General features: G+C 48.8%; 11 protein-coding genes, 1 long non-coding RNA gene and 1 pseudogene across 57 annotated transcripts in view; 4 read left to right on the forward strand and 9 right to left on the reverse strand.

Moving 5' to 3' along the window:
* Positions 1-1143: 1143 nt before the first annotated feature.
* PPP3CB (protein phosphatase 3 catalytic subunit beta) lies at positions 1144-103221 on the reverse strand. 5 transcript variants are annotated; one of them, XM_074999706.1, is made up of 14 exons: positions 102970-103221; positions 67666-67866; positions 64676-64800; positions 52519-52630; positions 51514-51659; positions 42041-42180; positions 41871-41948; positions 41688-41782; positions 26194-26319; positions 22714-22791; positions 15366-15447; positions 11120-11217; positions 5859-5888; positions 1144-2798 (listed from the first exon to the last, which is right to left on the reverse strand). In XM_074999706.1, the coding sequence occupies exons 1-14, from the start codon at positions 103040-103042 to the stop codon at positions 2620-2622; spliced, it is 1563 nt and encodes a 520-aa protein (XP_074855807.1). In that variant the 5' UTR covers positions 103043-103221; the 3' UTR covers positions 1144-2619. The 5 variants fall into 5 exon arrangements, with proteins under 5 accessions (XP_074855807.1, XP_074855806.1, XP_074855809.1 ...); XM_074999705.1 differs by having other exon boundaries at positions 15366-15450; XM_074999708.1 differs by lacking the exon at positions 5859-5888.
* Positions 103222-133649: 30428 nt separating this feature from the next.
* On the reverse strand, positions 133650-336640 carry USP54 (ubiquitin specific peptidase 54). 18 transcript variants are annotated; one of them, XM_074999691.1, is made up of 24 exons: positions 336548-336640; positions 262384-262553; positions 261129-262039; positions 255720-255812; positions 224974-225108; positions 220919-221032; positions 219482-219564; positions 215851-215956; positions 213107-213253; positions 195314-195463; positions 193117-193285; positions 184751-184921; positions 180889-181020; positions 180328-180699; positions 171125-171356; positions 169994-170133; positions 165585-165758; positions 161649-161768; positions 160284-160476; positions 156149-157563; positions 142595-142710; positions 139105-139242; positions 136800-136986; positions 133651-135849 (listed from the first exon to the last, which is right to left on the reverse strand). In XM_074999691.1, the coding sequence occupies exons 3-24, from the start codon at positions 261273-261275 to the stop codon at positions 135245-135247; spliced, it is 5139 nt and encodes a 1712-aa protein (XP_074855792.1). In that variant the 5' UTR covers positions 261276-262039; positions 262384-262553; positions 336548-336640; the 3' UTR covers positions 133651-135244. The 18 variants fall into 18 exon arrangements, 16 of the variants coding, with proteins under 16 accessions (XP_074855795.1, XP_074855792.1, XP_074855791.1 ...); XM_074999690.1 differs by having other exon boundaries at positions 262328-262553; XM_074999687.1 differs by having other exon boundaries at positions 261129-262553.
* Positions 199792-201458, reverse strand: LOC142015663 (putative RNA polymerase II nuclear localization protein SLC7A6OS; annotated as a pseudogene).
* Positions 336641-368421: 31781 nt separating the features above from the next.
* Positions 368422-385035, reverse strand: MYOZ1 (myozenin 1). 5 transcript variants are annotated; one of them, XM_074999716.1, is made up of 7 exons: positions 384866-385035; positions 383050-383217; positions 382036-382136; positions 379803-379984; positions 371995-372253; positions 370150-370312; positions 368422-369010 (listed from the first exon to the last, which is right to left on the reverse strand). In XM_074999716.1, the coding sequence occupies exons 3-7, from the start codon at positions 382109-382111 to the stop codon at positions 368779-368781; spliced, it is 912 nt and encodes a 303-aa protein (XP_074855817.1). In that variant the 5' UTR covers positions 382112-382136; positions 383050-383217; positions 384866-385035; the 3' UTR covers positions 368422-368778. The 5 variants fall into 5 exon arrangements, with proteins under 5 accessions (XP_074855817.1, XP_074855818.1, XP_074855816.1 ...); XM_074999717.1 differs by lacking the exon at positions 383050-383217 and having other exon boundaries at positions 382036-382175; XM_074999715.1 differs by lacking the exon at positions 383050-383217 and having other exon boundaries at positions 384866-385034.
* A 16342-nt stretch (positions 385036-401377) lies between these two features.
* SYNPO2L (synaptopodin 2 like) lies at positions 401378-458530 on the reverse strand. 2 transcript variants are annotated; one of them, XM_074999726.1, is made up of 4 exons: positions 458215-458530; positions 435746-435897; positions 424045-424688; positions 401378-406969 (listed from the first exon to the last, which is right to left on the reverse strand). In XM_074999726.1, the coding sequence occupies exons 1-4, from the start codon at positions 458317-458319 to the stop codon at positions 404664-404666; spliced, it is 3207 nt and encodes a 1068-aa protein (XP_074855827.1). In that variant the 5' UTR covers positions 458320-458530; the 3' UTR covers positions 401378-404663. The 2 variants fall into 2 exon arrangements, with proteins under 2 accessions (XP_074855827.1, XP_074855828.1); XM_074999727.1 differs by lacking the exon at positions 435746-435897.
* An 11927-nt stretch (positions 458531-470457) lies between these two features.
* SEC24C (SEC24 homolog C, COPII coat complex component) lies at positions 470458-536437 on the forward strand. Of its 3 annotated transcripts, XM_074999734.1 has the most exons (25): positions 470458-470564; positions 482997-483199; positions 486227-486313; positions 488503-488626; positions 490579-490754; positions 492144-492620; positions 494698-494828; positions 497089-497157; positions 499037-499148; positions 504526-504653; positions 509508-509646; positions 512061-512176; positions 514039-514163; positions 514770-514961; positions 516025-516118; positions 517358-517474; positions 519255-519425; positions 521168-521264; positions 521555-521700; positions 522569-522707; positions 528332-528450; positions 529420-529599; positions 530393-530584; positions 533111-533200; positions 535931-536437. In XM_074999734.1, the coding sequence occupies exons 2-25, from the start codon at positions 483025-483027 to the stop codon at positions 536069-536071; spliced, it is 3537 nt and encodes a 1178-aa protein (XP_074855835.1). In that variant the 5' UTR covers positions 470458-470564; positions 482997-483024; the 3' UTR covers positions 536072-536437. The 3 variants fall into 3 exon arrangements, with proteins under 3 accessions (XP_074855835.1, XP_074855836.1, XP_074855837.1); XM_074999735.1 differs by lacking the exon at positions 497089-497157; XM_074999736.1 differs by lacking the exon at positions 486227-486313.
* A 2555-nt stretch (positions 536438-538992) lies between these two features.
* On the reverse strand, positions 538993-546171 carry LOC142015847 (uncharacterized). Its single transcript, XR_012646233.1, has 3 exons — positions 543929-546171; positions 542989-543322; positions 538993-542388 (listed from the first exon to the last, which is right to left on the reverse strand). It is a non-coding gene; the product is annotated as an uncharacterized LOC142015847 (long non-coding RNA).
* A 9216-nt stretch (positions 546172-555387) lies between these two features.
* POFUT4 (protein O-fucosyltransferase 4) lies at positions 555388-566360 on the forward strand. 2 transcript variants are annotated; one of them, XR_012646237.1, is made up of 4 exons: positions 555388-556127; positions 558245-558870; positions 559732-559837; positions 561949-562074. XR_012646237.1 is itself a non-coding variant. In XM_074999779.1 (3 exons), exons 1-3 carry the CDS (start codon positions 555402-555404, stop codon positions 562094-562096), a joined length of 1500 nt encoding a protein of 499 aa, XP_074855880.1. In that variant the 5' UTR covers positions 555388-555401; the 3' UTR covers positions 562097-566360. The 2 variants fall into 2 exon arrangements, 1 of the variants encoding a protein (XP_074855880.1); XM_074999779.1 differs by lacking the exon at positions 559732-559837 and having other exon boundaries at positions 561949-566360.
* A 12209-nt stretch (positions 566361-578569) lies between these two features.
* Positions 578570-588847, forward strand: CHCHD1 (coiled-coil-helix-coiled-coil-helix domain containing 1). The gene is made up of 3 exons (XM_074999471.1): positions 578570-578721; positions 582179-582297; positions 588306-588847. Exons 1-3 carry the CDS (start codon positions 578604-578606, stop codon positions 588417-588419), a joined length of 351 nt encoding a protein of 116 aa, XP_074855572.1. The 5' UTR covers positions 578570-578603; the 3' UTR covers positions 588420-588847.
* Positions 588848-612900: 24053 nt separating this feature from the next.
* On the forward strand, positions 612901-727524 carry ZSWIM8 (zinc finger SWIM-type containing 8). 2 transcript variants are annotated; one of them, XM_074999745.1, is made up of 27 exons: positions 612901-613064; positions 613993-614291; positions 673661-673814; positions 680171-680265; positions 684235-684407; positions 686126-686233; positions 694199-694280; positions 694735-694855; positions 695392-695593; positions 696577-696752; positions 698827-699832; positions 703494-703625; positions 705254-705433; positions 706729-706912; positions 707645-707743; positions 708744-708868; positions 710986-711220; positions 714162-714314; positions 715123-715345; positions 715528-715817; positions 718602-718825; positions 719106-719588; positions 720692-720860; positions 722886-723059; positions 724527-724646; positions 725682-725860; positions 726929-727524. In XM_074999745.1, the coding sequence occupies exons 2-27, from the start codon at positions 614114-614116 to the stop codon at positions 727130-727132; spliced, it is 5469 nt and encodes a 1822-aa protein (XP_074855846.1). In that variant the 5' UTR covers positions 612901-613064; positions 613993-614113; the 3' UTR covers positions 727133-727524. The 2 variants fall into 2 exon arrangements, with proteins under 2 accessions (XP_074855846.1, XP_074855847.1); XM_074999746.1 differs by lacking the exons at positions 612901-613064; positions 613993-614291; positions 673661-673814; ... (1 more) ...; positions 684235-684407; positions 686126-686233 and adding an exon at positions 693382-693422.
* Positions 727525-733172: 5648 nt separating this feature from the next.
* On the reverse strand, positions 733173-954949 carry NDST2 (N-deacetylase and N-sulfotransferase 2). Of its 7 annotated transcripts, XM_074999757.1 has the most exons (18): positions 954796-954949; positions 931302-931341; positions 911689-911761; positions 875781-875848; positions 838064-838186; positions 770292-771700; positions 760391-760478; positions 759925-760079; positions 758121-758306; positions 757741-757869; positions 752232-752414; positions 750422-750518; positions 749643-749766; positions 748954-749128; positions 748578-748748; positions 745170-745279; positions 735858-735960; positions 733173-735169 (listed from the first exon to the last, which is right to left on the reverse strand). In XM_074999757.1, the coding sequence occupies exons 6-18, from the start codon at positions 771282-771284 to the stop codon at positions 735044-735046; spliced, it is 2640 nt and encodes an 879-aa protein (XP_074855858.1). In that variant the 5' UTR covers positions 771285-771700; positions 838064-838186; positions 875781-875848; positions 911689-911761; positions 931302-931341; positions 954796-954949; the 3' UTR covers positions 733173-735043. The 7 variants fall into 7 exon arrangements, with proteins under 7 accessions (XP_074855858.1, XP_074855860.1, XP_074855862.1 ...); XM_074999759.1 differs by lacking the exon at positions 931302-931341; XM_074999761.1 differs by lacking the exon at positions 875781-875848.
* A 9537-nt stretch (positions 954950-964486) lies between these two features.
* On the reverse strand, positions 964487-1112470 carry CAMK2G (calcium/calmodulin dependent protein kinase II gamma). Of its 10 annotated transcripts, none has more exons than XM_074999772.1 (23): positions 1112246-1112470; positions 1110795-1110889; positions 1049482-1049541; positions 1033881-1033935; positions 1028826-1028891; positions 1025895-1025967; positions 1022362-1022464; positions 1021529-1021612; positions 1020570-1020664; positions 1019239-1019361; positions 1017012-1017095; positions 1016468-1016510; positions 1004712-1004752; positions 988464-988496; positions 985178-985246; positions 983778-983822; positions 983276-983324; positions 981306-981419; positions 979920-980045; positions 977516-977591; positions 976900-976994; positions 975658-975903; positions 964487-965047 (listed from the first exon to the last, which is right to left on the reverse strand). In XM_074999772.1, the coding sequence occupies exons 1-22, from the start codon at positions 1112308-1112310 to the stop codon at positions 975671-975673; spliced, it is 1827 nt and encodes a 608-aa protein (XP_074855873.1). In that variant the 5' UTR covers positions 1112311-1112470; the 3' UTR covers positions 964487-965047; positions 975658-975670. The 10 variants fall into 10 exon arrangements, with proteins under 10 accessions (XP_074855873.1, XP_074855872.1, XP_074855870.1 ...); XM_074999771.1 differs by lacking the exon at positions 964487-965047 and adding an exon at positions 968903-971135; XM_074999769.1 differs by lacking the exon at positions 964487-965047 and adding an exon at positions 968903-971462.
* Positions 1112471-1139864: 27394 nt separating this feature from the next.
* BLOC1S2 (biogenesis of lysosomal organelles complex 1 subunit 2) overlaps positions 1139865-1153433 on the reverse strand; it is a 15885-nt gene continuing 2316 nt past the window's right edge. The window contains exons 3-5 of the mRNA XM_074999464.1: positions 1149158-1149277; positions 1141746-1141850; positions 1139865-1140532 (exon numbers count right to left, since the gene is read on the reverse strand). Coding sequence (XP_074855565.1) covers positions 1140501-1140532; positions 1141746-1141850; positions 1149158-1149277 — 257 coding nt within the window. The 3' untranslated portion in view covers positions 1139865-1140500. The remainder of the gene's footprint in view (positions 1140533-1141745; positions 1141851-1149157; positions 1149278-1153433) is intronic.

Here is a 1153433-nt window from a genome sequence, read left to right on the forward strand (position 1 = left end):
AAGAGTGTAAGGTTTTAACTGTATTTTATTGTGTGTACAAATGCATGCGTGCACACACACAGTTAGAATACTACCTAATCAAAACTGGGTACAGAGAACCAACTAGTTAAAAAGACTACTGGCTGAGGATGGGAGGATTTTCCAATTCACACCATCAGAAAGGCACTCTTCAAGCAAAATGTTTATGTTAGGATACCGGTGCTAATTTTTTGCTCTCCCAGGCCATGTCTACACTAGCCAAAAACTGGAATAAGGGGACTTCGAAGCAGCCAGGGTCCTTTCGAAAAGGAGCCCCGTCTGAACAAGCCGCGCGGCGGCAACCCGCATCATTTTCGAAGTGCCACGGCCGCCCGCATGCTAACGAGGCGCTGAATATGTATTTCAGCGCTTCATTAGTAAAACTTCGAAATAGTCATTTGCATGGCAATTTCAAAGTTTTTGGCTAGTTGGCAGCCCCAATGTCATATATCACAGAATACATGGACCATAACTATCATCTACTGATAACACTTACCTTTGTTTGTCACTCAGCCTTCTGTTTTCAGACTATTCATCATTATTTCCAATTAAACTGCATCTAAAATAAGGTAAAGTAATACCAGAACATGAAGCTCAGACTTTTTTGTGGTGTATCAGTATCACTACTCTAATAGAGTTTCAGTTCAGAATATATTATGGTCTTTTTTCAGTAGATTTTCTCATTTAACTTCAGACTAACAAGCTAACAAGAGTCAACATTTTCATATTATAAGCAACTGACCCTCAAGTAAGCCTCCTTACCTGACGTCACAAATTGTCATTCACAACTATTAAGCAAATACTAAAGACAACAATAGTGAACAGCTTTTAAAAAAACTGCATAAACTCTAACATTACCCCTCCTTGTAGGTTTGTACAAATCACTACTGTAAGTCATATTTACCAGAGAAAAATTATGAAGTATTGTATTTGCAAGAACTCACTAAACAACAAAAATAAGCAAAATAAATGGAAGCAAAAATTCAAGATGACGATTTAAGTTTCAGTTATATTAAAGTACTACTTTCAAATGGAACCAAGTGACCGCAACACTTCACCTATTTTCCTGCCAATGTAAAATGATACAGAAATTACTGCTCAAAATAATAGAACAAAAACACAATGTTAGGAGCAGCAGCCCATGCACAAAATTTATTGTGTGCTATTGTTTAAAAAATACTTGAATAGTTCAGAACATGCATAAACTTTTCAACAGGGGTTTGTACAGATTGTACTTTTTGGCAAACAAGATGGAGATGAACTCTAGTGACTTAAGTTTCAAGTTGTATTCCGGGGGATGAGAAAGATAGGTAGCAAACAGCAAAATGTATAACAAAGTACAGTGGCAATCAGTACAGTTCATTATATTGAAACAAATCAGCATATGGTTTCAATTTTAGTTTAACCAAGCAGTCCTGCAGCTATCAAAAAACATGCAGTCTCGATTTTACACTTTCACTAGTGCCAGAACAAATGCTTATGCTCTGCATTGCCTAAACAAAAATATTTCCATAACATTTTCAGTTTCCTTCACAGAATTAAGAAAATAATAAAAAGCCTGTAGTTATTCAGCTTACCCAGTGATTATTAGCTATTTAAGCAACTTTAATACTCACAATAAACTAAAAGAACTCATACCATCTATATAACCTATAGATGTTGTTCCTGTAATCAGGTCTATATATTAAATATTTGCAAAATGAAAACATGCATGCACAAAATACAATGCCAAGCTTTACAGACTTGATATAAATCAAAATGTACTTTAACATAATGTACAAAGTTCAATTCAAAATATCTTAAAATTAGCAACTGCGTTATTTTTCAGACTTTTAAAATTAATATATTTAAATTCAAGGTGGGGAGGAGAGTCTCAAAAGCTGGTCGTAAAAGTTTCTACAATTTTTTTTTAAATCTGTGTTCAAGTACTAAACATTCCTACATAGAAATCTTCTCATAAGCCTTAACTAAAAATACAGTGAATATTATACAAGTTAGCAACATGTAAGGAACACACCTGAGGTCGTCATCATTTTATAGTATAACCAAATGAGATTTTTGGCATTTTTTCCATTAAACATACAGTTTTTGCAGCCTCAGACTCTTTTAAGACTATTCTAATCCGTTTTTTAAAGACACTTCATTAAATCAATGTCCATTAATAAATAGTAGCTCTTAGGGTTATATCTCAAACTTCGATGAAAACAAACAAAAAAAAACTAGGTTGATTGAAAAGAAAATCCCATTTGTAAACTTAAAAGTGTTTTCTATGACAAGCATAAAATGCTACTCTAGATGTGCTTTAGTGATAACAGCCCAATCACTTCCCCATAGCTCTCCTCAAGATTCAGTTGTCATTGTTGGAATTTCTTTAACTGTATGAAGCATGTTCACAAATATTCCATCATCACTTCTAGAGAGGGGCTGTTGCCTCAAATGCATGATGGTTTGTCTTCAGTGGGATGAAGTTATTCATTTTCCATATCATATTAACGAGTCAGTTTGACTGATCCCCTGGCTATTTCATCAGTTATCATGCCAAAAAGCAGTAATCTAGGAATTCTCAGGCAAGATACATGAGTCAACCAGAAGCTGGTATCCTCACTGTGCATTGTTGTTGCCAGTCCCACTGTTTCCATTGGCATTTGTTGAGTTTATAGAATTAATACCATCTTGTTGAAGAGCATCTTTTCTTGGTGGCATTCTCTCATTGATCCTATCCAAGCCTTTTGCCTCTTCAAAACTGCAGATTCTATGTTGCGGAGAAAATCCTCGTATTGCTTAACAAAATGCAAATTTCATAGGTCAGTAACAGAAAAATAAGCTGAAAATATACACCTTTTTCAAATAAAATGATTTAAAAAGACAGCTAAGAAATTAGCCAAAGGAACTTCTATGGCTCTACAACTATATTTAGTAAAAGTCTGTGCTTTCCTGGAATGTTCAACGGTAATTATGATTTCAACTAACAATCAGAATAGTCAATGGCAAATATTATTCAGGCGAGAATTAAGGGGACTTAAACCTACTTTGATGCTGAGCACTCTTGGTATGACCAGTTGCTTTGTTGCTGAGTGCCTCAGGCTCATCTTAACATCTGACGAAGTGGGTCTTTGCCCAAGAAAGCTTATGCTCCAAATGATCGGTTAGTCTACAAGGTGCCACAGGACTTCTCGTTGTCTTAACATCCTGTTCACTTCAATGGAATGTCAATAAGCAGCTTGGCAAGTGCAGTGAAGGCACAGCAGCACAAGTGTAAAAAATGCCTTCAGATTCTGCTTACAAATCCACATTCTTATCCTGCAGTTTGCATGCAGGCAAAACAGCAAACTATGGCACTAACTCTGTTCTAGTCACGTGGATGGTTAAAATGCAGAAAACCACAGTCTCAGAAGTCATCAGCTGGGCACTGCTTTAAACAAGAAATTGATATTGCTATTCTACATATAATTTTAAATGAAACAGGACATGCCTTCTTACTCGGCTCAATTTAGATGTAAAAATGGCTGACTATACAAAAAAGCTCTAGAATATTAAAACCCAAAATTTCCTGTTAGATGTGCGTGTGCAGTATCCACTGATTACAATGGAACAGAATTTGATCTTGGCAACCTTTTTGGATATCTGACTTCCATAATGTAAAAAATGTAGTCAATAAATGGTGTTTTGTAACCAAACTGGAAACATACTAAGGTGCAACATACTCCCAGCTGCTGTACTGTTTATTATTTGCTTCATTTAACACTATGATACAGGAAATCTAAATGTTTATGGAAAAAGCTCTTATTTACATAACATTATTACAACTCCACAAAATTCTAGGGTGATATTAACAAAGGGGCCTTTAGAGCAACATATTTGGTACAGCAGCACTGTAATTTGTTATCTATTTCCTTGACAGGTGTGTACACCTACCAGATAAAAATTTGGTCAGCAAACAACTTTCAAAATTACATAGTAAAGAGAACAAGAAGAAGTCTTGTGGCACCTTATAGACTAACAGATACTTTGGAGCATAAGCTTTTGTGGACCCCCTTCATCAGATGCATGGGGGGCAGGTTCAGAGGGGTATTTAAAGAGTGGGGTCCCAGTAAGAGGGAGGGCCAGAGCTGACAAGGTCTATTCAGCAAGGTGGAAATGGCCCAGTATCAACAATACTTATCAAAAGAGGAAAAAACAAGTCAGATCAGACAGGGGGATGTGAGCCTTTGTCAGAGTCTAATGGGGAGATATTAACACCCAGAGCAGAGAAGCTGCCTTTGTAAGCTGCGAGCCACTCCCAGTCTCTGTTTAATCCAAAGTTAATGGAGTCAAATTTGCAAATAAATTGCAGCTCAGAGATTTCTCTCTCCATTTGATTTTTGAAATTTTTTTGTATCAGGACTGTCACCCTTAAATCTGCCACTGAGCGTCCAGGGAGATTGAAGTGTTCCCCCACAGGCTTCTGTACATTTCCGTTCCTGATGTCTGATTTATGTCCATTTATTCTTTTACCGAGAGACTGTCCAGTTTGGCCAATGTAAATTGCAGTGGGGCATTGCTGGCACATGATGGCATATATTATATTAGCAGATGTGCAGGTAAAGGAGCCCCTGATGGTATAGTTGGTGTTACGTCCTGTGATGATGTGACATTAGACTAACAGATATTTTGGACATCGTCACAGGACGTAACACCAACTATACCATCAGGGGCTCCTTTACCTGCACATCTGCTAATATAATATATGCCATCATGTGCCAGCAATGCCCCACTGCAATTTACATTGGCCAAACTGGACAGTCTCTCGGTAAAAGAATAAATGGACATAAATCAGACATCAGGAACGGAAATGTACAGAAGCCTGTGGGGGAACACTTCAATCTCCCTGGACGCTCAGTGGCAGATTTAAGGGTGACAGTCCTGATACAAAAAAATTTCAAAAATCAAATGGAGAGAGAAATCTCTGAGCTGCAATTTATTTGCAAATTTGACTCCATTAACTTTGGATTAAACAGAGACTGGGAGTGGCTCGCAGCTTACAAAGGCAGCTTCTCTGCTCTGGGTGTTAATATCTCCCCATTAGACTCTGACAAAGGCTCACATCCCCCTGTCTGATCTGACTTGTTTTTTCCTCTTTTGATAAGTATTGTTGATACTGGGCCATTTCCACCTTGCTGAATAGACCTTGTCAGCTCTGGCCCTCCCTCTTACTGGGACCCCACTCTTTAAATACCCCTCTGAACCTGCCCCCCATGCATCTGATGAAGGGGGTCCACAAAAGCTTATGCTCCAAAGTATCTGTTAGTCTATAAGGTGCCACAAGACTTCTTCTTGTTCTCGAAGCTACAGACTAACATGGCTACCTCTCTGACAGTAGAGAGGAACACTAATGATATGTCTTGCACCACCAAGTGTGTTATGGAAAGTGATGAAAAGATTAGGCACCAAGCCACTAAAAATAAACTTTATCAAAAGCAACATGCACAAATAACCCCACCAACTAAAAGAAAAACAGAAAGAACCAAAATTAAACACTACCACTTTTTAAGTCATCAGGACAGAAACCACATATCATAACATGCTTTTTTTTAAAAAAAAAAAAAAAAGGGCAAAAAACTACTGCACATTTTGCAAAGGAACTAGGGGAAAAAAACCAAAATGATTTCTCATGAGCATTATCAAAGGTAGTAATTACACTAAGGGCAAGAAATGAATTTCACATATAAAAGAGATGAATCAATACAGTTGATTCATCTCTGGTTGTGCAAGTTGAACGTAAGACACACGCAAACAGAATACTTTTGAATTCCCGCCCAGACACCACAGATCTGTGCCACTGGCAAAGACTCTGATCATACCTTTTTCAGCCTCAATTGCCTCTACTGTGGCTGTACAGAAGTGAGCAGATGCATGCAAAATGAATAAGAAAGATGAAGAGTGTAATATCGCATAGCAGAAAAGTCAATGATCAATTTAATACATCACCCTAGCCCAGATTTGATCGCATAATATTCTATAGTGATAGTTTATGATTTTTTTTAAATGGAAGTGAAGTAACTCCTTTATCTTAAGTGACAGTTTATCAAATGCAGCATTCATATAATGCAACTTAATCTATAATTATATGTAACTGGCCAATTATTTCTTTATATAAAACTAACATAGAACCCTAAATACGGTTATGGTTAAGGGTATAGTTTAATTTCTACTAGGTTCTACAAATTATTTGAAGGTCCACAGTACGTTACTGGACTCTATGTTACCAACACACATGCTATAAAAGGAGCAAAATTAAGATTACCAGAGTTCTATTAGTAAGACAAAATACTAATTTAGTATGAGTGGATTTTATCTTTTGTTTAATGTTTGAGGGTAGTCCTTACACACATCTTTTGCACTTAGAAGCTGAACTCAGCACTTAGATTTTAGCACTGACTTCTGAGATACACAGGGACAATGATGCAAACTGAATTAAGAAACAAAATTCAGACGTTAGCATATACAAAGATCTAACAAGTCACCTACACTAACCACCAAATAGAAACTCACATTTCAGGACATCCACTGAGATATTTATAGGTGGAACAGCTTTGGAAAAATGCAGATCACAAAGATCTCAGCTACATGTACACTCGGACTTCTGTTAGTCAGGGGTGTAAAAAAGCCCACTTCCTTGACCAACATTCGTTACTGATTAGTCAGTGTTTCTAAAGTTAAGTAGTTGTAAAAACAGCTGTAACTTTTTATATTTAAGGATTCTTCAAGGTCATATATTATTACAGAATATCAGTCACCTGCTTTAATGTAAAAATTTATTAGGCCTAATAAGACTATCAGGATCTTAGCCATCTTTTTAATACAGTCTTTTAGTTTAGTATAAACCACTTACTACTAAATCTTTAGTGAAAAATGAGTTTTACTAATGAACATAAGTAATTTTGTGCATCTGCCTTCCATCAGTTCTATCTTTAAAACAGTCATTTAAGAGGTTTCTCCATTTAATAGAAAGCTTACACAATGCCAATAACTTCTTTGCTAAACTGATTCTTAGCAACAACAAAAAAATTGGAAAAGAAGAGAGATTATGATGAATCTTGGAAAACCAAGACAAAAGATTAATTTGTGATTCAGCCAGAAGAGGTTTTTGTAATTCTTTAAATTAGAGAAGTATAACTTGAATAAGAAATTAAAGACAAAACAACTATATAAATTATCTACTTTATGACTTAAAATCCCAGTGTTGTACAAATAACTACAATTTCTACAATGTTGCTTTGGAAAACCTGTCATAAATAGTCATCTGTGTTAAAACCTTGTATGCATAATACAGTACTTTCACAACACAAATTTACAATTACAAAAAGCTTCCTATCCTTAAATGCAAAGAGAAGATCTCTCAGGAGTAAATCAAATAGCCATTAGTGTAAATGATTGTTTTCCATGTTTATGATAAAAAAATGTTCCCAAGCAGCAAAAAGTACTTTTCTGAATTTCTTAAAAGCTAATTCAACTGCCAATTTGCCACATAAATTCATTACTCAGCCTCTCTCCATCATTCTTGTTACTCATGTGGCCTTTGTTTTTACTGTTTTACTTAAAAGACCATGGATACTGCTTTGCCTTGGTAAATTACGTAGTTTTGTCATAGATAAGAATGTCAAAACTTATTACCTAATTAATTCTACATCCACCATTATTCCAGAGCTATGGTAGCCAGCAGAGAGTTTACACACATTTTCCCTTAGCCCGCAGTGAACTTCAAAGTAGGGAGCCCAACTTGGAAGTCCTTACTCCATTCCCAGGAATGGAGCAGTGCCCTACTTTGAAGTTCAACTTCGAAGTACAATGTGTGCAGATGCTCTACTTTGAAGTTGTTTACTTCGAAGTTGTACTTTGAAGCATGCAACTTGTTATTTTTGTAGTGTAGATGCAGCCTATATATATTATTTAAACAGAATCCTAGGGCCAGAAAGGACCTAATGAGGTCAACAAGTCCAGCCCAGTACCTAAAACAGGATCAACCCTATCTAAATCATCCCAGCCAGGACTCTTGTCAAGCTAACACTTAAAAACCTACAGGGATGGAGATGCCACCACCTCTCTAGGTAACGCATTCCAGTGCTTCACCACCCTTCTAGTGAAATAAAATAAAATAAATACAAATACAACAAGAGTTTATTTAACCTTTCCCCACAATTTAGGTATTTTAGACTGGCTACCATTTCTGGTGTCCTATTCTACCTTCTCTCTGACAATCAAGTCTTCCTCCTGCGTTTAGTGGCCAACCCTGAACAAATTATGCAAGGATAGCTATATAGTTACAGAGTACGAGTATCAGACATTTTTTAACGTCATAGTCTCATACAATAACTTAATAGTTTATTATTGTCCTTTTAAGGTCTATCATACCCACTTTTTGTTTGCTCTAAAAACAAAACAGTTCTGACTGTAGGTATTTCTTGCCAACAATCTCAAGTTGGGCCCAAATCACACGTCTGAAATGTCACTTCAGTACTGCTTAATTTGGTTATTTATATCTGTTTTTGGACTTAAATATAAAATTTAAAAACATATCTGCATACACTTTATTCTGATTTTAAAAAGTTTCAGTCCCAGTCATCTCAACCAGATACAACCTACTAAAATAAAACTAAGCAGTGAACACGGACTGAGCTTTAACTATGAATACAGAGGCAAACGTGATTTTTTTTCCTTTATCAAGACAAGAGAACTTCACTAACTAGCATTATTGACTAGGAAACCTGTTGATCATTACTGAATTTTGTGAATGAGCAAGTGAACAAAAGCAACAGAAAAGCAAGGGTTGTACATAATAAAATATACTTTTCATTTATTTTTTCCAATGTAGTTTAGCTGTAATTGTTTATGATATTTCAATAATATACTGGTAAAAGTATTTAGTAAAAATAATGAAATCTTTTCAATGTGAAACCTCACTATACCATTGGCTACAAAATATTTGCCAATTTAACCAATTCTGTGATGTTTTAAGTATAAATTAGTGAGGTTCTATTATAGTTCTTTACTTCAGAACTTTACCTGTTGTTGTTTTGAAACTGTAAAGTAATGCATATAATGTTTAAAATATTTTATAGATTCTGTTGAAAGGGTGCGTATATAGTTAGTAGAAGAGAAAAATATAAATAAATAGGTGCACTTTGATCAGTAGGAACAAAAACATTTTAAGGAAATTTAATTGGATTATTCTGAAACAGTGAAACAAGGATGAAATAGCTAGTATTGATTCAGTTTATTAAGGAATACTGCAATGATGTGTTCTAGAGTCACTCAACTCCCCGTCTCCAAAAAACCCCAAAACCTCTCTTGCACACTTTCCACATGCCCAGCTTTCTCCTCTAGTGGCAATATGTTGCACATGTTAACAAAACATTTTTTCTAATCTCTGGTGTTTATAATGCAATATGAAGGAAAACTGGGAAATAAGGGAGAGAAAATTAGAGCACAGACTATTTTTATAAAGGTATCTCACTAAACAAAGAAAACACAAACTAATGCATTCTTTTGGTATACTCTGTATACCAACAGACACCATTTGCTGGGATAGACAACATTTACAAAACAATCACATACATAAACAGAACATAAACTGAATCTGTAGACATGCACCCATCAACAAGTTATTTTTTAAATGTGATCTTTATATTTCAAAGGTATTAAAGAAGAACTCTGATAAATTAACTGACAGTTAATATATGGTTTAAAAAACTTGATTTGAAATTTTTGAATTTTTCTTTATAAGTATCTAAATTTCAACATGTTAAAGCAGCTTCTCTTGGAAAAGAGACAGTATAAAAATATAATTCTGTTCACACACCAAAAATCTTTCAATAATGCTAGAAATCAGTGCTCAGACAGTGTTTGGTACTGTGCAAATACCCAAGACAGAAAGCTGAAATGCATTCAAGTAATTTATGCTTATGAGTGCTGCACCTGTGTAGTCCAGTTTCCCATCTGGTATTTTAGTTATCCAATACAATGAATCTGGACTTCATCCATTTGATACATTTTGTAAGAGTCTCGAGACAGTCTTGCTATGCCTACTTAATCTGTTATGGTCTTCTGAAAAGTTGATTCCAGGTTTAAACAAACAAAAAATATCAACTTTTACAAAAATATGAAATGAGCCAGATTACAAGTATATTTTGTGTAGAGATGTTTTTATTGTCATGCAAAAATATATGCACACTTAATAAACACCCTTTGATTTTGTCTTATTTACAAAATTTAAATTCAATCCCTTTATTCTCAACTGATTTTATAACAATTACGGAATATTTTTAATTACATTAATTTTCAAATGTGCAGGAGCAAATGCAGCAAGCCTCAAAACCAAGGTGCTACAACGTTATTTCTACATCAAGAGAGACAAGTGTCTGGGAGAGTGATTTAATTTAAACACTTATACAGACAAACAGCTATAACTAGAGAGAGACAGACAGACCTAAGAAAGCAGCTACATCTACAGAGGAAGGAAACAGCATATTACAAGGACAATTCAGGGAGGTCAATTATACATAGAACATTTGACAAACAACAGAGAACAAACTTTGGCATTAATTACCAGGGTACAAAACACAGCACATTGCAATCTGCCAACGAAGTGAAAAATCAAGCTCAGCAGCCTGCAGTTGTTTGTTAATACTCGCATCAAAGAAGTATTTGATATTCTCCAATTAAAACTATTAACACATCTGTAATAAAACTGTTTAAATGAAAAGTGGACAAGTAAAAATGAAGAATTACACTGGATGGTAACGTAATGATCAAATAACTCGAGTCCATTATCACCCCACATCTGAGACACTTTTGTGCCACCTGAAAATTCTTAAATTAACAAAGCTCAGACTGACAATACTGATCTAATACTACTAAATATTTGCTTTGAGTTTTATACCCTGGTTAGATATCCATTTCACATTGCCCAATTAACACACAACAACACTATGCTTATCTCAGCCGCTAAGACAAGAACTGAAAAGCATTAGAAATTCCCTGCATGCATTATGTGTAGTGTTAGTGAAAGAGTGAGACGTGCCCCAGTCCATCTGGGGCACAGCAAGTTGCATAACATCATTACCACTTTGCAGAGTCTGTCGTCCTCCAGCCAGCACTCCACTGGGCAGCATTCCAGTGGGAGTCAAACCCTTCAGTGTTAGCACACTTTCACTCTCCTCCCTAGAGCGGAAGAAAAGCAATGACAGGTTTTGTGCTATATAAAATACAGAAAAATATAATTTTGTTGTTTTAACCATGTCAAGATTTAACACAGCTTGAAAAAACTATCAAAAATGGACAAGAAATTAGCTGTTAGATATTCATTTGCAGGTCTGTCTCTCTCTAGAATTTAATAAATACGTACAATAATTATGGGACAGACTGCTTGCCCCTTCATACTTGAATGGTCTTACTGGTTTTATTAAACTATGCATAAGGATAACCGCTTATCAGTATGATCATACAGTTCACATTCTGACCCAAAGCTTCTGTAAGTTTTCGGGAGGGAAAAAAGTCAAGTTTGAAAAATATTACCAATTTTATCTGGTTTTTTTTCAGCGCGCGCGCGCACACACACACACACACACACACACACACACACACACACACACACACACACACACACACACACACACACACACACACACACACACACACACACACACACACACACACACACAAAAAATGAAGTAAACATGATTATGCCCTAATCATGGACCACTGTAGAAGCAGACTGCACTAAAATCTGTAACAGAATAGTCTTTAGTTTCATGACATTTTCCTACCCAGAGCCAATCCTCTTTGCTGTACAACTGTTATTTCAAGCTCTGTTCATAAGGTATGGACAGACATCGATTGCAAGGACACAGGCTGCGTTTACATTACAGTTCATTTCGAAAGGCAAACTTTCGAGAGCCACCTTTTGAAAGATCAGCTTTTGAAAGCGTGCATCCACACACCAGAAGTGACTGCAAACCGCCCTTTCAAAAGAGCAGTCCCCTCTTTCACGAGGGACTGTCCACATGTTCTAGGGCACGCTTTCGAAAGAAAGAGCCAGGAAACGCTGCAGATGGGGTCACGTAGCGGACAAGCCCTTCCTGAGGGTTGCAGCCCAGCTCTCCTTCACACAACACCCTCATTCTGCACACGCTGAGGGCTTGCTTGCCACCCACAGCACCACAGACCCTGGCCACGTGGAGGAGCCACTTCGAGGCACACTATGGATCCCCAGCAGTCCCCCGACACCTTACGCTTCAAGGCCATAGTCAGCCTGCTGGCCATGCTGTTAACTACCGTACTGCAGCAACTCCAGGGGGCTACTCGACAGCCACCCTTGGACAGGCTGCCCTCAGGGGGCGATGCCTGTGCCCCTTCCCCCGGGTCATCCAGCATCTGTGGGGCTACCCCACCAGCAATGAGTGATGTGACCGGCTGGTGCTGGGGGACTGGGATGACGGCCGCTGACTCCAGAACTTACACACAACCAGGTAGATGTTTCTGGAGCTCTCGCTGGCTCACTCCAGACCTCCAGCACCACGACACCCGGGTGTGGCCCACACTCCCCCTGCAGAAGAGGGTAGCCATTGCAATATGGAAGCTGGCCACCCCACCGTCGGGACCAGACTCCTGGAGGTAAGCCATGCTCGGGACACCCACCCACCGTGGGGTGGAGATGTGCTCCCAGACAGGGAGGATACTTGGACGCCAAAGAGAGGGGGTGGGGGAAAAGCAGGACAAGACAGAAGGGAGGGGGAGAGAGGATTGGGGGGCAGGGTGGGAGCTGGGGCCAGGGGGGAGGGGAAGGGGACACATGGAGCACCCCGGCACACAGTCACAGGTGTATTCTCCCCCCACCCCATGCAGGTCATCCAGGTGATCAACATCAGACAGGTAGCTATGTTAGTCTGTATCTTCAAGAACAACAAGAAGTCCTGTGGCACCTTACAGACTAATGACTCATGCATCTGACGAAGCAGGTCTTTGCCCATGAAAGCTGATGCTCCAAAATATCTGTTAGTCTATAAGCTGCCACAGGACTACTTCTTGTTCCAGGTGATCAACAACATCCTACGTCACTGGGTCATCTGCGTCAGCGACCTTGATGTCGCTCGTGTGGGGTTCAAGGAGCTAGACTTCCTCAACTGCTTCAGGGCTCTGGATGGGACCCCCGTTGCCATCCGGGCCCCGAAGCACAGCACGCAACATTTACCTGGGTGTCCCTCAAGGAAATCGGGGGAGGCCTGGGTGGCCCCTCTGAGGACAGAGGGATGACAAGGATCAATGCTGGAAACCCCATCACCACTCTGGGCTTCCGTCTCAGTGCCCACCAGGTGGTGGCTTCTTCCTGTCGCTGTGCCTGGCATCTCCTCAGGCCTTCTGTCAGGCTCCATGTCCGTCCTGGTGGTGTCCAGGACGTGGGTCAGCAGCGCTGCCTCCTTGGGCCCCAGGAGATGGCTGAGCTCCTGGAAGTGGGGAACAGGGGAGGGCCGCTGTCCCTGAGTGGTTGGCCACATCACGGGCCCAGGAGTAGGCCTGCCGCAGTTCCTTTACTTTAGTCCACATTTGTTCTGCTGTGTAGGCAGGGTTGCCCCAGGAGTTCAGGCCAGTTGACGGGCAGCTGAAGGCTGTGGCATTCCGGCACTGGCTGGTCATGTGGAGCAGCAGCTCCTCTTCCCCATAGCGCCAGCAGGTCCTTTATCTCTGCCTCGCTCCTGGAGGCAGCCCACTTTTTCGGCCCCTGGCTGTGGTCCTGGGAGCCCTCAGATGCCTGAGAGGGAGGTCCCTGCGGGGCATGGGGCTCCTGGCTGCTGCAGGTTTGCTCGGGGAGCTCAGGTGTCTGTTGGAGGGTATGCTGGTGGGAGCTTATGCTCTCTCTGCTGCCAGAATGCTCTCAGTTTCCTGCCATAGGTTGTCTGGGTCCCTACATCTTTAAATGCAGCCGGATGCACTGACCATAAAGCTCCACTTGTGCTGGCAGGGACATCTCCTCTTTCTAAAGCGCGACACGTGGGGAGTCTAAGCATTTTCTCTCTCAAAAAAGCCTTTTGAAAGAAGGCGATCTTCCTGAAACAGGAAGGCAGGAGGAACGTTGCATTCTTTCGAAATTCCTTTTGAAAGAGCACATTTTGTGTGGAGACGCTCCGTGGCATCTTTCCAAAGAGCCCCTCCTTTTGAGAACTATTTCTAAAGTACTCAGAATCATAGAACAGTAGAGATGGAAGAGACCTAAAAAAGCCACTGAGTCCAGCCCCCTGCTCTAAGCAGGACCAAACCCATCAGATCAGCCCCGCCAGGGCTTTGTTGAGGTGAGACAAACACCTCCAGGGATGGAGACTCCGCCACTTCCCTGGGGAGACCATTCCAATGCTTCACCACCCTCCTAGTGAAAAAGTTTTTCCTAATGTTCAACCTGGACCTTCCCAACCACAACTTGAGACCATTGTTCCATATTCTGCCATCTGTGACCACTGTGAACAGCCTCTCTGCAACCTCCCTTCAGTAAGTTGAAGGCTGTTATCAAGTCCCCCCTCGGTCTTCTCTTCTGCAGACAAAACAGTCCCAATTCCCTCAACCTTTCTTCATAAGTCATATGCTCCAGCCCCCTAATTATTCTGGTCACCTTCCGTTGGACCCTCTCCAGTGTATCCACATCCTTCCTACAATTGGGGCCCAGAACTGGACACAGTACTCCAGATGAGGCCTCACCAAAGCCAAATAAAGAGGAATTATCATTTCTCTGGATCTACTGGCAATGCTTCTCTTGATGCAACCTAATATGCCATTAGCTTTCTTGGCTACAACGGCACACTGTTGACTCATGTCCAGCTTCTCGTCCACTACAACTCCCACGTCCTTTTCTGCAGAACGACTACCGAGCCAGTTGGACCCCAGCCTGTAACAATGCTTGGGATTCTTCTGGCCCAAGTGCAGGACTCTGTACTTGTCCTTATTGAACCTCATCAGATTTCTTGCAGCCCAGTCTTCCAATTTGTCTAAGTCAGTCTCGACCCTGTCCCTACCCTCCAGCGTATCTACCTCTGCCCCTAGCTTAGTGTCATCCACAAACTTGCTGAGGGTGCAATCCAACCCCAATGTAGACAAAACCGCAGTGATTAGATTTGATTCAAAAAGACACACTACTTTTTCTCAGTCTCAAAGGTTAACTCACAAAATTAAAAAAAAAATTGTCTCCAAATGCCCCAACATCAGCAATCTTTTAAAATAACATGTGAAGCTAAAATTTTAACAAAGCTATTGGTTTTGGATCTATTAGATTTTTCTCTTCCAAAAGAACAGTGTTACTGGGGACAGACAGAAGGTATAATTACCTGAGAACAGAGAAGACTCTTGCCATCTTGCCAATTGCACGTATTTTATTTCTGATTATTTCTTTCCGTGCTGCAGCTGTACCTACTTTCAACGGAATAAAAAAAGGGATCTCAAGCTCATGAAGAGAGCCGCAATACAATACAAATGCATTGATTGAAAACAACTTTGTAAATTCAACAGTTTTTCTAAGTTCAATATCCAAAATAGTTAAGTGTGCACTATTTATAAAACTGGCCTTAAGAGAAAAAACCTCAGGTGAATCGAGTAAACATCAAAACCACAATAGTGTAGCTTTCATAACTATCACATTTCATTCTCATTGCTTTTCTATTACTGAAGTCTTCAGACACCTGAATCAGACAAGCCCTACCCGCACAAATGTAGCAGCAATTGACATATACAAGACACAAACGGTCACTGTTCTGGTACTGATTCTCTGACAACAACATGTAAACACTGGAAGACAGCCACCCCCCGCCCCGGTCCCTCTCAAAAGAGTTCCTTTGCAGAGTCAACCAATTTATGGAGGGGTAGTCAAGTTAGTCTGTACTCACAAAAACAAGTCACCCTGTGGCACCTGATAGACTTACATATTGTGGAGCATAAGCTTTCGTGGGCAAAGACCCGCTTCGTCAGATGCCCATGAAAGCTTATGCGCCAAACTGTCTATAAACTGCCACAGGACTTCTTGTTGTTTTTGTGAAATATGTGGAGGACTCCTTTACCTCCCAACTGTAAGACCTGTCTATTCTCTTTCATAAATTTGCACCATGTGCAGGAATTACCATTGTGAAGGACTGGAATATATGCTGCATATTCCACAAAAGACACAGGCTGTTTGGGAAAGATATAAATGCAAACCAAAATTAATAAGGAGACTCTAGAGCAGCAAAAAAGAGAGCCATCAATACATCCTTTTGATCTGCTACAGGACAGGAGCTCCCTCATCCCTACCACTTATTTTGGTTTAGTTTACTGTGGGCAAAAGGAAAGCTCCATAACTAATTTTTTTCTTTACCTTGCTGACCCTCAAATGGAGAGATCATCCAGGGACTAATCAACACCATTAAAGCCGTGGTCACTTCAAAATTCTCCTCTAAATAGTCAATCATCTGGGAAAAGAAACCGTCCACGCTGTGGTACATGGAGGCCATATGTTGTGTTCAAGCAAGGCAGGCCAAAAGGTGGAGAGCTGGGGATACAGATATCTGCCAATTCACTGAAAGAAATCTCTAGCCAAAAGCAAAAGTCAAGGGAGAGCAACCCATGGAATAAAACCCTCTAAGAAAATAGAGCAGCTTTTATGGTTGCATAGCTCAAGAAGGTCATGGAAGGCTCAGGAAACACTTCTTAGAAAGGAGACATATCTTGGCTGGATAAAGCTCTATATTATTTCACTAGCAGAAGGGCATGTTCCATTCCCAATGAAAATATTAAATTGATTTTCTTTAAAAAAGTCTAAAGTTTAACATGAACACTATAAACATTACCTGTTACTCTACTGGAGGGGGAAAAGGGGTATTCACTTCTAAATGACCCCTCAAGGACTGAGCTCACACCCCTGGGTTTAGCAGGCCAACACTCAAACCACTGAGCTCTCCCGCTCCTGATGTTGGCACCTGCTGCTCTACCTGCCTGCCCACCATAAACCCTTGCCTAGCTGGTGTGCTGGGGCGAGAGCTGCAGCAAACAGTACTGCAGGCTTTTCATGCCGTGTGGTATCCCACACATGCCATAACTTGGAACAGTGATTCCCAAACTTTCCAGCCTCACGCCCCCGCATTTCTTCCCCATCACCCAACCCCCCTTTAAAAAAAAATTCAATCTGCAAATTAAAATAAAGACAAAAACTTGATATAAAAATGTTACTTAAAATTAAAAATAAGCACAAATAGGGTTTTTTGGCCCCTTGACCTGGTGCAGCCCCAGCTGCCTCAGCCCTGTGCCAGCTGCCAGAGCTGCCCAAGCCAGCCGCCCGCCTGCCTGAGACCTGCACTGCCAGAGCCTCCCGCTCGAGCCCTGCACCGCTGGGGACAGCCACCTACTCCAGCTGCAGGCCAGCCATTGAGCCGCCCATTGAAGCCCTGCGTTACTGGGGCCAGCTGGCCGCCCACCAGCCTGAGCCACCTGAGCCCTGCAATGCCATGACCAGCTGCCCAAACCCCATGAGTCCTGCAAGCTGACCAGCTGACCAAGCCCTGTGAGCCACCCACCCAAGCCTCCCCCGCCCCAAAGCCAGGCACCACCACTCTTACCCCATCCCCATCCCGCTTACCCGAGGCAGACACCCTAGCCCCACATCTATCCCCATCCTCCTCCTCCTCCCACCCTCCCAAACCACACTCACTCACCTTTGCATGTGGGTCCTTGCCAGATGCCCGCTTTTTATAGTGGCTGTACCGGGTCACTCACATAAATGGCAGGGGCTGAGAGTCAGAAGCAAAGGCCAGCTCTTTCTTTGGGTGGGCAGAAATGATGGGGGGGGGGCGGGTGGCCTCATGCCCCCCCTGGAATTTCTGCACACACCCCAGTTTGGGAAACCATGCCCTAGAACACGGGTGGGGAACCTTCAGCCCACAGGCTAAATCCAACCTGAGGCTTGCGTGGATCCAACCCACAAGGCTCAAGGCTCTTCTAATCCCCTTCCACAGTGAGGTGAGCTGGTACTGACACTCCAGACGCACAAGGGAGCACTGACATTCAGTCCCACCTCCCACCCTACATGGCTGGAACAGTGGTGTCAGTCCCCCGCTGAAGGGGGCAGGAGCCTCAAGCATCCCAGGCTGGATCAGGAAGCTGCAGGGTTCATCACAGAATCACAGGGCTGGAAGGAACCTCAGGAGGTCATCTAGTCCAGCCCACTGCTTCAAGCAGGATCAACCCCCACTAAGTCATCACAGCCAGGACCTTGTCCAGCCGGGACTTAAAAACCTCAAGGGATGGAGAATCCACCACCTCTCTAGGCAACGCATTCCAATGCTTCACCACCCGCCTGGTGAAGGAGTTTTTCCTAATATCTAAAACTACACCTCTCCCTCTTCAACTTCAGACCATTGCTCCTTGTTCTGCCATCTGACACAACTGAGAACAGTTTCTCATCCCCCTCTTTAGAGCTCCCCTTCAGGAAGTTGAAGGCTGCTATTAAATCATCCCTAAGTCTTCTCTTCTGTAAACTAAACAAGCCCAAATCCCTCAGCCTCTCCTCATAGGTCTTGTGCTCCAGCCCCTGAATCATTTTTGTCGCCCTCCACTGAACCTGCTCCAGCAAATCCACATCTTTTTTATAATGAGGGGCCCCAAAACTGAACACAATATTCAAGATGTGCCCTCACCAGTGCCAAATAGAGGGGAATAACTACTTCTCTAGATTTGCTCAAAATGCTCCTCCTAATGCACCCTAGTATGCCATTAGCCTTCTTGGCTACAGGGGCACACTGTTTACTCATATCCAGCCTTTCATCCACCAGAACCCCTAGGTCCCTTTCCATCGTACTGCTGCTGAGCCAGTCGGTCCCCAGCCTGTAAAAATGCTTGGGATTCTTCCGCCCCAGGTGCAGGACTCTACATTTCTCCTTGCTGAACCGCATCAGATTTCTTTTGGCCCAGTCCTCCAATTTATCCAGGTCACTCTGGATTCTCTCTCTACCCCGCCAATGAATCTACCTCCCCCCTAGTTTTGTGTCATCTGCAAATTTGCTGAGGGTGCAACCCAGTCCCTCATCCAGGTCATTAACAAAGATGTTGAATAACACTGGCCCCAGAACCGGGTCACCCAGCATGCAGGCTCTGCCTGCCTGTGGACAGCAGCAGCTCTGCACTGGGAGCAGCAGCATAGAGAAGCTCTGTCCGTGCACTGACTTGCAGGCATCATGCCAATTGCTCCCACTGGCACAGTGCCACCTGCATCCCTCTACCCCAACCCGCCAGAGCTGACCCAGCTAGGCACCTCCAACCCCTGCCCCTCCTGCCCAGACTCCCCCACCTCAACCCATTCCTTTATTCTCCTCAATCCCTTCCACCCAAACTCCATACATCCAAATCTCAGACTGCTTCTTCGCCCAACCTCCTGTGTAGACCCAGCACCTTCACCCTGCTCCTGTACCCTGCCACCTACCCAGACCTCCAGCCTGTTCTCCAGAACCCCCTGCCACTACACTAAACCCCTCAGTTTTGTTCCCTTTCTGAAGCTTGGGGTGAGGGTCCCACAAAATCTACTCACCCCAGGCCTCAAGAAGAGTTAATCCAGCCCTGGGGAAAGCCCTGAGCCTTGGAGTGCGCACACACAGGGTGGAAGTGCAAAGGATCCCCAGATGCACTACTGAAGTGAGCGTCTCCTTTTTTTTCCCCTGATTATCAGCTGGGGGTGGTGTCCATGAGGGTGTTTGTTTGTTTGTTTGCTTTTTGGTTTTTATCTTGCATGTGACTCCCTCATCCCTTTCTTAGACAAGCCCCCTGGCTGCTTAAGTTATATTTGTTTATGAGGCACAACCAGAATCCTACCCACTGATCCTACTGACTGTGCAATATAATTACTAGTCAAACACAATCAGCAATAATATTATTCTCCAAGGGAATCACATAACCATTAGAAATATAACATTAACCTTTTGTTGTGTTCAATACAATTAAATTTTTCCTTCTAGTGACAGAATTTGTACAGACATCAAATATTTTGTTCAACAAATTATCACAATCAGAAAACTATTTCTGAAAAGTGTCCACAGTTTGGGGTTTGGGAAAATATTTGTAGCTACTATAGATTTAAGATAACAGATCCATTTTCAATTATTATAATACTTTTTTTCTATCTAAAACTATTTAGAAGATGCTAAATGTACCATACAAAAATACTCTGGAACATTGTATGAACATATTTCATGCACAATTTTAAAGTGAAATATTCATATTTAAAATCATTAGAAAGAATAAGAAACTACGTATCCTCTACACATGCAGGTCCAAAGATAAAATATTAGAGATAGATAAAAAAATGTAATTCTACTTTAAAAGAAAAAAAAAAAGAGAAATGGATGGAGAGAGACTTTTTTCATGCATGGAAAGACAAATGTTTTGGAATATGACTTCTGAGTACACAAATGAAAATATCTGAAAGTATTTCTAACAGACCGATAGAAACGTAAAAATTCTATGTATATGTATCTCAATATAGAAATGGGCTCTTCTAATATTCTATGGATCTATTATGTCATATTTCAAAACATTACTACTCTGTCTCATCTGTACCTTTTTTATTGCCATATGAGAGTTTTTCTTCAGATGGAGAGTGCAGGAGGAAAAAAAAGTGAACAATGAAGAAAAAAAGTGAGAAATTAGAGAAGACATATTATGCATCAGTGGTAATAAAGAATGAATTTGGAAAATAAAAATGAAGGAAATGGAAAACTGCCACACTTAAAAAGGTATCAGTTGAATAAAAAAATGGAAAATGTTGGATATATTTTACAATTCTGATAAACAAGGAAAATTTGTCAAGTATTTAGGGTCTCTATTTACAAAGAGAATATAAAGTACAAGTGGCATACAAATAGCACCATGCAAGCAGTTCAAAACACAAGACTGGGAAACAGTTCAACTACTGTATTAAAAAGCGAGCACACTCAAAAGCGCTAAGCAAGTCTCTGCTACAGAAACTAAAAGAAAGCCTGTCATTCTAGAGGGTAAAATAATCACTTTAGCGCATGAGAATACCACCCCTCCCCCCACCACACAACCCCCTCCCACCCGGCTAAGATTCATCATGTTAGTATTACTGTACGCTTAGGCATCAAGACCTAAGATTGCATTTTTAATTTTCATACTTCCAGTAACAACATAAATGTCAGGAAAGTTCAGATAGCTCACACAGATAATCAAAATCTTCAAGTCTGAAAATACAAATTTTTACCAACATATAATTTCTTTGTTACTGTTTTTTAATACATAAACAGTAAGCATCAAATTTGTAACAATTCCCGTTTATCCAAGTGTACTATAAAATTAATTCTATTCTTCAGATAAAATAAATTCTAGGCATTTTTGAAGATGTTCTCTTGAAGAATACCCTAAACAGTATTATTTATCAAGATGTCTATACTGCATCATGAGTCGTGGCATCTTTCTATTGTACGCACCTGTAAGGATCCTTGCACTTTTAAAAGGCATGACGTACCATAGGTTTTTACAGTTTGATAAAGCTAAGCTATGTATTTGTGATATAAAAACCCTTCTTCCAACATTTTCTGCTTTAAAACACAACCGAGTTAAAACATTTCTGAGAAAAGTCTTTTTTCCTCCACAGCTATAATTCCTTGCCTCACAAAAACAACATCATTTTACCTGTATTAGGGATATATACCACATCGGCTGTTTTTTGAAGGATGGCAATAAAGTAAACTTTACATTAAGAAACTTAAGAGCTTCTTATAAGAGCTAGATATTCTTTAAATATTGTAAGTAAATTACCAGTATAGTATTATTTCTAAGTTCTTAATAATAATGTATATCAAGAAGACACTTTTCACTGTAGTACACAAATAACTTTTCATAGACTTGGAGAACTTTTAGTCTAGGATTAGAATTTATGTTTAGTTTGTGATCTTTATATATACACACCACTATCACCTGCTAACAGGGGTTTATGCAAGAAAAAATCCTAAACATAAGCAAAAAGACATTTTGATTCTACAAATATAAAAAATACCACACAAACTCAGGGGATGGTGGAAGAACGACATCTTGTTTGGGTCAGGGACCACTGACCCGCAGAAAAATCAGTCTGGGGCCACACAAAAGTTAGAAGCAAAAGAAAACAAACAAACAAACAAAAAAAAAAAGGCAAAGGCCAAACAACCCAAAAACTCTCACTGACAATGGGAGCAGCAGGTGCTTCCCTGTTTCGCTGTTCTCTTTTCTGAGGGAGGGACAACAGGAGTTCACAGAGCCACTTCCTCCCCCCACCAGAAAGAGCCCACAGGTCGGAGGCAGCCCTGGTTTGCCTTAGCAGGTCCCTGAGGCTTGGGGATACTTCCCATGCAGCAGGGATCCAGCACTTGCACTCCAGCCCCACAAGGGGGCCATGGGGCTGAAGTACCAGTGCAGGCTCCCCAGCGTAGGGAGGAGAGGACCCCCAACCCTTGCAGGCCACATCAAGACAAACTACGGCCAGATCCGTCCCACGAGCCATAGGTTCTAATACTACTACTTAAACCCCACCCCGATATGAAAAAAAGAAAAAAATTAAAGTGAATATATTTTTCCCAGAGTATAATACAATTGGTCCAAGTCTCAACCACTACTACAGAATGTTTCCAGAAAAATACAGTACTTTAGATGTCAAGGTGATCTTACCGTCAAATTGATCTTCTCCCTCAGTCATTAATTCATCATCAGAGCAAATGCTGAGAACATTCACCAACATTTCTGTTACTGAGTTGAAAATAATAATAATGAATTGATTGGCTGTACACTGGTACTTATTTAATTCATATGTGAGATGATAAATTGTCTGCATTTACATCTGACAAAGTTTCTCAATCCCATATGTTTTTTTCAGCTTTTAGTAATCAGCTCTCTCAGACACTTCTTAATTTGCATGTTCATGGAATATAACACAACAAAAATGATGCTGCCCAAAGAGTGTGTAGAAATAGCTTTACCTGAATCTGATGTAAAACCAATGAAATTGCAGCTACACTATACACATAAGTTGATCAATTCAGACTAAAAAATTTGAGCAGTTATCAAATAAATGGGTACTATGGCTGTGTCTACACTAGCAAGTTCTTTTGAAAGAGTTTTCGAAAGAAGGGGGCTCTTCTGAAAGACCCCACGGAGCGTCTACATACAAAAAGTTTTCTTTGGAAAGTAATTTGAAAGAATGCGGCACTCCTTTGGAAATCCCTCTTCGTTTCCTGTTTCAGGAAGAGTATCCCTCTTCTAAAGCCTCTTTGGAAAGAAGCGTGTAGACACTCCACAGGGCCCCCTTTTTCGAAAGAGCAGTCCTCATGGGGCCTGATTTTTCAATCCCCGGCCCGTTCTTTTGAAAGAGCGGGGGCTGCGTGGACGCTCTCTTTTGAAAGAGCAGATCACTCATCTGATCCACTTTTTTGTGTGTGGACACACTCTTTTGAAAGAAGTTCCTGCAGAAGAGATTTTCCGGAAGGGCTTCTTTAGGAAGATATCTGTAGTTTAGACATAGTCTTCAACATGGCTGGGGGGGCTGAAGGTAAAGCATGATCGATCACTCTTTTCACGTGCTTGAAAAGAGTGTACTTAATGTAAAAAACTGTAAATCTGCTCCAGTTAGGTTACTCTTCCAGGAAAGTACCTTGTAATTCCATGAAAGCATATAGATGACAAGAAAAAAAAAATGAAAATTGTAAATCTTTCCAAGTATTTAGTAAAGGCGCACAGAGTTTAAAAGTTTAAACCAGATTTTCAAATAATCTTTAAAATATACAGGAAACACTTCAGATGAACGTGAAATATCCTATATTAATCGTATTAGTCATCTCTCTAGTACGTATTGCTGTACTATCTAATGAGGCCAAACTAAACCAAATAGTTTCTCATCATGCTTCACTGACTAGTCACCAAACTGACCAGTCATCTACACTGCACGACACTAGCAGCTGAATGTGGTGTAACTGAAACTACACTAAGCAGCAAAAAAAATCAGGATGTACCCACACTGCCGTGTGGAGCTTTGTCAGTGAAAGGTGCTGGGGCAAAAGGGAGGCAGCTAGGAAATGATCAGCAGCAGGAAGCTGCTGAAGTCTCTCCCCTCAGCCTCCTCTCTGCCAGACCCTTTCCCCACTGCTGGCATTTCTCTGCTGTAGGGAAAATACCTGGCAGCTCTTTACTCCCATAGTCTTTCCCAACACTAGAGAACTGGTAAAAATCTCCCTGCAGTAAGATTAGAGGCTCTGGCCGGCCACTCACCTCTCCCAGCATCCTTCCCTGCCTTGGGGAAAGGCTGCTGCTGCAGCAGCAAGGAGCTGCCAGAGTCTTTACCTGTTTCTAGGGTCCTACCCTCCAGTGGGGAAAGACCTCAGCAGAAAAGGACTGCATCACTACAAACAGCCACATAAGATGAAGCAAGGGCACATTGTCAGAGTGAACAGTGCACATCATGTCAGATTCGGGTGTGTCCTTACTCTACTGTCATACGTAGTGCCACGCTGCCTTCTTTGCCACCTGCGCCCACGCTGGCACTGCATATAATGTATGTAATCTACACTCTGCCAAGAGCACTAACCTCAAGAGAAATCCCTTTAGACAAATTCTACAATTCCAAACTTAATTTTCTCAGCGAAGGCTGTCCACCTTAATGAGCAACAAAGCACAACACATTTGTACTCTTGTAGCAGCTTTCATGAAAACAATTTCAACAGTACAGAAAGATCATTTGTCAATAGTCAAACAGGTTTGTATGCCATGTTGTAGCCATGTCAGACCTAGGATATTACAGAGACAAGGTGGGTGGCACAGTGCCTTTTAGTGGGGTGGGGAGGGGAGAGAGAAAGAGAGAAGCTTTCAAGCTACGTATATAGTTTTTCAGGTCTGAGTGCCTTTCCCAGAGCCTCACAGTTACACAGAAGACTGACGAGGTATGCGCTAGTGATGCTAAACTATCCGCTCAACCTTGTACTTCGCTGTGAGACTCTGGGAAAGGCATTCAGACCTGAAGAACAACTGCACAGATGGAAAGATTGTCTCCCTCACCAACAAAATCTGATCCAACAACAGGTATTACCCTCACCCACCTTGTTTTCCCAAACAAGTTTGTCAGCAGAATGGCTTGACAGTTTGCAAGAAATGTAAGGTGAAAGCAAAGGACAGGGAGAAAGGGAGGACAACGGGGCCTCCATGTGCTGCACTGCTGCCCGGTGGTGACAAGTGCTGCTCCCACTGACTGACTCCCAGCCAACGGAAGCTGCTTAGACAGTGCTGGAGGTGGAGGCAGCATGGAGCAACTCTCCCACTCCCCATGGCAACAGAGGCTTCTTCTGGGAGCAGCACGGGGCAAGACAGGCAGAGACAACTTACCTGAGGATTGCAGTCAACTAGCAGAGGTTACAAGATCTACCAGTTGATTGTGAATGACAAGTTGGGGGAGGGGGGTCACTATTCTACACCATGTAAGATTAGGAAAGTGTAATGAAATATCATATAGAGGGGAAAGAGTTCATTGAAATTGTGTGTTGAGTCAGACATATACTTCAGAAGGAAGGGGGTTTTATAAAACTATGCAGACAAGTACCTTTACCACTTCTAAACCTCCCTAAAAATCCATCCTTCCTTTGTTCCATCAGACAAAATTCTATCTACCTCAGTCAAAAGCAGGGTGAAGAGAACCAGCAGCTGTGGACTATATCATGGCCAATGTTCCCTCCAATTTTTTCTATCCATGGGCAGAATAATTTTTGTGATGTGCACTGAGGCATGTACAGCTGTGTACCACAAATGTGTTGCCCACTGTGGGTGGCTGGGGGTGTGCTGCTAATAGGCTGGGCAGCACCTGACTATCTGTTGGGCAACCATCCAAGCACTTAGCTTACAGGGAACAGTGGTCATGCCCCAAAAAACAATTCTTTACGGGCATGTTACAGTAGTTTCACCTGCGGAGTTACATAACTGTGTAAAAGGTCTTTTGGGGCACGTGTTCACAAGTCTGCACCTTACTGAGAAAAACAAAGGATTAGGTGGCAATGTTCCTTAAGAAAAATCATGAACTTAACCAATTTTTTCAGGTAAATATAAACCTGCAACACCCACATAAAACACAAAGACTTTCATGTAGTTTACTTATACAGCATAGTTTTCTACCTTTTTCTCCAACAAATGGCAATGACCACGTGAAGACATCCATAAAATTTGGTAACCAATAAGGATGCGGAGAACAATTGAACTGTCGAATATTCATCACGTTATTTTCATACTTTAACACAGCAGCTGCAAAACAACATTTAGGAAATAAAGCAAATATTTTAATCCTTAATACTAAATGTAGTTAACAAAAGCATAAGGAAGATCAGATTCATGATTACAAAAGAACATGCAGTACTAAAGCCCAGTTAGCCAGCATTTGGCTATCTGGCACATCTGGCTAGCCAACATGCCCAGCTGATGCTGCCATCATGGACCAGTGTCCCAGATGTGACGGGCTGCTGCAGGGCCAGTTTCCCACTGCCATCGGGCCAGCTGCCCAATGCCCCCAGCCTGGGGGGGGGGGGGGGCAATGGGAGAGTGGAGCTGACTGCCCATTGTCCGGGCTGAGGGGAGGGCAGGATGGGGCCAGTTGCTGGCCCCAGCTCTAATAACTGGCACATTTTAGATGCCAGATAATAAAACTTGTATTGTATTTATAAGAGAGAGCTTTGCTCTATGAAAAAATCACTTTATGTTGCAATTTAAATGAGATACTTTTAAAAGGAGAATATATAAAATTGCACTGACACTTAATAATGGGCACAGAAAGAAAAACAGGTATTGTCACAAATATCAAACTGAAAACAACTGTTGAACTGGCTCCACATTTTTAATTCTCACATTTTAAATTACCTGACTATTGGATACACATTCATAATCAAATTTTGGTTTCTTTTCATCACCTTCAATGCTCTACCTAACTGTCCTCTCCCTGTTTACGATACTTTGTCAAGCCTCCAGCTGCCTTCCACCTGCCTCCAGCTTTGCCCACAGTTTTAGCTTCTCTAACAGTAATTTCCAGGCCTCTTTCCACACAGCCCATTATGTATGATATTGCATCCCATCAGCTCATCTCACTCCTCATCCCTGGCCAGTCCTCATTTAAAAGCTCACTTCTGTAGTATGGCTTGCTGTGAACTGAGCTGACTTGTATATAAATTGCCTACCCCAGTTCCTTGCTCCAACCACTATTTCTCAGCTTGTAGTTACATTATGAATGCCACAGAGCATCTCAGACTGTTTGCAACGCAAAGGGGCCATAAGTCTTTATGAGCGGGTTACTCACCAGTGCAGTAACTGAGGTTCTAAGTGATGTGTGCCCCTGTGATTATTCCACTTCAGGAATAAGTAGCACCATCATTCAGATATTTATGGTAGCACCATCTGTGGGGGTCACACTTGCACAGCAGATGTCTTGTGATGCCAGACACCGTTAGTACCTCATTTGACACGTGCATAACCTGATTCCTCCAGTTCTTTCTCTACACTAGAGTCATTACTGTGAACTCCAAAGTAGAGGGAAGGAAGGTGAATAGTGGAGCACCTACAGGAACACAAAGCTCGAAGAACCTCAACTATTGCACAAGATGAGTAACCCTCTCTTCTTCTTATGACGTCCCTGAGGGGGTGCCTGGCAAGGAGAGTCAACCTACTGTCTCCATTTGGAGAGATTCCTCTGTTCAGAGACGTATGAAGCAGAGATCCCAATTGCAATGGGCTCTTCCTTTTAAATTACTACAGGTTGCACCTCTCAAATCCAGTACTCTCTCATCCAGCAACTTGGTCTGGAATGACCATGGATGTTGCCAGATGACAGAGTAGCCAGAAGGTGCGGGAGACCCAGCTGGTGTGGAAGTCCGAGCCCTAGGAGGGGCAGGAGGTTGCAGTGGGTCAGGAACTGGAGATCCCCAGCAGCAGGAGCCAGCGGTTGGAGCTCCTGCCTGCACCGCAGCTGCACAGAGCCAGGATCCTGAGCTCCCACTTGCCCAGCAGCAGCAGGGGCCAGAATGCTGCTGCAGGGCTGGAAATCGGAGCTCCCTGGCACCAGGGGCTTGGAGTTCAAGCCCCCATCTGCACATGGCAGCACAGGGCTGGACCCTGAGACCCCACAACAGTGCAGACTGGGAAGCTACCAGGGGGCCAAGATTTGGAGCCCCCACCTCCCCCATGGCAGCAGGGGCTGAGAGGCTGCTATGGCCCTGAGCTGGGGCCTCTCCTTGCCCTGCAAGAGCATGGGGCCAGGAGCCTGAGTGCCCACTTGTCCCGCAGCAGCAGAGGCAGGACGCTGCCATGGGGCTGGGAACCGGAGCCCTCCGGCAGCACAGGACCAGGAGCCGGAGCTGCCACGTGCCCACAGCAGCGGGAGTCGGCAGGCTGCCATGGCTGGGAGCTGGAACCCCCCTGCTCAGTGGTAATGAAGGTGACAGGAGGGGAGAAGAGAAAGACAACGGGCTGGTTGGAGCCTTGTGTCAGCCTCTGGGAGTCTGGGTTGGGGCCAGAGCCCCCGGGGATGGAGGCTCGTGCCTGAGCACAGCCCTGCACTTTCCCTTATCTGGCAAATTCTCTTGTTCGGGGCCTGTCAGGGCCCAAGCATGCTGGATAAGGGAGGTACAACCGCCACAGCAGGAGCACTTCTGTGGGACGTGCACCTCACCACCAGAAACTGGCATGCTTCACAACGAGTCACGTTTTGAACCCCAAGAAAGCCAGGCCTCATTCGACAGCTGACTGGTTCCCCGCTGTAAGAAAACTAGTGGGAAGGGGCAACCAAGAGAAAAGCTTTTTTTTTTTTTTTTTAAACAAAAAGCTACAGGTATTTAAGTCAAACTAGCTGTTCCTAAAACCTTTGTCTAAATTATACTATACTATTTGCAGGGCTGCTTTTTATTTGTTTCCTTTGTGAAAAACTGAACACTGCTGCAGAGGTCCACCTCAGGCCAACGACGGCTGAAAAGAATGGGAGGGACTGGGTTGTGCATATGCTACATAAAGTGCCAACAGCACAGTGAAATAGCTATTGTGCATGTGCAGACAATGCTTCCATAAATCTCAAGACGAACACATCAACGCCTGAAGTGGAGCAGCCACAGGAAATTCACTTGAAGAACCGCCTTATTTTCACACTTTTTACATAACTATGATGTATTTTATACAAAGTTCGCCTAGTGATGAATCATTTGAACACTCAAATTTGCTGATCATTATTGTCCTGGTAAAACATGTGGCAAAACCATATGCAAAATTATAAGATGCTACTGAGACACATTCCAAGTTTAGAAAAGCAAGCATAAACCAGTTCCTCTAAGACAAAAGCAAACTGATTCCTTAGTCCACTGTCAACAAAATTGAGTGAATTATCACCTAGTTAAGTGGCAATTCTTTGGGAAGAAAAGGGGTCTGAGACAGAAATTTACATCTCAGCAAAGAAAAATTTGAAAGTTCCCATCCCACAGGCTGTCACCTGAACCCTGGCTAGCAATGATTTTCAAAAAAGAGGAAGAGATAAAAATGGGGAATAGATGCCCCAAATCATCCCTCATCAACAACACTTGAAGAATAAAGGAAGCATCCCTGGATAGAGAAGTGACCTGGTTGAAAGATTCAGTGAGTAAGACTAACTCCACCATAAAGCCTCCAGAGGTTCCATGACCGTCCCAAGCATGGGTAAAGGAGAAGGCTTGGTCAGATGAGTGACAAAGCACTGACCATGAAACAATACAAATCAACTCTGATGCCAATACAACTAAATGATAAAAGATGCTGGCTTGGATGTCACCCAAATCAACCAGGTCCACAACGCCAGTCAAGTGATCAGGATTTGGTCAATAAGTTGGCTACCAAAAGAAAATTACAACTAACACATATATTGTCATTTGGAACGTGGAACATCCGAACACTGTGGGCGACTGGAAAAATCAGTGCTGCTTTGAAGGAGATGGAGAGGTACCAATGTGATATACTTGAACTAACGGTGATGCACTAGATGGCATCAGGAGAGATGTGCGGTTGTGAAGTCATTTGGCCAGGAAATGAAATGAAGCATGAGGCAGGAGCTGGGCTCCTTCTTAGCAAAAGAGCTAGAGGAGCATTGATAGGATACAAACCAATGAGTGCAAGCATGATGGCAGCAAGATTCTAAGCAAAACCATTCAACATCTTGATCATTCAGGTGTATGCACCCCTGTTGGACAGTACAGAGGAAGAGACTGAGCTATTCTACAAAGACTTGACAAAGACACTGGAGGAGATACTGAAGAGAGATGTGTTGATCATCAGAGGAGACTGGAATGTGAAAGTCGGAAAAAACAGCAAAGGTTGGAAGAGAGTCATGGGAAGGTTTGGATATGGAGAAAGAAGTGAACAAGGTAAGCAACTACTATAGTTTGCTATGGAGCACAAGATGATGATCTGCAACATGAGATTCCAACCAAAGGACTGTGGGAAATGGACGTGGTGATCGAATGACGGGAAGTCCAAGAACATGATAGATATGATTTTGATAAGATGGGTAACATAAGTAGAGCACTGCTGAGCTTTCTAAAGAGCAGACAGAGACTCAGACCACAGTCTAGTCCACTGAAGCAAGGAACTTCATTTTCTTCTTTGAGTGATGTCCCTGTGGGTGCTCCACTGTAGGTGACTGAGAAGCAGTTCCCCACTGACTAGGAGTGGGGCGAAGGAGTCACTGTGCAATTGACATAGAGAGTACTGCTGAGGCCAGCAAAGTGTCTGCAGACCACTGGTTCTGGATTGCTTTATGCCTCATAAAGGTGACCATGTAGCCACTCTGCATATATGTCTGTGGGGGACGCCTTGTAGGCAGGCAGGACATAAAAGCTGCCATTGCTCTCATGGAATAAGCTTGTGGCTGAGTCAGAAGAGGCACCCTACTGAAAGCAAGCACTGGACGATGCATGCCGTGATGATACACACTATCCAATGGGATGAGAGGCATTCAACCTTGGAGCATTCTTCTAGGGAAACTAGCAATCGATTGGTTTTCTGTAAGGCTTTGGTTTGGTCTATGTAAAAGGCAGTGCTCTGCACACATCCAACAAATGGAGCATTGTGTCCTGTGGCGACACATGACTTGGGATAAAAAGCAGGTAGGACGATTCATTCATTAATGTGAAAGTTTGAACAAACTTTTGGTATGAAAGCCAGACGATGTCTGAGGTTCACCTCGTCCTTAGTGAAGATGGTGTATGGAAATCCTACAACGAGCGCTGACAGCTCACTGTGTGTGGATGTGATAGCAAGGAGGAACGCTACCTTCATGGTAAGTAACATGAGGGAAGCGGTAGCCAGTGATGCAAAGGGCGGCTTTATTAATGCCCAAAGGACCACATCCAGACTTCAAGGAGGAGGAGTTGGTTTATTTGGGTGATACATCTTCATGAACCTCTTCAGAAATCTTTTGGTATTAGGATGAGCAAATACTGAAAACCCTTCAACATGACCTCTAAAAGCTGTAATAGCCTCCAGATGTACCCGCAGGGAGGGTAACACTTGTCCCGAATCTTTTAGATGTACCACATAGTCTAGGATAGTCTGGAGGGGAGATGACAATGCGTCCATGCAATGCCCTGAGCAGCAGACCACAAATCTGTGCCACTTGAAAAAGTAAGTAATTCTGGTAGTTTGCCTTCTGTTGCACACCAAGATGTCCCTGACTTGTGCAGAGCACACGCGTTCAGCCCATGGAACCAATTAGGAGCCAGGCCATGAGGCATAGTGTCTGCACCTGCAGATGTTGCAGGGTTCCTTGGTTCTAAGTAAGAAGGTCTGGCAGGAGGGGCAAGGGAAAGGAGGAGTATGGAGAGATTCACTGCAGAAGAGGAAACCAATGTTGTCGTGCCCACCTGGGGGCCACTAATAACATGGTGGTGCCATCTGTCCTGACCTTGTGCAGCGCCTTGGGAATTAGCACCATGGAGGAAAAGGCATAGAACAGAGGGCCCTTCCACATTAATAACAATGTGTCACCCAACAATCCATTCCCCACTCCCACTCCGGACCAATACCGATTCCACTTCTTGTTGTGAAAGGTGGCAGATTGATAAGGGGAGTGCACTGATGATGGAACAAGGAACAGACCACTCCGTCATGGAGTTCCCATTCATGATCTGGTGTGAAGTGTCTGCTCAAGGAGTCTGCAGCTACATTGCTGAGTCCAGGTAAGTCAGATGCCACAGTTGCGGTGGGGTTGCAAATGCACCAGTTCCAAAGTAGGATTGACTCCGCACAGAGGGAACGTGAGCAAGTTCCTCTCTGGCGACTGACATAATACATTGTCACCACATTGTTTGTCAGTATTCTGACTGTGCAGCCCTGGATGCATTGTTGGAAATGTTGGCAAGCCCTGAGGATGGCTCTGAGTTCCAACAGGTTGATGTGTAAGAGGAGCTCCTAACGGGACCAGCGTCCCTGGATAGACAGATTGTCCATGTGGGCTTCCCAACCCAGTATGGAAGCGTCTGTAGTGAAGAGTCAGGAGGGTTGCCTGGGATGAAATGGAACCCCAGATAACAGATTCTTCCTGCTCTGTCACAATAGAGAGAAGAGAGGAACACAAGTGGAGGTGCCAACAAGCACGCAGATTGCAGTGCGCACTGCTGTAAATTATTGCCACGCAATGTTGTAATGATTGTAGGTGGAATCTGGCATGTGGCACTACAAACATTGTGGCTGCCATATGGCCCATGAGTTTGAGGCATGTGACCACTTAAACTGTAGGGCTGACCCTGAAGACATCTATAAGATCCTGGATAGCTTAAAACGTGGGAAGGGGTAGGTAAGCCCATGCCATGGTTACATCGAGGCAAGCCCTGATGAATTGTAGCTCCTGTTTGGACTGAAGGGTAGACTTCTCACTGAGGCGGAGACCCAGGGAGCAGAACACAGCCCTTGTGGTATCTATCATCTGTGCCATCTCTGAAATCGAGGGCCTGTGGAGGAGACAGTCGTCCAGATAGGGGAATATCATGACCCCTTTTTGGCACAGATGAGCAGTGACCACTGCCAGAGTCTTGGAGAACACTCTGGGAGCCGTACAAAGTCTGAATGGGAGGACCCTGTACTAAAAGTGATCATTCCCTACAGTGAATAGAAGGAAATGCCTGTGAGCCAGATGGATAGTTATGTGAAAGTAGGCATCTTGAAGGTTGAGAGTGGCAAACCAATTGTTGAGACCTAGGATTGGGATTATTGAGGCCAAAGTCACCATTTTTAAATACTGCTTCCACATGTAAGGCTTGAGCAGGAGTAGGTCCAGTATTGGCCTCCAGCCACCATTCTTCTTCTGTGTAAGGAACTAATGGGAGGAGAAGCATTTGCCTCTGAACTCGTTGGGAACTTTCTCCACCACCCCTATAGGTAGGGCATGGCTCACCTCCTCACGCAACATCTCATGAGACGGATCCCTGAAGAAGGACAGGATGGGTGGTGTGGGAGGTGGGATGGAGGTGAACAGAATTGTGTATCCAGATTTGACTCCCTCAGAACCCACCTGTTGGTGGTGACAGAGGCTGAGTGATGGAATAAGGGCCACAGCCAGTGGTGGAACAGAGTGGGAAGATGGCAAGTGGCATCGACAATGCTGTGGCTCTTGACCAACAAGTCAAACTTGCTACTTGGTTAGACTTTGATGACTGGCTACACATGCCTTGGTTTCTGCAGCATGTTTATTGCTGTTGAGGTTGGGGCTGATTATAAGGCCTGGCAGATTGTTAAAACTGCGGCCTATATAATCCCACATCGTAATGTCTCTGGTAGGTCTCCTATCGGGAGGGGTATACATTCCCAGAGTACATAGTGTGGTTCACAAGTCCTTGCTTGAGTGAAGGATCATGCCAATATTCTTGGTGAACAGTTTTTTTTTGTTTTTTTTTTTAAACCAAAGGGTAGATCTTCGACTTTTGCCTGTAGCTCTTTGAGCATGGCAGAAGCTTGTAAGTATGAGGCCTGCTGCATAACCACTGGGGTGGCTGTGGCCCTGCTACAGAGGGCATCTCTCTCCACACGAGAACGGACGGCAACCTCTTCAAACTGTCGAGGCTTAGAGCGAAGACCAGGGTGCTTACGAAGCATCTAAGGGAGCTCCTTTTTGCTGACGATGCAGCTATTGCTGCTCACACTCAGCAGGAACTGCAGTCACTCATAACTCGCTTTGCGGATGCATGCATGGAATTTGGCCTCACAATCAGCTTAAAGAAGACCCAGGTGATGGGCCAAAACGTGGGTAACGAGCCATCTATCAACGTGATAGACTATGAACTGGAAGTCGTCCATGAGTTCGTGTACCTCGGCTCAATGATCTTGGACAACTTGTCACTTGATAGCGAGATCAACAAGCGCATTGGAAAAGCCGCCACAATGTTCTCCAGGCTGACGAAGAGAGTATGGGCTAACAATAAGCTCACTGTACGCACCAAGGTGAAGGGCTACACAGCCTGTGTTTTGAGAACACTGCTGTACGCCAGTGAAACATGGACTTTGCGCTCAAAACAAGAGCAGCGGCTCAACACATTCCACATGCTCTGCGTTAGGCGCATACTCGGTATCTCATGGCAGGACAAGGTCCCCAATAGCGCAGTGCTTGAGAGGGCAGGCACCGCCCTCATGTTCATCCTTCTCAAACAGAGGCATATGCGCTGGCTGGGCCATGTCTCATGCACGACAGATGGCCAAATACCGAAGGACCTCCTCTTCGGCGAACTGGCGTCTGGAAAGAGGCTAAAAGGGCGACCTAAATTGCGCTACAAGGACACGTGCAAGCGTGACCTCAGCGCTCTCTCTATCAGTGCGAACACCTGGCATTCGCTCGCCTCAGACAGGCATGTCTGGAAACAGGGAGTGAAGGAAGCTCTTGTTATGTATGAAATTACCTTGGTGAAGGAAGCAGAAGACAGGAGAGCCCTCAGGAAGATCCATGCCCATGATACCAGAGTGATGTCTGCCTACTGCTGCTCATAGTGCAGAAAGGACTGCCACTCCCGGATTGGAACGCACAGCCACAGAAGACACTCCTCGAATCAGTCCAACCGGGGCGCAAACCCAGGATCCCTCGGGATCGAAGGATGCCTACTACTGGCTGTGGCCCTTGCCGCTGTATCCGCTAGGTCCAAGGCCAGCTGGACTGCTGTCCTGGCTGTGGTGTACTCCTCCTTAAATGCCGACTTCAGAATTGGTCTCAGACTCAGGCAGATAATCTAAAAGAGGCATCAACTTAGTGTAGTTGTCAAAGTCATGATTGGAGAGCAGAGCCTAATACATTTGCTATACAGAGAAGCAAGGTCACCAAGGAACACACCTTTCTACCAAGGATATCTAAGCATTTAGCTTTTTTGTCCAATGTCACCCCCGGAACTGCGGTGTGCATGATCTATGCAAGGCCGCATCTGCCACTCATGAATTGGGTTGTAAATGCATGAACAAGAAATCCATCCCCTTATGGGAGGACGAGCTATTTCTTATCAAGTCTCTTGTTGGTAGCGAGAACCAAGGCAGGAGTCTGCCATATGTCATCGTCCGCCTCCATGATGTGTTCTTACATGGGGATGGCTACCCTGGATGAACGAGCAGGTTGTAAATTCTTTAGCAGCCTACATTTCTTTTCCTGCATTGAAGCCAGAGGAACATCCTGGCTGATAGCCAGTCTTTTGAAAAGGTCACTGAAGTTCTTAAAATCACCCAGAGGGGAAAATCCCCAGGGATAATGGCCTCATTAGGGGATAAGGAGGACCAGTCCATACGAGACGCATCAGCCCTTGCTGCTCTACATCCGATGCCAGCATGATCCCCGATTCCAGATGGTGGGGCAATGGAGATTGCCATGGCCATTACAGGATCTTAGTTGGTGACATTCAGGGAAAGGCGTAACCCGCAGTGGAAGGGGCCCATGATCAAGACCTGCTGGGTGACTCCTTCCTTGGAGAGCACCTGCAGGAGAAGTACTAATAGTGATGGTCTTGATAGCAACAGCTGTGAAAGTGGCAAGAATGTGGCGAATCACATGGTCGCCTGCGCCAGTACCAGGACAAGTCTCTATGATGGTAAGAGAACGCTGACATCCTGGATGATGGTGACAGGTAGGGCATTCCCCATGTTCATGAGTCGGGGCCACAAAGTGGGACGGCAGCCTGCGTAGCTCATAATGTTGAGAGCTATAACAGTAGAGGTGGCAACCTCGGTGCCAACAATTCTGTAGATGAGGGGGCCAGAAAGAAAATCGGTGATGGTGACTGAGGGCGAACACGTCAATGCCATGACTTGCTCAATGCCTTTTTTCTTGGTGCAGTGTTGCATGGGACTTCTGGTGCTGACAGTCTGCATCCTGACAGGCCCCGGGATCAGCGTGGCAAGGCCAGCGCTGACGGTGCCATGGCCGTTGGTGGGTCCAGTGACAGTACTATAGCTGGAGCCGAAGTTGGTACCGGAACATCAGTTGGTGCCAAGAACACCGGCGGCACGAGCACACTAGGAACCAGGAGCTTGGGAAGAGCTGTCCGCACTCTTGATTCCGGGTCCTTTAGGCCTGAAGGTTTCAGTGCCACCAGCCCGGGCTTCCTGCTTTGCAGCTCCCAGTTGCCTCAGAACCCAGAGAAGCGGTGCTGGGTTTCACTGTGTCATCAGCTGTGCTCTGTGATAGTGCAGGCAACAACCTGGTCGGCAAAGCTTTGGTTTTCTTAGAGGGAACAGCTGTTGAAGAGGAAGACCTGCATTTATGTTCAGGCTGCTCCAGCCCCTTCACGTTCTCATCAGGAGAAGGCTGAAGGGCCTTATCGAAGATCATCTTGATGCACAACTCATGATCACACCATGCCCTGGCTGTTAGTTTAGAGCAATGCTGGCACTTTTGAGGGATATGACTCTCTCTCTGGCAGTGTATGCACTTGGAGTAACCATCCAAAGCAGGCATGGCTTCATGGCACCATTCACATTTCTTAAAACCTTGCGAGCTTGGCATGGTCCCAGCCGATCTTGGTTATATATGTCTAAAAACGTCATCATTGTACTGTAATTTCTAAGTATAACCGAGTGGAGAAACTTATCTACACATTAGCTATAGGTAACTGAAGACCACCACACACACACACACACGTTTCTGAGTCTCACGATTTGAAAAACACAGAGAGGCAGTTATCTCCATCTGCAACCTGAGGCGGTTGAGAGGAACTGGCTTGAGGCGGTCTGCACACGTGATCAAAAGAGTCGAACACAGAGAGACAGCAGCAGCACATGTGCAGACTGGCTGGATAAAACTAGAAGAGTCTCCGATCTGCAGCACTGGGATGAGCCCAGCACCTACAGTGGAGCACCCATGGGGACATCACTTGAAAAAGAACACGAAGAGCCCTAGAAAGGATAAGATCACAGAAGAGATGATGAAATATGGTGGATTTAGGAAATATACCAAATATGTAATATAGAAGGAAAGGCACCTAAAGAATGGACAAGATCCATGCTAGTGACAATATACGAGAAAGGAAGTGCACTGGAGTGCAAGAACTAGAAAACAATTGCCCTAACGAGTCATTTAGGCAAGATGCTGATGATGATACTGACAGAGGGGCTAAGATCGCAAATAGAAGAACGTCTAACAGACAAGGTTCAGGAAAGATAAAAGCACCATACAGTAGATGTTGTCACTAAGATTGATAGCGGAGAAAGTTCAATGAAAGAACAAGAATATCTACACCTGCTTTGTCCATTTTCAGAAGGCATTTGACAGTATAGAACAGAAAGTGACTTGGGTGGGGTTGAAGTCGTACGGAGTGGATAGCAGACTAACATGGTTGTTGAACAATATCAATGACAATGCAGAGATAGTAGTGAGAATATGCAGAGAGTGGGAAGTTGGTTTAGAACAAGTAGAGGTACGAGACAAAAGATCAGTATCAATGAGTATCTTCATCATGCATCTAGGAGTGAGTGATGGACAAGATCAAGGAAGAGAAAGAAGGGAAATCTGTGCATGGGAAAAAATTAACAAATTGAGCTTTGTGGATGATATAGTTATCTTTGAAGAAGATAAGAAGCTAGCGAAAACGGGGCAGGTGATAAACAAGGAAGAGAAGTGGTATGAACTGATTATGTACATTGATAAAACAAAAAAATGAAATTTGGAGACAAAGAAATAGAAAGGAAGATCAGTGCAGATGGGATTGAACTAGAGAACGTAAAGAAGTTCACGTATCTGGGGAGCAACATGACATATGACCTAGACCATGAGAAGGAAAGAGATTAGAATGGCAAAAGCAAGACAGTTTGAAGGCGATGGATTAGATCTGGAAAAGCAAAGTGATTAGCTTAGGAACGAAGCTGAGCATCTTGAAAACGTGTGCATTCAGCAGCATGTTATACGGATGTGACACATGGGTCATAATGAAAGATTCAAAGAGAAGAATTTTGGCATTCAATAGTAACTGTTATAGAAAGATCCTGACAATAGGATCTTTAGGATCTTATAGGAAGATACAGCTGAAAAAGAACCCACTCCAAAAGATTATACAACACAAGCTACAGCTATTCAGGTACATTTGCAGACTGAACGATAAACAAAAAAGCAAGACTCTAGCATTCAGCATAATGGACAGTTCGACTGGAGAGGCAGGCCCCACAGAGAACGGGTAGATAACATAGCTTGTAGACTGACTCTGCACGAGAAACTAAGCCAAACCTAGACAGGGAAAGATGGAAGGAAATAGTGAGAGAGGCATCAGACACCAATGGGAACAGAGTCCATGGTTGTTGTTGTTGACGACGATGATCATGATGGAGTGACACTGCTACAACACATGGTGAGAGACACTTTTTGCTTCGAGTTCACTTAGGGATTAGCTGCATTTAACCTTTTATTTACTTGTAACCAATTATGACCTTTGTGCCTCATTACTTACAGTCATTTTAAACTTTTTTATAATTAATAAACTTTTTAAAGTTTTACAGAAACCTTGCTTATCACTGTAGTTTAGTTCCTGGAAAATGCTAGTTTAAGAAAAATGATGTTAAGAGAATCCTATTTCCCCAGAAAAATTAATATAAATAGGCAGAAGAATTGCAGGGAATTTTTTTTTCAGAAGGAAAAAAGGCATATATACGTATTGTGATGAAACCCCTGATCAGCCCCTGTGGGTCCCTACACTTCCTGGAGGTTTTCTCTGTTGTGCCTCAGAGACTCACGGAGACCCCTTATCTGCCCAGGCCTTTCCAGAGGGCAGGTGTCTCTGCTTAGCGAGCCGTCCTCATCATAGGCAAGTCCCAACTGGGGGCAGATAAAACCAGTCCCCTTGCAGGCCCGCACCTGCTCCAGTGGAGTAACCCTGTGGGGAAGGGTGGGGGGAGTCCAGACCCACCCTCTACCCTGGACTCCGGCCCAGGGTCCCTACAAGGTCAGGAGGCTGCTGGCAGGGCCTTCACCCTGCCCCAATGTAGCAACCTCACCCTGAGACACTTCACCCACCACTTCCCTGTGGTACCCTCCTGCTCCTGCTCTCCGGTGCACCTTCCAAAACCTTCCCCCTGCAACCAGCTGGGGGAACCTTTTATAGAGAGTGCAGGGCCTCAGCTAACCAATGCAGGCTGATTAGACTCCGCTGTGGCTGATTCCTAACAAGGCCCCAGCTGCCTGTCCTAATTGGACCTAATCAGGACACAAGAATAAATTAGCCCACCAGCCGGCACATCTGCCTTCTAGAAGGCTCCTGCAGCTTCCAGGCAGCGGTCTGCCACAACACACAGTGTAAGTTTGTAAACACTTTTAACAATTTAATAGTGTACACAACAATGGCAACTGTGAAGCCTGCTTGAGGTGGAGTTAGAAGGTAGAATATTTCCCAGGGAATGTCTTGCTACTAAGTGATGAATTAGCACTGCTGAGCTATCAAAGGTTAACGCTGTTGATGTAGCCTCGCACTCTAGAGGCAGCATGGACTGAGTCAGCAGAGAAGAAACACAACAGACGCACTGCAGTGGCTGCACATGCTTCCCTGCAGAAACTGAACATGATGATGAACCCAGAATATCTACTGGGAGTGCACCACTCTTTCCTCCATGTGGGGCACACCTGGCTGTACAGTGCCAAGGGGTCGGAGGGTGTGTGTGTATGAGACAGAGACAGAGACACACATGCCACCCCTTTAAATATGCAGACCCCACTTCAGCTACTCTGCCCTGTAAGTAGACCAGGAAATCCACACAGAGGACTCTAGCTGTGAATCCTGCTTCATGGAGATAGAGTAGAGAGTGGAGTGAACAGATCTCAGGTACATCCTGACATCAGCACCCCTCTCCCCCATTCCTCTCCTAAACCCCCACTCCCACCCCTGCCCCACACAGAAAGCAGGAGGCTCACAGGAGCAGCTCCAAGGGAAAAGGCAGGAGAAGCACAGCAATCTGAATAGTAGCTGCCCAGCCACATACCTTGCAGGGAACTTGGGGGAGCTCACGGGGGCTGCTAGCCAACCCTCGTTCCAACCCACCCCCAAGGACAGGCTGCTTTTCCAGAAAATCCTGCAAGTAGTATATGTAGCAAGCAGGCAGCCAAACTACATTATAAGGGAACTTTTCACAACTTTAAAGAAGCATGTGCTCTAATAGATAAGCAATGTAACAACGTTAAATGGGACAATGTTACGTGAGGCCTTACTGCATCAAAACAGTATGGCTGGGTCTACACGTGCCCCGTCCTTTCGAAAGGGGCATGTTAATGAGTGGGTTCGAAAGATGCTAATGAGGCAGTGCCTCATTAGCATAATGGCAGCCATGGCGATTCGAAAGTGTGGCTTTTCAAATCATGCGCTGCCTATGGAGATGGGACCTTCCGAAAGGACCCCCCCCAATTTTTGAAAGCCCTTCTTCCAATCACCAAAGCACTTTCGAATCACCGTGGCCAACATTATGACTATGCAGCACCTCCTTAGCATCTTTCAAACCCGCTCATTCACATGCCCCTTTCAAAAGGAAGGGGCACGTGTAGACACAGGGTATGTGTTTGGATTGAAATGTTTGACAAACCTCATTTGGATAACAGTTGTATATATCATTTCTATTAGTGAAATGATGGGACTCTCTATGACCTTGTATTGTCCAAGAGGAGCTGGGGCGCATAAGACTCAAATTTCTGGGGAAAAATCTGAGATTGAAAGTTTGTTTGTATTGCCCTACAACACAGTTCGTGAGTGAGCGATGATAACACTCATATAACATAGCTGGGAGTGATTTATATGCTGGGAGCCAGGTACAGGCAGACCAGGAGTGGTTGCTCTCATAGCAAAGCAGTGTAAAAGGCACCCCAGATTGTAGAATTGAAGGGACGGAGCTGTCCATCAGTCCACATTGCAATCTGGGTAATGTCACACTGGTTACTACTTAAAAAAAAAAAACCACACACCTAGTTTTATCATTTCAGGTTGCTGTCATTGTGCAAGATCATTCAAGTAATTATGCCCATGTGTGTTTTCAATATTGTAGTAGTTTGGCTCAAAGGGCTTGGGGGCTTGGATTTTTGTCTCTCCACCTGGAGAAAAATTATGTTTTTGTATTGTGTTACAGTTAAACTACTTTTAAAGCAGTTTAAATGTAATATAATCTCCTTGTCAGTAAATTCTTACCTTTATTATTGTAGACATCCAAGTAATTAGGTGCCGAAAAAATTGTTATTAATGATGGGAACCCTGTAGTTTGGCTTTTTCTGTACATTCTATAGCTGTAAAAGAAACATCTTAATTTGCATCACAGAGCAAATTATTATTTTGTATTGTTGAACAATTTCTGTAAAGACACAAAATACTTACCCCGCGTCTTGTGCTTCATGAGCTCTAATTATTGACAACAAATTATTATTTTGCAAAAATTCACAAACTGCTGGGTAACTGTAAAATGAAAATAACAATGAGTAATGCTTTTTCAGTAATGTATAACTCTTCATACAAAAGTGTCAATCAAATCCTAGATTTCTTTTTACCTATAAAAATAGGAGCATCCCCTGACTGTATTATGACTGAAGTGCTCTTGTGATTTTTCATTTCCAAAATCTTCTGAGGGATCTGACCACAATAAATCACACATTGGTCCAAATGCAGGAGGCTCTTTGAATCTATCTAGCTGTTTAAAAAACACACAAAGGTGATTTAAATATTATGCAAGTCAGTTTTGCTTCTTACCTGTAGAATATATACATCCACCAATGCCAAAACATTAAGAGTAAATGATACCCACAACATGACAGAGTCTCTGGAGAAGCATTTCTCCTCTTCTGTGCAAGGCAGATGCATGCCAAAAAACAAGATGACAACTTGAACATATAACAAGTGAGAGCAATGAAGAATTAATTATTAAAAGAGGTGAGGTAGCCTCCAGACTGATGGATGTGTATGTTATGAGAAAGTAAATTCACAGAGAAGGAAAAAAATGCCCTTTTCTCAGGCACACTACATCTACCAATCTGAAGCCACCACTGGGCATTACTAAGCAGTAGCAGCACAGAAAAAAGTGAAATAAAAGGAAATTCTATCAAACACAAAAGCAGTCCAGTAGCATTTTAAAGACTAACAAAATAGTTTATTAGGCGATGAGCTTTCATGGGACAGACCCACTTCTTCAGACCATAGCCATACCAGAACAGACTCCATATTTAAGGCACAGAGAATGACCAAACAAAAAAATCTGGGGAGGGATAGGGTCAGTGGTTAGAGCACTGGACTTGTAAAGCCAGGATTCTCAGCTCAATACTTCAGGAGGCCTTTCAAAGATCTGGGGCAGGTTAGATTTAAAAAAAAAAAAAAAATTTGGTCAGGGATGGTGATAGGTCCTGCTGTGAGTGCAGATGACTGGACTCCATGACCTCTTGAGGTCCCTTCCAGTTCTTAAGAGTTTTACATCAGAAATTTAAATGTTGATTTGTCTTTGGCTTTCTTTGCCTGTGATCTCTAAACTCTAGTTTCTTGAACAGGACCAACAAAATGTTATCAGTTTCTCCTAAGGCATCACACAACACACTGACGACCCCCCGAAAAAAAAAAAAATAAAAAAAAAAGACCATGAATTTTTCTGGAACCATGACGGACATGGTTTTTCATTTTTCAAGCAACTGGCTTGTCATTAGTCACACAATTCTTCCTCTCCCACTCTCACTACCTTTTAAAAGACGACCTGCTCACACAGAGCAAAGGAAAACCTGCTTTCAGGGACCTTATTACTTGCAGATGATCTAGCAGAAGCAGAGGTTGATACTCTATCAGCTTACTGGTTCCTCATAACAGCTGTTTTTAAAAAATTCCATATCAACTAGCAATAAATGTGTCTGACCTCAGACTTTATGCTGGTGCAGGGTTTCCCAGTTTTACTTGGCCTTGGAACCCTTTTAAAAAAACAAAAAAAAAATATTTTGCAGAACCCCGTTCCCAGGCTCTACACCTCTCTGCTCCCAGATCCACACCCCCAACCCTAAAGCTTTACTCCTGCATTCTGCAAACCCACCCCTCCATCCCCAGGCTTAACCCCTCTCAGCTCCAAATCCATCCCCCCAATCCCCAGGCTTAACCCCTCTCCGGCCTGCACCTGACCCCCCCCCCATCCCCAGGATTAACCTGACTCTGCCTGAAACTGGCCCCCAGGACTAACCCATCCATGGCACTGGCTGGGGAGCCTAGGCAGGGAAGACACGTGTGCCTAGCAAGAAGAAGGCTGGCATGGAGGTGTTCCGCTGGCAGGGGTGAGCTGAGTCACACCCACCAGACAGCTGTGGCCACCCGGGTAGTGGGGCAAAGGAGGGGCTCTCTGCATCGCCTTGCCCTGGAGCCCCTGAAATAAAGGAACTAAATTCAGTTGGTTTAACAGCCGGATCGCTCCTGGCTGGCCGTGCCAGCCATTTAACCAATTACATTTAGTTCTACTGTTTTAGCAGTGGCAGAGAGCCACAGAGGAATTTTCTCATGGGTAACCCTTATTGTCACTCCGCAAAACCTCGGGGTTCCGTGGAACATCATTTGGAAAATAGCGTGCGAGTGTTTGAAATAATCAACACCACTCTTGTGAAGAAGGAACCAAATGCTACATTCAAGATGTCAGATGAAAAAGTTAACTGCAAACTGAACCAAAATATTCAAAAGAGGAAACAATGGAAGATTAAAAATTTTCATGATAGGACCATCATAACCTGACCTTAATATTTCCTTGATGTAAAGTCCACTGACAAACAAGTAGGAGTTATCAGCCAGAAGGCTTGATGTTACAACACTTCTATTTTCTTAAAATGACACCAATGACACACTTTTTAAAACATATTTTCATCTTCCTTAATTATTGATGTAATACAGCACTTTTCATACAACTTTATACGTCTAAGGTTTTTTGGAGGAAAAAAAACACAAATCCATACTATCAAGATATGAATACACAAGTTTTCAAATTAAAATTACACTGCCTTTCCAAAAAATTCTCTCATGACGAACAAAATTAAATTCCAGAGTATGATTTGTTTTGTACATTCTTAACACAGCATTCAGTGAGAACTATCACATGTTAAACTAAACTCTGCTTTTACCAATAATTTCTATGCCTAAGTATAAATTTAGGTTTTTTTAAATAAACTCAAGGCAGTCTGATCAGAATGGTCATGTGGACTTCTAGTATTTCTTTGATATACAAGATCAAAATCAAATCTTTGACATATTAGAAGCAATATGTTGGAAAATGGCAATAAACAAATGTCATATCATATAACTTCATAAAAGTATTTGACATTTAATTCTATTTCAAGTTTTGAAACTAATCACACAAACCTGTTTCTTGATATTAATAATGGTGAACAAGAACCAAAGGACTTTTCTTACTTACGTTTATAGGCCTAAATTAAATTATCTTTAAGGCAACACTTTGCTTTCCGAAACTCAAGCCTGCCATGTGGTCAGAACTCTAGCCCTTCTCCAGTAAGGAACTTAAAGGGCATGCACAGATGATTCTATAATTCTAAATTAAAGACGAAACTCTAAATTTTGTTGTGCAATTACATTCCTCTACAAATCACAGAACACTAGACTGGAAGGGACCTCGAGACATGATTGAGTCCAGTCCCCTGCCCTCACAGCAGGACCAAGCACCACCTAGACCATCCCCCATACATGTCTGTCTAACCTGCTCTTAAATATCTCCAGTGGTGGAGATTCCACAACCTCTCTAGGCAACTTATTCCAGTATTTGACCACATTGTCAGTTAAGAAGTTTTTCTTAATGTCCAGCCTGAACCTCCCTTGCTGCAGTGTAAGCTCCTTGTCATATCCTCACAGGCCAAGGAGGACAATTTTTCTCCCTCCTCCTTGTAACCCTCTTTTAGATACTTGAAAACTGCTATTGTGTTCCCTCTAAGACCATCTCTACGTTACGAGTTAAAACAGACTACTAAAATCAATTAATGTTGCATTTTATTAATTCGATTTTGAGCACCCTCACCTTCCCACATGCTCACCACAAAATCGACTTATTGCTGCCACATACAAGTTGCCAAAATCGACTGTTAGAGCAGTTTATTGTAGGAGCCTATTCCACAGTTCCCTGAGCCCTGTAGCATTCTGGATATTTTCACTGGTGCAGCATGGGAAAAAGATGGCCCACAGGTGGCTGTAGGTATCTGACATCTTCCCACATTTCACTTCCTACATTGCATTTCCTTCATTCACCTGCCATGCTAACCAAACATCCCTTTTTCCAGGCAGAATCTGGTTTACCTGTATAACAGATGTGCTTTTTATAATTAAGGGGAGGGGTAGCTTAAGAAAGACTAGAAAAAAAGATTTCAGGTTTCCCAACCAATAGGATTTCAAAACAGGATTCAAAAGCTCTGGATCTTTGGAGGCTTGGATCTGGGTTTAGATCACCCGGTGAAGAAGATCCTCAGATCAATAATTTTGTCTCAAAGGCCAGCCACTCCAGTGACAAATTTCTGAGTGGGCCCAAACAGCAGAGCTACAAGGTGCTGTGCAAACACCCTTGCACCCATTCCTTTGCAGCCAGCGTTCTACGTGGCACACCAGGAAGGAGCCCCAGACTCCCTGGGCCCTCACAGAATAATCCGAAGGAATCCCAGGAGCCAGCCCAGGGCACCAAGAGGTGGGTCCCTCCCAGACCGGGCCATAAATGCAGACCCTGCTGGACCTGTGGGGCAAGGAGGATATATTCCAAGACCCCAAGATGAAGCACCGTAATGCCCAACCCCACATTGGATGGACACCACCCTAGTGGAACAACACCTATCCCCGCTGCAACTTGGAGGAAGTCCAGGAGAAGGTGAAGGATGTCCAGCACGTCTACATCTGGGCCCAGGATGCTGGCCTCTCCTCCATGGCAGAAGCCACCACCTGCACCTATTACCAGTGGGCCCAGGCTTGGATCTGGGTTTAGACCTCCTGGCAAAGGAGATCCTCAAAACAAGAAATTGCACCTGAAATGTATGTGCAAGTAGACATAGTGACTTAGACTTAGGCCCACCTGTACGTCTGGGCACACTGGGCAACAAGTGCTTTCCAGAGACAAGTAAGTAGACATGGTGGCCACACTGAAAATGCAATGGATCACTGAATCAGTTATGGGTGCTTTGGTTCCTTGCCAGGGTTCCTTTGGTTCCTCCAGGGCAGGACCCACCACCTGCCCTATTACCAGCGCTCCCTGGCTGGGATCTGGGTTCAGACCTCCTGGCAAAGGAGATGCTCAGAACAAGAATTTTCATCCTTGCACCCACTGCAAAATCTGGAAATGTATGTGTAAGTAACAGACATGGGCAAAACACTGAAAATGCAATGGATCATCAAATCTGTTATGGCTCGGTCGGTCACTGCAAGCCTTACTTGGAGAACTGTGATTATTGTAGATCTACTACATTGCTTCCAATGGCCTCTGGATCAAGCCCATACAAAATTTTGGTCTCAAAGGAAAGTCACTCCAGTGACAAGGTTGTTTTTTTTTTCCCTTTTGTTGACCAGAAAGGCCTACAGGTGTCCCCAGTAATCAGTGCTCTAGGGTGCCTGCCTCTGGCACTTCTTAAAGATGCTGGGAGCCCATGAAACCTTGAGGCAGGACCCACCACCTGCCCCCTAAGCCCAGCAGGCCTAGAGGAAATCTTGGCTCCATATTTAGACCTCCTGGCAAACAAGACCCTTACAGCAATAATTTGGACCCAATTCATATTTAGAAATATATATCTAAGTACACATAGGCATTACACTGAATGCCGCCCAATCAACTTTTGACAGCACTCCCTGTGCCTATGAGTAATGGAGAACCAGGGGTTGATTATGGAGAAGGAGCCTGAGAAACAGCTGCCACACTGGACTGAGTAAAGTTTAAATCCTTAACGATAATCTGTTGTGGGTAAGTCTGGTACCAGCCCCTGACTCTGGGCACTTGATGCTCTTAAGACAGCCCGAGTATCTTTATCCGCTGAGAGAGACTTCCCACAGGTGTCTGTAAGGCCCCTGAACAGATGCCAGCCCCCCTGAGTATCTTAGCTGCCGAGGGAAACTTTCCCTAGATGGCTGCAGGGCCCCTCTACCCCGCAAGTACCTTTAGCCACAGAAGGAGCCTTCCCCCAGGCAGCTCTGGGACCCTCACCGCTCTCTCAGCATGTCATTTTACTGATGCATGGTCAAGCCACATGACGTGGCTGGGCACAGGAAAGTTCCAGACTGAGTGGCACCTCTGGGGGAGGGAAGGAAGGGGATGTAGGGGGCATGACAAAATGCAAATGGCTGAAAAGAAGTTTCTCGTCCTATCCTACCAGCACAACTCCCACCCACAGCCTAGCTGCCATGTGGTGTGGGGGGCAGTGGTTGGTGCCAGGCAGCACAAAAAAACGCTAAGTTGCTCACGTCAGTGCAGTAACTCCATTCTTCAAGATGTGTCCCCCTCCACGGTTGCTCCACTGTAGGTGCTGGGCTCATCCCAGTGTCACAGATCAGAGACTCTTCAAAGCTGCATCTGGCCTGTGTGTATGTGCGTTCAGATTCTTTTAATCATATGTGCAGACCAGCTCAAGCCCATTCCTCGAAACTGTCCCAGAATCTGAATAAAGACAGACAGGCAAAGCAGACTCCAAGGCGGGGAGGAGGGTGGGTAGTGGAGCACCCATGGGGACAAACATCTTGAAGAACAATAGTTACTGCACTGAAGTGAGTAACTTCACTTTCTTCTTCATGTGATGTCCCCGCGTGTGGTCCACTGGAGGTAACTGTCGAGCAGTTCCCCAACAATATGAGGAGGGAGGAGTCACCGTGTAATTGAAGCAGAGAAGATCGTTGAAGCTAGTGAAGTGTCCCTAGCCCATCGGTCCTAGATAGCATAGTGCCTCACAGAGCTGTCATATGATGACCAGGTAGCTGCTCTGTGGACGTCTCTAAGGGGAACTTCCTTCAAAAAAGCTGGCAAGCCACCACTGCTCCTGTGGAATGAGCCCATGCTGTATCGGGAGACACATCCTGCTGGAAGAGTAACACTGGGCAATGCACACAGTGACATGAGATATCCATTGGGACAACAGGGGTTCACCCCTGGAGTGCTCCACTAACTGAACTAGCAGGCGGTGTCTTTTTCCAGAACGTTTTCATCTGGTTTATATAGAAAGCAAGTGCCCTGTGTACATCTAGAGCATGGAGCGCTGTTTCCTGAGGTGATGAATGTGGTTTAAGATAAAACACAGGTAAAACAACTGGTTCGTTGATGTGAAAATCCAAACAGATTTTTGGAATGAAAGCTGGGTCACGTCTGAGGGTTATTCTGTCCTTTGTGAAAATTGTGTACGGAGGCTGCATCATAAGGGCCAGTCTACCACTGACTCTACAGGCAGATCTGATGGTGAGAAGACAGGCTAACTTCATGGTAAGTAACTCAAGAGGGGTAGCAGCCAGGGATTCAAATGGTGGCCTCATCAGTGCCCATGTTACTAAGTTAAGGCTGTACAGGGGAGCAGTCGGTCTGCATGGGGGCGGGGGTACGTGTTTGCAAGCCCTTTAAGAAATCTTTTAGTGATTGGCAGCTGCTGGAGTGGTGGGAGCACACCGACCCATAGGAGTACCTACGCAAGGGCCGAGGGGAATCCCTGCGATGTGAACAAAATGATCTGCAGGACACCCTGGAAGATGGAGGTGAAGGTGGTGAAGGTGACAGATGATGGTGGTAACCCCTGCACATGATAACAGGGTCTAAGAAGTGGGAGAACAGTCTGCATAGCTTGTAGTATTGTGGACTATGTCTCTCTAGCCTTCCAGATTACAGAGGAGGCAATCTCAGTGCCAGAACAGTCAGAGATGGAGAAAATATCAGGGAAAACATCAGTGATGGTGAGTGTGGAGAAGGGCTCCAGTGCCATGACTTAGCCGGTGCTTTCTTCAATGCAGCATCACGAGGGGCTTCCAGTACTATGGAGTGGGCGGTGCTGGAGATTGGCGCGGAGAAGTCTGGTGGTGGTGTTGGTGCCAATGTCGCCACCATAGCAATTGTTGGTGCTGAGGATGTTGATGGTGACAACGCACTCAGAACCGAGCACTTGGAGGAAGACTTCTGCACTCTTGGTTCCAAGGGCTTCCTGCCCAAAGGCTTCGGTGTCGGTGACATGGACTTTGTTTTGCCACTTGTAACTGCCTTAGAACTTAAAGAAGAGGTGACAGAGGTGCCAGGCTTTATTGTGACCTCAGAGCTGCTCTGCGCTATAGCAAGCAATGACCTGGTCAGCCAAGTTTCAAATTTCTTGCAGGGAACAGTGGTTGAGGAGGAGACCCTGCACTTATGTGCAGGCTGTTCCAGTACTCATGATCTCTTCAGTAGAAGGCTGAAGTGCCTTGTCAAATAAGAACATTTTTAAGTGCATTTCTTGATCGTGCTGAGCTCTGGGCATTAGCTTCATGCAATGTGGACATTTGAGGGATATGGCCCTCTCACAGATACCTTATGCACTCAAAGTGACCAGCAGAGGCAGGCATCGCTTCACAGCGCTGTTCACATTTTCTAAAACCTTGTGAGCCAGGCATGGTGAGAGGGTTCAACACATCCCATCTTTTTTCTTTTTCCTGCAGTTATCTAACTGACAAAACAATAAATGGCAGAAAACGAAGTCCAAACTAACTGCTAGGTGAGTCCGTAACAAAAATTTAACTTTAACGGCTTTAAGTATAACAGTTAATTTTTCTTTTCTTTTTTTTAAGGAAACAACTAACAAATAACAACTGAGAAATGTAAGGAAGAAGAACTGTATACAGAAAACTAGAGAGTTTTTGAGGCTCACAACATCAAGCTGAGGACAAGCAGTTAGCTATGTCTGCGGCCTGTGGCAGTTGAGAGGAAATGGCTTGAGCGGGTCTGCACACGTGATCAAAAGAGCACGAACAGAGAGACACAGCAGCAGCACATGCGCAAAACAGCCAGATACAGCTTTGAAGAGTCTCCGATCTGCGGCATCAGGATGAGCCCAGCACCAACAGTGGAGCACCCACAGGGACATCACTCAAAGAAGAACAAGACAGACGAGGTAGACACCAAACCACAGATGTGCTAATACCAAAGAAAGAGAGAAGAAGATTTTTCAGCTTCTTATACAAGCATGACCCAACAGACATGAGCTTCCACGTGCCGAAGTGAAATGTTCTTCCTGTTGCCTTATTCCTGCACACCTAAGAGCAGGAGAGATGGAAGACGCCAGAACCGAGGACTGTGGGGCATTGTGGGGCACACATAAACATCATCTCTGGAGGTTAATGGATTTGATTTAAAGACATGGCACTCCCTCACCACCCTTCACTTGAAATTTTAGATTTGACCTGAATGCTACACTCATCAGGTTCTTACAATATTACAATAGATATGTCGATTTTAGTGCTCCATAAACTGAGTTAATGGAATTTACAGTGAAGACAGACATTTGGTAAAATAGGGCTAAATGCCTTAAAATCGCACAGTGTAGACATAGCCTAAGTCTTCTCCTTTCTAAACTACACAAGCTCAGTTCTTCCAGTCTTCCCTCATAGCTGATGTTCTCTAGACCTTCAAACATTCTTGTGGCTCTTCTCTGAAACTTCTCCAATTTCGCCACATCTCCTTGAGACGTGGTGCCCACAACTGGACACAGTACTCCAACTGAGGCCTAACGAGTGCTGAATGGAGGGTAAGAATGACTTACCATGTCTTGTTCTCAATGCTCCTGTTTAAATTGTTTAACTGCAATTATGTGTATGCGCTTGATATAATAAAATCCAAGATTAATCATCTTCTTTAAAACAAAAACAAAACAAAACAAAAACAAAAAAACTTAGCCCAACAATCCAAGCGTCTGGATCTTGTTTTATGCTTACAAAGACCCAGTAAAAACTAGCAACTAATACACTGACCGTATCACAAAAAAGAAATCATAAAAATTCACCCTCACCCACGTTTTTAGAACCACACAGACATACTCACTCTCTTAATGTCATCTAGTGTGTTTATTTCTGGTGAAAGTCCACCATGAACACAAAGAAATTGTTGGTTTAAAAGTGCAGCAAGAGGGAGGCAATCGAAAGCTTCCATACAAGCGTGATAGACTCTTTCTGAATACTTTATTTTACCTATAGGGAAGGAAAAAACAGACTATTAAGACTATCACATAAAGGTCGAGTCTAGATTTACTAAAATTTCGAAGTCACCATGCTAATGGCCAAATCGAAGAATACTAATGAGGTGCTGAAATACATATTCAGTGCCTCATTAGCATGCCACTGGCCACGGGACTTCGCTGCAGTTTGCGCCCATGCGGCTCACCTACACCGGGCTCCTTCACACAAGGACCCTGCCAACATCGAAATCACCTTATTCCTATAAACTCATATGCATGAGTATGCATTTCAGTGCCTCATTAATATTCTTTGATTTGGCCATTAGCATGGCCATTTTGAAGTTTTTAGGAAGCGTAGACATAGCCAAAATGAAGTATCTACTCTACTGATGCCTTTACATTTAAGGTATCGGAGGGGTAGCCGTGTTAGTCTGGATCTGTAACAGCAACGAAGGGTCGGACTTTACATTTAAAAATATTTTTTCTATAGCAAATCCTAAAATAACCTGTAAAATCATGCAGTATAGCCTAGTATACAGAATAATAAGATATAAATTATGAGTTTGAGATCTTTTAAGTGACAAAGGTATGTATGGACTTTGGTGCTGATTTTCCATATAAGTTTCCATAGAATTAACCCCTCAAAAATTTTACTAACTCCATAAATAAATACACAAATACATTATAAAACGTATTCTTACTGAGTTCAGTTCTGCTCAAATTTGCTCCCACCATGCTTACAACTCAACGTAACTATGCATGAGAATATTTGCTGAAGCAGTCCCTTAAGAGCATTTCTAGATACAATTCCCTCTTTGGAAAAACAGCACAGGATGGAAAGTACAAGCTTGGCAGTCCTCTAGAGTACTTACATTCTTGCTTAAAGGTAAAGTATTCTGTGAGGTGTCTGCATTCATGGTTTCCTCTCAAAAGAAATAATGTATTTGGATACAGAATCTTCAAGACCCACAAGTACAACACACACTGTTGAAAAACAAAAGGTATTCAATGACAAAATAATTTACCAGATTTTCTTTTAGAAAGGATACTAACAATGAAAATGCTGCCACTTTATGAAGTAAATGAACATTAATAATCGTTTCTATTTCAAATATTGACACATGATCATTTCATAATATAGCTCTCCTGATTCAGGAGGCAAATTATTTGCTAGCAAGTTCCAAAAACAGACCTTAAGAAAAAATATACTTCAACGACTGTTCATGCATAAAAAGGTACCATCACAATTGGTAGAATTCTGGTGTGTTTATCTGTGAAGACGTCTATTGTTCACATAATCTGACCTCAAAGTAAGCATTCTAGATATTATTTGGCAGAAAAAGGGAGAAAGGAGTTGTTGTTTCCTGGCAAAAACTGAAGCAACACCACAAAAGTTTACATTTTAAAACAGCTATATCCAAAACACCTAGATATATTATCTTTTTCTTTTCATTTTTAAAAGGAATTTGTTAACATTAGTGATTTAGCAAAGCTTGGGCACTATTTTTATTCAATGATCATATATATATATACGGTGAAATCGCTAATCAAAAGGCAACAGTTACCTGTTTCCATAACTCGTGTTTTTCGAGATGTGCTGCTCATATCCATTCGATGTAGCCATGTGGTGATGGAAGATTTTCCCTTAGCAGTACCCATGCTCAGCCTCTCCACCTCCCCACGCCCCCCAGAGTAGTGCGCACATGCTACGCTGTAAAGAGCATCATCAGCCCCCACCACCCCCAGTTTCTTCTTGCCAAAGAGCTGTAACAGTGGGGAAGAAGGGAAGGATGTTGAATGGACACGAGCAACACATTTCGAAGAACACCAGCTCTGGATATAAGTAACTGTCTTTTCTTTGATTGTATTGCTCGCGTCAATTTAACATAGGCGACTGCAAGCAATATGTCTTAAGGTGGGAGTTCACTGGCATTGCTGACTGCAACACAGTTCCTCCGAAGGCAGCATCCTCTTGCGTCTGTTGCAGCAGGGCATACTGCATGGCTAAGGTGTGTACTGAAAATCATGCTGCACCCTTTCAAAATGTCCAGGAGCAGAACATTAGCAAGGCTGCTGAAGAGGCTTGTACCCTGGTCAAGTGAACCCTCACGAATGGGGGCAGCCGAGTACTCACCAGCTGAAAGCATTTCTGAAAGCAGAAGTTATCCAATTACAGGTCCACTGTGTAGTTACCAGAAGCCCCTTCATCTGATCAGCACAGCCAACAAATAACGGCAGGGGGCACAATGTAAGGCGCAGCAGAGTGGCAAACCATTGCTGGCAGAGCCACACTAGGGTGACTAGAACTATCTTGAACTTCTCCTCCTTGGTTTTCCCCAGGACCCTGGGGATGAGTGGGATCAGGGAGGGGAAATATGTAGAACAGGGAACCACCTGATGAGGAAGGCATCTAAGGACCCCATGTCTGCTTTTCATCTAGAATAGAAGGTGCAGCACTTTTTGTTCCACAATGTGGTGAAAAGGTCCAGATGGGGAATGTCCCACTTGTGGAAGAACATGGCCACAACTTGCTAGTGGAGAGCTCACTCATGGCAAGAGAAGAACGCCCAGCTCAGCTGATCAGCCAGAATGTTCCCCATACGTGGGAGGTGTCAGGCCTCCAGATGGATACTGTGCCGGATGCAGAAGTTCCAGAGACTGACTGCCTCCCAACAAAGCATGTCCGACCAGGCTTTCCCTGGTAGTTGACATGGAACACAGTGGTCATTTTGTCTGTGAATACCCTGACCACCTTTCCTGCCAGGCGACGGATGAAGACCTGCATGCTCTGGGAACTGCCCTAGCTCTTTGATGTTTATGGGAAGGTGTACTTCTTGTGTAGTCCACATACCCTAAGCTCAGAGATCGCCAAGATGGCTGCCCTAGCCCAGGACCAACGCATCTGACACCAGCTCATGAGAGTGGGTGGGGGCTCAGAAGGGTACCCCCTACAGAATGTTCTCAGGATCTGTCCAACAAGCAGGAGCATCAAGAATCTGGGTGGGAACTATTACCACGCTGTCTATGCCAACCACTGTGGAAGTTGATTCATTCATAGCCAGGTGTACCTGACCACACAGGTAGTCACTGTCATATGCCCGAACAGCTGAAGACAGACTCTGGTCATAGTGGAAGGCCAGGTGTGAAGGCAAGCCACAAATGTCCGCAAGCACAGAAAACTTGCCCAGGAAGAAAAAGGCCCTCACCAGAGTTGAAGTCTAGTATCACACCCATGAAATCTATGAACTGAATGGACTCTAACTGCAACTTACTTCTCTATGTTTATCAACAGGCCAACACAGACACACAGGTGGAAAAGGAGAGCTACGTGCATGCAGACTTTGGAGTGGGAGCTGCCCCGATGAGCCAATCATCCAGGTGAAGGTAGATGTACACACCCCGTTGCCTGAAGTGGGCAGCCAGCAATGACATACATTTGGCAAAGACTCAGGAAGACCATAGTGAGGCCAAATGGGAAGATCTCGAGTGGTTTGGTCCCACCAAGAACTTCAGGAAGCACCTGTGACCCTCAAAAATGACAGTGTGTAACAAACAATTCAGCCCGTACAGGTCCAGAATGGGCTGGAGGCCATCTTTGTCCTTGGGGACCAGAAGTAGAGTAGTGAGAGCAGTACTGTTAGTTCCAGCAGCCATGTGGAACCTCCTCCGCTACCCCATGCGTGAGAAAGACTGACTTCCTGCAGAAGGTGCATCTTGTGAGACGTGATCCTGAAGAGAGATCGGAAGAAGGGAGGTGGGTGGAAAAAAGCTGGAGGATATAGCCACGCCACACTGTACTGAGGACCCAACCGACCACAAGCTGGGAGAAAAGGGCAGGGGTGATGGGAGAAGGTGGCAAGGGAAGGATACATCAGTCTTAGAAGTGCATTATCCTCAAATGTACCCTCAAAAAGGGTGCTTGGAGGCCACCTTTGGATGGGAGGAGCCAGGCTACGTGGAACAGCATGAAGGGACTGATTTGGATTGTCTCTTCCTAAATCCTCCAGGTACATCAGGGATTTTGTACTTGCTCTGTCCAAGTCAAGTCTGTAAAAATTGGAAAGACAAGGTTTGAGGCCTGAATTTTTAACATTTTGGTCCTGGGATGTACAGGCTGAAGGTGCAGAGGGAATCCTTTAACCCACGGAGCTTAAGTGTCCACTTGTTCTACAAATAGGGCTGCCCTATCAAAGGAGAGATACTGCAGAGACCGCTGTGCCTCATGGGAGAGGCTGAAAAGGAGTAGTCACAACACCCTCCACATGGAAATGGCTGAAACCATGGAGCGAGCCACCACATCCAAAGCTGCGTGGAGAGTCAGTCTAGATGCCATCGCCCCCGCCTCTACCAGGACATGAAACTCTTTGATTCCTCCACTAGAAAGGACTCGAATTTGCCAATCCCCTGCCACATATTAATCTCAGAGCAGACTATGAGGGCCTGATGATTCACCACCCAGAGCTGCAGGATAAATAAAGCGCTCTCTCGTAAAATTCCAGTCTCCCGGGGTCCTAGTTTTAAGGGGCAGCACTGGACTGACCTTGCCTCACCCAGTGATTGTGTCCACCTCCAGTGAGCTGGGGACTAGGTGAGAGTACAGTTACTCATGTCCCTTTACCAGATAGGAATGAAAGAGTGCATCTGTCGTAAGGACTTGGCAATCTTGGCTACCCCATCATACTGAGGTAAAGTCATGTTGGCTGGGGCCAACTGGCCCAACGCCCCAAAGCAGGACTCCTTTGGCTCCTAGAGTTCCTGCATGAGGAGGTGTAAGGTCGTGGCCCCTCACTCAAATACCTGATCACTGGGGGGGCACCCTGGAGTGGATCCCACAATGGCCCTGTCTGGGGATGGGAATGAGGAGACGGGTACTGGGGAGAACCTCTTCAGAGCCAGGGCCTTGGAAGCCTCATGTGCTAGAGGATATTTGTCCGTGGCAGAGGTTGCTGAATGTGCCCTTGGCATACTGCCTATTGATTGCAGTGCCTGGGATGATGGTACCAGCAACTCCCCATGGGTACCACTGCATAGGCTAGGACTGCAGCCGCTATGCCAACTGTAGTCCCAATTACGGTACCCAAGGCATTGGACAAGGAGGTTGCACTGGAGGTACTGAAGCTTGACCCAAAGCCAGGCTGATTGAGCAAGAAGTTCCAGGGGACCAAGAGTGAGGACTTGCATCAGTGCATTGCTGCATGCTCCTCACTGATCTGGACACCTGGAATGCAGAAGAGTGCTGGGAACAACCCTCTGGCAAGTGGCGACCACCGTGAGACGCGTGGTATGGACAACAGTGACTGACCCCTTTGTAACTGCTTTGAGGAGTGGCTGTGGGAACAGGCTCACCAATCCCTGCGCTCCTCTTAGATGCCCTGCAGTGTGGTGAATGGTGCCATGTCACAGGGAATATAGGTCCATTCCAGGAGGGAGGTGTTTCAGATGATCTGCACTGAGATCCTAGGGAGCCCCACTTGGCACCCTCTATGGTTTTGTGCCCTACTGTAGAGCAGACTAGCTGTCACTGCATGGAGGCAATGTACCCTCCGAGTCCAGGCCAGGGAATGAACACGAGACTTGTGCTCTGAAGGGACGTGAACCATCTCCTGAACCACAAAGGGAGAGTCCACCAGCATTAACATCCTTTGCCTGTTCTTCTTAGGGCTTGCCTAAGCTTACACAGAGCTGGTGAGCACTGGTGCCTATGAAGCCTGGGCTCTAAACACCAAGCCACTGGTACTTGGTGCCAAGTCTGAAAGCTTGCACACCAGAGCCAACGCAGACTCCATGAGAAGAAATTTAAACCGAATGTCCCTCTCCTCTTTCTAGGAGGCTTGAAGAACTTGCAAATGTGGCACTTATCTATTCTGTGAGCCTCTCCTACGCATCACAACCAGTTTCAGTGGGGCTCACTTACTGAAATGGGACAACTGCCACACAACTTGAAGCCTGATGAGTGGGTCATGCACTGGCCTGAGGCTAAACTATGTATGGGACAAAACAAAGCCCAACCAGGGAAAACGCACAACAGCTAATGCTGAGATGAGCAGGTTCCAAGCATCATCACTGGCAGCAAAGAGGCACTGAGATTGGAGGGAGACAATGACGGCTTTTTACAGTGCAGCCTGTGCCCAACACTCCAGAGGACACTTGAGCTAGCTCCCCTACTGGCACTGCTAAGGGAAAATCTTTCAACAAAGATGCATATAGCAAGCAAACACCCTACACTGAATGGACATGAGCAATCATTCAAAGAACTTCATTTTACCACTACTGAAGTTACAGGAAGAAACACCAAATCATACTCCACACCCTATTTTCAGAAGGGCTTGAAGGGGGGGAAAAAAAAATCCCTCAATTTAGAATTCATTACTAGTTAGACAAAAAAAGCTGCCAGAATCACAGGCCTGGAAGGGACCTCAGGAGGTCATCTAGTCCAGCATCCTGCTTCAAGCAGGATCAACCCCCACTAAGTCATCACAGCCAGGACCATGTCCAGCAGGAACTTAAAAACCTCAAGGGATGGAGAAACCACCACCTCTCTAGGCAACGCATTCCAGTGCTTCACCACCCTCCTGGGGAAGTAGTTCTTCCTAATATCCAACCTGCACCTCTCCCTATTCAACTTCAACTTCAGACCATTACTCCTTGTTCTGCTATCTGACACCACCGAGAACGGTTTCTCACCCTCCTTTTCAGAGCTCCCCTTCAGGAAGTTGAAGGCTGCTATTAAATCACCTCTAAGTCTTCTCTTCTGTAAACTAAACAAGCCCAAATCCCTCAGCCTATGCTCATAGGTCTTGTGCTCCAGACCCTTAATCATTTTTGCTGCCCTTCGCTGAACCTGCTCCAGCAAATCCACATCCTTTTTATACTGGGGGGCCCAAAATTGGACACAGTATTCAAGATGTGGCCTCACCAGTGCCAAATAAAGAGGAATAACTACTTCTCTAGATCTGCTCGAAATGTTCCTCCTAACACACCCCAGTATGCCGTTAGCCTTCTTGGCTACAAGGGCACACTGTTCACTCATATCCAGCCTTTCATCCACCAGAACCCCTAGAGGTCCCTTTCCATCGTACTGCTGCTGAGCCAGTCGGTCCCCAGCCCATAACAATGCTTGGGATTCTTTCGCCTCAGGTGCAGGACTCTACATTTCTCCTTATTGAACCGGATCAGATTTCTTTTGACTCACTCCTCCAATTTATCCAGGTCCTTCTGGATTCTCTCTCTACCCTCCAACGAATCTACCTCTCCCCCTAGTTCTGTGTCATCCGCAAACTTGCTGAGGGTACAATCCAGTCCCTCATCCAGGTCATAAAAAAAGATGTCGAATAACACCGGCCCCAGAACCGAGCCTTGCAGCACCCCATTTGAAAGAGACCGCCATCCAGATATTGAGCCACTGACCACTACCCATTGGGCCTGACCATCAAGCCAGCTTTCTATCCATCTTATAGTCCAAGGATTCAATCCATATTTCCTTAACTTACAGACAAGAATGTTGTGGGAGACTGTATCAAAAGCCTTGATGAAGTCAAGGTATATCACATCCACTGACTTCCCCATGTCCATAGAGCTTGTTACCTCGTCATAGAAGCTAATCAGATTGGTCAGGCAGGACTTGCCCCTGGTGAATCCATGTTGGCTACTTTTGATCACTTTCCCCTCTTCCAAGTGCTCCAAAATGGATTCCTTGAGGATTCCCTCCATTATTTTCCCAGGGATTCATGTAAGGCTGACGGGTCTATAGTTCCCTGGATTGTCCTCCTTTCCTTTTTTAAAGATGGGCACTACGTTTGCCTTCTTCCAGTCATCCGGTATGTCCCCTGATCTCCAAGAGTCTTCAAGGATAACGCACAAAGGTTCAACAATGACCTCTGCCAATCCCCTCAGTACCCCGAAGTGCATTAAATCCAGACCCATGGACTTGTGAACATCTAGTTTTTCTAAATAGCTCAGAACTTGTTCCTTCCCCACAGATGGCTGCACTCCACCCTCCCATACTTCATTGTCTAGGACCGTCATGGAGAAGTTGACTTTGTCCGTTAAGACTCAGGCAAAAAAAGCATTGAGTACTTCAGCTTTTCCTGCATCATCTGTCACTCGGTTACCTCCCTCATCCAGTAATGGCCCCACACCTTCTCTGATAACCTGTTTATTGCTAACATGCCTGTAGAAACCCTTCTTGTTACTCTTCACATCCCTTGCCAGCTGCAGTTCCAATTGTGCTTTCGCTCTCCTGATTACTGCCCGGCATTCTCCAGCCGTATGTTTATACTTCTCCTTCGTCAACTGTCCACATTTCCATTTCTTGTATGCATCCTTTTTTGAATTTAAGTTGACGAAGGATTTCCCTATTAAGCCAAGCTGGTTGCCTACATTTCTTGCATTTCTTACTGTGCAGCGGGATTGTTTGTTCCTGTGCCTTCAGTAAGACTTCTTTAAAATACTGCCAGTTCTCTTCAACTTTTTTCCCTTTCATCTTCATTTCCCAAGGGATCCTGCTCATCAATTCTCTTAGGGAGTCAAAGTCTGCTCTTCTGAAATCAAGGGTCTGTATGTTACTGCTCACCTTTCTTCCTTTTGTCCGGATCCTGAAATCTACGATCTCATGGTTGCTGCAGCCCAGGTTCCCTCCCACTTCTATTTCTTCTACTAGTTCTTCCGTTTGTGAGCAGCAGGTCAAGTTGCGCACGGCCCCTGGTCGGTTCCTTCAGCACTTGTACCAAGAAGTTATCCCCAACGTTCTCCAAAAACTGCCTGGATTGTCTGTGTGCTGATGTATTGGTCTCCCAACAAATGTCTGGATGATTAAAGTCTGCCATGAGAACCAGGGCCTGTAATTTGGAAGCTTCACTTAGTTGCCTGAAGAAAGCCTCATCTATCTCATCTCCCTGATCTGGCGGGCTATAACAGACACCAACTACAACATCACCTCTGTTACTTCCACCTCTAAGCTTAACCCAAAGACACTCAACTGGATGCTTACACTTTTTATATTATTCTAACACACTTTTAAAACTGACCGTCGCAAAACAAAAAAAGTTTCAAACTACTCTAGCGACACTAACCTGATTCAGAGGTTATTTTTGTTTGATTTTTAAGACCAAGTATCATTTGCTATGTTCCTTTTTATAAAAAAAAATTTTTGTGCACAATAGCAAGCATGTACACACACAAAAGGATACTTCTAATTTATTTTGAAAACATATTTGCTATGAAATATATCCAAAATTACTTTTTAACATAAACAAAGATCCCAAAAATTCAAATATCTGACAGTAAAACCCTCCTTAACAAATAAAATATTTATACGCAAAATCTTCACATTATAACTTTTTTTAAAAAAATACCTGCCAGTCTGTCAATGTTTCCCTAGCTAAGAATTGTTCTGCTGTATTTCAAAGAATATTAACATTGTGTTAATGCTTTCCAGCTGGCAGTCCAGCCTACTGACAGTTTGTAACAAAGAAAGTACTAATTAACAGGTGAGAGAGCCTGGAGACTTTTACAAATTTAGGAGTAATTATTATTCACTAAGCAAATCTGTACAGAAAATATGGAGGTACTGTACACATTAAACATTAAATAAGCAAAAAATATCACTAAGAAGAGACTGACGAAATGGTTGCTTCCTTTTTTGTTTGTTTAATCATTTATATCCCATTACTCCTGGAGGAATTCTGCATCAAAAATTTAAAATTCTGCAACAAGAATATTTAAAATTCCATGCAAAATATTTTCAAATTCTACTAAATTCTGCAATTTTGTCAAACACCAGTTTCAATTGTTTTTGGTCATTTATTTCAAAACACTTTATCAGCAAGTATGCCTGTAACAATACAGACAACAAAAATATTCAGATAATGCTTTTTGACAAGTAGATTCCTTATTAGGCATATTAATACAGAACTCTGAGTAATAATTCATTTAAACTGGAATACAGAATGTATTTCCCACCCCCTTCAGAAGCAGTGCAAAGTCTTAAGGGAAGTCATGGGCTAACTGAGGAGCTGAGGGAGAGAGAAGTAACTGCTGGGAAGGAGTCTGGGTGTGAACTTGAAGGGTTGTTGGGCGGGAACAACATGAAACAGACTTTTTTGGAGAGCAGGGAGGGTGCGTTAGGGAGCTTCTTCCCCCACATAGACCCGGGCTGACCCCTAGCTTCTCCCATTCAGAAAGGCACATCTGTCCTGTTGCCACATCACTCCATCTCCACTCAGACCCCTCTCCCCTTTTCCCCATGGGACTCTGTGATCTCAGCTGGGCAGGCACTTTCTCCTCTTGTCCCCAGGTCTCTGTTCCTCCACTCAGCCATCCGCACCCCCTCTGTAGCTCTGAACCCCTGACCCTCTGCCCATGTGTCCTTACCCCTCGATTCCCATCCAGCTCCTGTCCCCACCTGTCCTCCCCACTAGGTCTTCTGAGCCCCTGCCGACCCCACCACAGCCTCATGCTGTCTATCTCCCCTTAGTCCCTTTCTCCTGACTTGGTCCAACAGGCGCTGCGAAGGCGGCTCTGCAGGCGCTCTCTCTTCACTAGCTGGCTGGGAACAACTACTGTGTTCTAGTGCCACAGCACCCTCTGGTGGGCAAAAGGTAGAACTGCAGCAACATTCCAGCAGCTTTTTTTTCTGCGCAAAATATAAAAAATATGTGTAACTCATTAATTATGCTCATGTGCAGAGCACAGAATCCATCCAGGCATAAAAATACATTTGGGAATTATTTAAACACGCTATTGGAAATTAACACTAATATCAATGCATGCAGTAGTAAACACACACTTGTAGCAGTGCTTTTTCTGCACTGTTTATTTTAAAATAAGTGAGGGGTATCCACAATGCAAGATTGGGCAATAAGCTGAACACAGTTTTATTTACTTCTGCACTGCTCCCTGCAGCTCCCATTAGTCAGGAATCATGATCTGCGGCCAACAGAAGCTTCCAGTGGCCACACCTGCACAGATGCAGGTAAATAAAGCACCAGCAGCTTGCCAGGGCAGCTCCATCAAGCCTGGTACACAGTTAATGCCCAGCCCTGCCACAATGTGACACAAAGCTCCCATACTGCCTTATTTTTAATACGAGAATGTAGTACTGACAATTTTCAGGTCCAAATGTGCAAAATGTCATCTTGGTCAAAGTAGATCGGACTTGCTTCATGCTGGAACCATTAGTTTTCACAGGGTCTCCCTTTTATATTAAAAGTTAGGGCATCTGACCATACTGTTTAAAGTAGGTTTTGCCTTCAGGCTTCTGTCAACATGTTATTGCAGCACTCCACTGGGCCAGGTCTGTGTGTTCCTGGTCTAAACTAAGGTTTTATTTTAAGCCTGGAAAGAGTTACTGAAATAAATATGCTCCAAAATTAACTATTTAAAAACAGGCCTCTGAGAACAAAATTAAAATAAAGACCAAGCAGTTTTCTATTACGGGCTGACCATTCAATTTACCAAAGATTAGACACAATTAAACATTATCAAAACCAGAAAAATCTGAAAAAGGCGCAGGTGAAACTTGGTAAAAGCTATTATATCAGGAACTTTGAAAGGGTGTGTTATTATAATGTATTTTTCTTTCCTTTGCATAGGACTACAAAGCATAACTCTCCCATGCTGTTGCAGCAATCCTTCTCCCGTCAGATACCCCTCTATGAACTGCGTTGATCCAGTAGTTGAGATTCTGTACAGCACTAAAGCTGGTAAGTCATTCTATGGGAAAAAGGCAAATCTTTTTATGAACTAGTCAGTGTTTTTTTTAATTTTTTAAGTTTATACTATTTAGTTTCACAAGCGTGAAAGAGTCCCTACCTGCCTCCAGGGATAAAATGAGTTTACTTTTAATAAATAGTAAATACAGTCCCAACTCTAAAGCACTTCATAACTCTTGTGGTTGTGAAGCATGAAAAAATTCAATGATTTAAAATACATTATTTCCAGATGTTCTAAAAGGATGTAAATATAGCCTTTACATTTGTTTACACTGTGTTTATATTATAAGCAGAAGCATTTCTGTAATCAACCAAAATAGGTCAAGAAGATTCATGGGAACGTAAAATTTACGGAGAGTATCTTTCATTTCAGCTATTCTTTATACTTCTGAGGCATCACTGCATTATCTGTTCCTGGACTATAAACCGTAACAATCCAAAACAGCACTGAATATTAACAGGGAAATAGCCATGTTAGTTTATATTTTATCAAAAAAAAAAAAAAGGCAGTTCAGTGGCACTATAAAGATTAACAAAATAATTTACTAGGTTTTGATAACTATTTTTGGTTCTCTATGTCTTTAATATTGAGTCTGTTCTTGTGTGGCTATGATCTGAAGAAGTGGGTCTGTCCCACAAAAGCTCAGCACCTAATAAATTATTTTGTTAGTCTTTAAAGTGCTACTAAGCTGCTTTTTTGTTGTGACAAAACAGCACTGTGCACACACCTGAATGGGACACATACGTGCACTGCTTCTGAAACATTACCGTTTTGAAAGACAACAAAATAGCATGAATCAAGTCATAGCAGAGTCTACTTAAAAAACTATGCCAACAAACATATTTACTACTTAATTTGTATCAAACTTTTTAAAATTAACTTTGAAATTTAAAGGGACCGTCAAGTTACATTAAATTTAATCCACCACCAAACTTACTCGACCAGTTCTGCAACACTTCCAAACTCCTGGGCCAATGAAGCTCAAGAGAATCTCAGAAATGAGAGGATAGGGCATATTTAGTGCCTCTAGCTACATGTGAACAGAGCAGCATGGGCTGCGAAAACTACAAATGCCATTTCGTCCCATCCTGTGCAATGACAACTATGGGAAGGCAGGGAAATCAGTTGGGCCAGTAATTCCAAAAAGGCAGGCTGAGGGACTAATCAAACTCTGTCATCTGTTCTTTGGGATGGGATGAAACGCAACAAGGAATAATTCATATACAGATGCAATAGGAACTATGTAAGTACTTTACAAGAATATAAAAAAAGTTCTCTTAAAGATTTAGGATAGGACAAATTAACGTATACAGTTACCTCTATACTAAAATAACCTCTGTCAACATAGTCACCAAGGAAGAGGTATCTTGTATTAGCAGGTGATCCTCCAACTTCAAACAGCTTCATTAAATCGAAGAACTGGCCATGAATATCACCACATACTGAAACAGAAATACTGTTTAAACAAACAAGAAATCATTTATGGAAAAAATGACAAATTTTACAGAGACATAACATTCTCCTAAAGAAATGTTCATTCTTCTGGGCTGGTAACTAATAAAGCACATTGATTTATAAGAAAATATATATTTTACACTAAATTTGGGCCTCATTTTTTGCTAATTGGTAAGCTATGCTATAGCCAGACATGTTTAAGAAATTATATCAATCATTTCAGAAAACCATGAATGTCATTTCTTTATTTACTAGAGGCTCAATATTTAATTCATGTCAAGCTGAACTGGAACGGAAATAAGAATTCACAGAACCACAGGGCTGGAAGGGACCTCAGGAGGTCATCTACTCCAGCCCCCTGCTTCAAGCAGGATCAACCCCCATTAAGTCATCACAGCCAGGACCCTGTCCAGCAGGGACTTAAAAACCTCAAGGGATGAAGAATCCACCACCTCTCTAGACAACGCATTCCAATGCTTCATCACCCGCCTGGTGAAGTAGTTTTTCCTAATATCTAACCTACACCTTTCCCTCTTCAACTTCTGACCATTACTCCTTGTTCTGCCATCTGACACCACTGAGAACATTTTCTCACCCTCCTTTTTAGAGCTCCCCTTCAGGAAGTTGAAGGCTGCCATTAAATCACCTCTAAGTCTTCTCTTCTGTAAACTAAACAAGCCCAAATCCCTCAGCCTATGCTCATAGGTCTTGTGCTCCAGCCCCTTAATCATTTTTGTTGCCCTCCACTGAACCTGCTCTAGCAAATCCACATCTTTTTTATAATGAGGGGCCCCAAAACTGTATACAATATTCAAGATGTGGCCTCACCAGTGCCAAATAAAGAGGAATAACTGCTTCTCTAGATATTCTCGAAATGCTCCTCCTAATGCACCCTAGTATGCTGTTAGCCTTCTCGGCTACAAGGGCACACTGTTTACTCATATCCAGCCTTTCATCCACCAGAACCCCTAGGTCCCTTTCCATCGTACTGCTGCTGAGCCAGTTGTCCCCAGCCTGTAACAATGTTTGGGATTCTTCCACCCCAGGTCCAGGACTCTACACTTCTCCTTGTTTAACTGCATCAGATTTCTTTTGGCCCAGTCCTCTCATTTATCCAGGTCCCTCTGGATTCTCTCTCTACCCTCCAACGTATCTACCCCTCCCCCTAGTTTTGTGTCATCTGCAAACTTGCTGAGAGTGCAATCCAGTCCCTCATCCAGGTCATTAATAAAGATGTTGAATAACACTGGCCCCAGAACCGAGCCTTGCGGCACTCCGCTTGAATTCCGCTAAATACGGACAACTATTTTATACTTAAAGAAGGTTTGTCAAAACACAATTTACACAAAAAACAAACTGACTTTTTTTTTTTAAACAAAGGAAATGTTTCCAGTAATTAGTGAACTGAACTGAATCGATTCTATCTGGTCACCACATTTGTCAAACTCACTTCCTCCCACTTCATTTGTATTGATAGATTGGAAAGGAAGATAAGCTCCTCTGCTTTTTTCGATTCTCTCCTGGTTTCTCAATTCTGCATGAGCTAGTCATTCAGGAGAACTACTTGAATAAACTGATAAGATCATATTCTCTTTCCACTTGCAGATGAGGTTACTGCTGTCAAAATCTGGCTTAATTCAACAAACTCTGGTTCCAAGTGCTTAGCCAGTGATTTACAACAACTGAATGGTTTGACTTAAAGACTTTGGCAGCAAACATACTACCAAAATATGTTTAAAATTCAATTGTAATTATTTGAATAGAGTATAATAAAATCAGACCTAATGACAGGTTGCCACAGTTAAATTTCTTATTATGAATAGATTTATATTTTTAAAACTGCATTTAATTTAAACATTAAAAATATATTAAATAAATAATTCCATAAAATAATTTTTAATTTACTCAATGGCAACTACATAATGTAAACAATGTGTTTGCTATCTGGTTATTTGTCTCAAAAAATAAAAGCTGAAATGATTAAAATAGCATCTTTAATCCAGTCAAATATGGTCTGTGACTGGTCAGAACACAAAAGAAGTAACATACCATTTCAAAAACAAAAACCTTTTAATGTTTCCAATCAGACAGTAGCCTACGTACTGTACTAAGTAATACACAACAGTTTTATCAGGTTAAGTCAAGACTACCAAGAGATTGTCACAATTCACACGAAAATTAGTACTCTTAAGGCAAAACAATCATGAATATTTTTCATTCAGCCCTTCTGTTCAAAACATTTGTTTCAGCAAATGAAGGTTCTTGTGCCATCCCACACATTTTACGCTGCAGTATAAACCAATCTATTCTTTGAAGCTAATTTTCCTCTTCTGGATTACAAAATCTTTTGATGACAAGTATCAGTGGTAGTTAGTCTGTATCTGCAAAAGCGAGAAGGCCGCTGGCACCTTACAGACTAACAGATTTATTGGAGCATAAGCTTTCACGGGCAAAGACACATTTCATCAGATGCATATAATTACAAAATGGTTCTTTGCCCGTGAAAGCTTATGCTCCAATAAATCTGATAGACTATAAGGAACCACAGGACTTCTTGTTGTTTTTACATCTTTTGATAACATTTATTATTGTTACAATGAATACAGAAACTGTTTTACCTCTCCACACTGTTATTTCTAACCCTACTATTTTTCCCAAATTGGTTTTATTCCTTGCTTTCTTCTACATAATTTGATACAAAGTTACGCTGAATACTCAAGAAGAGTTATACAAAAGCAGCTCTAAGGGAAAGTTCAATCTGACACTACAACATTTATTTTTTCCCTACAAGAAAAGCCCTTCTATGAAAGTCAGAGTCTTTTGTAAGCAAAGATATAAACTGAAGGTATAACCTGTAATTGGAGCTTCAACTTCGATAATAGTTTTCTCTCTTCGTAGAATTTCCGCACCCTCATTGATGATTCTAAGTGCAATTTCTTCATCTACACGACCTTCTTTTACTAAGTGGTTCTTCAAAATGTCAACTCTAGGTTTCCCATCTATATCAAACACTTCTTCATATGTCAAGCGATGTGTTGGTGGAAAAGGAACAGCTAAAATTTAAACAGATGAAGAATATAAATATTAGTAACAATTAGTTTATTTTAAAATACATTGATGTAAGTACCAAGGCGGGTCTGTTCCAGACCAATCACGAATGTACTAGAACGCTGGTGTCCAACCTTTTTCCATCCGGGGCCACGCAGCAATTTTTTACATGTTCTGGGGGGGAGGGAGGGGGCTGAACATAAAATAGCCCCAAGCTACCCTCCCCCGCTTCATACCCTTCACAGCTGCAAACCATCGCTCCCAACCACCAGCCTTAAACCTCCCAAAGCCTCAAACCATGCCCCCCCACCCACAGCCTTAAACCCCCCAGCAGCCCCAAACTTTCCCCTGCCCACCCTGGGCTTCACCCCCCTCTGCTGCCAGCCACACACCCCAGCCGGGATTCTGTTCCCAGGACCAGCAGTGGCTCAGCACTCCGGCTTCTGGGGCTCTGCCAATTAAGCAGGTCAGACACCATAAAACACTTGAAGCCAATTAAGAGCTCGCTGAAGCAATTAAGAGAGACAGGCTAATGAGAACATCTGCAATCTATTTAAGAACCTGCGGAGATTCGTTCAAAAGACTTCCCTTCAGAGGGGGGTGGTATGCTAGGAGGCTGGAGGACAAGCATGGTCAGGTACCAGGAGAAATATGCTGAGAAGGGTCATTAGGGGAAGTAGCCCAGGGAAGGGCTATAGTTCTGATAGTGGAGTTTGTCCCCAACCCTCCCTGCACCCCAGCATAGACACAACCTGAGAGGGAAGACTGAAAAGAGGGTTCTCACACCAAACCCATTGAATGGCCTATGATGAAGGCTCAAGCAATCTGACACCATCTACCAAGGACTGAACAGAGACTGGGAGTGGCTGGCCAATTACAAAAGCAGTTTCTCCTCTCTTTATGTTCACAACTCCATGTTAACTACTGATAATGGGCCACATCCCCAGTGACTGAATGGACCTCGTCAACTCTGGCCCCCCTCTTGACTGAGCTTCCTCCTTTTCATTAGCCTGTACATTTAGGCTCTCCTCTGGAACCCCCACACATGCATCTCATGAAGCAGGTCTTTGCCCACAAAAGCTTATGCTCCAAACATCTCTCAGTCTGTAAGATACCACATGACTTCTTGCTGGTTTTGGAGATACAGACTAACTCAGCTATCCCTCTGATACTTAATCATGGGTGCAAACAACTTTCCCACCATCCCATAAACTTTCATTACAATCACCAGTTTTGGCTCTCAGTGTTCTGTGTTATTTAGCCATAATTTACCCCTAAATGTCTTCTCAAAGCCCAATAAGCCGTGGAAGTGTTGGTAATGCTGCTAGCCAAAATTGACCTGCTGGGTCTGGCAAATTCTCTTGTTTGGCACTGGTCTGGTCTTAAGGGTGCTGGACTAGAGAGGTTCAACCTGTAATGAAGTCTTAAATAAAAAGGTAATCTTGTTTAAACACTGAACTTCATTTTTATTTTGTAGAGTTCTTAATAGAATTCAGGTGCCATTTCTTTTTAATTGAAAGTTTGCTCTGTATGCTCTCCCATTATATACTGTGTGTCATGTGACTACATTTTATTATTTTGCCACAGCAAAAGTCAATTTTATACACTCAAAAATATACATAAGTGGTACTGCCCTATTTTAATGTTATGGTCCCGATAAAACCATCATAGTATTATTAATACCATTTTTTTAAGTTCATAAATAAGGACTTACTAAATTTCAGTCAATTTCATGGTCATAGGATTTTGAAATGGTACATTTCATGATTTCAGACACTTAAATTTGAAGTTTAGATTTGCTGTAATTATAGGGAGCCTGACACAAAAAGGAACTGTCCCAGGGTTACGAGATTATTGTTAGGGGTTGCAGTATTGCCACCCTTAATTTTGGCACAGCTGCTGGCAACAGCACGGCCTTCAGAGCTAGGCAACCAGGCAGCAGCGCCTGCTGGCCAAGAATCCAGGTCTGAAAGCAGAATTACCATCAGCAACAGTATTGCCACCCTTATTTCTGCACCCAGCCTGCAGAGCTGGGCCCGTAGCCAGCAGATGTCACTCTCTACCCACCCAGCTCTTAAAGCAGCAGTACGGAACTAAGGGCAACAGGAGTATGGTATTGCCATCCTTGCTTCTTCACTGCTCCAGGTGGGATGCTGTCTTCAGAGCTGGGCACCCAGCCAACATTACAACAACCGCTCTCCAGTTGCCCAGATCTGAAGATAGCACTGAAGTAATAGTGGCAACACCATGACACTCCTAAAATAATCTTGGCTAAGTCTACACTACCAGATAAATTTGTATTTAAGGCAGTTAGCTTGACTGTACCAAGTGACTGCCCTCAGTGTGAATGCCATTTGCTCAATTAGGGTGCAGCAATATCAATATGGTAACATCGCTGAAACCAGCTGGGAAACTGACCAGCTGCTGCTGCACCTGGCTCTCAATTCTGGCAAGCCAGGCGCAGCAGCACTCATCAGTTTCCTGGCTCTCCCAAGCTGCAGGGGCTCGGGAACCAGGCAGCAGGGTGAGCATTGCCAGCAGTGTGGGTGCAGCAGAGCCCAGGGGGAGGGTGAAAAATGTGGGGCTGAGGGAACTGTTGGATAGGTTCCCAAAATGCTGCAACAGTTGATGTTTGGCCAGTGTGGCAGCACTAACTCGACTTTGTGGGGAAGCACAGATATGCAAAACTGAATTCATAAAACCCACCATTATAAAGTCAAATTTAATAAAATCGAATTAATCTGGTATTTTAGACGTAGCCCTAATCCCCTTGCAACTACCTTTTGGGTCAAGATCCTCAATTTGAGAAACTCTGGTCTCCCCCATGAAATGTGTATAGTATAGAACAAACGCCCCCAAAAGGCAAGATTTCATAGTCCATGACACCTTTAGCAAGGCAGTGAATTTGATAGGGCCCTATTCTTAAAAATCTGTTATAAAACACACACATTTATTATTTGTTAAGACACTTATCCCAGCCCCTGCAGGCACCGGCTCAGTCCCTTTTTTCCTGCTGCCAGAGACTACAAAAGCCCCTTGTTCATCCGGCCTATTTGTGCCAGAGACACCGCAGAGCCCTCTGGGGAACCTAGCTGTCGCTAGTGATTTTGCAGGGAAGAAGCCCAGAGACCATGGAAGTGGGAATGGCTAACCACTGAGAGCGAGCTGCTTTTGAGAGGTTGGGAGGAAGGAAGATCAAGGAATACGGTGCACAAGTGCTGCTCTCGTCTATCCTCCCTCTGGAAGGAAGGGGTCCACATAGGAATCGTCGAATCGCAGAGGTAAATGTGTGGTTGCGTAGGTGGCGTAGCAGGGAACGATTTGGTTTCTTTGGCCATGGGATTCTTTTTCATGAACAGGGATTGCTGGGAAGAGATGGGACCCACCTCACAAAGAGAGGGAAGAGCATCTTTGCAGGCAGGCTTGCAAACCTAGTGAGGAGGGCTTTAAACTAGGCTCATTGGGGGAAGGTGACACAAGCCCTGAGGTAAGTGGAGAAGGAGGAGGGAACAATCAAGTGGGTTTCCTGGATGAAGAGGAGAACATGGGCCAATCGGCCCCTTCTCTAAGATGCTTGTGCACTAAAGCCAGAATCCTGGAGAAGAAACAGGAAGAATTAGAGGCCCTGCAACAGTCAAAGAACTATGAGGTGGTTGGAATAACAGAGACTTGGTGGGATGAGTCGCATAACTGGAGCACGGTCATGGAAGGTTATCAACTGTTTAGGAAGGACAGACAGGGGAGAAAAGGAGGAGGAGTTGCGCTCTATGTGAGGGAGCAGTATGATTGCTCAGAGCTCCAGTATGAGGAAGGAGAAAATCCAGTTGAGTGTCTTTGGGTTAAGCTTAGAAGTGGAAGTAACAAAGGTAATATTGTAGTTGGTGTCCTCTATAGACCGCCAGATCAGGGAGGTGAGATAGATGAGGCTTTCTTCAGGCAACTAAGAGAAGCTTCCAAACCACAGGCCCTGGTTCTCATGGGAGACTTTAATCAGCCGGACATTTGTTGGGAGACCAATACATCAGCACACAGACAATCCAGGCAGTTTTTGGAGAACGTTGGGGATAACTTCTTGGTACAAGTGCTTAAGGAACCGACCAGGGGCTGTGCGCAACTTGACCTGCTGCTCACAAACAGGGAAGAACTAGTAGAAGAAACAGAAGTGGGAGGGAACCTGGGCTGCAGCAACCATGAGATCGTAGACTTCAGGATCTGGACAAAAGGAAGAAAGGTGAGGAGTAACACACGCACTGTGGATTTCAGGAGAGCAGACTTCAACTCCCGGAGAGAACGGATGAGCAGGATCCCTTGGAAAACAAAGATGAAGGGGAAAAGAGCTGAAGAAAACTGGCAGTATTTTAAAGAAGTGTTACCGAAGGCACAGGAACAAACAATCCCGCTGCATAGTAAGAAATGCAAACATGGCAGACAACCAGCTTGGCTTAACGGGGAAATCCTTAGCTTAAATTCAAAAAGTATGCATACAAGAAATGTAAACATGGACAGTTGACGAAGGAGGAGTATAAACATATGGCTGGAGAATGGCCGGCAGTAATCAGGAGAGCGAAAGCACAACTGGAACTGCAGCTGGCAATGGATGTGAAGAGTAACGGGGGTTTCCACAGGCATGTTAACAATAAATAGGTTAACAGAGAAGGTGTGGAGCCATTACTGGATGAGGGAGGTAACCTAGTGACAGATGATGCAGCAAAAGCTGAAGTACTCGATACTTTTTATTGCCTCAGTCTTAACGGACAAAGTCAACTTCCACATGACGGTCCTAGACAATGAAGTATGGGAAGGTGGAATGCAGCCATCTGTGGGGAAGGAACAAGTTCTGAGCTATCTAGAAAAACTAGATGTTCACAAGTCCATGGGTCTGGATTTAATGCACCCAAGGGTACTACGGGAATTGGCAGAGGTCATTCCTGAACCTTTGTGCATTATCCTTGAAGACCTTTGGTGATCAAGAGAGATCCAAGATGACTGCAGAAAGGCAAACTTAGTGCCCATCTTTAAAAAAAAGGAAAGGAGGACAATCCAGGGACCTATAGACCCATCAGCCTTACATGAATCCCTGGGGAAAAAATGGAGGGAATCCTCAAGGAATCCATTTTGGAGCACTTGGAAGAGGGGAAAATGATCAAAAGTAGCCAACATGGATTCACCAGGGGCAAGTCCTGCCTGACCTATCTGATTAGCTTCTATGACGAGGTAGCAAGCTCTGAGGACATGGGGAAGTCAGTGGATGTGATATACCTTGACTTCAGCAAGGTTTCTGATACGGTCTCCCACAACATTCTTGTCCATAAGTTAAGGAAATATGGATTGGATCTTTGGACTATAAGATGGATAGAAAGCTGGCTTGATGCTTGGGCCCAACCGGTAGTGGTCAATGGCTCAATATCTGGATGGTGACCGGTTTCAAGCGGAGTGCCGCAAGGCTCAGTTCTTTATTAATGACCTGGATGAGGGACTGGATTGCACCCTTAGCAAGTTTGCGGATGACACAAAACTAGAGGGAGAGGTAGATAAGTTGGAGGGTAGAGAGAGAATCCGGAGTTATCTGGATAACTTGGAGGACTGGGCCAAAAGAAATCTGATGCGGTTCAACAAGGAGAAGTGTAGAGTCCTGCACCTGGGGCGGAAGAATCCCAAGCATTGTTACAGGCTGGGGACAGACTGGTTCAGCAGCAGTATGATGGAAAGTGACCTAGGTGTTATGGTGGATGAAAGGCTGGATATGAGTAAACAGTGAGCCTTCCTGGCTACAAGGGCAAACGACATACTGGGGTGCATTAGGAGGAGCATTTCAAGCAGATCTACAGAAGCAGTTATTCCCCTCTCTTTGGCACTGGTTGACCACATCTGGAATACTGTGTCCAGTTTTGGGCCCCCCAGTATAAAAAGGATGTGGATTTCCTGGAGCAGGTTCAGTGGAGGGAAACAAAAATGATTCAGGGGCTGGAGCACAAGACCTATGAGCATAGGCTGAGGGATTTGGGCTTTTTTAGTTTACAGAAGAGGAGACTTAGAGGTGATTTAATTGTAGTCTTCAAATTCCTGCAGGGGAGCTCTAAAGAGGAGGGTGAGAAACTGTTCTCACTGGTGTCAGATGGCAGAACAAGAAGTAATGGTCAGAAGCTGAATAGGGAGAGGTGTAGGTTAGATATTAGGAAAAACTACTTCACCAGGAGGGTGGTGAAGCATTGGAATGCGTTGCCTAGAGAGGTGCTGGATTCTTCATCCCTTGAGGTTTAAGTCCCTGCTGGACAAGGTTCTGGCTGTGATGACTTAATGGGGGTTGATCCTGCTTGAAGCAGGGGGCTGGACTAGTTGACCTCCTGAGGTCCCTTCCAGCCCTATGTTTCTGTAGAAAGTGGGGGTGGCCATCTGGTTCTACAGGAGAAAAGCAGGTCCTCACTGGCACTTAAGATATGCCCTGCTCTCAGAGCCATAACCAGAAAAGGGAGAGAAAGAGAAAAAGGAGGTGCGGCGGGAGGGGGGCCAAAAGAGGTTTGAGCAGGAAAAACCACCAGGGAAAAAGCTGTGAAGAAGAAAACCCATTCAACCAAGGAAGGACTGCTCTTTCTCCTTCTGGGCTTGTGAAAGCATGTGTCTTCTAAGAGTTTGGGGGCTTAATGGGACTGCCCAGCAGTTTTCTCAGGCTTCTGCCATTCAGTTCAACGCATTCCCTGTCCCCACAACCCACCTGCCTGCCACTTCTATGTCTTTCTTTCCATGCCTGGTCAGAAAAGAGCAGGTTTTGAAGCTGTGTCTGACAGAGCAGCCTGTCTCCCTCTTCCCACACCCTGCCCCCCTGCAGGTTTTCCCCAGGCAAGCAGCAGAGCTTACAGTGGGCAGGGGTAGCCAATGAAAAGCAGTTGTGTGCGTTTTCTCCTTGGGGCTGAGCCCCCACTGGTGAAAGGGAGGAGCAGGTATTGTGTTGGTTTCTTTTCTTTTCTCTTTCATCCTCTTTCTGAGAGCAGCTTGTGGCCAAAGCCTCCTCCTGCAGCCCAGGAGCAATGGGGCACTTCTGGGGCAGGTGGAAGAGGGGTGGCTCTCTCCTCCCTCCCCCCCAGCACTGCCCACTCAGCTCCCACGCTGCTCATGCATGCCACAGAAGGGCTTGTTACCGCTCTGAGAAGCCCAGCTTGAAAAACACGTGGCCTGAGGTGCACAGAGGTGCCTGCCTGCAGAACCTGCAGGTAGAGAGCTGGGGGTGGGAGGAGCAAGGGGCAGAGGAGGGAGATGCAGAGTTACTGGGCGGGAGTATGGGAGAGTGCTGTGCAAGCCTCTAGGTGCCTGGGGGCTAGTGCATGGAGGGTACAGTGCAAGCCTCAAGAGGCCTCTCTGCCCACTTCTTCTACGCAAGAAAAAAAATGTTGGATTTTGATGTCTTCTGTGGCCCACTGAAAGTGGGTGAGAGAAAGGGGAATCTCAATTAGGGAAGGGGTATCACTGTGTACATACCCTGGGCTGTGTCTACACTAGCCCCAAACTTCAAAATGGCCACGCAAATGGCCATTTCGAACTTTACTAATGAAGCGCTGAAATGCATATTCAGCGCTTCATTAGCATGCGGGCGGCCGCAGCGCTTCGAAATTGACGTGCCTTGTCCCGACGGGGCTCCTTTTCGAAAGGACCCCGCCTACTTCGAAGTCCCCTTATTCCCATCTGCTCATGGGAATAAGGGGACTTCGAAGTAGGCGGGGTCCTTTCGAAAAAGAGCCCCATCGGGACGAGCCGCGTCAATTTCGAAGCACCACGGCCGCCCGCATGCTAATGAAGCGCTGAATATGCATTTCAGCGCTTCATTAGTAAACTTCGAAGTGGCCATTTGTGTGGCCATTTTGAAGTTTGGGGCTAGTGTAGACATAGCCCTGTACAAAGAAGAGAGGGAAATACACAAAATCTTTCAAAGCGTCATTCAATCCTGGCCGTAATGACTGACAAAGCAAATGGAATGGAACTGCTCTGACTTAAGTACACCCTTAGCAACATAACATCACGGTGTTCCACCAGCGAGCAAGTAGTGATCAGTTTCTCTCAGCACTAATCTTCATTCTCTGAGTCCGTACAGCTCCACACCCCTCAGATACCACTTCTTTAAATTAACTCTTGCTGCTGTTCTTTCCAGCCACAAATCTCAAACCCAGTCATTCATTCACATACAGTCACCTTCCTGTACAGTAGGTTATCCTCATTTTTAGAGATGATGAAATTGACAGCACAGGGAGTGCACAGCTAGCTGTAGAAGGCAGCCATCTTGACACCTGGCTTTGCATGGTCACTGCAAAACCATCTGTCCCTTCTTTCTTCAAGATGTTTTGGCTTTTCTGATTTGGCTTTTCTCCCTGGTCTGCCTTCATCCTCAGTGGTTTCTAGCTCTTTCTTCCCACACAGCTAGGTGTGTCTTTTCTCAAATAATAATAAATAATTACTACTTTCTGACAGACATACCTTTTCTTTGTTGGTTCTGAAAGCTGTACGTTTTCATCTGCGTGGCCCTGAGTAGGCTTTGAGTTTGACATGCTTGTCTTAAGTTATGATACAGCTAAAAGTGGAACTGCTGTCACAAGCAAATTAACTCTTAAAAGCCTGAGTACTGATTATGTTACTCTTTTGTTACAAGGGCATGCACAACAGTAGAAAGCAAATCTTTTCATGGAAGACTTAGCATCTATTTTAGCAACTAAGCATTATATTTAGTAAAAAGATTAGCATAAAATATTAGTAATGCACCTCTAGTATACAGGAATGTTTATACTGCAACTGCAAAATTATATTGGTGGTGTGTGGGGGCGGGGGGAGAGAATGTAGTTTGGAGACTTGCCGTGAAAAGCAACAGCTCACCCCACTGTGAGGGGAGGCCCTGAGTCTCAGGCTGGCTCATTCCCCAGTCCTGCTCTGAAAGGCGTTGAACTACCCTTTTTCATTTCAATCAAGGATCTAAGGGCTCTGCAACTCAGCATCTACAGAACTTGCCATTTCTCCAAGATGCCGCAAAATTTATCACTTTGCTTAAATTTCTGTAAATGCTAGTGAACTGGGGCAACCCGGTATGTTCCAATACATTAGATTCATACATACTGTTCAGATCCTGTGGACATTCAGCACTTAGTTTAAACTCATCTGAACTTTCTTGAACTGTGCAATTGCCTTCTTCAGCATGGTGCAGCATACGCCCATCTTCCTTGCAGATGTAGCCTTCTCTATGAGCTTTAAGGTTTCCCTCAACTTTCAATACCTTTTAAAAGTACTGTACCTTATTCTCTGAACTAAGTTTTCAAAGGACCCTTATAAAAAACAAATGCATTTTAAGAATTCTAATTTCTTCATTAACTGCAGCATGACTTTGATCATGGCAAAGTTTTTGAAGTTTGATTTCACAAAATAAGCATTTGCTTTACCTTCTCATTCTGATCTAACACACAGCACTATTTAAGAATATAACAGCAGTTTGTCAGCATACAGCATTCTGGTAATTAACAAAGTTTAGTGTTTACAATTACTTTCTCTAGTGTACTCAATTGTTTTTCCACGGAAATCTTGAGTAGCACTTCCCCCCTCACATCTTTGAATCAGCCAGATATAATTGATAGGGAGAACAAACACTGATACTGTTTCGAAAGCAAAAATACCAGGAGGAATAAAGAGTGTCTCTTTGAAATACAAAGGCTTTCAATTATTTAGTGGTCTACTGTGAATACGATTAATCTCCATCACTTTTAAACAATCTCCGCTTGGAATTATCTAAATGTACAGGAGACCTGCACCCCACCAAGTTACACAAAGGTTGCGTTCCTGTCCAACCTCACATAACTCACGTTTCATACAAGTCAGGAGGAGCTGGGAACAAGTCAGCAGCATGGTTCCTGGCTTTCCTGTTTGTGGGAGCCAGGAAACTGACCAGCACATCACCAGTCAGTTTCCCTGCTCCTGTCAGGGGCTGCAAGAGTCATGCTGCTGCCCCTGACAGGAGCAGTTTCCCCATTCCGGTCTGGTAGCACCTGAGAGTCAGGCTCTCAACTGCCACCCCTGACAGGAGTCAGGAAACTGACCAGTGCAGCAGCTGATCAGTCTCCTCACTGCTATTAGTGGTGGGGATCTGGTGCCTGGCAGCCCAGAGCCAGTTCCCCGCCACTCAAAGTCACATTAACCCAAGATATGCGCAGTCGAGTGGACGTATCTTGGGGTTCTACTGTACTGCAATCTATTTTAAAGGACAGCCGGGAATACCAACTCCATGTATAACAGGGGATTTCACAATAGGGACTCCTCAGGAGGTTTATAGGTTTCAAAAGTGGGGGATCATTAGCAGTCAGCCTCTACCCCAAATATCACTTTTCCTCCAGCATTTATAACGGTGTTATATATCTTCAAAGTGTTCTCAATTTATAAAAGGGGTTCCAAGGTTTAAAAGACCTGCTTGCATCCTCATCCCAGAGGAAAATAAATACAGATGGGAACTACATCTATTGGCTCTTTCCACTGAAACCAAAGCAGCCTAGAGTGCCGCTAGAGTTTTCCCAGGGTTGGGGAAATAACAGAAAACAAGCAGCTTTACACCACAGCCTTCTCCGGGGAAGTCAACAGAAAACTTGCACATGCTTTGTCATATGCAGGTGTCTACCAAAAGAGAGTGAGATGTTATAATTTTAGGAAAAAAAAAGGCGGGGGGGTGGCATTTCGGGGCAGGGGTGCCAGCAATGCCCCCACTGCAATTTACACTGGCCAATCTGGACAGTCTGTATGTAAAAGAATAAATAGACATAAATCAGACATCAGGAATGGTAATGTACAGAAACCTGTAGAACACTTTGATCTCCCTGGACACTCAGCAACAGACTTAAAAGTAGTAACAGAGTTCATTACCTACAGCCCCCAACTCAAACCACTGCAATGCGTTATTAAAGACCTACAACGTATGCTTAATCAGGATGCCACACTCCAGAAGGCCCTAGGTAACAGGCCTGTTCTCTCCTACAGACAACCTCCCAACCTTATGAGGATTCTCACCAACAGCCACAGTCTATACCCCAGGAACACCAGTCCTGGGACTTTTCCTCGCAACAAAGCCTGCTGCCGGCTTTGTCCACATACCTATTCTGGAGATACCATCACTGGACCTAACCAGGTTATTCACAGAATCACGGGCACATTCTCATGTTCCTCAACTAACATCATATATGCCATCATGTGCCAACAATGCCCAGATGCTTTGTATATTGAACAGACTTCAAACTCTCTTAGAAAAAAAGAGTTAATAGGCACAAACAGGCAAAAACACTCCTGATCCACAAACTGGTCAGCCAACATTTTAATGGAGTAGGCCATTCTGTTAACGACTTAAAAGTCTGCATTTTACTGAAGAGGAATTTTCACAACAGTCTTGAAAGAGAGGCTGCTGATCTCTCTTTTATATTCAAATTCCACAGATTAACACATGGTTTTAACTGTGATGCGAATTTTCTGGGTCATTATAGGGGCTCTTTTGCATACTTGGCTTAATCTAATTCTTGACTCTCTCCCCACCGCCTCTAGGATTTGCTCACCTTGATAATTTTTTTTCTGATTTGTCAACCTTGATTACTATTTTTGGTTCTCTGTGCCTTAAATATTGAGTGAGTTCTGGTATGGCTATGGTCTGTAGAAGTGGGTCTGTCCCACGAAAGCTCAGCTAATAAATTATTTTGTTAGTCTTTAAAGTGCTACTTTACTGCTTTTTTGTTTTGATAGACTTAAAAGTAGCAGTCCTCCAACAAAAACATTTCAAAAATAAAATGCAAAGAGAAATTGCTGCAATTCCTTTGCAAATTTGACTCCATTGACCAAAGAGTGAACAGAGACTGGGAGTGGTTGGCCCATTACAAAAGCAGTTTCTTCACTCTTGATGCTCACACCTCCCCATTAGCAACTGACAATGGCAACATTCCCCCCACCCCGAACTGACTCGATTTCACCTCTCTTGATGTTCACAACTCCACATTAACTGCCGATAATGGGCCGTAACCACCCTGAGTGAATAGACCTTAGCCGTGTCTACACATGCACGCTACTTCGAAGTAGCGGCACTAACTTCGAAATAGCGCCCGTCACGGCTACACGTGTTGGGCACCATTTCGATGTTAACATCGACGTCAGGCGGCGAGACATCGAAGCCGCTAACCCCATGAGGGAAAAGGAACAGCACCCTACTTCAACATTCAACGTCGAAGTAGGGACCGTGTAGTCGTAGCGCATCCCGCAATTTCGAAATTGCGGGGTCCTCCATGGCGGCCATCAGCTGAGGGGTTGAGAGACGCTTTCTCCAGCCCCTCAGCTCAATGGTGGCTGCGTGGAGCGGCCCCTTAAAGGTCCGCACCCCCTCCCTTTCTGTGCAGGAAGCTGAGAGCGCGTGCAGGCAGCAGCAATAACATGCGGCTAGCCTGCACGCTCATCTTCAGCCACCGAGACCCCCAAAGGACCTCATGGCCGCCCAGCAGCCCCCCCAGCACCTTGAGGGAACCCCCCCGAAGGGGAGCCAGGGTAGCCAGGGCAGGAGCCAGGCCAGGAAGCGGCAGCGGGGCCCCTCTTGGACGGAGGCCGAGCTTCGTGACCTGCTGGGGCTCTGGAGCGAGGAAGAGGTGCTCCAGGTAATGGGGAGCAAGAGGTGGAACGCAGATGCGTTCGCTCGGCTGGCCGAGGGCCTGGCCGCCCGGGGTCACCCTGCCCGCACTCCGGACCACGTCCGGAGTAAAGTCAAGGAGCTGCGGCAGGGTTACGCCCGGGCCCGGGATGCGGCCGGCCAATCTGGGACCACCCCCGTCACTTACCCCTTTTACAGGGAGCTCAGGGACATCCTGGGCCCCCGGCACACCTCCTCCCACGCTTGACACCTCGGCTGAGGAACCCCAGCAGGCCCCGGAGCCGAAGTCCGCCCCGGAGGCAAGCCCCGCACCCCGGGGGCCCCACCGGAGCCCACCCCCGGGGCACCGGAGCAGGAGGAGGGGGACTCCTCCTCCACAGAGACGGGGCTCCAGATCCTCCTCCTGCCATCGAGGAGCAGCAGCCGGGCGTCCGGCCCCCGGGTGTCCCCCAACCGTGGGAGTGGACCTACAGGTATGTACCCCCCCCGTGTACACCCCCGGGGTTGAGGGGCGGGGGTAATAGATATGTGGCCAGGGCCCTTCACATGCTCCGATGGCCATGACCCCAAGGACAGCAGTGGCATGTCCCTCACAACAGTGCATCAGCCCCTGCCCCCCCACAGCACAACAGTGCCATGCCCCATCCCTGGGGCAGGGGGGAGTGGAACCTCTAGGGTCCCCCAGGAGGAGGGGGTGGGACACCCAGCAGCAGCAGCATGTGATGGAGTGGGGGGAGTGCAAATGTGAGACTCAGGCTAGATATGAGCAACAAGCTGAATAGCTCCCAGGGGCAAAGGATGATCCTGGGGCTACAACTAGCAGGTTACACCTCTGCCCTGAACAAAGAGGAGGGAGGAGCTGAGCTGGCTTTGAATCGGGGGGGCCCCGCAGGTAGAGGCTAGGGGAAGGGAGAGCTGGAAGGCAGCCAGCCTGAGGAGGGGGAAAGCTACACCCCAGAGGGGCACCCCTTGGGGTCTTCTCCCCAGGACGGGTTGGAAGGACTGTCTCTGACTGCTGTACTGTCACTTCTGGGAGAAACTGGGCATCTGTTGCCTAAGAAACCTCTCCTGTCAGACCCTGCTGAGTGAAGTGAGTCACTCCCGGCAGGAGACGGGGTGCAGTGCAGTGCAGTGCAGGGGGACCCCTGAACCCCATCACAGCAGCATCTCCCAGGGACGGGGATGGGGAACCTGCAGCACAGGGGTGGGGGGACAAGGGCCACGGCTCGGGGCCCACACTAACGCCTGTCTCCACTCTTCTTCCCCCGCTCCTGTGTTCCGCAGCTCCACCATCGGAAGGACCGGAGAGCGCCGGCGAGGCTTCAGCGGTCCCGGAATCCCCTCCAGGGCCACCGCTCCAGGCCAGCCCCTCGGCGGAGGACCGACCAGCCCCACGGTGAGCAAGATGGCGGACCCAGCAGCAGCCGCCGGCGACAGACCCCCAGCTGCTGGCCCTCCACCGCCGGCAGGTGGAGGTCGCAGAGCAGCGGCTGTGGGTGGAGCAACGCCGCCTCCACCTCCAGGAGCGGGCGCTGGCCTGGCGCCAAGAGGCATGGGGGGCCTACATGGAGACCTTTAACCGCATAGCGGATTACCTGGCCCCCCATGCCACACCGGCCTCCGCTGCACCCGCCCTGCATGCTCCACCCGCCGCGCCACCCGCTGCTCCTGTCGTCGCCGCGCTGTCCGCCGTCACCCCGCCACTGAGGGCCGTTCCACCGAGAGAGACCTGGGGCCAGCTGACACTCGCCAGCCGTATCTAGCGGTCCACCCGGCCCCCAGCCAGCCCCGGACAGGGCTGCGGCCGAGGCGGGGCTCCCCGCCGCCCACCCCCAGTGATGGACTATAGGGGCGTGGGACCCAGGACATGGCCCCCTCCCCTTGTATATATTCCCCCCACTCTTTTGTTGTTCAGCCTTGTATATAGTTTGTATTTATTTATTTGTGACCCCCGTTTGCACAGTCTGATCCTTCCCCCGCCCATGTAAATAGTTCTCCCCTTCCTTGTTATCCCTGTTTTTTTTTTTGTTAATATATACATACACATTTCATATTTAAGTTAGTTAGAAGTTCTTATATATAGTTAGTATTAGTTAGAACAGAGTTCAAAGTAAACAAGGTTGATTTCACAAACAAGTGTCTGTTTTTATTTGTCCAGGAAAAGTCGGGGGGTGTGCTGTTGGGTGCTCCGTGGTGTGGGTGTAGGGGCAGGGAGTGTTGTGGAGGATGGGGGGGGGCAGTGGGGGGCCTGGCAGCGTTCACCCCGCGGCCTCATCAAAGTGGGCCCGCAGGGCCTCCCGGACCTGGGTCCCTTCGGGGTCTACCTGGCAACTGGGGGCAGCGGGTGGCTGCACATAGGCCCTGCCGGCCTCCACAGCCCAGCCCTGAAAGAAGGCCTCCCCCCTTGCTCTCCACCAGATTGTGTGGGGCGCTGCACACACCCACAATCTGGGGGATGTTGGTGGGGCCCGCATCCAGGCGGGTGAGGAGACACCTCCAGCGCCCTTTGAGGCGGCCAAATAAGCACTCCACCACCTGGTGCACGTGGTTCAGGCGCTGGTTGAAGCGCTCCTGGCTGGCAGACAGATGGCCCGTGTACGGGTGCATGAGCCAGGGCCGGAGGGGATATGCCGCATCTGCGATGACGCAGAGGGGCATGGTGGTGTCCCCCACAGGGATCTCCCGCTGGGGGATGTAGGTCCCCGCCTCCAGCCAGCGGCACAGGCCCGAGTTCCGGAAAACCCAGGCGTCGTGGGTGCTGCCAGGCCAGCCCACATAAATGTCCTGGAAACGGCCCCAGCTGTCCACCAAGGCCTGGAGGACCACTGAGTGGTAGCCCTTCCGGTTGATGTACCGTCCTCCACTGTGCTCCGGGGCGCGGATGGGGATGTGAGTCCCATCCAGAGCCCTGAAGCAATTGGGGAAGCCCAGGGTGGCAAAGCCTGCGATGGTGGCATCTGGGTCCCCCAGCCTCACGAGCCTGTGGAGAAGCATGGCGTTGATGGCGCGGACGACCTGCAGGGGAAGCACATGGGAGAGCACCAATGAGGGGTGTGCAGAGTATGTGTGGCCCTCCCCTGGCCAGGGCCCCCCTCCCCTTCCCTCCCCTGCCAGGGCCCCCCTGCCCTGCCAGGGCTGCCTCCCCGCCTCCCCCCGTGGGTCCTCTTACCTCCATGAGGACAGCCCCAACAGTGGCCTTGCCGACGCCAAACTGCTGTCCCACAGATCGGTAGCTGTCTGGAGTGGCCAGCTTCCAGACAGTGATGCCGACCCGTTTCTCCACAGGGAGGGCACGCCGCATAGCAGTGTCCTGGTGCCTGAGTGCGGGGGTGAACCACTGGCATAGCTCCAGAAATGTCTGCCGGCTCATCCAAAAGTTCCTGAGCCAGCGGTCGTCATCCCACTCCCCAAGCACCAGCCGCTCCCACCAGTTGGTGCTGGTGGGGTAGCTCCACAGCCGCCGGCGTATAAGGCGGCGGGGGGGTCGGGGTGCTGCAGGGTTGGGGGTTGCGTCATCCTCCCCTGCAGGCATCTCCTCCTCTGTGGCAAGGAGGTGCTCAGCTGCCTCCTGCATGGCACGGAGCAGGGCGAGCACTGCTCCTGCAGGGGCGGCTGGGTGGACCTCCGGCGGCTGCTGCTGCTGCTGGGGGTCCATGACTGCGTCGCCCGAGGTCTGCATGCCTATGGTTCTGCAAACCGCGTGCTGTGCAGGCTGTGTGTGTCTGGGAGGGGCCCTTTAAGGGAGCGGCTAGCTGTTGCCCCGGAAGCGCTAGTCCGCCCTGTGAGCCTGTCTGCAGCTGTGCCTGGCACCCTTATTTTGATGTGTGCTACTTTGGCGTGTAGACGTTCCCTCGCTGCGCCTATTTCGATGTGGTGCTGCGCAACGTTGATGTTGAACATCGACGTTGCCAGCCCTGGAGGACGCGTAGACGTTATTCATCGAAATAGGCTACTTCGATGTAGGCTTCACGTGTAGACATAGCTCTTGTCAGCTCTGGCCCTTGCCTTTTGAGATGCCCTCCTTAAATCCTCCTCTGAAATCCCCCCACTCATGCATCTGAGGAAGTGGGTCTTTGCCCATGAAAGTTTATGCTCCAAAATATATGTTAGTCTATAAGGTACCATAGGACTTCTTCGTTTTGAAGATAGAATATACTGACAGATTCAAAATCTGAACATGATGTGTGAACTCAAAGCTTGCTTTAACTGTTTAAAGAGCATTAATCAGTTACTTTTACAACAACTGCCTGTAAAAAGCACCAATCATTAAATGTTACTTGCAAACAAGGAACATATGTCAGTTTTATATTTAACCAAAATTTTGACAAAACATATCAACTTCTGTACCACACAGTTATGTGCAGAGACCTTCAACCTTCCCAACCGAATCTAAATGGGGTCACTGCAGAAAAATTCCATTTTTCTCCACTCAGGAGAACATATTTCTCTTGCTTAAAAATATATAGTACACTTGAACCTCTTCAAGCCACCAATCCTAGGAAACAGTCAAGCTAATTAAACCATTAAAGAATTAAAAAAATGAGTTTCCTCGCTACTTGAATAAAAGTACTCAGTAATCTGTGACAGTATGCTCGCCCAATCCAATCCTTTTTTAAAACTGCACTATATTCAGACTGTGCGCGCTGCACATTTACATCATCATCATGTATCACAATCACGATACAAAAACATTAGACGCTAAGTATTTCTCAATGCGCAATGATCATACCAGAAATGTGCCTAAGCAGGAGAATGTCCTCACAATGGCTAAACATGAAGGACAAAAGTTTTTAAAATGTGGGTCACATCCCAATTTTCTCCTGTCTTAATGGAAAATCTGAATGACCAATAAACAATATTTCAATAATTTCTCCTTAAGACAGCACTTTTGATCCATAACTGATAAGACACTTAACAGCAGGATGAATTCTCTTGTCTCCAGTCTCCTCCTTTCCCTATTTACTACCTAATTTTGTAGTTTTACCCCAGTGATAAAAACATGCCCTAGCAACAGCCATGTTTCAACCATTTTTTGTTTTCTTTTGAAAGGATCATACAATAACAGCATGCTATGGACTACTTAGAGGCATAGGTCAGTGCACTGTCTCAAGAAAAGAAATCTGTCCATACCAATCAGGATATCCATTAGCAATGCATGGTAATAAATAACTTTTGTTTGATCTACACCTAAAACCTAGGCTGACATAGTTACATCATTCAGAAGCATTAAAAATTTTACACTACTGCCAGATTTACTTAAGCTGACCTAAGCCCTGGTACAAACACCACAAGAATAAGGCCAGAGGGAAACTGAACCAAGGAGAGGATAGGGCCATTGGTCAGTGACGAGGAAGAAACAGTAACAGGGAATTTGGAAATGGCAGAGATGTTTAATGATTTCTTTGTTTCGGTCTTCACCGAGAAATCTGAAGGAATGCCTGACATAGAGAATGCTAGTGAAAAAGGGGTAGGTTTAGAAGCTGAAATAAGAAAATAACAAATTAAAATTTACTTAGAAAACTTAGATGTCTGCAAATCACCAGGGCCTGATGAAATGCATCCTAGAATCCTCAAGGAGCTGATAGAAGAGGTATCTGAGCCTTTAGCAACCATTTTTGGAAAATCGTGGGAGACGGGAGAGATTCCAGAAGACTGGAAAACGGCAAATATAGTACCCACTTATAAAAAGGGGAACAAGAATAACCTGGGAAACTACAGGCCAGTCAGCTTAATTTCTGTGCCAGGAAAGATAATGGAGCAGGTCATTAAAGAAATCATCTGCAAGCAATTGGAAGGTGGTAAGGTGATAGGGAACAGCCAGCATGGTTTTGTTAAAAACAGATCATGTCAAACCAATCTAACAGCTTTCTTTGATAGAATAACGAGTCTTGTGGATAAGGGAGAAGCGGTGGATGTGATATACCTAGACTTCAGTAAAGCATTTGACACGGTCTCACATAATACACTTATCAATTAACTACTCAAATACAACTTAGATGGGGCTACTATAAGGTGGGTGAACAACTGGCTGGATAACCGTACCCAGAGAGTAGTTATTAATGGTTTTCAATCCTGCTGGAAAAGTATAACTAGTGGGGTTCCGCAGGGGCCTGTTTTAGGACCGGTTCTGTTCAATATCTTCATTAACGATTTAGATATTGACATAGAAAGTACACTGATTAAGTTTGCAGATGATACCAAGCTGGGAGGGGTTGCAACTTCTTTGGAGGATAGGGTCATAATTCAAAAGGATCTGGATAAACTGGAGAAATGGGCTGAGGTAAACAGGATGAAGTTTAATAAGGACAAATACAAAGTGCTCCACTTAGGAAGGAACAATCAGTGTCACACATACAGAATGGGAAAGGACTGCCTAGGAATGAGTACAGCAGAAAGGGATCTAGGGGTTATAGTGGACCACAAGCTAAATATGAGTCAACAGCGTGATGCTGTTGCAAAAAAAGCAAACATGATTCTAGGACGCATTAACAGGTGTGTTGTGAACAAGACACGAGAAGTCATTCTCCCGCTCTACTCTGCGCTGGTTAGGCCTCAGCTGGAGTATTGTGTCCAGTTCTGGGCACTGCAGTTCAGGAAGGATGTGGAGAAATTGGAGAGGGTCCAGAGGACAGCAACGAGAATGATCAAAGGTCTAGAGAACATGACCTATGAAGAAAGGCTGAGAGAATTGGGATTGTTTAGTTTGGAAAAGAGAAGATTGAGGGGGGACATGATAGCAGTTTTCAGGTATCTAAAAGGGTGTCATAAGGCAGAGGGAGGGAACTTGTTCTTCCTTGCCTCTGAGGATAGAACAAGAGGCAACGGACCTAAATTGCAGCAGGGGAGGTTCAGGTTGGACATTAGGAAAAAGTTCCTAACTGTCAGGGTGATCAAACACTGGAACGAATTGCCAAGGGAAGTGGTAGAATCTCCATCACTGAAGATATTTAAAAAGAGGTTAGATAGGTGGCTTTCAGGGATGGTCTAGAAAGTGCTTGGTCCTGCCATGAGGTTAGGGGGCTGGACTCGATGGCCTCTTGAGGTCCCTTCCAGTCCTACTCTTCTAAGATTCTATGAACCAGCCAATCAGGGAAGAGCTCATTAAGAGATCCAATTAGGAGACTGCTTACTGGAGAAGCCCACATATAAAGAGCAGTATCTCCCTGGAGATCAAGGGACAAGGACCGGCTGCAGAGATGCACCTAGATAGAGGAGTGCTTGGTATGGCAGGAGAACAGGGAGCTCTAGTAATAGGACTGCCAGACTTAGATCATGACACAAAGGGCTGGGTGCGGGGAGTGGCCCAGAGAAAAGAGGCAGCAAAGAAGCTGGAGGAGGAGCAATGAATGGCTACTGATTATATGGTCTCTGGGTTGTGACCCAGAGCGGCAGGCATGCCAGGGTCACCTCCCTTACCCTGACCTGCCACTGAGAGAAAGGGCCAGCAAAAAGCTGCAGTTTGCCACCAAGACAAATGGCCGGATAACAGACCGCCAGTTCCCCCAGAAGGGGGGAACTAACGGAGTGGGGAGTAATTGGAGGCCATGCCCACAAGAGGATGCCACGGTCTGGGAATGGTAGAGACAGTGGAAATGACACCAGGCAAGGCACCACCTACAGACAGGCACTCTTGGACAGAGGTAACTGCCAGGACAGTCAGCAGGAGGCCCTGTCAGGGAGAGTCCTGTCCCATTACAATATAACGACTTATCTGACAAAAAGTTTGAGCTCAACAGTACTGCACACCCTCAAAATGCACAAGGTCGAGTTGTGCTTAACTCCCATTAATAAAAGCAATGAGGGGTCCAGTGGCACCTTACAGACTAACAGAGATGTATGAGCATAAGCTTTCGTGGGCAAAGACCCACTTAGTCAGATGCAGGATACTTGATACTTGACTCCCATTAATGTGAATTAAGCACAACTCAAAATCTCGCTCCCCCAAGCCCTGGCTCAACCACCTCCCCACCCAGCCCCTGTTCAAATCCACACATGCCATCCTGGTTCAACCCCCTCCCCCTGGCCCAACTCACCACCCGCACACATGGCTCCAGCTCAACCCCTTGGCCCCAGTTCAAGCCCCCACCCAGCCCTGCTCACCAGCAGTGCACAGCTCCAGCTCCCCTGCACCTGGCTCAACACCACCACCCCCGGCCCTGGCTCAAACCCCCGCCCTCTGCATCCCCACTCACGGCTCCAGCTCATCCCGCATGCACAGCTCCAGCTCACCACCCCTCAAGCCTGACCCCAGTTCGAAACCCCCATGGCCCAAGCTCACCACCCGCAGGCATGGCTCTAGCTCAACCCCCTCTGCCCTGGTTCAACCGCCTCGCGGGGCATGGCCCTGACTTGCCACACCTTTCCCACTCCCACAGACCCAACCTACCACCAGGTTCAACCCTCTCCAACTGCCCCCCCAGGCCCAGGACTTACCTTTCCAAAGGAGTGCCAGGCACTCCTGCTGCTTCCCTGCTGCAGAACTGTGTTCTGCCAGGGAAAAAAAGCCTCCCCCCACCCCACCACCACTTCCGTGAAATTCCAGTTACACAATAGTGCATGGGAATGCAACTCTCATGTTATTTGAGGGACTACTGTACTAGGTCCTTGCAGCTGTGTAACATCCAAAAGCACCTGAGTTACATTGTTCGCTTCCCTCCCCAGAACAACACAATACGTTCAGAACCGGAAATGTTAACTATGGGCAAACACTGATTTTAGAAGCATCTCATGGCTTAGTTCTGCTGAGTTTCTAAATTCCGTAGTTTTTCTGAGGATCTGAAATGCATGAAATTGAAAGGGTCAGATGGGAGAGTAACTGTGACCTTGTACCCCATACTTAATTTTGTCTGAGTTCAGCTGCATCATCAAGGGAGGAAAGGAAACCTTTCTCGTGCATGCTTTTATTCTGTGGTGAATTAAAATATTTGGAAAACACAGCATACATACAAGCTGTTACTGCAAAAGAAAGGTTTTGAGAGTTTTCACCAGTAACTTCAATGACTGGGGAAAAACATCATCAATAAGAAAACCGAGTATTTTGGTTCATTTAAAAAAAAAAGGGGGTGGGGGGTGGGAGGTGGAGTTTGTAAGGAGGATCCTAGTCATGGTAGTAATTTACACTGCAAAAGAGCCCTGTTTAAGCCCAAGGCATCCAATCAGTTCTGAAGCAGCAGCCTAAGTAGCTACTGCTATAGTGAACAAACCACATCATTTTGAAAATATATTTATTGTTCAAGCCAACTAGCCACACTCAACCAGCCAAACAGTTACACATGGCTAGTGTCTTGGACACCAGGGTTTAAACACAGCAGGTCTACATTGGTTTCAACTCTACTTTGTCTTAGGCTGCATCTACGCTATGAGAAATTTGAATTTCAGGCAGTTAGCTCAATATTACAACATGACTTTCTTCCTTGTAAATGCCACTAGCTCAATTTAGGAAGCACTAATATCAATATCATACCATCGTTGAACCATCAAGTTTGAATAAAGGCCAGTGTGGAGGCGCCATGTCTTAAAATCAAATTTATTAGTTTCCACAAGTGTCCTGTATGTATCCCACAAAGCTACACAGTTACCCATCACGTATGGCTGCTTCCATCTCATCTGCTCTCCAGATGCACAGGAAGTAGGTCACAAGAAGCCCACAAATTTGAATTCATCACCACCAGCAACCCCTGGAAATATAAGATGAGCCTAGAAGCTAGAATTTATTTTACCCATCGCGTAACACCACAACAGTAGCCATCACAATGGTAACCATCTCTTGCGATCTTGAATGCTCAGGGTAGTGATCTACCTAATAGTTCTCAGGGTCGCAAGAGAGCTCCAGCATGGAGTCATCAGGACATTCTGGATCTTCTTGCAGTTTGGGAAAAGGAATCAGTGGCAAGCAGACTTTGGGGATCCAAGAGAAATACGTACATAGATGTCGCAGCTGATTGCCAGAGATCACTCCTGGGACTCACACAATGCTGGTTGAAGGTGAAAGAAATATGGCATGTGTATCACAAAGTCCAGGAAGCCAGCTGGTAGCCCGGGTCCTCTCCAAAGACCTGCCACTATTATAAACAGCTGCATGTGCTTCTTGGGGGTGGGACCCGACCACACTGCCCACTGTTCATTTTGACACTTGTGGAGGCCCTCGTCTGGAATCTGGAGTGAGCCGAGAGGAGCTACTGGACCAGGAGGGAAGAGGCGAATGGAGAGGATGACGGTGGCAAAGAGCTGGAGCCTGAGGAATCTGTTTCTGACAGCTCGGAGCTCTTCATCACAGACCTGGGTCCCCGGGAACCCAGCTGTTCTAGTGAGTATTTTTTTCTGAATGCTCGGCAGGTTGCAGCTGTATATAGGTATGGTCAACAGGTATGGGTTTTCTATGGAAGAGCACCTCTCAGAACAGTGTGTTAATATTTCTGGGGGTGGAGAGCTTACCGTTTTAGAAGATCTCATCAAAGGCCTCATCCAGGCACCGTTGTATTTTTTGCACCAGGTTTTTGGGCAGGCCTGACAGTGAGGCTTCCACGGAAGCACATCTTGCCATGCCAAGCAACCAGACAGCAATCTGGTACCATAGTGCCACACAGCAATTTCTGTATATTCTTCAGGCTTGTGGTCACGCAGGATGAGGCACTCTTCTTTTTCACTGACTTATTTTTAGAAGGGTGATGTCGTCTTTGGCAACCTAAAGAAGCATGGGAATTTGGATTGCATTTGTTTGCAATGCTTTCTCCTTTTTACCTTTACCTGGAGCGCTCTGTCTCCCCACCTCTGCATGGCTGGCAGGCTCTCCAGCCCTTCTCCCCTCCCATTTCCTCCCCCCCCACACACATTTCTTTCACTTTACAGGGATCCCTCCCCACCCAGCTGTCCTTGCAGATGGAATAGAAACCCCCTCCACCCTTCCCCCCTCACCATGCAGCTGCGGACCCTGCTAGTGCAAAACGGCATGTTCAACACAGGTGGGTTTGCCCTACTTTTCATGGCCTTTTCTTTCCTGCTTAGGGCTGCTCCTGGAACCACCAAGAAAGTTTTTCTCCAAGACAGCTGAAAAACTCCCCCTCCCACCAGTATTTCTTTTCACCTTTCAGGGATCCCCCTCCACCCTGCTGTCCATGCAGCTAGAATCAAACCCCTCTTCACCCTTCCCCCTCACCATATGGCTGCCAGCCTCTGCGGACCCAGCTCCTTGCGGAGGATTGCTGTAAACAATTGTTTCCCCTGCTTCTGGACACCATCCTGATTCCCCTGCTTTGCCTGCCCCTGCCATCGCACACCCTTTCCGCACCCCCACTGTGTAAAGCAAACAACAAGAAAATGGTCAGGTTAAATGAAGGCTCATTCACCGCACGCCCTGAATCCCATCCTTAAGAAGCCTTAAGCGGCCTTGCAAAAAGAATCTTTCCCTGATAGTAGAGACGGGGACCCATTCATTCCATGGGTAAGGGCTCTGCATGAATTGTATCTCAGTTTTGACCTTCACTTTCCAGCTGGCATGGCCAGTGTGGGAGACAGGGCGAGGAAGCACAAAAGGTCCAAGCAGGATCTGATCCTGCAGCACATGGAGCGTTCTGAAGCAGAAACCAGTGACGTGAAAAGGGGCACGGCACAGCGGCAGCAGAGTATGCTTGAGTTCCAGAGAGAGCAACCGGCAAACCAGAGGGAGGACGTGGCAAAGCTCATACCAGCAGTGAGCCACAAATGAAGGTCCTGCACTCCATGCTGGACATTCAGAGAGACTCCTATTGCAGCACTGCAAGTTCTGCTCACTCCTGCCCTGACTCCCCTGAATTTAGGTCACCCACCCCCATCGTCACAGCCCCTAAACACAGGGAGGGAAGGCAAGGACAACCTGATGCTACAGCCCTAATACTCACTGCAAAAGCCTGTTCCACCACCCATTCACAACACTTATTTTCACTGCCACTGAGCCTGCCTCTCCCACACAACAAACTTTTTTCTTTTTCTGACAACCTCGGTGTTATCTTTTGGTATCCATGTGTGTTGAGGTGCACAAGTCACTGAGGTGACTCATGAGGGACAGCCAAGTTCCACAGAGGACTTACAGCACAGGGACCTGGGCGGTGGTGCAAGGGGCCAGGGCCAACAGCACAGCTGCCCAGCGCTATACCAAGGTCCACAGATGACTCGTGGCACAGAGACCCAGGAGGGAGTGGAGAGGACCGGGGCCTGTAACAATTGCCTAGCACTATTTTGGAAAATGACCCTCCCTTCACCTCTATTCTTCTTCCCATAACTTAACTCCCTCCCAACAAGTAACAGCATTCTTTCTGTGAAAGCCACAGTCTAATTTATCGGTTCACATTTGGTGGGGAGCACAAATCATTTTGGTGAACGTCGGATTGTATTAAAACAGAAATACAGTGCTATCAGGTGTGAGACAAATCATTCATGAAGCTATGTTTCAAAGCATCCGTGATTGCCGCAGCCTCAGCACGGTTAATGGAGAACAGCCATGTAGGTGGCTGCGAATAAGCTCTGCTCACAGCCTCAGCCTTGGAATTCCAGACTTTCATAAAAGTCTCCCTCCTGCACATAAAATACAGCATGCTGTAACCGCGGAAGGGACATTAGTTTCTGAAAGGTCCAAATGGCGCAAGAGGCACCTGAACCTCACTTTTAAATGGCCAAGGCGCATTTCACCACCGTCCTGCACTTGCTGAGTCGGACACTGAAGTGATCCTAGCTGCGGTTCAGGGCCCCTGTTTAGGGTTTCATGACACAAGGGAGCAGAGGGCAAGCAGGGTTGCCCAATATTACACATCACCAATCTTGATTTTCCAGTCTGGGGAAAAAAGTCCCATCCAGGAGCTTTCTGTACAGCTCAGAATTTCTGAAGATGCGCATGTCAAGAACCTTCCCCAACCATCCCACGTTGATGTCAGTAAAATAACCTTTGTGATCTACCAACACCTGAAACACGATTAAGAAGAACCCCTTTCTGTTTATATACTCGGAGGCTAGGTGGGCCAGGGCCAGAAAAGGGACATGCATGCCATCTATTGCCCCACCACGGTTACAAAACCCCAGGGGAGCAAAGCCATCCACTATGGCCTGCACATCTCCCAGGGTCATGGTCTTCCTCAGGAGACATTGACAGAGTGCCCTGGTTACCTGCATCATGGCCTCCACTGTAGATCTTCCCACCCTGAATTGATTTGCCACTGACCAGTAACTGTCAGGCATTTCAAACTTCCACAGAGCGACAGCCACTCACTTCTGAACTGTTGAAGCCATCCTCATTCTTGTGTTGCTACACTGCAGGGCCAGGGCCAGCACATAACTCAGTTCCATAAAAGTGGACTTACGCACACAAAAGTTCTGCAGCCACTGCTGGTTGACCCAGGACTCCAAAACATTATGGTCCCACCACTCTGTGCTGGCCTCTCGAGTCCAAAAACACTGCTCCACTCTCAGCATGTATCCAGGGCAGCCAGAATTTAAGAGTTCTTGGACTGCAATTCAGCAATATCCTCTTCAAAATCTTTATCATTATCACCATCGCGATCCTCAAACATCATCTCCCTTTGCACAACCACCTGTGAAGTTGCCGTAAATGGTGTATGCAGTAACAGCAAAAACGGCACAATCTCCCATTCATTTTTGCACAGTTAGTGGGTGCTCTGAATTCTGCGACAGTGCTTTGCATACTGGGACAGTGACATCAAACACCCACAACACACAACTCACTTGTTACAAAAACCCCAGAATGCAACAGAGCTAAAGCACATACCCAGAATGCACTGCTCCTGCATCCAAACTTGGATAATGCAATGGGGACGCAGTAACTCAAAACAGAGAAATGGTGGGTCTAATTTCCAAAAAGTTTGAGGATTCTCAAATTTGAATTCATAAGAATGAGGTTAAAAAAATAAAATGTATTAGAAGTTGAATTTATTTCGTCATGTAGACGTAGCGTTAATGTCTAGTCTAAATGCTAGAAATTGTTGAAAACTAGTAGCCATCTTCACAATTCTCATTAAAACAGCATGCCATGCTAACTTGGTAGGAGTAAAATATAACATCAGGGCCCGCTTGCACAACAGAACTTCATCAGTTTTGTAAACAATTTGTTCTACACCTACGCACAGCTCGTCAACCAAAACACGGTGAACTCATCTTAACAACTTGGTGTCCAATATGCAGGAGGAGCATGTGCATGGCTGGGATTCCAGCTTGCTCAAGGACAGTGGTGTTGGACACTCTGTCCTTCCACGATATTCCAAGGATGCGCCTGAGGCAGCGCGAGTGGAAGACGTTCAGCCTCTTTTCCTGGCGGGCATACAGGGTCCAAGACTCGCTGCCGTAAAGGAGGGTGCTGAGGATGCGGGCTCTGTAGACTTGCATTTTGGTGTGGGTGTACAACTTGATGTTATTCCACACTCTCTTGCTGAGTCTGAACAGAGTTGTGGCTGCTTTTCCAATCCTCCTATTTAGCTCAGTCTCCAATGACAGGGTGTCAGTGATGGTGGACTCGAGGTAAACGAACTCGTGGATGACCTCTCACGTACAGTTGTCAGTGCTGATTGATGGAGGTTCAGCAACGTCCCGACCATGTACGTTTGTCTTCTTTAGGCTGATGGAAAGCCCGAAGTCCTTGCATGCTTTGGAGAACTGATCCAGCAGTTTCTGAAGCTGGTCTTCTGTGTGTGACACTACAGCAGCATCATCTGTGAACAGCATGTCTCTGATGAGGACTTCCCACACCTCAGATTTAGCTTTCAACCTTGCAAGATTAAACATTTTCCCATCAGATCTTGTGTGCAAAAAGATGACCTCTGTTGAAGATCCAAAGGCGTGGTCCAGGAGGAGTGTGAAGAAGATCCTGAACAATGTCAGAGCAAGGACGCATCCTTGTTTGACGCCACTCCTGATGCTGAAAACGTCTGATAATGTGCTGTCATATTGGATGGTTCCTCTCATGTCTTCGTGGAAAGACTGGATCATCTTGAGTAACCGTGGTGGACAGCCTATCTTGTGGAGCATTTTGAACAGTCCATCCCTGCTGACCAAGTTGAAGGCCTTGGTCAGGTCGATGAAGGCAATACAGAGTGGCTTCCTGTGCTCCCTGCATTTCTCCTGCAGCTGCCTCAGAGAGAAGACCATGTCAATCTCTCTGCACGGAATCCGCACTGTGATTCAGGATACACCCTCTCAGCAATCTTCTGGAGTCTGCCAAGGATGACGCGAGCAAACAGTTTGCTTAGGAGGGAGATTCCACAGTAATTTTTGCAGTCGTTTCCGTCTCCTTTGTTCTTATACAAGGTTACAATGTTAGCGTCGCGCATATCCTGTGGAACCTCTCCCTCTCTCCAGCACAGGCACAGTAAGTAGTTCATGTAGGGGTTCCAGAAGAGTGTCTGTGGCACACCTGATTACCTCTGGTGGTATACCATCCTGGCCTGGGGCCTTTCCTACTGCAATGCTGTCGATGACTTTCTTCAGTTTGTCCATTACTGGCAGGAGCTCGACGGCATTGAGGGCTGTATCAACCACAATGTTCTCACATGAGTACAGCTCGGAGTCGTGCTCGACCCAGCGCTCCATCTGTCTGCCTTTGTCAGTGATGACTTCACCAGATTTGGATTTCAGAGGTGCCATATTGTTCTGGGTGGGTCCTAATGCCTTCTTGATGCCCTCGTACATCCAAACCGCTGAGAATTCCAGAGTCAGCACTGGTCTGGATGCTGCTGTATAGCTCGAGCCAGTAGTCGTTGGCACAGCGCCTGGCTGTCCTGTTGTTCTGGCTGTTCTGAGTGCTTGCAGGGTACTCCGGCTCAGTAAGCATTTGTACTCCAGGAGTGCAGCATGCTTCTTTCCGATGGCTGGAATCATCTCATCAGAGTTAGCTTCGAACCAGTCATTTGTGTTTCTAGCTCTTCTTCCAAACACCGACAAGGCCGTGCTGCACATTGTATCCCTCAGATGCTGCCATCTGGATGTCACATCGGCACCCCCAGGACTGCTGTGCAGGTTCTCCTCGAGGGTCTCTCTGAACTTTTTGGCATCAACATGGGGCCTTCCAGTTGGTTTAGAGTGGTAAAGCTTCTTGGGAAACACCTTGAGTTTGGAGCAAACTAGCAAGTGAACTGTATCGCAGTTGGCACTATGATAGCTGCGTGCCAGAAGGACGTTTCTGAGGTTATCACCGTCTAGTGATGACCACGTCTAGTTGATGCCAGTGTTCCGAGCGTGGGTGTCTCTATGACACTCTGTGCTGTGGCTTGGTTTGGAAAAACGTGTTTGTGATGCACAGATTGTGGTACGTGCAAAGTTCGAGAAGACGCTGTCCGTTTTCATTCATTTTTCCCCACGCCAAAGTGGCCTAAGCACGAAGGCCATGAGTCACAATCGGCTCCAACTCTTGCACTGAAGTCACCCAAAATGTACAGTTGTTCGCGAGCAGGTATTTGCGCTATGACAGCACTAAGCACGTCATAGAACTTGTCTCTTACTTCTGGTGTGGCGTACAGGGTTGAGGCATAAGCGCAGATCAGGTGGACAGGACCGGTGCACGTTTGAAGTATGACCTGAAGGAGCCTTTCTGATCCGCCCATGACTAATTCCACCATTTGTAGAAGGGTGTTTCTGATGGCAAAGCCAACACCACACTCCCTGGGTTCTTCTTGGGCTTTACCCTGCCAGAAAAAGGTGTAGTCCTTTTCCTTTAGAGATCCTGAATCTCCAAGTCACGTCTCTTGCAGAGCAGCAATGTCACCTTGGAGCCTCTTCAGTTCCTCATTGATGACAGTGGTCTTTCGGGTGTCGCTGATGTCCTGAAGATCTTCAGTCAAACCGGTCGGCACGGTCCACACATTCCAGCACGCAAGCTTAAAACTCTGATGGTTTCCTCTTCTTGTTGATTTTCTTATTAGTTTGCCTGGTACTCAAATTCCAGTCACTTGTCAGGTTTGGGAACCTTAAGCCTCACACACCCAGTGAGGCAGGTGAACTGTGGCGGGACAGTTCCCTACTGGCTGGGGGGCTGCCCAGCTTGAGGCGGGCGGTGACTGTCCAGTAAGATGTGACGATATCTCCCACCGTCGAAGGCAACCCCGGCACTCGTTCTCTTCGCCATTCGAGCAAGAGCTTATAACCGGTTTCTGTTACCTCCCATGTTGGTTCAACGCTGTTAAGCGATGCTGGAGTACCTCTCCAGGCGCGAGCCTGAGCAATTTTTTTTGGGACCCTGGGCTGCCCAGATGCCAGTGTCCCCCCTCTTGGCTTTACTGATATAGTCCAAAGGAGATCTGGGGGTGATGGTAGCTGATAGGAGGCAGAGGGGTAGGGAGGAGGATCCTGGGGAGGTGAAGAGGTCGTCAGGCCACAGGGAGCTATGGGGACATGTGGTGCCAGGGAAGTGCAAGAGGTAGTGGGATCGTTACCCACATTCTCCATGCCCCACTGCCTTGTGGGTTATCCTGGGAAGGAGCAAGGCTAAGGGAGCAAACCCTGACAGAAAATCCGGAGGGAAGTCCTAAGGCGGTTCTGTGCCAACTTCTGGCATTGACCTGGCAACTCCTGCAGCTGAGCTGGTATCAGATGATATAGTTATCACTGAAGAAGATGGAAGAGAACCTAGCGAAAATGGTGCTTGTGCTAGATGAGGAAGGGAAATGGTATGGACTGATTATGAACACTGCAGTAGCAGTAGGCATCCTTCAGTCTGCATAGACTATGGATCGCGCCCTTTATAGTTTCAATTGAGGGCTTCATTTACAGCGTCTACTGTGACTATGAAGACCCACACGAGAGTGACAGTGCTTGCTGCATCTCTTGCAGATGTGGTGGGTGTCTGGCAAGTCCTTATTGTGCTTTCTGTGTGCTCGCTTCTCCTCTGCTAGCTGTCTGATCCTCATCTCACCCTTCTGAAGACCCGTGTGTAACCCCTGCGTCCATCTGCTGCGGTCGTCTGCTAGTTCTTCCCAGTTGTCCAGCTCGATGTCTACCTCTCTGAGGTCTCTCTTGCAGACATCTTTGTAGCGCAACTGGGGGCGTCCGGGAGGTCTTTTGCCAGAGGCTAGCTCACCATACAGGATGTCTTTTGGAATCCTTCCATCATTCATCCTGTGGACGTGGCCAAGCCAGGGGAGCCGACGCTGCCTGAGGAGGGTGTGCATGGTTGGGATTCCAGCTTATAAAACAAAAACAATAGGATCTGGAGATAAGGAAATGGGAAGGAAGATCATTCTAGATGGGATTGAACTAGAGAACACAGAGAAGTTCATGTATTCGGGGAGCAACATAATGTATCATCTAGACCAGAGTTTCCCAAACTTTATATAGTTGGAACCTGGTTTTTTTTCCAGCACCTTCTTTTGAGGCCCAAATATATAAACACATATAAAAAACGAGAATGAAAAAGGAATAATTTTTGCTGCTTATTATTTATTTGCAATAATAATAGTACATAATAATATAAATCATGATATAAAATGCTTAAGTGCCTAACTTATTGTTGTTACCTTAATTATGCAGGAAAATACTAAAATGTACCAAACTAATAGGATCAGGTGCGATAATTTGTATATATTCTAAGGACCTTCCCCCCGCCACCACCCCCTGTGATGGGGTTCAGGGGTCCCCCTGCACTGCACCCCGTCCGCTGGCACGAGTGACTCTCACTCAGCAGGTACAACAGGAGGTTTATTAGGCAACAGATGCCCAGTTTCTCACAGAAGCATCAGTACAGCAGTCACAGACAGCCCTTCCAACCCATCCTGGGGAGAAGACCCTGAGGGGTGCCCCTCTGGGGTGTAGCTTTCCCCCCTCCTCAGGCTGGCTGCCTCCCAGCTCTCTCTTCCCCTAGCCTCTAACTGCCGTCCCCCGATTAAAAAACCAGCTTGGCTCCTCCCTCCTCTTTGTTCAGGGCAGAGGTGTTACCTGCCAGTTGTAGCCCCAGGGTCATCCTTAGACACTGGGAGCTATTCTGCTTGTCTCTCACATCCAGCCTGAGTCTCGCATTTGCGCTCCCCCCACTCCATCACATCTTTTGCACTCCCCCCACTCCATCACACCCCCCAAGGACCAGTACTGGGCCACAGACCACACTTTGGGAAACACTGAACTACACTGTAAGAAGGAAATTGGGACTAGAATAGCAAAAATAAGAGCAAGTTTGACGGCAATAGATAAGATGTGGAAAAGCGAAGCAATTAGCTTAGCAACAAAGCTGAGTGTCTTGAAAATAGCATGTTATACGGATGTGAGACGTGATAACAGATTCAATGAGAAGGATATTGGCACTTGAGAAGAGCTGTTACAGAAACATCCTGAGAACAGGATGGATGCAGAAAGTCACCAAACGAGGAATTATATAAATGCAGAATGAACGACAAATGAAGAAAATCAAGACCCTGGTATTCGGTATAATGGACGGCTCGAATACGAGAGGCAGACCCCACAAAGAATGGGTAGATGATATAGTAGATTGGTGCAGAGCTAGTCTACAGAAACTAGGCCATTTCACGTGAACAGGGAAAGATGGAAGGAAATAGTGAGGGAGGCATCAGACACCAATGGGCACTGAGCCCAGAGTTGATGATGATGAATATCGATGATATAACATCGTTGAAACTGGTTAGATGTAGCATCAAGTTCGAATTTAAAAGTTCGAATGAAGGCTCGTGTAGAAGTGCCATGTCTTTGAATCGAAGTCATTAGCCTCCAGAGGCTGAGTGGCACTGCTGCACCTGGCTCCCAGCTCTGGCAATCCAGACACAGGAGGGCTGGTCAGTTTCCCAGCTCCCCCAGGCTGCAGGGACCTGGAAACCAGGCAGCAGGATGAGCGCTGCCAGCAGTGGAGATGCAGCAGGGCCCAAGGAGAGGGCACAGAATGCAGGGCTGAGGGAACTGTGGGACAAGTTCCCACAATGCACTGCTGCAACAGTTGATGTCTGGCCATTCATTGTGGCAGCACTAACTCAACATTGTGAGGAAGTGAAGATACTCAAAATCGAATTTATAAAACCCATCATTATAAATTCAAATTTAATAAAAATCAAATTTAACTGGTAGCGTAGACATAGCCTGACAACAGTTCAGTATGGTAGCTTTGGGCAGCCCAAGAGAATTAATGAACGGTTGAACCAGGAAATTCTGCTGTGTTGGCAATTAACCATGTTAGATGTAATTGTCACATGATGCCATCAAAACCTAGTTATGCTTACAGTGGTTGTATATGCAATGTAGACACTGCCAAAAATACATAGCACTCCAGCACACAATGCTGTAAGCATAAAATAATAGGTGTAACTTGGGTTTTTTGGAACAGCTAACTGTATGGGTCCTGATAACACAAACTTTTAGAGTTTGGAAATCGGCATGTCTTCCAGTTCAGTTTGAAATAACCATGCACTATTAATTCTCCTCAACATATGAAAGGCCTAACATAATAATTTCTTGCAACAAACTGCAAAGTTTATAAAACAATGCATAGCACGAAAAGCTGTAATATTACAAAAGGACTGTGAGCTCCTGAAAGGGAAGAAGGTTTATTTGTCATAACTTTTACTTTTCTTAACCCCCTACTATTTAGACAAATCAAAATAGGCAACTGAAAATGAATAACACTTTAGTATCAGTAAAGGTTTCCTAGATATTTTCCAGAGTGTTGTTACAGAATGTACTATGGGAATGCAATGCTTTGAAAACAAACATGCCCCTTTTAATTTCTCTAGCATCTACATTAAGCAAAAGCTAAATATTCAGGGCTATAGCTAGTTTAAAAGCGTAGTCTAGACTAATTTTCTAAGAATGCTAGTGTTTAAACCAAATTGCTGCATACAAGTGAAACTCTTAAATTACACAGAAACTGTACAGTTACAAAACTATAAGCAGATTCAAATCAGTAACTTTCCAGGCTAAACACTAAAACCCACAAGAACTTAAAATGACAATCTTCTCTTGTATGCTTTGTGTAAACTGAAATTGTTGCAAAAGTCCTTAGGCATGCAGTCTTCTCCTGATAATCCATAATTAAAGTATGCGCTGCTATTTTCAAATAACAAAGAGGTAACAGTGTTAGTCTGTACTCCAGCAAAACAAAGCAGCAGAAATATAACACTTTAAAGACTAATAAAATGATTTATTTGGTGATGAACTTTCATGGGACAGACCCACTTCTTCAGATCAATTTCATTTCCAATACGGACTGACACATATAAGTACAGAGGACTAGAAAAAAATATTGCAATAAAAACTGACAATCAATGAATGCAAGAAAAACATTTGACAAATGTGTCGAATTTGAACACATACTCGAATTCACCAATCTCTCGCTCTAATCTGCTGTTAAACTCTCAGGTCTTTAACAGAATGGCCCACTCCATTGAAGTGTTCACTGACTGGCTTGTGTGTGTTGTTTCTTGATGTCTGCTGTGTCCACTTATTCTTTGGTGAAGGTTTTCCCCACTCTGTCCAATGTGCATAGTGGCAGGGCACTGCTGGCACATATAATGCTGCTGGAAACGCACAAGAACGTGCCTTTGATCTTGTAACTAACATGGTTAGGTCCAGTGATGGCATCCCCAGAATAAATACGTGGGCAAGGTTAGCAACCGGGTTTACTGCAAGGAAAAGTTCCAGGATTCATATTATTGTGGTGTAAGCCTGAGACTGCTGGTGAGAATCTGACTCAGATTAGGAGGTTGTCTATAGGAAAGGACAGGCCTGTCACCTAGACCTTCTGGGGTGCAGCATCCTGATCCAGAATAGGTTGTTGATTTTTAATGATTTTGGGGGGGGGGGGGGGGGGGGCTGAGCTGGGGGCTACAGGTGGTGACAAGTGGTCTTCGGTTGCTGATCTTCTTGGGTCTGTCTTGAAGAGGCCGGTTTCTGGTTTCCTTTGCTGCTCCTAATTACCTCAGACAGGACAATTAACATCTCCCCACCTCTCACCCTTCCTTCAACCCTGCCTGAGCTGTCAGTTTTTACTGCAATTTCTCCTGGTCCGCGGTACTGACACGCGCCCGCCCGCCCTGGAGGTGAGACCGCTCTGAAGGAGCGGGCCTGTCCCACGGAAGCTCATCGCCGAGCCAATCACCTCGCCGGTCTCCGGAGCGCTCCCTTTCGGCTCCTGTGTTTCCAAACGATGCCAGTGCGGAACCGCTCGTCTTCGCCTCACCGCGGCCGCGCCGGGGCCCACCCCTCCCGCAGCAGTCCAGCCACTCACCCCGCAGCACCAGCGCGCGACCCAGGGCGGCGGCGGCGGCGGCGGCTGTTCCGTGCGGTGCACACGGCAGAGCCGAGACCGAGGGCTGAACCCAGGGCGCTGCCGGGCCCGCCCGCGGAGGGACCCGGCCACAGCGCTCGAGCCCCCGGCGCGCTCGCCCCCGCGGTGCCCAGGAACTGCCCCACGCCGAGGAGCACGTGGGCGAGGCGCGCCCCAGCCCGCCGCCCCGCAGGAGCCCCGCCCGGCCCGGCCCGGCCCGGCCCGGCTGCGGCGTTGGGCGCTCACCCTTAACGGCCCGCTCGCTGGTCCTGTGCGGCGGCGGCGGCGGCGGCCCCTTGCTCGCCTCCTTGGCGGACATGGCGGGACTCCGCTCCCGGGCGGCGGCGGCTGCACGTCTTCGGGGCGCGAGCGAGCCCTGCCCGGCTGCGGGGGCAGCGGCGGCTAAAGGACCCGGGCAGCGGCGGCCCAAAGGAACATGGCGGCAGCCGAGACTCCGAGCGCCTCAGCGAGGGGGACACAACCCGCCCGGGGACCGGCATGCACCGCGCGTCACCACACGCGGAGCCTAAGGGAGCGTGGGAAAACTCTCCGTCCCGCTCCACCCACAACACGGGGCTAAGGGGGCGTGGGGAAACTCCGACCCCGTTCCTCCCGCAACACCAGCGTAAGGGAGCGTGGGAAAACTCTTCATCGCTCTTCTCCCGCAGCTCCGCCGCCCACCACGCTCTGGCCCCAGCCTCCGCAGCATGACCCTGAATTAAAGTTTCACGGAGCAAATGAGGCTGACAGGGCACAGGCACCTCAGTTTCACAGCCAACATTACCCACAGGAGCGACGTGGCCAGAGTCGGGTCCCATGAAGGGTCAGAGAGCCAGTTTGCAGCTGGGTGAACTGGAGCAGGGCTTTCGGTAAGAGGCTTCGGTTCCTGTCCTGTGCGAGTGCTGTATAACAGGAGCTGAACCGCTCGTTCCACCCTTTGAGATGCTTTGAGGAAATGCGGTGAAACTCCTCTGTCCTGCCACGTGCTGCTGAATGGGTGTGCGCAAGACATTGTAGTGCCATTCCGTATCTGTGCGGACCTGTGACATTTGTGGGGATTCATCCCACTCCATTATGAATTCTGTCACCATTTACCCAGGCACCTTGGAGTGCCGCCTTATTATGGCTCTATGCCATGGAGCTACCACTGGGCAGCCGATAATCGTGAAGGTCTCACCATGACTTCTAGCTGCCTACGTACTCATTTCGTGGTGACTCCCGAGAGAGCTTTTTTTAGCCTTTCAAACTTATTAACTGTGGGACTCTCAGACTTGGGTTCATCGTCCCCAAAGGTATGAAAATAGCCCCAGTTATCAGATCATTTTGGCACAGGCGTAACCATATTCATACCAGGTCAAACGAAATGTCCATCTTCTAGTCCTGTATCCTGTCTTTTGACAGCAGCCGCAGCCAGGTGCACCAAAGGGAATGAAGAGAACAAATAATAATCAAGTGATACGTCCCCCCTTGCCCATTCCCAGCTTCAGGCTAAAAGAGGCTAGACACTCCATCCATACCCATCCTGGCTAGTGGCCATTGATGGACCTGTCCTCCATGAATGTATCTAGTTCTTTTTTGAACCCTGTTATGGTTTTGGCCATCATGGCCTCCTACATCAAAGAGTTTCACAGGTTGACTGTGTGTTTTGGGGATAAATATTTCCCTTTGTTTGCTTTAAACCTCCTGCCTATTATCTTCATTAGGTGACACCTTAGTTATGTGTTATCTTAAGGAAGCAGGGATCTGGGGCAAATGGATTTTAAAAAAAAAGGGAGAAAGGCGCTTGGTCCTGCTGAGAGGGCAGGGGACTGGACTCAATGACCTCCCAAGGCCCTTCCAGTTTTATGAGGTGTGTGTGTGTGTGTGCATGTGTGTGTGTCCAAATCATCCCTCCTCTCCTTTTCTCAATGTTAAGTGGTAATTTGAACAATGGATGTACTTTTCCCTGAAGATCCAGAGTGAAGCTTGGGTATATCAGGCCAACCCACCCCAGCCCATGCTATTGGGGAAGGAAGGTTTGGAATGAAATTACTTCAGCTCTTCCTGCCACGAAGACAGAGACCCTGTCTGAGGGGCAGACATCCATTTGTAAGTTGAAAAGGGCATTATGTTAATCAGCGAACCCTTGAACTGAGACATCCCTTTCTATGCCAGAAACCAGCACATTTATTTTGTTTTATTCAGTTCATCTGATTGAGGAATTAGCTTTCTCCAGGCAGGATCAGAAACCTGGTTTAGTTTATAATTCAATCATAAGTTGATGGGTTAAATGCTATTCCGGTGACATTCTAGAGCCCACATTATGCAGGAAATTAGGTTACATTATCATAATGATACACTGGAGGTGTGGGGAGGTTTATTGCAGATCCCAGGTGACAAATACACAAAGCAAACCTTACAGTGACCTAGCAGGACTGACAAAGGAAGCTGAGATAAGTAGTAGAGCAACATTGTGAAGGGCAAGACTCTAAGACTGAGTCTTTGTCAATTTCAGATCTACAGTTCTACCAACAGTATTTGCGTAGCTAGAATCAACATATTGGAAATGACTTATTTTCTTAGTGAAGACCCAGCCTCTAAACTCTCTCATTGACCTCCTTTACTCCACACTATAGCTTGGAGTACAGGGGTCGACTGTTGGCCCCCAGAGATTGATTTTGCTGCATCTTCACTGGAGGCACGAAATTGAACTCCAGAAGAGTGGCCCTGGGTCATTCTTCTGCTTAGTATAGACAAGCCCTAAAAGGAAACATTCCATTCCAGTGCATCTCAGTAAGACCTGCTTACAGCGTTCCTCACTGAGCTTTGGGAACAGTATCCTCTTGGTAGAACAACTGAGACCATCTTGCAAGGAGCCATAACTTGAATCTTTTAGTCCCAGACAGGCTGGTGTGCTAGTCTGTAGCTTCACAAAACAAACCAGCAGTATTTAAAGACTAAGAAAATAAATTAGTAGGTGATGAGCTTTCGTGGGACGGACCCACTTCTTCAGATCTGGAAATTTCATCAGCATTCCGGTAGACGCTAAGGGGTGTGCTCAGGGGTGTGAAAAATTTACCAACCTAACCCTGAGTGTAAGGAGGCTTCTGTCAGCCTAGCTACTATTGATCATGGAGGTGTTCACGCAGTAATGGAAGGATCCACTGTCGCTGTAGACTGCCTGTACATTATGAGGTTAGATCAGCATAGATGAGCCACTACAGTGCCCACAGCACAGACATGGTCAAACTTGGCTCATTAATCTCTGCAGGCAAGCTGTCCTGACCTCTTCCAGGAGCTGCCTACTTGGTCTGATGTAAGTGTTCTTTCTCCTCTCTCTCCTGCACTGTCTTGTTCCAACTTATTTGTCGTTAGCCTCAGGTACTGACCCTTCTACCATCTGGGACAAAGCAATTCCCTACCTTCATTTATCTCGCTACCCATAAGTTATTAATAGACTGTGATCCAATCACTCCTAGATCTCCTCTTCATTACACTGTACAAATTTAGTTCACTCAGGCATTCACTAACCTTGGTTGTATTTTATCTATTTTTTTAACTGTCTCCCTACATCAGGGCTGGATCTGAAAAAAAAAATCCAGCTAAGCAGACTTATGCTCAATGGCATTATGATCTCCCACATCACGGAGAGTGCCAGAAACAGCATTTTATACACATTTCTCTTTAGCACTGCCTGGAGCTCAGGTTTCATTTGCCATTGCCACAGGGCTCTCTCAGAAAGACTTCTCAAGCAACTGAACCTCCTTTCTCTGTGTGCTTTTTATATCCTACTGTTAGGTTACCATTTTGTTTCATTTACTTACATATAATGAGGAGACTGTAGCCCTGCAACCCACTTGCAAACACAGGTACTTACCAGGTTAACTACAAACTTTTGGTGAATTTGTTTATAAGGAATTCCTCTCCCCGGGCACATTTCCATTAGTTGGTTTACATAACTATGCAATGAGAATGTAGAGTTATTAAAGTTAATCTTAGAATCCTAGGGCTGGAAGGGACCTCAGGAGGTCATCTAGTCCAGCCCCCTGCTTCAAGCAGGATCAACCCCCAACTTAGTCATCCCAGCCAGGACCTTGTCAAGCTAAGACTTAAAAAACCTCAAGGGATGGGAATCCACCACCTCTCTAGGCAAAGCATGCCAATGCTTCACCACCCTCCTGGTGAAGTCCTTTTTCCGAATATCCAACCTACCCCTCTCCTTCTGTAACTTCAGACCGTTGCTCCTTGTTCTGCCATCTGACACCACTGAGAACAGTTTCTCACCCTCCTCCTTAGAGCTCCCCTTCAGGAACTTGAAGGCTGCTATTAAATCACCCTTGAGTCTTCTCTTCTGTAAACTAAATGAGCTCAAGCTCCTCAGTCGCTTTTCATAGGTCTTGTGCTCCAGACCCTTAATCATTTTTGTTGCTCTCCACTGAACCTGCTCCAGCACATCCACATCCTTTTTATACCAGTGGGCCCAAAACTGGACACTATTGAAGATGTGGCCTCACCAATGCCGAATAGAGATGCAGGGTCTGGTAACATTCCCCCCCCCCCCGCCCCCACACACACTTTGTAACACTCTTATGAGCCCATTTCCCCTAAGTAACAAAGACAACATACACACTTTGTACAGAAAGTCTATATTAAGTAATATTGAGTCAGTATGATATCAAAATCAGTCCTCAAAATCATGACTTTTATGCATTCTGAACCTGTGTTTAACAGTTTTCCTGTCTAGAAATAACTTTCAGTCAGTAGAGGTTTAAGAGTACTGAGGCTGGAAAACTGCATTATTTCTGCACAGCACTTTTAAAATAGTAAACTGTTTACATGGCATGAAAAATAGGTGAAAGAAACCATGTAGATCTACAGCAATCAGAATCTAGATTTTTTTTTTTTTAGACAGAATGGTTTTGATGCCACATAAACCAAACTGCTATCAGAGAAAGAAACTTGAACTACTTAGTTATAAGTCATGAACACGAGCATGTTATTGCTGTAACATATAGTTAGTTTCCTGTACAGTCAAGTTACCCTAACTTGGCATTTCCTACTAACTTCTCTTCAAATTCACAAGAATCTTAACTATTAAGCATATTGTCGGGTAGGGCGGCTGCTGGGAGATGATGGCTTGGGGTGGAAAGAGGGAAATTGGCAGTGGTTCCCAAACTTTTCGGCATCACTCCCCACTATTGATTTTTGAGAGACTCTCACGCCCCCCACCCCTTCTTTACTGTCATCTAACCCCCCTTTCAACACAAAATTCAATTTGTAATTTAAAATAAACACAAAAGCTTGATAGAAAAATGGTATTTAAAACTAAAAATAAGCACAAATAGTTCTTCTTGGCCCAAAAATTTAATAAAAATGTAACAACATCAGAAACAGCAGAAAGAAAATGAATTTAATGTGAAGGGTGACACTGCATTTTCTTCACAAGTTGAGAAATCCTCGGTTTGAAGGTGAAAGTGCACAACGCAAATTGTTTTTGACATCTAGTCAATTTCTTTGTTTAATTTTTAACTGACTAAACTTGAAAAGTTTTTTTCAAAGAGGTATGTTACAAAAATGGAAGAATAATGTATAGCGCATCTTCTCCATCTTTCAAGTACATTCAGAAACATTTTATCCAAAATTCCTCCAATTTGAGTTTTTTTTTAAATTGTCTTTGCACTTGAATCATATTTTGTTTCAACTGCTTTTCTTGCAATATACCTGGTAATGTAGCAACATCAACACTGAAGGGATTGCGTACTAATTTATGAATGGGGTTGCCAGAAAAGTTGTCTGGAAAATAGTTGACAGCATACTCAATGGAGCTGTGCCACCCCATCCCGAGCCACAAGCCAACCGCCAGAGCTGTAGTGCCTCCCCACCCCTGGGACCCCCTTACCTCCAGCCAGACCTTGACCCCTGCTGGGGCGACACCAGCCCAGAAGTAGGCTGCAAAGGCTTGTTCCAGTCCCATGCTGGACATGGCCCTAGCCCCATGTGCATCAGCTCCACAATGAATGTGCTGCCAACATGGCTCCAGAGCGAAAGGTGCAGACCAGGCCCTGCAGAGACCATCTGCAGTCCTGGCCAGGGCGCTGGACACTATGCTGGCCCTCATCCTGGCATGGAGGCAGACTATGGACCAGCCAGGCTAAGGTCACAGCCCCTGCCTTGTGGATGCCTGGTGCAGCCCCAGCTGGCCAGCTCCCTGAGCTGCCTGCACCAGCTGCCCTCCCGCCTGAGCACTGCACTGCCAGAGCTGCCTGCCCATCCACCAGTCACCTGAGCTGCCCATCCAAGCCGTGGATCATCCGCCCGAGCCCCCCACTGCTGAGTCCAGCTGCCTGCCTGCCTGCCAGCCCAAGCTACCGAAGCCAGGGCCAGCCTTTCAAGTTTGCCTAGGCAAGGGATGCAGAAGACAAACCCTGGCCCCTTTTTATCCCCCTCTGTGCCCCCACCCCAAAACAGCTACATTTCCAATAAGGCAGAGATGGCATATAGCACAAAGATATGAAATGGGGAGCAGGCCTGAAAGCTGGGGCCAACCATCTGAGACCTGTGCTGCTGGGGCCAGTCTCCCAAGCCTCGTGAGACACCCACCTGAGCCACTCCTCCAAAGCCAGGTACCACCAGCCCCCCATGCTCTTACCTCATCCCCCTCCACCAAGCCAGGCTCCCCCATCACCCCATCTAACCCCATCATCCTCCGCCTCCCTCCTCACAACACACACTCATTTGCAGGAGGCAGTTAGCTCCAGGTAGGTCTTCGCTGGCTGGCTGCCTGCTTTTTATAGCAGCTGCACCGAGTCGCCCACATAAAATGGCAGGGGCCGAAAGCTGTAAACAAAAGCCCGCTCTTTTGGAGGGAGGAGATGATGGGGGGAGGTTTCTTCGTGTCCCCCCTTCGCCCCCGAATTTCTTTTGGGAAACCATGTCAGTAGCGATACGTGATTGTTCAGAAAGGCAATTTTGAAGTGACTCTTCAGCAATCAAGCAGTAATAACAATTTTTTAACTCCAGTTTTCTTGTGACCCCTCCTTTTCTCACTGGGTTACTCACTTATGTTCCCTGTTGACATTAAAGTAGATCCTGAGTATCCCAATGGTGATGCTGGACGGCGAATAAAGGCACTGGAACAATTTGTGTCGTGGGAGGTGCTGGCAGCCGCTGAACCACAATGTAAACACTAACAAAACAAAGCAGCAGAAATGGAGCGCTTTAAAGACTAACCAAATGATTTATTCAGTGAAGAGCACAGCTACCTCTCTGTTACTATTCAGTTTAAACCCTGTGTACAATGCACACTGATTCAAACCCCCTCGCTTCCCTAATTCCAGCCCCGGAATCCTTTTCCCACCTCTCTGCTACAGTCCCTCACTCCTAAAGACATTTAAAATCTGCAGTGCTTCCACCTGAGTGGCTCCTGTGCACACTAAATGTCACCCCTTGGGAACCTCCAGGTATAAACTGAGTTTAGGAATAAGTTGTGGCATGGGTCTAGCTCAAAAACCAACCCACATAATATACGTATCTGTCAGTAAAGGTGTGTTAACTTAAGAAACAAATTATATTACTCCTAACTTAAATCTGCAGGAGGGGGGGAGTGAATAAAAATCAATCACACATATAAAGTTCAGTATAACTGGCATTTTTATGGCCACCATGTACCCCCACCCCAGCGTGTGCACTCCTCAGGATTTCAGAGGCCCAGACATTTGCAGTAGGGCACTAGAGTCCTAGCTCTATAAGCTACTCTCTGAAGAAAGCACCCTGGCCTAAGGAGGGGGAGTACTGCCACTCCAGAGTTGGGGTGGAGACACACCCCCACCCCCCAAACTTCACTGAATCCCAGCCCAGTGCGCTGACAAAGGCAGAGTGGCCTGCCACTGGGTCAACAGGAAGCCAGCCTCCACAAACTGACTGCGTCTGTGGACTAGGGTCGGCTTGTCCCTGGGCCACTTTTTATCTCCCCTTCAGGGTGCACCTAGACCATAGCCGTCCTCTGGGTCATCCTAACATCAGGCCCGTGGCAGTCACAGCAAGTCCTTGGCTTGGTCGGTAGCTAGCTCTGACCACTCCTCAGCTCTACAGGGGCCTGTGGCAGTCTCCCAGCTTGGGAGCAAGCAGGAAGTCTCTATCTCCATCAGCCACCACAGCCCAATTGAGCTGCGTACCTACCCTTTAAAGTTCCTGTCCCCCTCACTGACTCCTGGTTGTTTGGCAGTGATGCCAACTCAGAAGTGCAAAATTTCCTATTTTTCATATGCAAAAAGCTCTCCTAGACTAGGAAGTTCCCTCCATTCAAAACTAAAATTAAAAAACTAAGGAACATTAAATAAAGAACCACAGAGATAAAAGTAGTATCACAGAAATAGAAATCAACAAAGAATGAAAAAATAATCACAGAATTAACTTAATAGTTATCAGAAATAAAATAATACAGGAAATAGTATTCTAAGAAATATTCAATGATGCTCACAGCAAGAAAAATAAACAATCATAAAAAAGCTCAGTCCTATATGTCAGAAAAAAATGAATACTTAATTTCTCTTGTGGTTATACATGGTGTTGTTAAGCAAATCCAAGATATTTTGACTAATGCGCATGGTGATAGGAGAACTGTTTCTTCACTGGAAATTGATTTTTGACGTAAAAAGCTATTGAGAAAAATCCTCTCACCCTCGGCATTTGAGTAAGGCAATGATAGAGTTAGATTGGCAAGCTCAGCAATGCAAGCTCTGTAAACATGTGAAAAAATTTGTGGATATGTGTAACCCTTGCAAATAACACATCTCCAAAACTCCGGAAAGCATAAAGCCTATTATGTACATATGCACATTTTACATACAAAATAGGCCTAGTTATGCTACAACTCTTAAAAGTCTATGAATTTTAATACGGACCATTTCTTTTGCTGCTCCAACACACTAGGCCAACATTCATATATCATATGCACACATCTAAATGCGTGTTTACAACAATACAAATGTTTATGCCTATATCGAACGGAACTGTTTGGATATGGCTACATACGGGTTATCATGCATTCAACCCCCCTATGCACACACATTTATCAAATGAGTGTGCATGAACACATGAATGAATTTGCATTAAAAAGGCCTACTTACATTTCATTTGAAGTACCTTATTTCATCTGTATTTCGGAAGCTAGGCAGGAACTGGGTCAATCCAGTAATCTGTTTGTTTTAGATTGAGTGTGGTAATGAGACACTGAAAAAGTGCACATAATTAATAAATGAAAGTGATTTTTGGCTCTGCATGCATTATTTCTATTTTGTAATATGCCTACAAACAGTGCGTACAAGGCGCTAACTATGTACCATCCTGTATTTAATGTGAATAAACTGAAACTTCATTTACAGGTCTACATTCATTTTATTTGGTGCTGCCTTCCACACTTCTGCCAAGTTCTGGAGGATGAGCAGGGTTCGGATCTGCACAGTGAGCTACAGTAGCAGTAGACAGTAGGTTCAGATTGTATGTCATCACTTGTCAGGAACGTAAAGGATATTGGATTGGGAGGCCATCTATAGCAGCTAGTCAACAAGTGATTCCGAGGGTTAGAAAGCTGGCTTAATGGTTGGGCCCAAAGGGTAGTAAAAATGGCTCAATATCTGGATGGCAGTCAGTTTCAAGCAGAGTGCTGCAAGGTTCTGGGGCTGGTGCTATTCAACATCTTTATTAATGACCTGGATGAGGGACTGGATTGCACCCTCAGCAAGTTTGCCGATGACACAAAACTAGGGGGGAGAGGTAGGTGTGTCGGAGGGTAGAGAGAGAATCCAGAGTGACCTGGATAAATTGGAGGACTGGGCCAAAAGAAATCTGATGTGGTTCAACAAGGAGAAGTGTAGAGTCCTGCACCTGGGGCGGAAGAATCCCAAACATTGTTATAGGCTGGGGACCGACTGGCTCAGCAGCAGTATGATGGAAAGGGATCTAGGGGTTATGGTGGATGAAAGGCTGGATATGAGTAACCTGTGCCCTTGTAGCCAATAAGGCTAATGGCATACTAGGGTGCATTAGGAGGAGCATTTTGAGCAGATGTAGAGAAGTGGTTGTTCCCCTCTATTCAGCACTGGTGAGGCCACATCTTGAATGTGTGTCCAGTTTTGGGCCCCCCCACCAGTATAAAAAGGATGTGGATTTGCTGGAGCAGGTTCAGTGGAGGGAAACAAAAATGATTCAGGGGCCAGAGTGCTAGACCTATGAGGAGAGGCTGAGGGATTTGGGCTTGTTTAGTTTACAGAAGAGAAGACTGAGGGGTGATTTAATAGCAGCCTTCAACTTCCTGAAGGGGAGCTCTTAAGAGGAGGGTGAGAAACTGTTGTCAGTGGTGTCAGATGGCAGAACAAGGAGTAATGGTCAGAAGTTGAAGAAGAAGAGGTGTAGGTTAGATATGAGGAAAACCTACTTCCCCAGGCAGGTGGTGAAACATTGGAATGCGTTGCCTGGAGAGGAGGGGGATTCTCCATCCCTTGAAGATTTTAAGTGCCAGCTGGACAAGGTCCTGGCTGTGAGGACTAGATAACCTCATGAGTTTCCTTCCAGACCTATGATTCTGTGGAACGTAAGTCTAGCCCCACCCACACCCAATGAGTCAGTGCATCCTGTTTTACTTGTGTGAATGCATTGTAGGTAATAATCATGGAAAACTCTGAAACACTTTCAAAATCACTAAAATTAATCTGTGTATTTCTTATGCACTGCCTTTGCCCTCCAAATACATAAAATTCCCTTTTTTACCTTCAGATCCTGAAAATATGGCCAAAATTCCATCCGGGAGGGAAAATTCCGTCCATTTGGTATCACTTTTGTTTGGGGGAGTAGGGCCTGGCTCCACCCACCCGGGGGTCAGATGCTATGTCTCCCACTCTGGGTTTGTGGGAGGCCACTCTGTCTCACTACAGCACCTTTAATTCTGCATTTAATTTCATTGAAGAAACTGATAAGATTTCTCAGTTCTGTACTTTAGCTAACTAAGCACAGCTTCAAAAGCAAAATTTGGTGAGAAACTGGTTATTTAGACGTCACTTGGCAATTTTGTGCCTTGTGCGTTCAGATATAATAATGCGCTCACACGACTGAATACCAAAAAAAAATTAGGTAAATTTTTGCTTAAATAAGACCATTCTACTTGCTTTAACTGTGTCCCTGCCCCTCCGTGTGACTTCTATGAATGCTCCACCGAGCCCATTCACAAGCAGAATTTTGGTGGGACCACTGTTCTGAAGTGAAAGTTCAGCTAACCTTAGCAGGTATGTTTGTGTATGGTTTATCTTCAGTATTAAAGAAGTAGAGTGAGCTTTGTATTTCCTAGCTCGTACTTTTAAGGTTTTGAAGTATACTTAGACTTAGACTTAGGTCCACCTGTGCATCTGGGCACATTGGGCAACAAGTGCTTGCCAGCAATTTCGGTCGGCTGCAAATAATTCCGCCTCCTCCCATGATATACCAATGTTTAATAAGTATTCCTTAAATGTGGTGCACCAGGTCTTGAGTGGCCTGCCTCTTCCTTCTTCCCTCTGCTGGTATCCATCTCATTGCAGTCTTTGGGTGCAGTTGATCTGGCAGACGCAGAATGTGTCCAGAAAATCGCACTCTGCGCTCTGTCACGATATCCTGCAGTGCCTGTGACCTGCATCTTTGTAGTATCTCCTCATTGGTAATGCGATCGTGGTAGGTGACACCCAGGATCTTTCGTAAGCAACGCTGGTGGAATACATGGAACTTGTGTGCTACTCTTGACGTTATTTTCCATGTTTCATTAGCGTAAATGGCGACTGGCATGACAATGGTGTCGAACTTTTGTTGCAGTGTTGATTGTTGGTGCAGACCAAATTGGAACACTGCTGACACCTTACCGATTCTGCAGTTAACATCTGCCTCGACACCTCCATTGTTAAACAGAGTGCTGCCAAGATAGGTGAACCGCTGTACTTCTTCTATGGGTTGGCGTCTGACCACTAGTGGTGTGTTTGTCTGAGTGTTCCCAACCCACATCAGCTTTGTTCTATCACTATTTATCCTCAGCCCAAGTTTGCCGGCTTCTGCTTCCAAATTTGTCGTCATGCCTTGCAAGCATTCGCTCCTTTCTGCTAGCAGTGCAGTATCGTCTGCAAAGTCCAGATCCGTGAGTCGACGCTGATCTTTCCATGAGACACCTAGATGTGCATCGCTCATTGCCTTTCTCATGATGAAGTCCACCGCCAGAAGGAACAAGAATGGAGACAGGACACACCCTTGACGCACTCCGGAGTCCATGTTGAAGAAATCTGTCATCCTATTATCGGGCCTCACGCAGCAACTAGAGTTTACATAAAGATTTTGGAAGATGTTGATGTAGTGTTGTGGGATGCCATATGTTCGCACTGTGTTCCATAATGATTCTCTATGAACGCTGTCAAACACCTTTTTAAGTCGATGTAGTTAATTAACAGTGGCAGTTGCAACTCAATACTCTGTTCGATAAAGTTGCGCAATGTGAAGATCTGTTCACTGCACGATCGTCCGCAGGGAAATCCAGCTTGCTCTTCACGCAGTGTTTTATCCACCACGCTCTGCAACCTCTTGAGTAGGACGATGCAGAAGACCTTACCTGGGACCGAAAGGAGTGTGATACCTCTCCAATTGTTACAATCAGTGACATTCCCCTTCTTTGGTAACTTGACAATCATTCCCTTCCTCTGCTCGCCTGGGACGCACTCTGCTGTCCAACATTCATTCAACAGCCCTGTCAGTTCCTGCACCATGGAGTTTCCACCATACTTCAGTGGTTCAGCTGCAATTTGGTCTAGGCCAGCAGCCTTGTTGTTGTTTAGTGCCTTTATCGCTCGATGTGTTTCCTTAGTCGTGATCATGTCTAGGTCTACTTCCAGCTCGTCAGGGAGACTGAACTTATTGAAGTCGTAGGTTGCAGTTGGGTTCGGTTGATTCAGTGTTTCTTTGAAGTGTTCTACCCAGTGCGCATCTTGCTCTTCTTTACTGAGGAAGATCTGCCCATTCTTGTCTTTGATGGGAGTGCTGCTATTGCTTCTTGCTCCTGTTAACTCCCGGACAACATGATATAGTGTCTTGGTGTCACATTTCTTCACTGCCTCTTGTGCTTCAGCACCCTTACGTTCTAACCATTCTTTCTTGTCAGCGCGACAGCTTTTCTTGACTCAACAATCCAACGACTGGTACTTTGCCATAGCTTCCGCTTTCTCACCTGGCGACTTTGCCTGATCTCTTTGCCTCTTCGCAACCTTACGTTCATCAATCAACTGCCAGGTCCTGTCCTATATCCAGTATTCTTTTTGCGTGCCTCTCCTTCAACCAATAATCTCTTCTTCAATCTCAGTCACTGCTCTTTTGAACTGCATCCAGTGGTCTTCGAGTTAAGTTTCACGTTGCATTTGGAGAAATCGTTTTCTAAGTTTAAGTTTGTACTGTTCAGCTATGGCTTGGTCTCTTAACTTTTCAACTGCATAGGGCTGAGCTGTTTGCCCTTCTTGTTTTCTTTTAAGGTTAAGACGGAGCGATGCCATCAAAAGATGGTGGTCTGACCCAACATCAGCTGCACGGTATACTTTCACATCTAGTAGAGCTGGTCGCCATCGTTTGCTGATGCAGAAATAGTCTATTTCATTGTTAGTGATACCATCAGGCGACCGCCATGTTTTCTTGTGGATATTCTTGTGTGCAAAATAGGTGTTTCCAATGCACAAGTTGTTCATGCTACAGAATAGTAGTAAGCGCTCTCCACTGTCGCTTGTTTGCATTGACAATCCGTACGGGCCAATCACATGTTCCCATCCCTGTCTTCTGTTATCTAGTCACGCGTTGATATCACCTATGAGTAACTTGATGTCATGATTGGGAACATCACTGATAGTGTGTTGTAACAGATCGTAAAACACGTCTTTTTCAGCTTTGTCAGAGTCCTCAGTTGGTGCATACACTTGGATGATTGTAGTTTTCGCATGCGTTGACTTGAATCTTGCTGTGATAATACGTTCATTCACTGGCTTCCATCCAACCAATGCCCGTGACGCTTCCTTACTTAATGTCAGGCCTACGCCGTGTATATGTTGACTATCATTCTCTGAATAAAGAATGGTTTTCCCGTCACTAACTAGCCTCTAACTTCCTGTCCGTCTCATCTCGCTAGTGCCTAAGATGTCCATTCGATAACTGTCAAGTTCACGGAGTAATTGCGCTAGCTTTCCACATTGGTATAAGGTCCTTACATTCCATGTTCCAATTTTTGTTGTGGTTTTGGCACTTAAAATTGAGCTCTGCATCGGGTACTGAACTTCCTTTTGGCTTTCATCCAGCACCGTCATAAAAAAAGAGTCGATACCTTCGCGCCGAGTTAATTTTTTTTTATTTTGTTTGGTTGCACTTGTTGTTTCTGTAGCAATTGGTAGGTTTTACGGGATCGAGTTGCTAGCCCAATGCCCAACCTTCTTCCTTTTTCATCCAGGCTTAGGACCAGCAATGGCAGAGTTAAGTAGTATACATTGGATTAAATATGTGGAAGTGGAAGGGTTTCAGAGAGTGAGAGAGAGAGAGATTGGGGTCGGGGGGCGCAGTACTGTGGCCTGTAAGGACTCAGGGGAAAGATAGATTACCAACCGTTGCAAAGGTTGCTCTCTGAGAGGCATTGCTCGCGTCCATGGAATTGTTTGTGCACATAATCCCCAGTGTGCAGTCATAGATTTTTGCCTCAGCAGTAGCCATGGGGATAACAGTGGCACAATGAGTGATGCACTCATGCTGTGACAGATCTGGCACTGTCATCCCCTACACACTCTTTTCTCCTTCTTGTTAACATCTGCGACAGAAGGGCAGCAGGGTGGGTAATGGAACAGATACCAACATCTTGAAGAGCAAGTGAGCAAAAAGTGGATAACTATTATTAATTCTTCATGTTGATCCCACTGTGACTCAAAAGCGGAATTCTGAGAGAAACTCGGCAATCACGGCATTTCTCTGCCAAAGCCTGCATCAGCCTGAACTTGCTGGGTCACCAAATACCATGAAGTGATCTGCCGAGATGATATGCAGAAGATAAGGCTGGTCACCTCCAGACTGGAATGACCATTCATGGCAAAATGCGAAGGACGGGCCAAGGTGATCTGCCAGGAGGTTCTTGGTTCTGGGTACCTGGGTGACTACCAGGTCCGTATGCAGAAGTGCTAGAGTCTGAGTGCTTCCTGCTGACAAAGGGCTGAGGGCCTGGTGTCCCCCTGCCCATTGGTGTAATACATTATAGAGGTGTTGTTTCTTAGTACCTGCACCATCTTTTTCGTCATATGGGACAAGAAAGGCTGGCAACCAAGGTGAACGACTGTGAGTTCCCTGACACTGAGGTGCAGGACTAGGTCATACTATAGTCAACATCTTCTGGTGTTGAGCTTGCCCGGGTTGGCCCCCACTCTAGAGCTATGTATATCAGATCAGGGTTAGAGAAGGAGATGGGAACTTCTTGCGGCCCTAACCTGAGGTCCCACCACCAATCCACAGAGAGTAGAACATGGCTCAGCACCTGACCACTCTGCCAGCTGGATATGTAAACTGAGCGTAGTCACATATGCAGAGGTTCACATATTAACCAGGCATGGCTTCACTCATACATACATAGGATCATGGGACCCAAATCTCACAGGCATGCATGGGCTGTGGTAAGCGGGTGAGCGATTAAATCTGCCATGGCCTCAAACCATATCTCTGGAAGGCCTCAGCTAGTGTGGCATTGTGAACTGTCCCAATAAACTCTAGGTGTTGTACTGGTGATACTGTGGACTTTTCTATATTTCTCAATAGGCCTAAGATGACGCAGGTGGTGTGAGATCAAGGCTTCTTTGCACCCCATGCAATCTGTGCTGATTGTTGGGGCAACTATGCACTTGGGGAGCACCCTTGGGGCCAAAATAGGCCCCAAGAGAGTGCTGTGAACTAGAAATGGCATCCGTGCACCACAGAATAAATGAAACACCCATGGAACAGATCCTGTGCTACACTTAGGACAAAAATTAAGAACTGCCTCTCCTCGTGTGGTTTCCAGGATTAGCTACTCCAAGAAGCAGTCATTTAAGGTATCAAGAAAATTCATCTTTGCATCTTGTCCTGTGGCAACACATTCCCAGTCAGCATGAGGACGGTTGAAATCACGATTAATTTTTCCACTTATTTTTATGACCTGTAATCTCTATCATCACCATCTTGCTCAGGTGGTTGGTAATATACTGCTGTGGTGTTTAGTCAAACATGGATTTGAAGAGATTCTCTGGTAGTTTGGTTCATTTAAAATTTTGACTTAATTAGAGTCAAGGTGGTGTATGAGCCACAGTGGAGCCAAAGAAAGGCCAAGAAGCCTGGTCTGCCAAAGTCCATACCCAGTTCAAGGACTTGCTAACAATGTTCAAAGGATCTATACTCAATTGAAAAGACTTCCATTAAATTACATTTCAGGTGGTAAAAAGGTCAGGCCAAATTAACTATTCTGAAGACTTGACTGCCACTTTAATAGAGGAAACACTGCTGTATCCCATATTTATGTTTCCATAACCAGAAAAAACAATAATAATAATTCCACCAGTTCAGAAGTTGTTGCTTATCAAGGCTTTGCCACAGTGCAGAGCCATTCCTTACTTTTGAGCTCATAGGCAGGAGAACACGAAACATACTTTTATTTAATTGGCAAAGACAGCACAGTGTGGTTCACCATTTGAAAATATGATCTTGTCCAACTAGTTTTGTTTTTTCACAAGCTGATCTTAAACCGTTAAACTCACTTAAACCGTTAAACTCACTTAAGCCGTTCACTCACACCTCACAGTATGTGTTGGGGGGGCACGACGAGTGTGCAAAATATAGTATAAAACTCACTTTCGTGTTCACCTTCTTTGGAACTGCAGTAATAGCCTCTGGCTGCTGAACGCACCAAGGGACTGCCTTCAAGGATACCTCAAATTCGGTTTTTGAACCCTATTATAGTCATTTCCTTCACAACATCCCTTGGCAAAGAATTCCACAGGTTGACTGTATTGTATGAAGTAGTACTTCCTTTTGTTTGTTGTAAAACTGCTGCCTATTAATTTCATTGGGCAACCTTCTAGTTCACGTGTTATGAGAAGGCATAAGTAACCTTATTTACTTTCTCCACACCCATCATGATTTTATAGATCTCTATCATATCCCCACTTAGTTGGCTGTAGGAGCCTGTCTGCTAGTCCCTGCAGCACCAGGAGATTTTCCTTTTTCACTGCAGTGATCCTCCCACAGCAGATACAATAGCTCTGTTACCATAGTCTGTCAGTAAAGGCATACAAGGTGCCTGACCTGCATCAGAAGACCTGGCTTCTTGGTTGTACACTGCATGATACTAATGATGAAAGTCCAATAAATAATTTGATCAGGACAATGTTCAATGGATTTACAGATTCCTACAAGACTCCACTGAAGTTCTTGGTGGTGCTATTAAAATACACAGCTCATTAAACAAGAATGACACTCATATGAAAGGACTATTTTGTTTGTATTTGGGTGTTCACAGAGGAGCAAAGTACTGAAAACGGTGGATGGCTACAGGTGACATCCCCATGCAGTTTTTGGTATACGACTACTACTACTTAACCCTCATAGTCCACATGGAGCATAGGTCATCTACGCGTCGCCTCCACTTCACTCTATCTTGAGACAATACTGCTAGCTAGCTCCAGCAGTACACAAGTTGTCCTTCAGTCTGAGTAGACTTTCTCCACATTGTCCGAGCTCTTCCCCTTTTGCGTTTTCCTTGCGGGTTCCATGGGGGAACTTGACGAACTACGGTGGATGACGGTTTTCTGAGCGTGTGGCCTAGCCATCCCCACTTTCTTCTCTTGATTTAAATGTCAATTGGTGTCGTACTCTGTTCCAAAGCTCCTCATCTGTGACCAAGTCTTGCCATATGAGGTGAAGGATGTACCTCAGCCGTCAGTTTATGACTGTCTGTAGCTTGTGATTTGAAGAATTTTTGGCATTTGAAGAATTTTTGGTCACGCATCTATACAAGAGTGCACTCTTCACGGTTGTGTTGAACGTCTGCAATTTTGTCTTTGCAGATATTATTTGTGAATTCCATATGGGATGGAGAGTCTTGAATGCAGCTGTTGCTTTCCCTATGCTGGCACTGGTATCCTTGTCTCTTCCTCCATCTACACCCATAGCACTCCCCAAGTAGATAAACTGCTCCACATCTTCCAGGTCGTCCCTTCAAGAGTGATGATGGAATTGTTGGACTGCTTGATCTTCGTTTTCTTGGTCTTTCCTGCGTTAATGCTCAGCCCAGTTGCTGAGGTGGTCACAATACTAGGCCGTAGTAGGTTATGATTGGTTAGTAAAATTATAGTAAAATAATTGGTCATGGTATAATTAAGCTCTGTCCAGTCATTGTGGCAGTTTTGTCTATAGTTGTGACCTTTTCTTTTTGATTTTTGCGGATGATGTCACCCTCATTTCAAACCAACATGAAAGAAAACAAAGCAGGAGAAGAGGGGCGTGGTGCCCAGCGAGATGGTGGTTGGAAGAGAAAAGTGGACCAGACCAGAGCAGAGAATGGCATGGCCAGGTACCTCAGCCACATGGTACAGAGGGAGGTAAAGACCCCAGAGGGTAATGGTGGGCAAAGAGGCCCAGGGAAAGGTCGCCAAAAGCCCACCCACCAGCTCCCTCTTTGCCTCGGGTCTCTGGGCAAGAGTCCAGGGCAGGGGGTGGGACTGCACTCTTCCTACCACTCCCCTGGAGGGCAGAGCCCTAGCAGCTCGAGTTTGGCGGAGAGCGAGCTGCTATACCCTAAATTCAGACTGGTCTGTGATCAAAATGGCTCAGTAAAGGGAGACCCTTGCCTTCCGGCATTCCCAGGGCAATGAAAGAGGACTCTGTGTGTCTCTGAGGCATACAAGGAGCTGCCAGGAAGTGTAGAACACTTAAAGGGTGGTCGAGGGCTTTGTCACAATTGCCAGGGTGGTATCCTTCAGTACCGCTACCACTTCTGCAGCTTGCGCCGACTGTGGCCTCACTGGTCCCTTCAGTTCCTGGTTGGTATTTACCTTTACAGCTCTAAATCATGTTGTAGCTTTCCCAGTGCTGGGGGAAAAAAAAAAACCTAGATCCATCCACAAACCAGATCTGTGCATTTTTCTCCTGAACCTTCTGTAAGGTATGTCCTGATTTCACAGGCCAGTCCTCCTGCTTGTACTCTGGCTGGGAACATTCATGGGGCCTGCCGTGCACTACAAGGGCACAGAGTACTGGACGCCCACATTTCGGTCTGTAAGGAATTTCAACAAGGACTGGCCAGTGTCAGCTGCCTCTGTCGTTATTGCAGTCACCTTTTCGCCTTTGTTTTTATCCAGAGTCATGACGTTTGCATCCATCATGTCATGTGGGACATCTCCTGCTCGCCAACATTTTAGGAATAGATCATAGAGGAAGGGGAAGCGCACAGCCGTGTTTTGCCTTCAGGACTTCAGCTGGGATGCTGTTATATCCTGGCACATTTCTGTTAGAGAAAGCATCAAGAGCTTGAGGAATTTCCTCCTCCATAAGCTCTGCATCTAGCTCAGACGTTTCTGGAAGAGTTGGGATGAGTTGTCAAGTTCAGGTTGTATTGTATGCTCATGGGAATAAAGACTGAGTAGTGCTCAACCCAGCTGGAGAACTGCAGCTTTTTGTCTGTGATCCCCCTGTCCATTGAAATGCTTCATTGGGGTGACTTTGGTACTGTTTGGTCCGCGTGTTTTCTTCAACCCATCATGCATAGTTTTCAGGTCACCCAAATCAGATGTCATAGCTCAGCCCAATACTTGTTCACACAGTGCCTGGATTCTCCCTGAACGGCAGATACTGAGTAGCTCATTCAGATATGCCTTATGTTTTTCTTCAAGAAGAGGCCGAAGAATGTTAGCATTTTCATCAATCCAGTCTATGTTGCAGAATATGTGTGTTCCACAGGCAGATTTGGCACAATCATATATTGCATCTCTCAGCAGGGATCAACTGTTTGTTGGTCTGGTTTGTGTTTCATTTTGCAAGTGAGCTCAATTGCAAACACAGAGCATTTCAGCGCATCTCTGGTATTGAGGGTTAGAGTTGCTTTGGGATGATTTTTCACTCTGCTGATCAAGCGGTGATCAGTGTCACAATCTGCGCTGGGGTACATGTGTATAAATTTGATGGTGTTGAGTTGTTTCCTGCTTATCAGTACAAGGTCAAGTTAATGCCAGTGACTGGATCTGGGGTGATACCATGAAGGCTTGTGACACTCTTTCAAGTTCAAGGAAATGTTAGTGATACAGAGCTGATTCTGAGAGTTGACCTTTTTTGACCATTTCCCTTTGACCATCACCCCAATATCATGATGACCGAGCCAGGCGGAGCAGGACAGATGGTCACATCCAGCTCTTGCATTGAAGTCGCCAAGGATGTGCAGTTGTTTGTCATTTGGAAAGGAGTTTCAACTTTCCAAGGACGTGCAGTTGTTTGTCAGTTGGAAAGGAGTTCCAACTTTCCAAGGACATGCAGTTGTTTGTCAGTTGGAAAGGAGGTCAGATAATTTTCTGAAGGTTATAATAAAAGTGGTCCTTGTCTTCGGTGCACAATGCATAACATGGGTACATAAGCACTGATGATGTTGACGTATCCTGACCTGGTATGGAGCTTCGAGGCTACAGTGTGTTCCGATTCAGCTGTGGGTGTATTGGTAGATTTCAGCGGATTGTTCCACACAGCAAATCTAAGTCAGTAGAGGCGGTATTCCTCTGAACTCAAGCCCTTCCAGAAGAACGTGTGGACGGTTTCCTTCACCGACCCAGCATCTCCCAGGCTGGTTTCTGAGGAGCAAACAAGCTATGCTCCAAGTCCTTAATAAGGGTGGAGGTGAGTGAAGTGTTGCACTAGTTAAAAAGGAGGGCTGCTTCTCGGTGATGACCCGCACCACCGAGATTTATTTTTGCTCTTACACCACACTACTAACAGGAGGACTAGGATTACACCCAAAAGAAAGAGAGGCACCCCCTTTGTTTTTTCTAACTCCCAGTATTTATCTAAAAGAGCCCATGGGTTGGTGGAATTCATTGGCTGTTATCTATCCCAGTTTCTAAGAGCTGTTAACTATCCCCACGAAGTGAGAGGTTCGCGTTTCAGGGGATGGGACTACTTAAGTGTTAATAGGAGGGTATGACATACAGACACACTCTGTCCTGTAGAACAGGGAGGCTCAGCAGATCACGCTTCCCAGCTGAGGCAGCTTTGCTTTTAGAACTTCCCAGTCATTGGGTCAGAGCCCTTTTGGGGGTTCTGTGGCGTCTTTGCCTCAGCCTTACATGTGATCCTTACAGGCTCATGAAACTAAAATATAAACACATCAACATATATCTAGACAGCCTTGCCACAGGACAGGATACAAACAGATAGAATAAGAACAGCATTAATGAGAGCATTTACTGAGAGCATATACTTACATAGTTAAGCAGATACAGACATAAGACCCACCGTTGCATCATGTTACATCCGCTAGCTATACGATAATGCAGATTTTGCTGGTACCATTAGGTATTCGCGCCCTACCCTATCTAACTCATCAACAGGCGGGAGGAGCAGCGAAGGGTGATCAGCCCTTGTCGCAGAGAGTGTCAGCATTAGGGAATTCCTCCTCCTCCTTACATTGTAGCCTCCACTTTAGAGTCCTGCCGTTTGCTGGCTCCACCCAAGGCCTGACACATCATAGGCTGGTTTGCTTCTGCTTTTCTTCTCTTCGCTTGGGGCTTCTCTCAGCAACCCACCAACCCCTCCGCCCTGCTTCCCATTTTACACAACTATGCATCTCCTACTCATTTTTTTCCTTTTTAAGGTACGCAGCTGGCTCCTCTGGGCTGATGGGTCAGAGGACATGGTTTTTCAATTTAGGCCGAGAGGATGTGGATGCGGCTGAAGTTATGGACTACTGTTAATGCAGGCTGTATGCAATCCAGTAAATCCCGGTGCTAACTGGTTTAGACTTGCCCAATATACTTGGTGAAGTTCTTGTCCTGGGGTTCTTGTTTTAGCCATGTTTGTGCTGAGACATATTTCTTTATTGTATTTCAAAAGGGTCTCTGGACCCTGCCTCAATCCCATGTACCTCACCACATTGTTCAAGTGCCCATGCAATTCACCCTACCATGCCCCAGCCTGGCTGGTACTTCGGGGTAACCAGCTTATTTTACACATGCCCCATGGCCACACGCCAGGATGATGGCATTAGGCCTCGTCCTCCTCACTGTACGTTGGGTTGAGATTTAGGAGGAAGGTACGCTCATGAGAAGCAGCCATTACTGAGGCTACTTTCCGGTGAAAGAGTGCTTTGAGTACAGCAAATCCAACACATACTATTACCAAAACCACCAGGCGTGACATGAGGAACCCTACTATGGCCTCTTTCCAATTGCTTAGTCCTCAATTACCAAGCCAACAGCCCAGAAGACCCCCGTTGACGGTCGCCTTGCACCTGGACAGCAATCTGATTAAGTTCACCAACAATACTTTTTTACATTTGGTACAATGGAGCAAACAGTTAAACAACATAGTTTTTGTGTAGTATTATGATACCAAGGACAAAATCCGCCCTGCTCTACCAAAAAAATAAACTAAAGCAATGCGATGTTTGAGCATAACCAGATGCATTTCCTCAAGCTGACTATTAAAAAGTGAAAAACCCTTCGAGGTTACGTTCCCCAGCATCTCCACATAGACTGATAGTTCGTTAAAATGCTTTTGTAATAAGGTGTGTCCTATGGGATTAAAGGCAAGCGTACCCTGAAATAGTCGGGATGCCCAGTCTTTGACCCTTCACCAAGGCCTGTCCCTCTTCAGTTCACGTGGGGGGTTGTCAGTGTCTGTGTGTAATAACCCAGGTGGTATTTTAAATATCCCTCCCCTTGAATGGCCAAATAACCCACGGTACAGCTACCCTTGGCATTTACCAGGAGTTATGAGTGGGCACGGGCCCCACATTAAAAAAAGAAAAGGCCAGGAGCTAGTTTGTCCCTCTGGCTTTAGGTATCATAGCAAAAACTGCACTACCACGTTGTCCACAGATTTGTATTAAAATTCTTGTTTGTTGGTAGCTCTCATAAGTGGGCCCCAAATTTGGCTTGGCATAGTCCAAAGCCCTGACAAATTGAGGGCACACACTTGACAAGAATAGCATCTAAACAGTCGGGGGGCGGGGGGCAAAAGGATAAGGCACGCATGTGGTCCAGGCCAAGGTTAGGTTTAGAGGTAAGTTTTGTAAAATGGAAGCCCTTAAAAGGGTGGGCTTTAGTAGACAGATGACTGCCCATCCTTATAGAACTCCGGGGTAAAATGCCGTTTGACTTTATCAGAAGAAGTGCCTAAGGGATATTGTGTATTCCAAGGTTAATTGTCATAGTGGTATTACAAGTCTCTTGAGTCCCTACAAAAACTATTGGGCCTAGCCCAAAGGACTCATTAACAGATGGTCCTGGTGCCGATGCTGGGTCTGCCTTGGCAATTCGAAACACCATATGGCCGATGGGAGAGGCTGGATGGCTAGATTACCCAGCATGGGTGACCAACTTTGGGGGTCAGAATCCCATGCGTTGAAAGGAAAATCTGCTGTTTGTGCGATTCAGTTCCCATGGGACAAACCAGAATAGAGATGTTTCAACGCCATCTACTGGACTAGCACGTACCATGTAGTCAGTGACATTACTAGCCACAGCGTAGGCAAGAGCAGCTGCCACAAATGAATTTTCTTCCGGTGACCATTTGTTGTCTGCCTCAGGAGAAGATGTTTCAGTTTTGATGTTAGGTACCTGTAATAAAACTTACATTTACCTTCATATCTGAAGCTTAAGCAATTATGGTGCACCAATGTCAGTGGGTCCTTTAAATGATACATGTTGAGCTATGTACCAGATTTGCTGATTTCAGCCTTTAATGGTGTACTGTCTCCCTCTCCTGGGAGTGTGGCCCAAACCCTTTGTTAGTTTCAAAAACAGGTTTTCAGGTTTCAGTGTGCCATGCCTGAATGTCTGGCCAACGCAATGCTGCATGGTTTAAATTAAACAAACTGCCATCCCAATAATTATGCCACCCCCTTAAAATTGGGTTGGGGGACGTTGAGAACCTGCAACTGGGTTTTTAGCATCCCAGTTCAGTGTTCCACCCCGCCATTGCTTTGCGGATGGTAGGGAATGTGGAAGAGCTCCTTTGTTTTCCATGTTCGTGCTAAGTTTTGGACCTCATTAGAACCGAACCGGGGGCGGGGGGGGTCTGTTATCAGATTGGATACCACGCGGATGGTGGTCCGTTTGGTGGGTGCGGCCCAGACTTGTCAAGACCACAAGCCCATGATTACCAGTCCCTTTATTGTCTTGCCACCCCGGGAGGGGCCCTATTATATCTACTTGCCATGTGCTACTGGGAGCATAGTTTTCGGCATTTAAGACACCCTTATCAATTCGGTTTAGATTCCTTTTTTTTTATAATTTTTGGCAGGCAAATCAATCCTGGCTGACCGCTTTCCAGCGTTTCAAAACCTAAATTCTGGCGTGTCGGTTTGATATGCCAATAAGGTGGCACACTTGGCAGCGCCCCCACCCCCCATGACCCCACTTGGCGTGTGGCCATTCTCCAAAGGGCATGGGGTTGGAGTTGGCGTGAGTTAACCCCTTCTTTAACAGTTTCCCCAGAAAGTGCCTCTTCAATGTGTCCCTGTGCTGGTCGAGGTGTTGGTCGATGAACTTGTGAAGGGGGTTTGAATCAGGCCTACGTGAAGGCCAATGGACCAGAAATCAAAGGCATGGTTTCCTATGGACCAGTTCCAAAATAGTTTCCTCACAACTCTAAATATTCTTCTGGGGTTCCTTCCTTTGTTAACAATTGATGGCATACTCCAAAGCCACTCCGAATACTGGTGCCTCGGTGGGGTGGCTCTCAGTAGAGTGCGTTAATGAGTCATGAATGCCACGGGGCCTTGGCTTCCTGAGCCGTAGTCCCTGGCGGTTCGGTGATGATTTTTAAGTAGTTCCACTTTAAAAAAAAAATGCCTGAGTTTGGGATCGTTTTTGTGCTGCCGTCAGAAACCAGTCATAGTTTGTGATCAGTGGACCATATGACCACTGCAGTGGGTTTTCTTCAGGTGGTAAGGGGAGTCCTGCCATTGCCAAGACATCCAATTGGCCTGGGGGGGTGGGGGCTATAACTACCTATTCCACAGTCCCATGGGTCCCCCAAATTCCATTGGGCACCCCGTTTACAGCCACATGAGAGCAGTAACAGTGGGCCCCTTTATAGTTCCGTGGAGGTGCTTCCAGCTTAAGGCCTTTTCAAGAGCTAGAAGCATTTTTCCATAAGGTCTGTATTGAACCCATCCTCCCTGTAGTTTTTGTATGTCTCACCACTGCTTGCCCGTCCTGTGTTACCTCTACCATGAGCTGATCAAATGAAAACCCGATGTTGATTAAAACCGGTTCTCCCATTTTAACCCTTACAAGCTCAGTGGGTTTTAACAAAGATTCCGACAACACTTGGGATGCAGTGAGCTTATTTGGGGTCCACCCAATTGACTCACTCCTTCTTAGTTTCCGTTGTATCATACCCAAGGCACAGGCTAACTCTGTGGGAATTAGTAGCTGATGATAATTTAAAAACCCCAAGCCTGAACTTGTTTTTTGTTGGTAGGAGGGTTTCTGACCCATTTCTCCAAATCCTCCTTATCTAGGGTTGTAGACCACGTGTTAGGTGATCCCCGATCCCTAAAAACTGGAACTCGTTTCTTGGGTTAAGCCATGATTTTTCCTCATTAATCTTCCACCCCTCTGCTAACAGCAATTGTTGGACTTCTGAGTAGAGCACTTTACGGTTGACCTAGCACTCCCAACTATGGCCATGTCATCTACATAAAACAATAGTTGGCAGTTTGGGGGTAGCTGCAGTGTACTTAACGTCTGTGCCAACAATTGGGCAGCTACCGCCAGGGAGTTTAAATACCTGGGGTAATACCATCCATTTGTACATTTTGCCCCCAGATTGGAAATTTAGACCTCCATTATGGTCATTTAGGGGAATTGATAAAACATGTCCTTTAGGGCCATGGTACAACCCCACTGACAAGTATAATCTCCCAGAATCTTTTCAAGAGCAGTTCAGTCCCAAGGTACACTATATACAACAGGCTGGATTTGACTGTTTGCTTCACGATAATCTATTCCCATACGATATTTGGGGTGGGGGGGTGACCTGGGTTTTTGAATTCCCCTTTCTGATGAAAGATAAACACTATCTGGAACCTGTCTGATTTTGCCTTCTTTTAGCAATTGCTCTAAAAGCTTACCTAGGGCTTCAACCCTTTTTCCCCTTTTGTAGGGATTTTTGGTTTCCAGCCATAATAATTAGTGATTACGGGCTGATGCGGCTCAAATCCAGAACTATTTGTCTAGGATACAGGCAGTGCTGCCAAGACTCACTGTAGATGGACCTTTTGTATTGCATCTACTCCGGTTAGGTTTGTATTCCCTAGGCTCGCTGTGAGTGTTTTAAGTGGTCTCCCTGGGATAGATAATTTTACCGGGGTAGGTTTGTTTCATGGGTCTGTTTGGATTAATTACATTGACTTGCCCCCCACCCCACTTTTCCATATGCATCACTTTCCTCCCAGTCGGCTGAGATAACCTCAGCCACTACTTGTTTTTTGGAGATTGTGCCCTATACTGGTTCCATGGGCCCCAACCCAGTTTCTCTGCCTCAATTGCCTAATTGTAGATCTTTCTATCCCTTTTCCCCTTAGAAATCCAAACAAGGCCCTTTGGTATTTGGATCGCTGAGCTGGGTGTTTATCCTGAGCAGGGGATGCCGCCTCTGCGGTGTATCCCTGTTTTACTTTACCAGTGTGGGCTCTCTTGGGACTTTCAAAAGGGGGTAGGTCCTGTTCCACGTCACGTAAGTGTCCAAAGGGTTGATTTTTCTTCCACCCACCCCAGTAACCATAGTGATATGGCCAGGACCCTCTTAGGTAGCCTCCCCCACCACCCGTTATCACTAGCCCCCTAACGGGGATATGAGTATAGTCTTGTATCCATAAATATGGGGTTTGGTGTGCCACCTGTGCCTCTGTTAACCCTACCGCCCTCCCCACGACCGCTATCGATATCAAAGCACCGATGCCTATAAACTAGTACTACTAATTAGCAGACTTAAGGTGGGTAATGAAGTGGGCCAAATCACATTCTCTGTTACTGGATTTGTAGAACCCCCACACCCTCTCCACCTAGCATTAGGGGCTAAATATAAACCTTCCCAGCAGTCCACCATTTGGCTCCGTGCTCAAGGACGACTCTCCCTATCCAGAACACCTCGGGCGCCCCGCTTTTCGTCTGCTGTCTTCCACTAAAGTTTTTAGCTCCCCAGCCATCCTACCCCTCTGCACTAACCATTATTAACAAGTGGATTATTAAACACCTTTGTTACAGTGAGTGGGAAAACCTGCGGGCTGGGACAGTGTATAATAGGTTCTCGGCTCTTCTGGCTGGTGCAGCTTGTCCAAGGATAAATGTCAGGGGGTTTTTCCTCTGGCTTCTGGTGGATCGGGGGGGCTGAGCGCGAAGTTACCCTGGTGGTCTTACCCATTCCACTGTAACTGTCCGGCTCATTCCCCCTTTCTTTTTGTGGATTAGCATCGGTGGTCATGAGAGCTGAGTTTAAACACGACTCGGTCTTTGTTAATTCGTTAGCAGCGCCTAGGAGGCAATAATATCTTGCCTCTGCCACTTTGTCTAAACCCAACTTTCCTGGCTTCCTAGTTCCTTTCAAATCCTCCGCCCAAGATCGGAGTTGTGCAGCTGTGCCCTGAACCCCCACCCCCCCGCAGGCTGTAATGTGGGGGGGCGCATCCTTACACTAGCTACTGCAAATCTGGCTTGCTGAATCACTTTCTTCTTAACTTTCAGCACATGATCAGGACCTCCTGAAGGGTCCGGTGTCTTTTGTTTAATGGCTATTAATTTTGGTTGGGTATCATCATTGGTTGGGCAAACTAATAACGGGGGGCAGGGGTGACGGTTATCAAACAAGCCAAACCTTTCTTTGCCAAGTTTTTATTCCTTCTCCCTCTTCAAGGGAGAAATGATTATCATGTCTCCCCCTCACCCCCCACCCCCGCCTTCTTGCGTATGGAACATGATATGTTGAAACTCATTATTTTTCCGCACTCCTTTATCCCGGGGCACTCACTCACACCCCCAGATCCCATCCTTGTCGCCATGAGGAGCAAATAAGCTGGGCTCAAAGTCCTGGACCCCTCAGCCTTGGTCCACTCCCTCAGGCCAAACTGGGGAATTATTAAGCGCTGGCCATACATACAGCACCCCCATTCTAATAAACAATGGTATATTTTAGTCCTTCCCCCCTGCCTCCTAGGGTTGCGCTTGTATTGACACTGTGGATGAGGGTCAGACCTTCACATTAAAACCTGAGCATCAGTTTTTCCCCAACTCCGATTTTTTTTTGCCCATATACCAGAGGGGAGTAACACAATGTGTGATCAAGAGTGTAAGAAGGAAATAGAGACTAGAAGAGCAAAAGCGAGTTTGAAGGCAGTGGATAAGATCTAGAAAAGAAATGGAATTAGTTTAGGAACAAAGCTGAGCATCTTGAAAACGTTTGTATTCAGCAGCATGTTGTACAGACATGCAACATGGGTGATAATGAAAGACTTGAAATGATGACTATTGGCATTCAAAAGGAATTATTATAGAAAGATTCTGAGAATAGGATGGCTGCAGAAGGTCACCAAGGAGGGGTTATGTAGAAAGATACAGCCGAAAGAGAACCTGCCGCAGAAAGTTATAAAATGGAAACTACAACTAGTTGGGCATATTTGCAGAATGAAAGACGAATAAAAAAAATCAAACCCCTGCTATTCAGCATACTTGATGGCTCGAATAGGAGAGGCAGACCCCACAGAGAATAGCTAGACTATATAGTAGATAGGTTCTGGTGCAGAGCTAGTCCACAAAGCCACTCTGCACTAGACAGGGAAAGATGGAAGGAAATAGTGAGAGAGAGAGAGCGCGAGAGGCATCATGCACCAACAGGCGCTGAGCCCATGGTTACTGATGGTGATGATGATTGTATGCCAAAAAACTTTTCCACCCAAGGGTCCCCTTTCTGTGTGCTGCTTTCTGGGGCCTTTACAGCTGCACCTCTAGGTATGGCATTAATGCGGGGGGGGGGGGCATATATTTCTGCTGGCTCTTCACTATTCCTCCCATAGGAGCCATTGGCTAAACCCACTATCAGTCCCGCCCCCCCGGTGACTGCTCCCTCTTTATTCTCACTAGCGTTTCAATCCTGTTTTTGAACACAGTCCTTGATCCATGACTCCTGAGTCCCTGCATGGGTCTGGCATGCTCTTGTGATGTGTGCGTTAGTTGGCTCCCTGGTCTATATACTAGCTATGTTGAATTTTCTGTTTCTATAGCAATCCTGGGAAGCCATTGCTTCCAAGTCCTCAACCAGGTCCGCCTGGAACTTTTGGGCCTCATTGATATGTATGAGGAGGCTCTATAAAAGGGGGGAGTTGAGAGAGTCTTAGGGGGTGGCCTAGTGGAGAGTTGACAGTCGTCAGTATCCTGGACTCTGGCATCCTGAGAGCTGAGAGCTAGAGCTAGAGTGAGAGCAGAGTTGAGGGGCTGGTCTTCAGATGCACGGTCCCTTCGAACGAAGTCATTGGTGGAGAGAGGCGCTACAAATTAAAGGCTGCAGAACCTGGAGCGGGTTCCAGCGGGCAGCGACACTTCATGAGCAGCACTCCCTGCTCCCACGGCTAATGGTCGAACTGGCCCCTTAGGGGGTACTGCGCTGTAGCCAGCTATCTACAGCACAGGGACTGAGGCAGCAGCAAAGGAATATCCTTCTTGTTTAACTGCGTGTACTGGTTAATGACTTCAATTTTTTCAATTTATAAACTCAATCTACTTTTCCTTACCTATAGCATTGACAAAAGCATCAACAAGAAAAGACTTGATGTTAAATTAATAGTTTTAAAATTAACGTTAAGTAAGTTAGTTAGTAGTTAGTTAAGATTAGGTAAGCTAATTGATACGGTAGGTAGTTAGTTAGGTAGTTAAGAGAGTAATTTATTTGTAGTTAAGAGATTACCTTATCTGTAGTTGTTACCACTGCTTGGTAAGCTCAGATTAACTAGCAGTATGTCAATAAGACCGTTTGCATGGTTTAACATGAGTACATGGTATATGTAAAAATAATCCGTCGTCCTCTTAAGGGAGTAGCACCCCTTATTGGGCTTTTTCTGTAGATTAACTGGACTCAGGGTGGCAGGGCCCTAAGTCCTAAGATTTTTAGAGCTCCTTGGTGTAGCAAGCCAGGGGCTAAATAGCCACAGAATATACCTTGTCACTTTGTATTTTTATATTCCTATAATTTGTATTCAGAGAAAGTGGTTGTTGGTGATTTGCCAACTTGACTCCACCTACAGAATGTATAGCAGCTATGTAAGTGTGAATATTTATACCTTGTAACATTTATACAGACAACTGCTCAATAACTGTTCAGTGTGGGGAAACCAAACTGTGGTCTTACAAACGCATAAATAAAGTACCCTCCTGTTTTGTTAAAACCATCATTTGTCCTGAAATCATTGGTCATGGGCGCACTAGAGCAAGTGGGTGAATGAATTTCCATTAAGACGCCCCCCACGGGAATTTTACCTGTGGACAGGAGCGGGCATCTGTGTATACCTGTAAGATTCGGCCTCTTAATTTTTAAAATCCCACTGTTCATCAAATTCAATTTGACTTTTGTAAGCTTAATTTTTATTAGAAAAAGTTTTTCACAAAAGGTGAACAAACGACGGGGAACTACACGGACCCACGGTCATTACGAAACCGGGGTACGGCCCGGCAAGAGACACTGTGCGTGTCACAGGGCTCAAACGGTGGAGCTCAGTAGTGGGTTGAGCTCTTGCAGGCAGCTTTCTTTCCGTTGACAGTAAGGTCCAGAAAGGCACCAGCTTGACTTAGCCATCGGTTGGACTACTGACGTGTAGGCAAACTCGCTTTGTGCAATGCTCTTTGGCTCTGTGGATTGACCATTTCTAGGTGACCCTTTTGCAGGGGACTAAAGAGCCTGGCTGTGCACAATACTAACATGCACGAATTCTACACTTTTCTCATCCACACATCTAAAAATACAGTTCCAGAGAGTGTATCCCAATGTTACAGAGGAAAATAAAATGCAGAGGTGCAAAGCAACTAGCCCACAGAGCAAGCCAATGTAACAACAGATTCCTGATTCAGCCCTCCAATTACAAGTGCTTCTTTATAAATGGTTTGCTAATAAATTACCATGCTTAAAGAATTACTTTTACGAGTGAGAGAGACAAGGGTGAGTTAGGTAATATCTTTTATTAGAGAAAGATACAAGCTTTAGAGTTACAAAGAACTCTTCTTCAGGGCTACAAAAAGATATTACCTCTCTTAGCTTGTGTGTTTCATATCCTGGGACTAACACAAGAACACTGCAAACAATTTTATATGTAGCATGTTTTATTCCAGTTAGTGTATTAAAAAACACAAATCAGAGCTTTCAGACGAGCTGCTGAGTAAAACCAAATAAAAATGAGGATGATTCCTTACACAGGTAGTTAAATAGAACTATGTTATATTTATTTGAAAAATACTTACAAAAGCAAGTATGTTCAACCCTAAAATAGTTAAACTTATTCTGTGTTTATCTTGGTGTAAGTAAGCGTGTGGCATTAACAGTCATCGTTTCTGTCTGAAGCAATGTTAGTTTGCCTGAAGGGGATGGGGAAAGTTCTGATTTAGTCTGGGCCAATGTCTTTCTCCTGCTTCCTCAGTAGCAACTACAGCTGAGGCCTGTGCTTGAAGTCTCAGCACACCGAAAGCTGGGTTTGCCACACTTCCCACCAGTCATCCTCTGTTTAGATGTGCTGGAACCTCAATGGTGGAGCTGTTTTTCCCTCAGTAGGGAACAAGAGAGGAAGGAGAAGAAAACAGAAGGAAAAGCATGTGTTGCCTTTGTATGCAATGAATTTACTGTAGCCTTGTTTCACGCTTGAGTCCTTCAAAAGGGATCCTTTTTGTTAATGGTACATCTTTCTTCAAAATAAACATGCATCTGTGAGCTTATTCACAGCCAGTGTCCCTTATACCTGCTACCAATAGAGTGCTTGCTGCTGAGACTGAAATAGATGAGAGTTCCTCCCAGAGATAGCAATTCAGCCATACAGGAAAAGCAATGATGTTTCAACATACTGTATAGCTACATTTTATGACATGACTAGCAGAGATACTGACTGAAGAGCTACCTGCATTGTTATTAAGTTCACCTCAAGTAACAGCTACAGTTCAGACAGCTGCTCACCCGGGGATCTGACCAATGCTGGGAATACTGTGAGTGAAACAAGACCTCACCAGCCATTATTCTGTAAAGTGGCAGCAGCTGCTGCTTACGCCGTCATCCTGTGGTGCATCTCAGAAGGAAAAGTCCCATCCATCAAGTGCACTGGCAGTGTTCGCTGTCTAGCAGGCTGAGAGGTAAAGCTGTTTTGACGCCAGTCTTCTTCTGGGGGCATATCAACTCTCTTTGGCCCAGAGGCCTTAGTATGTGGGGGAGGCACAGGGTAAACCTGAGAGGCCCCAGGATTCCCAGGGAGCCCTTGTGGTACTTGGAAGGTACTGTAATCTGTGCTAGGAGGTGGCCGGCAATTAATGGTGTAGGACTTGTGCATTTGATGTTGGGAGGCCTGCTGGAGGAAGCTTTCCTGTAACCCCTTGTCCAGCTGGGCAGCGTATCCCAGCTGCCATGTTTGTTCATCTGGCAGTGCTGCTGTTTGTCTGGCAGTGTGGCTCATCTGCAGGCAATGGTCAGGGACCCTTGATGTTCCACCTCCCATAGGCTGGTTAACAAGAGGCTTCTGTCCTTGGGAAGAAGCACACTTCTGAATACAAGATGGACTCCTGTAGTTCAGTGCCACACCTGGGTGGTTTTCACCTCGGAAAGTTTCACCCCGGTCAGGCACAACCAGAAGCTTCTGGATGTTCTTCTGATCTCCTGTGGGGAAGAGGGGTAGTTCAGTCAGTTTCATTTTAATTTATTTTCCTCTCAAAACCTCTAACTGTGGGCCGCAGATGATATGAAAGGGTGAGCTGACCCAGCCCTCCACCAGGGCACTTAGTGACCTATGATTCAGAATGAGTGGAAACTAAGCAGCACATTCTTTGCAATTCACTTGTCTTCTGCAACTCCACCCACCCCAGAAAAGAGCTCCAACCTCTCTCTCTTCAGCTGTGCTAAAAGAACACCTGATTTCCTTAGCAGTCAGCACTTATTTTAACATGTTCTGTGTCACCTCAGAAGGGGCCTAGCAAGAAAATTAAACACACGTTTTAGGGGTTTCTGGGTAACTTTCATGATTGGCTATCATGCAGGAATTTGTAACACTAATAGAAATTGTAACTCCAATAGATTTCACACACAAGTGATTTTGGAGGAAAGTATCTTACACAAAAAAAACAGTACTAATAGCCAACTCCTCCATAGGTGGCCACTTCCCACTGCTCCCACAAACACAGTTAAGCATCAAAACACTTTGGGTGCAAAAAATCCTGGGTGCAACTTTTGGTCATCTCTGAAGAAGGTATCCATCATTTATAGCTTCATTTCTTTTAATGTTAAAACAGAGTAATATAATGACATTTGTTGTCGTCCTCTTGTGTACATGTAATGAAAACACTACTACAACTAAATAGTACAGCCATACCTTGAACACAAACAACTGTCCCTTTATATCTATTTTACACAGCCTCATTAAAGCAGTGTGGAAGGGACAGCAAAGGAAAAAAAGACAATTTATCCTTCCAAATTTCTGCAGAGGTTCAGGCAATTAGTGAAACCATCCCTACGACAGACAAGATCCAAACAGTTGTACTTCTGCAACAGCAGGGAAAGCATCAGAGACAACATTTCTGATCATGGAGGAGGGTGAAGAGTCCTGTGATTACCTGATGGTCTATGTGCCTTGCCCACCATGCTAGGCCTCAGTACATCATGGTACAGGTTCTGCATCTGGGCTGGGTAGTGGTGGGAATCAATGGGTAACACAGAAGGATCGTGGGGAAAGGGGAGGAAAGTGGAGCTGGAAGAACGGTGCCTGGGTTCCTTTGGCATTTTCCTCACATTTGATGCCTCCTTTTGACAAAATGAGAAAGGAAAGAAACCACAAATGATGGTTAAACACAAAGCTGGGTTCAATCAAGCAAACATGGTGGGGATCCAGGAAGGAGAGATGGATGAATCACCAGAACAAGTACATGCATCTGCCTACAAAAGAGAAAGAAATGCAAGGTAACAATACCTCCCAAGAAGGGCTCTTTGGTAATCAAAGGTCAGAAACAAAACTTCACCATCATACTTGCATCTCAGAATAACCTTGTGATAGAAAAAGGAACCTGCTCTTTCCCAATCAACTTTGGAAGGGATGAGCCATACGTGCCAGGAAAATGTACACTGCTGAAACCTCTCCCTTGTCAAACACTTTACCATGAACTAAACAGTGATGTAGGGCACAACCTTCCATTACGGCAGCAGAGTTTGAGCTTTTGCATCAATCCAAGGTTGGGCGAAGGCCTTACCTACAATGAAAGTTGCACTGGTTTAATTAAATTGATTTGAAAACAAATTTTAGTTAAACTGGTGCAACTTGTGTGATTGGACAAGGCCTAAAACTAAAACTCGAGTGATGCCATAACATTCAACCTTGCTTGATGCTGACTTTGTAGTGTCGCCTCACCCATCTTTTTTCTTCTGCTTTCAAACAAGGCCAATGCTTTTCAGTTTCCTTTGAAGAAGGATAAACAGGGCAAATGAAAAAATCAGAACAAACCCAATACACCACATTACTACGTAAGTTTGCCCCGTCAGAGAATTCACAGAGTTAAACAACGGCAGCAATCTGTTCCTGCTTTCCTCAGACGTACAATTCAATAAAAATCCCCACTTTTCATTAAACTTAATTTGGGAGAATTCTGAAAGGGGACTATTACTCGGTGCAAGTAGACTCAGCAATATTCTTCATTCCTTTAATAATCATGTTGAACAAGGGAATATATTTTCCCTGCCCTTTGAGCAGGAGGGTTAGCAAAGCAACATCCACTTTGGTTTATATCCAGACTCACTATAATTTTTTCATGAAGAAAATACAGACAGGCATGATTTTAAAAAGTTAAACACAAGATGTTAGAATTACTGAACTTTGAGTAATCTGCTGAAGGGACACAATCAACTTTTAAAAAAAAAAAACACTTCTGACTGAAAATACTATACCTTTTTCAGATTCCAGATTTGTGGTACCTAACCTGAGAGTTACTGTTTTAAGCTTTTTACTTTGTGCAACTGACAGCATTTTGCATATAATCATTATTTCTTGCTGAAAACATGCTTTATAAACACCAACAAGGAAACACCAATTTCCTTATACATCCTGTTTAAAATTCTTTTATAACATCACAACTCATAGGCTGTGTCTACACGCCCCCCAAGGGCCATGTTAATGAAGCACTTCAGAACAGGTTAATGAGGCGCTGACATGCACATTCAGCACCTCATCAGCATAATGATGGCCAGTCGTGCTTCATAAGTGCTGATTTCAAATTGTGAATAAGGGAATTTTGAAGCGTGGGGCTTATTTCAAAGCACCCGCATCTATACAGCCAGTCTGTGTTTTGAAAGCAACACTTACAAAGTGTGACTGGCTGTCATTATGCTAATGAGGCGCTGAATGTGCATGTCAGCGCCTCATGAATCTGTTCTGAAGCACCTCATTAACATGCCCCTTCCAAAAGGGAGGGCATGTGTAGACACAGCCATACCGTTTTAGGGGGCTCTTAGAAACTGCAATGTTTAAGGAACTCAATCGGCAAACTAGACAACTTCCTATTGACTGTGCCCCTTTACCAGGTTTCACCCTGTTCATGTGTGTAACTAACACGCATGTGCACTGGTCTGCACAATTCTAAGTGTGATGACTTTAAAAGCAGACAACATTGTTATAAAGAGCTGACTCCTCTTTCAAATAGAGAAGAAAGGGAACCTCCCACTGAAAGAAATTTTCATGCTTTTGATCTGGTATCAATATTGTTCGATTTGTACATTTCCTCTTTACCACTTGCTAGTGGCATTGATTAGGGGAAGGGACAGGAAAAGCAGCCCCCAAAATTCCATCTCAAGCAGTCATCTCTTTGCAATGCTGAGGTCCATTCTACTTACAAAACTATGAGAAGAGACCAGGGTGTCTTCCCTTCTACTTACAAAACTATGAGAGGAGACCAGGGTGTCTTCCCTGTTTGCGATGACTGTCCCACTGAGACTCCGTGCAATGCGACGGAAATTCTCTGCACTGTATATCTCCTCTTCTGGCTCCCTGTTCTGACCTCTGGCATATGCAACCTGCAGACAAGGTTACTACATTCAGAAAACTCTCTCCATGGAACACTGCATTGCTGTCAGAAGAGGAGATTGGTAAGAAACTTGAGAAAAGGAAAGGTTAGTGTATTTTACCAAGTCTCTGACTCAAGTACAACCCAAGAACATAAAGCAAGCGAGTCTGTTAGGCTCTCATTCATAAACAGTTTCCTCATGATCAGGTTTGTCACATAATGTGCAATAGCAAATTTGTGCAGAAAGTCTATGTCTTATAATTACATAAAGCCAGGATTTAGTCTTAGTGGGATGAGCCTACTCAAGGGACTGTTTGCTGCCTTGTGCCCCATCATAGAAGCTGAGCTAAACAAGGCTGCAATTAAATTATCATCATCAATAACTATGCACTCAGTGCCCGTTGGTGTCCAATGCCTCACTCACTGTTTCCTTTTGTCTTTCCTTGTCCAGTGCAGAGTAGCTTAGTTTCTGTAGACTAGCTCCGCATCAATCTGCTACATCATCTACCTATTCTCTGTGGGGTCTGCCTCTCCTATTTGAACCATCCATTATGCTGAATACCAGGGTGTTGATTTTTTGTTCATTGTTCATTCTGCAATTATGGTCGAATAGCTGTAACTTCTGTTGCATGACCTTCTGCAGTAGGTTCTCTTTCTGCTGTATCTTCCTATATAATTCCTTGTTGGTGACCTTCTGTATCCATCCTATTCTCAGGACCATTCTGTAACAACTCTTGAATGCCAATATCCTTCTCTTCGAATCTTTTGATATCACCCATGTCTCATATCCACACAACATGCTGCTGAATACACGTTTTCAAGACTCTCAGCTTTGTTCCAAAGCCAGTCGCTACTGCCCAAGTCACTTTCTGGTCTATACGGTCAAATACTTTCTGAAAATCGATAAAGCAATTGTAAATGTTCTTGGCTTTTTGTCGCACTTTCTCCACTATCAATCTCTGTGCCAATATCTGCTCTATGGTACTACTATCTTCCCTGAACCCTGCTTGCTTGTCCGCTAGATGTTCTACCTGCGATCTTAGTCTCTCTGTTAGTATCATCACGAGCACCTTGTCTAGATGACTTGTTAGGACAATCGTTCTGTAGTTCTTGCACTCCAGTGCACTTCCTTTCTTGTGTATTGTCACTGGTACAGATCTTGTTCATTCTTTAGGTGCCTTCCCTTCTTTCCAAGCTATGTTACATAGTCGGTGTATTTCTTGAATCATACTTGCTCTGCTGTCTTTGATCATCTCTCCCATGATCTTATTTCCAGGGCTCTTGTTGTTGTTTACTTGTTTCACTGCTCTTTCTATTTCCTTCTTCGAAATATCAGTCTTGCTCTCAATGCTCAGAGGGGATCTCTCTTTCAGTTCTTCAAGCAGTCCCTGTGAATCACTCGGGTTCAACTGTGCTTTGTACAGATCGGTGCAATATCTCATCCATCACTGCACAATCTTTTCCTTGCTCATGAGCACCTCGTTGTTCTTGTCTTTGATCACCATCTGCTTCGGCTGCCACTTCCTATTAATATTTCTGATCATCTTATAAACTCCTTGATCTTACATTCACCGTAATACCTCTCTATATCTTCACACCACTCCTCTAAGCATTTTGCCTTATCCTTTCTGGCCCCTTTCCTTACCTCATTGCATTTCACTCTAAATTGCTGTTCCGCCCCCTCAGAAACATCCCTTTGCATCCCTCAATGCTCTCTTCTCTTGGACCAACTTCAGTATCTCCTGGATAATCCAGTGGAATTAATGTTCATCCCAAAATACAATCTGAAGAGTGTAGGAGCCTTTTCATTACTCTACTCACCAGGACTACTTGTTTCCTTGCAACTCTGGTGGTGTTTCACAAGTGGTTTGTTCTACGCTGGAGTGGGAAATGTTGGTTCTTTTTACTTCCTTCCTTCTGCTCTCAGGTGGATAAGCAGGTCCCTCTGTTTGTGAATACTGTGTTTTTAGTGATTTTTTCCCTTCTGGTGCTCCAATACTTTCAGATATAGATAGCAAAAATATTACAGCTAATTATTTAACTGCTTCCTCTTTGAAGAGATGTAGCATATGAAAACTGAGCCGTACTCAAGTGAGTCAGAGTGTGTGCTTGGAAGGTTCCAGAAACAGCAGCACATGACACATTGTAGTGCAGCTACTGCTACCTTGTCTTACTCAGAATGGACCAAAGAAATTGAGAGGTCAGATATTACTCATATATTTGGTGTTATACCGTCTACTTACAAACATGCAAAGTGACTTGATTTCCTAAAGGAGATATCGAAACAGTTGATATAATACAAAGAGGCAATTCCTAGAGTTAGCAATGGAAATCAGGTCATCCAACCCTTCTCTTTACAATGCAAAATGGTTCCCCTTGCAGTCTATGGCTACGTCTACACTACCAGACAAATTCGTTTTGATAAGTCTGGCTTTTACAAATCTCATTTTGAGTATCCTCACTCCCCACAAAGTCCAGTTAGTGCTGTCATACCTGAGTGGCCAAACATTGACTGTTGCAGCAGTGCATTGTGGGAACCTATCTCTCAGCTCCACATTCTGCGTTCTGCTCACCCAGGGAGATGCACCCACACCGCTGGCAGCACTCATCTGGCTGCTTGGTTCCCAGGTCCCTGCAGCCTGGGGGAACAAGGAAACCAACCAAAGCTGCTGTGCCTGTCTCACAGATCCGGCTGCTGCGCTGGTCAGTTTCCCGGCTCCTGTGAGTGGCGGGGAGCCGGGAGCCAGGTGCAGGAGCGCCGTGAGTTTCCCAGCTTCCCTCCACTTGCTGGAGTGGGGAAACTGACAGGGCTGCTACGCTGGTAGTTTCCCAGCTCCTGTGAGTGGCAGGGAGCTGTAAGCCAGGTGCAGCAGTGCCAGTCAGCCTCTGGAGGCTAATGAATTTGATTTAAACACATGGCACTTCCAAACTAGCCTTCATTCGAACTGTTAAATTCAAACTTGACTCACCTGGTTCCAACAATATTATGCTAATGGTATTTACAGTGAAGATAGTCATTTGGTACAATCAAGCCAACTGCCATAAATCTGAACTTATCTTGTAGTGTAGACATAGCCTAGCACAGGACATCAGAGGTATTAGCTCTGAAACTGTTCTGGCCACATATCCCTGAAGAAGTCATTAGAAGTCATCATTATTTAGAACGAAACACTGACTCTGAGTCAACCACTTTCTTGGTACTCCATCAAGCAGGACTACAGAACATTATCCCTTTAAACTTCAATATTAGTGATCCCACAGCCTCTCAAACAATTTTTCCACTTTTCTTGCTTGTTCAAACATCCAGTTCACCCATAACCCTCAAGGCCCTCTCTTCCTTCCCAGTGAAGTGCAGGTGTTACCTGGGAGACAGGAGAGACAATAGGTTCACAGAGACTGCACTCAAGCTCTGTTGGCTTTTTCATGAGACACCTGCCAGCTACAGTGTGCAGCTTCTTCAGAGTAATGTTTGCGGAGCCTGCGGAGGGAAATAAAGTACAGCAGTGAGTTTAAACTCAAGGATTGACTCTGCACCTGTGGAATCTGGTAGTGGTCTCAGTCATGGCTCAAACAAGAAGTGAACTGTGTATCTGGCAGCCCTGGGACTGGGAGCTTGCTGGATATTCCAATATGCTCTGGGCAGAGCACCATGCCGCATGGGGATCCACTCCGGGCAGCTTGCATATGGCCATGCCGCAAGCCAGTCAGGGTGGGGCCCTGCACTGAGCGCTCTGGATGGGGCACCGTGCCATGAGGGGCGCTGCTCTGGGTGGGGCACCAATACTGCATGAGAAGCTGCTCTGGCTGGCTTGCACATGGCTGTGCTACAAGCCTCTCTGGGCAGGGCACCACATGGGGAGCCGCTTTAGGAGGTCCGTGCACAGCTGGGCCACGCACCTCTCTTGGTACGGCACGTTGCTGCGTGGGGAGCTTCTCTGGGCAGTTTGCTCATCGCCACAAGCTGCTCTGGGTGGGGCACTACACAGGAGCCACTCTGGACAGGGCACCATGCCATGCAGGAAGCCGCCCTGGCTGGCTTGTGCACGGATGTGTCGCACACCTCTCTGGGTGGGGCACCAGAGCACACAGGAGTGGGCTAAATTAGAGTCTGTGTGAAGAGTTCTGGAACTTGTAAAATCACACTCTGAATATCATTACCTGAAATGCATGTCTTTGAAGCACACCTTCTGCACACAGTGATCATGCCACAGGGATTTGCTCCACAGAAGGGAGTATTTAACTTTCCTTTTTGAATTTTACTGTTGTCTTTAAGCAATAAATTTGGCTAAGTTTGGTTACTTGACCTCTTGAAACTGATTTTTTTTAAGAAAAAGCCATGAGTGCAGACAAACAATTGGCTACTTCTTTTAGTCAATCCATCCCATATGCCATTAGTTTTGGGTGGACACTTGAAGATACGACTGTAGTCAAAGAAGATCAAACTTAAGATCAGTGAATATTCAAGATATGGATCAGAGGTCTGGGATGTGGAATGAGGCTTAGGATCTGAGTAAGATGGACACAAAGACCATCATAACCGTGGTTAAGGAGTGGATGCTGCAGATAGTACATTTCCTGAATAAATATGGCATTTGGATAATTAGTGCTTTGGGCATGTATCTTGCTCATTCACTGGGCTGGAAGGAAGGAAATACAGGGCAGCTCAAATGGACCTATGTTACCATAGTACCCTCAGCAATGGAAAAATTCAGTCTCCTTTGCTATGGTCAATGTGACAAAGCAGCTACTACAAGCTACCCTAGTGGTATAAGGAACAAGCTTTTCGTTAATTCGGCTACTAGAGAGTGAGCAAAAATTGACGGCCAGAGGATGGGAAGCTCACACAACAATGAAAGGCACTTTAAGATGATACATGTTGAAAGTGAGGGAGGGCTGTCCCAAGTCCACTTAATTTTGCGCTGCTCTGAAGAATTTTTTTTCAGCTAATTGATAGCTGTGCTTAAACAAAAACTTTTCATTCTCCAATCTCTCATCTGCCACGGAAAGATGGCAGCTTCATCTTCAGAAAAGAGAAACCCTGACGGATACTGGGCTTAATGGGCCTATGGTCTGACCTAGTATGGCTTTCCTTATGTTCTTATATATATATATATATATATATATATATATATATATATATATATATATTTTTTTTTTTTTTTAACCCAAAGACTCTCAGCTGGCTTTTCTCCCTCCATTACTGGAGCTCTGAGCAATCCTACTGCTCTCTCTCATACAGTGTAGCTTCTCCTTTTCTCCATGGCCTGTCCTTCCTCAACAGTTTACACCCTTCCATTACCGAGCTTCAGTTATGTGAGTCATCCCACCAAGTCTCCTTTATTCCAATCACCTCATACTTCTTTGACTGTGCCAGGACCTTTAACTCTTCCTGTTTGTTTCCCAGGCTTCTTGCATTTGTGTACAAACACCTTAGACAATTAGCTGATTGGACTACTTTCTCTTTTTGAACCAGGGGCCCTCCTTTTTTTGCCCTTTCTCCTTCCCCACTTACATCAGGGCTTGCGTCACCATCCCGCGCTGAATCTAGTTTAAAGCCCTCCTCACCAGGTTCGCAAGCCTTCCTGCAAAGATGCTCTTTCCTCTCTTTGTTAGGTGGATGCCATCACTTCCCAGCAATCCTTGTTCTTGAAACAGAATCCCATAGCTGAAGAAACCAAATCTCTCTCTTCATCACCATCTGCACAACCACGCATTTACTTCCACAATTCGACAATCTCTACCTGGACCCCTTCCTTCAAAAGAGAGGATGGAAGAATAGACCACTTGTGCTCTATATTCCTTTATCTTTCTTACCAGTTACATAAACCACAGCGATCTGCTCAAGGTTATTCTTCGCTGTGTCATTAGTTCCTGCATGGAGAAGTAAGAAGGGGTCTGATGATTTTTGGAAGAGACTCCATCACATCCTGGATTCTAGCTCCTGGTAAACAGCATACTTGCCGGGATTCCAGGTCTGGATGGTGTGGCAAGGCTCGCCTTGTCCCGGGGCTCCAGGCTTCTCTTTAGTCCACTACCCCACAGCCAGAATACCATTGCCCTTCTTGAGACAGGGAAGGGGTGGTGGAGATGTTGGTCTGGGGGGAACTTGGGCCCCACCCATTCATTCCGGGTTCCAGCCCAGGGACTCTCTGTGGCTGCTAGTGGTGGGGAAGGGCTCCCCTTGTTATGCTGCTAGTGGTGGGGAAGGGCTCCCCTTGTTATGAACACCGCAGCTCTTCCCCGGGCCACTTCCCCAGATGATTCCTCCCCTGACATATCTCCTCCAGATAGCACCAGTGCTAGCAGCAGTGGCAGCAGTACCTTCTTCCTCCTGGTTTGGCTCCTCCTGTGTGATCATTCTGCTTGGCCTTACACCAGATCTCAGGGATTCCTGGGCAGGGCCTTAGCCCCTTGCAGCTGAGCACTCCTCTCCTCCTCTGGTGCTTCTAGAAAAGCCCCTTTTGCCTCTCTCCCCTTGCTTTCTATCCTCTCCTCTATCACCTCTTCTATCACTCTCCTCTCCCCAGTGGGCCACTGTGCTTCAGGCCTGCCCTACTGGGCAAAGGGTTCTTTTAAAAGAAGGCGTAAGTGGGACCAGCTGGTCCAAATGACCCAGGGCAGCTTCCTCTCCAGCTGCTCACACTCTGCTCATTTGCCAGCCTTGCTTTTCCCTCTTGTACTCACCCCCTGCCAGCCTTACCCTGTCACAGTGGTAGATGGATGATTCCATCCCTCTTAGGAGGGAATCCCTGACCACCATCACCCTTCTTCTTCTTCTCTTAGGGTAGCGGTCATAGACTCCCCATCCCTAGGACTATGTATCCCATACCTCCCAGTCAGGGGACATATCACAGAATCATAGAACAATAGACATGGAAGAGACCTAAAAAAGCCATCGAGTCCAGCCCCCTGCTCTAAGCAGGACCAAACCCCGCCAGGGCTTTGTTGAACCGAGACTTACACACCTCCAGGGATGGAGACTCCACTACCATTCCAATGCTTCACCACCCTCCTAGGGAAAAAGTTTTCCCTAAAGTTCAACCTGGACCTTCCCAACTGCAACTTGAGACCATTGTTCCGTGTTCTGCCATCCGTGACCACTGTGAACAGCCTCTCTCCAGCCTCTTTGCAACCTCCCTTCAGTAAGTTTAAGGCTGTTATCAAGTCCCCCCTCAGTCTTCTCTTCTGCAGACTAAACAGTCCCAATTCCCTCAACCTTTCTTCATAAGTCATATGCTCCAGCCCCCGAATTATTTTGGTTGCACTCCGCTGGACCCTCTCCAGTGTATCCACATCCTTCCTATAATTGGGGGCCCAGAACTGGACACAGTACTCCAGATGCGGCCTCACCAAAGCCAAATAAAGAGGAATAATCACTTATCTGGATCTACTGGCAAAGCTCCTCTTGATGCAACCTAATAGGCCATTAACTTTCTTGGAAACAATGGCACACTGTTGACTCCTGTCCAGCTTCTCATCCACTACAACTCCCACGTCCTTTTCTGCAGACCTACAACCGAGCCAGTTGGACCCCAGGCTGTAACAATGTTTGGGATTCTTCTGGCCCAAGTGCAGGACTCTGCACTTGTCCTTATTGAACCTCATCAGATTTCTTGCAGCCCAGTCTTCCAATTTGTCTCAGGCACTCTGGACCCTGTCCCTACCCTCCAATGTATCTACCTCTCCCCCTAGCTTAGTGTCATCCGCAAACCTGCTGAGGGTGCAATCCAACCCCTCATCCAGATCACTGATAAATACATTGAACAGAACAAGACCCAGAACCGAACCTTGGGGCACTCCACTAGAAACCGACCGCCATCGAGCCGTTGATCACTACCCGCTGGGCCCGCCCTTCTAGCCAGCTTTCTATCCATCTTACTGTCCATTTATCGAATCCACACTCCTTTAACTTGCTGACAAGAATATTGTGGGAGATCGTATCAAAAGCTTTGCTAAAGTCAAGATAAATCACATCCATTGATTTTACCCTATCCACAGAGACAGTTATCTCATCATAGAAACTAATCAGATTGGTCAGGTATGACTTGCCCTTCACGAATCCATGCTGACTATTCCTGATCACTTTCCCCTCTTCCAAGTGCCTCACAATGACTTCCTTGAGGAGCTCCTCCATGATTTTTCCAGAGACTGATGTAAGACTGACCGACCTATAGTTCCCTGGATCACCCTTCTTCCCTTTTTTAAAGATGGGCACTACATTTGCCTTTTTCCAATCATCCAGGATCTCTCCCGATCTCCACGACTTTTCAAAGATAATGGCCAAGGGCTTGTCAACAACATACGACAACTCCCTCAGAATCTTAGGATGAATTAGGTCCTGGCCCATGGATTTACGGACATTTAGCATTTTTAGATAGCTCCTAACCTGTTCTTTCCCCACCAAAGGCTGTCCACCTTAATCCCACAATGCATCACTTATCACATTATTCTGGGAGCTGTCCTTGTCCGTGAAGACAGAGGCAAAGAAAGCATTAAGTACTTCAGCTTTCCCTACATCATCTGTCACTGGATTACCTCCCTCATCTAGTAGGGCCCCCCTCGCCCTCTCTGATCACCTTCTTCTTGCTAACGTGCCTGTAGAAACTTTTCTTGTTATCCTTCACATTCCTTGCGAGTCGCAATTCCAGTTGTGCTTTCACCTTCCTGATAACTGCCCTACAGTCTCGAGCTGTATGTTTATACCCCTCCCTAGACATCTGTCCAAGTTTCTACTTTTTGTAAGCTCCCTTTTTGTGCCTCAGTTTTCCAAGGATTTCCCCATTAAGCCAGTCTGGTCTTCTACCATATTTACTTCTCTTGCTGCACATCAGGACAGTTTCCTTCTGCGCCTTCAATAGGGCTTCCTTAAAATACTGCCAGTTTTCCTGGACTCCTTTTCCCTTCATGGTAGCATCCCAGGGGATTCTGCCCATCAGGTTCCTGAAGGAGTCAAGGTCTGCTTTTCTGAAGTCCAAGGTGTGTAATTTGCTGGTCTCTTTCCTTCCTTTGGTCAGGATCCTGAAGTCTACCATCTCATGATCACTGCTTCCCAGGTTGTCACCCACCTCTACCTTCCCTAGTAGTTTCTCCGTTTGTAAGCAGCAGGTCGAGCCGCGCACGACCTCTGGTTGGGTCCTTCAGCACTTGTACCAAGAAGTAACCCCCAACATTCTCCAGAAATTTCCTGGACTGCTTGTGTACCGCCATATTGGTCTCCCAACAGATGTCAGGGTAATTGAAGTTCGCGGGCTCTCGTTATCGTGGAGATCTGGAAACTTCTCTCAGTTGCCCCAAAAAAGCCTCATCTACCACATCATCCTGATTTGGCGGCCTGTAGCGGACACCAACCACCACATCTCCAGTGCTGCCTACACCACTAAGCTTGACCCATAGATTCTCAACAGGCTTTTCTCCCTCTATGTACTGGAGTTCCAAGCAATCATAGTGCTCCCTTACATACAGTGCAACCCCTCCTCCTTGTCTTACTTGTCTGTTCTTCATGAACAGTGTATACCCTTTCATGACAGTGCTCCAGTCATACGAGTCATCCCACCAAGTCTCTGTTATCCCAATCAAGTCATAGTTCTGGATGGAGCCAGGGCTTCTAATTCCTCCCGCTTGTTACCCACACTTCTGGCATTGGTGTACAAACACCTTAGATAACCAGTCGATCTCCCCGCCCTCACTACTCGAACCAGGGGTCCACTTTTGTTGTACCTTCCTCTTTGCATTTCTTCCCGGCCTCCAAGTTCCTTTCTATCCACAGGCTTTTGGTCACCTTCCCCCACCAAACCTAGTTTAAAGCTCTCCTCACTAAGTTTGCAATCCTACTTGTGAAAATGCTCCTTCCTCTCTTGGTTAGGTGGACCCCATCTCTTCCCAATAATCCTTGTGCCTGGAACAGCATCCCATGATCGAAGAATCCAAAGCCCTCTCTCTGACACCAACTGCGTAACCATGCATTTACTTCTTCAGTTCGACGGTCCCTACCTACCCCTTTCCCTTCGACAGGAAGGAGGGACGAGACCACCACTTGCGCTCCAAATTCTTTGACTCTTCTTCCCAGTGTCACATAATCTCCAGTAAGCCGCTCAAGGTCATTCTTGGCCGTATCGTTAGTTCCCACATGCAGAAGTAGGAAGGGGTAGTACTCTGAAGGCTTGAGCAGTTTTGTAAGGCTCTCAGTCACATCCTGAATTCGAGCTCCCAGTAAGCAGCACACCTCATGAGATTGCAGGTCTGGTTGGCAGATGGATGGTTCAGTCCCTCTTAGAAGGGAGTCCCCTACCACCACCACCCATCTTTTTCTTATGGGGGTGGTGGTCATTGAACTTCCCACCCCTAGGACTACACATCCCATGTCCTGCAGTAGAAACAGTTCCCTTGCGATTTTTTTCCCTGCGAGGCTCCTTCCAAGGCATTCACCACTGCAGAAGCAGTGGAGAGAGCCTGAAAGCGATTACTTATCTCTATATCAATGGTGGACTCGTGTACCGGCCTTCTTTTTCTTCTAGAAATTACATGCTGCCAGTTCTCCACTTGATTCCTTACCGCCCTCCCTGGTTCTTCCACCTGCCGTGCTTGCAAGATTCAACACTCCCTTTTGCCAAGGAAATCTTCATCCTCCCTGATTGAGTGTAGGGTCAACACTTGAGCCTCCAGTCCTCTAATTTTTAATTCGAAAATGGAGACCAGTTTGCACTTAGCGCAGACGAAATCCCTTCTTTCCTCAGGGAGGAAGACAAACATGGCGCATCCCAAGCAGTTAACAGCAGCAGACCTGTCACTATCCATGCCTGCCATCCTAGAACAGGGATTTAAAAGAAAGGCAAGGGTCCCTGGCCCCTTCCACTCCTTTCCAAACTCCCTCTCTAAACTCCCAGTTTGCAGTCACCTGTTCGCTTGGACACTGCTTTATAAAGCCCTAAACTGCCTCAAAGTCCCTCCCCTTACTGAGGCTCAGCCAATCAGCAGAGGCTTCTAGATAACAAGCTTATTTAGAAGCCAACAGTTTCCAACTGCCAGTCCCAGTCCACCCTCGGGGGCGGGGGAGGGCAGAAAAAAAAACAACACACCAGAGAGCAGAAAAACACCACAGCCACAGCCAGAAAGCCCCAAACACAACCCACACCCAGACAGCCTCTTACTTAAGAGTCCTGTATTTGCTTCTCCTTTACCTGGAGAACTCCCTTTCTAACTCCCTGTCTTCTGGTCCCTTCCCTGTGAGGTCTCTGCCACAGCATTCTCCACTGAGTCTTCCATCTAGAAAGGCTGAAAGTGTTTGCCTATCTCCACTGGAACTGTAGATACCAGAATTGGCTTTCTTCTCCTGAAGGATACATGCTTCCAATTTCCTTCCTTGTTTAGCACTGCCTTCACTGGCTGCTCAGCCTGCTGTGCCTGCAGTACTAAATGTTGCCTTCTGTCAAGCAAGTCCTCACCTTCTCTGATGGACTGGAGGGTTGATATTTGCGCCTCATCTCCTCTAACCTTCTCTTCCAAGATGGCGACCAGCTCGCACTTGGTACATACAAAATCCCTTCTGTCTTCCGGGAGGAAGACAAACATGGGACATGCAGTGCAGGTCACAACAGCTGACTTGTCAGAAGACTTGTCACTATCCATTTTTCTCTTTCTTTAGAGAATTCCCTCAGATGTTCTTAGTGCTGCCTTGAATGGCAGGAGAGAAAGAAAACTATAAGAAAGAGACAACCAGTATGGGGCTCCACCCAAGGCAAACTCCTGTTAGTTGCTGCCCCGTTTGGAGTTATTAGGACAGGCTTGCTGCAGAGGGCTGTCCTTAGGTCCATGAATGCTTGCTCCATCGCCTCTGACCATTTTACAGGATCCGGGCCCCGAGCTTTCTCCTACAATACCCCACAATCCCTAGGAAAGCTCAGACCCCTTTTTTTCCTGTTGTGGCCAGCGCCCTTGCTGGATGGCTTCTAGTGTATTCCTGTGGGGTTTCGCCAGTCCTTTTCCCATTACGTACCTGAGCTACCTGGCCTCCATAAGCCCTATGACACATTTGGATGGATCTGCTGTGAGGACAGCCTACCTAAAGGCATCCAGGACCACCTCCACCCTTTCAAGATGGGTCTCTCAATCTGGGGTATGTATGATTACATCATCCAGGTAGGTGGCATCAGACCTAGTGTGGGGGCACAGCAGCTTATTCATCAAATGCTGGAAGGTTGCTGGGGCCCTATGGATGCCAAAAGGGAGGTCTAGATATTGGAGTAGGCCATCCGGTGCAGAAAACACTGTCTTTTCCTTGGCATCTTCCACTAGGGCAATTTGCCAATAATCCTCGGTCAAATCTAAGGTAGTTAGATACTGGGCATTGCCTAGTCAATCTACCAATTCATCTGTACATTGGATACAATACGCATCATATTGGGAAATTTTGTTTAGCCTCCAGAGTCATTACAGAACCACATCGTGCCGTCAGGCTGTAGCACTAGCACAGTTGGGCTTGACCACTGATTGTGAAACTCCTTTATAATCCCCATCTCCAACAACCTTTTCACTTCAGTCCATATTGACTTCCTTTTGGCAGCAGATACCTGGTAAGGCCTCATTTTTACTTGGGCCCCAGCGCTGATGATAATACAGTAGACAGCTGCAGATGTTCACCCAGGTTTTTCTGAGAAGACATCCTGATTTCTGTGGATCAACTGGGAGAGCTCCTCCTTTGGGGCTGGTGTTAGACCTGGTGTGCCACCCTTACTGGCACTAGAACCTCTGCTGAAGCACTTAAGGCAGACTTTGGGATGGTCACACAGGCTTTCCTTTCTTGCTCGGGCTGCAGGAAGTTAACATGGTATATTTGCTCCTGTTTTTTCTTCCTCAGTAGCCTTACTTTATAGGTATTTTCCCCTATCACCTCATAAGGGACCTGACACTGGGCCAGACGTTTACTTTACATGGTGGGCGCCAATACCACCACTCGATCCCCAGACTGGAACGGCCAAACTTGGCCTATCGATTATAATATGCTTCCTCACAGTGCGGGTGACCTGAGCTATCCAGTTCCTGAGCTGTGCTACATAGTCCACTATGTTTTACCCCTCGCTGGACTCTTCCTCCCAACCTTCTTTAACTATGTCCAAAAGGCCTTGGGGGTGGCACCTGTATAGTGGCTCAAAGCAGGAGAACCCGGTGGAGGCCTGAGGTACTTCCCAGATAGCTAACATGAGGAATGGTAGTAACATGTCTCAGTCCTTACCATGCTTACTCCCCACCTTCCTGATCATGGCTTTTAGAGTCCGAGTAAATCTTTCCATGAGGCCATCTGTCTGGGGGTGGTAAACTGAGGTACGCAGCATTTGTACTTGGAGTAGGGAACATAGATCCTTCATTAACTTGGACAGAAAAGGGCATTCCCTGGTCCGTTAGAATTTCTTTAGAAATCCCACCCTAGAGAAAATTCCCAGCAATTCTTTCACTGTGCTCTTTGAGGCCACTGTTAACAGAGGGATGACCTCTGGATAACGAGTGGGATAGTCCAGCACAACCAGTATGTACTGATGACCCCAAGCCATCTTCTCCAGTGTGCCCACCAGGTCCATAGAAATCTGTTCAAATGGGATTTCAAACAGGGGCCCTCAGTTGGGGTGAGGGCTGTGCCACTGGCATTCTGGGCAAGATGCACAGTACCAACCTATGTGCTCGTGTACTCGTGGCCAGTAGAACTAGTGCAGGATTTGTGCCAGGGTCTTCTCTACCCCAAGACATGCCCCAAACAAGTGGCTATGGGCTAGGTTGAGTATGGCCCATTGGTGCTGCCGTGGCACCAACAGCTGGTGTACCTCCTGTCCCTCTGTACAGGTGACCTGATGAAGGACGTCTTTCCTCAATATAAAATAGGGTTCGGGGACTTGGGCCTTGCCCTCTACTGGCACCCTGTGCATCTCCACCACCTCCCACCAGGCATTTTTTGTACTGGGGATCCTCTGCTTGGTCTTGCCCAAAAGTAACCCACTCTGGGTTTGCTAATTCAAATCCCAAGGGGTCTCCTTCTTCACTTGGTGCAGACGCCCTTGAATTGGGATCCATTCTCCCTTCCACCTCTCCCGCTGTTTCCAGTATTTCTCCTCCTGGCAAACTGGGGTTCCCTCCACCCTGCCCCTCTGAACCCTACCCCTGGGAGTCCTGGGGTCCTTCGCTAATGTAGGCACCTCTCTGGGCCTGCCCCTCTCAGGGCCTCCTCTGCTTCCTCAATTTCCTGTCCTTCCCAGGAATTGGGAACAGCTCTTGGGCCATTTCTCTTCCTCACCCCACTTTTGTTCAGGACTTCCTCCCTCATTCTGCCACGCCGGGTGATTAGGTCATGGAACCCTGCGAAAGGGTAGGTGGGGACTATCCTGGCTCATACCCTAACATTAATCCCCTGGGTCTCCACATTTATCCATGTGTTTGGGAAATCATTTACTGTCCTACGAATGTAGGTGACCCCAGTGTGGGCTGCTGGAATTAACTGATTGGGTTTTATCAGGATCCTTGAGACGGGTGTTACAGCACTTCCAGAGTCTATCAGCGCCGTGGTCAATTTCCCCTCTACCTGGACTGATCTCATAAATTTATGCAGCGTAACCCCCACCCCCACCAGGCTGAGTAAGGAACACGGGTCCCTCCAGTCCCTGAGGTTGCACTGGATGGGCTCCTCAAGATTGAGGCATGGGGCTGCTATGTGTCCAAGCTCCCCACACCTGTAACACCAGTATTTCCTTCTTGAGTTCCGGGGAGGAAAGAGGGGTTGGCCTTGGAGTCCGTCTTCCTCTGGTCCCTCTCCTCTTTCTGTGACCCCTGGGGGGCGCTGTCTCCCACTCATCCCTCCCTCCTTCTGGGGCTCCCTGGGCCTTTGGGTGCTGAAAACCCTGAGGGCAATTTGGATGATCTACCCCAGTTTGGGAGACCCCCTCCATGGAGCTGTGTGAATTCCCTCATGGCAAGATGCCTCTCTCCCAGTGCCACAATCTCATCATAGGTGGTCAGTTCATACTGGCCTTCCCAGGCCCAAAGGCCTGGCAGCAGTTTTCTTGTGAACTGGTCAATGACCAGAATCTCTAGGATTTCCTCTGGGCCATGTATTTTCTGGGCACAGCCACATCTGTGCCAGGAGGATTAATTAAAACGGCTAGGCCCACAGGGGCTTACTAGTCAGGTATTTCCACCCATGGCACCTCTGGGCCCAGGTGGCTATGGTCACCCCTAACCAGGCCAGGATTTCCTCCCTGAGCTGGGGGCAGTCAGATGCACCCTCCAGGGACAGGTCGTAGTAGGCTTTTTGTGCCTGTCCACATAGGAATGGGGAGAGTATACGGGCCCACTGCCCTTTGGGGCAACCCTCTCACTGTGCAGTTCATTCAAATGGAAGGAGTTAGTCCTCAGCATCAGCGACTAGCATCGTTTTGGAGAGGCAGCCTGTATCCCTCAAAGTACTTGGCGCTCCAGCATCTACGGTCTGGGCTGCAAGTACTTTCACCTGCTCGACCATGTCTCAGAGGAGAGCTCGATCTGCGGCAGCCTGGTTTATTAATAATTCGTTTGTTTCTGGCAGGAGCCAGGTGGCCTCCTGCAAAGCTAACCTCTGGGCCTGTGTGGCCTCCTGTTGGGCAGCCATGCCCTGTACTAGTGCCTTGCCCACGTCTTCCATCTTGATACTCCTGAATATTTCCCTAAACATCTTAACTACTGGGGGGTGACGGACAAAAAGATAAATCACCCACAGCCGGGTGCCCCCCTTTTTTCTCTTGTTTGCTTCTGTTTTTTTTTGTTTGTTTCCTTTTTTGTTGTGATAGTGGTATCCCTCACTGCCACACTAAACTAATCCCACCCAATATCGTGTGACAAAGCCCCAAGCTTGCACTCTTTGGGTCCTGCACTTCGTAGCAGTTTAGGTGAAGCCTCAGAAGCTCGCTGCTTCCCTGCTCTGCCTCCTGTTCTCGCAGAGGCCTCAGTTATGGCATTATTGATCCATTCTCATCATCGGCATAGTCAATGCTACAGTCAGTGTGGAAGATCCCTTAGGCGTGTCCAGTCTCCTCCTACTGCCTAGGGCTGCCCTGGGGTGTTGGGTGGTCTGGGAGAACCCAGACACCTCTCACACATTCTGGGTTCCAGCCCAGGGACCCTGTGCATCTGTAGATAGAGCAGCTTTCCTCTCTGGACCCTCCTGGTGCAGCAAATGCCTACCTGGGCCACTTCCACCAGATGCTTCCCCATTACCTTCTTCAGGCGATTGCAGCAGCCCTTTCCTCCTGGGAGGTCTCCTTCTGTACTCCTTGCATCTTCTTCATCCATCCCCTATCTCTATCCCCCCTTCCTTAATTGAAGGAAGCCTTTTCAAAGGTTCCACAGGCTTTAATTAGCCAGAGGGGCTGAATTAGCAGCAGGTGCTGGATTAGCCTGCTGCCGCAGTCTGATCCTTGATAAGCCTCAACCTGCAGAAAACAAACACAGTCCCAACTGCCCTCCATATGAGGCTACTATAGTCTGCTGTAGGCTGTGGTCTATCACATTACATTAATTCGGCACACCAGAAATTTTTCTCTCCATCCTGATGTGCCATAGAATTCAAATCTAACACCTTCTCATGCTAGCCAAAATTCTGTTTAGACACGAACATCTATTGGTTTAACTAGAGGTATGTTTTAAACAAAAATAAACAAACAGATGCAAGCTTCTGCATAAGAACCCTCATTTTTGTTTAAGTTACTTAGTTTTAGAAAAGAACTGACATAAGCCATCCTCACCCTGAAATAAGAATGTCTGCAGACAAACATGCCCTGTTTCAGTAAATCAGTTTGGAAACACACCTTTAGTTAAGCTGGTGGAACTCTGTATAAGCTAAGTCCAAGTCTTGCTTTGGGATAAAACATTACCCAAATGTAAAACAGCTGCACAGTTCTCACCTGGCTTGCTCAACGGGGGCCTGGAATAGTCCATTCTTTCTAACACAGGCCTACCAGGTAGGCTAGCCTGGTAGAGGGACTCCAGCTCTGAGATCTCCTGCTCTGTGTCTTGAGCCCACTGTGGGTGAAAGTGCATTTGGGTCCCACAAAGACTGTGTCCGTAATCAGGAAGGGGTGGATTCCTCCCTGGCACAGGAAGCCATTCTGTGTTTTTACAGCCCAGTTGAGCACTATAATACCTGGTGACATTGTCCACCCATCGGTCCACAGGCAGAGAAGCACGCATGTCAGTGCCAGTTCCATCATCCACCTGTCTCACACCTCCAGCATGAGTATGCCTTCTTTGAGAGAGTGCAGGGTCAGCTCCATTCTGCCCACTTCTTCTGCACGGATCGCCACTGTTTGATCCAGGACTCTTAGGGGTGACCAGTCCAGTGCTAAAATCTTCCATGGAACCAAACCCATCTTTAACAACTAAGGATGAATGCAACTTTTCAGGAGACTGGGTTCTGCTTTCTTGACTTTGAAGAATTAATTGTGTACAGCCTGAGGTTGAAGAATTGGTGAATGACTCCTGTCTCAGCCTTGAAGACTTCTTGTCCTGACAGACTGAAGCAGTCCACCCTTTCTCATGCACACCTTCTTTCTGGGAGACCCCATGCAGTCTCTGAAACTGCTCCGCCAGTGAACGAACATGCCCCTTAGGTTTGCAAGTCTCCACGTTGCTTAAGTCTTCCTGCAGGAGCACTGAAGTTCCATGGCTGTTTGCTCGGCAGTGCCTGTTTCCTGTCGGTAAGGTAGCCAGGGGGCACTGGAGTGATGTGGATGAAGCAGCAGAGATCATGGAATGATAGCCCTCTACCTGATCAATTCCAGTGGGTGCTGGAGAGCTTGACAGTCTGAAGCATGTATTGTGCAGACTGCTTTTACTGGGCGATGACATTTGCATTGGATGAAGACAGGGAACTAGTGTAGGCAAAGACCCAGAAGTGACTGTATTAACCTTAACTTTGTGCTGAGGTGTGAGATTAGCTTTAATGTTATGGACGTCTTCGAGCTTGCTGCTGCAGTCCCTATGATTTTTCAGGCCTTTGGAGAGGGCCACATCAAGCTCCATAACATGGTGGGCATCACTCTCAGTCTTTGTGGGTCTCTCAGCCAATCCACGCCCATAGGGAAAAGAGGGACTCTGGTCCCTGAAACCAGCAGAAGCAGCCTGGAAGCTAGGAATGGTCCTGTTTGGAGGAATGCTTGCAGGAGCGGGTAGGGAGGAAGACTCAGGATGTAATGATGAGCGCACATCATGGCAGGAAGCAGCTGGGTGGAAGAATGAACTGGACCCAAATTCCACCTCTCTGTTGGGTTCCAGTGGTACCTCCGGGTTCAGCAGTACTTGGAGCGGGCCAGTCTGTTCACTAAAATACACATAAATGGTGAGCAGCTATTAGTAACTTTCTTCTTTAAAAATTATCCCTAAGGCTAGGCACTTGTTCCCCCTTGACATCCATCTCAATCCACAACTCTCTGCATAAATTAAAAACTTCCCACCCAAAAGAATTGCTTTTGTTAATTAGACAATGTCTCCATTTTATTTTCTCCAAACTATTTTATTGCAAGTGACCTACTCAAACTATTTTACTCTTTTCAAATTTTAAAAGCTAATTTTTATTGTAAGATTTTATTGTTGTATTTTACATACACTGTACAGTTGCCTTGGGCAGTTCAGCTAGGAGCAGTAGTGTATATGGGAACATTATGAAAATTAAAAAATTTAAAATCAAGCATTACAAGTTCCTCACCAAAATGAATCTCTCCAGGAGACTGCTACAAACCATATAAGAGATTCATTATATTTATGGTCTTAACAGGCAACAGTTCACTCAGGTTTTCTTTTCTACAGTAATTGGAAATAACTTTGGGTAGGAGAGAAATAGAATAGAATGCAATGCATTTTCCCTAGTTTCCTTCTCATTTTTTCAGCTTTGACTTATTTATCCACTAAATTAAAGGAAACATTTAAAAGCATTACAAATAATGCATCCTTGTCTGCATAAAATATAAACTGTGCATGTCCTTGGGTCACTCTGCATTTCCTCTGAATTTATTAGCATTCTAAGGTGCAACCAGAAAGTCTCATGAGTCTACAAGTTAGCAATATGAATAAAATTAGAGGACTGGAAACAACTCTGTTAGACAGTGATAGACCTGGCAGCCGTCAAAAACTGAAAACTGCTGCTGCTCAAAGCAGCACTTAGCAACAGCCAGTGTAATGTGCTAACTTTAATTTGGATATGCTGAATGACAATACTGTACAACTAAACACTGGTGACTAGTTAGGATAATTATTTCCAACAGAGACAAATAGGACTGCTGTATGACTTCAATCCTGTCAGCTTGTTTGCGAATGCAGATACAGAAATTAAAGTTACCATGCAGAAGATACAACTTAGCATTCATGGAGGAGTGTCACTGTAGCTTTGTGTAAAAACAAACTTTGTGCTTTTTATAGTGCTGACACATATCAAAGCAAAGGCACAAAAATTAAGATACCATCAGACATTTTTTCACTGGCTGCAGAGTTAAAACTCACTATAGTAGAAAATTATATAAAACTATTTTTCTGATAGGACAGTTCTTTTAGCAGAGATGGGACTTAAGCAATATATTTGAGTGTGATCTGTACAGAGAGATGTTTAAAGGTGAAATGCTTCTGTGTTTTAAATCTGCCAATGCCCACCACCTGCATTTAGTGTTTCTCCTATAACTGAGGACACTGTGGACCTGTAATTACCACAGCAATCTACTTTCACTGTACGTAATTCAACAGCTTCAAGAATAAAACCAAACCCTGAAATATAGCCTCTTCAGGTCCGGGTTTAGCACTTATCTCCCTGAAGCATTTTTAAAAAGGGATGCTCATATGAGATTCCAACTGGGTCTTTGGTCACAGAGCATGCAGCTGGGGTAGTGGAAGAAGGAAAGAAACAGATGGAAAAAGCTGCCAGGAAACAGAGCAAAGAACATTCTGGAGGTGGTGGGGGATGGCACGGAAAAGAGGGTAGAATGGAGCTAGAGCTGGTACTAGGATAAGCTGAATAAGATATGGGAGCAGAGAATTGAATGGAGTAGACAGAATGGAGTGGAAAAAGTAGAGAAGTAAGCATCCTGATGTAGAGCCAGACTAGAAGCAGCGGGAAGGCAGGGAACCTGGCAGCGGGATGGAGGTGGCATCAGGAAGAGTAGTCAGGAAAGAATAGGAAAGGTGACATGGCAAGGATGGGTTATAACTGAACACTTTTCTCCAAGAGCTGCACCAATGTACCAATCAAGAGGTGGACTAGAATAAAAGATTCAATGAATTTTTCTCTGTTAAGAGCACTGCAAATATATAACTGCCCTTCCCATACAATTATTTCAGGGCATTCATCAAATTAGTTTAACTGAATTGAGCCCTGAAGATATTTTCTAATTTTTCTTTATTAAAGTTTTCCATTTCCTCCTTTTAACAGCCACTTATCTATTTCACTCTCTCTCGGTGCATGGCTTTGTTCTAATGGCAGGTCAGAATTAACGTCTAAAAGCCTCCATTACAGGCCACATTTTGACTTTGTATGCTTAATCTGGCCTACTAAGACCACGAATGCAGTGATGTGCGCTCTCCTACGGTATGGTATTATCTGAGCACGTTATGAGGAAGATTGCTACAGACTGAACCTCTCTTGTCCGACACCCTTGGGAACTGACTGGTACCAAACAAGAGAATTTGCTGGACCATGAGAGGTCACTATTGTCTAACTTGTTACCAACACTTCCACTGCTTACTGGCTCTTAGAAGACACTTAGGGATAAATTACAGCTGAATAACAGCACAGAACACTGAGAGCCAGGACGAGTGGCTGGAAACAGTTTATGGGACCATGGGAAAGTTGGCTACACCCATGATAAGTGATCATCCAGCTAACTAAAAGCATGCTGGTTTCGCGATGGTGTCAGATAAGAGTGTGCCAGATTAAAGAGGTTCAACCCGCACAGGATCTTGAATAACCAGGGAAACACACAGCACACTACTTCTTTCAAGAACATGCTGCTGGTAGCGGTGGTTGAGTTCTGCTCTACTGTGATATACTTGGACTACCTTGCAGATTGGGACATGGTGCCCCCCTGACGTGGGTGGCAGGGCGGCGGCGGCGGCGGCGGCTGCGATGGCGGCTGCTGCATGCGATCCTGGAGACTCCGTGCTTTTCGGATAGTGATTTGTAGCTTCTTATCGACTAAGGCTCTGCTGTGAGTGCTAGAGCTGGCATCATGCATGGCAAGTCTTAGTTTAGCTAAAATGCAAAAGAAAACATAGCAGAAACCAAAAACAGAAAAAAATACTAAAATTGGGAAAAAAAGAACAAAAGATGCAGCAAGAACTTAAAACATGGACCATGCAAATGCTGCCACAGATAAGTTTACAAGGATGCTTTCACTTCCATCAATGCACATTCAGGTTAGCCATGTGTTCAAACGGATTAACTGAAACTAAATCAAAACAAGTCAAAAGAAAAATTGAGTTTTTAGCCAAACCCCTCCTGCCCCTAAACGGGGTGGGTCTTTCTGCAGCCCCCACACAAATGCCATTTAATTATTAGTCTTCTTTCCATACAACTCCTTATTCCACTATTACGGTCCTTTTAAGTGCAAGGGAACTTGGTTGGGACTTGAAATCAGAGCATAGCCAGGTGGGATGCAAGCTCACAGAGCATTTATGAGGATTGTATGTTGACCCTTCTTTTGTAACACAGAAGAGCCAGTTTCTATAAACATATTTTTGCCATAGAAAATTCATGGTATTACTTGCTCTGTTTGCAATCTTACTAACCAGCAAGTGGCAATGGAGGTTGAAGTGGGATAGCCAGCCAGTTAAATTATAAAATACCAAAACAAAACAAAAAATAGACGCAATAGCACACAACTCCCATAATTCACAGCACACATTTAGCCCTTCAAAACCTTGACGCTGCCTGTTCCTCCTGAGATGTGAATAACTACAGCATTCCTTTTCTTGTTGGTAACTAGAGAGTCACCTTCTCTCATGCTCCTTTCCTACATGCTGTACTGGCAGGTTTAGGGCTTAAACCCATTGCACACTGGTCTCTGGATTGGGAAAACTGCTTATGGTATATATGAAAGCAGGGGAGAGAGTAATTTACCAGGTGCTTGCTGAAATGCACCAGTCAGCAGCAAGAGAGAGAAACTAACATCTTTGTATTATTACGGCTGTTGTACTAGAGACAACCGCACAGATGGAGCCAGGCTGGTGGAGGAGAATGGGACTAAAATCCAGAAATGGTGGTGCTGAGAAAGAGGTATTAGCTTCAAGCACACTAGTAGAAACCAGTACACTCCCCATTCTTGCATTCAGAATTTCAGATGACTAGTCAGTACATTTTTCAGACCTGTTCTGTGATATTAGTAAACTGTCAAAAGCACAGTAGCTCAGCAACTAGTTACTTACATATAGCTTCATTACAGAGAGTAAAAGCTGCAGCACAATCTCCCTTCTGCTCCTGATGCAGCGACTCTTCAAAAACTGAGTCTGCTTCCTGCATGGATCTCTCAAAGCCATCACTCCTCCCTGCAAGGAGCAGCACTCTTCATCTCATTTGCATTCTTTTTTTCGTTTCTCCTTTACCCTCCCTCCCACTTGTGAGTACAAAATCCTTCTAAAAGGAGTCATTTGTAGTAGCCCTTCTGAAGAGGTTGTACCTTTCTCAAACTCTTGTTTCCTTTCTCAAGGATCTTATGATGTGGAGGGCCACTGGGGACTGCAAGAGTGACTCCGAGCCTGGGTGTTAGGGACCCTCAACTACATAACTGCCAGGATAAGGTAATCATAAGCACCTAAGATAAAAGAAGTGTAAACGCACCCAGGTGTTTTACAGTTGGTGAGTGGGTGGGTTCTTGCTGTAGATTGTTTTGGGTAAAGTAACTATGGGACAGTACAATATAAGCAGAGGGGAAAAAAAGCAAGAAAGCTAAGCAGTACCCTGTTAGCATAGTGTAGGCTTGGAAAAAGCGAGAGGGAGCTTTTGGAAGTATTTTTTTTTTTTTTTGGCTAAAGGGGGGCGGGACTGTAGGCTAATGTAGGCTCCTTTTATTCCTGTGTTCAGAGAAGCAGGACTTCGTACATTCCTTTAAAGAAACAAGACTGCATGAAGGAAAATACCAGACTGTCAACCTAATTCAGTTCTCCAAGACTTGTCTACCACAGAACATTGCACTGCTTTAACATGTGATTTTTGATGAATTTATTTGCATTTATGCCAAAGATCAATTTACTTCAATTAAGAATCAATTTAACCTAAGGCAAAATAAGCTACATTTGAACTGAAATAAGAAGTGTCTAGCACAGAGGATTGTATTGATTAAACATAGTCTGTTAAAAAAAAATCACATTTTATGTTAAGCTTCCTACTGTAAGCAGGACTCCGTTATAACCATGTAAATCCACTGAATTCAGCTGAGCTAATTCCAATTTACACCAAGATAACAGAGCAAACTTTGGCATTATATCTCCAAATTCCAATCAGTGCTACTGCTACTACTTTGCTGTTGAGATCACAAAGTTACAGATTATTAGAGGCTAAACCAACATCAGCAGCAGTAATTTTACCGTAAATGACAGACTTTGGCCAGTCTCTTGAAGTGCCTCGTTCACGTGATTGGTAACAGACTGGCAATTTTTTTTGATGAATTCCTTTGCTGTCAGGAAAAACCAAACCAAACCAGTCACTCACTGTTGTAACTATTACTGTTTGAGATGTGTTGTTCAGATTTATTCAAGTTAGGTGTGCATGTGCCCTTGCATGGCTGTCAGAAAGCTTTTCCTTAGCAACTACCAGCTGGGTCAGATGGGGAGCCCCTGGAATGGCACGTATGCAAAGCCAAAATATGACCCAGCCCCTCTCAGTTCTAGCTTGCCGACCACTCTGGCAGTGAGGCAGGAGGATGGGTTTCAAACAGATATGAACAACACATCTCAAAGAACAACCATTACAATGGTGAGTAACGTTTTTTCTTCTTCGAGTGCTTGCTCATATCTATCTGAGTTAGGTGTTTCCCAAGCTAAACCCAGGAGAAGGGGTCAGAGTCAACAAATGGCTGGTTCAAGGACAGAAGCCTCGAAGGCTGCATCTTGTTTAGTTTGCTGCACGATGACATAGTGATATGTGGAGGTATGCACAGAGGACCACATAGCAGAACAGATCTCCTGGAGGGACACACTTGCCAGGACAGCGGATGAGGAGGCCTGCACTCATGTACAGCGCACCATCACTGGCGGTGTGGAGACTTTTGTGAGGCCACAACAAACTTGTGTACAGGACGTGATACAGGAGGAGATGCGCTGTGATGACACCAGGAATCACTCAGAAATGGGCATGAAGAGCTGTGTGATCTTACAGAAGGGCTAGGTCCAGTCAACACAGAAGGCAAGCGCCTGTCTCACACTGAGGGAGTGCAGCTGTGGTTCCTGCTTGGGGTGGACCCAAGGAGTTGGGCAGTCAGGTGACAGTACCCAGGGTTAGCCCTGGAGACTCACTGAGGGGAGGGGCCTCAGTAGGTACCAGGAAGCTCATCATTTTTATGAGTCCCTGGGCAGCCCATTATGTATCAGGACTCAACGAAGACCCAGCTGACACCAGATCACCTCTGGGCAAGTCCAAAAGGATGGGACTCAACGTGCAAGACACAGAGGCATCAGGATATTGGGCCCTGGGAGCATCTGGTATCTTCTGCACCAAGGATGTCGCTGTCAACAGAATCAGTGCTCACCATTTGGGCCTCTTGGAAGTGTGCACTGGAGAGTGAGAATGGTGCTGCATCAGCAGTTTCAGGCGAGTGGAGCCGCTTGCGGGCACCAGGCTCAGAGCTGAGGATAGCATGCTGCTCAATGAGGACAGAGGTGCAGAGCCTTACCATGGCAGTTGGACTGCCAACTCCATGAGGAGCTGCCAGAGCCGCTCCTTACAAGTCCAGGGCTTGAAACCCCTGAGAATATGGCACTTATCTGTTTGATGAGCTTCACCCAAACAATGAAGGCAGGAGTTGTGAGGGTCTCTCATTGACCTGGACTTTTAGCAGTCGTTGCATTGCTTGAAGCCCTGGGGCTTTTTCCTTCCCTTAATGCCCAGAGAGGAAACAACAGGAGGAGAAAAACCTTCCTTACCCAAAGAACAGGGAAGACTGACTGAACCAAAAACAACAGTTATGCTAAACATAGCTATTTACATGCTAAACATAGCTATTTACAACTATTTGCATGCAAAGAGCTAGGGATCTGTGGCACATAACAAGTACTTCCCTACACAATAGGAACAGACACACAGGCAGTAAGAAGAGAACTGAAGGGGTGCCAGGTTGGCTGGGTCACATACAGGCTGCAAACAGGTGCCACTCCAGCGGGCTCCCCAGCCACCCGGGCTGGTAGTTGCTAAGGAAAACTTATCGACAGCTGTGCACACATGCACAAACCTAACTCAAATAGATCCGAGCAAGCGCTTGAAGAACATGTATCGCTTGAAGAACATATATCGTTCAAGTGCGGGTGATACTTTTTAAAGTCGCTAATACTCTTATTGACAGCAGCTTCATTAATAAAGATGCAGACCTTTACTGTTTGGATGGTGGTTGGTAGCATTAGCTGGTCTTTTGTTTATCCATAGGAAGCATGGCTTTGAGCAAGCTCCCAACTGCATCATGGAGGAGCGATGGAGCTGAGCTCCTGCCTCATGTGCCAAAGAAAATCGGCTCATGTGCCACTCTTGGCACCTGTGCCAGAGGTTACTGACCCCTGCACTAGAGGAACTGCAGTTACTCACAAATGGAACCTCAGCTGAGCCTGATAACTCTGTAGTGTAGCTGTGGTCTAAAGCAAGGGAAAACACCTTTCTATCACTGTAGTTGCACCGCCTTCCACAGCAACAGTGTTCTTTTGTCAACCCGGCTCCAGTGACAATAGTAATTAGGTCAGCATAGCTATGGATTTGGGCATGTGGAAAAAAAAAATCAGACCTTGGTGTGCCACAGCTACATCACCCTAAATGTTAGGCATACATCAATCTGCATTTTAGTATCTCTCATGGGTGGAGCTTGGTGCTTGGGCAGAATGCAATTAGGATTGTTGTTGTTTTTTCTTTTCAAATTAGATTCTTGGGCATCACAAGTTCAGCATTCTCTTCTTGTTGCCCACATTTTGGATAAATTCAGAGACCATCTTTTGTCTCACCCCTGGAGAAAGCTGTTGAATAACTAGAATTGTCAGGGGGAAGAAAAAGCCAGGGGCTCTCAATGGAAAAATCAAAGGATCAAAAACATCTTCTTCACCTCCCATATGTGTAACACTGTACTCCATACCTACATGGCATCCCACCCCCTCCAGTCTATGAGTTACCCTGGTTCTGCAGTTCATCTAGGTCCATGAACCTGCTGGGACGGGGGTTAAAGCCTCTTGATGCCTCCAGTTCCTTTTCACGTTTCCTGTGTAGCTCCTGTTCCTGTGCCCTCCTTGCCACTTCCTCCTGTAACTCATCCAGTTCACTCTTCGATGGGACAGGCACTTCTCCACCTTCAAACAACAACCAGAGACAGCAATAGGTACTTTCAAAGGGTGCCCCATTTCCAAAACACACAATTTGCTTTCTCAGCATCTGAGCTTATTTCACTCTCTTCTCAATCTTCTGTACGTTCATTCTGAACAGGGAGCAAGAAAAGCTTTGGAAGGAAGTAGTGAGAGAGGCATCAGACATGAGTGGACACTTAGCCCACGGTTATTGATGATGATGAAGCAGCAAAGCTTGAAGATCATGGCAAGTGCCTCACGAAGTGCCTACTCCTTTGCCAACACAAGTTTTCTGCCACTATTTGTAGTGCTCTGTACATTTTATCTACAGTTTGAACCTCTGTAATCCAGCACCCCTGGGACCTGACCAGCGCCAGATGAGAGAATTTGCTGAACCACAGGACATCAGTATTGTCTAGCAGCATTACCAACACTTCCATTGCTTACTTGTCTCTTAGAGAACATTTGGGGGTAAAAAAGAGCTAAATAACAGCACAGAACACTGACAGCCAGGACTGGTGACTGGAAATAAACTTTATGGGATTACAGCAAACACGGCCAGGCGCACGAAAAGTGTGGATGTTGCTGGATGAGAGAATTCTGGATTAGAGGGGTTCAGCCTGTAGTTTAATGTTTCAAATGACAGATGGGTGATGTAATATCTTTTATTGGACCAACTGCTGCTGGCGAGAGAGACAAGCTTTAAAGATACACAGAGCTCTTCTTCAGGTCTGGGGCGCACATTCAGTGTGTCACTGCTAAAGACAAAATGGATCAGACTGCAGGGCTGGGGCACAGGAGGGGCTTTTGGGGATGCTGGGCCCTGGGAGTGCTCACTTTGGGCAGCTCCCCAAAAGTGGCAACATGTCCCTGTTGCACCTGGGCAGAAAAATGGACAGGAGACTGTGCGCATGACCTCCACTCCACAGGCACAGCCTCCACAGCTTCCACTGGCTACAGCGGCCAATGGGAGCTGTGAAACCAATCTACAGTGATCTACAATCCACTAATAACCCTCACCCTCTGTGGGCAACGTGAGCAAAGACTGACCTGCCTTGGAAGGCAGCATGGAAGGCTGAAACAGTGACCAAGTAGAACGTGACCAACAAAAGAGGGCAGGCCCTTGAATTTGAGGTAGTCCAACAGCAAATGCAGAAAGGCCTAAGACTTTGGCACATCCATTTGACCAGGTAGGTCGCACTGTTTGAGGGCTTCCTGCTCATCTGCATCAACTATGAAGCAGCCAACCCATTAGGCACAGTGCAACTTGCCTGATGGGGTTCTAAGAAAGTCAATCCAGCCCGAGTGGCAGTCCAGCAGCACGCAAACCAGTGTCAGTGAGTTTCAGTCTGAGTTTTTAGAACTACCTTTGCTTTGTCCTGCTTGATCCCCATGAGGACTCTGTGGATGAACAGTACTGTTGGGCAGACACACAACAGTGTCGCAGACCATGGGAGCAAAAAGGTGTCAGATGGAGTCTTGTCGACCCAGCAAACCAAGCAGAATACATGGCAGTTCCTATTTTGTCTGGACGCAAACAAGTCCTTGCAGGGAGTTCCCTTGTCTGGTTGAGCACACTGACTGTCTCCAGAAGGTGCGACCACCCATGGCAAAATGAGCAGATCCTGCTGAGCTGAGCTGATCTGCCAACACATTCCTGGTCACTGGAAGGTGCGCTGCCAGATGAGTGACGTGTTGCACACACAAGTCTCATAGAGAGCTATTTGGCCAAGGGCTGGCAACCTGGTTCCACCTTACTTGCTGATATAAAATGTTGCATTGGAATTTTCCGCCAGGATGTGGACCACTCTGCCCTTCAGACAAGATAGCAGGCTATGAAAACCACTCTGAGCTCTCTGACATTTATGTGGACTTCATTTATCAATAAATCTGGATTACGACAGTAGACTTCACCAGATTGAAGCTCATGCGCACCTGGTCCCAAGATGCTAGTCACTGAGGTGCAGATAGACCTGAACTTCTTGATGCCTCAGGTAAGTGGCTACTGGTGCAACACTCTGTAAATATTCTTGGGGCTGATGAGAGTCTTATAGGTAGCAACATGAACTGGAAATGGTGCCAGCCTACCACAAAATGGAGGAATCATCAGTGCCCTTGGAAGACGGAGTTATGGAAGTATGTGTCAAGGATAGATTTTTAGTTTCCTGGCTCCAGGGAGGGGATGATGGAGGCTAGGGAGACCACATGAAACTTCAACTTCTTGAGATACCTGTTGAGGCATCACAGGTCCAGAATGGGTTTCAAGCACCCTTGCACTTTGGGATTAAGAATAGAACCCATTCCCTCTCATTTCTTGAGGGAGCTTCTCTATCACCACCTACTGTAGGAGGTTCTAAGCCTCTGGAATGAGGAGTTGCTTGTGAGAAAGGTCCCTGAAGACAGATAGTGAAGGTGGGGAAGGGGTGAGCAAAAACTGCAGAGTGTAGCCTACGGATATTGTATTGAGTATTCAGTAGGCCAGGGGTCTGCAGCCTGTGGCTCCAGAGCCACATGTGACTCTTTAAGGACTTCTTTGTGGCTCCTAACATTAGAATTGCAAAGTAGCAAAAACACTCCTGTTCATTTTTGATAAACGGTGAACATCTAGAAGCCAACAACGAACAACTCATATCTAAATAGCGAATGTGATCTCAAAACATTGGATCACTACGCCTTTAATATGTGCAGTGCATTGTGGGATAAGATGCTGCATCTTTGTTTTGATCGTGTTGCTAATAGAGAAAAGGTAAAGAAAAGGATGAAGGCAAAGCTGGGGAAGGGACTGGGACACTTTTCTCCCAGGGGATGGCACCTGTTTTTCCCAACTGCATGCGCCGTGTTCTGAGCCATGTACTGGCAATGTAGGGGATCACTTCTCCAAAGCAGCAAGATGGTGTGAATAAAGCACTGACATCACAGACACATAATGGATTCCAAAAAGGACACTGGGCAGGCCAGTAGTACACCTGCCACCACAGGTGTCATGCTGGTCTCCAAAGCTGAAGACAATCAATGTATCCTCGGCAAAAGGCTGAACTTCCATTCCAGCTCAGACCAGTCACCTTCCAGGGATGAGAACGGGGCCATGGAAGCTGGCGTGTAATGGCTCACTTATGGTGTGGCAGATCAGTGCCTGGAAAGTGACAATCAATGTCTTTCCCAAGAACAGTGCCAGGACTCTGGAAACTACTGCAGAGTGGTCCCACATGATCAGAGCCTGAACACTCAGGGCCAGCTAAGGGACAGGGGCCTGGACCAGGGTGTTCATTGGCAGGAGGTATGCCAATGCCAGAAATATGGACAACACGTGCCATGTTGGAGGAGATCAAGTAGTGGGGATCTGCACTGTTTGGCCAGTGACCTAGGTGCAGAAATGGGGAAAATATGCTTCTACTCTGGGGACTGGCCTTGTTCCACTGCCCATGGGGGGGCGCGGGGGGGCAGGTGTAGCTTTTATATCTTCATGCTGCTGGGAAAGGCAGAGACAATACCAGATGATCCTTTAGGTCCCTAGCCATCTGGAAGGCCTTGAACATTGTAGGCACCAGTGTAAGCTGGGGTGCTCTACTGCTCCCAGGAATCAGCCTGAGGGTCTGAGTGGAGCAGTACCTGTTTGTGGCTCCAGGGCAGGCCTTAAGACTGAAATGCCACCCCCCCACTCCCCTTCCTCAGTAGCTTCTTCTGTTTCTTGCGCACCAGTTAACAGGGAACTGTGCCAGGAGGAACCTGGTTCGGGTAAGCTGCTCCACACAGACTGAGTCAGAGCAGGAAGGCTTTGATACCTGGCTAAGTGCAGCCTTGAAGATGTCCCACTCTGAATCCTGGGCTGAAAAGTTTTAGAGGCTGTTGCATGCTTTCTTCTTCACAAGAGATTACTAATGTTGGTCAATGACAACTGACTGTATTTTGGGAGGAATCTTCTATCTGCATAGTTGGGCATCTGAAATTATGAGAGGAGGAGATACGAGTATTACTTTCCTCTGGTGTATCCATTCAAGTCACTGCCAGAAGAAGAATGCCTCGCAAGATGAATGAAATGTATGTTTCAACAGACTCCTGGTGATACTGACTGGTAAACCAGAAATATAGCTCCAAAACATTGTACCAGAATCCTGAGTCATTTCCCTCATTTGCATGTGCCTCCACAGTGAAGACAAAATATCTAGGGAATAAGAAATTACCTCACTACATTTTATACTTCACAACTGTGGATATTTGGGGTGGTTGAAAAGGCAGCTTACCATTCCCAAGAGATTGCTGGATGCTTATCCAACCACTCGTTGATGAAGCTGATTCCACTTCTAAAACGCTGCTACTGTGTGACTTTGGGATATTACGCCAGGCAGGAACCAACCCACCAGGACGCTTCATATGAGAATCCCTTAAAGAAGAGACAGAAACAAAAAGCCCAATGGTTTAACATCTTGCCAGTCTTTCAGGAGCTGGAAACGTATAGTGTGCTAGAGAAAAGGACAAGACAGCCCTATATTTTTCCAATCTGGCAATAACATTTCAACTTCACCTTCCTTTCACACAGTTTCAAAGGAGAAGGTATTTTAAAACAATTCTGTGGGAAGATCCCCAGGGGTCAGCTAGATTTTATTTTGTATTGACCTAGGAATTGGCCTCTATCTCTCTATACCCCAAGTATAAGATTTATCTCCTTTATTTTCAAAAACACCAAAAACTATAACTTCCAGTCATTTTTTTTCTGCAAGAGGGACCAAAAATTGCATCAAAACTTCCAGAACACCAGTTCGTCTAGGTCCCTTATTGTACAAAATAGTAAAAAAAAAAAACGGTACACAAAGGGAATAAGAGACAATGTGGCTTCCTACAGCTTTCAGAAAATTTCAACTGCAGCTCTGTCACCATATATCCTTTTTCTAGATGTGTTAGAGTATAGACCTGGATTCCTGGAAACTATGAAGCTGCAAGGTATTTCTCTGCTGAAGATGACTCCGGTTCCTTTAGGAGAACCTAAGGAAGTAATACATGCCAAAACCATGCTCTGGAAAGTTCACTGTCATGAACAGATTTTTAAGATCTGCACAGACAACTCTTTTGTAAAACCCTGGGTGTGATCTCCTTTTACAGTAGACAGGCACCAGAGATGAACGTTGAAAAGTATATTCCTGCAAACTACATATTCTAAATTACTCAGAAGGCTGCAAACAAACATGGTTCCATGCCAGTCCATTAACAGTACAAATGCTCCAGAACAAAGCCTGATACAGGGATTGTCACTGTCGGGCAAAAGAGTAGACTAACTCTTGACATGGATAGCACAGTGATGGACACCTTTTAAATTTAAAATCATCTGCATCCCACCATCCCACTACAATCCAAGAGTGCACTTTATTAACATCTACCTGTGCGTGCTTGAGCTCTCAGACAAGGGCATATCCAAACTGACTGGGCTGTTGCTGTTGCGTTCACTGCTCTCATAGCCAGATTCCATCCTCTGGATCAAATGAGGATGCTGATCCATCAGGTGATGGGTGCCCCGTCCTCGACCCCAGGGCTTATACTTGATGTTTAGCTGGTTTGGCTTTGTTCCTTGAGACGCTGGTTCTTTCTGCTCATCCTCTGCATACTCCTTGGCTGTCCAGAGAAAAGAATATGGGGTGGCAGAAAAGTCAGGTTTAATTCCATTGTTACCTGCTACATTTTGGATTTCTAACCCTGTTTAAACCAAATGTTTGAGTCATCCCTGTCAGAAAGAGGGATCTATTTCACTGGAGGAAGAAAAAGAAAAAGTTACTCACCTTATGCGTTAAGTAAGATTCTTAGAGATGTGTGTCCCTGTGGGTGCTCTACTTCAGGTGTCTTGACACCTTGTGCTTGTAATCAGAGATCTGTGCTGGCATTGACCAGATGGGCTGTGCGTGTACTGTAACCATCTCGCACTGATCTGAGGGGTTACACAGCAGTGCACAGCCAGCTGTCTCCCAGTTACTTCGCTATCCCAGAGAATCTACATGAAACTGAGCATAGGGCAAGTGGGTGGATAGTGGAGCACCCACAAGGACACACATCTCGAAGAACCTCGGTTAGTGCACCGGGTGATTAACCGTCTTTTCTTCTTCAAGGAGCGGCTCTGTGCTGGCTCCACTTTAGGTGACTATTGAGCAGTGCCCCTCAGTGGAGGGACGTCGGGGGGGCTTCAGAGGTGCTTTATTAATAGTGAGTAACACCACTAACTCAAAGTGAGCATGATTCTGAGTGTTGCTCTCCAGCATAGTGTTTAGTACAGGTGCTGGCTCAATTCTCCAATTTGTCTAGGTCTTTCTGGGCCCTATTCCTACCCTCCAATGTATCAACCTTTTCCCCCTACTCAAGTGTCATCTGAAAATTTGCTGAGGGTGCAATGCATCCATTCATCCAGGTCATTAATAAAGATCTACAATTCAACCAGCTCCAGAACTGACCCCTGGGGTACTCTTCTTGATACGGGCCACCAATGAGACATAGAGCCATTGATTACTATCCGTTGAGTCAGTCAGTCTAGCCAGCTTTCAATCCATCTCACACTCCATTTATCCAGTCCAAGCTTCTTTAACTTGCTGGCAACAAACGTTGTGGGAGACTGCATCAAAAGCTTTGCTAAAATCAAGGTCTATTATGTCAACCCCATATCAACAGAGCCAGTTACCTCATAACAGAAGGCAATCAGGCTGGTCAGGCACGACTTACCCATGGTGAATCAATGCTGACTATTCTGGATCACTGCATAAGACTATAAGATCGATGTAGCAACGATTTTGTTTTGATTTGCCACTCTGTGCAATGCTAGCTCTTTGCTAATGCACTGTGCATTAGACATATTAAATCTATTGCAGAATTTTGGCATTCAGCTTTTGATAACTGTAGGCGCCCGGGTGCTATGGCTGCGCCCCTCTGGGTGGCGCAGGCCCCTACCGCTTGCCCTGGGTCTAGCCGTCCCAGGGCTTTGTCCCCTTTAAGAGTAGACAATCGGCCAGCCTGCAGCTGGAGGGCCCCGCCTTAAAGGCTGGGGCGGGGCCGCGGCCAGTCAAACCATCTGGAGTCGGCCCTTAGCTCCAGGCGGGACCACAGTCACAGACGTGGTCCTGGGAAGCCCAGCCCCCAGTTCAGGGCGGGGCAACAGAACAAGGTTTGGGGAACAAGCCCAGCACTCAGTTCAGGGCGGGGCAGCAGCACAAGGTTTGAGGAACAAGCCCAGCGAGGGCTTACCCTGTCAGGGAGGGGGTAGGGGGTCGCAGGCCCTTCCACACCACTGTGACCCGGCCTGGGGCCCTGTGGGTCGCTTACACACGACCACGGCGCTGGGGATCCAGGCACAAAACACCGCCATGGGTTCTGGTGCAGTGTTCCCTGGGCCACTTCCTACCTACACCTCCATCGGGGGAAGGTCCCAGTCCACCTGGTCCGGGGGCCCCGAGGGGTCAGCCCCCTCCAAATCGTCTACCTTTCGGGGCTCCAGCCAGTCGGTCATCTCCACATCGTTGGGGTAGTTCGACGGCAGTAGCACGGAGGGTCTGAGGCGATCCTCGGCCTGGGGGCTGCAGGGGTCCGCTGGAACTCTGGGGCAGGCTGCTCCTGGGGCCTCGTGGTTGCTAGCCCCTGCCTGTCTGGCTGGGCCTGGGGTTTCCTCAAAGGAGGGGGTCCTCCACCGGCGTGAGGGTCCTGGCAGATCTGGGAAGTCCGGGTAGGTCCCCTGGGGCATCCAGATCCGTAGCTGTCCTGGCTGGTCTGGGCTGCTGGGGGCTTGCTTCTCCCGGCCGGCCGGGCGATGGCAGGCTCTCCGCCCCGGCGTCTGGGAGCCCGCGAAGGTGCTCCCTCCCCGCCTGGAGGCCCAGGCTTTAATGGGTCCCAAGCTGTGCCCTTGGCTCTTCTGGCTCTAGGCCCCGCCCACCAGGGCTTCTGCGCAGCCTCCTCTGCCTCTGAGTCAGTGGGAGGCCACAGCGGCTCACTACACTCCCCCGCCCCTCAAGTCCGTTTTCCATGCCATGGGGGCGGACTCCTCCATCTCCCCCAGGCGGGAAAGGAAGTCAGCGTTTGTATGGTCCTTACCTGCCCGATGACGTACATCGAAGGCGTAGGGCTGTAACGCTAAATACCAGCTCATGATTCGGGCGTTGTTGTCCTTCATCCGGGACAGCCACTGTAAAGGAGCTTGGTCAGTGACTAGGGTGAAGGGGGCTGCCAGCAGATAATATCTAAGGGCGTCACAGGCCCACTTCACAGCCAGGGCCTCCCTTTCGATTACTGCGTAGAGTTGTTCCCTTGGGAAAAGTTTCTAGCTAATATAGATCTCCGGATGATCTTCTCCGTTAATCTCCTGGGATAGGACAGCCCCTAAGCCTACCCCCGAGGCATCTGTTTGCAGGATGAACAGGCGGGCAAAGTCGGGGCTATAGAGGATGGGTTCCTGCGTTAGGCAATGGTTCAAAGTTCGGAATGCCTTCTCCGAAGCTGCTGTCCATACCACCCTTTGCGGCTGGGCCTTTGTTAACAGTTGCGTCGGGGGGTGGCAATTGAGGCAAACTGTGGGATAAAGCGTCAATAGCAGCCCGCAAGCCCTAAGACGCGTCGTACCTGCTGTTTGGTATTGGGGGGAGGACAGGCTGCCAGGGCTTGCACCTTGTCCATGAGGGGCTTTACCTGGCCCCCTCCTATAGTGTACCCGAGATAGGTTGTCTCTTGCCACCCAATGCGGTATTTCTTTGGGTTCACCATCAGGCCGGCTGTCTGCAGCGACCTAAGGACCGCGGCCACCCGGTCCAGGTGTTCCTCCCAGTGGCGACTATATACCACAATGTCATCGAGGTAGGCCGTGGCGTAGTCCCGATGGGGCTGGAGTAGACGGTCCATGAGCCGCTGGAAGGTCGCCGGCGTGCCGTGGAGACCAAAGGGCATTCGGGTAAACTGGTATAGTCCCAACGGAGTGGCAAAGGCCGTCTTCTCCCGTGACGAAGATGCTAAGGGGATCTGCCAGTATCCTTTACTGAGGTCGAGGGTGCTGAAATAACGGGCCGCTCCCAGACATCCCAACAGTTTGTCAACCTGTGGCATTGGATAGGCGTCAAATTTGGAGATGGCGTTAACTCGTCTAAAGTCAATGCAGAACCTCTGAGTGCCGTTAGGCTTAGGCACTAGCACCACGGGACTGCGCCACTCACTTTGGGACGGTTCGATTACCCCAAGGGCCAGCATCGCCCGTACCTCTTCTTCCACCACGTCCCGCATCTAGAAGGGCAGCGGGCGCGCGGCGTCGCGAACCACCTTCCCAGGCTCTATGCAGATAACATGGCAGACCAGGGAGGTGTGTCTGGGGAGGGTGGTGAAGTTGTCCTGGAATGCTTGAAGGAGGCACTGAGCCTGCTTCCATTGTTCTTTAGTCAGCGTTGCCCCAAGGGACGGCTCCACAGGTTCCTCCCCACGAGGCACCTGGGGTCCCAATTCTGGATCCGGGGGGCAGGGATTTATCATGAAGCCCTCTCGGTCCCGCCACGGTTTCAGCAGGTTGACATGATATCGCTGTGTTTTCCTTCACCAGTCTGGCTGGTGAACTTCATAGGTAACTGGGCCCACAGCTCGAACGATCTCATAGGGCCCCTGCCACCGAGCCAGTAGTTTAGATTCACTGGAGGGGAGCAGGACTAAGACTCGGTCACCTGGCTCGAAATTGGAGCTCCGCGCCTCCCGGTTGTATGTTCGGGCTTGGGATGCCTGTGCAGCTTTCAGGTTTTCCTCAGCGAGGGCCCCCACCTGTTCCAGGCGCGTCTGGAGCTGGAAGACATACTCTAGTAGCCCCTTTGAGGGGGACGCAGTTTGCTCCCAGACCTCCCGCATAAGATTGAGTACTCCCCGTGGGCGACGTCCGTACAGTAACTCGAATGGAGAGAAACACGTGGAGGACTGGGGAACCTCCCGGATGGCCAAAAGCAAGGGGGGTAGCAGCTGATCCCACCGGCGCAAGTCCTCTGGTGGAAATTTGCGCATCATATCTTTCAGAGTGCGGTTAAAGCGTTCTACCAGGCCATCCGTCTGGGGGTGGTACACGGAGGTATGTAGTTGTTTAATCCCCAAGAGTGCACAGACCTGTTTCATCAGGTGGGACGTAAAATTAGTTCCTTGGTCCATGAGGAGTTCCCGCGGCAGCCCCACTTGGGCAAAAACTTTCATTAACTCTCCTGCAATGGTGTGGGCTGTAATACTGCGCAGCGGGATGGCTTCCGGGAAACGGGTTGCATAGTCTACGAGGACCAGCACAAACTGATACCCCGCCATGCTTTTGGGGAGCGGGCCCACCAAATCCATGGCCACCCGCTCAAACGGGGTCCCATCGACTGGCATTGGGATTAGAGGGGCCTTAGGGACCTGAGGGGTGGTGGCGAGCTGGCACACGGGGCAGGAGCTGCAGTAGTTCTTGACCTCCTGGTGAACCCTGGGTCAAAAGAACTGGGAAAGTATCCGCGCTAATGTCTTTTCTTGGCCCAAGTGGCCGGCGGTGGGGATATCATGGGCTAACTTCATTAGAGCTCGTCAGTGGCATTTCCTCACCAGTAGCTGCGTTCTTTGCTCCCGGGTGTGGGGGTGGTCCACCCGGTACAGCCGGTCCTGGTGCAGCTCAAAGTGGGGCCACTGTACCACTAGGTGGGGGTCCGTTGCCACCCCATCGACTGCAGCAACCTGGGCATAGGCCCAGCTTAGCGTGGGGTCATCCCTCTGGTCCCGGCAAAAGTCAGAGATCACCCAAACATTGGGGCTGGTCCCCCTTGAGCCCTCGGCTGGTCCTTCAGTCAGCGGTTCAAGGTCTAGCCCCTTCCTTTCCTCGGGTGGGTCCTCCAGGCATATTCCCCTCCAGGACAGAGGTCGCTCCCCCCTTGAGTCTGGTGGCCGGGCGGAAGATACCGGCGAAGCCTCGCCAGTCCCGGCCTAGTACCACGGGATATGCCAGTCAGGGCGCTAGACCGACCACTAACTGATGGGTTACCCCTGTCACAGTCAGGGGCACCCGCACACTGGGGTATGGACACACGTCCCCATGGATACACTGCAGCTGAATGGTCCCTAGGGCGGGGTCAGCCTCCAGGCCGGCTCACTGGCAGACCAGGGTCTGGCTGCATCCTGAATCCACTAAGGCGACCATGGCCTCAGTCCCAACGAGGACCGGGACCGTAATTGTGGGTGCCTGCGGGGATCGGGCCCTCCTTTTGGCCGCCCATACCCGGCCAAAGCTGCAGAACTGTTCTGGACAGCCTCTTTGGAGATGTCCCTGTTGTCCATAGATGAAGCAGGGGCCCAGTGCTGGTTGGGCCCCCCCGGGTCTGTCATCCTCCTGCACCTGGTAGCCACACATTGGCAGACCCCTTGGGTCCCCCTTGGGGGCTACTGGGTTCTGGCTTCCATGGTAGACTCCGATGGGGACCGGTTGGTTCCTGTAGCAGGCTGGGTAGTTTGGAGCGGGGCTCCCCTTGCTTCTCGACTCCACGGCGAGTGGGCCGTGATGACTGGGCTGAGCCTGTGGGTGCCTCCAGCTCCTCCGCAGCGAGGAAGTCCTCCATGAGGTTGACAGTGGCCTGAACAGTGGTAGGTCAGTGGCGCCGCACCCAAGCCCGCCCTCTCGGTGGGAGGGTGCAGAGGAACTGCTCCAAAACGATCTGCTCCATGAGCTCTGTGGGGGTCCTCACCTCCAGTTGCAGCCACTGTCAGCACGCATCCCTTAATTCCTGTGCCACACACCACAGCCGGGCTCCCGGGGCATAGGTCAAGGTCCGGAACTGTCGACGGAATGTCTCGGGGCTAACATCCAGGGCATCGAGGATGGCTGCTTTCACCTGGTCATAGTCTTGGGCGCCTTCTGTAGATAATGCTCGATAGGCCCTCTGGGCTCCCCCGGTCAAATACGGGGCCAGCAGTGTAGTCCACTGGTTCCGAGGCCAACCGGCCACCACCGCTACTAGTTCAAAGGTGACTAGGAAGGCCTCTGGGTCATACACTGGCCCCATCTTGGTTAATCGTACCGGCAGGACTGATGCGGAGCCCCCCCTTGGGCTCCCTGCTGTGGCTGTGCCGGCAACGGTACCCAGGCTGCCAGTTGCTGTAAACATTGTCTCTGGTGCTCTTGGTTCTGGGACATCAGTGCATTCAGCAGCTGTGTCTGCTGCGCTCCCAGCTGCTGGAGCAGCTGCTGTTGCTGCTGTAGCTGGGCAGTCTGCTGCTTTTGTTGACTATCAACTAAGTGTTTCAGCAGCTTGTCAATCTCCACTGTTTTGGAGGAGAAATAAAAAAAAACAGTGTATAGTTACTCACACCTTCTGGGTGCTTTCCGCTCTTGGGGCCACTGGGCCAACTCCCCCACCCCTTACGTCAGGGGTTGGGACCAAGTGCCCACGTTCTCCACCACATGTAGGTGCCCGGGTGCTATGGCCGCACCCCTCTGGGTGGCGCAGGCCCCTACCGCTTGCCCTGGGTCTAGCCATCCCAGGGCTTTGTCCCCTTTAAGAGTAGACGATTGGCCAGCCTGCAGCTGGAGGGCCCCACCTTAAAGGCTGGGGCGGGGCCGCGGCCAGTCAAACCGTCTGGAGTCAGCCCTTAGCTCCAGGTAGGACCACAGTCACAGACGTGGTCCTGGGAAGCCCAGCCCTCAGTTCAGGGCAGGCCAACAGCACAAGGTTTGGGGAACAAGCCCAGTCCTCAGTTCAGGGCAGGGCAACAGCACAAGGTTTGGGGAACAAGCCCAGTCCTCAGTTCAGGGCAGGGCAGCAGCACAAGGTTTGAGGAAGAAGCCCAGCGAGGGCTTACCCTGTCAGGGAGGGGGTAGGGGGTCGCAGGCCTTCCCACACAACTGCGACCCGGACCAGGGCCCTGCGGATTGCTTACACATGACCACGGCAGTGGGGATCCAAGCTGCAACACACCACCATTGGTTCTGGTGCAGCGTTCCCTGGGCCACTTCCTACCTACACCTCCATCGGGGGAAGGTCCCAGTCCACCTGGTCCGGGGGCCCCAAGGGGTCGGCCCCCTCCAAATCGTCTACCTTTGGGGGTTCCAGCCAGTCGGTCAACTCCACATCGTTGGGGTAGTTCGGCGTCAGTAGCACAGTGGGTCCGAGGTGATCCTCGGCCTGGGGGCCGCAGGGGTCTGCTGGAACTCTGGGGCAGGCCGCACCTGGGGCCTCATGGTTGCTAGCCCCCGCCTGTCTGGCTGGGCCTGGGGTTTCCTCCAATGAGGGGGTCCTCCACCGGTGTGAGGGTCCTGGCAGATCTGGGAAGTCCGGGTAGGTCCCCTGGGGCATCTGGATCCATAGGTGTCCTGGCTGGTCTGGGCCGCTGGGGGCTTGCTCCTCCTGGCCGGCCGGGTGGCAGCGGGCTCTCTGCCCCTGGTGTCCGGGAGCCCGCGAAGGCGCTCCCTCCCCGCCTGGAGGCCCAGGCTTTAATGGGTTCCGAGCTCTGCCCTTGGCCCTTCCAGCTCTAGGCCCCGCCTTCTGAGGGGCGGGCCACTGGTGTTCTGGCTCCGGGCCCACCCACCAGGGCCTCTGCACAGCCTCCTCTGCCTCTGAGTCAGCGGGAGGCCACAGCGGCTCACTACAATAACATACATCATTTTATTTCCCCTAATCCTTCATACTTTAGTGTTGTCCCCTTTCTGATTTTATTGTCCAGTCCTAACTGCCTTTGGGTGTCTCCTCTCACGCTCCTTTTTCCTTCCATTTTATGGGTAAGGGTCTCTCCCTCCTTCCTGTGATTTCCTCATCCCTTGTAATCCTCCTTAATTTCTAGATTCTCTGAATCAATTTTCTCCATCTCTGCCTCTTCTCATCCCCATTGGGTTTCCCGACCAATACCTTGGTCATCCATTAACACACACCAAATGCTGCCAAGAGCCACAAGCATCCTCTCCCTGACTTCTCTCCTGACTATGGAATGGAACTCAGCTGCTCTAGACATTTATAGAACCCCAGGGCAAAAGCATCAGATGCTGTCTGCTCTCCAGGTCCTTTGCAAGGTTCAGTGGATTTCTCTCCCATAACTGGATAGTGAGCAAGACAATAAAGCTGTATGGATCTTTGTTGCATTCTCAGAACAGGGGAAGGAGCTATCGATATCAGGGACTCAGTTCCAAATAAGGACTTCGCTACTCCAAGCAGTGCAGATCTGGGCTTTGGCCTCTATCTGCCGTGCAAGCCAGGCCCAGGTAAACCCTGGCCCGCGGCTAAGATTCATGACAGGCACTCAGAATAGGGAAAGGTAGCTTTCTTCACTAGGCCAAAAAATCATGCTGCATATGCTGTGATTAGCAGAAGGAGGAGAGGCTCTGTTTTAGCAGTACACACAATACTTCTCTGGTCTTTGCTTCCACTGGAACTGAACTGAACAGAATACCAAACTCCATATAACATATACACTGTACACACACTTCTTATGCAGTCCTCAACAAAGAAGTGGTGTGAAAAGGATGGGAGTACACGTAACAGTATGACAAAGTGTGGTACAATTACTACACAGCTTCCATGACGATTAATTCTGCACTTGACTACATACTTCCAGTTACAACCCAACAATGTTATCTCTCTTCCCTCCTCACCTGAATCTTCAGAAAAGGGGCTGAGCTGCATGTAGCCACAATGGTTCCTCTTGTCTTTACTGAAAATGCTGTCTATGTTTAGTGACTCCCTGTTGGGTCTCCAGGTTGGACGGTACTTGCTAGATGAACTGGATTTGGATTCACTGCTTGTACTCTCCATTTCCCAGTCATGAGACTGCACAGACAAGTTCCTAGGGCGTCGTACCTCTGACTGACTTGCTACACTCCCTCCACCAGGAGGGCCGTGGCTGATCTGGGCTGGTCTGTTGTGGATTATATTGCTGACTGTCTCTTTAAACTCTCTAAATCTGCTGGTGCTGTTGGATGGTTTAGGGGCTGTTCTGGGGGCTTGTTTCTCCTTCAACGTTTCCCCTGCAATATACAAAGGAGACAGCTAGCACAACAAAAAAGATTTCATTTTAAACTAGCAGCACTATTCATCAGCATCTTTCTGAAACCATACAAAGGGAAATCAGCAAAGGTAGGTGCACATACACACAAATATTAAAAAAAAAACACATCCAGAGGCTGTGATGAAGCTAATAAAACAATGCCCCTTGCCTTCACTATGGTATCCTGATGACTGTATGTCATCCCCTTTTTTCCGAGACCGGCTAGAACTCCTCTTGCGGTCCATCAGAGAGCTCTTTTTGGAAATATGCCTCTGATTACATTCACTGTCAGTTAGGTGTCCTGAAAGAATAGAACAGTTACATGGCAAAGTCTTTGGATTGGTTGCTCATTCTAAGCATAGGAAGTCCTTCTCACTCTTTCTGATCTGCACAGACTCTCTGTGCTAAGTGGCAGCTTCTAATAAGCAAAATAATTTACTTTATATAATTTGTATCTAGACATTTTTAGAAATAGTCACAAAAGAGCAACAAAACGATTCAAGGGACTGTGTTAAATGAGACAGACCATTCAGACAGACGGGAGCAGTAGATTGTGCCTTGCCTCGTAACGCTCCAGGGACAACAGTATACTGCACTACCAAACTCCAGCTGCTCTCATGCTCTTAAATGCACACAACTTTAAAACAAACCTGGTTAGCTTGACTTTATTCTTGTCACAAATTCTCTTTTGCACACTATGCACAAATCTTTTCCTTGCATCAACTGAGTTAGCAAACATTTGTTTACAATTTAGCACAAATTTTCTCTATAAGGGATTTTTTCCCTTTGATAACAGTGCCTCATCCTCCGACTAATTTTTTACCAGGCTAATGACCACAATTTTTTTTAATTAAAATGTTTGAAATCTCCTCAATTGTGATTACCAATAATGGATACACATGCATGAGCACTCATTCCTGGGGCTCTTACAAGTCTAAGACCCCAAATCTGAATACACATGCACATGTGTGATTTTTCTCATAAGAGCAATCCCATTCCAAATCAGGACTGCTCCCCAGAGCAGGAAAAGCATGAAGTTTGAGAAGGGGACCCAAAGGCGTTCCAGCCTTTCCACCATTAACTTCAATCTTGTACAGGTGTAGCAAATAAAAATTCCAATTCCCTGGGAATTGTCAGGTGACCTTTGCAGGAAAAGCTGATGGTCCCCATCCAATTCTTCTCCATAGAGCCTGTATCATGGAACTTGCCATTGCAATTAGCTTCTTGAATTAATCTTTTCAAATAAGTATCAAAATTTTAAAAATATCTAAAAGCAGAAGGAGAATTTGTTTTTAGGGATAGGTGCTATATCAACAAAGGTGTGACAGTTAACATGCAAGGGCAGTCCACTCAAAGAGGCTAATGAAACAAACATCCTGCGTGTCAATGTGTTTATGAAACCAAAGAACAGTGACTTTGTAGTAGATACTGCATAGAGGGACAAAAGATACATGAAAAAAAACTTCCGTTCTGATGGCAATGGTATGTTTGGGCATGTCCAGGGTTGTCACAGCAGCTATTTAAAGAGCACCACAGCTGCTGGAGTTGGGGCTCTCAGACACAGCAAGAATATTTATCTAGTCCTATAATACATTTAGCCTCTGTGGATTGGGAGGTTGACTGCTTTGGGGTAGAATGGACAAAGGCCAGTGATGAGGCAGCATGGCACAAGTGCAGTATCTTTTTGCATGTTGTACGTGGACTATGAACGCCAATCTCCAAAGCTCTCAATCTAGCATCTTTCACTAATTTGCTGAGTTAACAAAACCGGATTTGTCCTAAGCACTCAACACATACATGCGAAATGTGCCCCTGGAGAAGTATTTTTACATGCTAGATGCCTCATATTCAAGCAACTCTATGGCTTAATAGGAAACAGAGTTGCTCATGGCAAGTATCTTTACAGCCACAAAGGCAGTGAGCAGAAATGTAGAGAAAAAAATGAAACCAAACCTCTGAAGACAGATCCCAAAGTGATCTCAGGAGTTTGAGCAAAGAAGTTAGAATGGACACATTAGTTAGCTTGAAAGCAGTGGCTACCAGAAGTGGCAGAGGGCTAGCTCAGCCACTTATAGTGAGCACCACCCATCCCCATCCCAACAGACCTAGGTGTTTGATGGCACATAGCCCCAGTGGTCTTCCTTCCCAGGAGGGCAATGTGGGATGGGATCCACAGAATTCTGTGGTGGAAGAGTAGGGAAAGTGGTCATTAATAAGGAAAACAGCTTTCTCCCAGACTGATTCAATAGCAGCTGCAGTTGACAGGAGTGATGGAGTAGCTCCTTTACAGTCCCAGGAATCAGCATTTTATGGCTGAGCTGTTGTGTGAAGCTGGGAGAGTCACTTTTTTGCGGACATCTTGAGCAGCAAAGGATGAGGAAGTAGCAAGCAGATTAGATCAACTAATAGCTAGTTCAGAAGAGAGAAGGCAGTTTTGATTTAGTTAGTTAGTGATGGTTTAAAGCTGGAGTGAGAAACATGGGATAGAATCAGCAGAAAAAGAAATTAAAGGAGAAAGTCACTATGCAAATCATGGAATCAATAATATATATGTTGAACTTCATTTGCTCATGTGTTTTCATCCCTTCTCCCACCAATCACCTCTTCAATCCAGTTCAACTGTAAGTGCTGCAGGGCATGAGCCTCTCTAATTATGTCTGCATACTATGGGATATAAATAATATCCCATTTTAGGATTTTTGTTGCTCTAAAGACCCATAATATTGGGGTTTTTGTCATTATCAAACTTTGGCCTACATTTCCTCCTGGCCTACACTTCCTCCAGTCTCTCTCCTCCAGGACTACTGTGGCATCCTTAGTTGCTAAACATTTAACAGAGTGATAGGAAAAACATCAATCATCCAGAACCAATGGCTTGGAGTGCCAGTTACTGAATACATGGTGAGGAATAAATGAGCACTGAAGAACACTGGTTTGAAATCTACTCTTAAATTTCAGTTCTTTGTTATGAGAAATACCTCCTCCAATTCTGGTCCAAACTGAAAGTAAATATTTGAACCATAGATGGTACCAGCAGGAGGGCAATAACTTGCTGGGTGAAACAGTACAGAAATGTGCTGCTTGGAGAAATGTTGGTGTAACAAACAGCTACCTATCTAACACATATGCTAAACAGAAGGAGAGATGTAGGCTGGATATTAGGAAAAACTATTTCACCAAGAGGGTGGTGAAGCACTCTAGATCCCTAGAGGTTTTCAAGTCCCGGCTTGACATAGCCATGGCTAGGATGATTTATTTGGGGTTGATCCTGCTTTAGGCATGGGGCTGGACTAGATGACCTCCTTAGGTTCCTTCCAGCCCTAGAATTCTACGAGTCTATGATTTTTTGTGAAACCAATTTGGTTTGGTGCACACAACATTAATTCAGTTTATAGATACACTTACCAGGTCACCTTTTTGGTGTGTGGAATGTTCCACTCTTCTAATCAGTGCAGTCCTTTATTAGAAGTTAGTGTTATAGCTCTGTGCTTCATTCAGGAAGAGACTGGCCAGGTCCCAGGCTGGATGCTTTGTGATAAGCACTGGCCACAGCTGATAGGTTTGCCTTGAGACCACCATCTTATTTCCCACTAGATTCTTCCGCCAGACCCCTTACCAAACTTCCCCCATACTACAGATTCTCTTTCCACTCCACACCCTCTGCTATATTGCCTCCTCAATGTAGGCAGACAGCTATCCCCTATCCTCCCAACTTCACTGCTGTCCACCTTAAGCAGAAACTCCCTGAGGAACAGATACTGGTCTCAGTAGTGGGGACTGCTTTCCCATATGGCTTCGGCTACCTGAATGTAGGAGCCTGCACGTGCCACTCAGTGACCTGCTGAAATAGTGTTTTGTAAAGCTGCACCACACTGTTGATTGTGGGCCACAATTAACCAGATGCCAGCACTCCAAAGAACACTTATACATCAATATGCAATCGGCTATATTTACGCAGATATTGTTTAATAAGCTCGACTTGTAATCCTCAGATTCACAATGGCTACATGACCACAAAGGGCATCTGCTACCTGTGTCCCTGCTGCTTTGCGAAGCTGTGTCATTGTCCATATTGTAGATGACTGTCCCCTGGGAGTCAGAAGAGAAGTGACTGACCACAGACTCATGGTGTGAGTGTTTATAAGGATAGCTCTCTGTAGAGGAGTCTGTCCTGGTGTCACTCGAGATGGAAGGCTCCCTCCCTAATGAAGGAAGTAATGGCAAAGGTCAGTCTCTCTTTCAGAAATACAGATAGACGAGATTATGATCGGAACAGAATGGAGAAAACTAAACAGAAGCAAAGAAATAGGTGTATGAACAAAGGAATATGGAAGAACACCTAGACTACAATCATGGATTCAAAGATGGTGTCACAAACTCAGAGATGTTGGGTTGACAGGAGGGAGACTCATATCATCTAGCCTGATCTCTTTTCATCTAGGGGAGAGGTCAAAATACATTTTTGCATAAAATATGACTATTTAAATGCCTACAAGTCTGCCAAAACACCTTATGATGAAAAATTTGCCAATAGCCATGTAAACTATCAACAAATTAATTTCAAGTTGACTTTGTTCTTTATTAATGAACAAGCCTATCAACATAATTAAACTGATTGCTATAAGGTATCACCAAGGCCAAAAACTAAGATTCTAGAAGAAAATTGGAGATTTATATGGATAAAAAGAATATTCAGTGTTATAATAGTTAATGCCAAAAACTTTCAAAAGAAACTTTAAACTTCATGCTTCAGGGTCTAAATCATTCTAATGGCTATGGAAGAGGACACACCTAATGCATGGTATCTTGCATCTTTCCTCTTAAGCACTGATTGCTGGCTGCTGTTGAAGACAGGCTCCTGAATGAGGTGAACCACAAGTTTGACTGAGTGTAACATTTCTCCTGTCCCTAAACTCTTTAAATATATAGACAGAATTTTCTTTCTCCTTTTTTCTCAACCTGCAGAAAAAATTATTTGAATAGTTTATAAGATTTTATGTATAACATACCCATCCACACATATATGTGCACGTGATGGAACTAAAGAAATGCAAAACTGAACACTGGCTCAAAACTGATGATTTAAGCCGCTACTTCCATGGTCACTTGGATTTTTTCTGAGAGCAAATCAAACAGTCAAGATCAAATTTCTGTGAAAGTTGTCTTTTAGATTCACAGTCCTCTCCCAGTTCCCTCTTAGTTAAAAGTTTCACTGTTCCTGAGCAATACTGTGGGAGATCAGTCATGAAAGGACAGATGATTGTAGATAGCTAGAGACCAGTACCATAGAATGCTGTGAGTGTCAGGGCCTGGAGCTTGAAATGGACTCTATTCAACAGCACGCCAAGCACCACAGGAAGGGAATACCACAGTGAATTTTATGACTATGGATGGAGAGGTGTGTTACATTTTGTATCAGCTGAAGCTTTCTCAGAAGAATTTGGCTTCAGTACTAGATAGGATGAGATACAGTGAGTACCCTGAAGATTTGTTTCTCATTTGATAGGGGGCATTCTGATGGACAGTCAGATGGGCAGGTCGATTTAATCAGAGGGCAGAAAATAGCTCACTTTTAAATGATGTTGTAAAGGAGACAAGTTCTCTGAGGCATTTCTCTCTCTCTCCCCCACAGCACCATGCAAACTTCTCTGGGTTCAGCTTTATCCAATGCATATTTCAGCCAAACACTGATGTAGCTGGGAGACAGATTATTGACATTTGACATAAAGGCACTGTACAGCTAGATGTCATTTACAGTCTGCTGGCACATCAGCTAGCATTCTCTCATCAGCCCTCTCAGTACCTTCATATAGACACTGAAAACAGTGAGGGAGAGGATTTGCTTGGTCTCAGCAGTGAGGATTTTAGAGCTGGAAGAACAGGTTGCTCGTAATGACCTTCCATTTTCACTTTGAAGGAAACTAGATTAACCACTTTAGGATTAGATGCTGGTCCAAAAGAATGTGTATGAATGTACCTGCCCTTGATGATCAACCAGAACTACAAGAGTAGTCTTTATAGCACAGGGATGGGCAATCATTTTTGATGGGGAAAGCACTCCCATAATATGGTAAGTGGCGAAGGGCCGTACACTTCCATGATATTAATGGAGGTGGTGCGGGTTCTCAGATAGGCTGGGTGCAGAAGGGAGCTCAAAGCAGGTGGATTACTGTGTGTGGAGTCTAGGAGGTAGCTGGGCTGAAGGAGGGGATTGTGACCTGGGACAAGAGACTGGGGTGCAGGGCCTGGGAGGGGGTTGTGACTTAGGGCAGGGTTGCAGGAGTGAGTTGGCAGGTGTTTGGGGTGTGACCTGAGACAGGGGATTTGGGTACAGAGACTGGGAGGGGGGTGAGGTGCAGATGGTAATGGATGTTGTGGGGGCAGCGGTGCAGGAGGGGTGTGTCAAGGGTTGGGGGGAGGGAGGAGGTGGGGTGCCAGAGACAAGCTCTGGCCAAGGAGGCGACTACGTACGTGGTTCCTGGCCAGCAGCCTAACAGAACCCTCAGGCAAGCTCCATGCATTCCACGCCCCTGCATGCTGTTCAAACAAGCTGGCTGCAGGAGCCATGTGCTTTTCTGAGTGATGAGGCAATCCTGCGTGTGGGGGCAATGTGTAAAGCCTCTCCCCCTACCCCCAAGGCTTACAGCAGTGGGCCAGATCCAGTGACTTAGCAGGTCACATCCGTATATTGCCCACCCCATTATAGCATGTCCTGGCCTAAAACTTGCCAGACACCCTAGCACATAATAGGTGGCATGGGAGACCCTTTTTTAAAAGTTTCTCAATTAGTTTGCCTATTAATTGGAGACAAGACACTAAAGTGGCTGTATGCAAGATCTGTTGTTGAGTGATGGTTTCATTAGTATCCACTAGAATGTTGTTAATTTTAGAGAGCCTGTGATAGATGGTCATTACTTCATATAATGAGGATGATCTGTAGTAGAGACACTCAATGCTGTCTACAGCTTCACCAGCCAAAAAGCCACAAGGACCAGAGAGTCACAAGGGGGGACCATGGCTGCTATAATAGGATTTAAAACTAAGGGCTTATCTACACTAGTAATTAGACTGTGGCAAGCTGGTATGTGAATATAGCCCACATGAGGAGGCCCTGGTTTAACTGCCCGTATAATCTGCTGAAACTTACTAACAGTTCATTAGTAACAGAGAGATGGCCATGTTACGCTCTATTCCATCAAAACAAAAAAGCAGTCATGTAGCACTTTAAAGACTAACAAAATACTTTATTAGGTGATGAGATTTTGTGGGACAGACCCACTTCTTCAGATCTGTAGCCATACCAGAACAGACTCAATATATAAAGCACAGAGGTCCAAAAACTGTTAAGGTTGACAAATCAGAAAATTTGTTATCATTATTAGCAAATCAGATAGAAGAGCGGGGCTGGAGAGGTTGGGGAAGGAGTAAGAGTTAGGTGAAACACCAAAGTATGTAACAGAGTCAGGCAGTTGCTGTCCCTGTTCAAACCATGTGTTAATGTGTTGAATTTGAATATGAATGTTAGTTACGAACATTCTCTCTGTAGACTGTTAAAGTCTCTTTTCTGCAGAACACAAACTCTCAGGCCTTTAACAGAGTGGCTCACACCATTAAAGTGCTGGCTGACAGGTTTGTGCATTTCTGATGTCTACTCTATGTCCATGTATCTGATTTGCCAACAATAACAATTTTTCGGATTTGTCAACCTTGATAACAATTTTTGGACCTCTTGTTTTATATATTGAGTCTGTTCTGGTAAGGCTATAGATTTGAAAAAGTGGGTCTGTCCCACGAAAGCTCATCACCTAATAAATTATTTTGTTAGTTTTTAAAGTGCTACATGACTGCTTTTTGTTTTGGTAGAATACAGACTAACAAGGCTACCTCTCTGTTACTCTTCAATATGCAAGGCACTACATTTAGCCATTTGGAATAGAAATCCATCCACATGAAAAAACTCAGCCAGATACAAACAGATATCATCTCTCTCTCAGAATGCAAGAAGATGGATATCTTACCCAAGGGACTGACAGTGAAAAACTCATTACAATTGACATACTACACTGACTACATTGAGAATCTATGCCACACACATTCCAAGAAACTGAGGAACCACTTGATAAAAATCCTTTACAATAAATAAGACAAGATTAAGAATGAACTCTCTGAACTTGAAACTCTCATTAATAATCAGGCACCCATGCAATCTCTCACAGAATGAGACTTTACCTATACTACACAAGAAATCCATAAAGCACACTTCCACTCCCTACAAAAATAGAAGGACAATAAACTATCTAAATTACTTTACACCTCAGGATACTACAACTACAACAACCACAGCTCACCAGACAATATTGTTAACCTTTCCAGCTACAACCTCAGCCCAGCAGAAAAGTCTCTCTCAGCAGAAAAGTCTCCAGGGGTCTCTCTTTCAGCCCCACTTCCTTCACAAACATAATACAATTTTGTGGGGACATCGAAGCCTTCTTTTACCACTTCCATCTAAAGGAATGCTTCCAACACACCTATGAACATCAGTCGGACTTGATTGACCCCCGCTACAAATGCCAAAAGAAGAACTCTGTGTGGACTCCCCCCCGATGGTCGTAGTGACAGTCTGGATTTCTACATTCAATGCTTCTGCGACCGTGCACAGACTGATGTTATACACAAACACCACCAAATGAGAGACAATCTCAGCTATGCTGAATGCTATGCTGTTCAGAGTCTCAAAAATAACTCTGACATTATAATCAAACCAGCTGACAAAGGAAACAAAAAAGCAGTCCAGTAGCACTTTAAAGACTAAGAAAATAATTTATTAGGTGATGAACTTTTGTGGGACAGACCTACTTTCACGAAAGCTCATCACCTAATAAATTATTTTCTTAGTCTTTAAAGTGCTACTGGACTGCTTTTTTGTTTTCATAGTATATAGACCAGCACAGCTATCTCTCTGTTACTATTCAGCGGACAAAGGGGGTGCTGTTGCCATCATGAATAAGTCAGACTATGAACAGGAGGCAGCCAGACAACTCTCCAACACCACATTTTACAGACCTCTCTCCGCTGATCCCGCTTTAGAATTCCAAAAGAATCTACACCATCTACATAAGGAATTACCTGCTTCTACTCAATACCTTATTCACTCAGACACACCATCTGTGCCCTGACCTGTATTATTCTAGTTACTTCCTAAAATCCACAAACCTGGAAACCCCGGATGCCTTATCATTTTGGGTATTGGCACCCTCACTACTGGACTATCCAGCTATGTAGACTCCCTCCTCAAATCCTATGCCACCAACACTCCTAGCTATCTCCAAGATACCACTGACTTCCTGATGAAATTATGAAACGTCGGAAAACTTCCTGACAACACCATCCTTGCCACCATAGATGTAGAAGTTCTCTACACTAATATTCCAAATGAAGATGGACTACAAGCAATCAGGAATACCATCCCTGACATTACCACAGCCAATCTGGTGTCTGACCTAAGTAATTTTGTTCTCACACACAATTATTTCTGATTTGTGGACAAATTATATCTCCAGATTAGTGGCACTGCTGTGGGCACCCGCATGGCCCCATAATATGCTAATATATTTATGGCTGACTTGCAACAACGATTCCTCAGCTCTCATCCCATATTACCCCTCCTTTACTTACATCAATGACATCTTTATCATTTGAACCCATGGTAAAGAGACTCTAGAATAATTCCACAGAGACTTTAACAACCTGCACCCCACCATCAAATTATGCCTTGACCACTCCACACGAGAGATACATTTCCTGGGCACTACAGTACAAATTACTGATGGCCAGATCAATACCACTCTCTACTGGAAACCCACTGACTTCTACACTTACCTACATGCTTCTAGCTTACATCCTGCACATACCACACGATCCATTGTTTACAGTCAAGCCCTGAGATACAATCGCATCTGCTCTGATCCTACTGACAGAGACCAAAAACTACAAGATCTCTTCCAAACATTAATAAATCTTAATTACCCATCAGCAGAAGTATGAAAAAGAAATTGACGGGGCCAGAGAATACCCAGAAACCAACTACTCCAAGATAGGCCCAAAAAAGCCAATAACAGAACATCACTCATTACTACCTACAGCCCCCAACTCAAACCACTGCAATGCATCATTAAAGACCTACAACCTACCCTAAATCATGATGCCACACTCCAGGAAGCCCCAGGTGACAGGCCTGTTCTCTCCTATAGACAACCTCCCAACCTTATGAGGATTCTCACCAGCAACCACAGGCTACACCACAATAATATTATTCCTGGAACTTTTCCTTTCAACAAGTCCCGTTGCCAACATTGTCCACATATCTATTCTGGAGATACCATGACTGGACCTAACCGTGTTAATTACAGAATCATGGGCACATTCTCCTGTTCCTCAACCAACATCATATATGCCATCATGTGCCAACAATGCCCACACGCTTTGTATATATGGCAGACTGCAAACACTCTTTGCCAAAGAATGAATGAACATAGAAGAGACATCAAAAATTTCCAAATACACAAACCTGTCAGCCAGCACTTTAATGGTGTGAGCCACTCTGTTAAAGACCTGAGAGTTAGTGTTCTGCAGAAAAGTGACTTTAACAACCATCTTGGAACTAACATTCATATTCAAATTCGACATATTAACACATAGTCTGAACAGGGACAGCAATTACCTGACCCAATATAATGACTCTTTCACATACTCTGATGTTTGATCTAACACTTATTCCCCTCCAGCCCCGCTCTTCTATCTGATTTGCCAACAATGATAACAATGTTTTTGATTTGTTAACCTTGATAACAATTTTTGGACCTCTGTGCTTTATATATTTGAGTCTATTCTGGTAAGGCTACAGATCTGAAGAAGTGGGTCTGTCCCACCAAATCTCATCACCTAATAAATTATTTTGTTAGTCTTTAAAGTGCTACATGACTGCTTTTTTGTTTTAACAGTTCATTAGAGAATTTTGATCTAGTTCTCCAAACAAAGTGCATTAACAAACTGTTCGCATGCATCAGCAGGATGTATATGGACAGTTACACTGCAGCAGGTTAGCATAGGGCAGGTTCACATCCAGCTTGCTATGGTCTAATTGTTGTGCAGACAAGACCTAATTATGTGAATGGGACGAATTCCTGGAAGGACAGTGCCATTTTTCTAGTCCTGCTTTCAAGACTGTTGCTCCTGGCAACCTATGAATCCCTCCCAAATGCAGGTAAGCATCTCCTCAAGTATCCAAAAATAGAATCAGCATTACTGACACAGTGAAAACTCATATACAGTTTCTATCTGCCAGCACAGTCTGACTTCTAGATTGCTTTTAACATGTGCCTCTCAAAATACCTATACTTCCTCTTTATAGGAAACCTAATCACTTCAGTCTGTTCAGTGTCTGAATTTATCTGGATAATAAACAAATTAGTCTTCTTCTCACAATCTCTACTTAAAAAAAATCTCTGAAGGCATCTTCATTGACCACATCTTTCCAATCCAATGCAATGCCACCAATAGTACTATGTTTTCTCTTCCTTATCCATTAGTTTATTATATCAATAGACTAATAAAGGCTATTTAAGATACAGTATTGCGTTGGATGCCTCATATAAACTCCAAGACATTCATGTTGGCAGTCACTCTCTTTATTCATTCTCTATGTTGTGTCAAAAGCATTGGTCACTTCTCTCTCACATTCTGTCTCTCTCCTCCTGCATCTTTCCTGTGAAAAGCTCAGAATAATTTTATGAATTCAGTCACTAGACAATCTGAAGAAACTGATACTGGTCCTCTCTACATCTACTCCACAAAGATCCCTCTGTATTCCTGTCTCAGTATTTTCTCCTAGACTTACAAATTTCCAGACACATTTAAAACAATAGAAACCGAAGGTTTTATGATGACATGGCTTTTTGTGATCCATTGCATAGATGACTATCTTTATACCTTTAAAAAGTAAAAGTACAGGCTCATCCTCTGGCTTAGCAACAGCATTATCTCTAGAGAAATTCTGGGCTCTCACAAGCTCCAAAGACAGTGAATTCTGTCCTGGATAGAGTGAATGAGGATGGATCATTACTTTACTTAACAGAAACCTTCCCCAGCTAATGTTTGGTCTTAAAAGAGAAACCCTGAAAGCAAGTCCATGAGGCAGGGGTATGTACTTATAGTACTGTAGTTTGGAAGTGAAAGGGTTAAGAATTAAAATATTGAGGATCTTTCTCAGGACTGTTGTTCAGCATTGATCGGTGACAGAGACTCAGCCAGTAAAACAGAGCCCAAAATGAAGCAAACTTTTGCAGACAGAAAGGCTTGAGAGGCGATGGGTATAAAGTGTACAGTTCAGACTATTTACCTGAGTCCTCACTGTCATAGCCAGTCTTGCTATACTTCTGTAAATCCACCTGAGGAGGCAAGTCCTGAACTGACACTGGAGTTCCTCTGGGATCTGCATAAAGCAGCAGCAAAGGCTGATAATGACCCTTGATGCACTTGGTCACAACATCTTTCCACTTTGGACCAATCTGTATTAAAAACAAAAACACTGCTCAGCTTTTCTTTTTCTCTTTCTCAGGTAAACCAAGAGAGTGGTTCTTAACTACTTCATATGCTATACTATACAACCAGTAACGCTCCCTGAATATCTGCCTCCTACTGTTTTTGATGTTCAGTGTGATAAGGGACAAGTGGGAGGTGATCACAATAAAGCTGCATTAATTCTCCCCTGAGCCCCATTCTACAGCCACATGCTTGGTAAAAATTCTGAAATGTTACTGAAAGTAAAGAGGCTAATTAAAATGAACATGTCTGTGCCCTCTTCTGACAGTCACCATACTGCAGAAAGGGGACATCACTTGTGATACTAGCTGGACAGTAACCCCTTGTCAGTAGAGATCAGAATTGGTTATGTCTTGTTTTGATAATCTAGATATTTGCTGTTTATAGTTTAACAATTAATGCTTGTTAGAATATAAGCTTACGCTAATATTCTTTCCCATTCAGAGTTTATTCATGTTAAGAAAAAAAATTACCAAATGAAATTTCTCAACATTTCACGGACCAAAATCAGAGTAGGTTTTCAATGTTACATCTTTCATAACACTGATTATCAACTAATCATAATTTACAAGATGCATTAAGTAAAAAAAACCAAACACACAAACCACAGATTTCCAGCACTGGGATTAACCGTGATCACAGCTAACATTTGGTGGGTACTCATCCAGCATGCAAGTGGTTAACCTTCTTGCTGTATAATCAATTCTTGCTCAGAAGGTCTGTATTTTCCATTATGGTGATTGTATTTACCGTTATGGTGAGCAGGACTTTTAATTCTTGCAGCCAGTATTCAGAAGAAAACTCTTCCCTGTGTTTTAGTGCAGGTTCTGTGCATCTTAACAAACAACTGCTCCAACAGGTGTGCTCCTTACACAGGTATTCTATTATAGCATTGTGTTATCCTTGGGAAGGTTGTACTGCACAGGAATGTGACCAATGAAAAGTGGAAGACTTACAGCTCTCCCTTAGAGACTGTGCTTGGTGTAATTATGGAAGAAAAATTTCCTCTGTTACTTCTGTGCCTTCATGAAAGGGGGAAACAGAAGGGAAGGGGCATGAGATAAAGCCCGATGAACTAATGCAACACAGTAATCATGAGCCAAGATCCCAGTGCTGATGGCTTTGATGCCCAGTATCTCATCCTAGGCGCAGAGGAGAAAAGGCACTGGTAAGAGAGGAGAAAATGTGCCTTGGGCTATGAGAGAGGAAAGGCATCCAAATATTTCAACTGTGAATCTGAGCAGTGGGGATTCAATAGCAACTCCATTTGTTAGGTGGCTGGAATTAGAAAGCGGGGAGTGACAAATGCATCCATGGGTTCAGGTGAATCGTAGAATTCCAACAAACAGAATAAAGTCAAGACTGGCAGGCAATTAAACACAGCCAAAGAGAGGGCATGTGGGCCTTCTGGTATCACTGAACAGTTGCCAGTTTACCTGGTTCTGGTTGCCATACGGGTCTCTGCTACACAGGAGTCCACAGTTGTTTTGACTTTTACCATCAGCAGTGAAGGTACCAAGAAATCAAAGAAAGATCAATGGGAATGGAAAAAAGAACCCCATCTTGAGATGACACCACAAAGATCAGAAATAATGTAGATCATAGGATGCTCCCCATCATATAACCAGAGTGCATCTTTGAATTGAGAAGGAATAAGATTCTGAACATTCATTTTTCTTTTCTTCCCTTTCCCCTTCTGAGTATCTCAAACTCTTTATATTCTCCCTTCTTTTAAGCCTTACTTTTATTTCTTTACGATTCTCCCATTTTAAGCAGGTCATTCTCTTTTGCAAAATCAGACCTTCTGGAGAAAGCCTCTCCTACCTAGGACTTAAAGTGTTAGCTTGTTCAGAGAAACCTTTAGGCACAATGAAGTTAAGTAGGACCTCAGAAATGAGTTTCTGATATCTTTGGAAAGCAGCATGGGTCTACCCTCTCACCAATACCCAAAGAGATCTTAGCATTTACAAAAATAATCCATGCTATTTCCTTACCTCTTTGACATGGGCATCATCAAAGTACATCCACTTACGGATCTTTGTTTGGAAAAAGAAGGTGGAGTAATGTTTTCCATAGTAACAGATCATTCCCACCAAATATAGCTCTGACTGCTTCGCTCTGTCATCAGTTACTCTGAAGAAAAGCTTCCGGGGTGCAGAAAAGCAAGGAGAGAAGAAAAAAGATAATAAACTTCTGTTCATTGTTCCATTTAAAGAGTTAAAAACACTTTACAGAGCTGTGTTAAGTGTTCTATGACAATTCTATGCAAATGAGGCATAGAATAGTTAAATATTGCCCCGTTTGTCACCACCCCAACCCAGTGCTGCTTCTTTTACACAAGCAAACAGATTAATAAACATGGAGTGGGCCTGGATGCTGGTGCCTGTTCTCAAGCAACATCCAGATTGCCATGGAAAAGAGATGCTACAGGGTGAAGCTCTTAATTCTAGATGCCTGAAAACCTGTGGCAAAGTATCCCTCTTCCCTTTCCTGTGGGCTTACCATCAATGTTCCCTCTAATCTTTTCCATCCAGACATGGAATAATTTTTATATGCACCAAGGCATATGTGAATGTGCACCACCAGGAGAAACAAACCCAGATGTGGACACACAGCCATTGAGCTGGGCAGCGTTTGAATTTCTTCTGAGGGGCTGCATAAGTGTGCTGCTTACAGAGAATACTGCTTGTATCTGCAAATTAATGTCTGTGTAGCCCAGCAACCTGCCTGTTATTGTACTTGCAGTTAAGCATTTCTTCTCAAAGACAAAATTTAACCGCGCTCCTCAAGCGCTGAATGCACTGCAGTGAATTATTTCTTTCAAAACAAGAGTTAACCTTGCACCAATAACAATGTATGTACTGTCAGCCCAACTCTTGTGCTTTGTATGCTTGCAGCTGAAAGCTTGCCTGTGGGCACATCATCCACAACAGCACAGAAACCAGAAGGCAGAAAAATAAAGCCTCACACTCAGCAGGCTTGCGCATTCCTCCGAGACTTATGAGGGTCCACTTAATGCATGGAGACTTACACTGTTGGAGAACATGCACACTGAGCAACAGGACAGGAAAGCATGCAGGGAATACAAACATTAAACACAGGATGAGATGGCACAGCTTATGAGGGAGTAAAAGCCATGCAGAGGTATCTAGCTGAGGTTCAAGAAAGACAGCTAGATCTTAAAGTCCTACTGCATCGAGTGATGAATTTGCTGCCTCTTCCTCTCCCAGACCTCTTAGAATGGGGGTGGGGACAGAGGAGGAAAAAAGGGAAGAGTAACTCCAGTACCCCTTAACTAAACAAAAAAGCGGTAAAGTAGCACTTTAAAGGCTAACAAAATAATTTATTAGGTGATGAGCTTTTGTGGGGCAGACCCACGTCTTCAGGTCTAGAGATAGTGCTGAAAGTGAATTGGCATGATGATTTTATAACAGAGAGATACAAACAAAAAAACTGAAATGAAAACTGACAAATCAGGTACATAGTAAAGAAGGGGGATGAGGAGTGAGGAGGAGTGGGGAGAAAATTACTTAGTACAAGAATCTACTAAGCTAAGTGGCTTATCCTTGTACGTAACTGCTGGAAATGGTTCAGGGAGCAAAAGGCTGTCATTCCCACAGCTTTGATTGTTACCACAGTACCACTGTAAGCAACCAGTCATTCTCTCTCCCCTTCCCAGTGTTATCAGCCTCTTAGCTCCAGGTTACTTTTACTCTTTGCTGTTTCCCATCAATTTTTTGAGCATAATAAACAAATATGGATTGAAGTTAAACTCTTTATTCACTCAGCACACTTGCGTTAGTGGTAGGGTAGTTTACAGGACAATGTATACATTGAACGGAGCAGCTTGTAAGATCACTGAGAGAATTTATTAAAATGCTTTTTAAAGCCTCACAGAGACACAGTGGCCCTCAATGTGCTCTTTTCATTGCCCTGGCATCTGGCTGCTCAAAACTGGTTGACAGCTGATCTACCTCACTCCACGACCATGCCATAACATTTCCCCCATTACTTTAATGGATATTCTGGAGCACAAAGCAAGCAGCAACAATAGGAATATTGCTTTTACTGAAGTCTAACCTAATGAGCATACTATGCCAGTGTGCCTTTAAATATCCAAAGGCACATTCTACCTCTATTATGCACTTGTTCAGCCTATGGCTGGATTGCTCCTTACTGCTCTCCAGGCTGCCTGTGTACAGCTTCATACAATCATAGAATCCTACGCTGGGAAGGGACCTTAGGAGGTCATCTAGTTCAGCCCTCTGCCTGGATCAAACCTAACTAAATCATCTCAGCCAGGACTTTGTCAAGCTGGGACTTAAAAACCTCTAGGGATGGTGAGTCCACCATTTCTCTACATAGAACATTCCACTGCTTCACCACTCTCCTAGTTAAACAGTTTTTCCTAATATTCAACCTGCATCTCTCCCTTTGTAACTTCAGACCATTGCTCCTTGTTCTGCCATCTGTCACTACCGAGAACAGCCTCTCTCCATCCTCTTTAGAGCCCCCCTTCAGCAAGTTAAAGGCCATTATCAAATCCCTCCTCACTCTTCTTTTCTGCAAACTAAATAATCCCAAGTCCCTCAGCCTCTCCTCATGGGTCATGTGCTCTAACCCCCTAATCATTTTATTGCCCTCCACTGGACCCGCTCCAGTGTATCCACATCCTTCCTATAATTGGGGGCCCAGAACTGGATGTAATATTCCAGATGAGGCCTCACTGTAGTCGAGTAGAGAGGAACAACAACTTCTCTAGATCTGCTGGAAATGCTTTTCCTAATGCACCACAATACACTGGCAGCCTTCTTGGCTACAAGGGCACCCTATTGACTCATATCCAGCCTCTCATCCACCATAATCCCTAGGTGTTTTTCTGCTGCGCTGCTATTTAGCCAGTTGGCACCCAGCCTGTAACAGTACTTGGGATTCTTCCAACTCTGCACTTGTCCTTGATGAACCTCATCAGATTTCTTATGGCCCAATCCTCCAATTTACCTAGGTCACTCTGGATCCCATCCCTACCCTCCAATGTACCTACCTCTTCCCTACCTTAGTGTCATCCACAAATTTACTGAGGGTGCAATTCATCCCCTCATACAAGTCATTAATAAAGATGTTGAAAAATACCAGCCCTAGAACTGATCCTTGGGGCACCCCACTTGAAACTGACTGCCAACCAGACATTGAGCCATTGATCACTACTTATTGTGTCCGACTGCCTAGCCATCTTTCTATCCATCTTATAGTCCATGTGTCCAATCCACACTTCCTTAACTCATGGGCAACAATTTTGTGGGAGACTGTATCAAAAGCTTTGCTAAAGTCAAGGTATATCACATCCATTGACTTCCCCATGTCCACAGAGCCAGTTACCTCATCTCAGAAGCTAATCATATTAGTCAAGCATGATTTGCCCTTGGTGAATCAATGTTGACTACTCTTGATCACTTTCCCCTCTTCCAAGAGTTTCAAAATGGATTCCTTGAGGATCCCCTCCATGATTTTTCTGGAGACTGAAGTAAAGCTGACCAGCCTATAGTTCCCTGGATTGTCCTCCTTTCCTTTTTCAAAGATGAGCACTACATCTGCTTTTTTCCAATCATTTGGGACCTCTCCCAATCTTTACGAGTTTTCAAGGATAATAGGCAATGGCATCTGCCAATTCCCTCAGTACCCCTGGATGCATTAAATCCAGATCCATGGATTTGCGTGCATCTACCTTTTCTAAATACCTCTTAATCTGTTCTTTCCCCACTGAGGGCTACCCACCTCCTTCCCATACTGGATTGCCTAGTGCTGTAGTCTGGGAGCTGACTTTGTGAAGACTGAGGCAAAAAAACCCATTGAGTACTTCAGCCTTTGCCACATCATCTGCAACAGGTACCGCCCTCATCCAGTAAACACCCCACACGTGCCCTGATAACCCTCTTATTGTTAACATGCCTGTAGAAACCCTTCTTGTTGCCCCTCACGTTCCTTGCTAGCTGCAATTCCAAGTGTGCTTTCAGTTTCAGATTACCCACCCCAGAATTCTCCAGACAGACATTTATACTTTACAGCCATCTGTCCTAGTTTCCACTTCTTATACACGTTCTTTTGGAGTTTAAGCTCACCAAAAATTTCCCTTGTAAGTCAAACTGATTGCCTACCATAGCTGCTTTTCTTACTGCACATCGGGATGGCTTGTTCCTGTGCCTTCAATAAGACTTTAAAATACTGCCAGCTCTTCTGAATTCAGGCTTAACATACATAATCAAAAATAGTGTCATCTGCTTGATCTCTGGAAGCGATGAGGACACTTCCAAATTTCAAAAGGAGGCTTTGTACAGAAGGGTATGTGTTTTACCAGAAGGAAATACTCTTCTGTTCTTTGAGGTCTCACCTACATCTGAAAGAGCCAACAGAAGCAACAGACATTTTCTGGACTTTTGCAGGAAGTCAGTGGTACTCTGCCAGCTACGTACCATTACTCAGAATCCGAGTCCTGAACTCCATCATATTCAAATGTTTGAAGAATATCACAGAGGTATTTGTCCCATGTTTTTCTCCTGATACCCCTGACATCTTCATTGCTGAAACACCCATCCTCCAGTTCTCCATTTCTTTCTTCTCTGTCACTGTTTTCACCTTTCTCTGGAAGGAGTTCATCCTCATCAGGATAGTCATTGCTCCAGTTATTGTTCATTGTTCATTAACGATTTAGATATTGACATAGAAAGTACACTTATTAAGTTTGCAGATGATACCAAGCTGGGAGGGGTTGCAACTTCTTTGGAGGATAGGGTCATAATTCAAAATGATCTGGATAAACTGGAGAAATGGGCTGAGGTAAACAGGATGAAGTTTAATAAGGACAAATGCAAAGTGCTGCACTTAGGAAGGAACAATCAGTGTCACACATACAGAATGGGAAAGGACTGCCTAGGAATGAGTACAGCAGAAAGGGATCTGGGGGTTATAGTGGACCACAAGCTAAATATCAGTCAACAGTGTGACGCTGTTGCGAAAAAGGCAAACATGATTCTGGGATGCATTAACAGGTGTGTTGTAAACAAGACACGAGAAGTCATTCTCCCGCTCTACTCTGCGCTGGTTAGGCCTCAGCTGGAGTATTGTGTCCAGTTCTGGGCACTGCAGTTCAGGAAGGATGTGGAGAAATTGGAGAGGGTCCAGAGGAGAGCAACGAGAATGATCAAAGGTCTAGAAAACGTGACCTATGAAGACAGGCTGAAAGAATTGGGCTTGTTTAGTTTGGAAAAGAGAAGATTTGGGTGGGGGGGACATGATAGCAGTTTTCAGGTATCTAAAAGGGTGTCATAAGGCAGAGGGAGGGAACTTGCTCTTCTTGGCCTCTGAGGAGAGAACAAGAGGCAATGGACTGAAATTGCAGCAGGGGAGGTTTAGGTTGGACATTAGGAAAAAGTTCCTAACTGTCAGGGTGGTCAAACACTGGAACGAATTGCCAAGGGAGGCGGTAGAATCTCCATCACTGGAGATATTTAAGAAGAGGTTAGATAGATGGCTTTCAGGGATGGTCTAGAAAATGCTTGGTCCTGCCATGAGGGCAGGGGGCTGGACTCGATGGCCTCTCGAGGTCCCTTCCAGTCCTACTCTTCTATGATTCTCATCATCTTTGTCATCACATATTTCTTCAGAAATATGATCATCATTGACTGGCTGCACAGGGAGAATGTCCTGGAGCCAAACAGATGTAGATGTTTCCATGGAGTAAATATAAACACACTCACCCTCTTTCAAATGGTCTTCTGCTCCTTTATTATTCTCAGATACAGTTAAACACTCATGGATAATTTTGACTGCACTGAAAAGAATCACATCTGGATCCTCAATTTTCTGTGCATTTGCTGCTGTGATGTTGGTGTCTTTCTGTACTTCCTCATCTCGTACTACATGAAACAATCAGAATTCCTTGAAATAACTTGAGCCACCGTAAGTAGCACTGCTTCCTTGTTACGAACGGCATTTTTTGCTTCAAGATCAAGTTTGTTACACTCATTTGCCTCCTCGCCATTTGTGCTCAGCGCACAGCTGCTTGCAGGCAATCACCAGGGCCTCGGCTAGCTCCAAGCCGCCATGCTCCCGCTTCACATACAGCACCATGGTGTGCTCCATGCCGGTCGCACAGAACCATTCATGAACCTTTGGAACAAGGCGAAATCTCTAATCTGGCATCCCCAGGACCTGACTAGCACCAAACGAGAGAAGCTGCTGAACCACGAGAGGACAGAATTGTTTAGCAGCATTACCAATGCTTCCACTGCTTACTGGGCTCTTAGGCAACAGCTATACTAGCAAGCTCTTTTGAAATTGTTTTCAAAAGGAGGTCCCCTTTCGAAAGCTCTCATAGAGCATCTACACACCAAAAGCATTCTTACAAAATAATTTCGAAAGAACATGGTGCGCTTTTCGAGATTGCTCTTCCCTTCCAGTTTCAGGAAGAGCCCCTTCTTTCAAAATCTTTCACAAGAAGGCATATGTAGATCCTCCATGGGCTGCTCTTTTGAAAGAGCAGTCTTCCACGGTGCTGGCCAGCTGGCATGCAGAGATGTGCCGAACAGCACAAGCAGGGCTCTATGCTCAGCACATCCAACTGTGTTTAAAGATGCAAGGACCCGGAAACCCCATGGCAGGAAGCTGAGAGCATGCTGGCTGCAGGAACCCTATGAGCCTCCAGCAGCACACTCTCTCAGCAAGGCCAGAGACCAGCAAGGCATGCCACCAGCCCAATGGCCAGCTCACAGGACCCCCATGTCCACCGGGGCTCCCCTCTGATCCACCAGAGGGCCGGCAGGGGCCAAAGAAGAGGGTCCCCTCCTGGAGCGAGAGGGAGATAAAGACCTCCTAGGACTGTGGGGGGATGAGGAGGTGCTCCTCCACACCAGTGACCAGCACTGGAATGCTGCAGGCTTCCTTTGGCTGTCAGTGGGACTGAGGACCCAGGGTCACTCCCCACACCCCCCAACTCAGCATGGCTGAACAGGTCAGGTCAAAAGTAAAGGATCTTCAGCAGGCATACACCTGGGCCCTGGACGCGGCCAGCCACTTGGGGGCAGTGCCCACTGGCTGCTCCCAATACAAGGCCTTCGATCGGCTACTGGGGCCAAAGGAGGCAGCCAAGCCAGAGGCCACGTTGGACACAGGGGTGACCAAGGTGGATCCTCAGCTGGTGTCCAATGACCAGCCGGGAGCACAGCCAGGATGAGGAACCAGAGATGTCCTCGGACAAGGACGGGGTCCTGGTGATAGCCATACCTTGCAGCTCCTCAAGCCAGGTCCCCTCCACCCAGGCCACTCCCGAAATCCTTGAGGGACCCTCAGGAAGGTAAATGGTGAATCAGTCACCCCGGGCCAGAGGGTGGAACCGGCTGGCACAGCTGGCAGCAGGCTGGCCACACACCCACCTGTCCTCTCCCAATGCATCCCAGCTGGCTGTGGCCCCCAGGCCACAGAGCAGCCCACACACTATACTCAGCAACCCTTGCCGTGGACAGTACCACAACCTACCAACCTGGGGAGGGGAACTGGGAGGAGGACAGACGTCACCCAGCCCATGGCCCAACTGTGCTTGGGCACCCAAAAGCCCAGGATCCCCCAGGGCCACAGGCTGTCAAGAGTGGGGGCTGGCCCCTGAGGCCAGATCACGGTACTGTTGGGTTGCCCCCCTCCCCTTCTTTCTCCACAGCATCACTGTCCGGAGGGCCAGCTGCACCCAGTCCAGGGCCAGGGGAGCCCCCACCAAGTGCTGAGGGGGCCAAGCCACTGCAATCCCTGCTGCCCAGGCAGGCCTGTGCCCAGAGGCCGGGCCGCCACTGCCACAGGGAGGAGGAGGAGGAGGAGGAGGAAGCGGCACCTCACACTCTGTGGTCATCCGGGAGCAGACTGCTTTGCTCCAACGTTAGCTCTAGCTCGAGGCGGCAGATGTGGTGTGGTGGTGAGAGGCCTGGGACAAGGTCACCGGGGCCCTCACCCAGGCTGTCGTACAGCACCCGCACCTGCCACCTGCTGCCCCCTTTCACCGCCCGCTGCCCCCACGCCCACCGCCATCACCCTTGCTGCCCTGCTCCCACCCGACATCTCTCCAGCTGCCCAGCTGGAACAGGGACAGCTGCTCTCCGCCAGGGGGGAGCCCATGCCGGGCTGGCTGGCTCCCCGCAACCCCTGCCATACTCCTACCTCCCCATGATCTTGGCCCCGTCCCAACCCCAGATCGGGGGTGGAAGGGGCTTCCACAGCCATTGTTGGTCATGGCCCCCCACCCTGTCAAAAAACCGAGGCACCCACCCCGTCCCATCTCGAGGTTCAGGTGCCCCCACCGCCTCCCACTGCACTGTATACAGTTCCCCCCATTAACCTCTGTACACAAACAACAGCACAAATAAGTGGGGGAGGGGACTAAAGATGGTTTATTTTGAAAGTTAAGCTTATTTACAAACACTCCCGTGTCCTATGTTATAGGTGGGGAAGGGGAGATGGGGGGGCAGGAGGAGGGGCATGTGTGTGGGGGTCATGGAGGAGGGTGACTGGGGACTGGTCATTGGGGCACCCCATCAAAGGCCACCCTGAGGGCCTCCCTCTCCCATACCTCATCCCAGTTCACCTGATAGCACAGGGCATGGGCTGGCTGCTCATATACGGCCACAGCCTCAGCAGCCCACCCTGCAAGAATGGCTCTTGCTCTCTCCCCACAATACATGCACCCACTATGGCAGGCACATTCCAGAGGCTGACCTCCAGTTGTGTGAGCAGGCACCTGAAAGTGCTCCTTCAAGTGGCCAAAGGCCCACTCCACTGTGCCCTGGGCCCAGTTCAGGCACTTGTTGAACCGCTACTGGTTGGGGTCAGTTTGTCCCACGTAGGGCCGCATTAGCCACAGGTGCAGGGGGTAAGCAGCATTGGCCACAATGCAGGGGGACATGGTGGTGTCCCCAACAGGGAGGTCCCACAAGACAACATAGGTCTCCTCCTACATTCTGTGGCCCAACTAGGAGTTGTGGAAAATCCAGGCATCATGGGCTCACCTGGACCACCCCACGCAGATATCCATGAAGTGGCCATGGGTGCCCACGAGGGCCTGGAGGACCAGAGAGTGGTACTCCTTTCTATTGATATATTGACCCATGCTGCGGTCTGGGGCCCGGATGGGGATATGGGTCTCATCCAGGGCCCTGAAACAGTTGGGAAAGCCCAAGCCAACAGATCCCTTGACGGCAGCGTCAAGGTCCCCGACTTGGATGACCCTCTGCAGGAGGATGTCACTGACTGTTCAGACAACCTGAATGTCACGCTTGATCTGCTCAACGTTACACCTTGCAGTATCATTCATGCCCACATGGATGAATAGTGTGGGGTAGTAATCAGCAGGCCAGATAATCCGTGACAACGCCTCTGTAACATTTCAGATACAGGCTCCTGGAAGGCAGCGTACCTCCTGAGAGGGCATGTCAGGGTGACAGATGGATGCCTCCGGCCCCCTCAGAAGAGAGTCTCTGACCACGACTACCCTACATTTCCTCCTCATAGTGGTGGCAGCAGACCTTCCAGCCGGGGGGTACAAGGATTCTCTGCGTCTGCTGTACGCGTGATTCCTTATCTCCTGTATCCAAAATGGTAAAACGGTTTCCTACTACCACAATGGAAGAATGGAGAGCAGGAGTGGAGCACTGTCTGCTCTCAGAAGCGACCAGCTGCCAGCATCCCCCACCCGGGCCATCTCCTCTTCCAGCAATGGTGTGTCTGTTGTGGTGGGACAGCGATCATAACCTCAGCTGTCTCCACTTGAATACTGCCCAGGAATTGCTCAGGATATGGATACTCCTTAGCCTAGCCATCTCCTCCTGTAGTTCTCCCACGTGCTTCCCCAGAGATTCCACCAGAAGACACCTCCACAAGGGATGGACCCCCCAGCCGGAACTTCAGTAAGTGAGAATTACAAGTCACAGTCCCTGCAAAAACCACACCAGGGTCTGGGTGGAGACATCCCCTGGTCACGAGGTCTGCATAACTATAGGTGCAGGTGGAGGAAACAGGAGCAGTGCTAGCACAGGTGTTGGAGGTCTTCCTAACCATAGTGGCACCTTATAGAGTAACAGATATTTTGGAGCATAAGCTTTCATGGGCAAAGACCTGCTTCATCAGATGCATGAGTGGGGGTTCCAGATGAGGGTCTAAATATATAGGGTCATGAAAAGGAGGGAGGCTCATTTCATCTGCACATCTGCTAATATAATATATGCCATCATGTGCCAGCCATGCTCCACAGCAATATACATTGGCTAAACTTGACACACTCTATGTAAAAGAATAAATGGACACAAATCAGACATCAGTAATGGAAACATATACAAATCTGTAGGAGAACACTTCAACTCAGTACAGATTTAAAAGTAGCCATCCAGGAACACAAAAAAAAAAAAAAAAAAAAAAAGCAAAAACAGACTGCGAAAAGAAACTGCAGAGCTGCAATTCATTTGGAAATTTGACACCATCAGCCAAGGATTGAACAGAGACTGGGAGCGGCTGGCCAGTTACAACAGCAGTCTCTCCTCTCTCGCTCACACCTCCACATTAGCTGCTGCTAATGGGCCATGTGCTCCACAACTGAATTGATCTGGTTTCTCCCCTCTTGACATTCACAACTCCACATTAGCTGCTGCTGAGGGACCACATACTCCGTGACTGAACCGCCCTGGTCAACTCTGGCCCTCCTCTTGACTGGGATTCCCACTTTTTTCATGAGCCTACACATTTAGACCCTCCTCTGGAACCCCGACTCATGCATCTGATGCAGCAGGTCTTTGCCCACGAAAGCTTATGCTCCAAAATATCTGTTAGTCTATAAGGTGCCACAGGAGTTCTTGTTTCTTTTGAAGATACAGACTAACTCGGCAACCTCTCTGATGCTAACCATAGTGGAACATCTCTATCTCACTCCCCCTATCAAACTCCCTCTTAAAACTCCCCTGTCGCTTCACTCCCCTGGTTGCTTTGCCTCTGGCTTTTTAAAGCCTACAAACCTAGGTCAGGCCTTTCCCTTTGTTAGACACACAGAGGAAGGCTGATCCTGAGGCTAATCAAGGGCAATCAAGGGAACAAATGATCTACCCCTCTCAGACATGCAATCCCATCTGCCACAGTAACAAACTGAAATCACCTGCAATCAGAATTCAAAATTCAAAATTTAAACAGTCGAGCAAACACACACTCACCAAATGCTAGTATGCTCACCGAACAGCTTCCTCAGCAGGGGGATCTCTTTCTCTCTCTCTTAAAAGTCCCATCTGCAGCCCCCTGTCCGCTTCACTCACTTAGCGGGGGGAATTACAACTAAACACCACCACAGAACACTGAGAACAGGACTGGCGACTGCAAACAAACTTTATGGGACCGCGGGAAACTTGGCCACATCTGTGATACGTGAATATCCAGCTAACTAAAATCATGGTGGACCACGAGTGTTGCCGGACCAGAGAATGCTGGACTGAAGAGGTTCAACCTATACTGGCATTTCAACATCATCAATGTCAATTTTCCTGTCTGGAAGGAAAATTCCTTTTTGCAGCTCTCTGAGCAGACTGAGTTCCTAAAGATGCATGCTTCATGCACCGTTGCCATCCACCCCGCACTGAAACAGCTCTTGTGATCCACCAGTGTCTGTAACACCACTGAGAAGTACCCTTTGGCAAGGTGGTCAGATAAGGATATTCATTCCATCTATTGCCCCACCACAGCTAAGGAACCCCACCTTGGCAAAACCATCCACTGTTTCCTTCAAGATTTCCAGAGCCACTACCCTTTCTTAGAAGAAACGCACCAGAGCAGCCCCACCACTTACAGATTTACCCACTCTGCGTTGATTCCTACTGACTGCGAGCAGTGTGATGTTGCAAGCTTCCACAGCGCTATCACCTCCTGATACTCAACTGACAGAGCAAATCTCCTTTTGGTATTGCTGTGTTTCAGGGACGGGTAAAGTACTTCGCAGCTTCATTAAGGTGCTCTTACCCATGCAACAGTTCTGGAGCCAACCACATTGCATAGCTGCATAACTATGCAGTCCCACCAGTTAGTGCTTGTTTCCCAGACCCAGAAGCAGCTTTCCCAACATGTCAACATACGCAACTGTTGGCAGCATCTGCAAATTGTTCCATTTCATGGCTTCCAGCACCTCTGTTTGTTTGGCATCTCCTTGTTCCTCACAATTCCTGCCTCAGCTCTACAAATACTGCAGGATAATATGTAAGGCATTTGCAATGCTTGTGAATAGCTGAGCAGAATCAATGCTTATCATGACATGGCATCAGCATGGGCAACCCAAACTTCAGAAATAAGGTGCAAAAATGATTGTTTGCCATTGATTACAGGGAGGGAGAGAGTGAGGCAAGCGCATCATGGGAGGCTGGCATGTACTCATAACCATTCGTGAAAATGTTTTCTTCCCATGAGGCACTGGAAGCCTAACACAGAATTCCAATCAGGTGCAGAAACTATGGGACAGCTGTGAGCCCAGCAGTGAGGATGTGCTCTGATCACCCAATGCACAGAGTGGAGATGAGCAGAACCAAGTTTGTTAAGTCAGAGGCTCCATGCCAACTTTAATAAAATCAACAAAATTTTGTAGAGTAGATGTACCCTGTCAAATGAATCACTAATCAATAATTCCTAGTATGTGGCAAATCAATTGTTTAGAGCTCAAACATAAGTTATTTTAAAAGACTAATTGCAGTATAATATAACCATATTCAGTCACTGAGAAATTCAAGATATTACACCACCCAGAATCTCCCACAGTCTGTTGTATTATCTACAAAATAACTCTCAGAGACATGACCAAACCCCTGGATGGGGCTACTTAGGAATGATTTTTTTGAAGAAAAAGATCATATACTTTGGTTCCATTACACACACAGCTAAGAATCACTCTTGTTCAAATGGAAAAACTCACAAATACTGGTAGAGAAAGAGAGAGAGATTTGGCTCAAATTAAAATCAGAATATCTCCTGATCGTGTGAAAAATTTGGATTCAGCTCTAAATTTAGCACTTTGTAGCCATTTGTAATTTTTAATAATTAAACATGACTAAGATTAGACAATTATTAGAATTAATATTTTAAAATTACAATTGATTAAGAATTCAGAATATGCATCTACAAATTTAATTTTTTTTACCTGTGGACTTGACAGTGTTCTTTTAAATCTGTTCCCTACAGTTGCAACTACTCTATAGTGCAAAGGAAGTAAAATGATTAGGTAAAAGAGTCAGCCCACTTTCAGGTGGTGCGGCCATTTCCTTCCTCTTCTCTATCAGAGACAGGTGCATCCTAGAGGTGAATGCCTGGCTTCGAAGATGGTGTTGCCAGGAAGGCTTTGGCTTCCTTGACCACGGGATGCTATTCCAGGCAGGACTGCTGGGAAGAGATGGTGTTCACCTTTCGAGGAGGGGAAAGACCATATTTGGACACAGACTGGCTAACCTAGTGAGGAGGGCTTTAAACTAGGTTTGACTGGGGCAGGGGAGCAAAGCCCACAGGTAAGAGGAGAACATGGAAACCTGGGTGATGGGTCAGAAATGGGAGGCAGCAAGGGCAACAATGTCATAGTAAAAAGAGGGTCAGGGCAAAACAGGGAGGCAAGATCAAATCAATATCTTAGATGCCTGTATACAAATGCAAGAAGTCTGGGTAATAAGCAGGAAGAACTGGAAGTGCTAATAAATAAATATAACTATGACATCGTTGGCATCACAGAAACTTGGTGGGATAATACACATGATTGGAATGTTGGTATTGAAGGGTACAACCTGCTTAGGAAGGATAGACAGGGAAGAAAAGGGGGAGGTGTTGTCTTATATATTAAAAATGTGCACACTTGGACTGAGGTGGAGATGGACGTAGGAGATGGACGTGTTGAGAGTCTCTGGGTTAGACTAAGAGGGGTTAAAAAAACAAGGGTGATGTCCTGCTAGGCGTCTACTACAGGCTGCCTAGCCAGGTGGGAAGAGGTGGATGAGGCTTTTTTAAACAACTAACAAAGTCAAGCAGGGCCCCAGATTTGGTGGTGATGGGGGACTTCAACTATCCAGATATATGTTGGGAAACTAATACAGTGGGGCACAGACTGTCCAGTAAGTTCTTGGATTGTATTGGAGACAATTTTTTATTCCAAAAGGTTGAAAAAGCTACCGGGGGAAAGCTGTTTTAGATTTGATTTTAACAAATAGGGAGGAATTGGTAGAGAACTTGAAGGTGGAAGGCAGCTTGGGTGAAAGTGATCATGAAATCATAGAGTTCACAATCCTAAGGAAGGGTAGAACAGAAAACAGCAAAATAGAGATAATGGATTTCAGGAGGGCAGATTTTGGTAAATTCAGAGAGCTGGTAGGTAAGGTCCCATGGGAAGCAAAACTGAGGGGAAAAACAGCTGAGGAGAGTTGGCAGTTTTTCAAAGGGACATTATTACGGGCCCAAAAGAAAGCTATCCCGCTGTGTAGGAAAGATAGAAAATATGGAAAAAGACCACCTTGGCTTAACCAGGAGATCTTGCATGATCTCAAAATAAAAAAGGAATTGCATAAAAAATGGAAACAAGGAAAAATTACAAAGGATGAATATAGGCAAACAACACAAGAATGCAGGAGAAAGATGAGAAAGGCTAAGGCACAAAATGAGCTCAAACTAGCTACAGGCATAAAGGGAAACAAGAAGGCTTTTTATAAACATATTAGAAACAAGAGGAAGATCAGGGACAGGGTAGGGTCATTGCTCAGTGAGGAGGGAGAAACAGTAACAGGGAACTTGGAAATGGCAGAGATGCTTAATGACTTCTTTGTTTTGGTCTTCACTGAGAAGTCTGATGAAGGAATGCCCAACATAGTGAATGCTAGTGGGAAAGGGGTAGGGTTAGAAGCTGAAATAAAAAAAGAACAAGTTAAAAATGACTTGGGAAAATTAGATGTCTGCAAGTCACCAGGGCCTGATGAAATGCACCCTAGAATGCTCAAGGAGCTGATAGAGGAGGTATCTGAGGCTTTATCTATCATCTTTGGAAAATCATGGGAGACAGGAGAGATTCCAGAAGACTGGAAAAGGGCAAATATAGTGCCCATCTATAAAAAGGGGAATAAGAATAACCCAGGAAACTACAGGCCAGTCAGCTTAACTTCAGTGCCAGGAAAGATAATGGAGCAGGTAATTAAAGAAATCATCTGCAAGCACTTGGAAGGTGGTAAGGTAATAAGAAATAGCCAGCATGGGTTTGAAGAGAATAAATCTTGCCAAACTAATCTGATAGCCTTGTGGGTAGGGGAGAAGCGGTAAATGTGGTATACCTAGACTTTAGTAAAGCATTTGATACGGTCTCACATGATATTCTTATAAAAAAACTAGGCAAATACAATTTAGATGAGGCTACTATAAGGTGGGTGCATAACTGGCTGGATAACCACACCCAGAGAGTAGTTCTCAATGGCTCTCAATGCTGTTGGAAAAGTATAACAAGTGGGGCTCCACAGGGGTCTATGTTAGGACCGGTTCTGTTCAGTGTCTTCATCAATGATTTAGATATTGGCATAGAAAGTACGCTTATTAAGTTTGCAGATGATACCAAGCTGGGAGGGGTTGCAACTGCTTTGGAGGATAGGGTCATAATTCAAAATGATCTGGATAAATTGGAAAAATGGTCTGAGGTAAACAGGATGAAGTTTAATAAGGACAAACGCAAAGTGCTCCACTTGGGAAGGAACAATCAGTTTCACACATGCAGAATGGGGAGAGACTGCCTAGGAACGACTACAGCAGAAAGGGATCTAGGGATTATAGTGGACCACAAGCTAAATATGAGTCAACAGTGTGACGCTGTTGCAAAAAAAGCAAACATGATTCTGGGATGCATTAACAGGTGTATTGTGAACGAGACATGAGAAGTCATTCTTCCGCTCTACTCTGCGCTGGTTAGGCCTCAGCTGGAGTATTGTGTCCAGTTCTGGGCATCACAGTTCAAAAAAGATGTGGAGAAACTAGAGAGGGTCCAGAAAAGAGCAACAAGAATGATTAAAGGTCTAGAGAATGTGACTTATGAAAAAAGGTTGAAAGAATTGGGCTTGTTTAGTTTGGAAAAGAGAAGATTGAGGGGAGACACGATAGCGGTTTTCAGGTATCTAAAAGGGAGTCATAAGGAGGAAGGAGAAAACTTGTTCTTCTTGGCCTCTGAGGATAGAACAAGAGGTAATGGGCTTAAATTGCAGCAAGGGAGGTTTAGGTTGGATATTAGGAAAAAGCTCCTAACTGTCAGGGCGGTCAAACAGTGGAATAAATTGCCAAGGGAGGTTGTGGAATCTTCATCGCTGGAGATATTTAAGAACAGGTTAGATTGATGTCTATCAGGGATGGTTTAGATAGTACGTGGTCCTGCCATTGGGGTAGGGGGCTGGACTCGATGGCCTCTCGAGGTCCCTTCCAGTCCTAGTGTTCTGTGATTCTATGATCCTACTGCCCTCAGTACCATGTAGCAGACTTTGTTCAAAGAGCAGAGTACTCAAAAAGGGAAGTAGCCTAAGCTAAGGGAGTAAGGAAGAGAAAGGAGACAGATTGTTGATCCAATGCCAAGCATTTTTCCACAGGCTTGGTGAAGCATTCACAAAGGGCCCCAACCTTGGGTTGAGTCAAATTCCTCTCAATGCAGGATTGGGGTCAACAAGGCAAAGATGTCTGTACCTTTCATGATCCCAGAATCAGAAGTGAGCCTGCATCCTGAATATAGTAATTAGGAAATCCGGATGGTCTGGTATCTGGCAAAAATAGTCTCATTTACAGAGATAATCTCGCAAAATTTGATGGTCTGGCATACAGCAATCCCCTGAGATATGCAAGGGTTGCATTCCACTGAACCCTCGCATACCTCAAAATTCACGTACATTGGCGGGGCTTGGATGGTGGGCTAGAGCCATGGGAGAGGGGGATTACACCTGCGGTGGGTTAGGGCTGCAGGACAGCTGAAGTGTGTGAGGGTGGTGAAGCTGGAGGCACGTGGGGGTGGTGAAGTGGTAGGGCAACATTATTAAATATGGGACAGGGAGATATGGGGTGAGGGGCGGCTCCTCCTCGCTTCACCAAGCCCTGGGGAGGTAGCGCTCCACCCCACACCCGCACCCACCCTCCCAGGAGCCCTGGAAAAGCAGCAGCCGCGGGCGCTCGCTGCCCAGAGACCCAGGAAAATAGCAGCCATGGGTGCTCCAGGCCCTGAGAAAGTGGTGGCAGCAGGTGCTCCCCACCCCGAGCCCTGGGAAAGTGGCAGCTGCAGGTGCTCCGAGCCCTGGGAAAGCAACAGCAGCGGGCACTCCCCGCCCAGAGCCATGGGAAAGTGAGGACTCCCACCCCGAGCCCTCGAGGGCCTAAATACAGGACAATTCATCCCTTTTAAAAAATAAGTAGGAGCACCGTTTTTGGTGTCCCAAATACAGGACCGCCCCACCCAATGTGGGATGGTTGGCTACCCCATGAAGCAGAATGAGTACAGGGTGGTGAAGAAGCTGCAGGAGCGTGGGGTGGTGAAAAAGCTGGGGATACATGGGGGTGGTGAGCTGCAGCTGGGCACAAGGGTGGTGAAGCAGCAGGACGTCCAACAGTCCAGAAAATTTGGTAATCTGGCACCTGCCTGGTCCCAGACGTGCCAGATTAAAGGAATTTTACTGTGCGTACAAGTGAACAGCACAGACGTCCTGGGCAAAGGGGATATTCAGAGATGGTCAAGTGTGTCATAGACTCACATCTCCCAGTTTGAGGCAGGTGCCCAGGCTGTGAATTACATCCTCAGCTAGATCAGAGTGGTCTGAATCCCACACCAGCCCAATGGTGATGATCTGCGGAGAGTTCATGAGCACACGACGTATACGGATCTTTTCCCCACAGTTACTCTAAAACAAAACAAAAATCCACAGACTTTTTTATAACAAAAAACAAACAAACAAACAAACTGAATGGAATATACAACTTCACAGATTACTGTATTACCACTGCACGGTCTAGCTTCAATACAGAAATGCAATAGATGCTACATGCTCAATATAGGACAATGGGGAAGAGAAGAACAAACTATGTGAGGACTAATGCCAACCTCTCTCTGGTATTCACATATTTTGGTGTGAACACAGTCATTTATTTCTCACATCTAGGAGAATGGCTGGAAAACATAATTGCACAAGTGAGACATCTAAAATAAGGAGTATGGATAAAGCTGGAGGTTGTTCCAGCCTGCAGCTGGAACTGAAAGGATGGCTCACTTTTTAAACACAGATTATTGGCATTGTTGTCTATGTTCTTTTCATCGGCATGTGGGGTGAAACAGTATGCTTTCCTCTGCTGAATCACAGGGCTCGGGGGTTGTTAGGACTCGTGGCAGTGGGGCGGGATGGCCACCCACTGACCAAGAAGGGGAGGAGCCCTGAAATGGCTACACACAGCGATTTAGGACAGGGCTGCTCATGCTCTGGGTCTGGCATGGGGAGCAGGATCTGGATCTTAAGGACCTTTTGTGCCCTGGGTATGAGACAGCTGAAGCTGGCAGTACCAATGGTGTTGGGGGTGCCAAGTGCTTATGGTTCAATTCTGAAATACTTTCTTCTTCAAGTGGTGCTGGCAGGGAGGTGCCAGGGAGGCTGCAGCAGATTTTTCTGCTGGCATGGACCGTGATGACGGCGCCAGAGGCCAGGAACATGCTGGAGATGGGGCCGCTGCCAAAGGAGGGGTGCTGACCGAGACAGAGGGAGGGTTAGAGTCTGTACCCTTTGGTCTCCCATGCCAAGAAAAGTTGGAGAGACTTTTCACAGAGGTACATCTTGAGCCTGTTGGTTCAGTCCTTTCTAACCCTCGCTGTAAGGTTGGAACGGTGGGTGTAGAACTGAGTCTGGTGGCCCTCACGCAGGCATTTAATGCAGCAAACATGGTCATCAGAGGCTGGCATAGCTTCCCTGCATGGTGTGCACCACTTAAAGGCCAGGGAACCCAGCATGTCAGTGATGCAGCAAATAATTCTAACTCAAACAAAAAAAAAGTTTTTAGTAAAGTAATGATGGAACTCTAACAGGGAGAGAAACTTGGACAGGAAGGCTATAGTAACTAATAAAAACTAACTCATTAATTTGATTGTTTTTCCACAGAGGATGAAGCTCCATCTACAGCCAAGGATAGCAGAGAAAGAACTGAGGAGTCCCATGCTTTGTGCTCACCCAATCGCATGAGGAGGTGCTACTGTGCAAGCATGGAATGGGAAACCACGGCTATAGAAGATGCTGAGTGCTGCCGCGAGGATGCACCGACACCAAGAGTAGAGCACCCATGGGGACACTAGTTGAAGAACTTTCTTGCTTCAAGTCTTGTCTCACATGGACGCTGGCCCACAGTTGCTTAAATTGATGTTTCTCAAACTTTGTTTTTTCCACAGAGCACATGAAAATTGCTGATGGTCTGAGCAGATCATTTAATACTCTTTCCAAATGTTGTTTGTATTATTAGCTAACTATTGTAAAGCACTTAGAATAAAAGCATATTTCCATTCCTAAAACTGAAATATGGAAGCCCAGTTTAAATGAAATCTCATCTATGGACCAAGGAATATGAGCAGAATAGAATGGCTGATATGGAAGCTCTACTGTCTGTGTTATAACACAGTGTCAAAAGAATTCCCTTGGAAGTAATCTCCTATCTCTTCCCATGCTGCTGTTGCTTATGAAGCATACTAATATTACACTGCAGGTTAAACTTCTCGAGTTCAACACCCTCAGGATCTGACCAATGTTGAACTACAAGAGGCCAATATTGTCTAGCAGTATTACCAACAATTCCACTGCTTACTGGGCTCTTAGAAGACATTTAGGGGTAAATGTAAGCTAAATAACAGCACAGAGCACCGACAACGAGGACTGGTGGCTATAAACAGACTTTATGGGACTGTGGGAAATATGGCCACTCCCACGATAAGCAAACAGCCAGGAAACTAAAAGCATGCCAGACCACCGATATTGCTGGTCCAGAAAGATTCAACATATGTAACTTTTACCATAAGCATCACCATAAGAATTATATTCGTAATGAAAATGCTGTCCTAGGCCAATGATGACTATATGCCAAAAGTGTTCCAACATAATAGTCTTCCAGTACTGGGAAGCAGTTTCCACAGTTGGCTGTTATTTCTCTTTCTTTGGATGACATTTTCTAACTCATGCTCCTCACAGTGTCTGTTCTCTTTTCTTACCATAATTTATAATTTGTCTCTCAACAATTTGCCAGCTGTTAAATGGGCGCCAATAAGAGTTTTCTTTTCCTCTATCTGAAAGGCTATGAAACCTACTGGAAGTCTTATTCACAAAGAAAATTGGTCCATCTATCTCTGACGCCTCTCGAGTATTATGATAAGGTAAATCTTAAAAATTCTCTGTAGTCAGAGGCACATAAGCATACACTACTACCTCTCTTCTGTTTACTTCCATTAAAAAGTCAAGCTCAACATACTAACCGGACAGTTTCGCAGGTCTCCCATGGTGCTGGCATTCTGTAGTAACTCTCCAAACATGTCTGGAGTGGGTTTCTCTCGTCTCTCCAGCATGCAAATAGCTTGATTACTTCAGTTTCAAAATAGCACAGAGGAGAAAAGTTTATTAAAATGATGAATAAATACACATTTTCATGTGGCATTTATGACACTTAGCTGAAAAAGTAAACTAATTTTAATTTCTTATTTTTGTATATATTTTGAAAATATTTGAATGTGTAAAAAGGATACGTTTCAGGCAGAGATTCAAATACTACGTATAGTGAGACACTGTTACCAGAGTGGTGTTTGGACATCTGTTCTGCTCCTGCTGTGTTGATGACTTTTGCCTATGTGCATATTTGACCTCTCCGAATGCCAGTGCTGGCTCTGATCAATTAGCGTGCATCACAGCCTCCTGAGGGCCCCCAATAATCACAAATCAAGTGAGGTACGAAGGAATTGGAACCACGTTTATTGTCCTGACTCCTGGGCTTTAGCACACTGGGTGTCCCCTTATGGACGCCAGCAGTTTTACACTGATACATGGACAATGGACATAACTCAATTGATGGTAACGGGGCTCCATCATCCCGTAGGTCGCTTGGCACACCTCAATTGAGTGATGCTTTCATAACTAGGTACAAACAACTTATGTATGCATTACACATCCCAGGGACTTCCCCTATTGGTAATAAGTTGACACCCCTTAATGTAACTAGACACTGCCCATCACCTTGTAGATAATGGTACCATCAAAACAACACTATCCATCATGTTATTATAACGACCCTGTACTGAACCTGGGTCAGAATGTACCTGATGGTAAGCTGTTATCTATGGGAAGTGTCCTGTTACCTTATTTTAATGTGTTTATGTGTATCACTGAGTGCTTGGTAATATTCTGACCAGCCCTATCTCTGCCACATTCCTGTGAGCCTGGCTCACTCACACCTGGGCTTTTTGCTTTTAGCTTTTTCGGTGTTAACATAGTAAAAGAGATGTAGCCATGTTAGTCTGTACTCCAACAAATCACAACAGCAGAAATGGAGCACTTTAAAAACTAATAAAATGCTTTATTCGGTGATGAGCTTTCATGGGACAGACCCACTTCATCAAACCTGTCTCATTTCCAGTACAGAGTGACATTCATAAGTACAGAAGACCAAAAAATTAAAAAAAAAAAAAAAAAGTCCTCTGTACTTATAAATGTCAGTCTGTATTGGAAATGAGACTGATCTGATGAAGTGGGTCTGTCCCACAAAAGCTCATCATCAAATAAATCGTTTTGTTAGTCTTTGAAGTGCTACATTTCTGCTGTTTTGCTATGTTAACATACTTAACCCTATATTGTAGAGGCTGGAGGTCAATGCCTAGCTAAAGCACCATAGCTTAGGCCTCATGCTTTTGGGATTCACGGCAGGCCCTCTCATTACTACATTATGATTATGCTATAGAAAGAAAATGGAAATTTTATCAAGTAAAGGCAGATAATTCAAATGTATCTTATAATTTGATATTTTAAGACAAAAAACTTAACAGATTGTTTTAGGGAACATTTAACTTCTAATAATTAAAACACATTTTTAAAGTAACTAAGTTCTTCCCTACAGAATTTGCAACCCAACAAGAGTAGCATTATACTTTTGCACAAGAACTTCTGTAGGTGAAATCTTACAGGTGAAATTATAAGCAACAGTGAAGCAACTGTGTGGTCCAAATTGAAAGACTGCAAAAAGGCAATTAGCTTTTGTAAAGAAAAATGTATGTAAATTTAGCAGATTTAGTATAAGCAATGCACATAAAGAATGTGCATAAACACAGTGTAAGTTTAATGTTTGTGTTCCTTGAAACTCTATACTCTCATTTAAAATTCTTAGGAAAACCATTAAGTATTAACATTTTAAATTAATAAAACCATTCAGATAAACAGCGGCTGCCAGATAGTTCACGTAAATGGTAACAGCCATAAGGAGGAATACAGCATATTCTCACAATCTGTATTCATATTCTATCAGTTATGATTTCCCCAACTTATTTGAATGACAGGGGTTATTTCCGATTTTCAAGACAGCATCCACATCCCTCTTCATTCCTCCACTGCACAGCTTTTATCCTGGGCAGCACATGGGCAGTTAATTTATTTCCATCTCTATCAGAATTTCAAAAATAGATGGTAACCTCAGAACTTTATCATCTATGGTCAGTTTCTTGTGGGTAATAATTTATACTGTCACCAGCATCTGGAGACAAGAAAATACGCTGTTGTCTTAACAATGTATTCAACAGACCTAGTAGATGGCTGGAGCCAAGCCTTCATGCATTTTCTTCTTCATTTACTTAAGCTTATTATTTTTAGCTATTTTTATTCATTCATTCATTGATGCCTTTAAGTTTCCTCTTCTATATTAAACCATCATAACACTAAACCATGACTGAATTACCTATAGAGGGAAAAGGAACAGTTACACGCCTCTATTTTCATCTCCTACAGAATAATGTGTACCTAATTTATTTTCTTACTCTCAACCTAAGACATCAGATTGAATTAAGTCAAAAATGCTTTCTTATAGTGCTAAGTGGAGGAATGATGATGATAACTTGAGGTATCCACTTTTTTAAGCACATTATCTATGAAGTGTTTTTTATCTGGAGGGCTAAGAAGAAGAACAAGTAAGCTGGCTGGTAATAATTCAATACATATTTTCTTGGCTGAACAAATGGATATTCCCTTTTTTAGGGATTCTGATGGCTGACAGTGCGTTGGATCTATTTGTTCATAAAATAACTAGCTAGCTAGAACACTCATTTGGGACACCTTTTTTAAAATTCTTGATTGTTTTGTGCGCCCTGATGGTCCAGTTTCTACTGTTCAGTACTGAGAGCTCCTAGCCAACTTCATATGCAGAAATAACATGAAGCTGCTGTTCGAAGCTGAAAGTTAGTGTTTTAACTGTTGTTTTCCACTTAAATATTTAAAGATACATCCCAGCCTAGACGTGGTACAGAATTTTACAGTTAAAGCTGTTTAAACTGAAAGCCCTCCAGTAAAATTTTAACACTGTTGGAAACCACGATAAAGTAGTTTTGCAGTATACGCAGTGTTGCAAAAACCCAACAAGAAGGATTTCACACATACGAGCTAGAGATGCTAATTTTAAAAAATTGTTTTAATGCTCACGAAAGTGAACTTCAACGACTCTTTAATATTTCAGCGCAACCCAAAACACAGTTCTGCCAATATAATTCAATTTTGGCCTGCGTTACTTTTTTCTGTTCCAGTTCTGGGTACCACAGCTGTCAATGCTCTTCTGCCTTTGCAATCCTGTTCATTAACACAGCTCTTCAAGTACCCGTTTCTCTGTTCTAGGTATCTCCATAAAAAACCCATAATAGTCCTCTATCTCTACAGCTCTGTCAATGCCGCTGAACTCTTGATCTATATCTACCCTCCATCCTAGCCTTCTGTCCCAGACCACAGCTATCCTCTGCCTCCACTAATAATGAGCAAAGAATGCTCTGTATGTGGAATTACATGACAGTAGAGAAAAATACTAAGACTAAAGTTGTACTGTACACAAGGTGAGCTTTTTTTCCATATAAGCCCCAGACTCACCAGAGTGAAGTGGTGGAGATGTAATGTACCATCTGGATAAAAGGCAGCGGGTCAGAGGTGGCACCGCAGCTGGTACACACGCACTAAAATAGGAAGAGAAAGTAATACTGTGAAAAGGCTACACTGATACGTCAGACACTGCTGTGCCTAGGGCTGTCATCCTTCTAACCGCTGGTAAATGGACCCCCTCCCCCAAAGGCACTCCCTCATCCACCTCTTCACACACAAGCAAGATTCCCTCTAAGCTGCAAGGCCACACAGCTGCCTAGTAAGCCCCAGGCAGTGGCCCTGGGCTGCCACACATGGAGCTACTGCAGCTGGGGGAGGGGCACTCTTCTAGCCCCAGCAGCAGGGCCAGATTAAGAAAGGGGCTTCCGAGGCTGCACCAGTGCTGGCCAGGGGGAGGTGGCTCTGTGTGCTACTGTTCCCTTCCCCCTCCCCAGCTGGAGCTGCACCACCATGAGTGCACGTGAGCTCTGTCACCACAGCTTCCATTGGTCAGGAACTGCAACCAATGGGAGCTTTGGGGGGGTGTCATGGAGTCACCTATTCCACCCCTTCCCCAAAATGGGAGCTGCCCCAGGTAAGCGCATGCAACAAAATCCCCTGCCCTAGCCCTGAACCCACATCCATCACCCTAGGTCCCTCCCTGGCACCTCACCCTAAGCCTGAGAACCACCCACTCCCACAGCCCAATTCCTGCCCAGAGCCTGCACTCCCATCCCAACTACTGCCCCACGCCACGTCCACACCCACACTCCAAACCCCTTGGCCCGAACCTGGAACCCCCTCCTGCACTCTGAATGCCTTATCCTTAGCCCCACTCCAGAGCTGGCACTTCCAAGCAGAGCTCTTATCCTCCCACAACCCTGAGCCCCCGACATACTCCAAACCTTGGGCCCCACCTCCCGCCACAGACTGTCCATGTGCAGAATGACTTTTGTTATGTGCACCAATTGATAATTGCCTATCATCTCCCTAGTGGTGCACATGAAACTCATTCCACACACAGACATAAGACATTAGAGGGAACACTGCCCAGAGGCTCCATCCCTACTGCTCTCTCCTCTTCCCCCGCTCCCCCTAATCACTCACTGGTTTCTGTCAAGGAGAGTGCTCTCAAAGTAGGGGGAAGCCCCAGCTCAGTAGGGCTGGCATGGGCTCATTACCCAGCATTTCCCCTTGTCCTGTGGGGACAAAATTTTGGTGCAGGTGCTAGAAATTAGGGTGGCCAGGTCCCCAAAAACACAGCACCTGGAAATCCTGGATGGCCCCCACATACACAAGTCAGTGACTGAACTGTCTAGGTAAAAACTTGGCAAATGGCAATCCTATCGCTGCCTGTCTGACATTTCTTCGCATGTGCCTCCAAACTTCTCAGGAACTAACCCTAACTGGGGAGTGGGTGCTTTGTGTTAAAAGAGATCATTATCACACCTGTTCAAATAAGGTCATCGCAAATTTCTGGTGAGAAATGCAGTGTTGAGCAGTGCAGATGTCCTCTTTTGACTCATCTGCAATGTGGAAATGAATCCTCATCAACAGGTTCTCCTACCCCCAAAGGAAGAAAAAAGTGAAAAACTTGATCATTTCTAATGTAGACAAACAAGAATGAATTACACATCATTACAGTATCTCAAAAATACCGAAGTAAATACCGTGTTAAAATTACATTTTATAACAGAATGGAATGCCAACATTCTATATTCATTTAGGAAGTAAAACTGTATGTTATCTGGAATGCTACGTCAATTAACCTTTTTATTTATTTACTAGCATTTCTGCAGATTCTATCACTTTTTCTGGCAAATTCTCAAATGTCAGTGGGTTTGGTGCATGTAGGGTAAACCACATTTCCCTATACTGAATACAGGACAATTGGTAAAATTATTTAATTCACTTGAACATAAGTAAAAATCAACTATAAAAATATTAAAATTAACATTAAATTGGCTGAGCCCCTCTTAAAAAGAAACTTATCTTTAAGGCTTTAGGGTTCACACAGAGAAGGGTGATACAGCGACACCCACCCTCCTATACACACCTGGGGAAAGGTCACACCCTGATACTCCTATATATCTCTATCACGTGGTGGGGGAGTATGTGACTGATTGACACAACACTTTCTGCCCAGGCCTCTTTGCCTTCCATGCCTGGCTGGACCCTAAGGATAGACCTGCCTCTCCTGGTATCTGGCACAGCATCTTCTCAAGGCAACATATGCAAGGGGCACAGAGGGTCATTTGCCCGCTCGCCCACCCCAGCATTCTGCCAGGGTTCACACTAGAAGGTGCTAGCAGCAGCCTTTGGGCACTGTGCAGATGGAATGGGAACGGCAGCAGGGAAAAGTGGGGGAGCAATGGGATGCTGTGGCATATGTCTTTGCAGAACTCTTCTTTCCCCCTTTATTGCCTCTCTGCCCCATGTGGTTGAAAACAGCTTGTTCCTTCTTGCCTGCTTGACATTGGAAGACAACTAACACCTCCAGGATGCTACTGGTCACCAACATAACTGAGCTATCACCTGTCTCCTGGCTACAGCACAGGCAGGCTACATTGCACATCACAGCCTAGGGAACTTGAGTGCAGGGGCTTCAATGAACACAGCCAAAGAGGCGGCTCAGCAGCGGAGGATACCAAGGCAACGAAAAGCCCCATGCTCCATAGGGGCAGGACTCAGGATAGAGTGGCGAAGGCATGGGTGAAGAGGGTACTAAGATCATGCCACCTGCAGCTTTAGGGCATAAACAAGCTCGAAATCACATCCCCACCCTCTGCTACTCCAGAGCTTAGTGGAAGCATGGAGGGTTTTCTTCTATTGGCAGCACTGTGCAGATCTTTAGCATATGCAGAGGTTGGCTGCTCCTGGCCAGAACCCCTGGCTGGAAAGTTTTGGTACCACAGCTGTCAGCTTCCAGGGGCACTGGGGGAAGGAAGGAGCCTGCTGGCCAGAATGATGGTGAGCTAAGTGCTCCAACTGGGGGCTGATTCTCCACACTGCACTAGGAGTAGGACACATTGCTGGAGGATATGGAGGAACTGGAGGTGGGTGAGGGGCAAAAGAGGAAGAAAATAGCAAGAGGGGGAGCACTTAAGGGCTGATGGATGGGCAGCAGAGGGCACATATAACTGGCTGCCACCGGGACCCATCCAGGCTCACCAGCTAATGTAGTTCACAGCCATGCCAGCCAGAAACGGGACAGGGCTGTGCTAGCCAAAAGTCAGCACCCAGCAGGGGCTGCACTGATGGGCCAGCAGGGGGAGCAGCCATTCCCTCAGGCACTGCACCTTACCACACTTCCAGCCTTGCACACCCACCCCTATTAAAAGCCAGTGGACCCCCTAACTCATCACTGGTAGGGAGGTGGCAGGCAAGCAGAGATCTAGCCAGCAGCAGAGGCCACCAGTACTGATTTAGGAGAGGCAGACAGAAAACACAGGACAATTTACCCTTTCTAAAGAAAAAGTCAGGATACACAGAATCATAGGGCTGGAAGGGACCTCAGGAGGTCATCTAGTCCGGCCCCCTGCTTCAAGCAGGACCAACCCCTACTAGGTCCTCCCAGCCAGGACCTTGTCAAGCTGGGGCTTAAAAACCTCTAGGGATGGAGAATCCACCACCTCTCTAGGCAACGCATTCCAGTGCTTCACCACCGTCCTAGTGAAGTAGTTTTTCCTAATATCTAACCTACACCTTTCGCTCTTCAACTTTAAACCATTACTCCTTGTTCTGCCACCTGACACCACTGAGAACAGTTTCTCACCCTCCTTTTTAGAGCTCCCCTTCAGGAACTTGAAGGCTGCTATTAAATCACCCCTAAAGTCTTCTCTTCTGTAAACTAAACAAGCTCAAATCCCTCAGCCTGTCCTCATAGGTCTTGTGCTCCAGCCCCTGAATCATTTTTGCTGCCCTCTGCTGAACCTGCTCCAGCAAATCCACATCCTTTTTACACTGCCCAAAACTGGACACAATATTCAAGATGTGGCCTCACCAGTGCCGAACAGAGGGGAATAACTACCTGCATGAGGACTTACAGATGGGACTGTTTCTTTAAAATTAGGGTATCTGGTCACTCTAGGCTTAAATGTAACAGGGACTGCATGTCTACGGTGCTTAAACAGTCAGCTGCCACTGCCTGGAAGACAACTTAACTGCGGAAGAACTCTTCTGTCAACCAAGAGTTTTCCTATACTTAAAATGCTATAGCAGCAAAGCTGTACTACTATAGCTCTTCAGAGTGGCCACAGCAAAGGCAATCCATCTCCTGGAGAGATGGTAGCTATCATGATGGAATAATTCTTCTGTTAAACTCATAATGTCTAAGCAAGGCCTTACTTCAGCTTACCTATGCCATTCAGGGGCATGGGTTTGTCATATTCCTGACATGCTGTTAAAACAAAAAATGGTAACCTACCTTTTGTGACTTCGAGATGTGTTGCTCATGCCCATTCTGTTTTAGGTAAGCGCATGCCCTTGTGCATAGTGGTCAGAGATTCTTGACTTAATGGTATCAATGTGATTGGCTGTGGTGTCCTCTGAAGTGCCACACTCATGTAGCAGTGTATCAGGTGTCACCAGCCCGACACCCTCTCAGTTCCTTCTTGCCAGTAATTTTGACAAGAGAAGTGGGTAATGGAATGCACATGAGCAACACATTTTGAAGAATGAGTTACAAAAAATAGGTAGCTATTTTTGCTTTGAGTGCTGCCATATACCATTTCCAACATTTTAGGTGACTCAGGAGCAGTGTCCCTGGAGATAGGCTCAGAATTCAGTTGTACGACTTTGCAATACCAATGTTCTGAAGCCAGCATTGTCCTGGGCTTACTTGGTAAGTGTGTAGCGTGATGTGAATGGATGACAGCTGTTGACCCTGGAGATATCTGGAATTAGCATTTGGGACAAAAACCTCCTGATGAGGCTTGCACCCTAGTTAAACGGGGTGGTTACAATGAAGTAAATCCTACACAGGGTTAAGCCAGTATATTAGTTTGTATTCACACCTTAGATTACACTGGTATAACTTTCCCATATTGACAAGCCCTTGGTTTTAGGCAGTTTAAAGGGCTGTCTATAGAACAGCTCTTAGACGTGTGAACTGTCCCACTCACCCCAGTGGGGCATTTATTCAGATGGCTCAATTGTGCAGTGGATTAAACCACGCAAGAATAAGGACAAATTTATTAAGTTCATGTCACTGCCAGTGAAATTTCACTAATCTTAGAAAGTTATCACAATTTAATTTCCCATATTTTGAATCTTAGAGCCAGGAAGCGGTGCTTAGCAGATTATCTATTTATCTCCATTACCAGAATATGAGAGCATCATGTGCTACTGCAGCATTTCCTAAACAAGGATCCACTTGAGACCGGTTCTTCTATAATGAACATAAGGCTACCAGAATCAAAATCACTTTGGGTGGTGTTTTCAATATACCTCTGCAAACCTAATCAGCCATCCTTCTAATGGTGATATAACAACAGCATACTCACAAAACATTCAGCAGCATCATCCATGATGCCTAGCTGGAAGCGCTGCTCATCCTGAAAGGTCTTTGCAAGAGCATTGCGCAGGGTATCAGAGGGCAGTACTCTCTCACTGCTGCACTGGAATTGATTGAAGATACCCTGATGGGGAAAGAGAAAGAAAGGTCACCTGTACGTTTATGACAGAAACATTATGTATTCTCAACTGGTTTAATAGGGTCTGTGATGTAAACATAAAATGAAAGGAACTTCTAAATCCAATTCTCCACTCCGATCTGGTCTACACCAGAAAATTAGATCTGCTTAACTATTTGGGTAGGGCTGCATAAAATCTACACCCAAGTGATGTTGTTAAACCAACCTAAATCTTCACATGGACAGCACTGGATTCAAAGAAGAATCTTTCCATTGACTCAGCTATTGCCTCTCGGGGATCTGGATGACCTCTGCCAACAACAGAATTGCTCCTGTTGGTGTCAGTAGCATGTATGCTGAAATGCTACAGCAGCACAGTGTTGTAAAGAAATATTAAGGGCTGTCTGCATGTAATCTACTCCATTTCCTCCTGCAAGGAAATGTACAAAGCCTCTGGAGTCTTGCTTATTGCATCAACAGATGGGCACAGAGTTGACAGATTGTTGCTTTGTTTGTCAAGCTATCACCATAGGTCAAATTCCTGTGCAGACCTTCAATGAAGATCTATAATCATCTTGTCCCCTGTGCCATTGATTGGCTTTAATCATAGACATCTTCTCCCTAGCACTGAGATGCTGCATGCATTGGAAACAGATAGCCTGCACCTGATTTATTTTCCAAGTTTAATTACTGTTATTGGTATCTGTATTACTTCCATGAGCTGGTGAAATCAGATAAAGTTTGCTAAGCCTGTCAATCTTGGGTGCATTGAGGCAACAAAGAAACTGCAATAGTAAGCCTCTAATTAGTAACAAACAGGTTCCTGCATGCTACTGCTGCAAAGCATAGACAAAATTGAATTACACCTTGTTTCCCTCATCCCCTGTGATGCACTGGATCTCAAAGAAGTGCCTTATAACCCCCATATTTGCCATTTGTACATTTGCTACATTTCATTAAAAATCACGCTGCGTAAGATACCATACAAAACATCACCATCTGCTAATACTCACTGTTCTGTCAAAATATGTACCTTGTTAGTGTGCAGGAAGTTAAAAGATTTGTGCTATATAGCTATTGAAATGTGTTGAATTTGGGAGGCATCAACTGCTCGCTCTGCAGTGACAAAGGTAGTGACCCATTCCCAAATGAGTGTCATGCAGCTGTCATGCACCATTGACCAGCAAGTGAATCACAAGTAAGGGAGTTACAATACTGTGACAGACAGTTGTGAAAGTATTACGCAAGGAAAACTGCTCAACTCTGAATTGGTAAGGCCTACCAGAACAAGTCTGGGCCAGTATCCTTCCAAGGATATGAAATAATATAAAAGTATAAAACAAGACACCGTGTAAATTGAAACCACCTCTTTTCCCTCCCACCTTGCTGAAGGTAACAAGAACACCAGGAAAACAAAGACACTGAATTTAAGAGACTGGTCCCAGGTTGAAAAGGAAATTCTCCTGTATATTAAGGACCATAATCTGCCTGCACCAGCCGGGGGCGGGGGGTGAGAACAGCTGTTTGTTTCAATTCTTGCTTAGTCTAAAAGTTTAGAATTTAGATCATGATTTTATTTCATCAATAAATATCTCTGACCTTTCTGTCCACCATTTATAATCACTTAAAATACAGCAGCAGAAACATAGCACTTCAAAGACTAACACAATGATTTATTCTGTGATTAGCTTTTGTGGGACAGACTCCCTTAAAATATAGCTCTCTGTCGTCACTTATTGTTTAAAGAACTTGAGAAATCTCCTCAACTTACAAACGCTGGTCTATGTCCACTATCCTTTGATGAAGTGGCAATCCAATTTAAGAGTATGCATTGTTCAAGACAGGGTCTAGAGCAGTGTAAAATGGGGGCGGGAGGGGAGAGGGATTTGCTGGTGTTTCCTTGTGGATGGTTCAGGAGTGGCTTAGAATGTATTCATGCAATTTAGCTGGGTGCATCCCTGCACGTTGCTGAGTGGTAACAGCACCTGGAGAAATCTGCTGCTTGTTATTTGCAAAGCATTGTGAAAGACAGCCCAGGGTGGAAAGCTAAGGGGGCACAGCAGTTCCAGGTTGTGTCCCAGAATGTCATCACACCCCACATAAGCGAGCTACCTGTTTTGTAACTGGTGTTCTTTGAGATGTATTCCTCATGGCCATTTCAAACTTGAGCGTGCGCTGGCATGTGCCTAGTTGCTGGAAAGCTTTCTGCCCTAGCCAACAGCCATCAGGTCAGAGCGGCACCACTCCAACAACCAATATATGCACAGCCTGCCCTGCCCCCACACAGTTCCTTCATGCTGGCTACCCTGACAGCGGGGCAGGCAGGTGGGTTTTGGAATGGACAAGAGCAACACACCTCAAAGAACACCAGGTACGGAATTGGTAACTGTCTTTTCTTCTTTGAGTGATTGCTCATGTGCATTCCAAACTGGATGAGTACAAGCAAAAGTTCGAGCAGGTGGGGTCAGAGCCCTGGAAGGAATGTAAGACAGCCCTGCCCACTGCAACATCCTCCCTTGTGTGCTGCATCAGTGCATAATGGGCCAAAAACATACGAATTGAGGACCAGGTGGCTGCCCTGCTGTTTTCCTGGATTAGGGGAATGAGCTAAGTATGCCACAGAAGATGAGTGTGCTCTAGTGGAAGAAGCCCTGATCAGTAAGCCTGTCAGCCTGTAGCATTCGTTAATGCAGGTTGCTATCCAGGAGGAGATCCACTGGGAGGAGACTGGGAGGCCCTTCATTCTATCTGCCACTGCCATGAACAGTTGCTTCAGTCCTGTCCATATAGAAGGCTAAAACCATTCACACATCCAAGGTATGTAAACTCTGTTCCTTAGGAGAGGCATGAAGTTTTGCGTAAATAACCAGCAGAGAAATATCCTGGTTGAAATGGAAAGAGGAGACCACCTTCGGTAAGAACGCCAGATAGGGTCTCAGTTGACCTCGTCCTTGTGAAACATCGTATAAAATGGGTCCACTGTCAGTGCCCTCAACTCAGATACCCTCCGGCCGAGGTAATGGCCACCAAAAAAGTTGTTTTGTAACTTAGAAACAGCAAGGAACAAGAAGCAAGTGGTTCAAAGCGGGCTCCCACAAGTTTTGACAACTCCAGATTAAGATCCCATCCAGGCAAAGGGTTCTGAACCTGTGGTTTGACCCTCTCCAGGCCTTTCATAAATCTTTGCACCACTGGGTCTGAGAAAACTGAGGATATCCCAGGGCCGAGGTGAAAGGCTGAGACGGCTGCCAAATGCACGCTGATGGATGACAATGACAGACCACCTTGATTTAAATACCACAAGCAGTCCAAAATGACGGGTACCGAGGCCTATGATGAGGACAGTCCCCTCTGAGATACCTAAACAGAAAACCTCTTCTATTTGGCCACATAGGCTACCCTCATACAAGGCTTCCTGCTATTTAACAATACGTACAGGTCTGAGCATGAGAGCTCCATGACCTTCAAGCAAGGAGCTTCCAAGCAGTGACATGTAAGGATCAAAGGTTAGGGTGATGCAGTCACCCCTCCTCATGAGTCAACAGGTCTGGGCTTAACAGGAATGTCAATGGTTTGCAGACTGACATTTCCAAGACAACTGACTACCAGCGCCGCTGGGCCGACACTGAGGCTGCTAAAACGACAGATGCCCAATCTGACCGAATACTGAGTAGGACCTCGTGGACGAGCAGAATCGGAGGGAAAGCAAATCGCAGCAGCCCTGACCAGGGAATGCTGAACACATCTGCCTAGGATACTGGACTCTGGTTCCAGCAAGACCAAAATGTCCAGCACTTAGCAATGCTGTTTGCAATCACTAGACTGTGGTCCGAGTCTATAAGCACTCCTTGGAAAGTTTGGCACTGCTGTACTGATGTTACCCATCTCCTCCTTATCAAGATCATATCTATCATGTTCTTGGACTTCCCATTGTTTGACTGCCAAGCCCACTTCCTACAGTCCTTTTGTTGGAACCCTGCGTTGCAGATCACCATCACCTGCTCCATAGCAAACTCTAGTAGTTTCTGGCCTTGTTTGTTTCTTTTTCTGTATCCAAACCTTTCCATGATGCTCTCCCAACCTTCATTATCTATTCCAATCTCCTCTGATTATCAACACATCTCTCTTCACTATCTCCTCCAGCATCTTTGTCAAGTCTTTATCGCTCTATTTCTTCCTCCGTACTGTCTGACATGGGTGCATATACCTGAATGACTGAGATGTTGAATGGTTTTACTTCAAATTTTGCTACCATCATTCTCACACTCACTGGTTTGTATTCTAACAATGCTCCTCTAGCTCTTTTTCTAACCAGGAATCCAACTTCTGCTTCATGCTTCATTTCATTCCCTGACCAAAAGACATTGCAACCGCACATCAGGCAAGGGAGAAAAAGAGGAGGAGTTGCACTGTATGTAAGAGAGCACTATGATTGCTTGGAACTCCACTATATAAAGGGAAAAAAGCCTGTTGAGAATCTATGGGTCAAGCTTAGTGGTGTAGGCAGCAAAGGAGATGTGGTGGTTGGTGTCTGCTACAGGCCGCCCAATCAGGATGATGAGGTAGATGAGGCTTCTTTTGGGCAACTGAGAGAAGTTTCTGGATCGTGGGCTCTCGTTATCGTGGGGGACTTCAATTACCCTGACATCTGTTGGGAGACCAAATACGGCTGTACACAAGCAGTCCAGGAAATTCCTGGAGAACGTTGGGGATCACTTCTTGGTACAAGTGCTGAAGAACCCGACCAGAGGTCGTGCGCGGCTTGACCTGCTGCTTACAAACAGGGAGGAACTAACAGGGAAGGTAAAGGTGGGGGACAACCTGGGAAGCAGTGATCATGAGATGGTAGACTTCGGGATCCTGACCAAAAGAAGGAAAGAGAGCAGTAAATTACACACCTTGGACTTCAGAAAAGCAGACCTTGACTCCTTCAGGAACCTAATGGGCAGAATCCCCTGGGATGCTACCATGAAGGGAAAAGGAGTCCAGGAAAACTGGCAGTATTTTAAGGAAGCCCTACTGAAGGCGCGGAAACAAACTATCCCGATGTGCAGCAAGAGAAGTAAATATGGTAGGAGACCAAACTGGCTTAATGGGGAAATCCTTGGAAAACTTAGACACAAAAAGGGAGCTTACAAAAAGTGGAAACTTGGACAGATGTCTAGGGAGGGGTATAAACGTATAGCTCGAGAATGTAGGGCAGTTATCAGGAAGGAGAAAGTGCAACTGGAATTGCGACTTGCGAGGAATGTGAAGGGTAACAAGAAAAGTTTCTACAGGCATGTTAACAAGAAAATGGTGATCAGAGAGGGTGTGGGGCCCCTTCTGGATGAGGGAGGTAACCCAGGGACAGATGATGTAGGGAAAGCTGAAGTACTTAATGCTTTCTTTGCCTCTGTCTTCATGGACAAAGACAGCTCCCGGACTAATGTGATAAGTGATGCATTGTGGGATGAAGGTGGACAGCTTTTGGTGGGGAAAGAACAGGTTAGGAGCTATCTAAAAAAGCTAAATGTACATAAGTCGATGGGCCCAGACCTAATTCATCCTAGGGCTCTGAGGGAGTTGGCGTATGTTGTTGACGAGCCCTTGCCCGTTATCTTTGAAAAGTCGTGGAGATCAGGAGAGATCCTGGATGATTGGAAAAGGGCAAATATGGTGCCTATCTTTAAAAAAGGGAAGAAGGATGATCCAGGGAACTATAGGCCGGTCAGTCTTACATCAATCCCTGGAAAAATCATGGGGGGGCTCCTCAAGGAAGTCGTTTTGAGGCACCTGGAGGAGAGGAGAGTGATCAGGAATAGTCAGCATGGATTCATGAAGGACAAGTCATGCCTGACCAATCTGATTAGTTTCTACGATGAGATAACTGCTCCGTGGATAGGGGAAAATCAATGGATGTGATTTATCTTGACTTTAGCAAAGCTTTTGATACGGTCTCCCACAATATTCTTGTCAGCAAGTTAAAGGAATGTGGATTGGATAAATGGATGGTAAGATGGATAGAAAGCTGGCTAGAAGGTCGGGCCCAGAGGGTAGTGATCAACGGCTCGATGTTGGGATGACGGTCGGTTTCTAGTGGCGTGCCCCAAGGTTCGGTTCTGGGTCCTTTTCTGTTCAACATATTTATCAATGACCTGGATGAGGGGTTGGATTGTACCCTCAGCAAGTTTGCGGATGACACTAAGCTAGGGGGGGGAGGTAGATACGCTGGAGGGTAGGGACAGAGTGCAGTCTGACTTAGACAAATTGGAAGACTGGGCTGCAAGAAATCTGATGAGGTTCAATAAGGACAAGTGCAGAGTCCTGCACTTGGGCCAGAAGAATCCCAAGCATTGTTACAGGTTGGGGTCCGACTGGCTGGGTAGTAGTTTTGCAGAAAAGGACCTGGGAGTTGTAGTGTACGAGAAGCTGGACATGAGTCGACAGTGTGCCGTTGTAGCCAAGAAAGCTAATGGCATATTAGGTTGCATCAAGAGGAGCATTGCCAGTAGATCCAGAGAAGTGATTATTCCTCTTTATTTGGCTTTGGTGAGGCCGCATCTGGAGTACTGTGTCCAGTTCTGGGCCCCCAATTATAGGACAGATGTGGATACACTGGAGAGGGTCCAGTGGAGGGCGACCAAAATAATTAGGGGGCTGGAGCATATGACTTATGAAGAAAGATTGAGGCAATTGGGACTGTTTAGTCTGCAGAAGAGAAGACTGAGGGGGGACTTGATAACAGCCTTCAACTTACTGAAGGGAGGTTGCAAAGAGGCTGGAGAGAGGCTGTTCACAGTGCTCATGGATGGCAGAACATGGAACAATGGTCTCAAGTTGCGGTTGGAAAGGTGCAGGTTGAACATTAGGAAAAACTTTTTCACTAGGAGGGTGGTGAAGCATTGGAATGGTCTACCCAGGGAAGTAGTGGAGTCTCCATCCCTGGAGGTGTTTAAGTCTTGCCTCGACAAAGCCCTGGGGGACTGATCTGATGGGTTTGGTCTTGGCTTTTTTATGTCTCTTCCTGCTCTATTGTTCTATGATTCTATGATCTCTCCCAATACTGTCCAACGCATTTCTGCCAGTCCAAATATATCGCATTGGTATCTCTCCATCTCCTTCTGAAGTAGCTCTAACTTTCTAGTTGCCCACAATATTTGGACGTTTCACGTTTCAATTGATAGTATGTGTTAGTTGTAATTTTCTTTCAGTAATCAACTATCGACCCAACTCTAATCACTCGATTGGTGCCACAGACCTTGTTTATCCGGGCAACATCCAAGCTGGCATCTTTTGTCAGGTTGTCACACTGGCATCAGATGTGATTCGTATTGTTGTTTCACGATAGGTGTATTGACACAAATCTGACCAACCCTCCTCCCTTATCCAGGCTTGGGACTGGCATGGAACCCCCAGAGGTGTCACGGCAAAGCTAGGTGAGGAAGAAATAGGGAATGCATATAGAGTAGCACCCAAAGAGAAGAAAAGAAATGCGGCCACGGCCATGGAGAAAAACCTAGATAAGAGAGTTGAAGGGATAGCCATGGTGATACAAGAGGCAATTGAGCAGACTGTTCTAGAGGAAGAGAAGATCAATGAGAAGTGGATTAAGTTAGTCCAAGGGAGCGTTGAAGATTAGAAGAGATGTTTTCAAAAGGGCTGAACAACAGTATAGAATAAAATGCAATGAGGTAAGGAAAATGGCCAGTATGGATAAGCAAAATGGTTAAAGGAGCAGTGTGAAGATATAGAGAGGTATTATGTTGAGCATAAGACTAGGGAGGTGTGTAAGATTATTAGGAATATTAATACAAGATGGCAGCCGAAGCAGATGATGACAAGAATGATGAGGTGTTCATGAACACGGAGAAGGTTGTGCAGCAATGGATGAGATATTGCACCAATCTGTACAAAGCACAGTTGGACCCAAGTGTCTCAGAGCAACTGATCAAAGAACTGAAAAAGATATCTCCACCAAGCATCGAGAGCAAGATCGATATTTTGAAGAAGGAAGAAAAAACAAGAGCCCTGGAAATGGTAAGATCATGAGAGAGATGATGAAATAAGGCAGAGAAGGTATAATTCAGGAAATACACCAACTACGTAAAATAGCATGGAAAGAAGAGAAGGCACCTAAGGAATGGACAAGATCCATGCTATTGACAATACACAAGAAAGGAGGGACACTGGAGCACAAGAGTTACAGAATGACTGCCCTAACAAGTCGTCTAGGCAAGATGCTGCTGCTGCTGATACTGACAGAAACTGAGATCGCGGATAGAAGAACATCTAACAGATGAGCAAGCGGGATTCAGTAAAGATAGAAGTACCATACAGCAGATATTGGCACTAAGACTGATAGCAGGGAAACCTTGATGAAAGAACATCTATGTTTGCTTCATCGATTTTCAGAAGGCATTTGACAGTATAGATCAGAAAGTGACTTGAGTGGTGTTGGCAACGTTTGGAGTGGATAGCAGACTGATATAGTTATTGAAAAATATCAACAACAATACAGAGACAGCAGTGAGAACGTATGGGATGTTGGGAAGCTGGTTTAGAACGATAAGAAGTATGAGACAGAAATCCAATGTTGCTGAGTATCTTCATCACACATCTAGAGAGAGCAATGAACAAGATCCAGGAAGAGGTAGAAGGGATATTTGTTGTGCATGGGATGAGAATCAACAACTTGTGGTTTGCAGACGATATAGTTATCATTGAAGAAGATAAAGAGAAGCTAGCGAGAACTGAATGAGGAAAGGAAGCGGTACAGACTGATTATGAAAATCTATAAAACAAAAACAATGGTACTTGGAGGTAGAGAAATAGGAAGATCAATATAGACAGGATCCAACTAGAGAATGTAGAGAGGTTTACGTATCTGGGAAGCCACAGAACCTATGACCTAGACTGTAAGAAGGAAATAATGATTACACTAGTGAAAGCAAGAGTGAGTTTGAAGGAGATTGATCAGATCTAGAAAAGCGATGTGATTTACTTAGGAACGAAGCTGAGCATCTTGAAAACATATGCATTCAGCAGCATGTTATATAAATGTGAGATGGGTGATAACGAAAGATTCGAAGAGAAGGATATTGGCATTCGAGAGGAGTTGTTATAGAAAGATCCTGAGAATAGGATGGAAACAGAAGGTCACCAATGAGGAATTATATAGGAAGATACATCGAAAAGAGAACTGACTGCAGAAGGTTATACAAAGGAAGTTACAGCTATTGGGACATATTTGCAGAATGAATGGCAAATAAAAAAATTAAGACGCTGGTATTTGGAATAATGGATGGTTGGAACATGGAAAAGGAGAGGCAAACCCCACAGAGAATGGGCAGACGGTATAGTAGATTGGTGCAGAGCTAGTCTACAAAAACTAAGCCAGTCTGCACTGGTCAGGGAAAGATTGAACGAAATAGTGAGAGAGGCGTCAGACACCAACAGGTGCTGACACCATGGCTGTTGTTGTTGTTGACTTTGCATTGAGGTGAGAGGCAAGTAGCTCCACTTGGGGATAACCGCACTTTCGGAAAATTGAGTGCAGCACACCTGGGTTAACGACCACATGTGCCTCATGAAAGACCTGCTGAGGTGGTCTGCCAGCGAGCTGTGGACTCCCAGGAGGTAATAGGCCTGCAGAGGGATCTGATGTGGAATGCAGAACTCCCAGCGCTTGAGGGCCTTGTGACACAGGGGACAGGAGCATGCACCCCCAGTTTGTTTATATAATATATTGCGTCATGTTGTCTGTGCTCACTGTCCTGCTAAGCTACTGTGAAACACTATGCATCAGAGCCTGACAGCTCTGAGCTCCTGAAAGTTTATGTGGAGCTGGAGGTACATTCTGTTCCACAGAGCATGAGCTCTACATTCTCCCAAGTGCCCTCCCTAGCCCACGTCCAAGGCATCCATTAGCAGGGAGAGAGAGGGCTGAAGGAAACTCCTCCACAAACCATTTGAACATCGAGGCACCAGTGCACAGGGTTGACAAAGTATGTGGTGGCAAGGCTACCAAGACATCTATGTTGTCTCTGACAGGGTGGTACAGCTGAACAGGACACACCCAGAGCCTGGCATGCTGGACTACAAATGTGCATGCTGCCATGTGACCCAGCAAACTCATGCAGCACCTGGCCATTGTGGTGGGGAATCTGATCATATGGACAAAAGTTGCCATGGCCTGAAATCTACTGTCTGGCAGGAAGGCCCTGGCACACACTGCATCCAGGAGGGCCCCGCAAACTCCACTGTCTGAGTGGGAACCAAAATCAACTTTGCCTTGTTGACCAGGAGGCCCAGATTGATAAATGTTTGGCAGATCAGTTGCACATGCTGGTGCACTTGGTCCTGAGAGCTGCCCTTGACCAACCAACCGTCCAGCTATGCAAACAGCTCTGTCCTGCTCCTGCAAAGGCCACCAGCACCACTGCCATGAGTTTGGTAAAGACCCTTGGGGCAAAGGACAGACTGAATAGAACGACAATGAACTGATAATGACCCCCATCCACCACGAACTGCAGAAACCTCTTGTAGGAAGGCTAAATTGCTATGTGAAAATATGCATCTTGTAAGCTGAGAGCAGCAAACCAATCCCCCTGTTCCAGCTTTGGAATGATGAGACCCAAGGGTACTATACGAAGCCTTATCTTTTTTACAAACCTGTTGAGGTCTCATAAATCCAAAATGGGCCTTACCCCTCCTCCTTTTGACTTCAGAATTAGGAAATAACAGAAATTAAACCCCTGCCCCTGAAACTGGGGAGGGACCTCCTCTATAGCCACCCATTTAAGGAGAGATTTTATCTCGTGTCTGAGCAGACTCTCATGAGAGGGGTCTCTGAAGATGGATGGGGAAGGGAGTGGGAGGGGGCATGAAGAAAACTGGATGCCATATCTCCTTTCTAAGGTGTGTAGAACCCACTAGTCCAAAGTTATGTCGCACCAAGCCAGGTAGAAAGGGGACAGGTGGAAGAAAAGTATGGGGTATGCTGGAACTGCAAAAGAAATTGGCATGCGGCTCCTGACCTCACCATCAAAATGCTTGTTTCAGCCCTAGTTTGATGACCCTGTCCTTGGGTGTGGTGGCCAGGACACCTTCTGCCCCTGTGGTTCCTCCTCCTACCAGTATCCCCTTGTTGTTGGGAGAACTGTCTAGCAGGAGATGAGGGGTAAAGTGTCTGCACTGGGTCAACAGTGAAGGTTCAGAGACTGTAAAGTGGCCCTTGAGTCTTTCAGGTGGTGAAGCCTTTTAATGGTCTTTTCCAAACACGACAGGCCTTTGAAGGGATGGTCCTATATGGTCTGTTGGACCTCATATGGGAGGCTGGACACTTGCAGCCATGCTCCCCTATGCATGGCCACCCCGAGGCCTTCACCTGTTTAGCTGCTTCCACCGCATGCAGCACTGCCTGCAGTGCTGCCCTACTTATGAGTTTGTTTTCCTCCACCACTGCTGAGAACTCTGCCTTCGCCTCAGGAGGAACCAGCTCTGAAAAGCGAGACAGGAAACTGACGGTATTGTACGCACGTCTGTTAACTAGGTTAGCAATTCGTAACTGTAAGCCTCCCATTGAACAAACCTTCCTGTCATAAAAGTCCAAATGTTTGGCTTCTCTATTCTTTCAGGAGGGTCCCTGGAAACCCTGTCTCTTCCTATGGCTTGCTGCATCGATCACTAGGGAGTCAGGGGGGAGGGTGAGTAAAAAGATGTTCATTTCCCTGGGAGGGGACAAAATAACATCTTTTGTTCCTCTGCGCTGTACGCCAGGTGGAGGCTGGCATTTGCCAAACTGTTTTTGCTGTATTGGCAGTTGTTTTAAGGATGGGCAGGGCCACCCTCACAGGGCCTGAGGAGGATAGGATGTCCATTACAGGGTCCGTCTCATCTCTAACCTCCTCCGCTTGCATACCCAGGCCTTGGGCCACCCGGAGTAATAAATGTTAAAAGCCCTGCCATCTTCCAGAACAGGGGACCCCACCACTGCCCTATGCAGGGAAGAGAAAAAGGAAAAGCCCACCACATCAGTTTGGAATGGTAAAACTGGCAGTCCCAAGTCCCCTGCCTCAGGTCTTGATACCACCTGCGGTACCTGAGACATGGTGCCTGACTCCAATGGTAACACACTCGGCACAGGAGCAGACTGCACTGAGGTCACGTTCTTAGGAGAGCACCTGGCTTGGCACCTCACAACAACAGAGCAGTAACTGCTAAACACTATGAACTACTTACAACTAATTACACCATAAACAAAGGCTACCAGCTAATACCGAGAGACAGAGAGAGAGCGCTCCAGAAACCAACAGCACAGTGAGAAGGAACTGAGTGGTGGGGTGGTTCAGGCAGTTCATATATTGGTAACATCCCAGGGGGTGCCTCCTGGGCCCAGTGGTTACCAGCCAGCACAAAAAGCCTTCTGGCAGCTGTCCATGCACCAGCATACACCTAATTTGGAATGCACATAAGAACATAAGAATGGCCATACTGGGTCAGACCAAAGATCCATCCAGCCCAGCATCCTATCTGCCGATGGTGGCCAATGCCAGATGCCCCAGAGAAGGCGAACAGAAGACAATGATCAAGTGATTTATCTCCTGCCCTCCATCTCCTGCCCTTGTTCTGAAGGCCAGGGCACCATACTTTATCCCTGGCTAATAGCCATCAGCAATCACTCAAAGAATTTCACTTCTGCTTCTCTCAAAGAGCAATCGTATTCCCCTTGGAGAACACCAAGAACATTTAATAAAGCAGCAAAGAATAAACAAAAAATCTGAAAATGGGTTTTCTCCAATAGCAAACAAAGATCTGTCAGGACAACGTAAAAGGAATGGGGGAATATATAAGGTTGATTTCTTGTAGTTTCCAAACGAGTCTGAACATGCCACAGCTGTACTCAAATGTTTTGCACTTTTGGTGTGGCACCAGTGCAGGGGAACTGCTGCTGTTGATAGGGTTATGGATTACAGTCATAAAAATAAAAATGCCTTTGTACTGTTGACATTATTTCTTATTTGGTGCTGAGGTAGTGCCTAGGGGCTCATTCAGTGTATGTTTACACTTCAGCGTAAGCCCAAGGTTTAAACATGGCCTAACCCTCGTTGGCTGTGTCTACGCTAGCTCCCTAATTCAAAGGGAGCATGGTAAGTAGGGTGTCGGGAGATTATTAATGAAGTGCTGCAGTGCATATGCAGCACTTCATTAAGCCAATTCTCCCTTATGGCAACTTCAAAGTGTTAAAATTTGAGGAGTAAAGGGACTCCGAAGTTACCTAGGCACTTTGATGTGCCAGTGGGTTAGGTGCAGCTACACCCAAGCCAGCTGCAGGGGAGAATTAGCTTAATGAAGTGCTGCATATGCACCGCAGCACTTCATTAAGCATCTCCCGACACCCTACTTACCATGCTCCCTTCGAAGCAGAGAGCTAGTGTATACACAGACCTTGTGTCTCAATGCAAACACTGCTCACCTAAGGCTCAGACAAAGAACCCCACTGAGGTTGAGGGCTTGAACTTGAGTTAAGCCAAGATCCCGTTTGAAGTCCTGTTGCTCTGCAGCCCAGATGCAGTCCCACGAGACTCATGCTTCTGGAGTCTACCACCATAGGCTGAATTTCCTTTCCCATACTGCACTATGGACAAAGGGCAGCCACATTTTAGGAGGGTGCTAGGAAGTCTGGAATATGAGGAGTTGGACGGATGCAGTGTAGACAGTGGAACTCCAAGTTGGGACAGATGTTCAAGTCAGAGGTTAACAAGCCAGGGCTAACTCGAGCACCCCTGACCTTGGGATTACACTGCAGTCATTGTTATCACTCACATTTTACAGAACGTGAAACAAAGGCACAGAACTGCTCAGTGACTAATCCAATATCTTTACAGAAAGTCAGTGTCAGAGCTGATAGAACTAAGATTGACCTCAATGGGTGTTGGATATTCAGAACTGCCTGTGAATTCTGCAACATGTGAAAGGATCTGTGTGTCTTTTAGATGAACAACTTAATTCCCTCAAAAGGAAGATCCTCCAACATGGGTTGGACCTCTTAGGGAGGCCAGACAACTGCAACCACAAAGCCCTTCTCATAACCATGGCTGTGGAAAGTGAATGTGCTGCCATGACTGTCAAATCTAATTTGGACTGGAGAGACCTTGGCCACTAGCTGACCTTTTTTAATCATGGCCATAAATTGGTCTTTTTTGGAGTCTGGGAGCTGATTAATAAAGCAACCTAGTTTCACATAGTTCTAATAGTCATATTTGGTACCACAATCTGATAATTAGCAACCTGGAACTACAGAGAGGCTGATGAATACACTTTTCCATCAAAATGTATGCAAGTATTTCCCATCTCAGTTATATGGGGTGGATTTAACTGGTATTGGTGAATCCCCTATAATTACCTTCATCCACATTGATGAATTTGGAGGGGGGTGATAAAATAAAAATTCTGTCCCCTTCACTAGGACTTAATGCTTTTTATCTGCCAATCTGCCTGTCACCAGGATGGCCACAGGAATCTGCTACATAATTCTGGCAAGATCCAGAAGACCTTTATTAACTGTGAGGGTCAGTCTGGAAGTAGAAGAGTTCAGAATACCTACCAGTTCATGACGAGGCTGTCAATTGGTGCAGCTGTATTTGTAGGGCTTCTGCCATGTTCCAAGTCTTGAAAGATTTAAAATCATCCAGTATGAATAATGGCGGGGGGTATCATCATCTTATCAGGTGAGGACGATCAGACATGAGCTTGAGGAATGTCTTGCCTTTCGGCCTCAACTTCAACCTCTTCCTCCCTCAGTTGCTCAGAAGATTCCAAACCCTTTGACACTTCAGCAGAAGGAGGGTGGCATGTCACCCTAGGATCCCGGGAGGCTGGTTGCCTCTGGTACTGCCAGGGGTGTCCTCCCTGTACAGCACTTGAAGGTAGGGGCTAGCTGCTGGCACCAGGACTTCCCAGAACAGAGACTGATGGTCAGGGTAGGGGAAGGGTTGTACACCTGGCATCTGTCACAAAGCTGGGATCCATATCAGCACCAAGAGTCTTGTAATGATGGAGTCAGAGATGCAGACATAGTTATTTGGTCCATTAGTACCATGCACACTAGGGTCAGTGCCACTCAATGTGCAGTCTTCACCAAGGTGGATTGTCTAAGGCTTTTCATGCTCTCATTGTACTTTTTTGCTTGTGCACATGGCCAGCCAGAGGGAGTTGTGGCTTGGCCCTGCACTGCTGGAGGGTGAGGTTAATGGCCCAGAACAAGGCAGCACCTGAGGGCTCTGATGGATGGGGCTTCACACAAGAAGGGTGGTGGGCTAATCTCCCCAAAGTGGAAGTCACCCACCTCCCATAGCCTTGAGTGAGTGGCATGTCTACTAGGGATCACCTGATTTTGACACAGAAGGTTGCAGTGATAGCTCTGCGTATTGAAGGACTAGCTCCATGAGTGCAAGCTTAAGCCTTAAACCTTTATACTTCCTGAACCTGGGTTTTCACTGATGGCATCAACCATACTTTTCTGGATTGTGCTTTTCTCCCAGGCAGCAAATACACTGAAACCAAAAACTGGGACAAATTCTTTGCATCTAAGGCATTTTCTGTAGCTTGGAGAGCCAGAAATACCTTTGACTGGGGTCCTCCTCACCATCAAGCCAAGTGGGAGGCAAATCCTTTCTTATATTTTTTCTTGTTTTTCTTTTGCACAGGCAGCTTAACACAAACTAGGTACTAAAAGAAAGAGGCTTCAAAGTGCCCAAGCATGCTTGCTAAGCTCCTGACAAGTGGGGAACCATACAATATGCAGGCAGGACAAACTGCTATTGAAATTCTCTGATCTGCAGCACAGGGGTGCAGTAACATCCATAGTGGCACATCCCTAAGGACACTACTTGAAGAACTAATAGTGTGCATGTTTGTCCACAAAAGAATGAACAATCTATGTTATAATACTGCTGCACATTTAATGTTCTAAGCAGTCTGGTTAAACCTGCTGGGGAACTAAACAAAAAGGTATCCAATTGGGTGTCCAGGGACTTCAGTCCTATCTTTCTGCTTTCCTTTCCCTGTATTTCCCAGAATAGGCTCTTTGCTTAAACTTTCTACCAGAGCAAGACTTTCCTGTCACACAACATTAGACAGAGGCGAGTGGCTTCCCTGCAGTTTTATCTCTTTGAACTATCCACATTGAGTCTTTTTCTCAAAATCTCAGGCCATGCTTTCTGCTTATACTAGCATGATAACCTACTATTCCTTGGCCTCTCGCATAAACATCACACTGGTTTAGTCCATGCAAAACTTAGCTGCTAAAATCATGTTCCTTACCCAATCTAACCATGTCATACTCTACACTGAATCTCTCCATTTGTTCCCCGAATGCCTTGTTTTTGTCTTCATGATTCTACATAATTTCTGTTCCTTGTGACTCGCCTCAACTTTTATTCCTTCTGAACCCACCACTGCAACGAAACTATTTTGAGGGCTTGTACCTACAACCACTTTTGTTGGTATACTTTATGTTGCTCAGGAGTGTGAATAAACCATACTGCTGAGCAGCGTAACTTACAACGATATAAGCACTGGTGTGGGCAGTGCTATGTCAGTGGGAGAACATTTCCGTGAGAATAGTAACAGAGAGCAAGCCATGCTAGTCTATACACTATCAAAACAAAAAGCATTCAGGGAGTTCATTTTTGATCATCTTTTGTTTATTGTAAAGGATTTTGGTCAAGTGGTTCCTTCAGAGAGTTCATTTTTGATCATCTTTTGTTTATTGTAAAGGATTTTGATCAAGTGATCAAGTGCTTTTTGTTTTGATTTCCGTGAGAAGTAGTAGCTACTGTGCTGATGGGAGTGCCCTCTCTCCCACCTTCACCAGATGCACTGCAGGTCTGGCATTGGTTTAAAAGCTTTATCAAAAGGAAGCAGTCTCAGTTGCAGCACCGTTTCTTTTCTCTCTCTCTCACAGTAAGGCTCTTACAGGCAGCACCTTAGAGCATATTTTTTAAATCCAGTGCTGATGACATCTGTTTTTATTGTCTTCTCCTTGTTCTACTTTTTTTTTTAAATCAGTGAACTACGTACAGAGCATTGAAGCTGACAAGAAAGCAAGCTCTAACTTCTTTCTTCTTCTCGATTCTCCTCACAGTATCCCTGTGGTGGTAGGGTAGACAGTGGGATGAAGCATAGTGCCCCCAAAGTGACTTAGCTGGGGATTGAGGGCTATGGTTCCCAGATGGAACTCTGTTTGTATTAGTCCTGTTTCACCAAAGGTGAGCGCTGTTGCTGTGGCAGTGTTTGTCTTTGATTCACCTGTGCCGGGAGAGAATGAGGCACCGCATGTTCCTCCAACACCGGTAATGGCTGAATTTCCACAGGTGCCATCTGCAAGCATGGCACAGCCATCTCTGCTTCTTCCGTGGGTGCTGGTAATGGCTGTGCTGCCATTCTAGGCTTTGCTGGTGCTGGGGGTGCTACAGCTGCTTTTTTTTTTTCAGGTGTGGCTTTTAGATTTCACAGAAGAAACAGGCTTGGGCTTTTGTGTGCCTGAGTGCCCAGTTTGTCTCCCAGGCTCACTCTGGAGAGGGAGCATACAAGAAAGGCTTCAGCTGTTCCCAGTGATGAAGGGGAAGCATCCCTGACAGAAGGGACACTACCTGGTGTTGAGAGTGACTCTGACACTGGCTGGACACCTGTGTCAAACAGGAACATTTTTAATCTGAGCTACCTGTGCTCTCTCACCCTGGCAGCCAAGCTCTTGCAGTGACAGCATTTTAGAGTGATATATGCCTTTCTGAGGAAGTGGATACATTCCGAGTGCTTGTCTGAGGAGGGCATAGGATCCCAGCCCTTCAGACTTTTTTTTAAGCCAAGAGTAAGAGACTTCTTTAAGATCTTCCCATAGTACTGTAGTTTTGTTTTGTCTGTTGTTGTTGCTTTCTCCTTCTCATCTTTTCTCTCTGCCCCATCTTTTTTAAACTGGCTGCGTCAGCAGGTTACATACAAGAGATGTGAAACTGACAAGAGGAGGAAAGTTCCCTCTTTCTCTCTTTTTTTAACCTCAAATGAGTATGTTATGAAGACAACTATGTATACGAACCAATAACTAACTATATGCTATTTCCTCTCTACAGGTCTGAGGGGAGAGAAGAGTCATCCTCTGTCAGAAGCCAAGCGTGGCTATGAAGGAACTAAGGAGAGAGTGGAGCTTTTTGTGCTATTCCTAAAGGTGTGAACGGCACATGCTAACACACGGCGCATAGCCAACCTGTGGAACTCCTTGCCAGAGAAGGCTCTGAGGGCTAGGACTGTAAGAGAGTTCCCAGATGAGCTAGATAAATTCATGAAGGTTAGGTCCATGCAAGGCTATTAGTTAGGGGGTAGCAATGTCCGAGGCTTGTAGATGGATTGCAGGAGACAAGATGCTTGATCGTTGTCTTCAGTCCACCCCCTCTGGGGTACCTGGCACTGGCCACTGTCAGCAGACAGGATTCTGGGCAAGATGGACCTTTGGTCCAACCCAGTAATGGCCATTCTTATGTTATGTTCTTCACTGTCACCACCCACCCAACCAACCCAAAAGTACGTTAACCAAAAAACAAAACTTTTTTTTAAACAAACTATAATGTAGTGGCAGAGTTGTGGGTATACAGAAAACAAGCATAGTAAGATCCTGGTTCATCATAGGTTAGCCTTCTACAGAGGGTGACTTTGTACAGATAGAGTTCAGACCTCTTCATGACCTTCTCTGCTGTCATTCAGGGCCCACAACGAGAAGAGGGGGCAGGATGTGTGGAGGGAGGAGGTATGGAACTGGGGGGGACAGACCGGACAGGGGATGCAGAGCTAGGAGCAGGTGAGTGGACTGAGTGGGTTGAGGGAGGCTTAAAATGCTGCTGCTTGCAGTGGATGGGGGGCCACATGCCCTGCCCAGGGGAGAAGAATGAATAGGGTAAGGGTGGCATATAATGGTGGTGCCTGGAGTGGCCTGGGGATACAGGGCCCCTAAAAGTGGAGGGTAATGTGGAAGGAGAGGGTGGCACGTAATGGGGCATGTGCTGGGGCTGGGGCGGGGGAGGGTGTAGAGTTCGCTGACTGTTTTCTCAAGCACTGCTTCAGTTAAGGGACAGGTTGGTTGGTGATTGTGATTTCTCAATCAAAGACTCAATCAACTCAGTCTGCCTGACATTGTAGACAGGAATGAAGCATGCATTTGTGCTTGACAGTCCATCATGGTTTTCCTCCAGTCAGTCAGCTCTCCTTTTTCCTTTGTTACAACATCAAATTAGCTCTCCAACATTTCATGCCAGGACTATTTCCTCCTCCACATTTGGGGGAACCTCTTATGGGCAGGCCTGGGGCCTCTGTTGTCCGGCAAGATCAGGCCCTGATAAAACAAATGTAGAAATATTAGTGACATTGTCAACAGCAATATTTTTATCTTTACTCGGAAAAATGACCATACTGACAGAACGAATGGCTGTCTCTATAGAAGAGCATATTGCAACTGAAAGGTCATTCTGGTGATTCTTAAGACTGCAGAAAGTATGATTTCAATCATAACGACTTAAGCTCTTCTGTGGCTGAGGCTCACCTTTAACACCACGGTAAGCTATCTTTGGTTCACAGGAAAAACATTTTGAAGTTTGTCCAAGCCCAGCCTTCTAAAAGCAATGCTGGTCGGGGAGGAACCCCATGACCCAGTGGATGCCGGTCCAGGGGGAAGTGGGTGGTTGCATCATGGCATTCTTAAAGCAGTGCCTGGATTTTAAAGCGGCTGCTCCAGGAGTTAAAAAAATAATTAAAAGTCATTCCAGGAATGCATGTGAACCTGCCAGACTACAGGGTGGGAAGCAGGAGTGTTGCCTGGACTGTGTGCTCCTTAAAACAGTGCATGGATTTTAAAGTGGCTGCTCCAGGAGATGCGTGAGTTTTACGATGCACTGGGTAGGTCACAGGTAAAAAATCAATAGTGACTTACAAAACTTCCTATGCGTTCTAGGTTGCCAAATGATACAACAGCATCATCAGAATACGAAAGAGGGATAAGAAAAGATTGCTCTTTCTTTCTGGGTACAACGTTGGAAAATCTGCAAGAACGCTCCGTGGGACCATGCTCCCAGATCATCTGCTGGTGTCTTGGTGCAGTGAGGTGTTTTACCATGGAAGGAGGAACAAGTCAGGTCCCCCCCAAAATCTCATGAGGAGAATCCAAGAGTGCCTGTCTAAGATCTTCAGCTTTTTGTACAAACAGGGTCAACCCTCCATCCCCAGACATATTAACAAGCTGTTCTAAGAGAAACAGGCATAGACCCTCCACTCCACGACTGCAACATCAGTAGAAAAAAAGCATACTGACCAGAAGTGCCCTCTTCAGTATCTGGGTTTGCCTCTGAAGCCATCTCTGAGTTAAGAGGACAGGTTCCAAGTTGAGAAAGAGCTTCTGCCTTTCATGCTCTGCTTCTACACTCGACTGGACCCTGCTGTCATCCACTTCTTACTAATCAGGACGCATTTCATCATCCTCCCAAGGAACACCATGTAAGGAGGAACTGAGTCGTCTTCTGAGGGGAAGAGGTTGTATCTATTCCCAGAATAGTATGAAGCTCATTGTAGTATCAGCATTTCTGGGGAGATGCCCCAGACTGACCATTCATGTGTTTGTATTCCTGGTAGCTCAGCCTCTGGATCTTTATGCAGCATTGCTGAACATCCCTGGTGTAGCCTTTGAGAATCATACTTTGCGATATTTTAGCATAAATATCAGCATAACAGACATAAAAACACTCCTGATTCACAAATCTGTCAGCCAGCACTTTAATGGAATGGGCTATTCTGTTAATGACCTGAAAGCCTGTGTTTTACCGAAAAGGAACTTTCACAGCCATTTGGAAAGAGAGGCTGCTAAAATCTCTTTTATATTTGAATTTAACATATTAACATATGGTTTGAACCAGGATGACAATTTTCTAGCTCATTATTGGAGGTCTTTTACATACTTTGCTTTATCTAATTCTTGACCCCCACCCCCTCATGCCTTCTGCCCCTCTGCTCTCTGATTTGCTCATCTTGACAATAATTTTTCTGATATGTCAACCTTGATTTCTATTTTTGGTTCTCTGTGCCTTAAATATTGAATCTGTTCTGGTAAGACTATGATCTGAAGAAGTGGGTCTGTCCCATGAAAGCTCATCACCTAATACATTATTTTGTTAGTCTTTAAAGTGCTACTGGACTGCTTTTTTGTTTTGAGCATTTCTTCTGCTGTCTTTGAGCTAGAGGAAGACAGCTTATTCTCCCTACATTGAGATGAGGTCCAAGATGGCTCCATGCTGGGGCCCTTTTGTGATCCTGAGAACTCATGGCTACAAGGTGTGCTGCAGAGACATAATCCACATGTCTGCTGGACAGAGAGGAAAGGAAATCTAATTAAAATTCCCAGGCTCATGACCAACACTTCCTGTCACCTACTTTCTGCTTACCTGAAGAGGAATGGAGGTGAACCAATGACCAGAAAGGATACATCAAGGGGGACTGTGAGACAGTTTCAGAGGCAAATAAAATTGACTTTAATAATGCTGCCATCTGCACTTATATAGTTCAATACTGCAAAATCAACTTTTGGGAGTTACTCCAGGGGAAATCAGCATTACAAAAGTCAATGTTAGAGACCCTTAAAATTGACCTATTGAGCACTGGGGCATAGACAGATGGTTTATAAAATTGACCTCAGACCCCCTAAATGTGACATAACTTCCTAGTGTAGACCAGGCCATAAAGATGGCTTTTCCACCCAAAATACTACCTCCTTTCTCAGTCTCTTCAGAAGCTCTTTACAAAAATTCTTCACTCTCCCAATATGCATGTAATCAGCAACTTGAAAAACAACATTGTTTCTGAAAGTAATCTAAACTTCCTATTGTCCTCAATTTTCACTCTAGAAAACTGTTTCTACAATCAAAAAACACATTCTTCTTATTTTTGTTGCACAACAAAATTACTAATAGAGCAGCCTCACTGGAATTTATCAATCGATGTAACGTTCTTCTTTGTGAACAAAAAAACACTCTGTCCTACATCCTGGCACAATAGAGCTCACAATACAATCCCTGGAAGGAGAACAAACTCTTTGTGGCAACCTCAGTACAGAGGACGGATTTCCCCCACTTCCCCCCTACCACCACCGAGCTGAGATAAACACCAAAGGAAAGTCATGCACTAGAAACACCAGAACAAAATACAGCACGCCAGACTTTAGCATTAATTATAAATCAGCAAGCTGCTTAGTGTTACTGGAGCACTACTGCACACCATAGCAAAGGCAGGTGGGGTAATCATACAGGACTGGAAAGGACCTCAAGGTGTCATCACCAAATACTGTTCCTACTCTCATGGCAGAGACCATGGTCTCTAGACCATCCCCAACAGCTGTTTGTCTAACCTGCTCTTAAAAATCTCCAATGACAGAGATTCCATAACCTCCCTTGGTAATCTATGCCAAAGTTTACCCACCCTGACAATTAGAAAGTTTTTCCTAATGTACAACCTAAATCTCCCTTGCTGCAATTTAAATCCTTTGCTTCTCGTCCTGTCATCAGAGGCAAAGAATAGTTTTTCTTCTTTAGGTAAAGTAAACTCATTCATATCCAGCAATCTATCATCCAGAACTCTCAGATAACTGGCATTTTAACCCTAAGTAAATTGTAGTTATGTTTTTCATAAGTACAGTATAGTGAAATCAGAGATTAGAGGGGCAGAAGACTCCCTCCCCCCACTTTCTGTCCCTCTACTCTCTGATTTGCTCACCTTGTTAATATTTTTCTGATTTGTCAATTTTGATTATTATTTTTGGTTCTCTGTGCCTTAAATATTGAGTCTGTTCTGGTATGGCTATGATCTGAAGAAGAGGGCCTGTCCCACGAAAGCTCATCACCTAATAAATTATTTTGTGAGTCTTTCAAGTGCTTCTGGACTGCTTTTTTGTTTTGATAGTATATAGACTAGCAGAGTTTTCTTTCTGTTATAATTTTAAAGTGTACAATACTACTGTTGTTGGTAAGTGAAGTGTTCTGCGTACATTTCTGTTTGTTTCTTAATAGCCAGTCTTGTTTTTCTTTAGTGTTATGCATTGCTAGGTATATCACTCTATTTTCTACAATATTTGAACATCCAGCAAACTCCCGGGCTCATGGCTGTCAGATATGAAACACTTTACCGTACTTGAAAACTGTTAACAAGTCCTCTATCATCTCTTTTCTAGATTAACAAGACCAATAGCTTCAATCTTCCCTCATCTGTCATGCTTTCTAGACCTTTAACAATTTTTGTTGCTCTTTGCTGAACCTTCGCCAATTTGTCCACATCTTTCTTAAAATAAGTTGCCCAGACCTGGACAAAATACTTTAGTTGAGGCTTAATTAGTGTAGGGTAGGGAGGAAGAGTGTTGTTTTCTTTCTTACAACACTCCTGCTAATACATCCTAGAATGATGTTTGCTTTTTTTGCAATGGTGTCACACTGTTGCAGGTTTCTTTCTAGATGTTTCTGTAACTTTTGTACATTATCAAACTTCCAAAGAAAAGCAACCTGGAGGGGCATCACGTTACTGTCTATTTCAGGAAAAGTGTTCAGTAGGATTTTCTTGGAGAAAATGAAGACAAATACGAGATACAGCTCAGGGCAGAACAGGTCAGCATCCAAAGCAAGAGATCCTGTACTGACCAAATATCCAAGCTATCATAGAACAGTTGCTTGAGTGCAACTGCTGCCTGTACATAACTTTTATAGACTTTGAAAAAGCCTTTGACAGTGTTGATGGAGACACTTTGTGGAAACTGCTGCAGCACCACGGCTTCTCAACCAAAATTATTAACTTGACTGGTTCAACATATGAACCCTCGACATGCCAAGCTGTTCACAACCGTGTCTTGACAGAATCCTTCAGCATACTGTCGGGAGTGCAACAAGGGTGCCTATTGTCATCTTTCCCGTTCTTGACCAAAATGGACTGGATTATGAGGACAACAACAGACGGCCATCAACGAGGCATTACATGATTACAGCATGTGTTTTTTCTTGTAAGATATGTGAATCCAGGTGGGAGAATTTCCCAAATGCCTGGAATACCAAGGCAGAGGCCATGAGCAGGACATACTCACAGCTGCCTAGACAGCCATTCACCAATAACCATGTGGAGGAAGCAGCAATCAGGGATGCTTTAAAACATAGCTTCATGAATGATCTGCCACACACAGGAATGCAATGTACTTCAGTTTTAATAACAGCCACCCACCACTCACCAAACTGATATGTGCTCCCCACCAAATCAGATAGTGTCTTACACAGAAAGAATATTTTACTTAGTGGGAAGGGGTTAAGTTGCAGGCAGAAGAATGGTTGTGGAGGGATGGTTATTTTCCTAAAAAAAAGGGCACCTGTGCTTTCAGCCCTCCCAATCCCCGCTCAGTTCCTTCTGCCATCAGTCCTCTGTGAACCTTGGCATGGCAGCAGGCAACTGTACTATCAGCCCTCTCCACCGCCTCCTGGGAGCCTCTGCCACGAGTCCTCTGTGGACCTTGGGATAGCAGTGGGCACCTGTGCTATCAGCCCTCTCTACCCTTGCCCAGTTCCCCACAATGATTGGTGCACCCTACCACTCACGCATGCCAAAAAAATCACAGCAAGCTCAAAAGAATACGGGAGGTTTAAGCAGCAGGGAAAAAAAGCATTGCCAAGGGTGGTGGAATAGCCTTTTGCAGTGGCCCTTGGGACTAGAGTGGCAGGCTGTCCTTGCCTGCCCACCCCATATTCAGGAACCACGACGATGGGGACTGGGTGACCTGTCTTCAGGGGACTTCCAACTGCTGCACTGGGAGCCCCTCTGCAGCTCCAGCATAGAGCACAGGACCTCTGTTTGATCACTCAGTGCCATTAGGAGGTTTGCTGCATCCCTCTGGTTTGCCACTTGCTCTCTCTGGAAGTCAAGCATACTCTGCCACCACTGTGCTCTGTCCCTTTTCATGTCACTGGTTTCTGCTTCAGAATGCTCCATGTGCTGCAGGATCAGATCCTGCTTGGACCTTTTGTGCTTCCTCGCCCGTCTCCCACACTGGCCATGCCAGCTGGAAAGTGAAGGTCAAAATTGAGATACTATATAAATTAAGCCCTTACCCATGGAATGAATGGGTCTCTGATGCTACTAACAGGGGAAGTTTCTTTTTGCAAGGCTGCTTACGGATTATTAAGGATGGGATTCAAAGCATGCATTGCACAAGCCATCATTTACCACCATTTATCCTGAACATTTCATTGTGGACATGGTAAGCTATTGTCTGCTTTCCAGGGAGAGGATGGGGACAAAGAAGGGGTAGCCGTCTGGTGTGCTGGATCAGGGGAAGAAGTTTTTTCGACCATTTCTGGAGCAATCCTCCACAAGGAGCAAAGCCCACAGAAACCAGGAGCTGTGTTGTGATGGGAGATGGTGGAGAAGGGTTCTATTACAGCTACATGGACAGCTGGATTGGGAGGGATCCCTGTAAAGTGAAAAAAAAACAATGCCAGATGGGGGAGTGAGAGGTGTTCCAGCTATCTGCCATATTGGGGTAAAAACATTTCTTCGCAGTCACAGGAGCAGACCCCTCTTCAGAGAGAAAAGGCCATGTAAAGGAGGGCCAACCCACCTGCACTGCACATGCTGGTTCGTGGTAGCAGGGTCCGCAGAGCCTAGCAGCCGCGTGACAAGACGGAAGGGTGGGGAAGGGCTTGATTCCAGCTGCAGGGATGGCTGTGTGCAGAGCGATCACTGTAAAGTGAAAGAAATGCAGGGGGAAAGCAACATGGGATGGGAGAAGGCCCAGAGAGCCTACCATGCACGTGGAGGGGAGGCGGGGAGACAGAGCACCCGCCAGCCACGCAGTGCGGCAATTTGCTCCAGGGAAATGTAAAAGGGGAGGAAGCATTGCAAAAAAAATCCAATCCAAATTCCCATGCTTCTTTAGGTTGCCAAAGGAGATGTCACCCTCCTAAAAACTAACATATATCAACAAAGAAGAGCTGCTTATCCTGTGTGACCACAAGCCTGGAAAATTTGCCAAAATGATGTGTAGCACCCATGACACCAGATCACTATTTGGTTGCCTAATGTGGCAAGGTGTGCTACCATAGAAGTTGCAATAAGTCAGGCCTGCCCAAAAACCTTGTGCAAAAAATACAAGAGTGCCTGGATGAGACCTTCAAGGATAAGCTCTCCATCACCAGAAATATTGACACGCTATTCTGAGGGGCACAGATACATAGAAAACCTATACCCAAAGACATACCTACATCTGTACTCACCCACAAGCTGCTTCTAGCATTCAGAAAAAAATACTCACCATAACAGCGTGGTCCCAGGGACTGGCATATTGGGGACTTTTTCGAGATGGAGGGTGAAAAGATCCAGGCTATCGGGAAGAACTTCCTCGGGCCCCTGTTGGTTTCCCCTATCCTCCTCTCCACTGACCTCTTCCTCCTGGCCCCCTAACTCTTCTCAGCTGACCGTGGTCTCCAGACCAGGGCCTTCACACGTGTCAAAATGAAGAGTGGGCAATGTGGTGGGATCTCTCCCAAGAAATATGTACAGCTGTTCTTAATAGCAGCAGGTCTTTGGAGATGCCCAGAACCCTGCTTGGCCTCCCAGACTTCGTGATATGCCTGCCGGAGTTCTTTCACCTTCATCTGACATTGTATAGAGAGTCTTGGGAGTAACCTCTGGTGGTTATCTTGTGCCATCTCTTGTCACAGAGCGCCACATTTCTCTTGGACACCCCAAGTCTCCCAGCCACTGATTCCTCTCCCCAAATTGCAAGGAGATCCAGGATCTGCTGATGGCTCCACTCTGGAACTCTCTTCTGAGACTGAACAACTAGGCAGATCACTACCCTCAGTGCTCATGATTGAAGGAGATGGATACTGATGGGATGGCTACCAATGCAATGCGATGGCTACCGATGCAGTGCAATGAGATGGGTAAAAGAAATTTTTCATTATGGGCATCCTTTATATGTCCAGGCCTGGATGCTGATGAATTCAAATTCAAAGGCTTCCCGTGACCTCCTTCCTGTGCACCTGGAGAGCAGCAGATAAGGAAGTGGCCTTACCTAGCAGATAACTGAGTAGCTTTGTGAGATACATATGGGACACTGCTGGTGGCTAATAAATTCAATTTTAAGACATGGAGCTTCCATGCTGTCCTTTATTGAAAATTTTAAATTCCAATTTGACATTACACCCGGCTGGTTCTGATGATGATATATCGATATTAGTGCTCCTTAATTGGAGCCAATAATATTTACAGTGAAGACAGATGTTTTAATATCAAGCTAACTGCCTTAAATTGGAATTTATGTTATAGTGTAGATGTAGCCTCAGTCTCTCTCTTTAAGCCCACACATCCAAGGCCATGTCCATACCTTGCCACTTCTTTCTATACATCTCTAATATTCAGCATTTTCTCTCTGTTCATATGGCTGGAGCTTTCAACCAACCCTTCATTATCTTGCTCCTCACCTACTGAAGCCCTCCTCCCTTCCTGGCTTTGACAACAGTATTTTCTGCATTCAAGGGAACATTCAAACTGCTGCTGCAATTATCTTCTGGATCACTTTTTCAATCACATCATCTCCTTTTTGTCTCTCGGCTGATTCCTTCTTTTCCAGTTCTGGGCACCGCACTTCAAAAAAGATGTGGAGAAACTAGAGAGGGTCCAGAGAAGAGTGACAAGAATGATTAAAGGTCTAGAGAATGTGACCTATGAAAAAAGGTTGAAAGAGTTGGGCTTGTTTAGTTTGGAAAAGAGAAGATTGAGGGGAGACATGATAGTGGTCTTCAGCTATCTAAAAGGGAGTCAGAAGGAGGAAAGAGGCAACAGGCTTAAATTGCAGCAAGGGAGGTTTAGGCTAGACATTAGGAAAAAGTTCCTAACTGTCAGGGCGGTCAAACAGTGGAATAAATTGCCAAGGGAGGTTGTGGAATCTCCATCGCTGGAGATATTTAAGAACAGGTTAGATAGATGTCTATCATGGGTGGTTTAGATAGTACTTGGTCCTGCCATTGGGGCAGGGGGCTGGACTCGATGGCCTCTCAAGGTCCCTTCCAGTCCTAGTGTTCTATGATTACAAACTATGTCCAAAGGAATGTGTACACCCATTTGAATTTTTTTAGAGGCTGACAAATGAAAAAAGGTTGAAAACAACTGATATAGAGATATCCATTCTCACTTCTGTTCCATATCAAATTTTCATTATCCACGTCACATTTTCCAAATATACAATTTTCACTCTTCCCCTTTTGCTGGCCTTATGCATGGAAGAGCCCTTCTATAAAAGTCCACCATGTCACTATACTACCCTCCTTTAAACTTGCCTCTGCCATAATGCCGACAAGTCACTCAACAATGGTTAAACAGCTAGCATATGGTAATTGTCTGTTGCACTTATTATAATCTCTCTGTTTCCTTGCATTCCCCGCTGCCACTTCATAGGACAAATTTGTTGTCTCATACTTAGAATGCAAGCTCTTTGGAGCAGGGACCATCTTTTTGTTCTGTACATGTAAAGTACTTAGCAAAACATTAACAACTCCAGGTGCTACCACAATACAATTGCAAAATAACTTATTTAGGCCTTCAACCAAGCTGACACTAAGGTGAGTATCACTGCCTCATTTTACATATGGGGAAACTGCTACTCAGAAAGCTAAGGTCTACACCATATTCAAGTATATAGACTAATCTTCATGATCCATAGAAGCCCTAAACATCTGTTGCTTCTATTTACTCTAACTGGAGTTTTGGATTCTCACCAAACCAAGTGCCTCAAGTTGGACACCCAAAACTGGAGGCTTCAAAAATTAAGACACATGTGAAAATGTAGGCCTGAGTAATTTACTCTAGGTCACAAAGCCACTTAGTCCCAGAACCAAAATTAGAATCCAGACTTCCTTACTGTCTTCCCATGTCTAAAATATTTAACTATTTGTTTCTCCTATAAAATATTTTAACAACAGAGACTGCAAAGACGTACCATAAAGGAGTATACTCTGAAGCAGTGAGTGTAGGGGGTGGGTCTCAAGAATGGCATTCCATCTCGGCGAGCTAAGACAGTCTTCCCAGAGCAGGGTAGTTTTGGAGGGGCTGCAGACCTAGAATTTGCAGGGTGAGCAAATTGAACCCTAGCTACACTTTGATGCAGAAGGAACATGTGGCTTTTCCAGTGAATGTGGTACACAATCAACACACACCTCATTTCATATGTTCTTGCTCTACGTACATGTCACTTTGCCAACACTGGCAGGAAAAAACACGCAGATGTAAACCAGCAGATTCTGGCAACCCTGAATATGAGCAACAATAAACAAAATGTCATGCGAGCCACACACAGAACATAGCAAGTTGCCCACCACTGCTCTAAAGGTTGGTGAGACAAGTCTCTTTAACCAGCAGTTCCACTGTCCAGTATCTCCTTAGAAATATTTCCTCAACAGTTTTAAATTGAAAAAGGCTAAGCCTAAAGCCTTCACAGGCAAGTGACTTTCCACAAACTATACAGTAAACCTTTGAAATGCGCGATTTCGAGTTGCACTTAACTTGCATTAACACAAGTTGAGCGCAACTCAAAATTCCCCTCGCCCTGGCTCAATACCCCTGGCCTGCACAGCCCCAGTTCAAACCCCCTGTGCACGGCTCCAGCTCAATCCCCCCACGACCTGAGTCACCAGCCCTACACGTGGCTCCAGTTCAATATACAAACTTCGGTTCAAATCCCCTGCATTTGGCTCCAGCTTAACTCCAGCCCCCCACCCCAACCCACCCCAGACTTAACGCCCCCTATGCCTTCCCACGGCGCCAACCCACTACCAGGCTTAACTCTCTCCAGCTGTGCCCCCCTCCCCACAGCCCCAGGACTTACCTTTCAAAAGGAGCTCCAGTGCTCCTGCTACTTCCCCCGGTGCAGAACACGCATTCTGCCAGGGAAAAAGAGTCCCCCCCTCAACTTACATGAAATTTGTGTTACGCGAGGGTGTGTGGGAATGCAACCCTCACGTAACTCAAGGGACTACTGGATATAAATCTTATATTATTAGAAACATTACCACTCTTTGCTATAGTTATAATGGACAAACTGTGGTGACATGCTCATTGATGCTACATTTTCTCTATTAACTGAAATCCTGCCTTTGCTTATGCAGCTGTTGTGGAAGAGCAGATAAGTGAGGTGAATGCTTACTATGCTTGGAATAATAATTATAAATCAAAAAAGTCAAATTACAAAACACAATAGCATCTGAAAAACTAATTCAACTACCCAAATAAGATGGAAGCACCAGTTATTGACGACCAGAAAGATCAAGTACAGAGTCAACTGAGGATACAGAGTCAACTGAGGAAACTCAAGACAGAAACATGACACTCTCACAACCTACTGGCTGAATATATTGAAAGCAAGGCCTTATGAGGTGTTGCAGCCTTGATCTAAGTAGATTTAACTTCCTTCTCACCAATCTCTGTGTCAATGATTATGCAACCCACAAATACAGTCTCTGGTAAGCAATTCCAATTTCTCCAAACCATTTTTATTTTATTTATTTTCTCCCATCTCTTACCTTAAGAGCACAAAAGATGCAAGAATCTCCCATGCATTTGTGTGTTGTCATCTGTCTGAAGCTGCGACGGAAGATATCCAGGTGCCAAAGAACCTGCATATCAAAGGGAATCAAAGGTTATGAATCTGAACAAGGAATTCTTGCACAACATTTTGACTGTCATCTCTAAGTACAGCGGTCCAAAAAGAAATGCAATAAAAACAAATCAAGTACATAGGACTGAAGGAGGGGGACGTTAAGTATCTTGGCCTTAGATAATTACCAGCACCAAAGGAAGGGAATGCTGGTAAATATCTCAGGTAAGACACCGTTCATCCTCCTCCTTCAGTCCTATGTACATGATTTGTCATGATTTGTTCTCTGTGTCTTAAATATTGAGTCTGTTCTGGTCTGGCTATGGTCTGAAGAAGTGGGTCTGTCCCACGAAAGCTCACCTAATAAACTGTTTTGCTAGTCTTTAAAGCGCTACTTGACTGCTTTTTGTTATGATTTGTCAGTTTTTGTTGCAAAATTTTTTTTTGGACCTCTGTACTTATAGATGCCAGTCTGTGCTGGAAATGCTATTGATGAAGTGGATCTGTCCCATGAAAGCTCATCACCGAATAAATCATTTTGTTAGTCTTTAAAGTGCTACATTTCTACTGGTTTATGTTTTTAAATAGTTGAGTTTTTGGTGTGAAATTGCTCAGCTACATCATAGGCAAGAGGAGATTCAGGTATGTTCAGCTGACATTTCTAGGGAGAAAAGATGCTAATATTACATCATATTGCTTGCACGCTCCTTTTATTCCAGCTTCTGCCTTCTTATGTAAGCACCCACAGTTTCAGTGCATGAAGTTGACTTTCCATGCTGACAGGGAAGTCATGTAATGGCAGTAGATTAGAGGAGATTAAGGCTATGGCTATACTACAGATCTCACAGCAACACAGCTATATCACTGCAGCTGCACCACTGTAAAGTTTCTCACGTAGCCACTCTATGCAGTGTTCTTCCATCAACATAATTAAGCCACCACTAATCACTGGTGGTAACTGTGCTGGAGGGACAGTATGTCCCGCCAATGCAACACTATCCGCATTGACATGCTTGTCAGTGAAATGTACATCAGTCAGGGGTGGGACTTTTTCCTCACCTCCCTGACCAATAAAAGTTTTACCAACAAAAGTGATAATATAGACATAGCCTAAGATAATCTAAATCAGAGAAAAACATTGTCACTCAAACGACGGTATGGACTTTCTTCCAGTTGTCAGAGACTTTTTCCTCCATTCTTATGAGTCCACTGACTAACGACAGAAGTTGGCTGCAAGCAATATGAGCACTCTGGAGAACATACACACTTCACAGGAAAAATTGTTTAATAATTTCTCAGTCCCAACGTTCTCAAGGTTATTAACCTTGCTCAGTACCACATCTCAGCTTCCGTACATGGTTGGAAGGATAAACACCCACTACTGCATGAGTGGCTGCTTTACAGAAACTTGCTCTTGATGCCCAAAACTGTACTGTACCATCTCCACAGCAGCTGAAATCAAACTAGCAACAACCATAATTAGACACAGCTGCTCCTGGAAGTTTTCTAGCTCTGATCAACATAGATGGATTTTTTTCCCCTTTTAAAAATCATGGTATTAACCATCATCTGTTAGCACTAAAAGTGTGTGCAATTGGTTATTGCAAAATTATATGTTAAGTGATAAAAAACAGCTAGATAATAGCTAGAACTGTGTTTTCTTCCCACCTCAGCCACTGAAACAGTGACCTCAGGCAAAATCACTTGATTTCTGGGCCTCATGTTCCATTAAACAGTAATACTACTGACCTTTGTGAATATTTTAAATCCTCTCACTAAAGACATTACATTAAGAATGATTATAAATAAAAAGGATTGTTGCTAGCTAGTTTAATTGCAACTAATATTAATCGCAGCCTTAGTGCACACCCAGCACTGAATATCCAACATCAGGAGGCAGTATATTAAAGTGAGTGTGCCAGCAGAAGATTGACCCAAATTACATTGTGCATTTGACTAAATGCTTCCATAGCATATGCACAGGTATACGTTTCCATGGCATATGCACATTTTCGTGTTGATTGCTGGACCACTGTATCTTGCTGGAAACGTTTACTGATCCTGAAATTTTGTACTGGTCTCCCAAACTGTTTCCAGTTCTAATAGTTTGTTAAGCAACTGATCTGGGAGAAAAAAAGGTCACAGAATATTTTTCTTATATGTTTTTTATTATCTATAGTAGCCTCTAAGCCTAGCTTCTTTATTATATTTGTTATTACATTTGTCACGCCTCCCAAAAGTTCAAATTTAAGTATTTGTACTTGAGTTGTAGTCCCTCCTGTGAGACTGTGTAAACATTTGAAGCACCTCATGACATACAAACCTCAAAGAGCAATGACAGATAAAACAAAAAAATATTGTATTTAGGAAATAATCCAGATTTTTTTAAATTTAACTGTACAAGGTACTTGTTGCTCCCCTTGAATGTAAAAACCAGGGACTACCTATATCAAACAGCAGCAACTGAAACAGTCATAAAATCATAGAATACTAGAACTGGAAGGGACCTCAAGAGTTCTTTGAGTCCAATCCCCCACCCTCATAGCAGGACCAAGCATTATCTATATCATCCCTGTTAGGTATCTGTCTCACCTGTTTTTAAACATCTCCAATGATAAAGATTCTATAATGACTCTTGGCAATTTAGTCCAGTAATTAACCACTTTGACAGGAAATTTTTCCTAACATCCAACCTAAATCATCCTTGCTGTAATTTCAGACCATTGCTTCTTGTCCTATTTTCAGAAGCTAAGGAGAACATTTTTTTCTTTTCTCCTTTTAACACTCTTTTAGGTACTTGAAAGTTAATGTGTCTCCTCTCAGCCTTCTCTTTCCAAACTAAACGAACCCAGTTCTTTTAATCTTCTCTCATAGATAATATAAGCTAGATCTTTAATCACTTTAGTTGCTCTTCTCTGGACCCATTCCAATTTCTCCACATTGCTCCTAAAACATGGGGCCCAGAACTGGACATGGTACTCCACAGTTGAGACCTAATCAATACAAAGTAGAGCAGAAGAATTACTTCTAAACTCTTGTTCATAACTCTGTTAATGTATCCCAGCATCACGTTTGCTTTTTTTGCAACAGCATCACAATGTTGACTCATACTTAGTTTGTGGTCCACTATAACCCCTAAATCAATTTCTGCAGTATTCCTTGCTAGGGAGTCTCTTCCCAGTCTCTCATATTTAAGTTTATAATTTACAAATTTAACATTTCACAATGAAAATAATGAAAGTTTTTTTAATTAAATATGAAATACTGCTTTAAACTCTGGCCATTCTCATTGCCTTCTTACTTTTTTATAACCCACTTCAACATTTTTAGCATCCAATCTCTTCTGAGCCATTAAAGATTAATATAGCATCTATTTTAAAGGTGGGATCCCAAGCTTTCAGACTTGTATATGACATCAAACAGCTCATTAGATTTTAGGCAAGCACTAAAATCTATTGAGGACTGAAGTTTGGGGAAGAAGACGGTAATTGGTGCTCTATGAATTTAATGTACAAGTCTCATGATCCAAAAGCAATGGAAATATTTGGCTCTGGTAATGTCATTTTTTCCTTTACTTGATTCCATTTGTTTTGAGTCCCACTATTTCACAGGATATTAGGCCTGCAAACTATTCACTAGATCAACCACTGATATTATTTATTTGTATTACAGTAACATCTAGACTTACCAGATGAGATTAGGGTCCCATTGTGACACCCACAAAAACACAAAGGCTACTTGTACACTTAGTAAAAACTTCAAAATGGCCAGGCTAATGGCCAGACCAAAGAATACTAATGAGGCACTGAAATGCATATTCAGTGCCTCATTAGCATGCGGGTGGCTGCAGCACTTCGAAATTGCTGCGTTTTGCTGCCGTGCAGCTCGTCTACACTGCGGTCCTTTCGAAAAGGATTTCAGCACCTCATTAGTATTCTTCGATCTGGCCGTTTGCACAACCATTTCCAAGTTTTTACTTAGTGTAGACACAGCCAAAGAAAGAGATAGTCTCTGCCCCAAAAAGAATGTAATTTAAAAGAACAGGAAAAAAGTAGTATGAGGAACGAAATATTTAATTTTTACAGATGGGAAACTGAGGCTCAGAGAAATTAACTGATTTTACCAAAATCACATATGGAATCTGTGGCAGAGTCAGAAACTGAATCCAGATCTCCTGAGTTCAAATCTAGTGTCTTATTACACAACTTCTTTGGCACTGGATCAGAATTTAAAATGCCCAATCTTGGATCTCGGGGCAGTGACATTTCAATCTTTGGTATGCTATGTGTATAGTCATTTAGGGCCTACCCGTACTACAGTTTAACTGTGCTGAAACCATGTCCCCTGAATCACTTATAGTTGATGTGCAACAGGGCCTAAAAGACCACCTTCCAACAAAAAGAACTAAAATCCAAGACTGGCATTCATAATGTATAGGTGGTACAATACAAATGGTGCTTGGCCCTACCATAAGCGTAGGGGACTGGACTTAATGACCTCTTGAGATTCCTTCCAGTTCTCATATTCTATACTTCCATGAAATGCTATATTACCTATATGAATCTACAAGAACTTAACATCTAACTTCACTTTGACCTGGAAGAAATACCTCCTCTAAAAAACTAAAGGCAGTTCAGGGAAGGATATTTCTTTGTCTCATATCAGTTAAAGAATGATAGGTTCATAGTTGTTCATATCCAACTAACTTATATGACTCAAACTGAACTCTGTCAGATGAAAAATCAGTACCTCTCTCAAGTCACCTGCCTCAGGTCTCTAATTCAATAGTAAAAAAAATACAGATTGTACAAAGGAGATTTTAATTGAACACTATCAACTGAATGTAGTCATATAAAAAATTAGTTTCGGGTACTAGACCTGCCAAAAGCCCTAACAATTTCTGTGGTTTCAAAATCACTTTCCTACTTAAAAATATTTTTCTTCTCCTGTTGTTGTGTAAAAATCCATATAAACAAAAGGAATAAGTGACTGATGCATCACATAAAACTGAACATAAAAATGAAAAAGCAAAGTTCTCTAACATTTCAGTTTTATTCATTTTTAATTTAAAAATTCAGACAGAATTGTCATTTTTAATTTGACTGTGTCCCTTTAAGACACTTTCATCTTAGAAAATCCAGGGCTTTACTCCTGTTATGGAACACTGTTAATCTATGCTACAAAACAGAACAATATTCTATCTGAGGTCAGGAGACAATGGTTGTATTAGTTGTGGAGCTTGGTTCTAGAAGAATAACTTAGCAACAGTAAGAATGTAAAGGAAAGAGAAAAAGGTGAAACACAGAGACAGACACACTGTATACAGCATCCTTACCTGCAAAGCACTGTTCAAAAAGCAGCTATTTTGTCCTGGTTCATTGCTGAGACCCTTACTGGGTGCTATGGAAGTTGTATTACGTGGCGTGAACATCCCCTGAACTCCACCCCGTCCTGCAGAAAAACAAGTCCTCTTCCAAGACATCTTTCACATTTAGCTATATAATATGAAGACGGATTTTTTTATCCAGTCCTTTACACAAAGAGAGCTAAGAAGCACAATCCAATCCTCTTAGAATAGAGTTTAAACAAAATTTCTCCTTCAAAGTGGATACATGGAACTCATGGGCTAGCTACATACATTTATTTTAAATCCAGCCCAGGATGTTGTTATTCATCTGCTGACGATGAAGAGATAATGACGCTTTGCAGGCAACAAAACAGAAGCAAACAAAATGAAGCAACCCATGGTCTTTCAAGTGCAACTGCTTTGCTGATACATCCTTCTTCTGAACAGGCTGTGGCTTCAGTAGGACTCTCCTGAACACAGTGTAATCAGTGAAGTCCAGCAGGATCCATGGCAAGCAAAATGTAAGACTTCTTTCAAAACTTTTAGAATCCTCTCACACATCCCAACTAGTAAAAAACCAACAAGTCAAAACCAAAATAAAGCCTTCCTTCTAAAAGGAGTGGTGAAAAGATAATTCTGAGAAGGATGAAAAAGGAGTGATTCCAGAACTGCTCTGAGAAGTGCTTTTATTTTGGTTAAATGTCTCTTAACTGTATGTGCAGATCTTTAGAAGTTCCTTCTCCTGTTCCTTCTTTTGCAACTGGAATGCCCAGCCGTGCCAAAAAGTTTTACACAGAAAAAAAAATAATCAAAGGCTTGCGTCATGTAATAATTACTTTCTTGGTTTTGTGGTGTTCTGCCAAGACCAGCGTTGACTCACCTCCCACTATGTGCAGAACCTTTTGAAACAAAGCAAAAAAAAAAAAAGGCAAAAAATACGAAAACATCGCCAAAATGAAATAAAGAACAAGAAACAGAGTGGGCACATGTTTTGGGGAAACATGGATGAAATATGCTGTGAGGGGGAAATTAATTTTAATATTTTAAAAAGCTACACAAGTAAGTATGCTAGAGCACAACATTTACAGTACATATTCGAAGTCCCAAATTACCCAGTTTCTAATAAAGATCCTAAAAATATATATACATATATGCACATATTTATAGCATTACAAAATCATGTTTACATTCTGGAAGAGGGGATTGTCTAATCTGGTTTTGGGATTTTGCAGCAGTGCTAAACCTGGGCAAGATGGTCTGGAAATGCATTTCCTTCTGGTGGTGCTAGAATCCAGAACCCCTTTATGAGAGCCCAATATTCTACCACTTTCTTAGAGAAGATGCACGTCATCTGCAGAACAAGGAATTTAATCCAATTATGGTAGAAGTCATCTTCCAAAAGACACTGACAGCCTACAAATAGAAACAAAAGAACCATAATGAGGAAGCTGAACTTTTCATCAGTGAATTTAAACCATCATTTAGCCCTAATATATGAGGAAATATGGGAAAAAAAATCCCCATCTCTGAGGAATTCCATTCTTACCCACATGGGATAAATAATTACCCTGATCATTCAGGAAAACCAGTTTCAGGATTTATGACAAAACCTATTGTACACTAAATTCTTATGTAATCAACTTACGTGGATTTTTATCACATCCATACTGTGAAAATATTTAGTTAATTAGGTCTTTTACTACCATTACCAGGGTTTCCTCCAATATTCTCCCACTATTAGTGCATTACTTAGAAATCAATCCCAATCAAAACTAGATAACGTAAACAAAAAGGCCATTATTACACACAATCTGATTCAAGAGTATACCACCACCACTGTACTACACAAAGGGCAGACAGATTCCATATGTTAGGAAAATTAAGTGATGGTAGTTATTGTTACTTTTTAGATAACTGAGAATGCCAATAACGTTAACCTCATTTTTCCCCATAAAACATAACTAGAATTTTCAAAATATTTAAGGAAGAAATTTCTGTCCGAGCCTCAGATGCATTCTTAAAAATAATTTTCTGTACTTCTATTAAACTTATCTTAGGACCTAATAATGCTCTACAAAAACATTTATAAAGCCCAGGCACCCCTATGAAGTAGAAAAATCTTTTTACAGGGGAGTAGTCCTGATTTCCAGTTCCCTGTTCTAACCATTAAATCCTACTCCTGGGAGTTCAACATGTACAGCAACCTCAAGCTGGTTATGCAGCATTCCTACATGCTGAAAGGTGTACTGGAATCATTTCAATGTAACGTCAAATAACTCCTTTTTTGCTCAAAGCCTTAATGAACCATCAGACAAAACCACTTGGAATATTTCAGGTTTCAGCATTCATTCCCAAATCTTTGTAAATCAATCATACTTGTGACAAATATACCGACCAGGCTTGAGGACGAACAAAGACCAAAGTGCTACATGGAATGACTCAGTTCATGCAGAATGGTAATGATGTAGTTCTCACAAAAGAAAATGAAGTAAGGCACTCTTCCCCACTCTCTTCTGCAATGCCTATCATTAGCAGTATGAAAGTCTGTAGGGTGAAATTCAGATGGGCACAATGCCAACAAGTTCAGTGAGTAAACATCTAAAAATTATTTATTGAACATTTGTTTTAATCTGAAAGTGGGGTTATTAAAGTAGGATTATTACAACGCTGTTGTGAGGTTCCATATTTATTTTACATCAGTGGTTTCCAGCTCAAGTGGGCTCAACTATTATGTGAGAACATTTTGTTAGCTGTCAACACTAAAAACTCCCCGAGATCAGAGAGTTAAGCTAGGTTCTTCCCTTTTGCATGTCTCCACAAGAAATAAAGATTCTGCAGATCAAATGAATTATTAGCAATACTCTTGAATGCCCATTGTCCTCACAAGGTTTGTACTGGGTTAGCCAATAGGTTGATTTACATTCCATGTTACCACCCATGCATGAGGTAGAATAAACTCAGTATGATCTCTTCTTAGGTATGTTGGCTGTACAGAGTTAACAGGAATAAAAAAGCAATATACTCATTTTTATCATTAAACATTTCTGTTGAGAAAAATATTACCATCTTACATTGCCATTTCACAAAAGTCACACATTAAATTTTTAATTGAAATGTCTTCAGAATGGAATTGTAACTAAACTTAAATTTCTAAAGATCTGAGGCACTATACACTAGTCTCATTTATAGATTATCATAGAACAATAGAGAGATCTAAGAAGCCATCAAATCCAGCCCCCTGCCCAAGGCAGGACCAAACCCATCAGATCAGCCCCGCCAGCGCTTTGTCGATCCCAGACTTAAACACTTCCAGGGATGGAGACTCCACTACTTCCCTGGGGAGACCATTCCAATGCTTCACCACCCTCCTAGTGAAAAGGTTTTTCCTAACGTTCAACCTGGACCTTCCCAACCACAACTTGAGACCATCGTTCCGTGTTCTGACGTCCGTGACCGCTGTGAACAGCCTCTCTCCAGCCTCTTTGCAACCTCCCTTCAGTAAATTGAAGGCTGTTTTCAAATCCCCCCCTCAGTCTTCTCTTCTGCAGACTAAACAGACCCAATTCCCTCAACCTTTCTTTATATGTCATATCCTCCAGCCCCCTAATTATTTTGGTCACCCTCCGCTGGACCCTCTCCAGTGTATCCAGATCCTCCCTATAATTGGGGGCCCAGAACCGGACACAGTACTCCAAATGCAGCCTCACCAAAGCCAAATAAAGAGGAATAATCACTTCTCTGGATCTACTGGCAATGCTCCTCTTGATGCAACCTAATATGCCATTAGCCTTCTTGGCTACAGTGGCACACTGTTGACTCATGTCCAGCTTCTTGTCCACTACAACTCCCAGAACTACTACTAAGCCAGTCTGACCCCAGCCATTTATCTATTTCCTCTGTTCCTTACTTTCTCACTAAAGAAAAAAAGGATTTTTTAATTCCACTGTAATGCAAAAAGGATATACACATACACATACACACACACACACACACCTATCTATCCGTGGCAGACTGCCGCCTGGGGGCTGCAGTATCTTACAAGAAGGCAGGTATACTGGCTGGTGGGGGAATGCTTTCCTGTCTCCCAATTAAGGCAGGCAGCTGGGGCCTCATTAACCATTAGCCACAGCTGAGACTAATCAGCAGTCATAGGCTAGCTGAGGCCCTGCACTCTCTATAAAAGGTTCCCCCAGCTGGTTGCAGGGGAAGGTTTTGGAAGGCGCACCAGAGAGCAGGAGCAGGAGGGTACCACAGGGAAGCAGTGGGTGAAGTGGCCCAGGGTGAGGTTGCTACACTGGGGCAGGGTGAAGGCTCTGCCAGCAGCCTCCTGACCTTGTAGGGACCCTGGGCCGAAGTCCAGGGTAGAGGGTGGGTCTGGACTCCCCCCACCCTTCCCCACAGGGTTACTTAACTAGAACAGGCACAGGCCTGCAAGGGGACTGGTGTTATCCGCCCCCAGTTGGGACTTGCCTATGATGAGGACGGCTCGCTAAGCGGAGACTCCTGCCTCTGGGAAGGCCTGGGCAGGTAAGGGGTCTCCGTGAGTCTCTGAGGCACAACAGAGAAAACCGCCAGGAAGCGCAGGGAACCACAAGGGTTGACAGGGGACTTTGTCACAATATATATACACACACTAATCCACTACCCACTGCAATCTAGGGGAAAAAAAGCAAAGATATTAGCAGTATTCCTTTTAACAGATTCAGGAGTTTCACAGCGCTTTTTTTTCCCTTCTCCTCAACAGAGTGCTATCTTATAAGCAATGCCAGGCACATCATCAAAGTGAAAATGTGCCATTTTCTTTGCTGAAGTGAAGTCAAGGCAACACTCTGATACAAGGCTAAGTTCCCAGAGAATATATATTTGTAACATGGAAAACACTTAATTCATCTTGAGCAAGAAAAACACATGTACATACACTGTTTTTCTTTCAAACCCAGTAAGGAGTGCTGGCATGGCCCCAGAGCTGCAGGCACAGCCCGGGCCCTGCAGAGACCAGCTGCAGCCCTGACCAGGGTAACAGACACTGTGCCAGCCCCATCCCAGCCCAGACGCAGACTATGGATTGGCCAGGCTAATGGCACAGCCCCCACCTTTTGAGTGCCTGGTGCAGACCCAGCTGGCCAGCTGCCTGAGCCCTGTGCCAGCCACCACAGCTGCCCACATCAGCCACCCACCTGCCCAAGTCCTGCACTGCCAGAGCCACTCGGCTGCCCGCCAGACACTGAGGCAAACCATCCGACTGCCAGCTGCCTACCCAAGCTGTGGGTCAGCCGCCTGAGCCCCCCACTGCCAGGGCTAGCCACCCGCCCACCAGCCTAAGCAACCTGAGCCCGCACCAGCCACCTGAGCCCCATGTGACACCTGCCTGAGCCTCTTCCCTTCCACAAAGCCAGGCACCACCAGCCACCCACTCTTACCCCCTCTCCCTCCCTTTCCTCTGAGCCAGACTCCCTCAGGGCCCTCCCTTTCCCGCACAACCCACACTCTTTTGCAGGAGGCAGCTAGCTGCACATGGGTCTTTGCTTGCTGTCTGCTTTTTATAGCAGCTGCGCTGGGTCGCCCATGTAAAATGGCAGGCGCTGAGAGCTGGAAACAAAGGCCAGCTCCTTCTTGGCGTCAGGGGAATATAGGGAGGGGGGCTGGATCACCTCACGTCCCCCCTGGAATTTTTTCATGCCTCCCGCCGCGCGGGGCATGCCCCATAATGTAGTGCAAACTAGATACCTCTAAGTTTACACCAGCAGTATCCACACGGGGCAGTTAGCAACAGGGATATAAAAGATTAACCAATCAGCATTAGGCTTACAATCAACTGTTAACCCTTGGCAGCTAGCCACCCACTTTGAGCCAGAGCAGCTTCGGCTGGGTTGAGCTCACCAGATAGCATGACCCCAGCTGCAGCCATGAAAGGCAGGTAGGAGGACACAGCTAGGACCCTAACTGGCCCAGATGGCATGGAGCAGTCACAGTCGTGCTGGGCAAGTAGGATTCCAGCCCTGGCTGGGGCAGGATGGTCATAGGGAACCAGCCCAGCTTGAGTGGTCCAACCAACACAATCCTCTCTGGCCTGTGCCAGAGAGGCCCTGGGCCTATCTGAAGCTTGCAGCTGAGAATCATGCCTACCTGTGGCGGGCAGGTGGGACCCCAACTCAGTCCACTCTGGGATTTCTAAGCAAGGTATCTACCTGCTGTTTGTTTCTGCAGAAAAATAGGACTTAGTGTACGTTATATGAATAAACAAGATCACACAAAAACATATTGGTCTCATCATTAATATCTCATCCTAAGATGGGAAACAACCCTGAAAAGCCCCAATTGCACTGAAAGGACAACAATACTCTTGTGACACTTATTGTTTTATTATTTCTGTAATAGTCTACTAGCTGTTAAGATGAGATCCAGTTTCACTTTCAGGGCTAGTAATTTTCTAAAAACAACCATCTATTCTTCTATAGCACCTTTTATCCAAGGACCTCAGAATATTTTAGAAACACTTTTCAAAAAGTGAAGTTACTCACCTCAGTGCAGTAACTATCGTCCTTCGAGATATGTCTCCCCCCCGGGCCCCCACCCCGGTGCTGGGCTCATCCCAGCACTGCAGATTGGAGGCTCTTCAAACCTGTATCTGGCCGTTCTGCACATGTGCTGCTGCTATGTCTCTGTTTGTGTTCTTTTGATCATATGCGCAGACCAGCTGGCTGAAGCCTGTTCCTTGAAATGGCTCCAAAATCTGAAAAACAGTCAGACAAGGCAGACTCAGAAGCAGGGAGGAACGTAGGTTGTGGAGAACCCATGGGGACACACATCTTGAAGAATAATACTTACTGCACCAAGGCGAGTAAAGAGAAGTTACTCACCTGTAGCAACGATGGTTCTTCGAGATGTGTCCCCGTGGGTGCTCCACAATAGGTGTCGGGCTCGCCCGGCGCCGCAGATCGGAATTCTTCTAGCAGTTTCTATTGGATCGTGCATGCACTGACGTACGCCACTCCCTTGCGCGCCCTCGGCCATGTGTGCAATCCGGTCCCCGCCAGTTCCTTGACCAACCGCCTCGGATGCTCCTGAAAAACACCAGACAGAGATTCCAAAGTGGGGAGGATGGGCGGGTGGTGGAGCACCCATGGGGACACATCTCGAAGAACCATCGTTACTACAGGTGAGTAACTTCTCTTTCTTCTTCGAGTGTCCCCGTGGGTGCTCCACAATAGGTGACTACCCAGCAGTAACCCAAGTAAGGAGGTGGGTAATCGATTCGTTTGCAGCTTGCCCCCGAGAGGACTGCTGTCGACAGACGGGTATCCGCCTCGAATACCCAATGTAGGGCATAATGCTTGACGAAGGTGTCGTAGGATGACCAGGTCACCGCTCTACAGATGTCTTTTAACACGATGCCCTTGAAGAAGGCTGCTGACACCGCCACCGCCCTGGTGGAGTGAGCCCTAGGCAGGGCCAGCAAAGGGGTCTTTCAAAGCTCGTAGCACATTTTTATACAGGACAAGATGTGCTTTGAAATTCTCTGTGAAGAGAGGCCTTCCCCTTTTGACCTGGGAGCGACAGACACTAGAAGCCTGTCCGTTTTCCGGAAGGACTTAGTTCTGTCTATGTAGAAGGCCAACGCCCTTCTCACGTCTAGGAGAGGTAGGCGTGCCTCCTTGCTGGAGCTGTGAGGCTTCGGGTAAAACGATGGTAAAACTATTGGTTCGTTAAGATGGAACTCCGAAGAAACTTTTGGAACAAAGGCTGGGTGTAACCGTAGGGTTACCGCCTCCTTTGAGAATACTGTGCAGGGCGGCGTTGCCATCACTGCTGCGAGCTCGCTCACCCTGCGGGCTGACGTAATCGCAAGGAGGAAGGTTGTTTTCATCGTAAGGAGTCAGAGGGGTACCGTGGCTAATGGTTCGAAGGGTGGTCCCAATAGCGTGCTGAGCACCAAGCCCAAACTCCACGACGGCGGAAGCGGTTTTCGAGGAGGGTAAATGTTTACCAGCCCCTTCAAGAACCTTGTGATGATAGGGTGGGTGAATACAGTGGGCCCTTCCTCTGTATGCCGAAAAGCTGATATAGCAGTGAGGTGGGCCTTTAGCGAGGATAGAGAAAGCCCGTCTTGTTTGAGGTCCAATAGGTATTCTAGTATTACGGTTATAGGAACGTCAAGGGGAACTAACTGCTTGGCGGAACACCAGGCTGTAAATTGAGTCCATTTCTGTTTATAAGTCCTCCTGGTGGAGGTCCTTCGGCTACACTTCAGGACTTGTTGTACTCCCTCCGTACACGTGCTCTCTAAGGCGCTAAGCCATGGATTAACCATGCTTGTAGGTGCAGACCCTGAGGGTGTGGGTGCACTATGGACCCCTGAGCCTGTGTGAGTAAGTCTGGCGCCACCGGTAGGGGAAGTGGTGGACGACCTGACATGCGCAGAAGCAAGGGAAACCATTGTTGCTGGTCCCAAGTTGGGACTATGAGTATCATGCGAGCAATCTCCCTTCTGGTTTTCTGCAGAACCTTATGGATAAGCATTGTGGGGGGATGTAGAGTAGACGGCCCTTCCATGAAATCATGAATGCGTCCCCCAGGGACCCCCGCACTATTCCTGCTCTGGAGCAGTACTGGGGGCATTTCTTGTTGTACTGGGTGGCAAACAAATCGACTTGGGGAAACCCCCATGTACGAAATATGCGCCGTAGCAGGTCAGAGCGGATCTGCCATTCGTGCGTGAGTGCGAAACACCTGCTCAGCTGATCTGCCTTCACGTTGTGAGCGCCCGGCAAGTACGAGGCTTTCAACGTTATATTGTTGGCAATGAACCAGTTCCACAATCGGACTGCTTCCGCACATAACGCACGGGATCGTGCCCCTCCTTGGCACTGATGTAGAACATAGTGGAGGTATTGTCGGTATTGATCCCGACTCCTTTGCCATGCAGGTAATCTCGAAAATGTCTGCACACGTTGAACACTGCTCTGAGCTCTGGTATGTTTATGTGCAGTGTCTGTTCCGCAGGGGGACCATACCCCTTGTGTCACCTTGCTGCCAATGTGCGCTCCCCATCCTACGTGGGAGGCGTCGGTAGTAAGAAAGATAGAAATTTGTGGTTGGTGAAAAGGCACCCCCACTAGCAGATTCTTGGGATTTTCCTACCACGCTAGGGATCTGCGCACCTCTGTCGTGGGCGACACTACCTTGTGGACAGTGTGGGATGCCGGTTTGTAAACAATCGCCAGCCAATGCTGCAGGCTTCGCATGTGTAACCTTGCATTCTGTACCACAAACGTCGCTGCCGCCATGTGCCCCAACAGCTGCAGGCACGTTAGGACCGGCACCATGGGGCTGTACATCATGACTTGCACCAGTGAGTTGATGGCGCGGAAGCGGGCGTCAGGCAGGTATACTCTTGCTGTGACAGAGTTTATGCGTGCCCCTATGAACTCTATATCTTGTGTGGATACAGTCTTTGACTTTGTGAGGTTGATAACTAGGCCCAGCGAAGTAAACGTGTCCGCGGTGATGCGTATCATGCGTAAGACCTCTGCCTTTGAGGCCCCTTTCAGCAGACAGTCGTCCAGATATGGGAAAATAAACATCCCCTGTCTGTGCAGGTAGGCTGATACCACTGCCAGGGTTTTAGTAAAGACTCTGGGAGCCGAGGATAGGCCGAACGGAAGAACCCTGTACTGGAAATGTTCCCTGCCGACCGTGAAGCGGCGGAAGCGTCTGTGTGCTGGGTGGATTGTTATATGAAAGTAAGCATCTTGTAAGTCGAGGGCTGCAAACCAGTCTCCATCGTCCAGTGCCGTAAGTATGGAGGCAACTGTGATCATCCGAAAGCGTTCCTTGCGCAAGTAACGGTTGAGGCCCCGTAGATCCAAGATCGGCCTCCAGCCTCCTGTTTTCTTCTCTGTTAGGAAGTAGCGTGAATAAAAACCTTTCCCCTGGAATTGCTCCGGCACTCTTTCCACCGCCCCTATGAACATAAGGTGATCCACCTCCTGCTTGAGCCTCGCCTTGTGGGCAGCTTCCCTGAGATGAGGCCTGGCGGGAGGCTTCGTCGGTGGAAGTGACTGGAAAGGGATCGTGTACCCCGGGGCTATAATCTCTAGCACCCATTTGTCTGTGGTGATCTTTTGCCATTAGGAGTGGAACGGTTTGAGGCGATGATGGAACATGAGATGAGAGTGGCATTGAGCGATGGTGTTGATAGTGCAGCCCCCAACATACCCGTCAAACTTGTTGTCTCTGGGCCTGCCCCGAGGGCGTACGGCTTTGTTGAGAATGTCGCCTGGGAGTCCTGTACTGCTGCTGCTGTTGATGGCGCCCTTGGTCATAGCCTCGCTGATATTGAGCACACTGTGGTTGGTAAGCGTAGCGTCTTTGCTGAGGATAAAATTTCTTCTTCTTGTATGGGGGAGTATAAATACCAAAAGGTTCTAAGTGTGGCCCTCGAGTCTTTGCTGGAGTGGAGGACTGAGTCGGTTGAGTCCGCAAACAACTTTTGTTTATCAAAGGGAAGATCCACGATCTTCGCCTGCAGGTCCCTGGGGATACCAGACGTCTGGAGCCAGGATTCCCTACGCATTACCACTGCTGCAGCTGTTGAACGTGCCGCTGTGTCCGCCACGTCCAGGGCAATCTGGACTCCCATCCGTGACGCTGCATAGCCCTCTTGAACAATCACCTTTAACACCGGCTTCTTGTCTTCTGGGAGTAAATCCATGAGGGGAGTAAGTCTGGAGTAATTGTCAAAGTTGTGGTTTGATAGATGTGCCGTGTAATTTGCCACTCTCAATAATAGGGTAGAGGAGGAATATACCTTCCTGCCAAACAGCTCTAGCTTCTTAGCATCTTTATCTGACCCCCCCCGATTTGTACTGAGACGCCTTCAACCTCTGCTGGGATGATTCGACCACCAAAGAATTGGGTTGCGGGTGACTAAAGAGGAACTCCATGCCCTTGGCTGGGACGAAGTACTTCTTATCCGCTCTCTTGTTCGTAGGCGGAATAGAGGCCGGGGTTTGCCATATGTTAGTGGCTGACTCCATAATGGCTTCGTCCCGCGGGATAGCGATTTTAGATGAAGCCGGGGGTCTCAAATTTTTCAGGAGTTTATGATGCTTCTCCTGCACCTCTGCTATTTGAATGTCCTGCGTGAAAGCTACTCTTTTGAACAGCTCCTGGAATTGTTTAAGGTCATCCGGGGGGGGGGAGACATCCCCGGGGGCCATGGCCTCATGTGGGGAGGATGAGGAGGAACCACTGGGGTAAACCTCCCTCAAATCCTCTGGCTCCCGAGGTCGATGATATACTTGCTCCCTGGAGGATTGTGAAGGAAAGTCTCGGGATTCTGGACCTAACTCCCCCTGAGACAACTGTGTTCCCGTCCCAGAGCGAGAGTGTACACGGGGGTATTGATCAGAAGCAGGGGAGGACCTGCCCTGGATCTAGACCTGCGGTGTCTGTGTTCAGCATGATGAGGACGACCATAGCAGCATGGGCAAGGGCCCGGTGATGGAGACCTGGACCATGATCGGGGACTGTACCCATGATGTCTGGGAGAGCAGGACCTCCGCGACGACATAGATAGTGGTGAAGCTGGTTTGTGATAGTACTCAAGGGTATCCATGCGCAGAAATGGTGAAGGTGGCCCAAGCCACAGCAAAATTGGTTGGAGGAACGGAGAGGGAGGTCCTAGATAAGCCGGTGGAGTTACAGCCCGTCAGTGCGGCGTGTGTATCTCAGGGGCGGGGGGGGCTAGGTGATAAGGGCAGCGCGGCCCTGCCTGGAGATGGACTGAGGTGCCGAGTTTTTGCTTTTGCCTTGCCCCTCCCCTGCGGGGTGGGCGCTGCCCCTTCCCGTGCCGGGGATCTCGGCCCCGTTGTCGGCGCCGCGCTCGGCACAGTCAGCGGCGGTGCCGTGCAGGTAGCTTCCTCCGGCACCGGTAGGCTCTGTGCCAGGTGCCCCTGCGCCGTCAGCGCCGCCGATTCCAGTGCTTGCCTCGCTGGCGCTCGTGGCACCTTGCGTGCCGTCTGTTGTCTAATCGGAGGTTCAACCTCTGCCACGTGTGCTGCTGCGCTGCCACTTTCATGAGCTCACAGCTGGGGGCTCTGCATTCCGCTCATCCTGCCCACTGGGCCCGCCAGCAAGGATCGAGCCAGGGAGAGTTTCCTCCTTTTCTGCACCGAGGGGGTCAAGGAGGCTGCCTTCCTTTTATGCAACCCAGAGGGCCCTTCTGCATGAGGCTTCTCCGGCGGTTCCGGCTGGAGAGCATTATCAAACAAGATCATTTTGAGCCTCATCTCTCTGTCCTTCCTGGCCCTGGCTGTAAGCTTAGCGCAGTGGGAACACTTCTGGGTAACGTGTGATTCTCCCAGGCAGCGAATGCATTCACTTTGCTCATCGGAGGCCAGCATAGCTTCGCAGCATAACTCACACTTCTTAAACCCCGAAGAGGCCATCACGGTGAGTCTTTACTGTTAATAGGGTACTTAGCCACTAATCAGTGCTTTCTAACCCAAAATAACGATCACCGGCCTGCGGGGCAGTGGATGGCTTAACTAGCCTTCTTGTCTGCCCCTCTCTCCTTCGTTCCTCTTCTTTCTGCTAGCTAATATTCTCTTTCTTTCTCTTTTTTTTTTTTTGATAGTGACAAAAACAAACAAACAAACTACACGTAAAAACAACTATCTTATCTGTCTCTGGCTTTAGCCTGAGCGGATTCCGTCCGCAGCCGATAGCGGCTGAGAAGGAACTGGCGGGGACCGGATTGCGCACATGGCCGCGGGCACGCAAGGGAGCAGCACACATCGGCACATGCGCGATCCAACAGAAACTGCTAGAAGAATTCCGATCTGTGGCGCCAGGCAAGCCTGACACCTATTGTGGAGCACCCACGGGGACCACTCGAAGAAGAACCTCACATTCTTCTTTGAGTGATGTTCCCCTGGGTGCTCCACGAAAGGTGACTGTCCAGCAGTTCCCCAACAATAAGAGGAGGGAGAAGTCACTGTGAAATTGAAGCAGAAAGGACTGCTGTGGCTAGTGAAGCGTCAACAGTCCATCGGTTCTGGATAGAGTAGTGCCTCACAAAAGCATCATAGGACGACCAGGTAGCTGCTCTGCAGCTGTCTATAAGAGGAACTCCCTTTAGAAAAGCTGTTGAGGTCGCCACTGCTCTCGTGGAATGAGGCCAGGGTGCATTGGGAGAAACATCTGGCTAGAAGAGTAGCAATAGGCGATGCATGCAGTGATGATATGAGCTATCCATTGGGACGACGTGATCAAAAGAGTGCGAACAGAGAGATGCAGCAGCAGCGCATGCACAGACTGGCCAGCCACAACTTTGAAGAGTTTGCAATCTGAAGATCCAGGATGAGCCTACCACCTACAGCAGAGCACCCACTGAGACATCAGTTGAAGAGGAACTGAAAATAAACATGGGAAGTAGCAAAGAAATAGATGACATCCCTTAAACCATCTCTGAAATACAAGGAAGCACATGGACTGAAATATACCAATCAAAGTATAATTCTCCACTATAGTCAAATCTGAAAATTTATCACTGCACATCAATAACTGTAAAGACTTATTTAAAAAACAAAACAAAAAACCCTAGAGATTGGGGTCACCAGAAAGCAATGAGACATTCTCTCATCTATGGAATCAGTGTTCTATCTGCACATTATTCCAAGTCTTAATGTGGTAGGGACAGCAAGCACAGATATCCCAAAGACACAATACCCATTGCAGAACCACCCCTCTTTCCATTTCCACCTGTTTCTACCACTTCTTCCTCTGCATTGCACTTGTACTGCTCCAGCAAATAGAACTTATGCACATAGTAAGCATCCTTCAGTCTACACAGACTATGGATCGCGCCCTTCGTGGTTCCATTTGGGATCATCATTTGCAGTGTCGACTGTGACTGTAAAGGCCCACACGAGAGTGACAGTCCTTGCTACATCTGTTGCATGTGCAATGGGTGTCTGGCAGGTCCCTAGTGTGCTTTCTGTGGGCTCGCTTCTCTGCTAGCTGTCTGATCCTCATCTCACCCTTCTGAAGGCCCTTGTGTAGTTCCTGCCTCCATCTGCTGAGATCGTCTGCCAGCTCTTCCCAGCTGTCCGGCTCGATGTCTACCTCCCTGAGGTCCCTCTTGCAAACATCTTTGTAGCACAACTGGGGGAGTCCGGGAGGTCTTTTGCCAGAGGCTAGCTCACCATACAGCATGTCTTTTGGGATCCTTCCATCATTCATCCTGTGGATGTGGCCAAGCCAGCGGAGCAGCCACTGCCTGAGGAGGGTGCGCATGGTTGGGATTCCAGCTTGCTTGAGGACGGCAGTGTTGGACACTCTGTCCTTTCATGATATTCCAAGGATGCGCCTGAGGCAGCGCAAGTGGAAGATGTTCAGCCTCTTTTCCTGGCGGGTATACAGGGTCCAAGACTTGCTGCCATAAAGGCAGGTGCTGAGGATGCAGGCTCTGTAAACTTGCATTTTGGTGTGGGTGTACAACTTGATGTTATTCCACACTCTCTTGCTGAGTCTGGACAGAGTTGTGGCTGCTTTTCCGATCCTCCTATTTAGCTCAGTCTCCAGTGACAGGGTGTCAGTGATGGTGGACCCAAGGTAAACAAACTCGTGGACAACCTCTAACGTACAGTTGTCAATGCTGATTGATGGAGGTTCAGCAATGTCCCGACCAAGTACGTTTGTCTTCTTTAGGCTGATGGAAAGCCTGAAGTCCTTGCATGCTTTGGAGAACTGATCCAGGAGTTTCTAAATCTGGTCTTCTGTGTGTGACACTACAGCAGCTTCATCTGCGAACAGCATATCTCTGATGAGGACTTCCCGCACCTTAGATTTAGCTTTCAGCCTTGCAAGATTAAACAGTGCAGAACTTATGCACATACACAATGCATTTCTCACCAGTTTCACTTGGGTTATGCTGCACTTCTGAGAACGTATTTAGGGGCAGAAGAATGTGGATATGATTCTCCTTTGTGGACTATCCCCCCCACAGAAGAATTTTAAAATTTTAAAACAGAGTGCAGGGGAACGTATAAAACTCTTATATTCATGTGCCAGATTACAAAGCTCTGGAAAGAGCAGAACAAATCAAAGTAAAGAGGTAGGAAACAACACCCACTAAGAAAGTGGAAAACATTTTATTTCTCCAGACACAATCAAATTCTTTTTTGAAAAAGAACATCATTCCACTAATTACAAAGGAAAAATTACCTTTTCTTCATGAACTGCTAGTAACATTTCTCTCCAGTACTGACCTGCGTAAAAGTAGCCAGTGTCATGTGGAAATTTCCAGCTGTATCACTAAGTCAAACCCAAGAGAAAATCATTCACCGACTCTACTAACTTGCCTATAGATAAGATGCTTCTAGGCAGTTACAAAAGGCAGCCTTGCATAAGGCATTTCACTTTTGGTCCTGCAGTTCCAGCTCCACCCCACCCAGAGCTGTACTCTAAATAATTCTGCGACAGAACCAGGGGTGCACCCCATGTAAAATGGGACAAAAACCAAAAACTACCAAACACAAACTTTGTGACTTTGCTGTGGGATTTTGGTGATCTAACCTGTCGCACATGGAAAGGCGATTTAAGGGGGAGGGAGAGAACTAGAATACTACAGGAGGAGACGATCAGCAGTTCAAAAAAATAGGAAGCTGTTAAAATCTAAAAGAAGGGCTTCCCTCATTACAGGAGGACCTCACTGGAAAGGCAGTTCCCCCATTGCCATCTACCAGGAATGGCAGCTCTGACAACAGGAAGAAAAAAAAACAAAAAAACAAAAAACCCTCAGTTTACAAACTAGTTCCACAGACTTTATCAGAGGCCATAAAAAATATCTCTTGTAAATGACTAAGACTTATTTGATTGGATAGCTCTTCATCACAGCACATTCTTTAAAAAAAAGGTTTGCTGCAATTAAGAGTGACAACTGAGTTGGTCTGTTTCCTTAAAATTGTTTAAGCACGCACCCAGGGTGTTTTCTCACAGGAGGTGGACGGTAACAATATATAACAAACTAAAGATAATAATTTAACAACCAATTAATACTGAAATCAAAGGACATACCACCTTCTGACCCTATATTTAGAATTTACAGTTGCAAGGCTAAATTTAAATAACTCTTCCTTCATAAAACAATTACAGTCTTCCCCCACCTTACAAGGGTAACTCGTTCCTGAAAACCCCCCTAGGGCGAATTCTTGTAAGTCAAAAATGTAATTACCATTAATTTCAATGGGAAAAATTTTTGTGTGTTCCTGAGCCCCAAAATTTACACCCATTTATGCTAAAACACCAAATCCCATTAAAACAAACACACTTACTTCAATAGTTAACATTAGTTATCATAACACAACCTAACAAGGCATTTTCCCTTCATTAATTACTCTATAATATGGCTGTTTACATGCTCCTGTTAAGCTCTTTTGTAGCTATTATGCACTGTACACTTAAGACTATGCTCACAAACAAAACATACATATGATACTCAATGTTTATGTAATTCAACCTCTAATGCAAAAAAGAACAGAACAGTAAAGACAAAAGAAATAAATGATATCACACTCCGCGAACAAGTTGACCTTGTGTGGAAAAGCGAGAAGATGAGGTGAGGGAGACTGTGAGGAGAGTCACTGCTGTTCGTTGGTTGGTGATGGTGGCATTGGTGAGAATGAAGTAGAAAATTAAGGCAAAGGTGAGGAGGATGAAGAGTGGCTGAGTTCTTCACACTCCATAATTTCTGGATCATCAACATCATCGTCTTCTTCCTCTTCCATTGCAATGGGAGGACAAGAGATGCCAAAGGTTGAAGGTTGAGGCTCGGCAGAAGCATAGCAGCAGCAGCCACCGCCAGGGTGGCTGGACGAAAAAAAGATAAAATACTTGTCTGCTTGCCTTCTCGCACTTTTCTGTCATACAGTTGTTTGTAACATTCAATCAATTCTCTCACGAGAATTTTAGCTTTCCCAGCTCTTTCAAAATTGCTGTCGTTTTCATCCGCCAAAGCATAAGCACTATTGATACTGGAAAACAAGTTGTGTAACTGTTTTATGCCAAATTCTTTTACTGGTTCTTCCTCTTTGTCAAATTTCCCTTCTTTCAAATGTTCAGCCTCCTCCTTCAAATGCTCTTTTTCTAGTTGAATTAGCTCGTCATCCGTCAGGTCTTCAGAGTGAGATTCCACCACCTCTTGCACATCTTCAATGTCGACCTTGTCAAAACCTGCTTTCACTGCCAGCTGTACAATGTCATCACAGATCGTCTTCTTCACGGATTCAAACCCTGAAAGACGTGCACAGCCTCAGGAAGAACTTTTTTCCAAACAGCATTCATAGTGTTCGCTGTCACTTTGTCCCAAGCAGTTGCTATGTTTTCAATGGCCATTTTTATGTTGTAATTTTTCCATTATTCTCTGATTGTCACCTTGTCACTCTTGTCCAAACCACCACCGAGGTACTTCATCACAAGCTGCATACAGTAAGCCTTAACTGTAGCAATAACACCTTGGTCCATCGGCTGTAGCAAAGACGTTGTGTTCGGAGGCAAAAATACAACCTGAACATTGCTACAGTAATCAACAATTTTTGCTGGATGGCCTGGAGCATTGTCGATGATTAAAAGTGCTTTGTTGTCTTGGTTATTTTCTTTGCAATATTTTTCGATGAAAGGACAAAAGTAACTCTGCATGCAGTCTAGAAACACTTGTTGGGTCACCCACACACTTCTATTTGAACGCCAAATCACTGGAAGACTTATCTTATTGATACCTTTCAAAGCCCACTGATTTTCCAAATGGTATACGAGCAAAGGTTTGAGCTTTATGTCGCCCCCACCACTGCCACCAAGCAACGTTAACCTGTTTTTAGAGGCTTTATGTCCTTTGGCTTGCTTTTGGTCATTGGAGATGTAGGTATGAGACATCATTCGCTTCCAAAACAAACCAGTCTCGTCCATACTGAAAATCTGTTTGTTAGTGTAGTTGCCTTGGATAATTTTCTTCAGCTTCTCAGGAAAGGCACTGCCTGCTGTAAGATTGGTGGATCCTGCCTCGCCTGTAACCTTGAGGCTATGCAAGAGTGCCCTCTTCCCAAAGCGGTCGAACCATCCATTACTGCCTTTAAAGTTCAAATCCTTGGCCATATCATCACCCTCCTCAATCGCATGTGCCTTCAATCGCTCAAACAATGATAATACCTTTTCTCTTATGAGAAGAAAGCTAAGAGTCATGTGGTGTTTCACCGAATCCTCTACCCATTGCAACAAAAGTTTCTCAAGGGTGGTGAAGCACTGGAATGGTCTACCCAGGGAAGTAGTGGAGTCTCCATCCCTGGAGGTGTTTAAGTCTCGCCTCGACAAAGCCCTTGCTGGGCTGATCTGATGGGTTTGGTCCTGCTTAGAGCAGGTGGCTGGACTCGATGGCTGTTTTAGGTCTCTTCCAGCTGTATTGTTTTATGATTCTATGATTCTGCATAATGGGGTGCCTACTCAATGACAGCACCACCAACAGCAGTCTCAACAGTTTTCAATATTTTTTTCCTTTTGCATGTAGATACTATGCACAGTAGACGAAGATAAATGGAGTGCCTGCATCACATCTTTGTTACGCTGTCCTTAATCAATACACTTTATCACATCCAATTTTACACTTAAAGGTATGGCTTTTCTGTCTTTTTTTAGCTCTTCTATCTCCTGACTTAGTTTTTTAGCACTTTCTTCATTTGGGGGCATGATGCATGAGATTATCACTGCTATAAACTAGCAAACCACGAGTACTCTGAGAGAACTCAATGCAACATGCACCAACTATACAACTGTGAAGATGACCTCATGGTGGCTCTCGACTTGCAGCACTCAGCTGCTCGTGAGGCGCGTGAAATCCAAATCGGTCCTCGTAAATGCAAAGAAATGCCTCGTAAGCCGAAGTAGGGGTATTAAATGAAACTCCTCATAAAGTTGAATTCTTGTAACCCAAATGGGTGTATCTCGGGGTATGACTGAATCCCAGAACTGATCCTGATAAAATCATCAAAACAAAAAAGCAGTCAAGTAGCACTTTAAAGACTAACAAAATAATTTTTTAGGTGAGCTTCCGTGGGACAGACCCCCTTCTTCAGACCATAGCCATACCAGAACAGACTCAATATTTAAGGCACAGAGAACCAAAAACAGTAATCGAAGCTCTCTGATTTACTCACCTTGATAATTTTTTTCTGATTTGTCAACTTTAATTACTGTTTTTGGTTCTCTATGCCTTAAATATTGAGTCTGTTCTGGTATGGCTATGGTCTGAAGAAGTGGGTCTGTCCCATGGAAGCTCACCTAATAAATTATTTTGTTAGTCTTTAAAGTGCTACCTGACTGCTTTTTTGTTTTGATAGTATGTAGACGAGCACAGCTCCCTCTCTGTTACTGATAAAATCATGTGTTGCTCAAAGCCTGCGTCAGGCAGACAAGATAAGGCTGTCTATGAATACAAACTTCATACACAAAAGGTAGCATTCTTTCTTCTAATACTACATTTAGTTACCTAAAACTTGAAGCAGGGTCATTTGAGTTGTGTGCGTATACACCGCTATATCCAAACCAACTATCTGTTATGATTGTTCCTGATTCTCTTTTGGCAAAGCATGGGGCATCAGAGGGCCGACCACACTGAAGTTTAATATATTGGAACTGTATCAGAAAATGTACATCTTGAAACAGATTCTTCTGATTTGATCGCAGCTGTAAAAGTAGGGCCAGTATGTCTATCCTGCACACCTTACACGAATGCCTTGATACATGTCAATTACCTAAACATTCAAATATTAAAGTTGGGATAGGTTGTAGCAGACCAGTTCTTCAAAAAGCACTTTTTACTTGGATTCTGTTAGCTCACAGTGGCATAAAAAGCAGGAGTAAAATAAAGGATTTAATAAAAACATCCACAGACTTTCAGCTATTCGGCTATAATTGGTATTTGGCAGTCTGGATTACTCAGCTAGTCATGGGTGGCAAATACAATAGGCAAGGGAAAACCCTGCCTTCTACGGCTGGAGCCGCTGTCAGTGAATGCTGGGCTGGGGCTGGTCAGGCAAACTGGTGCATTTGGGTTGAGCCTGAGACTCCTCTGGTAGGCAAAAGGGGTGGGTTAGGGTTCCAGACATCCCAAGACTCCTCTGGCCATGGAAGCATGGTGGAGGTGAGAGGACTCATCCAGAAAAGGCAGGGTCCTGAGAGGTTCACTGCCACCCATGGGCCTAGTGTTACTTGGAATTCTCAGCAGTTTCAGCTAATTGACAACATACCTGTTATTAGTGACCTTCTAACTGAGGTTTACCATTGTAATTTTGTCATTTCATTTTATCCTTGGGATTAAGGGCATGAGGCAGAACATGAGTGTTTTTACAATATTTCCCCAGTACAAAACAATACATGCTGTCCATCATAGCTGAAATTCAAGTTAAGCCAATTAAAAAAAAATCACACAGCAGCCACAACTGGAAAAAGCCAATTTGATAATTCGGTTAAACAAGGCTCTCTGATCCTGTCTGAGATTCTTATACAGTCCGCATTAGATGGTTAAGAGAAATTGGCTTTACCTACCACTGACAGCCAGACTATTCAGATGTCAAAATGTGATTCCATTCTCAAACCATAAGTATGTGGCCAGATCCTCAGCTAATGCCAACCAGCATAGCATATCTTTATAAAGAGGGAGCTACACCAGGTTACCCAGGCAGAGGATCTGGCCGATGGGCATACCATGGTAATATTTTTTCAGATTTTCAGTGGTAAATTTTGTAGCTTGTGTACCATTCAAGGGAATAAAATAGAGGATATATCTGCATTCCTCCAATATCTTTTTGTCACCTCCTGAATTAGGGAAGGAAGGCAACCACTAAACAGTTGCGGTCAAGTACTGAAGCCCCTCGGGCTACAGGAGCTGACAGCAATGTTAACAATTATACAACAATCCACGCAACTGCCTCAGACAGAAGTGAGGCAGACAAACACAGAACAGCGCTACACAGCATTGAATATTTCTCTCCCACGTCAATTTTTTTGTTTAGTTTTAAAAGGATTAACAGAGAAGGCAGCAAGACTATACACAGACAAATTAAACAGGCCTCTTGCAATTTGCATGATGCAGATGCAGGTATTACTATACCACAAATTTTAATAGTGTAGGACTAAATTTTCTATCTAAGAAAATGGAAGTAGCAGACAGAATCATACAATACTAGGACTGGAAGGGACCTCGAGAGGTCATCAAGTCCAGCCCCCTGCCCTCATGGCAGGACCAAGTACTGTCTAGACCATCCCTAATAGACATGTATCTAACCTGTTCTTAAGTATCTCCACAGATGGAGATTCAACAATCTCCCTAGGCAATTTATTCCAGGGTTTGACCAACCTGACAGTTAGAAACTTTTTCCTAATGTCCAACCTAAACCTCCCTTGCTGCAGTTTAAGACCATTGCTTCTTGTTCTATCCTTAGAGGCCAAGAAGTACAAGTTTTCACCCTCCTCCTTATGACACCCTTTTAGATGCCTGAAAACTGCTATCGTGTCCCCCCTCAATCTTCTCTTTTCCAAAGTAAACGAAGCCAATTCTTTCAGCCTTCCTTCATAGGTCATGTTCTCTAGACCTTTGATCATCCTGGTTGGTCTTTTCTGGATCCTCTCCAATTTCTCCACATCTTTTTTGAAATGCGGTGCCCAGAACTGGACACAATACTCCAACTAAGGCCTAACCGGCACAGAGTAGAGCGGAAGAATGACTTCTCATGTCTTGCTCACAACACACCTATTAATGCATCCCAGAATCATGTTTGCTTTTTTTGCAACAGCATCACACAGTTGACTCATATTTAGCTTGTGGTCCACTATAACCCCTAGATCACTTTCTGCCATACGCCTTCCTAGACAGTCTCTTCCCATTCTGTATTTGTGATTGTTCCTTCCCAAGTGGAGCACTTTGCATTTGTCTTTATTAAACTTCATCCTGTTTACCTCAGACCATTTCTCCAATTTGCCCAGATCATTTTGAATTATGACCCTATCCTCCAAAGCAGTTGCAACCCCTCCCAGCTTGTTATCATCTGCAAACTCAAGAAGTATACTTTCTATGCCAATATCTAAATCCTTGATGAAGATATTGAACAGAACTGGTCCCAAAACAGACCCCTGCGGAACCCCACTTGTTACACCTTTCCAACAAGATTGAGAAACACTAATAACTACTCTCTCAGTACAGTTAGCCAGCCAGTTTTGCACCCACCTTATAGTAGCCCCATTTAAGTTGTATTTGCCTGGTTCACTAATAAGGATGAAAAGGAACACAATGACACAGATACTGAAGAGTCAAGTCATTCTAATCCACTGAGAAATCAACCCATATTTGACTTCATTCCAAAGTCTTTCAGAAACAGGTCTTTTGTTTGTAAATGAACTATTCCAAAAATAGGGAAACTATAAGATTTCATGCAAATGATGTTTCTTCTTCCTCCTTCAAAGGTCTTTACAGTGATTTAGCAAGAAACACAAAGAATAGTTTTCTTGTTGTAGGTACTAGCAAAAACTGGATTTCTAGAACACACTGACTATTCCCATCTTCCAGCTAGCAAACAGCTAAATATATAAAACATGGTTTTGCCATGTTTGTTAGATTTACTGTTTTGCTTCATGAGCTGAAGAGCTTTTCTCCCAATACACCAAAATACAAACAAATTCCAAGTAGTATATATTCAGAAATGAAAAATATCTATTTATAAGAGCAATTAACAGGGTTCCCAAATCAAACTTGGAGCAACCCACTTTACTTTCTGACAACCCGTATCTTTCATGGCAATATATGTTACAATGAAAAAAATATATACATTTAGTAGTTAAAGAAATTAACAGGTAGAAGTATAATTTTCCTGATTTCACTCTGTAGACTAATCCTGGTACGTTCTGGATTCTTGATTTGTTCTCCTCAGCCTAGAGTCATAAAGCATCTCACTCATCTACATTACAAAACTGCTTTTGAAAATCTTATTAACTGTTAATTGATAAGCTGAAGAGTAACAAGTCTCCAGGACCAGACGGTATTCACCCAAGGGTTCTGAAAGAACTCAAATGTGAAATTGCGGAGTTATTAACAGTGGTTTGTAACCCATCCTTTAAATCCGCTTCAGTACCCAATGACTGGAAGACGGCCAATATAACGCCAATATTTAAAAAAGGCTCTAGAGGAGACCCTGGCAATTATAGACCGATAAGTCTAACATCAGTACCAGGCAAATTAGTAGAAACAATAGTAAAGAATAAAATTGCAAGGTACGTAGAAGAGCATGAATTGTTGGGCAAAAGTCAGCATGGTTTCTGCAGAGCGAAGTCGTGTCTAACTAATCTATTAGAAGTCTTTGAAGGGGTTAATAAACATGCGGACAAGGAGCACCCAGTGGACATAATATACCTAGATTTCCAGAAAGCCTTTGACACGGTCCCACATCAAAGGCTTTTATGTAAATTAGGCGGTCATGGGATAGGAGGAAAGATCCTTTCATGGATCGGGAATTGGTTAAAAGACAGAAAACAAAGGGTTGGAATAAATGGTAAATTTTCACAATGGAGGGGGGTAACTAGTGGTGTTCCCCAGGGCTCAGTCCTGGGACCGATCCTGTTCAACTTGTTCATCAATGATCTAGAAAATGAGGTAAGCAGTGAGGTGGCAAAGTTTGCAGATGACACCAAGTTGTTCAGGACAGTCAAAACCAAAAGCGATTGTGAAGAACTACAAAAAGATCTCAGCAAACTGAGTGAGTGGGCAGCAAAATGGCAAATGAAATTTAATGTGGGTAAGTGTAAGGTAATGCACATTGGAAAAAATAACCCAAATTACACGTACAACATGATAGGGTCAAATTTAGCTACGACAGATCAGGAAAGGGATCTTGGAGTTATAGTGGATAGTTCTCTGAAGACATCCACACAGTGTGCAGCGGCAGTTAGTAAAGCAAATAGGATGTTAGGAATTATTAAAAAAGGGATAGATAATAAGACAAAAGATATCATACTTCCCCTATATAAAACTATGGTATGCCCACATCTTGAGCACTGTGTGCAGATGTGGTCTCCTCACCTCAAAAAAGATATATTGGCATTAGAAAAGGTTCAGAAAAGGGCAACTAAGATGATTAGGGGTTTGGAACGGGTCCCATATGGGGAGAGGCTAGAGAGACTGGGACTCTTCAGTCTGGAAAAGAGGCGATTGAGGGGCGATATGATAGAGGTATATAAAATCATGAATGGTGTGGAGAAAGTGAATATAGAAAAATTATTTACCTTTTCCCATAATACAAGAACTGGGGGACACCAAATGAAATTGATGGGTAGTAGGTTCAAAACTAATAAAAGGAAATTTTTCTTCACACAGCACACAGTCAACCTGTGGAACTCCTTGCCCGAGGAGGCTGTGAAGGCCAGGACTCTATTAGGGTTTAAAAAAGAGCTCGATAAATTTTTGCAGGTTAGGTCCATAAATGGCTAGCCAGGGGTAAAGTATGGTGCCCTAGCCTTCAGTACAAGGGCAGGAGATGGATGGCAGGAGATAAATCACTTGATCATTGTCTTCTGTTCTCCTTCTCTGGGGCACCTGGCATTGGCCACTGTCAGCAGACGGGATACTGGGCTGGATGGACCTTTGGTCTGACCCAGTATGGCCATTCTTATGTTCTTATGTTCAGTGGTAAAATTCAGCTATTAAAGGCCAAAACAATGCAACCTATCAGCGTCACACTTTTCTCCATGAGATGTGATTTCCTCATACAGAAAGCATGAGTTTAACGTTTCTGAAAATTAAGATATCCTTCTCATCTCATAAACCCTGCTAGACAATCACAGTCTGTCCACAAAGAGGTTCACAGTTAAAGAAAGCTGGTTGGTTTAATGGAGATCTCATGGTTAGGGTATGTGAGACTGATATATATGAGAAACAGTGTATATGTCCAGTACAGAAAGTAACACACAATACTAAATTTAGACAATCAGAAATGGACACCACTGCATACTAATTGGGACTACAACATTACTGTCACGAATGAATTCAGGGAAAGGGTTAACCCTTAGAAGAGCAGGGCGAGGTCAGGTAACCCAACGGGAGGGAGGGAGACTCTTCTGAACTGAGAACAATTGCAATCTGAGAGGTCTTTTGGCTGTGTGGTTGATGCAAAGGGAAGACAGAGAGATGATTTGTCCCAGGCAGTTGTAATGAGTCCAGCAACTGTTCTGACTGTCTCAAAATCATAGATATGAAAGTAGAAGGAAAATGTGTAGTTAGACATGATCAGGTTACGGTTATTTTGAATTTGGTGTGGACTATCTTTTTGTAGTTGCTTTGGGCAATGACGATTTGATTACCCTCGGAAACAGTCAAGGAAGCAGCTGTTAAAAAGGACTTCTTCACAGATACCAGCATAATTCTAACAAGGAATGTAAAGACAATATATAATATGAATGTATGTAAATGTATCTTCACTGTGAATGGAGGTGCCACAGAACTGTGTTCTATACATTTAGAGTGCTAGATTCTCCACAACAAACTTGGACATGTTAGACAGAGAAAGCTGACACGTCTCACCATAAATTAAGGCTGAAGATACAACTACAACTGCTACTATAATATTCCTGGGAGAACTTTAACTAGTTGAGAATCAGGTGTAGTGGAGTGTTCACTCCACCATGGCCCCATCCATTACATAAGGATCAGGGTTGCAGCACAGGCGGTAGAAACAGGTAGCAGAATCCCAGGCTTTAGCTTTACATTTATTTGAGAGGTTTTTTGAGTTTACCGCTATTTGGGCAGGGGGATCTCTTGAGCATCTACTTAACCCATTTTAAAATTGTGTATAGTAAATTTTGCAAACCAGTGAACTCAGCCTAGAAACTATAAAATGTTCAAAAAGACCTACGTACAGCAACATATTTAATAAAGAGATAAGTTAAGTGAATGCCTCAAGAAAGGTTTAGAATGGAATACCCAAACTCATCCCTCCAGTATAAAGTCATTTGTACAGAAGCCCAGAGACGGGCCACACATACTGCACTACTTCACCAGCCAAATGACAGTAGACTTGGATGAGCTGGTTGGAGCATGGGCATCTTTGGAAGTGTTCCCTCTGATTTTTTCCATCCATGAGTGGAATAAATTTTAATATGTGCACCACTTTAAAAAAACACATCCTGCTAGCTCTGAGTGCTCTGCTAATCAGCTGGGTGGCACCTGAATTTTTCCTGGGTGGCCATCCAAGCACTCAGCTTACAGGGAACATTGGTCTTCGGGTGAGATAGACATTTTATAGATTTTTATACCCCCAAGTATACCTTCAAGGGCCAGCACACAGGGAATGATTTGGAGAAATGGGTGTGTCAGGACTCCCCTCCAAGCAGGGATCTTCTATCATTGGCAAATGGGCAGGGAATAGCAGCCTGTCTAGTACAGACCAGCCAACAACAAGGGGAATGAGAGATGCAACTCTGCACATCTGTGTTCCTTGCCCAGAACTGAGGAACTGGTTCTGCATTTTGAATTACCTTGGTCTACCAAAATGTTGTATTTTAAATTACATACAACAACTTATCTAGGAGCATCAGATCCTTCTTTAGTGCATTTCAGCCTCATGAGACCATACACCTCCAGGACTGAGTTCAGTGTACATTTATTACTGCCAACAGTTTAAAATAAGTGACCACCACAACTGGAGTACAGATTTAAATTTGAAATATAACACACATCTTTATGAAAAATGCTGCAGAAAAAAATCAGTTTCCATTTGCAAAGAATACATGTCTAAAATATTTGCTAGCGAATACTTTTCTGATGCCATTCCATCATCTTGTTGTGGGTTTGTACAGCACCTAGCACAAAAGGATCTTGACAGATGGCTGGGGCTCTTTGGTGGTACATTAACACAAACAAACAAACAAAACAAGAGAAGTGTAGAATTAGAAGCAGGAAAGCTCCTCTTCTTCCACCCAGGTTTATGCTAGCAGTAAATGGATTAGGAAGAAGTACTCCCCTCCTTATAAAAAACTCTCTTGAAATCTGAAGGTATGACAAAAAAATCCATAGCAGTTGGGGCAAACAGTACTTTGCTCTTATCATGCATACTGGCGCCAGCTTGGTCACTCCTTCCATGTAGGGCTGGATTTTCAGGTAAGGACACACTAAATCTAGCATTTTTCACATCTGAAGTATGGGGAATCTCTGATATCTGTTACTACCAAAAAGTGATATGACCATTTAAAGGACACCCCGTTTCTGTTTTGAAGTTCATATATTTTGTTTGTTCATTGTTGAATGTTATTTAATTACTGGAGAGATAGAATAGTGAAAGGAAAAGTAATTCAGCCATGGTGTAAGTTTTGACATCAATGGGAATATAAATGTAAACCAGCAGCAACAGTACCATGTAGTGTTTCTTTCTCCTTAATATCTTTGGCATTCTTCTCAAGACAGTTAAGAAAATAGTTATATTGGAGTAGTAGGCAGAAGCTAAAGTCTGAAATGGGACTCCATGGTACTAAGCATTGCACAAAGAGAGACACAAACACAATCCTTACCCCAAGAAACTTATGTACCTAAGTTTTCAGGTTACTATGCATAAACTTGCCTTCACACCCTCTTCCTCACCTCCTGCAGTACTAGCAAGAAATTAAAATCACAAAAAAACAATATATGATCTCTCCAGTAGTCAAGCTTTTCTTATCTGTTGTTGATAACTGCTTGCATTAATTAGTTAAATCAATTACAAGCTAGCAATGAAAGACTGAGGTTACCAGATAGTCTTTGAAGGCCAAGTATCCACTCTTGTCACACATACTACCACACTATACCAGAAACAAATGCTACCATACGGGTTCTTTAAATGCAAGAAAGCAGTCTGAATCCTTGAACAAACCATCTAGCTTGCTCATGGTGCTGTAAGAAGAGGTCAACAATATTGTCCATGAAAGCTTATTCAAAAGCAACATCCAAAGTGTCTGCTGACATAGGATGTTTGTAGCAGAACAGTTTTATAGTCTGTCCACAGTTCTCAACTTAGAATGAAGCTGTGTGTGTTACCATTAAGCCTGCAGTTCACTGCTGCAGATTTCAGATGATTTAAGCAATAGTTCTGTATCTGATACTCACAAACTGCTCGGTCAGTGCTCCAGCTCTGTCAGTTTCCTCCTCTCAACTGGAAGCCAGCTATTAGGAAAACATTCCTTCCCCTGCATCCGTCTCTCTCAGGCTAGTCTAGTTGAAGGATGACATCATCGCTCCAGACATGCACCTGATTCTCAGGAAACTGCCCCTCCTCCAACAGGCAGGTCACTAGTTTCTTTTAAAGTGACAGAGTGCCCTTCCCAATATGTTCCCTGCACTGCAGCACGTGCTCTCCCTAATCACGTTCCCTGCACTGCAGAACATGCTCTCCCTAATCATGTTATTCCTGAGTTCCCCTTATTCTTCTTTATAGTGTTGGAACATAAAAAGGTCCCTTACAGGAGCCACAGCAAAATTCATTTTAACAGAAATGCAGGTCAAATTATTCACTGTTGCTGCCAGACCACGAGACGCACTGAAAGCAGTACAGTTCTCATCTTTTCTGACCCAGATTCAGAGGAAAAAATATGGATTTCACATTTCATGTCACGTTTTCCAATGCACTTTATTCTAGTCCTCTTACTCTTTTTATCTGCTTTACCTGCTCTCTTGCCTCCCATCTTTCAATGCACCTTTCCATGGTCCATCCCTCACAACATACACACAGTACCCTGTCTCACTAAAGACTTATGCATTTTGACAAAATATCTTTCTTCAAGACTGCTGGCAGATAAAGTATTTCCTGTTAACTCCAGATACTGTACAAATCACCAGAAAGTTAGAGATATAATTCTTATAGCAACAGAGTATTTCTATCAAAACAAAAAAGCAGTAAAGCGGCATTTTAAAGACTAACAAAATAATTTATTAGGTGAGCTTTCATGGGACACACCCACCTCTTCAGACCATAGCGATACCAGAACAGTATTTCTGGGATTGTTCCTAACTGGGAGGCAGTAGTTATTAATGGGAGGGAAAGGAGAGGTAATGCAAGTGGAAGTCTGGATGGACTTGTAGTATTACTCATTCAAGGCACCACTTCAGTCAGTGGTGAGCAACGGGCAGCCCACCTGGCTAATCTGATTTCAGGCCACTAGACATTTTGCTGACATGGATCATCCAGAAGTACATCTCGAAGAAGATCACTAATGGAAAAAGATAAAATGTGTTTTCTTCTTTGAGTGCTTGTTTATGCCCTTTCTAAACTATGTGAATATCAAGCAGTACTAATCCAGGCACTACAAGTTCATATACATGTAGATTACACCACAGCTCTGCAAACCCAGAGTCGTGTCTGGTTTGCTGAGTGATGGCATAACATGCCATGAACACATGAACAAAAGACCCCATCACAACACTTACAGATGCACTGGATGGGGACATGCTCCAAGAAGGCTGCTTGCCAATGCCTGAACTCTGGTCAAATGGGCCCCCACTGGAAGCTGTGGGACCTGTGCCAGCACGTAACAAGAGCCGATGCAAGAAGTGATCCACTTGGATGTCCTTTGTGACAACAATGGAAGGCCCTTCATTCAGTCCACCATGAAGCAAACCTGTTCACCCGAAGAACAGCTTGGTAAACTCCAGGTTAAAAAGTCAGGGTTCATCTGACATCCAGGCCACACAGCCTCTTTTCCTTATTAGTGGTGTGTGGCTTACGGAGAAACAACAAGAGGAAGACGTCTTAGTTCATGTGGAAGGACAACACACATTTGGCAGGGAGGCCAGATGGGGTTGCAATTGGACTCTGTCCTCACAGAAGATTGCATATGGTGATTCCAATGTCAGGGCTTTAAGCTCCGACATCTCTCCGATGTTATCGTCCCAAGATGCTATCTTTCATGCCAAGTTGGAAAGCAATCAGGAGCACATGGGCTCAAAGTGGTGGCCTGTGACCCTTCTCAGAACTGAATTAATGCACACTGGGTGACAGGAGCTGAGGCCAGCAGGAAAAGTCTCTCAGGAAGTGGGCTGCATGTCATGTGAGAACACCATCTGGCCTTACATCAGGGAACAGAAAGCAGAAATACCTGCTAGACGCACTCTGACAAAAGAGATGGTGAACCTTTGGTTTTTAGCATGGAGCCAAGTAATCTAGTATAGATTGCATGGAACTGCATAATGGAGAGGTGCTATGCTGTGACTCCCAGTGACAGAATCTCATCCATTTTGCAGGGCAAATCACCCAAGGGAAAGGTCTCCTGCTTTCCAGAAGGATTTCCTAGACCTCTCTAGAGCAGGCTTGTTCCTCCAAATTCAGCTTCAGAGCATCTGTGGATAGAGGTAAGGTTAATATGCAGGAGACACCCCTTAACCTGAGAGAAGAGGTCTAGCCATGGGGGAGGGGCTGGAGCATGGTCACCACCAGGTTCGTCAGTTTGCCAAACCATTACTGGTGAAGCCATACCAGAACAATCATGACGACAAATGCCCTGTCAAAGGTCAAAAGTGACAGGACTCTGTTGATGAGAATGCATACACTGGACCCTCCAACCATAACAGGAGGAAGGCTTCATAGAGAAAATCCTTGCCCAAATCTTGAAGGGAACAGAAATGATGATACTTCATATTCTGTCTGGTGGCAAACAGGTCTGTTTAGGGAGCTCCCCACCTCCAGAAGAGTGTCTGGGACACCTCGAGATGAAGTGATAACTTGTGGCAATCTGCCATTATGTTCTTGACACCGGGAAGGCAATACACCTCCAGGTGGAATGTATGATTAATGAAGAAATCCCGCAGAGCACCAACAAGCATGCTCTGCTTTGCCTGTTGAGGTAAAACAGAGTCTGTATTGTAGGTCAACTTTGCTTCACCGATGCAGGAGAAAGAACTCAGAACCCAATGACACTTATCTAAATTCTTTGATGTTTATGCACAATGTCATCTCCCGTGAGGACTGCTTGCATTGGGTCTGGAAGTTGCCAAGATGAACCCCCCAGTTGAGGTCAGAAGTGTCTGAAATTAACTTGATCGAGTGAAAGGAGCTTATTCCAGGACCTCACTGGGTTAAGGATACAGTCTCTCCTGCAACAGAAATGTTCCGGTATGGGTGAAGTCTAGCATGGCTCCAACAAACTATCTTCTACACTGGAAATAACAGACTTTTGCAGTTTTGTTAATGCAGGCAGAGGGATCTGCACATGGCCTACAGAGCCATGACATCCCTTTGGACTTGGGACCAGGAGAGATACAGGTGTAAGCAGCTGCCATAGACATACACTTGGTGAACACGCTTAAGGCTGTCATAAGATTGAATGGAAAGACCATGAACTGGTAGTGGTCGGTGCCCACCATGAATCATAGAAAGCATCTGTGGCCTGGAAAGATCACTGTGTGAAAGTATGCATCCTTCACGTTAAGGGCAGTGTATCAGTCTCCCAGAACCAGGGCGGAAGTGAGAGTGACAAGAGACACCACATGGAACATCATTTTCTGTAGATATTTATGGGGATCTCACAGGTCCAGAGTGGGACATAAACCACTTTTGGGATTACAAAGAACTGGGAGTGGATCCCCTTGTTCCTGTATTGTGAGTAACCTTTTCCACCAAAGCCCTCTGTAGGAAACCTCCTATCTTCTGTATCAGGAGGCTCTCATGAGAGGGGTCCCTGAAGAGGGATGTGGAAGGGGACAGAAGAGAGGAGAAGAAAAAATACAGAACCCTCTGTCCGAATATTGAGCATTTAGAAACTCAAACTGCCCCATTCAATTTCTATGGATAGTAATACGCATATAGCAGTAAATACATTACTGACAACCTGATCAGGGTGGTGATAGTGACTACAAAATAATAAAGATTAGAGGGGCTACAGAAACAAAAAGCTCAATAATAAAGGGGGGATTTTGAGGTACACATCTCAGGGTGGGATGCAGAGATAAAATTTGTGGACATCTCTTTGATTTAGTCCTAAGGGGGGGGGGGGGCAGGATCTGCTCCACAAGTGAATATAGCTGGAACATTTGGAAATAGTGACCATAATGTAATTAAATTTAACATCCCTGCAGTGGGAAAAAGCATCACAGCAGCCCAGACCTACGGAGTTTCATTTCAGAAAAGGAATTATACAAAAATGAAGAGGTTAAACAAACTTAAAGAGAGCAGTGCCAAAAGTGAAATCTCTGCAAGCTGCATTGACATTTTTCAAAACACAACAAAGAGGTCTAACTTAAATGTATACTGTGTATTAAAAAACACAGTAAGAGATCCAAAAAGTGCCACTGTGGCTTAACAACCAAGTAAAAGAAGCATTGAAAGATAAGAAGGCATCATTTAAAGAGTGAAAATTAAATTCTAGTGAGCAAAACAGAAAGGAGCATAAACTCTCTCACATGAAGTGTAAAAATACAATTAGGAAGGTGAAAAAGGAAATTGAAGAACAGCTAGCCAAAAGCACAAAGTAACAGTAAAATGTTTTTAAGTACATCAGAAGAAGGACAACAACCAGTGGAGCCACTGGACAATTGAGATGCGAAAGGGGCAACACAGGATAAGGTCATATTGCAAAAACTAAATTAATTCTTTTCATCCATTTTCATGGCTGCAGGAGAGATTCCCAAACCTGAACCATTATTTTTAGGTGACAAATATGAGGCAGGATCCCAGACTAAAGGGACATTAGAGGAGATTTTGAAACTGACAAACTAAACAGTAATAAGTCACCAGGACTAGGTAGCATTCACCAAAGTGTTCCGAAAGAATTCAAATATGAAATCGCAGAACTGCTAACTATGGCTTGTTACCTACCTTTCAAATCATCTTCTGTACCAAATGACTGGAGGATGGCGAATGTGATGAGCAACAAAAATGATTAAGGGGCTAGAGTGCATGACTTATGGAGAGAGGCTGAGGGATTAGGGCTTATTTACTCCACAAAAGAGGAGAGTGAGGGAGGATTTGTTATCAGCCTTCAGCTACCTGAAGGGGGATTACAAAGAGGATGGAGAGAGGTTGTTTTCAGTGCTGACAGATGACAGAACAATGAGCAATGGTCTCAAGCTGCAGTGGGAGAGGTCTAGGTTGGATATTAGGAAAAACAATTTTACCAGGAGAGCGGTGAAGCACTGGAATAGGTTACCTAGAGAGGTGGCGGAATCTTCATCCCTAACAGTTTTTAAGCCCCAGCTTGACAAAGCCCTGACTGGGATGATTTAGTAGGGATTGGTCCTGTTCTGAGCAGGGAGTTGGACCTGATGACTTCCTGAAGTCTCATTCAACCCGATGATTCTATGCCAACTTTTTAAAAGAGGCTCTGGAGATGATCCTGGCAATTACAGGCTGGTAAGTCTAACTTCAGTACCGGGGAAATTGGTTGAAACTATTGAAAAGAACAGAATTATCAGACACGTAGATGAACATGAAAGTCAACGTGGTTTATGTAAAGGAAAATAACACCTCACTGATCAACTGGAACTCTTTTAGGGTGTGGGGGGGGCCAACATGCATGCGCATAAGGGGGATCCAGTGGACACTGTGTACATAGATTTCCCAAAAGCATTTGACAAGGTCCCTTATCAAAGGCTCTTCAGCAAAGAAAGCTGTGATGGCGTAAGAGAAAAAAGCAGTCATGTAGTACTTTAAAGACTTATAAAATAATTTATTAGGTGATGAGCTTTCATAGGGGCAGACCCACTTCTTCAAATCTGGACATAATTTTTCAGCACTATTTCCAGATGTGAAGAAGCAGGTCTGCCCTATCAAAACTCATCACGTAATAAACTATATTGTAAATCTTTAAAGTGCTACATCACTGCTTTTTTGGTTTGTGAAGATACAGACAAACATGGCTACCTCTCTGCGACTACAGGATAAGATGGAAAGGCCTCTCATGGATACATAACTAGAGGGGGGGTAACTAGTGGTGTCCCCCAGGGATCTGTACTGGGACCAATACCATTCAACATATTCATAAATGATCCGAAGAAAGGGGTAAGCAGGAAAGTGACAAAATTTGCAGATGACACTAAACTGCTCAAGATAATTAAGTTCAGAGCAGACTGTGATGAAATTCAAAAGTACCTTACAAAACTAGGTGACTGGGTAACAAAATAGCAGATGAAATTCAATGTTGACAAATGTAAACTAATGAATATTGGAATACATAATCTCAGCTACACATATAAAGTGACTGGGACTAAATAAGCTTTTATTTCTCAGGACAGATCTTCGAGTCACTGTGGATAGTTCTCTGAAAACATCCACTGAGTGTGACTCAGTAGCAAAAAAAAAAAAAAAAAAGCAAAAACAACCAGAATGCTTGGGATCATTAAGAAAAGGACAGAGCAGGGGTAGAGAACCTTTTTCAGGTTGGGAGCTACTGACCTGTAGACAAAACACCTCACTGATGTCGTCCCTGACAACGTAGTCTGGGCAAGAGAGGGGGTGCAGCAGTAGGCTGGGAATTGAGGGATCTGGGTGGGAGAGGGTGTAGGAGCAAGCTAGGAGTGTGGGTCTAGAAGGGAGGAGTGAGGGTCTGGGCAGGAGGGGGTACAGGAACAGAGTGCGGGTGGGGAGTCTGGGCAGGAGAGGGCGCAGGAGGGTGGGTGGGGTCTGGGTGGGAGGTGGTGGAGGGTTTAGGAGGGAAGGGTCAGGGTGGGGGAGAGGGCGCAGGGAAGGGAGTGGGAGTCTGGATGGGGCGGGGGCGCAGCAGCTGTCTCGGGGCACACGGTCTGGGCAATGGGGTTGCAGGTTACCTTTGCAGCACCCCCAGGAGAACATGGCTCTTCAGCACAACCCTCCTACTCCCAAGCACAGCTCCCCACTGCTCTGACTGGCTGGGATTCTGGCCAATCACAGCAGCAGTAGTGACTTTGGCAGCCTGCCCAAAGGCTTCCTGTTTCTTCCCCTCCCTTCCCTCAGCTGGGAGAACAGCAATGACTGGCAGCAGAGCCCAGAGCCACTTCCTGCCACCGCCCCCACCGTGCCCCGCCAGCGCCTGGCAAAGCCCACAGCCTGCATCCAGATTGCCTGATCCAGCCCAGGAGGTTCAAGACTCCAAACCCTCCAACCTGCCACAGGCCAAAGCCAGATAGAGAATAACACAAAGTGTTTATTGCCTCTACATAAATCCATGGTATGCCCACATCTTGAATACTTCATGTAGATGTGCTTGCCTCATCTTAGAAAAAGATATCTTGGCATTGGAAAAAGTTAAGAAAAGAGCAACAATATTATCAGGAGTATGGAACGGCTGCCATGTGAAGTGAGATTAATAAGACTGGAACTTTTCAGCTGTGAAAAGGAGACAACGAAAAAGGGATGCCCCATCCCTAGGCAAAGTCCCATCAAAGACCGTCTGACTAAAATGAACACTCTGAGGGACAGTGATACAGGAAAAGGTTCACAGCACTGATGAAGCAAACAAAGCAAGCTGAAGCAGCAAAAAGTTCCAGAACCACCAATGGCTGCCAGATGAAACTGAAGGTTGGGGAGCTGGCAGTGCCCCTTACACTGCACCACACAGGTGCCACCCCAGGGAGAGCCAGAGCCAGAGCCGGTCCCCTATACCACTGAAGGAAAAGCTTCCAGCACTAGTATATGTGGCAAGCACACGCACGGAGTATGGAATTGACATGAGCAAACACTTGAGGATCATGAGGTTTGCAAGTGCTCTGAATAGACGAATTACTTGCCATAGTGCTAAATATGCAGCTATTTACAAAAGGCTACCAATATGAAATCACAGAATTGGTGCTGAACCATTGTTATAAACGGTGGAAAATTCATCGTAACTTCCCTTAGCAAGAGGAGACAATTTAATGGCCAAGATACTCAGGCTAGAATCAATAAACTGCTCTGAAACTACAAGTCAATCCAGTCTTTCAGGCCTTTGAGACAGAGTTCTACATTTCTGACCAAGGGCCTCTTTTGTAACACAAGGGACTTGATTTTCAAGCTCTCCTCTTACATATTTAAAATAGAGAAATCACAGAATTTTTAATAACAATTGGGCTTTGTTCCAGCATTTTTGACAAAATTTCCTTCAGTGCATCCAGTAATGCTCTAATTGCCTTCTGTTTGCCAGCCTCCAAGTGCCTGCATTTCAACAGCACTATTTGTATAAAGAGTTTGGAAAGTGAATTATACAAACATGATCCCTTGTACATGAGAGGGGGGTTTAAAAGAGCATTTAGAACATTAATATCTCTGCTGTAAAATAATCTATTAAAAATGTCAGAAACGATGCCTCCTAAAGCATTGGCTAGGCTGATTGTCTCCTTGAATTTGAATTCCAGTTACTGTGGCAGTTAGAGAGAGTGTGCATATGTGCCCTCCCTCCCGCCCCCGCCCCCCGTGACTCACCAGGGGTAGGAAGGACCAAAGGAAAGAAGGTTTCACAAGCCAGAGGCTAGTGACCAGCTGGCACATGACCAGCTGGGAGCTGCAAAGAGACCTGCTAACAGGGGAGCTTGCCTGGGAACTTACCTTGGGGGGAGGGCCCATATTATTATTTGATTGCTTTTTTATAGTTGTGTTTCTCTTCTGCTCTTCAAGTCAGCTCTAACATCTTCTGAACGATTCTCTGAAGAAAGGGAAAAAAATGGAGAGTGACAAGTCTACTGACAAGTCAACTGTTGTGACCTGCACTGCATGTCCCACGTTTGTTTTCCTCCTGGAAGACAGAAGAGATTTCATATGTACCAAGTGGGAGCTGGTCACTGTCTTGGAAGGAAAGGTTAAAGGATCTGAGGTGCACATATCAACCCTTTGGTCCATCAGACAAGGTGAACACTTCCCTGATAGAAGGCATCATTTAGTACTGCAGGCACAGCCAGCTGAGCAACCGATGAGGGCAGTAGAAAAAGAGGAAGAAAACTGGAAGTATGTAGCCTTCAGGAGATGAAAGACAATTCTGTCATCTCCAGTTCCTGTAGAGGTAAGCAACTGCATTCAAGCTCTCTGCATGGGTGATACAGTGGAGAATGCTAGGGAAGGGACCTCTCAGAGAAAGGATCAGACAACCACCCCACTGGCTGGAAAGCCTGGGGACGAGTAGTCCTAGGGATGACAATTCTACAACACCCACCCCCCCAAGAGAAGAAGATGGGTGGTGGTGGTCGGGGACTCCCTCCTAAGAGGGACTGAATCATCCATCTGCTGGCCAGACCTGGAATCGCAGGAAGTTTGCTGCTTACTGGGAGCTAGAATCCAGGATGTGACAGAAAGACTTCCAGAAATCATCAAACCTGCAGATTATTACCCACTCTTACTTCTCCATGTAGAAACCAACAACACAGCAAAGAACGACCTTGAGCAGATCACTGCGGATTATGTAACTCTTAGAAGGAAGATCAAAGAATACGGCGTGCAAGTGGTATTCTCATCAGTCCTCCCTGTTGAAGGAAGGGGTTCATGTGGAGATCATCGAATCATAGAAGTAAATGCATAGTTGCGCAGGTGGTGTCAGAGAGAGGGATTTGGTTTCTTTGACCCTGGAATTCTCTTTTGAGAGCAAGGGTTGCTAGGAAGTGACTGGCTCCACCTAACAAAGAGAGGAAAGAGCATCTTTGAGGGCAGACTTGCAAACCTAGTGAGGAGGGCTTTAAACTAGATTTGTCGGTGGATGGTGACACAAGCCCTGAGGTAAGTGGGGAAGGAAGAAGTTCCAACAAAGGAGGACCATTCATTCCAAAAGAGAAAGTAGGCCAATCAGCTAATTATCTACAGTATTTGTACACAAATGCAAGCAGCCTGAGAAACAAACAGGAACAATTAGAGACCCTGGCACAGTCAAAAAAGTAGAAGATGACTGGACTAACAGAGACTTGCTGGGATGACTCTCATAACTGGAGCACTGTCACAAAGGGTATAAACTGTTCAGGAAGGACAGGCAGGGGAGAAAAGGAGGAGTTGTGATTTATGTGAGAGAGCAGTATGACTGTTCAGAGCTCCAGTTTATGGAGGGAGAAGAGACAGATGACTGTCTTTGGGTTAAGCTTAAAAGCAGAAGCAACGGAGGCAATGCAGTGTTTGGTGAGGTAGATGAGGTCGACGAGAAATTCTTCAGACAACTAAGAGAACCTTCCAAATCACAGGTGCTAGTTCTCAGGGGAGACTTTAACCATCCAGACATTTGTTGGGAGACCAATACAGCAGCACACAGACAATCCAGGAAGTTTTTGGAAAACTTTGGGGATAACTTCCTGGTATAACTTCCTGTTCTGGTATGGCTATGGTCTGAAGAAGTGGGTCTGTCCCACAGAAGCTCACCTAATAAATTATTTTGTTAGTCTGTAAAGTGCTACTTTACTGCTTTTTTGTTTCCTGGTATAAGTGCTGAATGAACCGACCAGGGGCTGTGCGCAGCTTGACCTACTGTTCACAAACAGGGAAGAACTAGTAGGAGAAATAGAAGTGAAAGAAAGAAGAAAGCTGGTGCAGTGATCATGAGATGGTAGATTTCAGGACCCCGACAAAAGGAAGAAAGGTGAGCAGTAAAATACAGACCTTTGATTTCAGAAGAGCAGACTTAACTCCCCAAGAGACTGATGGGCAGGATCCTCTGGAAAGCTAATATAGAGGAGAAAGGAGTTCAGGAGAACTGGCAGTATTTTAAACTGGTCTTATGGAAGGCACAGGAACAAACTATCCCGATACGCAGTAAGAAAAGCAAATATGGTAGGCAACCAGTTTGGCTTAATAGGGAAATCCTTGGCGAGTTTACATTCAGAAAAGATGCATATATGTGGAAACTTGGACAGAGGAGTAAGGAAGAGTATAAATATATGGCTGGAGAATGCCAGGGGGGTAATCAGGAAAGTGAAAACACACTAGGAACTGCAGCTAGCAAGGAACATGAAGACCAAGAAGGGCTTCTACAGGCATGCTAACAATAAAAGGGTTATCAGGGACGGTGTGGGGCTGTTACTGGATGAAGGAGGTAACTTGGTGACAGATGATGTGGGAGAGGCTGAAGTACTCAATCCTTTTTTGCCTTAGTCTTCACGGATAAGGTCAGCTCCCCAGTTACAGCACTAGGCAATGCAGCATAGGAAGGAGGTGGGCAGTGCTTGGTGAGAAAGAACAGATTTAGAGCTATTTAGAAAAGCTAGATGTGCACAAATCCACAGGTCTGGATTTAATGTGTCCAAAGGTACTGAGGGAATTAGCAGATATCATTGCAGAGCCTTTGGCTATTATCTTTGAAAACTTGTGACGATCAGGAGAGATCCCAGATGACTGGAAAAAGGCAAAATGTAGTGTCCATCTTTAAGAAAGGAAAGGAGGACAGTCCAGACAACTATAGACCAGTCAGCCTCACCTCAGTCCCTGGAAAAATCATGGAGGGAATCCTCAATGAATCCATTTTGGATCACTTGGAAGAAGGGAAAGTGATCAAGAGTAGTCCACATGGATTCTCCAAGGGCAAGTTGTGCCTGACCAATCTGATTATCTTCTATGATGAAGTAGCCTGTATGCACATAGGAAAGTCAACGGATGTGATATATGTTGACTTTAGCAAAGCTTTTGATACAGTCTCCCACAACATTGTTGCTCAAAAGTTAACAAAAACAAAAAAAAGCAGTCAAGTAGCACTTTAACAAAATAATTTATTTGGTGAGCTTTCGTGGGACAGACCCACTTCTTCAGACCATAGCCACACCAGAACAGACTCAATATTTAAGGCACAGAGAACCAAAAACAGTAATCAAGGTGGACAAATTCGACACATTAACACATGGTTTGAACCAGGGAATTTTGAAATGGGAATTTTCTGGGTCACTATAGGGGCTAGTTTGCATACTTGGGTTAATCTAATTCTTGACTTCCCCCACCCCTTCTGCCCCTCTACTCTCTGATTTGTTCTCCTTGATCATTTTTTTTCTGATTTGTCCACCTTGATTACTGTTTTTGGTTCTCTGTGCCTTAAATATTGAGTCTGTTCTGGTATGGCTATGGTCTGAAGAAGAGGGTCTGTCCCATGAAAGCTCACTAAATAAATTATTTTGTTAGTCTTTAAAGTGCTACTTGACTGCTTTTTTGTTTTGATAGTATATAGACTAGCACGGCTTTCTCTCTGTTACTATAAGTTAAGAAAGTATGGATTGGATACATGGACTGTAAGATGGATAGAAAACTGGCTTGACAGACAGGCCCAATGGGTAGTGGTCAATGGCTCAGCGCCTGGTTGGTGGTCGGTTTCAAGTGGAGTGTCCCAAGGATCAGTTCTAGGGCCAGTACTGTTCAACATCTTTATTAATGACCTAGACGAAAGGATAGATTGCACTCTCGGCAAATTTGAAGATGACACTCAGTTAGGGGGTCAGGTAGATATACTGGAGGGTGGGGATAAGGTTCAGAGTGACATAGACAAATTGGAGGATTGGGCCAAAAGAAATGTGATGGGGTTCAACAAGGACAAGTGCAGAGTCCTGCACTTGGGACAGAAGAATCCCAAGCACTGTTACAGGCTGGGGACCAAATGGCTAAGTAGCAGTGCAGCAAAAAAGGAGCTGGGGATTACACCATATGAGAGATTGGATATGAGTCAACAGTGTGCCCTTGTAGTCAAGAAGGCTAATGGCATGTTGGGGTGCATTAGGAGATGCATTTCCAGCAGATCTAGAGAAGTTATTATTCCCTTCTACTTGGCTCTGGTGAAGCCTCATCTGGAGTATTGCGTCCAGTTCTGGGCCCACCAGCACAGAAAGGATATGGATGCACTGGAGAGGGTTCAGCAGAGGGCAATAAAAATTATTAGGGGTCTGTAGTGAGTCAGTATGGCCTCCTGCAGACCCGGAGGCAGGGGAAGCTATGCAGAGGCCCTGGTGGGCGGGGCCGGAGTCAGGAGACCAGAGGCCCGCCCCTCAGAGGGCGGGGCCAAGGGCTAGAAGAGCCAAAGGCGGGACTCAGGAACCATTCGGGCCTGGGCCTCCGGGCAGGGAGGACGTGCCTGCACGAGCTCCTCGGAGACAAAGGGAGAGGGCCTGCGGCCGCCCGGCCAGGCCAGAGGAGCAGGCCCCCAGAGGCTCCATGCAATCCCGGGTCCATATGCCCCAAGGAGACTACCCGGACTTCCCAGACCTACCAGGACCTTCCCGCCGGCGGAGACCCCCCGCCTTGGAAGAGGCCCCGGGAGTGGGCTGCCCCAGAGTCCCGGCGGACCCTTACAGCACTCAGACCCAGGACCGCCTTGCGTCTCCTGTATTGCCGCCGCCTGACTACCCTAACGACATTGTTATGGACGATTGGCTGGAGCCCCCGAAGGTGGATGACCCGGAGGAGACTGACCTAGGAGGACCCCTCGACCAGATGGACTGGGACCTGCCGCCAACAGAGGGTGAGGTAGGAAGTGGCCCGGGGAACGACGCTCACGAACCAATGGCAGTATGTTGCGGTCTGGATCCCCACTGCCGGGGTTGCATGTGAGCGACCCCCAGGGCCCCAGGCCGCGTCGCAGTGGAGTGGGAGGGCCTGCGACCCCCTACCCCCTCCTTGACAGGGCCAGCCCACGCTGAGCCTGTCTGTAAACCCTTGTGTTGCTGCCCCGCCCCAAGCTGAGGGCTGGGCCGGTGTTTAACCCTTGTGTTGCTGCCCCACCCCAAACTGAGGGCTGCGCCAGGGCCTAACCCTTGTGTTGCTGCCCCGCCCCAAACTGAAGGCTGGGCCGGGGCCTAACCCTGGTGAACTGCTGCCCCGCCCTGGACTGAGGGCCGGGCCCAGAACTGTATTATTACTTGGGACTGCTGCCCTGCCCTGGACTGAGGGCTGGGCCCAGAACTATACAACTCTTGTGAACTGCTGCCCCGCCCTAGACTGAGGGCTGGGGCCTGTATCGTGGTAGCGGTGAGCCGCTGACTGCCCGAACTGAGTACGGGCTGGTGCTGTAACCCCCTTTTTGTTGCCGCCCGCCCTAGACCAAGGGGCTGGGCGTCACGGGACGTGTTACAGGGTCACATGATATGGAACACATGACCTATAAGGAGAGGCTGAGAGATTTGGGCTTATTCAGTTTACAGAAGAGAAGACTGAGAGGTGATTTGACAGCAGTTGTTAACTTTCTGAAAGGGGGCTCTAAAGAGAATGGAGAGAGACTGTTCTCAATTGTGACAGGTGACAGAACAGTGAGCAATGGTCTGAACTTACAGAGGGAGAGATGAAGGTTGGATATTAGGAAAAATTATTTCACCAGGAGGCTGGTGAAGGACTGGCATGCATTACCAAGAGAGGTGGTGGAATCTCCATCCCAAGAGATTTTTAAGCCTCAGCTTCACAAAGTCCTGGCTGGGATGATTTAGTTGTGGCTGATCCTGCTTTAGGGCAGAGGGCTGGACTAGATGACCTCCTGAGGTCCCTTCCAGCCCTAGAATTCTACGATTCTATGAAGACCTAATGTGACACCACAAAAAGACATTTCCTTCCTATTCCACCACTCAAGGCCCCTCAAGAACTCTACACCCTTTTGGTAAATATAAGACAAGACTCTCCTACTGAGACTCTAATTTATTAAGTTTAAACAAATGTAAAGTCTCTCTTCCCATGGGTTCTGGGGCTGTACACGTTCCCTCCTTGGGGATCTGCGATTCTCCGTTCTGGCATCTCTAGTGTCTCCCCTTGGACTCAGGATTAGCACAGGCCTCCTCAAGGCTTGTGGTTCTCAGTTCTGGTCCCTCTAAGCCTGTACTCTCCCCTCTTGGTTAAGGGGTTGCATAGGTAGTAGTTCTCAACCAGGGGTATGTGTACCCTGGGGGTATGCAGAGGTCTTTCAGAGTGTATTTCAATCATCTAGGTATCTGCCTAGTTTTGCAGAAGGCACTAATGAAAAGCACTAATGTAGTGGGTACAAACTAAAATTCAATACAGACAACCAGTAGATTGTACTCCTCTATATGCTAGATCAATGTTTCTCAATCGGCAGGGGGAAAGGAGACAATTTATTTCATTGTTACAAGGTAAAAATTAGAAAGCCAGCAGTATTCCAGAAACAGTGTGCTAGGTCACTTTTGTATTTACATCTAATTTTGTAAGCTATTAGTTTTTAATTGAAATTTAACATGGGGTACGCAAGACAAATCAGCCTCCTGCAAGGGGTACAGTAGTCTGGAAAGGTAGACAACTACTGTCGAAGCTTTGTTCTCTCTTCAACTGATGGCCTTTATTGTGTTCAGGTGGTCAGTATTCAATTAACTACGTAGCTAGTCTCCTTCTCCTTTCAATTAGCTCACAACAGGTAGGGTTGGATCAGACTCACCTTGAAAGGGAACAGCAAGCCTGTGATACTCTGTGTGCTCCCTCTATTTTCCTATAATTCTACTTCCACTTTTTAAGAATTTGGGACGCTACCACAGACAGCATACACTGATAGAGTAGGGATTCCAAGAAGCAGGGACTCCTAGACTCCGTGTTGCACAATGAATGTGAATTTCACCTTGGCAATGCAACGTCCACACAGCCTCAAGGACACCTATACACACAGCTCACTGCAATGTTCAGAATATTATTTCAGTGTCGGACAATTCATTGACTCTAACCTGGTGTTGGCTTCCTCCAGAATGACACAGCAAATATGATATGGAATATACCTTATGATTACCTGGATTGTACCTCCTGAACTCTAGTTGTGAGAGATTTAGAATCTGAATTTGGTCAAACTAAACAGTTGTTACTGTTTTCTTCCCTAACCAAAATCAATTGTCCTCCTAGCCTGCTCGGTGACCTTTACTATAAAAATCATGTGCCTAGAGCAAAAGAACATTGAATCACCATTTAAATCAATTCTGCACAACTGGACCAATATCAACACACATTGTGGGAAGAGAGGGAAAGAAAAGTGAAACAATTCATATTATTTTAACCCATTCTGAATAACATTAGGGGCTATAAATCTGAATACATCCCTAGTACTAATTATCCCTCTTATTTTGGTTTACGTAATGTTACTGACCTCGAGTTTATTACAGTACACTCAGTCGTGAAACCCAGTGGCTTCATGATTGAACGGAGCAGATTACATGCCTGCTCCTGAGAATTTTCAACACTTCTCCCACAACACTGCTTTAGCACCTCTCTAACTTTTCCAGTACTTGTAATAGTGCAACCACAGAAAGGCCTCTAAAGTTATCACATCATCTAATCTGTTGTGCAGTTCTGAGCAAGCCACTTCACCATTGTGTTCCTCAATGTCCCTATCTATAAAATGGTACTAGTGATATTTCTCTTCCTTTGTATGGTACTCTCTTCTGAAGGTTTCCGTGCTAATTATTTCTCTTTTCTTATTCCAATATCTTTAATCTTTGAAAGTAACTTTTACTTTTTAACACTTCAAGAAGTATTCTTTATAATTTGTACAACCATGGTTTCCTTTTATTGAACATGCAAGAGAATGCACTGCAAATGAGAAGAATAACCTGAGCTTACTGATAGAAGTGCTATTAAAGAAATTAATATGATGTAGGCGATTTAGAAATTGTACTTTTAATATTTCCCAAAAATGCAGTTTTCAAAAGCACTTAACATGGGGGCCAATTCATTTATGAACCACCTTGATTTCCCATCACCATTCTACCAACAGTCCTTGAGCCCAAACACTGCCACCAGAAGAGAAGCAGATGAAGAACAGAACAAATATTATGCATATTTCCAACATCAGTCAAACAGAACTTTGATTACAAAAGTTGCTTTACCTCTTTCTAAGCTGTAGCTTCCACAGCTTTGGTCTAAAAGTTGCCTATTTAGAATCATAGAATACTAGAACCAGAAAAGGCCTTGAAAAGTATCTGTTCCCTGCACTTATTGTAGGGCCAGGCGCCATCTAGTATCTAGATCAACCCTGACAGGGGTTTGGAGATATTTAAGAGCAGATTAGACAATGATGGAGATTCCATAATCTTGCTAGGCACTTTATTCTAACATTTAACCATCCTGACAGTTAGGAAGTTTTTCCTTATGTTCAACCAAAACCACCCTTGCTGCAATTTAATCCCATTACTTCTTGTCCTATCATCAGGGCTCAGGGATGACAAATTTTCTCCCTCTTCCTCGTAACACTTCTTTAGGTACTTGAAAACTGCTATGATGCCCCCTTTCAGTCTTCTCCTTTCCAAACTAAACAAACCCAGTTCTTTCAGTTTTCCTTCATAGGTCACATTTTCTAGCCTTTTAATAATTTTTTGCTGCTCTTCTCTGGATCCCCTCCAATTTCACCACATCTTTACTGACATGTGGTGCCCAGAACTGGACACAATACTCCAGTTAAGGCCTAACCAGTGCAGAGTAGAGTGTCATGTCTTGTTCAAAACACTTCTGTCAATACATCCCAGAATCATATATTTTTTTTTTGCAACAGTGTCACATTGTTGAATTGTATTTAGCTTGTGGTCAACTATGATCCCTAAACCCCTTTCTGCAGTACTCCTTCTGAGACAGTCACTTTCCATTTTGATTATTCCTTCCCAAGTGAATTACTTGCATTTGTCATTATTAAACTTCATCCTATTTACCTCAGACCATTTTTCCAGTTTGTCCAGATCTCTCTGAATTATGACCCTATCCTCCAAATCACTTGCAATCCCTCCCAGCTTGATATCACCTGCAAACTTTATAAATACATTCTCTATTGCCATTATTTAAATTGCTGATTAAGGTATTGCACAGAACCAGTCCCAAAACTGACCCCTTTTGGAACTCCACTTGTAATGTCCTTCCAGCATGACTGTGAACCATTAATGACCACTCTGAGAACCATTATCTAGTCAAGTGTTTCCCAATTTTATGTGGCCACAAAACCCTTTTAAACTTGAAAGAATTGTGCAGAACCCCATTCCCAGGCTCTTCCCCTTCAGCCCCCAAACCCCTCTCCATGCTTTGCCCGCCTCAGTCCTCAGGCCCTGAATCCACCCCCTGTTCCCAAGCTTTACCCCTCATCCAGCAAACCCACCCACCCAGCCCCAGACTTAATCCCCCTCGGCCCCAAAACCCACCCCCACCATCTCCAGGCTTTACCCGCCTCCATCCTCAGGCCCTGAATCCACCCCTTATTCCCAAACTTTATTCCTCATTATGCAAACCCACCCCCTCACATTCCCAGGATTAACTTGCCTCAGCCCCAAACTGGCCACCGGAACTAACCCATCCATGGCGCTGGCTGGGGAGCCTATGCCAGATGACATGGGCACCCAGTAGAAGGAAGGCTGGTATGGAAGTGTTCTGCTGGCAAGAGTGAGCCAACCAATGCCCCCAGGAGGGGTGTGACTGCTTAGGTACTAGGGTGAATGAGGGGCGCTCTGTAGCTCCCTACTCTGCTGCCGCTGAAATAATGGAACTAAATTTCAGTTGGTTTAATGGCCAGACCCTTCCCGCTGCCCTACCAGCTATTAAACCAAATTAAATTTAGTTCTACTGTTTCAGCAGCAGCAGGGCAGAGAGCTGCAGAGGAGTCAGCTATTATAATAGAATCTTCACACAGACCCTTATCTTGACTTCACATAAGCCATGGAGTTCCACGCCAGATCACATGGAAAACACTGATCAGTCAGTTATGCACCACTTTGTAATAGGTCCATCTAGCTTGCATATATGTAGTTTACTGCTAAGGTCATGCAGGATTATAACAAATGCCATACTAAAGTCCAGGTATACTACACCTTCCTCTTCCCCCTTATTCACAAGGCTTGTTAGTCTATCAGAGAAAGCTACCAAAATTAGTTTGACATGCTCTGTTCTTCCAATTCATGCTGGCTTTTATCTTGCTATCTTCCAGATGTTTGCAAGGAACTCCTTAATTATTTGTTCCATTCTTCTTCCTGGCACAGAAGTTAAGCAGGCTGGCCTGTAGTTTCTTGGGTAGTTTTTATTTCCCTTTTTATAGGTGGGCACTATATTTGCCCTTTTCCAGTCTTCTGAAATCTCTCCTATAGAATCATAGAACAATAGAGCTGGAAGAGACCTAAAAAAGCCATCGAGTCCAGCCCCCTGCTCTAAGCAGGACCAAACCCATCAGATCAGCACAGCCAGGGCTTTGTCAAGGCAAGACTTAAACACCTCCAGGGATGGAGACTCCACTACTTCCCTGGGTAGACCATTCCAATGCTTCACCACTCTCCTAGTGAAAAAGTTTTTCTTATGTTCAACCTGGACCTCTCCGACCACAACTTGAGACAATTGTTCTGTGTTCTGCCATCCATGACCACTGTCAACAGCCTCTCTCCAGCCTCTTTGCAGCCTCCCTTCAGTAAGTTGAAGGCTGTTATCAAGTCCCCCCTCAGTCTTCTCTTCTGCAGACTAAACAGTCCCAATTCCCTCAACCTTTCTTCATAAGCCATATGCTCCAGCTCCTTAATTATTTTGGTCGCCCTCCACTGGACCCTCTCCAGTGTATCCACATCCTTCCTATAATTGGGGGCCCAGAACTGGACACAGTACTCCAGATGTGGCCCATGTTCCATGACTTACCCAAAATGAAAGTTAATGGCTCAGATACCTCCACTATCAGCTCCTTGAGTATTCTAGGATGCATTCCATCAGGCCCTGGTGACCTGAAGACATCTGAACTTTCAAAGTATTTTTATCTTGTTCTTTTCTTATTTTTACTTCTAAAACCTACCACATTTCCACCAGCATTCACAATGTTAGACATTCAGTCACCACTAACTTTCTAGGTGAAAAGGGAAACAAAAGTCATTAAGCACCTCAGCTATTTCCAGGTTTTCTGTTATTGCTTCTCTGTGTTCACTGAGCAATGGGCCTAACCTGCCCTTGGTCTTCCTCTTGCTTGTAATACATTGGAGAACATTTGCTAACTTTTGTCTCTAACTAGACTGAGCTTCTTTTGTGCCTCTGCCTTTCTAATTTTTCCCCCCCACACACACACACTTGTTATTTGCTTACAGTTATCTTTTGTATAATGACTTAATTTTCACTTTTTCACTTTCACTTTGCCTCCTCCAAGTTCTGTAATTCTGTCTGAGCCAGCCTGGGTTCTGTGGTTGCCTTCTTAAGGATTATGTCTTTGCCCTAAATTTCTCTAGCATATCTATTCATTTTTACACTTGCTTCCCCTCCCCTCACCAAAGTAAATAAAAACAGAAAATAGAATTGTAACCTTTAGCTATTCCCCAAAATGTTCACTTAAAAGTATATTACCAGTGCTTGAGGTACAAACCTCACTTGAAAGTGATGTGTAAATTCCTGTTAGACTGCATGATTGCAACTTGTTACTGGCAGTACTCAGATCTGAGAGCCTCGATGTCTCTTTACAGCTCTAAGTTTGTCTTAGTTTTCAAGGTCAAACTGATCCCCTGGAATGTAGTCTTATGTCTCCTCTAGGATGTTGACTTCGTCTTCATTAAAGGTACCCTCGCTATAAACACAATGTTTCCTGCTGCCATTTTACAATGCAGGTTCTTTCTGCAATCATTTATGCAAATGAATAACACACTGAGTCTAGACATATCTGGTCTGCATTGTTGGCCTCCTTCATCTGAAGAAAACTTGTTTATCATCTCCCACAACACACCTGGTTTAAACACATTTTACAGACCTAAAAACAGGAGTCAATATCCCTAAATCCAAAGATAGCATTGCCACAAGCATTTCACCAGGATATTATAAGTACTTTGTTACTTTTGAGATGACCACTAACAAAGCAAATAACTCTGTGAGTGTGAGAGAACGAACATAAAGGTGTCTAGGATCACAGGCACCTAACAATCATCTGCTGTCACCCAAATGTCAGTCATAAGACCCCACATAAAACAAAATATGTACTTTGAATGCAGAAAATCCAGAGTTTTTAAGCTGAGAATTCTCAGTACTTTCCTTTAATATGGGAACGGTATTTCCACCATTGCAATAAAGCAAACATAGAAACCTGCGTGTGTGTTAAACCGTTGAGGCCACTCACAACCATAAGCATGGCTGCCACCTATGTATGCAATTACACACACATGTACATGGTAACTTATTCACTCCTTTGCATAATAGGGGTCCTGTATTGGCACTCATGTCCACAACTAAATTAAATTCTGATAAATTGACTAAACATTGGAGGAGAAAGAAATACACAACCAGAAAGCTAGAAAAAGATTGCATTGTTTTACCCCTTACCTATAAAGAAAAGGGGTGGGGAGAAAGTTGAAATATAGCAAATAAAACCATTTTCAGCCAAAAGCTTATATATTAAACAGTTTGATTTGAACTAAAAACTGTTAGATTGCTGGTAAATTTTACAGTGTTGCAAAAAACCCAAATGCAAATAAATTGAGGTTTCCTTTAAAAAACTGCCATGGAGCCTCTGGGGGTTCTATGCCACTCCCAAGCCTGGATGAGTAGGAGTGTTTGTCAGATGAGTAACAATGCAAAGTTTATGTATCTGGGGAGCAACATAAGGTACGATCTAGACTGTAAGAAGGAAAACAGCGACTACAAGAGCAAAAGCAAGAGCAAGTTTGAAAGCAATGGATAAGATCTAGAAAAGCAAAATGATTAACTTAGGAACAAAGCTGGGCATCTTGAATGTGCATATTTAGCAGCATGTTGTACGGATGTGAGACATGGGTGGTAACAAAAGGTTCGATTAGAAGGATATTGGCATTCAAGAGGAGTTGTTATAGAAACATCCTGAGAATAGAATGGGTGCAGAAGGTCATCAATGAGGAATTGTGTAAGAAGATACAGCCACCATGGAGCCTCTGGAGGTTCCACATCAGTCCCATGCCTGGATAAAACAGGAGGGTTGGTCAGATGAGTGACGATGTGCTGATCATGAAACAACAATACGAATGAAATCTGATGACAGTACAACTAACGATAAAAGACGATGGCTTGGACATTACCCAGATAAAGAGGTCTGCAACATCAATCAAGTGATCGGGATTGGGTCGATAAATTGGCTACTGAAAGAAGATTATAACTAACATACGTGTTTTCAATTGGAAAGTGGAACATCTGAACACTGCGGGCAACTGGAAAATTAGAGCTGCTTCAGAAGGAGATGGAGAGATACCAATGCGATATACTTGGACTGGTGAAGATGTATTCACAGAATCATAGGGCTGGAAGGGACCTCAGGAGGTCATCTAGTCCAGCCCCCTGCTTCAAGCAGGATCCACCCCCACTAAGTCATCCCAGCCAGGACCTTGTCCAGCCGGGACTTAAAAACCACAAGGGATGGAGAATCCACCTCCTCTCTAGGCAACGCATTCCAATGCTTCACCACCCACCTGGTGAAGTAGTTTTTCCTAATATCTAACCTACACCCTTCCCTCTTCACTTCTGACCATTACTCCTTGTTCTGCCATCTGACACCACTGAGAACAGTTTCTCACCTTCCTTTTTAGAGCTCCCCTTCAGGAAGTTGAAGGCTGCTATTAAATCACCTCTAAGTCTTCTCTTCTGTAAACTAAATAAGCCCAAATCCCTCAGCCTATGCTCATAGGTCTTGTGCTCCAGACCCTTAATCATTTTTGTTGCCCTTTGCTGAACCTGCTCCAGCAAATCCACATCCTTTTTATATTGGGGGGCCCAAAACTGGACACAATACTCCAGATGTGGCCTCCCCAGTGCTGAATAAAGAGGAATAACTGCTTCTCTAGATCTGCTCAAAATGCTTCTCCTAATGCACCCCAGTATGCCGTTAGCTTTCTTGGCTACAAGGGCACACTGTTCACTCATATCCAGCCTTTCATCCACCATAACCCCTAGGTCCCTTTCCATCGTACTGCTGCTGAGTCAGTCGGTCCCCAGCCTGTAACAATGCTTGGGATTCTTCCGCCCCAGGTGCAGGACTCTACACTTCTCCTTATTGAACCGCATCAGATTTCTTTTGGCCCAGTCCTCCAATTTATCCAGGTCTCTCTGGATCCTCTCTCTACCCTCCAACATATCTACCTCTCCCCCTAGTTTTGTGTCATCTGCAGACTTGCTGAGGGTGCAATCCAGTCCCTCATCCAGGTCATTAATAAAGATGTTGAATAACACCGGCCCCAGAATCGAGCCTTGCGGCACTCCACTTGAAACAGACCGCCATCCAGATATTGAGCCACTGACCACTACCCGTTGGACCTGACCATCAAGCCAGCTTTCTATCCATCTTATCGTCCAAAGATCCTATCCATATTTCCTTAACTTATGGACAAGAATGTTGTGGGAAACTGTACCAAAAGCCTTGCTGAAGTCAAGGTATATCACATCCACTGACTTCCCCATGTCCACAGAGCTTGTTACCTCATCATAGAAGTTAATCAGATTGGTCAGACAGGACTTGCCCCCTGGTGAATCCACATTGGCTACTTTTGATCACTTTCCCCTCTTCCAAGTGCTTCAAAACAGATTCCTTGAGGATTCCCTCCATTATTTTCCCCAGGGATTCAGGTAAGGCTGATGGGTCTATAGTTCCCTGGATTGTCCTTCTTTCCTTTTTTAAAGATGGGCACTACGTTTGCCTTCTTCCAGTCATCCGGTATCTCCCCCTCTCTCCAAGAGTCTTCAAAGGATAATGGCCAAAGGTTCAGCAATGACCTCTGCCAATTCCCTCAGTACCCTGGGGTGCATTAAATCCAGACCCATGGACTTGTGCACATCTAGTTTTTCTAGATAGCTCAGAACTTGTTTCTTCCCCACAGATGGCTGTATTGAACAGCATCAGGACAGATGTGTGGTTAAGTCTTTTGGTCAAGGAACACAATGAAGCATGAGGCAGGAGTCGTTTTCCTTGCTAGCAAAAGAGATAGAGGAGCATTATTAGGATACAAACAGGTGGATGCAAGAATGATGGTATCAAAATCTGAAGAAAAACCGTTCAACATCTTGGTCATTCACGTGTATTCATCCATGTCAAATAGTATAGAGGAAGAGATTGAGCTATCCTACAAACACTTGACAAAGCTGCTGGAGGAGATAGCAAAGAGAGATGTGTTCTATCATTGGAGGAGATTGGAATGCAAAGGTTGGAACAGATAATAAAGGTTGGGAGAGAGTCATGGGAAGGTTTGGATATGGAGAAAGAAACAAACAAGGTGAGAAACTATTAGAGTTTGCTATGGAGCATCAGATGGTGATCCGCAACACAAGATTCCAAGAAAAGGACTGTAGGGAGTGGACATGGCGATCGAATGATGGGAAGTTCAAGAACATTTCATATATGACTTTGATAAGAAGATGGGTAACATCAGTATAGCAGTGCCGAACCTTCCAAGGAGCAGATATAGACTCAGACCACAATCTAGTGATTGCAAACATCAAGATAAAACTCAAAAGAAAGTGTAAGACACAGTTTAAGAAAAGAAGAGATGTGGGGAGGATAGGCGAGGAAGAAATAGGAAATATGTACAGAGCAGCGCTTGAAAAGAAGATTAGGAAAATGGGCGCAGGGAATGACCTAGATAAGAAAGTCAAAAGGGATAGCCACAGCAATAGAAGAGGCAATTGAGCAGACTGTTCTGGAAGAAAAGAAGATCAATAAGAAGTGGATTACACAGGAGACACTGAAGTTGGTCCAAGAGAAGAGAGCACTGAAGATCAGAAGGGATGTTTCCAAGAAGGCAGAACATCAATACAGGGTGAAATGCAATGAGGTAAAGAAAGTAGCCAGAAAGAATAAGGCAAAATGGTTACAGGAGGAGTGTGAAGATATAGAGAGGTATTACGGCAAATATAAGACCAAGGAGGTGTACGAAATTATTAGGAATATTAATAGGAAGTAGCAGCCAAAGCAGGTGGTGATAAAAGTTGAACGAAGAGGTGCTCGTGAACAAGGATAAGATGGTGCAGCAATGGACGAGATATTGCACCAATTTGTACAAAGCATGGTTGGATCTGAGTGTCTCAGAGAGACTGATCTAAGAACTGAAAGAGATATCTCAACTGAGCATCCAGAGCGAGACCAATATCTTGAAGGTGGAAGTACAAAAAGCAGTGAAATGACTAAAGAACAACAAAGCCCTTGAAATGATAAGATCACAGGAGAGATGATCAAATATGGTGGAGAAAGTACAATTCAGGAAATACACCAACTATGCAATATAGCATGGAAAGAAGGGAAGGCACCTAAGGAATGGACAAGATCCATTCTAGTGACAATACACAAGAAAGGAAGTACATTGGAGTGCAAGAACTACAGAACAATTGTCCTAATGAGTCATCTAGGCAAGGTGCTGATGATGATACTGACAGAGAAACTAAGATCATAGACAGAAGAACGTCTAGAGCATGGTTTCCCAAACTGGGGGGGTGTGCCCCCCAGGTGAGGCATGAAGAAACTCTGGGGGAGGCACGAAACGACCCAGCCCTCTCCATCATTCCTCCCCCGCCTGAAGAAAGATCCGGCCTTTGCTTCCAGCTCTCAGCCCCTGCCATTTTACGTGGGTGACCCAGCACAGCTGCTATAAAAAGCAGGCAGCTGGCAAAGACCCACATGGAGCCGGCTGCCTTCTGCAAATGAGAATGAGTGTGGGCTGGCGGTGGGGTGGGAGGAGGAGGATGGGGTTAGATGGTGGACTGGGGGTGCCTGGCTCTGTAGGAGGGCAGGGGAGGGGCTTGGATGGGTGGCTCACAGGGCTTGCGGGGCTCGGGCACCTGACCAACTTGCAGGACTGGTGGGGCTCAGGCAGCTGGCCCCAGCAGAGCAGGGCTTGGGCAGCTTGGGCTGGTGGCAGGCCCCGGCAGCGTGGGGCTCAGGTGGCTGGCTCTGGCAGAGTGGTGGAGCTCAGATCTCGGGATGGTGGGTTGGCGGCTGGCCCTGGCCGGTTGGGGCTCAGGCGGGCAGCTCAGGTAGCTGGCGGGTGGGCAGCTGGTCCCAGCAGCATAAGGCTCAGGCAGCTGGCAAGACAGCAGGTGGCTGGCCCAGGCAGTGTGGGGCTCGAGCAGGTGGTTCTGGCAGCATAGATCTCAGGTGGGTGGGCAGCCTTAGAGGCTGGTACGGGGCTCAGGCAGTTGGCCAGCTGGGGCTGCACCAGGCAACCACAAGGGGCCAAGAAAAATTATTTGTGCTTATTTTTGAATTTTAAACAGCATTTTTATATCAAGCTTTTGTGTTTATTTCAAATTATGAACTGACATTTTCTGTTACAAGGGGGGTTGAATGATGATAAAGAAGAGGTTGGGGGTATGAGGGTTTCCTCAAAAATCAAAGAGGGGGGCATGATGCCGAAAAGTTTGGGAACCACTGATCTAGAGGATGAGCAAGCAGGATTCAGGAAAGACAGAAGTAACATACAGCAGATATTGGCACTAAGACTGACAGTGGAGAAAGCTTGACAAAAGAACAAGAACATCTACATTTGCTTCGACTTTCAGAAGCCAGTTGACAGTATAGATCGAAAAGTGACTTGGGCAGTGTTGGAGTCATACGGAGTGGATAGTAGAGTGATACGATTGCTGAAGGAGGATATCAATAACAATGAGGCAGCAGCGGTGAAAATGTGCAGGGAGTTGGGAAGTTGGTTTAGAATGAGTATGGAAAAAAGAGATCCAATATTGCTGAGTATCTTCATCATGCATCTAGAAAGAGCGATGGACAAAATCCAGGAAGAGGCAGAAGAGATACCTATGCATGGGAAAAGAATTAACAACTTGAGGTTCGCAGATGACATAGTTATCATTGAGGAAGATGAGAAGCTAGCGAAAATGGTGCAGGTGCTAAACAAGGAAGGGAAGTGATACGGACTGATTATGAACACTGATAAAACAAGAACAATGGTATTTGGAGATAAGGAAGTAGGAAGGAAGATCAGTGTAGATGAGATTGAACTAGAGAACAGAGAAGTTTGTATATCAGGCACAAAATAATGTATGATCTAGATTGTAAGAAGGAAATAGTGACTGGAATAGCAAAAGCAAGAGCGAGTTTGAAGGCGATGGATAAGATCTGGAAAAGCAAAGCGATTATCTTAGGAACAAAGCTGAGCATCTTGAAAGTGTGTATTCAGCAGGATGTTGTACAGATGTGAGACATGGGTGATAACAAAATATTCAAGGAGAAAAATATTGGTGTTTGAGAGTTCATTATAGAAAGATCTTGAGAATAGCATGGATGCAGAAGATCACCAACAAGGAATTATATAGAAAGATACAACCAAAAAAAGAGAACCTACTGCAGAAGGTTATGCAATGGAAGTTCCAGCTATTTGGGCATATTTGCAGAATGAATGATGAATGAAAAATCAAGACCCTGGTATTTGGCATAATAGACAGTTTGCATAGGAGAGGCAGACCCCCACGAAGAGTGGGTAGATGATATTGTAGAGTGGTGCGGAGCTAGTCTACAGAAACTAAGCCACTCTGCATTGGACAGGGAAAGATGGAAGGAAATAGTGAGGGAGGCATCAGACACCAACAGGCGCTGAGCCCATGGTTGTTGTTGGTGATTTCTTTAGAGAAAAAAAAACTACGTTTTATTAGAACGTTCTTCTGTATTTTGGACCTGAGACACCTTTTCAAATTAAGTTTCACATAACACTTTCTTTATATGCATGCAAGAGAAATGAACATCTCAGATAGGAACAATTTTTAAATCAATGTTATGTTTCAATATTATTCAATGTTACGTTATCTTTTCAAAAAATACTAACTGCTTAACCATGTACCATTGATGAAAACACTTGAAAGAAAAGACGTGTGTGCTAAACAATACCAGTATTTGTCCAAATAATACCTAAAAGTTCCATGTGTATATCACATGGCAGAGGGAAAACAAATGCCGTAATAACTTTCTGCACCTGATGCTATAACAAACATTATTTTTCACAGCTGAGTCAGATAACTCAACTGGGCACATCACAGGTATCCTGAATTTTGCAACTTTACTCCCTTGCAACTTCACATATTCTTGTAAAGAATAACCTCACAAGGAAAGATCGTACCAGTGCTGCTGCTTCTGCCCAGAAAATACTGGCCAGAACCGAAACACCAAAAGGAAAGAAAAGAGAGGAAGCCGTGCTAGTCTATATACTATCAAAACAAAAGCAGTCAAGTAGCACTTTAAAGACTAACAAAATAATTTATTAGGTGAGCTTTCGTGGGACAGACCCACTTCTTCAGACCATAGCCAGACCAGAACAGACTCAATATTTAAGGCATAGAGAACCAAAAACAGTAATCAAGGAGGACAAATCAGAAAAAAATATAAATAAATAAAAAAAAACACCTTGATCTTTTATTTTCTGATTTGTCGTCCTTGATTACTGTTTTTGGTTCTCTGTGCCTTAAATATTGAGTCTGGTCTGGTATAGCTATGGTCTGAAGAAGTGGGTCTGTCCCACGAAAGCTCACCAAATAAATCATTTTGCTAGTCTTTAAAGTGCTACTTGACTACTTTTTGTTTTGATACCAAAAGAAAAATTTTACTTTTTGCACCTGTTGTAGTAAAGTTCTGTCTTCCAATAAAATGACTCGGCTTTATTACTCTTTATCTCTTGAGCACAGCTGGCTTCTGCTGGGCCACTCTGAACTAAGACAGACAGATTAGGCATCAGGTGTGATGGAAGAGAAAAACAGGTAGGCTATTTCTACACAGGCAAGATCTTCCGGAAGAACAGTGCCATCTTCCAGAAGATCTAAGGAGTGTCTACACATGCAAGGCGCTCTTACGGAAGAAATCCAGAAGAAGGTGCCCCCTCTTCCAGATTCTGCACTCCGGTTCAGAATCAGGAAGAGGGCCTTCTTCTGGAAGAATCTTCCAGAAGAAGGCATGTGTAGATATTCCTGGACCGCTTCTTCTGAAAGAAGTGGTCCTCCATGATGGCAGCCTGCTGGAGAGCAGGGCTGCTCTAGACACCCCCAGTGGGCCTCTATGGTCACCAGGTCCTTGCAGCTTTTAAAGCTGTAAGCACCTGGAGACCCCACAGCAGTAAGCTTGAGAGTGTGAGACAGGCAGCATGTGCAGGGCTGCCTGCCACACTCCCCCAAGGCCCCGCGGTGCCCATCGAGTCCTGACCCGCAGAGATGGCCAGCAGGCCAGCACCCCACACTGCTCTGGGGAGCCCCAGGAACCCAGATGAGGGCAGCCAAGACCCAGACCAGGCTCCAAAACGGAGGGCTGCCTCCTGGACTGAGCCAGAGCTCCAGGACCTCCTGGGGCTCTGGAGCGATGAGGAGGTCCTCCAAGACACCACCGGGCACCAGAGGAATGCCCCAGCTTTCGCCTGCCTCACCCAGGGACTGGCTGCCCATGACCACCCCTCCCAGACACCAGAACAAGTGAGGTCTAAGGTGAAGGAGATGCGGCAGGGGTACATGTGAGCCTGGGACAGCACCAGCAGAGCTGGCCATGCCCCTGCCAGATGCCCTTTCTACTGGGAGCTTTGGGACCTCCTGGCTGTGGATGATGCCTCTCCACCCCAAACCGCTGTGGAGACAGCGGCACCCAAGCCCCCGCCACACCAGGGGAGGTGGAGGAGGGACCCGCCACTGTGGACGTCCCATCTGATGGAGTCCACAAATGGATCCCTCATCATCGCGCTGCCCTCCACTGCCAGCAGCCAGGCCCCCTCCAACATATATGAAGCCCCCTCGGGTAAGTGCGCACAGTGGGGGGAGGAGGACACCTGGGCCCCAGCCCTGGCCCCGAAGCCCTAAAGCTTGTCCTGGGTCAGGGCCCAGGGCACACCCATGCCTGCGGGCACCACCCAGCTCCCTCCCCCATGGAGTGCCCCCCGAGCATGCTGAGCCCCGCCACCCAAGCAGGATAGCTGCATCTGGAACCCCCCATGGCTGCAAGCCCATTGCCAGGGTGGGCCACCATGGACGGCGCCCTGGCCCCAGCATCATGCCCCAGGGGCCACCATGGCAAGTGTACACAGGCCCGTCCCATGGATCCGTGGAGGGGGTAACCTTCCAGGGAGACTGGGGCCATATCACCCTGTCCAAGATGTGGCACGGACTCCCCCGCTACCCCCACCCTCTCTCTCATAACAGTGGCACCATCCGAGGGCTGAGGCAGCTGAACAAGGAGGTGGGGGCCTGCCAGCCCCCTCTAAGCCAGAGGGCCCAGCAGCCCACCAGGTGGGGCCTGCATCATCCTCTGCGGCGCGGCAGCCACAGGTGTGCCAGACCAGACATAGCCACCGTGAGGACAAGGTCGTGGCCTACGCAGTGGCCCTCTGCCACCAGAACACCCTCACTGAAAGGTGGCTGGCCCTCAACGAGGCCGAGCTACAGTGGAGGCAGGACATGAGGGGAGGGGGTGGGGATGCTCTGCACCGTGTGGAACCCTAGTGGGACAGACCCCAGCCCTCCCCTGCTGCTCCCCTCCAAGACTCCCTGCTGCCCCCTCTGCATTCCCCCTGCTGACCCCTCGGTTGCTCCCATCCCCCCCAGCCCATGACCCTGAGGCCCCGGACACCCTACTGTCCCCAGGCCTGCCCAACGCTGCACTGAGGGACCTTGCAGTATGGCTTGTGGCCACAGTGGGACCCACAGAGGGTCCCCTGAGCCACAATCTGCCCCCCTCCAGCCCCTCCACTGAGGCTGGGCAAGATGCTGACCGGCCCTACCTGCCAGTGCTTCTGGCCCCATAAGTGTCCCGCAGGGGACCGCGCACCCAGGGTGGGAGGAGCACCTGCGGGCACGGGACTCGCAGCCTTTTACCCCATCCCTTGATTAGGGCTCCCACTATTCCTGCCCCAGCTCCTGTCCAAGTTTAAGTGTCCCTGCCTCCTTACCCCCATGTATATAGTTCACTCTGTATGAGGTTTTAGTCGTTATTTTTATTATTCCCTATTTACATTGGTTACTGCTGTTAGAAGTTGAGGGTTAAATGCATGTTTACATTTTGCACTCCCCATGCACCTGATTACTGTGGGGGAGGTTGGGGGGGTGGGCAGTTGTGGGGTACGCACATGGGTGTGTGTGTAGGGGGAGCTTGTGGGGAAGGGTGCAGGGGTTAGTGGTCCCCTCCGCTGAAGGCCTCTCAAATTGCCTCCCGGACCCGGAGCCCATCACGGTCAAGCCGCATGTCAGGGGCTACAGCCGGGGGCTGGCTCTGCCATCCATCCCTGGGGCAGGGTCCCCTCATGTGCCTCAATGAGGTTGTGGAGCATGCAGCAGGCAGCCACAACCTGCAGGAAGTTCTCCACCCCCACATCGAGGCACATGAGGACACACCTGAACCGCACCTTCAGATGGCTAAAAGCACACTCGACAGGATACCAGGCCTGTGAGAGCCAGGCGTTGAACAGCTCCTGGGAGGGTGTGAGGTGACCCATGTATGGGCACATCAACCAGGGCTAGACTGGATAGGCCAGGTCACCCACGAGGCAGAGAGTCATCACGACGTCCCTGACGGCGCGCTCCCACTGGGGCACAAATGTCCCAGCCTCCATCCTGCGGAACAGGCAGGAATTCCGCAGGATCCGCACATCAAGTGCCCTGCCCATCCAGCCATCATAAATGTCCGTGAACTTCCCACAGGTGTCCGCTGCTGCCTGGAGCACGATGGTGCGGTACCCCTTGCAGTTGACGTATCGGCCGCCACTGTATTCCAGGGCCCTGATGGGGATATGCGTTCCGTCAATCGCCCCGAAGCACTGGGGGAACTCGTGCGCAGTGAAGCCCTCAACGACTGCATCCAGGTCCCCAGTGCGCACCAGCCGCCACACCAGCACGTGGTTGATGGCCCTCATGACCTGCAGGGGAACGGAAATGGGCACATTCATGGGTGTAAGCAGAGGGGTCCCTGCCCCCTTCCCTTCCCTCCCGGGCCCCCTCTGCTAGGGGGCCCCTCCAGCAGCGGCCATGCAGTATCCCCTCTGGGGTAGGCCTGCCTGCCCCCCGGCCCTGCCCCCTCCGAATCAGCGCCTGGGGTCCCCGGAGCCCATTGGCCCTCTCCCTCCCACCAGTGGGGCAGGGGCTGGGGCTGGGCTTACCTGGAGGACAACAGCCCCAACAGTGGATGTGCCCACCCCAAACTGCTGCTCAATGGATCAGTAGCTGTCCGGGGTGGCCAATTTCCATATGGCGATGGCCATGCACTTCTCCGGGGAGAGGGCCAGCCTCAACCAGGTGTCCTGGCATCGTTACATGGGGAAGAGCCAGCTGCAGATCTCCAGGAAGGTCTCTTGATCCACAAGTTCTGCAGCCAGTAGTCATTGTCCCACTCCCCCATGACAACCCTGTCCCACCAGTGCGTGCTAGTGATGTGGGTCCGGACATGCTGGATTGGTCAGAAGGGGCCTGGCAGGGGCAGTGGGGGTTCAGGACCCATGGGCCTAGGCCTCTGTCTCCACAGGAGGCTGAGGAGGGTGGCCAGGAGGATGGCTAGCCTGTGGGTGAGGGCATGCCTGCTGTCCTGAGGCTGCTGGGGGTCCATGCCTGCCGGTTGGCAGCAGCTGGACAGGGACCTTGGTCTGGCTTGCTGTGCACAGACGTGGGTGGCAGCAGCAGTGTTTGCAGTCAGGGGCTGTTTGGGTGGGGCCCTTTAAGGGGCCGTGTGGTCGGCGGCCCCAGAAGGGCTCCCTGGCTGTGTGACCCCGTCCATGTTGTTTCCTGCCGTATTCTTCCAGAAGAGCGCCCGTGAGTGTGTAGATGCACTCTTCTGGAAGAAGGAGCAGCTCTTTTGGGGTCCTATTTGATGTGTAGATGCATTCTTCTGGAAGAGGATCTTTCGGAAAAAATGCCACGTGTAGAAATGGCCGTAGAGAACTGATAACAGTCACAAATTGATAAAACAAAGAAAAGAAAGATCAGGAAAATTGCTTTAGGCTAAAAAAGTATGTAGGAATTTATGTCTGCTGCAATGTAATTAACAATACTAGTTAAAAGGACTGATCGCTGAAAGACATTCAGAAATAAAGCCTTCTCAGAAAAGGAAGAATGCTATTTGAGAGTGTGTTTTCTGTAACGCTCAATATTTTTCCACAATAAGGGCTATTTTCTATGTCAAGTTTCAAACCTGAGGTGTTCAGAAAGAAAGAAAGAGATAAATTGCCAGAATGTTTCCATAATGAGAAATAAGTAACACTAGGTTGCCGAATTCAAAGATACCGACATGTTTTCTGTTCAGCTTACTGAAAGATTCATCTTTGGGCAAATATCCAGTCTGAAAATTTTCCACAAGTCAGGAATAACTGAAAAACAGTGGTTAGAATGAAAACTATTATGCATCCTGGGTACAATGTAGTTCCCATTACAATTTGTTAAGGCAGGGGATAAGCATTCTTTTCATTTCTATTTAGATTTAAATATAAAACACGCAAATATATAAAATCAGCACATCATGTAAACTGATGCATTCATGATTCCTTTCTACATTCCAGAAATATCAGTACTCATAACTAAATTACACCGGAACCATCATACTCCAGGTATCCCTAATCAGGGAACACTCGAGGTATGGAGGAGAAAGCATGTGCAGTTCTCCCACTTCCCCCATGGTGGCAGGGAGGCAATGCATCAGAGCAATGGGAGACACAGAGTCCCATGTGCCCCAGTAACACAGTGCCAGGTAAGCGCCTAACCCCCAGCTTCTTCGCACCCTCATGCCCAGACCCCAAAGAATTCCCTGTCCCAGCAAAATCTTTAATCCAGCATAGTCTGTTTTCCAGGGTTACCAGACAGAAGAGGTTCAAGTGTATATAAAATACTAGACAGGTAAATTAGCACAGAGAAGACCACAGCAGACTCAAAGAATATTCCTCTTCATCTCTTCCAGATTTTGGGATGCTATGCTTGTGCGCTAATTTAATATAGTTTGACTACAGAATGACAAGAAAGCTTTGGAAAACAAGAAGATCACGTGAAATATTTCAAAAGCAGTAAAATGCACACTATATTACCAACATTAACCCTTTCCATGTTATTTCCCTCATTTTACCCCCAACAGTAGTGTCCTATATTCTATGACGCCAGATCGATTCCAAGCATTAACCTGTCTTATTTCTGTGACAATACATGTTCTGATATGTTAATAAATGCATTACTAGTTGTTTATTGATCAATTTATATATTACCTCTACTGGGAATACCATGAGGAGCACAGGAAAGTCTTGTGGCATCTCATACTTTGTGACAAAGGAAAAAGTGCAAGGACAGTAACCCAATATTGGCTAGCAAAAGTATCCTTTGAGATTCACAGATGAGAAACTAAGCCGTCTCAAATTCAAATTTTACAAGAAATTAAGAAGAATTGGAAAACTTTTCATTGTCTGCTACTATGACAAACAGCTGAATGGACTTTCAGAACTGTTTCATTCACTCAATGTAGGAGGCTAACACCCAGAGAATGTTCAGCAAGGGAAGCCATTGTTTTCTAATGCTTGCATATGGCTTAGGGTAGAAAAGTGGGAGAAAAGCATTCTGATTACCACTAACTGTGAGAGAACTTTAGGGAGAAACACAGGATGTGGTCTGAAATTAATTTTGTCCTTGTACAAGACCACGTACTGAGGCTCAGATATTAGCTCAGACACACTCCTGATCCAATGTTATCACTGCCAGAAACATCACCTTGTGCGAGAGGTTAAACAAGGAACATGTTGCCAAGCAGTTCACAGTTGGCCCCGTCAGCCTGCAAGTGACATTTAGGCCATATGATAGAGACCAACTGTCAGACATGAAAGTAGGGTCTGTTAAGATGTTTTAGGAAACAACCAACCAGCGGACCTCTATGTCAGGATAGAAGGAAGAAAAAGAGGCCATAGAAACATTTACTGATGACATGGACAGCCCCTGCTGCCTAAGGTGGAGAAGGTAGCCCAGTATGAGAGATATAGGCTCAAAAAGTTGGAGAGGAAGACATTTGCAGGTCAAAATCAGAATCTCGTCCATGTGGCCAGTTAGGCAACCCTAATGGAAGACTTCCTGCTGTCAAGGAGGGCTTGTCTGACTGGGCCCAAGCAAGAAAGCTCTTTTGGTTTCAGCCATGGAGTTTCCATGCCATGAAGTGCAGCAGGTGTGCCTGGTGCTGGTTCTGCCATCTGTTTGCTGCTGGGCTGGTTGCCCTTTCACTCTCAGGCCAGGGCTGCTCCACAGTCCCTTCCTCGATACTGGCTTTGGCTCTTCAGCTAAGAGCCCATAGGCACCTTATTCCACAGCTGCCACTTCTCCTGGCTTTTGCCCTTTTGAGCCCTGGCTTGGAGAAGTTATCCAGCAAACCTCGCTTGCTGTCAGGCTTCCTGCAGGAAACACTCTTTCCCTCTTTGGGTCTCCTGCTGCTTCTGATGCTCCCTTATCCATGGTAGCTGCTCCTGATTGGCCAAGTAGAAGCACCTGTTCTGGCACAGGAGTGCTGGATCTATTTAATGGGACCATTCACCTTGTGACACTCATCTCTATAAATGTTTATAAATTACAAACTCAGTGCATTCGATAGCTCTGGAGACTGAAGTCTTCTGTTTACCCACAAAATAAGAATGTCACTGTAGTAGCGATGATATACATTTCACCACACTGTTTTGATAGTCTTAGCACTGGCCTGCTGTTAGCACCAAATGGGTGAGAGGGTAGTTCTTTTTCCAAACTCATTCAATCTTTGGCCACTCTGCTGAGATGAAACTGTCAGCAAGAATGCAAATTATAATGATAGCCTGCATTCGCTAAGAATTGGACTGAGATGAAGTAATCATTCCATACAGATCACAGCTGTGAGATGGTAATAACTTCCCTTTACTACTGAAAAAGGCTAAATTTGGAGCAGTGACTTTTGAGGTAAAAAGCTCTGTATTCCATTACCAGTCCCATAATATCCACATGTTCCTTTATTTCAAATCCTTACAGTCCTCTTAAGTATGGGGTGGCATTTGAGAATACTGTAACACAGTGAACAGTCCATGTGAGGACACAGAGGTTAAATACAAGAACAATTTCTTAAATACCAGAGCTTTTCATGAGAAACCCTCAGTAATCATCACTGAAATCCAACCATATGGTAAAATCCAACTTTATTGTAAAATCATTAACTAAGTGGCCTGCTGAGAGCTATTAACTTCAGGCTACTACTAAGAAAATAAAATTTAAATCAATTAATGTCAAAAGCAGCAAAACTGAACTAACACCTGTCCCATATCAAGATTTTTTACTTATTTTCTGGAATATTTTGAAAGTGCGATATTTTTATTCATCATCCATTATTTATTGAATATAGTTGATGTTGGTGACGAAAAACGCACAGTAGAAGAGCTTCCTTTACATGGAGTTCACAAGCAAGTTTAGACGCAACAGTTTGGACACACAAACTGGGTTTGTCTTAAAGCATAGTAAATAATGGTATGGACCTTGCAATATGCCAGACCCTCCCTCTAAGAACCTTGCAAGACTAGGCCCAAATTCCCTTAAAAACATAGGTTACACACATTCATGACTATCTAGATTTTCATGGGTTTTGAGATAAAATGTTACTCAACAAACAGCTTACACAAGAATGTCTCTATTGGGTCAGACCAAAGGTCCATCTAGCCCAGTATCCCATCTTCCACCAGAGGCCAATGCCCGATGCCCCAGGGGCAGCAAACAGAACAGATAATCAATCACGAAAGCAATCCGTCTCCTGACGTCCATTTCCAAATTCTGACAAACAGAGACAAGGGACTCCATTCATACCTATGCTAGCTAATGGCCATTGATGGACCAAACCTCTGTGAATTTATCTAGTTCTTTTTTGAACCTTGTTAAAGTCTTGATCTTCACAACATCCTCTGGAGAGGAGTTCCACAGGCCAACTATGCACTGTGTGAAGAAAAACTTATTCCTGTTAGTTTTACACCTGCTATCCATTAATTTCATTTGGTGATTCCCTAGTTCTTACATGAACAAATCAAAAAAACTTTTCCTTATTCATTTTTCACAGACCTGTCATGATTTTATAAAACTCAATCATCCGCCCATTTAGTCTCCTTTTTTCTAAGCTGAAAAGTCCCAGTCTGTTTAATCTTTCTTCATATGGCACCCATTCCAAACCCATAATCATTTTTTGCCTTTTTCTGCATCTTTTCTAATGCCAATATATCTTTTTCTGAGAGGAGATGACTACATCTGTACACAATATTCAAGATGTGGACATACCATGAATTTATATAGAGGCAATAAGATGTTTTTTGTCTTGTTCTCTATCCCTTTTCTAATGATTCCTAACATCCTGTTTGCCTTTTTGACTGCTGCAGCACATTGAGAGGGTGTTTTCAGAGAACTATCCGCAATAACTCCAAGATCTCTCTCGAGTGGTTAAAGCTAAATTAGTCCCCATCATTTTGTATGTACAGTGAGGATTATTTGTCCCAATGTGCATTTATCAACATTAAAATTCACTTAGTTTTGTTAGATCTTGTTGAAGCTCTTCAAAGTCTACTTTGTTCTTAACTATTTTAAGCAACTTAGTCTCATCAGCAAGTTTTGCCACCTCTCTGTTTACCCCTTTTTCCAAGTCATATATAGATTGAATAGGATTTGTCTCAGTACAGACCCTGGGGGAACACCACTAGTTACCTCTCTGCATTGTGAAAACTTACCCTACCCTTGGTAAATTTTGAGAATTCCTACCTTTTGTTTCCTGTCTTTTAACCAGTTCTCAGTCCGTGAGAAGACCTCTCCTCTTATCTTGTGACAACTTATTTTAAGAGCCTTTGAGGAGGGACCTCATCAAAGGCTTTGTGGAAATCCACTAGATTCCCCTTGTCCACATGCTTATTGACCATCTCAAAGAACTCTAGTAAGGCATGATTTCCGTTCAAAGAATCCATGTTGACTTTTCCCCAACAAGTTCATCTATACGTACGACAATTTTATGCTTCACTATAGTTTCAACTAATTTGCCCAGTACTGATGCTAGATTTACTGCTCTGTAATTGCCAGGATCACCTCTAGGGCACTTTTTAAATATTGAAGTCACATTAGCTATCTTCCAGTCAGTAGGTACAGAAGCTGATTTAAAGGATAAATTACAAGCCACAGTCAAGAGTTACACAATATCATGTGTAAGTTCTTCCTGGGTGATACGCTGAGAAAGCATTGTGAAAGAAGGGCTCAGGTTTGAGAATCTCTCTAACATCTTCAGCAGTGAAGACCAAAGCAAAGAATTCATTAAGTTTCTCAGCAATGGCCTTATCTCTGAGTGCTCCCTTAGCATCATCGATCATCCAGCGGCCCCCCTGGTTGTTTAGCCAGCTTCCTGCTTATGTACTTAAAAACATTTTGCTATTGCTTTTTGGGTGCATCTACACTACAAACTTACTTCAAAGTAGCCTGCAGAGCATCTATACGCACACTTCCTTACTTCAAAGTTAACTTCGAAGTCACTACTCCATTCCCGGGAATGGAGTAGTGCCTTACTTTGAAGTTAAGTGTGTGCAGATGCTCTGAACTCCTTACTTTGAAGGAACGAATCAGCGAAGGAAGCCCCCCCAGAGGACAGAGACAGTCTGGCCAGCCCATGCAGGGCTCTATGGTCCCTGCCAGTTGCCTTAAAGGAAGCAGCTCCCCATCAACCCCAGGCAGGAAGCTGACACTGGGCCACAAGCAGGGGCAGCATGAGTTCTCCCTCGTACTGCCACTACTCAAAGCACTGACCAGCCTCCACACCCCCTGGCCAGCCATGGCAGCATGCCACGACACCCCCGCCCTTCCCGGGGACCTCAGACAAGGGGTCCAAGGGGTCTGAGGACTCACAGGGCTCAGGCAAGAGCCATGCTAGGAGGGGACCCTGCTGGTCCAAGGCAGAGCTGAAGGACCTCCTGGCCCTGTAGCAGGGAGGAGGAGGAGGTCCTTCAGCAAACCGGCACCTACCAGCGCAATGCCAAAGCCTTCAACCAGCTGGCCCGTGGCCTCACCACCTGAGACCACCCTGACCGTACCATCACCAGCATCAGGATAAAGCAAGGAGCTGAGCCAGACATACTGCAAAGCCCGTGACACTGCCAGCCAGTTGGGGGTACAGCCCGTCCACTGCCCCCACTATAGAGAGCTGCAAAGGCTTCTAGGGCTGAGAGAGGTGGCCACCCCGGAGCATGTTGTCAACGCTGCTGGTCCCCTCACCCTCATGGACAGCGGTGAGGAGGTGGGCCCCTCCGGCACCACCAGCCCCCCACGTGAGGGCCGGACCACTGAGACCGAGGGCGATGACAAGGGCTTCAGCAATGGGACCCTTGTCATCACTCTCCACTCTGGGGCACCCAGCCAGGCAAAGTCAAACCGAGCCGAGCCCAAGCCCCAGGAGGTCACGGGACAAGCAGGACATCCCAAGGGCTGGGGATGGGGTGCCCTTGGAACAGACCCACAGCCCACACACCAGGGGACGGGAGAGGGGGAGGGAACATGGGCCAACCCTCAACAAGCAGGAACCTCTGGGCATCCAGGATCTCACAGGCCATTGGATGGCAGGAGAGCAGGGCAGGGGAAAAAGGAGCAGAGGCCCCGGCTCCCCTAGGGTTGGGAGCCATCACTCATGTGCCGTCCCCTTGTCCCCTTCTGTCTCCACAGGTCCCTCGCTGGTCAGCCACCACAGCCTGTCAGAGTGGGCAACAGTTGCAGGGGGCCAGGAGGCTGCCCTATCGCCCCAGCCTGCATCCCCTCGGTGGCTGCGGCTGGGCCTCCCAGAGATGACACTGGAGGGATGAGGAGGTGGTTGTGCAGGAGATGACCAGGGTATTCTGGGACTGGCTGGCGATGGAGTGGTAGGTGTGGGTGAGGCTAGCCAGCAGCATGGACACCGTGGCCCAGGCCTTGGCTGCCCACCTCACCTAGCCTCCTGCCCCCTCACCAGTACGGCCTGCAGCCACCCTTCCCACAGCTGCCCACCATGTGGAGGACCTGGCACCAGCCGCCTGCCTCGAGCTGGCTCAGCAGCTGTTGGCCGAGGCAGGCGCACCTGGCCCAGACCCAGTGCCTGCCCCCTCCACACACCTTGTGGAGGCCGAGCCAGTGGCACCCCCACTCCAGCCCTACCTCCCCATGGTCCCGGCCCCATTACACCCTGCACAGGGAAGTAGGGGCAGCCATGGCCGACATGGCTCCTGGACCCCCATGACTCTGAGTGACCGACCCTTCTCCCATCCCAGACCTCATCTCAGTTCAGTCTCCCAACCTAGGCCCCCTCCCATTTCAGTCCTCCCATCCCAGCCCCAATCCCAGTTCAGTCCCCTCAACCTTGGCCCCCGCCTTCACCCTGCCGACTGTTCCCCCTATGCACACCAAATACGTTACCACATTCTGTTGTGTTTTTTCAAATACTTTATTCCCCACAGTAAAGTTCATTGTTCCTACCCTAACCCTGTGTCCCTGGTGCTTGGTGGGAGAGTGGTGAAGGGTGGGAGCCTGAGGGGTGTGGGGATGGGGTGGTGTATGGTCCAGAACGTGGCTGGAAGAGTCATGGCAGACCCTGGTCAAAGGCATGGCACAAGGCCTCCCAGACCCTGACCCCATCCCTCTGTGCCTCGCGGCACAGGGCAGTGGGCAACTGTTCATAGCCGGCCGCCAGGTCTGCAGCCCAGCCCTGGATTAAGGGCTTCTGGTGGCCCTCCACAAGGTTGTGGAGGGCACAGCAGGCAGCAATCACCAAGGGGACATTCAGGAGGCTGCGAAATCTCTCCTTCAGCCTCCCAAATGCCTGCTCTAGTGTGCCCCTGGAGTGGTTGAGGCAACCGTTAAAGTGGTCCTGAGCCAGTGCTGTGTATCCAGTATAGGGCCACACAAGACATGGGTGCAGCGGGTATGCAGTGTCGGCCACGATGCAGGGGGGCATCATGATGTCCCCACGCAGGAGCTCCTACAGGGGGACATACATGCCCTCTTGCATCCGGCATCCCAGCCACGAATTGCAGAACTCCTGGGTGTCTTGGGCCCTGCCCAGCCACTCCCCACACACGGCCAGGAAACAACCCCTTGCATCCACCAGGGCCTGGAGTACCACCAAGTGGTACCCATTCGTATTAATGCTGGCATCCCCACTGTGGTCCAGAGCCCAGATCGCCAGGTGCATCCCATTCAGGGCTCCAAAACAACTGGGGAATCCAGGTTCGTAAGGGTGACATCCAGGTCCCCCAGGGTCACGATGCATCGCAGGAGCACGCTATTGATGGCTCAGATTACATGCAGTAGTGAGGAGGAGATGTTCATGAACACCTGACCAGGAGGCCCTCCTGCCCCTTGCCATCTCCCCATCTGACCAGGAGGGCCCCCTTCCTCCTGCACCCACCCCACAAGGGGCCCCCATCCCTGGCTGGGTCCCTGGTGGGGGCTGGACATACCTCGATCAGCATTGCTCTGACGGTGGCCTTACCAACTCCAAATTGGTGGTCGATGGACCTATGGTTGTCGGTGGTGTCCAGCCGCCATAGTGCGATGGCCCCCTCTTCCACACTGGGAGTCCTGGCTGCATCCAGGTGTCTTGGTGCTGGAGGACTGGGGCGATCCAGTGGCAGAGGTCCTCGAATGTCTGGTGGGTCATGCAGAAGTTCCTCAGCCACCGCTCGTTGTTCCAGTCCTCCAGCACCAGCCGGACTCATCGCTCAGTGCTAGTGGTGAAGGCCCAATGGTGCCAGTTCGGGGGTGGGGGGGAAAAGGGAAGGAGCAGCTGGGCCATGGCCAGGGCTTCGAGGCTGGGTCCCATGCAAGCGAGCCGACTGCACCGTTGGCATAGTAGGGCAACCAGCATGGCCAGAAGGCTGACCAGGGTGGAGAGGGCATCATCCTCGGGAAGGGTGGAAGCGGGCATGGTCTTCTGCTGCTCTCCCCAGCACATGCTCTGCTGCTGTCCATAGCCTGGCAGCCTTGAGCAGGTGCAGGGTGGGAGTGTTGGGAAGGGCCCTTTAAGGGGTCAGCTGGCTGCGAGCCCACAAGGTCTTGTGGGCCATGCATCCCCATGCCTGAATCATTTCCTGGCCCCTTACTTTGAAGTAGGGGCTACTTGTGTGTAGACGCTTAACTTTGAAACAGGGGGAAGCCTACTTCAATGTAAGGGAGGGTGCGTATTGTGTGTGGATGCTCTACTTTGAAGTTGCCTCGAAGTTATTTTGTAGTGTAGACACAGCCTTTGAATTTTGGCTAGCTGTTTTTCAAACTCCTTTTTGGCTTCTCTTATGTTTTTACACTTAATTTGACATAGTTTATGTTCCTTTCTATTTTTCTCACTGGGATTTAACTTCCACTTTTTAGACAATGCCTTTTTATCTTTCACTGCATCTTTTACCTGGTGGCTAAGCCACAGTGGCACTTTTTTTGGTACTCTGTGTTTTTTAATTTGGCCTCTATTATGGTATCTTTGAAAAGTTTCCATGCAGCTTGCAGGGATTTTACTTTGGGCACTGTACATTCTCATTTCTGTTTTACTAGCCTCCTAATTTCTGTGCAGTTCGCCTTGCTGAAATTAAATGCCACAATGTCCGGTTGCTGCGGTGCTTTACCCACCACTGGGATGTTAAATTTTATTACATTACGGTCACTATTCCCAAGCAGTCCACCCATACTTACTTCTTGAACCACATCCTGCATTCCACTCTAAATCAAGAATTGGGTCTGCCCTCATGGGTTCAAGGACCAGCTGCTCCAAGAAATAGTCATTTAAGGTATCAAGAAATTTTATCCCTGCATCCTGCCCTGAGGTGACGTGCACTCAGTCAATATTGGGATGGTTGAAATTAACAATTATTAGAGGGTTTTGTTTTTGTTTTTTTTTTTAAATTTTGGTAGCCTCTATAATCTCCCATAGATTGCCGATGTATCCCCAGTGTTATATTTTTAGTATTAGAGCACAAAATTACCACCCGTATATAGATTCTATGGAACATTTTGGCTCATTTAAAATTTTTATTTTATTTGATTGTATATTTTCTTTTGTGTATAGTGCCATGCCCTCACCAGTATGACCTGTTCTGTCCTTCCAATATTTTTTGTACCCTGGTATGGCTGTATCCTATTGATATCCTCACTGCACCAAGTTTCTGTGATGCCTATTATATCAATATCCTCCTTTAATACAAGGCACTCCAGTTCACACATCTTATTAGACTTTTAGCATTTATGTACAAGCACTCTAAACATTTGTCACCATTTATCTGTCTGTCTTTTCCAGATACATTAGATTCTTTTCAATTGATTGTTTCTCATTTGGTCTTACCCATATTTTATCATCTACAACCCTCTCCTTCTTAGTAGATCAGAGAATCCCTATTTACAGACATGCCTCCTCTGTCTGATCCATGTGCTCCCCTGCACTCATAGGCTTCTACCAGTCAGTTTAAAAACTGCTCTATGACTTTTTTAAAATTAAGTGCCAGCGGTCTGGTTCCATTTGGTTTAGGTGGAGCCCAGCCTTTCTGTATAAGCTTCCCCTTCCCCAAAAGTTCCCCCAGTTCCTAATGAATCCACACCTCTTCCTAAACACCATTGTCTCAACCTCGCATTTAGAATGTGAAGTTCTGCCTTCCTACCTGGCCCTGCACATGGAACTGGAAGCATTTCAGAGAGTGATGCCATAGAGGACCTTGACTTCAATCTCTTTCCTAGCAGCCTAAATTTGGCCTCCAGAATCTCTCTCTTACTTTTTCCTATGTCAATGGTACCTACACACACCATGACTACCAGCTCCTCCCCAGCACTACATGCAAGTCTATCTAGATGTCTCGAGAGATCCACAACCTTCGCACCAGGCAGACAAATCACCATACAGTTCTCCCAGTTGTCACAAACCCATCTCTCTTTGTTTCTAATGACTGAATCCCCCATTACCAACACCTACTTTTTCCTAATGGCTAGAGTTCCCTCCCCTGGAGACGTACCACAACCCCATCTGGAATGAGGGCTGTTGCCAGAGAATGGTCAAGGCTGAGACTGATGGTGGGGTGCAGGTTGTTACAATCTTTTTTTTCTTGATTTCTTTCATAGTCTCTTTATCATGGGTCCAAATGATAAAGGTGTCATGGATATAAGGTAAGTAAAGGCGGGTCATGGGGACAAGAGCTGAAAAAACGATTGAAGTCAGCCATGAAAATGTTAGCATGCTGTGGAGCCATGAGAGTGCCCACAGCAGTGCTGCTAATCTGCACGTATAGGTTGTCCCCAGATTGGAAATAATTGTGGGTGAGAACAAAGTTACATAGGTCAGCCACCAGATCTGCCATGGTAACATCAGGGATGGTATTTGTGATTGCTTGTAGTTCATCTGCATGTGGAATACTGGTGTAGACCCTAACTACTGGACTATCCAGCTATGCAGACTCCCTCCTCAAACCCTATGCCACCAGCACTCCCAGCTATCTCAAAATAGCACTGACTTCCTGAGGAAATTACAAAACATCGGAAATCTTCCTGACATCACTGTCCTTGCCACCATGGATGTAAAGGATCTATATACCAACATCACCCTTCCTTTATTTACACTACATCGATGGTACCTTTATCATTTGAACCCATGGAAGAGAGACTCTGGAGGAATTCCACAGAGATTTTAGCAACCTGCATCCCACCATCAATCTCAGCTTTGACCATTCCACACGAGAAATACATTTCCTGAACACTACAGTACAAATCACGGATGGCCAGATCAATAGCACTCTCCACCAGAAATCCAATGACTGCTACACTTACCTACTCGTCTTCAGCTTCCATCCAGCACACACCACACAATCCATACAGTCAAGCACTTAGATACAATTTCATCTGCTCCGATCCTACCGACAAAGATCAAAATTTTCAAGATCTCTACCAAGCATTCATAAAACAACTACAACTACCCAGCAGGAGAAGTAAAATAAATAAATAAAACACAGATGAATACCTGGAAACCAGCTACTTCAAGATATTGACCTTCTTGGGCCTAACAAATCACCACTTGTCACTCAGAACGGGAGAGGGGGCTCCCAGCCTGCTCAAGCCCCTGCAGCACATCATCAAAAACCTATGACCTATACTAGAACATGATACTACACTCCAGAAGGCCCAAGGTAAGAGGCCTGTTCTCTCCTATAGACAACCGCCTAACCTAATGAAAATTCTCACTAGCAACCATGGGCCATACCACAGCAATACTAATCCTGGAACTTTTCCTTGCAACAAACCCAACTTTGTCCACGTATTTATTCTGGCGATACCATCACTGGACCTAACCATGTTAATTACAAGATCGGGACTCATTCTCCTGTACCTCAGCTAATGTTACATATGCCATCACGTGCCAGCAGTGCCCCTCGACTATGCACATTGTGCAAACTGGACAACACTTCACCAAAGAATGAATGGGCACAAAGCAGACATTAGGAATCTTAATACACATAAGCCTGTCAGTGGAGTGGGCTGTTCTGTTAAAGACCTGAGAATATGCATCCTACAACTAAGAAACTTTAAATGGCAGATTACAAAGGGAGATGTGTGAACTAGGATTCATACTCAAATTTGACACACTAACAGTTTTGGTCTGAATAGGGATAGCAATTACCTCACCCGTAACAAGGACTGTTCCCTTCCTTTGATATTTATAATCACTTCAGGCAAGACACTTACTAGCTCTACCCCATCTTCAGTTCCATGTATCTGGTTGGGGGGTTTTTTTTGGACCTCTGTGCTATACAGCTGTCAGTTCATCCTGGAAATGTTATATATGTGAAGAAGTGGGTCTGTTCCATGAAAGCTTGTCACCTAAAAAATTATTTTGTTAGTCTTTAAAGTGCTACATGACTTTTGGTTTGGTTTGTTAGAATACAGACTAACACGGCTAACTCTCTGTCACTATACGTACTGCAGTAGAGTTCTTGGAGTGTCCAATCTGGCTATCTTAATATTAGTAGATTCACCTTGTAAATTAGTGCAGCTTTACATGGACCAATTCCAAATTATTTTAGCTCGTGGTGTGTTGTCAGTTATATTTTAAAACAATGTCAGGGATTATTTAACCAATTTTATTTTCAGGACCATAGCAACTTATTTTCCTTCTAGAGTGAAAACCAGTCACTGTTAATTGTGAATTTATCATTTTTAATGATATTCAACTGATATTCCATATCGAATCTTTAGCGACAAAGAATCTTTCAGTCTTGGTTCCTTTTTGGAGACTTAATAATAATTATGTTTAAAGAAACTTGTTTTTCAGAATTCTAAGTTTACTCTTATAATGAGTTTCAAATTGCGCCCAGGATACCATAAAAAGTTGCTTTGTATTTTCCTTTTAATGTGGATATATCCTCATAATCACCGCACCTTAATTTGCTCCATAATACCAAAAGCTACCTGAAACTTGTACACCCACACAACCACTTCTGCCCCTTTAAACATCCATAACAGCTTCCCTCCTCACTTAGGGCAAGAGGTGTGCCTTGTTTTGATTTATTTTTAGGACTCTTAATCCTCAGTAATCAGAACTCAGTCATAATCTTCTCACAGATAATAAAGATTCAAAGAAAATCAAGCCCGTCAAAACCAGATAGCTTTCTCCATTCCAGAAAAGTCTTTCCCATTCCTTGGTTCAACCCAAAACAAGAAAACAAGGCCTCACATTTCTAACCAATTTCTTTCCAACTAAAACTTAGGACACAGTTTTGCTTCTTTCTTTTATCATAAATTAATTGCTAACTAATCATATTTAACACCACTACCTTAAAAATCCTCTCCCGCTAGCAAATGTTCTTGGTTTCTGGAACTCCTTTTCTTTTACTCGCTTGTTACTGACACCTCTTTAGATATTAACGGCTCACCAAATTCAGTGACTTAAAGGTATACACTGTTACACTTTCCACCTCCAGTGTGAACGCCACACAATATTTCCGCCTTGGCATAAACACACTCCCTGATTTCCACCCACTTACGTAAGACTGAATGCCCTCCTGCGAGTAGGGGCCATCTCGGGCTGGATTTAAAGACCCAGTAGTTTATTGATGGCTTTCCCTCACTTGGAAAAAAAAATCACATTCCGAGCATCTTTGCTGTCCAATAACACCCCGCCCCAAAGTTTCTGTGACTGCGGTACACTTGCCAACGTGAAATGATTCTACTCCTGGGCCGTGAACAAACACTGCCCCGCACCCTCATTTCCCGGCTTCATCTCGCAGTCCTGCTTGCAACCTGCTCCTCCCCCCAACCTGTTACCGGCCGCCCCACCCCAGGTGCCCCACTGCACCAGCGGCGGCGCCCCCTGCCCTGCCCTGCCCGGGTTTGATAGAAGCGACACCCCTGCACGCGCGCTGCTTTCCCGCCCCTTTCTCCTCATGGCCTTGTGGGGAGCTGCTCCCGGCGGGAGAGCTCTCCCCGGGCAGGGGGACCGCTGTCTTCCCCGAGGATAGGAGGAAGACGAACGGGGCCGCCCCCCGAGGCTCAGTGCTTCCCCCTCCAGGGGGCGGATCCCCCGGGCACGCCGGGCGCCGCTCCAGGGGTGCGTCGAAGCACTCAGGACGGAGAGGGGCTCCCGGCCCGCGCGGCCCCACAGAAGTTAGCACTTGCCGTCATTACTCATCCTCCAGAGACGGGTTCCGCGGCAGCCTACAGCATCCTCACTCGCTCCCCCCCCCAGCCCCCCCCGGCTACTATAGCGACGGGGAGCCACGGCAACCAGATCTCGCGATAACTATCCCGCAGTGTCTCCCTCTGTTTCCGCGAGAACGCGCACAGAGGAGGGAAGCAGAGCGCGCGCCCGAACACCCAGCTCTCGCGAGGAAAGAGGCGAGGCTCGAGGAAAAGTTACTGCGTTTAGGCACAACATGGCGGCCGGGCGCACTCAGTGGGTGGGGCCTGAAGGAGCGGCGCGAGCGAGGTGACGGAGGCGAGAACCCGGCTGTAGCCGCGGCGTTAAGGCTGGGCGGGAAAGGTTGGACCCCGCCCACCGCGAGATTTCATTGGCTCTTATGGGATATGAGGGGCCGTACAGGTTCTCTCGCAAGCGCTGTGTAGGCCGCGCCCACCTAAGCTGGGGGCGCTGCGGCGGCGCTGTGTCCTTTGCTTCGCGCCCGGGCCGCTCGGCTGCCAGGCGGGAGGTGACTGGTCGGGCGGAGGAGGAGGAGGGTGCAGGATGCAGTAACTGCACCCTGGTTAGCAGTTACGATGGTGGCTGGTTTGGGGGCTAGGCAGCCCCCAGTGGTACTACGGGTCACGTGTGAGGCAGGAGGCAGACGAGCCTTAAAGGAAAGCGGGGAGCGCGGGCTGCGGCCTGGGTCTCCTGCCCTTGGAGTGGAGAAGGGTCGGGTAGCAGCTCAGGGGGCGCGGGGTGCAGACGGGCATACAGGACTTGTGCACCCGGTGCTGCTGGGTTCGGCAGAGTCCACCACGGCTGGCCCGTGTGCCGGGAGCTAAGCCTGGTGGAGAAGGAGCTGCTGCCAGTGACTGCCCAAGGGGCTTTGCATAGCTCCCTGGGTGAAGCCCAGTCTCTGAGCTAGGAGGGGGTTATGGGATTGGGGGAAGAGCTGAGGTAGGACAGTGTGACATGCTCTCCCCTAGCCCAAGGAGGGATGGCTGCCCAGGAGAGATTGTGGTACCACTCAGCCTGCTGACAGAGTGCCCACAGCTGGCAGCATGTTTCTGTTGGTGGTACACGTTAACACATCTCAGTGCACACAACTACACTTAATGGTGCTCAAGTGTGTGTGTGTGTGGGGGGGGAAATAAGTTGGTCAGGGCCCATCCAAAATTTCCTTTCCTAACTAGGAATGTAACAGGTTAAACAGTTACCTGGTGAGCATTAGGTTTACTAAAATGCTTACTTGGTAACTGAACAAAACAGAAGTCACGTTGCACTCTAAAGACTAACAAAATGATTTATTAGGTAATGAGCTTTTGTGGGACAGACCTAGCTGTTCAGAGCTATCTGATTTCCAGTCCAGACTCAGATTTATAGCAGAGAGATCCAAAAAATTGCAATAAAAACTGACAAATCAAATACATGCAGGTGAAGGGGGTGGGGAGATGCTGAGTGTCTTCCCTGAGATCATTACAAACATCAAAGGAGGGGAAACAGTCCTTGTAATACAGGAGAGAGTTGTTGTCTTTGTGCATACTAAGTGTCAGTTTTGAATATGAAGCCCAGTTCACAAATCTCCCTATGTAATCTGTTATTTGAAGTCTCTCTGTTGTAGGACACATTCTCAGGTCTTTAACAGAATGGCCCACTCAAGTGACATACTCACTGACCAGATTGTGGGTATTGAGATTCCTGATGTCTGTTCTGTAACTGGCCTAGACTAGTTAACTAGACTGCCAGCTTTGTTGAGCCGGCAGGTGGGAACCCGGACAGGTCAGGGTACCAGAGGGAGCCCCAGTCAGGCTGCTCTGCAGTGGTCCTAGCCAAGCCCCCATATTAACTTCAGATAGGTTGAAATATGACTGAATAGTTAGACTAGAATATTGAAGCATTCACTAATCTGAGACAGATAATGTGCAAGTTGACTAAAGTGTTGTTAATCTTATGTGTAACTGAATTTGCATAGCATCTCAGAGCAGTGTCATGTGTCCTGATGAAGTTTTTGCATAGGAACTTGTTGATTGTCCATAGGCTTGCCAAAACAAAAGAGCAGTCAAGTAGCACTTTAACAAAATAATTTATTAGGTGATGAGCTTTCGTGAGGCAGACCCACTTCTTCCAATCTGGAAATAGACCTGCCAGTGGAAATATGTTTTTTCAATCCCTTTGTCCCTCTTCCTCTTTGGGGATGTGGCCTTGATTTCCCTACAGTGACTGTTTTGTAAAGATATTGGTGATGTGTGAGCCATAAGACGTTGCTCTTAATAGAAATTTGCCCTTGTGGACAGGGTGGTGATATCCAGTGCTCCTCTTGAGTGCAGGCAAAGAATTTCTCAATGCATCCCTTTCCTCAGCTGAAATTGACCCAACAGGACTGTATATAAAACACTTCAACACTAGCCCTAAACGTATTGCTCCTCTGCATGCTTTTTTTAAACATACTTTTACCAACATTTTCTGGATCAGAAAAGACCCAGCAACTCAAGATCATCAAAGGCTGTACAATGCAATGGAACCATAGTTGTGCCTGTGTCACGTGGCTGGACTTTTATATTGGGTGTGGAAACATATTTTATATGCCCAGTGTGGCTATTGGCCCCAAATATTGTTCTAGGTCTGCCATGTCAGGCGTCAAATGAAAGTTGATGATGCCCTGAACCTATGTAGGCTGCTGGTGTGCCTGTATCATGTGTAGGTAAAGTTATAAATTCTTAGCTTTGTAGCTGTGTGAGCAATATTTCAGTGCTGAGATTCACTAAGGGAAGTGGGGCTCCATCCCAGCCAGGACAATGGATTGAGCAAAGGCCCAGACAGCCAGCACCCATTTTGTGATGGTAGGATTTTCCTCCTGAGACTGCAACAAATGAAAACTCAGCACAGTGACCCACCTGACAGAAGAATGGAATTTTCCCTCTGCATATGAAAAGCTGTAAGATGGGCCCTGGCAAGTAGTTTCTTTGTTCTTCAGTCCTCATGAGTTAAGCCTGTCTGGACTGTGTGCCCATCCCTCAGAGGGATTATATGGATTTAGCAGTGTCCATCTTGGATCTTTTGTCTTGGAGTCTCCAAGGGTCCATGTCCCAGCATGTGGACCCCAGTGGGCCAAATCTACAGTGCTCCGATGACTAAATCTATGTAACCTCAAATGAACTTTCAGAGGCTTTCAAGACTCAGCAAATAACCTTACTGGCCTGCTTCAGTAGGTATGGCTGATGCATGTAGAATATTGCTTCAGCTGTTCTTCTCTCTAACCCTGTTCTTTGTTTTATATTAATAAATCTTGAGATATTAGATCTAAAGAATTGGTGAGCGTCGTATTTGGGTAAGATCCAAGTATATATTGACCAGGGGTTGGGCCTGGGTCCTTTGGGGTCTGGAAGAATCTGTGTGGTGTTTGGTGAAAAAGGCTTAAGAGTCTCTCACCTGAATTTGTGGGTTGTTGGTCTGGGCTGGCATAGCAGCTAAGTAATCTGTGGGTTTGCTTGTGTGGCTTTGGGCTGGCCAGTGGGGCTAGCAGAAGTGCTGTGGTGACTGGTTGGATTTGCCTTTGTAAGATGGAAATCCCAGCCTGGGGCTGTAAGTGGCCCAGATTTTAAGCAAAGGTACCCTGGATTCAGTTCTCTAGCTGTGTCCAGAAACCGTGTCCTATTACACCCTGTAATGAGTCATGACTCCTCCCCAGCATGCTAAGGATACAGCCATCTTTCTTTTAAGTAGTTTTATTGTCCAAGCTTTAGTCAAATCCACAAAATCAACACAAACACGGCTTCTCTGTTCATCCTGGGCTAGAGTGCAGAGGGTTTTTTCCCCCTTTAATTCTCCAATTCCTTCTACCACCCATTCCCAAGGATTCTGGCAGTCCTTTTGCTCCTGTATCCCTCCCTCCTCTCTCCTTGACAATCAGGCAATGCTTGTTTTTCCGTGCTCCCTGTTACTAGGAAGCAGATAGTTTCTGTCTCCCTAGGCCCAGGTACCTTCCTTTAAAGCTCAGGAGGAGTCATAGACTCATAGGGCTGGAAGACACCTCAGGAGGTCATCCAGTCCAGTCCCCTGCCAAAAGCAGGACCAACTCTAAGGAAGCTAATCAGTAACAGGTGCAGTGTCTCAGTTCCCTTTGCAAGGGCCAATGTCACTGTGACATCCCCCACAACCTTCTCTCACAATTTTTTGTTCAGTGGACCTTTTCTAATGGAGTTTCTTAGAATAGCCTCAACCTTACGTTCCCTAAAGCAGACCTGGTTAAAATTTTTCAGCGATATATTTTTTTCAGTGAAAAATGCTTTTTAACGTGTCACAGAACATTTATTTATTTTAAACATTTTCATTTTTTTCTGGCAAACTTTTAGAAGCCAAAATATTTCAAGTTTCTTGTTGTTCACTGAAACTGGTAAACTTCCATGAAAACTTCCAATCATTTAATTCACCAAGTACACATGAGATCTCTTCATGTACACTGAGCCTACATCTACATTACATTAGAAGATCAACCACTCAAGGCTGATCTTCCGGGGCACTTTCTGGGGTCACTGTCAACCCCTTACGTCTCTCAAGCTGCGAGGACTAAGGAAGGTGGACAATAGGAGTGCTCCTGTCAACCTTCTTCGTTGAAGACAGGCATGGAAGTTGATGGCTGAAAAGTCAATTTTAGCTACCCAGCTAGCCCTGTTGTCATGCGCTTCACTGCCGTAAACAGCTCAGGCTCAGCAATAGTCTATTGCACAAAGGAGGGAAGGGATTTACTGTCCAGCCCTCCATCCTCATTGACTGGAATTCCATTCACAACTGAAGATGACTCCTGCAACTGGCGATGAAACTTTTATCCCATTCCAGACATTCCCCCATGTCTGTAGTGTCTGTCAGCTTCCTTTGGAGTACTGTCTGGAAGTCTGATGGGGTCCTTCAAGCCTTGTACGCTGATCTTTCATCGGACTATTGCTGAGCCTTTGACTTCTCCATTTGGTCACAATCCTAATCACCATTGTGTATCAAATAAGGTGATGATCAGTCAAGCAGTCATCAGCACTAGTCATTGCATGTGTGAGAGGGACAGCACGCCGATCCCAAGTGCCGACAATGACAGAGTCTATGAGGTGCCAGTGCTTTGATCAAGAATGTTGCCATGAAGTCTTAAATTTGTTTTTTTCTGGCGGAACAGGGTGTTCGTGATGACGAGCTCGTGTTCTGCACGTTTTGTAAGGAGGAGCACTCCATTGGAGTTGCTGTTGCCGACTCCTTTCCCAATGGTAGTCTACCAGCGATCCACGTCTCTTCGAACCCTGGCATTGAAATCCTCAAGAGAATAATCTTGTCTTTTTTGTGTATATCTTTCAGGACTGTGTCCAGTTGGATGTAAAACTTCTCCGTCACATCATTGTTGGCATCTAGAGTTAGTACATAAGTACTGATGACAGTTGCCTGTTGGTTTTTGGGAAGCTTCAAGGGGAGAGTCATGAGACACTCATGGATGCTAACAGGAACTTCAGATAGGCTCTTTGTCAGTTCATTCTTAACGGCAAATCCTACTCCATGAATTTCTTTGGGGTTCCTTTCCAGAAAAATGTGTACCCCTCCTCTTTCTTCTCTTAGATTTCTTTCTTCTGGTCTACGTGTTTCTGCCAGGGCAGCGAAATTGATGTTGAATTGTAGCATCTTGTGGACGATAATTGCCATGCCTCTTTCAGGCCACTCACTGTCTGGGTTGTCCATTGGAGTCTGAATATTCAATGCTCCAAAGTTTACTGTTCGATTTTGACTGCCTGAAGGTGAACCCACTGGATGCAGTTCTCCAATCAGGGGGATTGAGGTGGACTATGTTTAGGGCACCTTTTCTAACCCCTTCCCCATGTGGGCTGAGCAGAATGGATCCTAAATAGGGCTGCTCAGCCATGGATGCAGCAACCAGACTGTTCTACCACCTCAGTATTCAAAACAGAATGACTGATGCATACGTGCACCATCTACATGCTGGTTCATGACTAAAAGCTTCCAGATTTCACAATCCTGCTCCCATCGCCATTTGCCAGTCACTGTAGGGGTTAAGTTTAGGAGAGTAGAACACAGAGGAAGATACTTTTGGAGAATGTTGGGGATAACTTCTTGGTACAAGTGCTGAACGAACTGAACAGGGGCCGTGCGCAACTTGACCTGCTGCTTACAAACAGGGAAAAACTAGTATGACAAATAGAAGTGGGTGGAAACCTGGGCTACAGTGACCATGAGATCATAGATTTCAGGATGCGGACAAAAGGAAGAAGGGTGAGCAGTAACATACAGACCCTTGATTTCAACACAGCAGACTTCAACTCCCTGGGAGAACTGATGAGCAGGATCCCTTGGGAAATGAAGATGAAGGGGAAAAGAGTTCAAGAGAACTGGTATTATTTTAAAGAAGTCTTACTGAAGGCACAGGAACAAACCATCCCGCTGCATAGTAAGAAATGCAAACATGGAAGGCAACCTGCTTGGGTTAACAGGGAAATCGTTAGTCAGCTTAAACTCAAAAAGGATGCATACAAGAAAAGGAAACGTGGACATTTGACTAAGGAGGTGTATAAACATACGGCTGGAGAATGCTGGGGAATAATCAGGAAGGTGAAAGCACAATTGGAACTGCAGCTGGCAAGGGATGTGAAGAGTAACAAGAAATGTTTCTACAGCATGTTAACAATAAATGGGTTATCAGAGAAGGTGTGGGACCATTAGTGGATGAGAGAGGTAACCTAGTGATGGATGATGTAGGAAAAGCTGACGTACTCAATGCTTTTTTTGCCTCAGTCTTCATGAACAAAGTCAGCTCCCACACAATGGTCCTAGACAATGCAGTATGGGAAGGTGGAGGGAAGCCATGTGTGGGGAAGGAACAAGTTCTGTACTATCTAGAAAAACTAGATGTACACATATCCATGGGTCTGAATTTAATGCACCCAAGGATACTGAGGAAATTGGCAGATGTGATTGCTGAACCTTCGGACATTATCTTTGAGACTCTTGGAGATTGGGGAACATACTGGATGACTGGAAAAAGGCAAATGTAGTGCCCGTCTTTAAAAAAGGAAAGAAGGGCAATCCAGGGAACTATAGGGAGGTCAGCCTTACCTCAATCCCTGGGAAAATAATGGAGGGGATCCTCAAGGAATCCATTTTGGAGCACTTGGAAGAGGGAAAAGTGATCAAAAGTAGCCAACATGGATTCATCAGGGGCAAGTCCTGCCTGACCAATCTGATTAGCTTCTATGACAAGATAACAGGATCTGTGGACATGGGGAAGTCAGTGGATGTGATATACCTTGACTTCAGCAAAGCGTTTGATACGGTCTCCCACAACATTCTTGTCCATAAGTTAAGGAAATATGGATTGGATCGTTGGACTATAAGATGAGTAGAAAACTGGCTTGATGGTCGGGCCCAATGGGTAGTGGTCAGTGGCTCAATATCTGGATGGCTTTCAGTTTGAAGAGGAATGCTGCAAGGCTCGGTTCTGGGGCCGGTGTTGTTAGACATCTTTATTAATGACCTGGATGAGGTACTGGATTGCACCCTCAGCAAGTTTGCAGATGATACAAAACTAGGGGGAGAGGTAGATACATTGGAGGGTAGGGAGAGAATCCAGAGTGACCTGGATAAATTGGAGGACTGAGCCAAAAGAAATCTGGTGCGGTTCAATAAGGAAAAGTGTAGAATCCTGCACCTGGGGCGGAAGAATCCCAAGCGTTGTTATAGGCTGGGGACCAACTGGCTCAGCAGCAGTACGATTGAAAGGGACCTAGGGGTTATGGTGGATGAAAGGCTGGATCTGAGTAAACAGTGTGCCCTTGTAGCCAAGAAGGCTAAGGGCATACTAGAGTGTATTAGGAGGAGCATTTCAAGCATATCTAGAGAAGTAGTTGTTCTACTCTGTTGGGCACTACTGAGGCCACATCTGAAATATTGTGTCCAGTTTTGTCCCTCCCCCTCAGTATAAAAAAGATGTGGATGTACTGGAGCAGGTTCAGTGGAGGGCTATAAAAATGATTAAGGGGCTGGGGCACAAGATAGGCTGAGGGATTTGTGCTTGTTTAGTTTACAGAAGAGAAGACTGAGGGGTGATTTAATAGCAGCCTTCAGCTTCCTGAAGGGGAGCTGTAAAGAGGAGGGTGAGAAACTGTTCTCGGTGGTGTCAGATAGCAGAACAAGGAGCAATGGTCTGAAGTTGAAGAGGGAGAGATGTAGGTTAGATATTAGGAAAAACTACTTCACCAGGTGGGTGGTGAAGCATTGGAATGTGTTGCCTAAAGAGGTGGTGGATTCTCCATCCCTCAAGGTTTTTCAGTCCTGGCTTGACAAGGTCCTGGCTGGGATGACATAGTTGGAGTTGATCCTGCTTGAAGCAGGGGGCTGGACTAGATGACCTCCTGAGGTCCCTTCCAGCCCTATGATTCTATGCCTATGTATGACTCCTTTTAATGTGGGGGCTTTTTCACTGCAGCCACCACATGGTTCTTGACAGATAGAAAAGTGAGGTCCAGTGGCATGGAATCCACGACACCAAGGAGTCTTCTGTCTGCTGTAGCCTTCATCCACCTTCACAGCTGTTGTAGCATTACCTTTGCTATCCTCTCCCTGTTCTGCCGTTGAGGACTTTTAAGATTATTTTTAGTCTGGCCCCTCCCCCTTGATCTTGCCACCATGGGTGACCTGCTGGGAGCACAAGATTCCCTGTGACATTGCTCTCAAGTTCATTGGAACACACAAGCCCACTCACCACTCCAAGGTGATGATCTGGAGAGTAGCACACCCTGAAGATGTGAAAGAACACTGGTGTCAATTGAAAAATGCCATTATTGGAGCTTGTACAGAAACAGTTGACCACCAGATCGGAAGTATCAGGACTGGTTTGATGAGAAACGTGTGGAAACTGAAAGCTTGATGGAGGCAAAAATGAAAGCCTTTAGGGCCTGACAAACTGGCGTCAATTGCACGATGAAGAGAGAACTGCATGCAAAGGTCAAAGTAGAATTGCAACGTAAAACAAGGGCTCTGAAAAACCAGTGGTGGACTGAGAAGGTGCTAGAATGCCAGCGTCTCACAGACATCAACGATATAAGAGGTTTCTTCAATGCTGCGAAAGCTGTTTATGGGCTAAGAAACCATGGAATCAGTCCCCTCAAATCAAAGGGTGGTATCCAAGTCTTGAAAAAGAATGAAGCCATTGCTTCTCACTGGAGCGGCACTGTAATGAGCTCTTGAACTGCCCTTCCACTGTGATCCTTGAATCCCTTGACTAAATCCCTTGGCAACTGCCTAGACATGATCTTGCAACACTTCCTACCTTGAATGAGGTCCAAGCTGCCCTCAAAGCAATGAAGTGCAAAAAGGCAGCTGGACTAGATGGAATCCCCACCAAAGTCTTCAAAGAAGGTGGGCCAGAACTCCACAAACAGCACCACCTCCTGATTTTCAAGATCTGGGATAGGGAGCAGATGACACAAGATTTTGGAGACACACTGATTGTCAATCTTTTCAAGAAGGGAGACAACTTGGACAGTGGAAACTGTCATGGCATCTCCCTCATGGCAACAGCAGGGAAAAATCTTAGCTGCAATCCTCGCAGACTGACTCCTGCCACTCTCGGAAGAAATTTCTGCCAGAATCCCAGTGTGGCTTCTGACTATTCCAAGGAACAGCAGACATGATCTTCACTGACTGGCAACTGCAAGAAAAATGTTGTGAACGCAACCAAGCCTTATACATGAGTTTCATCAACCTGACCAAAGCATTCGACTCAGTCCGTCGTAGCACCCTGTGGAGCATCGTCTCAAAGACTGGCTACCTCAAAAAATTCATTAGCATTTTAAGGCTAATTCATGACAACATGAGTGCCACAATAATGAGCATCAGTGGATCCCAAATCAACCCCTTTGAGGTCAAAATGGGAGTCAAGCCAAGCTGCATCACTGCGCCATTACTGTTTTGCATCTTCATCACCATAACTGTTTGCCTCGTTGATGGCAAGCTTCCAGATGGTGTGAAGATTGTCTATTGAATGCACAGGAAGCTTTTCAGTCTCAGGAGACTGAAGTCTAAAAGCAAGACCTCCACAACCTGGATCATGAAGCTCCAGTATTCAGATGACAATATGATTCTTGCTCTTTCTCCCTTCAGACCTTCTTAAATGTCTTCGCTGAAGCATACGAGAATCTCAGCGTCACACTGTACATGAGAAAAACCAAGGTGCTCCATCAGCCTTCACCAATGGGACAATCTCATGCACCTTCTATCGAAGTCAGTGGAGAACTGCTGGAAAATGCTTCCATACATTGGAAGTCATCTTTCCACTAAAGTCAACATTGAGGAAATCTAGGATCATCTGAGCCTTGCAGGCTCTGCTTTCACCTGCCTGAGACAAAGGGTCTTTGAGAACCAGGGCATCTATCCCAAAACATAGCTCCTTGTATACCATGCAGTGGTTGTTTCAACACTACTATATGCATGTGAAATCTGGACGACATACAAACATCATCTGAAGGCACTTGAACAATATAATCAAAACTGCCTCAGAAGAATCCTAAAGATCTCTTGGGAGGATAGGCACAGGAAGGGTAGTGTTCTGGAAGAGTCAAACATGACCAGCATTGAAGCCATTATCATTCATCAACAAGTTTGTTGGACTGGTCACATGGTTTGGATGTCTGAGCAGTGTCTCCCAAAACAGATTCTGTTTTCCAAATTGGATGGACAGAGGAGTGTTGGGAGCCAGCGGAAGCGATATAAAGGCATGCTGAAGGCACACATGAAAAAGTGTAGCATTGATGTTGACACTTGGGAAAACCTTACCCAAGACCGTCCTCAGTGGAGAATGGTAATCCATGAGGAGCTGGCACAATATGAGAGGTCCGTTCACAGAGCAGACTAGGAGAGGCAGAGAAGAAGAAAAGAGCCTCAGAAAATGCCCCACAGCCCTCCAAAATCTACTGACACCTGCGTCTTCTGTGGTAGGATACTCAATACAAGATAACTCAGTTCTCAGTTTTTAAATCAGGGTAATGCCAGTGTATTGGGGAAAAATTAGCGTAATCAACTCCTACAAAATCCTTTTAAACCATCTGTCAACTGTTCACTATGGCTACGTCTACACGTGAAGCCTACATCGAAGTAGCCTATTTCGATGAATAACGTCTACACGTCCTCCAGGGCTGGCAACGTCGATGTTCAACATCGACATTGCGCAGCACCACATCGAAATAGGTGCAGCGAGGGAACGTCTACACGCCACAGTAGCACACATCGAAATAAAGGTGCCAGGCACAGCTGCAGACAGGGTCACAGGGCGGACTCAACAGCCAGCTGCTCCCTTAAAGGGCCCCTCCCAGACACACTTGCACTAAACAGCACAAGATACACAGAGCCGACAACGAGTTGCAGACCCCGTGCATGCAGCATGAATCCCCCGCTGCAGCAGCAGCAGCCAGAAGCCCTGGGCTAAGGGCTGCTGCACACGGTGACCATAGAGCCCCGCACGGGCTGGAGAGACAGCGTCTCTCAACCCCCCAGCTGATGGCTGCCATGGAGGACCCCACAATTTCGACGTTGCGGGACGCGGATCGTCTACACGGTCCCTACTTCAACGTTGAACGTCGAAGTAGGGCGCTATTCCGTTCCCCTCATGAGGTTAGCGACTTCGACGTCTCGCCGCCTAACGTCGAAGTTAGTGCCGCTACTTCGAAGTAGCGTGCACGTGTAGACACAGCTTATGATAGCAAGTTCCCCTAACACTGCAGTGTAGTGGGGGCAAAACAAAGATCGGAAGTAATAACAATCTGGGCACACAGGATCAAATTCTGCCCTGATGAAAGCCGCACTAAAATCCACTGGGTTGTACAGGGCATACGTGAAGCCATACTTTGACCTTCTGGCTTTCTGAATTTTATAAGTTTTAAAATTAATGTCTAAACTGAAAGCTGGGTAACAGAACAGTGAATAATTAAGTGTTCTAACAAGTTAAACACTTTCCGTTATCAGGAAGGCGAAAGCGCAACTGGAATTGCAACTCACAAGGAATGTGAAGGATAACAAGAAAAGTTTCTACAGGCATGTTAGCAAGAAGACGGATGAGGGAGGTAACCCAGTGACAGATGATGTAGGGAAAGCTGAAGTACTTAATGCTTTCTTTGCCTGTGTCTTCACGGACGAGGACAGCTCCTGGACTAATGCAATAAGTGATGTATTGTGGGATGAAGGTGGGGAAAGAACAGGTTAGGAGCTATCTAAAAAATGCTAAACGTACATAAATCCATGGGCCTGGACCTAATTCATCTGAGGGTTCTGAGGGAGTTGGGCTATGTCATTGATGAGCCCTTGGCCATTATCTTTGAAAAGTAGTGGAGATAGGGGGAAATCCCAGATGACTGGAAAAAGGCAAATGTAGTGCCCATCTTTAAAAAAGGGAAGAAGAATGATCCAGGGAACTATAGGCTGGTCAGTCTTACATCAGTCCCTGGAAAAATCATGGAGGGGCTCTTCAAAGAAGTCATTTTGAGGCACTTGGAGGAGGGGAAAGTGATCAGGAATAGTCAGCATGGATTCATGAAGGGCAAGTCATACCTGACCAATCTGATTAGTTTCTACGATGAGATAACTGGCTCTGGATAGAGGAAAATCAATGGATGGGATTTATCTTGACTTTAGCAAAGCTTTTGATACGGTCTCCTACAATATTCTTGTCAGCAAGTTAAAGGAATGTGGATTTGATAAATGGATGGTAAGATGGATAGAAAGCTGGCTAGGAGGTAGGGCCCAGCAGGTTGTGATCAATGGCTCAATGTCAGGATGGCGGTTGGTTTCTAGTGTAGTGCCTCAAGGTTCAGTTCTGGGTCTTGTTCTGTTCAACATATTTATCAGTGACCTGGATGAGGGATTGTATTGCACCCTCAGCAGGTTTGCGGATGACACTAAGCTAGGGGGAGAGGTATATATGCTGGAGGGTAGGGACACGGTCCAGAGTGACTTAGACAAATTGGAAGACTGGGCTGCAAGAAATCTGATGAGGTTCAATAAGGACAAGTGCAGAGTCCTGCACTTGGGCCAGAAGAATCCCAAGCATTGTTACAGGCTGGGGTCCGACTGGCTCGGTAGTAGTTCTGCAGAAAAGGACGTGGGAGTTGTAGTGGACGAGAAGCTGGACATGAGTCAACAGTGTGCCGTTGTAGCCAAGAGAGCTAATGGCCTATTAGGTTGCATCAAGAGGAGCGTTGCCAGTAGATCCAAAGAAGTGATTGTTCCTCTTTATTCAGCTTTGGTGAGGCCACATCTGGAGTACTGTGTCCAGTTCTGGGCCCCCAATTATAGGAAGGATGTGGACACACTGGAGAGGGTCCAGCGGAGGGCAACCATAATAATTCGGGGGCTGGAGCATATGACTTATGAAGAAAGGTTGAGGGAATTGGGACTGTTTAGTCTGCAGAAGAGAAGACTGAGGAGGGACTTGACAACAGCCTTCAAATTACTGAAGGGAGGCTGCAAAGAGGCTGGAGAGAGGCTGTTCACAGTGGTCACGGATGGCAGAACACGGAACAATTGTCTCAAGTTGTGGTTGGGAAGGTCGAGGTTGAACATTAGGAAAAACTTTTTTACTAGAAGGGTGGTGAAGCATTGGAATGATCTACTTAGGGAAGTAGTGGAGTCTCCATCGCTGGAGGTGTTTAAGTCTCGGCTCAACAAAGCCTTGGTGGGGCTGATCTGATGGGTTTGGTCCTGCTTAGAACAGGGGGCTGGACTCGATGGCTTTTTTATGTCTCTTCCAGCTCTATTGTTCTATGATTCTATGAACTGGAAACTTCCAGATCCAGATCTCCAAGGTTTGAAATTGAAAGTGTATTGGCAGAAGAAAAGGGATACTATATGTTGGTTTCCAAAACTTGAAACTAAGTTTTCCTAGCCTTTAAATAAGTATTCTAGTAATATTAATAATACTTTGTGCTTAATGTCTCTAAATATTTCAAGTACTTTACAAATCATTATTCCCATGTTACAGAGTAGGTGTGGTATAGAAACATGAAATGGCTTGCCTATGATCATATATATAATAAACCCATGGCAGAGTTGGAAACAAAATATAGCCCTGAGACATAACAGTGAAGCGGACAGGGAGCTGCAGGCAGTGGAGTTTAAGAGGGAGAGCAAGTGATCCTGCGGCTGCAGAAGCTACCAGGTGAGAGTGCTGGCTTTTGGGGTGAGTGAGTGGGCTTAACTGTTTGAATTTGAACTGCCATTTTGATTTCAGGTGGGTGAGTTTCAGTTTCAGTTTCTGTGGCAGTTGGGACTGCCTGCCTGACCTTTTTTCCCTTGATTAGCCTTCCCCTGTGTGACTCACAGGGGGGAGGGCCTGACCCAGGCCAGTAGGTTTTAAAAGCCAGAGGCAAGGGCGACCAGGGGAGTGAAGCAGACAGGGAGCTGCAGATGGGGGGGTTTAATAGGGAGTGTGACAGAGGGAGGCCTAAGATGGTTACGAAGACCCGCGACACCTATGCCAGCACTACTACTGTCTCCTCCAGCTGTGCCTGTAGCCAGACAGACTGCCTGACCATGGATGCCTCTACCCAGATCCTGGTGTGGCTTTGCAGGGACTGTGGCTTGCAATTCCCACTCACTGATATCCAGGCTGGGGTCACCATCTAGTGTGAAAGGTGCCTGCTGGTGGAATCTCTCAGGTGGCAGGTGGGAGAGTTACAGGAGGAGGTGGCCGGGTTGAGGAGTACCCAACTCCACGAGCAGTTCCTGGATAGTATTCATGTGGAGATAGCTGAGGTAACTGTCCCAGTACACAGGACAGCTGATAAACCACTGGTGGAGAAGGAGATAGATCAGGGTGGACACTGGCAGCTTTTTACTTCTGGCGGTAGGTAGTGTTTCACCCTTGCTCAGAACCCTTCCACCATGGTACTAGGACCATTACGCTGTACTTGATACAAGAGACAAAGAATCACCCCATACACAGGAGGAGAAACCTCGTACCACCAAGGCTGGGAAGTCTGCTGCCACCACTGTGAGGAGGAAACGTAAGGTAGTGGTGGTGGGCGACTCTCTTCTGAGGGGAACAGAGGTGCCCATCTATCGCCCTGACATTTCATCTCAGGAGGTATGCTGCCAGCCGGGGGCCCGTATCCGAGATGTTATGGAGGCGTTGTCGAGGATTATCCGGCCCTCTGACTACTATCCCATGCTTCTCATCCATGTGGGCACTAATGATACTGCGAGGTGTGATGCTGGGCAGGTCAAGTGACTTCAGGGCTCTGGGGGTATGGGTGAGGGAGTTTGGGGTGCAGGTGGTATTCTCCTCAATCCTGCCTGTCACTGGTAGGGGCCCAGGCAGAGACAGGTGCATCCTAGAGGTGAATGCTTGGCTTCGAAGATGGTGTCACCAGGAAGGCTTTGGCTTCCTCGACCACGGGATGCTATTCTAGGAAGGACTGTTAGGCAAAGATGACATTCACCTTTTGAGGAGGGGAAACACCGTATTTGGGCACAGACTGGCTAACCTAGTGAGGAGGGCTTTAAACTAGGTTTGACTGGGGCAGGGGAGCAAAGCCCACAGGTAAGTGGAGAACATGGAAACCTGGGAGATGGGTCAGAAATGGGAGGCAGCAAGGGCAACAATGTCATAGTAAAAAGAGGGACAGGGCAAAACAGGGAAGCAAGATCAAATCAATATTTTAGATGCCTGTATACAAATTCAAGAAGTATGGGTAATAAGCAGGAAGAACTGGAAGTGCTAATAAACAAATACAACTATGACATCGTCAGCATCACGGAAACTTTGGTAGCATAATACACATGATTGGAATGTTGGTATTGAAGGGTACCGCCTGCTTAGGAAGGATAGAGAGGGAAGAAAAGGGGGAGGTGTTGCCTTATATATTAAAAATGTGCACACTTGGACTGAGGTGGAGATGGATGTAGGAGCTGGACATATTGAGAGTCGGGGGGTTAGACTAAGAGGGGTAAAAAACAAGGGTGATGTCCTGCTAGAGGTCTACTACAGGCCGCCTAGCCAGGTGGGAAGAGGTGGATGAGGCTTTTTTTAAACAATTAGCAATGTCATGCAGGGCCCCGGATTTGGTGGTGATGGGGGACTTCAGCTATCCAGATATATGTTGGGAAACTAATACAGCGGGGCACACACTATCCAGTAAGTTCTTGGATTGCATTGGAGACAATTTTTTATTCCAAAAGGTTGAAAAAGCTACCGGGGGGAAGCTGTTCTAGATTTGATTTTAACAGATAGGGAGGAATTAGTAGAGAACTTGAAAGTTGAAGGCAACTTGGGTGCAAGTGATCATGAAAATCATAGAGTTCACAATTCTAAGGAAGGGAAGAAGGGAAAACGGCAAAATAGAGATAATGGATTTCAGGAAGGTAGATTTTGGTAAACTCAGAGAGCTGATAGGTAAGGTCCGATGGGAAGCAAAACTGAGGGGAAAAACAGCTGAGAAGAGTTGACAGTTTTTCAAAGGGACATTATTAAGGGCCCAAAAGAAAGCTATCCCGCTGCAGAGGAAAGATAGAAAATATGGCAAAAGACCACCTTGGCTTAACCAGGAGATCTTGCATGATCTCAAAAAAGGAATTGTTTAAAAAATGGAAACAAGGACAAATTGCAAAGGGTCAATATAGGCAAACAACAGAAGAATGCAGGAGCAAGATTAGAAAGGCTAAGGCACAAAATGAGCTCAAACTAACTACAGGCATAAAGGGAAACAAGAAGGCTTTTTATAAATATATTAGAAACAAGAGGAAGACCAGGGACGGGGTAGGGCTATTGCTCAGTGAGGAGGGAGAAAGTAACAGGGAATTCGGAAATTGCAGAGATAGCTTCTTTGTTTCGGTCTTTACTGAGAAGTCTGATGAAGGAATGCCTAACATAGTGAATGCTAGTGGGAAAGGGGTAGGGTTAGAAGTTGAAATAAAAGAAGAACAAGTTAAAAATCACTTAGAAAAATTAGATGTCTGCAAGTCACCAGGGTCTGATGAAATGCTTCCTAGAATACTCAAGAAGCTGATAGAGGAGATATCTGAGCCTTTATCTATCATCTTTGGAAAATCATAGGAGACAGGAGAGATTCCAGAAGACTGGAAAAGGGCAAATATAGTGCCCTTCTATAAAAAAGGGAATAAGAATAACCCAGGAAACTACAGACCAGTCAGCTTAACTTTAGTGCCAGGAAAGACAATGGAGCAGGTAATTAAAGAAATCCATCTGCAAGCACTTGGAAGGTGGTAAGGTGACAGGGAATAGCGAGCATGGATTTGTAAAGAACAAATCATGTCAAACCAATCTCATAGCTTTCTTTGATAGGATAATGAGCCTTGTGGGTAGGGGAGAAGCGGTAGATGTGGTATACCTAGACTTTAGTAAAGCATTTGATACGGTCTCACATGATATTCTGATAAAAAAAACTAGGCAAATACAATTTAGATGAGGCTACTGTAAGGTGGGTGCATAACTGGCTGGATAACTGCACCCAGAGAGTAGTTCTTAATGGTTCTCAATCCTGCTGGAAAAGTATAAGAAGTGGGGTTCCACAGGGGTCTGTTTTAGGACTGGTTCTGTTCAATATCTTCATCAACAATTTAGATATTGGCATAGAAAGTACGCTTATTATGTTTGCAGATGATACCAAGCTGGGAGAGGTTGCAACTGCTTTGGAGGATAGGGTCATACTTCAAAATGATCTGGATAAATTAGAGAAATGGTCTGAGGTAAACAGGATGAAGTTTAATAAGGACAGATGCAAAGTGCTCCACTTGGGAAGGAACAATCAGTTTCACACATACAGAATGGGGAGAGACTTGTCTAGGAATGACTACAGAAGAAAGGGATCTAGGGATTATAGTGGACCACAAGCTAAATATGAGTCAACAGTGTGATGCTGTTGCAAAAAAAGCAAACATGATTAAGTCATCCTTCTGCTCTACTCTGCGCTGGTTAGGCCTCAGCTGGAGTATTGTGCCCAGTTGTGGGCACCGCAGTTCAAGAAAGATGTGGAGAAATTAGAGACGGTCCAGAAAAGAGCGACAAGAATGATTAAAGGTCTAGAGAATGTGACCTATGAAGAAAGGCTAAAAGAATTGAGCTTGTTTAGTTTGGAAAAGAGGAGATTGAGGTGTGACGTGGTAGCTGTTTTCAGGTATCTAAAAGGGAGTCATGAGGAGGGAGAAAACTTGTTCTTTTTGGCCTCTGAGGTTAGAACAAGAGGCAATGGACTTAAACTGCAGCAAGAGAGGTTTAGGTTGGACATTAGGAAAAAGTTCCTAACTCAGGGTGGTCAAACAGTGGAATAAATTGCCAAGGGAAGTTGTGGAATCTCCATCGCTGGAGATATTTAAGAACAGGTTAGATAGCTGTCTATCAGGGATGGTTTAGACAGTACTTGGCCCTGCCATTGGGGCAGGGGGCTGGACTCGATGGCCTCTCGAGGTCCCTTCCAGTCCTAGTATTCTATCATTCTGTGATTCAACACTGTGAGATAAATTCAACTTTTTCTAAATTCAGTTTTTAATTTTGTTGTTATGAATTTTAATTTGTGTCCACAGACCTTCTTGAAATTTGATCAACCATTTCTCCGCATCGAGTTTCTACATCCCCATTCCCTTTTCCAAGTTCAACTGTGTGAGCAATGAATTGTGGGTACCTATCCCACAGTGCCTCAGCCATGGTTGCTTATGGGTGTTTGGTGTCACTATCCCAGAATGCCAAGCATTGTCCCAGAATTCAGAGCATCCGGTAACAGCATGAAAACAAATGAGAGATTGAGCCATTTTTTTCCAGCACAGTCCTAGCACAAGCATGAATCCCCAAATGCTTCAACTCATTGCAGACACCATTATGGCATCTTCCCATACTGTCCTGCAATTTTTCTGTCAGTTGAAAAGTGCGATGATAGTTTAGTGTGATGATGATGATTGATGATGAAGGTTTTGAAGAGGGAATGTTTCTGCTGCGATCCAAGAACTCTCAACTGCTGGCTGCCCTGAATGCATTGCTGACAGTGGAGCAATGGTTTTGGACTCAGGAGACCAGCACACACTGGTGGGACCTCATTGTTTTGGAATCCTGGGATGACCAGCAGCGGGTACAGAACTTTCACATGTGCAAGTCCACTTGTATGGAACTTTATGATTTGCTGGTCCCCACCCTGAAGCACAGCAACACAAGGATGAGGCTGGCTTTAACAGGTCAGAAGCAAGCGACAGTCGCTCTGTGGAAGTTTGCAAGGCTCAACATTTACCAGTCAGTAGAAAATCAATTTAAGGTGGGCAGATGTACAGTGGTGTCCATGGTGATGCAGGTAGCCAGTGCCATATGTCAGCATCTCCTCCGGAAGACCATGACCCTGGAAGATGGCTTTGCTGGCGAGGGGTTTCCTAACTACGGTGAGGCAATAGATGGCATGCACATCCCCATCATGGCCCTGGACCACCTGGACTATTGAGTATATAAACAGAAAGATGTACTTCTCACGGTTTTGTAGGCATTGGTAGGTCACAAAAGTCGTTTCACTGACATCAGCATGGAATGGTCAGGGAACGTTCACGACATGCATCTTCAGAAATTCTGGTCTCTAGAAAAAGGTCCTGGCTGGGACTTTTTTTCCAAGACCAGAAAATCCAGATTGGCAATGTGGAAATGCCTATTGTAAGAATGGGCAACACTGCTTACCCTCTGCTCCCTTGCCTTATGAAACCCTACACAGGAGTCCTGGACCACAGCAAGGAAATCTTCAGTCACAAGCTCAGAATGGCAATGGAATGTGCCTTTGGCTGTTCAAAAGTGAGGTTCAGATGCCTCTTGACCCCTTTGGACCTTTATGAAACTAATGCCCCCACCCTGATTACAGCATGCATTATTTTGCATAACAGTTGTGAGTCCAGGTGGGAGAATTTCCTGAACACCTGGAATTCCAAGGCTGTGGCCATGAGCAGGGCTTACTCACAGCTGCCTACACAGCTGTTCACCAATTACCGTGAAGAGGCAGCAGCAGTCAGGGAGGCTTTTAAACATAGCTTCATCTGTTCATCTGTTCATAGCACAATCTGCCACACACGTCGGCGATGTATTACTCTGTTGTAATATCAGCCAATCCCCACTCAGCAAATTGATTTGTGCTCTCGACCAAATGTGAACCCAATAAATCAGACAGGCTGTGGCCACACTTGGCCAAAATTTTGAAATGGCCATGCTAATGGCCAAATCAGAGAATACTAATGAGGCAATGAAATAAATATTCACCACCTCATTAGCATGCCGCTGGACGTGGCACTTTGAAAGTGCCATGTTTTGCTCCTGCACGGCTTGGCTATATGGGGATCCTTTTCTAAAGGACCCCACAAATATCGAAATTCCCTTATTCCCATCAGCTGTTCTGATGAGTATTTTTTTCTGAATGCTAGAAGCAGATTGTGGGTGAGCATAGCTATGACTATGGGTACAGGTTTTCTATGGATCTGTGCCCCTCAGAAGAGTGTGTCAATATTTCTGGATTGCAGCACTTATCTTTTTGGAGATCTCCTTGAAGGTGTCATCCAGGCACTCTTGTATTTTTTGCACAAGGTTTTTGGGCAGGCCTGACTTATTGGGACTTCCACAGGAGCTCATCTTGCCACGCCAGGCAACCAGATAGCTATCTGGTATCATGGCACCACACAGCATTTTGGCAAATTTTCCAGGCTTGTGGTCACACAGGATGAGCAGCTCTTCTTTGTCGATATCTGTTAGTTTTAAGAGGGTGATGTCTTCTTTGGCAACCTAAAGAAGCATGGGAATTCAGATTGCATTTCTTTGCACTGCTTCCTCCCCTTATACATTTCCCTAGAGTGCATTGCCACACTACATGGCTGGTGCGTGTGCCATCTTCCCCCTTCTGCATGGGTGGTAGGGTCTCTGGGCCTTCTCCCATCCCATGGCCCTTTCCCCCTGCATTTCCTTCCACTTTACAGGAATCCCTCCATACCCAGCTATCCTGCAGCTGGAATTGAACCCTTCCCTACATTTTCACCTTACTGTGTGGCTGCCAACAAACTGGCATGTGCACCACTGGTGGGTTTGCCCTCCTTTACATGGCCTTTTTTCCCTGATGAGGGCTGCTCCTGTGACCACCGAGAAACTTTACCTTGACCTGGCAGATGGCTGGAAAACTCTCCCCCACCCCTGCTGGCATTTCTTTTCACTTTACAGGGATCCCTCCCCACCCAGCCATCCACACAGCTGGAATGGAACTCTCCCCACCATCTCCCCTCCTGATGCAGCTGGATCGGCTCTGCAGGCCTTGCTGCTTTTGGAGGATTGATCCAGGAACGGCTGAAAAACGTTTTCTCCTGCTACAAGATACCGGACAGCTTCTCCTTCTTTGCAGCCTCCCCCTCCCCCGAAAGCGGACAATAGCTTACCATGTCCACAACAAAATGTTCTGGGTAAATAATGGTAAATGATGACTTGTGCAATGTATGCTTTGAATCCCATCCTTAATAAGCTTTAAGTGGCCTTGCAAAAGGAAACTTTCCCTGATAGTAGAGACAGAGACCCATTCATTCCATGGGTAAGCGCTTTGTGTAAATTGTCTTTCAATTTTGACCTTCAGTTTCCAGCTGGCATGGCCAGTGTGGGAGACAGGGCGAGGAAGCACAAAAGATCCAAGCAGGATCTGATCCTGCAGCACATGGAGCGTTCTGAAGCAGAAACCAGTGACGTGAAAAGGGGCACTGCACAGCAGCAGCAGAGTATGCTTGAGCTGCAGAGTAAGTAACTGTGGCAAAGCTCATAGGCTACGTCTACACGTGTATGCTACATAGAAATAACTTATTTAGATGTAGCGACATCAAAATAAGCTATTTCGATGAATAACTTCTACACGTCCTCCAGGGCTGGTGCCGTCAACGTTCAACGTCGACGTTGGGCAGCACCACATCGAAGTAGGCGCTGCGGGGGAGCGTCTACACACCAAAGCGGCACACATCAAAATAAGGGTGCCAGGAACAGCTGCAGACAGGGTCACAGGGCGGACTAGCACTTCCGGGGCAACAGCTAGCCGGTCCCTTAAAGGGCCCCTCCCAGACACACTCAGCCTGCACAGCACGCGGTCTGCAGAGCCATGGGCACGCACACCTCGGTGAAGCAGTTATGGACCCCCAGCAGCAGCTGCAGCAGCAGCAGCCAGAGGTCCACCCAGCCGCCCCTGCAGGAGCAGTGCTCGCCCTGCTCAAGGCCGTGCAGGAGGCAGCTGATCACCTTTTCTTCGTGGAAGAGGAGCTACCTCCAGGGGAGGAGGAAGCTGACCCTGGTGTCCCCCGCCGCACACGCCGCCAGCTGTGGAGCTACCCCACGAGCACCGACTGGTGGGAGCGGCTGGTGTTCGGTGAGTGGGAAGAGGACTGCTGGCTCCAGAACTTTCGTATGAGCTGGCAGACATTTCTGGAGCTCTGCCAGTGGCTCACCCCCGCACTGAGGCACCAGGACACCGCCATGCGGCGTGCCCTCAGCATGGAGAAACGGGTCAGCATCACTGTCTGGAAGCTGGCTACTCCAGACAGCTACCGATCTGTGGGGCAGCAGTTTGGCGTCGGCAAGGCCACCTTCAGGGCTGTCCTCATGGAGGTAAGAGGACCCACGGGGAGGGGGAGGCAGCCCTGGGAGGGGAGGGGAGCCCTGTGGGGGGAGGGCCAGACACACCCTGCACACCCCTCATTGGTGCTCTCCCATGTCCTTCCCCTGCAGGTCGTCCGTGCCATCAATACCCTGCTCCTCCACAGGCTCGTGCAGCTTGGGGACCCGGATGCCGCCATCGCGGGGTTTGCCACCCTGGGCTTCCCAAATTGCTTCGGGGCTCTGGATGGGACCCATATCCCCATCCGAGCTCCGGAGCACAGCGGAGGATGCTTCCTGAACAGGAAGGGCTACTATTTGGTGGTTCTCCAGGCCTTGGTGGACAGCCGGGGCCGCTTCCTGGACATTTATGTTGGGTGGCCTGGCAGCACCCACGACGCCCGGGTATTCCAGAATTCAGGCCTGTGCCGCCGGCTGGAGGTGGGGACCTACATCCCCCAGCGGGAGATCCCTGTGGGGGACACCACGATGCCCCTCTGCGTCGTTGCAGACGCGGTGTACCCCCTCCGGCCCTGGCTCATGCACCCTTACACGGGCCATCTCACAGCCAGCCAGGAGCACTTCAACACGCACCTGAACCACGCGCGCCAGGTGGTTGAGCGCACATTTGGCCGCCTCAAAGGGCGCTGGAGGTGTCTCCCCTCACCCGCCTTGATGCGGGCCCCACCAACATCCCCCAAATTGTGGGCACGTGCAGCGCCCTCCACAATCTGGTGGAGAGCAAGGGGGAGGCATTCTTTCAGGGCTGGGCTGTGGAGGCTGGCAGGGCCGACATGCAGCCACCCACTGCCTCCAGTCACCAGGTGGACCCCGAGGGGATCCGGATCCGGGAGGCCCTGCAGGCCCATTTCAACCAGGCCATGGGGTGAATGCTGGCAGGCCCCCCACTATACCCCCCCATCCTCCACAACAGTCCGTGCCCCTACACCCACACCACAGAGCACTCAAGAGCACACACCCCCAACTTTTCTTGCAAATAAAAATAGACCTGTTGTTTGTGAAACCACAAAACGTTGAATTATCATTATTATATTATTACAACAAATATAAATATTATATATTATATGGATAACCAAAAAACAGTGGAACACAAGGAAGGGGAGAACTATTTACATGGGGGGGCAGGTGTCATAACATAACAGGGGTCTAATACAAACTATATACAACACAAGTAAAAGGGGATAGATACAAAGGGGGGGGCAACGTCCTTGGACCCGCACCCCCTAATGTCCAGCGCTGGGGGTGGACAGCCGCGACCCTCGCCTCGGCCTCAGCCCTGGCCAGGGCTGGCTGGGGGCCAGGCGGACCGGCAGATATGGCCGGCGGGTGTCAGCAGGCCCCAGGTCCCCCTCGGCAGAAGGCCCCTCGGTGGCAGACGGTGGTGGGACGGCGGGTGGAGCAGCGGGTGGAGCAGGCAGGGCGGGCAGAGCGGTGGCCGGCGCGGCATGCGGGGTCAGGTAGTCCGCGATGTGCTCAAACGTGCACATAAAGGCCCCCCATGCCTCCTGGCGCCAGGCCAGCACCCACTCCTGCAGATGGAGGCGCTGCTCGTCCACCCGCAGGCACTGCTCTGAGACCTCCAGCTGCCACCGGAGGATCGCCAGCAGCTGGGGGTCCGTTGCCATCCGGAGGTGGTGCTGGGTCTGCCGTCGTCCCCGCCCTGGGGCTGGTCGGTGCTCCGCCGAGGGGCTGGCCTGCAGTGATGGCCCCGGTGGGCTCTCTGGGACCACTGACACCTCGCCGGCGCTCTCCGGTCCTTCCAATGGTGCAGCTGCGGAACACGGGGGGGAAGAAGAGTGGAGACAGCCATTAGTGTGGGCCCCGAGCCGTGGCCCTTGTCCCCCCACCCTTCTGCTGCTGGTTCCCCATCCCCGTCAGATGCTGCTGATGATGATGGGTGTCCCACCCTCTCCCCCTGGGGGACCCTAGGTTCCACTCCCCCCATCCCCAGGGATGGTGCATGGCACTGTCGTGCTCGGGGGACGGGCTGATGCACTCTTCTGAGGGACATGCCACTGCTGTCCTTGGGGCCATGGTCATCTGGGCATGTGGAGGGCCCTGGTCATGTCTGTTGCCCCCGCCTCTCAACCCCGGGGGTGTGCACCGGGGGGGTACATACCTGACAGTCCGTTTCCAAGGTCGGGGGACACCCTGTGGGCGGACATCCTGCTGGAGCTCCGGGATGGGATTTCGATTTGGAGCCCCCCGTCACTGGAGGAGGATTCCCCCTCCTCCTCCTCCTCCGGCATCCCAGGGGTGGGCTCCTGGGGGGGCCCCTGGGGTGCGGGGCTTGCTTCCGGGGCGGAGTCTGCCTCCAGGGCCTGCTGGGGCTCGTCGGCCGAGGTGTCAAGAGTGGCCAGCGGGGAGGAGGTGTGCTGGGGGCCCAGGATTTCCCTGAGCTCCCTGTAAAAGGGGCAAGTGACGGGGGCGGCCCCAGATCGGCTGGCCGCATCCCGGGCCCGGGCGTAACCCTGCTGCAGCTCCTTGACCTTACTCCTGACGTGGTGAGGAGTGCGGGCAGGAGGGTGACCCCGGGTGGCCAGGCCCTTGGCCAGCCGAGCGAACGCATCTGCGTTCTGCCTCTTGCTCCCCATTACCTGGAGCACCTCCTCCTTGCTCCAGAGCCCCAGCAGGTCCCGGAGCTCGGCCCCCATCCAGGAGGGGCCCTGCTGCCTCTTCCCTGGCTGGCTGCCGGCCTGGGAGCCCTGGCTTCCCTTGGGGGGGGTGCCCTGGGGGCGCTTAGGGGGCTGGCGGGTGGCCATCGCAGTGGGGGGTGTCTCTGGGCTGCAGGGAGGCATGCAGGCTGGACGCGTGGCTGTGCTGCCGCCTGCATGCTCTCTCAGCTTCCTGCACAGGAAGGCAGGGGGCAGGGAGCTTTTTAAGGGGCTGCTGCACGTGGTGGCCATCGAGCTCAGGGGCTGGGCAGAGCGTCTCTCAACCCCTCAGCTGATGGCTGCCGTGGTGGACCCCGCTATTTCGATGTTGCGGGACGCGGATTGGCTACACGTGCCCTAGTTCAACATTCAACGTTGAAGTAGGGCGCTATTCCCATATCCTCCTCATGAGGATAGCGACTTTGACGTCTCACCGCCTTACGTTGATGTCAACTTCGAAATAGCGCTCGCCCCATGTAGACGTGGCGGGCGCTATTTCGAAGTTGGCGCGGCTACTTCGAAGTAGCCGGCATGTGTAGACACGGCTATAATGGCATTGAGCAACCAAACAGAGATCCTGACATCTATGCTGCAGCTACAGAGGGGTTCCCAACGCAGTAGTATGGGCTACACTCACTTCTTGCTGGAGTCCCCTGAAAACTTGTTGCCCACCCCACATCATAGCAGTCCTTGAACGTGGGAAAGGAGGCAAGGACAGCCTGCCACAATAGCCCCAAGAGCTACTACAAGAGGCTATTTCAACACCCGTGACAATGATTCTTTTCTGTGCCACTTAAACCTCTCCTCCCCCAAAATAAACATATTCTTTTGAGCTCAGTGTGAGTGATTTTTTGGTGTGCGCAAGTGGTAGGGTACACAAATCATGGTGGAGAATTGGGCAGAGATGGAGAGGGCTGATCGCACAGCTACCCCCCACTAGGCCAAGGTCTGCAGAGGACTCATGGCAGAGACACCTGGGAGGGGATGAGAGGGCTGATAACACAGCTGCCTGCCACTATGCCAATGTCCAAAGAGGACTCACGACAAAGGCACCTGGGTGGTGGGTGGAGAGGGCTGGTAGCACAGCTGCCTGTCGCTATGCCAAGGTCTGCAGAGGACTCGCAGCAGAGGCACCTGGGGGAGGCGGAGTGGAGGGCTGAAAGCACAGGTGTGCTTTTTTAAAGAAAATAACCCTCCCCCATATCCATTTTTCTGCCTGCAACTTTACCCTTTCCCACCAAGTGAAAGCATTCTTTCTGTGTAAGACACTGTGGTTGTGGCCACACTTGGCCAAAGTTTCAAAATGGCCATGCAAATGGCCAAATTGGAGAATACTAATGAGTCACTGAAATGAATATTCAGTGTCTCATTAGCCTGCTGCTGGCCACGGCACTTCAAAAGTGCTGCATTTTGCTCACATGCGGCTCGGCTACATGGGTCGTTTTAGAAAGGACCCCACAGACATTGAAATTCCCTTATTCCTATCAGCCTGTTTGGTTTTAGGAAGAAGGGGCTTTTGAGGTCTGGGGGGTCCTTTCAAAAAGCCCCGGTCTACGCAAGTGGAGTGCAAATCAAAAGCAGCGCTTTCAAATCACGTGTGGCTGCCATTATGCTAATGGGTCACTGCATATTCATGGCAGCACCCCATTAGCATCTTCCCAAATCACTCATTACCATGCCCTTTCTGAAAGGACGGCACTAGTGTAGACGTAGCCTAAATGTTCTGCAGTTCTTGTGTGCTAGGAGGTTAGCAGGAGCCCAGTAGAGTGCACTGTGTTCCTCCTGCAATATTTGTATTCTCTTGTGAGTAAGTGTGGTTTCCAAGCTTTAGGAACTTAAATGTTTTTTGTGCTGAGGGGGATGGAAGGAAAGATCACTTTACTGATTCTTCATCTTCCTTTATGTCCTTGTGGATTTATACTCCTTGCAGTCAGGGGCATCTCTAAGCGCATACAGAATACACAAGTGCATTAGCCAGCATGTCATTTGGGTTATCTAATGTAGGAAATGAAAACTGCTGCTTGTTTCCAGCCGGCTGTGCAGCAACCCCCGACTCTGCCTCCAGCCCACAGCCCAAGTCACACTGCTTGCCACCTGGCATCTGTGCCTCTTGCCTGCTTCTGCACCTCCTGCACCAGCCTCTCTCTTCTGCCTCTGCCCCCTGCAGCCCTGGGCCTGTCCTCCCCCACGGTTCCTGTCCCCGAGGTTTTGCAGCCCTTGAACACAGCCTCTTATGAATGAGCCAGTCCCCCAGAGTGGTCACCCTCCCCCGCGAGGAGTGGAGTGAAGTTATGCAGGTGCTTGGGCTGCATAGAGCATCATGATTTTTAAGGATGGCCCTACTTGCAGTCTCCAGAAAAGAGTTCATTCTCCTGAAGAACTGATCTCAAATCCTGCTTGTTTGGGAGGCCTGCACACTGACTGTGGAATGCTGACTGGTTAAAAATAGACCCATGTCATTCAAGTACCAGGCTATTTTGTTTCTGCTGCTCCTGACATATTTAGCAAGAGAGCATCATTCGTTTTAGCTCACAAACAGGACGACCGTATCTCCCTGTCCCAAATACAGGATGGGGAGATATGGGAGGGAGGGGCAGCTCCTCCAAGTCCTGGAGAGTTGGGAAGTAGGGGGCAGCTGCCAGCTCTCCCCAAAGCCCTGGGGAAGCCACAGCCCCCAGTGCTCCCCAGAAGCCCAGGGAAGCGGCAGCCACCAGTGATCCCCCTAGAGCCCTGGGGAAGCCACAGCTGCCAGCCTCCCTGGGAGCCCCAGAGAAGTGGCAGCCCCCGGTGCTCCCTAAGCCCTGGGAAAGCGGGAGCTGCCCACTCTCCCCCTGCTTCCCTGAGAGGAAGTGACTCCTGCCAGCAGCTGTACCTCTGGCAGAAAAGGATGTGGGGAGGTCTCAAATATGGGACAATGAGTCCCATTTAAAAAATAAATCAGGAGGCCTTTTTGGCGTCCCAAATACAGGACCATCCCACGCAATATGGGACAGATGATCACCCTATTCAGAAAAGAGTTTAGCTAATCTATCCATTTTCTTCTATGCAGTAGCACCCTATACATTCTTTATAAAGGGACAGGCAATAAAGAGAATATATCCTTCTGATGGGGGAGAAGTTCATCTTAATGGCAGTGTCTGGTTTTCATCAAGGTTTCTGATTTTTTAATCCCATTTTTCTCTGACTGTGTATTTCAAGAGTAGTTTAACACGATGTAGCCCCAGTCAAAGCTGTGGCCTCTGGATGCTACCAAAATACAAATAATAAATAACAACAACTAGAGATTAAAAACCTAATTAAGTTAAAGGCTGTACTCTCAAATGTATGGAACTGTGCTGCCATTCCACTGAAGCTATGCAGAGAAACTGACGTACTGCAAAATTTGACTCCAACAGCAGCATTAACTCACATCATGGGCAACCTATTTTTCAACATTCAGTTGTGTTGGAACAATTTTTATAGTGCAGGTGCTGAAAGCCACTGAACAAAACTGTAAAACTTGTTGAATAGTAACAGAGAGGGAGCCGTGCTAGTCTATATACTATCAAAACAAAAAAGCAGTCAAGTAGCACTTTAAAGACTAACAAAATAATTTATTAGGTGAGCTTTTGTGGGACGGAAAGCTCACCTAATAAATTATTTTGCTAGTCTTTAAAGTGCTACTTGACTGCTTTTTTGTTTTGATTGTAAAACTTGTGTATGACTGAAAACAATTCAAGCCAAGGGATGCTTCTGCCCACAGCACACCTAGATCTAGCACTATGGCAACATTAATAGAAATGTACTGAACTATATATTAAATAAGAAAAACAGAAGTAGGAAAGGATGCATGTAATTTGTAGCTAAGTTCACACTGATCTTGTAACCTAAGTTTTTGCCTTTTCATGATTTTATGTGGACAGCCTTAAATTTGAAGTAATTAATCTTTTTTCTACATTTAATTTCTTGTGGCTTTTTGAAGAAAAATGAAAAAAAGAGATTGAACAGGAAAAAAACCAAATGAAAGGAAAAAATGCAGAGATACTCAGAACCCATTGTGACACCCTGATACCCAGTATTCACCACTATCATATGTTTAGGATATGTTTTATACAAATTACTTCTTTTGAGGTATCATTCTAAAAGTCTTCATCTGGTTAGATTTCATGTCTTAACGTTTATGTGAAGTTATGAAGTTTGGCTATGTATGTGTTACTGAAACAAGGAAGGAGCAGCCTTTCACATACAACAGTAGGAAGGTCAAACAATGTTAGTGGCTTGTTGAGGAAATGCTCACAGACACACAAGGATTGTGTGGATTTCCATGGATTTCAGTGGGTTCTGGGTTAGGTCTTATGAGGATGTTTTTAAGCATTGTTCATCAGAAGGAGAAAAGGACTGAGGTGGATCTCAAGGGCATAAGAATTGTACATCCAAGGCCCGCGTCAACAAGGGCAAGCAAGGATATATGGTGGAGTCTGTGACCCACAAGTGATGTGTCAGAGGAGAAACATGCTCAGCAGGAGGCAGCTCAGGAAATTCGTGTACAGTTTATTCACTCATCTCACTCAGTGTCCAGCTCATTTCCTATCCAAGTGGCACTGGTATAACACCAGGATAGCAGTAAAGTGAGTGGATTTGGAGGCAGCATAGCCTAGTGGATAATGCAGAGGACTGGGAATCGGCATACCTGTCTCCTAATGATGGCTTTGTCACTGATGTGTTGTGGGCACATCATTTCACCTGTTTCCCGTCACATCCTTTGTCTGCCTGGTCTGTTTACATGGTAAACTCTTTGGGTTATGGACTGTTCTGCAGGAGGCAGGGAATCTCAGGTGACAGCAAATACTTTTGTTCAAATGTTACATCCACAACATAACAGGTGAAACTGACTTCATTGTCTTATTCAGATAATCTCTGAATTCTCTCATTTCAGCTCTCTCTTTAGCATACTTTCTGGTAGATCTATGCGGTGTCTATAGGTTGGCATCCCATTAAAGCCAACATTACCAACACTTCCACTGCTTACTGGGCTCTTAAAAGACATTTAGGAGTAAACTACAGCTAAATAACAGTACAGAACACAGAGAGCTGGGACTGATGGCTGCAAACAAACCACGATAAGTAGTTGTTCGCTAAATAAATAAAATCATGCCAGATTGTGAATGTTGCCAGATAAGAGTGTGCAGACAAGTGAGGTTCAACCTGTATTTTGATTTTGATTAACACAGATTTTAAAAGTAGCAAATCGTATGTAATTGAGGGATTTGCAGAGATGAGATTAGTTGCATGTTAAGGTTACTCAAGTAAAGTCGCCACCCATAGAAATGTGTTTAATGAGCTTGCTGCAATCATTGGTGAAGACTTGTCAACTTTAGGAAATAACAAAGAGGTACTAGTTAGCCCATTTGGCAGTCTTTGCTTAGAGGGCAGAAGGGACTACACTTTGGAATTCAGAGGTCTGATCTGTGCAGGCGGCATGTGGCAACTCATGACTAAAGTGCAGTGGCAAAGCAAAGTGGGATTTTAGGACTAGCATAGCTGGATTGTTGTAGTTGAGAACTGAGGGCTAACTAGTCCTAAAATCCCACTTTGCTTTGCCGTTTCCTTATGTTGACAAATGTACACCAATAGTCTTTGTCATGTGGACGGACTGTGATCCAGTACACAAGGCATAGGATTACTAGAGAGAAAACTTTTCTTCTCATCCAAGCTTAGTCACTGACTTGTTACATGACCTTGGGTAAGTTTCTTCACCTTCTGCTTCACGTTCCCCTCCTGTAAAATGGGGCTATTATGTGAGATGCCTCGAGTTCGATCAATGAAAATACCCATGTTTGGGCCAAGTGCTGCTACTGCCATGTGAGTAGTTTACTGGCTCTGAGAAGCACTCTTCCCTACACACTAGTTAAATAACAGAATAGCACATCATGTGTAGCTATTTAAAGTTTACTTACAACAGCCCCACCCACACAACCCCTGTCTTTAAAAATGAAAGAACTTGGTGACTCGCACAGGGGGCTCTTCACTTAGCATTGAATGGTACACCAGGGCCTCCCTCTGCAACCATCTTCTTCAGCCACTTACCTACAAATTGGATGGGACTTGCACTGAGTCCTGAGGGTCAATGGGCTCAAGCTCTAGTGGACCAGGGAGGTGAGCAAATATGTTCCACAGCCCAAGGCACTTTACAGAGACCCCTGGCTTTCAGCTCCCACATACTAAACTCCTGGGACTATTAACTAAAGCACCTCAGCTACTTGGGTGGAAGATGGTGAGATAAGGCAGTCTCGGATAGTCAAGACCAGACCATGCAAGATGTGTAGCTCGGGGTAGTCTGAGGCATTGTGAATAGAAGCACGGAAGTCTCTAGAGTCAGTATAATATACTTTTTGAAGCTAAGGATGCTAAGCTGGTGAGCAGTCACGTTCTGCACTAGGTGCAGCTTTTGTGTAGTGTCCGTTGCTAAGTGCAGTGCATGTGGTAAGCTGGTGCAATGGGCATCTATGTGTCCTTCTGCTCTGTTCTAATTTTGTTATGAATACCGCCTGAGCAGCCATTGTTTTTAGATCTGACACAAAAACAAACAAAAGGCTGCTTTATTTCTTTTAGGTGCTTTATTGATTGTTAACAAGTGACAGGACAGGTTCAATATGGAGCAGACAGGCAACATGCAGTATCATAAAGTATAGCTCATAATTTTATTTTTTCTTGCCTTGGTTCATACAAAGATAAGCCATCTCTCTTGCCTACCCGCTCTTGCTCTTTTTCAGTGCTTTCCCTGTGTCTGCTTCTGATATGGATGAACACCACAGCAAAGATCAGCTTAGAACCTACTGGGAACTTGTCTGCCTTAAGGACAAAGAGGAGGGAGGATCCCTGGGACTGGAGGTGCACTTCTCAGCTCCCTACAGAAGACTTGCAGATGTGAAGGGTTGAAAGAAGACAGTGGGATTTATAGCTCTTCTGTTTCACCGTCCATCGGCACTTTGATCTCAATGTTGTACTCCGTGGGTTCTCCTGACCCCTGCCAGGGGATAGGGGTCCTGTTGAAGGAGGGCCTAGTGTTGATATCTTGATTGTAGACAATTATGGGCTCTGCCACTAAAGGACCAACATCAAACTCAGGCATCTGAAAGGTCATCAGCTTGCGTGCCTTCTCATACCCACCATAAGGCATGGCAGTCCTGGGACAAGGTGACAAATAGAGTCAGCAAGCAGGGTGCTTCTAAACAATGTAATTTAGAAAATAAAGATTTATTGCCATTCTAATTTTGATCAGTGAAGAGCTGAAGGATCCAGCAAAGATGAAACACCAGCTGCTGGAGTTGCCTCTAACAAAATCTACCAAACATCAAAAACTAATTCTACTCTGCACAACACCTTTATGGTGGCTTCAGTATTAAAAAAGGTGCTTGTGTAACTGGGACTCAAACCTGGGACGTCTGGAGTGCAGACACCTCTACAGCTTAGGCTAAAGGCCAGCTGGCTTTCAACTTAGGCTGTAGAGGATGCTTATTCTTTCTCTGTGAAGTGGTCTAGGTACCACTACATGGGGCAGTTAACCACGCATAGATGTGTGGGTTACACTTGCTAGTTCTTTTCCTATACTTTTACCCCTGTTATTCAACCAGTACGGCAGTTCAACCTTTGCTACAGCTGCTAGTGGCTTCATAAAGCTTATAGAAAGGAGGTGGTGTGATGCAGAGGCTCTAGTGAAGGTGTAGGGTCAGGTGAGCCCTGGGCTTTAATCCTCCTTGAGCTGCTGTTTAATTCTGTGATACGTTAGTCACTGCATACTGCCTCTTTCAGCAATATGGATGGAGGGTGGAGTGATTAAAATCTAGAAATGCACTGGAAAGCTGCTGCTATGCTAAAAATATCTGTAATATGTTTATTGGTCACAAGAAGGAGCAACAAGGGCCTGATTCTCAACTGTAGTACTGTAGATACTTGGGCCCCAAGTCCTGAAGAGACATTTTTGCAGAACTCTACAAGTGCTTACAATAATAAATGCGTGGAAGCCAACACAACTAGAGGCACTTCAGTTGCCAGCTAAACCACATGTAATGTACTCTGGAGAGGGTGGAACAGAGCTAAGGACCTCTACTCCTAGAACAAAGAATTCTAAAGAAGAATCCTAATTTGTTGTCTCTAGAACTAAACCTCCTCTCTCTCTTTTGTAGGCCTCCAGCAATTTGCCCCATAAGAGGCTGCAACATGGCATGTGTGAAAAATCTATTGATACTATTGAAGGCTGAAGTGACTACATCCAGAATTGTGTTATAGTTCATGTAACCTTCATTACCCCTCCAGGAGACCTCACCTGTTAAAAGACTTGTAATGAGGGAGTTCAGCTTTGGGGCCATACGATAACAAGTCAATGGTGAAGTGGCTTTTCTCCTGTGGGCTGATGCCCATGGCTCGCTCCCAAGGAGAGATGTAGGTCTTGAAGACAGAGACTTTTTTCCCACCACCTGCCTGGTCACCTGGACGCCAACAGAGAAGAGAAGAGCATTTTGATCAAGATTTGCACAGAACAAATGCACTTTCCACATCCCAAGCATCAAAGATAAAATCCCACTGAGCTTTGTCAGATGACCCTGTGAATTGCAAATCAAAAGCTAGCATCTATGGCAGAGATTCTCAAATGTTTTTATAAGATGAATCTCATCTTAAGAGAGATTATCTCATGGACTCCTTCTTTTCCCAGGGAGGTCTCTTTGTACATAACCCAGCCACTTCCTGTTTGAGGGGGAAGCCTTTATAAAACTTGAAATGCTGCCTGAGTTGACCTCTTCCTCCCTTACTTGGGGCACAGGTGTGTAAAATCTATCAGCATTGGGTCTAAATACCCCTAAACTATGGGGGTTTTGCTCCTAGAGCCAACATTCACACTCAGTTCCTCTCTCTATATTGGGCCAAACTCAAATCCCAGGCACTAGTGCCCTTGAACTCCAGTATCTTTGCAATTCAGGGTTCCTCCTGACACTTCCCAGATAACCTCTTCTTGAACATATATGATTTGTCCACATCCATGGGGTTGGGTCAGTACTTTTAATAAGTTGTTTTGTATCTGGGTGCACCAGAGACATGAATGGACCATTCGTTTACTCTCCTGGGGGCTACATTGTCACTGGTCTGCATGCTTCAGACATTATTATCTTTCTAAACCCCTAAGAAGGCAAAGCAATAGCATAGATGTCTGCTGGGGTCTACCTGTGCAAAGTCACATTGTGGCCACTATGGTTCTCTACTGTCGAGGGGTTAAGGCAGATATCAAGAAGTCACGATGTCAAAGTTCAAGTCCCAGTTCAGCCGCCAGCTTAGCAGGTGACTTTGTGCAAGTTACTTTGACTCAGTGTGTCTTGGCGTCCTGTGCTGAGCACAGTGACGGCTATCTACAAATGGTTCTAATTCAGCAGTTCTTTGCAAATTGTGTTAAGATTCTTACATACGCAAAGCACTATTTTTATAACAGTACCTTCTGCTCATTTAGATCAGGTCAAACCCACAATCAGAATGGCTACAGTAGCTTGCACGGAAAACATTATGTCATAATGCTTATAATGTCAACAGCAAAGTTTGAATAACACAGCCGTTGTATTCTTTTTTCCATCATATCCATCTTCTTTGGGCTCTCTTTTCCATCTCATTCAGAGCCAGCCTTTAGGCCTCGACAACCCCCAACCCCAAGTCTCTCTGCTTCAGGGCCTCCCTGAAAGAAAGGGAGGGAGGGGCAGTTTGCCCTGGGTCACCTATTTGGCATGGCCCCCAGTCCAAGTGGTCCTGCACCCTGGTCAATGGTCAGTGATGGATATTTCTGAAGGAGGTGTAAAACCCCATAATGGACAATATGTACTGTTAGCATGTACTGTATCTGCCTTAGGAGATCAAAGTTTCTTAACAGGTTTTTCACAAATTCTTTGGTTTAGCTAGGACAGCTAAATTCAGGTAGAAGTTTGATATTTCAGTATTTTCCCAGCACCAGGCAGAGGTGAGCAAAAGTGAAACGTCAACCCAATTTCTCCAAACTTTGAGAAGGAATTGGGTTCGGAAGAGTTCACCTCACATCTTTTAGCCACCCCTATTCCTAACAATACAATGATAATGGGCTAAATTCTGACATCCTTACCCCATCCTCACTCTTACTTTGTAAAGAGTTACTTGCCTTTTCCAGCAGCGTCACTTGCTCCACCATCCACTCCTCCCCCACTGCTAGCTGAGCCCTCAGCACGATCAGCTTCAGTGCCCCCAGCACCACCTTTGCTCCCAGGCTTAGGAGGAGGGGCAGGGGGATAGTGTAGTTTACTAGATCCATACTGCCCTGCAGTAACTCCACCCACCATCCTCCCACCACTGTGCAAGTAACCATGAGCTTCTCCTCTGTAATGTCTTCCAGCAACTGGGATGAACTTCTGAAAGTGATCCTGGAGTGGGAGAAGAAAGGGCAGAAGTTATTGTTACTGAACATATTTCAATCACACTTCCCTGCTGTGGAGCTCAAAGTGGCCTTGACGGATCTCCTTTGAGTTCCTTCTGGACATTTGTCCAAATTACAAAACACTTGTAGCATATAGCATGGCACCATCTCTGTATCCAGTAAAAAAGCAGCCATTGAATAGGGCATGCTGACACTCATGTTTCGAGGTGCACTGTCAAGGCTACATCAGGGTGTGGAAGAGCAGAGGATGCTAAAGGGGAGAGAGGAGGCACATTAGCAAATCTGGGCGGGTACACTGACCCTAGAACAGCAGGGTCAAGAGGGAGGTACCCATGTAGAGCTGGGATGGGGGCAGGGCTGGGATAACAGGAGGGGAGTACAGGTCAGAAATGTGGTGCACTAGCTTATCTGATGTGGATAGAGCTGGAATAGTAGGAGTTGTTTCATGGCAGGAATGTGCTAATGTGGCAAGGTAAGGTAAATGAGAACTGAGTCAATAGTCAACTGAGGGGGCTAAGTATACTGGGATACCAGGATCTATGACAACATTAAACTGCTTCCTTGGCCAGCAGTGCATTTTTCCTTTACAGACAGTTTTATATGGATCTTCTTTAGCAAGGTAAAGGAGTAGTGAAGAGGGGGATGCAATAGGTGTGATACATCATTTTGACTGTCAGTGTAGTCTAGATGAAATTAGTGTAAAATAGGAGAAATACTAATTGAAAGACCATACTCAAAGTGTAGTTATCAAAGGTGCACTGTTAAACTGGGAGTATGTATCTAGTGGTGTCCCTCAGGGGTTAGTGCTGGCTGTGATACTATTCAGTATTTTCAATTAATGATTTGGATAATGGACGGGAGAGCATGCTTGTATAGCTTTCCAGTGGCACCAAGCTGGGTGGGGTTGAGCACTTTGGAGGACAGGGTCAGAATTCAAAAGAACCTTGAAATAATAGAGAATTGGTCTGCAATAAGTTGAAAAATCAATAAAGACACATACAATGTATTTCACTTAGGAAGGAAAAATCAAATGCACAACTACTACATGAATAACTGGCTAGATAGTCATACAGCTGAAAAGAATCTCAGGATTATATTGGATCACAAATATAATGTGAAGCAATTGCAAGAAAATGAGAATCTTCCAGGGTGTATGAACAGGAGTGGTGTTTGCAAGAAAGGGTAGGTAATTGTCCCGCACTAGTCAGCTGGAGCTCTGTTGTCAACTCTGTGTGCCACACTTTCAGAAAGATGCGCTCAAACAGGAGTGAGAACAGCAACAAAATTGATTGAAGGGTGAGAAAAGTCTTAAAAGTTGGACATTTTTAGTCTTGAGAAAAGATAACTGAAGGAGGAACTAATAAATCTTCAAATATGATAAGGGCTGTTATAAAGGGGAGCGTGATCAAATTGTTCCCCATGTGAGCTGAAGGTAGGGCTGAATCAGCAGCAAAGGAGATACAGGTTAGAGATTTGGAAAAGTTTTTGTACAATAAGGATTGTGAAATACTGGAACAGGCTTCCACGAGAAGCTGTGGAATCCCCATTACTGGAGGTTGTTAAAACAGGGTTGGACAGACACCTGGCAGGGTTAGGTTGACTTGGCCCTACTGCAGTGCAGGGCTGTGTCTACACTACCCCTTGCTTTCAGAAGGGGTATATAAATACAGTTGATAGAAAATGCAAATGAGGCATGGATTTAAGTATCTTCTGCCTCAGTTGCATATTCCTGCAGGATCTCACTTTTGAAAGGGGCTGCTTTCGAAACGCAAACAGCCATGTAGATGGGGTTCCTTTGGAAGGAAACCCCACTTTTGAAAGCACCCTTCCTCCCCCAAAAAATTGGGAAGAAGGGTGCTTTTGAAAGCGGCGTTTCCTTTAAAAGGAACCCTGTCTACACAGCTGTTCGTGTTTTGAAAGCAGGCCCTTTTTGAAGCGAGATCCCACAGGAGTATGCCAATGAGGCACGAGATATTTAAATCCATGCCTCATGCATTTTCAATTGACTGTATTTACATGCCCCTTCTGAAAGGGAGGGGTAGTGTAGATGCAGTCCAGGGCCTGGATTTCATGATTTCTCTCCACCAGTTCCAGAGGTGGTAAATGAGGCCAAATAGCCTTCGGCTTCACCATCAAGAAAATTAGGGTATGTCTACACAGCAGCATTATTCTGAAAGAAGCTGTCTCTGGCCAAAGCCAGGAGGGGGAAGTGACATCTCTGCTGTTTCTTCCATGCCAGCAGTAAAGGGGTTTACAGGGAAATGTGGTACCCGTAGGTTGTGTCAAAGGCTGGGTGGCTAACTTTTCACTTGCAGGCTTCCAGCTTGAATGTAACCAAAAGCTGCTACTGCTTGGAGGCCATTTGGGAAGCACCTGTGCTGCAGCTGTGAGCATGCTGGGCTCACTCTGCTGGAGCAGGTGTAGTAACAGCCATGTGAACAGTGTGGTATTGTCTGGCTGTCTGATTCCAAGCCAGCTCAGTCCCCCGAGTCTGCTAGCTCATGCTACATTGTATGCACTGCTGCTTTTTGCATGTTAGCTCGTGTGACTCTAGCACACGTCTCTCTGCCTGAGCTCGGAGGCTGCAGTGTAGTTTTGTGCCTGGGCAGGCCCAGTAATAATTGGTCCCCTTGTTGGCAGTTATGGCAGAGAGGCAAAGGAGTGAATGGGTGACGCAGGATGAATTCTCCTCTTGCTGTCGAGGTGAAGGGAAATGTTCTCTGTGTCTCCCTGCTTGCACTGTATTATGAGATAGAGTGGCCAGTCCCCATCGCTGTCCATCCAGAAGCCCTGAATTCATGAACAAACATTCTAATGAGAGTAACTGCAGCTTGTGCTTGGACCCTAGAGAGAAAAAGGCCTCAAGATTCATAAACAGAGGGAACTTATATCTTTTTCCCAGCCAAGACTCTAATCTTGCAATTAGTGGAGCACCTGCACTGGGGCCACTGCTAATCCTCCAGCACTGCCATATGTGCCTCCAGAGAAATGGGTGGTGAAAAATGATCCATCCATCTGAGCATCTCAAGGCCTTGATGTCACAGAGGGAGTGTCTGGCAAAGGACACCATGAGCTCTGTGATGGCTCCTGGCTGTGCCCGAAAAGGAATGATTGAGCCCACCAGATGTGTTTCTATTTCTACCTCCTTGATGAAGAGCTTCCCAAATACTTGATGTCTGTGTTGTTAATAACACTTCTGAAGTTACTGGAGCAGCCAGTTACATGCTCCTTTATTCTGAGCCGTGGGGATTTAAAGTTCAAAATGGACAGACATGGAACAGCAAGCGAGTAAGTGAGCTGCATGTGTATTTTCCTGAGAGAAGGTGCAGGGCGGTGTCCGCAAGTCCTCAGTTGGAGCTGCACCCCTTAAACCAGGGCTGAGTTTTACCATGTGTTTGTATAGAGGGCGTGGGGGTTCAAAGAAATAACTGCACGCTCCTTTGGGAGGCAGACTGGTCCTGTGGGTAGGGCACAGGAGTACACTTGGAGCTGGGGTTGACATGCCCCTGCTGGCTCTAACAGCGTGACTGTGCAGAGCGGAGCCTCAGCTGTGTGAGGGGCACACATCACAAGCACACCCCTGTCTGTGATGGTCAGGTTGGAAGCTCCTCCCACCACTCGTGGCACCATGCTATTTTTAGTGCACTGTCTTGATCAGAGCTCCTTGAGCTGGAAATGACAGTTCCCAGCTCCAGTACAACTCTAGCCTAGCCTCAGCCCTGTTCAGCCTCCTGGCTCTGGCTCACCTGCTCTCCTCCACTGCTCTTTTGCCTTCATCTTTTTCCCCAGAAAAGTCTTCCAAAGAGCAGGGCCAACAGGCAGTGCGGGCCCAGTGGGTAAGATAGCAGGGGAGCCCCAGAATGGGCAGGGCTTAGGGCAAGCAGCCCTAGGGCCCCTTCATACTCCCACAGAGCCACACACAGAGCGGTGCCATGGCACTGCTGCAGCATTATGTCAGCAGCAGTGGCAGCTGGAGCTCCAGGCCTCTTTGAAATGCCAGGCCCCAGATCAATTGCTCGTTTTGCATCTTCACAGTCAGTGGGCCTGCCTCCGAGGTCCTCCTGTTCTGACAGCTCTCTTCCTCTCATTTATTACCCCAAGATGACACTCTGGCTTCTTACTCAGCTCAGCCTGGGGTGCGCCTGTGTGTTGGACCCACTTCATTTAAAGAGCCACGCCATGACAGACCCCAGAGCGGTTATGGACACATGCCAGTTTCCTTTCCACCATCCCCATCCCTCCCGTCACATGTCCTAGAGCAAGAGGGTTAACAGTCTCCACAGTAATTCACAGCCTCTTTTGGGGTGGAAGAGACTCTTGTAGATCTTCTAACCTGACTCTGCTCCATTAGGGTAGGCTGACGTCCCTGGACCATTTGTACCCCACAAGGTGCACCTGCCCAGAGCTAAATATTTTTGACGGATGGGTATCAACCCTGATCTCCACGATGGTCACTTCCCAGCCCCATATGCTTGGGTGGTGCTCCCTGTACAGACCTGCAAATCTACCTCCTTGTTGTCCAAATCTCTGCTCAAAATTCTCCTTGTCTGAGGCCCACTAAAACTTAGCAAAGCTGAGAATGCTGGTGTGCTGAGACCACTGCCTAATCTTTCCACCCAACAAGCCTCTTTGTTTGCTTGTACTCCTTCACTATCTTATACTTAGATTGTAAATTTCTTGGGGCATCTTTCTTGTCCTGTGTTTGTACGGCACCTGACACAGTGGGGCCCTGGTCTACGACTATGGCTCCTAGATGCTACAAGAATACAATAAATACATTGTAATAAAGGCAATGGCCTCGTTTCCCCGAGTAGCCTCAGACCGTAAGTTATATCCCAGATCCTGTCAAACTAATCCTTAGCGGGGTGACGAGGGCAGACTGACCCTGGCAGGCCAAAGGCAATGGACAGCTGTGATTTATTTCTCTTGTGAAAAATGTAGATCTGAAAAGGAGCCATGTAGGACTTTAACACAGGAAGCAAGATTTACTGACTGGACACACTTCATCAGCCTGGTGTCCTTATAATTGCACTGCAGCAAGACCAAGCAGGCAAGTCCAGGCTTGCTAAGGATCTTTTAAAACCCCCATTGCCCTTCCCCAATGCAGAGCATCTTCCAATGTCACTTTGGAAGATTTCACCCTCTTGAGGAAGACGCTGCATGATAGTGAATGAGTCCCCTGGCTGGAGTCCTTCTGCACCATAGATAGGACAACAGGAGGATCTGTCCAGAAGGTGGTTGGGATCCTTTGCCAAAGCATTGTGGAATGAAGCTTAGTATTTAATGAATTAAAAAGTGTAAATTCTTCCTAATTCTGAGAAAGAATCATGCCCCCAGTCTTTGGCAATCCAAAGCTCAGATGCCCACATTTCCAAAAAATACTTTCTATTTTTCAGTGCCTCAGCTTCTTGGTGCCCAGCTTCAGGTGCCTGAAGTGCCAGAATTTGTTCATTTTGCATTTCTCAATTTGGAAAGCCCAGCTTTTGAAAATCTGTCCTGGACCTCATCTGCCCCAAAGTCATCTCTCCCACAAACCCATCACAAATCCTGAACTCATATAAAAAATGTTTCTGTGATCTGCACTGTAGCCTCAGAGACTACCAGATGAACTTGAGCCATCTACAATCTCTGCTGCAAAATTATGTGAGCCCAGAGATGCATCAGCTTTGCAGGAACCTGTTTAAGGCTATGGGTTTAACTGTCATAGAATCCTAGGGTTGGAAGGGACCTCAGGAGGTCATCTAGTCCAGCCCCCTGCTTCAAGCAGGATCAACTCCCACTAAGTCATCCTAGCTAGGACCTTGTCAAGCCAGGACTTAAAAACCTCTAGGGATGGAGAATCTACGACCTCTCTAGTTCTTCACCACCCTCCTGGTGAAGTAGTTTTTCCTAATATCCAACCTATACCTCCCCCTCTTTAACTTCAGACCATTGCTCTTTGTTCTGCCATCTGACACGACTGAGAACAGTTTCTCACCCTCCTCTTTGGAGCTCCTCTTCAGGAAGTTAAAGGCTGCTATTAAATCACCCCTCAGTCTTCTCTTCTGTAAGCTAAACAAGCCCAAATCCCTCAGCCTCTCCTCATAGGTCTTGTGCTCCAGCCCCTTAATCATTCTTGTTGCCCTCCGCTGAACCTGCTCCAGCAAATCCACATCCTTTTTATACTGGGGGCCCACAACTGGACACAATATTCCAGATGCAGCCTCACCAGTGCCGAACAGAGGGGAACAACCACTTCTCTAGATATGCTCAAAACGCTCCTCCTAATGCACCCTAATATGCCGTTAGCCTTCTTGGCTACAAGGGCACGCTGTTTACTCATATCCAACCTTTCATCCACTCTGTATCTTTTGACCTTCCTCAACATCTTTCATGGGCTCATGACTATTTAGAACAATGCTGTGGACTTTCTAGCATCTTCCAGTCAAAACTTCAAAGCACAACACTCAAAGGGAGATCAGGATAGCAACATAACACAGTAACACGTATAGATGAAGAATCAGAGAGTGGAGACAGTTATACAGAAATACAACCCATATATCCTGAATATGAGTTGTGGGCTCTCACTAAGACCTTCTTATTCTAATGGCATTTTCCTCCTTTAAACAGCCTTTCTTATGGCATCTCCATACCTTGCTCCCCAAATTGTACTTGTTGCAAATGAACTGCAAAGGAGGGGTGGGGAAATCCCTTATTTGCAGCTTTAATCACAAGGAAGTCCTCAAGGTTTTTGATTCGATCTCTTCTGTTTATTTAACTCATACTGCTGGCAACTGCCTGGGAGAAAAACTCCTTCTGTAAAAAGGTCAGTGTCCTCATTACTTCAGATGAAGGCTGAGAAAACTCCCACAGCAGTCCTCTAATTGGTTTTTCAGCAAAACCAGGGAAGACCAGCCCAGATTCTCAGGTTAAACACGCAGCAGAATTAATTGTTCAGAGGTGGGGATGGGAGGAAAAATACATAAGCCTGCCTTTATACACTCTACAGGTCAGCACAGAACATTACCAAAAATTAAATTTCTTTCCTTTACAGTTCTATTAATTTCATACCAAACAAACCAAAGTAAGTGCAAAATCAGCTGCTGAAGGCCTCTGTCTCAATTGTATTTCATGGATTTTCTCTGAAAACTGAATTGAGGCCGACACTAAGAAGAGAAAATACCACGTCCTACAATGAAAATGAATGAGAGTCCAGACAAGCTAACCTCAGGTCTGAATGCAATAATGGAAATGTCATTGTTACAGTTGCAGGTAAATAGCCATGCACTTTTCTAGCTCTGTATGTCAACACAACACATGATCTTCAGTGTTCTCCTAGTATTCAGCTTTTCTGATATTGATCCATCAGTGGATCCCAAAAGCGCCCTGGAGGAGCTCCGTGCTGGTGTGGAAAGGAAGTTCGTTCTGCATATTCATTCACAGTCTTGGGCCCCTCTCCCACCCAAGGAATATCCCCATAGCCTGTTGGGAGAGTGGAGCTATGCTACCTTCCTAAATGTGTAGGAACTGGCTTGTGCTTGCATTCTGTGACCTACCACGGAACTGTCAGTGAAGACATCGGGGTGATTCTCATAGATGAATTTCTCCACCCTCAGCTGGCGTAGTTTGAACATCTTGGATCCTTTATTAGTGAGGAGTGAGAGCTCTTCGAGCATGACATCCTTGGGGATGCTGATCTTCTTCCCTAAGTTCAGCTTGGACCCTTCTTGTGGCATGACTGGAAAAAATACCAGAAGATGCACCTTAGAAAGTTTTCTGTCTTTGTTCTCAAACACCAAGCCCTCCAAGGCAGCAAGTCCTTGTCTGCATTAGACATGTTCCACTGATAGAATCATCCTTTTACACACAGCTTTTCTCCTCTTGATGGTTTTCGCATATCCCTGAATGGAATTTACCCTGCTTCCCATCCAAAGTGAATCTGTCTGCAGGGGTAGGAGTTACATCAGGCTAGGCTGTATACAACACACAGCTCAGTTGGAAATGAAGATCTAACCCTCTGATTACAAACCCGGTCTCCTCTCTTTATTCCCAGTCACCTATGATATCATAAGCACCACTGGGCTCCCAAGACTGCTCCAGCAAAAACAGGAAGTTCAAATGTCTAGATATTTACCTATGCAGAAATCATATTGGTGGCGGGAGGAGCAGGGGGTGTTGTAAATCCCCCACCCCCTCCCCAAATCAGCAATTTACATTAAAAAGTATTTTCAGGGTCTCTTTATACATACTAAGTAAGAGAAAGTATACTTCCATCTTTTTTCCTTTACTGGTCACCTTTAACTTTGAAGAAAGTCCTGATTCTCCACCCCCAACAGGTTTAAAACTGGAGTAACGCCATTCATTTCAATGAAGATACAGCATCACAAAACTGGGGTAAAAGAGTGGTAAATCATGTACATAGGCTTAAGGATATCTCATAGTTTTTCTCCGCACTAAAATTCATGGTCTGGTTTCTTGAACCAAGCATCCTTTGGACAAAGTGTGGCATGATGGGAGGAGTTATATTTGCTGTTGAGGTGAATATAAGGGTTTAGCAATTCCTGTTGGCTTGGGGGCAAATCTAAAACCTATATAAAGGTGCCCTTGTCCCGTCTCTCCAGAGCAGAGCAGATTCTTGATGCTCGTCTTGGTGATCTGAGACAAGAATAACCATTAGCTTTTTACTTCTTTGCACCACCTCTGGAAATTTCCTCTTCCCTACCTTTAAAGTGAGAGGAAAAGGAATACGATAGCCAGGTACAAATCACCCCCTCCAATACTGCTGAAGGAAATGTGTTCGTAGCACTCAATGGTGCTGAATTCTCCTGTCAGCTGCAACCCCACTAGGAGAACAGGGCCCACTAGCCAGTGAGTGATGAACAGGGGGTTGCTATTGCAGAAGGAAAATAAATTAGGGGTGGAGATAATGCTGGTGGGCAGCTACTTAAAGGCACCAGGCATCATATTCAGGGCCCAGTTCTGCTCTCAGTTATACCAGTGTAAATCTGGAGCAAAGTCTCTGTAAACAGTGCACCTACACCAGTGTAACCAAGAACAAAGTTTGGCCCAGTGTATTGACTGATTCTAAGCAAACTAAATCCCAGTGAGGGAATACTAGCCAACCACTTATGCAGATGTAAGACATTATTGGAAAGATCTTGTATATTGGTGGGAGGCGTACTGCACCTCATGTCCATATGTTACCATAAGTGATTGAATAGGTAACTATCGACTCGCCTCCTGATTTATCTCAACATATCTATTGCTTCCAGGACCCTTCCTTTCCCATTGCCTGCCAGTTTGGCTCCTTCTCCAAATCCGTAATTCAGATTTGCACAGCACCTGACAGAGACCACCAGTAAGTGCTCTGGAAATCAAACAAAGGGAAAGCTTGGAGCTGATGATTATCGAGTGTGTTGATTCCATCAGCCACCATTTGTAACAACCCAGCACATTCGTGCACCCCTGTGTCTTGCAGAGTGGCTCCCATACTAATCTGTGTGAATAGCTGCCTGGTGGGTTGGTTCTCTGGCAAGTCCAAACAATCCAATTTCAGATGAACACAAAACTGAAAAATTGCCAGATTTTTGGCAAATTACCAACAATTATTTTTAAAAATGTTTAATGTTTCCATTTTTTTTAAATTAACAATTTAGTAACATGGACTCAAAGTTCCAAGCAAAGTATTTCACCCAGCTCCACTCATATACATGGGTCTGCATAGCTGTGTTTGACTGACTGAGCCATGTGCCACTCAGGGTTTCTCAGAGTTGTGTGCACATATCTTACCTTCACTAGTTAGTTTCCCAAAGAGTCTAGTGGACTTTTTCGTCTTGATAGGAGCCGGAGTTCCTGCAAGGGGCATTACCACAAAGGATTCGCTGCTTCAACTTAGAGAGACAATGAGATTGGAGTAAAACACTGGAAAACTGTAGTGAGAGAATGGAAACTAGTCTCTTCACTCTCCAATTACAGTACAGCACACAGCCCTTCATTTCTCACCCGAAATCCCCCCTCTTGGGGCTGGACCTGTCTAGCTGCTTTTAAGCAGACCCCTGGAGGCCACCCCTTCTGCCCCACCTCTTCCACCAACGGCCTGTGCTTTCTTCACCTCTAGCCTCACCATCCCTCTTCTGATCCCCCAAGATCCCACCCCACTTTGCCTCATCCTCCAAAGCTCTGCCCTACCTCTTCCTCAAGGCCCCAGTTCTTTCTCTGCCTCTGCTGCCAAGACCCTACCCATGCTCCATCTCTTGCCCTGTGACCCTGCCCCTGTCATTTTCTCCTCTCCCTCTTTCCCCTCATCACTCACTGGATTATTGCAAGGATCCTGCCTGCGGGTACAAGGTGGCCCAGGCTAAGCAGAGGTTGACATGTGTTAATCAGCCGTCTCTTCCCCTGCCCTGAAGTAACTGGACTTTTGGTTTGGGTGCCATTTAGGATTGTCGGTTCCCATTTTCCAGTAGAAAGCAACACAGAATCCAAAACCGGAATTGTCTGGGAAAAGCTCAGGTAACAGTCCCTCACCAGTGGAGTAGATTCCAGCAAATATAATCCTCCAGGACCAAGTTCTCTCATTAGGAAGTGCTGAGACGTGCTTTGTGGTGGCTTAATGTCATGACACAACATGTCAGTGCCCCACCAGCTTGGCATCACCATCGTACAACATAACATTCCCACTCCACACCATCATTATGCAACATCATACTTTCACAGTATTAATCAACAACATGCTGTGATTCTCATTGTGTTGTGAGTCTGTGCCCAAATGTCCTACTGTAAGGCCACTTCATCACAACTTACCACTGCTATGCAAATGTCTTCAGGTTGTGATGGAGCATCATCTGACTGAAAGAATGTCTGTCCGGGAGATACCTGGCATGTGGATGTCCTACAAACTTGGATTGCATGACATGGGATAATCCTATCAACACTGGAACAGCCCCTCAAAAGCTGAGCGGGTGACAAGTCCTGCAAAAAGACCTTTATAACTGGATGATTTATTCCTTAAAGGGCTGAATGATTGCTCCATCAATGGCTATTAGCCAAGATGATCAGAGATGCAACCTATGTTCCAGGTGTCCATAACCAGCCGATTACGAAAACCATCTGATAATGGCCACTGTGAGAAATACTGGGTTAGATGGACAACCTAGTTGAGCCATTTTTATGTTCTTATGAAAGAAGCAAGTAACCATCAGATTAGAGGAAAACATCCCAATCCTTTGAAGTCAAATGCATCTGTGTCCTGTCTATTCAACTTTTCACATATATCCATCCTTTTGTTGTGTGCTTTAATTCTACACCCTGCCTCTCAACTTTGTGTATAGGTAGGTTGAGAGGTCCGCCTTACAAGCCTGAGAGAGGACAGCAACAGAGTTCTGCAAATCCATTCCGGACATTCTCTCACAATCCAGCATCAAGGTTAAGCATCATGGTTTGAACTGGGCCACAATCCAGCCTTCACTTTCGCCCCTCACAGTTGTGCAAACAACAATATTTAGGGGATCAAATCTTCAGCTAGTGGATACTGGAGTCTCTCCATTGACTTCAGATTTCAGGAGCAATCAGCTAGCTGGACTTTGAAATCCCATCACTGGCCCTACCATTTTCCACCTTTAATTAATTAGGGGTACAGAACTGCAGGCACTAAATTGAGCTGCTTTAAAAATAACGGCCATATCAATCTATTCAAGGTCTCCATTGCAAACAAGACATTTTGTCCTCCTGATATTTTTCAGTATTTCTTCACTTTCATTTCGGCCAAAACAGATCTGGTCCAATCAATTCAGCAGGCATTCTGCTGGGCCAGATTTTCTTCCTCATTTCCACAGTTTATTTTCTCTTGGGCTTGGTATGAGCTCTATGAAGTTCACATCATAAAAGTGCCAGACGTGGAATATCCCCAAATCAAGTGTCAGCAGGTGCACCAATAAAGCACACTACATGCCTGCTCCTCTGAGTAGCTGCCCATCTGTTTGGCTATATACAAGACGGAGATTACTTCTTGACAGGACGGGGCACTACTGCCAGGACACATAGTGGGGACTGGGATTCTCTAGGGGGCACATTTGATAGGTCAGAAGCATGGAAAAAATGGAGGGAAAACTTCTGCCTGCCTGAATTGTGAACTCCCTGCAGGCACGTGGGGAGGGGTGTCCCCCTGAGGGGGCTGTGCCCTATGACGCACTAATCCCAGGCAGGGGGAGGGGGAAGCCTGCACTGGTCTATAGTCCTTCACTGAGTCCAGGCAGAGTGAGGGCTCACGCCTGCAGCATTCAGGGATGATTCCAGGCACGATACAGACCCTGCAGTGTTCAGGGATCCCAGGACTACATCAAGACCAAACAGCATTCAGTGACCCAGACAAGGAAGAAGGCTGGCAGAATTTGGTTCCTCTTTCCCCAGCTATATTGGGCATGGGACCAAGGCTGCAAGAGGAAATTGCCCTCAGGATATCTTCAGCACAGTTCTTTCCCCAAAACCTGCTGTTCACTTCTGCAAATATTTCAGTGTTAATTTTCTAGTTCCCACTCCAGCTTGATGCTGGTCCCATGTCTCTAGCCTCATGGTAAACCCTGCCCCTCCTACCTGTCTAATCTGCAGCAAGGGGACTCACCTGGCTCACTGTTCCAGGCTCAGGTAAACATACACACTCTTCTGCCCTGGCCCTGCAGCAGTGGGATGGTGGTGGGCTGCTTTCTCCGTGTGTCCCTCCTTCGTGCTCAGTCCCTGCTGATCCAGGGCACCCGTTCTCAGCCAGGACCTGCACAACACAAACTGCTGATGCAGAGTGCTGTGAATTTGACTCCTGGAGGCTGCTCCCGCAGGCATCCCATGGTTATTAATAGTAGATGGCACCAAGCAAAGGGGTCTCAGATAGCACCAGCACAGGGCAGAGGAGGGAAAGGAAAAGAGTGCACCTCAGCAGTCCTTTCAGCTGCTCCCTCTCTTCCAGGCCAGAAACCAAGCTGGCACTGCGCCGGTGGAGATCCCCAACCCCCTTCCTCCTCGAGAGTTGGTGTTTTTCTCCTGCACCCTCACAACTCCTGCCACTCTGCTACCACTGGCAGCTTCACAGCTAGCCCACTCCATCCCCCTCTAGTATGGACTGATACCCCAGGTCCTTTGGAACCACCTTTCATTCCCCACCCCATCACTACCCTGCCTTCTCTTTACACCTCCCTCTCCATGCTACTGCCCCCGGTGACCAGGCCACACCCTGTTCCACCCTTCCCCAGGGCCACCAACACCCACACAGCTTCCACCTTACGCCCCCCAACTCGCATCACATCATTTCCACTGTTCCATTCCCGTCACTGTTCCTCTTCTCCCAGCATCCCCACCAGTCTGCACACCTCTGTTGCTTCCCTGAATTAGTCCCATCACTCCATGGTCCCATAGCATCCCCCATTCACACCACCAGGTCATGCACTGATCCTATTTCACACCCTATACGCGCGTTTACTAGGGCAACCATATCTCCCTGTCCCAAATACAGGACAGGGAGATATGAGGGGGAGGTGTGGCTCCTCCACGCCCCGACAAGCCAGGAAGGAGGTGGCAGCCACCGGCTCTCTCCAAGCCCTGGGGAAGCAGCAGCTGCTGGCCCTCCCCGTGAGCCCCAGAGAAGCAGCAGAGATGTGGTACCTGCCCACGCTCCCCGACTTCCTTGAGGGTCGGGGAAGTGACTCCCGCCAGCAACTGCACAGGTGCAGTTGCTGGCGGAAAAGGTCAGCGGGGAGGCTCCAAATACGGGACAATTAGTCCCTTTTAAAAAAGAAGTGGGGACGCCTTTTTGGCTTCCCAAATACAGGACTATCCTGCCTAATATGGGACAGATGGTCACCTTGGGTCTACTCCAGACAGGTGGTAACTGGTTTCACGTGAGCCAGAGAAGCCAAGTAACACACCCGTGTATTGCCAGTGTAACAAGCTGGTGAGAGCTCCTGACAAGGAAAGACCCACAACTGTCCTCTGGTTGACTGAACTGGGACACCCACATCCAATTTGCAGGAAGCATCTACATTTTTCTCTATCCTTATAACACCTTTGTAGGTACTTGAAAGTTGTTACGTACTCTCTGTCTTCAATTTTCAGATTGAACAAATCCAGTTCTTTCAATCTTCCTTCACAGCTCGTATTCTCTAAACCATTCATCATTTCTGTTGCTTTTCTCTGGACCTTCCTTAGTCTGTCCACATCTTTCCTGAAGCGCCCAGAACGGGGCACAGTACTCAAGCTGAGGCCTAATCAGTATAGAGTAGAGTGAAAGAATTGCTTCTCATGTCTTGCTTCTTCGCTCCTGTTAATGCATTCCAGAATATTTGCATTTTTCCAAAAGTTTCACATTGACTCATGTTTAGTTTATGATCCATTCTGACCCCTAAATTCCTTTCTGCAGTACTCCTTCCTAGGCAGTCATGTCCCATTCTATATGTCTGAAATTGATTGTTTCTTTAAAAGTGGAATACTTTGCATTTGTCCAACTGACTTGCCAGTTGTTAATTATGTCACTGTTTGCGTGTTGCTGCCCCTGAGAGTTTACACAATAAAACTACTTTGAAGCATAAGCTTTTGTGAGCAAAGACCCACTTCAATGCATCTGATGAAGCGGGTTTTTGCCCACGGAAACATAAGCTCCAAAATATCTGTTCATCCATAAGGTGCCACAGGACTTCTTGTTGTTCTTGAAGATAAGGACTAACACAGCTACCCCTCAGATAATAAAACTACTTTGTTTCCCCATTCCCTCCCTGGCCCCGTCCCACACACACACACAGAGAATGAGGCAATTTAAAAACAGATTTATCTAACCTAAGCCCAGTGCATCCTTTGAGCTTAACCCCTTCCTGCCTGTGCTGTAACCAGGAGACAGGTGGGTTATGTTTGTGGCCTGTAGCAGCTTGGAGGTGTTAGTGGGCAGGAAGGGAGGTGCTGCTTCAAGCCATGGGGGAGGGGGAGGGAAGAGAGGACTTCTAGGAAAACACGGGTCATGTCATACTAACTTCCAGCCCCCTGCAGCTGGAGACCACTCCCACCCCTTCCCTCCTGCAGAGTGCTGAAAGGAGGCTGCTTGCTACATTCTGTTGTGAACTCGGAGGGAGTTCTGTAACCCATGGGCGGTGAGGGAGGCTGCAGCTGGGGAAAGCAAGCCCCACCCCAACCCTTCCACTCTGACGCCCGATCACTTCCACAGCCTTCCCTCCCTGGTGGCTGGGAGCTGGGCTGCTGCATCACAGCCCCAGCCCTCCCGAGTGGCCAGGGAGTGTAGGCAATTTTCCTACATTTCCTACTGCCCACGCTGTAATCATGTGTGCCCCCGTGTGTTGTCTTGAGAAGAGGCAGTGTCAGGTACCAGGAGAGGAGGATCCATCCTGGGGGCCCAGCCAGTCATGGAGGATGAAAGCGCTGGACAGGGAAGGTTGGGTCAGGTCGGTCAATTACCCCATCCCCGCGTGAGAGAGATGTATGGGTGGATGTGAGCATGCGTCAGCTCTCCCTATGCAGACCTTAAAGACTCCAGCTACACAGTCCTTTTTAACAGAGACACAGTCATCTTGATGTTGGTTTGAGTATGTCTTCTGTGCGGTTTGGATTTCCCTTGAACTTGCTTGAATAGGAGTAATTTACCAGGTGTCCTGTATTCAGCATTGGGAATATGGTCACCTTAGCAAGTTAACCAGCCTGGACAACAGGTAGTGAGGAAAGGGGATGGGCTGCTGAACCTCCTTAAAACAAAGCAGCAGAAATGGAGCACTTTAAAAACTAACAAAATGATTTATTCAGTGATGAGCTCTCATGGGACAGACAGGTCTTTAACATAATGGCCCGTGCCATTGAAGTGTTCACTGACTGGCTTATGTGTATGAAGCTGTTAAAGACCTGATAATTTGCATCCTGGAACAAAAACAATTTAGAAAGAAATTAGAGCGAGAAATCTGTGAGTTGGAATTCATATTCAAATTCGACACATTAACATGTGGTATGAAGAGAGACGTCAGTTACCTCATGTATTACAAGGACTGCTTCCCTTCCTCTGATGCTCGTAATTATCTCAGGCAGGACAATTAACATGTAATGTTGCCAGAAGTGCATGAGAATGTGCCTTCGATCTTGTAACTAACATGCTTAGGTCCAGTGATGGTACCTCTAGAACAATATGTGAACAAAGTTCTCAGCAGGGTTTGTTGCAAGAAAAAATTCAGGATTAGGATGACTGTGGTGTAGCCTGTGATTGTTGGTGAGAATCTTTCTCAGGTTAGGAGGTTGTCCATAGGAAAGGACAGGGCTGTCACCTGGAGCCTTCTGGAGTGTAGCATCCTGAGCCAGAATAGGTTGTAGGTTTTTAATGATGCGTTGCAGCGATTTGAGTTGTGGGCTATAGGTGATGACAAGTGGTGTTCTGTTGTTGATCTTCTGGGGCCTATCTTGAAGTAGCTGGTTTGTGGATATTCGTCTGGCCCTGTCAATCTGTATTTTTACTTCTCCTGGTGCGTAATTAAGCATTATGAATGCTTGGTAGAGGTCTTATAGTTTTCGGTCTCTGTCGTTAGGATCAGAGCAGGTGTGATTGTATCTAAGGGCTTGACTATAAACAATGGATCATGTGGTATGAGCTGGATGGAAGCTGGAGGCATGTAGGTAAGTGTAGCAGTCCATGGGTTTCTGATGGAAGGTGGTGTCAGTGTGGCCATTGGTGATTTGTACTGTGGTGTCCAGGAAATGTATTTCTCATGTGGAATAGTCAAGGCTGAGTTTGATGGTAGGATGCAGGTTGTTAAAATCTCCGTGGAATTCTTCCAGTCTCTCTTTACTGTGGGTCCAAATGATAAAGATGTCATCACTGCAGCATAAGTAGAGGAGTGGTAACAGGGGATGAGAGCTGAGGAATCTTTGTTCTAAGTCAGCCATAAAAATGTTAGCACAGTGTGGCGCCATGTGAATGCCCGCAGCAGTGCCGCTAATCTGGAGTTGTTCCCAGATTGGAAATAACTGTGCATGAGAACAAAGTTACATAGCTCAGCCACCAGATGTGCTGTGATACCATCTGTGATAGTGTTCCTGGTGGCTTGTACTCCATGTTCATTTGCAATATTGATGTAGAGAGCTTCTGCATCCATTGTGGCAAGGATGGAGTTGTCAGGAAGGTTTCCAATGTTTTTAATTTCCTCAGGAAGACAGTGGTATCTTGGAGATAGGCGGGCGTGCTGGTGGCGTAGGGTTTGAGGAGGGAGTCTACATAACTGGACAGTCCAGTAGTGAGGGTGCCAATATCTGAAATGCTAGGGCATCCTGGGTTTCCAGGTTTGTGGATTTTAGGACGTAACTAGAATAATCCAGGTCGGAGCTCAGATGGTGAGTCTGAGTGAATCTGGTCTCGAGTAGAGGCAGGAAGTTCCTTAAGTAGATGGTGTAGTTTCTTTCGGAATTTTAAAGTGGGGTCTGAGGAAAGAGATCTGTAAAATGTGGTGTTGGAGAGTTGTCTAGCTGCCTCCTGTTCATAGTCCGCCTAGCTAGGCTAGCTTGCAGAAGACGACCAGATGTGCCTTTTTCCATCTGAATGGAAAAATGCAGAGCAGTCTGAATGGAGTGCTGTGGCCTTCCTGAGCACTTTGTTTTCAAAATCATTTTGCTATGACCTCAGTGTGCACTGCAAACCAAAGCCTCACTGCCTCCCAAGGAGCAGGACCTGCTCTGCGCCAGGCAGCTGTGCTCCTGTCCCCTGGAGCTTGTAATGCACCTGGGACATTGGCCCCCAAGTTCTCTGCTCAATGAAGAGGGAAGAACTTTCCATGAGGCCTTATTCCCAGGTAGCCACTATGCCACACCAGTAACCCAGGAGCCCTCTGCAAGAGGTAACAGGCCATCTGCTGCCTGAACACAGGGATGCTTCCAGCCCTTCCTGCATATCTGTGCCTCAGAGTAATTGCCTGTGATCTGTGAACTCCAGCAGATGAAGGATTAGGACGGGAAGGTTTGGTAAATCTGCCACAAGATTTTAAATCCTCCCGACTTAACACCACAGCAGATGAATGTGAAATTTCTAGCTGCAGTTGAGAAGAACAGCGGCAACATCTAGTGGCTATTTAAATTATAGCTTGATAGTGTCTGGGGTGTCTCTCACACCATAGAAAAGTGCACAATACTTTGCATTGTAAGTTACTTTATAACCCTCCTCATTGTCCTTCCTTTGATTTAGGCGGCTTATGTGTGTGCTCCCACCAAGCACATTGGAAAACTTACTGTCTTCAGTTTCCTTTATAGGCTGTACGGTGGAGTTCAGGTTCCTCCTCAGCTTCCTGCTTAGCTCTTAGTAATCCCCTGGGTTTGCTTTAGGCTCATTACCTTGGTCCTGATCTTTTCCATACAGCCTACCCCATAGTCCTGTAAAGTCTGTCCGGGTCCCACTGACATGAGCTGCAGCAATGAGAGGAATGACCTGCACTTGCATAGGTGGCAGATATTAACAGGGAAACTCATCTGAGTGATCGCGAACACAACAATTGGCTTCCAGGGTGTTTAAAGTCATCCAGAGTTGTTCATAATCTTCCTCACTCAGCTTTATTAAGCAAGACAAGTCACAGCCCCATCCTGTTGTCAGCACACATAAGGACAGTGATGTGCCAGGATGAGAGACTCAAGCTTTTAATTGAGTGCCACATGCAAACCGCACCTGGTCCCTAAACCCTCCTTCTCGCACGTCAATAAGAAATATTCTCACTGGGCCTCTTGGACACCATGCTAAGGACACTTCTCTAATCTGAGAAGCTGCAGCCAGACTGGGCATGACCCTTGTGGGTATAGTAGGCATCCTTCAGTCTGCATAGACTATGGATCGCGCCCTTTAAAGTTTCAATTGAGGACTTCATTTACAGCGTCTATTGTGACTATAAAGACCCACACGAGAGTGACAGTCCTTGCTGCATCTCTTGCAGATGTAGTGGGTGTTTGGCAAGTCCTTATTGTGCTTTCTGTGCGCTTGCTTCTCCTCTACTAGCTGTCTGATCTTCAACTCGCCCTTCTGAAGGCCCTTGTGTAACCCCTGCCTCCATCTGCTGCGGTTGTCTGCTAGTTCTTCCCAACTATCCAGCTCGATGTCTACTTCTCTGAGGTCTCTCTTGCAGACATCTTTGTAACGCAGCTGGGGGCGTCTGGGAGGTCTTTTGCCAGAGGCTAGCTCACCATACAGGATGTCTTTTGGAATCCTTCCATCATTCATCCTGTGGACGTGGCCAAGCCAGCAGAGCCGACGCTGCCTGAGGAGGGTGTGCATGGTTGGGAGTCCAGCTTGCTTGAGGATGGCAGTGTTGGTCACTCTGTCCTTCCATGATATTCCAAGGATGCGCCTGAGGCAGCGCAAGTGGAAGACGTTCAGCCTCTTTTCCTGGCGGGCATACAGGGTCCAAGTCTCGCTGCCATAAAGGAGGGTGCTGAGGATGCAGGCTCTGTGGACTTGCATTTTGGTGTGAGTGTACAGCTTGTTGTAATTCCACACTCTCTTGCTGAGTCTGGACAGAGTTGTGGCCGCTTTTCCGATCCTCCTATTTAGCTCAGTGTCCAACGACAGGGTGTCAGTGATGGTGGACCCGACGTAAACAAACTCGTGGACGACCTCTAACGTATAGTTGTCAATGCTGATTGATGGGGATTCAGCAACATCCTGACCGAGTACGTTTGTCTTCTTTAGGCTGATGGTAAGCCCAAAGTCCTTGCACGCTTTGGAGAACTGATCCAGCAGTTTTTGAAGCTGGTCTTCTGTGTGAGACACTACAGCAGCAGCATCTGTGAACAGCATGTCTCTGATGAGGACTTCTCGCACCTTAGACTTAGCTTTCAGCCTCGCAAGGTTAAACAGTTTCCCATCAGATCTTGTGTGCATCAAGATGCCCTCTGTTGAAGATCCAAAGACATGCTTCGGGAGGAGTGCGAAGAAGATCCCAAACAATGTCAGAGCAAGCACACATCCTTGTTTGATGCCGCTCTTGATTCCGAAAGCATCCGATAATGTGCCGTTATATTGGATGGTTCCTCTCATGTCTTCATGGAACGACTGGATCGTCTTGAGTAACTGTGGAGGACAGCCTATCTTGTGGAGAAAATTTGAACAGACCATCCCTGCTGACCAAGTCAAAAGCCTTGGTCAAGTCAATGAAGGCTATGTAGAGTGGCTTTCTCTGCTCCCTGCACTTCTCCTGCAGCTGCCTTAGAGAGAAGACCATGTCTACGGTAGACCTCTCTGCGCGGAATCCGCACTGCGATTCAGGGTACACCCTCTCAGCAATCTTCTGGAGTCTGCCAAGGATGACACGAGCGAACAGTTTACCAGTGACGCTTAGGAGGGAGATTCCACAGTAGTTGTTGCAGTCACTTCTGTCTCCTTTGTTCTTATACAACATTACAATGTTAGCGTCGCACATATCCTGTGGAACCTCACCCTCTTTCCAGCACAGGCACAATAGCTCATGTAGGGGTTCCAGGAGTGTGTCCGCGGCACATTTGATTACCTCTGGTTTACCATCCTGACCAGGGGCCTTTCCTGCTGCAATGCTGTCGATGGCTCTCTTCAGTTCATCCACAGTCGGTTCTTGATCCAGTTCGTCCATTACTGGTAGGAGCTCGACGGCATCGAGGGCTGCGTCAACCACAACGTTCTCACGTGAGTACAGCTCGGAGCAGTGCTCGACCCAGTGCTCCATCTGTTTGGCTTTGTCAGCAATGACTTCACCAGATTTGGATTTCAGAGGTGCCATCTTGTTCTGGGTGGGTCCTAATGCCTTCCTCATACCCTCGTACATTCCTCTGAGATTACCAAAGTCGGCACAGGTCTGGATGCTGCTGCATAGCTGGAGCCAGTGGTTGCTGGCACAGCGCCTGGCTGTCTACTGTACTGTTCTTCTGGCCTCTCTAAGCACTTGCTGGGTACTCTGGCTCGGTGAGCGTTTGTACTCCGGGAGTGCAGCGCGCTTCTTTTCAATGACTGGAATCATCTCATCGGAGTTAGCTTCAAACCAGTCGTTCGTGTTTCTAGCTCTTCTTCCAAACACCGACAAGGCCGTGTTGTAAACTGTATCCCTCAGATGTTGCCATTTGGCTGTCGCATCGGCGCCCCCAGGGCCGCTGCGCAGATTTTCCTGGAGGGTCTCTCTGAACTTTTCAGCTTTCTCCGAGTTTGCCGTCTTTCTGGCGTCAATGCGGGGCCTTCCAGCAGGTTTAGAGCGGTACAGCTTCTTGGGTCTCAGCTTGAGCTTGGAGCAAACTAGTGAGTGATCTGTATCGCAGTCAGCACTATGATAGCTGCGTGTCAGAAGGACGTTTTTGAGGTTATTACGCCTAGTGATGACCAGATCTAGTTGGTGCCAGTGCTTCGAGCGTGGGTGTCTCCACAACACTCTATGCTGTGGCTTCGTTTGGAAGAATGTGTTTATGATGCACAGATTGTGGTACGTGCACAGTTCAAGGAGACACTGTCCATTGTCATTCATTTTTCCCACACCGACGTGTCCTAAGTAGGAAGGCCATGAGGCCCAATCAGCTCCAACTCTTGCATTGGAGTCACCCAAGATGTACAGTTGTTCATGAGCAGGTATTTGCGCTACAGTAGCACTAAGCACGTCATAGAACTTGTCTTTTACTTCTGGTGTGGCGTACAGAGTTGGAGCATAAGCGCTGATCAGGTGTACAGGACCGGCGCAAGTTTGAAGCGTGATCTTAAGAAGTCTTTCTGATCCGCCCATGACTAAATCCACCATTTGTAGAAGGGTGTTTCTGACAGCAAAGCCAACACCATGCTGTCTGGGTTCTTCTTGGGCTTTACCCTGCCAGAAAAAGGTGTAGTCCTTTTCCTTTAGAGATCCCGAATCGGCGAGTCGCGTCTCTTGCAGTGCAGCGATATCTACTCTGAGCCTCTTCAGTTCCTCGTTGATGACAGCGGTCTTGCGGGTGTCATTGATGGCCTTAAGATCTTCAGTCAAGCTGGTCAGCATGGTCCGCACATTCCAGCAAGCAAGCTTGAATTGTTGATGTTTCTCATTCCTTGTTGATTTTCTTGTTGGTTTGCCTGGTGCCCAAATTTCAGTCACTTGTCAGGTTCAGGAACCTTAAGCCCCACGCACCCAGAGAGGCAGGTGAACTGTGGCGGGACAGTACATTATTGGCTGGGGCCTGCCCAGCTTGAGGCGGGCAGTGACTGTCCAGTGAGATGCGAGGATCTCTCCTACCGTCGAAGGCAACCCCTGGCGCTCATTCTCTACGCCAATCGAGCAAGAGCTTATAACCGGTATCTGTTGCCTCCCGTGTTGACGCAATGCTGTTCAGCGATGCCGGAGTACCTCTGCGGGCGCAAGCCTGGGCATTTATTATGGAGACTCTGGGCTGCCCAGACACCAGTGTCCCCCTCTCGGCTTTATGGATATAGTCCAAAGGAGAGGATAACCTCCATGTGTGGTACCAGCTCAGCTGCAGGAGTTGCCGGGACAGTGCCAGAAGTTGACACCGAACCGCCTTCGGACTCCACTCCGGATTTTCTGTCAGGGTTCACTCCCTTAGCCTTTCTCCTTCCCAGCATTACCCACAAGGCAGTGGGGTGTGGAGGATGTGGTTAAGGATCCCACTACTTCATAACTCCGTGTCACCACAGCTCCCTGTGGAGCAATGACGTCATATCCCTGGGACCCTCCTCCCTACCTTTCGCCCCCCACCCCCAGCTACCATCATCATAGGACCCTCCCCAACCCACTACCCCCATCTGCTCCCATGTCCGCCCTCCTCACTGCACTGGCCCCTCTCCCCCCAGCTGCTCTCAGTACCCCCAGGTCCACCTTCCCCCATCGCTCTTCAAGCTCTTTTCTTCAGAAACTCCTTCTCCTGGTAGTGCTGCCTTGCAGGGCACAGGTGGAACATGATACCCAAGCTCCTCTAGGACGCTTTGCCCAGAGGCAAACTCCCTTCCCCGTTAGCTGCTGCCCCCTGTTCGCTGCTCACCTTGTTCACTGGGAGCTCCCTTCTTATAGAGAGAGCTGCTAATTAGACATCCACAGCTGGCCTGTGCCAGCTGACTCAGGCTTGTGGGGGTCAGGGCTGGGGATAAGGGGCTGTTCAATTGCCATGCAGACATTCAGGCTGGGGCCTGAGCTCTGGGACCATCCTAGCTCACAGGATCCTCAACCCCCAGCCTGACCTGTACTGAAGGTAAGTAGCCTCTGAGCCCTTACCCAGGGAGCCTGAGTTAGCTGGCAAGGTGGAGCCCTGGACACCTAACTACACTGAGAACATAGCCTGTGTGGATACCAGAGGACTGGGTGGAAACGGCACTGGGAAAGGGGTGCGCCTCAGCAACAGAGTGATTTAGACAAATTGGAAGACTGGGCTGCAAGAAATCTGATGAGGTTCAATAAGGACAAGTGCAGAGTCCTGCACCTGGGCCAGAAGAATCCCAAGCATTGTTACAGGCTGGGCTCCGACTGGCTCAGTAGTAGCTCTGCAGAAAAGGACATGGGAGTTGTAGTGGATGAGAAGCTGGACATGAGTCAACAGTGTGCCGGTGTAGCCAAGAAGGCTAATGGCATATTAGGTTGCATCAAGAGGAGCGTTTCAGTAGATCCAGAGAAGTGATTATTCCTCTTTATTCGGCTTTGGTGGGGCCGCATCTGGAGTACTGTGTCCAGTTCTGGGCCCCCAATTATAGGAACGATGTGGATACACTGGAGAGGGTCCAGCGGAGGGTGACCAAAATAATTTGGGGGCTGGATCATATGACCTATGACGAAAGGTTGAGGGAACTGGGACTGTTTAGGCTGCAGAAGAGAAGGCTGAGGGGGGACTTAATAACAACCTTCAACTTACTGAAGGGAGGCTGCAAAGAGGCTGGAGAGAGGCTGTTCACAGTGGTCACGGATGGCAGAACACAGAAAAATGGTCTCAAGTTGTGGTTGGGAAGGTCCAGGTTGAACATTAGGAAAAACTTTTTTGCTAGGTGGATGTTGAAGCATTGGAATGGTCTACCCAGGGAAGTAGTGGAGTCTCCATCCCTGGAGGTGTTTAAGTCTTGCCGTGACAAAGCCCTGGCTGGGCTGATCTGATGGGTTTGGTCCTGCCTAGGGCAGGGTGGGGCTGGACTTGATGGCTTTTTTAGGTCTCTTCCAGCTTTATTGTTCTTTGATTCTACGATTCTATGAACAGACAAACATGAACTAATGAGACTAGAAATGCAACCTTGTGGCAGGAGTGAATTCAGTCTCCAGTCCCAGGGTCCTCACAATATTTGGTGGCCTCAGCGTGCAACCATCAACTCTGGCTGCTGCCCGCACTGACATGGTTTCCTAAAATACTTCTTTCACTTTAGGACAAAATAAAGATGCACACCCACACATCCAAATCATTCGAGAAGTAGCTTTTCTCCAGAACCAATACTGAAAGTCCTGTTTATACCACTTTTCTTATCAAACCCTGGGACAACTCTTGGCCAGTGGAACTGCCTTTCGGAGTGGGAATCTGTGGGGGTGAGGAGCACTGGTGGGATAGAGGTGGCTGGGGAAGGTAGTGGGAAACTGAGGGGATGGATGTGGTACCAGGAATGCAATAGGGAAATGGGAGGTGATGGATACAGCACTTGGAGGGGAGAGGACAGGGGAAATGAGAGTAGGTGGGGAGACTTGCAGCATGTGGCTGGAGTGGGGATGTGGGCCCAGGACACGTGGGCACTCCATGCAGGCAGAGTCCAAGGCCAGCATCTGTCTCTCTGTGTCTGGAGCAGGCACTTGCTGCTGCATAGCCAGGGGTGGGCGCCTGGGGCCAGTACTCACCAGAGCCTGAAGTTAGCTCCTGCTTCATAGGTGCTCAAGGCTGGGGATCAGTGCCTGGGGCAGTGGTGGCTGCTGTGTGGCCTGTGCCCAGGCTCAGCATCGAGGACCAGCCCTGGGCTCAGTGACCAGTGACCAAGGTGTGGGTCAGAGCCCACCCACGTGGATCTGCATGCGGGGCCAGCATCTGCTGCTGCATGGCCAGGACCGTGGATCTGGTGCCTCCTGGCACCCTGGGTCAATGCTCACAAGCTCCTGGGGTCAGTGGCCAGGCTGGGGGTCAGAGCAAGAAGCTGCAGGTCAGCACCAGAGTCCAGTGGCTGTCAGCTGGGTTTGGTGCTGCAGGCCAGAGTTAGGATCTGGGCCTGCTGCTTTATGGCCAGGGGTTGTAGCATGAAGGCCCATGGCCAAAGCTAGGGTGGTCAACGTCCATAACATCCTCTCCTATTCGAACCACCCATTGTGCTGAATACCAGGGTCTTGACTTCTCAGTCATTGTTCATTCTGCAGATGAGCCTGAATAGCAATAACTTCTGTTGTATAAACCACACCTAGCAATGCATAACACTAAAGAAAAACTAGATTACATATTAAGAAACAAACAAAAATATATGCAGAATATTTTCCCAGTCTTTTTCCACCTGCATCCACATACAGTAGAAAAACAAAAAGGGAGTCAAGTAGCACTGTAAAGACAAACAAAATAATTTATGAGGTGATGAGCTTTCGTGGGACAGATCCACTTCTTCAGGTCAGCGCGATCTGAAGAAGTGGGTCTGTCCCATGAAAGCTCATCACCTCATAAATTATTTTGACAGTCTTTAAAGTGCTACATGACTGATTTTTTGTTTTGTTGGAGTACAGACTAACGCTGCTACCTCTCTGGTGCCTACAGTAGAAGACTGTTACCCCCTGACAGCAGGAGAAGACATCAGCTGAGAAGAAGAGCCTGCCGGCTGCACTCAGACAATATCTACGTTGTAATAGGCATTAATTATCGCTTAATAGGCAATAGTAACAGAGATGTAGCCATCTTAGTCTGCACTCCAAAAAACAAAGCAGCAGAAATGTAGCACTTTAAAGACTAACAAAATGATTTATTTGGTGATGAGCTTTCGTGGGACAGACCACTTCATCAGATCAATTTAACTTCCAATACGGATTGACGTTTATAAGTAGAGAGGACCAAAAAAAAATTGCAATAAAAACTGACAAATCAAATAGGATTGAAGGAAGCGGGTAAGAAGTGGGGGGATGTTAATTGTTCTGTCTGAAATAATTACGAGGTTCAAAGGAAGGGAAGCAGTCCGTGTAATGCATGAGGTAATTGATGTCTCTGTTCATATAACATTAATGTGTCGAATTTAAATATGTACTCTAACTCACAATCTTTCGCTCTAATCTGTTGTTAAATTCTCAGGTCTTTAACAGAATGGCCCACTCCACTGAAGTGTTCACTGACAGGCTTATGTGTATTGAGTTTCTTGATGTCTGCTCTGTGTCCATTTATGCTTTGGTGAAGGTTTTGCCCAGTCTGTCCAATTTACATAGTGGCAGGACATTGTTGGCACATAATAGCGCATATAATGTTTCTGGAAGTGCACGAGAATGTGCCTTTGGTCTTGTAACTAACATGGTTAGGTCCAGTGATAGTATCCCTAGAATAAATGTGGACAAAACTGGCAGCGGGGTTTGTTGCAAGGAAAAGTTCCAGGATTAGTATTACTGTGGTATAGCCTGTGATTGCTGGTGAGAATCTGTCGCAGGTTAGGAGGTTGTCTATACAAAAGGATAAGCCTGTTACCTAGAGCCTTCTGGAGTGTAGCATCCTGATCCAGAATAGGTTGTAGATTTTTAATGATGCATTGCAGGGGTTTGAGTTGTGGGCTGTAGGTGAGGTTTGAGTTGTGGACTGTAGGTGATGTAAGTGGTGTTCTGTTATTGATCTTCTTGGGCTTATCTTGAAGTAGCTGGTTTCTGGGTATGCATCTGACTCTGTCAGTTTGTTTTCTTTACTTCTGCCGATGGGTAATTCAGTTTTATAAATGCTTGGTAGAGATCTTGTAGTTTTCAGTCTCTGTCAGTAGGATCAGAGCCGATGCGATTGTATCTAAGGGCTTGACTGTAAACGATGGATTGTGTGGTATGAGCTGGATGGAAGCTGGAGGCATGTAGGTAAGTGTAGCAGTCAGTGGGTTTCTGGTAGAGGGTGGTGGTGGTTTGTACTGTGGCATCCAGGAAATGTATTTCTCATATGTAGTAGTCTAGGCTGAGATTAATGGTAAAATGCAGGTTGTTAAAATCCCTGTGGAATTCTTCCAGAGTCTCTTTACCGTAGGTCCAAATGATAAAGATGTCATTGATGTAGCATAAGTAGAGGGAGGGTAACAGAGGATGACAGCTAAGGAATTGTTTTTCAAAGTTGACCACGCAGGTACCCACAGCAGTGCTACTAATCTGGAGGTATAAATTGTCCCCACATTGGAAATAATTGTGGGTGAGAACAAAGTTACATCGGTTAGTCACCAGATTAGCTGTGGTAACGTCAGGGATGGTATTCCTGATAGCTTGTAGTCCATCTTCATGTGGAATATTGGTATAGGGGGCCTCTACATCCATGGTGGCAAGGATGAAATTGTCAGGAAGGCTTCCAATGTTCTGTTATTTCCTCAGGAAGTCAGCGATATCTCAGAGATAGCTGCGGGTGCTGGTGGCGTAGGGTTTGAGAAGAGAGTCTACACAGGTGGACAGACCAGTAGTAAGGGTGCCAATACCTGAAATGATAGGGTGTCCTGGGTTTCCAGGTTTGTGGATTTTTAGGCAGTAAATAGCATAATCCAGGCTGAGGCTCAGACATCAAAAAACTCAATACACATAAGCTGGTCAGTGAACACTTCAGTGGAGTGGGACATTCTGTTAAAGACCTGAGAATCTGTGTCCTGGAATACAAAGAATTTAACAACAGATTAGAGTGAGAGATTTGTGAGTTACAGTACATATTCAAATTTGACACATTAACGTGGTATGAGACATCAACTACCTCACTTCCCTTCCTTTGATGCTCATAATTATCTCAGACAGGACAATTAACATCCCCCCCTGCTGCCTCTCACCCCCTTCCTTCAATCCTATTTGATTTGTCAGTTTTATTGCAATTTTTTTTTTAATTTTTGGTCCTCTGTATTTATAAATGTCAGTCTGTATTGGAAATGAAATTGATCTTAATGGGCAGTCTCCTTAGCAAGTTAGCTGTGTAACCCTCCGTGCTGTTACTGAGTGTAGCCTGCAGGCCTTCGCTCTCTCTCTCTGTGCTCCTGCCTGGCATCTGCTGACCAGAGCTGCTCAGCTATGAGTTATGCCAGTTATTCAAGTGTGCTGGCTGATCCACTATTTAGTGGTTAAACAAGAGTTTACTGTAGCACTTTTCACTGCATTATTTTTATTGAGTCAGGGAAAAGAAAAAAAAAACCTACACAAATTACAATCACTTGGATGTGTGTACATGCATAGTTATTTTTTTCCTAAAGTTAATGAAGTGTATTGGGGAAAACTGTCATTGTGGCCACCAGCAAGAGTTGGTGGCTATGTTCTGAGGCCACTAGAAATGCATTGTGGAAACCCCCGACCTATGCGGCAGATAACAAGGCAGCATTTGCATCAGTCTCACCTGCATCTAAAGTGCCAGTCCACACTGTTCTGTGGGGAAGCTTTTCCCAATCTTCCTCAGGCAATAGGTAGTTTGAAGACCAAAGTACCAAGGTTAATTTTATTTTAAATGAAATCCTATACTAACTCTGCATGTTGTCATTATGCACATACATCCCCAGTTCTCTTCTTGGCCTCTACTAGTCTCCTGGCCTCGATATCATGTGGCGGTGGGGTCCACCAGCTAATAGTGGGGGCTGTGACCATAAACAATTCCTTCCAGAAGTTTTATAGGAGTGCCGCTTTTCCCTTTTATAAGTCAAAAGGAATAAAAATATAACTTATCTTCAGTGTGTAGTTCTTCTGTATAGTATCAGAGAGGTGGCCGTGTTGGTCTGTATCTTCAAAAACAACAAGAAGCCCTGTGGCACCTCATAGATATTTTGGAGCATAAGCTTTCGTGGGCACAGACCCGCTTCATCAGACGCATGACCTCATGACCTCATCTGATGAAGCGGGTCTTTGCCCACGAAAGCTTATTCTCTAAAATATCCGTTAGTCTATAAGGTGCCACAGGGCTTCTTCTTGTTTCTTCTGTATAGTGAGATCAAATGGATTGTGCAGGGAAGATGGCCAAAGTGTGGCAGATCTAGCATCTGAACACAGCAAATGACAAAGGCATTGGGTAAAGTGCATGTCAGACATTTATTCCTCTCCACAACCAAGTGTAAAGTGACTAATTCAAATACACACACACCAAAGAAGAAAACTACTTCCATTCACAGAGAAGCTAAACCTGGTTCTCCCTCCAGGCTCACCACCCCTCTACTCTGTCCCCTTCTGGGCAGACAAACTTCTCCCCTGGAACAGAAACCATCTAAATCCTGAGGGAGGAGGGGAGCAGCACCTAATTAGGGAACAAGCCTGGTTGCACCTGACTCAGGTGTGTTGAAAGAAGGGGTGGAAGTTCACAGGGTGGTGACGCTGATTACCTTTGGAGGCCCAACTAATGCCACCCCAGTCATTATCCATCAAGAGGAACTGCAACTCTCACTGTCCCATCTCCCCACCGGGGGTTACGTCCTTCAGCGATCCAGTCCCCAGTAATCCTGCCATGGAGCGAGAGGCACTGAATTCCCCTGGAGAGCAGCCCTGCTGTGCTGCCAGGGATAGGTTACCTGTAGTCTGGAGACCCTGCATCCTCCTTTGAGAGCCTGTCCTCAGCCTGACCTCACCTTCCCCCTTGCATGCACAGCTGTTCCCTAGTCTCATTCCTGCTCTTCTGCTGCCAGGTATGGAGCAAGAGCCGTAGCCAAAAGCAGCTGCTTTTTCAAACCAGACTCATGTGATGTCTCTGTCATCCCATTATCTCAATGCTTCTGTTCAGAGCCACCAGCCCCAGGCACAGGTAGATTAAGCAATTACTTTGGGCCATGAGCAGCACAAGGGTGGGGGGGCCCAATTCCCCTTTTATTATGCATGAGGGGGCATAAATATTCCCGCTCAGGATCCCCAATAGGCTATGACTGCTTCTGCTGATAGGTGCCACAGGTACCACCAGTCCCCTGCTACAAACTCCATTAAGGGGAAGGAACCAACAGAGATCCACCAAGGGCCAGTTAGTGTGATTACCTGGGCTGTCTTTAATTTGTGAAGCAACACTGGGCCCTCTCAACCGCTGATCCAGCCCTGGTGTCCCTGTCACTCCTGCCTCAGGGCGTCCAGTGCCATGTGCCTTGCAAGCTCTGGGCCTGGGAAGTAGTGACCCACCTGGACTGGGGAGGCTCTGAATTGAGCTTTACTTTGTTCTGTCTGTCTCGTGACAGAACAGCCTCTCACTGCGTTAGGTTCCCTAACGCTTCTGTCCCAGCAGGGTGTCACAGTGAGGTACCAGAAAGCTCTAGAGCCATGTACTGGGGCCTAGGGGAGGGGGCCCTAAGCTCTCACTGCAAAGGGGCCTATGGCATACAGCCTGTCCACACTGGACTGAGACCACGTGGAGAAGTCTGAGTTTGGTTTAAGTGCTGTTCCACGCAGATTGATTTCAGACCTGGTTAAGTCAGCCGGTGGAAACAGGGTCATTCTGGGCTCTCCTCTGTCTCTGCTGACCTGAACCCAGCTCTGCTGAGCCAAAGCTTGAGATCCGGCTCCTTTCATTTCAGATGTGAACTCAAAGGCAGGAGCATGTCAGATGGCTGGGAGGCAGTGCTGGATGTCTGAACTAGGGGTTCAGCGCTTAGGCCAGGTTTATACTTAACACCTTTGGCACCTTAGCTGCAGATCTCAGAGGGGTGAACAATCCAGCCTCCGAGCACTGTATAGCTATGCTGCTCTACCCGCTGGTATACCTGAAGGAATGCCTCTGCCAGCCTTCCCGGGGAGGTATTGTTCCTACAACAGTGGAAAACCCCCTTACGTTGCAGTACTCTGCATCTATGCTATGAGGGTGCAGTGCCCGGCTACAGCCCTTTGGCCTGGCTGCTGAGCTGCAGACGTCCCTGGTCTCACCATCTCATGCAGTGGAGGTCACAGGGCCATGGGGGGCAGGGCTGAGAATTCAATGGTGCTGAGCTCAGCCTGCCCCCACTCAGGGCCCTTGCCGATGCCCTGCTGGCTGCCTGGGAGAGGGGAGTGCTCCCTTGTCACATGCCCTTGCTGCTGGGAAGAGGCCACACACATCTAGGGTGGCTGGGACCACCCTGCCCCAAACCATGCCAGGAAAGGAAAGACTACGCACCTAGCCCTGGTAGAGCTGTGCGGGCAACTGATCACTGCTTCCCAGGAGACTGTAGGCATTTCGGTCACCAGCAAACCCTCCTGAGAACTCCTGCCTTGGTTAATGTGACTCCTCATGCACTGCTCCTCTTCCCCCCAGCGCCCAGCTGGGCTGGGCTGAGCCAGCACATGTAAGAAACTGATCTCCCCAGGTGGGCAAGAAGTTCTCAGGGGAATTTCATGTTCATAGTTGACTTGACTCTGGCCACAGCTCCTGCTGCAGACTGACCCAAAAAGCTAACGTGCGACTCTCGTCAGCCCAGGCTCCTTACAAGCCAGCCCTGCGCTCTTCCCTCAACCACTCCCACATACAGCACGCCCTGAACTGAACAGCTCTACAGGAAGCGCCCACTTTCCTCTCACCTTCCTCTACATCCACCTTTCAGCCCCACAAAGTGCCTCTACTGCTTGGAGCCACCTGGGATCCCTTCCCTGGGCAAAGGGATCCTGGAAGCTGGAAATCTCAGGGGGAAACCCTCCCCCCCCGGTCTTCTCGGGCACAGACGTGGCTTCCGGCTGAGTCTGAGATCTTGAAGGCTGTCCTAAGAAGGGGTTGGTGCTTGGGCACACTCCCACAATCCCCTCCCCTGTCCCAGCATCCCCTCAAGCACCTGCTGCTCCCCCGCAGAGGCAGGCTGAGGAACACTGGCTCTCAGGACAGGGCTTCATTTCTCATGTCACTGGGCTGGGGGGGGGGGCGCGGTCCTGGCTTCCAGTCCTGGCTCTGCCAGTCTGTGCACGGAGCAGCAGGGGGCTGGCATGGGACCCGCATCACAACAAGGGTTAGCAGGATCTTGGTTCCAAACCTCCCTGGCGGGGAAAAGTGCTAGCTGCATCTTAGCATGCTAAGATAAGATAAGATAAGATAAGATAAGACATGCTCCCTCCCATCCCCCGTCCTGGAGCCAGGGTTCATTGCCACGGAGGTGCAGGCAGAAGCAGACTGGAGACGGCTGCCCCCTCTCTGCTTTCCTCCTGCACCTTCTGGCTCTAGCTGCAGGCGGGGGGGCGGGGGGGTCAGGCGGTGTTGCTGCTACGCTGACAAGAGAGGGGGTTGGGGAGCCAGGACGGGAATCTCCCTCCCGCCTTGTGCTTTACAGGCCCCAGTTTATTGAGCTCACTTCAAAGACAACCTAAGGAAGCTCCCTTGGTCGGACACCAGCCATGCGCACTGCAGGGTGCGGGGTCAGCCCTGGCTCACTGGTACCCAGAACCTGGCCTCCACACGTGTGCCTGCATCCCAGTTTTGGCTGCTGAGAACCTGGGCCTAGCTACCTGGAATCCAGAGGAGGAAGCTGGGCGAGGGGCAGTCCCTTGACCCACCTGACTGAGCTCTGGGGAGCTTTGGTGTAGCTTTGGGGCCTGGCTAGGAGCAGGCTGGACAGGGGCTGGGGTGCAGGGTTCAGAGGAGGTCAGGTCTGGTCTCCACACCGGCTCATCCAGTGTGGTGGCAGACCGGGGAGTGAGGACTGTAGGTGCCAGGATGCTCTGAGTGGGCACGGGAGCAGGTGTGGAGAACCGCCGGATCTCGTGGGTCCTGGCTGTTTTCACAGCCTGCTTGGTGGGGGTGAAAGAGGAGCTGGGCTGCAGGGCTGGCTGGGTCGGAGGGTTCTGTGTGTCAGTGCTTGGGGGCTCCCCAAAACAGAACATGGCTGACTTTAGCTGGTAGGGTTGGTGGCGCATGAAATCAATGGCCTTGATCCCTGACTTATGGCTGGGTGCCTTCTTCATTTTGCTCTCTGCTCTGCTTGCCTGAGACTTGCCTGCTGCCAGAGGGTAGAAGGGGGAGTGTAAGGGGTTGTAAGCTATGGGCGGTGGGGCACGGATGTTGGGAGAATACTTCCAAGATGATGGTAGAGAAGGGGTGGGGGATGGTGCCCTGGGCTTGGAGCCTGGTGTCGGTGCTGCCTCCACCACGAACTTGTCCATGCGGCTCTGTCGCTTGGCAAAAAGCTCTGCCCCTTTGCCCTTCAGCTGCAGCATGTCTGGGGCACCGTTTACGAGTCCAGCAGAGGCACCTTGCTGCTGAGGCTTAGGAGCTACTGGGGGAGGGACCTTGACTTTGCGGCCTGAGGGCTGCATGAAGTTGCAGGCCTCCGCTCCTAGGCTGAGGAAGTCCTCCTCAGGCCCAGACTCAAAGCCTGCCCCTGGGTGATCACTTTTGGGTTTCTCGTCAAGGTTCTGCACAAGAGACAGAAGCTCAGGGTTGGGCGAATTCTTCTTCTTCTCCGCTGTGGTACTGAACATGGGTTTCTTGGTGCTCCGCCGACGAGCTTCCTGCAAGATTCCCGTACGGGGGGCTGGCATTGCAATCCGCTGCTCCCTGGACGCGAAGGGCTCAGAAGCAGGTCGTGGAGTAGCTGGGGAGGCAACAGGATATGGCTGGCTTGGCAGCAGACAGCTGCTCACCACGCTGGGTTGCTGTGGCGCTGGGCTGATGTACAAGGAGGAGGAAGCTGTCCCGTGTGGTTGGGGTGTTGCAGCAGCGCCCCCTGGCTTAGAGGGAGTGGAGAGAACGATGGAAGCTGTGGAGGTCATGGCTGGGTTTGAGGGAGTCTTAGTCTCAGGAGCGCTTCTGCCTGCGTCTGGCTGCAGTGCTCCCGGTGGGGTCGGACTATACAGAGATGCTGAACTTGCTGGACCATCGTGTGCTGTCGCAAGTGCAGAGGCAGGTGGCACAGGAGTTCCTGGTGGGAACGGTGGAGCAATGGTGCTCTGCCCACCCAGACTGCCACTGCTTTTCTTGGGAGCCAAAGGCCTGAAGACAACGGAGGAAGTCACGGGGCGCTGCCCAGAAAAGCCTGGTGTGAATGGCTGTGCAGATCTGTTGAAGAGGCCTTCTGTGCCTGGAGATGGCTGGGCGCCTCCTCCCATGCTGCCTGCTGGAGCCTGGAACTGAGCAGAGGAAACTGTTGGCAGCTTGCTGGATACCTGCACTGCTTCCACCCGGATATTCAGTGGGGCCTTTTTGGCCTTCTGAGGAGCTGACACTTCTCCGTTCACTATGCTCTGCTTTGGCACGACACTTGGTGATGGATGAGGGCTCTCTGGCTTCTCAGCTGGGGCTTTGTCCACCGTGTACTGACCAGCCCTCACCCTCTGCTGTTCAAATAGCTGTGCTCCTCTGCTGGAGACGTCGCTCAGACCCTGCTGCCTCTCCCCCGGCTGCTGCTTAGACTCTGGCTTGGGCTTCTCGATAGCAAGGTAAGTGTTGTCCCAGTCTGAGTGGTTTGTTAAGCTTCGGGCATCTGAGAAGCCTTCCTCGTCAAACTCTGACTCACTGGTGGGGAAGACACCATCCTCCTCCTCATAACAGCGGTCCTCATCAACACTCCCAAAGCTGACCAGGGTGTACTTTTTAGCCCTCTGCCTGCGCTTCTTGAACATCAGCACGCCTTTGGAGTGAGGGTTGGGCGCATCTGTCAGCAAGGAGGCGATTGTCCTGCATTTGGTTTTGGCTTCCTTCATGTTCTTCTCTTGTGTGCTCTCACTGCGGTGCAGCTCTGCAAGGAACAAAAGAAGGTGGGATCAGGGCTACTCACAGGCTTGGGCTAACTGGACTGATTGTTTATTGTGTCCATACCATAAGATCCATTCCCACCTCACCGCTGACCAGAACGTTAGGAGAAAGTTACCTGAACTAACAAACATCACAGACCTCTCTTTTTCATGCACATGCCATGGACGGGCTCCCTCCCCTACTGCCAGGCACCTTCTGGACAGCCGGTCAAGAGCCGAAGCCAAGGATGGCTCTGTCCTGTTACCTGCTCAGACCCCACCCCAGGCTTTCCGTCAGCAGAGATGGCCAAGGGTCTGACTGGATTTCCTGGGGGGCGGGTGTTGTGGGTTTGTGTCCCCAGAAAATTGTTCCTGTTACTTACCAGATATTTCACCAGGATCCCCCCTTTCACTTTGCACCAGGCTGGCGTAGCTTGCGATTGCCCCTAGGAAACCCTGTGGGGACGGCTGGTGCACTCATGCCCTCCTTTCTCAGAGCTCTGCTTCCTGGAGGACATAGATGCAAGCAGCTCCATCGCCCCCAGAATGCAGCAGCCACCCTTGTGAGCAGGCCCTGCCCAGCTGTGCCAGGGCAGGAAAATGTCCTGTCCTGCCCCCCACTAGGCAGTCGTGGGCTGGACGGGTAAGTGCTGAGTGCTGTGGCAATCCTGGGTGTGCACATTCACTGCTCCCAACAATGCCAGAAAGACAACAGGGAACCTGCAGGCATGCAAGCCATGTTCCCCACTCTCCCGTAGACTTTCCTGTTCCCAACCAGGCCAGAGCCGCTGCGCACTTGAGCAGGAATCCCAGCTGCCCGGTTCACCAGGCCAGAGAGCATTCTTTTGCACAGGCTCCCCTGCCCTTTACTGATGGAAAAGCCAACACCTGTTGGAGCCTTGGCCAAAAACACAGGCGAATCATTTTCCGCCCTCTCTGCCAGCCTGCTGACTAGCAAAGCCCCTAGGACTGGACGGTGTGTTCCCTGCCCAGCATAAAAGGTGTGGGGGTGGGGGAGCTCTGAGTGAGCCAAGGGTGAACCCAAGGACAGCTGTGGGAAGAGAGTTCATAGGCAGGGCTGGAGACTCAGACTCTGAAACCTGAAAGAGAAAATCACCCCCGAGTGAGTTTGTATTCCTCTTTCTTGCTTGGACCCTTTCCCCTGGGACAAAAGACCTTTCCCAGCTCGTCTGCTCTGCTTCCCTTTAACAGCAGCTCCCTTATCTTCCACCTGCTTGTCAATAAACTGCTCCACACCTTCCCCTGTCTGTCCTGCTTCGAGCCCCTGCATCTCTGGGGCAGAGACCCAACACACAAGCCTGCTAAGGCCACCCCTACTGCATCTAGTGGGCATTGGGAGAGAAGACCAATGTACTTCTGAGCAAAGCTGCTCGTGCTCCACTGGCTACGAACTGTTCAGCTTTCCAGATCTCCCCTTGGGGCACTTTACGGCCGGGCATTGTTGCACCAGAGAAGAACAGCAGTAGCCAAATTAGCCCCCAAAGGAGGGCAGCAGTGGGCACAGAGCTTCCTAACAATGATCCCAAGGCCTCCTGGATCTCTGTCTCACTTCTGGGGCTGTAGTTTTCCCCTCCCGCTTTCTCACCCTGACACAGCCCATCTGCAGAGTTCACAAAGCTGTCGCATGTGCAGCTCCAGGTTACCCCATTCAGGAACGTCACCCACTCCCACTCCAGGCATGAAACGGGCTCTGAATGCCAGAAGGGTTGCTGTGCTAGGATGCGGTCAATAATCCCAGTGAAAGCCACCTCCGCAGGCTTTGCGTGGGGCCATTGCATAACGAACATCAAGGCTCCGGGATAGCTACAGTGAGGCAGCTCCCACCCTAGATACAACCAGGGAAAGGTCAGCTGCTTCTCCCTCCATCCACAAGAGCCAGCCCTCTCTCCTCGCACCCAGCAGCTGGTACTCCTGAGCAAAATACCAGCGCGTGAAAGGCAGAGGAATGGGTGCCCCTTTCATGCTGGCAGGCGCTGCGCTAGGAACCAAGGGGCTCAGTTCATCATCACTGAATCAAGACTTGCAGGAAGAGAACATGACCTGTGACTCACTGCTCCCTGGGCTTTGCCCTTCTGGACCCAGCCGCAGGGGAGACAAGCCTCAGGGCGCAGCAACTACTGTGTTTTCTCTCAGGAAACGAATCCCCCTCAAGCACGCCGTAGGGGAGAGCTGGGAAGTTGCGCTCAGAGAGCAGCACCCACTGGCCAGCCTCCCTCCCTCGCCTCTGCCTGGCTCGGGGTCTGGTTCCACACTTGCTGGGGTGAAGACCAGTGCCCTGAGGTGAAGGCTGCTTTGCTGTCGAGAAACGCTCACCCTGTGCAGGGGACCCTTTGGGCATTTGCAGGCCGGCAGTAAGGAGCGGAGCCGTCAAACGCTGGCACAGGTGGCAGCAGAGCCACGTGAAAGCTGTTCTGGAGTGTGGGCTGGTGAACTCTACTGAGGAGGCTCAAATGTGCCAGGGTGCGATTCCACCAGCCCTGGGCCCTGCCTCAGTAACAATATCCCACCAGTCACAAGTATGCCCCAGTCTCTCCCATCGAGCCAAGATTCCAGCCCCTCTGCGCACAGAGTCAGACTGCTGTGCTTTGACCCCTGACAGGTCATTGCTAAGCCTCTCCTGACACCCTCCTTCCTGCCCCAGCTCACCACAAGAAAGCACTTTCTCCCCAGCACTTTAACTCCCTTCCCCACCGCTTGCCCCCGAGCGCAATGGTCCAAGTATCCCAGTCGCAAAGGGCCAGCAGCAGTCTGAGACAAATGTGACCACAAACTGCTGCCCTGGCTGGGAAAGCGGAGTTGGGCCGGGAGTCAGTACCTGCATAGGGCTGATCCACACTCTTGAAAGCAGTGTCCAGGCCTGGAGACTTGGGCGTATCAGAGAGTCCATTTAACTCCAAGCTCTCCATAGAGAGACGCAGAGCAGCTCCCTGCTGGAGCAAAACCAAAACTCTCAAGTGTCCGAGCCCTTTGCCGTCAGCTCCACAAGCCTTTTAAAGCCTCTCTTTTGTCTCCTAGGCACCGCTGCCGAAAGACATGAAGTCACACACTCTATTTTTATTCTGTGCTTCATCACTGGGCAGTGTGATGGACATTCTCACCTGTCACTTAAGCACTCCCCACTCCTCTTTCCTCCCTCTCTAGCCTGGGTGTAAAAATAAGAAAATAGGGTGGCTCCCAGCAATCTCTGAGCAAGCATCAGATAATGAGCTGTTTCCAGCCCTTCACTGTGACGTGTTCACAGCTAATGTACTGGTTTCTTTCCATGCCCTTGGGTTGCTGCTGCCAGGTTTCTTTTTTCCCTAAAATATAAGGTGCCAGAACTCTGCACCACACCAAACCACTCCCAGGCTTAACCCCCCCACCCCCAGACTTAACCCCCCTTGCAACCACAAGCCACCCCTCCTACCCCAGGCTTAATGCCCCGCAGCCCCAAACCATCCCCAGGCCTAGCCCCCTCACAGCCCCAAACTGCCCCCCCCACCTCAGGATTCACTTACCTTACCCAGGAGCTTCATGTTCTGCCCTCCCCCCCCGCTCCTTCGCCAGCCGCCATCTCCTCTTCACTCCAGCTCTGCGGGTCCTCTGGCTCCCCGATGTACAGCGTAGCAGGGGCAGCTCCCAGCACCCTGCCACGCTGAACGAGTGGGATTCAATTTAATTGGTTTAATGTCCAGATCCCTCCGGCCACCCATTGAACCAATGAAATTGAGTCCTACTCTTTCAGTGCAGCAGGCAGGCAGCCGGAGGAGTGAGCAGCGGCAGCAGTGGGAACAGCAAATGGCTCCTTAAAGAGCCACATGCAGCTCAGAGCTGTCCAGTTGGCTTCCAAAATGGTGGTGCCAGGAAAAAAAGGTGCCAGAACCCTCTTCCAGTGTGTTCCACTGGGAAAAAATGCCCTGCTGCTGCTCTCCAGGGCAGCAGGGGAAATGCCACAAAAGGTGGGGTCCATTCAGCACACACACTTAGGGCCTGCCCAGGTCTCAGACTGGACAAGGAAGAGGCACACTTCTCCTGTGTATATCAACTCTCTTCTGTGCCCCAATCGTAACTGGGAGACCCAATCTAGGACAGTGACTTTGGGCTACGTTGACAGAGGTGTGTCAAGGTTACGGCATGCCTGTATGTTCACGGTTGAGTTGAGTGTGGGAGATCCACGCCTGGCCTGTCTGCAGAGGGTGTTACCTACAGAGCTGAGGTGCATTGACACATCCATCTGAAGGACTGAGGGACGGTACTAGAAGGGGGTACCAGGTACAAAGACTGGGGTATGCTGGCAGAGTTGTGTGGACACCCAGCCCTGGAGGGAGGGGGGCAGATGTGGGGCAGAATTAGGTTAGAATGATTTGAGAACCTCTTGGGGATGGGTAGTGGAGGGAGTGCTGTGCAGGGCAGAGGCTCGTACAGCACCACGCTACACCATGGCTAAACTCACTTTCAGTTCAAACCCCAGATTTAAAAATGCCCTGGCCAGGGGATCCTCCTTTCACAGCAGCCAGAGGCTGAGAAATACAGTGCTCCAGCAATCAGGCAGCTCCTTGCCTGTGTTAGTTTGTTCAGGCTAGAGGCTGACCTCTGACGGGCTGGCAGTACAGTACAGCAGTCCCTCGATTTACGCAAGGACTCCATTCCCACGCAGCCTCATGTAACCGAATTTTGCCTAAGTTGGGGGCAGCTTTTTCCCTGGCAGAACGCACGTTCTGCAGCGCGGAAGCAGCAGCAGCACCTGGAGCTCTTTTGACAGGTAAGGCCTGGGGCTGGGGGGGGGGCAGTTTGGGAAGATTAAGCCTGGGCTGGGCTGGGGCCATGGGAGGGGGCAGGGGATTAAGCCTGGGGTGGGTTAGGGCTGTAGGGGGATGGGGGGCGTGGAGTTGAGCTGGATTTGTGGGGGGGGGGGGTGGAACCGGGGAGGGGTTGAGCTAGAGCCATGTGCACTGTTGGTGAGCTGGAGCCGGGCTTGGGTGGTGAGCCCAGCCAAAGGGGTTTGAACTGGGGCTGCACGTGAGGGTGGTGAGCTGCAGCTGTGCATGGGGGGGAGCTGGAGCTGTGCATGCGGGGGTGGTGAGCTGGAGCTGTGCATGGGGGTGTGAGCTGGAGCTCTGCACGGAGGGGTGAGCTGGAGCTGTGCATGCGAGGGTGGTGAGCTGGAGCTGTGCACGGGGGGGGTGAGCTGGAGCTGTGCATGGGGGGGAGCTGGAGCTGTGCCCGGGGGGATGGTGAGCTGGAGCTGTGCATGGGGGTGTGAGCTGGAGCTCTGCACGGAGGGGTGAGCTGGAGCTGTGCATGCGAGGGTGGTGAGCTGGAGCTGTGCACGGGGGTGGTGAGCTGGAGCTGTGCATGCGAGGGTGGTGAGCTGGAGCTATGCACACGAGGGTGGTGAGCTGGAGCTGTGCACGGGGGGGTGAGCTGGAGCTGTGCACGCGAGGGTGGTGAGCTGGAGCTGTGCACGGGGGTGGGGGGGTGAGCTGGAGCTGTGCACAGGGCGGGTGGTGAGCCGGGCTTCAGGGGGTTTGAGCTGGGGCCAGGGGCTGCGCGCAGGGGTGGTGAGCCAGAGCTAGAGACGAGGGTGGGGGATGAGCTGGAGCCATGCACGGGGGCGGGGGGGAAGCAGGGCCAGGGGACCAGTGAGTTTGAACTGGGGAAGGCGGGGGTTGAACTGGGCTGCGTGGGGCAGGGGCGGGGATTGAGCCAGGGCTCAGGGGAGCAGAATTTTGAGTTGTGCTTAACTCACGTATTTCGAGGGTTTATTGTGCTGCTGAAATCCAGTTGTGGAGCTGAGCAGGTAAGAGCCCTGAAGCATAGATCTCTCACAAGCCTGGGCTCTTGGAGCACGAAGAGAGTGTAATACTCTTCCATTACAAATACTTATACATTCAGGAACAAAATACAACAGGGGAAAGTCCAAAAGAAGCTATTTGTAGAATCATATAGGATCATAGGATGCTAGGACTGCAAGGGACCTTGAGGGGCCATCAAGTCCAGCCCCCTGCCCTCATGGCAGGACCAAGTACTGTTTAGACCATCCCTGACAGACATCTACCTAACCTGCTCTTAAATATCTCCAGCGATGGAGATTCCACAACCTCCCTTGGCAATTTATTCCACTGTTTGACTGCCCTGACAGTTAGGAACTTTTTCCTAATGTCCAACCTAAACCTCCCTTGCTGCAGTTTAAGTCCATTGCTTCTTGTTCTACCCTCAGAGGCCAAGAAGAACAAGTTTTCTCCCTCCTCCTTATGACACCCTTTCAGATACCTGAAAACTGCCACCATGTCCTCCTTTAATCTTCTTTTTTCCAAACTAAACAAGCCCAGTTCTTTCAGCCTTTCTTCATAGGTCATGTTCTTTAGATCTTTAATCATTCTTGTTGCTCTTTTCTGGACCCTTTCCAATTTCTCCACATCTTTCTTGAACACAGTAACCTTTATTAGAACACAGTAACCTTTTAACCTAGTTTAAACCAACTTATGGAAGTCTGTAGCAGGCATATCATTCTCTATCACATTCAAACAAGCAGTGTGAAAATTCTACAGGAAGGATATAATTCCACTTAAGTCTATGTGTTTTGAGGGTCATTTCTATAGCAACCTTTTAGTTGATTTCTATAGAACATTGATTTGCCCTTAGCACATGCTATATTGCATAAGGAGTAACTTACGCAGTTTTATTACATTCTGCAGAAGTATTGCATAAGGAGTAATTTAATGCAGTTAGGCACTGATCCTGCAAAAAATTCCTGCGCATGCTTAGCTTTAGTACCATGAACTACTTACTGTGCTAAAGTTAAACATACGCAGATATTATTGCAGGATCGGGACTTAAAAACAAAAGCGCGTGAACACAAAAAACGGGCTGAACCCCTCACAGACCTAATACTGCGGGCTCATTTGTTTGCCACAGACAAATAAGGGCTAGTGGGAGCTACTATTGAAAAAAAACAAGTCCTAAGAAGCTCTGTGAAGCAATTTCCATCAAAGAAGGCATCTGTGTCGCTAAAATCAGAAACTGAACTCTGTTCCTGTGTAATTGAATGACTGTGGAATGCTGCTCTTTCATATGGTGCCCCGGAATTCCATTTCTCCAGGGATTTCTGTTCCTGAATGCCATTTTTCCATAACTGATGTTGGAGGTAACTCCCTCGCTCAGTTATTAGAGGTCATGGAAACTTCAAGTCCTTTATATTAGAAGTAATTTCAAAATAAGATGCTGAATAGGTTCCCCTGGAGTCCAAGGCTTTACACTATTTAGTGCCAGGTTATCAACCTACAACTAGTAATGGAGTTACAAACAATATACTTATAAATAATGAACATATTACTTTCTTTAAATTAATGGCACAGCTCTCAGGACCAAAAAAGCTCTTTTCCTAATCTGAGGCATTGGAGTACAATCATCGCCTATGAAAGACGGTTTACTGATTCAAGCTCCCATTCAGCAAAGCATTTAAAACGATTCACTTCATGCTTGCGCTTACGTCCATTCCTGTTTAGCAAAGCACTCACAGCCTACTGAAGTTGTACTTAAGTGCATGTTTAAAATGCCATCTATACCGAAGCATTTTGCTGAGACAGGACCTTAATTCTACCAGGTGTCAAAATTTCCGAACATGACCAGTGATTGTTGGGAGCCCAATTTGAGAGACCATCACAGGGGGCCCTGACTTTCAGGGGACAGTGCTTGCCTCTTTCTGCAAATCAAACTTCGTTAAAGTATAACCCAAGTACCTACTCACTGTGGAAACTCTTGGCTGTGAAGACTTACGGCCTGTGCTGATACTTGAGAGTTCTACCAAGGAGAGGGGGAGGGGAGGTGTCTCTACTTTTTGCAAAGTCATGTGACGCACACTGCTTCCGCCTGGGGCGCTGACTGATCTGAGGGGCAAGCTGTTCCCTCAGGCAACTTCCCTCCTGGCAGAGGGTGCCCGTCTCGCTGCATTGGATGCCAAAGTGTCCCCAAGCACATGGGCTTGCAAACCTGCATGCGTGGACAGTGCTGTTTCTGCACCACCTCGCACTCAGGCTCCTCAACGTACCACTCTGGGACAAGGCTACAGCTGGGGAGACTTTCTTCTTGCGAGGTTCATAGCTGCCTCGGCTCGCTGGAGTAGCACAAAGCAGGTGTCTGTCTGTTGCATTTTTGTGCTAGTGCTGCCTCACTGGTTTATATTCTCATTGGCTGCTCAGCGTTGTAGTCACGTTGGCCCCAGGTTATTGGAGAGACCGGGTGGGTGAGGGAATAGCTCTTACTGGGCCAACTTCCCTTGGTGAGAGAGACATGCTTTCGAGTTACACAAAGTGGAAGGCCTGGAAAAGAGCACCACATTCTCAAAGGCGCATCTCTTGCGCTTACCCGAGTCGTTTCGGTAAAAGATATGACCTCACCCACCTTGTTGCTCTCATGTTCTGGGTGTCATTCACTGTAACGCGCAGTACCTATTTTGGTGTGCTGTAGCCAGCCGTACTCGCTGTCTGTATCTGTGCATTTGAGTAGCCCTGAGTCTTTCTGAATTGGTCTCTGTCATGTGACTGACGTCAACCCATTTCTCATCTGTCAAGTTCCCACTACGTTTAAATAGCCCATCCTCTGGGGAACCAGCAGCCCAACTCCTTCACTGCTGTGCATACTGCTAAAGGGGCTCTACTCTCCACTCTCCCCCTGCAAGCCATTCGTTAAAATGAGTATTAGTGCTACTAACTGTCCCCCCTGATTAACCACAGAGTGCTCGGGGCTGCAAAAGAAACCTAGTGCTTGCCCTGAGAGGATTGCAATGTCCACGTTGGAACCGGAGGTGTCATTTCCAGCATGGGAGACATACCTGGGCTGACTTGGATAGAGTTACAGTGCTAAAAATAGCCCTGTAACTGCCATTGCGGGCTGGCACAGGGAGCAAGCCTCTGCAAGTGCAATCCCATCTGAAACCCTATGTACTTACTCAGGGCAGCATCTCTGTCTTGCTGCCTGTGCAGCCCTGGCTAACCTGCTATTTTTAGCTTGCTAGAGTGAGCAGAACTCATGTGAGTATGTCCATGTGAGTTGTAAATTATATCTCTGCTTCACCATAGCCAGAGCCACACAGGAGAGGACCTGCTGGGAGAAGAGGGGAAGTGCTGTTTGTTGTAAATCCTCCTCTCTCTGCAGGCACATAACATGGAGATGGACAGGCCTGAGATAGATTAGTGTTCGGTGGCCACGGGACAAGGCAGGAGTAATACTATTGGACCCAGAATAAACACTGGCAGAACTCCAGTCAAAACCCCCTCCCAGTGAGACATCATGAGCCATTAATAACTATTCTCTCTAGTCTGTTCTTAGTCAATTGTGTAGCATTGTACAGTGGTTCCACCTAATCCACATGGCTTTCATTGCCTTAAAGGAAGGTCATGTGGAACCATATGAATTCTCTTACTAAAGCCAGTGTGTGCTGTGTGCGCTGTGTTTCCTTCAGCTATTAAGCCTCTTACCTTTCCATGACTGATCACCTTGGATAGTAACAGACAGGTAGCCGTGTTAGTCTGTATTCTAACAAAACAAAACAGACCTGTCCCACGAAAGTTCATCACCTAATAGATCATTTTGTTCGTCTTTAAAATGCTTCTTGACTGCTTTTTTATTTTGATCACCTGGGATTTCATTAATCTCTGTTGCTTATTATTTATCTGCTTATTTTCTGCTGGTGCTTTCAAACTAACTGCCTTGGTAACTTCAAGGAGTACGGGGACGTCGAAGTTGCCCCAGCACTTGGAAGTACCGGCGGGTGCACTGCGGCTAGACACGTGCCAGTACTTCAAAGTTTAAAACTTTGGAGTTGCCACCGGGGGGGAAGATTTGCTTAATGAAGTGCTGCATATGCACAGCAGCACTTCGTTAGTAAACTCCCAACACCCTAATTACCATCCTTCCTTCGAAGGAAGGTGGCAGCATAGACAAGCCCGTGGCGTTGGGCACCTCTGTTTTGATTCAGTCATGGGGATGATTGATTCCCCTGCAAACTGACCAACATGGACCAAAGGCCACTGCTCATCATTGCTCCAAATGGTGGGGAACAGATCTCAGGTGAGATCCACCGGACAGAGACTGGAGGTATAGCTGGTTCACGCCTTCCACCCCCAAAATGCACCCATTGGTCTTACAGAGCCCCACTCAGCAGCAGCACTTCTCAGTCTTATTAGTGACCGTATAACTGTAGTCACTAAGGGTCACAGCTGCCCTGTGGGGAGTAACGAAGCACAGACCGTGGTGCAAACCTCTGTTAGGGTCACCCTCGCTGCAGTGAGGTGAGGTCACCACCCTGAGGGAATTTTAAACACCCTCCGCTGCATAAGGTATTTATTTACGTGCATCTCATTACACTGACTGGTGTGGCCTGTACATCAGGGCAATGGCTAAACTTTTCCAGTGCAGGATGCTGTAATTCCAGTGAATCCACTTAGGCAGCTGGGCCCATGTCAAAGAGGAGGAAATTCTCCCCTCCCTTTCTCCACACCATATATAGAAAGACTTGAGTTCTAGGAGCTAAAAATAGTCCCACTGATAAGTTTAAATGAGATATTTTGAAGAACTTATGCACTGACTTAAATTCCTATCACAAGATAACAAGCTGAGACCAGAGCCCTGAACAGGTTTATCTGTCTTCTGCCTGGGGCTGGAAGCTCTGTGAGGAAGGTAGGAAGCACTGAACCAGTTCCGCATCTTAATCCATCTCTACTATTCACAAAAATAAAATGAACTCTTCTAATGAAATGAACGAGAGGAAACAAACTGGCAAAAGACGGCTTTCAGCATAGAGTGGTGCAGAGGTTTTCTGTGGTCTGGGAACACTCAAGCTGGGGGAAATCACAAAGTTTTCAGTTTGGTAGCAAGTCTGAAAAAAGAGATGTATTAACCTTTGGCTTAAATTAAAACATTTTTCAAATTTTTCCATGGATCAGAAAGTTGTTTTTGTTTCCCTTTTTCAGCATTTTTAATGGTTTAAATATTTTTCAGAAGGGGGAAATTTCCAAACAAAAAATCATATTCAGTCCAAACACTGAAACATTTGTTTAGAACATATCAATGTTTCGGGGTTTTCCAGGGTTTTTTTTCTCTCTAAAATGAGCAATTTAAGAAAAAAAAATCTGTCAGGGATGGTGATAGGTCCTGTGGTGAGTACAGGGGACTGGACCTGATGACCTCAAAGTCCCTTCCAGTTCTATGAGATATGTGGATGTGTGTATTAAATGTGGCCAAATTGACACGTACTTAAAGCAGTTTGGTGTCACTGACCCAGCATGTTTCGTCAAAATGTTTTTAGATTAAGAACTTTCCCCTAGTTCTGCCTATCATACAATTTTGGAGAACCATGGCACCTGATAGCCTGCTAGCGCCAGCAGCTGTAATCCTGTTCTCTGCTCCTGCTAGACTTCCCTAGTTTCTTAGTCCCCTTTGATCCCCTAACTCTGCTACCACTGCAGTGCCCAACCTTAGTCTCTGTTAGTCTATAAGGTGCCACAGGACCCTTCGTTGCTGTTACAGATCCAGACTCACACAGCTACCCCTCCGATACTTAGTTTCTTTAGTGACCATGCCTCTCACCACATAACAGGCCTGATTCTGCACTGCCCTACACCGATGGGTTCAAATCTTCCACTAGTGAAATTTCATTTGCTCCTTCTGCTGCGATTTACACCTATGATGGATGAATGTGGAAGAATACTGCTGCTGAAAATGGTGGTGAATTTTACATGCGCTTTGCACAGGTGTGAATGTAAGCGAAAGGCAACAATGACTAAGGAACGTATCCATTGGATAAATACCAGCCAGATGGAAATTATGAGAATGCATTAGAACATGGATGACAAAGAACAAAGATTACGCTTTGAAGCCTCCAACTGGGGCATCAGATAGGTGAGCATTAGCTCTCTTGTTGTTATTTAATTGTGCTCCCACTGGCTTCAATGAAGGTGTAAATTCAACGGTGATCAGATTTGCTAACACCGCAAAACTGGATGGGTAGTCAACGTGGGGGTGGGCGTCGCGACTTGACCTGTAACGTGAGCTGGAGTGGCTTGTATGCCATGAGTTGAGTGTGGCCAAGAATGTAAAGGACTATGTGTGTGCGAGGGGGAGGAAATAAACAGCACCTTTGCAAATGTGGGTGCGAGGAACCCAGGACAAGTAGGAGATAGCGTCCTCGGCTTAGCTCTTTCCAGGGCAGCACTCTTGCAGCAAAGGCCATTGTTGTTATTGGACTTGTGGATGAGGGTTCTTCTAGTCACCTGTTCTTGGACTGAGAGTTCACCTGTCAGGAAGGAAGATGCTTCCCATAGCCCTGTTGCAACTCAGCCTGGAACTGTGCGTGTGGCTGGTTATCTCCACAGTTTAAGAATGACACTGAAAAATTAGAATACAAAGAAGGCAACAAAACTGCCTTCAGAGGAGAGACAGAGATTGGGAGGACTAGACTAGAAAAGAGAAGCAGCAGAAGGAGCTTCTGGATCAGAGTATCAGTAGGAAATGGGTTGGTTATTTACACCTGAAGGGGCTGGGCAGGGGTCAGTGACTGAGGCTAAGGATGGACACGCTCTGGTGAGATGTGTGGTGTTCTCCCCTGGGAGAGAACGTCCACTGTGGATCAGCCTCCCCCTGCTGCCACCAACACCTCCACCCAGGCTGGCGGCAGCTCCAGGACAGCCAAGGTGCCGGGGCAGTTGAGACACTGAGAGCAAGACCGAGACAAGGTGATGTTCTGGAAAAGGCAGGGACTTGATTGGACAATCTAAACTGACTCTAATGGTCTCACTGACTATAAAGTCAGCCCTGTGCTCCCATTCCTGACCTACTGAATCACCCTTTCCTCCCCCACCCCATCGCCACGGAACCAAGGCTGCTTTAAAAAAACCGCTGGGATTGAACCACAGTCTCAATCTACCCCTTTGGGTCAGAGGGCTCCAGCACGCGTTACGGTAACACACCCTTCCGCTCCAGCACCACATCCCTTCGGGGCTTCGCTGGCTGGCCTGAGCCCCCTTGCAGCGTGGGACGTGGTAGGCCCCTAGGGTGCCTCCAGCTATGCTCCTGCGGTAGCCAACGTATCCCAGAGTGCCACCTAACCCACAAACTGAGGGATGGATTTCTTTCAGGTGCAGGAGTTTCTCTAATTCTGCTCACCGCGGCATGGGCACGCCTTCACTCCTCTCAGCCCTCCCTCACATGCTCTTTGCTGCGTTGGCAATGGCCACACCAGTATGCTATGGCCTGACCAAGGCTGAGAGGCTTGGTTCCAGCCTCGCAGGCAGCCCAGCAAAAGGCAAAATGGCCACCGTCAATTGCTTTTCCTTCAGGGCACCTGCTGAGACACACTTCCCTTCCTGACTCCAAAAGGGAGGGCGTCAGGAAAGGAAAGTACTAGCTCAGCCTTGAATGGTGCTAGGAACCCACCGTGTAGCTAGCAGCATCCTTACGTCACCTCCGGCCATGGGAGATTCTTCTGCCATCAGAAATGCTTTGCTTTAAACAGTGGCTTCCCTGGGAGCCATCTGTGCTGAGACTGTCCTTGGAAATAAGCTCTGATATAAAGACATTACTCACCCAGCACTAGCCTATCGGGTGGCACAGAGCAGCTGGGCATGCCTTTCTCGGCATGCATCTCATGCTTGTACATTATTCAAAGGGGAAAAAATAGGTTCAGCCTAGGGGAGGTAGGAATCGCTCTTTTTGCTGCTGTCCTAAGCTGGGGTGAATTCTGACCAGGCTGTGGGACAAACAGAACCAGGCAAGGCCTGGCCTGGCATCATCGGTACTGCCATGCTGGGTCTGATTTAAGAGAGCAGCTGCTGGATTGAGTCTGCCTTCTGACAGGGGGCAAAGCAAAAGCTCAATGCCCTACCCTCAGGAAGGTGCTGACTTCCGGAGCAATCTCCAGACCCTCCCTTGAGCAAGGAGAGACAGCAGCTTCTCTGTGAGAAAGGGAGGAAAACAGCTGCATCAGTGGCCTCACAACACTGGCTCACAGACATTTCTGTCAGAACAAGAAACCATCATGATCGGCTGGTGTGACCTGCTGCTTGTCACAAGTCACAGAACCTCACCTGCCCACTCCTGTAGTAGCCCTGACTTGAGGCTGCGCTCCTGGCATCCTCAAATCATACATTAAAGATATCAAGTTACATAGACTCCGCCATTCATACTAGCTCAAACAAGCAAGTGAGCGTGCCCCCCCCCCCCCCCCGCCACTGCAGAAGGCAAACCCCCCCCGGGTGCTCTGCTGATCTGACCCAGAGAAAACTCCTTCCCAATCCCAGACATGGCAATCAGATCCTGAGCATGTGGACAAGAGCCCAGCCAGGCACCCAGGGAAGAATTTCTGTGTAGCAACTCAGTCTTCCCCATCTCATGTTCAATCTCTGGCCATTGGAAATATTTGTTAATAACAGGAGCAAATGTAGTGGTTAGCGCAGAGGACTGGGAGTCAGGGTTACTGGGTTTTATTCCCAGCTTGCTCTATGACCACAGTCAAGTCTTGCAGTTGCTCTGTGCGTCAGTTCCCCCATCTGTAATACAGAGGTAAAGGAATGACCTGCCTCGCATTGGGGCTGTAGAAGTGAATTAATTGATTGTATAGCAGTTTATGGCCCTTGGATGATAGATACTGTTGTACAACATTGATAGAGCTGCACTGATCACAACACTAAAGAAATGGTGGCTCTTGCCTTGTCACCAGGTAAGGAGTTAAAATACTGCCTGGCTAGCAGGATGCAGGTAAGATGTCCAAAACTAAGGGAGCTTGGACCCAGATTTCTCCTTCTCCACAACCTCTTGGTACAAGTTCTTGGGAGGAACTGATAGAAAGCTAAGGGGAATAGGCAAGGAGAGCTGGCCAGGAATGGAATACAAGGAGTAACGGCTTTAAGATTATAATAACAAAGTGAGTTTAGAGTAGATACAGTAAAACCCTTGAGTTATGCAGGGGTTGCATTTCTGCAACCACCACATAACAAATTTTTGTGCAAGTCGAGGGGAGGTGGGAACCGGGCTGCCACCTGGTTCCTGGCTCCCCTGGGCTATCAGAAGCCAAGAAACTGACTGGTAAGTTTCCTGGCTCCCAGAGTACAGGGAACCGGGTACCATGAGGCAGCTTGATTCCCCTCTTCCTGCCGCTTGCCACTTGTGGGACCTGGGAAACTAAGCAGCTGGTCAGTTTCCCAGGTCCCATAAGTGGCAAGCAGCTGGGAACCAGGCAGCAGCCTGGCTCCTGGCTCTCCTTTGCTTGCAGAGAGGGGAAGTTGAGCAGGGCAGCATCCTTGGTCAGTTTCCTGACTCCAGACAGTAGAGGGGAGCTGGGAACCAGGGGCAGCCTGGCTCCCGGCTCCCCTCCACTCCTTGGAGCCAGGAAACTAACCAGGGCTGCTGCCCTGCTCAGTTTCTGAGCTCTGCAAGTGGAGGGGAGCCGGGAGCCAGGCTGCTGCGTGGTTCCCAGCTCCCCACCACTTTGGGGACCAGGAAACTAATCCTGTCAGGGCAGCAGTCTGACTTGCAGGTGCTGCCCCTGACAGCAGCAGTTTCCTGTTGGGGCAGCAGCCGTGAGTCAGGCTGTCACGCCTGACAAGAGCAGAAAACTGCTGCTGTCAGGGGTGTCCAAGGTCAGGCTGCTGCCTCTGACAGGAGCACTTTCCCCACTCCTGTCGGGGCGGCAGTCATGTTAACCTGAGATGCGCAACTTGATTGCACGTATCTGAGGGGTTTACTGTATATGGAAAAATGCCCTCATGGTAAGAGCAAGGAGCAGAGCAACGATCACAGGAGTCGGAGATGTGTTACTGTGGAAATGTTCAACACCTGTAAAGGTAGTGGGAGCAGCCACCTGAGATGATTAGACTTGGGTACTTTGGAGTTCTCACCCAGCCCTGATTCCCATGAACCTTGACACCTGCTCAATTTAATCTATGAAGTGTGTGGCGGCTGAGTAGAAAAACACAGAATCAGGACTACAGAAGAAGGTGGTACAAAGCTCATCCCCTTGGGCATATCTACACTGCAATGTAAACCCAAGTCTGCTGGACTAAGGGTTCTGGATGGCCAAGCCTGCATGTGAGCATCCCCACTGCATTGTGACACTGGGCTTACAATGGCTGGACCTGGATCTCACAGCCACACTGCGCTGTACAGGCCTGACTGGGAGGGTTGCAGCTTGAGCTCTGGCCAGCCTGTAAACCAAAAGGGCTTGGACCCAAGTCATTGAGGACTCAGGCTGTGACTCACGCCCCAGCAGGAACTGAGCTCCCCAGTCCTGAGTGCCTGGGGACTTGAGTCACACTGATTCGTGTGTGGATGGAGGAGGGGCTTGGGCTCAAAATTGAGTCGGTCAGGACTACTGGGAAGTGTAGCCATGCTGGTCTAGTCCATCACCTGGGTTGTTCCCTCTAGTGTCTTCTCTGGGTTTTGTCCCTGTGTAAATACCTCGAGCGAGGGGAATCCCACCAGAGGGCGTGCTCAAATCTGGCTGAGATTTCCCACGCCCACGCTGCCCATGCCAGGGAAGCAATCTCCCTTGCTGGACCTGGTCAGCTATCACCACATGCAGACACGTTCACACTCCTGCTGGTGCTACCAAGGCTGCGAGAAATCACTCTCCAAAGGGGAAGGAAAGTGGACAGGCCCCCTTGGTCCTGGCAGCCCTAAGGCGATGTAAGGGATTAGTACAGCTATTGGCAGCTGGCCCTGGGAGGAGACCGTCTCCATTCTCTGTCCTCAGTGTCGCTACCACAGCAGCTCTCCTTAACCATGCGGGCTGGGCGTGACCCCTCGGAGGCTATCCATATTACGCCTTTGCTTGAACACAACTGTGACAATAGAGTGAATGGCAAGGTGCCTTGTCCCCAGGGCCTACCCGCCCCCCAGGCTAGGCAGGGAGAAACCAGGCTTAGGACTCACCCCAAGTCACTTCCATGGGGCACAGGTGTTATCAGCACCCTTCTAACCCAGAGAGCTCCAGTACTCGCCGCCTCCCTCAGGTTTTCAACCCAAATCAAGCTGGGGATGGATGGAGTCTTGCGACTTGCTTGTGGGGGAGGGAGGAGGCACTTACTGGCTAGTTTCGCTTTCTCTGTGTAGGTGGTAGTTAAATCTTCATCGACTGGGTGTTCCACTGGCCCCACCATGGGGATGAGGTGGCGCTCGGCTCGGATGGTCTTGGTGGCGTGGGGCAGGAGCATGGCCTCTGGGGAGAGCTGCCAGCCCTCTGCTGGGGGCTGCTGCAGCAGCACCTCACTCTCTGAGGAAGGGGTGTCCGTGTGGCCGTTGGGCTGAGGCACGAGCTCTCTCTTGGCCGCGCCAGGTGTGGTCCCTTCTCCCTCTCTGGCCTGCGCCGCTGCCTCCAGCGTGCTGTCGTAGCCACTCAGTTCCGACAGGGACACCTCATCCTGTGTCTCGCCTGCCTTGTTGTTGGACCCCCCAGGTGGAGACCGAGGGCTCTTCTTGCGAGCCCGACGGTGCTTCTCCTGGGCAATGTTGTCAGCGTCGCTGTCCGTCTCGCCGTAGTAGGCCTCGCTGTCGGGGGGCGAGGTCAGGCTCCCCAGCTGCTGCTGCCGCCTGCTCTGTGTCTCCGGTGGGGTGGTGGCTGGGGGACCGGCCAGCTCTGGGCTGATGTGGGAGGTCGGGGACAGCACTCGCAGCTGCCCAGGGGAAGGCGTGTGCAGGAGCCGTGTGCCAGATGGGTCCCCACCAGCCGCCCTGTCGAGAGAAGGAGGAGGGGCAGTGAATTTCAGGCCGGGGAGGGATTTCGAGGTGCAGAAGGGTGGCACTCAGCATGGGGAGGGATGAGGACCTGAAGCATCTCACCTCTCTGGGTGATACTGGCCAAATTCAAACCCACTGTCGGCAGGTGCAGCTCGAACCTGTCAGGGCCCATTCATCACTGACATTTCTCTGCTTCCTGGCTTGGCTGTGCTGCAAAGAACCTTGGCTGCACCTGCTACACAGGAATGGCGAGTAGCCACCCCTCTTCTCCTTCACAGACGCTGGAGACTGTTATACTTCTCATAGGCCAATTGCTTCCAGGCCTCACAGCTCCCAAGGCGCTTCCTCTTTGCACATTCATCCCAGCTGGGCTGGGGTGAGCTGTAACTGAGCCCTGTAGGCTGATTTCTGACCGCACATCTAGTGGGGGACCATTCCTGCTGCTCTTATTGCCCAGAACCTGATGGATCGAAGCTCCCAGGAGGCCGTGTCGAGACTGACAGCAGCACGTGCAGTACAGGTATAGCCGCACGCTGCGGAAGGCAGGGTGTGTCTGCACTTGCCATGGTGGTGTGAAGTGACGTGCCGCAGTGCCAGGCTCTGGCAGCAGGGAGGTAGAGAGATGCTGCATTGCTAAAAGGGCAGCATCAGATGTGGGAGGCACAGCTTGGGCGTGTACAGAGCCAGGTAGGCCTGTCCCCAGGGTTCAAGTGTGCAGGGCCCTCTGCTCACCTCAACCAGGCCTCACCATACCCACTGCCGCATACGCCCATGCTGGCTGGGTGCAGCACCCACCCCTCTATGCACAGGGGCACCTTCACGATCAGGCCCACACTAGGGAAGGCCTTGGCAGTTTGGCAATGGTCAGGGGCAAGGTGGGTCTGCAGAGGTCAGGCTTCACCTTTCAAACCAATACATGCTTGAGGAAGGAAAGCCTGTGCGCTGAGAGGACAAACTTTACCCGTGAGCCTCGTAGTGGAGTGGGGCTGGGTGTAGGCTTGTGTTGCAAGTGCTCAGAGCAGGGGGGGTCTCCCCTGAATTTAAAGTTTCACAAAAGGTAAGTTGGTGCTTGGCTGGCCTGAAAATCCTACTTAATACACAAGTGGAAATGACAGACACCTGCACCCTCCCTGTCAAAGGGCTGGGGCACACAGGAGCCTCAGCCCAGCTGGTGCCAGGGGGATTTTGGCTCCGAAGCGTCTAATCCCTTTGAAAACGAGCCTTAGGCTTCTCAGTCCCTTAGCCGTTGGGCGTTCATGTATCGCTTGGCCCCCTCTCTGAGCCAGGGCCAGGCTAACGTGCGAGAGCAGTGGGCTGGCACGGTGCACCCTGTGGTCAGGGGAGAAGAGAAGCAGTGCATCTCATCCCGTTGTTATGTACTGTAATTAGAGCACAAGCCTCCCGGAGGCGAGCAGCTCGGTTTGCTCCAGGAACTCCGGCAGCGCCTGCAGCACCACAAGACGCACTCTGCTGCCCGCTGGCTAGCTCCCTAGGCACGTTCCGTTGCCCCGACCGACCGCTCGCCTGGCTGGGCCCACGGGCGCAAAGTGGGCAAGGGAGAGCGCTGAGTGAGAGGGTGACCTGCTGCGAGATCGGACAGGCTTCCAATGGGGCGTCGCTGCTCTCGCTCGGATTCTCAAACACTGCCCTGGGGTTGGCCACACGCACGTCTTCACAGAGAACTGTCCCATTCGCACCCCGTTGCTGCTGCCTCTTGTTAGGAGCACCACAATACTCAGAGCTGCACAGGCCTCTGTGCCCTCCCTCCTACGGCCTCCCAGAGCAACTCTTGCCTCTTGCTGCCAGCGCCCCGTAGCTCCTAAACCAGAGAGGTGCCGGCCTTCCTGCCCTGCCTCCCTCCCTTCCTCTGGCATCTCTTTTGGAAGTAACTTCACATCACTCATGTGAACTGGGTCTGAATGAGCCCATCCAGACTGCTGGCTTGGGATGGCAGAGAGAGGTCAGGAGCAACCTGTGTTGCCATGAACACACCTGTTCTGCACTGGTAGCTAGGAGACAGGGATGCGCAGCTCCAAGTGGGTTAGTACAGGATGCAGGGAGAGTGAAATGTTATCTTCATTGCTTGCTGGAGAAGAAGTGCGCTGAGCACAGCCCATGGGCAGGGCCACCCTCAGCTGAGAGGAGCAAGCTTAGCCAGGGACTCAAATGCCAGACTCTACTGAGAGAGTAGGGGTGGGGCAGGTGTCCCAGCCAGGAAGTGAGGCCTCTCCCTAAGTCCCACTGTCCCCAGTCTGAGTTACCCTCCTCCTCTCCACTGGTCAGAGACTGTATTAGGAGCCAATGAGAGAAGAAATCACTGGCGATGGAGCTTCAAGAACAACAAGAAGTCTTGTGGCACCTTATAGACTAACAGATATTTTGGAGCATAAGCTTTTGTGGCCAAAGACCCTCTTCATCAGATGATGCATCTGATCAAGCGGGTCTTTGCTCACGAAAGCTTATGCTCCAAAATATCTGTTAGTCTATAACATGGGTGTCCAACCTTTTGGCTTGCCTGGGCCGCATTGAATGACGAGGAAGTGTCTTGAGCCGCATATAAAATATATAATATAGTTAATGTATATAAATCACATAATAATGTTAAAAGTTTACAATCTTGGGGGGCCGCATTACTAGCTGTCCAGGGCCGCACGTGGCCTGCGGGCCGCAGGTTGGACACACCTGGTCTATAAAGTGCCACAAGACTTCTTGTTGTTCTCAAAGCTACACATATCACGGCTACCTCTCCAATACTTGGAGATGGGGCTGTGTTTCTGCCTCACCTGTAAAGAGCTGAGTATCAGTAAGAAAGGTGCAAAGGTCGCAGCAGAGAGGCAGTGGCACTGGAAGGTGATTGATAGTTGGCTGATGAATAAGTGGCTGGTTAAGCAGTAAGCAGAGCATGCAGCTGGCAAGGCAGCCAGGTGGTCAGGAACCATGGCCCATGGGATGGCCAGCAGAGCAGAACCATGGCTAGCGGGGCAGCCAGTGGAAATGAATTGCAGCGGCAGGGCAGCCAAGTGGTGAGGAACAATGGCCACCCAGAACAAGTGTTCAGATGCTAGAGGAAGGAAGGTGTTTTCTTCTCTGGGTGGGAGGTGAACTCACACAGACACCTTTGCACCCTGGGTCCCCATGGGCCGAGGACAACCACTCTGGGTCAGGGATGGGGAGAGAGGGAACAGAAGAGGAATTTTGCTTTTAGAACTCAAGAACATGAGGGGGACGGCCTTGTTGCACACAATCTGGGTTGGGTGTCCTGCTCACAGCATCACAGTTATGAATCTTGCTTGTGCCGTTGTCCCAAAGCAATGTCAGGTGACTGCTCGCCTTTCATGAAAAGTTTCTTTTCTACACTCAGGCTCTGTGTGTGCAAGGGGAAGTGTTGCCTCTGAGATCTAACCAAGGATGGCGTATAATTTCCCCAGATTACTGGGTGGGAGCTCAAGCCAATTTTGTGGTGTATTGTTGAAGCGGACTCCCTAGATATTGAACCTGGCCCTGGTTGCTGCTGGCTGTGTTTGGCAGAAGGGTTATGGGGAGGGTCAGAACTAGGACCAGAACCTGGGAATCCCCTATCTTAGGGCCCATATCTCACTCCTATAAACCCACACTGGAATCCACACACTGACTTACCCACTGGGAAGAAAATGAACAGTGTGCTGCATGAGCACATCAGTATGGCTTAAGGACCTCAGACATAGTAGCAGCAGCCTTTGGCAAGCCCCATTGGTAATGTTATCTCGAAGCTTCTGGACAGCTGATTCATGCACCCTGAAGGGAGGCTGCCTGTCTCAGTTTGTAGAGCAACGAAGGGTCCTGTGGCACCTTATAGACTAACAGAAAAGTTTAGAGCATGAGCTTTCGTGAGTTAACTCACTTCTGGCCAGCATCTGGCCAGCATCTGAAGTGAGTTAACTCACGAAAGCTCATGCTCTAAACTTTTCTGTTAGTCTATAAGGTGCCACAGGACCCTTCGTTGCTCTACAGATCCCGACTAACACGGCTACCCCTCTGATACTTGTCTCAGTTTGTTAATTTGAAGTGTGTTGTTTTTGTCCCAGAGGAGTTTGTCCTAGCATCTGTAGCCAACAGGTGGGCTCTGGTGTGTGATATCTAGTGAGTGAAACTCTGGACACCTTCAGAAGGCCTTTTTTTGTCACACTTAATCACTGGTAAGAGCCCAGGAACACAGGTGAGCACAATAGAATGTCTCAGAGCCCTAGCGGAGACCAGGTACTGAGTTGCCATGGTTGGCCTGTCCTTATCTTCCCTGTCTGACCACAGCTGCCCTTAGGCCCCATGCTACAGAGACCATCAGCCGGCATGGCACTTTATCACTGTAGGGCTACGTCTACACGTGCAGCCAACATCGAAATAGCTTATTTCGATGTTGAGACATCGAAATAGTCTATTTCGATGAATAACGTCTACACGTCCTCCAGGGCCGGCAACGTCGATGTTCAACTTCGACGTTGCTCAGCCCAACATCGAAATAGGCGCAGCGAGGGAACGTCTACACGTCAAAGTAGCACACATCGAAATAGGGATGCCAGGCACAGCTGCAGACAGGGTCACAGGGCGGACTGAACAGCAAGCCGCTCCCTTAAAGGGCCCCTCCCAGACACAGTTGCACTAAACAACACAAGATCCACAGAGCTGACAACTGGTTGCAGACCCTGTGCCTGCAGCATAGATCCCCAGCTGCCGCAGAAGCAGCCAGAAGCCCTGGGCTAAGGGCTGCTGCCCACGGTGACCATAGAGCCCCGCAGGGGCTGGAGAGAGAGCATCTCTCAACCCCCCAGCTGATGGCCGCCATGGAGGACCCAGCAATTTCGACGTTGCGGGACGCGGATTGTCTACACGGTCCCTACTTCAACGTTGAACGTCGAAGTAGGGCGCTATTCCTATCTCCTCATGAGGTTAGCGACTTCGACGTCTCGCCGCCTAACGTCGAAGTTAACTTCGAAATAGCGCCCAACGCGTGTAGACGCGACGGGCTCTATTTCGAAGTTGGTGCCGCTACTTCGAAGTAGCGTGCACGTGTAGACGCAGCTTAGAAGTCTTCTCCCCAGGGCCTTTCACTAGTGCTCCGTCCACTCTGGGGTACGATGGAATGAAACCTTCACTCTCAAGCAGAGGGAGGTGATGGGCCCTACCAGGGCTTTTCCATCTCTAACCTACAGGATTTACTTCTGACCTGGACTGCACTCTAATCCACTGAGCCCTAAATCCTAAAGGAGACTCCCAAATCTGAACTAGTCTTTGTAGCTGACAAGTCTGAGGAAGTGGCCAGATTGAAGTGTGATTAGAGGAGGTTTTGGAACAAATTAATAAATTAAACAGTAATAAATCACCAGGACCTCAAGGAGCTCAAATGTGAAAATGCAGAATTACTTACTACAGTCTGTAACCTATGATTTAAATCAGCTTCTTCGCCAAATGACTAGAAGATAGCTAACATGACACCAACTTTTAAAAAGGGCTCCAGAGGTGATCCTGGCAATTACAGGCCAGAAGCCTGACTTCAGTAGTGGGCAAACTGGTTGAAATTATAGTAAAGAACAAAATTGTCAGATGAACAGATGAACAGAATATACTGAGAAAGAGTCAACATGATTTTGATAAAGGGAAATCACACCTCACCAATCTCCTAGTTTTCTTTGTGAGGGTCAACAAGCGTGTGGACAAGATGGGATCCAGAGGATACAGTTTACTTAGATTTTCAGAAATCTTTAGACAGGGCTCTCCCCCAAAGGCTCTTAGGCAAAGTCAGCTGTCATGGAAACTGATTAAAAGATACGAAACAAAGGGTAGATATTAATGACCAGTTTTCAGAATGGGGAAAGGTAAATAGAGGCCCCAGGGGACTGTGCTGGGACCAGACCTATTCAACACGTTCATAAATGATCTGGAAAAAGGGATAAGCAGGGAGGTGGCAAAATTTGAAGATGATATAAAACTGCACAAGATAGTTAAGTCCTAAGCAGACTGTGATCTGCTACAAACAAACATCTCAAAACTGAGTGACTGGGCAACAAAATGGCTGATGAAATGAAATGTTGATAAATGCAACGTAACACGCATTGGAAAATATAATCCCAACAACACATATGAAATAATTGGGTCTAAATTGGTTGTTACCGCTCAGGAAAGACATCTTGGAGTCGGTGTTGATAGTTCTCTGAAAACATCCACTCAGCGTGCAGTGGCAGTCAAAAAATCTAGTCTAATCTAATCAGAATGTTGGGAATCAGCATGAAAGGAATAGATAAGACAGAAAATACCATATTGCTTCTGTATAAATCCACTGTACACCCACATCTTGAATACTGTGCACAGATGTCGTGGTTTCATCTCAAAAAAGATATGTTGGAATTGGAAAAGGTTCAGAAAAGGGCAACAAAATGATTAGGAGGCTGGAACAGCTTTCGTATGAGGAGAGATTAATAAGACTGAGACTTTGCAGCTTGTAACAGAGATGAAAGGGGATATGACAAAGGTCCATAAAATCATGACCGGTGTGGAGAAACTAGATAAGGAATGGCTATTTACTCCTTTTCATAACACAAGAACTAGGGGTCACCAAGGCGGTGTCTACACTTGCAAGTACATTCAGAAAATCCAGCCATCTTTTAAAAGAGCATGCAGAGCATCTATACACAAATTGCACTCTTTTGATCTGAAATCAAAAGACCGTGGTGCCATTTTTGAAAGTGTTCCTCTGATCCTGTCCTAGGAAGAGCGCACCCTTTCAAAAGAGTCTTTCAAAAGGAAACGTGTAGATGGTCTGCAGGCTGATCTTTCAAAAGAGCAGTCCTCCACAGCGCCAGCCAGCTGATGCATGGAGACACCCTGGCCAGTGGCAGCAGAACTCTATGATAGCTGTGTCTGACAGCATTTAAAGCCACACAGACCCAGAAACCCCATGTGAGGAAGCTCAGAGCATGCTAGGAGCAGCAAATTCACGAGCTCTGGCAGCACACCCTTAGTGCGCCACCCCCCTATACCCACAAGCCCTCAAAGGGCTTGCAGGACTCTGGGCAGCCCCTGAAAAAAAGAGCGCCCTCATGGACCAAGCCCAAGTTGAGAGACCTGCTCAGGCTCTGGAAAGAGGAGAAGGTGCTGAAGGACAGTGGGGTGAAGAGGTGGAATGGGGCTGTGTTTGCCCACCTGGCCAAAGGTCTGTCTGCCCAAGGACACCCTGCCTGCACCCCCGAGCAAGTACACAGCAAGGTAAAGGAGCTGTGGCATGGATACTCCCAGGCCTGGGACTCCACCAGCTGCTCAGAGGCAGGTCCCAGGACCTGCCACTACAACAGGGAGCTCCACTACCTCCTGGGGCCCAGGGACAGCTCCCCTCCACCCTTCATCAGTAGATGAGCCACACCCCATGGATGAGGAGGAGCCCAGCCCCACAGAACACCCCTAGCACCCAGAGCCAGAAGCCACCACTGAGGTCTCAAGTGACATGGGGGACGTTGTGATTGAGTTCTTGTCAAGCCAGGCAATGGGCAGACAGGCATCACTGGCCCTTGGTGAGCGACCCTCCAATACGTACCTGGCAAGGCACACACCCCAGCCCAAGGGCAGGGGCATCACAGCCACCAGTGGGCCACCCACACTCCTAGCAGACACGGGCCAGACACAGCAGAGGCAGCCATGGCTCCCAGCACATTGCAACAGCTGCCAGCAACGTCCAGCACCCACTCCTCTGGACAGTGCCATGAGCTGCACATGCAGGGCTTGGGGATGGGGTCGGACTGTGGCGGGGGACTGCCCCACATGGGTGGGGACCCCCTGTGGCAAGTGCAATACCCCATGGCCACCTGCCACTGGACAGGGGCCAGTACCCACGGTGGGGAGGGCAGGGCCCTCGTGCCGTAACACAGTACTGACTGTATTCTCCTCTCCATCCTTGCAAACACACCACGGGAAGCCCTGAGCCATCTGTGGTCCTGGACAGCCTGGCAAAGGTGGGGGCCCACTCACGACCCCCACCCACACCACGAGGAGCCTGGAGCGGAAGGGCACGGTGACAGCCAGCAAGGACAATGCTACTAGTAGCCGGACAGAGCTGATAGAGCGGCGCACTTTGCATGGTCAAGGCACACCATGCGCGGCAGAGGGCTGTATGGGACACCCTGCTGGGCCACCTGCGGGAGATAACCGCGGTCCTGCAGGACCACTCAGGGCTCCTGGCCCGACTGCTCCCCCAGCCCACCTCCTGCCAAGCCCACCCCCACCCCTGCCTCTGCTGAGTCCACCCCCACCAGACTGCCCCCACAGCCCTATCTGCCCACGCTGCCTGCTCATTTCTAGCCCCACTGGGGTCCCCAGACTGGGGTTGAAGGGGCTCACGGCCACCCACCCTCATCCTGGAGTAACACCCCCTCCTCCTCAGCTTGACGTCACCCCACCGGTTGCAGTGCCTCCCTCTTGCCCAGCCCCCACAATGTACATCGTTTGCCCCCACTCCCGGCTGTAGCTAGTTTTGTTGTGATATTGTTAGACAACACAAAGTTGATAGTGAACGTTGGTTTAATTTTTGCACCACCCTGTGTCCTGTGCTCTTGTTGGTGGGGCAGTGGGAGGTGGCTGTGGAGAGGGGGCAGGGAGGAAGTTGGGGGTGTATGTGTGGGGGGGCCTGCAGGAAGTGCTGTGGGTGGGGGTCACCGTGGCCCATGTGCGAAGGCCTCCTGGTGGGCCTGGCAGCTTGTGGAAGGGCCAGCTGTTTGAACCCAGGGCCGGACTCAGCCACCCACCACTGGGGGGGAATATTTTGCACTTGCCCTCCACGATGTTGTGGAGGATGCAGCAGGGACCCACCAGCTGCAGGACATTCTGGAGGGCGACCTCAAGCTGCACAAGGAGGCACTGTTGCTGGCCCTTAAGGCACCTGAAGACCCGCTCCACCACATGGCAAGTCTGATTCAGGCACCTGTTGAACAGCTCCTGGGTGGGGTTGGCATGGTCAGTATATAGCTGCATTTACCAGGGCTGCAGTGGGTAGGTGGCATCCACCACCATATACAGGGGCGTGGTGACGTCCCCGACCTGGTGCTCCTGGGGCGGGACGTATGTCCTGGCCTCCATTCGGCGTCAGAGGCTGGCATTCTGGAACGCCAAGGCATCATGTGTCCAGCCCATATACATGTCCCAGAAGCATCCCCTTTGGATCCACCAGTACCTGCAGCACCACCGAGTCATAGCCCTTCCCATGCATGGAGGAGCCAGTGCTGCATTCTGGGGGCGTGGATGGGGATGTGCGTCCCATCCAAGGCACCAAAGCAATTTGGGAAGCTGAGTGCTGCGAATCCTGCAACCACTGCCTCCACGTCCCCCCCATGTGGACCACCCTTTGCAGCAGCATGGTGTTGATGGTGCACATGACCTGCACGGGAGGGAGGGAGGGCATGACGGAGTGTGCCTGGCCTCCTTCCCTGGCCTCCTATCCAGAGGGGTGCCAGTGGGATCCCAGCTCGAGGGGCTCCAGAGCCCCAGCAAGGGGGGGCAGAGGGTGACAGTGAGTACATGGCCAGCTGGCTGAGCACAGCATTGAGGATGGCAAGCTCATGGAGGAGGAGCTGCTGCTGGACACCCATGGGGACTGGCTTCCAGGCACCTTTGGGCTCTGCGGGGCTTGTGGCAGCTTTCCAGGCCTCAGCATGTGCGGAGCAAGGGTGCTTGGGAGAAGCCTGTTAAGAGGCCCTGTAAGGCTGCAGGGCCCAGAAGTGCTGGTCCACTATATGACCCTGTCCATGGTGTTTCCTGGCCTGATCTTTCTAAAGGGCGCCTGTAGCTGTGTGGATGCTCTCTTTCAAAAGAGCGGGCCAGTCTTTCAAAGGGACAGCTTGCAGGTTCAACCTGCTTCTTCTGTGTCGATGCTCACTTTCGAAAGGCAGTCTTTTGAAGGGTAGCTTCTGAAAGACTGCCTTTCAGAAGGGCATTGTAGTGTGCATGTACCCCAAATAAAATTAATAAGCAGCAGGTTTAAGCAAACCAATGGATGTATTTCTTCACACAACACACACTCAATCTGTGGGGCTCTTTGCTGGAAGATATAGTAAAGGCCAAGACTATAATAAGGGTCAAAAAAGATAAATAGATGGAGGATAGGTCTATAAAATGCACGGAAGATCGGTCCTTCAATGGCTACAAGCCAGGATGGGCCGGAATGGTGTCCCTAGTCTCTGCTTGCCAGAAGCTGGGAATGGGTGACAGGGGATGGCTCAATTGATGATTCCCCAGTTCTGTTCATTCCCTCTGGGGCACCTGGTATTGCCCTCTGTTGGAAGACAGGAAACAGAGGTAAATACAGAGCTCACCCAGTCTGTCCCTTCTTATGTCCATCTATTTAAATACTCAGCAACAGCTCCACCGAAGTTGATGGGCCTACTTGAGTGCTTGAAGTTAGTCCCCTGCTTCTGAGCTCCGCTAGATAGGGCCTGAGCCAGCTGGACCTATTGCAGGCCAGAGGGACATGTCCAGATGCACGCTTCTGACTTCTTTATGCCTCTGTTTCCATCCCATTATTGGCCTCAGTATAGAATGCTGTAATTAATGCCACATGCCATGTTTCCTTATGTGTCGTCAAATTCAGTTGTACAGGGTACTCGGTTTTCCAAAATAAAGCAGTCGCTAATGTTACTATTAACTGTGATGAGCTGTCTTGTGTGAACCACTTGCCTGCTGCAGAATGGAATCATAATTGCCCAGCTATGAGTCATATTCCCTGTATCGCTAACGGTGACTCTCTTACACAAAGCTGCAGGAGCAGGAGGACCTGAGTTCCGCTCCCCACTATTGCTGTGTAGTCTAATCAGCCCTGGCAGGCGTAGGGACAACCAGGAAGCCCTGGATGAATGCAAAGTCCTCCATCATACTGTTTGCATGCCCAGTGCACGAGGCCACAGTTGCTCTGCCTTGTGTCAGCTACCCTGATCCTACCGCCAGCTGTGTGACTTCTGCTATGCAGAACGGAGCTGGACTGCTGGGGACTGTCCCCCTGCAGCTGCTCCCTGCCCGGAGCCCATTGCAGTGGCCGTTACCTTCTCACGCAGAGGCGGAGCGTGTCGCTGGAGGAGTCGATGAGGTGCATGGCACTGGCGTGGGAAAGGCCAGCACAGAGCTTCCCGTTGATGGACACCAGCTCATCGCTCTCCCACAAGCCCCCCCGGCAGGCTTTGCTTCTCCTGCGGATCTGGAAGAGGGGAACAGAGGGGGTGGGGAGGAAGGAGACAGTCGAATTCAGTTGACTGACTTGTTGCTCGGCAAAGTGTGCCCGGTCAAGCCACACAAAGGCAAGGGGTGGCGCTCGCTCAGAGCAAAGCACCCAGGGCCGTGAGGAGGGTTGTGGAGCCTTAGCACCTCAGTCACCTCTCATGACTCTCAGCGCCCATGAAGGGCTCCTTCTGCCAGGTGCACAGCTGAGCTCTTCCTTAGGCAGAGTCCAGTCTCCTGGTGTGAATTAACACCTGGCTGCTCTTCTCCTCACCTCTCATTCCCGAACTCCAGCCCCTGGCTCCAACGGGCGTCTGTGCTTGCACGGAGGGAGCCGGGCACTTAGCCGTTTATCTGGCCGTGTCTCAGCTCCCCCAACTGGGATGGCTGAAACTGTCTCTCCTGTGGACTTGCAGCTAGAATGTGCACAGGAGGCTTTTCCCTTTCTTACCTCTAGACCCTTGGGATAGGGCCAGAAGAAAAGACACCTGCACTGCGGGGGCCCTTGTAATGCAGACAGAGCAGGCACGGATCAGCACGTAGTTATTTGAGTGGATTAGGTCACAACACCTTTGGTGGGTTCCCCCACTCCTAGCCAAGGATGCCTGCACCATGAGTTTGGAGGGGCAGAGAAGTGCCCCTGAAATCTCCCCACCATACAACACCCTGTTCTCTGCCCATAATGCTCCTGTGCCACGTGCCACCATGGATAAGAACATAACAATGGCCATACTGGGTCAGACCAAAGGTCCATCTAGCCCAGTATCCTGTCTGCTGACAGTAGCCAGTGCCAGGTGAACCGAAGACAATGATTAAGCGATTTGTCTCCTGCCATCTGTCTCCCGCCTTCAACAAAAGGCTAGGGGCACCATACTCTACCCTTGGCTAATAGCCATTTATGGACCTAACCTCCAAAAATTTATCAAGCTCTTTTTTAAACTCTGTTAGCGTCCTGGCCTTCACAGCCTCCTCCGGCAAGGAGTTCCACAGGTTGACTGTGCGCTGTGTGAAGAAAAACGTTCTTTTATTAGTTTTGAACCCGCTACCCATTAATCTCAGTTGGTGTCCTCTAGTTCTTGTATTATGGAAACAAGTAAATAACTTTTCTGTATTCACTTTCTCCACACCAGTCATGATTTTATATACCTCTATCATATCACCCCTCAGTCTCCTCTTTTCTAGACTGAAAAGTCCCAGTCTCTCTAGCCTCTCCTCATATGGGACCCGTTCCAAATCCTTAATCATTTTAGTTGCCCTTTTCTGAACCTTTTCTGATGCCAATATATCTTTTTTCAGGTGAGGAGACCACATTTGCACACAGTACTCAAGATGTGGGTGTACCATAGTTTTATATAGGGGAAGTAAGATATTCTTCGTTTTATTTTCTATCCCTTTTTAAATTATTCCTAACATCCTATTTGCTTTACTGACTGCCATGTCCATGTTACTGACTGATATGTCCATGTTGTAGGGCTACACATAATGGTGCTATTTGGTGGGGTAAGTTGCACACAGGGTGCCTGGTTTTAATTGTCTTTTAATTTCCTTTTCCCTACTGTGACGCAGAAGTAACTCCCCTGCAGCCAGTGTAGTTCCCCCAGAGGGGGACTGCAGAGAGAAGAGAAGCAGGCCCTGGGAGCCAGCTGATCAGCAACCAGGCATTATGAGCAGTGTCACTGTGGCAAGGTGATATTCAGGGGTTCTGCGACATAAGCACAGCTCTCCAGGAGTAGCATTCTGTGTGACTGAGACGAGAAGACGTAGCAACTCTTGAAATCAATGGGAGCTACTCCTGCTTCTGCCAGTGTGAATTTTCCCCAGCAGGGCTGGGGCTGGTGCAGGCATGATTTAGCCCTGGTCTACACCGAGAGCCAATTTCAAATTAAGGCCCCTTATTTTGAAATAACAAGCAGAGAATCCACACTACAGCTGTGTCCACACTAGCCCCCTTCTTCGAAGGGGGCATGGAAATGACGCGGACTGGGGCATATCAATGAGGTGCTGCGCTGCATATGCAGCACCTCATTAGCATAATGGTAGCTGCACGAATTTCAAAGCTGCTAACTTCGAAGTGCTGACAGGCAGGCTAGCTGCGGGCGCTGCGAAATACACGCCAGACTTTGAAATTCCCTTACTCCCAAAACGAATTGGAAATCCTCTCTGAACCCGGCATTGGCACTGGGGGGAAGGGGTTGGAGCCCCCAGCAGCCCCTTTCCTGTCAATTTCAGAAGCCATGTTAGTGAGCTCTCAGCAGGAGGCCCCAGTGCTGAGGACCCCTTGATGTGGGGCTTTCTCTGCGGTGCCCCTATGCTTGGCACCATGTTTCTTCCTCTGGAGGAAAAGAAACCCAGACAATCTTCCCCTCCCACCAATTCACTGAGCACCATGTACCTATCTGGCCTCTGCTACCCAGACCAGGGTCCTGCTAATTTTTTTTATCCATGAGCAGAATAAATTCTGTTTTGTGCACTGAGGCATGTGCCGATGTGCTCACCAGTAGAAACACGTGCTGCTGGTTGTGGGCAGCTGTGGCCGCTCTGCTAATCAGCTGGGCACCCGTGAATCTCTCCTGGGCAGCTGTCCGCATGCTCAGCTCACAGCAGTGATTTCCAAACTTTGCAGCATTTTGATTTTGATTTTTGAAAAACCCTCATGCCCCCCTGCCTCTTCTTTACCCCCTTTTAACAAGAAATTCAGTTCGTAATTTGAAATAAACACAAAAGCTTGATATAAAAATGGTATTTAAAATTAAAAATAAGCACAAATAATTTGTCGTGGCTCCTTGTGGTTGTCTGGTGCAGTCCCAGTTGGCCAGCTTCCTGAGCCCCATGCCAGCCTCCAGAGCGGCCTGCACCAGCTGCCCACCCACCTGAGCCCTGCACTGCCAGAGCCGCCTGCCCAAGCCCCATGCCACTGGTGCCAACCGTCCACGTGCCTGCCGGCCGCCTGAGCCCTGCACTGCCGAACCGACCAGCCACCCACCCCAGCTGCAGGCCAGCCACCCATGCCACCCACTCAAGCCCCATTGTGCTGGGGCCAGCTGCCCACCCACCATCCTGAGTCGCCCAAGCCACATGCTGCTGGGGCAGCCGCCCGAATCCTACACTGCCAGGGCCAGCCACCCTTCCACCAGCCCAAGCTGCCCAAGCCCCATGCTGCTGGGGCCAGCCGCCTAAACCCCGCACTGCCAGGGCCAGCCACCCTCCCACTGGCCCGAGCTGCCCAAGCCCCATGCTGCTGGGGCCAGCTGCTTAAGCCCTGCTCTGCTGGGGCCAGCCACCTGAGCCGCACGAGTCCTGCAAGCTGGCCTGCCGCCCAAGCCCCGCAAGCCACCCACCCGAGCCCCTCCCCTGCCCTCCCACAAGGCCAGGCACCCCCAGCCCCACATCTAACCCCATCCTCCTCCTCCTCCCTCCCACCAACACACACTCACTCTCATTTGCAGGAGGCAGCCAGCTCCATGTGGGTCTTTGCCAGCTGCCTGCTTTTTATAGTAGCTGCACTGGGTCACCCACATAAAATGGCAGCGGCTGTGAGCTGGAAGCAAAGACCGGATCTTTCTTCGGGTGGAGGGAATGCTGGGGGGGGGCGGGGCTGGGTCACCTCACAACCCCCCCCCCACTCCCCTGGAATTTCTTCATGACCCCGGTTTGGGAAACCATGGCTTACAGGGAACACTGCTCCATACCACACTTGCCTCAATTTCTCTTGCACTAGGCTTGCCACCGAAAGAAATAAATCAGCCCCTCTGGCACCAGCTGCTGCCACGCTGAGCAAGTTCCAAAACCAGATGACACCCAGAGGTGTTTGCTCCTCTCTCAGGCTTCATCTAGAGACCTCACTCACTTCTGGGGGTGACACACATACGTACGCTGTGGCACCTGTTTATGACCTTTCCTAAATCAGGGCCTTGCTCATTTATGACAACGAGAATACAAGAAATGCAGATGTGTCTAAACCAGAGGTGTGTTTTATACCCTGACTCCACCCCCCGGAATAAGACACTATTCCTCAGCGAATGCAGACTCTGGGGAGCAAACTTTTTTGCTTATATATCACCCAGCACAAGGGGCGGCCATGGAGCCTGATGGGAACTCCTGGGTGACCTGCATATGAACGTTTGCTACCATTTTATCATCAGCTCCTTTTGGCACCTGTTAAGTTAGAATGCGGCGATTTAAAGTTAATCTTTGAACGCTCTGACTCAAATGGAAGTTAGGTACATTGCAGAGAGGTTTTTACAGCTCCTGGTTTTCTTGCTGTATACACCCTTTTTCTTCTCTTCTAATTTCAATGGTATGGATTGATTCTGCCCTCTGATACGATAGTCCTGGGGGAATCCTGAGGTTGTGCCATTTGGTGCCATCCTAACACTGTACAATTCCCTCAGGGCTGATATGAGTGTCGTGGCAGAACACAGCCTGGAGGCTGCAAAGTCCTGATGCTATTGGAGACTTGGGGCTTATGCCAGCCACAGCTACAAGATCCCCTTTGAGGGGGCTCCATTAAAAAAACACAGCCCCCCAATAAATTCGGGGAACAACTAAAAAGAAAACAGGGACGGGTGTGGGGGACAAAAGGCTAAAATGAGGCAGCTGGAAGGGGCCACCGAGCACAGAGCCCTGGACAACGCCCACTGCTCCTTGAAGGTGTTGAGGGAGCCAGCGGACGCTGCCCAGAGGAGCTCTGCCCGGATTCGTGAACTGATCAAGGAGCGGAAGCAGGTCCCATACAAAGTCCCGATAGAAGGCCGGTGCACTGGGAGTTGGGCCACTGCTTTTCCGTTTCCTAACTAAACTCAATCAGGGCAGGCAGCTCTGGTCTCATTAGCCAGGCTGGCTCCTAATCAAGCACCTGTGGCCAGTTAAGGCCTTTGGATTTCCAGCAAAAGGCTTCCCCCCACCCTCCCTAGGCAGCTGGGAGGCGCACCGGGAGGAGGCTGGAGGATGCAGAGCAGTAAGGCACCGGAGGGAAGTGGCTGGGGGGTGGCATGGCCAGGGAGTGGATGCGATGGTCGGGCGGAGGTAAGAGCTCCACTAGCTGCTGCCCTCTCCTAAGGACCCTGGGCCAGAGTCCTGGGTAGTGGGTGGGATTGGACTTCCCCCACCCCTCCCATGGGGGGTCACCCTGCTGGGCCAACAGGAGCAGCCTGAAACCTGTAGAAGGGGCCTGCCTTACCCCTCTGGCCACGAAGAGAATGGCTCAGTCAGCAGAGACCCTTGCCTTTGGGGAGACCCAGGCAGCCAAGGGGCCACTGTGCATCTCTGAGGTACACAGGGAAGCACAGGAACCCCTAGGGGCAGGCAGGGAACTGGTCGCAGTGTGAAATTCCCACTTAACTCTGTCACCGGCATAAGTGTTTGAGGGCAGAAGCTGAATTGGTGTTTCTAGTGTAAATTAATCATAAATGCCTTCTCTTGGAACAGTCCCTCACACACAGCACTTACGCTTTCATGGTACCTCCCTACTGTCTCTGAAGCACTTAAAGCCCCTCCTCCCACAGGCTCTGAGTGACTCAGTCTGTGGTATTGTTACCCTTGTGATATGCAGGGAGGCAGGGAAGTGTCATTAGCCTTGTACCGCAGAGGGGAACAGAGGCACAATGGGTGTGACTGGCTTGGCCAAGATCACGCTTTCAACTATCCCCTTTCTGTTTTGCCAGCCTAAGCATACATGTTTCTTTCCTATTGCTTATTGATAGGGTATGATTTTGTCCTAGAGAGCAAGGAAAAAATGAGTTTGAATAAAGTCTGTGAATGCCTGGAGATGACTGTAAAAACACATTTCAATAGGCCCCAAAAGTGAGTAGCTTTGTTGTCTGGCACAAAGGTGTAGTGAAAAACTAGATAGCTTAGTAGCTCTTCTTTGGGAGATATAACTAGAGATACACATCTCCTAGAGCTGGAAGGGACCTTGCGGGGGGGTGGTCATCTAGTCCAGTCCCCTACCCTGTTGGCAGGATCAAGTACCAGCCCTGACATCTATTTGCCCCAGTCCCTCGATGGTGTCCTCAAGGATTGAGCTCACAACTGTGGACTTAGCAAGGCAAGGCTCAAACCACCAAGCTATCCCTCCCCCCACACTTATTGCTTTTCCCTTGCACCTCTGCCCTGAAAGATATTAAAAATGACCATACCCAAATTGCTGTCTCACTCAGAGGCCATCCTTCCCAATCTTTTACTCTTTGGGGGATCATTTGTTCATGGAGTTAAGGGAAACTGAAGCTGTGAAGTTAACATACATAAACTACAGTGTGTTAAATCCATTGTGGACATTCTCACTCAGCCTACGTCTACACGACGAGATAAATTCAAATTTATCAAAACCGATTTTGTAACGCCGTGTTTTATGAAGTCAAATCCTCACCTTCCCACGGGCTCCCCACAAAGTTGACTATTGCCTGTCACACTCAAACCCAAACATTGACTGTTGCAGCAGTGCATTGTGGGAACCTATCCCACAGTTCCCTCATCCCTGTAGCATTCTGGGTATTTTCACTGGTGCAGCATGGGAAAAAGGCCCTGCAAAGGTTGTGGGTATGTGATATCATCTTCCCACATTGCATCACCCTCATTCCGCTCCCATGGAAAGCAAACAGCCATTTTTCCAGGAGGAAGGAAGGAAAAGCAGGGTACCAATGAAGATCACCAAATGAACTGAAATCTCTTGCTTCTGTAACTGAATTGCTTTTTATAACTGCAGCTGTGACTGAATTATCAAAGATTTTATAAAAAGCAGGAGGTGTCTGAGTCTTCTCAGTTGGTCCTCCAGCCACTGTCCCTGCTTCCTTGATTGCATGTGATCCTTGAAAATAAAATAGGAACAATGCAAAGCTTGAAGAAAGAATAGATAGTAAAGGCTTTGGAAAAATAAATTTTGTGAGGCAGGGTTTTTGGCTTCCCAGTCCATTACACAGCTTCTGTGCCCTGGGCTCACCCAGCAGTCTGTGTCTTCTCAACTGTCCCTCCGCCTACTCATAGAAACATAGGGCTGGAATGGACCTCAAGAGGTTGTCAAGTCTAGCCCCTTGCTTCAAGCAGGGTCGATCCCAACTAAGTCATCCCAGCCAGGATTATGTCAAACCAGGACTTAAAAACCTCGAAGGATGGAGATTCCACCACCTCTGTAGGCAACGCATTCCAGTGCTTCACTACCCTTCTGGTGCAGTAGTTTTCCCTAATATCCAACGAACACCTCTCCTTCTGTAACTTCAGACCATCGCTCCTTCTTCTGCCATCTGTCACCACTGAGAAAAGTTTCTTTCCATTCTCTTTAGAGCTCCCCCTCAGGAAGTTGAAGGCTGCTATTAAATCACCCCCCAGTCTTCTCTTCTGCAAACTAAATAAGCCCAAATCCCTCAGCCTCTCCTCATAGGTCATGTGTTTCAGCCCCAAAATCATTTTCGTCACCCTCCGCTGAACCCGTACCAGCACATCCACATGCTTTCTATACTGGGGGGCCCAAAACTGGACACAATATTCCAGATGCAGTCTCACCAATGCCAAATAGAGGGGAACAACAACTACTGTAGATCTGCTCGAAATGTTTCTCCTAATGCACCCCAATATACCATTAGCCTTCTTGGCTACAAGGGCCACTGTTTACTCATATCCAGCCTTTCATCCACCATAACCCCTAGGTCCCTTTCCATCGTACTGCTGCTGAGCCAGTTGGTCCCCAGCCTATAGCAATGCTTGGAATTCTTTCATCCCAAGTGCAGGACTCTACACTTCTCCTTATCGAACCGCATCAGATTTCTTTTGGCCCAGTCCTCCAATTTATCCAGGTCACACTGGATCCTATCTTTACCCCCCAACGTATCTACCTCTCCCCCTAACTTGGTGTCATCCACAAACTTGCTGAGGGTGCAATCCAGTCACTCATCCAGGTCATTAATAAAGATGTTGAACAACACTAGCCCCAGAACCGAACTTTGGGCACTCCACTTGAAACTGACCACCATCCAGATTTTGAGCCATTGACCACTACCCGTTGGGACTAACCGTTAAGCCAGCTTTCTATCCACCTTACAATCCATATATCCAATCCATACTTCCTTAACTTATGGGCAAGAATGTTGTGGGAGACTGTAGCAAAAGCTTTGCTGAAGTCAAGGTGTATCCCGTCCGCTGACTTCCTCATGTCCACAGAGCCTGTTACCTTATCATAGAAGCTAATCAGAGTGGTCAGGAATGACTTGTCCTTGGTGAATCCACGTTGACCGCTTTTGATCACCTTCCCCTCTTCCAAGTGCTCCAAGATGGATTCCTTGAGGCTCCCCTCCATGATTTTTCCAGGGACTGAGGTAAGACTGACTGCTCTATAGTTCCCTGGATTGTTCTTCTTTCCTTTTTTAAAGATGGGCACTACGTTTGCCTTTTTCCAATCATCCGGGATCTCTCCCGATCTCCAATAATCTTCAAAGATAATGGCCAAAGGATCGGCAATGACCTCTGCCAATTCCCTCAGTACCCTTGCATGCATTAAATCCAGACCCATGGATTTGTGTACATCTAGTTTTTCTAAGTAGCTCTTAACTTGTTCCTTCTGTACTGAGGGCTGCCCTCCACCTTCCCATACTGCTCTGTTTAATACCGTAGTGTGAGAGCTGTCCTTGTCTGTGAAAACTGAGGCCCCACATCTTTCCTGATAACCCTCTTACTGTTAACATGCCTGAAGAAATTCTTTTTGTTACCCTTCACATCCCTTGCCAGCTGCGGTTCCAACTGTGCTTTTGCTTTCCTGACTACTCCCCAGCATTCTCCAGCCATATATTTATACTCCTCCTTAGTCAACTCTCCACTTTTCCACTTCTTATATGCATCCTTTTTGAGTTTAAGCTGACCAAGGATTTCCCTGTTGAGCTGGTTGCCTACCATATTTGCGTTTCTTACTATACAGTGAAATGTTTGTTCCTGTGCCTTCAGTAAGACGACTTTAAAATATTGCCAGTTCTCCTGAACTCTTTTCCCCTTCATATTCCTTTCCCATGGGATCCTGTCCAGTTCTCTGAGAGTCAAAGTCTGCTCTTTTGAAATCAAGGCTCTGTATTTTACTGATCAACTTTCTTCCTTTTGTCAGGATCCTGAAATCTACCATTTTATGGTTGCTGCACCCCAGGTTGCCACCCACTTCTATTTCTCCTACTAGTTCTTCCCTGTTTGTGAGCAGCAGGTCAAGTTGTCCACAGCTAGTCAGTTCCATCAGCACTTGTACCAAGAACTTATTTCCATCATTCTCCAAAAACTTCCTGGATTGTCTGTGTGTTTCTGTATTGGTCTCCCAGCAAATGTCTGGATGATTAAAGTCTCCCATGAGAACCAGGGCCTGTGATTTGGAAGCTTCTCTTAGCTGTCTGAAGAAATCCTCATCCACCAATTTGGTGGTCTATAGCAGACACCAACCAGAACATCACCTCTGTTGCTACCACCTTTAAGCTTAACCCTTAAGCTCTTCCCTGTGTTAAGGGGGCCAAAGCTTGAAGAAAGAGCACAGAAAAGGCTAGGAAAAAGATTTTGGGCTTCCCACTACACTACACAGAGTTGTCCAACATGGTGGCTGGGGCTCCCCAAATTTCAACAAGTGGTGGTGCTCAGGTGTGGAGGCCAGCCCCAATTGACTGTCAGGGTGCTGGACCCCCTCATTCCATGAGGAGGTTGGGTGGGTTGGAAGAAGAAGGGCCAGTTGACATGGACCCCGAAAATCTTTTTGGGTGGGAGGTGCAGGGTCCTTGGCTGCTCCTGGATGCTGAAAGCCCCCACAAGTCTTAGCTAGGAGAGACTTCCCCCAGTGGCAGCAAGCCCCTAAAATATTTTTGTGGGTGGGGGGATCCGTGGCTCAAGGGCCAGTTGAGATGGCCCCTCGGTGGCTGCAAGCCCCCGAAAATCTTGGCCGACGGGGGTCACTTCCCCCGGGTGACAGCCAGCACCTGAAAAATCTTTCACACCCTTGGAGCCCTCACCATGTACAAGCCAGGACTTGGTGCTGCCTGGCAGCATGGTCTGCAGTGAATAGCAGGTATGGTCCTTTTATTGGGTCAGGCGCCATCCACGTGGTGTGGTTGGGTGCAGGAGAGATCCTGACCGCATGGCACCAGTGGGAGAGGGAGGGGAGGGGCATCCTGCACAAATGTAAACCACGGAAAATAAGTTTCTCAGCCTTGCCTACAAACACAACAGCTTAGCTGCCACATGGTGCAGCACGACTAGGCTGGCGCCAGCACAGAAATGAAAAACAAGTGCTCCACTAGCGGCGGTAGAGACAGAACAATGAAGTCTGTGTCGGGGCTATTGTTAACGGGGAGATATGCTCGCAGTGCTGGTAGCAAAGAAAGACGTTTCTCAGACTCTCATACAAGCATGACCCCATAGCCATGGGCTCCCTGTTACCTAATTCCTGCACATCTGGAGAGCAAAAGAGATGGAAGTGGCCAAACCGGAGCACCGTGGGGCATTGTGGGATACATATGGGACACCCCTGGAGGCTAATGAATTCGATTCAAAGATAGGGCACTTCCACACTGGCCTTCATTTGAACTTGTAAATTTGAACTTGATGCCACACCCAGCCGTCAATGATACAATACCAATATTAGTGCTCCCTGAATCGAGCTAATGGTGTTTACAGTGAAGACAGTGACGTGGTAATACTGAGCTAACTGCCTTAAATTCGAATTTATCTCATTGTGTAGACATAGCCTCAGAAGCTCAAGTGTTAGTTCCTGCATCTTGATACTAGAATGAGGTGAACTAAGGCCTCTTCTGAATGAGTGCCTCCATCCAGGGATTTGCTGTGCGTTAGCGTCTGTGCATTAATCTCGCCTTTGGCTCACCCTTAGTAGCTGCTCTCTGTGCGCCTTCTAGTTGTGATCATTAGCATGAAAGGTAAAAGTGACTGTAGGGTGCAAGAAGACATTGTAACGGTCGAGAGCGCAGTCCGACCCCTCTGTGAATCCTCAGGAGAATCTAAACAGACCAGTCTGTGCAAGGTGAAAAGCTGCAAAATAACTGCCATGGGAACGGCTGGAGAATAAGGCGCGCTTGCCAAGACTTCAAGGCTATGCTGGCAGTAGGCCACAAGAGATAGTGATAAGAAATGCATAGGCAATTTTAGGCAATCTTGTGTTAATGAGTTCAGCTTTATCAGCTTGTGTTAGGAGGCCTGCTTCTCCCCGAGCGAAGCTCTGGTGCGTCGGGTCTTCCCCCATGGGTGACTGCAGCGTCTCCCCGCCGCGGGTGTCACGTGCTTTCAATAAACCAAATATAGCACCCGCCTTCTGGGTGCAGCCTCGTTTCTGGGGAACCCGAGCCTGGTTGGCTACAGTGACCTCCCTTCAACCACACCCCTGGAGATTCACATCTTTCTTTCTTTCTTTCTTTTCTGCCAGTGCCTCTGATTGATCACATGTCATCAGCCACAGGGTGGGAGAAGAAGGCCACTGAGAAAGAGGGAAAAGCACGTGAAGAAAGAAAAATAGGTGAAGGAAGCAAGCGCTGAAGACAGGACAGGAGAAGAGATTAAGGGGAGAGAGAGAATAAGGGTGTAGGACAGGGAGGAGAGCCAGGCAAATTTTTCTTTTACAGCTCCAGGGAGATGAAGGGGCCAAGTGCTGGCTGGACATGTCTCCTGGGATTTCAGCAGAGCTTTGGGAACAGAGTGCGAGTGGAATGTAGGAGAGAGTCAGATGTGAATTGGCAGCATCTGTCCTTCAGTGTGCACTATATTTAGCGAGCGGTATGTGTGGAGTGACACAGACTGGAGCATTAATTGTGGAGATGCCCTGACAGTAACCCAGTGGATTCATGTCTAGTCCAATCAGAGCCCATGGCCCTTCTTGAGGCCTTTCACCCAAGCTCCCTGCTTTGCACCAGCCTCCCTTAGGAAAGGAATTGTGCTGTGGACAACCACAAGCAGTTTGGTTACAGTTTATGGCTTCTCCTCCCAACGGGCAGCTCCTGCAGCACATGCTTGTTTGATAGGTGGGACTCAATGCGGGATGGGGGCATCTTCCCCCCACCTCTGCCAGGCACTTCGGCAGACACCAGAACCAATAGTGAAGCAGGAGCTGTTCTTGGCAGCACCAGAATTTCTACAAACCTGCCGCCCTGGCTCTGCGCGCCCCACGTTGTGGACAAAAGGGGCATTGTGCCATGTGCTGTTGCCAGCTAACCAAGCTAGCAGAACACACTGGACACTTTGGAAAAAAGAAGAAAAATCAGCACAGGGCTTAAAAGGGCACATGGCCACTCTCTAGCAGCAGACGAGTCAGAATCTAACCAGCCCTGCTCCCGCCCCCACGGAGGTCCCCTCCACCTCTTCCCCCAAAGCCCCGTCCTGTCTGCCTCTTGTCACCCCTCCTCTGTCACTTGCTGCTTTCCCCCTCCCCCAACACATCCATACCACCAATCGACACCCCCTTCCAGCACCTCCCAACCACTGGTGGCCCCGCCAGTCAACTCCTCCCCTCTCTGCAGTGCCTCCTGTCCATTGCAATCGGCTGCTCCCTGGTGTGCAGGAGGCACTGGGGGAGGGAAGCGGAGGGGACAGGGTGTGCTGGGGGAGGGGGTGGAACTGGGTAGGAAGAGGCAGCCCAGGACAGAGTGAAGGCAGGAAGAGGTGGGGCATGGATAGGGACTTGGGGGAAAGTTTGATGTGGGGATGGGGCCTGGGGCTGGGACAGAAAGAGGCAGGGCAGAAAGGTGGGGTGGGAGCTGGGGCCGAGTGGGCATTGAGCACCTCTGGGCAAAGGAGGAAGTTGGCACCTGTGGGGGTGGCACCAGTTGACGACTTCAGGGCCTGCTGCTGGGTCCCTAAGCCTGCAGGAATGTGGCTCTGTATTGTGAACCGACATGTAAACAAATGGCACCAGCCAGGCCTGCCAATGGGGGAGCAGAGAGGCAATTGCACAGGGGACCCGGTAATTCAAAGGGGCCCAGGACTCCAGCCACTGCTACAGTAGCTGTCGGGGTGGCCAGAGGCCTGGGCCTTTTAAATCACTGCTGGAGCACTGTGACGGAGCAACAAGTCACACACCCTGGGCAGCAGTAAGGGTTGGGGGGATGCCCCACTCTTTGCGCCATGCTGAGGGCCGGCTGTCCTCTGCCACTCCCTTTCTGTCCTCCATATCCCCCTTTCTGGGGGTGCAGAGCTGCCTCCCCTTTGCTCAGGGGCCAGCGTAGGCTGTTGGCTTCACTGGCACCAGCAGTTTTACCAGCATCAGGGTCTCTGAGCGGCTTGTGGGCTTGACCAGAGGCAGGGTGGTTGTGTTAAGTTTCACTGAACGTATTTGTTTAAATGGAAGAACGGCTGTACAACACTGGAACTCCTAGTAGTGCTGTGTTAGAGTGGGCAGGCAAACCAGGGAATGAAACCAGCAGCCTGCTCTGGGCGGCCAAGATGAGGAAGAGCAAAAGACAAAACAAAGAGCATCAGTGGTGAAACATGAATTACCTTTGTAAAGTTATTTCCATGTTAGTAATGGAAGGCCTGATCAGTGACATGGGGCTGGGGATGGTGGGGATATACAGGGCCCAAGTGTGATCTCACATATACCTGCTTTCTTCTCGTCTGCACCAGTGTGAGGGTAGAACTGGTCACATTATTTGGGTTTAGTCCTCCAGTCCATTCAACCAGAAATCAGCAGACACAGACCACTCTGAAAAGACATTTGGGCTGGCGGAGCTTACCAGCAGCTCTGATTTTCTAAGTTAGAAGCCCAGCTCCAGACCAGAGGTTGAAAACACAACTGTACACAGAAGTGGCCAAAGAAGACTGAAAGGAAGCTATGAAGAAAGGTTTTTGATTACTTCACTGCGGGGAGAAGATGAGAACTGAGACGCAGCAACGTTGCCAAGCGATAATGCCATACACACTAGAATAGCTACTGAAGGCATTAGATAAATACTTGACCTGAAACAGAATGAAGCAGCAAGATATCAGGTTCTTATATGAAGGCTGGAGTCAGATGTGCATGTCAGCAAGCAGAGAGCCCCAGATTTTGGGATACAAATGATTCATTGAACATAAATCAGATCATGTGAAGCATCCCCAAGACCCACTTGCAGTCCAGATCCTGCTCCCACTGATATCCACGGAGGCAGAAACAAGCCCTCAGAAGGCTATTATTTGGAGAAGCTGATCTAGCCCCAGACAAATGTCTCTTCATAGGAAGCGGAGCTTTGCTGCTGTGGAAAGAAAGCGTGGGAGAGACAGGGACCTGAGGGTGGCCAAGCAGAGCACAGGGAACGCAGGAATAGGAGAGCACTAGAAGGCCAGGAGAAGGATGGGACCAGGCCCCAAGCTATGGGCAGGAAGAGTGGGAAACAGAACCATTCTGAGTCAGTGGCACGTTCACAGCAGGAAGACAAAAGCTGGAGTAGCTCAAGGGATTGGTAGCAGTTTCATATAACGGCCTTTCACCTGTCAGTTGCTGGTTGGAATGCAGCTCTGGGGCCCGGCTGCCCCTTATGTCGCTCCAGGTTGTGTGCCAGTACAACTACACTGAATGCCATGGAGTAACTGTCAATCTGATGTCAATCTGCAGTAATGTGAAGGAGAATGAGGCCCATGACAAGAGGGGCCAAAAGCCATTGGCCTTTAATTGGTGACCTATGTGGAAAGTGCCAGTTGGTTTCAGCCAGGGGCCTGCGGGCTGCAGAAATGGGTACAATTGTCAATGATCACTCTTCTTGCTGGCAGCAGAAAGGCCAAAGCCGGAGTGGTCATTAGGCTTGAATTACAGTGGGTGATTCCTCTGGGGCCCCCGTGATGAAGCTTTGTGGGAGACTTTGCATTGCCACATGCCACACATATTCCAGGGATAAACTGGTAACTTCAGTCGCCAGCATTGTCAGTACTTTATCTTTTGCCAGCAGGACGGGGTGCAGGGAAAAGCAAAAGAGCACAGGGTGGATTATACCAAGCACAGTAAAACCCTGTGTGTCTGCCCAAAGCCAGGCCAGGGTCCCAGACAAAGCCTGCACTTCCCAAGGATGCCATGAGAACTCTTTGCTGTGGAACTCCTAGCTCAGAGCCCCAGAGTTTAATATAACACCAGGAACAATGAGGAGAGACAAAAACTAGTCCGCAGAAATGGCTCTGAGTGCCAGTGCTGCGTATTATAAGCTTCCTGCAGCCAATAGAGAAATGCAAGCTTAAAATAAAGATCTGTGCTTTGAGCTGGAATCCGTCAGCACTACCCCAACAGGCTGGATCACAGTACACTACATAAGCACAGTACTTTCCGTCGGAGAGACCATGAGGGCTGAGAAGAAACCAGATCTACCAGCTAAACCAGTAGAATTTGAAGCTGTAATCCCCAGAGAGGGACACAGGCACAAACTGCAGAGTGCCACTGGCCTGAGTGGGGCTGTTGTGTAAAGAATCTGCTGAGAAGGGACATGGCTGCTTTGGTTGGAACGTGCAGCCTGTAGATTTGTAGCACAGTGGTGGTGAGGAAGCCATCTGAAACTCTTTACCAGAGGCAGGTGATAAGGCAAGGGGAGCATCCATCTCTGGTACTCAGGCTGACTCCAGGTACTCAGAGCTATCAGGAACCTGCTGATGTCTCAGGACCTTTTGGCTGGCAGCCTTAGAGATGGATAGACGGAGGAATGTGATCAGCCTTTGGGGACTCCCACTGCAATCATGGGGAGCCTTCCACTAAAGAAGCTTTGGGCCTCCTCAGGGACAGGAGCATCTACTTGTCTGTGACTGGACTGACTATAAAGGATGGAGATATCGGAGAAGGGTCGACACAAAGCTGGGATAGTCTTAGTATGTGGGCAAAACCTGAGACCTAACCGTCTGTATGGCTCCTATGGGGAGGGGAACAGGAGTCGAAAGGGAGGAAGCTAAGTGAGAGGTTAAGCGAGAGACCTGGAAGTGGGATTATCTCCAAGGGCACACTGTGAGGAGCTAGACAGGGACACTAGTGGGAATTACTGAGCTGCTGAATCATGACCCTGAAGGGCTTGTTTACACTTGCCCCCAACTTTGAAGGGGGCATGTTAATCATGGTGATGGGAGATTCCTAATGAAGTGCTGCGGTGAATATGCAGCACTTCATTGGGCTAATTCTCCCGTGCAGCAACTTCAAAGCGTCAAACTCCAAAGGGCCAGCATGCCTGTAGCCGCAGGCACTTCAAAGTGCCCGCACTACTTCAAAGTGCCTTTACTCCCCAAAATGTTATGGCTTCTCCTCCCAACAGGCAGGACGCAGTCCATCCCACCATCATTGAGATCATTAATGAAGATGTAGAAAAAAACAACCCCAGGACCAAGCCCTGGGGCAAGCAGCATAATACCAAAATTTTGGGGAGTAAAGGCACTTCAAAGTAGCGCGGACGCTTCACAGAGCCCATGGCTACATGCATGCCAGCACTTCCGAGTTTGATGCTTTGAAGTTGCCGTGGGGCAGAATTAGCCTAATGAAAGTGCTGCATATTCACTGCAGCACTTCATTAGTAATCTCCTGTTGCCCTGATTAACATGCCCCCTTCGAAGTTGGGGGCAAGTGTAGACAAGCCCAAAGAGATGTTCACAGCAAAACTAACATAAAATGCATGGAACAGTCTCTCTGATTTTGCAGTTGCTCGTCCAGCCATTCCTCTATCTCTATTCCATTTTGAGATGGTGTACCCATGCATGTGCTCTTTCCTTGCCTTTCAGCCTGAGCCTTGGGGATGCCCAGGGAATTGGGAGCTGGACCACTAGTTAATGTAAATTGCTTCTGCAGATTTGCACCAGCTGAGGATTTGGTTGTCCATGTGCAGCTCACCTTCTCCCCTGGACCAAAGAAACCTAACTCCCTCCCCTCACCTGGGAGGAGTGGAGCAATTTCAGGAGTCTCTTGTTCCTAAAGCTCAGTAGCAGGGCTAATCCTACCCAGCATTAGTCCCATGCTGGGTGAGTAGCTTGCAGGTCTCTATGCTCAAGCCACATACCCTGCATGGCTGTCTGAGCTTTCTGTTCATACCCCATGAACTAAGTTCCACAAGCACTGCTTCCAAAACACCTTCTGGATTTGGCAGCTGCAGTACCTACCTAACCGCAGAAAGGCCATAAAACAAGCTCCAGAGCACTCTGAACACCATTAAAGCAGCTGTGTAGCCTGGAGGTATTTGGCATGCCTGGCCTCTACCCACTAGGCTGCCAGCAACGTTGTTTCTGTCCCACAATGTGGAAGGGCATCTGCTTGAGCAGCTGGTTTATCAAATCTGTTGCCCCTCTAGCTTATTTATTACTGGGTGACTTTAGGGGTAACTTTCACAGTCACAGGTCAAACCATTTACCCTTTTGACTGTTAATTGACTTCAACACGTTTATTTTAACACTCTCTCCATCCCTGCTGTGACTGAGAGTTGTGATGCTGCCTAACTGTCTTTGTGCTTGGCTGTGAGATGCTAGGTATGACGTCTGTCAGTTAACCTAGGATCTGAGTCATCACTAAAGCTGGCCCTGTCCCAATTTAATATTAGTGATTCACATCTGCTGATAGTCCTATGTTCACTGGATACTGGTGAGCCGTGTGCATCTCCCTGATCCTGAGACCAGTCTTGTTTGCCTCCTGGTTTAGTTTAGAGCAGTCTCAGAGCTACAATAATTACATCAGATTGACTCTAGCACCAAAGGACTGACAGCCAGAGTGCAACTCACTGTGAGCATGTCCCTTAAGCCAGAGGCTGTGGAAGACGGAGAAGCACAGAAGTCAGCTATGTCAGTTCTACATCAGCTGAGCCCGCCACCTCTCCTCTTCAGTGCTGCAATGGAGCCCTTCATGTAGCCACAAGGTTGGAAACAACTTGTCAAGCTGTGTGTTCTCCTTATAAGATGCCTTAGTTCCTGTGTGGAGAAGCGGCTTCAAATTCCACTTTTCAGTTGTTTCATTATTCGGTTGAGACAAACACTGACTACATGTTGGAAAGAACAGTTTAAATCATGTACCCACTAATGAGCTCAAAATTAGTTGCAACTGTAAAGAAAGTTCTTAGCATCACTGAGAACAGCTCAACAAAAATGTTAGCTCAAGGTACTGGAAAGGTAGGAACACACAAAAATACGAATAAAATTACATGATATCTTAGGAAAGGAACAATAATATGGGAATAATATGAAAAATATTCTAATGCCATTTAAACATGTCTGGTGCAGGCTGTATCCAGTTTTCTACAAAGAATGTAAAATCTTAGAAGATTAAGGTTGGAAGAGATATGAGGGGGTCATCTTGTCCAACCTCCTGTTCTAAGCACGACCATCCCCAACTTAATTGTCACAGCCAGTGCTTTGTCAAGCCCGGGCTTAAAAACTTGTAAGAATAGAGATTCCACCACCGGTCTAGGCAACCCATGCCAGTGCTTCACCACCCTCCTGGTGAAACTTTTTATTTCCTCACCTCCAACCTAGACCTCCTGCACCACTGTTTGAAATCACTGCTCCTGGTTTTGTCATCTGCTACCACTGAGAACAATGCTGCTCCATCCTTTCTGAAAACCCCTTCAGAGAATTGAAAGATGCTACGAAATCCCACCTCACTCTTTCCTGAAGACTTAAATAAGCCCAATTCCCTCAGCTTCATCTCATAAGTCATGTGCCCTAATCATTTTCATTGCCTTCCACTGGACACTCTCCAATTTGTCCACAAACTTTTTGGAGTGGAGTGGGGAGTGAAAAATTGGATACAACACTCCAGGGCTACATCTACACTTGCATTCCTCTTTCGAAAGAGGCGTGCAAAGGAGGGAAATCAAAAATGCAAATGAGGTGCAGATTTACATATCTGGCACCTCATTTGCATATTCTTCTTTTGAAAGAGCTTCTTTCAAAAGAAGAAAAGCAGTGTGGATATGGCTCTTTCGAAAGCAAACCCCATCTTCGAAAGAACCCTTCTTCCCATAAAAAAATGGAAATCCACACCTCATTTGCATTTTCAACTTCCCTCATTTGCATGCCTCTTTTGAAAGAGGGATGCAAGTGTAGATGCAGCCCAGGTGTGGCTGCACTAGTGAATAGAGGGAAATAATTGTTTTCCGTCAGTCTTCTGGCAATGCTCCTACTAAAGCAGCCCAACATGCCATTAGCCTTCTTGGCAACAAGAGCATGCTGTTGACTTACATCCAGCTTCTCGTCCACTCTAACGCCCAGGTCCTTATCTGCAGTACTGCCACTTAGCCAGTTGGTCTGCAGCAATGCACAGGATTCTTCTCATTAGTTCCTTCCCCATTCAGTAAGGGCCCCACACCTCCGCTTACTTTAGGTCACTCTGGACCCTATCCCTACCCTTCAGCACATTTACCTCTCTCCACAGCTTAGTGTCACCTGCACATTTTCTGAGAGTGCAATCCATCCCACCATCACTGTTCATTAATGAAGATGTAGAAAAAAAACTTCCCCAGGACCAAGCCCTGGGGCACATAGCTTACTACCAGCTGCCAAGTAGCCAGCCAGATCAGTGGCAGATCAGTACCTGTTGAGCCTGATGATCTAGCCAGCTTTCTATCCACCTTATACTTCATTCATCCAGGCCATACTTCTTTAACTTGCTCATGGGAGACCATACCAAAAACTTTGCTAAAGTCAAGTTATATCCACTGCCTTCCCCAAAATATCTACACAACCAATTATCCCGTCATAGAAGGCAAGTAGGTTGGTCAGGTATGACTTGCCCATGGTGAATCCATGTTGACTGTTTCTGAAAACCTTCCTTTCCTCCAAGTGTTTCAAGACAGATTCCTCTAGGATCCTCTCCATTATTTTTCCAGGGACTGAGATGAGGCTGACCAGTGTGTAGTTCCCAGAACTACCTTTTTTAAAAGAGGGGCACTACATTTCCATTTTCCAATCATCTGGACTGCCTTCCTCCCAATCACCACGAGTTTTCAAAGCTCTGCAATGACATCAGCTAACTCCCTCAGCACCCTCAGATGCATTGCGTCTGGCCCCATGGACCCGTGTATGTCCAGTTTTTTAAAATAGTCCTTAACCTGTTCTTTCACCACTGAGAGCTGCTCCCCTCCTCATAGTGTGCTGCCTAGTGCAGCAGCCTGGGAGCTGACCTTTTCTGTGAAGACCAAGGCAAAAAAAGCATTGAATACTTCACCTTTTTCCACATCATTTGTCACTAGGTTCTTTCCCCATTCAGTAAGGGTCCCACACTTTCCCTAATGTTCTTCTTGCTTGTTGCTAATATACCTCTAGAAACCCTTCTCGTTATCCTTCATATCCTTGGCTAGCTACAACTCCAGTTGGGCTTTGGCCTTCCTGATTACACCCCTGCATACTCAAGTGATGTGTTTATAGTCTTCCCTAGTTATCTGTCCAGGTTTCCATGTCTTATAAGCTTCCTTTTCGTGTTTAAGATCATCAAAGATTCTTCTGTTAAACCAAGCTGACTGACCTCATTTGAAATTCTTTCTGTACTTTAGGATAGAGTGTTTCTGTACCCTTCATAAGGTTTATTTAAAATACAGTCAGCTCTCCTGGGCTCCTTTCCCCCTCATATTAGCCTCCCAGGGGATCCTGTCCTGAGGGAGTCAGTCTGCTTTTCTGAAGTCCAGGATCCATATTCTGCTGCTCTCCTTTCTTCCTTTGATCAGGATCCTGAACTTGACCATCACTGCTGCCCAGGTTGCCACCTACTTCTACTTCCCCTACTAATTCTTCCCTGTTTGTGAGCATCAGGTCAAGAGAAGCATGGCACGTATTTGGTTCCTCCAGCACTTGCACCAGGAAGTTGCTTCAACACTCTCCAAAAACTTCCTCGGTCGTCTGTGGACAATCCCATTTATCTTCCAGCAGATATCAGCGTTATTGACACTGTGATCTGGAAACTTGTGATTGTTGTCTGAAGAAAGCCTTGTCTACCTCACCCGCCTGGTCTGGTGGTTTATGGCACAGCCCCACCAATACATCACTCTTGTTGCTCTCACCTCTAATCTTAACCCAAAGACTCTCAACAGGCTTTGCTTGAGACGTATAGTGGAGCTCTGAGCAATCATACTTCTCCCTTACCTACTGTGCAACTCCTCCACCTTTCCTTTCCTGTCTAATCTTCCTGACCTCAATGGCAGCTCCCTTCCTGACTGCATGCAATAAGCCCAATTGAACGGACAGCCCCTTCCCAAGTGCCATGCAAAACTGGAAGCAAACTAACCCGAGGGACTCTGCACAGTTTATGGGGACGCCAAAACCACTTTTCTGCCCAGACTCTCTGGATAGGTAGGACCACTGGTGTTGGCTTTTTTCCCCACAGCACCCAGGACTCCTGAGTTTGTGAAGAAGTTCTCTCTCTCTTTAGCGATGGTCATCTTTCCCGTTTTAGGGACCTGTAGCTGGGGACCAAGCTAAGACAGTCTGTCATTTGGCTGAATGTCTACAGAACAAACCCTTTGCCAATGCTCTTCTCCAGGAACAAGATTCCTAAGAAACCAGAAGCTGATGGTTATCCCATGTTCTTGTCCTTGCTTCCGCTGCCATGACATCCACAAATACCCTAGGGTCAAGCCTAAGGCAGTAATTGTGTATTAATATAGCGGATGGTTTTTCTAGCTGTCATATGTCCATACCCCTGACCTCAATGATCACTTTGCACAGAGAACAGAGAGAATTATAGCAACTGCTGCTGAGAGAGAGAGAGTAATTCACAGGTCATCTTCATTTCTGTTCATCCTTTCCCCTCCTACCCTCAGTCCCCTGAACCAATGCCCGCTGCACTCATTCAGCTTAGAAAGCAATTCTATTGCATTGGTGGCTGTGAGACCCAATGTGATGGTAGACTTCTGCAATTTAGTGCACAAATGCAGCTAAAGAAAACCCATGGGCACTGCATCACAGAATGGCTTTGTTCCTTTCATTTGACCATTGTCAAACAATGTTAATGATTTTCATACTTCATAATGTGCTGCTGGATGTATCATACAAATCACAAAGCCTCAGTAATAAGAGCTCTCACCCCTGCACTGTTGCTGCTGTTATACTTTCTTTGCAAATGAGGAGAATTGTGCAGAATTTGAAGTGTCCAGATTATCTCAGTTCTACAGTGGAGAGCAGTGATGTGCATCAGTGGAAGAAAGCAGAGCCTCACCTGCCCATTGGGTGTCTATTTCTATCTCAGCAACACCCCTTTCAGAACTCTCACCCTTCTCTGGGCACTGCCAGACCATCCCACCCAAGATCTCCTTTCAAAGCCTCTGTGTTTCCAGAGCATTCTTGAATAATGGTGGGAGATGTCTGACTCGCCTTGCAAACCTGGGATCAATTGCATAGCCTGGCTCTAGAAACAGTTATCTTCTTCCAGTCCTACCTTTGACACCTGAAGGGGTCTTTTCTGTTCAGAACCCCCCTGCAGCCGGAAGCCCCAGGGGGCCCCACCAGACAGCGTGACCAGCAGTTCATCTTCAGCTCCCATGACTTCAGCAGATTTGGTATCTTTTCTTCTCTGATAGTCTCTTCTCCTCTTCCAGGCAAAACCCCAGCTCTTACGGGGTGGCAGCTCCCACTTCCATCTCCAAAAATGGCATCAACCTCCTCTGGAGTCCCCCAAAAAGCCCTCGCCTAACTTTCTCCCTCCAGCACAAGAGGAGAGTTCAGACCAATGAGCTGAGCCCTCCCTGCCGTTCTGCACTCTCAGCTGCTCTGCTGCCTATGAATAGGTATTGGATTCTGCTTTTGGTAGGGGGCCAGAGTTGTCCTTCACATGTGTCATGTCAATCTCACCCTCTCCCCCCACCCACCACGTTCCATGGATCTCTCCACAACGTGTGGCTGAAAATAGCTCACCTCCTGTCTGCTTCTAGAGCTTTGTCTCATGCTCTTAAAGTGGGAAGGATTTCTTGTAAGCATTTCATTAAAAATGGATATTTCTCCCTCACTCCCTCAGAGACTCTTGGGCTCACCCACCACGCGGGGTTATAAAAATGACAGCTGCAGAAAGAGATATGACACTTGATCAAACTCCCTCCCAGCAGGCTTAGTTGTAGCACCTGGCTCAGGGAATTTGAATGTAATCACTTTTGGAGAACCATTTTCTCCTTATATCTGTAAGCACTGGCAGGAGCTCCTCTTACTGGGCTTTCCCCCACTGCTAGCAAGCTATGCCTTAGACTGATCACTGGAAACGCAGGCAGACTAGAGCTGATTCGATTCCCCGACACCCCAGCCCTAGACAGCCACATCTTCTACTCTTGCTCCTAAACAATGGGTCTACTCTATGGCTGTGTCTACACTCGCATTCCTCTTTCAAAAGAGGTATGCAAATGAGGTGAATAAAAATGCAAATGAGGTACAAATTTGCGTATCTGACACCTCACTTGCATATTCTCTTTCGAAAGTAAGCCCCATCTTTGAAAGAATCCTTCCCATAGAAAAGGGGAAGAAGGATTCTTTTGAAGATGGGGTTTATTTTCATAAGAGCAGCATCTACACTGGTTTTCTTCTTTTGAAATAAGCTATTTTGAAATGAGAACATGCAAATGAGGGTCAGATATGCAAATTTGAACCTCATTTGCATTTTCAAATTACTCATTTGCATACCTCTTTCAAAAGAGGAATGCAAGGGTGTGTCTACATGGGAGCCCACCATTGAAAGAGCAAAACTGAAATTCAGAAATCGATATACCATCTTTCAAAAGAACACGACCACGCAGCAAAGGCGGATCGCAGTTCCGACCCACTCTTTCAAAGACCCCATCCCATTATTTCGAAAGAGAGCGTTCACATGTGTCCGAGCGCTCTTTCGAAAGAAGGGAGGCGGAGATGCCGCGGACGGGGTCTCATGGCCGCCAAGTCCTTCCGGGGCCTGCAGCCAGCCGCCACCTTAAAGGGCCCCCCCTTCATCTCCCCAGCCCTGCACTAGCCGAGGCCTGCCGAGCTGCCAGGAGCAACGCAGGACCCCAGCACAGCAGCACCATGGCCGACGACACCCTGCTCCTCTCACTGGATGCAGACATCGTGGGCACTGTTCCCCACGTTGTCTGCACTGTCGCCGCAGCCACTCCCCTCCTCCTTGGGAGACAGAATAGCCCCCCTGAGGACATGGAGCGTGCCCAGCCTGCACCCCGCCCCCTTGCACCCTGGCGTCTGTGGAGCCACCCCAGCAGCACAGACTGGTGGGAGCGACTGGTTCTGGGGCAATGGGATGATGTCACCTGGCTCTGGAACTTTCACATGAGCCGGGACACCTTCCAGGAACTGTGTCACTGGCTGGCACCTGCATTGAGGCATCAGGACACCACCATGCAGCCTGCGCTTCCCCTGGAGAAGTGAGTCGCCATTGTGGTGTGGAAACTGGCCACCCCGGACTCCTACTGCTCAGTGGGTCACCAGTTCAGGGTGGGCAAGGCCACTGTCAGAGCAGTGCTCGTGGAGGTAAGCCAGGCCCGGAGCTCACTCCCACTATGGAAAGGGGGAAGGGGGCCCATGGACACAGGGACCCCTCGGGGGGGAGGGCTGGGAAAGGGGATTGCTGGTTGGGGGGGCAGGAGAGGGTCGCCAGCTGGGAACACCCTGCCACACCCTCACGAGAGTGCACAGCCTCCCTCCCTGCAGGTTGTCTGTGCCCTGAATGCCATGCTTCTGCACCGGGTCATCTGCGTCGGGGATCTGGACTCCATCGTCAAGGATTTATCTTCATTGGGGTTCCTGAACTGCTTTGGTGCCCTGGACAGGATGCATATCCCCATCTGCACCTCACCACACAGTGCCGGCCGCTATATCAACCAGAAGGGCTACCATTCGGTGGTCCTCCAGGCCCTGGTGGACCACAAAGGCCGGTTCACGGACATCAACGTGGGCTGGTCAGGGTGAACACACGCCAGGGTCTTCTGCAATTCTGGCCTGTGCCAGCGTATGGAGGCCGGCACCTTCATCCCGCAGCAGGAAATGCCAGTTGGGGACACCACCATGCCACTATGCCTAGTTGTGGATGAGGCATAACCCCTACTGCCATGGCTGATGCGGCCCTATACTGGCCACCTCGACCCCAGCAGGGAGGCCTTCAATGCCCATCTCAACCAGGCCCAGCATGTGGTCGAGTGGGCCTTTGGGCGCCTCAAGGGGCAGTGGCGGTGCCTTCTTGCCCGCCTCAAGGTGGGGATACACAATGTCCCACAAGTGGTGGGCACCTGCTGCGTCCTCCACACCATTGTGTTAGCCAAGGGGGATGCCTACATCCAGGGGTGGGCAGTTGAAGCCACTGTGGGGTTCGAGCAGCTGGCTGCTGTCACCAGCCACCAGGCGAACCGCGATGGTGTCCGGATCCGGGAGGCCCTTTGTGCAAGTCTCGCTCCGGGGCCACACTGAGCACCTCAATGCCCACACCTCCCCCTCCCCCCATACATCCACCCCCCCACCACATGCACCGCCATCGCCACCATGCCATGCCTCCCCTCCATGGGACCACAGGACACAGGTAGTGGTGCACAACATAAACCTTTATCAATAATAAACTGTAAAAAACTGGTGTAAAAGTTCAACTGTGTACAATGTGTGGGGGGTATAGGGCAGGGGCTAGAACTGGGAGAGGGGGCAGGGAGCCTGAACTCGGAAGGGGGTAGGGAGGGAGCTAGAACTGGGAGAGGGGGCCTGAACTCAGAAAGGGGTTGGGAGGGGGCTAGAACTGGGAGGGTCACTCGGGCAAGGGGGTTGTGGGCCAAGAGCTACACCAGCCCCGAGATCCCCTTCCTCCATGGGAGCTGGTGCCATGGGGGGCCGGGATGGGGCGGGGAGCACTGGAAGGTACGGGCGTGGTGGGATGGTGGGGGGGGGCATCTGTGTGAGGTGGGGTGGAGGACTCTGGGGGGAGTGTGGGGTGGGCAGGGGACCCTGGTAGGACCTTTCTGGGGGGGACCCTGCGGGGGGCTCAGGGGACTGGGCAGCTGGAGGGGGGGTGTGGAGGGCCAGGAGCCGGGCCACATTGCCCACGTGCTCCTGTAAAGTCCCATGAATGGCGTCCAGGCGGGACATGAGCCTGTCCCCGGCCTCCCTCCACCACACCAGGTCGGACTCCTCCAGCCGGAGCTGGTGCTCCATAAGCTCCGCCTGGCGGAGGTTGGCGGGGTCACCCACCGGGCGACACTGTGACCTCCGGCTGCGCACCCGGCGTAACGATGCTGCTGAGGGTGCCCAGCATCTGTCCGATGCCACTGGGGGGCTCTCGGGTACCACCGACACTGATGGACTGCGTGGGCCCTCACTTGCTGCACCTGCAAGGGGTGAGGGATAGCATATCAGTCTCCAAGCAGGACCTCGTCCCCATTCCCCCCGGGACCCTGTCCCCCTGGGGCCCTGCCTCCCCGACCCTCCCAGGGCCTGGCCATGGTGGACATGGCACCCCTGTGGCATCAAGTGCACACAGGCTTCCCCCCTGGTTGGAACCATTCCCGGGTGTGGGCTGGCCTGCGGGCGTCCCACTGGGCAACTGGCTGCCTGGAACTGTCCACGGGTCCAGGTGCTGGGTGGCGCTGGCAGGAGCAGATGGCATGTTCCGGGCTGTGGCTGGCCGGGGTGTGTGGCTCTGGGCCTCTGGGCCTGTGCTCAGGCCACTGTCAGGGGTGCCACCCCTGCCCTACCTGCAGGCGTGCTGGCCCCGCTGTGCACTTACCGGGGGGGACCTCGAGAATCTCCGGGGATGCCTGGCTCCCTGTGGCCCAGCTGGACGACCGTGAGGGGACGTCGATGACGAGGTCACCCTCCTCACTGGACCATTCCCGGGTGGTGTCTGCCCCCTGGCTCGGGCTGGCTGGTCCTGGCTCCTGCAGCTCCTCTGGCTCGGGCTGGTCTGCCGAGCTGTCCAGGACTGCTTTTGGTGGGGAGCTGTCCCGGGGCCCCAGGATGTTATGGAGCTCCCTATAGTAGGGGCAGGTGGAGGGGCCTGCTCCTGAGCGCCCGGCCTCGTCCCGGACCCGGGCATAGCCCTGCTGGAGCTCTTTAACTTTGCTCCAGAATTGCTCCGGGGTCTGCTCCGGGTGGCCTTGACTGGTCAGTCCCCAGGCAAGGTGGGCGAAGGCAGTGGTGTTCCTTCGCTTTACCCCCATCTCCAGAGGACCTTCTCTTCCCTCCAGAGGCCCAGGAGGTCTCTCAGTTTGCAGTCCGTCCAGGAGGGGGCCCTTTTCTTTTTTTCAGGGACAGACCCCTGGGAGCCCTGTGGGGGCTCTGAGGGGGGACCCCGGGGCTCAGGGGACTGTTGGGCACTGGCATGTGCCTCTCTGTGTTGTCGGGTGCAGCTGAGATGGTGTGCTGCCTGGAGCTCGTGCTTTCGCATCTTGCCCGCTCTCAGCTTCCTGCCACGGGGTTTCTGGGTCCGTGCAGCTTTAAGAGCGGCCGGACGCGCAGGTCATAGAGCTCCGTTTGGTGTGGCAGGGCTTCTCCGCGCTTAGACTGGGGCGCCATCGTGGAGGACTCCTCTTTCGAAAGAACGGGCTGTGGCACGTCTACACGTGACTTCTTTCAATGTTGTTTTTCGACGGGTGGCACTTTTCCCATGCGGGATCGGGGTCCAGCTTTCGATGTCTGGGCTGCGTTCCTTCGATTTCACATCGAACGAGTTCATGGTACATGTAGACGTTCCCTTCACGCTTTCGAAAGAGGGCCGGTCTTTTCGAAATACTGTGCACGTGTAGACACACCCCAAGTGTAGATACAGCCTAGATGCAATTATCTGCACAGATCAGGTTCTAAGCTTTCTCTCTGTTGCTCCTCAATGAGGATAGCCGATGTGTCTTTCACCCTCAGTGAGACAGGGAAGTTACCTTTCTCTGGCACGAGAAGGCTGTTCTGCTGGACTGGGGAAAAGAAACTGATCTGTGATTCCACTGCCATGAACGTGGCTCAGCAGCGCACTGTGGGGTACAGAATGCCTGCCAAGGCATGGAAGATGTCCTGGGCACCCATTGCAGCTACGGAAGCTGCCAGCTATAATGATTCTTTGTGGTGCTGGAATCTGCCTTCTGTAACTGAGAGGAACTAGAGACCTCCAAATCCACAGATACCCACTTTACATGTGTAGGTACCTGTACCAGTAGATCGGAATGCAGATAGCCTTGGCTCATTTATGCAGATACGGATGTAGATGCAGATAGAGATTTTGTATTTAAGCAGAGATCTAATTGGGACTGCCCTTGTGCCTCAGCTTTCTCACTTAAGTTTCCTGCATGGGTTTTCTTACAACTCTATTCCCATCAACACCTTATGAAATCTCATCATTATCATCCTCTCATTAATTCAGATCCTGAAGCACCAGGGGCATGGCTAAGTCACAGGTGGAGAGGATCACTGGCAGTCGCAGCCATGACCCTTCAAGTAGGCAGCCTGGGGAATAGCGCAATTCAGCTCCACCAGCCCCCACTGTGAGGATATAACACCCATAACTGGCCCACGTGAGCCGACTTGTGCTATTTAACTGCAGTGCAGCTGTTGGGGCTCAATCACCCACCTTGCAGGACACTAGAGCACTGGCTGCAGAACCCAGATACCTACACTACAGTTAGACAGCCCCTTAGCCTACTGAATTCAAGACAGCTCAAGTGCCAGCTGTGCATTTTTCATTACTGTAGACATACACCTAGGCTGCCCCACTGCCTTGTGGGTTATCCTGGGAAGGAGCAAGGCTAAGGGAGTAAACCCTGACAGAAAATCCAGGGGGGTGTCCTAAGGCGGTTCTGTGCCAACTTTTGGCATTGACCCAGCAACTCCTGCACCTGAGCTGGTACAGACATAGAGGTTATCCTCTCCTTTGGACTATAACAGTAAAGCCGAGAGGCGAACACTGGCGTCTGGGCAGCCCAGGGTCCCAAAAAATTGCCCAGGCTCGCTCCTGGAGAGGTACTCCAGCATCATTTAACAGCGTTGAACCAAAACAGGAGGTAACAGATACCGGTTATAAGCTCTAGCTCGACTGGCATAGAGAACGAGCGCCAGGGGTTGCCTTCGACGGTGGGAGAGATCATCGCATCTCACTGGACAGTCACTGCCCGCCTCAAGCTGGGCAGCCCCCAGCCAGTAGGGTACTGTCCCGCCACAGTTCACCTGCCTCACTGGGTGTGTGAGGCTTAAGGTTCCCAAACCTGACAAGTGACTGGAATTTGAGGACCAGGCAAACCAATAAGAAAATCAACAAGAAAAGGAAACCATCAAAGTTTTAAGCTTGCTTGCTGGAATGTGCGGTCCATGCTGACCGGTATGACTGAAGATCTTCCGGACATCAGCGACACCCGAAAGACTGATGTCATCAATGAGGAACTGAAGAGGCTCCAAGTCGACATTGCTGCTCTGCAAGAGACGCGACTTGCAGATTCGGGATCTCTAAAGGAAAAGAACCACACCTTTTTCTGGCAGGGTAAAGCCCAAGAAGAACCCAGGGAGCATGGTGTTGACTTCGCCATCAGAAACACCCTTCTACAAATGGTGGAATTAGTCATGGGCAGATCAGAAAGACTCCTTCAGGTCATACTTCAAACTTGCGCCAGTCCTGTCCACCTGATCAGCGCTTACGCTCCAACCCTGTATGCTGCACCGGAAGTAAAAGACAAGTTCTATGACGTGCTTAGTGCTGCCATAGCGCAAATACCTGCTCGCGAACAACTGTACATTTTGGGTGACTTCAGTGCAAGAGTTGGAGCCGATCGTGACTCATGGTCTTCCTGCTTAGGCCACTTCAGTGTGGGAAAAATGAATGAAAATGGACAGCATCTTCTCGAACTTTGCATGAACCATAATCTTTGCATCACAAACACATTTTTCCAAACCAAGCCACAGCACAGAGTGTCATGGAGACACCCACACTCGAAACACGGCATCAACTAGACGTGGTCATCGCTAGACGTGATAACCTCAAAAATGTCCTTCTGGCACGCAGCTATCATAGTGCTGACTGCAATACAGATCACTCGCTAGTTTGCTCCAAACTCAAGGTGTTTCCCAAGAAGCTGTACAACTCTAAACCAACTGGAAGGCCCCGCATTGATGCCAGAAAGACAACAAACTCAGAGAGAGCCGAAAAGTTCAGAGAGATCCTCGAGGAGAATCTGCGCAGCAGCCCTGGGGTTGCCAATGTGACATCCAGATGGCAGCATCTGAGGGATACAATTTACAACACGGCCTTGTCGGTGTTTGGAAGAAGAGCCAGAAACACTGGTTTGAAGCTAACTCCGATGAGATGATTCCAGCCATCGAAAAGAAGCACGCTGCACTCCTGGAGTACAAACACTTACCAAGCCGGAGTACCCTGCAAGCACTCAGAGCAGCCAGAAAAACAGTTAAGCAGACAGCCAGGCACTGTGCCGACAACTACTGGCTAGAGCTATGCAGCAGCATCCAGACCAGTGCTGACTTTGGTAGTCTCAGGGGAATGTACAAGGGCATCAAGAAGGCATTAGGACCCACCCAGAACAAGATGGCACCTCTGAAATCCAAATCTGGTGAAGTCATTGCTGACAAAGCCAAACAGATGGAGTGCTGGGTCGAGCACTACTCTGAGCTGTACTCACGCGAGAACATTGTGGCTGATACAGCCCTCGATGCTGTCGAGCTCCTACCAGTAATGGATGAACTGGACCAGGAACCAACTGTGGATGAGCTGAAGAAAGCCATCAACAGCATTGCAGTAGGAAAGGCCCCGGGACAGGATGGTATACCACCAGAGGTAAACAAGTGTGCCACAGACACTCTCCTGGAACCCCTACATGAGCTACTGTGCCTGTGCTGGAGAGAGGGAGAGGTTCCACAGGTTATGTGCAACGCTAACATTGTAACCTGGTATAAGAACAAAGGAGACAGAAGCGACCGCAACAATTACAGTGGAATCTCCCTCCTAAGCATCACTGGTAAACTGTTCGCTCGTGGCTGCCATTATGCTAATGAGGTGCTGCATATTCATTGCAGCACCTCATTAGCATCTTTCGAACCTGCTCATGAACGTGCCCCTTTCGAAAGGAAGGGGCATGTGTAGACCCAGCCCTAGAGGGACATGAGCAGACTAATCATAAATAAGAACAACCCTGGGGTTACTCTGTCCTCCACTGGAGACCGAGTGGACCCCTCAACAACCCTAGAATGAGCCTACAAGGGAGGCTGAGGTATGTGTGTGCCTGAAAACTCAGGAAATGAAGAGCCCATGGGGCCATTGTTCAGAGTACAGATGTTCCTGAGCATTGCACAAAAAGGGCAGCGGGACCAACAGTCACGATGGGCCCCAGGGCAAAGTGCAGTGAGGCGTGTGCTGCTCTGTACCCCCAGAAAGGGCAGGGCCTCAGGCAGAAGGGGCGGAGCCCTGGGCTGCCTGCTGCCCTTCTGACAGGAGGGCTGCCAGATTGTGAGAGCACAGGTGCCCCTGAATCTCCCAGACCCAGTTCAACTGTCACTCTTCCTCCTGTCCTGTTGGCAGGCCTGCATAAGAGTTTGTAGCCCAAAGGGGGATGTTTTCTTTAAAGGGATTACTGAGCCATGGGGGCTGTAAATTGAAGCACATATGGGATCTAATTTGGCAAGGTCTGAACCTCCTCAGCTCCTATTTGGGATTTTTCTCCCAGTCTTATACCAGCTACCTCTTAAGCCTCCTATTGGCTTGCCAGAGCCTTCTATTACAGGTTTTCAGTCTCTCCCTCTCCTTTACTTTACAGCTATACAAAGCTGCGAGAATGTAAAGAACCTGTGGCTGCTATAAAAGAGACATCACTAGAGTATCAAAAAGCGTGTTTGTGTAGGACAGTATGCCATCTCAGTTTCTCCTTCCCCTCCCCAGAAGTGTTTGCAGCTATAAATCATACTAAGGAGCCAAGTGTAGATGGGACCCTTGTTTTAAAACATGCTGAAATCCTCCCTGGTTTCATGGAGTGTGGAGAAACTGATATTTGGACTGATTGAGTGGAGTTGGCTGAAAATGGGCACGTGTGCAGCTTTCCCAAGCTGCCAGCAGCACTGGAGAACTCAGTGCCTTGAGCACTAGCCAGAGTTGTGAGTTCAGCCTTTGAGGGAGCCATTTAGGGATCTGGGGCAAATAGATACAAATATTTTTTTTAAAATAAACTGTCAGGGATGGTGATAGGTCCTGCTGTGAGTGCAGGGGAACTGGACTCAATGACCTCACAAGATCCCTCTCCATTCTATGAGATAGGTATCTCTCCATATGTTTGCAAATGAAACTTAATGTAGATAAATGTAAAGTAATGCACATTGGAAAAAATAACCCCAACTATACATACAGTATGATAGGGGGCTAATTTACCTATAACTCATCAGGAAAGAGATCTTTGACTCATTGTGGATAGTTCTTTGAAAACATCCATGCAGTATGCAGCAGCAGTCAAAAAAGCAAACAGGATGTTAGGAATCATTAAAAGAGGGACAGAAAATAAGATGGACAATATCTTAGTGTCCTTACATAAAACTATGGTACACCCACAGTTTGAATACTGCTTGCAGAAGTGGGTTTCCTCATTTCAAAAAAGATATATTGGCATTAGAAAAGGTTCAAAAAAGGGCAACTAAAATTATAAGGGGTTTGGAAGGAGTCCCCTGTGAAGAGATATTAAAGAGATTAGGACTTTTCATTTTAGAAAAGAGGAGACTAAGGGGGGATATGATAGTTATATAAAATTATGAATGGTGTGGAGAAAGTGAACAAGGAACTGTTGCCTCCTTCTCAAGGTGGCACAGTGGCAGTTTGTGCCCGGTATGCAACGCTGGCCCAATAACACATCGAGAGTGGAAGAAGAATCTTTATTTGGCATGCCAAGTAAGGCGCAGGGGGATTTCTCCTCAAAGCCTGCGCGCCTTGCAACAAGAGATGAGCAATACTTATACCTCTCTCCTCCTTTGTTCATCCCCCCTCCTAACAAGCCAGGGGAGAGTTTCTCATCATTCCCTTATCCACTCCTCCAGTTCAAACTGAAGTCCTGCTGCTCATGACATTCCGCTCTGGTAATTCCCTATTAATCAGGAGGTAAAGTACCAATGGATTATTAACAGAATATAAGCTACAGGGAGGTAGAGTTATTCGGTCGTATTGGACATGAACAGGATTTCAGTAACAAAACAATGCTGAATTTCATGAGAAAATTAAGGAGGATTCACTAACAATGCTAAATACAATATTGAACCTCATGGGAACATCAGTAAGCATTCATTTACACAACATTTCTATGAGTACAGAATATAACAACGTTTCCCCTGCCAACATTTCCCCCCCATGAGAAGACTCAATATGGGACATCTTGAGTATTATCTTGAGTATTCTCAAAGGGGAGAAATGTTGTTATATTCTGTACTCACAGAAACGTTGTTTTGTAAATGAATGCTTACTGATGTTCCCATGAGGTTCAATATTGTATTTAGCATTGTTAGTGAATCCTCCTTAATTTTCTCATGAAATTCAGCATTGTTTTGTTACTGAAATCCTGTTCATATCCTATACGACCGAATAACTCTACCTCCCTGTAGTTTATATTCTGTTAATAATCTATTGGTACTTTACCTCCTGATTAATAGGGAATTACCAGAGCGGAATGTCATGAGCAGCAGGAATTCAGTTTGAACTGGAGGAGTGGATAAGGGAATGATGAGAAACTCTCCCCTGGCTTGTTAGGAGGGGGGGATGAACAAAGGAGGAGAGAGGTATAAGTATTGCTCATCTCTTGTTGCAAGGCGCGCAGGCTTTGAGGAGAAATCCCCCTGTGCCTTATTTGGCATGCCAAATAAAGATTCTTCTTCCACTCTCGGTGTGTTATTGGGCCAGCGTTGCATACCGGGCACGAACTGCCACTGTGCCACCTTGAGAAGGAGGCAACAGAACAATTATTTACTTGTTCTCATAATGTCAAAACTAGGGGACACCAAATGAAGTTAATGGGCAACAAGTTTAAAACCAATCAAAGGAAGTTCCTCTTCACGCAGCGCACAGTCAACCTGCGGAACTCCTCGCCAGAGGAGGCTGTGAGGGCTGGGACTGAAAGAGAGTTCAGAGAAGAGCCAGATGAATTCATGGCGGTTAGGTCCATTAACGGCTGTTAGCCCGGGCGAGGGATGGTGTCCCTGGCTGCTGCCTGTCAGAGGCGGGCGATGGCTGGCAGGAGAGAGGTCGCTTGAGGTTCCCTGTTGGGTCCACGCGCTCTGGGACAGCCGCGTTGGCCACTGTCAGCAAAGAGGATACTGGGCTGGCACGACCGTTGGTCTGACCCGGCGTGGACGTTTTTACGTGCCTAGTCTGCGGCCCCCCCACTGGCTGGCGGCCTCCACCCCCAGCGGCTGATCCCTAGGGCGAGCGGACCCCACTGTCCGGCTGCCTGGTGACCCCGCTTTGTGGCCCAATGAATGAGCAGCTTGTAGCGCCAGCGGGTCCATCCACGGGGATCGCTGATTCGACGCCGTTTCCCCGTGACGTCATGAACATGGGCGTCCGGCGGGAGAGACCAGGCGGGCGTGTGACGTCAACGTCAGGGAGGGGTACCCGGCAGCCGCGGCGCCACGGCGTCTGCGCAACATCCGGGTCCTCGGAGGTTGGGCCTCGCGGCCGCCGGGGGTTGGCCGCGAGTGAGGACGTGGCAGCGAACAGGCGGGGGAAGGGCACTTCCGGTGGGAGCGGCAGGCCGGGAACCGGAAGCGGGCCAGGCGGTGGAGTGCAGCCGGTGCGGCAACGCCGGGAGGGCCGAGTCGGAGCAGCCGGTGAGTGGGGCAGACTCCGGCCTGGGGTCTTTCCTCTGGGGGGCGATCAGGCGGCTCCGGTGATGAGGCCCGGCCCCGCGTGCCGAGGGGCCGCCACCGGTCGCCCTCCGGGACGCTGTCCGCCGCGCTGACGACGGACTGGCTGCGCGCGACCGCCTGCCGAAGGCCCGTAATCCCGGGGCCGGCCCTGGGGAAGGTGTCTGAGAGCCGCCCGCCCGGTCCGGGCCTGGCAGCGCCTTTGCTCGCGGGTAGCTGCAGGCCCGAGTTGGGTGAGCCGGGAGGGGAGGGGAGGGATGAGGCCGGCGTGTGGGACCCAGAGACGCTCGCTCTAGCGCGGCGCTCGGGGGCTGGCTGCCCTGTGCTGCCTGGGTGCGTTTTCACCTCTCTGGAGCTGGTTTCTGGGTTAGGATACAGGTTGGTCTCTTGGGGTGTGAGAACACTTGGGTACGAGTTTTTGAATATTGTCACGGAAAAAAAAATCTGACAAGTGTTTCCTGCTGTGGATAACTTTAGAAATCTTGTTTCCGGTAAGGAAGATTTGCAAAACTGTATCTCACTCTTGTTAACACCAGCCCATAGTTCATCTTCATCATCGTGATCAGCAGCAACCACAGGCTCAGCGCCCATTGGTGTCCGATGCCTCCCTCACTATTTTCTTCCATGTTTCGCTGTCCACTGTGGAGTGGCCTAGTTTCTGTAGACTAGCTCTGCACCAAACTACTATATCACTGACCTGTTCCCTGTGGGGTCTGCCTCTCCTATTCGAACCGTCTATTGTATGAAATACCAGGGTCTTCACTTTTCCTTCATTGTTCATTCTGAAGATCTGACCAACCCTCCTCCGTCTAGGCTTGGGGCTGGTGTGGAGTCCCTAGAGTTCATGGTGGAGTTTAGTCCATCTTGTCTAGTGATAATCCCGAAACAGGAGATGGGTTTCTTGCTGCAACTGCTGTTCTAAGCATTACTTCAGCCAAATTTGCTCAGATCATGACTAATTAACATAGTGCCTGAAACACTGGTGGCTCGTCTGCAGCTGAACTTGTCACAAGACAAGAGGTATTTTTTCTTGGAAAGGAGATTCTGCTTAGATATGCTGTGTGTTTTGTTGTTCTACTCTAGGAAAGACACTATTGGTTACTTATGGGGACCCTAACAAGTGATGTTCTGGGTTGTCTTCACTGATAAAAGATTGGATCATGTGGTCTCTGCAAGCTCAGGATTTGATTGTTTTCCTTATGGGGAATCAGTAAGTTTTGGATGGAGGGTTGAGAGAGACCTTGTACTGGCTAGGAACTTTGAATCACTTCTTTGACAAGGAACTTTGCTTCCACCATACATCTTGGTGGCATAAAGGAAAATTGTATTTTTTCTTACCACCTGTTCTGGAAGTGCAAATGTGCACATTCCTCTGTGTATGTCTGGTTTTGCTTTGGGATGGAGAATTAATTCATGAAGGAAGAAGCTGAATTGTTCATTGATATTTGTTTACAGTGCATTGTATCTACAAGGACCCATTTGTTATGGTCAAACTGGTACTGACTTGGAGGAGTGCTTGCCATTAGTGTGCTGAAGCTAACATGGACTGCAGATTGCTTTTCACCATGGGTGTGTTGTCTCTGGGCAATAGTGATCAGAAGTATCAGACTGGTATCCGTGCTAGTCTGTATTGCAAAAACAACAAGAAGTCCTGTGGCACCTTGTAGGCCAATTGATTCTTTGGAGCATAAGCTTTTGTGGGCAAAGACCCATTTCGTCAGATGCATGGAGTGGATTCCAGCTGGAATCTCTACTACATGCATCTGACAAAATGGGTCTTTGCCCACAAAAGCTTATGCTCCAAAAATCTGTTGGTTTATAAGGTGCCACAGGACTTCTCGTTGTTTTAGTCATCAGAAGATGTCTGATGGATTATTTTATTTCTTTCGTGACCTTTGTGACACTAGCATTTCTTTGACTGTTATTTCTTAATCGAAGGACAGTTTTCTTCCTGTAGTGTTGTTGTTGTTGGAAGGAAAGTCACTAATCCTAGAGTTAATTGAAGGTGACTGAAAAAGAGTGGATTACAAAGAATGACCAAAGTTGTTGTCAACCTCAAAACCTTTACAAAAGAGACAAGGGAAGATGTGAATGTCTAGCTCCTTTAGGAGTGAGTTCATTGTATTGAGAATTTATTTTTAAGGCTGATATCTTTATTGCTGAGTAAGACTCAGTATAGTAACCATCCCTGTTCTGAAGAACTCACTGTCCAAAAGTGACAGACAGATGGAAAAGATATATTGCACAGGGAAAATTATTAATTTGGAATGTCTTCCATTTTGCAAAAAGTGATTTTATGATAGTACTCAAAATGTGGTTGTGTTGTACCAAATGTAAGAAGGAATAGTTTGCCCTTGGGGAAGAATACTGCGTGAAGGATAAGCAAAGAGATGCAGCATATAAAGAAAATAAAACACTTAGAGGTATGGCTAGTACAATTTTAGTAAGTTGTATATCTTGGTTTTACATTTCCACATCACTAATTTACCCTCAGCATTGTTGTTTGTTCGGGTGGGAGGCATAGATCAGTGATTTGAGCATTGGCCTGTTAAACAGGTTGTGAGTTCAGTCCCTGAGGGGGGGTCATGTAGAGTTCTGGGGCAAATAGAAAAAAATAAAATTAAAAAAAAATCTGTCAGGGTGGTAATAGGTCCTACTGTGAGGGCAGGGGGCTGGATTGCATGACCTCTGAAGTGCCCTTCCAGCTCTATGAGAGAGGTTTCTTCCTGACCCTAATCTCATGTACAAATCTTAAATAGCTACAGCTTGTTATCAAATGTACTAAAGTGTTCAAAGTTCAGGGAAGCAAGTCCAGATAATTTCCTATACCCATGAAGTAGTTACATAGTTGTAACTTGTTACAGTTAGTTACAAGTGGCTGTAGAACCTTCCTGATTAAATAGTTGGGGTTCCATCTGTGCCCTGTGTAAATAGACCAAACTACTAGTCTTTTAGTTCCCTCTCCTTTATCTTGGACAATCACAGAGCCATCCTCTTCCTTCTTCTGTTGCATTAAACAAAAATATAATTCTCAATATCTAAAATATTTGTAAATATCAGAGGGGTAGTCAGGGGTCTGAGGCTCCCTCTTTGAACCCTCCTCTGGAACCCTCCACTCATGCATCTGACGAAGCAGGTCTTTGCTCACGAAAGCTTATGCTCCAAAATATCCGTTAGTCTATAAGGTGCCACAGGACTTCTTGTTGTTTTTTAAATTGTTGTGTAATTTAAAGCTAGGTTTAGGCTGGGAAGTTTATCTGAATTTTCCAACTATTTTATCACATTACTGTAAGTGTAGGTCATCTTGGGTTTTGCCAAGTTGATGGATAAGTTGACCAAGCCAAGGTTGGAGATGACTTTCTTTGTCAGGTGGTGATCTCTGCTTTAGAAGAGCATGAGCATGCCTTTTTGTGCCCTAGGAAAGAGCTTTCAGCTAACAGCTACAATACTTGCTAGGGCTTGTGGAAAACTGCATAAAATTAGTAAAACTCTGCTCCGGTACCTGTTTCATCAGGATGTTCTCATAAATCTGATGCACCAAGTCCCCACGTGGGTAGAGTACCATCTATATCTTTCTGTCTTCTGCACTGTAAAATCGCAGCTTGTAAAGTGCCTCTAAAGGAACAGTAACATGTTCCGTTAATTTTAGGTCAGACTCTTTGGGTGGAGAAAGCACCGCCTGTGATTTCAGCAGTTTGAATAAGCTGCCCGATAAGAAAAGGAGGTGCTCCAACAAATATGCAGCTGCTTCTTTGGATGGATCTGGGCTGATCAGATCTGTCTGACTAGACATATAAAAGAGCTGACTTGCTCCCAAGGCTCTAGGGAAGGGGAGTGTTGACTGACTTGGAACCTCCCTGTGTGGCAAGCCTCGAATTTCAGCATCTGTCGGAACTCTTCTTTCAAAATGCTTTCTTTTTTGCAGATGAGCTTCGGGCATCATGCAGTCTTCTGTTCAGAGCCAAACTTGTGCTGTTAAATATGTGAGTTTCACTTTGTGTGTGTGTGTGGTTAAGGTTGGTGCCATGGACTTGTCTGCCTGAGGAGAACCAATTCTTTCACGCTGCCACCCCTCTATTTCAGGTGGTGTTGAGTTCAGATGTGTGAATTTTTAGATCCTCTGGTGCCATGTTAGACTCTAAATCTTACCCAGGTAGAGGATGTTCTGGTTATGGTCTACCCTGCGAGATTTGGGTCCTATTGTCCTACACCTGCTTTAAATGATAAGACACACAGTGTTTCCTCCAAAGTAATTGAAGCCTCTTGATCTTTTCCTGGATCAGAAGTGTTATGATGTTCAGTCAGATAGTGTTCAAGTCACTAATAGAGAGACCTAGAAACTTAAGAACAGCAATACTGGGTCAGACAAAAGCACCATCTAGCCCAGTATCTTGTCTTTTGTCAGTGTTCAGTGCCAGGTGCCCTGGAGGGAAAGAACAGAACAGGAGATCATCCAATGATCCACCCCCTGTCACCTGTTCCCAGCCCTAACAAACAAAAGCTAGGTGCACCCTCCCTACTCATCCTGGCTAATAGACCTGTCCTCCGTGAATACCTAGTTCTTTTTTTTTTGAACCCTGTTATAGTCCTGGCTGTCACAGCATTTCCAGATGGAGTTCTACAGGTTGGCTGTGCATTGTGGCAATAGATATTTCTTTTAATTTGTTTTAAACTTCTTGTCTGTTAATTTCATTTGGTGAACTTAGTTCTTGTGTTTTAGGAAGGACTAGATAATTTTTATGTATTTTCTCCATACCATTTGATTTTTATAGACTTTTGTCATGTCTCCCATTAGTCATCTCTTTTCCAAGTTGTAATCTTATGAGTCTTTCATCTAGTGGCAGCCATTCCATATATCTAACAATTTTTGTTGTCCTTTTCTGAACTGGAATTATCTGGAATAATTCCAAGATATCTTTTTTAAAATGAAACAAACACATCTGCACAGATTATTCAAGATACAGGCATACCATGGATTTATATAGAGGCAAAGTAATTTATTAGCTATCCCTTTCTAAATGATTCCCAACATTGTTTGCTTTTTTTTGACTGCAACTGCACATTGATTCTCTGTTTTCAGAGAAGCCCCCCCAAGGGCTCTAAGATCTCTCTCTCTCTAGGAAGTGCCCCTTGTAATTATCCCTTGAAAAAGCTCTCAGCTGCTCCATTTCCTCTTCTACTTGACACCAAGATTTTCCACAATGTAGCTCTGCAGGCAACAGACTGAAGCTCTGGCGATTATGCTAATGGCTTTGACCAGGAAGTCCCATATTTATTTGACAACTTGAAACTGAAGGAGTAAGTTCTCTCAGAAGATGTTCGTTAACTGGTCAGAGATGTCTGAAATCCTTTTGCCGTTGCTGATTCAGTTTCTGTGAAGCTTGATTCTATGTATTGGGTCCAACGTGGTGTCTAAATTTGGTTTTCCTGGCTTTATTTTAGCCCATGCCTATATGAGATTTTGTTGCACTGATAAATCTAATGCTTGATTGCCAACCCAGCCCTGAAAACAAGGGGTCAGGTTTGATGTGCTTGACCAGAAGGCACAATCCTCTGTAATCCCGATTCCTATGCAGTCTGAGATGCTTACCCTTTTGGAGGACGCTAAGGGCTGGTCTACACTAGGACATAAAGTAGAATTTAAGGTTCTGTGGTCAATCTTATAAACTCACCATCTATACCCTCAGTGGTCAGTAAGCCAATTCTAAGTGTCTGTAACTCCAACTCCTGTATTGCTGGCTTTCCAACAAAGTTACTGGAAAAATTGAATTTGCAATGTTGAGCTAGAGCAGTGTAGATTAACCAGGGTTAAAATCAGTTTTATTAGCCCTGGAAATTGTCCCACAACGCCCTTCAAAGTGTCCTTTCAAGTCGTTGCTCCAGGTGAACAGGAAGTAGGAAATGGAACCCCAGAATTTTGAATTCATTTATCATCAGTGTGTTGATTGCAGGTAGCTACTTTACAGAGCTCCAGCAAGGAGCCATCAGGAGAGTCACGGACTCATTTAGTCCTGCAAGCTAGCCTCCACCCCAGCACAGCACGTGGCAGCTAGGCTGTGGGGGTCATGCTGTATGAGGGGCTGAGAAACTTCTTTTCCGTGGGTCACATTTGTAGGGGGCAGTCCCCCTCCTTTACAGGAGCCATTCAGTCAGGGGTCTATCCCCTGAGCATCCACACCATGTGGCTAGCCCCCCTCCCCAGCAAACACACGCACCTACTGTGCATTGCGGTCCATGCTTCCAGACAACAGCATGTCCTGGCTTACACACAGTGAAGGCTTCAAAGGCAGGAAAAACTTGGGGGCTGGGTGTCATGGAGGGAAGTCTCCCCCAGCAGCAAAGATTTTTGGGGGCTGGCCCCCCCTTATACCGTGGTGCTGCATCATGCTAATAGGAGCCTCAGAAGGGACCCAGGTTCCTGAGGTTTTGGCGGGCTGGCCCACCAAATAATTGTGGTTTGGTCTGGCCCCCCCCACCACTTCCCAAAGCATGTGGCTCAGGGAGCTGCACAGCCTCTACAGTGTCCTACTTGCTCCAGTTTCACAAGGGGAAAATAGCTCACTGACCTAGTGCCCTGCCCCAAGAAATGTGTTCTTCACCGGGGAGAACTGAGGTACCTGTTAGCATAGCACAGTCCTTTGCAAGTCCACCTGGGTGCTGACCTGAATTCAAAGTGGCTGTTCAACACACTGGTGTTCTTTCCGCAGGGGACCAGTGAGGTGCCTGTTAGCATGGCACAGAACAAGGAAAGGCACGATTGCTATTCGCAGGCAAAAGATTCCTTGAGGGGAGAATGCAGGTGTACAGCCATATTGAAGGCAGACATTTTACAGGTGTTCTTTCATCAGAGGGGACCACTGAGGTTCCTGCCAGCATCGCACAGACAGCTGGAGACCAGACACCCTAATACGTGGGTTTGACAGCTCCCTGGCTTGCTGCACTGTGAATGGAGCTTCTGGGCTCTCTTTCTTCCCTCTCGCACACAGTGAATAACTTTACTACGCACCTAAGTCCTTTGGCATTCCATCGCTACGTTGCAGCATGTAATCCGGGTGCCTGTTGACATGATTTTCAATGGGGGAAGGGAGACTAATCACTAGAAAGTGAGGCATTCTGTCTTTCCTTCTCATCTTCTGAGTGGTGCTAACATCTGGACACCAAAGATGTCTTGGATTCCCCACTTTTCCTAATTACCTTCTGCAAATTGGCTGTTTGGCTTCAAAGGGAAGGTGAGTGGGTGTTGTCGGGGCACATTTGGTTAAAAGTTCCCTGATGCAGATGACTCAAAAATATCTCATTGGGGAAAGAGGCTTCTGAAAAATGGCCATTTGTTTTGAAGGCAGTGAAGTGTGGGAAGATGAGATCATGCTCCCACAACCACTTGTAGGGAATTTTTTGCTGTAACGCAGCACCAAAGAACCCCAGAATGCAACGGGGCTTAGGGGAGTGTAGAATACATTCCCACAATGCACTGCTGCAACAGTCAAATTTTGGTGATTAACAGGGATGCACTAAGTTGACTTTGTGAGCAGGTGCAGACGCTCAACTTCAACTTTATAAAATCCAGTGTCATAAATTCAACTTTGTTAATTTTGACTTTATATCATAATGTAGACATACCCAAAGATATTTCACAGTGGTCTTTTCAGCACCAACTCCTGCAGCATGTCTGAGAATGACCTCTGAATCAGTCTCTGAGGATCCAGATCCTCAGTCTTCCTTTCAGGGAACACTGTTGTCCCCATTTTTCAGAGATGGGAAGCCATTTCTTTGGACTGCTGGGTCTTGAAGTTTGAGTGGGGATACTCAACTTTAGGACAATACCAAAATACCATCTCTGCTTCCCTTTCCCTTTTCGGGGTTCCCTCTCACAAACTGCTGGGAGTAGAGGAGTTCTCCTTGTTGAAAGTGGGACCTATAGAAGTGGTGGCAGAATCTTACCAAAGGAAGGACTTTTATTCCTGTGTCCCTTCTCTGTCCTTTCTAGAGAGGTAGTGAAGAAATGGTAGTTCCAAGTCAGTTTTCAGTTCTGAAAGGGAACTGATTAATTTTGTCTGTTCTGGACCAACACACAAACCATTTTTAATAACCAGTGGGTGAAAAACATTACATGCAGTTTACTATGTAGTTATGTGCATGTACATTACATGCGATTTACTAAGTAGGTTTTTAGACAAGAATGTTTTTCTCTGTACATATATTAACGGATTTGTTATTAGCTGTGAGAAAGGGATTTGCCCACCATGTCACTTTACATTTCTCCTTTATCGTGTGTTACACAGTTACATGATTATATATGGAGCACACTGGTTGTCTTCTGCACCTGCCTCCTATAGTCTGTGCTGCCTCAGTGCTATAGAAACTAGAAGTCTGGTACAAGAGATACTCATATGTTCAAATTTATTATAGCAAACCTGCTTAAATGGGACATTTAGGCTGCGGTCACACAGCCAAGTTATTTTGAGATGACGCCTGTTATTTTGGAATAACTTGGATGCCGTCTACACTATGTAACCCTATTTCAAAATAAACTCAATAAACCTTCTGTTAAGGCAGGAAATAGCACTTATTTCCTAATAGCCCTTATTTCAAAATAGCATCTGTGTTTAGACAATGTATTTTGAAATAGCTAAGTGGTATTTTGAAATACATTGTATGTAGCAGCTTTATTTCAAAATAGCTATTTTGGAATAGGGCTGCTGTGTAGACATAGCCTTATTGGGCTGTCTTACAAGAAACTGAAGTAACCTAATGATTGTCACGAATGAGCACTGTTGAGATGTGACTGTGTTAGCACTTCTGCATTAATGCTCCATAATGGTACTCTAGGAAGTGCAGGAGTGGGGTATAAAAAGCTGTGTCCTGCCAAGGTTAGTCCTGGGCAGGCTGTTGCTGCAATATTTATCTGCACTTCCACAGATATCAGGTAATTGCAGTGCTTGTTGGCCGCAGACCACTGTTTGCAAGAAGTGGCATAGACCAGGATACCGGTGCCTACCACTCCCGTTGTGCCACAAACAATGATCAGTGGCTAACAAGAGCTGTGATCACCCAATACCTGCAGAGGCACAGTTTAATATAGAGGTGGGGACCTGCCATGGACTAACCCTAGTGAACTGGATTCAGCCTGTGGGATGGTGTTTACCCATCCTGGCATAGCAAGTAGTAAAGTGATGTCTAACCATGTTTAAGTGTGAAATTCTAAGACCCAGTCTCTTTGATACATAACTTGCCAGTGCACATATACAAAAAACAAGTGCAGTTTTTTCCCCAGAAACCTTGTAGGCTACCTTCAAACATGAGGAATAATAATAATAATAATAATAATAATAATAATAAAAAAAGGCACGTGCTAATTTTACATCTTTGTGGATTTAATATAATATTACAATGAGAGCTGTGTTTCTTGACTGGAAGGTAAAAGACAATAGTACCATTATTTATACTTTACATACAAAACAATTATTTTCCTACCTCTATGCCAACTTCTTATTTAAATTGCTACCTAGTATTTTAAATATACCAAGTTTAATATAGGAATATTCATCCCTTTAAGTATCACAGTAGTGGACTTCCAGGAGCCACAAATACATACAACCTAGTGCAGCATTGAAACATGGAGCTGAACACATCTCATAGAGCTGGAAGGGACCTTGGAAGGTCATGGAGTCTGGCCCCCTGCATGTACAGCAGAACCAGTTGCAATCCTGGACAGTTTTTTTTGAAATCTAACCTACCCTAGACCCTTGAAAGGCCCCCTCAAGGATTGAAGCCACAACTCTGGGTTTACAAGGCCAATGCTCTAACCACTGGCCTATTCCTGCCCCCGCCCCCACATGATCAGGCTAACTGTACTATGGATATGGCTTGACTGCAGATGTAACGTCCAGTTCTCCTTTGGATGTGGTCTGTATGGATCTTAGAGAATTTATATCTGTACAGATGGGCTGCTCAACCTACATCTACTTCTCAGGTAACATTTTTACAGATAGCATCTAATATCTCACCAGTCTCTTAGCTTCCTGGTTGAGCTTAGGCACCCTGGATTTAACAGTTCGGCAAGCTGGGATAGCTGTCACAGGCCTTGTCTTCACTAGGATAATTGGTGTTTAAATACATTCGTGAACACATGTCAAAATCCTAAGGTAATCAAAGCAGTTACTGTTATATATGTATTAGCTGGTTGAGGTGATCCTTATGTTCCTTTTTTAGGGTTCACCCCAAGCAGCTAATAGCCGTGTCTACACTAGCCCCAAACTTCGAAATGGCCACGCAAATGGGCATTTGGAAGTTTACTCATGAAGCGCTGAAATGCACATTCAGCGCTTCATTAGCGTGCGGGCGGCAGCGGCACTTCAAAATTGACGCGCCTTGCCGCCGCGCGGCTCGTCCCAACGGGGCTCCTTTTCGAAAGGACCCTGCCTACTTCGAAGTCCCCTTATTCCGTAGGACTTATATCCTTATATCCCTTGGAATAAGGGGACTTCGAAGTAGGCAGGGTCCTTTCGAAAAGGAGCCCCGTTGGGGCGAGCCGCGCGGCGGCAAGGCGCGTCAATTTTGAAGTGCCGCTGCCGCCCGCACGCTAATGAAGCGCTGAATGTGCATTTCAGCGCTTCATGAGTAAACTTCCAAATGCCCATTTGCGTGGCCATTTCGAAGTTTGGGGCTAGTGTAGACGTAGCCAATATGTGTTAAAGGCTGCATTTGTCTCACGTTTTCGGGTTTTTAACATGTTATCTAAAACACATTTAACATATCTCTTTTCCTAGTGTAGCCGTGGCCACAGATGATATGCCTCACAAAGACAGAGTCTGGGGTGACAAGCTAAAGCTCTTTGGTATACTCATAGCTGCACTTTTCACAGTTCGTATGTAACTTGTCTTTGGATTTCCTAACTTTCAGGCACTTGTATTTCTTCTATTTTACAACAGCATATTACTAAGTCATTGCATCATTAATTGTGAGGCTTGAAACAAAGTTTTATAGTAACTCTGGTCTATATAATATGGTAATACAACCCGTATATTAGTGTAAAATAACAATGGGGATCCTTTGCTCTCCGTTGCCTGTGAACCAATCAGGAAGTGGTTGGTCTACTTTCTCTCTCTGGAGTAAGCTGTCACCAGTGTGACCATCTCCAGTCTGTGTATTGTCTGTTACCATAGTGTTGAAGTGCTGCCTACTTTGTCTTTTTATTCAGTTAGTTGATTTTTTTTTAAATGCATATGAAAGCAGGGAATGAGAAGTCACTTCATTCTACAAGATTCCTAACCATCAAAGTGCCTCGTTCCGATTCCTGTCATTACCTGGCTTTCCTGATCTGGCACCTCTCCTAGCTTGTGATTCCTTCTACTTCAATTTGAAATCTCCCATGATCATTTGTCAATTTCTTATTGTGGTAAGGAGATAAGTAGGATTTAAATTACTAAACAATTTTTTTTAAAATGTCATCTTGACCCTGTTCTGAATTCTGAATACTTTGAACTTTGATATAATTAGCGTGCATCCACTTGTATCAAGGAAGCAAGATGTGAGTGACCAAACACAGGGCTGTGTGTGTGGGTTGGGTAGAGCTCTTGAATACTGGGGTTCCTTTTCTGCTCCTGATCAGTTAATTTGGGGCATGATGCCTTTATTTCTTTCATTTCTGTATCTGAAATGGTGGCAGGTGGAGAGGGGAGACATTTTTCTTGCAGTTAGTGTGAGGGTTGTTAATTCTACAGTGCTAAGTATCGTTTGAGGCATTTTACAGCAGGTAGTGAGTTACATTGAAATCAAGAGAAGAAAGTGGGGATGGCTAGGCCTCACTTCCAGAAAACCTCATCCAGCATAGTCCACGAAGCTCTCATATGGAAGGAGAATGAAAAAAGGGAAGACCTCTGACAGCACGGAGAAGGTCTACTGAGATTGAAGGACAGCAACTGGGGTATTCCTGGAGTCAGCTGGAATTTTTGTCCCGAGACAGAGGGAAGAGGAGAAGAATTTTGTACATGACCTCTGCTGAAGAAGTGGGTCTGTCCCATGATAGCGCATCACCTAATAAATCATTTTACGCTTTAAAGTACTACATGACTGTTGTTCTCCCCCCACCTTCAGAGTACAAGACTGTAGTAGTAGTAGTAGTAGTAGTAGTGAGCTTATGGTGATTCTAAGTGGTGTTACAAACGCTTTTATCCATTGTAAAGCATTTTCTTTATCTAGATAAGAATTCTCTTCTCCTGGTAATGCCAAAGGCAATTTCTTGAAGACAAGCGAGAAATTTGTACAAATGTGTTTCCTCCTTGGTATCTTGGGGTTATTAGTAGGGTAGCTCCTGCTCAGCTATTTTCATAGCAAGGGTTACTGTTTTGGTCTACTGCTGGCTAATCGTGTTTTCTTTTTTTCCCCTCCTTGCAGGTGAGACCAGCTTGGGGATGTGAACACAATGAGTGTAAACCAGCAAGCTCACACAGGGCTTCCTTACGGGCAGCCACAACCTGGGTATCAGGGATATCAACAGTCTGGTTATGGAGGGCAACAAATGCCTGGAGTTCATCAGTCTCAGTATGGCGCTTACAATGGTCCAATGCCAGGATATCAGCAGCCAGCCCCTCCACAAGGTACTATTAATCTAGTTTTAGCAGCTTAATACCCTGTGAGTTTTTGGGTGCATTGGATATGCTTTTCCAGAACATGAGATCTGCTGTTAGCTAAATGCATATTTTATAGTATAATTTCTCTTCTGTGTAAAAGATCCTGCAAGCTAACTCAGCAGAAGTCAAGGCAAAAGATGGATTTTGTTGTGGTGCAGCATCGGTGTTGCTTACCATTTGGTTGCATAAAAGCATTTGACCAGCTCAGTAGGATTTAATTTTTTTAGTAGCCTGCAAATTAAATGTTAAGAAGGCCCAGTGGCAGCTTGTTCCCTGTAATTCCCCCACTCATGCTCCAGGAGCATGAATACACACGGCAATATCCATGCGAAACTTGTATTGCAGGCAGTAACAGGCTGATACCAGGTATGTGACTGAGGCAGTTCTGTATTTATTCATTTATTTTTACTCCTGAATCCTCTAAGTTTGGCAAAACAAGTGGTAGATATGTGGCCACAGTATAAATAAATACATTACCAATTTAAAGGGGTACTGTCAATGATAGTCAAAATTAGATCTGCTTTTATTTTGCATCTTATTTTCAAGGGAGATGTCATTTTTCTCCATCTTCAAGACAAGCACTGCTGTAACAATAGTGCAGAATCAGCAGATAAGCACATGAAAAAGCACAACTCTGTTATAGCTTATGATGGAGGAAAGAAACCGATAAGCAAATAACGTAATTTTTATCCTTTAATTTGCTCTTCATAAAAAAATTGAAAACTACATTTTAATATATCTTTAAAAAAAGAAAAGTTAAACTTGCAGGACTCAAATTCTGTCACTCTGGGCATAGGTACCTAATGTGATACCCACTACTGACCGCCTTTACCCCTTCACTGTTTAGTAGCATAACAAGTTGTGCACATGATTGAAATCGCTTCTAAGATGACAGTAGTTCAAATTTTCATTAATTTTCATCAATTCATTTTAATGTTTGTCTTTTTACTTTGATCAGTATATGAAAGTTTTTAGTTGTGGGAGGAAAGATAACATCTCTCTTCTCCAGTTTTGCTGTTAGAAAATGAAACTGCCAGGTGGCTTTCACAGTCTGATACTGCAGTGATTATAGGGCTTGAAAATATTTCTCTTTCCAATATCTGTGGCTATCTTCTAAATTTTACCCCTTTCCGCTCAGTTGTATTTTAGTTGCACTAGCAATAAAGCACTGCTTAATTATAGATGTAGCTGAAAAAACAATACTGAATGCCTCAGTAAATTGGTGATACTGGGATATCAACCTTTTTGCCCCTAGGGCCCCAGACCAAAACCAGCTCAGGTCAGTAGTGACTGGAAATTGTCAATGCCAGCAGTTGGTTGGTCTAAGTGCAGTGAGTTTGATCTGACTTGTTCCAGTGGGCAGGTGCTCACAACCCAGAACAACAATTTACAATAAAGATGAGGCGAGTGGTTAAATGAACCATGGGGTCTACTTTCTATGTCCTACTTAGAGGTGGTTCTCTCTGATCATAGTGGAAGCATATTAGTGGGATGATGAGAAGGGCACTTTAATTACCTGATGGTGTGCACCATACCTCTTCTGCACATAATTTCATGGACCAAAGCCTTTAATCTATTGGTCCAGCACTTGTCAATTTATGCTGGTGAGTAGCTCTTGTAAAAAGCTTGTTTGTGACACAGGCGGAGGAGAGAAGAAATGTACAATGCTCTGAGTTTTAACATAGGAGCCAGAAGTGGACATCTGTTTCTATGACTGCCTGACACGAATGTAGGAGGGAATTGGAGGGACATGCGCAACACAGCATGAGGGGAGAACAGAGGAAATAATTGATCCAATTTAAATTTATTATTGATCTTTAGTCCAGGGGACACAAAACCACTGGCATATATTCCTGCACTTTCACCTGAGGGTGAAGTAATTTTATTATCTTTTTACTTGGTGTTATGTTGTCAGCGACTGGATACATGCACTGCCATGTATAGTAGCTGAAATGCAAAAATGAGAAGTCCCCTGAGACCTTATAGACTATCAGAATTTTTGAAGTATAAGCTTTCGTGGGCAAAGACCCGCTCCATCAGGTGCATTGGAATGGAAATTCCAGGCAACTTTTAATGGGACTCCAGAAGTGTTGTTTGTTTTTGTCATCCCCCTGCCCCACCCCTCAAAAAAAAAAAGACTTCTCCCTTGCTCTACTTCTTGCATCACCTTCCAGAGCTGACCAGCTACCTTCTCTCATTCTTCCTTTTTTTCGGCCAGCTCTTTGGCCATTATTCTGCTCCTACAAGATACCAAGGTGTGTGTCTCATGTAGTGGGAGTAGGAGTCATTGGCTCTGTGTGGTGTAGAGGCCATGATTCAGCTGAGAATTGTAAGGGGCTGGCAGAAATTGTCATGTAATCTCAGACTTGGGTTGAAGCTGTATTTAAAAACAGTGGAGAGGGATCTCAAAAGACAGAAAACAGTGACAGCTACACTGTACTTTTAGAGAGGGAATCACATTTGCTGACGCTACTTCTACAGTAGTAATAGTCCCAGTTGGTCGGAGAGTGGAGGGAGTTCCATGCCACTAGTTTTCACTTAAGTGGGTTAGAGGCATGATGTTACACTGTTGACTGAGCTAGTTTTTGTTAGAAGAATGTGGACTAAACCTGCCATGGGTTGAGCTTGTCTGAGTATTTCATACTGGACAGTTGCTTTTTCTGGTAAGTTTTTACTGAGAAAAGCAAGTGTATGGAATTCTCTGAATGTCAGATTGCTGCTGACTTACTTGATGTTGATCAGGGCTGCTACTAGGGAAGTCTGCATTATCTACAATGGTTAGTTAATTGCCCATTGTACTTTCTAGACAATGGAATAGTAATATGGAGTAGCAGAGCATAGGGTATGTTTCAGGATTTGTGGGGTATAACAGATGTAGCATGGCTCTATCTGTAGTGCTTTCTCTGTTCTAAACTATTTCAGCTGGCATAATCAACTTCACCTCTGAGTGCTGTCTCTCAGGATTTACTTGCTGGTGTATTTTTGTTTTTCCAGGTTACTTTCCTCCTTTGGGGTTCCCTTTGAAGGGCTCTCCTGCTTCCCCCAATTCTGATACTCCTGCTCTTGCTCCTAATATCCTAGGTAAATGGCTTTCTCTGTATGGCAGTGTTTGTGGTGTTGGTGTCCTGATGTCCATACAGCAAACATAGTTTCTCTAAGTGTTTTTGTAAAATCTATTATGTCAGTATTTGAGGTGGATATTTTGTTTCAAAGCGGTGAAGATGCACTTTATTTGGAACTGGGTGTTATACTTCTGGCCAGCCCTCCAAAAAAAAATGCATGCGTGTGTGTGCAAGAATTCTAATAGAAATTCCTGATAGACATAGTTAGGTCTAAATCAGGCAACGTTCAATGGTCTGCCCTGTTCATTTAGAGCATTTTGAGGTCAAAACTGCACCAAAGCCGCTAAAACAATTTCACTATAAAGAAAAAGTGAGATTCTTGTCAAAATGTCTCAGGACAGTGCAGCTGGTAAACGAAGTGCTCCAGTAGATAGGCTGTTACTGCTGTGGAGTCTGCACTGGAGAAAGCCAATGTCTTCAGCAGAAAGTAAGAAGGGGTTTACTGTTCCTTCTAAGCTGCAACACTAATATTTCCAGATAATTTTGACCAACAGCTTTTTAAAGTAAATATTTTCCAGTGATTTCTTGGAGCAATTACCAGGAAACAATTAAAGAAATGTGTTCATGACTAGTGGGGATATATTTGCTAGAGACTGAATTCTGACGACAAAGTTTTTAACTTCATTTTACATGTTTATGCATTTCAAGCTATGCTAACATTAGAGCTATCCCATTATGATCTTCTAGGAGAGAGTCTAGATATGCTTTTCAGATGCATGGGATAGGCACAAGGTAAAGTGGTATCCACAGTTCCTAACAGGTTGATAAGGAGACCCCAAAATGGCATAACGTTTTGTAAGTTAAGTGCAAATAATCGCCCATTTTGAAAAGATACAGCAGAAATAGAAGTGGGTCAGATGAGCAACTCAAATGATTAGAGGCCTGGAGAGACTTCTGCGTGGGAAGAAAAGATGAAAAGCATTAGGACTGTGTAGTTTAGAGAGGACACAAGTGAAATGTGACTTATTAGAGGTGTGTAAAAGAAGGAATGGTATAGACAGTAAACTTAGATGTCCCTTTGTTCTTGGTAGTGTGAGGCAAGGCAGATAGGGCATTCAGTGAGATTTTTGGCAGCTCATATAAAACTACTGAGTGTCCAAAAGTGTGTTCTTCTGCATGATCCTACCAAGCCTATGATTTTATATTCTGTTTTGGTGGTAGAAGCAGCAAACACTTCTCTGGCATTGCCCTGTGTAGTGTGGAATTACTAGGGAAGGCGGCGGTCTTAGTTTCTCCGAATTATGTCCACACTGTAACTGAAGCAGTTTGATGTGAGACCAAGTCCACTAACCACTAACATTCAAAATTAACAATAACTGCTGTTTGAGCATGTTCCCAAACTGTATTACAAAAAAAAAATAGTGTCAGGAAATAATTTTATAAATTATGTCAGCAAATGCCTTTCATCTGCCAGTGCAGATATAGAAAGTGATCTGATCTTGACATGAAGTCCAACCTCACCACTTCTGTTCCTTGGGTTTAAAAATAACATAGCTGCTAACATGAGGGGTCACACCCCTGTTACTGAAAATGGGACGGGAATTTGAACCTGGTCTTTAGTGAGCTACTGCTTGTGCACTTCCACTGCTGAGGCTTAACCAGATGTCATCTAGATCTCTAATGAGTAGGGGTAGACAACACAGTGTCTAAAAGTGCTGTCATCCTGTTCATGCTAGGGCTTTCACTGTTGCTATGAATGGAGCAACTCTAGTGCTTCAGCAACGGTAAAAGGTCAGTGTAGACCAGAGGTGGGTAAACTTTTTGGCCTGAGAACCACAGCTGGGTATGGAAATTGTATGAGTGCCATGAGTTCGGATACTACTGATGTGGTGGAGGGGGGCACATGGGAGGTGGCAGAGGCTCTAGGGGGTGGTACGGAGAACTCTTCAGGAGTCCTGTCAGTAGTATGCCATACCAGGCACGACCATAGGCCCCCTAGCTGGCATAGGTGCAACCCTGGGCAGTTTTGAGACTCAGTCATGAGAGTGAGGACATAGGTGACTGAGGGGCCAGATGTGGCCCATGTGCTATAGCTTGCACCCCTCCAGTGTGGATTTAGCCCTTGTTCACAAAGCATTAACCTCCTTTTTACCTTAGTTTTGTGGGTACCTGGTAATCTATGCAATTAATTTTTTTCTTTCTCCCTAGGTGCATTAAGAGCTCCCCTTCCAACCTCTGGAGCAGCTGTTCCTGCTGCCCAGCCAGCATATAGTCAGTTTGGGCAAGGAGATGTGCAGAATGGGATTACATCTTCAGCAGTCCAGATGCAAAGGTACTTACAAGAAGAGCAAGTCATAGGAAAGGTTTGGGACACCTTGAATCTTATCAAGCTGCGAGAGCACAATACTACTTCTGTCTCCTTTCCCCCTCCCCAGTTTCCATCCCCAAAAAAGTGGGGGGGGGGGGGGAGAATCCAACTTTGCGTCTCTTTTGTGCCTTCTGTAATAAAGATGTTTTGAAGTATGTTCTGATTTTTCCTGCTACTTTTACAACATGTGAAAAAGAAAGGAATGCAATCAAAATATCAAAACTCAGTGAGCAGACATCTCAGATTCTGAGCATTAGTGGGAACAGGGGGACCCCTTTGAAAATCAAGCTAAAATGCCTTTTTTACTCCTTTAGAATAATATCTCATGAGCTTGAAACTATAACGTTACTTTCTGAAACGTTTTGCATGTTACCTGTGTTCGGTTGTTCATGAGTGCAGGGCTGATATCTTTGGGTTTTTAGGTGAGAACATTGACACTCTGGTGCAGACCATGTTTAAAAATGTGCATGTACTTAAAATACAGGTGAATAGGAAAGAGTGCAAACTTTAAACCGACCATCTTTGAGTGGCTATTTAATATTCAGACAAATGTTTCTAAGTCTTAGCTCCTGAAGAGGAATCCAAATTCCATTCATTGCAAAGACCAAAACATACTGAGGCATTAGAAAGTAGGTGGTTATTGCCTGTGGACAGTCTCACTTGTTCGTAAGTCAGAGCGCTCAAACTCTCAACCCAAGCGATGTGGCAAATGAGTCACTGAGCTCTGAAGTAACTTCTCTCCCCTCCCCCTTTTTATTAAGCCATCATTTCGGCCTTATTTAAACTTTTATTATTGGCTTTTGTAACCACTTTGTATTGTCTTTAAATCCTTCTTGCATGAACAGAATGTGCTGCTTTGTGCAGGACCAAAAGTTAACAATGTGTTTTCCTATGGTGGATTTTACACATTGATCGTAGAAAGAGTCTTCCATGCTATGATGCAATAAGTATATATAACATTTCACAGTAGAGAGAATTTGCTATGCAGTCTGAATCTTTGCCTTTGGAAAGCTTTTGGAAAGACTTGTGTGGTAAACCTAGACACTACAATACAGTGCAAAGAATGGCTGTCAGTAGTTATTGTTGTTCTATTCAAAAGCATCCTCTCAAAAACATTAAATTGTAGTGGACCTATGTCATCAGGCTTTTTTAAAACTCCAGTAGCCTGTTCAGCATCCATATGTTTATTTTCTTACATTAGCATTAATTCTTGTCTTAGCTTGAGCTCATCATCCTTCTCTTTGAAACTTCACCATCTGCATCCTTGTGGGAGTAACTTTTTTTTTTCAATATTGATTCTGGCTTTTTTATGTTCCGTTTGGAGTTTAATGTATTCTTCTTCATCATGCCAGTATGTTTTGGAGGCTGGCTGGGCCTGGGTCTTTATGGAGCCAAACAGCATTTCTTTTACTTGGCTGTAATAGTTTCCAGTGATTGACATTAAGCATTTCCTTTTGCCAGTTGCCCAAAGTGGCTGATCACCTTAGTTTGGCAGCTTCTCCAGGCTCAGACTTAGGGAGGAGTGATAATGAAAAGTATAAAGCAGGTATCCCACTTGGCAATGCAGACACTGCTCCTATGCCAGTGCACTGTAGCAGTAATTCTAAGACAGTGCTGTGCCTGACGTGGGAAAAACAAAAGCACTCTGTACTGGGAGCTGAATCTGCTTCTTATGTTGTAAGAAACCCTGGATTTTTTGAGAGCAGTGTTACAGCATATTGAAAGACATGCAGAAGCTGTATTTGTACTGTACGTCAGACTTCTTGGCCACACTGCTTCATTCTTGTTTTCTTAGAACTTGAAACCAAGAAGGTATGTGTTGGGAATAGTCACAGTTTGTAAAGCGTGGAAAACTGTAATTCCTCACAAAGAAGGGACTGTTAATGTTTGTATTCTTTTCTCCTCTCCCCTCACAGGCCCTCTGCATCTCAGCCATTCATACCAGGCACTGCACCTACACCTGTTAGCCAGCCAGCTACCTTCCAGCAATATGGCCCTCCTCCAACCAGTGTGCAGCAACTGACCAATCATATGGCAGGAATGCAGATAGGCAGTTCAACCTCAGCTCCTCCCCCAGCTGGACTGGGCTATGGTGAGTTACTGTGTCTTTCAGAGTTATGTATGTGTAATTGCTTTCTGTGTGTTTTGTATTTTGCTAGTGGAGCCATTTCTGTTTTGTGTGGCAGTTACCCTCTTCTAGTAGGGTGTGGTGTTTCCTAGACGTTGCGTATTAGGGTACTATTCAGGAGATCTTATAGTGACAGGAAGTTACCAGAGCAGGCTGAACCTGGGTACCCTTTTCTCTGTTGTGTCATTTCTGCTATTATATTTGGCAAAACATTGCCTTTGTATAGAAAGTTGGAGATTGTAATGGAACTAGATTTTCTCTGTGTGAAAACACTTTTATTGAATTTGAATTGTCTTAACACAGTTTTGCTTAGCTTAGTCTGTACTGTAGCATGATTGCACTTCGTATTTTTAGGAGGAAAAACAAGTGAGATTTAAGTTTGCAAATTCTATTGTACACACTTAGTGAAATATCTTTCTTAAATTTTCCACTATAAACTAGTATGACCTTTATCAGAGAGGTAGCTACATTAGTCTGTATCTTCAAAAACACCAAGAAGTCCTGTGTCACCTTATAGACTAACGGATATTTTGGAGCATAAGCTTTTGCAGGCAAAGGGTCTTTAAGCTTATGCTCCAAAATATCTGTTAGTCTATAAGGTGCCACAGGACTGCTGCTTGTTTTTATAGTTACCTTTAGCTAGTATCATTTTGGTACAAGGAAATTTGCATTAAGGATATAGTCTGTCTTGCATGCTTAGGTTTTAGCTACATTGAACTTCTGTTGGTAAAACTTTTGTAAGTCAGGGCTCCGAAAGAAACACTCCCTACCAACATAAGTTTCACCAGCAGAAGTGCAGGTGTAGACCATGCTATGTCAGCAGAAGTGACTATTCCCAACGCTTTGTTGAGAGTGAGTTACTTACTCTGGCAGGAGAGCTTTCTTCTCCTAGCTAAGAGACACTATGCTGGAGACAATACAGCTCTCCTGCTGTAAGGCCTGTTATGTAGACACAGCCTCACAAGGAGAAGTACCAGTGGTAGAAGATAAAATTCATTTTAGCTTTTCAGTCTGGTTTGCCCTCTGCTTAGTGGCCTTAATATTAATGGAAAGACTCACAAAGTTGAACAGCATGAAATAAATTGCATATGTTCCAGGGATCAAAGACCATATGGGAGGGAGGGGAGTGATCATTGTTCTGGACCTCTTTGGAAACTTCAGCTTCCCCAGCCTCCCTGCTTCCCCAGTTTCAGATGAGCTTCCAGTACATTTTTGTTTGGATTCAGGAGCTGATTGTAGTTTGAAGCAATCAAGGTTAGGTTAGAGGGCATGGATTTTGTTTGTGCTCTCTTAATCTAGGTGTGTTTCATTTGTGTGAAAGCAAATAATGGTGATAATGCTTCTGCTCACCAGGTCTCTCAACATCAGTTCCTTCAGCCTCAGGAAGCTTTACTGCAACAGGATCTGGTCTCTACGCATCTTACTCCTCAAGCCAAACACCCCCTTCTGTTAATATGTCCCATGGATTGCCTCCTACCAGCCTATCTCCAAGTCTTTCCTTGACGCAACCTGCTTTTTCTGGTCCACCAATGTCAGCCCAGCGCCTCCCCCAAGCCGCCAGTGTTGTCCCCCCTCCCTGCTCCACGGGGATTGGACCTTCCAGTTACCCTCCTACTGCAGGGGCCCCAAGACCTCCAACAATACAAGGCTCACCATTACCTGGACAAGTTCCTACTGGATTACCAACATCCCAGCCTAATCATGTGTCCTCACTACCACCTCATCCAGCCATGTCAGGACCTCCCCTTGGACCTCCAATGGCGGGACTCCAGGGACCTCCTCCTCCTCCCACATACCCTTCCCAGTCAGGATACCCAGTGCAACAGAATGGTAAGTCATCCCAACTCTTCTTCTAGTCTTAATATAAGGTAATGGTCAGTCTGCATCAACCATTGGTATTGGTTGTGTGTTCCAGTCATCCAGGACAGAGGCAGTAATTAAAGAGTCCAATATTTCTCTGTCCTTTAGGAAGGATGTTCCTGCCAAATGCACTAGGTGCACGCGATGGAAGATCTCTCTGCATTGCAGGAAACCATGGACTCATGGACTTTTAGGTGTGACAGTGCCTGGTTCCTGATTTCTGTCTCTTGACGTGTTGCTTTCACCAGAGTGCTCTCTGCAGCTTGTTTAGAACTTAGAAGAGAGTCCTGAGATCACCCCACTGGCTGTCTCTCTAATGGAGATTTAGTATTTACTCAGTGCTGCTTGGTCACTCTTGGTGCAAACTGAGTGAAACTGAATTAGACTGGAATTATTCTGACTTGGACTACAAACCATTTAGTACCTTATGTTTGCATTGTTCTTTACACTGGTCTTCCTGCCCTGAAGCATTTGTGGTTCATAGTAAATGTGTTGCACTTTGGTTAAATTGACATTTGCTTTCTTCAATATTCAAAAATAGGAAATTCACAAAAGCTAAATACCAGTGCTTGTGGATTAAAATGCATACCTGACAAGCATGGAGAGGTTTGTAACATGTTAAAAGTGGACTGCTGTCTCTTCCTTCTCCTTTCACCTTGAATTTTCTGTCTTGGTGAACTACAGAGCAGTACATTCAAAACTAAGGAAAAGTAGCGTTTAAACATCAGAACTGTAGTAGTCATCCTGTTGTGGTGCCTGCTGTTGATCACTGTGTTACGGAGTGGTATAGATACAGAGGAGGGGATGCACACTCCTGAGTTTTAACCCTGACTGAAGTTCTCTCTTTGATTAGGTGACTTTATCTCTCTGAATTTTTCTTCCTTTGAAGTACACTTCACTGCAAGGGTGTTCAGGAAGAATTAATTGATATATTTCAGTTATATTTTCCCCTGAATGAAAACACAGAATGATTGTGACCCTTAATGTTGATAGCTAGCTGCAGTGATCAGGAAGATGTTCCCTGCATCATTGTACAGTTGGCTGGGTGAAGTTCCTTGCCACTATCTGTCCGGTAGAGTTTATCACTGGCCATATCTCTTAGGTCATGCCTGTGCTAGTGAGCTTACAACAGTCACAGCTGAGCCAACCTAGCAGTGCCACTGCAAGGTGAATAGTCTCTGCTGTCAGGCTAGAGCTCTCCCACTGACATAATCAAACCACCCCCAATGAGCAGTGGTAGTTGTGGCATTGGGCAAAGCTTGCCCAATGACATAGCGTTCTGCACACTATACTTAAGCTGGTAAAATGCTTGTCATTTGTGGTCAGAGACACATGTTTTGCTGACATTAGTGGCAGTATAGACATGGCCTAAGTGTTTAAGAACACTGCTGGGAAGAACTATTTCTTTGATAGGAGTAGTAACAGGTTTATAGTTGTCTACCTGTGCACTGTCTTCTGTGTCTCTTGCATCTAATAGATCTTGTATCACCCCAGAAATTTCCATTAATAAGGTGTAAAGCAAACTGCAATGATGACATGCAGTTTAAAAACTAAACAAATGAGAATAGCAGAGGTTTAATTTGGGCTAATCCCAGGCAACACAAGTTTGGTGGCAAGGTTTGTTAGTATTTCTTTATTTTGTTAGTCTGGTATGGGGTCTGTTAGCCAGACCTGTAGCATGGCTTTTGTTTTTTCAGAAGCTTTTATGCAGATCTAATACTACTTGCTTAAAGGACCAGTTCTCCCCATTTCTGAAACAGGATCCAAAGATGGATTACTTAGCTCACTATTAAGTCTGGACAGTTCCACTAGTGACACAGTTGACAACTGAAGAATTCTGATAACTTTTTTCAGTCGTAGCTACTTGAAGGATGGGTAGCTGTCCGTTTTTGGATTAGAATGACAAGAACAAGTTATTCAGAAAATGTTTACTAGTATTTGTATGAAAGTGGCTTCAGGGAGTTCTTGTGATGGGCCAGAACACCTTGCGTTAGCTGCTGTACCAGTACCAATTAGATGTGCTTTCATTTTGTTGTCTCTTTTTCAGGTTCCTTTGGACAGGTTAGGGGCCCACAACCAAACTATGTTGGCCCTTATCCAGGAACACCAAATTATGGGAGTCAACCTGCACCACCTCCCCCACCAAAACGCTTAGATCCGGACTCCATTCCTAGCCCTGTAAGTTAATTCTGTTCTCACCCACGTGTTCCTCCTCCTAGAACCTTGTCTTATAAACGAAACTGATACCTGCCTAAAACAGGCCCCAGGGCTCTGGCGCTTGACTTTTTTCTTCATACTTCTGCCCATGTAAGTACGTTCTGAGAATATAATCTCTGTACCAGGAGCAGTGTTATCCAGTGATTAGTGCATGGAACTGGTTGTAGGAAATCTGAGTTCTGTTCCTAACTTCATCATTGATTTCAGTCTGTGGCCTTGAACACAAGCCTCTCTGCCTTTGTTTCCCTTTCCATGGCAAAGGGATACTTACTGTCTCAGAGGGTCATAGACTACTGTTTGTAAAGGAGATTAGAACCTTGGATGGTAGTTACAACACAAGTATAGTTTTGCTACTGCTCATTAGCCCTATAACACTGGGAATCCTGAAATGATGGCACTCATTTTCAGGGTGCTGCTTTGTTCCCTTTTTGCATGTGTGAAGGGGAGAATTCCTCAGAAACAACATTCATCCCCTCTCTTGAGGAGTCTCATCAGACTGCAAGCTTATTACCCCAAAAGAAAAAGTATGGGGGGCTTCCAAGTGACTGCTGACTTGTCAAAATAGTGCATATTGTCACTCACAAAGCAGCACTACCCTTTTGAACAGAATTTGATCACTGTCTGTTGACCTCTCTGTTCGTGGCTCTTCGGAAGGGCTTACATCTGCTGGTTTATGCACAGCTCGTGACATATGGTCACGCATTCTGTGGGCATTGTCACCTGAATTTTCAAACCCTCCTACTTCATTGATAGAACAAAGTTCCATCTTCCAATCCAAAAGAGTTGACTGACGCAGTTCCTAAAACTACACTAACTCTGTGTGTCACTGAACTTTTTCTTATCCATCTTCTGTGAGAGAAATAATTGAGTTAAAAACCAATGATGACTTCCTTTGAGTAGGCCTGAAGAGCTTGTTTATAGTATGGTGGGTCATTCTTTGTAAACATATTGTTACGCAGTCATACCAGAATCTGATTGAATACACAAAATCATCTGGACTATGTGTACACTAGCACGTTGTTTTGAAAGAAGGGGGCTCTTTCACAAGATCCCAGGGTGCCTCTCCATATAAAAAGAACTCTTTCAAAACTAAATCAAAAGAATTTGGAGCTTCTTTTAAAAGCTTTCCCTTTCCTGTTTTCCCGTTTCAGGAAAAGACGCTCCCCCTTATGAAAGCGTCTTTCTAAAGAAAATGTGTGTAGATGCTTCGCAGGGTGCTTCTTTCAAAAGAACAGTCTTCATTTTCGATCCCTGGCCTGTTCTTTTGAAAGAGTGGGAGGTTGTGTGGATGCTCTCTTTCGAAAGAAGCTGTTTTGGAAGAGATCTTCTGGGAGAGCTTCTTTTGAAAGAGCTCTGTAGTGTAGACATAGCCCAGCGGCATTCTGCTGGTATTTTGCTGCTTTAAGGTATAACCATAAATGTGTTTCCTGTCCGCCCTAGCTGTAACTTCAAAGCAGCTAGTTAACTCTGCTGCCAAGGGTGTTCTGTGAAGAATCATGGGACACTTGCAGTTTAAGGGTGAGCTATTTCTCAAATGTGAATCTTCAACAGAAGGGAGGCTCCCGAAACAGGCAGGGAAGTGCAGGCAAACAACACTGTGAAACAGCAGCCCCTGATAATTGCTGCCTGTTAGCAGAATCAGGAGGAGTAGAGGATGAGCCTGAGCTGGTATTTTTAAATTGTTTCTGATACAGACTTTTTCAAGGCAATGGTTTTGGTCAGTAGTTTGAAGCCAGGTGTAAGATTAATCTGGCTTCACAATATCCCCGATCTAAACAACAGTATAGAAATCCTAAACTCTTCTAATTTTGATTGTGTTTGTGCTAAGGACTTGCTTTTTGGAAGGAATGGGGGTATTTTAATAACTTTGCTTGCTTCTCTCCTCTTTTGCTAAATTAAATCTCAAGAAACTGCCTCCATTGCAGCATGTTCTTATAGCCTAAATCCCCAAATTCTAACAAAAGAAGCATGTTAGCTATTGTCTGCCAACATGATGTTCAGAGCTCAAGAACAGTTCAGTGGCAAGACAGATTCTCGGATTCATGTGTAGTATCAAAGCAGATGTGTTCTTTCCGTCTTGTTGCATGATTGTACAAATGTATAGATCTAACTCCAGTGGTGTAAATTTGGGCAGAGAGAAGTAACACTGTTACTTTTTGTTTTATTACTCTTTGTTTTTCTTTTTGTGGCACTCTGTTGCTTTTTTAAAAACAAAAAAAAGCAACTCAGTGAGCTGCCACCGCAGCAGAAACCCAGGCACCGAATAGACCCAGATGCAATTCCTAGCCCAGTAAGTGCGGTGTCTGTTTACTGTTATCTGTGTGTTGACCACCTTTGCATGCTTGCGGCATAAACTTCACTTTACTTAACCCTGCAGCATTAATCCTTTATCCTTCTTTCCCACCCGTTTCTGCTTACCTCATCAAACTGAATAAAATAGACACCACACAGGCACTCATATTTAATCATTTCCTTTGTCATGAAATAAGGGGCAATAGAAAGTGGGCAACACTTTGGAAGCAGATTATGAAGAATGTCTCCACTCTACATTGCCTGAGCCTTCACAGCAAAATATCTACCAACATCAAATTCCAGTTGGAATATCTCTGACATGAAAAATGCAGTATGAGTAGCTACCCACTCTCTCTGCATACCATGTGTGTTACGTGTACACACTTTGTTCCTTCATAGAAGTCTTCACCTGCGTAAGTTGAGCTTGGTTACTGTTCCTTCTTGAGGAGCCAGTACAGGGCCAGCATTTGACGCAGTTGTCTCGCTTTTGAAGTAACCATTTCGTAGTGATAATTTCTCATCTGAATTCCTTAGCAGACTTCCTCTGAGGCATGGGGAGTGATAAACATTCTTTAATTAGCTGTGATTCTATATCATTATTAACAATTAAAACATTAAAATTCTAAATTAGAAATGTTCCTCAAATCTCTTTTAAACAGAAAGTATCCACCTTTGAATTAGAATGAAATGGTGGATTTGATTTTCTGTTACCCCTGTATCATTTCTGCCCCATTAGTGAAAGTTGCTCACGTGATGCATATCTAATCAGTGATGACACAAACTTCATTTAATTTGTAGAGTATTAAGAAGAGATTTTTTTTCCCCTGCAATGGTCAGTCTGATTCTTAGAGCTGAACATTCCACTGTCACAGCACATATTGTGTAAGGGTAACAAGAACTTCTGCTCTATAAAACTCTGCATGTTAGAACAGGTTGTAAAACTGAGCATATAATTTGGGAGGACTGGATTGTTTAGTGGGGTCAGTGCCAGATAAATGCTTCTACTAGATTTGGCATTGGAATTGTAAAAGTCGAAGGGACTCAATACTCTTATCTCCCATTCTGTTGTACAGTTCAGTGGAAACTCTTAAGCCAAAAGTGCCATTTAGTTCATAATGCATAACCTTTAATTAGATGTATTCTTCAACAAGTTTATTGTGGTAAGCAGTGGCTTTAATACTGTTGCCATCCTGACAAGCTCAGCTTGAATGATCTGTAACAGTCTGAGTTATGAACTGGCCTGGTGTCCCAGAAGCTCAAAATATGAACTAGCATGAGCAATACATAGAAGTGATCAAATTCCTTCAGAGTTGCCATATTTTAGATCAGAGCCTAATCAGAGATAACAGCCTCACTTTGTGGGAAGAACAACTGTCAGCTGCACAGCTCAGAAAGAAAAGGCTGACAAGAAAGGAAGTGCAAGCTGAAAGTTGTTTGCATTCTATAACAAAGTTGTCAGAGATACCTGGTTGTTACTGTAGTGGCAACAGGGTATCCTGGGAAGCAATAAGTAACAGACTGCTGTTAGAAATTGTTTTCTTGGCCCAAATTTTGTTTTGAGTCCAGATCAGATCTTCAATGTAAAACATGCCAGTCTTCAAAATAATTAAAACAAAACGGAGGTTTTGCAATACTGCAAAAGAGGTTTAAATCTTTTTTTGTTGGAATAACCCCATCTCCTATCTTATTCCCAGTTCAGAAATATTAAAAACTGACTGCTTGGTAAAGCTTAAATTAAGTTTAGCTTCTCAGTTCTTAGTGCTAGTAATTTGTCCCAATCCTTGTGTGACTGGTCTAGACTCTAGATTTTGTCTCCCCACCCCCATGTCACTATGAAATGGAGCTTGATGTAGCTAACATGCTGCTTTCCATTCTAGATCCAAGTAATTGAAGATGACAAAAATAACCGCGGATCAGAGCCATTCATCACTGGCACTAGAGGGCAGGTCCCACCCCTGGTTACAACCAATTTCCTGGTGAAAGATCAAGGTAAAACACTGTTCCCTCCTTACATGAGTCCTTCCCAAACAAAGACATTACGAAAGATCCAATTACATTATTGTTGTACATTCTTAATGCAGAAGTCTGAGGGACATTCCTTTTGTGGTGTAGGGGCCAATGCGCTAGCTTTGTACCAATGGAGGCCAAAGTTCAAATGCTATTTAGGTCATAAGTGAAATGAGCAGAGGCTCAACGTGAACTCCAGTGTGCGTTTTGGCCTCCTAAAGCTAATCAAGCAAAGGCAGTTGATGCTTTCTTGGGGAAGACCTCAGAACTACTATAGCAAAGAATGCTAGAGAGGAAAAAATGTTCTTCGTTGCGTGCTTGCTCGTGTGGATTCCGTTCTAGGGTATGTGCACACCTACATGTGGCCACTGGGGATTTTTGCCTTAACCGTATCCATAAGGTTGTCTGTGGAGCCTTGAGTGCCATGCTCATTCATTGGTATTTAGGTACTGCCAGGCCCGTGCCCTCTCAGTTGCTTCTTATCACTGCGGTGGTTAGTGCCTTTCCCTTGCCTAGCAAGGACTAGCAGTTCTTCTGCTTCAGTCTTTGAGCCTTAGGGACCTGTAAGTAGTATAGCTTGAGATAGTCCCAGTGGGCAGATCTTTGAACAGGATCAGTGGAGCTTTGGTCTGGTACGTTCCACCTGCGACATCCTAAGCCTGCTAGTAAACTAAAAGAAATTAAACATTAAGGCTAAACAATGATAAGTTCAGTGGGGTAGTTTCCCAACTTCTGGAGGTATGTTTTCAGGCCATGTTGGACCTGATCTCCTGTATGAAAATCTACCTGCTCCCTGCGACCCAAATGTGATACTGTTGTGACTCGTGGGTGCCCCCACTTCATGCCTCTGGCTTCCTGTGCTGCTCTTCTCTCTTGGAAGTTTTTGTTCCTGGTTGTTATATCATCTACCCGCTGGATCTCTGAGATCAAGGGTCTTATTTGGAGCCATTCTTTACAGTATTCTGCAAGGACATGGTCCAGTAGTGGCCGCATGGATGTTTCACAGTTTCATACCAGCCAGGACATGTACATGCCTGTCTCCTTTCTGAAATCTCATAAGTCAGAAGAGGAGTGCAAGTTGCACATCTGGATGTCAGGAAGGCACTTGCCTTCTGCCTCATCAGAACTAAGCCATTTAAGAACTCGGTGCAGTTGCTCAATATGGCGATGGGTAGAATGAAAGGCTCCACATCGTCTGCTCAGAGCATTTCATGCTGGATCGTTGCCTGTGTCCTTTACTGATATGAGCTGGTGCAAGGGCCTCTTCCAGGGGACACTGACTGACCACTTGACTAAGGCACTGGCTTCGTTTGTGGCCTTCTTGGCCCACATGCCAGCACAGGGCTGCAAACTGACCGCCTGTGTGACCATTCACTTCCCATTGTGCACTTACCCAGCAAGCCTGAAGTTATGCTATCTTTGGCAGTGCAGAGCTGCAAGCTGCATGGCCATGAACTCTGAGCCCAACTCCATTAATACTGCTGTGAGTCACCTAGAATGGCATAGACCCAAATAAGCACTTAAAGAAGAAAGAAATGGTTACCTACCTGTCATAACTGTTGTTCTTCAAGATGTTGCTTATGTCAATTCAGTTACTCTCCCAAAATAAGTTGTAGCTAGTGCTATGAAGATGGAACTCCATGGTGGGGAGGTCGGGTGGAGAATTACTTCCACTTTGCCTGGTAAGTCCCTCAGGGCGCAGAACTGATGACACTTGATTGTTGCAAGTAACAAATAGGTCCACGCTCAACAATGTACTGGAACTGCTCACAGGTGAGAGTGCCTGTTCGCATTTCAGGCCTCTGATCAAAAACAAAGCTACAGCTTATGTTGGACATTATGGCCTGTGTGTTCCCCCTAAGTGAACAGGAAGGAGCAAGGGCTCATGCTCTTGCATGAAAGCCTTAAAGCTCTGGACATGGTGTATCCAACACAACATCACCATATCAGCCACCGGGGGCCTCAGAAGATCCTGGAGGGCTTGCTGTAACTCTGGAGCAAACCCACAAAACTGCAACCTTCTGTGCACTCTAACAACTATGGCTGTCCATCTGGCTACAGAGTCTGCAGCATCCTAGGCTGCCTGCAAGGAGGCCTGAGCTACTGTCTTTCCCTTCTTCCTCTGGTGAAGAGAACTGTTCCCTCTCTTCCTCCTCCTCTCCTGCCCCTGCCCCGGAGGAGCAGGTACTTACACTTTTGCATCTCTTTCCACACACTACAAACCTAGCCATCTAGTAATGTTTGCCGTCTCACTGTTCAGAGTAATAGCTCATCCACGGAATAAACTTTTTGACTAAAGAAGTCCAGTTTTTTGGGGTGCTTTTCCTGGATATGGGCCCCCATTGGATGGTACTGCCACTAAAGCTCTTGGAGAGGTTATGAAAACGGCTCATCTCCCTTGACTGGTATGGAGTATTTGTGTTCTCTACTTTTGGCTGTAGGATGGAGCAAAGCGAAGGTCTGCCGGGGGCTCTAACCTAGTCCAGGATCATCTTGCTAAGGGGCAGAGCCTGTCTGGAGGGATCATTGCTGACAATGTTGAGTAAACAACACGTCATCTCTTTGACCACTTCAGCTTGGATACCCTAGATCAAGTGCATTCACTATTGAAAGTCCTGGTGGGCCTTGTGGTCATCTTGAGGTGTGGAGTATCAGAGGGGTAGCTGTGTTAGCCTATATCCACAAAAACAACAAGAAGTCCTGTGGCATCTTATAGACTAACAGATTTCTAAGAGCATAAGCTTTCATGGACAAAGACCCCCTTCTTCAGATGCATGGGTTCCAAAACGGCTAATGCAGGAGTGCTGGTCCCCCATGGTCATCCTGGAGGCCAAATGTTCAGTGGCACCATAGCCCGTGAGGTGACAGCAGAATAAGAGCGGTGCGGGGAAGTGTGTGTCCCACTCTGATGATGGGAGGAGTAGGATCCCGCGTCAGACTGAGGAGGAAGACGAGCTGCGATGGGAAGGCCAAGGTGGTGCTTACCCCCATTGCTGCTGGTGAATGATGTTGCAGAGAAGTCTGAGCCAAGACTCCACAAAAGGGTTTTCCCCTAGGGTGTCCGGGGTGCCATGTGAAAGCAGGGGGCGTCTCCGCAGTGCAGAGTCCAGACTCTTCAGGGACTGGGAGAGCAAGCAGGTCTCTAGCAGCGCAGGTGCCTCTGTGCTTTTACGGTATAGTTCCCTGTAAGTTGGGTGCTCATGTGACCACTCTGGAGAGATTCAAAGCTGCCCAGCTGATTAGCAGAGCACCCGCAGGTAGGCTCGTGTTTCTGCTGGTGATGCACATTTGCATGTATCTCAGTGCACATAAATTATTCCATACGTGGATGAAAGAGCAGAGGGAACATTGGTAGACAGCAGTGTTCCCTGTAAGCTGAGCTCTTGGGCGGCCACCCCAGAGAAATTCATGTCCTGTCCAGCTGGTTACCACAACCACCTGCAGCCAGCAGCTCGTGTTTCTGTTGGTGGTGCGCAGTTGCACACAGTTTGATGCATATGACAAAATTTATTTGGCCCATGGGTAGAAAAATTTAGAGAAAACACATGTCGACGGTTCTCCATACTGACCTGTACTCTGCTGGAGGATACACTTGCTGCGCCAAAGTTAGCGGAGCTTGTGATGGTACTGAGGCTGGCAGAAGCGGCTGCTGCAGTGCCAGAAAAAGAGCAGCATCAGGCTGTTTATTTCCCTGGCCTGCTGCCTTTCAGCACTGGGAGTAGCTTGTCTCCTGGTGCTTACGATGCTGCTTCTGAGGCACTGGGAAGGAGAGCTGGTGCCAGGGTTCTTGGCTGGCTGCAGGCACTCTCCACACCAAAGCTGAGGTACTTGGTGCTGAGTCTGAATGCAGCTCAGATGCTGGTCTTTGGGCTGCCTCCATGAGGAGGCCCTTCAGCCTTGTCTCCTAGTCTGTCTTAGTGCAGGGTCTGTTACCTCTACAGATCTGGCAACAGTCTGTCTCATGAGCTTCCCCTGAGCACTTCAGTCAGCTCAAGTACAGGTCGCTTGAGGAGCTTGACTTGCCACAGGAAGTACAGGGCTAGAGGCCTGGTGATGAAGGCATGCTCCGGCACTGGGGAGCAGACAAGCCTCTCCAATTAAGTGAAAAAGCGTCCAAAGCTTACGAAGTAAACTGTAACAGAGAAGCACAAGGGGGGAAAAGCCCATGGGGAGAAATTACCTCAGCAGTGAGGGAAGTTCCAGCAACTGTCACAAGCCATAAGATGGAACTGAAGGGGTGTGGCATCGGTGGGGCCCTTTGTAGCGGTGCTCTGAGCATGTGGCACCAGAGCGCTGGAGCTGACCCAAAGGATACTACAATGGGGAAAAAAATTCCGGCAGCTGTGAGAGCATGCGTACACCTCCACTGGAATGGATGTGCAAGCAGTGTTTTTGAGTACAAGTGGGATGCACCCATACTGGAGCAGCAAGGGTGTTGCACATCAGGACTGAGGCACATTGGAAGTGTTACGGGAAAAGAGAGTCTTGGACTAGAAATGTGCTGTGATGTTTCCTCTGGTGAATGGAAGGCTTTCCTCGAGCTTGAGGGGTGAGTGAGGAAAGGAAGGATTTCCCTGTATCTGTCTGCGTTACGTCTGGCTACAAGGACAGCTCTTGCTCCCACGTTTTCAAAAGTGCGTAAGTTCCCTTCTGAGCTACAGAAACCAGTTCTCTAGTTGTCGCTTTCTGTGCTTCCAGACAGCAGCTGTTTTGCAATTTTTACTAACCTTTGAGCAGGGAACCCTACGTTGTGACTGCACATATGTAGCTCATGATGTTTGTTATAGAAATCATCTTTTTCTTTTGCGATCACTTGATAACATGTTGTTCTCCTGTTTTGTTGATGGTTGATCAGTCTGATTCTGGAGCCACAGGTCTTACCACATTAGGGGCAGGTGTTAGTAACTGTTTGAGGGGTGTGGGGCAGTTTTTGATGCACTTGTCTTCTCTGCCTGTCCTCCTCTGCACAGCCACAGGACCTCTCAAACGGTGCCACCCCCTCACGGATGACTGCTCTCCACTGAGGACGGCCTTGGGCAAGGCTCTCCCAAGTGTTGACACAGATGCTGCACTTTTTCATGTGTGCCTTAAGCATGTTCTTATATCGCTTCCACTGGCTCTTCCTCTGTCCTTCCCTCAGCTCAGAAAACAGAAACTGTTCAGAGAGGCACTGATCAGACATCCAAACCACATGATCAGTCCAACGAAGTTGTTGTTGAATGATAATGTCTTCAGTGCTGGTCACAGTCGACTCTTCCAGGTTGCTAGTATTTGTGCACCTATTCTTCAGGAGATATTTAGGGTACAGAAATCTATAACCTTTGTTAAAAGCCTGTATCTACCTCTGTTCTGCCTCCAGGTAATGCCAGCCCACGCTACATAAGATGCACCTCTTACAACATCCCCTGCACCTCTGATATGGCCAAACAGTCCCAGGTTCCCCTTGCTGCTGTCATAAAACCACTGGCTACACTGCCCACCAACGAGGTAAGAGCAACATCCTGGACCTGCCATTGAGAGGCTCTGAACTGCTGGTATCTGTTTTTTCAGTGGTTGGTTGTCTGTGGGTGCTAGATCGTTCAAAGTTCTGTGGAAGGAGAGTTGAGAGTCTGAAGACTAAGCAAGCATCAGTCCTCAACAAATGTGCACCGTAATAGTGAGGCAGAAGTGGTCTGGGCTGTGTTCTGTGAAAGAAGTGAAGAATCTGACCACTGTATTTGGTAGATAGTTTACCACTTAATCAGCAGTGAGTCCACTAGTTTCTTCTTCACCCTCCTCACACTTCCCACCAAACAGGTCAAATACCATGTGGCTAAACTGTTCATTGGCAGCGCTGCTCACTTAGCTGGCTCTACCTGGATCCCCACCTCTGGACCCCTTGGCTTGCTCTGCCATGAGTACCAAAAATGGCTTCAGTCACTGCGGTGAAATCTTTTCTAGCAGATGAAGCTGTGAAATCAAGAAAGTTTCTGTATCCAATCGCCCTCAGTTAGCTGTGATATGCCTGTGTGAGTACACAGCAGCATGGGGACTGGTGGAGAGAGCACAGGCCTGAGGTTCAGGAGTTTGAGAGCTGGCTGTCTCTGCTCTGATTTCTTACTCCTCCACTGCTTTTACTTTGCATCTGTAAAGTGTGGCTAACCACTACCTATTTCATAAGGCTATTGGGAAGCTTCGTTTGAGGAGCAGGTTAAAGAAAAGTGCCATGAATCCGTGCTGTTGTTACAGGCCTGATTACTCATCTTTATATTGCTGCTTCTAACCATGAATTCAATGTGTCCTTGCAGGCCTTGTGTCTTAAGTTGAGTAGTGCAGCCTGCTCAGCCAGTAAGTGTCTTGGTGCCTTCAGTGTACATGGGAATCCATCAAGTAGTGCACTCTGAATTGGTTTTATTGCAATTTTTTTTTGTCACTTAAAAAGCAGTCTGTAGATTTTTGGAAATCTGTTCTCAGTTTTGATCATCTGAATTGTCCTGGCATTGATTCTGTACTGTGGTGCCTAGGAGGACAGATAAAATGAGCTACAGGTGATAATTGGATGCGACCTCATTTCAGAGGCCCAGTGTGGAGGGGGAGGTTGCCATACAGATTCTGTGCAAGTGGGGTATTAAGTACAGACCAGTGCTCATTCTCCAGACCTTGACTATGCTTTAAATCAATGTGGTTTGTGATGTCCAGCAAAATGTGGCCTAGTGCAAAAAGCTGTTTCATGACTTCACATGGCCTGCTGGTTCTGGGAACTTCTTGACTCTGAGTAAGGGCTGCCTCCCTTGTGAAGGGGCCGGGCTGACAAATGGGTGCTCAGCCGAGTATGCCGCACCTGTTGAGAGAAATAAGACCCTGTAAATAGAACTAAGATTGTGTGTATGAGGTGTGAGGAAGGAGAACTGGGATTGTTACAGAGGCATTCAGATAAATCCAGAATGTTTGAAATCCAGCACCTGCTCCTCCGATGTGACCTATGTTTGACGGTGTGGTGGTGGGGTGAGCAAGGATTTGAAGCTTCGGGAAGTAACCTGATTCTGCAGCCTTGAGGGATGCGTGTGCATTCATGTGCGTGTGCGAATGTGCGCTCCTGTAGAGTGTGGTTCTCTTTTGATGGTCACTTTTTTTTTTCTTTCTTGCCCTGAGGCCTGAGACAGGTCAGTGTGTTGCATGGGCAAGGAAAACACCCCGGTTTCTTGGCTTCTGGACGAGGCAACCAGAGGAAGCAGGGGGTGGGCTGGGTGATACCCAGCATGGGCAGCATTGAACTGCCAGGAGGGATGATGGTAGGAGGGCCTAAAGGGGAGTACGGTAAACTCTGGAGATACACACAATCAAGTTGCACATGTCTCAGGTTAATGCGACTGCTGGCCCTGAGAGGGGGACTTGCATGAAAATTGGAGTGACACGGGGTTTGCAGAAGTGCAGCCCCCACGTAGCCTGAGGGTTTACTGTGTAGTGTAGAGAACTGAGCTGCTTGCAGATAGGGGCAGGAGAATGGACTGGGTAAAGCAGTAAAACTGAGCTGTTCAAGGGGATAAGCAGAAACGGGAATGGGCAAAGTTCAACCACCAGTCCCAAGAAGATAGACTGTCTGTCACGGATGTGGTCCATGACTGGGGAGAGAAGAGATGGGATCTGACTTTTCATCTATAGTTGTATCATTTAAAGGCCAGACAGGCAACCAGTCCCTATTCCCAGTTGTGATGTGCAGTTTGAATTGTGAATGCAGCCTACAGCTTGCAAGTGTTCTCTTAATCAAATCAAACCTTCCTACTGGGGATGAGTTTGCTAAGCTCTGAAGAGTGTTACGCTGCCTGCTCTGGCTTGGCTGGATAAAGGGTGCTTATCAATATTTGTAATTCCAGAATGTTTTCTTTGCGTACGAGTTACTGGCAAGAGTGATTGGAAAGTTATCAGAATGCAGCTTGAATTAAGGACATTCATGGCACTCAGGATGAGCAGATCTAAGGGTGTGTTGTGAAATAGGGTACCCACAAACGTCGTGATTGGAGTGCCTAACTTTCCTAGGACAGAATTTTATCGTTGTATGTTTTGAAAAGCTAAAACTCACTGAAGGATCTTACAGCAGTGAAGGACTATCCTGGCCCTTATGTGAGAGAACCTGCTCTTTGGAATAAGTTGGCACATTGTAAGGAGTAAAAATGTCTTTAAAAGCCTCCACTGCAGAAAAGCCATATCTGTGCTTGCCAGTGCTGTTGAACATACAGCTGGCAGGTTGTCCAGGCAACAGCAAACAATCTTTACATGGCTTCAGTGTTTTGAATGTGACATAATTTATCTGCCCTTGCAAACTTCTCTCACACACACACACACACACACACACACACACACACACACACACACACACACACACACACACACACACACACACACACACACACACACACACACACACACACACACACACACACACACACACACACACACACACACACACACACAAAAATGAATGAGGAGGAGGAGCAGAGGCCAAGGGGCTCCCTTTAAGATTGCACTTAAATACCGTTCAGTTCATAATCAGTGATGTACATACATGGCTTATGTACACTGGCTGCTGCAGCTGGCAGCTTTGGTGCTGCAGCGCCATAGTATAGATGTGCCCTACAGGGATGGATGGGATTTTTCCTTTCCTGAGTAACCCACCAACCTGAGCAGAAACGTAGCATTCTTTGGTCAGGCTGCCGGGAGATTGGCTCGGCAAAGCCCTTGCACTGAGGCATAGGTGCTGACTTTTATTTTCCTTGGGGGTGCTCCACCCCCTTGCGCACCAAGGCTTCTCCTTCACTCTCCTTTCCCCAAGTCCTCTGCACACTGACGACTGTCCATCCTCCCCAGTTCCTTCCCAAGCTGCTGCATAGCTGGTCAGCAGCAGTAGCCAACAGTGATGACTGGAGGGCACTGAGCACCCACAGTTTATTTTTTCCCGTGGGTGCTCCAACGCTGAGCACCCAGCGAGTTGGTGCCTGTGCTCGGGGGTGTGCATTTTTTATGCTGTTGAGCAGAGTAACTGTCGATTTGAATTTAAAACATAACCATGGGTATTTTGACATACGACCACCTGCCTTCATTGGCTGCTAGGTATTACAAGAGACAAGGATAGGTTTTCCACTTTGAGCTGAGCTAAAGTAAGCCCAGGCATGTGTCCTGTGCTGAGAGGCCGGATTTGCTGCAGAGTGAATGGTCCAAGTGAAGATGCTTTCAAGCCCCATCAGGAAGCTCTCCACTGGCTTGGGGAGAAACAAGGAGCAAAATATTTGTGGGCCTAACCACAGTGAGCATGCGACAGTAGGAGAGGACCTAACTAGTACTGTTTAGCGTGATCTGACCTGGGTTTCAAACCTGATGGCTATTATTCCCAAAACATACTGATTTAACTGTTTTCTTGAAACTCCAATCTCTGATCAGGCTCTCAGATTGGTGGTGGCTGTGGTATTGTAATTTCATACTCCGCCATGTCCCAGCTTACTGTAAAATAGTTATGTGAAAAATGAGTAAGCTTGGCTTGGTGGTCCAAAGTATCCCAAACAAAACAGATATTTTAGACAATCATCGTCGCAACAGTAGTTATCTTAACTGATATAATGGGATTGCAGTCTGAAAATTGGCACCCATGTTTTCTTGTCCTTGAGCAGCTAATTAAAATTTGGTTACTTATTGCACACTGAGAATTTTTTTCCAATCTCTTGCAACTAATTCAAGAGTTAAGTGTGCTTCATAAAGTGAAGTGGCTGATATTTATGCCTTTGTGATGGGAATTAATTGTAGTCATTATAAGCCTTTCTGCCATGGGTTTGCCTGGAGTTATTTTTGGTGTGAGAATGAGAAGATGGCATTTGAGAGATTCTGACCTAGTTGATTTTGTTCTCAAGAATTAATGTAGAAGGAGACGTCTCATGTTACTACCCTGAGCCTTGAGTGAAGTGCAGAGGGTGGGATGTTATATCAGCACAGGAGCTTAGAGGGGGGGAAAGAAGTTATCTTTGAATGGCACCAATACAAAGTCCAAACACTTATGAGCCACCTAATTTATGTGTACTAAATGAATTCCCACAACTGCACAAAAACATCCAAGGAAATGCTTTGTGCATTTAATCCTTCTCCCCTTCTTTTGGTGCTCGCAGCACGTCTGACTGACACCCACAGCCCACAAAAGAACGCCTGCATGACAAGCTTGAGACCATGAGGCTTATAAGATATGTATTCCAAACTCTGGGGCTCTACAGCTGTTAAAAAGCTAAGCCCTGCATAGTTGGCTGGTGAAAGTTTCAAACTCTGTGATGCCCATATATGCTTTCCCTCCCATCACTCTGTGACCTGTCTTTCCTTCCTCAGGCCCCTCCTTATTTAGTAGACCATGGAGAACCTGGTCCTCTCCGGTGCAATCGGTGCAAAGCCTACATGTGCCCTTTTATGCAGTTTATTGAGGGTGGAAGGAGATTCCAGTGTTGCTTCTGCAGCTGCGTCACTGAGGGTAAGCCTTCTTTTTGAAATCTGAAAGATGGTTCAAGGAGTTGCAAAGAAATTATTTCATTAGATGTGACTTCGTGGCATAACAAACCTAGAGCAGTGTAGAGCACCCTTTTTGGGCTTCTGCACTGCAATTCTTTATTCTTCAGAATACTCCATAAAAATACCTTGAGGCCCAGGTAAGTGCTCAAGTCTGAAATGCTAATGTTAAGATTTCACAAGTAAGTTGGACTATACCCCATGTGTATTTGCTTTACAGTGGTGTGTAGTTCAGTGATCACATTAATTCTCAAATGATACCTTTTCCATCATTGGACACACATAGTATCTTGTTAATTTGCTTGCTCTGTTTCCACAGTTGAGAATACTTTTGATGTGCAAACTGTGCAACTCCCTGCCAGAGGCATTGTGAAGGTCAAAACAATAACAGGGTTCAAAAAAGAGTTAAATACATGGAGGATCAGCCCAGCAATGGCTGTTAGCCAGGATGGGTATGGATGGTGTCTCTAGCCTCAGTTTGCCAGAAGCTGGGAATGGGTGACGGGGTTTGGATCGCTTTGACCCCTGTTCTATTAATTCCCTGTGGAGCACCTGACATTGGCCACTGTTGGAAGGCAGGATCCTGGTGTAGATAGACCTTTGAGCTGACCCAGTATGGCTGTTCTTATGACTAGCGTTTAAGTGGATTAATGTTCTCTCCACAGTTTAGTCAGCAGCATGCACTGTAGCTTCTTTTCAGCTAACACTTCAGCCTGCTTAAGTGCCATTCAGTGCAGAGGCAGATGGCAGTGGTCTGTATGTGATGATTATTCTGCACTGTTATTGTAAGTTGATAGTCAGTGAACTCTGGGTTGAGTAAATCAAAAAAGCAGTCTCTTTTTTCTCCAGAACACAAGAGACTTTAACAACTGTCTACAGAGAGAGTGCTTGGAACTAACATTCATGTTCAAATGTGACACATTAACATGTGGTTTCAACAGGGACAGCAGTTACCTGACCCATGATAAGGACTCTTTCACATACTTTGATGGAACACTTACTTCCCCACCCCACACACTGCCCTCTGCTCTTCTATTGGATTTGTCAACCTTGATAACAATCTTTGGAGCTCTGTGCTTTATATATTGAGTCTGTTCTGGTAAGGCTACAGAGCTGAAGAGGTGGGCCTGTCCCAGGAAAGCTCATCACGTAATACATTATTTTGTTAGTCTTTAAAGAGCTATGTGACCGCTTTTTTGTTTTGATAAAATACAGACTAACACGTCCATGTCTCTGTTACTCTCGGTTTAGTAGTATAACTTTACTGAATACTTCTCATATGAAGGACTTCCGTGCATTCTAGGCTGCACAGAGCAGCACACAGAACTGCAAGCCTTGACACATGTTTAAGGTTGTAAAATGTTATTTTATATGAGGAGCAGTGGTAATGCTAATGCTCAAAGGGGCAGAGTAAGCTTGTTTAGGCAGTTCTTGTAATTTTGCTGGATTTTATTACTCACCTATTGTACCTTACAATTCTCAAAACACTCCATGAGTGGTTTAAATAAAATACAAAAAAGAAATTCCTTTATCTGCAGCCCTTTTCCAGATCCCTCTATGCTGCAGATACTGTCCTGGTCACTGGAGGAGTAGTGCAAGGCAGTATCTGACCTCTGAACCTTAAAAGAGCTTCCCACAATTCTGCAGCTAGTCTGTTAGGAGAAGCCCTCCTCTCATTTCATCTTTTCCCTCAAGCACATATTAGGAACATGCTCAACTTCTTCCACACTGCATTTGGGCACAGGCATGTACACCCCAACTCTTTGGTTTGCACGGAGTAATTAGCCTGACATGTATGGTGTGAAGCCTTTAGTAGCTCCCTGCGAGTAGCAAAGCCTCAGCAGACTGCTCCACAAACAGTGCTTTCCCCATAATGGCCCTGACCCACCATAACTGCCCTTCCTGTGCCAGAGTCATGACTGTATCACACTCTGCCCCCAAGACTGTGTATGCAGCATGGTAGCTCTGTCTCGTCTCTTACAGACATGGCACACAGTGAACTCAGCTTGTTGATGAGCCTTCAGCCTCTGACTGGTCTCCAGGTCCTCTCTGAATCGCTTGATATCAGCACCTCTTAATGTGTAACACAATCTTTTAGTTGGGGGAGATCCTGTGAAGTCACCCAGCTTCTGTTACGAGATGCATTTTTGTAGTGACGTTTCTGAGCACATCTGAGTCTGTCAGTGCTGCGAGACTGCCCATAAAGATTGCTCAGTCATGGTCATGTGCACAGCAGTGCAAAAGCGTAGACCAGCTTTCCCTTGGTGTAGCTGAATGCCCACTGCAGCTGACAGTGAAAGGTTTGCAGTTTGCTGACAGTGAAAGTATTAACTAAAATTTGCCTAAAGTGTGCCTAAAACTTGATTTCTTTGTCCCTAGTGCCTCCTCACTACTTCCAGCATTTGGATCATACTGGCAGGAGAGTGGATTTCTATGATCGACCTGAGTTATCGTTGGGCTCCTATGAGTTTTTGGCTACAGCCAGCTACTGTAAGGTACAATAGTGTACATTGAGTGTAGTGCTGTGATGTTAAATAAACCGCATCTCTGAGAAAGCAAGGGGATGCTGTTATCAGCTGGTGTGACTGTCTAGGTTGATAAGTCCTTGGCATCTCTTTGTACATCTGAAGCAGGTAAGAGTTTACATGCTTTCCACTGTGACATAAATCAGATTGCAAATTGCATAATACCAGTAATTGTTACCAGTAAAGAAGACCATAGTTTGGAAAATACACACCGTCTCTCCACAGTGGCAGCGGCCTGTAGCCTGTCACTTACTAGAGAAGAAGGTTCCAGTTGGGGATGGAGACTAATGGGTTAGAGCAAGCCCCAACAGGTTTACTGGCAGCAGTCGCACTTTGTAACAACGGTTTTATAGACGCCAGGCTAGTAAACCTCATTACGTATTTGACACACTAGAATAGTCTGGAAAACTCAACTGCTTCAGATTCCACACATTTGTCAGTGTAAACAGTATCCTAACGTTTCAGATGCTTTTTGGGGAATGACGCATGCATTGGAATTGTATAGTAAAAGTGTTCCTCTTTTTGCTGAAAAGGGTGGGAAAAGAGTTTTCTAAATGTTGCAGCTTTTTACTGGCCATGATGATATTTTTCATTTTTGCTGAGAGCTGGCAACATAGCCAAACACGTCTCTATGCTTGAAGCAAATCAGCTGACTGGGACTGTGGGGGTATACGGTCTTCCCTAAGCTTTTTCCCAGCTTACTTCTGTCCTGTCATCCCTGCATCTGTTCACATCTTGCCACCAGGTCTGCCACCTCTTAAATCCCTAAAGTGTGTAGCTTCCAAAGTCTTCTAGGACGTGAGAGTTCTGGGAAATCCTGCCGGCCTTCCTCTCTCACACTCCATCCAGCCTGGTCCATGTAAACATGCACTTTCTTTACCCCAGGTGTGTTTTTCCTGCTCAGTTGAGTGATGCCACATTCCTTCGAGGGCTTGTGACTTTCGAGGTCTTCCTGCAGGATTGTGACATGTCAGACGCTGGGATTCAGACATAGTTAAATTAATTGGGTGAGAGCAGAGAAGCAAATTAAATGCCAGTACAGTAAACCCCCAAGATATGTGCATTTGACATATGCATATCTCACATTAGCGTGTTTGGAGGGGGACCTTGGACACTCCAGCCAGAGATAGACGCTGCTGCCACACAGGCGAGGGGTGAGGAGATCCCCCTGTCAAAGGGGAACAGAGCTGGCACAGCCAGATCTTCCCCTGAGTGCCGTCTCTGGGTGGGGGGATCGGAGGAAACCCCTTGTGAACAGGGATCCCCCTGTTAAAAGGCTGCTGGCTGGGGTAGCAAAGCTCCAGTAGCTCAGCCACAGGCAGCAGCTTCCACTGCACAGGCAGAGGGGGCGGAGATCCCCTGTCAAAGGGGAACAGCTCTTCCCCTGAGTGCTGTCTGGGGCACAGGAGCTTTGTTCCACCAGCCAGCAGCCTTTTAACGGGGGGATCCCTGTTAAGAAGGGAATCCCCACTCCCTCGCCTCCCCAGTGGCAGCACCCCAGGGCAGAGCTGGCTTAGCAAAGTACTCTGCCAGCTTTCTTCCCCCTTAATGGGGGATCCCCTGCTCCCCGCTGTGGCAGTGGCTGCTGGTGCTGAGCTGGTGGCCCTGCCTCCTCTCCCCCTTGACTTGCACAAATTTTGAGTTACACCTGGTTTTCCAGGAACATAACTCTTGTGGATATCAAGGGTCTACTGTATCTGTTTCTACTCTTTATTAGACTGCTAAATAAAGGTCACTGGAGTTTGGATGGCATTCACCGCTCCGGGTAGCAGAGGCTTGGTATAATTGCTGCTTAAGCATGGCGTGATGTTTTTCTTTTCATCTTCCCACAGAATAACAAGTTTCCCAACCCACCTGCTTTCATTTTCATGATTGATGTTTCTTACAATGCTGTTAAGAGTGGCTTGGTGAGGCTGATCTGTGAAGAGTTAAAGTCTCTCCTGGATTACCTGCCAAGGTAACTAGCTCCTTTGTTTGCAACTGTTGCAGCCAACAGTCACAGCGAAGCTCTCATGGCTCTGTGCCTTGCAAAGGAGACACTCTTTAGAGGGCTTTCACTGCTGGTGACAAAATGCATGAGCCTGGCCAGTGGCATTGGCCCAGCGGCATGACTTAGCCTGTCGTGAAGGGACCGTTTAGGGCAGTGGTGTCCAATACGCTCCCCGTTTGCCACGTGTGGCGAAGTGTGGGGCCCCTCCCACTGCTCCACACCCCACCACATGGTGGGAAAAGCTTGTGTGGTGCAATGCACCGGGGCAGTGCCTGGCTGGGGGAGGGAAGGCAGGGGAAGGGTTGGCGGGCAGCGCCTGGGATGGAGAGGGGGTTTGTGGCAAACCCTTAAATCGTTTTTGGACACCAGTGGCTGAGAGCAGTTGCCCATTCAGTCTGCGCCCAACAGAGGAGCCACTTAACATTGTCTGTCTGTCACTAGGAACAATAGTAGAGTTACTCTTTCTTTTCCCTTCGTTTTCCCTAGTCCTGGGTTGTTCTGTTGAACTCTGCATATTGCAGCAATTGTACTTTCAATGGCCCCTGTGATGCAGTAAGTGCCTCTGTTTTACAGGGAAGGCAACATGGAAGAGTCAGCCATTCGGGTGGGCTTTGTCACTTACAACAAAGTGTTGCACTTCTATAATGTGAAGAGCTCACTGGCACAGCCCCAAATGATGGTTGTGTCCGATGTAGCTGATATGTTTGTGCCTCTGCTTGATGGCTTCTTGGTGAACGTGAACGAGTCCAGGACCATTATTGTCAGGTAACGCAGACTGAGGCAGAAATGTGCGGTGAATAGCTTGTCACAAGGGCCTATCGTGTGTAGAAACAGGCTTCAGCTCTGATAATGCCCAGACGTACATTGCTTGGCTGTCATTCCTGAATCCTGTCTTTTTAGGAGTGTTGTGGCATAACTCAATGTTAAATGTGTCCCCAGTGGATGGGCAGAAATTAGGTGACTGGGGTGCCAGGAAGTGGCAATTTTGATACCCTCTACAAAGGTTTATATGCACTGGTTTGTTAAAACGCTGACAGCTAATAACCAGCACATGACAGATACAAGCAACAGGTGCCCATCTTGAGATACAGCCTTACTTGTCTTCGTTGTCATGGTTGTCTGAGCCTGCTTCATTAGAACTGAGGCAGAACTGGAGGAGGCTGCAAAATGGGACTTAAAGGGAAAGGCTTCTTTAGAGAAGACTGTTTGCCTGTCCTAGAGAGCAGGTGACCACCACAGAATCCACAAAGTCAGTTTGTGAGGTTACTACTTAGTAGCTGTGTGCTCAGGTGAGTGCAGGCAAAATGAATTCTCTGAGGAGCACTGAGTGAATGGCTTACATAAAACAAATAAACATGTTAAGGTGGGAGTGCTGGAGGGTGTGGGGGTTGGCTAGACTGAGTGAGACTGAAACATAGAACCCAGAAGTTTAGAAAGCTGTGCAGTGAAGCAGCTGAATGGGGATGAACAGAAGACCATAGAACCTTTAACCTAGAAACAAGGTTTTGCCCTCTTTCTTCCTGTGGTGTTTGTGAGGGACCAAGAATAGGGAGCCCAGGTCTTAACTTCTAAGGAAAAGTGGAAGTTATTAGAAGCAGCATCAGTTGGGGCCATAGACTGTGCAGTGAGGAGACACACAGAGGCAGAGGAAGTGGATGGAGTAGAGTAAGGATCAGTTCAAGAAACTCAGTAGCATGCGGGTTAGAGAAGGATTAGTCATGTAATTATTACTTACAATGCACCTTAAGCCTAAAGGTCACCAGCTGCAGATTTAGCAGGTGAACTTTGAATCCCTTTGAATGTTCTTCTTTTCCTCCTTCCTTGGCAGTTTGCTGGACCAGATCCCAGAAATGTTTGCGGACACAAGAGAAACAGAAACGGTCTTTGCCCCAGTGATTCAGGCCGGAATGGAGGCATTGAAGGTTGGTTGACATGCTGTTGTGGAGAGCTGGTTTATCCTGTTGAAACAAAAGAGCAGTCAAGTAGCACGTTAAAGACTAAAAAAATTGTTTATTAGGTGATGAGCTTTTGTGGGACACTCACTTCTTCAGATCAGCTTGATCTAAAGTGGGTCTGTCCCACAAAGCTCATCACTTAATAAATTATTTTTTAAGTCTTTAACGTGCTACTTGACTGCTCTTTTGTTTTGATAGCCATGTTAATCTGTATTCTATCTCTCTGTCACTATCCTGTTGAAGATTCTGTTTTTATAGTCGAACCACCTCTGTTTAGAGAATCTCAGAGCTGTTCATAAAAAGATTGTTGCTCCCCTGAGGTAGGTATACAAAGAGTAGGGAATGCTTACCTCATCACCGAGATACAGCCACTTTTGTAGTTCATTTTGGCAGCAGTTTAGCCTCAATTAATTGTGTACTGTAGAAAATGAAGAATAACCTGCGCAACTGAAACAGCACAGGATTTCACATGTGATTTAGGATTATTGCCTGAAATGAAATTTGGTTAGGTCCTTGGGGCTGATACTCGCATTGTTACAAAAGTGCCATGTGACCTCTAAAGTGATTTAGGACTGTGATCTTATGTTTCCTCTGTTAGATGCTCTAGCAATTTTTTCAGGTATGATTCAGAGAGAACAGTCCAGACCTGCCACCATCGCTCTTTCAAAGCACATAGACCATTTCTGAAGATTTCCCATCACAACACCCGACCCGACCCAACTTTCTGTGTGGATCCATTGGCTAGCCATGTGAGAATTCTATAGGAAGCATTGCTCATTCCTGATCATGAGAATTGTTATCCATGTTCACTTGCATGAAGATAAAATGCAAACATAAGCCATTCAGTATCCCATGCATGAATGTCTAAGGACTGGGGGATTTACCTGCTGGCAGTTGAACCATTGAAAGTATCTTGGGCATAAAATAGCGACTTGAAAAACTATAAGCAGAGGAAACTTTCTAAAATCCACTATATTCCCCATGACAGTGCTTCTGTTTCACCCACAATACATGCTGCTGTTAATCTCAGACAGGTAGGTCAACTACTTGGTCACATCAGTGAAGGCTTAAGTACCTGCCTAGGATAGAGAACCAGACAGCGATAATATTGGTATTTAATATAATCCCAAGGAGACTCTTCTTGAGAAATCCACTGTCCCTCATCAGCTGTTTCTCACCTAAGCAATTTCATCCCCTCCCCTGCAGGCTGCAGAGTGTGCTGGCAAGCTCTTCATCTTTCACACCTCGCTGCCCATTGCAGAGGCCCCAGGGAAGCTGAAGAACAGAGATGACAGGAAGCTGATCAACACAGATAAGGAAAAGGTTAGCGCTGATGTGCTGCTTAGAGGAAAGTTTGTTGCTTTGGCATAACCTAGAAGGAGTTGAGGTGATGTAAAGGCTGCATAGGAGCTAACTGGAAATGTTCTCTCTAATGGCTTCTCTGTTCCCCTTGGTTTGCCGTATGGAGCTGACTGTGTTCACTGTAAGGACATTGGGGACAAGAGTGGGTAGTACTAGAATCCAGAACCCCAGGGGGAAGATCTTTTGTATACTTTAGAGAGTTTGTGCATCTGTCTTTGTCTCCATTTGTGCGTCTGTTTGTTCAAGAACTCCTCCTAAATGATATTCACTAGGACCACCTCACTGGAGCCGTGTCTACACGTGCACGCTACTTCGAAGTAGCGGCACTAACTTCGAAATAGCGCCCGTCACGGCTACACGTGTTGGGCGCTATTTCGATGTTAACATCGACGTTAGGCGGCGAGACGTCGAAGTCGCTAACCCCATGAGGGGATGGGAATAGCGTCCTACTTCGACGTTCAACGTCTAAGTAGGGAACGTGTAGTCGTTGCACGTCCCGCAACATCGAAATTGCGGGGTCCTCCATGGCGGCCATCAGCTGAGGGGTTGAGAGACGCTCTCTCTCCAGCCCCTGCAGGGATCTATGGTCACCGTGTGCAGCAGCCCTTAGCCCAGGGCTTCTGGCTGCTGCTGCTGCAGCTGGGGGTCCGTGCTGCATGCACAGGGTCTGCAACCAGTTGTTGGCTCTGTGGATCTTGTGCTGTTTAGTGCAAGTGTGTCTGGGAGGGGCCCTTTAAGGGAGCGGCTTGCTGTTGAGTCCGCCCTGTGACTCTGTCAGCAGCTGTGCCTGGCACCCTTATTTCGATGTGTGCTACTTTGGCGTGTAGACGTTCCCTCGCAGCGCCTATTTCGATGTGGTGCTGTGCAATGTCAATGTTGAACACTGACGTTGCCAGCCCTGGAGGACGTGTAGATGTTATTCATCAAAATAGCCTATTTCGATGTCTCCACATCGAAATAGGCTACTTCGAAGTAGGCTTCATGTGTAGACGTAGCTTGGGTGTGCAGCTTGCTTCTACCCTACCTGAAAGCAAGGTCAGGGTTTGGTTGTTGCAGGGTAATGAGATATGAGTGGAATGTGATTGTTCATTATCAAACAGAAGGTGGAGAGTGGCATTAAGGATAGTTATACTCATAAATGACGTTAGGGGGTAGGTGGCAGCAAGCCCAAGGGACAGTTAAATCCCAGACTGACCACAGTGATTCAGCAATTACCCAAGCCCTGAGGAGCAGGCATTGCTTTGCCACCCTTGCCTGCCCCAGGGATCAGCTGCTAGCTAGCAAGAGTGGCCCCAGGGAGCCCCACACACACACCTATCAGCCCCTAGCCCTGACATCTGCATTCCTCCCTGCCCTGAGCCCCCACAAGGACTGAACAATGCCAGGTAAATTCCCTAGTAACTGTGTAACTAAGAAGCTGTACACCATTGATATAGAAGATTTACAGCTAGTAACTATTGTAGCTGTCCCCCATGGGAAAGTGGAATCTCCATTCTTAGAGGGTTTTGAGCCCTGGCAAAATAAAGCTCTGGCTGGGAAGATTTAGTTGGGGTTGGTCCTGACTGAGAAGGGAGTTGAACTAGATAACCTGCTAAGGTCTCTTACAACCCTAATTTTCATTGATTCTAAGGTACCTCAATGCAATGAAGCAATACCTGTGTTGTTTTTGCAGTTCCTTTGGTCTCACCTTCCTTTTTTCCCCACTCTCTTTCTATCTTTATGCTCCATCTGTTTTCCCTAGACGTTGTTTCAGCCTCAGACAAGCTTCTACAGCAACTTAGCCAAGGACTGTGTGGCCCAGGGCTGCTGTGTAGATCTGTTTCTTTTCCCAAACCAGTATTTGGATGTGGCAACACTGGGAGTGGTTCCCTACCAGACAGGTGGCTCCATTTATAAGTACACATATTTCCAGGTAAGAGCTTTCTTGGGTCATCCTAACACCTTCTCCATGTAAATGAACAAACCCATCACTTAGTTCCCTGTTTTTTTTCATGTGGCATGGGCTGTAAGTGAAGATCTTGTGTTGAACTTGAATCTCAAAATTGTAACTTGAGTGGTTTTGTTGCTTTCTATTTCTGACTGACTTTATACCAGAATGAACCCGTGCTGTATACTTTCTTAACAATATGAAAAATCTAATAAAAATGAAGAGTATTATCTGCCCTGCAGCTGTCATCCCAGTGTATTGTCTACAGGGCAGAACCTCCCAGCTGTGCTGACTCCTTTGAGACACTTAACATTCCAGCTTGTGCTAGTTTAGGTATCTTAAATTACCATCTGAAGAACACTTTGGCTATGTCTACACTAGCCCCAAACTTCGAAATGGCCATGCAAATGGTCATTTCGAAGTTTACTAATGAAGCGCTGAAATACATATTCAGCACCTCATTAGCATGCGGGCGGCCGCGGCACTTCGAAGTAGGCGGGGTCCTTTCAAAAAGGAGCCCCATCTGAATGAGCCGCGCGGTGGCGAGCCGCGTCAATTTCGAAGTCCCCTTATTCCCATCTGCTCATAGGAATAAGGGGACTTTGAAGTAGGCGGGGTCCTTTTGAAAAGGAGCCCTGTCTGAACGAGCTGCGTCAATTTTCAAAGTGCAGGGTTCCCTACACACACTTTGATATTGTTTGGTACACCCATCCCTTGTTAAAGGAGTACTTTATTTATGAGTACTCGCTTAAACGAGGGACACGTTTTCTGACCTTTTGTTCACTGGCCAAATGAACTCCCCCGACTAATACGAGACTTGCCCCCTCCCTTTGGCTCCAACCCACTGCAGCCTGACCTCCCCCACCAGCCCTGCAGACCCAAACCACCAAAGCTTAAACCCCCCGCCGGCTCCCGCACGCCTAAACGGCGGCAACTTAAACCCCCCCGCACGCCTGAACCGCCGAAACCTAACACACACACCCCCCCACCGGCCCCCGCACTCATCAGTGGCGGCAACTTCAATCCCCTGCCAGTCCCCGCACGCCTGAATCAGGGCAACTTTAAACCCCCTGCACGCCTGAACCGCCGAAACCTAAACCCCCTGCTGACCCCCATACACCCAAACTGCTGAAACTTAAACCCCTGCCACCCTGCACACCCGAACCACTGCAGCCTAACCCTGCTAGTCCCGCAGACCAATACTGTCGCAGACCTTAACCCCACTGACCCCCACAGACCCAACCTGCAGCAGCCTGAACCCCACCCCACCCAACCCGCCACCATTTTTTAAACCCTCTCTCCCACTCATGTCCCCAAACTACCCCCAGCCTTTCACACCCTCTCCGCCCCCCCCAAACCCAGGTTCACTTACCTTTTGTAACCAGCGCCACCTGCTTCTACTCCTAGCACTTAGAACCAATCAGACTGTTACACATATCTGAATAGCAATTTAGCGTCCCTCTTACGAGTTTTCACCTACGAGCAGAAAGTCAGGACCCCATTGTGCTCGTGTAGCGAGGGATGAGTGTAGTGTTCACTCACTAGGGATCTTTGAGGGAGGTGGCTCCCAGGGCAGTTGGGGAAAGGAGCAGTGAGATGTGTGAGGTGGCTCTGATCTTTTGGGGGAAGGAAGGATTTGAGCACCTCTGGTCTGTGTGTGCGGAGGCCTGTAGGGCAACTTGGATTGTTTTGGTGCGTCAGGCCTGATTTGGTGCTTTATGTTCTAGCTGGAGACAGACCAGGAACGGTTCCTGAATGACTTGCGCAAAGATGTCCAGAAGGAAGTTGGATTTGATGCTGTCATGAGGGTGCGCACAAGTACAGGTGGGCATTGGCATTGTCTGGACTTAATAACCTCGTCAGTAAATATGTAGGGAGTGGGAAGGATCAGACACACTCAAAGCCTGGAGCATACTTAGCGTAGGCTGCAGACTCTGCCCTCGTAAAGCTCTGGAGTCCACACGATTATGGGCATGCAAAATGAAATGCTATAGAAAGAAATCTCCAGTGTCCCCGATTGAACCAGGCTGCCATACCTTCCCAAATGCTGCCTGCTAGACTGCTATAACATGTGATTTGTTCACCTTTTTGGGTATCCTTTTTTTCCCTTTCAGGTATACGTGCAACTGACTTCTTTGGTGCTTTCTATATGAGCAACACCACAGATGTGGAGCTGGCGGGTCTGGACTGTGATAAAACCATCACCGTGGAATTCAAACATGATGACAAACTGAGTGAAGATAGTGGGGCACTTCTCCAGGTGAGGCTGAAGACGGTCTGCAGGGAAAGGATGGGATGAGAGCTTTCAAACTCAAATATGTGATGGCATGCTACTAGACCTTCTCCATGGGGAGACACAGAACCAGCTGTGGCTTGCGCAGAGAGGGAACTGCTTGTGAAAGTTTCCTCCTGTGTTAATGCTGGAAGATGGAAAACTTGTTCTTTCTGTGGACCATCGGCATTGGAATGGGAGAGGGTCTCAAAATAGTGAGGAACCAAGTAGAACCCCATAGCAGTGCAGCCATATGAACTGCTGAGAAAAGGATTTTAATTCCAAAAGAAGAAACCAGGTAGCAAATTATACATGGGAAGCTGTTACCTCATAGATCAATGGTTTTCTGGGGTCTTTCTCCCATTCCACTTCCCCTTCAGAGCCCTCCACGCAAGGCATTTTCCAGGACTCTCCCAGCCAGTTCTCCCTAGAAACCTTCCCCCATCTAAAGAAGCTTTTCATTCCTTTATTGCCTTCCAGCCTCTTCTTTGCATAATCCTCTTGGCCTTGATTGTAAAATTAGACCGGTATCCTCCTAAGTGTCTCTCTAGCTGTCCAAGCCTGCTATGGAATAGCAGAAAGTCGTAGGTGGGTGGGATTTGAGTGTTAAGTGCCTTTTAATGCCTCAGAGGAAGGCTGTCATAGCTGAAGGAAGTGCTTTGGTTAAAAAAAACACTAGCTTTTCAACAGAGGGAATGACGGGTCGTTAGCTCTGCAGTACAGCCGGCCAAACCCTTAAACCACCTCGCCTTTCTCAGGTAGGTAGACTGAGGTTACACTCCAGATGAGATGTGCTGATTTGCTTCCTAGAGCAGGGCTGGGTTCTGTTTAACTATTCTGTGCCGCTCTCTTCTAGTGTGCTCTCCTGTACACAAGCTGCGCAGGACAGCGGCGACTCCGCATTCACAACCTCTCCCTCAACTGTTGCACACAACTTGCTGACCTCTATCGGAACTGTGAGACAGACACGCTCATCAATTACTTGGCTAAGTTTGGTAAGAGACTGTCTCAGAGGGAGCGCTACAGTTGCTATTACATTATACTTCTCTTTCATATCTAGGGATGCTTACGTTTTACCTTCTCGCACCACAGACTTTGGCAGGTGGGGGTTGGAGTTGTCCAATATTTGTGCTCCTCTGGTATTTGGAGTCCTCCAGACAGATGTGATGGCAGTACTCTGGATGCAAGGGACAGACAGAAATCACAGCCTTACTGCCTATTGAGTCAGCTGCCAAGACTGGTCTGTGGACTATCTATACAAAATGAGGGAAGGGTATTTGAGTAGCTATTGCCACCTGCATATGTTCACACCGGGAGCAAAGTGCTTCTCCCCACTTTCATGTTGAGTTCCTCTGCTCCTGGCATGGAAGAAACAAAGTTGCTCCCAGATCCGAGGCACAGGAATTAAACCAATGACCATTCTCTCAGTCCCAGATCAGTGTGTATTAAAAGTACACACATGAAATCTACCAGAGAGGTGGTTGAGTTAGCTTGTATCTTCAAAATCAACAAGAAGTCCTGTGGCACCTTATAGACTGATAGATGTTTTGGAGCATAAGATTTAATGGGCAAAGACCCGCTTTGTCAGATGTATCTCCTGCAGTTCCAGGAAACCTTTCATTTGAAAACAACAAGTCCTGTGGCACCTTACAGACTAATAGATATTTTGGAGCATAAGCTTGGAGATACATCTGACAGAGCGGGTCTTTGCCCATGAAAGCTTATGCTCCAAAATATCTTAGTCTGTAAGGTGCCACAGGACTTGTAGTTGTTTCCAAATGAAATGTTTCCTGGACCTGCAGGAGCCATGCGTGCTCTCCTTTCTTAGGCTGCGTCTACACTACAAGATAAATTCAAACTTAAGGCAGTTAGTGGGCTATTAAAATGTCAGTCTTCACTGTAAATATCATTAGCTCAATTTAGGGAGCACTAATATTGATATCATAATATTGTCAGAACCAGGTGGATGTAGCATCAAGTTCCAATTTAAAATTTCAAATAAAGGCCAGCGTGGGAGTGTCATGTCTTTAAATCGAATTTAGTAGCCTCCAGAAGTGTCCAATATGTATCCCATAAAGCTACTCAGTTACCTGCCATGTATGGCCACTTCTTTCCCTGCTGCTCTCCATCTATGTGTGCAGGAAGGTCACAGGAAGCCCTCAGATTTTAGATTACATTTGAATTCATTAGCATCCAGGCATGCAAGTACAAAGGGCGCACGCAATGAAAAAATTCTCTTACCCATCGCACCGCACCGGATCAGTAGCAGTCTCGTCGGTAGCCATGTCCTACAATCATGAGCACCCAGGGTAGTGATCTGCCTAGCAGTTAACAGGCTTGCAAGAGAGCCCCAGGGTGGACCCATTAGGAAATTATTCTTGCCATCTGGGGAGATGAATCAGTGGTGAGGAGACTTAGGGTGCCCAAGAACAATACAGTAGTCTGTGATTACCTATTGCACGAGATGACCGCCAATGGTTACTCCCAGGACACTACCCAATGTTGGGTGAAGGTGAAAGAACTGTGGAAGGCCTATCACAGAGTCGGGGAAGCCAACCAGTGGTCAGTCATCTTCACAGATCTGCCACTATTACAAACAGCTGCATGTGCTTAGCGGGGGCTAGCCCACCATGGAGCCAGTATTAATGATGACACTTGTGGAGGCCCTGGTCTGGAGTGTGGGATGATCCAGAAGGAGCTGGGGGCCCAGGAGGAAGAGGCCATTGAAGAGGAGGAGAAGGGGGCAATGAGCAGGAGCCCAAGGAACTTCTTTGCGACAGCCTGGATCTCTTCATCCTGGAGCTGGAATGGGTCCCCTCTGTGCTGGTCCCCTCTATTGCGGTGCCCTCTACACTGCTCCCATAACCAAGCTGTTTGAGTATTTTTTTCTGAATGCTAGAAGCGGGTTGCAGGTGGGCATAGGTATAAGCATGGGTATGGGTACAGGTTTTCTATGGATGTGTGACCCTCAGGACAGTGTGTGTAATATTTCTGGGGATGGAGTGCTGCTCCTTTTTGGAGACCTCCTTGAAGGCCTCATCCAGGCAATCTTTTGTTTTTTGCATGAGGTTTCTGGGCAGGCCTCACTTACTGCAGCTTCCACAGTAGCACATCTTGCCATGCCAGGCAACCCTATAGTGATCTGGTGTCATGGCGCAGCGCAGCATTTTGGCAGATTTTCCAGGCTTGTGGTCACACAGGATGAGCAGCTCTTCTTTGTCGATACCTCTCAGTTTTACGAGGTTGGTGCTGTCTTTGGCAACCTGAAGAACCATGGGAATTTGGATTGGATTTTTTTTCCCATGGTTCCTGCCCTTTGACATTTCCCTGGAGTGCATTGCCACACTACATGGCCGGTAGGTGCTCCATCTCCCTCGTGACTCTGTGCAGATTGCAAGCTCTCTGTGCCTTCCCCCCTTGCATTTTTTTCCACTTTACAGGGATCCCTCCGCACGCAGCTGTCCCCGTGGCTGGAATCGAACTCTTTCCCCTTGCCACATGGCTGCTGGGCCTTGCTCTTTGCAGAGACTTGCTCCAGGAATGGGTGAAAAAACTTCTTCTCCTGCCCCAGGGCACCAGTTGGCTTTCCCTTTTTTGCGCCGCTTCCCTCCCAACAGCAGATGATAGGTTACCAAGTCTACAACGAAATCTGGATAACAGTGGTAAATGATGGCTTGTGCAATGCACACTTTGAATCCCATCCTGAATAAGCCTTAAGCAGCCTTGCAGAAAAACTTTCTCTGATAGTAGAGACAGACCCATTCATTCCGTGGGTAAGGGCTTAGTGTGAATTGTATCTCAGTTTGACCTTCACTTTCCAGCTGGCATGGCCAGTGTGGGAGGCAGGGTGAGGAAGCACAAAAGGTCTAAGCAAGATCTGATCTTACAGCACATGGAGTGTCTGAAGCAGAAACCAGTGACGTGAAAAGGAACACGGCACAGTGGGGGCAGAGCACGGCACAGCGGCAGCAGAGTATGCTTGACTTCCAGAGAGAGCAAGCGGCAAACCAGAGGGAGGATGTGGCAAAGCTCCTAATGGCTGTGAGCAACCAAACGGAGGTCCTGCGCACCATGCTGGAGCTGCAGAGGGGCTCCCATTGCAGCAGTTGGGAGTCCCCTGAAGACAGGTTGCTCAGGCCTTGTCATCGCGGTCCATGAACACAGGGAGGGAAGGGAGGGTGGGCAAGGACAGCCTGCCACTATAGCCCCAAGGGCCACTGCAGGCTATTCCACCACCCCAACAATGCTTCTCTTCCCTGCTGCTTAAACCTTTCCGCCCCGCAAAATAAACTTGCTCTTTTGAGCTCGGTGTGATTTGTGGTATGCATGAGTGATAGGGTGCACAAATCATTGTGGGAAACCGGGTGGAGGTGGAGAGGGTGGGGATAGCACAGGTGCCTGCTATTACACCAAGGTCCACAGAGGACTTGCAGCAGACTGAACCAAGCCAGGTGGGGCTTGGGGGCAGAGGGCTGAAAGCCCTTTTTAGGAAAATAACCCTCCCTCCACATCCATTCTGCGTCCTGCAACTTAACCCCTTTCCAAGTAAAAGCATTTGTTCAGTAAGAGACAGTCTGATTTATAGGTTCACATTTGGTAGGGAGCACAGATCAGTTTGGGGATCGGGGCTTGGCTGGTGTTACAAGAGAGGAGTACATTGCTATTATGAAGCTGTTTTTTAAAACATTCCTGATTGCTGCTGCTGCTGTATGATAATTGGTGATTGACCATATAGATGGCTGAGAGTAAGCCCTGCTCGTGACCTCAGCCTCAGAATTCCAGGTGGACAGAAAATTCTCCTGCCTGGATTCACAAACGTTATGCAAAATAATGAACTCTGTAATCTCCATGGGGACATTAGTTTCAGAAAGGTCCAAACAGTTCAATAGGCATCTGAACATCACTTTTAAATGGCCAAACGCACATACCATCGGGATTCTGCATTTGCTGAGTCTGTGGCTGAAGTTTTCCTTGCTTGCAGTTCAGGGCTTCTGTGTAGGGCTTCATAAGGCAAGGGAGCAGACGGTAAGCAGAATCGCCCAATATCACAATAGGCATGTCCACATCACCAATCTTGATTTTCTGGTCTGGGAAAAAAGTCCGATCCAGGACCTTTCTGTACAGACCAGAATTTCTGAAGATGCACGCATCGAGAACCCTCCCCGATCATCCCACATTTGAAGTTAGTGAAACAACCTTTGTGATCTACCAAGGCCTGCAAAACCATGGAGAAGTATCCCTTTCTGTTAATATACTTAACAGGCCAGGTGCTCCAGGGCCATGATGGGGATGTGCATGCCATCTATTGCCCCTTTGCAGTTAAGAAACCCCTGGGCAGTAAAGCTATCCACTATGGCCTGTACGTCTCCCACGGTCAGTCTTTTGAGGAGATGCCGACAGGTAGCATGGGCCACCTGCATCACCACAGACCTGGCTGTAGATCTGCCCACCCCGAATTGATTTGCCAGTGACAGTTAACTTTGTGGGCATCGCAAACTTCCACAGAACGACTGCCACTCACTTCTGAACCATTAAAGCTGGCCTCGTTCTTGTGTTGCTGTGCTTCAGGGCGGGGGTCAGCACATCACAAAGTTCCATACAAAGGGACTTGCACATGCAAAAGTTCTGTACCCACTGCTGGTCATCCCAGAACTCCAACAATGTGGTCTTACCAGCATGTTCTGGTCTCTCAAGTCCAAAACTGTTGCTCCACTGTCATCAGTGGATTCAGGAAAGCCAGCAAGTTGTGAATTCTTGGACTGCAGTTGAAAGATTTCCTCTTCAAAACCAGCATCATCCTCAGTATCATACTGAACCATCATTGCGCTTTTTAATAGAAAGCAGAATTGCGTGACCATCTGGGAAGGTGCCATAATGATGTGTGCAATGACTTGAAGCCTTTGAGGATGTGTTAATGTCATACCGGAGAAAATGCCACAGGAAATGGCGTGATCTCCGGTTTATTTTCAGGCGGTTACTAGGTACTCTGAATTCTGGGACAGTGCTTTACATTCTGGGATTCTGACATGAAACACCCACAAGCAATTGGGGCTAAGGCACTGTGGGATAGTTACCCACACTGCATTGCTCACCCAGTTGAACTTGGATAAGGCGATGTGGAAACTCGACCCGGAGAAACGGTGGGTCAAATTTCCAAAAGGTTTGTGGACACTTAAATTCAAATTCATAAGAACGAAATTAAAAAATGGAATTTATTAAATGTTGAATTTATCTTGGAATGTGGACACAGCCTAAGAGGAAGAGAGGGTCACTTGCATTCAAGAGACCTCTGGGGGTTCCTTAGGGAATGAAATTGCCAGGCTCTGTAGTTGTCTTTGCCCAGAAGTGTCTGACTGTGCTACAGGCTGTGAGTGGGAAGACCAGGGAGAGTTTGTATTCAAACAAGGTAAATGAGGTTTTCATTTCCAGTAGGAATGTGTAGACTCCCACAAAGGAAAATGAAGTAAAACTAACTTCTTCATGTTACCCCATTGGAGACCTGGAAACATCTGGGTTTCCAAGCCTGACTGTGGTAAAGATTTGAGGCCACTTTATAATTTAAATGGTGCCATTAATAGTTTAACATCCCTGCTAATTTCTTTCATCCCTTCCTGTGCAGCATATCGTGGGGTTCTGAATAATCCAGTCAAGACCGTGCGAGACACGTTGATCAACCAGTGTGCACAGATTCTGGCGTGTTACCGAAAAAACTGTGCTAGTCCCTCTTCTGCTGGCCAGGTGATTGCTTGGGCTTTGGTTTGAATGGCAGTTTAGGGAGGTTCAGTTTGAGGAGGGAACTCCTCCCATCCTGGGTAATCTGGGTGGAGTGCTTTACTTCACAGCTGGATGCAGGCTTATAACCAGATAGCTGGGAAAAAAAGCTCGGCTCAGAGTATGAGGGGTTAGTTTGTATCTGCAAAAATGAGAAGTCCTGAGGCACCTGTGTAGACTGACAGATTTATTGGAACATGAGCTTTCATGGGCAAAGACCCACTTCATCAGATGCATTTAGTCACGAAGTGGGTCTTCGCCAACAAAAGCTTATGCTCCAATAAGTCTGTTAGTCTATAAGGTGCCTCAGTTCAGAGTGATTTGCAGGCAGATTTTCTTGACACTGAGGCATCCAAATCCGTGCCTCTTCAGCAGAAACTTGTAACATCACGAGCCCTGTGACTCTTAACATCTGGTACCTCACATGATACTTGACCTCTTAAATACAGGCTGCCATAGCAGAAGATCCCATTCCTTGGATAGTGGGTTTCGTTGAATGGCATAACATAAACATTTAATGGTGTGTTAAACTTTAACCATGGGTTTTTTAAATGTTCTGAGTGGCGCCTCTTCAGATTTATTCCACTATTGGCAATCATCCTTTGTATGGCTCTGCTATGACAGTATTTCTCAGTTAAGAGAATCATGGGGGCAGGGCAGAGAGGTTGGTCTGAATCTCAACATCGAGGCCCTTAAACAGCTAAGGATGCCATAATAATCCAAAGAGGGTTAGTGCCTGAATCAACTACACACATGTAAAAACAAATAGACTGCCAGAATTCTAAACTGTGATCCATTGATCCGTTCTCTAAGCTTGCCACTCTTTGTGGTCATTCTGTGAGGTGGCTGATTCACTTCTCTCTCTCTCTCTCTCTCTCTCTCTCTCTCTCTCTCTCTCTCTCTCCCCCACCACCCCGCCAATCTTGCTCTTTGTAGTTGATCCTCCCTGAATGCATGAAGCTGCTTCCTGTGTACTTGAACTGTGTGTTGAAGAGTGATGTCCTACAGCCTGGGGCAGAAGTCACCACTGATGACCGCGCCTACATTCGCCAGTTAGTCAGCTCCATGGATGTAGCAGAAACAAATGTTTTCTTTTACCCCCGGCTTTTGCCTCTGGTAAGTGCTTATGTTCCAAGTACATGTGAGCCTTGGTATACACCCTGAGTAGTTGTCATTCCAGAGACTCCACCTTCCCTCTTCTGCCCAGAAAAGAAAAGTAAAGTAACATATCCCTGGAAGATGAAAGAGTGGTATGGGAGAGGAGTTGAGACCTGCCACCCAGCTGATGCTTTTTTCTGTCCCGAGTGCTGTGTTTATTGTCACACAATGTGAATTTGATTTTTTTTTTTTTAATCCTCCTCTGACCCTGTGGGGGAATTGTGAGCAGGGTCCTATGTGCACTCTTGCAGCCCACAGAATTCTCTTGCTGCATCCTACGTGACAAACCCAGTCTTTGCAAGTCTGGAAGAACTGGATGGGATTTTTCTGCTGCTGCTGCTTAAATCAGTGGGAAAACCCCTGGTGCAATGCTAGCTACAGAAGGTGCTCCTTTCCCATCCCCCACCCTGGATTCAATGTTGGGACAGTAAAGTATTGGTACTGGAGCCACGAGACCCATCTGTTCTTGTTAGCAGTAAATCATCTCTAATCTGCTGCACATGATAACCAGCTGGGGTGGGGGGAGGGGGTTGCAGGTAATAGTGCTGGTTGCAGATGGGTACATTTGATGTCCTTCTTTAGGACCTTATGAGTCACAAAAACTGAACACCTGGAGGCAGGCGTCAATGTGGCTCCTCGGACTGAGCTGCATGTATGTAGTCCTCGCTTTGTAACAACCTGCAATTCCCAGCTAAATATTACAGGGTGAGAGTGTCTAACAAGCGGCTCAATTCATTTAATACTTGAACAGACCAAAGCAGATGTTGACAGCGACACCTTGCCAGCAGCAATCCGGAGCTCTGAGGAGCGACTTTCGAAGGGCGACATATACCTACTCGAGAACGGCCTGAACGTCTTCGTGTGGGTAGGAGTGAACGTGCAGCAGAGTCTGATCCAGAACCTCTTTGGAGTATCATCCTTCAGCCACATCAGCAGCACTCTGGTGAGCTGGGTGGCAGGGAACAGACGAGGAGGAGGCTGTGTGGAGGGCTCCCAGTGAGCATCCATTTCAGCAGGTTCTCATTCTAAATCTCCTTGAGCACTTGCAGAACTGCCATGGGAAGGCACCTTTCACTTGTTTGATTTCGCTGGCGTGAACATCAGCTTGGACTCTGCTTACATCCCTGTTGATGAACGCGAGTCTGGGAAAGCTGGCTGAAGCCCAGCATGGGGCTGCAGTGTTCTCTTGCTGCTAGCTGCACGCGATTTCAGTGGGGAGGTTTTTACAGACCTGCTCCCACAGCATCCCATGAGGTGTGTGGGAAGGGGGTTACTAACAGTAGGTCCTGCTCCCAACCTTCCTGTCTAGCAGATCTGTGGATTAGGCGGTGTGGAGCCCTGTGCCTCGTGGGCTGGAGTCAGGCAAGCTGGGGCTGAATCCAGCCCAGAGTCTCTGCCTGGCCGAGGAAAAAAGCAGCTCCATGTGCTGTACCCCCCACTGCCTTCCCTATGTCCCGTCCCTCCCCCTGCCTCCCTTGAGAGGCTTTCCCCAACTGCCCTGATTGGCTGGAATTGCAGCCAGTCAGAGCAGCAGAGGGCAGTATCTGGGAATGGCAGAGGACACAGAGCCACATGTACACCCTGGGGAGTTGTGCCAGATAAGTGTCCCCCATCACCCAGACCCTGCACCCTCAGACTTCTCCTGCACCCCCCGCTCAGGTGCCACTCCACTCTGCTCCTGCACCTTCTTCTACACAGAACCCCTCACTTATGGCCCCACTCCAGAACCTAGGAGGGCCCACAAAATCTCCTAACCCTGGTCCCCCACCAGGTTCTGGGGCTGGCATGTAAGGGGAATGAGGAGAGTTGTCTTGTTTCGTTTTTCAGGCGGGGACCACATCAGTGACGGGTTGGGGTGGGGGGGCCTTGGTTTCTTGCTTCTCACTTGTGTGGACCCCAGCTGATTTCTCCCCCCCGCCCCCCCACTCCCGTGGGTCAGTGGCCCCTGGCCCAGAAAAGGTTCCTCACTGCTGCCCTATGCTGTGGTTTGGCCCCTGGCTCCCTAGCAGTGCAGTTCCAGTGCCTGGTGCTGTTGACTTTTCCTAGTAAGCTTGGGCCAGAGGAGGAAAGATGAGCAGCTTTCCTCCTCCTTCCCTGGACTGCAGGTAACTTTGGGTAGTCTGGTGAAAACAGTAACACTGAGATGGTTCATGCTCCCTTGTAAGTACATATAGGTGAAAGCTGATCTGGACTCAGGAAGAATATGTCCATGCATGAAGCAAAGTGGTCACAATATGGCCAATAATATGGTCATATGCTGTGTTCTAAGTGAGACCTCAGTCCCATTTCACTGTCTTTTAAACCCAAGAAGTTCACTCTGGTTAGTGTGTTAGCCAGTTTTGCCTAGCTGATAAGTACTGTTAAGAGGCCAGCTACATCTAAGCTATTCACTTTCAGTGTTCCTGCTGATTTGCTAGCCACTTGCCTAGCTGGACAAATAGTTCCTGAAGCTTATCTGACCAAGCCACTCAGTGAGGAGAACATTGGTATGTCAGACAAATGGGGTAATAGTTCTGTCCTCTGCTGGAAAATCTGATTTTTTTTTTTTTTTTTTTTTTTTTTAAAAAAAGGCTTTCCAATGACTTCACTCATTCTTGTCTAGTAAGTAGCTAGAGGGCTCTGAAGGCGTGGACTTGAGCCTTTACAAAGACGGTAGCAAAACTGGTTATTGACACTACATATTGAACCTCTCTGTTCTGACACAAACTGATTTGGCATCTGTCATCTCACTTGATTTAAGTTAACTGGGTGTCCACTTATCCTGGGTGTGACCAAGTTTCCTGTGGTCCCATAAAGTTTGTTTGCAGTCACCAATCCTAGCTCTCAGTGTTCAGTGCTTTTATTTACTCTAATTTGCCCCAAGTGTCTTCTAAGAGCCCGGTACAGTGGAAATGTTGGTAATGAGCTAGGCGGTATTGACTGTCCATGGTTCAGCATTGATCAGATCCGGAGGGCGCTGGACTAGAGAAGTTCAACATGTACTACAATTGTAACAGAGAGAAAGCTGTGCTAGTCTATATACTATCAAAAAAAAAAAAAGCAGCAGTCACCTAGCACTTTAAAGACTAACAACGTAATTTATTAGGTGATGAGCTTTCGTGGGACAAACCCACTTCTCCAGACCATAGCCAGACCAGCACAGACTCAATATTTAAGGCACAGAGAATGAAAAACAGTAATCAAGGTGGACAAATCAGAAAAAAAAAATTATCAAGGTGAGCAAATCAGATTTCTTGATATTCTCCCCCCCGCCCCGCCCGCCACCTTCTGCCCCTCTGCTCTGATTTGCTCAACTTGATATTTTTTTCTGATCTGTCCACCTTGATTATTAGTTTTGGTTTTCTGTGCCTTAAATATTGAGTCTGTTCTGGTCTGGCTGTGGTCTGAAGAAGTGGGTCTGTCCCACAAATGCTCACCTAATAAACTATTTTGTTAGTCTTTGATGTACTACAATTGTGTGTAATTTCAGAGTACCCTGCCAGTCTTGGAAAACCCATTCTCTAAGAAAGTGCGATCCATCATCGACATGTTCCAGGCACAAAGATCCCGTCACATGAAGGTAAAGAACATGGCCTCTTGTGGTGGCTCTTTAATCTCCCTCCACTGCCTTTCCTGCATAGGTGACACCAACCCTACTTTCATAGTCTGTAATATCAAACCCACTGTAAGCCTTCTGCTGCTGATTCAGACATGTTCATTTCCAGTATGCTGCTGTTTTGCATTTCCAGCTCACTGCACTTACTACTAACATTTGGCTGGGGCTCTACTTTCTGTTAGTGTCCCAAGGGGATAGTCCTATACGCACAGAGAGCCCTTTGCATCCCATTTGATCCACAATCTGTATAAATTGTCTGCGGATATCTGTGGATTTGCAGGGCTCAACTAAAAGCTCCACAGGTCAGTGTAGGACAGCTCTGTCGAACACCTGATCACCCCACAGACCTCCTTCTGCATGCTCCACCCCTGCTGTGTACCTCTTTCCCTGCTCCGGGCAGGGAAGCTACAATCCTCAGTACCTGTGTGAAGCATTGCCCCTCCCAGTGGGGGACTTGGACACCCTGCAGCAGCTCTAATGCATGCTGTGCTTGGCTCACTGGACAAGGATTAAGTCATATTTCCTTCTCTGTCTGAAGAAGCTGGGGACTACAACTCCCAGAATGCCCAGTGGGCTATTTGATTCAGGGGGCTGTTGGAGCCTGAAGGCTGGATGACAGCCTCTCCCTCCAGCAAGCATGTACCGCAGAGCCTTTTGCAGATACAAAATTTGTAAAAGCCTCCAAGCTGCAAACCACAAAAATCATCTGCAGATATCCGTGGATTTGCAGGGCAAAGAATAGGGCATTAGAACTAGTAGACTGAGCTACATAGGTCATGGTCTAGCCATATGTGATCTCACCGAAAACATTAAACGGAGTAAATGTTGTAACGGTCATGGAATAACTGAGCCATATTTCATAGTGATGGTATAAGCTATCCATCAGTTATACAGCGATGAATGATTTTCCTATGAAGCCCTGCTGCTGAAGCAGTGATAGCAGGGATGTGTAAAGGGAGGACATCCCTTCTACTTCCAGCTCAGCTATGAAACTCTGAGCCCAGAGGCATCTGAGCTGCTTTCAAAGCCTTAGAAGAATTAGGAGCTGTTCTTAGAAATAGGTGAGGGTTTTGAGATGAATATTTTATAAATGTGTAGCACAGAAAAGCTCAGAGGGGAGATGAACAGGGAAAATTTGAACAGCCTCTCCCCACCAGAGAGACTACCTCACCCTCTACACATGATTGATTTCTAGTCCTGAGTGTGCCAAATTCCATATACTGTACTATTGAAAAAACACTTGAGTGCTCAGTTGAGCTTTTGTAATAGAAAGGAAGGTAATGACATAGCCATTGGGTCACACAGTGCTGCTGTAAGGGTGTCAGGACTCATGAGAAGTGGCAGAAAGCCTTGCTTACTCCACACAGTAGCAAATTAAAGAATTCATTTTGAAAGTGGATTTACAGGTTTCCCTGTTTCAGTTTCTGCTGTCTCTCTCTAGTTGTGAGGGCGGGGGATATGCTGAATTGCTGAAACCCTGTGTGGATGTAACAAATATGGTCTGTGGATATCTGCAGATTTGCAAGGCTCAAGATAGAAAATTTGGATCTTCCTCCATCCACAGTCTGCAAGCATGGTCCACAGAAGCCACATCTGTGGACGTGGCTATCTGCAGATATAAAGCAGCCACAGATTTGCAGAGCTGTGTGCATTACTGCTTATCCCCCATCAAACCTTTAAAAGGCTTTCTGAAACAAGAAATACAAAATTAGGAATCCAAATGCTCTTAGCATAACTGGTGTGTGCATTGGGCTAGTGATATACCTGTCAGGTGGCTGAAGGTGCTCTTCCATCAGCCTCCTGTCTTCCATCACACCTCACCACAAGCATATAATTTGTTAATGCACCCCGCTGATACTTGATACTGTGTTACAAAGCGCTGATATTCAGCTTATCAGAACGACTGGCTTACTATTCTCCAGCCACAAACATTTTTAAACCTTACTGTCTTCCTGTAGTTGGGATTTTTAGTCACTTGGGTGTAACCACACTTAAATTCCACATGTATTTTGATTACATAGTACATTTTACCCATAGATCTCAAACTACTGTATGAAGTGACTAAACATGACTTCCCCGTGTTCAGACTGGGAAATTGAAAACCAAATGTTAAGTGACTTCTTATAATTAGACAGTAGCCAATCTGGAAATTGAACTTTGGTCTCCTGACCTTCCAGTCCTGTGCTCTGTTCACTGTAAGAGTAGAATTCCTCTGCTTTGGTCACCAAGCCAAAAAAGGAATTTCTAGAAACCCCTTAATGCGTAGCCAACCCTGGACACTCTAATATGCTGCATAGTAACAGAGAGGTAGCTGTGTTAGTCTATATTCTAACAAAACAGCAGTCATGTAACACTTTAAAGACTAACAAAATAATTTATTAGATGATGAGCCTTCACGGGACAGACCCACTTCTGAAGAGGGTCTGTCCCAGGAAGGCTCATCACCTAATGAGTGATTTTGTTAGATGTTAGAATGCTACGTGACTGCTGATTTGTTTTACTCCAATATTCCTATGCTTCCTGGAAGTTTAACCTTAGTCACAGAAATGAAGATGTCCTTAGTGTGTGGCTGGAGTGATTTCTCTTTCTGGATTTCTTTGTTGCTCAATGTTCTTATCTCACTTGCATGTTTTCTTTATGTATCAGGCTTACTAGCCGAGACTTAACTCTCAAATCTTTTTTGTTTGCTTATAGTTAATCATTGTGAAGCAAGAAGATAAATTGGAGATGCTATTCAGACACTTTCTGGTGGAGGACAAGAGCATGAGTGGGGGGGCTTCATATGTGGACTTCCTCTGTCATATGCACAAAGAGATTCGGCAGCTACTGAGCTAGAGGAAGGAGAGGTGCTGGACTCCAGCAGTGACGTTTCAGTCTCCACTAGCCACCTGCTCCAAGGCCCACCTCCCTCCAGAAGGACAACACAGAAATCTATACAACTCTGTAATTTTTAATACACGTTGCGTAAGCAAAGATGCTTGCAACCTCTCCCAGCTCCATTTGAGAGAGATGCAAACTTGCTTGGTGAGGGCAGAAAAAGGGACTTTGAACCCAGGTCTTTTACCTGTCTCTAATTTGTTTCCTGTACTTGGCAGGAATCTACCCCCTGTGCTCGCTGATCCTGCTGTAATGAATGTAGTTTCTCAGTTCACTGTACATGATTCAGCATTGGGTGAAAAAGCGATTAACTCTTCAAAACTCCTAGTTGTTGCTGTGTGTTTGTGTGTGGGCGCGCGCGTGCTCCAAGGGCAAAGAGGAGCCAGGTGGCGGAATACGGGAGGCATGCCACTCAGCCAGATGGTGGGAGTTGAAATGTCTCTAAGCATTTTTAAATCCCCGTCCTAGTTTAAGTGAAAGTACAATATGCAGAGTTCAAGCTGCAGCTTGTGGCCCTGTATCTTCATTTGACCCAAAAAAGAAAAAATCAACTGAGCTGTTAACTAGGGGCTAGTAGGAGAAGTCCTTCCAGCATTTCTCTTGTATTAAGCGTTGCAGTGCAGAACTGTAGTGGAGTAATTTTAAAAGGTGATTAAAAAGCAATCAACAGCTGCTAAATGGCAGAGGTGTAGAATCAGTGCCTTCTCTTGGCATGAATGGCAGCTGCACAACCTTCTGTTCCTTGGGACAGCAGCCTCCCCAGACTTAATTTTTGTGGAGCCTGGTCTTACCCCTTACATGTTGTATGGCCTCTTTTTATTCACTTGTTTTGTTACCTCCTACCTGCATTGTCCTATTCATAGTGATCATACCTGCCTCCTTGTTTCAATTTAAATAGGTACTATTTTTAGCAAGGTGACAAAGGGCTGTAGGGAACAGGACCTGAGTGGCAAGGTGGCTGTTTTCTGTTCAGACTAGGGTGAATCAAAGCAAATTAAGCAAGGATTTTATTTGTGCAAGCTTGAAGTGGCTTTTTACTGCAGAGCGCGAGGAAGGGGGGACACAGGAACAAGAATGGAGTTTAACCCACACTGCAGAAGGTAATACCAAGTACCTGACCTCAGTTGTAGGGAATATGCCATAGTGGAAAGAATATCTTCAGCCCAGTCTGCTTATAGCTGTGTTCTACCTACTGATCCATCTGTATACCAACTTTTGGTAAGCCTGTTAATCTAAAATACCTCACACAGACGAGCCCATCAGCTGTGGCTGGCTGCTCTGCCTTTCCGCTCTGTGAGGATGGAAGAGAAGATTCTTGCAAAAGAGAGCAATAAGTCTAAATCCAATTCTAAGGGCTTGTTCATTAATTTGTGAAAAGAAGGTAATTTACTTTAATACCGACAGAGCTCTTACAATACCTAGGATTTAGTTGGGGGGAGCAGCAGCACTGAAGATGAGAGAGAAGTAGGAGGATTTGCAAAATGATGGGTGAACAGATTGGGTGCAGTTAGAGGATGTGTTTTAGTTGGAATTGGCTTCCCAAAGTAGGGTCCTTGTGTGTAAGACCTGTTTTATTTAGAAACAAAAAACCTGGCTCAGTGGTTTTAGTTCCATGACCTAATGTGTGCGTAAACCTGTTTTTCCTCTACTGCCACTAGTTTCTCTTCCCTCCTATCACTACACACAAAGGGGACTGTAAGAGCTGTAATGGACAACTTTAAGATGTAGTAGACAATTCCTCAACATTTTTGTACGTATGTGGCTGACATTTTTTTTTACCCCACACTGCATCCAACCAAAAGAAGAGGATTTTTAACTGATAGCTTCTCATGAGTACCGTGTTTAGCAAACACAGACATCCACAATACTAATTTCTAGTATTAATATAAGAGAGGGGAATAAGTAAACCTTCCATTTTCTTCACTCTTGTTTTTCCAATGCATCTCTTAATTTGTAAAGAAATAACAAAATATATTAAGATGTATTTTATGTCATTGTTAGTAAATAAACACTGCTGATTATTTTTCCAAACCTTGTATTTTGGAGGGATAGGGAGGGAGGAAAGGGTAACGGTTGGGGTCTATGTGAGTGATTATAATCCAACCTGCTGCCAGTCAAGTTCAGTATTTTGTAATAGTTCCTGTTTGGATATGTTTAACTTTCCTCCCTTTCTGAATCTTATTTTGCTAAGAACATTCCCTTCCCTGTGATATGGCTTGGCTAAATTACAACTGCTTTTTGGTTTATTTCCATAACCATTTCAGTTGATACTTGGAAACAGCGCTATATTATTAGCTATAGTCAGAATCTTATGGACCCCGTTCTTCTCAGCATATCTCGAAGAAATGATACTCCAGCATATTGTTACAATGGCAGGAGAATTATTTTCTTGAAATTCAAATAAACACAGCAGTTAGCAACAGCACTCTTGTGAACTAAACTTGTAATCTGTGCATTACACTTAATTTGAATCTCCTTCTGTAGCCTAAATTATAAGTATCATGCATTTAACCCTGATAAAAGTGATCTTTTCAGCAATCTGTGTATGAAAACGTAAGCCAGTCCTTGCTAAATACCCATCAGTATTTAGTTTGCCATGACACATTTTCTGGAGAGATTCCAATCTGTTACAGAGGGCATGTCCCTATGTTTGTCAGAATCACTGCTGAGCTGATAATTTGAGATAAGTGATGGGCTTTGTACATTAATTATCTGGAATAAACTGTGCCTGCAGGAGTTTTGTGATATGATCCGTTTCAGTGTTTATACAATTTGCCCAGCTGAATCAACAACCACCATCTTAAATGTTCCTAGCTGTGATTTTTGCATATCAGTGCAATGAGTGGAAGGGTTCGTGAGAAGGAAATGGCATAAGCATGTAAGGTTTTACTGGACTTCTGCTTCAAAGGAAGGTAAAGAAGAACCCACGGTATTTTTAGTCCATTCACTTCTGTAGGCGTAAAAGACACTTTTTCTTGTCTGGTGCAGATGCTAAGTTTACAACCTAAACTATGAAACTGGATTGCAAGAGGTGTTCTGATCAACGTATCTACTCTTTCTTTAAAATCAAGGTGCTCTTTGGGGCAGGGACAGTAATCTTGTTCTGTCTCTCCCGCACTTAGTATAGTGGGTCCTTGGCTGTGCCTCCTGTGCACAACTGTGATACAAATGCTAAAGAGTAAAATGCAGCAGTCTAAAATTTCTCTCTTCAGCTCTCCTTTGAATCTTATCTTCCCATCCTAACACACCTGTGTTGGTTAAAAAGCAGGCAAGACTCACATCAGTCTGACCTTATGACATCCTATATCATTTCCAGATGGTATAAGAAAAGTTGTATGGAAAGGTCAGCAATATTTTTTTAAGTCTGTCACCTAAACCAATAAATGTGCATTTTTCCCATTTAGTGGATGATGTCAGGAGACAAAGATCTTTGTATTTTCATCTCAGTCTCTCTGCAACACCTGGCGTGTCTGGTTACAAAGTAATATTTGGGAAGTACGTCAAGAGGCTGAAAATGCATTTGCTTTCATGAGTCCTGCTGCTCAGTTACTTCTGATTTCATCTCTTTGCTCTTTTGTTTCCTCTACATGACCTGGAACTACGTTTATTAATAGCAAATCCCTCCTTGGCTGTACCTTCACACTGCTTTAATAATTGCAAGTCACTTAGCAGTTTGGATTTGTCCTCCTATATGTTTGCTACCATACTGCACTTGGCTAGCCATAAATTTCATCACTTGTTGAATTGACACCAGAGAAACTCCAGGCACATGTAGCAGCAGCTAAAATGGCAGAAAAAGGGATTATTTTAGATGCAGGCGTTTTCTTTAAAGCATGTGCATATCCAAGAATTCTTCTTCCAGTGACTGCTCATGTGCATTCCAGTTTGGGTGTGCGCTGGCGCATGCTGTTGCCACAAGCTTTTTGCCCTAGCCAGTGGCCCTAGGGCCAGTGCGGCGCCCCCGTAGTGGCGTCCATATGGCAGCCCATACATGTACTGCGCAACCTGCCCCCCTACTCAGTTCCTTCTCGCCGTGCTGTCGGTTGCCGGAGCTTGCTCATATTTGAGTGTTCACTGGTAGCCTTTACTTTTAAATTCATTGATAGCGAAAACAGCTCTAAATAGTTTAGATAGTTGCCATTCATTTGTAAATAGTTCCACTTAGCACATAGTGAGCTGAGGCAGCACTTTAACCTGCCTTGGCGCCAGGGGATGCCTGGCTCTCCGGGGTTTAAAACGTGCTCAAAAGGTGGCAAACAAATGCCCAAAAGCGACCCGCATAGGGCTTGCCTGAGCTGCCTTGGTGAGGCCCACCTCTGGGAACGCTGCTCTTATGCAAGGCCTTCAAGCCTAGGACTTTGAAAGACAAAGCTCAACAGTTGAAGGTACTACTAATGGAATCAGCCTTGCACCCGACATCTCCCCGATGGGAGCTCAGAGTGGTGCATCGTCAGTGCAGAGCCCTTGAGCACAGTCGGTGCTGTTAGAAAGCTCCCAGCGATGAGAGCAGGACTCAGTGCCTAGTGTCCCCCGACACCATAAGAGCCAGTCCCTGGTGCCTCGCGAGAAGAGGAGGGGGAATCAGGGTCTATCCCAGGAAAGAAGGAGGAGACGGAAATCCTCGGGAGTGTCCGCCAGATCGCACCATGACTGGAGTCACTAAGTGCGGGCGTCGACTGCAGTTGCAAGGCAGCAGCCCACACTCTCCCAAGCTGCCCTCGACACCGAAGGCCTTTAGCACGGCACAGGGCTTCCTACAGATAAGTGCCATTACCGATGCCGCACCGGGAGTCTTCATTGCCCCAGACACAGGCACCAGAACAGTCTGTAGAGGCCCTGGTGTGACGCCGGTGAGACCCCCACAAACAGTCGCCTCCCTCGGTGTCTCACATCAAGTGGTACAGGGCATGCAGGAGCCAACTGGTAGTCAGCATCAGAGTCTGACTCCTTTTACTCCAGCTCAGCTCAGAGTACAAGATCATCCCGGCGTAATGGACATCAAAACCGGTCCTGATGCCCTTTGGGGGGGGGAGTGGCAAATGCCCCCCCAAGGTGCCCCACAATGGCCTTTCTGGACCCCATGGGTGATCCTTGAGGCACAGGGGCAGGCTGTGTGACTCCCTACTAGGGCACCCGCTGCTCCCCAGGTGCCGAGATTGGCACCGACCGCTTCCTTTGGAGCGCCCCTGGGAGAGCAAGAAGGGGCTGCCATAACAGGAAATGTCAGGGCCACCAGACAGGGCCAGAGCCACCAAAAACCCCACCGGGGTCTTAACATCAGTTTTGATGGGGCAGTCGGGAGTGACACACCGGCCACCCCCACAGTTCCAGCTCAGCGTTTATTTTCAACCCGCCTGTCCTCCTCCTACCAGGCATAGTGCAGCATAACGTCGGACCAGTGGGTCCTCCGCATGGTGGAAAAGGGCTGTGCTGTCCAGTTTTCTTCTGACTCCCTCTCCCAGTCCCTTCTCAGGGACTCCTCTCAGGAGATGTTTCTCAGGCAGGAGGTAAAGTCCCTCCTACAAAGGGGGCAATAGAGGAAGTCCCCCCGAATTCCAGGGGCAGAGGTTTGAGTCCCATTTTTTCCTAATCCCGAAAGCGAAAGGGGGATTACGGCCAATCTTGGACCTGCGAAACCTGAACAAATAAGTGAAAAAGATAAGGTTTTGTATGATATCCCTGGGCATAATTATCCCAATGCTGGAATGAGGGGACTGGTTTGCCTCTCTCGACACCTATATGCACATAGCAATCTATCCACCTCACAGGAGGTTCCTCCAGTTTGTGCTCGGGAAGGACCATTACCAGGTCACAGTCCTGTTCGGCCTCTTCTTGGGCCTGAGAGTCTTTACCAAATGTCAGTCAGTAGTGACGACTTTTCTACGCAGGCAGGGGTGTGCATCTCTTCCCCCACCTGGACGACTGGCTGAGCTGAGGTTGGTTGCAATGACAGGTGGTGCGACACGTGCAGCTGATGCGACAGACAACTGACACATTAGGCCTGCTAGCAAACGAGGCAAAGTCCGTACTAGCCCCAACTCAGGTCACAGCGTTCATGGGCGCCTGCCTAGATGCAGAGCAAGCCAGGGCCTTCCTGCCCCAGAGCAGGGTCCAAGCCATGGCATCTTGCATCCACAAACTAATCAGGTTCCCAACCACAACGGCCAGAGGATGCCTCAGGCTCTTAGGCCACATGGCACCATGCACATTCGTAGTCCAGCATGCAAGATTGCAAATGCGCCCCTTCCAGCTGTGGCTCACCTCAGTACACAGACCTGTCAGGGACAATAGAGACAAGTTGGTGACAGTCCCCCCACGCGTGTGAATGGCATTACGCTGGTGGCTAGGTGCCCAGTCGGTCTGCATGGGAGTGCCCTTCAATCCCCCGCAACCCTCCCCGTCCCTGGTCACAGATGCCTCGGACTTGTGCTGGGGAGCTCACCTGGGGGATTGCCAGACTCAGGCTCTGTGGAGCAAGACGAACACTCAGCTCCATGTAAACGTGCGGGAGCTCAGAGGGTTCGGCTGGCGTGCAAAGTGTTTCAGAGCGACCTGAAGGGGCAGTGTGTCACAGTCATCACAGACATTATTACGGCAATGTACTATATAAACAAACAAGGGGGCGCACGATTGTCACCCCTGTGTCTCAAGGCCCTCGCGCTCTGGGACTTCTGCATCCAGCACCAGATTCTCCTGAAGGCGTTCTGCCTACCCGGGGCTCACAACTCCCAAGCAGACCATCTCAGCAGATCCTTCAGGGACCACGAGTGGTTATTACACACACTAGTATTGAATTTAATCTTCCAGAAGTGGGGATGTCCCCGGATCTCCTCGCCACCCATCTCAACGCAAAGTGCTGGACGTTCTGCTCTTACCGGAACCAAAGCCCAGGCTCTTGGGCAGACGCCTTCAGCATTCGTAGGTCGGCACCTCCGGTCTACACTTTCCCTCCAGTACCTCTCATCCACCGAACACTGTTAAAAATTTGGTTGGACCAAACATGAGTTATCCTGGTGGTCCCAGCTTGGGCTCGACGACACGGGTCCCCGACCCTCTTGGAGATGTCTGTCTGCGACCCAGAGGTGCTTCTGTCACGCCCAGATCTGCTGACACAGGAGGAGGGGAGACTGCAGTATCCCAAGCTCCAGGTGCTGCATCTCAGTGTGGAAGCTCCATGGCTGAGACCGATCGAGCTGGCCTGCTCCGAGCCTGTCAGAGAAGCATTGTTAAACAGCAGGAAGCCCTCCACGAGAGCACCATATGTAGCCAAATGGAAGCAGTTTACTTTATGGGCTCCTCAAAGGGGACTATCACGGGGGCAGGCCCCAATACCACGTATTCTAGACTACTTACTGGCCTTGAGCCAGGCAGGGCTGTCACTAACCTCCCTGAAAGTGCACTTGGCAGCTATTTCAGCGTTTCACCTGGGGCTGGGATGTCATCGGTCTTCTCGGACCCTCTGGTGAAAAGGTTCGTGAAAGGAATGGAGAGGGTCAAACCGCAGGTTTGCTCCCCCACCCCCGATAGCATGGGACCTTAATTTGGTATTGTCTACACTAATGGCTTACTCCATTCGAACCCCTTGCCACCTGTTCCATGTTATTCCTTAGTTACAAGACAGCTTTCTTGGTGGCCTTTACCTAGGCCGGAAGGGGGTCAGAGCTCAGGGCCCTGACGGTGGACACACTTTATATAGCGTTCCACAAGGATAAGGTCAGGTTGAGATCCCACCTGGCGTTCTTGCTGAAGGTGGTCTCCCCCTTCCATACTAACCAAGACATCACCTTACCAGTGTTCTATCCAGAGCTTACGCACCTTGGATGTCCAGAGGGCGCTGGCCTTCTATATGGACAGGACCAAACCCTTCCGGAAGTCTCAGCAGTTGTTTGTTGCAGTGGCGGACAGGATGAAGGGGCACCCAGTCTCCTCTTAGTCAATCTCCTCATGGATAGTGGCCTGTATCAGAAAGTGCTACAAACTGGCGGGGGTTCCCCCTCCCCCGATCAGGGCTCACTCCACCAGGGCACAGGCGTCATCTGCGGCATACTTGGCTAGGGTCCCTATCCGGGACATCTGCAGGGTGGCCACTTGGTCCTCCATTCACACGTTTTCAGCACATTATGCATTAACGCAGCACGCGCAGGAAGACGCTGCGGTGGGCAGGGCTGTCCTACACTCCTTCCGGGGCTCCAACCCCGCCTCCTAGGCGTTGGCTTGCGTTCACCCAAACTGGAGTGCACATGAGCAATCGCTCGAAGCAGAAAAGACAGTTACCTGTTCCGTAACTGGTGTTCTTTCAGAGGGGTTGCTCATGTCCACTCCAAAACCCAACCGCCTTCCCCACTGACAGACCAGTTGACAAGAAGGAACTGAGCAGGGGGAGAGGGGGTGCATATATGGGATGCCATACGGGTGCCACTCCAGGGGGAGCCACGCTGACCCTAGGACTACTGGCGAGTGCAAAAAGCTTCCAGCAACTGGGCATGCGCCAGCGCACACCCGAAGTGGAATCGACATGAGCAACACTTCTCGGCGCCAGGGAACTGTCTTATCTAAGCCAAAAGCTCTTTTACAACTGACCATAATTTAGAACAGCTCAGCAGACCACCTTGACAGTCATTGCCTTAACACATCTGAAAGTGGATCTCATGATTCAGAGTTGTAATTTCTGCTTTGCATTCACCTAATCCTTTCAATTTAGTTGCTCTAATTCTCAATGAAGAGCTTGTCAACTCACACACAGGAACCAAAATAACATCTGCTTTAATTCATACCATTAGTTATTTCGGAAAAATTACTTCATGTCAACTTAAGTCCATTTTTGTACTGATTTTAGCAAATCAAAATAGGGCAGTCATACTCTGCAGATAGGATTGCACTAAAATAATAGTGTAAAATACACCATATTTGGTTTTTGTTTTTTTTTTTTGTTCTAGTTTGGGTGTAGACAAGTCTTATAATTTCCCTATTCATGACTTTTTTGTTTCTTTTTATTTTTATTTTATTTGTTCCTTTTTCTTTTCTTTGTATCAGGACAGGAAAGAAGCTGAGGAAAACTAAATTATCTTTTCTTTTAACCTATTATATATGCTGTGCAGTTACAGCCATGTCAGTCCCACGTATTAGAAACAAGGTGTGTGAGGTAGTATCTTATTGTACTAAGTTGCCTCATCAATAGAAGGTGGTCCAATAAAATATTACCTTGTCCACCTTGTCTAATAACTATTGTGTAATTAGTCTTCCTACTAACATTTTGCTCTTGGCACTTCCTTTAACTTTTAAATCTGCAACTGGTACCTGCCTTTAAAATTTCCTTGCTACTAACATGCTATCAAACCAATCTCTTAACCTTAGCAAAGTATTTGAGAAAGTGGTGGACCTCTGATCACAATAGCACAGCTTTCTTTTTTTGTTTTGTTAAATACAACCATTTGTTTTCCTCATTGTGTCAGAACTTCTAGTCTAGTGATACTCAGACTTCATGAGGCAAATTAGTGATCAGGTTTCCAAAAGAGCCACATGAATTGTTTCATTGACTATAGTACTATATTCATATTTAAACAGTATGATAGGAGTAGTTTGTGTATATGTTAAAAAAGAGTGTCTCAACTAAATGATCAAGTATTTTATCAACTATTGTTGGTTAATAACCTAGTAAAAGCATCCTGAGTAATAACTTGCATCAAATAATGTCATTATTTTAATATGTGCGGCAAAAAGCTGCAGGAGATAATGGAGCTACTTGCAGCTTGCAAGCTTCAGTCTGAGAATTGCTGCCCTAACCCATTATATCTTCTAACAGCAGCTAGTACCAGCTGCTTCAGAGGAAAGTGTAGAACAACTCTGGAATCCACTGCTAGCAGGTGAACTTTCTAATCCTAACACAGGGTTAATGCATACCCTGAAACATGAACATCACACCCTTTTGATGTTTAAAATAAAATTGGCTAATCCTTAGTGAATCCCATGCCTCAGTTATGAGACAGTATTTTTTTTAAACTGGTCTTGAATAGGTTGCCTTTAAAACATAGTCTGCATCTACACTGAGATAAATCTGATTTTTAATTAATCCAATTTTAACCTCATTCTTATGAATTCGAATGTGTCCAAAAAGCTTCTTGAAATTGGACCCACTGTTCTTCCATGTCCAGTTTCCATGTCCCCATTGCCCTATGCAAGTTCGACAGTGTGAGCGGAGCATTGGGAGTACCTAGCCTACAGTGCCCCAATTCCTTGTGGGTGTTTTCATGTCTGAATCCCAGAATGCAAAGCAGTGTCCCAGAATTCAGAGTACCCAGTAACTGTGTGAAAGCGAACAGATCACATCATTTCCTGCAGCATTTTCTCTGCCAGTGCAAGCATGTCCCCTCAAATGCTTCAACTCATAGCGCACATTGTTTCATCAGTACACTGGCTGTCTTGCACTTACAAAGCTCAGCGACGGTTCAGTAGCATGATGCTGATGGGTTTGAAGAGGAAATCTCACAACTGCGGTCCAAGAACTCGTAACTGTTGGCTGTCCTGGATGCATTGCTGACAGTGGAGCAGTTGTTTTGGACTCGAGACCAGCACACACTGGTGGCACCACGTTTTGGAGTCCTGGACAACCAGCAGTGGGTGCAGAACTTATATGCATGCGCAAGTCCACTTTTGTGGAACTTTGATGTGCTGCCTCCCACCCTGAAGTGCAGCAGCAGGACAATGAGACCAGCCTGAAGAGCTCAGAAGTGAGTGGCAATTTTTCTGTGGAAGTTTGCAATGCCTGAATGTTACCGGTCAGTAGCAAGTCAATTTGGGGTAGGCAGATCGACAGTCAGGGCCATGGTGATGCAGGTGGTCCATGCAATCTATTAGCATCTCCTCAAGAAGACCATAACCCTGGGAGATGTGCTGCATGGCTTTGCTGCTCCTGGGTTTCCTAACTCTGATGGCATGCACATCCTCATCCTGGCCCCGACCACCCAGCCTCTGCGTATATAAACCAAAAGAGGTACTTCTCCATGGGTTTACAGGGGTTGGTAGATCACAAAGGCCGTTTCACCCACATCAGTGCTGGATGGTCAGGGTTCATGATGCACGGATCTTCTGAAATTCTGGGCTGTACAGAAAGCTCCTGGATGGGACTTTTTTCCCAGACTGCAAAATCCCAACTGGCAAGGTGGAGATGCCCACTGTAATATTGGGCGACCCTGCTTACCTTCTTGTCCCTTGCCTGATGAAGCCCTGCAAAGGACTCCTGGACTGCAGCAAGGAAAACTGAGATCAGAGACTTGGCAAGTGCAGAAGTGTGGTGCAATACACCTCTGGCCATTTAAAAGTGAGGTTCAGATGCTTATTTATCTGGTCAGACCTTTCTGAAACTAATACCCCCACAATGATTACAGCATGCATTATTTTGCATAACCTTTGTGTATCTAGGCCGGAAACTTTCCTGTGCATCTGGAAGTCTGAAGCTGAGTCCATAGGCAGGGCTTATTTACAGCCGCCCACACAACCATCCACCAATAACCACGCTGAGGCAGCAGCAATAAGGGACACTTTAAAACATAGCTTCATGAATGATTTGTAACACACATTCTTACCGATGGATTTCTTTGTCATAGTGCCAGTAAATCATACTGTGTCTTAATGAATTATTTGGTGGGAGGATGTTAAGTTATGGCAAGTAGAACGCATGTGGCAGGTAGCTGTGCCTTCAACCTTCCCCCTACCACTCCTACATGCCACAAAATCACACTGAGTTCAACGCAATGATTTTATTTTGTGGGGGAGAAGAGGTTCAAGTGGAGATACACATTTCATAGACCTGGAAGGGACCTCAGGAGGTCATCGAGTCCAGTCCCCTGCCCTCTTGGCAGGGCCAAGCACCAACCCTGATGTTTGTTTTTAAATCTATTTGCCCCAACCCCCAAAGCATTATCAAGGTTGCTTGAATAGCATTTTGCATTGGCCCTTGGGGCTAGAGGGGCAGGCTATTCTTGCCCTCCCTCCTCACGTTCAGGGGCTGCAACGACAGAGCATGGGTGACCTATCTTCAGGGGACTCTGGGCAGCAGGCATTGGCTCCTGCAGTGCTGTTTTGGGAGTGCCTCTGCAGCTGCAGCAGGGAGCACAGGAGCTCCGTTTGGTCCATCACTGCCGTTATGAAACTTGCTGCAGTCCCACTCTGCTTTGCCGCTTGCTGTTGCTGTAAATCATGCATTCTCTGCTGAAACTCAGCTTGGCTCAGATACCACTGAGCTCTACTCTGATGCCAGTGAGCAGTGTCTTTTGACAGCTTGCTCTGTTCTGCTTCATTCTGCTCCCTGTGCTGCAGGATGAGATCCTGCTTGCACCTTTTTCTCTTTCTCAACCTGTCTCCCATGCTGGGCATGGCAGCTGGAAAGTGAAGGTCATAATAGCCACAATTCACACAATGTGCTTTCAAAGGAATAAATAGTCTCTGTGTCGACTATCAGGGAAAGTTTCTTTCTGGAAGACCACTAAAGGTTTATTAAGGAAGTGATTCTAAGTATGCATTTCGCAATACATTATTTACCATCAGTTATCCAGCACATTTCTTTGTGGATATGGTAAGCTATAAGCCATTGTCTGCGATTTGGGGGGGAAGGTGGAGTGCTGCAAAGCAGGGGAAACCATCAGGGGTCCTGGGGCAGGGCAGGAGATTCCGGTAAAGTAAAAAGAAATGCTGAGTGGAAAAGGACATGGGAGGAGAGAGGCCACGCAGAGCCCAGCAGCCAAATGGCGTGGGGGAGCCCTGTAAAGTAAAAACAAATGCTGGATAGAACGGCGCATGTAAGGGAGAGGACCTGGAGAGCCTGCAAATCCATGTTGGAGGGTGGGGAACAGAGCGCCTGCCAGCTGCTCCAGAGAAATGTAAAAGGGCAGGAAGCATGGTAAAAAAAAATCCAGTGCAAATTCCCATACTTCTGAAGGTTGCCAAAGAAGACATCACCCTCCTAAAACTAACAGAGATGGGTAAAGAACACATGCTCATGCTGTGTTACCGCAAACCTGGAAAATTTGCTAAAATGCTGTGTGGCACCATGACACCAGATTGCTATCTGGTTGCCTGGCATGGAAAGGGGTGCTACTGTAGAAGCCACAATAAGTCAGGCTTGCCCAAGAACCTTGTAAAAAAAAAATACAAGAGTGCCTGGATGAGGCCTTTAAGGAGATCTCCAAAAAGGAAAAGCGCTCCATCTAAAAAAATATTAACACGCTGTTCTGAGGGGCACAGATCCATAGCAAACCTCCACCCATTCCCAAAACTATACCTATACCCACCCACAACCTGCTTCTAGCATGCAGAATAAATACGCACCTGAACAACTTGGTCCAGGGGGCTTGGGAACTGGCGTGGAGGGGACTGGTTCCAGGTCTATGGTGAAGAGCTCCAGACTGTCAGGAAGAACCTTCTCGGTCCCCTACTTGTTGCCCCCTTCCTCCTCTCCATTGCCACCTGCTTCTGGGACACCCAGATCCTCTCAGCTCACCCTGGACGCCAGAGCAGGGCCTCCACAAGTGTCATAATTCATGCCAGGCTCTGTGGTGGGATTGCTCCCCATAAGCATGTGCAGCTGTTGATAATAGCAGCAGATCAGTGGAGCTGCCCCAGCCTGCTGGTTGGCTTCCCAGATTTTTTTCATAGGCCTGCTGGAGTTCTTTCACCTTCACCCAGCATTGCACAAAGTCCTGGGAGTAACCTCTGGGGGTCATGTCGCATGACATCTGCTCATAGATTACTGCATCTCTCTTGGCCACCCGAAGTCTCTTCACCACTGATTAATCTTCCTAAATTGCAAGAAGATCCAGAATGTCCTGTTGGGTCTACACTGGGGCTCTCTTGAGAGCCTGAGAAGAACTAGGCAGATCGCTACCCAGAGTGCTCACGATTGCAGGAGATGGCTACTGATGCAATTGCTACCAATGTAATGCAATGCGCAAAGGAATTTTTTCATTACATGCACCCTTTATATTTTCAGACCTGGGTGCCGCTGAATGCAAATTCAAATTACAATTCAATCAAAAATCCACAGGTTTCCTGTGACCTTCTTCCTGCGCACGTGAATGGAGAGCAGCAGAGAAGAAAACAGCCGTATGTGGAGGGTCACTGCGTAGCTTTGTGGGATGCATACAGGACACTTCTGGAGACTAATAAATTCAGACTGAGGACATGGCACTTCCACACTAGCCTTTATTTGAAATTTTAAATATGAAATTGACGCTATCCCTAATATCGACATTTTGTCATTGGTACTAGGGCTCACTAAATCAAGCTAATGGTATCTACAGTGAAGACAGTGACATTTTTAATATCAAGCTAACCCCTTTGAATTCTATTTTAACGCATAGTGTAGATGCAGCCAGAGAGACAAGGTGGGAGAAGTAGTAGCTTTCATTCCGCAACTCTGTACTGAGAAACTTTTGAGCTACATGGCGCTCTTTTTCAGGTCTGGGAATCATACTGAATGTCACAACTAAATAGGTGGAATGGATTTCAAGGGACCATTCCAAATGGTCCGATAACACCTCTCCTGCCATAGGGGGAAAGGAAAAGGAGAGGAAAAGAGTGGGTGGGAAGGCAGAAGTGATTAACGTTGTAATAGACCACTAAATTGTTCTTGTATTAGCAGCTATCAAAAATGAAGAGCTGATTGGCTCTTCTGTACCAGTCTCTTTTATTTTACTCTTTATTAGGGCATGTTTACACTAAGTTTTGTACAGGAAACTAATGTCAACACACGGCAGTCACCAAAAAAAGCCACCATGGCATACTTGCTCCCTCTGTCGACAGTTTGTGTCCACATCTTTAGCTACCCAGTAGACAGTGACAGTCATGAACTCTGGGTATGTATCGCATAGCGCCTGGCACATCATCTGTTGCTAGGTGTGGAAGGATCTTGGGACACTGCACAATATCTCGCATCGCTTTGTTCTGGGGCTTCCAACATGCTTTCACACCTTTCTTCTAACTGTCATTCCCTTCTGTACACGCTGGAATCCGCAGCGAGAGAGAACGGATCACACAGTTCTTTTGCATGTTCTGTTAATTGTTGTTGGGACCTCAAGCACAGCAGCGGAGATCATCTTCTACTGATACAAGACGACGACTCAGAGGAGTTTGACAGTGTGCACAATATGGGCAGAGGCTACCTGTCATTGGATTTGGTACTTGTAGCAACTGTACACGGTAGACCAATGCTTCTGGAATAGGAAAACCCAATGGCTTCAGAACTTTAGGCCCCTCACCTTCGGTGCAAGGACACCAGAATCAGAGCCGCCCTCTTGGAGAAGCATGTGGAGATTGCTGTTTGGAAGCTAGCCGGCAATTTGTGATTGTTACCGGTCACTTGCAAATCAGTGTGGAGTGGGGAAAATCTACTGCTGAAGATAGACTGTTGCAAGTATGCAGGGCAATAGATTATATTCTCCTACGGAGGACTGTGACTCTGGGAAATGCGCATGACATAGTGGCTGGATTTGTGGACATGGGGGTTTCCCACCTGTGCGGGGGGGAGCATAGATGGCACATGCATGCGGACATTAGCACCAGCCCACCTTTCCACTGAGCACCTCAACAGGAAGGAATACTTCTTGATGGTGCTGCAGGCACTTGTGGATCACCATGGTCATTTCACAGACAGCGCAGTATGCTCTGGAAAGGAGCATGATGCATGTATCTTCAGAAACTCTGGCCTGTACAAAAAGCTGCAGGCAGGGACCTTCTTTCCAAAATTGGAGTGGAGGATGTGGAAAAATGTCATTGTGAGCCCGAGACATGGCCTCCCCCCTTGCAATCTTGGCTCATAAAACTGTACACAGGGCACTTGGACAGCAGTAAGGCACAGTTTTAACAGCCTGAGCAGGTGCCACGTGATAACTGAATGCGCTTTTGGGAGAGTGAAGATTTCTCTCTCTTAAACCTGGGCAGAAGGGCTCGCAGACGACCGAGTAAGCACCTTGAAGACATACTGAAAGTACTCATTGAAGGATGTACTGGCACAATGGATACTGTACTCAAGTTCTGTCAATGCTGGCTGTTTGGGAGAGGCAGCTGCCAAGGTATGGAAAATGGTTGATATTGTCCAAGGGTCTTGGCCAATGATGAATTTGTGGAGTAGAAAGCATAATTCGTGCAGGTGAGACAGAATACCTTGATTTGCCTGATGTTGAGAGAGAGAGAGACCCAGTCTGTGACAGGCATCTGGCAAAAGGATTAAATGTGTTTTGCAAGTCAGCCTTTGTGGGTGTGAGAATGACACACTCATCTGTATACAGAAGGATCACTGCTGCCAGTTCTCATGATCTTAGATCAAGGGCGGCCAACCTCTTTGCATCAACGGTCTTATGGGAATTTGTTACGTTTCAGGGCCTGAACACAAATAGCCCCAAAATGCTCCCCAACCCCAGGCTTAGCCCCTCTCAGCCCCCCCCCCCCCCATTCCCTCTCCCTTCATGAAGATCACGTCAGCTGGGCACTAGTAGGGCCTGCAGCCACACTGTGATTCAGGGAGAAGCCCCTCCCCAAAGAGGAGAGCGAGAGCTCAGTGGTTTGAGCACTGGCCTCATAAACCCTGTGCTGCAAGTTCAACTTGGGAGGGGCCCATTTTGGGATCTGGGGCAAACAGATTTTAAAAAAAAGGCAGGCACAGAATGGTGCTTGGCCTCTGCCAAGAGAGCAGGGTACTAGACTTGCTGACCTCCTGAAGTCCCTTCCAGGTCAATGAAATGTGTATAGTTCCATGTACTTATTTATCAAGGGGGAGCAGACAGTTTAAAAGGATTGAGCCAAGGATCTTCAGCAAAAAAGAGAGGTAGGCAATACCTCCCTATTTCCCTCACAAGGTTTTGTCCCCTTCCTTGAATATTGTAGCAATGTTGCTGTCCTTAAAGTCAAGTAGAATTTCTTTCCCGGTCCAGACGTTGTTGAGGAGTTTGCAAAGTTTGTACGAGAGCATTGTTTTACCAGCTTTAAAAATGTCAACTGGAATCCTTTCTGGGCCTGGTGGCCTGTAATTTATTATTATTTTATTGTGTCTGATGGCATGCTGGATTTCCTGAGAAGATGGGAACATCAGAAAAATGTTCCATTGCTGAGCATAAACAAAAGCAAAGGTGTCTTCAGATACATGGTTTCTTCTTTTAGTATGTTCCAAGGTGAGTCTTCCAGCATTGTTTACTAGCTGCATTGTTCTGGAAGAGGTTGGAGCCATTCTGGGACATAAGCTCGGGCCTTCAGAGCTGGGCCCATACGTAGCTTTTGTTGTCTGAAAGCTTTTTTTGTGTCATTCTGGTAGACAAAACCTGAAGTGCATTGGCATTGTCCCATTTTCACTTACTTTTTGGGTGTTTGCAATATAGCTGAGCACCCTGCACACTTCTGACAAGATAAACATATCCAGTGGGATCACTCAGGTCTGTGGCCAAAACAAGAGACACAAGACAATGAATTTCACCAACTGGAATGTCTGTACCTTTATAGATTTTTCAGCATAGTGAATGCCCAGAAAAACAACACCCTAATTCTTGAGTCCTGCCAATTCTCTGATATTGAAATTGTAGCCCCTTAGTGAGAGCTGCTGGTCTAATGAGGACGAACTAAAAGAGGATGGAGGTGATTATGCCTTCTTGGAAAGGAAAGCCACCTGAAGGGAGGGAGATGCATTCTAGTGGATTGGCCTTGCCTTCAACAATAAGATTGCACGTCTGCTTTTGGAACTTCCTGTGAGGATCACTTCAAAATGCTTCAGTTTAAGCTCAGCAACAACCGACAAGTTACTCACCAGTGCACACACCCCAACACTCCACAAGGACGACAACAAGCAGCAGGTTTTTGGTTTTTTTTTTTAGCATTCTCATTGCCACACCTAATGGCAAACATACTCATCCTCCTAATACCAGCAGCTGATGGGATTCCCAATTCTGGAGCATCCAAATAGGCAACAATGGGGTGGGAAATTTAAGTCCTGCCACAATGCCCAACCTGCAAGCCATACATGCCCGTTTGGCCAGATGAGTGTGGCTAGCTGGCTTGAACAATACATATATATTTTAGAATACTGTGCCTAGTTTGCTATAGCCGTAGCCATAATAGCGACTACTGCTTCAGCGACGGCTGCACCCTACAGCCCAAGTGGTATTCTTCTCAGAAGCTGGGTGGAGGACACCATGCTCACCATGCCTGCCCTCTTTTGGCATATTTAACAAGCTTAAAACCAGTTGGTTACAAAGATCCTGAGTTAGTAACATCACTCATGCTAAAAACCACAGACTCGTGGGGGGGGGGGGGGGCACTGTTTTCACGGCTCATTACAGCAAGTTGTAACACACAGTTGTCTGCTTCCCCTAAATGGCCTCTTTCAATCTCTTTCTGCGTAACAGTCTAACACTGACCTGTGCTGCGGGCTGCAGCACTAGCGATGGGTACTCTGCCTGGGGGAGGAGCGGCGGCCAGGGCACAGAGGAGCTAGGTCGGTATAGCTGCTGCTCAGCAGCACAGACTGTACATACTGTTGTCTGTATCCTAACGGCACAAAACAAGCAGTCCCGTAGCACTGGACAGACTGAGCTAATTAGGCGATGAGCTTTTACAGAGCAGACCTGGCGCTAGTCCGCAGAGCGAGCCGCTCCCCGCTCAGGCCGCTCGGATGGGTCAGGCGTGACCGGCTCCCGGTGAACCCCGGCGGACTCCTCCCGACCCCGTTCCCCTCTCGGATGCGGGTGGGCGTTAGCGCTTCGTGTTGGTTCGGGGCGAGGAGAACCGGTTCACGCCGCCACGCAGGAGAAGCGGGGGCAACAGGGCGCCTCCCTTGAAATCACGCCCGTTGGGCGCAAGGACTCCCCTGCCCGCCGGGCGCGGGGGGGGCCAAAGCACAGCTGCGGCCGGGCGGGCTCCCGGGGCAGCGCTGCGGCCGGGGGCAGAACACGCCGCCCCGCGGCTGAGCACGGCGAGGACAAACCCCTGCAGCGCAGGCGCCGCGCGAAGGTCCCGCCAGCCTGTGCGGCGGCCGCGAGGCTCGGATTTGCTTCTCCGGCGCTGGGCGGCGCGCGGCGGAGGGGCGGGGCCGGCTGGGAGGGGGCGCGCGGCGGAGGGGCGGGGCCGGTTGGGAGGGGACGCGCGGCGGAGGGAGGGGGCGGGGCCTGCTGGGAGGGGGCGCGCGGCGGAGGGGCGGGGCGAAGGGGGCGCGGCGGAGGGGCGGGGGCGGCTGGGAGGGGGCGCGCGCCGCAGCGGAAGGGCGGGGCGGGGCATGGGGGGCGCGGCGCGCGCGACCGCGGAGCCGCCGGCCATGGGGGCGCGGGGCGGCCGCCTGGCGGCGAACGTGCTGCTGGCGTGCGGCGCGGTGCTGGCCGCGGGGGCCGGGCCGCCCGCCGCCGGAGAGCCGGAGCCCGCGGAGGGGCCGCCGGAGCCCCGCGGCCGCTCCCCGTTCCAGCCCAGCACCGGCCTGCCCGCGGTGGAGTTCGGCGCCGTGACCGCCGCCGCCTCGTACCGGGGCCCCGGGAACGGCGACGCGCGCCCCAACCGCGAGCTGCCCATCCTGCTGTGGTGGAGCGCGGGCCTCTTCCCGCACTTCCCGGGCGACACCGAGCGCATCGACTGCGCGCGCGGCTCCTGCCTGGTGACGCGGCGGCGGCGCGTGGCCCCGCAGCGCCGCACCGCCGCCATCATCTTCTACGGCACCGACTTCCGCGCGTACGAGGCGCCGCTGCCGCGGCTGCCGCACCAGACCTGGGCGCTCTTCCACGAGGAGTCGCCCATGAACAACTACCTGCTGTCGCACGCGCCCGGCCTGCGCCTCTTCAACTACACGGCCACCTTCCGCCGCCAGTCGCACTACCCGCTCAGCCTGCAGTGGCTGCCCAGCCTGGCCTGGCTGCGCCGCCCCGCGCCGCCCCTCGACCTCAAGCGGCGCTGGCGGCGGCAGGGCTACGCGCCCGTGCTCTACCTGCAGTCCCACTGCGACGTGGCCTCCGACCGCGACCGCTACGTGCGCCAGCTCATGAGGCACATCCAGGTGAGGGGCCGGGTGGAGCCCTGGGCGTCGGCGGGGAGCCCGGCACGGCCGTCGCCTCCGGGGTGCAGACCTTTTGTCTAGGACCCTGCACGTGTGCGGGCACCAGCTTCCCCCCGCAGGGCTCCGGGCCCGCGGGTAGCTGCTGTCCCCCGCAGGGGTCCATGTTTGCGGGCTGTCCTTTCCTACCCCTGCCGCCACAGGCATCTGCGCCTGCCGCTAGCCGCTCTCCCCCCGCAGGTGTCCCAGTGTGTGGATAGCCTCTTTCCCTCGGCAGGCAAACCAGGGGCCACAGATGGAACCCCAGTGGGCCATGAGCTGCTGCAGTCCACTGAGGGGAAGGTTTGCCCATTCTTGGTCTACAACAGTGGTTCCCAGACTCTTCAGCATCATGCCCCACTCCTCTCTTCTTTACCATCATCCAACTCCTGCTGTAACAAAAGATTCAATTCGTAATTTTTTTCTTGGCCCCTTGTGGTTTCCTGGTCCAGCCCCAGCTGCCTGAGCCTTGTGCCAGCCTCCAGAGCTGCCCACGCCAGCTGTCCACCTGCCTGAGATCTGAGCTGCCAGAGCCACCTGCCCAAGCCCCACACTGCCAGGGCCAGCCACCCGCTGCTGGGGCCAGCTGTCCACTTCTCCACTAGCTGCCCGAGCCCCGTGCTGCTGAGACCAGCTGCGGGCCAGCTATCCGAGCCTTCCGCCTGAGCCCCATGCTGCCAGGGCCATCTGCCCACCTGCCACCCCAAGCTGTCTGAGCCCCATGCTGCCAGGGCCAGCCATCAGTCCGAGCCATCCAAGGCCTATTCTGCTGGGGCCAGCTGCCCAAGCCCTGCTTTGGTGGGGCTAGCCACCCGAGCCCCATAAGCCTTGTGAGCTGTCCACCTGAACCCGTCCCCTGTCCTCCTACAAAGCCATGCACCCCTAGACTCCCATCTAACCCCATCCTCCTCGTCTTACCCCCCAACCCACACTCTCTCTCATTTGCAGAAGTCAGCCAGCTCCATGTGGGTCTTTGCAGGCTGCCTGCTTTTTATAAAATGGCAGGGGCTGAGAGCCGGAAGCAAAGGATGGCTGTTTTTTCAGGTGCAGGAGAATGATTTGCGGGGGGGGGGGGGGCGCTAGGTCACCTCATGCCCCCTCGGTTTGGGAAACCATGGTCTAGAGCTTCAGGCAGAGGAAAATTAGGGCCTACCCAGTGTGGGTTTAAAGATCTCATTTCCCCTTCTAACGTATCTGGTTTCATACTGATGGGGTAATAGACTGTAACAGGAAGCACGTTGAAGACCAGGCTGGTGATAAAATTGTCTAATTTTCAACACCAGGGCCATCCTGGGCCATCCTGCAACATTAAATCATATAGGAACGCTCTTGCTAGCAATCTTGTTAGCCAAACAACACAGTTTAGCGTACATGTAAAGGAGGTGAAATAGCATTCAGCAGTTGTTCAGTTGCATAAATGCAAACAACTGTGTTCAGAGAGGGTTCCAGATTGTAGACGTTAGATCTACTGTTAACTCGGGGTTTTAGATTTCCTTTTTCATTGACTGTATGTAGTATTCTTGTAACTCTGTCAGTCCCAGGAGACGAGAGACCAGCTTGTGGATCGCCTGCTGTTGGCGAGATAGATAAGCTTACAAGCTACACAGGGCTGTTCACTTGTGGGAAATGTACTTTGACCATCTCAGCTAAATACAAAGTAGAACACATTATTTAGCATGAGAAGTTTACGCATACTCTAAGAGGCCATTCAAGGTGAAGTGTCCTGTTAATACCTCTGCACTCACAGTGGGGTCAGGGCCATCCCTAGAGGGTTGCTGGGTCTGGGACAACCGACCCCATCTGCTCCTGCTCTGACTCTTCCCACCCTGACCCAATTCTATCTGTTTCCCCAAGTACCTTCCCCCAATTAATGCATCTGGGGAGTTTAGCAGGGGGTTGGGGGTGGTGCTAGGAGCCAGGAGCAGGGATTGGGCCCAGCCCCATACTCACCAGTGGTGGTAAGGGGAAGGAGAGCCACTTGGCCCCAGCCCACTCCACTGGTGAGTATAGGACATGGTTCTATGCTTTTTCCCAAGCAATGCAAGAAATTACTTTTGTAAAGATGATTGTTACTATTTTAGGTAGACTCCTATGGTAAATGCCTGAATAACCGAGAGCTTCCCAGTGAAAGGCTGAGGGACACTTCTACAGCTACAACAGAGGATTCTGAATTCATGAGCTTTATCTCCAGGTACAAGTTTCATCTTGCCATGGAGAATGCCATCTGCGATGACTACATGACTGAGAAGCTGTGGCGTCCAATGCATTTGGGTGCCATCCCTGTATACCGAGGTTCCCCGTCCGTGCGGGACTGGATGCCTAATAACCTCTCCATCATCCTAGTGGATGATTTTGGAAGCCCTCAAGAGCTAGCAGAGTTCCTTAACTTCCTGGACAGGAACGAAGAGGAGTATTTGAAATACCTAGAGTATAAGAAGCCAGGAGGTATTACAAACCAATTTCTGCTGGAGAACATGGAGAGGCGTGAGTGGGGAGTGAATGACATGACTCTGCCCAATTACCTGAATGGCTTTGAGTGTTTTGTCTGTGACAAGGAGAACATCCGAATTGCTGGTGAGAGGGTTCATAAAAGATCTCGTGGGAAAGTGCCTGCTCCTGAGCCCCACATAGCTGAGCTCACGCACATGGGATGCCCCATGCCAGCCCCTGGCTTTGGAAACATTGAAGACCTCTCGGAAGGGGACAGGTATTGTATGAATGTTGGTTTTGTAAAATCATTTTTAATGCTTTTCATCCTGAAGGATTCCAAAAAGCTGCTTTGGCCAATCCACTTGACACGAGCTGTCAGCCATCATACAGTGATACTTGCCAGCCACTATACAGACTGGCCGTTCTTGAACCATGCTCTGCTGTTGAAAATTTCTTTTGCCACTTCCAGTGTATAAACTATTCACGTAAGACTGATTAACCGTAGAGATCCTCAACAGGATTTTTTCCAGTTTCACACGAGAGCACTGAGCAGTCATACTCCTGTCTTACATACAGTGCAACTTCTCCACCTGTTTTCTCGGGCCTGTCTTCCTGAACATTGTATGCCCATCCATGACACTGCTCCAATCATGTGAGCACAAGCTTTTTAGTGTTCCATATCCGCAAAATGCAGGCCCAGCATGCTTCCCTATCCATTATTCTCCCACCATTTTTCAGGGCTTGGAAGAATATCTCAAATGATTGTTCTCCATTTCCACTCAAATTCAGTTCCACAAAAGACATACAACGTGGGGTGACTAAAAAGGGCTTCTTGAACAGAACTATAATTAGCTGGTAAGCAGTGTGGTGTCTCAGTACATCTGAATGCTGCTTTCTCCTAAAGAGATTTGAGGTGGTTTGATTGCAAGAGTAAGCTTCTGTACCCACAGTCCTGTGCATATTGATCAGCTCTGAAAGGTGAGTTTTGGGATCCATCTTGACATACTCTGAAGAAACTTTCCACTTCAAGTGGCATTACTGGTAACAGGAAAAATAATTCTCTCAGTCTGGAATGTGTATATACTTTTGAATGTTCACAAAGAATATTGCTCTGACTATACTGTACGTATCTTTTCAGACTCTTATACTACACATATGAGGATTGCTTCTGGGTCACAAAGTCCTGAAGGTTTCTTAATGATGAGTAGCATTGGTGCTGGAAATGCTGTACCCATTGCTAGGGGGTGAGGAAGTAAATGAGCTTGGCATGGAGGATAAGCAATAAGTGCTGTGCGGCTGAGATGGCCAGGTTTGAAATGGCATGCCCTTCTGTTTTTCTGGCCAAAATCTGTGATCGTGCTTGGCTGAAGTGAGAACATATTTCATGAGAGGTTGAATGATTGGGATTATCGGGAACTTGTCAGGTTTAGCTAGTCATGGAATGACCTCAATAACTACCTAGGTAAAGTTTTGGCATACTTTGTCAGAATATGAATGGGACAGGAGATGCTTCACGTGATCATGAATGGGATGGGAAGTGCCATACGTTCTGTTACAGTGCAGTTCATGCTGTGACAAAATTTGAGGAACTTGGCTTACCGAAAAAGCTGAGTAACTGGAAGCCTCAAGGGAATCAAACCCTTTCCTCTCTTGCACTGCACCCCATCTGCAGGCAGGAGTGACTTTCACTCAGCAGGTAGAACACAAGGTTTATTAGTCGACAGAGACACAGCTCAGTGCAGAGGTGTCAGTACAGCAGGCAGAGACAGTCATTCCAACCCGTCTTGGGGAGAGGAGCCTGAGGGGTGCCCCATCTTGGGTCTAGCTTCCCCTCAGCACAGGCTAGCTGCCTCTGATTCAAAACTCAGCTTGGCTCCTCCCTGCTCTTTGTTCAGGGACAGAGGTGTTACCTGTCAACTTAGGGTACAGCCCCAGGGGATGGTCCTTAGCTGCTCAGTCTGTCACACACACATCCAGCCAGATTCTCTCTCTCTCAGACCCTGGCACGCCATCACATCTCTCCCTGCTTCCCGACTGAACTGAGCAGGGTCACATAGCCAGTGACCTGGGAAAGTTCGGTGCCCTCCGTGCGTGACAGGGCGTTGGCTATGGTGACTCAAGTATAGCCTACCTTCATTCTTCAAAGCTGTCTGTGTAGTATCTTGCCCTACCACTAAAACCACAAAATCTAAACACATTCCAAAACCAATACTGGGGTGTTATGGTTTCTGAAGGGAATTTACGTAGCTGCTGCTTCAAATACATATAGAGCAAGGATTCTCAAACCTGGATCATGAGATTATTACACGGAGGTCACAAATACCTGCATGACACACAGCAACTGCTATAAAGTACGTAATTTAAATCTAGTGTTTTAGAAAACTCTGTACATATTTCTTTTGCATTGTGGTATGTTTACTTCAAAAGTATTGTAAACATATGATGCAGTATTGTTCCTAAACCAAGTATTTTTTTTTATCACCCCTCTTTAAGGAAATGGGAATCTGAGGATTGTAGTGTCATGTTTGCAGATATGTTGTTTTAAGACTAAAAAGGTGGGACTGAGATGACATTAGAGGCATTGATTGTTCAGTAGCTGAAGAGCTGCATTAAACCGCAGACAAATCAGAATACGGAGATTTGTAAAATATGTATAAACGATCAAACATACATGCAGGGGTGGTACAGTGGGGGGCTCACAGGGGCTATAGCCACCCAAAATTTGCTTAATCCCCACCCTGTGTAGCCAGGCCTCTCAGTGCAGAGGTCAAACATTACACAGAAGTAAGGGTAGCATGTTACAGCATTGCCACTCTTCCTTATGCAGTATGCTGCTGCTGCTGCTGCTGGCAGTGCTACCTGCCGAACTGGCTGCAGCTGTTGCTTTCTAGCCATCTAGCTCTGAAGTCAGTGTCTGCATCCAGAAGTAGCAAAGAAATGTGTGGAAATAGGGTGCTAAGTGTGCTTTAAAAAGTGGTATTAACAGTTTCTTCAGATCTTTCCTCAGTATTAAACAGTAACTAGTTAAAATTACTTCTCTCTTTATAACTGTTCAGCTAAATGTATGATATATTTAGCACTACTTTAAGGTTTTTAATTTATAAATGGAGGGATCGCACTTAGAGGTTTGCTGTGTGAAAGGGGTCGCCAATAGAAAAAGTTGGAGACTCTCTAATTGAGAGAGCAAGAATACAGTGTCTTAATAATTGCAATATTTAAGAATAATGAGGTTCCTCAACCTCTGACCATCCTAGTCCCTGCTTAGGTGAGAAAGGAATTCAGTACTAGTCTTGGTTCAGCTTCTGACCCCTCATTTTCTGATGGCTGGTTATTCTTTTCCTCTTTTCTGTTTCAGCTGGAAGGAGATGTGGCTTCAGGATTATTGGCAGAATCTTGACCAGGGTGAGGCCCTTACAGCCATGATACACAAGAATGAGTCTCATCAAGGAAAGTTTTGGGATTATATGCATGAGATCTTCCTGAAGAGGACCAGGCAGCATTGAACCTGGCTCGGTTTTACACAGAAGACTGCGAGGGTAGGAACTCTTACCTGTCTCTAAAGCCACTGTTTCAGAACACAAGAAGAATTGTTCATCTTTAATCTCATTCCGACTTTGCAGACCTTTTATGGGGTCATAGAATAGCCTCTAATCAGGCCATTTACACACACCACACCTCAACGATGGATTTCCATCAGTGTCTTGCAGGCACCATCTTGTGGGGTCAGAGATGAATCCAATCTCCTTCTGCTTTCAGCGTAATTTGCTTCTGACAAAAAGGTATTAAACTTTGTGCCAAATGACTTGGGAGAGGGGCCTGATGAGGCTGAACTGAAGTTTCCTAAGCTGTTTCATTTCAGGGGATGTAATTCCACAGATCCAGTATTATTTTTGTAAATGATTTTTATTTCACCGGGCACTTATTTCCTGTTTAGGTGGGTGTTTTTTTAAATCAGGGGTAATGATAAATGCCCAGCTTTTATAAATATATAGCTTGTCCTGTGATGAAATGATAATTAATATCTGAAGAGTGATGGAACTTCAGTGGTAAAAGTTCCCTCTTCTAGTGAATATGCCTCAGACATAGTATATTTCATAGTTCTTTTTTTCCCTTCCCTACCCTGCCATCAGCCGAAGCTCACATCTGTTAAATGAGGACCATCTTAGTGCTCTTGGCAAAACCATCAATTCAGATGTGATATTTCTTACCCCTGTAAATCTCAGAATGATCAGGATGTGGAAGGAACTTCAGTTTCTCCCCCCCACACTGTGGGCAAGAGCATGTGTGACATCCACATGCCATGTGAGTATAGTTCATTACTTATCCTGTGTTCCATGCACTAATGACAGCTGATTTTAGACCAACACTCTAACCAATTTGTAGACATGTAGCATGTCTCCCCTCAGTCTTTTTTTCAGAGTCAACACACTCACCTTCCTAAAACTCCTTTCAAAGGTCCATTTTCAAAAATCATTTAGTCTTCATGTTACTTTATTTTGAACACTCGTTTCTTTTTTTAAAATGTAGTATTCAGAATTGAACCATACCCATAGTCAGTGTTAATGAAAGTGCAATAATGTTTTGTATTTATTACTGCTATTAATACAACTTCTTTTGCTGTAGCATTGTATTATTGGCTTATTTAATTTATCCTCCATTATGGTGACCAGATGCTGTTTCATGCCTATATGCATTGTATCTTTGCTCTCTGGTTTTCACAGTAGATTAATCCTTCGCAGATGTGCTTCTCTAAGCTTCTTTTTCTCTCATTGATTTTCCTTTTTTCAGTTTATGAATAGAGCATTTTAATCCAATTTTCCAAAATATCTATACTCCTTCCCAGCTTCAAATAATCGTTTCCCTTGCTCTTGTTTCCATCTTCCAAGTCCTTAATGAAAGTATTAATAGTGATGAACTCAGACCTCTAAAGGACATCATATGATATCTCCTCCTAACTTGACATTGTATCATTGGTAACTTGTGGTCATTTTTTTTTTCCATCTAGTTCAGTCATTTTTGGCAAACTCCATTAAACTTGGTTTTTAAGAGACTGCCACATGGAATCCTATCAGCTGCCTTATTAAAATGGAAACATGTTCTATCGTCTGCTTTTTATTTACTAACTAAACTTATTGTTCAGTCAGGTACACAAACGTAGCATAACTTGTTCAGTCAACTCCTATTGCCTGCCATTTTTCATCTTTTTTCCTAGGTGCCTACAAATCATCTGTTTTCCTGAGCCTTCCAACTATTCAGCAAGGCCTTGCCTGTCTTCCACTAGATTTCAGAACTAATAGCCGTTTCTGATACTGGCTTTGCCAGTGACTAGACTTGAGTGTTTCCCTCATCATCATCAACCATGGGCTCAGCACCTGTTATTGTCTGATGCCTCTCTCACTATTTTCTTCCATCTTGCCCTGTCCAGCGCTGAGTGGCTTAATTTCTGTAGACTAGCTCCACAACAATTAACTATATTATCTACCCATTCCTTGTGGGGTCTGCCTCTCCTATTCGAACCATCCATTATGCCGAATACCAGGGTCTTGATTTTTCATTTGTTGTTCATTCTGCAAATATGCCCTAATAGTTGTAACTTGTGTTGTAGTTTGGCTGTAACTTCCTATATAATTCCATGTTGGTGACCTTCTGCATCCATCCTATTCTCAGGATCTTTCTATAACAACTCCTGTCAAATGCCAATATCCTTCTCTTTAAATCTCATTATCACTCATGTCTCACATCTGTACAACATGCTGCTGAATACACACATTTTCAAGATGCTCAGCTTCATTCCTAAGCTAATCACTTTGCTTTCCCAGATCTTATCCATCACCTTCAAACTCGCTCTTGCTTTCCCTATTCTAGTACCTATTTCCTTCTTGCAGTCTAGAAGATCATGTTATGTTGCTGCCCAGATCTGTGAACTTCTCTATGTTCTATAGTTCGATCCCATTTACACTGATCTTCCTTCCTATTTCCTTGTCTCCAAATACCATTCTTTTTGTTTTATTGATGTTCATAATCAGTCCATACCACTTCCCTTCCTCGTTTAGCGCCTGCACTGTTTTCGCTAGCTTCTCCTCATCTTCCTCAGTGATAACTATATCATCCGTGAAACTCAAGTTGTTAATTCTTTTCCCGTGCACCGATATCCCTTCTACCTCTTCCTTGATCTTGTCCATTGCTCTCTCTAGATGTGTGGTGAAGATACTCGGCAATATCAGATCTCCTTGTCTCGGACCTCTACTTGTTCTAAACCAACTTCCCAACTCCCCGCGTGATCTCACCACTGCCCCCATGTTATTGATATCCTTCAACAACTGTATCATTCTGCTCTCCACTCTGTATGACTCCAAGACCTGAGCTCTGCTTATTGACTGCATTAAGTAATGCCACCAGTGGCCTTTCTCTATCCTATTAATAACGCTGCATTATATCTTAGTCTGTTTGCTTTAAATTATCTGACTTCTCTGCTCCCTTCATAACACTGTGGCATTCTCCCAAATCTGGTTTTTAATGCTCTCCACTCTTTTGTACCCTTTTCTACATCCAAGCTGCCCGTATCAATAAAAGAAGAGATTGTATTGGCTGTAACTGCCCCAGTGTCTTTGGTCTAATATGAGTGGATTATTATCTGTGTGTTAGAAGTATAACTCTCATGTGTAATAAGCAGTGCCTAAACTCTCCCCTACAGGGCCTCTGGCTGGCTGCAGAGGAGAGAAGGAGAAGGAATCCTCCCTCTGAGGCTGCAGAGTTGTTATCATTTCTGCTTCAGGCCTAAGCTGCACAGCTGCTTGTTAAGCACTGCTCAGGGCTGCAGCGGGGAGAGATCTGTCTCCCCAAGCCCTGGTGTTTCCATGGCCAGTGGAAGGGGAGCCCCTCCCTGCCAGCCCCAGCACTGATCTGCCACAGCTGGGGGAAAGGGACCGCTTCTTGCGGCCCAGGTATGGCTAAGTCCTCACCTTGATCCCCCACTGCCTGCTTTGGGCGCCCTCTTGCACCCCAAAGCACTTATCTCAACCCAGCACCTATATACCACCTCCTGCAGCTCAACCTGAGCGACTCCCCAGCCCCAACCCAGAACCTGCATACCCAGCTGGACCCCTCGTCCCGTTGCACCCCAACGTTCTGCTGCAGCCCGTAACTCCCTCCCACGCACTGAACCCTTGGCCCCACCCTGCCACGTGACTTTTATGTGCGGCAATGTGAAGGTGACGTACTGCACATCACCTCCACGCTGGTGTACAAAAGAAAATTAATTCTGCTCAATGGTGGAAAAGTAGAGAGACCCTGTTCCAGGCAATAATTGTCAAGCCCTGGAGCTCCCCTTCACATAGGTAGGGCAGGACAAGAAGACCTTAAATGGCAATGCTGGTCCTGTCACGCAGGGCATCTACACCTCTGTGCGACACCCCCAATCATTCTGCCCCTTGTGCAACCACCTGTGCCAGCTACGCTGCAAGAAGGCACTTCGCAGCAGCAGCAGGGGCAGCAGCCAGGTTAGGTGACTGTTACATTTTATAGCGTGTTATTTCCATATGTCTGAATGGTTGGTAGATTCTAATGCATTGCATTATAGTCACTCCCTGGGAGGTGTTTTACTGTTTGTGACTTTGAATGATAATAAGGTCAGGTTCCATTTCTTACAGATAACTTTATTTTCCTGCCTTTTGTATCTGCTTAAGACCTGTTCTATGGAGACAGACAGACAATTTTAAGGACTTGTCTTTTTTCTCCTGAGGACAAAATAAAATTTTACATAAAGTATTTTGAGTCTAATTTGAATGAACTGTCGTCCAAAGCTTTCAGGGGCCTTAGGCAAAGTGAGCTTAACGTAGCAAATATATATCCATCCCTCACAGGTCCCTTCCAATGCTGCAAGTTGGCAAAGCTCCCTCAAATGAAGCCACAGCAACAGGGAAGTCCTTGGTTCCTTGCATCATTCTGCTAGCGTTCCCAGCACTGGTGAGATTCTGTGATATTTGGGTTCAGTTTAGAAGTTAGTGGAATTGTGGTCAGCGCTGTTCTCTCTTACCATTGCAGCAGTTACGGTAGCTGACAGGTCATATTTTTCAAAAGTACCCAGGTCTCGTTTTTCAAAAGTGATTAAATGACTAAGTTTCAGCAAAAGTCAAACCAACATGGGCTTTTGAGTGAGTTAGGTGCATTTGAAAATGGGATTTAGGTCACTTCAGCTTTTTGTAATTTTAATAAGTATCTCTGCTCAAGTCAGTGCTACTTGAAGCCTCTTTATCTTGAGCTCTGTGGAGAAGTCAGGGTCCATGCAAGGGCTAAGGAAATTGCAGTACAGTCGATGGTGAAAGGAAGATTATAATTACTTTTCTTCAAGTGATTGCTCGTGTGCATTCCAAGTTGGGTGTGCTAGCTGTCAGAAGCTTTTTGCCCTAGCGAGTAGCCATAGGATTGGCGTGGCGCTGATATGGCGACCAATCTATGCACGCACACCCCACACACACACACCGCTCAGTTCCTTCTCATCACACTGCAGGTTGTTGGAGCTCTTGCTTCTCTGCTCAGTTCTTTAGCTAGTACCCTATTATAGTGTAAATAGTTATTCTTCTTCTAGTGATTGCTCGTGTGCATTCCAGTTTGGGTGTGTGCCATGCGCATGCCCAGTTGCTGGAAGCTTTTTGCCCCAGCTGGTAGCCTTAGGGTCGGTGTGGCGCCCCCTGGAGTGGTGCCCGTATGGCCACCCATATATGCACCGCTCGACCTGTCCCCCGCTCAGTTCCTTCTCGCTGCGCTGTCGGTTGCTGGATCTTAACTCTTCTTGAGGGTTTGCTGGTAGCCTTTGTTGTTTTTAATTAGTTGTAAATGGTTCACTTTGTTATCTACTGTAGGAAATTAGCACTTAGTAAGCCGAGGTGGGTCTTTAACCCTCTCGGTGCCTCACCACCAGGTGATGCCTGGCTCTCCGGGTTTTAAAAACTGTTCTACGGGTGGCAAATGTATGCCCAAGAGTAACCCGCATAAAGCTCGTCTGGGCTGCCTCAGTGAATCTCATCTCCAAGAGCGTTGCTCCATCTGCAAGGCCTTCAAGTCAAGGACTCTAAAAGATAGCGCTCAAAGGCTAAAAGTTCTCCTTATGGAGTCAGCCTTGCGCCCGGAGGGTTCCTTGGTGGGAACGCAGAGGGCTCCAGCACCATCGGTGCCATGAGAGGACTCCCGGCGCCGAGAGTTGGACTCGGCGCCTAGTGCCTCCCAGCGCCACAAGAATCGGTCTCTGGTGCTGTGCAAGAAGACGAGATGGCATCAGGGCTCTTCAAGACAGGAGTCTGGAGAGTCCCCAGTGCGCACTGTGAGTGGGGTCACGAAGTGCTGGCGTCGACTTCAGCGTGAGGCAGGAGCCTGCGCTCTCCCAGACTGCCCTCAACGCTGGAGGCCTTTGGTGCTGCTCAAGGCTTCCTGCAATTTATGGTGCCGTTACAAACACCACACCGGGAGTCTTCATCACCCTTGCTCCAGACACCGGGTCAGGCTCCAGGGACCCCAGCACAGCTCCCGACGCCAGGGGGACCCCCAACAATCCATTGGCACCATGCAGATGGGACTGAGCTTTCAGGAACCAATGAGAAGCACGGGACCCTTGGCACCACCATACTCGTCGGTCTCAGGGTCCACATCGGAATCGGACTCCCTTTACTCCGGCTCAGTGAGGAGTGGGAGTATGAGGTCATCCCGACGCAGTGGGCACCAGCGCCGCTCCCAGTGCTCCCTGGAAGGAGAGTAGCACAGGCACCATTGGGGGCACCACAGTGGCCCTTCTGAACCCCGTGGGCGATCCACGTGGAGCAAGGGCGAGTTGCTGGACTCCCATTCAGGGTGCCAGGCACTCCCCAGGTGCCAAGATCGGCGCCGACAGCAGCCCTCAGAGCCCCGCTGGAGGAGCAAGGGAAATCATCGGCACCGGCTCCGATGGCAGTACCAGCACCATCTCCGGTGTCGACATCGGCACCGGGTCAGCTGGGAGCGACCCAAACATGGGTGCCGTCAGTACGGGCACCGGGCACTGTGGTGCAATGGACACCAGCGCCGATTGAACCGGTGCCATCCCCAGTGCAGAGTGGCCCTGTTTTCATAACACCACACCAAAGAGCACTAGGGGGCCCTCTGCCCCAGGCACCGAGCACGGCGCCACAGAGTGTGGTGCCGGGGACTCAAGTAGCGGTGCCAGAATCCTCTGGATCAACAGGTTAGGAGGGTATGTTGGCCTCATCTTCGTCTTCTCCAGATGAGGCATTAGCTGGGTCCTCTACATCCCCAGTACTGGAGGATGGAGGCACGTACCAGCAACTGTTGAGGAGGGTCGCCCAGAGCCTGGGGGTACAAGCAGAAGAGGTCAGGGATGAAGTAGACCCTGTCACTAACATCCTTTCAACCTCTGCACCGTCTAGGGTGGCACTGCCTATTATAAAGACAATTGCCAACACAGCTAAGATAGTGTGGAAAACCCTGGCCTCAGCCTTGCCCACGGCTAGGAAAAATGAACACAGGTATTTTGTCCTGGCACAGGGAAATGAGCATCTGTTCACCCATCCTCCCCCGACTCTCTTGTCGTGGATGTGGTGAACAATAGGGAGAGACAGGAGCTTCAAGGGCCCTCCTGCAAGAACAAGGATGCCAAAAGACTAGACCTGTACGGTAGAAAAGTTTACTCCACAGGTGTCCTGCAGCTGAGAATTGCTAACCAGCAGGCCATGGTTAGCAGATACGCATATAATATGGCCAGTTCCATGGACCGTTTCGCGGAACTGCTTCCACAGGATGCCAAGACAGACTTTACGGCCCTGGTAGCAGAGCAGAGGCTCATTTCCAGAGCAGTGCTGCAGGCCGCCCTAGATGCAGCTGATGCAGCCACTAGGGTTATGGCCTTGCGTATTGCCGTGCAAAGGGGAGCGTGGCTTCAGGTCTCAGGACTCTCGCAAGAGGTGCAGCAGTCCATTCAAGACGTCCCTTCTGAAGGCCCCTCTCTATTTTCAGAGAAAACGGATGAGAGACTTCATGGTATGAAAGACTCTCTCAATCCACGTGACGCTCGCTGGGTCTGTACACACCGGCGACCCAAAGAAGGTAGTTTAATCCTAGGCCCCAGTTCAGACAGTTCTCCCAGTAGCAATGGGAGGGGAACAGAAGAAGGGGCTGCCATAATAGGAGGTGTCAGGGTCACCAAATGCAGGACCAGGGCCACCCTAAAACCCCTCCTGGGCCTAGACACCAGTTTTGACGGGGCGGTCGAGAGCGTTGTACCACCCACTCCCATAGTTCCAGCCCAAGGCTTATTTTCACTCTGCTTATCCCCATTCCACCATTCATGGTGCAGCATAACTTCGGACCAGTGGGTCCTCCGCACAGTAGAAAAGGGATATGCTATCCAATTTTCTTCTTACCCCTCTTCACAAGCCCCTACCCCGTCCCTCTTCAGGGACCTCCTCAGAGAGAGTTCTCAGACACGAGGTAGGAATCCTCCTCCAAAAGGGGGCTATAGAGGAACTCCCCCAGGAATTCTGGGGACAGGGATTTTATTCCTGCTATTTCCTCATTCCAAAAGCGAAAAGGGGGCTGAGGCCCATCTTGGACCTACGAAATCTCAACAAATTTGTAAGAAAGATAAAGTTTCGTATGATATCCCTGGGAATAATTATCCCAATGCTGGAACGAGGGGATTGGTTCGCTGCTCTCGACTTAAAGGATGCATATTTCCATGTAGCAATTTATCTGCCTCACAGGAGGTTCCTCAGATTTGTGCTAGGGAAGGACCATTATCAATTTACAGTCCTCCCGTTCGGACTCTCCTCAGCCCCGAGAGTCTTTACCAAATGCATGTCAGTAGTGGCAGCCTCCTTACGCAGGCGAGGTGTGCATCTGTTCCTGTACATAGATGACTGGCTGATCAGGGGTCGGTCACAAGGACAGGTGTCGCAACATGTACAGCTAATAAGAGCAACGTGCGACACATTAGGCCTTCTAGTAAATGAGGCGAAGTCTGTGTTAGTACTGACTCAAGTCATAGAATTCGTAGGTGCACGTCTAGACGCAGAGCAAGCCAGAGCGCTTCTGCCACACAGCAGGGTCCAGGCAATGGCGGCTTGCATACAAGCCCTAATAAGGTTCCCAGTCGCAACAGCCAGGAGATGCCTCAGATTGTTGGGACACAGGGCGGCATGCATGTTCGTAGTCCAGCATGCCAGGTTACGAATGCGCCCCTTTCAGACGTGGCTCGCCTCAGTATACAGACCTGTTGGACAGCGTAGACATGTTAGTCACAGTCCCCCACGAAGTGTTGATGACACTACACTGGTGGCTGGAGGCCAGGTCAGTCTGCATGGGGGTACCCTTCAAACCTCCACAACCCTCCGTCTCTCTGGTCACGGCCGCATCAGACCTGGGCTGGGGAGCACACTTGGGGGACTGCCAGACACAGGCCTTGTGGGGCAAAATGGACGCTCATCTCCACATAAATGTGAGAGAGCTCAGAGCAGTTCGTCTGGCGTGCAAAGTGTTTCAGAATGAGCTGAAGGGGCACTGTGTAGCAGTCAGTACAGACAACCCCACAGCAACGTACTATATAAACAAACAAGGGGGTGCACGCTCGTCGCCTCTGTGTCTAGAGGCCCTCACGCTCTGGGATTTCTGCATCCAGCGCCAGATTCTCCTGAGGGCGTTCTACCTGCCTGGGACTCACAACTCTCTGGCAGACCACCTCAGCAGGTCCTTCATGGACCGGGAGTGGTCATTACAGACAGAAGTACTGAATTCAGTTTTCTGGAGGTGGGGGCGTCCCCAGGGAGACCTCTTTGCCACACGTCTCAATGCAAAGTGCAGGACGTTCTGCTCTTACCAGAACCGAAGTCCAGGTTCTTGGGCAGACACCTTCAGCATCTGTTGGTCGGGCCCGTTGCTGTACACCTTTCCACCGATACCGCTCATCCACCCAACGCTGTTGAAAATTCGGTTACCGAGCGTCAGTAATCCTGAGCTGCGTCTACACGTGCACGCTACTTCGAAGTAGCGGCACCAACTTCGAAATAGCGCCCGTCGCATCTACACGCGTCGGGCGCTATTTCGAAGTTAACTTCGACGTTAGGCGGCGAGACGTCGAAGTCGCTAACCTCATGAGGAGATAGGAATAGCGCCCTACTTCGACGTTCAACGTCGAAGTAGGGACCGTGTAGACGATCCGCGTCCTGCAACGTCGAAATTGCTGGGTCCTCCATGGCGGCCATCAGCTGGGGGGTTGAGAGATGCTCTCTCTCCAGCCCCTGTGGGGCTCTATGGTCACCGCGGGCAGCAGCCCTTAGCCCAGGGCTTCTGGCTGCTTCTGCGGCAGCTGGGGATCTATGCTGCAGGCACAGGGTCTGCAACCAGTTGTCAGCTCTGTGGATCTTGTGTTGTTTAGTGCAACTGTGTCTGGGAGGGGCCCTTTAAGGGAGCGGCTGGCTGTTGAGTCCGCCCTGTGACCCTGTCTGCAGCTGTGCCTGGCATCCCTATTTTGATGTGTGCTACTTTGACGTGTAGACGTTCCCTCGCTGCGCCTATTTCGATGTTGGGCTGAGCAACGTCGAAGTTGAACATCGACGTTGCCGGCCCTGGAGGACGTGTAGACGTTATTCATCGAAATAGCCTATTTCGATGTCGCAACATCGAAATAAGCTATTTCGATGTTGGCTGCACGTGTAGACGTAGCCCTGGTGGCCCTGGCCTGGGCTCAACAACACTGGTACTCGACCCTATTGGAGATGTCCACTCACATTCCAGAGAAGCTCCCTCTGTGCCCGGACCTGCTGACACAGGAGGGGGGGAGACTGCAGCACCCCAATCTCCAAGCGCTGCACCTTACAGCATGGAGGCTCCATGGCTGAGTCCGGTGGAGCTGGCCTGCTCCAAACCTGTCAGGGAAGTGTTGCTGAACAGCAGGAAACCCTCTACAAGGGTAGCATGTGTAACCAAATGGAAAAGATTTACCATTTGGGCCACCCAAAAGGGGATGTCCCCGGGAGAGGCCACAATACCAAGTGTCCTAGATTACTTGCTGGCTCTGAGCCCGGCGAGGCTGTCAGTATCCTTCCTACAGGTGCACCTGGCAGCCATTTCGGTGTTCCACCCAGGGAACGGGAGGTTTTCGGTCTTCTCAGACCCGGTGATAAAAAGGTTTATGAAGAGAATGGAGAGAGTCAGACCACAGGTTCGGGCCCCCCTCCCAATGTGGGACCTTAATTTGGTTTTGTCTAAGCTGATGGCTCCCCCTTTTTGAACCTCTTGTTCTGTGTGGTTTCTTACTTATAAGGTGGCATTCCTGGCGGCCATTACCTCAGCCAGAAGGGGGTCAGAGCTAAGGGCCCTGATGGTGGACCCAGTTTATACGGTGTTCCACAAGGACAAGGTTAGACTAAGACTCCACCCGGCATTTCAGCCTAAGGTGGTCTCCCCTTTCCACATGAACCAAGACATCACCTTGCCGGTGTTTTACCCAAAGCCCCCTGCCTCCCCTAAGGAGCAGAGTCTACACACTTTGGGTGTACGGAGGGCACTGGCCTTCTATACGGACAGGACCAAACCCTTCTGGAAGTCGGAGCAGCTGTTCGTTGCAGTGGCAGACAGGATGAAGGGACACCCAGTCTCCTCTCAGCGGATCTCCCCCTGGATAGTAGCCTGTATCAGTGAGTGTTACAAACTGGCGGGGGTTCCCCCTCCGCCAATCAGGGCTCACTCCACCAGGGCACAGGCGTCCTCTGCGGCATTCTTAGCTAAAGTCCCTCTCCAGGACGTCTGCAGCGTGGCCGCTTGGTCCTCCCTTCACACGTTCACAGCACGCTAGGGAAGACGCTGCAGTGGGCAGGGCTGTCCTGCACTCGTTTCGGGGTTCCGACCCCACCTCCTAGGCGTTGGCCTGCATGCACCCAAATTGGAATGGACACGAGCAGCATGTCTTGAAGAACACCAGTTACGGAACAGGTAGCTGCCTTTTGAAGAAGACGGTTTTAAGCAACAGCTGAGGCAGGGCTTTCAGTCTGCCTCTGCGCTGGGGAATGCCTGGCTCCCCAGGCTTTGACTTGTTAGAAATGCGGCAAACATATGCCAAAACATGACCCCCATTCAGCCTGTTTTATTTGCTTGGGGGAAGGATACTTGCATGATTGCTGTCTAATGTGTAAGGTCTTCAAGCCCAGAACTTTGAAACATTGGGCCTTAAAATCCTCTTAATGGAGGCGGCTCTTGGGCCTCAAGAAACTCCAGCAGGAGCGGGGAGTGGAGCCGCCTCTGTCCGAAGTGCACAAAGTGGTCTGATGAGTGAAACAGCTGGTTACTTAATATGTGAATGCTTTTCTTCCCTCCCTGAGGCTGGATTGGGAAACATTAGTTACTGGGTAAATGAACAGTTGCCAAGGTATTAGGACCTGGAATCTATTCAGCCAGGATTTCACTCACTTAGTTGTCCCATATTAGACAACAAACCCCCTGTCCTTGCCACCTACTTACTAGTCCCAAAGCAGAGCCACTTCTCTAATGATTACATGTCTCTTATTTCCTAACATAAAGGCTGCTTTGAGTCGGATGATGGATAGCTCCCTAGGGCCCCTTAGAAAATTTATTCATCAGAAGTGTCCAAGGAGTCATTTTACTCGGAGACCTCCATTGACCTGCTGAAGTTAATCAGACACAAAATCATTTTAGTAATAAGACCAGCTGAGCTGACGCATGAGTCATGCCTTAATAAATTGCACTGCTGCTGACTCAGACTGTATCAGAGCTTGTACTTAGATAAGTGGCACTGCAGGCTTTGAGGCAGGGGGCAGGAGGGGAGGACAGTGGTACCATGGAATTATTTTCTAAAGCCCTAATGTGATGTATCCTAATGTGTGTGATTACTCAGATTTTTATCCCCAAACGTTTCTCTCGAGTAGGTACTAGTCTGTACTAGAAAATGGCTAGGCTTGAGGTGGTGCAGGGTAGGTAGAAGCTAATTTGGATATCTCAGACTAGATCAAAGCAAATCATAAGTTGGAAGAATTCAGGTAGACATGAGGGAGCATAAAGGATAACACAGAATAGTTTAGATCAGCCTGGATAAAGTAGTTCTAAGCAGTTTAGGATCAGGATCGATTTGCGATAGCCTGGAGCACCTGAGAGCAAATCGGGGTAGGTGGCTCAGGGTTATACACTGGGAATTACATAGGGCTGGGGTCTGATTGGGATGGCAGTAGCAGCTTAGATTACATTTTTCTTGCTACATGGTGGTATCCAAGTGTCAATATGGGTCAAATGGAATGACTTGGGTAGAGGGGAGATAACTTTTCCCATTAAACTCCATTTGTGATTATCTGATCCAAGATGCTTAGAGAGAGCATCAATTCTGCCCAGTGCAAAGCTAAGGCAGTCCTAGACAAATGGATAGTTTGGAAGTCTAATGGATCAGCAACAGGCAGCGTGGAACAGATTGGAGCAAGTTGGATTCACTGAGAAGGATCAGGGCAGTTCAAAATAAAATGTGAAGTCTTGGAATAGATTGGGTGGTCTTGAAGCAGACCGAATCAGGGAGTTATAGTCTTCATGCATATATTTGTTTGCATCATATTCAAAATGCTGGGCTCAAAATATTGAGCAAATGAGGCAGCCCTTACGCCTTTTGCTAACTGCCCTGGGATTTTAACTTACTTGTGGATGTTACTCAAGACAGAAGAAGATTTAGCATAATTTCTCAACTGTTAAACAGGCATATGACGACTTGGTCTCATCTGATGGATGGATTTATTATCACATGGTGCTAACATCACTATAGTTTTGATGGAGGAGATTCTTGCAGTCTAAGCCAATTTCAGGCACATACAACTAACTACAAACAATTGAGTTGAAAATCTCATGCTTCTGTTCAAGCCCAATAATTTCGTCCAGTTATTCTACCATGTCCTTGATTGGTTGAGACTCAGGCGACAGTCCCACTCTTAACCATGCTTGTTCAAGTTTTTGATCAGTAGATTGAAAATGCAGTTTGAACTTCGCATATTTTGGGTTGTGCTGCCAGGATTTACAGTGGTGCATGTAGCTCTGTGTTCTTCAGAAAGGCTGCCAACTAGACCAGGTCCCTTCTGAGTCCATCTGACAGGTAGGAATTTCTTCTACCCCTTCCATTTGTGGTTCTGTTATTACTGGTGTGGTGTACAGCCTGGAGCCACCACCATGCCTGAATTTTGTCCTCTTTTGTTCTGCAGCATGTCACCTTTTCACTGCAAGCATCTCTCCATGGCACATGCTGACACTGTCACGTACATATCTCTACCTGCTCATGAATTCCTCAGGCCAATGTTTTCAGCCCATTCTAGGCTCCATGCCAAGAAAAGCATATAAAGCAGACAGGTGTAATTGCGAAGAAGCTGTTGTTCTTTCTCTGGAGCTTTCCTCCCCCTTTTTTTTTGGGATTGTTTAAATCTGAGATTAGATTTTATAGTTATAGAGTCCTGCATGGATACAACGTTGATATTACCGTCTGCAAAAGGAATCCAGGGATATTTGCATCCACATCCACAAATGTGGATACCCATGAATATAAAGTGGATATCTGCAGATTTGCAGGGTTTAGATACACGATGTGTGTACGCATCCTTATCTGCAAAAATGAGTAGTGGCTATCCACAGCCCTGTCTGCAGATACCCATGGATGTAGAGCAGATATACACAAGTTTGCAGGGCTCTGTGGTTGTCACTATTAATAAATGGGTTTGGAATAAGATCTGCCCATTTTTAGGAAGTGTTATAGGCCTTCAACCCCTCTGTTCCAATAGGCCATCCCGATGCTCTCCTATGCAAGGCCAGGCAGTTGCTGCTGTGAGTGTGGAAGTGAGGACAGCTGGCCCCAGGACAGGAAAACATCAGCAAATGAGAGTGAAACTCAGATGCGTTGTAAAATAAAAGCTTAATTGAGCTGGACTCTCACAGCTGCCAATACAGTTCAGTGTGACTCTGCTGGAAGGAGAAGGTTCTAGGTATTCTGTCATGGCTGCAGAGAGATTTATCACAGTGAACAAACATCAAGAACAGCCTAGGAGTTCATGGCTTGACCAGCTGTAGCAAGGACAGCAAGATCTCTTTCTACATACAAGATAAGTAACTGGGGCATGTTTTGTGAGCCATGATTGAGCATTTCAGCCATAACCAATACCTTGAATTTTGTTGTTTTATCCAAAGCTAGCACTGGAAAACCTCCCCCACTTTTTTCAGTGTGAGCTCTAGGGAAGGGTTCAGAAAACCATGGTGCTCTCTTTCTCTGTCCTCTGAAGGATAATAGAGGGAAGTTCCAGTACTGGCCCAAGAAGACTCTGGGATGAGAGGAGATGGCTAACATGGATGATGAATGCTGTGTGACACAGATGCACCTGAGAATTGTGTGTCCCCATCTTCACTGCCTATTGTATCATTGTCTACCTCTACCTTGCCCTGTCCCCGTGCAGAACCCGTTATATGTGACTGGGGCTCGATAACCACTAGCAAAGTCTACATCCCTCCTGCATGAACTGCATTTCTTGGGGGAGAGCCCGCTGGCAGGTGCTCTGAACCCAATCAAATATATGAGGGGTTCCAGGCTTTAAAACATCCCCATGGAGCTGGAGCTGCTCAGAACAGAAGGATTGACTCGCTAGAGAGTATGGGATGTGCTGGCCAGAGCCTTCAGTGGCTCTTCAGAGGTTTGTGTGGGAGTGTCAGGAAGTTTGGAGAAGGGATGCAGCAACCATGCTAACTGACAGCAAGCGGCAGGGGCACAGCAGGAGTGGGTTTTATAGGGAAGGTCTTGGCTGCTTAGCACGATCAGGTGAAATAGGATGAAGCAAGTATTGACTTACAGCAGCAGTGTGGAACATGTTCACAGCTCTGTAAGTGGAATCATGGGAAAGCATCTTTAAGGCCTTGTTTACAGTGGAATCGTTTGTAAAATATATGGGGGTACGCCCATCTCATAGAACTGGAAGGGACCTTCAGAGGTCATTGACTCAGGTCCTGCTGTAAGGGCAGGGGACTGATCACCAGCTCTGACAGGTTTTTATTTTAATCTATTTGCTCCACATCTCTAAATGGCCTCCTCAAGGACTGAGTTCACAACCCTGGGTTTAGCATGTCAATAGTGAAACCACTTGGGCACTGAGTGTCTGGTACCGCAGGCTGTGGGGCTGCTGTAGGAAGGAAGGGGAGGTGAATTTCCAAAGCTACTGTCATGACTCACAAAATATGCTCTCACCTTGTGTGTAGTCAGGATTATGGAAGAGAGAATGCCACACGTGCCCTGCACTGAATCTGTTGTTGGTGTACCTTTAGCAGTTACCCCGAGGCTCAGTTCAGTTTGCTGACAGCTGCAGCTACGTTCTTCACAACTGCACAGGGCCTGAGGGCTGGCTCACACTCCTACTTCCCTTAGCCATCCACTGCGAATTCCCATCTTCCCACGGCCTAAGGAAGCAGTGTAAACACGGTGAGATTTTCGTGTCCCTAGCATGGCTCTGCCGCAGCCTGGACACGGCGGAGTTTGGTAATGGCATCACTGCGCCTGCAGCGCTGCAGAGCGGATGCGGCTGGGCTGTGGCTGTGCAGGGTGAGCAATAGCACACGGTAGGGTTTTGCAATGCAGTGAGACGCGATGCCGGCTCGTGCTCTGTGTGCGTGAACAGAGGTGGGTGCAGGGTGAGGATTCCATGGCGGTTTTGGGTGTGTGGGGCTGGGGGAAGTTATATGGCCCTGGGAGTGACCCAGGGTTGGAATCGCAACACGCCTGCAAGGCACGGGGGTGGGGCGAGGAGGTGAACAGGGTGGAAGGGCCCCACGGGGAAGGCTGCAGCGCTGGGGTGGTGTACGGAAGGGCGCAGCCTGCGTGCACGCGGCGAGGCGCTGCCCGCCAAGGCTGCAGACGGCCGGCAGGGGGCGCGGTGGCGCCGCGACGCTCCGGTCACTTCTCGCGAGGCCGAGCGAGGTCACGTGCTCTGCTTGGCGGCCTGAGGCGCGGGGGCCATGGCGGCGCCCGTGTACCCGGCCTGCCTGGGCCGCTTGGGCGCCGGGCGGAGGAAGCGCCTTCCCCTCCCGCTCGTGCTGGCCGACCAGGTGAAAGAGCGGCGGCAGCGCCTGGGCGGTGAGTGCGGCCGGGCCGGGCCGGGCCGGGCCGGGCTCGGCTCCGAGGTGGTCGGCGCTCGGGGGGGGGCGGGGCTGGGTTACCGTATTTGACCGTGGTGGGGGGCCCGTGCGGAGAGGGCGGTACCTGTGTCCGCATCTGCCTTGGTATGGAGGCGTGTCCCGCTCGGAGCCCGCCGCGGCCGCACGCGGCAGCTGGTCGCTTTCGGGGGCGCCGCGGGACTCGCGCGTCGGTGGGAAGGTCCAACTTCTCTCTCGGGGCGGGGGGCGCCGCGGTCGGCACAGGGGGGCGCAGTGCCCGTCTGCGCTGTCGCAACGGAGAAGCGGCCACGCGGCGCTCCACAGACTCAGTGCTGAGTCCGTCCCGCGGCGGCTCTGGTCTGCGCAGTGGGTCTGTCCCGCCTAATCCATTGTCTCGTTAGTCGTCGAAGGGCCACTTCAGTGCCTCTGTGTCCCGGTTGTGTTGCAGGTGTGTGTGTGTGGCAACGTTTGCCAGGCCTTGTGTGATTATAGCGCAGTAAGCGCCGCTGAGAACGTAATGCTCACTGCGAACGGCGTTTTATAAGCTTATTAAGGAAGTTCATAAAACTGATGTGCAACATGATAATTTTCTCATATTTTAATTTAAGGATAAGTGTAAGTGTGAGGCCCTCCCCACCTCTGGTTTCTGCTGCTTGCAGCCTTATGAGGGCGGCCCCCTTTTTGGTGTTGGGACTTTGCTGCTTCTACCAAAGGTGCCAAACCAGTTACCATCCCAGCTGCACACACTGGATTTTTCCCCACAGACACTCCCACCTGCTTGGCACAGCTTGGCTGTGCACTTCACCCAGAGACCAACTGAAAGAGCCACCCCAAGCACTGCTGCTGTGGGCCCAGGATGCTACGAAGCTGTAGGATGGAACTAAACAACCGAGGGTTGGAGGCGGCCTGAGGCATGAAGCCAGTGAGAGAAGGGCACCCCGACAGCCGCCAGAGCCGCCAGAGGGAGCAGGAAAGCAGCCTCACACTGCGAGGGCCCAGCCATAACTGGGCGCCCCCTCCAGGGCTGCAGACAGAAGATGCAGAAACCCCGTGCCAAACTTAACTTTAAAGGGGGTGGGCCACAACTTCCCCCATAACCTGCCGCACCCCACAAGGGGACATAAGAATGGCCATATTGGGTCAGACCAAAGGTCCATCCCGCCCAGTATCCTCTCTGCTGACAGTGGCCAGTGCAGGTGCCTCAGAGGGAGTGGGCCGAAGAGGTAGCCATCAAGCGATCTCTCTCCTGCCAGCCATCCCAGCTTCTGACAAATAGAGGGTAGGGACACCATTCCTTACCCATCCTGGCTAATAGCCATTAAAGGACCTAACCTCCATGAATTTATTGAGCTCTTTTTTAAACCCTGATATAGTCCTAGCCGTCACAGCCTCCTCTGGCAAGGAGTTCCATAGGTTGACTGTGCATTGTGTGAGGAGGAGTTCCTTTTATTTGTTTTAATCCAGCTGCCCATTAGTTTCATTTGGTGTCCCCTAGTCTCGCTATCATGGGAACAAGTAAACAACTTTTCCCTGTCCCCCTTCTCCATACCACTCATGATTTTATATACCTCTATCACATCACCCCTTAGTCTCCTTTTTTTCCTAAAATGAAAAGTCCTAATCTCTTTAATCTCTCTTCATATGGGACTCGTCCCAAACCCCTAATAATTTTAGTTGCTCTTTTCAGAACCTTTTCTAATGCCAATATATCTTTTTTTGAGCAGAGGAGACCACGTCTGTACACAGTATTCAAGATGTGGGCATACCATGGTTTCATATAAGGACATTAAGTTGTTCTCCATCTTATTCTCTATCACCTTTTTTTTTAATGATTCCTAACATCCTGTTTGCTTTTTTGACTGCAACCTCCAGATGCTGCTGCCAAAGGGCAATGTTGGCTTGCCTGCCCACCTTCCCCCGGACACACATACACGATGCCACATCTGCCCAGCGCTACAACAAGGAGCATGGTGCTTGTTTACCAACTCCAGAGCCCCCACCCTGCTCCACTCCCATTGGCTGTGCTGCGGCCACCTCCACCTTTGGTATGTTGGCTTGGGAGGAGTAGGAGGCAGCCCCAGCTCCCTGCAAGCCAAGTGTGCTGGGCCCATGGAGCCCTTCCTCCAGTAGCAGATGGGCAGGGACAACTCCAACCAATGGGGAGGCAGCACTGGCTGAGGCTTCTTCCCTGCCCCACCGCCCCCACAAGCCTCTCAGTGAGGCTTGTTGCTGGTGTGCGGACAGCAGGGCACCTAGGGGCAGTTGCCAAGTACAGTGGTGGTTGCTGCATGTGCATTGTTGTCTGCACCTCTCCCCCCACCTCCAGGCCTCTCAGCGGGCCACAAAGAAAAATCGGTCGGGACGCATGCAGCCCACGGGCCATGTGTTTGATGTGCTTGTTCTTGATGGTCACTCAACAGCAAATAGGACGTGTTCGGGTCATCTTCCTATTTGTATCAGAGAGGTAGCCACGTTAGTTGGTATCTTCAAAAACAACAAGAAGTCCTGTGGCACCTTAGACATGTTTGGGAGTCCGTTAATGGCTGATCAGCCCAGTTCTGGAGCTGCAGGCCTTATCACAGAAGGGAAAGGTGTTGATTGATTTTGGAGGGGCATGGAGCAGTTTTATTGCTCTGTTCTTCTTCTCCGCCTCTCCTCATCTGTGCTATGGCAAGACTTTCAAACTGTGCCAGTCCCTCACAGATTACGACTCTCCACTGGGGACAGGTTCTCCCAAGTATCAACACCATTCTAGGAGGGAGGGCAGTCTGGATGGGAGTTGGTGCAGGAGCAGTTGAGGGGCACAGGGTCTGGGTGATGGGGATGCTCAGTCCCAGATGAACATGGCTCTGTGCCCCCTCTGTCTGCTCCCAAGCTCTGCCCTCTGCTGCTCAGAATTATGGCCAATCAGAGTAGCAGTAGGAAGCCTCAGGGAGGCTGCTGAGGCCGCTGCTGATTCCCCTCCCCTTCGCCTGGCTTGGGGAACAACAGCAAGAAAGAGCCCAGGGCCGCTTCCTACTCCCCAAGCCCCGGCAGAGCCTGTGGTCTGCATCCAGCTGTGGCTTGCCTGATCTGTCCCACAAAGATGGGGGCTCCAATATCTCCATTCTACCCTGGGCCAGTTGCTGTGGAAGGGAACCTGAACCTCTGGGTCTGCATCCAGACAAGCTGTGGTCCAGATACAGACCACGGGCTGGGGGTTCCCCAGCCCAGTGTAAATGCTGGGTATCATTAAGACTGATTGGCTATCAGTTAACTGTCATGGCTCAGATCCTCGGACTTAATAGGATACACATAGCATCTTGTGAGCAAAGAAATGCTGAGATTTCTTCTGTCCTGTTTTTTTCTCTTCCCTTGGAGTTATGCAGTACAGAGACTATTAATATGAAGTATTCTGAAGTAACGTATTTTTTTACTGCAGTATCTCTTTCTTCCAGAGGCAACGTGCATTACAGAAATGTCGTTATTGATGGCTTGCTGGAAGCGGAATGAGTTCAACGATGCAGTTTGTGCCAAGGAGATCCAGACATTCTATGACTGCGTGGCAAAGGCAGATGTAATTAGTGCCTCTTCGGTTGTCTTAAATTAGTGACAAGGAGGGAGGGATTCTCTTACTAGAAAACTCACTGTGCAGTTTTATTAGCCTTGTACTGACCTGGGGGAGGGAGATTAATGCACACCAGATCACACATGCATTGCTTCTTGTGTGTGGGAGAGCATTTGATATGAGTACTTAGATGTTTACCAATCTTTGACGAGTACTGCTGGTGTACTTGCAGACTAAATAGATGTTGAGTACAATATAAAAGGGAGGTTAAAGTCAATTACAGTCTGATAACTATGGACTCTGCAGTGGTGAGCTGTAGAAAACTGCTTACCTCTGCATCCAGAGAGAGTTTTAAATGAGGGGTGTAAACCTCTTGGTTAAGATAAATCATGTGTTGTAGAATAATCTGCACTATACGTAGTAACTTTTCAGCTCTAGTTCTGGGCCTGCCATCAGCCCCAATAGAGTGAGGGGCAGACTGCTTAGTCTGCTTTTTAAAGTTACAAGTTAGTGTTGGTCCCTAACAATGGGAGAATGTCTGTGCAAGGCAAGGGAGAAGGCAGTGAGACTGGACTCTGAGCCCTTCCCACAAATCCTCAAATAGCTGGATTTTTTGGCTTGTCAGTCTTTGTAGTAAACAACCCACTGGGATGCATAAAGCATTAAAATCATTATGCTCAAATTGTCTTCAGACTGAGTTAAGGGACTTTTTCCAATTATGCAGATTAAAATTTTTATTTCAAAAAATACTTCAGATACATCAGAAATATTGATGCTGATAGACAACTGGTGTTTGGTTTGCAACTAAAATAGTGAGAAGAGCCATTATTTCAAATTCAGGTACAAAATCAATACTTCAAGAGCCGCAATGCAGGTGAATATGAGACAGTCCTTAATAAATCATGGCAGACTGTACTTTTTGTCACCCCTATTTTAAGAACAATGCACACACAATGATTTGTACCAGTTAGAAAACTGTTAACCCTGTCTCCAGGCTTAACCCCTCTCAACCTCAAACCCACCCCCCCATCTCCAGGATTAGCCTGCCTCAGCCACTGAGCTCCTCTAGCTATGCCTGTGGTGTTGCTCCTCCCCCACAGCCGCCTCCCCCGCCCACCTCCTTTTCAGCAGGGCTGCATGGCTCCAGCAGGCACAGACTTACCTGCCCCTCCCCTCAGTTCTTCTGCTCACCCCTCCACCCCATGCAACACAGGTGGCTCCCTACCCTGCCATGGCTGAAATAACTGGACTAAATTTAATTGGTTTAACGGCTGTCAGGGCAGCAGTGCCTGGGAGCCACAAGTTACTCCTTAAAGAGCAGCGTGAGGCTCTGGGGCTGCAGGTTGCCTGCCCCTGTACTAAACCATGTCTGCTCAGTTTGCTCAGAAGCATCCACTTACATATGTAGTGTTGGGAGAGGTGGTCCTAATCTGTCACTGGGGAGCAATGGATATCATAGAATATTAGAACTGGAGGGGACCTCAGGAGATCATCATGTCCAGTTCTCTGCAGGCATGGCAGGGCTAAGCACCACCTAGAGCAGAGGTGCACAAAGTGGAGGGGGTGACGTTTTGTAAAGGGGGGGTGCAGCACAATTGGCTCCTCCCCCTCTGCTTCCCCAGGGCCTCTGCTGCTGCTGCTGTTGATAAGGGAATACCAACTCCACCACCCCACACCACCCTGGCTGCTGGGCGTCAGAATGTGCAGAGGCGGCAGGGGCAGCCAGTGAGCTCCTGGCTCTGTTAGGCGACCGCGTCGGTGCCTGCATGCTGGCGTCCAGGACCCTTCCCAAAATGCCGAACGTGGAGCAAGTGCTGCTGCTGCCTGTTGGGGTGCAGGGCTGTCTTCAGCGTTGTGCCACCGCTGTCCAACACCACGGCGCAGCCTGGGGCCATCACCTCCCTTCACTACAGCAGCACCAAGTTCCATGGCCAGCAGCACAAGGGCAATGCCTATAAGGAGTAGGTGGTGATGCAGCTGAGCCCCTGAGGTCCTCCTTCAAGCACCGCTCCCTCTTTGGGGCACCCCTTGAATCGCCCACATACTCTCCTGGGGCCTTCTCCCCAAACACCCCCCCCTTTCCTATGGTCCTCCCACAGGTTGTGGGGCCCCTGGCTAATCACAGGGCTGGAATGTGGGGCCCAATGTAACAAGTTTGCTCACCCCAATCTAGAGCATCCCAGAGAGACGTTTGTCTAAGTGACTCCAATGATGGAGATCCCACGGCCTTCCAGTGCTTAACCACCCTTACAGGAAGTGGTTTGAGCGTGGCCTGCTAAATCCTGGCTTGCAAGTTCAGTCCTTGAGGGGGCCATTTAAGGGTCGGGGGTAAATACATTTAAAAAAAGAAGATCTGTTTAGGGATGGTGCTAGGCCCTGCTGTGACTGCAGGGGACTGGACTCCATGATCTCTGAAGGTCCCTTCCAGCTCTATGAGATAGGTAGAGGAAGTTTTCCCTAGGCTATGTTTACACTAGCCCCTTCTTTTCGAAAGGGGGATGGTAATGAGCAAGGTCAGAAGATGCTAATGAGGCACTGCCATGAATATGCAGCACCTCATTAGCATAATGGCAGCCGTGACAATTCGAAAGTGCCGCTTTAGAGTCGCACACCACCCATGTAGATGGGTTCCTTTCGAAAGGACTCCCCAGTCTTCGAAAGCCCCTTATTCCTAAAACCAAATAGGTATAAGGGGCTTTCGAAGATTGGGGGGTCCTTTCAAAAGGCCCCCCCCCCCCGTCTACATGGGCAGCGCGCGATTCAAAGGCGGCACTTTCAAATTGCCGTGGCCGCTATTATGCTAATGAGGCACTGCATATTCATTGCAGTGCCTCATTAGCATCTTCTGACCTTGCTCATTACCATGCCCCTTTCAAAAAGAAGGGGCTAGTGTAAACGTAGCCCTAATGTTCAACCTAATCCTCCCATGCTGCAGTTAAAGCCCATTGCTTCTTGTCCTATCTTCAGAAGTTAAGGAGAATGTTTGGTTTTTTTCCCTCTCCCTCCTGATTACAACCTTTTAGGCACCTGAAAGTTCTTATCATGTCCCCTCTCAGTCTTCCCCCATAGATCATGTTTTGTAGACTTGTAATCATTTTTGTTTGCCTGTAACTGGACACAGTACTCTCATCATCATCATCATCATCAATAATCGTGGGCTCAGCACCCGTTGGTGTCAGATGCCGCTCTCACTATTTCCTTTCAACACAGTACTCTAGATGAGGCCTAATCAGTGCAGAGTAGAGTGGAGGAATTACTACTTGTGTTTTGCTGACCATATTCCCGCAAATGCATCCGAGAATGATGAGTGCTTTTTTTTGCAAGTGTCACTGCTGGGAGAAAAAAAAATCCATATCTTCTGTTACTGACAATTGTTTCCTGAGGCTTGTAGAGAGATACTTGTGATTGCAAGGAACAAGCCAAAAAGTACAGGGTGATGATTGTGTGTGTGGGAAGAGAGAGAAATCTGGAGAAAAGGGAGGATCTAAAAGCAATAAAGCAAAGCAGAGAGACAGTAAGACTGTGTTCTTTCTTAAAGGAACACATTAATGTAAAATCTAGTCAGTATGAAAGCCCTCCTAAAAATAATTTTGTGTACTACACTTGCTGTTAAGTCATTCTGCCAATTCTGTTTTTCTTCAGTTATGCCTTTTCTTAAATTTGTACTGCGTGAAAGACTTTAATTAACAGGAAACAATATTTTTCATTCCATACTAGTACTATCTCAGTAAACCTTGTAGTTACTTATAACAGTAGGAAACCAAAAAAATGAAATATGTGTTGGGGGGGGGGTTAAGTCATCAGTGCCCTTAATGTCACAATTTCAAATGAGACAAGATGGGGGAGGTAATATCTTTTACTGTACCAACTTCTGTTGGTGAAAGAGACGTGCTTTTGAGCTGTACAGCTGCTCTTTAGGTGTGGAAAAAGTACCCAGTGTCATAGGTAAATACAAGATGGAACAGGTGTTTAGCATAAATAATTAGCACACATTTGGAAGAATGATTCAAGTTGAGAATTAAAAGGGGGCTTAGTGGGTTAGAGGTTGTTGTAAACCATAAATCCAGTGTCTTTGTTCGGTCTATGATTTTTATCTGCTAGGCTCATCCTTTGAAAGTGTGCAGGTTTCCTTTGAGGGTGATGACTGATAGATCATCTGTAAAGTGATTGCTTAGTGAAAGGGAGTCACCCACCAGAGACAGGGTGCATTTGTCTCTTATCATTTTCCTCTGTGACTTTACTCAAGAGCATAGTGATTGTCTAGCTCAGTGGCCATCAAATTGTTGATGACAATCAACTGGTAGATCCTGGGAAGTTGATCATGATCTCTGGTGGTGAAGTGAGGCTTCTGCCTGCTCCAGCCCCAGCCCGAGAGAGAGAGAGAGAGGTCTCAGAACACTGCTCTTGCCTGCAAGCACGCACTGTCCTCCCTGCAGCTTCCATTGGCTGGGAATGGGAAGCTGTGGCCAAAGGGGGCTGATGTGGCAAGGCTGGCAGCATGCAGAGCCATGTGTGCCCCCTGCTCCTCCAGTGCCATAGGGGTGTGTTGGCCTCTTCTGGAAACATCACGGTCCTGAGACAGGCAGGGAGCCAGTTGGGAGGTGCCTGCAATAAGTGCTGCCTGACAGGAGGCCAAGCACCACCCCCTGGTCCCCTCCCGTGGGCAGAATAAATTTTGTTATGTGCACTGTGGCATATGTGCATGTGCCCCAGCAATAGAACACATGCTCCAGCTGTGGGTGGCTGTGGCTTCTTTGCTAATCAGCTGGGCGGCACCTAAATATCTCCTGAGCAGCCACCCAAGCACTCAGCTTACAGGGAATACTGGCCGTGACTCCCTCCTCTAAGAGTCAGCACCCCGTTCCTCATGCATGCCAAGACACAGCCCTGACCCCTCTCTGAGCAAACACCCCATTTTCCTTCCTGCACCTGAACTGTTCCTGCACCCCAAATATCTGCCTTAGCCCTGACCTCCTGCTCAGAGCCAGCACCTGCTGTACCCCAGCACTCTGCCTCTGCCTGGAGCCCCCTGCTGCACTCAAACTCCTCTCGGAGCTTGTGCCCATCACCCACTCGTGCACCCCAAGCCCCTGCCTCAGTGCAAAGTTCCCTTCCACTCTGACCCCAGCCTGGTATAAGTAGGCGAGGGTGGGGAACAGTGATTGATGGAGAGATGGGGGATGGAAGGATAGGGCCTCAGAGAAGAGGCAGGGTAGATCTTGGATTGCCCTTAAGTTTAGGGAGTGATCTTGGGCACAGAAAGGTTGGTGACCTTTGGTTTAGCTTCACCCGCACAGTTCATATTGGGGCATTAGTGCACTGGATGAAGTACACCACATGTTGTGACTGGCTTGTGTAGGATCCAGGAATTTTGAAACGTGCCTCGTGGGAGGTCTGGATCATTGAATCAGTCTTGAATGGTCTGTTGGATAAGGGGGGCGCAAAGTGGGGCGAGTAGGCCCTTTCAGGGCAGTGACATTTCATAAGTTAGGGTGCAGCACGATCGGCTGCTGGGGCTCAGGCCCATCTATCTCGTTAAACATGTTGAAATATGTTACAGTTTTCATGTATGTGTATTCACATTTATATACCAATCAATAACGTTTTACGTTCTGTGTGTGTTTGTTTTCTTACACGTGCCACAAGGATTTTTTCATATGAATATAAACTGAATTTCTGTCTGTTTAGATTACAGTAGGGAGTTCATGGGGAAGGGCCTGCTAACTGCAGGGACGAAAAGTGGAGCCCAGCGTCAAAAGTTAGCTCACCCCTCTATTAGATTATGTACTAACTACTTACACTAACTAGTCTGTTGCATCTTGCATTTAGCTGTGATGCTCACTATATCTTTCCCGCACTGCATTTCAAATAAACAGCATTCACTGGCTTCTGAAAGCAATCCATGAGCTCAGTGGGGACATGATAAGCTTTTGAAATGACTATGATGAGAAATGTTGCTGGGATGCGTGCATGAATCACTTCAAAAAATAAATGAGGTTAATTCTTTTGTGTTTCAGGCAGCGTACAAGGAAAGACTTAAACAGGAGTCCCTGGGCCAGCTGAGAAGCAACTCTTCAAAGACAGTGAACAAACTGCTTAGGAGGTTCCCTAATATCACACGAGACTTTTGAAGGAAAATTTACTTTCCCAAGTACCTGGGGACCAGGAGTTACCAGTGGTGGTATCGTTGGAGAAGGAGTTATAAGTAATACCAGTGAGCATTTGGGTCTGGTGTATCAGCATTCTTCAGAGTTTCTTGACTGGAATATTTCTTTGGGATGTGATCACTTTCTCAATTAGCTGAGATTGTTTGATGGGGTCTCAGGGTCTTGTGATAACAGGTGGAAACAGGCTAACTGTTATTCAGTCAGCCATAATGTGGTCTTGAGTCTTGCTTCATTGTGAAATAGAGCCTTCTGAGGAATCAAATAAATGAATTATGTTCACAACCAGGGTGTAAATAATGCTCATGTAAATTAGCACATGCAAACTCCACAGCAGGCTCCCTGCCTGACTTTTGGGTTGTTGGCAAATAAATAACTTAGTTTTGGGTCCGTGGTAAAGATGTGCTTCACTGAATGTGTATTTGTTTTGCTTCTCTTACCCCTTTACGTATTTGGATCTTCTATTAATCTGCAAGAAATGGCCAAGAAAGCTAGAAATCCAGGACCAACTCCAAGAAATAGCACCCTTTTCCCACCAAATACGGTGAGGAGGCGAGATGATGTGAATTCCACTGAGGCACTTCTGCCTTTTTTTTTTTTTTTTTTTATTTTAGATGCGGGGGACAAGGGATATGACATACTCTGTTCTTCTTAGCTGTTCTATGATAACATAACAAGAAGCCCCAAAACCTGTCCTGATAGCTGTTTATAGTTGATTTGACTCTCTCCTTTGTGTGTCCGAAGCAACATCTACACTACAGTTTCTGTTCTGTTGGTGTAACTTACGGCACTCGAGTGTGACTAAACCACCCCCCGAGTGATACAAGTTGCTGTGACATAAGTGCTCATGTTTATAGTGCTATGGTGATGGGAATGCTCATCTCATAACACAGCTTCAACTGCTCACAAAAGGGCAGGTTTTAATGCTGATGGGAGAGTTAACGGTCACCAGAGAATGTCTTCACTAGGCACACCGCTGTCACGCAGCTGGATCGGATCAGCTGCACTCTTGGGCTGTGTCTACACAGGACTCTGCCCAGCGCCACTGGCAGCAGAGCTGTGCTAAGTGAGTTTCTCGGGATTGCAAGTGGCTGCTCATCTGCATACTCCCAAAGCTCATTACCATAGCCAAGCAAGAGTTTGGTGCCGGCAGAAGGGGGCACCAGCATCGCAGAGGCCGTGTGGACATGCCTCTGCTGGCTAAAGACAGAGATAGGATCCAGAGTGACCTGGATAAATTGGAGGATTGGACCAAAATAAATCTGATGCGGGTCAAAGAGAAGTGTAGAGTCCTGCACTTGGAACGGATGGTCACCCTGTTCCTATGGGAAAAATGGATGTTTGCTTAGCATAGGAGGGGAATGACGAAAATGCAATGTGGGAAGATGATGTCAAAGACCAGCAAGCATCCCCAAAATGCTACAGGGATGAGGGAACTGTGGGATGGGTTTCCGCAATGCACTACTGCAACAGTTGAAGTTTGCCAATTAAGTGTGGCAGCAATAAGTTGACTTTGTGAGGAGAATGTGGGGAGGTGAGGATAGTCAATCAAATTTATAATTCCAGAGTTACAAAACTGATATTACTAAATTTGGTTTTATCTTAGTGTTGACACAGCCCTAGAAAACACCAGACTGATGTTTGCAAGGCCGGCTGCAACAGGATCTGATGCCATGTACGTTAGCAGATACAGAGACACGGTGAAGAAAGCCTTCCAAGTGACTCTCTAGACATTATGTTGCTATCTGTGGCCTAAGCTGAACTCTCTGACAAAACCATGACTAGGGTCAGTGAGACCTCAATACTTTTAAAAATAGGTTAAAAAAGGCCAGAACATGAAGGAGACAAAGAGAGGGGAAAGGGAAAGAAAACGTGTGATGAAGAGAGAACTGCAGCATTGTTAGAGATGAGGAAAAAATGAGGCTGGAAACGTTGAAAGAGGGAAACAGAAGAATCCATGTGCTGAGCAGAACAGAAAATGGGAAAATGAGGAAAGAGGATGAGAGCAAGCCAGCATGCTCCATGCTTATCAGTCTCAGATCATTGCAGCAGTGAGGAATCTGACTGGTGACTAAATTAATAACTTCTTTTTCTTACCTGCACTCTGCAGATGGCTTTGACTGGGCTGGGATCCCAAGAAAGCCTGGGAGAGAAACAGCAAAAGCAGAGATGATCATCCCGTGACATAAACATGGGCAAGTCATGAAATCTGCTCGGTCTTGAGTGCTCTGGAGAAACACACCTGCCTGGTAGCGCATCATTTTAAGGAATTTATACAAGTGCTTGGGGAGCCGTAGGGGAGTGGAAGGCAGAAATAGGGACCGTAGCAAGATGTAGAGGGCAAAGGGGGAGACTGAAAAACCTGTTGTGCCCTCTAAAAATGTATTAGCAGTGTTTCCCTCTTTCGCAGCACAAAGGACAGAGCACCAACTTCCTGCGATGTCTGTGACAGGTCTGCAGAGATGACATCTAACCTCCTGAGATGCTGCTCTCAGGGATTAATACTCACCTGGAGAGGCAGGCAAAACGCTGTCTATAAGAGGGAACTCAGCAGGGTCTTAAGGTTTTCCCCTTTTATACAGTTCAGTGCTTGACGAAATGCAATAATGCCCCACACCACACAGGATCTGACTTACTAGGAACAAGCACAAGGGATAAGACACAAAGCTCTGAGATTTCTGCAGCTGCTGCCTAGCCCCAGCTGCGTACTGAGGTGAGATTTGAAGATTTCTGTTTGTATCAACACTGCAGCTGGCTGGAGAAGGGAGATTTCTGCTCTGCCGTGACCTGGTGCTTTCACAGTTTACAGGAAGGTATAAGCTCTTCCCAGATCAGTGGTAACATAGGGAGATAAAGAGATGCATTCATTTTGGAGTGCACCTTATATTCCAGTTCATTTCTATATAACCAGCAGCTTTTACATAAGAAACGAGCACTGATCTACAGCCAGGCACATGTAGGTTTGTAAGTCTATTCAGCAGGATGTTTTCTTTCTCTCTCACTCCTGACTGGAACCAACATGATTTTGTCTCTTAGCTTCACCTCCGGCTCTGAAAAGGGGAAGAGAACAATTTGGGATCGAAGCTAATTTTTTGCTCTATTAAAGACTATGGGTCTCACTCATCTTTGGAGTCAGCAAAGGCAATTCCCATTTGTTTCAACAGGGGTCAGACTTACTTATGCCAGAACTGAATCTGAGCAACAGGGCCTGTGGACAATGGGGTAGCACTAAAATCAGAGCCAGGAGAGCACTTGCGGGTAAGCAGCATTTAGACTTTTACACTCCACTGAGCAGGGCGCCCTTCTCTCTCTCATGGCACAGAGCCCCACAACGGAAAGGAAACCAGCCGTGCCTGGCACTTTGATGGCAAGTCATCTGAGGATCTCCAAGCACCCTCCAGCCCCAGGAGTGACTCTCCCCAATTCAGAAATGGGCAAGCTGAGGCACAGGAGTTCGGGGCTTGCCCATAGCCCACCCCCAGCAAGCCAGATGACAGAACCAGAATCCTTGTCTCCTGACTCTCAGCTCACCCAGGCTGTGGCTGCCCAGGCCAGTCTCCATGTAAAATGCTGGATTAATACTAGTCTGCCTGGAGTCAGCTCCCTCACATTTCAGTATGAATCCAAACAGCCTGTCCTTCAGCGTTGGCCCCAGGTCCAGGTAGCTGTAAATTATCAGTCCACAACAGTGATGGGAGGTATCTGTCTGTCGGCAATGGGCCGAGACCGAGACCGAGACCACCTTTCTTGGTCAGTGCAGTGCTGGAGAAAATGTGAGTCAAAGCGGCCGCAGCTGCATCCTATGCATCATTCTCAGCCTCCTGCTGATTATGCATTTCCTAGGCAAGAGATAAATAGTTCTCCTCCCTGCATAATCCATGTGGTCCCCAGAGAGGAGAGGCTGAGGTGCTTCAGAGAGTGTAGCGGATAAGAGTAATACCCACTTACACAGGACATTAACAAGTCATGTGACATTACAGGGAGCGGTATTAAAACCCCTCCTACCTCTGCACATCCGAGGCAGCGTGACAAACTCAGCAGCAGGACCAGGCAACTGGGAGCTTTGGGGAGCTCCATCCTTCCTGAGCCAAGAGGCCAGAAGCTTCTTCAGGCTTCACATTCTCCCTTCTGCTGGGTTCAGCTAAGCTGCCTCCTCCTCTCCCTCGCTCCCAGGATGTAGGGCTGGAGCAGCACACCAACATGTTGCACTTTAGCGTTCTCCTTTCTGTGTCCTTGTTCTGGAGCAGGGGGAAGAGAATATGCCTCTCAGATTGCTGATCCACCCTCAGAACGATAGGAGGCAAGTGCCAATGGTCAGGGTACAGCCCTCAGCCTTTCACACTGCTTCCACACCTCCCCTCTTGCTGCCACCGAGTCCTGCCCTGGCTCTCCCCACTCCCTTGTTCTGGCTGTTCCAGCCTCTCTTTTGTTCTAGGCATGTATCTCTGTGTCAGCCTCACTCTTTCCCTGCCTCTCTGGCTGCCTAGCCTGGCAGTTCTCACTTCCTCATCTTTATCCTGCCTGCGAGGGGCTGGTGTAACTCGGAATTCAGTGCTAGAAAACCTCCAGCAATAAAAATCCTTCATGCTTGCAGGAGATTAATCTGGCTAGAAGAAACTGGACTTTATCCTCCCATCTCTGGCTTAACCCCTTGCAGCTCCCTGCAGGCACCTTCTGCTCTGTGTCTGAGCCCAGGGGAATAAGAGACAAAGAGCATTTTGGGTGCAAATGTCTCCTAAGAACATCACAGGTCTCTTGGCAGTCACTCGATAACGAGTAGGATGACTTCATGTCACCATCCTATTTATGAGTGTTGGTGGTTGACCAGCCCGATTCTGGAGCTGCAGGTCTGACCACAGAAGAGGCAGGTGTCAGTAGCTGTTGGATGGATGGGTGCGTAGCAGATTTTTGACGCTCTTTTCTTCTTCTCTGCCTCTCCTAGTCTGCCCTGCAAGGGGACCTCTGAAACTGTGCCACCTGCTTATTGATTACCACTCTCCACTGGGGACGATCCTGGGCAAGGCTCTCCCAAGTGTCAACACCGATGCTGCACTTTTTCATGTGTGCCTTCAGCATGTCCTTGTATTGCTTCTGCTGGCTCCCAACGCTCCTCTGTCCTTCCTCCAGCTCAGAAAACAGAATCTGTTCTGGGAGGTGCTAATCAGACATCTGGACCACTTGGGCTTATTTAGTTTATAGAAGAGAAGACTGAGGGGTGCTTTAATAGCAGACTTCAACTTCCTGAAGGGGAGCTCTAAAGAGGATGGACAGAAACTGTTCTCAGTGGTGACAGATGGCAGAAGAAGGAGCAATGGTCTGAAGTTGAAGAGGGAGAGGTGTATGTTCGTGTGACAAAGTCCCTTGTCAGCCTCCGTGGGTCCCTGCGCTTCCTGGCAGATCTGTGCTGCCTCAGAGACTCACGGAGGCCCCCCTTTTGCCCAGGCCCTTCCAAAGGCGGGGGTCTCCGCATCGCAAGTCATCCTCATCATAGGCAGGACCAGTACAGGGAGAATAATACCAGTCCCCTTGCAGGCCCGCGCCTGCTCCAGCCGAGTGATCCCTTGGGGGAAGGGTGGGGGGAGTCCAGACCCACCCTCTACCCCAGACTCCGGCCCAGGGTCCCTATGAGAACAAGAGGCAACCGGCAGGATCTTTACCCCTCCCCCAAAGTAGTAGCCTCACCCTGGGCCACTTCGCCCACCACTTCCCTGTGGTACCTTTTTGTTCTGCTCCTGCTCCTCTGGTGCACCTCCCAAAACCTGCCCCCCGCCACCAGATGGGGAGCCTTTTATAGGGAGCACAGGGCCTATCTGACCAGTGGAGGTCTGGGCCTAGACAGGGAACAGAAACACTCTGTCCTCCAGGCTGCAGGGCTGCCACGGGGATCCCATTTGGGGAGCCCCATGGTTGGGAGGTGAGGTGCTGGGGGGTGGGCAGCCTTTGGCTGCTTCAGGCCCCCCTGGGGCTGTCTTTTGGCCCCCCTTCTGGGCCAGCTTCTCTTCCCTGCCTTAGGCAGGCTGCTTTCGTCTCCCTCCCACCCCACCCCCCCAGCTAGTTTCTTCTGGACCTGCTGCGTGGGTGGTGTGAGGGGGGACTCCGGCTGCCCTGCCTCTTGGTGGGGAGGGGGTTACCCCCTCTTTCCATCTTCTGGGGGGGGGGGGGACTCTGCTGGCCCTCTACTTGGGCCCACCTTTCCATCCACTGGCCGCTGCATCCTCACTGCTCCAGAGGTAAGGGGCTTTCTGGGGCGGCGGCTGGGCTTCCCCCACAGCTTGCTGTGGAGTGGCTTGGGGTGGTGAGTTTGGGTGGTGGGGCCCCTCCCCACTGGGGCTCCAGAGGGGTGGCTGCATAGTTGGGGGTGGGGTGTTAGGGTGTGGTCCCTGCCTCACTCCTGCAGCCACTGCCTCCTTCACCACCCCGCCCCCTCCACACCCAGCTGCTGCTGGGGCCCTTTCCATCTGGGCCCCACCCTAATCATCTGCCCCTTCCTCCTTCCCGCTCCTGTGGGGCTCTGCAGTGGCTGCTGTGGGCCCACCCTCAGGCACCCGTGGGCACACTCTTCCCCCAACCCCCCTCTCCTTTGGTTGGCTCTGACACCCTTCCACCTTGCCCCCCCTTCCGTGTGCCCACGCTCCCCCCTTCTTCTGTTAGGTGCCTGAGCCCCTCCCCTCCCCTCCCCTCCCCTCCCACTCACTCACCTCCCCACACTTACAAATATTGAATCCCCCCCACCCCACACATCCCAGTGCAGTAGCAGGAGCTGCTTACCACCCTGTGCCGGGAGTTGTGGCCCCCTTGCACCTCCCTTTCCTCCCAACCCACCCCCACCTGACCAGGTCCTCAGCTTGGCCGGTGGGGGAGGGGTAGCCACTTCCTCCCTCCCTTCTCCTCTCCTCCTCCCCTCCCCCGCTCTTTCTTAAAGTGCCCCACCCCAATAAATTCCCTTGCTTTGCACTACTCACCATGGCCTCTACAACCACCGGGGGCCATCTGGCGATGCCCCCCTCCCTCTTCCCTCCACTGGCACCCCTTCCACCTCTGAAATGGCGGCCTCCTCGTCCAGGGCCGCCGGGGTCCCTGCCATCTCTTCGGCCGAGGGCGCGGGCGTAGGCTCCGGGGCTCCTGCCACCCCCGCCGTGGCGTCCTCCGGTGACCCCGCCCCAAACCCAACCCCCCGAAAGGGCAGGAAGGGCCAGGGGAAAAAGAAAGGCAAGAGCCCCGCCCAGAAGGCCAAACCTCCCGTGGCGGGGGCTCTTATCCCAGCTGCTGCAACATCCGGCGCGGCTCCCCCTTCTCCCTGCCCCCCTCTTCCACCACCGCGCCTGGGGGCTCCGATTCTTCGGCCCCCAGATCGTACACCAAGGTGGCGGCTGCCGCCTCGCACCCTGCTCCCTCCGCCCCTGCCAGGACTACCACCCCCGACGGTCGCGGCCCCTTCACCGCGCTCACCGGGAGGCACAGAGTCTGCTGCCTCTTGGTGGCTGCCTCGCCCCATGTAGAAACCTACGTGCGGGCATTGGCACGGGTGGTGGGGTCCGCGGCCGTGGTGGCGGCCTTCCGGATGTTTCGGAAGATCGTCTTCTTCCTGGCTTTGGAGGCCGCCGCCCAGGAGGCGGTGGAGAGGGGCTTGGCGGTAGGGGGCGTGCACATGCCCCTGGAGCCGCTGGAAGACCTGGGCGTGTGGGTGGTGTTCTCCTCCGTCCTGCCCTTCCTCCCCAGCTCCGCCCTTTTGCCCTTCCTCACGGCCCTGGGCCGGCCTCTGTCAGTCCTGAGCCCCCTCCCCGTAGGCTGCAAGGACCCCGCCCTTCGGCATGTGCTTTCTCTCCGCCGGCAGGCTCAGGTACAACTGTCGCCGGTGGCAGCACAGGGCGGGGTAGCCCAGGAGGGGGCTATACTGGTGCCCTATCAAGGGACCCAGTACCAGGTCTTTTACACCCTGGAGAAGGCCCGGTGTTTTGTGTGCCGGGCGGCGGGGCACGTCCGGAGGGATTGCCCCCTGGCCCGGCACAAAGAAGATCCCGGGACCTCCTCCGACCCAGGGGGCGCCAGCCACGAGACCGGTGGCGCCCTGACCGCGACAGGCCCTGGGACCGCCCCTCCTCCTCTCGTCCTGGACGGATCCATCGCTGCTCGGACATCGGAGGGCGCCCGGCTGCATGGTGCCGGGCAGGAAGAAGCGGGCGCTGGCGCCCGAGCAGGCACAAGAGCCAGGCCCGCAGAGGAGAGGGAGGCAGGGCTGGTGGCAGGACCTGGGCAGGGCCCACCCCAGGGTGGGCCGTCCCCTCCCCCTGCTGTCCCGGCCCCTCCTTTCCTCCCTCCCTCCTTGCTGCCTCAGTCCCCTGGCCCTTCCTTCTCTGCCACCCAGCCCCCGCCTCCTCGGAGGACTGGGTGCTGGTTGGGGAAAAAAGGAAGAAAGGAAGTGCGCGCGCCCAGCACCCCACCCCGTCGGAGGACAGGGCATGCGTGCCCTGCAAAGCACCAAAAAGAGCTGCCAGCCCCAGCCCACCCACCAAACCCCCGGCCACCAACCGTCTGCCAGGGGTGGCTGGAGTCACCGTGGCGGCCATAAAGGACATCCCCCCTTTTGTCCCGGAGCCGGAGCCTCAAAAAACAGAGACTGCCTCCATCATCCCCTCGCCCTCCTCCGACCCCCCCCTCCGGCCGCTGCCCAGCTTGCCCCTGTGGTGTGTCCGGAGGAGGTAAGCCTCGGCCTTGCCCTTCTCTCGCAGGAGGTCGAGGCCTTGGGTCTCACCCCAGCAGCCCTTGACACGGACGGCCTTCTATTGGAGGCCTGCGGGCCATCCCTCTACTCCCCACCCCCCTTGCTCCCCCTCTCCCTGTCCACTAGCACCCCTTTAACTGCCCCCCTTCCCTGCTCTGGGACGTCGCCAGGCACGGCCCCCCTCTCAATCGGGGATGACCCCCAGCGGGAGTTGGTCAGCCCCCGGACGCCCCGGGACAGCTGGTGTTCCCATTATGCCCTCCCTCCCTTCTTGGACCCAAAGACCCTACCACCATTCCCACCACCCCGTTGGTGCCTGCCGCCAAGTGCGTGGGCACCGTGCCCCTAACCCCAACTCTCCTTCCACTGCCCGTGGAAGTTCCCCCTCCCGAGATCTCCTCCGCTGCCATCCCAGGCCCTATTCCCACCCTGGCCCCCTTCTCTACCCCCACCCCTGCTCCCCTCTCCAATCAATGCCCCATCCAAAAACCTGTAACCCTCCTCCCTCGAGGCCCTCCCCTTCCCCCTCTTCCGCCACTCCTGCCCCTTCCTCCTCCCCCCGCTCCCCCTCCCCCTCCTTCAGACCCTTTCCCTCCAAACCTCATCCTCCCCCCACCCCGCCCCTCAACACTTGTCCACCCACGTCTGCCCCCAAAGCTGTGATCGACCGGGAGGCCTTTGCCGTACCACCCACTCCCAGCACCTCCAGGGCTGCTCTTCCTCTGCCGCCCCCATCCCTCCCGAACTTAGACCCTACTCCCCGCTTTGACCTTTTTTCCGGCCGCGGGGCCTACAAGAAAACGGGGCTGACGGATCTCCGGCACCCTAAAACCCCAGCACCCCATGCGCTGGTGGGCGAGATACACCAATTCTTGGACGACGTCCGCGGGTCCAAGAAGAAGGTCGCTCTCGTCCTCCAGCGCTGGGGTCACTTCCACGCCATCCTGGAGTCTTTGAGGGCCCTTCTAAAAGAGGGCAGGGAGACCGGGAGGAGGGACGCCACGTCCTACCACCGGGCCCACGGCTTCCATGAAGCTTTAATTACCTTTGGCGTCGGTCACAGCTTGCTGCGTGGCCCCACAGGGGCCGTCGGTGCTCCCTCCAGCGAGGATCCTCCCCAGCCCTCCAAATGGCGCCGATCATCTTTGCCTCATTAAATGCCAGGGGCTGCGGGTCGGGCCTCCGCAGGTGCCGAGTACTCTCTTTCCTCTGGGAGGGGGGGTACTCGGTCACCTTCTTGCAGGAGACCCACACTACTCTGGCCACCGAAGCCAGCTGGCGGCTGGAGTGGGGAGAACGGGGTCCACCTTAGTCACCTCTTGGCCCATTGGGCCAGGGTAGCAACCCTGTTTTCCCCAGACCTGCAGCCCGAGGTGCTGGGGAGCGTTGAGGTCGTGCTGGGCCGCCTGCTGTATCTCCAGGTGCGGGTGGAGGGGCTGGCCCTCCACCTCGCCAACGTTTATGCCCCAACATCTGGCCCGGAGAGAACATCCTTCTTCCGGCAGGCGGCGGCCTTCCTCAACTCCATCGATCCTCACGAGTGCTTGGTCCTCAGCGGGGATTTCAACTGCACCCTCGAGGAGCGGGACCGTACGGGGACTGAGCAGTGCCAGGCCGCTGCGGATGTCCTCAGGGAGCTTGTCAATCATCGCTCCCTGGTGGACATCTGGCGCAGCCCCCACCTGGACAAGGATACCGTCTTTACCTACATCCGAGTGGTGCGCCACAAATCTGTACGCTCCCAGTTGGACCGCATCTATATTACTTGGCCACACCTTTCCCGAGCCCACTCCTCCAGCGTGCGGCTGGCCCCCTTCTGGGACCACAAGCTGGTGGCCATGAAGGCTTCCCTTTCACCGGGGAAGCAGGGGTCAGCCAAGTGGTATTTTAATAATAGCCTGCTGGGGGATGTGGGCATCATGGTGTCCTTCCGGGAGTTCTGGCTGGCCTGGTGCAGGCAACGGTGTGCCTTTCCCTCGGCACGGCGGTGGTGGGATCTGGGAAAGGTGCGCACGCGTCTCTTTTGCCGCGACTATACCCGGGGGGCCAGCCGGTGGCAGGATGCGTTGATAGGACAGCTGGAGCGGGAGGTTCTTGAGCTGGAGAGGTGCCTGGCCACCAGCCCCAGGGATCCACCCCTCTGCGGCATGTACTGGGAGAAGCGGGACAAGCTCAGGGCCCTCGATGCCCTTCGGGCGCAGGGGGCCTTTGTGAGGTCGCGGATCCAGCTCCTCCAGGAGATGGACCGCGGCTCCCGCTTCTTCTACGCCCTGGAGAAAAAGAGGGGTGCCAAGAAACATATCCTCTGCCTCCTCGCGGACGATGGCACCCCTCTTACGGATCCGGCGGAGATGTGCAAGAGGGCTCGCGCCTTCTACGCCACCCTTTTCTCCCCGGATCCGATCGACACCGATGCCTTCAGAGTGCTTTGGGACAAACTCCCTTTGGTCAGCACAGGTGACTGGGACCGGTTGGAGCTTCCTCTCACTCTGGCCAAGCTCTCGGAAGCCCTCTGTCTCATGCCCACCAACAAATCCCCGGGCATGGACGGGCTGACCGTGGCGTTCTACCGCGTGTTTTGGGACGTCCTCGGCCCAGACCTGCTCAGCGTCTGGGCCAAGTCCTTGCAGAGAGGGGTCCTCCCCCTGTCATGCAGGTGGGCCGTCCTCACCCTGCTGCCCAAAAAGGGGGACCCCCGCAACCTTCGGAACTGGCGTCCCATCTCGTTCCTCTGCACGGACTCCAAGATAATCGCCAAAGCCATCTCCCATCACTTGGGGTCCGTGCTGCAGGACGTGGTCCACCCTGACCAGACCTACACCGTCCCGGGCTGCACCATCTTCGATAACCTCTATCTGGTCGGGGATCTCTTGGAGCTTGGGTGTAGGAATCGTCTGTTGTTCGCCCTCCTCTCCTTGGACCAGGAGAAGGTGTTCGACAGGGTGGATCACGGGTATCTACTGGGCACTCTGCGGGCCTTTGGCTTCGGAACCCATTTCATCGGGTTTCTCCAGGTGCTGTACACTGCCTCAGAGTGTCTGGTCAAGCTCAACTGGACCCTGAACGCTCCGGTCAGCTTCGGGCAAAGGGTGCATCAGGGCTGCCCGCTGTCAGGCCAGCTCTATGCTCTGGCCATCGAGCCCTACCTCTGTCTCCTTTGGCGAAGGTTGACGGGGTTGGTGCTCCATGAGCCAGAGCTGTGGCTGGTCCTGTCGGCGTATGCTGATGATGTACTCCTCATGGTCCAGGACGTGGGAGACCTGGTGTGGTTGGAGGCCTGCCAAGCCATCTACTCGGTGGCCTCCTCTGCCCGGGTCAACTGGGTCAAGAGCGCTGGCTTGGTGGTTGGGGCTGGGTGGCAGGTGGGCCGCCTCCCGCCCGCATTTCAGGCCATTCGGTGGAGCACGGGTCCGCTGTCCTATCTGTGCGTCTTCCTATCTGCCACGCATCCCTCTCCGCCAGAAAACTGGCAGGGTTTAGAGGGCAGGGTGGCTGAGCGGTTGCGGAGGTGGACGGGGCTGCTCCAGTGTCTCTCCCTACAAGGGAGAGCACTGGTGCTTAACCAACTAGTCCTGTCCATGCTCTGGCACCGTCTCAACACCCTTGTCCCACCCCTGGGTTTCCTGGCCGCCCTCCAGAAGGTAGTTCTGGAGTTCTTTTGGCCAGGACTGCACTGGGTCCCTTCAGGGGTCCTCTATCTCCCCCTGGAAGAGGGAGGACAGGGCCTGACCTGCCTCCGCACTCAGGTCCATGTCTTCTGCCTCCGGGCCCTGCAGGGACTCCTCAACAGCAATAGTGCAGATAGTCCGGCGTGGAGCACACTGGTGCTCGCTTTCCTCCCTCGCTTCCGAGGGCTCCAATACAACCGGCAGCTCCTTTATCTGCCTTTGAGAGGCCATCTGTGAGACCTCTCGGAGCTGCCGGCCTTCCACCAGGACCTCCTCCGCACCTGGCGGCTGCTCGCAGTCTCCAGGCCCTTAGGGGCTGCCGCAGGGGAAGACCTGCTCGCGGAGCCCCTGCTACACAATCCCTACCTCCGTGTGCAGGCGGCAGAGTCCACCACGGTGTGCTGGAGGCTGGTCCTCGGTGGAATCACCAGGGTCGGAGACTTCCTGGACTACGACCGGGGAGACAGGATGGAGGCCCCGGCACTCGCCCAGCACATGGGGCTCTCCCCCCTTCGCTGTCCCCGGCGCGTACTCAAGGAGGTGAAGGCTGCCTTGCCACCCGCTGCTCACGTCTACCTACGCCGGGTCCTGCGAGAGGGTGCACCCTGCCCCCCTCTCACTCCTGGCCCTCCGGAGTTCTCTGTGGGCCCCCGGCTCCGTGAGCCTTCCTGCCCCCCTCCCCTGCATCATCCCAGCTGGCTGCACGCCTTGCAGCTGGTCCCCTTCCGAACCGCACCCCGACGTCATCTGTACACGCTCGTGCTTCACACGCTCCACTATCCCACCCTCATGTCCCGCCCAGACCACAAGTGGCAGGACCTTCTACCATCTTCGAAGGGTGGGGAGCCCCGGTGGGCCAGCCTTTATTCTACCTTGGTCCCGTGGCCCGCCGGGGACACTGGCTGGAGAATCCTCCATGGGGCGGTGAGCACGGGCGTTTACCTGGCGCAGTTCAACCCCCTCCCCGACACCTGCTTGTTTTGTGGCACGAGGGAGACCCTGGCGCACATTTACGTTGAGTGCGCCAGGTTGCAGCCCCTCTTCCGGCTCCTCCAGAACCTCCTGCTGAGGTTCTGGCTGCACTTCTCCCCGCACCTCCTCATTCTAGCACACCCCATCCGTGGCCCCAACTAAGTCGCGGGACCTCCTCGTCAGCCTCCTCCTGGCCATGGCCAAGGTGGCCATTTACAACACTCGGGAGAAGAGGCTGGCCGGGGGGGAGGCCTGCGACTGTGGGGCCTATTTCCACTCCGCTCTCTGCTCACGAATCCGGGTAGACTTCCGTGGGGCGGCGTCCACTGGCTCTCTCGACACCTTTGGGGGCAGTGGGCGCTGTCCGGGGTTCTCTGCTCGGTGTCCCCTTCTGGTTCCCTCCTTCTAAACCTTGGACCTCCACTCCCATCCCTGTTTTCTCCTGAGTTGTCCCCCGCACTTTGTTGGGGCCATGTCTTTTAATGGGCTCCCTCTCCCTTTAAGAGGGGCCTTTTAGTCGTGGGCGTGCTGCGCCCGCCCACTCCATGGACCTCCAACAGGACCCAGTATACTGTCCTTCTAGAAGGCTCTGGAAGCTTCCAGGTAAGGGTCTACCACCAGGTTTACCACAGTTGGATATTAGGAAAAAACTGCTTCCCCAGGCGGGTGGTGAAGCACTGGAATGCGTTGCCTAGAGAGGTGGTGGATTCTCCATCCATAGAGGTTTTTGAGTCCCAGCTTGACAAGGTCCTGGCTGGGACGATTTAGTTGAGGCTGATCCTGCTTGAAGCAGGGGGCTGAACTAGATGACTTCCTCATGTCCCTTCCAGCCCTAGGATTCTATAAGGGATAATATCAAACTGCATCCCTAAGCCAGAAGCCCTGATGCCTAAAACATCAGCTAGCCTGAGCCACCCCATGCATCCCAGCTCATTAGTTACCATCTGCGCCTTTGAGGTTCCACTTAAAGCACTAGGGGAAAATTAACAGCTCACTGATGATTAACATTCATGTGTGATGCAGGTACAGTCAGCCCACAAACAGTTACACAGGGCTGCTGCAATCGGGGGTTTACACAGCGTGTGTGACAGGGTAGTTAAGAAAGCTCTTCTAGACCCAACAAGGCGGTTCTGCCTGCTGGAATGGGTCTCCATGTAAGAGAAGGAAGGTGGAGCCGACTGTGACAAGCATATTGGCATGCCAAGCTCACTTAACTCCTCTGATGGCACACCGGCGGGTCCCATTTTATCTAGCCCCAGTACCCTTAACTAAACAAACCAGCAGTCATGTAGCACTTTAAAGACTAACAAAATTATTTATTAGGTGATGAGCTTTGGTGGGACAGACCCACTTCTGCAGATCCTAGCCTCACCACAACTTGTGCAGTGTCTGTCTGAAGACAAGCCCTGAGAAAGGCAGCCCTATTCAACCTGATCCCAAAGCCTGAGGCTCTAAGGCCCAGAAGAAAACACAAACTCTATCCTACTGGTGGACTCATTCTCTCTCTGCAGAAGCCAGTGATCTTCACCCTACCAAAGTACACAAGAGGTTACCCTCAGTTTAATCACAGTGACTGATGGTAGGCAGTGTTACCCGATCCATACGATGGTTTGGGGCAACCACCCCAGACCCTTTGGTTTGGGAGTCCTTGTGGTGGATGCTTCAACCATCCTATGGATGGGTCCCAGGGCAGCTCAGGGAAATTACCTGGATGCCTGGCACAGAGAAGCAATATGGGTCGGGCCCCCCACCCCTCCTTGCGGCAGTGGGAAGCAGAACACCCTGGCTGCATGGCACGGCACTTCCCGCCACCATGGAGAAATGAGGTGCAGCAGGCCGGGAGAGGAAGGCACGGTGGCGCAGAGGAGGCTGCTGGGGCACTCTGGTACCCACCACAGCACTGAATGTAGGAGGAGCCCTACCCTTGCTGCCTCTCCATGCCAGGCCCCCAGAATTTCTGGCCCCCATTGCTTGGCGGAAGGGCAGGGGTGGAGTGGGGGTGGGGCCTGCGGGGGAGTCCCCCTTAGGGACAGTCCTGATGGTAGGTTCTCAGAAATGAGAATTACTGCATTTCTTCTTAGCCCGGCTCACTGCAAAGAGAGATTTATTCCTAATCTGTCAGGAGCACTTGAGTCAACTCAACTGGAGACAGCCGCCTAGTTAGCGAAAGCTGTAAGCACTGAAAATAGAAGCTAATGACTTAAATCTAGGGATTCCTTGATCTCCCTGCAGGAGAGGAACCTCCCCTTCCCATTCAATGTGCTTTTTACCTGAATGTATCACAGCTACTTGATTACAGGTAAAAGGCTGACCTGAAATTATCCATGTAATTTTACAGGCAGTCCACATGGCTCAGGTTTGGAACAAACAAATACAAGAACTCATTTGTGTCCCCTAAACAGGGACAGAATGATGTCTGAGAATTTGGAAGTGCAAGTATAAATCCTACAATCCTAGGGCTGAAAGGGACCTCAAGAGGTCATCAAGTCCAGCCCCCTGCCCAAAGCAGGACCAAACCCAAATAAATCATCCCAGCCAGGACTTTGTCAAGCCGGGCCTTAAAAACCTCTAGGGATGGAGATTCCACCACTTCTCTAGGCAATGCATTCCAGGAGAAGGAGCAGCAAGATTATTCTAATGCTCTTTCCCTTTCTTAAATACTGTGGTACTGTGTGTATAGTCTCCTAAGAAGGAAAACTCGCCGACTAGTGAGTCATTTCCGCAGGGCTCTTTGTGGAATTTTCTCCTGAGGTGTGGAGAGAGGTGTTGAAACTGTCAGATGTAGTTTCTTGTGCTGTCCTCAAGAATAACTTTACTCGTTATCTATGGGGAGAACTTGATGGGGAAATGTGTCCCTGCCTCATGCAATGCATACAGCTGGAAAAATTAACAGAAAGGAACTTCCCTACTATGATGGTGGTTCATAATCACAACTGTATTACTCCCCTGCTGGCTAGAGGAGAAAGCAACACACACTGGATGCTCTGTACCAGCCTGAAGCAGCACATTTCTTGCCTGTTGAAAGGCTTTTCCAAACCTCTGGCCTCATGCCATCTGCCTAATGACTCTCCTTGCACCTTCCATGCTATCATCTCCCTGAGGGTCCCATGAAAACCATAAAACATCACTTCACTCAACAGTCCCATAACTTCCACTTTACGTGTCTGGAGATATAAGGAGGGGAAGTCTGTATGGGGCTACGCTTATTTTCCACAGGGAGAGAACATGCTGCAGTCCCCTTCTGTTATCCACAGTGCATCAGATGAAGGAAGGAAGTTCCATTCTCTCCCCTAAGAATTAGACTGTTTCCTGGTGTCTGATAAGCATGAGCAATGGGGCATGCAGCATGTAAGACTGGCCAGGATACCTACAAGTATCAGCAGGCTTTTTAAGTTGTGACACATTACATGCCCACCTATTTAATCAATTACTTTTAATGTACCTTAATATCAAGGCCCCATGTCAGACCAGAATCTGACCATCAGGGTTGTTTTCTGTGTACAGTTCCGTAAAAGTATGTCTTTTCCCACTGCCTCAGAACAAATACTCTGGTGTAGAGATTCTTCCAAGCAGACATAAAACATGCATGATAACTCCCCAGACTTATCTTGTAAGTTTCAACTGTGAGTTTTATTTCTTCAGACCCCCATAATCTTTTTAAGGCACAGCAGGTTCAAAAGAATGCTATCCATGACTATGTTTATTGTTGGCAGTATTGGTAAGGCTTCCCACCTTTGCAGTAGCTGGATGCACTTTGGAAAGCTGAGATTAAAAGCTAACAAGCTTATGCTCAGACCTGGAGCAGACATCAGGGCCACCAAGTGCTGCTGTCTTAAACTCCAGAAGAAAACTTTGTGACTGGGGTGAAAGCAGGAGCTACCACTTAGTAAAGATTCCTTTATTGACAGCACATGGCTATCAGACAGTGCATCCACAACACAGTTCAGGCGACAATGTACTTCTGACAGGAGAACACTCTAGATGTGAGGGCCAGTCAGGGAGGCTTCCTTGCCTTTAAGCTTTCTTCTGCCTAATCAAGGGACTGTTAACAAAACTGTTCTACTTGTTGCTAAAAAGAGAAGGATGTTTCACGTGATTCATGTCAGATGCCCTTGCTGTCATCCAGCCAAGGAATTTGGATATGCGTGATTTATCAAGTAATACCAAATCCACAGTGGTCAGGAAAACCACCTGATGAACACGCTAATCACAGTGGTGGTGGAATATGACTCCCAGGAAAGGATGCAAGAGGGAAAAAAAGGAAATATGATCGACCTCAGTTCTCCAGCTGCTGACAGGCTACAGCCCTTGTGACAATACACTCTCCTTCCAGCAGGAGAATCCTTTTCTTCTTGCTTTGCAAGCTAGGACAGAAGTCTAGTTCATTGTATTAAAGCTCAGAATTGGCACTTAATTTGTAATGAAAGAGGTGCTGAGGCCCAAGCAAACTTTTTCAATTCCTAACTGATGCAGCAAGTCCAGAGCTGCTGAGGATCTGAATTGCCAAGGCCTGGCACAAATTAAGTATTGCTCATAAAACAGATTTTCAGATGGTGTAGATTGGCACAGCTCCTGGGAAGTCAGTAAGACATAGCCGTTTAGTCCAACTGAGGATCCAGGCCCACATGTTCCGTTAAAACCAATCTTCTCTTTCTTCCCCTTGACACTGTACAAGGGACCATGCACAGTAATTACCCAATTATTTGACTGTATTATTAGCACAGAGTAATTACAGCAGCAATTGTTAATTAATAGCATCTCTTTCGCTAGCAAGAAAACAGGTCCAAAGAAATCTCTTTTCTCACAGAAAAAGTCTGCATAGTGGAGACTTGAATTATTGTGTAAACCTATCACTCTCTCATAAGGAAATATTTATTTAAAAGGATGGCTTTCTGTCCTTCAGAGACACACTTGGACTCCAATCCCAGACATCTTTATGTAGGTGCTGCTTTAGTTTAAACATAAGAATTTCATTTGAGATCAACAGGGATATTTGCATACTTGAAGATAAGCACGTGTCCAAGTATTGCAGGATTGGGGCCATTGTGAGGGGCTTTAATGGGAACCTCTGACAAGAGCAAAGCAGCCATATTAAAAGAACAAAAAAGCAGTCAAGTAGCACTTGAAAGACTAACAAAATAATTTCTTAGGTGATGAGCTTTTGTGGGACAGAGCCACTTCTTCAGACCATAGCCAGACCAGAACAGGTATGTTCTGATAGTATATAGGCTAGCACAGCTTTCTCTCAGTTGATATTAAAAGAATAAACTAACAGGCTATCAAGTAGTAAAAATCCCTGTAAAAGTAAGTATATGAATTTCCTACATACCCAGTCAATATCTGAGATACCTGCCAGTGAACAGTGGAAGAAATGTTTAGATTTTTTAGAGCGTAATACCACATTAGGTGGCATGAAATCCTGGACAGGTTCATCCTAATTGCCATTAGAACTGGTGGAGTATTGGTGGAGTCTCTCCAGCAACTATACACCACACCACAGCAACTCTAACCCAGGAGCCTACCCATCCAGCAAACCTTGGTGCCAGCTCTGCCCGCATATCTACACCAGCAGCACCATCACAGGACCTAACCAGGTCAGTCACACCATCACAGGTTCAGTCAGCTGCATATCTACCAATGTAATATATGCCATTATATGCCAGCAATGCCCCTCTGCTATACACATTGGACAAACTGGACAGTCCCTACGGAAAAGAATAAAATGCACACAAGTCGGATATCAGAAATGGCAATGTATAAAAACCCGTAGGAGAGCACGTCAATCTCCCAGGACACACAATAACAGATTTAAATGTAGCTATCCTACAGCAAAAAAATTTTAAAACCAGACTCCAAAGAGAAACTGCTGAGCTGCATTTCATCTGCAAATTTGACTTCCTAAGCTCAGGATTAAGCAAAGACTGTGAATGGCTGGTTAAATACAAAAGCAGTTTCTCCTCTCTTGGTGTTCACACCTCTAGATCAACTGCTGGTAGTAGGCCTCACCCTCCCTGACTGAGTTAACCTTGCTCTGGCCTGCCTATTTATACCTGCCTCTGCAAATTTCCACTACTTGCATCTGACGAAGTGGGTCTTTGCCCACGAAAGCTCATGCTCATACATTTCTGTTAGCCTGTAAGGTGCCACAGGACCCCTCATTGCTTTTGCAGATCCAGACTAACACGGCTACCCCTCTGATACTAAAAACTTTAAGTCGCTAAAATGATTGATAATGAGTGACTGATACATGTGCAAGCGGATCTGCTGAACAAAGCTTGTTTTGTTTTGTTTAATATGGTGATGCTCAGAGTAGAATGACCCTTCAAAAAGATACTTTATTCCTGCAAAGAGTGCTCTGGCTACACTGTCAAATCATTTGCCTAGCTTGGCACTCCACTCTGCTACACACATGGAGAGAGGCCTCTATGCACAAAGAGACTTACTGGAGCCAGAGCTCTCTTAGACAGACATTCTAACAGCTGTTAAAAAATCCCCCTCCCCCTTGTTATAGGCAGACTTCTGGCTAACCCCACGGTTGTGGACAGCATCCCTGCCTACCGGCAATCAGTTTCTAGTCCATGGGTAAGGTATTGACTACTGACACCAGAACACAATGAACTCACCCAGCAGCAGGACAGCTGCCAATGCTGAGGAATCCTACCAGTGCAGGGGCCTTGCCCAGCAGCAGAGTTGGAACTCTGCCCCATGTTCCCACATAAGAAGATCCTGTTAGCAAGAAGCAATACAAATTGTATTGCAACTTGCAGGAGGAGTTCTTCCTCCCCAAGGGCAGTGGGGCCTGGGTGCAAGAGTTGGAGAGGCCCTGGATGGGGATGTACCCCTGGGAAAGTGGGTGACTTCCATGTTTCAGGGCTCGGCCTGTGTCTGAAGTGTGACACTCCTAACGTGGGTGGCCAGGACCCAGGCTGTGGATCCTCTTCCAAGAGCAGTGGGGGAATGATGGAGGGAGGTGCACCGCTGTGGTTCCCGTGGCAGGGGGAAAAATGGCATCACTGCAGAGCGCCTGGGCGCGAGGGGCGCAGCTAAGTGGGATGAGTGGGGAGGAGCAAAAGCCTCAGGATGGAGTGGAGGGCAGGAAAGGGGAGAAAGCAGTGCCCGTCTTTCTGCACTTTGGGGAGCAGGATTGCCAACCTTCCACTGGCACAAACCGGAACCTCCCGGCACTGCCCTTATCCCCGAGGTCCTCCCTCCACTCGCTGCATTCCCCTTCCCTCAGAGGCTCGCTCTCAGCCTCCCCCACTTTCACTGGGCTGCAGCAGAGGATTGGGATATGGTGTGGGCGAGGGGCTTTGGATTCCATGTGCAGGATGGCGGCTCCAGGCTGGGGCAGGGCTGAGGGATTTGGAAGGCGGGAGGGAGCTATAGGTTGGGGTGCCGGAGGAGGTGAGGGCTATGGGGGTTCAGAGTGCGAGAGAGATCTCTGGGGTGGGACGGGGGTTGAGGTGCGGTGGGGCGAAGGTTCTGGGTTGGTGGTGCCTGGGTAACCCACATGCCTAGAGGTGTGGTTCACTCTCTCATGCAGTGGCACCTAGACCACTTACAGAGAGAGAGTGAGTCTCCTCTCCAGCCTCAGCTGAGAGCCAGTGGGCTTCTAGCTCAAACTGCAGAGGCTGCTGCACCGAGCTCCTGGGGTCCCAGTTTCAAGTCTGCCTGTCAGTGGTTACAGTTGCTCTGGGGTGGACCCGAAGGTGAGGGGTTTGGGATGCAAAACAGGCCTCAGGTTTGGGGAGGGGCTCTGGCCCAGGGGCTGAGATGCAGGCAGGAGTGTGGACTCTGTGGTGGGGCCAGAAAGGAGGGATCTGGGAGCAGGAGAGGGCACCAAGTTTGGTGGGGAGGGTTTGTGCTTACCTTGGGTGTCTTCCCTTCAGCAATGCTAGGACAGGCCACCTGGCTGCCTTGCTCTGGGGCACTGCACTGCTAGGGCAGGAGACAGATGCAGGAGGCTCTGAGGCATTCCTTTTGTGCGGCTAGCATAACCCCCCAGCTCCCATGGGCCGAGAACCCATCAGTGGGAGTGTGGAGCTGGTGCTCAGGAGGGGAGAAACATGCAGAACCCCATGGCCCCTGCCTGGGAGCTGAACCTGCTGGCTGCTTCCAGAGAACAGGATTGCCCTCCCCACCAAACTTGGTGCCATCTCCTGCACCCCAAATCCCTTCTTCCTGACCTTACCCCAGAGTCCACGCTCCCTCCTGCATCTCAGCCCCCAGGCCGGAGCACTCACCTGCCCAGGCTCTGCAGCATCAGGACTGGCTGGTTTGCAGGGAGCTGCCAGGGTCCCTTTTCCAGCAGGTGTTCTGGTCAAAAACTGGCTGCTTGGTCACTCTGTTGGGGAGCTTTGCCAGCCCTGGGTCCTGGCCAGCTGTCTGTGTGTGTGTCCACATGTATCCTGCTGGGGACAAGCTCTCCCTGCTGTACAGGTGGGACTGTGCCCCTTCTTCTCTCCTAGAATCTTAGGGAGGGAAGGGACCTCTGGAGCTCACAGAGTTCAGCCCCCTGCCTAAGTGAATCATCCCAGCCAGGGCTTTGTCAAGCCGAGACTTAAAAACCTCTAGGGATGGAGAATCCTCCACCCCTCTATGCAACGCAGTCCAATGCTTCACCACCCTGCTGGTGAAATAGTTTTCCTAATATCCAGCCTATGCCTCTCCTTCTAACTTGAGACCATTGCTCCTTGTTCTGCCATCTGTCACCATTGAGAACAGCGTCTCTCCATCCACTCTGGAACCCCACTTCAGGAAGTTGAAGGCTGCTATCGCATCACCCCTCAGTCTTCTCTTCTGCAAACTAAATAACCCCAAATCCCTCAGCTTCTCCTCATAGGTCATGTGCCCCTTAATAACTTTTGTTACCCTCTTCTGAACCTGCTCCAGTGCATCCACATCCTCTATAAACTGGGGGAGAGGGCGGAGGGGAGAACTGGATGCAATACTCCAGATGTGGCCTTACCAGTTCTGAGTAGAGGAGAATAATAGCTTCTCTGATCTGCTGGAAATGCTGCTCCTAATGCTCCCCAGTATGCTGTTAGCCTTCTTGGCTACAAGGGCACACTGTTGACTCATGGGGTACCCTGGATCACCCTCACTCTGAGCTGGTGCCAGGCAGAAGATTACAAATCCGAGCATGCACAGCGATCTTCCTGTTCCCCTGAGGGGTTACCTATCCCAGCATGCCATGGAGGGTCTGCTCCCCTCAGGAATTACCTATCCCTGTCTAAACAACGAGAAGTCCTGTGGCGCATTATAGACTAAGAGAATTATTGGAGCACAAGCTTTCGTTGGCGAAGACCCACTTTGTCAGATGCATGTAGGGGAAATTCCAGAGGAAGGTATAAATATACAGGTGCAAGAAAATAAGGGAGTACCAATCAAGAGGAAGGATGGAGTTAGCAAGGGCAATTCAGTCAGGGCGGACATGGACCACTTCAAGTAGTTGATGTGGAGTGTGAACACCAAGTGAGGAGAAACTGCTTTTGTAGTTGACCAGCCATTCCCATTGTTTGTTCAATCCTAAATCGATGGTGTCAAATTTGCAAATGAATTGCAGCTCTGCAGTTTCTCTTTGAAGTCTGTTTTTGAGTTGTTATTGCAGGATGGCTACTTTTAAATCTGACTGAGTGTCCAGGGAGATTGAAGTGTTCTCCTACAAGTTTTTGTATATTACCATTCCTGATATCTGATTTGTGTCCATTTATTATTTTATGCAGAGACTGTCCAGTTTAGCCAATGTATATTGCAGTGGGGCATTGCTGGCACATGATGGCAAATGTTACATTGGTAGATGCACAGGTTGATGAGCCCTTTGTGGTGTGGTTGATGTGGTTAGGTCCTGTGATGATATCGCTGGTGTATATATGTGGGCAGAGTTGGCACCGAGGTTTGCTGCAGGGATTGGTTCCTTGTTTAGCGTTACTGTGGTGTGATGTTCAGTAGTTGGTGAGAATTTGTTTCAGGTTGGTGGGCTGTCTGTAGGAGAGGACAGGCCTGCCTCCCCAGGCCTAAGAGTGAGGGAGCATTGTCCAGGATGGGCTGTTGATCACTGGAGAGGTGATGGCCTGTTGCGGTTTGTTATTTTTCTTTGTTTGGGCCTGCCTTGAAGCAGGTGGCTTCTGGGTATGCATCTGGCTCTGTTAGTCTGTTTCCTCACTTCCTCAGGTGGGTATAGTTGTTTTAAGAATGCTTGGTAAAGGTCTTGTAGGTGTTTGTCTCTGTCTGAGGGATTAGAACAAATGTGGTTGTACCTTAGTGCTTGGCTGTATACAAAGGATCACGTGGTGTGCTTTGGATGGAAGCTGGAGGAATGTAGGTAAGTATAGCAGACTGTGGGTTTTCGGTACAGGGTGGTGCGTGTGACCATCAAATATTTGCACTGTAGCGTTCAGGAAGTGGATCTGTTGTGTGGACTGGTCCAGGCTAAGGCTGAAAACTGTTGAGATCTCAGTGGAACTCTTCAAGAGCCTCCTTCCCATGGGTCCAGATGACGATGTCACCTGCGTAGCTCAGGCGGGGGGGGGGGGGGGGGGGGGGCACCAGACAACAGGAGCTGAGGAACAACCTCCAGATCTGAAGAAGTGGGTCTGTCTCCCGCAGGGGCGTCAGACATCCTGCAATGCGCGGGACTGGCCCGAATTTCCCGGACGAGTCCCACCTCCCGTGTTCACACACAGATGACCCGCTGGACACTTGTGCATAAAGGGGGGATGTGGGAGAAATCCCACCCTGCTGCTGGGGCTGCTGCTGGCACGGGCTCAGGCCCCAGCCGGCTCCCCGCTGCGGGGTCCCCTGCTCCTGGCTGGGGATCCTGCGGGAACCCCCCGCTCCCACGGCGGGGCCCTTCTCTCCCGCGTGCAAATCCGGCAGCCCGGCTCCCGAGCGAGCTCAGCCCCACGACGCGGAGCACGTGTCTCGGAACACGGCCAAGGCGCGGCGACTACCGGTCCCAGCATGCCGCGCGGGCGGCCGCTCGCCTCAGGGACTACCGATCCCAGCATGCCGCGCGAGCCCCGTCGCGTTCCCGCGGCATGCTGGGAGTGGTCGCGTCAGCCGGAAGCCGGAAGCGGGGTCGGCGGGTGACGCGGGGAGGCGCGCAGCCAGCGTACGCGCGGGGAGGGGAGTCCGGCCGCTGCCTGCGCCAGGAGAGGAGCCGGTGCCATGGGCCGCTAGCGACCGGCGCGGTCCCAGCCCCCACAGCCGCCCCACGGGCACGGGCCAGGAGAGGCTGCCGGCGCTCTGGTAGCCGCCCCGGGCTCCGCTTCTCCCCTCCGGCTCCCCTGGCTCGTGCGTCCCCCGCGCTGACCCCTGCGCACCCGCCGAGCCGCAGCCCCAGCCCTCTGCCCCGCCGCGGCACTGACCCCCGGAGCGCGGCTCCTCTCGTTCCCGGCCGGGGGTGGGGACTGCTGCTGGCCTCCCTCCTCCTCCTCCTCCTCCTCCTGCCTGGCACCGACCCCTGGGGCCGCCGCTCCTTTCCCACCCTGTGTACTGGTTCCTGGGGCGCGGCTCCTCCCCGGAGCCCTGCTCGCTCCGGCCGCCCCTTGACGCTGCTCCCTTCCGGCCTTCCCCTGCCCAGCTGGTGCCCACTTCGCTTTTCCCTCCACCCCGGGGCTGCTACTCCTGCGACAGCCTCCCCTGGCTGCCTCTCAGGCTGCGCCGAAGAGCATCCCCCATTGCAACCCTTCGCAAGAGCTGGAGTGGTTCTACATCTATTCAAATACAGGGACGTGCCCCCCCCCCCCCAGCTCCCCGCTGTTGTTTTTTTGTGATGGGGAGAAAGCATTTTTCCCCACTTGTAGTGGGAGAAAAGCACAACCTCAGGGAGATCTTAATCTATAGAAATATATTTTCCTAGTGTGAAACTTAAAAGAAACAAACCACCCTTCCCCCTCCCACATCAGGCTCTCTGGGTCACTTGCAGCTGAAACCATCAGACTTTCCTGGGTCTGTCAGACACAAGCCTGTGTCATATTTGGAAGCATCATTCAGCAGACTGAGTCTTGGGGTTCACTATGTCTTGTGGACATAAAAGTTTTTTAACTTTTTAAAGAACTTGGTATCTTGGGATTTTTATGCATTTTCCTTGTGATTTTGTTTTTGTTTTTTGTCATGTTTCTGCTCTCCCTACTGGAAACAGTTTTTGCTCTTTGTTTTTTCCCTGGTTTTGCAGTACGGGGACCTGAGTGAAGCTGGACTTTCAATTGTTGATAAAAGTTCTCCTGGCATCATGGTCACTTACCTGTTTGAGTGAGCAGGTCTGTTTCTTTTCTTCCTCGCGTCTATTGGATGTGATGGAACTCATGTTTGCGGAGTGGGAGGACGGGGAAAGGTTTTCCTTTGAAGACTCTGACCGCTTTGAGGAAGACTCTCTTTGTTCCTTCATCTCTGAGGCGGAGAGCCTTTGTCAGAACTGGAGAGGATGGAGGAAGCAATCAGCTGGACCCAATTCCCCCACTGTCAGAATGAAAGGTGAGAGTTCCTACTTTCACGAGGGTGTTCTGGGAGTTTGAAACTTCTGAGCTGCGTGGGAATGGGGAAACATGGAGATAAGTTAGGACATGCTGGCATGAGCCAAAATCAGGTACCTCATAGGGACAGCTTTTAGTAGAGATTGAACAAAATTGTGCTAGAAACTTGGATGAAGTAATGCTTGCATATTGGAGGAGATTGTTTAGTGCAGGTTTTCTGTAGTGTTGTTCTGTTCTAGATACCATTTGTCAAGGTCGTTCTTGGGGAATCTGGAGAGGGAAAAAAACAAACCTGTGTTGCAATAAGCAAAGTACATAACCATTGGGAGTGAGTAATCACAGGCTCCCAGCTGCTTTCAGCTGAGTACACTGATACATAAAGGTTGTTTGTAGGCTCCTGTGTGTTTGTGTACCGCAGCCATGTTCATTCTTTTGTGTTTCTCTTTACCCTGCTGGTGCCTACAGCAAACTTCCAGTAGTGGTCATTAAGCAGGCAGGTGTGGAGACCTCACTGCAAGAAGTGACTCAGCTCATCATATGTCAGCTCTGCCCCGAACCTGCTGATATTCCTGCTCTACTGACAGTTAGCCCAATGTCCACTACCAGCCCAGCCCCAAAGTGGGTTTTCAAATGGGGTAGCTGACTGTTCATATGAGCTGCCACCTTTGTATTAAGTCAGTTTATGGCATAATTATATTAAATCGCTTGTCTCCTCAGGTGACTATCTCAAAACTCGGATATTTATCATACTGGCTAGACCCAGGCATAGTGCTTGCAAAGCTGTTATAAGCTTGCTTACATAATGTCTGTGTCTCTTTGTTCTGTGTCCCTCCACAGTAATTTTGACCTGCGTGACCTCACCTGCTTTTCTGTTTCTGCGCGCTCCACAACTTCTTTACTGCACCTCTGTCCACCTGAACTACAGCACTTCCTGCTTTTCCAAACCTAGGTCCTTCTTGAACAGAGAATATTGTTTTGTCATATGTTGTGCTGAAATAGTAGTTTTGTGATATGCACATCCACTTGGCCTTAGATTAGGACCAGAAAATGCATTTTACGTTAAACCCTCATCTTTCCGTGGCAGCCAAATTTTTCCCTGCATAATGAACTTGAACATTGGCACTAGTCCAGGATATTTAACCTCCTTTGTGTGTGTCTGCCAAGTGTCGTGGGACTAAGAATGACAGGAGGGTGGGGAGATGAGCTGGTGAATCTTGGTGAATGGAAGTGCAAGATGAATGGTATTTTTGAGCTGCTGCTGCTATGATACATATTGGTTTCAGTACTGGACACTCCCAGGGGGTAGCATGTTATACTGGTAGGTAGATGCAAGAGCATATAGATAGTATGGATTTTATGTTTTGCATTTTTCAGTTTAAACATGGTTGCACATACTAATGCGCTGATGGTGAGGGTGTTGGAGAGCTGGTGTTAGTCCCCACTAGCTCTAGAAAGACAGGGGTGTGATGGTCTGTGCAGGGCCAGGGATGACATGGCAGATCGGGGGAAAAAACGGTGAGGGTACTCTTTCAAACTCCGCCAAAAATAAAGGCTGCCCACAAGTCGCCCAAATGAGGTGATGTCATGGATTATGCAGAATAAGGATGTAAAGATCTCATTTAATTGATTAACCAAGGCTGCCCCAGCTGGTGGTCTTCCCTCCCAGGGCACTGTCATGGACATGGGCTGCTCTGAGTTGTCATTCACTGATGGTGCCAAACTGAGAAACCACTCAAAGCAGATTGTGCGGTTCTGTGATCCTCCCTCTCCTTTCGAACGTGAAAAATAAATGGTTAAAAGAGAGCAATCACTTACTAATGCCTTTATTGAGAGGAGGGGGTAGTTTGAACTTCTCTGAGTGATAGTTCCAGGGTTTCTGCAAATTCACGTGGAGAGCTACGCTGGTTACTTTGGTTCATGTTTGAGGTTTTCTTTGTACTCATAACTACTAGAGCATTACCTTTTGTTTGTTAATGGAGACTGATGTTCCGGAGGGCAGGAGAGTAACTTCAGAGAGGTGCTAGAGTAGCATAAAGTCTGCGCTGTCTGTTTTAAGCAGCAGTTGAGGTGCATCTGTGCAATGTAAAACAGTCAGTTTGTTTAACTTCATAAGCATAATCATCTAATCAAAGTGCACATGAACACAGTGTAATTATGGCAGTTGGTTGTAAATCTAGTCTGGATTTTCCTGAGTTCCACTGAGTTACTGAAAAGTTGTTTATCTTCACTGAGCCCATCTACCATGGGGCTGGTCACAGAATCATAGACGTGTGGGGCTTGAAGGAATACAGGGAGGTAATCAAATCCACCCCCTGCACTAACGCAGAACCAAATTAACCTAGACCATCTCTGGCAAGTGTTTTGTCCAACTTGTTCTTAAAATCCTCTAATGATGGGATTCCACAACATCCCTTAGAAGCTTATTCCAGAGCTTAGCTAGCTTCACAGTTGCTGCAGGTTCATCCCATTACTTTTAGTCTGTCTTCTATTGGACATGGAGAATTAATCCGCTCTCTTTATGACAACCCTTACTCTATCTGAAGACTATCCATGAAGTCCTTCCTCAGTCATCTTTTCTCAAGGCTAAACATGACTGACTTATATAAATCTTTATTGCTTTTTTCTGGCCACTCTTAGAAGTCCTGTGATTTGTTTTACTGTAGCACTTCCAACTGGACACCGTTCTCCTGCTGAGTGGAACAGTTGCCTTCTGTGTCTTATTAACAAGATAGTGTTGTAAGAAAGACCTGGAATAAGATTAGCTTTTTCACGACTGCATGATATTATTGGCTCACATTCTTCCAAAGTGCTTGCAGCCCCTCCCGCTTTGGTACCATCTGCATATTTTATAAGCATACTCCTTGCTCTGTTATCTGAATTAATGGTAATATTGAGTAACACTGGATCCAGGACAGACCTCTCTGGGATCTTGCTAGGTACATACTCCCAGTCTGATAGTGAACTACTCTTGAGTCTGTGCTGGTCTGGCTATGGTCTGAAGAAGTGGGTCTGTCCCACGAAAGCTCACCTAATAAACTATTTTGCTAGTCTTTAAAGTGCTACTTGACTGCTTTTTGTTTTGATAATGTATAGACTAGCACGGCTTCCTCTCTGTTACTATTCTTTGAGGACAGGTTTTCAGTTGCTTATGAGCTTTCCCATAGTGATGTAAAGCTATGTCTGCCCTGTTTTCTTGGGTGGTTGTGGAAGAATATTTGACCTTTGTGATTTAAGGACTGAGAGGTGTATTTTTCAGCAATGTTTAGTTCTACTGAATGAACGCTTACACTTCACGTTTAGGATAATGGCTTCTGCCAAACCATCATCTCATTTTAATTGCTCAGTATGAGCAAGTGGGAAAGACCTTGTCATGCTTTCTCTGTATTCTGGATGGCACTCTTTTTTTTTTTTTTTCAACAACTTCATGCATTTTTAGCTTTTTTTAAGTAATTTTTCCCCCCGTATATGGGTGCTACTACTTCCTAGTGTAGATTCAGCATTCATTAATTCATCTGAACTGGTAAAGACTTCATTAGGGAATTTCAGGAAAATATTCCCACTGCAGTCAAAGCTTTTCAGAAAAAATAAAATCCTTAACTTGCTATTTTACAACTCTTGCTAATGTACATTTTACTTCAGCAGAATTGTTGATTTCATTACTTCAGGCCATTCAACTTCTTGTTCTTACTACTTAGATTCCTGGACTTTAAGGTCAGAAGGGACCATCATGATCATCTAGTCTGACCACTTCCGCTTCGCAGGCCACAGAACCTCACACACCCACTACTGTGGTAGATCCCTAACCTCTGGCTGAGTTAGTGAAGTCTTCAAATCATTATTTAAATAGTTTTTCTGAGAATCTGCCATTTTATGGTATTTTAAACTTGCAAATGGTCCGTGCTTCATGCAGCAGAGGACGGTGAAACCACCCTTGGAGTCTGATTATCTGATTGGGGCAAAATTTCTTCCCCACCCTAAATATGGTGATTATTTAGATGTTTAAAGACTAACACAAGAATTTGTTAGGTGACGAGCTTTCATGGGGCCGGTATCTCAAGATCAGAGGAAGTGGGTCTGCCCCACGAAAGCTCATCACCTAATTAAGTATTTTGCTTGTCCTTAAAGTGCTATACGACTGGTTTGTTTTGTTAGATTACAGACTAACATGGCTACCTCTGTGTTACTAGTTAGACCCTGAACATATGGGTGAGATCCACAAGCTGGACACCTGGGAAAGAATTCTCTGCAGTAACTCCAAGTCATCTTATGCAATGTGCTTGAAAGGGAAGAAAGATGCTCTTTTATACCTGATGTTTTGTTGTTTGCCTGTTTGAGGTATTGATCAGCAACTTTCATTCTAACCAAGATGTTTGAAAAACAGGCACCTTGAAACACAAGTTAAGCTAGCCAGTCTTCTATTGAACCATGTTATTAAATGACTTTCTTATGTTCCAGAAATTTCTGGAATTTAGCAGACCAAGGCCCTGTAACAAATAATGCACAACTCCCTCCACCCATGTCATTTAATTCCACTTATTAGCCATAAAGGACTGTGTCCAACCTCCTTTTCCAGTGAGCTTCAAGGCAATGTTTTATTTTGTAATAGGAATAGCAAGTGCCTCAGTGGTCTCAACACTTACCTTCTAGTTTATTTAATATAGTTAAAAATTTTATTTACACTTGAAAATACACCCTAATATTTCTAGTACCAAATATCTTTTCAAGCATATTGTGTTCATGTAAACACTTCTGTGGTAGAACTTAGCCAAAAAAAGCCCAAATTGCGTCCCCTACCTGTGCGTGCACAGCTGTTGTGTTTTTCCTGTTCCTGTCTTCCCATCCCCAGTCTCGTCTGTCTCAGGTCACTCAAGGACAGATGCTTATCAAATGTTTCCAGAGGCGGCCAGCCATACTGAAGAGCCATGAAGTTTTGCATTCCCAGACCTTTATGTTTAGTTTGTAGTTGTGCATTTTCACTTTTCCTGAAAGGCTTTGGTAAGAACTCTGCGCTGTCTAGCGATAAAACTCTAGTCTGACAAAGGCAACTCAGGACTTTGGGGTGGCGGGGGGAGAGACCCCTTTTTTTTTTAATGGCCAACTTTTATTGTTGTACAGAATGTTACGGAAGGCTGGAGAGTGGGCAGACCAATTGTGGCAGCAGGTGGTTGTCAAGAAAGCATCCTAATTCGCTGCAGAATGTTAGTAGCAAGTAGATAGGGTTCCTTTGAAGGTGGTACAGAGTACAGTATACTGTGTCAGTTGGGCAAAAACCTTTGCCAGATTACTGGGAATACCTAGTGAGGTAACATAGGGGGCCCTGCTCTGGAAAACTAAACAGGAGTGAGTCAGAGGAGAGCATCTGTAACACTGGAAGGTTTGGCAGAGAGACACCAGGAAAGGCTGAGGGCATGAACAGTGTCTAGAGAAGACTCTCTTATGGACAGAAGTGTGTCTAAATTTGTGAGATGTGTTGTAAAGGGGACAGTAATTCTCATTAGTTAGTCAGGACAAAGAATTAATGGGATCCAGAGAGCAACTCCGCCCCTCTCTTTCGTCCTACAAAGTCTTCCTGTAAAACGCACACCACATGAAAAGTTTATGTAGATCAAACACTAAGTGCTAAAAGCAGCAACAGAAAGCTGTCCTGTGTTCTTTTCTGAAGTTCACGTACTGTCCCTTTTATGTTTTACTGCTCTCCATCCTACAGAGGTCTGTGGCTAGAATCTGCATTAGTGCCTCTGTGGTGCAGTACATACAGTTAAAAAGGACTTGTGGGTGGTGGTGGTTTTAAATGCACACGGCATAGCTTGCTGCTGTGGTGCAAGTTTTACATGTACATTGCATGGCCTGAACATAATTCCTCAATGTCTTTTTGTTTGTGGCAAGGGAAGGTATGCGCATAGATCTCACAGATACAACATACCTGCTCACGTCTGAAATTGTTAAACCTTACTTCAGCATTGAACAAATCATCTCTCCCAGAACTACAAACATAATACACTACTGCTCCCTAATCTATTAATACAGCAACTATTAAAATGCTTGTGACTACCATGCAAAACCCAGTTTCCTGTAAAGAGAACCCTTGTAACAACTAGACAAGACCATGAAAGCACATAATGTGATAAGAGGTCAGGAGCAGAGGCTGCTAAGAATAGGCCTCCTTGCAGGGTGTTGTTAAGGGGAGGACTTGGATGGTAGCAGTACATAGGCTTCTCTAGATCACTGTTGCTCAACATCCAGTCTGTGGACTAGCACCAGTTCCTGAGCTCTCCCTGGGACACTTTAAGAAATCAGAAGACTGGTCCCTGGTATCAGAAGACCTAGACTAGGAGTTGGTACACTTCACTGAACAGCAGCCCCTTGCGGCAACAAAGTTACTACATGACCCCAGGTAGGAAGAGAGAAGGGCCACAGTCCCAAGTCTTGTTGTCAGTGGTCTGGAGGAGAGAACTCAGTTTGAGCCTGGGGATGGAGTTCAGGCTTCAGATTCAACCCTGGGTTCCAGTACATCTAATCCTGGCCCTGGTGACCCCAGTAAAATGGCAGGTGGTTCCAACCCACAGTAGGTCTAGACCAGTGGTTCTTGGTCAGGGAGTGTTTTACCTGTTTTGTGGTGGGTCTTGCAGGTGTCAGTGGCTCTTTAACATCAGTTTTCCCTGCTGCTATCTAATTAGAAATCAGTTCTTGGATTTCTGGACTGCCTGGGGAGGTTGGGGAGTCACTAGCGGGGACTGATTTGTCAGGATTGATTTTGTTTGGTGTCTGCAGTGTGTCTACCACTGGGTGGCTTGGTTCGTGACGAGGTCCCCTAGGCCCCGGGCACTATAATTATGGTAATAATCTTCAGTGCAGAAATGTGGGCCACAGGAGCAACTCAGTTCCCCCCCCAAACTCAGCATTTTGTGCTTGTGATTCAGATTGTACCCAGTGGTATCGCCATCTTTTTGGGGTGTCTTTCTATTAGGTGAATAGCCATCTAAAGCACATGCCTGCCTCTGTACCTGCATCCCGCTCCCCTCTCTTTGTAGAAGCCCAAGGTAGTTATTTCTAGGCTCCCTTGAGACCATCTAATGTATGTGTTCCTTTCCCACGAATGAGAACAGGGAGGCAAGAATAAAAAGTTGTCGGGGAGAGGTTTGTTTTTCTACTAACTGTTGTTGGGTTGGACATAAGTAACATTGTAGTTCCTCCAGTTGTGCTTCCCTTTCTTTCACTAGTGTCTTGTGGGTTTCTGACTTGGACTTGGTTTGGATTATCTCTCGCCTTTTTTATATAGAGGTCTTCCTGTATTACTCTCTTAGCACTTAGTGTCTCTTCCCTCCAACCTTGTTAGAGATCCTCCGTTTGCTGGACGTTTGGAGATCACAGGTGTTAGCCCGAGTTTCCAAAAGAATGACAAAGGAATCGCACCTTTCATTCTAGAGGCTGAGTGGAAGGTGTTTTTAACACGGGGCATGAGGCTCTCTTTGATCTTAAATTCTGACTTACTGTTAAGCCCCCTTTGTTTTCCTGCTTCTTTCCTTTTGTGCCTTCTCTGTTTGTCCTTCTGCTTGGATAGCCCATGGTCCTGTGTATAGTACTTCTCCAAATGGTATCAGTAGAGGTGGTGTTACCTTTGTCAGTTTTTTTTCTCCTGGGCCACTGGTATGATCTGGTGCTTTGGGCCTGGAGAGCAAGGAGCGACTAATTATATTGCTGTCACAGCCGTATAAGGCCGGCTCCTGCCCAGAGCTCTGCTCCCAGTGTAGTCTTGTGTCAGCAGTTGGAACAGTGGCATGGAATGACTTGCTGCTCTGATGTTTATGCTTATAGGTGTGGGGAACATATGATTCTTGCCCCAGTTTACTGCCTCTTACACAATTTAAGTCCTGGCACTTGCAGTCAGAAGAGCTAAAACTGTGAAAGAGTATCCTAAGTGCTACCTTAAATCTCCACTTCTAGGGTTTTTGAGCTGTGTTCAGATGCGCTAACCATTCTAAAATGGTGTGGGAAATATTTAACTCTCTTAGCTGACCAGTAGTTGATGTTACAAATAAATTGTGGCCCCCTGAGCTTGGGTTCAGGTCCAAAATGGCTTAGTTACTTCATGAGACTGGACTGACAATAGTTCATGTTATACAGGTCTGTGCTCTGTATTTGTGCTGTTTCTGGTTCAAATAGGGTGAACGCAATCTGCTTCAAGAGCTTGACTTTGTGATCATCTTTCATGCAAGCTTTGCCTCCCAGTATCTTTTAGTTAGTGAGAAGTATTAGGAGGGCGGAAGGAAGGGAGGCTTTCAGATGGGGTTTGAGAAGTAAAGCCTGTTTACCAGGCAGATGCAGAAAAGACATGTCAGTAATGGCAAGAGTGAAGAGGGACATGTGGCTTTAACCAAGCCCCTCTTTCTCGGTGAAGTAGTGCAATGTGTGCTGATCACTGTGTTTTTCTTAGGATATGGGGTGATTAACTATACTGTAATTCCCTTAATGCATAAGCAAACACACCCTCAGTGTAGGGGCTTAAATATGCCAAGTGGCTTTTTCCTGAAATACTGAAGTTCTCTGTGAAAACAGCCATTCTTTGGTATAACTGAGTAGAGACATAGGGGCTGGCTGTAATGTCCAGGATTTCTTTTTTAGAAATGCGTAGGGGTTGCTCTCAGGGTACTCGGAAAACGGACGTGCCTGCTGTGTGTTTGTATCTGATCACCATTGAAGGCAGTCCTAATGGCTCAGAGCAGGTTGTTGGCCTGGGTGTTATGCAATGCAGCTGATTAGTCTCCGGTCATACTAGGTTTTGATTCATCCAGCTGCGAGGAGCGCAGTATTCTTACTAGTCTGAGGTGAAAGCTCCACATGAGGAAACACTCTGGGATACACACCTAGCTGTATTTTAAACCACCTTTCCCAAACAGATCCACTACACCAGAGAGAGCTCGCATCGTGTCACTTGCTTCAGTCCCAGGGCGGGGGAAAGGGAACTCGCAAACAGTTCACCCCTGTTCAGCGGTGACTGGTGAGGAAGAGTCCAGGGGGCACCAGCCATGTGCCCCAGCTCACCTCTTCCTCTGAAAGTGGTGCAGTGCTGGGTGTGTGCGCATGACCCCTCCTGTATTCCCCCATATGTTGTTGCCTCTGCCCCTTCTTGTCCTTGACCACCTCACACCAGAACTTGTATGGGGTATCACAAAACCGTTTCAGCTTGTGCTCAGTGGGGGCTTGTTCAGAGGCCAAAAGGGAGAGCATGGGACAGAGATACCTCAGGACACAGTCCCCAATCTCACCTACATCGTTGGCTCCTCCCAGACCATGACCCACCAACTCCAAGTAGCACCAGACTTGATCAGAACAACAGGTGCAAAACCTGCAGACGTATCTATGCTGCAATGATCAACACCCCTACAGTGCACTTTTCAAGATCCATGGGTCCTGCACATCCCTATGGCAACACTGGGTATAACACAGCCAGTGGCTAAATCCTGAAACCAGACATCACTGCCCTCTCAAATGAACCCGCAGGGAAATGGTGCAAGTGAGTTGGTGTGTGTTTTCGATGAACGCTTTTTTAACAAAGCCATCGCTCAGTGTGCAACTTCTTAATCCTGGCCGTTAAAGGAAATCTGCCTAACCCTTTCAAAAGACAGGCCAGCTTAAATTCATAACTCTGCTGCATACTAAAGCGTGTGGACTTAGCAGAGATGCTATACAGCAACATATCCTGTTTGCTGACAGTTGTGTTAATTACCTGCCCCTTTTTAAGTGGTTTCCTACAACATGTATGATACCCCTACACTGAACAATCTGTCCCGCCTTGTATTTGGGTTGGATGCTTTCATTGCTTTATCCAGATCTGACACGCATGAAAAAACCCCAAAACTCTGTAAAACTTGAAAGCTTACCTCTTCCACCACTGTAAGTTGGTCCGGTAAAGGTATTCCTTTGCCTGCGTTGTGTCTCTCTTATATTGTGGGAGCAGCACAGATACAAAGAGAAACAGACAAGCGAAAAAAAAAAAAGTTGAAGCTACTGGAAGACTTGCAACAAAATTGAGGAAAGGGGAGGTGCTCAGGAAGGCTCACTGAGGGCTCACCAGCACCATTCTGAAGACAAGTTTTGGGTGTTCTTGGGAGGTTGGGAAAGGCCACTACTTGGTTTGATCATGGTGAGATAGGTACAGTAAACCCTTGAGTTACATGGGGGGTTGCATTTCTGCAACCCCCACATAACTGGAATTTTCATGCCAGTCAAGGGGAGATGGGAACTAGGCTGCAGCCTGGTTCCTGGCTCCCCTGGGCTTGCAGGAGCTGGGAAACTGACCAGCCCAGAAGGACTGGTCTGTTTCTTAGCTCCCAGAGTGGCAGAGAGCTGGAAACCAGGGGGCAGCCTGGCTTGCAGAGAGGGAAACCGAGCAGGGCAGCAGCCTTGTTCAGTTTCCTGGCTCCAGCCAGTGGAGGGCAGCCGGGAACCAGGGGCAGCCTGGCTCCTGGCTCCCCTTTGCTCCTAGAGCCAGGAAACTAACCAGGGCTGCTGCCCTGCTCAGTTTCCCAGCTCCCCCAGTGGAGGGGAGCCAAGGGCCAGGCTGCCACCTGGTTCCCAGCTTTCTGCCACTCCAGAGATCGGAAAACAGCTCCTGTTAGGGGCGACAGCTTGACTTGCAGCTTCTGCCCCTGACAGCAGTGAGGGGAGTGAGGGGGCAGCTGTGAGTCAGGCTGCCACCCCTAACAGGAGTGTTTTTTCCCCACTTCTGTTGGGGCAGCAGCCTGACTTGTGGCTGCTGCCCCTGACAGGAGCGGTTTCCCTGCTACCATCAGGGACTGCAGTCTGACTCACGGCTGCTGCCCTGACAGGAGCATTTCCCCACTTCTGTCAGGGGCCTTAGTTCCCTTAACCTGAGATATGTGCAACTTGATTGTGCGTATTGAGGGTTTACTGTAGTTAATAATGAAATTAGCTTTCCAGTACAAGCTGGATGTCTTTGCACTTGCACTCTCTTGTTTGTTTGTGTCATATTATAAATCTCATGACATGTCACGGTGACTTGACAGGCAGTGGGTATTTTTGTGAAGACTTGGAAAAAATTGTACCGGTATCTTGGATTCGAAAAGTTCCACTGTTAACGTAGCCTCAGAAAAACCTTGAAACTCTTTTTGTCTCTCCATATCTCAAAAGTAGCCTATCCCTGCAGTCAAAACTGATTTCTCTTGGTGCTTGAAGTGTAGGAATGTGTTTTCCAAGGGGTATTATTGTAATTAAAGATTTACAGCTCATTTCGCAGACACACTAAAATCTGTTTTAAGCTTAAAACCCAATTATAAAAGTTACTGTTTACTCTGTTTATCAGAGTAAAAAAATGCAAACACATTATACTTATAGTTGAAACCCCACCTCAATACATTCACTTCTTTCCAACCCCCCACAAAACCCCAAAGTTAATGGTACACATTTTTATCACATATTTGACATTTTTTAAATTTAATAAGAAATCTTCGTAATCCAACTTCTTAAGTTAGTAAAAGTGTAGTTTTAAAGCATAAGCACTATTTTGGCAAAGCCGTCAGCTAATTTCTCCGAAAGCCTTAAATTGCTGAATAGATTTGTCTCCCTGGGGAGTTTCTAAATTCTCCAGATCACTGGAAATTAAGAGGAACCAATAATTCTATCAGCTGTTTAAAGTTCAGGGGATGTGAAAGGAAATTGATTCATCAGAGCCGACAAAGTGCTTGTATTTAAAATTGTTTACAATTTTCTTGGCAAAAATATTTCACTGGCGCAGCCATGATGTGGTTTCCTATTACTGCTCCAAAACTTGGCTGGACTTTAAGCCAGTTTATCTGGCTATATCAGGCACTTGAAATTTAAGATAATGAGGCAAAAATTAAGGTAGAATCCAAATATGCTGCAAGGAAAAGTGCGATAGAAAAATTTGAGTGATTTCCCCCCCCCCCCCCCCCAACCTAACTGTTGGGAGTATAGTGCAGTGACAACCTTGTATGTGCAGCATGTGCACTTTCCTTGGAGAAACTCCCAAAGCTTGTCAAGAGCCACACATGGAAGTGAGGGTGGATAAAAGAGCAGACATGAGCTCAGCTTGCTTCTGGTTGTAAGAGCCATGAGCCTTTGGGTTAGGACAGCTAGAATGTACTGCTTTGTTTGAGGGGAGGGATAGCTTAGTGGTGTGAGCACTGGCCTGCTAAACCCAAGGTTTAGAGTTCAGCCCTTGGGGGTGCTATTTAGGGATCTGGGACAAATAGATAATATTAAAAAAAAAAAAAAAAAAAAAAAATCTGGTAGGGATGGTGATAGGCCCTGCCAAGAGGGCAGGGGATTGGACTCTGACCTCTGAAAGTCCCCTTCCAGCTCTGTGAGAGAGGTAAATCTCCATATATTCAACATACCTGTCACAGAAGATGAAGCTACATCTAGGGACAGGATCTGAGTGTGGAATTCCAGCCTCTTGAACCTGTTAAAGTACAGAAGGGATCTGAACATTACTTTTAGAAAGTCTAGTAACAGAGAGGGAGCCCTGCTAGTCGATATACTATCAAAACAAAAAAGTGGTAAAGTAGCGCTTTAAAGACTAACAAAATAATTTATTAGGTGATGAGCTTTCGTGGGACAGACCCACTTCTTCAGTGTGTCTGGCCATGGTTATGATCTGAAGAAGTAGGTCTGTCCCACAAAAGCTCATCACCTAATAAATTATTTTGTTAATCTTTAAAGTGCTACTGGACTGCTTTTCTGTTTTAGAATGTCTAGTATCTTGTACAGGTTGAACCTTTCTAGTCCAGTACATTATCATCTGGCAACATCTGTAATCCAGACAATCACTTAGCACAGGAAACTTGGCCAGACTCATGATCCCATAAAGTTTGTTTACAGCCACCAGTCCTGGTTCTTTGTTCAGTGGTGGTGTTTAGTTCTAACTTCCCCCTGGATGGGGCTACTGTAAGGTGGGTGCAAAACTGGCTGGATAACCATACTCAGAGAGTAGTTATTAATGGCTCTTAATCCTGCTGTAAAGGTATAACGAGTGGGGTTCCGCAGGGGTCTGTATTGGGACTGGTTCTGTTCAATATCTTCGTCAACATTTTAGATATTGGCATAGACAGTACGCTTGTTAAGTTTGCAGATGATACCAAGCTGGGAGGGGTTGCAACTGCTTTGGAGGATAGGGTCAAATTGATCTGGACAAATTGGAGAAATGGCCAAAAGTAAAGAGGAGGAAGTTTAATAAAGACAAATGCAAAGTGCTCCACTTAGGAAGGAACAGTCAGTTTCCACACATACAGAATGGGAAGAGACTGTCTAGAAATGACTACAGCAGAAAGGGATCTAGGGGTTATAGTGAATCAAAAGTTAAATATGAGTCGACACTGTGGTGCTGTTGCCAAAAAAAGCAAACGTGATTCTGGGATGCATTAACAGGTGTGTTGTGAACAAGACACGAGAAGTGATTTTTCCACTCTACTCTGTGCTGGTTAGGTTTCAGTTAGAGTATTGTGTCCAGTCTTGGGTGCCTCATTTCAAGATGTGAAGAAACTGGAAAGGGCCCCGAAAAGAGCAACAAGAATGATCAAAGGCTGAAAGAACTGGGCTTGTTTAGCTTGGAAAAAAGAAGATTAAGGGGGGACATGATAGTGGTTTTCAGGTATCTAAAAGGATGTCATAAGGAGGAGGGAGAAAACTTGTTCTTCTTGGCCTCTGAGGATAGAACAAGAAGCAATGGACTTAAACTGCAGCAAGGGAGGTTTAGGTTGGGCATTAGGAAAAAGTTCCTCACGGTCACGGTGGTCAGACACTGGAATAAATTGCCTAGGGAGGCTGTGGAATCTCCATCGCTGGAGATATTTAAGAGCAGGTTAGGTAGCTGTCTGTCAGGGATGGTCTAGACAGTACTTGGTCCTGCCATGAGGGCAGGGGGCTGGACTTGATGACCTCTCAAGGTCCCTTTCAGTCCTAGCATTCTGTGATTCTAAATGTCTGAGTCCAGTGAATAGTGGAAGTGTTATAGTAATGCTGCTAGACAATATTGACTTCCTATGGTCTGGCAGATTCTCTTGTTCAGCAGCCACTAGGGCTACGTCTACACGTGAAGCCTACATCGAAGTAGCCTATTTCGATGTGGTGACATCGAAATAGGCTATTTCGATGAATAACGTCTACACGTCCTCCAGGGCTGGCAACATCGATGTTCAACATCGACGTTGCGCAGCACCACATCGAAATAGGCGCAGCGAGGGAACGTCTACACGCCACAGTAGCACACATCGAAATAAGGGTGCCAGGCACAGCTGCAGACAGGGTCACAGGGCGGACTCAACAGCAAGCCGCTCCCTTAAAGGGCCCCTCCCAGACACACTTGCACTAAACAGCACAAGATCCACAGAGCCGACAACGAGTTGCAGACCCTGTGCATGCAGCATGAATCCCCCGCTGCAGCAGCAGCAGCAGCCAGAAGCCCTGGGCTAAGGGCTGCTGCACACGGTGACCATAGAGCCCCGCAGGGGCTGGAGAGACAGCGTCTCTCAACCCCCCAGCTGATGGCTGCCATGGAGGACCCCACAATTTCGACGTTGCGGGACGCGGATCGTCTACACGGCCCCTACTTTGACGTTGAACGTCGAAGTAGGGCGCTATTCCGATCCCCTCATGAGGTTAGCGACTTCGACGTCTCGCTGCCTAACGTCGAAGTTAACTTCGAAATAGCGCCCGACGCGTGTAGCCGCGACGGGCGCTATTTCGATGTTAGTGCCGCTACTTCGAAGTCACGTGCACGTGTAGACACAGCTTAGGTGTGATAGTGTGACTAGAGAGGTTCAACTTGTATCATTCTTTTGTTAGTTCTCAGTCAGGTATCTACTAAAGTTTTGCAGGCCCTCCTAGTGAGTGATGCTGGGGAAAATGGAGAGTGAGGGAATAACGTAGAAAAGAAATAATGCAGATGTTTTTGAACAAGAAATGGTATAAGGAAAGATACCATCCTGCAGGAGCAGGGAGAAAACTGGAGAGATGTTTTTATTTTAAAAAAGGGGCATAAATGCCATGATATGTTAGATTATAAAGTAAAATGAAGGCTGTGAGGTGATGATGTAACAAAAGGAACCTTATCCAGAATTTTCAGGTATGTGTAATGAGAATCTCTCTGCCATAATCCACCCATCCTGCATGATTTCCAGATGGAAGTAACCAAAAATAAAGAGATTTTGGGGTGGGTGGGGAACCGGAGGCACCAATTCTTGCCCTATCTCCTGTGCAGCCATATGCAATATGTAAGCGTTTCTGCATACATCATGGCCATGCTCTTACTTTTGGAAATATTGGTAAGAGATGAATATTGCCCTAGATGATTTGCAAGGGCTAAAAGGGCCTAGTGTTCCAGAATCTAATTTATCAGAGGGTGCGACTTAGCTTCCATCGCTGTGAAGACGATGATGAGTCCTGTAGCACCTTAGACTAATGGATTTATTAGGGTCAAACTTTCATGGGTAAAACCTACTTCATCCGAGGGACTGGAGTGGAAGTATAAAGGCAGGCATGTATGTAAGAGAACTTCTTTATTTGCAGTAATCTCCTCCAAGTTAGGGTGCTCATTCAGGGTGAATTGTGGCCCCTCATTGTAGCTCTTGGGGAGGTGTGAATGTCCCTTGAGGGGAAGTTGCATCTTCAGAGTGTTAGCCAATTAAGATCTTTATTGAGGCCATTGCACAGTTTTGAATTTGCAAATGAGCTCCAATTCATCAGTTTCCCTTTAATCAAGTTTTGAGAATTTTTGTAGAAGGATAGTCACTTTGAAATCCCTTCCTGAATGTCCAGGGAGGCCCTTGTAAATCTGGTAGTCTCTAAGGCATACAGGACTCTTCGTTGATTTTACAGATGTAGATTACCACGGGGTATCTTGTTGAGGTTTTTTTTCCACTACTGTAAAGAGTTAATTGTGACTGTCTGCTAGACTTGTGATTTTTAAGGAATTGGAGGATATGCATGTCTTCACAGTTGGAAGATTTAGCCAGGGAATGGAAAAAGTGAGACAGCCTTAACAGTAAATATAACCAACTTACCATCTGGCTTCTTTTGAGATATATTAATGAAAACAGTACCAGCATGTGGTCAAACCATTCTCACTGGCATCTTCTCAATTTTTATGAGGGAACCAGACTCTTCCTTGGAGTAAATAAGCTAAGGAAAATTTTGCTGACTCTGTGAATATTGAGTGCCTTTATGGAATATTCAGGCTTCACTTTTCAGTATGTTGGATTTATTGTTCACAGTCAAGTCTGTTTTCTAGTTAGTTACAGCTACCATGTAGACTAGTTTTTCAGTTGTATAGTTTTCTTACCTAAAGAAAATCATCTTCATGACTAATTGATATTGGAAAGAGTTTGGACTACAGAATTTTTTGAATCTGTCTTTCTGCTAGTTTAAATGGTTATCTGTCTTATACCCTGAATGCCGGTGGGCGGGGGAGGGTGTATATTTTTCTAGTGCTTTGTCCGGTCTAGCTTAAATATTTAAGGTGCTATTTCTCCTTGCTTGGGGGTATTATTCCACCATTTTTTTTTGTGCCCTCTTTATCACTCATGGGATGCTCTGGTGCAGCCTGAGCAGTACAACTCTAGCTACAGTTTTTGACTGCTCCAATGCCACCTTTACCCTTTCCCTCAGTGAATGTCAGTGTTTCTGGGACAGAGTATAAAAGGAGCAGGGTGCTCCAGCTACCTTATCTTCTAACGATGACTGGCTGAACAAAGGTGGAACTGTTCTGAAATACTGCTAGGTGCATAAAATGACTGAATTAGTCAGTTATGGTTAATTATAATTTTAGATTGCTGAAGAGTTTTCTAAGTTCAACTGAAGGCAGATATGTCCAGATTTAAGAGACATTTCATGTCCTGCTCTGTTTCTGGTGTCTGATGTACATACAAGATGTTTATCACGTTTCAGTGAAGGGCATTTCCGTTCAAAATGTTTGTTTTGCGTGAGCTTCATGATGTGAGCAAAGAAGGAAAGACGGAAGAGGCTTCAGGCTATCTTACTCCAGAAATGTCAACAGAGTTGATTGGAAATGAGACAGCACACCTCCAACAAGCCTCAGATACTGCCAGAGGTGGAGAGGTAGATTCGTTGGAGGCTAGAGAGAGAATCAAGAGGGACTTGGATAAATTGGAGGACTGGGCCAAAAGAAATCTGATGCGGTTCAATCAGAAGTGTAGAGTCCTGTACCTGGGGCGGAAGAATCCCAAGCATTGTTACAGGGTGGGGACCAACTGGCTCAGCAGCAGTACGATGGAAAGGGACGTAGGAGTTATGGTGGATGAAAGGCTGGATATGAGTAAACAGTGTGCCCTTGTAGCCAAGAAGGCTAACAGCATACTAGGGTGCATTAGGAGGAGCATTTCAAGCAGATCTAGAGAAGTAGTTATTCCTCTTTATTCAGCACTGGTGAGGCCACATCTGGGATATTGTGCCCAGTTTTGGCCCCCCCCCCAGTATAAAAAGGATGTGGATTTGCTGGAGCAGGTTCAGCGAAGGGCAACAAAGATGATTAAGGGGCTGGAGCACAAGACCTATGAGGATAGGCGGAGGGATTTGGGCTTGTTTAGTTTACAGAAGAGAAGACTTAGAGGTGATTTAATAGCAGCCTTCAACGTCCTGAAGGGGAGCTCTAAAAAGGAGGGTGAGAAACTGTTCTCAGTGGTGTCAGATGGCAGAATAAGAAGTAATGGTCAGAAGCTGAAGAGGGAGAGGTGTGGGTAGATATTAGGAAAAACTGCTTCCCGGGAGGGTGGTGAAGCACTGGAATGTGTTGCCTAGAGAGATGGTGGATTCTCCATCCCTTGAGGTTTTTAAGTCCCAGCTGGACAAGGTCCTGGCTGGGATGACTTAGTGGGAGTTGTTCCTGCGTGAAGCAGGGGGCTGGACTAGATGACCTCCTGAGGTCCCTTCCAGCCTTGTGATTCTGTGAAAGTCTGAGCAAGTATGGAGGAGGGAAAATATATCCATGTAGTTGGTGCTGCATATTAAAGAATTTGGGAGAGGAAAGGATCCAAAGATTAAGACTCTACTACATATATACATGCAGGACCTAGTGGTATCAGACTTTCTCTGAGGTCAATCCACAAGAGAAGAACAAGGCAATTATAGTGACTGCAAAGACCCCATCTTTGGTGGTGGTGGGCCTCTTTCTTAGGAGGCCATCTCTGTCCAGGGAGAGGGGGAAGCTCACCAGTTCTGGTTGTATTTGAACTTGGCCCTAGTAAGGAGACTCCTTCTAGAATCAGGAAGTCGCTCTTCTGGTCTGATTGATTTTTGGATATTGCCAAGCTGGTTCCATAGGACAAAATTAAACAAACTTTTATTGAGACAGAGGTTATGAGTCTATCGAAGGTGGTACTGCAACAGATCATAGACTTCTAGGGCTGGAAGGGACCTCAGTACAGTACAGTGTTTTGGGACTGTTCATAAGTGTGTAAATAGCAAAGTGTTACATGTTCAGACTAATTTGTTCTCACTTCTGTTTTTATGTGATGTTAGGCGTTTGCATGGCTATAGGTGTATTACTCAAAGTGCTAACTTCAAAGTAGGGATGATTGAGTTCCTAGTGGGAATTCAAACTGTCTGCATTCTTCATGCACAGCTAACAATGGAATGCCTGTGTGGATACAGAAGATGTCAGCTCCTAGTCTGTGAAGAACATGTAAAAGTGGATAGAAGAAAAGATCCTTCTCAGGGAAGTGTGCCAGATGCAAGATTCATTCATTCGTGCCATGCTGATTAGCACAGGCGATCATAGCCCTGCACCCCATCTATTAAGAGTACTCTGGAGCATCTCCACAGTAGTGTGGCAATGCAACCATGAAGTGATACTCTCCAGTGTTTTTTCTCACGTTGTCTACCTTGTCCTCGCCTTCCTTTATACTTTGTCACTGTTGTCGCTAAATTTTTATGTGCAGACTTTGTAGTTGTATGGCCTATAAATTTTGCCTGCCTTGTTCTTATCCTATTTAACAGTGTTCTCTTGCTGTTGGCTTCATTTCAGACAGACTCATTCATCCTTTTGGTCGTCCCTGAGATGCACAACGTCCTTTTTAAAAACCCCATTTCTGTGGCTTCAGTGTACTTCTCAGCTTGTTTACTGATAGTCCGTGATTCGCATCCATACATGAGGACTGGTTCTACATAACATCGCAGCGCTCTTTTCCTAATCTCCAACGATAAAGATCTGTTTGTGAGAATGCTTCTCATTTTCTGAAATGCTGCTTTTGTGTGAGTGATTCTGCGTTTCACTGCAGTTAAACACCGACCATCGGGTGTGATACGGGATCCGAAGTACTTGAATTTAGTCACTTGACGAAGAACTGTTCCGTTTGCTAGTACCTCACATGTTGGCAGTACCTTCGTCGTCATAATAACCACTACTTCTGTCTTCGAGATGTTCGGCTTGAGTCCCTTCAGCTCGCTTTCTTTATTGACAGTGTTAACCAGTTCCTGAAGATCTTTTTCACGTTCTGCTATTAAAACAGTATCATCTGCATACCTCAGGTTGTTGATGTTACGTCCTGCAATGTTTAATCCTGGCAGACCTTCTATTTTGTACATAATTCTTTCACTGTACAAGTTAAAGAGATCAGGTGAAAGAGCACAATCTTGTCTCACTCCTCATTTAATCTTCACATATCTACTAAGGTTTTTTCCGACCCTGATGGCTGCTGTCTGTTCCCAGTAGATGTTTTTAATTATTCTCAGATCCTTCCCATTTATATCCAGTTCTTCCAACAGTTTCATCATTTCTTCATGTGTTTTACTCCGTTGAACCCTTTTTCATAGTCGATGAAGCACAAATATAAGTCCTTTTGAACTTCCAGTGCTCTTTTGATTAATGACCTTAAAATGTAGATTGCGTTACCAGTACCTCTTTCTTTCACAAATCCACATTGCTTATCAGAGATCTCAGACTGTAGCTGATTTTGAATCCGGTTCATAATAATCTTCAAAAGAATTTTGGTCATGTGACTCATAAGACTGATTGTCCTATGCTGTTCACATTAAGTTGAACATGGTTTCTTCGGCAAGGCAATACAAACAGATCTTGATAAGTCTTCTGGGATGTGCCCTATACTGTAAATATCGTTTGAGTTTCATAATTATTTCAATACCAAAGGCTTCTAAGGCTTCAAACATCTCACTCATGAGTTTGTCCGGACCAGGTGCTTTTCCTCTTTTCATGCATTTCAAAGCTTTTCTTACTTCTTCCTTGAGTATAGGTGGACCATCTGCATTCTTAGAGGGACTCAACTTTTCCACTCTCTCATCATCATAGAGTTCTGAAATCAGAGAGGTAGCTGTGTTAGTCTGTAGCTTCGAGAACAAGAAGTCTTGTGGCACCTTACAGACTAACAGATATTTTGGAGCATAAGCTTTTGTGGGCAAAGACCCACTTCATCAGATGCATGAGTCGGGGGCGGGGTTCAGAGGGGTATTTAAAGAGTGGGATCCCAGTAAGAGGGACGGCCAGAGCTGACAAGGTCTATTCAGCAATGTGGAAATGGCCCAGTATCAACAGCACTTATCAAAAGAGCAAAAAAGAAGTCAGGTCAGACAGGGGGATGTGAGCCTTTGTCAGAGTCTAATGGGGAGATATTAGCACCCAGAGCAGAGAAACTGCCTTTATAAGCTGTGAGCCACTCCCAGTCTCTGTTTAATTCATGGTTAATGGAGTCAAATTTGCAAATAAATTGCAGCTCAGAGATTTCTCTCTCCATTTAATTTTTGAAGTTTCTTTGTTTCAGGACTGTCACCCTTAGATCTGCCACTGAGTGTCCAGGGAGATTGAAGTGTTCCCCCACAGGCTTCTGTACATTTCCGTTCCTGATGTCTGATTTATGTCCATTTATTCCTTTACGGAGAGGCTGTCCAGTTTGGCCAATGTAAATTGCAGTGGGGCATTGCTGGCACATGATGGCATATATTATATTAGTAGATGTGCAGGTAAAGGAGCCCCTGATGGTATAGTTGATGTTAGGTCCTGTGATGTCACTGGCGTAGGTATGTGAGCAGAGCTGGCAGCGAGGACCGTTGCAGGGGCTGGTTCCAGGCCTAGAGTCACTGGTTTGTGATTTGCAGTGGCTGGTGAGGATTTGTTTGAGGTTGGCAGGCTGTCTATAGGCGAGGAGAGGCCTGCCTCCCAAGGTCTGTGAGAGTGAAAGATCATTGTTCAGGATGGGTTGCAGATCACTGATGATGCACTGGAGAGGCCTTAGATGGGGGCTGTATGTGATGGTCAGTGGTGTTCTCTTGTTTTCCTTGTGAGGCCTGTCTTGTAGCAGGTGGCTTCTGGGTACCCATCTGGCTCTATGAATCTGTTTCCTCAGTTCCTTAGGTGGGTATTGTAGTTTGAGGAATGCGTGGTAATGGTCTCGTAGATGTTTGTCTCTGTCTGATGGATCTTCATAAAATCTGTCCTTCTCAGTGCTGTCTGCAGTTGGAGCATAGACCTGGATTATATAGATAGAGATCCCCAAAGTCATTCTGGCTAACCCTGAAAGACTTATGGAAAACTGACTACGTCTCTGCTATCATTGTGGACTTAAAAATGTATCACCTGTTTTGTGTATTTTACCTGCTTTTAGCCCCTCTAACTTATTTCTTAGCCTATAGATCTGACCTTAATTTACTGGAGAACTGGCTGCCAGCACTGTCTTTAGACCCAGAATGAGTTAAGGGTAAGTGCCCAACTCTTTGGGGTTGGGAACCTGAAATGGTGTGTTTTGGTTTATGTAACTTTTTAGGCTGTGTCTATACTGCAAAATAACTTTGAAGTTGGTTATTTCAAAAGTAGATTGTCTACACGCAAAATGTACCCTGTTTACTTCGAAGCAGGTTCCCCTTTTCTTTGAAGTTGTGTCTACACACAAGTAGCCCCTACTTGGACGTAAGGGGCCAGGAAATGATGCAGGCATGGGGTCGCATGGCCAACAAGCCCTTCTGGTGTCGCAGGCAGGTGACCCCTTAAAGGGCCTCTACCAACACCCACAGCCTGCACATGCTGAAGGCTCCCGGGCCGCGGACAGCAGCAGAGCACGTGCAGGGGGAACAGCCGGAAACCATGCCAGCGCACTCCCCGTCCAAGGACGATGCCCTCTCCACCCTGGTTAGCCTGCTGGCCATGCTGGTCGCTCTGCTAGGCCAGCAGCATGGCTGGGTTGCATGCATGGGACCCAGCCTCAAGGCCCTGGCCATGACCTTGCTGCCCCTCCCCTGTTCTCCACCTCCCCACCCCCCATCTGACGCCAGTGGGCATATGCCACCAGCGTCGAATGGTGGGACCCGCTGGTGCTGGAGGACTGGGACATCGAGCGGTGTCTGAGGAACTTCCACGTGATCTGCCAGACACATTCAAGGACCTCTGCCACTGGCTCGCCCCAGTCCTCCAGCACCAGGACACCTGGATGCATCCAGCACTCCCAGTGCAGAAGAGGGTAGCCATTGCATTATGGTGGCTGGTCACCCCCAACAGCCACAGATTCGTTGACCACCAATCTGGAGTCAGCAAGACCACCATCGGAGCAGTGCTGATCGAGGTATGTCCAGCTCCCACCATGGACGACACACCCTGGGGAGGGGACCTCTGAGTCATAGATGTCTCGCCACCCGCAGGTCATCCAAGCCATCGAGTGTGCTCCTGTGACGCGTTGTGACCTTGGGGGGCCTGGATGCCGCCCTTGCTAGGTTCGCAGACCTGGGCTTCCCCAGTTGTTTCGAAGCCCTGGACAGGACGCATGTGGTGATCTGGGCTCCGGACCGCAGCAGGGGCGCCTACGTTAGTAGCAAGGGGTACCACTCGGTGGTACTGTAGGCCCTGGTGGATGCGATGGGCCGTTTCCTGGCTGTGTGTATGGGGTGGCTGGGCAGGGCCCATGATACCTGGGTATTCCAGAATTCGTGGCTGGGACGCAGGAGGGCACTTATGCTCCCCCGCAGGAGCTCCTGCTCGGGGACATCATGATGCCCCCTAGCATTGTGGCTGACACCATGTACACACTGCACCTGTGGCTTGTGCAGCCCTATACCAGATGCACCACGCCAGCCCAGGACAACTTAACAGTCACCTCAACCGTGCCAGGGGCACAGCAGAGTGGGCGTTTGGGAGGCTGAAGCGGAGGTTTCGCAGCCTCCTCATTAGGCTGGATGTCAGCCTCCCGAGCGTTGCCTTGGTGATCACCACCTGCTGTGCCCTCCACAACCTTGTGGAGGGTCACCAGGACCCCTTTATCCAGGGCTGGGCTGCAGACTTGGAGACCAGCTATGAGCTGCCACTTGCTGTTCTGTGTTGCGAGGCACAGAGGGATGGGGTCAGGGTCTGGGAGGCCCTATGCCAGGCCTTCACGCAGGGCCTGCCCTGACTCCTCCCCCCACGCCACTCTCCCACCAAGCACCAGGGGGATTAGGGTGGGAACAATGAACTTCAATGTGGGGAATAAAGTACGTCACAAAACCGAACGGGCATGTGGTAACCTATTTAGTGTGCACTGGGGGAACAGTCGGCAGTGGGGAGGCAGGGGCCTAGGTGAGGGCACTGAATTGGGAGGGGGGCTGGGCCAGGAGTTGGCTCAGTTGACCAGAGGCATGGCGGGCTGGGAGCCACGTTGGCCATGGCTGCCCCCACCGCCCCGGGTTCAGGGCCCCCTGCAGGGCTGCGATGAGGGTGGTACCATGCGGAGTTAGGGCAGGGGTGGGAGTGCTGTGGGCTCTGCCTCTGCAGGGGTGCCACTGAGCCTGTGCCAGGTGTGCCCACCTTGGCCAGCAGCCCCTGGGGCCAGCTCAAGGCACTCAGCTGGTGCCAGGTCCACCACGTGATGGGCAACTGTGGGAGAGCCTGGTGAGGGGGCAGGAGGCTGGGCGAGTCGGGTGGCCAAGGCCTGGGCCACGGTGTCCATGCTGCCGGCCAGCCTCGCCCACACCCCTTGCTCCATCACCAGCCAGTCCTGGAGCACCCCGCCCATCTCCCGCATAAAAGCCCAGCTGGCGGCCTCATCCCTCCAGCATTGTCTCTGGGAGGCCCAGCCAGGGCTGTCTGGGTATGCGGGCTGGGGCGATGGGCCGGCCCCCTGCGATTGCAGCCCACTTAGCTGCGTGGTGGTGGCTGACCAGTGAGGGACCTGTGGAGACAGAAGGGGGTGGCCGATGAGTGATAGCTTTCCAACCCCGGGGGGGGGCGCGTTCCTTTGCTGCCCAGTGGCCCTTGAGATCCCGGATGCCCAGGGGTTCCTGCTAGGCGAGGGTCGGCCTATGTTCCCTCCCCAGTCCTCAGGCATGTGGACTCTTCTGAGGGGCCCTGTGCGTGTCCTTTGGAACGTCCCAGTCGCCCCATACGCACCAGCTGTGACTCCCGGGGCTCGGGCAAGGCTTGGCTCCGCGACACCTAGCTAGGTGTCCCAGAGGGGAGAGCAATGGCAAGGGTCCCGCTGCTGGTGCCCTTCTCATTGCACTCGGTCTTGGTGGTCTGGTCCCTACTCAGGGGGCTAGTGGTACCGGAGTGGCTCGCTGCTGTCCGTGGGGAGGGGAGCGGTGGTGTCAATGACGGGTTCTGGGGTGGCCGCCTCCCTCAGCCACAGGAGTCTGCAGCTTTCTATAGTGGGGGACAGTGCATGGGCTGTGCCCCTGACCGACTGGGAGAGTCATGGACCTTTACATAGGTCTGGCGGAGCTCCTTGACTTTAATGCGGATGCTGCTGCCGGTGGTCAGGGTGGCCTCAGGCAGCGAGGCCGCTGGCCAGCCAGACAAAGGCCTTGGGGTTACGCTGGCAGCCAACTGTTTGCCTAAGGACCTCTTCTTCCCCCCACAGGGCAAGGAGGTCCTTCAGCTCCTCCTCAGTCCAGGAGGGTCCCCTCCTGGCACAGCCCTTGGCTGGGCCCTGTGAGCCCTCAGGCCCCTGATCCACAGCCCCCCGGGGAGGGCCGGGGGGCTCTGCCATGACGCCATGGTAGGTAGAGGGTGCAGAGGCTGGCAGGTGCTTTGCGCAGGGGCAGTCTGAGGGAGAGCTCATGCTGCCCCTGCTTGTGGCACCGTGTCAGCTTCCTACTTTAGAGCCCTACCTGTGCTGACCAGGGTGTCTACATCCTCTGCGGGGGGGGCGCTCCTTGGAGGACTTCTTACTTCGAAGTAAGGAGTGCAGAATGTCTACATGCACTTAACTTCAAAGTTAGCCTCCCTTACTTCGAAGTTAACTTTTGAAGTAAAAGTGTGTGTAGTTGCTCTTCAAGTTAACTTTGGAGTAAGTTTGTAGTGTGGATGCAGTCTAAGTCTTGTTTGGGTGTAAAATATGCTGGAGAGCTTTAAGGGGAGTGTCTGAGTCTCTGGTAAAATGAATACCATGATCTGGGAGTTGATGTGTTACTGGTTTGGTGAAACCTAATTATAAATACTGTCATTTTGGGGTGACCTCTGTTTTCTGGGGCTACATTTACACTAGAAGCATCTGTCTACAGCAGTTACTGTTGGAAGAGATGTTCTGACAAAATTCTGTGGACAGATCATGTCTAAACATAAGAATCTTTTGATTTACTCTGTAGACAAAATGGCCCCCAGGAGAGTTTACAGGTGTGTGTGTGTGGGTGGGTGGGTTTTTTTTTTTTTTAAGTTACTGTTGACGAAATGCATTTTGTGTTTAGATGCTCCGTGTGGGGTTTTTTGTTTTTTTTTGGTTTGGTGTTTTTTTATGAAACCCCAGTTTTGTCTACCAAACTCTCTAACGTAGACGTAGTCAGGGAATCTGACCTGAGATTAGCACTCATTTGATCCACTCCAGACAGCATGACAGTGGTCATGGTAAACATTCATCCACTCTTTCTGGTTTGTTTGCTAGTGAATGTGTGTCTCACTGAAACAGAAATCAGAGATTTTGCTGGCACCCATTCAAATAGTCCTCCAGAGAAGTGGGAAGGATAGGTGAGGTTAGTATATCTCTTGAGCTGCATCCCTGATTGGGGGACAGAATAGGCATGGGACAGAAAAGTGTTTTGAACTGTGTAGTTATCACATTCACTCTTCCCTGGAATCCACTTGTTTGTTTGATATCTACCATCAAAGACTCCTTTTGGATCTCTAGGAATTTTTTCCCTCATTTATCCTTCCTTCATCATAGAAGGTTACTGTCTTCCATTTCCTCTCAACCAAGAGTGGGCCCAGATCCCAAAAAGGAGCTGAAGGAGCGCTCTTATAAGCAGACCAGGTTATTTGTTTTAAATCCATACGGTTAAAAGTATTTCAGATGGACCAGCATGTGGGGTTTTGACCGGAGCAATGATCTTTGCTCTAGGATGCCCTTCTCTTGCACCCCATCAGGAGATTCCAGTCTACATTAATAGACATTCACTGACTTGTATTGTGGTTCAAACTTGGGATCCAAAGGAATTGGATCCAGTGGTCCATCAAAGTCCTGCTTGACTGTCTACATTTGTAACATGCTTTGTCACAGGTAGAAGAATTACTGAAGATCCAAGAATCTAGTCCAGACTCTGGGGATTTAATTTCTCCAGATGAAAGCGTGGGAGCTTGGTTTCAACTTTATCGCTTTCGTACAGTATGATGCTCTTCCATGGACTCATGGGTCAGATGACAAGAATATTATAGATACCTTTGATTCATATTGAGGACTCTTCTTATCCTGTAGTGGACATTTTAGGAGCAGCTCTTAGACAAAAAATACACTATTTTATTGGAAGGACTGTCAACTAGCAAAAAATTTGGATTGCGTTCTCATCAGCTCAGCCAATCTAAAAACAGATTGATACCCTGTGCTAGATTCCTCAAGAAGGTTTTGCCGTGTTTTGTGCTCACCCGTCTAATTCGCTGGTGGTAGAGGCTGCAATGCAGAGATCAGAGATTGGATATCTTCTTGGAAGAAAGCTGTTTTCCTCTCATTTCTAGGCATGAGAATAGTGAGCTTTTCAGTTGCGATGGTGCAATTTTAGAATCACCTGTGGTGAAAGATATGGCGGGGTCTGTCATGCAGATGCTGCCTGAGGAGCATAGACAATTAGTAAATGCTTTTTGGTGTAAGGACAGACTGTGTGTCTAAAAATCAGCTCAGGGCGAAGTTTAACTCATCAGGTTTGAGAAGACATGCTTTGCTGAGAGAGGTGGGCCTTCCTTGTGAGACAAGGATCGGAAATGAGGATCTTCTGTTTCAAAGAGATGGGCTGCTCATAGAGTGCTGGATAAAATGAAAGCTGTGATCTTTGTTACCCCACGCCTAAATTGAGTGATTGTTGTCTGTTCCGCTGTTCAGAGGTCAGACAATCCATACATTCTTTATCCATTCTTGCTTCCCTCTAATTGGAGTAATCCACTTCAACATCATTTTCATAACTCCAGAATCAGCAGAAGAAGGGGTCCTTTCTGGAAATCTGCACCCACAACGTTGTCTAAACTTTGAGACAGTAGATTTTGATGTGAGGGCACAGAGCTGCAGTCCAGTGTAATTTAACACTTTTATGGTCCTCCTCCCCCTGTCCCTCCGTTCGGGGACAGCTGTTCCCACTTTTAGTCTCCAGATAATAGTTTAATGTCAAACAAGTAGATTCTAGAGAATGTTGCATGTAATTTCTATATACGGTTCAAAGCCCTTTTCTGTCCCAAGCTGCGTATCCCTCTCCTACTGCTCCCCCACCATTGCAATTCAAGAGAGCCTGCTGTGGGAGGAGGTTGGTCTCCCTATTACAATGGGGGCAAGAGAAGTGGCCCCTCATGTAAAAGGAATAGGCTTTTATTCGCATGTTTTAATTCTGAAAAAACCTGATGGCTTTGGTCTCATTTTAGATTTCAGAAAGTTGAAAAATCTTGTTTCTGCATGTTATCGTTAGTCTCTAAACCGCTTCTCTTTACTTGCGGAATTAGTTTACATCGTTGGATTTAAGAGACACATTTCAGTAAAACCAGGTCCTCACAGGTAGCTGTTTTATGGTAGGAGAGGACCACTTTTGGTATAGTCCTTGTCTCCAAGGGTGTTTTACTCCTTGCGGGACTTGTGCACCTTAAAATTCTGTGCGCAATATTTTAAAATTTTGCATTTTTCACCATAAAAATAAGTGTAATCGTGTCAGTTCAATTTGGATAGTTCCCCCCCCCACACAATATCTTTCATCAAATACCTGTAGCAATATAGAACAAAAAATTTCAAAAAAGGTTTGACATCCATGCCATAGCATGTTATCATAAAGCTCTCATTTATTTAAACTATGTGCAGAAAAGTATTTCCTGCACCCCTGAGAGGGTGCAAGGGTTTGGGGAAGTCTGGGGTAGCGGAGAAAGTGAGGGAGAGGGAGGAGCCTGGTTGGGAACTTGGAGAGCTGTGAGGTGTGGGGAGCACAGGCATTTTATCTGGTGTGGGGAAGAATTGTTAAGAACCTCCACCACGCATGTGTTGGCTGCTTCCTAACTTGTCCAAGTCAGGCACATTTGCCCCTCCACTCATGTGTCCCTGCACCCTGCTCAGCCACTGCTTATCAGCATGTTCCTGAAGCTCCCTCCCTGCCGTCCCCATGTAGCCCTGCACCCTCCTTCCATTCAGCATAGTCTCCTACACTAGCCCTGCTGAACTCCAGTTCTGCTCTCCCAGCAGCTCTGTGTGTCCATTACTGTTTGCCCCACTAGATCCTGTGCTTCCTCACTAGCCCTATAGCCAGGGTGCGGGGGTCGGGGGGGCACTTCTTTCTCTTGTCTACAGCTCAGCCTGTTCTCTCCCAGCAATAGCTGTTCTTTTTCTGATACCACACCAGGAGTAACTGCAACACCCTTCCAGGAGAATGTATTTTCTGTGTGTTTGGAGGATGGGGGAATTGTGTGGCACTTGAATCCTGAGGACGTGCAGTGACACAGAATTGCCCTGTGCATAGTGTTGACAGAATGTCAGTCTTTCTCGTATACCTAAGGGAGTGCGAGATTTTTTTGTGTAGCCACACCTAGGCTATTGGCTAGCAAAGTATTCTCAAGGAATATTCGTTTCCTTTTTGCAGATCGGTGCTTATGCAGACATTGGGGAAAATCCGTGTGCAGTGCGGAGCGTTCCTTATACAAGGACTATCTGAGCACTGAAGTCCAGCAATCTTTCTATCCAAGGAAAGTTGCTAAAAACCAAACTGGGTTCTACTTCAGCTCCTGCAGTCTCTTCAACACATGCTGTTTACTCTCCCCCGTGGTTTATGGGTCTTTCTGCATTGGCAACATCTGTGCCTATTTATTTCTCCCCTTTCCCCACTACACTCAGGCTCAAATGAGGGAACTACAGCACTTGTTATTTAGCAGCTAAAACCCAGACATGAACAGTTTACCTCACAAATTCAAATTTCTACAGCAGGTGTTAACAGAAAAGTAGTAAATAGAAGGTGCTAAATGTAACAGCATAGTATTACCTGAATCAATGGTAATAGTTACCGAACGTGTATCTGCTGTGGGATGGGGAACTTATGTGGGTAACAATTAGTGGGCCCTCTAATTTTATGTCCTTGTGCACAAAACAAAGTTCATTCTGCACAAAATGGAGGTGATGCCAACTCTCTCAGCACCCTCAGATGCATTAGATTGGGCCCTATGGACTTGTGCTATACCCAGTTCTTCTGTGTGGTCTTTCGTCTCTGATGGCTGTTCTCCCCATACTGTGCTGCCTCGAGCAGCAGTCTAGGGAGCTGACCTTGTTTGCAAAGACAGAGACAAAATAAAAGCACTTCCGCTTTTACGACATCTGTCACCAGGTTGCCTCTCCCACACTTTTCCTGATGGCTTTCTTGGTGTTAACATACTTACAGAAACCCTCTTGTTATCCTTCAGCTCCGTTGCCAGCTGCAACTCCAGGTGTGTTTTTGCCTTCTTTATTACTCCCCTGCAGCTCGAGCATTGTGTTATCTTCCTCTCAAGTCATCTGTCCAAGATAAATTAGAAGTGGAAAAGGTAAAGAGAAGAAATGATTCTGTGGTGTGGGAAATCTTCCCTGTGAGGAGAGACTAAAGGCTCATGCTCTTCAGAGTGGAAAACAAACTGAGGGGGGTGGGAAATTGGATAGTGGTCCACACAAATCTTGTCTGGTGTGGAGAAAGTGAATAATGCAATGTTATTTACTACTTCACGTAACACAAGAACAGGGGGTCATCGACATAAACAAGTACTTCACACACACACAACACACAATTAACTTGTCGAACTCGCCAGAGGTTAAGATGAAAACTGTAACTGGGGTCAGAAAAGAACTGGCTGCATTCATGGAGGGTAGCTCCTATAACAGTAAGAAGTCCTGTGGCACTGTATCGACTGACAGATAGTCTATAAGGTGTCCCAGGACTGGTTGCTGCTTTTGAAGGTACAGAGTAAGACAGCTCCTATAATGGCATTAGCCAAGATAGGACTCGAACCCCATGCCTTGGTGTCCCTAAGCCTATGCTTGTCTGGGACTGGATGACAGCGTTAATTGCCCTGTTCTGTTTTATTTCATTTCAGACTTTTGGCTCTGGCACAGGATGGCAGGTTAGATGGACTATTGGTCTTATCCAGTATGGTCATTTTCATGTTCTTGCAGATTCTGCTTGTCAGCGGGCTGAGACAAAGGATCAGTATCTGGGATTAATGGGTTATGTATGTGTGTTTCCTTATTTCTCTTCATTCAGATTTGTTAACCTAAAACAAGAGAAGCCCAGAGTAATTTTGATAGTGCTGTGGATGGCCAGGTGTCAGTGATAGCCCGGTGTAGCTCACATGTCTAGAGTGATAGAAACCTCTGCCATTCATATTAGACTTATTGATGTAGAAAAAAGAAATTTGTGTGCCATTCAGATCTTTAGATTCGGTGGGTGGGCGGAAAGACTCTGCGACTACTAGAACAGTCTTGTTCTCTAGAAGTGTAATATGTACTGAGAAATTCCAGGAGAGGTCTCTCTCAACTTTTAATTAAAGTAGGTGTTGAGGTTCAAAAAGTTAAAGCTCTATAATCATTAAACCACAGATAGTCAACGTCATCTCTCAAAATATGCTAACTAGGTAGAGATCTTTAAATGAAACGCAAATGTGCTCAAGCAGCATTTTTATATGTTGTCTCTTTCAGTCATCAATGAAAAAATTTTCATTGGTTTGCGGGTGGGGGTGGAACCCAAGTTTACTAACATTTACTAATGAAAACTAATCCCACCAGGCAATGTTCTCTCTAACTTTCCATCCATATTCAGAACAAATTTTATGTGGCCATAAGGCATGTGCATGCGCACACCACCAATAGAAGCATGCTTTCGGCTGTGGGTGCTCAGCTAATCAGCTGGGCAGCATTTGAATCGCTCCTGGGTGGTCACCCAAATGAACAGCTTACAGGGGACACAGTTTTCAAGTCTATTTGTGATGTTCATGAAGATGTTAATGTATATCCACCAGTCAGGAATCCTCTACCATTTTGGCACTTAAACATAATGCTTAGACAATTAAATATTGCTTGAACCGATTCAGAGCTGTACTTCGTTCTTTTTTTCTATTGAGATAGTTGTTTTAATAGCTCTTCAGCAGGGAACATGAGTGAATTACAAGTGCATGTGGTGGACTTGCTGCTGATTATTTTTCAGAAGGATAAAATCGTTCTCTGTGGACACTTAAGATTCTGACACAAGTAATATCAGGCTTTCATATAAATCAATCCATAATAGTATTTTCCTCAAACCTTTTACTCACAAAACAAAAATCAGTCAAGTAGCACTTTAAAGACTAGCAAAATAGTTTATTAGGTGAGCTTTTGTGGGACAGACCCACGAAAGCTCATCTAATAAACTGTTTTGCTAGTCTTTAAAGTGCTAGTTGACTGCTTTTTGTTTTGATAGTGTATAGACTAGCACGGCTCTCTCTCTGTTACTTTTACTCGCAAGTGAGACTGCTACATGTGCTAGATATTAGGACAAATTTGTCTCTAACAATAAGAGGAGTAAAGGGAGACCTATCACTGTTCAGACTTTCAGGATGGCCAGAGATCATCAAACTTTATTGCATCACTATCTTTCTGACAACAAATTACTACATGACCCCAGGAGGGTGGACTGAAGCCTGAGCTCACATAAGCCCTGCCACCCTTCTGCCTAGTACTGAAGGCTTAGGCCATAGCAAGTCTAACACCAGCCTTAGTGACCCTGTTAAGTGATTCCTGTTAGAGGGAATTAAAGCTCATTCTGCAGGATCAAAAGCAGGTTCCATGGCCTTCCCAAGACATAAGCCTTTAACAGAAATATGCAGAGCAACACTGGCGTACAATTCACTTATTTACTATACATTACTCATTAAACTTAGAAACTGCATCAGGTACAAAATTTGGTGAGGTAGTATTTCTGACCTTATTTTATTAGGATTCCGTGGTCCTCCCAGCCTGGGTCACAATTCTGCTTGTTAGCTTGTCCTGTGAATGGGGCTATGTAGAGGGCTCACAAAGAAATGAAGGTTACTTGCGTGTAACTGGGGCAACATCTACATTTACCAGAGCGACTGCTCCAGGTCAGTCTTCCGGGGTGCTGTTTTGCGCATACATGAAATGGCGCTTTCCGGGGCCAGCGTCAACCCGGAGCTCCTCCTGAGCTGCATGGTAGCAATGAAGGTCGACTGGAGGAGTGCTCTCATCAGCCTTCTGCCGTGAATACAGGCACAGAAGTCGATGGCTGCCAAGTCGATTTTTGGTATGGAATCGGCATACCAAAAATTGCGTAACATCCATTGACCTTCAAGGTGAGTGTAGATGCAGCCTGGGTTTCATGAAATGGATTCTGCATGTTCACACCATCTGCCCCACTTTCCCTTCTCCTCGGAGTCCTGCTTACCAAAGAAACTGAATAGCTGGAGTGCCCACTCTCCTCCCCCTCTTTTTTTCCCACATGTGACTTATTGCCTGCAATATGCTGGGGGAACCTCATTCAACTAAGTTTAAATGTGTTTGTGGCCTTTGTGCTAAATGCAAATAGGTGTTGAGAGCTGGATGTGTATGAATCCTCTCTAGAGGAGGTGGGTGTGTGATGTGGGACTTGAGGATTCGAAGGGCTAGCTATATTGGAAATGTGCTAGACAAGAAAGGGACTTTTGGGACATTAAGTGTTAAGTGGATTTCTTGGGGAATCCATAGCAGCCAGATTCTCCACTGGTTATTAAAAAACTGTGCTGGCTGAAGTTATATCCCAGAAGAAAAGGTTTTTATTGGACCTTGGCGATCCAAAGGCCCAAGCAGTATAAAGAATTGAAGTGGCATAAAGATCTGGTTCTGAATCTGAGAAAGCTGTGAACTTGTAACCTCTGTGCTGGGTTTTGAAAGACTGACCAGTTGCAGAGTGTGGGGTTGGAGTTGGGGTGGCTGCTGGTAAGTGTTCTAGCAGATGTGTAGTATCTTGTATTGTTTTGAGTATGGTATATTTGTAATGCTGTGACCTTAAGTGTGCTGGCCTAGAAAAAGGTGAATGCTAACTCAAGTGTGGCGTTTATGCTCTTGGGAAGCCTTTGGAGAGAGAGCAAAGTGCAGACACGGGCCTGTTCTGGGAGTGTAGCTGGCTGGGGATAGCACAGTTCCATTCCTGTACTGTTAAGGCCTGGAAATGCCCTGGTGAGGAGGAGTGACGTGTGAGTTTCCACCAGCAGAAGTAATAGCTGGGATCCAGAGGTTTGAGAGTGGGAGCCCTTGGTAGACCACAGAGGTGGATACAGGTGTTCACAGGGTGACCATCCGTCCCATTTTTGGAATGCCAAAAAGGCATCCTGACTCCTTTTTAGAAAGGGACTAATTGTTCCAAATTGGGCCTTCCTCCTACTGATCTTTTCTGCCTGCAGCTGTGCAGGTGCAACTGCTGGCAGGAGTCACTTCCCCGAGCCTCAGAAGCAGGGGGAGTGTGGGCAGCTGCCACGTCCCCGCCACTTCCCCAGGGCTCTGAGAAGGGCTGGCAGCTATGGCTTTTCCGGGGAGCCCTGGTGGCTGCCACTTCCCCAGGGCTCCCAGGGAGGGCCAGCAGCTGCCACCTCCTTCCCAGCTTCCTGGTGTTCGGTGGAGCTGGGAGGAGCCGCCCCTCCCACCCATATCTCCCTGTCCTGTATTTGGGACAGGGAGATATGGTCACCTTAGGTGTTCAGTAGCCCTGAAACTGTGACAGTATACTGCCCTTGCATGTTCAGCATTCATAGAAAGGGTGATTGAGGCACATAAGTGCTCCAACCAACACTGCTAGTAACTGGATTGCTGCTGTTCAGGCTACACTGGTCAAAGTATGCCATGAGTATGAATATGCAGAGTTTGCTTTAAAAAACTGATTACAGGTAAGCAGAGTAATCTTCATTTTCATACCGTCGCTCATTATCTCATGCTAAACAACTCCTTTCCGACCTTGACCAAATAGATTCTGGCTATTCTCAGGACTTGAAAATCACTTCATCTGTGGCAAATAAGCTTTAACTCCACCATGAAGCACTGAGAGCTCCATGCCAGTCCCAAGCCTGGATGAAGGGTGGGGTTGGTCAGATGTGTGTTGATGCGCTGACCGTCAAACAACAGTATGAATGAAATCTGATGCCAGTACAACCAAATGTTAAAAGATGCAGGCTCGGACATCGCCCGGATAAACAAGGTCCACGATACCAATGGAACGATCAGGGTTGGGTTGATAAGTGGGCTACCAAAAGAAAATTGCACCTAACACATATGCTATCCATTGGAACATGGAACGTCCAAACACTGTGGGCAACTGGAAAGTTAGAGCTGCTTCGGAAGGAAATGGAGAGATATTGATGCGATATACTTGGACCGACAGAGATGTGTCGGACCGGATCAGGAGAGAGATGCAGTTGCGAAGTCATTTGGTCAGGAAACGAAACAAAGCATGAAGCAGGAGTTGAATTCCTTCTTAGCAAAACAGCTGGAAGAGCATTATTGGGATACAAACCGGTGAGTGCAAGAATGATGGTCACGCGATTCGAAGCAAAACCATTCAACATCTGTCATTCAGGTGTACACACCCACGTCGGACAGTACGGAGGAAGAGATTGAACTATTTTGTAAAGACTTGACAAAGACAGTGGAGGAAATACCGAAGAAAGTTGTGTTGATCATCAGAGGAGATTGGAACGCAAAGGTTGGAACAGATAATGAAGGTTGGGAGAGTGTCATGGGAAGGTTTGGATATGGAGAAAGAAACGAACGAGGTGAAAAACTGTTAACGTTTGCCACAGAGCATGAGGTGGTGATTTGCAACACGAGATTCCAACAAAAGGACTGTAGGAAGTGGACATGGTGATCGAATGACAGAAAGTCCAAGAACACGATAGATATGATTTTGAGAAGAAGAAGATGGATATCATCAGTACAGCAGTGCCAAACTTTCCCAGGAGCAGATATAGACTCAGACCACAGTCTAGTGATTGCAAACATCAAGATAAAACTCAAAAGAAAATGTAAGACACAGTTTAAGAAAAGAAGAGATGTGGTGAGGCTATGTGAGGAAGAAACAGGGAATGCATACAGAACAGTGCTCTAAGAGAAGATTAAGAATATTGCCACAGAGAAAGCCCTAGATAAGAGAGTAGCGGGGATAGCCATCGCGATAGAAGAGGCAATTGAGCAGACTGTTCCAGAAGAAGAAAAGATCAGTAAGAAGTAGATTATCCAGAAGACACTGAAGTTGATTCAAGAGAAAAGTGCATTGAAGATCAGAAGAGATGTTTCTGAGATGGCAGAACAGCAATATAGGATGAAATGCAGTGAGGTAAGGAAAGCAGCCAGAAAGGAAAAGGAGACATGGTTAGAGGAGCAATGTGAAGATATCGAGAGGTATTACGGTGAATGTAAGACCAGGGAGGTGCATAAAACAATTAGGAATATTAATAGGAGATGGCAGCTGAAGCCAGTGGCGATCAAAGATGAGAACGAAGAGGTGCTCATGAACAGGGAAAAGATTGTGCAGCGATGGCTGAGATATTGCACTGATCTATACAAAGCACAGTTGGACCAGAGTGTCTCAGAGAGACTGACTGGAGAATTGAAAGAGATATCTCCCTCGAGCATCAAGAGCGATGTTTGAAAGGAGGAAGTAGAAAAAGCAGTGAAATGGCTAAAGAACAACAAGAGCCCTGGAAGTGACAAGATCATGGGAGAGATGGTCAAATATGGTGGAGAAAGCATGATTCAGGAAATACACTGACTATGTAATATAGCATGGAAAGAAGGGAAGGCACCTAAGGAATGGACAAGATCTGTGCTAGTGACAATACACAAGAAAGGAAGTACATTGAAGTGCAAGAACTACAGAACGATTGCCCTAACGAGTCATCTAGGTAAGGTGCTGATGATGATACTGACTGAGAGATTAAGATCTCAGTAGAAGAACATATAACAGACGAGCAAGCAGGGTTCAGAAAAGATAGAAGTACCATACAGCAGATATTGGCACTGATAGCGGAGAAAGCACGACGAAAGAACAAAAACGTATACGCTTGCTTCATCGATTTTTTTCCGAAAGGCATTTGACAGTATAGATCAGAAAGTGACTTGGGCGGTGTTGGAGTCATACGAAGTGGATAGCAGACTAATAAGGTTGTTGAAAGGTATCTGATAACGCAGAGGCAGCGGCGAGAACATGCAGGGAGTTGGGAAGCTGGTTTAAAACAAGTAGAGGTACGAGACAAGGAGATCAAATATCACCAGGTATCTTCATTGCACATCTTGAGAGAGCGACAGACAAGATCAAGGAAGAGGCAGAAGAGATATCTGTACATGGGGAAAGAATTAACAACTTGAGGTTCGCAGATAATATAGTTATCATTTGAGGAAGATGAGGAGAAGCTAGTGAAAACAGTGTGGGTGTTAAATGAAGAAGGGAAGCAGTATGGACTGATTATGAACATCGATAAAACAAAAACAATGGTATTTGGAGATAAGGAAATAGGAAGGAAGATCAGTGTGAATGGCACTGAACTAGAAAATGTGGAGAAGCTCACATCTGAGGAACAACATAATGTGTGATCTAGAGTGTAAGAAGGAAATAGCAAGTAGAATAGCGAAAGCAAGAACGAGTTTGAAGGCGATGGATAAGATCTGGAAAAGCAAAGCAATTAGCTTAAGAACAAAGCTGGGTGTCTTGAAAACGTGTGTATTCAGCAGCATGTTGTACGGATGTGAGACATAGGTGATAACGAAAGACTCGAAAAGAAGAATATTGGCATTCGCAAGGAGGAGTTATAGAAAGATTCTGAGAACAGGATCAATGCAGAAGGTGCCCAATGAGGAATTCTATAGGAAGATACAGCCAAAAGAGAACCTGCTGCAGAAGGTTATAAAATGGAAGCTACAACTATTTGAGCATATTTGCAGAACGAACGATGAATGAAAAATCAAGACCTTAGTATTTGGCATAATGGATGGTTCGAATAGGAGAGGCCGACCCCACAGAGAATGGACAGATGATGCAGTAGATTGGTACAGAGCTAGTCTACAGAAACTAAGCCACTCTGCACTGGATAGGGAAAGATGAAAGGAAATAGTGAGAGAGGCATCAGACACCAACGGACACTGAGTCCACGGTTGATGATGATATAAGGTTTGCTGAGGGACTTCTGCAGACTCTCAAGTTTCATTGAACAAAAGCCATTGGCTTCTAGATCATGTGGTCACTAAGAGAACCTTCCAAGCAGGGAGTGTAAATGAATGCAGATTAGTTTTGGGTTTGCAGGGCTGTCTGCTGCTTGTACTTCTCTGTTCAAAGCTCTTCCTCTTGTAGCTGCTGTTCAGAACCCAGTGGGTAGCAGTGCAACTAACACAAACTTTGGTCTCCCTCTGCTGCTGGCGGCAGTGATAGAGGCAGGCAGTGGAATATGTTCACTGGGAAGGAGGACCGCCCCCCCCCCCCCCCCCAAACAGTTGTGGGCCAGCTGCAGCACTGTAAATGTAGACAACCCTAAGATGTTGCATAGATATTGGGAGAGGCCTTCTGTCTGACGGATCAAATGTCACAGCATGGATTTGACCCAACCTCTTAAAGCTCTCGTGCTTGCTTTCTTGTCTCTTCCCCGTTGCAAGTGTTAAAGGTGTGCTTGTGGTTAGCTCTTCTTTCACTACCGTCTTATGGGAAGGTGTTCATTTCACAGCTTCCATGGCTTTCTTTAACAGCTGCCATACCAATTCCCTTTACCATTGTCCCACTCTTTATCTTTCTTTTAAGCAAACCAAACAGTGGATCATTTGAGATGGAATCTGCTGAACCTTTGTGATATCAGGTAATGAATACTGGGGGTCACATCTGTGTCCTGTGCTAGACCAAGAAAAATCAAATTGCTGGCTTAATTGGAGGGCTGGTGGAAAGGTCTGGATTGACAGCCTTGGAAACTGGGTCTACAGCAGCCACGCAGGGTAGTGGCAGTGCAAGCTTCCCTGTGTCCCTGCCAGTGTGCCAGGACCCTGACCTGGAATGGGGAAGGTTAATTTTAGATGGTGCACATCTCTTCATGTCTCTGCTAAGGTTGCCCATAACTCTGAGTGGGTTTGTGACACCTCTCCAGGCCTTTAGCCAGTTTTTTGAAGGCTTTTAAGCTCCTAAAGATGTGGACATGGGCCTACTTGGATTTTAGATGTTCCTAGATATCTAACACTGACTTTAATGATGATTAGGCACTTAGGTTCTTTCAGAAATCCCACTAGGTTCAATCTGCATCTTTAGACACCTAAATGCCTTTAAAGCTCTGGCTTCAATTCATGTTCTGTTGGTCATCAAGCACTCCTCAGATGGTAAGTTTTTGGTTATTGATCTGAGTTGGAGTTGACTTGGATGTGAAAATCTGCATACATCTGAGCCACCCACTTAAAACCACCTCTCTTCCAACCACTGTAATGAAATTAGCCTTCTTGATTCATTCAGAAATAAAGCACTTCAGTTTTTGCTATCCCATTTGTTTGATACTGCAGGGGGCTTTAGTCATGAGGAAAAACTTAGCTGGAGATTAATGGTGCACACAACTCTTGACACTGATGGGAAAAGAGATACAATTAAGGTATAAGCTGCAGGGTATTTTGGAAGGCTGCCTGATACGCTGGAGACAGCAGGGTCTCCCATAGAGACACATATTGAATCAGAAGTGGAATCTGATTTTTCTGGTTTGTGTTCTACCGTTTAGTTTACTTGTGTTTGGAGAACACCTGGCTCATCTGCGCCATTGATACCGCTTTGAAACAGGGATATTTCAAATGTTATGAGTAGCTAATTTTATGTGGTCTGTGGCCTCAGTGTACATTGCGTGGGGAAGTGGAAATAACTGGCAGAACAGACTATTCCTGTAAGAAAACAGCAGCTGTTTGTTTGCTGTGTTCGGAATATACAACACACGTTTATGCAGCACTTTTTCTACAAGGAGAGAGAGTAACATTAGCAGTGTAGTGAAAAAAACTAGCCTGAAGCTCATCTGCTTCATTGGCAGTGGAGTTATTCAGAATGCACTCTTCCCAGTTTATCCTGCATCCTTGGCCAGCTCTGGCACAAGTACTGATTCGTAGCGCTGCCTGGCTTTACAAAAACCTGCTGTTCATTTTAGGATACTAGCAACAGTGGATATTTGCCACTGCTGCTCTTTTTCTGAAATGAACCTCGGCGGGAGACCGGGGGTGGGGATTGAAAAATGCTCTCTTGGCTTGATGTGATCTGGAGAACCTAGCCAAGCTGTGGATGCATTGTTTTTGTTGATGTGGAGTGGCACATTTTGGATCTCAGTTATGCTTGAGATTGACTGGATAAGGGAGAGGAGGGAAAACGGCCTCTCAGTATTTCTCTCTCTAGGATCTGAGCTCATTGAGAGACAAATTGATCTCCTCTGGTGTGCCTGGATCGCTGAGAAATTGGCTCTTAGTACAGACACAGCACAGAAGGTTGACCGTCCTTGGCAAGGTTGGACAGATGTGAATTGGAGAATCAGTAGAGTTAAATTGGAAATGTGAGTTGTACTTCTGCTTCTTTTTATATGAGATTTGACTTGTGTTTGGACAAGCTTTCTGTTGCCTCAGAGTGAAGATCCCCTGCAGTTACTTTGTATATGTGTGTAGCTTGCTGCCTAGAGTAATGTGCACTGGAAAAATAATCCCAACTATGGTTGAACCTCTCTCATCCAGCAACATGTGTAATCCAGCAGATTTTAGTTAGCAGGATGACCACTTAACATGGGTGTGGCCAAGTTTCCTGTAGTCCTATAAAGTTTGTTTCAAGCCGCCAGTTCTGGCTGTCAATGTTCTGTGCTCTTACTTAGCTGCAGTTTACCCTTAAATGTCTTCCAAGAGCCCAGTAAAAAGTGGAAGTGTTGGTAATCCTGAGAGATGATATTGGACTCACAGGGTCTGTGAAATCCTCTCATCCAGCGTCAGATTTGAGCTCAATAATGGAGGAATGCTCCCGTCTTTCTCTCCTGGAACTATGAATTTGCAGGAGTTGGGTTTTTCTTTCCTTTTTGTGCAGTTACAAAATGTAACATGGAGCAGGCTGAGGGGAAGGGAGACCTCCAGTAATACCAAGGGATCACTTCTGCTTATGAGAGTGGTGAACCGGGCCCCTTGTTTTTAGGTTCTCATATTGTATGTGACGAAGAAATGATTCTTTTGAGTGCCTTGCCGCCGAAACTATCCTAGCTGATATTGGCAACAGGAAGAGAAAGAAAGGACAACCCCCTTATTCCCTAGAGATGCATTGCTTTGGAACAGGGGTGCCCACATCAGCTCTCACCTACTGCTGATTGACCTCTTGAAAACGTACTCTTGCCGCACTGTACCTGTGGGTAGTCAGGTCTGGGACCCCAGAATTGCCCACTGTGCTCCCTGTAGTACATACTTTAGTTAATTTGTGATAGCTCCCCCTTTTTTTATTCTATCCCCTACTTAGTGTAACTGTTGGCTACTGTGCTGGCTGTTTTGTGCTGGAAGAGCAGGTATGGCAGCTACTCTTTCATCGATAGTAGACTGTTGCTGTGCTAACACCCTGGAGGGGAGATTCTTGGTTCGCAGACTGTCTTAAATCTTGGGTATTGCATATACGTAGCATGGGCCGTGTCTACACTAGCCAAAAACTTTGAAATGGCCATGCAAATGGCCATTTTGAAGTTTACTAATGAAGCGCTGAAATACATATTCAGCGCCTCATTAGCATGCGGGTGGCCGCGGCACTTCGAAGTAGGTGGGGCCCTTTCGAAAAGGAGCCCCGTATGGACGAGCCGTGCGGTAGCGAGCTGTGTCAATTTTGAAGTGCCGCGGCCGCCTGCATGCTAATGAGGCGCTGAATATGTATTTCAGCGCTTCATTAGTAAACTTCGAAATGGCCACTTGCATGGCCATTTTGAAGTTTTTGGCTAGTGCAGACACAGCCATGGTGAGCTTCATATTGATGGATCTAGCATCTGAGTTTTCTCTCCAGCACTCAGACAGGCACTCAATTTGCTGCTGCTGGTGTTTAATTCTGTTCTTGTGTGGCAGAGCATTGTGAAACTCCAGGAGACTAGTGAAGAGAAATTCTGAACTCCTCTTCAGAAGAAGGAACCCTTGTCTCATAAATGTGCCTGAAGTCCAGGAGAAGCAGACACTGTTCTTTTTGTAAGTCTGCCGTGGATGCTAACAAAAGAATAATCACCTATGACCAGCTTGTGTACTCTTCTGAAGACTCTTTGTCTTGAAAAGTAGGCGAGTTGTGGTGGTGATGGTGGTGGGGATTGGAATGAGAAGATCTCAAAAGAAGCTTTTATGCAGTTTGGTCGTGACTGTTTTACATAAGAGCTGTGAGTGGTTTTGCTGTGGGCAGCAGAGGAGCAAGAATAGATGGGGAACTGGTGTAGAGTCAGAGATGGGATTCAGTGAATGTTAACAGCTATGTTAAGCAAAGATGCAGCCAGGGGTTTAGCACAATGTCTTATTGATCCTACTTATACTCTGCAGCTCTGTGTGTGTGTGCGTGTGTGTGTGAAAGAGGCAAGTGTTGACTAGTAAGAAATAAAGTAGTTTAATCCCTCTTAGCTGCCAGCCTCTCACTATATGCTGTGTTTGCCTGCACCTGGATCCTGTTCCTAATGAAGTGTTCTAGTAGGTACTCTGCTGCTGCAGTATAATATTGATACACTGTCAGGCTTAAATTCTCATGTTAGGGCTGGACCCTGCTAATAGATTTTCCTTTTTCTTTTTTTTTTTTCTTTTTTTTTAAAGTCCCATCAACTTTGGAGAACTTTTTTTGACATTTCAAGATAAACCTTCCACTATTCAGCCATGCTTATGTTCAATGTGTTAGCAGAAGCCTGCCTCTTTCAGACACTCCTCCATTTATCTGTGAACATCTTGATGGGGAGGGAGTTCTCTATGCCTGTATGTGGCAGCGGCCAAACGCGGTCTCTGTAGTCAGGGGTTTTCAGTGTCTGTTTGTAATCCTTACCTTTCAGTTGTTCATGATTTTCTCAAATTCCTTCGGGCTGCAGTGTCTCTGTGTAGCACAAGGGTTCTGTCTTAAAGTTTGAGAAAATTGACGTAGCCACTTTTTTCCAGTTAAGTGCTCAGGGTAAAACCAAACACCCGACTAGGATGATAGAAGTGTTGTGCTTTTGCAACTCAGGTGATCAAAACTGGAACCTGTAGACTTGGCTGACTTGTGCCTGTTGTTGAACTCAACCCAGTTTTTTTAAATGTTTTTAAATTCGTGTGTTTAAAATCTGCAACTTTGTGTTTGTGAGGTAGAAGAAGGTGAATGTTCCTACTCTGGTTTTGCATACCTTTTCAAGCAATGCCTGGGATTAAAATCTCACTTGCTGCATAAAAAAATCAAATCGTTCCGAAACTCAAAACAATAAGGGGCTTGTTTACGCTACAGGCCTGACTTGACATCTGCCTGCTGTGGTAATTAAGTTGATAGCACATGCCTAAACCACAGTCAGTGGCATGTGTCCTCACTCACAGCATTTGCATCAGTGCTGAGAGGAACGTACTGCAGGTAGCTATCCCATAGTGCAACTTGTGGCAGGGGATTTTGGGAAGGGCTTCAATACCCCTTTGGAATAAAAACATTTTCCCGATGACAGTGGGGAGGGGGAGAAACAGATGGGTGACATAACTGGGAACGTGGCTTCTGCATCCCATGATGCAGTTTCCTCACAATCCTCCACCCATCATGAATGAGTGCAGGGACTGGGTTAATCTTCTAAGGTAGCCTGAATCTCAGGGGACCCAGTGGGAGTGAAGTAACCCTGCTTAAACTGAGAACAATTGCAGTTCCCAGGGCCTTTGTTTCTGGGGACTGGAGAGAGACAGACAGACAGGGAGATGACTCCCAGGCAGTTGAAATAGAGTATCTTGGCTGTTGCAGAATCAGCCATAGTGGTGTAAGTGCCAGGGAAATGCATAGTTAGACGCGTTCAGGTTTTCTGGTTGTTTTCCATTTGGATGGATGATCTGGCTTGTTACTTTGTTTTGGTTATTGACTGTTGGTTTTTCTCTTTTGTATTACTGTTTTAACTTGATGTTTTTCCTCTAACTTTCAAGCTGAATCCTCGGGAAATTCTTTCTCTGCATGCAACCCATGTTTTCTTTTTCTCTTGTTTTGTGCCTAAATCACTGTTTTTTTTTTCAATTGCCTGTGAAGGTCTTGTCTGTGTGCGTCTGCCTTCTGCCAGAAGCTAGTAACAAGTTATAGCTCTTTGTCCAAGCTCTTTCCTGAGGGGGGGTTAAGAGCTTGAGGGTGTCACCACAAGAAGGTGTCCAAGTGTGCCTTCTTGCAGAAGTTGGGGGGTGTTTTCTCACTTGGTTGTGGCAGCCAACCCTCCCAGAGTCCAAGAATCTGTGACCTTGGGAAGCTTTAAAGTCACGCCTGTTCACAGGCAAGGTGTTTTTTAAATCTCTGCAGGGCCTCGCTTTCTGCACTCAGTGTTGGGTAGGGAGTACCTCTGACCACCCCCCCACCCCCACACACACACTGCTCGATCTCAGCTAGAACCCATAACACTTTTGTACCTTGTTCCAAAAAGCTGGCATAGCCATGGCTACGCAGTCACCTGAGATGCAAGGAGCCTGCCGAGGTGTGCACTGTTATTCTGAGCATTGCCAGCATCATCAGCTTCATTCTACAGTATTTCCAGAGCTGGGAGAGAAGCCGCCATACAACATAGCAATATTCTTCAAGCAGCCCTAGAATGCAGCGATTGTTGCCAGCAGTTGTACAACCCAGTGTAGTGCTGATTCTGGTCCTCAAAAGCAGACTGTGGCGGGGATGGGGTGGGGAGGTCGCGCATCGTGACTTGGTTGTGGGAAGACAAGGAGTGTCTGGAGAACTTGCATATGTGGCCGCTTTCCAGGACCTGCTTCCTGCAGTGCAGCAATGCTAGGCTGAGACCCACTCTGACCGTGAAAAGGTGAGTGACAGTCAGTGTGTGGATGCTGACAATGCCAGACTGCTGCTGCTTTGTGAGGGAAGAATGTGAAGCTGGTAAATCCACACTCAGGGCAGTTGTGATCTAAGTGTGCCAGGCCACTGACCACCTTTTGCTAAGAAGGGTAGGGACTCTTGGGAATGTGCAGGAAATAATTGATGGCTTTGCTGCAATGTGGTTCCTATTTACAGTGGGGCTGTAGGTGGCACATGTGTCTCTGTAATGGCCCTCACTTGGGGTCTGATTGGGAAGTGTGAACTAGTGGTTGTGCCCAGGGGGTTTGTAGGGAGGAGAGCTGGGCCCTTCAACTCCTCTGTGTTCTGATCTATGGTCCTTTTGGGCTACCAGTAATCTGGCAATCAGGGCTGATTAGGGTCTCTTCCTCCCTCCTTCCCTCCCCAGGATCTTCTCAGTCCAAGGTCTTTGCCTGGTGGGGAAATCAAAGTGAAAGGGGGTTACCCTGTAACTTCCTATGTTGGTACTTCCCTCTCTGATTTGTCTCTGGGATGGGTCCTTCCTTCCCTCACAAAGTGAGGGCGGTGGTGTCAGAACCTTTAAGCTCCAGGGAAAAGTCAACATGTAAAGGGAAATCCTGCCTTACTAATCTACTAAAGTGCTTTGAGATGGTCAATAAGCATGTGTGTAAGGGGCAATCTGGTGGATATAGTGTACTTACATTTCCAGAAAGCCTTTGAGGTCCCTCACCAAAGGCTCTTCAGTAAAATAAGTTGTCATGAGGTAAGAGGGAAGGTCTTCTCCTGGACTGAGAACTGGTTAAAAGACAGGAAACAAAGGGTAGGAATAAATGCTAAGTTTTCAGAACGGAGAAAGGAGTGGAGTGGTATCCCCCAAGGGTCTGTACAGGGACCAAGCAGATTCCACCTATTTATAAATAATCTGGATAAAGTGGCAAACAGTGAGGTGGAAGAATGTGATGCTGATACTAAAGTGTTCAAAATAATTAAGAACAAAGTAGATACTGAAGAGTTTCATCAAGTTGTCACAAAACTAAATGATTGGGCAACAAAATGGCAAATGAATTTTAATGTTGATAAATGCTAAGTAATTTACATTGGAGAAAATAATCCCCGCTATACATACGAAATGATGGGGACTAATTTAGCTATAACCACTCGAGATCTTGGAGTCCTTGTGGATAGTTATCTGAAAACATCCACTCAATGTGCTGTGACAGACAGAACAGCAAACAGAATGGTAGGAGTCATGGAAAAAAATAGAGAATAAGACAGACAATGCATTATTGCTGTTATATAAATCCATGGTACACCGACATCTTGAATACTGTGCACAGAAGTGGTTGCCTCATCTCACAACAAAAGAATTAGGGGTTACCAGATGAAATTAACGGGTATCAGGTTTAAACCTAACAAAAGGAAGATTTTCTTCACACAACGCATAGTTAGCTTGTGGAACTCCTTGCCAGAGGAGGTTGTGAAGACCCAAGACTTTAACAAGGTTCAAAAAAGACCTGGATAAGTTCATGGAGGTTGGGTCCATCAATGGATATTAGCCAGGATAGTTTGTGATGGTGTCCCTAGCTTCTGTTTGTCAGAAGTTGAAAATGGATGTCCGGAGAGGGGTCGCTTTCATGGTTACCTTTTCTGTTTACTTCCTCTGGGATATCAAGCATTAGCCTCTGTCAGAAGACCGGATGCTGGCCTAGATGGACCTTTGATCTGACCCAGTATGGCCATTGTTATGTTCTAAGCTATTCTATGCTGTCATCTGCTCTGTTGGAGTTGTGGGCTGCCGGTCTGCTCATTTCCAGCTTTGCCACCAAATGTGCTATTTCCTCATCTTTTAGTTTCTTCAGCAAATGCAACGTTTTCTGCGGGGGTGGTGAGGTGGGGCTGGCTGAGCCCAAAGCGATCCCTTAAACCATTGTTGCTCAACATGGGATTTGCACACCCTGACATACCCTGTCGTGACATCAGACTGCCTTGCTGAAAGGGATGCTTTTAAAGGTTGTGGATGCACATTTTTTTTACATGAGTGTGGTGTGGTCAGAGAAGGCGGATGATGTCCACCTCTTTAAGAAAACAGATCTGTTCAGAAAGTTGCAAGCAGGGATTTTCTTTTCCGAATGCAAAATTACCATCGGTGACATTGAATTGGCAATAGTGATACTGAGACCCAGCCATAGAGCTGGACAACAGTGAAGAATTGTTCAAGAGGCTGACCAAGTGCAGAGTGGTGGCTGAATGTACCTTTTGTTTTTTTTAGACATTCTCTGCCACTGTTTGCAGTTAGACTTCAATGAAAGCAGTATCCTCCTGGTTGTAGCTGCCTGCTGTGTGCTCCATTATAGTGAGCACAAACGGTGCAAAGTTTCCCCCGGGGTGTGGCATGGAAGTGTATAGGCTGCCTACTCATTTTTTGCAACCAGATGTCAGGTCAATAAGAAGAGCACAGCTTAGAGCACCGAAACCCTGATTGAGTAATGACCTGCAATAACGTGTCCTGCTTCTTGAGATGTGCCTCACGTCCCCTATTCTGAAATTAGTGCCATATTGTTGAGTTGCTGTAGTGTTTTCCACACTACAGGGATGTTCAATCTAATTATGTTATGGTCATTATTGGTAAGTGGTCCAGCTATATTGATCTCTGGGACCAGATCCTGTGCTGCACTTAGGACTAAATCAGGAAATGACTCTCCTTTTGTGGGTTCTAAGACTAGCTGCTCCAAGAAGCTGTCATGTAAGGTGTCAAGAAACTGTGTCTCTGCATCTCTTCCTGAGGTGACGTGTACCCCGGTCAATGTGGGGATAGTTGAAATCTCCCATTATTATTGAGGGTTTTTAATTTTAATAGCTTCTCTAACCTTCCTAGTATTTCTCAGTCACTCATCATCCTGGTCAGGTGTCCAGTAATAAATCCCCAGCGCTATGTTCTAAGAGCGTGGAATTATTAGCCATAAAGAGGGGGGATGTGTTAAAGTTAACTGGGAAGCCTCACCCTGAATGGATGAGGCTCACAGATTACGGTTAGTCAGTGGAGGCTGGAGCAGTCCCCCACCTCCACAGAATCATAGGGCTGGAAGGGACCTCAGGAGGTCATCTAGTCCAGCCCCCTGCTTCAAGCAGGATCAACCCCCACTGAGTCCTCCCAGCCAGGACCTTGTCAAGCCAGGACTTAAAAACCTCAAGGGATGGAGAATCCACCACCTCTCGAGGCAACACATTCCAGTGCTTCACCTCCCTCCTGGGGAAGTAGTTTTTCCTAATATCTCACCTACACCTCTCCCTCTTCACTTTCCGACCATTGTTCCTTGTTCTGCCATCCGACACCACTGAGAACAATTTTCTTACCCTGTTCTTTAGAGCTCCCCTTCAGGAAGTTGAAGGCTGCTATTAAATCACCCCTTAGTCTTCTCTTCTGTAAACTAAACAAGCTCAAATCCCTCAGCCTCTCCTCATAGGTCTTGTGCTCCAACCCCTTAATAATTTTTGTCGCCCTCCGCTGAACCTGCTCCAGCAAATCCACATCCTTTTTATACTGGGGGGCCCAAAACTAGACACAGTATTCCAGATGCGGCCTCACCAGTGTCAAATAGAGGGGGATGACTACTTCTCTAGATCTGCTCGAAATGTTCCTCCTAATGCACCCTAGTATGCTATTAGCCTTCTTGGTTACAAGGGCACACTGTTTACTCATATGCACCATAACCTCTAAGTCCTTTTCTGCTGTACTGCTGCTGAGCCAGTCAGTCCCCAGGCTGTAACAATGCTTGGGATTCTTCCGCCCCAGGTGCAGGACTCTACACTTCTCCTTGTTGAACCACATCAGATTTCTTTTGGCCCAGTCCTCCAGTTTATCCAGGTCACTCTGGATTTTCTCTCTCCCCCTTGTTTTGTGTCATATGCAAACTTGCTGAGGGTGCAACCTAGTCCCTCATCCAGGTCATTAATAAAGATGTTGAACAACACCGGCTCCAGAACTGGGTATTGCAGCACTCCGCTTGAAACTGGTCGCCATCCAGATATTGAGCCATTGACCACTCCCTGTTGGGCCCGACCTTCATGCCAGCTTTCTATCCATCTTATAGTCCAAGGATCCAAACCATATTTCCTTAATTTATGGAATAGAATGTTGTGGGAGACCCTATCAAAAGCCTTGCTGAAGTCGAGGTATATCACATCCACTGACTTTCCCATGTCCACAGAACCTGTTACCTCGTCATAGAAGCTAATCAGATTAGTCAGGCAGGACTTGCCCCTGGTGAATCCGTGTTGGCTACTTTCGATCACTTCCCCTCTTCCAAGTGCTCCAAAATGGATTCTGTGAGGGATCCCCTCGTGATTTTCCCAGGGATTGAGGTAAGGCTGACCTGTCTGTAGTTCCCTGGATTGTCCTCCTTTCCTTTTTTAAAGATGGGCACTGTATTTGCTTTTTTCCAGTCATCCAGTATCTCCCCCAGTCTCCAAGAATCTTCAAAGAGAATGGCCAAAGGTTCAGCGATAAACTCTGCCAATTCCCTCAGTACCCTGGGGTGCATTAAATCCAGACCCATGGATATGTGTACATCTGCTTTTTCGAGATAGCTCAGAACTTGTTCCTTCCCCACAGATGGCTGCCCTCCACCTTCCCATACTGCATTGTCTAGGACTGTCGTGTGGGAGTTGACTGGGTCAGTGAATACTGAGGCCAAAAAAGCATTGAGTACTTCAGCTTTTCCTACATCATCTGTCAGTAGCTTACCTCCCTCCAGTAACATCCTGTAACAGCCCCACACCTTCTCTGATAACCTGTAGAAACCCTTCTTGTTACTGTTCATATCCCTTGCCAGTTCCAGTTGTGCTTTCGCTTTCCTGATTACTGCCTGGCATTCTCCAGCCGTATGTTTATACTCCTCTTTAGTCAACTGTCCACGTTTCCATTTCTTGTATGCAGGCCTCAGGCTGCACCACCCCGCAGGGCCCACTGTAGGTGGGGGGGTTCTCCAGGCTGGCCAGAGCAGCCCTCATTCATGGTCAGCCTGGCCCGGGAGCGCTGTGGGCAGGGACACTTGATCTCTGATGGAGCAGTCCCCATCTGTGGCAGGTGCGGTGGGGCTGCTCCAGCCCATCTGTGACAGGAGTGGGGCCGGACCTCCTCCTTGTCCCTTCTGTTTACTCTGTCAACCAGTTGAACTTCATATTTAATTAGTTAAATGGAATTTTACGTCTCTAATAGTTTGTGTTACAGTTTGGCTCATAGAATCATAGAACACTCGGACCGGAAGGGACCTCGAGAGGCCATGAAGTCCAGCCTCCTGCCCCAATGGCAGGACCAAGTACTGTCTAAACCATCCCTGATAGACATCTATCTAACCTGCTCTTAAATATTTCCAACGATGGAGATTCCACAACCTCCCTTGGCAATTTATTCCACTGTTTGACCACCCTGACAGTTAGGAACTTTTTCCTAATGTCCAACCTAAACCTCCCTTGGTGCAGTCGTTCAAGATTTTAATTTGATTCTACACTTTTTACTTCACATTCTGTGTTGTAACTAAAATATCTTTGAAAATGTAGAAAAATATTCCAGATGTTAAATATATTTCATTGGGATTCTGTTTAACTGTGATTAATAGTGATGAATTTTTGTGTTAATTCCATGAGTTAATTGCAATTAATTGACAGTCCTACATTTTTGTAGGACACTTTTACCCTTCTGATACAGTGGTGATGCTTTTGTGATGAAATAAATATAAAGTCAGGTCAGTCTAGTGTATAGTCTGGCTCTCAGCATTGACATTCATACAATGACAGTAATGAGCTCTGTGTGAAGAATTACAGGTGAATTACACTAAGTCAAATACAACATTATGTGAAATGTATTTTTACCTCTTAGCATTTTTTTTGTTTTTGTTTTGTTTTGTTTTTAGCTTGGTTAGCCTTATTATAAGCTTCCTGCCCAAGGCTTTGGGCTTGCAAGCTGATCCATGCAAATAGACAGAACCTAATTCATGTCAGCTCTCCAGGAATCTAGAGGTTGTCCATATTGATCAGTTTGCAAGATCATGACACGGGGGTTTGTCCACATGATGCAGCTTTTTGTGACAGGACTACATCACTAAAAGTTGGGCAGTGTAGCTGCTTTTTGTGGGTTCCTTTGCTGACAAACTCCATCCACTCTCAATGAGTTGTGCTCGTGCTGTCATCAGGCCAGTGCTGCTGCCAACAAAATGCTGTTCACACTGGCACTTGTTGCAGCAAAGCATTTGTCTTTTGGGATGTAATTTTAACATCTCTGAATCTCTTTCAAGTGCCAGTGCTGGCATAGCTGAGGAATAGAGAGAGCTACTGAATAAATGGCCCATAGGCCTGACGCTCATTTTGCTTACTTTATCTTGGAAAGACCAGACTAAGGATGGAAGCCTTAGTGACAGACATGTTAGGGAGAGCTGTGGAGGGGAAAAAGAGCAAATACTTTATTTTCAGTTTCTTGTTATTAAAGGAAATTCTTGAAGCTGCGATTTCCCATGTTCATTCTCAGGCCACAGGTGAAGCGTGTTTTGTTTTGGTTTGTTTTGTTAAATGTTTCTCTTTGAGATACTGAACAGTAATGGGACAAATGAGGAGGTTGGTGATTGGTATTTAAATGAACAGTGGTCTTTCTGGGTTCTGATCATTGAGTCTCTGAAAGTAACTTCTCCTTGTATTTTGTGCTCAGGCGATGAGTGGCATTGATGTGTTTACAGAAGTGTAGTTCATATAGTAACAGAGGTAGCTGTACTAGTCTATATACTATCAAAACAAAAAAGCAGTCCAGCAGCAATTTGAAGATTAACAAAAATAATTTATTAGGTGACGAGCTTTCGTGGGACAGACCCACTTCTTCAGATCATAGCCGTATCAGAACAGACTCAATATTTAAGGCACACAGAACCAAAAATGGTAATCAAGGTTGACAAATGAGAAAAATGTTATCAAGGTGAGCAAATCAGAGAGTAGAGGGGCAGAAGGTGGGGGGAGAGTCAAGAATTAGATAAAGCCAAGTATGCATAAGAGCTCCTATAATTACCTAGAAAATTCTTCACCCTTGATAATATGTTTCTGATTTGTCAACATTGATTACTATTTTTGGTTCTCTGTGCCTTAAATATTGAGTCTGTTCTCGTATGGCTATGATCTGAAGAAGTGGGTCTGTCCCACGAAAGCTCGTCACCTAATAAATCATTTTGTTAGTCTTTAAAGTGCTACTGGACTGCTTTTTTGTTTTGGTAGTTCATAAGGTGGTTTTGCATATCTCAACCCAGATATTTAATTAAAAACAAATATTGCTGGATGAATTTGTGCTGGGTTTAAAACTTAGAAAAAAGTTGGTGCAGTTTGTAACTCTTAAACATATGAAAGTAACTTTTCAGAGAGGAGGAAATAATGAGAGAAGTAAATATGCAGGAACACAGCAAAACCGGAGACAGAAGTGGACGGAAATTAAAAAACAAGATGATATCGGGTTTCAGAGAACTTAATTTTTTGCATATTACAGTCCAATGAAGCAAATGTTTCCATGGACATGCTCCATATTTCTTAACTTCATTGTCGGAAGTAGCATGGAGATGGTAGGATATTGTTGCTGGTGGGACTTAGGTCACACAACTACTGCCATCTGGATGGAGATGTTCTTTCTTTAAAAAAAAAAAAAAAAAAAAAAAAAAAAAAAAAAAAAAAAAGCATTCCACAATAACCTATTTCTTTCCTCAGTTACAAGCCCTGGAGAAACATAGGAAGATTGTTAATGTTAAGGAAGCGCTACAGTTGAAATTGCAAAGCACACTTTTGTAAACTAAATTTTCTTCGCTGGCCGGCACTGCATCCACCTGTCTTTTTATTAGCAAGAGTCTTTTTATTAGCAAGAGAAAAATTTGTTTTTTTTCTCCAGATATAGTTCTAAAACCTTTTATTTCTCTCCACTTTTCTAATGTCATATTTTTGGCCTCATTTTTTTCTCTGTTGTATGATAGCTGATTTTATCCAATTAAATACATATACTCATGTTAACTACTCTTTACTGCTTATACAAGTTGCAGCTCCCTCATCTGGCACACTTAAGATGTGACCTATCCTGAATGAGGGAATTTGCTGGACAAAGGGAGTTACCTGTGCCATGAGAACTGTGCATGTGTGAGGTGAAATTTCATCAATTTCTCTTCCCTTTGGCTCTGTGCAGAGCCAGGGCAGGGGGAAATTGATGACCTTGCTGAAGGGTGCCCTCATTCCAGCTAGTGCAGGACTGGTCAAATGCTGACCCTGCAGGAGCGTGCTCACACTGGGAGGCAGCTGTGGCAAGGGCGAAGGGAGGGAGGGTGGGAACCTGTTCGGAGCTGGGATACAGTTTAAATGCCACATCCTGGCTCCAGCAGGCTCGCAAGGAGAGGAGCCTGCACTCTGGAATCTCCTTCCTATCCCCACCTCTGCAAGAAATTTTCAGTGGTTACTCAAATTACTCAGCATCCCTGACGTGGCTTGTGTTCACTTGCCCCCTTTTTTTCAACCTCACTCCTTTGCCCCACATCAGGTTTTTAATAGGATGAGGCACAGCCATCCATTCACGCCCCCGCCACCCATCCTCCCAATGATCTGTGACTCCAGGCTGGTTGGGGGGTGTTGGGGACACAGTGCTGCTCTTGCTAGCTGGCTACGAACAGCCCACAAGGAGGTTTTGAGATGAGCAATTCCCCTCACTATGGCCAGTAAGAAGGGCAGAGAAAACCCAGGCCCATGTCTGCCTGGTGTTCCCCACCCCCGTGAAGATGGTGTGTTTTGTGGTGCATTTGAAACATGTATGTGCATTTTATCCTTATTTAGTGTGGTGTATGCACTACGGTACTGTGTTTGAAAACCTCTTTAAGACTGTAATCATGGTAACTGTAAGTGTGACATTTATGAGCAATAGATTGAGCTGAAAAAAGTGGGTGTGCCGTGGAATTGTCATTTGACGTTTGCTGTGTTACTGACAAGGTTGGAGCACTGGTCTATTCTGCACAGCTTTTTAGCAACATGGCTATGTCAAAACAGCTGTGGTGTGAAGATCAGGCAGCGTAGCAGCTGTTAGTCTTTTTTGTGTGCGTGCGGCTTTTTTGGCACCTCTGAACAACAAAAGTTTTGTTGCTCAACTGCCGGTGTAGACAGAGCACTAGTCTCCAGCCTTCCTCTGGCCCGCCTTTTCCTGACCTGATTCTCGGCACCTTTTCAACTAAGAAAAACAATTTTAGAGTTATAGATGTCCTGGTAATGTTACCCTGCATCATAATATAACCAAGAAAGATCCATGTTTCTTCCATATAGAGCTGTTATCACTTCCTCCTTACTTTTGGGGTGTCCCAGCTACCTTTTTCATTACAAGAATGCCTCCACATGTTTTTAATTGCTTATTTTAGGCTTTTTTGGAAAATGAATGCACTAGTCATTGAGTTTTTCTATCTATTCCATTTCTTGAGGATGTTTTTGGTTTCCCTCTCATCATTAGATCTCATATTTCTGTCAAGTGGGTTAGATTTCGTGCCTCCTGACCTTTATCTAGAATATCTAACCTATATTGGTTTCCTGATCTCACGTTAATTTACCCACTCCTTCAGTTTCCTTCCTGTTTTTCTCTACAGTTTATCCATTGTGATTTCAAGGTCTGATTCAGCTGTCTCCCTGTGTGAATGGGCTCCTCCAGGGTCTGATTCATTCTAAATTGCTCTAGGATCCTCCTTTTTCCTCACAATTCCAGTTCCCCTACTGTATTGCTATTCAGATTGGGCACCAGGCCCCTCTTCCCCCTTTTTTAACAGGCTTTTGTTCAGCTCCTAGTCATTAGGAGAGAGGTGTGAAGATGCACATTGGCCCAGGCTGACAAGTGAGAGGTTGTCATGTATTAAACAGCAGTATTGACTTTTTTTTAATTTAAGAAGCAGTGCTGAGAAGCTGCCAGTGGTAAGCTGTGCTCCTTCTAACCTGAGCTCTTAGGCAGCCACCCGTAAGACATTCAGGTGCTGCCCCACTGATTTGCAGAGAGCCCACTGTTGGAGGCATGTGTTTCTGTTGGTGCTGCACATAACAATTTTTTTCTGCACAGGGACATTAGAGGGAACACTGTTGGTAAGGCTAGCTTTCATATTTTTTGGTGATTCTGCAAAGCATTTTTTCATTGTTGTCCTACACACTACTTTACACAAATATTAGCTAGTCACAGCAGCCCTCACCATGTACAAGATTAGCTGTGATGTTTTGGAAGGATCCCAGAAGTGACTCTTCAGGACACAATAATACACACATTTTGTTGGGGAGGCTCACCAACAACACAGAAAATCATGGACTGAATAGAGCGCTGGATTTGTGACTTGTTGCAATACGGTAATCTATACACCACACACTAGCTCCCTTTCAGCTTTTTTCCCTATGACTACAGAGTTACCAATGGTCCATTTTGCCCTGAATAGCCCCTTGAAATATCTCTTGGCTGCTTATGCTAAACAATGTTCCCCCTTGTATTTAGTTGTGACTTTTTTCCCATATCTGAAGAGATCTGTGTAACCTTTAAAGCTTTTCTTTCACCTACAGAAATTGTTCTGATTAAGAGATTACATCATCCAGTTCATTTCTCTGATATTTCCCATAGTTGAAGTTGCAGCAAAGTTTCTGTTCAATGCCCAGTTTTCAAACCTCTTTAAAAATGAGAATGCAGAGTTAGATTGGCTTGAAGGCTGACATGCATGCATCAAGTAGAGTTTGTAATGAAAGATGGGGTCTTTTACTTAGGGGATTTCTGAGGTACAGCCTCCTTGCACATGTCAGAATTCATCTCTTTTTAGATTTTTCCATATAATAGAGGAAAAATTGAGATAGGGAGAGGATCCTCCCAAACCTGTATCATTAGAATTCCCAGGTTCCTGATAGTGTGATAATGCTTCAAAATCAACACATTGAAAGTTTTTGTTCCCCTCTGTGGAGAGATCCCCAGACTCGTGTGAGGTACACCTGACTTGTAACAGTTACCTTTCCCCACAAAATGCCCTGTAGCCTGTGGAAAGGAGCACAGGGCTGTTCTCTTCAGATAACTGCTCTTAAAACATCTGTGCATCTTGGCAGACCTTGTTACTGCCCACGGCTTCTTAGAAAGCAGTGACTATCACTCCTTCCCAGGGTCTCACAGATGAGAAAATGGGCAGGCTGCACAAGGCTGATGTAGGTGGAACTGGATTAGAATCCAAGTTTCTAATATGGTAGAACCTGTTACTTAATCACACACTGCCCTGAGGGACAGTCAGGGTGGTTAGCATCCACTGCTCTAATTCAGTCCACCTGCCTGCCCCTCTCACAGCCAGGCATAGAACCCAGGAACCCTGTGTCCTAATATGTTACCGCAGTCTACCAAGCAGCCGAGTACCTTCTTTGCAGTGTTTGAGCTGAAGCGGGAGAGGGCTGGGTGTGACTTTGAAGGTACTCTTTCAGTCTCTTGCTGCAGAGGAGCACTGACTAGAGGATGCTTGTGGACCCTTCTAACACTGTTTTTTGTGATTGTTTACATTGCTCTTAAGAACGTATGAATGGCTATATGGGGCCAGACTAAAGGTCAAGTCAGCCTGGAATCCTGCCTCTCAACAGTAGCCAATCCTGCGTGCTTCTGAGGGATGAAAAGAACTGGCAATTGTAAAGCAGTCTCGCCCCCGTTGTGCATTCCCAGCTTCCAGCAAACAGTTCAACCAGTTGAATTCCTTTTGCAGGTGAATTATTTCTTAAAACCTGAGTTTTGCATTTTCTACAATACCCAAAAAGTCAAATAAGCATCAAAATTAGTAAAGGGCTAAGTAGATGCTTCTAGCAGAGCCAGGAATAGATCCCTTTTATCCACTTAGGGAATGTTTTTATGGCAGACTGACAATATTCTGTAATCTCCTGAGCGTATTTTGTGGAATCATCTGAAACTTTATTAAACATCTGATGAAATGGATATTTGCCCACGAAAACTTATACTCCAGAATATCTGTTAGTCTGTAAGGTGCCACAGGACTTCTTGTTGTTGTTTTAAACTGTGGGTACCTTTTGTCAAAAATGCGATTGTGTATGTGGTGTTATGGCACTGTATGTACCTTCTGTGGCAAAGGGGGGGCATGCTGCTATTCATTTTTTCTGTTAATCCTTTGGAGCCACGTCCCTGGTGAGCTTGTGTGTGTGTTAATTCAAACTAGATTTTCCAGGGATCTACAGCCAAAGAAAAGGGATTTGCAGTTAGCGGTGAACTGTGCCCGCTAGAATCTCTGTTAGCTGAACTGTGGTAATCTTATTGGCATGTGTATAGGCTCTCTTGTTTTAACACGTTTTCTCAGTAATGCTTTTTTAAATGTAAAAATACAGAAGTCTTGCACAAGGAGCGTTGCATGGCACCTCTTAACCATAGCACTTACAGTGGGTCTCATTCCCATTCCTAGTGGGTAGATGTTCACATCACATAAGCCAGCCAGTGTTTCTCAAATTTTTAAAAATAAAACACATCCCCCCTTTTTTCTTAAAAGTACCCCCTGTACCTACAGTTTTCAGATGCACACAATATTTTTCTACCATTGCAACACATTTGTTTAAACAACTTAATCATAACTGGTTGGCTGGAAGAAATTGTCTATAGGCAATAAACTTGCCATTGTACTTATGATTGTGCAAAAAGGATAAATAAAAATTAGATGACTGTAAAATAAGTCATTTTTTATTCATAAAAAATGTTGAGAAACACTAAGTTAATGTACCCTCTGGATGAGCTCTGTGTACACCCAAGGGTACACATACCCCGGTTGAGCATTGACATAAACCACCGTATTAACAGTCACCAATTCAGTTTGTCACCAGCACTAAATTCACTTCAAGTTGCAGTCTGAAGAAACAATTTAAAAATACTTAATAAAAGTTGTTTCTAATACTTCAGTTGTCCCAGATCCCCAGTTTTACAATCATTCTTCAGTGGTTTTGGCTCTTCTCTCCTCTGGCATTGTGTGAAAGACACAGACAAACAGGGAAAACGGACACACTATGAAGTGCTGTTGAAAGGACAACAGGAGGATTTAAAAAACTTGGCTGTAGCAATCTCAGGAGCTAGTTTGTGCCTGATTTTTTTTTTTTTTTTAACCTGGTATAGTAACAAATGTGATTTTTAAAATTTCATTGTGTCTCACAAAAGAGAATGACCGTAGGGTTTTGATGGCTGGACAGTTGCAGGTGATGGAAAATCAGAAGGGCCTGGTCTCCCCTCCATCAAACTCTTATTTCACTATTAAATGAGGGGATAGCCCCTTTCCTTTGCAGTTCAATTATGCTGGGATCTTTTAGATTTAATGATAGGATTAATGCACCACAAAATAGTGACCCTTCTTCGGTGCAGATTTAAGGTTACTGGTTCACATCCCTCTGGTGCTGGAAAACAATGCTTGTCTGTAATAGATTGGCTCCATTAACTGTCCCTCGATTCAAAGGGATTGCTGCTTTGCATACGTAGTGATATCAGTGTACTGAGGTGATCAGAAACGTCCCTGTGTGGAAGCTGTGTGTGTGCTTTGTGTTTGAACAATCCCTCAGTTGAACAGGCCTTTTCATATTGGGGAGTACCGTGGCTGTTCTGCCTGCGTTTTCACCCCATCCTATCCCATCCTCTGAGTTAGGAGTGCTGCCTGTTCTGGCTGGAGGGCTGTCTCTGGGCAGAGTCTGGGAAAAGTGCTGGCTGACAGCTGTGCTTGGGCTTGCCTTTGAAATGTTGCCTGGAGGCTGGTGGGAAGGCAGAGACTGTGCTTGGGTTCGTTTATATTCTGCTTGCCAGACCAGCTCGAAACACTTGTTAGGGAGAGTCAGGGACGTAAAACATGGAGTAACTGAAACTGTGCTAATTAGGCACATGCTGGGCCGGGGGCAACGCCTGACCAGGGCTGCTTCCCAGTGCAGGGCAGGTGAATGGATATAATGCCATTCCCATCTCTGGTTTTAGGGCCCAGGGCTGTAGGGAGAATGAATCTCTGCTACCCTGAGTAGTTGTGCGCTGATACACTTAGATAAAAAGTATCTGGCTGCATCACCCACCCCCTTGTTAAGGCACTTCTCTTCTTAGGTTATTATTTCATGTTTGTTTTACTCCAATACCTGATACTCCCAGTCAGCGTCCGGGTTCGGCTGGCTGGGTGCTGTACGGATGTGTGCAGAGGCATTGTCCAAGGGTCCCTCTAATTTTTTCCATCCTTAAACTGAATACACTTTATGTTCACCAAGGAGCGTGCAGATGGGAGTGCACCACACATGTTTACAGAGGTTTTTAAGATATGGAGAAACTAGCCCTCTTGTTAGGGTTCAGTGTGGTTGTGAAAGAGCTGTGGTGGGAACCCCAGACATTAAAATAAAAACCTGCATCCCTGTGTTGTGCTATCACAGCATGTGTGTCCAATGAGCGAAGTCTGTGCGGTCATGGGACTCTTAAGCTGATTCAGAACCAGCAGAGGGGAACTGGAATACGCCACAATGAAAACGTAGAATCATAGAATAGTAGGACTGGAAGGGACCTTGAGAGGTCATGGAGTCCAGCCCCTGCCCTCATGGCAGGACCAAGTACTGTCTAAACCATCCCTGAAAACATGCAGTTGTTCATCTGGAAAAGGCCTGTCCACTTGCAGGCTGCTACCTACCAGGTTCAACCAGAAATATAAAATATGAATGCAGTCAGGACCTCTTCAATAAAAAGTCTGGTGTGATTCAGCATATGCTGGTGACAAAATACCTGGGTCACTAAGGCCTCATTGGGCAAGCTGAGCTCTTCACATGCAAGTGGGTGGGTTCACAAGAGTGCTCTGGGGTTGTGAACAGACATTGGATTGGCAGGTGACTCTCCAGAAGAATCTTGTGTATAAACCCAACAGGAGGAGAGAAATAAGAGGAGTTGCTTCCATCCCTTCTGTTTTCAGCCTCTGATTAATTTGTCTCACCTAATGGGTAACGGTAACTAACTAGTATTCCTTGTCCTGTTAGATGGTTTGGTGATTCCGCTGGTGGAACTGTCTGCAAAGCAGGTGGCATTTCACATTCCATTCGAGGTGGTGGAAAAAGTCTACCCACCCGTTCCCGAACAGCTGCAGCTTCGGATCGCCTTCTGGAGCTTCCCAGAGAACGAGGAGGACATCAGGTGATATATTCTCTTCCAGTCACGTGAACTTTTAAGTAAATCAATCTGTGTATAGGAGAGTCCGAGTCCTGGATCAAACTGTGGTCGCTTACTCTCTTGGTACCCTTCCAGTGCATGGAAATTAGGCACATTTTGAGAGGTGAAGGGTTTCCTAGTTTGAATTTGTTGCTGAAGAGGCAGGATTTAAGACATCTGGAATTCTGAACAAGCCATGAATTCCTATAGAGGTCTTCCAGAGTCTGTCTGCAGCAGTGAAAATCAGATATGGGCTTGTACTGTGGCACTGAAAACCACTATGTAGGTATAATGTCGTGGTCTGAAGCCCATTCCGTCTAGGCTTCATGGTCCAAGGGCCAACTTCAGCCGAACGGTGACAAAGATATTGTTAGCGCTGTAGAGTGAGCCCAAGGCCATGGATCCAGGCTGAGGTCTCACTGCTGCTTGTTTAGATGAACCCTCAGTCATGGCAATTCGAGAATTGGAGAGGTACTGACCTTCTGGATGGGCAGAAAAGGGGTGAGCCAGGCATGTGACAGTATTCTTTACTTGGTTTCAAATATATTGATGGTTATTTGATCAATAATCTTTCTGCTTTTTCCCAGTAGTCAGAATCCCAAAAGAATTGATTGTTCAAGAATTTCCCACAAAATCTTCTCAGTTGTGGGATAGAAGTGTGCATGCTTAGGCTAAGTCTGCACTAGAGGCTTTTGTTGTCAACAAAACTTGGGGAGCATCCTGATTCCCAAGGTGTTCTGTCAACTGCAGATTGACAGAACGCAGCACTTTTGTCGACATCCTTATCCCGCTCCCCATGACAGAAAAGCTAGTGTGAATGTTCTGGAAGGCCCTCTGTCAACAGACAGCGCTTCTTGGACACTGGGTAACCCTGACTGCTGTGCTTCTGGTTGGCCGTTTTGTCGAGGCAGTGGCTGGGCAGTCAAGCAACTCCTGTTGACAAAGCAGATTGCTTTTTAGATTCACTTTCCCCTCTGGGACCCAGGTATTTTGTCACCCCTGTCTGGCAAAACTTCTGTCACTGGGTTGCTTTAGTGTAGACATAGCCTTAGTGTGCAGCCAGAGCCCTCTAGTAAAGCTGTGCCCCAGGAGTTGCTTTAGAACGGAGACCCCTTTCACTAATGAAATGAGAATAAACATTCCTCTGGGGCAGGGGAAGTTCCCTATAGGAAGAGCAGTTTGTCCACAGTAGAACTATAGATGAAGACAGGCATCTCATTCTGGTTTGTGATGACTGTAAAAGCCATCTAATAACTTACCAAAGGACAGCAAATTTCACTAAGCATTTTGGTGACAGTCAATGAATCTGTAGATACGGTACATATTTTGTAACCAGTGACACAGGAATTGGTAAAGGTCCTGTAAAACTAATCTGAGTCCCTGAAGAAGGCTTAATTCCAAAGCCTCCATGATAACATGCAGGGTTGGCAATTTCCTAAAGTAGGTTAGGACAGGGTGCAGTAAATACCTGGTTTTAGACCCAGTTTCAACTGGGAAAGTTGGGGAAAGAATTGCATCAGTGTTCAGCCAGCATAGAACAATTTTTTTCCCCCGGACACTGGATACATTAAAAGATGAGGAATAGGTTCTGTGCTAGCTGCACAAAAAAAAAAGCTGCTCCCCCAAATGGACCAGGACTGATAATCTGCAACTCTGCAAGCTTCTGGGCTACAGCTCCGCACTGGAATTGTCATACAAGAAAATGTTTTTGACTTTCATTTATAAGATTAAATACTGAAGTGAGTCGTAATATGTAACTTCCATGAGAAAATACCAAGCCAAAATATATACAGACATTCCAGTGTTCAGTATAATTGTAGTGCTGCCACTGCAGTTTTATTTTTATTTGTACAATTCTAAATTAACCGGCAAATCTAGTTCCTTGTGTAACACAGTTTGAATATGTGACTAAAATAGGGTGACCACTAGGCGTATTAGGTGGGACGGTCCATATTTAGGGAGCCAAAAAGGCATCCCAACATTTTTTAAATGGGACCGATTGTCCTGTATTTGCCACCTTCCCTCCTCCCCGCCCCCGTGACTTTTTTTCGTGTGCTGGCTGGAGACTCGCAGGGCTTTTTTTCTGGCCACCGCCATTTTTAAAATGTAGCTTCCCCGCCTGCTGCACCCCTGGGACGCCACTGCCAGCCCCAGCCGCCTTGCTCAGGTGTGTGGTTGGGCCACGGACGGAGCTGGGGGAGGGGGAAGTGGGGGCTGGAGCAGGGGAGCTGGGGCCATCACTGGAGCCCCCTCCACCCTGAGTCCCCGCTGCAGGGGTAGGGTGGAACCAGAGCCCTACTGCAGCCGGAGCCCTGCACAGCGCGGGGGCAAAGCCCCCCCAACCCCCACCACATCACAGGGCCAGGGCAGAGCCCTGTGTGGTGCGGGGCTGAGGACCCCCTGGACCTCCCATGGGGCCAGAGCTCCCCTCCTGGGGTCCCATTACAGGGTTGGGGTGGAACTGGGGCTGGAGCCCTACCAGAGCTGCCACTGCTGTGGAGCTGGGGCCAGAGCCCTGCCTGGTGCAAGGGTGGAGCCACCCTCCCCACCCGTCAGCCCTTGCCCCGGGCCAGGGCCAGAGCCTGTCCTGTGTGGGGCTGAAGCATCTCCAGATGTCCCGCGGGGCTGGGGTCGCCACCGTGCCCCCACCCCCACCCCGGAGCCCTGTGCAGCATAGGACTAGGGCCAGAGCCCCTCTGGAGACCGCAGCACCGAGCCCTGAAGAGCCTGCTGAAGGCTTGTTTCTCTCTTCAGCCCCAGTGGAACGGGTGGTGTGTGGCTCTGGCTGGAGGGGAAGGGTGCAGGAGCAGGCTGGGGTTGGGGTTTGGGCAGGAGGTAAAGTGCAGCAGTGGGGGTTGGGGGTGCTCAGGTCTGGGTGGGAAGAAGGGTGCAGCCATTGCCTGATGCAGGATGACCATCTGTCCCGTTTTACCCCCCGATAGTGCCCGCCCCCCACGGTGTGCTGTGTTTATCCTCACGGAGTACGGTCACCCTGAAGTAAAATCAAGTATAATGTGGTCATTAATGAAACTTTTAAAATAGAAAATACCAAAAACTGTGACTAACTAGTTTTTCTCAAACCATGGTGTTACTTAGGAAAACATCAGCCGTGGTAAATACTATCCCATCCCTGGTAAAATGTCTAGAAATGTCAATGGCTGGTCACAGGATCCGTTAGACAGTGATATAATTATTTTTTTTAGTAAGGTGTTGTAGAAAAATCACAGTAAAGGGTGGCCCCAACTTTAAAAGTGAAGTAAGGTTTTGTTCAAAGTAATTCTAAAAAAGAGCCACCACCATGGCTTGGCTTAACCCTGTAAAAGAGGCAGTGAGAGATAAAAAAGCATATTTTAAAAAGTGGAAGTCAAATCCTAGTGACGAAAATAGAAAGGAACATAAACACTGCCAAATTAAATGTAAAAATGTAATAAGAAAAGCCACAAAAGATTTTGAGGAACAGTTAGCCATAAATAAAAAAAAAATAGTAAAATGTTTAAGTACATTAGAGCTAAAAAAGCAGTGGGGCCCCTGGACGATGGGACATAAAAGGAACAATCAAGGAAGATAATGCCATTGCAGAAAAACTAAATGATTTCTTTGCTTCAGTCTTCACGGCTGACGACGTTAGAGAGATTCCCAAATCTGAGCTGTCCTTTATAGGTGACAAATCTGAGGAACTGTCCCAGATTGAACTATCATTAGAGGAGGTTTTGGAACTAATTGATAAGCTAAACAATCACAAGTCTCCGGGACCGGATGGTATTCACTCAAGAGTTCTGAAAACTCAAATGTGAAATTGCGGAACTATTAATGGTGGTTTGTAACCTATCCTTTAAATCAGCTTCGGTACCCAATGATTGGAAGACAGCTAATATAACACCAATATTTAAAAAGGGCTGTAAAGGAGACCCTAGCAATTACAGACCAGTAAGTCTAACATCAGTACCAGGCAAATTAGTAGAAACAATAGTCAAGAATAAAATTGTCAGATGTGTGGAAGAACAGGATTTGCTGAGCAAAAGTCAACATGGTTTCTGTAAAGGGAAGTCGTGTCTTACCAATCTATTAGAGTTCTCTGAAGGGGTTAACAAGCATGCGGACAGGAGGGATCCAGTAGACATAGTATACTTAGATTTCCAGAAAGCCTTTGACACGGTCCCTCACCAAAGGCTCTTATGTAAATTAGGTGGTCATGGGATAGGAGGAAAGATCCTTTCATGGATTGGGAACTGGTTAAAAGACAAGAAACAAAGGGTAGGAATAAATGGTAAATTTTCACAATGGAAGGGGGTAACTAGTGGCGTTCTCCAAGGGTCAGTCCTGGGACCAATCTTGTTCAACTTATTCGTCAATGATCTAGAGAAAGGGGTAAGCAGTGAGGTGGCAAAGTTTGCAGATGACACCAAACTGTTCAGGATAGTCAAAACCAAAGCAGACTGTGAAGAGCTTCAAAAAGATCTCAGCAAACTGAGTGATTGGGCAGCAAAATGGTAAATAAAATTTAATGTGGGTAAGTGTAAGGTAATGCACATTGGGAAAAATAACCCCAATTATACGTACAATGCGATGGGGGCAAATTTAGCTACAACAGATCAGGAAAGGGATCTTGGAATTATAGTGGATAGTTCTCTGAAAACATCCACGCAGTGTGCAGCAACAGTTAGTAAAGCAAATAGGATGTTAGGAATAATTAAAAAAGGGATAGAAAATAAAACAAAGATCTTACTTCCCCTATATAAAACTATGGTACACCCACATCTTGAAAAGTGTGTGCAGATGTGGTCTCCTCACCTCAAAAAAGATATATTGGTGTTAGAAGAGGTTCAGAAAAGGGCAACTAAAATGATTAAGGATTTGGAACGGGTCTCATATGAGGAGAGGCTAGAGAGACTGGGACTTTTCAGTCTAGAAAAGAGGAGACTGAGGGGTGATATGATAGAGGTATATAAAATCACGAATGGTGTGGAGAAAGTGAATACAGAAAAGTTATTTACTTGTTCCCATAATCTAAGAACTAGAGGACACCAAATGAAATTCATGGGTAGCAGGTTGAAAACTAATAAAAGGAAGTTTTTCTTCACAAAGCTCACAGTCAACCTGTGGAACTCCTTGCCAGAGGACGCTGTGAAGGCCAGGACTCTAACACAGTTTAAAAAAGGGCTCAATAAATGTTTGGAGGTTAGGTCCATAGATGGCTATTAGCAAGGGGTAAGGTATGGTGCCTAGCCTTTTGTCGAAGTCGGGAGATGGATGGCAGGAGACAAAATCACTTGATCATTGTCTTCGGTTGACCTCCTCTGGGCACCTGGCATTGGCTACTGTCAGCAGACAGGATACTGGGCTAGATGGACCTTTGGTCTGACCCAGTATGGCCGTTCTTATGTTCTTATCTAAGACCCAAGAGGATGACAGTGTACAAATGTTCAAAAAATACAATGAACACTAGATTAGCAAAGTTGGGGGCTGTCATTTAGAGCCCCAGATGTTGAAATAGCATCTGCTGACTTCTTGGCTTTTTGTCAGAGCAACGTTACAACTACCATAAATCGCAAAGAGCTGTTGCTTTCTAAACCCTTATTTCATCCTTTGGCTCTGATAAACCATTTTGGAGAAAGGGATGAAATTTCTCATCTTTTAAATTCAAAAGAAAATCTAATTAGTTGATTTGCATTAAGCCTGCATGAAAAATGTCTCTGCACCTGATCAAAACGCATACACGTATATTTCATAGCAAATTAAATTCTAAAAAACTGTTGTTTTTTACATGAGGAAAAGTGCTCTTGACACTTTTTTTGGGACGAATTCAGTTAACACAATCTTAAAATATTTTAATCTAAAGATTAATTTGAACAGCTCGTAGTCTATGACCAAGTATTTTTGAGATGTGTGCAATATTAAATTGCTGGCCCAGACTTCAAATACTAACTTCAGGTTTGATCCCCTCTTCTCAAAAGTAACATTCCTTCATGCCCCACCCCCCACACAAATCCCTCGCAAAAACAAAAGCTAGAGAACTATGATGGCTGCTGGATGACCTGGTCCAGTGGTGCATCAGCTGGACTCGGTTTCTAAATAAGGTGTCTGTCTCTTTCTGGTACAGGGCCATAGACCAACTTCCAGTGGGTCTTTACTCTGGAGGCAGTTACTTACCAATCTGTCTCTCACTTACCCAAATAACCATGTAAATTCTCCAGACCTCAGTTAGTACTCTGTCATGTCCCTTGGCTGAAGGTATTCAAAGCAGTCAGCATAGAGTGCTTCCATAGGATGCAGGTGGAATGCAGCTCTGCCTTTCTCCAGTGATGGCTACTTGAAAGGGAACTCTGTGTGCTTTTTCCTAGGCTGTATTCCTGCTTGGCCAATGGCAGTGCAGATGAGTTCCAGCGGGGGGAACAGCTTTTCCGGATGCGGGCTGTCAAAGACCCTCTGCAGATAGGTAAGAATGCTGCATCTGGGTTTCTGTAGAGATTTTCAAATCTGTGATTCTAGTGCAGACAAACGACTAATGGTATGAACACAGCCTCAAGACCAGCTGCCTTTGCCAAAGGACTCTTGTAGTCTGGAGTTTAGAACAAAGGACCTGAAACCAGATGAATCCTGGGTTAAACTCCCTGTTGCACTTCTTAGCTTTGGAGGTCTGGATAACTTGCTTTGCTGCTTGAAGCCCCTCAGGCACTTCCCTGAAAATTAGATGCATGATCGGATCTGAGCGTCTTCCTGAGGACACTTCATGTGATGCATTTGTCACCATAATGATAATATTTTTTGTGAGTAACTTGGCTTTCTAATGGCAGAATGAAATTCATGCTGCTAGTAAATATGTGTACTGCAGAGATGAAATGTGCAATTCTGATGAATCCATGTGTGAAGGTGAGGGCTGTATGTACGACAAGAGGGGAAGAAAACCTGCATTCCCCTCTGTGCTCATCTTGTTCCTTTGCCTGTTTGTCATGGCTGATTCCCCAGCCTGGCACTTCAATGGCTAGCCAAATAAAACTCTGCTAGACCCTCTCTCTGCAATTCCCAGAAACAGAAGAGTTTTCCTGACTTTCATTTTTCCCTGAAATCAGTTAGTAGCTGCAACCACATAGTGAACAAAATTCCCTTTGCAGGAAAGAGAGCCTTTTGGAATCTCTTTCCTATGGGTAAACCCTGTAACCTGTTTTTCCCAAGGATTTGGAAAGAAATAACAAGAGCACCCTACAGAGAATAACGCAGGAACCTGCGAACTCTCTAGTAAGATGTCTATGGCCAGGCAGTTTTAAGCCCCCGAAGGATACAAAGGATCAATCAGTATTGGCTAACTTTTATTACTGAAACAAGTGTATTTTTGCAAGTATAGTCAATGACTTGTTGTTTTAAAAAGCCATGAATTGAAGCAAAACTTGAGGATTTTTCACTGGGTCAGACTCTTGTTTACAGGAGAGAACAAAAGGAACAATTAACCAGCTTAGACAAAATTTCCAAACCCCAAACAATGAAAAACTTGTTTTTTCCCACTGCTCCTGGAGAGATTCCCCATCTTTTCTCTCTCTCCTCCCCCCCCACCCCCGCCCCGCCCCAGGTCTCTAACTGCTGCTTCTGTTGCAATTCAGTTTCAGGTCTGAATTTGTCCCATTAGCTTCTCTTACCTCCTATTGCTCTCAGGAGCAGGTTAGCTTAACCTTTTCTGAGCTCCCCAGGTACATTTTTAGGCTTTTCTTTGCAGCGCCCATTCCTAACAGTCTTACTCTAAGGCAGTGGTTCCTAAACTTTTTGGCATCATTCCCCCTTTTGATTTTTGAGAGACCCTCACACCCCCCACCTCTTTTACCATCATCAAACCCCACTTCTAACAAAAATTCAATTTGTAATTTAAAATAAACACAAAAACGTTATTTAAAATTAAAAATAAGCACAAATAGCTTTTCTTGGCTCAAATTGAATAAAAATGTAATTTAACAGCAGAAACAAAATGAATTTAATGTGACAGATGATGCTGCATTTTCTTCACAAGCTGGGAAATCCTAGGTTTGAAAGATGAAAGTGCGCAACATGTTGTTTTTCACATGCAGTCAATTTCTTTGTTTTTAACATGATTAAACTTAAAGCTTGTTTCACAGATGTACATTGGCAAAAAGAAAGAATAATAGGTAGTGCTTTTTCTCCAGCTTCCAAGTACGTTGAGAAATATTTTATCCAAAATTCCTTCAAACTTGAGTTTTCGAAATGATCTTTTGCACTTGAATCATATTTTATTTCAAGTGCTTGTTCTTGCAATGCATCCACATCAATGCTGAATGGATTGCGCACTAATTTATGAATTTGATTGCAAGAAAAGTTGTCTGGAAAATAGTGAGTAGCAGACTCAGTGGAGCCGTGCCGCCCTGCCCCAAGCCACATGCCAACTGCCAGAGCCTTAGTGCCTCCCCACCCCGGGGGCCCTTTTACCTCATGCCAGACCTTGACCCCTGCTGGGCCGACACCAGCCCAGGGACAAGCTGCGAAGGCTGGTTCCAGCCCTATGCTGGATGTGACCTTGGGTCCCTGGGTGCCAGCTCCACCCCGAATAGGCTGCTAGCATGCCGCTGAGCTGCCGGTCCCTGCAGAGACCAGCTGCAGTCCTTGCTGGGGTGCTAGACACTGTGAAGGCCCTGTCCCAGCCTGGAGGCCAACTATGGATGGGCCAGGCTAACAGCAACAGCCCCCACCTTGTGAGTGCCTGTCTGGTGCAGCCCCAGCCGCCCACCCACCAGAGCCCTGAGTTGCCTGTTCTCCTGCCAGCACCTAAGCCGCCCATACAAGCCGCGGGTCAGCCACCCAAGCCCCATGAGCCACCTACGTGAGCTCTGCCCCTCCCCTCCCCCAAAGCCAGGCATCGCTAGCCCCCCATTCTTACCCCATCCCCGTCCCTCTTCCCCAGGCCATCCTTCCCTCTGCTGCTGCCGATGGCTCTGCCTTATGACTGAGGGCTGGGAGCCCAGTTCTGCACTTTCCAGCTGCTCTGAAAGCAGTGCTGCCGTTAGCAGTAGCGAGAAGTGAGGATAGCAGTGCTGTCGTTCTCCCCTACAACAACATTGTGGGCTCCGCGCCCCAGCTCCCTCACTGCTCTGTGCCTCTCGAGCCCTACAATTACACCACTGTGACACTTCAGATTTAAATAGCTTAAATCTTGAAAATTACGATTTAAAAATGCCTGTAACCATGAAATAGATGACCCTACATATGGTGCAGTTACATCTCTTCTGGGAGTGTAGGCATTGTTTACTGTTACTGTTTCTGGAAGATGAGCAGAATCAGCCAGGGGGCTGTCTGTACGGGAAGTGTAAACTGCAGGAGGACTTACAGGCACTCAAACATCTGCTGAAAATGTTGAGAAACTGGGGAAGCTAATGGCGTGTGGTACAGAGGAGGAAGATGGGAGAACAAAGCAATGAGGAAGGGAAAATTTTTTGGAGGTGTTCAGTTTCTCCATTGCTGATAGATGCTATGCTCTGGATGGGTATTGATGGAAAAGATGGAGGCAAAAGACCACCAGCCTGAAAGCTATTGAGAGCGCGCCACCATGCAGGGGAAAAGGACAGGGTCTTTGCGATGCTTGACCTGATACAGAACAGTGAGCCGTCCCTTGGGTGTTGGGGCAAGGAAGAGGGATTTGAGGAACCAACAAACACATCTGGCTGGAGGCTAAGGAATGTCCACTTACTGCAGCCCACACAGGGAGAATCTCTTACATGCATGAAGTTTTAGTAGAACCAGGGGCCTGGGGGTTTTAGTAGAGGGCTGGACCAGGGTCGTTGAAGTTGGCTCCCATTAATCAGGGCAGAGATGTAATTTGCACCATTTCCCCTGATGGTTTCCTCCATCCTATAAGCATTACTCAGACTTGTCTGTGTTGAATCTGTTAGTCTACATTCATGCACTCTGTGAGATACTAGACAAGTTGCCCGCTGGCACTGGTAGGATTGGAAGAGATTTCTAGACATGTTGCCTTTGGCAGCCTAAAGGCATTGTAACAGCTCTTAATGACCCTCTGCTGCGGTGGACCTCCTGGACAAGTTGGAACTCGGATTGCAGTGTGTCTTGCCTATAGAGGTAGCCTGTGAAAAATGCCACTGCTCAGCAATCTGAAGGGATTTCAGCTAGTCCAGAACTGGCTTTAATAACAATGGTCAGAGCTGTAGGGAAGGTATAAATAGCTTGCTGGTAAAATGTTTGTGTGGCACATTTGACATTCGCCCAATGGGAAGAGCCCGGTGCTGAAGACGTGACAAGTTGCTGATCCAATGGGATTGCTGTTTAAAATAATCAGAAGGACATTTCTGTTAGACAGTAAAGAGTAGTGTTAACGTGCACGTCTTCAAGCGTTCCTTTGAATGCTTCAGTGTCACACACTGACAGGAACTTCGGCCTATTTTCCCAACAGGTTTCCACCTCAGTGCCACAGTGGTACCACCGCAGATGGTGCCGCCCAAAGGTGCATACAATGTGGCAGTGATGTTCGACCGATGCAGGATCACCTCGTGCAGCTGCACATGCGGAGCTGGAGCAAAGTGGTGTGCCCACGTAGTGGCCCTCTGTCTCTTCCGGATACACAACGTAGGTCTTCAAAATTCTGTCATTCTCCGGGTGTCTTCCTGTATGGTCATAGGGGAAGCTCCATAAAGCTTCCTTCTCTCCAGTGCAGTTATTCTTTTTCCTATCTAATGGCATGATCATTGTGAGTCTGTGTGTGGCGATGCAAGCCCTCTGCAGTCACAATTTGAATTAAGGGAGGACGCAAAGTTGCAGAATATCTTTTAATGCCATGTGTCCCAGTACGAGTGGATAAGCCACCCCATCCTGCCCTGTTTAGGGTTGTGTGTTCCTTCAGTTTGCAACAGGTCAGCAATGGAGTAAATGTTGTGTTGGAAATATGTGCAAGGACATGATTTCTTGTGGTTTGAAAGCTGTTGTGCTGCTCAGTCATCCTACACAGCATGTCAATCACTCCTGATTTTTCCTGTGCAATCACTCATGTAACATGCTGTGACTAGGATGCCTGCTACCTTCCAGTCTGATGCCCAAAGTGAGAATCTTTCCCAGCCAATGCAGGGCAAAGTACCAACAGTGAAGGAGGTGCTGCAGTGGAAAACAGGCAAAACATAATGTTAGGACACACAAAATATATGCATGGAGAGAGTAGTCTTCTGTTGCAGTTCGATCTGCTTTAGTTGATTGTTTTTGAGCAGCTTTGGACTGTGGGAAGGAAAAAGATGCTGTGTTGCCATGAAACGTTTAGTCCATACTGGTTTTTAATCAGTCTCAGGCCATCTAAATACATAAATAGGTTCGAATTACCCACTGAAATTCACTAATTTATCAGTGGTTTTCACTGGGGATGAACATGTACTTAAACTGATGAGTGCTGCCTTTAGTCTCCCAGTGGAAGCGAAGTATTTTAAACCCAGTGGCCGTTTTCAATTGGTTAATGCATTCAAAACTTGGTCTGGGAGGCTGAGAATAGGCAGCGGGTTTCCTGATTCACAGCATGAGGCAGAAGGTGGTTTGGGACCACCATGTGACAGAAGCAAACCTGCATCTCTCCCACCAGAAAGGTTTTGCTTATTATTTAGAGCATTTTGGTATTTGCATACACTGAACACAGCAAGGAAGCTGCATGTAAAGAGTTTTTGTTGTATTCAGACATCCAGTTTCAGATTAAGAGCTCAGTCAATTAGCAATGGTATCTTACTCATTGAAATGCGCGTGCTTTGGTCCAGTTCAGGGATGGCTTCTGCTGGGAGATCTTGTTCTGCACAGGGAAAGAATTTATGGAATTGGTCTTTGCTGTCTGTATGACCTACTTTTTAAAGGCTGGTAATTAATTGAATTTAGCATTAGAATCAATAAGTAAGTCGCAGTGTAAAGGGAAGGAGTGGTGACCCATAGCACTGTTCCCTTTGCCAAAAGCTAAAGAATAACAGCCTGTTTTAGAGGTTTGTTTATGAATTCTCTGCTGGTGTTTGTGCAACTACTAACAACAACAGAACCTATGCACATTGGGTAGCAAAATGTCCATGACAAAAGGTTCCTTTCTTAAAAGCAGGTTGTATAAAACCAAGTCATAGGTGATTTGAGTTTAGGCTACAGCATTCTCTTACATAATATGAAAAAGTCATGTCCACATAGAGCCAGGAACCAGTGCTACAACCCTGGCAGCAGTACCTGTGCTTAAATATGGCTATTACAAGAACTGAGTCAATTATCTGGTAGGCAGGGCTTAATTCTGCCTCACCTCGTTCACAATAGTACTCTTAAATCTTCTGTCTCTCCAGGCATCTGCAGTGTGCTTGCGAGCACCTGTTTCAGAATCATTGTCTCGGCTTCAGAGAGATCAGCTACAGAAATTTGCTCAGTACCTGATCAGTGAACTCCCGCAACAGGTAAGTGGACATAATCCTATACCAGTGGAACTCTTTTAAACTCAGGTCATCCTGGGTTGCTTTCATCTCTGTGGAATGTTTTCCTTCCCAAATGGCCAATTACTTTCTAGTACCCAAGGAGGCATACATGTGGTTGAACCATTATTTGTTGCCAGGTAATGGATTAGAATTGTGCCCTAAAAAGAGAGAGGAGAGTGTTGCTTAGTCATCTGAAGAAATTTTGTCATTAGCATTCCCATGGGAATAAGTGGGTTTGTAGAATCATAGAATTCTAGGGCTGGAAGGGACCTCAGGAGGTCCTTTAGTCCCAGCCCCCTGCCTAAAGCAGGATCAACTCCAACTAAATCATCCCAGCCATGACTATGTCAAGCCGGGTCTTAAAATCCTCTAGGATGAAGATTCCACCACCCTTCTAGGCAACGCATTCCAGTCCTTCACCAGCCTCCTGGTGAAATAGTGTTTCCTAATATCCAACCTACATCTCTCCCTCTGTAATTTCAGACCATTGCTCCTTGTTCTGTCATCTGTCACCATTGAGAACAGTCTCTCTCCATCCTCTTAAGAGTCCCCTTAAAGGAAGCTGAAGGCTACTATCAAATTGCCCCTTGGTCTTCTCTTCTGCAAACTAAGTAAGCCCAAATCTCTCAGCCTCTCCTCATAGGTCATGTGCTCCAGACCCCTAATCATTTTTGTTGGCCTCCGCTGAACCCTCTCCAATGTGTCCACATCCTTTTCTATGCTGGGGGGCACAGAACTGAACACAATACCAGATGAGAGTCACCAGAGCTGAGTAGAGGGGAATAATAACTTCTCTAGATCTGCTGGAAATGCTTCTCCTAATGTACACCAATTTGCCAGTAACCTTTTTGGCTGAAAGGGCACACTGTTGACTCATATCCAGCCTCTTATCCACTATAATCCCCAGGTGTTTTTCGGCTGTACTGCTACTTTGCCAGTCAGTCCCCATCCTGTAACAGTGCTTGGGATTCTTCCATCCCAAGTGCAGGACTCTGCACTTATCCTTGTTGAACCTCCATCAGATTTCTTTTAGCCCAATCCTCCAATTTGTCTACATCACTCTGTACCCTATCCCTTCCCTCCAGTGTGTCTACCTGGCCCCCTACCTTAGTGTCATCTGCACATTTGCTGATGGTGCAGTCCATTCCCTCATGCAGGTAATAAATAAAGATGTTCAACAGTACTGGCCCTAGAACTGATCCCTGGGGCACTCCACTTGAAACCAGCCGCCAACCAAACACTGAGCCATTGACCAGTATGCTTTGGGCTCATCTGTCAAGCCAGTGTTCTCGCCGTCTTACAGTCCAAGTATCCGATCCATACTTCCTTAACTTATGGGCAAGAAAGCTGTGGGAGACTGTATCAAAAGCTTTGCTAAAGTCAAAGTATATCACGTCCACAGAGCCAGTTACCTCATCATAGAAGCTAATCAGATTGGTCAGGCACAACTTGCCCTTGGTGAATCCATGTTGACTACTCTTGATCACTTTCCCCTCTTCTAAGTGCTCCAAAATGGATTCTTTGAGGATTCCCTCCATGATTTTTCTTGGGACTGAAGTGAGACTCACTGGTCTCTAGTTCCTTGGATTGTCGTCCTTTCCTTTTTTTTTAAAGATGGTCACTATGTTTGCCTTTTTCCTATCATCTGGGACCTCTCCATCTCCATGAGTTTTCAAAGATAATGGCCAAAGGATCTCCAGTGATATCTACCAATTCCCTCAGTATCCTTGGATGCCTTAAATCCAGACCTACGGATTTGTGTGCTTCTAGCTTTTCTAAGTAACGATTAACCCATTCTTTCCACACTGAGGGCTACCCACCTCCTTCCCATACTTCGTTGCCCAGTGCTGTAGTCGGGGAGCTGACATTGTTTGTGAAGACTGAGGCAAAAAAAAACATTGAGTACTTCAGCCTTTCCCACATCATCTGTCACCAGATTGCCTCCCTCATCCAGTAATGGCCTCACACCTTCCCTGAAAACCCTCTTATTGTTAACATACCTGTTGAATCCCTTCTTGTTGCCTTTCACATTCCTTGCTAGCTGCAGTTCCAATTGTGCTTTCGCTTTCCTGATTACTGCCCCAGCATTCTCCAGCCATATGTTTATACTCCTCCTTGGTCATGTGTCCAAGTTTCCATTTCTTATACGCATCCTTTTTGAATTTAAGCTCTCCCAGGATTTCCCTGTTGGGTCAAGCTGGTTGCCTACCATATTTGCTTTTCTTCCTGCACATCAGGATGGTTTGTTCCTGTACCTTCCATAAGACCTTTTAAAAATACTGCCAGTTCTCTTGAATTCCTTTCCCTTTCCCTTTCATATTAGCTTCCCAGGGGATCATGCCCATCAGTTCTCTCAGGGAGTTGAAGTTTCCTCTTTTGAAATCAAGGACCTGTGTTTTACTGCTCACCTTTCTTTCTTTTTGTGAGAATCCTGAAATCTGCCATTTCATGATCACTGCAGCCCAGGTTGCCACCCATTTCTATTTCTCCTACTAGTTCTTCCCTGTTTGTGAGCAGCAGGTCAGCATTTGTACCAGGAAGTTATCCCCAACATTCTCCAAAAACTTTCTGGATCGTCTGTGTGCTGCTGTATTGGTCTCCCAACAAATGTCTGGGTAGTTAAATTCTCCCATGAGAACCAGGGCCTGTGATTTGGCAGTTTCTCTTAGTTGTCTGAAGAAATCCTCGTCTACCTCATCGACCTGATCTAGTAGCCTATAGCAGACACCAAACACAACATCGCCTCTGTTGTTTCTGCTTCTAAGCTTAACCCAAAGACACTGAACTGTCTCTTCTTCCTCCATATACTGGAGCTCTGAAAATCATATTTCTCTCTCACACAAATCGCAACTCCTCCTTTTCTCCCAGCCTGTCCTTCCTGAACCGTTTATACCCTTCCCTGACTGTGCTCCAGTTATGAGTCATCCCAGCGAGTCTGTTATTTCAATCACCTCATACTACTGTCAATGTTCCAGGGTCTCTAATTCCTCCTGTTTGTTTCCCAGGCATCTTGATTTGCGTACAAACACCTTAGATAATAAGCTGCTTGGCCTACTTTCTCCTTTTGAACCAGGGGTCCTCCTTTGTTGTACCTTCTTCCTTCCATGCTTACCTCAGGGCTTGGGTCACCGTCCCCCAACGAACCTAGCAATCCTTGTGCCCGAAAGAGTCCCATAGTCAAAGAAACCAAATCCCTCTCTCCGACACCACCTGCACAACTGTACATTTACTTCTGTGATTCGATGATCTCCCCGTGAACCCCTTCCTTCAACAGGGAGGATTGATGAGAATACCACTTGCACTCCGTATTCTTTGATCTTCCTTCTAAGAGTTACATAATCCGCAGTGATCTGCTCAGGGTTGTTCTTCGCTGTGTCATTAGTTCCTACATAGAGAAGTAGGAAGGGGTAATCAGCAGGTTTGATTTCTGGAAGTCTCTGTCAGATTCTGGATTCTAGCTCCTGGTAAGGAGCAAACTTCCTGAGATTCCGCGTCTGGCCGGCAGGTGGATGACTCTGTCCGTCTTAGGAGGGAGTCCCTGACCACCACCACCCGTCGTCTTCTCTTGGGGGTGGTGGCCGTAGAACTGCCATCCTGAGGTCTACTCATCCCAGGCCTTCTAGCCACTGGCATCTTCTGATCCCTTCTCTGAGAGGTCTCTGCCACTGCATTCTCCACTATATCACCTGTGCAGAGAACCTGAAAGCGGTTGCTTACCTCTACAAGAATTGGAGGTAACTGAACTGGCTTTCATCTCCTGGAGGTTACATGTTTCCAGTTATCTTCCTCGGTTTCTACTGCCCTCATCGGCTGCTCAGCTGGCTGTGCCTCCAGTATTAAACGATGCCTTCTACTGAGGAACTCTTGTCCTTCTCTGATGGACTAAAGGGTTGATATTTGCACCTTAAGTCCTCTAACCTTTTCTTCCAAGATGGCGACCAGCTTGCACTTGGTACATACAAAATCCCTTCTGTCTTCTGGGAGGAAAACAAACATAGCACATGCGGTGAAGGTCACACAGCTGACTTGTCAGGCTTATCAGTAACCGTGGGCTCAGGACCCATTGGTGTCTGTCTGCCTCACTCAGGCCTTGTCTACACTACCACCTTCCTTCGAAGGAAGGAGGGTAATTAGGGTGTTGGGAGTTTACTAATGAAGTGCTGTCGTGCATATGCAGCATTTCATTAAGCAAATTCCCCCCGCAGCACCTTTAAAATTTTAAACTTCGGAGTACGGGCACGCGTCTAGCTGCGGCTAACCCCCGGTACTTCCAAGTGCTGGGGCAACTTTGAAAATTTTGAGACGTAAAGGGACTTCAGAGTTGACCCGGCACTTGGAGGTACCAGGGTGTGAGCCGCGGCTAGACGCACGCCGGTACTCCAGAGTTTAAAACTTTGAAGTTGCCGTGGGGGCGGGAACTGCTTAATGAAGTACTGCGTATGCACGGCAGCACTTCATTAGTAAATGCCCAACACTGTTCTCTTCCACTGTGCCCTGTCTTGTGCAGAGTGGCTTAGTTCCTGTAAACTAGCTCCGCACCAATCTACTTCTCACTATCCATTTTTAACTTCCTTCAGAGAATTCGCTCTGAAGATTAGAGCTGACTTGAAGGGCAGAAGAGAAACAAAACAATTAAAAAAAAAAAAATGGGGCTCCCCACAAGGCGAACTTCCCAGGCAAACTTCCCTGTTTGCAGCTCCTAGCTGGTCACTAGCCTCTGGCTTGTGAAGCCTTCTTTCCTTTGGTCCCTCCTACCCTTGGGGAGTCACGGGGGGAGGGGTGCGCCTGCACAGGCGCGCACGCACGCACACGCTGCCCCAGTAACTGGAATTCACATTCAAGCAATCAGCCCAACAAACTGAAATTCACATTCAGAAACTCAAATTCACACAAACAGCCTGGCAAGCTGAAATTAAAATTCAAACACTCAGCCTAGCACTCAGTTACTCACAAGTAACTGAGGTCAATCAGTATCTGAAATTCAAATTCAAACAGTTCAGGAAAGAAACATACCCACTAGCCCTCGCCTGATTCAGTGGGGTTCATCTTCTCTCGCAGATAAACTCCCCTGTTTGCAGCCCTGTTAGCAGCTCCCAGCTGGTCATGCTCCTGCTGGTTGCTAGCCTTGTTACGAATATCATACATCTGTCAGAACAAAAGATATTAACGAGGGACAAGAGCATAGTGTTCCTAGGACAAGTCAGTGTTTGTGGCCTTTTCTGTGTGTGAATTTAGTGCAGATTACAGTTGCCCGATTTGACAGTCTTGGGAACCAGCTGCAGAACATACAGAGCATGGCCAGTGATATCCATCACTCTGCCTCACCAGTGTTTGACCCCTAATCTAGAGAAGCCACTCCTCTGGTAGGGGTAAAAGGACAGTTCGGTTTCTGACTCTGAGCTGTCCACTCTTGCTGTGTCTGCTGAGGTTTACAAAGCAGGGGCACAGCTGTGATGGGCTTTGTGATGTAAATATCACAGGACTCTCACACAGGCTGCTGATGTCCTTGGATCATAATAACTTTTGGTCTCTGCCAACCTAGGCTGTATTCAGACCAATGAAGATGAGATGTAAGATTTTCACTTCAGTTGGTTTTTCTTAACCAGTGGCTCAGGAGCACAGCTGGCAAAGAAACCCTCTTTCCCTCTCTTCTTCTGCTTGGCTAAGTGTTTGTCTGTCTGCCTCTTGAAACACACACAGGCTTATTGTTGATTTAAAAAAAAAATTACTTGTATAGCAAATGTAAGGACTTCTTCAAAAGCATAAGCTGTGAGTAAAGGATGCTAACCTGGAAAAGCTGAGCAACACTAGCCTAAGCCACACAATTCCCCTTTTCCTCTGTTTTTGAATGTGTTTGTATTCAATGCTCAGCTTATTTCCACTAGGAGTTAGGACACTGTCAAAATGCTCACAAAGTACCATTCATAATTCATGGAACTTTAATACTTTTGGTGGTTGGAGTCTTACTTACATTGTTCTCATTAAACTGCTCAGGAGCGCCGAACAGAGCAATCACAGTGATGTGAAGACAATAACGTACATCTACTGTCGCCTTGCTGTAGATGGATCACAAACCAGTAGCAGTTACACCACTTCTTGCGGGTGTATGTGACAGATCAGCCTTTCTTGCTCCCTTCAGGTTTGGTTGACTTAGGTAGTAGGGCAGTGGTTAGAAAAAGTCATCCAGAAGCATGGGTAGTACCTGCTGGCCTTTCTTCTGTATCAATGAATGGTATATACCAGTGAGTGGTTGGTGTAATGGAAAGTGTATCGTCTCCCCCAGCAGTGCATGACTGCTGCCACCCCAGATTAATTATTGCCATTTTACCAGATTATCTGATGGGATGTTGCCCAACAGAGTTTTTTTAGGTTTTATTGGAAAATCTATTTTAATCTGTTTAATGTGCTCCTGGATCACTTTCACTTCCAAGAGGGTCTTTGAGGGAGGGTATGCCCAAACTCAGCACACAGGCCCCAAGCTGCTGGGGGTCAAGGTATCCAGCGTGTGGCTGCTTGTGAGTACTTTGTGTCTCCAGTGTAAAGCATTGATTCTGTGAAGCCCTGGTGGTCCACAGAGATCTGAATTGTCACATGAGGTGGCTCTTTCTCCTTATTTCCAGCTGATGAGAAACGCGTATCTCACTACAGGGAAGCTATTCACTCACAAGTCTGGAGGGGAAGTGGCCCACTGGAGCCAGGGTGTAAGGGGTGGAGTTATTGGGAGAATCTGTCGAAGATGTGTGTGCTGTGAAAATGAAAGCCCTCATATGCAGCGTTTGGAGCCTGTTACCATGTTCACCTTCCTAGAGCTACCTGCATCGGGGAAGCCAGTCTCCCTATTTCAACTAAGCGCACAAGTTTATTTTGCTGAGGTATTGCTCCCTCAGGCATTTGCTGCGTGCAGTGACTATTCCCTTCCAGCTGCCATTTCTCAGCGCTATGGCCCTCAACATGTGAGGTTAACTTGGCCAGCGACTTCTCACCTCTTGGTTACTTGCAAAGTGCAGTAATGGCAAAAGCTGTAAGAGCTATCTAATGCCTAGCATGTTTCTCCAGGTGCCTCATAGACACGAAATGCCCCCACTGAACAGTTGTGGATATTGTTTTCCATCGGTCTCTTTATAAGTGAAGATGGGCCTATATAATTTCTGACTATCTAGGAGGGTTTGCAGTGAGTATTTTACACTCCAGTCTCAGGTGTGCGATCACATTTACCCCAGCGTTTTGCTGTGCAAAGTGGGGGCGGGTTGAGAGGAGAGTCCTATCTCTGACCCTTGGTTAAGTCACTCAGGTCTGAGCTATCTTCGTTCTCCGTTGTGGTTATGGTGAGCGTGAATCCAGGTAGCAAAAGGATCCAAACCTGCAGCTGTGTACTGGTTTGAAAACCAGGAGAGCAAGCCTTCCTCCCTGCGTTAGCTTTCATGGGCTAAGGCCCATAAGATGACCCAGGACTTCTTGTTGTTTTTGAAGATACAGACTAACTGGGCTCCCCCTCTGGTACTGGTCTCCCTGCGTTGTGGCTCCTTGAAAGGCTGAGGTTTTAGAGCACCTCTTAACCCAGAGGCAGTGTCATTTACCTTCCGAAGGACTGAGGTGGGGGGCGGAATGAGGTGGGGGATAGAGAGGCAGCCTGTAGAGGAGGGCATACAAGAAAATGGTGGAGGCCTCTCAAGTGCAGCCACTCAGGAGCACGTGGCTTTCCCTCCACTCACCTAGTTCTTAAAAGGGCCATTTCACGTGTCAGGCATGCAGGCACCCTGGGTTGAAAACTAGGAAAGGAGCCCTGAAGGGTAACCTGGAGGCAGGTGTTTTGAACCAGCTCTGACAAGCCAACAGTCCCTCAGTAACCATAATGAAACTCAGAGTAGCTCCTTGGTTTGTCAGGACAAGGCAAGACGTGCGGATTTACTTTCAAGTCACATTCAACATGTTTCTCTTACATTTTAGATTCTTCCTACTGCTCAGCGCCTACTAGATGAGCTGCTGTCATCTCAGTCCACTGCTATCAACACGGTGTGTGGAGCCCCAGGTAATTTGAATAGTTCGTACCTGGTCTGATTCTCTGTTACGTGCCTCAGGGAGGGGAAGCCAGCATTTCTCTCTCCCTCAGTATCACTGGATTACAGGGGCACTGCTCCTCAGATAGTGGTGGGAAGAAAGGGAAAGGGGGTAAGTCTGAGGGTTCATGTAAACACCTAGCTGCTGGAGGGAACTGCTGGTGCTTCAGACTGACAAGAAAACTTGGGGTGGAATCTTTAGCTATCACCCAGGTTGGCTTTTTTTAATGGAAGGTGTTTGCCATTAACCCATTATGTAATGACTGCAATATATTTCTAGGCCTCATGAACAATTCTGAGATGGTTGCTTTTTGGATGGGATGAGGTTAAGGTACATTGCTTGTATGCTGCCTGCCGTGTCTGGGGTTATGGGATGTAGGTGGTATCTCTCCCAACACCTGCAAACTCTGTGCATTCTTTCTCAAGATCCCACTGCTGGTCCCTCAGCCTCAGACCAAAGCACCTGGTACCTGGATGAATCTACTTTAAGTGACAACATAAAGAAAACCCTTCACAAATTCTGTGGGCCCTCTCCTGTTGTCTTCAGGTAACCTGCCTCCTCTTCAGAGTAGGGACTATATCCCTTTCTCCAAAGGGCTCAGAGTCCATGAGAGTGCCCACCTTTGCTATTACATGGACTGTACCATGTAATTGTGCCATGAAACTAAGGATGCTTAATTTTGGGTCATTCTCCCAGGTAATGTTCTCTGTCTGTGCATGTCTGTTGCCATGTTGAATCTCGGTAGATAAAAGGCCTTTCTGGTGCTCATTTAGTCTTTGCAAAATGTATATAGAACTTGCCTGTTCCTGTCTGATTCCTGTTATGCTGAATTTCATAGAAACACAGGGCTGGTAGGGACCTCAGGAGGTCATCTAGTCCAGCCCCCTGCTTCAAGCAGGATCAACCCTCACTAAGTCATCCCAGTCAGGACCTTGCCAAGCCAGGACTTAAAAACCTCAAGGTTTAACCACATTTGTCAAAGCCTTTCTCAGAGTGCAAACGTTGGATGGCACAGAACATATTTTTATGCTGCTGTGCTCTCTTGTCTGCATTCTCACTCCCTCTCCCCTTTCACTCCATAGTGATGTAAACTCTATGTACCTCTCCTCCACGGAGCCCCCAGCCGCTGCAGAGTGGGCGTGTCTCCTGCGCCCCCTGAGAGGGCGAGAGCCGGAGGGGATCTGGAACCTGCTGTCCATCGTTCGGGAGATGTTCAAGAGACGGGACAGCAATGCAGCCCCTCTGCTGGAGATCCTGACAGACCAGTGCCTGACCTACGAGCAGGTATGCAGCCCCTCCTGGGGAAGCAGGTCAGCCGGCGAGGGCCGGTTAGTGGCAATGACTGATGCTATTGGAATTCATGGCTTGGGAAGATTTACACAATCTTTATGTGCATTGGGAGAAGAGGCACATTCTCTCCAATGGGAGCTGCTCTTCCGTGAGCTGCTGTGGTCTGCTATTAGTTGCGGAAGTGGTGATATGCAGAACACCCTGGCATCCCATGATGTCAGCCAGTGGTATTTGTATTAACAGTGGTATGTGGTTTGCAGTCCTTTTTGTCAACTGTCCCCTCTGCCTCTTCTGCCAAGTCAGTGCAATTTACCCTGTTCGTTTTTCTGTTATTTCTGTATTGGTTTAAGGGGTATGTTGGGTGGCAGTGTTTCAGACTCTTCATGTATTTGGTAGAAAATGGCTTTTGGAAGCTCTGAGCCTTTACTTTAAAATCTGTTACAAATAGCAGTAGTAATAATAACAATGTTGTATGAATTTAGCGGAAGGGGAAAGGTCATTCTGACAGTCCTGGACCTTGCAGTTGTTTCTCCCGCAGTACAGAGGTAACCATGGACTGCTTCAGTGCGTGCATCTCCCCCCGTCCTCTAGCATATGCCTTTGCCTTAGTTGGAGTGGGGAACCCATTTGTGAAAGTCAATATTATCTGGGCATCTGTTCTTTAGGAACCAGACTGAGCCTAAGGAACTCATTTCACATGGGGCACTCAGTGCACTTTACTGCAGAGTACACAGGGCACTCAGTTACTACTGCCCTGCAGAGTGTGTTCTTGTAGCGCTTTTCCCCGTGTCCAGTCAGTCCGCTCTTGTTTTGATTCTTGTCTGAGGTTCCATCCAGCCCTCAGTTTGAGTCTCCAGCTTTTAATGTCCAGGGTGCTTTTAGAAAGCATTAAAACATGAAAAGTCCTCCTGCCTTTGTGAATGTGGGGAGGGCGGGGCTTAGTGGCATGGCTGCATTGAATCTACCCTTTTCCGCAGATAACAGGCTGGTGGTACAGTGTGCGAACATCTGCCTCCCATAGCAGTGCCAGCGGGCACACTGGCCGCAGTAATGGCCAGTCAGAAGTGGCGGCCCACGCCTGTGCCAGCATGTGCGATGAAATGGTGGTTCTGTGGAGACTGGCGGTCCTAGATCCAACCATCAGCCCCCAGAGGTGAGCACCGTGGTCAGGTAATCATTGATGGATTTCTTAGAGTCCAGTTCATCCCCCACTGTTCCGTTCTGTGGTACAGGCACACTTTTAGCTTCCTTACCTTGCGTGTCTAGGAATTGAATTATCCGTTAGACAAATGATTATGCTGTCACCAAGATAAACTTAATCACTTTCAGCTTTAATTGCTGGTATTACTCTGTGAGATAGATAGATAGATATAATTTTTTAACCCTAATTTCTGAAGTGAATAATTTCTTCCGTCTGGTTCCTTTTAACGTGCAAGTATAGTTATGCGCCTCATTCTTCGAATCTCTCCTGTTGGAAAGTGCCTTTCTGGACAGGCAGTGCACAGACGGATTCAGTTAACCAACATCATTTCATCATTTGTTTCTTGAGGTCCTGGTTTATAACTGACATACTTTGCTAAGCGTCTCTTGCGTTGTTTCATATTGCACTTCAGTGTGCACACTGGACCAGCCCCATGGCAAAGATGACCAGCGTTAGTAGCAGTGTTTTTGGTTTATCTTGCGTGTATTTTAGCCTCGTATGGACAGCTGATCTGGGACATTCATACTAGTCTTTACTGTACTAATCAGACATTTCCCCAGTGCTTGGGCTGTGCTATCAAATGCTTTGCTGAAATCCAGTTTAATGATGCGCCCAAATTGTCAGTTTGTTAGGAGAGGTCATAAGCAAGAAAGGCGAAGCTCATGGTTTGTCGGCGTGAATGAAGCCAGGATGTTCTTTGTGGCATGTTTGATTTTTAGTTCTTTGTCCACTTTCTAATCTGCTATGTTGTTGAACATTAATACAAAGTCATAACTTTGTAGGGTACATCAGTGAGATTAAAACATTGTGAACTCTGCCCTTAGAGTTTACAGCCTGAAACAGTTTAAAAACATTAAAGTATGCCGCAATGCAAGCAGAGCGCAACAGGGGATCGGGGATAAGTTTTTAAACAAAAATGACTCATATTATGTAGTCAATAAAACATGAGTTGTTTCCTTTTATAAGGCCGGTCAAATAATTCTTCCCATCTTTATAGTAGGTGTCTATCTTTACATTTCAGTCATCTGATGAGTTCCAAAATGCTAAAAGTTCCTGCTTGGTTTCGTGCCTAATTCAAGTGCCTCCTGGTTTATTTCCAGTTCTCCTCCAGTTTGTATAGAGTCACCAGAAAGGTGCCCACTGTCAATTCCTTTGACTTGTTTGAATCTCATCCCTCTGTGCGGTTTCCTAATGGTCACAGTTAGACTTCCCTCAGCCTTCCCAACTTCTGCAGAGTCACACTGTTCCACTGCCATCTTTTCTATGAGTAGTTCCGCTCTCGCTAGCTCCTTTAACTAATCACGGTCAGTGTATTCCTAGCTAATGGGTGTTCTCAGTGGTCAGTGGAAACTGTTACGTAGAGCTCCCTTTGTCTGGCCTAGTGTTAACTCTTAAACCCTTTGCTCAGTACCTTCTTTTGTTTGTGGGCCTGATAAAATCCTGAGAATATGGCAGTGGTTAGTTTTGTTCCCCACAACTCGGGATTCAATGACAAAAGCAGAAGAGGAGTTCAGTGGGAAACTTGATTTCCCCGGCGACTTAGAAGTGGTTTCCGTGGCACTTGGATGGTGTGTGCTGGCTTTAGTGCTCCTAAGAGGAGGACCAGCAGCACTGATGGGAGCCAAGCGTAGTGCAGATTTAAACCCTTCATAAACGTTCTCATTCTGCTTCACCAGAGATTCTTATTCCTGATGTACAGCAGCTCCCTGGTTGAGTCCTGGGCTGGTTTAGCACAGTGCAAATGTCACATCAGTGGTGGGTAACCTATGGGGAGATCCTGCGCAGCCAAATCCCAATCTCCAACCCATTCCCACATTTGATTTGGCAGCATTTGTCTTCCATGACATAGGCCTGCCTAGAAAATGAGGTTCTGGCATCTCTCATTCATGCTCACTCTTCTCCTGGCTCTTTTCTGGTAATTCAGGAGAGGAGCAGGGGTGGGGAGAAGAGGTTCTGTGGGGTGGAGGGGTGGTTTGTCCTGGCATGTTTTTATGGCTGCTTTCTGATCGGTCTCCTCATCCTGCAGGCGCAGGGACCTTTGCTGCCAGCTCAGACAGTGGCAGCTGAAAGTCATAGATAATGTCAAGAGGGGGCAGCACAAGAAGTCCCTGGAGAAACTCTTCCAAGGTTTCAAGCCAGCTGTGGAAGCTTGTTACTTCAACTGGGAGGAGGCCTATCCCATCCCTGGCATCACCTACAGCAGCACTGACAAGAAGAATTCCTTCTGCTGGGTAAAGGCTGTCCAGCAGAGGAACTGCCGGTTGCAAAGTGCAGAGACCGTGGGTGAAGCTGGCAGAGGCCATGGGCAGGACCCTGGGGGAGGCTCTCTGCAGGCTGGGGACAGGTCACACCCCTCGTCACAAGAGCCAGCTGTCCGTCCTAAGGAGCTGGTTGGGAAGCGGAAGGTTGTCTCTGAAGCCCCACAGAGAGCTTTGCGCCGACTTTCGGCCGAAGGAGAGAAGGCTGTTTATAAGACTGCCATGGGCAAGGCCAAGCTGCCAGTGGGGAAAAGCTTAGCCAGTAAACACAGTGGGAAACGCCGCATGAGCAGTGAAGACAGCTCCTTGGAGCCAGATTTAGCAGAGATGAGCCTGGATGACAGCAGCTTGGCTCTGGGGGCGGAGGCCAGTAACACCTTCAGTTTCACGGGGAGTCCCCTGAGTAGGAGCTACAGGGACACTTTTGAAGATGATGGGGGCGTGTACTTCTCGGAGGGGCCTGAGCCCAGCATCAGGAGCAATACCTCAGCCAAGAAAGCTCCAAAGGACCCTGTGGAGGAAGCAGTCAGCGGAGATGACGATCTGCCCTCTGCAGACGAGAATGGCGGTGGTTCCAACCGGAAGCCGGAAGCGGGCTCGAATGGGGCAGCTGGGGGTAGGGAGGAGGGAGAAGAAGATGATGATTATCAGGTGTACTATCTGAATCCGCAGGAGGTGGCCAAGGAGGAGGAGGACAAAGCAGAGGGGGGGAATGAGGAGGAGCAGGACATCTTTGCTGGTATCAAGCCCCTGGAGCAGGAGAACAGGATGGAGGTGAGCTAGTGTAGTTTGTTTTGTTTTTTTTTTCTGATATCGGGTATGGGAAACATTTTTCCTTCAAGGGGCCAGCGACGCATAGGAACAAATCAATTGCAGGGTATGCACAGCCCTTCTTAGAGGTGCGGAGGCTCAGGGCTCGTCGCCTGGAGCAGGGTGAGCCAGCACTCACTACTCCAGCCTGGAGAAGTGGGAGGACACTTGAGGTGGGGGCAAAAATGAGGAGTTTTTAGGGGGGCGGGGGGGTTGTGTGAGAGGTGGTTTCAATCTGGGCAGGAGTTTCAAGGTGTGGGCTTCAGCCAGCTGGTGCTTACCTGAAGCAGCTCCTGGTCGGTGGCGCGGCAGGACGACGGCCTGCCCCAGCTCTGCAATGATCGTGGAAGAAGCTGCCATGTCTGACCCCTACACAGAGGCACGGCCAGGAAGCTCTGCTTAATGTGTGCTGCCTCTGCCTGCAGGTGCTGCTCTGTAGCTGCCATGGGCCCTAGCCAGTGGGAGCTGTGGAGCCAGCGATGGGGGCAGGGGCATCATGTGGCGCTTCACTGGTGTGCCTGCACCTGCGGGCTGCAAGAATATGCCACCTGGTGGTGTGGGGTCTAGTCACAGGCCGGATGGAAATTAGCTGCTGGCCAGAGGTTCCCTGACCCTGGCTTTATACAGTACGCTCAAAAACTAGGTTAAAAGAACATTTTATTCAATTTGCAAAGTCACGTAAAGAGAGGCTGAGACTAGAGCGTGTTGGGCTAATTATATTGATCCTCATTAGGTCAGGTTTTATGCTCTTCCTTGCTGATCTCTGTGGCAGGGTAAGACTTGGGATGTTAGGTTCCATTTCAGGCTCTGGAGCAGAGTTTGCTCTAAGCTGAGTGCATGAGGGGCCACCCAGCAGAGACTCAGGTGCTGTTCAGGTGATCAGCAGATTTCCCTCAACCAGCTCCAGTGGACAACTTGTGTTTCTGTGGTGGTGCACACAATAAAATTTATTCTGTGAAGGTCATAAAAAATCAGAGGGGACCCTGATCTGGAGGACAGTGTGCTGTAGTGATTGCAGGCACTTCTACGCATGTCCCCCAAAGCTTGGCCTGTCCCTGGCCTAGTCTTGTCTTTCCCTCATCCCTGGCTGCTTTTTTCTGTCTCCTCATCTAGCAGTTTCTAATTTCCTCTGTCCCTAGATTGCCTATGCCAGTCCTGGCTCCCCATCCCATCCTGTTGTCCTCACAGTCAGCCCAGCTCTTTGTTCCCAATAATCTGGCCCAACCGGTTCTAGTTCAGGCCTACAGTCATCTTGTCTGATCAGTCTTGGTGCTCAGGTCCTCTCCCCCCCTGAGACTGTCAGGGCTCTGTCCTCATTGTGGCGCTCTGATCCCAGAAGGTGGGGGGCCTGCAAAAGTGCAAACCACCTTGCCCATACACAGGCTTTACTTTAAAACTTCCCAAGGTTACAGATCCCCTGGAAGGTATGCTGCTGCCGCCCAGGTAAGATACACCTGGGATTATCCCAGGAAGATACACCTGGGATTATCTTCCTGTGGGGGTACCCCCAAGCTCTTAACCCTCCTTCCGGAGAGAGCTTCGACACACAAACTGTAATTTACTAGCTGAGCTTTTAGTCTAAGGCATGAGCATAAGCAGACTCTTCTTAGGACACAGGTATCAGATCAATTGCTTAAAAACAGTGATTTATTCACAAAACAGGAGAAAAGTAAATCATGGGGTTGCACACAGAGAAAAATATTTCCCTGTGATTCAGCTTAAAAGTTACAGGAGGAAAAACATCAAGTCAAAACAACGAAAAAAAACAGAGCAGCAAACAAAACAAGGTACCAAGCAAACAGCAGTAGCCAGTCCAACCAAATTCAAAATAACCATAACCTGGTTGCACCTAACTATACATTTTGCCTTTTACTTACATCGCTTTCGCTGATTTTGAGATGGTCAGAGTATTTCTGGGATTCATTTCAATTGCATGGGAGACATCCTCTCCTTTCATCTTTTCTCTCTGCCTTCCGAACAGATGAAAGCCCTGAAAACTGCAATTATTCTCCGTTCAAAAAAAGTTATTTCACTCCCACTGACTCACCTGGGCTCAGGTTACTTCAGGATTAACCCGTCCCTACTCATTGATGACAGACTGCACGTGCAATCTCAGCGTTGTTTTCCCCCACCTCTTGTCCCAGTCTTTGCCCAGCCAGTCCCACTGCCCCCACGTCACAGCTCACTCTGAGATCTCTCTCTCTCTCTCTCTCTCTCTCCTTTTCCTCACCCTACTGGTCCTTGTTTCCTGGCTCTCCTGGTCCCAGGCACCCCTCCCCATAGCTCCTCATCCAGTCTGTCTCCTGCCACCTGCTGGCTCCAGCTCCCCCTTGTAGTCTCGTGGCCTAGCCAGACCCTCCAACTTCCAGCCTCAGTTTCCCTGTCCCTCTCCAGCTTCCAGTCCCTCCCTTCTCCCAGGTGTCTGTTGCAGTCTGATCCCCATACCCCAGGTCCAGCTCTTGTCACCCCTTCACTCAGACTAAGCGGGTTTCTTCTCCACGTGGCTTGAGCCCAGCTGGGCAGACATTGAAAGCACAGGAGAAGCAGGCTTCCTGCTTGCTGTTCTGACGCACAGCCCTGGCTGCAGCAGCCCAGAGGCGGAAGTGCAGGGAAGTTGCATGAAGCTGAAGCCCCTGGGGATGGAGTTTTGGGGGAATTGAGCTGCGAAGCTCTAAGTCTCTTGCAAGCATAGGCAAATGGTGCTTTTCTCAGAGCTTCTGGTGTGGGTGGATTTTAATGGGAACGTCCAAAGGCACGCCCCAACAAAGGCAATTCCCCTCCTAAATTTCAAGGTGCTGCTTCTAACCGGGGGGGACGGGGACAGTAGAGCCTCTTAAAGAACATGTTAAACATGAACAAAGCCAGCATCGTTTCCTTCCTCTGATTTGGGAGTGGCTGAATTGCTGAAACATCTAAAATTGACTTGTCTTAGCCTGAGGCACACGCCCAGTCCGTAGGAATGTGTTAGCCCCAAAAGTTAAGTTGGCAGACTGAGGAGCAAATGAAAACAAGGCTTTGTAACAAGGAATGCCAGGCAATCCTCATAGGTTGTGTGCGCTACCAGCCCCCTGGGTCCAAACCTCAGCAGTACGCTTAGAGTGCCGTGGAGGAGTGGCAGCGCTCAGGTCGAGGTAGTGCACTGAGGACGGGGTGTTTGGATGCTGGGGATGGGAGGGGGACTGTGTAGAAACCATGAACACTTTGTTTGAGGTTTTCCCTGGTCTGGGCATAGACCGAGCTCTGTGGAGATAGAAGGGTCCCCTGTGATGACCTTCTGCATAATGTCTGCCACGGGACTTTGCTGGTTTCATTCCTGTTTGAACTAGAACATACCACGTGGAGAACCTGCAGTCTTGGTGTGGTGCCTGTGCTGGCCCTCTGAGGGAAGGGGACCAGACCCCTTGGTAGCCGTGTTTGAGACGTGCTGGGGAACGCCGTAGAGCTGTTCCAGGCAGAGGGGCAGCGTAAGAGAAGGCATCACTTGTGCATTAGATGCAAATTGGAGCTGAGGTCAGCATTTAACTCTGGTTTCAGTGATACCGGGTGAGAGAGTGGTCAGGGTGGGGTTCGCACCAGCTGCAAGGAGCCTGAATTAACTCTCACCCTCTGTCCCTTTTGTTTCCAGATCCTCTTTGCCTGTGCAGAGGCTCTCTATGCACATGGATACAGTAATGAAGCATGCCGTCTGACTGTAGACCTGGCCAGGGACTTGCTGGCCAACCCTCCAGATCTCAAGGTGGAGCAGCCCCCAACCAAGGTAGAGAGCTGCCCTGGGGGAACAGGAGGGAGTCCAGGGAGGAACGCTCAGGGCTGCAGCTTCAAAGTTGAAAAAGATGAGTCAGACAGAGAAGTCCTGAGGCTGCTGGCCCTAGAGTCAGTGACGACACTGGCATTAGTGTTGCCAGAGCTCCCGAATTAAGGCAATTTTTCCTCCTCCGCAGGAGTGCGCTCACTCTCATGCCTTCCCATCCTCCAGCCCATGATTTCTGTTCCCCTCCATCGCTTCTGCTTCTTCCAGTCTCACCTCTGCAGTGCCAGGGGCATTCATCTCCCTCTGCCTCTCTGGAGGTGGCAGGTCGTAGTGAGGGGTCATCTGTTTGCTCACAGGAGCAGAAGGAGCCCAGTAACTCAGGGCATCTCCTCTCCCCACTCCCCTTCTGGGAGAGCCGTGTTGGCTTCAGAGCGGAGTGGGGGACAGCTCTGCCGGCTCCCTGCAGCAACCTTGTTTGGCTGCTTGTTCCCAGGAAACGGTAGTGAGACTAGCAGCCAGTCAGTGTGGAGTCCACCCCCAGGTTGAGTCAAAGTTAGGGCTGGGGCTTGTTGCCTCAGTGCCACATTAGCTCTGACCCCGTGACCTCGCACAGGTTGTGAACACCTGCACCGCTGATAAGGGCACTGAAGCACTTGCGCAGCTGAACAGAATTTCACCAGCAGCAAGGCTCAGATGCAGTGCCATCTCCTTTGGAAAAGGCCAGTGGGTCCTTTGCCATGACTTGGAGGGACTTTGAGCCTCCTATCCCTCCCTCACCAGACCCAGGGCGTCGTGCAGCTTTCTGCTCCCTGGCCTGCTCTCGTGTCTGTGTTTGCCAGACGGGAAACAATGAGCGGCTCCTGCCAATGGTCTCACATGGATGTTCACCTTCCGTTAGAACCAAACACTGCATGTGATGTTGCTTGAGACAGGCCTCCAGGGGGCAGGTGTCGCCGGGTGCTCCCTGGCTAAATGCTCATGCAAAAAAATGGCCTTGTTGTTCCACAAGCCTACGTTCACTTGACTTATCTGGTGGTCGTGGGTTTTTCCCACACATCTTCCTTAGGGAACCTGTCAGTCTGTTTCCCTTGGAGCTGGCACCGTTGCTCGGACCCTGTTAGAGCAACTCCTCTGGAGGTGGGGGAAGCTTTGGGATCTTGGGGTGGAGAGGCGGAAGTGTGAGGAAAGGATGGCTGGGAATCCATGTGGCACTTATGTTCGTCTTGGCCTTGTCGCTGCCATTGGTAGGGGGAAGGTTATAGTCTGTCCGAGCCAGCATCTACTTGCTAAATCGGTCCAATGTTGTAAGATTTTGTTTTTGTGAGGGGGCAGGAGGCCTCATCTTGTTGCCAAAGAAGGGAGGGGTAGGTAGCTGCCTGGCAGTGGAGGGCCACCCATAATCAGTGGCAACTGGGATTCTGCACCAAAAGAATAGTGTGCGCAAATCTGGGTCTGTTTCATGACCCAGAAACTGTGACTGTGACATGGCAATAGACAGAGACGAGCAGTACCCCGAGAATATTGCATGTGCATTCTCCTCAGTGTGCAAGTGGGGAGGTGTCCTGTCGGCACATCCTGGCACCATGAGGGTCTGTTCATTTCCTAACAAACCTGTTACGATGCCTCCTCCCCAGGGGAAGAAGAACAAGGTGTCAACTAGCAAGCAGACATGGATGGCAACCAACACCCTGACCAAGGCTGCTTTCCTGCTGACCGTGCTGAGTGAGCGGCTGGAATTCCACAACCTGGCTTTTCGCATTGGCATGTTTGCCCTGGAGCTCCAGAGGCCTCCTGCATCCACAAAAGCTCTGGAGGTATCAAGTCTCTGTGAGCGGCACCACACTGCTGGGCTTTCCTGCTTCGTGTCCAAGTGTTCCCTCTTCAGGATCTGCCCATTGGCTGCTGCCTTTAGGAGTCCTTGTAGAGCTAGTATCTGTGGCGCCAAGGGGGCACTGAGCATGTCAGTGAGCAGCCTAGAACTTGTGTAGCAAAAGTCACTCATATGTTGCAGGCACATGGGGCTAAGTCTGCGAGAGGAAGCTCAGTGCTTGTCTAAAGGAGAAAGGGGCGGTTGTTTGCCTTAACGGGGAAATGTAGAACGATGTAATGAAACCAGTGGAAACTCCTCTCTCTGCGCTCCAAACTGACCTGAAATAAAGCTACTCTGCAGCTGCACACGGGGTTTTCACTGGTTTCACTAACACATTTTAAATTCACAGCTGCAGAGGCTATCACTCTGACCCATACTGTGTATTTAGGCATCTTAGTGTGTACGCAATAGTTGTGCCCAACTTCACGTGCTTTAACTCATGCCTGTGTGTGGCCTGCGATAGAAAGGAGATCTCTTCAGATCTTGGTTGCATGAGTTGCTGCTCCTGTCACTTTCTGACAAGCAAGATTACAAAAGCCCCTGGAGGTGCAGAAGTTACCAGGCCCCTACTTAAGACTGAACTTGTTCTCAACATTCTGTACACTCATACTCAACCGTGCTGATGAGAAGATTAAATGTGGGTCTGGCACAGGAAACACTCCTCTGCGGGGTTAAAAGCGGAAGGAACGCTGCAGTGAACAAGAGCGCTGTAATTCGACAGGCTTGGCTGAGGGGATACATACTGGGATGTTGTGAGCAGGTTAGACAGACACCTGTCAGGGATGGTCTAGACGGTGAGGGCAGAGGACTGGACTTCATGACCTCTCGAGGCCCCTTCCAGTTCCAGTGTGTTCTGATTCTATGCTTGTATGCCCCCCGTGTGGAGAGAGTGTTCCTTCTCAGCTGTTGTACTGCACAAGGTGGGACTAAGTGACCTTTTGGGCTGGGTGCATCTTCCTATGTCCTGTTGAAGACTGACATTCTCTTGCCGCTGGATGGTAGAGTCCTTGTTTGGAAAGGGAGGGAGAGGCGAAGGTTGTGGGTAGACTATGGACTGCCTCCACCTGGCACCATTCTCACTAGTGTGGCTGGTGAGAGAAGGCCAGGAGCCTCATGAGATCGGTGGGTTGTATGCAAATGAATCAATGAAAACTACTTCAGGGTTATTCCTCTGTTTGATCCAGTTCTACGTCCAAAGGTTCTGATGGCTTCTTTTTGTTTCCCTATGGGGTCCCTCAGGTGAAACTGGCATACCAGGAGTCTGAGATTGTGGCCTTGTTAAAGAAGATCCCTTTGGGCACTAACGAGATGAACACCATTCGAGGAAGGGCTGAAGAGCTGAGAGAAGGCACCTTGTGTGATTACCGACCTGTCCTGCCTCTTATGCTGGCCAGCTTCATATTTGATGTGCTATGCACTCCGGGTACTGTCCCCCTTGGTTTGGAGGCACCAGGGGCTTATTCTTAACCTCTGACCCTCAGGGAACCAAAAGCTTTTAGAGGAAATCTGCATCTCCCTTAGAATGACGGTAGCCCTGTTCTTATCAGCTCACCCTGCAATTCTACCTGCTTCTGCTCCTCCCACGACCTGGCTCTGGAGACTTTTGGTACAGACCTCCTTTCTGGCTGGCCTGTCTTACAAATGCATTGGAGCTCTTATAGCCATTCTGACCCATTAACACCCCCCTAAAATAGTCATAGAGCCTTTCCACACATCTTTGCAATCCCACTGCTGCTGCTTTTGAGAGAAACAAATGCATTTACCATCAGAAAGAGAGCAGAGGGGAAGGACAGCTCAGCGGGTTGAGCATTGGCCTGCTAAAGCCAGGGTTGTGAGCTCAATCCTAGAGGGGGCCATTTAGAGATCTGGGGCAAATACATTTAAAAAAAAAACTGTTATATCCTGCTGTAAGGGCAGGGGACTGTACTCAATGACCTCTGGAGGTCCCTTCCAGTTCTATGCAATAGGTATATCTCCATCTATATTTTAGACGCTCTCTGAAGCAGAGCTTGCAAGGGTTGGAGCGGTCCAGCTGAGAGAGGGAGAAAGCAGAGGACCAGGGATGGTGGTTTGGGATGGGGCAGACCATACTTCCTGCTTTGGGGCTCTACTGTGGAACCAGCTGGGCACTAACTCTCCTCTCCTGTTTTCCCAGTGGTTTCTCCCACAGGGTCTAGGCCACCAAGCCGTAATTGGAATAATGAAATGCCTGGAGATGAGGAGCTCGGTTTTGAGGCAGCTGTTGCCGCTCTTGGTAAGAATCCAGCCCTCTCCCCCTGCTCGCAGGTGGGGGGCTTTTCTTATTCGCACTTCGAATCCTGCCCCTGGGGTGGAGCCGGTTGACACCTGTTGGCCTGAGTGCCATCAGATATAGGAGTGGGAGTCTTTTGGTGGGCTGTAGGCAGAGCTGGTGGCGGGGTCTGGGACTGGGATAGCGGGAGAGCCTGGTGTCAGGTTGGAGGTGCCGGGGGTAGAAGTGCAGCTGCGAACTGGAATTGTCAGGTGGGCTGTTAAAGGGGCAGGGAAAGTGTTTGTTTGTTTTCGGGCATCTTTGTGGTTATTTGGGCAGAAGGAGTTGCCAGGTATGCATAGCTGAACCCTGAAGAGATTAACGGGCAATAAGTTTGGAAGGGGTTGCAGTGGAATTGCTCTGGGGGACACTGATGTTAGCAGTCACTTGGTTCAAGGTCTGCATGGGTGAGTCATGCAGAATTCCTATCCTACGAGTCATGTTTTTGGCAAGACAGCGGCGATGTGTGCAGCAGGCTTGCGGTGTCACCTATGTGAGCTGAAAGTAGTGTGCGTAAGGTGTTACCAGAAGGGTTATTCATCTCCTCCTTCTCCTCCTCCTCCCCAGGAGAGAGAGACTCAGGGTGGGATTCTGAATGGCTGCCACAGAAACTGGAGGCAGCCAAGAGTGTGAGCAGCGTGAGTGCGAGTATCTGGTGTTGCCCTTCCGACGGCTCCAGCAGGGTTTTCAGCTGGGCCTGGGTGCTCACCTCTGGGCCTGTGAGGGGCTGTGGCCCTTGGCAGTTCCAGCACTGAGCTGTACGACAAACTCCGGCGCTCCTTCTCCAGAGCATAACCTATGTGCATTGTCAGCCAGCAGAACAGGGCAAGCTCCTGCCTTCCTTCCTTCCTGGCCAATAGGGGGAGGTGAAAAGCCAGTCCACGGAAGGCGCTAAAATGGATCAGACACTGCTAAGCCTCTCGACTTCTTCCCCCCTCTGCCCCCTTCTGATCACATCCTGCAGGCATGAAGACAACGGTGAGTGAAGCAGAGCACCCCCTGCTGTGCGAAGGAACCCGGCGAGAGAAGGGGGACCTCGCTCTGGCTCTGATGATCACTTACAAAGATGACCAGTCGAAACTGAAAAAGGTGCGTGTGTCTCAGGGATCAGAACGGAGTTACCGCCCCCCCCCCGCCCCCGCCCCCGGCATATTCCGCTCCTGGCCCTGGGGGCTGCCCTGTAATATTCTTCCAGTGCAAAATCTGAACCCAGAGCGTATGTCACTCTGCAGAGTGTAGCTCCCACGTTCCAGCATGGCAGCACGCCTCGCATTTAATTCTCATTCGCATCTCCCTGCTCACCCATGAGGGTGCTGGTGCCTGTGCCTTTGGATTTTCGCTGCAGTTCTGTTTGTATCTGCCTTGGTGCAGGCATAGTTTTGCTCCAGGGATGCTGGGCTGTATTCGTTGCCTGGCCAGAGTGCTGGTCCTGTGCCCTTTGAGGCACTGGGTTGTGTTTCACACGTTGTGCCCGTGCCAGTCCAGAACAGAACATTGTAACAAGCGTTTTAGGGCGCTCGGCAGAACCTCAGCCTGACAAACCCCTTGGCACTAGGGGCTGTTAGTGAAACTGAACACAGGGTTGTGGCTGTTCTTTGAAAAGTTTACAGCTGAACATTGACTTAATATAGCTTTGAAACTGTACCAGGCAGAAGAAAATGTTGCTTTTATCTTAAATGGAACAAACACAGAAACAGCGTTCTTACTTTGTCACAGCTTGTTTTACACTTTCCCCTTTATTTTTAGTAGCATATGTTTAACATGGTACTGCATTGTTTGCTTGGGGAAAAAAAACCAACCAACCAAACCCACCAGCCAACCTCTGCTGCTGCCTGATAATGTTCCCGGTGAGGGGTGTGGCTGACCACTGAGTTTGTAACTCGTGTTCGTAACTCTGAGGTTCTCCTGCAGTATGGTAAACCCTCGATATAATTTATCTATGGGGGGAGGGGTGTCTGTTAACACAGAAGTCCATTATATCTGAGGGTTTCTCACTGACCTTCACAGCTCCTCCCAGATCCAAGCTGAGCCGCCCATGCTCTGCCCTGAGCACAGCGGTTCTTCCAGCTCCCAGCTGCCTGCATGGGGAGACCCAGCAGTGGTGGCAGCTTTCCCAGCCATGGCGATCTCAGCCATGATGGGAGAAGAATCTGGCGGCAGCCGTGGTCCCAGCTGCAGCCAGGGATCCCACAGTGGCCGCGGTCCCAGCTGTGGGAGTGGTGGTAGGATGGTGGCATCTGCATCACCATTTACAGTACAGTACTCTGTGTTGTCTTTGTGGGGCGGTTCATGGACATCCATTACTACCAATGCTGGTAAAATGGGGGTCTGCTATATCGAGGGTTCACTGTGTATCAGAACTCGGCAGCCCCAGGTACAACTGGAGCTCTTATTTGCACTTAGAAGGACATAATTCTTTCGTCATTCTGCGCAATTGTGTGCTGCCGCCTGAAAAGCCCTGAAGCCCATTCTAGCAAGAAACCGCTCGCCCCTTCTGGAGTGCTTTCAGTGTATTTCTAGCTTTCAAAAGAGTTTGCCTGTTCCGCTGCCCTTTCCCTTGTTTTGTGTTGCAGTCCTGTGCCAGTGGCGTTAAGAGTAATGTAGACATCAGTACTCTGAGACATCAAAATCAGTTACTTGAGAACTGTGGCAAATGAACACCACAAATGGGCACATTTTTAAAATATCAATTGTTCTTATGCAAATGTTCCCTAGGAATAAAAGGAGGAAAGTGATAAGAATCAGAGACTATTGTTAGAGAATAAGAGCATGCATTTCTCTAGTATGTAGAAGTCTCAGACCTTTCAACAAGCGTAGTGACTTGGCCAAGGTCACCCAGTGAGTCAGGGACAGAATTTTGACTAGAACCCACATGTGACTTTTTTATCTCCTGATGGACATGAGAATAGTTCCCATGTTGAATGCTGGCAGGTTGCTGGCTTTTTAAGATGCATGTAAATGGAGAAGGAGCAGTCAGCACTCTTAAGTCTGCCCCTCCAGAGTGGTGCAGGCATGTGAGTATGGAACCTGTCTGGCTGATCACAGAGCTGCTTTTCCTAAGGGATCTGGACATGTATTTTCTTGATGTTCTTGTCGAATAGAATTTATTTTCTGGCAATAAGAAGGGGAGTTAGTACCTTGCCCACATCTTTTGGGATAATGGGCATTTCCTCACTCTGCCTCTAACATTTTCTTCCCCATTAAAGATTTTAGACAAGCTGCTAGACAGAGAGAGCCAGACGCACAAGCCACAGACTCTGAGTTCCTTCTACTCATCCAGCAAGCCCACAGTAGCCAATCAGAAATCTCCTTCCAAACATGCTGCCCAATCAACCGCAGCTATCCAGCAGCTTCCAGGGACATCGGTCACGCAACAAGCAGGTGTAACCGCTGCAGTCCAGAGCAGCCCTTCGGAGAGCTTTGTGGAGAAGAGCGCGCAGGGTAAGAGCTGCTGTTCCGGGGAACGTGCAGAATGCCCTGTCCTTCCTAACGGGAAAAGCCCATGTTCCTCTTGGGAGGAGGCCGGGACTGATTTGTATAGTGGTCCAGAGAATCAACTCTCACTGAACCCCTTCATCTACTGCACCTTGCTGCTAGGGTGAAACTACTGCCCATTTCCAGCGTTTCTCTACGCTTGTGTTCCCAAACAACTCCCTCCACTCTCCAGGCTTTCTGTCCGTAGAGCTCTACCGGGAACTGGGTTCCTGACTGGTATTACGAGAGAGAGACTGCGCCAGTGTTGTCTTCCATGTTGGTATTACAGGGCTGCGAAGTTATTTAAAAGAAATAAAAGAAAAAAAAAAGTCCGGCTTCAGGGGCATCTTTTGACATCAACAGATCAGAACAGGCAACTACAGGAGAGTGGGCAGTACCGGTGAAAGGGGGTTAGTGTATCCTCCGGCGCTCTGTGCTCTGGCTTTAGTGGCAAGCACCACCTAACACACGAGGGAGCGGCATGCAGTGCCAGAGAGCCGTTCTGTTCTGACCTCTTCCTGCCCACGCTGGGTGTAGCAGGAGGCCCTAGCAGTAGCTACAGGAAAGGCTGGTGAGGCGCTTCCATTCTAAACGCCTGGCTTCAGTTCCAGGAACTGTGAAGGTTTGAGCTGTTGAAGGGAACCATTCTAGGCCTGGTCTCCGACAATGGGCTTTTTTAAAGAAAACGGATAATAAATTAGGAACAAAAGAGATTAGAAAAATACATTCTTCTCCCTTTCTTTAACAAAAAAGTCTGGGCCTTTCTTGAGCAGCATGACAGCTGACGCTGCTAGGGTGGGAAGTCTAAATTTCGTATGGAAATAAATCTTTTTGGCTGGCTGCAGAAATACAAGCTGCCCCCCCTCAGTGCAGCATGAGGGCTGCACCGCCCAGGAACGGGGCATGGGTGGAGGCATCATCTCCCTGAGCTCCTGCTGGGACGCTTCAGCTCTGTGCAGAGCTGAGACTTAATGCCACGACTTGTCCTCCAGTTTTGAGCGGCAGAAATGTGTCGCTAGCTCTCGTGGGAAAAGCTTTGGGAACTTTAGGTGCTGAGTGTGAATGGCTCTTGTGACCCTGTGGGAACCTGGCACAACTGGAAGAATTGTGCACATCTGTAGCTTTGTCCTTTCTGCATATGCATCGCAATGTAGTTTTTAATTACATGACCATGTACGAATGGAGTAAAACAGCACAGCTTACAGTTTTCCCCAACAGCCTTAGCTGTGCATGATGCAGAAACAGCGCTTAAATGGCTTGCCCAAAAACACGCAATAGTCGCTGTCCGAGCCAGAACTAAGGTCCAACCTGTCTCATTTCAGTATCGGTTCTTAGCCATGAGCTCACCTGAGTTGCTCAGTTAGCAGCTCAGGATTTTGACTCTCTTGTGTTTCTTTCATTTGCGTGTCCTAGCAGTCTTCTCTTGTTTCTGGGCTAACGCCGTCCTGCGTGTTCTGGTTCTGTCTTTGCAGAAAAGAATCTTTAAAAACAATTTTTGGAAAATAAGTGATTGTGTAATATTAACATTGTCTTTTAACAATTATGGCAATTTAAAAAGACATTAAAACCTCTTTGTTTAAAGCTCTTCCAATGTAAAATGCGACTTAAAAAAAAGGAGCCATAGAAGAATATTGCTCAGGGACGTTTTAGTATGACGAAGGAGGTAGAAATGCTGTAACTGAAATCCTTAAGGGAATCACTGGAGCTGCGCTACCACCACAGTGTAATTAGGGATAACATGGATTGTCCTTGGTGGTTGCAGGTAGAACATGTGACCTTCAGAAGTGCTGTCTAGAAACAGCCCTTTTCTTCTGTATGCTGGACCCTGGCCTTGGCTTGTTGGAAATGTCCTTCTGAAGAGCATAAGGGGAAGGGGAAGGTGGCCAGGCCACACCCTGAAACACAGCGTAGTGCGGTGGTTCCCAAACCTTTCAGTATCACGCCCCCCTTTTGATTTCTGAGACACTCTCACGCCCCCCACCACCTCTTCACCCTCATCCAACCCTGCTTGTAAGAGCAAAATTCAATTTGTAATTTAACCAACACAAAAACTTGATATAAAAATTTTTAAAATTAAAAATAAGCACAATAGTTTTTCGTGGCCCCTTGCAGGTGCCTGGTACAGCTCCAGGTGACCAGGTGCCTGAGCCCCATGCCAGTCCCCAGAGCTGCCTGCACCAGCCGCCTGCCTGCCTGAGCTGCCCCGCCAAGCCCCACGCTGCTGAGGCCAGCTGCCCGCCCACCAGCCTGAGCCCCATGTTGCTGGGGCCAGCCACTCACCTGCGTGCACGAGCGTCTCCCCTCCCACAAAACCAGGCATCCCCAGCCCCCCATTTAACCCCATCCTCCTCCTCCTCCTCCCCCCCCCCAGCCCACACTCAATAACCTTTGCAGGAGGCAGCTAACTCCAAGTAGGTCTTCACCAGGCGCCTGCTTTTTAATGGCAGGGGCTGAGAGCTGGAAGCAAAGGCTGGATCTTTCTTTGGGTGGCTGGAATAACGGGTGTGTGCTGGGTCACCTCACACCCTCCCCAGTGTGGGAAACTGTAATGTAAAGTATATTCCCTCTCCGCCAGGGACAGGATTATGCAGGCGGGACTCAGAGAAGGGTACCAGAGCACTCTGTCTTACCTCAGCTGAGACGTGACCCTGCCCAGGCACCCAGCCAGCTGTGCTCTTTGTGCCCCTAGTGATGAGAAAAGGGTGCTCAGTATCAAACCCCAGGGTCTGGAGATTATCCTTCGCAGCCCCGGGGGCCTGACATGGGTGTGTGTGTTATGAGCAAGTGAAGCAGCATGTAAGTCTTTACAAGGGCGTGAGGGGTTCTCTGGATAATTCTCCCCGGATAATTGGCTTCACTTCTGTTTCAAGGTTCGTTTGTTTCCCTTGCTGCTTTCTCATTTCTCCAGAGAGCTCTCAGCGGTCTCCTTGTGAGGCGCCTGGGGAGTCCAGTGTCTTGAAACAGGAGGGGAAGGTTCCCAGTCGCCTGGCCCTTGGCAGTCGAGGTGGATACAATGGCAGATGTTGGGGCTCACCTGTGAGACAGAAGAAGAAACACACAGGTGAGGTGACCAAATCATACAGCGTTCAAAGCTGTGCTAGGCCCTCTGCCAGGACAGACCGGCTCACCCTCCCTTCCCCTCTCTTGGCGGTCTCGTCTCTCAGTGGAAAAAAACAGTTCTTACCCGCCCATAGACTCCACTGCGGTTGGGGTGTGTGCGATGACACTGGTCATGCCCTGTAAAGTCCCTTGCATTGAACACTGCCCACGTTCTGGCTGGCAAATGAGGAGTGTTGGAACTGAATGGAAGCGGTCCGTGCTGGCCCAGAGAGCAGGGCACCTTGCTGTTGGTCTCTGTGCCAAACACAGGTGTGCGGCCACTCGCTCACTGGCTGGGTCCCCCTGCCTTCTTTCTGGGGACGGGAGTTGCGGTGTAACTTGTCTTGGGGTTGCAGGTGGTGAAACCGTTGGGTGGGATGGAAAGTGCTGTACATACAAGGGGGACTCTGCACTGAGAGAGCCACGCTGCCTGTACTGTAACGTACGTATGCAGCCAGCCGGAGGTCCATTCTCATCCCCAGGTCCCCTTGGGGCGTGGCAGGGTGGTGCGTCCAGCAGGTGCCCTTCGTCCTCCAGTGAAGTGCTGCGGGGGCCTCTGTATTTTGAGACTGCAGAGTCAGTGCAGTGCTGGTTGCATGGGCTGGCTAGTTTTGTTTGTGCTGTGTTCCGGCTGGGCTTTGCAGAGACACGAAGCCCTCCCTGGCTGTGCACAAGCCGTTCGCGCCACAGGCAGCGTAATCTGGTCAGGTGAGAGTGGGCCTGGAGAGGCGCTTACCCACTGACACCCTCTGTTGCCTGTGCTGCTGTAGGCATGGCCAGCATTGACAGCAGCGCTCCCGAGACCACCTCTGACAGCTCGCCAACCCTCAGCCGGCGGCCCCTTCGCGGCGGGTGGGCGGCCACCTCCTGGGGCAGAGGGCAGGACAGCGACAGCATCAGCAGCTCATCCAGTGACTCTCTGGGGTCATCGTCCTCAAGCGGCAGCCGGAGAGCCAGCGGTGGAGCGCGTGCGAAGACTGTGGAAGTCGGCAGGTAAGCTCCGTGGTGGCGTGTTCCTCCCCCGGTGCAGAGTGCGGTGGCTCCCTTTGGCGGCAGTCAGGCGTGTGCAGAGGCCCCGGGAGCTTCGTGCAGTGCCTGCGGGGGAACTGGGGGAGCCCGACGAGAAGAGATCAGCCAGCGAACTGAGTGCTTGCTCCTGGATCGTCTCGTGACAGGTACAAAGGCAGGCGGCCAGAAAGCCACGCACCTCACGTCCCAAACCAGCCCTCAGAAGCAGCTGCTCACTTCTACTTTGAGCTGGCCAAGACGGTCCTTATCAAGGCAGGTGGAAACAGCAGCACCTCCATCTTCACCCATCCCTCCTCCAGTGGGGGGCACCAGGGGCCTCACCGCAACCTCCACCTCTGCGCCTTTGAGATTGGACTCTACGCACTAGGGCTGCACAACTTCGTCTCCCCCAACTGGCTCTCTCGAACCTACTCCTCTCACGTCTCTTGGATAACAGGTCAGGGCAACGTTATTCATGTGCTTTTTATCTGCTGCGGTCGGGTTAGCAACGTAAGGGTCAGCACGACGCCGAGGCGCACGGCTGCTGCCCTCTGTGGCTAGCTGCATGCTCCAGAGTACTTACTACAGCCGGGGGACAATTTGCTGCTGCTTTGAGTGCTTGCTCACATTCGTTTCCTGGTGGGTAGGCGCTCGCCACGTGCACCGCTGCAAGAAGTTTGTCCCTCGGGGTATCCATAGGGGAGCTGGTCTGGTGCCCCCATGGTGCGGTGTAGGGGTTGCCACTGGCTCCTCCCACCCTCCATTCCTTCGTGCTGGAGGGCTGCTGCTAAGGCTAGCCTTGTCACTTGGTTAGGGGCCAGGAGCTCTTCCGGTTAGTAAGTTAAGTTACCCATTCGTGTGTGCACTAGTGTTCCCTCTAGCACTTTTGTCCACGTGCGCCAGTGTGGAGATGACATGTGACACGTGATGTCCATGCCTGGTCTGGGTGTAATCCCATCTTGGGACTGTGTTGTAGGTACCCATTGCAGTGGCACATCTTCCCATCCCAAGAGATGTCCCAGCAGCCCGTGACCATGCAGAGCCTGGAAGGCAGGCTCGGCACAGCTCTCACCAGGCTCAGGGCATTTCCTGCAGCGATCAAGACACACCTCCCTGGTGTCCTGTCACCAGTACCACTGAGACTGTCCAGTGCTTGGCCCCTGGCTCAAGTCCCATTGTGGGTTTGAGACTGTTGATCTCAGAAGCAGAGTCACCAGTTGCTGGTTTGCTGGTGTGTTACTGCGACACAAACCCCCTTGCTCAAGAGGAGGGTCTTCCTGACATGTTGTTACAAGCTTGCACGGGTCCTGCCGTGCTGATCACGAGGGCTTATTTGACCAGGGCTCAGAGGTCCTCTGGGTCCTTCCTGGCGCATGTTCCCATCCAGGATATCTGCAAAGCTCCTCTGTTTCTTCAGTTCACACGTCCACGGCGCATTACACCATCTTCAAGGAGCAGGCCAGGGATGGGGCTGGGTTCAGCAGAGCTGTGTTACATCCAGTGAGGCTGTGAACTCGTACCCTCACGGGCCCTGCTTGGAGTCCCCCAGCGCAGCTAATGTGGAATGGATGTGAGCAAGCGCTTGAAGGAGAAAAGGCGGTTCCCTTTCTCCATAACTGGTCCTCCTTGAGAAGTGTTGCTCACCTCTCTTCTCTGGCCTGCCCTCCTACCCCACTGCCTGAGTCCCCACCAAGAATGAACTGAGGGTGGAGAGAGCGGACAGGCACTCCTTGTCCTGCGCCATGCGGGTGCTTCTCCGCAGGGCACTAGGGTCGGTCGCCTCTGGGTGCCACTGAGGGAAAAACTGGCTCCAGTGCATGTGGCAAGCAACACATCCAGCGTGGAGTGAACATGAGCAGCACACCTGGAACACCAGCCTGAGAACAAGCAGCTGTCGTCCTGTGACTGCCGCCTGTCCAGCTGTGGTGCTCAGAAGTCCGGGGGCGACACGGCCCCACAGGACTGTCTCTGCGGGCCAGGGCCCTCGTTGGGGCTCGCCGCTGGTGAGAGAGACTTGCTAAGCGTTGTGGCTGAGTGGGACTGAGGCTTTGACCTTCCCACTGAATCTCTTCACGCTCAGCCCTGCCACTAGCTGTGCCCTGTGGCGGGGAGGGCCCAGACGGGCTGTAGCGGGAAGCTGAAGGACTGTTGATGAATTTCCCTCTTCTCAGGCTGGGAGGTGCCTAGGCCTGTAGAAGAGTCTGTTAGCAGCCAGCCAGGCATTGCCCTGGCCAGCCAAGAGATGAATACAGGGACACTAGGGGAGGCTTGGCTGGCTTAGCCCATCGCTGCCTCCCACCCTCCCGTGTAGCCATTGCTCTGGTCCAGCCAGTACCATCCTGCTGGTTGAGCAGCTGCACGGAGCTGTGTCTAGGCTTCCCCAGTGCTGCTGGGGCGCTGGTAGGGTGATGGAAAAGCACGAGCGCTCTGCTTGTCCAGGGCTGCCTCTGCCAGCGCTGGGGCCCTGCGCAGATACAAACACGCACCCGTGAGTGCAAACTAGTGTCCACCGAAGCGCAAGGCTCTCCTGGCAACCGCAGGGGCACAAGGAGCAGAATATGGAGCTGCTGCTTCTGGGAGCCAGCACCCCACACTAGCAGCTCCTCCAACATGCCTCTTCCACCCCGGTCCTGCCCACTGGAGTGAACACCAGGTTTATGGGCGCTCCCCTGGACAGGAGATGGAGGCAGCTGCGTGGGAGGGGCGGGGCAGGGCAGTCCAGCTGTGCTGTGCTGTGCTGTGCTGGAGGAGCTGCTGGTGTAGAGGGCTGACTCCTGTGAGTGGCAACACCGTATTCTGCTCCTCTTGCTGCTGCTCGTCGTTGTGCAAGTTCCACCTGCCTTCGCCAAGGGAAGCCTTGTACTTTGGGGGCTTTCCCCTGCAGAGACCTGGCCTCTCTAACCCGCCTGTCCTGCGGGGACGAGCCGGTGGCTGGAAGTGGAGGCCAGCTGCGTTGCGTCTGGAAGCAGGTGCAATCTTGTAATCACTTGAGTGGTTTGCCAAGGGGCGTGGTAGATCCGCCCTCAGGAACCGTTTTAAACCCCAGACTGGCTGCTTTTCTAGCGGCTCCGCTCTAGGGAATATTTTGGGGTGGTCGCTGGCCTGTGTTGCGCTGGGGTCAGAGGAGGTGAGCCCAGTGGTCCATGCTGGCCCTGGAGTCAGTAGGGGTATGACTGGGCCTGGGATCACATCCATGGGGGACGGTGTGCGATGCTTGTCCTTCTCTCCCCTTTGCTTGTAGGGCAGGCCATGGAGATCGGCAGCGCAGCCTTGAACATTCTGGTGGAGTGTTGGGACGGACACTTAACGCCCCCGGAAGTGGCGTCGTTGGCAGACCGGGCTTCCAGGGCCAGGGACTCCAACATGGTGCGAGCGGCTGCTGAGCTGGCGCTCAGCTGCCTGCCCCACGCCCATGCTCTGAACCCAAACGAGATCCAGAGAGCCCTGGTGCAATGCAAGGAGCAGGTGAGCAGGGCTCCTGGGGCAGTCGTACCTCTGACGGCCCTGGATGTGCCAGGGAGCCAGACGGTATCCGTGGGACCGGCTCCTCCCTGCCTCGCGCAGCCAGTCATGCAGCACCGATTCCAGTGCTGTCCGTCGTGGGCGTCGCTGGTTATTCCCCTGCCGGGCGCCTGCTCTGGGCAGCGCCGGTCGTTCCCAGGCCCCTTTCAGTCCCTGAAACAGGCACTTGCTCCCATCGCTGCGGCTGTTGGTTTGTTCTCTCCACTCTCTGCCTCTTTCTCAGGATAACCTGATGCTGGAGAAGGCCTGCGTGGCTGTGGAGGAGGCTGCCAAAGGAGGCGGAGTGTACCCTGAAGTCCTCTTTGAAGTGGCACACCAGTGGTACTGGCTCTATGAACAGACTGTTGGGGGGACCCCGGCGCAGAGAGAAGGAGCCACCGGTTGCAGTGCCAGTGGTGCCCGAGCACCCGCGGAAGCAGTGCGTGGATTGACGGACAGCAGGGTCACTGCAGAGCCCACCACCGTGACGGTGGCAGCTGCAGTGACAGCAGCAGCGACGGTCGTGCCGGTGATCTCTGTGGGGTCGACCATCTACCAGCAGCATACGATGGCTGGGCCAGCGATGGCCCATACGCACAGCCAGGGCCTGCACCCCTACACTACCCTCCAGACCCATATACCCTGTAACCCCCAGTACATCGGCCACCCAATCCAGCACATGCCACGCCCAGCCGTCTTTCCTGTGCCTGGCTCCGCGTATCCCCAGGTGAGTCCCTGCCAGGGGCCTGTGTTTTCTGTCAGCCTCTGCATTTGGGGTAACCTGGCTCAGCACCTCGGAGAGGGAGCACAGTCCAGTGGGATGAGCTTGGGGTGGGAAGCAGGATCCCTGGAGCTGCAGTCTCAGCTCTGCCACTGACTCAGTGGCCTGTGCCAGTCACTTCATCGCTGTAACTCAACCTTCCCAGCTGTCGAGCAGATTTAGTCACTTGACTCTGGCTGAGTAATGCCCATAAAGCGACTCGGGCCCACTGAGCGTAGTACCAGCTGCCAGGCCAGAGTGTGCTGGGGATGGTACAGAAATGTCCCAGCCTAGGCAGCAGAGCGGGGTGTGCTGGAAGGTGGTTCAATCCTGTGCTTAGTCTGTTTTTCAAATGCTTCATCCAAGTATCTTTGCCCAGCATGGCTTGGGCTCGAAAAGAGGAAGCGCAAACCGGGGCAGTAGCGTCGGAGTGCTTGTGTTACATTGGCACGTCACTTAGCGTCTCTGAGCCTCGACTCCCCCATCTGTACAATGGGGGTAACAGCCCTGCTCTGCGTCCCTGGGGCGATGTGACGACAAACGCAGGCAGCCGTGTGCATAGCTTCTGTCGGGGGAAGGGCCATGTGAGCAGAGGCAGTCGGGAACTTCTGAGTGAGGTGGTTCAGCTTAGAAAAGGGCTGGTGGGGAATGTGACAGCGGACTGTAACATTAGCACTGGTGTGGAGCCCATGTTACCCCATCATGTAACACACAAACTGGAGGTTATCCAAAGAAATTAATAGGCAGCGGTTCAGAACCCAGCTGGGGGAACTCATCGGAGGTGGCATGAGGGCCACTGGCTCCAAAAGGAATTGGAAGACAAGTCCGTCGGTCACTGTTAGCCAGGGTGTTCTGGGATGTAACTCCAGGCCCTGGGTGCCCCTGAACCTCTGACCACGAAAAGCTGGGGCTGGATGATGGGGGCATCACTCAGAATCGCCCTGTTCTGTCCATTCCCTCTGGGGCACTGGCCACTGCCAGCAGCAGGACACTGGGGTAGCTGGGCCTGTGGTCTGACCCAGTGTGGCTGTTCTTATGTTCCTGTGACTGTTACCCAGTTTCCTTCCTAGGGTGTCCACCCAGCATTCATCGGTGCGCAGTATCCCTATTCTGTAACAACACCGTCTCTGGCAGCTACAGCAGTGTCCTTCCCTGGGGTACCTGTCCCATCCTTGACACAGATTGCTGTGCACCCGTACCATGCTGAGACAGGACTCTCGCTGTCTTCCAACGTCGCAAGTGAGTGTCTTGGGCCCTGACGGTGTGCAGTAGAAGTGTGGGTCGGATTCTTCCCTACTTTAGCTCAGACAGGGCCTGTACACCTGGCCGCAGGTCTTCCACTGTTGTGAAGTGTGCACTGCCCTCCAGAGATGCACCCACAGGAGTCCGGCCCAGGGTGGGGAAAGGTGTGTTTCATGTTTGTGCTGTTGGGAGATCGCGAGCAGGAGGTAGGCACGTTCCTGCCACAGAGACTTCCAAAGCTGCCTTCAGCCTTCCGTGAACTTGGAAGTGGCCTTGCCCCACGAGCACGTCCTCAGGAGACAGGGCTGGGTTGGCAGGTGCGTCCAGGACGGCGTATGAGCGACTCGGCCACGCTGCAGTCCTGGCAGCCGGCGTGCAGTGCTGTGTGAGACTGTCTCTGCCCTGCTCCTTTGGGGCCCCTCCCTGCCTGAGAGAGCAGCGGTGCACTCGGTGAAGGGGCTGGCTTTGTCTGTAAGCGCTGCCCGTGCCTGGCCAGCAGCAGGGTCCTGGAGGAGCCGGCGCGAGGGGATTTGCTGCACGTTGGCCTCTCTGCTGAGCGGCTGGAGGAGAGGGAGGGAGGAAGGGGCTCTTCTTTCTGCTCCTCTTCTCCCTTTAATCGCTGTGAAATGACTGAGGACCTTTGAAGACTCAGGATCTTAACGTTCCCCAGGTCTGCTCAGCCCAGCACCGTACTTTTGGTTCCAGACTTGAGCTGTGCTTGCCCGCCCTGGTAAATAAGCACAGCCTGGCCCTCCGACTGCTGGCACGTGACTCCCGCGAGCTGGGTTCTCGTGCGGTTTGCCTGGGCTCTAGTTTTTAAAACCCTCTCGCCCCTGCGTGCTGCTCCGTTCAGAGCGCACCCCCAGCCCCGAGCACACCCTAGGGGCCCTTCTCCCTGGATTGTCCCTTAGCTTTGAGATTGGTGTTTCCGACATCTTCCTGTCTGCTTGTTTGAGGTGCTCGGATGCATCTTGTCACGAGGTGCACGTGGTCTGTCCAGGAGCACCAGGTCCGTGCTCGTCTCATATGTAACGCACCCAGCAACAACCACAAGCGTGCAGGGAGGGGAACGGAGACCCTTCCCCAGGCTGGCATGCGGAGCCATGTGGATGTAGTTGCCTACAGAGCGGCTGTGGAATAGCGGCAGCGTGTGCTCTGAAGTCTTCGGTCACATCCCACAACTTTCTCTTCTCCGGGGAGAGTCTTTCCTCCCTCGGCTGAGTCCACCTCAGTGTTAATTCGCCCCGTCCCAGACAAGTGACACAACACGCTGTGCGTGCAGCTGCCCCCTCAGTGCCTTCAGACCATAGCTCTCGGCGATTCCGTAGTGGTTTCCCCGCTGGCATGTGAGTCCGGATGCAGGCTCTGGAGGGCGCGCAGCCACCACCTCCACGGTCAGAAATGTGGCAGCACCTGGGGCTGGTCTCCAGTAGGGCCCTCGCTGTGCCCAGCTCTTTCAGTGTCACTGATGTTGGAGGGACGCCTGGAACGCGGTGGAGGGACGGGGAAGGGACCCACCTCATCTGCTGGTTCACACTTCTTAGTGGGATTCCTTTTGCAGGTCTGTCCCAGCCAGCTCACAGGGAGAGCTCAGGTGAGCTCTGCTGGGCAGAAGCCCCCTTCCATGGCAAGGCACCCGCAGAGGCACTAAGCCCAGTAAAGGTGCTGGAGCCAACAGCTCTCATGACTCGTGCTGCCCTCTCTGTTCAGCTGTGGTCCTCTCTGCTCATGGGGCTTGTTTTCCTCCAGCCCAAGGTGGGAGGAAATCTAAGGGTGCCCGTCAGTGAGTGGCAGCGCCCGTGGCACAGGATGGGCCAGGAAGGCAGGCAGACGGTCCCTCGCCAGGAGGCTCAGACCCTGGTTCTTATACAACATACCAGCCCTGTTTTGTCTGGTTCACACAGCAGGTGTGTCTGTGGGGCTGCGCCAGGGGTGCAGTCGGTTGGCTGGTGTGGGCAGAGAAGGGGCGAGGTCCCGAGGGAGAAGGTGGTATGTTCTAACCTGCCGTTTTCCCCTCTCCAGTAGGGAGTGTCCATGCGGGATCAACGTTCCCAGCAATTCAGGGGCCTTCCTTGACGGCGCTTTCCACGCAGCCCAACTCCCTTGTGGCGGGGGCCTTTCCTCCAGAGGATGAACAGCACAGCCAACCCGTGAGCCCCCAGGGTCTGCACTACCTCCACTCTGCCTACCGAGTCGGTAAGGTTGGCCTGTGGTTCCTGGGGAGGCATGTGGGGCAGGACTGCAGGAGGCTCTCACCCCTGGGTGGTAATTCCCTGCTCCACTGATGACTCTGGCGATCGCTTGTTGCCAAATCCGATCATCTTTACTGGGAGCTGTGGGTCCTTAGGTGGCTGATAAGGCCTGTCCTCAAGCCACAAGTTCTGTTACAGTGAGGGAAGATGTTTCCAGGTATGACAGGAGGCTGTTGATGATGGCTGGAAGTCAGTCACTCCTTCCTCCTGCACCTCTTGTCCTGCTCAGCTTTCAGAGGGTAAGTTCAAAGTGTAGGGCTTCTGTGCTGAGTAATCCTGGGCCAGTGGCTGCCTAGTGTGCATGTCGCTATTGTACTACTGTAAGTTGTCCTCCTAGCGCTTCCTTGGCCTCCTGTTAGCGGGCCCCTCTTTCAGCCTGGTCCCAGGGACAAGGCTTTTCACCATCACATGCGGCTCTGCAGTGTGAAGGCAGAGCCGTGTCGGACTGCCCAGTGTCTCTGCTGGGCACTGTCAGTTTGCTGGAGCTATGCAGGCAGGAAGGTAGATGAGCAAGGTGGGAACAGGCCAATGGCCACTCGGGAGCTTGAGAGGGGCTCTGAAGGGGCAAACGAGCGCTCAGTATCTCTGCGGGAGATGGGGGTGCGCCTGCAGCTCCTAGCCTGGCGGTCAGGCTGTGGCCAGGCCTGACGTGGTCTCGTTACAGCCGGGGGTACTGCAGGGCACTTGTGCCCAGCTCTGGGGAGGAGAGAGGAGTGCCCGCTGCCAATCCAGCTAGGGAGCCGGAGGCACCAGAGAGGAAGGGGCTGTGCATGTGTGTGCGTGTGCCCATGTGCGTTCCTGGGCTAGCTGGCTGCACAGCAGTAGATAATCCCAGAAACCCCGCCGGGGCTGTCACTGGCCGCAGGGAGCGGCAGCCCAGGACCTGCAGTTGGCCACGACGATAGCAGTTGATGTGGTGCTGTAACTGTAACAAGCCCGTTCCTGCGGCATCTCCGCCTTGGGCAAGGAGAGCCCGGGTGCAGGGGGGCTCGGACGTGGGAAGGATCAGGCGCTGGGCAGGGGAGCGGCTTGCCGGGAGTGCTCGGAGATGGGGGAGCTGTGGGGCTTCTTGCTGCCCTCGGCTCAGCTTGTGTTCGCACTTGTGGTGCGGGGCTCTTTGCTGCTAGGGGAGCTCTGCAGGCAGCTGTGGGGTAGCCATGGCAGGCCCAGGGCCTGAGGGAGGCCCAGCAGTGAGGTAATATCTTTTACTGGATCCCTTTCTCCTGGGGGGGGGGGGGGGGGGGGGCGATGCCTGTGAGCCTGCCCGAGCTGCCTTGCAGGGTGGGAGTGTTCTCAGGGGTCCGATGTCTGTCTGGAGGGAAGGGGCTGTAGCGCTGGGTCAGCCGGGGTGGGAATCTCCCCGGCCGGGTAGCCTGGAATGCCGATTGCCTGACTGCCAGCCCTCCTGCAGGAATGCTGGCCCTGGAGATGCTCGGCCGGAGAGCTCACAACGACCACCCCAACAACTTCTCCCGCAGCCCACCCTATACCGAGGATGTGAAGTGGCTCCTGGGACTCGCTGCCAAGCTGGGTAAGGAGCAGGATGCTCGATGGAACTTGCCTGCAGCTGGGCGCGGGGAAGGTCCCATTTTCTCACCCCTAGGGGATACTCAGTAGGCCTCTGAATGGGCACAGCTGGTCAGGTTCACCTCTGCCTCCGTTGTCTGGAGTGTCGGGCAGAATCGTAGCTCCCCCGCAGCCCATTCCATGGTGGTCTTGAGCGTAGAGCAGGTGAAGGAGGCAGTTGCCAGGGGCTGTGTGACTGTGTGGCTTTTGCTAGGTTATGGGGCTGCAGGAGGTTAGTTGTCATTGTCCGTGGCCCCTGCCTTCCCCGCAGTGTGCGTGTGTCCTCTGAGCCTGTCTACAGCCAGGCAACTCCCACTCGCTGAGGGGCCCATGACGGCCAACTTACTCTCCAAGAACGAACACAGCTGAAAAGGGGACTCTGTGAAAGCGAGAGGAGCCCAGGCGGGTTGCACCGGAGCTGTGGGTCCGGCAGCCCAGGGGCCCGGGCCTGGGACAGTGCATGGCTGGGTGCCCCGGGGCCATAGAGCCTGGGAACCCCACCGGCAAGCAGCAAACCCAGCGACCTTCCAGCATGTCCCTGGCGCAACTTCCCCGCCCTGCGCTGCTCTGAATGGCACGTTTCTGATGCCCCCGCGGTAGCCACCCTGCTGGCGGCAAGAGCAGGCCTGACACTACTGCCTGAGGTGCTGCAGCTTCCTGCTGGCGGGGCTATGAAACGCTCCAAAATTGTCCCGTTTTTTCCAAGGCCTTCACCTGTCCACGCACAGTCCTCGCTCTCCAGCCCCGGTGCAGCTCCCTTTCACGTCCCGCAAAGGGATGTAAGTTGGAGGAGTGCCGGGGTCTCCCCTCCCCACTGGACACTGGTGGGTGAGAGCTCTTGCCCCGCTGAGCGCCTGTGACTCTGGTCTCCACCTTGCCCCACGCAGGGCATGCGCTGCGCACAGCTTCGGAGGGCAGGCTTCCCGTCACCCTCGGGCTGAAGGGGCGGGGCGGGGCGGGGCGGGGCTCTCCTCTCTCCCTGACGCGTGCTCTGATGCAGGTGTGAACTACGTCCATCAGTTCTGCGTGGGCGCAGCCAAGGGGGTGCTGAGCCCTTTCGTGCTGCAGGAGATCATCATGGAGGCGCTGCAGAGGCTCAACCCTGCCCACGTCCACAACCACCTGCGCACGCCAGCCTTCCACCAGCTGGTGCAGCGGTGCCAGCAGGCCTACATGCAGGTAGGTGCCGGCCGAGCCCTGCTCCCAGAGAGCTGCCAGGCCGCCTTCGCCGCCGCCGCTGCCTCGGCTGAGAAATTGCATCCTCACCCGAGGGGCCTTAGCTCACGTGCTGAGACTGGCTCCAGGGCACATCGTAATACCTGTTCCCGTCCCGTCCCGTCCCGTCCCCCAACCCTGCCAGCTGGAGGCCTTGCCTGGGAGCGCCTGAGCCCCTCTCCAGCCTTTGAGGGAGCCTTTCCCCCGCTGCCCCATGGGCCCTGCTCCCTGCCTGCCCCATCTCTCCCCACAGCCCCATTGTTCCCCGCCTGCCCCCTCCTTTGCTCCTTGTTCCACCTGATTTTTCCCTCCTGTGTCCTCTTGCCCCCTCTCACCCCCAGGTTTTCTCTCCACATCTCCTGCCTGACCTGGCTCTCCTCACCCAGCGTTTTCAGCCTCCCCCTGGAGATTTCCAGGGCCCTTTTCTGCACTCCCATTCCCAGGTGTGGAGGAGGCCAGCTGGCCAGTGGCTCTGGGTGGGTGTAATTGGGGGTGTCCAGGGGTTCACTAAGAGCAGGGCAAACTCCCAGCCAGGGCAGCCTGGCAAAAGGGCCAGTGATAACCTGCCTCCCTGAGAGGGGCGAGGCCACTGACGGCTGTCCCCATTGAATGCACTGACCTGCCCTGGAGGCTGTTTGGCAGGAAATGTTCCTGCACAACACGCGAGGAACATCCTGCCCGGCCCGGGCGAGGGCTGGCTGGGGCACTGCCGCAGGGGACTTGGTGTGACCCCGAGCAGCGCAAGGCGGGTGTGGCGTAGCTGCTGAGGAGGAAGCAGGCCTGATGTGTAACCTGCCCGGGGGCACGGCCTGCTGGAGGCTGCGTGTGTGGAGCTGCCACGGGGGGCATTTTCTTGCTGCGCTCGGCAGCAGCCGCCTGTTGCACTGCAAGGTGGTGGAGCTGCTTTCCCCGGGGTGCGAGCCGTGCTGCCGGTCGGATCCTGAGCCCTGCGGCGTTTCGGCTCGCAAGCGGCGGGGGGCCTCCAGCCCGCCAGAGAGCGCAGACGCCTGACTGCTGTCTCCTTCCCCTCAGTACATCCACCACCGCCTGATCCACCTCACCCCGGCTGACTACGACGACTTCGTCAACGCCATCCGCAGCGCCCGAAGCGCCTTCTGCCTGACCCCCATGGGCATGATGCAGTTCAACGACATCCTCCAGAACCTGAAGCGCAGCAAGCAGACCAAGGAGCTGTGGCAGCGGGTGTCTCTGGAGATGACCACCTTCTCCCCATAAGGGCGGGCAGGACGCTGCAGAGCGCTCGCGGCTTTGGCTCCGGTCACACCTTTGTTCCTTACGCCTCCTTTCAGTTGTTTTTTAACTCCTTGGAAACCACCGATCTGCCGTATTTATACCACGACATTCCTCTCCAGAGCCACGCTCAGCTCCACAGGCCCCTCCTCCGGCCCCCAGCGGGCCACAGCCTTCGCTGCAGGGGGCTGGGGGCGGGGGGCAGAAATGAGACAGTCGAGCTGGCTGTCCTGTGGTGGGTCCTGGAGTTTGCCCTGTGGGCGCCCCAGCCAGGCTGTCCCACAGGCAGTTTGCAGTGTGTGTGGGTGTTTGAGGGCTGGGAGAGTCTGTCTTCAAATGGATATTTATTTTGGCATTTATAAACGTGTAAACTTTTATTGTACGGGCTTCTCTCTTTCTTCACATGCCAGCTTCTGTCCGGAGGCTGGGGCCGTGGGTCGGCCAGCCAGAGCTCGCAGGCTGTCCCTTGCAGCTTCTCCTGCTCAGAGACGCTGCGACGGGAGTAGCAGCAGCCACCTCCCTTGCCAAGTCACCTCCACAACTCCCTGCAGCGGCAGCTCTGGGGAGAGGCTGGGACGTGGACCATTGTGCCCTGGGACTGTGCTCAGCTGCCGGGAGGCTTGGCTGAGCTGCCTGGGCTCCTTTCCCAGAGTGGCCCTGCCAGGCACTGCTGGCTCCATGGGATGTTCTGATCCTGGTCATTCTGAGTTGTACAATCGTGTTCCTTTGGCCGGGGTCTGTAACCGATTTCTTACCCCTTGTCTCTTCTTGTTTCCTGATTAAACACTCATTTTCTTAGACAGATTGCTCTTCTCTCTGCTCTGGGGGAGGGTGCCAGCAGTCGGCAGTGCCCCCTCCACCACCCCACGGCGCTGCCCCTGGGGGAGCCCAGGCTGCTAGAGGCGGGTGGGAGCTGTCACTTTCACTCCAACCCCGGCAGGTCTTTTGCCTGGCACAGCACGGGAGAAGACATTTCTCCGCACTGCGGTAGACAGCACCTGAGCTGGCTGGGGCTGGGCTTCCTCCCGCAGGCTCCTGGCAGAGTGGAAAAGGATTCCCGCATGGTCTGTCTTACTGTTCCCTGCTGAGTGGGTTCCCTCGTCGAGGCTTGCCTAGAATATCACGTCTCCATTTAAATAAAAAAATACGAAGATACACATCTCACAGAGCTGGAAGGGACTGCGGGAGGTCATAGAGTTCAGTCCCCTGCCCTTGGGGCAGGACCGAGCACGCTCCCTTTTTTTTAAAAAAATAAAAATAAAAAAAAAAATCTGTTTGGTCCCAGGTCCCTAAATGGCCCCTTAAGGGCTGAGCTCACACCCTTGGGCTTAGCAGCCCAATGCTCAAACCACTGAGCTATCCCTCCCCCAGACCAGAGCTGACACCACCTGCTCTCCCCAACCTTGGTGCCAAACGCTAGCATGGTCTCCTCTGGAGAGGTTCAGCTCTGGAAGTGAAGAGGGGCCTGTGGGGGATGTGCTGCAGAGAACATTTTCCGTCGAAATGAGAAGGGTTTCTGCTGTTGTGTGTTTTAAAACCACCTTTCCCGTGGCCCTGCCGGCTCCTGGCAGGATTAACCCAGAAAGGAAGTTAAGAAGCTGATGCACTTTGCCCTGGTTACGTCTTTTTGCTCTTCATTAACCTCGGCCAATACCAGGAGAGCTTTGCTCTCCGGCTCCTGCTGCGTTTGGGCTCTGGTACCCAGCAGGGGCTGTTTTGACCCAGATGGTCTCCAGTGACAGTCCAAAAAAAAGAGCAATGGGTTTTATAGTAAGAGGGAACCGCTCTGATCCTCGTCCCCAGTGATGGGGTTGCACTGCCTGTTACGTTGTTCCAGTGGTTATTTCTTCGCACTTGCCGGGTTAGGAGACTGTTTGTTCTGTGGCCATGCTTGTTTGTAAATCAAGCCAGGGTGTGGCTCTTCCCTGCCTGACATCCCTGCTAAAAGCTCCAGCATTTCCCTTTTTTTGCTTGCCCTGGATGGGTGAGCAACAAAGCTGCTGCAAGGTCTGATTTGACATGGCCAGAGGGTTTTGCAGGTGTCTCACCGAATGTGAATTCAAACTCTGCCCTCCCCTAGTGAACCTTGGCGCACCTGGCTCTCATAGAATCCCAGGGCTGGAAGGGACCTCAGGAGGTCATCTAGTCCAGCCCTCTGCTTCAAGAAGGGTCAACCCCTACTAAGTCATTCCAGCCAGGACCTTGTCAAGCTGGGACTTAAAAACCTCTAGGGATGGAGAATCCACCACCTCTCTAGGCAACGCATTCCAGTGCTTCACCACCCACCTGGGGAAGTAGTTTTTCCTAATATCAAACTTACTCCTCCCCCTCTGTAACTTCAGACCATTGCTCCTTGTTCTGCCATCTGTCACCATGGAGAACAGTGTCTCTCCATCCTCTTTAGAGCTCCCCTCCAGGAAGTTGAAGGCTGCTATTAAATCACCCCTAAATCTAATCTTCTGTAAACTAAACAAGCCCAAATCCCTCCGCCTCTCCTCATAGGTCTTGTGCTCCAGCCCCTTAATCATTTTTGTTGCCCTCCACTGAACCTGCTCCAGCAAATCCACATCCTTTCTATACTGGGGGCCCAAAACTGGACACACTATTCCAGATGTCACCTCACCAGTGCCAAGTAGAGGGAACAAACACTTCTCTAGATCTGCTGGAAGTGCTCCTTCGAATACACCCTACTATGCTGTTAGCCTTCTTAGCTACAAGGGCGCGCACAGTTTACACTGTCCCCTTGCATGTCATGGGAACCTGCTCCTGGGTAACAGGCCTGATTTGGACTTAGCTTAGCTGTGGTGCTCGCAGCCAGGTGGTCTGATGGGGAAGATTCCCAGTTCTTGAGTGGGTGCTGTGCAGAGGGGTTGGTGGCTCAGAGCAGGGCCACCTCCTGGGGGCAGCTTGTTAGGAAGGCTGGCCACCAATCCTCTCCCTCCACGTGGGGTCACTGACTGTTCGCCTGTCCCAGCTGCACTAGCCCCAAGTGTGTGTAATGCTGATAGACCCAGCTTGCCGGCCTTAGGAATAGAACCTGTGACCAGAGGGTCTACCATGTGAGCCAATGGCCAGCACGCTGGCCCTTAGATGTGATGCTCACAGGTTCTATCCCTGGGGGCCGGCAGCCCAGGTCTGTTGGTGTTACAGCTGGTGCATTGGCTGGGAAGAACAGCTGGAAGGTCTCAGAAGCTTGGGATGTGCTTCCTCAGCCCAGGGAAGCATGTAGTACCCAGCAGCACTGAGACCTCCTCTGGGGTGAGTGCAGTCTCTGCTCTACAGAGCCAGCGGGCTTTTCGCGCATGTGGTAGAGTACAGGGCTTTAGCCTCTATACTCACAGGTTCTGTCCCTGGGGCCAGCAACCTGGGTCTGTCGGCATTGCACAGGGCACCAGAGAGAGCTGCAAATGCTCTGTGTGTGCAAGGTGTGGCTGTGGGTCCTAAACATGAGCACCAGGCAGCAAATTGGCACCATCAAGTACTGGAGCCAGGAGACTGATGCCTCTCAGGAGACAGGCTGCTGGGCAGGGCAGGGGAGCCTGTGCTCCCAAGGAGTCTGAGCTAATGGGGTTGATGGCCTGACTGGGAAGCCTGGGCTAGCCATGTGCCAGCCCAGTTCTGCAGAGCCCCTGGTGCTCCTGTAAGCCCAGTGGGAGGTGGGCCAGGTATGTGCTTTGTTTTCTGCTGCAGTTAGGGCTGGGCTGGGCTGTGCTGCGTGGCCCCGCCCCCGAAAGGGGCTGCAGCAGCTTGCTGAGAGCTGGCCAGGGGCAGAGCAGAGCCTCAGAGGGGATGGGAGCTCGCCAGGTGAGGTGGGGCAGACGGTGCAAAGCAGGTTTGGAAGTTTCTGGCCTTGTTGCTTGTGGGGCTACTCAGCTCTGGTGCCTGGACCTGTGCTGGAGGCTGAGAGCCTTTTCCTGCAAGTGCTTAGCTGTGTCCGCCCTGCAGTTGGAGGCCGGCGCCATGGGGGCCTTGTGGGCTACCGGGGGGGGGCGGAATGGTGCCTGCTGCAGCACAAGCAGGCTGAACTGCCCTGAACAGCAGCAGTGTGATGAGTGCTGGCGCCACTGGCACCAGCAGCCCGGCTACGGCCTGATTAGTAAAGCGCTGCCAGCCATTGGGGTGCTGGTTGCAGCTGGGAGGCCTGGAATCCATCTTAGGGGCGAGGAACCTGGTGGGTACCAAGGCTGACCTCAGACCAAGCGTTGTAGGGGAGCAGCAGCGAGCTCTGCACGTTGGGCTTCCCTGTGCGTTCCCCTGCCTCGGCTTTGGGCGCAGCAGGGTGTGTGCCAGGCCACAGCAGCTCAGAGCCGCCTGCCTGGCTGCGCCCCACGGGGAGGTTAGCGAGCGGCCCAGGAGAGGGGCTCTCTAGTGTCACCGCTGTGCCTGCACAGCCATGGTATGCTTAGCTGCCTGGAGCTGGGCGCCTCCAGGCAGGGCTGCAGCAAGCCCACCCTGCACTGTGAGTGGACCAGCCACGGTGGGCTATGGACTAGCTCTCTCTCTGTGTGTGTGTGTGTGTGTGCTGACAACACTGTCCCCCATGGCTCCCTGTAGGGGAAAGAAAAGGCTGTGGGGAGGGGGGGGGGGGCAGCCTTGGGTGTTACTTGGCATTTAATTTTGGTGCCTCTGCCCCATCAGATGCCATTTTTGTGAAGCATCACCAGCTTCTTTGCTCTTACCAGGGGTGTGTAATTTTGCATCTGCTGCCAAGGTTCTGCCCTCCTTTTCCAGTACTGCCCCCGTCCCCGTCCCCCGCTCATGGGCCTTGTCACACTGCTAGCCCGACTGGATAGACCACTTACAGGCTATGGGCAGCTCGGCTCAGTAAGAGGATTTCTCCCCTTCCCCACTTAGCAGATGGCAAACCGGCACCCCCAGCCTCCCACTTGTGCTGTAACCTGCCACCTCAGAGGGCTGGGCTTGCCCGTATTCAGTGAGAGGCCACCAGCCTCAGGGCTCCTGCTCTAACCAAGTTACATTTTTTTACCTTGTGCCTCGTCAGGCTCCCTAAAGCCGTTTCTACTCCAGTCATGTGGGTGGCTGTTCAGGGCCTCCACTTGCTGCCCCAACATGGAAACCTGCCAGGAGCCCAGGAGGAGTGAGGCAGCACGTCAGAGGAGCCTGTGCACCAGGAATATTCCTAGCGCCACCTCTGCACCCCGTGCTTCCCTGGGAAAGTTAAACCTCCCGTGGGGCCCCACTTCCCACATCAGGGCCAGAGCAGCTTCCAGCAGCTTGCTGCTACTGGCACATCCCACCCATGCATGGAAGGAGAGGTGAGAGGGAAGGGGGCTGCAGGTAGGCTGCATCACAGGGGTGTGCCCAGGCAGGCCCTCACACCTGCCCAGAGACAGCAGGTTTGTGCTGGAAGCTGCTCTAACCCTGCCCCCCGACGCTGGTGGGGCCAGGGGTGTGCAAGGGCATTCTAAGCTGCCTGGTGTGTGGGAGAAGGGACTAGCCTCCCGTATTTGGCTGGGGGAGGCTAGCCCCATCCCCTTCCAGCCTGTCTGTGCTGGAGTGCAAGCCGCCAGCGGGCTAACCGTGGTGTAAAGGGCTTGGCCCTCGGACTGCAGGCACAGTCTTGGGGGGGTGGCCCCGAGTCGCGGTCCTTCTGCCTAATTCAGTAGTGACTGCAAAGCTGAGCCCTTTGTGTGGCTCTGGTAACCCAGACAGTGTTGGACTGAGACACAAGTGGGAAGGGCTGGTCCAAGCCCAGGTGGCGTTTAGGTCTCCCAAGGGCAGTTGGGGGGGCTGGGGGGGCCACGGGCTGGGCAGCCCTGCTGAATGTTAGGGCTCCATGATGGATGGAGCTGGTTGGGATGTTGGCCCCTTTGTCATGGCACAGCTGCAGGACCCTGTTCCTAGCCCCACTGTGCCCGTCCTGTCTCCCAGCATAGGGCACTGCTCCAGGGTAGCACAGGGCTGCATGGATGGGGTGCAGGAGGGGGCATGAGCAGCACCCAGCACAGCACGAAGACAAACGCTCCAGCCAGTCACAGCTCATAGAAAATAAGTGGTACATTTATTGAGCCCACTGAGTGCTACTTCTAGCCTTTATTCAGACAGACACTTGTGCTCAGTTGCGAGAGCCAAGAATTTCTCCATTATCATCATTCAATGTGAATGACACTACACGACTCCAGGGAGGCAGTGGGGCTCTCCTCTGTCCTAAGCGGGGAGCTGGGTTTCCAGGTCTCTTCCTTTTGGGGCATGCACAGTTTGCCTCTCCAGGGAGCACATGGAATAAAATACTGTGTTGCATACGCTGGACCTGTACGTACCAAGGTAAACGCACCCTTTAGCGTACACAATACCTGCAGCTCCCTGTAAAAGCTTGGTTGAAAGAGTGTCCCCCCCCGCACCTTTAGGAAAAGGAACCCAGCATGGTTGCAGAAGTTGCCATACACTGTTTTCCTTGGTCTGAAATAGCAGCAAGACCCCTTGTGTACAATGCAGGGCAGGGGCAACCGTTGCCACACCCACGTTCCCCCAGGCAGCAGGACAGGGGATGTTTGACGTTACAGGTTCATGACTCAGAACACAGCCAGGCCAGACAGCAGTAGGGGCAAACCTGCAGGGAGGAGCCGTTTCACAGTCTTGTAAGGCTTAGTGCCCTGTAACTGGCCAGCTCCCCGCTCTCCAGCTGAGCTCAGAGACTGCACAGGAAAGCACAAACCTGCTACTGCGGTTGGACAAACTCCCCTCTTCCCCAACAGCAGAGCTGCTTTTCCTCTCACGAACCTCTCTGGCAACTCACCCCGTTCACTCATAAGCAGCATGGCCTAGTTTTGCACTGGGACAGGCTCAGGCCAAGAATGGCCCCTGCAGCTTTGGAGCAGATGGCGCCAGGGCTGTCAAAGGGACAAACTGGATAACAAAGAGCTAGTCAGCGGCTGTGCCCCTTAAACCGCATTCCACTCAGCGTGAGGGAACTAGATTTGGGGCCTGGTTTCTTCTGGCCCCTGCATGCCGGGGGCGAGTCTGCCTCCATCAACAATGAGTGAAATACCCGAGAGGGATGCAGCCCCTAAGCCCCAAGCTGCAGTTCTGACCTAGCAGCATAACTTAGCACCTCTGGGGCCCGGGGGCTGCAGGAATGGGCTCAGGTGAGTTAGTGCTAGAGTATAGGACATATTTGGCCACCTCTGGTCTCCTCCCTCTGGAAGAGGACAGGCAGATTCTTCATGACAACTTCTGCAAACCTTTGCCTGGCCCTATGGCCACACTGTCGCAAGGGCACAGCTGCACCCAGGCCAGTCCCTTTTACAACATCCCCTCCACCCCCGCAGCAGGAGCCTGAGCTGAGGCTGTTCTTGAGGGGATCTAGACTGGTTACCAGCAGCAGGGCCCATCTCCATCTGCAAGGAGGAAGAGGGAATGTTGCCTTTTATGGCCGGTAGGGTTCCCTAGCTGACGCCCTCCTGGGGCTGCTCAGCTCTGCCTGCTAGGACAGTGCGATTATCACCTGCCCAGCAACAACAAAGGCCTCAAACTCCACCCACAGGTGTGACAAGCGTAAGACATTTGCCCTCCAGCCCTGAGCATTTCAGACAGTAGCGGCACAGGTCTGAAAACCCCCGAACTCCCAGGGTGGGCGTGCTCCTCTCTGGGTGCAGGGCCGGGCACGCCTGGAGTCTCAGTCCTGGAGCAGCCGCGACACTGCAATCTCCATACGTCTTTCATAAAGTTCTGTAACAAACCATGAATACTTAGGGGCTTAATTCGCACAGGGTGCAAGTCTTGCTTGGCCCCTGACAAAGCAGCGATGGGGAAGGGCACCTGTCACCCTCCCTTTGACTGACAAGGGAGAGCACCCTAGTGTATCTTGCACCTGGCTTTCACACACATGGACCGACAGCACCACGCAGCCATCCGACGCAGGTGGGGGCGTCCAGCTCAGCTCCAGCTGGAGTTCTGCAGTTCTTCATGGAGCCACGTGGGAAGGGGCTGCCCCAGTCTTGTCAGCAGCTTGGACAACTCGCTGTTGTGTTCCCGGTAGAAGCCGGTGAGGAAAAGCTGCGACTGCGGGGAAGAGCAAGCGCACACCGGTGAGGGCCAGGTGCAGGCCTGCTGTTGCCTTGAAACGCATGGCTCCAGCACAGGTGTGGGGGAGAGTGGGTAAGTGGTGGAGACATCACTCTTCCCTGACACTAGTGCAGGAGGCACAGGGCCTGGGAGGGTGGCTGGGTGTGGAAGGGAGCTTGCAGGAGGGGACCGGGGTGTGGGGAGATGGTGCAGAGGGTTCAGTTTCTATCTGAGATGGGGAGGGTGCCAGGCAGGCCCCTGCTTGTCATGCCCCCACGCACTGCTCCAAGCAGCCAGCTGTGGGGGCCATGTGTTCGCTACACCTCCCAGCCCTGGGGTGGGCACCGCTCCCGTCCCCCTGGGCTCTGGCCAATGGTAGTGTGAGACTGTGCTGGTGGCAGGGACAGCATGTGGCATGCAGAGATGCACCTGACTCCTGCAGCCAGCCATTCTGCATGGCCTGCAGGTGCACAGCAGGCAGAGGGGCTCCTGTTGGGCCACCGGAGGGTACGGGGGCCAGAGATGGCTCATGGGCTGTGTTTTGCCTGCCCTGGTCTAGCACTTGCTTAAGGTGCTATTTGCCCTCACTGACACAGTCCCTGTAACTCAGAACATCCACTGACAATGCTCCTTCAGCCCACCACACCTCTTCCCGGCAGCGCCCATCGCCCCACCGGCTACTCACCGAGGAGTCCATGTCAGGGTATTTCCGTCCTTTACTCTTTCCCAAGCATTTAGTGTTGCCTCCGTCTAGCACCTGGCACCAGAATCCCTTCGCTTCATCAAACCTGAAAGGGCGACATGTTACAAACCCCAGGGAAGGGAACGGGTCTGCCTTCTGGAGCCTCTGGCTGACTCCAACCGTCTTCAGATCTAATAATTCAGTTTTCACTTATGTTCCTTTTGTGGTGCCTCTTGGCTCCGACGGTGAAAAGGATCAGTCGTACGTTGGTTACAAGGCGCGTCAAGTCACCCTCATGTTCAGAAACAACAAGAAGTCCTGTGGCACCTTATAAACTAACAGATCTTTTGCAGGTTTGTCAGCGGGTCTTTGCCCATGAAAGCTTATGCTCCAAAATACCTGTTAGTCTATAAGGTGCCATCGGACTTTTTCTTGTTTTTGAAGATACAGACTAACTGGGCCACCTCTCTGATATTTTCATATTCGGCGTCATGCAAAATGTGGTGGTGAACAAGAACATTTAATTTTGGAGGCTTTTCCCATCGGAACTGACACTGATATGGTTTTTAACAGTTATTTTACAAACGAGAACATCCTGTGACCTGCTGGCTCCTCGCGGTGCTTCAAGTCTCAGCTCATGGGCACGTCACAGTATTAAAACACAGGCCTGGAAAACTACACAAACCTCCATCTTGTCCCTAACGTGGGCCACACACCAACTTACCACACAGGCACCCTCATGGCTGCACGCTGGAGACGTCGCTTCTCTACCTTTGCTGCTTCAGGAGTTGCAAGCCAGTGGCCCGTGCTGCTGAAGGTGGGTGACCTGCCCCTAGTCCATCGCTGGTGCTCCCACAGAAAGCCCAACAGTACCTGACACTTCTCTACAGCTGGTCTCCCGAGGGAAGTCTCGTTGCAGCCTTTGGGGATTGGCATGACACGCCTGCTGTCACACAGGCCCTAGACATGTCTGAGCTGGAAGAGGAACCCAGATCTGACCGGACACCTTTACCGCTAGACAATGCCTCTGCTAACAGTTCTAAGGCATGTCTGGGAGCCAATCAAACAGTGAGAACAGGCCCGTCAATGGGTGAGCTCCCCCCCATTAGAACAGCCACACTGACTCAGACCAGTATGTGGCCTTATCACAGTGGCCAGTGCCAGATGACCCAGAGGGAGTGAATGGAACAGGAATCACCAAGTCATCCCATCATGTTACCCATTTCCACCTTCTGGCAAACAGAGGCTAGGGACACCATTCCAACCCAGCCTGGCTAACAGCCATTGACTGACTGGTCCTCCATCAATATATCTAGCTCTTTTTTTTTTTTAACTCTGTTATGGCCTTGGCCTTCACAACATCCTCTGGCAAGGAGTTCCACAGGTTGACTGTGCAGTGTGTGAATACTTTGTTTTAAACCTTCTGCCAACTGATTTCATGTGATGAACTCCAGCTCTTGTGTTATGAGAAGGGATAAATAAATGGTTACCTATCTCTTGTAACTGCTGTTCTTTGAGATGTGTTGCTCATGTCCATTATGATAGGTGTGTGTGTGCGCCCCTGCACAATCACTGGAAGATTTTCCCCTAGTGGTACTCATCCCGTCAGCTGTGGAGGCCTCAGAGTGACATGCTTCTGGTGGTGGACCTATGTTCTGGCTGCCCCACCACCTATTCAGTTCCTTTTTGCCAGTTTGGCCCAACAAGGAGGTGGGATTTGGAATACACAGTAGCAGCACACCTTGAAAAACAACAGATCCAAGAAGACTGGGAAACAAACAGGACGAGTTAAGGCCTTGGCAGAGTCAAAGGAGTATGAGGAGATTGGAAAAAGGGAGACTTGGTGGGATGCCTCACACAACTGGAGCACGGTAATGGAAGGGTATAAATGTTCAGGAAGGACAGGCGGGGGAGAAAAGGAGGAGGAGTTGTGCTGTATGTGAGGGAGCTGTATGATTGCTCAGAGCTCCAGTATAGGGAGGGAGAAAAGCCAGTTTAGAGTTTTTGAGTTAAGCTTAGAGGTGGAAGCAACAGAGGTGATGTGTGGTTGGTGTCTGCTACAGGCTGCTAGATCAGGAAGATGAGGTAGACGAGGATTACTTCAGACAACGAAGAGAAACTTCCATATCACAGGCCCTGGTTTTCATGGGAGACTTTAACCACCCAGATATTTATTGGAAGACCAATACAGCAGCACGCAGACAATCCAGGAAGTTTTTGGAGAATGTTGGGGATAACTTCCTGGTACAAGTGCTGGAGGAAGTGACCAGGGGCCATGTGCAGCTTGATCTGCTGCTCACAAAGAGGGTTAAAACTAGTAGGAGAAATAGAAGTGGGTGGCAACCTGGGCTGCAGCGACCACAAGATGGTCTATTTCAGCATCCTGACAAAAGGAAGGGAGGTGAGCAGTAAAAAACAGATCCTTGATTTCAGATGAGCAGACTGACTCCCTGAGAGGGACTGATGGACAGGATCCCCTAGGAAGCTCATATAAAGGGGAAAGGAGTTCAAGAGAACTGGCAGTATTTTAAATAAGTCTTATTGAAGGCACAGGAACAAACCATCCGCACAGTAAGAAATGGAAATATGGCAGGCAACTACCTTGACTTATCAGAGCAATCCTTGGCGAGCTTAAACTCAAAAGGGATGTGTATAAGAAGTGGAAACTTGGACAGATGACTAAGGAAGAGTATAAATATATTGTTGGAGAATGCCAGGCAGTAATCAGGAAGGCAAAAGTACAATTGGACCTGCAGGGATGTGAAGGTTAACAAGAAGGGTTTTTATACACATTAACAATACGAAGGTGATCAGGGAGGTAACCTGGTGACAGCTGATGAGGGAAAGGCTGAAGTACTCAATGCTTTTTTTGCCTCAATCTCCATGGACTAGGTCAGCTCCCCAACTATGGCACTAGGCAATGCACTATGGGAAGGAGCTGGGCAGCCCTCGGTGGGTAAAGAGCAAGTTAAGGGCTATTTAGGAAAGCTAGATGCACACAAATGTATGGGTCCAGAATTACCACATCCAAGTGTACTGAGGGAATTGGCAAATGTCATTGCAGAGCCTTCGGCTACTATCTTTGAAACCTCGTGGAGACCGGGAGAGGTCGTGAATGACTTGAAAAAGTAAAATGTAGTGCCCATGCTTATAAAAGGCATGAAAGGGGATGATAGGCCAGTCAGCCTTACCTCAGTCCCCGGAAAAATCATGGAGGGGATCTTCAAGGAATCCATTTTGAAGTTCTTGGAAGAGGGGAAAGTGATAGAGAGTAGTCCACATGGATTCACCAAGGGCAAGTCGTGCCTGACCAATTTGGTTAGCTTCTATAATGAGGTAACTGGTTCTGTGGACAAGGGGAAGTCAATGGATGTGATAGATCTTGACTTTAGCAAATCTTTTGATACAGTCTCCCACAACATTCTTGCCCATAAATTAAGGAAGCGTGGATTGGATACATGGACTGTAAGGTGGACAGAAATCTGGCTAGATGGTCGGGCCCAATGGGTAGTGGTTAATGACTGTATATCTGGTTGATGATTGGTTTCAAGTGGAGTGCCCCAAGCATCGGTTCTAGGGATGGTATTGTTCAACATCTTTATTAATGACCTGGATGAGGGGATGGATTGCACCCTCAGCAAGTTTGCAGATCACACTAAGATAAGGCGCAGGTAGATACACTGGAGGTTATGGACAGGGTTCAGAGTGACTGGGATAAATTGGAGGATTGGGCCAAAAGAAATCTGATGAGGTTCAACAAGGACAAGTGCAGAGTCCTGCACTTTGGATGGAAGAATCCCAAGTATTATTACAGGCTGGGTGCCGACTGGCTAAGTAGCAGTACAGCAGAAAAGGACCTGGGGATTACAGTGGGTGAGAAGCTGGATATGAATCAACAGTGAGCCTTTGCAGCCAAGAAGGCTAATGGCATATCGGGGTGCATTTGGAGGAGCATTTACAGCAGATCTGGTTAGCTGCGGTTAGTTCTGGGCCCCCGACTATAGAAAGGATGTGGATGCACTGGAATAGGTTCAGTGGAGGGCAACAAAAGTGATTAGGGGGCTGGAGCACATGACCTATGAGGAGAGGCTGAAGGATTTGGGGTTATTTTGCAGAGGAGAAGAGTGAAGGGTGATTTGACAGCAGACTTCAACTTCCTGAAGGGGGGCTCTAAAGGGGATGTGCTACTTGACTTACATGCAGGCTGCCATGTGCCTGAGAAGCTTCATGCAGTGCCTTGCTAGGGCTGGAATGGGCTGAGATGCGGGAACTGCTGGAGGCTGCTGATGAGGCCTGTGATGGCTCGAATCTAGGTCTCAGACAGGTAGGCTCTTGCCAGCATGGGAGTCCAGAAAAGCCCCAGAACACTCCGTTTTGCACTGGGATTAGCATGGATTTGAGTACATTTAGAATAAGGCCCCTTCTGCTGAGAGTGGCTCTGCCCAGCCTCCTGTGTTCCAGAACCTGTTCCCAGGGTTGGCCTTTGATGAGTCAGTTGGCCAGGCATGGGAAGTTCCTCCCCTGGCATTTGTGCAGGCAGTTTGACATCTCTACCCTGAACTCTGTGAGCACACATGGGGCCAAGGAGACAGAGAACAGCAGGCCGGTGAACAGGTAATGCAGGCTGCTGACTACGACTCTCAGGAATCCATGGTATAGTAGGATGACTGATACCTGGACTTGAGCATCCTTCAAACTGAGGGCAGTGTAGCAGTGCTGGGGATTAGGGTGGCAAGAGAGACCATACCAAACTGGACTGTTACGAATGCATTGAGGTGTCACAGATCCAGAACTAGCCTGAGTCAGTCCTTGGCTTTGGGAATAAGGAAATATTGGGAGTTAAAGGCCACTATGCTGAACTCTTGAGGAATCTCTTCCATTGCCCCCAGCACGAGTAGCCATTGCACCTCCTGCGGAAGGAGTTGCTCATGAGTAGGGCTGCTGAGGAGGAATGGAGAACCAGGATGGGAGGATGAGACTGAACCGAACTGGATAGAATAGTCCTCCTCTGAGATCATCTGGGCCCAGGCATGGTAGAAATGAAATAGTTTAAAAATGGAGGGCAAAGATCCAGGATTTGGGTTGATGCTTCGTCCCCAAAAACACACCTTCAAAAGAGTGGTGTAGGATCAGGAGCTGCTTTCAAGGAGCCCTGGCACTCTCTGGAGGAGAACTGTGTGAGACACCTCCTGTAATTATTTTTGTCCCTCCCTCTGGTTATAGTCCTGCCAGGAGGACCAGGATAAAAAATGAGGAAGGCTGGGGCTTAAAGAGCTTCCTCTGGGGTGCTGGAATATGGATGCACGGTGACATCAAGATTGCCTGAGAGTCCTCCAAACAGTACAGTCTGGGGTCAGTATTGCGTGTGAACGCTCCTGCAGTGTTCTGGACTTCTGCCGTGAGCCCAAGGACCTTCAGCCATATTAGTGATGGTTGTGGCCATGGTTTTCGACACCAAATGGGTGAAGTCTAGGGTGGTATGGAGGGAGGTCCTAGCCACAGTTCTGCCCTTCTCCAGTACCATGGCAAACTCCTGCCAAGACATGGTAGGACATAATTCCTGGAATTAGGCAGCGTGTTCCACAAATTAAAAACATGGTGGTTCATCGCTTCCTGCTGGTTTGATATTTGAAGTGGGAGCCCTCAGTTGAGTAAACCTTTTGACTGAAAAGGTCCAGCTTATCTGCCTCATAACTCTTTAGGGCTGCCCAGGTTGCCCGTCTTTGTGGTTGGCTGCATCAGTCACCAAGGTCCCAGGTCAAGGGTGTGAGCACAGGTATTTGTAACCCTTCTGTGGGACGAAGTAACACCTCTCCATACCCTGACTATTTGTAGAGGCGGCTGGGGTTTGCCAGAGCACATTGGGGTTGGTGTCTTGATAACTGGAAAGGCCACCCTTATGGATCCTCTGGGGTCAATATATTCCCAATGACATCCAGTTCTTCGACAATCTCCTCTGTGGGGATACTGAGGCTCTGGGCCACTTATATGAGCAGGTTGAGGGCTTTGTAGTTCAGAGATGGAAGAGGTGAGGAAATGCCAGCCATTGCCTTGTTGGTGAGGAAGAGGAGGCCGCCCTAGGAGGGATAGGATCTGCCTCTCCATCAGGTTCCCTGGTGCCCTCTGCTAGCAGCCCCAATGGTGGAAGAACTGCCATCACTGTCATTCTGGATGCACGCTTTTGTGCACAAGGTCTTGGAGGGTCAAGCTCGGGGCCCTAGGGTTCTCCAGAGCCACTGATGTTTCCAAAGGAGGAGGCAGGCATTGGAAACCACGAATGTAGCTCTGGACACTTGTCCTTGACCTTGGCGGAGGCCCCGGTGCCCAGAAAGGCCATTGCACCAGTGCCTGCCATTGGGGATGACAGGACATGAGCAGTGCTAGGGGAGCTGAGATTGGTGCCAGGATCACTACAGGAAGTGGACAACTCCATCCCCAGCTCAGAGTCTATTCCGAGGCTGACCAGAGGGGGGCAGGCTCTGATGTACCAGGGCAAAGGTGAGCCTGGTGCCGGACGGGGGGCGGTGCCGCCGTCAGGGCCAGTGCTGGAGATGCCGTCGGTGCTGTGGGAGGAGCCTCTCTGGGGTGCAGCAGGCAGCAGCGTGTGTGGTGCTGATGCCTGGTACAGTGCGGCAGTCGGGTGCGCCGACTGCTGTTGTCTCAAAACCCAGGCTTGGGAGGCTCCTGTGCTGCCAATGGCAATCAAGGCCCAGGCTGCCTTGAAAGTGGAGGGAAGTCCAAGTTCTCCTATCAAACCTGATGCGCAGGGGAGACCAGACTCGACAGCCTGGCGTCAAGGCCGGAGTGAACAGTGGGATGGACAGGTCGGTCACACTGGTGCCCCAGTGTGAGGCACCATGCTGGGGTCTCAGCCAGCTGTTTTGGTTAGGGAGCGTCCTCCATCTGCCACCACCTTCTTGTGCGACATCGGAGATTGTGAACAGTGCCGCACTGATGAGCCCCTCTTTCGCACCACGAGCCGTCTTGTGATCCTTGTGACCATCCTTCCTGGTACTGCCACAACCCGCACCACGGCTGGTGCACTGTGCACCAAGGAGCTCAGCAGCAGTGCCTGAGACTGGGGCCCAAACACAGACGCTACCAGCAGGAGTTTCAGGTGCAGGTCTCTCTCCCTTTTCGTCTGCAGCCTCAAGCCCTTACAGGTGTCTTGCCAATGGCCTCTCCTGAGCACTTCAGACAAGCAGGTCCCCTCTGGACACGGGCTGGCACAGGAGCTGCACTGCTTAAACCCCTGGGGCTGCTGCATGCCTTGGTAATGAGGGATATGGAGTGCAGAACCTCCCTATAATAAAACTGACTAACAACTACCACAATCTGAACTAAGACCACCACTACCTACATCTAAGTCAGAGATCAAACTCTCCAGTGACAGTCTCTGGTGGAAAGAAGGAACTGAATAGGCAGCAGGTCAGTGGGGACAGAAATATATCACCAGGAAGATGCAGTTCCAAGGGCTCCAAGGCGAATCTAGGGAAAGCCCTTCTGACAGCTGTGCAGGCAGCACCGATCCGAATGGGCACGAGCCAGCATCAAAGAACTCCACCTCCTTATTTATTTTCTCCACACCGTTATGATTTTATGGACCTCTAGAATATCGCCCCGAACTGTCTCTTCCAAGCTGAAAATACCAGTCTCCCTCACCTCTGCTTGGATGGAAGATATTCCCCAGCCTGAATCACTGGGCTGCCCTTTTCTGTACCTTTTCCAATTCCAATACTTCTCTTTCAGATGGGGTGAACAGAATTGCATGTAGCATTCAAGATATGGGCACGCTGTGGATTTATACAGAGGCAATATGATACTTACCTTCCCGTCTAGCCCTTGCCTAATGACTCCTGATATTCTGTTCTCTCTTTTTTTTTTTTTTTTTTTTGTTTTTAAAACTCTCACTGCACTGTGAGTGGTTGTTTTCAGAGGATTATTCACAAAGACTCCAAGATCTCTTTCTTGAATGGTAATGGCTAGTTTAGACCCTACCCTCTAATCTGTACACCTGGGATTATGTTTCCCAATGTACATTACTTTGCATGTACAACATTAACAACACTGAATTTCGTCTGCCACTTTGCTGCCCGGTCACTGAGTTTTGAGAGATTCCTTTATAACTTTTCGCAGGCTGCCTGGGACTCAACTATCTTGAGTAAATTTTGTAGTTTGCAAACATTGCCACCTCACTGCTTACCTCTTTTCCCCAGACCATTTTAATGTTTCTTGTACTGGTTTCAGTTCAGACCCCAGGGGAACACCACTACTTACGTCTCTCAATTCTGAAAACTGACCTGGGTCTAGAGTAGGCGTCTCAAACTCAGGCCCCCGGGCCATCCGCAGCCCAAGCACTTTCTCAGTCTGGCCCGTGAGTCCCAGCAGCCTAGGCTGTGTGTGCGCCTGGCCCTGCTCCTCAAGCTCTGCCCCTGCCCACCACCGCCCGCCCTCTTCTCCCACAGCACCGCTTCCTCTGCAGGATGTGGCCTCAGGGACTCCCGGGAGAGCCAAGCATTGGGTGGCAGCAGGGGGCGTGCCTCCCCCCAACTCACTGCATTGGCAGGAGCTGAAGGGAAGGGGAGTGAGTGCTGCTGCCCCATGCTAGGCTTGCCGGGTAGTCTCTGAGGCTGGGTGGCAGGAAGGGGAGAACATTCTCCCCATCCCTGCCCCGGGCCACCAAGATTCCTGGGCCACCCTGAGGAAATCCCTGGGGCATAGATGGCCCGTGGGCTGAGAGTTTGAGAACCCTGGTGTAGATGAAGTTGTGACCTGACCTCCTCAGCACAGCCCAAACATATCATCTGGAGTGTGTCAAACAGCAGGAGTGAAGCCACCAGTGCATTGGTGACACCGCAAGGTACTGAACAAAAACTCAAGGACTTATGGTTCCAGCATCCACTCAGACAGCAAGTTTTGATGACTTCGGGGTCAAGGTCACAATGGGCTCAGCTCATGGAGGGATCTAGGACAACATTAGGTTACTTTTTTCTTTTTCTTTTCTTTTTTTACAGAGTCCAAATGTGGGGTGCAGTAACCAGACCTCTCCTACATGCCCTGAGCAACTTCTTGTCTTTTGTGAAGCTGAGTGACCAGGTGGATAATTTCCAACCAGGTCTGGAAATCAAGTGCTTACGCATGTTAGGTCACAGTTGCCTAGTAAAGAAGCTTCTTTAAACTCACACGGGTCAGGCCAACCTGCATTTCCCTCTCAGGGAGGCCAGGGCAGTGCTCATGACAGATCAAATCCCCTCTCACCTGAGGCCAAGCTCTCAATGCAGTTGCCTAGAAATACTAGTACTGCTGAGTCCTTACTTGAGGGACTGGGTGTAGTTGAAGAGTGGTGTCACCCCCAGAAACTTCTGGATGTTATCCATGATGGCGGCAGGGTTGTTCCGCAGCTCCAGACCGTCCACCATCAGCATCTGAAACAACAGAGTGTGAGGAAAGTCAGCCTCTGGCACCAACCCCAAGAACAGCCCTTGTGGAACAGTGTCCCCACCTAATGCCCGTAGCTTCCAAACCCTCAGGGGGCTTGAGGAGCAGAGAGAGTGCTGCTTCTCTTTTGGGGGAGGGCAGGGGCTGGCCCTCTGGACAGAAGAGAACAGATGCAACCAACATTTACAATTCAAACGCAGTTCAAAACAGCGTGTCAGACACTGCACTTGACAGTTCCCACACAACAGCCAGCATCTGAGCCCCTCGTCTCAGCCCAGCCCATCAATTCCGTGTATCCTTTTCGATGCTTCCCTTTCCCACAGGGGTCTGCTCTGGCTTATCTCTCTCCTCCTGAGGGGACAGACAACAGTCATCTGCCCTTCTGTACCAGCCGGACCATGCACACAAGAGGAAATCCTCCCATAACTTGGTCCCAGAAGGCAAAAGGCTTCTGGCCACCCAGATGCCAGGTCAGGCACTCCCGAGAAGCAATGTACTCCTCTGCAGACACGGACGCAGACATCAGAGAGGCTGCTCGCTTTTCCTCTCCGGCTCAGGGGCTTGTATCTGCCAGTGGCAGGAACAGGTGGGAGTGAGGGGGTCACTTGGTGGAAAAACTCACTCGGACACAAACTATTGTGAAGAATTGTGGAGTATTTGCAAAGAGCTGGAGAATCCTTCTCCAGGCAGTTAGTTCGTTGTCCAGGGAAGACCTAAAGCACTTTTCCTTATGTGCCCAGACTCCTAGACCAAAGCTGCAGCTACAGAAAGCCAGGCTCCTGTTCTGTGCAACTCCTCTCCCTACACCCACTATATCATTAGTGCTTGGGGGAGTTCTTTGGAGAGAACCAGTTTTGAGGACTCATTCTTTCCTAAATGGGCCCTCAAACCCCCTCCACCTCCCTGTGGCCACTCTGGCTGTGAACCTGGATGGTGCAGAGCCAGGAGTATGGGGCCAGGAAAGTAGGCAAGTCTCTGTTGCCAGTTATGGTAGGTAGCTTTTGTAAAGCAGAGTGGAGAGATCCCACTGCTTCTGCAGGAAGGGAATGTCTAGGCTTCTAGTCCAGCCAGCAGGTCCCAGATGTAGTTGTAGTAGTAATGGGGATTAAGTGAATAAATAATACATAACTTTCCATCTGTCACTGCCACAGCACTTTCCCTGGTCACTTTGTCACTATCCCCAGTTACTGCACAACTACACCCCGGCAGACCTGAGATTTGGGCAGAGTCTCAGCCCTGTGCTCACACCACAGATCCCAGCCCTCAGCCTCAGTTTTGCAGACGTGCTTACAACTAAGCCCTTTGCTTCCCCTCCTGGTGTGCTGGGCCCTCTGTGGTGTCTGGAGCAGGGTTTCTGGGTCAGTCATCTGTCCTTTTGCAGAACCAGCTCCTAACAAGGTGTCTTGACAGCAAAGTTTACTTGGCTGCTGCCCCGACCCCGCTCCTGTCTCCACACAGACACTAAGCTGAACTGAGGCTTAAACCCAGGCTAGCTGGTTTTGCTGACAGCACGGCTCAGCAGGCTGGTGCTGTACTCAGGCTGGAAACCTGCCCCCTTTGCAGAGAGGATACCAACTCAATCGCTCCAATGCCAGGTGGCTTCCAGCACCTTCCCACAGTTCCCCGGAAAGGCAGACAAGTTCTCCTTCCATTCACTGTAGTGGATCCCAGAGTGGCTCAGCTTACTGCAGGGCTGAGCACCAAGAGGTACGCCCCTAGACATATGCACCCAACTCCCCTCTAGCCAGGGCCTGCTCCCCCACAGTGCCCCAGGTCCCCACCCGCTCCACCCCTTTCACAAACCGCTGCCTGGCCTCTTCCCCTTCCTGCCCCAGCACCACCCTGCCTTCGCTCTCCCCCAGAGCCTCCCAAAGGCTGGAGAACAGCTGTTTGCGGGAGGTGGGAGTAGTTCACAGAACACAGAAGATAAGACTTGGAAGAGACCTCAGGAGCTCACGGAGTCCAAACCCTGCTCACAGCAGGGCCAACCCCAACTAAATCACCCAGGCAGGGCTGTGGCAAGCCGGGCCTTCTGGGTCTGTTAGGTGGCAGTGCTGGGAGCTGGAGGAGTTAGTGGGCAGGGCCATCGGCTGGTGAAGGGGAGGTGTCAGTGGGCGGGGCCATCTGAAGGGGAAGGGAGGAGTCAGTCGGCGGGACTGTCAGCCAGTAAGGGGAGGAGTAAAGGGAAGGGAGGAGTTAATCGGCTGGGCTGTTGGCTGGTGAGGGGAGGAGGAGGAGGAGTCAGTCAGTGGGGCCGTCGGCAGGTGAAGAGAGGAGTTAGTGGGCAGGGCGAGGAGTTAGTAAGTGGGACCACTGGCCGGTGAGAAGGAGGAGTTAGTGGGCGGGGTCGTTGGCTGGTGAGGGGGAGGAGTCAGTGGGCAGGACCATTGGCAGGGGAAGGGGAGGAGTTAGTCGGTGGGGCCATCGACAAGGAAGGGGAGGAGTTAATGGGCAGGGCTGTTGGCTGGGGAGGAGTTGGTGGGCAGGGCCGTCGGCAGGGGAGGGGAGGAGTTAGACGGCTAGGCCGTCAGCCGGTAAGGGGAGGAGGAGGAGTCAGGTGGTGGGGCCGTTGGGCAGGGAAGGGGAGGAGTCAGTCAGCGGGACCGTCAGCTGGGGAGGGGGAGGAGTTAGTCAGCGGGGCCCTCGACAGGGGAGGGGAGCAGTTAGTGGTCGCGGCCGTCGGCTGGTGAGGGGAGGAGGAGGAGGAGGAGTCAGTTGGTGGGGCTGATGGCAGGTGAGGGGAGGAGTCAGTTGGCAGGCTGTTGGCCAGGGAGGGGGAGGAGTTAGTCAGCGGGGCCCTCGGCAGGGGAGGGGAGGAATTAGTGGGTGGGGCCATTGGCAGAGGAAGGGAGGAGTTAGTCAGCCAGGCGTCGGCTAGTGAGGAGAGGAGGAGGAGGAGGAGTCAGTCAGTGGGGCTGACGGCAGGTGAGAGCAGGAGTCAGTGGGCGGGGCTGTTGGCCAGTAAGGGGAGGAGTTAGTTGGTGGGACCATCAGCTGGTGAGGGGAGGAGGAGTCGGAGGAGTCAGTGGGCGGGCCTGTTGGCAGGTGAGGGGAGGAGGAGGAGTTATTTGGTGGGGCCGTCAGCAGGTGGTGGCTGCTGGGGGGAGGAGTTTGCCAGCAGGGTTGCTAGCAGGTTGGGGGCATGGGGTGGGCGGGGAAAGACTGGGGCACCCACTCCCTGGGCTCCGGGGCCTGTCGACTCTCGCCCCTGGAATTGCTGGTGCCCACGCGTTAATGGTCAGTGAGCCGAAACAATTGCTGGAGACACTGTGGCACACACTGTACCTGCCCAGAGGGGTAATACGCCAGCCATCGCTCCAGGTGAGTCGAATACATCCCAGGGACCAGGCATCGGCTCTGCAGCTTGCGCAGCTCTAGGTGGGCCTGGGACTTCGCAGTAATCACCTGGTAGAACGTGTAATTGAGAGCCACAGGGTCGCTGTGAGCGCGCTGGTGCTGGAAACACACACACACACACACACAATGCGAGGTCAGGACCCAGAGGTGCTCTAGCCGAAGCGCAAGCAGCCCCCGCGCTGGGACAGCGCACACACACCCCGGCTCTCCTGGGAACCACGCCGCTTGCTCTCTTCCTGCACCAGCCCAGCCTCCCCGCAGGAATCCCTTCGCCCCGGGCTGCCCACCACTGAAGCGGCAATACCTGGTACCAGGAGTAGGCTCGGCTGGCCGGGTTGATCAGAACGGAGATGATTTTGGCTCGTGGCAGCAGGGCGGCGACACGCTTGGGCACCGCCTCGGCGTCGAAGTAATTGGCACTCTTCTCAAACATGAAGTCCGTGCTGGCGTTGGAGGGGATGGGGAAGAATTCCATGTACCTGCCAGGCAGAGCAACCCAGGAGAACTTGAGGGTACGTGTGGGAGCACCATCCAGCAGAGAAACCAGCCCACTGGCCCCTCAGAATGGGGCGACCAGGCCTATGGAGTCAGTGGCGTGGGGGGCACAGAATGGGCATTTTGTCTGCCTGTGCCTCGATTCCCCCTCTCTGCACGAGGGGGACACAAGCTGAGCCCTGCCTCACGCGCGGGCGGAAAGCGCTACGGACGAGAACCTCAAGGCCTGTCGTCACTGTACAATTCTCTCGAGTAAACCCCCAGGAGGATGCGCTCCGCCTGGACTGGAGTGCTCGCCTAGGAGCCAGGCCTGAGGCCAGTGAGCGCCCTGTCCCCGCTCCAAGAGCAGGTGACAAGGAGAGTGAGGGCTGCATGGAGAGTCCCCATGCTGCTTGTGGGCAGACACAGCACACAGAGGGCTGCGCCCAGCTCACTCTGGAGGGCACAACACGAGGCCCAGTCCCTAAGGGGCGCACAAGCGCTAAGTAAGATGCTTACCAGTCAATCCCTTTATGATAGTTGGGGCCGTTGAAGAATTGGATCTCTTCAAAGGTGCCTGGGCTTGGGAAGTTACTGGTGACCGCCGGGTGCATGGTGAGGAAGAAGTGCACCGCTGACGTGCCTGCAAGCAGCAGCAGCAGCAGCTATTAGTGGAGCTGCGAGAGGCTGGTGCCTCCTGACAACATGCTGACTGCCAGCCAAGCCAGGCGTCCTTCCCAGGCAGCCACAGCATGGCCCTGGCCCAGAGTACAAGCGCTGCCACTGGCACAGGCACCAGCAAAGCTCCACTCGCACCCTGGTGAGGGGAGGGCAGCTGGGCCGAGCCCCCGTTCCACACAAGCAGCCAGCACTGGACACTGCTGGAGGGCAAGGCCAGGGAGCGAACAAGACGCTTGGGGGGGGAGGCTGCACGGCTCCTCTGCTCAATAGCTCTCCAGCCAACCCACTGCCCACACGAGGAGTTACCAACCCTGTGTCCTGAGCTGATCCCACGCCCTGTGCAGCAGCTCAGCCAGAGTCTGTTTTGTGACGGGCACAGCTCGCCTAAGAGAGCAGGAGTCACGTGGGTGAACCCAGAGCCTGCACTGCCTGCGGGGACTCAGCACATGGCCTCTCACCCGTCCCCAAGTCTGGCTCTTGCCCCAGCCGGGCAGGTGGGGGCTGTGTGCATCGGGTGGCACAGCCAGGAGACCCTGAGCTCTCGCTGCTGCTGCGCACACCTAGGCAGGGTCTGTCCGTGCAGCGAGGCGGCAGGGTCAGGGAGTTAACACAATTACCAGTTTTCTGGGGTCCAACGACAAGGAACTTGGGGAGGCGGTCACAAGTTTTCTCTTTGGACCAGATATCCTTGTGCCTCTTATCATCACAGGGATTCTGCAGGACAGAGAGAACGGGATGGAATACTGATCAGGGTACTGGCGACGGCAGCCGGGGATAGAGCACAGTGCGCAGGGAACAATTCACATCTACTTCCCCACCGTGCAGTGCAGCCTGCTGACACTCAACAAAGACCAAAGCACCAGCACAGCTCCCAAGGCACCCAAGTGATTTAGGAGCCAAAGTCCCTTGGAAAGCGTTACCCACAATTCCTCTCCAAAGTAAACATGCTGTTGGCCCACTGTGGTGGTCAAGTAAGATGTGACCCCCTCCCGGCTGCTGTTCCAGCACAGCAGCTCCGGCAGACAGACAACTCTCGCCTTCCGTTCATTTCAGCTGCTCATTAGCATGCCAGGACCCGCTGTGCTGGGGTGAAATGGAATGAGCCTGTTCTTATTTCACCAGCATGAATCTGGTCGTGTGAAATTCCTTCAGGACCAATCGCGCTAACAGGTCGGCAAGCTGTCCCCGCCCACCGACAGCCTTTCCCCTCGGTTACAGCCTCTACGACCGGACTGCCCAGGACCCCCTCCAGGCCAGTGATGGCTCTCCGCCCCCACAGCTCACACCCGTGGCCAGGTCTGTGGGATCTGGAGAGGGAGGCCACAAGGCCCACACCCCATGGCAAAGTGTCTGACCCTCGCAGGCATGGGAGAGGCAGCGTCACCATGGCAACCCTTCCCTCGCCACTACTTTCCCAGCAGAGGCCACAGAAAGGTGTCCTGAATATTCAACATCTTTATCAACGACCTGGATGAGGGGTTGGGTTGCACCCTCAGCAAGTTTGCAGGTGACACTAAGCTAGGGGGTCAGGTAGATACGCTGGAGGGTAGGGACAGGGTCCAGAGTGACCTAGACAAATTGGAGGGTCGGACCAAAACAAATTTGATGTGATTCAACAAGGAGAAGTGCAGAGTCCAGCGCTTGGGACGGAAGAATCCCAAACATTGTTACAGGCTGGGGACCAACTGGCTGAGTGGCAGTGAAGCAGAAAAGGAGCTGAGGATTACAGTGGATGAGAGTCTGGATATGAGCTAACAGTGGCCCTTGTAGGCAAGAAGGCTAACGGCATATTGGGGTGCATTAGGAGGAGCATTTCCAGCAGATATAGAGAAGTTATTATTGCCCTCTACTTGGCACTGGTGAGGCCACATCTGGAGTACTGTGTCCAGTTTTGGGGCCCCCAGTATAGAAAGGATGTGGACGCACAGGAGTGGGTTCAGCGGAGGGCAACGAAAATGATTAAGGGGCTGGAGCACAGGACCTACGATGAGAGGCTGAGGGATTTGGGCTTATTTACCTGGCAGAAGAGAAGAGTGAGGGGTGATTTAATAGCAGCCTTCAACTTCCTGAAGGGGAGCTCTAAAGAGGATGGAGAGACACTGTTCTCCATGGTGACAGATGGCAGAACAAGGAACAATGGTCTGAAGTTACAGAGGGAGAAGTGTAGGTTGGATATTAGGGAAAAAAAAAACTATTTCAGCAGGAGGGTTGTGAAGCGCTGGAGTGTGTTACCTAGGGAGGTGGTGGAATCTCCATCCCAAGAGGATTTTAAGTTCTGGCTTGACTTCGTCCTGGCTGGGATGATTTAGTGGGGGTTGATCCTGCTTTAGGCAGGGTGCTGGAACGGATGACCTCCTGAGGTCCCTTCCAGCCCCAGGATTCTGTGATTCTGTGAAGGGCCAAGGGAGATCAGGCCAGCCTGCTCACCTGCCACAGTGGGTTCTTCTCTTCAGGAAAAATGTCAAAGTACTTCTTTGCCAGCTGGACGGGAGGCAGCGTCTGCAGGCGAAGGTTGGTCCAGCACTGCACAAACTTGACCAGGCTCTCAAACGTGTACAGTCCCAGCCGGTCATTGCCGTAGTTTGACAGATGCGTCATGAAGATGCTGATCTGCAAACAGGGGACACAAGGAACAGTTACAATTCAGCTAACAGGCCTGCATCTTCCCAGCCTGCTCGTGGTCACCCGACCCACTGCCAGACACAAGCTGCTGGCTTCCCAGGCCTGCTCCGGCTTCCAAGGCCTGGCCAATGTGCCTCTCACTTGGGCTCTGAGGCAAAGGCAAGAGACTATGTTGTTCCCCCTGGACTCCTGCTCCACTCTCCACACCTCTGCCCCAGGCAATGGTGCCCCGGGGGAGAGAGAAGTGGGTGATCCTCGCAGTATCCCCTGCTGTGCTAGTCCTGGGAAATCCCAAGAGCAGAGCAGACCAGGAGTGACTCTGAGTGTGCACCCTGCCAAAGCCCCAGCGCAGTTACCAGCTCTGCAGACAGCAGGAACAAGGAGCCCACTCGACACTGGTAAAACAGACTGCTGAGCAGAGGACCGACCATGGCTCTCAGCTCCCACAGCAATGGGCTGTCCATTCCCAGAGACAGCCATGGAGCTCTCCGAGGAGCCCCCAGCCCAGCAGCTTGCAAGTCAAACGTGTTCCCACCCTGAACGACCAGGGGTTTCATGCTCCAGGCGAGGCACGGGACAATGCTAGAAGTCGAGCTGAGGCCCACACGTGATTTGTAGGGCTGCCGGCGGTGGGGAGATGAGAGAAGGTGTTAGCTGGTTATAGTGACCCTCAGTTGCTGTGACGCTCAAGCCTCCACCAGGCACAGGAATGCTGCAGGGCCCAACAGGAGATGCCCACAGCTGGAACGCCAGAGCCAGCAGTGGGGACAGCGCTCCCAGGAACCAGAAGGGTCTGAGAAACCATGTGGGCTGCCACTGCTGGGAAGCTGGGGGTGAAGCGCCATGAGGACGGGGGAGCAGGTCCACCTGCATGGTGGGAGGAACGGGCTCAGGAGTAACTGCCCAGGCCGCAAAGCATCCACCTCCTCCTGCTCCTGGGGGAGCGACCTGACTGAGCGATCACCGCCCAGCCACTGCTTGCACCCTCTGTCTGTGGGGGGGAACTCACCCCAGCTGCTCGCTAGGAGCATGGCCAGGGCCGCTAATGTGGCCTACAGTGGGGGTGCCAGCGGTTGAGGACTGCCATGAACAGTGGGGTAACAGCTTTATCCATAAGCGATCCCCGGCCAGGCAACTCGGCCAGGGCTGGCAGGGCACAGCCCTCCTCTTCCAACGAGTCTGGCTGCCTTGTACCAGTGGAGCATGCGTGCCCCGTCAGACCAGCCCCTGTGACCTGCCCTGCCCTGCCCAGCTCTGACCCATGATGAACTGGGAGTGAGCCCTGCGGGAGGGACAGCAAGGCAGCCCCTGCTCAGCACCGACAAGGCGCTTGGAGGAAGGTGGCAGAGAGGCCTGGAGTTCAGAGGACAGACGACGGGGGAGTCTTTATGCATGCAGAGCAAACAGCTGTGGCACAGCAACGGCCTGTGTGACACGCAGCGCAAACAGAAGGACCCCCGAGCTCTCAGGAACATCCCCCTCTGCCGGCAGGAAACGCAGCCAGGCGTGTGACAGCAGCTATCCGCAGCCTGGATCACGGCTTGCTCGCCCGCCCGGAGACCAAACATCGTCTGTTGACACTGCACTCAGACTCCCGCGCACGCGGCAGAGGAGTGCAAAGAAGCCGCGCCCCAAGTCTGCTATGGATCACTGATGCCACACGTCTGCCCGGCTTTCTCCACGCGCTGCCACATCTCTATTAGCAAAGCTCCCTCTGCGAGCAGAGCAGTGAGATGTGCTGACGGCACAGCCCTCCGCTGCTCCCGGGGAGCGAGGGGGGAATGGTGGGGGAGGGAGGAGGTGAAACCACAGAGAGAGACAGAAGGGGCTCAGAGGGGAGCCAAAGCCAAGTGCCTCAAGCTGAGGGGAACGTTTCCTCTGAAAGAGACAAGCGCGCCCCTGAGAGCTGCCAGGACAGCGCTGGCAGCGGGGAGCCAAGGCCTGGCAGTACTGCAGCAGGGCTGGTGAAGGGCCGGGCAAGTGACCGTCTGTCTCGGCCTCGAGCGAGGCAGCCAGCTGTGCTGAGCACTGCCCGCTTCCCCAGAGCACGGCTGAGACACGCAGTCCTGCGCGTCTCCTGCTGCTGAAGGTCTGACATGCCTCGTTCTTGCAGGGCCTTGTTATCGTCTGACTCAGTGCTCAAGTTGTGGGCTGGGACCCCGGGGGGGATTATGCCTCTAACCAGCTCTATCCAGTGCGGAGACGTGCAAACGGGCACCACCAGGAGAAACACAAACCCACCTGTGGGTGCGCTGCTGAATCAGCTGGGCGGCACCGGACTCTCTCCTGAGGGGCTGTACAAGCGCCCCGCTTACAGGGAACGCCTGGCACAACCCCACTTTACTGGAGTTGCCAGGGCCAATAGACTTGCTGGGCCCAGAGCTGAAGCCCACCCCCCAACAGCCCACGGCCGAAGCTGGAGGCTCAGTTACAGGCCCCCTGTCTGGGGCTGAAGCTCTGGCCCACCCTGCCTAGAGTGGTGGGGCTCGAGCTTTGCCCCACTGCCCCCAATGGGGGCAGTGGGGCTCAGCCAGGCTTGGGTTTCAGTCCCCCATCTTGGGGTTATGTCTTAAATCTCACTGTCAGAAGGGGTTCCTGGCACAAGGACATCTGAGAACCCCTGTTCCACATGTTTGCAAACCGACTGCTTCATTTGTAGCCCAGAAGGCTAATGGCATACTGGAGGGGCATCAGGAGGAGCATTTCCAGCAGATCCAGAGAAATTACTCCCCTCTATTTGGCACTAGCGAGTCCACATCTGGAGTTCTGCATCCAGTTCTGGGCCTCCCATTATAGAACGCATGCGGATAAAGGTGACCATATTTCCCTGTGTGAAATATGGGGCATGTGCTAAAACTGCTTGGAGTTAAGCCAGGTCAGTGGCCATCCATTAGAACAAACAAACATTCAATGTAATGTTAAGTTGACTGCGCGCCCTTTTAAATGATGTACTGCATTATCAGAACGAAAATAGGTAAAAATTAGAAATGTAGACCAACAATTGAGTGGTTAGTGCTCTACAGAAGCAGGAGCAGGTTCAGCACAGGGCAATGAAATGATTCAGGGGCACATGACCTATGAGGATAGGCTGAGGGACTTGGGCTGATTTAGTTTACAGAAGAGAAGACTGAGGGGCGATTTGATAACAGTCTTCAGCCTCCTGAAGGGGAGCTCTAAAGAGGACGAAGAGAGATTGTTCTCAGTAGCGACAGATGGTAGAACAAGGAGCAATGGTGTCAAGTTGCAGTGAGGGAAGTATATTTTGGCTGGTACGAAATCTCCATCCCTAGAGGTTTTTAAGTCCCAGCTTGACAAAGTCCCGACTGGGATGATTTAGTTGGGGTTGGTTCTACATTAGGCAGAGGGCTGGACTTCGTGACCTCCTGAAGTCCCTTCCAGCCCGAGGATTCTGTGATTATCTGTCCAGAGACAGAAGTTAAACTGCCTGGTCTGCAAGTCCCCAGGTTGTCCCTATTCTGCATTTTATGGATGGGTGCTATATTTGCCCTTGTCCAGTCTTTTTGAATCTCTCTTGTATTCCAAGACTTTTGAAAGATAATTGCTAATGGCTCAGGCATCTCCTCAATCAGCTCCTTGACTATTCTAGGAGGAAGTTCATCAGGCCCTGGTGATCTGATGACATCTAATTTGCCTAAGCAATGTTTAACTTGTTGTTCTCCTATTTTAGCCTGTTCCTGGCTCATTTTTACTGGCATTCATGATGTTACACATCCAACTACCACCAAGCTTCTTGGTGCAAACTGAAATAAAGAGCTCAAGCACCTCTTCCATGTCCACATATTTTGTTATTTTTTCCCCACTCCCCCCTGGAGTAACACTTCTCCCCTCTCCCTGGTTGTTCTCCTGCGTCTAGTGGATTTGTAGAATGTTTTCTTGTTCCCGTGATGTCTCTAGCTAGTCCGATCTCATTTTGTGCCTTGGCCTTTCTAATTCTGTCCCCACCTATTTGTGTTATTTGCCCATATTCATGCTTTGGGATGTGACCTAATTTCCACTTTTTGAAGGACTCTTTTTTGCATTTTAGGTCACTGAAGATGTACTGGTGGTCTCTTGCCAAACTTCCTATCTTTCCTACACAAGTGGGATAATTTGCTCCTCTACTCATTAATGTCTCTGAAAAGCTGCCAACTCTCTTGAACTGTTTTTCCCTTCAGCTTGCTTCCCCTGGGATTTTACTTCGAGTTCGCCAAAGTCTGCCTTTTTAAAACCCATTGCCTTTACTGTGCGGTTCTCCCTCCTACCATTCCTTGGAACCATGAGCTCCACCCTCTTTCTAAGGGTGAGAGAAGAGTAAATATCTATGGTTCCCCTTAAGCTGTGAGGCTGGTTATAGGGGGTGGAACATACAATAACCACCCTCTCAACTCTGACTGGGAACTAATACCCACATCAAAACAGGATGCTTCTAGGGACGCAAGGAGTAAACTGACTTAACAGAGGACAAATCTGACTTGGAAATTAGGGAAGATCTTGGAAGTGAAACCAAGGTGAAAGGGGAACATCTTGCTCCTACTCAGTCCCCACGTGCCTCTAGGGCAAAGAGAGGGTCTGGGAAGTTTATCCAGGAGGTGACTGAGGGAGGGATGGACTGGGAGATGCAAGACATTTTCCAGCCGCCGCCTCCTCCATTTTCTGACCCTGACAGTCTGGGCAGCCTACCACACCGTTTACAGTTCTGGATTGAAAAGGGCCGAGGTGGGAAGCCCTAAGGCTCAGAAGAGTCTGGATGGCGCAATGACAAGCATCACTCAGAAGTGTGCTCAAGCAGGGCGCCTGGGGGAGGGAGGGGAAGGAAACAATGGTGTCAGGCCTGGACCTCTTGAAAAGGCCTTGGGCAGGAGGGGGCTGGAGGAGAGACATCCTAGGAAGGAAGGCTCAAAAGGAGGGTTTGTCGCAGTGCCTGAAGACAAGACAAGCACAACCAGATGCACGAAGCAATAAAGGAAGCCAAGAACTTTTGGCTCAGCCATTTTTGAGGGGGCGCCTGAAGCATGGGTAAGAGTTGCTCCAGCATCAGGCTCAGCTCAGCGCAGCTGCCTCCCCCCAGCACAGGGCTGGAAGGGTCACACTGCCTGGCCCCGAACTTTGGCAGGAACTGGGCAGCAGAGCAACACTTTGCCGAGAATCCCCCTGGGCAGCTAAGGCTGAATTAGCCTTCACAGACCAGGTGAGTGCCCGGTCCCTCCAGCTCTTCCTCTCTCACCCTGGCAGCTAACCCCTCTAGGCCATCCTTCTACCCACACTGACCATGGACACTCAAAACAGGCCTTGCCCACCGTGTGGGCAAACTTACCGGGTTCAGAAGAACCGTCAGGAAGAGCTCACCACCCCGAATGCTTTTGTCCAGCTCCTTGGAGCCCCCGGGATATTCGTTGTAGAAGATGGTGTGGGTGAAAAGCCCACAGGTCTGTCGAGGCAGCACCTAGTGGAGCCGGAGAGAGGGAACATTAGAGATGAGGCTGACAGCTTGTAGCAACCCCTCACAGAGGGCAAGGAGAGGCCACCGCGAGGAGCAGACCCAAAGCCTGATGGTTCCGGGAAGGATCAGACCTCAAGGTACGGGGTGAAGCTTCTCAACACTGGCCACCCAGAACCCCCCCTCAGCTGGCTGCCACCACCATGCATCCCCCAACTAGCCCAAAGGGCTCCATGCTCCCAGCTGGCGACACTCACCATGACGCCATTATGGATGAACCCTCGGCGGTACCGGGCAGGCCGCAGGTGGGGATACTCCTCCGTGCTGGTCACCTGGATGTTCCACACAGATTTCCAGGCTTCGTAGAGCTGTGTGTGGATGGGATAAACCCCAGAATGATGGGGGGCCACAGCATAGCCCAAGTCTGTGGGGATCCCGTGCTCCTGGAAGCAGAACACAACTTCCCCTCAGTGCTTAACGCTTGGATGAGAAACACAGCAGTGTGCAAAACAAGGAGCTCTGAGTGCTGCCAGGAAGCAAAGGTGCTCATGCAGCAACCACGGTGCTCTGCGCGACTGCAGCCATGGGTCACTTAGGGCTGTGACAAACTGGCTTAATTCATCAGCTTGACACCAGCCCTGTCGGTTACAATGGCCAAACCAGCCAGAACTGCTGAAGATGCAAATCCTGTTCCAAAGCTGCCAAGAGGAGAGGCACCAGAACAGACCTGTGCCTGGCAGGTGTGGAGAGAAGGGGCTCTAGCTTGGAGAGGGTTATGCTACGGATGGAGTGAGCAAGAGGAGGGTGGTGAAGCACTGGAATGTGTTACCTAGAGAGGTGGTGGAATCTCCATCCCTGGAGGTTTTTAAGTCCCGTCTGGACAAGGTCCTGGCTGGGATGACTTAGTTAGGGTTGGTCCTGCTTTAGGCAGGGGCTGGACTAGATGACCTCCTGCCCTGGGATTCTAAGAGGGCCATGCAGAATGGCCTGGGGCCTTGGAGCCCAGTACTACGACAAAGTAGCAGAAAATATTTCAGTTTCCCAGCTAGAGATTCACTGAATGCGTCTGGTGATGACCGGAGCCAGGACAGCTTTGCCCTGGTGATTTACAGCACACCTGGTGCCCCCAGTGGAGTCACGGCCTGCCAGGGTCACTGGCCAGGACACTCAGTATTAAGTGCGTTTAAGCACTCCGTGGGATTTCTTTGCATAGGAATGCCACGTTTCTGGGCCCAAGTCTGAAAGAAAATCCAATCACATATGTAAGTGGGGAAGCAGAGAGGTGACCTGTTGTTACAGCACTGAGGGACTATGCTCTGATGTTAAGGGCACTTACGCTTCTCAGGATGAAGAGGCCTGATGACCTGGGCCTGAAATAACAGACTTACTCCAGCGGGGCTTGGCTTACAGCTACAAGAACTCACATGCAGGCTGGAGAGAGGCTTGTTCCCAAGGGATCTCTGGATGCCATTTCAGCTGCACGCCCTGTGCTGGGCGTACCAAGCAGATGTGAGCCCAGCAGGTCAGACCTTCCCAATGGGCCTCCTCCTCCACTTGGCAACAGGAACCTTGCCTTAAACTGAAGTGACCCTCTGGGAGGCCGAGGTTCCTACCCTGAACGTACTCTGCTCCTGCTCAGCTGAGGGCACTGCACCCCTGGTTCCCTGGAAAACCTCAGTAAGGCAGCAAGGACAGAGTAGGAAATGCTTCTTTGCAGTCTGAGTTGGTACAATGCTTTGAATTGGGCAGCAGAGGTAGCATACCGTGACTCGACAGCCGCCACGCTCCATGCCCACAGCCAGCAGAGCAGTGTTGGGAGCCAGGCGTGGCAGTGAGCCACAGCCACACAGGGGGCACGGTCCCGTGGGCACTGGTGCCGGGTGTCACGCTTTCAGGGGGGAAAGCAGTAGGGCCCAGGCTCCAGCAGGGATTCACGCTCGGCTCTCAGACCCAGTAGAATTGCCACAGTAGTACCTGGGCTCAGCAGGAGCCAGGCCTGGTTCCAGGGAGGAATACTTCAGGAGTGCAGTGAGCCCACGGGCCACCAACGCGGCCTCTTACCAGCGCAAACTGCTTGTTGAGCTTCATCTGCTCCGCCAGCACGGTGACGTTGTGGAAGAGGTGAGGCTGCATGTGACTCCACATGTGAGGGAACCACCAGAACTCCCTCCTGTGTTTCAGCAGCACGTCATCTCCTTCATCTTCCTCCTCTGTGCCTGGGGAGCAAACGGGCCGTAGCAGGAGGGTGGGCAGTGGCTAATCCCTCGTAACTCAGCAGGGGCAGTACTCACGGGGAGCCACAGCCTCCCGCACCGGTTTTGCGTGCACTCCTGCTGACACCACCCTGCTGCTGGAGGCAGCCTCACCTCGCTCAGCTCGCAAGAGCTGATGGAAACGGTTCCATCGGACAAGCAGCACGTTAGAAGCACGGGCTGTCCCCGGCACGCTGCTGGGGAGCTGGGCCAAAACGGGGCCCTGCAACTGGACAGCAGGTGGGTGGGTGGGTGGGTGGAAGGAAGGAACTCACCTGTGTGGTAGAATTTGCCAGAGAAGCCCAGGTTGAAAGTGAAGTTGGGCACCAATGCCCTCAGCTTGGCTTGAGTGTTCAGGAGAGCCTGTCCAACAGGGACAAGGAGAGAGTCACGCTCAGCTGCTCACTTGCATCTCTGCTTTGCTGCTCGCAGGTCAGCTCTGGCAGGAGGCGGAGTAGCACAGAATCCCGTGGTCCTCCTTCGTGGCCAGGCATGTACCCCAGAGCAGCAGGGCTGAACCCACACTCATCTAGCACCTACGCAGTGCCTGGACAGCCCTATGGAACACACAACGCTGCACACGCAGCCCAAAGACACGAAGAGCTTGAAAACCGTTGCCCTGGGCGAAGCATGGAGCAGGGCCAGGCCCCAGAGGAATTTCCTCAATCTCACCCTGAGGGACCCCAGCCTGCACCAACAGGTGAGCGGATGCCTTTGCCCCATTCCATTACATGCCCGCATTGAGACAGAGCTGGGCAGCATGTCTCACCTCCCCATTGCAGCTTAAGGCATCCCAGGCCCAACACCAAGACAGCCCCCCTGAGAGCTCCCAGCCGGCTTGTGGAAAGCCCATCTCTGTGTGCTGTACTGGGTCAGGCTCTCGAGAGCCCAGGGTGCAGAGACAAAGGAGGAGAATCCGAGGCTAGCAGAGGGATGAATGTAAGGGAGTGCACTCGGCTTTCCAAAGGAACCCAGAGCTCACAGGGGCGCTGGATATACATCTAGGGCAGCCCCCACTCCCAGGGGATCCTCCCACCTACTCTGCCCTCCTGGTGCGCTCTGAATGCAACAGGAGCCGGCGGGAGTGCTGGAGCAGGGGAATTAGGAGGTGCCTGGTGATGGAAATGGCCTAATCCCAGGCAGCCATTTAGATATGAACAGCTTTTCTGAAGGTGAAGGAGAAGGGGGTGCCCAGCAACCCCAGTCTTGGGCTAATTGTCGCTACACAGCAAGGCGGCTTCTCAGGGCCGCGGGCACAGAGCAGATCTCCCTACATCAGCCACATTTCCAGCTCCAAAGCTTGCTGGAGAACACATCATGGACGGGGTTAGGTACACTGGTCTCCAGTGGTCAAAGTCACACCCACAGATCACACGTTACTAGCCTCCCGGCACGCACGCAAACCACTGCAGATACAGCTATTGTCCAGAGGGCTCACTGGGCCATGCCCCGGACAGTAGTACAGCAGCCCATGCTAACTGGCAAGAGAGAATGGAGTGCCGCCTCCTCCTCCTACCTACTGCACACACCCTGGCAGAGGCCAGGGAGTGCTGGACGGAGTTTATCATCTGAGCCCTCCGGCGTGAGCTGCTCAGTGCAAACCTAAACACTGGGTTTGCTGGAGGGGGAACTCCGCCTCCCCCTCACGTGCCCATTGCGCAGCGAGAGCTAAGAGGAGGCAGAAAATGGGCTCTTAGTGCTGGCTGGTGACACAGGGTAGGTGCTGATCGCCCTCACCAAACCTCGCATTTCTGGGGTGCCAACGACGTGCTCAAAGCTGTTCCAGAGCCTGCACTGACCAGCCACCCAACCCCTCTGGGCAAGGGGTTACTGGCCTCTCTCCTCCAACATGGACAGCCAGAAACTTCAGCTCCCTCCTCACCTCAGCTGTCAAGGGCAACCAATGAGCCTGGGATGAAGGGCAAGGACCTAGCTCCTCTTCCCATGGTGCTCATGGAAACTGGGGCATAGGACAGCGTCCGGAACCTCTGCTAAGGGGTGGGTCACACTGGTACAGCCACACGGGTGCCACAGGCCTGGAGAGGAGGCTGTGTGTTGGTGGGAGAGCACCCTCTTAACTCCATCTCCGTCAACAGGCTGCGGGAGAGGGTCTGCCGGCACGGCACTGACACGCCGATGCGGAGGTCGGCGCAGCTGTGTCGCCTCGGGGCGGAGGCTCCCTCGCAGCCCCGAGCGACACCACCTGGACTGCAGACAAGCCCCAAACACCTCTACTGCTTTGGACAGACCCCCTGGCGGTTCTGGGCAGTGGCACTGCAGGGGGAATGCTGGGCTCATTTCACACCAGCCAAGCACCCCAGGGGAGGTAGCCCCTACGCTACAGAGCTGCACCTGCCCTGGCAACCTTCCAGTGACCAGCCCCATTTCCCTCTCCCTCTCCAGCTACTCCCCTCTGCCGAAAGGGGAGAGAGAAGGGAGGATGCAAAGGGTCAGATGTCCCTCTGCAGAGGGAGCTTTACAGCCCAGCTTGGGTTACCATGACAACGCCTGTCAGCTAATAAATTCTGAACAGCTCTGCTGCAGAGCGGGCAGCAGGCTGGCTGCTTACCGAGAAGCCCTGGGGAAGAGGTGCACCAAGGGGAGCCCACACTACGGACAGGATTATGCTGCTTTCCAGGCAAGTCTGCTCTTAATGATGTGCTGAGCTTCTCCCGACGCTGAGCTCACTTAGGGACCAGCCCAGTACAGGTCCCATCCCCCTCATGCCACATCCCACTGCACAGGCTGGAGAAACAACCAGCCAAGCAGGGCCTGTCCTGGGAACTCCTCCGACCAAGGACACAGCGACCTTCTCAGGATGCACTCAGGTGAGTGACCCTGAGTCAGGAGCAATGGGGGTGGGGGAAGATGGTACTTACACCAGAAGGGAGAGCAGAAAGCGGCACACAGGAGCTCTGGGCTCTTATCCCAGCTCTGCCACTCAATGGGCTTCTCTCTCTCCCCCTACACTCCCTGTTTCACAGTGTAATTCATTTCCCTGTGGAAAGGTGCCAGAGAAGGGAGCAGTGTTACATTTGCTACAGGTTGAACCTCTCTAGTCCAGAACACACTCATCCAGCAACATCCATAATCTGGCAGGACTGTCGTGAGCCGGATGACTGCTTATCATGGGTATGACCAAACTCCCCGCTGTCCCACAAAGCTTGTTTACAAACACCAGCCCTGGCTCTCAGTGTTCTGGGCTGTTATTTAGCTGTGATTTACCCCAGATGTCTAAGAGCCCAGTAAGCAGAGGAAGTGTTGGTGATCTGCTAGACAATATTCATCTCCCATAGTCCGGTAAATTCCCTTGTCCAGGACCAGTCAGGTCCCAAGGGTGCCAGACTAGAGAGGTTCAACCTGCAGTATGTGAATTGACCAGACAACTGCAGGCCGGGCCTCACTCTTCTCACATGACACTGAATTTAGTCTGCTCTGCCTCTACCAGCCAGAAACCAACACCTTCCTCAGCTGGTAGAAGAAGGGGAAGCCTGACAGTGGGCCCAGCTCCCCTTTTCAGCAGCCTGCTCACAGGCCAGAAACACCCCCCTGGACTCCAGCAAACTAGCCCCAGCTTTATTCTGCCCTGAATCTCCTGAGTATCTCTAACGGCTATCCTGTGCTCACCACCATTCAAAGGCTTCCACTGGAATGTCGTCATCCTGCTCTTAAGATGCCCAAGAGGGCTACTGCTGGCTAACAAGCAATGTTTGCTCCACAAAATACGAGCCTGGGATTCAGGTGCAGCTCACTTCCAATAACTCACCAGGCCAGGCCAAACCCATCTGACCTGATGTTTGCCATAATTTGATGAAGAATGTCCCCTGGATTTGCAAACCTAATTTTTCAGGTGCCTCCCTCCAGCCTTTGATTTAGGTGCAGCAACTGACCAAGAAGGGTGACAGGCCCCAATGGTGGACAGCTACATTGCGCTGCCCAGACATGTGGCCACAAGCTAGATGATGTCTAAATTCTATCACCTGGGGCTGCAACTGGGGCTTTAAAATTACATGGGGGCCCTAGTTACACTTGACTCTCTTTAAGCCGGCAACCCTGGGAAACTGGGCCTGCCGGATTGCAGATTTGGCAGGGGGGCCAGAGGGGTGCTGTGGCACCAGGCGAGAGGGGGATGGGAGTAGAGCATTACCTGGGGTCCCACATGGCACCATGTCCCCTGCTGCTAAGGGAGCAGTGGGGAAAAGCCTCAGGGGAAGCAGCTCTGCAGCACAGGGGTGGAGAGTGGCTGTGCACAGAGCTGCTTCCACCTCTGTGCCTCAGGTGCTCCTGACTGAGGACACCTGGAGAAGGGAGGTTCCCGAGTGTTCGTTTTAGCACACTTTGGTGTGGCAGTTCTAAAGGAAGGTCTGTGTGCTCCCTCGGCTGGCTGTGCAGAACAGCGCCCCACGCAATCCCTACACGCGCCGGAGGATGCTGGCGCCCAGAGGCAGCCCTTTCCATGGGCGTTAGGAGCTCTAAGTCGGCAGGCAGATTAGCTCAGGCTCTATTTTGTGCAACGTGGCTATTTCAGCTGCCAGCTCCATGAGACAGGTCTCTCTCTTTTCTAACCCAGCATCCTGGCCTAGACTTCACTGTCGTATGGATCAGTCCTCCTCACAACTGGCCCCTTAGACACAACGTTTCACTGATGAGAGATGGTCATTATTCAGCACAAACTCTCTCTCTCTCTCTCTCTCTGTCATGCACACCCCACCACAACAAGGAGCAAACACAAGAGAAGGAGAGAGCAAAGGAAGCTGAATGGAGATGGGTAAGAAATGGGGCAGAGGAGAAGAAAGCAGCAGGAAGGCCGAGGGGAAGGGAACATGCAGAAGAAATGTGAGGCGTTAACATAGAGGAAAGCAACAGGGAGGAAAGCAGTGTCCAGCTTGGCTTGGAGCCTGCCTGGGACACGCACGCAAAGGGACAGCTTCCACTGCACAGAATTCACCTCCATGGCAACAGGACTGCACCTGCTTTGGGAACCATCGGCAGTTTTCCCGCTGTTGCTCCAGCCTGGGTGCAGCTCAAACTGTGCCAGCAGTGGTGGAAGCACTCATGCAGACAGAGTCCTGACACTCTAGCACCAGAGGAGAATTGTTTAATAGCCTCTGTTTGGGCGAGGACAGGCTGAGCTTTCCAAGGGGCAAACACAACAGTCCCTTGAGTTATGCAAGGGTTGCGTTCCCACACACCCTCACATAACTCTAATTTCTCGTAAGTCGGGTGCGGGAGTTTTTCCCGGTGGAATGAACGTTCTGCTGCCAGCAGGAGGCAGCAGGAGCATGTGGAGCAACTTTTGACAGGGAAGCCCTGGGGTTGGGGAGGGGGAGATTTGGGGAGCTTTAAGCCTGGCAGTGGGTTGGGGCTGTGGGAGGAGGACAGAAGGTTAAGCCTGGGGTGGGTTACGGCTGCAGGGGGAAAGGGGTGTGAAGCTGAGCTGGAGCTGAGCACCAGGGGTTTGAACTGGAGCAGGGTGGGGGTGGGAGGTGGTATCTGCTGGAGCTGAGCGTAAGGGATTTGAAACGGTGGGGGGGGTGTCAGCTGGAGCCATGTGGGGGGGGTGAGCCGGGCCACAGGGAGTTTGAACCAGGGCCATGTGGGGCTGGGTTTGAGCCAGGGCCAGGGGGAGTGGGATTTTGAGCTGTTAATGCGAGTTAAGCAGAACTTGCAATTGTGCGTTTCGAGGGTTTACTGTACCACCATGCCCTGGTCACCCTCAGTCGTCTGAATTCCTCTTCTGTGCAGTGCAATCGCTGGCCTACACCAGTGCTTCTCAACCAGGGGTACATGTACCCTTGGGCTTACACTGAGGTCTTACAGGGGTACATCAACTCATCCAGAGATTTACTCAGTTTTACAACAGGCTACATAAAAAAAAAAAACATTCGTAAAATCAGTACGAGCTAAAAGTTCATTCAGACACTGACTTCTTTCTACTGCTTTATATGCCTTACTCTGAAATGTAAGTACAATATTTCTATGCCAAATAATGTATTTGATAATAAGACGGTAGAAAGTCAGCAAGTTTTCAGTAGTCGTCTTTTGTGATACTTTTGCATGCGTCCTGAAGTAGCTTTTATTTGAGGTGTAATTTGGTGGTATGTAAAGCCCATCTGACTCTTGAAAAGGGTACAGTAATCTGGACAGGTTGAATGGCACTTGTTTCAAGACCTCAGATTTCCTTAGGACCCTTTCTCAGCGGGGGTACGCGCACCTCTAGGGGTACACAAGAGAAGTCTGGAGTACTTATTTTTTTTAAAGGGATACTTTATTTAAAAAAAAAAAAAAAAAAAGATTTGAGAAACACTGGCCTACACCATCAGCCAACCTCCCAGACTCACTGAAAAAGGCAGCTCACCAGATCACTAGACCACCACGTTCTTTAGAGGGGACCTGGGGAGCGGCACATGAGCAAACATTATGCTTGTGGTTTGGTTCTAGGGAGGCATGCTAATCTGCGATGCATCAGGAGGGCCTGGAAGGAGGAGGCAGATCAGACAGAAAACAGGGCTTTGCTCTCTTAGAAATCTCTCCTCCTGATGCCCAGTTTGGTTGGCAGATTGTGGTCAACAGGAGAATGAGCAGAACTGTGGATTGGCAAGAAACTGAATACTGAACACGTGAGGGGAAGCGATTCTCTGAATGCTGGAAAAACTTGTGTTTTTGCTGTTAACTCCAACCAGGAGAAAGTTCACCCTGTGGCTGAAGGCTGAGAAAGCTCCCATGCCAGCAAGTAGTCAAGGGCTAATATTTGTAACATAAAAACAAGCAGGACCTTTCCCCCTGAAGGCAGGGTGACCACCTGGCCCATATGGGGCAGCAGCGTCCCGTATTTCAGGCGCCAAAAAGGCACCCCTGTCTATTTTTAAAAAGGGGCTAGCCGTCCTGTGTTTGGCCCCCACCAGCTGACCCTTTCCCTGACCAGCTGTGCTGGCCGGGGACCACACACTGTAGGCGAGTACCTGCTCTCCAGCCACAGGAAGGGGGAGCCAGCAGGGGGCCCTAAAAAGGCTGGAGTTCTTTCTTGCCTCCTCCATGCTCAGGGAAGCTGCCGGAGGCTCCTGCCTCCTTGCCGCTTCCCCAAGGCTTGGGGAAGCTTGGGGCAGCATGGGGGCCGCTGCTCCCTCCTTCCCAGCTCCCTGAGGAGTGGGGAGCAGGGGTCCCATCCTTGCAGCTGCTGCCCAGTTCCCAGCTCCCCGCACCTTGGGGGAGCTGGTAGGAGCACAGGCACCGCGGCTGCTTCCTTCCTGGCTCCCCGAAGCATGGGGCAGCTGGAGAGGCAGCCCTCGGAGAGCCCTGTTCTGTATGTGGGGTAGGGAGATATGGTTGCCCCAGCAAAAGGGAACATTCCCCCTGCCCAAGTCACTTACAGCTGGCACACATCTGGCCAGCAAACAGAGGTTTTCTTCCTCCCTGAGGTCTACACAGCTCCTTGAAAGCAGACCTGTGCAGCGAACCAGCCTGCCTGAGACCTCGATCATCTCTGGGATTGGGAAGGGAATGTTGTTTCTAATCTGCCCTCCCCACCCGCTGGCATCTGCTCAGATGTTGGGGTGTCTCTGAAATCCAGCATTCATGGGAAAAGCCTAAAAAACTTGCCTGTAAAAAATAAAAATTCATTAACCTCTCCTGGAGCTGCAATCACAGGGCCCTTTTAAGTGGCTTTATCTGTTTTGCCAGAGATTCTCCATTTACAGAGCTCAGATTATTCCTCCATTTCACACAGCTAAAACCCCAAATGAAACATCTTTGAATTATCAGGTCTGGGTCGGCTTTCAAAAATCACTAGATTAGACATGCCTCCTGCCTCCAGGGCTTAGGCCAACGGCTTCCCTCCCAGGGTAGGTGCTCTGAACAGCTAGCAATGGGGTCCCCACCTTTCCAAGCATGGGGAGAGCTGTTCCTGGCTGGGATAGTAGACCAGCGTCCCTTTGAGTTAGCCTAAGTGCCCCAAAACAGAGCTGCAAGTGCCTGGGGCAACATGTAAGTGCAGGCGCAGGCACAAAACAATCCTCTGGCACAGACTATCAGCAACCACTTGGCAAAACAATTATTGAGTTACTTAAAATACCTGTCCCTTGTTTCTGGGAGCTGGAAGGGTGTCTCCTTCCACCCACTCTCATTTCTTCCCCAGATCCTACCTGGTTCTTTCCCTGACCTGGCCTTTTCTGACTTATTCCTCAATTTCATGATCACAACCCTTGGAGATGGGCCCCCCTCAGCCTCCTCCCCAGCACTGAGGCCATGGGGAGAGCTCCTGGCCTGTGCATCTCCCCCGGCCCTCACTCCCAGGATTTCTGGACACACATCACTCCCTGCACCCCAGGTTAGCTGCAGAAGTGGGGGCGGAGAAGTGGAATAATCCAAGAGAAGACAGCTCTCCATGCTCCATAGGGCTGCCTGGACAGGTCCCAGGACGGTTAAACACTAGCAATGTGTTCTGGGACCCCAATGGGCAGCATTGCTATATTAAAGATGAGAAAGAGCAGACTGTGTATGTCATTCTCAACTTTAACCTGTCAGTGACGGGTGGGGGAATTCTGCAACACTGCACATGCACAGAATTCACATCCCGGGCAGATTTCTTTGCATCCTTGCAGAAAAATAACTTTCTGACAGGAGTGCAAGGAGCTGCAAGAGCAGTCACACACACCTCCCCACCAGCATAGGTGCATCATTTCAGGCACCTGGAGCAGGCAGTGGAGCAGTAAATCACTGCAGGGGTTACAGGACACTCCAACTGGTGGCTCCTATCCAGCACCAAGATCCGCTAATAGTCCTGGCTGTGCTGGTGGAGGCAGAGAACAGGGATTCCTCTTCCCTTGCAAGACATGGCTCTGAGACAGCCCTAGCCATCTCCAGAGAAGTCCCCCAGCTCAGTACCCTCCTGCGTTCCATCCCTTTTACTCCTCAGCCATAGGAGGAAGAGTCACCGTACGAGGAGCTGCTCCCCAATCTGCTCAACCCCCATGCATCCAGACTGCCCATATATGGGCCCCACACAAAGCCTCACCTCATACACCCAGAACCCCTTCCAGACCTCCATATCTGAACCCCACCCCCTGCATCTGGAACCCTCAGAACCTAGACCCCAACCTACCCTCCTGCTGAGCTCACTGCACTCAACCCCCCTAACAAATCTCACCCCTTGCACCACCCTGAGCCTTCACAGACAGACAGACCCCTACCACACTGATCCTCAGCTACCAGCTCACAGACCCCCACCCCCACAGGCCTCACTCCCTCAGCACCCAGACCCCCACTCAGCCCCAATGACTTTCTCCTAGAACCCCTATAGAGGCCCATTGTCCCTGCATCTGGAAACACCTCCCATGCCCAAAGAGCCTCTGTGTGTCTGGATCTCTCTATACTCACACATCCCCCTAAGCTGCACCCAGGCTGTCCCACACAGAATCCTCTCAGCCCACCCCTGGGGTGGGAGGGCTTCAGGGTGACCTCCCACTGCCATGCTGCCAGAAGCCTGTGCTATCTGTGGCTGTGCAGGAGCTCTATGTTAACAGACTGACAAAACTTGCACAATTAAACTACTGTGCACAAAATTTGCCAATTGTCTGTGGTGTAGAACAGGGGTGAGCAAAGTTGCGGGCAGGCCCACTGTGGGGGAATTACATAAAGAGGGTGCAGCATGAGCGGCTGCTGGGTCATCAGGTTCACCCATCTGCCTAAAACTGTTGAGCTCTGTGACTGTTTCATGTCTGGGTATTCACATTTCTCTACCACTGAATAAAGGTTTTACGTAGCACAGACTGATTTTCTTATATGTGCCAAAAGGTTTTTTTTTTCCCCCTATATGAACGTAAATGAAATTTCTGACTGTTTGGATGACACTGGACAGGTTGAGAGGACCTGCTAATTGCAGGGAGGAAAAGGTGGACCCAAATGTCAAAATTTTGCTCACCCCCGGTGCAGAATTCCCTCAAGAGTAAAGTTCAGCCAATGAGGGCTAGAGGTCCCAGAATGCAATGCAGCATCTTGATCTGGGCAACCCCCATTGAGAGCATCACCTTCTGGGACACGTAGCCGCCATGGGCTGGAGGTCTGCGATCACAGCATGCATGGCAGAAGCCCTGCGGCTCCGGGAAGATTGGCAATGCACCCCGTGACGGGAGCTGGGTCCTTAGTTAGGTGGCCCAGGGTTAGCCCAGAATGCTTTACCTCCACGTCAGACACCTTCATGCGAGTGCCCTCTTTGCCCACAAATATGTCGTCAATGTCCACCAGGATGTAGCGGTCCAGCGTGAGGCAGAGGCGCTTGCCTGTCAGGTAGGCGATGGCATCCACGAAGACGAGTTTGTGCAGCCAGAAGTTGAGGTTATTGCCGAAGAGGACCCGCTGGACCCCGTCGTGCAGTCCCAAGTCCTGCACAACTGTGGCGTGCAGCGCTTTGTGGGTGGCCAGGTGAGGGATGGACTCCGAAGACTTTGTGCTGGCCAAGAGCACAGGCTCATAGGTGGTGTGGTTTGACTGGAATACAGTCCAGTCATCCCCGGGCAGGGGGCCCTGCTCCACCTCATTGGCCCGGGTGACATAGAGCAGGGGGGCGCTGGGGTTGATGTGATAGTCCCGGAGCCCTAGGTTGGAGTGCAGGAAGAGGGGGAAGCCCTTGAGCTGAGCACTGAGCAGGCTGTTCTCATTGGCTTTGAAGAAGCCGATAATCCCCACGCCATACTCCACGCAGTACTTGTCTAGCAGCTCCCGGTTCCAAGCATCTAGGTTCACATATTTCAGGACATTCTCATAGATGATAAGGGCATAGCGGCCCCTGTCCTTGTCCGTCAGGGTGGGCATATCCCCCTTGCCAGGAGCAATCTCTGTCCTGTATTTAAACCGGCTTGATTCCAGGATGGCCACAATTTCCTGCCCCAGCTGGGAGTAAATGCTTTCCACAAAGACTAGCACCATCGGCTCTGTGCGCGTGGTGTCAATAGACTTGGAGAGCCTCCAGCTGGCCTGGGGCGGAACTGGGGCCCTGTGCTGGCTGCTGCAGTCGCTGAAGGGCAGGGGCGGTGGCTCCTTGACCTTGGGGCTGTTGGTGACATAGTAGGCCAGGAAGCACATGGAGATCAGGCTGAAGGCAATAAGCAGCAGGATGAGTCTGTGGAGCTCCAGCTGTCGCACATGCCGCACCACTTTCCACAGCTGAATCATGGTGAGGCGGGAAGCCCACCCCCACCCCTAGCCCCCTCAAGCTTTGCACTCAAGCCGCCCTGGAGACCTCCAGTGCCAGCCTGGCAGCAGCCAGCAGCAGCTTGCGCAGAAGAACCAGGCAGCGCAGAGCAAGGGAGAGCAAAAGCGAGCAGCTTCGAGGTTAGACTCCCAGGGGTCTGCCATTTATCTCAAGTAACCATGGTCCTCAATTCCCATCGCTCCTCTATTGCTGCCCCGCGCGCCACTCCTTGCTCCCAGCCACGTCCTCAGGAGGACTGGCTGCTTCTGAATGCCTGTGTCCCCCAGCCCGACTCAGCCAGCCATCCTGCACGCCGGGTGGAGAGTGTGGGAATCCATCTGGCAGGCTACACCTCGGTTGTCACTTGCTATCATATGGTGGCACCTCCTAGCTACACCTGTAATTAGAGAGAGAGAGAGAGAGAGAGGCTTTCAGCGAGTGCAGGACACAGGAACTCAATCGGCGTTAGCAGGTGGGCGTGGCGGCAGGGAAGGCAGTCACTGGTCAGGCCCAGCTGGGGCCATTAGGAAATGCACCACTGGTCAAGGAGCTCAGGGAAGTGGCAAACCACTCTGCTGGCCTTTCTGGGAGAGGCGCACGGGGGCAGAGATGGGGCCGTTCCCCCAGCGGGGCCCTCTCGCACGGTGATAACTGGAGTTCCAGGGGAAAGCTCCACCTCCTCCGTGCGCGTCTAAGGCAGTGGCAAAAGAGAGGAGCCTCTCCACTAGCCAAGATCCCCTCTCACATCAGCAGCAGCAGCACGTGGGCCTCCCTTCCCCACCTTCTAACCTACGCCTCTTAGAATCACATTGCTACACCCCCTCGCACCCAGCCAGCCCATGAGAGAAGGGGATTAAATCGTTGCCTGCTGCCTCGTGGACTTGAGGGCTTCTGCAGTCCCCACTCCCAGCTGCAGCTAGCTCCCCTGCGCCTCCCCCCTTGGAAGGGCACCAGGCCACATTCCCGGTCTCCTGTTTGGTGGGCTGTCCAGATTCTCACGGGAGACCCGAATGCGTTCTTGAGTCCCAAGGGATGCTGGCAAAGTGCAGGCAGGGACAGCGGTTTCATTTTTAGCAGGGAGTGACACCTGTTCCCAGCAGAGGAACTCTGCTGCTCAGGCTAGTCGCTCAGCTCTCATTTTAACATACACTAGCGAATGACGACACCTGAGACTGACAGCCTGGAGGCTGCTGATCTGCCTAACAGGCTCTGTGAGGTATCAGCAGTGTCCGGGGGCATTGCGCCCAGGACACCTCTGAGGAGGAGAGGGGAGTTCAATCAATTTTTGGTCTTGGCTAAGGCTGCCAACAAGGTCCATTAGTGCCCAGTGATGGGCAGGGAGTACGTGGGTGGGAACACCTGCTTACTTCTCCCACCTCCCTCGCCGTCTTGCACAGACCACTTCCCAGGCAGGTTTGGGCCAGGTTACAGGCTACGGCTGTATAGCCCATTACTGATCTCCAGCTCTCTCATTTTTACACCAGCAGCCACATCCCACCACAGGCCGTCACTTTCCTTGGTTGTTATCCACACAAGGGCCAACGAGCACCAACTCTTCCAAAGTACAAAACACCAGGAAGCTCACAAGATTTGCCCCAATTTTGAAACAAATGCTTCTGATTTCTTCTGCATGCCAGAAACGCACAGTTACCTACTGCAAAGTGGATTCCCAGGAACCCAAAGGGTACAATCACATTTGCTGGAGAGCCCATGGGAATCTCTCACTCCGGTGCACATCCACCCCTTCCCAGTGCACGCAGATGCTGAGTATGAGCCAGGGCCTGGTTACAAGGAAGTGCCAGAGGTCCCAGACTGAGCCACTCATGTTTGCAATGAGGTGCAAAAGTCACAAATAAGTGTCACAAATAAACCCGACACCCACACACACAATGCACACACTAACATTCCCTGGCTCAGCACATCAGAACTCTTCACCAGCCACAGCGGGAAAGGAAAGAAGGGGCTGCTGAACTGAACCATCCAGCATCTTTTTCCTGTGCCTCCCTAATCTAATTTTTATTATTCTAACATGCTTGCAATGTGATTAGCCCGAGTTGGCTCCAGCTCTAAGGCAGACATATCTGAAAAGGGCTTTAAAATCAAATGGCACCAGAGGAGAAACCGCTTCTGAGACAGAGATGCTGAATCTGTAATGTGGATTTCGCAGCTGGGGGCAGGGGAGGGGAAATATCTACATTAGGAAAAAGACAAATTTGCAGCGAGGGCCAAACGTCAAACCGTAAAGTTTCCCACCAGGCTAGTTTCTAAACTCTTGGTGTTACTCAAGACAGAAATGACAAAGCAAGTGGATTTCTAGAATACAAAGCACTTGCTGAGTGCAATCAGAATGCTCTTTACTATTCTTGAAATTCACAATGCCTTTTGATCTCGGCATGCATTCTCTGCAATAATTCCTAGTTTGTAAGGTCACCTGAGGCAGGGATCATTTCTCTGCATGTGTTTGCTCAGTGGCCAGCACACTGAGACCCCAAACCTGATTAGGGCCTGAAGATACTATTGCAATATAGAAGGCATACCTTACACTTGGGGAAACCGAGGCACAGCAAGGGTGACTTGCTTAAGGTCACAGTGCAAAGGTTAGGACCAAGATACCCAAGAACCTACTTTTGCATCTCCTGCTGTAATCCTAGAGAACGCTCTTCACTGAAGGAGTTAGATTCAGAAATCCAGCCTAGCCAGCAGGAAGACGCTGCATTGCCTTCATCACAGATGCACAGATTGTGTTTGAAAGCTTTGATTCTAGAGAAGTGTGTTGCGTGGGTACTGTACACTCCGAGAATCAAGCTCGAGTGTCCCAGGGGGGCATCCACAGATGGGAACAGTGAAACTCACTGCCCCACTGATGCCTGAAAAACAGCCAAGAAAATGCCACTTCTGCCTTCCCAAGCTAACTCTGCCAAGGGGGCCCAGCGCCATCACCCTCTGGCTTGGCATGAGAACTCAGGCGGCACTTGACACCAACGGGGACAGCACTGAAAGGAGCTAGTGTTCAAATGAGGGAGGGCAGCAGCTGGACAGAAGGAGCCAAGTGCTCTGTCCTTACTGCAGGGAAGTTCCTGCTCTACAGTTGGGTCTACCACGCATTGCAACTCATGCCAGGGGCGTTAGCTGCTCTGAGAAATGGCCTTTACTCTGCTGCCACCCTTGCACTTCCCAAGCCCACTCGGGTCCTTGTGAGAAGCAGTTTTAGGACTGAGAAACGAATGGCATCTCACAGAGCTCACCTTTTCCGCATTTCCTCCCTGCCTGGCGCTGCCAGGGAACAGACGTCATCTCCACATGCACAGCACAAGAGGCTCCTGTAAGGATGGCTTTAAGCAGAACCTAAGGGGGTATGTAGAAGCCAAGGAGCCCACGGGCTGCACACAGAGGTTACCAAATAAATGGCAACTGGGCAGAATTTGAAAGGCAGAGGCCACTGTAAAGGGAGATCCCACAGTGTGCAGTGATCTTTGGGGGAAGCCTGACAGCACATCCTCAAAGAAGAGCCCAGGAAGCAGCACTAGTTCACTTCCCTGGTCCTATTCACCCTTCTGACCCCCCTTTCACTGCTAAATGGAGCACCACTCCAGCACAGCACAGCACGGCGCCACCAGGATCCTGCCACACATCTCAAACGGTCAGCAGCAAAACCAGTGGATTGTTCTTTTAAGTTTGGGATGAGCTGGGATTTAAGCTGTCCCTGCGCACCTGCAGGGCCCAACCGAGGGGCATGTGCGAGAGGGTAGCCTCTGCACTGGGGACTTCTGAATCATGTAAGTGTTTGGATAACAATGACTCCATTCAATGACCCAGCAAAGCTCCCAAACAAGCCCCTGCTTGTTACTTGGGTGAGCGTAAAAAAGAGGCCTGCATCAGATCGCTGCTCAAGAATCCCTCAGCTCTGATCTCTCCAACAAGGCCTCCCAGCCAGCTGGCTTGCCACGCACTCAGCTCTTCGGGGCTGCATCAGCTGGTTTAGTTTAGAAAAAACAACCAAGTTGCATCAGAAACAGTGTGCGTGGGGGGCAAGAGAGTGAGCAGCCACCCTGCCCAAAGTCCTGGCAGACTTCCAGGGGGAGGAATTAAACAGCTGCCTCTTAACAGGAGAAGAAACGACCTATCCCGTCATATTCACACTCATGAGGCACTAACACTTCAGAAATATCAAGTGCGTGGGGAGGTCAGGGTCTGGTTCAATCTTTGTGCAAGTTTGCCAAGCCCACTTGGCCTGAAACGGTGTAGCAGCAAGAAGGCAAACTTTGCAGTCAGGACTGAAAATTACTTGAGTCCAAGGTCCCTGACTCAGGGGGCTAGGTCCTGCTACAGAAGCACCGCTACATGAATGCACCAGTGAGAGTTTTCAGGTCAGAGACCTCGCAAACCACCAAATGCTTTGAACCACACAAAGTAAGGAGCTCAGTTCCACAGAGACACACAGCACTGATGTCAAATTTCAGCTGTTTGTGAAATGATAATTATTAAAATCCTATTGCAAGTAAATGTAGAGAAGTTCACTTATCTGGGGAGCAACATCACGTATGATCTAGATTGTAAAAAGGAAACAGTGACTAGAACAGCAAAAGCAAGAGTGCATGTGAAGGCGATGGATAAGATCTGGAAAAGCAAAGCAATTAGCTTAGGAACGAAGCTGGGCGTCCTGAAAACGTGTGTACTCAGCACCATGTTGTACGGATCTGAGACATGGGTGATAACGAAAGATTCGAAAAGAAGAATATTGGTGCTCGAAAGGAGTTATTAGAGAAAGATTCTGAGAATAGGATGGATGCAGAAGGTCACCAACGAGGAGTCATGTAGAAAGATACAGTTGAAAGAGAACCTGCTGCAGAAGGTTATAAAATGGAAGCTACAACTATTTGGGCATATTTGCAGAATGAGCGATGAACAAAAAAAATCAAGACCCTGGTATTTGGCATAGTGGATAGAATCATAGCACAACAGAGCTGGAAGAGACCTAAAAAAGCCATTGAGTCCAGCCCTCTGCTCTAAACAGGACTAAACCCATCAGATCAGCCCAGCCAGGGCTTTGTCAAGGTGAGACTTAAACACCTCCAGGGATGGAGACTCCACCACTTCCCTGGGTAGACCATTCCAATGCTTCATCACCCTCCTAGTGAAAAAGATTTTCCTGATGTTCAACCTGGACCTTTCCAACCACAACTTGAGACCATTGTTCCGCGTTCTGCCATCCGTGACCACTGTGAACAGCCTCTCTCCAGCCTCTTTGCAACCTCCCTTCAGTAAGCTGAAGGTTGTTATCAAGTCCCACCTCAGTCTTCTCTTCTGCAGACTAAACAGTCCCAATTCCCTCAACCTTTCTTCATAAGTTATATGCTCCAGCCCCCTAATTATTTTGGTTGCCCTCCACTGGACCATCTCCAGTGTGTCCACATCCTTCCTATAAATGGGGGCCCAGAACTGGACACAATACTCCAGATGAGGCCTCACCAAAGCTGAATAAAGAGGAATAATCACTTCTTTGGATCTAATGGCAACGCTCCTCTTGACGCAACCTAATATGCCATTAGCTTTCTTGGTTACAACGGCACACTGTTGACTCGTGTCTGGCTTCTCGTCCACTACAACTCCCAGATCCTTTTCTGCAAAACTACTACTGAGCCAGTTGGACCCCAGCCTGTAACAATGCTTGGGATTCTTCCAGCCCAAGTGCAGGACTCTGCACTTGCTCTTACTGAACCTCATCAGATTTCTTGCAGCCCAATCTTCCAATTTGTCTAAGTCACTCTGGACCCTGTCCCTACCCTCCAGCGTATCTACCTCTCTCCCTAGCTTAGTGTCATCCACAAACTTGCTGAGGGTGCAATCCAATCCCTCATCCAGGTCATTGATAAATATGTTGAACAGAACAGGATCCAGAACTGAACCTTGGGGCACTCCACTGGAAACAGACCGCCATCCCGACATCAAGCCATTGATCACTACCCTCTGGGCCCGACCTTCTAGCCAGCTTTCTATCCACCTTACCGTCCATTTATCCAATCCACCTTCCTTTAACTTGCCAACAAGAATACCATACGAGACCATATCAAAAGCTTTGCTAAAGTCCAGATAAATCACATCCACTGATTTTCCCCTATCCACAGAGCCAGTTATCTCATTGTAGAAACTAATCAGATTGGTCAGGCATGACTTGCCCTTCATGAATCCAGGCTGACTATTCCTGATCATTCTCCCCTCCTCCAAGTGCCTCAAAATGACTTCCTTGAGGAGCCCCTCCATGATTTTTCTGGGGACTGATGTAAGACTGACCGGCCTATAGTTCTCTGGATCATCCTTCTTCCCTTTTTTAAAGATGGGCACTACATTTGCCTTTTTCCAATCATCTGGGATCTCTCCCAATCTCCACGACTTTTCAAAGACAACGGCCAAGAGCTTGTCAACAACATACACCAACTCCCTCAGAACCCTTGGATGAATTAGGTCCGGGCCCATTGATTTATGTACATTTAGCCTTTTTAGATAGCTCCTAACCTGTTCTTTCCCCACCAAAGGCTGTCCACCTTCATCCCACAAGGCATCACTTATCGCATTAGTCCGGGAGCTGTCCTTGTCCGTGAAGACAGAGGCAAAGAAAGCATTAATTACTTCAGCTTTCCCTACATCATCTGTCACTGGGTTACCTCCCTCTTACAGTAGGGGCCCCATGCCCTCTCTGATCACTTTCTTCTTGGTAACACGCCTGTAGAAACTTTTCTTGTTATCCTTCACATGCCTCGTGAGTCACAATTCCAGTTGTGCTTTCACCTTCCCGATAACTAACCTACATTCTAGAGCTATACGTTTATACCCCTCCCGAGATATCTGTCCAAGTTTCCACTTTTTGTAAGCTGCCTTTTTGTGCCTAAGTTTTCCAAGGATTTCCCCATTAAGCCAGTCTGGTCTCCTACCATATTTACTTCCCTTGCTGCACATCGGGACAGTTTCCTTCTGTGCCTTCAATAGGGCTTCCTTAAAATACTGCCAATTTTCCTGGACTCCTTTTCCCTTCATGGTAGCATCCCAGGGGATTCTGCCCATCAGGTTCCTGAAGGAGTCAAGGTCTGCTTTTCTGAAGTCCAAGGTGTGTAATTTGCTGCTCTCTTTCCTTCCTTTGGTCAGGATCCTGAAGTCTACCATCTCATGACCACTGTTTCCCAGCTTGTCCCCCACCTCTACCTTCCCTATTAGTTCCTCCCTGTTTGTAAGCAGCAGGTCGAGCCACACACAACCTCTGGTCAGGTCCATCAGCACTTGTTCCAAGAAGTGATCCCCAACATTCTCCAGAAATTTCCTGGACTGCTTGTGTACAGCCGTATTGGTCTTCCAACAGACGTCAGGGTAATTAAAGTCCCCCACGATAACGAGAACCCACGATCCGGAAACTTCTCTCAGTTGTCCAAAAAAAGCCTCATCTACCTCATCATCCTGATTTGGCAGCCTGTAGCAGACACCAACCATCACATCTCCAGCGCTGCCTGCACCACTAAGCTTGACCCATAGATTCTCAACAGGCTTTTCTCCCTCTATGTACTGGAGTTCAAGCAATCGTAGTGCTCTCTTACATACAGTGCAACCCCTCCTCCTTGTCTCCCTCGCCTGTTCTTCCTGAACAGTTTATACCCTTTCATGGCAGCCCTCCAGTCATATGAGTCATCCCACCAAGTCTCTGTTATTCCAATCAAGTCATAGTTCTTGGACTGAGCCAGGGCTTCTAATTCCTCCTGCTTGTTATACAGGCTTCTGGCGCTGGTGTACAAACACCTTAGATAACCAGTCGATCTCCCCGCCCTCACTACTTGAACCAGGGCTCCAATTTTGTTGTACATTCCTCTTTGCATTTCTTCCCGGCCTCCAAGTTCCTTTCTACCCACAGGGTTTCGGTCACCGTCCCCCAGCGAACCTAGTTTAAAGCCCTCCTCGCTAAGTTTGCAAGCCTACTTGCGAAAATGCTCCTTCATCTCTTCGTTAGGCGGACCCCCTCTCTTCCCAATCATCCTTGTGTCCGGAACGGCACCCCCTGGTCAAAGAATCCAAATAGGAGAGGCAGACCCCATATAGTAGATTGGTGCGGAGCTAGTCTACAGAAACTAAGCCACTCAGCACTGCACAGGGAAAGACAGAAAATAGTGAGAGAGGCATCAGGCACCAACGGGTGCTGAGCCCATGGTTATTGATGGTGATGATATTCCAAGTGCAGTAGCATAAAAGCAACACAGCGGGTTTAGTTTTGCTTACGCAGTCATCTGCCAAGGTCTGCAAATTGCGTCATGTGTTTCAGAACAAATGTTTTCCAGACCAGTTTAATTAATTAATTTATTATTTATTAAACCCGTGAACCCCAAGTGGGGCATAGGTCATCCACAAGGCTCCTCCACCTTGCTCTATCTTCGGCAATGGCTTCAATCTGGCCCCATGAATATCCCAGATCTTGTGCTTCCGTGACTGTAGATCTCCTCCATGTTATTCGGGGTCTTCCTCGGCTGCGTTTCTCCTGAGGATTCCATTTTAGGGCATGTCGAACAAGGCTGGATGGGGGTTTCCCCGAAGTATGTCCCAGCCATCCCCATTTGCTCCTTTTTATTTGGATCCCCACTGGCTCTTGGCCTGTTCGTGTCCACAGATGTTCATTTGTGACTTTGTCTTGCCATCTTATTTGTAATATGTACCTCAGGCATCTCTTCAGAAACATCTGCAGTTTGCGTGTTGAGGACTTCGTGGTGCGCCAGGATTCACAGGCACACAGCAGGACGGACTTTACATTTGAACGGAAGATTCTCAACTTTGTTTTGACAGAGATGTTGTGTGATCTCCATACTGGCCACAGAGTTTGAAATGCTGCTGTGGCTTTGCCAATCCTGGATTTGATGTCTAGGTCGGTACCACCATCTTTATTCACAACACTACCGAGATAAGTAAATTGTTCGACGTCTTCGAGGGTCTCTCCCCCTAAAGTGATGTTGTCTTTTTTCGTGTGGTTGACCCTCATAGTTCTAGTTTTACATCTACTGATTTTCAGGCAGCGCCATCCAGCGCTGCAACTTTGCGGTCCATATGCTCATGCCGATGTGCCAGGAGAGCAATGTCATCAGCAAAATCGATATCCTCTAATTGACGAGAGAAGGTCCACTGAATACCTCTCTGGTGTCTGCTTGTTGTTTTTAGCATAATCCAATCCATAACTATAAGGAAAAGGAATGGTGAGAGTAGACATCCCTGTCTCACACCTGTTCAGACAGTGAAAGATTCTGTCAGAGTGTCATTATGTACAACCTGGCAAGTGGAGGGTTCGCAATTGGCTCGAATGAGATTAATGATCTTCTGGGGAATGCCATGATACTGCAACAGTCTCCACAGTGTATTTCTATCTACGCTACCAAAGGCCTGTTCAAGGCCTATGAAAGTTATATACAGTGGGGAGTTTCATTCCAATGACTGTTCTATGATGATCCTCAAGGGCGTTATCTGGTCTACACGTGATCTCTTGCTCTGAAAACCAGCTTGTTCACCCCTCAACAGCCTGTCAATCTCTGCTTTCACTCTCTCCAACAGGATCCTGTTAAAGACTTTCCCAGGAATAGACAGCAGAGTGATACCTCTCCAGCTACTGCATTCATTCGAACTTCCTTTCTTGGGTATTTTAATTATATACCCATGTTTCCAGTCTCGTGGTATTTCCTCGGTGTCCCATATTCTGCCAAAGAGTTCATAAAGCATGTCTGTGGAGGTTTCAAGGTCCACCTTCACTGCTTCTAAGGGAATGCAGTCTGGCCCTGGAGTTTTCCACTTTTCAGCAGAGAAATGGCCTTCCTTATCTCCTCCTTAGTTGGTCTGTCTGTATTTATTGGTAGTGGTATTGGAGCTGAGGGTAAGTCTGGTGGATCTATTGGTGCTGGGTGTTTTAAGAGATCCTCAAAATGTTCTTTCCATTGAGTAAGTTGTTCGGCTACATTTGACAAGACTCTTCCATCCTTGTCTTTCACGGGACGATCTACTGTCCGTCTCGCACCTGCTAACTTCCTTGTGATATTATACAGTTCTTTTAGATTCTTCTGGCCTACGGCTTGCTCGGCTTGTTGTGCTAGTGCTTCCACGAAGTTCTTTTTATCCCTCTTTATACTCTTCTTCACTTCCTTGTTAGCTTCTGCATACAATCGCAGCGCTTCTGCCTTGACAGCTCTGGTCTTGCTGCTGTTGACAACTGCCTTCTTGTCTTTTCCATCCTTTATCTTCCTTAGAGTCTCTGGTGATATCCATTCTTTGTGTTGCCTTGTTCTTTTGCCCAGGATTTTCTCACAAGCTTCTTTCCATGCTGATTTAGAGCTTTCCCATACTTGCTCTACCGCTACATCTTCTGATCTTAGATCTCTAAGGACTGTATATCTGTTTAACAGTTCTAACTGGAATTGTGATTTTGCTGTCTGATCTCTCAGGAGTTCTGTGCTATAACTCGGCCCTGGCCTGTTTACTTGCATGTGGTGCTTTTTCAGTTTCAGCCTGAACTTTGCGAAGACAAGGTGGTGGTCGGATCCCACATCCGCCCCTCTTCTTGCACATACATCTTGCATAGAGCATCTGAAGGTGCTGCTGACACAGATATGGTCAATTTGATTTTCCGTCCGGTGGTCTGGTGAAACCCATGTTGCTTTATGGATTGTTTTGTGTGGAAAGATACTCCCACCAATCACCAATCCGTTAAATACGCAGAAGTTACATGAAGAGGTTGCCGTTCTTATTGGCTTTTCCTAACCCTTCTGTACCCATGAACTGCTCCTTTCCTGTGTTGTCACTTCTGATTTTGGCATTAAATTCACCCATCAAAATCAATATATCTTTCTTACCTTTCTTGTTAATAATACTTTGGAGAGTCTCATAGAACCCTGTTTTAATATTTTCATCAGCACCATTTGTGGGGGCATAGCACTGTATAATCAGAATCTTGTTTATCTTGGTGTAAAACCTGGCTGTAATGATCCGTGCTGACGCTGCTGTCCACTCAATTAGGGATCCAACTGCATCCTTGGACAACAGCATACCTACTCCTTCCGTGTGTGGTGCATCATCCTCCTCATGCCCTGAATAAATAAGGGTTTCACCTGTTGCTAGATGCAGTTGTCCTGATTGTATCTACCTTGTTTCGCATAGCCCCAAAACTGCCAGCTTGTATTGTTGCATTTTTGCTGCTATTTGTGCTGTCTTGCCAGCTTCATACATTGTTCTAACATTCCATGTTCCAATCTGAGTTGTAGTTCTGGGTGAGAGAAGGGTCATCTGCAATGCAGCCTCCTCTTGGCTTTCGCCGCCCCGCTTCATAATCATTCCAGCTGGATTTCCTGCTCTTCCCCAGACATGACAAGTTAAGGTTTTCCTTGTGGATGTTTCTGTAACAGTTTTCTTTTTACAGGCAGGGTTTTTAGCCCTACGTCAACCCCTTATCCTCGAGGAGAGGTTGGATCACTCTTTGTCTGGTCTCTACCCAGACCAGTACATGTTCCTAATCTCTGACACTGAATCAGTGACCAGAAACAGAACTGAGGTGCCCAGAAACTAGAACCCATGTGGGATTCATGGTGTGCTGGGGACAGGGAAGCATCCACTGTCTGATAACGTTAGCAAGAACTGTCATGTAGAGGGCCCAGCAGAAGGCTCACTGCCCTACAGAACAACTTTTCTGGTGTAACAGAGCCCCTCCCCTGCCTTTAACCATCTAATGGATTTCTAGACCCCACCAGTTCCATCCTCTCTGCTCTGGGTACCAAAGATACATCACTGACAGCAGTTCCAGAAGGAATCTAATTGATTTTCTAGTCCATTCCATGCCATCATAATCCCAGGGAAAAGGGCATTTCCTTTTTAAGGAGAGGGATTTCTTTTGACATAGAAATTCCAAATTTTTGGTGCCCTCCAGATAAAAAACAAACCAAAACCTCTTGCCAGTCAGCTTCACAGTGAGCAAACCTGCTTCTTCACTCCTCTACAGCTGTACCAGCACTAGAATCAGGAACTCCATGACAATAGCCCCCAGGCATGTATGGCTCCCCCTCTACTGTGGCCGTGTCTGGTCTCTAGTGTAGATAGGGCGTGTTTAGCTCCAACTGTAGAGTGAGGGGTTAAGCCTTGGGTTGGTGAGGGGCTGATTGCTCTTTCTAGGCATCTGACGAAGTGGGTCTTCGCCCACGAAAGCTGATGCTCCAAAATGTCGGTTGGTCTCTAAGTCCCCACAGGACGACAACTTGTTTTTGTGGGACAGATAATAAGCTGTGTAGTCAAACCTTTCTTGTTTAGAGGAGGGCGGGGAGTGGAGATGCAATTGACCCCCATTGTCAGCTAACACCACAGCCTGGGACAGACAGGGCCCAAGGAGTGTGGCAAGCTGGAGAATGGCTCAGACCAGAAGCAAAAACAGTTGCTGTTGTGACAGTCAGACCAGTTCTGTGATCTACCTGGGTGAGTCACCCTGAGGAGAGAGGCCTCTTCCGGGAGGAACTCCCAGACAGTGGGAAAACTGCCAGCTGGCCAGGCAGGCCAGAAGGTGTCAGACTGAAACATGAGACGGGTTGGAAGAGGAGACAGCAATTACTTCTCTTCAGACAGGTGCGTAACTTCGCACCCTGGCATTAGCACAGCCCTCACAGACCCAGGAATTCAGACTGGTGCACTGAAGTACTGCTGGGGTTGGCTGTGGCGTGTGGGCTGGGAGGGGAAGGCAGTTTGTCCCCTCCAGGCACCCGGAGGCACAACCAGAAAACTCAGAAACCTTTACAAACACAGACTAGATTGGCAGCAGTCAGCAATTCCGTGTGCGACCCCCCCACCCACCCCAAGGAAGGCGAGAGGCAGTGTCCAAGCGAGTCCTGGCTAAGCAAGTGCACTGGAGTGATGTAAGAGCCGGGGGCTCCAAGAGGAGGGATTTTTCTCACAGCTTAGGAGTCACTTCCTCATCTCACAGGTGGCAGAGCTCTCACTTTAGGCTAATAGCCCAGGCTGGCCGCGCAACAGCACGTGAACTGGGGCAGCAGCCCCTGCCACCCTGGGCAGAAAACCCTACTGGCTCTGCAGCAGCGCGGGGGCTGGGGCATAAAAACTGAACACCCCATCCCCTATGAGGACTCATCAGACTTCAGTTCTGGCACCATTTTTCTTGAAGAAAAAAAAAAAAGCATTGGGGACAAGGATCAAGCCTCCATCCCCTAACACTCCTCTTTGCCACTACTCGCATGAAGACTGGTGAAGAGAACAAACAGGCTGTGACAGATAACCTAGGGAGGCAGGAAGGCACAGCAGCACAACACATGGGCGGTCAGCAGACCTGAGGTATCGCCAAATGGAGCATTCAAAATTGGAGAGAGAGAGAGAGAGAGAGAGCGCAAGAGCGCACGTGCGTGCGTGCGTGCGTGTGTGAATACCCATGAGACCAGCCCAAACCTCTTGCAGCTCTTCTCCTTACTTTGAGCAACAATCCCATCTCTACCCACCAATATCGAGCCCAGAGTGTCTTCAGTCTCTTAGACCTCCCTGATGAACGAGGGGCTGGGCCCGGCATTAACCCTGACAGAGGGATTCCAGGATCTAGTATTTCTTTCCCATCTTAACATCTCAGCACACACCGTGGTAGGAATCAGTCACATCAGGGTGAGACCTGTCGCACTGAAAGCTCCTATGAGGTGACAGAGGTGTTCTCCAGCAAAGGGTGCAAACCATCAGAGAGGCCTACATGCTTATCCGCCCTTGTGGTTTAAACCTTGCAATTACAATGGAGTCACAATGTGCTTAAGTTTGTAACAGAACACATTGCACAGCTGTGTAGCAATGCTCTTCCACGGGCTGTCCTGTATGAATGGAAAGCCTCCAGTAGGCAAAGAACATTGCTTCTCAGTGGCAGACCTTCAGCTAAGCACACAGCTCCCCTAATCCTTTTTAGATAGGGGCAGTGTTACATAGAACTTGGAAGCTTTTCTTTAAAGAGAAAGAAACCCTAAGCAACCCAGCCACCACTACACTGTAGGCACGCCTCTCCTTGGGGAAGAAGGGTGGCCTTCCTAGAAGCCCCATCTGTGGTAAGATGTTAGGATCTAGTGCCATGCCCCATACTATATGGTCAACAGAAATTTTCCTGTAGGCCCCCCAGCAATATCTGTCCCATAGGGAACAGGCAGGTGGTGAATCAGCCTGGGTCTAAGCCACAAGGACAGTCCAAGGCCTAGCTAAGAAGGGGCTCAATCTGGGCCCTGCTCCAGTGGTTTCTGAGACACAAGGCATGCAGTATAATTGGTCAGACTTGAAAAGCGGCATGTAGTCACCCACACTAAATCCTGGAGCAATTTCAAGCTACAATCCATTTGCTTCTAACAATCCAGCCCCATTAAACAGCACGCTGGGATTTGATACATAAAATGCACTTTTCTGGCAGGTTTTGCTACCCAGGACAGCCCTGGATGTTACCCAAACACGCACGCACGCGTTCTTGGGAGGAGAGAAAAGATCCTGTCTCTCTGGCTCTTTGTTTTCACACATGACAAACACCAAGTTTCAGAGCCTGGTGTCTTTACTCTGGAAGCAGGAAGAGCTCACGCAAGAGGCCCAGGCTCATAAAGAAACCAAGGTACTTGCTGCCTTTCTGGAAGTGGAAATCAGCCGCAGTGGGCAATCTCAGCCTGTGCAGCAGGAAAGGCAACAGAGAGAGAGACACCCAAATTCTCACCTCTAGCTGCAACAGACCAGCAGGGACACTTCAGCTTTGGTGCTGGAGAGGACTGTCCAGTTTGCCCCTCGGAGTGGAAGAGATGGGCTAGAATTCTAGCGTCTCTCCAGAAGGAGGGATCAGACATCACCTCTCAGCGCGGAGAGACTCAAAGTATCACCCTGCCTTTAACCTTTCTCCCTGAAGAGGACAGCAAAGCAACTTGGGTAACACCTGGAGTCCTCGGATGTTGCTGGCCCCAGTTTATTTGAAGCCTGGGCATGGCCTGGAGTCTGCGCTGGTTTCACTGGAGGCAGGTAACACGTCAGAAACGAGCAGCAGAGGGCACTCTGAGGCTGAAGACGAGCCAATTCCCAGACTGGCCAGCAGGAGGTGCTGTGGCAGTGAGCAGATAGCATCAGTAGCTAGCAGTAGCATTAGACTCTGGCAAAGGCTCACATCCCCCTGTCTGATCTGACTTATTTTTTCCTCTTTTGATAAGTGCTGTTGATACAGGGCCATTTCCACCTTGCTGAATAGACCTTGTCAGCTCTGGCCTCCCTCTTACCGGGACCCCACTCTTTAAATACCCCTCTGAAACCACCCCCTCCCATGCATCTGATGAAGCGGGACTTTGCCCGTGAAAGCTTGTGCTCCAAAGTATCTGTTAGTCTATAAGGTGCCATAAGACTTTTTGTTGTTATAAACACACAACACTCAACGCACACGGAGCGACTTCTAGCTAGGGCAGAGCAGGATACATCCACGCACCAACCACAGCCCCCACATTTGCTCCTGCATCCAGACCCTGGCCATGCTTTGCTCTGCTGCAGATGACCGTATCTGGCAGCTTTAGACTGCCAGGTTTCTTTCTGAACTCCCCCCACACCCTGCTTTACACAGCAGCTTTATGGAGAAAGTAAGTTAGGGGCTTTGGGGCACAGTCCCTGGGCCTCAGCTGTGCCATTCCTGACCACTGGTGACTTGGGGGAGCTTTTAAAGCCTCATTATGGTCACAGCCCCCAAAAGGGCTTGTCTACACTGTTTGTCTGTTTGTTTTACAGAAAAGCCCCATTTTTCTGAAAAAAAAAAAAAAAAAAAACCCTCGCAGCTACACTGCAAAGTTTGTTTCTGGAATAACCAGGCATTTAACTGGAAAAAGTAACTCCACCAAAACAAGGATTTTCACTGACCGCCACTCCTTTCAATTTCAAAATTAACTCTGTGTACAAAGTGGAGGTAATTATGACTTAACTGACTTCCAGAGAGGCATCCCAGCATTGCTCTTATTTTGAAATTGGGCTCTCTTGTGTGAGCACTGAATTTAAAAAATGCTCTTGCAGTGTGACTGCTCTTAAATAACTTGTTTCAACGTTAGAACCTTGAAATAAGTTATTTCTGAAAAACCCAGCAGTGTAGACCTAGCCTACAACTCAGCCAATAAAATGCTGCTGGGAACGTCCTGCCACAGGCAATTCCCAGCAGGGAGAGCTGAGCTCCCAGCTGCAGCAGGACATCCAGGCAGGATGGAGAGAGTTTGGTATGAGGACAGGAGTGGCACTGAGGGTACGTTAGCATGGCAGTGATAGAGGGCTGCAGTAAGACAAGCAGCCTGGGAGAGGACAACAGTGCCTGGAACAGACATCTGCATTAACCACCACACACACAGTAAATCTGTGAAAGGTGTCTGGCACCTTGGCACATCCTAGGCCCACGATATCCTCTGCTCTTCACACTTGCTCTCTCTCATGCTACAGAACCTGGGAGGGTGTGAAATCCCCCTGCTACTCTGCAAATTCAGTATCTCAAGTGTGAGCATATGCTGCTTCTTCAGACAGGGCCCAACATGCAGAGCACAAACAGCCACGTGGGAATCCCTACAGTCAAATCAAGTAGCCAGGGCTAGCTTCAGTAGCTACAGACTCAATCATCTCAAGAGGCTAGGAGAGGAAAAACTCTGTGCCTCTCCCAGGGAAGGGGTGAACTCTCCAAGGAAAATGCCTTGTGACATTGACTTTGCATACCACATCACAGCTACATGCTCTGGCTATAGCGTTACAAGCAGCTGACTGGAAACATGGCAGGGAGGCGGGAAAATATAAAGCACCTCCCGTACAGTACGCTCTGCTTTCTCCTGGTCTCCCGTAAGAGATGGTCTCACCAGGAATGAAAAGGAAGAGGATTCTATAGAAGCTTTCCACACCTATTCAACCAGTTCCTGGGAGGTCAGATCACTTAGTAACAGCAATGTACTAGTATCCAGAGGCTCAGCCTGGATCTGAGTTTCAGTTGGCCGGGTACTGTTCAGCAAGACACAGCCAGGTGACAAGGAGCTTGCATTCTGCATGAAGACAAAATGCCATGAACAGGTGATAAAAATAAGAGAGGGAAAGGAGGAGGATGACCAGTTACGTAGATCTAGTTAGGCACGTAACCTGTGGGTTTGAGGGTCACAGACAAAGGGGACAAATAACAAGCAGTCCTGTAGCACCTTAAATACTGCAATTTATTAGATCATGAGCTTTCATAGGTAAGACCCAACTCTTCAGGACTGCTTGCTATTTGTGAAACAACAGATGAGCATGGCTAACCCTCCGAGACTATCTGCCCCTACCTGTTAGGGAGAACGTTTCACAAGCATTTGGGGGTGGAGATGGTGGGAGCTGGTGGAAAGCTGTGATTGTACTATAACCTGCAAAGTTGGGGGGAGGGAGAAGCACGTAGACCTCTGAAAAACCAGGTGGTGTAAATCAGTTAGGGGGCAATTGCCTTCTTGCCCCCATCCACATCCAGCAGCTCTCCTGGGAACAGCTGCCAGTTTCTCACCAGTAGCGAGGCAGGAGTGAGTCTTGAGGAAGGATCTGGAGGAGGACAGTATAGCTGCTTGGGGAGTAGGGTGAAGTCAGCTACTGGAGGAGTAGGCATATGGGTAAGAGAGAGCTGGGAGCTATTGTTAGATTCATCTTCCTCTATGTGGGAGGAATTATTTCATCTTTCAAACCACCTGCACTCAACCATTAAAACAAAAATCAAAGCAATGCAGGCAAAAACACACTAGCTCCCACAGCACAAGGTTTGCCTTTCACCACATTGACTCTTAACTCCCTACAAAAAGGCCAATAACCCACCTTTTACCGGGAACTCCTACCACAAAGAATGGTCTTGGGCTTACACACGGCTCAGCCACAGGTACATAAAAATAATGATTTAAAAACAATAAACAAAAGTACTGCATTTTACACTGAAACAATGAGTTATTTAAAAGTTATTTTGTAATTACATGTTGCTTATTCTTCATTTTCTTTCCATTTGACAGACTAACTGTCCAAGTGGGTGTTTGTTCTTTCTTTAACTAACAAAGAGCAGGTAGAATTTTTTTTTATTTCACTTAGCTTTTTTCCTGCTATGAAACATCACATTCAAAATACTACTTACCCTCTGGTAAACAGGTAAGTCCCAGGCCTCATTAATATCATCACCATGATGAACAGTAACAGACAGATAGCCGTGCTAGTCTATGTACTATCAAAACAAAAAAGCAGTCCAGGAGTGCTACTGGACTGCTTTTTTTTTTGATCACCACCACGAGAATGCCACAAACTGAAACAGGAAACTGACCTGCGGATAGTCAGTCCTACATCTACAACCACAGCCACCCTCTGGAGACAGCAAACTTCTATATAATTTTGAAGTCCGTGTGCCACTGAGAAAAAAAGTTCTTAATAAAAATACAACTGTAGCCCACTGATGTTGAACACACACAGATGCCTAGTTTTAACTTTGACTGTAATAGGGCTATTCATGTGAGTATACTTACATATCTGCTTACATTTCTGAAGGTTCCATAATTTTCAATATTTGTTATTATTTGCTCATAGTAGCTTTGTAAATTCCAATAGGATAACCTTAATGGCTTTAAAAATCCACAAAGTACAAAAACACAGCATTTACGGCTCAGTTTATCATAACTCTTAAATCAACAGCTCCATTTATCAGAACTCTTAATCAAAGAGAAGTGAGATACTTTTTCAAGCTCATTTTACAAAGCCTCAGCCTGATGTAAATCAATTATTTAAATTGCCCTGCACACTCTGGGTTGGGGAGAGTAGGAGAAGCTAGAAAACAGAATCCCTCCACAGACAGATTTCAGTCAAATGAAAGAAGACAAACCTCCAAGACCTGGTAGAGAACAAACAGAACCAATTTGTCTCATTGTAGATGCTGTTTTCTTCAGCATCTAAAACTGGCAACTGCAACCAGCATGTGCATGCTAGTATCTAAGCAGCTACTGCAGCATGATTACACCAGTATGCTGGGGCTCATGCTCTTCCTTGAATGTTTTCAAAGAGAGGAACTCTTATGATACATTGCATCTTTCATCTCTATTGTACAGACCATAAACCACAGTCATAACATCTATGCCAAGCGCTGGGGCCTTGTCTACACTATGAAGGAACAGCAACTATCACCACCAGAAAAGCAAAGGTATTTGAGTCCATGTGTTTCTACAACTGTGTCATGAAATCTATGTGACTACACCTGAGCCCTGTTTGCACTAGCAGCCTAAAAGTTAGCAGGTGTTATACCCCCCCGCACTGATTTTGCTTATGCAAAAATCACCTTAGGACGAAACTTGGTAGCCCACAGACAGCCGAACATGGAAGGTTAAGTGAAGAATATGGCATTCAATATGTACGCAACGCCCTATGCAACCAAGACAGAAGTGCTTCCTGCCCTAAAACACACAGAGTCCTATAAGTTCTGGAACAAGAGTAAAGGGAAAGGAGCACACAGAGGTCAGGAAAACAAGGTGGGAATAATGGCTGGAAGGAGATGAAGGGTTTGGCAGAGAATAACAGACTGCTCTAAACAAAGGAGGCAGTACAAAAGACGGTGCAAACAACAAAGGGAGCAGCAACACGTAAGGGGGGAAAGCAAAGCACAGAGGTAACCATGAAGTGACTGTGCAGGGAGGCAAAACATAGTTGAGAGAGACTGGTCCTGGACAAAAGAGTTAGCTGCCCTCTTCCTTAAACAAACGAATCAGATCACAGGTTTGTTAGGCAGCACAGGGAGTGGAAGCCTACATTTTCACCACCTCGTCTGAAACCCTGTTTTCAGCAGCAGTTCCCTCTTACCCGTCAGGGCCACTGTATTCAGCAGAGAGAATCAGGAAAGAAACACTAAGGCTACGTCTATACTACGAGATAAATTTGAATTCAAGGCAGTTAGCTCAATATTGTGTGACTGCCTGTAAACACCATTAGCTTGATTTAGGGAGCACTAATATTGATAACATATCATCATCGGTACCGGCTGGGTGTAGTGTCAAGTTCGAATTAAAAGTTCGATTAAAGGCCAGAGTGGAAGCTCCATGTCTTAAAATCGAATTTATTACCCCCCACAGGTGTCACATACGTAGCCCCCAATGTCCTCCAGTGCTCTGCTCTGGTCGCAGCTCTCCAGGTGTGTAGGAATTAGGTAACAGGAAGACTGCGCATTTCAAAATCAGGACCAAGAAGCCGGTGGCTGTGGGGTCAAGTTTGCAAGCGAGGCTGACGAGAAACATCTTTCTTTGCTACTAGCACTGTGAGTGTATGTACCCATTACAAATAGCCCCAGCATGGAGTATGTGGTTCTCTCTCAACACTTGGTATTATTTTCTGTGCTGCCTGGCACCAGCTGCTGCCCCACCACACCTCGTGGCAGCAAGGCTGTTGTAGGGGTCCCGCTTGCATAAGAGGCTGAGAAACTTCTTCTGAGTGGTTTATACTTGTCTGCGTCCCACCCTACCTCCCCCACAAGCACCACACAGTCGGAGTGTTTCCCACGCTCAGCCACATGATGTGGGTAAGTCCCCAAGCCAATAAAAGGACATGCCTGCTGTTTGGGGCTGACCATGTCCTGGCTTCTGTGCGGTTAGGGCTCCAAGGCTGGGAAAGATTTTTGGGGGCTTGCAGCTACCGGGGGGAAGTCTCCCCCAGCAGCTACGAATTGCGGGGGCTTACAGCTGCCTGGGGACAACAGTTCAAGTGCCCCTCAAGCCAAGGACCCCACACACAAAAGCCAAAAAAGATTTTTGGAGAGCATGTCAACTTGCCTCTCAACCTCCAGAACACCAAACCGCCCCACAATGGCAATGACATTTGGCAAGCCCCATCCCTCCTGTGGGCAATTTCTGGGTAGTGAAGAGGGAGGACAAAAATTTTTTCCTAGCCTTTTCTATCCTCTTTCTTCCAACTTTGCCCCCTTCATGCAGGGAGGGGTGGGTGATAATACAGACTGTGCACAGAAGCTGCATATTGGATTGGGAACCCAAAACCCCCTTCCTCAGCAACTCTCTTTTTTCCAGATCTTTACTAGCTACTCTTTCTTCATGCTTTTCATTGTGACAACAACATAGGGACATGACTGGGTTTTTATATTGGGTCTGGAAGCCATTTTAATACCCAGTGTGGCTATTGGCCCCAACTAGTGTGCAAAGGGGGCCACGTGAAGTGTCTAATGAAAGCTGATTGTGCCCTGAATCGAGATATGCTACTTATATGACTGTCTCATGTCTGTAGGTAAAGTTACATATTTTAGCTATGTAGCTGTGTTAGAAAATGTTTGTGTGCTAAAGCTTCACAACAGAAGGTGTGAACTGAGCCCCAGCCAGGATGAATGTACTGAAAACAAATGCTGAGACATCGAATCCACATCCCAGATGCTTGGGACTTGTCAATGGGATGCAGCCCACTGGTGAAGTGACCTGGGCTGAAACAAAGGAACAGGGCCATTTCGGAAATCTGAGACTGTCCCCTGGGATTCATTCAATGGCAACAACAAGTCGTCCTGCGGCACCTTATAGACTAACAGATATTTTGGAGGATAAGCTTTAGCATCTGATGAAGCGGGTCTTTGCCCCCGAAAGCTTATGCTCCAAATTATCTGTTAGTCTATAAGGTGCCACAGGACTTCTTGTTCTCTAGGCTACAGACAAACACTGCTACTGCTCTGATACCTGATCCAATGGCAATGTGTCACAACAGCCCACCTGAGCCAGCTGGGGGCAGATCCTCAAGGAACTATGGGAGGAAGGGGCTTTTTACTTGAACATAAGAGAAGAGAGAGCTATGATGTGCCCTTAGATGGTCCATCTTGGATGTTTTGTCTTTTGGTCTCCAAAGATCCACGTCCCAGCATGTGGACCCCACCGGGCTGGATTTATAATGCTTCAATAATCTGTGTAACCTGAAATGAACTTTCAGAGACTTTAAGAATCAGCAAATAACACCGTTGGCTGCATCAGTAGTTATGACTGATGCATGTAAAGTATTGCTTTAACAATTCTTCTAATTCTTTGTTTAATTAATAAATCTTTAGATATTAGATCTACAGGATTGGTGAGCGTGTTGTTTGGGTAAGATCCCAATATATATATGAACCAGGAGCTGGGGTTCGACTCTTTGGGGTCCAGAAGAATCTGTGCGGTGTTGGGTGAAAGAGGCTTAACAGACTCTTCACCTGAATTTGGGGGTTGTTGGTCTAGGCTGGTAGAGCAGCTGGGAAGTCTGTGGGTTTCCTTGTGTGGCTCCTGGCTGGCCAGTGGGGCTGGTAGAGATGCTGTTGTGGCTGGTTGAATTTGCCTTAGTGAGAAGGAAATCCCAGCCTGGGGGTTGTAAGTAGCCCGGATTTCAAGCAAAGGTCGCCTGGACTGATTTCTCTAACTGTGCCCAGAGACCCCGTCCTATCACAGTTATTTTCTGGGGTCAGATGCAATCAAAGGAGTGGGGACAGTCAGCGGATGGCTAGTTGAGAAGACACACACATGCTGATTTTTATAAAATTCTTGATAATTCAGTTACAGCTACAGTTTTAAAAAGCAATTCAGCTATGGAATAGAGAAATTCCTGTTAAGTTGGAGATCTTTGTTGATGCCCTACTTTTACTTCCTTCCACCTGTAAAAATTAATGTTTGCTTACCACGGGAAGGGAATGAGGGAAGTGCAATGTGGGAAGATGATGTCAAACACCAGCAAAAATACCAGGATGCTATGGGGATGAGGGAACTGTGGAGTAGCTTCCCACAATGCACTGCTGCAACAGCCCATATTTGCTGATGAAGCGTGGCAGCAATAAGTCGTCTTTGTGAGGAGCACGTGGGGAGGTGAGGCTAGTCAGATTCGAACTTATAAAATCCAACATTATAAAATCACTATGAAGAAATTTGAATTTATCTTGTAGTATAGACAGAGGCTAAGCCTGTTAAAAATCACTGATTCCTTCAGGAGCCAAGATGGAGCTTGGGAAAATTTCACATCAAAATGCTGACCACAGTCAGTCTGGCTTGGCTTGTGAACCTGTGGCATTCACAGCTCAAAGGAGCTCTTCTAAGAGAACTGGGTGAATTTTTTCAACCAAAACATTTTTGAGGGTGAAAAATGCAGATTTGGCTAAACTTGAGAAATCTATGTCAGTTCTACCAAATGGTTCCTATAGAAAGTCTCAAAACAAAAGTCAGAATGTTTACCCTTTTCATTTCTGATCCAGCTCTTTTATTGCTAATTATCCTCCTCCTCTTCCTTCTCCTAGTTCCTGGGAGTACCAAACCTGGGCAGGAGCCTCTGGGACTCCAAACTATACAAATGCAGAGCAGAGACAGTCCAATCCTGAAATAAACTTTTCTCTTTTGCCTTTTTGAAATTCCCAGTGAATCAAAGCCCGTTATTCAACATACTCCAGCATCTAATCTGTGCTCACCGGCATCTTTTGGTGGAGAGGCATCATTTGGGGCTGGCAAAAGAACTCAAAAAGAGGGCACCACGCAAAGAAATTGCCTAATTATGGTCTCCGGATGCTTTTTGCCAGCCCAATGGTTCCATGTTTCTAATGATGAAAATCAGTCACTGAGCAGTATCACAGCCCTATTTTATATCCCAAGCAAAAACTATGATGAGTTGGAGTTATGGTGGAGAGAACATCAGCTATTTTAAGTAAAATGTGGCATTGGGACCATGTAAATATCCTAAGTACAAGTGTTACACACCAGGAATGGCAGAATCAAGTATCTGAATGAATCTGATGAAGAATCTGGTCAAATGGGTCTCTCCCAGGAAAGCTCATCACCTAATAAATAATATTGTTAGTCTTTAAGGTGCTAGAGGACTGCTTGGTTTTTTTTTGGGGGTGTGTGGCAGCTGCAGACTAACACGGCTACCCCTCTGAGAATCAAGGGTAAAAATCAAAAGAAATCCAAACATATTAAAGGTACGGAAAATCATTTCAGTACCACCATATACAAGACACTACAAACTTCGCCTGTAGCTAAAAATAATTGAATCTTTTTGCATTGTGCTCTGAAGAATGTACAGAACAACATGATTAAGGCATCCAAATATGTGTAACTTTGACGTTTTGGTTAATGTCTCTCAGTGTCTATCGTCTCAGATTGGAGTGAATTTACATTCAAAGCCAAGAGGATATTTTCTCTTTTTCCCCCGTCATGGTGTCACAGCACAGGGCAGAACAAGGGCTTTTGGGATGACTTCACTGGGCATTTCTGTGCCTTGTTTGGTGGAGCCAGTGCCAAAAAATCCAACAATTTTTAACTACAAGTCTGAAGAGTCTGTTATTCTGCCACTGGGATTATTCAAGGCAAAAAGTGACAAATTCTCCCACAATTAATTTGCATATATAATGTGTGAGCTGTCCTTCTGGAGCAGCCAGGTGGTATCTATCGAAGAGACTGAGTCCCTGCTTTAAGTGCAAAACTTAACATTAACCCCGGAGCTGTGACCAGAGTTTTCAGAATCACTCAAAGTTCACAGGCTGCATCCCAACCCCACCTCGGGGCACCATGCTGTCCTTGAACACCAATGAAGCGGTAAGCTGTATTCAGACAACAGAGCTGTCAGCACTCAGCCTCCTTGCGGCATCACCGCCACTGCATTTCACCTCTCTTGCACCTGCACCTTCCACTCCAGCTCATCCAGTGTGACCATGCAACATTTCACAGGTACATGCATCTTGGTAGTCAGTCACGCGACTGAGCCGGTCCGGCCCTGGAAGACCGTGTCCATCCCACCTCCAGAATCCAGTCACAATGGAGAGGAGGACTCAGCCAAACGCACAAGTTTAAAGGTCCACCTCAGTGTTTTTTATTGTAAGTACGCCCCACCCTTCAGCCACAGTGGGCTGTCAGCTTGATAAATGGAGCGGGGAGGCAACCAATGCAGCCCTCCAGTTCCAACCCCCTTGTTTCCTTCTGCTGGGGGTGGGCGGGGGGCCAGGTTTGTCAACAGTAACCTGAGCACAGCCAGGGGGTGTCTGCAAGAACTATCCAGCCAGTTGCTGCTCACACTCCTGTTGCCACTGTAGTTTGGCGGGCGGGGGGGCGGCAGGAGCTTTTCTGACACATTCCCACTCACCTCTTGAGGTCTCACCCCAATCGCCTCCTGTTCTGCAGAGGCTATCAGACTGTAAGCTCTCTCGAGTACAGAAATGATGAATCATGAGCTCAGAAAGAAGCTAGCAAGGGAGGCCAACCCCTGGAACTGCATTATTAATGAGAGGAAGGCGGGTTCAGGGCTCCTGGGCCTCCAGACCTCCTTGAACACTCAGGGGAACAGATGAGGGAAGAGCAACAGCACTGAAGAGACGGGAGCCGAATGGGGTATTTGGGTCTTTGCTGTGCGTTTGGTCTCTACTCCACGAGCACCAAACGACAAGGTCACAGATTCGTTCCTCAGCGCGTTATAACGTGCTCGCTGGGAGCGAGTGGGCAGCGAATAAGGACTCCTAGTTCTAGTCTCACTTTTGCTATTGATTGTGTGGCACAACCTTGCACACGACAACAGAAGTTCCTGCGCTGCCCTTTACAGATGGGGACACCACTGCACTGGGATGCTGTGCAGAGCGAGGTCCGCATGGCTGTCTGCTGGCGAGAGCCACACTCACGTAAGCGGTTATTCGAACGTGACTGAGGACACTGGCAAGGAAGATCTGCACTGCTGTCTGTTCTGTTGCAAACAGTCTGATCACGAAATCTGAGATAGTTACAAGGTGGAAAATCCCTCAGCAGTTCACAATCAGAAACTCAATTCTAGCTTCAGACCCCTTTTTCTGACAGCCCCATGGATGTGAACAACTATTTCCCTTCCTTTACACCTACTTACCCATGGCAGTTCCTGTGCTTCACCCGTCATTAACTGGGGGTAGGGAGAGCAACGGACACTACTTGAGCATGGGGCCACAGAGGTTAAACTACTACAAACGTTACTGGGGGGGAGGCTGGGGGGCAGCATTTGCTCTGATTAAAACCCCATGTATACAAACCTACCCCGGACTTTACAAAGCCCCACACCAGCAACAATGGGAGATTTTCATTCTGGCTTCCTGTCCCTTACAGAAAGATACACCTTATTTCTTCCTTGCATCAGTGTGAGGAGCCAAACTAAGCACCAGGCTGACCTCAACCAACCAACTGGATGTCAGTGAGATGAACCAAGAGAGCTACACCAACCCCCCAGGTCCCCAGTAAGCGAGCCCATGCCATGGCTACTTCCTGCCTCTGCCCTCTGGAGTCCCTCTCAGAAATCCTGTGCATGTAGGCTCAAAGTGGACCCTAGTGACCTATGCAAGATGCTCTTCCCCTTCCCGCCGGGGTTAAATGTGGGGCCACCATGTGCTAAAATTGCTATTTTACACTTTCACTGTAAAAAGGCTTCCTATTCCCCAGGGTTCCCAATGGTCCACGCAGCGGCCCATTAGGCCCAGGGAATGTCACATAAAAACCTTCTGAACACGAATACAAAGCAAATGAAGAGGTTAATCTCTTTCAATTCTCCCAGGCCAGCTTTGTGTTTTACATCACCCCCACACCTGGAGCAGGGCGAAAGGCCAGTGCTCCCTTTGCACTGTGACAGTCTCAAACCTTATTGCCCTCTGTTTTGGAACAGGCATCTTGCTGGCTTGAATGTGGTTTCTGAAACAGTTAGCAATGAAAAGAAATCCTGGAAGGAACGTTTTGCATTCAAGATGGCTTCAAATGCACGACAAAACATTCCAGTACCAGTGCAGCTGTATTCACAGAGCAATGTGCGCTCTCTCTCTCTCTGCCAGCTCTGTGCCTGGCTTGCTCGGCTCTGCAGTGAGTTTGGTACTGCACTGAGGGAGAATTAGATAATGAAGAGCTCTGAGCCGCCCTTTCATGGCATGCCTGGGCTCATCCTAATGTATGAGATCAGGCTCAGCTGACAGACTTTGCTTCTTATCTCTCTCCCACGGCAGGGGCCCACCCCTCCCTCATTGCTTTGCAGATGATCTGCCTGAATGAGCAAGAGGAACTGTAGCTCTGGATTCCCTGCACCCTATTTAGGATCAACATCAGAGGTGCCCTCTCTGCAGGCAGGACATTCGCAGGTGGGCACAGAAGTGGGTGTTTGGGAATGAGCTTCACTGTAGAAGATGCTGCTGGCAGAGAGGAGACAGCCAGTGTGCTTTGGCAGACTCAAATAATAAGGTGCAGGAGCCAGCATGCTTAAAGGGGCTGAATGGAGATATTCCACACATACCAGTCTCCACTCAGAGGACAATCAACTTTGGCAGCTTTCATAGAATCATAGAACACTAGGACTGGAAGGGACCTCGAGAGGCCATCAAGTCCAGCCCCCTGCCCCAATGGCAGGACCAAGTACTGTCTAGACCATCTCTGATAGACATCTGTATAACCTGCTCTTAAATATCTCCAGCAATGGAGATTCCACAACTTCCCTTGGCAATTTATTCCAGTGTTTGACCGCCCTGACAGCTACGAACTTTTTCCTAATGTCCAACCCAAACCTCCCTTCAAACAGGCCTAAAGTCAAAAGGGCACAGGAAAACTCCTTCATGAAACACTGCCAGGGAACAAGCAGTCTGCAGCAAGATAACTGCTGAAATACCCACCTTATTTTAGTACAGCTGCAGTGGTCGGTTGCCAGGGGCTGGAACGACGCATCCAGTGCAGGTGCTCAGTGCAGGTGCTGAGAGCCACTGAACCAAACTGTAAACCCTGGATATGAAGGAAATTGCTCTAAGCCCAGGGCTGCAGCAACTCCCCCCATTCCAGCGCCTCTGATGCACATTGCATTACTTGAGGAAAAGAACTTCAAAGAGGTCCAGGTGCTGGGATGAGGCGACTACACAACCACATGCACACAGCCTGCTGCAACACTACCTGGGCAGAGCATAAGATCATGTGAACAGACCGCATCGGTGTTTTGACAGATGTGGATGCAACACCTGAGAACAGTCTGCTATACACAACCTGGAGCAGGCTCCTGGGGTTGTAAAAAGGCTGCTTTGGTGTTAGGGGTACTAATGGGGCTACCGACTCTCGCTCTGTGCGGTTCTGACCCATTGTGCTGCTGAAAAGCCAAATACAACAGGCAGAGAGCGTGCTCCCGAGACCCCAGAATGATGGAGAACAGAAGGGTATCAGAAGGGTAGCTGTATTAGTCTGTATCTGCAAAAACAAGAAGTAGTCTTGTTGTGGCACATTATAGACTAACATATTTTGGATCATAAGCTTACGCTGGCAAAGATCTGCTTCATCAGATGCCCACAAATTTTATGCTCCAAAATATCTGACAGTCTGTAAGGTGCCACAGGACTTCTTCTTGTTTCTGAAGAACAGAAGGATCATTTTTACAGACACTGCTTCCAAAAAATGAAAACAGCTATGTCTATAGGGTGTTATCTAACGATTGCAGCAGGAAAGGGAGCCAGGTTGCTAGCTCTGTCACTATGGCCGTGTCTACACTAGCCCCAAACTTCGAAATGGCCATGTAAACGGCCATTTCAAAGTCTGGGGCTAGTGTAGACAGCCTATGTGACTTTTGACAAGCTGGTCACATTCTGTGCCTCAGCTTCTTCATGGGAATAAAATGGGAACAGCAACAAAGTATGTCTCATTAGCCCCACTGGAGAGCTTTGGATTTAAGGCGTTGTAGAAAGGTGAGGTATAAAGCTTTCTCTTGTAACAATGTAGGGAAAGAACCCCAGTGCAACAAGCACTGCTGCTCCCTTACCCTGACACACACCAGAGCCCCAGACAGGTCCCTTGCCTTGCGCTGCTCTACTGTACCCCAGCAGCAGACATTCACTGGCTAGCCCTGGACTATTCCACCTTCTCTTCACCCTTCCCCTACCTGTACAGAGGCAAGAGAAGTGAGGCCAGAGAATAAACCAGAAAAATCCCCTCTCATGTCGCCCACGTCTTCATTACAGGGATCAGACCATACATCAGGAGACCCACATTTGCTCCATTACAGTTTGAAAAACAGCACTCCATCCCCATCCTCTCTAGTCTAACCAGAGCCCCAGACAGAGCCTGGCCCAGCACGAGGTGGCCAGCCTGGGGCCTAGGCAGGGTTCCCTGTAAGCTGAGCACTAGGGCAGCCATCCAAGAGAGATTCAGGTGCTGCCCAGCTGATTAGCAGAGGGGGTGCACATCCACACATGCCTCAGTGCACATCCAAAAATGTATTCTGCCGATGGATGGGAAAAATTAGAGGGAACCCTGGTCCTAGGCCTACCGTCCCACCCCCTGAGCCAGCAGCAGCGGGCTGTGATATAAACGGTGTGCACTTGGTGCACCCGGTGGCGTCGGTTGGTGGAGTGAAGAACGTTGTAAATTGTCTGTGAACCCAATTCCATCGACCGTCCTTCAACCAGCAGGATGGCAGCTGCCTTACAGAACCGCCTGGTGGGAGAAGTCCTCCAGGAGGAGGAATTTGACCTTTCTTCCCAGAAAGCCAAACACAGAAGAAGCTACGTGTAGTTCCTCAAGGCTCGGCTCTCAGTTTTAGTCTCTGTTCCTCACATACAGTAGGGCTTCAACATTTGCAAGGGTTGTGTGTTCAGAACCCTCGCGAATGTTGATTTCCATCAATACGGGGTGGGGGGAGGGGCTTGGAGCCCCGGGGAAGTGGTGGCCACCGGCACTCCTGGCCCCAGAGACGCGGCAGCCGCTGGTGCGCCCTGCCGGGGCCTGGGAAGAGGCAGCCTCAAGCAGCAGCTCGTGAATAATTAAATTGGTGAACATTAGGCTCGCCAATGTGGGGCTTTACAGTGTATCTATGAGACTCTCTCCTTCCAAGCTCTCAAGTTACCCCCCATTCATTTTAAAGCCACTTGTTTTGCTCTGGACGTGCAAGTACAGATTTATACAGTGGTACAACAAAGCACTAGAAAGCATAAGGTAGGGAACAATCCTGCCTTGGACCTCGGGGGATTAACAAGACCAGACCTGGTTTTTACATTTCCCATCTCCAATTTCTCGAATCTTTCCAGTGACTTCACCAGTTACTGATTTCGCTGCAGCCTGTTTCTTCCGGAGCAGTTAAGTTACTCAGGGTGAAGGTGATAGACTGAGAAGGCTCAAGAGTGTTGTGTGGTTCTCTGAGGAGCCCTGTGCTGTTCAGATGCACTGTGAGCCACCAAGGGAAACAGCTGAACCCCACACTGGGCAATCAGTAAGATTCCTGCTTTCAGCCAGCACATTTTAGAACCTCATTTTGACTCAGGAGCAAGCTAAGACACAGAGACAATCTATCAGCAAGGAGGCAGCGGGGAGGAGGAAGAGAATGCACTAACGAAGAGCCTTACCACCATGGAACATAGCAAAGCAGTGGTTCCAGCAAGCCAAACCATTCAGCACACTTACTGTACCACAGTCTCTCTGTCCCCTCTCCTGCCACACTGCTTTTGCCGAAACAGATTTGCTAAATCAACAGTAAAATGACAGAGAACAACAAGAAGTCTTGTGGCACCTTACAGTGCCACATGACTTCTTGAAGGTACAGACTAATACGGCTACCTCGCTGATACTAGTCAAATGACAGTGCACAAAAGCAAGCCAGATCCAAGTTACCTAGTACCAGAGTACAAGCAAGAATCAATAGGAAACACCACAAGCACTTTCCAACTCCCTACCTTTAAAAGGCACATGACAGAGTGAAGTGGGATCTCTCCAAAGCATGCAGAAAGCTGGGCCTGATAACACAGCCATCCAGCAAGCCAAGAAAATGCCCCCCGTGAAAACAGGGGAGTGAGGAAGAAGAGCAGATCTTCCCAAAGGCACAGCCAGAACATGAGTGAACAGTTATCTGCAGCAGTGGCTCTCTCTACTCCCTTGGAATTGCCAAAACCTCTCAGATCAATTTGTGAACATGAGAGCACTTGAATTTTACAAACACAGAAAAATGAAAAATAAATCTGTGCTGAAAGCAAGAGCTTCACTGCTCAGCACCAAACAGATAGCAACCAGCGCGCAAGGAAGGCTGTCTGCGGCCACAGGTGAGCAAAGCAGAGTCCTGTATAATCAAGGGTCCAATAGCAAAGCGCTCTTCACCTTGTCTCCCAGCTCCTGTTTGAAGAGCTTTGTTACTCTCTGAAATCCCAGCAATAAAGTAGGGAGAGCGCTGGTCTCCAGAGAGAGGCAGAGAGGAGGCTGGTCCAGGATTCAAGGAGCCGAAGCACACAGTAGTCTTGACGCGCTCCTGGGGCAGTACTCACGGATTCAATTCCTTCTTCTTTTAAGCACACAGTTCGTCTACTCACAGTAGGGCTCTGAGTTCGGCTCACACAGCTGCTGAGGGGATCAGATGGCAGTTCAAAAGCATTGTTGGTGAAGCCACTAACAACCTCTCCATTGGTTCTGACCCAGAAGGGGATGCCGAGAATCCCCCAGTTCCTCTGAGAGAGCACAGCCTGGAGCTGCACCACTGGGAATGAGTTTGCCTTTGTTTCAACAGAAGGAGAATCTGGAAGAGGAGAATGACCAATGTGGTGCCAGGGAGAATGACAGCATGAAAAGCCACATCAGTAAGATGAGGAGTGAGGGAGGGCTGGGGATGGGAGGGACTGAACCCACACAGACAGCAGTGCCTGACACTCCACTGCACATCGATATCGTGCTGGGTGACTTCTGTGTTTACGCTGCCTCCAAGACAGGAGGCTCACGAAGGGGAAAAGTCCTAACCCAGGGGAATTTATTCACCAGAAAAGAATTAGCTCTTTTGCAACACTGTTGCTTACAACTTCCCCAGGGCTGCTGGCCAAATTGCCCAGCCTTTGGGCCAGGTAGGTGTGGGCCAGCTTTCCTATGGGCAGAGCACCAGGTAGAAGGGATGGGGATGGGGCTAGCTGCCCACAGCCAGCCCTTCAGCACTGTCTGAACCGTGCTGCCTGGAGCTCTGGTGGCTATTGAAAGGGTAGTAGCAGCTGCAGCTGGAGCCCTGGGCCCTTTTAAATTGATGGGGCACAAGGTAGATGCCCACCCGCGATAAGCAGCCCTGGCTTCAACTCAAACCGGTATCTATTTGATGAACAAATCTCATTAAAAGAATAAATTTTCCACTATGGCATACAACCAATAAGCCTCCAGTCAAACATACTGAGGCTCAGGAGTCCTGGGTACAGGAATAAACTTGAAGAGAGATTTCCTTGTGCACCAAAAGGGAGAAACACACATGAAAAAAAACAAGTCAAGAGAACAGGTTCTGCACACATGAAATCTAACCACAGCAACAGAGAGGTAGCTGTGTCAGTCTGTATTCTAACAAAACAAACCAGCAGTCCTGTCGCACTTTAAAGACTTACAGAGTGATTTATTAGGTGATGAGCTTTCATGGGACAGACCCACTTCTCCAGATCTAGCCATGTTACACTAGAGAACTGGGCCCCATTAAACAATCCGTAACAGACTGATTGATGTATGGGATGGGGTCCTTCTGTATTTTACAATGGAATTAGAAATAACAGTCTACAGCACCCAGGAGGCAATATGAGTTTAACCCTTATTTATTCCCCTCCCTCTGTCGACCAATACCGAGCATTAAAACTGGGAAGTGCAGCTTACTCTATGGGGCACAAGGACGTGATGGGGCCTCTGCAATCATCCAACCTGAGCAAAGACTTTATAAAAATACTACTGTGCTTTGCTGCAGTGGCCCAAAGCAATACTCCCGACACGTCTTGGCTCACTGCTGTGCAACAGTACAGTTGTGGGGGATGTTACGTTAAAGGGTGATGAGAGTTCTGAGGCTATCACTGTAACTCACCCTGCCTGCAGGCCCAGCCTGCAACTCCAGGGCCCCTATTTAACCATCACAGAGGCAGCAGCAAACACACTTGGGGTTAGTAGCCTTGTCTGTAGCTAACTGAATCCTAGGAAATTAAATAAAGGGGTCCCACCCCACCCTTCCCCCAATAAAGCTCTTAATAGATCTAGACTAAGATCTTGGCTTCCAGTCCCACAGGGTCCTTCTAACCCTCTCTCAGATGTCCCTGGCGTTAATTGGGCTGTGCTGGCAACTTGTTTACATGGACTTTTAAAACAACTTTCAATAGAAAAGCAAACAGCCTCTTCCTCCCCCACCAGGTCTCCCTGGAACGCCAGCACTCAGTCAAGCTAGCTTCAAGGAAACCCCCCAGTCAGAAGACTTGGATGGAACACAGCACAGCCCCAGGGAACAGGCAATACGACATGGAAACCTCTCTCTCAAGTCCCTGCCAGATAGTGACTGAAGTTCAGCCTCCTGATGGCATACTAGCATGAGGAACACAGCAGGGGTGGAGAGCCCAGGCTACTTTGTGGAAATATAACCCAATCTCACCTACTGAGTGTCAGCTGTTGCTCAATGTAAATTCGGAAGTGTCTGTTGGAGTCACTTGACACACAGCTTCCTAATGAAAACCAGAGCGGCTCAGTGACTGCTGACTGTGTCACTTGGGAAGGACGAGGGGGAGTGGAGAGAAGCAGAAGTTAAACAAAACTTGCTGAAGTCAGAGCACAGGCCACGTCTTGATGTCTTTAGGAGAACTGCCACTCTCCGTGCCAGAATACTTCAATCGCATAATTTCCCCCTTCACCTAGGAGAAAAATTATAACTAATACTTCTGGTAAGCAAGGTTCAAGGAGCAGGGGCATCAAATCTACAATTGTGAATGAATTTTAATCTGAGGAAGCGCCATATCCTTAAATCGAATTCAACAGCCTGCACAGATGTCCTGTATGTGCCCCACAGTTCTCCGCTCTGGCCTCTTCCATCTCCACTGCTCTCAGGTGAGCAGAAATTAGGCAACAGGAGGACTGTTTCAATTTGGAACCTAGAAGCACGTGGCTGTAGTGTAATGCTTGCATGAGAGGCTGAAAATCTTCTTTCCTCATTATTAGCTGGCTGGGGGGTCTGTGGTTCTGTGTTTACCTCTGCTAGCTGTCTTTTTTTTTCCCCTGTGCTCCCTGGTGCCAGCCACTGCCCTGCCAAGGCTGTAGGTGGGGGCCGTGCTTGTCGGATAGGATGAGAAGCTTCTTTTCAGCCATTTACATTTTGTCCTACCCCCCACGTGCCCTCCCCCAGAGGGACCACAGAGTCTGGAACCTTCCTGTGCCCAGCATCATCACATGGCTTGACCCTGAACAAATAAAAGGATGTGCTGAACATGCTGCCAGGCAGCTTGTACGTGGTGAGGGTCCTCGAGCTGCCCAGAGGAAGTCTACCTCAGCAGCTAAGATATTCAGGGGCTGGCTGGCTGCTATTCATGGGCCTTGCAGCCGACCGGGGGAGAGTCTCCCTCAGTGCATAGGAAGTGCTGTTGAGAGGGCAGACATTCAGTGTAATGCCCGTGTGTACTTACACGTACATTTCTAGATTATGGAGCATCAAGAAATAAATGTGGCAGAGCAATACCTGAGCACGGGCTTGACGCAAAGGCCACTGAAGTCAATGTAGTCACTCTACAATCACCACAGTTAACCAAGTAAGGCTTGTAGAGACCAAAGGAACCATAATCCCATTGATTTCAATGGGCTTTGGCTCAGGCCTTCAATGTCACAGAATTTCTTTTCAGAGTTATGGGTTAATCCATTCCAGATCAATGATCTGGAGCGGGAAGACCTTCTTACAAAGAACACTGAAAATATTCTTTCAATGGAAGAAACATCTCTGTCACTAGCGTGGTTGGCCTTCGAGAGAAAGTTCTTGTTCTGAGGCTCTTCCTTCCTAGGAGGTCTAAATCCAGGTCCAAGACTTAATCTTACATAGCTGTTGTTGAGATCTGCCCTAAGTCACAGTTCACTCTTCAGGCTGCTCGTAGAGTGGAAAAGCTATCAGCTACCTCGCGTTCAGGGCAGATTGCAAAGCTGCAGTATGGCTACATAATTTCTGTCCTCAGCCCCTCCTCTTCTGCATGTGCTCCAGTGCTTTTACATCCTGTTTTGGGAACCTGTTGGTTAGGAAGCTCAAAATCTTTTTTCTAACCCTTTTCATCTGCTTTCTTCATGCTTTGTCCATTGAGTCCAGCCCCTCAGAGTAGGTCCTATCGCCATCCCAGACAGATTTTCCTTTAAATCTATTTGCCCCATATCCCTAAATGGCCCCATCAGGGATTGAACTCACAACCCTGGATTCAGCAGGTGAACACGCTAACTGCTTTGCTACCCTTCCTCTCGTTCCTTTACATAAAGCAAACCACTTAGACAAGCAAGATTCTGCCTGGAAAAACGGACATTTGCTTAACACGGCAGAGGAATGAGGGAAATGAAATGTAGGAAGATGTCATCAGATATCCACAGCCACTTGCAGGGCAATTTTTTCTCATGCTGCACCAGTGAAAATACCCAGAATGCTCTGAGGCTCAGGGAACTGTGCGATCAGCTCCCACAACGCACCGCTGCAACAGTCAATGTCTGATGACTTGTGTGCAGCAACAACAAGTTGAATTTGTGTGGAGCACGTGGGAAGGTGAGGATGCCCAAAGTTGAATTTATAAAACCGAACGTTAAAAAATGGATTTTAGCTCGCAGTGTAGACGCAGTCTGAGGTAGGTACTAGCCACTCAATCCTTATAGGTTTGTTCTCTCTGCTGCACAGGACACTGCAGTGTGGTGAATAAGGCTCTGGAGCCTTTCAGTGAGGCTCCTCAGAGCTGCACATGTGGCGTGCCCTCCACCCGCTCTGCGCGCGCACCCCACCACCTGGTGGGACAAGCACGTGGCGGTAGTTGTGTGGCCCCTGCAGCTGTTGCCTCGGAGTGGCTCCGAGGCTCCTGTGGCCCAGCACGGCAGCATATTCAGTTAGAATGGAGGGTGGGCTGGGTGCCTGGCTGATGGGGGACGGCACCGCAGTGAATATGCAAGGACGACAACCACACGTGGCAATACTTGAACTGCTATTGGACACCAGTGCTCAAAGGAAACACCTCCTTTTCCTCTCGCAGATCAAGTTACAACATTACCCATCTCTCTCCTCTCAGGACTACGGGCCCCGTCTGTTGGGTCATGAAACGGGCTGTTACAGCCTAAGCACCACTTCAGTCACTAGTACTTGCGGGTGATGTGTGACAGGACATGGAGTATGCTGATCATTTTTCCATTTGTTATCTGCACTGTTCAGACAGGGGCAGTTGTGTAGCGGCTGCAGCAAGATAGAATAGATACAAGATCACTTATCTTTGCGGGGGGGAGGCAAGCACAAGTTCTTGTCAGGAGCTCTGACAATATTTCTGGTCTGCTACTGATGATATCCAAGCCAGTAAGAATGGCAGTGGGATGATCGAGCAGAAATGTTGCACTTTAAAGACTAACCAAATAATTTATTCAGTGATGAGTTTTTGTGGGACAGACCCACCTCTTCAGTGGGATGATCTCTGTGCTTCATGACTAGCTCAGTGCTTCAGCTAGCATTGCAAACACCAGGGCAGATGTAATGTGTGGAGCTGGACATAGTAAACACGCATAAGCGCCGACCTGCACAAGCACAGCAACTTTGTTCTCCTACCATGCAAGGAGATGAAAGGAAGGAGGAGCTGTAATTCATTCAAATGAGAGCGCAGAAGGGATGACAGTTTTATTGGCAACTGTGCATCACTATTCTTCTTCTTCCCAATCTTGGAACATCCTCCAATGAAGGGAGTACTGAACACTCCATTATTTATGCTAACACAGCATCCAGAAGTCTCAGTCCTGGAAGAGAACTCCACCGTGCTATATGGTGTACGCATGCTCAACAAAAAGACACCCCACCCTCAAACACTTACAATCTAAGCGCCAACCCACGAGAATGTTAATTTCAAAGCAATGGGCAAGAAGGGTAATGAGGACCACACAGCAGGTAACCAAATCACCACCTGATGTACAGAAGTAACGGGTGAGGAGGATCTGGGGAGCCACCCGGTCTTGGGGAATGGCCGGGACACAGCACCTCTGCCCGAGGTCAATCCCACAACATTCAAGATTGTTGACCAAAGAGGGGAAAGAAACAGTGGTTGCTCTGTGTATATTGTGTGCACCTGTCCTCACCCAAAACCTTGCAACAAAGCCCGCTGCCAGCTTTCTCCACATATCTATTCTGGAGATACCATCACTGGACCTAACCAGGTTAGTCACAGAATCACGGGCACATTCTCATACTCCTCAACTATCATCATATATGCCATCATGTGCCAACAATGCCCACATGCTTTGTATATTGGACAGACTTCAAACTCTCTCAGACACAGAGTTAATGGGCACAAAACAGACATGACACTCCAGATCCACAAACCGGTTAGCCAACATTTTAGTGGAGTGGGCCATTCTGTTACTAACTTAAGAGTTTGCATCTTATCCGACTATGTAATACAGCATGGAAAGAAGGGAAGGCACCTAAGGAATGGACAAGATCTGTGCTAGTGACAATACCCAAGAATAGGAAGTACATTGGAGCGCAAGAACTATAGAACGATTGCCCTAACGAGTCATCTAGATAAGGAGCTGATGATGATACTGACTGAGAGATTAAGATCGCAGATAGAAGAACATATAACAGACAAGAAAGCAGGGTTCTGAAAAGATAGAAGTACCATACAGCAGATATTGGCACTAAGACTGATAGCAGAGAAAGCTCAATGAAAGAACAAAAACGTATATGTTTGCTTTGTCGATTTTCAAAAGGCATTTGACAGTATAGATCAGAAAGTGACTTGGGCAGTGTTGGAGTCACATGGAGGGGATAGGAGACTAATGCGGTTGTTGAAAGATATCAATGATAATGCGGAGGCAGCAGTGAGATCACGTGGGGACTTGGGAAGTTGGTTTAAAACAAGTAGAGGTACGAGACAAGGAGATCAAATATCACCAAGTGTCTTCATCGCACATTTGGAGAGAGTGATGGAAAAGATCAAGGAAGAGGTAGAAGGGATATCTGTGCATGGGAAAAAAAATTAACAACTTGAGGTTCGCAGATGATATAGTTATCATTGAGGAAGAAGAGGAGAAGCTAGCGAAAATGGTGTGGGTGTTAAACGAAGAAGGGAAGCGGTATGGACTGATTATGAACATTGATTAAAAAATGGTATTTGGAGATAAGGAGATAGGAAGGAAGATCAGTGTGGGTGGTACTGAACTAGAAAAGGCAGAGAATTTCACATATCTGGGGAGCAACATAACGTATGATCTAGACTGTAAGGAGGAAATAGGGACTAAAATAGTGAAAGCAAGAGCGAGTTTGAAGGCAATGGATAACATCTGGAAAAGCAAAGCAATTAGCTTAAGAATGAAGCTGGGCGTCTTGAAAACGTGTGTATTCAGCAGCATGTTGTACGGATGTGAGACATGGGTGAAAACAAAAGATTGGAAAAGAAGAATATTGGAGTTCAAAAGGAGTTGTTATAGAAAGATTCTGAGAATAGGGTGGATGCAGAAGGTCCCCAGTGAGGAATTATATAGGAAAATACAGCCAAAAGAGAACCCGCTGCAGAAGGTTATAAAACGGAAGCTACAAATATTTGGACATATTTGCAGAATGAACGACGAACGAAAAATCAAGACCCCAGTATTTGGCATAATGGATGGTTCGAATAGGAGAGGCCGACCCCACAGAGAATGGACAGATGATGCAGTAGATTGGTGCAGAGCTAGTCTACAGAAACTAAGCCACTCTGCACTGGATAGGGAAAGATGGAAGGAATTAGTGAGAGAGGCATCAGACACCAACAGGCTCTGAGCCCACGGTTATTGATGATGATGATGATGATCTTATTGAAGAAGAATTTTCACACTGCTTTGGAAAGAGAGACTGCTGAACTCTCTTTCATATTCAAATTCGACACTAACACATGGTTTGAACCAGGATGCAAATTTTCTGGGACACTATAGGGGCTCTTTTGCATACTCGGCTTAATCTAATTCTTGACTCCCTGCCACCCCCCACCCCTCTGCTCTCTGATTTGCTCACCTTGATAATTTTTTTTCTGATTTGTCAACCTTGATTACTATTTCTGGTTCTCTGTGCCTTAAATTTTGAGTCTGTGCTGGTATGGCTATGGTCTGCAGAAGTTGGTCTGTCCCACGAAAGCTCACCTAATAAATTATTTTGTTAGTCTTTAAAGTGCTACTTGACTGCTTTTTTGTTTTTCAGACGTGCTACTGAGGAGCACAGGAGAAGTCCGTCAGCAGCTGAGGGTGGCTGAGAGGAACTGGCTCAGACTGGATCGCGCATGTGACTAGAAGTGTGCAAAGGGCCCGGCACGCTCCTGCACATGCATGATCCGAATGGCAACACCTTTGCAAATCTCCGATCTGTGGCGCCAGGGCCAGCCTGACACCTGATATAGAACACGAAAGGGGACCACTCGAAGAAGTAGTCTTGGTTGTGTTCATGACATTTTCGTGCAGTTGCCGGGCACTGCAGATCATGTCCGTTGTTCCTTGGACTGGTCGGAAGCTGCACTCGGATTCTGGGAGAACTTCTTCTGAGAGTGACAGTAGTTCGTTTGCAAGGATTTGAGCTAAGATTCTCCCTACTGTTGCCAGGAGGGAGATGCCACGATAGTTTCCACAGTCCGACTTGTTGCCCTTCTTGAAAAGGCTGATCAGTCTGTCTCTGATATCTTGTGGCATTTACTACCTCTCCCAGATCTTGAGATGAAGGAGGTGGAGCTCTTTGTGGAGCTCTGGCCCACCTTCTTCGAAGACGACAATCGGCAGGGATTCCATCTAGTCTGGTTGCCTTGTTGCACTTCATCATTCTGATAGCAGCTTGGACCTCACTCAGAGTAGGAAGTGTTGCAAGACCATCTCAAGGCAGTTGCTGAGGGATTTGGTCAAGAGATTCTAGGACCATGGTAGAGGGGCAGTTCAAAGAGCGCATTATAGCGCTCCCTCCAGTGAGAAGCAATGGCTTCATTGTCTTTCAAGAGTTGGGTATCATCCTTTGATCTCAGGGAATTGATGCCATGGTTTCTTGGTCCATAAACAGCTTTGGTAGCACCGAAGAAACCTCTTCTATTGTTGATATCTACAAGATGCTGGAATTCTTGTGCCTTCGCAGTCCACCATTGATTTTTCAGAATCTTTGTTTTATTTTGCGCTTCTCTTCACTGTGCAGTTGACGTCACTTTGCCTGGCCTTAAAGGCTTTCCTTTTTGCCTCAATCAAGTGTTCAATTTCCACATCGTTCTCATCAAACCAGTCCTGATGCTTCCTGGTCTGGTGGCCAATGCTTTCTCCACAAGCTCCAATGATGGCATTTTTCAATTGACACCAGTGTTCTCCCACCTCTTCAGGGTGTGCTGTTGGCAGCTTCCTTTGGAGCGCTATCTGGAAGTCACGTCGTCTGAGGGGGTCCTTCAGGCCGCGTACATCGATCTTTTGTCGGATCTGTTTTCTCTGACTTCTCCATTTGGAGACAATCCTAATCGCCATTATGGATCGAGCAAGGCAGTGATCAGTCCAGCAGTCACCAGCACTAGTCACTGCGTGTGTGAGGAGGACATCACGCTGATCCCGAGAGCAGACAGACAATGACAATCTATAAAGTGCCAGCGCTGTGACTGAGAATGTTGCTGTGAGGTTTTAAATCTGTTTTGCTGGAAGAAAAGCGTGTTCGTGATGACGAGCTCACGTGCTGCACACTTCGTAAGGAGGAACACTCTATTGCAGTTGCTGTTGCTGACTCCTCCTTTCCAATGGCAGTCTGCCAGGGATCCGCATTTCTTTCGACTCCGGCACTAAAATCCCGCAAGGGAATAATCTTGTCCTCTTTGGGGATGTCTTTCAGGACTGCGTTCAACTGGGTGTAGAACTTCTCCTTCACGTCATCTTCAGTATTTCCTTCTGCAATCCCTACTGCAAAGCACAAGGCAGCAAAGGCTGCCAAAGCTGCTGTAAAATAAGCTTTTGGCATTACCTATCAGGTTTCAGCTGCTCACCACCTGGCCATGAAGGGCAGTTGGTTTAGAACCAGGTTTTCCCCTGCAGAGTCCATGTAGAATAGAATAATGCGAGGGTGTGCAAAATGAGAGGGGGGGAAGGGGCGGGGGGAGCATGCCTTGGGAGGTGTGAAATTTTACAAGGTGAGCAAGCACAATCAGCTGCTGGGTCTCAGACTCACCCATCTCATTAAAAACAATGAGCTATGTGATTGCTATTATGCATGCGCAGTTCACATTTATACACTGACTACTGAAGTTTCTACATTCTACAGTGAACTCTTGTTTAAGCACTATTTGATGAGCAGCACACTTGGATAACTGGCGTAACTCACAGGCGAGCAGCTCTGGTTAGCCGATACCAGCAGGAGCATGGAGACAGCAGAGGCGCCTGCAGGCTGCACTCAGAGGGACGGACACAGGGCAGCTCTGAGCAGGCCACATCCCCCAAGGGGGGGCACCGCTCGGGCACACTGTGCACAAAACCCAGCCCTGATGCCACTTTTCCTCTACTCAGTGGACACCGTGCTGGAGTGCGGAGAAGTGGCCTCAGGGCTGGGATTTGTGCACAGAGCACAACACCCCACCCCTTGGGGGGCCAACCCACTCATGGCTGCCCTGGACCCCCATGCTGCGTCTGAATGCAGATGGCAGACCTCTCTGCTCTCCCACCCACTGTGAGCTACTGATGCTGCTCAGAGCTACTCAGCTGAGGCCATGTCCTGCTGGCAGGGGGTAACAGTCTTCTAACGTATGTGGATGCTTGTGGAAAAAGACTGTGAAGAATACTTTACATACATTTTTGTTTTCTTAATATCAGTCTTGTTTTTCTTTAGCATTATACATTGCCAGGCATACCTCTCTACTACCCCAAACAGTGTTTCCAAATTTTATTTGGCAACAGAACCCTTTTAAACTCAAAAGAATTTTGTGGAACTCCATTCCCAGGTTCTACCCCGCCCTCGACCCCCAAACCCACCCCCCATCTCCAGGCTTTCCCCGTCTTAGCCCCCAAACCTGCCCCCCCCATCTCCAGGTTTCACCCATCTCAGCCCCCAAATCCACCCCCCTATCCTCAGGCTTAACCTACCTGAGCCCCAAACCAGCCCCTGGGAACTAACTCATCCATGGCACTGGCTGGGGAGCCTACACCAGGCAGCCACATATGCCTAGCAGAAGGAAGCCTGGTGTGGAGGTGTTCTGCTGGTGGGGGTGAGCAAAGCAATGCCCACCAGAGGGGTGGGGGACTTGGGTAGTGGGTGATTGAGGGGCTCTCTGTGGCTCCCTGCCCTGCCACAGCTGAAGTAATGGAACTGAATTCAATTGGTTTAATGGCCAGATTCCTCCCACTGCCCTGCCGGCCGTTAAACCAATTACATTGAGTTCTACTGTTTCAGCGGCGGCAGAGCAGGGAGCCGCAGAGTCAGCTACTGTAATGGAATTTTCTCATGGAACCTTATTTTCACTTTGTGGAACCCAGGAGTTCTGCTGATCACCGTCTGACTACCCAGCAACCTCCCAGCCCTGTGGATGCCAGATATCAAAGCGTTTACTGTACATACTTATTTTCTTACACATGCCAAAAGGGGTTTTGTCATATGAACCTCACTGAAGTTTCTGTTGGTTTCAATTACATTAGATTGGTTGGAGGGGCCCTGCTAATTGCAGGGACAAAAAGCAGGACCCAATGTAGAAAGTTCTCTCACCCCAGGCTAAAGCACTAACCAAAACAAGGAGAGAACAGCAGCTTAGCTTACATGTGCATCTCACAGGCACAGCCCACCATCAACAGTGGTCTGCGGACAAATCAGTACAGACAAAACAGGACAAAGCCTGTAAAGTGTCTTCTTCCCCATGCATTCAAATGGACTCGGTGTTGGCTACCCACCTGCACTCCACAGCACACTGTCATGAGGACTGCTCCTTGTTATATTTAAGGCACTCAGATTTTTCCCTCTCTGACCCGCAATTAGGCAGAGTGATTTATGGCAGCTCTGATTTTCCACAGCAGCTTTCCCTGCACTCCCAACTTTTGAGGGCACATGAAAAATATATTCCCTCCAGCCTCATCTTCCCCCAGGCCCCTTGGCCTTTGGAGTCAATGGTGAGAATATCACCCTAATGGAAAATTATCTAACAACACGTGCACACAGCACTCCGCTAATGACAAGTTCATTCCCAATCTCAACGAAAACACGCTTTCTTACACGTGAATGTTGTGTCAACATACCTGTTGAACTGTGAACATATTTTAGCCTGAAAATTAGGCCTAATGGGTCACTTTGCCCCTCCTCCTCAACCACAGACTGTATAGTTTATCCACATGACAGTGCTGGGATCTGCCAAAGGAAATCTGCTCCACTCAATCCCCATCCTAGCCCTGTTCATGTGTAGCTGACAGTGGCATATACCAAAGGAGTACTGATGTCCCATGATTATCATCCAAACGCCACATGGGCAAACGCTGGTGTAGTTCAGAGTTCCCAGGCCGCATTCCCTGTAGACAGAGCACTTCAGCTGTCTCCCAGGAGAGACTCAAATGCTGCACAGCTTGCTAGCAGAGAGCCCACAGCCAGCAGCAAGTGTTCCTACTGGTGGTCCACGTTCTCACACGTCTCTGTGCACATAACAAAATGTATTCCACACAGGGCAGGAAAAAAATTGTTTCCAGGTACTGTGCAGTGTGTGGGCCTCACTCTTCTCCTGCCTTTGCAGAATTAGGAGAGGAGGCTACCCTGGTGCTAACTTTCTAAATGCTTTCTTTAGCCATCTCCTCTACCCCTCCCACTCTGCCCCACCCAACTCTTCGTGTACCGAAATGCTGCAGTAAATACCAGCCACATGCCAGCCTGCTCATCTCTCTCACTTTGGCCAGTCTGTTGCGTACACTGGAGCAGAACAATATTAAGACATAGTCTCCTTGTTTCCCTCTAAATGTCAGTGGCACTGAAGCTGTTGGGATCTGCTCATCTAAAATGGTCTGGGAGATCCTTATAGCCAAGAACCCTCATTACGACCTCTGAAGAAGAGGGACTCCGTTCACCTCCAGCACAGAGACAAGACTAAATTGCCATGCACGTAAAACTAGGAACTCTGGAGAGAAACAAAGCTCTATGATCCTTGTTATGAACAGAGCGCAGGAACAGGCATCACTGAGACATTACTGAACCCCCTTTACTTTTTCTCAGTACTTAGGAACTTCTACCCTTCGTAGACTGGAAGGTTGGAAGGGACCATTGCGATGATCTAGTTTGACCTCCTGCCCATTGCAGGCCTCAGAACCTCATTCTCAACTGTAGTGGCTCAGAGCCTTCCCTTGTACCGTCCCATCACCAGCCATGGGAATTCGTCCTACCAGCAGGCCACATGCCATTGAAGGCAACATGATGATACCAGCCCCTCCATAAACTTATCAAGCTCAGTCTCGAAGGCAGTTACCTTTTTTGTCCCTCCTGCTTCCCTCGGGAGCCTGTTCCACAAGTTTTCTCCTCTGATGATTAGAAACCTTCATCTGATTTTGACACTTAACTTGTAGATGGCCAGTGTTTATCAATGTGCTCTTGTGTCTACACTGACACTTAACTTAGGTAATCCCCTTGCTCCCTGATATTCATCCCTCCAAAATATTTAGAGGAAGCAGTCCTACTTCCCCTCAGTCTTCTTTTGGTTTGGTTAAACAAGCCAAGTTCTTTGAGTCTCTCCTCATAAAGCAGCGTTCCCATTCCCAGCTCACCCTTGCAGCCCACTTCTGCACGTGTTCCAGTTTGACTTCATCGTTCTTAGACACAGGAGACCAGAATTGCACATGGTATCCCAATGGAGACCACTGACACAGGACAATCAATTGCCAGATACTTCAGCACCTGAACACCTGTATGTATCAAAGGCCTGACCCAAAGCCTACTCACTGTCACAAAGACTTCTGCGGGCTTTGAATCAGGCTGCAAACCTAGTGCAATGCTACTGTGCTGCTATTCAGCACTCAGAGACAAACACACCAGTCCCGCTACATCACTGAAATGGGCCACAGGGCTCCCTTCCCACCATCCCTGCACACAGAAGTTTGAGAGAGAACAGGAGACACCTTCCCTTCAGCACAGGAGTTAGAGGAATTCAATGCTACTGTTCACTTATATGGTAGCTCCAGGATTGTGGCACACAGAGTAAGAAAAGAGGCTTAAACCAGAATTGGAGATCTGTTGGGGTTGGACTTAACAAAACAGCAGTCCTGTAGCACTTTAAAGACTAACAAAAGGACTTATTAGGTGACAAACTTTCGTGAGGCAGACCCACTTCTTCAGACTTGAACAATACTGGACTTGTTCAACTTTAGAAGCAGACCCAGTGGCTGAAAAGGATCTTACACCTGGTAGGTAGGATGCCATGCAGGGGAGAGATCTGCCCTGCAGCTAGCAATCTGCAGCAACACACTAGCCCTCATCCTTCCAGCTCTTATTCTGTCTGGCCCCAGTCAGAGCTACATGCTATGGAACAATACTGGCCAGATTCTGCACACAAGGGTTGCATGTATTTACTCCATTGGAATAAAGCAGCAACACATACTCAGCGTTTGCCCTCACGCAGACAGCCCATCTTGCTTTGGATTGCGCCAGAAATTCCCTTCTCACCTAGTTTGCCTCCCCTCCGCTCCCACCACACGCTGACAACAGCGTGACTGAAGGCAGACACTGTGAAAGCCTGTTTGCTCTCCAAGCCATTCTGCATAATTCAGAACCACTTACACTTGCACCTTTTCATTCTTATTGACTCAGCCTGAGGCCAAGGCTCTTCTTCCCAAGCTGCTCTCTGGTCCTACCTCAAATTCTGGGCGAGAACATTTAAAATCCAGTTCTGAGTAGCCTTATACTAGGACTCCAATCAAACCAGATGGCATCAGCACAGAGTGACTCAACAGACTCACCTGAGTCAGCTGGAAGGAGAGTTGCTCCTTGGCTTTTGGGCTTTCAGAGTCACAGCCAATCTTCTCTTTTAAATGACAGCAGAGAACCAAGGTTTACAAGGTATTCCGCTCTTCCTTCCTGAGCTCAGCTGGCAGCAGGGTTTGTAAATATCTCTTAGCAGGAGCACCTTTGTGCTGCCGAGTCAGGGAACTATTACATCACAGTAACCACATTCTCAGGACAGACTCAGGCAGGAAAAGCCTTCCTGGCCAAGAACATGCTCCCCAGGCAGGTACTTTGTACGGTTTCACTTCAGTGGGGAGGACTGTGGAACACAGAGTGAGACCAGACAGAGGAGGAGCTAAGAAATGACAAATGCTGAATAAACAAGGGACAGAGGGTCAGAGGGAAAACACAAAGAACAAAGTGAGCAGCAGGGGAGGAGGAAAGTGGTGTGAGCTGGGAGGCTGGAAAAGGGAATGGAGAGAAGCTCCAATATCTAATGGGAGTCCTCACATTTTGTGTGTAAAATACAGTGCTACCTTCACCATGGTCTGTAAATCAATCGGCACGGCTCCACTCCTCTTAGTTTGGCCAACCTCATTCAGGTCATAGGCTTTTTTGGCAGGATGAGCTACACAAGCGCTGGTGAACAGTCACAGAGAAGGAGCCGTGTTAGTTTGTATCTTCACAAAACAAAAGAGCAGTCCTGCAGCACTTTAAAGTCTAAAATAATAATTTATTAGGTGATGAGCTTTCGTAGGGCAGACCCACTTCTCCAGCTCTGGAGTCAGGGCTGCCGATGTGTAAGAAAGAGTCAGACCTACCTAACCTATGAAGGGTAGAGCTGTGTTAGTCTGTCGCCTCACAAACAACAGGCAGGCCTGTTGCACTTTAAAGACTAACACACTCACTAGCTCATGAGCTTCTAAGGGTAAGACCCACTTCTTCAGACTACACTCTGCAGAAGTGGATATTCCCTTCTGACCCATCTGATGAGTATCAAGACAGGTGTGATCAGGTTACACACTTGCTCTACCTGACCACCAGTCCTGGTTTCAACCAGATACGATGATAATAGGCTGCATTAGGAACTAATTTAAGCTCAGGAAATGTCTGTGCGTAATGAAAAGGAGGCCAAGCAGAAAGCACTGGCCAGAGGCTATGTATACACAGCAGCTTACCTTGGCACAAGCTGATGTCCCTCAGGATGGGAATAAGCCACCCCCAACACTAAGTGTTGGTGTACACAGACTACATTAGCAAGAGAGCATTTCCCGACAACGGCTCCCCAGTCCAACCCACTCGGGCACTTCTTGTGCTCTCTGCACGACATCACTAAAACGCTAAAGGAAGTGGAATCAAATCCCCTGGCAGCCGATGAGGCTAGGAGAGTCAGCCAGCAGCTGGGGGCACTGCCCCTGTGCGCCGGGTGGATCACAGGCCCAGACAACATGTGCTGAGAGCAGCGTGAGCTGCAATTAGTCTCTCAGTTTTTTTAAAATGGGAGGCTCCAGCACATGCAAATGCTAAAACACAACGGAAGAAGCCTCCTTCCCCCAGGCGCCACTCCCATCCCATCCGGCCTCCTTCCGCGAGGTGCCAGTGACCACTCCCATTCCATCCGGCCTCCTTCCGCAAGGCGCCAGTAACCACTCCCATCCCATCCGGCCTCCTTCCGCGTGGCGCCAGTAACCACTCCCATCCCATCCGGCCTCCTTCCGCGAGGTGCCAGTAACCACTCCCATTCCATCCGGCCTCCTTCCGCGAGGCGCCAGTAACCACTCCCATCCCATTCGGCCTCCTTCCGCGTGGCGCCAGTAACCACTCCCATCCCATCCGGCCTCCTTCCGCGTGGCGCCAGTAACCACTCCCATCCCACCCAGCCTCCTTCCCCCAGGCGCCAGTAACCACTCCCATCCCATCCGGCCTCCTTCCACGAGGCGCTGGTCCCCACTCCCATCCCACCCGGCCTCCTTCCCCCAGTCCAGGCCACTCCTGCATCCTCCCTGCTGCTCAGACCTCCAACCTGCTTTCCTGCAGTCCCATGCCATACACTCACCTCTTCATTTTTGGGCATACCCCAGAGCCTAGCATGGCCCCCAAAAGACTTAACCAACCCTGAGGGTAAACTCTGCACCTCAGCAGTACCGCCTCTACGAGGCTGGAGCTTGGACAGAGCGAGAAGGGTGTCTTTTTGTTCCCTTCACCTCAGTCGAAGGCCACAGCTAGAAGGGTTTTTTCCCCTCCTTTTCATTGGATGGCCAGGTCAGCTAGAGTTGTGTGGCTTTTGTGTGATGGAGTTCCTGTCCAGACTGTCACTCTGGAGAGGAGGGAACAGCCCTGAAAGAACTCCTTGTTATAGAGCCAGTGGCAGAAACAGAAGAGGAATCAGCTTCACAGAAATCTGTCAGGAGAAGAGCTGGTGGTGGAGCTCTGTGTTAGCATGGAGCCCCAAAGGAATCAATGGGGAGACATCAAACCATCCCCTCTCCACCAGACACAGTCCTACCTGGGCCAACCTGCCATCGCACGGAATTCCAACGCCATCCCTTCTCCGCCTGACACAGTCCTACCCGGGCCAACCTGCCATCGCACGGAATTCCAACGCCATCCCTTCTCCACCAGACACAGTCCTACCCGGGCCAACCTGCCATTGCACGGAATTCCAACGCCATCCCTTCTCCACCAGACACAGTCCTACCCGGGCCAACCTGCCATCGCACGGAATTCCAACGCCATCCCTTCTCCGCCTGACACAGTCCTACCCGGGCCAACCTGCCATCGCACGGAATTCCAACGCCATCCCTTCTCCACCAGACACAGTCCTACCCGGGCCAACCTGCCATCGCACGGAATTCCAACGCCATCCCTTCTCCGCCAGACACAGTCCTACCCGGGCCAACCTGCCATCGCATGGAATTCCAATGCCAAGGCTTCTCCACCTGACACAGTGTGATGGGGTTCAGGGGTCCCCCTGCACTGCACCCCGTCCGCTGGCAGGAGAGACTCTCACTCAGCAGGCACAACAGCAGGTTTATTAGGCAACAGATGTCCAGTTTCTCACAGAAGCAACAGCATAGCCGCCAGAGACAGTCCTTCCAACCTGTCCTGGGGGGAAGACCCCGAGGGGTGTCCCTCTGGGGTGTAGCTTTCCCCCTCCTCAGGCTGGCTGCCTTCCAGCTCTCCCTTTTCCTCGCCTCTAACTGCCGCCCCCGATTCAAAACCCAGCTCAGCTCCTCCCTGCTCTTTGTTTAGGCAGAGGTGTTATCTGCCAGTTGTAGCCCTAGGGTCATCCTTAGCCACTGGGAGCTGCTGCTTGCCTCGGACATCCAGCCTGACTCACACATGCACCCCCCCCCACTCCATCACATCTCTCCCCTCTTCCAGACCGCACTGAGCGGGGTCACTTAGCCAGTGACCTGGGGAAGTTCGGGGCCCTCCCTGCGTGACAGGGCATCGGCTATGGTGTTGTTGTTCCCCTTGACGTGGACCACCTCCATGTCGTAGTCCTGCAGGAGCAGACTCCACCGCAGGAGCTTGGCGTTGGCCCCTTTCATGTGATGCAGCCAGGTCAGGGGTGAGTGATCGGTGTACATGGTGAAACGCCGTCCAAACAGGTACGGCTGCAGCTTCCCCAGCGCCCACACCATGGCCAGACATTCCTTCTCTATGGCTGCGTAGTTCTGCTCCCGGGGCAGCAGCTTCTTACTCAGGTACACGATGGGGTGTTTCTCCCCTTTGTCAGTCACCTGCATTAGCACCGCCCCCAGCCCCACGTCCGAGGCATCGGTGAACACCAGGAAGGGCTTGTTGAAGTCTGGATTTGCCAGCACTGGGGCCCTGACCAGAGCCTCCTTCAGCGCGCAGAGGGCCTCTTGGCACTGCTCGGTCCAGACCACCTTGTCAGGCTTTCCCTTTTTACACAGCTCCGTGAGGGGGGCTGCGATGGAGCTAAAGTGGGGCACAAACCTCCGGTAGTACCCCGCCATCCCAATGAAGGCCTGGACCTGCTTCTTAGTCTGGGGTGTTGGCCAATCTCTGACAGCCTCCGCTTTAGCTGGCTCTGGCTTTAAGCAGCCGCTGCCCACCTTGTGGCCCAGGTAGGTCACCTCAGCCATTCCCACCTTGCACTTCCCTGCCTTGATAGTCAGACCGGCCTTCTGGAGTTGGTCCAGCACCTGCTTGAGTTGGGACACATGGTCCTCCCACGTCTGGCTGAAGATGCAAATGTCGTCCATGTAAGCCAGGGCAAAGCTCTCCATCCCTTTCAGTAGCTGGTCCACCAGACGCTGGAAGGTAGCGGGTGCCCCCTTGAGGCCGAAGGGAAGGACCAAGAACTCGTAGAGCCCCACAGGAGTGATGAAAGCCGACTTCAGCCGGGCATCTTGGTCTAATGGCACTTGCCAGTACCCCTTGGTGAGGTCTATGGTGGTGAGGTAACGGGCTCCCCCCAGCTTGTCTAAAAGGTCATCAGGCCTGGGCATGGGGTAGGCGTCCGAGACAGTGATGGCGTTAAGCTTGCGATAGTCCACACAAAACCGAACAGACCCATCTTTTTTAGGGACTAACACCACGGGAGAGGCCCAGGGGCTGGACGAGGGTTGGATCACCCCCAGAGCCAGCATGTCTTCAACCTCCCGCTCTATGTCCTGAGCCGTCCTCCCTGTGGCTCTGAATGGCACACACTTGATAGGGGCGTGGGTGCCTGTCTCTATTCGGTGGACAGCCAGGTCAGTGTGTCCGGGTCTGTCCGAGAACAGCTGTTGATGCAAATGCAGCACCTCCTTGATCTCCATCTGCTGGGCAGGGGTTAGCTGGTCTGAGAGGGGAATAGACTCCAGCAAGGAGCCGGCTCCAGTCCTTGTGAGTAAATCCACCAAGGGATCATCCCCCTGCCCCTCCCAGTGTCTGCACACGGCCAGCACCAAGTTCTGCCTGTCCCAGTAAGGTTTCATCATGTTCACATGATAGACCCGGTGGCTGTGGGCCCGGTTCGACAGTTCCACCACATAATTCACGTCATTTAGCTGTTTGACGACCTTGAAGGGCCCATCCCAGGCCGCTTGCAGCTTGTTCCGCCGCACAGGTATAAGGACCATCACTTGATCCCCGGTGGCATAGGCTCGGGCCCTGGCGTTACGGTCATACCAGACCTTTTGCTTCCTTTGGGCCATGGAGAGGTTCTCCCTGGCCAGGCCCATGAGCTCGGTGAGTTTTTCCCGGAAGGTCAGTACATACTGTACCACTGACTCCCCTTCAGGAGAGGCCGTCCCCTCCCACTCTTCTCTGAGCAAGTCCAAGGGTCCCCGTACCCTCCTTCCATACAGCAGCTCAAACGGGGAGAACCCCGTGGATTCCTGGGGCACCTCCCTGTATGCAAACAGCAGGTGGGGTAAGTACTTGTCCCAGTCATGGGGGTATTGATTCATGAAGGTTCTCAGCATCTGCTTCAGAGTCCCATTGAACCTCTCCACCAGCCCATTGGTCTGCGGGTGGTAGGCTGTGGCCCAGGTGTGCCGGACCCCACACTTGTCCCACAAGCTTTGCAGTAGGGCCGACATGAAGTTGGACCCCTGATCTGTGAGGACCTCCTTGGGGAACCCCACTCTGCTGAAAATGGACAGCAGTGCATCAGCCACGGTGTCAGCGTCGATAGAGGTCAAGGCCACTGCTTCTGGGTATCGCGTGGCAAAATCTACCACTACCAAAATATATTTCTTCCCCAAACGCGTTGCCTTGCTGAAGGGGCCCACTATGTCTATAGCCACTTTCTGGAAAGGCTCCTCTATGATGGGCAGTGGCCTCACGGCAGCTTTCCCCTTGTCCCGGCTCTTCCCCACCCTCTGGCAGGGATCGCAGGACAGGCAATACAGACGGACAGCTGCAAAGATCCCTGGCCAGAAAAAGTTCTGTAACAACCTTCTCCTGGTGCGGTGGATCCCCTGGTGTCCTGCGAGCGGGACATCATGGGCTAGGTACAGCAGCCTGCGCCGGTACTTTTGGGGAACCACCAGTTGCCTCTGGACCTTCCATGGCTCCGCTTTGCGTCTGGGAGCCCATTCCCGGTACAGGAATCCCTTTTCCCACAGGAATCTCTCCCTGCAGCCCTCCCCCAGCTGTGGAGCTGGGCTGAGACTGGCCAGTTCCCTCAGCTTCTGCAAGGAGGGGTCTCTCTGCTGCTCTGCCTGGAATTCTTCCGCTCGGGCAGGAGTGGATGCTACTTCCCCATCCCTGCCTGGCTCCAGCACCCCTGGCCTGTGAGATCTGGTTTTTGGGGGCCCCCTTTCTCTCAGGTTTGGCCCCTGTGGCTTTGGCTGGGCCTGTACCCCTGAATCTGGGGAGCGCACCCCTCGTTTTCTTTGGCTACGGGTCAGGACCAGGGCACGAGGGCGTTCACCTTGCCAGTTCTCCAGGTCAGCCCCCATCAGTACATCCGCCGGCAAATGGCTGTGCACGCCCACTTCCTTGGGGCCTTCCTTCTTCCCCCATTTCAGGTGCACCCTCGCCATGGGCACCTTGAAAGGGGTCCCATCAATTCCTGTTATCGTCAGGTGGGAATCGGGTATCATGCAGCCCGGTGCCACCACCCCGGGTCGGGCCAGCGTCACGTCAGCGCCTGTGTCCCAGAACCCCGTGACCTTTTTCCCGTCTACCTCGAGGTGTTTGAGACACTTGCTCCACAGAGGCATTGCCGCCCCCACTGTGTAAACTGACCTCTGAGCATTTGGTCCCCCTGAGGAGCTGGTCTGTGGGGCGGATTCGGCCCAAGCCGAGTGCCCATTGTCAGCACCACCCGCCTTGGCCGCCAGCCCCTCTGACTTCTGGGACCCCACCCAGTTGACTCCATGACCCCCCGGCCTGCTCAACCTGTCTGGGAGCCTGGGGCACTGGGCTGCTCTATGCCCCTTTCGCCCACAGCGGTAACAGCCTGGGTCTGGTTGTGTCCCTCGGGCCGGCTGCTCTGTCCGGGTTCTGTTTGGCTCTCTGGGGGGTGGGTGGCTGGCCCCTCTTTCCTGGGCTTGCCCAAGAGGTGGTCCCCTCTGTCGTACAGTTAGGGACCGGTCTCTCTGAGATTCTCGGTTTCTCCAGGACTCCCTCTCCCTCCGGGACTCCCTCTCTCTCCGAGACTCCCTCTCTTTGTGGGGCTCACTTTCAAACCTGGCCCGACTGTTTGTGAAGTCATCTGCCAGTTTCCCTGCATCATGCGAGTCCCCTGGCTTCCGGTCCACGAGCCACATCCTCAGGTCAGGTGCGCACATCTCGTAGAATCGCTCCACGACCGCCAGCTCGATCAGGTCCTCTACGGACTGGACTCCCATTCCGAACGCCCACTTCTGGTAGTATTGCTTCAGGCGGGCGGTTGTATCTACGTGGGTTTCCTCTGGCCTCTTCTGCGCCTCCTGGAACTTCTTCTTGTACATCTCCGGAGTCAGCCCGAACTTATGCAGCAGGGCCTGTTTGAACCGTTCATAGTCCCCAGGCTGCAGCCCCACCAGCTGGCTGAGCACCGCTGCGCCCTTCCGGCCCAGCAAGGGGGTGAGGTGCCGGAGCCACTCATCTGGGGGAACCTCATGCAACTCACAGGCTCGCTCGAAGGCGGTAAGGAACTCGTCCATGTCCCCTGGGTCCTGACACTGGGCCAGCACACGCGTCTCCAAGTGACTGGCCACCCCGAGCCGTCTGGCCCTCTCCCCGCTTACCGCAGCTGGGGCCTCTTGGCGTCTCGCCTCTGCCATGGTTCGCTCATGCTCCCGCTCTCGCTCTCTCTCCTCACGCTCTCGCTCTCTCTCCTTCCGTTCTCGTTCTTTCTCCTCCCGCTGTGTCTCTTGTAGCTGGCGCTCGTGCTCACGCTCTCTTTCTCGTTCCTGGCGCTCGTGCTCACGCTCTCTTTCTCGTTCCTGGCGCTCACGCTCTCTTTCTCGTTCCTGGCGCTCACGCTCTCTTTCCCGTTCCTGGTGCTCCAGTTCCTTTAATTTCACCTCGAGTTCCAGCCGTTGCAGCTCTGCGGTGGGGGACTCTGCCCGCGATGGACCACCGCTAGCTGAGCGCGACCTGGCGGGCACCGCGTCTGTCTGACGGCGTCGAGCCCCCGCTCCTGTCGGAGAATCCGAAATGCTTCCCGAGGCTGACCGGCCACTTTCTGCCGGGACAGGCTCTGCCCCCCCGGATCGGTCATTCTCTTCCAGCTGTGCAATCAGCTGGGCCTTGGTCGCCTTCCCCACGGTCAGGCCCCTCTCTCTGCACAGCCCCGCTAGCTCTGCCTTCAGGAGTCGGGTATAATCCATCTCCCCGCTATTTCCCGGGGTATCCACTCACCAGCAGCAGCTGCAGGAATGGCTCTGTTCTCCCTCTGACTCTTGTGAGACTCCTTCCTTCTCTGGTGCTCAGTCAGCCACTGCTGGGAGCTCATCCGTGGGTGCAGTGCATCCCACTTCTGACACCAGTGTGATGGGGTTCAGGGGTCCCCCTGCACTGCACCCCGTCCGCTGGCAGGAGAGACTCTCACTCAGCAGGCACAACAGCAGGTTTATTAGGCAACAGATGTCCAGTTTCTCACAGAAGCAACAGCATAGCCGCCAGAGACAGTCCTTCCAACCTGTCCTGGGGGGAAGACCCCGAGGGGTGTCCCTCTGGGGTGTAGCTTTCCCCCTCCTCAGGCTGGCTGCCTTCCAGCTCTCCCTTTTCCTCGCCTCTAACTGCCGCCCCCGATTCAAAACCCAGCTCAGCTCCTCCCTGCTCTTTGTTTAGGCAGAGGTGTTATCTGCCAGTTGTAGCCCTAGGGTCATCCTTAGCCACTGGGAGCTGCTGCTTGCCTCGGACATCCAGCCTGACTCACACATGCACCCCCCCCCACTCCATCACACACAGTCCTACGTGGGCCAACCTACCATTACACAAAATTCCAATGCCATCCCTTCTCTGCCTGACAGAGTCATACACGGGCCAACCTGCCATCGCACGGAATTCCAATGTCATTCCTTCTCCACCTGACAAATGTCTCTAATACATTTATCAGAAAGGGCACAAACTTCTCATGCACCCACCCAGTTCAGACTTTTTAGGTGGTTAGATTGGTTCAGGGAAGGGAATATATGTTCTGTTAGTTCTAAAAGTTGAGCCTGAAAAAATATAAAAATTGAGCCAGAAACATACCGGGATCTGGGGAATTTCTTCCTCTTCTGTTTCTGTTGCTGGTTCTGCAGCAAGCAGTTCTGACAGGGCATCAGAAAGGTCCAATAAGGCCCCAGAACATGCAGCAGCTGCTCCCATGGATGCTAACACAGCATCCTGTCGGTCCTCTCCTGAATTCTGATCCACTCCTGGGTATTGACTGCTACAAAACTTTTCCTGTAGCAGGAACTACAGACAACTTGTGACATTTGGGCAGAAAGGCATATTTTTTTCAGTAGTTCACCAGACCACCTGATTGGTTTCTATAGGCTGCAGCACCTTCACAGCTTGCCCCAAGTCCAAAATACCGGCTCTCTGTACCTGGCTCACAGAAGTCTGTTCACAAATAACTAATGACTAATCTTTTGTATCTGACCTGCAGTGCTTCCACAGGAAGAGGTGGATTGGTGCAGCAGGGATGGAAAGGGGGATTGAAGGGGTAGGGCACGTGGCTGCTGCCCCCACAGAATCCCTACATTAGTTGCCTCTGCTGCTGAACAATATGGGAACCAATCTTTGAAGCAAAGGGTTGCTGCCACATACAAAATCTATGTAAGACAGGGGAGTGACACCATTGTATTTCTTCGCCAACTTTCCACTCAACGAGACTCTCAAACGCCTAAAGAAAAAGGACTGAACTGGACTGGGGAAGTGCAGGACCCAAGCTAAAAGCATTTTGAGTTTACAATGAAATGACTGGGGATTTAGGCTGTGACTTAGTGCAGCTTGCCCCTTAAGAGTCTGCAGCTTGCTTGAGTCATCATTTAGAGTGAGAATTTGCTATTCAAAACCACTCTCTTTAGAATATTAAGCTTAATTTGTGCTTTTTTTGCGCTAATCTGCTCTGAACTGTTTGCTATCCCTTATAATCACATACAATCTATATTTTGTAGTTAATGCACTTATTTTTGCTTTGTCTAAAACCAGTGTGCGGGGGAGACATAACTTGGGGGAAGAAAGCTGTTGTGGACTTCCTCCCCACATTGGTGGAGAGGGGAAAATTTCATGAGCATATGGTGTACAGTTCTCTGTGCAGCACTGTGCAAGGCAGTATAATACTGGGTTTACACCTCAGAGTGGGATGGTGCCTTAGTTGTGCCTCCCCATGCAGAGCTGATTATAGTGTCCCTAAGTATATGCTTGCTGGTAAAAGTGCAGGCTGAAGCCTAGAGGGTGCAGTACTGTGTGAGTGGAAACCTAGGCTGGTGGGTCAGAGGGCTCAGTGGTACCCCAGTTCCTAGTGACACCACAATGGGAACCTGTCACTACCAGGGACATCTTTAAGCTGTGCACTTGTGTGTCCATTCCAGAGAGATTCAAATGCTACACAGCTGATTGCCCACAACTAGGTTTTTTTTTTCCCCCTACTGGTGGTTCACGTTTGCACATGTCTTGGTGCACATAAAAGTTATTCTGCAGGTGGATGAAAAAAACTCAAGGGAAGATTGGCCACATGATCTGGCATCAAGAGCACAACAAAGGGGGAAGGACAAGGAGTCACGGGAAATGCAGTAGTTGAGAGAAGCTGTCCTGTAGATAATTTCACTTTTTGCATTAGTTTATGCACTCAGTGCTTGGTTATTTTTAAAGCTTTTGGTGTTCTAATGGCAGCTGGTCTGCCAGATGATAGTTTAATACTGTATTTTTCCTATGCATGGGTAAAAATAAAATTTTTTATTTTATAAAGGGATTTTATTGTGATCACTGTACCACATCATATAACGTTATTTCAAATAATAAATATAAAAACGTGATCTTGGACAACCAGGAGGTTGGGTACAAAACCCACACCACAATAAAGCTGTACTCATTAATCACAGTTATTTACTTCAGTCCATGCTGTTCTCCACATTTCATAAGAGGTCATGTCATCCAAAAGTACAATGCATGACAATCGACACATCCTCACCCACAAGCACATTCTGAAAGGAACTATCCTCCCTCTTCCACTGGCCTATGAAAGTCCATCATGTGAGAGCACAAAGCACCCCTGATTTTACTGCGCAGGCAGGGCCAGCTCCAGCTCTGGGAGGCACACTTGTGGAATTAACCGATTCAGCAGCCCCTGCTGTCACAGGTCCACTGGGGGGGTGGGGAGGAAATGGCCCACCTCTGGCTACACAATGATTCCAAGGAGCACAGCAAGCCAGAGTGATGAGGGTAGCATTGATGATACTGGAATCGAAATGGGTCTGCAAACATCACCTGTAGAATTTTAACTGGCCAAACACACGCTTCACTATCACTTCTCTACCTGCTGAGAGTGCATTTAAACTAGCAGGGATTCCCAGAACAACAGTTAGAGCAGTAACTCCATTTTAGATGTCATGTGGTAGGAATAGCTTGTCCATGAAAGTAGATTCCCAAAAGTTGGAAAACCTTGGCTCTACGAAGTAGCCAACATTTGATGTCCACAAATTGCCCTCTGTGGTTGAGGAGGGCCTGCATATTAAGACATAGTACCATTTACAGTTTCATACTCATGTGCTCCCTGAAGAGGACAAACTATGGCATAAGTCCCATCAGCAGCAACAACAGTTCAGAAATGCCATTCTCTCAAAGCCATTGCCTCAGGAATATTTTCAAATTCTACCTCTTTAGGGTAAAACCCATTGCCTGAGAAACCTTCACCACCACTTTAATCACTGTCAATTTTCCCAACACTACATTGGTTTGCAAAATACCTGTAAAAGTCTAGGGTAGCCAGCTACTAGACAAAGACACCCACTTTGTGACCAACATGAATACCTTCAGAAGTGTCTTTATGCCGCAGGTCTGGGGAAAGCTCCAGAAATGTAGCTTTCTTCATGCAAAGTATCTAGACCCACTGCTGGTCATCTCAGGTATGTATGACACTACAATGCCACCAGTCTGCATGTGGTCCTGCTCCATTAGCGACTATTTACATACGGAAAATCAGCATCATGAGCACAATCAGAGTATGCCATGTCAGCGTCCTCCTCCTGCTCCAACATTAACTCCACTGAGTATCTTCGGTGGCTTGCTGAACTGCTGCTAGTGTCTCAGCATCTCTGCCTGTGTTTCAAAACAGGAGCTGTAGCCCAGATAGTTTAGGTCCTGAAATTGCCACCCCTCCATTCAACTGCCTTCAGTTCCTGGAGGAACACCTATCAAAATGGTGTCTCAGCATTGGAAAGCCTGGGATACAGTTAGTCGGACTTGGATCCATGCAGCTGCTGAAACCCTGCTTTGAACTGTGGTTAAAAATTCTTAAAACATTCTCAGTATAGATGCTCAAGTCCAGGGATCCAAAACAGAGGGTCCACTTATTTGAGTACCCCTAAACCAGGGCCTCTATTGCATTGCACACACATTTCAATATTGCGGGTTCAGCAGCACCCTCAACTGGAGAAACCAAAGACGTCCATTTTGACAAAAACGCTGCTTCATCCTTCCTAAGACAGTTACTGAGGGGATGCCTAGGAAAAGGAGGCTATTTTGCACACATTAGCAAACACATGTTGATTCTCCCGTATTTACAGCAGAAGATTCATTTTCCAGAGATCCCAGCTGGAAAAGGCCCTCTAAGTTGATTTCCCACAGACATGAATTTAATCCCAGTCCCATGGCGTGGTGTGAAACCCTGGCACCCACACTGGCACTCGTGATAATAGATGCTGCAGAACAGAAGGCTCTTGCTGAGATTATTAAGAGCTGAAAGTGTGTTCATTTCTCTCTCTCCCTGACCTCTCTTTAAGGGTAGCTGATTAGGTCAGTTGCTTCAATTACACACAATGCCCCCTTGGCATATTTTATTTATAATTATCAGTATTTGATCTTGAATATATTGTCTAATGAAGCCTCTCAGGCAGGCTGGTATCTGTATCCCTTAACAGAATGGGAAGCACACAGTTTTCTACAGGACAGTCCAAAGGAGGCTGGGTCTGAGTAATACAGACAGCTTCTGACTACACCCACAAAGGCTGCGTCTAGACCTACCTTGAAGGTCGATGGCTGTTATGGACCTTTTTTGTACACTACTTGGGTACCAAAAATCAACTTTGTAACCGTCTACTTCTGTGCTGGTCTTCATGGCAGAAGGCTGACAGAAGCGCTCCTCCGGTCGACCTTCCTCACTACCACGCAGCTGAGGAGGAGTTCCCAGGTAGACACTGACCCTAGAACACGGCATTTTGCTCATGCGCGAAACAGCACCTCAGAAGATTTACCAGAGAAGTTCAACCACTCTGGGTCCGTGGGAATGTAGCCAGAGAGACCTCAACACGAATTGGAGGCACGTGAGTTACAAATTTTTACTAAGGAATCTCTAGCAAAGGAGAAGGGGATGTTCTCTCCCATAACAGGTACCTCCCATAGGAAGGGAGTACCGCGTAGCCCCTGCAAAAACAAGGTACAAAGCAGCACACCGAAAATGCAACGTCAGCGAGCAAGTAAAAGGACACACTCTAGACTGAAGTCAGTAGAATTGTGCTCCCTTATGCCAGGTTTCAATTCAACTGTAACTGGTTAAACTGTGAGTCGTCATTGCTACAGAGGTATAGGGGACACTAATGAGTGCCTAAAAATTGCCAAATCTCACAGAACTGTGTCCTTGTATGCAAATATCAACCTCCTACTAAAAAATCCAAAAGCAACAGCATAACTGGTGGAAGGAGTAAACCTGCATTCTTGCAGAAAGCCAGGTTTAAATGGACCCGTGGTACAGAACTTTCCCAGGCTGTTACAATCCTCTGTCCCTGTGAGCCAAGCACAAACCCTGGAGTTTTCACCCAGGCTCATGCCTTCTGGTTTTGTTTTGATCACTCAACTTCACAAAGCCACAATCCAGTCTACAGCTGTTTCCTGTAGTGCCTCCACTGCTCAACCCATGCGGAACACGGCAGGTGCTGCTGCTTCACAGGCCCATGGTGAGGCCTTGCCCAAGAGCTGAAAAAAATCTGTTCCCGCTTCCCCTGGAGAATCCAAGTCTTCCCAAGCTTCGCTACAGTGATGCCAGCGTCACTGCCAAATTGGTCAAGCCACGATGGTTCTGCTTTCCTCTAACATGGCTCAGAAGACATCCAAGTCCCCTGTTGCCCATCTCTCTACGCTGTTTGACCCTGATCCCTCCTGGTGCCAACAGAAAGGATCCTGGTACCAAACTCTATTCAAATGAGATTCGTTACTGTAGCTGCATGGGTCCCCCAAACTTACTCATTTTTTGATTACTTCTTGAAGAGATGCTTGTGTGGACTATCCCCCATCCAAACAACCATTCCTCTTTCCACTCCTGCCATGAGGCACCTTTGGTTACATGTCAAAAGTAACCAGAGAAGTCTTAGTAAGACACTATGAAAATAAATTCCCTTTAATGCCGTTGGTGCAGCTGTTTGGTGACATCCCCTCATATCAGACCTGTGCTATACACTCTCTCTTTGCAGGCTTCAGACTGACAACTGGATTGGGGGTGAATTTACAAGAAAGCAGCACCTGAAAAGGTATAACTGGCATGCATGGAAGCACGTTGGTGTTCTGAGTTTAGCTGGAAAAAAAAAGAAAAGCATCTTTGGAATTGGTAGCTCTTGCAGTTTGTCTACACTGCAATTAAACACCATGGCTGGCTCATATCACCGGATTTGGGCTCAGGCATGGGGGCAGGTTCTGGAGCCAAAGCTCCAATCCAGGTGCATTAGCCACTGAAGCGCAAGTCAGCTGTCATGGGCCAGCTACACGTTACATTGCAATGTGGCCAAACCGTCAGAGGTTAGGGGAGAGCCCACAAGATGAATCAGTGGATGAAGACTGACAGATTCTCCACAGCTGTGATGGACACATCTCTCTGGACCATTGTTTGCGAATGGCTGACATAAGAAGGCATGAAAGCACTAGGCTCCATATAACATCCCTGAGGCAGGCACTCAACTCTGTGCAGTGCTGTGGGGAGGAGAAAGCAGTTCACTGAACTGTACAGCACGTTCAGGGACCATATAATTGAGTAAGGATATTCGTCCTTCAATGCACCTAAAGAACAACTCTGCATTCCTCCTCGTCCCCCAAGGCAGAAAACACTCTGCCGCCTCTTGCTTCCTTTCCTCTATTTCATCAGGTTCTCCCACCCTGATTTTGTTTCAGTCAATCTAGTGATCATATTCCATGTGCTCTCAAGCATACAGCTGATATTCCAGCTTCACTTAAACATTAGCGAATAGCTCTCTTACTCTCTCTTCCCAAGAGGTTAATTACACACACAACCCTGTTTGGGCCTCACTTCCTGGGGAAGACCACTCTTGTGTTTTTAGTAGAGGCATCTAGCTAGCTGGAGGTCCCCTTATAGCGAAACTAAATGCAAATGAAAACCTTCAAGTAGTCTGCTCTTGTGGGACAGTGACAGCGTTCCACTACTGGAGAAAAAACATGAGCTGTCAGTTTAGAAAGCACCAGCCAAGTATCATCACTACAGGAAATTGTAAAACAGCATTTCTGCAAAGGATATAACATGTTGGCTGCTCAGCCGAATTGCTTAGAGTCTCCAGTTTAAGGAGGGTCAAATACAGACTGTGCAAAGGAATGAATTAGTATACAGAGTGATTTTCCATAGCGGCAGCCAGATGAGAGCCTAAGCCAATGCCCACTGAACTCAATGGAAGTCTTTCTGCTAATTTCAGGGTACTGGATCCAACCCTGAACATACAGTGTGGTGTGTTCACTGTGAGTAAGCTTAATGGAGTCTATTGTTACGATAATTTTATTGGCATGAGTTTCGCACTGCATGACACACAAGTAAAGCTGAGCCTCTGTCACAGAGGGCATGGATGTCACAGATTGTGTCCTTCTGTGACCTCAGCAGCAGACGACTCTACAGCTGCTGGGGCAGTGGAGGTGTGGGAGGGGACTCAGAGCTGGGACAGGAGCTGAGGTGCATGTTTGGACAGCATGTCACTGAAGTTCCCGGACAGAGGTGCTGGCAGGCTGTGTGTGCTGCCCCCGCCTGGAGTCACTGCCCCCATAGCTCCCAGTGTCTGTAGATCCTAGCCAATGGGACCTGTGGAGCTTGAGCTCATGGCGGCAGCAGGGTGTGGAGTGTTCTGGGATTTCCTTCTCCCATGAGCTGCAGGGAGGTACCAGATGTTTCCAGGAAACTGTGTGGAGCTAAGTAGGGAGCATGCTGACCTCAGCCCCAGCTGAGGTCCCAGGTCACCTGTAAATCATTATTTTCTCTGTTTTGGTTCAGACACAAGCCAGTCTCATGTCTGCAATAACTCAGAATTCAGATGACATTGTATATTGCCTTACCCCTCTTTGGAACTAACAATCGAAAGAGAATTTGGAAAGTCAATGAACAGCTGAGCTTCCTTCCTTTAAGGGCCAAGAAAGTTCACTTTCCAATCACATTCTTCTATATATTCATATTTCTAGAAAACACCTGTTTCGTGTGTTTGAACAAATGTGTAAAAAAAAGACAGTCTAAATTAACACAGATAAACAACAGCAATACAATAAAAACACTCTACCCTCAACCACTCCACACCTCACAGTCTATCACCTAAAGCTTGGGAATGTTCATTAGTCATGCATCCATCCTGAAGAGGAACAAATTTCGGCTCTACTAGCCTGAGGAAGGAATGCAGCTCCAGAATCTAAGTTAAGGAAGTATGGATTGGAAACATGGACTGTAAGATGGGTAGAAAGCTGGCTAGACAGTTGGGCCCACCTGTCTCTATGTCTGGTTGGCGGTCGGTTTCAAGTGGAGTGCCCCAAGGATCAGTTCTAGGGACAGTATTGTTCAACATCTTTATGAATCAAAACAAAAAAAGCAGTAAAGTAGCACTTTAAAGACTAACAAAATAATTTATTAGGTGAGCTTTCGTGGGACAGACCCACTTCTTCAGACCATAGCCAGACCAGAACAGACTCAATATTTAAGGCACAGAGAACTAAAAAGAGTAATCAAGGTCGACAAATCAGAAAAAAAAATCATCAAGGTGAGCAAATCAGAGAGTGGAGGGGTGGAAGGGAGGGGTAGGAAGTCAAGAATTAGATTAAGTCAAGTATGCAAAAGAGCCCCTCTAATGACCCAGAAAATTTACACCCCGGTTCAAACCACGTGTTAATGTGTCAAATTTGAATATAAGAGAGAGTTCAGCAGCCTGTCTTTAAAGACTGTTGCAAAAATTCCTCTTCAGTAAGATGCAGACTTTTACGTCATTAACAGAGTGACCCACTCCATTAAAATGTTGAATAGTAACAGCGAGGAAGCCGTGCTAGTCTATACACTATCAAAACACAAAGTAGTCAAGTAGCACTTTAAAGACTAGCAAAATAGTTTATTGGGTGAGCTTTTGTGGGACAGACCCACTTCTTCAGACCTGGCTGACTGGTTTGTGGATCAGGAGTGTTTTTATGTCTGTTTTGTGCCCATTAACTCTTTGTCTAAGATTATTAACTCTTCGACAAAGAGTTAATGGGCACAAAACAGACATAAAAACACTCCTGATCCACAAACCGGTCAGGCAACATTTTAATGGAGTGGGCCATTCTGTTAATGACTTAAAAGTCTTCGTCTTACTGAAGAGGAATTTTCACAACAGTCTTGAAAGACAGGCTGCTGAACTCTCTTTTATATTCAAATTCGACACATTAACAGGTGGTTTGAACTGGGATGCGAATTTTCTGGGTCATTAGAGGGGCTCTTTTGCATACTTGGCTTAATCTAATTCTTGACTCCCCCCGCCCCCGCCCTCTACTCTCTGATTTGCTCAGCTTGATCATTTTTTTTTTCTGATTCGTTGATCTTGATTACTATTTTTGGTTCTCTGTGCCTTAAATATTGAGTCTGTTCTGGTCTGGCTATGGTCTGAAGAAGTGGGTCCATCCCACACAAGCTCACCTAATAAATTATTTTGTTAGTTTTTAAAGTGCTACTTAACTGCGTTTTTGTTCTGATAGTATATAAACGAGCACAGCTCCCTCTCTGTTACTCTCTTTATTAATAACCTGGATGAGGGGATGGATTGAACCATTAGCAAATTTGCAGAGGACACTAAGCTAGGGAGACAGATAACACATTTGAGGGTAGGGACAGGGTCCAGAGCGACTTAGATAAATTGGAGGACTGGGCCAAAAGAAAAAACTGATGGAGGTGCAACAAGGACAAGTGCAGAGTCCTGCACTTGGGATGGAAGAATGCCAAGCACTGTTACAGGCTGGGGCCCGACTGGCTGAGTAGCAGTACAGCAGTAAAGGACCTGGGGATTACAGGGGATGAGAGGCTGGATATGAGTCAAGTGTGTCCTTGTAACCAAGAAGGTTAATGGCATATTGGGGAGCATTAGGAGAAGCATTTCAAGCAGATCTAGAGAAGTTATTATTCCCCTGTACTCGGCACTGGTGAGACCACATCTGGAGTATTACGTCCATTTCTGGGCCCGCCAGCATAAAAAGGATGTGGACACACTGGAGAGGGTTCAGTGGAGGGCAACAAAAATGATGAGGGGGCTGGAGCACATGACCTATGAGGAGAGGCTGAGGGATCTGGGCTTATTTAGCTCACAGAAGAGAAGAGTGAGGGGTGATTTGATGGCAGCCTTCAACTTCCTGAAAGAGGGCTCCAAAGAGGATAGTGAGATGCTGTTCTCAGTGTCAAAACAAAAAGCAGTCAAGTAGCACTTTAAAGACTAGCAAAATAGTTTATTAGGTGAGCTTTCGTGGGACAGACCCACTTCTTCAGACCATAGCCAGACTTTTTGTTTTGATAGTGTATAGACTAGCACGGCTTCCTCTCTGTTACTGTTCTCAGTGGTGACGGATGGCGGAACAAGAAGCAATGGTCTGAAGTCATGGGGCTGTTGGGGGGAGTGTAGGCTGGCTATTAGGAAAAAAACTATTTCACCAGGAGGGTGGTGAGGCACTGGAATGCATTACCAAGAGTGGTGGTAGAATCTCCATACCTGGAGGTTTTCAAGTCCTGGCTTGACAAAGACCTGGCTGGGATGATTTAGTTGGGGTTGATCCTCCGAAGGTCCCTTCCAGCCCTAGGATTCTATGAAACCCTTTCCCACCTCCCACTTCTCTCACAAGCAAACAGACTTCTAGCTCAGGCCTCGCTGGAGGAGCAAGGGGTGCCACCTCTCAAGTAAACAAGACTGAAAGCACAAAGTGCTTCAGGGGTTAGCACCAACAGCTTGGAGTCCACCTAGAAATCACAGCCTGTAACCAGGGCAGAGTGACACATCACAACACATGCTGCACCAGCTCCCCTTTCCAGATGGATGACAGGTACGTGTACAATGCACTTTACCCATCTGACCTTTAGTTGTCACCAATGTGATAAGTGTAACAAGGACTTCATCTAAGAGAGGAAGACACAGTACACCTGCCACGAGGAAAGGTGCTCTCAGTCTCAGCTGCCCCCTGGGTATCTAGGACAAAAGATCTGACTTACCAAAAAACGAATGTGTGGAAGATTGCAGCACGCTGTCCGATAATGGTCTGCCCCTCCCAGTTCAAACAGTGTCTCTCGACCTTTCCCGACTAGTGAACCCCTTTCAGGAGACTGATGGGTCTTGTGTACCCCCAAGTTTTACCTCAAGTAAAACTACTTGCTTACACAATAACACACAAAATTACACCAGTGTCACAGCACACTATCCTTGAAACAGTGGCGGCTCTCTCATTTTACCATGTAACTGCAAAATAAATCAACTGGAATATAAATATTGTACTTATATGTCAGCGTATAGAGTAGTATAAACAAGTCATTATCAATATGAAGTTGTAGTCTGCAATGACTTGAACATCTCTGTTTTCCTCTGGGTCGGTCTATGAATTGCAGGAAGGGAGTTTCCGAGCTCTGGGGTGCACAATGTGGGGAGTGGACCCTCTTGGGGGTAGGTGGGGGATGACATTTTGTAAGGGGTGGGGGTGCAGCAAGATTGGCAGCTGGGTCTCAGGCTCATCCATCTCATTAAAAATGTGGAACTATGTTACTGCTTTTACGTCTGTGTATTCACATTTCTCTACCCGTTAATAAAAAGGGTTTGTATTCTACAGACTGATTTTCTTACATGGGCCAAAAGGACTTTTTTTTCCCCACACAGACACAACAAAAATTTCTGTCAGTTTGGATGACATTGGACGGGTTGGGGGGCCCTGCTAATTGCAGGGACAAAAGTGGAGCCTGACATAAAGAGTTTGCTCACCCGTGCCCTAACCGGTTTTCTGTCCTACCAGATCACGATTCTACTGAGCACAGCTCGCTGACTTAACAGATCAGCAGTTATTGGTCTATATTTGTTACTGAGGGTGATCCCCTAAACAGTAGGAATACTGATTTTAGTATTGAGACTATGCCGTTTGGGTAGGCGTGTGCCCCACAACGCACCCTATTCTGATGTCCCCACTGGATATGGGGAAATTTCACCATTTCTGCCAATGACTTTTCCCACGATCGGCCTCTCAGGCTTCAGACTAAGCCATTTAGCTCTCATCCAGGCCAAACTCTAGATCAGACGAGAAGAGAAGTCTAGGGCTGGTGTAATAAAAAGCACCCCTTAGCTATGATACAGTGCTTTCCAAACAGAGTGCACAAAACACATCACTACAGACAGTAAGGAACATTAATTATGTTCACTTCACACCCAGTGAAACTGAGGTACACAACTTTTCCAGGGTCACTTGGCAGATAGCGACAGCTGAGGGGAAAAAAAAAAGTCTAGGTCCACAGACTCCCATCCCAACGCTCTTGCCACTGGGCCAGCCAACTAGCTTCCTGAAGAGTTGTTCTGGCCCTGGTGTTTTATTCTGCTTTACTTACCAGAGAGCAGGCTGCAAACTAATCGGCTATCAGAGGAGAGCGATCCTTGTTAGAGGGTTGCAGGTACAGTCCAGAATTGATGGTTTGTTCTCTGAAAGCTCCAGCCCCTCCCTGAACCGTTTCCTAGTGCAGAAAAGACAGAATAGTAAATACAGGGCACCTTAGCATTCAGAATGCCCCAGAGGGAAAGTAATAACATACCACACACCTGTCACCTCGCAAGTTTCCTTCACCCAGCTCAAGAGCGCTACTCAAGATCTTATAAACTTCTCCCTGTAGCAAACTCCATATTACATCGGTGAAATCAGGAAGGGCAGGACTAAAAGCTCCTGATCAAGGAGGTCTGACCCTGAGAACAAAACCACACCTGACAAATTACCAGAACAGAGCGTGAAAACCTTTTGCACCCCCCAAGGATGTTGGGCAGGAGCCCTTTGCTCTCCTGCAGCTCCACCTCAGCTGGACACACACTAATGCACTTTGCATTAATGGAATGACCATGCCAAGCTTTTGACAGATGGCCTTATGTTCCAGCCACATCTTTCCATTCCCTCCTTCCCCAAAGTCTTAATCTAGGCAGAATGTAATCTCCACAAAAACATATGTTTCCCTGACAGAGAGCTTCCTTTCTATTATCTCTGTCCTCTGGAGGACTGACCTTCAAAACCTCCAGGGCACCCAATTCCATACTCCCTCCATTTACAACCTCTCCCCTCAGGGGCTACCAGTGTCTGATACCAGGCCTCACACATCGTCCTCCTCACCCTGCTTCCCTTGCAAACACCTGACCTGATTTCACGCATGCTTTTACAACAAGGCAACAGAGAGCTGGTGTTTCTTCCCTACAGTAGCTCACCACTCTGCTTTATTTATGGGCCCCACCAACAGCCTGCGCATTGCACTCGCAGCCAAGAAACCACAGCGTGTAATTTACTGTGTTGCTTACCAGTAAATCTCTCATGCACTTCCATTGAAATGCTGACTGAGTCTGTGGCTAATTGCATATCGCTCATCTCTTAAAATAATCTATTTTTATTATCTCTTGACTCCCTCTCCTTCTCCCCCATCAATTTAATCAGATTATTGTGATTGATGAATTCATTAGTGCAGTCATCCCACCCTAAAAGCACAGCAACTTCTAGATGGAAAGTTTCAGGGACCATGAACACATGTACACTCACACACAATGGTTGAATAAATGAATGCATTTAACCCTGCAGTTCCAGCCAGCAGGCTGGGGAAAGGTTATACCTAAGCAGGAAGAAGCACCTTAGCTGGATTTCCTGAAGCTCCTCAGAGAAGCCAACTGCTTTTCCCTAATGCAGACAGGGAGAAGTGCCAATGAAATGGGGATAAGGGGTACCCTGGTCCTTTGCCTCTGCCATTTGAGCCTCGTCTAGGCAAAGCTTCCATAATGCTCAAAGATCACTTTCAACAACTTACATTATTCTCTATGGAGCAGGAAACCTGGTCTATGTTCCGTAACAAAACACTAACCATACCTTTAATAAAGTTGAAAGAGTAAACAATATAATACAGACAATAAGAGTAAGCCGCATTGAGAGACAAGATCAGACAAGGAACAGGAAAGGGAGAACATGGGTTTCCTGGAGCTGTACATGCATCTATTAGTAAGTACATCACAACAGCAATATTTTGCACTTCAATAGCTCTTTCTGGCCAAGAAACGTATAGTGCTTCATAAAAAAAATCCTCAGGGAACAGGTCACTCGCCCATGACAAACAGCAATTGTTTCAACAGCTTGCAGCAAAACTTACAAAGAGGTAAGGGGAAGGAGGTAAGAACATTTTGCCTACCTCTAACAATACAAGGATGGTGAACTGTGTTTGCTGGGGTTATGTTAGTGCCTTGAGCTGTCCTCCTGCTAAATGTCTGACAACTCTGGAACCCCAGCAGGACTAGAAGAAAGATGCACAATAATATTTAAGAAACTAAACTGCAAGAAGGAGTCCACAAAGGCAGTTTCTATATTTTAATATTGCTGCGGAATAGGGCAGCACATGCATTGAACATAGACTCAAAAATCAATTACAAGAGGAACGCTTTCATGCTGATCACTAGAATTTTGGATGAGAGCCTTCTCTTCTTTGGGAGGACAGCCAACCCAATAAACAGACACAGCAAAGATGACTTGAGGGAAACAGAAGTACACAGTAGACTTCCAGAAGCTAACGGTTGTGTGTGATATGTAATTAAAGCAAACCACTGCACTGATGTGGCACAGAACGCCTGCAGACAGGTATCCCCTTTTCCATTTCAGTGTGAGATGCTCACTGATGAGGCACCAAAGGAAATGTTTACATAGGTTTGATTGTAGTAGAGCAATGTAGGAGAATCAAAAAATCCAAGCCAGTAATATCTTTTTCAAAGGTCCACAGAATCCTCTCTCACCACTGCAAGGCAGCGCATGTGTAGGAGAACAACACCAGGGAGCCCCACAAAACTGCTCATGAACTTCTTTGTCCTTTGCTACTGGAGCTGAATCAGTGGCCCACTATCACACATGGCAGGGAAAAATTCTCAACCTTCTGGGTACATCCCATATAGCTACAAGCGCAGTGAGTTTAGTCAGTCCAAATGAAGCCCAGCTGAGGAAAGTTGAAGACAGAGGCTGGGCCTGGCTGCCGACTCCCTGTCCACATAGCTAGCTTTAATTACACAGGCTGGGTTCGCTGTTGTCAGCCACTTCACAATCTCTCATTCCAACGTGCCATAAAACAACTGTTCAAGGAAAAGTTAACCCTTCACAGTGCTCTTCCTTCCCAGACCACGCAGCCCTTTCCCAACCCTTCATTTGAGCAAAAATAAAAGTTACTCTGGCTTGACTGCCCTGACTGTTCAGCAACCCGCCGCAGCAGTTCATAGGCGCAGGCTGCAAAGTGCTCGAAAGTCGCTGTTTTGCAAAGCAGGGGCAAGGACAAAAGCATGCGGGCACCTTAACTTTGTGAGATGAGCGTTTTCAGATGCTGCATCAAACACATGGTCTTATGCTTACAGGTGCTATTCCACATCCTCTTCACTACTGGCAGCATCAGGGAATTCAAGAACCCAACACCACTGATGAATTTGACAGGAAAGGTTGCTAGGAAAACGGAAAATTAGGCCTTGTCCACATGGCAAGCTGAGGTACAGGAAAGCATCTTTCTGCGCTGTAACTCACCAGGGCTACATCTACACTAGAACGCTACACTGAAGTAGCTTACGTCGACATAGACACATCAAAATAAGTGACTTCGATGTGTAGTGTCTACACATCCTCCGGGGCTGGTGCTGTTGACTGTCAACGTTGGGATGGGCAACATCGAAATGGGCCCCCCCCGCGAGAGTGCCTACACCCAAAAGCGGCTCTTTTCAAAAAAAGGGGCCAGGAAACCCCGTGGATGGGGTCACAGGGAGGCCTAGCCCTTCCAGGGCAATAGCAAGCCACTCCTTTAAACGCACACGGCCTGCACAGCACGAGGTCTGCAGAGTGCTACCCACGCTCTTACAGACCGAGTTCCAGCAGCCATGGACGCCGAGCAACAGCTGGAGGCCCTCGATGCTGTCGCCAAGGCAGCATCCGCCCTGCTTGGCACGTCACAGGAGGCCGCCCAGCACCTCCTGCAACAGGAGACCTCCCCAGGGCATGAGGGGGACACCTCATACTCCCAGGCCCTCCTGTTCTCCCCCACCCCCTGGCCGGGTGCTCTGCCACACCTGGAGTTACCCCACCAGCTCAGAGTGGTGGAATCAGCTGGTCATGGGGGGGGGGGGGGACGATGGCCACTGTCTGTGGAATTTCCGCATGCGCTGGCAGACTTTCATGGAGCTCTGCCAGTGGCTCACCCCTGCCCTGAGGCACAATGGCACTTGGATGTGGAGAGCCTTGACCACTGAGAAAAGGGAGCCATCGCTGTCTGGGGCCTGCCTCCAGCCTGGGCTCTGGCTCAGAGACCTGCGGGGCCTCATCAGCCAAGGTGTCAAGGGTGGCCAGGGTGAAGTGGTGTCCCAGGGGCCCAGGATGCTCCTGAGCTCCCTGTAATAGGGGCAAGCGGCGGGGGCAGCCCCAGACCGGCTGGCTGAGTCCCAGTCCCAGGCCCAGGCGTAACCCTGCTGGACATGGGCCAGAATGAGGGCAGGGTGACCCCAAGTGGCCAGATCCTTGGCCAGCCTGGCGAATGCCTCTGCATTCTGCTGCTTCGCTCCCCATTATGTGTAGCACTTCCTTCTCCCCCCCGAGCCCCAGCAGGCCTCACATCTCAGTGCCGGTCTGGGAGGAGCCCCACCTCTTCTTGCCCCCCACCCTCCAGCTGGACGCCGGGGAGCCCTGGGGGTGCTCAAGGGGTGGCTGGATGCCATTGGAGGGGTGATGGCTGTCGTGGGGCTCTCCAAGTACATGCAGGGCAACTGCGTGTTACTGCCAGTGCCTGCACTCTCAGCTTTCTGCCACAGGACGTCCGGGTCCGCGGAGCTTTAAGAGCTGCTGCACGCGGCAACCGTAGAGCCCCGCAGGGGCTGGCCAGCCCGTCTCAACCTCCCAGCTGATTGCTGAGATGGAGGACCCCACTATTTTGAAGTAGCGGGATGCAGATCGTCTACACATGTGGAATGCTGAAGTAGGGCGCTATTCCCATCTTCTGGTAAGAATAGCGATTTTGATGTCTCGCTGCCTAACATCGATCTTAACGCTGAAGTAGCGCGTGGCGTGTGTAGACGTGGCCCAGGTGTCCACAACTGCAAGGCACTTAGTGTACACTGACTCCATGGTTGCAGTGCTCAGAAGACCAGCTCAATGAGAGGCATAGGGCTTTCTGCACTGGGCCTACAGTGCCAGCGTAGATACTCCGGGTAGATTACAATGCTGTGATTGGCCCCTGGAATGTATCCAATAATGCCTGTTCCTGCCTCTCTGGCCATCAATCTGACCTCTACTCCCCTGCTCTCAGGTGACCAATTGTCAGACCCCGCTTTAAATTCCTCGGGAATTCTGAAGGTCTTCCAGTTTTCCTGGCAATGCGTGGAGTGACCTCAGTGGATCTTTTCAGGTGTCCAGGCCTGCTTCATCCACCAGACAATCCCTAGTTGGAACCATGGAGAGGTGCTGAGCTGTCCACCTGTTGTAGAAATTATGATACCTACAGGCAGACATGAAGATGTATGGATGAAAGGGACCATAACAAGGTTACACTGAAATGCAGGGTCAAAGCGAAAGAGCTGCACAATGCCTATTACATGGTATGGGAGGCAAACTGCTACTCTGGTGCTGTGCTCACGACCTGCCAGTTCTGCAGAGAGTTGGATGCAATATTTGGGGGGCGACCCTACCTTCACTGTGAAGAGCCTGATGGAAACTTCGGGGGCTGCACCAGCTGAGAGTGAACCAAGGCAGGAGGAGGAAATCGTGGGCAAGGATGCTGAGATGGAGGCGGACCCTCAGCGTCCTCAGATGCATGCCATCAGAAGCTTTTCCCAACCCTGGAGGAGGCCAGCCAGTACAGCCATCAGCGGCTGGGGAAGCACGAACAGCTGAGGAAGCTGCTGGTAAGTAACTTTGATTTTGGGACTCACTGAAGCAAATTGTTGGGGACGAGGTGGTTGCAAAAAAACACAGCTGTGGTGTTCATACCAACACGTCTAGTTTGAGAGGCAGAACAGGGTAATGGATGCACTCTCACTTCAGGGTAAATTCATCTTCGAGATCTCCACAAATGTCTCATGGAGCTACTGGGCAATTCACTCCCACAGGTCCTTTGGCAGAGTTGCTTTGGTCCTTTCCTCATTAAGAGTAACATTCCCATGCCACTATGCTATTGAGGGTGGGGGACAAATCACCCGTTGCTACACACAGGCAAACTGCATAAGGGCCAACGCAGAAGTCACAGACCCTCCCTTGCTTCCCTGCTCACTCTCAGCAGCAAGAAATCTTCCAGGATGAATGCCGTCTGTGGAAAATGTGTGGACAATAATGATTATAACACCCCTCTCTGCAGCGTGGACTCTCCCCAAAACACACATTGCCAGAGCACAGTAACGCCCTGAGACAATGAATGTACTTGTGGTTAATCACCATTTTGGGGGTCTAGCAGCGTACGTGCACTCGCCTTGGGACAATCAATTCATGGTAAGTATAAGAACTGTGGCTGCGTTTAACAACAGTTGTGTCAGTGCTTTGTCTAGTGCTAACAATGGAGCTTCTATAAATGTTTTATTTTGGTGTCACAGATCTGAACTTGGGATCCCAGCCTGCCTTAGTATCACCAGCTTAAGAGCTGCACAGAATTAGAGAGCAGCCTAGGCAAACTGAAGAGGACCTTCCGGTGAGATGTCATGCTGCAGTCTGCTGTTGAAAAGAAAGAACTGAAGGCCTGGAGAGACGCTGAGAGGAGGGAACAGAAGAGAGCCCAGAGCATGAGGATGAAGGCATGGAGCAGCTCAAACATCCTGGCATGCCAAGTGAACATGTACTGCAGATGGAACAGTTCCACTCCTGCCCTCCACTGCAGCCAATGTCCCAAAACTCTCTTCCATGAGCCCTCGTGTAACCAAGGACACGTTTTGGCTACCACCCTGCCCCCAATCGGCACCCACTGCATTTCACATCTACCCCGTCACTGTCCCGCCCTGCAGACTCCCACCCTTACCCACTACACTCAACCCCCGTTCCCAGGCAGTTTAGCCCTGCTGAAGTGCTGCAACCAGACCATTACACACAGCAAGGCTGCATACGATACCTGGTCCGCTGTAAATCTGCACAGTAGACCACCGACTAATGAGGAGGTTGCCTTCTTGCACAACCCCATGAAAGTCAAATTTTGCATAACTTGAGGGAGCCAGGAAACTGGCCAGCTGAAACAGCTCCTGTGAGGTGCAGCAGCCTGACTCTCGCCACCGCAATGGGAACGGAGAGGCTTCCACCCCAACAGGAGTGCGGAAACTGCTCTTGTCAGGGACGGCAAGAGTCAGGCTGCCACTCCTCACGGGAGCAGTTTGCTCCAGGAGCCGCTGCTTCACTGGTGAGCGTCCAAGCTCCCTTGAGTGGAGGGCAGGCCGGAGCCAGATGTCAACTCCCTGCCACTCAAGGTTGTGTTAACGCAAGATTTGTGCAACTCGAGTGTGCACATCTCGGGGTTCTATTATGAATGTACCAGGGACTCAACTCCTCCTTCCCCCATCCCATTAAGGTTAGATGTTACACTGCATGTCTCTTTTCTATGGTTATTTTAATAAACGATTTTGAAAGTAGTCTTTATTCCATTAAATTAAAGCCAGCATAGCTCAGCCAAGCATCAGGCGCTTTTCTAGTCAGTGAACAATCATAGTTCAGTCGTAGTATAACCACTGCACTCCCATGCACGTCTGACTTATTACTGACTTAAGGCATCCCTGGTGCTCATGACCCTGCTCTGTGCCCTCTAATAGCCCTAGTCTCTGGTTGTTCAAATTCAGTACCCAGGTAGTGGGTCTCAGCAGTCCTGCCCAGAGTGAAGCTTTCACCCTTCCGGTCACAAATACTATAGAGAGTACAGCACATGACCAGAAGCTTAGGAATGTCATTGCCCAGGTCCAGCTTCCCATATGGACATCACCAACGCACCTTTAACCGTCAAAAGCACATTTAAAAGTCATTCTGCACTTACTTAGCCTCTTGTTAAACCTTTCCCTGCTGCTGGTACAGCTTCCCTCTGTGCGGCTTCAAGAGCCATGGCATTAAGTAACAGGCAGGGTCTCCCAGAATCACAAGGGCATTTCAACCTTCCCTACAGTGATCCTCTCCTCTGGGAAAGTAGTTCCTGCTTGCAGCTCCCTGAACTGTGTCCCAAAACACGCATGCATCATGCGCCTTTCTTGACCACCCTGCGTTAATGTCCGTGAAACACCCACTTGGAGGCTGGGTGGTCAGTTGCCAGAATTGGAACGTGCGCGCCATCTATCAACCCTCTGTGTTTTGGGAAGCACGTTTGTGCAAAGTCATCCTCAAAAGCCACACATTACTCAGACATCTTCTGGAGCAGGATGAGATTAACGGCCCTGCACACCTTCATCAACAGGAGTCCAACAGTTGACTTCTCCACTTTGAACTGATGAGTGACCAATTGTAGCAGTCTGGAGTCGCCAGCTTTCAGAGTGCAATTGCCACACACTGTTCCACTGGCAGGGCAGCTCGCATTCTTGTGCCTTGCATGGAAGGAGGGAGGCAAGCTCATCCAGAGTCCCATGAAAGAGGCTTTCTGCATCCAAAAGTTCTGCAGCCACTGCTCATCATCCCAGACTTACATGATGATGTGATCCCACCACTCAGTGCTTATTTCCTGAGCCCAAAAGTGGCATTCCAGTGCTTCAGCACTTCTGTGAATGCCTCAAGACATCTTGTGTTGCAGCTACTAAGTGTGGCAAGATCAACATCGGACTCCTCTTCCTCCCTTTGCAGTTTTAGGAGCGACTCGATTGCTATCTGTGATGTCTCTTTGCCACAGCCTGAAGAGGCTTGGAGGGATGGCGCCAAATGTGGATGGAAGCACAGGGGTTGCCAAGACGCAGAGCAGTGCTTCACGGCACACTGTGACAGGACATCCTCTGTCCTCCCAGAAGCCTGAGTGGCAGAAGGGATGCTCAGAGGGATAGCTGACCAGAGTGCACCACCCAAGCCCTGCAAGCACGGTGACACTACTGAACTGGCACCTGACAGCGTGAACACACAACAGCGTTTTCCTTGCAGTGATCTCTGCGTGGTGCTGTACATCTTGCCAGTGCAGGTAAGAGACCCTGGGTAGCTAATTTACCAGGAAACAACTCTTCCATTAAACTTTAGACTCTCCACAAGGCCATGCCAGAAAACATTCCATCCTGTCACCCATAAACACTTCTGCACAGCTATGGCTTCATAATATAGGCAACAAAGGGGAATAAGGCATCTGTGGAGCTTTGAGGACAGAGACAAACCTAGAAAGCCATATTATGTTGCAGCATAGAAGAAACAGACTTGCTGAGAAATGTAATACTCAGCGTAATATCCAACCTTGTTTGTCAGCTGCAGGTAGAACACAACTAAACAATGCCTGTCAATTAGGTGATAAAAGGAGGGATGTCTAATGACTAGGGGGCCTGGTTATCCTGGAGTTTTCCAGATATCCTTCAGAACCGAAGTGTCAAGGAAGGGCAACTATATCACCAAGTTCACTGACTATAACAAAGCCATGATTTAGCTAATGCCTCTTCCTAAACAATATATATATTATATATATATATAATTGGAGACACACATCTCCTAGAACTTGAAGGGACCTCGGGACGTCATCTAGTCCAGTCCCCTGCCCTTTTGGCAGGACCAAGCACCACCCCTGGCATTTATTTGCCCCAATCCTTAAATGGCCCCCTCAAGGACTGAGCTCACAACCCTGGGTTTAGCAGGCCAATGCTCAAACCACTGAGCTGTCCCTCCCCCAACTTCTTCAGTGTTCCAAAAAGGTGGGAAACTGCACAGACTTAGGTCTTTGGAATTCACTGTCAAGCTTCGTCTCACTTCCAGACCAGCAGAGCCTGGGACCCAAGACCTAGCCAGATGCAAGATAAAGACCCAAATATACTAGCAGGACCTTATTATTAGCCTCCAAAAATGAGTACATCTGGTTGAGAGAGATAAAACACGCAATAAAGTCCGATAAAATGATAATAGTGTAGAACTTCAAATACTCACACATATGCTGATCGGTTGACACAATGGGGGTTTAGAGACTTGGGCATAACCAATATTTTGTCTGTATTTTTAAGATGTCCAAAGAGAGATCTGAAGGATTAACAGACTAGTAAACCTTATTTCTGTATCTTGCAAAGGGACAAATATGCTAAAAGTGCAAAGTAATACCCATTGAAAGGAATAATATGAATTACTCATACTGGGCTCTAAATAAATTGTATCAACTCAAGAAAAAAGACCCAGACATCACTGTGGACAGTTTATCTCCCCCCCACCTCTCCCCACACCCCTACATTCAGGGCATCCTTATCCTCAATTAAGGCTGAGAAGGCTACAAATACATCCCTGTCTAAGGCCCCCAATGTATCTAGTAAACCCATGGGAAGACAGACTTTGCATGCCTGTACTTCTCAGCATATCCAGCCACAAGTATAAGCTCTTGCATTACCAGCACTCAAAAACATTAAACAATAATTCTGTATACATCACGAGGCAGCAGGAAGGCACATAAACCACTTTCCCCCCCCTTTTTGTTTTGTAAGGCATCTTTAAGGAGCAACCTTGGGCCTCAGGACTCTGAACAGACTCCACTCCAGGAGAAGCCCCAAGGAGGGCATCCCTTCACAGAGAGAAATGGAATAAGCCCTGCTGAATACTTGTCATCCCTTCCTTGCATGTGAGCGTCAAAGGGCCTATGCTTTCCCAGAACCAGGCTTTGCCGCTAAACACACAACTGCTGCTGCAGGCTGTACAACTACTACTTTGCCGCGCAGCTTGCTGGGAGTCCTGGTACACTGAAAAGACTCGGCCACTCTCACGCCTCGGGTGGATTTGGAAAATGGAGCAAGAGAATGAGTGTCGCGTTCCTGTTTGTAGCACTTCACTTACAGCAGGATCCCAAGGGGAGAAATTGTAAGGGGCTGCGGGGAGCCTGCTCCCCCTCCACACACACACTCAAAGCAAGGTATCTGACAAAAATTGGGATTTTTGTGGCTGCACAGGCTCTGTGAGATCACACCCCCTTCTCCCGTGGCACTGATTTAGAGCTTGTAGGTTTTAGCAGGTGATTTTTTTTTTACTGGGGGAACCTTCAGCTACCAAAGGCAAGGGCTATATCACAAACACATTTACATGTTTGGGGAGTTTTTGTTGAGTAAAGGTTTTCCTCTGGCAGCTGTGGGAGGCGTGGATGGAGACTGCTGCAAAAGAAATTCATTAGCAGCATGGGGGAATGCACAGAGTTATGAAGTTACTGACCAAAAACCCTGGCTTGGCCCTAAACACACTGCTTTACAAGCTGGAATGCACTGCGATTTATGGGCTGGTGTCAGCAGCGGACATGCTGATTATCACTGTCAGTTGCTGCTTCCTCTGTTGGTCCTGCTATAAGCGTGGGAAGAAATCTAATTCAGTGTTTGCAATGTGCTGGTTACCAGTGCTGTGGCAGATGTTCAGTCAGGCAGGGACAGCTTTAAATAAATAGCAAGGCTCTTGTCTGCTCAGCTGTTCTAGCCTTGCCTGGATGCTAGGGATTTTAAGAGGTAGTTGACCCTAATCCCCACCCCCTTTTGGATGCTCTTCCTGCCTGGAATGACCACACTGTCTCCAGATCTGAAGAAGCGGGTCTGTCCCATGAAAGCTCATCACCTAATAAATTTACTTGTTAGTTTTTACAGTGCGACACGACTCTCAGCGGGTCTGAACAGGCCACACTGCCCACACTCAGAGGAACCCATGAAAGCAGAGAGAACTGCAGCTTCGAAGCTGTTTTGTATGCATACGTTCTACTGTCTCCAGAGGAATACACACACAATTCCATCTCTCTCAAAGCTGTTTCCCCTGTTAATTAGGCACACGCATTCCTGTCAAACCGTGGGAAAGTCGCTCCTGTCTCTCCCTCCCTGTGTCAATCCAAACGCACTGGCGCTCTCTGCAGCAACTCCTCTCCGCCCCAGGCCACAAAGGCTCCTACACACCTCATGTCCTTACTCCTACTGGGGTCAGCTTTATTTCAAAAGGTAGAGGCAGAATGCAGCACTGCCATACACCTACAATGCTCAGAGTGAGCTGCACCACCCACAGCAGTAAGTAGTTCAGTCAGCGACAGAGCAGGAGCAGAGTGAGCAGATGGGCTAGGATGGGGAGAGCAGACAATGGCAAACCCAAACAAGAGGATGAACACTAGACCAGCTCTTTCCAGGGTAAGCGCCTTTGGCCTCGTCGACTGAGATTTTTCTTTCAAAAAACTCCCTCTACTTCCCCACTGTTAACGCCATGCTGGTGGAATGGTGGAAGCACCACCACACAGGCTGACCAACCTTCCCACCTAACTCTGCTCCAAGCAGAGTGAGACGACAGTGCTAAACCCCTGTGTCCCATGCTCACGCTCTCAGCAAGCTGCTCCGGTGGTAGCCCACAGGACAGAGAGCTTGCAAAAAGGACAAATGTAGGCACAGCTGTTAGGTGCGTACACTGAAATGAGGAGGAAAACTTGCTCTGCGGCCTGAGATCTCCTTTACTGAAAAAATCATGGTCCATATTGTATGAAATGCACACATGCATCTCTGTGTCTGGCTATGAGACAGGAACCATTCCTAGGAGTTTCACCTCAAATGCTAACGAGGCCAGGAAGAAAAATATTATAGGATCAAAAAGTGATGGATTCTGCTGCCTTTGGGACTCCCCGCTTGTTCCTGTTTTCCCTGTCTAAAACTCTGCCTAATTTGGAAATGCTGTTAGTAGAAATGGCTGCCAGATTTTGCTTTCTGTCAAAGGGCTTTCACCTGTCGCAGATCCCAACAGTTGATCTCACAGACAAGGATCTCTAGCAAAGAGCCACAATGCAGCGAACACTCTCTCAGTCCCACATGGCTCTAACTTCAAAGCCCTGTTGGAACCATTCATGTACTGACATTATTGGGCAAGGCAGGATTTGTAAACACCTACATGGAGTCAGGATGCCTTGTCTCTCTGCTCTCACTTACTTCTCAAGGTAAGCTTACCTGTCCTCCAGAGTAGGATTGTCTAATCACACTGCCTTGGATGGAAAGGAGGGGTGTTCCCCTGCTCTCTCACGCTTGGGCTGTTTCTTTTTTATTTCCCAATCTCTCCTCTTTTGCTGCCGTTGCAATGGAAGATACGGCACATCATCTTTGTTTAAAGCAGAAGTTCCCAACCTTTGAGACGGGCCCATTTTGACAATTCAGTGAGGTTGGGACCCAAAGCAATTCAAAATGTGGGGGTGGGTTTCTCCCCAGGGAAAGTGCCTCTCAGCCCCAAACCACCCCCACAAACTACGTTACATAAGCGCCATACACTGCCACTGCTGCTCCTTCGCCAGGCCACCACTGCCTCCCACCAGCCCTTCTACTCCCTTCCCCCGCGCAGCATGCACAGTTCCATGCCCTGCCTGCTGAAAAGGGACTTGACTTAATTGGTTTAATGGCCAGATCCCTCCTGCCAATTGAACTGAGTTCCATTTCAATGCGGCAGGGCAGGGAGTGGGAGCAGCACAAGTGGTGGGAGCTGCAAACAGCTCCTTAAAGAGCCACATGTGGCTCAGAGCTGCCCAACCAGCGACCCATGTTTGGGTCCCGACCCATAGGTTGGGCATTCCTGGTTTAAAGGGACAGGCCTGCACCTTCCCCTAGTGGCTGAGCACACACCTTTGCAGTACTGAGTGGACGACTGAATTCAAATATATGGATAGGTCTCCCCCTTTACTGCCTAACATGGCTACAAAGATAGGCCAGGAATGCAGCTGCTAGGGGTGTTTTTTGCACAAGGGTACCTGCTTATTCCATTTTAAAGAAACAGTAATACCACAGAGACTTGATTTTGAAGCAAGCAAGCCAGTAGTCTGCAAATAGGAGCAAAAAACAGCCCCAAAAAGCACCAGAGAAATTTCCTGCAGTTACCCACAATTTTCACAAAAGAACATTCTTCTTCTGTATCATACAGAGGGAGTATCTGCATGAGACTCCACTAGCCTGGGCTTCTCTGCTAGCTACCTATTTTCCCAGACTGATGAAACCTTCCAAGTGAAGCTCTCTGGAACTTTTACCATTTATTCCCTTCACCTTGTACTGAGAACCCTGCACATAAAGATGGGGAGATGGGGGAAGAAGTAATTCTATTTCAATCACAGATTAATTACCCTGTGTTGAAAGGCCTGCTCTCTGCTCCATCCTGCACAGAGCTATGCTTGCAGCTAAACTAAGAACACAGTTAGAATGATGCTTTCTGAATTTCTAGTGGGCATGGGTTGCCATTGGCAACACTTGTAACTAACCATGATCATTTGCACTCACCGCTGACATGCTAGCAACAGGTAATCTTAGCAGCAGAGAGAGAATTCTGGAAGAAAAAAGTAGTCGGTGTCAGGTGTGAGAGTACTGAGCAAGGGTGACGTTTTGGGAGGGGGGCAGAAGCCATGAGTACAGGGAACACCACTTACACTTCTTCCTGTTCCCCCATCAGGGAGAGAGGGGCAAGTACATGGATTGTGTGAATTATTCCTCTGCATCTCCCAGCCCAGGAGTGAGAGGCATGCACACAAACTGTGTACTGTCCCCTCGCTCCCTGACAGGGGAATGGGAACAAAAGCAAGCAGGGTCCTGCTACACAAAGCTGCTCTGCCGCCCCACACCACCACTTTCCCAAAATGGTATTGAGGCTGCACTGGAATGGGTGACAGAAACAAGAGTAGATATCTGCAGAGGCAAATCTCAACAGAGACCCAGAGCAGCTTCTAAGAAACTGCCATTTTCACTCCTCTTCCCTGTTGAAGTCACTCAAAGAGTCTATGGTACATTTACAACCCCCAGCCCATTATCAAAGCACAGTGTGTACTGCAGTGTCTTCCTCACAATCCTTTAAACAAGTTAAATCCAACATACTCACCACTACCCATTCCAAGTTCTCAGAGACAACCCCACAGGAAAAGCAGCGCACCTGCATCCTCCATGAGTGACCGTTAAAGGCTCCTAGGCAGTCTAGGGTAGGTAAAGGCTTAAAAAGCACCTTAAAAATACTTAAGAGCCTAAGTGGAAGTCAATGGAACTCAGGGTTTCAGGGGACTTAAGGGCTTTGGAAAATACTACCTGAGCCATGATTTTCTGAGGACAGCCAAATTCAGTGGAAGTCTACCCACATCAAGGGTAATTGTGGAGGTTTGATCAGAAGCAGAGCAATTCCTGGCACTAGATTGGTGGCCATCTTCCTGCAGCTGTGAGCTCCCTCCTTCCACCGTACCACCCAGTGGTTCCCTCCTAGGCTACAACTACACTACAGAACTTCCAAGAGCCGAGCTGTTATACAGCAGCTGGTCTCCCTTGTAACCGCTCTGTGACAGCAGAACAGAGTTCGCTTGCCTGCGTAACAAAGCCACTCCCACTGAATGGCGGTAGCTACACAAACATAGCCCTGTCCACAACAGCACTCTGGTGAAACTTGTGACAGTCAGGGGGTCTGTTTTTCGCACCCTGAAAGTCAAAGTTTCCCTCACAAAAGAGTTAACGTAGGCATAGTTTTAAGAAGGTCCATTTAGTAAATTAACAATGACAAGTCCTGTGGCAGATCTCAGTCTACAAGGTGCCACAGGACTTCTCATCGCTTTCGTGGATACAGACTAACATGGCTACCGCTCTGATACTTGGTAAATTAAGACACACCCAAGCACACTCTCACCACCACCTCCATTTACACATATTTTGTCTCCATTTTCTCAGGTAGTTCCCAACCGCTGCTCTGGGCTCTCACTTTTCTGCTCATCTGCAAAAATTCATTTTACAGCCTGGCCCTCACAGTGGAGCCTCTGAGGAACCCGGGAAGAAGAAAGTCACAGCAAAAATATCCCAGATCAATTACTGAAATGGGTCCACCACATTTAAAAGCCACCTATCCAGGACCCCACCAAAAAACCCTTTGAGACGTACAGCACTTTTCCAGCCTGAGGCAGTGCTAACTGAGCAAAGGGGAACATGTGGGGGAGAAGGAGCCCAAATGAATCAGATTAAAACTCTAAGGATGGCTGAATGCATTTACAGAAACGGCTGCAAGCACAAAATCATGATCTTTAGCCTCAGCCTAGGATGAGAGGACCTGGTGACTGGTCTGGGAACCAGGAGGACAAGCTTTAGCCGTTACTATCTCTCCGAACGTTCTCAAGTGAAGCTGTCAAGAGTGGTATCCTATGGCTCATTAACTGACACCTGGGAAGCTTCTGAATGAATGATTTCTTTCACACCTCTTGGACACAACAAAAAAGCAGTCCAGTAGCACTTTAAAGACTAACAAAATAACTTATTAGGTGATGAGCTTTCATGGGAGAGATCCACTTCTTCAGACCATAGCCAGACCAGAACAGACTCAATATTTAAGGCACAGAGAAGCAAAAATAGTAATCAAGGCTGACAAATCAGAAAAAATATTATCAAGGTGAGCAAATCAGAGAGTAGAGGGGCCCCTCTATTCTCTCTGCCTTCTGCTCTCTGATTTGCTCAGCTTGATCATATTTTTCTGATTTGTCATCCTTGGTTACTATTTTTGTCTCTCTGTGCCTTAAATATTGAGTCTGTTCTGGTGTGGCTACGGTCTGAAGAAGTGGGTCTGTCCCACGAAAGCTCGTCACCAAACGAATTATTTTGTTAGTTTTTAAAGTGCTACTGGACTGCTTTTTTGTTTTAATAGTATGTAGACTAGCACAACTATCTACTTTGTTACTATTGGACACAGTTTGGGGAGGGAGAAAGGTGGGGCTTGGAAAGAGATTCAGTCCTCTGGGTCTATATACGGCATGTTCCCGGGGCCTGCCCTGCCTGTCCAAAGCACAGAGTGCTGCTGCTGACACATCTCCCCGGCATTCAGGGCTGCCATTTGCCTTCTTTCTTTCCAACACACCACTCAAATTATTAATTGCAGCACGGCTTTTAACAGCTCCTTCTTGCTATCAGCATCTGCGGTTACAGGCGTAATTTCTTTGCATCTTTTCCCATCATGCTTTCAGAACAGCTTAGCTTAGAGCGCAAAGAGCATGAATAATACAGGAGGACTGCACTACAAGGGCCATTAGACACTTAAAAAGCCCTCATCAGATTCTCATCCACTCTGACTCCTGCAAACACTACAATGCCGATGGTACATCAGACTCAGAACCCACTCCACCCTCCCCTGCCCATCATTCTTTCACCTCATCAATAATACAGCTGACAAACAGGAGAGACCTTTGAGCCTCAACGGGGTGGGGGAGGTCACGGCCACTGAAGCCTTACTGCCTTGCCTGCCTACCCTCCGGACACAAGTGTGGGCAGGGACAAGTAAATGGAAGAGGGGCAGGGAGCTCACAGACATGGCCCAACTACGCCCTTTCCCTCACAGTCCATACTGCAGCCCACAGGCGGTGGGGATATTTGCTGGAGTCAGTCTGAGTTCTTCACTGCTGCTGTCTGCGCTGTAAAGCACTGTGGATGTTTACGTATCTGGACAAGCACACAACACAAACCCTGACCTTGGCCCTGCTCTCCCCAGGCAACATCACAGCCCACACACTACGGACACGGTAGCCACCCTCCTGCCCCCCACAGCCAAGTATCTGTCTGAGGAGCTCTTGTGTTACAACTGGTCAACTCACTGCAGGGCCTGAACTCAAAGTCACAGCATATGTCCACACAGCTCTGGGATCCACAGATCACTGCCCAGACGAGCACCTTCCTTCGCCTCTGCACCCACTGCATAAGTGTGCAACATCATCACTTTTCAGATGAACCGAACACAACTATCAGAGAGGTCGCTGTGTTAGTCTCTATCTTCGAGAACAAGAAGTCGTCCTGGGGCACCTTATAGACAAACAGATAATTTGGAGCATAAGCTTTTGTGGGCAAAGACCCGCTTCGTTAGACGCATGACTCATTAATATATCTAGTGACTTACCGGGGGCCACAAGTCAGACAGCAGCTCTGGGGCATCTTACAACTATCTTTACAGTGCAACTCTGGAAATACCTCCAAGGCCCAAATTCATATGCCCATGAATTGTACCCAAAAGAGCCTCATCTAACTTTACACGTGCACAGCCCTCGCATGCACCCACTCTTGAAAAAGGGCTTTCCTGTGCCTGCGAAATGGAGGTAAGTAATAACTAAAAGAGAGCTGCAAGTATAAATTAGGATTGTTCCAACCTGGAGGGAGGGCACTGCTGCATAGGAAGAACAAACCTCCCTCCCTTCCCCAGAACCCAGGAAGGGAGGATCGTGCACAAAGCTGGAGTATCTGACTAGGCAAGCACGGAAAGGGTTTTGAGGAGATGGCTTGATGCAAACATCTTCTGTGGAAAGATAAAATAATTTAAAAAGAAAATGAGAGAGAAGGGGGACAGAGAAGAAATGCAGATTCAGGTGGGGATACCTTGGCGGTGTTAAACGTGAGGTTTAAACATTTAGTGTCCCTAGAAGCATGAACTCAAATCTATGCAGGTTTGGCCCAAACCCTCTTCTTCAAGTTTCACAAACAGAGTTCCGTGCAAGGTACTAGATTAATACTTTCAACAAGACATCAGACGCTGTAAGTGATACAAGCAGTGTGTAAAAGTTACAAAACTCCATCAAAAGGTACGAATTTGTTCCTAATACAGCATCTGCCCCTCTAGAATGGCTGCAATTCCCTGATAGTATACATCATTTAACTGTTTAAAATGTTCTGAATGAAAGGTACTATATAAACATAAGATTCTAATACAACATGCTCTACTAACTAACTGGAACATGCCATAGCAGGATGGCTCCTTTATTCAGGCATCCTCTAGGAACCAGATTTGGCCAAATAATAGTGAATGATAATAAGTGCTACTTAATCAAGACAACATTAAATATAAATTGAGCTCTTGTTGAGTTGTTTACCAGTGAATTACTGAGTGTTGGGCATGAAATTTCTCACACTGATAATTTAATAAACAAACTGCCAGGAACAGCAAAAAGTGTAGTTCCTTGATTAGGCATGAGGACTTCAGGATGGATCCAGCTAAATAGTGTAAAATTATGAAATTAATAAACCTTATTTGCAATTTTTACAAGCTGTCAGCATGAGGTGTTTGTGGAAACAGATACTTCCAAAGTACATGACACTTTTTTAAGAAACGTAGGAAGTTAAATGCAAAATATTTCTTTAATGCAATTAAATTAAATTAAATTTAAATTAAATGAAAGTTTTTTTTAAATTAAAAGTTGATAAAATAATGCCTCACAGGTTACTCCTAAGCTGTTCCTTGTGCATATACACCACTATACTACGTTCAGTTGTACGATTACACATTATTGGTCTAATATGGCATCTTTCCCTTCCCCCTGAAGCCCAAAAGCTAAGATACACCCGTGAAGTACTGTGAGTTCTTATGCATATGTCACACAGTCTGTAAGAGTTCTTTATATAGAAGCAGTAAAAGATATATCAACACAAATAGTGAAAAGTATGGTGTGCTAGTCCCATAGGTGTTTACAAGGTAATTATAACTTGAATTTCTTCAGTGAGGATGCATCAGCTTTATAGTTTCATCATTGAAACATGTTTTAACCAGAACTATCAAATCCATGTAGAACAGGAATACATTCTGTGTGTGAAATTAAACTAACTAGTAATTCTTAAAGACAGCCCATGAAATATACAAATATATCTGACAACATAAAGTTCTACAAGTCAATCATTATAACTCATAGTGTATTTCAGAAAACACTTAGGCTGGGTCTACACGTGCCCCTTCCTTTCAAAAGGGGCATGTTAATGAGCGGGTTCGAAAGATGCTAATGAGGCGCTGCAATGAATATGCAGCACCTCATTAGCATAATGGCAGCAGCGGCAATTCGAAAGTGCGGCTTTTTGCGTCGCACGCCACCCATGGAGACGGGACCTTCCAAAAGGACCCCCCCACCCCGGTTTTCGAAAGCCCCTTTTCTGATCACCAGATAGGAAGAAGGGCTTTTGAAAACTATGGGGGTCCTTTCGGAAGATCCTGTCTCCACGGGCAGCATGTGATTCAAAAAGCCGCACTTTCGAATCGCCGCAGCCGCCATTATGCTAATGAGGTGCTGCATATTCATTGCAGCTCTTCATTAGCATCTTTCGAACCCGCTCATTAACATGCCCCTTTCAGGGGCACGTGTAGACCCAGCCTTAATGAAAGCTCAGTACCTTATACATAAATTTGACAGGACGGTTTGTTTTTTGTGAAGCTACAGACTAACATGGCTACCCCTGAAACTATTTTCCAGAGAGATACTTGTCCCCAAGTTGTGGGTAGGGGGGAGTAGCCTGTTAAATATGCGCTTTAGAAATGCTGACAAAATTACACAAGTCTTAGCCACAGTTATAATTGATCACTCTGTCAATTAACTTATTGTAACTTTAATATAAAAATATGAAAGACATACAAACACAAATGTGTGGGTAAAGCTGCAGAAATCCTGGGTATGAATGCTTTATAAATAGGACCCAATTGTGTCTTTAAAGACTGTTGCAAAGAATGAGTGCATGGTAGCAGACTTAAGGTTGTGCTTTATCTTAGTTGTGACTGGGGCACTCCACCTTAATAGAATCATAGAACACTAGACTGGAAGGGACCTCGAGAGGTCATCGACTCCAGTGCCCTGCCCTCACGGCAAGGCCAAGAACTGTCTAGAGTAGCCACCGCCGGTCTGTCTAGCCTGTTCTTAAATATCTCTAGTAGGCATCCTTCAGTCTGCATAGACTATGGATCGCGCCCTTTATAGTTTCAACTGAGGACTTCATTTACAGTGTCTACTGTGACTATGAAGACCCGTGATGGGGAATTCCACAACCTTCCCAAGCAATTTAGTCCTTCCTGACAGTTAGGGAATTTTTCCAAATGTCCAGCCTAAACCTCCCTTGCTGCAGTTTAAGACCATTGCTGTTTGTCCTATCCTCAGAGGCCAAGGAGAACAATTTTTCTTCCTCCTCCTTTTAACCCTCTTTCAGGTACTTGAAAACTGCTATCATCTCTCCTCTAAGTCTTCTCTTTTCTAAACAAGCCCAGTTCTTTCAGTCTTCCCTCACAGCTCATGTTCTCTAGACCTTTAATCATTCTTGTTGCTCTTTCCTGGACTTTCTCCAATTTCTCCACATCTTTACATATAAAACATAAGAACAGCCATTACTGGGTCAGACCAAAGGTTCATCTAGCCCAGCATCCCGTCTGCTGACAGTGGCCAGTGCCAGCTGCCCCAGAAGGAGTGGACTGAAGACAATGCTCAAGCGACTTGTCTCCTGCCATCCATCTCCAGCCTCTGCCAAACAGAGGCCAGGGACACCATTCCTACCCCCGGGCTAATAGCCTTTTAAGGAACTAACCTCCATGAATTTATCTAGCTCTTCTTGGAACTCTCTTACAGTCCTAGCCCTAACAGCCTCCCCTGGCAAGGAGTTCCACAGGTTAACTGTGCGCTGTGTGACAAAACTTCCTTTTATTAGTTTTAAACCTGCTGCCCATTAACTTCATTTGGTGTCCTCTAGTTCTTACATTATGGGAACAAGTAAATATTTTTTCTTTATTCACCCTCTGCACACCACTCAATTTTACACACCTCTGTCATATTCCCCCCTCACTCTCCTCTTTTCTAAACTTAGAAGTCCCAGTTTCTTTAACCTCTCCTCATATGGGACCCGTTCCAACCCCTAATCATTTTAGCTGCCCTTTTCTGAACCTTTCTTGAAATGTACCACCCAGAACTGGACACAGTACCCCAACTGAAGCCTAATGAGTGCTGAGTAGCGTTGAAGAATGACCTCTCATGTTGTGTTCCCAACACTCCTGTTAATGCATCCCAGATCATGGTTGGTTTTTTCGGGAACAGAATCACGCTGTTGACAGACGCCTAAATCCCTTTCCACAGCACTCTGTGCTAGACAGTTGCTTCCCATTCTGTATGTATGAAGCCAATTGTTTCACCTAGTCTTGGCCATGGAGTACTCTTCTTTAGGAGGAAACGTTTATTGCAAAGGCTCAGTTCTGTATCAGAAGGAATCCTGACAGAGGGCAGATAGAGCAAGGTGGATTTTCACCATTTCAGTCCCTACTAGTCTAAGCTGAGGACACAGGAGATGTGAAACAGATCTCCATAGACTCACTAGTTTGCATTGGTTTACAATATTATATGAACAGTGGGTAATACGGCATGAGATGGCCATAGCAAAGAGCTGCACAATTTGTGTAGTGACTAGACAGGATTGTGAAGTTATTTTTACTTCATTCAAACGTAAAACCCCACTTAGAAAAAAAACAATCAACTTGTCAGGATCACAATTTAACTTTTGCAAAAATTTTATATGACCCGGTGCCTTATCAGGACAGTGTTAGTGAGGTTGAAATGCTAAGGGAGATTAGAGAGGCTACCAAAATAAAAGTAATGGGGGACTTCAATTATCTCCATATTGACTGGGTATATTTCACATCAGGACGAGATGCAGAAATAAGATTTCTTGATGCCGTTAATGACTGCTTCCTGGAGCAGTTGGTACAGGAACCCACAAGGGGAGAGGCAATTCTCGATTTAGTACTGAATGGAGCACAGGATCTGGTCCACGAGGTCACTATTACACAACCACCTGGGAATAGTGATCTTAATGTAATAACATTTAATATTCCTGTGGTGGGAAGAACACCTCAGCAGTCCAACACTCCAGCATTTAATTTCAAAAAGGGGAATTATGCACAAATGAGGTTAGTTTAACAGAAATTAAAAGCCAGAGTGATTAGAACAAAAACCCTGCAAGCTGCATGGAAGCTTCTCAAAGACACTATAATAGAGGCCCAACTTAAATGTATACCCCAAATTAAAAAAACATACTAAGAGACCAAAAGAAGAGCCACCATGGGTTAACGCTCATGTAAAACAAGCAGTGAGGGATAAAAAGGCATCTTTCAAAAAGTGGAAGGCAAATCCTAGTAAGGTAAATAGAAAAGAACATAAACACTAACAAATTAAGTGTAAAACTGTAATAAGGAAAGCCAAAAAAGATTTTGAGGAACAGCTAGCCAAAAGCTCAAAAAGTCATAACAAAATGTTTTTTAAATACATTAGAAGCAGGAAGCCTGCTAAAAAACCATTGGGTCCCCTAGACAATACAAATAAAAAAGGAGTAATCAAGGACAATAAAGCCATTGTGGAGAGACTAAATGATTTCTTTGCTTCAGTCTTCACCACTGAGGATGTTGGGGAGATTCCCAAACCTGCACTGTTTTGTGTGGGAAATGAAACTGAGGAACTGTCACGGATTGAAGTGTCATTAGAGGAGGTTTTGGAACAAATAGATAAACTTAATGTTAACAAATCACCAGGACTGGATGGCATTCATCCAAGCATTCTGAAAGAACTCAAATGGGAAATTTCATAACTATTAAAGAGAAGTTACTCACCATGGTAACGATGGTTCTTCAAGATGTGTCCCCGTGGGTGCTCCACTATAGGTGTTGGGATCGCCCGGCGCCGCAGATCGGAAACTTTCCAGCAGTTTCTCCTGGATTGCACATGCGCCGGCGCGCGCCGCTCCCTTGCGCGTCACCAGCCACGTGTGCGATCCGGTCCCCGCCAGTTCCTTGACCAACCGCCTCAGATGCTCCTGAAAAGCACTAAACAGAGATCTGAAGAGGGGAGGATGGGCGGGTGGTGGAGCACCCACGGGGACACATCTCGAAGAACCATCGTTACTACGGTGAGTAACTTCTCTTTCTTCTACGAGTGTCCCCGTGGGTGCTCCACAATAGGTGACTACCCAGCAGTAACCCAAGTAAGGAGGTGGGTAATCGGTTTATGTGCAGCTTGCCCCTGAAAGAACTGCTGTCGACAGACAGGTATCTTCTTCGAGTACCCGGTGCAGAGCATAATGCTTGGCGAAGGTGTCATAGGATGACCAGGTCGCCGCTCTACAGATGTCTTTTAACGCGATGCCCTTGAAAAAGGCTGTTGACACCGCCACCGCCTGGGTGGAGTGAGCCCTAGGCGGGGCCGGCAAAGGAGTCTTTTGAAGTTCGTAGCACATTTTTATACAGGACACAATGTGCTTCGAGATTCTCTGTGAAGAGAGACCCTCTCCTTTTGACCTGGGAGCGAGAGAGACTAGAAGTCTGCCCGTTTTCCAGAAGGACTTAGTTCTGTCTATGTAGAAGGCCAACGCCCTCCTCGGGTCCAGGAGATGTAAGCGTGCCTCCTTGTTGGAGCTGTGAGGCTTCGGGTAAAATGAGGGTAAAACTATAGGTTCATTAAGGTGGAACTCTGAAGAAACTTTCGGAACAAAGGCTGGGTGCAGCCGTAAGGTTACCACCTCCTTTGAGAATACCGTGCAGGGCGGTGTTGCCATAATTGCTGCGAGCTTGCTCACCCTGCGAGCTGACGTGATTGCAAGAAGGAAGGTTGTTTTTATCGTAAGGAGACGTTGGGGAGCTGTGGCTAAGGGTTCAAAAGGTGAGCCCGTTAGCGCGCTGAGCACCAGGTGGTGGACGATGGTGGAAGCGGTTTCCGAGGGGGGTACAAGTTTACCAGCCCCTTCAGGAACCTGGTAACGAGAGGATGGGCGAACACCATGGGCCCCTCCTCTTCATGCCGAAAACCAGATATAGCGGCGAGGTGGACCTTTACTGCGGATAGGGAGAGCCCACCCCTCTTGAGGTCCAATAAGTATTCTAGTATTACAGGTATAGGAACATCAAGGGGGTCTAACTGCTTGGCAGAACACCATGCAGTGAATTGAATCCATTTCTGCTTGTAAGTCTTCCTGGTGGAGGTCCTTCGGCTACTCTCCAGGACTTGTTGTACTCCCTCCGTGCATGTGCTCTCTAGGGAGCTGAGCCACGGATCAACCATGCCTGTAGGCGCAGGCCCTGAGGGCGTGGGTGCACTATGGACCCCTGGGCCTGCGTGAGCAGGTCCGGCGCCACCGGAAGGGGAAGTGGTGGGCGGTCCGACATGCGCAGAAGCAAGGGGAACCATTGCTGTTGGTCCCACACTGGGACTACTAGGATCATGCGGGCTCTCTCCCTCCTGGCTTTCTGCAAGACCTTGTGGATGAGCACTGTGGGGGGAAATGCGTAAAGCAGGGGGCCCTTTCATGAAATCGCGAATGCGTCCCCCAAGGACCCCCGCCCCAATCCTGCCCTGGAGCAGTACTGGGGGCACTGCTTGGTGTGCTGAGTGGCAAACAGGTCTATCTGGGGAAACCCCCATGTGTGAAAGATCAGTAGTAGCAGATCGGAGCGGATCTGCCATTCGTGCATGAGTGTGCAAAGCACCTGCTCAGCTGGTCTGCTTTCACATTGTGAGCGCCTGGTAAGTACGAGGCCTTCAACGTTATATTGTTGGCGATGCACCAGTTCCACAGCTGGACTGCTTCCACACATAGGGCACGGGATCGAGCTCCTCCTTGTCGATTTATATAAAACATGGAGGAGGTATTGTCTGTATTGATCCCGACTACTTTGCCTTGTATGTGGTCTCGAAAGTGTTTGCAGGCGTTGAACACTGCTCTGAGCTCCAGTATATTTACATGCAGTGACTGTTCTGTAGGGGACCACAGTCCTTGCGTCACCTTGTCGCCGATGTGTGCTCCCCATCCTATGTGGGAAGCGTCAGTAGTAAGAAAAATAGAGATTTATGGTTGGTGAAAGGGTACTCCTGTTAGCATGTTCTTGGGGTTTACCCACCATTGCAGGGATCTGCGCACCTCTGTCGTGGGCGACACCACCCTGCGGACAGTGTGGGGCGCCCGCTTGTAGACGCTCACCAGCCAGTGTTGCAGGCTGCGCATATGCAATCTGGCATTCTGCACCACAAACGTTGCTGCTGCCATGTGGCCTAGCAGCTGCAAGCACGTTAAGACCGGCACCGTGGGGCTGTATGTAATGACTTGCACCAGCGAACCGATGGCGCGAAAGCAAGCGTCAGGTGGACAGACCCTTGCTGTAATCGAGTTTATACGTGCCCCTATGAACTCTATGTCTTGTGTGGGGTCAGTCTTTGACTTCGCAAGGTTGATGACCAGGCCCAGCGAAGAAAACGTGTTTGCTGTTACGCGTATCATGCGTAGTACCTCTGCCTTCAAGGCCCCTTTCAGTAGGCAGTCGTCTAGATATGGGAATATAAATACCCCGTCTGTGCAGGTAGGCTGACACCACGGCCAGGGTTTTGGTAAAGATTCTGGGGGCTGAGGAGAGGCCGAACGGAAGAACCTTGTATTGGAAATGTTCCTTGCCGACCATAAAACGGAGAAATCGTCTGTGTGCCGGGTGGATCGTTATATGAAAATACGCATCTTGTAAGTCGACGGCTGCAAACCAATCTCCATCACCCAGTGCCGTGAGTATAGAGGCGACTGTGATCATCCAAAAACGTTGTTTGCGCAAGTACCGGTTGAGGCCTCGAAGATCTAAGATGGGCCTCCAGCCTCCTGTTTTCTTCTCTGTAAGTAAGTATCGTGAATAAAACCCTTTCCCCTGGAGTCGCTCCGGCACTCTTTCCACCGCCCCTATAAACATAAGATGGTCCACCTCCTGCTTGAGTTTCGCCTCGTGGGAAGCATCCCTGAGATGAGGCCTGGGCGGAGGTTTCGGCGGTGGGAGCGACTGGAGGGGGATCGTGTAACCCGTGGCTATGATCTCCAGTACCCATTTGTCTGTGGTGATCTTTTACCATTGGGAGTGGAACGGTTGGAGGCGATGATGGAACATTAGCTGGGGATGACATTGCACGATGGTAGTAATAGTGCAGCCCTCGACCTGTCTGTCAAACTTGTTGCCTTTGGGCCTGTCCCGAGGATGCATGGCTTGTTGGAAATGTCGCCTAGGAAGTTCTATACTGTTGCTGCTATTGATGTCGCCCCGGTCGTAGCCCCGTTGGTACTGAGCGCGCTGAGGTTGGTACGGGTATCGCCTCTGTTGAGGGTAATACTTTTTCTTTCTGTATGGAGGGGTATAAATACCCAGGGTTCTGAGTGTAGCTCGAGTCCTTACTGGAATGAAGGACCGAATCGGTTGAATCTGCAAACAACTTCTGCGTGTTGAAGGGAAGATCGACAATCTTCGCCTGCAGATCCCTCGGGATACCCGATGTCTGAAGCCAGGATTCCCTGCGCATGACCACTGCTGTAGCCGTTGAGCGTGCCGCTGTGTCTGCCACGTCCAGGGCGATCTGGACTCCCGTCCTCGAAGCTGCATAGCCCTCTTGCACAATGGCCTTCAGCACCGGCTTCTTATCTTCTGGAAGCGAATCCATGAGAGAAGTAAGCCTGGAGTAATTGTCGAAATTATGGTTCGCTAGATGAGCTACATAATTTGCCATTCTCAACAGCAGGGTGGAGGAGGAGTATACCTTCCTGCCGAATAGCTCTAGCTTCTTGGCATCTCTGTCTGTGCCCTCCGCTTTGTACTGGGAAGACTTTGATCTCTGCTGAGACAATTCTACCACCAGTGAATTTGGTTGTGGGTGACTAAAAAGGAACTCCATGCCCTTCGCCGGGACGAAGTATTTCTTATCCGCTCTCTTGTTTATAGGTGGAGCGGAAGCCGGGGTCTGCCATATGGTGGTGGCTGACTCCATGATGGCTTCATTGAGCGGGATAGCGATTTTGGAGGAAGCCGGGGGTCTCAGATTTTTGAGGCGTTTGTGATGCTTCTCCTGAACCTCTGCTGTTTGGATGCCTTGCGTGAAAGCCACCCTTTTAAACAGCTCCTGAAACTGTTTGAGGTCATCTGGGGCAGCAACATCCCTGGGGGCCGTAGCCTCGTCGGGGGAGGACAAGGAGGAACCACTAGGGTAAGCCTCCCTCGAATTCTCAGGGTCCTGCGGTCGGTGGTACACCCGCTCGCTAGAGGCTTGTGAAGGAAAATCTCGGGGTTCCAAAATCAACTCCCCCTGAGACAGCTGAGTTTCTGTCCCCATCCAGGAGTGCCCACGGGGGTATTGGACGGTCGAGGGGGACCTGCCCCTAGGTGTATGCCTGGGGTGTCTGTGCCCAGCATGGTAAGGGCGACCATGGCAGCACGGGCACGGCTCCTGGGATGGAGACCTGGACCACTCTCGAGGTGCGTACCCCCGATGTCTGGGAGAGCGAGATCTTGATGATTCAGACAGTGGTGAAACTGGTTTGTGATAGTACTCAAGGGATCCAATCCCAGAAAAGGCGAAGGTGGCCCAAGCCATGGTGATGCTGGTTGGAGGAACGGAGAAGGCGGCTCTGGGTAGGCTGGAGGAGACCCATGTCTTCTGGGTGGCGTGCGCAGCATAAGGGGAGGGCTTGTTGAAAGCAGCACTGCAGCCCTGTCCAGAGAAGGGCTGCGGTGCTGGGTTTTTGCTGCTGCCTTTCCCCTCCCCTGCAGGGCTGGCACCGCCCCCTCCCGTGCCGGGGATCTCAGCCCCGCTGTCGGTGCCGCGCTCGGCGCGCTCAGCTGCGGTGCTGCGCAGATAGCTTTCTCTGGTGCCTGCAGGCTGCGTGCCTGTTGGCCCTGCACCGTTGGCGCTGCGGGGATCTGTGCCGCTTGTGGCGGTGCCGCCGGTTCCAGAGCTTGCCTGGCCGCCGCTCTGAAGGCTGTGCGTGCCGGCTGTTTAGTAATCGGAGGCTCAGCCTCTGCCACGTGCGCTGCCGCGCTGCCACTTGTTTGGAACTGAGGCTGGGGGCTGTGTGCTACGCCCGTCCCGCTCGCTGTGACCGCCGGCAGGGATCGGGCTGGAGAGAGCTTCCTCCGTTTCTGCACCGAGGGGGTGAGGGAAGCCGCCTTCCTTTTATGGAGACCTGTGGGTCCCTCCGATTGAGGCCTCTCCAGCACGTCGGGCTCGAGGGCCTTATCAAACAACAGCATTTTCAGCCGCATTTCTCTGTCCTTTCTGGCTCTGGCTGTGAGCTTTGCACAATGGGAACACTTCTGGGTAACGTGTGATTCCCCCAGGGACCTAATGCATTGACTATGCCCATCGGAGGCCAGCATAGCTTCGCGGCAGGACTCATACTTTTTGAATCCTGAAGAGGACATCGCGGTGAGTCTTTTGAGCTGTTAATAGGGTACCTAGCACTAGCTCTGTGCCTGTTCCCCTTTCATGGAACCCAGCCTGCCATGGCAGGAGGCCTACTGGCCTGCACGTCCCCGCGTTGTCTCCACTCTTCTCTCTCTTTTTAGTAAAACTTATATATTTTTTTTTTTTGCAAGAAAAGAAACCAACAGTTTAAACTAAAAACTCTAACTACGCTGACTCTGGCCACAGCCTGAGTGGATTCCGTCTGCAGCCGATGGCGGTTGAGAAGGAACTGGCGGGGATCGGATCGCGCACGTGGCTGGGGGCGCGCAAGGGAGTGGCGCGCGCTGGCGCTTGCGTGGTCCGGGAGAAACTGCTGGAAAGTTTCCGATCTGCGGCGCCGGGGCAAGCCCAACACCTACTGTGGAGCACCCACGGGGACACTCATAGAAGAACCTTAATTCTGACATTTCCCAAGTTCTGAGCACTTGACGTTGAAACTGCAATAATGTTCTTTTAACATAATTTCTGCGTGTGTAAGTAGCAGCAGCTATAGTTTTGCTTCTCTTCCCCTTCCCTGTAAGAGCCCTGAACAGCATACATGCAACACGGCCTGTGGGCACGCAAGGGAGAACACAAAAGAATGGGAACTGAATTCTCAGCAGTTAATGAGAATGCCATCCATCTGAAAAACAGCTCCAGACTCGATCCAATTTGTTAGGGAGTAAGAAATTGCCAAGCAGAAGCAGTACACATTACTGACCCGTTATGTTCATTAAGGCTTAGATGACATCAGCAACCAATAAGGATCTGATGCTCTGAAACACTGATTTTGACAGGTCATCTCACATGGTAGCCAGGAATTCCAATAAGATAACGAGGTGTTCTACCGAGAGATTTGTGCCTTCCTAAAGCTTAATTCTCACATTCCCACAAAAAAATCTCATATTAAAAGAGAGATACTGGTCAGTGATAAGCCAGAAGCATGACTTATTTCAGAGGTATGTTGTGAGGCTTAATTTATGTCTGTAAACCCTTTATGCTGTGCTTCCCCTCTGTTCGAAGTGGCTCTCAGTATTAAATAAGGCCCTCTCTTCACTACAGTTAGCCAGGACAGCTGTGTCAGTAAACTCTCTTTCTGGAGACATCACCAGCATAATTGCATTTACTCTGGGGCTGCTGCAGGCATAGTTGTGTTGTTCAGCATGCAATTTTTTCACACTCTGAACAGACATAAATAAGCTGGCAAAAATTTTGGGTGTTGCTATGAACGGGAGCTGCAAAGGAGAGCCTGAACTCACCTGGGGAGCAAGAAAACAGTTAAGCCATCCTGCCTCTGAGGAAGCAGAGGGAAGTGGCAAAGAACCAATAGGAGTTAGAGGAAAAATTCAATTTGAATCTCAAAAGCTTCTCTTTGTTAGAAACCAAAGACAGAGAAAAGAGGGGGATCTCTCTAGGGATGGAGGGGAAGAAATGAACTCTTTCAGAACAGATCCCCTGGGCTCATCAGAATTTGTGAGTAGGAAAAGTTTAGGTAGGCACGTCAGGTTTATTGTTTTCATTGTTTGGGGGTTGGAAATTATGTCTGAGCTAGTTATTTGTCCCTTTTGTTCTTTACTGTAACCAAGAATCTGACCCAGGGAAAAATAATGACAGAGTTTTGCTTCAATCTATGCTTTGTTTTACAAAAAAAAAAAAAAAAGCCATATACAATGCTCGCAAAGATAGTCTTGTTTTAATAATCGAAACAAAAAGCAGTCCAGTAGCACTTTAAAGACTAACAAAATAATTTATTAGGTGAGCTTTCGTGGGAGATATCCACTTCTTCAGACCACAGCCAGACCAGAACAGACTCAATATTTAAGGCACAGAGAACCAAAAACAGGAATCAAGGTGGACAAATCAGAAAAAAAAATTATCAAGGTGAGCAAATCAGAGAGTGGGGGGGAGGTGAAGAATTAGATTAAGCCAAGTATGCAAACGAGACCCTATAATGACCCAGAAAATTCCCATTCCAGTTCAAACCACGTGTTAATGTGTCGAATCTGAATATAAAAGAGTTCAGCAGCCTCTTGTTAACAATTACCGACTCAGCCTGTGTCCCCCACAAGGGCTTAAAACTACATGCCTGACTGCAGACATATTACCAAAGAGCCCGCAGCTCCCTGCATGTTTTTTGTTGGGTAATCTTGTTATTTCTTTCCAACTCCTTAGGAAAATGGGGAGAATGTCCAGCGGAAGGGGGGAGGGGAAAACTTATCTGTCTCTGGGAACTGCAGAGACAGGGTCTAGCTGTGTTTCACTCGCCTAGCTGACCACCCTTATCTGCATTCAAAGTGGCAGGGTTTGATTTTTTTCATGCTCCTAAATTGACATACTTAAGCTGGCAAAACTTTCAGGTGTAGACCAAAGTTAAGTGCTGTGGTGCTTGCAAGTACACCATTTGATTTGGAAAGATTAGATTTTTAACTGTAAATGTTGATTTCCCTGTACATTTGCACACAAATAATACCACTGATAATCAAATTTTACAAATAGAGACCATGGTGATAGACAACAAAGTGATTGAGACCTTTAATAAATTTGATTTTAGACTATTTCTTTATACATGGTCAATAAATTGTGCTTCAATGGTTATGAATCTTTAACTTTTGACTCTCAACATCAAGCATCAAATACTGTCTGACCCCTCCTAATTTCCCACAACTGTAAAACATAAAATCGGTATCTAAAAATGTTTGAAAACCAAATTATTAGAGTCAAAATTATAAAACAAATCCAAATTCTGACAAGCCTGTGCATGATGAAAACGTAGCACTCTGACCACCTCCAGCTCTCTGCATTTTATTCTATTTACATCTATCAAACAAGAACCTGTCCAGAGGGAGCTCAAGCTCTGGGGAGTTTTAAGCAGGATCTTCCCAGAACTAAAAACAATTCTATTTGGGGCAGGGAAATTAGAAGGGATCATTAGAATGAAAACAATGCATTTGTCAGATAAGTGCTGCCAACTGTAATTGTGCATGTCTCCTTTAACAAAAAATACAGAATACTGAGAGTAGTGAAAAGATTGACTACAAGAGATTTGCACAGCTGCCAGGGACAATAATTCTTGTGCAAGGATCTAGCTCATTATAGCGCAAGAGTCATGTTTAGCTTTGCACTGGTGTCACCTATGCCCTGCTGAACCTCTAAGCATTTGTTTCAACCCCCGGTTACCCTCCACACTCACCCCAAGTAACCTGAAACACTAGAGACCATGCAGTTCTATTTGTTTCCTGTCGAAAGGTAGAGCAATGTGACTCACACACTGGGTTTCCCAGTGTCTCATGTTGCCATTTCTCCCACTCATTTCTAACATCATTCTGTGCTGTTTTGGCAGATCTACAGCCATCAGCAGTAGAGCATTTATGTTCTTTCTGCTTTTCCCCCATGAACATCTTGTTAGAAGCTTACATCAAATCATATCACCTGAGGGCTTGTTAACTGAAGGGAAGGAAGCAAGAGTGTCTCACAGCATTTCTAATCTTCTCAGAGAAAAGAGGAGGAGAAAAAAAAAAGACAAAATGAAGCCAACATATGGGAACTTTCCAGCATGTGCCTGCAATCAAAGGGCCATTTCTGCACATTAAAAGGACTGAAGTCAAAGCCCTTGCCCTGGCATCAAGGTAACAAACAAATTTGTGACAACTAAACCAGCTTCAACCTCTAACCACTGTGCCACATCTACCATGAGATTCCACAAAACTTCGCTACAGCTGCAGCTTGGCAGAAATAAGTCCCAATTCTCCAGCTCTAAATAGCTCTTTGTTGTCCAAACATGAACATTCCCCCTCTCCCACATCCCAGGGAGTCTCTTCTCCAGCAGAGATTTATTCCTTCTGGAAAGGACCCTCACCACATCTGTCACCAGAAGCGCAGCATGTTCTAATATCCTCAGCACCAAAGTTACATGCCACAGTTTAGCGTGAGGACAGAGATATACTTCACATCTGTGGCAGATTACAAATTTGCTAAGTATTTCACCATGCCCCCAGTCAGTCTAGCCTCCGGCAGGAGACAAGTTTTAATCTGGACTCTCAGACCTCTGATTCCAAAAACTGAAGTTACTACAGTTCACAGAAGTAAATGATTTTACGGTAAGGAAAAACTTGTGTTCTACAGGATGGAAGATTCCATTCATTATAGTAGCGTGACAGGTGTAGCCTACTGCCATCACTAAAAATCCAGCTAAATCTTCCCTAAAACAAAACAAACAATGAATATCCATCTACTGTTACCTGAGCAAATGTAAAGGTAATAAGAGCAGGTAATCCACATGCTGGTGATGCAGCTTTCAACATAAGAACTTTGTATAAACCACGATACAAGCACCAGATCTCAACAGAATACCTATATCACACCTGAAACGTTCACTAGGTGACATTCATCTCAAACTGTGCACATGAGAGTGCAGACTAATTTACAGCTGCTACTCCATCTATAATCTCATCTCAGGGACCAGTCTCTAAAACATGTTTTTGACGGTACAGTAGGGATTGAGGACATTGGCCCAAGGGTCTGAGACCTGCTCGTCACTCCTGGATTAGCTGACAAAAGAGCAAGTTCAAAAGTTAAAGAGAGCAGTATCTTGTGAACAAGGAGGGCTAGAGAGAAATATCTTAATCCACTGGAAAGATGAGCATTTCCACTTCCACTCACAAAATACTTCCTTGCCCCTCTAGGATGCAACACACCAGACCTTAAAAAAAGACACCTGATTTTAAATCCCATCCCCTCCCAATTTAGCTGAATCCTGAAACCTTTGGAGTTAGGGATCACCACTTCCTAGCGTGGGAAAGTCTGAAATGGCACACAACCTGTCTGTAGAGTAGTCTGAATTACACTTCTGGGAGCTTTGTCTCCAAAGCGAGAGCCACGTACTACCCACAGACGCACTCCTATGGGTATCAAAGGAGGTTTGCAAAGAGATCAAGGATAGCACATGGGCATTTGGTAGGAACTGTTGTTTGACAAGAGAAGTTCATGATAGCTTGTATCTCACTCACTGGGAAAGCATGGGGTTGTGCACTTCTAGCACCAGAGCTGTTGCTGACCTGTGTTTCGCATGTGTGTCTTCCTTTCTTTTCCCTGCACTTACCCCAACCTCACCCTCTTCTCTTACACCTGACTGCTTACTTGCTACATTTCTCTCCAAGGATGGAGATGTTGGTCTGTTGTGGGGTTCAACTCCTACTCCTCCCTGCAGCCACTTGCTCTTGTCTCCCTCTGATCTCCACTGAAGGCCCCTCACCACCCTTCAGACACCAGTGAGTACACCAACTTCTCCCCCATCTCTAATCCTGAGTTGGATCAACAACAGTTTTGCCTCTCCTGCTTTTTAGGACTTCAGCCACCCAGCCACCCACTTCTTCTGCAGGACTTCTGTGTCTCTCACTCACCTTACCGCAATTTTGCAGGAAATAAGAAAGCCGCAGGCTTGGGGAGCAGAGAAAGCAGACAGAACAGAGGCAGTTATATGCGGATGCTCGGTGGAGGTGTTAGCCTGGTTAATTCTGACAACAAACAAGACTCTGGCATGCTAACAAATTACGTGGCTCCCAAGTAGTCGGCATCCAGCTTCTCAGAGGGACATGCAGTGTTCATCCACGGTACATTCAACAGCAGCAGGTCTGTGATGCTGTTACATGCCTAGGTTTGCACACACAGAGAGACGCAGGTAACCATTGAACACCATTCACGATGGGGATTGTAAGTATTCCTCCTGAATAAGGAACTCCTAATAAGTGTGGATCATAAGTTAAACACTGGTTAAGTCTCTAAAAATATAAAAAAGATTTGATCGACCAGAGGAGAAATAAGAGACTGTTTTTTGCCTTATGGGTACTGCTGGAGCAGGAAGTAAAAGTACACAAGAGTAAAGAAGTTATGACTGCCAGAGCCACCAGAACTCAAGTGCCCAACACATACCCCTGAAGCGAGGTGAGGGAAGGATCCTGACAGCACACGGACAGAGAGTGCTTAATGTACCTATCGCTGAGAACACATTCTGTATAAAAATACATGCACACATGACAGGCAGCATGCTGAAGTGGCAGCAAGCAGCAGTGGGAGGAAGCACTGGCCTGTTAAAAGCAGGGTTGTGTGTTGAATCCTTGAGGGGGCCATTTAGGGAGATCTGGGGCAAACAGATTTAAAAATATATATATTTTTAAGCTCAACTCTAAATGTTGTGTCACAGCTTTCATGGTAGGATGGGTGAAGGCTGCCAGACGCTTACCACTCTGGCAGGAAAGAGATTCAAGATGTTGGTTTTGACCTACTACGTTCTTCATGGTTTGCGTCCTGAGCCCCAGCTACTTCTGAGATCACGTTTACCTCCAAACTCTTACCGAACAGTTACAATCCATGAAGTCTCTGGATGCGGTAGGGTGCTGATTTAGTCAACTTGAACTAAATATTTCTCAATGAGGGGTGCCCGACTCCAGACTCCCTCCACCCCAGCCCATGCCTTGTCCAACAGAGATTAGCGGGGTTTGCTGACATTATAGTGTGTCTGTTTACTCAAGCTAGATGTGGGAAGACAGGGAGAAGGGTGAATTAAACAGGAAGAGGTATTTTGGGGGTAGGAGGAGGGGAGGGAAAGGAGTTCTTTCAGCAATCTCAACATTTCTAAATACAGATGATTTCAGGAATAGATTTCATGCTTTTTTAATATTCACTTTACTATACATGCATCAAAGAAATGATAATTTGGAAAAAATACAGTAATAAAAGACAAATGAAACATGCACAAGGGGGCTGTTACATAACCATCACTCAGACTTCCTCGAATTTTAAAAACTCAACCATAACACTAACAATTTTTGTTAAGAAAATAAAAACCAAACATACCCAACAAAACTCTATCAATAGGTCTGCCTGAAAGCATATTTGTGCAATCAAAGCCATTTGCCTGATTTTGCAATAAAGAATTCCAATAAATCTGTATACATGTCAATGAGCAGATCACCAGATACACACAAAGGCTCCATGCAGGTCTTTCTTGCTATATATGGCCTTCATGACAAAGCAGTTAGGCTTCACTGAAGACAAAATGCACAGTCAGTCTGAAAATAAGTCCCTTTTGGTCACCAGAAAGCAACATGTTAAAAAAAACAACTCACCACTGAAACTCCAATATTTCCTACTGTGATGAAACCACAGCACTCAAAAGCAATGTTGTAATTTTTTCACACAGGAGCCTAGAAACAAGCCTGCGAATAATCACATGAATACTAAGTTTGAGAAATGTGTCTGGTTTTATGTGCTTTAAATGAATTTGCCCCCTCAACCAGAACTTTAACAGACCTAGTACAACTCTGTAGTTTAAAAAAAAATTGTTTCTAAATAAAATATTTTCAAAACCTTTACCCAAAGCATTCACAGGTCTTTAAAAAGAGCCAGCTGATCACAACTACACAACGGGACGTACAATCTCCCCCTTCTCCAGCAGTATTTGCCAATGACTCTTTCTTTCGCATGGAAATACAAAAAGATTACTAAGTAGCCACGCAAGTCCACTGTACGACCATTGTGACAAAGTCCTGAGCCACTCCTTGTGGGTCCTGCACTTCGTGGCAGTTAAAGAAATGCCTCAGAGGTTCGCTGCATCCCTTTTGCTCAACCTCTCAGTTTTCCCAGGGGCGGGGTACAGCTTTTTGAGCCCTTCTCATCATTGGCACAGTCGTGAACAGGAGAGATCCCTCATGGAGGTTGGGTCTCCTCCTGCCCCTTTCAAGCTGTCCCAGAGAGTGCGGGCAGGTCTGGGGGGAACCTGGTCCCCTCCCATTCGATCCAGGTTCCGGCCCAGGGGCCCTAGGTAGCTACTGCTGGAGGGGCTGTTTGCCTCAGCTCAAAGTGCCAGAGCTTCCTGGGCACTTCCCCAGGCACTCTCCCCAGTGCCTTCAGCTGTTTGCTCCAGCAAGCCTTTTCCTCTGGCAGGCTTTCCTCCTTCCCGGTCCGTCCCCTTTCTTCCTCCCACCTCTCACCCGAGGGAAGCCTTTTAAAGGATTCCACTGCCTTATTTCGTTGCAGGTGGTTGATTATCATCAGATGCTGGATTAGCCTGCTGCCTCACTTCTTCCCCAACGCTTGTTCAACATTAAAAGTACGTGTACGAACTGTACCTTCAAAAAACGGGATTCGCCCACACCTGGGGGGAGCTGGAACACAGGTGCAGTTCATACAATGGAGCATGTGTTGCATCTCTTACTACGTGAGCAATTGTTCCCATCAAACTGGGGATGGATACAAATCACTACTCACACAAATGACCTAATTTGCTTTTGAATCTACAGCGAACAGGTGCTAAAACACAGTTATGGGTACCCTCTGTAAAGGCCAACTGCAGACTTTCAATGTCCCCTTGACAAGTGGCAAAAAGCTTTCCGACTTTCAAGTGCACGTAAGACAGGACAGCAAAGTTTACTTATTGACACCTGCATCATACCTCAGGATGTCAAAAGTTTCTTTAGGTTTCCCAAGAAGGATTCACTATTCAGTCAGTCTTGATTCTAGCCTAAAACGGTATCACTGGCTTGCTTGCTATGCCTCAGTTCATCCAGCAGTAAAATCGGCTAAACACTAATCTGTTCCAGAGAACTACTATTCTATGTATTATGATCGCATCCATGACCTGAATCTGATACCAGGACTCCACTGTGCTACCCACTGTACAAAGCGCTCACACACACAGGGAAACCTGTGTGCTTTCAGGTTTAACGTTTGAGACGTTCAAAAGAACTATACTCTAGGGCACCTCACCAACAGCAACAGAAAAGGGAAAGCAGAGTGTATTATGACACAACAAGAGAGAGATGAATTCATCACCATCCCCTTAGATGGAGAAGGTGGCCCTTTTCCACAGTTGTCAACAATATGCCAAACCAAAGATCCAAGGAACAGGACCAGCCCTCGTCCTTTCCCTTCCCACACATCGTTCAACCCAACCAGACCCCAGTTACATCCGTCTGTCTCTTACCTTACCAAGCAGCTGAGCGCAGAGTTGGAGGAAGAGCCACGCTGCACTGCACCAAAAGCCGACTGCACCTGCCGAAAGGAAGCAGCAGCTTAGTTTAACATACTGGTGCGTGTACAGTGAGGCAGTGATGACCTCCAGAACACACACATGCTCTGGTACCAGACTCCTTTTGAGAACAGGGAGCCCAGTCGCTATGGAAATTATCTGTGACGGTCGGTGGTTATAAAGGAACCTGCATTTTCAGCATCCTCTCTGATTTTGAAATTCTGGCCGTCATGGCCATGGAAAATGAGGGAGACATTTGAGTGATTTCTACAATGGCCAGATGCACCTCTGTTTACCAGTCCTTCAGACTGACTGCAAGGAATTAAATGAAAGGAGGCAGTTACAGGGAAACAAACAGGGATCAAAACAAATTGTAGCTGTAAGGTACCTTGGGGGAGCTACTAATTGGGAATGCCCAGCTACCTGGCTCCAGTCAGGCTGGCTAGGTTTATTCTGATCTGAGGCTCTGACCTGGGGAAAAGGGCGCTAAACCAGGAAAAACACTGGTCTGGAGAGGAGAAAGGGTGTGTGGGCAAGTACCTGGCAATAAGCTTCCGACAGAAAGAGAAAGGAGAATGCTGCATGGTCTGTCTTCCCCAGGAGCAGGGCATTGAGTCGACTGGAATTCACCTCCAGACCCAGCAAGAATGGCAAACAGGCCTTTAGCTTTATCCCTTTTTCCACTTGCTACATTCAGCTTTGGATAAAGAAATAATCTGTTTTGAGGAAGCTGTTTTTGAGTTACTTCTGTTAACCCCTAGGCTTGGGGGAAAGTGGCCAACAGGTGCCAAACACAGGAGGAGTTTTTTCTATCTTGCTGTTAAATTCTCATTGTGTCAGTTTACTTCTATCAGAATCCTCCAGATCTGAAGAAGTGGGTCTGCCCCGTGAAAATGCATCTCCTAATAAATTATTTTGTTAGTCTTTGAAGAGCTACAGGACTGATGTTTTGTTTTGTGAAGACACAGACTAACATGGCTACCTCTTTGTGACAGGTGACCAGTCATGTTACTACATTTCGTCAACGGAAGGTGGGGGGCACAGCCCAGAAAGTCAGGTAGTAAGTGACCCCATCCAGAGAGGGGTGAAGCAGCAGGTTGGATTCCACGATCTCCTGAGGTCTCTTCTAAGACGATGATTCTGAGCTAGACGCCAGAAGCTATATTCAAAAGGAATCTAACACACAGCTTGCTCAGTACCTGTGACAGTCGGGTTTTATAACATGGTCCCCACAAACCTAACCATGATCTGAGGTACGAATGACATGGCAAAACCACACAGAGGAAACAAAACTGCAAGGTAAGAGCAAAACAATTTACCACTGACAGGCTTGTTTCCCTCTGTGTCACCTGCTGAGGAAACAAGTGTTCATCACAGCACTGCATTGCTCTCTGGGTAGCCCTCCTCCGGCAGGGCACACGGTGGCAAATCCCTCCCCTCGCATGCTTCTTCTGGAACGATTTCCTCTTCAATTTGCCAAAACAAAATGAAAGCCCTTTCACAATCGCAATGCCGAGCAGTGAAAAAATCCACGAACGTTCTGGCAGAGAGAAACCTCTGATTTAAGATTATCGCAGACTGTAAGCAGGTCCTACCAGTGGCTGAGTGACTGGGCCCCGGTGGAGCCTAGGGGCCCAAGGTGTAGGATTTCCACCCACTCACTACAGGCTGTAGGGTTAGTTTGGGATGTGGCCCCAAGAGTCTAGTTTACGCTCCTTCAGGGGAAGGTTCTCTGGGATTCTCCCCCTTTGCACCTGGGGGAGGGTTTGGAGGCTGCATCGTCTGGTGGCCAACCCACGGACGGATCTAGCTCAGGCCCTGTGAGCATCACAGCCAACTTACGCCTCGTGGCTGGTCAGCTCTGAACTAAACTAGCTCCCCTTCTTCTGTCCTGCCCCCAGGCCTGGCACTGTCGGCAGGTGAAACGGGGTGGGGCTAATTGGGCAAACAGGCTCTGCTTAGCCCCTGCACTGCCAGGCCTCCTCCTCACTCCCTTACTCTGACTTTCTACAAAATACTCCCAGCAACCCACTCTACAGCATCCGTGCGCTGGAGTAGGTCAGCCAATCCCATAAACGAAAAATGAAGCAGCACTCTATAGTTCATAGCAGAGAGATGTGGCTGTATATAAAAAGAGAGACATCAAGCAGAATGAGTCAGTCCCTAGAAGAAAGCTGTTATTCCGCAGGGCCGGGGGCAGGGGGTGGGAGGAATCTGCCGCCCAGCCCAGCCCAGCATTATTTGCCTTTGCTCAATCTCCTCTACCAAACATTCTGAGGGCTGAGCATCCCTGGAGGAAAAGTCTGACCCAAACTCTTCATTCTGAGCTTAGCTAGGCAGCCTGCCTGTGAACTAAGTCAGAGGTCCAAAAAGAAAAAGATCATGTACTCCCACATCCTCTATGGAGCCCTGGCGATCCTCTCTTCTGAAACTTTAATCACGTGAAAGGAACCAGGCTCCACTTCACTGCCCTGCATTCCCAGACGCTCCCAAAAAGACTCCCTAGCAAGAGTTTGAAAATGGTGCTCAGGGATCTATTTGTCCAGGATTTTATTAGGGCTGCCTCTAGACTCAAAAACAACCCCCCGAAGTACATTACTTAATTAAGCATCACAGGCAATATACCATGCACTACAAAGCACTACTGTACTTAATATTTATTGGCCAGGATCTGAGCCCTGAGCTCCTTAGAACGAGTAACCAATCTTCCCAAAAACATCCATATTATTTCGCTTTGATTATATGAGGTTATATTCTTCACCTGATTCAGACTCCACTTATATACGTCAGACAAAGTTCAACTTCTTCACTCTATTTGTCACAAGTCAATGTGTATTATTCATACGAACGTATCTAAAATGCACCAATTGCTCCAGGGGCATGGATTTTGAATTGAAGGCAGGTGCTGCTGCTTGCAGCTGATAAGACCTACAGTTAATGGTATCCAGCAACATTTGCATCATGAATCCTGGGGCAACAAATCCTTAGCTTTGAACAAAAGACACAATTACTGGATAAAGTGCATATAACGCTGGAGATGGGACAAGAAACCTTGTCCTTTAGCTGCAATACTATCCCCAATTCCCACTGAGCTAAGACAGAACCCCTCTGAGCAGCAGAAACCACTGGGCCCATACTCTCTCCGGGACCAAGTGTCATGGAATACTATCATTTGCATACGCCCGTATGCCTACACTGGGATCATACCACTGTGTGAAGCAGTGGAGTCATGGCAATCTATACTTCTTGGCCTGACCTTCTTTGGAAAGTAATACTCTGTGCTTATGCAAGGGTCTCAAAGCATTTTCCAAAGGTGGGTAAATATCCTCATTCTACAGCCGGGGAAACAGAAAATAAAACAACGTTCCCACACTTGCACAGCGCATCAGCAGCCAATCCAGGATTAGACTTCAGGAGGCTCGTCCCATTAGACCACACTGCCCTTCTGAGCAACATCTACGCTACAGCGTGCGTCGAACGGCGACCATCCAGAAGACCATCATTCAAAAGAGCACATCCGCACACAAAAAGCTGATTGTCCTTTCGAAAGAGAGCATCCGCACAGCTCCAGGCACTCTTTTGAAAGAAGAGGACAGGAAAATTCGCAGACAGGATTGCATGGCTGACAAACCCTTCCGAGGCTGCAGCCAGCTGCTCCCTTAAAGGGCCCCTCCCCAACACCCTCGCACCGCACACATTGAGGCCTGCAGAGCTGACGCAAGGCCCACAGAACCAGTGCATGGACTGCATGGCTTTTGCACAGCCTGAAGGACCCACACCAGCAATTAACAGTAGCCACCGTGAAGGCTGTGGTTGCCCTGGTGGGTTGCCCTGGTGTGGTTGCCATCCTTGACCTCTTCCTGGCTGCGAGCCCCCCTGCCACAGCCGTGGAATCCCTGCACTCAGGACGCCGCCGGCACTTCCCCGCGGTGCTCCGGTGACTCTGGTGCCACCCCAGTAGTTTCGACTTGTGGGAGCAGCTGGTGATGGGGGGATGGGACAATGCCAGGTGGCTCCAGAATTTTAGAATGAGGAAGCAGAGCTTCCCGGAGCTCGGCCAGTGGCTTGCCCCCACCCTCAGACGTCAGGACACATAGATGCAGCCCACCCTCCCCTCGAAAAGCGAGTTGCCAGAGCCACCTAGAAGCTGTTCACCCCAGACAGCTACCACTCCACCAGGCACCAGATCGGAGTGGGCAAGGGACAGTCCTCACGGAGGTAAGGCATGCTTGGGGCACACACCTCCTGGGGAGAAAGCTCCGGGCAAAAGGGGAGGACCATGGGGGACAGGGGGCCTGGAGGGGACATTGGGGACTGAGGCTGGGAGGGGGACTGGGCATACCCCATCATGCTCTCATGAGAGCACACGCCTTCCATCCCATGCAGGTTGTCCGGGCCACCAACGCCACTCTCCTGCAGAGGGTTGTCTGTGTGGGAGACCTGGACGTGGCCATCACCAGCTTCGCAGCGCTCATGCTCCTGAACTGTTTTGGTGCCCTGGACGGGACCCATATCCTGATCCGCGCCCTGGAATGCAGCACAGGTCGCTATATTAACAGACAGGGCTACTGCTCCGTGGTGCTACAGGCCCTGGTGGAGAGGAGGGCCAGTTTATGGGTTTACCATACATCTCATAGAGCAGAAAGGGACCTCGAGAGGTTATCGAGACCAGTCCCCTGCCCTTCCTGACAGGGCCAAGCACCATCCCTGACGGATTTTTTTTTTTTTTAAATCTATTTGCCCAAGAGGCTTAAATGGCCCCTCAAGGACTGAACTCCCAACCCTGGGTTTACAAGGCCAGCGCTCAGACCATCCATGGACTGGGCAGGCTGCACGCACGATGCCCGCGTGCTCAGGAACTCTGGCCTCTGCCAGTGCATGGAAGCAGGGACCTTCATTGCCCAGCAGGAGCTCCTGCTTGGGGAGGCCACCATGCCTCTGTGCATGGTGGCAGATGCTGCCTACCCGCCTCCAGCCCTGGCTTATGGGACCCTATTCTGGCCACTCTGACCCCACCCAAAGCTCTTCAAGGCCTGGCTCTCTCACATGTACAATGTGGTTGAGTGGGCCTTCGGGTGCTTGAAGGGCTGGTTCTCCTGCCTCCCAGCGTGCCTCGAACGTGGGACTGCGGAACATCCCCCAAGTGGTGGGCGCCTGCTGCGCCCTCCTCAGTATCGTGGAGAGCAAGGGCCCGCCCAGGTGGGCGGCTAGCTCCAGCCCTGGATTTGAACAGCTGGCCGCCGCTCCTAGCCAGCAGGCCTATCAGGACAGGATCCGCACCCGGGAGTCTCCTCGCGAGCACTCTGCTCACGGACCCCGCTAACCACACCCCTGGCCACCCCCCCCACAAGACCCCCCCACGCACACACCCCCTCACTGTCCCCCCTCCATGCACACAGAGATGGGGAACAAATAAACACTTTTACTGCCTGAAGGAATGTGTGGCCACACACAGACAGGGATGACAACTATTTACAGTGGAGAAGGGGGATGTACTATGTACATTGGGGGCAGGGGAGACGGAGGCACCTCAACCGAGAGGGCAGTGGGAGGGAGGGCACCAGCCCAGGGCAGGGGTGGAGGTCCTTGAGCCCCATTGGCCCACAACTCCCTCCTGCCCCTGGTTTGGGGTCCCCAGCAGGGCTGAGATGGGGCAAGGAAGACGGGGAGGTAGGGCCATGGGAGGGCCTCTGTAGGGTTGGGCTTGGCCAGGCAGTGACAGGGGAACAACCGGGGTGCAGGCGGAGAGGCTGGGCCAGGAGCTCCCAGGCGGTGGCCACCGTGTTCCTTAGGGTCCCCACTGGTTCCCCCAGGCCATCCACCACCAGGCCAGGTCCTCCTCCAGCCGGAGGCGCTGCTTGGCCACCTCCACCTGGCACTGGATGGTGGCAATGTGGAGGATGTTGTCTGCTGAGCACCTCCAGGCCCTCCTGGCATGGGTGATCAGCTGGGAGAAGGCAGCTGTGTGCAGTGCTTGCTGCCTGTCTCCCTTTGCACCTCCTCCTCCTCCCAGAGACCCAGGAGGTCCCTGAGCTCTGGCTCCATTCAGGAGGGTGCCTGCTTTGTTTGAAGCCTGTGCAGGCCCCTAGTAGGGCTCTGAGGGGGGACCCTGGGGCTCCCAAAGCAGCTGGCTGCTGGCCATGGTGCTGGCTTGTTGAGGGCGTGCTGGATGCAGCTAGTGGCTGTGCTGCTCGCATGCTCTCAGCTTCCTGCCACAGGGTTTCTGGGTCCGTGAAGCTTCCAGGGCAGCTGGACATAGGGAGCATAGAGCCCCCCTGCCGCCAGCCAGGGTGTCTCTGAGCTCCAGCTGGCTGGCACCACGGAGGACTTCTCTTTTGAAAGAGCAGCCCCTGGAGCATCTACACATATTTTCTTTCGAAAGACTCTTTCAAAACGGGTAGCTCTTCCTGCCCCCGGATTGGAGGCGCACTTTCAAAAGCAGCTCCACGTTCTTTCGATTTCTTTTCGCAAGGGTGCGTTTCGTGCGTAGACGCTCTGCGTGCTCTTTCGAAAGCACCTCCACTTTCAGATCTTCCTTTAGAAAGACCATGCTAGTGCAGACACAGCTATTGTGTTTATAGAGCAAAATTCTGCTCTCAGATCCACATAAGCACTACCCTCACTGCAGTCAGTGTGACTGTGTGAATTTATCTGAGAGCCAAATCTGCTCATAAATCTGAAAGAATACTGCACTAGTGGGCTTTAGGAGGGCTTCCTTGTAGGCATGACTAGACTCCAACATGTTGGCACATACTGATTTTTAGAGCAAAATCCCTGCACAACAGTCAAACAGCAGATTTTTCATGGAGCTCTATTCTGCACCTTCTTAGCCACTGCTCTGCCATCAAATCATGGAAGATGATGTTTGGCAAGGCTGTAAAATGGAGTTAATTTGAGCATTCATTCCATATAGCCCTTTTCCCCCCCCTCCCTGAAAAACAGAATAAAAAGTCAATACCACTGCTGGGGGGAAAGAGTAAACAACCAGCCAGAGATAACCATATTTCTGAAGCAGGATGTCAAGTGCCACTCCTTTGGAACGAGACTAGAGGTTCAGATTTCACGGTAACAAAGCAGAACTAGTCAGCAGCTGGCCTTGAGGCTCGTACTGCTCAGCTGCATCCGATTCCATCCATCATGTTGTGCATCCCTCATTTTGCGCCCAAATCTGATTCCATCCCATCTTAAACTGCTGTTCTCAGTCTCCACGGTAAATTGACATCAAACACTGACTCAGGAAGCTGAGGTTAGAAGGAACAGTATTTACGTTAAAGGGATTAATCCCACATCTCGTCACACTTCCTCTGCTGTGTTTTGTTTAATAGTGCCTCGTTTTGATTTTCTGTTCCAAATCCAGGCTAGGGCAGGCTGACACAGGCAGAAGGCATACAGCGCTGCATAATGTAAAATGAATTAGAGACACAAAGCCAGAACCCCTACCTTCCAAAGAAGCAGAGAGATCCTATACCAAGTGCCCCAGAGGTGAACACCAAAAGGCACAGGGAGCGAGTCCAAGACATTTGACCAAGGGAAGTAAAATCATGAAGTGAACGACCTGGGGAACCTGGGTGACAGACATATTGGCAGTGGAGCAGATGGGTAAAGGCGATACTTTGAATCGTCGTGCGCCTCAGCCCAGCTCACTTGGGCATTTGCCTTTTTGCAGCAAGCACTCCCATGTCAACAGCTGAATCCTCCCCATCCTGGATGAGCTTGGAACTCAGTGCACCTGAGATTTGAACTAGGAGTCACTTGCTTTGAAAGGCAGCCACTTCTGCAGCTGAAGCAAATGGTGCCCTTGCTATCCTGAGCTAGTAGAGAACCATATCTTGTTTCATCCAGAAACCACTCTTACACACAGGCCTCTCGGCACACGAGAAAAATTACCTAAACTCTTGCTCTGAATCACAGCCTGCAGTACTCTGCATAGAGACATGGCTATTGAAATCCCCATTATCCCCCCTAGCCCTCACACACTCAACATGTTCATTTAATTATATGCCTGTCACTCAGTTTCCACTGTACAGGAGACAAAAGGTGAAAAGTTTTCAGCCAATGACACGTGAGGTAAGGGAATAAGCAAACTGAGAAAACCATGCTAGGTCTTCGTATTTAGACCTGCCAATATTAACGTATGCATATAGAGTTTAAAAAAACCCACTTGACCAGGGATGGTAGGAGGTTCTGTCAAGCACTAAGCTGAATTAAGGAATCTTCTAGATCTTCAGCTTACGAAGACAACTTGCTGACAATGTCTTCCTAATCTGCAGAAAGCGCTGCTCCAGTCACCTGCTCTGTTCAGCATTTCTCCAAGCTGCAGCAGTGGAAACTGAACTAGTCAGTTATGACTGCAGCTGCTCAGAACTCATGGGCAAAAGTGAAAATGCGGAGAACCAGGTCGTTTGTATTGTGTTGTCTCCTGGGAAAGCTCTTCACAATACCAGCAACACACTGTGAGAAAAGAAAAGGCAGCAGAAGGAAAGGTGGCATGGCAGCAGCCATAAACCAGAGGGAAAGTTAGAGTAGGAGGTGACACACCCCACACCTCCCACCAAAAGTGAGAAGGTTCTGAGGTGATGGGAAAAAATGCAGAAGGGTCCTTTTCTTGGGAATGGGGCAGGATGAAGGGTCTGATTATTTTGTTGTTATTGTTCATCACAGAATCATAGACGTGCAGGACTTGAATGGACTTCAACAAGCAATTTAGCCCAGGGCCCTGTACCCAAGGCAGGATTAAAGGCACATCTACACCACAGCAGGGATCCATGCACTGAGATCACTCCACCAGCAGTGGCTTTAGCAGGTCTAGTGAAGAGCTGCCAAATCGAACATATATTGTTCTGAAGTTGACCCCTGTACTCTAGCCCCATGAGAGTAAAAGTAGGTAATCGGGAGAGTTTTCCTATCCATCTTCTATGGTGTAGACCCCACCATAACTCGACCTCAGGTACATCAACTCCAGCTACATTATTCACTACCACCAAGGTGCTTAACTACCTTGACAGTTAGGAAATTTTTCCTAATGTCCAACCTAAATCATCCTTGCTGCAATTTATGCCCATTGCCTCTTGTCCAAGCCTCAGAAGATTAGAACAATTTTGTTTCCTTCCACATTATAACAATCTTTTGTGTACATAAAAATGTATGTCCTCACTCTCCGTCTTCTCTGACTAAACAATTTTTTCTGTCTTCCCAACTGGATTATTTTTCAACATTTCTGCTGCTCTCCTCTGGACCTTCTCTAATTCGTCCACATCTTTCCCAAAATGTGGCATACAGAACTGGACACAATACTCCAGCTGAGCTTATCAATGCAGAGAACAGTGGATGGCTAAGACTATAGTAGTATCTATGCCCAATCATAATTAGAACCCCACTGTACTGAGGGATCGCTGACAGTGTAGGTGCCTGGAACCCCAGCCAGAAAAGAACAGGGACGTGTGTAAAGATGGGCTCATTAAAGGAGAAAACAATGGCCCCTGGAAAACTGAATGGAAAAATCACAGTATCTTCATACAGTGAGAACTCTGAGAATGATTTTACCACGAGGGTCCTATGAACTATTGTACACGCACATGATTAAATTATGCCTCAAGGTGGGACCTGGAGCAGGACACAGAGAGACAGTACTTTTTTTATGGCTGGCCCAAAAAGAAGTTGAGTCTAGCAACCTGTCCTGCCGCAGCGTGCCACAGGAGGATGCTCCAGTTTGGGGGCTACCTTATTACAGGGTTGTAATAGACAGACAAAGCAAACACTGCGGCGAAAGACCAATGTTATGTCAGTTCTGTGTTACTTCCAAGGTTGGGGGGAGTTAGGTGGGAAGGATAAGCTGTTTATCAAACGCCTCCTACCAGCCCGAAGCTACATATCTTGTAGAGCTGGAAAGGACCTCAAGAGGTCATAGAGTCTAGTCTCCTGCCTCTCGGCAGGACCAAGCACCATCCCTGACAAGTTGTTTTTTTTTTTTAAATCTATTTGCCCCAGACCCCTAAATGGCCTCCTCAAGGACTGAACTCAAGAACCTGACTGGTGTCAAGGCACAGTACTCTCACAGGAGTCCTATCACACTGCTCTTTCCTAGAAGTTGTGAACCGAGTGAAAATGAGGATGCCTTCCCATCTGGCATTGGCCCTGGACAATGATTCCCTTCCCATCTACCACATCAGTCTGGCAAATAGGTTGTCTCCTATGGTTACTGCGTGGATATGAAATAGAAAGGAAAAAGATTGTTTGGAATAAGGGAAAAGGGAAAAGTTTGGCACAGAAAGATTTGGCGTGAAGAAGACAGCTAAGGGCATGAGGCGGAGACCAAAGTATGCGGAAAGGATGGGGGGAAAGGCTTTCTGCATCCTTCCTAGCAGACGTTGGTTAGGGTTTTCAAGCCCTGCATATTATATCACTATCTGCTGATGTGCTCAAACTACACTGTTCCCCTCCAAAAATAGCATTTGTCTGTAGAACTACACATGCTCATCCAAGTCCAATGCATCTCAAGAGGGGTGTAACAGGAAGGATTTCATTTATACCAGGATCCTTCAGCTCTGCAGCAAACGCCCCAGCTCCCTCTGGCGCGCCATTGCATCGCCACAGCAGAGGCTAAGCAGCTGCCTCAGATAAAGTCAAAGATGGAATCCAGAAAAAATCTGCCACATGAAAGTGAATAACACAGTCAGTCAGTCAGTCTGGCATTTCTTATGCTCATTTTGATCTTCAAATCCAACTCTTTTCACTTCAGACTCAGATTGTCGATGCCCTGCAGATGTGGCGTACTGGCCTGGTATAACATACTGCAGAAGCTGTCTGGGTGACAGGTGAGGGGTTTGAAGGTCTATGCCATTTCAGAAGAGACAATTTGCGTTTCTGCAGCGCCAGAAACACAGGAGGTAGCCAGAAGGGGGTCAGGCAGCTTACGGCAATAAGCAATAATTAGAAGTTGCATCTCCTCATTCCTTGCTCCTCTGGGGCAGGGACTGCAAAGCTGATCTGAAATACCCCTTCTGATCTTGAATTCCTAATGATCACAATTGAAACAATCTCAACTAAAACACAACAACACATAATATTCTGTCTGGAAAGAGGATGAGGGAAATACAGGTCTGCCTTGCTCAGACATTTTGGTGAGAAGGGCAGTGTAAAAACCTGTATAGAAGAAGAGAAGAGTTTTACCCCTGCAATTCTAGATAGCAATCAGCTGCCCCATTACCCACATCCAATAGTGATGAATAACACACATTATCTGAGTGTTTCCAATAGCTAACAGTAAAGATATAGTTAAAGCTAAAATAAACTGTCATTAGGTTTCAGAGTTAACAGTTGAATTAAGTAGTATGGGAGGAGTTCACATCTCAGCCGCTTCAGTCCATTTGCAGACTTAGGGAGACAATATTACATTCACACACAGTTCACATTTTCTTCACAACCATAACTTTTAAAAAAATTTACAGAAGTTAGATTTGGAAGCATAACTCTAAGGCAAAGGGTGAATTCTGAGGGAAATGCTGCAGCTACGGAGTACGGGGAGGGCTCTGTCAGAACAAGGGCTATGAGAAGCTCCTGACTGCCACAGTCGTCGTCAGCAGGAGTGCACTCAGGACAAAAAAATGCCCAGGCACACTGATTGAGGGAGCAGATGGGAATGAGTAGGGCACTGACTGGAGTGGAGTGTCCACTGCTTAAATGCTGTTTTTTTAAAAACAGGAGTTATTCCTGGGAGTGATGTAAAAGCGCCACCCAAGGAGAATAATAGCACTTACCAAAATATATAACGAGAAAGACCTTTCATCTTGAAACCTATAAACAGCCTGAGTGACAGAGCTGCTGGAGCAGAAAATAATCTTAAGTCAGTAAGCAGTTAAAATTTTGATCTGTAAATAATTTAACTGAAGGCCGGATTGAAGGAAGCTGACAAGCACCAACGGAAGAGCAGGACCTGAGAAGTCAGACACAAGGGGAAGTCAGTCTAATTCCCAGAAGGTAAAGGAACAGAAAAGGTGGTTCTTTTGTGGGAGGAGAGGGAGAAACAACAAAGACTGAACTGAAGCTACAGAGACTTGTCTAGAGAACAATGAGACGATGGTTTAAGAGAATTCAGATGCTGAAATCCAAGTCAGGGATGTCCAGGAAAATTCCAGATGCTGTCAAATTATTAATCATCAAAAACCCAAAGGAGCAGAGGAGAAAAACAGTGGGGATTTAATCTTATGAGCGCTCAAGAGCACTCAGGCACCCATCCTCTTCCATACAGAAAGAAATATCCAACTCAGAACAGCAGCAGACCTCACAGAAGGAAGTCAAATGCACAACCCAAGCCTCAAGTTTGATGCTGTCCTAGCTTCCTCCTTCAAGCCCCAGGTCAAAACAGACGCCCTCCCATCCCCCACACCACTTATAAATGGAACATAAGGCTAAGAACCTGTGCAGAAGCTAATCCTCATCTCCAATATCGTGCTGTCCCCCACGGGACCTCTAGCCTGTCTTTCTTACTCATTCACTTTCTTTCAACTCCATCTGGCACAACTGGTGAACTCAGGGTAAAGGGAAGTTTCCAGCTGCCTACATTAGAGAAACATTTTTATCCAATGTCCCAGTCAGCCAGTTTCAATCCAAACCTGAAGTACAGAACTATCCCTTCAGCTGACTGTGGATGCACGTGGGTAATGAGGGTACATAGTATCTGCATGGGTCAAGAGAGAAAAACTGTTAGGGTCCGTAGAGCAAACTCATTAAAACATCAGAACGCTATAATCATACACAGACTTGTTTTATAGATGTGTACACACATCCTACCCCTCATGTGCTCATGAAAAATTCCCTTTCTGCATCCCAACAGGCTGAACGGTTACAATATTAGCATTCTGGAAACCACACAACAGGAAAAGCAGCCTCACAGCAGGCAGACAACAATCCAACAACAAACAGGACACGCAATATCAATGGGAAGTGAACTGTGCGCTGTTAGGACAGAAGCTAAAGCCCTTGGTGATGTGAAATGAGGTACTTGTCTAACAACCCCAAGCAAAGGTGGAGACTTCAAGGCAGTAAAAGAGTGATTATGTTTCCCTGAAGCAGAATCTGTCCAGCTAATGCTTCGGGGGCTGGAGGGGAGTCTCCACCAGGAACGCATAGCGGCTGAGAAGTACCAAAACAGATTTTCACCTATCACCTACGCTAGAATTCAGAATCCGGTCTCCTGCGGTGAATATGGCTAGCAACAAAATTCATATCCAAATACACCAGTTCTGGGACCATCACTTTCAGCTATAGCAGAGCAAACAGTAGAGACCTAGTCAGTGAACTAAATCTTGAATTCTGGTTCTTTATATTTGCAAACCCATTCAGTTTGTTCAAAAACCATGTGATTAAGCAGCATTTTGCTCACAGAAATTATTGCAAGTAGAACATTTCCAAAAAAATGTTAAATTTCCTTTTGGAAAGAAAAAGAAATATCAAGGGACTGAAGTGCCAGAGCTGAAATAGGAGAAAGAGCATGTAAAAAATTCAACACAGTGCAGTTTGTCAAATCACCAAGAGGCTGAAATATTTTCTATCAGGGCTCCAGCAAGAATTTCACAAAAACAGACGTATTTCCGAACAAGCACCTGTCTGGGAAACATTTCTAAGTGGAAAAATGCCTGCACTGAATTTTAAAACCATAGACATTTTACCCACCTCTACATCCAGCCTTGGACTGCAGCAAGAGCCACAGGCTAGGGAACACTCCAACCAGACAAGTGCGGATTTTACTTCACTACACGAACACAGCTGTATGCCCCCACCCGCACCATTGTTACCCGGATTGCTCACAAATCTGTTGTTACTCTCCATCAGCAGCAGTAAATCAGCACAAGGAGAACATTTTCTGTGTGGCTCTGTAGCGTTGTCATTTTAAGTTTTCTGCCCTACCATTTGGAATCCTGCATTTTGGCCACATCCCCCACACCACAATTCACATCTGGGCCTAAGCACTTGAAGGTATATGCAGTGACACTCACAGTCCAATCCTATTCTGTTGTGAGGTACTGTACAAGTTTGATATTAAAAATGTCTGCTCCAGACCCTCCTGATAACCTGGCATCAGTGCTGAGAGAGACTGTCAGCACAGGCAGGGGCAGCTGTCATTACAGTCACACGCGCACTTTCCTGGCAAACTTCACTGCTGCAGCCAGCAAACATGGCGAGCCAGAGAGCAGCAAAGAAATTCCACTTTTTGTGTGATGAAACCCACACAAAATACCTGAGAGGGAGAGTTTGGACTACAGTATTCACTGTGAAGAACTCCTTACCTTTTCCTTCAATTCACAGAGGTTATATCACCCCTTGAAACACAGCCACAAGCAAAGGCAAGACCTGCATACAATCTTCCTTCCTCGGGTGTTTTGGGGACAGTGGGTATGGGGAGGGTTGCCCTTAAGTGAGCATTCATGCTTCAGCCCGCTCGAGGATGAGGCTCTGCAGCAAAGTCCTTAAGACCTTCTTACGGCTGCTGCTCTCATCCAAGAAACTGAAAGAGCATCTCAGCAGGACACCGCCAGCCTCCCTTTCAGATCCCTCTCTCTAATGGCCATTCTCTGGCAAGCGAAATGTCAAGAACCAGGCGGGGGCGGTGTTTGGAGAAGCAGGGAGGTGGAGGGATAAGAGATTCTCACCATCCATCAACCTCAAAACCTATTCAGCCGACAACTTGAATGGAGCCAGCATTTCATTCTCCATGGTAACAAGAGATGGAAGGAAAAAGGAAAAAGAGAGAGAGACAGACAGAGGGGGGCCAGTTAAGAGCAGGCCTGGCAGAAACTGACAGAGAAGAAGCTGGGAGAGCACTAAGCCTGGCCATTTCTCTCTGCTGTACGAGGTGCATATGGAAGAAGGAGAAGCCCTTTTCTGCCGTCTGAGCCTTCTCCATGGGGTAAGTTGTCATGAGATCAAGGTGAGAGGTCTTTGCTGTAAGCAGACTGAGGGCTGGGGAGACGGAAGTCACTCATTCTGCTATACCCATCCTACGAAGAGGGGACTCCTCCAGGAGGGGAGCTGGGAGAAGCATCACTGTTACTAAGGCTCCTGCAGCCACCCAAGATGTGCGCATGGCTACCCCACAGCACGCAGAACGGAGGAGGAGGAAGGAGCTCTCACTCCCTGCACAGTGCTTGATTTATAATGAAACCATTAATGCAATGACAGTCTGTGCGCCAACCCAGCCCTTCTGCCAACCCCTCGAGTGGGAGGGGACCAGTGTTACCTCTGATCGCTCACCTCCCCCCTCCAATCTCACATGTGGATGCACATATATCATTTTACCCTTACACACCGAATACCCTGGAAGCACAGAAACCTGGTCTCTCTCTCTCTCTCTCTCTCCCCCCGGCTCCCTGAGGGGCACACAAATGAAGTCATATATTTAAAATCCAGGCATCATCTATGCCAACCTCTGGGAGCCCTGAGTAATTCAACACTCATTAACATTTCAGACAGGCCCTTCTTCCAAACTTTCTTTCCTATTTTACATTCATAACTTGAGCTGTCACAGCTAGAATATGCACAACAGGGAAATTACATTTGATTTGAGCTGGTTTGTGTTGGAAGCTGGTTCCAGGCAGCCACTGAAAGATTCTCCAGGTAAAGCACCTATGAAAGATAACCAAACAAAGGAATGAAAAGCCCAGCGAATCCAGGATGCTGCCAACTGCTTCTTATTCCGATTGGAATTCCTGCCATAGATTTGTCTTGAAGGACACATTTTAAAAACACCCCTTTCTCCCATGGGTCCTCAGACTCTCAATTTCTGGTTTGTTCTGGCCCGGGTCTATTGTATGAGGGAAAGACTGTCGTGCAATAATTCAAAACAGTCTTGTCTATACACTCAGCTTTTCGTTAGAGGTGACCTACAACCTTGGGCTGAATTCTATCAAATAGCACCAATGTTTTTAAAAACAACAAGAAGTCCTGTGGCACCTTATAGACTTACAGATATTTTGGTGCATAAGCTTTCGTAGGCAAAGACACACTTCATCAGATGCATGAGTGGGGGATTCCAGAGGAGGGTTTAAAGAGGGAATCCCAGTCAAAAGGAGGACTGAAGTTGACAAGGTCTATTCAGTCACAGATGTGGCCCATTATCAGCAGTTAATGTGGAATTACCAATATCAAGAGAGGAGAAATCAGCTCAATTCAGTCAGGGAGCTTGTAGCCCATTATCAGTAGGTAATGTGGAGTTGTGAACATCAAGAGCAGAGAAACTGCTTTTGTAATTGGCCAGCCACTCCCAGTTTCTGTTCAATCCTTGGTTGATGGTATCAAATTTGCAAATGAATTGCAGCTCTGCAATTTCTCTCTGGAGTCTATTTTTGAAGGTTTTTTTGTTGAGGGATGGTTACTTTTAAATCTGCTACTGGAGTGTCCAAGGAGATTGAAGTGTTCTCCTAAGGGTTTTTGTATGTTACCGTTCCTGATGTCTGATTTGTGTCCATTTATTCTTTTACGTAGAGACTGTCCAGTTCGGCCAATGTATATTGCAGTGTGGCATTATGTTTTTAAAACGTCTTAAACAAGCAGATTAAATAAATAAATAATCAACAACTTTTTTTGTTCGTACTCCTCTTCGCAGTTTGCTTTTTGAAACACCCTTTTCTCCTCAGCTCCTTACAGCTTGTATAACTTGGTTTCTGCAAAATTAAGACATCAGAACCATAATGGGCATGTTAATACTGATCTTTCCCACCCAAACACAGACCTTACTCATTCACCATTTCAAAAACAGCCATATTACGCTGCCATATGTTTTTGGAAGGCTGCAAATCTGCCACTGAAAATATGTGCCAACCTAAGAGTAAACATGCTTCCTCTTCACCATCACCTTCCACGTTTCAGAACACAGTCTGAAATGCCAGCATCAGAACGGCAACCTCTGCTGGGGACACCCCAAGGGCGCTCCTCTTCTGAGCTCTTCCTGAGGTAGCCAGCTACAGGGTCATTCAATTCACCCTCCTGGCAGGAAGCTATCACTCGTCTCCTCAGCCAGGCTGCAGCACCTTTTGGTGTGTGCACCTGTGGGCTTCTTTTTGCTTAGTCTATAAAAAAGGGTGAAGGAATGGGACTGGGAATGTGGTCTCATCTGTCTGAAGGGGGACAACCAATAATTAGTTAATAAAGGTGTTGATCTAGATATCAGACTTGCCCACAATAGTTCTGAGCTGCATTCACACAGCCCATCTGAACTTCAGCTCCCTGCCCTTTGGTTGAGTAACTCTAAGGCCTCAGGGGACATCTTTGTCCCTTCCCCTTCGCCCTTGGCCTGCCCGCCTCCATCTCCAGCAAGGTGACTGTTCTTCTGAAAAGAACAACTTGGTTTGAAAAGGAAAACAGGGAACACCAATCGTGTAACAGCCAAGAGCTTTGTGACTGGAGTACAAAAGGGAAGAAAGTTTCCACGGTTGTGACTGGCTCTTCCTTGAGCTTCACCTTGATCCCCTTGAAGAGGGTTCGAAAGCACTATTGTTTAGCTGTAGCTTGGAGAGAAGATTTGCTTTCTCCATGAAGTGGATTCTACCGTACTTCAAAAGACTTTCCATCCACTAATATGATCCTTTTCTCTCCCAGTGATTTGAAAACAATGCAAACGCAAAGCCTTCCCTGGCCCTCCCCAACAGCACGCTTTAAGAAGAGGGAAGATGCTAACCATGATACCAACCTACAGAATTGTGCCATGAAAAAGCATTTAAAAGGCAGACAGCTCCACTGAACAGATACTGCCCCCATTGTCCCCACCTAATTCTTCTTACCCTGCAACTGCTTAGAGCAGCCATGGGAAGAGAGAATCTGCTGTTAATAGACTGAAGCTAGCATACCAAGGAATAAGGATCCCAGCTCTCCCAGTATTGATATGAGTGAGAAAAGTCCATGCAGAATCAAGGTCTCATTCAATTACCAACTGCAAGGATGACACTCAAACATCTCAATGGGATATTACAGGAAAAGCCCAAATATAGCACAGCTATAGACAGAAGCTGAGACTTTGGTGCCATCAAGTTTGGTGGTCTCTGTGCAGTTTCCACGTTACAAAAGCTGTGATTGCAACAATCACTAGTTAGTAGTGATGAGGTAGTATGGAAAGGTTACCCATTCTGGACTTGATGTGTGAGCATACAAAACTTTAGTCTCCAGATGTCTCCAGACCTCCAGCACTGAATTTATTTATAGTAAGAACCCTGACTTATGCAGTAGTTGCGTTCTTGCACAACCCCACATAACTCAAATTTTGTGCAACTTGGAGGAGCCTAGTTTCCGTGAGTGCAGGAAGCAAGAAACCAGATGGCAGCCTGGTTCCTGGCTCCTCTCTGCTTACAGAGCTGGGAAAGTGACCAGGGCAGCAGTGCTAGTCAGCTTCCTGGCTCCAGGGAGTGAAGGGGAGCTGGGAGCTGGGAGCCAGGCTGCCCTTGGTTCCCAGCTCCCCTCCACTTGCTGGAGCCAGGTAACTGACGAGGGCTGCCGCCCTGGTCAATTTCTCTGCTGCTGTCAGGGTCTGCAATTGCGCCTGTCAGTAGCTGCATCTCCATAGCACTGGTCCATTTCCCCAGTCCTCTGAGTGGTGTTAACCTAAGATATGCGCAACTAGAGTGTGCATATCTCAGAGGTCTACACTACAATGAAAACAAGCAATCTTCCACTATGACAAAAAGGCCTTTCACCTCCGCTGAAAACGGTCAAGTCACTGCCATGTTTTTACCCATAGAGCATCTAGTGTTTCACAAGGGTCATGGGTCCAAAGAGAACCACCTTCAGTCTTGGCCTTGTTTCTACTTATCAATATCATGACAAGCTCAAGAGCCAGAAAACACCTCTACTCTTTAGTGTTAGGACCTGGTGACAGCTGCTAAACCAAGGACTGACATCACCCAAGAGATTTAAAAAAAAGAGAGAGAAAGATTATAACCCAGTATGATAAGTGAACTGTGCAGAAAGTCTCTGTTCAGAACAAGTGGCAAAAACACCGGTTCCCCGTGACCCTCTCTATGGAAGGCTCCCTGGTAAAGCAACAAAAAGATCTCTCAGCTGATCTGACATCGCAAACAAGCTTATTCATCACCTCTCTGAAAAATATTAATTTCTATTCTGAAGTTCATAAGTTTTTCCAGGCCAAAGAGGATATTAAAACAAACAAAACAAAACAGAGCAGAGAGTTGTATTTTTCAAAATCATTACACCTGCTTATCTCTATCCTTATAACAGATTTCACCTAGCTGAAATGCCAAAGTCAGGAAGAGTAAAGTGGGAAAAGAAAAATACTGCTTCAACTACACATTTAATCGCAAAGATTCAGAGCATGAGCCAATGAAAATCAGAAAAAAGAAAACAGAAGGCCATCATCCTAGTCAGTTTCCTGAAGAATTCTGAGGACAAGAGCCTAAGGATAAAATGCTGGAAAACTCAGGGTAACTTGATTTAATCCTGACAACTACTGCGCAGATATCTCAAAATTACACACAGCCAAATCTGTTTGAATGTGGGAATAAATCTAGCTGCATTAGACAGGGATGAGTTGGCCTCCTCAATAAAAGAACACACACACCACTGAATTCCTCCAAAGATAAGCCAGACGCTATGAAGAGTCAACAGCTTCCTGGATTTACCGGATATAATACACATTTCACCAGAGCAGAAAGAATAATTTGATACCATTATCTTTGAAGAAATCAACACTGATGTCTCAGGTCTTCCACAACCCAGAAATCCTATGTTACCAGGCAGGGTTGGGGCTGTTAACCCCCAGAGTGGTGAGGATAAATCCAGGTTGCTCTGTGTGTGTGTTTCAGATACTGAAAAGGTTCTTCAAGAAAAATTAGGCCCTCTGACACCTGAGCCAACCCACCATCTCCACAAGGCCTGAGGAGTACCCTATATCCTCTAACAAGGCTGCACAGATATCAGTGTGGGTGGGATCTAGGTATCCAAACTGGAGGTATCAGCAATAGTTCACAAAGAAAGAAAGAAAGCAAGCAGAGTTTGCAGGGCTGGTAGCAAGAAAACATCTTTTGACTTGTAAACTGAGGAAAATTAATATGGAAGCCATAAACATGGAGGTCTTACTCTTGGGGTATTACTGAAACATAAGTGATTTTGAACACATGCTCAAGTCACTAGACTGTGCTTAGACTAGAGTATGGAACTATTTTTGGATATTATATGAACATAAATAAATCAGAGGAAGTAGTACTTAATGTGAGGCCCTCCTGCTATCACACCAAACCTGCTTTGTTAATGGATTTTCCAGCCAAACGGCCACCTCAAGGATTTAAGTATCTGGAAATGAACCTGTCCCTGAAGATGAATAAAGTGACTTCATTTAAATTTCATACACTCTGCAGATAATGAGATAAGACTTCAAACAGATGGCACGATTTACCTCTATTCCTTTTAGAAAGTGCTAACAATGAAAATTAGTATTTCTCCCATACGTTCTATTCTACTTACAGGTTCTACATGTAATGGCCCCAGCTGGCATAACAAAAGAGCTAGATAAAATATGGAAAAACTTCCACTGAAAAGAGACAAACAGATCATTTATAAAAATTCATGAGAAGTTAAACTGGGGAAAATAAGCTCTTTGGAGCAGGGACAGTGTCCACTCCACATTTGTAAAGTGTTCAGCACAACAGGACCCCAAATGCAAACCCAAGGATCTCCACAAAGGGCCAGACTGATCTACCCGGAGTCCAATATCCATTATCTTGAGTGTCTTTTTTTTTTTTTTGGGCCCCTTTTCTGGTTCTTTATAACCAGAGTGTGTGTGAAGAAGCTGGCCACACTGCTGTCCAAGCAGGTCCACTGAAGGGATTTTTTCTCCCCCAAAACGACTTATAGAGCATTCCAAAAGCACAGAACCTTATGTAGTGCCTCCTGAAGCAGCAGTCACGTGGCTCTCTGGTCTTAAGTAAGCAGGACTAACTTTAGTGCCTTCTTAGCAGTTAGTTTCTTAGTCCTGATTTCTAATGTTAAAAGCCGCTTGCCTGGGATTGGCGGGGGAGAGGAGAGTGGAAGCAGAGAATGATCAAATACAGATATATGTCATATTACTTCCTTCCAACAGGATCGACGTCTGCTTCTACAACAGACATGTTTGCCAGGGATTTAGCTGTTGCTGTACCACAGCTTTCTGTGCATTACATTTTCGGCCTCCTTGGAGCAGCACCACCAAAGAGCGTGTCACTGGGCAGCAGTTTGTCAGTTTACTGGGAAGCATGCTCACAACTGGAGAAGTGAGCAATCTGTTGTCATCTAGGGTCCTACATCTATTTCCCATCTTTTCATGATGCTGAACCTTGCCAGAGATCAAATAATCTATTAATAATTCAGGTTGCATGAGGTGGCCACCTTCGCCTCCTTTGTCCGCCACAGAAGTCCCGCATGGACATCCAGACCATCACTTCTGTGTCCCATTTCCTCTTCCACCAGCACCTCTGCTCTTACTCTTCATCCCTCTCACACCAGGGTTCCTTAAGTAAATCCTCACTGCTTCCAACAATAGATCTTTTTCTCTGTCAAGAGATAATTCTGCCCTCTTGTGTAGGTTTCTACCTCTGCTGTTGCTATGGTAATTATCCCAGCATCAAATAGTGGTTGAAACTGCTTTACAAAAATATGACAGTGCCAGAAGTAGAGACAAAAAGGAAAGAAAAAAATAGAGACAAAAATATCAGAATTTGCAGGCTTCCACTTTATCCAGGTTCCAAGACCAATGCTGCCACCGGCTCGGGCCAAAGAGGAAGCCACCAGCGCATCATCAAGAGGGAAGTCAGACAGCAGCAGCTGCAACTCTCTGCCAGACCTAAGGGCTGAAATCATTCACCCTCCAGTGGGATTTCAAATGCAGAACTGAAAAGCCAACAGAGAAAAGCAATTCAGCATATCCAGAACCCCAAATGTAAAGCCAACCCAAGAGAGACGATCAGACAGAAATAACAGCTTTTATTTCTCTAACATCTAAAAATACTTGAAGTAAGAGAGGCCTTTGCAGGCTACTCTGCCCACGTTTGAGTATCAAAACATAGTAGCTCATTCAATCACCTTCCCCTCCCTATCTGCCTCGCCTCCCCTTCCACATCACAAGCAAAGCCAGAGTCAATTACTCTCAGCTTGTCAAGTGAACAAAGATTAAAAATACTAGGGAAATATCAGCCATAGCACTTGACTGGACAGCTAACGAGTCATAGTTTCAGCAATGCAGCAAGCACAGCGGTTATTACTGCTGCAAGACAGAGGATGCCTCCAAACCCTTTGTAAATTGAGGCGCTCCTCTTTCCCACCAAAGCTCTCCTGATAGGCCATTGTGACGTACAGACTCCACCAGAGCACGCAGGGATCCCAGCCCTATGGGACGAACACAGCTTGAAGGACAGCCAGACCCCCGTACACTCACCAGCGTTCTCGCTCATTTTTTACCTGCAGGCTGAATGAATTTTCTTACGTGGACCTATGTGGAGCCAATAACAAAATGTATGTGGTGGGAAGGGGCAAAGGGTTCTGAGTGTAGGAGGAGGTTCAGGGCTGGGGTGCAAGAGTGTGAGGACTCCAGCTGGGGATGTGGGCTCTAGAGTAGGGCTGGGGCTGAGGGGTTTGGTGTGCAGGGGGGCTCCAGGTTTGGGGAGGAGCTCCAGACTACAGGGTGGGGTACAGAAGGGGAACAGGCACTGGGCTGGGGTGCAGAAGGGTTACAGGCGCTGGGCTGGGGGTGGGGTGCAGATGAGGGAATTGGATGCAGGAGGGTGCTTAGGGATGGGATGGGCTCAGGCAAGGTAAGTGCAGCTGGGGCTTACCTGGGGGGCTCCTCCCTGCTGAGGATGCTGAGGTGGGGTCCTTTTCCCCCAGCCACAGTAGCTTGGTGCTCGAGTTGGCAGGGAGGAGCCCTTCCCCACCATCCGTGGACATTTCAGAGCTTGGGGAGAGAGATCTCTCCCCACTGCAACCCTGAGGCCCTGCTCAGGGCTTAATGGGAAGCTGACCTGCTGTGCAGCTTAAGGGAACTTAACCATATACCCCCACTTTGTGCTTTTCCACGCTTTCCCTCTCCACCATCCTCTGTAGCCTCCTGCTAGCTCTCTCTATGCCCCAAGCAGTGTGTGGCACCTCTTCTGCTCGCCCTGGGCTTTGGTCACCTGGGATGGTCTGGACACGGCATTCACAGACCGCAGCAAGAGTTGTTGTGTGATGCCAGTGAAATGAGGAGAAGAGGAAATTCTCCCGCTGGCCAGGAAGACACACTCCTCCCACAAGAAAAGAAAGGTGGGCAGGTTAAGCAGAAGTTGAAGCTTGAGTAAGATCAGTCCGAGGAGTGAGTGGGGAGACAGGTAGCTCCAGGAGGTACATGCACCAAAAGATCCCTCCTTGAAAGTTACAGACCCTAAAGGTAAGCTTGCGTTTTCCCCACTGTGAATGACAATGACAGGTGATAAAAACCAGGTGCCATTTGAGGGCGCCACAATAGACTGTGGGGCTATGCCTCGCGTCCAGGTGCTGCGCTGGCAGGCATTACTTTACTCTTACGGACACTCAGCCTGAGGTAGTCTGTATCTCCCCTCCTCCTCCTCACCTTGTCCATGCACAGCCAGTTACTGGCTTTGTGTGTTCAGACCCACCACTCATGGCTCAGGCGAGGAAAACTACGATTCCTACAATGGTTCAATGCATTGACCTATGAGGATAGGCTGAGGGCTTTGGGTTTGTTTAGTTTACAGGAGAGAAGACTGAGGGGTGATTTAATAGCAGCCTTCAATTTCCTGAAGGGGAGCTCTAAAGAGGAGGGTGAGAAACTGTTCTCAGTGGTGTCAGACGGCAGAACAAGGAGCAACGGTCTGAAGTTACAGAGGGAGAGGTGTAGGTTGGATATTAAGAAAAACTACTTCCCTAGGAGGGCGGTGAAGCACTGGAATGCGTTGCCTAGAGAGGTGGTGGAATCTCCATCCCTGGAAGTTTTTAAGTCCCGGCTTGAAAAGGTCCTGGGTGGGATGACTTGTGGGGGCTGATCCTGCTTTGGGCAGGGGGCTGGACTCGATGAGCTCCTGAGGTCCCTTCCAGCCCCAGGACTCTATGATATTCTGTTGACTGTCCAAAATCTGTCAGGACCACATCCTTCCTTGTACGCCAGGCCTGACGCTCTGGTGGGAGCTCACATTCTCTAAGAAATGGAAACTTTACCAGGGGACACGAGAAGCAGGTATGCTTTTGATTTCTGATTGCCAGCCTCAGGGATTAACACGCTTCGGCATAGGTTTGCTGTGTGAGCCTGCAGGAGACAGAATGAATGTAGAAGGGACGTGTGAGGAGTGCATAACTGAAAGATTTGGAACTCTGCCTTTTCACCATGGCAAGGAAGAACAGAAGCAGTCACTAATTACAGGGACCCAGAAGACTGTAAAGTGAACGGGAGGGGAGGGGACAACTCCCAGGAAGTCCAACATCTGACAGTGGCCATTCCTAGAAGCTTCAGCGGCATGTACAAGAAAGCCCAAAGTGGGCAATTATAGAATCATCTGCCTGTGGGAACAGTTTCTTTCTAAATGCCTCTGTGTTTGGCCCACTGCTGCATGATGGTTCACATCCTCTCCACATTTAGTTTATTATGGGGCTTTCTTCAATCCTCTCTAGTTAACTAAGGATCTTTCCAGTATCTCTATATAATGCCCAGTCCTTTTCCAGATCCCACCATGATCTCTGCCGAGTGATATCCTGTGGCAATCAGTAGGCAACAGCGTTATGTAAAAGAGCGTTTCCTGTTAGCTTTAAATTTGCTAACCCTCAGTGTAAGTGACTGTCCCTTTGTTCTTACACCAAGACAAAATGGACACAGAAGTTTCTGATTTACCTCCACTGTATCATTCCTTATATCTCCTCTCTGTCATATGTGCTCTTCTCTGAAGAGTTTTGAACTTTTCAATCTCTCATCAGATGCAAGTCTCTCCAGACCTCTGTTAGCTTCTGTCACCTATGTATGAATCCCTCTATTTCTGCTGGGGAGTTTTTTAAACCAAAACAAAATTCAGTTCTGCAGGTGGGAGTACGACCATGAACAAGAAAGAGTACAACAAAACCACACTATGGGACTTGTATAAAAATTCTCACCACAAGGGTATTAGCCACAATGGGCTCCCTCCTGCAGACTGCCCTTTGACTCCAACAGCCATTCATAGCACGGCCAGTTCTGCTCAGAGAAAATCTAATCAACGTGATGGAAGAACCAGAGAGCCCCTCTGCACTTAGACTGATCAGCTATCTGAGTGATAGCTTTGGTGGGGATTTTTTGGCAAACCGCCCCACTGCAGATGGAACCAAAGAGATGTCCATAAACTACCTCAGTTAGGTTTTCATCTCACTTTCCATCTCACTGAGTGTGACACATTGTGATGCCTTCCCAGGGTATCCAGGATTGCAAGTCACCAGGTAAACCCCTTGAGAGTCTTTTTGTGCTTAGCTGAGTGTCAACTTCCTGATATCACCAGCCTGTTCCCTACCCAAACAGTCTCCCAAGGGCTTTGGAAGCCCTGCCTTGCCTTGCAGCTGAACAACAGATGCACCATGGCCTCTCTAAAATGTTCCCCCGAATATCCAGCCCTTAACTGCTGGACATTCACAGAAATTATGAGGGAAGCTATCCTTAAAAGAATAATAGACACAGTTTATTATCAAAGGCTAAGATTAACAAGCTAGCACAGTAAAGATAACAAGGAAAACAGAAATGGTTACACAGAAAACAAAACTGTAACACGTGCCCCAGAGTTTGAACTTAACTTTAACAGGCTAATTCCTTGGCTAAAGCAGTTTGTCTTACTTAAAACAATCTCCCAGCAACTCCAGTCGAGATGGCTGGGATTCCTCTTTAACGAATACAGGAAGCATTGTCCTTTCTGCTTTCCCTCACTGAAGGACAATCGGAGAGGAGTCTGTTTGCCTCCTCGTTAGAGCCCCAAAGTTCCATGTTTGTCCCCAGAGTCATGAACCTATGTTGATGTTGTATGCACATAAGCTTGTATTGTGTTGGCTTACAAAGCCTATTTTACATGTGAATGGAGGCAGATGAATGTACATTCTTTGGTCAGATCCTGCTTTTCAACCTTGATTTGATTCAAACTTTAACACGTATTTTCCAGTATATTTAAACAACTCCTCGCATATCAGCCCTCTGGTGCAATGATAAAGACGCACATTATGTTAGAGACCTCACTAGACCCTCTTGGGATAATTACTAGCAAAACAAAGTCTTAGGTGCAGTGAGTTTGTCAGGCCTGCCACAACGTACTGTTACAATGAACCCTTTGTCACTTGGCACTTCAGCCATCCAGTCCCAGCAGCCAGCCAGGAGCAACCTCTCCTTCTCCAGTCCCTGCCATCCACTGCTCTGTCGAAGATCATACAGTTCCTTCAACCTGTGAAGGACAGAGTCCTTACTGCTTGAGCTCCCAGCAGCCAACAGCCTGTACCGCACCACCTCTCTCCTATGAGTCTGCTCGCCCCCGAGGGGCTGCTTCCGGCAGCTCTTCTCCGATTGGCTGTGACCCACGCAGCCTCAAAAGGCTGCCTTGAGCACTCACCTCCAATGCTCCACTGTGGAGCAAGCCAGGGTCGTACCAGAAGGACTCTATTAAACACCTCCCATTTCAGCGTGGGGTGGACACTCCATCAAGGGATCCAATTCTTCACCCACCCAACTACGCGTGAAGCTCGACTTACCAGTATGCGAATTGTATTTTTGAGAGAAAATGAGGAAAAGGCATGAGAGGGGCACCTGTACAGCTACTGGAAGAAGCACTTCCAGTCACCGAAGGTGACGAATTTTGGTGTCACTACTCCAATCCAATTCCCAGTAAGGACCTGTTTCTTAGCGAATAAAACAGAAACCTCAGGATGCAATTCTGTAGCTGGGCCATTTGCTGTGGAAGGGCTGGGATGAATGTGGGCTTGGCGCAATAGAATGGTGTAAGCTCCCTGTTAGAGTCCAGAAAGGGTATATAAAGGGTTAAAAGGCTGAGGACCCAGAATCAAGGAAAATCTGCAAACAGAAGGCTAATGGAAGCGCCCGGATCTATAAACATTTGTCAGGACTGCTTTCCTGAAGTATTCAGAAAGATCCCTGCAATTATTCACCTAACACAGCAACAGTACACCATGCCAGAGGACAATATGTATTTGGCAAGAACTTCCTGGAAGCATCATTTGGACATCAGATGCTGAACCTGGAAGAAATGGTGCATACCGGGACACGGCTGAAATGGGAGAAGGACATTATACATACTTGCACCTGCTCACACAGTTACCAGCAATTCAGCGAACAAGTACTAGTGCAGAGATTACCGCATGATTTGTGCTTTGGCTCAAAGAGAGAGCAAAGTTCATTCTTCTTTGCACCTCATCAATAAACGGCAACTGTAAGAAAGAAGCAAAAGGTTTTCCTTTAGTCCATCCCTTGAGTTCTAACAGGAATGGATGGAAGAATGTTAAGGGCTGGAAGGATGCGTATTTATTTAAGATTTTCTGGACAGGCCGACTCAGGATACTTAGGGAGGAAAATCTTCAAGTAAATGGTCATCACTTGTTGTAAAAATAGGAAAAGTACGTGACATTTGCTTATTCTGCCTTCTTGGCCCACTGAATAATGGCACAAGTTTAACTAGAGTGACCATATTTCCCTGTACTGAATATGGGTCATACATCTAATGGCAACCAATCAGAACTATTCAGTACAAATGTTCACATTAACGCCAACTTGATGGAACCCCTCCCCCCATCAAGAAATACTGAGCACTTGGAGCCTTTTTATTTACCTTCTGTTCTTAAGGCTTTAGGATTCACAAAGAGAGGTGACACACACCCACACGCTTCTCGCATACGGAGGAGGTGACCAACCGCCTGCCGTTCTCTGACCCCCATGCCTGGCTGGGAACCTGGGGACAGTTCTGCCTCTTCCAGTAGCTGATGCCAAGACTTCCTGAAGCAGCACACTGGGGGGCGGGGGCGGGGGGGTGGAAATGCAGGGTCACCCTCTGCCAGATTTCTGTCATAGTTCACAGCAGAACATGGCCAGCAGTAGCTTTTTGGCACTGTGTGGATAGTAAGGGGCAGGAACTGCTTCTAGCCCAGAGAAAGAGAAGGGGAGGAATTGATGACCGGGTCCACATCTTCCCAGAGCCATCTCTTCCGGCATGCATGGTGTCTAATGGCAGGTAACACCTCCGCCATGCTGCTCTCCATCAAGATAACCCTGCCACATCCTGCTCCCTGGTTACAGTGCAGGCAGGCAGGGTTAACCGCTAAGGCTGCATTGTGTACCAGGGTCCAAGGAACCCGACTGCAAGGCTTTCAGCAGCCAAGGAGCCTGGCAGAGAGGTGGCTCAGCTGAAAGGGTGCCTGGGGGCAGGACCCAAGACTTTGGGGTTGGGGGAAGTGAAGAGCAACTTAAGTTACTGCCTGGGAGGCTGTCGCGGGCCTGAAGATTTGGGGCAGGAATAGGCTGAAAATTCCTTCCCTCCTCCCACTCCAGAGCTTAGCTGAAGGGGCTTATCCAAGCCAGCACTGTGTGGGGCTTTGGCACACGTAGAGTGTGGCTTCTCCTGGCCAGTGCCATGGACTGCAGGATCTCTGGCTTTCCTAGAGTGCCTGTCCAGGCAGACAGCGGGGGAAGGAAGAAATCTGCCAGCCAGGCTGCTGGTGAGTGAGTACTTCAATCAGGGGCTGCTTCTCTGCACACCACTGGGAGCAGGACGTGCTCCACCATGGAAATATAGAGAAGCAGTGGCGTGGGGGGAAGTGAAGGATCAAAGCAGGGAGAGGACAGTGACAGGGAGCACAAAAAGGGCTGCTGGTGGGCAGGCAGATGGTGAGCAGGGATTTGGTCAGCAGTAGGACCCACCATACTGATGGGGAAATAGGCAGGGGGAGACAGAAAACACGGGACAATTTTCCCATTTTTAAGAAAAAAATTCGGACATGGTCAGGAAGGCTTAAATACAGAACTAGGCCTTTAAAAATAGTGCATGGGGTCACCCTGAGTTAAACTATGAGTTTGATGGAAACAAGAGAAGGAGGAAGCATCTTATCAGCAGGCCCAGGGTAGAAAACAGCAACTAATTACTTCTTCCCTTATCTTACAAATTATTATGTATTTCAAACTGGAAGAGACTCCTGGATCTGCATGCCCAAAGTCACAGGTACAACTCCCAAAAAGATGCCCTTAAAAACCAGACAAGCCACCACATCCATTATAAATAATTTACAATGATATCTGGATTAAGGACTCTCTGTTGCAGGGACCTGAAGCTTCTCTGAACACACTCACATATTTAAAACAAGGCATCAATGAGAGAAACAGAGTTAAAATGTTTCACGTTGGCCCAGCGATATCAGAAAGAGGCGGTGAGTGACATAATACCTTACTGGACCAACTTCTGCGGCAAAAGAGAGAAGGTTCCCTTGGACAGCTCACAACGATCTGCACAACTGGAAATGAAACCCAACATGCTCCACTGGTTCTGTCCTACTTAAGGGCCAACAATTGGTCACCACCAAACCCAGCTCATCTTCAGGGGCTTTCATGAACTTGTAGGGTCCATGTCCACAGCTACACTGGGGACCTGGTTCCCGGTCTGCAACAGTAAAGCCCAGCTGCTTCAAATATCACAGTGACTTGCACAGAGAAAGTGAATGGAAACCAGCTTCAAAGAAAACAAACCACTATTCAAGAAAATAAGGAAGACGGTTACCAGTTAAGAAGATATTTGGAGCCATTGCATGGGTGCCACTTGTGCTCCTAATACTTGGCACACACAAATGGATTACTAGCTGCCGTGCTGACAACTTAGCATCTCTCAATGCACCCCATGATTCCCATATGTCCTCAAAGTCTGCAACATTGTCTATCTGGCACTAAACTTATGAATTACAGGCTCACTGATCCTTCTTTGGTTTCTGAATAAAGGGGGTTTGAGTGTACTTGACAATCATGGAGCATTATAAACCTCCCCACCTTCTGCTCTAAGCACAAGGCACTTTTCTTTGACCTGCCCCCCGGCAGGCTCTCTCTCTCACACACACACACACGTCTGCAGTGTGAATTTTACGTACATGTATGCGTGTGTTTGTGTATCTAAACTTCTGAAACAAAGCACTCCAATGCACACAGTTCTCCCCTTTGAGATACAGGCACATGGCAGTCACACTACCTCAGCCTCTAGTGGAAGAGCTCCAGTACTCTGATGATGGGAAGCGAGAGCGCCCACCCAAAACAGAACAGAATGGAATGGAACGGAACATGATTGCCTGACCTTTCATGCTCCTACCTAAAGGATGCATGCATCATCATGGATAGTAGGAGTAGCAACTCTTGGCATTTTTACATATCCTGCCACATATTCAGGTTGCTTCTTCATGGGATTTCTCCCCTCCTTCCTTCAGCTAAAGGGAAACTCCTCCTCTGCCAGACAATTCAGGGGAAATTGAATAGCAAATTCCATTAAATTGAGCTCTGAGATGGAAACTCAGCTACTATGAGTCACTGACAGCTGGGAACAATCCCAGCAGCTTTGGAAAGATGCCATAGCCAGTGCAGAGCCGCCCCCTTCCACACCAGTCCACAAAAGCTAGAAAATCTGAAAGGAATCACAAGGATGCTAGTGCTGGGTGCAAAGGGAGAGGCCACCCTCCTGAATGAATCCCAGTAAAAGAAGGGTTTGCTTCAAGCTGACACTTCAAACCATTGTGCCTAAAGCTCCTGAGCAGAATCGCACTTTATGTTCAACGTCATTGTTTCTGAAACAGTCTGACCTGTGCACTGTGACCTAGCTTTCTGATTTGAAAAGAGGGCTTAGCAAGCTTTCCTGTAGAGAACTGTTAAGTAATTACCAAGCCTCATCCAGTCACCCCTCTGGTATGTGGAAGAAGTGTATTCTTTTGCATCCATCACTGTATACACTCTGGTGCATTACCAGCAGAACTCACATTCTCAGCAACAGAGATTAATTGTTCCACCCCAGCCCACCCACGCCAGCCCCTCCAACACACTTCTGTCAGAAATTAAAGCACTGAGAAGTAGACAGTAAAGCACAATATCTGTTGGACATTAGCTTCTTCCCTTTTCTAAAATTACCTCCAGAGGTCACAAATCATCATCTGAAGATGACTAACACAGCTTAGTCTGAAGGTGACTAAAATAGTTACCCCCTTTTGAGTCTATCAGTGGAAGAAGTGGGTCTTACCCATGAAAGCTCATGACCTAACAGTTTAGTCTCTGAGATGCTACAGGAATGCTTGTTATTTCATTGGATAGACTCACTTGCTCAGATCTGCAGCATTTCCAGTACAGACTGACAGTTATATAGCACAGAGGTCTCAAAAAAATTGAAATAAAAACTGAGAAATCAGATGCATAGACCTGAAAGGAGGGGAGTGAGGGTTACAAGATACAAGTGTCTTGCCTGAGATCATTATGAATACCAAAAGAAGTGAAACAGTCCCTGAAAGCATGAGATAATTGCTCTCTCTATTGAGACCAAGTGTCAATGTACTGAATTTGAGTACGAACCCCAGTTCACACATCTCCCTTTGTTATCTGCTGTTAAAGTCTCTGTTGTAAAACGCATATTCTCAGGTCTTTAACAGAATGGCCACTCCACTGAAAGGCTCACTGACAGGTTTATGTGTATTAAGATTCCTAACGTCTGCTCTGTGCCCATTCATTCTTGGTGAAGTGTTTGCCCCATTTATCCAATATACAGAGTAGAGGGGCATTGCTGGCACATGATGGCATTTTTAACATTGGTTGAGGTACAGGAGAATGAGCCCCTGACCTTTTAATTAACGTGGTGGTTAGGTCCAGAGATGGTATCTTCAGAATAAATATGTGGACAAAGTTGGCAATGGGTTTTGTTGCAAAGAAAAGTTCCAGCATTAGTATTACCATGGTATGGCCTGTGGTTGCTGGTGAGAATTTCCATTAGGTTAGGAGGTTGTCTATAGGGGAGAACAGGCCTCCCATCTACAGCCTTCTGGAGTGTAGCATCATGTTTTAGTATAGGTTATAGGTTTTTGATGCTGCGCTGCCAGGGTTTGAGCTGGGGGCTATCAGTGTTCTGTTACTCACCTTCTTGGGCCTATGTTGAAGTAGCTGGTTTCTGGGTATTCATGTGGCCCTGTCAATCTGTTTTTTCACTTCTCCCGGTGGGTAGTTGAGTTTTATGAATGGTTGGTAGAGATCTTGAAGCTTTTGGTCTCTGTCAGCAGGATCGGAGCAGATGTGATTGTACCTAAGGGCTTGACTGTAAACGATGGATCATGTGGTGTGTGCTGGGTGGAAGCTGGAGGCAAGTAGGTAAGTGTAGCAGTCAGTAGATTTCTGGTAGAGAGTGGTATCGATCTGGCCATCAATGATTTGTACTGTAGTGTCCAGGAAATCTCTCTCTCGTGTGGAATTGTCAAGGCTGGGATTGATGGTGGAGTGCAGGTTGTTAAAATCTCTGCAGAATTCTTCCAGAGTCTCTTTACCATGGGTCCAAAATAATAATTTACCTTTCACTGCCTTCCTCTCTTGCATCCACTTTAAGCTCTCCATCCTCCACTTCACGGCCCTCTCCAACTTCACTCTTTCTGAAGCTCAGCTCTCACTTACCTCTCACCCACCCTACCACACCATTCCCGTTCTCCTTAAAACAACAGAGAAGTGGCCATCTTAGTCTGTATTCTAACAAAACAAACAAGCAGCTGTGCAGCACCTTAAAGACTAACAAAATAATGTATTAGGTGATGCACTTTTGTGGGGCAGACCCGCTTCTCCTCCAGATCTGGGGAAGGGGGTCTGCCCCACAAAAGCTCATCACCTAATGCATTATTTTGTTAGTCTTTACAGTGCTGCATGACTGCTTGTTTCCTTAAAGCAAGGCTCTGAAAAGTGGCTAGCTAAAAATAGCCCCTGCATGATCAGCAGACCTGCTGTGTGTATTCCAACCCCCATCTGCTTGCTTCAGTGGCAGTTTCCTCCCTTAGCCATGGAGACCCATCACAGCTAAGAAAGGGGCATGGAATTCCCTTCTCACACACCAAACTTGCTTGCTAAGGTCTACTCAGCTACACAGCTGTCACTGAAGGCACACTGATTTTACTGATGATGAGGAAAGAAACCAGCTGGATTTTGTGATCTCAGGTTTAGAACTCTGCAAGCTCAGAAATTACATCTTTTGTTCTGTCATCCAAAGATACCCAAGATGGCCTTATTAAGAAAGACTAAACATGGAATCACAAGGTCTCATTTTGTAGCACAACCACAAAAATGTAAAGGTCCTCACCATCTTCCCCCTTTAACGCCTTTGCCCCCTCTTGTCCTGGTTTACACAAGAGAACTTAGGAGGGAAAAACAAAACAACCCCAACATGGATGCCACACCCAATTCAGCAGCCCTGGTTACAGTCTCAACATTTAGCTGACAGAGATGAAAATGCCAGAAACTGCCCCAGCCTTGTGTGCACTAAAACTTGCACCAGTGCTGCCACTTGTACAGCTAAACTAATGGTAGTTCTGAGGGGAAAATTTTCTACACTTTTTCTCGCATATGCAGGCAAAATCCAGGCCTTTTTTCAAGCCAACCCCTTACATACAAAACCCTTTCTGAGTCCTGTGCACAAGTGCTCTTTGCTCCTGCAAACTCACTTTTGCAAACCCTACTTCCACTGTCCCCCTCACACCCACTACCATGGAAACATTCCAACTACAAAGGCCACAAGTGCTTTAATTTGTTGCCTATTGTAACAAGTTTCTTATGGGAACACACAGTTGTATCTATTTTACATGTTAAAACTACAATAACCTTTGTTTTAATATTTCCTTATGAGGACACTTCAGGTTTTTTATGCAGGGAGACATCATGGATGGGTAGAGTGGTGGAGGAGGGGAAATTAAAAAGCATTAGAAAATGTGGCTCTACTAAGAACGTTTGTGCATGCACAAAGATAGGAGGGGATTCTTTTTATAGCAGGCTTACAACATGGAAGACTTCAAACTACTCTGAAGTTTTAAAAAAGACCTTTGAAGCGACCAAGGATGCAAAAAGAGATTTAAAAATGCTACTGTGCTGAATACTGAACTCCATAGTTTTAACTGGGGCATACAAAAGTAACTGTGGATTAGAGAAATGATGCAATAGAAACATGTTAATTACATGAGATCTATATACAAACCTTTACAGGCAGCATGAGCAGACTACAGATGACATCAGATCAAGAGCAAAAAGAATGCTCAGACCCCTGATTTTGAGAGGCAGATGGACCCACGAACAGATTGAGCTACAGTGAGAACCGTTTCTCAATATGTCTGCATACCCATTACTACCCTGTAACTATTTAACGAAGTTTAACTACTTTACAAGTTACTGATAGTTTGCAACTGGGTAAGAATACATATAAATATGAGTTTTTACAAATGTATTTACTAATAGTATTACAAAAAAACTATAATACTCAACACAGTACTACAGGTTTTCGATTACAAATTTTAGTTAAGAGGAAGAAAAAAGGCAACAATAGATCATAGTGACAGGTGTAAAATTCAATATACTACAACTCTAAGAGCTAGATGCGAAAGTTTCAGACTCCCTGGCATAAACAGTACTTGCTTCCAATTGTAGAAGATTCTGAGATATTGGAATCTACAATCTGGATATTATGATGGAATGAAAAGGTGTTTTAGGTAATTGTTAACAAACTTCTAAAACAGTAATAATTTAGTAATAATTTAGCCTTCCCAACTCAAAGCATTGTACTCTTGGCACAGAGAGACTAGCTTAGCAGGTGGGTGGTTAGTGCCAATATTATTTTAAAGTCAAAAACATTCAGAAAGCAGATTTTCTGTGAAGTATCAGGCACATAGAGAAGATGTGATGGCCTAAAGATTTGATCAGCACAGTTTTTTTAATGATCTGAAACCCTTACTTGTGGTTTGGCCATTTGTGAGTTATGCAGCCCCAAATACATGCCAATACACTCTTTAGACCAGATCACATCACACAGTCATTTCCACCTGGTTTTCTCTAAAGCACATTTATTCCGTGTGCAACCAAGACACAATCCTATTTTAAAATCACAGAATACTGTCATGCTTTCAAGCTTCTCTTAAGGATTAGTCATGCACTGGTTTAACCTACTCATTTTCAAAAAAGATCTACTGGAAAAATAGAACCCATCCACAGCAGCTCTATGCATCCCTTTGCTATCTCCCACTATTTCCTTGCTTGGAATGGAGGCGTTACAAAAATCACTGCTCAAGAATTACCAGCACCTCCTGGTAACCCAGCAATGAGCGTGACCCCGAACCTCTATCTCATGCCTGTCCCTGCTCTCCCTTCACAAAAGCATATTACTACTTCACTTCTCAAATAAAGACATAAATATGTCTGCTTTACTCACAGAGCACCCAATACTTCACAGAGATAAGCAGGTCCACACAGAAACACACACCACTTTTTGAACCATTCACCTCACTAACACCCTGTACTGATGGTCTTTGGGCAACAACTGTACAAATACCAGCAAGTTAGTATTGTAATTAATACTCATTTTCAGGTCAAAGCAATTTCTATTGGCCTAATCCAGCCTTCCCTCCCGGTGAGAGAAGAGTGCTCACTTTTCAGTTTTCCCCTTCTGCAGTGCTGCAAAATGTCATCCACACTGAACCAAAATTTAACAGCACTTTCATGGCTGATACTTAAGATTTTATGCGCCTGTAGATTAGATTCTCTCCACTGAGAGCTGAGGTACAGTTAAAGGCGACAGGTACGGCAAATCTAAATTTATCAGTCCCTTGGAATGTAAATCAACATCAAAGAGGATGGAGATTAAGCTCCTACCTTTTCAGCAGCACCTTTGTTCAGCAGCCAGTGCAAAAGCCCACAATGTTTGGCTTGCAATCGCTCCCTGCAGCTGGAAAGAGAGGAAAATGGGTCTGGATTACAGATTGCAGGAGACGAAGATCAGAGCCTAAGCAGGATGCTTCGTTTAACAGGCATTTCAAGATAATTGCAGACAATGTTCCAAGAACACTCACTGTGTGTGTGTTTCCTTGAAATAGGACTGAAACAGCCTGCAACGCACTGCTCATCTTATTGTTCCTGGATGGAAGCCAGCCCGCCCTGCCCCTGCAGCCCAGCCCCCACCTCACCTTTGGGCTGAAGGGCCCAGCTCTGCTCCGCCCCAACCTGTTCAGCCCAGCCCCCACCCCACCTTTGGGCAGGAGGGACCAGCCCTGCGCTAACAGCCGCACCGTGCCACCCCTGCAGTCCATCCTGGCCCTGCTCCTCTGCCGGCCGACTCATAGATGGGGCTCGCACGTCCTCTCCCGCCCCCCAGTGTACCAGCACCTGCTGAGCTCTGCACCCTCACTGCATGGGGAGGAGGGTCACGGTTGAGCTCCCACCACACGTCACAGAAGAACAGCACACGTTCTGCTCTTGACGCGCGTGCGGGGGGGAGGGGGGGTTGCTGACCCCTGCTACAGACTAACACTGCTATCCATTTGACAGCAATAGAGCGTAGCCACCCAGCACACCTTCAAATTAAACGGATGCAGCGGCACAGTTGCGCCATGGTAAGGCCACTGTCTAGGCCAAGCCTCAGAGTTCCTGGGCGAGAGGACTGCTGCTTCGCTTTTCCATAAGACAGGCAAACCACAGACGCATTGACTTGGTTTTTGCTGCCATTCTGGATTTGTGAGCTCACTGATCTACTGCCCATTCTCCCTCCGCGATCTTGTTCTGCGTTACCGCTTACCAGGGGTGTCTCACCCATTGAATATCAGCAGTTCAGATCATTTTGCCTCACTGTATTAGTATCTGTCCATTTAAAGATCTCTCTCATTTTGATATTTTCTTCCCACATTTCTAAGCTCCCCATGCTCCTAGGTGTTATTTCTCTGGCCCAACTGGTGTTTGCTTCACAACCCACTAACTCTCTTAACTTAGTATCACTTACAAAGCTGTTGAAAGACAATCTAAAACCAAACCATGGAATGCCCCACAAGACAACACCACCAATAAAATTCTGTCCAGTTCTATTCAGTATTATTGACAGTTGCATGAGTGTTTACCACCGAGCACTTACTGAAGCCTTGTGACCTATTCATTACATTTATGCAAACCTAGGATCACCACGGATAACCTAGACAGGCTCAAAGCTTCCATTCTGAAGAGCCATATGTGTACGTGACAGAAGGCCTGCTGGTCTTGTTCAGTATACTTATTAATGATGTGGAAGAGGGAATGAATCAGGAAGTAACAACTTGTACGACCAAGAGAAGACTGTGAGGAATATTAGAAGGTCCTAACAAAGGGCGGCAACTGGGCAGCTTGGTGGCAGAGGAATAATGACAAGAGGAAGAAAAGCCTAACTAACAAGGTGTTCAAAATTAATTGTAAGCATTCCAGAACTTCCCATGTCACTGCAAACAACTTATTCAATGCATTTATGTACTGATTTCACCAGTAGTCAAAAAGCAAACAAGGTATCATGAAGGGGAAAGAATAATTCTGAAATTACATCAATCTATGTCCTCATATCAAATTGTGTGTTCAGTTTTGCTCACCCTATTGAAACAGTACAATAGCAAAAAGTTTTTCTTGTACTTTATCACTTTTTTTAAATCACAGGAAAGGAAACACTTGCATGAGAAGAGAAATTACAGGGATTAGGGCTCATTTAGAGAACAGGAGATTAATTATGCTACATAAAAGAATGAAAGGTACAGAGAAAGCAAATTAAGTGTTCTTATGTATTCTCCTAACAGGACACCCAAGGAAATTGAAAGTTAACACATTTAAAGCAGAAGAAAGGAATCTGGAAAAACTATGCATAGCTTATGGAATTCACTTTCAAAGTACAGATGCAAATATTTTAGAACTCAAAAGGAGGACTACATTTTTATCTGAATAATAAGAATATCCTTCATGATTACAGTAATTATAAGAATATTAGACTTTATGCTACAGAATATTAACAAGACAGCTGGTTGTCTTGAATTAGGAAGATGTTTCCCTGCTTTGATTTTCAGTGGGATGTGTACCCTTAAGTCATTTAGGAGCTTTTGAAACTCCCAGCTGTATTTACATAATTGTACCTTTTCCTCTGGAACATCTGATCACTGGCCACTGTCAGAGACAGAGGCTGAGCTGAGTCTGTGCTCTAGTCTAGCCTGGCAATACTCATTTTCCTAATCCCTTTTTTTTTTGTATTTTTTAAAAATTTCTTTTGCCATAGCTACACTTTAGGACTCAAACACAATAGAAACAGATGCTGAATTTCACAAGAACAAGCAAAGAATGGCAGAGCGAAAAAGAAAAAAAAAACTTTAAGAGGTGGTGCAAAAGATGGGAATTATTCACAGATACATTTGCATATCGATATATGGGTTTTGCAAGCCACTGAGCAACTTATCAGGACCAAAAAAGCCACCGGCAATGCACTGCAAGGCATAGAGTACGACTGATCCTACTGTACGTAAGAAAGATTCGTTAAACCACTTTTGTGACAACAGCACTGTTCTATTGCAGGTCGCACCTCCTTCATCTGGCATCCTCAGGACCTGACTGGTCCCAAATGAGGGAATTTGCTGGATGAAGGGATGTCCCCTGCTCCAACCACCCAGTCTGCTTACCCCGCCACCAACTCCAGCCTCAGAGCCCCCTACCTTCTGCCACACCTTGGGCCCTGCTGGGACGACATCAGCCTGGCCACCTCCGGATGCCAACTGCGGAGGCTGGTTCCAGCCCCATGCTGGACATGGCCCCAGCTGCAGCTCCAGCCACGTAGGCTCCAGCTCTGCCTGGACAGGGCTGCTGGCATGACCCCAGAGTCACAGGTGCGGCCTGGGCCCTGCAGAGTCACAGGCTCAAGCCTGGGCCAGGGTGCCGGACACCACCCCAGCCCTGCATCCGCGCCTGTGCAGCCCTGGCCAGGCTGCCAGTGCATGGGCTGGGACGATTTAGTTGGGGGTTGATCCTGCTTTAGGCAGGGAGCTGGACTCGATGTCCTCCTGAGGTCCCCTCCAGCCCTAGGATTCTATGAACATTCATGAATGTTTGTTCTGTATTGCAATCGTTTGTTTCAACCACACTCTCTCTCTCGTTTCAAATTAAATCTTTAATGAAATAGAAGTAGGTTTATTTAATGAAGACTACTCTGTATGTTCAATAGCAGCATGATTTAAAGTAAAACTGGTAAATTGAGGTATCCTGGATCTGGAACTTCTTTGTACTCCTTGTCTGGGGAAGGATTCAAAGAAAAGTAAATATGGTAGGCAACCAGCTTGGCTTACCAGGGAAATCTTTGGCGAGCTTAAACTCAAAAAAGGATGTGTATAAGAAGTGGAAACTTAGATGACTAAGGACAGGTATAAATAGATTGCTCAAGAATGCAGGGGAGTAATCAGGAAGGCGAAAGCACAACAAACTGCAGCTAGCAAGGAATGTGAAGGGCAATAAGAAGGATTTCAACAGGCATGTTGACAATGAGAGGGTGATCAGAGAGGGTGTGGGGCTGTTACTGGATGAGGGAGGTAACATTGTGATAGATGATGTGGGAAAAGCTCAAGAACTTAATGCTTCTTTTGCCTCAGTCTTCATAGACAAGGTCAGCTGACAGACTATGGTGCTAGGCAATGCATTATGGGAAGGAGGTGGAGAGCCCTCACTGGGGAAAGAACAGGTTAAGAGCGATTTAGAAATGTTAAATATAAGCAAATCCATTAATGCATCCAAAAGTACTCATGGAGTTGGCAAGTGTCATTTCAGAGCCTTTGGCCATTTTCTTTGAAAACTCATGGAGACCAGGAGAGGTCCTGGGACAAATATAGTGCCCATCTTTAAAAAAAGGAAAGGAGGACAATCCAGAGAAGTATAGACTGGTCAGCCTTACCTCAGGGCCCAGAAAAGTCATGGAGCGGGTCTCAGAGAATCCATTTGAAGCAGGGGAAACTGACCAGGAATAGCAGCATGGATTCACCAAGGGCAAGTCATACCTGACCAATTTGATTAGTTTCTGTGATGAGGTAACTGGCTCTGTGGGCATGGGGAAGTCAATGGATGTAATATTCCTTGACTTTAGCAAAGCTTTTGATACGGTCTCCCACAACATTATTGCCCATAAGTTAATGAAGTGTGGATTGGATACACGGACTACAAGGTGGATAGAAAGTTGGATTGACAATTGGGTCCAACGGGTAGTGATCAATATCTGGTTGGCGGTTAGTTTCAAGCAGAGTGAGCCCGGGATCAGTTCTAAGGCCAGTGTTGTTCAACGTCTTTATTAATGAGGTGGATGAGGGGATGGATTGCACCCTCAGCAAATTTGCAGATGACACAAAGCTAGGGGGACAGGTAGGTAAGTTAAAGGGTAGGGATAGGGTCCACAGAAGTGGTTCTTAACCTTTATTGAAGTTTGCACCCCTTTGGTTCTCAACATATGTTCTCGCATCCCTTATCAAAAATCAAATATGTTCTCACACCCCTTACCAATAAATCAAAAATGGAGATGCGGGGGGAGGGAGGGCTATACACTTTTAAATGCATATTAAATATATCCAAAAGAGTTATATGTTATTATTCACCACAGATACTAGCACAGTAGGCATACAAAAATACGCAAGTAATACCCAGAGATGTTGCAGTGTTTTGCTGTGAAAGTAAACCGTAACTGATGTGCTAACAGTTAGTGGTTAACTGAATTCAAGCATAGCTGCTGTGCTGCCACATAATCATCTGTGTGTGTGTCAAGAAATACCCCACAATGTGGCAGTACTCTGTATTTTGTAGCAAGATAATTTCACTACAATTAGCTTAAAAACTTGAAAATAAATGTTTTGCGTGTATAGTACAATAAGTTAAAAAATGTATAGTGTTAATAAATACATAGGTTTGATTAAACAAAGTAGTTATACTTACGTGCCTATGCTTAATTTGTGTTTTCTATGATTTACCTTCTAAAAAAATCTGGCACGTCTCATACCCCTGGAAAGGGCAACATGCAGTCCCGGGGGTGCGGGCACCCCAGGTTAAGAACCACTGGTTCAGAGTGACCTAGATAAATTGGAGGATTGGACCAAAAGAAATCTGATGAGGTTCAATAAGTACAAGTGCAGAGTCCTGCACTTAGGACGGAAGACTCCCAAGCACTGTTACAGGCTGGGGACCGAGTGGCTAAATAAGTAGTGAGACAGAAAAAGGATCTGGGGCTTAGAGTCGATGAGAAGCTGGATATGAGTAAACAGTGTGCCCTTGTATGCAAGAAGGCTAATGGCATATTGGGGTGAGTTTATGAGGAACATTTCCAGCAGATCTAGAGAAGTTATTATTACCCTCTCTTCAGCACTGGTGAGGACACATCTGGAATACTGTGTCCAGCTCTGGGACCCCCTGCTTAGAAAATGTGGATACATTGGAAACGGTCCAGTGGAGGGCAATCAAAATGATAAGGGGCCTGGAGCACATGACCTAGGAGGAGAGACAGAGATTTGGGCTTATTTAGTTTGCAGAAGAGAAGAAGGAGGGGCAATTTGATAGCAGCCTTCAAATTCCTGAAGGGGGGGGGGATTCTAAAGAGGATGGAGAGAGGCTGTTCTCAACAGTGATGGATGGCAGAACAAAGAGCAATGGTCTCAAGTTATAGAGCAGGAGGTGTATGTTGGATATTAGAAAGCACTATTTCACCAGGTGGGTGGTGAAGCTCTGGAATGCATTTCCTGGAGAGCTGGTGGAATCTCCATCCCTAGAGGCTTTTAGGTCCCAGCTTGACAAAAGTTCTGGCTGGGATGATTTAGTTGTGGTTGATCCTGCTTGAAGCAGGGGGCTGAACTTGATGACCTCCTGAGGTCCCTGGAGGAAGGGATAACAAGTTGACCTGGAGTCATGGATACCCTGAGAACTGTCACAAACATCTCTGGAATTTAAGAATGAGTCTAGTATCCCTTCCAGCCACATCTACATCTGCAGCAATGTGTGACTGATATATAAATTGCAGTAGCAGCAGAGATCTGTGCATGGGGTGGAAGGATTTCAGCCACAAGTGCAGTCTGCAGTGTCCAAGAACAGGGAATTAAAAACTTATACAGACACAGAAGATGCACTAAGCAGGGGGAGGAAGATAACTGAAGGATAGTGGGGCCTATTTCATTCACCTTATATTAATGATTACTTTATAATCACTTTGTATTAATATCCAGGCAGCAGGAATAAATACATATAAATGAGTGGGGTGCTAGTAGTCAATATACAGCAGGAATACAACAATAACACTTCACTCTTTGGAACAAACTTCCATCCAAAGGAAAGCAAATACCATCCGCACAACAATCAGGGTAAGCTAGATGTACCAGAAGCATGAACAGCTAAGTGGCCTACACAGTTTGATTTGCCATGCCAGACAGAGTACTAATCCTACCCAAATTCAGAGGGGGTAAGAGTCTATCTAAAAGAAATGAATGTTCTTTATTAATACCACCAAATGGAGCTCAGTTGTGTAAATAAAACCCTCTCGGTTCAGCTGAAGCATCATTATGTGCTCTCTCTTGCATCCCCACTTCTCTCTTCTTCCCTCTCCAAGACAACGCTCTGCAGAAGTCTGTTGCTCATGCATGCGGGGTGAGTGTGTGTGTCTGTTTCAATGTTTGCACTTGGCAAGTACTCTTGAGCCTGAATATCAGACTAAGAATGAAGTTTTCAAGGAAGCAACCAGATGAGTATTTGCATGGCAGCATCTCTAGTGGAAAGGACATTATGCTGGGAATCAAAAAGACCAAGGCTCTCTTCCCAGCTCTGTGACCGTGAGGCTGGGCAAGGCCCCTCACCTCGCTCTGCAGAGGTTCCCTTCTGTGGAACTAGAGGTAACTACACTTATCTTCCTTTGTGAAGCACTTGAGAACACCAAGTGAAAAGCACAGTGTTTACTACTACTACTACTACTACTAAAACAAAAAGCAGTCAAGTAGCACTTTAAAGACTAGAAAAATAACTTCTTAGGTGAGTTTTCGTGGGACAGACCCACTCCTTCGGACCATAGCCAGACCAGAACAGACTCAATATTTAAGGCACAGAGAACTAAAAACAGTAATCAAGGAAGACAAATCAGAAAAAATGATCAAGGTGAGCAAATCAAAGAGTGGAGGGGTGGGGGGGAGGTCAAAAAATCCTTGATTACTGTTTTTGGTTCTCTGTGCCTTAAATATTGAGTCTGTTCTGGTCTGGCTATGGTCTGAAGAAGTGGGTCTGTCCCACGAAAGCTCACCTAATAGATTATTTTGCTAGTCTTTAAAGTGCTACTTGACTGCTTTTTGTTTTGATAGTATATAGACTAGCATGGCTATCTCTCTGCTACTACTACTACTGTTGTTATTATGTGGGCTAGAACTGAAGTGAAGGGACCCAATTTTACTTCCTACAGGATGCCTGCAGCTAAAGTTGTCTTAAGCACCAGGGACATCTTTCTTAAATCATAGGTATAGAAAATACCAGCTCCTCTTTCCCCCTCCTCAATATGGTCCTTCTAGCCACATATTCATGTGCAGCATTGCTTGGCTGATATCTTTTGAGTCACAGCAGCAGAGACTTCTGCATGGGATGGAATGATTTCAGCTACACATCTATATTCTAAGATGCCTAAACAAAAAGTCTTAGTTTTCCTCTGTATCCAAGTCTAAGAAAGAACAGATGAGAATAAAAAGACCAAACAATACGTTATTGTGCACAACAGCCATATGCTATAAAAAGAATGTCATAAAAATATTGCCAGCATGAATGGAGAAATATTTTGAGTAGTCAGTCTCTTTTACTGGCATTAATTTCACCCCAGTACATGATAAAATAATCCATTATCCTTAAGTAACAGCTGTTATCCCAGACTCTAAATGCATGGTGCTTGGACATTTCCATGAACAGCTTTTCTTCTCTCGTGGTTTGGTCAGAGACCCCACCAACACCTGTTAGGCAGACGTAATCTAACGTGCCTCATGCCACGTCACTGGGCCTGTGAAATAACACCAGCCAATGAGCTGGGGGAGAACACATACCTAATTACAAACACACAATGAATCAAAAATAATGAGGACAGAAGCATATGCTAGAATGGCTGGAAAGAATTTGCTCAATCTGGGGTTCCAACCATTACACCTCCAGCCCAGCCAGCAGTGTCCCTTGCTATATGTGAATGTCAAAGCTCTCCTAAATAGACTCACTCTAAATTGGGTTGTTGTTCCAGCCCTGAGCCCCCTTCACACCCATAAGTCATAAATGTCAACTTGAAATAGGGTCAGACCCTGCTGAATTCCACTGGAATACCAACTGGGCCATACCGAACCTCTTTCAGCCCACCAAAACTAATTGTCAGATATGACCAAACACAGAACCTGAACCCACTACTGTCCATGTGAAAACAAAACAAAACAGCAGTCATGTAGCACTTTAAAGAGTAACAAAATAATTTTGTGCTACATGACTGTTGGTTTGTTTTGTTAGAATACAGACTAACATGGTTACCTCTCTGTTACTATTCAACAAGTGAAAACAGTGCTTATCGGTCAATTTGCTTTTCAGGTATTTTATTGTCAACCGGTCCCCCTTGCTTTTCTCAGTGCTAAGGGATAAGGGACTGGCGACCAATGGGGGTTTAGCTGACAGAAGCACGTCCACATGGCCTCTGTACTGCTGTCATCCCACCCCGCCGACAGCAGAATATTGCGTGGCTGTGCTAATTAGCCACGCAAGTTTGCAATTTCAAGAACCATCATTAGCATCGTGCTGCCACCAGCAACGCTGTTCTAAAGGGCTGTGTAGACATGGCTTTTAAGACTCAGTTGATTAAGTTTATTACAGCATTTAAAAGACCAACAAGACAATTTGTGGCTTTCCGCAACACCATGAGGTACCTAACAGAGTCTAGATCCCATCTATTTGGGGACAGGTTAGAGCAGTCTGGTGTGCCTTAATATAACAACAAAACGGGAGGGTGAAAAGAGGAAACAAGTGAACTCTTATTTAGCACAAAATCAAGATGCTGAGAGCAATATTAATTAATACACGAAAAGACGTGAAGAGAAGACATTTTTCACTTGCTTACGTATCAGTGCTAGAATACAGGACAATCAACAAGAAGAAATGGAATTACTTACCTGTGAACATTCAATTCAAACTAGCTTCCGTTACTAAAATCTTACGACTTACTAGATACTAGACGACTTACTAGATACTAGACTTACGACTTACTAGATACTAGAACTGGAAGTGATCGTGAGAGGGCATTGACTCCACTCCCCTGCACTCTTGACAGAACCAAGCACCATGCAGATCATCCCAGACTTATGTTTAACTAGTTTGCTCCTAAATGTCTCCAATCATGGAAATTCCACAACATCCCTAGGCAATTTACTCTAGTGTTCAACCACCTTGACAGGAAGATTTTCCTCATGTCCAACCTAAACCTCCCTTGCTGCAATTGAAGCCCACTGCTCCTTGTCCTATCCTCACAAGTTAAGGAGAATAATTTTTCTCTTCTCCCCTCTTCTTGTGACACTCTTTCAGGTACTTGAAGACTTATGTGTCCTCTCAACTGTCTCTTCTCCAGACTAAACAAATCCAGTTCTTTCAGTTGTGCCTCATAAGTCATATTTCCTAGGCATAAAAATAGCCAAACTGGGTCAGAACAAAGGTCCATCAAGCCCAGTACCCTGCCTTCTGACAGAGGTCAATGCCAGATGCCCCAGAGGGAGTGAACAGAACAGGTGATCATCAAGCGATCCTTCTCCTCTCATCCGTTTCCAGCCTCTGACAAACAGAAGCCAGGGACACCGTTCCTACCCATCCTGGCTAGTAGCCATTTATGGATCTAACCTCCATGAATTTATCTAGCCCTTTTCTGAACGCTGTTAAAGTCCTAGTCTTTACAAAGTCCTCTGGCTAGGAGTTTCAGAGGCCTATTATGTGCTTTGTGAAGAAGAACTTCCTTTTGCTAGTTTTAAACCCATTACTTTTATTTGGTGACCCCTAGTACTTAAGAGTATGTGAACAAATAAATAACTTTTTCTCATTCACTTTTTCTGCACCAATCACGATTTTACAGACCTCGATCAAATTCCACCTTAATCTCCATTTTTCTAAATCGAAAAGTCCCAGTCCTTCTAATCTTTCTTCATACGGCACCCATTCCAAACCCCTAATCATTTTGTTGCCATTTTCTGAACATTTCAATGCCCGTGTATCTGTTCTGAGATGAGGTGACCACATCTGTACATAGTATTCGATGGATTTATATAGAGGCAATAAGATATCCTCTGTCTTATTCTCTATCCCTTTTTTAATAATTCCTACCACTCTTTTGCTTTTTTTTTTTTTTTTTTGAGTGCTTCTGTAGATTGAGTGGATGTTTTCAGAAAACTACCCACAATGTCTCCAAGATCTGCCCCTTGAGTAGTTATAGCTATTAGTCCCCATCATTTTGTATGTATAGTTAGGATTATTTTTTCCAATGTGCATTACTTTACATTTATCAACATTAAATTTCCTTTGCATTTTGTTGTCCAATCACTCAGTTTTGTGTGATGTTTTTGAAGCTCTTCACAGTCTGCTTTGTTCTTAAATAGCTTATAAAAGGCCTTTCATCATTTTTTGCTCTTCTCTGGACCTTCTCCAGTTTCTCCACATCTTTCCTGAAATGCGGTGCCCAGAACTGGATGCAATACTCCAAGTGACGCCTAATCAGAGCAGAGTAGAGCGGATGAATTACTTCCTGTGCCTTGCTCATGACATACCTGTTCACGCATCTCAGAAAGATGTATGCTTTTTTCCCCAACAATGTCACACTGTTGACTCATTTCGCTTGTGGTCCACTATGACCCTCTCCTTCCCTCATAGACAGTCCCTTCTCATTTTGTTATGCGTGAAACTCTTTATTCCTCCCGTAGTGGAGTACTTTGCATTTATCCTTCCTGAATTTCCTCCTATTTACCTCAGGCCATTCTCCAGTTTGTCCAGATCTTTCTGAATTATAACCCTATCATCCAAACCACTTGCAAACCCTCTCAGCTTGGTAACTTCTTCAAACTTTATAAATGTACTCTCTATGCCATTATCTAAATCACTGATGAAGATATTGAACTTAATCAGCTCTAAAACTGATCCCTGCAGAACTCCACTTATCATGCTCTTCCAGCACGACTGAATCATTGATAACTACTTCTGAGAATGGTTATCAGCCAGTTATGCAACCATCTACATTGTACTTCCCTCGTTTATTGATAAGAAGGCAATGCAAGACTGTAACAAATGCTTTACTATAGTTTAGCTATATCACATCTACCACTTCCCCCACTTATCCATGAGACTTGTTACCCCATCAAAGAAAGATATCACGTTGGTTTGTCATTATTTGCTCTTGAGAAATCTATGTTGACTGTTACGTATCACCTTGTTATGTTCCAGATGACTACAGACAGATTACTTAATTATTTGCTCCATTATCTTTCCTGGAACAGAATGTAAGCTGACGTGTCTGTAGTTGTCCTGGGTTGTCCCTTTTTACAGATGGGCACTATATTTGCCCTTTTCCAGTCTTGGGGGATCTCTCTCATCTTCTATGACTTTTCAAAGATGATAGCTAATGGCTCAGATGCCTCCTCAATCAGCTCCTTGAGTATTCTAGTATGCAGTTCATCAGGTCCTAGTGACTTGAAGATATCTAACTTTTCTAAGTGATTTTAATTTGTCCTTTCCCTATTTTAACTTCTGAACCTACCTTCTTTTCTCCAGCATTACATGTATGCTTTGAATGTGAAAATCGGTGCTTACAGCCATTTAGTAAAGATCAAGTGGCCAAAAGAGAGAAACAGTAGCAGTCTATTCTAAAAACAATTATTATCTATTTTCATATCACTGATAATTTGGAAGAGAGTGATTTTGAATGCAATGGATAAATGTCCTAATAGGTACAGCACAAAACGGGGTATTAACTGGTGTGTACTACAGACCACCAACTCAGATTAGAGAACAGGATGACTGGGCCCAAATGCATAGGGGGAAAATAAACTGCTCTTACTTGGGGGACTTCAATCTCGGGGACATACATTGGAGGTCTCATGCTGCCAGTAGTAAAATATCATCAGAATTACTAAAAATTTTACGGCTACAATTTTTATTTCAAAAGATGATGAATTCGATATAGGGGATTTCTATAGTTGATCTCATCTTAGCAGATAGAAATTCCTCTTTATCTTACAAACTCACTGGACTTTGTAGTAGGAATAGAGCCTGAGACATAAGCCCTTGTATCAGAGGCCTGGTATGAGGCCAGACCTGCTCACAGAATGCAGCCAGAACAGGTATGATATTGCAGAAATACACATTCCAAAAGAAGTGCTAGTCACAGAGCACTCATGCAAATACATCCCAATACCAAAATAGCACAAAACATTCCCCAAAGAGAGCAGAAACACACTGACCTACCTAAACAAAAAGCAGTGAAGTAGCACTCTAAAGAGTAGTCTTTAAAGTGCTACTTGGCTGCTTTTTGTTTTGACAGTGTATAGATTAGCACGGCTCCATCTCTGACCTATCTAAAAGATAAGGTCAGGATGACCGTATGTAAAAAAGATGTTTCAACCAAACCAACATGTGCAACGTGACATGTGATAACTAACCACATGAGGAGGCAGTACTAACCTGTCTGTCTAGAGCACAGCTCCCAACCTTCTCAAGACAGTTCAGGAAGACTCTGTGCCCCAAAGTCATTCAAAACAGTTGCGGGGAGGTTCTCCCCTGGAAAAAATGTACCTCTCCCACCCCACCCCACCCAGACTTAAACCCCTCTCAGCCCCGAACCGCGACCTCACATGAGCTCCTCACACTGCTGCTGCTGCTCCTTCTCTGGGCCAGTGCTGCCTCCTCCACGCAGCTCCCTCCAGTCCTCCTACTCCCTTCCCCCACCTGCAGCATGGGCAGCTCCCTGCCCTGACACACTGAAATAGGACTCAATTTAATTGGTTTAACAGACAGATCCCTCCTGCTGGCCATTAAACTAATTAAACTGATTTCCATTTCAGCATGGCAGGGCAGGAGCTGGGAGCCACAGGAATGAGGGTGGCAGCTGCAAATGGATCCTTAAAGCGCCACATCCAGCTCAGAGCTGCCCAGCTGTTGATCCTTAAAAAAAAAAAAATGTAATGGCGACCCATGTTTGCGTCCCGATCCATAGGGCGGGAATCCCTGGTCTAGAGGTATAAAGACGTCTCTCAGGCTATGGCTACATTGCCAAGAAATGTTGGCAAAAGATATGCAAATTCCACAACGTGTTTGCGTATCTCCTGCCGACAGTTCTGTCAGGAGAGAGTTTCCTGACATTTGGTCCGTCCACGTGGGGCCAAATGTCAGGAAAACACCCTCAGCCGACACAGCCCTTCTTCCTCATGGAGCGAGGAAGACCGGGATGTCAGCCAAAGGCTCCCAATGCAGCAGGTTCCTGTTGGGAGAGCTCTGGTCCCTCAACACAAGACTGTAATCTAGACACAGCCTCTGAGGGAGCATCTTTACCTGGCCCAGGGAAGAATGGAGAATCCCACAGTTCACTGAGCTGATCCATCGTTATAGACAGACACCTACTGGTGGTCTAGTAGAGTCCATAGGCTACTAGTACAGTAAACATTCGATATAATGGACCAATGGGGGGAAGGCTGTCCACTATTCCCCTAAGTCTGTTATATGCAAGGGTTTACTGCCCACCCACCCCTGCCAGGCTCCCCAGCCCCAGCCCCCAAATAAAACTCTGCCTCTCACCGGAGCTGCTGTCGCTGGAAGAGCTGCTGGATCCAGCCGCTTGGCTGGAGGCACCTTGCCATGTGCGACTGAAGCTGCCTCGTCACGCATGGCTGGAGGGGCCCCACACACAGCCTGGAGGAGCTGCCAGTGAAGCTGCCATGTAAGCATGGGAGTTCTAGCAGAGGAGATGGTGGCTCCTCCAGGCTGCCCCAGTGGCAAGTGTTTTAGCTTTTTTCGGGGGGCAGAGGGTGATTTTAGAGACCCCAGCAGACTTTGGGGACAATGGGGGGTATGTCTGTTGTTCCTGACGTCCACTAAAATGGGGTCCATAAAAATCAAGGGTTTACTGTACAATATCTCATCAACAATAAAACTAGATGGGTGCCTATAGCCTTCAATGGGTCTTGTGGTCACTGGACAGTTCACTAAGCGTATGTCTATACAGCGCAATTATTTCAAAACAACAGCTGCTATTTCAAAATCACTTTGGGAGCATCTACACAATGCAACCGCTATTCTGAAATCATTTTGAAATAGCGGGCGTGTTATTTCAACTTTAGGGAACCTTATTCCATGAGGAACAGCACCTACTTCCAAATGGCTATTTTGAAAGAGGGGTTGTTTAGAAATAAGCTACAGAGAATCCAAGGGCTCCATTTTGAAATAGGGTCGACAGTAGGCCCCCCGACTTACACAGGGGTTGAGTTCTAACAACCCCCATGTTAAGTTAAATTTCTGGCAACTGAGGGGAGCCAGGAAACTGACCAGGGCAGTGGAAGGGAGCTGGGAACCAAGCAGCAGGTTGGAAACAACCAGGTTGGAACCTGCCACCTGGTTCCTGGCTCCCCTCCACTGGCGGGAGCCAGGAAAGTGACTAGGGCTGCTGGCCTGGTCAGTTTCCGAGCTCCTGTAAGGGGCAGCAGCTGAGAGACTGACTCTTGGCTGCCACCACTGACAAGCAGCTGCCCTCCCCATCAGGAGCCGGCAAAATGCTTCTGTCAGGGCAGGGAGAGTCAGGCTGCCACCGCTGACAAGAGTGGTTTCTCTGCTTCTGTCAGTGGAGGCATCTCAGCTGTGGAAAGTGGAACAAAGGCCCCAGGTAGTTATCCCTTTCTTTCTGCCTATAGCAGCCACAATACCTAAGAAACAAAGTAACAGTTTTGGACTGAGAAAGTAATTTGTTTGAAAATGATTCAGCCAGTAAGGCTGCTTAAACGTTTGCTGAGACAGATTCTGCTTTTATTTCGCTTGGCTTGTTAAGTCAGTTGTTAGCTGCATTTTGCCTTTTATTTCTTTGTAGCAGAATTCTGATTTTTATGCTGCACAAACATGTAATAATTTAAAAATCTCTCTTTCTCTAGTTAAATACACTTGTGTTTGGGAAACTCCATTTGCGACAACAGGATCTGTGCACATCATTTTCTAGTAATCAAAACAATGGATTTTGTATGTGCTTGTATTGGCCAGGAGGGTGCTGGGCAGTACAAGATGCACATTTCTTGGGGAAAGGCTGGGACAGGGAATTTGCTGGTGTTGCCCACATAGTTCAGCATTAAGAGTGTCTGGCCATAGCACTCCTACAGCACTGCAGGGAGGGACTGACACGCAGGGGTTTGTGCGAGAGTGGTAGCTCTCACAGGACAGCAGTGCAAAACGTATCCCGGGCTGCCGAATTGAGGGCACACAGACTGTACATTGTAGAATGTCACACCATCTCTTTAGCTGGTAGGTCCAATTACAAATGTAAGTTACTGTATGATCACACGTCGGGATTTGGGACAAAGACCTGAACATCAGATATTTCTTCCCTCTTTCCTCCTTCCTCCCCGCCCACCCCCAGCATTTCTGACCCAATCAGCACAAATCTGTTTACTTGTGGCAGTTAGTAATTCTAGCAAATAAGCAATCACTACTTAACCAGCTACAGAACCAAGGAGGGAATTCTGGCCTCAGAAGACATCTCCCACCAGTCCACATTATGCAGACAAGATTAAAGGCAGAATGTTTTACAGAGAAGCCTCAGGCAAATGTCAGTCTCCCATTTGATCCTAACAAACAACTCCTGGCTTGGAGGAGCTATCTAGGACTTTAAAACCGTGAAAGTCAGTGCAGAGCAACAGAGTGAAAAGTTCCACTACAAATCAACATCGCCTTTACTTCCTTGCAAAGACTTTCAAAGAGGACTTGTGCACATTTTCCCCTCTCAGAAGCTTGAGCTTAACAGCTTTCCCTAACTGGTGTGCTCTTTTTCATTAGGAGACAACGTCTGGCCCTTTGCTCTCAAATCTTAATGGGGCTGGTGAAATAAAGCTCTGTGCTTACCTCCTCTTTTAACACAACACAACCATCGCCAGCATAACCCAGGAATAAATGAGTGGAGAGTATGCTTGTAAAATCTGCAGGTGACACCCAAGCACATGGGGGGGACAAGATTAGAATTCAAAACAACCTTGACAAATTGGAGAACTGGTCTGAATTAAACAGGAAGAAATTTAGAAAAGACAAAGGCTGAGGGATTTGGGCTTATTTAGTTTGCAGAAGAGAAGACTGAGGGGTGATTTAATAGCAGCCTTCAACTTCCTGAAGGGGAGCTCTAAAGAGGATGGAGAGAAACTTTTCTGAATGGTGACAGATGGCAGGACAAGGAGCAATGATCTGAAGTTTCAGAGGGAGAGGTGTAGGTTGGATATTAGGAAAAACTTTCACCAGGAGGGTGGTGAAGTACTGGAATATGTTACAAAGAGAGGTGGTAGACTCTCCACCCCTAGAGGTTTTTAGGTAGGGAGGGATAGCTCAGTGGTTTGAGCATTGGCCTGCTAAACTCGGGCTTGCAAGCTCAATCCTCAAGGAGGCCATTTAGGGATTGGGGCAAATAGATGTCTGGGATGGTGCTTGGTCCTGCCAAGAGGGTAGGGGACTGGACTAGATGACGTCCCAAGGTCCCTTCCAGCTCTAGGAGATGTGTATCTCCACTTATATAATTAAGTCCCAGCTTGGCAAAGCCCTGACTGGGATGATTTAGAGGGGTTGATCCTGCTTTAGGCAGGGGGCTAGACTAGAGATTCCCTTCCAGCCCTATGATTCTTTGAAAATAATTCAGCTAGGAAGGAAAAATCAAATGCACATGACATGCAGGACTAGCTAGCAGTGGTATTTTTGAAAAGATTTGGTAAGCATCAACAGAATACAAGTCAGTAGTGTAATGTAATTCCAAAATAGGTTGACACCATTCTATGGCATAGTCAGAAAGGGGCAGTAATTGCTCTGCTCTACTCAACTGGTCATGCCTCAGCTGGAGTACTGGTTCTGGTTCTGGGCACTACACTTAAGGAAACAAGTGGACAAACTGGAAAGCAACAAAAATGGTCAATAGTTTGGAAAACCTCGCTTATGAGGAAAGGTAAAACTAAGCATGCTTAGTCTTGAGAAGAGAAAACTGAAGGGAGATCTGACAACTGCTTGTGCAGACAGAAATCACTCCTGGTGGATAGAACTCTGTATCAGCTGAATCACAGGGCTCCCCGGGAACTGCAGTGACAGAAGGAAAAAGAACATGGGGCTGAAAGCTCTTTGCAACACCAGCTCTTCCTGGCTGTACAGCTGTACTACCCCCCTACCCCTCCCCACACCAGTGGGGCTGTATGATCCCAGACCGGAGACACAGCTGCATAGAAGGGCTGGGAGCAGCACAGCCAGATGGCTGGGAGGAGCTGCCAGTGCAGGGTGCTAGCTCACTCACTCTCTGTGCCTTCTGCCAATATCCCCTGAGGTCTGACCCTCATCATTTACCCAGCCCGCAGCATCTCCATCCTTTCCTCCTTCAAGTTTCTTTTTAAATTGGCCTTTACTCCAAAGGTCTCTCTCCCTGCAGCTAACAAACTAGCTAACAATCTTCTTTCCTCAGAAGACACTAAAAAGAAATAGTATGGTTAAAAGAGAAAAATTGCAGAGAAAACCATGGAACTGGAAAATTTCACACCCCAGTGTGGTCACGCTGTTCTTTGTTGCAACCCATCCTTCTCCTCGATTTGTCTTTGGGGGCAAGGACCACGTTGTTTCACCTGTCTAGAAAGCTTCTTGGAACTAAGCAAATATTGTGCACAGAATTGATCTACACAACTCTGGGAACACTGGCCTTGTCTGTAAAATGTCTTTCCAATACAGTGGTGAATTGCTTAAAAACAAAACAGAAGTGGATTAGCACACTGGTCCTTTCCATCTGAGGTCATGGATTCAAATTTAAAGTAAGGTAATATATGAAAATTAGTTTTGTCTCACTGCAATTCTTAGTGGGCATCTGTCCACATCACACAAAGGTAATACAAGTGTGGCCAATACTCAGAACTGGGATAGGAACCAGGTGCACCAGGTCACAACCAACAAACCCTAACCCTAAACAGGCAGAATGTACTGCAAGTCAGGATTATAGGTAATATGCTCATCCCTCGTTAACCGAGTACATTACTTACGAGTACTCGCTTAAACAAGGGACACATTTTACCTTTGTTCAACAGACAAGTGAACTCCCCCCACTAATACGAGGCTTACCCACCCTTCCCGCAGCTCCAACCCGCTGCAGCCTGACACCCCCCCCGCCAGCTCCGTGTCCCCAACCCACCGCAGCCTGACCCCCTCCCCCACCAGCTCCGTGTCCCCAACCCGCCGCAGTCTGACACGCCCCCCGCCAGCTCCGTGTCCCTAACCCGCCGCAGCCTGACACCCCCCCCAACTGGCTCCACAGCCTCAACTTGCCACAGCCTGAACCCCCAGCCAGCTCCCCCACCCCCACCCCACAACCTGGCCCGTTCCCAACACCCACCCCAGCCTGGTCCCTGAACCCTCCGGCCCGCTGCACCCCACTTCCAGGTACTGCTCGTGCAGCCTGGAGGGACAAGCCACCACCTCCTCCACTGGAGCCGCCACCAGGTTCTAACCCAGCCTCCCGCTCGTGGCCCCAAACCGCTCCCAGCCTTCAACCCTCTCCAACCGCCCCCCAGCCCAAGGTTCACTCACCTTCCAAAGCAGCGCAAGTTAGGAGCACTAGGAACCAACCAGAGACTTTATTGTGTACTTAACGGTAATTTAGTATCCCTCCTACGAGCTTTCGCCTACGAGCAGAAAGTTGGGAACCAACTGTGCTCGTGTAACAAGGGATGAGTGTACTGGAAATCTGTTCATCATCCAGACATTTAAATCTCTAAAGGTGAGCTACAAAAGGAGTCCTTTGGCAAAAGCAGAGATGATGGACCTTGACATTTAAGATTCTTCTAAGTAAAACCAAGCAAAAAGGCCTTTTTTTACATAACAATGAAACAAAAAACCCCAAAACTCCAGCTTCTCTTGCAGCAAATGGGGGCCATTCATCCCTTATAGAGCTATTGTTCTAGGTTGTTTGCAGGTAAAACAACACTGAACCCAGAAATTTTCTTGACAATCATTCACATTTAGCCACTAACATACCTGTCTAGGGTACAGTTTTAAACACATTAGTTACATTTTATCCAACACGTTTTAAAAATGCAGATGTTACCCACGTTTAAGCAAACCCCTGGTGACTAAAGCGATGTGTGTCACTTTTTTAAATCCAAGTACACTCTCTCTCCCCCGGGGGTTTTGTGGTTCCCCCCTCCCTCTTTTCCATTTAACTAGTTTTACAGACCAAGATATTTTGAATCATGTACCTGAGGTACGAAAAAGATGCAGTCCATGGACAGCTACTCCCTGGAAAGGAAAAAGGCAAAGAAATGGTGGTTTGAGAGAGAAAAATAAAATTGCTGATTTGCACTAGATAGGCTGAAAAAGAAGAAATTATTGACTGGTGTTAGCCAAGCCATAAATTAAGTTGTTTTGCTACAAGTTTCACAGAACTTTTGTACTGTTCTCATTTTCTTTAGTATTAAACCACCTCAATACATGTTTGTGCTCAGCATATTCTAGCAAAGCCCAGCTGTCTGAACCCTTTGGGCCAATGCCTCAAGGGTACCCTAGCTACAGCCGCCACAAACGTGAGGAACAGAAGAGCAGATGCAATGAGTTCAGGGTAGAAATCCCTCACTCCCCAAAGGAAAAGTGGACAAGGCAGCACAAAAAACATACAACACTGAAAAGGGGATTGTAATCTCTTGTCACAAGCTCTAGTGCTTGAGAACCAGAATTTAAATGGCTCATACCACGCGGCAGAGCCCATGAGGGAAACGGACACATCAGAAACGCCTGTCTAAGTCATGGCATCAGTCGCCCAGTAGCCTAAGGCTGTGTCTACACTTCTAAGATTAAAGCACAACCACAGCAGCGTGGTCATGGCTCTAGGTAAACCCCTCCCCACAAGGGGCACAGCTGACAGTGCTGGGAGCCTGTTAACACTAGTGCTTCGCTTACGGCTCTTGGGAGAGGGCAAGCAAGAAAGTTACAGCACAACACCTTGCAGCGCAGACAAGCCCCTCCCCACAGACATTAGCTGGTATGAGAAGTGCTTTAACCTGGGGTGTGCTCTCGCCCGTACGGACCCTGACGCCAAGGACGACGAAGCAGGTTTAGGGAGACCACCTCCTTTTGCTTGCTGATCATGCTTGTGACACAGATACTTTTGCAGATACTTCTAGCACCAGACAGTTTTGCACTTACCGTTGGAGTACAACTTGTCAGAACCTTTCCTGAGAGCTACCGAATGCAAAATGAAGCACAATGAAATGATGCTAATTTAAGAAGACAGCATCTCCCAATCCCAGTAAAGACACTCGGCAGAGTCCTCTCATGAGGGGTCAGCACCCTGCAGCTCTGGAGTCACATGAGGCTCTTTCAGGAGCCACTTGCGGCTCCGAGCACTGCCGCCGCTGACTCCACATGTGGCTCTTGCAGCTGCACAATCAGCTGTGACAGGGGAAAGCCAGAAGGGTAGAGCACCCCAGCAGGGGAAGCTGGCTGGGCTCCATGTGGGTGAAAGTCAGCCTGCAGGAGAGCTGGGGTGAGGGCCGCCAAGCCTGTCCCTGCCAGAGCTGCGCAGCCATGTGGAGAAGGAGGCAGCAGGGGGAGCAGCAGCAGCACGCCAAGCTCGTTGGCTGAGGCAGGTAAACCCTAGAGATGGGGGGTGGGCAGACTGGGGCTCAAGGGGTCGGGGGGTGCAGCTTGAGGATAGGGGTAGATCTGGGGGTTGAGACGGCCGTGTCTGGGGCGGAGCTTTTCTGCAGCTCGGATGCAAACTGGCCTGGCCTTCCCTGCACCTTCTGGCTGGGCTGGCGACCCAGCACGCACGCACTGCAGAGGCCGGCCACTCTCATGACACCGGTGAAACAAGCCCCTGCTAGCCAGGGCCACTTGGGGTGGGGGGGGAAGCATGGAGGGGCAGGGAAAGAGCCCTCCCCTCTAATTCCCCAGGGTTTTCCTGTATGCTCTGGAGAGTGGGGCTTAGCTACACTGCAATGTGTTCAAAAGAACCCTGCCCCCAGCTTCACCAGGGATTACTGACGAATGAGGTTTACTAGGCTAGCACCTAGAGACCCACCGAGATCCCCATCGACCAGGCAGGGGCGAACACAAGAGCTGGCAAGTCACAGGCCTGCCAGACACCAACTTAGCTCAAACGCTTGGATCGCACAGTGAACAGCTTACAGCTCACCCCCTGCAGCCCAGGCTACAAAAGGGCGGCTGTCCAGGAGAGAGTCCAATGCTGCCCTGCTGATTAGCACCTAGGATCTGTTTCTATGGGTGGTGCACATGCCTCGGTTCACCTAAAAATTTATTCCACACACAGCTAGGAAAGCTTACAGAGAACACTGGCAAGTGCTCTTCCTGTGCCACTTTGCACAGTGTCTTCTAAGTGAAGAGGGCTCAGAAGTTTCCCTCCTGCTTGTTTTCTGGCTCTGTGCATGTTGGGAAAGGAGCTAACTCCTTTCAAAAATGGTAACGGAGAGGTATCCATGTTAGTCTGTACTCCAACAAAACAAAACAGCAGAAATGTAGCACTGCAAACACTAACAAAATGATTTATTCACTGATGAGCTTTCGTGTGACAGACCCACTTCATCAGATCAAGATAACAAAGCCCTCCTCCCCCCCAGCCATCAGGGCTTCAGGCATCATCAAACTGCTAATTTCACTGTCAATAAAACAGGTATGTTTTTAATCGGCAGCTGGGCAGGGCCTTCATGTAATTGTTGTTCCTCCCACAGCGTGAACAATCCAGATATGATTATCACATATGACTTTCTAGAGATCTACCTCTTATAATGCATTCCTAGAGAAAGTCACAGCTACTCTGATGCAGCCAGCTCTAGGGTGGAGCACAGCAGGGTGTTGACACCTCACACAAACGTTTTACAACATATCCTTTGAAACGAAAGGAGAATTTTAGAGCGGCAGAACACAGGAATCCCAATTGGACTTTACCTAGGAAAGCAGAATGAGCACTTCCACTTCTAACGAGACTAAGGAATTAATTGCTCTTTCACTAACTTATTTTAAAGCTGCAAACCACAGGGTTTCTTGCATCTTGCAGTGATGCAGCTGGAAACAGGTAGGTAAGGCAACCATCTCTCCCTGTCCCAAATACAGGACAAGGAGATATGGGGGAAGGGCAGCTCCTCTCAACTCCACCAAGCCCCAGGGAGCTGGAAAGAAGGTGGTAGCCGCCGGCCCTCCCCAAGCCCCGGGGAAGCAGCAGCCCCCAGTGCTCCCTGGAAGCCCCAAAGAAATGGCAGCCCCCAGCCCTCCCACAGAGCCCTGGGGAAGCGGCAGCTGCCAGCGGTCCCCTTGGAGCCTCGGGGAAGCGGCAGCCCCCAGTATTTCCTGGGGGCCCCAGGGAAGCAGCAGCAGCCCTCAGCGTTTCCTGGGGGCCCCAGGGAAGCAGCAGCAGCCCCCAGCGTTTCCTGGGAGCCCCAGGGAAGCAGCAGCAGCCCCCAGCGTTTCCTGGGGCCCCAGGGAAGCAGCAGCCCCCAGTGCTCCCCGGGAGCTTTGGGGACGCAGCAGGGACTTTGCAGCCACCCACACTCCCCAGCTTCCCTGAGGCTCGGGGAAGTGACGCCTGCCAGCAGCTGGTGGGGGAGGGCCCAAATATGAACAATTAGTCCCTTTTAAAAGTAAATAGGGATGCCAAAAAGGGACATCCCAAATACAGGACGAATTGTGACCGTACAGTTAGGCCAGGGGTCAGCAACCTACGGCTCTTTACGGAGCCACCTGCGGCTCCAAGCACTGCTGCTGCTCACTCCACATGTGGTCTGGAGGCTGGCAGTCAGCTGCGGCAGGGGAAAGCCGGCAGGGAAGGGGGCTTCAGCAGAGGAAGCTGGCAGGGCTCCATGTGGGGGGCAGTCAGCTAGCAGGAGAGCTGGGGGGAGGGGCAGCCAAGCCTGCCCCAGCCGGAGCTGCAGAGCCCTACGGAGAAGGAGGCAGCAGGGGGAACAGAGCAGCAGCATGCGGAGATCGTCAGCCGAAGGCGTTAAACCTGGGGTTGGTTGGGCAGCTTTGCAGGACGGGGTAAAACTTGGGGTCGGGAGACAGATTTGGGGGATGAGGCAGGTAAAGTCTGCGGATAGGGGTAACAACTTCCTAACTGGTACAAATCACTGTGAGCGTTGCTCTTAAATACAGGGGACACAAACAACCAGAAGTCCTCTGGCACCTTAGAGATTAACAGATATTTTGGAGCACAAGCTTTCGTGGGCGAAGACCCACTTCGTCAGATGACGAAGTGGGTCTTTGCCCACGAAAGCTTGTACTCCAAAATATCTGTTAGTCTCTAAGGTGCCAGAGGACTTCTGGCTGTTTTTGAAGACAGACTAACTTGGCTACCCCTCTGACAGTAGGCGACACAAAGTACAGTGTGATGTTATTTATTAAGGACTGTCTCATGTTCACGTGCACCGAGTCTCTTGAAGGACCGATTTTGTAACTACGTTCGACAAAACGGCTCCTCTCGCCATTTCGGTTGCAGACGCCTGCTCCAGTGGAATAAGAGAGAGTCTTGGCATCAAGATTCTCCAGATCTTTGGTTCCAGGTCTTTTACCAACCTTCTCTCCAGATCTCAATTTTCCCAAACATAAAATGGAGCTAATGCCTCTCTCCCCCAAGGCGTTCTGTGTCGTGAGGGTAAAAGATCTAGCTTCAGGAGAAAATGCAGTACCAACTTTGCCATCAACAATGCAGCCGCATAAGCACAAAGCTAGGCACGACAGAGTGCTGCTTCTACCACCCTGTCAGGATAATCGGTTTACAGTACAGCGATGAAAATGCCCGATATCTGCCTATGCTAGTGCTTGCACCCGCTTTTGAAAGATCAGAACCAAGTTTTCCAGACAAGGCTATTGTGTGCCAAATACTTTTAATGCGGTAAGTGGTATAAGTGATTATCTTTCTTTTCCTCTGGAATAGTTATATAACACCAACTGGGAAAAGGTGGTGAGCGAGGGGAAAGGGAGAAGCTTAGAAGTAGGAAAATGGAATGACTAAGAAGGAGTATAAATATATGGCTGGAGAATGCTGGGGGTAATGAAGAAAGCGAAAGCACAGTTGGAACTGCAGCTAGCAAGGAACGTTAAGGGCAACAAGAAGGGCTTCTACAGGCAAGTTAACAATAAGAGGGTTATCAGGGAGGGTCTGGGGCCGTTACTGGATGCCGGAGGCAACCTGGTGACCGATAATATGGGAAAGGCTGAAGTACTCAATGCTTCTTTTGCCTCAGTCCTCACAGACAAGGTCAACTCCCAGACTATGGCAATAAGCAATGCACTATGGAAAGCAGGTGGGCAGCCCTCACTGGGGAAAGAACAGGTTAAGAGCTGTTTAGAAAAGCTAGACACACACAAATCCATGAGTCTGGATTTACTGCATCCAAGTGTACTGAGGGAATTGCCTGATGTCATTGCAGAGCCTTTGGCTATTATCTTTGAAAACTCATGAAGATTGGGGAGGTCCCGGATGATAGGAAGAAAAAGCAAATGTAGTGCCCATCTTTAAAAAGAGGAAAGAGGGATAATCGAGGGAACTATAGACCGGTCAGCCTCACCTCAGTCCCCGGAAAAATCTTGGAGGGGATCCTCAAGGAATCCATTTTGGAGCACTTGGAAGACGGGAAAGTGATAGAAAGTAGTCAATATGTATTCACCAAGGGCAAGTCGTGTCTGACCAATCTGATTAGCTTCTGTGATGAGGTAACTAGCTCTGCGGACATGGGGAAGGCAGTGGATGTGATATACCTTGACTTCAGCAAAGCTTTTGATACAGTCTCCCACCACATTCTTGCCCATAAGCTGAGGAAGTATGGATTGGATACATGGACTGTAAGATGGACAGAAAGATGGATAGACGGTTGGACCCTACAAGTAGTCATCAGTGGCTCTACATCTGGTTGGTGGGCAGCTTCAAGTGGAGTGCCCCAAGCATCAGTTCTAGGGATGGTATTGTTCAACATCTTTATTAATGATGTGGATGAGGGGATGGATTGCACCATTAGCAAATCTGCAGATGACACTAAGATAGTGGGCCAGTTAGATACATTGGAGGGTAGGGACAGGGTCCAGAGTAACCGAGACAAATTGCAGGATTGGGCCAAAAGAAATCTGATGAGGTTCAACAAGGACAAAAGCACTTGGGATGGAAGAATCCCAAGCACTGTTACGGGCTGGGGACCAACCGCCTAAGTAGCAGTGTTGCAGAAAAAGATCTGGGCATTACAGTGGTTGTGAAGCTGGATCTGAGTCAACAGTGTGCCCTTGTAGCCAAGGAGGCTAACAGCATATCGCGGTGCATTAGGAGAAGCATTCCAGCAGATCGAGAGAAGTTATTATTCCTGTCCATTCAGCACTGGCTAGCCAGATCTGGAGCACTACATCCAGTTTGGGGCCCCCCAGTACAGAAAGGATGCGGATGTGCTGGAGCAGGTTCAGCGGAGGGCAATGAAAATAATTAAGGAGCTGGAGCATACGACCTATGAGGAGAGGCTGACAGATCTGGGCTCATTTAGTTTGCAGAAGAGAAGAGTGAGGACCCATTTGACAGCTACCTTCAGCTTCCTAAAAGAGGGCTCTAAAGAAGATAGAGAGAGATTGTGCTCAGTGGGGACAGATGGCAGGACAAGGAGCAATGGTCTGAAGTTACAGAGGGGGAGGTGTAGGCTGGATATTAGGAAAAACTATTTCACCAGAAGGGTGGTGAACCACTGGAATGTGTTACCGAGAGAGGTGGTGGAATCTCCATCCCTAGAAGTTTTTAAGTCCTGGCTTGACAAAGTCCTGGCTGAGATGACTTAGCTGGTGTTGGTCCTGCTTTGGGCAGGGGGCTGCACTAGATGACCTCCTGAGGTCCCTTTCAGCCCTGGAACTCTATGAAGCTTAGAAGTAAGAAAATGGAACAGCTCCTCCTCCGTGTCTTCTTTGGGGAGGGGACCCAACTGGCAAAACCAGAAACAAGTCAGCTCACGCTATTTCTGCCCATGGGGAGAGCAGCACGGCATGGCATTTATTGAAAGAAACGAACGGGCCAGAATGCTGGAAAAGTAGAGCGTGCTGGCTGTCTGCCAGTCAACAGAATCCATCAGAGATGGAAATCTTCACAGAACCTCAGATGTATGGACATCAAACACCTCTGCTCTATGAATGTTACTGAGCTAAAAAACGGCTCTTCAAAAAAAAAAAAACAAAAACACAAGTCCCCTTGTGCACAACAAAGTCCCCATGAAATGAGCTCTTCTTGCCACAAATAAAGCGCATTGCATTTGAAAAATGTAAGTTTTTATTAGACATGACTTTTGGATTCCTATTGGCAATTGACATCTTACTGCAAAGCAATACAGGCAGCAGAATGCCTGGCATTTGTAAACTGCTTTATGTCCCACAGCATGAGAAGGAAAGCCTGACTGTCTGGTATTTAAACAGAGGAGTCCAGAAACGTTCTTACTCGGATTCTCATCCCACAGTAAGTTGTTTGAACACAGTCTGATATTGGACCCTAGCACTTTTAATGGCACTTTTCAGAGGACGGTAGCTGCTAGCACATAGCTCAGAAATGTTAATATTCACCAAGGTTCCCTTCCAATTTAAAAACATTGCAGCCATGGGAAATTCCAGACTGCTGTGCTGTAGATGTGGACAAAGCTCTCCTCTAAGACCAGGTTCTGCAATAAAACAACGACTAGATACCAATTATTAACTGTACGGTGGTGAGATCCAAAAGCATGAACAAGCTTCTGGGGCCCACAGTGCTATGCTCTCTCCCAGTAACCAGCTACGACGCCTCCAAAGCACATGAGCTGAATTCCTCCCTACAGTAAACCCTCCATTTAACGGACTAATGGGGAAGGGGTGTCTGTTAACGCTGAAAGTCCGTTACAGCCGAATGGTTCTGCTGTAGGAGGATGCACTGACCTTCCCAGCCCATCACTCACTCCTGTCCTCTGCCCCACCTTACCCCTGCCCCATTCTTCTCCTCACACCTCCCTCACCCTCTCCCAATTACTGGGAGAGGAGCTGAATGGTGGCCTGGCTCCTTCCACCTCCTACAGCTCTCAGCATTGCAGATCCTCCAGCCCCCGGCTCTGAGCCACCCACACAGACAGAGCCGGGCTGCCCCCAGCCTGCCAGCGGGCAGCAGCCTCTGACTCCACGGATCAGCACCTTTGCAGGCACCAGCATCCAGGTGCTGACATGCTCCATGCACAAGGGTGCTTCTGTGCCCTGCCGCAGCCCCCACGCCGTCTCCTCTGGCCCCGGTCGCCCTAGCCCCTCCAGCAGCTCCTCTGGCCCCAGCGGCGGCTCTGGTGAGGCTCTGGCATTTATTTGGGGTGGGGGAGGCTGGCAGATAGCATCCATTATTTCCGAAGTCCTCTATATCAGGGTCTATTAAATCAAGGGTTTACTGTACAGCAAAACGATTAATGCGTTGTTTGGAACCCACTCCCCCGCCTCCAGCCCATCAACCAAGCCGAAGGCGCCTGGGAGAGGCCAAAAGGAGCTGGCTGGTCCTTGAGCTTTTACAGGATGATACACTTCACTGGAGTGAGAAGCTGCAAAGCATTGTGAGGTACCTTTATGACAGTCTGGTTTACAGATAGCATTGGGGTCTCTGCTGACTGCACTTACTCCTGCAATCTTGAGTCAAATGCCCTGGGGTAACTGCTATTTCAAACCCTCCTAAGTCTGTGAAAACAAATAACCCGTTAAAGATTTTTAGCTCAAAAAACCAAAACCCAAGGCTGTCAAGCCTCAGGCAGAGAGAATAATGAAACACTAGCTAGGACAGGGGAGTTCTTTGCATCCTTTGGCTGCCCGCAGACTTCTGTACTCAGCACACACTGATACACAAGGAGAAGTGGTAGGATTTCTGTGCCAGCAAGATGCCTGGGCTAGTTTGGCCAGCAAGAAAGGGGATTCCTTTGCTCCACCACATGACTACATGCGAAGATGTGGTACAAACCAAGATTTTTCAAAAGTGACTAGTGATTTGGAGTATCCAACATAACACTTTAAAGGCATGCTGATTTTCAGAAAGGGCTGAGCCCCTCCCCACCGTTAAGCAAACTTCTCCAATAAGATGCCTCAGGTTGAGTCCCAAACACCGGGGCTCCCAAAACCACTAGTCACTTTAGACAAACTTTAGCCAACACGTTTAAAGCTGCATGGTATTTTGGTACTAATATAACAGCAAAGCAAATTGAGCTGGGAGCTGACCCAAGGAAGCAAGTTAAAGAATGCAGATCCAGCCCTTCTTCTATCCCAGGAGAAAAATATCATGCCTGAGCAATTCCAACAAGCGACTAATCGCTATAAAAATGGCAGAGCTGCCACTTTCCTAAACCAAGAGAAACAACAATTTTTTTAGGAATTTTCAACATGCCCAGGTACAATGACTTGTCTGAATGGCATTGCAGGATAAGAAGAGCCCGTCCCAGTGAAGCTCCCAATTGCAAATTTGAATCAAATCAGTAGTGACCATATGTTATATGACAGCTGTCTGATGGCCCTGTGAGAAAGTTACTTAATGGGTTACAGGACAGGTGGGATTTTCAATTGTATTTCAGAATAGTTTATCATAAGAAACTTAAGTTAAGCTTGAATGTTGCATTGAGCTTTAAATATAGTGAGATCAGTGGGCAATCTTATCTCATTGGACTGGACTCAATGACCCCTCAAGGCCCCTTCCAATTCTATGAGATAGGTATATCCCCATTTTGATGAGGATTCCAGGATCTTGGCTGAGCACTTATGAAAGTTCTGCCATCAGTGCCCACAAATCTCCCTCCACATTCCCACCTTCACCCAAACATGTGAAGAATTACAAAGTTAAAGTAGAACACAACTGCCAAGAGAGGGTCCAACTGCATAGGAGAAACCAATATCTCATACATACCACAATCCTAAGAGGAGCTCTAAACGTAACAAGAGATACCCTCTACTGCACTCGGGATTCATTGGGCAGCTTGTGCAGAGGGCAGAGCGCTTGGGTAACAGGCTCTTGGTGACCTGGTTTGCTCAATACATTAACACTGGTGTCTTTAGAGCCATTGCTGGCAGTCTAACTACAGAGGCTCTGCACTAACTGGGTGATGCAGAGCGAGCTGCCATTGACTCCCTCGCAGCAGTTCTTCCAGCTTAGGGTAGGAAGCACGGTGGTGGGGTAGCACAGAGGAAACTCGCTTTGCAATTTCCAGTACCTTATCTCTTGGGCAAAAGATCGTACTGCCTCCAGTCTCTTAATCTGGCCCAATTCTTAAGATCATTAAACACAGCTTCTTAGGCCTAGTTGTTCATAAGTACTCTTCATCCTTCAGACCAACTTCAGTTTCAAACTAGAATGATGTCTCAACCACCACTACTTTTTCGAGTGTTATATCCTTATACTCTGGGGCAGGGGCTTTTTGTTCTGTGTTTGTACAGTACTGAGCACTTCTGAGTTCTGGTCTCCTGATGTGCAGAATGCCAATATGTTCTTACCCATCCTTTCCCTCCCACAAAATGAGCAGCAGGAAGCTAAAAACATATCCAAAGAAAGGTATGAGCACTCTAAATAGCATTTTTCCACTTCTTTCAGGTAAAATAGCATTTTTCCACTTCCATTTATTTTTCCACTTCTTTCAGGTAAAACTCTTTATCGCTCTGGGGAGATACCAGGAAGAAGCTACTTATACTAACACGTTCTAGTGGCAGAAGCTTACTTCCACTTCCAAACACCATCCAGTGTGGCAGAAATGATTGGGAAGTCAGTGGTGGGAAGGAGATGTGCTAAAGAGAGCAGAAAATCTAGCCTGTGTATCCGAGGTGGGCAGGGGAACAAATACTTGAGTGGAAAACCAAAACCAGAACGCTTTCTGCAGAAAGCTGCACATTTATAAACAGCTGTCCAACAACACGGATCCCATCCTCTGGAGTGAGGAAGGGAAGGAGTGAAGACCAGAGGGATGTGCCAATCTAGCTGGCACTACTTACCAAACTAACTGGGAGCTACCAGAGAAAGGCTTCAAGACAGTGACGGTGGAGCCCACACGTACAAGCCGCAATCAGAACTTGACAACTTGACCAATCCAACAAAGGTGGGAAGCTTCCTCAGCTCCAGGATCTTCTGTTATTTAGTGTGTCACCTCCACTCACAACAACTCACACTAAGATCTCTAGTGACCAGCTTGCTCCCTCACCTGAGAGTGTTGGGCGGGGGGGAAAACGGTAAAACAGAATTAGAAGGAGAAAGGAGACAGAGGCAGGGCCATAAGAGCTCTTAGGAGCATACAGCACAGCCTTGTTTCTTTTGCCAACTGCTAGCCTTATAGCCCGCTGTTTGTGGGGGTTTTACAGGTGAGCTGAAAAGCAAGTCTTAAAATGGGAACTGGGTTACAGCTTTAACTTTGTACAGGCTTGTCGTGAATGAATGACCGTGAAGGCACAGTAACGGAGAGATAGTTGTGTTAGTCTGTATCTTAACCAAACACAAAAGCAGTCCTGTAGCACTTTAAAGAGTAACAACATGATTTATTAGGTGATGAGCTTTCATGGGGCAGACTCACTTCTTCAGTATTTCCAGTACAGCAGTATCTCCAGGTCTGAAGAAGTGGATCTGCCCCACGAAAGCTCATCACCTAACAAAACATTTTGTTACTCTTTAAAGTGCTACAGGACTGCTTGTTTGCTCTTTTGTTTTTCCTGTAAAGGATTAAACCCAGAGACAGCAGGTTCCGTTCTGGCCAACAGCCAAGTGAGCCAATGGGAAGAGAGAGGGGCATTTTGAATTGAAGCAGTTACCTGCTGAGAGGGTCCTTTGCATGGCCAGATGCAGGGAGCGAGACAAACGGTTTGTATCTGCACCAGGCTTGGAGGATTTCAGTAAATATTCAGGCCTCCAAAGAAATCTGGGAGTACAGGTATGTAAGTAGAGAGGAAATCTTTAGTTGACATAATCAGGTTGTTTTTTATTTTGGGTTTGGTGTGGGACTTCTGAGGCTGGCTGATGTACCCCCTGTACACTATAATTTATAAACTGAATCCCGGGGGACTAATTCTCTGTGCTTTAATCTAGGTTATTCTTTAGTTGCTTTGTAACACCTAGCAACCAAGTAGGCTTTACCACATATCTTTTTGGTTTTTTTTAAAATAAATCACCTGCTTTAAGGCAATAATTTTGATTCCTGTGTCCCAGAGGAGGTTCTCTATGTATGCATGCCTAAGAGCAAAAGGTCAACTATCAGCGATTGCAGTTTAACTTCTACCGCTTTGTTTTCAAGCTCTGTCCTAAGGGAGCGTTAAGCATTTGGGATCACCCCATAAGAAGACATACCAAGTGTATGTTTCTGGGTTCTAAAGGATGCTTTTCTCACTTGGACGTGGCAACTACCTTCTAAGGTCAGGGAAGGTGTCACCTTGGGAAGATTTGAAGCAGATGCCTCTTGAAGCAAGGTAATTTTAAGCCTCTTGTGGGACCCCAGAGTGGGGAACAGCCTTGATAGGTTGCTGTTTCTCCTCTATTAACTTATAATCTGGAAAACTGACTGAGCCACAAAGCAAAATTGTGAGATGATAAAATTACTTAGGTGAGTCAAGACTAAAGACTGCGCAATGTCAAAATATACAAGAGAGTGGCAGCACAGAAACAGATGACATTCAGTGCTGAGAAACACAAAGTAATGCATGCTGAAAAGACATTTGAAATATTCAGAATCCATGCTGGCTTCTAAATTAGCTATAACTACATAGGAAAGACCAGCACCAATGTGGACAGCTCCACAGATACCTATGCTCAGTGTGCAACAGTGGTAAAAAAAAATAAACCCCAAATAACCCCAAAAACATACAAACCACTGTTGAAACATAAAGCAGCAACGACTGAAAATGTCATGCCATTACATAACTCAACAGATGATACTAGGTACTACAACTCCCTACTTTAGTGCAAATAAGGGACCTTCAAGTGCATGCCCGCAGCATCCACAAGTGCAACATCTTGAGTCACACCCCCAAAGTACGACCTGTGGGGCAGCGTAGACGTGCTCTTTATACCTGAAGCAGCACGTTAGCCATCTGCCCCCGGGGCCATTCACTTCATCTCCATTCAGCAACATGAAAATGTAGATAGAGAGATCCTGACACAAAAACAGGGTAATTATACAACAGTAATAGAGAGATGCAAGAGAATTGAGTAGCAAACCCAAGTACAGTCACATTTAACAGTACTTGTAATCAGAACAATACTTAAACATGACTTTGATTTAAAATCTTAAGCCCACCATACAGAAACCAATAAAACTGCTTCAAGAAATCAGATACGATTATGGGGAGAGAGAGAATCTGCTTTTAAAGGCCCTACTTAGGAGTGGGAGGTGGGGAAGCAAAATCAATATTTTGCACAAACCATGACAAGTTTTACTGTGGGAAGGTCTATGCTCCTACAGCCTCAGGCCAAGGCCTCACTGTCCCACGCACTGTGGGATGATACGAAGAACAAACACTTGTCCTAACATATCCTAATGGCACGTGTTTTCTTCATCTCCTGGAGTCAGGGAGCTGTTCTGGAAATATTGGTTTAAGACGTGATCTCTCACAGTGGCAGGGGAAAATAACACAGGAGGAAGAGGGGTAGAGCACAGGCTGAGAGTGACTGCAGACAGTTCCCTGGGGGAATTCTGTGCCACTGTGCACAAGCAGAATTTACACCCTTTCCTCTCATCCCCCCTGCTCTCCCCCACACCCAATTTTTGCAGAAAATACATTCTGTCGGAGAGATGCTGCTGCATGTTTGCTGTGGCACCAGAACAAAAGGCTGACAGCTCACCAGGCAGAGCAGCCAGCAGCCAACAAGGAAGACAAAAAGGCCACATTCTTCACAGGACTAGGTAAGGAGGCGTAGGATATAGGCTGGAGAGAGAGAGAGAGAGACTGGCATATGAGACTGCTGGGAGGGTCACGTGGACTGGGGTTCAGAAAGGCTAGTGAGTGGGATAGAATGGGGTGGGGGGGCTGAGTGGGAGTGGGGATGCAGGGCTATGTGGAGATAAGGGCAGCAGCATAGAGATACAGGGACACAGAATGGGGTACGGGGGTTGCTGAGCCGGGGTTCAGGAATGTATGGGGATGGCAGGGAGGGAGAGTCAGGCACACGTGGAGATAAGGGGTGCCTGAATGAGGGTGCAGGGACAAAAGACAATGTGCCTGACTTAATGGGAGGGGCTAAGGAACAACCAACATTAATATTCAAAGTTCTGCTTTAAAAAAGCTGTTAAGAAATGTATTTGCCAAAAAACATTTCCTAATGTTTTTTTCTGTCTTGTTATAGACATACATGCTGAGAGGTATTTTGCAACGCATACCAAAATAACTGAAACTGGCGTGATTATTTTGTGTTATTTAGACAAAATATGCAGAACTTTAAAAGTGTGCGCAGAAGAGTTAGCAATTGGCACACAATTTCCCCAAGGGTAAGATGAGAGGAGTCAGAAGAGAGCAGTAGAATCTTTGTTTTTCGTCAGCATAAGAGTGGCCATACTGCTGCACCAGACCAACACTCCTTCAGTCTATCCCATTACCCTGCTTTCGGACAGTGGCCAATGCCCGTGCCCCAGAGAAGAGAACAGGCAATCATCAAGCAATCCATCCCTTGCTGCCCATTTGCAACCCTGACAAAGAGAGGCTGGGGACATCGAGCATCCCTACTCGTCCTGGCTAACAGCCATTGATGGACCTACCCTCCATGAATTTATCCAAGTTTTTTTTTAACCAACACCTTGGCCTTCACAACATCCTCTGGCAGAGAGTTCCAGAAGTTAACTAAAAGTCGTGTGAAAAAAATACTACCTTTGGGTATTTTAAATTTTCGGCCTATTAATTTCATTGGATGATCCCAGGTTCTTGTGTTATGAGTAAATAATATTTCTTTATTTACTCTGCTTTTGTAGATCTCTATCCTATCCTCCCCCTGCCCATCATTTCTTCTACAATCTGGAAAGTCAAAGGCTGTCTCTATGCATGCCTCTCCCTTTTGGAAGGGGCATGTTAATGAGGCACTTCAGAACAGGTCAATAAGGTGCTGAAATGCATATTCAACGCCTCATTAGCATAACGGTGGCCAGCTGGACTTCGAAAGTGCTGCTTTTGAAATGCAGACTGGCTGTATAGCCGCAGGTGCTTTGAAATAAACCCCACACTTCAAAATTCCCTTTTTCCAATTCATTTTGAGAAATAAGGGAATTTCGAAGAGTGGGGTTTATTTCGAAGCACCCGTGGCTATACAGCCAGTCTGCGTTTTGAAAGCAGCGCTTTCGAAACGCCACTGACAGCTATTATGCTAATGAGGCGCTGAATATGCATGTCAGCACCTCATTGACCTGTTCTGAAGTGCCTCATTAACATGCCCCTTCCAAAAGGGAGGGTCATGTGTAGACATGGCCCAAGTCTTTTTAATCTCTCATTTAATCTCCGCACCACCCTGTTCTACATCCCTCATGATTTTGATGCCATTCTCTGTACCTTTGCCAATTCTAATACAGGTCTGACCTCCCGTATCTGGCACCCTGGGGACCAGACTGTTCCCAAACCAGGGGGTTTCCCAGACCAGGGGACGTCAATGCTGCCCTGCTGACCACCAGCCCACATTCCCAGACTTCCCTCTTGGCTATCAGTTTCACTCCTGGCCAATGGCCCCAGCCGCTGGGCTCTGGTCCTGGTCGGCTCTCAGAAAGTGGACCCCTACTGTTGGACTCCTGGCTAGCCCACACTCCCAGCCACTGGGGCTCTATGATCCAGAAACATCCATGGTCTGGCAAACGAGACAGTTCAACCTGCACATCTTTTTTGGGATGGGAATCTCACTATGCTGTACTTATGGAAAACATAACTAAAATGTTCTTATGGAGAAAATGCCAGTTACTGAGAGTTCAGGATAATAAAATGCTGGCTGTGAAAGAGTTTACTGCATCAACATTGAATTTCATCTGTCATGTTGCTCAGTCACCCAGGTTTGCGTGATCCTTTTGAAGCTCTTCCCAGTCTGCTGTGGACTGAACCACCTTGAGCAATTTTGTACCACACGCAAACGTTGACACTTCACAGATTGCCCCCTTCTCATTTATGGATACACTGAATGGGATCAGTCCCAATACAGACACTGAGAGACACCACTAGTTACCTCTCTCCATTCTAAAAGCTGACCGTTTATTCCTGCTCTCTCTTGCCCACCTTTTATCGAGTTATCAGTCCATGAGAGGACTTTCCCTTTCACCCCATGACTACTTACTGTTCTTCAGAGTCGAGGTGGGGAACCCAGACCTGACATCAAGAGAGGAAGCCCTTGGACTTTGACTTTAGTCCTGAGCAGTGGGGCCCAGGACCCAACACGTTTTAACCAGCCCTGGTCACCACATTAAAATGGGGTCACAACTCACTCTGGGGTCCAAACTCATAGCATTAGACCCACTGTTCTACTCTTCCTGTTTTTTTAGAGGTTTGAGTGCTGCTGAACCTGACTTCCAGACATGCATGAGGCACCACCCATCAACTCTGTATTAATGAGGGGTAGCACACTTAATAACATAAGGCAGAAAACAATCCTCTGCTGGAGGTCACCAGATGAACATGTCTTTCTCATCCCTATCTTTCTATGATTTTCCTAGGGAATATGGAAGTTTGTATCTAATTATGGTTAATTTTAATGTTTAACTCCATCATTTATATTTAATGAGAATTAAATTTGCTCCTTGGGGAGGCAGACTGAAGCATTTAGGCTGAGTTAAGACAATTAACTTTTCACCCTGAAAGCAGCTAGAAACACTGTCAATACTAAATGTGCTATAATCCCAGCAGGAGTAACTTCTTAGTTGTACACAGCTACAAACACTCTGCAGAGACAGATGTTTCTTAGGATTTTTCCAGGGTCATCAGTGTGTTTGCAGGTTGTGGGTGAAGCTACTCTGTCTTGTTTATTTTGAGTTATTCAGTCCATTCAGTCTACAAAAAGCTGACTGAGATCCTACAGAAATAATGCAACCACATCTCATCTTGTTTGGAGAGCTTTTGTGATAGCTTTAAAAAGAACCAAGAAAGCAAGTATTATTTCACTGAAAATAAACAAACAAAATACAGATCTTGTGATGTTTTCCCTGGGTAAACACAAATATTTGCTGCACCAAATAAACCTTCAGGAAAGGACTAAAGTAGCCCTTACAAACATGAAAACTTCCTCAAGTTAACAGACAATCACTTAGCTCAAGGTCAAAATTTTAGTGATCAGAAGTCCTGAATGGCACAGGAGGAGCTTCCAGAAGTAAGGGATCCATACACCTTTCACATAGGCAGACCTCAGCTGTGTTCTCCCATAGCTCACACACGGAGGCTACACCTACACTTGCATTCCTCTTTTGAAAGAGGAATGCAAATGAGGCACTGATCTTCATATCTCATGCTTCATTTGCATAATCCTTCTTTGGAAGAGAGTCCTCTGAGAGGAAAAAAAGCAACGCGGACGGGGTTCTTTCAAAAATAAGCCCCACTTTCGAAAGAGCCCTTCTTCCTATTTTGAACTCTGGCACGGTTCTCAGGCAAACACTGCCAAAAAGCTAAGCTCTGTAAATATGGCTGTGAGGACAGGACAGCTAGAAGTTCGGAAAGAGGTGCCTTGACAGACCTCTGGGGGCATTCTTGCATGTCCAGGCTGAAGTGCTGAGGTATAAATTTGGAAAAGCCTGCAGCTGCACCCACCTGCATTATTACGTTTGATTCTAACTAAAGAGTGTTTCCCCTATTTTCAGCAACAATACACTGATCTTAAGTATTTAAAGGACACCTGGGCTAGATGGACTATTAAAAACATGCACTAATATATGCATCTGGTAGCTCTCTGCTCAGTTCAGAGTCTAATTTCAAGCAAAAGCGCAATCTAAAAATACTTATATTCAAGAATAGATCTCCAAAAAACGGCTAGAAAGGGAGAAATGGAACTCAAATACTCTGGACATCAGCAAAGTCACCAGCAAGCTAGGAGAGAGAATCAACCAGACCATTAACCCAGTTGTCTCCATATGCTCAAGGAACCTGGACAGAATGGATGCATCAAACCTGAGCAATACCACAAATTGCTTATGCTGCTGCAGCATCGTCTCAGGCACCCGCAAATTCTGCTGCAGCTGCCTGTTAAGCTGGAAATCTGACATACCAGAAAGGTTGCTGATGGCCAGAGGCTGTTCTTCCACCTGTAATATACCCCGCAATAAATTACTTACAACCTGGGGAGGGGAATTTGAAGGACAGCAAAATAAAGTACACTCTTAGGGTGTAAATGAGGCCAATTAAAAGAGATTTGGTACGAGTGCTGGGGGATTTTGACCTGTGCTATTCTCATGGATGGAGATGCACTCCTTTAAAAAAGGCAAATGAGTGAGAGCTCATATGTAAATGACTCTGCTAATTACAACGGACCAGATTATTTTACCTGTGCAGCTCTTTGCTACTTTATCACTGCACCTTCCAGACATACCACAGAGAGATGGAGACAACATCAAACCCTCTCTCACACTGCTCTAGAGACATGCATGGCTCCAGGAAACACACATGCCTTCTTGACACTTGGATCATTCTTCACCTTCTCCACCAAGTGTAGACTAGGCCAAGGCATCTTTACCATGGTGCCTTCTAACCCAGAGGTGTCAACTCTTACACAGCAAGGACACAGCATATGAAGGGTAGATGAGAGTGGTAAACTATGCCCTCACAAGAGTTTATACCATTGATAACATCACAGCAGCTGCTAGACATTACAGAAAACATGCAAGTATTCTAGCACATATGTTCGTTCACTCCTGCACACTCCTCTCAGTCTTCTATTTGATAGGTCTCTAAATACAGTGCAGTCTCAACATTCGTGACGCTTCCATGTTTAGAACCCTCACAAATGTGGATTTTTTGCAAATACAGGGTGCCTGGAGCCCCGGGGGAAGCGGCGGCCACCGGCGCTCCTGCCCAAGGAAGCAGCTGCTCGCGAATAACTGAATTTGCAAACATTAAGTTCGCGACTCGTGAGACTCTACTGTAGTGCAACCAAAAATGCATCAGGCCTCTTCTCCCCTCCCCAGCACAGTTTTAGGACTTGTCTGTATGTGAAAATGAAGCCAGAAAAAGTTAGGCTGTGCATTTAAAGCAGATTAGTTATGCTGCATTAACTCCTGGTGTGTACACTCTTGTCCCAGAATTACCGTGCCTTATTCTGAATTAATTTAATCCAAATAGATTTTCAAGTGTCTTATTCCAGAATAACTCCACATATAAATTCTTTTAATCGGGGCTAGTTATTTTGCACTGTTTCCTGTGCAGAGAAGCCTTTAGGAAAATGGGGAATGCTGGGTGGACATGACCCTCTGATACCTGCCTTGAAGGACAGTAACTTTTCACTTATGTGACCGGGGCAGGGCAGGGGGGTGGACACAAACTGCATAGATTTGCTGTTTTCTGTGTTTAGGAATGCATACTGAAGTATATAGTCACTCCTCTTTCAAATATCTAATAGCACTATGTTAAAATCCCATAGGCAGAAACAAAGCTGTTTTAAAAGACATGTTTGCAGCCTACAAAAACAAAAACCACTGAAATGGAGATTTAGCAACACAGAGGCCATGTCTACACTAGCCCAAAACTTCAAAATGGCCATTTCGAAGTTTACTAATGAAGCACTGAAATACATATTGAGCGCCTCATTAGAATCCTGGCAGCCATGGCACTTCGAAATTGACACGGCTCATCCAGATGGGGCTCCTTTTCGAAAGGACCCTGGCAACTTCGAAATCCTAACAGCAGATTGGAATAAGGGGATTTCAAAGTTGCCGAGGTCCTTTCGAAGAGGAGCCCTGTCTGGATGAGCCATGCGGCGGCGAGCCGTGTCAATTTCGAAGTGCCATGGCCGCCGGGATTCTAATGAAGCGCTCAATATGTATTTCAGCGCTTCATTAGTAAACTTTGAAATGGCCATTTGCATGGTTATTTCAAAGTTTTGGGCTAGTGTAGACATAGCTGGACTGATAGATGGATGGGAGCCATGGTTAGGAATTAACCAATCAGGGCTGGAATGAGCAGAAGAGCAAACATGAAGGGCTACATGAAAAGAAAAAAGTGAACGGGGTGAGCACAGAGTGGGAAGAGTGGCTTAACAGAGACTGGGAAATTTGTGAAGGGGTGAAAAAATGCAAAAAGGAATGTAGTAAATATACAAGAAAATCAATGAGGAGATAATCCTGAACGCAGGCAGCCTTTTTCATCGCACGAGTGCTTTATCTCCTCTAACAGATGTACAAATATTGGAATTGCTTCTTATACCACCAACCCAGTCGTCGTTACCTCATTTGATCATGTTTCATCACGGCTGTGAAAAACCTGAGTTAGATGACACAGTGCTGAACATGACTGAGGCCAACATAGACCAGGCCAAACCACGTTTGCTCTCATACCAGGGGGCTTAATCACTGTTCTCAGACATGATGCTGAACACCATCTGTCCTAATTTCTGCTGACTGCACCACTTAGGGTCAGCATTATGCCATCTAACTCAACTATACAGGGTCACATTTAAACACAATAAAAGTGTGTAATGTCAATAGGACTTTTGCAGTGGAATGTGATCTAAGCATCACTCAACATCTTAAAGAAATCATGAATAAGAATCTGGTATCCAAGTGAAACTCCAGTAAAAACCAGGGCTCTGAGGGAGAATGAGATAGGACAGGAAGCGTTCAGAAGAAGTGATTCAGACAGAAGTTCTTGTAAGGTAATGAACTGCCCTGAGAAGCAGACTGCTTCCACTCCAGACTGTCTGACTTTGTGGAAGTTACTCTCTATCAAAAGAATGAAAACAAAACAAACTCTTCCTTTAACCATGGGCTTAAAGTCCTTAGAGAGAGAATACTTTAAACAGATTCAGTTATTCTATGTGGTGGCTGAAGGGAGAAGAGAGAACTTAACAACAAGAAGTCCTGTGGCACATTATACACTGACAGATATTTTGGAGCATAAGCTTTCATGGGCAAAGACCCACTTCATCAGATGCATGAGGTGGGGGGGTGGTTTCAGAGGAGGCAGACTCTGTGCTTCTGGGGTTCCTCTTGGTGGCCTGTTTCTCCCAAAGCAGGTGCATCCTCATCTCTTCTGCTGCTTCATCAGAACCAAAGAAAGCACAGCGCCTATGAATTGCCCCAACTTCATCCAGGCAGGAAGCCACAACTCAGTAACCAACTTGGAGAGGTGGAGGGGACCTGGGCATATAGGAAGACACCCAACTAAGTGCCCCCATTACTAGCCACTTGGACAGCTCCGTCAGCCTGTACAGGTAGCTCAAAAGTGCACAGATATAGCGACAGGCATTTCAAGTTACATCTACAGTACAGTCACCGCACCCCTGCCACTGCAGCACCATAGCGCAGTTGCATGCTACAGTGATGTGGACAAATTGGAGAGTGTCCAAGGGAGGGCAACAAAAGTGATTAGGGAGCTGCAGCACATGATTCATAAGGAGAGGCTGAGGGAAGTGGGCTCATTTAATCTGCATTAGAGATGAGTGAAATGGGATTTGATAGCAGCCTTCAGCTACCTGTAAGGGGGCTCCAAAGAGGATGGATCCAGGGCGTTCTCTGTGGTGGTAGATGACAGAATAAGGAGCAATGGTCTCAAGTGGCAGTGAGGGAGAGCGAGTTTGGCTATTAGGATTAACCGTTTCGCTAGGAGGCTGGTGAAGCACAGGAATGCATTGCCTAAGGAGGTGGAAGAATCTCCATCCTCAGCAGTTTTTAAGGCTGGGCTTCACAAAGCCCTGACTGGGATGGTTTAGTTGGGGTTGGTCCTGCTTTGTGCAGAGGGTTGGATTAGATGCCTCCTGAGGACTCTTCCAACCCTAATCTTCCATGAGTTTCAGATTCTCTGATGGAAGGGCTTTTGTTAACTCACTACCCCCATGGGAAAGACCAGGTTGATGGAAGGACTACCTGCATCTACAGCAGAAGATATGGCTATGTCTACACTGCCACTCAGTGTCAGTGGGATGTGAAGGAGACATCCCTGAGTGAAATAAGTCATGCTGACCTAAGAGCTGGTGTGGACATTGCCATGCTGGGCACAACAGCTTCTTCTTTGCTACCACTGCCCGTTAGGGGTGGCTTTAGCAACAGAAAAGCTGTGTCCCAAGGGCTGAGATGGGCTGCCCTGGAGCTGACAGCAACACGGTGCCATATAGGGCTAGTGCGGCCAGAGCTGTAGTCACCCCGAGGAGGGGCTGGAGCGCCGAGTCTATAAGAGCCCAGACCAAGCACTGCAAAGGGCCTGAGCCGGGGTGGCTGGCTGGCTGCAGGGGGCACTAACAGCGATGGGGGGAGCATTAGCAGTGACAGGGCAGCCAGATGGGGGCCCACTAATAACGGCAAGGGGCACTACCAGGGACCAGGAGTGCTGGAACAATGTTTATAGGAGAGGTGCTGAGAGCCACTGAACTAAACTATAAGCCATGCACATAATGGACGCCACTTCACGCCAGGGGGTCTGCCGCACTCCCCCTTCCCCACACCCCTACTGCCAGCATCTATGGCAGTGGCGGGAGGAGGGTACAAGCAATGAGAGGCAGCTGGGTGGCGGGCACTGACAGTGGGGGGCACTGGCAGGATGGGACAGAAGACACTGGAAGTGAGACGTGGGGCACTGGCAGGGATCAGAGGGAGGACATGGGCAGTGCATGGAACTGGCATGGATGAGATAAGACAGGACAGGACGGGGGCACTGGCAGTGGGGAGCACTAGCAGGGATGAGATGGGATGGGAAGGGGCACTGGCAGTAGGGAACACTGGCAGGGATTAAACAGGACAGGACGGGGGCACTGGCAGTGGGGGGCACTAGCAGGGATGAGATGGAGAACATGGGCACCGAGTGGCACTGACAGTCCGAGATAGGACAGGGGCACCGGCAGAAATCGGAGGGAAGACACGGGCAGAGAGGGCTGGGCTGGGCTGGGCGCGGCACTGGCAGTAGGGGCGGACCGGGCAGGGGTGCTGGGTGAACAGGAAGGGGGCACTGGCAGTGGGGGTCGGGGGTGGACCAGATGGCTGGACCGGATGGAGGCGGGGGGCGGTGGCAGTGGGGGGCTGGGGCAGACCGGATGGGGGGCGCTGGCAGTCGGGGGAGGACCGGACGGGGGCGGGGGACATTGGCAGTAGGGGGCGGGGGCGGACCAGACGGGGGTGCTGGCAGTCAGGGGCGGACCGGACGGGGGCAGGGGGCGCTGGCAGTCGGGGGCGGACCAGATGGGCAGACCGGACGGGGGCGCTGGCAGTGGGGGGCGGGGGCAGACCGGACAGCTGGAACAGACGGAGGCGGGGAGCAGTGACAGTAGGGGGCGCTGGCAGTGGGGGGCTGGGGCGGACCGGACAGGCGGCACTGGCAGTCGGGGGCAGTGGGGGGCGGACCGGCGGGGTGGACTGGACGGGGGGGCGGTGGCAGTCGGGGGCGGGGCGGACCGGACTGGACGGGGGCGGGGGGCGCTGGCAGTCGGGGGCGGACCGGACGGGGGCGGGGGGCGCGGGCAGCGGGGGGCGGACCGGACGCGGGGCGCTGGCAGTGGGAGTGGGGGGCGGACCGGACGCAGGGCGCTGGCAGTGGGGGGCGGACCAGACGCAGGGCGCTGGCAGTGGGGGTCGGCGGGGGGCGCTGCTCCCGAGGGCCGCCCCGGGTCCCTCCCCGCTCCCGCCTCACCTCCAGCCGCGCCGCGCCGCGCCGGGCCCGGGGCTGCTCCGGCGGGTGCCCGCGCTGCCTCCGCTCACGCCGGCCCCGGGCCGCGGGCTCCCGGCCGCTGCCTCCCGCTCCGGCCGCTGGGGGAGCCGCTGCCGCCGCGCCGCGCCGCCGCCATCTTCCGCCCGACGCAGCCAGCGGGGGGGGGGGGGGGGGGGGGGGGGGCGGGAGGGAGGTGGCCGCTGCCGGCCCCGCCCCGCCCCGCCCCCGCTCCCGCCCCGGGCCGGGCCGGGCCCCGCGGGAGGGGAGGGGTCGGGTCGGGTCGCTGCAGCCCCCGCCGCGGCCCCAGGGACGCCCCTGGCAGCAGCAGACGCGCGGCCGCAGCCCCTCAGCCCAGCCGGGCCGGGCCGTGAGCGGGAGGTGCCGCAGTGCCCGGCCCCGACCCTTCCCCCCGGCCGTGGGAACCGGGCCCGGACCCCTCCCGCCCGTGGCCGTGGGAACCGGGCCTGGGCCGTGGGAACCGGGCCCGGACCCCTCCCGCCCGTGGCCGTGGGAACCGGGCCCGGACCCGCCCCCCCCGGGCCGTGGGTGCTGCGCGGGGAGCTGGGCAGAGCCCCCCGCCGGTGTCGCCGCGCCAGCAGGCGCCAGGCAGCGCTGTCTCTCTCCCCCGGGGCGCAGGGAGGGCCCGGCACGGCGGGCAGGTCTACGCTGCAGGGAAAGGCCACGCTGAGTTACAAGACGGCAGCTGCCTAAATTACCGCCCTGAAGTTGATACTCCCCTAATTCGAGCATCTGCCTGGTCTCCCCTGCAGGCGGTGGGCAGGAGCCCGGGCTCCCCTCCAGTGTCCTTACTGCTAACGGGGGGCAGCACTTAGCCCCACGGTGGAGGGGGGCAGCTGCAAATTCAACTGAGCACATCCGCTCGAGGCCCCCTACATCCAAGGGTGGAAGAGCGCACCTCAGGGCCGCTCTTCCCTGCACGGGAGCTGTACCTCTGCGCTGGTGCAAACCAAACCCACCCAAGGACCCGCTGGGCTGTCCCCACATGGCTAACACGCTGCAGTGGTAGCAGTCAGACAAGGCTTTGTGAGCTAGAGAAACGGAGGGCAGGGAGAGGCCACCGCTACAAACCAACAAGTACCATTAATTGGCACACTGATTACGTGGTTAGATGTAATGTGGTTTATTCCTCCTAGCAACTTTGTCTCTTACTTAACGTAGCTAAGATCTGTTTAATGTCCATTAAAGTTTGGGTTCGTCTGCTTCACGGGCACTGTCTAGAAAAGATATTAACCCCCTTTCTATCTGCTCCAACTTTTCCCGTCTTTTTCCACGTTCAGTTGCTAGTTTCCATTAATACCAGTGCAAATGTGTCAATTAAATGTAATCACACACACCCATTCCCTGCAAAAAAATAAATAGGTGTAAATCGTTTCCAGTAAAATAAACAGCAAGCTGTTTTCATGGCTGCATGAGGCTTGTGATGGCTTCATTAAAAGCCCATCTTAGTACTCATTTGTATTAGAGAAATAGACACCAGTTATGAAATTACACTGCTGCAAACCTCTAAGAGACCCAGTACACTGGAGTTACAGCCTGATTCTGAACAGAAACTGCTTGCTGTGGTTTGCTAAGTTACCCGTTGGCATCAGAGACTGACCACAAAAGTAAGTTTTCTAAATCACGTAATGGCAGCTGAGGTCAGGATTACACATGGGACGGTAACAACACCACAGCTCTGACTTAGTGTTTACTGTACAATCACCACTTTTCCATCAACATAGTTCTGGCTTCAAGTCAAAGGAATGAAGGACTTGTCTACAAGGGAGGTTATACCGCTGTAAGGTAAGCTGGGACAACAAACTATTACACAGGTGTAAACCACCACAATGATGCTTATTCTGAAATAAAAACCCTTCCAGATTACATTATGTCCCTTTGGAAGCAGTTTAAAATGAATTACAAAATGAAGTTTCTGTTAATGTAACATTTATATAGACAAATGCTGAGAACTCAAATTAGGGGCCAGGGAAGGTACTTCCACAGCAGGGATAAGAAAGGGTCACTCAACAAGAATAGTAACAGAGAGGTGGTGGTGTTCGTCTGTACTCCAACAAACCAAAGCAGCAGAAATGTTGCACTTTTGTTAGTCTTTAAAGATGAGGGAGGCAATGACTCTCCTCTGGAGTGTGATTCATTCTGGCAATCCACAAAAAATAAGCATTTGCTCTTCCAGCTGCATTCCTCAAACTGCCTACACCAAATAGCTCTGAATTCAACTACTGCGATAGAAACCAGCCATGGGGAGGTGCGTCAGATGACAGCACATATAGAGAGGCTGTGTTTTTATGAGGGAACTGACTGGAGGCTGGAGTGATCAAGAGCAAGAAAAGCATTAGGTGGGTGAGGAGAGGGAGGGAAACAACTGCAGAGGCTGCCTTTATCCCACTGGTTTATGTTGGTACGTGATGTTTTCCTCAAGTTAATAATATTCATACCCAGAATAAAGGTTTGCACAATATCTACGCTAGCCTTTGCAAACATTAACTCTGTCAAGTTAATGGACAATCCATTTATGCAGAGTGAAACAAATCCTGAGATCAAATCTCGAAGTCCAAGAGGCAGTCCAACCTACGACCAATATATTACTGCTTTGCACTTCTTGTGCAAGCAATTAAGGCCATGTCTATGTTACAGAGTTAAATTGACTTCAATTATATCAATGATCATAAGCTGCTTTAATTACATTGGCTTTGCAGATCCACACACTGCTCCTTGTGTTGGTGGAACATGTCCACAGGCATTGCTTAGGGAGGCCGCAACTCACCCCACCCCCACATCACCCTCTCGTACTGGGAACTCTGGGAATGGACTGCGGTTCACCAGGAGCATGCTCACCCCCTTGTGATGTAGTTCTTCCTGTCCTGTCATTCCACAAGCTTCCCCTTTTCAACAGGTCTTGTAAACTGCACACCTGCCCTCTTTGCCTGATGGCATGACTCCTGAATTGCTGAGCGGTCTTGGCAATAAGCATTATGCACCCAATGCCGCTGATCCTGCAGGATATCAGAAGCTGCAAAACAGAGTGACTCAGTATTGCCTGCCCTGCTGTCTGCCATAGAAACAAATAATACAAGATTGCTACTGGCATCCACAGACCAGCTTGCCATGGCAGACCGTCAGGATTTGGATCAGGAAACAAGCTCGGTTTAGTCAGATCACATCACCATGTGTTTATGGGAGGATGAGCAGTGGCTGCAGAACCTTCAGATGCTCAAATCCACCTTTTTGGACCTGTGTGAAGAACTAGCACAGACCAAAAATGAGAGCTGCTGCTAGATCACAATGGGTGTTCCACTGACATCAGTGTGAGGTGGTCCAGGAAGGCACCTGGCACACATTGTCTTTCACACCACTGACTTACCAGAAAGCTGCTGCATGCTGGGACTTCCCAGCCCAGAAAATTTCAGCAGGCCGATGTGCGAATGCCCACAGCAATCCTTGGAGACATTGCCTACCCCTTGCTCCCATTTCTCAAGAAGTCTTACACCAGGACCCTAGACTACAGCAAAAGGAGTGCTTCAGTAACAGGAAATGAATGGCCATAGCATACGTCTTTGACTCATTAGAAAGGTCACTGATGGTATCTTTTTTGGCTGGTTAAACCCCAATGCATAAAATATTCTGATGGCAATTGTCTTCTGCACTCTGTGTAACTGCAAAGCGAAGGGGGTAAAAGTTTCCCCAGGAGTGGACCACTGAGACTGACGGCAGACTGCTGATTTTGAGATGCCAGATACAAGGGCAATCTGGAGTGGAGGGAGCAAGACAGGGAGCTATTTGAATCATGGAGACTTTCAAGGAGCATTTTGATGATGATTCCCGGCAGCATGTCTTTATATGATGCATTTGGACAGGTAATGTTTACTTTCCAACTTGAATTACCCTCATGGAGCTTGCTTCCTGAACCTTAATTGCACTAAGCAAATATTCCTAGCTAAAGTCACTATGTTTATATGTTAGCACAGAACAGGGTAGGTAGGACACAGACACACCTTATTTTAAAAACTCAGGTTTAGTAACAGAACAAAACACAAATTTTGGGTGAAACCAGGCATACAGCAATGAAGAACAACCTTGTGATCAGTATCAGAGCACTCATGCATCTCACGGAGCGGGTCTTTGCCCACAAAAGCTTATGCTCCAAAATATCTGTTAGTCTACAAGGTGCCACACGACTTCTTGTTGTCCTTGTGATTAGGGCTCCCATAGCCTTGTGTAACTCCAGCTTTCCTTTCTGAAACAAGTCCCTGAGCATAGAGTGAGTGTGGAGTACACGGGGTACTGTGAAGGACCATGAACACATGGGAAATGCAGTCGGGGAGTTTAGGGAGGGCATGGAATAGAGTTCTGTACTGGCTGTGGAGGTGGGGGGTGCTCAGACTGCAGCATCTCCAGCTACTCCTCCAACAGCTCTGTCATCCACTCCTTCCCTGTCTCCTTCCAGGCTATCAAGTCTGAGTCCTTCATTCATCATCTCCTTTCACAGACTTGTTTTGCTATACGCTGTATCTGGTGACTGCAGCTCTTCTCTAAACCTTACTTCTTCCGGTTCCCTTCCTTATACGATGGAAACATTCAGCTGGTGTTTAGAAGTTGCTCCTCAAGGGCACATCCACAGAAGCCAAGGGTATAGTGAACAGCAGCAGTATCATGCATGCACTCATGGCTCTGAATCACAAAAGCTACACGCTCCTATTTCTCACTGTCTCTTTGCTAGCAAACAGCTAAGTGCAAGTACAAAATATAAGGACTTCGCTGGGGCAGAGCAGCAAAGGGAAAATGGGCAGGAGGGACAAAGGGTGATTTGCTAAAAGGATTACTGCAAGTGGCTAGGGAGGTTATTGTTTCCACAGGCTAGAGTAATCAAAATCCATATCTCACTGCTAAGTGTAAACCAAGATGTAAGAGCGCATCTCTTGTGTGTGTGGGGCTTCACACCACCTCCATATGCTGCTTATCTGTATGCTGATCCGGTACTTACAGAAATAATTGCTGTATGCCTGGCAAAGTTTCCTACAGTGGGGGGGAGAAATAAGATAGCTCTTCCAAGGAACCTCTGGAAGAAGATTTCACTGCCAACAGCAGAGTTTCTTTGAGATCTCTGTGGAGACTTCCAGGACATCCTGGGGTATGTTAACTGGTCCACTGGATCCCCACTGCACATAGTCACAGATTCTGTCAATTTCTGGCCCTTATCCCTGCTCTACCATGCAAAAAAAGTACGAGAGCATTCACGTTCCTCTCACCTTCCAGTGTCAAAGCAAAACGAGAATTTACCACAGCTCTTCTCTCCTGCATCCTGCACACCAGGGTCTGAGCACTGGGACTGGCTGGAGCCCCCAAGAGTTGAAAAGAGGTCCTGACTCACCAAGTCACTGGACCACCCTGCTGCGTGCTCCACATCATCCTCCAGCTCCATTTCCTCATTGAGGTTGACATCGCCACCCACTGCGCCAGCCTCCCTGAAGTACGCACGGAGTTCTTGGTGGTGGGGCCACTGCCCAAAATGATGCGCAGCTTCTTTGAGAAGTGGCATGTCTTTGGCACTGCACTCGTGACTGTTGGCCTCCCTTGCCTTCTGGTATGCTCATCTCAGCTCCTTTAACCTCGCAGGCCAGTGGTGTGTGTTCAGCAGGTTGTCCTTATGCAACATGCCATGAAAACTCTGCCCTGACATATCAAAGTTCTCAATGGCGGGAGTAAACCTATAGCTGCACAGTTCCCTCTCTCCACAGACTCAGCAGATCTATCTCCAAGGTGTCCCACCCCAGAGACTGCTGGTCAGCTTGGAGAATGCTGTGTGAATGATGCATTCTGAGCAAACAGGAAAATTCTCATGCCTTGCAATGGGGGAGGGTATATTTGTGCACCTTCAGGGCAGCAGAGTTTGAGCTGGTCACCACAGTGATGAAGCTGAGCATTGTGGGCCACCTTCTGGAGGGCAACATAACCAATCTCAGTAAGACCTCAATGCATCACTATGACTACATTCGAAAAAGCTCTGTGCCATTTTTTTTTTAGTATGTCAGCGTAGCAGGGGAGTTACATCAGCAGGAGGGGCATGGGCACGTGAATACTTCCACTGTTTTGTCAGTGCAAGCTGACTTTTGTCAGCAAAAGTGTGTAATGTAGACAAGACTTGAGTTCCAAACCCCAGTGAGTATTGTACTGCCTGAGAGACAGGACTGGTCACACGGTTAGGGTGTAACCTAAGTCAGCTTAAATCTGTACTGTAGACATGGCCTTAAACTGCTGTTGTCATAGCCATGTACCTATATTGATTTAAAGTTCACATTAACTAGTAGCAAAAACAAAAAGCAGTCAAGTAGCACTTTAAAGACTAGCAAAATAGTTTATTAGGTGAGCTTTCGTGGGACAGACCCACTTCTTCAGACCATAGCCAGACCAGAACAGACTCAATATTTAAGGCACAGAGAACCAAAAACAGTAAGCAAGGAGGACAAATCAGAAAAAGATAATCAAGGTGAGCAAATCAGAGAGTGGAGGGGTGGGGGGGAAGGTCAAGAATTAGATTGAGCCAAGTATGCAGACGAGCCCCTATAGTGACTCAGAAAGTTCCCATCATGATTTAAACCATGTGTTAATGTGCCAGATTTGAATATAAAAGTCAGCTCGTCCACTTCTCTTTCCAAAACGGTGCGATAATTCCTCTTCAGTAACACACATACCTTGAGGTCATTGACAGAATGCCCCATTCCATTAAAATGTTGACTAACTGGTTTGTGGATCTGGAGTGTTTTGATGTCTGTTTTGTGCCCGTTGACCCTTTGTCTAAGGGAGTTAGAAGTCTGTCCAATATACAAAGCACCTGGGCATTGTTGGCACATGATGGCATATATGATGTTAGTAGAGGAGCATGAGAAAGTGCCCGTGATTCTGTGAGTAACCTGGTTAGGTCCAGTGATGGTATTTCCAGAAAAGATATGTGGACAAAGCTGGCAGCGGGCTTTGTTGCAGGGAAAGGTTCCAGGACTGGTGTTCCTGGGGTATAGACTGGAGTGGGGCATTCTGTCAATGACCTAAAGGTATGTGTGTTACTGAAGAGGAATTATCGCACCATTTTGGAAAGAGAAGTGGATGAGCTGACTTTTATATTCAAATTCGGCACATTAACACATGGTTTAAATCGTGATGGGAACTTTCTGAGTCACTATAGGGGCTCATCTGCATACTTGGCTCAATCTAATTCTTGACCTTCCCCCCCACCCCTCCACTCTCTGATTTGCTCACCTTGATTATCTTTTTCTGATTTGTCCTCCTTGCTTACTGGTTTTGGTTCTCTGTGTCTTAAATATTGAGTCTGTTCTGGTCTGGCTACGGTCTGAAGAAGTGGGTCTGTCCCACGAAAGCTCATCACCTAATAAACTATTTTGCTAGTCTTTAAAGTGCTACTTGACTGCTTTTTGTTTTGATAGTGTATAGACTAGCACGGCTTACTCTCTGTTACTAGCATCAAAAACCTTTGTGGTGTAGACAAGACAATGAGTCAGTAACACAATCTCCCTTTGAACAACAAAAGAACTAAAACACAACAGGCGATGTGCACAAGATCACACCTGAAGTCAGTGGAACAACTGAAGAAAGGCTAAGATTCCCGCTGGACAAGGTTTCCATAGTTACAATGTCACCAGAACCTTCTCCTGACGAGCCTCCCGCAACTCCAGAAAGCTCACAGCTTTCTTTCCTCCAGGGCTCATCCCCAACCCATTCCCTGCTGAACTGGTTGTCTTCCTAGGGCTCACTGCATTATACCCGGTCTCCTTATCAGCACCTACAATGCAACCTCAGTGCTCATTTTCCTCTACTGCTTCTCTCACGCCCTAAGCGCTTCCAAGCTTTTGTGCTCCCTTTAGCTCTTCCCACTCCAGACCATGTGCCTTCTCTCACGCAGCTGTGTGCCCCTGTAGTGATCTCCTCTGTTCGTCTGGCGAGAGCTACCCAACTCCTCCTTACACCCCACTTTTTCAAAGCAATCTCCCTCCTCTTCTCATCATGAATTATTCTCCACACACGCCCTGTCCTGGGCAGTTGGCTTGTGGTGTGAGTTTATCTTTATTTAGAGCGTGAGAAATGAGATCAGGGAAATGTATGGCACCGTATAAGTGATATGTCTTTGAATACTCTCTCAAGAGTTAAGAAAACCCTTTTACTAACTGCTATAGTGGCATATCGTTGTACTGGCTGAATCTGAACATATATGGTGGGATTTGGGGGAGAAAAGGTTTCACAGAGATGAATTTAGGATTGCTACTTCACTTATGAGTGATGATGCAGGTCCTCCCAAATGAGCAACAATAGAGAACTTTCAGAGTTGCAACTATTATTTCAGTTCTTTGCATCTCTCCACAATAAGCCAGGTTACCTTCACCACCTTAAGCATGCAGGCCTCAAAGTGTGTGTGTGATACTTTTTCTAAAAACAGCTTGGTTAGAAAGGGAAATTGCTTCCCTGTTCTTTCTGGTTATATACATCATGGGAGATTCCGGCTTATTTGTGATAAGACAAGCCCACCTCGCACTGAAAAGCAATTGAAGCAGGTGTTACATGCCCTCAGTCGAGTTATGCCACTCCCCGCAAATTCTAAGGCATGGTTTCCCAAACTGGGGGGCGTGAAGAAATTCCAGGGGAGCATGAGGTGACCCACTCCCTCATCATTCATACCACCCCAAGAAAGAGCCGGCCTTTGTTCCTGGCTCACAGCCCCTGCCATTTTACACGGGTGACTCGGTGCAGCTGCTATAAAAAGCAGGCAGCCAGTGAAGGCCCATGTGGAGCTGGCTGCCTCCTGCAAAGGTGAGCAAGTGTGGGTTGAGGCAGGGGAAGAAGAAGGATGATGGGGCTTGGTGGGGGGCTGGGAGTGCGTGGCTTGTGGGAAGGGAGGGGCTTGGGCAGGCAGCTCATGGGGCTTTTGAGGCTCAGGTGGCCAGCTAGCTTGCAGGACTCGTGGGGCTTGGGAAGCTGGCCCCAGCATTGCAGGGCTTGGGTGGCTGGCCCCAGCAGCATGGGGCTCGGGTGGCTTGGGATGGTGGCTGGCCCTGGCATCATGGGGTTTGGGTGGGTGGCTTGGGAGGCTTGCCTGCAGCTGGCTGATGGGCTGGTCCTGGAAGCACAAGGCTCGGGTAACTGGGCAGCTGGCCTGGGGCTCAGGTGGGCAGCTCTGGCAGCGCAGGTCTCAGGCGGGCGGGCACCTGGTGCGGGCAGCTCTGACAGCTGGCACGGGGATCAGGCAGCTGGCCAGCTGGGGCTGCACCAGGCACTCAAAAGGGGCCAAGAAAAATTATTTGTGCTTATTTTTAATTTTAAATAACATTTTTATATCAAGTTTGTGTTTATTTTAAATTACAAATTGAGTTTTTTGTTAAAAGTGGTTGGATGATGGTAAAGAAAAGGTGGGAGGGGTGAGGGTTTCTCAAAAGTCAAAAGTGGGGCATGATGCTGAAAAGTTTGGGAACCACTGGTCTAAGGTATGTACTGCCTTCCACTAACAAGTACGACAAAAGGAGCACGCACCAAAGAAACAGAACCATTCAGATTCTCAGGGGAAGAGGATGGATATGAATAAATTGGAATCTATTGAGATAAGTAATGATACTTCTCTCTGTATTGGCAAATATCAAAGTGCTTAGTATATTAACAGCATGATACATGTGGGGAAACAGGCACAGAGGAAGGACACGACCAACCTAAGCGACACAAGAGGCCAGTGGCAGAAACTAGCATTGAATCCGAGGTTCTTGAATTCCAGTCCAGCGTTCTGTCCACTTGGCTGCTGCATCCTTTCTTCAGAGAAAGTAACAACTAGTTACGTAACAATTATGGACACTTGTCTTCTTATCAGAAAAAAAAAATATTTATCACAGTGAACGCCAGCTCTTGGAACGGACGGACGTGAGAGCTGCCCCGATGAGGCTAACCCTACTGGCATTACTGACATGAAGAAAAGCAAAAATATATCTTGGACAGTAAAGAGGGTTCCCCCTACTGGTCTACCGACGAAAAGTGCTCTATAAAAGAACTACATCTTTTTGCCTCACCCCGAGCACACTTTTGAACATCGTCACAAAAGAGTGAGTTCCCAAGCACACAGAATTACCTATATGCATGTGTTGTGCCTATCAAGGTGTTTGGGCATCAACAGAATTACGTCTACAAATTCAGTCAGACGAATCTGTGTTCTCCACTTTCTCTTTACCTAGAATGTACAAAGAAAGGAATTTATCATTACTAACTCAGTAGCTGGGTTCTTCTGCAGAAATAGCTTTGTCTCTTCTCCGTGTATGTCCCAAAACACCGCTGTGGTCTTCATTAGCATACTTACTTCACTCTGTAGTGTTCCCAGAGGTGCAGCGGCTGTCAAAGCAGGTTTTGGAAGGGCCGATCTCCCACGTGTCCAGTGTTTTAGTCCCCTGGAGACTTTACAGCAATAGTGGGCAAACTGTGACCCACAGGCCACATGCAGCCACGGACCCCCGTCTACCACCCTCTCGCCATGTGCCTCTTATGCATGGGAAGACTGGAGTCCCACTCTTGCTACTCCTTCCCCTCTCTCCTGTCACTTCTGGAACACCACAACTCTGCTGATTTACTCTCTGTCCTCACCCCTCCTTCTCCCTTTCGCAGAATTCCAGCTCTAGGACGGAGGATAAAATGGGGATTTTCTCCTGCCCAAAGCTTTCACCACAATAACCCAGATTTAGCACTAAATTAATTATAAGTGAATGTTGCAACAACGTATTTACTACCTATTGTAACAGCATTCAAACATACACATGTACATATCCTTTGCTCAGCCAGTTACTGTTCAAGCTTTCTGACTGGCTGAGTCTGGGGCCAGGAATCAATGGAAAACAAGTGGCAACCCTACCCTGTAACAAACAATCTTACAGCCTCCAAGTCCCTTCCAGCTCCACACCACTATAACACATCCAGAAAGCGATTTCAAGCAAACTTTATGTAAAATTGAGTATCAGAAGGGTGGAAGATGTTTTGGAGGGGCAAAATAGGCAGTCAATTGAAAAGTGTCGTAAATGGCATCTGACATATGGCGGGTGTGGTAAGTCCCTATGTAGCGCAGCTATCCTGTCTCATCAGCTTGGTCAAAAATGGAGGTTATTTATTGTAACTGGAGGCTCGTCAAGCCATGCGGCCCCTATTTGCATTCCATGTGGAATGGGGAATAGCCATGCTTGCCATGTGCCTGAATCTGGAAATTCTTCCGAGTAGCATCTGCATGTGTAGTAGCTTTCCTCCTGCTCCTGAGCAAGGCTGTAAGAGGCTGTGTGGCCCTGTGCTTCTCCAGTTCCTCTTAACACAATTTGACAGGGTCCAAAGCAGAAGGGAAGGAGGGTGTGTAGGTCAATACAAATAGGAACAACATTTCTCCAAGAACGTCCAGTTACAGCAAGTAACTACCATTCTTCATTGAGTGCAGGTCCCCATCTTATTCCACATGTGGGTGACTGGCAAGCGGTGTTCAGAGTGGCGGCAGGCACAGGGAAGTTGGTAGCAGACATGCATGTAGGACTGCCACTCCTACAGATACATCCCCAGCCACAGCCTGAGTTACAGCATCGTCTGCTATGAATGCGTACAAAGCATTCCAAGCTGCCATTCTACAGACGTCCTGCTGCAGAATGTCTGATAAGCATGCCTTAACACAGCATTTCCCACAGTGTGGTACATGTGCCACTGGTAGTACCTGAAAAGACTTCAAGGGGTACACAGCAAAAAATAAATTAGGAAACATCAGGAGATAAGCACTGGAGCAGCGCTGCGGGAGGGGGAACACCAATAAGCCTGACGTCCCAAAAGGGGTAAGCAAATGTTTTAAGTTTGGGAAACACTGTTCTAGGGAAACCAGCACTGAATTGTGGGATCACATCACCTTGAAGGTGTGGGATGAAGAGCCCCGGCTTCAGAATTTTTGGAGGCATAAAGCCACCTTCCTGGAACTGTGTGCTGCGTTGGCCCAAGAACTGCAGGGCAAGGACACCAGAGTGAGAGCTGCCCCCTTGGTGGAGAAGCATGTGCCAACTGCTGCTTGGAAGCTTGTGACTACCAACTGCTCCTGGTCAGTGGCAAACCAGGTTGGAGTGGGGAAGCTGACTGTTGAAGCTGTACTGTGCAGGGCAATAAATAGCATTCTGATCCACAGGACCACGACTCTGGGAAAGGCGCATGACAGAGCAGCTGAATTTACAGACATGGGATTTCCCAGCTGGACAGCACAGCTGGCACACACACATTCCAATTTTAGCACCAGCCCACCTTGTCACAAAGCGCATCACCTGGAAGGTGTAGTTCTCCATGGTGTTACTAGTGCTTGTGGATCGCTGTGGGCATTTCACAGACACCAGCACAGGGTGGTCTGGAAAGGTGTACAATACACACATCTTCAGGAACACCAGCCTGTACAGAGAGCTGCAACTGGCTTTCTTTCCAGACCACAAGATTACAGTGGGGGGGGGGGGGGCGGGGGGATGCAGAAATTCCCATATTGATCATGAGAGACATGGCTTATCCAGTGGAGCCTGGCTCACGAAACTTACATAGGACAGCAATAAGAAGCAGGTCAACAAGAGGCTGAGTAGGTGCCACAAGCCAGCTGAATTTGCTTTTGGGAGCTGAAAGGCACGCTGGCATCACCTTTATGGAAGCTTAGCATGTAGGTCCATCCATCACCATAAAAGTTGTATGAGGGGGTGGAATGAAGGAGAAATGGAGAAGTCCTAGAAAGTGGAAAGGAACGGGGGGTGGGCTGGGGTGGGGAGAGGGCATGGTACAGGCTCATGCATGTGCCACAGTGGAGGTTGAGCCTGGATCTGCTCTGTCTGAAGCATTATTAAAGGCTTGAGAATCTGTTTGTGCCTCCATTAATTTTATCACGTGCTCAGTTGTGTCCCTAGCAAACCATGCCCTTTTCCGTCCTGCCTTCGGCTTCCCAACATGCCTTGTGTTCCCTTTTCTCTGTAGTGGAGCACTGCTGTACCTCTTGTAATATCCCTCTTGTAATTGTAATCTTGTAATATACCTCTTTCTCATCTGGCAGAGTTCGTCAGTAGGGGTGCCTGGGTGTTCCCAAAGACCACATCTGGTCAAGCACAGGGGACAATGTACAGAACTGGGATTGTTAAATACAAGCAGAGCATTGAAACGTTTCAGTTATATGCACCTTTTGCAACATACCAATTACTTTTTCGCTGACCTTTGCCAGGCACGCGTCTCTGCAAATACCCAAAGCACAATGAGTGTTGGCTGGGGAGAGTGGGTTGCACGTAGACAAAGGAACACACGGTCTTTGCGAGGGTTGCAGAGCAGTATTCTAGGAAACAAATTCTAAAATTCTACCACCCTTTTCCTCACAGACAGGGATCGTTCTAGCAGACATCTCACTGGCGAGGGTAAACAGGGAAACCAGAGTACATCTATTCTGCGTTTTTGGGTTCCACCCTGCTCTCCATGCAGCTCACCAGCAGTGTTCTTTGTAAGCTGGGTGCTTGCATAGTTGCTCAGGAGAGATTCAAATGCCACCTAGTTGATTAGCAGAGTGCCCCAAACTAGCTTTTTGGTCCTACTGTTAGTGCACATTTGCATATGCCTCAGTGTACATAGAAAAATTTATTCTGCACACAGATGGAAACCATTGCGTAGAGGGACCATGTGTTGTTTGGTCCCTGCACAAGTGATTGCAGAATGATGCGGGGATCATGTCTCACAATGGGGGAAGGAAGAAAGCTGCACGGCTGTCAAACCTGCAGCAGAGGATTAATGAGCACCTCCAGAAACTTTCCTTGAGATTGCTCTGGAGGATTCCCCCAGGAAACCTGCAGCTCACAGAAGCACAGCCAGCTTCTCTCATTTTTATAGTCTAAACCCACCTCCGCACTGCGCAAACACCTGTTCTTTACACATCTAGACCCACACATACATTATATATCTGCTGCTCCCAAAACAAAGCTCTGAGGAAAAAAAAAGACTGTTTCAAAAGCCTCCATGCCACATTGTCCCACGGTACAGAGAGGAGAGAAATGCCACTCAACTTTACACCCCGTTTAAATGTTATTTTATTAAATATCTTCAGTTGAAGGTTTCATTGTAACAAAGCTATGAAGGGTCTACCAACATTCAGACCAAACAAACACTAGCTAACTTTAATTATTTCTATATCATGCAAAAATTCTGCATCAAACGCCTTCCATTTCCTTTTTAAAACATGATATTTATAATATATATTATATAGATGCTCATATTAGCCCTGTAAGAGAACATTAAGAATGCTAAAGGTGTACAGCTATGTCTGATAATGGCCATACCAAGCTAAGGTTCTCATTAACTTAAAAGAATAAACAGAGAGCTTGCCTCTAAGACTGTGCAAAATCAAAACCCATCCTTTTTTTTGTTTGTTTTGTTTTCTCTGAAGGATGCAGTTACTAAATACAGAGGGTCTCTATTAGTCATTAATAATCATCAGGTAAAGAGGCAAGGAAAGATCAGACCTAAAGAAGGCATGCATAATTTTTTGTATTTCTCTTTTAAAAACTGCATAACTGTAATGTCCTGTGCGCTGTCTGCGTGGCTTTAAAAAACGGGACTAAAATATCAAAGCTTTTCCTCTCTTCCCGACGCTCAAGCTTAGGGCCCCCCTAAAAGCGTTCCAAAACCATAAGACAGTGTTCACCCTCTCCTGGCTCAGTCCCCATTCCACCCACACATATGGTTGGCAGGAACTCTGGGAAACGTGAATGGCCTTTCCCTGAACCCGGGAGTAGTTGCTCTAATTGTGGGGTGGGATTGACCTTGGAGTCTTCATTTAAAGGGGAATGGAGGGATTTCCGCAGCAAGGCAGTAGCGCCACTCAGCAACTCGGCTTCCAGGCACGTCCCATCATTCAATGGCTGAACAAATATCAAGATCTAATTGAGCTCTCCTTTCGCCTCAGAATCCCTTACAGTGCTCCTGCCCTTGAAACAAACCCTCTGCTCGGTCCCCCTGGAGTGTAAAGCTAACACTTGAACTAAAAGCTCATCCCAGTATCCTACAATAACGACCAGCTCCCTGCCCGCCTCTTGATCAGCCCACAGAACTCGTGGGGCTGCTGCTTGGTGCTAAAAAAGAGTCTAGCGAAAAGGCCTTTTGCTTCTCTGGGTCAGGATTAATTCATGACAAGCCAACAAATAATTCACCATGCCCCTCCTAGCAAACAAAAGAAACTGACAGCATCCCCCAGCACAGGAAGGTAGGATGGTGAGTTTGCCTTGAGGACAAGCATCAGAGGGCCTGCTTTTCTCCTGTTTATCATGAGGCCAGCAGGTCTCTGCCTACAGTTTGCTGTGACTCTGCGCAGACAGTTGTATAAGTTACAATATTACCATGAAGAAACAGAAAAGCTATGCAGAAGAATACCAGGACCATGACATTTACAAACATACGCGGGGAGGGGAGAAGCACCTGCCCTCAGGTGTTGGCTCCCCTGCTGTTTCACCAGAGAACAACAACAAAATCAAATGAAGCCGGTGAGCCCCTTAATTCTATAGGTGCCTGTATTTCAGTATAGAACACACACATTAATGATGCATCATCTAGAGGTGGATGCATGAGTCTTCATGAAAGAACATAACACTAGTTTTTTCATATGCTTCCTAAGGAACATGTGTTCTGCAGCACTGTGGATCCCAGCTATACGCTACGAGAAAAAGAAAGCAACAAAAGAAAATCCCATGTGTGTACCCTTTTCAGCTAAAACCTTTGCTCTTAATGCTCCTTTTTGTCAGCTGGCTGCAAACTTTCCTGTCTGGCCAATGAAGGGCCACTTCTAAAACCAGGATCTTTCAAGAGCAAGCTCCTATTTATAATTTTATTTAAATCCTTTTTTATAGTCCACTGTTCCAGCCGTGGTTTTCACTCCACGTCCCTTCTTGGTTTTAGGACGTCTCAGAGTGAGCTCCTGCAGGGTCCACACCGTTCTGAAGACTTAAGAAGAAACTTGGGCTGAAGTCAGTCTCCTGGTCATTGGGAAAGGAAGAAGCGTCAGTCCTCCACCTCGCCCTCCCATTCTTCATACAGGCCCCGCTAGGATCTCCACATCGCCGCTTGCTGATCAAAGTCACAGCACAGCCTGAATGCAGTGTTAGCTTCCACTTTGCCTCCGTGGAGCAGAGTTCAGCAATCCGCTGCTCAAGCTGCCTCCTCTTCCTCCTCACTCGTGCTCTCTCGCCTTCGCTTTTGCTTTCCCCCTTACAAGGTTTCCGAAAGATGCTCCAGTTGATGCCATTTCGTCAGCCCTGAGGGAGGGTTGTTGGATAGTCTGTCATATATCTATCATTACTCCTACTCATTCTATTGTTTTCATACAAACAACATGTCTCTTTGAGACTTAAAAAACCCCTCCGTACAGCAGAAAGACACTATGGATCCATGGGAAAGGGACAGGCGGCAGTGCCCACAGCAGCAGATGCATGCAGGGCTTCGTGCATTTGGCTGCTGCCGGTTCGGAATTTGGATTTTTTTTTTTTAATTAAACGTCAAAACGGACATGACCGTCGCTGTGACTTGGGCACTCCAGAGCTGCTGCTAAGAAGATATGGCCCTCCAGCTGAGTATCTCCACATCTGCTGCAACCAGGAGGTGGCAGAGTCCACCCAGAAAGGAGAGAAAAGAACAGGGTGGGAGAAGGAAGGGAAACAAAGCCAACAGTTAGTGGCACAATGTAAATCAAAATTGGCCCACGGCATGCCAGGCGGGGAGAAAACGCCAGAGTACAAGAGAAAGGAACATCTTGCCACACGTAGCATGCACCGGCTCTGGGCTGGGAAGCAGCACCCTGGCAGTGCACCGGGATGGGGCCCCTCCCTCCTACCCCTTAGACTCCAGGCTGGGAGGGTGAATCTCCTCTGGTCCAACACCATTGCTGCAGCAGCTGCTCTGCGAGGGGCCCAGCCTTGACAGAGGGATGCTTACACAACGCTTTCGAGGGGAAGAGGAAGCGAGAGGGGGCAGCTGGGAAGCAACTGCCTAACTAGACCAGACCAAACCTGGGAACCTGTGAAACGAAGCCCAGTCCCACCCTCTTCCTTCCGAGGAGGGTGCAAGACAACCCCAGGTGCGTGGTTATGGAATGAGCTGCATGGAGGGAAAGCTGCTTCCTCACTTCAACTTACGGGTGGGCTCCTACCCTGGCAGAGGTGGGTTTATTGCTCTCTGTCCCCCCGGGTTTCTTTTTCTTCTTATCTAATGTAGCGTTGGATGAACCTTGCACCTATATAAACCATCAGCCTTTTCCTGGGTCTTGCTAAGCTGGTGGCCACAGTGATGCCTCGTGGCAGCAGATTCCCCAGGGTGTGCAGTGCTATAGCTGGGGTTCCAGTCAGCACTTCCAAACAAGCTGCTTTTCATCAGCCTCTCCTCATTGCTCTGCCAGCACATGGGTAGCGTCCAGACACACGCACGTTGGGTGGATGGGTGTGATCTGCCCCAGTCAGAGAGTCCCAGTCCTGCCTTCCCTATCCTGCAGTGAGTTACCTCTCCACTGGCTGGGCCAGACACCCACGTGACATGCCCTCACTATGGAGAAGGGCTGTGACTGCTCCCATGGCTTCCCTTTGCTTCCCCATCAGACAGGCAATTTTCTGCAGGGAAGCAAAGACATCTGCCCAGGACGTGAAGTGTGCATGCATGCCGTGGCGCAGAATTCCCCTCTTTCTCAAGCTTTGTCAGAATTCTTGTGGGCAACCCGCTGGGCCTGGTGACCTGTTACTCCTTACTCTGGCCAGTCTGCCTCAGCACATTCCGTTTGACTTCTCCGTCTCTGCTGGCACCTCTTCTGTGTTATCAGAACAGAGGAGGTGCAGGACGTGGCACATATCCCGGCATGAAACCTCATGCAAAGAAAGCATTTTGCTCCTCTGCAGTAGCCGTGTCCTTCTCATTTTCTCCCTAGTAATCCAGCATATCCACCAAAGCGCCTACAGCCTGTCCATTCTGATCTACTGAAATTGTTCTTACTTCTGTCTCTTTGGCTACTTGCGCTTCAGATTTCATCTCAGTCTTCCCAGTTCCCATCAAACCTTCTGCTCAGCATATTTATGCTCCCTTCCATTGTCTTCCTTACTGCCGAACTAGTCTAGAACACACCGAAGGTGAAACTATTCTTGACATTGGCCTTGTCCACACTAGGAAACTACTTTGATGTAATTGTGTTGCTCAGGGTTGTAAAAAATCCACATCTGCAAGTGAGGCAGTTAAACCAACCTAATCCCCAGTGCACATAGGTTTTTGAGTCCCGACTGGACAAGGTCCTGGCTGGGATGACTTAGTGGGGGTTGATCCTGCTTGAAGCAGGGGGCTGGACTAGATGACCTCCTGAGGTCCCTTCTAGCCCTATGATTCTGTGATTCTGTGTGATAGTGCTACGTCAACAGGAAAATTCTCCCCTCACCCTAGCTACCACCTCTCAGGAAAGTGGAGTAGCTACATCGAGAGGAGAACCTCTCTCACTGGTGTTGGTAGCTGGAGCAGTGCAGCTGTGCCACTGTAGCATTTAGAAGTGTAGAGCAGCCCTTCACCACAAGAAATACACAGGATTAGATTCAATAAATCACTGCAGTTGAGGGACTAGTAACAGTGAACACAGTACAATGAAGTTCATCATCTTCTCAGGAAAAAAATCATACTTCCCCAGGTGACACTCCAGCCCACAAAAGGGAGAAATCCAAGCAAACAGATTCTAACATTAGGAAGCTTACATCCTTGGGCTCAGCATGACAGCTTCATAGGCACACAAAACAAAGAATGGAGAAGGCATGCAGACACCTCAAGACAAGGGAAAGCAAGGAAATAAGTAAACCAGCATGGCTACATGAAGAATATCTGAGCCAAACTGGCATCCTGTCCAATCAGCTGCTCCTAGAAGCAATTGTTTGATGGTGTCAAGCAACTGAGGAGTCAAACCTTGCTGCACTGTGATATTTGATCATATTGCACATGGCTAATTTAAGCCCCCCAGTATTACCATTTCATTCGCTTGATTTGCCTTTGATCTCTCTCTCAGCACATTAAAAATGCTTCTGCTGATTAGAGGACCAGTATTAAGACGCCACGAATATATTTGTATTCTTATGGCTGGGGATTTGTACCCTCATAGATGGTAGTTTAAGGGTTTCTCTACTTTGGCACTGCCTCGCTAAAACCCTAGGGAATTGTTAAGCTCTGAAGCAACTTCCCCACCTACTTCTCCAACCACGCCTGCCCTCTCCTGTACTGTTTACAGCCAGGTGTAAGCACAGCGCACTGAACGAGCCTCCACTCATGCTCCAGGACCCCTTCACATTCCTGCCAAGCAGCCTCATTCACATACGTTCACTTTGTTCCTCATTGCTGTGCGGACATTTAGAGTTTGCAGGGGGTCTGGATACCTCCCAGTAGAGCCTTATCAAACGCTAGGCCACGAAAAGCTCACCACAGACTATGACATTTGGTCTCTTGCTGTGAAACCTGGTTTTACTCAATGTGATACAGATCTCACAGGGGCAGACCAGTTTCTCAACTGGGAGTCCTACCCACACTTCTGCGCTGCTGCCTTCCGAGCTGGTTGGCCGGAGCGCAGCAGCTATCGCTGGGCAGCCAGCTCAGCAGCAGGAAAAGTAAGGGTGGCAATGCCATACCGTGTCACCCCTACTTCTGCTGCTGCTGCCTTGTGATCTGGGCAGTCAGAGAGCGGCGGCTCCTGACACAGGGCCCAGCTGTGCAGACGACAGCACAGAAATAGGAGCGACAGTACCGTAGCATGCCATCCTTGCTCTCGTGCTGCATTTTGCAGTGGCTCTGCCTTCAGAGCTGGGCTCCTTGCCAGCAGCTGGCATTCTCCAGCTGCCCAGCTCTGAAGACAACACCTCCACCTGCAGCAACACAGAAAGAAGGAGAGAAGTTTCACAAACCACCTGCAATATCCTTGCAACCACCCCAACACATTTTTTTGGGTCAGGACACCCTACAATTACCGCGTTGTGACATTGAAATAATTAAATTTACTATTTTTAAAATCCTATGTCTGTGAAATGAACCCAATGGACCAGGAATTTGGTAGGGCCTAGTTATTTGTATTCAACAGCTCAGTCTAAACACCCCATCACTTTCCTGCAAATGTACCTCTTGGATTTCAACTTGGCCTTCCCTGTTCATCTAATTTCCAGCTGCCCTTCCTCCACTCCTTGCCTACACGTGACTGGCATGGCCAGAAAAAAGCTGTGTGTGACTCAGTTGCTCATCAGTCAGTTCTCCTCCCATTCGTACTTTAAATAATCTCCCAAGATTGCCCGGAAGTGGGACCTACATGCACCCCAGGACCAGGGAGGTGGCGTGCAGCCCAGTACACCCATGAACTTGCCCCCATCCCTGCCCCAGAGCCAGGCGTATGCCTCCCTCTGTGGTCCAACACCACCATACACAGCCTGAGCCTAGCACCGTGGGGAGGCTGACCCAGCCTCATTGTGTCCTTGGAGGGGGCTGTAGCACTCTGAACCCATGGCCTGGGGTTTGCTTGCAGCATGCGACTCTCCTCTGCCAACCGAGTAAGCCCAGCACCTCCATATGGCAGACCTGGGGCACAGAGAGGGTGTGAGGCTCTCTGGCCTGCCGGGCTGAGGGAAACTTTTCACTCTTGTAGCCCCTCTCTGCTTGCAGCCAGCTCGTAAAGCCCCATCCCTCAGACAGCAGCCATGCCACGTTCTGGGCTTCTGCCACCTCACAGCCACAGACGGCAGCCCTGGTCCATGGCACGTCACCAGCCCACCCCCCGCTGGCCGGTACCTGTGTTTGAGCCTCACTGGAGCGGAGCAGCAGGGGCCCCTGAGCAGTGATAGTGGACGTTCAGCCACTTGCCGTCACGGCGGTGCCAGACGCGGGTCTCCTCAGACTGCGTGGTGCGGGGCCGGCCCTGGCCGTCGATGTACTGCGTCAGGCGGATGTAGGCGATGCAGGCAGCATCGTCGCCGATGACGTGGACGTGAGGGTTCAGGATGGTGGTGTGGATAGGTTTGCTGTTCTTGGACAGTACTGGGGGCCGGGGGGGGGGACAAAATGCAAAACCATCAGCGCCCTGTGCTCAGCAAGGGGAACAAGGCCCCACACACCACTACATCGACCGCTCCTGTTTCCTCCCCCATCCACCTGCACCCCGAGTCACAGCACCCCCTGCTCCCAACCCTCCCTGGGCAGAACCACAGCCGCCTCCTGCGCCACGCCCCCCTCGTTCCCTGACCTTCAGCTTCCGTTTGCCCTGCAGAGCATACCTCCCACACTTCGGGTGTCGGAGCTGCCTCTGCCCCAGGAGCAGGGCTGTTCTCAGGCCCAGGACGTTACCTGTACCTCGGTCATCAGAAAGAGCCCTGCGAGGTCAGCCAGCAGGCTTTGGGGAGCAACAGGCGCCGCAGGGCTGCCACGCAGCCAGCAAGGCACCAGGCCCCCTTCACCCCACAAGCCAAGGCATCGTGTGCGTTCAGGGGCCCTGTCCTCACCTCGGTCACCTGCAGCAGCTCAGGGCAGCAGCTCACTTCCCTGGCTCCCGGCTGTGGTGACTCTTGGGGGAAGGGTGAGGATAGGAAGCCACAGGGGGTTACGGAAGGGAAGGACAACCCCACCCAAGAGCGTTTGCTCCCAAAGGGCTTCCTGGGAGGTTGGGATCTGATTCAGGCACGTGAGACCTCTGCTGGGAGAAGCTCTGGGAGCCGCCCTGCAAAGTTACGTCTTGGCCTGCGTGACAGGCAGCGTCCCTCCAGCTGGGCAGGGCTCCCCAGCTGAGCTTTCCCACCTACAATGTGCACGTGGCACTTTACACCAGCCCAGCTGCACTCCCAGGGTGACGAGCAATAAGACAGCCAGGATCCTCGCTGAGGGACCAGAGGAAGTGCTGGATCTGAATGGCCTCTCCCAGCTGACATGCACTGAACCCTGGTGTCTGCTACAGCCTCAGAGGACTGCAGCCATGTCCCATGACAGGTGCAAAGACATGTGCCAGGGGGCTGCTGGCACTGCCAATCTCTGCCCACTCACAGTTCTCAAAGTAAAACTTGTGGAAATCCATCCCCTCGACCAGGTTCCCCAGGGCTTCGGGCTCAAACGAGGTCAGGCCTGGGTCGCAGATCTTTCTGCAAAGACAAAGGAATCCATTTGCCCCGGGGATTGAACCCCTCTGAAGGCTGCTGACCTTTCATGGACTAGCCTCAAAGGCAGGGGCTTTTCTTTGCCCTGCTGCTAGCTCCTGAGGCTTATCAGAGATGCCACTTGCCTGGAGTGCAGACCCCATGCTGACTACTGGAGCTGGCATGCTTCCTTCTGCTCCGAGATCTAGCCAAGCACGTATCGCAGTTTGTCTCTTCACCCTACCTCTTCACATGTCCCACAATCGCCCCCCCGGCTCCCATGGCCTTGCGCACTGGGCTTCCAGCTGTGCGCCTTTATCCCTCTCCCTTTCAGCTGCCTGGTAGCTGCCTTGCTCCTGGTCCCCAGTATTCATTCAAAGAGCCCCAGCTGCATTTGTCAGAGACCGAGGAATGACCTTCTGCCCCACTGCCCCAATGGCTCCCCACTGCCCTGGCCCCTGCATGACTCCCCTGGGCAGGGGCCATGCTGACTGTAGAAACTTAGCGCCCAGTGCCTCTGCACTCACGTGTACGCCTCGAAGTCTCCGTTGTTGATGGCTTCGATCAGCTGCTCCGTTATCTTAATGATCTCTTGCTTGCGCACTGCAGGCGAGAAGAAAAGGCAACTTGAGGGGGCACCTGCTGGGCCTGGGTGGAAGTGCGACAACACAGTGACTCCTGCTGGGCGATTTCCAGCACACCACTGATCTTCGTCTCACCAGAGGTGCGCCCGGCACCCCAGAGATGTGCGGCACTGGCAGCTGGCATTCGAGAGCCGGGGCTGGGGGCACGAGTGGGAACCCGGGGGGGTCATGGAGAAGGGCAATAAGGACAGCACCTCATTCGCGTTCTCCTCTCCTCGGTCGCTGCACCGGCCAGCACAAAGAAGAACTCAGAACCTGGTCCCAGCTGTCAGGAGGAAGCGCCGCCCCCTCCCCTGGAGCTCCCTGGATAAGAGCAGCCAGCCCAAACCATCCCTTGGTCATTCACCACTGCCCACTGGCAGCGCTCCCTAGGGGAGGACAGCCAATGCACCAGCAGGATGCATGTGGGACCATAGCCACAAACTGCGCAGAACAGACGGGCAGGCCTACGGCCCCATCCCCCACAGCAGCCTACACACGGCACACAGCTGCCGGTAACCGGCTCTAGGGCGGGCAGTCCCAGCACTTGACTCCCACTGCCTGTTCGCCCAGCTCTGCTCGGCCGACAGTCACGTGGCTGGAGCAGCTGCCTGGTGCGGTTCCAGTCCTCTCTGGCCAGCAGGCCTATTTTTTGCTGCCGGCTGCATCCAGCCCAGCTCCCATTGTCTTGTACCCTCACTGCTGATCTCACAGCACCAAACGCTGCAGCAAAGCCCGCGTGAAGAACGAGTGGTTACAGCTCTCAGTGCTCACTAGGACGCCTCCTCCCCGTGGACGCGCCAATCCCAGGGCTACACCTGCACACACCATACAAGCACATGCGTCTACATGTGCACCCCAGGACCTCCGAGAGCTGCCTCCCCGGGCGCTGGGTCAGAGACGGTAACCGAACTGCCAGCGCATCTGGACAGCTACACAAATAGAGAACTGAAGTCCTACTCCTCTCCCTAGTTCCCTGGCCTCTGCCAACACCCCGGCCCCAGGAGGGTGCAAAGGGCTTATCTTGGCTGGTGTGAGCAGTGATCACACCGAATTCTGACCTCCACTGAGGACGCACTGCTATGCAGCTCTCCACCAGCACATTTTGGCCTGAGCTGGTCAGGCTAAGGGAGCCCGTCCGGGCATTGGCACGGTGATGCTGTGCGCGCCTATGGGGCGGGAACTGGGTCAAGGTGGTGCCCTGGGTCTCACGGGACAGGAGACGAGGCTCCGTGAGCAGCTCTCTTCCCTGTGAGGACCAAAGGCAAAGGGGGATGCTCACCCTGCTCAGACAGTACAGATGAACTCAGCACCTCCAGGCGGAGCTGCAGGAGCTGGGGGCAGACTGAAGGACGGGGATGCGTGAAGAAGCTTAAAGCCACAAGAGCCGTAGGCCAGCTCATCTCAGAGGGTCTCCAGCTTAACACGTGGCACCACAATCGCTCCTTGCAGCAGACACGCAGCCAAGCCGCAACACTCGCTGTGCCATGGCGTTCACAGGGCACCCAGTGCCATCAGGTGGCAGGCGGTGTGTCCCTTTGCCCCGGGCAGGGTGGGAACCAGCATGGCCTCCCCTGCTTTCCCGTCTAGGAAGGGTAATTGGGGACAAGGGACAGCGGTCTCCTGATCCTCCCCCACCATTCCACGAGTGAGCCTGGGGCTGCCAGGGGAAGGGTCGCACAGCTGTGGTCTTCCCTGGCACTGCTCACCAGCAGCTCCACAGGGCAGCGGGGGGGGGGGGGGGGGACACAAGACCGTGACTAAGGCCCCACCCACGCGCCAACTTTTACCCGTGAAGCTTGTAGCCACTTCAGGACACGACCGGCTATAGACCAGGCTTGTGCGTGCACACACAGCACGACTCACACGCTGCTAGTGACCGCGTTCAACCGCGCCTGAGCCATGGGGCGGCACACACCCGTCTGCCCACAGCCAGGTCCCCGCACCAGTCTGCAGGGCGGGTTGGGCCAGCCTTCCTTCCACGGCACACGGCCCCACGTGCAGCTGGTGCTGCTCTGCGCACGTGTCCCCCAGCCCCTGCCGGGAGAGTGCGGGACCTGTGCAAGTGCAGACTGCGGCTGACCTGCAATGGGAGGAAGAGCTGGGTGGATGCGAACTGAGCCACGTTCCTCAGTATAACTGTGCCCCTATCCGGCTACCGGGGCACCGCTCTAGCTGTAGCGTGGAAGGGCAGCTGGCCCTCGAGCAGGGGCCAGGCGGACAGGGTGCGTAAGGGTGAAGAGGAGGGTAACAAGACATCGCGTATTGGTTGCACTACTCCACTACTGCTAGCCAGCCACTAACTTACACGCTGCGCTGTTAAGTACAAACGGAACTACGGGAGTTAGCAGAGGCTCCGACTGAGCGCTCACTAACTCCAGCGTCTGCCCTGGGCTGTCCCAGGCAAGAAGCTTCTCCTCACAAGACTGCGTGGCTGCAAAACAAATGCAAGCATTAAAATAATATTAAAAACCCAGACAACAGCAGAATGCAAAACAAAACCAACAAAGAAACACACCACACAGCCACACGGCCGCCTCCGGCCGCCCCAGCTTCGGACCTGGCTCCTGCCGTGCCACGTGGCAGGGGAAAACCCTTCGGAGCCCAGTGGAAAGAAATCCCACTGCTTCCAGAGGTTCAAAGCAGCCCTTCCTCTCTGGCCAGGGCCCCAGCAGCATGGGGAGGATGGGCAGGAGAGCCAAGCCGCCCCCAGCCTCATGCAGGAGGAGCAGGAGGGCAGGGCCTCAGCGCAGCACCACAGCTGGGGCCCACCGAGGGGGCAGTCGCGCAGGAAGGGGCAGAGCAGCTTGGGGTTAGGTTAACAGATCTGTTCCCTCCCCATGGCCGGAGGACAGCGTCCCTGTACTGCGCCAATGATGCCACCATGCTTCCAAAGGGGAGGCACAGCAGCAGCACCCAACGGGCTGACGGGGAGCTCTGCGAGGGGGCAGAGCGCAGCCGTAGCCTCCCACCTGTTACCAACAGAGAGCTCCATCCCCTCGTGTCACTACGCTGGGGGCCTGCTGGGTGGGCCGCAGGGCCAGGTAGTCAGACTGCCTGCTCCTATCTCTGCCGCCAGGTGCTACAGTGCTGGCAGAGTCGGGGAGTCCCGGGAGCACATGTGGTAACAAAGGATTTTCAGCTCTCATCCATGGAGGCACCAAGCTACAATGCAGACGCACTCTCACAGGGCAAGCCCCTCCAGCATCAGGGCTACACAAGAGCTCTGGGCACAGCGTAAGGAACAGGGAAGGAGTCTTCCAGCAGCCATAGCCCTACTCCTGGAGAAAGAGTGAGGCAGCTCACCCTACTGCCAGGTCTCTACACTCCCATGGCACCGTCAATCGGTGGAGCTCAAAGCTCATCTCAGGCAGGAAATAATTCAGTCTCACCAGTCCCACTGGTCCTATTTTACAATGGGGCAAACTGAGGCACGGGAGGTGAGGGGTCTCGTGCAAGGTCACCCAGCGAGTGCCACTGCAGAGAATGCCCTGGAATTGGGCGGCCCGAGGTTCCACTTTGCAGGGGCAACGGAGAGTTTCAGCAGATGAGGAGAGGGGAGATGGATTTAGTTATATGCTGAAGTGGTGGAAATGAAAACCTGCCCCCTGGAAGGGAACTGGGGAGAGGAGGCCACGGGAGGGTGGAGGGAGTGAGCGGGGGATGCTGTGGAGCGCTGCACCCCGGGACTTACTGGCTGAGAAACAGAGCGAAAGCTGGGAGTGCATGGACTCAGTCTGTGTTTTGCTCTCACTGTGCCTCCGTCCTTCAAGCACTGAGCTGCCGTCCCCGGCGGAGAGAGGGGGCACTAGCGTGGCAGGAGGCAGAACACAAAACAACAAAACACGCAGTTCAGTAAACCACACACGAGCAGGAAGGTGAACAATAACAAAACCACAACGCTGGCAACGGCCAGGAGCCCCCTGCAGGACAATGGCAAGTGCCCCCTGCCAACGCCTCACGGAGGTGCCACTGGCCAGGGGCCTAGAAGCTGTCTCCTGCTCCTCGCACGCCTGCCTCGTCTATCCCGGGCACACTTTCCCCTGGGGCCTGGCTGCACAAGGAGCCATGGAGCGCACCACCCCAACGAGAGGCGATGCACCACCATGGAAGGGGGATGAATGACCTCTTGGCTCGAGTGACACACGCGCTGTAAACAGGACGAGACACCCCCAGGGTGAGTGTGTGCGCGACAGAGAGCGGGGGGACCCCGTGGAGCCTCTTTGCTGGATCTCGACGTCAGGCTAGGGGAGGAGCGGAGTCAGGGTCAGTCAGAGGCTGAGCAGTGGCCCTCAGAGAAATAAGGGATAAAAGCACCAGCCTGAGCGGGGCGTAGCACCCACAGTAACAGCGCAAGCTCCTGGGCTCTCCTCACCACAGCCTCCTCTGCTCTTCCAGGACCAAAGAAAACACCCCACAGCTCCAGCAGCAAACAGCAGCTCTGAGTCGCAGCATCTCCTGCCCCTCCGGCCTTCGGGCCCTGCAGTGCTCGGCCTCTGCCAAGCACAAGCTGCTAACCCCGGTGGGCTTCGGCAAGAGGGCTCGGGCTTCCGGCTGGGGATGGACAGCTACTCAAGACGGATGTCCTACCTGGTTCCTGGCTCATGTCTCCAGGAATCAGAGGCTACCTTCTCTCCTGAGCCATCCAGTCCCCAGCCCCCACTAGCTTGGGCGAGAATGAGGACCACAGCGTTAGCACAGGAGGAGGCCAGGTCTCCCTTTGACCCTGGACCTGTATTAGAGCGTGTGTCCAGCCGGCCCTGCAATGTCTCCGAGCAGCAGCCAACCAGCCGTCCAGCTGCCCCACCTGGTATCAGCAAGAGCGGCCCCTTAGCCCGTGCGACGGAACAGCCTGTGGCTGTGCCTTCTGCTCCCCTCCCACCGCCCACCACCCCACGGAGAGACGGCTCCCACAGACAGCAGAGCCTCCTCCACCACCTCCCACTCCAGCAGAGCCGCCTCCACCTTCCTGCGAAAGGGGCAGTTGCTGAAATGCTGAAAGGAAAGACGGGACTCGGGCACAGGCAGGCCAGACTCCCGTCAGCCCGTCCCAAGAGGGAGAAAGGGTTGTACAACGTGACCGTGGGGAGGTGCACAATCGCACCCCCCTTATGAACAGCTCCCTCCTCTACGCTGCCCTATGGCACTCCATCGCCAGCCGCCACGGGAACGTGGAGCAGAGAGAGCAGTGCACCCCTCCAAATGGGGACAGAAACCGTCACAGGCCGGAGAGGGAGTGAAGCAGGGAAACCTCGATCCCCTTCGCGTGGTGCTGAAACCGAGAAAGGAACAGACAGATTCCAGATCCGGAGGGGGGCAGAAGCCAGAGTTTACTCCTGTCAGGGGGCTGGGAATGGAAAGATTCCAATGCCCGTGAGGACAAAGACAAACAAGTGACACAATCTGGGGCATGGAGAGCTCACCCCACCCCCCCACGCCAGGCTGGCCACGTCCTTCAAGCAGACTAAATGGTGCATGTCCAGGACCTCACTGCAATAGGCATGGGAGTCAAAGCCAAGGCAAAGGCAAGGAGTGAATCTGATGCATCACTCTGGGAAGACTGGATGGTGACGACTGAACTCTGCCCCACCAGGGGCAGGTTGGACCCCCGGAGGCTCCTGCCCACAGACCCAAAGTAGCAGAGGGCCCTGGCAGGACACCTACCTTTCAGGTCCTCGTCTTCAGCGGTGGTGTTACAGCTCTCCATAGAGCCCTGCACAGCACAGGAAAACATCACGAGATGCAGTCAGGAGACTGAGGACACTTCTGCTTGCGGACAGGGGCATGTAACGCAAGGGAAGGGACAGAAATGGGGCAGCAGACAGCGGTACGACAGAGGGGCTGGGCTGGAACTGGGCAGAGCGTTAATCAATACCCAGCAGCAAGCAGCTGGTCTCCGACTCCAGAGCCCCCTGAGGCACACAGGGTTCTCCCATCCTGCCCACTCTGCATGTGCACCTGGGGAGCAGCTTGTACACTGGGTCAGGACAGGGACAGTGAACCCTGACCTGGGGGCTCCTAGTCCTCCCTGCCCAACTGTCTGAGAATCCACAGTCCCCCACCACCCTCTCCCAGTGCCAGAGCAACTGTCCACCACCATCCCCAGAGGGGCCGGCACTAGAGCCACAGGGGTTTCTCTACGGAAACACGACGACGCGCCCCGTACCTTTATGCCATCTGTGGCATTGTGGACCACTGTCGTTTGAGGCTCCTAGGAAAAGGGGAAAAGAATTAAATTCCAACTCCAAATCGTTTCCCCGGTTTTCACTCTAACACGCACAGGACCACTGACCAACACGGAAACAAACCACAGACAAACCACCCCCTGCTCCGGGGGCCTCGTGGGAAGAGGTGCTCTACTAACAGCCACGTTCACAGGGACACAAAGCCCCAGACGTCCCCGCTCCCAGGCCCCACTTCGCCTTCGGAGAACGGCGTTGGCACAAACACCTGAAACCTGCCACCAGCTGACCGCTGGGTGCATAAAGCTCCACCCTTGGGAAAGCAACTGACTAAGCAATGTGCTCTCAGCAGGTTTGCTCTCCAAGAATAGGGGGTTTTGAGGCTGGGCGAGCAGGGGTGGTGGTGGGTGGGGTAGGGACCTTTGTCATTCAGTTTTCCATTGAGTTTGCCAGATTTTTTTTTTAACTCAGAAAAGGATCATTCATCCTTTCCAAAAGACGAAAGGGGGTAAAATGAGCCAGTGTGTCCCAGGGAGGAGCTGCTTTGAGAACTGGGCTCAAAGGAAAATGCAGAACTTGCTAAACAAAAAGTCCCCAAAATGAAACATCTGTAACACGAAAACGAACCAGAAAGACACTTTCAGCGCCGAAAGGGTAGCAGGCAAAGCCACTAGGGGGTAGCTGAAAACTAGGGACTGTCCCCGGGAAGCACTGTCTGGAAAATTACAGAGTAGAAAGCAGCTGCCAGGCCTCTCGGAGCACAAGCTCATGCCTGCGCTCCTCCTGCTCTCTGGGAACAACATGCTGGGATCTTGCCCCATCTCACCCACTGACATCACCCTGCCAGGCAGATTGGCAAGGGCAACAGGGGCTGTGACGGTGCAGCAATGCACACTCAGCCGGCCATCTCCACTACCTGCTTGGCTGCTCCCTGCTCCCCAGAGGTATCCAGGGTAAACACGTGTGGGGGGCTGCTAAACACACCAGGCACGGCTGGCCTTGCCATCCCGCTCCATGCTGAGGGACGTGAATGGGTCATGGCAGCCACCAGCGTGAATGGGCTACAATGGACTCCTTGGAGACCTGTGTGCCTGGGCCTGAAGTGTGGGCTGCCTTCCCCGGGGCGCTGGAGAGAGGCTGGAGTTGCTTCCTCCATCACTGGAGACAAGAATTCCACAGGGATGGTCTGGGGGGTACAGCTGCCGCCCCCACATCCGACCATCCACCACTCAGCTCCCGCAGCCTCCTATGGCTGTGACCAGACCCCAGCAGCAGAGGAACAGACAGAACTAAGCCAAAAGACAAGCTCAGACAGAGCAGAACAAGCAGCACTCAGGGAGTGACCGGAACGGGAAAGACAAGGACGTAGTATCAGGGAAGGTACCATGGACGTCTGCACTGGGGGAGTTTCTTTTGCTGGGCTTACTAGACTGGTTTTGTTGTTGCTCTGTGGCTGAGACAGAAAAACAGATTGTTTTAGTTCCTCTGCTGAGGAGCAGAGTCAGCAAGTTCTCACAGCACTGTGCTTGTAGCACCCCACCCAACTCACCTGGTAGCACCCCATCACCCGGTGGTTAGAGACCACCCAGCCCCTGAGGTGCAACAGCAGAGGCACTCATCCCCCACCATGCCTGGAGGGGAGAGCGATGGGAAAGGAGAGCAGAAGGAAGAGGCAGCCGCCCAGAGGCGGGAGAGAGGGGTCCAGACCAGAACCTCTGGGGCAGAGGCTCCAGGAGATGAGGCCCCAGGGTGACGAGGGTGAGAGGTACATGGAACGAGGGGGCAATCTCAAGTATGGCTGGTCTGGTGCTGGGCCTTTGGGAGGCCAGGAATGAGAGGACACTGGCAGGGCCCCAGCACCGGTGCTTAGGTGGAACAAGGAGCGACGGGGACATGAGCAAGGAGTTCAAGCCCAGGCCGTGACGGGAGCTGCCAGGGTGGATGAGGCCTGCCAGCTGCAGAGCTGGTGTGGCTCTTTCCCCACCGAGTCTCACGCGGACAGGGGAAGTTAGTGACGCCTCTGGTCCTCTTTCACACAGCCCAGTGGCCTGGCAGCGCTGCCTGCACCCCTCCCGCTTGCAGCAAGACGACCTGCCCCTCGTGGGAGCGTCCCTGCCAAAGCAGCAACGTGCAGAGCCTGCGTCTCATGGGCAGCCAGGCCAGCATGCGCCCTGGGAATCCAACCATCACCCAGCAGGAGCCTCCTAAGTGCAGTGTTAGGGAAACAGGCCTGTCCCACTACGGCAGACAGGCCTCTCGTTACTGAGACAGCTTCCCCCCAGTCCCCTAAAACATCCCTTCTCCCCGACACCAGCGACAAGCTCACAGCTACTCGGCTGCAGATCAGACCGGTAGGACTCAGGCTTCAGAGCAGACTGGCCTCTGTGTACTGGCCCCTTGCCCACATTTCAAGGTGGCACACAGAGGGCAACTCAGGGGACCTCAGGACACGCAGCACTCCCAAAGCGGAGGTGGAGGATGAAGAATGCACACGCTGAACCAGGAAAGGCCTGGTGAGAGTTAGTCACACCCACCACAAGCAGATACCATGGGGCTGAGCTTCTCCTGCAGCCACCCACCCCTTCCTTCCCTCTGGCTTTTCCTCCCCAGCCATGCTCCCTCCTTGGGCTCCGCTCGGGTCCCTCAGGGAGAGAGCAGCATTTCTAGACACACCTCTCAGGCTGGCCTCACATCACCCCGCTCTCCAGCCTTCTGCGCCGACACCTTTGGCCTTGGTGTTTCCAGCATGGTGGTGATGGGGTGGAGAAGCCCTGTGGCTGTGTGGCTGACTCAGCTCTCGACCAGGGCAGGTGCACTGCTATGACCCAGAACCTCCGACATGGCAGATAATTGCCCTGTAGGTGTCAGGGCCAGCTGCCTCCCTTGGCTCGGGTCCACAGAGCTGTCAAAACACATGCAGCAGCCCCATTCTCCACCCTGCCCCGACAGAACCGGAGGAAGACAGACATTCCTCTGCACAGCATATCAAGGTCCCTGACCTCCACCAACTGGCCAAATCCGCACACAGCACTTAACTCCGAACAGCACCGTAACGCAAACACAGACACAGAAAACGGCTGGTCTGCTTCATGCCTCTACCTCCTCTGGAAGCGTCTGGTCTACTGACTGCTGCTCTCTGGGCCTCTTGGCCACTTAGCCACCGGCTCCTCACTTTCACAGCAGAGCGAGCCACGGGCATGAAGCCCTCTGCTCCTGAACTGCCCCAAGGGTTTGCGCAGCTCTATGCAGGATGGAGGAGGAGCGTGACATGTCAAGAGAAAGGTGGCACCTAGGAAAGCATCAGGCCATTGAGAAGAGCTATCTGATGGGTCACTTCTGGCAGCCCCACTGCCCACACTCTCTGAGCTAGACACAAGAGACGGACGGACGGATGGACGCACGTGCGCACACACACACACACAGTGTAGTGTGCAAGATTGAAAACAGAGCAGTGACCTTAGTGGGAAGGACATGGGCCAGCCAGCTAGAGGACAGGAAAGCCAGTGCTAGCCAACTGGGCTCACCCTGAACTCGCTGGCTGTTTATCCAAGTGTCACTGCCCCAGTGATCCTGAGACATTGTTTGGTGCCTTCTTCCAAGCTGCCTTGAGCAAGGGGCAGACGGTGCACAAGGGTCGGCTGGGCAGTGCTGGCACTGAGCAGAAGGGAACGGAGAGCCCCTGCATGTAATACTTCCGGGCCTGAGAGAAGGAAGGGCTGCAGCCCCTGGGGTCAGATTCTGCCCTGGGGTGCTCCCAGTGGTACTTTGGGGGTTGTTACTAGTAGCATGTTGCTGTGGCAGAGAAAGGGCAGAATTCCCGGCAGGAAGAGAGAAGCCGGCTCCTCTGCACTGGCATCGCTCAGCATTGCTCCCTTTCCTGCTTGGGGAGCTCCTGCTCCGGCTGAAAGGCAGCAAGAGCCGCAAGGCCAGATGATGAGACAGTTGATTTCTGCACCAGCCATCTCAGACAAAGAGACGGGCAGTAGAGAATTCCCTGGGACACGGCAGGGGCTGGTTTTCTTTCAGCTCACTGGAGACACCATTGATCCAACACCTTCTGGAGAGAGCAAACGCTTGTGGATGCATGAAGTGGGAATGCGGAACAGTGCGGGAGGGGTGTCCCTGGGGACCTGAGTCATGCTGGGAGACGTAACTGAGATCTGCATCGTGGGGAGGTCAGGGGCCAACAAGCCTCTTTGGTACAGAATTTCAAAACGAATTAAGGGCAGCTTTGAGGCACCGGGTGGTGCTGTGCCACGCCTTTGAATCTGGGCACAGTGGCACTCCAGGAGAGGCCTCTGCCAGACTTGGGGTGAAGCCTGTTTGTGCCTGACCTCAGGCTACCACCACCCACTCCTCTTTCGGCACCTCCACTGCAGAAGGACACTGCCCTGTCCCCAGAAGACACAGCTCTGCTCTGCACAGCCCCCAGGGAGCTGACGCTGTCTCCGCAGATTAGCCGCCAACTGCATTTTCAGCAGGAGCTGGTGGCAGGCCTGCTCCTGACCAATCACGCAGCCCTTTCTGCCGGGACATGGACCTATAACGTGCCACATGACTCCCGCGGCCCAGCCCGGACATGCTATGGAGGCTGATGGGCACAAGCTGAGCGTGCATGACATGGAAATGGTGGACGCACGGATCACAGGCAGCTCACGGGAGGTGCTCACCATCAAATGCACACTGGAGCTCGACTTCCTTTTCTGGACACACCATTGAGAGATGGAAAAAGAAGGAAGAGAGGCGATGAGAAGAAAAGCACAGAAACTAGTCACACGTTAGCACCATCAACGCTCCCAGGGCAGAAAGGAGCGGCAGAAGGAACGCAGACGCACCAAGAGGGTCCGACGTACAGGCAGTGCTAGCAAAGAACACCCCCACACATGGGGCGGGAGACTGGGGGGAGACATCCAACAAGTACAAAGAGGGGTGAGGAAGGAGGCCCCCACCTGCAGAGAGGTGCCTGCAGGTGCACTCAGGCTGGGGCTGAGGGAGGCACAACCCAGCCACACAGAAGGGGCAGGCAGAGCCCCCCGCCCACACACACGCCGCTGAGAGGAGGGAGTCCCAGGAATGCAGAGACCAGGGAAGAGCTCCCCATGCACACAGACAGGGGAGGGAACAGGCGCTCCCACACTGATGGGGCAGAGGAGTTATACACCCCCCAGCAGAGACGGGCGAGGGGCTCTATCTGCACCATGAACCCCGAGTTTGGGTCAGCTAACCTGTGTCAAAACAGCACTGGGTGAGCAGCTCGAGCACTGACTATGGGGCAGCTGGGGGTGAACCTCCCCCAGCCACTGGCAGTCAGCCACCCCTCCCCCACCCCGCCCCACCACTGGAGCTCAGTGGCAGCAGTGGGTCAGTGAACCGGTTCAGCACCTTCCCCTTCTGCAGGGTGACGTGCCCCAGACTGGCGCTCAGAGCATCTCTCCCGCCAGCGTGCAGGACGGGACACACGGACCTCTCCTGGAAGACATCTCTCCCCCCCTGCTCCACTCCTCATCAGCCCCGTCCCACAACAGCGCAGACCCCTCCCAGCACACTGCTGATGTGCCCCCCTACAGCCACTCCCCAGGGCAGAGCCCCCTCCCGAGCGCAGGCCAGCAGGACTTTCACCAGATGGCACTGCAGCCCCCAGCTCCGAGCTGGGCAAACCCGGCCAGCCCATCCGCCTGTCTCCCCAGACCCCGCCCAGGCTCCAGCCTCTCCCCTTTCACTAGGGGGTGCAGCTCCTCTCCCTGCTAGGGGCCACCCCACAGCACGTCCCAGAGCACACAGGGCCACAGTGGAGACGGTGGGGGCAGGGCTCAGCCTTCCAGACAAGGCGCCACGACCCCAACACCTCTCACCTCCCATGCGGTCTTGTGAGGCCCTGTTTTATCAGCTATGGGTCCCCACCTGGCCTGGGCCTAACTCCAACCTGAATCCACCCTCCACTAGTGGTCTCACGTGTACGGAGGAAGCAATGCAGCCAGCGTCCTTCAGACAATCCGATGCTGCCCCCAGCACACAGCCAGATACGCTCTCAGACGTGCGGCAGGCCTTGGGACCAGGCTGTCACGAAATTTCTGCCCTATTCTGAGCCTGTTCGGGGACAGTTCTGGCCTCTTGGGTGTCTGCAGACCTGCTCGCGTGGCACACCAGGCACCCACCTTCCAGAGACAGCAGGGTCTCACCCTCATGCAGCCAGCAGCCCAGGGCTGCCCCCCAGCCTTCTCCCAGAGCATGTTAGCATCTCCATGAGCTTTCCTGAAGGGTGCAGGGTCACCAAAGGTCTGCAATCAATCATCTTGGCGAAGCTCTAACCACCAAGGCCATTTCTGAATGTTCACAACTGCACTATGGGCTTCAGATCAGGGACTGTCCCTCAGCTAAGGCAGCCAGCTAGCCAAATCCAGCCTTCTTTCAGGCTAAGTCAGAGGAAAGCCATGGGCTGGTCTTGGAAGCCAGCACCAATGACCTAAGCATTATCACAGACCACAGCAGGGAAGCCTGGGGCTACCAGAAGCAAGAACAGTGGCAGCTGTATGAGACATCTCAGCCCCTTTCCCCGAGAGGCAGTTCTAGGTACATCCACACTGCTCCACTGTGACCAACAGAGCAGGGACCATTTACACCATCTGAGGGACTACCCTCAAACTTCAGGCTTCACCCTCTTCTGCAGACCTCTGGAAGCATATAGCAGACACTGCAGCCGGACATGCTCACAGATGCTATAGAGAAGCATCTCCCAAGGGGGGATAGTGTGTGGTGGGGGGCGACCCCCCCAAACTCATTCTGGGCTTTGATAGGTTTCTAATCAGAAAAACAGGGAATGCGGGGTATAGGATAAAAATCTGAAGTAGGCCATGATATTTGCTAAGAACCACTGTTCCAAAATGGAGTCTGGTCATCTCCCCCCAACTCCAGCCATCTCAGGAGGGCGTCCCGGTTGATGTACAAGTCCCTAGGCAACCACATTCCAGGAAGGGACCCTGTGGGGACGGTAATTGGACTATAGTTAAGGGCGACTGACACGATTCTTTCACTAACTTCTGCTTTGATCCTGCATCGCCCATGTGCTTTGATTCTGTAGAGATAACACGAATGATCATGTCCCTAAGAAGATTACATCAGGATGCCAGACGAGACATCACTGCTCCGCACATCAGTGTATTACAGGCGAGATATCACTTTATACACCGATGTTGAGGACTGCACTCTTCAAAGGACTTGTTGTTTGTAGATAAAATGTTCTGTAAACTGCACAGAAACTCTTTGTAACTCCCAGATTGTTTGTTAATCACATGGATTGCTTATTGATTGTTCATTGATTATGCTCATTTCCTTACTGTCTGCTCCTGTCCTTTCCTCTCTCTATCTAATCTCTATATAACCAATCATAACTTGGTGCCTGTCAGTGCATTCTGAAACTCAACCAAGTTCAGAATCACTCCGCCAGCTGGATGTAATAAACCTTTGTTGCTTCACATACAGTATCCAGACTTTATTCCAACAGGGGTCGGGGCGGACAGAAGAGAGGAGACATACCACTCTTTCAGGACTGTTTTCAATCCCCACTTATACAGCATCGTCAAGCGTAAGGGCACAATAGACTTAAATAACCAGCTCATGAAAACTGTTAGCACAAACACACACAGTTGTCTGTCAGATCACAGTATCAAAGCAGGGTCTAACCAAGTAATAAAAAATGCAAAACCCACCATCCCATCTGTCTCCCCAGGAATTACACTGGGAGGAGGAAATCTCAAGCAAACAAACATTTGCCTTAGTGAAAGTTAACTCACTCATAACTCAGAGTTCATCCACATAAATCCAACATCAGGAATGGTAACACACAAACCTCTAGGGGAACACTTTAACCTCCCTGGACACTCAAGAATGGATCGAAAAGTTGCCCTTCTTCTACAAAAAGGACTTTTCCTAGAAGATTATGCAGGGAGATTCCTGAACTGGAATTCATTTGCAAATTTGACACTTTTAACAATAGGCCTGAACGGAGATCTTAACTATCTTACGCATTACAAAGGCAATTTCTCCATCTCTGATAGTCTCAGGAATGGAACACATCCTACAGGTTGAATCCTCTGTAATCCAACACCCTCAGGACCTGACCAGTGCTGAACAAGAGAATTTTCTGGACCCGTGGAGGTCAATATTGCCTAGCAGATTACCAACACTTCTACTGCTTACTGGGCTCTTAGAAGACATTTAGGAGTAAATCACAGCTAAATAACAGCACAGAATGCTGAGAGCCAGGACTGGTGGCTGGAAACAAACTTGATGAGACCATGGGAAACCTGGCCACACCCATGATAAGTGGTCGTCCGGCTAGCTAACATCATGCCTGCTTATGGATGTTGCAGGATTAGAAAGTGCCAAACAGGAGAGGTTCAACCAGTACTTAATTTGCTTCATCAACGGGTCCTACAAGTGACAGATAATTCTTCTGTTTTTTCTTCACCTCACTGCTATATAAACCCTGGGTTCTATTTTTCTATTCCATTCACCTGACGAAGTGGGATTTACCCACAAAGGCTCATGACCTAATACACTTATTAGTTCTTAAGGTGCTAGAGGACTACCATTCGAAGTACAGTTTAAATTCATACACCATTAATGAGAAGAACTCAAACTTTTGGACACCACATAATCCCCATCCCAGATAACGAAAAAAAGACAAACAAGCAATAAGTAACAGAGAGGAAGCCGTGCTAGTCTTTACACTATCAAAACAAAAAGCAGTCAAGTAGCAGTTTAAAGACTAGCAAAATAGTTTATTAAGTGAGCTTTTGTGGGACAATGGTCTGAAGAAGTGGGTCTGTCCCACGAAAGCTCACCTAATAAGCTATTTTGCTAGTCTTTAAAAGTGCTACTTGACTGCTTTTTGTTTTGAAACAATAAGTAGTGGATGAACAGTTTTTAACACCCACAGAAAAGTAATGAAACTAATCCACACAAGTTTGTTCCCCAAAACAGAACTGGGCTTATCTCACCACTAGACACAACACAATTTATCAGTGCTGAAATACGTAACAAAAAGATCCATATCAAAATACATTTAAGATCATGAGGGCATCTGATGATACAGTCTGCCGCAGTGAAAAATGCAGCCCATGACAGACAGACACACACCAAATTGCCTCAGTGTGGTAAAGCACTTCAAGCAAGGCAAGAATGATATCCAAACCAAAGGCACTGATTCTCCGTTTACGTGCCCTTCCAGAAGGCTCCTTGCAGTAGCATTAGCACACACTAACAGGAACGGTAGACAAGCGAGTTTCTGCAGCGAGCATCATACATCAGCAAAACCCGCCCTCCAGAAATAATCAAATACCTGCAGTCCCCAGTCGCAGGGAAACTTGCAGCACACATTAAAAGCTCTGTTTACGTATCCTAACCCTCTCATCTAAAGATGTTTCAAGCGGAGTGCCCCAGGGCTCGGTTCTGGGGCCAGTGCTGTTCAACATCTTTATTAATGACCTGGATGAGGGACTGGATTGCACCCTCAGCAAGTCTGCGGATGACACTAAGCTAGTGGGAGAAGTAGATACATTGGAGGATAGAGATAGGATCCAGAGCGACCTGGATAAATTGGAAGATTTGGCCAAAAGAAATTTGATGCAGTTCAACAAGGAGAAGTGCAGAATCCTGCACCTAGGAATCGAAGAATCCCAAGCATTATTACAGGCTGGGGACCGACTGTCTGAGCAGCCGTACAGCAGAAAGGGAACTAGGGATTATAGTGGATGAAAGGCTGGGTATAAGAAAACAGCGTGCCCTTGTAGGGCCCAAGAAGGCTAATGGCATCTTCAGGTGTATTAGGAGGAGTATTGTGAGCAGATCTAGAGAAGTGGTTATTCCCCTCTATTCAGCACGGGTGAGGCCACATACAGGACACCGTGTCCAGTTTTGGGCCCCCAGTATAAAAAGGATGTGGATCTGCTGGAGCAGGTTCAGTGGAGGGCAACAAAAATGATTCAGGGGCTGGAGCACATGACCTATGGGGAGAGGCTGAAGGATTTGGACTTATTTAGCTTGCAGAAGAGAAGACTGAGGGTTGATTTAATAGCAGCCTTCAACTTCCTGAAGGGGAGCTCTAAAAGGGATGGAGAGAAACTGTTCTCAGTGGTGACAGACAGCAGAACAAGGAGCAATGGTCTGAAGTTACAGAGGGAGAGGAGTAAGTTGGATATTAGGAAAAACTACTTCACCAGGAGGGTGGTGAAGTACTGGAATGTGTTACCTAGGGAGGTGGTGGAATCTCCATCCATAGAGGTTTTTAAGTCCCGATTTGAAATAGTCATGGCTGGGATGACTTAGTTGAGGTTGACTCTGCTTGGGGCAGGACTTGATGACCCTTGAGGTCCCCTCCAGCTCTGTGATTCTATGTTGATTAGAACCACCTGCCAATAGTAAGATGCCAAGTTCCTAGAGGAGGGGCATCTGTGTATTAACAGCCAATACAAAGCAGGGAGAAATTCCTTGCTCAACAGACAGCTAAAAGTGCTTTTTTCCAATTAATGATAGGTAAAACCAAGTGTTTTGAGATGCTGGAAATACACCTCTGAGCCGATGATGCTAACAGATGTCTCATCGTATTTTCCATTTCCCCATCTACATGACTTCCTCACAAGCCAACGCTGTGCCTTAAAAGACTGCTAAAAAATAACCCCAAATTTCTTTTCGCAGCCCTAGAGGCCACAGTCTGGATCAGGGCCCCTTTGCATATGACAATCTTTGTCGGAAAGACTTAACAGATAAGACACCAGACAGACAGCAGGAGAAGCAGGATACAGCTGTGGGGATAGCAGGTGATCAGCTGGTGAGGTAACTCCTTCCACCGAAACAGATATTTGTCAGCCACACAAAGCACTGCCTTTACGTAGCCCTTGGCTGGTTAATTCCTTATGGCTCTCCTGGGAGAAGTGAGCAGGGGGAGCCATCGAAAGCAGAAGGCCACGGCCCTGCAGCCCTGTTCAGAGTTGGGGCATTCCAGAAGCCAGGGTAAACGACAGAAGCAGACCATGGCCAGACAAGCCTCGGATCACTGGTGGAGTAGTAGGTGCCACGGACAGGCAGCGGGGTAAGGGAGAGGATGGGATAAGAAGAAAGGGGAAGAAAACTGAAGGGCTTTGAAGAGCAAAACAGACAACTCAGCCTTTCCATGGTGACAAGTAGATCCCAGGGAGGGATCTGGGCGGGAGGTGATGTGAGCCAGCTCGGCTAGATGTGTTAGGCATGGTCTAGACTAGGCAAGCACTGCTAGTCCATAGCTGTGCCAACAAGCCCTCCTAGCAGAGACAGATGGCTTCTGCCAGCAGCTTCTATACAGATTCCCCAAACAAAATAAGATATTCCAGCAAAGGCACTTTTTACACTAGGGCTTTGGCTGATATAAAAATGTCATAAGAAAGACAATTAACAGACATCATTACCCATCAGAAGCAGGACATGTGGACCCAGCTTTAGGTGGGACGAGCATTTCCAATGGGAGGATAAAAGCTGGTCGCTACCTTACCCCTTGTATCATCACTCGCAGCACAATGCAGGTTACAGCTGGGAGGAGAAAACTGCTTGTGTAAGGACACCGAACAGGAGACCTGGGTTGTATTCCCAGCAGAGTCCAAGGACAGGGTCTCATGCCAGTGGTTTACCCACCATGTTCAGTGAGTTGGGGATAAGGGGCGGCGTGGTCAAAGCTCGGCCTTGGGGACAGCAAGGAGATGACCAGGGAACACTTGTCTTAAAAGAGAGAGTTAAGGGATTAAAAATAAGCAGCTGCCCATGAAAGGAGAGCACAGTATCGACAATGAGAACAGAGCACAGACTTTTGCCTTGGATAACCACAGACAGATGAGCAGAAAATACAACACTTCCTCATGAATCATTACCCCAGAGCACAACAGCAGCCGCCTTAGAAATGGCAGCAGAAATCATTCCAACCCCCCAGAAAGCACAAAGCCGGGTAGACGACGCTGTGGAGTCAACGGGGAGCCCAATCGAGTGAGAAGCTAACTGGAGTCTGGGGCCTTAGCACAGGCATTTCATGTGGCTCCTTGCACCGCCATCATCTGCGGAGAATTCTCGCTCAACACAAGACCGGAAAGAGCATTCTTGGGCATGACCAGCAAGCTTGCTACAAAACCTGTCGCTGCCCACTTCGTTATTCTGGGCTCTGAAGGCTGGAGTAGGGGAAGATATCATGACTCCGATACCGGGCAGGGAACAGGTCAGCTAGCAAGTCACTGCTGTTTTCTCCCTCGCCCACCATCTGACTGTCTCTCGGCTAGATGTTACGCAGCCAGGATTCTCTTGCTATACATGCTGGAGCCTTGAGCTTAGCTAAGAGCTCTGAGCACTACTGTAATACACATTAATAAGAAAATGGAGCAACAGTGGCCCCAGCGACGGATGGAAGCACACATGCTGCTGGAAGGTTAAAAAAGCATTCACTGTGGCAGACCAAAGTGTCCTTCGAGCATTGTGTATGAAGCATTTGGGTAACCCAGGGTGAGAGGGTCAGCTGGACTTTGGTTCTTTTTATTTTGTTGCCCTCAGTAACCCTTAAATATGAGGGCTTCAGCCTCATACTTGTGTATCTAGGCATTCACGGGACCAATTTGCAGCGTCAACTGTTTGCCCCGGTGGATTTCCCTTCCATGTATATTCTAAGAATTCCTTGTGTGGTTCATGGCTCTCTTTTGAGTGCACTGTGCCTCCTGTGTCCATGGTGGACTGATCCTGCAACATTAGCAACAAATTAAAGCAAAAGATATTAGTGCCTTTTCCTTATTATGCAGGGAAAGGAGAGGATGGATCTGCAGCAGAAACCTCCCCAGCCCACACGCTGAAATGTCGATCCTTTCCAGCCCGATTCTCCTGTAAGCTGCATATGCTGGGCTGCCATTGATGGCAGTGGAAGGTGCATGTGAGAGAAATATGAATCATTGTGCAGTATGCATGAATGCCACATCCATGAGCAGAGTCACACAGACCATTCTGATTACTCCCAGGGCCTTTGACACTCCCACCATTCCCTAGACATTGGATACATCTACGTAGGCTTGAGCGTGTTCTTTAACTGCTAATGGGACCAGTTTTTTGCAGCTTTCCCCCACAAAGCAAGGTGCTCGTTACCAGGAAAGCAAACACAAAGAGCTCAGAGGCAAAACAATATAAATAATGCATTTTAAACTGCTAAAATACCTAAGAAATAGCACTTCTCCACAAAAAGGTGTCACAAGCCCGTAGTCAGGTCTCCAGGGCCAGGGGTGAGTGCTGGGTCAGGACAAATCAACAGAAATTACCTGGCCACCTCTCCATCAGTCCTTCCCTCAGCTCTGCATCACAAAGCAGTCTCTTGCTTCCCAATCCCCCAGCAACAGTCGGCTCTGTCTTTCTGCCCCATGTTCCCAGTGCCTGGGAGAGCAGGGCTTCTCTGTGCTTTTCTCCTACAGCCTCCCCAGCAGCAGCAGCAGCAGCAGCAGCTCTGAAAGCTCTCCGCACTGAGGAAGTCAAAACTTCCTGGAAGTGTGAAAGGGGATGGGAGGAGGCCCGCATAGCTAGGTACAGGGCAGCAAAGTTCAAAACAGAAAGCAGAGCAGTCATGGCAGGCATTGTGGGATATTGGGGGAGGTCAGTTATGGTGACCTATTGACTGCAACGCCTGCATTGACATTACGGCCGACAGAAATGATTTGGTGTACGTACATAAGGCCTCAGTCAATAACAGGGCTGCTGGCTTTTGTTCCTTATTATTCCACCTTTTCTTTTGTTTTATTCTGAGGATTCAACTGAACCCTGAGAAAAAGGCTACAAACCAAACTGGACGGCTGTGTCTCCATGTGCCACTTCTTCTGGAAGCAGCATGGTAACGAGCCATCCAGAACATGCCAATGAGGCGTGGATGTAAATTTCCTGTGCCTCATCAGCATACGGGAACATGGTTTGGAGTCCAGAAGAAGCTCTCTGGAAACCCTCCTTCCAGAAGCCCCTTCTTCCCCAAAATTTTGAGGATGGTGATCTGGCTGGTGTCTGCTAGCCTATGTTTCCTGTCTCTTGCTTCACAGACCGGAAAAGGAGAATGTGCTGTCTGGGGGTAGACTGTATGCATTCCCTGGGGTTTCTGCACAGACCCAAGTTCAAAATCAGTTGGAGTAAGCGGAAGCACGTTCCAGGGAAACCATGAGACCAAACTAAACAGAATGAAACATTAACACATTATTCATTGCGTGTCAACTGGGTAAAAAGGGGGCAAGTGGTGAGCACACGCAATTTGCACGGAAGAGGCATTCAAGTGGGACAAAAGGTAATTTAGACAGAGGCATGATTCTGCATGAAATGAAAGCACAGGAGTGTCAGATGAAGCAGTGGGGAGCTGGCTTAGTCGCACTTGGAAATTCATTGAAATAACTATTTGGGGACATTTTGCCTGGTACAGGTACTCTTCAGGAACAGACTTACATGTGGACAAACTTATTCCAGAATAAGAGTTCCTTTTCTAGAGCTGCCAGCCCTGAAAGTTGTCTTCACTTACACCAATGGCTGAATTTGATCCCCATAGTGCGATAAGCTTGTCAGAGCTATGCTCACTTTACATCAGATCACACCTGTGCAACTTCCACTTGCTGTGCAACCTCTATCACTATATGGGCCCTGAATTCAGCCCCTGGTCACAACTACAGCGCACATTTCCCCCTCTTTGCTCAGTTTTGCTAAAGCAGCAAAACACGAGGCACAGGGCATCTGGCGACCAGTAACGCACCTGTGCTTGAAGCTGTGGGTGGGAGCTACATAACCTGCCAGAAACGTTACAACCTTTATTTCAGTGCAGCCAGCCTGCTTCTGCTCCCATGGTGGAGTCCCAGAGACGCCTGGTGAAGGACAGCACCACAGCTTTAACTTCTGCTGGCTGACTAGTGTCCCCGGGGGAAAGCAGCTGCTCTGATAGGAGTTCAGATCCTGCTCCAGGCATTTAACCCTGGCGGGTGGACTGAAAGGTCAAGTCCCTTGGCTCAGCCAGATCTTGCTTTTGCTCAGTGACCTAAAACAGAGACCGTGAGTTCTGTGCTGATGGGCTCCCTGTACATGTCACAGATGTGCACATGGAGGTTTGTTGCTAATCTGAAGGGGTCTGGTCACTGCAAGCTGGACGCTGTGGGAGAAAGTCAGTGATTTTCTCTGACACTTGATCAACTATTGAGAGAAAATAAAACTTCCCCAAGGACTCCAATGGTGAAGTCTTCCCGGGTGAGGGGAGGAGGATGAGAGTGATGGCAACAATAGTCTGAGGAAAGGTTAGAAACAGCATCAAAGGGGATGTGCAGCACCTGACTGGGAACGACAAGTCACCATGTGAAAGGAAGTGCCCCAGCTGGTCGCCCCCACACTCGACCTACATCTGATGTGACAGATTCGTCAACGCTCATCTGGCACCCCTCTCGTCGGGGGTGGAGGAGGATATGGGAGGGACACCCCAAAGCCGGCAGGGTATTTAGATAGAAAAGAGGACAGCTCTGCAGTTGAATTAGCAAAGTTAACAGGATCCAGCAAGAGACCTGCTTACACATCCCGTCCTCCAGCTCAAACCAGACACGGGCCAGGATAAGGAAGCCTGGGCAAAAAGGACAAATCGCAGCGAAGTGGCAACAGCAGGAGACAATTTGCGGGGTGACAGCTGTCAGGTCCCTAGTGCGGAGAGAGGCCGAGTCAATGGAACTCCCTGTTAGGCTGCTGGGTGGGACAAAGCCCAGCTGCCAGGAGACAGAGGTGTGGGGGGTGAGAAGGCGCCAGCTGCCGGTCACTCAGCACTGAGGTGACCCACAAGGAGGCCCCCACCAAGACCATGAGGAGGGGGGAACGCAAATGGAAAGTAAGTGAAATCTTTCACATCAGAGGCCTACGAATGGTGCAACTGAGTGGCAGACATGCCAAGCCAGTTCTGCAGCCAGCCTGCTCCTGAAGGGCCTCTGCAGTCCCAGACGCCATGGCGAGAGAAAACAGAGAGCCCTTTGAGTGGTGAAGGATGGACGAGTTCACACCTGACGAGCATGGGTAGAGAGGTCTGCCCCAGCCAGAGTGCCTCCATGCACAGCATCAGCAAAGGGCTGATCTGGGTGGGACAGGGGAGAGACTTCCATGACATTCAGCACTGGGCCACACAAGTAAAGCACATCACCAAGCAAAACCAGGCACCTCTCGCTCTCCTTAGCGGGCGTTGCGCTCTCGAAAGCAAGGGACTGAGCGTGCCACCCCCAGCCAGACAGCCTCTGGGAAGTGGCTGCGAAGGCTCCACCTGCTCTCTGGACGCCCCTCAGTCTTGCCCTAGAGCAGCTGTTTGCCTCAGTTCTGGCCCCCACCCCAGCACTGCTAGGGCCCCGTCGCAGCTAGGAGGAGGCACCTCAGTTTTGTCTCTGTGGCAGACAGGAATTCACACGTGGCCATTAGATTAAAGTCCCCAATATGACGCAGAGGCAGAAAGGAGGCCACCCATTTCCCATGTGCCCCCAGTATTTTGTGTAAGAGAACAGGAATGCCCCTCCTGTCCATTCATGTATCATCATTCTCTGCCTCCCCCACAAACCCATTTGGGCTTTAGAGGTTATGGTTATTCTGGAGAGCTGATGAACCCTCCCTCGTTGTCAAAGGTGAACCCAGCTTCACTCTCGTCACGGAGAAAGGTACCCAGCATCTATGGCGACGTACACATGCAGAGCCCCACCACCAGGCCTCCAAGCAAAAGGCTGCCTGTTAAAGACTGCACAGGTCTCACTTTGACGTAGTTATGATTCACCCACGCTCTGCAGGGAGCCTGGGGGATAGTAAAAGGTCTATGAGGACAGCAAGACCTTACGGGTCTGAGACGTTCCAGTAACACGCACAGATGTGTGATCTGCTGGTGCTTCAGCTTTCGCTTTGAGCAGCTGAAGCAGAGACCTGCTGTTCCTAAGTCTCTTCCCGCCTGGTCCTTGCCACGTTTTACACGGCGACTAGCGAGATGCCCCTCGGGCTCATAAGCAGCCCCACACATCACTGAACAGGAAGAGTTGGAGCAGAGCAGGGGTGTGCATCTGGTGACGGAAGCCAGAGCACGTGTGCAGGCGACGATGTGGAGATCTTTTACAACTCCGGGGGAAGGACTTACACGTTTCATGGCCTTTTTGGCTGGGGCTGGGGCTGTCGGCGGGGAAGAAGCCTGATCTCTCTCACTCAAACCTCTTCAGGGAGGGCGCTGTGAGCCACAGTGATGCTGCACTGCACTGCAGGCCGGATCACCTGCCACAGCAACGCCAAAAGTAAGGTATCCTCACTCCGCACCAGCCTGCTCTGGGTGACTGTGCCTTTATGCCATGGAGCCTGCCAGAGGTCAAGCCTCACCACTAGCTCAGTAAGGCTCAGTCCATGGGAGAGAGCGGGATCATTATGGCCTCAGCATGCATGGCACTACCTCACCCCAGCACCCACGAGGGGAGAACAGAAAACAGCCACCAGGTAAAACAAGGAGGGAAACTGTTCCAACTGCAGAGCAGTATCAGCACATAGCAGCAGCCAGACTGGGTCGGACCAATGGTCCAGCTGGCCCTGTCCTGTCGTCTGAGTGCAGCCAGGTGCTCCATGGGGAATGAACCGAAAAGGCAACCATGTGATCCAGCTGTCAGACATCTGGCTACATGCTGGGCTCTCCCAGCTCTGTGCAGCCAGCCGACACAGAAGACCTCATGTGAGCCAACCAATCGCCACAAGACCTGTTAAGGGACGAAGGCACCAGGCCAGATTTACAGACAGCAGCAGCCCCTGGCAGACTCTACGTGAGGCTACTCAGATGCACGTGCCCGTGACTATGGGTGCAGCTCAGTGACTGGTGGGACTTTCCATTCCCCCTCATCAGGACAAAGGACCAAGACACACACTCACATACCTCTTAATTCCCTGATGCCAACAAGTTACGTGCTGCCCCTCTGACACCATCACTGCCACCTACATGGCTAGTTATCACCCATCTCCTTGTGCATGTTGGTTGGACTAAAACATCTTTATTCATCGCATTGCCCTCCAATGTGATGGGTTAGCAGAGGTCGATGCATTCCTGTTATCCTGGGGGGATGCATTTGGAAGAGTGCTCTGTGACCTGCACGTCTTAGCAACATGCGCTTGGGCAGCATCAGCCCTATCCTGGCCCAGTTCTGTGAACCCTGCAAGCAGGCAGGGCCGGACATTTACTCACAGCCTGACTTTTGCTAACTTTGCTTTACATTCAAAGCTTGCCCACAACAGACCACCCCTTATATCTCAGGCATTCTTTGTACTACACCATCCTGTCAGACATTCCCAGCTTCTGGTAACCAAAGGCTAAGTACGCCCAAAGCTTGGGGTTATGTCCCTTTCCATCCTGGCTAAAAGCGATTGAGGGACCTGCTCTTCATGAACTTACCAAGTTCTCTTTTGAACCACATTTTAGTTTTGGTCTTCACAATATCCTCTGACAGTGAGTTCCACAGGTTGACAGTGCATTGTGTGAAGTACTACCTCCTTTTATTTGTTTTAAACCTGCTGCCAATTAATTTCACTGGATGACCCTAGCTTCTTGGGTTACGAGTAAGTAACACTTCCTTATTTTCCCCCTCCATGCCAGCCACCATTTGTAAATGTCTATTATATCCCCTCCCCTGCCCTCCCCTCCCCTCATTACTTCTAAAAGCTGAAATGTCCCAGCTTTTTTCACCTCTCCTCATTTGGAAGCTGTTCCATACCCCTAATCACTTTTGATGCCAAGGTGAGAAGAACTGCATGCAGGATTCAAGGTACAAGTGTACCATGGATCTATGTAGAGGCAATATGTTCTTCTCTATGTTACCATCTATGTCTTTTCTAAGGATTTCCAACATGCTCTTCAATTTTTTCACTGCTGCTGGACTCAGCATACGTTTTTCTTGAGAGTCAACATCTAATTTATACCCCATCATTTTATGCGTATAGTTGGGATGTTTTTCAATGTGATTACTGTGTGCTTATCAGCACTGAATTTCCTCAGTCAGCTTTGGATTCAACCATCCTGACTAATTTTGCGCAGTCTGAAAACTGCATGACCATAATGTTTACCATTTTTCCATATCATTTATGAATATGTTGAACAGGGTTGGTCCTAGTACAGAACCCTGGGGAAAACCATAATTAACTTCTCTCCATTCTGAAAACTGACCATTTACTCCTGCCCTTTGTTTTCTTGTTAATTGTTCCCTAATTAACAAGCTGTCCTTTGTTTCCCAGTCATTAAACCAGCAGGAAAAGTCTGGGGCTGCAGCTGAAAGCACACGTCAGGTGTGCCTGGGAGAATGCAGGAAGTGCCCCCTTCCCGGGAGAGAAGCAGAAACATCGCATGTACCAACAGGCACAGATCTGCTCATCCCCTGGACTCTTCTCCTCAGCTAGTTACCAGGTGTAAGTCACCCCAGGGTGTGGACCCTTTCTGAACTCTGAAACTGACGACGCATAGAGTTAGTGTTTATTTTATTCAGCAGTAACAGGCCCATCTTCAGCGTGCCACTACAGGTGCACGCAAATAGAGGCCTGAGGCCTATACACTTAGGCACACAAATGACCTCAGAGTCACCCCTGAGTTTTGGGAAGCTGGGAACAGAATGTGGAGGGTGGAGGCATCCATAATACCATCAGCCAAACCACAGAGACGTAAGCAGACACCGCCTTTTGGCTATTTTAGGATGAGAACATCTGCAGATGTCTGACTGCAACTGAGGCATGGCAACAAACTGACATACAGGATAATCAGCTGAGATAACTAATACCCTCGTCTTTAGGAGAATGGCACCCCACCATTAGCAGTCGGAGGAATACACTTGAACAAGAGGGCAAAACCCCTCCCCTACTCCCCCCCAACACTAAATGTGCACTAGCCAGAAGAGTGGTAGCGTAGCATTACAACAGCTGTATCCCGACCTGGGGCAGGAGAAGAGTGAGATAATGGCCAAGGAGGTGCCAGGCAGGAGGCTGCCAGTGACAATGAGGAAGGTGAAGGAACATTTCAGGCCACTCTGCAAGGCACAGCGAGAGCATGCGGATGCTCAGATGCACTTTGTGTTACCTCCACCTGCCTTGCTGGGTTAGCGCACCTGTGACTTAGCTGAGTGTATCAATACACAATTACAAATACAGATGGGTTGTTACAGTGTGAGTGCTGTGGCTGGGCACATGGGGCTTCCCAATTAAATAGTCATGCTAACAATGCTCAGCCTGGTCTTGGGCCAGGACCACTCAGACTCAGAGCAATCACCAAGAACTCTCAGGTAACCAACAGAATGAATCTGCAATTCACAGAGTGAACTCAGGAAAAGTTAATTTCCTTCAACAAAGAGCACAGGGTCCCTGGCCTGGGGGGCGTGGAGAAAGCAGTCCCACCTGCCTTTTGCCATGTAGATGTAAACTGATGCTGCTCATTGGCTACTTTCTGACCCAACAGATCCCCCATGGGTAGAACTCCCCCTACCCCACCCCACCGGCCCAGTCAGTGGCACTAAGAGGGAGATGGGGAGGTTCCAGGGGTGCTGCTGGCCTTTGTCACCCTGACAATAACTCTGCAAAAAAACAAATTCTTCCCACACTCAGGAGCCAAACTGCACAGCCAGAGCTCATCCAGCTGGATCAGATCTTTGGTCTGCCCAGCCTGGTGTCCTGCCTCCAGCAGCAGCCAGTACCAAAGCTTCAGGGGGAAGAAATCCTCTGACGCACCTTGCTAGTTGTACGTTTTGCAGGCAAGGGGTGTGTGCCTCTGATCTAGCAGCTTCCTAGCAACCTGCTCGTCAGAGGGCAACAGCAGTCCTGGGACAGCTTGAGGGAAACAGCTGCCCACTGGAAAATGGACCAAAAAGGGGCAGGGAGGTAGAAAAGCTTGGACCTACCTTCACTCCATCTGACTTCTTGTTCAAGAGGCTTTTGGCAGCTGCAGAGAAAAAGAAGACAAGCTGGTGAGGGTTTGGTGTTGACACTGCTCTTCTCTTCCCCTCCAGGCTGCCAGAGAATTAAAGGCACAATCTCCTGCTCATGTCTCTTGGTAACAATGAAAGCAGCAGAGATCAGATCAGGTCTGTTAAGCTGTAGTGCCTTTACCCATCACAAATTGCACAGAGAGAGAGGAAAGCAGCCTGCCCTTCCTGTTCAGCATGCAGCAGTAAGCCAGTAATTCTTCCATCCTCCATAACCTCGCGCGGGTCCAGTCACCAACAAGAGTGCTGTTCCCCAGGCAATTTTCCTTCCAAGCCCCTGGCCCTCAGCGACAGCCATTTCACAAAAAAGCTGAAGACACCTGCTAGCTTCTAGCAGTCAGACAGAGGTCTGCCATTAAGTACAGCCATTTACACAAGGGAGACCTTATTGATGAAGGGGAGGTGGTGCTGATAATGCAGAGACACCCTGATCACTGCCCAGATGCAAGATTAGCTGAAGGACTGTCTGGGACCCTGGCAAAGAACACAACAGGGGCAAGGACTTTGGCGGGGAAGGAGAGGTGAAGGCAGGCACTGCCAGCTGTTAAGGACAGAGTGGAAGGCTGAATTTCTTCCCTGTCAGGGGTGGGAGCTCTACCAGGCTTGGTCTGAACAACTAGCACTAGAACCAGAAATGAAAAACCAACACAGGGAGGAGTACCTGGCAATGCATGGGAGGGAGAGAGAGACAGAGTGTCTCACACACCAGCAGTGCGCACCTGGCTGGCCAAGCGCACGTTGTGGTCTGGTTAGCCGGGGCTTCCATGCACAACAGGAAAGTGACACATTAAAAGGGGTTGGCGGCAACGGGCTTCTCTGCCTGCAATTTCACTGGACACAGAAGAGTTTGATTAACTCAGGTGGATAGTGCCCAACGGTTACTGAGTGATGAGGAGTTATCACGCCTTTCCTAACCAGCTCTCTGAAAGCATTGGGCCTCACCAGCACTTTGGCAGCAAACTGGGATGCTAATCACAGCGAGGACAAAGAGGATGAGTAAGTGACAGAACATGCAACACCAAACCTGCGCCTTGCTCAGAACCTCTGATGCCGGCCTCCCGCTACTCCGCGGGGATGTGCCGGTACACTAGCACTCAGTGCGCTGCGCCGGGCTTCTCCCGGGGTTTGTTTCCAATTACACAAAAAAAGGCATCGCAACAAGCCGGCAGCTGCAAGGCCTTGAGAGTGAAAAACCTGCTCGGCAGACGGCAGCTATCTCATAGTGTCGACAGACGTCAGCTATGCTGGTTAGACAACACCTGGGTTGAAACCAGAAGCTGCTCCAGCTAAAATGGTGAAGACAACAGCTGCTTCGCCCTCACACTAATTTAAAAAATACCATGAACTTAGCATCTGCCAGGGCTGCACAGGTCCTAACTCCACTCCATAATGCCAGCCTCTTATCTCTGTAGCTTGCTGTGAGCCTCCTCTTTCTGAAAGCCCAATGACTTCACATCCTGGAGGCCCAGGAACAAGCTGGGAGCCAGCTGAGGCACCACTCCCAGCCTTTCCGGATGTGCCCGTTTACCTCAGGAGACAGGGAAGATGTTCTGAAATTACATCTAGGCTTCAGCAGACAGCACCCACCTGCCTATGCCAGCAGGGCCTCTAGCAGAGATAGTCTTCCCACCTGTCCCAGGCACTGCGAATGCCAGCCTAGCCACTAGCAAAGGGCACCTGTCACCCAGCCCAGCACCCCGCAATACCAGCTAGGGCGCTGGCAGACACAGCACCCCCCTTGCCATTCACGCCGCTGATGGTGCCCACAGGGGTCTCAGCATTGCACTGACATACAGCTCTCTCACATCTAGGCATGGACCCAGCAGCGCAGAAAGAAATTCAGGATGATGAAACCAAGTGATTTGTAGGGGTTCCCAAGGACACGGGAGATGCACAGTCCCACAGGGACAGAGCTGGGAGACATCCTGACAAAGGACAGGCTAAGGCTACACAGATTTACCCCCTGGCTAACCTGCACGCGTTATCCAACAGAAATCAAAGCGGGTGTGGTCAGGATTCCTAAAGCAGGCGACGGGCAGAAGGCTGACTTCAGCCAGAGGAGCAGACAAGCAACCCCCAATGTTCTCTTTACTGGGGAAGGCATCAGGGCAGGGGAATCCAGAGAGACCCTCTACAGCTTGGCAATGGTCTTCCATACCTCCAATCTGCTGCTTTCCAAGCATGGGACTCTGACTGCAACCCTTCCGAATGTCTCAAAGCCCACAGTGTGGTTAGGAGCCCTGCCGCAAGGCTGGCAGCTTAGCGTGTTCTTCTCTTCTGTTCATCTCCGACGAGAAGCACTGAACGCAGCCCTCTCCAGTGGCCAAGCACGCCTTTGTTTTAGCTACTGAGGGAAATGTCAGCCAGTCCGGTAGGCCCACAGGCGTGGCATTAAGAGCCACAAACTCCTAACGCTCAATTCATCAACAGTGAACACCGGGTGCCCTGGATGTGGGGAGGGGGAGAGCTTCCCCTGGGACCAAAACACACACTCCAAACAGCACCACACAATGCTCCCTCCTCTTGCTTGCTCCTCTCAGTAGTGGTCCTTTGGCTTGGGCGTGCCCCAGTCACCACCTCTCTGGATGGGGGTGAGCGAGCAGGCAGGCAGGCCTCGCATCACATCACACATCAGTAATCTGGCCACCTGGAATGTCCTGGCTTCCGGCCCTCCTCTTCGCTCACTAGCCAGCTGTGGCTCCCACAGCCCTGACACCCAGATGCCAGCCACTTTGGGGCGGGGGGGGGGGCGGGGGGGTAGCAGGAAAGGAGAGCTCTCGCTTCAGCTTGGTGAAATCTGGCAGCTCCACAGTCGCCTGACAAGACACAGCCTCTCCTTCTTGCTAGAAGACAACACTGTACTGGGAACAAGACCCTAGGGCACTCTACTATCCTAGTTCACTCCATCTTATAGAAGAAATAGAAGCAGAAGAGAACCTAGCCCCATAGCCTCCCAGGACAAGGTAGTAGGTTATTTCCGAGCAACCCACCTTCACAGGGGAACAATCAACCCAATCTATCTCAGTACACCAGGGTTCTGAAGAGCGTGTACAAACAGAACCCTTCAGCCCAGGCTTTCTGAGCTTTTAAGGTCAGAATCCTGAGCTAATCTGCTCAGCCGCACTTGCTGAAATAGCAGGCTCCTCGCATCAATTCTCAGGGGCCAGTCTCGCTGCAGGGCCCTGTACATATCTGCCATGCAGACCTGGTTAGTTTTTCACTCAGACTAAAGCGGTGATGGTTCCAGGGTAGATGAACATGATGGAATCTGCCGAGAGAGTGACGTATCCTTAACGAATGTACTGTCACAAGGTTAGAAGGCTGCCTTTATAGGGTTTCTCCTGTTGACTTTCCTTACCCCTTGTGAGAAAGGTTGACTGTGACCCCTGAGAGGTTGATTTCACATCCCTACCAGATGAGCGAAACTGAACTCTGGAAGATGGACTCTGAGCGGGCTGATCTTCCAGACTAGGCTAGGCCTAGCCCAACACACTTAGAGAGGCAGCAACCTAAGCACAAGGAGAATGACAAGAACCTTTGTAATTTGGAATTCTGGAAGAGGACACAACCAGCCTCACTGAGCAACCAAAGGAAATATGCAGGCTCACTGGATTGTTAGAAAAGCTCCTATGAGATGCAACCCCCCCAAAATCTTGGGATAAATGTAAGCACCGGGAAACTGGCTGTTCAAACGCTGACAGTTTTTGGTGAAGAACTGCAATTTGAACTTGCTGGTGATGAAGCACCTGTGCTTCCACAGTAAGAGCTTCCAGTGAGATTGTGAATTCTCTCAAGAGGGGCCCTAAGCCTGTACATGACAGTCAGGTGCAAAGGAAGACAATGAAAATCAAGGTGTCAGCCTCCGACCAGCAAACTACTGGCACAGTGTCACAGAAGGAGGTGGTGTTGGTGAAGGCAGAGTTATATGCTAGTGTTGAAACATGATTCTGTGCAGCACTAGCACCAAAACATACCTAAACGAAGCAGCTTTTATGATTTTTTCAATCTGGCGGTTGTCTCAGATTTCAAACTGCCCATCACTGGGATCTGGGATAAATTCCTCTAACTTCAGTAGGGAGGGACAAAAGAAAGCAAGGTTGGGAGCCAATGCACTTTCATGGAGGAGCGAGACATTGGTTTCCCTCTGTCCTGCTACCGGGAACATTCAGAAATTAGTCCATAATGCAGAGGGAACAGGTCCCCCTCAAAGAGAGGTAGCACCGGCCAGTGCTGGCTGAGATTATTATTTTTCACTTCCCAGTTTTAGCCCTGGCTTTCTGAAGGGGTCAGGGAAGGAATCTTTGTTAGAAACTTCAAGACCCAGAAATTTTACAACATGGAATCTCTGCTTTCAAAACCAAGCTGTCAAATGGTGAGTTAAATGAGCAGCTTTTATAAATCAAAACTACCAAAAGCCCACAAAAACTCCCCTGCAGACTGCCGGAGATGAAGCAATTCCAAATTTGACAGACTATCACAAAAAGTGGATTTGGGCGCTTCTTTATAGAGTCCTTCTGACCCTGCCCTAAACTGGTGTACTTGTGTAACATATCCAGGCATGTGAACACCACTGACTCCACCGCAAAGCTCCAAGAGGTTGTGCACTCAGCACAGCTCCCAGAATATTTCTATGCAATGACACATTTGTGATGGAGAAGACCTTTAGCCCTGGTTCACTCCTGGGGCTCCCCATGCGTGTCCAATAGTACAAATACATAATCGTTTCTCTCTTCGGCAAACACTGGTATTTTTCTTTCCCATCTTTCAAACTGAGTGGAAGAGCTCAAGAAATTCTCTGGCTCAGTTGAGCTCTAGAAATTCTCTGGCTCAGTTCTTTATCTGTGTGCTAGCATCATCCATGTCAGCAGCTGCAGGGCTCACAGATGGGGGAACCGCACGTGTCCGGTAACTGCGACAGGCCGAGACGGCTGTTCTTTGTCTGTCCTATAAAAATTAGTTTTTAAAATAAACTCCTTAGTGACAAAGTGTGACAAAGCGATTTTTTAAAAGAGAGAGAGAGATTTAGAATCCAGAGGCCATTCCTCACTACACTAGATCTTAACATACACACCTAGCTGATGTCAAAACTATTTGACAGTGTCCTCTTTAAAAGACAAACCAGTGATGGAAAAGTGGAGCAAAGGGGAGGCCTGCCTACTGTGCATTTGTTTAATTGGTTATTCAACATTATGTAAGAATTTCATAGCCAACCTTCCCCTTCATAATCCATCTACAAAATTCACCTGAGCTGGCGAGATACTTCAGACCAGTGGTCTCACTTCTGGTCCTTGGACGGACACTTTCATGGATCGCAAATATTAAGTCATAACCACAATTCAAACTCTGATTTTGCTAAACAACAGAGCGGCACACTCACGCTCCGAGTACTGCTGTTAGAAAAGCTCAGATGCTCAAATGTACCTGGAAGACTGTGGGAGGATTTGGATTTGGAATTTGAGTGTTACTGACTATTCGCTCAAGTCCATGGCTTACCACAACGGGTGCACCGCTGCTTTTTTTAACCACTGGTGTCAATGCTGATGCCAGCTAATGTCAGACATTGCAACTGGAGGCAAAATGCAAGAGGCTTGTGTACCTCTGGCACGGCACAAAGTAAAGGCGAGTCGGAAGCCGTCAGTCTTTAGGGCCTGGCTGACTGTGTTTCCTTGTGTCCGTGCAGGCTTGGGCTGCATCAGCAGATCCAGCCCCACTGTCACAGTTATAAAGGACTCTAGCCCTGGAGCTGTCCTCTGCTTGCCTCACTGTCCCCCGAATTAGCTATAAAACATCAGCTTGGAGGACAAAGGGAGGTTAACATGAGCTTGTAGAGACGCCATGTGGCAAACTTTCAGTTACTGCCGGCTGAGCTTCCTTTCTCCCTCACAAATCTACCTCTGTTTTCCCCGGAGGACAAGTGACAGCAAGTCCTCACCACAGGGCTAAGTGGAGAGCGGTGAAAGACAGACGAAGCACAAGGTCTAAGCACCTCTGAAATCCCACTTATGGGCGATTGTGAGAGTTTAACTGGTGTACAGGACTTGTGATGGCCCACCGCATGGAAACGAACTTCATCCTCAACAAGTGCTGTACAAGGGTGTGTCCAATGTAGATCCAGAGCTGGCAAGCGATGTGAACAGAATCTCAAGCAGCAGACTTACAAATCTTGGCGATACATACATTACAGAGACGAGCTGCATAGACGGCCATTCATCTGACAGACTCAAGTCCAAGTTCCTCCTGCGTCGATTGCAGTAATCGACTCGGCTATGCAGTTTCACCCATCTGGATGTTTCCTGGATATGCCTCACTTCCCTCCCAGGCTATAAACAAACAGGGTGACTCTCAAAAGCAGTAATTCAGGTTTTCTTTACATCCAATATATGCCATCAAGCCACCTCCCAAACCTTCCTATGCACTGTAAGTCTACAGGGGATGACAGCAGAGCAGAGAGATGGTGCTTCATGTGAACATCAGAAGCCAATCTGGGCAGAAGTTCCAGATGAGCGAAACTGCAGTGCTTTGTAAAGAGGTCCAGTGTTAGAGTTCGAGGACCTCTCATCTCTTTGGCAGAGGAGATATTGACCGCAAGCTAAGAAGGGGCGAAAGGGATGCAGTCAGAAGCCTACCGCCCTGAACGCAGCAACTGATAAACAGTGTATGGCTGAATGAGGACAAGGTCTTTGAAACAGAACAGCATAATGCCGAGACTGAGTTAATTTAACTGCAGACAGGGATCAAACCAAGTTCTCTCTCGTAGCTGACTGAGGCTCAGCAGAACCACACAGCATGAGGGGTGACACATTCTTGCTACAACACACCGAAAGAAAGAAGGTGTCCACATACACGTTTTGCTGGTGGCTGGGACTGCTGTGCTGCTCTTCCCTTTCTGCATCCTGCAGCCTGCCAGACATTAAGGGTTCAAGATCCATCCTCCAAGCCTCAGGGTACAATTGGAGGAGAGTCTGACCTTCTCTGAAAGTAGCAGGGCTGGCCAGGGCTCGAGGCAGGCTAGAGCAGGACTCTCAGCAGACAGATGCAGCAGACCAGCCCTGTCTCATTTCAATCCCTCCAATGGGGATGGGGAAAGAGGAGGACTCCAATCCCATGGGAGCCCTTCTCCCAGCAAATCCAGGCCCCCTGCCTGGCCTGTCATGTGCAAGGCACCCGAGACATGGCTTTGAGAAGTGTACGGTCAGGTGGCCCGGCCTTCTCTAGGCCAAAGACTGGCCATCTGGCAGAAACACAGTCTCCTGGCTGGTGAGGACGAGGACGAGCACTGCCAGGTCACCCTGGCTGGGGATCGACCCTGTGTTCATAGGCAGGGTGCCCTGTCCTTCGGCTCCAGCAGGCCAGCCAATCCATGCACCTTTTCCCAGGGGGCAGCAACCGGACAACCCGAGGGCGAAGCTAAGCTTAGCAGCACCTCCCATAATGCCTTCTTGTCACCACTTCCGGGGGGGGGACCAATTCAAACTAAATCTCCTCTTCTCTTCCTCCTCCTCCTTCAGTTCAGAGAGGGCAGCTCTCGAGTAAACCTGACACTGCTACAAGCTGGTCTCACGCTCCAAGAGCCGGAAGGCCCATTTAACCTCCCCCACCTAGACTCAGCATCCCCTCTTTCCCAGAGATATGCAAGGTCTGACCTCTGCCCAGGCACACTCAGCCAGGAGCCATCGGGGGGAAGTCAGAGCACACTAACCACATACTGGCCTGGGCTGTAGCTGTGTGAGGAGGCACGCGAAGGGGACACCTCCATAACAGAAGTATTAATGGCACAGAAGGGACCCTGGCTGGCTCTGAGAGCCCTTTGTAAGAATCTCACGTTATGCCATCCCCTGAGTTTGTTCAGGTGGAGTCTTCCCCATGAATGGGCCAGGGAGGGCTGGAACATGGAGACAGCACTGTAGGTTCTTAGCACCTCTTTCTCAGAGTATGTCCAAGTCTTGGAATCAAACAGCACAGTGCTCAGAACCAGCCACCGGGCCCAAATATTTCCCCCTCTTTTCAGTGATAAAACTGAAACCTCTGGGCCCCACAACTCTGGCTCCTGGGACACAGACATGTGAACAGGCCATGACTTTTCCAACTTGGGTCTAGGAATGAAGGAGGCACAGCCAAGCACAAGACTTTGCCCCGGTATGTCCAGTACCCAACTTACTAGTCTACAAGTGAAATTTTCTGACCCAAGGAGAAATCCTCCAAACTCTTCCCCAGTGGCATCTTCAGCAGACCACAGCAGTAGTCTTACTAAAACTTAATCTAGTGCAATTATTTATTATAAACACTAATGGAAGAATTAGCAACTGCATCAACATTTAAACTAACCCAGCTGCATTGCTGAGCAAAGGAAAAACAGACCCAGCGGCGCCTGCATCAGCAGGAACGGAGGGTGGTTAGGGGGGAAAGGCTTTTCACAGCCTGGACTGAAACAATGGCTGCAGGAGCGCACACCATCCCACCTCACAAATGAATTGCTTTTGAATCACTCCGGGCCCATCAGGTCTGGCTTTGAGCTCCTGCAAAAACCCGTCCCTGGGCCACACCAGGGAGATGAAGCTCCCATCACAGACAGACTCATGCTAGCACACCAACAAATAGCTGTGCAGATGTTACTGCATGGAGGGGATGCAAGCTGGCCACCACAATGCCAGTGCAGGGGATCATGAGACCTTAGAGACTGGCCAGTGCCAGGCTGCGATTTTCCATCACCCCACCTTGGGAACCACACCTCCCAGCTGCTATGTAAATGGGGGTAGCTGCACAACTACAAAGGGGCGTGTTTAAAACTGCTGGTACTGCTGGCCTGATCTTTCTCTGCATCCTGACCAGCCTGCACAGGCTGGTTTTAGAGCTGGGCCAAGGATCAATTCCCAAGCTCTGGTGGGCTGCCCTTCCTGGTTCCAGGGACTGGTGCACAGAGCTTGTGTGTGATGAATGCCACTAGAAGGGCATGAATCCCAGCTGGAAGGGGGACGCTGCCTGCATTTCACGAGTGCATGTGCATACACACTCCTTCGTTGCTGGTGTAAATACGAGTTTTGTGTATCATACAAGACATAGCATGGTCTGGTGCTGACCGTTAAAGCATTTAGCGGGTGGAGGAGATTCCATCATGGTGGCTTTTCATTAACTATCCCTAAATTATGCTCCAGATGGAGAGCCGTTGTAGGAACTGCAATGCAGCCAGGCTCAGTAAAAGCGTGGATTAAATTACAGCCCAGACGCCACCTATGAAAGGGGCAAATGCAGCGCAGGGTGCAAGCACCCATGCTGTGACTGGCATAGGCTACGTCTACACGTGAAGCCAACATCGAAATAGCTTATTTCGATGTAGCAACATCAAAATAGGCTATTTCAATGAATAACGTCTACACGTCCTCCAGGGCTGGCAACGTCGATGTTCAACTTCGACGTTGCGCAGCACCACATCGAAATAGGCGCTGCGAGGGAACGTCTACACGCCAAAGTAGCACACATCGAAATAAGGGTGCCAGGCACAGCTGCAGACAGGATCACAGGGCGGACTCAACAGCAAGCCACTCCCTTAAAGGGCCCCTCCCAGACACAGTTGCACTAAACAACACAAGATACACAGAGCCGACAACTGGTTGCAGACCCTGTGCCTGCAGCATGGATCCCCAGCTGCCGCAGCAGCAGCCAGAAGTCCTGGGCTAAGGGCTGCTGCACACGGTGACCATAGAGCCCCGCAGGGGCTGGAGAGAGAACGTCTCTCAACCCCTCAGCTGATGGCCGCCATGGAGGACCCGGCAATTTCGACGTTGCGGGAAGTGGATCGTCTACACGGTCCCTACTTCGACGTTGAACGTCGAAGTAGGGCGCTATTCCGATCCCCTCATGAGGTTAGCGACTTCGACGTCTCACCGCCTAACGTCGAAGTTAACTTCGAAATAGCGCCCAACACGTGTAGCCGCTACGGGCGCTATTTCGAAGTTAGTGCCGCTACTTCGAAGTAGCGTGCACGTGTAGACACAGCTATAGAATCACAGAGCTGGAAGGGACCTCAGGAGGTCATCTAGTCCAGCCCCCTGCTTCAAGCAGGATCAACCTCAACTAAGTCATCCCAGCCAGGACCTTGTCAAGTTGGGACTTAAAAACCTCTAGGGATGGAGAATCTACCACCTCTCTAGGCAACGCATTCCAATGCTTCACCACCCGCCTGGGGAAGTAGTTTTTCCTAATATCCAACCTGCACCTCCCTCTCTGTAACTTCAGACCATTGCTCCATGTTCTGCCGCCTGTCACCACTGAGAACCGTCTCTCTCCATCCTTTTTAGAGCTCCCCTTCAGGAAGTTGAAGGCTGCTATTAAAACACCCCTCAGTTTTCTCTTCTGCAAATTAAATAAGCCCAAATCCCTCAGCCTCTCCTCATAGGTCACGTGGCCCAGACCCTTAATCGTTGTTGCCCTCCGCTGAACCTGCTCCAGCAGATCCACATCCTTTTTACACTGGGGGCCCAAAACTGGACACAATATTCCAGATGTAGCCTCACCAGTGCCGAATAGAGGGGAACAACCACTTCTCTAGATCTGCTCAAAATGCTCCCCTATATGCTGTTAGCCTTCTGGGCTACAAGGGCACATGTTTACCCATATCCAGCCTTTCATCCAACATAATCACGAGGTCCCTTTCCACTGTACTGCTGCTTAGCCAGTCGGTCCCCAGCCTGTACCAATGCTTGGGATTCTTCCATCCCAAGTGGACTCCTTGTTGAACTGCATCAAATTTCTTTTGGCCCAATCCTCCAATTTATCCAGCTCAGTCAGGATCCTATCTACCTCTCCCCCTAGCTTAGTGTGCTCTGCAAACTTGCTGAGGGTGCAATCCAGTCCCTAGGTCATTAATAAAGATGTTGAACAACACCGACCCCAGAGTCGAGCCCTGGGACTCTCTGCTTGAAACCGACCGCCATCCAGATATTGAGCTATTGACCACTACCCGCTGGGTCTGACCGTCAAGCCAGCTTTCTATCCATCTTACAGTCCACAGATCCAATCCATACTTCCTCATGCAGGCACAGAACAGCTCCCTGCTTCCCTGGGGGATAAACACTAATGGCAGCACAGCCCCACAGCCTGGCAACTTTAACAACCTCCTTTCCAACACTCATTGGACTGAAACACTTGGATGTGTGATTCTTGTAGGCCTGAAGCACTGAATGCTCAGCAGGCAGCCAAGCTGGTGGTCTCCGGGCATCACAGCCACTGCAGAGACGTGGCTGAGACACTACTGGCTTGCATGTCTGAGAGCCGTTCTGGTTAAGGCAGGGAGACCCTGCACCTAATGGCTGTCCCCCTGCCAATACCCATACTTGTCCAGCAGTGGAGGCAGGTCCCTGATGCCAGGCTGTCAGAATAACTGCTGCAGGCGTAGTCCCTGACAACTGGGGCATCTCTGGGAGAAAAGTGATGCTGCCTAGAAGATCCCAACCATGAGCCTGCAAGAGACCAGGAAGGGGGTTTCTGTAGCAGACTGGACTCCTTCCCCTCCCTCAGCTGATGTTTTCCCGTTGGTCACGGGCCAGCGCAAAGCTCAGGGACTTTGGTGTGCCAGACAGAACAAGGCCCCTAAGCTCCGACTACGCCACAGGGTCGAAGTGCAGACAGACAGCTGCAGGAGTAGGGCGACGGCAACGCGGGAAGGGAGAACTTACCCGAAAAGTTGCGTGAGACCAGCATTGTGGTGAGGATTGCACCCTGCGGGGGAGGAGGAGAGAGCAGGGATAAATAGCGCTGCCCACCTCTGACGGGGCCGCAGCTAGCCCAGCGGATGCCAGACCCAGGCGCCAGGGTCCTCTCCGCCTCCCTCTCCAGTGGTTACGGGACTTTGGGGCTGGGAATTCGGCTCTTGGAAGGGTGGGGGGGCCAGGGGGTGAACAGGACATAGAGAGAAGAGACCTGGAGGGAACAAACACCTGCAGGCACAGAAACCCTGCAGCCCCCAAAGAGACTTCTAGGGCACTTCAGAGCAGAGGGGCTCGGAAAGCACTTGACAAACGTTAATGAGCTAATCTCCCAGTGCACCTCTGGCAAGGAAGGTGTTTGCTCCATGAAAGAGGGAGAAACTGAGGCCCAGAGAGGGGAAGTGCCTTGGGGCGCACTTCACTTGTACAAGCAGCAGAGCTTGGAAGAAATCCGCCCTCCCCCAGCCTTGCACTTCAGCCACGAGCCCACCGCCCTCCCTCAACACCTGCTCACCTTCAGCTTTCTCCTGGCATTGAACTTCCTCAAGCACTCCACCGTCTCCTGCCTGTGCATCACGGAGGCCACAGTGGACCGTTGCTGGAAGACAGAAGCGAGGAAGGGCTGTTCAATAACTGCAAACGAATAAGCGAGATAGTTCTGCTTCCCCCTCACTGGTCACACACTGCCACTGGGGGGGACACTGAGCAGCTCAGCACTGGATGGACCCTGGCTCCAACCTGCAGAGACCGCTTGGCAGAAACCAACTGCAAGGTGCCATTTGCCACCCCCTGCATCCGGAGGCTGGAAATAAGGCGACTAGTTACCGCATGCCCCGTCTGAGCCGGGGGACTGTTAGCGAGCGGTGTTCTCCCTCCAGCATCCCAAGAGCAAACGTTCACAGCCAGCAATTACGCGGGTGGGGAGAGGTGGCTCGTGTTACTAAATCTCAGAAGGCAAATCCAGCCAGCGAAGGCCATCGTCTGGCTGTGCTGTTCCTCTTGGACCCTGGGAGCACAGAGCCAGCTCTCCGCACGCGGGCATCAGATGTGGAAGATGAGGCTCAGCATACAGCTGGGGAGTCCGATGGCTCAGTCAGCCTGTTCTCTCCCAGCAGCTGACAGCCCGAGAGCTGTGTCCAGTGCACCTGTCACCAGTACTCAGCTGGGGTCACGTCAGCTGCAAGAGGCACGCTTCCCAGAAGTGCTGCCAGAGAGCCAGGGCACGTTCGGGAAAGGGAGGCCGATGCCAGACTAGCTCCTGCTCTAACACGTTTAAACCTAGCTGTTGGCGTTTGCTTGACAAGCACAGTGGGCGAAGGACCAGCACGTTGATCTGGAGCATTCTGGACCTGCCACAATCGGCTCTGTTGTGGGTCAAATGCATTCCTTAAGGCCTGGGAGAACAACATGTGCAGTGCTCAGACCTGCAAAGCCCCGGAAGGAGCCTCGCACCTAGCCAGCCCTGCTCTCAAAGCGAGCTGCAGGCTGCATTCTTCTGACCGGGGCAGGGTGGGAGGGCCAGGCAGTGTGCTTTGAACCAGCTCATTGCTGGGTAAGTTCCCATCACCTCCTGGGAAGCAAAGGAGGTCCTGGCTGTCTGACGAGCTTGGCCTCAAAGGGGTCAGGAAACACTGCTGGCTGTGCAGAGGCCTTCACTGACCACGAGAGCAGTGCTGGTGCTCGGAGAACGGGGGTCCCTGTATTGCCAGTAGTGATGAGCACCCATGACCAGCTCCTGGCAAGCACAGCAAATCCCGACAAAGGGAATCACCCGGGGGACATGCACGGAGCGCATCGGGCAGGTGGTGACAATATTGTTAACGTGGGAAACGCGCAAGTAATTCATGGAATGATGCTGTTACACTTGGCACAATGGCCAGTCAAGCCCATTGGGCAAGAGGGACACTCTCGGGACATGTCACACGAAGGCTGCCATGTGGGCAGTCACTGCTTCCCAGCCACAGGTGGTGCAAGGCTCAAACGAGGGAAGCCCACAGGGATTAGATGACCGGCACACAAAAAGGGGGCAGCCTGAGCTGGAGCGACCGCACAGCCCGGTGACGTCTCTGGAGACACGCGAATTTCTGTTTTATCCAGCGTGCACAACAGGTGACTCTGAATGGCTAAGGAGGTCTCTTGGGGTGGGGGAGGAGGACGCCCGCCGCCAGCTGCGGAGAACAAATGGTGAAGGGTGGGTGTGTGCAGTGCACACACGAAAGCGGAGGCATGCCTGTCTCACGTGCGCTCTCGCCATCACAGAAGGAAGGAATGTCTCCTGATCACACGTCAGGAGCCTTCCACCAGCTCAGCAGAAAGCGAGGGAACAGCCATGCGCCTGCGCTGGCAAGGAGAGAGCCGGGAGAGTCGCAGCTGCTGCAGAGCAACAGCATTACATGTGTGGTTCAGGGCAACACTGAGCCTTACGAAAGTGGAAGAACTTGGAGGCACTACAACAGGCCAGGGGACTGGGATGCAGAGCTCAGAATCTCCAATGCCCACTTCCTTGATACACCACAGGGTGATGGTCAGCACTGGCAGTCAGTGGCTAGGGGACAAAATACCCATGTCTTCTGCAGCAGCATTATAGAACACTATAAGCCAGGTGGGTTTTCCCATGCAGCACCTCCAAGCTCACAATTCAAGGGGTACAAACCCGCCTGACAAGACAGTGCCTCTAGCAGCCAAGGCTTCAGCACACGCCTTGGCTTGACCTCCTCCAAGGTGAGGACGGGGACACTTACACAGACCCAGGGGTGTTTGAGCGCTTGGTCGGCTGTGATGCGTTTTGCTGGGTTTATTGTCAGCATCTGATTGATCAAGTTCTTTGCTTCAGGAGTCACTGTATCCCACTCGGGCGAAGGGAACTAGGAGAGAGCAGAGGAGGCTGAAACACACAACTCCTTTTCCGGCTGGAGGAAATCCACTCCACCACCCCAAGCCCTGCTCTGGCTTTAACCCCTTTGGCGCCACAGCTAGGGAGTGTCCGGGGGACACACCCCTTTAGGTGCCCCCTCCGTGTGACAATAAGCTGGAACGCGAGCCAGGCACCATTCTGATGGTTATACGCTGGATGTCCACTGGGCAGCCAAACGGTTCAAGGACACAGTCAGACCTTGGGATTTTACTCCAGTCCGTAAGTCGGATCTGTAACTTCCCTCCTAAGCCTTTGGTGCAGACATGTGAAAACAGATGCACGGTCTCCCCTAGCTCCCCGCCACCCCACCGCCCTGTCCCCATACACTAAAAGGCTGTAATCAAGTTTGCAATGGCAGAAACTGTTGCCCAGGGAACAGGAGAGATGCCGGAGGCTGGCAGTGTGTCAGTGTGGAGATGTAGGGCAGAGATCAGAAGTCCCTGAGCTACCACCGCTCCATGTGCCGCTCAGCACGGGAGGACGGTGAGGACAGTGTCCCAGATCTTCTGAGATGCTACAGATGAAAAACACCACGAACCCAGCAGCACATCCACACAGCAGCCGGGAGCTGCAACCCCCAGATCAGGTGTCTCTGCTCACGCGAGTGTCTACAAACAGCCGCCGGACCAGGTGGCCTGGGCAGCAGCGCAGGCCAGCTGGTGGGGTACGTATTCAAGGTTCTGGTGGGACTGCTTAGCCCGACCTGCCACCCACATAGCTCTGGCGACTGGGCTCATTTGTAAGCAATGGCTTGAGCGGAGCCAGAGCAAGCACGCCCGCCGGGGCTGGGACCGCACATACCCTTGGCAGGCTGGGGTCCGGCCAGCTCCGTGAGCACAGAGGTGACCCAGAGGGCTGAAGCAGTCAGCATTGCACTCTCTGCAGCATTGCACTGCCCATGAGCGCAGTGGAGATGAGTTGGGTACTTTCTTACCTGACCAATGAGATCCCTGTACCTGCAGCCGTGCCCCTCCCCCAACGGTAGCCCCATGCAGTATCATGCTACGCATGCGGCAAAAAGAACACCAGACAGACACAAGGCTGAGGAACCAAGCACCACCCAGCACAGGTCACCAGGGGAAATGAGGCCAGGCCCGGGCTGGCTAGGGGCCTCCAGCTCTCTACACCACGCAGTTCATCAGTGAGGAATGTCCTTACGTCATAGGCTCCAGCTTTGATCTGCTGATAGAGTTTGTGCTGATCTTCATCCCAAAAGGGCGGGTAGCCCACGAGCAATATGTACAGAATCACCCCTGGAAGGAGGGGAGAGAGAGAGGGATAGAGAGAAAGAGAGGGGGGCTGTGGGGTTAGGATAAATGGCGCTTGTCACTCCCAACCGCTGTCTGCACACTCCTGCCAGAGCTGGCCAGCCCCCTCCTGCCCTCTCCATGCCTTCGCCAGCCGCGCCTGCCCTAAGTCTTCAGCGAATACGATGAGAAGCAAGGAGCAGCCCTGGGGCCTTCCATCTCCCCCCAGCTGTGGGACCTGGTCCTGGCACCCCAAGACCTGCATGGATCCCCAGCTCCTGGGACGCAGCAGGTGCACCCAGCCTCCCCCTCCACCACGGCTAGTGAGCCCCAGCTCCCAGCTGCTTCCAGAGACCCAGCCCAGGGAGGCCACTGGAGGGAGAGGTCTGCAGGCACTCCTAAGACTCTTCCAGGCTGGCCTTGTGCAGTTGCAGAGCAGGAGAGCCCCCCAGTAAGTAACACTCCAGCAGGTGCCTGACATGCCCCTGTCCTGGGGCCTTAAGCTCATCTGTCAGTTATATTTACACTTGTGCTTCCTTTTGACAAACTTTGAGCTTCCTGTTGTTAGCACCCACACAGCCAGCACCAGTAAGTAAGCCAGCACCAGTAATGGAGCACTGGCGAGGCAAGGGCAGGTCCTCATGGGTTGGCCTCATGCATGGCTCTGGTGGCCTGTCTGAGTACAGGGTGGCCATCCGTGCCCCGGCATCAGTTCCATCTGCAACCTTGGGCACAACACTGAACCCCTCTTTCCCACCTTCATTTCCCTGTCTGTAAAGGAGCAACAAGGACCTTTCTTTCAGGGAGGTGGAGAGAGGGGCCGAGGACTGACAGTGCCACGTGTTATCTATCAGTGGGGGGGGGTCTTACCACAGGCCCAGATGTCCACTGGTTTTCCATAAGGATCTTTTCTTAAGACCTCAGGGGAGAGGTAGCCTGGAGTCCCAGCAAACCCTGTTGGAAGAGGACCAATATGGGGCACACACCTCACCCAGCTGGAAAGGGAGGCCACCTACGGCTGCACGACCTGCTGATTGGAACATTTAACTCTCCCATGGGCCCAAAATGTTGTCAGCGAGCAAAGAGAGCGCAGTGAATGGCATCACATCGCCCTCTCAGGCAGCAGCCCTGGGGCCACATCTCAGCCCACGGTTACGAGTTGTGTTTGGAGTGCGGGACCAAAGCCTGTCACATGGCCCAGCCACAGGGTGGGAAGAGACCACAGCAGCTGCCATCTGGTGGGAATTTCCCAGGCCCCGATCCCTGCAACACTCAGTGCCAATGTTCAGTCAGAAAAGATTGAGTTCCAGCTCTCCCGCCCCTAGGCGGAGAGAAGCCCAGAACCCAACACATCTGAGCAGCCGAGCTTTGCAGCTGTCCCCCTTTACGCACAAAAGACACACAAAATCTGCAGATCTCAACCCTCCTGAGCGGCAGGAAAAGCTGTATCCAGGCCTGGTCTTTGCAGCTGGTCAGCCGCTCTGCCCAATGCTACAGCAGACTTGGGAGGGAAAACAAGAGAGGGAATCTGCCTTAAAGTTCATGGTCTCTCTCGCTCCCATTGTACCCAGGCCCAGCCGCAAGGAGCCAGCAGCACTGTCACGCCAAGCTCACTGGAAGAGGTCGGACCCCGTCTCCGGCACGGTACACAGGAGGGAGGCTGGAGGGGCCAACGCGAAAAGGGGAGGCTCAGCTCTTCTTACCGAACCAGGCCTGCTGCTCCCCCTGCACTTCTATGGCCAGTCCGAAGTCAGCCAGTTTGACAGCGGCGCTCTTACACTTACTCGCCAGGAGCAGGTTCTCAGGCTGGGGGAGGAGAGAGAGAAACCCACATCAATCGCCTTTGCTCAACACGTCGGCCTGGCCAGGCCCTGTGCTGAGAGCTGCCGCTGGCCCTGCGGCGGGAAGGCTCCTCTGCTCCCGCAGGCAGAGCGAGCGCCTGTCCCAGGCCAGCGCGGACGCCAGGGGGCGCTGCCAGCACAGTCCCTCCAGACCGCATTCCCACCGTCCAGGCAGCAGAGATGCGGCTCCCCGCACACATTACACACGCCCTAAGGCGGTGGGCAAGCAAACACGACAAGGGTGCCACAGAGCGCTCCAACGTGGGGAGGCTCGGTCTGCTCGGGCAGCGTCTCTCCGTCCAGCTCACTTACTCATGGCATGCGCCCTGCTCCCCAGCTTACTAGACGCCCCTCTGTCCCGCAGGAGATGAAGGACAAGGCTCTCCCTGTGCCGGGGATGGGATGTGCTGCTATCCCCTCCTCCTGAGGCACCTGATACCAGAGATGAGACCCCCACACTCCACCTCTGAGTATTAGGAGAAAGGAGGTCACCAAACAGAGACACAGGCGTTCTTGGGGCTTCAGCATGAGCCAGCAGCCAAGTGGCTGCCGAACTTTGCTTGGGCTGAGGCTTGCTTGCCAGGGCGGCTAGGAAAGGGACCTGGATCTAGCGCACTTGCCGTGAAGACACTGGCTGCAGCAGCTCAGCAGGAAATGGCATTCCCACGGGGTAAGGACAGGAGGGGAAGAAGATTGGAAACCCAGGAACTGGACTCCCCTGTTCTTGGAAGTTGGAGGTTTTGTCTCCCACGGCAACTTACAACTGCTGCCCGGCTGGTGGCAGGAGTGGGGTATCACAGAACTGTAGGGTTGGAAGAGGCCTCAGGATGTCAGCAAGTCCAACCCCCTGCTCAAAGCAGGACCAACCCCAACCAGGGTTAGGGTAGGCAAGGCACGCACCCTGGTCTCCCTGCCCCCCGCTGCGCAGAAGGTGGTCTGGGCACATGGGGTTGGGCGGATGAGGCAGCAGAGGAGAGCGGATAATGCTTAGCCCTTCACCCTGCTTGTGCTGGAAGGGGAGAGGGGGTGCGAGGAACACATGTCCCCTTGCCCCTACCGGTGAGGCAGGCCCCACTGCACACTGGTGCCAGCAGGGCTGGTGCCACTGCAGCCATGGCAGAGGAAAAGTCACCGATGCAGACCACAGACCCCATGTGTCTCAGCTGCGGCGGGTGGGCACCTTAGGTGGGGCTCAGCAATTCATGTTGCAAAATCCCTCTGGAACACCACCTATTCCCTGCAGACGCCTTCAGCAGGACTCCCCCAGCAACGCAGAGCTGCGTGCTCCCACCCCAGCCTGGTCTGTGGACGAGAGCCCGGCCAGCTAAGATCAAGTTCCAGAGTTACCCTTCTCCCGACGTGGCACTTAGCAAAGACCAGGGAGCTGAGCCAGACACAAGCTGGGCTGGTTCTCCTAGGCAGGACAAACCTGCTGCGTCAGCTCTTCCCCAACCACCTTTCAGGCCAGTGCAGCACCCAGGGCTCTCCTGCAAAGAGGGTCAAGCTCAACCCCACTTATGTCCCCCATCTCCTGACCATGGCCTCGCAGAACCTGAACCCCACTGCCACAGGTCTCTGCCTCTGCAGGTGTTCAGTGGCCCTCTGGGATGCACAAGCTCGGGGCTGGAGGGCTGACCTGTTATTGCAGGGCTCTTCCTTTGGACTGGTTTGTAGCAGAGGAAGACAAACAAGCAGAATATCCAATGCAAACCCGCCTGAGCTCTGCTTCTCTGGGCTGACTGTGGTCTGTCTTGGTGCTCAGCAGATAAGGACCGAACGCCTGGGGCAGTGGCAGGCAACCCGTGGCCCACTCGGGCTCTGTGTGACCCATGAGATATTTTGGTTTCTGTTGCCCTTGGGCAGGGTTGCCAGATTCTGCTGCTTTCTGCTAGCACAGATTTCCCTACTGGTGTTACTAAAGCAACACACCCATAAAGCCAGGGACCGTGAGAGCTGCCTGCTCTCGCTGCATCCAGTCAAAGCACTGCTAGGGGTCACTCAGAACACCCACAAATTCTAGGTGCCTAAGTGCAGTTAGCAAAACTACCCCATCCTGGGAGGCTGCCGTGGACGTGACAATCTTGCAACCCACTGAGCTGAAGGAGGTGTCCCTCGTCTGGCCCACTCACTAGCCTAGGTTGCCCAGCACTGCCCTAGGGGCCATGGGTTAAGCACAGAGCATGGCATAATTTATTTCTAAAAAGCGGAACACTGCACTGAGGAGCAGCTGCGGGGAACTAGGCCAGGGTCGAGCAGAAGCACACTGGCCTTCCCAGCCAGGGCCAATGCTACCAGAACTCCCAGGCCTAGGAGACTCCATCAGACCTTCCATGTTCAGCCCATCGCTGGAAGGGAGCAGGAAAGTTCTGCGCAAGACAGAGAGTGTCTTGGTGCTTGTTCTGCAGCCCACAGATCACAGGGCAGGCCAGGCCAACGGCAGACAACTCTTCTGCAGGATCTGAGTGCGTGCCTTGCCTACCCTAACCCCAGCTGGGGGTTGGTCCAGCTTTGCGCTGGGGGTTGGACTCACCGACTCGCTGGCTGGCCCAGTGCTGGTGGGTGGTCACCTTCCCCACCTGTGCAGGTGCAGGCTTCACTGACAGCCTCTGCTTATTGTACCCTTTGCTCAGAATGCTGTCTTCCAACTCACAGGCTCCTGCAACCTTCTCACCCTCCAGCGGGGCAGTGTCCTGTTGTCTCCAGCACCATCTCGCAGTCACTAGCAAGGCAGCTTCTGGCTGTCAGCCTCCCACGTGAGAGGGCACATGTAGCTGGACGGACAGGCCCCCCGGGGTACAGCTTTCACTCTCTGGGGCCAGATCAACTCCCCGGCCAGCAGGCACTGTGAGAAGGGAGCTGAAACGTCTCCTGGAAGGGGCTCCAGGGTGCAGCAAGCTGTGCCATGGCACAAGCCAGCTTTTCAGCCAGCAGGTTTATTGCACTCAAAGGCTGTACCGAGTGGTGACAGGAGACCTACACCAGCGCCCAGCCTTGCCCAACAGCATGTCTCTGGCGAGCTGAGTGTGGCATAAGCCTATCAATGTGCTATGCAAACTGACTCCTCCTGGCAGAACAAACCCCAGGCCCAGCTCTCTGTCAGACTCTCTGGGGCAGACCGGAAAGTGCCCTTCGCTCTCATGAATTCCAGCACAACCCCTCTGGAGGCTGCCCTGGCTCCTGCCGCGGCCTTGCACAGAAGCTGCCCGAGCTCCGGCTCACGGGAGCGCCCCTGCACCCTGGGAAACCCCCACGAGAATGCTGGTTCTTGGGGAAGCTCCACGCCCAGCAGCAAAGCCGAGAACACGAGGTGCAGACAACAGCTGTCGAGGCTCCAGTCCTGCCCCAGCCCAGGACCCAACTGCTGCCCTCCTCCTGAGACCTTGAGGCAGCGTTACCTTCAAATCCCGGTGCACGATGTCATGCTGGTGGATGTGGTTCACGCTCTCCAGTATCTGGTGAATACAGTGGCTTGGAGACGAGCAGAGGGAGAAGAGAGACACAGGGTTACATGTGCGCTCAGCCGCTCCCCTCCATTTCCCCATCCTTCGGCACCATGGCAGAGAGAGGTCAGGGCCTCTGAGCCAGGCCCAGCAGATACCCACTCCTCCAGCCCAGCATGCCCACCTGCTGCTCCCAAACGGCACTGCTGGAATTGTGCTGCCTAGCAACAGGGTTTCAAAGACAGCCTGACTGTGGGCTTACCCGGCAGGACCCCAAAGCTCCCTTTCACTGAGCCCTCTCCCTGCCCACGTCCTGCCCCGCTCCCCACCTTCAGGCACTGTGCAAGTTTCATGCACCCCCGTGTGTGAGCAGAGCACAGGGCTGGACCTACAGGGCCAAAGCTCCAGCGCTCAGCCAGGCCAGCCATGCTTCCACGAAGCAGCAGCCTGATATTTTGAGCTCCGGACAAGGAGCCTGGGTGCTTGCCAGCTGACACGTCTTTCAGAGCAGCGTTTCTAGCACTAGAAACACACACACACATGATGCACCCACTAGCCTGGCGCTGTTTAAGCCCAGATGCCATGTAGGGCATTAAGAAAGCTGAAAACCAGAGGCTGCAGGCAGAGTGCCGTATGCCCCCAGCCCAGGGAAGCCAGCACCACATGCAGCACTGATACCACAGCCAGGGCAGCAGGGTGCTGTTTACACTTGGCTTGTTGAGGCCAATGTTACACCCCCAGATGTCACATGCCAGACACACATCCCGCCGACAAGCGGCTGGAGAGTGGTTCCTGCTGCAGCATTCACGCAGGTGCCACAGGGAGAGGGGAAGCCCCTTTGATGCAAAAAGGAGCATGGATTTAAACAGCCCCTGCGGCCAAGAAGCCAAAGCCCTTTGGCAGGAAGAGGTGGCCAGCCTCCCTTGGCAGTTCATGCTGCAGAAGCCAGAGCAGGCCACTCGCTGGGAACAGGCAGCTGCTTTTCCAAATCTCGGGGGTCTGGGGTGTCTTTACAGAGACGTCACATTAGGAATGGGAGACTCGGACAGAGGGGGGAGCTGTTGCTGGCTATGGAGATCCCACCAGCCCCTCCCACTGGAACTGACAGCACAAGCAACAGGGTCGGATTCTGTGAATATCTCCCAGCTCCCAGAGAAAAAAATGTATAATTAGAACAGAGCCAAGCCGGAGCGAGAGACTTTCTGGCCAAAAATGGCAAAAGTGCGAGGTGTCCCAGTGAGCTGAGCCAGCGGCTGGCACGGAGCTCCCTCTCCCAGAGGCTCTGGAATTCAGATGGCTCGGCTCGGCTCAGCGTGTGCTGGGGAAGAAGGGTGGGGCACTGCTCAGCAAGCAGCGGCTCCCTGGGCCCAGCCAGGCCAGCGGGAGAGCGCACCTCCAAGGGCGCCACGGTGGTACAGATGAGCGGTGCCCCATTCTCTCCTCTTCCCCAAACCTTCCTCTGCCCCTCGTGGTGCTCCTCAGGGCAGCTTTGTGCCGGGGAGGCCAGCCCAGCCCCACCCCACTCCCACTGGACTGCATCACTTGGTCTGGGATGACAGGCCTGCAATGGTCCCAGTACCATTAAGCACACCTAAGGGTGCCCGGATCCTATCCCCACTCCCTCAGACCCTCCGTCCCCAGTCTTCATGCCCCTTCGGCACACGACTGCCTGCTCCAGCAGGGACCACAGAGGTGCTCAAGTCGTGAGCAGCTGGACGCCCTACTTGAGCCGCAGCAGGGGCAAAGGGGCCCCTCAAACACTGCTCTGGAAACGGGCCATGCTCTGTTCTTTCCACAGAGCAGCTCCAGGCCTCCACCTCACACCCAGACTGCTGTACCCCGACACTCCACGGAACGCACTCCTTTGCTGCCGCGTGCAGGCCTGCTGCTGGTGGGAGCCATTCAGAAGGGCCCTGGCTCCCAGCCGCCTCCACCACTGCAGCAGCAGCAGCAGGTGCCCCCGGGCTCTTTGAATTGCTGCCAGAACCTTGTGAGGTGCACTCTGGTCAGCTCTGAGGGTGGGGGACAAGGTGCAGTCGAGGCAGCATTGCGGGTGGGCTGGCCCTGGCCCTGCCCTGACCCTTCCGCCCAAGTCCCTGCTCCTTCCAGGAGCAAGAAGCGCCCCCCTCACCTTGCCCCGGGGCCTGGCAAGTCTGTCGCTGTTCGACCTGCTCCTCCGCCCGACTGCTGATCTCCTGCACGGCTGTCCTCAGCCTCACTGCAGCCAAGGGCAGGCAGGAGAGCTGGCGGGGGTGGGGCAGAGCCAGGGTTCCATGGGACTTCCCCGGAGGCCTCTGCGCCACCCCCCCACCCAGATCTGAAGAGATGCAGCTGCTCTGCAGCTCTTGTTCCAAATGCTCCCCCTCTCTGGAGGCAGCGGGACAAAGGTGGGGCACTCAGAGGACAGGACTTTAGTGCTTGAAGTGGACAGTGAAAAGTTTCCCATCCCACACTGTGCCGTGGGCTGATAAGCACCTGTCAGCAGAGGCCGTGTGTGCTTTACACACCCTGGGGCAAGAATCACCCCATTTTACAGAGGGGGAAACTGAGGCACAGGCCAGTTGCACAGAGCTCCAGTGAGAGCTGGGAGAAAAAGCCAGTAGTCCAGTCCTCCAGGATGACTGAAAACAATTCTTCAGCTTGTGCTCGACCCTGCCCTGCTCCAGCAACCAGGACAGAGACGCGGCAGCTGCTGCTCCAGGGAGACCAATGTCTGCAAGGGGGCAGGGCCGAACCCCTCCGAGTCAGCCCTTCTGAGGTGGTCGCTGCTGCCTCTGACAGCAGGGGGGAGGGATGTTCCCCGTCCGACACCACAGCCCCATGCAGAGGCGCCGTGCTCTCCGAGGGGACAGGCGCGTAACGGAGAGGCTCCGCACAGGCTCTTACCTAGCGTCAGCTTCGCTGTAGTACTCCCTGGCCACAATGTCCTCAAAGAGCTCTCCGCCAGTGACCCTGCGGGAGACACAGCAAGGCAGGTCGGCACATTCCCACGTGCAATGAGGACGCACCAGGGCTGCGCACGCCCTAGGGCACAGGGCCCTCCCTTGCACTGGCAGTGCCTCCGACAGACTCGTTGCCTGGGATGATCCCAAAGGAAGGCGAGACAGGGCCAGAAACCCCACAGCAGCAGGTCCCTGCTCAGGTCAGAGGGGCCTCAGGAGCAGCACGGGGCCATCGCCAAGCAGCAGGGCCCCCTCGCACTGCCACCTGTTCCACTTCCACGGCAAACAAGCACGTCAGCCGCCAGCACCTCGCCCCACAGAACTGTACCCCACATAGCCACCATCAACACTCTGCAGGCCCTGTGTCCCCCCGTCCCCCTGGCCTCTCTCAGCGGCACGGAAACGACCCCCATCCCCCCGGCCTCTCTCAGCGGCACGGAAACGACCCCCGTCCATACGGCCTCTCTCAGCAGCACGGAAATGACCCCAGTCCCCCCGGCCTACAGCCTCTCTCAGCGGCACAGAAACGACCCCCGTCCCACCGGCCTACGGCCTCTCTCAGCGGCACGGATACGACCCCCGTCCCCCCGGCCTACGGCCTCTCTCAGCGGCACGGAAACGACCCCCGTCCCCCCGGCCTACGGCCTCTCTCAGCGGCACGGAAACGACCCCCTTCCCCCCGGCCTACGGCCTCTCTCAGCGGCACGGAAACGACCCCCGTCCCACGGCCTCTCTCAGCGGCACGGAAACGACCCCCTTCCCCCCGGCCTACGGCCTCTCTCAGCGGCACGGAAACGACCCCCGTCCCCCCGGCCTACGGCCTCTCTCAGCGGCACGGAAACGACCCCCGTCCCCCCGGCCTCTCTCAGCGGCACGGAAACGACCCCCGTCCCCCCGGCCTCTCTCAGCGGCACGGAAACGACCCCCTTCCCCCCGGCCTACGGCCTCTCTCAGCGGCACGGAAACGACCCCCGTCCCCCCGGCCTACGGCCTCTCTCAGTGGCATGGAAACGACCCCCGTCCCCCCGGCCTACGGCCTCTCTCAGCGGCACGGAAACGACCCCCGTCCCCCCGGCCTACGGCCTCTCTCAGCGGCACAGAAACGACCCCCATATCCCCCCGGCCTACGGCCTCTCTCAGCAGCACGGAAACGACCCCCGTCCCCCAGGCCTACGGCCTCTCTCAGCAGCACATGGAAACAACCCCCGACCCCCCGGCCTACGGCCTCTCTCAGCAGCACGGAAATGACCCCCGTCCCCCCGGCCTACAGCCTCTCTCAGCGGCACGGAAATAACCCCCATATCCCCCCGGCCTACGGCCTCTCTCAGCGGCACGGAAACGACCCCCGTCCCCCCGGCCTACGGCCTCTCTCAGCGGCACGGAAACGACCCCCGTCCCCCCGGCCTACGGCCTCTCTCAGCGGCACGGATACGACCCCCGTCCCCCAGGCCTACCGCCTCTCTCAGCGGCACGGAAACGACCCCCGTCCCCCCGGCCTACGGCCTCTCTCAGCGGCACGGAAACGACCCCCGTCCCCACAGCCTACGGCCTCTCTCAGCGGCACGGAAACGACCCCCATATCCCCCCGGCCTCTCTCAGCGGCACGGAAACGACCCCCATCCCCCAGGCCTACCGCCTCTCTCAGCGGCATGGAAACGACCCCCGTCCCCCCGGCCTACGGCCTCTCTCAGCGGCACGGAAACGACCCCCGACCCCCCGGCCTACGGCCTCTCTCAGCGGCACGGAAACGACCCCCGTCCCTGCGGCCTACGGCCTCTCTCAGCAGCACGGAAACGACCCCCGACCCCCCGGCCTACGGCCTCTCTCAGCAGCACGGAAACGACCCCCGACCCCCCGGCCTACGGCCTCTCTCAGCAGCACAGAAACGACCCCCGACCCCCCGGCCTACGGCCTCTCTCAGTGGCACGGAAATGACCCCCTTCCCCCCGGCCTACCGCCTGTCTCAGCGGCACGGAAACGACCCCCGTCCCCCCGGCCTACCGCCTGTCTCAGCGGCATGGAAACGACCCCCGTCCCCCAGGCCTACGGCCTCTCTCAGCGGCACGGAAACGACCCCCGTCCCCCTGGCCTACCGCCTCTCTCAGCGGCACGGAAACGACCCCCGTCCCTCCGGCGTACGGCCTCTCTCAGCGGCACGGAAACGACCCCCGTCCCCCCGGCCTACGGCCTCTCTCAGCGGCACGGAAACGACCCCCTTCCCCCCGGCCTACAGCCTCTCTCAGCGGCACGGATACGACCCCCGTCCCCCCGGCCTACGGCCTCTCTCAGCGGCACGGAAACGACCCCCGTCCCCCCGGCCTACCGCCTCTCTCAGCGGCACGGAAACGACCCCCTTCCCCCCGGCCTACCGCCTCTCTCAGCGGCACAGAAACGACCCCCGTCCCCCCAGGCCTACCGCCTCTCTCAGCGGCACGGAAACGACCCCCATATCCCCCCAGCCTACCGCCTCTCTCAGCGGCACGGAAACGACCCCCGACCCCCCGGCCTACGGCCTCTCTCAGCAGCACGGAAACGACCCCCGACCCCCCGGCCTCTCTCAGCAGCACGGAAACGACCCCCGACCCCCCGGCCTACGGCCTCTCTCAGTGGCATGGAAACGACCCCCTTACCCCCGGCCTACCGCCTCTCTCAGCGGCACGGAAACGACCCCCGTCCCCCAGGCCTACCGCCTCTCTCAGCGGCACGGAAACGACCCCCGTCCCTCCGGCCTACGGCCTCTCTCAGCGGCACGGAAACGACCCCCATATCCCCTCAGCCTATGGCCTCTCTCAGTGGCATGGAAACGACCTCTGTCCCCTACTGGCCTACGGCCTCTCTCAGCGGCACGGAAACGACTCCCGTCCCCCCGCCTCTCTCAGCGGCACGGAAACGACTCCCGTTCCCCCGCCTCTCTCAGCGGCACGGAAACGACTCCCATCCACAGAACAATCTTATCTTTCCCTAACATTAGGTCCGCAGACACTAATCAGATACTGCCATGCCTCTTGCCCTGGAATCTGCTGTTAGGCCATTCCTACTTCCACCCACTGCCCCAAGGACCCATCTCTCCTACTTTCTGACCTCTCTCATAGAATCCTAGGGCTGGAAGGGACCTCAGGAGGTCATCGAGTCAGACCCCACGCCCAAAGAAGGATCAACCCCAACTAAATCATCCCAGCCAGGGCTTTGTCAAGCTGGGATTTAAAAACTTCCAGGGATGGAGATTCCACCACCTCTCTAGGTAATACATTCCAGAGCTTCACCACCCTCCTGGGGAAGTAGTTTTTCCTAATATCCAGCATACACCTCCCCTTCTGTAACTTCAGACCATTGCTCCTTGTTCTGCCATCTGACGCCACTGAGAACAGTTTCTCTCTATCCTCTTTAGAGCTCCCCTTCAGGAAGTTGAAGGCTGCTATTAAATCACCTCTAAGTCTTCTCTTCTGTAAACTAAACAAGCCCAAATCCCTCAGCCTGTCCTCGTAGGTCATGTGCTCCAGACCCTTAATCATCTTTGCTGCCCTCCCCTGAACCTGCTCCAGCACATCCACATCCTTTCTATACTGGGGGCCCAAAACATAATGCTCCACATGTGGCCTCATATTGCCAAGTACAGGAGAACAACAACTTCTCTAGATGTGTTCAAAATGCTTCTCCTCATGCACCTCAATATGCCATTAGCCTTCTTGGCTACAAGGACACAGTGTTTACACATATCCAGCCTTTCATCCACCATAACCCCTAGGTCCCTTTCCGCTGTATGACTGCTGAGCCAGTCGGGCCCCAGCCTGTAACAATGCTTGAGATTTTTCCATCCCAAGTGCAGGACTCCACGCTTCTCCTCATTGAACTTCATCAGATTCCTCTTGGCCCAATCCTCCAATTTATCCAGCTCAGTCAGGATCCTATCTCGACCCTCCAACGTATCTACCTCTCCCACTAGTTTAGTGTCAACCACAGACTTGCTGAGGGTGCAATCCATCCCCTCATCCAGGTCATTAATAAAGATGTTGAACAACACCGGCCCCAGAACTGAGCCTTGGGGCACCCCACTTTGAACTGACCGCCATCCAGATATTGAGCCACTGAACACTGCCCATTGGGCCTGACCGTCAAGCCAGCTTTCTATCCATCTTACAGTCCATGTATCCAATCCACACATCCTTAACTTATGGACAAGAATGTTGTGGGAGACCGTATCAAAAGCTTTGCTGAAGTCAAGGTGTATCACATCCACTGACTTCCCCATGTCCACAGAGCTTGTTACCTCATCACAGAATCTAATCAGATTGGTCAGGCATGACTTACCTTTGGTGAATCCATGTGGGCTACTTTTGATCACTTTCCCCTCTTCCAAGTGCTCCTAAATGGATTTCTTGAGGATCCCCTCTATTATTTTCCCAGGGACTGAGGTAAGGTTGACAGGTCTATAGTTCCCTGGATTGTCCTTCTTTCCTTTTTTTAAAGATGGGCACTGCGTTTGCCTTTTCCCAATCAGTCGGGATCTCTCCTGATCTCCACGAGCCTTCAAAGATAATGGCCACTCAAGGCGCTCCCATCATCTAGATCCCAACCCTTCCCTCCACCATACCCACATGCCACATCTCCTTCACCTCCCTCAGGTGTAGAGCTCGCACTGCCAAAACAGCTGGGCAGACACGACACCAGACAGGGAATCCCATGAGCTAGCACTGTTCACCAATATTTGCAGTGTGCCCCGTGAGTCTGGCTACAGCACACACCGTTCTACAGCTCCTTGGCCCGGGATGAAACCAGGTGTGATCTTGTTGTACAGTGACCGTGACCCCTAGAAAAGAGAGTGAACCCCAGCCTAAGGAGGAAAAGGTTAGTGCCTTTTGGTGGAGCCAGGGTACAGGCTCTAGCAGAAAAGGGAGAAGGGAAAACTGCAGGGGCTCAAGGATCTTGATCTTGCTCTTAAATCAGCAGCCCCCAGGTCCGTCTCAGCCATGAAGCACCAGAGTTGCAGGGAGGTACTTACAGATCAAAGACGAGGTAGTGGAAACTTTCTTCTGAAATACTGTCATGGAGCCGCACTGCAGAAAAACACAAGTGAGAAACAAGGGCCTTTAGAAAGCATGCAACCAACGTAACATTTCCACTTCTGAGCTACCCCCTGGGAAATCCACAGCCACGTTCCTCCAGGCCCATCCTGCCTCCTACAGCTCCCTTAACTCTCTGAACCCTCATTCTCGAACCTAGCGCTCCTCCTGCAACCCTTCCCCCAGATAAGGTGTGAGCATCCTTCCCCTTCTCTGGCCCCAGCATCAGGTCCTGGTGCTACAGAGAAGAACATTAGAACGAAGGGCTGAGGGATACATCACAGTCCTCCAGAGGGTGGCGTGTGTGTGTGTGCATGTGCGTGTGCGCACGCCCTCCAGAGGGGTTGTCGTTTTCACACCTTATGTTTCAGGAATCAAGTTCAGAAAGGGGCTTCCCTGCAAGATCTATTCAGCCCCTCTCCTGAAGCTGGACTATTGGCAATCCCACCACCACACTGCTCTGCTGTTACATGTCTCTGTCATACCAATTAGCCCCAAGAGTGCTTTGCAGAGCCCAAAAAAGTTTAAATAAATTAAAGCGGGGCGGAGGGGGGGAGATTTCCACCTACGATTGGACATGGGAAGGCAAGCTGACGAGGACAGGACAGCTGGCTCCAATGTCAAGAGCAGCATAGCCCAAGGCCTTCGCTCCACAAGCAGTGCGAGAACAGGAGCACGAGGGCAGTACCCTACAGACAGCAAAGCACAGCCAGGGCCACGACACGCTCCGTCCGGGATGCTGTGAGATGATAGTGGGGCCCCAGGGACGCTGCGGTTGGGAAAGGGCAAGCCCCAGCAGTATGCACACACTGGGGTCTGGAGAGGTCACCACCAGAGTGCTGCAGTAGTCCAAGCCAAGAGAAAGGTGCAGGGGTGAAAATTCCAGCAGAGCTCCAGCGCAGCACCAGCAGTGACAACGAACAGGTGCTCAGGCCCAGGAGAGCAGGAAGGAGAAGGGAATTGAGGAAGATGCCAAGGAAAAGATGCAGACAGAGAAGTGCTCTGGCAGGAAGTCACAGACATACAAAGGAGCCAGATTTGGATTCACGACGCTCTTCTTGGCCCAGGGTGACACTTCTGCCGATGATACGTTTTGCTGAAGCAAGCAGAGCGTCAGCTAAAGACAGAGGCACCCCTTGGAGACACATACAGTGAGGGGCCAAAGCCAAGGCCTGCAGGACGGTCGAGAGGGTAGATGGCACAAGTGAACAGGAAAGGGCGGGAGGAGGGTGAGAATGGAGTTTCGCAAGCACCAGGCAGAAAGGCCCTTGCAAAGCCAGCCAAAGAGCAGTGCGATAATGTGGAGCAGAGCCAGGACTGGAGGGGAGCAGAGCCACTGGCACAGCTAGGACAACAGAGTGTTAAAGGCTGCATAGAGAAAAACAAGAATGAGCCTTCCCTGAGCACGGCCCTTGGGGATCTCAGGTGGAAATCAGCCTGAAGTCTGCTCCATAAAGGGTGCCTTAGCAAAGGAGAACCACTTCCCCAAGGCCAGCTCAGGGAGAGCGGGCAGCTGGTGCTTGGGGGCCACGGAGGGGCTGGGAGGAAGAGACTGGTGGTGGGCAAGCTGCCCAGGGATGAGCAACAGGAGACAGATGAGGAAAGGATCTGGAAATGGACAGGAGAGACCATGAGTGGGGAATCTGCTGAAACTCTCCACCCTGTGACCCCAACCCAGTACCACCCCCTGCCCTGCCAGTGCCACTGGTGGGTACTGCTTCTGCTTCTCCCCAGCAGAGCAATGGCAGCAGCTGTCCGCAGCTCTGGCGCCGCTGCAATGAAGGTGTGTTCGTAATTCTTGTTACCGAACGCCAGAGAAGACACACACTCTGCAGTTGGCTCAGGATCACAAGTGTGAGTGGACAGCGCCTGAAGAGCCGGGGGAGGTGAGCTGCTGACCGGCGCTCAAAGCAGAGCCTCTGCTACGACTGGAGCTGGCCAGTGCAGAGAGCGAGCAGCCAGGCGCTCCCTGTCTCACTGTGCTGGCCACTGCCCACCGATCAACTGGCATGCTGCAGCCCTGCCATCAGAGCTGGGCTCCCGTTCCGAGAGCGCCAGGAGCCCCCGCCCCGCCTGATTACCACACTGATGCAGACGACACGATTTCCTCTTCTCTCAACCCAACTCCAGTGACCAGAGCCTGACAGTGTAACGCCCCACCGCCAGGCAGAGCCGAGCGAGTAGCGCAGCCAGCTGGTCACAAGGGCCTCTCAATCCCTTGCTTTCCAGGGCTTTCCATGCATCTTGCAATCCCTGGATGACCAGCCCCCGCCACGTCCCACCCACGGACAGGGAGGAGGCAAAGGGAGCAACCACAGCAGCATCCCCTGTATGCACACGTGAGGTGGCTCAGGAGAGACACAAAGGCCACTTCACTGATTAGCAGGGTGCCAACAGCTGGGTTTAGTTCTACTGGTGGTGCACATCCACACATGGCTCAGTGCACACATTTATTCCACACACGGACAGAAAAGATGAGGGGGAATATCGGTGGCTGGAGCCCTGCGCAGCGTGCTCTGCGCAGTGCTGAGGCTGCCTAGGGGAGGCTTGCTGCAGCCGGGCCCCTTCTGGGGGTGCAGAGGTGCCCCCTGCCTGGCCCTGGGGCTGGGTGAGTCTATCTGAGCCCCTGCTCCTCTTCCTTCCAGCTAGTATATGGCCCACTCCCCACCGCGTATGGCCTGCTAGGCAGCAGACCTTGAGAACCAGCAGGTGGGTGCCTGGCGCTGAGCAGCTCCAAAGGCGTCCAAAGCAGAGTCATTTCTAAGGGTTCGTCTACACTGTCTTCTTCCCCCGCAGAAAAGCCCTTTTTTGTGGGGGGAAAAAATCCCTCGTGCTTACACTGCAAAGCTTATTACTCTGGAATAATGGCATCTCACTCAAAACAGTAACTCCACCAAAACGGACGACTTTTGGTGACCATCGCTCCTTTCAGTTTCAAAACTGGCTCCGTGTGTACAAAGCAGAGGCCATTAGGACTTAGTCGGCCTCTAGGGAGGCATCCCATCCTGGCTCTTATTTCCAATTTGGGTTTGCTCATGTGAACGCTCCATTTCAAAACGCTCTTGCAGTGTGAACACACTGTTCAGAAATAACTTATTTTGATGCTAGAACGTTGAAAGAACTTATTTCTGAACCGTGCGGTGCAGACGTGGCCTCAGCTTCAGAGTTCCCTGGGAAAAGAGCAGATGCACTGAAGCTGCAGGGAAAGTGGGGGCTTTTCTTGCTCCTAACAACATCCCTGTGTCCTGTAGAGGCTGCTAGCTGCCACCCACCCCCACCTTTGCCTACTGCTCTGCCCACTCCTGCCACTGGGTGTGGGGGAGAGGCTAACATACCCCTTTGCCCAATACCTCAAACTGCACGGGAACCCCCAGACCTTCCCCTAACTGCTGGTGTGGGGCACATATCAGAGTAGGCACAGGGGAAATGCACACAGAGATGCTGAGGGCAGGGGGAGCCAAGAAAAACTTCCAGACATGACATCAGACAAGCAATGGGAAAGATGGATTAGTGCATTCAGGCTATCCGCCTGCAATGCAGGATTGTTTCCTACTCAGCACTCAACAGTGCTTTAATTATTCAAGCAACAAAGCTCATCGCTCCCTCTGAGAGTACCGCAGCGAGCTTTGTGTCGCACTGACAAGGAACGCTGGCACCCAGGAAATACCGGAGGCCTGCAGACTAGTCCTGGGAAGGCCTGGCACATCCCCAAGCAGTCCCTTCTCCCTCCTCGCATCATGTAGAGAGGAACAATTGCTTTTACTGGCAGACACAGTAGTTATGAAGAGAGCCATGAAGAGCCAGCAAGCTAGGGGGAGAGGTAGATACATTGGAGGGTAGAGATAGGATCCAGAGTGACCTGGATAAATTGGAGGATTGGGACAAAAGAAATCTGATGCAGTTCAGCAAGGAGAAATGCAGAGTTGCACTTGGGACAGAAGAAACCCAAGCGTTGTTATAGGCTGGGGACTGACCGGCTAAGTAGCAGTGCAGCAGAAAGCGACCTGGGGATTGTGGTGGATGAAAGGCTGGATATGAGTAAACAGTGTGCCCTTGTAGCCAAGAAGGCTAATGGCATATTGGAGTGCATTAGGAGGAATATTTCAAGCACACCTAGAGAAGTAGTTACTCCCCTCTATTCAGCACTGGTGAGGCCATATCTGGAGTATTGTGTCCAGTTCTGGGCCCGCCAGTAGAGAAAGGTTGTGGATGTGCTGGAGCAGGTTCAGCAGAAGGCAGTGAAAATGGTTAAGGGGCTGGAGCACAAGACCTATGAGGAGAGGCTGAGGTATTTGGGCTTATTTAGTTTACAGGAGAGAAGACTGAGGGGTGATTTAATAGCCGCCTTCAACCTCCTGAAGGGGAGCTCTAAAGAGCAGGGTGAGGAACTGTTCTCAGTGGTGGCAGATGGCAGAACAAGGAGCAATGGGCTGAAGTTACAGAAGGAAAGGAGTAGGTTGGATATTAGGAAAAACTACTTCAGCAGAAGGGTGGTGAAGCATTGGAATGTGTTACCTGGAGAGGTGGTGGATTCTCCATCCCTGGAGGTTTTTAAATCCTGGCTTGACAAGGTCCTGGCTGGGATGACTTAGTGGGGGTTGATCCTGCTTGAAGCAGGGGGCTGGACTAGCTGACCTCCTGAAGTCCCTACCAGCTCTGTGATTCTATGACTCTTGTAGCCAAAAGCTCTTTTCAAACTAGGAGCAGCATGTGGAGCCCCCTGGCTGCCCCTGGGCACGAGTCAGAAGGGGAACATGCCGGCTGCTTCCTGGAAACTGCGCAGCCCAGAAGCTAGCAGGCAGCCTGCCAGCCCCACTGAATGGTGCTGCCCATGCACAGTCAATGGTCTGGTCAGCTGTGCTGCATGGAGCCATCAGGATCCCTTTACAACAGAGTACTCCAGTCAAACACCAGACACCCGGTCACCCTCGCAGATGGGGAGCATCGGATTGCCTGCATCTTGCAGGCGTAGAAAACCCCCATCCTGCCGAGGTCGCGTGCTCACATGCCGCCCTATGACGGACTGTCAGGGTATGTCTACCTAAGAGGAGCAATTTCCACTTCAAGCAGATGTGCCTGCGCTAGCTCAGACCAGCAACAGACACGCAGATGTAGCAGGGTGAGCAGCAAGAGAGGGCAGCAGCCTAGATCCATTCCCGGGCTTTCAGATGGGCTGGTGCATGAGGCAGGTGGTCCATCCTGCTGCTTGCACCATCACGGCTACACCGGGGCCTCTCACATGCTCACCCAGTGCGAGCTAGCACAGGTACGTCTACTCAAGCGGGAACTCCACCGTGCCCCAGCGAGGAGGCAGAGGTACTGCTGCAGAGACGTGCAGGTAGCAGTGGTGAAGCATGCGAACAAGTCTACCATGGAACCACCGGTGCTGGGCAAAACCCACAGAAGCCGGAACGAGCCCCTGAGGCATTGGCCTCACTGGTTACTGACTGCCATCAGATGTCTGAGTGACAACATAAGCTGCGTCCACATTGTAACCTGTCCCTGGAATTGAAGGAGTGTGTAGCAAGGGTACCTCTGCTATCTAATTACTGTGACTGAGTGATGCACTTGCCTTCCACAACAAAGCAGGCACATAACTTACATGGCTGACTCCACGACCTGTAGCTGATGCGGTCGGTCACATCCAGCAAGGCAGGTCGGGTCTGGACAGGTCACTACATGGAGGGGAGACCTCCACGGGACAGCTAGATGCTCAGATATAATTCCTTGCCACCTGGAACACTGCTCCTCACTGCTGCTCCTGGCTAGTGTAACCTCTCACCGTGCTGCACAAGTAACAAGCAGCCCTGTAGCACCTTACGCTGAGGCTACACTATGGCAAAATGTCAGAAAGTTTGCACACTGTGATTAACATATCTTTTCCCACTTTTCTATCAGGGGTGCGGGGGGGGGGGCCTGAGGCTGTCTACACAGCAGCAAATTTCGGAAAAACCTCCTCTGTAGGGACATCCCATCTTCCTCCTCAAAGGAGGGTTTACAGGGATGGAGACAGAACGCGCCCGCTTTGTCAGAAGTGTTCTCGGACGAGGCAGACCTCTCCTGAGAGACCGCCAGTATCCTGGAAAAGGGAAGTAGTCTAGTCATACCCTTAGCGGCTAACACGTTTACTCGGCCATGAGCTTTTGTGGGGTAAGACCCACTTCTTCAGACAACTGGAGTGGGCCTCACCCACAAAAGCTCCTGACCTAACAAACGTGTTAGTCTCTAAGGTGCTACAGGACTACTTGTTATTTGTGATGCTACAGGCTAACACAGCTGCCCTTCTCAGACTACTTGCACTATGCCGGTAATCTGCTGCCAGGAGCCCATACAGCTGAGACTGGGACTAGCTTACTGGTTTGTCACAGTACTCTAAAATCTACTTGCTTACTCCGTCTTCAGCTGCGCCGTCTCATGGCAATTTCGGGCCATTTCAGCAAAGGGTTCTGCAATGCAGCCTCCCCTACAACGCCAGGACAGGGATGCTTCTATGGTCTTTTACCACATTCCTGCTGCTCAGGCTACCGCTTTGTTCCACCCCCAGACCGATACCTGCTCGGGGCTGAGCCCAGATACCATCTGGTGTTCGCTGCCCCTTCAGGGAAGCGATATTCAGTACTCAGCATCGTTAGGCTCATGTGATCCTGCCACAGGCTCCTCTCCCGCTTTCCTCAGTAAGGTGATCAAAGAAAAGCAAGTAGCTGGCACTCTCAAGTGTTTGCAGGATTGGGGGAGTTGAGCCTATGGACACACACGTGCTCTTCTAAAGACTGGTGTCAGGGTGACACACTAAGACAGGGTCAGGGTACTGATCGCTCCAGACCATACTTTATATCAATCACAAAACCTCTAAGTTTTACCCTTTTACAAGAATTCATCTGATTGGCACAGATCAAAGATTCCTGCTGAATCCCATCACACCTGCCCGTCCCACAGGGCCTGGGAAGCGGGAGGCTGACCAGTCTAGGTGCACAGCCCCTTTAAAAACAGCCACCTCACTGCTGCGAACTAGCCCGCAGGTACGGCCGGTGACTCTGGCAGACTGTGTGTGCTCCAGCTGGCCTGCACACGACCGCTGTATCTGGCTGCACAGCCCACCGCAGCTGTGACCCTGGCCCTATGGATTCCCTCTGGAATCTGCACTTGGCACTGCCCTAGAGTTCACCATCACACACACATCCATCCGCCACAAAGCCCCACACCAGCACACCCTGGGGCTCCTGTTAGCACAGCCCACGTGGCTCAGCACGGCAGTGAGGGGGCCTGAGGCAGCCAATGCCCCGACACAGCAAATGGCACCGGGTGCACGCAGAGGAGAGACAGAGACCACCTTCTGCAGGACACCGCATGACACCTAAAATGGCACAGCCCCCTGGCAATTCCTCACGTCTGTGTAGAGCTGTTGGACGCACTGGGGCAGAATTAAGGTTGTAGGGCAAGGTAGGGCTGCCCCCTACCTCCCCATTGCCCAGCGTCTAAGAGCATTCAATGGGGAGGAAGGTTCTGAGGCACCACCGGTCATCCTGGACGACATTAACCAGGAGCTTGGGCGGTGATTACTCACCACTCAGGTTGCTGAAACTGAGTTGCCTTTGCCGCAGTACCCACAGCAGAGCCAATACACCGTAATGGAGAGGCTTGTCCCCTGTGTCTGGGTAATTGCAGCACAGCAACTCATTCAGGAAGCTGGAGTGGTACGATCTCCAAAGTGCGGTGAGATCTTTCGGAGTGAAGAGTGCCGTATAAATAACAGCTGCTCGCTTGAATTGGCAGCAGCCTCACCTCTGGGCAGGTTCCAGCCAAACATTAGACAGAGTCTGCGTCCCTACAGGAGTTGGTCATGTCTTGGATTTCTCCCTCCCACATGACTAGCTGGAGAGATGTGGTGCAGGGGTAACTTTCCTGAGCCCGGGGGCAAACGACAGACATGGCAGGCAAGCAGCAGGCAGAGTAGGAGAAGAGATGAAATGAAAGGAGTTGTGAAAACCTGCCTCACCCAAAATAACGTGCTCTCATTAACCTGAGGATGCTGGAGCTACAAATACAAATACACATGGCTTGACAGACGGCAAACTGAGCACGATCATCTGCAACAACACCACACAGATGGCTACCACCTACGCTCCCTCTCTCCACCTGCTCAGCACCCTAAGAGCCTGGGAGCAGAACCCTCCCTCCACCTCCAGGACTGGCGCAGCAGACACATTCAGCACACAGCTGCAAGCACATAGCACACCTGTCCACCCAGGGGCACACGTGAACCTCAGGCTGCTAGCAGACCAGTTCCCATGCCAGCTGTTTCTCTAATCACATTAAACACAGACTTTGGCGGCAGCTGCTCGGGTTGCTTCCAAAAGGACTTTCCTTTTAATTAAAAATTTGCTATTAAAAAGCATTAAAGAATGTAGCTCAAATAATCCTCTGGAAGTCATCTGCTCCAGCAGCTAATGACCAGCTTCATTAGAGGGATAACTAACAGGAACAGGATGGTTAACTCCTGCTGCTGCTAAGCAGTCCCCTAAGATGACCAGGTCCCTCTCTCCACCCTCCTCTCCCCCAGCCCACAGCTCTGATGGAGAGAGGTTGTAGGGTGCTGGATACATGCCACCTTGGCTGCACACTCCCCAAGCCCCAACTGCTTCACACTGAATTTTGAAAGTCCTAGAAAACACCAATGCATTTCCTTCTCAGCCCAGCGGTCCCCTCAGACAGGACTGTGCCATTGCCTCTGAAAGGAAGCTAAGCTGAACACGGCGAGCTGGAAAAAGTACAATGGAGATCCCATCATGTGCTTCTTGTAACTCTGACGGCCAGAGAAGCACGCACTGATTCCAGCCCTGGACAGCAAGGGTGACAGTGTTATCCCTGCACCGCCACCGCCACCACCACCACCAGACTCTCGCAAGAGAAAGTTCTCCAGCAAGCAGAAGCTTGTGACCCAGGGCACCCCGTGGGGCACAGCAATACCCTCCCTGTCGTGTGTCTGGTCCCTGTCATAAACACACAGACTCATCGAATCATAGAACACTAGGGCTGGAAGGGAACTCGAGAGGCCATCGAGTCCAGCCCCCTGCCCCAGTGGCAGGACCAAGTACTATCTAAATCATCCCTGATAGACATCTATCTAAGCTGTTCTTAAATATCACCAGCAATGGAGATTCCACAACCTCCCTTGGCAATTTATTCCAGTGTTTGACCACCCTGACAGTTAGGAACTTTTTCCTAAATGTCCATCCTAAAACTCCCTTGCTGCAGTTTAAGCCTGTTGGCTCTTGTTCTATCCTCAGAGGCCAAGAAGAACAAGTTTTCTCCTTCCTCCTTATGACACCCTTTTAGATACCTGAAAACCGCTATCATGTCCCCCCTCAATCTTCTCTTTTCCAAACTAAACAAGCCCAATTCTTTCAACCTTTTTTCATAGGTCACATTCTCCAGACCTTTAATCATTCTTGTTGCTCTTTTCTGGACCCTCTCAAGTTTCTCCACATCGTTTTTGAACTGAGTTGCCCAGAACTGGACACAATACTCCAGCTGAGGCCTAACCAGCGCAGAGTAAAGTGGAAGAATGACTTCTAGCGTCTCAGGGGGAGGGAGAGCTCAGTGGTTTGAGCATTAGCCTGCTAAGCCCAGGGCTGTGAGTTCAGTCCTCAAGATAGCCATTTAGGGATCTCTAGGGCAAACAGATTTAAAAAAGAGGTGGTGCTTGGCCCTGCCAAGGGGGCAGTGGACTGGACTCAACGACCTGCCAAGGTCCCTTCCAGCTCTATGAGACATGTATCTCTGTATGTTATTCTAACATTGAAGAGGACCAAGAGAAACATCTTGTACTGAACAGACATTTCAGCTTGAGCCAGCCCCAATTTCCTTTTGTAGGCTTCACTGTGGAACTTCTGTCTCGAGAGCATCTCACACCTCCTTAGGTAGCCCACCCCACCCCCAGCAACCACTCCTATGAGTCAACGTCTGCTAGGACCGGTTCAAGGGCACTCATAGCTCCCCACGTACCAGCTAAGCACAGTGCATTGCAATTGTCAGTGTGAGTCTATTTATGCCTGCACTCCCATCACAAGACAAACCCTGGAAGTGGTCGTTTTGCAGCCGTTTTTGGAGAGTCTGAGTTTGCTTCTGTTTGCCTGGGAGAGAAAAATGGGACAGGACAGGAGTCCTCTGTTCCAGGCCCTTACACTGCTTTTCCTTGTCGCGGTGGGCTGCTGTGATAGTGGGGTTCACAGCACTGGGGGGAGCACTACAGCCAGCCCTGAAGCAAAGACCCTTCCTAAAGAACAGACATGTAAAAGAACCTTCCTGGAAAAAACGCCCCCACTCCTATTGCTTTTTGAAAGGGTTTAAAAATAAAGGGCCTAGCCAATTCTGGACCTCCCCTCCCGCAGCATCACTTCTGCTTCCACTCCTCACCAGGGGGCTGAAGCCGCGTGTGTTGCTAGCAGCATTCTAATAAGGCTTCCAACAAGTGTTGTACCTGACACACCAGGAGGTAATTAGGTCCTGCCTCTAGCCTGTACCAGAGTTGTCCTGGCCTGCTGTTCAGAGAAGAGTCCATGCTTCTACTGCTCAGGGTACTTATGCTAGCCCGATTTCACCAGAGTGCAGACGTAACCCTATTCTGCACAGTCACTCGAAAAAAGCAACCCTCTGGGTTTCATTTCCACCCTGTCCTCACTTCCACTTGTCAGTGCCCTCTGCAATATTTCTGGCTCCCATTCCAATATCCATTTTAGGGATTTCTTGACGCCACAGCAAAATCTACAGAGTGCTGTTTGAGCAACATCGCTCAGAGCAGTCACTGCACAGCCCCTGGTGGAAATACAGTCCCCAAGATGAAAGAACAAGATCAGTGGCTAAAGGGATGAAAGGAAGATGAGAAAAATCAGAGAGAAAGAGAATCAGAGTCAGCAACGAAGGGATGGATTGGTCAGTTCTCAGAACACACACTCGCCTCACACTCTCTCACGCGCGCTTGCTACAGCACACACAGAAAACACTGATCAGTGCCATGGTGCAACAGGAGAAAGAGAAACTTGCAGCTCTGCTGGCACAACTACCGTAAGAGGGGAGGGGGGCAGCTCTGCTGCTGTGTAGTGCTTGGCGTGGTAGGGAGGTGAAGAGGGGGAAGACACGCTCATTATCACCCTACCAGCACTCCCAGGAACCATAGCAACTTGCTCAACAGCCAGAGCTCGTCGGAGGCAGAGCCATTCAACTGAGGAGCTGGGAAGGCAGGGTACCGTGTCCCCTGCTACAAGGACTTAACACAGGCCGCTCTCCCCTCCTCCCACATCTCCCTCTCACCACCAGGTTCACACGGGAACAGGGACCGTGTCCAGCACCCCACTGACCCCAGGAAGAAGCAGTCACATGGCAGCAATGCGTTTTAAACACAGAGGGACACATGCCTCCCTCCACTGTGTGGCACCAAGGAAGTCAGCTGAGCTCTACTGGAGCGAATCTGGCTGAGCTGCTGGAAAGTATCTGCAGCTGGCATTTTAATTATTCTCTGCACACATATCATCTCCTCTCACCTGACTTCGAAGGCAGCCTAGACCTCTGCAGGCCACTACCACCGACCTCGTTGCTTATGGGCAACACTGTCCAGAGTTTTTTCTTGCGAGAACAGGGGCAGCTGGAGTTAGTTTGTTAAAAAAAAGGTGGTTGAAAAACAACAAGCAATCCTGTAGCATCTACAGACTATCATACATTGGAGCACCAGCTTTTGTGGACAAAGACCCGCTTCATCAGACGGTGATCAAAACACACTCCAGAGCAGATCATCACTGAGGATCTGGTGAACAGGGAATGTGCTTCTCAAACTCTGGATCAAACCATTAGCCCTTCACATCTGGTATCCTCCCCTCTGAGGGAGTTGAGGCCTAACCTTTCACCAGCAGGTATAACCACCTGCACTATTTCCCGTGAGCTGTGTAGTCCTGTGGACATTAGACACATCTCTTCCCTGGCCCCTTCAGCAATCCTCACATATGATCACCGTAATCTCACCACGCAACAACCAGGAGTGTTATTCACAAAACCACCAAGAGCTGACTCCCTGGGGAGTGGGTTAGTGACAAAGGCAAAGAGATCATGCCCTGCAACAGGGAGCCCGCTTGGTGGGGCCACAATAGAATTATTTTTTGTATTTCCCCTCACCCCCAGCTCCTCAGGCAATCAGTTCTGCAGGCCGCTGTAGCACAGAGTATGACGGAAGAGAAGGTGGCAGAGGGCTCCTTCAAAAGCAAAGATATTAAAAGCTACATTTGTGCAGTTTGCCTGAACACCGTTGAAGGAGGGAAGGATGCGATCACAGGCTCGAAACAGTCAAGAGGTGGACACAGCAAATTCCTGGAGACCTTGATTTCTGGGGAAGTGCTTTCAAAAAAATTCTCCACCCCTGTAACTTTGTGCGTCTCGGTGCAGGCAAGGCCACGTTTCACAGTTGGCAGCTGAGACCTGCCCTGAACAACATGGGGAAGATTCCAATGACCCTCTGCAACCAGGAACGCAACACTGCGTCTTACACACAAGGGCCCCCCAACATCAAAGAGCTGCACCGCTGTTAGCAAGGGCAGAAAATGGCTGAAATCTCTCCTTCCCAGAACAGCATATAGACAGCGCCTGAATTAGCGGTGCTGGGTCTACGCTACGGGCTGTACTGCAGCCGCACCATCGTAAGCTCACCTGGGTACCTGCTCTATGCCGGTAGGAGAGAGCTGTCCCATCACATAATGAAAGCGTTCCAACAAGCAGCGGCTGCTGCGTTGGCAGGATGGAGGGTCTCCTGCTGACAGCGCTGTCCACACCAGTACTTCTTCTCAAGGAAACTCAAGACAGTCGGGGGGGTGTTTTTTTGACACCCCTGAGTGACAAAAGCGCTAGCATAGACATAGCCTGAGAAGCAGCTTCACACCTGGAGTAACCTCACATTAGGTTCGACATCTTAGCAACAACCTAAACAAGGTGGGTTTGTGCTTGTCTTTAAAAAGGCACGTTTTATCTCAGTCACGAGCTGTTCGGTGATGAGGAGGGAGCAGAGGCTGCATATGCCTGCTGCAGAGGCAGGCTAGCACTCTGGCTAAGGGGGCCTGGTGCAGCAACTCACAGCAGGAGGTAACAGGAGAGACAAACACAGTGTAAAAATCGGTTCCAATGAAGTGAAAGGGCTTTGTGAATGTTTGATGCAAACACAGCGCTGCAAAGTTTTCTTGAGTTGTCCTGGGGAGGCGTAGGGGAGTCAGAGTTCACCAAGGAGCTCCACAGCCCTACAGACAAAACGCTCAGCCCCTCACAGGCATAAAGCAGCCTGTGCAGACCCCCTGCCCCAGCATGGCCACACCCCCTGAAAAACGGAAGGGTTGGGGAAGGAAATCCCAGAGGACATGGCTCCTTCCCCACTGAAAAGAGCAAGATACGAAATGGATGGTAAAAAGCCAGGCACATTTGGCTGGCAGCCAGCTGACAGCGCTCTGTACGCTGCATTAGAGCAATCTGCCTTTGGAAAGCAAGACTTTCTGGAAGTTGCCTCAAGATCAATCTCTTCCCTCCAGAGGCTAACACCGCCTCTAGACTGCAGAACGACCGGAGCCCCTTGAAACAGTATACTGCCCCAGTGTGTAACCACAGACCCAGCAAGACGACAGGCATTTGGGCAGCAGTAGCCCATAGCGAGTGCTGAGATTTGGTGGTGGCATTTTCAGAGAAATGACTGCTGGTCACAGCGCAGAAAGAGTAACAGCAGGAGAAACAGACAGACATCCCTTCGACACTCGCCACTACCGCTTCATGCCCAAAATACCCAAACAAGAAGAGGAGGATTTAATCACTTACATGAAGGCTCCTACCTCTTTGCTGGTGCATATTGGGGCAGTGCAACCGGTGGGAATCTACGACCATGCAGGTCTGAATGTCATGGATTGAAAGCTGGTGATGAAGTGAACATACCCCGTCTCTAGTCATTTGAGGTGGTCATAAACTCTATAACTGACAGTTGCATTTAAAAAGAAAAAGGGTCTTTATGGGAGAAGAAATCCTCTGGCAAAAGACTGTTGGCGACTGACCATACGAGCTTTTCCAGCCTGCATGGTGAAGCTTGCTATACAAGGTAACTGATTACAAGACCAGAACACACCCAATGGTAGCCGAAGTGCCTGGCACATGGATCCGACCGCAGAACGACACTAACTAGGTTTTTGCGATCCCGGTCAGTCTCCTTATGCAGCCAGCTCCCCTGGTAGGAGGTTTCCGGCAGTGAGCGCAGCCTTACAGTCTGCAGAAAGCCTGACCAGCGCTGTATGGACTAACTTACAGAAGGAGAGAGTCAAAAGGAGAAAAAAGTCAGACCAGAGGAACGCCTGAGACAACCTTGATGGCCATTTCTCCTACATGATGCTCAGTGCAAAAGCACTGCGGGCCCCCGAAAGTTTGGAGGTTAGCTTTGAAAGCAGTCACTGCAGCTTACTCTCTTTCCATGCAAAAACCATGTCACCCCCTAGGTCAGCTGTCACCGAGGTGAGCCTTGCCTCCTGCCCATTGCTCTCTGGTGCTACAGGAGCCGTATGAGAGCCTGCCACAGTCTCCAAGGTGTTACTGAACACTCTCCCCCTGGGCAACACAACCACCTCTGATTGGTTCCACGGGGAGGGGGTCCAACACCTCTTTAGACCAGAACAAAACACAATAACAGAGGCAATGAATAGTGTTCAGGGTTCTTGCCCAAGGCAGCTTCTGGCAAACCACGGCAAGTTGCACTGGAGCAGGACTAACGGGCAAACTTCCACAGAGTTTTGGAAGGCAAAACAATACCACTTCTGTTCCTCCAGTGTAGTAAATAGTGAGAGTATTTTGTGAGAAGTTATTTTTCCCCCTCCTTGTAATTCAGATCAAAGCTGTCCCTGTGACGCCATCCTGTATTTTAGCCCACCACTAAAGCCTTTCAAAGCGGGCAATTCTCTCTCCATCTCCCCATTTCACTTGGGGGACAAGAAATAAATCTGCTTGAAGGATAACCATAGAAACCAACCATGTGTGAGCCACACTCAGAGAAGACAAAACACTTTCCAGAATGGAAACACTTAAGTATTAGCTCTGTCGTTTAAAGTGCTAGTTAGCACTGTGGGGAGAGAAGGGACAGCGTGGCCCACTGCACTTCAGACCCGGGGACCACCCTGAATGCAGCCTTTATCGGGGTGTACAGAAGAAGAGCCAAGAGAAGGAAGTGGGGTGGATACAGCTGCTCGGTCTAGGCGCAGAGCGACAAACCGAAAGGCGACAGATCCAGATCCGTGATGCTCCTGTGCGCGACACGGAGCACAACATGCACATAACTAAGCCAGGCGGTTCAGGGTGCTCTCTCTCGCATCACTGCAGGGACCAGGACGGCTCCGCATGCAGGGACGGCAGAAAGCAGGAGTAAGTGATGAGGCTTCACTGTAGATAAGGCCAGCGTCGGGCAGGGTAGCCACGTACACTCACCATCCGTTCCCAGGACTAGTCTGGCAAGCACTAACCACGCCCCACAGAGGAACTCACCGATATTTGGGTGTTTTAAGAGTCGGCAGATTCTGGCCTCACGCTCCAGTTTTTGGTGATCTGGAAAGAGAGAGAGAAAGAGGGTGTCAGCCGGCAACTGCAGACAAGGCTCGTTTAGCTCCAAAGGGACAGAGAGACGGTGACTTGCCGGGTCAGCAGCGGGCTGGATGTGACTAGAAAGAGCAGGAACGCATCACTCTCACCACTGTCATGGCACAACGTGTCCGCACGTGGCGAAGGCCGGGGGTGACCTCGTTACCCCCCGCCCCCCAACGACGGTCACTGCTGGGCTGGAGTGCTGTGGGCTCTTGCCTCTGCCACGGCTGTGAAATACCAGCTGGAGTTCCACGGCTCTTGAGACTGGAACTCTCTTTAAGGTGGGAGGGGCATGTGACTAAATGTCTGGGAACTCACGTGTGAAATGAGTTCAGCCAGGTCTCAGCGCAAAAGGAACTACCACTTCGGCCACTCTCCAGCACAAACAAGAAGATAAAATCGGGCCACAGAAGGCAGAGTTATCATGCGGGCCGGGGAGCAGAGAGGGTGTGCGACCAGTGGCGTTCCCCTTTCCGCGCTTGCGCCTGGGCTGTGAGGTGGACTGCTGACTGAGCACGGGAAACATGCGGGCTAAGGGCTAAACAAAGTTATTGCGACAGACAGACAGACAATGTCCACTCGAGCAGGGCTGTCGGCCGGATGAGAGAGAACACGTCAAGGTGAGGGGAACAGGCTCTTCTGCCCCTAAACTGAGGGTGGGGGATGCAGGCAAGGGAACAATGGGGCTTGGCCCTTGTTAGTCAGGGAACAGAGTCCCTGAGGAGTTGGCAGAAAAGTGATCTGTCATTAAACTGAGCCCTGGCTCTCCCTCACTAACCTCTCCCCCTGCCCCTCGCCTGGGAGGAAGAGGAACACTTGAGGGGTGGCCTGATAGAGCCAGACTTGGAAAGGAACCTTAACAGCTGCTGAAGCCCAGCTCTCTGGGGGCGCAGACTCTGTAAAGCCAGATGTCGGGGCTGCCCCTCTTCCCCACCCTGCCACCCATGCCAGGGGAAGGCACCAGCCGCCTGTCCCCATCCTACACCCCTTCCTGCCCTTATCCCCCTCAAGTGGAGCTGCAAACAGGTTTCCTCCCTGGTGCTCTCTGGCAGACAAACCTCCCCGCTGTGAAGAGCCACCTGCCAGCGCTGCAGCTCGAGCGGGCGGCAGGGGACCGGTTAGACACTCCACATGGTCTGGTCAGTGGCAGGGAGGCAACAGGTTTTAAGTGACAGGCTCCTCACAGCTTCTCTCTGCCTCTTGCACCTGGGAACAGTCAGTCTCCCAACTGCAACACAACACAGAGAGAGTAAGGCGAGGCCCTCCCCACAGCTCCTACCTCCTGGGCTGGGAGCATCAGCCCAGGAGCTGCAGGATGTTCACCCTGCCTCTGCTGCCCTTGGGAGTGGAGCGGGAGGGAAGAATCTTCCTCTTCGTTTTCCCAGTCCTAGCAGTGATTGTGTTTTCACCACTCTGTTCCAGAAGCCCCCCGCAGTGAGGAGCAGAAAGCGGGATCCCTCTACCTCAAGGCCTCATGGTGCAGTGCCCGTCTTTTGCCAGCATTGCTCAATACGGGCTGGCTTGGCTTCTGCCTGGAGCAATGTCCCTCGCAGCAAAGGGCGAGGCAAAGCCACGGCGAGGGAGCCTGTTTCCAGCCGGCGCTATGGGATCTGCCACGGGGAAGATGGGGTTAGAATCAGCTTGAGCCAAGACGCACACTTGGCCATGGGGGAGGAGCGAAGACACACTTGTAGCCCAAATTCGGGGCCGGGGGGGGAAGGAACCACAGGAGACGACACGAGATAGCGACGGTGGAGACCAGGCCCTCTGAAAAGAGCCTTGAGCTCTGCGCAGCTCCACCCAGCGTGGCTGGTGCCCGTGCAGAGCCTCGCCGCCTGGCTGCAGCTGAACAAGGAGGAACTGAACATAGGCTATGGCCAGAGGGCAACAGGGCCCAATGGCCGCAGCTGTATAGGCAACAGCCAGCCCCATCAGCAGCAGAGGGAAGGGAGACCGATTGCTGTCTCTCCCAGCTGGGTGATGGGGAAAGGCTGTGACACAGTCCATGGTGCAGGCTCCCTCCAGAGCTGGCCCCACGCCCCCTTTGCGCCTGCTGGGGGCCCAGTGCCAGCCCAGCTGAAAGCGAGCAGACCTCCAGGCACCTCTTTCTATCAGCCTCAGCTCTGCGGCCAGAGCTGAGCTCACCCTTTCCCCTCCCACTCGGGGGTGCTGAACGTGCCCCGCTCAACCTCCAAACTCCACAAGACAGGTCCCGCAGACCAGGGGCCCGGCTGCCCCCCGACGAAGGGAAGCTGTAGCAAACCTGCTGCGAAGCATGAGGACACTGGGAGGCCAAAGAGCTGAGCAAAGGAGAATGCAGAGATGGGGGCGAACCACGTGCGGCTCAGCTGCTGGGGCCGAGCAGTCACAACAGACAGCTTACGGCATCACAGACTGACCACGTGAAACACAAGCACTGGAACACCAGAGGGGAGATAAATCAAGAGCAATTACGCCCCTGAAACGCTACACTTCCAGCAAGCTAGTGACAAGCGCCTGTGACGAGAGGCCACGGCCCCGCACCCCACCCCCAGTGCAGACAGGGTCTGGCTTCAGACCAGAGAAGGAGGAGCCAACAAGGTACAGCAAACTATTTCTGGTGGGAGGAAAGTGTTCCTGCTCTGTCTCCAGGGAAACCAAACAGGCCAGCTCCCGCACGGCTTTGGGAAGGAAGGCACCTCCAGACAGCTGCCAACAGGAAGAGCCTTGTTGAGCAGCAAACGAGCACAGCAAGGTTGGCTCACACGGGCTCTGGAGGATCACCAATCTATTCCCAGGGAGAGCAGAGAGGCCTGCAACCTGTGACTCAAGCAGGGGGCCGAGCAGACGGCCCCTCTTCCTTCCAAACTCAGCGCGCTCAGTCTCTGACCAGACAACAGAGGAAGGGGCCAGCTTGCTCCCATCTAGTCTAGCTCCACGCCCTGTCACAGGAAGCCAGGCTGTGTTACATCTTTTCCTAATGCACCTTCTAATTTTTACTGGCCTGCTTATTGTGGTCACAAATAAAGCCAGGTTACGCAAAGCCAAGGAAGCAAGAAAAAAAGGCAGACACAGGGACCAGAGTCAGGCACAAGGCATCACGTCCACTTCATACTAAACAGAGCGCGTGCGTGGGCAATCCTTAGAAGGACAGATGCTTGTTGGACATGCCGACTGCTAACCTAGCTCACAGCTTCAGCGCACGTGATGAAAGGCAGCCGTGTGTTCAATGTCTGCCTTACCAACAGTTCAGCAGGCCAGCCCTCTCGCTCACAGATCAAACTTCACAGATTTTCACACGCCATCTGTCGAGTGAGGACATCGATTTCGTCCCCTCATCCCCACAAGTCTCCAGCAACCGTAAACTCAACAGCTAATAAAAAGGAAGCGACCTAGGCTGGAGGAATTCATACTCTAAGGTCAGCAGGGACCAGTCCAACCATCTGGTCTGACCTCCATAACTCTTGGTCTCAGCTACCACACGTCTTTTAGGAGAGAGCCAGTCACAATGTAAAGATTTCAAATGATGGAGAATCCATGACAACCCTAGTTAGGGTGTTCCAAATATTAATTATACTGTTAAAACTTGCCTGCAAGATCTAGTCCGAATTTGCCTAGCTTTCCAACCACTGGATCTCTTCATGTCATCTTTTAGTAAACTAGATAGCTGTCTGCTCTTAAACAATTGCTAATACTTCACAAAACTAAAGCAGAGAATATGGAAATATCCTTCCAAGTCAGTAGCATAGGCCAGAATTTTTGGATTTCTCCAGTCTGTGAAGCAGACAGGGTTGCTTTACACAATCACTGATACAAAAGCCTGTTCTAGATAGATGTGCTGCTTGTGGAGAAGTAGAAACAATACAGAATTTGGTGCGATTAACACAATTGGGCAATTCTGCACGGACCTGAAAACCGAAGGCCTAAATTTATTTCTACTTACTGTGCTATTAGGGTAACGAAAACTGCGATAAGAACAGAAGAACAGCTACGCGGTGTCAGACCAAAGGTCCACCTTGCCCCATCTCCTGTCTTCCAGCTGTGGCTGGTACCAGATGTCGCAGGGGAATGAACAGAACAGGTGCTCATCAAGTGATCCACCCCTGCTGTCCATTCCCAGCTTCCGACCAGCAGAGGCATCTGATGAACAGAGAGAGACGGATTCCTTTTCCAGGCTGGCTTCAGGCAAATACAGTTATTGGCTTTTTGTTCAGCAGTTGGGAAGACAGTTAGCTCTTGTGTAACTAGTGTCTGACATTTGTTGCTCATGCCCATTCCACCTTTGTTCGGTGTACTTGGCACATGCGCCAATGCTGGAAGTTTTTCTTCTAGGCTGTGGCCACACTTCAAAATGGCCATGCTACGGGCCAAATCAAAGAAGACGAATGAAGTGCTGAACTGAACATTTATCGCCTCATTAGCATTGGCATGCTGCCGGCTGCGTTGATTCGAAAGCGCCACTTTCGAATGCGCGCGGCACGGCTACACGAGGGCCCTTTTCGAAAGGACCCCGCATGTTTTGAAGTCCCCTTATTCCTCTCAGCTAATTCCTCATGGCGCAGTGCCCGTCTTTTGCCAGCACTGCTGAATACGGGCAGCATGCTAATGCTAATGAGGCACTGAATATTCAATTCAGCACCTCATTAGTATTCTTCAATTTGGCCATGAGCATGGCCACTTCGAAGAAGTTTTGACCAAGTGTGGCCACAGCCTTAGCGGTGTCTGCAGGGCAACAGGTCTGGCACCCTCTGGAACGGCAGCAGCAGGGGGTGGTATAAGGAGCACCATGCACGCACCGAGCCTCACTTCTTTCTTGCCAGAAATTCTGAGAGCCGAAGGGGCGGGCGGGACATGGAATGGACACAGGCCACACATCTCTAAGAGCACCAGTCAGGGAACAGGTAATTGTTCTTCCCTCTGCGAGTGCTTGCTCGCTTCCATTCCACAACAGGTGACTCCCAGAAGTGCCCCTGAAGGCAGGTCAGAGATCACAGCTGTGCAGATGCTAACACAGCTCTGTGAACCCTGGGCTGTCTCCAGCCTGTTGAATGCACCATACAAGTGTGAAGAAAGGACCACGTCATGGTTCTGCAGGTGTGCCGGATCAGGGTGTCCCAGCTGAGGACAACTGAGCTCTGGCCCTACGTCCAATCCACTGCAGCAGTGCGGAGCCGGGTTGATTTATGGAAAGGCTGGGTACACGCCGAGCAAAAGGTGAAAACCCTCCAGACATGCAGCACATGCAGACACGTCTCCTCAGACCTCTCGTGAAGCTTGGGGCAGACCACTGGCAGGAATACAGCCTGGTTCATTGGAAGACAGACACCACCACCTTTGGAAGTGGGGGGCCCCAGCTAGATCCCATCTCTAGAAAGAAAAAGAAAGGTGGTTCCGAACTCCAGGCTTTAATCTCCGAGAGTCGCCTCACTGATGTCACGGCCCCCAGGAATGCGACCTTCCAGGGCAAGTAGGAAAGGGAAGGCGGGGGCCTGGGATGAGTGTGGAATTCAGGAACTCTTTGGTCACACAACCCCAAGTCTGTATCCCTAATGCGACCCTGGCAGCCCCACGTGGCACACCGCACTTTAAAGTAGCTAGGCTGGCCGCTCGGATTTGAGAGCGCTTACAAGAGCCCAGCTTTAAAGTCTATAAAATGGTGGGAATGGAAGCCCTCTACTTGCCTCCCGTACGAGCACACATGCAGCGTAAGAGTGCGCTTTTCCTACACGCGGTTCTGAACTTGGGGCCCCAAAGAGTTAGAGAGCACTGTGCAATCTCGAGTGTCAAGCTCCACAGGTTGAGGCCCTTTTCACCCAGGGATCTTCAAGAGTTTGGTTTCTCAGTATCCAGAAAGGCCCACCTGGGGGCTTCTTTAAAAACAGCTATTCATTTGGGAGCTTATTCTCCGGAACCTCAGCTCAAAAGACTCCAAACTTGCGTCACTAACCAACGTTCCCTCTATTTCTTCCACGCGCAGATTTTGTGATGCGCACCAAGGCACGTGAGGACGTACACCATCTGCAGAAATGAACGGCGCCGGCTGAGAGCGCTATGGGCGCCCTGCTGATCAGCAAGGCAGCATCTGAATCTCTCCTGGGTGGCTGCATATGCAACATGTTAATATCTGGAAAACTGGAAAGGTCAATCTTTGAACAGGCGTCACAATGCAGCCTGAACTCCAGAGGCTTGCCTGCACTACTACAACATGCATTTCCACAGTCCCAGTCCTGAGAAGCTCTGTCTTCTGAATACTCCAACCCCGCTTCACAGCCCCCTCATATTGCTCATAAGTAACACGTACCTATAACACAAGAGGAAATGCTCCACCTCAGGTTTGCCCAAGGTCATAGCTCAGAACAGGATCCAGGAGTCCCACCCACATTCTAGAGCTGTCAAGCAGGAATATGTGCGTAACACAAACAAAAAGATAAGATGAAAAAGGTCATTGTGCCTAATCAGTCTATTGAGAATGGGGGGGAATGGACAGACAGACAGTCACAATAGAAAGGGAAAACCATTCCCATTGTGTTTCCCCTTGACTCCAAAAGGCAGACCAGGATGATGAGCACGCCTGCGATACACCTAAAAAAGAGAGGTGCTCAAATGAGCTGGGGTGGAAGTCTGAGAAGTTGAGAGGAGGGAACGTTGGAAGAGATTATTAGCCGTCAGGTGCATTATGGCAGCCTGATGTTCCTGCTACGCAGTATCAATTCCCCCTCCCACCAGCCTCATCCCGAGCTGTGGACGCCCTGACTGCCTCTCACTCCCAGGAGACACAAAGACAAGCTTCATTACAGCATTAGTCAGCTGTAACCACAAACACCGCTTTCCAGCCAAAATCCTTCCCACAGCACCCAAAGGGATACATACCTTGTGAGCCAGGATATTTCCTTAGAGCGTGCACACTTCTTATCTTATCCCCCACCCACCTGTCCAGGAGCTCTCTTGGTTGAAAGTTCTCAGAAAAGCACAAACAAAAAGCACATCGGCTTATGAGGATTCCCACCCGTGACAAACACAGGCAGAGGCGACATTTAAAGTTAAGCCATTAGATGATTCTTTCAGGCCATCAGAATAAAAATTAAGACATAAAATTAGCAGAAACTCTGCAAAGAATTCATTAAAAAATCCATACAGCTGCAAAAAAGCGGCAAACAGGAACCAAGGCTGGAGACCTGGGGACAAACAGGAAGTCTACTGCTGTCAGAATGTATATGCAGTATCACAAGAGAAAAAAACATCTTTCACTAATTGACGGTTTTTTCCCTAAAACTAGGAGCCAAACCATAAAGATCCTCACCCCCTCACCCCCACCCTCGCCCCAGGCAGGTAACCCAAACCTTCAAACCCAAAGCAACATCATCATCTAAGAGCCAGCAGTCTTTCTCCAGGAGTCAGCTCAGGACATCTTGAAACTTTTTCCCCCATCTCTGAGTAGCTTGTCCCCAGTTTGGTTCCTTTCATATTGAGGAGAGGGGATTAGAGCTAAAAGTCCCGAAGACTCCAGAGTGAATCTGAGGTTCGGTTACCTCAAGAAATGGAACCAGGATTTATACCCAGCAGAAGAGTTGGGGGAAAGGTGTCTCTGCTCCCTCCCCTCCCCCAGAAAGTATCGAACACCATTCTGAAGTGACTTTACAGCAGACAGAGAATCATTGAGAAAACCTTGTAGCAACTGCCTCTAAATGCAAGCAAATCCAGGAAACAAAGTGGTCACCCTTGTAAAAGAAAGCATCTGTTCTTTGTTCTTCAAATTAGGAATGCCAGGCTCAAGAGAAATTTGTTTTCCAGTGCATTATTCCCATCACATCAGGAACCTACACCCATAAAGATGACGACAAAAGGTGAATGCAACCTGGAAGTTCCAGGAAGGCCACGGACAGGCACCTATCACAGTCGCCTCTTCGGGTACTGTAACCCCACCAGCAATTACACTAAGGCTATGTCTACACTAGCCAAAAACTTTGAAATGGCCATGCAAATGGCCATTTCGAAGTTTACTAACGAAGCACTGAAATACATATTCAGCGCCTCATTAGCGTGCGGGCGGCCGCAGCACTTCGAAATCGACGCGGCTCGCCACTGCGTGGCTCATCCAGACGGGGCTCCTTTTTGAAAGGACCCCGGCCACTTCAAAATCCCCTTATTCCCATCTGCTCATAGGAATAAGGGGACTTCAAAGTAGCCGGGGTCCTTTCGAAAAGGAGCCCCGTCTGGACGAGCCGTGCCAGTTTCGAAGTGCCGCGGCCGCCCACATGCTAATGAGGCGCTGAATATGTATTTCAGCGCTTCATTAGTAAACTTTGAAATGGCCATCTACATGGCCATTTCAAAGTTTTTGGCCAGCGTAGACATGGCCTAAGAGTTACAAGTGCTGGAAACATGATCCATTTTACCAGAGGGGCAGGTGCTCACTGTGATGGGGTTCCGGGGTCCCCAAGCTCTGCACCCCATCCACAACCAGGACTGACTCTCACTCAGCAGCTGGAACAGAGGGTTTATTAGGCAACAGAGATGCAGCGTGGTACAGAGTTGTCAGCACAGCAACCAGAAGGGCTCTGTCTGATCCATGTTGCGGGGGAGGAGATCCCCCAGAGGGAACCCCAGGCCTGGAGTCCCTGGCTGGGGCCCAGCCTGGCTTTGTTTCTCCCCAGCTTCCAGACTCCCCACACTAACTGCCTGCCTCTAATTCAAACCCAGCTGGGTCCTCCCCACTCTTTGTTCAGGGACAGAGGTGTTACCAGACAGCTTAGGTTACAGCCAGCAGCGGGTCACCCCCAACCTCTGTGAGGTGCTCAGCTTGTCTCACATACCTGCACCCCCCGCTACATCACACTCACACCCTCAGGGGCTGCAGGAGCTGGAGAGCCACACCACGAGAGCATCTTAGCCAAAGACCAAGAGAAAATGGCCCATGCTAGCTTACATGCCTGGTGGCTCTGGTCTGAAGAAGTGGGTCCATTCCACAAAAGCTCATCGCCGAATAAATATTTTATTAGCCTTTAAAGTGCTGCTGGACTGCTTTTTTGTTTTGATAGTACATAGGCTAGCACAGCTCCCTCTCTGTTGCTATTCAATGTTATCTTCGGTGTATTTTGTGAAGCTTGTGGGAGCGAAGCATCATTCGTTGCTCAAATGTCATACTTCTCTCCCAGTCCAAACATCCCGGAGGGTATTCACTCTGTCACACATGAAGGCCACGTCTTACTTACAAGCTAATGGCAGCACAGCCACAAGATCACTCACGCAGCCATGTTAAGAGAGAGCTCTCCCATCACCACCACAAAATCAGCTCAACAAGCAGTGGTACCTATGCGGGTGAGAGCGCATCTCCTGCCAATGCAGGGGCCAGCAAAACTTATGTCGCGCTGGTGTGTAGGAAAAACCCCCCACCACCTGAATGACGTAAGTTTTTCTGACACAGACCATCAGAGGAGACAGCCGGACAAAAGATTAAGGAACCAAGGAAATGCTCCAGGTCTGTTCTGCACCAGCGTCTCACTCCTCCCGGTACCAGCTGGTGTGCGAAATGGAGCTGTGCGACAATGCAGCCGGCCCTCCTGCATGAGACACATGTGTAATTGTGATTGTTGCTGAAGAGCAGCAGCAGCATTCTAGAGATCCTTTCTGAGGACAAGAGAGGGAATAGTGCAGAAGAGGAAGCCAACCCAAGGCAGTCATTTCATTTCAGCTACTGTCTTTGTGCCAGCTGCTCCAATAACTCTAGAACTGCTTTAAGACAGGAAAGAAATGAGCATCAAATAGATTTTGTAACAAGGGACTAATCTGTACCTCCAAGTCCTCTACGCTTCTCTTCAGCCATTTAAATTTAAACTCTCAGTAACCCTGAACGACCTCGCCAAGAGCAAGTTTCATCACTCTGGCCTTGAAAGCAGAGACTGCTTCAAGCTCCTCAGTTTCTCGCATTATGCTGGCAATCAAAAGCATGGTCTAAAATCAGCAGTAGCAAATTACGCTAGCCTCAGGTGCCACTTCTGGCCAAACTCAGCTTCGTGGTCTCTCATGCAGTTCTCCAACAGCATGGAGAAGTACATTTAAATGGACTCTGGACAGCCACAGGATTTCCCTCCACCACATATTTGGCAGGACCCTACCAAATTCATGGCCATGGAAAACACACCACGGACGGTAAAACCTGGCTCTGTGTGTGTGTGCTTTCACTCTAGACCACGCAATTCTACGGGGAGACCAGCGTTTCTCAAACTGGGGTCCTGACCCAAGAGGAGTTGCAGGGGACACGAGGTTATTGTAGAGGGGCTGCAGTACCGCCAGCCTTACTTTTGCACTGCCTTCAGAGCGGGTGGCTGCAGAGTGGTGGCTGTTGGTCAGACACCCAGGTCTGAAGGCAGTGCCCGGCCAGCAGCGACGCAAAAGTAAGGATGGCAATACTATATCATGGCACCGTTACCCTTATTTCTGTGCTGCTGCAGGCGGTGGCTCTGCTGTCAGAGCTGGACTCCTGGTTAGCTGCCACCAAACTCTAGCTGCCCAGCTGTGAGGCAACACCACTGCCTGCAGCAGCATAAATAAAGGTAACAGTCCTGCAATCCCCCACAACCCCCAGCTCAATTTTGGGTCAGGACCCCTAGAATTACACTACCATGAAAATTACAACTTTTAAAATCCTGTGACCAGGAAATCTACCAAAACGAACCGCGAACTTGGTAGGGCCCTACTTATCCGAACACTCCTGGGCATGCTAATTTTGCACACAAACGTGTCTCTTGGAAAGGAAGGGATTGTGGCCCAGTTAAGAGGAAGGAGTGGTCGCGCTCCCTCCACCCTCCAAGGGATGTGAAAGGCAGGAAGGTGAGATTTCTCTGCACTGAACGCTCTGCTGCTGGCTGTAGCATGCGCAGACACAGCTCGTATGGCACTCAGGCCATTGCTCGTCTAGCACAGACAAACAGAGTTTCATGAGGACATGCTGCAAAACCTTCCTCGAAGAAAGCCTTCCTCGCAGAACACATCGGAAACACTCTACCGTCCCCTCCAAAAAGCGAACAAAAGCCTCCCCCACCCCCCAACACTTTATACCCAAAGAAGGGAAAGGGGCCAAAAAGATTACAGGAAGTCCATTAGGGACTGCACTTTTGCTTATCAGTTGTGCATGGAAAATGCTCAGATACTCCAGGACGGAGCAGCAGTATAAACCCTGAGGATAGACACAGCCACATGCCAGAAGAGCGAGCAGCCAGTTCCCACGGGCTGGTGAGTGAGCTGAAGGAATTGGAACCCCTCCTCATGCCAGGCAGACAGAGGTGGGGAGCCAAGGGAATAGCTGCTTGGTCCCATTTCCAAGCTGAAGGCTGGGAGCAAAGAGTGTTCTGGCTCAGGTACTGGGACAAGTCGTCTCTTCTTTCTGTGCCGCGGCTCCTGCACGAAAGGCGGAGACAACATCACTTCTCGACCCACTGCCGAGGGGAAGCAACGATAAATGGCATTACAAAGTATGAGGCCTTTAGATACTACAGTAATGAAGGGATAATGTAAGACAGACTGATAGAGTGATTGAGCCAAAGAGGTGTTTCCCAAGCCTTGCTACTGACTTGCTACCTCAAGGCCCCAAGCCACAACCGTACATTTCCTTCTGTTGACATACTCATTAGGTAAAGCACTAGAGGTTTCCTGCCCTCAGGTGGGGCAGGAGAGGCAGACTTAAAACTGGATGGAAAATTGGGCACACGGCTCCCTACCCCTCTCCACTTCCAGAAGGAATAGTAACACTGAACGTCCCCAGCAGCAAGGAGCAGAGGGAAGCAATCTGATTGTATGGGAGGAGGAAGAAACCAATGTCTGAGGCTAGCCTGGCCAAGAAGCAAACCCGTTTCCATCCCAGTGAAAGAACCCACTGAGTTTCTTCCACTCCTGACAGTCCAAATCAGACATCTGATCTTCACCTGAAAACAGGGCCTGACTCCCCACACGGCTTACTTTTGCCAGAGTCTGTTCTGGTATGGCTATGATCTGAAGAAGTGGGTCTGTCCCACGAAAGCTCAACACCTAACAAATTATTTTGTTCATCTTTATAGTGCTACTGGACTGCTTTTTTGTTCTGATAGTATATAGACTAGCACGGCTCGCTCTCTGTTACAAGCTCTTCACTAGCATTTGACGCAGTGCACCAGCAGCCCCCTGTTCTGAGAGACAATACACAGCAGTGTCCCAGGGAGACAAGTGGTTCTGGAGAAGCATGTGCTTCTCGAGGCACATTGCCTTTGAGTGACCTGCCTCTAGCCACCAGGAAATAACCTTCTCTGGACTGACACGTACTCCTGCTTACGGAGCATCTCCACGTGCCTCTGAGCATAGGTTTTCATGAGAGACCTCACATGACACTTCTGCAGACTGCTACACAGACACCAGAGCCAGGTGCTCACACGCTCTCTGCTCATGGGCAAAAACAGGCGGCTGGGTGACAGCAGGGAAACCACAGGCATTTCTTACCCTGTTCTGCACAACCTGGCTCCCACTTTCCTCCCAGCTCAGTCACTTCACCGGCTGACCTCCCATTCCCGCGTTCTGCAGCACATGCAGGCTGCATGCGAGATGCAGGGGCTCCTGGGAGGAGAGACAGGGAGAAGGAAGCAGCCCCAGAGCAGACCCTGGCAGAGGGGTCCGGAGGAGACGCTTGTCCTCTCGTGGCACACGGCGGGTGGGAGAAGAGCTGCAGCAGTGGTACAGCTCCGCCGAGGAGCGCTGCAGTGCCCCAGCAGCCATCGCTGAGAGGGCAGCCGAGGAACTGGTACGTGTCAGGGGCACTGGTGGATCACAGCTGCAGGGCACTTCAGGAGCACACACCCACTCTCCCAATGCCCAGGGCACAGGAGAGGGAAGGGCAGAGACCAGGTGACTTGTCTTCATTGCTCAGCCTTTCTCCCTTCCCGCAGGTGAGCACCAGGGGAAGAGGAGGGTCACCTGTGAGCCTGGATGAGGAGCTCAGAGGATGGTCCCAGAGCCCACCTGAGGAGGCCACTTCTGATCCTGGGTCTTGGGCAGGAGTGGGGAACCAGAATCAGCCCCCCAGTTTCCCTTGGTCCAGCCCGTAGGGCAGCTCAGGTAGGCCCCCGCCCCCAGTGGCCCGAGCCAGCACCTGCACTCCAGCCCCACTACCAGACTCCCTGCCTCTACCCCACCCCATGAGCTAATTACTGTGGTTGCCATAACAACACAAGGAGCCCCTCTGCCTGCCTGGGATGCCTATTTCCATAGCTAAAGCAGAAGCAAGGCTGTGATTGCCGTGCTCACAGAAAGGGCCGCCAGCCATCCTCACGTGCAAGCGGGGCAGTCCTGGGGCTCTGAGCACGGCCCTTTGGGTGGGCACGCCCATTGGGGCCCAGGCTGGCAGCACCCAGGAGCTGGGGCCTTCTCTGCTGTCTGGGGGCCTTAGCACACGCCACCCCCAGAGCCTGGGCAGGGACCAATGGCTCCCTTGCAGCACTGCTGAAGTACACACCATGTGTCCTCTGTGGCCAGGCAAGGGCCACCAGTGCCCAGAGCCATCAGCCACAGCAAGCAGACACCAGAGGCACCCACGCACCCCCAGGGCAGCTGGACGGAGGGTGATTACCCTGGAGGCGCATGGAAGACGGAGGTGCCCGTGCTGGGGCCGACCTGAGGGAAGTCCGTCACCGTGCCGGGGCTGCTCAGAGGGGGCACCACTGCCCCTGTGGCTAGCAAGCCAAGAGCCTTTCGCTTCCGGGGACGGGGGGGACCCTTTTCCTGTCGCTGCCGCCAACCCACAGGGAAAAAAACCCATTGCAGGGCACCCAGCCCCGCGACACGGCACGGCACGGCACGGCACGGCACGGCACGGCACGGCGGCTCCGGTCTGCCCCTGCAGCTCCCGCCCCACATGGGGTCGCAGAGGCTCCGGGTGGGGCTCGGGCTGTGGCAGGCAGCGCTGGGCTGGGGCAGGGGTTGGCACTGGGTACGGGGGGTCTGGGGCTGAGCTGTGCTTACCTCAGGCTGTTCCCGGCCAGGTGGTGCAGCAGAACAGAGGCAGGTTCCCTGCCCGCCCTGGCCCACGCAGCTCCCCCAGCGGCCACCAGCTCTGATCCCTTGGGAAAGGGGCCAGGCAGCTCTGCGTGCAGCATGCCAATCCCTGCCGCGGGCTGGTGACCCAGCCCATGGGAGTGGCGGAGCCGGCGCTGGGGAGGCACACGGAGCTTCCCTGATCTCCCCTGTGCCGAGGGGGACAGCAGGGCTTCCAGCCACGGCACAGAGACTGGCCGTGCGTGGGATGAGGAGGTTCCCAAACCCGGCGCTACGGCTCTGGGCTTGGAGAGAGCAGCCACTTAACCGTACAGAGCAGGCCAGGCCTTGCAGACCACAAGGCGGAGGGATCCGGCTGCAGACAAAAGGCGTCAGCTTTCCTGGCCAGTCGATCCCAACCTCTTCTGCTCAAAGCAATTCCACCCCGCTCGCCCCCGCACTGGAACTGAATGGGTGCAGCCGGTCTCTCAGCACACTGCAGGGCAGAGCCAGTGCACCCTGCAGCCACAGCGCTGGCAGCATGCAGTGTGGTTCACTGGTCGAGCTACCGCACTCTGCAGCGTCACCCTCCCCACATCCTGCAGCACAGAACCCTGCTCCCGTCCCCTCCACGTCTGCCCTGCTGCACCACGCTGCCCTCCCCTGCTGTGCTCGGCTCACAGAGCAGCCCAGAAATCCCCCTGGTGCTTGCTCCTGGCCTGCTCTGGAATGCCAGACCCCATTTTGCACTGCCGCTGAAAAGCAAGACCACGTGCTCAGCAGATCGTTTGGGTGCACAGCCAAGAAATGCTCCAGTGAGAAGGGGGAAGGGAGCGAAGGATCTCTTCTGTTTGTTTTGCGGCCAGCTTACCAGGCACTTCAAACCCAAGAGTGGCACTTCCCCCCTCCTGCCCAGCTAACCTCCTTTCCCCAGGCACCTCCTGGTGCAACGCGCTTTCGCAGCCCTGCTCTGACTCCAGCCAGCCCTGGAGAGAAAGCCGCTCCCCCCGTTTTCTTCCCCACACTGCACCTTCCAAAGCGCCAGGGCAGGGAGCCCACTCACCCGGACAGACTCGACATTCCTGGCCCTGGGGAGAGGGGAGGAAAGAGACACATCTGGAGAGAGAGGGGCAGGGCAGAGGGAAGGGTTGAACAGAGTCCCCCCCATGGGCTTCTGCTCACAAGCGGCTGCCCTAAGGGCGAGACAGCAGCTCACGCTGTTTGCTGGGGCACAGAGGAGCCCTTGTCCCAGGACAATGGTCGGGGTCTGGCGAGAGTCTGCCACGGGCTCCCACCCTTCTCCTGCCCAGGAAAAGGAAGGCTCATTTGGAACCCATAGTGCGGAAGGTCTGGCGGGGCTTCCCCCTCTCCGGCTCCAGAGAAAGACAGGGGGGAGGTTACGGGAATGAGGGGCCTGAGGGTTGGACTAAAGAGCCCCAATACACACCAGCACCACACTCATGAGCTCAACTGGGTGTCCTGTCAAAAGGCCCAGGAGTGGCCAGAGGCAGGGACAGCCATGTATGCATGTCAAGAAACAGCAACCCCAGCCTGCCCGCAGAGAGGGGGAGGGGAAAGGGCCCTTTGGGACGTAAACTATGCAATGGATGCCAACTTCCAGGGCAACCCAGACGGGCTCTGCGCCAGCCAAGGACAGCTACCGCCTGACGGTGTGGTGAGTTAGGGAAATTCTGGCAACCTTTCACCAACTGCTGAAGAGCGCAAGCCCCGTCCATTGAGGGGGAACAAAAAGAAGCATAACTAGGAGCAACAATAAATTCCACCTGTAAAACACCTTCCGTCAGAGGATCTCCAGGCATGCTACTGACATTAATTAATTCACTACCTACCCCCAGCAAGGGAGGTCAATTATCCCATAAGGGAGGAAGAACTAGGAAAATGGTGTATTTAGGCAGGATATCAGGAAAGCCACCTCTTACCCATGAGCTCCATTACCCAAAGGGCACAGCAGCCCCAAAGCCTGGGACACAAGGACCAGGTCAGACAGGGCACCTGGGAACGTGCTGTAGGGAACAATCCTGCTCTGAGGCCTAACAGGTCTGCACCCTAGTGCCCACCATTCATGAAGTGTGTGAAAAACATGTACTCAGCCATGTCTGGGAGTGGTGCTGTCCCTGGCAAGTCTGTGTCCTTAGAGGAGAGGGGAAGCTGCTAGCAGACCTTCATCACAACATAACTCTAGACTACAGCTTTTGCCCTCCCTCGGTGGGAACCAGGCTTATGCAGCACACTTGAGTTTAGAGCACACTTGAGTTTTCTCAGCCTTCATTCCAGGGAGAGTGAAGGGTTTCCCCACAGAGAGGAGGGAAAGGGGCTCTTCTCTAGCCCTGATTTTGTGGCTAGGTCAGTTCATTTGTGACCTGCTTCCAATTAGCTGATGCTGCCTGAGCATCTCGCTGGCCTAGGAGTAGTTATGGCTGCCTGGTGGCAATTACAGTGTTATTGGAAGTCTAATAACCTGTTAGGGTGAGCAGAGCTTTTGGCGTGGGTGTTTTCTATTGTTTGGCTCCAATAAACAGTGCATTTAAGCATTAAATTCCACAGCGCTAGATGGGGAAGTAGATAATCATTTGCCAGACCAAAGGCTGGAATTCTGTGCCTAGGAGAAAAACGTATGCACAGCGCTGACGGGTGATTTTAGTGAGGATCCAATACTTCCACACATGCGTGGATCGACGGACTGGCAGAGGGCAGACAGCAGTAAGATACACAGCACTCGGCTGGACTCCAAGGAAACGAGCCAGCTACCAGGCAAGACACTAACACTTCTGCACTGGCAGCTGCCTTTCATCTAGGTTGTTTGTGAGAAGCGTCCAACTGCCAGGCCAGATTCAAGTCTTACTCACCTAAAGCAGAGCAGAAGGCAGACCGCAACAGAGCAAGCTTTCTGCACTACTCCCTGACCAAGAAAAAAGTACCTGCTGGGTCATCAGCCACAGCCTTCAGTTCCTATCCACCTGGCCTGCATGCCAGTTAGCAACACTGAGGGGACGACCCAACCCCATGACCAACCTCAAGCCATCCCGACCCTTCCAGACCCAACACCTAACCATCTCATCCAGGCCATCCCACCAGAAATGTTCCCCCCACACCTCCTTTGTCACCCAAAGAAACACAAAGCTCCAGAGAACTGTCTTTGTCCTTTGTTTCTGTGATCTGAAAAACTGGCTGCCTGGCCTGGTAGAAGAGGAGGGTTGAAGAGACCTCAGGAGGCATCTAGCCAAACCGCTGCTCAAAGGCGGACCAGCTCCAACCAAATCATCCCAGCCAGCGCTTGTCTCCCTCCAGGACAAACACTGGAAAGCTGATAGTCACTACAGCCCATTGCCGCTTCGCTCCATTAAAAAAACTGTTGGTGCCATTTTGCTGTGGGACACAGAAGTTGGGGAGTGCCGAGTGGGAATTGTGGGTAGGTCCCTGCTCTGTACCCAGGCATGGACATACTGCCCCACAGGTCACCGGGAATTGGAAAGCAGGAGACACGAGGGCAGGGAAGTGGAGCTTGTGCTTTTGTGCTCCAAGGACAGCAATCCTGCCTTGCCATGACCATACCTCCAAACACATCCAGAATTTGAACCCGCAGCAAGAGGCTGGCCCCAGAGATGCTGGCAATATGAACAGAACGTGTGTATGCGAAAGATAAAAACTCCTGCAGAGCTTGTAGGTGAGAAGGGACGGAGGCCAGAGCACGTTCACAAAGCAGCGCCAGGACAAAGGAGAAAGAGGAGGAAAAGAAAAGGGATCTGGGAGGAAGAGCAGCACAAAAAACACAGGACAGGGAAGCGGGGGGCGGGGTAAAGGAAACCCTTTGTTCAGGCAGACAGAGACAATGGGTAAGGAAAGAAAGCACATGAGCGAATCTGTGACCAACCCTAATGAAGGCAAAGAAATCCCAGTGCATGACACCCTGGCGCTTGCGGGCCAGAACAGTCCACTGCTAGCAGCAGCCCAATGCCACCACCAGTTCCCAAGAGGTTGATGGCAGAGCTGCAGCCTCGAGGGTGACTCGCTCATGTCTGAATCCATGCTGGCCTACCGAAGTGCTGCTTTCGTTCAGCAGGGGCCTTCAGAACTGCTGCTCCGCTCCCAGCCAGCTCCATGCTCACTGCAGACGCCAACACGGAGTCGCCAAAGACAGGCACAAGAGCCAACAGACCAGCGGGTTTTCTAGAGGCAACCTCGAGCTTTTTACCCAAGCCCCTGCTGCGGCTCTGAAAGTCCGTCTGCAGGGCTGGGACGTCAGAGCAGAGCACGCCAGGCCAGGCCAGGGGGATGGGAGGAAGCAGCCAAAGAGGGGAGGGGACTGGTACACAGGGAGGCGTGGCACTCCAGAAAGATTTGCTCTCCTTGTTGATTAGAAGGGCACTCCTCCCCCTGCGAGTGACGCTGGCTGAGTGAGCCTTCCACCTTCTCACTTCCAGGCAAAGGTTCAGGAAGGAGGTGACCGTGAGGTCACCAAATGCCTCAAAAGTGGAAGAGGCCCAAAAACGCAACCACCACCTCTGAGCCGTCCGGGTGGCCCATCGGCCCTGCACGCACAGCAGTGGCAGGGAGCCAGGTGACAGGCAAGGCCCTGCAGGGCTGCATTTCTACAATAAAAATCCCAGGGTTCTGCAGCACCCTGGCACCATCCCTGTATTAATCCCACAGCAGCTTCATTTCAATCAGGACAGGAGGGTTTTAATGAATTAAATCCCAAAAGGAGCGTTCAGGAGCCTCTGGGCTAGTCGCAGAGACGTGCGGTTCGGTTACACGCTGCCACAACACTTTAGGTCTGTGGCACATTTAAACAAAGTCATGCAAGTGCATCACAGAAGCAGGAGGGGGAAACTGAAGGCTCTGGAGATAGGTGTGTGGTTTGGCACCTGGGCTCCTGGACGAAGTACATTAGCTGCTCAAATCAGGCCCAGAAGGACTGGCTCTGAAATTCCTTCCGCTGGGAAAAAGCGCTGCCAGATTCCTTCCCTAACTGAGATAAATGGGCCTGTTTGCACCTCTAAGCCACGGCTGACATCTCTGAACACCAGCTCCATACAAGGAAGAGCCAGAACCAAGGGCGCTTCCCACTTCACTCCCTGTTCTCCACTGCGTACCACCACATTAACACAGCCACATGCCGGGTGCCCTCTCACAGCCAGGGACAGCTGTGCTGAGAAAGTCTGAAGGGCTATGGGCATAAAGGGCATTTCCTGGAGCTGTCACATGACTTGGCTCCTCCACTCCCAGCCCAGTTTAATCTCTGCTTAAATTGACTTAAATTGCTTAAATTGACTGCAGCAAGAGCGCAGATCCGAGGTCCCCAGCTGCCCCAGAGCAGCTACGTGTCTATGGCTGGGGCAGGTCCATATCAAGCGGCTGAGGACCCGGCTGTGCAATCAATCACCGTTTGTCGTATCTGCAAGTGACATTTCTGTAGACAAGCTCCCCACACCATGGGGTGCAGGAACAGGGACATCGTTGCAGGGTGGGGGGGAGGTCTGGTAGCCCCATACCCCCACGTCTGAGCTCCTGGACTTCATACTTGAGGCCTGCTTAAACCGCATGCTCTAACCCCACAGGCAGCTCTTAACTGCCGCAGACCTTGTACTGCTCCCAGCTTTGCCTCCGGGGCTGGGAGTTGGTTTATATCATGAAAATGTTTGCGATGTATTCCACTCAACAGACTGGAAACAAAGGGCAGTAATAAACGGCGATGTGCTGATGTGCTCCAGGGGTCTGTATTAGGACCAGTGCTGTTCACCGGCTTCATAAATGATCTTGAAAAAGGGATAAACAGGCGGCAAAATTTACAGATGCTACAAAATTACTCAAAAGAGTAAAGTCCAAAGCTGACTGCAAGAGTTACAAGGGGATCTCACAAGACTGGGGGACTGGGCAACACGATGGCAGATGGAATTCAGAGTTGGTAAGTGCAAAGTAACGCACACGGAAAAATATAAGCCCAACTCTACATACAAAATGACGGTGTCTAAATTAGCTGTTATAGCTGAAGAAAGATCATGGAATTATTGTGGATTGTTCCCTAAAAACATCTGTTCAATGTGCAGTGGCAATCTAAAAAGGGAATTGCCTATTGGGAATCCATAGGGAAGTCACAGATAATAATACAGAAAATATCATATTGCCTCTATATAAAGTCACGGTATGTCCACATTTTGAATAATGCATGCAGATCTGGCTGCTCCATCTCCAGAAGATATACAGATTGAACCTCTCTATTCCAGCACTCTCACATCTGTCAACATCCGTTGTCCAACACAATTTTAGTTAGCCAGACAACCACTTATGGGCATGGCCAAGTTTCCTGTAGCCCCATAAAGCTTGTACACAGCCACCAGTCCTGGCTCTCAATGTTCTGTGCTGTTATTTAGGTCTAATTTACCCCTACATGTCTTCTAAGATCCCAGTAAGCAGTGGGAGTGTTGGTAATATTGACTTCCTGTGGTTTGGCAAATTCTCTGGTTTGGAGCCAGTCAGGTCCTGAGGGTGCCGGACTAGAGAGATTCAACCTGTACTGGATCTGGAAAAGGTACTGAGAAGGGCATCAGAAATTATTACAGGTAAGGATCAACTTCCGTTTGAAGAGAGATTAACAGTACAGGGACTTTTCAGCTTGGAAGAGAAATGAAGCGTGAGGGTTGGGGAGATATACTAGAAGTCTAGAAATTCAGGAATGGTGTGGAAAAGTTGAATAAGGAAATGGTAATTATGCCTTCACTAACATAACATGAGGTCAACTAATGAAATTTGTAGGCAGCAGATTCAAAACAAACAAAAGAAATTATTTCTTCCCGGCCAACTTGTGGAACTCCTTGCCTGGGATGGTGGAAAGGCTCATCCAAAGCAGGAGTCCCATACAAAGGAAGTCAGTTTGAGGAAAATAGGTCCACCAGTGTCTACTTAGCCAAGACGGGCATTCTCCCCTCCCTACAGCAAAGTCAGCCCATCATTAAGCTACTTGCAAATCACTCACAAAGCATATGAAGAGCTCTAGGAACCAGTTTGGAACCCATACCCCTCCCACACATTAGCATCTCACAGATGGAGGAGCCAGGAAGGAGTACCAGCACCCAGGGGCTGACTACAGCAGGTTTCTCGAACGCCACCACCACCATGCCGACAAAGCCACCAGGAAGAAGTGATACAGTCATGGTCCAAACACTTCATACCACAGCCACATTGTTAGAGTTCTACTTACCAGTCAATGCCCTTAGCAGCAAAATTGAAATAAGATTTTTTCGTCCAAAGGGCACATACCTCTGTGGGAAGCGCACAGAAATCAAGAGGAAGAAGCAGAGATCAGAACAGGAGATGGCAGACACGGTGACAGCAGGCACTAAACCAAAAGGTACAGTTCAAACAGAATAAAGTGCGCCCAGGTAACCAGGGCCTCCAGATGTCCCTTGCGAAGCCCTGCACACACACTGCTGCCTAGGGAGGCTGTGGGGAGTCATGCCATCGAGACGCATGCTGGGAGTAACAATTTTTATTTTAGCAAATCACAAAAACCAAATGCAGTCACTGACCAGAGAAATCGTAAACACAAGAAGAGCGTTGTTAACACACAGCTAATTTCATTCCAGAGGGACAGGGGCCTCTATTTTCCTGGCATCCAAGGGAGAGGCTTTGTACTCAAAACGCACAGTCTCTACTCGTGCTACGTTCATTCCTGAGTGTGTTTAGTATCAGAGAAACAGCCACACATCCTGCTTCCTGCTCTCAGACAGACACTGACTCAGAAGCTGCAGGTGGAAAACTATCCGCCTAAATCACCGTTGGCCTGCACACACGCTGGCAGCTCAGACGAATAAACACCAAAAACACACAGCAAGTCCCTTACTGAGGAAAGCAGGGAAAGTACAGCGTCGGCACCTTCTCCTGCACCTGTGGGAGCACACATGAAAATGCAGCCACTGGGGAAGGCCAGGCTGGGGGCAGGCAGCTCAAACTCTCTAAGCAGTGTTCCCTGTAAGCTGAGCATTTGGGTGGCCACCCAGGAGAGATTCAGGTGCTGCACAGCTCGTTAACAGAGCGCCCTCAGCCACACACAGCCGGCAGCATGTGTTTCTATTGGTGCACATCCACCCATGCCATGGTGCACAAAACAAAATTTATTCTGGCCAGGGATAGAAAAAATTAGAGGGAATTCCAAGCCAGGCTGCTCCTTAGACTGCCCTGGGTAAACTACAGCATGCTGCAGCAATGAACCTGACTGCTGCAGGGCTCCGACTGCACATATGCTCAAACGCGTGGTACTGTCGCGCGCTTTCTGCAACCGGTGCTCCTACAGATCCCTCAGCCCTCCAAAAGTGACTCTGGCAGAGGACAGGAATTGTAGCTCCCTCTTGCACACATCTGTGCTGTCCTTTTGCTGCAAACCTCGCTGTGTCATGCCCACGGCTGGTAAGCAGGTCAGGCTGTGCAATAAACAGGGGCACAGGTCACGGAAGGGCTTTGTTTCTATCTGCGCTTGCAGAATGGGACACACATGCCAGTTCATGCCACCAGGGGGAAGCAAGAGGTGTGACAGAATAAATATTCAGCCCCTGGGAATCGTGAGCCTCATTTGTGCACCACTCAAGGGCTTTGGGAGCCCAAAGGGGCCCCGCATCCAAATCCAACTTCCCTAGAGAACTCCAGAGGACTACTGAAATCTGCTGGGAAAAGACTCCCACTTACAGTTCATATCCAACAGGCAGTTCAGAACTATTCCTTCTTCAAGAAAGCCAAATGTGAGAGACACCCTCTGTTGTGCCCTGAAATTAGCATTAACTTCTCTGTCTCTGAACTTATGACAGAGGAACTGGCGTCCAGCAAAGGAGTTATATGTATGCTGCCCTGTCCTGTTCCTGCTTCAGTATCACCAAGACAATACCCGACAATCATGCCCCCTCTCCAACAGAGGCCATTCTCCCTCACTCCATGGCAGAGAGGAGTAGCAGCCCCTCATTAAGTGGGCAGAGACTGCTCTGAGCTCCTGCTGCCTCTGGCTGAACAGGACCAGCACACGGCAGAGGAGCGAGCTCTGTGGCATTCAACCTTCCTGTTTGTTGGGTGGGAGCAGAAAACCAGAGGCAGGAGACCTGGGAACTGAGACAACAGGAATCTGGTGGGCTCAGCTGGGACCCTCTGAGAGGTCACAGTCCAGGGGGCAGGGCAGGGATGCTGAAGTCTGTGGCTGTGGAAGACAAGGAGAGGTTACAAACCAAGCGCTGCAGGAGCCAGCAAATAGAGAAGCTAGACAAGGGCCTGGAAACCATGACTGGGGGCTGGCCAAGCAATCTGCCCGGAAGCTGTTCACTGCTCTGACCCGCGAGCCCTTGTCTAAGCTGGGGAGAGCTACAGGAGTCCAACAAACAACTCAGCCAGGTTCTCGCACCAATGTCAATCACACTGCAGAACTGGGGGAGGGCGCGTCGCATCCCATCGAAGGATGATAAAGGACTTTCTCTGCCCTGCAGACTGCGCCAGGGCTCTCAGGAGGGCATCTATTTTGGAACGCAGCGAGTGGGGGAGCAGGCAGCCATCTGGCAAGGCTAGCTTACACGGGGAGGCATTCTCCAGTTTGGGTTTAAGCCACAGGTGCTGGGGATGGGAGCTGTGACAAACAGCTACCCCTCCATCCAGGGGCCCGTTCCACTTTCCTCTTCCATCTCCTGCACGTGCTAGGACAGCTGCTTTTCACTGCAGCCTCCGTCTGAAGGCCCAAAGGCAGCCCAAGCAATTCCTCTCCCACAGCACCCAGCGTGCAGCCCCGCACGGCTTCTGGCGTGAGAAAGCTAGGGACCCGGCCCCAAGCACTCGCCCCAAGGAGCTGTGCAGCACTGGAGCAGGCACGTACTCACTGGGGAAAGAAAGGCTCCGGACCTGGTGTAAAGCAGAGCCTCCCCAAACGACAGCGCAGCTGCTGGGACTCAGCTAGGGCCACTCTGCCCAAGGGGCATAGGAGGTGGTTCGGCACACACCTGCGCTCAATTTCCTTTGCCTCAGGCCCGGCGGAGATGTCATGGCACACTGCAGCACATTCCAGGTCCTGGACCCTGCTGCGCTGTGGGGAAACCCCTTTCACAGCTTCAACGCAGCTCCAGACACCGCTCGGCCGAAGGACCCAGGATCACGCTCTGCAGTCCAAGCTGCACACTGCCCGGCACCAGGGGCTGCTCCCCAGGGTTATAGCCAGGCTATCATCCCCCCACTGCGCAGCGCAGAAGATCACAGGGGTGCCAAACAGCAGAAAAAAAACAGTTATTCAGCCTCTAACAACGGTTGTTCTTTGAGGTGTGTTGTTCACACCCATTCCAGCCAGGCGTGCACATGCTGCACACAGACTTTGGAAACTTCTCCCCTGAGCAGCTCCCGCTGGGTCAGCTGGGGGCGCTCAGTACATGACCCTGCTCCCTCTGTGGTTCCTGCCAGCCAAGGGCACCAAAAGAGGGAAGGAGTGTGAGGATCGGAACAGATGAGAACACCGCATCTTGAAGAACAGCCGCCACAGGAAGGCGAGCAACTAGTTTTAGTTCTTCAAGAGCTTGTTGACATGGATTCCAATCGGTGACTCCCAAGCTTTCCTCCAGAGGCAGGGTCGGAGGTAAGGAGTCACCGACTGGAGAACAGCTCTGCCAGGGGCTGCATCACCTCTGGCGTGCTGGCTCATTGGGAATGGAGAGGGAAACGTGCGCTAAAACCAGGTTCCTGCTCTGCAGATCTCCTGGGTAGGCCCCTAGGCCAGGAAAATGTCTGGCGAGGCTTGTGCGCTTCCTGGGCAGGCTGTAGGTGCCAGGGCTGTGACGTTAGCCAGCTTGTACCATGTACAGATGTGATCCAGGATAAGGTGCACTGGGGCAAGACAAGAAGATCCACCATCCGCTCTGCCACCACTATGAAGAGTTGATCCAGTTTCCTGAAAGGATTTGTGCGGTCATGTAGAACGCAGTTCCCTCCCGACATCTAGAGAGTGGTGCCTCTGCTCAGCTGCACCAGCACGAGGTTTGGCACTGAACACCAGCAGGCCAATGTCCTGGCCCCTTGGGACTGAGGCATCACTTTGGGTAGGAAAGTTGGCTGCAGTCCCAGCTGTGCCTTGTCCTTATGGAAGAACATGGAGTGGGGGTGTCAAACGTCAGAGCCTTCAACCTGGACTCCTTCCTGGCTGATGCAACGAGCACCAGAAATGCCATATCCAAAAAGGATATCGAAGTGAGCACATGGCCAGCTTCTCAGAAGGGGGTACTGTAAGTCTGGAGAGAACAAGACGGAGATCCCAAGTAGAATCATAGAACGCTAGACAGGGAGGGACCTCGAGAGGTCATTGAGTCCAGTCCCCTGCCCTCACGGCCGGGCCAAGCACCGTCTAGACCATACCTAGACCAAGTAGGTATACAGGAGCACGTATGCAGGTATACTTCAACCTTCCAAGCCCTCCAGGAAGCACACAACCATGGACTTGACGAACACTGAGCGCGCATGGTCTCCTGGGTGGAATGCCAAGATAGCCATGAGGCGTGCCCTGCTGGACGACCCTGCGGTGGTCAAGGTGCAGCAGGTACTCCATGATGAGCAGAACCAGTGCTTAAAAGGGAGGAAGTGACGCTGCTCGTACCAACATGAGAACCTTTTCCACTTCATCACTTGGGTCTGGTGGAAGGTCTCCTGCTACCCAGCAGCACCTTCCTCACCAATGCCGAGCACCAGTGCTCCATTGGGTTTAACCATGCAGCTTCCCAGACACGAGGTGCCAGAACTAGAGGTCCACAGAGGCGAGGTCACCTGCATGATCAGGTCACAGTGCAGCGGCAGTGAGCTCGGGGTGTCCACTGAGAGCTGCAGAAACACAGTGCGTCAGTTCTGGCACGGCTACACCAGGGCCAGTGGGATGACTCTGGCTTTGGCCCTGCGGATCTTGAACGGCGCTTTGTGGACAAGCGGGATCAGAGGAAAGGTGCATATGGCAGCAGGAAAGCATCCAAGATGGAGCCCTGGCTCTTCTTCTGGAAGGAACAGAACGTCAGACACTTCATGTTGCTCCTGGTAGCAAAGAGCCCCACCTGGAGAAACTCCCACCTTCGGGAACTGGAACGTGCAACCTGCCAGCAGATGGACCTCACCTCTGGAGGTTGTGAAAGGCCCTGGGGAGATCAGACACCTCCAGGGAACAGAGAGGACTATGCAAAAGTGCCCTAGCAGGAGAGCCTTGCAGCAGAAAGGGAAGGAGGAGGCTCCACCCCACTTATTTACACAAACATAGTATTGTCTGTTACAACCATCACACATGACTCTGCATTGTGGCCTGAGAGGCCTGGAGGCTAATCCTGCCCCTCTGAGCTCTTTCACACTGACGCAGAGAGAGACCTTGGCTTCTGTCTACGGATCACACATCCAAAGGCCTGCCACGACCCCAACCCAAATCTGAGGTGCCCGTCAGGAAGGTCACGGAGGTGTGCTGAAGGGAACAGGAGATAAAGCAGGGACGGGGGGCTCTCGGGCTGCTCCCTGCCAAACTGTGGAGGGGTAGAGCAGTCTGGGGAAGGAACAGCTGGTGTTCCTGCTGCTGGCGTGGAGGACAGAACAAGCAGGCAACTATTCCCCTGGCACAACACAACAAATCCCAGGCTTTAGGGCTCCAGCAGGTTTGCCAGGTTGCCCAAGCAGCCCTACGGCCTGGGAGAGCACCATGTCAGAGGCACAACAAAGTCAGCGGCAGCAGAGGAGAGGGGAAGGTCCAGAAATGTTAACGAGGTTCTCTCTATCGTTAAGTCCCTCACTGGCTATTTGCCACAAACCTGTGGCGGCAGCAGAACAACTAAAAATAGGAGCCGAGGCATTACCAGTGACTTCCTGGGCGGGCCACGACACTGCCAGAGGTCACGGGAAACTTGCTCTCAGCGCTTGCACCTCAGGGTAGGGTCACGGGAAAAGCTCTCTCCCAGGGTGAGGCTGGTTGATCAGAACGCCTGGTTGAAAAGGGGCCTGGCGGCTCTGATCAGCGCTGCTGGGTGGGCTGTTAAAAGTCTGGCCGGCGGGGCTAGGAGGCTCACTACCCCGCTCTGTGCACGCCCTGGGAGCAGCAACATGTCCCTCTGGCTCCCAGATGGTGGGACAGCCCTGGGGAGCTCTGGGCACTGCCCCCAACTTGAGTGCCAGCCCTGCAGCTCCCACTGGCCCTGAACTGCAATCAATGGAAGCAAGGGGATGGCACCCCTGGGCAGAGACAGCACATGCTGCACAGAGCTGGCTGGCCCCTCTGCCAAGGAGCCAAGAGACACGTCGTCACTTTTGGGGAATCCCCCTGAAGTAAGCACCACCCGGAGCCCTATACCCCCTACCCCAGCCCTGAGCCCTCTCCCTCACCCAAACTCCTTCCCAGAGCGTGCACCCTGAAACCCCTGCCCAGAGCCCCCTCCCAGTGCCCATCACACCCCCGCACTCCAACCCTGTGCCTCCTCCCAGATTTTCATTTAAATACTAACAGGACAGTCTGCACTGCTCTAGACCCCTCTAGTTAAGACTTCTGACTTTTCCCTGTACAGTGGACTCCTGATACCATGTGCTGTGATACACAGACACCTCCATTGCATGTAGCAGGGCGTCCAGCTTCCAGAGGGGAAGCACCTGGGGTCAGGAAAGTCCCCTTTGCTGGTGAGGTGCAATCCCATTCAGATTTCACTGAGCTAGACACGCCCCAAGCATCACGTTTTCTGGCCTGGAGTCGGGGTGTGTTACCACTCCTCCTTGGGAGATTGAACACTCAGCATGTTACCCACCCTCCTTCAGTGGCTATTTGCTGAACGGCACAAGGGCCTGCTGCTGCCAGCCAACTGAGTTATTCCCCCAGCTCCAGTGGCAGATAACTGGCTGAAGAGGCTGGGTTCAAACTCTACTGACAATGAACAGTTGGAGAAAGAGCTTCCTGAGAGAAAGAGCTTCCCTGGAACCCCGTGTTTCCACACTGAGTTTGGGTTTTGTAGATAATTTAAAATCAGCAGGAAAAAGGTTGAGAACGATGTTAAGTTAATATCTTGGTTGGTTAAACACTTAAAAACTAGTAACAGAGAGGTAGCCACATTAGCATCTTCAAAAACAACAAGAAGTTCTGTATCAGAGAGGTCGCCGTGTTAGTCTGAAGCTTTGAGAACAACAAGAAGTCTTGTGGCACCTTATAGACTAACAGATATGTTGGAGCATCAGCTTTCGTGGGCAGAGACCCGCTTTATCAGATGCACGAATCGGGGGGCGTAGTTTCAGAGGGGTATTGAATTTGATTTTTGAAATTTTTTTCAGAACTGTCACCCTTAAATCTACCACTGAGTGTCCAGGGAGATTGAAGTGCTCCCCCACAGGCTTCTGTACATTACCGTTCCTGATGGCCAAACTGGACAGTCTCTCCGTAAAAGAATAAATGGACATAAATCAGACATCAGGAACGGTAATGTACAGAAGCCTGTGGGGGAACACTTCAATCTCCCTGGACACTCAGTGGCAGATCTAAGGGTGACAGTCCTGAAACAAAAAAAGTTTCAAAAATCAAATGGAGAGAGAAATCTCTGAGCTGCAATTTATTTGCAAATTTGACTCCATTAACCATGGATTAAACAGAGACTGGGAGTGGCTCACAGCTTACAAAAGCAGCTTCTCTGCTCTCGGTGTTAATATCTCCCCATTAGACTCTGACAAAGGCTCACATCCCCCCTGTCTGATCTGACTTGTTTTTTCCTCTTTTGATAAGTGCTGTTGATACTGGGCCATTTCCACCTTGCTGAATAGACCTTGTCAGCTCTGGCCCTCCCTCTTACTGGGACCCCACTCTTTAAATGCCCCTCTGAAATCACGCCCCCCCGACTCATGCATCTGACGAAGTGGGTTTTTGCCCACGAAAGCTTATGCTCCAAAATATCTGTTAGTCAAGAAGTCCTGTGGCACCTTATAGACTAACAGATATTTTGGAGCATAAGCGTTCGTGGGCACAGGCCTGCTTCGTGCTTCAGACTTAAAAATTAGGATATGCTAAGTTTAATGCTACCAGTGCAGCCTTCACTGAGACCTGTAACCATGCATATCATGGTGGTCTCATTCCATAATTGCACCTGGATGCCTGGGGCCCGACTGTCTGGCACACTGGGTTCTCCTAACTGCAGCTTGAGCCGCGAATGCTCAGAGCATGGGCCATAAGGGTGTGTAGTCCAGAAGAGCACAGGGCCGGGTGTTCAGAACTGCCTATGGTAGTGACAGCATTTGGGATTGCCTAACTTCTGGCACTGCCTGGCCTTGCATGGGGTTTTTGTTGCGTTGTGTGTCACACAAATATGAAAATGCTCAAGTCAAATCCCAGAAGATTCTGCAGCATTTTTCTAGTTTCAGCATAAAGCGGGCTTTTGGCACAAGACAAGCTACGCAAGCAGAATAAAAACACGCCCTCACTGGGAAGTGCTGTGGGCCTAACTCACTAAAACCCGCTTCTGTGCACTCGGGAGCTGCACCACTTAAGCAAGACCCAGTCAAACTGTGTGCATAAAGCAGCAGCGGGGGGAGCGTTAGCCACGCTTACTGTGCCACCCAGCAGACAGGCCACAGAACGTTTCGCTGCAACTGCTTGTTTCTTCTCCCTGGCACTCTAGTGTCCTGCACAACATCACTAGAGCGGTTCATTTCCTGTCTGACAGCCAGCCACTTCCTTCTCCAGGCGAGAGGCCACTTCCGGCGCTGCACTTTTGCTGCCCTTCAGCTCCACGGGGGATGCGTTCTGTCACTCACCAGAGAGCTTCTCGCTGGGCTTTAGTGCAGCTGAAACCACCAGCCAACCTGGCTGCACACGTCAGGCATCCATCAGCTACAAACCACAGACGCACTTGACGCACCGCTGGCAGCAGCTGTGAGGCTCTCCCAGATGGCTCCACAGTCCTTGGAGGAGGGCTGTGGTGTCCAGAGCACAGACACCTCTCTCTCCTTCCATAAAGGGTAGCAGCACACAGAGGCCACCGAAAAGTTGCAAGCTCCCAACCCTCTTGGCCCCACACGGAAGACGCAATCGGTCCAAGAATCTTCCTTACGCACGCTCCAGAGCACAGCCCTGAGGCTCGTTATGGTGAATCACCACGAGATGCTCATCGCTGCGCTCACAACGGTCCAGCTCTTTATTCCACATTTTGGCAGAGAGAGCGTCCTTGGCAGAGGGGCAGCAGAGAGGGGCTGGTTTTCAGCCTTCACGTTGCAAAGGGAGCCAGGAGGCGCATCACCACTGCCAGAAAGCTGAAGTTACATTCGTCCAAGGGTTAGCTTTATTGGGTCCCTGAGCCATCGCCCAGCCTGACAGGCCAGTGCCGGGCAGAACTCAGGCCCAGGAGGGCGAGAAAGAAACGCGTGGTAAGTCACGTCTCTGCAGTGCATGCCACTGGAAAATCTCAGAGCGCTTCACAAGCACAACAGTGCCCCTGAGCCAGGCCTGCCAGGACCTCGATCGCCCAGTCAGGCACATCACGGAACTCCCAGACCCAGCTTTCAATCTGCTCGGGAAAGCCAGGAGAAGCGGCACACAGGATGAGCATCTCTGCAAAGCAGCTCCAAGCTATCAGACCTGGAAACTGTGTTCCTCCCCCAGCCGGTTCCATTTCAGTCTGAGCGCTCATGCCCCACGCTTAGCTATGGGGTATTGCTCTTTAACAAGCGGTTCATTAGCTACTCAGGTCACACTGCAACCGCAGGGGCAGGAACAGCAAAATGGCAGAGTGACATTTGAATGTTCCAATATTTTGAAACGTGACAGTGCTGGAAATACTTCCGCAGAACCAATCTGTCCTCTCCAAGCTGCCTGGGCCCAGACAGATGAGCCAGGCATAGGGCGTGTGCTTTACCCACATGTGCCCGTCAGCAAAACCCTTCTGTCCGTCCCCGGCAGCAGCAGAGAGGTCCAGGGAAGGGAGGGAGGTGGGACCTGCAGCAACCCCACTGGCGGTTTCCTGAGTGGCCCTGCTGACGTTTGGAGAGGCAGAGGCCAAGATGTGAGGATGTCGGCCGTGGTGGGTAGGGAAGTGGAGAGCAGTGTGGGGGTTAATAAAGGAAACCTCGGGGGGGGGACCCCCAGCCATAGGTCACTCTAAAGTCTGCAGCAGGTTGACAAGACAGCAGCCTGTGGAATAGCCTCAGGAACCGGCTTCACAGCCTCATTAACCCACGGGCACCGTTTGTCAGGGTTCGCATGGCCTGTCCCCTCTTCCCAACCCACGCAGGGCTCCGACACCTTCTGTCATCGCTGGCTGCTGCCCCACACAGAGACAGGAGAACAGCAGGAGCTGACAAAGTCCCCCTGCTCCGCCCACTGGGGTAGCTTGACCCACGCAAGGGCTAATCCCTTTCCAGCCAAGCAAACGCAAAGTGCACATAGCACCACGAGTCCCATGGATGGGGCTACGTCTGGGGGCAGAGGAGACGGACATTCCTTCCCCACCCTCACTAACAGCCAGCTTGTGCCTCCCAAACTACCTCTGACCCTCACTCTTCAGCCAGAAGCCCTCAGGCTCCCCATAGAACTAGGAGGCTGCTCCCTGGGACGCCCTCTACTACACGGGTGAGAACAGCACCAACGTACGAAGGCCCTTACCCAGCTCAGAGGGGCAGACCGACCGACCCCAGGTTCTCAGGGGCTTATGATCCCGAGAGACAGCAGGCGGCACACGACACAGCACCAGGCAGAGCCGGAAGAGGAGAAACAGGCTCCTTCTTGCAGAGAGATTGCAGGAGTCCGACCTCCTGCTCCAAGCAGGACCAGCACCAACTATCCTCCTCGAAAGCCCCTTTGTCAAGCTGCCCCAGGCAGCAGCGTGGCACAAAGGCTGCACTACCTGGGACGGGCTGTGGGGAGACTGGTGAGGACGAGAGGCAGAAAAGGAGGAGGGCTGCCATCCCTCCAGGCTCTCCCAGCGGCGGATCAGCCCTCGCACTATCCTGCTACCTGCACGACTCGGCTCGCCTGTGCCACTGGCTCTGCGACACCTTGGCAGGGAGGTGTTATTTCTAAAAGTACAGTACAGCACAGGCTGCCGATCCTCCTCTTTCCGCAGGCAGAACTTGTCATCCATTGACGAGCAACGTGCGTCCCTCCCAGCGAGCACGGCACAGCACGTGGAGGTGGAACACGGGAACGCACGAGTGTAGTCCGATGAGTCATTCTGTAAGAGCAGCCCCTTCTCCCCACTGCTCTGCGTTGCTGAGTCAGAGCCGCTCACTCTGTTGATGAAAGCTTGCATTTACTATGGGGAATCTAGCAGAAGCAATGCAGCTACAGGAAAGGGAGCTCCGGCGTATTTTGCTTCACACGGCAAGACTGTCAGGCAGGTGCCAATGGCAAAACTTCGCACTGCAGTGAAGTGAGAGCCCAGGAGAGCAGAGCTGGCTTTGCAGATCACAAACAGCATTTGCAACAGAGTAAGCCGTACACAAGTCAAATGGTGTGTGGGGTCAGACAATCCATACGGAGCCCTACAATGTCCTTCTTAGAGAGTCGCTTTTCGGATTAGACCTGCAGTTTAATGACTCCCACTTCTCATTACTGTTCATTAACAAGAGGCGCTTAACCACAGGCCATTACTGAATGCAGCTCATGCTGCACCAAAGCAATGCCTTGACTGTAGAAAGGCAGGAGAAAGGACAGAACTTACTGAAGACAGAAGCTGATAACCCAAGAACAAGTGTTACTTGCATTGTATGTCTGTGTGTAACAAAGCGTAACAAAGGTTTTTAAAAATCTCCAGTTTAAGATCTCTGATCGCAATTAAATAATACCAGGGTGATCTTAAACATTACACCGATGGATGCATGTTAGACTACTTCAGACTATTCAGACTCCCCCTTCTGTCTTTCACTACTTTCTTAGACAAAGGTTCACCCTCTTCCAAGGCACTCACTTCTGACAGCGCCTGGATAACCACCTCTCGGGTAAAGGTCATAGAGGAGCCCTGAGCTGGGAACGTGGCACTGAGCCGTACTGCTGTGGCAAGCTGCTTCAGGCCTGCAGAGCATTATGGCCCTGGGATGCTGGCAGGCTGGCTGCGGCCACAGGAGCAGCATCAGCTGATGTTTAAAGACAGCACTTAAGAACCCAGGAGCTGTGCAGCGTGCTGGCTCCCCAAATCATCATCTGGATGTTCCTGCAGAGGCTGCAGCATAAGGGGGCTGTGCTTGTTTTTATATATAGTGGTCTTTGAAACACGGAGGCATGCACATCCCAGAGCTGGAAGGGACCTTGAGAGGTTTCAGTTGAGGCTTGTTAATGAACTGGCTGGTGAGTCAGGGTCAGTCTGTGCAGTTCACTTGTAATGCCTCAGACTGAAATGCTGATTCAAACTGGACTGTTACTCGACGGCTGAAAACAGGTTAGGTCAGGGGGCTTGCAACCAAAACAGCGAGAAGAGCCATTTCGTCCAAGTCAGTTACAACATCAATACTTCAAGAGCCGCAATGCACGTGAATATGAGAGTCCTTAATAAATAACGTCAGACTGTACTTTGTGTCACCCCCCGTTTTAAGAACCGCGCACACACAATGATTTGTACCAGTTAGAAAGGTGTTAACCCCGTCTCACCCCCCAGATCCACTCCCCTAGACCCCAGCTTTACCCCCATCCCACAAACCTGCCTCCTACCCCCAGGATCAACCCCTCTGAGCCCCAACCTCCCCCGCCCGCAAGCTTAACTCGCCTCAGTGTGTGCAGTTCTGCAGCAGCCGCGACGGCTGCCTCCTCCCCCGTCTCAGTGAGGTTGTGCGGCTCCACCAGGGACAGACTCGGCTGCCCTCCCACCAGCTCTCCTGCCAGCTTACATTTCCCCCACGCAGGGTAGCTCCCTGACCAGTCGGCTTTCTCCTCTGGGCTCCCTGCTGCAGCTTAAACAAAACTGCTGACCTTAAACTTAAACTGCTCAGAGGCTCTGGCCGCTGCCACTTCAACCACAGAACTAAAGTCAGTTGGTTCAACAGTGGGCAACTGAATTTAGATTTTTGTTTAAGCCTCAAGAGGAATCAGCAGCAGCAGCCGCCAGAGCTGCAAGTGGCTCCTTAAAAGAGCCGCACGCGGCTCCGTAGCCTCAGGTTGCCAACCCCTGGGTTAGGTGGTTGATTTCAGCTCAACTCACATTAATTAGACCATTGCCTGTATCTGCACTGTACTAATTACCTGGATCCATTTATCATGTCTGGCTAGTGTACCACCACTTATCCTGTGAATACTGATTGTCACTACTTCCTTCACAGTGAGAGAGCTCCTTCCCAGGCTGAGAAAAGACTTTAATGACAATAAAAGCTGCAGTTTTGTGACATATAGTCAAGTGACTATAAACATGGCACAGTGGGTTCTGACACATGTCCCAAGCCCGTTCTGCTCAGTTTTTAGTTAAAGAGGGTTTTCCTAATGGTCAGCCTTGTAAATTCCTCCTGAGAATGAGCAGACAAAGAGACTAGGCTCTCTCTGACTCATACGTAACCACCAAAATCAGATTTGGGGTTTAAAACTTGGCTAATCATTGTTGACGACTGGCTTTCTACTACAAACGCCTGCTCTTGCTGCCCAGTAAGTCTCGCTCTACAAACAACTCTACAAACAAAGAGCAGACTGGGGAGCACTTCAGAGACCATTACTTTGCAGTTACTTTAATTACCATAACAAAACTAATCCTTTCATAAAGTGGCAATCTGAAGCTAACTCCACCATGAAGCCTCTGGGGGTTCCATGCTAGTCCCAAACCCAGATGAAGGAGGAGGGTTGGTCAGATGAGTGATGATGCGCTGAACGTGAAACAACAATATGAATGAAATCTGATGCCAGTATGAGTAAATGCTAAAATATGCCAGCTTGGACATTGCCCAGATAAACATGGTCCAGACACCAATTGAGCAATCAGGGTTGGGTCTATAAGTTGGCTACCAAAAGGAAATTATGATATAATAGATAGGTGCAGAGCTAGTCTACAGAAACGAAGCCACTCTGCACTGGACAGGGAAAGGTGGAAGGAAATGGTGAGGGAGGCATCGGACACCAATGGGCGCTGAGCCCATGGTTGATGATGAGTCTGAAGCTGCAAGCTTCCAGTTCATGAGTGAGTATTCCTTTGAGTCCAAAAAAGGGAGCCTCCGGTGGAAAGATATTCCTCTCATCATGCAACGACCTGTAAGTATACCGTAGCCCTCCACGTATGCATTACCCAACAGGGCCACGTGCACTCTACAAACAGCTAGAGATGAAAAAAATGAAGGTGAAAGCCAAGTGAAGGCAAATGCAAACTTACCATCAATAGGTGAAAAAGTTGTCAGAGCTTTTGACGTAAACACGAGCTCATGAACTGAGGGCACATGACGTCTGTGATTCTGCCTCTGACAGCTGCTAGAGTCTGATGTCTCAAGCAAAGGCAAAACCACACAAGCCACGGTGTGTAACCTACCATGGAACAGGGGGAAAAGGGATTTCTTCCTGGAACCCAGACTAGGACCTGAAGGGGGAGAGTTGAGAAACCCCCCGACATTTCTACTTGCAGCGTGCACGTGCTAACTTTAGTGATACAGAAGCTTCTCCTCCTTCTCCTTGATCTTAGGAATCTGCCTTGACAAGAGACTGGCAGCAAGATCTGCAAGTTTCTTGTACAAAAGAGCTATTTTCTGGGTCTCCCGAAAGGTGCCAGGCTTTACGGGACAGGCCAAAATGGAGCAGCTGAGTGGCTTTGGCAGATCAGACATCTGTTATGGCTATATCAGACGGACTGCTCATCATCTCTACTTTTTCCAAAGCGTCTGTACCACCCTCCATGGGGAGTTTTAGAACAGATTACCCCAATTCCCAACAGCATGCAGCCTTCCAGGCTCACATGAAGTGCACAATGGTCTCAGAATATTTTCTTGACTGCTTCCTGTCCCCATCCCAGTTCCACCTAGCATCTTTCTCTTGGTGGTTTGACATGCCACACACAATTGGCAAATACCCTGAGCTCCAATAAGGCAGAGAAAGAGCTTTTCCTTGAGAAGTCAGAACTAATTCATTACCCACTGGTAATTAAATTGTTGATTGTTACCGCCTATCTTCCTGTCCAGTTTTGCTAGGTCCTTCTGCAGTTCCTCAACATTTCCAGCGTCCTTGATAATTGTGAAACCAACAAATTTCACCTCCCTCTGCTATTCACCCTATCTCCCAGATCACAAACACGTTGAAGAGAGCTTCCAAAATTCTGGGGCCTTCACTGCTAATCTCTTTCCATCCAAGTATTGGCCAGATCCTCCCACTTTTCATTTCCCACCAGACTAGTTTTTAACTTGCATCAGGACTCCTCACACATGGTTACCAGATTCTCGTAAGAGCTGCTTGGAAAGAATGTTAATCAGAAATCACAGAAAGTGCAGTCACAATTCTGTGAGCGCTCACAAAGTTGGAAAGGAACAACCTACTAACAAGCTACTATGGCTTAAAAAGGGATCATACGATCCAGGTGCTTTCTAGCAATATGCTTTTACGTATACACTTAGTGGCTGCAATCTCAAATGCTTTTCCCCTAAAGTAAATCTTTTCAACCTCCCCTTGGGGACAATACTTTCCTATCTACCTTTTAGAGACAGGAAAGAGAGGTACACACGGACCGTGATCTACGCCTAAACTCAGGTTGCCACAATGACAGCGTGCAGAGGTGTGAAAAGTCCACCCGCATCCCTGAGTGCTGCAGCTCTGTGGACTTACACCCTGGTGTAAGAGGTCAACAGTAGGAGGCTTGCTGACCTAGCTACCTCTGCTCAGAGGGGTGGAATACCTACAGCACCAGAAAGCCCCCTATAGCCACTGTAGGCTGTGTCTACACTAGGGGTTATGCTGGCATAGCTAGCACCCCGTAACGAGGCCATGGCCATCCCTGCAGCGTAGTCATGACCCGAGTGATTTGCCCCAGGCACACCGCAAGGAAGAACAAAACTCCGTTTCCCTGATGGTGCTGTCCGATGTTTCTGTGGTCGACTCAGCTACTCTTCCTGGTTCTCAGCAAAGCTCCATATATACCTCCTCTTGGCTCTAGCTAGTACACAAAGGGAATTGGGCTGTCACACTCCTGCGCAGCAGGTTATATTAGTGACAAATTAAGCTTATACCTGGCACTTCAGTTCTTCAGCTCTCCCAGGTGGAAGTTTGCCTGTCGGGGGGAGTGGGCCGCATTTCAGTTCCTTCAGCTAGCTGTCCTGTCATTTTCTCTCTATTAACCGATCTGCATCAGACTTGGCCGCCCTTTGACCACCTGCGTAAAGTAGCCCCTGGGTAAGAATTTCCCCCTCAACCACCGTGGCGATGACTTATGCATCTATGCAGACTCCTTTACCCTCTGCAGTAACTCTTCCCAGGTGCACGTCCAGCACACCCACATGCTGATGCTGAGGGCACAGGGCAGCGGTTCCCAAACTAATCTGGCCATGGAACACTTTTGTCCTTGGAGTATACTGACAGAACACACACATGCTGGTTCGAGGGTGGTGGAGGGGGTGAAGGTTTCATTCTGAAAACTTGCTACACATAATGCTCAAAATTTGATTTAAAAGATGTCTCTTTTTTAGATGTCTTATTTTACAAAGAACCAAAAACAACAAGAGAAAGATTACCTGAACAAACAACTGATGTCCTTCTGAATGGAAGACGGTTAGCAATTAAGGATAAAAATGTAAAATTCAGTACAAACCCAAACCAAAACGCACAGAACACAGTTTGGGAAATGCTGACATAGACAGTACGCTTCCAAAGTCTGTGGACGATATGCAGCCGGGAGGGGATAGGATTAAAATTCTAAGTGACCTGGACAAGCTGGGGAAATGGTCTGAGGGCGACAGGATGAAGTTCAGTAAGGAGACGCCCAAAGTACTCAGCTACGAAAGAAATGATCAGCTTCACACCCACAAAATGGGAAGTGACTGTCTAGGAAGGAGCACTGCAGAAAGGGATCTAGGGGTCAGAATGAACCGCAAGCTAAATATGATTCAGTGTGACACTGTTGCCAAAAAAAAAGAAAGACAAACATGATTCTGGGATGCATCGACATGGATATTATAAGCAAGACACAAGATTTAATTCTTCTGCCCTATTCTGTACTGATTTGGCTCCAACTGGAGTATTGCGTCCAGTTCTGGGCACCACATTTCAAGAAAGATGAGGTGAGAAATTAGAGAAGGTTCAGAGAAAAGCAACAAAAATTATTACAGGTTTAGAACCCATGACTTTGAGGGAAGATTGAAAGATTTGGGTTTGTTTGGTCTGGAAGAGAGGGGACATAACAACAGCTTTCAAGTACACAAAAGGTTGTTACAAGGAGGAGGGAAAAAAAATTGTTCTCCTTGGTCTCCGAGGACAGGACAAGGAGCAATGGCAGAGGTGTAAAAACTACCCAAAAAAGTTACTTGGGTAACAGTACAGTTACTTAGCAAAAAACGTATATAAGTAATAGTCAAAGTACCTTCCGGAAAACAACTTTGGAAAAAGTACAAAGTTGTTGCATCTCGATAGCACTCAAGTATCCAGACTTAAGAACTAGCCATCCTTTCCCTAAGCCTTGACTCTGATCATTCTGAAAATGGTGCCCTGGGCAAACTTGCATTTTGGGGTCCCTCCCTGCCCCATTTCCCTTGGAGGCTGCTCAGTCCCTTGCTCCTCTGCGTACGGAGCCATGAGCAAACCCCTTTGCAAGGGGAGTTGTCACAGTCCTCCTTGGCCAAGCCCTTCCTTTAAGAGCTACATGGGGAATGGATTATTTTAGCTTAAATCACAGGTGGGGAACCTCAGGCTGGGGAGCTGGATGCATGAGGGGAATGTGTTTCTTCTTCCCAGTTGGGGGCCAGTCAGCGAGGGGTCTTTGTTTTGGGTTTGTTTTTGCTTCTCACTTGTATGTGATGCTGGACTGTGGCCCTGACCCAGGAAAGGTCCCTACCCCGGAATTAAAGGTCCCTACCTCCAGACATGATGCCCAGAAGGCAGCTGCTGTGTTTGAATGGCATCAGACTGCGGAATGAAGCAGTGGGTAAAAACTCCTGAGGGGGTCACTCGCCCTTCAGTGGGTTCTGGAGAAGTGGGTCTGTCCCACGAAAGCTCACCACCTCATAAATTATTTTGCTAGTCTTTAAAGTGCTACTGGACTGGTTTGTTGCTCTGCCGTCACAGTCTGAGCTGCTCTGAAAAAGCACTGGCAGCTCCCTTGCTGCCCCGAATGCCTGGGGCTCAGCCTGAAGCTCTTGGTGAACTCCATGCTATCGGATGGGGGCTGCGTCTTGCCCGTGGCTCTCCTGCAGTCCTCTGACCGCTCGTGACTCACCGGTGGTGCCATTTCAGATTGTGGTGGGGCTGGGGAAGGCAACGTCAACTGTTTTTGCAGACGATACTCAGGTACCTGAAATGTCTAGGGTTTGGGGGTTCGGGGCCGGGCATGGTCCAAATAACTTAGAAATTAGCTGATTTCACAGTACACAGCAAATTGTAACTATTTCCATCAGTAATAATTAAATTCCCTATCGGTAGGGAAAGCAAGAAAAATGCTGCTTGAGAACTTGTTAGAGTTAAAATTCTATGATATAAACTTTTGAACTGGGCTTGTAACAAATGGACAAGGGAATGAATAGTTAAATCAGCAAATCATGACCGGTATTAGGGTATTTGTTTTGTATATCTTGACATGTGATATGGTGGATTTTGCCGTTTTTTTGTAATCAGTGGTGCCTGGATGAGAGCCGCAAAGGCTGTGTCTACACCAGCCCAAATCTTCGAAATGGCCACGCAAAGGGCCATTGCGAAGATTACTAATGAGGCGCTGAAATGCATATCCAGCGCCTCATTAGCATGCCGCCGCCCGTGATTCTTTGAAATTGCCTCTTTGCACTGCCGTGCAGCTTGTCCTTTTCGAAAGGTCCCCACCAACTTCAAAATCCCCTTATTCCTATCTGCTGAGCTGCGCGGCAGCAAAAAGCGGCAATTTCAAAGAGCTGTGGGCGGCAGCATGCTAATGAGGCACTGAATATGCATTTCAGTGCCTCATTAGTAATCTTCAAAATGGCCATTTAGAAGATTTGGGCTTAGTGTAGACGTAGCCAAAGTGAGCAAAATAATATCTTTAATTGGACCAAATATGGTTGGTGAGAGAGACAACCTTTGGAACTCCTCAGAACTCTTCTCCCTGTCTGTGGAGGTTAAAAGAGCTAATCTCTCATCACCCAAAGCTGTTTCAAAATAAAAAAGATATTACCTTGTCCACCTTGTGTCTCTGTGTTTTAACAGCTTTAAAAATTGAACTCTTTGCATCTCAACTTTGTCTGTCAATTTCTAAAAATTATCAGACTTCCCTCCACAATTTCCCACAACTCTGAACATTATAAAAATACAAAAAGCTTAAACCATATTACACAAAGTTATAACAAATAAAGTGCATTCCACCAAGCCTTTTTATGAGCCAGAACAGCAGGGCTGAAACGCTGCAGAAGGGATGGGGCAGGGCCTATATTCCCACTAAACTCCTCTGAGTTTAAGTGCCTCATGGAAACTGCAAGTCACAACAATCGCATCTCATCCTTCCAGAGAATGAAGAGGATTTGCAGGTTAAGAGGAGAGCAAAGAAAAATCCTTATTCCTAATCTTGATGCAAAAATAACACTGTGCTCACAAATTTCTCAGGTGGGGGACTTTAAGAAGATCCCCTGACATGAGAAATTTCAGCACACTAAGAAGTACAACTTGTAGTGAGAACACAAGCAAAACCTGAGGGCATGACTAGGTCACCAAGAATTGAATGAAAGTTAAATGTGCTTCAGCCATCCAGTCATCCATTCCCCACCGAGACTCATTTCCTTAGGGGACTCCTGGGAGAGCTGATTTCAGTAACAGTTGTCTCTCCTCTGCACCCACCCACCTGCCCCACACTGGGGAAGCAGCCGCCCCACATCCTCCCTCAAAAAGTGAGCAAAACTTCTAAGCCAGCCAGCGAAGCAGGACGACAGAACCAACCGGTTCTGGTGCGGGAGGGGCACAATGAAAAGGTTCCCACCTCCGAACCCTAGTGTCATTCCCCCCTCCTCAGCTCGCAGCCGAGTCCTCCCCTTCAGCCCCCAGTGGGGCTTAGGAGGAGAAGGGGGTGAGGGTGGACCCAGACATGCTCCACACTAACACACATCCAGATAGCAGGGTTACTCCAAATCCCAGCCAGCCCGCGCCCAGAGGGACGCCCCACATGCGCACACACACTCCACACCCCAGCCGGCCAGAACAGAGAACACACACTTCTTCCACCCCTACCAGCCTCAGCCCACACCCTGAGCCTCTACCAGCACAGCCTGCCCCACCCTCTGGCCATAGGGCTTCTGCAGGGGGCCTCTGTCCCAGGGAGAATGGCGAGCCCCTGCCCCGGGCACACATCTTGCTGCTTCCCCCACCAGAGCAGAAGAATTACCTGAGACGGAGTAAGTTCTGCAGCCCTTGTCCTCACTCCTGGATTTCCCCTCACACCTAGCTGGCTTGCCTGCAGGTAAAGTCACATGAGACTCTTCCTACAAGCCCTCCTCAGCACATCGCCTCGGGCAATGGCCTTGGTCACCAGGGTTAGTGGATACTGCCTAGATACCGTTTGTGAACGAAGAGACGCTGATGCAGCTGTTATAAGGCTGGCAAAAAGGCTCTTCTTTGGCAGGGTCACAGTGCTTACTGTTTTGCGTCTGTAAATTGTCACTGCATGACGATTGGATAATATGCACCTGCAGCTGTGCTTCAGCAAAGTCGAGTCCTGGCTTGTGGGGTGATGAAAGGAGTAACTAAATCCTTTGGGAAACGGCAGGTGAGCAAAAAGTCCAGTATTTTCTGAACGTATTTATGTACTTAAGTGAAAGTTCCATGAAAATAAAGTACAAATCCTGGAAAAAATGTACTTGGGTAGTGTTACAAAATTTCTACTTGGTTACTTTACACCTCTGAGCAATGGGCTTAACCTGCAGCAAGGGAGGTTTAGGTTGGACATTTGGAAAAACTTCCCGTCGGGGTGGTCAAACACTGGAATGAATGGCCTGAGGAGGTCGTAGAACCTCCAGCATTGGAGATACTTAAGAGCAGGTTAGACACGTGTCTTTCAGGGATGGTGCAGATGGTGCCTGGTCCTATGGTGAGGGCAGGCGACTGGATTCGATGACCTCTCCAGGTCCTTTCCAGCTCTAGTGTGCTCAGATTCTACGCTTTGTTTATTTATTATTCCTGACACCTACAAGAACAGATTGCTTCCCTCCATATCCTGGGCCAGGAACTTTTCAAAGTTGCCTCTTGTCATCCAAGAGAGAAGAGGATGGAGGGGCCTAACGCTAAATTGCCAGTAACAGTAATGCAGCAATTCCAAATGCTGATAGGGTGAGAAATATCCCAGCCAGAGCACAGCAAGAGGATGGAGAAACAGGCCCCTGCTCCCACCGCTAGACCACACTGCATTCCCACATCTCTTCTGACCTAGATGTCAGTCTCCTCACCATCTTCAACTACCATACCAATTTCACATTGAGAAACGGGCCCTGGAGTCTTTCAAGGCCCATAACCTCCCGCGAGCGCTCCCACACATCGCTGAGACGTGCTATGTGTCTCACTCCTCCCACCTACAAAGAAGGCTACCGCCAGCAGCAGCCTGGGGGCTCTTTGGAGGAAAGGCGCACACATCAGGCCGTCGGCGCAAGGGAGCAGGCAGTGCTCAGCGAGACGGACTCCTGCCTCTGTGTTCTGAAGGGGAGGGGCCGATGCCAGCAGCAAACACCTCGGGGAGAGTAAGAAATATGCTGGAGGAAACCATGAGTCAGAGAAAACAAGTGATCCAGAACCTAAGCACCAGTATCAGGGGAAGAAGGCAGCTGCCTCCAGCCCATCCCTGAATGCAAATTAGTAGAAACACTAGTAAAGAATAAAATTGCAAGGCACGTAGAAGAGCACGAATTGTTGGGCAAAAGTCAGCATGGTTTCTGCAGAGGGAAGTCGTGTCTAACTAATCTATTAGAATTCTTTGAAGGGGTTAACAAACATGCGGACAAGGGACACCCAGTGGACATAATATACCTAGATTTCCAGAAAGCCTTTGACACGGTCCCACACCAAAGGCTTTTATGTAAATTAGGTGGTCATGGGATAGGAGGAAAGATCCTTTCATGGATCGGGAATTGGTTAAAAGACAGAAAACAAAGGGTGGGAATAAATGGTAAATTTTCACAATGGAGGAGGGTAACTAGTGGTGTTCCCCAGGGGTCAGTCCTGGGACCGATCCTGTTCAACTTGTTCATCAATGATCTAGAAAATGAGGTAAGCAGTGAGGTGGCCAAGTTTGCAGATGACACCAAGTTGTTCAGGACAGTCAAAAGCAAAAGGGATTGTGAAGAACTACAAAAAGATCTCAGCAAACTGAGTGATTGGGCAGCAAAATGGCAAATGAAATTTAATGTGGGTAAGTGTAAGGTAATGCATGTTGGAAAAAATAACCCAAATTACACGTACTACATGATGGGGTCAAATTTAGCTACGACAGATCAGGAAAGGGATCTTGGAGTTATAGTGGATAGTTCTCTGAAGACATCCACGCAGTGTGCAGCGGCAGTTAGTAAGGCAAATAGGATGTTAGGAATTATTAAAAAAGGGATCGATAATAAGACAAAAGATATCATACTTCCCCTATATAAAACTATGGTACGCCCACATCTCGAGTACTGCGTGCAGATGTGGTCTCCTCACCTCAAAAAAGATATATTGGCATTAGAAAAGGTTCAGAAAAGGGCGACTAAGATGATTAGGGGCTTGGAACGGGTCCCATATGGGGAGAGGCTAGAGAGACTGGGACTTTTCAGTCTGGAAAAGAGGCGATTGAGGGGCGATATGACAGAGGTATATAAAATCATGAATGGTGTGGAGAAAGTGAATATAGAAAAATTATTTACCTTTTCCCACAATACAAGAACTAGGGGACACCAAATGAAATTGATGGGTAGTAGGTTCAAAACTAATAAAAGGAAATTTTTCTTCACACAGCGCACAGTCAACCTGTGGAACTCCTTGCCGGAGGAGGCTGTGAAGGCCAGGACTCTATTAGGGTTTAAAAAAGAGCTTGATAAATTTTTGCAGGTTAGGTCCATAAATGTCTATTAGCCAGGGATAAAGTATGGTGCCCTAGCCTTCATAACAAGGGCAGGAGATGGATGGCAGGAGATAAATCACTTGATCGTTGTCTTCTGTTCTCCTTCTCTGGGGCACCTGGCATTGGCCACCGTCGGCAGATGGGATGCTGGGCTGGATGGACCTTTGGTCTGACCCAGTATGGCCGTTCTTATGTTCTTATGTTCTTAATGGGCAATGGCTGTTCTGCAAGGCCTGCCTATTTCCTACCTCGCCCCCATCAGAATGTAGAAGAACCGCAGCGTTCACAGTGTTTCGAATAAGACTGTCCCTTCGGGCCGGGGTCCCGCCTATTCAACCTTGCAGACTCTCCCGGGAGCCTTGGAGGCCTTCCTGAGGGTACTCACCCCATCTCAAGGGGTACCTCAGTCTAGAGGCTGCAGCCCCAATGCCAGGCTATGGGGTGGACTGCAAGTGGAGGTGGCGGCCTCAGGACAACTGGTCAATTGCGTGCTTCAGGCCCAGAGGGTAAGGCTTCAGACAAGGCCCATAAGCGAAAAACAGGCTCCAGGATTGCACTGCAGTGAAAGGGCACTAGTTCTAAGCCAGGCCCCTTCTTTTCTAAGGAGAGAGTAGTACGGAGAACGTCCCAGCCGTGCTGTGGCCTTTCGGCACCTTTCTAGCCCATTTTGCAGGCAAGCCGCCTTTAAGTCAGGTGAACCGTGAGAACAAAAATCACGCTCGCGAAAGGGGCGAACTAGGCTGCAAAGACAGAGGACCACAGTGCTATGCTGCAGACCTCCAGATTAAGGGAACCCCAGAGACATTTTCATGGGGAGACGGGGGGCTTGGGCTCTTTCTTGGATTCACCTTTCTCACTTCCATTCAGACCGGCAACAGTCGGTCATGAACATAACTCAACGGTCCCCACCGAGAGCATTAAACAATCAAGCTTTCACTCCAGTTCTAAAGTGGGCCCAGTCCTTCCTCCCTGAGCGGTCTAAGTCTAGGGCAACCAGATCGTCGTGCCCCAAACACGGGACAGAGCTATGGGGGGAGGGGCGGCTCCTCCCGTCTCCAAGCCCTGGGGAGCCAGGATGGAGGCGACAGCTGCAGGCGCTCCCCAGGAGCCCGGGGAAGCAGCAGCCGCCGGCCCTGGCCCCTGAGAAGCTGCAGCTGCCAGCCTCCAGAGCTCCCCGCGCTTCTCTGAGGCTGAGGGAAGTGACTCCATCCAGCAGCTGCGTCTGGCTCCCGGCGGAAAAGGTCAGCAGTGGGAGGGCCCAAATAGGGGACAATTCGTCCCCTTTGAAAAATAAGTCAGGACGCCAAAAACGGGACTGTCCTGCCCAATACGGGACGCGTGGTCACCTTACCTAAGTTTTACTGGGTTGGAGCACAGCCTTATGGCTCTGCTCACCTGGCGCTTCCTTCCCCGCAGGAGCAGGTCTCACTCGGCCTTTTCCTGTGCTTTCCCTTCAGGGGACATCTCCGAGTTGCTGTTTGTCCAGCCAGACAAGCACCGGGAGGCAGATGCAAAGGGAAGAGAATCAGAGGACTGGTGCGTGTTCTAGACACACCTACCATGCAGCAGAACATGCTGTGCTGGGTGGGGGGAGCAGAGAAGGGATCAAGATAATAAACTCCCTGCATAAAAGGCCCTACCGGGAGGCAGGGCCACCAGAAAAGCCCCTCCCGCTCCTCAACATTTCAAGGGGCGGGAGCCAAGCAGTGGCTGGAAGGGTAAGTTATGCAGGTAATCTCCTCGGGACCAGTGCAAATATGAAGGACTTCTACAGCCACCTCCTAAGCACCCACTCTCGAAGGGAAGGGAAGGAAAACGCCTGCCAGAGAACTCCTCCCAGGGAGAGGTCTCAGCGGATCGGAGCAATTCAGGAAAGTCACTAAGTTGACAATCTGGCCTAATTTCCCTGGGCAGCAGTGGGACGGTGTTAAACGAAGCCGGCACCCCAGTAAGTACAGATCAAATTCCCTGGGAACGCGAGGGAGGGGAGAAGGCTAAAACCTCAGATCACCTGTCATTTAGCTGTCCCTCGCCCCAGCCCCCTCCCTCAAACACTACTTATGTTAAAGCACAAAGGGCCACCGTAGGGTGGAGACTGGAAAGACGGCAAGTCCAGCTAATGCCAAAGAAGAAGTGAGGGGTTACCATGGCTTCCTCCTGCATCCAAGGGTTAGAGAGTATCTGCCACCAGGCAAGCAATGGATGCAGACAGCACCTCGGCCTTCTGGTGCAGCTAGGTACAGCGGCAAACGCTTACGCCTCCTCTAGGCCGGGGAAAAACAGGTTAACCAACACGTGTTCCTTAAGGGCGACTTACAAGGGTGGCTAGAACGCAGACGGCAGGTGCTGATGCCTTTAAGGCACCCTGTGCAGGTTTGTCTGCAGTTAAGTCCAGGGTTGACGACCCTCTCCAAAGGGACTTGTACTGATGTTAAACTCACGCACGTGCCTGCGTTTTCCAAAGCAGCTGCTTTTGTCAAGTAGCCTCCGCCTCACACTTCACCAGAGGGCCAGCAAATCCACCTGGCGTAAGCAGCCCACAGCCAAACTGGGGACCGCCTTGAATACCGGGTACCACCCCCCCACAAGCACAGACCCTGAGGAACGAGGAGAAGGCTCCCCCAATGGAACCAAACAAGCCTCTGGCCTCCCTCTGCAAGCTCAGAGGAAACAGCGCACCAGTGCAGGGTCTTAGAGACACAGATCCTGCGGGGAGTCTGCACATGGAGGGGGACACCATGGGCTAATATTCCCTCTGACTCCTTCCATCCGTGCGCAGAATAGGTTGTTATGTGCACTGCAAGGAGAAACTGAAAACCGACCTGGGCGCTCTGCTAACCAGCTGCGTGGCACTAGAATCACCCATGGGCGGGTGCACAAGTGCCTGGCTTACAGGCAGCCTGCTTCTCGGGGCTGTCTCCCCATCCATGGGAGCGGGCGGTGGCGGAGGAGTGGTCCCCTGCATTCACCTTCACAACAGAGCCACAGGGAAGTGCACAATAGGCTTGGAGCCCTTTCAGTCTGTGCCTCAGTGACATTTTCATCACCACAGCCAGACGTGGGTAGAATATCCCAGGGAGCAGACCCTAAAAATAGCTTCTTGCAGCAAGTCAGCCAGCCGGCAAAGGGGGAGGGGCCATGGCTCACACATGGTCAGAGCAAATCAGTCAGGACTAGCCCAGAGAGAGGATGAGTGCCCGGGAGGAAGGCAGAGGGAGCGTTTGCTTAAAGGGGGAAAGCAGGAGCCCGGGTGGCCTTTGGTAAAGCATGGGGACACGTACATGCATGCATGCACGCACGCCGCGTTCCCAGTGCGAGCACGTCCCCGAGAAAGATTACGGCAGAGAGGGGAGAAAGCAGAGGACAAAGCCTCCCAGCAACATGGTTCAGTGGCGGTGGGAAGGGCACAGGCCAGGGAGGGCTGCATGGGGACAGAGAAATCAACGTCTTTAAGAAATAAAAACCGGGTTCTTTTTATTTAAATTCAATAGACATTTATTATTCAAAATAAAATGGTTTAAAATCCAATTGGAAATCCACGGTCCACGTTCGTAAACCTCTTACATTAAAATCATTTCAATTCAATTAAAGAGGATCGAGACGCACGCATTTGCTGCCAAGTTTTAAAGGGAGTCAGATACTGACCTGGCAAGCGCCTGGAGCCAAGGTTTACAGGAGTACTGAACCAGCTCTGGAGCAGCACAGCCTCTGCGGCAGGTGCAGAGAGCGCTTGCTTCAGGTCAGCTGATTCACCTCCTTCAGCTCAGCCACGAAGCTGAGGAACCCATTCGGAGCTGCCCAAAGGGAGAGCCCGATTTTCCCTTCCCATCTGTGAAGACGGACAAGGTGTGAGGATCAGACCTCTCAGCTCTGGACTCCTGAAGAACACTGAGGCCAGGAACAAAACAGTGCAACTCCTTACTGACAGATAACACATCCTTTGTTTAACAACAGAGTTACATTTCAGTGCAAAACTTCTCCTGACAAACATGCTCTTCTCTCAGACATCCAACACATAAGATAGATTCAGTTAATAAAAAAAAAACCACTGTACATTGTTGATTTAAATTTGAATTTCCATCCAAAGAGACTGACACAAATCACAAGTTAAAAGTTCGTCTAATAAGAAATGCAGACACCAAAATTAAGAATCTGAATAAACACAAGCTAAACTCTGTAACTGCTTAAATAAATATGTACGGCAGTCCTCGACGTCAACGGGGTAAGCCAGCTGCTTGCTCCTAAGGGGGAATGTGTTCTGAGTTCCAATGTTATAAATGGCAGTGGGGGTCCTGGGCTAGACCACAAGAGCCTGCTTAACACATCACGTAACTGAAATACGGGCTCCCTGCAATGAAACTGTAGTAGAAACAGGCTTTTTTCATTTCACTACGAATGCTGGTGCTCGAGGAAAAACGGTCTGAATTAGAGGAGGATGAAGAGGTAGGTGGAGATTCTGAAGGGGATGCTGGGCATCCCCTGGCCACCCCACTCCCCTACCCCCTGTCCCCGCCCCCGCCTCCACACTGGGTCCAGCTGCCAGCCTCATTCCCCAGCTGCAGGAGCAGTGGGCGGCTGCGTAGCCAGGGCAGGGGTGAAGGGGCGGTTCTCCTTTCAAAGTGTCGCTTCTTTCCAACCACTGGCTGTGTGACCAACCCCTCCTCCTCTGGCCAGCCCTTGTGCTACTCTCTGCTGCCTGTGCCACTTGCTTGCTCCCCGAGGCTATGGGTGAGCGTGTGTTTGTGCATGCAGAGGTTTGTAACCTGGGGAGCACCTGTATGGAAAAAGCACAGCCTCCTGGGTAGCAGAAAGCAGCACCCACTTCAGAGCCAACGGTGCATTTTGCTGCAAACAACATGTTTTACTACTCGCCGGGTAATGAGACTCCGCCTTGGATGAGGCAAGGCTGAGCTATTCACAGCAGGTCTGGCTCTGAACCTACACAGTGGTGAACTGGTAACCGGGGGGAAAACCCGGCTGTGGGGTCAGAAGGATGGACACCTGAGGAGAGCCCCTGGATGGAGCTGGGGTGACCGCTGGTGAGCTTGTTAGCACACGTGCAGGCTCTTTTAATAGGGCTGGTTGATGAACACAGCTGGGGTGACTGCAGCAGCGCACCGTTCACAGCCTTCGGAGGGAAAGCAGAGGGCAGGTGCTTAGCTGCGGACGTCACCAGGTAGGCAGGGAGCTGTGCAGTTTGGAAATACCCCAAGGAGGAGGAGACGCACGTCTCTGCCCTGGAGACAACAGCTGCAGAGCGCGAAGCCGGAGGGTGGGTCCCCTGGCTGGGCTCGGAGAGGTAGTTCGGGGCATTTCTTCCGAACCTGGACACCCTTTACTCCATCACCCGGGACCACTTCCCCCTTCAGCAAGTCAAGGCAGCCAGGCTCCAGCCATGAGACTGGGGAACTCGCCCGAATGTGATATCAGTCTGCCCTGGTCCCCGGGGCAGTCTTTCAATGACAAAATTGCTCAACCTTGCCCCGTGGGGAAGGAACGAAGCAGGAACGTGCATAGTGAGCGTGTCCCCTAGCTACTGGCCCCAGAAGCTCCTGCCCCCCAGATATGCAGCCACACAGCTGCCATGCTCCCGTTCTGCCGTCCCCATTCTCCCCCCACCCGTTTCCCATGGCCCTTGGCAGCACCCTGCTTGCTGGGCCCACAACCACAGCAGCAGCGCCTCAACCCTGCCTGGCAGGGCCTGGGACTCTCCCCACTTCAGCAGCGACCCAAGCGCCAGCGGGTCTAGCAGAGATTGGAGACTCGCAGCGCATCCTGAATGTCCCAGTTTGCGGTCAGAGCTGCACAGGGAAACTCCCAAGCCCTTTGCTGGACCAGGACATCCTGTGTACAGAGGGGGTGGGGACCAACCAGCCATAAAGGGAGCAGCCAGATCAGCTCAAAACAAACACCTGCTCAGAGCGGGGCGTGGGGCGGTGGCGGGACGCCAGGGTTTGCTAGCTCAGAGCTGTGGCCGTGGTGCTGCTCAGGCGTTTAGAGAAGCACTAAAGGAGCTGTCCATTAGCTGCATCGTTGTGTCCGTCCATCTGTCCGGCCCCACTCCCTCTCCCTCGGGCAGAAAGCCTCTCCCAACCGTCTCCCGCTGCTGCCAGGGCCCCACACAACGGCCAGCGCCGGCCTCACTGCCTCTCCACTGACAGAGCTTCCCTGCTAGCAGCTGCATTGCAGATGAACCCACTTAAAGTAGACAGGCGGCGATGGACAGCAGGGCACAGCGGTGCTGTCCACCAGCAGATACGTGGGCTGGCTCTCTCGGACGCGCTCTGCCACTGCCCGCTGCCGCTTCACACGGGGCCTGAGCCGCTGAACCAGACGCGCCTGCCTCCAAGCCAGCGACCTCGCTTCCGGAGGTAGGAGAGCTCCCACCAAGCGACGTCAGCCTTCGGCTTGGCTGTGGGAGTTACTCCCCAGCCACCAGCCTGACAGCAGAAGTGGGGAAAGCTATCAGGTTTCGCAGGGACACGCGGTCACTAGAGGGACCCACCCTCTCCCTCAGAGCGCTCCCAGCCACGTCTCTGCCGGCCAGCACTTACTCCTCTGCCAAGGAAGCCCTGACCCCACTCCCAAGAGCCATCCTGCCCTCGGCCAACATTTCAGCCCTGAGCCTCCTCCCACATGGCGCTGCACTGGCTGAATGCCTCCAAGTTCTGTGCCGCCACCCCTGATTTTCAGATATAAGCAAGAGGGGGAGCCAGGCATGCAGCCTCCAGAGTCCCTCGCGCTTCCACCACACCGCTCCAGTCCTCCCGCGGGCGAGACTTCCATCTGGGCCAGACCAAAGGCCAGAAGGAGGCTTCACCAGTTCCCACATCCGTTAGCCCTTAGGTGCCCGCAAAGAGCTTCAACTCACTGCAAAGCGGCAACCAGGCAGTCAGAGATGGAGGAGGAACAAGGCACCCGAACGATTGAACTCCACTCCCCACTCAGCCCTGCTCCAAGCCAGAAGCCTCCCTCTCTCCAGAGGAGTTAGACGTGTGCATGACACTTCCATGCAGTGCACCACAGGGCAAGAGCATTTCTGTGCAGGAAACTGAACTTCCACTGCAAAGATATTCAGCTGCAGGGCCGGGGAGACAGAGGAAGTTAAGAAACAAGTCACTGGCAAGCCTAGAAACCTTGCCGCACGTATCTGGGGCCAGAGATAAGCGGCCCATTGCATGGTAAAGGCCAGCCCAAGTTAAGTGCCCGAGACAGCCACAAAGGGCAGCATGTGTCCAAAGAGCTGGGTTGCCTGCTCTGCAGCAGGCCCACGCGATCAGGCCAGTCACCGAGCCCTTTCAGCAGCGTCTGACCATGGGTGTCAAAGATGGCTGCCACGCTGCTCTGTGGCCGCCGCAGTGAATGCTGCTGCTCCGGGCAGGCGGGCAGGCGGAGGAAAGGGTCGTCAGGGCTATCACGGACTAACAAGGCACTGGGGGGAGGTCTTAGAACAAGCAGTGGTCTCTGCTGAGGCACCCACGGCACCCGAGAACCGAGTTCAAACACACACTGGGGCGAGGAGGGCCAGTGCTAGAATTTTCAGGGCTGTCCCAGACGTGCTCAGACACGGCTGGCAAGCACTGGAGACCAGCGCAAGAGAAGGTTTAACAACCCACGTTCCCAGGAGAGCTCCCAGGCCCCCCGGCCCATCTGTGACGTGCTCTGAACAGCCACATCCCAGCAAAGCTGGCAGCGAGCAGCCGCCACGCTTCAAACTGCAGATCAGGTGCGCGACACCAAGTCTCAGCAGCCAGCGAGCCAGACGGCTGAACACACACCACCTCCCTGGTGGGAGAGACCTTTGCTACAGCCATACCACGTTCTGCCACACGCATCAGGAGATCCCTCAGGTAGCAGCTCAGCCACCTGTTGCACATTCCTCTCAAGGGTAAAGGTGCATTCAAAACTGGCCAGCAGTGACAGACCAGGGGACTGTCCTGGCTCCTCTGCATGAGGCCAGCTGGGAACATCACTCCGGAAGGGGAGGGGGAAACAAGCACTCACTCAGGTCACTGGTCTCCTCACTCCACCCAGCCCCTCTGCCTCCACTTGCGGGTGCTGAGGAGCTGAGCTGCTCCCTGTTTTCTCAGAGATCTGCTGGGACTGGGCGAACCTGCCCTTCAAACCAGCCAGCATCTGCAAGCAATGACTCCTTCCCCTCCGCCAGCATCACTTGGCAAGGGCCCGTCCCTATGCTGCCAATCCCAGCAAGACGGGCAACCACTGCAGCAGCAGCTCCCCAGCATCCTGCAGACAGAGAAACAGGAGAGCCTTTTTCCCAGCCCCCTTCCCCACGTCTCCAGCTGTCACCAGACAGTTGCTGAACTTTAGGGGTCTCATCCTTGAGTCAGGGCAGCCTGAAGGAGCCAAAACGCTCCGTGTGAGCGGAGACAGCTGTGCCACAGCGTCACGAGCATTTAGGTTCCTCATTTAAAACATGAAGTAAGTTTCTAGCTCGTGCTGTGAACAAAGCTTCTGGGTGTGCACCAGGCCTGAGCTGATGCCACATCACCTTCCCCGCTTTGCAGGCAGATGGCTCACGCTGCTGCCTCGAGCTCTGCCAGACTGGTTAGACCTGGGCACCAGGGACACCCCAGAACCACACCTCTTTCCTGGGACAGCTCCCAGTGCAAGGCAGGCAAGCGGAACTATTTCTGGGGGGAAGAGAAAGGACCCCGCTCACAAGCAGGCAGAGAGGCCAAGAGAAGAAGAGTAGCAGACACCTCTATCACCCCCACACCTCACTGCAAACTTGCCGCGGCCAAATGGCTCTGGGAAAAGAGACTCTTCTGCAGCCAAGGAGCAAAAGGACCTCGAAGCCTGTCAGCCCCTTACTCTTCTGGACCAGATCTGGCAAATGGAGGTCACCTGCGGAGTCCCGATAAGCCAGCTCCCGGCTAGGAATCCCAGCACCCAAAGCTCAGGGCCGTTGGGCTTCTCAGGAGTGCTGTCTTTTGGCATTGCTGGGAGACTGCCCCCCCTCTCGAGAGGGGTTTGAACCCTATGGCTGGCAGATGTCTGGTGAATCTGCCAATCCCCGACTGCACCCCCTCACCCCAAAACCCCCCAAAGCTAACCCTCCAGCTCCACAGCTGCAGGGTCAATGTCCCCCCAGGCCTCTTCTGCCACTCGGTGTCCAAGTCCCTCTTGCCCACGCAGAGGCAGTGCCTGCCGCTGAGCCGGTCTGTCCCTCCGCCCAGCCTCTGCCCCTGCCCACGGCTTGCCTGAGAGACCAGAACACCGAGGCCTATGCTGCAAATGTAGTCAGCCTGCTGCAGGCTGCCTGACTCAGAGCCAGCCTGTTAACCACTGCTCAGGCACCTCTCTCCTCGCTGAGGCGGCGCCGTTCTCAACAGAGCCGGACAGTGACCTAGGCGGAAGGAGCATTTCAGCGCCTGCACTGCAGCTTCCGTTGGCAACCCTGGTCAGCGCAGACAAGGCCTCAGGCCCAAGCACGGACCCACGCTGGCAATGGCACCATTTTAACGTGGGTGCTGCTCCCAGGGACAGGACAGGAAGGGCTGCGTGCTCAAAGAGCTGTGTCACCCTCTGCTCCAAACTTACGGAGCGCTGAAGGGGCCCGGCCTTGGTTAACGGGTGTTTCAGGAAGGGACCAGTCGCCCTCATGATCGGGGGAACAGCCCAGCAACCGGCTCAGTGCCGTCTTTACTAGCAGTGTTCCCTATACGCTGAGCCTGGGGGCGACCCCAGGAGAGATTCAACTGTTGAGCAGTTAGCAGAGCCCTCTCAGCCGGCAGCACGTTTCCACTGGCGGTGTACATCCGCACAAGCCTCACTGCACCTAAAATTTATGCCGCACGCGGATGGGAAACGTCAGCGGGAAGCCTGCTTGCGTGACCGATTTGTGCCACAGAGCTGAGGGCTGACAGCACAGGGCGTGCCTGGACCAAGCCTCGCCCAGAGCAGGGCCTGGTACTGAGACCAAAACAACAGGGTCACCACGAAGGACACTGGCAGCTCTGGCTCTCCAGAGCTGGGCACACAAATGCTGGGGCTCTGATCTCACACTTGGGCAAAGGAACACACGTTCTCCAAGAAGGTCTGTGCTTCTACTCCCAGCTCCGAGAGAGGGTTCTCCTCCTGATTCCACCCTGCCAGCACGAGCTGAGCAGCGATTCAAGCGTGCACAGCGAGCCACAGGCATCTCTCAACTTCCTGCCCCCTGGTAAGAAAACAGGCTAGATCTGGCAGACTCTATCCAACATTAATCAGCTCTCCAGACAGCTCTCAACCGTATCCTCTGAAGTCAGCCATGTGCACCAACCACCAGCTTCCCCCTACCACACCCGCTTCAGAGTTACACAGAACAGCAGCTGGGGAACATGCTCGGGAAGGAGGAGGGCATCACTTAAAAAGGCACACACTAGAATGGACTGCTAAGTCCATTACGTCTGCTATTAAATTATCTGCCACTGATGGCCCCGGTGAGCACTCGCCCACCAGGGACCTTGGTGCCGAAGGACAAACTGCAACTGAATGCTGAGGTAGCAGGTGCAAAAAGCCACCTGAGCATAAAACTTCAGGGTCAGGGGCTGGAAGTTTCCTCAGGAGAGATCCAAGACTGGTGCTCAACTAGCCTTTCAACAGTCAAGATGCTTCTCGCCGAAGACTTTCCACTCTACCAATTCCTCTTCCTAGGCAATACGCGACTGCAATATGCAGGGAGCACCTGAGCAGCGGCACCAGGCTGAACGCCGTGCGCAGCAGGATTTTCGGACACTGCAGATAGATGGACCAGGCTCTGAGGCGACCTCTCTCCCAACCCCTGCAGCGTTAGGCTTAGCGTTGTGGTACCAGCTACAAGAGCAAGAGTTGTAGGGCTCGCAGAGTTACACTTCCTGTGTTCTTCCACAGGAAAAACTCCAGGGAGCAAATCTGCGCTGTGCATGTGTTTGCCCCTCACAAGCCTGTTCCTGTCAGCTGCCTCCCTTGCGCTCTACCTCCCGCAGCCAGCAGCTCTGCAAGTGGGGCCAGAGCGAAGCGAGGAGCAGTGGAGTCCTTCCTGCATCATCCCGTATTGCCTTCCCACGTGAATGACCCCCTGCCCGAGCACCTCCCTGGCCAGTAGCTCCCCAGCAACAGGCTGCTTTGAAAACCAGCTGTTTTGGGTCTCTCCTGTGTCTTCCCTCCCCTTACCATTTAAAGTGGACGCAAGGGTTTGCTAAATTAACCCTCCCACAGATGTGAAGAGGGGAAGTGTGCACACTGACCACGTTTACAGTAGGGAAAACCCAGGCTGTGAGACAGGCCTGAGCCCCTGACAAAGATGCCTAAGAGACAGGGAGTGGGGGTTGGACAAAATCAACGTGGGTTTTATATTGGTATCTAAAAGGTACTCCCTTTTAGAGAGTATCTTGGAGCAGCTACTACACCCAGAACTACTCACAGCCAGTGTTTTAATCTTGCAGTTTGCAGGGGCTGGGGAAGTAAAATCCTGTGGGGGCGGGGGGAGGCTGGCACAATCCCTCCACAAGAAGGTCTGCGATAATAGCCTGCCACTTGGTAGAAGAGGGAAAAAACCTGCCTCTTCAGCCGTGTCTTTGTGACCCAGGGATAAGCGTTCTCTCTGGCAGGGATGGGTTTAGCCATATCCGGCGCGGGAGATTAAATCCATCCGTGGCAGGGAAATTTCCACACTCCCATCCCCCCAACTCAACACGAGTGCTACATGCAACTTGATTTTGCACAGCTCCTTCCGAACGAGCAGCACAGCTACAGCACCCTGCCCCAAGAATCCACTGGGCACTTCAAACCCACCCACCGCCCGCTCAGCCTGGGGAGCGCCACGGCAGGTGTCAGACAGGGCTCACGGGCACAACCCAGGCTCTCTGGGTCTCGGGCAGGAATTAGTTCCAGTACATCTGGGCCATCCAGAAACCCAGCCTTAAAAAACAGGAAAGGAAGAACCCCAGCCCCTTCCCAGGCCTGTGCCGGGGCCACAATCCCACACCTGGAACTCCTGCTCAATCTGTGTGTCTGCCGCCCCCCACCATTGTTAATGCCAGTAATTTAACACCCATGTGAGGCCAGAGGACAGACGGCAGCTGAAATCCTGCCTGCCGGCTCCCGCTCCTTTATAAAATATACAAGGTAAGCTGAGAAGCAACCTGGGGTAACCCGGGTGGGCAGCTGCCAGCCAGCCAGCTCGCTTCCGGCCATGGCCGGCCCAGCAAGGCAGCACCCTCCTGCCATGCTCCCCACCCCAGCAATTAATGCTGTTGGCGAAAGGGAAATGCAGCCAGCGGCCCTTCCCCCATCTCTTCCCCAAGGTCGGCAGGGCCCTCGCAGCAGACACAGCCCCTTCTCCACGCAAGGTCCCTGCGGTGATGAATAGCCAGCTGCGTTTGGAGCCAGCACTCCAGTGGGTGCCCCTGCGAGCTGGAGAGGTGAGCGCAGAGCAGGGGGAGGGAGCCAGGCAGGAGAGAAAGGCAGCTGGCACGAGCGCAAGGCTGCAGTTTATGACATCAGCAGCTTAATACCCCCCCCACCCCTGGCCCTGCCCCAGCGTCTTACTTTCCCGTGTCACCATGCATGCGTGCGACAGGCCAGCCCAGAGGAGCCCAGCCGGGGGCTGGCCGTACCCTCCGTGGGGAAGATGGGCCTGGAAACGTTCTACCGGTTCCCCAGCTCCTTGTGAACCCAGCCCAGCCTCCCGGCCCGTCACACAGAACATCAGCACCCCGACAGTAATGCAGCGCCGCAGGCTGGGCCCAACAGCCCCGCGTCACTTCCCAGGTCCCCGCCACACGCTCATGGCCAGCACGCTGACCAAGGGCCCGCTGCAGCCAGCGCTCACAGCCGCCGCCTCCAAGCTGCCCTCCAGTGAGCCAAGGGACACGGGGGAGGGAGCCGCAGAGCCCCCCCCCCCCCCCGGTGTGACCCGCTGGCCGACTCCCTCCCCAGAGCACCAGGTTCAGCACCTGGATGGCCCCAGGGCAGCCTGGCAGGTGGGGCTGATGCGCTGTCCCTGTGAGGAAACCTTTGTGCAGGCCGCTGGGTCTGCCCTTCGGGCTCCTGTGAGCGGTACCATGAGCTCTCCTCACCCCAGTGGCAAGCCTGCGCGCTGGGAGGCAGCGCACCCTGGCTGCCGGCACCCCGCTCAGGGGGCCAGGCTGTCGGCACAGAGGAGCCAGGGCTGCTCCCAGGACCGAGAGCGAGAGTCGTCCAGGCTGGACCGAAGGTCAGCGGGTGCACACTCTGCATTCACCTGGGGGACAGCCTGAGGAGGCCCAGAAACGGCTACAGGCTGAACCTCTCTCGTCCAGCTCCCTCAGGACCTGACTGGAGCCGGGTGAGAGAATTTGCCAAACCACGGGAGGTCAGGACTGTCTAGCACATCACCAACCCTCCACTGCTGGCTGGGCTCGGAGAAGAGATTTAGGGGTAAAATTACAGCTAAGTAACAGCACAGAACACGGGGAGCCAGGCCTGGTGGCTGGAAACAAACTTTATGGGATGGCAGGAAACTTGGTCACACCCACGACAAGTGCTCTTGCAGCTAATCAAAGTCATGCCAGACCACAGATGCCGCCAGACAAGAGAGTGCCCAATTAGAGAGGTTCACCCTGTACTTCCATCCGCTAGTACCTACCACAAACCCACCCACGGCCTGCCTGGAATTGCGCTACGGGGGGCAGGACTGAGCCCAAAGCCAATTAAATAACTCCCCACCAGCCCTCCCACCACACTCCCCCAAGAGAGGGCAACAGGCAAACAGCTTCCTGGCACACCCAAGAGCAACAAACGAAGCAGACTGCAAACCTGGGTGCAGCAGAGAAGCTTTTCCCTGAGCCAGCCTGAGCATCCCCTCCTGTTCCCAGCAGCAGGACAGCAAGAGCTGGAGTCACGGCCTGGGACTCCTCATGAAACCTCATCCAGCGCTGCAGAACCTCTGCTGCTTTGAACTCCACAAGGGCCATGCTCCTGGAGGCCCACTCCAGGCTCTGCTCCAGCACCCAGCTCAGTGTGAGTAATGCCTGTGTCCCACACAGAGCCACCTCGCATCTCAAAAAGGACTTTTACGCCGTTGCAGGTGCTGATTCAGAAACAAAGCTCAGCCTCCAAGCAATGCCCTGCACGCGCAAAGCAGCAGGCTGCCCTTCTCCTCGTGTTCTTGGGTATGTCTCCTTCCAGAGAGTCAGCAGCAGTACAACAAGGGCAAAGGCCAACACCAGAAAACCCTCTCCCCACATATAGCTGTGTGAGAGCACAGAAGGGCCCAGGAGGAGGAAAGACTCACAGCAGCGTCCCCACCAACAACGGTCCCTCTAACCTTCTCCAGTCACGTGAGGAATAAAGGTCTGATGCGCACCGAGGCAGGCACCAACGTGCACCTCCAGTGGAAACAGAGCCCAGCTGTGGGTGCGCTGCTAATCAGCTGGGCGGCACCCAGGGAACCTACTCGCCACCCTTTCCATTGCAGGGCTGATTCACAACACCTATTCTGAGGGAATCTGATGCAGCCTGCTCTGAGAAGCTGCTCTCGACCTACAGAATCAGCTCGTCCCTGTTCCCCCCAGTAGGCAGGCTAGATTGTCCTTGGTTCTTTCCCTTGAAGCCAGTAGTGCTAGTTAACCCACTGGATCACCCCAAACAATTCACTCACTCCGACTTCACGATTACCCCCCAGGCCACTCAACGGATCTTAAGTCAAAAGAAGGCCTGACAAATACCCCAGCAGCCCCAACACCACCATCTCCTCCTCCCACCCCCCTGAATGAAGACCTGTTTCTTTGTTACCCGCCCTTAGCCCTTCTAGCCAGTTCTCCCCCTGTACCCAAGCCAACCGCCTGGAGCACTGTATCCCACTCACAGCATCAGCTGTTGTCTTGTACTTAACACTGCAAGCCATGGAGGAAAGGACCGTCATTCTGCTCTGCATCTGGGCCGTGCTTAGCACAGCCATCACCGTCTCCAAGACTCCACCCTAACACAAATACCAAGTAGCATAGTGAAGTCCATCTATGACATCGAGTGCAGCCACTGATTCTGCATTTAGATCAGATTTGTCCGACAATGTTTAATTTTGTGATGCCAGGAAGCTGGTGTGGGGACGTGTGGCAGTGCTTCCAGATCTGCCCCCTTTCACTTGTCCTGTCACTTTACAGAGGGATGAGTTTGTGCGGCTGCAAGTGCCAGTACTTCCCTTAAAAAAAAAATTAGGACTGTCTTTGTTTTCGACACTTCGGAAGCGGGAAACATTGGATGAGTGCCAGCTCCCTTCAGTTTGTGACTTTCAAAAGAAACGAACCACGGTTTGCAATTCATTATGCTTGTTAAAAGAGGCTTTAGGATTCACTGATTTCACTCCTATTTCATTTTCCCCGAGCACTCCCCTCTCTGCTTTGCAGCTACAGAGCAAGATCTCCATCACCTCTGAACCAGACACACCTCTGGCTTTGCTCTTCTTTGGAAGTACCTCTGCCAACACAACCAGCCTGGGAGCAGGGTTGAGTTCCTTGCCCTTACTAAGCCCTGAGTGCTGTACTCAGGAAAAGCAGATCAACCCCAAAAAAGGGAGAATGAGTTATACTCCTGCTTCAGTGGAGATGGTATAGGACAGATGCCCGTGCTATGGAAATCGACAGCCTTCCTCTTCTAAACCATCCACAGCTCTACCAGCTGGTCTCCAGTATCACTCTTGACTCACACTAGCTACATGCTGAACCCCTCTAATCCAGCACCCTCAGGACCAGACCAATGCTGGATAAGAGAATTTGCTGGACCATGGGAGGTCAATATTGTCTAGCACATTACCAACATGCCCACTGCTTACTGGGCTCTGAGAAGACATTTAGGGGTGCATTACAGCTAAATAACAGCACAGAGCACTGAGAGCCAGGCCTGGTGGCTGGAAACAAACTTTATGGGAGCACAGGAAACTTGGCCTCACCCACGATTAGTGGTCGTCCAGCTAACTAAAATAACGACGGATCACAGATGTTGCTGGAGGAGAGAGTTCCAGACTAGGGAGGTTCAGCCAGAACTAGAAAGACAAAAATCGCTTTATTGACCTCGGTCTGCAGCTCTCTTCTCAGGGCTCCAAAGTCATTCTGGGTCCACTGATTCTCCCTCTGTGACTGTCACTAACCCCCACAAAAAACTACACCAGGTGAACTGTCACTGCCACTCTGCAAGCTGTGCTTTGCTTTCGTCATCACCTTTCACCTCCTGGCACTGGGAGACAGCATAGACTCCTTCTGTCTCTTTTAGAGTCAGGCATTTCCTTCTCTACCACCTGCCTCTCTGGTGTCACCCTTTCCATGGCTGGTCCACGCACTACCTGGGTCTCAGCCTCCAACTGATCATCTAAGCTTATCAGGCACACGGTCTTTGCCTCTTTTGTCCCAACTGAATGGCATAAGTGCATTAAGTCTTCCCTTAGCCTCCTCCTTCACGCTCAGTTCCACTGGGATTTCAGCCAGTCACTTCTCTCTTTCTGGTGCCTCCTGCTGCAACCCAGTTCAGGTTTTCCCAGTTTCTTCCATCGATTTCAGCACCTCCACCGCACACTTCATGCACACGCAACCTTTGTGGTGAAACAAACTAGTGCAGAACACAGGAAAAGTTCAGCCAGAATATTCCGGACGACCACCATTCGGTTCCTTCCCGCCCCACTACTCTGAGCTCAGCTGCCATGTACCAGTTTAGAAGTGAGACTTTGGGAAGAAGGTGGCAGAGGAGAACAACAGAAACGGCATTCACTTCTTTCAGAAGTTACACATTCTCCCTTGCATCCAGGTGAAATATGCCCCTGTGTGACACAGGATTAGCTACAAGGGGAATACACCATCTAAGATCACACCCTAAAACAGGAAAGATGCTCTACCCAGCAAGACTGCATCCCAGTGCACAAAAGATCTCTAGCAATGCTGGCAAAGTGAGGACGTAGACAGTCCTGAAAAACATGACAGGAAAAACTCCTTGGGCTACCGTTTCACCGCTACATATCACCTCGTACTATCTACACCATATAGTACAACCTACAAAACCCATAAACCTGCAACAGCTAAAATGCCAGTCACGTGTCTCCTGTTTGGAAAGGAAGGCGATGGACTGAGCTGTAGGACAGGTTTGGATACTAACCTCTGGCTGACAGCTTTTTGGTATTGATGATTTTTGCAGCATATTCCTGGGATGAGCTTTTCTTCACACATCGGCGAACCACAGAAAAGGCTCCCCTAGAAGAAAGAGATCGGTGCTTTGAAATTGAAAATAAAAATGCAACAGGAACAATTTCCCCACCCTACCCCAACCCCCACAGGCACGCCAAGTCAGCACATAATACCAGAGTAAGCCCAAGGGCCTGGCTGAGGCCTCCTAGGGGCCATAAGCAGGAAAGTAAAACCAGTGCCCAGTGGAGGGAGGAGAGAAGGCTGCGGATGTAACCGACAGGGGCTGAAGAGTGAGAGGGCAGCAGCCCAGGTGGTTGGAAACACTGCCAAGAACAGCATCTCCTGACGGTAATGGTCTCGTGGCTAGAGCAGACAACGAGGAATCCACTTTCCTCGGCCCTGGCTTTAGCTCAGCCACCAAATCACGACAGCACTTTGGATGTGACACTAACTCTGCTACCCCTGTTTCTTATGGGCCAAGTAGGGGTCGAAACCTCTGCCCAGCAGTGCAGGGGCAGCTGGGAGGCTACTTGTCATCTGTAACTGAACGTTTTACAAATACCAATTATTACTGTTATTGCTGCAACTCCTGCCTAGGGCTGCGGGGAACAGCGCGCCACGGGGCAGAACAGAGAGGGGAAGGGTTCCTAGAGGGAAGACGGCCTAGGAAAAGGGTATAAGGAAAGGGGGCCCAAGGCCGAAGAGGCGGTGGGGCAGAGTGACAACCTGGAAAGTATCTCAAGAGAAAAAATGGGGGTGCAGGGAAGAGAGACAAGAGAAGCGGCTTCCTGGCAGAAAGGCGGAATAAGGGGAAGTTGAGAGGGAAGCAGCCAAGCCCCTGAGCAGGGACTAATTCCCCCCAGTCCCCGGAGAAGTCTGTACGTGGGAACGGGAAATAAGCCGGGGAGAAACCCCACCGCAGCCACACCGGGAACTGAACCCATCAGCGCGGTTCTGGCCCCTCCCTACGGCCTCTCCTGTCGCCTGTTCCCACCTCCCGTCCACAGGGCCAGGGCCGGGCGCGGAGACAGGCTGCAGCGGGCTGGGTGTGGGGCTGGGGCTGGGCAGGAGCGGGGGACACGCAGTACGCAGCGATGCACCCCCCGGGTCCCATCCTGTGCGCTGCCGCATCACCTCCGGGTCCCCGCAGGGTCGCACTGCAGGCGGCGGGGGCTCCCAGGGGGCCAGCAAGGGGGTGCGGGGGTCCCGGGTGCAGCCCCAGCGCCGGGTCCTGCAGCCGGAGCGGAGGGGAGCGGGGGAAGCGGCACCCGGCAGCCCAGGGGCAGGGCTGGGAACGGGCAGGCAGTGCGGGGCAGGGGGCCCGGGCGGGCAGCGGCGCAGCCCGGTGCCGCAGAGCCGGGCTCCGGGCGCGCCCGCGGGGGAGCGGCGGGACCGGGGCCGGGGCCGGGCCGGGCTCCGTACTTGCCGAGCTCCTCGTAGAGCTGGTAGTCGTCGGTGAAGCGGGTGCACGGGGCGGTGGTGGCCATGCTGGGCCGGGCCGGGCGGGGCGCGCTGTGCCCGGGGCAGCCGCAGCCGCAGCCTCCTCCTGCTGCTGCTGCTCCGCGGCGGCTGCTCCCCGCCGCCTGCACAGTCACCGCTCGCAGGGAGCAGCAGGGGGCTGAGCCCCGCCAGCACCGCGAGATCTGGCTGGGAGACACCCCGCCCGCCCGGCTCCGCCCGCCCCCCTCGGCCGGGCCGGGGCGGGGCGCGGCGCGGGGCCGGCCCCGGCAGTCGGGCGGTCGGGGAGCGAACCGCAGCTGCCCGGAGCCACCCAGTGCCGGCTGCCACCTCCCTGCGCCCGCCCGGGGAGCCGCGCGCCGGGGCGGCCATCGGGCCCCCAGCCCCCGGGAGGGAGATCGTCCTGTCTCCAGCCTGGAGCGCCCCCGGGCCCGGCTCCGTCTGTGCGGGCCGCCGCCGGCTGCTGCCCGCCCCGCGCCCCCTGCTGCAGCCCGACAGCCCGGCCCGGCCCGGCCGCCATGTGCCTCCGCCCGCAGCAGTTCCGCTGCCCTCCGCTGGGCTCTGCCCCAGCCCCCGTGTCCGCTTCCTTTCGGCGGGGGCGCCCAGCGGGAGCCGGCGCGGCGCGTGCCGCCCGGGGTGGCGGGCAAGGGAAGGGAAGGCGTCGCCTTCCACAGGGACAGGTGGCGCCAGCCGTGCTCCGGGGAGCCGGGAGGGCTGGGCCCACACGTCGGCGGGGCTGACCGGGAGGGCTGGGGCTGCCCTAAGGCTGCCCGGCTCCGGGGACTGCAGTGGAGCCACGTTCGCCGGAGGATGCGACGCTTTGCTTTGCTTTGGTGGCCGCATGCAGAAATCACCGCGGGAAGTAACCCGCCGGTGCAGTGGCAGAAGAGTAACACTGGCAGCGCCCTGACACTGACACGCCCTTGCCCCCCACTCACGCGCTGGTGCGTGTGTCCTGGGCGCGCGAATGTACCCATCGAAGGGCCAAAGTTGCATTGCCCAGGACAGGTAGCCAGGCTCCATTCCGTCACTGCCGTTCGTGCCAGTCGGGAGACGCTCTGCGTGGCGACTTTATGGGCAAGTTTATGTTCACCCCGCCTGTTTCGCACGTCTCTCGCTGATTGCCGATATAGTAGCCTTTGGTTTATGACACACCCAGGCTAGTGTGGAAATGTGGGGCAGTGGTAGGCCAAGGGAAGAGGGCAAATGTTCTTTGGCTTCTCCAAAGAGCCAGGAAAAGGGGCGTGTGACAGACACAGGGAGACCCACTGACCCCAGCAGTGCAAGCATGAGTATTAAACTGAGCTGAAGATGGAAAACACTAGAGACGTGCTGGGTCTGACGTGGCAAGGGCCAGCAAGGAAGTCCTCTTCTGTCATAGCTGCAGAAAACAGAGTCGGTCCATCCAGGACTTACACAGCCTGCACCTTCCAAGCGCGGTCCCTCCCTGCAAGAGGCAGGGGCACAAGTGAGACAAGTAGGGGACGGGGACCCAGCCCCTTGCTGCTAGAACAATACGTGTCGTGGAGGTGCCATTGAACCAAGCTGTAAACCCTGGGTATGATGGAAAGCACTTCCAGCCCGGGGCGCGGGAGCTACACCCTCCAGCCACCCTTGTTCCAGCACCTGTGAACCCAGAAGACGGACAGCCCATAACCAGCGTCTGTGGCTTGAATTCCACCCAATGTGTTCAGTGCAGGAGAGGTGGGCCAGCCGGGAGCACTTGTTTTCCCATACTGCTATCATGCAGAACCCAACACTAGGTGCAAGGTGGGGCAGCCCCGGGACTGATGTAACTTATACCAGCCCACTCTGGTCTCGTAGTAGCAGGGATGAGACCCAATGCCAACTGCATTGGCGTAGCACAGGCACCCCCCAGCTTAGCATCAGGGTTTTTGGAGGCTGTTGACAGAGGAGTCGGTTACACCCCCTACTAGCCCCTGTGTATCAAGCCGATTTTAGGGAGGCCACTGAGGGCCAGGCTGTACCAGTTGTATTGCACGAGTGATCTGAAGGAGAGAATTTGGGCTGCTGTGTAGGTGCTGTGGGAAGAAGAAAGAGGATTTAGAAAAAAGGATCACAAGTCACCACAAACAGCTGCAGCACGTGCCCCAAACCCTATGTTGTTAGCCAATCAACAGGACTTGTTGTTCAAAGGTGCTGGACAAAGTGAAGGGGAAACAGTTTGTGTTGGCAAAAGTGACAAAAAGCGGCGTTTTCACACTTGGGACTCTGAGCCGACATTTAGCAACTAGGCTGTGTCCTCACTACCTTGGTGGGAAAACCTAAGCTGAGCCCACAAAACGGCACCACCATGAGGGAGGTGTGCAAAGGAGGCCCATTCCTAGCCACGGAAGTGGGGAGTGGATGCAGCAGAAGGTGGCTGCGCTGGACAGGATTACTGCCGTGCACGCTGGTGTTAAAAGCGGAGTGTGATATAAACCGCGTGACAGACTTAATTAAACCAAGTGCCGAGCGGGAAGCTAAATTATGGGAGCAGAGTTTTCAGAAGGAATCCAGGCCAAATGAAGCAGGCAGAGGGGAAGCATACGGCTCAGAGAGCATTGGGAGTGTTCCGGCTGACACAGCAGAGTCTAGTCACATGCAGCTAAAACATAACACTGCAGTAAAGGCAGGCTGGGGGGTGCCTAGACAGAAGGATGCTGGAGAGACTAGAAAATATTTGGAGCCATAAAGGAGGCTTTTGCAAAGGGCTGTTAGTGCTCCTTTTAGGGGACTCCACCTACCAGCCACTGGGCTTGTTCTCAGTTAACCCCATGTAACATCTTGAGACGCTCCAAGCGCAGTGTGGATATTCCAGATTTACACTGGCTTGGGAGCAGGATTTGGCCTACGAGCTAAGAAAACACTAGTGGGAACTGTAAAGGAGGACACACTCATGGCAATGGCGCAGGTTTGCCTCCAACCAGGGCTTCATAACCAGTATTGAGCTAGGTACGATCAGAGAAAGCCATGTAAAGCACGCAGGCCTTGAGGCAAAGCCCATTGGAATCAATGGGAGCCTTTCCATTGATTGTAACGTGTGTGGGATCAGGCCCAAGACACCCCTGGAGCATCATGTCAACCCGTGTCAGAAGGAAGGGCTGGCACATGGCAGCACTGCACCACAGTAAGCTCGGCAGGGCTGCCAAAGAGGTTCAAGGAAACTGGCTGGAATTCAATTCCCAGCAAAAAATGGGGAAGTGCTGTTGGGGGGCGGCAGGCAGCAATGGCTGCAGTAATGTCACACAAGCGAAAAGGGCCATACATACGAACGTGCCAGGCAGGGTGGGGCCGACCTGTGCACGAGCTGAGCAGACATTGGCAGCAGGAAGGGAGCCGGGAAGGCTGTTGAAGGGGCGAGAGAGAAACCAAGGGGGGAAATTAGGGGGAGCAAAGACAAAAAAGCAACAAGCTGTGCAAAAGTTCTCAAAGCCAGTGCAAGTTTTTTCACGTACCTGTGTGTGGGCGGCTCACTCACTGGAGAGGGACTCAGGGCTCTGCTTGTTCTCTGTGACGCCTGTCTGACCACCTCGGACTCCTGTTTCCTCTTCCTCACCCACCGCCCGGAGAGGGGGCCCCTCGACTGAGCAGCGTCCACAAGTGCCGCTCCACTGCCTCCTCCCCTACCCCACAACTTCTCCACTGCTTAAAACACCTTGCTGTCTTTTATGCAAAATGGCTGTAGAATCGTTTTGACTAGAACCAGACATCTGCCGTGCCACACACTGGCTGTCCTTAGCCTTAACAGCTGCAAAGGTCGCATCTACAAGGAGAGTGCAATGCAGAGGCTCTGAACTCTGGAGCGGAAGGGACACCCTGGACACATTCAGTGTATTGCCTGGACTCCCACCAGCGACTGCATTGCAACTTACCGTGCAGACCGAAGTACCCATGTTCTGCTCCCTCCTTTCGTCTGTCTGTTTAGAAAGCAGATTCTTTGGGGCAGGGCCTGCTGCACAAGGTGAACCTGCGCCTGGGAAGCTGTATTTATTTGTAGTTTTAAATACAAGCAAGAAAACCAGACGGAGAGCGATGCAAAATACTGAGCCGGCAGCCGTCTTAGGAACGAGCGCTAAGAGCTTCTGCTGAGGCCTGGAAAGTCATGTGTTTGCTCTGTCGTTGCAGAGGAAAAGCATGAAGGTCCGCCTGAGTAAGGCCCTGATCCCCAGGGATGACAGCTGAGACCCAGGGCAGCACGCACAGAACAAAACAGGCAGATTCTGAGACATGACTTGTCAGGTGCCAAATGTGACTTTCAGAAAATGCTGAGCACCCCCCAGAGAAGTCAGGTTCCTTTAAGGCGGCGCTCCCAAAGTGTGGTCTGCGTGCCACCGGCGGTACGCCAGAGGATTTCCAGGGGTACACGGCAGGAAGTAAATGACTAAAAATCAGGAGATAAGCACTGGGAGGGGGTTACACCAATAAGGCCGAAGTCCTGAAAGGGCTACACGGCTGTTTGGGCAGTACTGCTCGAAGGCATCTCAGGCTGGTCACCCAAAAAGCCAGTTTCACCTGGGCAACTCTGAGCGCCTCACCGGTGTGGGTGGTGAGCCTCCCTCAACGCAGAAGGAAGCAAGTAAGGAAACGGAGGAGCCTTTAAGAGGCTGCGTTTAAAATGTTTACATTAAAAACTCACTACTGGAAAGCTAGAAAGAGGTAATGGTAGGAATAACCTTACCTGACTACATCAATCCACAGCCCATTTAATTCATTACCTTGTCTCCATTAGGGACTTATTCTAGTTAATAAATGTGAAGGGGAAAGAACCCCCACAACCAAGAGGCCTGTATAACACTCAGACACATTTGTGCAATTCTGTATTGTGAAGGCGTAGGTAGCCTGTCCCCTTCCCAGCTGTTACTCAGCACGCACCCTGAGGCATGAGGCTGTGCACTCATAATTTTAACCTCCTCTTGTGTCAGTGCAGGTGCCGCCCTGTTTCGTGGCAATGCCTTACCCATTTCTGACTCTCAGTAGGATGTTTAAGTGGATAGTATCCCCCAGCATGGAGTGCGACATGGTGTTCTGTTTTAAGGTCACTGCATGCTCACAAGTTCTTGTGTTACAGCAGAGGGAAAACAGGCCTGGCTGATCAGCATCCCTTGTTTTATGCCCACTCCGTGGGGTTGCAAAGCACTGGAAGGAGCCCAGAGAGATGGGCGGGAACTGACAGCTACGCTCAGGAGAATTTCCACCTCTCCCTTCTGTGGGTCTCTGCTGAGCAGCTGTTTTGCTGAATAGCTGCGGCGGGGTGTGAGCCCTTCCCCCCTTCAAGGCTTTGTGTACTGTCACAAGCCTGCTGCATTCACCCTCCACATAGAGCTCCTTCAAGGGACCTCAGGCAGCACACACCCAGGGGCCTGAGGCCTGGGGCACCACTTAAAGTGGGGTGAGCTCGAGCCATGCTTACCTACAGGTTCCATACCGGAGGCCTTTTCACAGGGCAAGCCCTAGCCCCAGAGGTGCTCTTAGCTACAGCCCAGCTTGGGTGTGGCTGAGTTCAGAAGCTGGGAGCAGCCAGCTTTTGGGCAGGGAGTTTGTTGATAAACAGGTGGAGGCAGGGTGATTAAGATAACAAAAGGCTTGTCACTAAAGTAAATGAAGGATCCTGAGATGATTCTGAAAGCAATGCCAAGCATGCCAGTTAACAGATGGGGAAACAAAGGGCAGGAATAAATACTGGGATCAGAGAGAGGTAAATATTGCTGTCCTCCAGGGACCTGTCCTGGGTGCAGGCTTGCTCAGCCATACTCAGAAAGGATCTGGGAAAGGGGTTGGCAGCGAGGTGGGGAAATGTATTGATGATACAAAATTATTCAAGAAGATTAAGTCCAAATGTGACCATGAAGAGTTACAAAAGGATTTCACAAAGCTGGGTGACCTGGCAACACAAGGGCAGGTGAAATTCAATGCTGATAAATGCAAAGCACTGTACAGTGGAAAAGATAATCCCAACTGTACATACAAAATGATGGGGTTTAAATTAGCTGTTGCCATGCAAGGAAGAGATCTTGGAGTCATTGTGGATGGTTCTCTGAAAACATCCGCACGATGTGCAGTAGCAGAGGAAAAAGCGAGCAGAATATTGGGAATCATTAGGGAGGGGAAAGAGAATAAGAACGAAAATATCATACTGCCTCTGTATAAAGCCCGAGGATGCCCGTGTCTTGAATACCATGTGCAGAGCTGGTCACCTCCTCTCCAAAAAGATACACTGGGTTCAAAAAAGGTATGGAGGAGGAAACAGAAATGGTTTGGGGTGTGGGACACCTGCCCAATGAGAAGAGATGAAAATGACTGGGACTCTTCAGCTGGGAAAAGAGATGACTACAGCAGGCTCGGATATAGGTCTATAACATCATGATGGGTGTGGAGAAAGTAAACAAGGAAGCGTTATTTAATCCCTCCCCTAACACAAGAACTAGGGGTCACCCAGTTAAATTAATAGGCAGCAGATGGAAACAAAAGAAAGTCTTTTCTCACTGTTCACCTCTGGAACTTGTTGTCAGGGGACGCTCTGAAGGCCAAGTCTATAACAAGGGTCCAATAGGAACGCGGTAAGTTCATGGCTGCCAGGTTCATCAATGGCTCTTCGACAGAGCGGTAGGGATCCTACACCCCGGCTACGTCTACACCTGCTAAAAACTTGGAAATGGCCATGCTCATGGCCAAATCGAAGCACACTAATGAGGTGCTGAAATGCATATTCAGTGCCACATTAGCGTGCCGCCGAACTCAGCACTTTGCAAGTGCCGCGGTTCGCTTCCGCGTGGCTCGTCTGTACCTATGAGCTCATGGGAATAAGGGGATTTCGATGTTGGTGGGCAGACGAGCAACGCGGGAGCGAACCGCGACACTTTTGAAGTGCCAAGGCCAGCGGCACGCTAATGAGGCGCTGAATATGCATTTCAGTGCCTCATTACTATTCTTCGATTTGGCCATTAGCATGGCCATTTTGAAGTTCTTAATAAGTGTAGACGCAGCCCATGTTCTGTGGGTTCTTCACCACTATCAGTTCTGGGGCTGGTGTTGATCAACATCTTTACTAATGACCTGGATGAGGAACTGGATTGCACCCTCAACAAATTTGCAGACAACACTATGCTAGGGAGAGGGCAGATACATTGGAGGGTGCAGATCGGATCCAGAGTGATCTGGATAAATTGGAGGATTGGGCCAAAGAAATCTGATGAGGTTCAACGAGGAGAAGTGTAGAGTCCCTGCACTGGAGATGGAAGAATCCCAAACATTGTTACAGGCTGGGGACCGACTGGCTCAGCAGCAGTACGATGGAAAGGGACCTAGGGGTTATGGTGGATGAAAGGCTGGATATGAGTAAACAGTGTGCCCTTGTAGCCAAGAAGGCTAACAGCATAGTAGGGTGCATTAGGAGGAACATTGCGAGCAGATCTAGAGAAGTAGTTATTCCCCTCTATTCAGCACTGGTGAGGCCACATCTGGAATACTGTGTCCAGGGGCCCCCCAGTATAAAAAGGATGTGGGTGTGCTAGAGCAGGCTCAGCAGAGGGCAACAAAAATAATTAGGGGGCTGGAGCACAAGACCTATGAGGATAGGCTGAGGGATTTGGGCCTATTTAGTTTACAGAAGAGAAGACTGGGGAGTGATTTAATAGCAGCCTTCAACTTCCTGAAGGGGAGATCTAAAGAGCAGAGTGAGAAACTGTTCTCAGTGGTGCCAGATAGCAGGACAAGGAGCAAGGGTCAGAAGTTACAGAGGGCGATTAGGTTGGATATTAGGAAAATCTCCTTCCCCAGGCGGGTGGTGAAGCACTGGAATGTGTTGCCTAGAGAGCTGGTGGATTCTCCATCCCTGGAGATTTTTAAATCCCAGCTTGACAAGGTCCTGGCTGGGATGATTTAGTTGGGGTTGATCCTCCTTTGGGCAGGGGGCTGGACTAGATGACCTCCTGAGGTCCCTTCCAGCCCCAGGATTCTATGATCTGTGAGAAGCTGGAAGTGGTGGACAGGGGCTGGATCACTGGATGGTTCCCTGTTCTGTTTGCTCCCGCTGGGGCACCTGGGACTGGCCTCTGTCAAGGTACAGCACACTGCACTGGATGGACCTTTGGTCTGACCCAGTCTGGCTGTTCTCATGTTCTTCCGTACAGCCCAGACGTACCTGTCCCCTGCTGCCACCCACGAGAGCCCACTGCCCTCCCACCGCTGAGCTAGAGCCCAGGACACACTCTCTCTGCAGGGTTAGTAACACAGGAGGAATATTACATTGAAACTGCAAACCTACCAAGTGTCCCTTCAGGGTAACTTCCCAGAAAATGTCAGAACACATTAATTAGAGCTGAGTGGGTCTAATATTTATTTAAATTTCTTTCTTCCATACAATAATTAGCTACAGGGCTCCTGTCAGCTAATTGCTAAGCTAGCTGCCAAAAAAAAAAGAGTTTTCAAATGCCTCAGTAGCCCCGGAATGAGGCTTGAAGTTACCTCCCCACAAAAGAATCTGAAATGGTGCCTTGCCCAAGGCACAGTCATTGATGGGCGTTTGGGACAGAGCGAACGTCTGCTCTGGATTCATGGGAAAAGGACGGCTGGCAGGGCAAACCTGGGAGAGCCTCCCCTATAATCCAATTACACAGTTCTTGTCTTGGGAGGAATTGAGCTTGTCCATGGATGAGCCAGCCACGTCTGGCTCCCATGCTGGCACATGAGAGATCTGCATGAACTCCGCAGGAGAAGGTCTCAGAGCACCTGGCTCCAAGGGGACCGCTGCTCTCTCCATGCATCCTGGAGCACAAACGCCACTGGCTACTCCCCTCGCTTGTGCTACCAACCACCGAGGGGGCGTAGTGCAGCTGGGCTAGAGCCTTGCTCGTCCTGAGTGGAAGTTCCCTGCTCCAGAGTGGGGAGGGGATTCAAGGACCGTGTCAGAAAGATGCCCAGCCTTCTGCCCTCCCTCCTCTCATCTATCCACCAGCGTGGTCAGGGGCCACTGCTGATAAGGTCAGCGGCAGGAAATCGTTCCCACCCCGCAAGACAATATCACTCAGTCTCTGCAAACGCCACGCCTGGCTCCCCTGAGAACCCTGCAGTTTGGGGGCACATGTTAAAATGACCCCCAATGGACTCAGCCTCAGATCCCTGCTGTCTCCTGCCCGGGCTGGACAAGTGCGAGGCAGACACTCCTGCTAGGTTAGGTCGGGTGGGAAGGAGCTGTGCTTCTGGAGGGGAAGGTCCGAAAGTCTGACTCCACAGCCCTCCGTCTGCGGACGGTCGCTAACGGGTGAGGATACACCGGCATGAAACCTTCTGAACACTCCTCAGCAACTGTTGTGAGATCCCGGTGGTTTGTCCTACCAAGCCTAAGCCAGCACAACGCCTCCCGCGTCCGTGATTAACGCTGTGTGCTCACTGTGTCCTCTGACCAACCGCGACTGATCGAATGGGTTCCCCTCAGCTGTGGCGGGTGTCCTAAGGTGGACCCTTAGCTGTGGAGAAACAGTCTAATTCCACCCAGGCCAGTGAGCAACCAACACGCTGCTCGGGTCACTGTGGGGTAAGGCTGGGTGCAGCCCCACACGTCTCACCCAACCCATCTCTGACCCATCCCTCCTACTGCCATATCTCCACCTGTGGCACAAGCCGGTGCCCCGTTCAGTGCTGTCTGGTCTGGGAGGTGCTCAGTGACCTCAGCCCCGCCCCTGCTGAGGTCGGCAGCTGGTGACCCGTTCTGGCTCAGCTCCTCCAAAGGTTTTTCTGGTGCCTGAGGCACCTTTGACTCCAAAGGAAGTTAGGCACCTCCCTGGCACCTGAGGAGCTGGCCCACTGAGCCTTGCAGGAGGGGCCCAGTGCTCCAGTGAGTTCTGTGCCAAGCCCCAGCGTAATCAGTGGGGGGCCTTGGGGGCTCAGGGTAGGACAGGGAGTTTATTAGTTGACAGAGACACAGCGCAGTGCACCCCACAGCAGGCAGAGACAGTCATTCCAACCCAGCCAGGGGAGAGGAGCCTGGGGGTGCCCCCACCCGGTGTCTAGCCTCCCCTCTGCACAGGCTGGCTGCCTTCCAACTCCCTCCCCAGATTCTAACTGCCCCTCTGATTCCAGAACACGGGGCTCCTCCCTGCTCTGCGTTCAGGGCAGAGGTGTTACCTGCCGGCTTAGGTTACAGCCCCAGGGTCATCCCCAACCTGTGTGAGCTGCTCCGCCTGTCACACATCCCCCACATCACAGGTGGAAGCACGGCTTTGCTGCTCTACATGGCTCAGGGGGACGGGGAAGAGGATGCCAGCTCCGCAGTCCCAGCCGCGCTAGGGGTTGACTGCCCTCGTCCCCACCTCTTCCACCCTCAGCCCCACCCCTCCCAGGGGCACGGAGCTGGGACACCCTCCCACCTTGCCCCAGAGCCTGCAGTGGCTGTTGGCCTTGCTGGCCACAGCTGGCACTAACTGGGCCCCAGCTGGCCACTTCGGCAGAGGGCCAAGGACTTAGTATTTACAGAGTCAGAATTATCACTGGTCACCCTTCCAGATTGGCGCCAGGAGGCAATGGGCAGTCCCGGCTACTGCCCAGGCGCTATCTGCTGGTGAGCAAATATAGAGGCCAAAAAGCTCTCCAAGGCCACCCAGCTAGCATCTTTCACCAGCCCTAAACTCTAAAGGCATTAATGGAAGATCTGGCGTTTGCTTCCTCTGAATGCCCCGGCCCACGACCGCCTCTCTTCTGTGTAAACGCTACCTTGGTTTTAAAATGCCAAGGGCGTGTGCAAGTGAGCCGGTGTAGCCCTTCGCTGTGAGACAGCCAGCTCAACATTTATGCATTGTTACAGAAAAATAAACACACTAACCAAAGCTGCCTGAGTGCTGATGCGAGAAGGGACACAGTGTTCGTGACTCTTCAAAAAACACCGGCAGCAATTGCCTACCCTGAGTCAAATAAATTAATTAATGCATACATCCTGTTAAATATCATGCGGATATTTGGCTCCAGAAAAGAATCTGAGACAGGCCCTGCAACTGTTTACAAACAGAGGCGAAGCCAATGGGCACAGCCAAAGGGGAGCTGGGATACAGTTCTCCAGGAACTAGATTCTTGAGTTTATTGGGGTTCAGTTATTCACACAGGTGACAGGGCGAGTCTAGTAGACATTGTGTTGACTTTTAATGTGCCTGCCCAAGTGATGATAATCTAGCGCTTCACAAACATTCACTGTGCATCCCCACCACTCCCAGGGGAGAAAGGCGGTTAGACAGTACGGTACACAGGGAGGAAAATGAGCCAGAGAGAGCCAAGATACAGACTATGCCCCCGAAAGAGACTTAGGAAGCAATAAAATGTGCAGCCACTTCCCAAAACAGGGTGCCTGGATCCTGTCTAGAAGCCTGCAGCTTGTGAGCTGTCTGTCCTGGATGCCAGCTGGAACTGATGGAAATCTGGTGGAAGTCCTAGTGCCTCAGGGTGAGGGCTGCTAGGTGATGTCCCTGCCACAGCTGTATCTTGTAAATAAGAATAAACTATGAAATAGGGCTAAAAGAAATGGTTCCTGAGGGGTTAAAAACGTTCCATCCCGGAGCTGTCACTCTGGGTTGGAGCCCCATTAAAAAGCCACCACTGTGACCGCGTTCCCTCTAACTTTTTCCATACCGGGGTAGATTAATTCTGTTCTGTGCGCCAAGGCGTGTGCAGATGCGCACCCCCAGTAGAAACACAGGCTGCCGGCTGTGGGCGCTCTGCTAATCAGCTGGGTGGCACCTGACTGTCTCTTGGGCAGCCACCCAATGCCCAGCTTCCAGGGAACGCTGGCTGTGACCTCTGCAGTCACAAGGACTCCCCCCAGTGAAGGGTAGAAGGAACACGCACCTCACTCTGCTGGAACACAAATATTTGTGCAATCAAAGCACCGAGAAATATTGGCAGGAGCGTGGCTGCCAGCCAGGGGGATATTATTTCAGTGTTAAGTGCACCCTTGCAACGGCATCATGGCTGGCACAAGCGCTGCCTCACAGCCACAGAGGGAGAGGTCACAGACAGGGAGCTGTTTCTGGGGTATTTGCTGGTCACGGAAGTGCCTGTCAATGAAGTGGGAACCTAGACCTGCTCACAGGGATGGGACGGAGGCCTTGCTGTATGTCCAGATGCGTGTGCGGATAGCTGGGAAAAGCACAGCCTATATACGCAGGTGCAGCGAGGCCCCAAACTGCTCAGCAAGGGGAAAGAGTTCACACTTGTGTCAGGATGAGGGCTCCTGATGGAGCTTTGGGGTTGGCACAGGCCAGTCCCTGCCGGTGTTTTGTCCCTGCAGCCTGGTGGAGTGGAACCCGCATGCTGAGGCGTTCGGTGGCTCTGGTGGTCCGTTAGCCAATGGTCCCACGAGAAAAGCCACTTCCGCACTTCAGTGCGCCTGAGTTCTAAATAACACCAGCAGCACCAGTATCTTCTTGGGCTCTGCTGTTTGCTTTTGGCGGTCATGAATAGCAGTCCTGCAATGAGCCAAGTGCCCGCAGCTGCCACGAGTTGACACTACTTAATTCGGCACCTCCGACCTAGGATAACCCCAAGTGCTGAAAGCCCCAGCCAGACTGTTTGGGGGTTTCTGGCGGTGGGGGAGGCAAAGGTGGGACAGACGTGGCTCAGGCTGCGTCAGCATGGGAAGCCAGTCTTCTTCCGCTAGGCTCTCTTTTTCTTCCATTCAGCTCCTGCGTGCCCTCCTGGCGCAGAGACCCAGCTAGCGGTCGGGGCAGAGCTCCTCTGTCTAGCCAATACAGTCAGCCCGGTGGGCTTGGGAAAGCGCATCTGTGTTGACTTTCACTTAACCAACAGAGCGTGAGTCAGAACAGGGAGGGCTCATGCTGCAGGCCTGCCACCGTTCCCGCGGGCCGCTCCCTCTCTCTCACACGAGCCAGGTAAGCAGTGCTCAGAGTAGCTGTAGAGATGCATTCCCGCTGCTGTCAGACACTTCTGGGGTTCCCCAAACCGTCAGAGGTGGTGTCTCCGGTTCCAGTGATTTACGCACCTCCCACCAGCTGAAAGGGCTTGTTTTACTTGTTCTTTGTCACATTTCTTTCTCAAGATGGAAACCAGGCAGGCTCCTGAGCACAGCTGGGGTGGGGGGAGGCACGCTCAAAACATTCCCCCCAGTTCTACGAGGCCTGCTGCACTGCTCGGGGGATTTGCACCTTGCTGTATTCTCATTCCGCACTGGTTTGCACAAGCGCTGGGATGGAGCTCACCTGTGCTGTGCCTCCTCTTCGGTGCCAGGTACTCTCTGTGCATTAAATTTAACCCCATTTGTTTGCATCTACCCTAACTGCTGCTGCTGGGTCACGTGCTAGGCAAGCAGAACTCGCAGTGAAGTCAATGGAAGTTTTGTCAGCTTGGAGCTTGGCTGTATTTGCTGATGTAGCTCTCTGTGGCCCAAAGTTTTCACCAAGTCCAGTAGCATATAAAGGACAGCTGGATTCTGCTCCTGGCCTGAAGTGGCTTCTGATTTCCACCTGGTTTAAAGCTAAAGGCCAAGGATTCGATTGTTACAATTACGCTCATGTCGATGTCACTGCAATGCTGAAACTTCAGGGATGCAAAAGACCTCAGGAAATCCCGTTAAAATTCCCAGAGCAGCTTTTCCTGTGTGTGTTGGAAGGCAAAGAGCAGCCCCCTGCCTCTGCTGCGGCCTCAGGGCTGGGGTGGGTCATGAAGGAAGATCTTGACACAGCTTCTAAGGCAGCCTCTTTCTCTTGCACTAGATTTGCAGAGGGGCACTCTCAGTTACATCTCCTCCCATTCCATGGAGACAGCTGTCACTTTCTCCGGCCGTCGCCTGGTTTCTCTCCTGTCTTCTCCCCATTGTCCTGTGCCCCTCTCTGGTTCTGTGGTTACCCTTCCTGGCTGCCACCGCAGGCCAGAAGCTGCCTGCAGTTGGGCAGGCTCCTTGCAGCCAGCTCACACTTCCTCCTGCAGCACAGGAGAGAAGCTGGAGTTGTACTGTGTGCTGCTGTGAACCTGGCTGATTCTGGCGGCAGCTACAGTGGGGACTATTGAGGCTAGAGGGCAGGTGATTTTTAAAGACTGCTTTAGCGCTCAGCCACAGAGCTGCGCTGAGGAGGGTTCAGACAAGTATCTCCAGCCCCATTTTCCTTCTGTGACATAGGCAGAGAGCAGGGCTGTGTGGACAGCGGCATGGCAGGGTGCATGGAAGAGACGCTGCAGCAGTGCAGCCAGGGCATTTGCAGATGCAGGAAGCGCTGGAGAAGATGCTGAGGTTACAGTGAAGGCAAATGGGAGGTGGGAGTGGAGGAAGGAGGGACAGACACTGCACGTGGGCTCAAGCCTGTGGCCCCGGCTCACAGGAGGAGCAAGCATGAGCCTTGTGGCTCCTGGGAAAGGCCACCAAGGGAGAGGTAGAGAGTTTTACCAGCGCCAGCCAGGGGGTTAGAAAAGGCTGGGCCTGACGGCTATGGATCATCCCCTGCCCGGCGCAGAAAGCCCCCTCGCAGGAAGCACTCAGCACCCCACGAGAGCTGGTTCCAAATCAAATCCGCTGATGTTCTGGGCTCTTAACAACTGCCCTAGGCCGTCATAAAGCAGAGCTGCAATGGCTAAGCCCGCGGGGTAATTAAAATTGGGTACCACGAGTGTGGTGACAAGTGTCAGAGGGGAGCCGTGTTAGTCTGTACCTGCAAAAACAACAAGAAGTCCTGTGGCACCTTAGAGACTAACAGATATTTTGGAGCATGAGCTTTCGTGGGCAAAGACCCGCTTCGTCGGATGCATGAGTGGGGGTTCCAGAGGCAGGTCTAATTACAGAGGCTCATGAAAAGGAGGGAGCCCAGAGCTGAGGGGTCAGGTCAGTCAGGGAGGGAGCGGCTCTCCCTAGTTTGGTGGGGCTGGCTCCCCAGGCTGCTGAAGATCCCTGGGTATCAATGAAGATGCGTTGCAGAGCACCATCTAGCGGAGAGAAGATCAGTACCGTACGTGGAAGAGCCCCTAAGGAACTGAAAGGGGATGAAAACTACCATTCCTGGCAGGTGTTAATTGTCAGGCAACGCACAGTTTTAAGGTGGAGTTGCTGGGCTCGGCAGCCATCCCCCAGAGCCACCGTCAAGTACGAGCCTTAGAATCGGAGCCGGGGTCCAGAAAGTACAAATTTAGACAACAAAGTGCTGGGACACTTCCCTAGGGACATCTCAGCCCTGCCAGCACCGAGTGCGCGCTGGAAACTGACGCACTTGTTTATGGTAACGGCTACAGGGCCTTTTCTGACCCTGGCACGGCGCTGGATACAGGTACAGTTCTGTGATGGCGGCTCCGTCCGGAGGACACATGACACGGGGAACAACCTCCCCGGAGACAGTCAGAATGCTGCAGATCCACAGGATCCCTGCAAGGCTCCCTTCTGGCTCCCTGGTTCCAGGAGTCCTGGGAGGGGCTCGGGGGACATGAGCCATCCAGCCGGGCAGTCCCTTTCACTGGGTCTTTTTGCTTTACTGTCTGGCCACCAACAGGCAGTTTCAGAGACATCGGCCAGGAGGTGCAGGCAGGTGACACGCACGCCCCCGCTGTGTGTAAGGGGGCATTAAGCAAGCCTTCCACTCCAGCCAGCAGCAGAATTAAGGCCACATCCAGTCACTTACAGCCTCTAATCCTAAAGGGCTTAATTACAGAGCTAATGGAGACAATGGGCTTTCCTATTAAGGGGCAACCAATCCAAACTCCCCTGGCCTCACCTCCTGGAGACAGCTTTGCTTTCCACCCAGGTGTTTGAGAGGTGTTTTAACCAAGGCCCTTGCTCTGCTCCCAGCCTAGGTCTTCTCCTGCTCATCTGCCTCCTGTCACACTGTCTTCTATCACAGGGACCTTCTGTCAAACCAGCCCGATAAGCCACCCTCCTTCCCATTGTCTTCCACTAGGATTCCCTCTGGGGAATGGTCTTGGAGTCCTGCCTTCTGCAGTCCCAGCTCCTGGGGAAAGGACAGAGCTTGTAATACACATTTCCTGGCTATGCTTAGTGATGACATAGGTGTTTTGTTACCACGACATCCTCACCCAAGCAAGACAACGGAGATTTGCACAAGAAAGGACAGAGTGAAAGAGGGGTTCACCATGTTCTCCAGCAGGTCCAGGAGTGGGAAGGAGCCACAAAGGAGCAAACTGCCAACTGAAACTCTGACCGGTTGTCATCTGACGGACGTTTCCGGAGTGTGGCCTTATCGCCGAGTGACATGGTTAAATCCCCCACCTCCCCCGACATCGCGGCCAGGTGAACAGAAAAGTCTCCTTGACGAGACTGATGAAAGTCCTTTACCAAACATGACACCAGACCTGCATTTCATGAGCCCATTGAGGATGCGCACACACCAGCCCTTGCAAAAGGCACAAGTGGGGGATAAATGTAAGTGCCCCGGGTTCTTACTGTAATCTAACCCGTGGCTGGTCTGTGGCATTCCCCACCCGCACTTCTGGGATGAGGGGGCAGTTTTACAGCCAGGGAGCTTTTGCCCAGACCAGTTACCTGTCCAGGTGAGGCTGGTGTGTACAGCACCATTAATACCCCGAGAGGTAGGGATAAAGCGACCGGTACTGTGACAAAGGTCACGTGACTGGTGTTAGCACCTGCTCCTCACACAGGGCGGGGAGGTGCAGGGGGTCTTACTGCCCAGTTCTGAAAATGCTCCGTGAGCAGAGGCCTGGGCAGGCCAGGTGGAAGGAAGCGGAGGGAGCGCGAGGAGGCCGAGGGGTGGTCTCAGGCAGGCCGTGGGCAGCATGCAGGATGTTGAGCTTCCACAGGATGCTCGCGGTGGATGGAGGCGTTGACCCGGTGGGGCGGTTCACAGCAGGGACCAAACAGGCGTGTAACAGCACTAACAGTGCGCCTCTGCCCCGGAGCCTGTGCACAGGCCGAGCCGGCACAGGCAGGGCTGTACCCCTCACCTCTCTGGGGCCAGTGAACCGACACCCCAGGCAGTCTGACAGCCTAGTCAGCGGGGCCTGGTCCCTGGCAGGTCTCTCAGTTGGCCTTGCTGAACAGCACTCGCTGCGTGAAGCTGTGGCGGCAGCTCACGTGGCCAGGCTTAGCCAGAGGCGAGGCCGTGCGGCTCAGGCTGGAGGAAGAGCGAGACCCCTTGGGGCCCTGCCGAGAGACCGCTTCAGGGCTCGGCCAGTAGCCCAGCAACCTGCCTTTGATGGAAGCCACGAGATGGCATGGCAGGCAGCTGTAGGTGGGGCTGTGGATAACGAGATGGCGTGGCAGGCAGCTGTAGGTGGGGCTGTGGATAACGAGGTGGCGTGGCAGGCAGCCACCTCGTTATCCACAGCCCCACCTGTGGCTGCCTGCCACTTTGCCCTCTGAGATGGTTCGGAAGGTGGCAGTAGCAGACCATGCCACGTTCCTGCTGTGCTACTTGGGGTGTGGTTGGCATCCAGGTTGGGTGCCTGACCAGTTGCCACCAATTCCTGGCCACCCACCTTCAAAGGCAGTGCCCCTGCCAGCAGGGGCACACAAGGAAGGGAGGCAGAACCACAGCCTGCCTCCCTTCCTTCTCCACTGCTGCTGGCACGGCCTTTCCAGCTGCCCAGGTGAAAAGACACAGCTGCCACCTGCAGCGGCACAGAAGGAAGGGGAGTGGTACCTGGTGACTGCATCAGAGGGAGCGGAGCTGCCACGTCACCGTGGCCGTGACCTGCTCCTGTCTCAAGGGAACATGGGTGTTTGAGAGACTTGGATGCCCTCAGGAAACTGGGAGGATAATGGCAACTGGCATCCTGGGATGGACTCATCTTCCTCTCCAGAGAGCTCCAGGAGCAGACCCCACCCTATTGCACCGGGAGCTCCTGCCTCCTTTCCCCCGTCTCCCTGCCAGAGCTGTGGCTTAGCAGTTTCTATCTGGCAGATGGAGCTGCCTGGTTTTGGGGGCTGTAGCCTTCCGTTGCCACTGGGATGCATCCCTGACCCCACAGAACAGCCGGGCTCCCTATGGTGGGTGGAGTACCCTTGGTGCCTGAGGACCAGGGTTGATCCTAAATTGAGTAGCGGGAGGAGAGAGACTTGTCCTACAGCTGGGGCCAACCTCAGGGGATCTGGTGAGGTTTAAGAGGGCTCCCGTTACCCAACGGCGGGGCAGTCTCAAGTGGGAGGTGGGTCGTTTCATCAGGGGTCCCCTTGCCTGGTTTCTAGGAGTGTCACTTTTCTATCGGGTCCCACTTCCTAGCTGGGCTCCTTACCTCTGGCACAGCAGTGCTTTGGAAAGCCAGGAAATCCCCTCCCTGGCCAGCCGGCTGATGTCCTTGGGTGGGTCACTGACGGACAGTCTCAGCTGTGCTACCAAGCGCCCTAGTTTGGGGAACTGCACTGTGTGCTACTGGAAGGGAAGGAGGGGCCAACCTCCCTGGGCCAGGAGTCTGTCTCCCCCGAGTCCCTCTGCTGGAGACTCTGGGGCAGAGGACCTAGAGCGAAGTCCCTCAACTCCTCCCGCCCCAATGGCTCCTGGAGCCCAGGGAGGGGGCAGGGCCCTCCCTCCATGAGGACTTGTCCTGGAGCAGCTGGGGGTGCAAGACGGGACCCAAGGCCGGGCATGAACCTGGCTGGAGCAGGGGTGGAACATGGCCCCCTTAAAGTCCCAGGTCTGCACTGAGCCAGGAAGTGAACTTGACTCAAGTCTGATCCCCAGTGCTGGCTCTGCCTGCCCAAGGAGAACACTGCCAGCCCACGGCCCCTGCAGCCCATGGGAGCCGGCCTGGCTACGCCTGGCGATGGGGACCTGGGCTCAGCGGTCACTTACGTCCACTTCAAGGCGTGGGGTGATGAAGCGGAACCGGCTCTGCTGCTTAGGGCTTGGCTCTCTCCTGGGACCCTGGGGACTGGCGCAGAAGCTGACACGCCGTGGGGGAAGGAGGCAGCTCAGGATCAACAGGCCGGTGCACACACTGCAAATGAACCCACCCCCAGGGCTGAGACGTGCTCAGGCTCTGGCTCACTCCTCATGGTGCATGACGGGGGGCTGTGACAAGGAGCCATTGTCTCTCTGGACTGGGACAGTGTTCAGCGATTGGGCTGGTCCCACCTTCCTGAACTCCTGATTCATGGACAGCTTAACAGGATGGGGAAAGACCTCTTAGCCCTCACTGGCTTGAAAGGCCATGGTCAAAAGAAGGGAGTGTAAGAACAATCCCCCCCGCCCCACACACACACCATGAACCTCAGGGCTGGAAGGAGAGAAGAGAAGAGCTGATTTCCTGCAGGCCCACCTGGCTCTCTAGGAAGACTCACCTGTGGACACCACCTCCTGGATCTCATGGTGGGAGTGGGTGGGGTGGGTGATTTGAGGCTCTCCCTGTCAAAACCAGCCAGGGCCCTGACCTGAAGTTGCGTCCGCTTCCCCTTTCCCTGAAGAAGGAAGGGCCTGACCCAGCACTGCCCTGACCAAGCAAGTCCGGCTGGGGTGCAGGCTAGGAGGATCCGGACAGGAGGAAAATATTTCCAGTTTCTTCTTTCCAGCCCCCACCCCCAGGGCTGAGATAAAACGGCCCCTCCTGACTGTGCTCACCTCCAGAATGTATTGGAGCCATCTGTGTCTGGGGACTCTGTGAGCAGGTTCCCCCGCAGGGCCTGCCTGAGGTCAGACCAAGCCTTGTGCAGAGTCTGCAAAGGAAGGGATGGCCGTGGTCACAGGTGGGAAACTGGGGAAACTCCTCCCTGTGAATAGCCCCCTGATGGGCCAACCAGCATCAAGAGTCAGAGTCATGGGAGGCCGGGAGGTCTCAGCAGGTGGTCCAAAGGATGGCTCAGGTATGACCAGAAGGGAGCAACGTCACAGCAATGCCAGCCCCACCTCTTTGGGGCACCCTCCCACAATGCCAGAAGTGGGGTGTCTCTGAGGTTGCTCCTGCCTCGCACCTCTGTCCTGCCCGCTTGATGTCAGGGTCCCTCTGTGAGGTCATTGCCTCCCCACCACTGTCCCCCAACAGGCAGAGGTCCTGCACCAGGCCTTTGTGATGTCTCTGCCTCCCCTGCAAGGCTGCTGCCCTGCCCGAGGCCAGCCTCTCTGGGTGTTTGAGTGGCCTCCCCTGGGTCATCCCACTTCACAGCTGCTCCCTGGGCCACACTCTGGTTTTCATTAATTGGTGGACTTTACGGCCAGAGGGGACCATGGGAGCATTGAACTGGGCCCCAGCATATCCCAGCCCCCCCGTGTATCACCGTAGCTAAGCTTCAATCCAAACACACACCAGACAGGCACCTCGTCTGCATGAGAAACAGCAGGAAAGGGCGAATCCGTCCCTCGTGCCGGTAGTTTGCGCCAATGGCCGATTGCCCTCCCTGTGCAGTGCTGGGGCCCTATTTCTAATAGGAATTTGTCAGTTTTCACCTTCCAGCCACTGGATTTGTTCTGCCTTTTCCTGTGCCATTAAACAGTGAGTTAGTACCTGACATTTTCTCTCCAGGGAAACACTTAGACACCGCGATGAAGTCACCCCTCAGCTTCCCCGGTAGCTGCCAGTCAGACTGGGCTCCTCCAGTAGCTCACAAGAAGGCATTTTTCTGCAGCCCTCCAAACATTGGGTTTTTCCTGCGTCATTTCCAATTTTTTAACGTCTTTTTACAACGTGGCCCCCAGAACAGGCCGCAGTGTCCAATCTCAGTGTCCTGGGTGCTGTGTCACCTCCCTGCCCCACTCACGCCTCCGCTCGTGTGTCTAACGATGGCAGCAGCCGCAGTCACCACAGCATCGCCCTGGGAAGTGCCTATTGAGCGGCTTGCCCAGCATGACCCCTAAAGCCATCCCGGAGTCCTTGCTGGCCTGGAGAGAGCTGCCCACTCCTGGAGTGTGGCCTGGCTGCTTGGGGCTAGGGTAGGGCCTTGCAGCTAGCTCTGTGAAATCTGGTTTGTTTGCATGGGTCTAGCTTCCCAAGGAATCCAGATCACTCTCTCTCACTGCCCCGGACTCCACCATACTTACCACTCGGCTGCATTTTGGCACCCACACGTTAGCAGCAGTGATTTTTGCATTGTCTTCCAGTTCACTGAGAACAACTTGAACAGCTGGTTCTTGAGAGCCTCTTCAGAGCCCTAGTACAAGGACTCCCCTTCTCTGAATCATTTCCAGTTTCACCGTCTACTTTTACAGCCCTGCCACCCCAAAGCGGACTGAGTATTCCGGCTGCCGGTATTCCGTGGATTTATAGAGTGGCACAATTGCATTTTTTGTTGTATTTTCTCTTTCCTAATAATCCCAAACCTACCCACAGCATTTGCAGCTGCAGCTGCACAAGTAGAAGCTTTCGGAGGATGACCCCCGGTGACTCCCAGGTCTCTTTCTGGCGTTGGACCAGCTGGTTTGGCACCTGTCCTTGTACACGTAGAGCTGGGATTAGCTTTTCCACTGAGCATTATTTTCCACTGCTCAATGTTGCATTTCATCTGCCATTTCGCTGCCCAGCCATGCAGGATTTGTGAGGTCCTTGGTAGTTCTGCAGAGTATTGCTCAGCCCCGACATGCCTTTCACCGGCCCAGGGTGTGGGGCCAGGAAGGACATGGCCGGGATCACCTCTCTTTTGGCAGACTCAAGAGGTCCCAGCCTGGCCAGTGCTGGGGTTGGAGTCTCCCAGGGTACTGAAGAAATGGTGCTGATGGGTCAGGGGCATTACAAGTCACTCCCTTAGGAGGAGAAATACAATCACTCTACCCAGCATCCCTCCCTCTCGAAGGTGCCCTGAGCACAGAGCTGCCTGCTGCATCCTCCGGAGAGGTCTAGGCAGCTTCACTCCCTCCTCTGGGCTGCACCTTGCAGGGGCAGGGTAGCTGGGATGGAGCAGAGCACCCGCAGCTTTGAGGGGGAGGGGCTGGCAGGGTTCGCCCAGGGGCAGGGTGAGGCTCTTCTCCCCTGGCTCCTGCAGGAATTGGGCACCTGGGCTGCGGCCAATCCCAGCTGCCTGCAGATGCCTGGGGGGTCACTGGCAGGAGAGGAGCATGTCTGGACTGTGGTGGGGGCAGGTCTTTGGGAGCTGTGCTGCCTCTTTGCACTGGCTATGGGGGAGCCCAGAGGACAGGGGTGGGGCCAGAGAAGGCTGCACTTCATGCTGCCTCCAGGCGCGCCTGGGGCAGGCGAGGCCAGCTCTGGGTGCCCGTCCCTAGGGATCTGCAGGCTGTCAGGGTGAGGCTCCAGGGAGAGAGGCAGGGTCTGCCTCTGTCCCAGGGATTCCTCTGCCTGTCCGATCCCCGCCCAGCACCAGCAGAGCGCTGGCAGCCTGAGCAATGGCTGACCTGAGCTGGAGTTTCCAGCTGCTGGGGATGGCAGTGCTGCTGCACACTCATTGCAGGGAGCAGGAGCTCCTGGGATGGTGCCTGGGCCCCCTTCCCTGGCCCTGGCCCTGGCCCTCGAGCGCCTCGTTCCTCCCCAGCCACAGCCACGAGGCTGCATGCCCTGCAGAATGACTCCAGCTGTGGGGTCTGGGTCTCCTGGATGCCGGTGCCTCCTGTGCTAGCGTTTATGGCTTGGAATGGGTGAGCGACCTGGGGCCTGCTGTGCGCGCAGTGGCTGCTGCTCTGCCGGCCCTGAGGCCTGTGCCCCCCCAGGATGGCACTTCCCTGATGGCTGCTGGCACTGAAGTGCCGGCTGCCGGCTGAGAAGGTGCTCCAGTGCCTGCCCCGTGAGCACCGAGCGCCTCGCGCTGAGCGCCGCAGTCTGGGGCTTGGAATGATCTTGTAGGGATGGCTGCTCCCTTGCAGTTAGATCAAGGGAGGTCGTGGCCTGCCTCCATGGGGAGGGCCTGTCTCCTCTTCCCCACTGGGGCCAGTGGCGTCCTCCTGCTTGGGCCACACCACTCACATGGGTGAGCCTGCAGCTAGTGGACTCTGTATTGCACTCTAGCCCGTAAGGCTCCAGCAGGGCCTGGGGAGGGTGGCAGGTGATGGAGTCTCTCCCAGAGACCATGTGTTCTTCACCACCCCACTGTGTAAGTGGTGGCCAGAGCAGCCGCTCCTGGTGGTCCCCTCAAAGCACAACCCAGATGAGCACAGCGCCCTGGGTCCATGAAGTGCTTGGTGTCACTGCTTGCTCCCCCCCAGAAGCATGGAGGAGCGTTGGCAGACTGAGGGGCGCAGTATCTGTCCCTGCCTGGCCCTCCCATGTTCTCCATGGGAAAGAAGCAAGAGGAAACCTGGGCACCCCCCATGTGGCACTCCCAAGGACTCAGTTTCCAGCACTGCACCTGTAGCAGGCACCTTGGTGCTGCTGCTGCATGATGCCCCCTTGACCAGGGGGTGCTGCCTAGAAGGCCAGTCCTGCCTCCTTTAGTTTATAGAGGGGAGGGAACCCTGTTTTCAGTCCTGGTTTCACAGCGCCCTCCAGCATGGAGGTCCCCAGGTCGAGCGTGTGCCATTTAATACCCTCCTTTTTATAAACCTGCTGCCTACTGATGGCACTTGGTGACCCCCCCCCCAACTCTTGTGTTATAAGGAGTTGACATGGAAATATTTGTTCTCTCCACACCCATTGTGATTTTCTAGCCCTTCGTGGTGTCTTTTCCAAGCTGAAAAGTCCCAGTCTTGTTAAGTTCTGTTCAGATGGAACCTCTTCCTTACCCCAATCGGTTTTTGTTGCCCATCTCTGCACCTTTTCCAATTCTAGTATCTTTTGAGCTAGGGTAACCACAGCTGTCCACGGTATCCAAGGTGCGGGTGCACTGTCTATTCATACAGAGGCAATGAAAGAGTTTCCTTGTTATCTATTCCTTTCTTAATCACAGACTAGGGTTGAGAGAGACCTCAGGACGGCATCTGACCAAAGCAGGGCCAACCCCAACTAAATCACCAGGGCTTTCGTCAAGCTGGGCCTTAAAAACCTCTACCCCCTTCTTAGGTAGCCCATTCCAGAGCTTCGCCACCCTCCTAGCGAAACAGTTTTCCCCAATACCCAACTTGGCCCTCCCCCCCTGGAACTCGAGACCATTCTGTCGTTCTGCCATAGAATTCGAGGGCTGGAAGGGATCTTAGGAGGTCAGCTAGTCCAGTGCCCTGCCTAAAGCAGCTCATCCGCCACCACTGAAAACAGTGACAGTGTTTTTGGGATGCCCTTCGTATGGCTCCTGCGCTCAGCAATGGCTACGCATACAACAAAGCGCCAGCAGGTGGCACTGAAATACAGCACCTCCTTTAGCAGGACCCATGACACACTGGACAGTTCAAGGCACGGCTGTGTGGATGATGATGCGGGATTCTGGTCAGGTGGCTGAATGGAAGCATCGGGGCGGGACCTTACTGGGAGTTACGCCGAAGTCAGAAATTTTCAGCGGAACAAAGCAAAATTGTGTCCCAGATGCCAGAGCTTTCTCTCGCAGCTCTGGGCTGCAGACCTAGACGCACCTAGAGCATGTCATAGGATGGGCAATGGGACACCTTCATTTAGGTGTTGCAGCTCCTTATGTTACGGGGGTTTGGGGGAGAATCAGTTCAATCGGAGACCCCTCATTTAAAAATGCTGTAACCCAGTATTTTAAACTGCTTGGAATCGCTTTCTGCAGGCAGAGCCCACTTGAGGGATTCAGCCTGAATTCACAAGTTGTTCCAGCAAAGCTAGAGCTGCACTTTGTGGTGGAAGGGAAAAAAGCATGTCTAGGTCTGCAGCCGAGAGCTGCGAGAGAAAGCGCCTCCGTGGTGTGGTGACAACAGGATAAGCCACGCAGGGAAGAGCAGAGGCATGTATACAAAGCACAGGGCCAAAGCCTCCCTTGGGAAACGGACAACAGCTCAACGGCCAAGGCAGTGCTGTTCTAAAGGGGTGGCCACCAGCATTCCCCCTGCATGCACATGGAGGCTGGCAGGCGCACTCCTCTAGGTGATGTACTTAGCTCCTGTGCTCCCAGCGCTGGGGACTGCTACACATAGGTCAGGTTACATGGGGAGTGGAAGGACTGAACCCCAAGCAGTGCTCCCGCTAGTACACCCTCCACCTGTCCCACCGTTACACTACCTTTACTCATTTCCAGCAGGACGGAGCCCAAAGGTCACCTCTCAAAATCCAGCCTGTGGAAGCCAGACCCAGCAGTGCTGCTGAGATGCTGGGGTGTGGTTTCCCTGTGCCTGCTGGTGCAGAGAGTACTGGCTGACAGGTGCTGCACTGTGCAGGTCACCCATCTGTCCTTCCAACGCAAATTCCCGGGACCTGGTTCTCCCTCAGTCATGTCAAGTGTCCTGCTAAAGCTGCAAGGACCTGCACACACCTGGCAGCCAGGAACTCCTACAGTGTAACAGTGGCTCTGATGGTGACTTTCCCGACAGCCCTGGGCAAGTCACTCTGCTGCTCTCTGCCTCATTTGCCCCCATACGAAAGGGAAAGGTAAGTCTGAGGTTTCAGATGCAAAGCAATATCGCTCCAGAGTGACCTCAGAATTCGTTCCCATCATCTGAGATGAGACAGCCCACTGGCAGGGGGAGGGGGAAGCTGCCCAGGGTCCTGACATTTCAAAGGGACCCAGAGCTCTGGCTGCCACCTCTGCTACTTCGGCAGCGGCGGCATGAGCTTTGGGCCGCTCTGAAAGGCCAGGGCAGTGCTGCTCTGCCGCTGTGTGCAACTCTGCAGGAACGGTGGGGCAGCACCATGATCTGAGCAGTGCAAAGGGCTGTCTGCCCTTGGTCCCGTCCCTCGCAGGTGCTGAGCGAGCCCCCACTCCACACACCCCCCTTGCCCCAGGGCCTGCAGTGGCTGTTGGCTCGGCATCCCCTGCAGCAAAGATTGCAATGTGCAGCTCTACTTTCTCCGTTCTCCACTGAATATCACAACTTGGACACAAGTGGAAGAGGCAGCTGCATTGCTCTTATCTAAAGAACACCAAGAACACCAGGCCAAGCAAACGCACAAAGCTGCTGCTGCTGTCCCCTCACAGGGTCACTGCAGGGCTGCAGTCTCTGCCAGCTCAAAGAGTTGGTGACACTCCAGCCCAAGAGTCCCAAAATCCTGCTCGTCCCTAACCACGATTGACCCAGAGTAGAGTTTTGTCAGGTCTGAGTGACTCCTCCTGTCCCTCCCAAGGTTGCCAGCTCCCCAGGTTTTGATCTTGCAGCAGAAGGAGTCGCTGAAAAACCCAGCCAGGTTGCCAGGTTCAAGGATGGAGCCGCTGCACTCTGGGCTGCACTCTTGTCCAAGTCCTAGTGGCCTCTCCTCCCCCTCAACTCTCCAGGAATGCAGAATTAGGGAGTGGGGGAGGGGAGGTTTCTTGACAGTGTATAACGAATGTAACTTAAAGGGGAGAAGAGACTGCAGAACCATCAAACCACAGGGAATTAGCTAGGTAGCTGCTTTAGAACCAGCTCATACCTTTGAGAGATACTCTTCAGGTCTACCTGCATTTGCTGTGGGAGCAGGCCAGAACATGGTGTCGCAGAAGTCAGGCACTCAGATTAGCCTCAACAACTAAACTTTTCCACGGAACAAGAACTTGCTCAAAATCAGATGTGCATCTTTGAGGGTGTGCACACTTTCATTCACAGTGCCCCTATAAAGAATAATTTTAGCTCTGCAAAGGCAGAACGCCAGCAGCCATTAACCCTACCATCTGCTGTTCATCCAAAAAGCAAGCTTCGGCCACAACCTGCAACAGCTTCACAGCCAACTTCAGTATTCAGTTCCTGATATGAACGCTTATCTGTTCAAAACAATTACATGCTCAGGACTAAGCGTCACCCTTTTATTAAAGAAATCCACCTGGAATAACTACAGTGAAACGTACACTTCTCTCCAGGGAAAATACCCAGCCAAGGCAGCAGATATGCTCTCTTAATACAGAAAATAAATCAAGGTAGCAAACCAGGCCCTGAGCTCGGACCGTGCTAGGTCCACAACCCACTGCTCAGTTATCAACTAAATATAACATAATTCTCCTTAGTGGTGCTCACGTTGCACACCAAGGACCAAATAGTGGAAGGGGTGGAGCACAACAAGTGATCAACAAAGACACACTTATGTTATAGTTTCCCTGGCTTTTCATGGTCTTTGTGGGCATCCTCTTTTTGTCCAGAAGCTTCGTCTGCCCTCCAATCCTACCTCACTAAAACCCATGCATTGATAGTACCATAAATAGATCTGGCTTTTAATTGTTATGTCCCCCTGTTACAAACGTAACCATTTATTTTCAGATAATAAGTCTTTAGTTCCTTATTTTGAACCTACAATCAGCAGCAGTATCACCATATATACTAACAGTGTCCTGGCCCGTTGAAAGTTTGCCTTTAGATACCTAAAGGGAAGATAAATAAGCAGTACCATACCTCGCAACCAGGTCCATACAACTCTTTTACATGACACTATCTCCTAGTACTGGGAAGCATCTCAGTGAAACTGATTATGAATCACCCACTTGTTTTCATAATGCAAGATCCTAGCATTTCTAGCCCATTACATATTTACTTAAGGCTTGTCTACACATGGCGTCATTTTGGGATAAACTGTTAACAGCCTATTCCTTTTTCCAAATTTCATAAAGTTACATAATTAGTCGTAAATAACATCTTCTCCTGTGATTTCTAATGGCTCAAAATGACTGCTAGACGCTTCTGTTCTCCGTTACTTTAAAAAGGACAAACTTGTACAAAGCAGAAGAAACTACTTTGCAAAAGCAGAAGACATTTGCAATAGAGAAAAGTTTTATTGTAAAGCTATCACAACTATTCTTCCCATTCCAACAGGCAATCGAGATAGCAAGACAAATGTGCGAGGCTCCAATAGCATGCTCAGCCCTCTGGAAACAGATCTTCTGACAGTCCAGATGGAAAGAGTACTTCTGCTAGACGCAGGGTTCTAAGTAGGAACAGGAAACAGTGGAACAAAGGGAATTTCAAGGCGTGCAGCTGTAGAGGAGAATTTTTTGGGAGACTATGGAGGAAGTTCCTCACAAGACCATAGGTCATAGAGAGCTCAGGACATACTAAATTTGAACACTGTTTTCTGGCAAATCAAATAGTTCAGTGCAGATTTCAACTTCTGACTACAGCTCAATAACAGAGGCAAGCAAAAGAGCAATTCCCTGACCAAAGGGAAGGTTTTCTAGCCTCAGAAGGAACTGACAAACAGCAACACTACTAGCCTGATATCTGCTACACTCAAACCCTTCCCCAGAACATCCCCTGGCTACACTGGTCTTCCAGAATAACATCTTATTTGTTGGGTGCAGTTCAAACCTTCAGAATTTGACAAGTCCATCTGAGTCATCACCCATATTTTGTATTTTAGGAAAAAGGGTCCTTTTGTTGCAGAAATTTCATCGTTTCTCTAGTTTTTTGTACTTGGCTTCTGCAGAAGAAAAACAGAATGGTTTTTAGAACTGAGAGGAGGACTAAAGGATCCAATCCTGTAAACTGCTGCATACCTTAGACGCTCCTGAACTTCAGACAGTTTTTCAAAAGTATCCACACACTATAGTTACAAATGGATTCTTTTAAAAGTACCACTAGGTGGCTATCATGGAAGTCAATGGGATTTATGCACATAACCTACTCAAAAGTCTAGTGGAATTTTTAAGAGGGCTTAGCTTAGACACCAGATGCCAGAATCAGATGATGTTAATCATTATATTGAAACAATACTTACACTATAGTCAGCCTCCACATAAGGCCAGCTACTTCTAATACAGTAAACCCCTGAGTTATGCGGTGTTTCTGCAACACCCGCTTAACTTGAATTTTCATACAAGTCGAGGGGAGACAGGAACCAGTATGTAACCTGGCTCACGCCTCCCCTGGGCTTGCAGGAGCTGGGAAACTGACCAGCCCAGCAGGACTGGTCAGTTTCCTGGCTCCCAGAGTGACAGAGAGCCAGGAACCAGGAGGCAGCCTGGTTCCCCTCCTGGTCCTGCAAGCGGCGGGGAGCTTGGAATCAGGCAGCAGCCTGGCTCCCCTCTGCTTGCAGAGCCAAGTAACTAAGCAGGCCATCAGCCTTGTTCAGTTTCCTGGCTCCAGCCAGTGGAGGGGAGTTGAAAACCAGGGACAGCCTGGCTCCTGGCTTCCCTCCACTTCTTGAAGCCAGGAAACTAAACAAGGCTGCTGCCCTGCTCAGTTTCCCACCGCTGCAAGCAGAGGGGAGCTGGGAGCCAGCCTGACTCCTGGTTCCCAGCTCCCTGCCGCACCAGAGACCAAGAAACCACTCCTTTCAGGGGTGGCAGTCTGATTCATGGCTGCCGCCTCTGACAGGAGCAGGAAACCACTCCTGTCAGGGGCAGCAAGAATCAGGCTGCTGCTCCTGACAGCAGCGGTTTCTCCACTACTGTTGGGGATGGTGGGTTGATTCATGACTGACTGCTAATATCTCATGGGTTTACTGGATACCCAAGTTATAATATGCTTTTTGCTATCCCCAGTGTACTGAAAAGACAGCAATCTCATACTATGTTTTCAGAGTTCCAACACAGACAAGTTAAATCCTTTATGAAAATTACTCCTGGTTTCTTCAGAGTACCTTGTATACTAAACTGTCCTGCTCAACAGTAAAAACACAGGAAAATGATTACCAAGTTTTTTTGAATAGGCATCCAGCTTGTAGGCTGCTTGCTCCAGAACGGACACCTGCTCTTCGATTAGGTTGATTTGTTCCAGATATGGCTGAAGACCAGCATCTTAAAAAGGAAGGTAAACCATATCAATCCATTCTTACTAATTCCCTGAGAGTGAAAAGTTCAGATTTAAAACAAAAAGCTTCTCAGAACATTGTTTGGGCAGAATGTTTTACAAAAAGAACAAGTGTCTAAAGATGGATTTTAAGTGTAAAACAAGTTATTTTCAAATTCACCACCACAAAATGAAATAAAAAGTAGGAATTAAATCAATGCAAGTATATTTTAAAATACTCGCTCAGTTTCTTATCTTCTGAAAGCAAACATACTAAATACAAGAGTGAAAGAAAACAATTTTGTTGACTCAATCCACAGGCATTTTATGACCTACAATATATAGCTTTACAAATGGTATACAAAGCCAGACAGCTGCACACCCAGTCCTAGAAATTTTCATCTTTCAGCCACAATCTAGCACGCTTATTATCTGCACAGATGTTGAATAGCAAAGCTGTGCAGTGTTTGGAAAACAATATCCCATGCGCATTTCATTAACATAACCCATATCTGTGATGGAAGGTATATGACGGTTACACAAACAGATTCTGAAGACCCACTAACACTTCCTAAAAAGTCATCCCGCTTTTGGAAAGAAAGTTTTACTTTTACAGTAACAGGTGCTGACTAACAAAGAATCATTAGGACTCTCCAAAGGTAGGCAAATACACATCCTGGGCCAGGGAATTCACAATGGCGATACAAAGCATCAATATGGCTAGAACACAGCTTCCTTTCGGTTACAAACCCCTATTTAACCCGGTCACATATTGCACATTTTTTTTCTTTGCCTTATCTTATGCATAAACTAAGCAGCTGAAATGACTAGCTGGGAAAGTAATACTAAGGAAGAACAAAGTATTTCAGCAGATTAAACTTTTTTATCCCCATGCCACTGTTGATGTAGACAAATATAATTCCCCCTAATGTGCAGATGGGGCCAATGATGGACCATAACTAACTCCCCTCAAAGTCAGTGTAGTCTTTCCACTGACTTTAAATTGGATCAGACACTAACTTGGCACAGTGCAACAGTGGAACTGACAGAGTTGGAAACACAATCAAGAATTCTTGGCTTCACTTCTGCTAACTAATCACAAAACCAGTCCTTCATCTCCCACACAAAAGCAAAGGGAAGGGGATTAGTATTATTTCGAAAGCTCCATTCAATTAACCATCCGCTTCAAATGAAACTTATTCTAGACTTATCACATATTCTAGGCACACACAACTTTTAAAGAGTCTTTTCTCCTTCCAAAGTTAATGGGAGTTTGAACTATAGTCCCTGTGATGGGGTTCAGGGGTCCCCCTGCACTGCACCCCGTCCGCTGGCAGGAGTGACTCTCACTCAGCAGGTACAACAGCAGGTTTATTAGGCAACAGATGTCCAGTTTCTCACAGAAGCAACAGCATAGCAGCCAGAGACAGTCCTTCCAACCTGTCCTGGGGGGAAGACCCCGAGGGGTGCCCCTCTGGGGTGTAGCTTTCCCCTCCTCAGGCTGGCTGCCTTCCAGCTCTCCCTTCTCCTCGCCTCTAACTGCCGCCCCCGATTCAAAACCCAGCTCAGCTCCTCCCTGCTCTTTGTTCAGGCAGAGGTGTTATCTGCCAGTTGTAGCCCCAGGGTCATCCTTAGCCACTGGGAGCTGCTGCTTGCCTCGGACATCCAGCCTGACTCACACATGCACCCCCCCCACTCCATCACATCTCTCCCCCCTTCCAGACCGCACTGAGCGGGGTCACTTAGCCAGTGACCTGGGGAAGTTCGGGGCCCTCCCTGCGTGACAGGGCATCGGCTATGGTGTTGTTGCTCCCCTTGACGTGGACCACCTCCATGTCGTAGTCCTGCAGGAGCAGACTCCACCGCAGGAGCTTGGCGTTGGCCCCTTTCATGTGATGTAGCCAGGTCAGGGGTGAGTGATCGGTGTACACGGTGAAACGCCGTCCAAACAGGTACGGCTGCAGCTTCCCCAGCGCCCACACCATGGCCAGACATTCCTTCTCTATGGCCGCGTAGCTCTGCTCCCGGGGCAGCAGCTTCTTACTCAGGTACACAATGGGGTGTTTCTCCCCTTTGTCAGTCACCTGCATTAGCACCGCCCCCAGCCCCACGTCCGAGGCATCGGTGAACACCAGGAAGGGCTTGTTGAAGTCTGGATTTGCCAGCACTGGGGCCCTGACCAGAGCTTCCTTCAGCGCGCAGAGGGCCTCTTGGCACTGCTCGGTCCAAACCACCTTGTCAGGCTTTCCCTTTTTACACAGCTCCGTGAGGGGGGCTGCGATGGAGCTAAAGTGGGGCACAAACCTCCGGTAGTACCCCGCCATCCCAATGAAGGCCTGGACCTGCTTCTTAGTCTGGGGTGTTGGCCAATCTCTGACAGCCTCCACTTTAGCTGGCTCTGGCTTTAAGCAGCCGCTGCCCACCTTGTGGCCCAGGTAGGTCACCTCAGCCATTCCCACCTTGCACTTCCCTGCCTTGATAGTCAGACCAGCCTTCTGGAGTCGGTCCAGCACCTGCTTGACCTGGGACACATGGTCCTCCCACGTCTGGCTGAAGATGCAAATGTCGTCCATGTAAGCCAGGGCAAAGCTCTCCATCCCCTTCAGTAGCTGGTCCACCAGACGCTGGAAGGTAGCGGGTGCCCCCTTGAGGCCGAAGGGCAGGACCAAGAACTCGTAGAGCCCCACAGGAGTGATGAAAGCCGACTTCAGCCGGGCATCTTGGTCTAATGGCACTTGCCAGTACCCCTTGGTGAGGTCTATGGTGGTGAGGTAACGGGCTCCCCCCAGCTTGTCTAAAAGGTCATCAGGCCTGGGCATGGGGTAGGCGTCCGAGACAGTGATGGCGTTAAGCTTGCGATAGTCCACACAAAACCGAACAGACCCATCTTTTTTAGGGACTAACACCACGGGAGAGGCCCAGGGGCTGGACGAGGGTTGGATCACCCCCAGAGCCAGCATGTCTTCAACCTCCCGCTCTATGTCCTGAGCCGTCCTCCCTGTGGCTCTGAATGGCACACACTTGATAGGGGCGTGGGTGCCTGTCTCTATTCGGTGGACAGCCAGGTCAGTGCGTCCGGGTCTGTCCGAGAACAGCTGTTGATGCGAATGCAGCACCTCCTTGATCTCCGTCTGCTGGGCAGGGGTCAGCTGGTCTGAGAGGGGAATAGACTCCAGCAAGGAGCCGGCTCCAGTTCTTGTGAGTAAATCCACCAAGGGATCTTCCCCCTGCCCCTCCCAGTGTCTGCACACGGCCAGCACCAAGTTCTGCCTGTCCCAGTAAGGTTTCATCATGTTCACATGATAGACCCGGTGGCGGTGGGCCCGGTTCGACAGTTCCACCACATAATTCACGTCATTTAGCTGTTTGACGACCTTGAAGGGCCCATCCCAGGCCGCTTGCAGCTTGTTCCGCCGCACAGGTATAAGGACCATCACTTGATCCCCGGTGGCATAGGCTCGGGCCCTGGCGTTACGGTCATACCAGACCTTTTGCTTCCTTTGGGCCATGGAGAGGTTCTCCCTGGCCAGGCCCATGAGCTCGGTGAGTTTTTCCCGGAAGGTCAGTACATACTGTACCACTGACTCCCCTTCAGGGGAGGCCGTCCCCTCCCACTCTTCTCTGAGCAAGTCCAAGGGTCCCCGTACCCTCCTTCCATACAGCAGCTCAAACGGGGAGAACCCCGTGGATTCCTGGGGCACCTCCCTGTATGCAAACAGCAGGTGGGGTAAGTACTTGTCCCAGTCATGGGGGTATTGATTCATGAAGGTTCTCAGCATCTGCTTCAGAGTCCCATTGAACCTCTCCACCAGCCCATTGGTCTGCGGGTGGTAGGCTGTGGCCCAGGTGTGCCGGACCCCACACTTGTCCCACAAGCTTTGCAGTAGGGCCGACATGAAGTTGGACCCCTGATCTGTGAGGACCTCCTTGGGGAACCCCACTCTGCTGAAAATGGACAGCAGTGCATCTGCCACGGTGTCAGCGTCGATAGAGGTCAAGGCCACTGCTTCTGGGTATCGCGTGGCAAAATCTACCACTACCAAAATATATTTCTTCCCCGAACGCGTTGCCTTGCTGAAGGGGCCCACTATGTCTATAGCCACTTTCTGGAAAGGCTCCTCTATGATGGGCAGTGGCCTCAGGGCAGCTTTCCCCTTGTCCCGGCTCTTCCCCACCCTCTGGCAGGGATCGCAGGACAGGCAATACAGACGGACAGCTGCAAAGATCCCTGGCCAGAAAAAGTTCTGTAACAACCTTCTCCTGGTGCGGTGGATCCCCTGGTGTCCTGCGAGCGGGACATCATGAGCTAGGTACAGCAGCCTGCGCCGGTACTTTTGGGGAACCACCAGTTGCCTCTGGACCTTCCATGGCTCCGCTTTGCGTCTGGGAGCCCATTCCCGGTACAGGAATCCCTTTTCCCACAGGAATCTCTCCCTGCAGCCCTCCCCCAGCTGCGGAGCTGGGCTGAGACTGGCCAGTTCCCTCAGCTTCTGCAAGGAGGGGTCTCTCTGCTGCTCTGCCTGGAATTCTTCCGCTCGGGCAGGAGCGGAGGCTACTTCCCCATCCCTGCCTGGCTCCAGCATCCCTGGCCTGTGAGATCTGGTTTTTGGGAGCCCCCTTTCTCTCAGGGTTGGCCCCTGTGGCTTTGGCTGGGCCTGTACCCCTGAATCTGGGGAGCGCACCCCTCGTTTTCTTTGGCTACGGGTCAGGACCAGGGCACGAGGGCGTTCACCTTGCCAGTTCTCCAGGTCAGCCCCCATCAGTACATCTGCCGGCAAATGGCTGTGCACGCCCACTTCCTTCGGGCCTTCCTTCTTCCCCCATTTCAGGTGCACCCTCGCCATGGGCACCTTGAAAGGGGTCCCATCAATTCCTGTTATCGTCAGGTGGGAATCGGGTATCATGCAGCCCGGTGCCACCACCCCGGGTCGGGCCAGCGTCACGTCAGCGCCTGTGTCCCAGAACCCCGTGACCTTTTTCCCGTCTACCTCGAGGTGTTTGAGACACTTGCTCCACAGAGGTAGCGCTGCCCCCACTCTGTAAACTGGCCTCTGAGCATTTGGTCCCCCTGAGGAGCTGGTCTGTGGGGCGGATTCGGCCCAATCCGAGTGCCCATTGTCAGCACCACCCGCCTTGGCCGCCAGCCCCTCTGACTTCTGGGACCCCACCCAGTTGACTCCATGACCCCCCGGCCTGCTCAACCTGTCTGGGAGCCTGGGGCACTGGGCTGCTCTATGCCCCTTTCGCCCACAGCGGTAACAGCCTGGGTCTGGTTGTGTCCCTCGGGCCGGCTGCTCTGTCCGGGCTCTGTTTGGCTCTCTGGGGGGTGGGTGGCTCGCCCCTCTTTCCTGGGCTTGCCCAAGAGGTGGTCCCCTCTGTCGTACAGTTAGGGACCGGTCTCTCTGAGATTCTCGGTTTCTCCAGGACTCCCTCTCCCTCCGGGACTCCCTCTCTCTCCGAGACTCCCTCTCTCTCCGAGACTCCCTCTCCTTGTGGGGCTCACTTTCAAACCTGGCCCGGCTGTTTGTGAAGTCATCTGCCAGTTTCCCTGCATCATGTGAGTCCCCCGGCTTCCGGTCCACGAGCCACACCCTCAGGTCAGGTGCGCACATCTCGTAGAATCGCTCCACAACCGCCAGCTCGATCAGGTCCTCTACGGACTGGACTCCCATTCCGAATGCCCACTTCTGGTAGTATTGCTTCAGGCGGGCGGTTGTATCTACGTGGGTTTCCTCTGGCCTCTTCTGCGCCTCCTGGAACTTCTTCTTGTACATCTCCGGAGTCAGCCCGAACTTATGCAGCAGGGCCTGTTTGAACCGTTCATAGTCCCCAGGCTGCAGCCCCACCAGCTGGCTGAGCACCGCTGCGCCCTTCCGGCCCAGCAAGGGGGTGAGGTGCCGGAGCCACTCATCTGGGGGAACCTCATGCAACTCACAGGCTCGCTCGAAGGCGGTAAGGAACTCGTCCATGTCCCCTGTGTCCTGACACTGGGCCAGCACACGCGTCTCCAAGTGACTGGCCACCCCGAGCCGTCTGGCCCTCTCCCCGCTTACCGCAGCTGGGGCCTCTTGGCGTCTCGCCTCTGCCATGGTTCGCTCATGCTCCCGCTCTCGCTCTCTCTCCTCCCGCTGTCTCTCTTGTAGCTGGCACTCGTGCTCACGCTCTCTTTCTCGTTCCTGGCGCTCGTGCTCACGCTCTCTTTCTCGTTCCTGGAGCTCACGCTCACGCTCTCTTTCCCGTTCCTGGAGCTCACGCTCACGCTCTCTTTCCCGTTCCTGGCGCTCACGCTCTCTTTCTCGTTCCTGTCGCTCATGCTCACGCTCTCTTTCCCGTTCCTGGTGCTCCAGTTCCTTTAATTTCACCTCGAGTTCCAGCCGTCTCAGCTCTGCGGCGGGGGACTCTGCCCGCGATGGACCACCGCTAGCTGAGCGCGACCTGGTGGGCACCGCGTCTGTCGGACGGCGTCGAGCCCCTGCTCCTGTCGGAGAATCCGAAATGCTTCCCGAGGCTGACCGGCCACTTTCTGCCGGGACAGGCTCTGCCCCCCCGGATCGGTCATTCTCTTCCAGCTGTGCAATGAGCTGGGCCTTGGTCGCCTTCCCCACGGTCAGGCCCCTCTCTCTGCACAGCCCTGCTAGCTCTGCCTTCAGGAGTCGGGTATAATCCATCTCCCCGCTATTTCCCGGGGTATCCACTCACCAGCAGCAGCTGCAGGAATGGCTCTGTTCCCCCTCTGACTCTTGTGAGACTCCTTCCTTCTCTGGTGCTCAGTCAGCCACTGCTGGGAGCTCATCCGTGGGTGCAGTGCATCCCACTTCTGACACCAGTGTGATGGGGTTCAGGGGTCCCCCTGCACTGCACCCCGTCCGCTGGCAGGAGTGACTCTCACTCAGCAGGTACAACAGCAGGTTTATTAGGCAACAGATGTCCAGTTTCTCACAGAAGCAACAGCATAGCAGCCAGAGACAGTCCTTCCAACCTGTCCTGGGGGGAAGACCCCGAGGGGTGCCCCTCTGGGGTGTAGCTTTCCCCTCCTCAGGCTGGCTGCCTTCCAGCTCTCCCTTCTCCTCGCCTCTAACTGCCGCCCCCGATTCAAAACCCAGCTCAGCTCCTCCCTGCTCTTTGTTCAGGCAGAGGTGTTATCTGCCAGTTGTAGCCCCAGGGTCATCCTTAGCCACTGGGAGCTGCTGCTTGCCTCGGACATCCAGCCTGACTCACACATGCACCCCCCCCCACTCCATCACAGTCCCTTACATATTTTGTTTGTTGCATAACATCTATTTACTATATTCATTCCTGGTTTCTTTTTACTTACATTTTTGATTTAGGTCCTTCAGGTTCCGACTAATGTTTACAGCAATATCTTTCATTTCCAGATATTTCAAGCTAGTCAGCTTGTTCATGTTTTCCAGGAGTTTGTAGTCCTCACTGGTGGCTTTAGAAAAAAGAAAAGTATTTACACCTTTGTAAAAACAGTTAGCAGCGCATTTGAAATCTATGTGCATGCTGTTCTGAGCTAGAGCTGAATGAGATAGCTGAACACAGCTGAGAATATCTCATTCAATAATACGGATCTTAGCAGAATGCTCCCTAAAGAGGAGGGGATCAAATGCTGCAGACCGAAAAAATCAGACAGACAGACAGAAGAATTAATATATAGCATATTCAGTTAAAACATAAAACAAAAAAAACCACTGTGGGCTTATTTGATATATTACTATATAAATATCGTATATATTTATGTAATATATAACTATATTATATATTTAACACTCTCGCAGACAAAATACTGCTATTTACAAAGTTACAGACGTTTTTTGACCCCGGAAGCTGATCTGCATGCAGGAACCTTACACCCACAAAAAGCAATGAGGCTTAATTGGTGCAGCAATGGTGGTGTGCCTGTATGCAACAGCTTACAACTGTAGTAAGGAGAGGGCCTGACAATAAAGCTTGGTGTAAGGCTAAAAGGCCTAATTCCTAACAATAGTCAATGTTTTGTTAATATACAGCGAAGCTAAAGGCCTGAACAGTAAAGCTAAAAGTACCTAAAGCCTGAATAACATAGCATGAACTAGGCTAACAGAAAAACCAAAGCCTTGCTCACAGAAATTTGGCAGAGACTAATTAGAAGCAGATCCTAAAGCACCAAGCACTCACTAATACACATAAACACATTCCAGTAAAGCAGGACGCATTGCCATAGTACCAGGACCGTCCACACAGACAACAGCTTAGCACCAGGACATTCTGACCCAAGTTCAGGACAAGGTCTGAATGACAGCCTGATAGATAGTAGTTGTTTTGATGGTATCACTATCCACAAGGTAGTGAGTGGGATCTAGTTACATTAAGGGGTGTCAACTTATTACTATTAGGGGAGGCCCCTAGCATACATAATGTATACGTAAGTTCTTTGTACCTGAGTATAAAAGCATCACTCAGCTGAGGCATGCTGTCAGACCTAGGGGATGACGGAGCCCACTTGCCATCACTTGAGTTGTGTCCCTTGTCAAGGCACGTGCATTAGTGTAAAACTGCTGGCGTCCAAGTGGGTACACCCACTGTACTAAAGTCCATTTGTCAACGACAATAAACCTGGTTCCCGTTCCTTTGCACCTTGCTTGATTTGTGATTATTGGGAGCCCTCATAAGTCTGTGGGCTGGGCTGACTGGAGAGAGCCAGCACTGGCATTTGAGGGCAAACACGCACATGGCCAAAGGTTATCACAGCAGGGAGCAGAACAGATGTTGGGGTCAGCAGTGTAGCAAGACACCATGACTGGTGTGGTGTTCCAACAACTGATCTGGTGAGTAAGCAAGCTGCCCTCTGTAGGAATTGCAATCTAACATGGCAGAAAACTCGAAGCTGGGGAATACCCAGTATAACCATTGCCTTAAAATCCCCACAGAGTTTGACGAAACATGGACCCACTGGATTGCCAGCTGGGGAGGTCCTTACGAATTTAAAAAAGAAAGTGGGGAAACTTGGACTGGCATATGTAGAGCAAGGACAGAAACTGAAGCTCTAAAGAACAGTAACAAAAGCAAAAAATCCAGAACTTTGAAAACGATGAAACAGGCAGTGAACTGTTTTAAACAAATTGCCACTCTGCCTGTGTCCCATGCGAAGGGAAAGAGCAGAGAGAGAAACGAGGTAACTTAGTTAATAAATCACTGGTAAGTGCTAACCCTGTGGGCAGGGCAGCAAACATTACAAATAGAAAACAAGAAGTCCTGTGGCACCTTACAGACTAACAGATATTTTGGACCATCAGCTTTCATGGGCAAAGACCCGCTTCATCAGATGCATGAGAGGTGGAGGGGGTGGGTTTCAGAGGAGGATCTCAGTAAAGGGGAGGGCCAGAGCTGACAAGATCTATTCAGTCAGGGTGGAAATGGCCCATTATCTGTAGTTAATGTGGAGTACTGAACATCAAGACAGAGGAAAACAAGTCCCATCGTCAGATGCTAATGTGGAGGTGTGAACATCAAAAGCAAAGAAAGCAGGTCTTTGCCCATGAAAGCTTATGCTCCAAAATATCTGTTAGTTTATAAGGTGACACAGGACTTCTTGTTGAATAGTAACAGAGAGTAAGCCATATATATGTTTTGATAGGACTTCTTGTTGCTTTTGAAGATACAGACTAACACGGCTACCGCTCTGAAAGAGATAACATTTTACTCCTTTAATTGATTGAAAACAGCTGTTAAGAACTTGGAAAAAAAAATGTGTCCCCTTGTTATTAAACAACAGACTGCTGACATATTTTACAATGCTGGCAGAAAAGAGAAATAAAAACACATAGCCCTATAGAAGCTGAGACAAGACATGGGACAGTTGGAATGGGAATGACTTGGGTCAACCCTAGGAGCCACTGCACTGCAATTGCCACCTCATGCAGAGAGATTTTGGAAAGACCTCTGCCAAAACCTAGATTAATTCCTGTTAAATGGGAAGCATACCTGGTGAAGGAGAGAGTCAGCCTCCTCACAGTTACCACCCCAACTTACTCCGGAAGTCTCCCCCGTAAATAGACTATTAAAAGATATACAACATACTGCCCAGGACAAAGGGAATATTTTTAAAGAAATGGTTAAAAAGGGGGAATACTGTAACAAAGCATTTAACAAATAAGTCAAGGGCACCTGGAGCCAGAGGGTTAACAGACAGGCTCAATGTTTTAAACATTTATGAATTAACTGTTTTAGTAGGGGCTGTTAGTCCTCCTCCCTCTAGAACTGTAATGAGTTTTGGCATGAGTGGATGAATGTGCACAACTATTAAAGACAGTAGAAATTAATACTGGCCAGGAATCAATATCACACAGACTTTATTGGGAACATTAAACAGCCAAACTTTAAGTTTTGATGATAATGCTGGTGAAATGGTCAAATGTGTAACTCAAAAGCGTTTAAAATGATCTGATGCCACCACTTCTCTCTGAGGAATAGCAAGGTTGCCAGGAAAACCTCCTGCCAAACTGGCAGACAAGATTCAAATGTACCTTAGGATAACAATGGGGGATATTGATATGAAAAACTGATACCAAAGCAATCGATACTGAAAATTTAAAATACAGGCTGCTGGAAACACTGCTCCCGGGGTGACAGAATGAATGAATGAATGTATGTTGTGACGATGAGAGTAAATCTATGCCTGGGAATGAACGGATTGAAAAAGTGGAAATTGTTTTTCAGCAACAGGAGGGAGCCCCTGTGCACGAGTTAAATACTCAGGTGGAACAGTGAAGAGCACAGAGACCAGGATACTCTCTCCCTGTGACTGCAGCGGGGATCGGAGAGAACATGGAATGGCAAAAGGCAGAGCGAGTCAAGTAAATGAGTGGGTGCTGCCTGAAATTTTAAAACAGGAGACAATGAGAAGCTGTGCGCATAGCTGCAAGCTTGCATGATTAGCAAGAAATCTAAGAAGTCAGAGTCAAAAGATATAATAAAAGTTGCTAAAGTAAGTATGTTAACTCATGAACTGAATGATCCTGGCGTGAATGATCCAGTAAGCTACCTCTTCAGCGTGATGGACGTTTCATTCTGGAGAAGTGTGTTTTTTCTGGGAGAGAAAGCTTTACCAAAGCAGAAACTATAAAATGATTGGGAATAACTTTAAATTTGCCAAGCATGTGTTTTAAACAAATTCTTACTGCAACAAAGAAAATTGATGGGACTCATCTCAATGGGACTTGCTACTCAGACTGCAAAAGCAATAAAATTGAAACCCCTCTCCCACTGGACTGTCTGAGCAGTAAATTCCCTAGAATGAAAACTAATAAAAAAATTGAAAAAATTACAACTAATCCACAGTCTTCAGCACCTGACATGGCACCTATTTGGCTTGTCAGAAAATCTGATGGAACATGAAAATTAACTATTGACTACAGAGGGTTAATATTAAACCGTGAAGCAGGGAGGACCCCCAAACTAAAGTGGGTCACAGTGCTTGATGTGGCAGATGAATTTTGGAGTGTACCTCTGAATCTGGAATCTCGGTATTGAATAGCCTTTGTATTCCAGGGTGTGCAATATTAATGGAATATTTTACCATTACATAGCCATTACTTCCCCCACCTCTG

The sequence above is a fragment of the Carettochelys insculpta genome, chromosome 7, assembly GCF_033958435.1.
Source record: "Carettochelys insculpta isolate YL-2023 chromosome 7, ASM3395843v1, whole genome shotgun sequence".
In the NCBI taxonomy this organism is placed as follows: Eukaryota; Metazoa; Chordata; order Testudines; family Carettochelyidae; genus Carettochelys; species Carettochelys insculpta.

Coding starts and splice junctions, on each gene's coding strand:
- PPP3CB (XM_074999705.1), bottom strand. CDS start 103,042: ATGTCCGCCAAGGAGGCGAGCAAGGGGCCGCCGCCGCCGCCGCCGCAC. Junction 42,181..51,513: donor CACTAGATGACATTAAGAGA/GTGAGTATGTCT, acceptor TTTTTTAAACAG/CTAGATAGATTCAAAGAGCC. Junction 2,799..5,858: donor GGCAATTGAGGCTGAAAAAG/GTATGATCAGAG, acceptor CATTTTGTTAAG/CAATACGAGGATTTTCTCCG.
- USP54 (XM_074999691.1), bottom strand. CDS start 261,275: ATGTCTTGGAAGAGGACTTGTTTTTCTGCAGGACGGGGTGGAGTTCAG. Junction 213,254..215,850: donor GAGACCTGCGAAACTGTCCG/GTTAGTATGTTG, acceptor GTTTTGTTTTAG/AGTAACTGTGGGGAAAAGAT. Junction 136,987..139,104: donor TGGTCTCCTCTCATAGTTTT/GTAAGTAGAAGG, acceptor TTTTGTCAAAAG/GAGGCATCAAATGTGAGGAA.
- MYOZ1 (XM_074999717.1), bottom strand. CDS start 382,111: ATGCCCCTTGCAGGAACTCCGGCTCCTATCAAGACGAAAAAGTCCACT. Junction 379,985..382,035: donor TGGGAAACTAACTAGTGAAG/GTAAGATATGTG, acceptor TATTTTTTCCAG/TCATGCCACAAGAAGGGTCC. Junction 369,011..370,149: donor CATTACAAGTCTTTTAACAG/GTGAGGTCTCCT, acceptor ACCTTGTCCCAG/GACTGCCATGCCTTATGGTG.
- SYNPO2L (XM_074999726.1), bottom strand. CDS start 458,319: ATGGGAGCTGAAGATGAACTGCTGGTCACGCTGTCTGGTGGGGCCCCC. Junction 435,898..458,214: donor GACCCCTTCAGGTGTCAAAG/GTAGGACTGGAA, acceptor CCCCTCTTCCAG/ATCCGCAGGAGAAGCAAAGC. Junction 406,970..424,044: donor AGAGAAAGCGAAACTAGCCA/GTAAGTGCCTCC, acceptor TGTTCCTTGCAG/AGCTGCACCGCAGTGAGAGC.
- SEC24C (XM_074999734.1), top strand. CDS start 483,025: ATGAGTGTAAACCAGCAAGCTCACACAGGGCTTCCTTACGGGCAGCCA. Junction 483,200..486,226: donor GCAGCCAGCCCCTCCACAAG/GTACTATTAATC, acceptor TTGTTTTTCCAG/GTTACTTTCCTCCTTTGGGG. Junction 528,451..529,419: donor GTCCCTCTTCTGCTGGCCAG/GTGATTGCTTGG, acceptor TGCTCTTTGTAG/TTGATCCTCCCTGAATGCAT.
- POFUT4 (XM_074999779.1), top strand. CDS start 555,402: ATGGGGGCGCGGGGCGGCCGCCTGGCGGCGAACGTGCTGCTGGCGTGC. Junction 556,128..558,244: donor AGCTCATGAGGCACATCCAG/GTGAGGGGCCGG, acceptor TTACTATTTTAG/GTAGACTCCTATGGTAAATG. Junction 558,871..561,948: donor GACCTCTCGGAAGGGGACAG/GTATTGTATGAA, acceptor TTTCTGTTTCAG/CTGGAAGGAGATGTGGCTTC.
- CHCHD1 (XM_074999471.1), top strand. CDS start 578,604: ATGGCGGCGCCCGTGTACCCGGCCTGCCTGGGCCGCTTGGGCGCCGGG. Junction 578,722..582,178: donor GCGGCGGCAGCGCCTGGGCG/GTGAGTGCGGCC, acceptor TCTTTCTTCCAG/AGGCAACGTGCATTACAGAA. Junction 582,298..588,305: donor ACTGCGTGGCAAAGGCAGAT/GTAATTAGTGCC, acceptor TTTGTGTTTCAG/GCAGCGTACAAGGAAAGACT.
- ZSWIM8 (XM_074999745.1), top strand. CDS start 614,114: ATGGAACTCATGTTTGCGGAGTGGGAGGACGGGGAAAGGTTTTCCTTT. Junction 686,234..694,198: donor TCAGTGAACTCCCGCAACAG/GTAAGTGGACAT, acceptor CTTACATTTTAG/ATTCTTCCTACTGCTCAGCG. Junction 694,856..695,391: donor CCCTCTCCTGTTGTCTTCAG/GTAACCTGCCTC, acceptor TTCACTCCATAG/TGATGTAAACTCTATGTACC.
- NDST2 (XM_074999762.1), bottom strand. CDS start 771,284: ATGATTCAGCTGTGGAAAGTGGTGCGGCATGTGCGACAGCTGGAGCTC. Junction 749,129..749,642: donor TATCATAAAGGGATTGACTG/GTAAGCATCTTA, acceptor TCTGCCTGGCAG/GTACATGGAATTCTTCCCCA. Junction 748,749..748,953: donor GAGCCTACTCCTGGTACCAG/GTATTGCCGCTT, acceptor GTGTGTTTCCAG/CACCAGCGCGCTCACAGCGA.
- CAMK2G (XM_074999772.1), bottom strand. CDS start 1,112,310: ATGGCCACCACCGCCCCGTGCACCCGCTTCACCGACGACTACCAGCTC. Junction 988,497..1,004,711: donor AGAAGTCAGATGGAGTGAAG/GTAGGTCCAAGC, acceptor TGGTGTGTCCAG/AAAAGGAAGTCGAGCTCCAG. Junction 983,325..983,777: donor ATGCCACAGATGGCATAAAG/GTACGGGGCGCG, acceptor TGTGCTGTGCAG/GGCTCTATGGAGAGCTGTAA.